This window comes from Chrysemys picta, chromosome 7, assembly GCF_011386835.1.
Source record: "Chrysemys picta bellii isolate R12L10 chromosome 7, ASM1138683v2, whole genome shotgun sequence".
NCBI lineage: Eukaryota > Metazoa > Chordata > Testudines > Emydidae > Chrysemys > Chrysemys picta.
Genome location: NC_088797.1, coordinates 5,822,801 through 6,794,878, shown reverse-complemented (window position 1 = coordinate 6,794,878; position 972,078 = coordinate 5,822,801). Strand labels below are relative to the sequence as shown.

The following is a 972,078-nucleotide window of genomic DNA, read 5'->3' as shown; positions in this document are numbered from 1 at the left end:
AACTATTGCACGCTTTGTTTCCCTCTTAGTCGCTAGTATCTACCAGCAAGGAGGTTACCATGTTTATTTGTCCACCAGCTGAAGCTGCTAGACTCACGCCAGCTGCAAACAATTGCTACCAGTCCTGCACCCAGAATCGACACTAGAACATCGGTCCTGGATGATTTTGTCTTCCTTGTTCTGTGAAGGGGGGGAAGTGTTCTCCACTCTATGGAAGACACTGCAGGGCCCACCCACACGTACCACAGCTACGTACCACAGAGACCAGGCACTCCTTGCAGAGGCTGGGTATGAGCTCTGAGGGTATGTCTAGCCTGCAGTCGCGGGGTATGCTTGCAGTTCAAGGAGACATACCCAAGCTAGCGTTCATCTAACTAGTTTGGGTCCTAGAGCGGTGAAGCCGCAGCAGTGAGTCCCCCGGTGTAGGCTGTACAAGCCTACCTGGAACCCTGGGTAATTACTCGTGGCTCCATTGGGAGTTAGGCGCCTTTGCAAATCTGGACCAGAGGCCCTAGGTTGTAAGATGTGCCTTTCAGAGGCTAAATCATCAAAATTTCCAAACCATACCTTGCTGAAAGTAATGATCTCCCAGTGGGAGTTAGGCACCTAGAGTACCTTTAAAAATTTGGCCCTGTGGGGATTAGGCACCCGAACACTTTTAAAAATCTGTTCCTATGTCCTTGCCAAATTTCAAGTTTGCACTGTCACCAGTTGAGACACTAGAGCTGTTCCAACTTAAAACATTGGCTGGTGAAGCCAACTTTTGAAGAAGAAAAAAAATGGCAATTTCCCCTATCCTGTAACTTCATAGTCCCCATCGGTCACTTTGCAATGCGTAGGCAGCAGAGTCACAAACTATTAAGTGCCATTTTGTGCTGCTACAAAACCGAATTCCCGCTCCACACTGGCGTCCATGCCGCGTTTTGGTCAAAGGGGCTCCCAACAGACGGGATCCCTGACTCTTTGGGTTCATTATATTTACACCAGGATTTTAAATTTCAAAACAGTGATAGCAACTGACAGGTTTCCATGGGGAAAAACCCTTGTCATCACATCTGTTTTCCATAAAAGTGAGATGAACTAGATTTCTCTGGAATAGAGAGTCACAGGGTGTTTCCAGCACTGAGGCTAAATGGTGATTCAGACCAGTGGTGGAAGGGACTGACTCAAGTGCTCATGAATTGCCCAGGACAGAGATAATAAACAGAATGAGGAAAGCAATTGCTTTAATAAATAAACTGGAACATGTGTGCAGCTGATACTGCCAGGGGCTGATATATGCCAAGTAGTCTGTTGTTAACATCTGCTCCACAGCAGCCTTAATACGCTCTGACCAGATCAATATATCTTCGCTGCCGGTGGCAGGCGCCCTTTAGCAAAGACCCTCAGGCTTGAAAAAAATTGTCTCACGCTGAAAGAATTAATCATTCCAATCAATAAGTAATGGGACTGCAACAGCCCTGATACACCAGGTCCATCGGTAGCAGTATTCACTCTATGTGATCTATCTATATTTAACATGGTGGAGGCCGAGGATCAATATGGTGCTGGCATGTAATATTCCATTCAGCACGTCTGGAGATACAGTATGTCGCGTGTCACGCTGGAGTTTAATGGCCTTTCGTGCTTTGCCAAAGCCTTTGTGTGCCGCCCAGCTGAGGGAGGCAGGTGCAGCTCTGTGGGTATAATGGCCAGTTTCAAAGGTGTCCTTAACATCCTGCAGCCACATACAATGAAAGAAAGACAGGCTAGGAGGAGGTTATTAACAAGGCAGGAGATGTGAAGAACGGGCTGAGTGGATGGACACTTCAGGGGCTGAGAGGAAAAGAGAGAATCCTGTGTAGGCCAAAGGGTTTGTGTAAATATATAAGTGCACAGGCTAAGTGCAAGGTCCTTTACATAGGAAGAAAAAATCAAAGGCACAACTACAAAATGGGGAATTAGTGGCTAGGTGGTGGTACTGCTGAAAAGGACCTGGAAGATGTAGTGTATATCACTCATCAATGCGATGCAGTGGTGAAAAGGCTAACAACGTTCCAGGATGTATCAACAGGAGCGTTGGGAGGTAATTGTCCTGCTCTATTCAGCACCGGTGAGGCCTCAGCTGGAGTCCTGAGTTCAGTTCTGGGCGTCACACTTTAGGAAAGATATGGACAAACTGGAGAGACTCCAGAGGAAAGCAATACAAAATGATCAAAGGTTTAGAAAACCTGACCTATGAGGAAAGGATAAAAAAAACAGGCATGTTTAGTCCTGAGAAAAGACTGACGGGGGACCTGATAACAGTCTTCAAATATGTTAAGGGCTGTTAACAAAATCAATTGTTCTCTCGTAGGTAGAATAAGAAGTAAACGGGCTTAGACTGCAGCAAGGGAGATTTAGGTTAGATATTAGAAAAAAGCTTTCTGACTCTAAGGGGAATAAAGTTCTGGAACAGGCTTCCAAGGGAGGCTGTGGAATCCCCATCATTGGAGGTTAGGGTGACCAGACCAGCAAGTGTGAAAAATTGGGACGGGGGTGGGGGGTAATAGGAGCCTATATAAGAAAAAGACCCAAAAATCGGGACTGTCCGTATAAAATCGGGACATCTGGTCATCCTGTTGGAGGTTTTTAAGAATAGGTTGGACAAACACCTGCCAGGGAGGGTCTAAGTTTACTTGGTCCTGCCGCAGCACATGGGGCTGGACTTGATGACTTCTTGAGGTCTGTGATGGGGTGGGTGTGTCCTCACAGACCCTGAGGCAGTTAAGGTGGGCTTGAGAAGTCAATTATGGTACCTGGTGGCACCTGGACGGAAAGCCAAGCTTCATTGACCATGAAGCCCAGCTGGGCAGGAGTGGGCTGGTTAGTATAAAGCCAGGAAGTTGAGTGCTCCTGTTATTTTTACAGAGAATTAGGCAAAGGTGCTCGAGGCCAGAGCCTCATTCACAATACAATCCTGCCTCCTTCTCTGTCCATCGGGGGCATTGAATGAGGCAGGGGTCTTGCGGATAAAATACCATGTGATCATGTATTTAAAGACGGTATCATAATGTATGCCCACAAGGGGACTGAATTAAGGTTGCACAGGCAACCTTATTTCTGGCATTTCCTGATTCTGAGTGCTTTACTTTGCAGCTTTAACCTTCTTTTAAGGGCCAGGGTGAGACCGGTAGAGAATCTGAATACGTTATGTCAGAGACCATGAGCTTCCCCAGGCTGTTTACAACAGCTTGCCCCATTCCAAAGAAATCTGGCATTTTTAGAGAAATTTAACTGAAACACTAATTGCAGTAAATATCATGCAAACAGATGGGGAAACCAGACAGCCAGAGATTTAATAACTCCTTCGAGTACTTAACAGGAGAAACACCTGTCCCAGAATTCATTAAGAAAACATGATTAATGAAGATGTCGTTTTTGCATAATTATAGAAAGACCAGAACTGCACAACTTTTATTATCCTCATTTATTTTGGAATCCAGCCCTTATTGGCAGCCTGGACAACCTAAGATGTGAATGACATGAAATGTTCATTTTTAGCCATTGGGCAGGGCTAGTGCAATGACTAATCTAATAGCGAGGCAAGCGGAGGTGCAGGAGCTGTATGAAATTGCTAGAAATTAACCTTAAACCACTACCTTTTATTCCTGGCTGAATCCGTTATTTCATTTGGCAGACAAGAGAAGAGGAGAAAAATCTTATTTCTGCCCACTCTTGTGCTTACTGTCCAAGGCCCGTGTGATGGGTTGGGTCACAGAAACCCCCTTGGGACTGCCACCTGATGTGCTGAGACTACCTCTAAGCCCGTTTTCCCTGGTAGCTTGGGACTTCAGTACTTTGCCTGGTTGTGCCAGACACGCTAGCCGGCTACAAACACAGACCAGGTCTGAACCACATTCCCCAGAAGCTGCAGGTTTAACTGAAAACAGCTTAAGAAGTGCTCCTGTCTCCAACACCGAGATACCCAGTTCCCAATGGGATCCAACCCCCAAATAAATCTGTTTTACTCTGTATAAAACGTATACAGGGTAAACTCATAAATTGTTCACCCTCTATAACACTGATAGAGAGATATGCACAGCTGTTTGCTCCCCCAGGAATTAAGTACTTCCTCTGGGTTAATTAATAAGTAAAAAGTGATTTTATTAAATAAAAAAAGTAGGATTTAAGTGGTTCCAAGTAATAACAGAGAGAACAAAGTAAATTACCAAGCAAAATAAAATAAAACGCGCAAGTCTAAGCCTAATACAGTAGGAAACTAAATGCAGGTAAATCTCACCCTCAGAGATGTTCCAATAGGCTTCTTGTACAGACTAGACTTCCTCCTAGTCTGGGTCCAGCAATCACTCACACCCCCATAGTTATTGTCCTTTGTTCTAGTTTCTTTCAGGCATCTCTTTGGGGTGAAGAGGCTCTCTCTTGAGCCAGCTGAGGACAAAATGGAGGGGTTTCCAGGGGCTTATATAGTCTTTCTCTTGTGGGTGGAAAGCCCACTCGTCTCCTGTGTAAAATCCCCTCCACAAGATGGAGTTTTGCAGTCACCTGGGCAAGTCACATGTCTATGAATGATTCAGCTTTTTGCAGGATGTTTACATGTTAGTTTGAATGTTCCCAGGAAAGCTTAGATGTGGATTGGAGTCTTCCAAGGTCCATTGTTAGCTAAGCCTTGAATAACCCCTTCACACTATGTTGACCAAATCAGCCTTATTGCTTCCTATAGCAAACATTTTAAACACACGCATAGAGCCAGTGCTCATAACTTCAGATATAAAAATGATACATGCATATGAATAGGACGAATACATTCAGTAGAACATAACCTTTGCAAAGATATGTTACATGGCATATCTAGCATAAAACATATTCCAGTTATGTCATACTTACACTCATAAGCATATTTCTATAAATTATTATGGGGTGCATTGTCTCAGCCCGATCCTGCAAACACCTACATATGTGCTTAACTTTACTCACTTTATGAGTGGCCCCAGTGACTTCTGTGGGACTCACCGACTAGAATGGAGGAAGCGTTTGCAGCATCAGGACACCAATTGCTCTATCAGTTGCATTTCTTGACATGATCAAACTATTCTGAAGGCTGACGACTGCCTAAAATGGTGTATGGACGATATTTTCAATAATCAAACTGCTCAGGAAGGCTGTCTTTGTAGCTATGGCACAGGTAGGGTGACCAGATCACCACACTAAAATATCAGGATACATTGGGGTGCCATCAGCCTCGCCCACAGTGCACACCCGATCCTCCCAGGCTCCGCCCTCACTCTGCCCCAGGTCCTGCCCCTCCCTGCTTGGCCCCCCACACACACCCTTCCTCATCCCCCGGCCTGCCACTGGCTTGCTGCGTCCCTCCTCAGTCCCCCACCCTCTGTTCACCTCCCCGCCCGCCACTCGTCTCTTCAGCCCCCCACACGCCACTCACCTCTACGGCACTGACTTCCCCTCTGCCGGGTGGGTGCTCGCCCACCCCCCGCCTCTTCCCGCCCCTGCACTGTCCTCGCACCGCCCCCATTCCACCCCCTTCTCCCAAGTCCCCGCCCCTGCCCTGCCTCTTCTCTGCCTCCTCCCCTGAGCATGCCACATCCCCGCTCCGCCCCACTCCCTCCTGGAAAGTGCTAAGCGCCACCAAACAGCTGTTAGGCGGCGGGAAGCGCTGGAGTGGGGGAGGAGCGGGGACGCAGTGGCTGGGGGAAGGGAGGAGAAGGAGGCAAGGACAGGGGAGCTTGGCTGCAACTTTTCCCTGTAGGTGCTCCAGCCCCAGAGCACCCACAGGGTCAGTGCCTCCCTCTCGCTCGCCTCCTTACCCGAATATCAGGACAAATGGCGTCCCAATCGTACATTGATCAGGACGCAGGACAAAGGGTTAAATATAGGGACATCTGGTCACCCTAGGCACAGGGCTAAGAGTCAGATGACTTGGGTTCCGTTAACAGCCTTCCTGAACCATGTCTGGTAAGTCAATTACTCTCTGTGTGACTCAGTTTCTTCATCTATAAAAAACCTGCCTTCCTCAAAAGGATGCTGGGAGAGTTAATTAACACCCATTTGTAAAGTGTGCCGAGGGCCCTGGGTAAAAGGTGCTGGGTATGTGCATGGGCAATATGCTCCCCGTGGTGGCCAGACGATGCAGAAAGTGCTAAGATACTAAAAAATGGATCTGCACAGCCCAAATTGCTGATTCCCCCAGGATCCACATGGATCAAGGCTCTCCCCAGGGAGGCTTGGTGCCACCACTTAGGCTGGGTCTCTGCAGGGCTTCTGTGAGGAGGGACCTAAGCACCAATGGCTCCCCGAAGTTCTGCATAGATCTCAAAGGTTCTATGGATTTGGAGAATCCAGCTCCATTGCTGTCCCACTGCAAATAAACGGTGGCTGTTCCTATGCAGAGAAAAGGCCATTTTTTTTATGTTAGTTCACTGCAAATTGTCTGCTCAGCTCCGAGTAATATAGCCGCTGAATTCCTTCCCTGGACTCTGCCAAGCATCATCTGATACTGCTAGCAATGATGTAGAAAGCAGCCACTCCAGCTGAAAATAGGGTGGCCAGGTGTCCGGTTTTCGACTGAGACCCTGACAGCTCCAGTCAGCACCTCCAACCAGGCTGTTAAAAGTCCGGTTGGCGGTGCTGCAGGGCTAAGGTAAGCTAGTCCCTACCTGTCCTGGCACCACGCTGCGCCCCAGAAACGGCCAGCAGGTCCGGCTCCTGGTAGGGGAGTACCTGCGGGCGAGAGCAGCGCCCAGAGCCTCCTGGCCCCCCCACTTAGGGTCCGCACCTGCTGGCCGCTTCCGGGGCGCAGCGCAGTGCCAGGACAGGCAGGGAGCCTGCCTTAGCCCTACTGCGCTGCTGACTGGGAGCCGCCTGAGGTAAGCCCACACCCCAACCCGGAGCCCCATCCCCCTGCCCCAGCCCTAAGCCCTCTCCAAACCCAGAGGCCCCTCTGGCACCCCAAACCCCTCATCCCTGGGCCCACCCCAGAGCCTGAAATCCCAGCCAAAGCCCTCACCCTCCCCTGCACTCCAACTCCCTGCCCCAGCTCAGAGTCCTCTACTTCACCCTGAACCCCTCATCCCCAGCCCCACCCCAGAGCCAGCACTCCCAGCCCAGAGCACGTATCCCCTTTTGCACGTCAACCCCCTGTCTCAAACCGCAGCCCCCCCCCCGCCACACTTCGAATCCCTCAGTCCAAACCCCCAGCCTGGAGCCCCCTCCTGCACCCCAAACCCCTCATCCCCAACCCCGCCCCAGATCCCGCACCCCCAGCCTGAGCCCTCACTCCCTCCTGCACTCCAACTCTCTGCCCCAGCCTGGAGCGCACTCCCACACCCCGAACCCCTCATTTCTGGCCCCACCCTGGAGCCCACACCCCCAGTTAGAGCCCTCACCTTTTCCTGCACCCCAACCCCTTACCCCAGCTCAGTGAAAGTGAATGAGGGTGGGGGAGAGTGAGCCAGAGAGAGAGGGGGAATGTAGTGAGTGGGGGCGGGGCCTCAGGGAAGGGGCGGGGTTATGGTATTCGGTTTTGTGCGATTAGAAAGTTGGCAACCCTAAGCTGAAACCATGCTCCTACTGGAAGACACCACTGGATACAAGGGCATGTGGGTTTATGGGAACAGCTGGATGTTGGTGTGTGGACCATAGCTTTTTTTGTGGTTAGATTTAAACGATTGTGCCTTTAACAAAAGAGCAACGTGTCCTTGCTGTAATTAATTCATAACTTCACAGATGCTACGGCTAGAAGGGACCATTGTGATCATCTAGTCTGGTCTCCTGTAGAACACAGGCCAGAGAACTGCTCCCAAAATAATTCCTAGAGCAGAGCTCTTAGAAAAACAGCCAATCTTGATTTAAAACTTGTCCGTGATAGAGAATCCACCACCACCCTTGGGAAATTGTTCCAGTGGTTATTTACTCTCACTGTTAAACATTTGATGCCTTATTTCCAGCCTGAATTTGTCTAGCTTCAACTTCCAGCCACTAGAATGCAAATAATAATAATACACCCTGACTCTGAGCCCTTCATCTAGCCAACTACACCCCTGGGTTTCTAATTATCTTAGTTTCCCATATGAAATACGCCAAGGGGAAAAGTCCTTTAACTCTTCAGTACATGCCAGGGTGATGTACGTTCACCATTCTTGGAATTCATACACTCACCATGGGGACAATGTTATTATGTGGAAAAATATATTATCTAAGGAACATAAGAATGGCCATACTGGGTCAGACCAAAGGTCCATCTAGCTCCGTATCCTGTCTTCTGACAATGGCCAATGCCAGATGCCCCAGAGGGAATGAACAGAACAGGTAATCATCAAGTGATCCAACCCTGATCACAAAAGATCCTGGGTACCTAGTCCATTGTGAGACGATGTGGGAAGGACATGCCTCACAACGACTGTGAAGTCAACAGATATTATTATTCTGTGTCTTATTAAAACACGCCCAGTGCTGAGTCTTATTAAAACATGTCATCAATTGCTGGTACTAACATGGAAGGAGCACCAAGTTAGGAAGGAACCTTACTGACAGTGTTATATAATGGCCCTCATTCTTGTAAAGAGTCAGTGATTTAATCTGGGTTACTTGCAGGACTAGGGCTATTTAGACAAATAAGGATTGCATTGTTGCTTTATCTGAACTGGTATCCTCTCTCTGGGTGCACCTGCTCCTTCATTGGATTGAGACCATTTCCCAGCAAAATAACACAGAGATCCAGGGTTTGCAGGTCTGTACAACGGTGGAGACCTGGCTTTGGCCCAACCTGGCTGATGTCCCAGGGCATATTTTAAAACTCTTCTAATATTGTTTTCAGTTTGTCTAGCTGAAAAGTATTATGGATGGTTCTAAAATTATGGACACCTCTTCAAATTCCAGCCTCTCTCTTTGCCTCCATGTGCTTTAGCTTTAGGTGAGGCTGGCTGTGTTTTATTTGTCCCACTCCCATTGGCACTGAACTCAAAGGGAGTTTTGCCAAACTCTCTTGCCTGGAAGGACTTCCTGACAAAAGCCCTGATTCTAAGCCCTTTTGGAGTCAACAGAAAGACTGCCATTGATCTCAATGGGCTTTGGATCAGGCCCTAACAGAGAATTTTACAACTTCTAGTTCTACTTACAAGTTACAAGCCTAATTCTTACTTTTACAGTCTTATTCTTGCAAGGGCCCAATCCTGGAAGACGAAGCCAACAATTCAGATATTGTAATTAGTATATTTTTATTATGGAGTAAATACAAGAGCTTTTATTTTAGCGCCAACTCAGTCTGGTACTGTCATAAATCAATTTGGAAGTTCATACTCCAAATGAGTCATAATTTTGTTAATACTCATAATTTTTGCCCATACCCCGCATTGATATAGGGTCATTTTAATGAGTTCTAACCACCCACCATAGCTAGAAGTTGATATGGGCATAATAATCAAACTGGAGTTTCTGTGCTTAAGATGATTTGTATCAATCTACACACACCCCCTCCCCTCAGTCTAATTAACTGCTCTAATAGAATTAATCAGCACCCTAAATATGGGACTCTCTAGCGATTAAAAAAAACCCTGAACTATCTGTTCCAAAATACAATTACACTGACAAACTCAATTACATGCCTCAGTCACTTCTCAAATTACTAGCTGATATTGAATTGTGCACAGTTTGTTTCATTGTAGACAGAAATCATAAACACTTTCTAAATCATACAGTGTTTACCAAAATACACAGAAATGCTGCTTTTATTACCCATGCTGCAAAATTAATTTGACACGTTGAAAGCAAATGAGTGGAGCTGGAGAACTCTATTCATGCTGCATCCTTTCCACGGATACCATTTGCAGTAGAGAAACATTTAACATATTAACCTCATTAGAATCTTAAGTTGGTAAATAGCTTTTCAAAGTAAGAGAGGTTATTTGAGTCAAAATTCTATCTGCATTTGAATGACAGCATTGATTACTGTATGCAGGGTTGTTGTAGATGTGTTGGTCCCAGGATATTAGAGAGACAAGGTGGGTGAGGTAACATCTTTTACTGGAGCAACTTCTGTTGGTGAAAGAGACAAGCTCTTGAGATACACGGAGCTCTTCTTCAGGTCACCTGTATAAGCCTGAAAGGTTGGGCCTGTCACCAGCAGATGTTGGTCCAATGAAAGATATCACCTCACCCACCTTGTCTCTCTAGCATCAATTACTGCATTCTAACTATTCATTTCTTCCAAAAAGACTTTTCACTAAGTAGATTTTTGGCCCGGAGTCAGTGAAATGTTTACCGCATGTGCAATTTATAATACTGTAACTATACTGTAACTAAAGTTGGGTTTAGTGTTAAGTCTGCAAGGAGTTTGGTGACAGGTTTCAGAGTGGTAGCCGTATTAGTCTGTATCAGCAAAAATAACGAGGAGTGCTTGTGGCACCTTAGAGACTAACAAATTTATTTGGGCATAAGCTTTCGTGAGCTAAAGCCCAATTCATCATTCATCATTCAGTGTGGTGAATCTTTCAGCTGACAATAAATGCCAGTCAAATTTGATAATGGGAGTTGGTTTAATTTGCACTTCAGAAGGAGCGGGGGGATACGTTTTAAAAAATACCAAACTTCATCTTCATCTGAATTTGTTGACAGAGGCTTCCGGAACCGAATAAAGCTTTGTCAGGTCCTATACAGATTCCCCTCTCCTGCCATACACTTTAATGTTTTTCAGACTTTTACACCAAGGGCACAGTAATATTTTCAAGTTATAGGGTGGATCTTTACTTGGTTGCAGCTGGTCATGTGGTGTTGTGTCTTGAGGGATTTATATTAGGGCTCCAGTCCATCAAAACATTTAAGTATGTGTTGAACTCTAAGCACACAAGTAGTTCTACTGAAGTCAATGAACTCATGTTCTAAGCATGTGCTTCAACACTGTGTAGAAAGAAGGCCAATGACAATATTTTCCCAGGCTGACCCATCCCACAGGTGTTAGGGGTTTGATAAAAGTGGGTGGCTCTCTCCTGACCACGTTATTATATTATACCAGCACCCCCAGAGCCCCAGTTTGAATCACGGCCCCCTGGTGCTACATGTTGTACAAAGACATAGCACCTGTCCAATCTAACAGCCTGATCCTACATCTCTGAAGTCAGTGGGTATTGTGCCATTGACTTAAATGAGATCAGGATCGAGCCCTATAACAGGACATGTGACTAGGGTGACCAGATGTCCGATTTTATAGGAGCAGTCCTGATATTTGGGGCTTTTTCTTATATAGGCTCCTATTACCCCACAACCCCTGTCCCGATTTTTCACACTTGCTATCTGGTCAGCCTACAAGTGACATGTACAGGGCAGAAGAAGGAGAGACAACTTTTATACATGTGGAATACTGCTGGTCAGAAATTCTTTGACTAAATGTTTTTTCAGTAGAAAATGCCAGTTTGTAACTCTAGATAGTGTTTTTTTTCAGATCTCAAAGAGGTGAGTGCCTGAGCCACAGGGCTATTGGCTTTTCTAGGGTGGTCTCTCTGGGTTGTTTATTCAAAGGGCTTGGTGTTGTTCCCCATCAGAATGGAAGCAAATGTCAAAACCAGGATTTTTTTTCACAAAACAGAATTCTTGTTTTCCAGCCAGTCCTAGTGTGTATGGGGGATTTTTGTTGTTTGTAGCATCAGCTACCCCCATCTGTTCCTCATTGTGGCCACTGTGATCTCTTATGGGTGGGGAAACAGAGTTCAGCTTGGAAGGGGAGAAGAGGCCAGTGGCCCTATAGATCAGTTTGGTGGGGAGGGGTTCATGCGTATAGGAAAGCATGGGGATGTTTGTTTAATGAGCTGGCAAACAGGTGGAAGAGTCTGGCAGAGTGAAGCAGGAGGAGTGGTGCAATCACAGACAGGAGCTGGAGATCCTGTCTTGCTACTAGCCAGGGGAAAGAGACTGTCTCTATTACCATCTCTACTAGAGCAGTGGTTCTCAACCAGGGGTATGCGTACCCATGGGGGTACCCAGAGGTCTTCCAGGGGGGACATCAACTCATCTAGATATTTCCCTAGTTTTACAACAGGCTACATAAAAAGGACTAGTGCAATCAGTACAAACTAAAATTTCATACAGACAATGACTTCTTTATACTGCTCTATATATTATACACTGAAATGGAAGTACAATGTTTATATTCCAATTGATTTATTTTATAATTACATGATAAAAATGAGAACATAAGCAATTTGTCAGTAACAGTGTGCTGTGACACTTTTGTATTTTTATGTCTGATTTTGTAAGCAAGTCGTTTTTAAGTGAGGTGAAACCTGGAGGACACAAGACAAATCAGACTCCTGAAAGGCATACAGTAGTCTGGAAAGGTTGAGAGCCACTGGCCTAGAACAGCATAGAGAAGGATTTGGCCCTGGACCTGTTGGAGAAGATGGACTCTGGCCAGATCCTAAAAGGTGTTTAGGCTCCTATTATCCACTGAAATCAGCATAATATAATAATGTGGTAGGAGAGAGCCACCAGCTTTTACTTTGAGGATCTGGGCCTAAGACACCCGGCAGAATTTTCCTCTTATGTATATAGGTCCGACTCCTGTGGTCTCAATGGAGATGGATTGGCATAATGGAGGAGGACATGGCCCACGCGGTCTGTGTTGGAGCCTGTCAAGCATTTCCCCAAACATAATTTCCCTTTCCCTTTGATCTCCCCCATCAAAACGGAAGATGGAGAATTGAGGTGAACAGCAGCTATTCATCCTGCCACTGATAGACTAAATAAACTTAGCCTTATCTTGTACTTCCAGTCTAACGCAGTATTAGGAAGTGTATGAAAAGGTACTAAAGCAGGGGTGGCCAACCTGAGCCCGAGAAGGAGCCAGAATTTACCAATGTACATTGCCAAAGAGCCACAGGAATACGTCAGCAGCCCCCTTAACAGCTCCAGCCCCCAGCGCCTCCCCCCACCAGCAGCCCCGCCAATCAGTGTCTCCCTCTCCCTCCCATGTCTCCCACCGCTGCAATCAGCTGTTTCACGTGTGCAGGAGGCTTGGGAGGAGGGAGGGGGAGAAGCGAGGGCATGGCAGGCTCAGGGTAAGGGGCAGGGGGCCTTGGGGAAGGGGTGGAGTGGGGGCAGGGCCTGGGGCAGAGCCGGGGGTTGAGCAGTGAGCACCCCCCGGCACATTGGAAAGTTAGTGTCTGTAGCTCCAGCCCCGGAGTCAGCGCCTGTGCAAGGAGCTACATATTAACCTCTGAAGAGCCGCATGCGGCTCGGGAGCCATAGGTTGGCCACCCCTGTACTAAAGTATTAAAATTAGATTCCATTCTATTCAGACTTCGCATTCAATTTAGCTATAAAATACTCCAAGGCTGAAGATATATTTTAGGATAAAGGCAAATTTGAAGATGCTAACGGAGGACTAGTGCAAAAGAGTTACTCTGCTGAAACTCTAGGATGAGACTCATTTCATGAAACAACTAATACTTTTGAAACTTTCCTCAGAGTTCAGCAGAATAAAATCATACATCAAACTGATAGCTTTCTTCAAAGCTGGAGTTGCTTGGGTGTTCCATGCAGAGGCACCATCCTTTATTAATTCTCCACATGTTTCTCCAGTCAGCAATGATGCATTAGATGACACTTGCAAAGGGTTACAGAGCTGATACAATATTAGATAAAAATTACAAGTGAGAAGCTATTTTACTGCTATTTATTTTCATCAACTAAGCATCGCTCTCCTAAATGTCATTCTAGGTTAGTCGATATTGGCTTTTCAGTCTTCTGAAAAGTTTTGTAATTCTTTGTTTCACAGCTTATGTATAGAAATCAATACTAGTTTGCAATTGGTTGAAACTGTGAAATGGCCAAGTTAGTGCTAATGTATTCCTGATTTCTCTTCGCATTATATTCCCATTCACTCTCAGAATTCAAATAAGATTTTTTTTTAAGTCAACCCATGTTATCTTACAACTGGAAAAAAAACCATTACTTCCGTGTTCATTAACATTTCCATTTTGTTCTAGTTCTAGAAATTATAATTAATAAAAGAAGTGATAACATGATGATTGGTCTTGCCCAACTCCCAGTGAAGTCAATCTGAGTCTCTCCACTGATGTCAGTAGAAGTTGGATGGAACTTTTTTCTAACCAGCACCGATGAAATTGCATGAATATTGGGGGATACAGTCAAATTAGACTTTCTTTGCTGCTTCAGAACTACTGTTAAATTTGCCTGTTATTACAAGTTTAATTGTGTGCCTGATTTTTATTGTTTTTTAAATACACCAGCAATAATTGTAATACATGGCTTAAAAATTCTGACACCCTTAACTTTGTTTCCCTCCTGGGACCAAGTGTTGTTGTCTTGGAAGAAGAAAGATTTGCTGTAGTCGTCCTCTCCAGCTGCACTAATGGTTCAAAGGTAGAAAAGTAGGGCTGGCCAGAAAACAAGAATTTCATTGCATGAAAAATGTCAAGATTTTGAAAGTTGTTTTCATTCCACATTGAAATAAATGAGATACCTTTCAAAAATTTTCACAAAAATCCCATACATGCAAGGACCCTTCCCAGGATAGTTCAGTGTTTAGGGCATTCATGTGAGAGGTGAGAGATCCAGGTTCAAATATCTGCTCTGGCTGAGTTCAGACCAGGAAGTTAAACCTGAGTCAATCCCATCCCAGGTGAGTGTCCAAACCCCCAAACTACAGAACCTGTTTCTTGGCCTAATGAATATTTACTTATTTATACAAAGTGGAACCACTCCAACAGAGAAAAAAGACACCCTCTATAGCAGGGGTTCTCAAACTGGGGGTTGTGACCCCTTGAGGGGTCACAAGATTATTACTTGGGTGGGGGGTCGCAAGCTGTCAGCCTCCACTCCAAACCCTGCTTCGCTTCCAGCATTTATAGTGTTAAATATAAAAAACGTGTTTTCAATGTATAAGGGGGGGTCGCACTCATAGGCTTGCTGTTTGAAAAGGGTCACCAATACAAAAGTTTGAGAACCACTGCTCTATGGCCTGGTAGTTAGGGCTGTAGGAAACCCAGGTTCCAAATCCTCCCTTGAGTCATGCAGAGTAGAGACTTCAACTTAGGTTTTCACATCCCCAAAGCCCCAGCCTATTGGCTATTCTGGAATGATGGTCTCACGCTCTGGTTTGGACCAGAAATTCCAGCCTGGCCCTGAGAGATCTTCCCGCCCAGCCCGTTCTAGTTGTAATAGCTTCCCTGATAAACAGTTCTTTAAAAACTTATTAAGACCTCAATTCAGCTCTCATAGAAATCTACTGGAGCTTTGTCATGGACGTCATATTTATGGCCTGATTCTGCTCTGACTGAAGAGTTCACTTGTTTGAAATAATGTTTCTACATGAAAGCTGACTTATCTCAAATCTAGCTGGTATGACCAGCTCACAGTGGGGGAAAAAAACATTTAAAAATAGATTTAATGTGACTGTGCAATGTCATATAGCCCATAGAAACTTCTCTGGACTGAGACTACCATCTAGTGTTCTAATGACAGACTGCTGCTTGGCGGGGGGGGCAATGCAGAGCACTGTAGCTTGATTACTATTGTCACTGGATTGTTGATGATGACTGACTGCCTGTGGAATGTGTTCAGGCTTGAGGAAGGATACAAAATAAAATCTCTTTTGTGTTGTAGTCCAAGTAAAAAAGTCTCCTAGCCCTCTGCTAATCTTAAACATGCAACTGCCATGCCATACCAGTTTAAGAATAGCTATTGTGGGCATGGACCCAGTGATCCAACTGGTTTCCATCTTTATCTTCTGTGAGCCAGTAAAGTAGACAATGCTATGGTGCCCTGCCTGCTTTTACATCACTGGCTGTTTGAAAAGCCAGTATGGAACTGGTCTGAAAGGCGTGGTGCTTCACAAACTATTCCTGTATGGAGTGAGACTTCAGTGGCTTCTAAAACATTCTGTGGGCCAGCTTCCGTCCTTTGAACACCACCCTTAGGTGGTTGCTGCACCACCCCGACACGGCACAAGGAGCCATAATTCCTACCCGTGATGCAGCCTCCTCGGTCCAGGGAGTTGTAATTAACTGCTAACCTATGCCACTTGTAAATTGCTACCCTTGATGCATGAGATCAATGGTGCTGGCCAGTACATCGTGGGGGCGGAGCCAAGGAATAACCCATTCCCTGCCTGCTATTTAGGAAGAGAGGCGTAAGCAGGTCTGTTGCACACATTGCTTCAGCTGGCCCAACTCCCATGGTCTTGCACCTGGCCAAGCAGGCTAGCCCCATCTGAAAACAGGATCTTAGAATGGATGAGAGACTCTAGTTTTAAAGTCACTCCAAGTTATTCAAAGAACAATCACTCAGGTTAATTGTCCTCTTGGAGAAGAATTCTGATGGAGATACTGGAGCAGAAGCAGGAAGCCAGGTGTGTATTACCACTGACTTTTCAGATCAGCTGCAACATGGATCTGATTCCAAGCCCATCAAAGTCAACGGAAAGACTCCCATTGGTTTTATTTGGTTTTGGATCCGGGCTTAGCTGTACCCTGTTTCTGATACTGCCCACCTGCCTCTTTGAAGTCCTGCACAAAACTCAGCTTGGTGCTGGAATGAAATGCCCCCAAAGAGAGGGTGTCAGTCAACACAGATGCCGCTGTCCAGGGTACAATTCCCTGGAGAGCCTGTGAATATTATCATGTTAGTGGATTCCACAAGCAGTTTCCCACCTGCCGAAGGGAATGACAGGTCAGCTCTAGCAAAGCTAGGTTGGGAAGGCTCCTCAATACTGGCTGCATAATGAATAAACATTTACACCTTTAACTCACTTTTCCTGCTACAGTATATATGGCACTCCTGGGGTGAAAGGTGTCCACGGTGCATTCGTTATGTGCTGAAATGGGGGTTATATTGGCACCAAAGCCATCAGGGCAAAGTACTTTGAGGTCTTGAACATCCATGCATTGGAGCCTTTGTTTCCTTTAAATGTTGGCACACCATGAACTGCACAGTCCTCAACTTCCCCAAGGCTGTCTTATCTCTGCTGTGATTTGAACCTGAGATCCTCAGAAAGCTAAAGTAGTCTAGGCTGATGCGTAGAGCACCAAACTACCCTCTTAGCCTAGGAGTAGGGATATAAACTGGCCATCAATAAGTTTAGGCTTGAAATTAGACAAGGTTTCTAACCATCCAAGGAGTGAAGTTTTCTTCCTTTGCCACCTACCAAACATCTCTTGCCCAGTCTGCAAAAACAAGACACATTGATATTCTGGAAGAACACAAGGCCTTTACGCTGGCAGAGGACTGTGGAACAAATGAAATGTTTGAGAAGAAGACTTTGTGTAGGCAAAATTGCTTGCACTCTATTAGGGTGACACTAGTGTGCAATTTCTCTGTTCCATTTTGAAAGACTTTTGTTTGGCCAGCTCTGATTCGCTGCTGTTTTTTAGACTACAAAAGACATTCAGCAAATGATGAAATATACTTCCATGCAGACAAGCAGCATGAGATTTATGCCCTAATTAATCCCTTGTGTTGAGGGTTTAAGCGATTCATAGATTCCAAGGCCAGAAGTGACCAGTAAAACACAGTAAAAAGTGACTAGTAAAACACAGGCCACACAATGTCACCAAAATAATTCCTAGGTCAGACCTTTGTGAAAAACATCCAATCCTGGTTTTAAAATAGTTAGTGATGAAGACTCCATCTCAACCCTTAGTAAATTGTTCCAATGGTTAATGACCCTCACTTTTAAAAATTTACACTTGATTTCCAGTCGGAATTTGTCTAGCTTCAACTTCCAGCCATTGGATTATGTTATACCTTTTGCTGCTAGATGGAAAATATTAAATATAAAATATTAACTATTTGTTCTCCTTGCAGATACTTATAGACTGTAATCAAGTTATTCTTTAATCTTCTCTTTATTAAGCTAAATAGATTGAGCTCTTTCAGTCTATCACTGTAAGGCAGGTTTTCTAATCCTTCAATCATTCTCGTGGTTCTTCTCTGAACCCTCTCCAATTTATCAACATCCCTTCTTGAATTGTGAGCACCATCACTGGACGCAGTATTCCACCAGCGGTCACATTAGTGCCAATAACTTCTCTACTCCTACTTGTGATTCCCCTGTTTATGCATCCCAGGATTGCATTAGCTCTTTTGGCCCCAGCATCATATTGGGAGCCCATGTTCAGCTGCCCCCCCAAATCTTTTTGTGAGTCACTTCCTTCCCAGGATAGAGGCCCCCATCCTGTAAGTATGGCCTATGTTCTTTGTTCCTAGGTATATGCACTGAGTTGTATTAAAACTTATTGTTTTCTTGCACCCAGCGATGCGTAGACCCTGTGGCAGCTCTCTACCCAGCAGAGAATTTCACTCTTAGGGATTTGCTGCGACCGGAAAAGAAGTCTGTGTCAAAGCGGGCATGACATCTCAAGAGCTACCGGCTCCCAGTGCTGTGGTCAGACCAGGTCTTACATGAAGAAACATTCTTGATTTGTTTTCATTTGTTCTTTGTTAATGATTGTCAATCACCTGATTTTAAAGGTGCTGTTTGTAATTCACATAGTTTGAATGGGTTTCCCCTTCCTCTCCACAAAACCCCTGGCTAGTAAGCCCTTTTGGTGAATTAAGCAGCACACTGGTCCATCAAGATACCTTCACCATGTGTGTTTGTTTGCCTCCTCCTTAAACTCCAGGTAGTGCAACCGTATCGCAGCAGTTGTGATGAGACCCTTTCTGTTCCGTGGGTTAGCCTTTTATACTGCCCACTTCCTGGGTTCTCCAGCTAGTGAGCTAATGACCTCGTTACCTTGTCAGGCTACTAACAGATGTAAGTGTTCCCTTACACCTTAACCACACCCACTGCCCTGCATGTTCTAAGTGACCAGGGTGCTGGCTTCCATACAGCCCAATTTCAAGCTGTTAACACCACCCTGTCACCAGGGCCAGCGCAACCCATTAGGTGACCTAAGCAGTCGCCTAGGGCACTGCGATTTGGGGGGCGGCGACCGCGGTGGTATTTTGGAGACGGGACCTTCCACCGCCTCTGGGGGGCGGGGCGGCATTTCGGGGTGGGACCTTCCGCCGCCTAGAGCGGCAGAAAAGCTGGCAGCGCTCCTGCCTGTCACACATACATTTGCATTTTGGAAGACTGTGTGCTTATGTTGGGCTTTGCATGTGCAAAGGTTAACTCATTGCCTACAAACAAAGGAACTGACATTTTTAAAATTTTGCTTTCTTTTTTTCATTTCAATTTCAATTTCATGCGCTATTTCAATCTCATTTTTATAGCTCTTTCTCTCTTCGGTTTCCAACGTCATCATCATCTACTTGTAAGGAAGGATGGATCCAAACTGGAACATTGCATTTGAACACACACACACACACACACACACATCCTGTTGTAACTTTGGGGAAGTTATATAGAACCGATACAGAATAGAATAGAAATTCAGATCCCATTCCAAATCCATAGTTCATGGCTCAGACATCTAAATCTGTAATGGGCTGATCCAGAACTTCAAATCAAAAACATCCCCAAACTCTGGAGAAGTTTGGATTCTTCCCTAGATCCAGATTTATGCCTCATCTTTGTAAAGGAAACAAACCAGAACTCTGAGTCTGAACACCATAAACTCTGGGAGGTCCAGATTTTGTTCTGATTCCAGCTTGTTTCTATTAATAGGACAGCTATTCCTTTTGGATTTGTAGCTACTTTTCTACCCACATTACTTTCATGTTGGTCCCATATCCAGAGTCAATGTTAATTCGCTAAGAGTTGTGCTATGTATGGATTGCCCCAAGAACTGGACTTTGGGAGCTTACTGTTACTTAGCATTTTTCTGAAAGGCTTTAGAGAAGTTATGCTGGGATTGAAGGGCCTGGCCATGCTCCCATTGAACTCCACAGGACTTTCCAATGACTGCACTGGGAGCAGAATAATTTCCTAGACATGTTAATGACAATATGTATCAAGCCCATTGAAGCCAATAGCAAAGCTCTCATTACCTTCAAATGAAGCAGGATGTGTCCCTTGATTTTTCCACTCAAAGACTTTTGTCTAGGTTAGTCCACATTCTAAGGTCAGAGTTTGGTAATTTGACACCTTGTTTCTCCTATCACCTTATTTAATAATCCATTGCCTTCTAGTTATTTGCTTTCTCCGTTATCAGCCTGTATAAATCAAACCTGCATGGTTTTATCCTCAACACACCATCTATTCTGAAGCTAGAATAATGAATTGTGCTCCTGTTTTGGAAAAATTCCTGTGTCAAGGACCACCTTGGTTTTAGAATTCAGATGTCAGGATTTAGAGAAGAAACACTGAGGAGCATAATAATGTGCAGGCAATGATAACTTAGCCCTGAGCAGAATGCGGAGAGATGAACAGGCAGTTACAAAATACCAAGGACAAGGAAACAGCACTGGCTGCTCTGCCTTCTCATTGGGTGAGAGCCTGACGTTGCTTCTACTGGATGCCTGGGAGTGGAATGGTTGATTAAAAACATTCTTCTTGTTCATGAGGTGCAGAATGAATTTCAGGTTCAACATCACCAAGTATCTTAACCTGCCAAGATGTTCTGGACAGGAAGTTGGTTTCATAATGTGAAAGTGATGCTTTTTTAAAAACACAGTCAGGGCTATTGTCCCCAAGAAGACCCCAGAGTTAGTGAGGGAGGGCGTCCAAGGTCCACAAAGGCCGTGAGGAGCAAAACTCACAGAGGAACTGCCATTTTCCCTCCTTTTATTTGCTTTTCCATCACTGACTCACTGTGGTGGCAAATCACTTCATCTTCCCTTTCCTCCATTTCCATCAGGCTGCTCTGATCTACACCCAGGGCACAGCCTGCCCAGGACCACAGGAGATGACTCAAAGGGCCTTTGCCCACCACACCACACCGTGTACTCCTCATCCAAAGACAAGGTCCTAGGCTGCAAAGCCTTGTTCAAGTGCTAGCTGTGTGGGGTCTGCTGGTTTCTGTACAGAGTCTGCCCTTTCTAGGAACTGGATGGAGCTATACTTGAAATGCCCCCCTCTTCTAATCTCCATAGCAAAATCTGAGCCATACAGTAACACTGTTGTCCTTGAATCTCCAAACTAGTTGTCCTCAACGGCTGCCTTGAGTTCTTCTCATCCAACTCCTCTTGACCCATTCCAATGGAGCTTCTGTCCTTTCCGCTCCAATGAAACTGCTCTCCCTACAGTCTCTAATGACGTCCTCCTGCCCAAGTCTCATTGTTGCTACTTCACCCTCCTCTTTCTCAACATCTTTTGAAACAGTCAGCCATTCCCTAATTGAAATGCTCCTCTGTCTTCCATGAGTCTGCCCTGTCAATGTTGTGTTTGATGGGTCCTTTTGGTGGGTGTCCCCCAGGGCTACATCACTGAGTTGTTCTGTGCATGTGGGGCTGACTCTGGGGCAGGGCCCTATAGCGGGCTGCCTCTCACTTGTGTTTTGCACAGCACCATGGGATTCTGATCCTCATTGACCCAGGGCTACTGAAAAATCAATCAATGACATGGCCACGTATTATGTAAAAACAACATGTTCAATGATGCACAATGTTAACCTAATGATTAACGAAAGGCCCAGAATGGTTCTGTTGTGATTTCCATGGGAGAGTCTTGTTTTCTCATTCTACAGGGGATCGCAAAGAGAACAGTTATATAGCTCGGGGTGAGAACTAGCTTCAAGAGGAAGAGATCTAATTTCAACTCTAAATGCTGTGGCCTTCCTGCTGCTGGAAAATACAAGTGGAGGGGAAATTTCCTCCAAACACTACTCTATTTTGCCACTAGATGAAGCTCATGCTGCATTCTAAATTACCCTGCGATGAATGCATCATTTCTTCCAGCTAGAGTTTGCTGTTATAACACGAATTCGCCTACCCAGGACATACGTGTGAGGAATGAGAGAATCTTTATCTTATACCCTCCTGTACTTCTGCATACTACACCTCTCCTGAATTTCCACCACGCTCTGTAAGTTGCACCCATTTGGAATATCAAATCAGTGCTATATGCATGTATTTAATTCTGAATTTTATTTTTTCAGTGACCCTCCTCAGTGCTGAGGGTGGAAGTGTTGGAAGGAAGCAAATCGGGTGGATGAGGCACAAATGGCTTTTCAGCATCAAGCTGAATGCAATAGTTTGCAATGAGGTTCCTCTTATTTTGTTTTTTTTGTATGGTAACACCCATAGTTTCATATTCTCTGTGTGTATACACATATATATATATATATATATATATATATATATATATATATATATATATATATATATATATATCTTCCTACTGTATTTTCCACTGCATGCATCCGATGAAGTGGGTTTTAGCCCACGAAAGCTTATGCTCTAATAAATTTGTTAGTCTCTAAGGTGCCGCAAGTACTCCCGTTCTTTTTGCGGATACAGACTAACACGGCTGCTACTCTGAAACCTAGGTTTAACACAGTTTGCAGTGCATTGTGTTGCGTTGTTTGGAAATATTGGCTGGTGGATCAGTCCAGGGAATAGAGCCTTCAAGGGGCCGTAGGCGCAGGAAGCAAATCTCAGTGTAAGCCCTCTGTTACGTAGCGATTTCAACAGGAAGCAGCACCAGCAGGTTTTCTGGATCTCTCTACCCTCGATTTTAGCATCCCAGGGCCGGCTCCAGGGTTTTGGCCGCCCCAAGCAGCCAAAAAAAAAAAAAAAAAAAAAAGCCGCGATCGCGATCTGCGGCGGCAATTCGGCGGAAGGTCCTTTGCTCCGAGCGGGAGTGAGGGACCGTCCGCCGAATTGCCGCCGAATAGTTGGACCTGCCGCCCCTCTCCGGAGTGGCTGCCCCAAGCACCTGCTTGAGAAGCCTGGAGCCGGCCCTGGTTTTTCAGGAGGTAAATTCTGTCTTACAAAGCAGGATTAGGAGCAACAGGAAAATAAGTCTCTGGAAAGAATGAGAAGCAGAATCTACATCTGCTACATGTAAAGACGGTGCCATGTTGTGTATCTCCTCTGAGTTTAATGTCTGAGAAGAAACAGAAGCTATCGAAGTCAGGCTCCTGTTGTATGGATTGAAGGATGCAGCGGGAGGTAGATGTTGCGGGGGGGGGGAGGGAGTAGCACCAAGATAGAGCCATGCCTCAGTGTGCAGTTAGAATTCCCTAGACAAGAGCTGCTGTGGACTTTGGCAGACGATTGGTAAAAAAATCTTGCCCTTATGTTTTGGAGGTTTTTTGCTGTGAATAAATAACATGAGTCATTCAGAGCTAGCTCTCAGTAGAGAGAAGCATTTGGGGGTTGAGAGCATTTCCCAGGCAAGTGCAAAAGGCAGGCTGCACATCTTGGGAAAATGCAAGAGAGTGCCCCAAATCCAGGAAACCATCTTGCCCCCGTCACAACTTGCCCCTTCCTGGACACACACCATGTTCAACACCGTGTCTATGGGTCACTAGCACAGCCTTTTTACCCCTCTCTTATTGGTCTGTGTCCCCTGGAAACTTAAGGGACCCCAATTTTCTATAGGCTGTGTAAGTTCCCTTTATTCTCATTAGCACTGATGCAGAACCTGTAATCTGTGGGTAAGATACATGTCGGAGATAGATCCACCTTTACAGTATTTTTTATGATCTAATATTAATCTTCTGGGTAAGTTTTGCAATCTTACCACTTGGTACCTCTTTTCCCATAAACTTAGGGCATTGGGTTATTTTCTGGTCACTTATGTCATCATTTCTTGTATCGAAGGCCTAAAATAGCTAAGCTAAGGTCTTGCAGGCCTCAACCTACAGGTTCTTGCATTTCAGATCATCTTACTCATGTCTAATACTTGGTTCCTCTAAATACCATAGGCACCAACTTTCCCCGGCGCCAGTGGGTGCTCGTACCCCCGGCCCCTTGCCCCGACCTGACTCCACCCTTTCCCACCCCTGCCCCGCCCCCATTCCAACCCCTTCCCCAAAGTCCCCGCCCCAACTCCGCCCCCTCCCTGCCCCTCCCTGCCCCTATTTGGCCCCTTTCCCAAATCCCCGCCCCGGCCCCGCCACGTTCCCCCTCCTCCCTCCCAGTGCTTGCCGCGCGAAACAGCTGTTTCACAGCACAAGCATTGGGAGCTAAGGGGAAAAAGCGGGCACGCGGCGCGCTCAGGGGAGGAGGCAAGCTGGGGCAGGGGGACGGGCAGGGGAGCTGCCGATGGGTGCAGAGCACCCACCAATTTTTCCCCCTGGGTGCTCCAGTCCCAGAGCACCCACAGAGTCGGCGCCTATGCTAAATACTGATCAATCTTATACTTTTATAATACTACAAATTAACTCTAATTAACATACAATAAATATATGTAATAGAACATTGATTAATCATAACATCCCACAATCAATGGATACTAAACTAAAATCATTGGCTACAGAAGGCATATAAACAGATGTGACACTAGACATTATCGGCAGCATCTGTATGCATTTCCGCTGAGAAACTCCCATAGCGGTAGGCCTGCCGTTTTAGTACCTTTATTTTTATTTGACGACAATGTGATGCTCGTATTAAACAACTACCTCTTGGGTGGAACAGCAGGGTACCTACTTGATTAGCTTTTTTTTAAAAAAGAAACCTGAAATAATCTCTTCATCATGCAGTAGATGATAAAAAATTGCTCAGCCTTGCTGTGAAGGAAACATTAAGTAATGCTTGCAATTTGTAATATTACTTTGAGCTTCTGCTTTTGTGCTGAAAAGGGGGCTTATCCCTATAAAAGGCTTTTAAATATCAGATATACACACTCACACATTCTCATGCTCTACAGCTCCTTTCAATGACATAAGCTCACATTGGTCACCATGGCAACCTTTGGCTGTCCGGCCTGTCCACTTCTTTATTAATGGCACCAGGAATCATGTGTGAAGTATGCTTATAAATAAAGAAATCAGATATAATTCAGTCTTCTTCCCCACAACAGTCATTTATTTTATCAGCATGATTTTAGTGTTTCCATTAATATAGCCTTAGTTTAAACTACAATTGGATCTGACCCAAACCATATATTCAAACACTGAACTTTGCGGAATGTTCAGATCTGCATCCCAAAGGTGTGGCTTGGACCCATGTTTCTGTAGAAATGTGTTCAGAGCTAAGAGTTAGCATGCAAAGTGCCAGTCACTTTTAAAATGACTTGTGTAGTCCAGAGGGATAGCTTGCCTTTATTATGCTCACCACCTTGCATTATATTCAGCAGTAATGCAATGAACCTAGAGGCCTGTTATTAGCCATTGAGGGAAGAGAGAGGAAGCACCTCCCCCTCTCCCATCACTCTGCTTTTTCTTGGGACTTGTTTAAGTAATTGTTGAAACTGGCTAAGGGGTTAATTATTTGCAGAGGGACACCTGTACATATGTATAGTGTTACGTGCTTATTATATAGTGTTAGAAGTAAGGTATTAGGCTAATTAGTAGAATTTAATTAAGCTCATTCAGAGTAGAAGTTGAAGATGAGTAAAGTAAAATTAGTCAAGTTTGAGATTTCTGCAAACCCAGTTGTGGTCGACCAAAACTCAGCATAAGTATACTTACACACACACACACACACACACACACTGGTCATTGGGGTTTAGAATCTTTATACAAGTATCAAAGGAGTGATTATTGCAACTGTGCACATCAGAGTCCCAACTACACAATAATTTGAATAATACTGGGTCTGATCTTGGGACAAGAACCTGTCTACCCTCAAAGTGATAACTGGGGATTCTTAAATAATCAATATAATTGATACATAATCTATAGATCAGGCTACAGATGTTTAGTAATTATACAGGCCCCATAACCACAACATTGGAAGGCCTCTCAGGTATTTATGGATTGCTCCTTGCAATACTCCTGCAAAATAGGGAAGTATTATTGTCCACATTTTATAAATGTGGTACCCAGAGATTTCAACATTTTTCAAGGTATTTAGTAAAGTTGGTTGCCTTGTTTTTTGAGAACCCAGCTTGGCATTCATTGGGCTTGGTTTTCAGAAGCAACAAGCCCTCCATGCCACACCTGACGTCAGAGGGAGCTATAGGTGCTAGGCACTTCTGAAAATCCGGCCCAAGCGTCTGCAGGTCAGCGCCCAAACGCAAACCACCCAAAATCAGAGGAGACTCTTGAAAATGTGACCTTTACTGACCTGCCCAAGGCGCTGGGGGACGTCCATGGCAGAGCTGAGCATTCATCCCAGTTCTCCTGAATGGCAGTCCAGTGCTTTCATCACAAGATCATCCTTCCTCCCCTCTTTAACGAGAATTTGGTTGGTTTTGTTCAGCGCAGTGAAAAACATCGGAGAAAAATAGAAGCAGATGTTTTTAGACAATTTCTCGGGCTCCTGCAGCTTCAAAGAGCTTTTGATTACATTGGTTTTAAAAAACATAAAAGTTGACCTAGGGCTTAGTGCTGTGCTCCTCACTTGGGCAAAACGCCCATTGAAATTGCCTTTGCAAGGATTGTAGGACTGAGCCAACCCAGAAAAAGTGCTACTACTCATAAGCCAGATTTAAAACCTTTGTAACTGGTTGGGTTTGGTTTTTTTTAACATGCTTCATTAGGAGCATATTTCTCCCTTTGATTTATGCCTGCATTAACTATTAAGGTTAATGGAAGGTGGGTATACTCATGAGAAAGGAATCGTACCCCCTAGAAGAAATGCATAGACACCAGCGCATTGCAGTCTGCTGTGGCAATAGTTCTCGCCCTGCTATGCCTTTAACTAGGTTTAGACCAGACACGTGCACAGTTCAGGAAAGTAATGAATAAGATGATGTGAAAGCCTATAACTGGCAGCTCTAATTGATGTTTGTCTTGCTATTTTTATCTGTTCCTGTTTAATCAGTTCCAGCAGCCCACCAAGAAACTACACAGGCTGGGTGGGAGTCCAGAGTCTTTGGAATCTGGTGGTATCTCCCATCTGAGTTACTTAGATGCTATTTCTAGTATTGCTCCTTTGAGCAGCTTTTCTGACTTTTCATGTTTGGGTTTCATTGGCAGAACGCCAATGCAGCAACACCCCTATTGCCTGAATAAAGGCTGCAGGATTTGCCCTCTTGCTATTAGTGCAAAGGTTAGGGTCATGCAGAACGCGGAGGCATGCAGGTCTCTAAAGAGTGTAGAGTTCTGGGTAAGCTCAGAAACCATAAAGCTATCACATCCTTGAACATTTTTCTCATAAAGGAATTCTTTAAACCTGCTGTTACAAAGTGCCTTCCCATAACAATTCTGAGTACTTTCCCCCCGGTACCCAAAGAGATGACTGTGGATTTCTACATGCCTGTGAAATTCCCCTGATTGAAGGGAACAGGCAAACTATAGCAAACTAAAGGCTCTATCATGCCACCCCTATTGACAGACACAGCCTGAATCCAAGTCCATTGAAGTCCACGGTAATCCTTCCATTGACTTCAATGGGCTCCAGGTCAGGCCCATAGTTCTGCATACAGTCCCATTGAAAAGCCAAATGCATGAATAAGGGTTGCAGAATTTGTTTTGTAAATTCCTGCTTTTTTGTTCTGGTAAAACAGGGACATTTCTACTTTCACTCCCGTAAGCCTGGGCTTCTTCCAAAAGTTCAAGGAAAAGGTATCTCCGCAAAGTTACCTTCAAAGAGTGAATTTTCTTTTCTTTGTGATGAGCTTGGAAGGTTAGATTTGTAGCAGTAAATGTCAGTAAACATTGATTTCAGTGTACACACACAAACAGACAACATATTTCCATCACTAATCAGCCAAATTTACAGCTAGGCAAAGGAAGAAAAATGCTGCTTGCATAGGCATCGATTCCGTGAGTGCTCCAGCCCTGGAACACCCACGGAGAAAAATTAGCGGGTGCTAAGCACCCACCAGCAGCCAAGCCCCCTCTCCTCCTCCCCATTCCCATCCATTGGTGGTTCCTGCTGATCAACTCTTCTCCCTTCCTCCCACGCCTCCTGCACGCCGTGGAACAGTGTTCTGCAGCGTGCAGGAGGTGACGGGAGGATGGGGGAGGAGCAGGGATGGGGTGCACTCAGGGAAGGGGAGGGAAGAGGCGGGGTGGGGCCTTGGGGGAAGGGATGGAGTGGGGGTAGGACCGGGGGTTGAGCAGAGGTTGAGCACCCCCGGGAAAATTGGAAGCCGGTGCCTGTGGCTGCTTGAGAACTTATTAGAGTGTGATTTTACTGTGTATATTTTGCTGTTGACAATAAAGCTATACTTTATAAAGCTTTAACTTTCTGAATCGCACCATCTACAGTCATTAAATGATAATTGTCTGACCCCCTCATTGTCTGACTCCTCCATAATTTTCAGCAACTGTGAAAACTGAAATTGATAAAAATGGAAAATATACTTGAAAATAAACGGATTTGATTTGTCAACAGTATAAAAAACATAAAAGTCAAATTTTGCCAAGCCTATTTGTGATGCAAGTTCTATCGAAAGGAAGCGTGTTTCTTTCTTTCACTCTTCTTTTCAGAGGCTTTGGAATTCTCTTCTGCTCCTTTTTGAACAAACTCTTGTGAAGCGTTGTGAGCACAGGAAAAATATTGCTAGCTTTGAGATAGCAGTAGTAAGCCTCTACTCCTGTTAAAGACCTGATTGTTTTTCTTTGTTTTGTTAGGGGAAAGTATACCTCGACAGTACGGTTCTTACCTAAAGTCTGGGAGGAAGCAAGTTAGTCTAGCAGTTCTCTCTGGCATATCATATTTCTCCAGTGATAGATCCACTGGTGATAGTTTAAGTGTTAATATTGTCATAATCAAACCCGTTATTCTAATGAATATAGTCACACCCTATAGTCAACTCTTGCCTCTGTGCACTGGGAGGAAAAGGGCAGTAAATGGATGTATGCAGTGTTGTAGCTGTGTTGATCCCAGGAGATTAGAGAGACCAGGTGGATGAGGTGATATCTTTTATTGGATCAACTTCTGTTGGTGAGAGAGACAAGCTTTCAAGCATACACAGCTCTTCTTCAGGAATGGGAAACGTAGGCCAGGGACCGGAAAGACACAGGAGGAGCAGAATGTGGGGCTGCTGGGCGACCCCATGCCAGCAGCTCCTCCTGCGTGGCTGTACTGCCCCCAGCCCCTCCCCCAGCCCTGTCCTTCACCGAGGAGACCCTGCATGGAAGGGCTGGGATGGTAGAGCTGCACGGGGGGAGCTGTGGGTGTGAGGCAGCCCCGTGGCTCCACGTTCTGCTCCTTTTGCCGAAGTCTCCAGCGCAGCGGGAGAAGGACAGAGGCCCCCCTCCCCAGGTGGGGGGGGGGGGTGGTGGATCACAGAACTGGAAGGGACCTTGAGAGATCATCTAGTCCAGTCCTGCACTCGTGGCAGGACTAAGTATTATCTAGACCATATGGGGAGAGGACGGGGAGAGTGTGGGGGCCCTGGGCCAGGGGCGGGGAGGAGTCATGTGGAGGGTCACGTGAGGAGGTCACGTGCCCCCCCATTAGCTGCTATTGTCCCGTCCCCACCTTGTACCGGTAAGAAATGGATTCCACTTGCACCACTGCCTGCAGTGTGTAAATCAACCCAAAACCAAATCAGATTATTTGTTTGGAGGATTAGATGTAATTTCCCTCTCTCTGTTGGGAAGACCCTGGGGACAGAGATAAGCATTGTGATGAAATGAGAAAGAAGCGCTTTGTTCAATCAGCGTATTGATGCGCTAATGAATAATTCATGGAGACCCCCAGTTGAAGGTACTCTGGTCTTAATAAACAAACTTGATATTCAAAGTTGAAAAGGTCAGTTCCAGGTGACTTATCCTTTCCTCAGCCATCTGACCAGTATGTTCCTGTAGGTGGCAGTGTCCCAAGATGTGCTTTAAGGGGCTGATTCTCCACTCACTCGCATTGGTTTTACACCCGTGTAATTTAAATTCAGTGGCATTATTCCAGATTTACATTTGTGTGAGTGTCGCATCAAGCCCCACTCCTGCAAACACTGAGGCTATGTCTACACTGCACTTTGGTCGGTCAGGGGTGTGTTTTACTGACAAAAAGCGCCGGTGTGGACAGCTCTTTGTCAGTGGGAGATGATCTTCTGCCGACATAGCTACTGCCCCTCAGTAGGGTGGTTTTATTTTGCCATCAGGAGAGCTCTCTCCTGCCAGCGAAGAGTGGCTACGCGGGAGACCTTACAGCAGCACGGGCCACATCCGGCCTGTCAGACCATTTAATCCAGCCCTCAGCTCCCTCCGGGGAGAGGGGTCGGGGGCTTGCCCGGCTCTGCGTGGCTTCCAGGAAGCAGCCGGCATGACTCCCCCTTCCAGCTTGACCCACCTCCGGCTCCTACGTAGTACGTGGAGGCGTGGCCAGGAGGTTCTGCGCCCCACCCCGTCCGCAGGTGCCGCCCCCGCAGCTCCCATTGGCTGCAGTTCCCGGCTATTGGGAGCTGCAGGGGTGGGGCCTGCGGACAGGGAGGCGCACAGAGCCGCCTGGCTGCGCTTTGGAGCCGGACAGGGGGACATGCTTCCAGGAGCTGCTTGCAGTAAGTGCAGGCTGGAGCCTGCACCGCTGAGCCCCCCGCCCACCCCCACTGCGATCCAATCCCCTGATCTCTCTCCCACCCTCTGAACCCCTCTGTCCCAGCTCAGAGCCCCCTCTTGTACCCCAAGCCCCTCCTCCCCAGCCCCACCCCAGAGCCCTCACCCCCCCCGGTGCCCCAACAGCCTGTCCCCACCTGTGATCCCCCAACCCCACCCCAGAGCCCGCACCCTCAGCTGGAGCCCTCACACCTCACCCCCAGCCCCACCCCAGAGCCCTCACCCCCCCGTACCCCAACTTGGAGCCCCCTCCCACACCCTGAACTCCTCATTTCTGCCCCCCCCCAGAGACCGCACCCCTAGCCGGAGTCCTCACCCCCTCCTGCACCTTTTCCCCCAATTTCGTGAGCATTCATGGCCCGCCATACAATTTCCATACCCTGGTGTGGCCCTCAGGCCAAAACGTTTGCCCACCCCTGCCCTGTAAGGTGCGCAGTGTAGACATAGCCTTAGCCATGTGGGTAACTTGATAAATGGGAGTAGTCCTGTTGAGTTCAGTGGAGGTCCTCAAGCGCCTAAGTGTTTTCAGGATCTGGGCCTTAATCTCTAAGGGCCGAAACCTGTTCCTAATACAGTCTATGGGAGTTTTGCCCTTCAGCCGGACTGAGCCCCAGCTGAGCAACAAAGTGATGCAGTTCCACAAAGCCTGTGGATAAGATAACTAAAGGCAGGTATTCTATAAACGCTCCCAGGAGTCTTGTTCCTCTTCCTCCTCACAGTTCAGGTTCTATCTCTAGCCCTCTCGGGCGGCCTGACAGTTTCAGACTCTCCCACTGTTTGATTGATCAAAATAAGACCACCAGGATACAGTTTTAACATTCGTAGAGAAAATTATAGCTGGGCCATTTTTTCACTCTGAGAGCAATTTCTCACAAGTGTAGTTTAATTTGCCTGCCTGCTGGGCTTCCTTCTGTGCAGTACAGAACAGGTGCAAACAATGAGCCCCCTGGACTTCGTTTCTGATTTCCCCCAGTCTTCCACGCCCACGCCTTGGCTTGGAGTGTGTGTGTATATGTGTGTGTGAATCGAACAGCCCATTATGAACCAGCTGTGAAGCCGAGCCGTCAAGCTCAAATCTGGGGGAAGTTTGAATCCTGGTCACACAGTGGCCAGCTGTGCTGATGGTAGCCCCTGCTAGAGTCAGACTCATGATGATGCTACAAATTCCATCCCCCATGTAATTTTCAGCCCTGCCTGGGAAAAATCCCCTTGGATTGGCTGCCTTCCCTGGTTTTCCGACTTCCTGAGGAAGATCAGCCAATTATAACTGCAACAGGAGGCAGAACTTTCCTGTGCCTCTCACTCTGAGAGGAATTTTTGTGGTAGGGACAAGGGGGTAGCCCGTTGTGACATTATCTGATTAAAATATGACCATGTCGATCATTGTTGCTATCACTGTTATATAATTGCAACAAATCTTATACAAAGTGTGTCAAGAAAGGTGACAATAGACAAGTTATGATTTGCTGAATATGATTGTGCTATTTGTATGCATGTATCATTCTTGTATTTGAAGTTATGAGTATTGGCTCTATACCTGCATTTCAAATGTTTGCTCCTGTGAAAACACCAACAAAGCATTTAGCCAGCACATTGTGAAGGAACTATTCAAGTTAAATGGCCCATCAAAGAACACAACTCACAGTGGACCATGGGAGATGCCTATCTACACTTAATGGACTTTCCTGTGATGGTTTCTGCTATGACTAAGTGAAATCATGCATGGACATGTGACTTGCCCATGTGACTCCAAACACCATCTTGTTACCTGTAATTTTCCACAGTGAGAACAATGGGATTCCCTTCAGAAGCTATAAAAGGCCGTGGAGACATCTCCATTTTGCCTCTTTCCTGCTCAAACCTCTGGACTATGAACTTAGACTATTGGAAGCATTCTAACCAAGGGACTGAGGACCTTCCAATGATTTGGAAGCAACCAGAGACTTAACAAGCCAGCAGTATATTCCATCACAGTGACAAGTCTGAACCAAGAACTTTGCAATTATTATATGTATTGGGTTCCTTTAACTGATTTTAACTCTTTTCTTTCTTTCTCTCTTAAATAAACCTTTAGATTTTAGATACTAAAGGATTGGCAACAGCATAATTATTGGGTAAGATCTGAATTATATACTACCCTGGGTATGTGGCTGGTCCTTTAGCAGCTGAAGAACTCTTTTGTTTGATGAAATTGGTTTTAAATAACCACTCATCTTTAAGTCTAGTGCCTGGGTATTGAATCCAGGACTGGAATGCCTACGGAGACTGTTTTTCTGATGTCTTGTTAGCCAGTGTGGTGAAACAGAAGTTTACTTTGGTTGCTGGTTTGGTATATCTGATAGGCAGAATAACCACCAGTTTTGGGGTGTGTCTGCCCTATTTCTCAGCAGTTTGTCCTGAATTTGGTATTCTCAGTTGTGACCCACAGAAGCACGGTGACACCCGTACCATTTTCATAAGAGGGGACGAGGGAGCAGAAAGAACCCAGCAGGAACAGCTCAGGCCAGCTCTGCTCCCTGCGAACAATGGGTCAGTCTCTGCTCCCTCCTACTTTCATCATCACTGCAGCACCAGGCCTGGGAAGGGGGAAGAGGTAATGAAGAACCCCTGGAGCTCCCCTCCCCCACACAGATGGGGCAAGGGAGATGAGGACCCAGTTGCAACTGCCCTTCCTATCCTGCGAAGGTGGTGAAGAGGCCCCCACAGCAGCAAGAGCAACCAGAGGTGCCAGGGCAGATGTGAGGTTGGTGGGGGACGGAGAGTTGATGGGAGGGCTGGGGAGGTACAGAATGAATTGCTGGGATGGGCAGAGGTGGGGCTGGAAGGGATACATAATTAATTAGGCTGTTTGGGGGTTGGGGAGAAGGTGGAAGCCCTGCACCATCAGGCAGCTTTTTATACAAACCAGTGTAATTTGATCTGAGTTGGGCTCTCCCACCAGGGGTCCTGCATGGAGGACCAAAACCACCTCACTCTATACAAGCGAGAGCGTTGGCACAACTGTGTAATTGTCGCAGGCAGCAGGAGTTCCAAAATGAAAGGGCAGACCAAAAAACCCACTTGGTAATCGTAATTTAAAAAGCTCCTGATCTGAGGGGCCCCTGTTGCACGTTTTGGGGTCTGTCTCATGATTTTTGACAGTTTGGGGTTGTCAATAGAAGGATTGGAACTTGCATGACTTGCCCATAATGGCCCTGCTCTGATTTTTCCATACACACACAGAGTTAGTTAACCAAACACTTGTCAGAGAAGAAAAATAAACAAGAAAGAACAAAAGAAAAGTCTCCACGACAGAGTAAAAGCCCAGCATGCATGTGCATCCTCTGCAGCAGGCAACACAATGGCATCTGCCACTGCTCTGCACTTAAAGGAGCAGTATGAACAGACCAAAGCACCTCTGAGCTGTGTGAGAACCCCCAGCTCTGAGTAGTCCTGAATTCTGGGGCTAGTTAGATCAAATCTGATCTCTGCTGCGGGATCAATCTGGAGTCCTCACTGGGCCTACACACCTAGCAGTCGCTCCCTTTCAATGCATTCAATTACTTTTAGACCAGTCCGTTTGCAGTCATGGGATTTTTACCTGCTGCTTCCTTCTGTAGCTCCATTTTTTCCCTTTTCCTATTTCCTTCATAGCAGTTGCATGCACAGTACTTATTGTGCTGCTGGCAGAAGGTGGAGGTAGGAATCCTTTTGCAGATCTGTAAAGCCACGGCTGGCTGCAGAGGAGTTATTCTGCTGGGGCAAAGTAGGAACCTGAGGTGAAGCGTTATCGGAAGAAGACAGATGTGATCTCTGCAGTGGCAGTTTAGCCGGAATGAGTTGACATTTCTGAGCAGGGCAATTAGCCCCGTGGCTGTGTGAAATAGTCACAACAGAACCTGAAATCCATTTTGATGTGAAGCCAAAACACAGCCCAAACCAGTGCCCAGCCTCTAGTATTTGTCCCACATCCACCCCTTCTCTCCAACGGGCCCGAAGTATCCCTTATTTACAGCAGTCTCCCTAGAGTTGGGGGTTGGCCAGTGACTTCCAGTGCCAGGGTTTTGCTGTGATCGCTCTGGGTAACCCGCTCCGAATTCTGGGATGGTCAAGTAGAGTAGGTAGCTGATCTACCCATCACTGGTAGGATGGTGCAAATAGTCCTACCGTTCTACTTCCACTACCAACACACACATACACCCCACTGATGGAGGGCAGGAAGCTGCTCACTCCCAGATGGGCACTAATGAGGAATTAGGGACACCTTAGAATGGCAAAGAATATATGGATCCACCAGCTAGTAGCTCCCACAGAGAAGGAAGGCAGGGAGGGCAGCCCCTGCCACATCCCCAGAATACCGAACATTCTGGTACTTCTGCGAATAGGGTGGGGTGGGCCCGGCCCACCCGTCCTCACCCCCACTGGTGTGAACTCACATGGACAACCATGTCTGGTTTTGTCTCTGTACCGGACCGGGGACAAACCATAGGAAAAGAGGACTATCTGGTTTAAAACTGGACGCATGGCCTGCCTAGATGCAGGGATCCTAGCCTGGAGTATCCACTGACTACGGCCCCACAGCCTGGGCGGCAGGACATAGGAATCACCCTATGGCATCAGCCCGGTGTTCCTTCTAGCCTACTGTAGGGTGTATGACGGGGGCTAGTACCAGATGCTTCCAGGAACATGCACAAAACCCTGCAGAAGCCTTGTAGGGGATACTTAACTCATATTAGCTAGAGATTGGCCAGTGTCCTGAGGTAATTCCTGGAGGGGTGGGGATTCTCTCCTATACCCTGTGGTCAGAGAATGCCTGTGCAAGGCCTTTATCCACAGGCTTTGTTCAGGGGTCCGGATTTGGCCCTAACACCACGATTTTTGTGCATCATTTCATTTTGTTTCACAAAGCAGCCCCATGTGCCCAGTAGGCTGCCAATTCTCCTGCACATACTCACCCTGAGGGACTGGAGTTCCCTTTGGCCTGCAGTCAGACACATGCCAGGCCCAGAGAAACACGCTCTTCCTCAAGGGCACTTGGCAGAGCTCTCCAAAAGACTGGGTGAGTACAAGGAGATATATTTACAGTGACTGACAGCCAGTACAGGATGTACACAAGGTGGTTAAAAAAACAAAAACAACCCTCCCTCCTTTCTATCTTTACTTAACAATCTGGAAAAACCTGGCACATTCTCATTGACTGCGCACTTTAATATCAGGCTGACGATGCTAATTTAATTATGTGCCAGCAGGTGGTGCACAAGGAGGAAAAGGAAATGATTTAACATTGTCCACTTGCCTAATGTGCAGTTACATCTTCAGATCAGAGTTGAGTCACGCTTCAGCCATTCTGCCTCAGCGATACCATTTATAATCCACAATGACTCAGATGCTGGCCTTTTACCTCGTTCCCTAAACCAATCCCAATGCCATTAATGCGGTTCGAAAAGTGGGAAAGGCCACAAATCGTGAAGCAAAGAAGATATATAATCTTATCTCCATGTTACCCAGCCCTCTGGCTTGCCTCACTGCCGGAGCCAGTGCTAGCCCATTGGGGGCACTGAGCAGGAATATTTTTGCCCTCCCTAAAACTAAAACAGGCACGTTCTTATAATACAAAGCGAATCGGGGGCCCCCTTGAGCTCCTCGGGGCCCTAAGCAGTTGTTTAGTCTGCTTATGCTTAGCACCGGCTCTGCACACTGCCCTAGAAAACTTATCTAATGGTTTTCCTAAGAAAGTTTACCTGGCCGAGAGAAATACCCGTAGGAAACGACAATGTGTGTGATGTGAAGGAGGGAATGATGGGGGAGCTGCGGCAGCTGTACGAGCCGTGGGAGTGAAGTGGTGAAGCAGCACTAGCTGAGTAACAAACAGAGCCAAAACACTCCAGGGCCAATTGTCATCCGGTGTCCGTTGTCACCACTCCATGAGTGGACCTGTGACAGTTTACATCGGATCGAGCTATGACAGTTTATACCAGCTGAGCATCGTGCCCTGTTCCAAAGTACAAGGCCAGCTTCATGTCTGTGTAAGGGGCTGCTGGTCCCTTACAGAAACTTTCTCCCGACACTCAGAGAAAGGGGAAGAGCCAAAGAGGAGCGAGGAGCCAGGGACTGATAGTTGCCAGGACCAGTGGGGAGAGGCCAGCACTCCAAATCAGTGGGTTGACAGGGTGGGCAGGCCAGTGAAAGAATCGAGAACCCAGGGCCTGTCCTCCCTGGGAGCTGGGGCTGCCAGGGCAGAGGAGAGGAGAGCCGGGAAGAGAGCAGCAGCCCAGAGCAGACCCGGAGAAGCAGCCCAGAGCTGGGAGCTGAAGCAGCACAGACCAGCCACAACGATGGTGAGCCAGGACCAAGCTACGGTGGGGAGCCGCAGGACCAGAACTGGGATAGCAGCCGGCCGGCCATGGTGCAAGTCAACTGGAGTGAGAATGGTGAGCGGTTAGGGAGAACCTGGGCAGAGGCGGGCCCAGTGCAGGGAGACGTCGCCAGACAAGGGGGCCTTGAAGGCCAGATTCAGGGGGGATGCAAACCCGACGGGAGGGCTGATAAGGAAAAGGGTCATGCCATATAGAGCCTGAGGGCGTGTAGCCACCACCAGTGATATCAGCACAGTGCATCCTGCTCCTGGGAAGGAGGCCTGGGGTGTGTAAGGAACAGGCTGTGAATTTTATTGCATTCCAGAGATTATTGTTTATGGTGTCCCTGTGCCCATAGTGCGGGACTCCCAGATCTTTTAAATCTTTTCAGTTTTTCCTTTATTTGATTACAATTTTAATAAATGGTGTGTGGTTTAAGCTAAATGTAGTGATCAGTGGGCCAGGGAAGTGGCCGGTGTGGAGAGAGTACCCCAGAGTGAGGACACCCTATCCCCTGAGCAACCCACAAGGAGACTGGGGGTTAAGCTCCCCAAAGATCCTGGGCCCAGCCTTATCGGGGTTACAAGGACTCCACTGCATGGGAGATCCGGCTAACGGGAGTTGGGGTGAGGACTTACATCCTTTTGCCACCTGATTCCACTTGGGTAGTACAGAAGCCAGGAAAATTCCCCGTTATAGCGGGACCATTCCCTGCTGACACCTGCTATAACTTTATTGAAGTCGATGAAGTTACATCAGCTGTTAATTTGGCCCTTAGGGATACAACTAAGAGAAGAGCTCTAAGGACCAGGCTAACAGTGTCTGCATCCCTCTAGTAGAATACTCCAGCATTCCCAAATGAGAGTCCTAAATTTTAGTAGGAACGTTACAGAAGCTAGACTGGTGCAGACCAGTGTTATATGAATGAACAATGAATTACGGATGGGAAAATAGACATAGAGAAGTTAAAGGACTTGTTTGAGGTCACAAGTCAGTAGCAGAAGTGGGTAATAGAACCCAGGAGTCCTGACTGCAGTCCCTTCTCGCTTTCCACTTGATCATGTTGCCCCACATGATCTGTATAAAGTGAAGAAGAGTTCCATTTGGTAAAAGAACAGACACGGACATTTCCCCCTCTGCAGTCTATCGCAGCAGCTATTACTGTAATAGGTGGCTTAGAAATGCTGATAGATAGGAGTCAATATCCTTCCAGCCAGCAGAACATAAAGAAGATCAAAGGGGCTAGGAAAAGTCTGAAGTCTGTTAGGCGGACAAAATAGTGAGTACTATGGGAGGAATACAGGATTTGGTACACTGTGCGGGACCACTGGTCAGTTAAGTCTAGTGTTGTGCTTTGGGAGGTGACCAATACCAGATTCCTCAGCCTGATCATTCAGTACTGCACTGTCCTGGGAGAAAATCTTCTCCCAGACCCCTGGAGTTAGCTTGCATTTCCAAATGTGATGCTGGCCTTTATCTGAGTCTGCATGTGTAGCTACCAAAGAGTGTACGGAAAGTGATCTAAATATACAATGAATCATTTGGACTAACAGGTGACTGACTGTCTGGGAATTAGCAGAGGCAGGGCAAGTTATCTGAGGTGGGGAAACATAAAGAATCTCTAAAATGCAGGGGCAGTATATTGCAGGGTGGGAGAGAACAGGGAAGATTTGAAAGGACTGTTACCAAAATAGATTGAGCTGATTTTGGGGTGAAATATCAGTAATTTAGAACAAATAAATCAGTACTTTGCACCTTTCACCTGAGGTTCTCAAAGCACATCACACATCTTAAATAGTTTGCTTCGTAGTTCCCCTGTGAGATGGGAATAAAAATGCCACCCTATTTTATCTGTCTGCCACCATAGAAACCAATAAATAATTTGGGTAAGCTGAGACACAGAAAGGCTAAGCGACTTTACCCAAGGCCAGGGACAGAACCAGGAATAGGCAGGACATGTCCTGAACCCCAGTCCCACACACTAACTACTTCACAGTGCTCCGGCGCTGCAAACACAACTAAACACTTAACAGATAAAAGCAGAACTCCTCCATGCCCATGGTGGCACTTCCTGTGGAATAGGCTAACCCCTCCTCTTCCTTCTCACATCATAGCTGTCTCTGTGAGGTCACCAGCTTTCTCACTTCTGGCAAGCTAAGGCCTTGGCTACACTTGCAGCTGTACAGCACTGTGAGGTAAACCTGTCTTCATACAGCTGAGTAGGGAAAAGCGCTGCAGTCTGTCCACACTGACAGCTGCCAGCGCAGTGGTGTAGCTACACTTGCAACATTTGTAGCTGTGTTGGGAGTGGTGCATTATGGGCAGCTATCCCAGCATTCATGTGGCTGCAACGTGCTTTTCAAAAGGGGGGTGTGGGGAGTGGTGGATTGTGACAGGGAGTGTGGGGGGAGAGAGTGCTTTTTGGAGCATGTCAGCTCTCTATTTTGCAAGTTCCGAACTCCCGGCCCCCTGCTCATTCATTTACTCACTCAAAGCAAGCTGCAAACGGTTTGCTTTTCTCTGTGGTAGGAGCTTTGAAACCGGCACTTCCGCATTCCTGCAGCCGGTCACAACAATGGAGAGGATTGGCCACTTGACAAGGTGATTAGTACAGCGGTGCAAGCGTTTACACTCACACCCGTGAGTCGTAGCCACTCCGCTGCAGCTGTTTTTCCTCTCGGAGATGTGGAGTGCCTGCAGCGGTGTACCCAGGGAGATACAGCGCTGTAAGTGCCCTGCCAGTGTGGACGGGGAGGGAGTTACAGCGCTGGGGGAGGCTTTAAAGGGCTGTAACTTGCAAGTGTAGCCAAGGCCAAAGTCAGTCGAATGTGAATAGAGGAAGGAGGGAGAATCAGAGGGGAAATAAACAATGAGCTGGATACTAGTCTGGTGATAAATGGCTTCATACTGATCGCAGCAGTACAGGTGGGCTGGATGCATTACTACTCAGCTGGGCTCACTGAGCGACCAGGCTACAACGGAGTCCATTCCTTGTTACCTAGGGGGTTTTCTTTCAGAAGGTTCTGCTGCTTTATGCATTAGACTTGGGCCTGGAACTTAGAAAATGTATACATCTGTGAGGGGGTGTACTCCCCACACTGGCCCAGAGAGGGTAAATTAGGCCCACTTAACTGCCCCCACCCCCCCAGTACATACTTGAGCGGCTAGCCCTAGCCGCTATCCATGCTGCCCTAGACCCGCTACTGTTTTAAGGTGGTAGCTCAAGCAGAACTTGGGTAAGTATGTCTACACGCACCAGGAATCACACCTCCCAGCTCCAATGTAGACATACCTATAGAGGACTGGATGAGTGAGGAGTATGTGGAATAGGAACCTGCGAGCAGAACTTTTTATTGTCATCTTGTCATGGATTTAAATGATGAAAATGAACCTCAGCAGCTTAGCTCTATACTGTTGCAGTCTATAAATATGTGATTTACAATTAAGCTATGTAGATGATGCCTAGAAGCAAGTTTTTCCTCTGATCTATGAGGGTAAACGATTTGTACTGTCAACGAAGGATCTGTGCAAGAATGAGATTTTCCTGAATGGGAGACGGCAGAGTCTCTCCTCTCTGGTCTGGTTGAAATTCCCAACACGAAGAGACCAGCCTTATTAGAATCTATATATACTGTTCCTTTAGGAGTAGAGAAGACAGGAAAGACTGTCAGGGAAGAAATTGCTTCCACTGGTAATTCAGGCAGTTACTCTCCATTTTTTCCCCCCTTGGTGAACATAAAATACTCTTGCTAGGGAAGAGATGAACCATTCCACTCAGCTTCAGAGACCACTGAATACTGATTGCTCAGATGCCTTAAAGTAGGTGGAGAACTTTGGTAGCTATGCCATTACCTGCATATTAGTGATGAGCAAATCATTTCGCTAGTGATATCAGCCATTCCACCCCCTAGAGCTGATCCCAGGCAGGAGACTTGAATAAAATATAAACCCAATTTTATTGTTTCCAAATTCTCATCCGGGGTGGGGGTGGGGGGGAGAGAATACAGGTGTTAGATGACATGCTTTCACCACCACCCTCTTAGTAAGCTGGTTTCCTGACTCTAATTGAAAATGTCCAGTGGTCTCAGAGGCCAGAAATGGTTCACTTTAGTGTTTCCAGTTGTTACGCTCCTTCTCCACGTGTGCTCATGCTGACTGTCACAGAGCATTAAAGGACATAGGGAGAAGATCCCAGCTCTAATCTCAGATGGTGTTCTGTGTCCTCTTATGTATCCGGGAGCCAGTCTAGCAGGGCGGGCTCCAGGGTTTTGGCCGCCCCAAGCAGCCAAACAAATAAAAAAAAAAAGCCGCAATCGCGATCTGTGGTGGCAATTCGGGGGAGGTCCTTTGCTCAGAGCAGGAGTGATTGACCGTCCCCCGAATTGCCGCTGAACAGCTGGACGTGCCGCCCCTCTCCAAAGTGGCCGCCCCAAGCACCTGCTTGGTAAGCTGGTGCCTGGAGCCGGCCCTGCAGTCTAGGAGCAACAGAGAAAGATGGCGAGAGAAGAGTCGATGGGCCATGCTTTGTGATGTTTGTAGATATGCAGAGTTAGCATCCTTGCAAATTAGTCTCTAAGTATGCTAGTTCTGTGACCACGTGTTACTCTTTTATTTTGTAAGTTGTTAGGAAGCCAATACTCGTTATAGAAACAATACACAGATATTAACAGAAAGAAATAACCTAGGGAAATTGATTACCTCTCTCCAAACAGTTTATGCGTAATCCAGGCTCTCTTACATCAGAGGTTCCAGCAGGTGGAGCTAGAGAGCCAGAATAACCAGTTCATTGTCTCTTCTGTAGTAAGACAAGCCTATTCCCACAGTTCCTAGTGTCATTCTCCCACCAAAAGCCACATAAAGGGCACCTTTCTAAGTTACAGACACAATAGATCCACACTGAAGTGTTTAAGAGGATGGGGAAAAGAGGATTTTAAGGAGGGCCCATGTCTTTAGACTGGGCAGGGAAGTTTGGTTTGGTATTTTTTTTTTTTATAAATTGTCTTGGTAAACAGCAATATAACAATACTATGTACAAAACCCATCACTTAGACTTGCCAGCGATGAGCATCTCTTACCAGAGATCAGTGTATTGAGGGCCTGAGTCAACTGCCATTGAAGTAAATAAGAGTCTTTCTCATAACAATGGAAATTATAACCCTTATAGCCCACTCTTCAGAGGGGGCTTGCTGGTGTTTCCACTGAAGTCATGATGGTACTCCAGTTAACATCAGTGAGAGCAAGACTAGGCCTTAACTGATCTCTATTATTTTAGGGGCTGATCTACCCCTCCTGCCAGTGTTTAAATAGATAGTAACAAGATCAGGAGAAGGGAAGGTTTGGGAAGCATTGCTTACCCAAGCCAGGGAAGGGGGGGACCTGCTAAAGACAAGCACACTTCTGTGAGCTGTTTTCAGGTAAACTTGCAGCTTTGGGACAAATGATTCAGACCCTGGGTCTGTGTTGGAGCAGACGGGAGTGTCTCGCTCAGCAAGACAGGGTGCTGGAGTCCTGAGCTGGCAGGGAAAACAGCAGCAGAGGTAGTCTTTGCACATCAGGTTGCAGCTCCCAAGAGGGTTTCTGTGATCCAACCCGTCACAGTGTATCTCAAAGCAATCAGCTTTGCACAGATCTTGCTCGACTACGCCACTGTGACTACACAGGCTAGGGTTCTAGTCTTTCTTAACAGACCCCTACAAGTAGCCACTAGGTATTTAACAGTAGCTCGCATGCAGTCTCAATCATTAGAACCTCTGTCAATGAAAGAGGGAATTTTGGCCAAGACATTGGAGTTACCTTGCTTTGTTTCCAACAAGTGTCCAGAATCTTTAACTTTCACCTGGACGGTCAGAGACTGGATCTACGTTTGCTGTCTCCTCTGACCCAGAGGAGACCCATCAGCTGTCCCAAGAAGAATTCCTACCTGTAGCCTTTTCTTAAGAGCCCAGATGGTCTGAGCTAAAGAATGCTGACAGCTGACTAGACTTCTTGCTTAGGAAAGTATTAAAGAGGGACAAATGCTAAGCCCATTCTCGTGAAGTCAAATCACTTGCTGACCCAACTGGTGCAAGTGAAATAAGAAGTCGTCTTAGAATGAGGGCAGTTTCAGAGCAGGGACCCTAAACAAACACTGACTACTTGAAATATTCCAATAAGATTTGGCCATCCACCCTTGCTTTCCCCTCCTTCCCACGGGGTGGGGTTTGAAAAGGTGACAGTGACTTCCCCAGGTTGTTTTAGCCAGCAGGGAACTAGGTGACACGTCTAAGGGTTTGTAGCCATTCCTGTTCCTGCCTACAGAGAGAAATGACTCGGTATCTGAGAGCAGAGCTAGACAAAGAGGGGCACATGCCTAGGCTCTGACATACATCCCCTGTCTGACAAAAGGGCAGATCTGTTCCTGCCAGCGCCTGCACCCTGCCGAGGAGCAGCACAAATTGGGGTGTAGCAGGATGACGTCTGCTCCCACCTTGTTCCACCACAGAAACCTGCTCCAATTCCACTGCTGGGGTAAGCACACCCTGCACTTTGTTTCTTCCCTCCACCACCACCTTTAAAGCAATGCTAGTTACAGTGTCCCATGTGCTTTCGGCCCTTTCCCCAGGGCGTGAGAGGAGACAGGGGTCTCCCTTCCTGGAGCACTCTCTGCCCCTAGACTCAACTAGCCGTACTCCTCCTCCTTGTACTTCCTTTTTATCAGACTTGGGCTAATTGGCTCTTTGGCTCATCCTGCTTAGCTAATTACGTTTCATTCCCCAGTCATACCTCTCTAATTAGTGTCAGTGCTGGCTCGCCTGTTACCTCCTGTGAGGGAGAGCCTGGAGTTCACAATATGCAGTCCTGGAATTAGACTCTTCTGTAATGATACACACCAGGGGGCAGAGTTAAGGTCATTCAAGGCATCCTTAACTTTCACACTCCCAGACCTCTGAGTGCATAAATGTGTAACCTTGATATCAACTTTTTACAAATAAGGCTAGTGGGTATAAGAGCCCCTGTGATGAGCTCCTTTTCTATTTTTTGTTAAGAAGGAAATTATTTTCATTTATTACCACTGACTAAACTTAAGACCGTGCTTCATTACGGCTTCCTGTTCCTCACAAAGAAATAATGCTGAACATTAGCCATAATTTAACAATCTATTGCTGTAAATTGGAGCCCTGAAGGCAATTATTCCACAAAAACTAGTCAATTTCTCCACCACGCCTTCCTGCAGCAATGTTAGTCATTGTGTAGATGGCAAATGGCTTCAGAACCTTTTAAAGTTGAACTGCCCCAGGAGTCTCTGGATTTCATGTTCCCAATATACGTGCTCGGTAGATGTTTCACTTCAACTTTAAAGCAATGCAACCGCCTTTGTGAAAGGAGAGTTGTATATCTTTTCAAACCACTTTTTACCTGCCAGTGACTATAACGTTAACATCGGCTGCTTTCCAAGCCTTTTCAACTTTCCAACAGTGACGCTGGAATGAGAGGTTGCTGCTATAATTCTTTCTGGATCACCCCATTCGATCACAGGTTAGGTGGAGTGACTGCTCAACTCACTGCTCCCTCACCTCGGAAGAGTTGAGGTCAAATTTTCTAAAGATACTTCTGTACAATAATTTGCTTCTGGGCTGAGAACTTTGTGAAGAAAAATACTTTGTCAGGATTCAAAAGAAAAAAAATTGGACCCTTCAATAGATAACAAGAATATCAAGAGTTAAATAATACCTACCTGTCATGTAGGTAGCTCTCAAAGCTGGTCAGTATCATTATCCCCATTTTACAGATGGGTAAGTTGAGGCACAGACAAGGGAAGTGAAGTAGGCCAGTTACAGAACTGGGAAAAGAACCCAGGTCTCTGCTCTAATGCACTTGCCACTAGATCAAACTGCCTCTCCAGTGAATTTTGGAGAAAATTCCAAGAATTTTGGAAAGGACAAACTCTTATGCGTCAGTTGTTATTACTTAAACAGCTAGTTAGTTTCAGTATTAACTAGGGCGGTGCTACCGTCCCGCTATAAATACTAACAGGGCTTAAGAATGTTTCTGTGGTCGCACCACTATCTGTGGCCATTATTGTATTCCTTTTTAAAAAGAAGACCTTTTCTGTTGGAAGTTGTGCTACTGCATTCAAAGTTTTCAGGTGAACTCCTGGCCCCGTTGAAGTCAATGGGAGTTTTGCCTTTGATTTCAGAGGAGGCAGAATTTCACTCCTCTTTTTTGACAGTTAAAGCAGGATTGCTATGTACTGCCACTGTCCCCAGCACTCATTTTTCAGTAAGATGGAAGCTGCCAGCAGGAGGTTCAGAATTACCAATCCCGGGGGAAAAGTTTTTAATTCAAGTGTCGTTTAAAGTGTCTCTCAGCGTGCGTGATTTCAAGACGCTGCACTAGGCTAGAATGGAGCACTGACTCCTCTTACCTGATTGTCAGTTTTCTAGTATTAGAGAGACAAGGTGGGCGAGGTAATATCTTTTATTGGACCAACTTCTGTGGGTGAAAGAGACAAGCTTTCGAGCTACAACAGCTCTGCTTCAGCATTGCCACATCACCCTCAGACCGCAGTGCTCTGAAATATGTCAGGGAACACTGCCTGAAACCCGCCCAGGGTGAAGTGGTTTGTCACAAAGCAAAACATCTGAAAAACAAAAAGCTAGTTTTTAAAATGGAGCTTGAGAGGGAAAGATGAATAGCCAAAGACAAGCTGTAGATTTCCAGAATGGACTGCTGCTTTCTTCGTTTGCATGCGTTGATTGCGGCTAGTGACTGAAAAAGTCAGGTTAAGGATCTGAGTGCTAGAGAGGAGAGTTCTAATGTCAGGCGTTGTCCTTCGGTTAAGATCCCTGCAGCAATAAGGAGACATGGTGGTGAATCAATGCAGAAAAAAGCGCTTTTGACCTGTTGGGACACCAACAGTTGCTGTGTTGAGATCTATAGAGCCCAAGAAACCTCATAGTGGGGGAGGTTTAGGTTGGATATTAGGAAAAGCTTTTTCACTAGGAGGGTGGTGAAGCACTGGAATGGGTTACCTAGGGAGGTAGTGGAATCTCCTTCCTTAGAGGTTTTTAAGGTCCGGCTTGACAAAACCCTGGCTGGGATGATTTAGTTGGGGATTGGTCCTGCTTTGAGCAGGGGGTTGGACTAGGTGACCTCCTGAGGTCCCTTCCAACCCTGATATTCTATGATTCTATAATTAAGCTTTGGAGGAACTTTGTCATACGTTTCACTCAGCCCAGTCGCTCCTAGTTGTGTAGGGAGCATGTGCTTCATTTGCTTCCGGAGTAGCCAGCACAGCGTATGATTCCCTAGTAGATGGTAGATGGTACCACACTAACCTGATGTCATGTCTGAAACTCACAAGGAAAAAGGACAGGTTTCAGAGTAGCAGCCGTGTTAGTCTGTATCCGCAAAAAGAAGAACAGGAGTACTTGTGGCACCTTAGAGACTAACAAATTTGTTAGTCTCTAAGGTGCCACAAGTACTCCTGTTCTTCTTTTTAAGGAAAAAGGATGGATCGAGGGCACTTGTCTTTTTGCTCCATGGGGTGTGTGGGGGCGGAAATCTGGCAATTGAGGTTTTGTTTTGCTTTGTTTTGTTTACACACCCCTGCCAGTGAAGCAAAAAATCAGTTATTTGCACAGATCTCATCTCCGTGCCCCTTGGAGCAGCAGTGACGAAAGGACCAGATTATGACTCTAGGAATGGCTGGAGCCTGAGAGTTATAATTTCCAGCTCAGGTAGACATACCCACACTAGCTCTGATTGACACAGGGCGCTAAAAATAGCAGCATGGCTGTGGCTGCACAACAACGCTTAATTCGTAATGAAAGGGGCTCAAGCAATTAGGTGCCGGGGCTCAAGCAATTCTTTTACATTCATAAGGGACGCAGCAAGCCCAGAGGGGCCGGGGCTCTGAACAGCCAGGCCCAGAGGGGCCGGGGCTATGAACTGCCAGGCCCAGAGGGGCCGGGGCTCAGCTCTGGCAAGCTCTGGCACAAATTAAGCACTGCTGCACAGATTAGCCACCCTGAGTACAATCCCATCCAAGACCCTCAGTACATACTTGGGGCAGTCCATCCTGCTCTTTTTAGCATGCGAGCGCAATAAGAGCTAGCATGGGTATGTCTACCCAAGCTGGAAATTACACCTCTAGAGTGCTGGCAGAGAAATAACATGAGGCTCTGCAGGACTAGAACATGGGTTTGCTGCTCCCCAGGTGACTGCTACATCCATGCCACAACCACAGTTCTGGCAGAGTAGTGATTGATGGGCTGTGAGCCTTGTGGCGCCCAGCAGCCCCGGATGTGACACTGTGGGGAGCCCTGATTTGTCAAGTCATGCTACTTAAGCCTGGAGAAGACTCCAGCAAGTTGTCTGTGCAACTAGGCGGATCCCTGCTTGCTGCTACAAACAGGCCCTGCTGTGCCCCCCCAATACCTTACTTTGCTCCTGGTTCTGGCCCCCGCCCTGTTCCTGATACCTGGCCTCACTTCTGGTTCCTGATCCCCTGCTCCACTCCTGACACCTCACACTGCCTCTTTTCCACTAATCCTACTTTGGCTGGCACAGCTGGTTCTGACCCACTGTGGTTCATCAACCTGGTCTCTGACCTGATTCCATTGTGTGACACTAGCACGGACTGCTGCTTCTGGCCTTGACCCCCTTGACTCAGGCCAAGTCACCTCCGGCACTGGCCCCAGCCTCAACCCATAGTCCTGTGGTGGCGTCCTGACATTGCCTTCTGAGTCACGGGTCTGATTCCTGTTGCAGCCCAGCCCTGTCCTCTCCTCCGATTACAATCCAGGCCAGTGAGTGTTTTCATTTTCAGCAATGAAAGGATTAAACCTATCTTGTAACCTTCCTATAGGTCATTAACCCAAGATGAATGCCATGTAATTATGAACACATTTGATATTTATTATAATAGTGCTGATGGTAAGGAATGAAGTCAGGATTCAGGTGAGTTATTTCCATAGATAATTTAGGGCAAGTTAAATTTTCCTTTACAAAATCTGTTTTAAACTTGATCTTTACTATAACTTTATCTTTAATGCCTGATGTATCACTTAATGACACGTTTTGGCTGTGCATTAGTGAACTCTAGTTAGCACAATATTTCTTCCAGCTAATTTTCCTGGAAAAGGAAATATAACATTTCTACTGTGTTTCATGCCAGCTCTGAGGGGCTGAGAAGTTAGAAATATATATAATGGGGATAACATAACTCTCCACAGGTGAAGGATTAAGAGAGGCGTGGGAGCTCTTCCTTCTCCTTAGGCAGTCCTTTCAGTTCCCTTTCCTCAATGCCCTTGCCCATCAGTCTCCGTCTAGGCTATTAGCAAGTACATTAGTACATAAGCTAGCACGGCTCCAGTGAAGTCTGCTGGTGCCTGGCTTTAGGCCTACTGCAAAGTCTCAGGAGTGTACCTGTGTTGCAGCAGTGAAAACCTTGACCAGCAAGCAGAAAAATGAGCTAAGGCCCAAGTTCTGAACGCTGTGGGTCAGACCTTCAACTGGTGTAAATCTGCATTGACCTGGCCCATTCATATTTTTTTATCCTTATTAAAGAGGGTCTTGTGCCACCCCTGGGTCTCTTACCCTGCCCTTCTCAAGCTCCCAAATCCATGGGGTGATCTGCCCAGAGTGGATTCACTGTAGCTTACATGTCTCCTTCCCAGTTCCAACCAATGTTGCACTTCAAGAGGCAATGATCCATGTATCTCCCATGGTCATGATGACACTGTCCCATCTACTTTTGAGTGCTAAGCTTCCAGCACTGACAATCTGTTTCTTACATCCATTTCTACCTCTATATTATAGGCAGCTGTCTATTTTATGGTGCCTATTATATCTGTTGTAACTTTTTACTCTGGTCTACAAATATACCCTTTCCTCCTTCCCAAAGTCAAATCCAACTTCCATCTGCTACTTCCATCTGACAGGTTCACCCACCCCCATGTGGGGTGCCATCTGATGTACTGGGGAACCACTGAGCCCAGCGGTTCCACTAGCCTAGGCTCCCTTACCCTGTCCTGCTACGCCAGGCCCTCAAGCATCCTCCAGTGCACACATACAGGTAGGGACACACCCAGCTGCAGAAAGACACAGACACTGAGATCCGCTCTGTGTGGGAAGACTCGGCTCGGGGATTGCCCCATACTCAACTGCACACCCCCTTTGTAGAGTAAACTCAAAATTGTATTGTCTTGCGCTGCACAGAAAACTGTACAGAGTAACCTCATGAAATCCACTCCCTCCCTCATTGTGGAGGAAGATATGTACAGCTTTTTGCCCCCCTCCTACATTTACGAATTACACACATTCGTTATGGAATAAACAAAAAACAAGTTTATAAACTACAAAAGGTAGATTTCAAGTGATTATAAGGGCTAGCAAACAGATTAAAGCAAATTACTGAGCAAATAAAACAAACATGCAAACTAGACTTAATACACTAAAGAAATTGGCTACAAATAGTAATTTCTCACCCCAAATGTTGTTTTGGGCAGGTTGCAGGATTTCTTAAGGACAAACTGCTCTTGCTTGCAGCTTAAACTTCCAGGTATATCCTTCACGGGCCAGACACCATTCCTAGCCCGGGTTCAGTACCCCCCTTTCCTTTTGTCTTTATTTCTTAGATGTTTCCAGCTGTCATCCTGGGTGGGGATTCAGGGAAGAATGAACCAAGATTAACTCACTCCCCAGCCTCAAATAGGATTTGTATATGGCAGGAATCCTTTGTTTCCCAGTTTGAACCCCACCCCCGCTTAGTGGAAAAACACTAGAAGTCCAAGATGGTGTCCAGTACCAGGTAACATGATCACCAGACCCTGCAGTGTTAAAGCAGCATCCCAGGAAACTTCTCTGGAATGAGGGAGATTAGCATCTTCAAAGTCCTATTGTTCTCCCTAATGGTTTATTGACTAGCCAGCCAGACTGATTGCATTTTGTCTGGTGGGAGTTCCCCAGGTGCAAAGAGTTTTGCAATTGATACATAGTTAATATTCCTAACTTCAGATATTGAAATGATACATGCATACACATAGGATAATCACATTCAGTAGATCATAACCTTTCCAATGATATCTCACATGATCCATCTTGCATAAAACATATCTTAGTTATGCCATATTCATATTATAACAATATCTCTATGAAGAATATGAGGCGTAGTGTCACACACTGATCAACCTCTTCAACATGGTCCCCTCTCTCAAGGCCTTATCTCCAAATCTTTCATTTTTCAGAATTTTGTGTTGTCCATCAGACCACAATGGCTCTTAAGCTCTGCAGTTTTGATTTTAAGATGCCTGGTGAGCTGATGTCCCATGCACATTACATCTTGAATGGCTTTGTCTAGGGACCGCCTTCTTGTTCTCTACAGTGTCTGTAAATACATACATGACCTACTGTTGTAGTGTACAGAGCCTTGCATCCAACGTGCAAGGCATTTTAGATGCCATTGTAAAGTAAACCAATGCAAGGGCTGTCATCTGCACATCAGGCCGAGACAGCCCTGATAGGTGAAATTTGCCCTTGTGCACTCCTTAGGCACCATTTAAGTCTTCAAAATAGGTCTTAATTGGTCCATAAATGGTGTATGGGTCTTGTGCTGAGGTCTGCTCAGAGGTGAATTTCACCACAATGTGAGTCTCTGCAGACAGCTTTGTCTCTGCTGGCATGTAATCAGGGACCCTCCAGATTCAAAAGTGGTAGCTGCACTCATGGTATGAAAGATGAATCCCTTCAGTGCCACTTGTAATAGGGCTTATATTCTCTTTGCTGTCTTGTACCTTCTGGAGGATGACCACCTTACCAAGGTTTTGGTCGAGAAATGTTTATGAGAGAGCGAGAGAAAAAGCAGGTTAGAGGAATAACGTGACCTTCCAGTGACAGAACTGGTTCAAGGTGAATCACCATACCCACAGCCATCTCAAGAGTAACGGGACTCCGTCAAAAGCAACACCCAGAAGTGACATGTCACTTAAAATATATGGTTAAAATAATCTGAGCTCCATTACTGAACTTGATAAGACAGACACAAGCACCATGTCAGCCCTAGCTACTGTACAGACATAGAAATGAAAAGGTAAAGCTGAGTATCGTCATAGCACTAATAAAGAAGGGCAAAGTGATTACAGTAAAAGCAACAGCATCATATAAAAAGTACAAAGCAAGTGTCCCAGAATAGAGTCCCGGAAGGCCCCACACCATGGGATAACCTCTCTAACTTGTACAATAACATGGCACAATGATTGATTTTTTGCAAAATAGAGCAGGAAAAAGACATCTTTGTTGCCTTCTGCAGTCCATTTGTAAAGAATGCTGATTTAGCAGTACCTTTTGTCCACTATTCACCAGTTTCTTCGTATAAAAAAGGAATGTGGTTAAAATAAGCTGTTAAACTGCAATTGTCTCTATTAAAAGTTTTAAAATCCAGTCTTTCTGGGAGAAAATCATCAAACTTTGGAGCCCTCGAAGCTCAAAAGGTACCTTTTCTAAATCAGATTGCTGGACACGGGAATGAAGCTAGCGGAGTTTAGACTGGCACTTGCCATTGAAGAGAAATCAATAAACACCATAATGGTAACATATTTTAGGACTGATGTTAAGGATAATTTCTGTGAAAACCTGGGAAGTTCAGACGTGACATCATGAAACTCCCTGTCCTCTGTATGCAGGCAAATGGCTCTTTTCTGCCTCTGTCCTGAGGATCAGATACACTTTCACATTGTCCTGGGGGGAATAGCATTCTTGTACTATATTCTGGGATGTTATCGGCCCATCTAGATTCTATAGGGAACCGCTGTGTATTCAATCAGTCTCCTTTTCAATTGTATCTAATGAGTCATAAATACTATGAAAGATGTGTTTCAGAAATAGCTCATAATTCTAATACTTTGCACTTTTGTGTTGCTTCCCATTTGCGGGCTTCAAATCAGTTCTTGTCCTTGTTCAATGCAGGAGGTAGTTTCAATGCGGAATACTAGCAGTAGGGGGTCTCTCTCTCCCCCCTCACTGAGCTGGTAGGAGGCTGCAGCTGAGTTTCACGTCTATAGGCAGCTCTTCTTCCTCCCTACCTGGGCTTCTCTACCCACTCTAGGTGTCTCTAGGTATGTCTACACCTCAATAAAGGACCCACGGCACAGTTGTGGCTGGCACAAGTCAGCTGACTTGGGCTCACGGGACTTGGGCTGCGGGGCTAAAAGTCGCAATGTAGTTGTTTGGGCTCAGGCTGGAGCCTGGGGTCTGAAACCCATCGGGGGGAGCGGATGGGGGATTGGTCTCAGAGCCCTGGATCCAGTCCAAGCTTGAACATCTACACTGCTGTTTTTAGCCTCACAGCCCAAGCCCCACTGACTGATCCAGGCTCTGAGACAGGATTTTTATTGCAATGCAGACATACCCTCCAAGAATCTGCAGTGGAGGAGCTAAAAATATCTTGCCAATGAAAGATTTCGTAGTTCATAGAAAGCTCTGCCCTGTTTGTAATATGTGGAATCACAGGCCCTCGGAGGCATTTAAAAACAAAAACAGCTATGGACACAAACAGGCTTCCACAGAGCTCGAGTTCCTGCTTTGTTTCCTGGTTTGTTTGCTTTTTTTTTTTTTTTTTTAACCAGGGATCACGCCAGGTATGTAACAGCACACAGCAATATCTAATGCCTGAGCAATATACTACAAGCAAATATACCATTGCACACCCCTCCCTTTTATTTTGGGGCCTAAACTAGCCCTCGAAAGCAAAAGCAAACAGCAGTGCAATGGTGCACACCTGCATTGCCATTGTTTATTTGACATTAATGTTTCTAAGCACAGTATTGGTCATGTTTAAATGTATATGGATCTCAGGTCTTTCTGCCAGTCAACGCAGTCTGAAGTGTTTTTGAGCAAATCAGTGCATGAGTGAATTCTGTTTCCCTAAAGGAAACAATCAGTAATTTCTGACCTAGAACATTAGTTTATTAGCAAACTAACAGATTTAAAATAATCTTGTCAGTTGTTTTCCTGCCGTGGGTAAAAATGAAAAGGGCCGGCTAGGGAAACAAATGAACAATTTTTAAGAGTGTAAAACATTTTGATTTTGCTACCAGAAAGAGCTCAGTGTGTTTAATGAAGGGGTGTGAGCTGGAAGAAGGCTAATCTTTGCTGTTCTATTAGATAACATGGCAAAAGATAGATGAAGGTTTTTTTGTTTGTTTTGCTTGCTTGATTGTCACCAGTGGTAGGTGGGAAGCAAGTCCCTTCTTAGGAAATCAACTTATAAAGGACCAGAACTAGACGCAATTAACTGAAGACACAGTTGCATGCACTGCTGCGTATGTTGATATTCCAATCTACATTTCCCCAGCGAGAATATTTACAGAATGACTGCTTGTGCTAAAGTTCATAATTAAAGCTGTAAATCTTGGCTTCCCACTAAATTTTCCTGCAGGAGAAGAGGGGGTAGGAGGGGAAGGGAGAGGACAGAAATTCTCTCTCCCCCTTCTCCCCCTCCTCCCCCCAGGGAAACCTTGTTTACTAGTATTTTGTAGGTTTTATTATGCTGGTGGCATTTCTCAGGCTTGCAAAATTATGGGGATTGAGATCAGCCCATAGCTTCTTTTTTATAAGATTGTTCTGGACCTGATAGCATCACAAACACGGATCAGCTTTCCTATTGAAGCTGAGGCTTGTAGTTTATAGCTAATGATGGAAGCAACTGTCTCTTAATGTATGTTTGCATTTCGGTTTCCATTGTAGCATATTTTGGGGCACACAATTAGGACCTCAATGAATAGGACCACTTACTTTCATGAAAAACAGCTGAAAGGTTGACAAATGAAAATCTTCACTGTGAAATTAACTAATTACTATTAATGGTGGTAGTAGTAGTCTTACAGTAGTGCCATGGAAACCACTGGTTAACAACCTGTCTCCTGTAAAGATTGTTAGGATATCTATGAATTCATCCATTTTCATGAACTACTGGAGTTTAGTTCTGAACTGTAACTTGCCTCCCATAGTGAGATTCACAGGTTTATACATTTTCAATTCAAATCAGGGTTGTAAGGCCGTACTCTCTTTTTCCATCCAGTGGTATCTTATTGCATGAGTAGTCTGTCTCCTTGATTTCTGCAGGACTATTTGCAGAGTGAGATAAAATTGTGAGCCCTTAACTCCCAGTGGCTAACAATTACTCTCACAAGTAGAAAGAACTATGTCAAGGCTGTATCCCCACTTTGAACTTTAGGGTACAAATGTAGGGGCCTGCATGAAAACTTCTAAGCTTAACTACCAGCTTAGCTTTGGTCCCGCTGCCACCATCCAATGGATTCCCTCCCTGGGAAGCCTTGAAAAACCTTCACCAATTCCCTGGTGAATACAGATCCAAACCCCTTGGATCTTAAAGCAAGGAGAAATTAACCATTCCCCTTTTTCCTCCCACCAACTCCTGGTGAATACAGTTCCAACCCCCCTGGGATCTAAAGCAAGGAGAAATTAACCATCCCCACTCCTTCCTCCCACCAACTCCTGGTGAATACAGATCCAACCCCCTTGGATCTAAAACAAGGAGAAATTAACCATTCCCCTCCTTCCTCCCACCAACTCCTGGTGAATACAGATCCAACCCCCTTGGATCTAAAACAAGGAGAAATTAACCATTCCCCTCCTTCCTCTCACCAACTCCTGGTGAATCAAGATCCAAACCCCTTGGATCTTAAAACAAGGAGAAATTAACCATTCCCCTCCTTCCTCTCACCAACTCCTGGTGAATCAAGATCCAAACCCCTTGGATCTTAAAACAAGGAAAAATCAATCAGGTTCTTAAAAAGAAGGCTTTTAATTAAAGAAAAAGGTAAAAATCATCTCTGTAAAATCAGTATGGAAATTAACCTTACAGGGTAATCAAACTTAAAGAGCTCAGAGGACTACCCCTCTAGTCTTAGGTTCAAAGTACAGCAAACAAAGATAAACACTTTAGTAAAAGGTACATTTACAAGTTGAGAAAACAAAGGAAAACTAACACGCCTTGCCTGGCTATTTACTTACAAGTTTGAAATAGGAGAGACTTGTTTAGAAAGATGTGGAGAACCTGGATTGATGTCTGGTCCCTCTCAGTCCCGAGAGCATCCGAAGAAGTGGGCTGTAGTCCACGAAAGCTTATGCTCTAATAAATTTGTTAGTCTCTAAGGTGCCACAAGTACTCCTGTTCTTTTTGCGGATACAGACTAACACGGCTGCTACTCTGAAACCTCTCACAAGTAGGTAGCCCTGTTGATACCAATGGGACTACTCGTATGCAAACAACTTCCCACCAGTGGGTACAGAGGTTTCACAATCCTGCCCAATATGACTAAAGGTAGCAGAACTGGGCCCTAATTTATTGTGCCCACATTGTGGAGTTAGTTGAGTCACTGCTTGTAATAGTCAATGCAACAGGAAACTATATTACGGACATGAAAATAGATGACAAAAATCAATGTTTTATGATTAAGGATTCCACTGTTGCTTGGTGAGGAGATGAGTCTTTTCTGCAATGTTGACCATTTATTACTATTAAACTAAGATAATTAGTGAACTTTAGGAAAGTAGTCCCAGTCATTCGAAAGCCTGCCTACCAGGTTTCACCAAGCATACAAATTCAGTAATATCTTATGAAAACAAAGCTCCCATGGGACAACATCAAATTCCAAGGTCATGTCCTGATGGACGCTGCTGCATATGCCCAGTGGCAAAATTGATGCATGTAGTCTAATGGTGTTTAAATGTGAAATACAATAGGGTTTACCAAAAAATATTTAAATAACCAAGAAGGATGGTATCATCTGCAATCAAATAGAATCATATGGCTTCAATTAGCCATCTGTTGTGCACTGTGGTTTATAATGACCAAGATGAAAACTTTGGCATGCTATAAAAAAAGGGAATTACAATGTCATTTCTAGCTGACCATAAGTATTCAAACATGGGCAACATCAGCTAACATAAGTAAGAAAAAATGGCATATTTCATATTCTGAACAGGTCTCCGTGTTTGGCATTAGTGCTAGAGCTTTCTATCAGGTGACGTTATTATGGAAGTGTTGGTCACGGTTCCATAGTTAAGAGTCAGTTGAGTTTTGCTCTTGAAGCAAGAATTCCCCTATTTTGTTACATATGAAGAACATACCATATCCTCTTCACCACTACAGTGCTTACTCTTGAAACACTGAACGAATTTTCTGCAAATTTATAAGTAAATGGATTAAGGAGTTTAGGAGTTATTTGAAAAAGCATCCTTTAAGAAAACTGGCACCCTGTGGCAGACCATTTTTAGTGCCGAATGATCTTAATAAGAGAATAATGCAGACTCATCTAACTCCTTGTGTAGTTGAAAACTCACTAAAATCTCATGCATTAGCTACCTTCAAAGACATTTTTTGTAGGAGTGAGTCTTTTGCCATTTTTCTTCATAACGGAAAATTTCTTCATCAGCCGGGGCAACCTTAGTGGCTGATAAACAATGTTCTTCTAGAATATTTGACCATTCAAAATGGCTGCCATCTCCTGTTGTTCTCACTGAGACTGAGACCACAGGCCCCTGTCATTAAGATGCCCACTTTCAAAATGGCCACTGCCTCCAATGGTTCCTAAAGGGAATGAAGCCACATGGACTTCAACAAAAATGGTTGCCCCTTACTGTGACATCATGCAGTAGCTGTGCACTGTTGATTAGTGGATAATAGGGTTTATAGTCCCAGATTAGATTAGCCTGATTTTTAAAGCCATACAGATTCCCCCCCCCCACACACACACACACACACACACACCCCTGACTATGTCACTATAGGTTGGAGTAAAAGCTATTTGAGTGCCTTAACTATGCAGTTTCTTACCATAATGTGTTCTGGATTTCCATTAGGTTTATTTACTGACAATTTCCTAGGTTTGTAATGCTTGTTTGGGGGATACATGCAACATCCCTGTAATGTTTTTGCCCTTAAATAACTGATATATACTCTCTTCCTTAACTCCAGTTTAACATAGCTGTTGTCTCTGAATAAATCATGGTCAATTTATTGAATTCCAAAGGGAATTTTTTCTTCATTTTAATGAATTATATCCATGGACACAAAGGATCATGAATTTGTGTGAAGGCTCAGGCTACTTCTGAAGAACAGTCTTTTGCTTTTTCATATTCACTTTTAAAGGCACATTGACAACTAGTCTGGTAACAGGTCACACAACCTAATATGAGCAAAAGGGTTTTCATTATTGTAAACCAGTGGAATGACTCAGGGGAGGGGATGAATTCATGGCAGTTAGCAATGGGATTTCCTTAGGGTAGCTTGTGCCCATAGACACAGCCCTGACCAAGGGGTGGCGCACCATCCAAGCTGCACCACCAGTGGTGGCACCCGGGGCAGAGACACCCCTCTGAGTACCATTTTAACCCAGCTCCCTTTCAGAGGAGGATGTACAATGTTCCAGTCCAGTGCAGCTTCTGTCCCATTTCCCTCACAGCCAGTGAGTGTGTGTGGGGGAGGTGGAGAGCAAGAGGATGGGGGAAGGCCTGCTTAGCCACTAAAGAAGGGCACAATCCAGCATTTCTTACAAGAAGTCAACGTCACTGGAGAATTACAAGCATAGGGGCTGGCCATGCCTGCAGAGCCCTGCCTTCGTGTGTGTGTGTGTGTGTGTGTGTGTGTGTGTGTGTGTGTGTGTGTGTGTGTGTGTGTGTGTGTGTAAATTTAAGGTTACCATACGTCCGGCTTTTCCCGGACATGTCCGGCTTTTTGGTCCTCAAATCCAGGGGGAATTGCCAAAAAGCCAAACATGTCCGGGAAAATACTCCCAGCTTTGCCGGCATCTCTGCCCCAGTCCCCTGCTTACCTTAGAGCGGCTCCGGCAGGCTGCGAGCTGCAGGCGGATTCCCCTGCGGTGGTGGCGGCGGCGGCGGCGGCTGCTGCTCCCCCCAGACACCTCAGCTCTGTGTAGCTGAAGAGCCGAGCTGCCCGAGCGCTACCGGCTTCATGGTTTGCCGGGCAGACCCCAGACCTCCAGACCCTGCGCAGTGAGGGAGGCTGGGCAGTGAGGGAGCCCCTGGGGGCTGGGGCTGATGGGGTCAGTCAGAGAGAAGCCCCCTTGGACTGTGAGGGGTAATAGTGCTTGTAACATGGCCAGTCCCCTCCCCCACCATCACACCCCAGCCCCCCGCAATGCTCCCAGTCTGACCCCCTGACAAGCTGCCAGCCTCCCCTGTGCTGCCCCCAGCTCCCATTTGCCTTTTGCTTTCAGGGTTTTTCTCTTTCAGGGTTAGGGATTTTGTTAAGGAAAAATCCAAACCCAGTCAGAAAGAATCCACCTCCCACACGCGGGCACTGCCCCCGCACCCCGCCCCCAGCAGGCTGGTGCCCGTACACAGCTCGGCAGCTGCCCGGGTGCTGTGGCGTCTGAGCCGGGCGATGGTGACAGACCGGTCTGGAGCGGCTCTGCCAGACGCCGGGTGGGCGGCGGAGTTGCCAGCATGTTCCTGGCAGGAGCAGAGAACATGGCGTCTGCTTGGGAGCTCAGAAACTCACCGTCCTTGTTGGGGTGAACTGAGTCCTGGATTGACAGCCCCCCTCATCCCCCAGCCATGCTCGGAGCTGGGCTGGGGATAACCACGCCCCATGCCCCCAGGAGCCTTGGCCCGTGGCTGCCCAGGATCCCTGCTTCTCCTCGGGATATGAGAGCCCCTAATAAACGGACACAAGGGGCCCTGTTGTGCCAGGCGCTGTACACAGACCTTGGGAGAGCCGGTCCATGCCCGGGAGAGCTCGCAGTCTAAATAAATCTACCTTGGCTCCATTCTCTCACCCCAATGTTCCCTCTCTTCTTTGCCCCCCTGTAGTTTTCAGCCTGATCCTTCCTTAGTGGTCAGAGACCAAGTGTGACAAATCAGGGCAGGGCAGGGGGCGGTGTGTGTGTGTGTAATAGGCACCTATCTAAGAAAAAGCCCCGAAAAGCTGCTCCCCCCAGACACCTCAACTCTGTGCAGCTGAAGAGCCGAGCTGTCCGAGCGCTACCGGCTTCATGGTTTGCTGGGCAGCCTCCAGACCCTGCGACCCCGGCCGGGCGCTCCCCCAGCGCGGCCGGAGCCCTGGAGGGGAAGCGCCTGGCTGGGGGCGCAGGGTCTGGGGGCTGCCCGGCAAACCGTGAAGCCGGTAGTGCTCGGGCAGCTCCGCTCTTCAGCTGCACAGAGCTGAGGTGTCTGGGGGGAGCTGCAGGCGGATTGCCCTGCTGCGGCCATTTGTGATGAGACACAGCAGTGTGGTGGATTGCTATGAAATACCTGCCCAATCAGAGCTGTGGGGTTGGAATGGGGGCAGGGAAGGGGCGGAGTTGGAGCGGGGAAGGAGCAGAGTTGGGGCAGGCCCGGGGCGGGACCCCATGGAGTGTCCTCTTTTTTCAATGTTCAAATATGGTAACCCTAATATATATATATATATAAAAGTTAAGAATATTGGCTGCATACTTGTTTGATTCTAAGTAGGCTGTAATGAAGCAGTTGTCAGCTTCCTGAGAAAAGACTATTTTCAGTAAGTGCCCCATCAAGAAACTCTTAAGCCAACAATGAACTGGGAGACACTAATCCACATCTGGACTTTCCCAGGAATGTGGCTTGGCTGGTAAGGAACTCAGTCATGCATGGACATGTGACTTGCCCAGGTGACTCCAAAACTCCATTTTGTAGCTGGTCTTTCCATAGGAGAGAGGAGGGGATCTCCTCCCACAAGAGAGAGTCTATTTAAGCCCGTGAGAGACCCCTCCATTTTGTCTTCAGCTGGCGAAAGAGAGCCTCTCCACCCCCAAAGATACCTGAAAGAAGCTGGTACAAAGGACAGTGACTGCAAGGGGTGTGAGTGATTGCTGGACCCAGACAAAAAGGACATTAGTCTGTAAAAGGGAGCATTCTGGAACTGGTGAGATTATCTGTATTCAGTTTGATTAGACATAGATTTGCGTGTTTTATTTTATTTTGCTTGGTGACTTACTTTGTTCTGTCTGTGACTACTTGGAATCACTTAAATCCTACTTTCTGTATTTAATAAAATCACTTTTTACTTATTAATTAACTCAGAGCAAGTGTTAATACCTAGGTGGGCAAACAGCTGTGCATATCTCTCTATCAGTGTTATAGAGGGCGAACAATTTATGATTTTACCCTGTATAAGCTTTATACAGGGTAAAATGGATTTATTTGGGTTGAGATCCCATTGGGAGTTGGGCATCTGAGTGTTAAAGGCAGGAACACCTCTGTTAGCTCCTTTCAGGTAAGCCTACAGCAGGCTAGCGAGTCTGGCTCAAACCATGCAGGGCACTGAAGTCCTAAGCTGACGGGGCAGGAAAGCAGGGATGGAAGTAGACTTGGCAGCTCCCAAGAGGGGTTCTGTGATCCAACCAGTCACAGGCTGATTGCGTACTGTCTGGTGGGCCTTCCCCCAGACACACACACACACACACTTGTAATTGTTACATCAATATTTCTAACCTCAGATACAGAAATGATACATGCATACAAAATGGATAAACACATTCAGTAGATCATAACCTTCCCAATGATACCTCACATGACTCATCTTGAATAAAACATATCTTAGCTAGGCATATTCATATCATAACACTATTTCTATGATGAATATGGGGTGCAGTGTCATACATATGCAAATAAAGTGAAACTCCTGGGCTATTGGCAAGATGGTAATACAGCCGACAATTCTGCAAAGGTTATGCACTTTGGGGCTAAACCATTTCTGTAAGGAGGAAGTCTTATCCATGGCTCATGAAGATACTTTAGAAAACGAAATATTTTGCTTTTGGATTGCACCAAAGTGTGGATATTCAAAGCACATACCACAGGCCCTCCTTAATAGGGCTTTGTCCCCTTTCTTCTGCAAATCACTCATCCTGGATGCTGTGTAATGTACACTGTTTGCGGGAAGGGAGATGCCTGACCCCTTTTAAATGGGGAATAACGCAGTACTGGACAACGGGGAGACACACTGGTATTTTGAATAAGGGTTATGACAGATAAGCTCTGGAGGCCTGATTCTGATCTCATTGGTGATTTCAGTGGTGCATCTCCTGATTTACACCAATGCACATGAAATCAGAATGAGGCCATATATCAGGAACTCACACAGGCCAGGGTTTAACTGTCACTCAGGTGAGACATACAAATTTAGCACTTTTAACCCTTCCTCAGCCATCCCTCCAATGCCCCTCATCATTTTTATTGTGATCCTCTGAGCCCCCTTCTATTTCTCAATACTTTTCCAGTAATATGGTGCTAGAAACAGAGGGCCAGTGCCTCAGAGGCATTTATTTAGGTTCCTAATTCCCACTTTAATGGTATTTAGGCACCTGGTTCCCATTAATTTAAGATCTAGGCCTGGTCCAATGCCCATTCAAATCAACAAAAGACTTTCCCTTTACAGCAGCAGGTGCTGGAACAAGTGCTGAATACAGTACCCCAGGAACTTGGCTACTATGATGACAGACACTTTTTAAAATGCCTGATACAGAGTAAATTAAAGGCAGATGCCCCAAAAACAGAGAGAGGGACTGTTACCTCCATTAAAGGTGTTAGGCTTCCCAGCTGCGACTAATTAGCTGACTCCCAGATGATGGGTCTGATTTCTTTTATTGGTACACACACAACTGTTCCATTACAAGGCACTGACAGCATGCCCCACGGTCTGTGCAACTGGAGACGAGAAGGAGCCCCCAAACCCAATATTTACAGCCTAACCGCAAAATGCAAAGCTCACGAAACAAAGCACCTGCAGTGCAAAGATGAGTGTGGCAGAGAACACTGATTCTACACAGCTGCAGCCAACCGGATGCCTGAATCCTAATGGGCGCTCTAATCAGGCAGGCTGAGCCTCACCTGTGTGTCATTAGCTACCTCCCAGGTCTGAGTCTGGGCATCAGGTATTAAATAAAAAGACTGGTTAGGAATACTGTGCTCATCTCCTCTGATTGCCTGTATAATACAGGCCAGTGAATTTGTTCCTGCTATTAATGATTGTTGGAATTAGAGTATCTTGATTTAAACCTTTTTCGTGATAGAACATCCCCAGCAACCCTTGGTAAGTTGGCCCAATGACTATTAACACTCCCTCTTAAAAATGTATGCCTCATTTCCCATTTGAATTTGTCTAGCTTCAACCTCCAGCCACGGGTGTTATACCCTTATGTGCTAGAGCAGTGGGCCCAAACTTGTTCCGCCGCTTGTTAAGGGAAAGCCCTTGGCGGGCCGGGCCGGTTTGTTTACCTGCCGCGTCCACAGGTTTGGCCGATCGCGGCTCCCAGTGGCCACGGTTCGCTGCTCCAGGCCAATGGGAGCAGCGGCCAGTACATCCCTCAGCCCGCGCCACTTCCAGCAGCTCCCGTTGGCCTGGAGCAGCGAACTGCGGCCACTGGGAGCCGCGATCGGCCAAACCTGCGGACCTGGCAGGTAAACAAACTGGCCCGGCCCGCCAGGGGCATTCCCTGAATGAGCGGCGGAACAAATTTGGGAACCAATTTGCTAGAGCCATGGGTCAGAGCCTGCAGACCCCTTGGTGCTCCGATAAAAGGCCAATGAGCGACTTGGGGGGGCGGGGAAGGTTGTAAGATGTGCAGGAAGTTGATAGGCTGCTGCAGGACACAGGCGCTGGTTCATCTCTTGGCTTTATTTGGAATTGTTGGGGTGGAGAAATAGAACTCAGCCCTGAAGCAAAGGGATTGAAACCCTGGCTGGTGTTGGTGGGAGTGCCGTTTGATGTGAGTTGGCCTATGAAGCCAGCCATTCTTATTTCTGGGACACAATGCCTTTGCATAGGAAATCCCAGTAAACTCCCGTAGCAAGTTGTCCATACAACCCCCTCAGCTGTGTGGCTTTGCAGCACAATCCTCTGTGCAGCCTCATGTGAAAATAATCATATGAGCAATCTCCCAACTCCAAGCTTTAATGACAGAGCTGGGGGGGTTTTAATGATCCCCAGTGCAGCAGTTACTCCTTAAAGTGGATTTACATTACAGCCAGTTGCTATGAGGCTTTTTTATTAGTATAGTAAATACAGAGAGGAAAGGGCCACTTCTATACTTTTGGTTGTGTGTGCTTTGCTCCACTCTAATTCATAACCTGATTTGTGTCAAAGCCAGGGGGACTCAGCTCTTTCCCAGCTAGCGTCCCTGGCTGTCAGTCTTGGTGCCCTTTATTGCTCATCTTTCCCCACTGCCTAGGGGAAAACCGGTGTGTGAAGAACCAGTCTGTGATGTGGGGCAGGGGTGTGGGAGTGTGTGTATTTGAGCAGTGTGAGAGAACTCGTGCAGGCCTTGGGGTGGGATGGGAATATTCACAGCCATACTAGTGTAACAGTTACTGCGGAGACTGAGGCAGCATCTGCCTCACTCACACACACATCCTACGTTGTCCCCCGTGTGCTTGCACTCAACAAGGGCTGTCCTAAACTGTGATCCTTGCTGCCCTAATCTCTATGGATCTGTCTACACCACAATTAGACACCCATGGCTGGCCCGTGCCACCTGACTCAGGCTCATGGTGTTAGCCCGAGACAGTTGAAACTTGTTTTACTTTACAGAAGATGGGCTATCTGCCGTGTGCTACCCCTTCCGCATCTATCACTGGTAATTGTGTGGTCAAGACAAAGGCAGACTGAGGTTGCAAACAGGTGATATTTATTTAAGAACAGGCTAGGACTCCCTGCAAACTAAGATAACACAATCACAGCTCAGTTGTTATCATAAATGATGTAAATGGAGGTGAACCCCAGAGCCCCAAACCCTATACACAATGTGGGACTAAACAAGAAGGACTATACCATTCTTGCAGACACTGGACAGGAGAACAGGAACACAGACGGGAACCAGGGTCTCAGGGACAGGTGCCAGGAACAGGAGTAAAACAGAAACCATACCTCAGGAACTTCAGTGACAGGTAAGTAGATCTTCAGTATGGTGTCTTCTGTCTTCTGTTCTTGATCTCGTCGTCCTGTGTGCTGAATGTGAACGCTAGCTCACATGATGATGGTACAGGTGAATGGAGGTAAGTCAAGGGAACCTTGGTAGATGTTACTGGTTCACCTCAAGTCCTATTACCTCAGGGCTCTAGTTATTAGCAAGGCTGTTATTCTGTGGGAGAGCTTCTATGTCTCACCGGGATGGCCTGCTTTCACAGCACCCCTGAGAGGGTCACACTCCCTTATATGTGCTCTCTGGGGCTAGGCAGATGCTGCTGCCAGGAGACGCTGCCTTTCCTGCCTTTTCCTTGTTTTGGCGCCGAATGTTGAAGGAGAAGGGATGCCAAGATGGAGGACAGGACGTCCTTTTACCAGTCCCAAATGGTGACTATGTAACCTTTCCTACCCAACAACGGGGCTCAGGCTAAGGGGCTGTTTAACTGCAATGTAGATGCTCACCCAAGCCCTGGGACCATCACACGGCCCTCAAGTCCGGGCTGCAGCCTGAGCCTAAATGTCTACACTGCAGTTGAGCAGCCCCTTAGCCCAAGCCCCGTGAGCCTGAGTCAGCTGGCATGGGTCAGCCATGGGTGTCTCACTGCAGTATAGACACACCCTATGGGGCTTGCAGCAGTGGTGAATTGGTGAGGCACAGTGCCCCAACCATGCCGCCTCATCTGGCCTCCATTCTACTGAATACGACCAGCTCCTGTGGAGATTGTGCAGACCTATATCTATGTCTGGCGTATAACGTCCGTTAAGTGGGTTAGTGGGAGTTTATGGCCCTGGCACAACGGGGCTGTAGGGCAACTGTAAATTTGATCCAGGGCTTCAAGGAGCAGGGGGTAGACTGGCCCATTAAGGTGTGCACTGAGCACCGGTGTGAAGGGCAAGGCTGGTCCATGGCTTCCTTGGGGAAACTTGTCTTGCTCTCAGCGCCAGGGCCGGCTCTGACTTATATATATATATAGGGCATATATATAGGGCAGCCGTGCTGCCCTAAGATTGGACAGAATGCCACCCCTTAGAATCTGCCGCCCCAAGCACTAGCTTGCTTGGCTGGTGCCTGGAGCCGGCCCTGCTCAGCGCTAGCCTTGCACAGTCCTCTTGCTGGAACTGGAACCGTCACTAGGCCCAGGGCAGGGGCGGAAGAGGTTTCTCGGCTCTCCCCTTCAGCTGAGTGCCTCCTTGCCTCAATCTAGTTCGAGTCTGGCCCTCTGGTTCTGGAGCATTTCCTGCTTTTTAGCTCTTGTCTCTGAGGCCAATCACTCCAACCCCCAGTATACAGCACAGGACGCTGCAGGGCTAGTTCTTGGGCAGCGCTGCCCGGCTTAGCCCTCTGCGGAGCCAGGGGCTCCTTCAACTCTGCAGCTGCCAAAGGTCTCAGGGAAGCAGATTCCAGGTGAGGAGAGGCGAGCTAATATGGCCTGTCGGGGTCTAGCTGAGCAAGAGGCAGGAAGTTGTTTCTTTCCCAACTGCTGCTGAGCTCTCTGGGTCTGGGAGGTCTCTTGGCTTCCCTCCCAACTAGGCCTTCTCCATGCCAGTTGATCTAAGTACATGGAAGGGCATGGGGGGTTGGGCCACAAAGGGGCAGTTCTGGCCCCCACTGAAATCAATGGAACTAGGGCTGCCAATTTTGGTTGGGTTTATTCCTGGAGGTTTCATCACATGATCTAATCTCTAATGCTGGAGGGTGATAGCCCTATGAAAGACTCCCATTGACTTTAACAGGCACTGGATTGGACTCTAAGGGAGCAAGGAAGATATTCCAGTGCCTAGAGCATCCTGCATTAATCCCCTAGTGGGGTACAAATCCTTCTGTGCTTGTCTAGGGAGGACATGTTAAAATGGCGGAAGTGAGGGAGTGACAGTCAAGCTGTCTGGCCCCAGGGAATTCCTTCCGAGAGTGCTCCTTCTTTTCTGCAGTACCAAGCAGCTTCTCTGAGCAGCGTGTACACAACATGCTATAAAACCCCACTCGAGAGAAAAATAAAGTTTAATGAAATGGGGGGAAAGGAAGAGATCTCAGTGGACTGGGATGTATTAAGGGCAAAATACCACGCCTAGTCCCACCAACCCAACTAGTAACTCCAATGGTAACAGTATTGACATGAAGGAATATCACATAGGCCCAATTCTCTACTAGCGTAACACTATTGATATCCGCAGTCACAAGCAGATAACTTGGGCTGGCATATTTTGTGGAGAATGGTAGGGGAATCAGAACCAGGGTATGTAATCAAGTAGTGTCACGGAGCGTCTATGTTTGACGTAGTCAGTGCCAAGCGCACAGTTCCCTGTGGTACCAGAGGATTTTGCAAATGAGGCACACCAATAACAGGATGCTGGCAGAGCTGCAGAAAAGGATCTGTCATGCCCACTCACTGAGGTTTGAGCCAGTAGAATTGCATAGAATATGGCTGCCCCATGCAAGTCAGTGCCTGAAATCAAATCCTGCAGATGAGCTTGTTTTTTATTAAAAGGAACTTGCCTTTCCTGCGTTCTAGATATGAATGTGAATGCTATCTCTGACCAAACGATTGCAGAAACTCAAACACTGCAATCTAGATAGCAAGACCAGAAACACAAACACCACACCTTCATTAATCCTAAACACCATACAATGCCTATCATTTTGCCATTGTTTCTCTCCTTCCCCCTTCTCTTCTCCATCCCCACCCCAAGTGGTAGGTCCTTCACAAACAGGTAGCCAAAGTACTTGCCCTGAAGAGCTGATGGCTTAAATCAATACCCTACAGACAAAGAAGAGGGCTACCCATGAGTCTTGTAATTCTATGGGTGGTTTGTTTTGTTTTTTAAATCCCAATGTGAGTTATGGGGCGGGGGTGAGTTAGGGTTTAAAGTCCTCTTTGACAAAGTGTGTTTTGAGGAGGAATGGGAAGAGGCATCCCTCAAATAGCTTAGTAAGCTTGAAATGTGTATAACAGAGTAATGCCATTAAAGTGGCACAACTAAAGCTAGTTGGACGCCATTTTTTAACTGAATGTAGAAGCAGATAGATCTTGGCAGAAACGCTGATGATGTCAGTTGCTTTGTTGTTCTTTTTACAAGTTGTTGCTTATATACAAGCGAAGTGTCTTCATCCACTTGAATCCCTCTGATTAGAATAACTTCTTTGGTACAGAGGTGCTCCAGTAGGAGGGACTCATCCAAGCAAATGAAAACATTACACAGTGTCAAGAACAAGGCAATCCTGGAGACTAATATCCTCCATTTATTCCCAGAATGGGTATATAGCAAAATTCCCCGCATTGCCCCCAAGTAGGCCTCAAACTTGACCCGAGGGACTGCTCTATGCGGACAAAAGCCATAACGTAGATGCAGTTATTCTGGCAAAAAAGGTGTTTTTGTTGGTAAGGCTTATTTTTGTTTAGGGAACTGGTATAAATTAGACCGGCACACTCACATTTTTGCTGGTATAAACTTTGCCCCCACTAGGAGGGTTGGCTATGTGTATGGTTAGACTGACAAACCTTTGAAGCGTAGACAAGTTCTAAGGGCGTGTCTATACTGGCCCGCAGCTCCTACTGCTATTCAGAACCTCTTAGTCTACACTTAGGTACTGCGCTGTAACCCCTTTGTGTGGGTGCTGCAGGCATGAACTAATTGGTTCCTAGTTTGCGTTAACATAGTCCTCTTCAAACAGGACTACGTTAGTGTGAGGTAACACCTTTTAGTTTGCATGCACAGCATCCGCACGAGGGAGCTACAGCTCTCACTGCTATTCACAGCCCTGTAGTCTGAACTGCCGGCCAGCATAGACATCACCTGTGGGTATGTCTACATGGTGATAAAGCCCCTGCAGCATGGCCAGGGCTGGCCCAGGTCAATTGATTCAGGCTTGCAGGGCTCAGACTTTTGTGCTGAAAAATTGCTGTGTAGACATTCAGGCCCCAGAGCTCAGACATCCAGGCGTGGGTTGGAGCCTGGGGTTCAGTTCTGGGGTTTATCCCCACATAGACATACGCTAAGTAAGAGTGCAGCTAAGCGTGACTGCCAGCTGGTTTGGGTCATGCAGGTGGTTTTGGTAATGTAGAACGGTCTCAGACCAAATGGACTGAGACCACAACTCATTTCACACAGCCCATAGAATAGCTATCAGATGGCAAATTATGAGGAATGCCTGCTCTCAAGCAGATAAGAGTCACTGGATTCTACAGAGCAACGAAAATCGGATTGTGCCCACTCAGTTAAGAACACATTTCTCTGCCGCCTTCCTTACTGAATGTGGTATGTAGTTCCACCAATGTGCTGCCTGGGGAGGGGGAAGACTTATCTTGAAATAATGATGAAGGTTTGTAGCTGTGCCTCTCTGCCAGTGCTGGCTTCAGATGTCTTGCAGAACCATCCTACAGAAACATTTGATTTTTGGATGAGCAGCTTGGATAAAAGAACTGACCTGCACCTTCAGCCAAAACTCTGATTGATCCAGAAACTTCAGAGGGAGGGGAAGAGGGAAGTAACAGTGATAGAATTCTAAAAATATTAGAGAATTTTTAATACAGTATATAGTCTTTGCTTTTTAGTCCATGTCTGCAATGATTAATAATGGAAAAAATTGGAATCATGCAAGAAAGGTAGCTCTTACAGTATTGCCAGCTGAATGAAGGAAATATTAAAAACTTCCTGAGCACGTGTGCTCTCACAAGATTTGTTACTTCCTGCCAGCCTAGAAATACTGCAAGAATACTGCCTCTCCTCTACTTCCTACCAACATACCACAAAGCTGTAAAAAATCGAAACATGAAAATCCCACAGACTTCAAAAGTGCTGAGCTAACACTTCCACTGATTTAAGTGGCAACAGAGTTAGGCCAATGATTCAACCTTTAGCAAAATCATACTCTTTAAAAGTATTAACTGAGCTTTCCCCAAAGCTCACAACATCGTGGTTTCGGCGATACCCATCTCAAGCAGCCAAAAATTCAGAAGAATGCACCATGTAGTTGTGCATCTAATTTGTATTTGCCATGGCCATGCTTGTATTGGAGGTGCAAATGTAGTAATTTGCCCATGCAAGTCACACAAACAAGTGGGGCTGCATCTACACTACAAGCTAGGGGTGTGATTTCCCTTGCTCACGCCAGTTCTCATCAAGCTCGCCCAAGCGGTGTAGCCACACTAGCATGTGTCATGACCCTGGAGGCGAAGCTTAGCCAGGCCAAGTACATATTCCCCGGTTTCTGGCTGATTTGTTCTCAGCGTGGCTAAGGCATGCCTCCTCTGCTGCTATTCCTGCTACTCGGTGATGCTGCCATTTATACTTGTGCTACCTCAATCAGAGCTAGTGGAAGGATGTCTACACAAGCAGGGGAATTCCATGGTGTGGGTGTAGCCTGAGGGTCACGGGCACCCATTGGAGAATCTGGTCCTAGATATTTTAACAGTTCGGATGCTTATCCAAACTGATTGTTTATCTAAGCCAAACTTTTAGAGGGTCACCTATTGCTAATTTCAGGTGAGGTTCGAGTCTGACAAGTGACTGTATTAAAATGGCAACTTCTTGTTCCTCTTGTTATGCTATTTTATGTATTCAGAGTGAGGTCTGCTGACTATAGTGACAAAAATCTGAATTTTACTCTTGCTAGCCCTGGAGAATCTCATGCAGCTAAAGGAGGGTGAACTAGATTCTCTTCTGTCTGGTGGATCATCAGCAAAATTGTTTACTAAATTCCAATCCATTACACTGGTGCAAACCCATTGAAAACAACTCTTGCTAACAGCATCATTTGACAATGTGGAGATGCAGAGGGATAACTGAGAACATAGAGTGGCCTGCATGTCCTGGATGATGGAGGTTTCTTCCAACCTTATACAAATCTCAGGCTGAATTAGCAGGGCTGGCAATTTCAATTTGTAAACTGAACACATTTGCTATGGAATCAGTGAGATACAACAAACATGGAAGCCTATGCTACCCAGGGCCGGCTCCAGGCACCAGCTGAGCAAGCTAGTGCTTGGGACGGCAGATTGTTCGAGGCGGCATTCGGACATTTTTTTGTTGTTGTTGTTGTTCCGCTCCGGCCGCCCTTTAGGGGGCGGCAGCGCGGAGAACCAGAGTGCCCTGCAGGGCAGTCCTCTTCCTTCCCTCCCCGCCAACCGGAGCGGAGCCCTTGCGGCAGGAGGCGGCGCAGCGGGAGGGGCCGTGTGGCAGCTCCCCCACTGTAGCCCTGGCTGCCCCCTTCTCTCTCTCTCCCACCTGCTCCCTCTCTTCCCCCCCCCCCCCGCCCCCAGCTGGTCCCCCTGCACCCGCGCTCCGGCCACACCGCAGGTTTTTTTTTGTTTTGTTTTGTTTTGTTTTTGCTTGGGGCGGCCAAAAAGCCAGAGCCGGCCCTGATGCTACCACTCTTTATAGAATTGCTTTTCAGGGGATAACTGCACTTTCAACCAAATTAAGCTTTGACGAATCCTCTCAAGCAAGCTGGATTTTCCTTTGTGGTGCTTGCAAGGCTAAGGAAACCATGAGTTACTTGCTGTTACTTTAAATATTCCTGTTCATAGCCCCATCCCATCCCTCTTACCCTCAGCATGCTGATTTTTTCGGACACAAAATGTCTGTACCTGGTCACAATTAAGTCAATAGAAAGAAACCCTTGCACTCCACAGGGAGCAGGATCAAAGTCATAGTCGCAATTGGCCCTGCACCATCTTGCAATATACTTGGGAGACCTGACTGAATTATCTTTGGGCTCAAGCGTATTAAATTAAAAGTTTATGTATTACTGTGGGCTGGGACTGTATGTAGCATCTCAAGGGAGGCCACGTGGTCTGAGGCCTGGGAGTTCAACGGACAATATTGAAAATATGCAAGACAAGAATGGCCTTTTGGAACAATAAGTGTGAATTGGATTTCCTGGGGCTAGGGAGAGGTGAATGTAAATTCCCCAGCCCTGGTTATGAAAAACCCAGCCTTTTGAAGCTACTGCCTGAGGAGAGGGTCATTCTCTGCTGATTACAGAACGCTAAAATCAAAGACCCACGCTGTCTAAAGAAAGGGGCTGATCTACCCAGTCTTTGTTCTGCTTCTGAGAAAGTTATGAACCTGTAACCACAGGGAAAACCCAGCTGTGGTTTTGAAGGACTGCCACCAACCAGCGCCTGAGGTTGGAGTTGGGGTGATCTGTTAAGCTTTTTAGCATGTGTGTAGGTTCTTTTATTATTTTTAATGGGTTTTCTCTGTAATGCTTTCACCTCACCCATAAATGTGCTTGCCTAGAAGGAGCTGTATGGTAACGCTGAACAGTGTAATTGTCCACAGCTAGCCTCTGAAGAGAAAGCAAAGCACAGATGCTAGCCTTTTAGACAGTCTGGCTTGCTGGGAATATCAGTGTAGGCAGGGAAGTGTGTATGTGTGTGAGCCTAGAGTGGGTTCCTTCAAACGGCCATGGGGGAGGAAATACAGGCACAGTTCGTTTGCTATTGACTTCAATAAGAGTAGGATCAGGGCCTATGTGTTGTCATATACACCTCTACCCTGATATAACGTGACCCAATATAACACGAATTCGGATATAACGCGGTAAAGCAGCGCTCCGGGTGGGCGGGGCTGCACACTCCAGTGGATCAAAGCATGTTCGATATAACGCGGTTTCACCTATAACGCGGTAAGATTTTTTGGCTCCCAAGGACAGCATTATATCGGGGTAGAGGTGTACTATAAACAGAAGTTGCTCTTTTCCTGCAGTGTTGCACTTCCTGATGAGGATCACTTGCAAATTGTCTTACACTCAGTCTTCAGGAAGTATATGTGCATTTGATGTATCGTGTGCTTGACTGGTGTTCATGCAAACTCTGATGCAACCCCTCATTTGCACTGGAGTTAGCAGGGACAGTATGGTCACATGCAAAAGCATGGACATCTGCCCCTCCAGTGTCTCAAGGAATTCAGCAATCAGTTGGTAAGAAACTATGGCAAATCACTGCAGGTTAAAACATTGCCTTAAGTAACCCACTAAAAAAAAAAACACATCCATCTAGAAAAGTGTCATGCGAGGAGGGATAGCTCAGTGGTTTGATCATTGGCCTGCTAAACCCAGGCTTGTGAGTTCAATCCTTGAGAGGGTCACTTAGGGATCTGGGGCAAAATCAGTACTTGGTCCTGCTAGTGAAGGCAGGGGGCTGGACTTGATGACCTTTCAAGGTCCCTTCCAGTTCTAGAAGATAGGATATCTTCATTAATTTATTTATTTTATCCCAACTGAACTGCAGGCATATATGTGGCCTGCTCTAATTGTTTGATTCTATTTGTTTGTTTATTTTGGATTTGTAAAATAATGGGCGTTGGGCTTTCCTCAGTCTGACACATTCTATACGTGTTTGGGGGCAGACTGTGCCACCCTTATACATGTTGGTGAGCATTTAATCACAGGAGTAGTTCAGTCCTCATCAGTTTCCTCACACCCCCCTCTGGTCCCCAGGTAGCCTAGACTCACGCTCTGATCCATAAAGGTGGGTGTCAGGCAAAGCCAGTTCGTGGAATCCTCAGCGGACCTTTCAAGACACTTCGTGTGGCTTTGGCAGCACAAAGTGTCCTCTTCAAAGCCCGGGATCTGGCCCAACATTCCCACCTCGTGCCTCAACCTAGTCCTGGGGGAGTGAGCCCTCTGTCTCAGAGATTGCTGACCCATCAAGTTCTGCCCCCTTGTTGCTGCACTTTTTGAGCCCCCCGAGAAATCTAGGAGATATGATTTAGGCTCCATTTTGGGCCCACCTGTAACTTATCCTTTCCAGCCGGGAGATGAACTGGATCCATACACTGCACTCCCAGTGGCTAGAGACCCGGCTGGCCAACGCTGGTTGGATCTGGACTCCTCTTCCTGGCTAATCTTCACTAACTTCTGATCCGAGGCCTCAAAAACTAATTATTGTGGTGCTGGCCTTAGCGCTATAGTTACGTGCAAAATGCTACTTATCCTTGGGGGGAAAAAAAAAAATCACACTATCAAATTCTTGCTTTAAAGAGCTCCCGTGAAAGTTTCTCTCTTCTTATGAGTGGCATGGAAGCTTTATCCACATAGTTCAGGAGAGATGTGGTGCATGAGCCAGAGTCCGCACCTTCTAGTACTATTTGGTTAGCGGTTAGTGAAGTGACAAAGCACTATTATTTGTACTGAAGTAGCATCTGGAGGCTCTAACTGAGATTTGGGCCGCATTGTGCTAGGTCAGTCCCTGCCCTGACAAGCTTACAATCTAAATAGACTAGACAGAGGAGGGTTGGGGAGGGAAACAAAGATGAAGCGATGCATCCATGGTGCCACAGCCAGTCAGTGGCAGAGGCGGGAATAGAATCCGGGACGGCTGACTCCCAATCTCCTATTCGTTAAGTTACAACACCAATACATTGAAACTAAGCACCGGGGGGGGTGATGATTCTCTAAATTCAGCATTCTGTCCCCACCCCCTGTGGGCATAGAAAGAATGAATGAGAGAAGTGAGACTCATAACTATCATGTAAATTATCTGACGCAAGCAACAGTCAAGTGGGGATTAAGAAGCCCTGCTCAGCTGAAAGGTTAGGCCCTATCCCTAACACAGGTAGCTGAACTTATGCCAAATCCTTCTTCATACTGGAGAGAGAGTGAGTAATAGACACGTTGAACAGCTTGTTAGTGCCGCCGGATTCTTGGCGGGGTCATATCACTTTTGATAAAGCTGGAGGAGAAGGCCTATCGGGCCAGATTCCTCCCTGCTATAGCCCCACAGACTTCTGGAGAGCTATCGCAGGAATGGATTTTCCTTTTCCTGACATGAGCCTCTTAAAAATGGAGTAAGATCTCTGACCAGAATCTCTAGATTTGTATTATCCCCCTCCACCTTCCTCAGAACCCTATCTTGGGCTTGACATGGTCACCATCATATCAGGCCCCCTGCAAACAGTAATACGTGTCCTCGTATCATAGAATCTCAGGGTTGGAAGGGACCTCAGGAGGTCATCTAGTCCTACCCCCTGCTCAAAGCAGGACCAGTCCCCAACTCAATAGTGACTCCTTGTATCATTCATTTTACTAATAGGGAACGGATGGTCGGAGACACCAAAGACTTGATCCAGAGTCTATCAACTCCCATTGACTTAATGGCTTTAGATCAGGACCAAAGTGACTTACTCAAAAAGTCTCTGCACCAGTCAAGGCTTGAACCCAAATCTCCTGAAATAATGAATACGCCAGTAATTCTCAAACATTTGTGCTGGTGACCCCTTTCACACAGCAAGTCTCTGAGTGCAACACCCCACCCCTTATAAATTAAAAACACTTTTGTGTATATTTAACACCACTATAAATGCTGGAAGCAAAGCGGGGTTTGGGGTGGAGGTTGACAGCTCGCGACCCCCTATGTAATAACCTCGCGACCCCCTGAGGGGTCCTGACCCCTAGTTTGAGAAGCCCTGGAATACGCCCTCGTTATTAGCCCATAACTAATGACTTAGTTATTAGTCAAAGTTCAAAAAAGCTTTCGATGTGACTAAAATACGAAGCAGAACAGAGGCTGGGGAGCCTGGAAATGTACTGAATGATGACAATAAGCATGTCTATATTAATTTAATTTTGCTACACCATTGTAGCAAGTGCCTAGCGGGTATCAGTTTTAAAAATGTACATATCAAATGCAGTCAGCTACAGTAGTAACCACATCGAATAGCCATACCACATTAGCTGTTAGATAACAGACTGCATTGCACCTTATCTGGTGTTACAGGCTTGAAATTTCATCATAGTGATCTCAAGATGCAATAAATTGCGCGAGTGAAGATCATGCATTTTAAACACACATACCCGCAGTCAGACTGCCAACTACCTATAGTGCCTATGGCAGGCGATGAAATTACAGCCCTATCACTGAAATAAGATGCTATTCTAGTAGGTTGCTGTTCTCATTATAATCTTTGTTAGGAGAATGGATAAATGTGCTTTGTTCTGTTCTTGGTATTAAAATAAAAAGGAGGGTTTTTTTTTTTTTGTTTCATCTTCTGTTCTCATCCCCGGTGTTAGCTATCAGAATGAATTATCACTCTGCTGGCAGGGCCTTGATAGATCTTCATTTTCACTGTATGCTCTCGTTCACTTTGGTGACTAAGATTACTAGAGTAGAAAATAGCGTGCCATTCATCCATTTCTCAGGCGCTAGCAATACTAAGATGGAATTAGGCTAATGGGGGGGAAATGGCACAAAATGTCCCTGTCCCACGATCAAAGATAGTAACGCAAGGGAAGGAGGAGGCACCAAATTAATCAAGGTTGGGGCCGAAAGGTAGAACGCAAAGGTCAGGTTCCATCTCTGCTTAGTTGTACACCAGGAGTTTTCTGTGCTCCAGGTCCTTTGTGGGGAGCTCAAAGGCCAATTACAACAAAACATGTAACAAAATTGTACCCGGTACCACCATGTTTGTTTGTTTGATTGTATGTTCTATCCCCATCCCTAGTGGAGAGCAGGCCCCCATTGCGCCTCTGTCTCTGATTTTGCTTTGCTCAGGACAGTGGGGCCCCAGTCATGATTTGGCCTTTGGGTGCTACCATAACAAAAATGTTAATGATAAACATGGGACTAATATTTCTATGCAGATATGTCTTGCCCCCTACTAAAGGGGTCTTCCAACAGGCTCTATCGCCATTGGGAGATTGTGTCCTCCCACAAGCAACCCCACTCTATTAGTGCCACCAAATCAAGTGCTCCGGTGCTCCCCAGTTCTTGTCTTGTTATAAATGAGTCCGGTGACCTGTTACCATAGTATTTCCCGCTGCCCTTACCACTTCCTCAGTTAGACTCTTAGGGCAAGGTGGGAGGGTCCCAGAACTCAGGTTGCAGCCCCAGCCTGAACATTTATACCACAATTAAACAGCCCCTTAGCCTGAATCCTGAGAGCCTTCGTCAGCTGGGACGGGCCCGCTGCAACTTTTTAACTGACGTGTAGTAGACAGACCCTTAGAGGGCAGGAGGGGGGCACCCCAAAACTTGTGACCTCTGACCTCTTATGCTATGTGGCTGGCTGGTCTGTTCCTCCACCAGTGTCCGTTGGAAGCTACAGAGGACACTGAAGCAGCATAGCACATGTGGCTTCAGAGAAGTCACGTCACCTCAATACTAGAGCTGGTTTCAACATTTTCTATGGAAACACTTTTTGACAAATGGGGCTTTTGGCCAAACGGAAAATGTCTGACAAATTTTGAGTTTTCATTCAATTTTTATCAGCACGAAACTGATTATTTTTTTTAAACTGAAAATGTTTGATTTAAAAAAAAAACAGAAACATTTCACTTTCACTGAATTTTTTTCATGGGAAGAAAATATAATTTCCCACCCAGCTGTGCTCCCAATGCCTCAGTTTACTTGTCTGTAAAATGGGGGGGAAAGACCTACTTCAGAGGTGGACCTTGCTTGTCTTGGAGAAAATATGAGAGGAGCGTCTGCAATTTCTTTCTTCCCTCGATTTCACTGGGGGGCACCCACATCACTCTCAGCCCTTCCATCTTCCTGTTTAGAATAGGAACCTCATTATTAGGGTCATGGATGCCCCTGCACTTTGACCTCTGTCAGGGCCCCAAAAGGTTCAGGGGCATCACATGGAGGTGTGATGTTTCGGACCAGCTCTGAGTGGTGTGTTGCTAGTGGAGCTGGTTGAAATATTTCTAATTTTCTAACAATATAAAATAAGTTTGGTTTTTTTCATGAAAATGTTCCCTAAAAACATCCTTCATTCCCAACCAGCTTTAATTGTGAGAATTGTTGCAAAGAGCCTTGCAACTATAAAATGTCATCAGTGGTAAGTACTGTATTAAGTTATCATCAGGCTGGTCGCTAACTCTGCCGTAGTCTTCCAGATCTTCCGGTCTTCCTCTCCTAAGGCATTCCAGGCTCACTCAATCTATTGAAAAAAGTGACAAAGAGTCCTATGGCACCTTATAAACTAACAGACGTAGTGGAGCATAATACGTATTGGAGCTCCAATACGTCTGTTAGTCTATAAGGTGCCACAGGACTCTTTGTCGCTTTTTACATATCCAGACTAACACGGCTACCCCTCTGATACTCAATCTATTGAGTGTTACAACACATTTAGGGTACATCTATACTTACCCATTGGTTCGGCGGCAAGCAATCGATCTTCTGGGATCGATTTATCGCGTCTTGTCTAGATGCGATAAATCGATCCCAGAAGTGCTCGCCATCGACGCCGGTAATCCTGCTCTGCGAGAGGAGTAGGCGGAGTCGACGGGGGAGCCTGCCTGCCGCGTGTGGACCCGCAGTAAGTACCTTTAAGTTCGAACTAAGATACTTCGACTTCAGCTGAAGTTGCGTATCTTAGTTCGAACTGGGGACTTAGGCCTGGTCCCCACTAACCCCCCACTTCGGACTAAGGTACGCAAATTCAGCTACGTTAATAACGTAGCTGAATTCGAAGTACCTTAGTCCGAACATACCGCGGGTCCAGACGTGGCAGGGAGGCTCCCCCGTCGATGCCACGTACTCCTCTCGCCGAGCTGGAGTACTGGCGTCGACGGCGAGCACTTCCAGGATCGATTTATCGTGTCTAAACCAGACGCGATAAATCGATCCCAGGACATCGATTGCCTGCCGCCGGACCCGGAGGTAAGTGTAGACGTACCCTTAGGCCAGGTCTACACTACCCCCCTAATTCGAACTAAGGTACGCAACTTCAGCTACGTGACTAACGTAGCTGAAGTTCGAAGTACCTTAGTTCGAACTTACCTTGGTCCACACTCGGCAGGCAGGCTCCCCCGTCGACTCCGCGGTACTCCTCTCGCCGAGCTGGAGTACCGCAGTCGACGGCGAGCACTTCCGGGTTCGACTTATCGCGTCCAGACTAGACGCGATAAGTCGAACCCAGAAGTTCGATTGCCAGCCGCCGAACTAGCGGGTAAGTGTAGCCAAGGCCTTAGTGTGGACCAGCCCTTAGAAAACTGGGAACTTTGTTTATAGAGAAGAGATTTGCCTGAGCCATTAAGGTCACAACGAATTCCAAACTTCACTAAGCTCAGAGGAGTGTTTGGGGCTAGGGATGTGGTTTGAGCCCCATCTCTGATACAGAGTGAATAACTGCATAGCTCTGCAGTTTCACTTCAGTTTTGAAAGCATCCCTGAGCTCTGCCCATTAACAGTCATTAGGCAATAACAGATTTAAATGGCCAGGTCTCCCTCCTGCTGGCATTATAAATGGTAATGAGGGGATAACGGGGCTGCCAGCTAATAGATCACTACTCTCTTAGTCTATACATTAATAGAAAACTGACCTTTAACAGTTTAACAAGTCACTTAGTTGCATGAAAAATGTAGTGTCTGGATCAGATCTCCAGACCTGAGCAGCTCTAAATTATGGGGAATCTCAGAGGTGGATCCAAATTTCAGAGTAGACTCCTTTCTCTGAATGGGCCAGATCTAACCCTCAGCACCAAATGATCTCAAACACTGGGAACATGGTGTGTGAGTCCAGATCCACCTTCAAACTTTAGAAGTCTGATCTTCAGCTGCTTTTAACAGGTCTTGGGCTGGAGTTTGAGTTGGTGTTGCTCCAACAAGGTCAGTAGATTCACCCTGACTTACACCGTCTTGGGAATCTGCTCCCTGCTGCTTACATCGGCCATTCCTGTAAGATAACCCCATTGCAGAACGAAAGACGGTGAGGCAGAGTCCACAGAGAAAATGTATTAATTGGACAAATCTCTTCATTGAATACGTGAGCTCTACCTTCTCTTTTGCCTTTTGCTTGAGCTGGATCATGAGGGATGTATGACTTATGCCCTGGGAGGGGACAGGCCATAACGTAATGAAGTCATTCCATTGGCGGGGGCGGGGAGAGTGTCTTCCCAGTAACCTCATGCATCTCCTAGCATTCAAAAGGGGGCCAGGGCCACCTGTGCCTCTAAGATCACTCTCGGCCCCAGCACCACCCCCTTGCCACCCCACTTCCTGGTAGCGAGCCCCCAAGTGAGCCACAATACCAAGGACTCCCTGGCCTTGGCACCACCCCAGTCATGGAAGGGGCTTCGTGGGAACAGTAATACAGCTGGAGTCTCTAATCCCACATAATTTCTAAGGAAATTATTTTATTGTTGGGGGAGGAGATGTATTGTTTCCTGGCCACACCCCTTACACAACCAGTCTCCACCCCCTCCCCCCATGCTCATTCCAACCTCACAGCTAGCCCTCTGTGCCCCTCTGCCACAGATCTTTTTGGGATAACACCTCCCTCTCCATGTTTGGTTTGAACCCCATAGGGTATTCCTCCACTCTGGGTCTGATCCAAAGCGGATTGACGTCAATGGGAATATTTCTCTAGACTTCAAGGGGCTTTGGCACAAGCACCACGATGGTACAGTCTCTTCATAGAGAAGCAACATTGAGTTGAACCCTTTGTTCTAACAGCAAAGCTCTAAAATTTGAATAATTCACACACTAAGATGATCAGAAATGTTTATATTGGACCAGTACCTGCAGTTCTTGCTCAGAAAAAAACTCCCATGAAAGTCAATGAGAACTTTACCAAAGTGAGAATTAGAGAATTTGACCTTGTGTCATTTTTTTTCTGTTTTGCAAGATTTCTTGTGGCCTTCAGCATAGACAACCTTAAAATATATGTAAACATATACAACAGATTGTTAAGAATGTGCATCACTGAATCCTCAACTCTGCCCACATATCTACACCAGCAACACCATCACAGGACCTAACCAGATCAGCTACAACATCACTGGTTCATTCACCTGCACGTCCACCAATGTTATATATGCCATCATGTGCCAGCAATGCCCCTCTGCTATGTACATTGGCCAAACTGGACAGTCACTACGTAAAAGGATAAATGGACACAAGTCAGATATCAGGAATGGCAATATACAAAAACCTGTAGGAGAACACTTCAACCTCCCTGGCCACACAATAGCAGATGTAAAGGTAGCCATCTTACAGCAAAAAAACTTCAGGACCAGACTCCAAAGAGAAACTGCTGAGCTTCAGTTCATTTGCAAATTTGACACCATCAGATCAGGATTAAACAAAGACTAGCCAATTACAAAAGCAGTTTCTCCTCCCTTGGTGTTCACACCTCAACTGCTAGCAGAGGACCTCACCCTCCCTGATTGAACTAACCTCGTTATCTCCAGACTGATTCTTGCCCGCATATTTATACCTGCCTCTGGAAATTTCCATTACATGCGTCTGACGAAGTGGGTATTCACCCATGAAAGCTTATGCTCCAATACATCTGTTAGTCTTAAAGGTGCCACAGGACTCTCTGTTGCTTTTCACAGATCCAGACTAACACGGCTACCCCTCTGATACTTGAATCCTCACAAGAAAGCCAAACCAAAAATGGGGCAATTCTGGCTGGTTATGCTACCCCTAACAGGCTTTATCTGTGCCTGAGGTAAAATGTAATAGTCTGAATGCCGAAGCAGATCTGTCATAGAGAAATGGATTTAAAAGTTTGAAGGCACCTCTTCTGTATGGGAAACTCTCTCAGACACCATCCACGTTACAGAGCAATTGTTTTAATCATTTATTTTATTTGATCACCTTGTTTATTTCTGTCACTCTGTTCATTAGAACTGTTGGTACTGGATTCCAAATAGAGCCAGCTTGGCTCTGTTAAGTCCTGCCTCCTGCCTTTGTTATAGGCCCACATATTGAACTTCATTTTCATAATCTATTAACAGGACATTGCTCACTGTAGTCTCACCAATTAATGTGCCAGAAAACGAATGGCTTTCACAGGCTGTATGAATAAAAGAAGGGTAAGTGAATCAAAAAAGCAGCGGATAGTAGAGCCACTTACTAGGATTCAAATCCTTAAAGGAAACCAGAGTTCATTACATTAAACTGCCCTCAAAATAGTGCCGATGGGCTATGCATCTGTTCTTAACCAAAGGTGGATAGTGAACAGTCCTGACACCTAATTGAGATGCAGAAGGGAACAGCAATGCAGACTTTTCTCAACCCAAGCTGAGAATCACCAGAGACTGCAGGAAAAAGTCTTTCCACTGTGGGCAACCCTGTTGAAATAAATAGTGATCGCGTAGAGGCTTTTTCTGTGAAATCACAAGTCGGGGTTGTTGGTTCACCCCACACCCATCCCAGCAAGTGGAGCAGCCGTCTGTCTTTCAGGTCACTGGTGAGATGTGAAGAGTAAATCACAAATCCAAGATCTCTCATGCAGAGACCCTGCAGCCCCTTCAGTTGCGAACACGCAGATGTGGTTTGGGGTGAGCACAGCACTAGGATAATAAAGCTGAGAGCTTCCAGTGCCAACCACAAAGATACTCTTCTTTAATTAGCTGCATCAGACTCATTCTGGTTCTTTTCATCCTGGTGTACAAGTACATAGTGAAAAGGGCAGTATGTGTTTGTGAGTGGCGGCGGTCCTAGCCATAGGCAGCAAGGCCGTGAGACTGCGGTTTGTTGTCCCCTCTCCTCCCTGCACTGCTACCATCACCTCTTGTCCTGTAAGAGGAGGAGAGAAGTCAATGAGAAAAAGTGAGATTTGGGAAATGGAGGGAAAGGAACCGGTGGTGGGTGGGGAAGGGAATGGGTGTTGGGAAGTATCAGAAGATGGAAATGCCGGTAGAGAAGGTTAGAGGAGCAGTGAGAGGGCAGGGGAATGGGGCAGAAGAAATATGTCAAGTCTGACATCTTGGTATCTTTCAGGAGCTGTATGCCACTAGAAAGCTTTCAAATGAGAGACACAGCACCTGCTTCCAGCCTTGGATTTTCCCAAAACATCAGACCTTTGGCCTGGTCCCCACTAAGTCCCCACTTCGGACTAAGATACGCAAATTCAGCTACGTTAGTCCGAACTTACCGCGGGTCCAGACGCGGCACGGAGGCTCCCCCGTCGATGCCGCGTACTCCTCTCGCCGAGCTGGAGTACCGGCGTCGACGGCGAGCACTTCCGGGATCGATCCGGGATCGATTTATCGCGTCTTAACCAGACGCGATAAATCGATCCCAGAACATCGATTGCCTGCCGCTGGACCCTCCGGTAAGTGAAGACATACCCTTTAAATCAGCACATTATTCTAATAATCTATTTAATATCATTTGTAGAGGTACTTAGTTACACATTTTTCTCTCTGAGCCCTGTCCAGCTGGACCCAATGCTAAGGGAGCCTGGCCCTTCAGCAGGACTGACAGAAAAAAGTTCCAATAATCACTTTTAAAACTCTCTAAAAGGGGGAGGAGTGTTGTTCTGCCGTATCCATAGCCCCTCCAGGAGAGGGGAGTGTGGAGGTGAGAGATGAATACTGTATTGGCTCTTATTTGGGATGATCATGCATAGCCAGCAGTACCGAGGAAGGGGCTTCTGTTCAAGTCACTTCTTTCCGAAAGAAAGACGGGTCTTCATCTCACACCCAGGTGAAGGGTTGGAACAGTTACATCGTCATTATTTTTTGTATTACGGTAGAACGTAGGGCCGCCAATATACAGTCACACAGTGAGAGATCGACCCTGCTCGGGAGGGCTTACCGTTTAATAGACAAGATAGATGAAGAAAGGGAAAAGGAGCAGAGAGAACAGAAGTGACTAGCCCAAGTTCGCACAGCATGTTAAAGGAATAGTTGGGAATACGACCCAGGGGTGAGATTCTTGGTTGTACCTCTAAGAGGTAAAGCCCAAAATTCATAGCCTAGCTGGGAGTGGGGGCTAAGGTGGGTTTCAGCCACCTTTGCACCCTCTCGATCCAGGGCTGCCCCAGGGGTGGTGACAGCCCCACAGTAACTTAGAGGCCCCTGGGGCTGTTACCCGCACAAAATTCTCTGTTACTCACACACTCTAGGGCACGCACCATGACCTGTTCCTAGGGCTCAGGTGTGTAACCCTGCAGGTTTGCAAGACCTTTTACCAGGTACATTAACACATACCTTACATGGTAATACCCTTATCCTCTATTTATTAACAATCACCAAAACCAGACTGCACACGTTACACAGACAGTGCTCACCACTCCCAATAAGACACATGAACTTTTCTTGATGGCCAGTCAGGATCAGGCCCATCTGGGGGACTCCAGTTTCTGCACAGTGTGTTGAGGTCTGGCAGCTCTGATCTTGGGGCTGTGCCCTGGAGTTGGTTCCCGAAGAACTTCCTTTTGGACCCCAGTTTATATAGTGAAATTGGAGTCCTTTTTAGCTATACCTTAACCAATCATTATACTAAAATTTTATTAACCAATCCTAACTGAAGGCTTGGCTACACTCGCATTTTATACTGCAATAAAGCCTCCTAGAGCGCTCTACCTTACTCCCTGTCCACACTGGCAAGGCATGTAGAGCGCTCCTGGTACCCCACCTCCATAAGAGGGATAACGGCTGTTGCGTATTGGCTGAGACACCCCAGGGCCAGTGTGAACGAGGACTTACGTTACAGCGCTCTGATTGACCTCCGGAAACGTCCCATAATCCCCTTAAGTCAAGTGGCCTCTCTTCTCTTTGTTGTGAAATCAGCTGAGGAATGCGGAAGTGCCATTTCAAAGCTCCGTTTCAAACAGCCAGCTGCTTATCTGCAACAGTAAATGTTTGCTGTGAGTGAGTGAGAGCGAGGCAGGGGAGGGGGGTCTGAACTTACAAGACAGCGTGCTGACAACTCTCAGCACCCCAAAAACCCACTCTCTCTCTCCCCCCACATACACACAACACACTCCACCCCACCCCCCTCATTTGAAAAGCATGTTGTAGCCACTTGAATGCTGGGATAGCTGCCCATAATGCACCGCTCCCAATGCTGCTGCAAGTGCCGCAAATGTGGCCACCCCACTGCGCTGTCAGCTGTCAGTGTGGACAGACTGCAGCACTTTCCCTACAGCGCTCTACGAAGGCAGGTTTAACTCTCAGCGCTCTACAACTGCAAGTGTAGTCACTCAACAAAATTCTCTAAGCAATCCTACCCCACCACCTTAATGAATTTACACCTAGCAAAATTAATTATGTAACAGACAGAAACAATTAAAGAACCAGACAGAGACCAGACAGATAAACAATAGGGAAGTGGGAACCATAATGACAAAACAATAGAGAAATGAGGATTTCACAACCACAACTATTGAGAAGTGATTTCTTGACAGACAGAATGCCATCAAACTACGTTTTCTTTAACCATCTTAGGATCTGATTCTTTATCTGGTGATAGTTGGTGCCATTAGGACGGGGTCTCCTTCTTAACAGCCTGATATTACAGTGTTTGAATGTCGTTTAGCTGGAATGTGAAGATGTGACACCCTGCTTCTCAGCTAATGGCAGCTGCTTGACTAATCTTTTTAATCTGGCTGCAGAGGAAGGCCTTATCCTTACAGGGCTGTGTGAGTTACAACAGTCTCCATGAAGCACGAAGATATGAGGGGAACAATGACTGCAGAAGTCGGGTCCATTGTTCCCTGCATCTGGCTCTGGAAAGAAAGGAAGGGAGATGGCTGGAGTGACGGGGCACTGCTTTCCAGAAGGCCCCTGATGTTCAGTGGCAGTAGAAGGGTGGGGGAAGAGAGATGATTCCGCCCACAAATGCCGATATACAGAGGCCACCTTGAAGAAGCCGGCTCCAGATCCGAGCTTTTCAAGTCGTACACTCTAGCTTTAAAAGCTACGATTATCTCGTAATCTTTGAACCTGGCACTCAGCGGAATGTTTCGCTTCATGTTTTTCTGCAGCTCAGCGAGAGCTCTGGCTCAGGCAACTTTCCCTGCACTGCTCTCCTCTTTGCCTTTTTGTTACTGCAGGAGATGTTTTCCTTCGGAGTGGCAACATAACTCTCAGGTGGTCCACAGATACCCAGCCTCCCTCCCTCAACTGACGGTTCAGATAACACAGCATGTATTTTTGGCACTAGAGTTAAAAAACCCTTGACTATTAATAGGGTTTTCCTTGTTATTTTCTGTAACCTTAATAGATGCTTTAGGGGGCTGCGATGCTACCCGAATATTTCACAGCAACATTTTGTACCGCTTTGACAGGTTCACATTTAGCAATAGCTTTCCTAGCGGGAGCTTCAGCTCTCTGCCTCCTTTGTTCTCATTTTTGTTTCGTTTGATAAATTGCACTTTCCCACACTGTCGGCCTGTACTCCGGACTCCTTGGAAGGTTTATTGGAATGGCTATTCATTATTCCCTTCTGCTCTTTCCCAATCACTCCCCAACTCTTTCAGGGATGGGATTTTAAGATTGCAACAAGTGAGCCCTAGCCTGTTCCCAATGCAGTGAACGGGAACGTTGCTTATGACTTCAGTGAGAGCAGTTCTGGACCATGGGTCACTTTTCTGCTTCTTGTTGCGTCAATCACAAGTTAGCCCATACAAGGTAGGCCACTGTCCTTAATGACCAGGGCCTGAATCCCGCAGGGGTGTCTGCCCCAGTAAACGCTACAGGATATTGCATAATATTAGACACATTTTGTTGTTAATCCTCAGAGATAGTTGCAAATCTTGCGTTTCCTTCAGCATCCGAGCCAGGCTGTCAGCTGCTCTAGAGAATCTCTGGAGCTCCCTTTTTTTTTTTTCTGTACACTGGGTAATGCAAAAAAATGCTTTAAGGGCAAAAAATGCTTTCAGACGCCAAGGAGATTTGGATCAGGCACTAAAGGCCTAAATCCCAAAACCATTGTAATTCATGGGAGTCTTTCCACTGGCTTCAAGGGACTTTGGATCAAGCTACCTGTCCACACGAGCTCTCAACACACTGCCTACTTATATTTATCCACACACACAAAACACTTCAGCCATCAGTTTAATATTTGAGATGTGGCCAGAATATCTCAAAAATACGATGACTAGTCAAAAAAAGAAAAGCCAGCCAGCAGGCCACATGCCATGCAAGACTGGCTGAGGAAACCGGGCAGTACTGCGTCCGAATTTCTTGGGAAATGCATTGAATTATTACAGGATTTAATGTTTGGAAGACGAAATTACCCTTGTAAGTGACCTCGAATGTAATAAAGAACCGAGACTAGTCAGTGCTATGGTTTTATTGCTGAAAATCACAAAGTGATGTACTATAGTAGCACAAACATGTTGTAAATTACGGAGAGTAATAGACCATGCAAAATACTGGAGGAACATAGACTGTATATCTATGTGTGGGTATATATAATAGATATGTGAGCTGTATAGGGAAACCATCTCTGGACATAATTAGGACTGATGAATTAATGGCTGCTGTGATTTAAAATATATTGGGTGAAATCCTAGCCTCATCGAAGTCCATGGCAAAATGCCCATAGACTTCAATGGGACCAAGATTTCATTCATTATGCATAGGTATATATGACCTGTCTATTTCAATGAAAAAGGAAGAGCACAGACAAGAATTCAACAACTTTCAGTCCAAGCTATTTGGACCATGACTTTGCATGTTTGTACAGCACCTAGTATAATGGGGCCCTGATCCGTATTGGGTCCTTTCTCCAGAAGACAGAACTATGCTCACAAAAACAATGTGTCCTGTAGACAGCTGTGGAAAATATATAAGGCCATCTCCTGAGATGATGTAAATATGCATAGTTCCAGTAAGTTCAATGGAGCTGTGTTGACTGACAATAGCTAGGGACCCAGCTGACATAGCTTACCAGATCTTAGAAGGTAATGTCATCTGTTCCAATTCTCCGCTGTTGTGCATCATGTATAAACAATGCTGCCATTCTGATATTCTCTCCACCCTGGACTTGCTTTGCCCAGGGGTAAATGTCAATGTAGGTGCAAGTATGCAGTGTTGTTGTAGCTGTGTTGGTCCGAGGATATGAGAGAGAGATGAGAATCAGACCCATGAGGTTTGGGCCTATCCACTCACTGGCCACTGACCCCATCGTTCCTCTTCATATATACTGCACAAGCAGCAGTACAAGCTGTGTTTGCAGCTCTCACTGCTTCGTCACAAATCTCATGATGTATGAGGATTTTCGTAAAGCTTCAGCTCCTGGAGTCAGCTGATTTCATCACACTCTCAGCTTTCATTTAAAAAAAAAAAGTTTCTATCCTTCATGGCTCTGAAGAAACGCTTGAAAATGCGACTGCCTAAAAGCTAGAAAACTAAAGGGCAACTAAAAATAACCCCACCTTTTTTCCCAAAATTGTGATTTTTCAACCAATCTCATCAGCCCAAATCTTGTTTTTTGAATGCCAGGGGTTGGCAGTACTATATAAGCTTATACCTTGACTGCGACTAGCCCTGCATCCGGTCCATTCAAACATTCTGTTCAGACCAAAAGCAGAAATAAAGGGTGAAACCCTCACCCCAGTGAAGTCAATGGGAGTTTTGCCAGTGACATTGGTGGGCCCAGGATTTCACGCAAAGTCTGTGGCAGGGCTGGGAAGCGAAGTCAGATATTAAGGCTCAATAAGATCAGGGAACTGAGCAAAGCTCAGGCAAGATTCGCATTTTTCACATGAAGGCAATTGGCCATTGGAAGAGTTGTGGTAAATTCGCTGTCACTTGCTGTCTTTAGACGCAGATCGGATGCCTTTCTAAAAGAAACGATCTAGTTCATCCACAAACTATTGGGTTACATGTGGGAATCACTGGGTAAAGTTTTGCGGCGCATGTTATACAGGAGGCCAGATTAGATAATCATAAAGATCCCTTTTGACTTTAAAAATCTCTGAATCTTCTAAGTCCCAGTGCAGTACCTTAACCCAAGGAGCATCCTTCACAGTTGAAGGGTGTTTCGATCTTGGGTTTCGGTTCAGGGCTGCCCCTAACAATAACCTGAGATAAACAAGTGAGTCCCATTTCCCCTGTTCCCAACAACAAAAGGGGAAAGAGCCTGTTAACGTTTGAACGAAGCCTCATCTCTAGCATGACCATGTGTCCTGTTTTGGTTGGGACAGTTCCCTTTTTAAGCCCTGTTCCGGACCTACCCAGTTTTGCCAAAAAAGTCGGGATTTGTCCCATTGCCAACTGATAGGGAATGTTGGGCAGGTGTGAGCAACCACACCAGACCCCTAGCCAGCCCCATGCCGGGAGGAGGGGCTCAGGTGAGCCCCACGCAGGGGCAGGAGAGAACTCGAGCTGCCAGCCCTGGGCAGCAGGGCTCAGGCGAGCTCTGGGCGGTGTCCCATTTTCCCTTTGGGAAATATGGTCACCCTACTCATCTCTTTTGGGAAAGAAGTGCAAGGAAAAAAGTCTCAGCTCCACCAATGCAGTGTTTATGCTTCATTTGCTTCCACCCGTGCCCAGTGATTACTACACACTGCCGCAAATGCAGAGTAAAGTTATGGATTTATCTTATCTTTGAACTTTACTCCATAAAGTTGAGCATGAACTATGGGGCCGGGGGGAAGGGCACCAGGCACAGCAATGCTGATTGCATGCCAGAAAGCCATATAAGTATTCTTATTCATCTATCTAATCCCCGCAGCACATGACAAATTGCCAGCATTCATCTATCTAGCCTTAGCAGGCTTCAGAACTCATGAGTCATATGTTCACGCCACCGCCTTTTGTAAACAAGTATTCTAAATATGCATTGATCTGGCAAACGTCATTATTATTTATCAAAATGTTCTCTTGTCTCCTAACACTTAATAACAATAATGAAGAATAATGCTAAGTTCCAACGCTGCAAAAAAATCCAGATCTGTATATTTATTTTGCAAGTTTCATTGAGGCTGTTTGTTGCCATAAAAATGAGTGGATTTGTTTTCCTTTGTATTACACGGCTAACAAAATTATCAGGATTCATCTGTAGCTTTTTTTAAGTGACATTGGGCTAAATATTAGTCATTGTAAGATGCATTTGTGTTTACAATTTTGAGTCCCTTATGAATTATTCAGCAACAAGCAACCATAGCCTTTACAGATTTATGCTGTATGGGGACTGCAAATCGGGTCTCCTGGGTTCTAGTCCTCACTCTGCCATTGACTCTCTGAGGCCTTGGCTACACTTACCCGGTAGTTCGGCGGCGAGCGATCGAACTTCTGGGTTCGACTTATCGCGTCTAGTCTGGACGCGATAAGTCGAACCCGGAAGTGCTCGCCGTCGACTGCGGTACTCCAGCTCGGCGAGAGGAGTACCGCGGAGTCGACGGGGGAGCCTGCCTGCCGAGTGTGGACCAAGGTAAGTTCGAACTAAGGTACTTCGAACTTCAGCTACGTTATTCACGTAGCTGAAGTTCCGTACCTTAGTTCGAATTAGGGGGTTAGTGTAGACCTGGCCTAAGTGACCTTAGAAAAATTATTTACCCTCTCCATGCCTTAGTTTACCTGTTTGTAACACAGCTATAATAATAACACAACGTTGAGTCAAGGATTAATTAATATTGTAAAGGGCTTTTAGATTGTGAGATGAGAGACCATTTGCATGTAAATTAATTTCCTGTCTTTACACAAAAGAGAAATCTTGTCTCAAGAGTGGCTGCAAACAGCCATGTGATGACTCAGTATCTTTATACAATATTACCTCAACAATGCTGTGGTCAAGAGCAAAGTTAACCAATCTGATTATTTATGCAAATGAGTGCACCTTGAGTAGCTACTGTTGAGTCAATCCAGTACTGTATGCAAATCCTTGCTTCTTGATTGATACATCAGAGGGGCTAGCGTCCCCCCACCAGACATCTAACTTCATCTCCCCTTTAAAATGTTAGTTTATAAGGCAAAATGATGCTGATATAGAGTTGCCAATTTGGGTTGGACGTATTCTGGAGTTTTCATCACATGATTTAATCTTTAATTCCTGGGGGACTCGTGGGCAATCCTGGAGGGTTGGCACCCCTATGCTGATAAGAGCTCAGTATTGTAATGACCACTAAAATCAGGGTATTCATGAATTAAGATTGACATTGTGTGTGATTATCTACTTGGGTGTCAGAAGAGTGGCTGATTTTACACAGAGTCTGATCCTTCTCCCATTTATCCTGACTGGAGCAAGACTTAGCTGACACACTGCAGTTACCCCTTGAGCTGCAATATATAGGCACAACTCTATGCTGTGGATTAGGGCATCCATGATTCTTTGCTATCAGTAACACCCTTGCGTTTATTGCCTGGTGTTTGAGCCTTAACGTTACTTTTAGGTAATGCTCTATATCTAATTTTGCAGACTATAGATCAGAATAAGTATGAAAGCCAGTATATTTGTCAGCATGTCATTGGAACTGAATTCTTGTTTGGGTTTTATTCTGCAAGAAGCATATGGGCATATCCTGTTACTGCAAATGGGTTTCCAAGTAAGATAGCACTTACATGTATTTTTGATTTACTATCACAGTACACTCACTTCAAATTGATATTAGTGAATCAGGTTGTAAAGAAGCAAGGGCAGTCACATTTAAAGGACACCAGACACTGCCTGCTTCAATTTTTTAAAGCAGAAAAACTTTCATCTCTCTGTCCTTGAGTTTTCTATACTTTTTTACTAAATTTTATTCCAGTGCTACAACTTAATCTTTTTCTCCTCAAATCTGTATTTATTTACATTGCAGAATATTTTGGAGATGTCTTATGGAGAATCCTGTAGGTTGTTTTTTTTTATAGTATTGGTATTAAATAGGTTTAGCTTTTTACAAAGATTCCTAGGACCTGCCACTAAAGACTGGCTTAATCAGAAACATTTAAGCAGGTCTCATTTCAGCCAGCAGAGGGCAAAGGTACACACCAGCACTATATAGCTAGCAAAGAGAGACTAGTTCATTGCATGACATGATTGCCTTCCCCTTTTCTCCCTCCCCCCTCCAAAAAAATACCCAAAGCTTTGGAATGTTGAGCCAATTAAGTTACTTGTTTGGTTTAACAATTCTTTATAATTGTTTATGTAATTCTTATTTTTAAAAAATCAATGAAGAGAATGTATTAAAATGCATTAATGAAGTTTAGAATGTCTCCTGTGGTATAGCGATAGATCAGTTCCTCTGAACATATGGGATGAGACAGCATTGTTCCTAGCTCTGAAATTTTTTTTTTCATACATCATTATTAGTGTGGGGGGGGGGGGTTGTCTTTGGTTTTTCTTTATTACAGTAACCAAACCAAGATTGGGCCCCCCCTGTGCTTGGCGCCCTACAAACACAATGGGAGATTGGCTCTGCCCCCAAAGCAGGGCCGGCTCCGGCTTTTCTGCCGCCCCAAGCGGCAAAAAAAAAAAAAAAAGAAGAAGAAGACGAGCGGCAGCACTTCGGCGGCGGGTCCTCCCTCTCTTCCTCATCAGCGGCAATTCGGTGGCAGCTCAAAGAGGAAGAGAGGGAATGAGGGACTTGCCGCCGAAGACCCTGGACGTGCTGCCCCGATACCGGACAGAGTGCTGCCCCTTTGAATTGGCCGCACCAAGCACCTGCTTCCTACGCTGGTGCCTGGAGCCAGCCCTGCCCCAAAGAGCTTGCAATCTATATAAAACAGACAAAGGGTAAGAGGAGAAAGAGAGCTTGAAGTGACTTGCCCAAGTTCATACAGCAGCTCAGTGCCTGAGTCAGATTCTTGACTCCCAATCCAGTGCCCTACCTCAGGCTGCGCCGGCTCCACCTCAGTATAAGAAAAGACCTCTCCCCTTACCCGCTTTGTCTCCCATGCTACAGGCAGATCCTACAAGGTACTATTCACATTCATTTCCTACCAGCCCCTTCCTGTCCCTTCACACTGCTTCTCATCGCAGGACCCTTATGAGCAGGGTGTCATCACACGCTGGCCACCGTCCAGGTCATGGGTATAACTTAGGGTACGTCTATACTTACCTCCGGGTTCGGCGGTAAGCAATCGATCTTCTGGGATCGATTTCTCGCGTCTTGTCTAGACGCGATAAATCGATCCCGGAAGTGCTCGCCGTCGACACCGGTATGCCTGCTCCGCGAGAGGAGTATGCGGAGTCGACGGGGGAGCCTGCCTGCCGCGGGTGGACCCGCGGTAAGTACCTTGTAGTTCGAACTAAGGTACTTCGACTTTAGCTACGTTATTCATGTAGCTGAAGTTGCGTATCTTTGTTCGAACTGGGAGGTTAGTGTGGACCAGCCCTTAGTCTCCCTTCCATGCCAGAGGGCACTGGTGGAATGCAGCTCTTTAAGGGCTAGAGTGTACCATTTAGTTATTGCCCTAGTTGGCACAACAGAGATGCTTAGAGCGATGCACTGCTTGCCATAAGAAATTGCCAGACTGGGTCAAACCATTGGGCCATCTGCTCCAGGACCCTGTCACTTACAGTGCCCGACGCCAGATGCTTTGTAGGAAAGTGTGAGAAACCTGCAATAGGTGGATAAATGGTGGGATAATTAGCCCCCAGGAAAGTCTGATCCTTATCGTTAGAGATTGTCTTCAGGTTTTGATCCTTTCAAAAAGTCTTTGTTTGCATTAACTGTTCTAACTGGATACTCTTGCCATCCGTACCCATGTCTCTGAGTCTTACTGAATCTTTGAATCATCCTGTAGCAGTGAGTTCCACAGTATTATTATGCACTGAGTGAACTAGTACTTCCTTTAATCAGGCCTGAATTTGCTACTTCTTTGAATGTCTCATTCTTGTGTAGTGAGGCAGGGAGAATAGAAGCTCCTAATCTATTTCTCTGTCCCATTTGATATTTTATATACTACTTATTTGTCACCTTTCTAAGGTAAATAATCAAAATCTTGTCAATCTCTCTTCATAAGTCTTTTTTCCAGGCCACTAATTATTCTCATCCACCTTCTCTGAACTCCTTCTAATTCTACAGTATCCATTCTGAAATGGGGTGACCAGAACTGCACACAGAATCCAGACAAGGTCACTCCAATGATTTATATAATGGCATTATGAGATTCCCCATAATATTCTCCATCCCATTCCTTATACATCCTAACATCTTGCTCACTATTAGACCATAGCTGCAGGTGAGCAGAGAACTCCACTGACCTGTATACAGTGATGCCCAGCTCCCTTTGCTCGGTTGTATTAGTCGTGTATGGTGTATTAGTAGTATGGTGTATTAGTAATTCAGATTTTTCTCTCCAATATAAATTTACTTTGCATATACCAATATTTAACTTCATCTGTCATCATCATGTTGTCCATTCACTTAGCTTAGTTAAGTTCCTTGGAGGCTTCTCTAGACTTGAGTAATCTACATCAGGGATAGCTCAGTGGTTTGAGCATTGGCCTGCTAAACCCAGGGTTGTGAGTTCAATCCTTGAGGGGCCATTTAGGGATCTGGGGCAAAAATCTGTCTGGGGATTGGTCCTGCTTTGAGCAGGGGGTTGGACTAGACCCCTCTCCCATCGATTTGTGTACTCCAACTCCCCGAGAAGCGTAAGGGACGCTCTCCTGTCGACACAGCGCAATGTAGCCACTACGGTAAGTGGATCTAACTACATCGACTTCAGTTACGTTATTCACGTAACTGACATTGCGTAAGTTAGATCAATTTACTGTGATAGTGTACACCAGCCCTTACATCGGCGGGACAAAGTTATAGTGTGAACACTGACATAATTAGGTCAATGGAAGGCAGCTTACGTCGACCTAACTGGGTAGTGTAGACCAGGCTTTAGAGAGTGGAGATTTCTGAAAAGGAGAAGGAGAAAACAATTAAACCAAGGAAACATCTGCAAAAGGTTTTCTCCTATTTCAGAATTTCAGGAATGCCTGTACAATGGAGGGGCTCTCAAACTTTTTTCATAGTGCAGACCACATCTTAGGAAAGAGATTGTCCCATAGAGGCCTTGTGTCCCATTCATGATCAGATAACCTGCCTGTGGCAACTCCAGCGATGGCTGACATGGAAAAGTAGTAGTGGGAATGTATTCATGTATCAGAGCTGCCTTTTAATTGGCTTGAACAACTGGAAATGAGAAGGAAGTACAGCACAATGTGACTAGCCCATCCTCCATGTACCACCAGCAGCTGCTTTGCTGATCACCGTTTGAGAGCCCCAATATAACCAACTCTCTCCGTTCATTTGAATTCAAGGGCACTGAATTATGTAGTGCTCTGTAACCTAAAACTAAAACCCTTTAGGTACCTTTTAGGAAAAACACCCATGGAACTGTGGTAACCTTATGTTTCTTGTTATAAAGTAATGCAAAAGGCTGGTCTCATTAAACTTTTAGCAGCCGTGCATTTTAGCTCTGTACATAAAGAATGCTGAGTACTGATCGGATTCATGAATTTGTTCAAATCTTGCTGAAAATGTAATAGGTGAAGTGCATTACATTTTAGGATAAAAGGCAGAAATTCAGTGGGATTGTTCTGGTGCCATCATAAATGAATCATAGCTTTGCTATTAAAATCCATACCACATCACGCCACTTACAACATATTGAAAAGCCTTATTTATTGGTTCATGTTAAAAATATCAAAGCCAAAAAAAAATACATGTCGCTAGTTTTCAATGTAATATCCTTGATGGTGCACAGCCCTGGGTGCATTTTGGGGGTGGGATTGGAAAAGCCTGTCTGTTGGGCATACAGGGCATGAATGTAAAGGTGAAAGTATTGTACGATGCATGGAGGAAAAGAATGCGGGGAGTGTTAGTAAGAAGCATCTCTTCTTTTAGGCCCCAATTTGGGGAAGCATGCAAGCACCTGCTTAGCCCTACCTTATACAGGCAAATACTTCATGCACATACTTAAATCCCATTGAGATCAATGGGACTTAAGCCTGTTAAGTACTGATCTTGCACCACCAAAGTCAATGAGACTTTAATCACTGATTTCAGTGGGAGCACCGGAGCAGGAGTAGGGTCATGGCTTGTTGAACAGGGAGGAGCGTCAGCCCAGAGTTAAGGCTAAGCACATGTTTAAATGCTGTCCCGAATTGGCACCATATGTTATTTAAAAAAGCAATTCTGAACCGTCAAGAGAGTCCAGGTGTCCCAGATGAAAAACAGAAAGGTCGCATTAGTCACAGTACTCAAAATGCATACAGCAACCACAGCTCTGCTGAGGAAAAGCCCTGATGCAGGAAAAGAGAGCTGAGGGATAACACTGTTAGTATTCGTGGATTGTGGTAGTGTCCAGGGACCCCAGGCATAGTCCAGGACCCCATTGTGCTAGGTGCTGTACAAACACAGAACAAAAAGACGGTCCCTGCTCCAGGGGCACTGGAACAGAGGGGGGCAGAGGGCCAGGGCCCCATCACTTTTTACCCACCGAATAGGGTGGCCAACTTTCTCATTTGTGAAAACCGGACACTGAGCGCCGGAACCTCCCCCGCCTCCTGCTCCACCTCTTCTCCTGAGGCCCCGCCCCTTGCTCCACCTTTTTCCCTCGAGGCCCCGCCACCCGTTCCTCTCTCTCCCCCACCACCGTCACTCGCTGCTCTCTCCACCACCCTCCCCCTGCCAGCTGAGCAAGGCTCTAGGGGTGGAGGAGTGACTGGGGCAAGACAGGGGAGGAAGAGCTGCACTCCAGGGGTGGGTTGGGGGACTGGGGCAGGGAGACCCGCGCTTGGGGCAGGACGGAGGAGCCACTGGTACCTCTCTCTGCTGAAGCCGTTCCTGAGTGCTCCTCCAGGCTCCAGCAGCAGCTGCTGCTCTTCCCACCCCCTAGTGGGAGAGGCCGGTTACTGCAGGCAGCTGGACTTTTAGTGTCCAGTCAGCCGTACTCATCAGACATTGCCTGGTTCCCTTTTCGACCGAACTTTCCAGTCAAAAACTGGACACCTGGCAATGCTACTGCCGTAAAGGCAAGTGACTGGGAGAGGGGAGGAGAGGAGCGAGCAGGAGGGCGGGGTCCTGGGGGGAAGAGGTGGCGTGGGAGCTGGGCCTCGGGGGAAGGGGCAGCACTGGAAGGCAGGGCCACGTTTGGGGCGCAAGTGCCCCCCCACACACACTTTTAGGGAGCATCTGTCACCCGTGCCCCAGCCTGCTTCACTAATGTGTATGGAAAATAATGTCTGCAACAGCAATAATACCCTAAGACCTTATAATACCCTTAATAATTTATACATAAACATATAACCGCTTGTAGCTAGGGTCGTTTTCAACAGGAGGTAAGGTGTATGTATGATTCTTTGTGGTGATTATGAAAGGCGGCAGACAGAGCTCTGTAGCTTGAGAACTGCTCCGTTTGGCGGATAAACAGGAAGGACACTGGCAATGCAAGCTTCTCCACATCATTAATGAGCCTCAGCCATCAAGGGGCGAGACTGCCCTTGCAGTGATTCAGTATGTCAGCTCAGTCGACCTCTCTGCTAATGCTGACCTTGCTGTCACTCACGGTGTGGACTCGGACAGAGAATACCAAGTCATTTCAGACACTTCACTGAACAGCTTTCAGTCACTGCTGCCCCAGGCTGGATTTGAACCAGCGACCCACAGAGGACAGGGTCCGGGTCCTGTTACCCATCCCCTTAGAGTCATGGAGTTTAAGGCCAGAAGCAACAAGTAGAGCATTCTAGTCTGATCACAAGCCACCAGAACCACCCACACACTAACCCCAACAACTAACATTAGACTACTAGAGTATTACAGCCCACAGCAGACTAGTCTATTATGGATCACAGGAAGAGAACAGGAGGGACTGAGGTGCACCAGTGCCCAAGGCCTTCACAATGGCAGGGAAGTGAGTGATTCAGTGAAATATACCCAGAGAGATTCCTGCCCACACACTGCAGAGGGAGGCGAAAACCCCTCCAGGGCGCTGCCATTCTGACCTGGGGGGAAATTCCTTTCTGACTCCACATATGGCCATCAGTTAGATCCTGCTAGATCCCCATCATCCTCAAGCCTGTAATATATGTAATAAAATCCATCTTTTAACTAACGAATTTTTTCTGGTTCAATCAAAAACATACGGTACTAACCTTCGGGGGGAAATACATCAAGATTTACATTTTGTCTTCAAGAGACGTAAGGAATTGATTTTAGGGAAGAATATACCATACACTACAGTAAGGGTAGATATCAAGTTACTCATATGGCAATCATTGCTTAGATACCATACTAGCAGGCTTGGTAGGAAAACCTTAAACAGACAGTGACGTGTAAGCGAGAGCATATACATTTAGCATGGGAGTGGCTAAACTAGCCAACACCTGGATTAAGCCTAGGAGCATGCCCAGTGTGAACTAAATGTTTCCCGAAGTCTGATTTTAATAAAGAGCATTGTACCATCTCATTAGAAAGCCTGCCTCCTTGCTACACATTACAGCTGCAGAGAAAGTCACGCAGTTCCTTCTTCTGAATGGCTAAGGGCTGAACAGGAGAGTTTACTGTACAAACAGTACTCACAAAAGGCAGCATTCTGGCCTGCTTGTCTTCCAAACAAGCGCAAAGTAACACAGTGGGTTCCTGGGCAAGGGCATGCCCTACAGCTCAACTCTGCAGTCAGAGCTAAGAGGCAGGCTACTTAGTCCTGGGCTTTCTGAGGGAGTGGGTTTTTCTATATCTTCTCTCTGAAGCAGGCCAGCCATCATATGTCTCCTTCCTTCTCCTCCTGGGAGGCAGGTCGCTCCTTCCACAGAATGCTAGGCCAAGATATTTAAAAGTGACTAGCAATTTTGGGTGCTTCCATTTCTGAATGCCAAGCTGGAGACACCTGATACGGGGCCTCCTCTTCACATTTAGGGTTGCCAACTGTCCAATCACACAAACACAAACACCCTTGCCCTGCCCCTGCCGCTTCCCTGAGGCCCCGCCCCTGCCTCACCCCTTCTCCAAGGTCCCTCCCTGCTCACTCCTGGGGCAGGGGGTTGGGTTGTGGGAGCGGGTGCGGGCTCTGGGCTGGGACCGAGGGGTTTGGAGTGTAAGGAGGGGGCTCCGGGCTGAGCCTGGAGCAGGGGGTTGGGGTGCAGGAGGGGCTGTGGGGTGCAGGATCTGGGAGGGAGTCTGGATGTGGGAAGGGCTCGGGGCTGGGGCGTGGGGTGTGTGCTCTGGGAGAGAGTTTGGGTGAGATAATATCTTTTATTGGACCAACTTCTGCTGGAGAGGGAGACACGCTTTAAAGCACACAGAGCTCTTCTTCCTGAAGAATAAATGTCTTAATAAAGACACTGAGTGTATGGCTTATTACAACATATCTGTAACCCACTCACCTTTTTGTCCTATGACTGCAGGTGTGTTAATGGGCTACCTCACCTTGTATAGCCACCTATGTGCTAACTACTTATGCTATCAAGTATCAGGGGGTACTTATGCTAAACTATCTGTTCAATCTTGTATTTCGCTGGGACATTCTAAGTACTTTTCCCAGCCCTGAAGAAGAGCTCTGTGTGGCTTGGAAGCTTGTCTCTCTCCCAACAGAAGTTGATCCAATAAAAGATATTACCTCACCCACATTGTGTGTGTCTCTCTCTCTGAACCCCTCTTCCCACACAGCTCAGATTCCTGACCCGCCTTGCACATGGCCTGTGTTTTCGGCCATGGCTCCCATTGTTTCAGCTATCTAGTCCATAAAGGAACTTAATTGCTTTTTACATTTATCCTGAATATAGGGCAGTTGTCACACCCACCAGCTCCAATAAGGTTTCACCCAGGCTAACACTCTATTATCTATAGGTTCTTATACCACATTCATCACTATTATGTCTGAGGGCCTTCATGTAGCCCATTAAGCAATGTGACTAACATCTGTCTCTTATTGCTTCCCTGGGGGAAATGTGTTTTGCTTTTGTAATTTTTCTATAATATCTAGGTTAGAATAGCTGATTTTTCAGCTCCTTGACCGAACCAAAAGGCTCAGGGATGGGGGAGGAGAAGGGAATTGTTTTGGGTCAGCCCAAAATGATTTTTTTTAAAAATCTTTGGTGAATGGAAAAAATCATCAAAAAATTAAGGTCAAATGAAATGTTTGCCCCATAATGAAACATTTTGTTTAGTTTTTTAGGTTAAGCTTTAAAAAAATTTTTTTTAACAAAATGTATCAATCCACTCAAATGTGCATTTCTCAGCAAAGAAAAGTTTTGTCTGAGAAATGCTGCCAGCTCTTGTGTACACACACACACGTTGTTGCATGTTTATGTAAGAGAAGTATGCAGTGTAATTGTAGTTGTGTTGGTCCTAGTCTATGTAAAAGAAAGTGAGGTCAAAGAAATGTGAATAGAATAGAATATAGTAACAAAGTGGTTAATTAGGGCTATTGGATGAAATCCTGGACCTATTGAATTTAGTGGGAGGTTTGCCATTAACTTCTAGAGGGCCAGGATTTCACCCTTTTTATTAATCTTGACAATGCTCCTTTTAAAATCAAAGCATATGCTAGGCTCGAGGAACAACTAGAAAGCATAAAAGAATACAAGTCTGACCTCTATGAAACATTACCCTGTATTTACTGGTCCCACACCCTAGCAATCTTTACAAACGTGTTCTGCTTTACATCAGTAGCAAATGCATAACCCACATTTCTGCTTTCCTCTTTAAAAAGGTTTGCGTGTGAGAAACGGGATCAGAGAGCATGCAGAGTCCTCTGATCAGTTCACCACTGAGGTTTGCTTGCGCTGGTTCTGAGCTCAAGTATCTCATTACTGATTTTGCCCCAGATCCCTAAGTGGACCCCTCAAGGATTGAACTCACAACCCTGGGTTTAGCAGGCCACTGCTCAAACCACTGAGCTATCTCATTGGCATTTTTCAGATATCAGAGAAGAAATATCTGTCGGAACTTGCAGGGCACTTGGAGGTTTATGGGCAAATTTCTGCAGCACCTGAGTCCTTTTCAACAGAGGGAAATTCTTAAGCAAATAGCTGGGTGCTGCTCTATTTAATACCCACCAAAATGTCATCTTTAGGTCCTTGATTCTACAGCCTGCATACATATTGATTTCAATGAGGGAGTCATATGCAACATTAGTCAGAATGTAGTTCCGGCCTTTATTTAAATACACTTGGGTTATTTATTATTTTCCTTTGAGAATCTATTTGAGTTCCAATCTAAGGGTGGGGCGGGGCTGGGAAACAGGCCACAGAATGGCACTGCAGAGAGTGCATTTAACGGGGCAAGTAAAAAAATCTCTTGCAAAACAAATTGGAAGGAGGGTAATGTAAAGCATTGGGATTGCAAGAGTAGCCTCCAAATGTGCGCCAGGGAGGCAGCCAGGCAGCCAAGCAATATGATAACTGTTTGTTATCTGCATATACCCTATATAGACTATGGGTTTTATCACTAACCTGTATAGTCACGTTCAGTAACAGCACAGTGAGAGGCAGGGCTGTACATTTAGACTTGAGTGAGCTATTAGACCAAACAAGAGAAGTAGGAGATCAAGAATGAATTTAATGTTATACCAACTTCTTTCAACTTGGAGCTCCCTTAATTATTATTGATTTTCAGAATGATATTTTACTAGACCAGGATGGAAATTCAAGTTTGGTCATAAACAGGTGTTTTCAAACGAACATAATCATTAATTTTACCCTGGAAACTTTACAAACACTTTTTGAATGGGAATTATCAAGACTGAATGCAATATTATTGAACTAGCTAATCGAGCGTATTCTGCTAAGGATATAAATCGTTAATCGTGTGAACACGAGTTTCCAAGTTCAAGTAATGGCAGGGTTTTTTCCCCCAGATGACTATTTAAACATTTTGTGTTGTTCGTCAATAATTCAGCAAATAGAAAGCAATTAAAGGAAGAAAGAAATAGATGGCCTGATTTGCAAGAATGGTGAGTTACCCAAATTGCAATTAAAGATATTAGAATGATGCAGATGCTCTGGATTGCTGAATAATTTGACCACAATCCCTGGGGGGGTGGGGGGGGAGAATCTAGCTAATTATAAATTAAGATATTCTTCTGTACATTAAAATATAAGTGGGCTCATTTGATGGATTCATTAATAAATCAATCCATTAATCCACAGGTTAATGAACCAGTAAAATACACACTCAAAAGCGTCTCACAGTTATCATTGCTATGGCATTTAAAACAGAATTTAATTTGCCTTTTAAATCGTTGAAATAATTTGGTTTGTTTTGGCCATAAACATTGAGTCCTGTCCATTGCGCATGGGATGACCCAGAAGCTGGGAAACACAAGACGATTCTTTGAGATTTTTCCCCCATCCCAAAAAAGTTCCCGCATTCCATTTGTAATCACACTGTGCTGGCCCTTTTCCTAATGAGACGAGTGAAGTTCAGAGACGGGGTCTTTGTCTTAAACTTTGAATTTTCTGTCTTTTGCTGCTTTGTGTTCTTTAGTATTATCGAATCTCTTCACTCCCACCCGCCATCACATCTCCCTAGGCAGTGGCAACTCTATTTCTAGCATTTGAGAGAGGATGTACCGCCTGTGTGGTTCAGCACTGAAGGATTAAAGTCTCTCTCTCTTTACATTGTGGACATGAGGTAGCTGCTTCCTCATTGTATACAAAATTGCAAGGTTAAATACACCAAAGTTAGATTGTCTAGTCCAGGGGGTCTCAAACTGGGGGACGGGACCCCTCAGGGGGTCATGAGGTTATTACGTGGGGGATCGCGAGCTGTCAGCCTCCACTCTGATCCCCGCTTCACCTCCAGCATTTATAATAGTGTTAAATCTAAAAAAGTGTTTTTAATTTATAAGGGAGGGGGAATGTACTCAGAGACTTGCTGTGTGAAAGGGGTCACCAGTACAAAAGTCTGAGAACCACTGAGCTTGCCACAAGACTGCAGGGAGGGGGGCGAAGATGGCTTCAGGCCACCGTTGTGTCACACCTAATTCTGGCTGGCTCATCACTAGGCTGGTCTCTCAACAGATTAGAGCACCCTGAAGACTGCTCTACACTACACAGGCTGGTAACGGGCCCAGTGAGCCTTTTGACAGCGAGGAGCCTCCAGGGTGTTTGGACCATGCCCCCTTTTCCCAAGATATGACAGCGACTTTGGCAGGTCTGACCTACCCATGGATTTTCTTACCTGGGAGGATCTTCTGCTGGATGGATCCACACCAGAGAATCTGACCCAGCAATTATACAACCAAATAAATTGACATTTGGTAAATTAGTGTCCTACTCTTCATTAGAGCATGTGAAAAATCTCTGTAATTCGGCATTGTGAGGACAGTTCTCAGTGGCCCATCAATAGTAAGATTTTACTAAGCATAATAATAATGCCTAGCTCTTGTATAGCACTTTTCAACAGTAAATTTCAAAGTGCTTTACAAAGGAAGGAAGTATTAGTATCCCAGTTTTACAGATGGGGAAACTGAGGCACAGGGAGATGAAGTGACTTGCCCAACATCACCCAGTAGGCAAGTAGCAGAACTGGGACTAGAATGCAGTCTTTTGAGTCCCACTCTAGTGTTTTTGTGCCATAAAACCACACACGAATTGCCATATAAGAGCAGACCCATGGTCTATCTGACAGTGGCCAACACCAGATGCTTTGGAGGAAGATGCAAGAAACCTCCTAAGCCCTTGTGGTGAGAGACTGGTTTACATCCTGAAGCATTAGGTTTAATATCTCTTCCAATAGTTGTTATCCTTACTTAGTAATGCAGGATATACTTGTTATCCATATTAAGTGTCTAGTTGCTCTTTGAATCTTGCTGAGTTTTTGGCCTAAATAACATGCAGTGGCAATGAGTTCCACAGTCTAATTACACATTTTATGAAGAAGTAGTTCCTTTTATCAGTTTTCAATTTGCTACATTTTAAATTGAGTTCATTGACTGTCTCCTTGCTCTTAAGTTGGAGAAGAGAAGCTCCCTATCCATCTTCAGATTTTATATGTGACTTTGGGTATGTAGGACTGAGTAAAACTTGACAAAGGTACTCAAGCCTCTATGGAAGTTTTGTTTGAATAAGGAGTGAAAAATTAGGCTATTATCAACATATAGGGGCACAAAATACTGGGTACAATTGTGTTTTTCTTCTTTTTGGTGCTATCAACTAATAAGATTTAATTTTGCAATCTGCCATTAGTCCATGATGTGCATTAGGTTGCCTTAATAGTTGTATTATGATCACTTGAAAATCAGTTTTTCTTTTTGTGTGGGAAGCAACCTTGTCAGAAACTGGAGGGTTTTTTAACTTTTACGCAATACAGATGGGATTTTTAAAACCCTTCCAGGCTGGCTTAACTCCCCTTTGAAAACCATAGGAGTTTCCCCATTGACTTTAATGGGAACAGAGTCCGGCCACTGCTGATCATTTCTGAAACCACATGAGAAACGTTCAAATAGCTGTGTGGCATAAGATAATTGATGCTTATTGCTTCGTACAAGGTATGTCAAAAATACACTTCAAAACCATTTCGTACAGCCATAAGCCTTTTTTAAAGTGAAGCTCGAGATGCAAAATTCCCCTATCAGGGCAGCTTTCCATCCCTTAAATTCCAGGCGTGTACAGATCTGGGATTTTGGGGCTAGCCCATGATATAAGCAGGGGGCGATTTCAGAATTTGAATCTTGGTTTGGATTTGGGACATCCCCAGAGTGGAAGATGCTCAGATCTGGGGTTCTGGTTTGAACCAATCTTTAAATGAAACGTTAGGCTTCCCTAACAGAGCCAGTACAATCCATCCAGAAAATTATTGCCTTCACTTTGAGCTTCTTTGGTTTGGTGGGTCTAAGCCAGACCATTGATGTCACATGAATTTTGTCTTGTGACTTAATATTCATCTCTGAGTTTGCGAGTTGGCAATCATAAGGCTTTCCAGTTTTAAAAGCCGCTCTTGGGTACTAAAATGCTGCCTGCTTGTATCAGGAGCAGCGTTACTTCTAGAGTGTCTATATCATTCATTCGTAATAGACCACCGGAGACAGGAGTATTTGGTTAAATACTATTGGGAAGAGAATCATTGCCTAGGCTTCACAGCCAGGCTCCCTTCCTCCAATGCTAATGCCCTAAGAAACAGCTAAATGCACCACTGCACTAGCTCAAGACCAGATTTCCTACAGTTAATACAGAAATTCTCATACTGATGAATGATGCCACTACTGGTCTCTCTGAAAGAATGAGATGGAACAAGGCTAAAAATAATAATTTGATGGGACCAACCACGCACTCCTTATTTGGGCAAAATTGCTATTGTGTTGAGACCCCACTTCAACAAACGGGGAGGGAATGTGAGGCTGAACAAGGGACCAGATACTCAGCTGGTATGAATTGGTTTAACTCCACTAAAGACAATAGCAATACTCAGATTTGCATCACCTGAGGATCTGGCCCATAGTGTGCAGTAGCAAATCTATCTGAAAGAAACGTCCAGCCATGGTTGGCTACGTGGGGGTGAAACAGGCTAACATTTGCTACTTTCAAGTTCTTCCAAACGTGAAGTTCAGGCTGAATTTGGCAAAAAGTTCGCTCACCGTGGGCTGCTTAATTAAGCTCAAAATCCAGCTTCTGGGAGTCTGACCCCTCCTCCCGCAGCGTTTGCATGATTCCCTGTGAACCAAGACAATTAGCTTCCATAAGACTCCATTCACAAGTGAAAATTAGTTCGATAACATCTGGATCCCCTAAAGCTATTTGTCTTGGCATTGGAGAGGAAGGATAAAAATCAAAGTGACTGTTGTAACTAGCATCATTTTAAAGGTAATTTTGATATTTTAATTTTTTCCCCTGTTATCACATGTCTTAAGAAAACCAGGTGGCCTCATGGCAGGGTCGGATGATAATTTACATGTCTTATTTCTGAACTAAGAGGTATGGCTCCCTTTTGTTCAGCTGCTGCAGACTTCTGACTAATGTGATATTTTCTTCTTGATGCTTCCATAGATTAGGATCAAAAGTACTGTCCACAGAAGGGTGGTTCTCCTTTTGTCTGCAAACAGAAATAACAGTTTGAGGCTTTAGTACAAACAGCTTATTTAGAGATCACAGGTGAAAGTTGGATTGTGAATGTCCGTTGAATGTCAAGCAAAAAGTCATAGGTCTCTGTATCAGGCAGAGGGACTGGCTTGGAATTAGGCTCCTCCCTACAGAAGACGGCTTTTGGCCTTGCTTGTTTACCCAGCAATGTCTTATTCTGAAGTGGAGCGGATTTATTCTTGTGTTGTATTAGGAAGAACAAAATAGCCCTTTTCAGATGTTAGTACAATGGGATAATTTACAGACAAAAATCATCCGTCACTTTCAGATGATGCAGTGTAACTGATTTGCTCTTATGAGCAGAGGAAATAAATGCAGCTCAGTAAATAACAATTTCATAACTAGTTTTCTGAGGACTTGAGTCAAAGCCCAAGTTATTTCTCCTGAATCCTAAACCCAATTAGTTGCATGTGTACACTAGCACTTTGTCTTTAGCAGCCTAGGTCAGTGCCCAGGTAGGCCTGTATTTGCTTATGTACAACCGCATGTGCAAAACTGTATATTTGTGTATGCATGTACCTAGATACACCTCTACCCCGATATAACGCTGTCCTCGGGAGCCAAAAAATCTTACCGCGTTATAGGTGAAACCGCGTTATATTGAACTGGCTTTGATCTGCTGGAGTGTGCAGCCCCGCGCCCCCGGAGCGCTGCTTTACCGCGTTATATCCGAATTCGTGTTATATCGGGTCGCGTTATATCGGGGTAGAGGTGTACATGTATATCACGTATGGGCCTGGTCCTACAGCCCTTTCTTACCTGGAGGATTAGAACACAAATTAGAGGTGGGGGTGGGGATTTCTGCATGCACCTGATTGTGTGGGGCTGCAAAGTATGTATACATTGCTGAGCAGTTGTGGATCTAGCTGAACTGCCAGGCTGTCTATTAGAGGCTTAGGGGGTTGTTTCCCTAGTTTGCATATGACTTCTTCCCTGCAAGAAACCCCTTTAGGTACCTATGAAAAATCTCACCCAAGATCTCAAGATTTCCTGTCTGAGCTGTCCTTTTCAGGCAAATGATATGAATGAAATGTCCTACCACTTTCCTTATTGGCCAATAGCCATGGTCAGTTACTAGGCATCTCCTGGGCCTGAGTGGCAATTTGAATGCAAGGGAATGTTAATAGCCCTCCTTAAAGAAGGATTATCACATATCTCTTTACTGGGCCTTCCCTTCTTACTATGAATTACACTCATTGTCCATCTCAAAACCCTGGGGAGATGCTCTGTTCCGGGAGATATATAGAGACATTTTCAGGGCAGGCCTGGAGAGAGAGAGAGAGAGAGAGAGTCAAGTATCAGGGGGTAGCCGTGTTAGTCTGTATCTACAAAAACAACAAGGAGTCTGGTGGCACCTTAAAGACTAACAGATTTATTTGGGCATAAGCTTTCGTGGGTAAAAACCTCACTTCTTCGTGTATGTGAGAGAGAGAGAGAGAGAGAGAGAATTTCTGTTGTTTTGACCTGCAGTTAGGGTGACCAGATCACAGGGATGAAATATCGGGACGCAGGGAGGGGCGGAGGGGGGGGGCGGAGCAAAAAAAAAATGGCGGCGGAGAAAAAAAAAAAAAAAAGGGATTTCGCAGGGGCGGGGGGCATTAGCAGGCCCCAGCCGTGCCGGGCGCACGTGCTGCCCACCCCAGGGCAAAAGCTGGCCCCGATGCAGAAGGGGCTAGGGATAAAGAGGGCAGGGGGGGGGACAAGAAGCAAAGTCCGGGGCTGGCCGCGGCGCGGGCGTGCAAGGGGCCAGGGCTGGCACAGCCGAGCCACAGCAGCGGCCGGTCACCTGAGGGGCTCCAGGCTGGGCAACGGGCAGGAGCCAGGGCTTTTCCCAGCCCTGCAGAGCCTCCTGCCCCCCAGCCCGCCGTGGGCACATGCGGCGCGTCCCGCCGCCGGCAGGGAGCCCCGCGCCTCTCCCGCTCGGCTGCGCTCCAGCGGCTCCTTCCAGGCGGGGCGAGCCGCTGGAGCGCAGCCAAGCAAGAGAGGCGCGGGGCTCCCTGGCAGCGGCGGGGAAGTTTATGGGGACCCCGGCTGGCCCCTCGCCCCTGTCCGCCGGCCTCCCTGCCTGGGACAAGTCTCGCCCCCGCAGCCTCTCTTCGCCGCGTGTCTCCGGCGGCCCACGCTGCCCACCCGGGCCAGAGCCAGCCCCGGCTGCTGCCTCCACAGCAGCGGCCGGTCTCCTGAGGGGCTCCCCGGGGCTCCAGGCTGGGCAACGGGCAGGAGCCAGGGCTTTTCCCAGCCCTGCAGAGCCTCCCGCTCCCCAGCCCGCCGTGGGCACATGCGGCGCGTCCCGCCGCCGGCAGGGAGCCCCGCGCCTCTCCCGCTCGGCTGCGCTCCAGCGGCTCCTTCCCGGCGGGGCCGCGGCAACTTTCCCTTCCCCTCCCAGGCTCCTAGTAGTTGCCCGACCCTCCTCCTAACCTCCTCCCTCCATTGAGAGATCCAATGGGGGAAGGAGGGGGCGGAGTCGGGGTTGGGGGGGCGTGAGCGCCGGAGCGGAGGGCAAATTTGCTTTTTTGTCCAGTGTCCCGACCTCGGGACGCGGGACAAAGAAGGAAATATCGGGACTGTCCCGATAAAATCGGGACGTCTGGTCACCCTACCTGCAGTACAGCACAATGTTGCAGTTGCAACATCATAGCCATCCCCATTGCAAATAGCCCTGTTGCATTAAAGTGGCCTGCATGGAAGAAGACACTCATTAAAATCTTGGTCCAGTCCAGGAAATGCACCATTATTATTGTTATTACTTCTGCTATTTGTTTCCAATTATACAGCTACATGTGCCACATTATTATCCCCATTTTACAGATGAGGCAACTAAGGTCAAAAGATTAAGGGCCATATTTTTCAAGGAATTTGATTTCAATGGGAGTTAGGCACCTACCTCCCTTAAAAAAACTGTCCCTAAGTGACTTGACCAAGGCAAGTAGGATGTCAGTGTCAGAACCAGGATTAAAATGCAGGAATCCCATGTTATTAATCCTGTGCATTGTCCATGCTGCTGGAATTAGCTGCAGCAGCCCAATGGCTCCTACGTAGGAGCTTGCAGAAATCCTAGCAACATCAGTAGCATCCACAGGCTTCACACCCCCGACAGCAATTGTATGGGGGACTCTGAACTAACTCATGGGATTTAGGAGGAACCATGGAGAGAAACTTCTCATCCCAGTGACTGATTTACATTTCCAACATCATCTCTGCAAAATTTGCTAAGGATTCACTGATAGTTAATGAATGCAAGTCTAGATTAGCCATGACAGTCTCAAAATTCAGGTCACCCTGAAGGTGCAGCCTCTGTGGACCCCCCAAAATCAACTATAACCAAGCGAAAGCCATTCCCTGTATTCGTGTGATGGGCTACTGATCCCCCGTCTCATTCAGGAGCCTCACTTTCTTCATCAATGGGTTGTTACCCTGAGTATCACTAGTTCAAACAACCAGCATGAGATTCTCACTGCAACCCAAGTTTTCAGTGCAGGAGTGCCTTTGCGTGTCAGTGTCTGCCATTCTCGCAGTTCCTAATTGCTATTAGGATATACACCTGACATAACAGGAGACACCCCAATTTACCGCCCCTGGCCTTTAGTTTGCCATGCATAAGTATAATATATGTGTGTACTTTACACAAGCAAATGTTTTCAGTATCTCTTTTTGTGTCCTGTTCTGCACCCAGTCATTTGCTTCGACCTCGTGCTCCCATGTCTAGCGCAAAACATAAATCAGCGGGGCAAATTAATGATGCTGAGAGTGCACTAATGCTTCCAAGCCTTTAAATGTCTTCTTGAAATAGGTATTATATGAGTAACATCATGGCCAGCCATGTGAAATGCTTATTTAAGTCCTCTAATGAAATGGTCACGGGGCTCATTGTTTATTTATGTGATGGCAGCCGTCTGCCTTTACATTCTAACTTTGTCTCCAGCCAGCCATTCATTGTAGGCCAGCAGCTGTAATGACTAGCAAAGAAATTTGCTCTGTTTCAGACAGAGCTATTAAAAGAAAATGATTCTAAAGTAATTCTTATCTTCTGACGGGGCAGCTGAATTACTCTATATTATGGGAAAGGAAAGTACAAACGTGCCCGGCTTTTCTTTTGATTGGAACTATTGTTTTATCGCAAGTCTCAGGTAAAATATACATTTTTAAAGCTTTTTTTTTCACTGCTCTGCATTAAGTGCAATGGGAGGATAAAAGACAGAAAAACTAAAGAGTAAACTGCCTTGACCCCTCTGCAGAGGAAAGGCAAGCTCCTGATTTCCTCCTCTGTCCATGCACACAGGTCTTCCGAGAAACAAGTAACGGAAGGACAGAGAGAGGGGTGAAAACCACCCCAAAATTCTGCAACTAGTGAGCTCTAGGGTGTGTCAGAGAGGATAATTTTGACCTTAAGGAAAATGATTCATACTTCAGGATACAATCCCAAACCGGTGAAGACTCCCCATAGAGCCGAGGCCATCATCGGGGTTTCAATCCATGATCAAAGCACAGATCTCTAGATCATAGGTGGGAGCAGTAATCAGCTATCTTCCATGAAGATGAGTCACTAGAAGGGATGTCACACGCCCAGTACATGGTTTTACTCTGTCACAGTGGCAAAAGTTCTTCTTGTTCTAAGGAAAGCCAGAATCTTTACAAAGAGAAAAACAGCTGATCTCTCTCCAAAGGAGATTCTTACATGCAAAAATTCTCCCCTGGGACTCAACCTTAAAGCTCAGAAGAGGTCAGATCTTTCATTCTGGTTTGGGCTCATCTTTGGTTCTTTCTGACTCACCACCAGCCTGCTGCCGCTGGGACTGAATTAACAACAGTTCTGTTGTTAATGACGTGTGTGACTCAGGTAACAATCAGCTGGCTCTCCCTCACCTGGGTTGGCTCTGTGGTGCTAACAGGAGTGAGAACTTGCAGACATGACTGAATACACAACGGGAGCAGCTCTGCTGAATAACACGCCATTTTCACCTCACCCGGCTTCTCCTCAAAACACATTTACATTTCAAAGCACCAAGAAGCTGGTGAGACATTTTTTTTATTAGGAAAAATACCGTCTAGTGACTCTTAGCTCTGATGGAATATTATTCCAGTAATACCTGCCTGCAGAAAGTCATTGTATTGGGGTTCCAGTATCCTTCTCTATTTTTATTTCAGCCATCTAAAATTTCATTGGTACACTAATGCCTAAGAAGTAAAGCTGTTGTTAGTTCAGTCAGCGAGGGCCCAGTTTAAGCCAATTTCTGTGTTGTCATCCCTTGTGGCATGGGCACCCGGGCCTGAGATAAAGGATGTGGCAGTCTGAGAGCTGGAGTAAGCCATGCTACAAACTGATGCTGCAAAACCCTTCGTGTTGGCTGACTGCAGTGTATAGTCTCTTCTTCCACCATAAATTCCCTCTGCTGAATGCTTCCTGATGACAGCGGTTTTGAAGCTGGGCAGGACACGTGTGTGAGATCCGGAAACTGACCAATATGCCCCAACTGACCAATTAATCAGTGGTCCCCATGTCTGTGGTGATTCACCATGGTGCCACTAACCGTTTCTCTTCCTCTTGTCTATCTCTTCCAAAATCCTCTCGCTTGTGGGCTCAGTGTTTGGGCCGTCACTCTCAGTTCCTCCTCTGGCCACCACCCTGCAACCCCTGACGGTGAGTCAGAATGAGGAAGCAATTCTCCACTGATACCTGCAAATGGGTGTGCCGCGGAAAATTGCGCTGCCTGGAAACAAACAGGAAAAGAAAAGCTAAGGGCTGTGTTCTCAGCTGGCACAACGCCCATGACTTCAGTGGAGAATTTAGCTCCAAGTGTCATTCAAATAGATCCCCTGCTGTAAGCAGTCCTAAATAAAGGTAGAACCAGTTACTGGACCATACAAAATCCATAGTAGCAGAGGAAAATCCCCTTGAGTTGTGGGTCAGTCTTGAATACAATGTGAGCCTCCGGGTCTGTTGTTGTCTGAGCACATTGATGAGGGAGCAGGAAAGGAGAGTTTATGGGATTAGTATGGGAAGAGTTAGGGGAGACTGAATCATTTGTGAGAGGAAGAGGTGGCTGCGGGAATGGAAGCCTGCAACAATAACCTCTCCGGTGGCCAAAAAAATCTTGAATTGGGCCTTGGCCCCTGCTATGTGGCATGTATGACAAACGTAGGCTGTGCTCATGTGTCCGCTGAATAAAGCGCCGGGGGCCCAATCCTGCAAGGTGCTGACTGCCCTCAGCTCCCACGGAGGTCAGTATTGTCAACCCTGTCCATTCAGAAGTCATGAGCCAGGCCCCCAGAACCATTCTCTCTATATATATAAGATGGGTTCTTTCTCTTTGCCTTCTGATTTCTCAGCTTTTGGGGGCCCTCAGGTCACATTTTCAAGCTTTTTTTCCACAATCACAAGGGCTAGAAAAATTTTTCCTTTTTAAAAGTGAAAGCTGAGATTGTGCCACATTTATATGACTCCAGGAGCTGGGGCTTTAAGAAAAACCCCAAAGGTTGCCAGACTTGGCAAAAAGATCACCCTGTCATAATTACCAGAGTTCCTGCAATAATCACGCCCCTGGAAAGCACATTCCCATAATTAAGGTAGAGATTCTGTCACAGGTATTTTTAGTAAAAGTCAGGGACAGATCATGAGGAATAAACAAAAATTCATGGAAGCCTGCAACCTGTCCCTGGGCGGGGGACAGACAGAGCGCTGCCGTGGCTTGCAGCCAGGGCCGGCTCCAGCGTTTTTGCCGCCCCAAGTGGCGGGGGGGCTGAGGGGAGACCCACGATCAACGGCACTTCGGCGGCAGCTTTACCGCCGCTGCTTCATTCTTCGGCGGCAATTGTGCAGCCGGTCCTTCCCTCCAAGAGGGACTGAGGGACCCGCCACCGAAAAGCCAGACGTGCGGCCCCTTTCCGTTGGCCGCCCCAAGCACCTGCTTGCTGCGCTGGTTCCTGGAGCCGGCCCTGCTTGCAGCTGCTCCAGCCCCACCACGGCTCCAGCGGCAGGGTCTGACTGCTGCTGCTCCAGCCCCAGGTGAGCTGACCCAACCCCAGTTGCTGCTCCGGCAGGCCAGGGAGAGGTGCTTTGGCAGAAGACCACAGGTCCAGCTGTTCGGCAGCCACAGACTGACCGCTGGCCTGGTGTTCCGACAGCCCCGGATTGGCCGCTGGTCAGCTGTTCTGGTGGTGGCGGACGGCCAGCGGTTCCAGAGGCCCCAGGGCTGACCACCAGTCAGCGGTTCCCATGCCTCCTGCTCTGGCAGCCCAGGGGCTGACAGCTGCTCCAGCCGTGCCCCAGAAGAAGTCAGGGAGGTCACAGAATCCGTGAGCTCCGTGACAGAATCGTATCCGTGCCCATAATGAAGAGCACATTAGCACTCTGCTTCTGTAACTGTCCGTCTTGTGACTGAGCACTATCCTACACAATAGTCTGCATCCCTAGCCACTTCCTATTGCCTGGGAAGAACTGGATGCTAAGTGCCTGATTCTCAGGTACTCTTTTCCTGTCCTGGGATAAGGATGGGGCATGGGGTGGCTTCAAGACAACTTCATGCTCCCTGTATTCTGGGGCCACACAGGGACCCACCCAGCACCAGGGGTAAGCTAGAGCAGCATAGGGGCTGCTCTGATTTACCCTCTGCTTTCCTACAGGCCATGGAAAGCAGAAGGTAGCTGTAGCGCAATGCACGCTGTAGCCAAACAATACGCCTCCTGATCTGCCCAGGGCCAGTGTGGAATCCTTTGACCAGCTTGGCGGCTGCCATGGTGATGAGAACAGATAGGGAGCCATTTGCACCACTTTAGGAGCTTATTGCAACTGAGAATCATGTTCTATGGAGTTCAGAGCACTTTGGTAGTGTCTGGTAAGTAAGTACTGCATGTGTTGTTCTTAATAATATTTATTAGTGCTGACAATATAACACTTTAGAATGAGTGAAATATATACCACAACGCCCTGAGGGACTAAGCTAGTCTTTTGAATTCACTCATTTATTCTTCAGTTTTATAGCCACCTCCCATTGTCATATTTTTAATCCTGCTTTGGTTTCTTCATGGTTTAAATGACATAAGACAGCTAATGATTTTAATTGAAAGTATGCTGTGGAAGAATACAAATAATAGTTCTGCCTAGTCAAGGGCAAATGTGAACTTTTTATTGTAAAGTAATTAATCATTGTGTTCTGCAGGAAGAGAAATGACTTAGAGAATGCGGGGGTTTTCTATTATTTACCGTGGTCATGTAGGAACAGCATGCCAAAGGTTACACTGCTCTACAGCCAAAATGCTTCTGAAATAAATGTAGTCAAACTTTACTAATTCTGGGTCACTGAGAACGAAAATGATGCTTAAAATTGTTGATTGGCTCTAGTTTTCAAGATATGCTATTGGGTCAGTATATACGACCCTTGACTTGGGAATGGCGGAGGATAAGTGAGTTATAAAGGGAAGGGATCTCAATTTAAACCAGAAATGACTAAAATACATCTTTGACTGGATCTATGAATAAATCTATGACTGGGTTTGGACAGTACTTGCTGTTTAGGCAAAACAATGAATGATGCAATCTGAAGCTGGTATTGCGTCATACATGATATGAAGTCATGGATGATGCAATCATAACGAAGCTTACATCACTCTGCTGAACAAATTGCCCTATATCAGCTCTAGAAATCATACAGTGTCGTGCTCTCTTATTTGTCAGTGTTTGATTTTGCAAAGGGACACATTTCTGTTTAGCCAAAGTGAGCAGAGATGCCTCGTACTTGTGTGAACAGTGCAGATAACTTCTGCTATGTTTGTGGTGAAGTGACTTTTGCATCACAAAAGCGCAGTATAACCACTATGGTTAAGAAAGACTATCACCTTTATTTTGGCTGCAAAATTGGAGATCAGGACAAGAGGTGGGCCCCACACATATGCTGCAACACTTGTGCAACAAATCTTCGCCAGTGGTTGAACAGGAAAAGGAAATCTATGCCTTTTGCAGTGCCAATGATTTGGAGAGAGCCAATAGATCATACCAGCAATTGTTACTTCTACATCTAGATTTTTTTCCACCGAACTGCGGAGCAGTGAGCGACAAGCACAGCGAGCGATTTCACCAGGACATTGCAACAATGGAGAAACGCTATCAGGGCAAATGGAGCCCATCAATGCTTGCAGACTATTGCTGGACAGTGACAAGAGATGCTCCATTTAATGAATACAAGAGACAAGCCAAGAAGCGCCGAGTAGACACTGAATAGGACTAAACTATGTACATAATAGTTTTTTGCCTTTTGTCTCATAATCAATTTTATTTATATAACCCTTTTGCTGATTTTTAAAGTGTTACATAAACAGGACAGGTGAAATATTATCATGTAAAGCAACCATAAACACATGAAAAGACCTAGGTTTACAATTTATGATTAAAACTCTACTATCTACACAATATACATAGACATAAAATGTAAAAACTTAAATATCTTAGAAACAGTAGCCAATCAGTTGTTTTAATTGTCATATTTGAATTCAGCACATCAAAATACATAATAAATAGCACATTTTATCTCTGAAGCAGACGACGTCTCAAAAATTGTAGACCAGTGTTATCAAGCCAGGATCTCTGTGTTTAAATGGGAACTGATGAGACTAAATTACCTTAGACATCTGGGTTTGTTCCCCTACATTGAGGGAAGTCAGCTAAAGTCACTTTCAAAAGTGAGCTGCAACCACAGCAAAACATGTCAGTGTAACGTGCTATTCCTTGCTCCCCTTACGTTGTGTCGGATTAGCCTGGAGGGTTAGAATATCTAACCCAAACCAGACTTTCTACTAAATTTTTCCTCAAAGTAATCAAGTCAGATTTAGATTGCTCACCTAGATTTCAAGCTCTCTCGAACAGGAACTGTCTTTTGTGGCTTGTTTGTATAGGGCCTAGCCCAGGGGATTTTTCTAGGCTAGTGTTTGCTGTCCTGTTGTAGCTCAGATTGGCTGCCAATTAACTAAAAGAAGAGTAGATGTGAATCTAGAGTCAGACACTCCCCCCAAATGTTTCTTCCAGGACACAGATAAACCACAAACATGTGTATCCTGGACCAAACAGGGAGTGTCTAGACTTGCATTTACAATTGCATTTGTTAATGTCAGTTAACTGGCAATCAATAAATTGGAGTTAAAACAGGGCCTCAAACTCTAGTCCCCACAAAACTACTTTGGCTGAGACACCATAATATTAACACATGTACAATGAGACCGCTTTGGTGTTTGAAAATGCTGGGAACCTCCCAGTCCACAGAAAATCAATAATTAACAAGTAAAACTCTCCTGACTTCCATGTTTCTCACCTAGGGTGACCAGACAGCAAGTGTGAAAAATCGGGACAGGGGGTGGGGGGTAATAGGAGTCTATATAAGAAAAAGACCCAAAAATTGGTACTGTCCCTGTAAAATCAGGACATCTGGTCACCCTATTCTCACCACAGTGACCTCAGTGGAAACCTTGCCGGCATGCAGCTGCCGGATTGAGCCGCCTGGTATTAGCTAGCCCTATTTCGGCTTTTCATCTTCATTTCTAGATTATTAATTGGCAATAGAGATGAAATGTCTTAATGGAATGCAATGGGATGAGTGCATTTGGGTCTGAGCAGCTGTTGTATCTATTACCAGCCAATCTTTTTATCCGTATCGAACCACACTCGAAGCTCGGCTGCAAGAGGGTTGCCTGCATAGTTGTGCTATTACAGTCAATACAAATATAATAAAAGGCAGCAGTGGTTAGGACAAGTTTCTTAAGTCAAAACAAAAAAACCCAACACCTTCTGAAGAGATGGGATTTGGTAGAGGTATGGCACAGTACACTGGGAGCAAATAAACCAATCTTAGTTCCACGAAAAGACAATGTCGGACCCAGTTTATAACAGTGCAACGTTTGAAACTAATTTCTTTGCCAAGATCTATGGGTCAGACCAGGCTCAGGGTCCCTTTCTGAAGTTATGTGCTACCACAATTTTTGCCTGTAACATCCAGACTGATCAAGCTCTGATTAAGGGTTGGCAAGACGTTCTTTGAAATCACTGTTTCTTCCCAGCCTTCACTCTTCCTGTCCCGCAAGACTCTCTTGGCCAGATAGTCTGCCTCTTCGTTCTCTGGCCGAAAAGATTCTAGCCTTGTAAGCCACAGAAGGATTACCCCAGTGCAGGGGATCTCCAGACATTTGGACCTGACTGATCTACATTCCTCCATGCTACCATCATAGGGGGGTATGGTCAAGGTTTCCCTACTGATCCGTGGCTACCATACCATCTCCTTTGGGTCATTGGCAGCCAGCGGAACTTAAAGTGGCTTTTTGGTTACACCAGGCGTCTGTCACAAAACACTGCGCATCCCCCCGTCCCCATCCTGGGTGGCCTAAGGACACGCCCATGACGGAGCCACGCTATGTGCTCGACTCAGCCAAGCATCTGTGAGTGAATGGCTTTCCACAGCCATGTGCATTTGGGAAGCATTGATTCATTTATATAGCTGAATAACGTAGCTGAAGTTGACGTACTTAGATCGACTTACCATGGTGTCTGCACTGCGGTGAGTCAACTGCTGCTGCGCCCCTGTCGACTCTGCCTGCACTTCTCGCAGCGCTGGAGTACAGGAGTCAACGGGAGAGCGCTCAGGGGTTGATTTATCCTGTCTAGACTAGACACGATAAATCAATCCCCGCTGGATCAATCGCTGCCGGCCGATCCGGCGGGTAGTGTAGACATACCCTTAGAGACAGGGAACTAAGGCACAGGGTAGATTAAGTATCTTGCTCAAGCTCAAACAAGAAATTTGTGGCTTTGCTGGGAATTGTACCCAGGTTGCCTGTATCCCAGTCGCCCCACGACTATCCTTCCTCACATGCTGCTAGTAACATTCTGGTATTTGCATGTAAACATTTCAAAGACACAAAAATGCATGTGTGACATTGCGCCCCATATTCTTCATAGAAATATTGTTATTTGATATGAATGATATGAATATGGCATAACTATGATATGTTTTATGCAAGATGGGTCATGTGAGGTATCATTGAAATCATTATGATTTACTGAATGTGATTATCCAATCTGTATGCATCTATCATTCATGTGTCTGAAGTTAGTAACAACTACAACTGTAAAAAGAACAGGAGTACTTGTGGCACTTTGGAGACTAACAAATGTATTTGAGTATAAGCTTTCGTGGGCCATAGCCCACTTCATCAGATGCATATAATGGAACATATAGTAAGAAATATATATACATACAGAGAACATAAAAAGGTGGAAGTAGCCATAGCAACTGTAAGAGGCTAATTCATTAAGATGAATTATTGTCAGCAGGAGAAAAAAACTTTTGTAGTGATAATCAAGATGGCCCATTTTAGATAGTTGACAAGAATGTGTGAGGATACTTAACGTGGGGAAATAGATTCAATATGTGTAATGACCCAGCCACCCCCAGTCTCTATTCACACCCAAGTTAATGATATCTAGTTTGCATATTAATTCAAGCTCAGCAGTTTCTCGTTGTGACATTGTGCAGTCTATATGGTTTTATAAAAATATGATAAGTGAATATACTGTAACTGGGATATGCTTCATGCAAAAGGTCTCTTGTAAGGTATCATTACAAAGCTTATAATCTACTGAGTGAGATCATCCTATTGATATAAATGTACCACTCTTGTATCTGAAACTAGAAACATGAAATATAACTCTGAGGGCCTATTGTAATTATGCAAAGTGTGGGCCATTAATGGTGGTTTGGAATCTTGATGACTCCCATTAACCAGGACCATTGTCTGCAGATGGCTGTGTTTACCTGTTAGTCTTCCTGTATATGTGTGTGCTGGCAAGTGGGCAATGAAGTCTTGCAGTGACATGTGATCATGTCACCTGAACTGGAATCCATCTTTAACCTGGTGCTTTTCCAGTGGAGGGGGAGGGGACAAAGGGTTCCCGCCTTATGCAAAAGATATATAAAGGGGTGGAAGAGAACAAAGGGAGACGAGAAGAGCCATCATGAAGAATCCCCTAGCTACCACCTAAGCTGGAACAAGAGCTGTACCAGGGGAAAGAATTGTGCCCAGGCCTGGAAGGTGTCCAGTCTGAGGAAAAAACTTATTGAAGCATCTCTAAGGGTGAGATTATCTGTATTTAGTGATTAGACATAGATTTGCGCATTTTATTTTATTTGGCTTGGTGACTTACTTTGTTCTGTCTGTTACTACTTGGAACCACTTAAATCCTATTTTCTGTATTTAATAAAATCACTTTTTACTTATTAATTAACTCAGAGTATGTATTAATACCTGGGGGAGCAAACAACTGTGCATATCTCTCTATCAGTGTTATAGAGGGCGAACAATTTATGAGTTTACCCTGTATAAGCTTTATACAGAGTAAAACAGATTTATTTGGGTTTAGACCCCATTGGGAGTTGGGCATCTGAGTGCTAAAGACAAGCATACTTCTGTGAGCTGTTTTCAAGTAAACCTGCAGCTTTGGGGCAAATCATTCAGACCCTGGGTCTGTGTTGGAGCAGACTGGAGTGTCTGGCTCAGCAAGACAGGGTGCTGGAGTCCTGAGCTGGCCGGGAAAACAGGAGCAGAGGTAGTCTTGGCACATCAGTTGGCAGCTCCCAAGGAGGTTTCTGTGATCCAACCCGTCACACACATTACTACAACTGCGTGTGTACTTGGGGAAGGACCCCCAGTCAGTATGCAATCTGCCTGGATGGGCCATTAGGAAGAACCATGGGACTTTGAAAATACTAATCTTCCTCCTTCCTGAGAAGCTTCCTAGGACACTGCTTTAACACTACAAGGTCATGTGATCACGTCACCTGGTACAGGACACTATCTTGAGCTGGGATTTTTCCACTGGAAGGGGGTGGAGGTCAAACTAGGAAACAAAAGATTCCCGCTATATGTAAATCTTATTTCAGGCTGGGGAGTGAGTTAATCTAGGCTCTTCTCCGCTGCCTCCCCACCCAAGAAGGAAGACTGCTGAAAACACCTGAAGAAACAAGGTGGGCTGGGGTGGGAAAAGGCAGGGTGGGGTGGGGACTTTAGGGAAGGGGTGGAATGGGGGTGGGGCGAGGGCAGTGGAGGGGCAGGAAGAGGTGGGGCAGGGGCGGGGCCAAGGGCTAAGTAATCTGCTTTGATCGGTTTTCTATCCCTTATAATCACTTAAAATTTACCTTTTGTGGTTAATAAACTTGTATCAGAGGGGTAGCCGTGTTAGTCTGGATCTGTGGCACCTTCATTGCATCCGACGAAGTGGGCATTCACCCACGAAAGCTTATGCTCCAATACATCTGTTAGTCTTAAAGGTGCCACAGGACTCTCTGTTGCTTAATAAACTTGCTTCTTGTTTATTCCAAAACCCCGTTTGCGCAATTCATAACTGTGGGGAGGGGGCAAAAAGCTGTGCATATTTTCCTCCACATTGAGGGAGGAGGTGAATTTCATGACCTTACGCTGTATAAATATCTATACAGCACAAGACAATATAATTTTGGGTTTACACTCCAGAGGGGGTGTGCACAAAAGTGCTGGGCAATTCCCTGAGCAGAGTCCTCCCACACAGACCTGATTGCAGACGCTGTGTGATTCTGCAGTTGTGTGTGACCCTATCTGTGTGTGTGCTGGAAGGGGGTTTGAGAGCCACAGAGTGGGAGGAACCCAGGCTGGTAGGACAGGTGGGATCAGTGGGACCCGAATGCACCAGGTGGCACCCTGGAAAGGGGAGTCTAACCTGTCACAGCATGGATAGCTTAGAAAATTGTGACCGGGTCCTGCAGACCTGATCTTTGGATGTAGCCCTATTATACTTGGTAACTGTGACAGGATGGACTAGGCCCGGAGGCGCCCTACTGGAGGCCACGTGGCCCTGCCATACCCCGCCCCAGAAAAGGGCAGTAGAGAGGTCCTCCAAGCTGCCTACAGCGGCTGTGTGGGACACAGCCAATCGGGGCCCAGCAAGCTAGTATAAGAAGACCTGCAAGGGCCAGAGTGAGAGCAGTTCCTTGATGGAGCTGGAAGAGAGTGGAGGGTGTGCCTGAGGGAGCTACAGGACCTCGAACAGAACGGTGCTGGCAAAGGCTTAAGGAACGCAAAAGAGCACCGGGCTGGTCACTGGGACTCCACCAGGACAAGGCCCTGAGGTAAGGGTAAAGAATGTGCTGGAGCCATGGGGAAGTGGCCCAGGGAATTAGAGCAGCAGTCTAAAGGGACATGACATAGCTGCAATCTATAGGGTCCCTGGGCTGGGACCCGGAGTAAAGGGTGGGCCTGGGTTCTACTCCCACCAGCCACTGGGCAAGTGACCTGGACTTTACTTTGATATACCCCAGAAGGGGAACTGAACTCTTTTAGTGGCCCAGCTGGAGAGCTGGGGTCAGAAAGGCCCTGAGAGGGCGGAAACATTGCCTCCAGGGAGGGAGCCCTGGGGCACCTCTCTATACCGGAGCAGGGACAACTTGAGAGAAAAGTTACAGAGGGCACTGAGAGAGGGCCCTGTTGGACTTGTACCCCAAAAGAGGTTTGCCTTGTTTTTATTTCACATACAGACTCTGTGAGACTCAGACGGAGGGCTGAGTAGGGTGACCAGATAGCAAGTGTGAAAAATCGGGACAGGGGGTGGGGGGTAATAAGAGCCTATATAAGAAAAAGCCCCATATATCAGGACTGTCCCTATAAAATTGGGACATCTGGTCACCCTAGGGCTGAGTCACCAAGGACCGATCACAAACAGAGAGAGAGAGGGAGAGTATGCAAGCACGCACACTGAGAAAGTATGCTCGTGAGAAGCGAGTGCACCCCATTACAGTAACATACTTTGAAATTGCGATTGTTACATTCATGAAGTGCGAAGGGGAGGGGCCAAGAACTTAAGTAGCTAGCCGGAGGACTGAGCAAACTGCCTACAGGTTGGTATTTTGGGGTGACCAAAGCTTTGGATTTTGGCCCGTTACAAATTATATCCTTTCCCGCAGTGGTGAGGCGAGCTATCTCCTTTGGTGTCTTGAGGTTTATCACACTCTTTACTGTAGTTTCCTGTCACCGTATCCCACTATCTTCAGTGCTTTTTCACCGCAACTGTCCTTAGATGGAGGAGATTAGATGGTGTCATAGAGTGGCTGGGCCCAGCAGCAAATGAAGTATGTCTAGCTCCCATCTGGCCAAATAGGACAGTGGAGCAGCACCCGGGGGCTATAAAGGATCAGGGAGAGCCCTGGTGAGATTGTCAGGAAAAGTTTGGAGACTGGAGGAGGTCTCTGGAGAAAGCTGCAGAGAGCAGAAAGCATGAAGAATTATGAGGAAGCCAGTGGAGGAGCCTGGAGAACCAAGGCCTTGAGAAGAACCAAGGCCTCTCCTTGAGCTGGAGAACCAAGGCCAGAGAAGGCTCGAAAGGGTGGAGGCAGAGAGCAGCAGAGGAGAGATACCTACTGGCTCTCTGAATCAAAGAGGGCCAGCGGGGATGGAACTGTCGAGCCGGGCCGTGGTGAGGGACACCAGCGCAGTATGTTGCATGTACTGTTTGGACTATGCTGGAGGAATTCTGGCCTATGGTTGTGGGATTTCTGTTATAACATGAGCACAGGACTTTCGTAATCAGGGCCAGCTCCAGGCATCAGCCGAGCAAACTCGTGCTTGGGGCGGCACATTCTAAGGGGCGGCATTCCGTCCAATCTTAGGGTGGCATGGCCGCCCTATATTTTTTTTTTTTTTTTGCTTTGCCTCTGGGTCTGGCCGCCCTGCGCCCTGGGGTTTTTGGTTTTTTTCCGCTTTGCCTCTGGGTCCAGCCACCCTGCGCCCAGGGTTTTTGGGGTTTTTTTGCTTTGCCTCCGTGTCCGGCCCTGCGCCCTGGTTTTTGCTTGGGGTGGCAAAAAAGTCAGAGCCGGTCCTCTTTGTAATAAAGGAACCCCCTATGAGCTATTTTTATATTTGGAAACATGCTTTTGACTATATCTGGGAAGTCGGAAGGAGGAAAACTGAGGCAGGTGTTCCTGTCATGCCGCAGCCTGCCACAGGAGATTGCTCTGCGTGGGGGGATCCCCTGTGGCAGTGGATTTTGTACCATAACTCCTAAGTCTATTCCCTCTCCAGAATGTTCCATCGCTTTGTATTCTGCTCACATGCGCCCACACACCTTATTTTGTATCTATCATTCTGTGTCTGGCAGCATGTCTCTCTCCGTACCGTTTCCTCCCATTTAGGGCCCAGTCCTCCTCAGAAGTGGCGAGTGCCCACGGCTCCTGTTGCCTACAGTGGGAACTGAGGCTGCCCAAAAGCCCCCCAGATCAGGGAGAGCCCCTAAGTATCTCTGAAAACTTTTAAAAACCATCCCACCAATCATTCATATAAGACATGACTTGGCGCTGATTTCTCCGGTTCTCTGTTGCAGTGTTCTGAGGGACTTGGCCGAGGCGTAAAAGATCAGGAGAACTTAGTAAAAGCTCATCAGTTCCTCATTCTTACACAATCCTGTAAGGTGAGAGGGGTCGCTTGATTCAATGTAGAGGAATAAAATGTCACCATCCCTTCATATAAGCCCTGATCCTGATTTGATGTCAGTGCAAAGATGGTCATTCATTTGGGCTTTGTAGGTGACTCATTGCCTCTAATGGAACAGTGCAACTTAAAGGAGATCTCTCATTTATGTCCACTATAGTAGCTGAGTTTTAAAAACTATGACAAACAGCTAGCTCTCTTCGTACTGTTATTTTATTTTGTGGTGTATATTTTACTATAGATTACTTGACAGATTACATTAAAAAGGGTCCGATGAAATTTCATGAACAATTTCTAGATCTGCAATTAGCTGGGATATTCAAATCATGTGCTTTAGGGTAGAAGAGGATGTCAGCAGGGTTCGTGAAGGAATTGCCTTCTATACCATCACGTGCAGCGCAGAACAATTGGCTACATGCATTATAGGGATTTCCCCTTTCTATACTACCAGATTTTGGCCACTGCTGAAGGCAGAGTAGATAAGACAGGATAATGATCTAATGTGGGATCGCAAATCCTGTGTTCTTACTAATGACTGTTTCTTTTGTACCATTTTCAACAAACCTCCCTCCAAAACCACATCAAGAAAACATAATATTCAACATGTGACAATCCATTCCTACCGCAGCCCCTGGTTTGTATTAAGATTGCACGTTCCTGTAATGTACAGCATACAAAGGAAAAGAGAAACGTCCTTATATTTTTGAGTTCTATGGTTGTTACTTTCATTTGATAAATAAACAGTAGCTGTTGTAAACCAGTGAACAGAGTTAATGATAGTACTAACACCCTGAGCTGCTAGCAAACAAATTGCTTAATGAAAATGGCTGGTAATGAGGGATTTTTTTTCAGGGATTATTACTTAATTAACTCTCTGTTAAAATATGGCAGCTGAGTTTTTAGAGTCCAAGACAGAGCAGTAGAGAAGAACATGCATCCTTGATGCAGACTGCAGTATGTTAATGGGAACGCTACATCATGTATCACTACTAATTCCAAGCCAGGAAACAGGGTTGCCACTGATGTGCTTTGAGAGTCCCGAGGCACCATTTACAGCAGGATGCAATGTGACAGATGGAAATAAGGTAAAACAAGCCATCCGTGTGGAAGGGAAGTAAAGTTTTAATCATGGAGCGAAACGGAATTGTGCCGTTTAACAAACACAAAGACTCGAGGCTGGTTTTGGCTCGGACAGTCCACGGCAAGAGTTTTGGCTCTTTTGTGTTTGTCAGTATTGAGTTTCCTGGGGTGTTTATTGTCACCCTTACTTTAAACATGCAGCACACTGAAGCACTCCCCGTTCAAAGAGGAGCTGAAGAGTGGTACGTGCCTGAACAGCCTGTTGTGCCCTGCTGTCTTATAGTATCCCACACAATGGGATTTCCCTGGTATCCATCATTCCCTGTGGTGCATCTGAGTGTCCTAAGATGTCCATGTAGCAAGGCCTGCCGGAAGTAAAGGAAAGTCTGTTTGGGGTTTCGCTTCTGTGTCCCTCGCTTCTGTGTCCTTCTTTTTCTCGGGCAATGCCATCATTTTTGTTAGCTACTTCAGGCACATCCGTTCCCATGTCTCCTTTCTGCTGCTGGATGATGGAAGCAGTGCACCAGAACTCGATCCACCCACGACGCTGAAACATTTATCAGCTTATTAGGTGAGTACAGGAGATAGACAACTTGCTGGGTGGTTGTGGTGGTGGTTCTTTCCCATATGTGTCTGCTGCCTGGATCCTCGCACTGAATAGAGATCAATAGCATACAGATAAAACCCACAGGGGGAAAACATGGAATAAAAGTGCTACACTGTAACTGCTTAAGTTTCAGCTCAGGCTTCCAATCTATGTCTTGATATGTGGATTTTAATATCTCACCCATTTCGACTATTGTAGGGGTTCTCAGCCTGGCGGTATGGATCCCCCTTGTTCTCCCATACTGCTAAATGAGATGGAAGTCCCGGCTAGATCCTGGCTAGATGGGAGCGGAAGAGCTGTTGGGAGGCCCAGTCTGGAAAAAGTTGAGAACCACTGCCTTATTTAATAATTCTTCAACTTCACTTTGCTAGTTGTTCACTCGAATTGAAGTGGGCCAAAGTCTGCGGTGTTATACCAGTGTAAAGGAGCAGAATGGGACCCCAAGCTGCTGAAGCAATCTATTACAAATGTAATCGCAAGTCTGAGGAGACCATTCTTTGATCTCAGGATCTCAAAACACGGTACAGACCTAAATTTAGTAACCGTGTGAGGCAGGCGAATGTGACTATCCTTCTGTTACAGAAGAGTAAACCAAGGACTGCAAGTCTTGTGCTTTAACTATACAACCATCCTTCCCTTGCCCTGGTGATGTCAGTGTCACCCCAAGGTTAAACTGCAATGAGAAAATAACCCAGAAAACAAGTGCCTTGAGACTAAACATGTACCAGAGGTTCTCACTATGGTCCTCAATGGAAATACACAGATTGACACCAGCTGAATTCAATGTACACCAGTTGAGGATTTGGACATTGGTATGATGCCTGTTATGAGAGAATTGGTAAAGGGATATTAATAAGTTGAAATAGGTTATCGTTAACAACCCAGATCTCAAATATAGTTGGTCAAATTGAAAGCCCAAGTCTGGTGTTCAGGCTGGTCTGCTAGTTGAGGCTGAGAGTTGACCTGGAAGATCAAGGAGAGCGTCAGTTCATTCTGCAGTCTACTTCTAAGGCTTGGCATTGATGTTTCTCCAATGTATGGATGAGTGGGATAGTTAATAGAGATGGGCATGGCCAAAGGCGGTTAGGATCTATCTGTGTGTTTATTCTGGGCTCAGAGGCACTGACTGGAGCACCCGCTGGCAGCCAACTTCCCCATTTCCCCCAGTACTTCCCGTCCGCCATGATCCGCTGTTCCACGGCGTGCAGGAGGCGCTGGGGGAGAGGGGTGGAGCGGGAACAGAGCGCGCGCGGGGGTGGGGGTGTAACTGGGCGAGAAGAGGCAGGGCGGAGATGGGGCCTTTGGGGAAGGGATGGAGTGGGGGCAGGGCCCGGGGCTGAGCTGGGGTGAGCACCCCCAGGGAAAGGAGGAAGCCGGTGCCTGTGGTTGGGCTTATTACTTTTTTACTGAAACTCCTAAAATTAAGTATCCGAGGGGTAGCCATGTTAGTCTGGGTCTGTAAAAAGCAACAGAGAGTCCTGTGGCCCCTTTAAGACTAACAGAAGTATTGGAGCATAAGCTTTCGTGGGTGAATACCCACTTCATCAGACATCTGTGGGCATTCACCCACGAAAGCTTATGTTCCAATACATCTGTTAGTCTTAAAGGGGCCACAGGACTCTCTGTTGCTTCCTAAAATTAAATGTTGGTATGAGGGTTGAATGAATGGATTTCTTCTCTGTTTCAAACCCAGATGGCTGGCAAAAGCTAGGGTTTTGCAGCTGTGTTGGTCCCACGATATTAGAGAGAGAGGCCGGGTGAGGTGATCTCTTTAACTGGACCAACTTCTGCTGGTGAAAGAGACAAGCTTCCGAGCGACACAGAGTTCTTCTTCAGGACCTAAAGCTCAAAAGCGTGTCTCTCTCTCTCAACAACAGAAGTTGGGTCCAACTAAAGATATTACCTCGCCCCCTATCTTGTCTCTCTAATATCCTGGGCAGGAGTGACAGAAGCTCTCTAAAAGTGGAGGGGGGGGCCCACAGGCACCCGAACTATGGCCCTACCCCTGCACTGCCCTTCTCCCTGAGGCCCTGCCCTCACACTTCCTCTTCCCCTGAAAACCCCACCCTCACGCACTCCTCTCTGCCCCCTCCCCCCGGTCGCTCTCCCTTATAGCTGGTAAAAAGTGATGCTGGCCCCTCCATTCCAGGGCCCCTCAACTTGGGACCAACATGGCTACAATGCTACAATCAGATTTCAGATTGGTCACTTTCAGTTTATTCATCTAACGTCAACATACGCACACACCCCTTCTGGGACTGGTCTTTGCAATCTGGGACTGAAGTTGGTCCAACTGAAGATATTACCTCACCTACCTTGCCAATCTGATCATTGAGACTCTGTCCCGGTCTCACGTTACACAGCTCTTCCCAGATAATGGAAAATGCTGTTGAGATCTATTACATTATAAAGGCATCAATAAATGAGATCCTGTTTAAAACTTACTTCACAATGGAATACCCGGACAGAGAAAAGCCAGTAACGTAATGAAAAACGTAATTAAAGTTTGAGTCACATTGAATCCATTATAACTCGACCATGTACCCAGCATTGATTTCACTCCTGACTCAAAGAATGTGTAGTTTGATACCTCCTGAATCCCATTAACAGAGGCCTCTGCGTGCATGCCATTTGTGAGGTTTAAAAACAAGAGTACCCTTTTAATCAACTTTAAATCCACAGGATTCATATTTTATTGAGTCTGAGTAAATGATAGTGAGTGAAAACTGTATCTGCCACAAGGCAGATGACTTTTTAAATACAATCTCTAAATAGAGTGGGAAAGGAATTTTGGCTTTACTTCTGAACTGGCAGGAAACTTCAGTAGATTACTTTATTCAGTGGGTAATGTAATGGTAATACCGCCTGATAGCCAGAGGAAGAGAACCTCCAGTTTAATCATTTAGTAATACACTTACATTTCCCATTATAGATTTGTCAACGGTCATAAATGAACTGCAGTTTTATCCATGAACTACATTTAGAATAACTATACTTACATTTTTTGATCTACACCTTAAGCAATTTTTAGATGGGATACAAATGAAGATCTGTTCCATTCAGAGAAGTCCTAGACGCCTTTATGTAGTAGGATGCAACTTCTACTTCGTGGGATTTAGGTAGTGAATGTATTCAATACTACACTGGCAGTTTTCAGAAAGCCACTTAAAGCAGCATCGGTAGAGGCAAGGAAAAGTTAGATTTAAAAACATATATATAGTCTTATGCAGCCACCTATAAATTGCAGTTGGTGGAATTCTGTTTTGTATTTTATATCTTGGTCAGTCATGAGCAACAAACTCTTCCAGGGAAATTCTATCACGTGACATTTTTCTTCGCTACTTTTATTAAAAAAAACTTCTTTGTCCTATTGCATTTCTAAATTCCTTTTAGAAGACACACACTTTGTCTCTTTATATACAAATTCTAGCACTTCTCAAACAGAATATTCTTCCTTACTGCCAAGTCACACTGCTTTGTGTCTCCTAGCAATGTCACTCTAAATGATGCCCCGCACTAGAAGCCGGATCACTGATTAATGTTGTTTTTTTTGTCAACTGATTTGCTGCTACTATGATCTTGAAGAAAGATTTTCATTTGTTTTCCTTTTTGAGGCTTGCTCTTGAAAGAATTTGACTTAAGAGGAACCTGAAGAAACACAAGTGGTGATGGTGGTTATAAGTTGCAAGAATTCTTATTGTCCCATCTTGTAACTAAACTCTTAGTTTGTTTGGGGAACCTCCAGGGGGCTTTTTGACCCTCTCCCTATTGTTGCACCTCCAAAATGTTGATCAATGATTTTGAGAAGACCGGCCATGTTTTCATCTGCAGCCTTTACCTCCGGAGTGAACGCTAATTTATACAGAAAATGCAGTCTATCCTTACTGCGGGATATGCTGATTTATAGACTGTGCATCTGTTTCACATAAAGTGCCCTGAGTGCAAGAAAAACCTACCTTCTAGCAAAAGCCAGGGCATTCTTTAGTTTTTAATAAATCACATTCCACTCGTGGGATAGTTGCTAATGAATGTATAATGAATCTGGAGAGATTTTTCTACCCATCACTGCATATTCGGAGTTTCTGAGCCCAGTTCAGCACCCTCATTACTCGGGCAAAAGTCCCACTCATTTCAAAACCTTCGTAAGGACTGCAGCATCAGAAAGCTCATTGTTAAAAGATACATGTGTACCTACACACAACAGCTATTCAGGACCCAGAGACTAACAACCGAGCCCTGCAAGACCCTAAATGAAAATCCTCAATTTTGCTTTGTAGTTAGCAGCTTTACCTTCACCTGCTAAATCTATTCCTTTCAGGATCTCATTTTCTAGATTGGCTGAGCCAAACTGATTCCTGGTACGAATCCACGGATTTGTTTCATTTGTTGTGTGTTCTAAAGAAACAACAGATCTTGTAGACATGTTACATTAGGCCAAGATTCCAGTACTCTTACTCAGTTATTGCTTTGGGAGAAATCCCACTGAAATCCGAGGAAGGTGCTACTCAGAGTAAGGATTTCAGAAACCATCCCTATTTACCTGTGGATATGATGGGGAGGTTAACTTCTAAGTAGTCTATTTCTCAGACTGTTAATTGAAGAGGGACTTGTGTTGAAGCAAGAATGTTCTTTTTCCCAGCAAGAGAACACTGCAGCTTTCTTCACGGAGAACGTGTCTGTTTAAACAGGAAAGGGTTTCTCAGAGGAGCCACCTGACATGACTGAGTGACTGGGGGCGCTGGGCAATCACTATATAGTCATCATACACTAAAATAAATTACATTGTTTTAAATATCTTGAGCATATGTCACCAGGCACCTGGATCTTCCAATAGTGAGGTCTAGTCCTGGAGCCATGTTTTGTCTTTGCTCAGGTAAACATTGGTGTGATGCTACACCCCATATTCTTCATAGAAATATGGTTATGATATGAATATGGCATAACTAAGATGTTTTATGCAAGACGGGTTGTGAGATATCATTGGAAAGGATATGATTTGCTGAATGGAATTATCCAATTTGTATTGTGATGGGGTCAGGCCAGACAGGTACAGGAGAGTGATAAAAGGCAGGTATATTAGCCCAGGGGTAAGCAGGTTCCTTTTCCCCTGGTAATTGAACAGGGGTTACTCCAGGTTAATTAGGACACCAAACCTAATAATGTTATGGAAAGTTCACAACTAGAATAAATTAACCCCTTGACATTAGGTACCCGTAATTAATGCAAAAAGCCACATGTAGGTGCTCCTTGCTGCCATGAATTTCACCTGCACCAATCGGGAGAGTTATATGCACAGCTCCCCATCAGTAGGACATGAGCTCTTGGTCTCTGTTGCCATCCTATAATGGCATTGTCATACTTAACTGTTTGCTAAATCAACTGCTTTCCTTTGATCAGAAATGTTGTTTCTTAGTGATAACCCCTTTTCCCCTGCAGGATCCTTTTTTGAGTTTAGGCCTTTAATTAGTACAGTGCTCTGCTTCTCTATAAAACAGCACCCCTTGTGTTAGCGATCAGGCTGGGTGTGCCCTGGGATGTGACAGAAGGCCATGCCACAGGTAGAGAGGAAGGGCTTGCCTGGCATGCTGGTACCTGTTTTAAATTGTTAGCTGTACCCAGAGGCTATCAGAGTGCAGGGGTCATGGGATCAGGTCTCAAGATCAGCCAGGCAACCTGCTCATGAGATTTCCCCCCCAAAAGCAGCTTTCTTCCTCAGAAGACTTGGCTGAGATGAAAATAAATGCAGCTTGTATTTCCCTGTTACATTTTACATAGCCAGGGGGCCAAATCCTGCACTGATTTACGCCTTGTGCCATCCCAATTAAGTTACTGGAGCTAAGGACAAGTCACTCAACTTTTCTTTGACCCAGAGTCATCTCCGGTTCAGCCCGAACTTGCTCCCCTGTTACAAGAGCCCCTATGGGGCTTTGGAGCGGTATAGAATTGCCAGGGTACAAGGCCACCCTGGCCATGCCCCTTGCCATCTGCCAACAGCCCCCTCTTTCTTCGTGTCCACACATGGCCTGCCCCAGCCTTTCACAGAATGCCCCTTGTGGCTGGCGCTACTGCAGAGGTAGCATACAGCTGGCAGCGCTTCCTTGATACGTGCCACAGGCCCCCTCCACGGGGCCATTCCCCAGGGGAGGTTAAATCTGCCTTATGCCCCAGCTAGCTGGCACAAAGAGGCTGCAGGGTAACAATGAATTTGGCCCCTTTGTCACATCTTACACATCTTCTCCAGTCCAGTGACGGAATACTTGTCTTGATTGCAGGGTTAGTCAGAGGCCTAATTAAATGAATAGCTTCTAATTAAAGTGCTTTGAGATCTTGGAATGAAAAGTGCTTTGAAAGAAGGAAATATTATCCTTTCTTCAAAATGTTATGTTTTTTTCTGCCAACAACCTTTTGTGGTAGGCTAATTTTAGCAAGTTGAAAGCAATAAAGTATGATTCGCCCTTTCAAAGGCTTTCTTGACATTAGTTAAAGCATTTCCTAATTTACCTTAATCAAAGAAGCAATCAAAAATTGCTAATCACCTTTATCAAGCCACTTATGCTGGAGAAAGCTACGTGGTAATCAGGCATACAATAAAAAAAAGTATATATTAGAAGGAAATAAAGGTGATGGGCCCAGGGGTCGTGGGAGACCTAGATTTGAACCCCAGCTTCCTATGGTAAAACTTTGGGTGAGGATGGCACACTGCCAGGGCCGGCTTTAGGACGTGCAGGGCCCGATTCAAAAGAGCTGCCGCTGAGGACAGCGGCAGTGATTGAGCTGCCGCCGAAGATAGCAGCGGCAATTCGGCGGCAGCTCAATCGGTTGCCGCTGTTTCCGGCGGCACTTTGGCAGAGAGTGCGGGCCCCTCTTCCAGGCGTTGCGGGGCCCGATTCCCGGGAATCGGGGGAATCGCCCTAAAGCCGGCCCTGCACACTGCCATGTATATTGGCCAAACCGGACAGTCTGTATGCAAAAGAATAAATGGACACAAATCAGATGTCAAGAATTTATAAACCAGTCGGAGAACAGTTTAACCTCCCTGGTCACTCAATTACAGACAAAGTCAAAATTCTCCAACAAAAAAACTTCAAAACCAGACTCCAACGAGAAACTGCAGAATTGGAATTAATTTGCAAACTGGACACCATTAAATTAGGCTTGAATAAAGACTGAGAGTGGCTGGGTCACTACACAAAGTAAAAACTATTTCCCCATGCTAATTTTTCCCCCTACTGTTACTCACACCTTCTTGTCAACTGTTGGAAATGGGCCATCCTGATTATCACTACAAAAGGTTTTTTTTCTCCTGCTGATAATATCCCACCTTAATTGATTACTCTTGTTACTGTTGGTATGGCAACACCCATTTTTTCATGTTCTCTGGGTATATATATCTTCCTAGTGTATTTTCCACTGCATGCATCCGATGAAGTGGGTTTTAGCCCATGAAAGCTTATGCCCAAATAAATTTGTTAGTCTCTAAGGTGCCACAAGTACTCCTCGTTCTTTTTGCTAACAACAGTGACCCTCTGGATAATTAGCAAGTGGAGCTGATGGGCTCCCAAAGGGACTTTATTGAGACCTCTTCACCTGGGATGTTTGTAGGCTTTCTGGGGGAGGAGGGTATTAAAGTAGACAACATGGAGGCGGGGCAAATTATGCACAAAAATCAGGTTGAGGTAAGTACCCTGCTCCATGAGTACTCTTACTGAAGTCAATGAGGTTGCTTCTCGGTATAAGGTATTCCCTTCTGACCCTAAGACAGCTACATTCAAAGAAATGGCCATTAAGAACTGAATGACCATGCATCTTCGCCCAGATGAAGTCTGCAATTTTCCATTTTGAGATGCTAAAAAACAATTCAGACATAATCAACAAAATCAGAACTCTTCCCAGAGCAGATTCGATGAGATGTCTTTGGTGTTTCTCTGCTATTCCTACACCCTTCACATGATCCAAAATGAGCAGTATTTTCTCTTTGCACCACAAAGTCAACGTAAACATTAATAAATTCCAACCATTGTTTATTTTATGATTATATGCACAAGCGGACATTTATGGCTCTTCCATTGGATATGTCCTGATGTCTGGTCAAATTAGTTCCTGATTCTCCTTCATTGTGTCATGTGGTCCTCACCTGCAGGGGTTAACTGTTCACTCAGTTCACGAGAAATTCTTTGGACTTAGGAAATCTTCTCGTTTTATGAATCCTGCTTTTGATACTCACTGCCTTTTGTCATCAGAAACTGAATCACTCAATACCAGTTTTTAGAGTTGACTGAAATCCTATCGTCTGTCTGCCATTGCATGAGTGCTTTTTCAATCTTTTCTATTAATGTTATTTCACTTAACGTAACTGAAAGAGCTGTGACATCTCCCGAAGGAGAACAGTCTTAGAACTGGGCAATTTGTAATGCATAAGTTATTCTTAGAGCTGGTCAGGAATTTTTGACAAAACTATTTTTTCATCAAGAAGTGCTGAATCATTGAAACCAAAACATTTCATGGGAAAGGATCAGTTCTGACAAATTTCTTGACTAAAAAAACTGTTTTTGAAAAAAAGTTTAGGATTGTGGAAATGTCCCGTTTTTGTCAAAACAAAATATTTTGGTTTTCTGGTTCAAAACAACTCTAGTTGTGAGTAAATTTGCCCCTTTCCCCAGTTACAAACAGACTGTGATGATCTCAAATGTAATAATTCTTCCCATAATTCTTGGCCTGTAGTTCATTCACAAACAGTTTGGCTTTGCTATTCAAATTTCTACGCTTGAGCTTTTTACTAGACACGTAAGTCACAACATGGTATGTGCCTGTCCACTAATTGGACAAACTCTTACAATCAGGTTTCCAGCACAAATATTCATATTTGCAAGTTCAAAATTTGCCAGTATTCTCAGACTCTCACTTAACATTGACCTTTTCCATGAACATTTCTGCCACAGAACTCCTGTGCCCGTGTACCTATGGACAGCAAACACAAGAGGGGTCTGAACCAGCTGGAGTGAATTTGTTTAAAACTCTGAAAGAAAATTCACCAAAACCTGTTGGCCACATTAATCCAGTTCAAAATGCTTTACAATTCGAACAGGCCGATTCTGGCCCTGGTGTGCTGCTCTGGTAGTGTATAAGGTCATTCAGGAATTGGGTTGCTAACTTTCTAATGGCAGGTTTCAGAGTAGCAGCCGTGTTAGTCTGTATCCACAAAAAGAATAACAGGAGTACTTGTGGCACCTTAGAGACTAACAAATTTATTAGCGCATAAACTTTCGTGGACTACAGCCCACTTCTTCAGATGCATATAGAATGGAACATATATTGAGGAGATATAGATACACACATACAGAGAGCATAAACAGGTGGGAGTTGTCTTACCAACTCTGAGAGGCCAATTAATTAAGAGAAAAAAAAAACCTTTTGAAGTGATAATCAAGATAGCCCAATACAGACAGTTTGATAAGAAGTGTGAGAATACTTACAAGGGGAGATAGATTCAATGTTTGTAATGGCTCAGCCATTCCCAGTCCTTATTCAAACCGGAGTTGATTGTGTCTAGTAACTTTCTAATTGCACAAAACCGAACACCCCATCCCCTTCCCTGCCCCTTCCATGAGGTCCTGCCCCCACCCCGTTGCTTCTCTGAGGCCCCACCCCTGCTTGCTCCATCCCCCCTCCTGCCGTCGCTTGCTCTCCCCCACCCTCACTCACTTTCACCAGGCTGGGGCAGGGGATTGGGGTGTGAGGTGGGTGTGTGGCAGTGAGGGCCCCAGCTGGGGTTGTGGGCTCTGGGGTGAGGCCAGGGATGAGGGATTTGGGGTGCAGGATGGGGCTCTGGGCTGGGGCTGATGGGTTCGGAGGATGGGAGAGGGTGTGGGCTCCAGCTGGGGGGGTGGGCTCTGGGGTGGGGCTGGAGATGAGAGGCTTGTGGTACATGAGAGGGCTCAGGGCTGAGGCAGGGGGCTGGGTGGTGTGGGGTGCAGGAGGGAGTTTGGGTGCAGGAGGGGACTCTGGGCTGGGGCAGGGGGTTTGGGTGCAGGGTCCCAGTGGTGCTTACTGCGGCTCCCTAGGGAACTGCAAGGGGCCAGGGAGTATTCCACCAGCACAGAAACAGTGTAGGGCTGATGTAAGTGACCCTATGCAGTTACCGAGGCTGGGGAATACCAAGGCTGGGTATATCGGGAGCGGGAAGGCGATTAGCATGCCACTGAGTGGTATGGGGAGTCTGAGCTGCAGCCCATAGGCATGGGCGGCGGGTATAATAGGCCAGGGGAGGCTAAGTCTCTCCAAACAGGATGCACCGTACCTCTCTTTGGAGGCACGCCACTGGCCTGCCACCTTTGGAACCCTGCCAAAAGGGTGCCCGGGCTGTGGCCCCTTCCACACTCCACCCTGAGGCCCCACTCCCACGTCCTGCTCTTCCCCCTTGGCCCTGCCCACACTGCTCCTCTTCCCCGCTCTGCCTCTTCCCCCGAAGCCCCCCCACCCGCAGCTCCCACTTCTCCACCCCTTTCCCCCACCTTTCATGCTTCTCCACCACTTCCACTGTGGCCCCCTCTGCCTGCCTCTCTGCCTCTTCCCCCGAAGCCCCCCCACCCGCAGGTCCCACTTCTCCGCCCCTTTCCCCCACCTTTCATGCTTCTCCACCACTTCCGCTGCGGCCCCCTCTGCCTGCCTCTCGCACCTCTTCACAGCAGAGAGGTGCGGGTGGGGGAGCCCCTCAGGGGAGGGGGCCCAGCGGGCGGCATGGAGGTGGAGTGGGTGCGGGGCCTCAGAGGGAGGAGTCCGAGTGGGGCCGGGCCTCAGGTGGAGCCAGGGTAGGGGCCCAGTCCGGGTGACAGTGGCCCCTCACACTTCTAGGGAGCTTCCAGCTCTCAGGCCCAGCCTCCCCAAATGTGGGAGTCATGCCCCACTCCTGTCCCTAGGCAGCCCTTGTGAGCTGTTTCTGGTGCTTCTCTAATCTATGCTGGGGGTTGCACTGTCCTCATCCAGCAGCCAAGAATGCATATGACACAAAAGTGGTAGAAAGCCACTTTTGCTCACTCCCTCTTTCCCGTGTGCTGCCTTCTCTGCTGCATCTCCCCACTGGGAGACAGCACAGAATTTGTCCCTTCCTATTTATCATCATTTGAACATTGTGAATTTACAATTGATTGATAGCTTCCCAGGCAGGAAGGGGCCACTGTGATCAATTCTAGTCTGACCTCCTGTGTAACACAGGCAACAGAAGCTCCCTGAAAAAATTCCTACAGCATATCTTTTGGAAGAACATCCAATCCTGATTTAAAAACTTAAAAATGAATGGAGACCAAAGTTAGCACCCTCTGTCTGACACATAAAACCTTATGAAAAACAATTTCAAAATGTCCTTTCTTAAATTGAAAATGTTACCATGTAAATCAACCATTCTAGTGTTACCTCACTCCCCTAGCACTGATGGCAAGCACACATTAGATAAACTTCTGATACATAATAAGAAAGTCTTTCAGAGTTATGCCATGCCATTCAAAAGTACAGAGTGACAGACTGACTTCTTGTAGATCCTCCTCATGTAGCTCTAGGTTAAGATTTTTAAAAATTAGTCCTGATTTGGGGTGGTTCAGTTGACAAACCTGAAATGCGCCTCATTAATAGAGGATGAGCAATCAACACACACTGAAAATCAGGCACCAAAAAAATGGCTATCCCCATAATCACAAGCACTTTTGAAATTCTTAGCCCTAGCTACTTGGTTGATTTTGGTTCTGGATCAGGGTAATTTCCTCCCCATGATAGTCAATGAATGGTACCTAGATAGATTTAGTTGAAGTCCATTGCTTGCCCATGCCTTTTCCATTGGAAGAATTTCCTGAATGTCTTGATTCCTTTGTTTTACCACTGGTAGCTGTGGGGATTCCTACATCAAGGTACATCTGTGTTTTGCAAGCAGAAGTACCGTCTGGAGAAATGTTTCTAATCTGTATCAAGGGTTATTGTTATGTCTGACAATGTTCTCTTTGCTTGAAGGTGAGGATGAAAGAACTTAAAGACTGCTTTTTGTGTTCATTTTATTCTGTCAAATCCAGATCTAAGAGAAGAAAGTATTAACCCTTACCATTTCATACATTCTAATACCCACTCAGCCAAATTCCCATTGCAGCTACTTCATTGCAACTGCGAAATTGGCAAGTACACTCATGTGCACAAACAAAAATCTGCCTTTGTGCATTCGGAATGAGTGATGCTGTATGCAGAGGTGGTGGGGGGAAAGGATAAGATAGCATGGGCAAAGAGAGGTTTTTGTGTGCAATAAATGAGACCTGCTGGAGATTTAACCCCAACATACATCAATAAATAGATATGGAAAAGGTATTTTAAGTAAATAAATAGTTGAAACACAAAGGGTTCAACTATTTGCTGATTTACATCGCACTGAAATCAATAAGGTCACAGGGCATGTAAGCCAGCCTGCAGTTTGACTCATTTTCTGTAGCTCACTTTCACTACTGAGCCACTATTCCAGACAGAGAGGGCCAACTCCTTAGCTGGTTAAAATCAGCATCGCTCTATTGAACTCTCTGGAGCTATATGGCTGAAGGCCAAATGCAAACTCCACCTTTCTAGATTCTTTTGTGCTCAATTCTCATTTACTGTAAATAAAGCCAGACTAGCCAAATTCAGTTCAGGGAATCTAAGCTTTATTTAAAACTACAAACCAATAGGGTGGTCTTATAAGAAACTGTGTTGATATGAATCTACTTGAAGAGCAGAGTATATTACAATACAACAGCAGGATGTCCAGTCAATGACCAAATTAGAGCAGTCTGAAAAGTAAACAGCTCCAACTATAATTCCGTATGTCACTGAAACAGCAATAAAACCTTATCAAGAAGGAATCACAAGTGCCTAATGAGAATCAGATGCAATGTAATATAGGCAACAGGCCATATTCTTACCCAGATGCACAGGGAATTATGTACATCAACAGAATATAATTTGGTTTCTGATTGTATTTTTCATACTTGGTGTCTCCCAAAGAGCTTTAGAAAGAAATGAGTTAATTACTGGCTGCAGTAGGTAGGAAAACATAGCCATTATGTGCTCAGTGCTCGTTCACACACAGCTTTGGACGGTAGAGAGTTCTCTTGGGAGCCGGCCACTTATTCCCGAATCCCAGCTCCTTGCAAAAAGTACGGTGGGTCCTGTAATTTTTACCTGGACAGTCATTAGATGGGCGAAAGGAACTTAATCTTAACGATAATCTGCAAAGGGGGAAAAGATGGGATCGTGCCGTCTTTTGCATCTTTCTGATCTAGGGCATGTCTACACTGCAGCTGGGCGGGGTAATGCCCCGCTTGGGTAGCTGCACGTGTGCTAGCTGAGCTAGCAAGCTAAAAATAGCAGCACGGGCAGGGGCATAGGCTAGCAGCCCGAGTAAGTGCCTAGGATCTCAGGCAGGGTTGTACTTGGGCAAGCAGCCTAAGCTACCGCCTGTGCTCTCATTCTATTTTTAGTGAGCTAACTCCAGCAAAGCTAGTGGGGGCACGTCTACCTAAGCAGGTAGTTACACCTCCCAGTTGCAGCATAAACAGAGCCGTATTCAGAAGGCCTGGAAGAGGGTACTAGGTGGGTGGGTAGTTGCTTAAAGCGGTTCTTTTATGAGGGGAGTCTCATTTTTCTACTATGAGCTTTTCCACACTTAGTTTGAAAGGGAGATGGCAGCACCCATTTCCATCTATTGGAGTTAACCTGGGGTGTGGCTGAAGGTCTGCGGCCTATAATAGCTCACTATTTCCTGGCAAGGGAAAATTGAGAGGAAAGATTTTTAAACAGAGGCCGAGACAAACTGGGCCCAGCCAGACCAAATGATCTGTGAAGGGCTGCAGTTGAGTCTGGCATTTGAAAGAGAGTCATTCCGCATTCTTAAAGAACTTTTATCCCCTCGCTAGACCATCTCCGGGGGAAGGCTCCAGCCCCTGTGGTGTATTTTAGCTTCTGAGAATTCTTTGGGGAAAATGAGGGATCCTGCAGTGCCCTGGATTGAAGGAGGTTCTTAGGCCTTGGCTACACTGGCGCTGTGCAGCGCTGTGACTTGCTGCGCTCAGGAGTGTGAAAACGCCCCCCCCGAGCGCAGCGACTACAGCGCTGTAAAGTGCCAGTGTAATCAGAGCGTGCAGTGCTGCACGCTCGCTCGCAGCGCTGCAAGCTATTCCCCTTGGAGAGGTGGAGTACATACAGCGCTGCGAGAGAGCTGGACACTGACAGGTGCCCTTTTCGACCAGACTTTCCAGTCGAAAACTGGGCACAAGGCAACCCTAATTGGCACCTGGACACAGAAGCCAAAAACCGGACTGTCGGGGTCAAATCCAGATGGGTGGCATCCCTATCAAAGCCCTTAACCAAAATCAATTCAATCTCACAACCCCCTGGTGAGTTAAGAATCATGCTCCCCATTTTACAGGTGGCCAAACGATAAGGGATACTAAGTGACTTGCTCAAGGCCAGTGTGAGAGTGAGGGTACATCTCCACAGGAGCTGGGCGGTATGATTCTCAGCCCGGGTAGACAAACACTCTGCTCAAGCTAGTGCCTAAAAGTAGCCGCGGTGGCACAGGGAGAGGCTTGGGCTAGCCACCTGAGTACAATCCCATGCAGCCCTCTGGGTATATAGTTGGGTGTCTAGACTGAACTGCCGCCGATGCCACCCTAGCCACACCGCTCTTTTTAGGCGCTAGCTGGAGCAGATCTGTCTACCCACACCAGGAATTACACCTCCCAGCTGCCGGGGAGACGTAGCCCATGGGTGAGGACCTTGCACCTGAAAATGAAAGCGTACTTCCTTTCTCGCACTATTTATGGGTAATCCAAAGCCAGCCTGGCTCAAATGTATGCACATTTAAACCACACCATTGTTCTATGGATAACACACAGAACTGGGAGTCAGGAGAGCTGGGTTCTGTTCTCTGTTCAGTCACAGACTTTCCGTGCAGACCTGGGCACCTCACCTCTCACCTCTATGTCTCCAATTCTTGACCTGTACATTGGGGAGGGGATGAGACTTCATGGGAGAGTTGTTAAGTGTCTGTTCAGCAAATGAAAAGGGCCTTGAGATGCTCAAGGGCAAATATCCACATTTCCCACAAATGAGAACCATTCTCCTTTCTCATTTACCACAAACTGGAGTTCAACGCCCTCTTTTGTTTTTTGTTTTTTAAAAAGTAATGCACGTATCTGTCATGGTTTAGGTTAATACTTATTGCTCAGCATCTTACCTGGAAGTGCCAATCCCTATTTTATAGCTGTGCCAATTAGGGTGACCACACAGCAAATGTGAAAAATCGGGACGGGGTGGGGGGTAATTGGAGCCTATATAAGAAAAAGACCCCAAAATCGGGACTGTTCTTATAAAATCGGGACATCTGGTAACCCTAGTTACATCAGCGGGCAGTCCAGCCCTTTGAGTTCCCTGCATTTTTCATAAGATGAGGGGGCTGCCCTGGTGTGCTTGGTCAGAATCTCCCCTCCCTTCGCTGTTGTGCCAGCCTTCACCTCCTTATTTTGCTCCCCCTTTAGCTCGGCAGTGAAGCAATTCATGTGGCCCCTCCCCTCTTTGCTCGCTTGAATGGGAAGTGAGGGCACATTAGCAACTTGTAGCTGCAGGCCTCCATACAGCCAGCCCTTCAAAACAGGAGGGGCTATAAAAATGTCAGAGATTAGGATTAATTAACCACTCACCTGTGAAGATCCTGAGGCCTAGAATTGAGAGGTTTGAAACTACCCTGGGGGGACCTTTTCATGAGCAGAAAACCTGATGGTTTGTCTCCCAAGTCACTCTTTGCATTTAGAATTCCCAGGTTTTGTCACTGGAAGTGTAACGTTTTGTGAACTCCAGTTCAGCAAATGTAGGAAAGATGGTCATTGCTTTATTTATTTTTGTAATCAATACTTGAGCTTTTCTTCAGTGGTAAATAATATAGCACCGACGCCCACCCTGCTTCCCAAGGGAAGGCTAGACCTATGGGGCACCTTCTGATAATCCGCAGACGTTCAGCTGGCTGGAGCCCCAGAGCTAACAGGAATATTTGTTTTGCCATTCACAAAGGGCAGAACCGGGCATGCCAGGGGAAGATTGTCTTAGCTTCACTACGTTGCATCTGCAGTCAAAGGGGCAGATGCTCTGGCTTGTTTGGTTCCCGTTGTGCTGCACGGAGAGGGGCATGTTGTGGGCACAAAGGGGTACTGGCCAGAGTATGCAACATCACAGCAAGCCCCAGGTGGCGGATGCTCTCTTAGGGACTGTTGCTAGCTGGCCCAAGTAAAAGCAGTCCCTACACTGCTCTAGCCTGTGCTGGGGCAGAGAATCAGGAGGCTATTAGCAGTGAGCTTTGGGCCCAGCAGCGACTGTCTCAAATAGGAAGAATGTACCGTACACTGGAGCTGTTCAGGGCAGAGACTGTGTCTTCATGTGTAGATAGAGGTAGGATTGTCCTATGGTTAGAGCGCTTAGCCTGCACTGTGGGAGACCTGGATTCAATTCCTGCTCTGCTACAAACATCCTGTGTGACCCTGGGCAAGTCACTTAGTCTCTGTGCCCTGGTTTCCCATCTGTAACATGGGAATAAAAGGGCTTCCCTAACTCAGAAGGGTGTTGTGAGTATAAATACACTCAAGGTTGTGGGGCTTTAGGGTGATAAGGGCCTAGAAGTTCCTAAGATAGAGAGAGATACAGACAGCTACTACCAGAATTCACATATGAATGAGCAGAGGGACATGATTTAGATTCAGTTACTTTCCACTTACTTCTGGTGTTGCCTTCAATTCAGACATGGTTTCTAAGCTCTCAGACTGAGGCAGGTAATGCTAATTTGTTGAAAGAGAGAAAGGTGAGTTGGCTTTGTACTCTGCTATTGCTACATGCCGTTTCCGCCTCTCGGCTTCTCATGAGTATGCCGTTACCGTTAGAGGCCCTGAGGGCAATGGGATTTCGGTTATTGCAGAACTTCATAGAGGCTCTTCTTAAGGGTGCCTATTAACCATGCACATCGCTTCTCGGCTCTTTGAGCTGTGGTCCAAGTGTTAGTAGTCTCTTGGTCTATCCAAGGCCGTGATCAAGTGTCTTGATGTTTTTGGTCTTTTGGCCTCGGGATGAAAACCTTGCCTTTGCTTCTGGGACCTTGAAGTGAAAAAATTCTCTAAGTTATATCTACGGCAATAACCTGAGACACACAAATGATGCTATTTGAATGTGTGACGTGCCTCGCTTCTAAGTAGATGCTTGTTTTATGGTGAGGTTTGTCATACATGAAAATAGCATCATTTGTTGCAAAATAACATCATTGACAGGTGTCTTTCTTCCACAGAGAAGAGCATTAAGGAAGTTGCATAAGAAATGAAGAGCATTTGGAGGGGTGAATGGGTACAACCAGATCAACCAATAAGCCATCTATGGGCAGTGAATGTACCTGTTGGTCACACTCAGCAGAGCTGAATTACTCAAGCATAGACCCGCCCCTCGCTTCTGATCAGTTTTGGTTTTTTTTTAAATGGAGATATCCCATCTCCTAGAACTGGAAGGGACCTTGAAAGGTCATTGAGTCCAGCCCCCTGCCTTCACTAGCAGGACCAAGTACTGATTTTGCCCCAGATCCCTAAACAGCCCCTCAAGGATTGAACTCACAACGCTGGGTTTAGCAGGTCAATGCTCAAACCACTGAGCTATCCCTCCCCCCTAAATCTGTTGTTTAATCCTGTTACCTTGGGTAAAATGTATTTTTTCAGGGGAGCCGAACTCAAGGGAACAAATATGGAGTCAGCGGAAACTTGGCAATTTGGGGGTGAGAGGAGCATTCCCAATTTGGAAAGAATGTGCGCTCATCTAGCGTTGTAACTTGTATCAGCGCTCGCGAACGACACAGCACAAGCTCCCCGGGTTGGGGCAAGCTGTACTCAGTGCAGGACCAGAGGAGATAGGGGTAGGGTGACCAGATGTCCTGATAAAATCGGGACTGTCCCAATACTTAACCCTTTGTCCCAATCAATGTACGATCGGGACGCCATTTGTCCCGATATTCAGATAAGGGGGCGAGCAGGCCCAGAGCACCCATGGGGAAAAATTGCAGCCAAGCTCCCCCCTCCTTGCCTCCTTCTCCCTCCGTCCCCCAGCACGCTGCATCCCCGCTCCTCCCCCCTCCAGCGCTTCCCGCCGCCTATCAGCTGTTTGGCGGGGCTTAGCACTTTCCAGGAGGGAGGGGGAGGAGCGGGGATGCGGCGTGCTCAGGGGAGGAGGTGTAGAAGCAGCAGGGCAGGGGCAGGGATTTGGGGGAAAGGGGTGGAATGGGGGCGGGGTGAGGGCGGTGCAGGGGCGGGAAAAGGCAGGGGTGGGCGAGCACCCACCCGGCAGAGGGGAAGTCGGTGCCGTAAGGGTGAGTGGCTGGTGGAGGGGTGAAAAGGCGAGCGGCGGGGGGTGTGTGTGTGAGGAGGCGAGCAGAGGGTGGGGGACTGAGGAGGGACACAACAAGCCAGCGGCAGGCTGGGGGATGAGGAAGGGCACAGTGGGGGGGCCAAGCGGGGAGGGGGCGGGACCTGGGGCACACTGGGGGCGGAACCTGGGAGGAGCGGGGGTGGACTGTGGGCAGGGCTGATGACACCGCAATGTGTCCCAATATTTTAGTGTGGTGATCTGGTCACCCTAGATAGGGGTGAGGGTGGGAAAGAAGTTCTGAGCCTTCTTTAATCTGCCCTTATCTTGGGGTCTGCTTTGAGCTGCTCTAATTTATGCTGGGAACAATAGCCCCTAGAAGTGTCCTGCTAGCACAGGATTGCTAGCACCCCTTGCCACCTCACCACGCCCTGTATGCCAAGGGACTAGGAAGGGGCGGTGCTCATAGGCGCCAACTTTCTCCGGTGCTGGTGGGTGCCCGCGCCTCCACCCCTTTCCCCGCCTATGGCCACGCCACAACTCCACCCCATCCCCTCCCCTGACCCCACCCCCATGCCAACCCCATCCCCAAAGTCCCCACCCTAACTCCTCCCCTCCCTGCCCCTATTGGATTCCTTCCCCAAATCCCCGCCGTGGCCCCGCCTCTTCCCCCAGCACGCCGCGTTCCCGCTCCTCCCCCTTCCCTCCCTGCCCTGCAAATCAGCTGTTTCGCAGCGCAAGCACTGGGAGGGAGCAGGGAGAAGCAGGACGTGGCGGCGCACTCGTGGAGGAGGCAGAGGCGGAGGCGAGCTGGAGCAGGGGGGCGGGGCAGGGCCACAGGGAGCTGCTGGGTTTTTTCCGTGGGTGCTCCAGTCCCGGAGCACCCCCGGAGTCAGCGCCTATGGTGGTGCTAAGAAACGAGGCTGGCTTTATGCCACCCTATGCAAAAGGAATTCCTAGGCGCCACTTAGGACACTTTTCTGGCTGTGCGGGAGAGTGGTCTCTAGTATCTGGCCCATGTAATCCACATATTACCGAAATTTGGATGCATCCAGAATGCAAGCAGGGGCAAGGAGGGTCAGAGAGAAATAGCCAAAATGAAGATGTCTGTTTTAAATGTCACAAAGCTGGATCTGAACCCAAATTCTGTCCTTGCTCCCCTCCTGTGTTTTTTCATATTACCACCCAGGAGAGACTATGAAGCCCACTTCCCGCAAACTAGAGATAAATCAGATCGGTAAAATGTCAGCCTAATGCGTTCATCCTGTAATAACATCATGGGAAAACATACGTATGATGGGAAAGATTCCCCCCCCTCATCATCCACATTCTGAGGATTCATTCTATGAGGCAGATGAATTTGCAGCATTTTAGATTTGGGGGAACTAAATAATGATTTGAAAGTTGGTCTTTATTGCATCCATCTGCTTGGTTAGGATAAGGAGCAGTTCCTTATGACATATGTATGATGGCACATCTGCCGCCGGGAATCCCGAGAGTTCCGGCCCTCTCTAGTTCCTTTCTATTAGGCAATAGAACAAAACAACAATAACTATGGTTGCCTTTGCCAGCTCAAGTTCTCAACGCTGCAGGCTAGATGAAAAATCCACACAGTCATGGCACCGTCCCATATGTGTTTAAAAATATTACAATATTTATAATGGAGAGGTCATCGCTCGCTACCCAGAGGTTCCAGGGAAGAGACAGCAGTGAGCTACAGTACAAGTTTCAGAGTAGCAGCCGTGTTAGTCTGTACTAACTAGCTTGTTCACCTGCACATCTACCAATGTGATATATGCTATCATGTGCCAGCAATGCCCCTCTGCCATGTACATTGGCCAAACCGGACAGTCTCTCCGCAAAAGAATTAATGGACACAAATCTGACATCAGGAATCATAATACTCAAAAACCAGTGGGAGAACACTTTAACCTGTCTGGTCATTCAATGACAGACCTGCGGGTGGCTATATTACAACAGAAAAACTTCAAAAACAGACTCCAAGGAGAGACTGCTGAGCTGGAATTGATATGCAAACTAGACACAATCAACTCAGGATTGAATAAGGACTGGGAATGGCTGAGCCATTACAAACATTGAATCTATCTCCCCTTGTAAGTATTCTCACACTTCTTATCAAACTGTCTGTACTGGGCTAGCTTGATTATCACTTCAAAAGTTTTTTTTCTCTTACTTAATTGGCCTCTCAGAGTTGGTAAGACAACTCCCACCTGTTTATGCTCTCTGTATGTGTGTATATATATCTCCTCAATATTTATTCCACTCTGTATGCATCCGAAGAAGTGGGCTGTAGTCCACGAAAGCTTATGCTCTAATAAATTTGTTAGTCTCTAAGGTGCCACAAGTACTCCTGTTCTTTCTACAGTACAAGCACACCAGACTCAAAAGAAAAAGGAAGCAGAGAAACATCATTTGAAAGGCTGAGCAGCAATTAAAACCATGAAGACTTTGATGCAGGGAATTTCAGTAGATTGAGTCTGAGGGCCTGTGCTGACTGCCACAATTCCCTAGCCTTCTTGAATACACAAATTGGGCCCATGCTGTGCTGTGATAGACACCTGGTTTTCTATCCGAAGGGGATTTAATGACTGTTTCTGGAGCAGCATGTAGGAGAGGGATAGCTCAGTGCTTTGAGCATTGGCCTGCTAAACCCAGGGTTGTGAGTTCAATCCTTGAGGGGGCCATTTAGGGATCTGGGGCAAAAAATCTATCTGGGGACTGGTCCTGCTTTGAGATTAATTGAGATGTAGTAGCATGAATACTGCATTGTAGGATAGGTAAAGGATGCAGGGATCTGATCCTGTTGGGGCCAAGCAGCCTCTTCAAATGGTGCTGTGAAAATTAGCTCCTTTGCCAGACACCACCTGGAAAACTAAAGAGATGGTGAGGAGGCAGGAAATGGGACTTACCCTAATCCATGATGGCCCCTTCTGGCCTTAAAGGCTGTGCATCTAAATCTATGAAATGGTCAGTTCAAAATCATGAGGCTCACTCAGATCTGAGAGCAGAAGTGGGCATTGTGAGACTCAAATGACAAACAATTGGGAGTAGGGAACATGCTGTCCCATGGAAACTACTTCCAGAAGAACTGAATCTTGTCCAATAAGAATACTCCCTGCAGGTTAATGCTGGTGCATGGCTTTTCTGATCATTCAGGCATTTTCCTTTTAGTCCCTCTTCATAACCACCCTCCCTTTGAAATCCATTCAGAAAAACATTTATTACCCTGCAAGAATGTTGATGTGTCTCTGCTGAACTTGCACAGAGGAAACAGCTCGATGTGGCACCGAAACCAACATTTAGAGTAATGACCTGAGGTCAGGATGAATGAACAGATGAATATCCCATCTTTGGCCTGCTGAGAAACTAACTCATGTCGGACACAGGCGGGGAATTGATACGTCTCTTCCTTTTACGCAGTTTGGCCCCCATCCAATGTGTGAGTGAGGCCGTACTGACTTGGGTTGGGGTTGGGGCCTTAGCGTTTTTCACTCTCATCCAGGGACCAGCAGGTTGAACTCACTGCTGTCTCTCTCATCACCCGTCCTCTATTTTGGGCCCCTTTTAAATGTCAAAACTAAGCTTCCCATCCTTCTAAAATAATTATGGGCCTGACCCAGAACCAGTGAAGAATTTCCATTCACTACAGTGGACTTTGTATCAGGCCCTCGGCTACTAGCACTTCTCATTGCACAGGTCACCTTCGCAACAGATATTTAAGAGTTTCTTACTATTATTTTTCTGAAAACCAAACGGTTTTCGTGTTCCCCACCTTAAAACCCCCAAGCCGAGCAGTCCACAACCACTAGTCCCCTGATTTTTGTGTCTCCCCATGGACCAATTCTTGCCTGTAGAGGCTGTATTGGTTTTCCCACTACTGGAACTAGATCTGCTGTAAACTCCACCCTGACAGCCACTGCAAGAGGAACAACAGTGTTGGGCTGCCAGGATTTTAAGAAGGGGTTTCCTCAGAGGTATTCCTACCCCGGTCACTGACATCAGCCTCCTTCATCCCCTGCAAAAGGAATCCAGCAGTTGGACACTTCCCCACCCTCCTGTAAAAAAAGAAAAGAAAAGAAGACAGGCCTCCCCCAAAATGCACAAATTCCATATTTTCCCCTGCTTCCCAAATCCACCCTTCCATTCCTCACCCCGGACCCCCTCCTCTAACCTCTCATGCTTTCCCCTCCCGCCAGTATGCTCAAACTCCTCTAGGAACTCCCCCAGTTCCACATGGTCCCTGGTAGCAGCCACAGAGCAGGGCCGTCCCTAGCCATTTGGGTGCGCTACGCAGTCCCCCCGCGGGGGGGCTGTGTGGGGCCCCAGGCCTCCCCCCCCCACGGTCTGGGAGGCAGGAGCAGTGGGGGGGAACTTTTGGGGGCCCCACAGGCCCAGAGTTACCCGGAGGATTAACGGGGGGGGGCCAGGAGAAGCCCGCTCCACTTCTTTCAGCCCAGCCTCAGCCGTGTCGCTCGGGGGAGGGGGGGTTGGGGTTCCCCTCACCGGCAGCAGCGGGAAGCGGAGCAGCCCGGCCCCAGCCCACTCTACTCCGCCAGCTCCCAGCCGCGGCGCTCCGCTTCCCACCGCCGGTGAGAGCCAGGGGCAGTCCTTTCCCCAACCCGAGTGACATGGCCGGGGCCGGGGCAAGGGAAGCGGAGTGGGCTGGGGCCACGTCTCTCTGCTTCCCGCCACCGGTGAGTACGGGGGGCGATCCTTTCCCCGCAATCACCGGCGACAGGAAGCAGAGCGCCGCGGCTGGGAGCTGGCGGAGTAGAGCGAGCTGGGGCCGGGTTGCTCTGCTTCCCGCCACTGCCAGTGAGTGCGGGGTCACTGGGGGAAGAGGTGGAATGGGGCAGGCTGGGGGCGGAGCAAGGGGGAAGGGTAAGAGGCAGGGTGGAGGGAGTTGTCAGAGGCCCCACCCCGCCCTAGGGACGGCCCTGCCCCTTGCAGGGCCTGGCCGAGGGATAGGGCTGGTCGTTGGGGCTGGGGCTGGTGGGTACGCAGGTGGGTACGCTGGTGCTGGTGGGGCTACGCGGATATGCAGCACACAGCTGCCTAGGGCACCATGAAATTTCATGGTGCCCTAGGCAGCTGCGTATGTCTAAGGATGGCCCTGCTGCAGAGTTCCCCTTATGCTCCCGCACAGGCGTGCAGTCGGAGGCACAGCCTAGCCCATAAAAATGACATAATGTCCGTGGCTTCAGTCTATGAAGGCTCAGGGGCGAGGATCCAAACTCCAAGCACAAGAGCCCGCAGCTGGGTAACATTAAAGATGATGTCCTGTGGTGACGAGATATTAAAGGCTTGATCCTTAACTCTGAATTTCCATCCCTCCTTGGGCTCAGGCTTTTCTTTTAATGTAGAATTTTACTGGAATTTCCAGGGGGATTTTTCTGTTTATGTTTTATTTTAGTGCCAATGCTGAATCATCTAGGAACTGAGGCTTGGTTTGGGTATCGATGTGCTTTTATAAATTATCCACATGCTGAGACTGGATTGAGTTCAAAGTGAACCTTCTACCTATTTTTTTTCTTATTATTATTTTTGGTTAACGTTCCTTCAATGCAATCCCAGTCATATTCAATGGAACTAAAAGTATCTGGCACGTCACAATTCTGAGCCATTCAGAGTTCCTTAGTCTCTGGACCTCCTGATCTCCCTGCCACAGAAAGGTCCTTGTGGTTGCTGTTCTTCATTTTACAGAGAGTCATAGACCAGTTTGCCTTAATTTACCATTACGTGCTATGGTGTCTGGAACTAATAAAAGTTGCCATGCAAGGCAGATGGCTCCTGGTGGGCAGTTCGCCTCTGTATCCTTTCCCGTGTCTCTCCATCCTTTCTTTACTTTGGTGACCAGCTGAAGGCTAACCAGCACCGAATAGAGTGGTACTAGCATCTCCTACAATTTGCAAGCTATGCCTCGGGTAATCCAACACAAAATTGCATTTGTTTTTTGGGGGTTTGCAACAGCATGACATGGCTGATGTTGAGGTTGTGATCCACCACAACTCCCCGGTCCTTCTCAGCTGTGCTGCTGCCAAGCCAGTTCTCCCCTATTCCATATTTGTGCATTTGGGTTTTCTACCCTAAGTGTAACACCTTACCTTTGTCTTTGATTAATTTCATTTTGTTGTCTGTAGCCCAGTTCTCCAATATATAAAGATCCTTTTGAAGTTTACCTCTATCCTCCCCTCTAGCTTTGTGTCATCTGCAAATCTGATCTGTGTGCTCTCTATTCTTACATCTGTTGTAGGAGCAGCAGTGATCTGTATGCTCTGTATAACCTGTATGTTCAAAAGATCTGTTACACCTTCCCCCACTTTTGTCTCTTCTCCCTCTCTGAATACCTGGGAAGTGGCTTTCCCCCCTCTCCCTCCCTCCTGGAATGCTTGTGGGATGAATGGGCTGCTTGAACAGCTGGAAGATCAGAAGAGCTCCCAGGTAGACAAGGTGTCTGGGACAATAATTAGGCAGCAATCACATACCCAATGCATGGACACTGCCTAAGGTGGAGTGTGACCAACCAGACACGGCCAAGTCGGAGCAGATCCTTAAAAGGGGAAGGGGCCATGTGCTCAACAATGCACTCACAAGCTTGTACCCAGGGCCGGCTCCAGGGTTTTTGCCGCCCCAAGCAGCCAAAAAAAAAAAAAAAGCCGTGATCACGATCTGCGGCACTTCGGTGGGAGGTCCTTCGCTCCGAGCGGGAGTGAATGACCCGCCGCCGAATAGCTGGATGAGCTGTACCTCCCGTGAAGGCCCTTCTCCCAGACCGCCTGGCCAGTGGTTCGCCACGTTGCATTCCATCGTACCTTCATCGCACCATCCATTACTGCGCTGTGGGACACTTACCTTGAAGAATCCTGACATCTCCAGTGCTATCAGTATAATAAACGTGCTGCTTTCTGCCAAACTCTGGTGGGTCATTAGTCCTCCCTAAGCTTACTAGCTGGCCCAATTTCGGGTAACAACATCCAGGTCCTTAACTAGAGCTGTTAAATAACACCGGACTCAGAATAGATCCCTGTGGAACCCCACTTGAGACCTCCCTCCAATCTGACATTCCATTAATAGTTACTGTTTGCTTACAATATAACCATAAGCCATGAGACAACAGGCCAGGGGGCACAAGGAAACCATGGAACAAAACTGGACAGCATGAAAGGCAGTGGTCACGGTACACCAGGTGCCTAATGACAAGGCACCAAACTTGAGGAGAGCTTGTAAATATTTCTTCATAGCAAGTAGACCAGTGGTCCCTTGTAGGGGAATGTTTGTAGGGGCCCAGTAGGGCTTGGGCCAGCCCCAACGGGGGGGGAGGGCGGGGAGGGAGTGCCACCGAGCCCCACTCTGCCCCCAGCTCTGCTCCAGCTCCAGCTCCAGTCCTGGCCCTGCCTGCGGCTCAGACCCCAGCCCCGGGCATCAGCCCCCGGCTCCTGACCACAGCCTGGCTACCGGCCCCGGCTCCAACCCTGGCTGCGGCTCCGCTCCTGGCCCTAACCACAGCCCCGCTCCCCAGCTCCCAACTGCAGCTCCCAGGAGGACACAGGCAAACTACATCATAGGCAAGGGGGGCCCGACTTAAAAAGTTTGGGGACCACTGAAATAGATCATGCTTTGCTTGTGCTGTAATCCTTGCATGCTCTCCCGCTCCCACTTGTGTTTAAAGCTCTTGTACCACCTCACTCTAGTCCATGCATTTATGTCTCTTCTTGACAATCAAACTTTAGCTTCCCGTAAATGCCGTGGTAGGGGCCAGAATACGTCATGTTCACTTTGATACCTGCGTAACCTTGAATTGAAATGTGGAGTTAGATCCTCAGGTGCTGTAAATCAGTGTAATTCTAGGATCTGGCCAATAATATTGTTCATGATGCCAGGAAACTGTGAAACAAGCAATGCTGCAGCAATAAATTAGCTCACATACAATTTACAAGCCCTATAACTGTTCCCATGATGTTTCCTTAAGTCCTCATTTAATTTAGAACACAGGATAGTCTGGCAGATTATGCAGCGAGAGACTTCATTTTGGGGTTATTTCTCATGGGAAAGAATTAAAAAACAATTATGGAGACCACATGATCTACTGGATAGGGCACGGAGCCGGAAACAAGAGTTCTGGAGTACATACTTTGGGTTTCAGACAGAACTGTACTCGGCATGGGTAACTCATTCCGTTTCCTGGGCAGCTGCAATTCCACTGCTATTTTTAGCACATTAGCTCTACCAAAGCCGGCTCAGATATGTCTCCCTGAGCTGGATATGACACCTCCAGCTTTAGTGTAGACATACTCGTACACTGTTAGCTGTTTGGGGCAAGGACTGGCTCCGTGTGTGTTTGGTAAGCCACTGATCTCAGCCGGGGCCTCTAGGCATTAACATGTACTACCAGCCTATGTCAGTGATGCGGCTTTTGTTCGATCAAGATTGTATTTCCTGAAGAATTCTGTGCGAACTGGGAAGATAATTTTCTTTTCCACTGGATTCAGCTTGAGTGTGAAGGGTCTCCTAGCCTGGGCCTGCAGTGGAAACAAGGCCAAATCAGAAATGTGTTGATCAAGTAAATTTTCCATGAGGCTTTCCCCATTTCAGTGAATTAAAAAACAAACCCACATTAGTATAATGTCCAGATGGCAGAATGGTTTCTGAAGCTTTCCAAGTGTCTAAATAGGCCCCGATCCTGCAAACGCTTTTGTATGTGCTTAACTTAACGCACATGAGTAAGCTCACTGAAATCAATGGCTCTACTCATGTGTGTCAAGTTAAGCAGGTGAATGAAGGTTTTCAAGAACAGGGCCCTGAAGCATATTGCTGTTGTAGTTGGAGAGACTCCTCCCAAGAGCTTATCAGTGTTGTACAAAGAATGATAATGCTTTGGGGAATTCCTTTCTTATCTTTGTGCTTTGTCACTTTGTTCTCTCATCATTGCTTTTTTCTTTAAAATGTTACTTCTTTGTAATCAGGCCAGTGATGCTTGGGCAAATGTTTACTTAATGGGCATGCATTCACTCTTTAAGGGAACACAAAACATCTTCCTGGGTGGGGGAGGAAGGGAAGGGATTCCCATTCTTTATTCTCCACATTGTTTTGCCATTAATGTTCAGAACAGCCATGGTACTAATTGGTGTCAAGTATCAGGGGGTAGCCGTGTTAGTCTGTATCTACAAAAACAACAAGGAGTCTGGTGGCAAGTTAGTCTTTAAGGTGCCACCAGACTCCTTGTTGTTTTCATGGTACTAATGTATATAGTAATACACCACTAACTGCCCCAAAAATGCATAAGGGAGCTAGTGCTGTGCATTGTCCCAAAGGAGACGCAGTGAATCCAAGCTATGATTTTGATTTTAACCTTGGGAAGGCTAGTGTCTCTATGGTCAGTTTTATTTTCAATCAGAAACCAAGAGGCCAAAGAGCCTCAGCTGGCAGAAATCAGAGTAGCTCCTCAGAAGTCAATAGAACTACAACTGAGTTACACCAGCTGACGATTCACACAATCATAGCAATGTAGGGCTGGATGGGACCTCGAGAAGCCATCAAGTCCAGCCCCCTGAGCTGAGGCAGGACCAAGTCAACTTAGATCATCCCTGACAGGTGTTTGTCCAACCTGTTCTTAAAAACCTCCAGTGATGGTAATTCCAAAACTTCCCTTGGATGCCTGTTCCAGTGCTTAACTCCCCTTGGAGTTAGATTTTCCTTAATCCTCTGCTGCAGATTAAGACCATTACTTCTTGTTGTACCTTCATTGGACATGGAGAACAATTGATCCTCCTCTTCTTTATACCAGCCCTGAACAGATTTGAAGACTGTATCAGGTCCCCCCTCAGTCTTCTTTTTTCAAGACTAAATATGCCCAGTTTTTTAACATTTTGTCACAGGTCACGTTTTCTAAACCTTTGATCATTTTTGTTGCTCTCCTCTGGACTCTCCCCAATTTGTCCACATCTTTCCTAAAGCCCAGAACCGGACACAGGACTCCAGCTGTGGCCTCACCAGTGCCAAGCAGAGCAGGACAGTTACCTCCTGTATCTTACATAGAATCATAGAATTGGAAGGGACCTCGAGAGGTCATCTAGTCCAGTCCCCCGCACTCATGGCAGGACTAAGTATTATCTAGATCAGGGATTCTCAAACTGGGTGTTGGGACCCCGCAGCGGTCCCAAGGTTATTACATGGGGGCTCACAAGTTGTCCGGCTCCATCCCAAACCCCGCTTTGCATCAACCATTTATAATGGTGTTAAATATATAAAAACATGTATTTAATTTATACGGGAGGGGGTCGCACTCAGAGGCTTGCTATTTGAAAGGGGTCACTAGTACAAAAGTTTGAGAACCACTGATTTAGACCATCCCTGACAGGTGTTTGTCTAACCTGCTCTTAAAAATCTCCAATGATGCAGACTCCACAACCTCCCTGGGCTATTTATTCCAGTGCTTAACCACCCTGACAGTTACAAAGTTTTTCCTAATGTCCAACCTAAACCTCCATTACTGCAATTTAAGCCAATTGCTTCTTGTCCTATCCTCAGAGGTTAAGAAGAACAATTTTTCTCCCTCCTCCTTGTAACATCCTGTTATGTACTTGCAAAACTGTTATCATCCCCCTTCCCCTCAGTCTTCTCTTCTCAGACTAAACAAATCCATTTTTTTCAATCTTCCCTCACAGATCAGGTTTTTTAAACCTTTGATCATTTTTGTTGCTCTTCGCTGGACTTTCTCCAATTTGTCCACATCTTTCCTGAAATATGGTGCCCCGGAACTGGACACAATAGTCCAGTTGCGGCCTAATCAGTGTGGAGTAGAGCGGGAGAATTACTTCTTGGGTCTTGCTTACAACACTTGTAGCAATACATCCCACAATGATGTTCGCTTTTCTTTCAATGATTTTATGCTGTTGACTCATATTTAGCTTGTGATCCACTGTGACCCCCAGATCCCTTTCCGCAGTACTTCTTCCTAGGCAGTCCTTTCCCATTTTGTATGTGTGCAACTGATTGTTCCTACCTAAGTGGAGTACTGTGCATTTGTCCATATTGAATTTCATCCTATTTACTTCAGACCATTTCTCCAGTTTGCCCAGATCATTTTGAATTTTAATACTATCCTCCAATGCACTTGCAACCCTTCCCAGCTTGGTATTATCCACAAACTTTATAAGTGTACCCTATGCCATTATCTAAATCACTGATGAAGATATTGAACAGAATCGGACCCAGAACTGATCCATGCAGGACACCACTCGTTATGCCCTTCCAGCATGACTGAGAACCACTAATAGCTACTCTTTGGGAACAGTTTTCCAACCATTATGCACCCACTTTATAGTAGCTCCATCTAGGTTGTATTTCCCTAGTTTGTTTATGAGAAGGTAATGCGAGACAGTATCAAAAGCTTTACTAAAGTCAAGATATACCACATCTACTGCTTCCCCACTATCCACAAAGCTTGTTACCCTGTCAAAGAAAGCTATTAGGTTAGTCTGACCCAATTTGTTCTTGACAAATCAATACTGTTATTTACCAACTTATTATCTTCTAGGTGCTTGCAAATCGATTGCTTAATTATTTGCTCCATTATCTTTCCGGGCACTGAAGTTAAGCTGACTGGTCTGTAATTCCCTGGGTTGTCCTTATTTCCCAATCCCTTTTCATAGATGGGCACTATATTTGCCCTTTTCCAGTCCTCTGGAATCTCTCCCGTCTTCCATGACTTTTCAAAGATAATCGCTAATGGCCTCAGTCAGCAATTTGAGTATCCTAGGATGGTGTCCTGAAGACATCTAACTTGTCTAGGTAATTTTTAACTTGTTCTTTCCCTATTTTAGCTTCTGATCCTGCCTCATTTTCACTGGTGTTCACTATGTTAGACATCTAATCGCTACTAACCGTTTTGGTGACTTCTGAAAACAAAAAAGTTGTTTAGTACGTCTGCCGTTTCTGTTATTGCCCCCTCCCCATTGAGTAACAGGTGTACCATAGCTTTGGTCTTCCTCTTGCTTCTAATGTATTTACTGTTCATACACCCCAGAATTATATTAACCTTTCTGCATCACATTGTTGAGTTGTATTTGATTTGTGATCCACTATGACCCACAGATCCTTTTCAGTGGTACCATCTCCTAACTAGTTACTCCCCATTTTGTAGTTGTGCATCTGATTTTTCCTTCCGAAGTGAAATATTTTGGATTGGCCTTTATTTTGCAGAGGTTCCCTGGAATACTTCCATTACAAAACAGTAGTTCCTCTAACCCTATCTGTCGAAGAGGCCAGGGCTTCAGTGCTCTAAATCCACAAATGTCCGCAGTCAGTCAGGGTGGATCTTTAGTAATCCACCGGAAGACAGGGCCTTGCCTTTATGCTGCTGCCTGGCTTCCCTCTACTAGCTCCCTGCATCCCTTGACAGCACATCTGGACTGTCATGTTCTTCTTCAGCTGCCTGTAGAGCCGCAACAATGGGAGCCTCCCGCTTCACAGACCCAGGATGAGATCCAGATACTCAGCTGGAGTAAATGGACATAGGTCCCGTGACGTCAGTAGAGTTATGCTCATTTCCGCCTTCAGTCTGCAGTATCTTGCACTGCCGAGATCTATGGTTGAAGGGGGCAAGGGGCACACAGTGAAGCACAGCTTGCTTCCCACATTATCCCAACTTCTGCAACCTGTGCAGCTCCCATGCCCTGCTGCCTCTGCCATCATGGGTGAGTGCAAGCTCCTCCCTGCGCATGGAAGTGGAGGGCGGCAGTGTTTGGCTCTATAGTTAGCCCCTTATCAGCATTCAGGGACAGAGTTGTTTTACCCCAGCAAAAAATATAAAAGGGGTCTCTTGCTAATATTTGCTGCTTCCAATCCAGGCAGCGCATTAGAAGCGCACCTAGTGCAGCCAGTGTTTCTGCTCCCTTCAACACATTGTGGCTCAGCGCAGTCGTTTTTATTTGCATTTCCTCCCTCCACCGCCCCCTTTCCCCCAAGAACTCCCCGAAGCTATTCCTTGTTTGCTGGCTGGGGTGTCATTTTTATGCAGAGGTTAGCGAAGCCCAGACCCAGCTAGGGCTTGGGCCCCTAGATTCTCTCTTAGCATTGCCCAGACAGCTTTCTACATGTAAGGGTACGTCCAGACTACCCTCCGGATCGGCGGGTAGCGATCGATCTATCAGGGATCGATATATCGCGTCTTGTCTAGACGCAATATATCGATCCCCGAACGTGCTCCCGTCGACTCCGGAACTCCACCAGGGCGAGCGGCGGTAGCAGAGTTGACAGGGGAGCCGCAGCCATCGATCCCGCGCCGGGAGGACGGGAGGTAAGTCAAAATAAGATACGTCGACTTCAGCTACGCTATTCCCGTAGGGGAAGTTGCGTATCTTACATCGACCCCCCGCCCCCAGTGTAGACCAGCCCTAAGACAGGCATCTGTCACATTCCAGACAAGGCTTTTGACAGGCTCGAACTTTGCATCTTCTTTATGGTGCGATTCTGGCTACTTAACAGCAAAAATAACCTAGGTGGACGATCATCCATCTCCCACAGCAGATCTTGTGCCGTGAAAATTATCTAGTTCAGCAGGCTTGCATTGTTTGTGGGATTTTATTAGGGAGCGAGTGGCGGGTTAAAAAAGAGAAAAACGGGCAGCAGGGCCAGAGAAAGAGGAAACAGCATTGATGTTCTCTTACCGAGATGCAGCAGAAGACAGAGGAGGCAAGGGTGAGACGTGAGCCTGATCCTACATATGTTTGCCCATGTAACTCCACTGAGTTCAGTGGAGTTGCGTCAGGATAGACCTAGTGAAACAGAGTGGCGAGTCAGGCCCAGAGACTTGGGTGGCAAAGCTGTATGGTCTAATGGTTACTGATAAATGAGTCGTCCAAAGGAACCTTTATTACGGTGGCAGCACAGCCAATGTCCATCTCATAGGTTTGGAGGAAACAGCCTTCCTCTTCCTACCACTTGCAACTTGATGTGTCTCTCACTGTAGTGGCAGGTGCTGCAACAGCATGGGAGACCTCTAGCCTCCTGTCTGGCCATATCAGTTCTGTTCCCTAAATCCACTGAGAGCGCTTGCTGCCAAGGCAGAATGTCTCACCCAAGCGCTAATAGCTCCCCTCTGGGGAAGGGAAGACCCACATGCAACCCCATTGTCCTCACTGCAGGATGATGTGCCTTTAAAAAAAACAAACAAAACAGGGATGGTATTAGTGGAGGCTCTTTGCCCAGTCCCCAGGAGGTGAGATGGAGAAGCAGTACCCAGCATTGCTCTCTGATCACGGTGTGCCACCTGTGTGCGTGTGTGAGAGAGAAAAACACACACATACACACTGACTGACTACATGGGGTGAGGCCCATGGACAGTTGGGCTGGAGTTATCCAGGTAAAGTCAGAGCCCAGACCTCCCTTTTCCCTGTCAGGTCTGCAGGGAACCAGACAGGCAGGGGTCAAGTAGCTCTGGTGGAGATACAGCTGGGGCATCTTACCCGAGCAGGCCCAGCTTATTATGTATACAAGAAGGAAGGTCCAAGGAGCTAGCGGTGCTCAGATTGAAGGGAGGCGATAAGCATGTCAGCTAGTGTGGGCCCAGGAAAATATGGTGAGGAGAGTTACATGCTCACCTGGAAAGGATATTTGTTTATATCACAAGAAAGGGAGGAATCTGAACTTTGGACTTTTCTCCTCTTTTGCGTGACTCCTCCTGACCCCGCTGATGATGGGGAGAGAGAGCCCATCCTGGAACAGACCCTTCCGAAGTAGAAATGTCAAGATTTTTTTTTTAATTTAAAAATGTATTTTAAAAAATAAGGGGGAAATGCTCCTAAGTGCCCCAGAGCCTCACTGTCGTTAATAGTGGAATCCAGTAAACTTGAGTAGAAACCTACTGAGTGCCTTGGCTTTGAATCAAGAGCTCAGAGCCAGGCTGTCGTGAGAGAGCGGTAATGCGAGGCACGCTTGCAAACTAATCTGATCTTTACTGTAACTAATAAGCAGTGCCCTATCCCCTCAATAGCTTTAAAATGTTAGAAACAGACCGAATTTTGTGGTTGCCAATAAGGCCACACCCATGGCAATAATATGGCCTTCAAAGTCACACACTTATAAGGGGGAGACTAGTGAAAGTCAATGGACTTATGCTTCTAAATTCCTTAGGAATATTTAAAAATCTGTTCCTTAATAATAATAATAATAATAATAATAATTTCTATTTCACAATGGCTGTAAGACTTTTGAGGCACAGAATTCCTAGCAGATTATATCTGTTGCCAGCTGGCTACAACTCTTTGTTCTGTTGCCTTATATTTGCATGAGGCATGCAAGAATGACCCCAAAATACAGTGCATATTGTGTGTTATTTAAGCCATAAGACATGGCAGGGTATGTTTTATGGGGCCATTAATTCATGCTGCCGATGACTTTAACCACCAAAGAAGTGTATTAATGGCCCCATAAAACACATCCTGGAGTGTCTTCCTATGATTATGAGATTGATCTTCAACTTTAAATGCTGTTGTATACGTAAGCAGGGTCTGAAGGAGCTCTCCCCTGACATCTAGTGACATGCCGGGAGAGAAGACTTCAGGAGCAGACTGTATTTGCATAGACACACCTCCTCTGCCTAGTTATTCAGCAAACAGAGCTGCATTGCCCACGTGATCCGTTTTTGACTGGTTTGGGGTTACAATTCACGTTGGTGTTGAATGCCGGGGTACTAGTGAAATGTTGTTATCCTTATTGTATGGATAAAGGGCAGCAGAACTGTACTTAGCCTGCACTGACTGAGGGTGGCACCTCAACCTCACTTGCTAAGCAGTGGGGAGGGATGCCAAATCCCACTGCTCATGCTGGGGGGGTGTAGATGCTTTGTAAAGTCATGGGATCCTCCCCTTTCTAGTGTATAAAGACAGAGCTGGTAAGACTCAGTTAAGCATCTGTGTTTCTGTCAGCGATTACTAGAACTGAAATCCCTGAGGGGCGGGGCTAAGCCTTAGATCTCCTATGGGGCCATGTTGGAACGAAAGCCAGTGTAGAAGCAGAGGTTCCCTGCTACACAGGGAAATCACTGGCAGAAGGGTTATACATAAAATATTGTTGAAATAAATTGAAGGGGAAGGTGACCCAGTGGGTCCTTTCACTAAGTAGATGGTTTCTTATTACAGTCCCTTGGTCACCTAATGACTCTGTTCGTCTCTATGCCACATGACACAAAATGTTGCAATTTTGCTTGAGAAAGACCTTTGATTAGAATAACGGGTGTTGCAAGTTGGGATGGAGGTTCACTGGCAGATCTCTGTGTCAGCTTTGGCAGTGCCTGCTTGCAGCAGCCTGTCCTTGGCTTAAGTCTTGAGATTTTACATGATAAACAAACGTCCGTGTTTGTCAGAATAAAGGTTTAGGCCACAATCCAGCAATTCACCCATGAAGCCAATGGGGCTCTGCACAGGGGGTCAGCACAACTGGAACAAATTATGTAGCAAATTTGTTATTATTACTATAAAGCTATATTGCTTCTGTACATGTTTGGATGTAGGTAACTGTACGACATTCTGACACCACTAAGGATCTGCTCTCTGATACAAGTTAGACGGGTTTCTATGGGTAGTGACTTTTGACTAGGAAGCATAAAGGTAAAAAGCTGTTCTAGTGGCTACTAGTAGCACCAATGGAACAGAAATAATTGTATGAATGGCTCTGATGTGATGGGTGGACCTTACTAGTGATCTCGGAAATCTCCCTTCACCCACTTTCCATAAGGACCAGTTTCTGAAGACCCCAAAGTTGATAGTAACAAAAGAACGTGCATTTTAGAGGGGAAATTAAAAATGAATTGTGCTGTTACTAAAAATCCTATATTTTGTTCATATAAATGATCACAGCTAAGCTTCTCCTTGATCTCCATTAACCTCTGGCCTGGGAGCTTAGAACATGAAGCAAACCCTTTGGGATTAATAGTTATAGGTAGAAACCATGAAAACTTCAGCAGCTGAACACAGTTTTCACCCCAACACAAGCAAAACGCGGTGGTTTTCTATCATTTTACTCTCAAACTAGGGGGGGAAATGATGTGGTTTTGGCTGAGTTTTGACTCTTTGGGTTCATTTAGACCCAAGACACACAGTGGAAATTCACGGCATGCTGATGTGGACTGGACAACATTTGCTAAAACGCCTGACCATAGCCTGTTCAAGATAACTGCTGTTTATTTCCAGTAGTGCCTACACTGCACTTGAGAAACGGAGAAGAAAGCAGAATCCCTGTCCCGCACAGATCACGGACTAAGGCCAGGCAGACAGACAAGCCATGGGGAAAGGTACATGGGGCAGTAAGTAAATATAAAGTTGGGTTAAACATATCAAAATGAGACATGAAAATCATAACCTAGTTTGACAATGTTTGGGGGAATACCTCACTGGGAGGTCCAAGACTAACTATGTGACCTTCTCCCTATCATCTGCCTGAAAGCCCTGTGCAACACCACCACTGCACGGAGGGAACTGGGAAGAGCAGCTGTAGATTTCCTTACAGCTGGCAGTTCACTCAAGCAAGGAGGAGCGGGCAGGAACCTCCATAGCTTTTTGGCTGGGGTGCTGAGAGACCCAGTTCAGATCTGTAACGCTCTGTGAGAGCCTGTGCGGGAAGGAGCTACTCCATCCTAATTCCCCAAGCTAATCAGGCTCTAATGATCACCAGAGAGCCCTGAGCCAGCACGCAGCAGCTTGCACACCACACCATGGGGCTCGTGAGCTTGTCAACAGAGTGCGTGCTTGTCAACTTGTCCCTGGTGAGATGAGGCCTCAGTAGCTGCATGTTGGAACCAACCCTGAGACAAGAAACTGCTGAGCCCCTCACTGCCCCAGTGACATCATTCAACTATCCTATGGGGACTGTGAAGCTTCATTAATTAATGTTTATCAAGGGCTTAATGTCCCTTGCAAGAAATAAAGTAGGATTAGAAATTGCAGTAGTTAGAGATGGAAAAGGCCTATTAGATCATCAGGTCCTGTCTCCTGCACCGGCAGGTTATGGTCTCTGTCATCAGGCAGATCCTGCTGGAGCATCCCCCTGCAGCAGGTCCCGGCCTGGCAGGCATACCTGCCTCAGTTTCCCTGATCAGCATCCTCAGTCATTTCACTTCAGGGTCTCTTAACACAATAATACCTTCCTTGGGGCTGGATTATTTTAAAACATTAGGCAAATGGTCCAGAACTCAAGTCCCAAACATGTAGTCCTTTTCTCACCCCAGTGCCAGCAGTCATTAAAACTCAAGACATCTCCTTCCTTTGATGCCCCATATATCATATGCTGGCGCCTTCAACCACACCCAGACTCTGTCAGTCCTCCCATGTGCTTGTACCAGGACAGCCACCCCAGCCCTTCCAGCAGGACCCCTCACCGCCTCTCTCTGCTGAGGCGCATCCCTCACTCCCTCTGGTCCTCTCCTGGTTCCTCTGGGTCCAGCTCTCCAGTCCTGCATATGCCAGTGGGTAAAGTTCTTCTGCTGCCCCCTTGCCTTCAACCCTCTCCTTGGCTCTGGGTCTCCATCTTACAGCCAGCAGGTAACTCCCTCTGCTCCTGCTGCCGCTCCTCCTCCTCCTCCCGCTTTCAGCCCTCTCCGGCTGTCTGGCCCTGGTCATCCAGCTTGGGATGCCAGTCAGCAGACCCCTCTTACTGCTCCCGTGGCCTTCAACCTCCCCCCAGGAAACACCTTTTGCTTCCTTCTGGGAGCCTCTCCATTCCCCCTGATCTCTGCTCCTCACCTGCCCCTGACAGCCAGTCTCTGCTCTGACTCACTGGGACTCTCTCCACTGGGTCTCTCCCTGATCCTCTACAATGGTAAGAGGCCAATCAATTGAGATGAGCTATCATCAGCAGGAGAAAAAAAAACCCCAAAAACCACTTTGAAGTGATAATCGAGATTATCACTTCAAAGTTCTTTTGTTTTGTTTTTTCTCCTGCTGATGATAGCTCATCTCAATTGATTGGCCTCTTACAGTTGGTCTGGCTACTCCCACCTTTTCATGTTCTCTGTATGTATAAATATCTTCTTTCTGTGTGTTCCTTTCTATGCATCCAAAGAAGTGGGCTGTAGCCCATGAAAGCTTATGCTCAAATACATTTGTTAGTCTCTAAGGTGCCATAAAAAGAACAGGAGTACTTGTGGCACCTTAGAGACTAACAAATGTATTAGAGTATACACACATACAGAGAGCATGAACAGGTGGGAGTTGTCTTACCAACTCTGAGAGGCCAATTAAGAAAGAGAACTCCCACCTGTTCATGCTCTCTGTATGTGTGTATATATATCTCCTCAATATTTATTCCACTCTATATGCATCCGAAGAAGTGGGCTGTAGTCCACGAAAGCTTATGCTCTAATACATTTGTTAGTCTCTAAGGTGCCACAAGTACTCCTGTTCTTTTTGCGGATACAGACTAACACGGCTGCTACTCTGATACCTGTCATTAAGGTGCCATAAGTACTCCTGTTCTTTTTACTGCTAAAAAGGGTTCTCATGCAACAGAGCTAACTGGATATTGTGATTCTGATGGATAACTTCAAAACTGCTCTACTGTGTGTCATGGGCTCCACACTGTTAATAGCTGACTGAGATTTTCCTTCTGCTTAAATAGTAGGGGCTGAGTATGTGGAGTGCCCCTTCTTGCTGCAACATTGGATTTCTGAGAGTCCAGAATGAGAACATTAAAATCCTATTGGCTACAATGGATTAGTTATACCGGACGTCAGTATTTAGGACTCGGCGGAGAGATCCATAACCAGTCTCCTGACTCACGCCGAGAGCCAGACCAAGTGAGCCTTATTGGTTCCAGCTAAGGAGGATAAAAGGCTTGGAAGTCGCTCTGCAGCAGAGTGAACAGAGAAGGCTGAAACTTATATCTACTCTATTGTTATTTAAGTTAATAGTAAGTGCAGCCCTGGGAAGAGAGGGAATCCAGCGCACACGCGTACTGTATGAGGAGCAGAATGGGAACACCACCCATTTACTTCACAGTATTATAGCATTAGTAGGAAAACAATTCCTCCCTCCCCCCCCCCATCTGTCCTATACTATATAATATAGTAGCAGAATTGTTTCTACATAGTTTTTCAAAATTTTTCCATGAGGCATCAGCGGTTCTCTCAGATGGGCAGCCACAACTCATGTGATATTCACATGGAGCCCAGATGAGTTTTGCCGGGGCAGGGCCGTCACAAAGCAAACCCTGTGAACCAATAATGCTGGCAATAACCTACTGCCTGTTCTCAGCAGAAGCACCGTCTCTTCCCACTGGCAGACTCAGACGTAGGGTGACCAGACAGCAAGCGTGAAAAATTGGGACAGGAGGTGGGGGGTAATAGGATCCTATATAAGAAAAAGACCCAAAAATCGGGACTGTCCCTATAAAATCGGAACATCTGGTCACCCTACTCAGACTTGTTGCATCAATTCTATCAGTTGGGTCTTATTTCTGATTAACAGCCATGCAGAAAATCCCACAAATAAACTATAAACCCTTCTCTCCTAGCTGTGCTGCTGTGTCTCGGGTTTAGCAGACGGACTTAGCGTTTGATCCCTGGGGAATTTAGTCAGCTTGGTCACTGATTCAGCTCTACTGTACAACCCACAAGACAGAGAGGCTCTCTGACTGGCAGTTGGACAGCCAATTGGAGGGACACATACAGCAGATTAGCAGATGCTAGGCAGTTGTTCTTGGAAGGCTAAGACACTGGAGTGTCACCAGCTTTCAGGTCAAACACGGAGCAGCAGCGGATCTTTGTAATAAAAATTCCGAGTTAGAAGAGGCAGGGAGAAAGCTTAAAGAGATGGAAATGCACAAACAAAAAAGTGGTGGACTGAAAAGCCTATGTGGTGATTTGAGGTTCTTTTTGGAAATTTGGTCACAACATTGACTGCCCCGCTGAACATTTCCACTCACCTATTCCCATCTTCAGTCCATAGCAGGCACGTTCCGAGGTGTTGTACATCCCATATTTTGGTCTGGATCCCCAGTCCTCGGGAGAGGGTGAATATGGGCATTGAAAGGCCACTGGACTGGGACGCAGGAGACCTGAGTTTTATTCCTGGCCTTTCCAATGTCCTGTCTCAGGCAAGTTGTTTGGCCTCTTTCTTCTCCTACCCTTTGTCTCTCTGGTCTGTTTAGATTATTATGCTATTGCAATACAGATTGTTTTTTATTTATATGTCTTTACATCACCTAGCACAATGGGGCCCCCACCTCAACAAGGGATTTCAACACTACTGTAATACAAATAACAATAATCATGCTCCAACGTGCATTTTACCCCTTTTACGAAATGGCCATACTCTAGATCTTTATTTGGGGGAAGGGAGCAGAGGTGGGAAGATTAGAGGCAATACCTTTTACCCAGACCAACTACTGCCTCCTGCACTTTGATACCAGAACACAAACTTCATACTGAAGCAGAGCACTTAGTTCCTTGGGCTGTTGTTGGAGGTTAGTGAAACAAGTTTTGGTTCTGATATCTCTAAGCAGTAGCAGTCAGCAACAGACGACTGCCATAGGCACGGTAGTGATCTTCTGTCCACACCTGTCAGAACACTGGTTCCCACATACCTTCTTGTAACTAACTTCACAGGTCACCTTGGTATAGAAATAGCCAGAGAGAGATGAATTGTGAGGGACGATAGCTAGAGGGCTGGTGGCAAACCTCCGTCACACTGTAACGTAACATATTACAGGTGGCTGAGCACGAAGCAAAGAAGGGCTTATTTGTTTCAACCCCAGGATCCCGATCAGCAGCAATGCTGTGGGTGGTGCGTGCTTGGATTGCCGAGGAAGAGCTTGGTGTAGCTCGAAAGCTTGTCTCTCTCTCACCCAACAGAAGTTGGTCCAATAAAATATATTGTCTCACCCACTACATCTGTCTGAATTCAAATAGGGCTTTCAGCTTCAGGGAGAGCAGAGGTTGTCTGGGAAGGGACAACTGCCATTTTTTTTTCTGCTCAAGTTTCAGCCTGGGTCAGTTAATGACAATCTGGAGATGCTTGCAGAACTTTGGCCCATGGAAAGCGTGTTAGGCCCATATCCTTCTTAGTGGGAAAAATCTAGTAGGGAGATGTTGGTGTGGGATTGTCAACGCCTTTCTGTGGAAGGGCAGGATGCAAGCTTCTCTTAAGGAATTGGTTCAAGAAGCCATTTTTCATAATCTCTCAAACAATAAAGTACATTGAAAAACCTATGTCAAAAGAACGTTATTAAGGTTATAAAGTCAGAAATGCCAGAATTAAGGATGCCTGCGCAACCTTAATTTGCCCCCCCGTGTGTGTGCCTTATGAAACAGTCTTTAATTACATGATTACATTGCATCTGAAGAAGTGGGTATTCACCCATGAAAGCTCATGCTCCTATACGTCTGTTAGTCTATAAGGTGCCACAGGACTCTGCATGATTACACTGTATTTTTTCCATAGGACCCCAGCCTCACTTAGTGCCAGCCTCCAACAAACCTCTACCTCACAGGTGTGAACTGTGATTTTCAGAGGTCACCAACTTAGCCAAATTTTGGTGGGTTTTCTCTAGGGCAGTAAAAGGCACAATGATGACACCAGGGCAGGAACCCTACCAAATTTCAGCTCTATAGCATGGACATGTTATAGCTTCGGTCAAAACATTTTAAATTTTTCCCGAAACTCATTCTGTGAAACAGTTGAGCTGTTTCTGCTGGAACTAAAATAAATCAAATCAGCCAGAGGCACACACCCAGCCTGGAAAACTTCAGCTAGAACAGTTAAAGTTTGGAAAAGTTATAAGCAACCGAAAAAAGGGTCTTATCATGGAAAGAGTTAGGCAACCTTGCTACCAGCTCCCCCTATCGTAACTAATAAAGAAACTATGAACTAGTTGCAGTTTGAGCAATTCAAAAAGGGAAAGGCTTGGACCAGCTGTGGAAAAGATGGACATTGCCAAAAATATTGTCATGCACCCCGAAGGGATTTGCTCACAGTTTCTCCCCCTGACCGCCAGGTACTCTTGGGACAGCAGATAGCGAAGCTGGCTCTTCTTCCACTCTGGCTGGATCCGAGTTTGCATGGAGCAGTCAGGAGGGGAAGGTAGAGGTGGCCAGCTGCCTCAATGCCCACGAAAGGGAGGACAGGCAGGGGCAGAGTGGGTATGAGTTGATTGGCGAATAGCATGGGGAAAATATAGGAGACAGGCCCAGAAGAAGGGAGGCTAATGAAGATGAAGAATAGAGGAGGCTGCTCTTGTCTTAACCACTCATGGACCAGCTGAACAACCTCATCTCAGGAGTCTGGTGGCACCTTAAAGACTAACAGATTTATTTGGGCATAAGCTTTCGTGAGTTAAAACCTCACTTCTTCGGATGCATAGAGTGAAAGTGTGGTTTTAACTCACGAAAGCTTATGCCCAAATAAATCTGTTAGTCTTTAAGGTGCCACCAGACTCCTTGTTGTTTTTGTAGATACAGACTAACACGGCTACCCCCTGATACTTAACCTCATCTCAAGTTCTCTCCACCAGCTCCTCTCCCCATAGCAACGCCCCAGGCTCCCTCCCGCTTCTCAGTTCCCACCCAACCCCCTAGACTCTTGTTGCACTGGGAAGTAACATCAACATGAACGCTATAATCCAGGGGTTCTCAAACTGTGGGTCAGGGCCCCAAGGTGGGTCATGACCTCATTTTAATGGGGGTCGCCAGGGCTGGTGTTAGACTTGCTGGGGCCCAAGACCAAAGCTGAAGCCCTAGCCCCACCACCCAGGGCTGATCCCGCACCCCACACAGGGTGGTGGAGCTCACGCTTTGGTCCCCCCTTCTGGGGTCACGTAGTAATTTTTGTTGTCTGAAGCGGGTCGCGATGCAATGATGTTTGAGAATTGCTGCAAATCACCACACTATGTGTGTGTGGGGGGGGGGGGGGAAGAGCTACTTGGGGGGAAACGCTGGCTTGTTTGCACCTGATAAGGAATATCACCCATGGAGCCGCACTTGGCAGCCAGCTTCACACCTGCCTTTCTCGGCAGGGCTGGCTCCAGGCACCAGCCCACCAAGCTTGTGCTTGGGACGGCACCTGGAGGGGGCGGCGCGGTGCTCCGGCCCCCGGGGAGAGCGGAGCCGCAGTGGGCTTGCCGCCCTCCCCCGGCGCTCTGGCCGCCGTGGAGAGCGGAGCCCCGGCCGGGCTCTCCGCCCTCCTCCCGGCGCTCCGGCCAGTCGGGGACAGTGGCCTGCGGCCCGGCTCGGCACCCTCCCCTGCCGCGCTGGGGGGGGATAGGGGGTGGCGGGAGGGTTTTCTGCCTTGGGCAGCAAAAAAGCCAGAGCCGGCCCTGTTTCTCGGACATCTTTCCCCTGCCCCTTTCCACACAACACACAAGCAGCATCTCTCTCTAGCTCCCTCCCCCCATCCCCTCGCAACAGTAATTTGTTCCCCAGCGTCTCTGCCCAGACACCAGCAACATGGACAGGATGTTTTCCCTCCCTGCACGCAGGGCCAGCTCCAGGGTTTTGGCTGCCCCAAGCAGCCAAAAAAAAAAAAAAAAAAGCTGTGATTGCGATCTGCGGCGGGAATTTGGTGGGAGGTCCTTCAGTCCGAGCCGGCGTGAGGGACCATCCGCCGAATTGCTGCCGAATAGCTGGATGTGCTGCCCCTCTCCGAAATGGCCGCCCCAAGTACCTGTTTGCCAAGCTGGTGCCTGGAACCGGCCCTGCCTCCACCTCACCCCTGAACATGTACCAGGCAGCCTTTTCTCCCCATCCTCCTTTCCCCGTGTTTCTTCCTCACCCTCTGCACCCCTATCCCAGCTCATCCCCATCCTCCACCCCCCACATCGCTGTTCCTTGCCCCTGCTCCCTCAACCCCCAACCCAGCTCCTTCCACCTCCCAACTCACCCCCTCTCCTCCTTGTACCCCATCCTGGTTCCCTCCCCTCCATCTCAGCTCCTCACCTTCCCCATCCTCCATGGCAGCTCCTTGCCCCCTGCTCCCCCTCTTCCCCTGCACCCCAGCTCCCAACCCAGCTCCTTCCCCTTTGCTCCCCCCTGCTCCCCCAACCCAGCTCCCTCCCCTCTTCCACCCTCCACCCCGCAACTCTGCTCCCCTCCACCCATTCCCCAACCCAGCTCCCTCCCCTTTGCTCCCCCATCCCCCCCGCACCCCCAACCCAGCTCCCTCCCCTCTCCCACCCTCCACCCCACATCTCTGCTCCCCTGCACCCCATTTCCCAACCCAGCTCCCTCCCCTTTTCTCCGCCATCCTCCCTGCACCCCAACCCAGCTCCCTCCCCCTCCCACCCTCCACCCCGCAACTCTGCTCCCCTGCACCCCATTCCCCAACCCAGCTCCATCCCCTCTCCCACCCTCCACCCTGCAACTCTGCTCCCCTGCACCCCATTCCCCAACCCAGCTCCATCCCCTCTCCCACCCTCCACCCTGCAACTCTGCTCCCCTGCACCCCATTCCCCAACCCAGCTCCATCCCCTCTCCCACCCTCCACCCTGCAACTCTGCTCCCCTGCACCCCATTCCCCAACCTAGCTCCCTCCCCTTTGCTCCCCATCCCCCCTGCACCCCCAACCCAGCTCCCTCCCCTCTCCCACCCTCCACTCCGCAACTCTGCTCCCCTCCACCCATTCCCCAACCCAGCTCCCTCCCCTCTCCCACCCTCCACCCTGCAACTCTGCTCCCCTGCACCCCATTCCCCAACCCAGCTCCATCCCCTCTCCCACCCTCCACCCTGCAACTCTGCTCCCCTGCACCCCATTCCCCAACCTAGCTCCCTCCCCTTTGCTCCCCCATCTCTCCTGCACCCCCAACCCAGCTCCCTCCCCTCTCCCACCCACCACTCCGCAACTCTGCTCCCCTCCACCCATTCCCCAACCCAGCTCCCTCCCCTCTCCCACCCTCCACCCTGCAACTCTGCTCCCCTCCACCCATTCCCCAACCCAGCTCCATCCCCTCTCCCACCCTCCACCCTGCAACTCTGCTCCCCTGCACCCCATTCCCCAAACCAGCTCCCTCCCCTTTGCTCCCCCATCCCCCCTGCACTCCCAACCCAGCTCCCTCCCGTCTCCCACCCTCCACCCCGCAACTCTGCTCCCCGGCACCCGATTCCCCAACCCAGCTCCCTCCCCTTTGCTCCCCCATCCCCCCTGCATCCCCAACCCAGCTCCCGCCCCTCTCCCACCCTGCAACTCTGCTCCCCTGTACCCCATTTCCCAAACCAGCTCCCTCCCCCTTTCTCCCCCATCCCCCCTGCACCCCAACCCAGCTCCCTCCCCCTTTCTCCCCCATCCCCCCTGCACCCCAACCCAGCTCCCTCCCCTCTCCCACCCTCCACCCCGCAACTCTGCTCCCTGGCACCCCATTCCCCAACCCAACTCCTCCTTCCCTTCCCACCCCCATTCGGCTCCTCCCCCCTTTGCACCCCAACCAGTCCCCCCGCCCGCGCTCCCGCACCAGCCTAGCGGTCAGGCGCGCGCGCTCAGCGAGCCGGGGCGCTCCCGGGCCGAGGGGGAGGGGGGAGAGCGTGCGCAGGGCGCCTGCGCGGGCGGCTCCCCGGGCTCCCGGCTGGAACGGGACGGGCTGAAATGTAACCAAACAAGCGGCGTCTTTGTAGCGGCTTAAAGGGGCCGCGGCCGCTTCCTGCCGAGCGGGCTCCGCGCAGCCCGGGGACGGGGGCAGCTGCCGGGCGCTGTCCGGCCGGGCGGAGCGGAGCGGACCGGACCCGGAGCCAGGGGGAGGCGGGCAGCGGCGGCAGCCCCGCGGGCGGAGCCGGGGCGAAGTTGGGCGGAGGATGGCTTGAGCGGCTGGGGAAGTTGTGCGCCAAGCCAGGCTCGCCCCGCCGGGCCACCTGTTTTGCATCCGCTGGGCTGGGCTAGGGGGGGACCGGACCGGACCGGGGAGGGGGCGGCGGCGCCATGTCCAAAGTGATCCAGAAGAAGAACCACTGGAGCAGCCGGGTGCACCAGTGCTCGGCCAGGCGGGCGGCCGGCGGCCAGCCGGGGCTGCCCCTGCTCGGGGGCGCGGAGCACGGGCAGTTCCCCTACGTGGGGACGGCGGAGGAGGGCGGCCCGCCGGTGCTGGCCGGGGGCGAAGAAGCGGGGCTCAGCCCCGGGGAGCTGCTGCTGGAGGTGCAGGGGGTCCGCGTGTCCGGCTTGCCCCGCTACGACGTGCTGGAAGTGATCCGGAGCTGCACGGAGCCCATCTCGGTCAAAGCCGTGAGACAAGGTAAGGGGGGCGGCACTCGGGGTGCAGGGCTGTGCCTTGCTCGGGCTGTGCCCCTGAGCTCTCCCCGCCTCTCCTCCTCCTTCCCCCGGGCAGGCTGGGCTCTGGGCTTGCTGGGGTCGGGGTGGGTGTGTGAAGTTTTTCCAGGCGGGAGCTAACTTCTGGGGCCGGCGAAGCGTCCCACCTGCCGGCTGAGCGGTCTCTCTCCCGGCCGGCTCCTGGCGCGCCGTGCCCGCGGGGCGGATCGGAGCGGAGGGGAGGCTGGCTGGGAGGGCGGCCCGGGGCATGGCTTCACGCAGCCGGGGAAGCGTCGGTTCTCTCCGCCTTTGCGAGCGCTCCGAAAGGGCAGATCCCCTCTCCCCCGCACCGGATTAACGCGGTCCAGGTGGGGCCAGTGGCAAACGCTGGGACTCGTCTTCTGCCAGTCTTGCAAAACATTGACTTCGGGAGTGATGAAATGTTTGCACCAGAGTTGTGCCCCCCACCCTTCCCTCCCTATCACCAGAACATGCAACGAAGGTGAACAGTTCCCCTCTTCTCCTTCTTTGGACAGCGTTTGATCACAGAGATCAAATAGAAAACGCCAGGCGGGGGCAGCTTATTGGTGTGGTTAAAGGCATACAAATAGTCCATTTTTTATCTGTCAGCAAGGGTCACGACATGACCTTTGGAACACCTTGCTCTCTTCGATGCAAAGACTAATTGGGCATCATTTAGGTTCCCCCTGTGCAATCAGAGCCCTGTTTTCATGGGGAAATAAATCTTTAAGTTTTACTACCTTCAAGTCTGGCCTGCCTGAAGCACAATGAGCAATTCCCTTAAGACATTCTTTTAAGTGTACCGAAACCCCTAGCTACAGGCAGTGCTGGAGGCTTAGCAGTTGTGGAGTGAAATGCTTGGATCTGTTAGCTTAATTCTATTAGTGAACAAACAAAAAAATTCATTTCACTGGACCTGGAGGAATTTCCTGAAAGATGTACTCCTTCAGCAGGGATGCATCCCATAGACCTGTAGCATTTGGTTGCACTGCTGGATTATGACTAGAGTTTTTTGTTAAAAAGTATAGGCATGTGATTGCTAGCTGCCTGCCTTAGCTTGTCAAAGGGTTGGCATGGAGTGTGCCTGGGGAAGGGAAAAGCTGTAACTATCCCCACTTGGAATGGTTATTTTAGCCTTGCTTGCACTCTTAGCAGTAGGTCATTTCTGCATCACTTTGAGCCAGGCGGACAGGAGCTGAAGGGATTTGGATGAGAGAGAGCTCTCAAATGAGGCTATGGAAGACAGAAGCAAGAGTCCTCCTCCTCATGTGAAAAGTACACTTCCTTTAACAGAAGCAACAGAGGGTCCTGTAGCATCTTTAAGACTAACAGAAGCCACAGGACCCTCTGTTGCTTTTTACAGATTCAGACGAACACGGCTACCCCGCTGATACTTTCCTTTAACAGGTTAGCACAGCAGGTCTAGATAATAGGTTTGTAGTTTCCAGTGTGGGACTTGAATTTAGTGCCAGGAAACTGTTCCTGTTCCAGGAAGCTGTTAAGGTTATTTGAATACCCAGGATTTTGAAATAAACAGGATTATATTGGAACACCTGTAGGTTTGCATGGTGGCCTAGCACACCAGGGTCATCTATAAGTGGAGGCAGGAAGGGAAATTCTGGTAGGATAATTCAGTAGATTCTTTAGGGGAAAGTTTATTACTGCACAAACACGTACACATCCCAAAGTGGAGGGATTTGCTGTGTTTGGCAAATGCAGCGATGTTTTGTGTAGTTGATGTGCAGGCAACAACCTATTTGCTTGACCCAAAAGAATTACTCTCGTCTTTTGTTGTTTGCCTGATGCCCTTCTTCTAAATCAGCAGAGCTCTCCTCTGAACTTCTGTCTGCTAGCCCTATTAAAAGCTAGTTTGTAGTTCCATGCACTTGTTCTATGGACACTATTCAAACTTCCATTGTCAAAGGAAATTATAGGAAGAGTAGTGTTCTGTTCCATGTGGTATGTTATGTAATATGTAATCTTGAGTTGTCACTGTAATAAACATCTGCTTCCTTTTTAAAATGGAATGTTAGTTCAAAATATCCCCACATGTTACATAAAGAAGTATCAGAGTAAGATAACTTATAAAACCTAAAATCAATAGAAATGTCCCCCTACCCCCCCTTTTTTTAACTGTAGTGGGAGCAATTGTCTTCTTTCTCCTGCTGTATTTGCAACACAAAGATTGCAGCACTGAAAACCTGGAAGTGAAATTGACTATGAACAAAGTAAAATTTGATTTTCATTTTCCTAGCTGAGTGAAATGCATAGAGTAAATAAACAAAGAAATGTAGATGGGGTTTTAAGGATTGGTTACATAAGAACTACTTGTTTTGACAATCACAATAATAATTTGAGATTTTCACAGTTGTGCAGAATTACGGGTTTTAAGCATTTATTTTTTTTACCAAAATGTATTTATTTTAAATTTTCACAGTTGCAGGAAAATATGGGGGAGTGTCACGCAATGGAGGAGAGGGGAATCAGACGGTAGTTAATGACTGTAGACACTGAGATGCAAAAAGTTAAAGCTTTATAATGATTAAAACACAAATTATCGACATCACATGTCAAAATATACCAAGTAAATATCCCTACATCAAACTCCAGTAAGTTCTCAAGCAGCATTTTTCTTTCCTTGCCTTTCTGTACATTTCTGTTTATTGATGGAAATAAAATTTCATTGGTTTGTGTGTATATATGGTGAAATGGATGTTTACCAACCTTTACTGATAAAATTCTAATTCTTCCAAGTCTATTAAAATGCATGATTTCTATGTCAGTTTCCAGTAGCAGTTTCTCTCTTAATGTTGTTTTAAGTGATCATATTCAGCAAGAGTTGCATGTTACTAAAACATGCTGCAAAGTACAGTGTTAAGTGAATGAGTGTAAACACATTTTAACTGTCTGATTCCATTTCCCCTCCTTCTCCCCAGACCCCAGTGCCTGCCTAACTGATGCTGAAGTTTTGTGGCAAACTTCACCTGGAAACTTACATACTTTATTGGCTTGTCTGCTTTGTATGACATTTACAAGGCTGGAAAAACAGGAAGTTTACTATAAATAAGTCAGTCATCTGCAGGCTTGAGCAGAGAAAATAACTGATTTGATCTTGCAGTTAAAACAAACACACAAACAAAAAACAACTGTGAAATGAAGGTTTTATAGGTTAAACACACTCTTCATCGTTAAAGCCAAGCTTTATAGGATAACAATTCAAAATGCAAACTCTTTCTTTTCCGTAGTGATTATTCAGTCTGAATGGGCACTTGGATACTATGGTGACTGGGGGGCACGTAAGAATACAGCTAATTGGAGTAACTGTTTATAAGAGTTCAGAGAATCATAGATTATTAGGGTTGGAAGGGACCTCAGGAGATCATCTAGTCCAACCCCCTGCTCAAAGCAGGATCAATCCCCAACTAAATCCCCAAATGGCCCCCTCAAGGATTGAACTCACAACCCTGGGTTTAGCAGGCCAACGCTCAAACCACTGAGCTATCCCTCCCCCCAAAGTAACTGTTCATATGGGATTTAGGTGTGCTTTAATTTTCCTTGACCTTTTAATATAAAATAAGTGAACAGCTTTACCCCATAGATGCTTTTTTTTGTATTACTTTTTAAAAGCATAATTTTTATAATCTTTTGCTTTGGGAGGAAAAAGGCCCCTGAAACTTGACTGAGTACCTTTCAGTACTGTCAGAGTTAGGCCAGTAAAGATAATAGTGAAAAATCAAAACAATGGAAAATATTTTAAGTCTGAGGTGCAGTGTTTTTAAAACTGACCACGTCCCCTTCCTGTTGTTGTTGTTGTTGTTGTTTCAGTTTCAAACAAAGTGATGATCAACTCTATTTGAATTAATAAATATAGTTGTATGGACCACTTAATTTGATCTACGTAAAGAATGCAAAACTGATGCTACTTCTCCTGAAGAAGAGCTCTGTGTAAGCTCAAAAGTGTGTGTCTGTCAGCAACAGAAGTTGATCCGATAAAAGATATTCCCTCCCACACCTTGTCTCTTCATCTCCCATTCATTTTAATATCACATATTTGGTAGTGTAAGACTTGCATTAGCATAATATCTCGATTTCCACTGTCCACGCTTAATATTGTAGCTTCCTGCAATAAACTTACAATTTTTATCCATTGGATAAATAGACAATACTTGACTGACTGACTTTTTTTTTTCTTTTTTTTAATTTCTCTCTCTCTTGTTGCTGTTTACATATCCTGATTGAGAGAGCACAACAAAAAACAGGCGTTTAACTTTTGTTCTTGACAATGGACAAGTTAACAACTTCTCCATAACAGATTAGTTATGTGCCTTTCATTTAAAACAGGATGTTTTTTTCTTCTTTGTTTTCTCATGAAATACAGAAATTGGGGGATATTTCAAGATTAGTCAGATTTTTTTTTTTTGATTAGATGGCATGTGTCAGTTGTTCAAGTCCTCCTTGTCACTATAAATGAAAAGGTTGTCGGAGAAAACTAAGTCCTCTGTGCACTTAAACTTTTTTTTTTTTTTTAATTTTTTTCTTTACTACTACCGGCTGAAGTTATGGTACATGAGGATCAGTTTACATGAGTGATGTTTTTGGGTTACTCTGAAGTCAGTATGGAGGGGGAGGGGAATTTTTTATTTTTTTTTTAAGCCACGTATAAGGTAAACAAGGGCAGACATTCATTCCCCAATGGTAGTGTCTTATCTGCTGTCACGTATGTTTGTTTCTTTTAAAACCTTACCTTGACCCTGAGAGAAATTCTAAAACCTGGTGAGTTGACAGTACATTTCTATGAAGTGTTGGAATCTATTCATGTGAATAGAACAGCTCCTTTAAAAGTTGTTTGCATGAGCGTATATTCTGACATCATTTCCCCAAAATGGGCCTGTGAGGGATGTGGTATCTTCCAATTATTTTTTGTGTGAAACATGAACAAATATAAAAAATATTGATGCCTCTATGAATTTGTGTGTACAGTAGTTTTACATATGCTGGGAAAGCAGGGTGGCAGGTTGGTTAATAGGTAACATTAAACATTGGATAGGTAGGTTACAGAACTCATGGCTGGCACTGATGCATAATTCTGTGAAATGTAAAAATATTTCCATCCAGTGTTTATTTTGGACTCCCATCTGCCTGTTTTAGGTAAATGCAAATGAGTTTATAAAACTCTTGCTGCTATTAAGAATTTACTTCCTTGATCTATCACATGATCTTTCTTTTTGGTTCGGATAAAGGTTTGGGGTTTGTTTTTCTTTCTTTCTTTTTTTTTTTTTTTCTCCTTTTCCCCCCCAACACTTAACAAAATGTCAAACAAAAACACGTTGACAATACCCTGTGCATTTCCACATCCTTAAAGTTTAGGTAATAGAATCCGAAGTACAGATAACATCATAAATTTTTACTGATCAAAAATTTCATACTGGTATTTTCGAGGTCGGCATCTATTTTGGACTTAGAGATTATGTTCACCATTTATACTGCAATAGCACCCACAATGTGCTAGCTGCTATCCAAGCATAAAATCAGTGAAGATGCAGATCCTGTCCGTGAGTTGATCAGAAATTCTGTGCATCTGAAATATTATTGCACTTACCACACGTGAAATGTAGACTGTTGTGTCTTAAAGTATCACTATAGTGAAGATCAGGTTTTTACCACAATCAAGCTTACACGCCGTAAGCATTTGTTAGGATTTGGAATGTGAAAATGGACCCTGCTTGTGGCAAAATGATTAGCTATGCATCCATGCACCTACTTTTATGTCCTCCTCTACAAAGAGTGGGTTCGCATCCCAGAGTTATTCAATCACAGTCTTAATTTAACAGCCCTGCCATTATTACATTTTTAAAGAGTTAATATGAGCCTTTAATGTCATAAAATTGGATTATGTTTTTCACAATAAGTTGAATCTTTCAGCCCATTATGTGATGAGACTCTAGGCTCTCTCTTTATGGGCCGTCGTATTGCAGTACATTTAAACCACAATTATAGCGTAATTACAAGCAATGTTTCAAAATTATTGCGATTATAAGATATTAACGCAGTTCTAGTGGGGTTTTTTAGACTGAATTTTTACTTTATGGCAAAAGTGCTTCAGGTCTGAGTTTCTAATCGGCTAAATGTGAAACATGAAATTCACCTGCTGTATAACTCTTCAATAACTTTAAGGACTACATTCAGCAAGTTTGATGGCCAAATCGTGAGTGTCTTATTGCTAAAGGAATAAAATGTAGGGATATGTGTGATTGGGTTGCTAATCTTGCCATACTTGAAGTTGCAACCGGTTTTCCATTCTCAGACCTGTTTTGATTCCATCCATACATCCTTCTCCACCCAGTTCCTCAAAAAAAGGTCCTTGGGGCACACGTACCAAATCTGAAGCACTTCTGCTGAAGGGTAACTTTTTGGCCAAATTTAAGGTGTGTTTGCCAAGCCATTCCCAAGATGTGGCACTCATAACAAACTTTGAAAAACACTTCCTTTTTTGAAAGGTTTCAGAGTAGCAGCCGTGTTAGTCTGTATCCGCAAAAAGAAGAACAGGAGGACTTGTGGCACCTTAGAGACTAACAAATTTATTAGAGCATAAGCTTTCGTGGACTACAGCCCACTTCTGCATCCGAAGAAGTGGGCTGTAGTCCACGAAAGCTTATGCTCTAATAAATTTGTTAGTCTCTAAGGTGCCACAAGTCCTCCTGTTCTTCTTTTTTCCTTTTTTGAGTGGCAGATTATATATCTCTGAAATCGTGGTTTCCAAAGTCCAAACTCTCTTTTTGATAGAGGCGGTGAATAGATCTCATGCGTAGGATTAGGTTGGTGGTTACTTGGAGTTTTGGTAACATTTGGGGCCTGCTTTAATTTCCAGCATATTTCACAAACTATTTGTTAGACTTCAGCCCAGCAAACTTGGAAGGTCGTTTGCTGGCCAAGAACATGCTCTGTCAAGAGTTCCTATGGAATTTACCAGCCGAGTGCACAGGCCTGAAAACCTATGCTGGGGAGGGGAGGGCTCTTTGGGCAGTGTAGTTTACTGGGCAGCGTAGAACACTAGAATCAGGACCTCCTTAGGTCTTCTTCCAACTCTGTAACACTGAGGATAGATCTGTGCTGCAATTAGACACCTGCGACTGGCTTGTGCCGGCTGGCTTGAGCTAAAGGGCTGCTTAATCACAGTGTATGTGCTTGGGCTGGAGCTGCCCAAGCCTGAACATCTACACTGCCATTAAACAGCCCCTTAGCCTGTGAGACCAAGTCAGCTGGCCTGGGCCAGCCATGGGTGTCTTATTGCAGGTGTAGACATATCCTGTGTAGCCTTATTAATGCTGCGGTGCCCTTGGGGTTCTCCCCTCCCCCCCGCCCCCCAAGGATCACATAGTGTTTTACATGAATTAGGCTTCACAAACTCCTTGAGAGTTAGGCTTGTATTAACGCCATTCCACAGGTGGGAAAATTGAGGATTAGAGTTTATCAGGTGTCCGAGGTGAATCAGAGGCAGAGCAAGGGTTACAGCCTCGTTTTTCACAGCCCTATGCTAGACTCCCATTCAAGTCCCTTTAAACTCTGTGACTGCTTTTCCAGGAGTGAAACGGGGTTAATATTTACCTGTGTCACAGGGAGACAGTGCCGTCTTGTGTAAATATTATGGTTCGGTACAATCATCTGCCCCTGCGGCTTGGCCGGGCTGCCTTCCACAGAGATAGTAGCAGTTAAAGAACGCAGTTTAAGCTGGGATCAAAGACCACTACTGTTGTCCTCCTTTCTGTTGTTCTGATTTCTCGCCCTTGTGCAGATTGGCTGTATGCGCCAGTCCCTCCCACCCCTTTCCTCCTGTCTCCAACTCTCATTGTCCCTTTGTTTGTCTCTTCATCTAACTAATCCCCGTTTAACATAACCCTGGTGAAACGATTTAAATTACTAATGTGACACTTGCCACCACTGCACTGATTATTCTGCTTGTTTGTTGCCCCTCCCGCGTCTGTCTGCTTGTCTCTTTAGAATAATTGTCGGCTCTTTGGGGCAGGGATTGTCTCATGCTGTGTTTGCTCGGTGCCTATAGCATGGTGGGGTCGGATTCTTGCCCCCTATGCATTACGGTAAGAGACATGATTGATGATAGCGGGACTAGTTGCGTGAAGTAATGTCTCTTATTGGACCAAATTCTGTTGGGGGAAAAAGAAGAACAGGAGTACTTGTGGCACCTTAGAGACTAACAAATTTATTAGAGCATAAGCTTTCGTGGACTACAGCCCACTTCTTCGGATGCATGTTGGGGAAAGAAGTTTTTGAGCTCACACCGCTCTTCTTTAGGGCTGGGAAAGGTACTCTAGTGTCACAGCTAAATGCAAGGTGGGACACATTGTTTAGCATAAGTAGTTAGCAAGGTGTTGTAGGAGATCATTCAAGGTGAAGTGGCCAGTTAACGCTGCTGCAGGCCTAAGGCAAAAAAGGGGGAGTTAGTGGGTTACAGATTGTTGTAATAAGCCATAAATACAGTGTCTTCATTAAGACTGTAGCCCTGGCTACACTTGAAACTTCAAAGCGCTGCCACGGGAGCGCTCCCGCGGCAGCACTTTGAAGTGCGAGTGGTCGTGCGCCAGCGCTGCGAGAGCTCTCCCAGCGCTGCAGGTACTCCACCTCCCCGAGGGGATTAGCTTACAGCGCTGGGAACGTGGCTCCCAGCGCTGGGGCACTGTTTACCCTGGTGCTTTACAGCGCTGTAACTTGCTGCGCTCAGGGGGGTGTTTTTTTCACTCCCCTGAGTGAGAAAGTTGCAGCGCTGTAAAGCACCAGTGTAGCCATGGCCTATGATTTAATAATAGAAGACACCAGCTCGGACAGAATGGATGTGGTTTGGCAGTTGCGATACATGTGGTGATGGGGGCTCAGACAGGGCCCTGGGCAGAGCTTACTCCATTTTTTCCTGGCTAGAGGTGGGGGAACCCTAAGAATGGCCAGGTTAGACCTTCCACGCCAGAATGTCACCTGGAGCTGTTGCAGCGCTAAGGTGTCCATGGTTAACATGTCCACTACTAGCTGGAATGTGGTAATTCATCTTCCCAATCTTGACATGTTGACCTTACACAGAAGGTGGTGGGGATTGAAAGGTGGCGTTCAGCTTGCTTAGGGTATGTGACCTGTGCACTGGCTTGCTGCATTTCAATGTTTTTTTTCCTGACACGACACAATTTAACATTGAATTTTCTGTCTTTTCGTTTTCTTATTTTTTAAAACTTACAGTGTTGTAATGTATTAACTTAAGTTCTGGATACGTATCTGCAGCCTTCATTCAGTTTAAAATATTGAACTCAGATGTAAAGGAAATAAAATTGTCGCTCAGAGGGTCTCATTCAGGCTAAATGTGCACCTGGCCTAAATAAAGGCAACATTTGCATCAATGGGATAGAACAGTGGTCTCCAAACTTTTTTGATCGCGCACCCCATCAGTAAAAAAATTTTGAGCACGCTCTACCATTTTTGCCAAAGCGCCAAAAATAAAAGCGCTCCTCTTGCCGCGCACCCCCAAGGATCCTCTTGCGCACCCCACTTTGGAGACCACTGGGATAGAATAGTGATAAACAGAACTGTATTCTAACTTGCGCGTGAAATCCGCATTCAACCACTTGTATTCTGAGACTCAGACATATGTCGGAGTCGGGGAGGGAGGGGAATGAACATGTCCCACAGCCTAGTCTAAGTCTGTAAATCAGTTAAGAAGTCAAGATTTTAAAATGTTTCTTGTCAAATAAGTTGGTTCTCTTCTTTCTTCCAGATGGAGGGTGTTTGCTTATATCTTAAGGAATGAGCTAAGAGGTGGTTTTATGCTTCCTCTGGTTTGCTGGAAGCTCCTACATTTGAGACGCATACGTTAAAGGAAATTCTCAGTTCTCATATTCACAGCTAAATGGTTCGGGTCTCTTGGTTGAAAACGTGGAGAAATCTGGCCTGCATGAGCAAGCGCCATGAATTTGCAGAAGCAAAATTAAGAAATAGAAGAAAAGTTCGCTTTACCTAGGGTGCTGTAACTTGAATGGCCAATGCTTAGAGAGTTGATACTCCAATACATGCGTGGAGAAGCAGGTTCCTTTTAGCCTTGCACATGCTGTCTCTGGGTAGGGATATACTGCGTCTTGCTCCGAGTTCATGCCTATCGTTTCCTTATTTGTGTCTTCTGTTCCCGCCCAGAAGTTGTGTTCAGTGACCACCTGCACCATGGACACCATGGACTAGATTGCCACCAGTGTCCTGTGAAGATGTTGCATGTGCCCCTTGGCCTGCCACTAGTAGCATCAGTTGTACAGCAATAGCTTTTAGGGCATCACTGAACATGTGAGACCAGAAAAAATAATTGTAAGCAATCATCATCTCTTTTCCTCTCCCCCTCAAACGCTCCCCAAACTTGATGGCTTGGCTTTCACTTTGTTTCAGGCCTGATCTACAACTAAAACTTATTGACCTACCTACGTCACTCAGGGCTGTGAAAAATGTCATGTCCTGTGCCACGTAGTTAGGTTGACCTACCCTGTCCTGTAGAGGTGGCTGTTCTTCCATCGACTTAGCTACCTCCTCTTGGAGAAGTGTAATAATTACACCCAGGATGTGAGGAGTTTCTGCAGCTGTTGCAGCATGGAAATACTGCTCAGCTCTTCAGTCTTGGTGACTAGAAGGAAATCCTGTGCCAGCTCTTTCAGGTGTTGCGTGCTGGGTTGGACTGTCCCTTCCCAAGAACGGAGAACCTGGACCAGCTGTTAGTTTTTTTCTTTTGGGAAGGTCATTAGGTGCTTCTCTAGGCTTAGGGAGTTTCTTGCTATCCAAACATGACATCTTTGCAGCATTTGGTGTCTGGAGTATTGTGGCTCCCTTGCAGTGAGGAGGCAAGCAGTGCTGTTTCTAAATAAGCCTGGCCTAAATAACAATGCGCAGAGTTTGTCTGCACCTCATTAACCCATGGCCACAAATGAATGAAGACAATCCGAGCTCTGCAGTGGCGCCTACTTGATTGGCAGCCTCTGACAAGGAGGGGAAGATACAACCTGACCTGAGAATGGTGGAAGGTTGGAGGGAATGGGCATGAGTTCTCCACTTCCAATGACCTTAGTAGCTATCTGCCACTGAGCTGGTGTGGTTTTCTCGTTATGGGCAGACTAGGTGGGTAACATCCTTCTCAGACTTTTGCATGGCTCAGGGCAGCTGGAATATTTTTCAGCCAGATCAGCCTTCAGTCTCTAAAGGTCAGACACATCATCTATCCTCAATGCATTGACGCTTTAAATGATTTCCTGAATTTTTCGGCCACTGGAAGCTGGAATATCAGCAACATTCTCTGTGCTAGTTCCTGACTTTACCTTTGTCAGCTTTTACTCTGAAACGACTTCTTTCTTCTGTTTTGTGTTAGCAATAATATAAATATTCTTAACCACCAGTCTTTGAAAGTTGCATTTAGTGATTTTTTGAAGCAGAAACTAAATCAGTTTTTCCTGCAGATCCTGGCGTTTTTGGTTACATTTTCACAGACTTGGCATTTGACTCAAAACAGTTCCTAGTTTTTTATATTTGAGGTGGCTTGTGTCACACTTTAAAAAAAAAAAAAAAAAAAAAAAAAAGATCCAGAGTTAAAAAATTTTGTTAGACATGATGGAGGCTAGTCCATTAAACCAAGTAAAACAGCTCCCTGTAGGATGTGAAGATCATGCTAAATGTACGGTCTTCGTACACTTTGACACACACATTCATGCCAGCCCTTTTATTTGAAACCCGGGTTTAGTCAGAACAAAGGCACATACAGTTGCAATGTATAGGAAGAAATGATCAGTTTTCCATGGTTCGCACTTGACAAAAGCTTACAGTGTTTTGGATTATTCTCCCATGATTTTGGAATCTTCATCTTAGCATTGTACTATCCCTTTTGAAATTTCTTTATTTCCTGAATGCAAGTGACTTAAATATCCAGAGCTGATTTTTTTTAACTTAGACATTTATGAAAAGAAAACATTTTTTTTAAATGAATCCCTTTTTCCCCTCCCCCAAACCCCCCACCTCCCAAACAAATATTGATGTGTACTTTAAATGACACGAGGGGAGGGATAGCTCAGTGGTTTGAACATTGGCCTGCTAAACCCAGGGTTGTGAGTTCAATCCTTGAGCGGGCCACTTGGGGATCTGGGGCAAAAATTAATACTTGGTCCTGCTTGTGAGGGCAGGGGGCTGGACTTGATTACCTTTCAAGGTCCCTTCCAGTTCTAGGAGATAGGATATCTCCATTAATTTATTTATTGCTTTTCAACTTCTGTTTCTACGTTAGTAGAGTTGCTTGCATTAAACGGTCACTGGTGCAAATTTACGAGTATGTAAAATAACTAACATCTAAACCTTTGTGTGTAAGTGTACCCCCAATTAAGTGAGAGAGAGCTGAGTGCCCAGATTTCAGAACGCCCTCCCCACTGAGACCCTTCTTGAGATGATCATGAGTAGCAGGGCTTGAGGGGAGAAGAGTGAGCGGACACAAAAGAAGATGTGTAACTTTCCTTGCGGGGGGGGGGGGGGAATTGTTCTTGATGATAAGGAACTTGGGATGGTTTTGGAGGATGGTGAAGGACATTGTAGCAGTTCATAACTGGAGAGGAACAATTAACTGGGGGCTTAGTGGTAGGAAAGGGGATGGCTAGCGGAAGGACATATGACTGGGTGGCAGATAGTGGAGTAAGTTTCCTAGAAGCATTGGAGTGGAGGCGAGGGATAGATCATCTTCCAGACTTCTGAAATCCCCGACTCACTTACTAGCCTTCCCGCTGCTAATGTTGGGACCAGCAACTGTGTCTGATATGGAGATGGAATCAGAGGAGACAGCCACAGTGGAAGGGCAAGACGTCCTGTGAAGGTGGACAGAGGTTGCTGGAGGTTCTCATTTCTGGCTCTACAGGAAACAAGGACACAATTCTAATTAATAATGACTAAGAGCCCCTCTGAACCCTAACGATCCAGGTGAACTGGGCTCATTGCTCAAAGCAGGCATGCTAAAGGAGTGCATGTGTGTATTTCTATAGATCAGCTATAAATCTGATTTTTTTGCTTTGAATATTATGCTTTATACTGTGCATAAAATGATACGTATCCACACACGCAGTTAGGATTTGGCTAGAAGAGTTATTGTACGGTGGAACAGGATTGGTGTGTGCATGCTGAAATCAGTGGGAGTTTTGCCATTGATTGTTAGAGGGAGCGGCATTGGGGCTGTGAAAGCTGAGGTGCTATTTTGCAGAGGGCACGCTTTATAGCAGAATGGGCCAAATGTAATTAAAAAGCATGGCTTTGCAGTAGAAGAGACGCATAGGAAGATACCCTACATGTTACGTCGGGCAGGGAATGTCCGCAGCTCTCCCTTCTGCAGACAGTATGTGCGGCCAGGGGGACTTTCAGCACTATGCCACTGTAAATAGCATGTCAGTAGCTGTGTTAGATAAATAGATGGCTTGTCCATATTTGGAGCTGTTGTCAGTCCTAGCAGAAACTCCTTTTGGTAATGTGTGGCTGTTGAGAATTCCTCTTTGCTGGGTTGGGAGAATGCTACTTGTGTGACAGCTCTGTTACATGTTTATCAGTCTGCTACATAATCCAAAACGTGTGAGTTCATCATTTTGTTTTCCTCCACCCTTTTCCTTTCCCAAAGAACGTTTTTTTGAGATCTGGGGATATGGGTCAAATATAAAATCTCTAGTCGAGAAAAAGAAGCAGATATATTTTTGTGTTCAAACTGAACAAGGAAGTGACTAATATGAAATACCTTGTTAATTTGCACTGATTCTCTGCAGCAGGACAGCAGTGTAATTCTTAGGGTTCAACAGATTAAAAGCTACACATTCGGCTTGGGAATGGCTAATTGTTTTACTTTTAAAATTGAGATTAGTTCTTTTATTTTTCCATGTCAGGTTGGCTCTTACCCACTCTAACAACTTGCTAGGACTACAAATTTGATTTTTGTGCAGAGATGTCACACTTGTATAATAACAGTGCATACAAATCTATTGATTAGTGATTTTCCCCCCCCCCTTCTCCCCAACACCTCCCAAGTGCTATATTAACTAAACTCTCTAAAAGCCTAAACTTTTATTTCTTCTCCTGTGGATAATGATCATTTACAATTTTAAAAAGTATTGTCTTCTCACCTAATTTAGGGATTATTGGAGCAGTTATAAAAAAGGAGCTTTGAACTTCCTGTGACACTGTATAATCTTGCCATAATAGATACAGAGCTGGAGTGTTAAGTCCTAGTAATTTTCTCCCTCTTTCTTTGGTTTCTGTAAGTATGTGTGTGAGAGGCACAGAACTGCTCTGAGCAGCGTCACAAGATATGCTTTTAAGAATCCCGGTGCTCACGGGTGTCTTGTCTATGCTAGAGCTCCCTTGGTGATGCTGCAAAGGTGTTGGTAGTGCAGGGAATCTACAGCCCCGTCAAAGTATGGACCATACGTAGAATCCAGGAGTAGAAGAAAATGTCGCAGCAGTGTCTATCCCAAGTATTCAGAAATCATGAGTCTGACCCCTCCCCCTAACCTTCCACAGGAGATTATAAAAAATTGAGTTCTTTTTATTCAGTGTTTGAAAACCTGAATCCTAAAGGCTCAAACTTTTCTCTGCAGCAATGAGTGCTAGAAACTTTTGGAAGGAAGGGTGAGTTGATATGACTCCAAGAGTTGGGGGTTTTGAGAGAGACGAAATATCACAAGATCCACAATCAATGGCAGAAGTTGGCCACCCTGAAGCTGAAGCATTATTTAAAAAATGCGAGGAAATCAAAAACACTTATGAACAAGCAAGCGTTTGGGCCGTGGGTTGAGAACCACTGGTATAATCCGCACACAGCTGTGGCCCATGTGACATCCTCAGGGCCATACAGGTAGTATATATATCGTGTGGATGCAGCCGCGGTCCACGATGGAAAATAGGTTGCGAACCACTGGTTTACACCCATATTACTTCGTATTGAGACTTGGGTGGTCCCTGGTCCTTTAAAGACAGTTCAATACTGTACTTGCACGTGGGATTGTCTTGGCAAAACAGCTTTAATAACACTTGGCCTGTAAGTAATCTAAAGGAGCACATGACTTTTAAAAGGCTGCACACGCATTAGACTTCAGTCGCTTTAAACGAAGCTGACATTGTAAGCAGAGTTACGTGGCATAGTGCAGCTTGGTGTTAAAACCAGTTTCACATTCTTTCTCACTGGTGCTATCCGGCAACTGCTAGTGAGACCTTTTTATGATTCTTGTGAGTCATTACTGAGCGCACACCTATAAACATTATCTTTTGACAGGTAACGTGTGTGCATAGGGAAGTTAGTCTCTGGAATTTTAGAGGCCATAAAGTTAAATGTAATTATGTAATGGCAAACTTAGATGAAAGGTGAATTGTAACAGCTGATTTGATTTGAGGGTTGTGGTGTGGGAATGAAGAGGGGGTGAAGTCATACTGAATGTTCTCTGGCGGGGGAGGGGTTAAATTTGTATTACAGTAGCAGCGAGAGGTCCCAACCACAATCGGGACCCCCTGGTGTTAGGTACTGTGCACACATATAGTAAGAGTCAATCCTTGACCTGAGAGTTCACTACAGTAGAACCTCAGAGTTACGGACACCTTGAGAATGGAGGTTGTTCGTAACTCTGAAATGTTCGTACGTCTGAACAAAACATTGTTCTTTCAAAAGTTTACAACTGAACATTGACTTCATACAGCTTTGAAACTTTACTATGCAGAAGAGAAATGCTGCTTGCCAGGGTGGATAAAAATCAATGGTGACTTTTTTGTTTTTTTTAAATAAAAAAATTGGATTTTTTTGTTTTAAAATGCTTTTTGAGGAAAAAATCTATTTAAAGATAGATACATTATAGCTCAAAGATATCTCATCATGGAATAGGGATTATTAATTCTGTAGTATAAGACAATATATTCATGGTTTTGTAAATGAGTTCCAATAGTTCATGGATTAGGGACCCAATTTTATGGGGTTCCAGATGCTTCTGTATAGATTATTTAGGTTAATCTTTCTATCTACCCAATGGGACTCAGTGCTCAGTCTAGAAAATACTATCAGAGATGCTTAGTTTTGCAGTTCTCAAACTGTGGATTTGTCTCTTCAGAGGTAACATGCTTGTTAACAGCAAAAATATTGTTAAATAAATAATATATAGAGGTGAGAAATAACAGACCTCAACTCTATTGTCCCTCGGCAAATTTGTGTACGCAGGGTCAATCCCTTACTTTCCTCTAAAAGTGCAAAGTTTCAAAAAGTTCAACGAATAGAAGATTGTTGGGGGCGGAATAGATCTAGACAAGGAGAAGAAGTCTGGAGATAAATGTGAGACGCGAGGGACATGGCTTTTTGTTAAAATATTACAGGTTTTGCTGTTGAAGAAAAAAATTCAGAATACTTAACGTTGTTGTTGTTGTTTTAGTTAAATAAAACCATATAAATGTCTGTCTGGTGGTGATCTCCTCCTAATACAGCATGGCAAGAAAATCCTACAAATATTAATGATTAACCTGTTGAACTGGAGATAGTTCACCTCCCAGTGACGTCATAAATATCTGCTTCAATTACCTTTGGTAAATGAAATAACCAAACAATCATTCATTGTCTGAGATAGCTGTAATACTAATCTGAAAAGTTTTTTTCAAAATAAATCACTGTTTAAAAATGTATAGTGTGTACTTTCTAAAAATGAAACCTACATCTATCTCTGGGTTGTGAAGAATATGTATTAAGGTTATAACAACCACCAAGAATGCACTTTTATGTAGAAAACCATAATTAAATCGAGTCTTCCTGACTAGTGATTTGACTTGAATCAAATCCACCCTGCTGCTTACCCTCTTATTTTTTTAGTAGTTTACATTTAACACCGTGCTGTACTGTATTTACTCTGTGTGTATGTGTGTGTCTGCTACTGCCTGATTGTATACTTCTGGTTGCAAATGAGGTGTGTGGTTGACTGGTCAGTTCATAACTCTTGTGTTCGTAATTCTGAGGTTCTATGGTATCTAAATAGACAATGAAGACAATCGCTGAAAGAAGGGAGGTGATGTTATCCCAGTCTTTTAGATGGGGAAAAATGAGACCGAGGTTAAGTGACTCGACCAAGAAGCCTGTGGCAGAGCCAGGAATCCACATGTCCTGACTCCCAGTCCAGTGCCTTAACCATGGGACATGTTGTCCAGTATACTTGAATATGCTTAAAATATATAAAGCAGTGACCTAAATGGACTCTGCTTCTCCCCATCCTTATGCTCCCCTATTCAGTTAGAGGTTTCCTACTTGATCTTTGTCCTTTTAAACAACATTTTTCACTGCATGTTTGTAGTATTTACTGGGAAAATGTTCCATTTCTAGGATCTTGTTTGTAGAAGAGTCTTTCAAGGATGCTGCAGTTTTTTATTTTATTATTTTTTCTCTTGAATTTAATAGATCTTGTTGTATACGCTGATCGATTAGTAGATATATGTATATATATCTTAAAGGTCCTAAACTCTGTCCTTGTTTACCTAGTTCTAATCCTAGCTATATTACGTTGACATCTTGATCATGTCATAAATTAGTAGTAAGCAGTGAATACATGAAGTCTGATCCTGCAAAGACGTTAAGTATGAGCATAGTCCCATTGAACTCAATGGGATTACTCGTGTTTAAAATTAAGCATATAGAGTCTCTTTGGGTGGAAGAGGTGCTTTAAGCACTGTGCAGGAATGTATAGTTTTTATGAGAATGTTGCTGTTTGCAGAATAGAAAAGATGTCACAACCACTAAGACTTTGTTTACATGGAAAAAGTGGCACTGCTTTGACTTAAACTAAGTTGGTTTTAAAGAGATTTAACTGGTGCAAAACCCTGCATAGAGACGTGTAATGTGGCTTAAGCTAAAGTGAAACAAGCCACTCTTATGTCTGCTGAACAAAAAGTGGATATAGTTCACAGCAAAGAAGCTGAGAGAAATACAGATCTCCAGGGTTAGTCTAAGGACTGCGGAACAGGTGCTAGTACATCAGGAAATATGACACACCATAACCATTGTTTGCTCCATAACAATACAATAACTATGACAATAGCGACTCTTGTACGTTAGTCCCTTTTTTTTGTTCCCGGAGGAAGCAGTCGAAACATAACAAAATGTTGGCTACTTGACTAGCTTGTCACGGTGAGTGATTCTTCGTTTTCTTTCTGTATCTTTGTGCTTGGTGTTTTTTCTCTCATTTGTTATAACCTCATCTGTATTGGTGGCAGCCATCATGGTGTCTTACCTCGGGCTGGGAATACAGTATTTATTTTCCCAGCGTTAACTGCAGCGCTGCTTCTGAATTGGCACAAAATGTTGTATTAACTGTATGGTTAGAATCTTGTTCTTGGAAGATGTTTAGTTCAATTTTATAAAGCAATCTTTCAGCTATCTGCAGATTCTTCCCTCTGCCCCACGCACCCCAGCCTCCTCCCCTCCCTTATGGAAAGTTCCTATGAAATGTACCAGCAAATGAAAACTTTCCATAGGGTTTTTGAACAGACCTACCGAACTTAATAGAAAATTCTGTTCCTGCAGTAGAATTCTGCAGGGTTTTGGAAATATCCCATAGAGTACTGCCACCTGACTACTGCTTGGTATGCAAAAACACACTCCTTTTATTGTTAATTTTATGGTGCCCTTTCCCCTTCTGTTTTAGCCACCTGCTATGACTTGTCATAAGCCTGCATTGTAAGTTCTCTTGCACATGGGTCCCTGGTCCTTGACTGGGATCTCTAAGTACTGCTATTGTGGGTCCCAGGTAATAAAATAATAAAGATGGAAGTGTGATGGCATCCCCACATGTTAATCTGGGGATCCCCGCTTTGGAGTTTCTAAGATACTTTGGTTTTCCAAGTGTTCAAAACATGTATCTGCTAAATCCTTAGGGTGAAATTCTGCCCCATTGTAGCTGATGTGAGTTTGACGATTGCTATCACTGGAGCCAGGATTCTACCATAACCTCTAACCTGTGTGTGCAAAATCGTTGTCTATTCTTGGGACCCTGGTGTCGGCTTTTATTTGTTCAGTTTTGAATCTCGCCTCTCTAGATCTTGGGGGGGAGGGATAGCTCAGTGGTTTGAGCATTGGCCTGCTAAACCCAGGGTTCTGAGTTCAATCCTTGAGGGGGCACGTGGGGATCTGGGACAAAATCAGTACTTGGTCCTGCTAGTGAAGGTAGGGGGCTGGACTCAATGATCTTTCAAGGTCCCTTCCAGTTCTAGGAGATGGGATATCTCCATTAATTTCTAAACACCTCACTTGTCGGAGTAGCATTTCCTTTCTTCAGCTTCGCAAGGAGATAGTCAAGCCAAAGCCTCTAGACCCTGACTTGCTCACCAGTCCTGCTACCTGTGATGGCTGTAACCCATCGTTATGGGATCACAGAACAACCTTATTTAACAGGGAGAGATGAGACTGGCCTTTCCCCTCCCCACCTCTTTAGTTTCATAAGAATTCATGAAAGAAAACATTATGGCTGCCAATGTAGTTGATCTTACTGCGTCAAGGGAACCAGTTACAATACAGCGATCTTCTTAGAACATAGTTTAGGCTGCAGTGAAGCTGGGAATGAACCACGTTTTAACCGTACCCGAAAGCATGTGGCAGACTTAATGACACCCCCCCCCTTCCCCAAGGATATAGAATAGCTTATGTGAAACTCACAGCCATATTTTTCTGGTGTAGAATGCTGCTTTATGCATTTAGCTGAGATTTAGGGTCTGCTTAAGTTCATTAAGCTAAACCTCAGGAGAGGTTTGAAAATGCCAAGTCTGGGAGCATATCTGTGTACTGCCTTATCTTGAGTTTAAAAACGTCTCTTAAAATGCTAATTTATATACTCTACACACAGTCTGTATTACCAAGCCCAAGCAGTCAGAAATCATGAGACTGGTTTAAAAGCCAGGAAATTTTAAATAAATAAATAAATAAATATTGGTTCTTTTTAATTGCCTTTTGGTTTTTTAAGCTTTTAGAGTACCCTTAAATTGTGTGTCTCAAGCTTTTCTCCACTACCAAGAGGGTAAGAAACTTTTTTTTAATTTTTAAATGAAGGATGAGATTATCATATAATTTACCTCCCGGAGCTGGGGGTTTAAGGAAGATGCCAGATGTCATGAGATTTACAATAAAGTTGCAATAGTTGACAATAATGGTCTTGCAAGCCATATGCATGCAGAGCACATATAAACCTTACCAGCGGAGAAGCTACCACAGGGGACTATTCAATAAGTGCACATGAAGGAATATCTGAAGGTGGGTTTCTGTGAATTTTTTCTTAAAGGATCATTCAGAACCCCTCAAGAAGACACATTTGGTGATAAAAAGCTAGAAGTGCCTCCATATTATTGGGATTCCTGGACATTTTGTGCAGGGATCAAGTTAGATGATTAAAAATTGAGAGATTTAAGCTTCACCTACTGTAGTGGGGTAGGTAGTGGTTCTGTTAAAATGACCAGCAGTTGAATAGCTACCACTGTTGATCTGTTTAAATTGTCATCCATCATTTGGTTGAGCAGCACTCGGAGACGAAGGAGTCCAGTTCACTCCGCTTTCAGGCCTGTCTATGCTAGGGAATTTGAGCAATTGGCAGGAGGCCTAACATAGAGAAGGGTCCTGCGGCTTCTGGCTTAAATCTGCTCTGACAATGCTGACGTTGCCAGAAACTAGTCTACACTAGGGCTTCCAATGTGCAATTGAACCAGTAGTAGCAGCAATGAGGAATATTTTTGCTCTATTTCACTAGTGTAAATAAGGCCTTAGAATGATTGTGAATGCAGCTAGCTAGCCTGAGACAAACACTGCCCCAATTTACATTCAGACGACTTTCTTTGCAATCATAAGAACTGGAAACATTTGTTTTAAAAGTGAAAGCTCAAATTCTGCAGAAGAGAAGTGCTCAGTCATTAACCTGTTGCTGGATGATCTTTCATATGCTATGTCTGGTAATCTCTTCTAGGCACAGTGGGTTGTATTAAATTCTAACTTTTGGGCCTTTGGAGAAAACGACAACATTTCTAAAGGATTTTTCTGTCACTAAGTAAATGATAAATATCTGCATCTTTTAATTTGAGTTTGTCCAACTCTTCTGCCTGGAATTTAGATTAAAAATGGAGTAGGGTGTTGTGGTGGTGTGGATGTCCTTTTCCATCTTCAAATTTGGCACTTCCCCCTAATAGGTTAAGTCAAACTTTGAACAACATTTCAAAGTCTTGCCTTATGGCTTAAATATAAATATCCTTTATATAAAGGGCCATGAGTGGTATTTGAGTATTGCATGCAGCAACTCTAGCAGGAAGTTGTTTAACTTGTCTAAATCTCTCTCTCGCTCCAGAGCTGCTATCGAAAATGACAAATTGCTCAAAGCAGTTTCCATGTTCGTCTTTAAAAAATTCAGCTTCTTGCCATCCAGAACACGTGGAAGGCATTTGTGCACTTGACTTAGTGTTTCTCTGTCCTCAGGCTCACACTTAGTGGTTTCTGACTTCATGTAATTTTCACACACAGCTGCTCCTGTTTGTTCCCCTGAATTTTCTATTACACTTTTTAAAAAAAATAAAAAGTGTAGTGTAGACATTAAAAGTCAAATTTCTATATGGTTCATTCTTTGGGAACCATAGGGAAAAGACCGCACAGAATTTCAAGGTCCGCAGTGTTCAGATGTGATGCTCCGTGTTAGGAAATCTTTAATTTTAAGCTGAAAAGTCTGTGTATACGCCCGAATAGTCATAATGTCCTTTTAAAACATTTAAGTGATAAATGGCGTTAATGCTTCTGAAAATGGCAACGATTCTTTGGCCTAAATGTTTTCAGTTATTAGCTGAAAGTTACCACTTACCAGAACTATATTTATTTGGACAGATACAATATGCAAAGCAATATAGGTTGACATGATTATTGTAATGATAAAATCTACTGTTTAAAAGGTTTAAAAATATATGTATTTCCAGACATGCACTTACCCTGCTGTCTGATCTTCAACAACCTGCTTCCCTTTCTTGTGCCGGTTTCCTCTCTCGCTCTTGTCTTGTCTCTACATTTCAAGCTTTTTGGGACTCTATCACTATATGTATGTACAGTACCTAGCACCCTGGTGCTTGAAAGGCAGTGGTGGTGGGTGGAGAGGATTTAGTGTGGCCTAGTGTATAAAGCAGTGAACTGGGACTCGAGACCCCAGCGTTCCATTCTTGGCTCTGCCACTGGTCTACGGGGCAAGTCATTGTCTCTTTCTGCCTCAGTTTCCCCTTTTGTACAACAGGGATAATGATGCCGACCTCTTTGTACAGGGCTTTGAGATCTAGGGATGAAAAGGGTTATATAAGCGTTAAGCATTAATTAAAGATGCATATTATGTGATCTGCATCCATTTAGGGATGGATTATAAAGCCCACCTTTCTAGGGTCACTGAAAGAACCAAGGCCATAGTGTGAGTGAGACGACAGTGATAAATCAGGTATAAATTACACTTATGGTGAAAGGAGTCTGATTGTAATGGGGGAACCAGGCTGCTTGTCATTCATTTCAGGCGGTATGAATTTTGCTTGTATATTCCTTTTGCATAAATGCCATGTGGGTTATTTTTAAGGGAATTCCTTCACTGTAGACAGGCAGAGGTTGATGTTACTTGTGTGCAGTGTCTTACATTTTCACAGTTCTGTACAAATAGTACTTAATTCACACAGCACACCTGTGAGGGTGCAAAGTAGCCATGTCTTCCTTGTACCTTGGGGAGAGCGCCCCAATTCATCATTGCTTGTATCTTTGTGTTCAGGGGGGTGTAAATGTTCCCTTTGTGATTTGGCTGCATATTTTAGATCCACTGTGCACTCACTGGCACAAGTGCTTGCACAAGGTACAGGACAGGGATGAATTGGGCACCGGGTATCTCGGCCCAAAAAATGCCCAGTAAACTGGGAATGGAAGGCTGGGTTATAACTTGAGAGCTGCAGCTTCCAGTCCTACTGTAGACAACAGGGAAACGATCCTAATGCTAGCAAGTTCCTGTCCATCTCCCAGTGTACCCGATGCCTGTGGCTAAGCGTAAATCGTCACATCCCCGGTCATGCAGGCAAGGCTATGCTTCCTTGCAGGGTCAAGACCTGAGTTCTAGCCATGTTAATTGCAAGCATGAGGCCACATGCTGTTCTGAGCTTGCTGGCTACAAACTTGGTTGAAAGTTGTACTTTTGGGCAGGGAGGGCCCATGTGTGAGAAGACGAGGATTTAGATTTGTTCTTTTTTCTCACCTCCCAAATGGCGTGAGATTAAAATGAGTAGGCCGGACCTGCTTGTTCCACTCGAAAATGCTTTTGCTCGAGAAGAATGAATACTGAGAGAGGCAGCAGTGAAGAGGGAATTTGAGGATGTTCCAGATGCCTCTTTTCTAACTCGAAGGCTTGTTGTGGCCTGGCACGTCTATTTTTACCCATTTCTCTCTTAACATAGTTCTGTTCCTTTAATGTGCTATGAGTCCTTTATTTTTGGCAGGATTGTTCTGATGTGCTAATTTGTATCATGTTCAAACTCTCCTTAATGTTAATGAGTAATCCTGGAATCTAAATCACACCAGAATAATACTGCTTTCCATGATGTAGGAGTTGTCTTATCAGATCCGCAGTCTATCTAGTTCAGTAACCTGTTACAGACCCGGCTAATACAAGATCCTTCAGAGGAAAGTGTAAAGGAATCCTGAATAAGGTTGGTATGAGAGAATCTATTCTAGGGAAAGTTTTCCTCCTGATCCCTCCACTTGTTGAAGGCTGGCTTATGCCCAGAAGCATGAGGGTTTTTTAATATGCGATTATGCCTCTGGATATTCTTGTTATCCATATAAACGCCGAATCCTCTTTCGAATGCTGTGAAGCTCAATGATACCAGACATAAAATATTTTTAATGGATATTAAACCTGTTTTGCTGTCTGTGTGTCCGGCTAATAAAATTAGTGCATGCTGAATACCCCGCAGTTACCTATTATGAAACCAACTTCCCCTTTTATATAACAAACCGATAATTGTTTTTTCTTTCTCCGTGGACCATGTTTGTGCCTCTCTCTGCTAATACGATGTCCAGCAGCATATGAGCAGGAATGGATTGTTTTTGTTGCCCTTCATTTTCACTCTTGTGATTGAAGATGGAGACCGTCTCGCTGTAATGCAGTATTTACTCGGAAAGCACTTCTCATCCCCCCCCCGCTTAATTGCATTCCAGACGAAAGTACAGTCCTCTGCTCCGGAGCAAAGCACTGAAGTTAATGTTCTACTCGAGGTACAAATTCCTCTTTCCGGATGCGAAGGGAGCCCAGCACAGTACATTTGTTCTATTTTTTTTTTAGGCCAGGCGAAAGCACTGAATTGTAGGAGAAGTGCCTGTAAAATGTGCAAGCAGCAAGCCGTATCTGAGGCTGGAATAGCTTCTGAAGCAGCACAGTTTATAATAATGGGAAGAGGCCATTAGAGCTCTGTGTGTGTGTGTGTGTGTGACAGCACAAAGATTTTTGTCTTGCCGAGTCCTCCACGAGGTGGGATCTACTTTTTATATCTGCAGCCACTGTTCCCAGTGCTCCCTGAAAGAGTGGGCATACTGGCCCCTGTATTAAAGCCAGTATTTTCAAAGGAGCTCTGTGCCTATCGTGGAGGGCAGACTTTCAGAAGAGTTCAGCTCCCATTTAAGCACCAAAACAAGTGGCTGGATGCTTCTGAAGATCTCAGAATACTGGGAGCTGGTCTCTCTTGAAAAGCTGGTCACTAGTGTCACAAAGTGCGCTTTGGAAACTCCAGCTCCAGTTGTGGCTCAAGGCCAGGCTCTCCTCTTGAAAATCTGTCCCCACAGGCCTGCCCTGAAACCAATGAAATGAATGGACCTCCTCCCATTCATTTCAGCGGGCTTGGGTCAGTCTTAGGCCTTGGCTACACTGGCGCTGTACAGCGCTGCAACTTGCTGCGCTCAGGGGTGTGAAAAAAACACCCCCTCACCCCCCAAGCGCAGCGAGTACAGCGCTGTAAAGCGCCGGTGTAATCAGCGCCTCCAGTGCTGCACGCTCGCTCGCAGCGCTGCAAGCTACTCCCCTCGGAGAGGTGGAGTACATACAGCGCTGCGAGAGCTCCCAGTGCTGCCGCGGGGAGCTCTCGCAGCACTGTATGAAGTCCCGAGTGTAGCCAAGGCCTTAGGGATACCTTTAGATTCTTTGCTACTGTCACTTCAAGTCCCAGCAGGGCCGTCACGGTAGACAGAGTATGAACTCTGCAGGCCTGTCTGGAGCCTACTGGTAGGCAGATTGCAATCAGTGACTGGAATAGCCTCCATTGACGCGTAGGGGATGTGTGTTTGTTTATAAGGCAGGGTTCAGTGTGGTGGTCCCAGGCATGTATGAGCCAAAGCGGGTAGCATTTTAAGGAAAACTCTCATAAAATTTTAAGTAGAATGAAAATTGTAGCAAAACAAAAATCTTGGCTAACACCAAACACTAATTTCCTTTGGGGAAATATTCATGGAGCCATTAGGATCCCAGCCCCCACATTGTGCCTCCTTCAAAGATCCCGTGTTTTGATTGACCTTTGCCCCATTTTCCACCCTTTATCAGAACTTTTCTGAGCCTCTCTCAGGGGATCAGAGTAGCAGCCGTGTTAGTCTGTATCTTGCTATGCATTCTATATGCATCCGAAGAAGTGGGCTGTAGTCCACGAAAGCTTATGCTCTAATAAATTTGTTAGTCTCTAAGGTGCCACAAGTACTCCTGTTCTTCTTTTCTCAGGGGATCGTTGCATTGTTGAGTTGCTACCTCCTCTCCGTTGGTCTATTACCTTTGCAGCTGCTAAAACGCAATGAGATGGGGGTAGGTTCTCAGCTGGTGTAAAAGCATAGCTTCATCCAAGTCTGTGGTGCTACACTAGCCGAGGATCTGGCCGCAAGCGTGCAAAGCCTCTAACTCTGGTTAATTGTATTGGCAGTTGTCACAGAGTGACTCTGGCCTTCTAAGATTGAAGAGGCCGTGACTGACTTGTGACTGACCGGTTAAACCCCAGTTGGGCGTGCGTGGGCACCTGGGCCCTAGAGGGAAGGAGACTGGGAAAGTCAGAGCCTGAGAGGAGTCAGACGCAGGGTGCAGGAGAGCTTCTCGAGATTGAGTCAGGGAGCAGCAGGGACAGGCGGCAGGCGTTGCATGCGAGAGTGTCAGGAGACCCAGCAGAGAGAGCTGCGTTCGGATGGAAGCTGAGCGGGATTGTTGGTGAGATTGACCAGAGTTGGGGCTCGGTGATGAACAGGAGGCTCGGGCTTTGGCCTCTAGGAAAAAGAGGAAGATCCAGCTTGGTTGGGAAGCTGAGCCCAGAAGCAAGAGGGTTGTTGCAGGGGACTGGATCCCCGGAGGAAGGGTGGGACTCTTAGGCAGAGAGGCCTTGAGGACCGGAACGCTGCTGGAGGGGAGAACCTACTGGGCAAAGAGCTGAATGAAGGGCAGTGGGTAGGCTGGTCACACAGGATGGGGAGTGGGGCCCTGAATCGTGGCAAAAAGAACCGGGAACCAAGTGCTGCTATTGACGCTGGGGTGGGTGATTTGTAGATGATGGCCCGGCAGAGGGGAATGGAAACCTGTTTGGTATCTGTTTTCCTGTGGAAATTGGAGACTGATTCTACTACAAGGTTTTTGGGGAAGTACTGCACGGATGTATGCAAACGCATAACATGCGGAGGCCGGTGCTGTATCAGACACTGAGAGACTACATTCCTTTCACAGGCAGACTGAAAGGGAAACTGAGGCTGAGTGTACCTGTTGTGCTGTGACCTCGTGCTGGAGGGCGCGCGCTGGAGGCAGAGTCACCCTACAACAGCAGTGCTTTTAGGTAGACCACTGGACTGGTCCCACACTTCACTGGGTTAAGCTGATTGATATGTTTGATAACTGCACCTTGTTCTTTAGCTCGAAAGCATGAGTGTCTATAACTTGGCTCTGGAGGTTCCCATTTCAGTCCCTGGTGTTGACCAAGATGGCGGCCTGTGAGTTCAATATGGCTTCCAAAATTTGAAAATGTGAACTATTGGATAACCAAGATCTTTCATCTGACTCCACAAAGAAGTGTTTTAAGTGGATGGAAGTAGTGAGTGCCTAAGTATTGCCTTCAGAATTAACAAACAACCTTTAATTAGGTCAGCCTGAGCTACTCTCCTGAATTAAAAGATGCATATCAAATGTATAATGGGTTTTTACTCTGTACTATATGTATTATTTTCTTTTAAGTCAGGAACAAGGTAGTTCTAAGTACAGTATGTAAGTGAACTGTAAAACTTCCATTAACTATATCAAGTAATGGCAACGGTAACCTTATGAAATACAATGTCTTTAAAGTTTACTGCCTCTGCTTTATGAGCCTCAAAACCTTTTGCACTAACAGTCCTGTGTTTTACTAGTCTAAGGCTGTCCCCTAAATGCTTAGGACAGTTAGAAGTAAGCCATCAAATGCCCAGGTCTTAAATCTGGGAGAAGTTTGGTGTGTGTCTGGGTGGGTGTGAGAGAGATCTGAATTCTATACAACTCACATAAATAAAAACAACAAAATGACTAATAGAGACTGTTCAAGTAATTTAAGCTGCAATTTTCAAAAGGCCTCAAGACCTGCAGTTGGAAGTCAGATTTTTTTCAAGCCTGGGTGCTGCGCTTTTTCTCTAAATCAGCCGTTGGGTCGCCAGTGTCAGTCGACCTGTAATTTACAATGGCAATTTATGTATTATTTATGTGCATTACCATAGCACCTAGAAGCCCTAGGCATGGTGCAGGACCCCACTGTGCAAGGTGCTGTACAAACATAGAACACTTATTCAGGATGTTGCATGCTCCTAAGCAATGAAGTCATTGATGCAAAAGAAGTCAGAAGCTAGAGTGGCTTGTCGTACCCTGTTTAGTTATTTTTCATATTGAAAGTGACCATGATAGAATTCTGAAACAGGATAAAAGCAAACAAAAGATGACTTTAAATCAACCCAGTTGTAATATTGCCTTGCATGACCAGGCAAACCCAAGTTAATTCAGAAAGATTCAAACTTGTTAACGAAAAGTTTTTGCGAGTAATGGTACTAATAATACAGCAGGGTTTTCCCCCCCCCCTGCATGTAATGTTGAAGGATAAATGAAATATTTTAACTAATTTATAATGAGGTGAATTTTTTTTTCTCTAAATTTCAAAATGAATTTTATTGGGACCTGTAGAACTAAATGATGAATAAAATGAATAGAACTTTTTCAGTAAATAGGGTTGGGAATGGTCTTACGAAGTCTAAGACCTTGGGGCCTGATCCTATACTCCACGCTGTACAACTGGAAATTTGTTGCAAAGGCTTAATATCTACCTATATGCAGTGCCAATAACTTGATCTATTGGTTTACAGTGTCAAATATATATTTCTTTAGTGCTTCTGTAACTTGTTGTGCATGTATTGGACTGGTTTTGTGGTTTGACTGCACAACATAAAAGTTCAAAATTTTTAAGTATAGATGGAGATGCGCCAATCTCACTGTCAATTTTATGACTTTTAACTGAATATTTTTTTGGACCAGCTAATTCAAATCCATGCTTACTGCGGCCTTTGTGGTTTGGAAGTGAAGTGTTCCTGTGTTTAAATCGTATAATTTTACAGGATGTTGGTTTAGGCTAGGGCTTTGCAAAACTGAAACCTCATAGTTTCCGTGTGTGTTTGAGGAGGTAAGTAGGTGTGCAAAGAGAAATGTGCATAATAAAATGGTAAATACATACACCTCTTCTCAATCATACTGTAGCATCCTGCAGTCACCTTCTTTAAGATTGCATGAAATACAGCGAAACTAACATGCCCAACTGATGGCAAATGGGAATAGTTCATTCCAGCTGAAGTGTAAACTCTCCCATGAAATAAAGGAGTACAACTGTGTGAAGCGATCACTCTTCGTGGATGGCGAGCATAGTCTTTTAATTCTTCAAACCCTTGCTCTGCAAATAGATTTCACTTTGCCTGTTAGACCATCTGGGAAGCTTCTGAGAAAAGAGAGAATTCCAAAGGGAGGAAAGACACAGAAGAATGTGATCCTTTGGTTGCCGGGTGTTGACTGCTATTTTAAAACTAACCTGAATTTTTAGTTCTTTGTAAACAAATAGTTCTTGCCAACTTTTCAAGTAGCTCCAAAGACTACTGTCCTGGCAGGTGCACTTCAGCTGTGGACTGCCATAGAAGTAATGTGACAGTCCAGCAAGAGAGAGAGACAAGAGGTAATATGTTTTATTGGACCAATATTGCCTCCCCCATCTTGTCTCTCTGATATCCCGGGACCAACACAGCTACAACTACACAGTCTACCAGTAGATGCATCCCAGGAAGCAGTAACCGGATCTATCCTTTGATTAGCGCTTTCCAAATGATAACTGGTAGATCAGGACTGAAAAGTCAAATAACCATGTGATCTTGGCTACTGGTCCATTAATGACTGCTGAAAATGACACAGCCATTGTAATAGCTAGTGTTGAGACAGAGCGTGTAGGCTTCGCGGATGCTGGGCTTTCTGCAGTTGCTAGTGGGATCTGCTTTCCCCCATGTTCCTGCCAGTCAAATCTTCATATTTGACCTGGAATTGCAGAGGTCAGATTTTGACAAGCAAGCAGCTGAAGCACTTAACTGTATTTTTCAAGAGAGGCTTGGGGATTTACCCAGACTAAGTCCCATTTTGGCAATTTAGTCCTGTTTAGCTTTAATGGGAGTCACAGAGCTTCAAACCCTACGCAGTGCTGTGAAAATGTACAGCTTGTTTGAAAAAGCGTAGAGGATAGGTCTGGAGGGAGGCTGCTGGGTCATTTAGACAACTCTGTAGAAGTGGAGGGGCTCTGCATTGTTCAGGCCCGCAGGGTTATCTCTAATCTTGCCTTGAACATCTCTAATAGTGCTATCATTGTCTCACAGGTGAAAACCCCAGCTTCGGGAGGGTGAGGGAAGGGCACGATGAGATGAAGCCAAAGCACCAGGACTTTGTAATTATTCCACACTACAAGTAATGAATTTAATCCATTATTTGTATGCCTCAGTAAAGCTCAGTGCCACAGGTCGGCAGAAATCCTTGTATTATACTGTGCGTCTCTTTTTATCTCCGTCAGTGTCCTAATAAATGTCTCTCTCCTTATGACTTAGCTTGTGGTGTCTGATGTTAGAATTTTGGCTCGCATTTAGGCCCTGCCTTCACTGATTTAATTGTCGCCCTGCTCTGAGCAAAGCTAGGGTATGTGGTCTTTTAAAATGGTGGCTGTAGCTGGGCTCCCTGTGCATGCTAGAGCTCCCATCCTTGCTAGCGAGCATCCAGTCGAGCTGCACCAGAGAGAAATGTTGGGAAAGTTTTTTTTTTTTTTTTAAATATTTCCCTGCTGTTGACTGGTTCCCACAATTCATGTAACACACAAACCTTGTCAGATTGAATTGAATGCTAATCAGCTAACCAGCTTAAAAAGGCTGGTTTACTCCAAAGTAGCTGAGTCAGTCCTGGTCCATACTGACGTGTCCTGCCTTAAAGACAAAGGGGATTCCAGAAACGAAAAGACAATACAGACTCACCAGGAGATAGGCGAGGAGAGGGAGATGCTGTGATTTGGGGATATCTGATGCTCAAAGGTGCTCTTAGAAATGGTCCTCTTTTAACAGATAGTATCTGTTTAACCTGGGGCGATGTTTTGTGTGTTTCCAAGGCAATGACTTTACTGGGAATGGACGCAACTAAGGAAATCTTTCTCTTCTGCACTTCTGTAGCAAGATCTCAAGCCTCTAAATATTAAAGAATTGAATCTCAGAAGCCCTCAAACATACTGCTCCATTTTACAGATGGGGGATAATGAGTAAGGCTGCGATTTAGTCACGGATGTTACGGAAGTCACGGGATCCGTGACTTCCAAAGACCTCCGTCACTTCAGCCGGTGCCGGCTGGGAGCCACCCAGGTGGGTATGGCAGCAGGGGGAACTCCTGCAGCTCCTTGCGGGCGGCAGGGGGAACGCCTGGAGCTGCAGAGGAGACCCCCGCAGCTCTCCGCCTCCTCAGAACCCTGGAGTTCCCAGGCTCCCCATTTGGTCATGAATATTTTTAGTAAGTCAGGGACCGGTCACGGGTTTCTGTGAATTTTTCACTCTTGCCCATGACCTGTCTGTTACTCTTATGAAAAATAGCCATGACAAAATCTTTAACCTTAATAATGAGGAATAAGTGACTCTCTCAATGTCACGCAGAAAGCCTGTGGCAAAGTGGGGAATAGGAAGAACTCGGTTCTTCCAGTCCTGTGCCATAACCCCAAGGCCGTCCTTCCTCCCCTTTGCCTCTTCATGCATTCTCAACAACTTCAGGGAAGTTGTCCAGGGAATGCTCTTTCTGGGAGTCATCACATGCACAGTGTCTGAGGGGAGGTGGTATCTTGCATCCCATCTCCTACAGCTAGCATGCTTTGTATTGCAATGATGTTTAATACATCAGCTCCTGGACCCTTTGTGTATTGTGCATTCTTCGTTCTACTCCACTTTTCGCTGTTTCTTTCCTTGCTGCTGATCTTGCTCTTAAAAACCCTTAATTTTCAGCGTGAGCTAAATAAAACACCGAAAGTGACGACTATTGACATGAACCCATTTGTCTATTGAGGGGCAGGTGAAAGTGCTGTGGGTGACAGCCAAATGTGGGGTTGTGGTCTGGACTCAAATGAGGTGTTAGAGGGCAAAACGACTTGGAGGTAACTGGCAACGTTTTACTGACTAATGTACCTCCCATTAAAACGTTAACGACCCTCATGTAGAATTTATAAGTGGTTCCAAAGTGTGAAATAATTTAAGATGCCATGCTCTGCTGGCTTAATGAGTAGTGGAAGTAGACGAGCTCAGATTCTGTTTTTGTACTAAGGGTCTAAAATTTGATATATACCGACGTGGAAACTAGGGAGCATTTTTAGAGTGGGCTCTGCAAACAGCTGTAATATCGATGCCTGTAAATGTAAGCTGGCCACAGTCTTGTTGACTTCAAACTATGCATCAAGCAGTGGATCTCCAGGTTTTAGGAGTAGGTGTATATGTATGAAGAAGTGGACAAGATTCTTCCTCAGATGGAAAGATGCCGAGGAAAGAGTTGCCATGCCTCTGGCACCCAGGAACTTTTGAAGAAGTTCCCTATCATCAGGTGCCATTTGGGACCCTTTATAGTGGGAGCAGCAAGGTGGAGGAGATAAGGATGGGAAGCAATTCTGTGCTCAGGTGCAACTTTGCTACAAGAATTCATTATGAGCTCAAACTGTGATACTGTGTCTCAGATCTCCTCTCTTATTGGGGCACGGTTGGGTTTAAGGAAGGAAACGGCTCTCACATTTGAAACTTGTAGAATGTATTTGAAGACCAGATTGACTGCCTTGTTCTTTGGGTTTTTATAGATTTCTGCCAAATATGGATATTACAGAGTAGCTTTCTGGCAAGCCACCACGTTCCAGGACTGATCGGCCTATTTATAATTGAAAATCTTTCGACAGCACCAGCTTTCACCAGTTGAGCTAGCCGATGGTTTTGGTTTACTTTTTTTATTTTTAAACAAAACAGTCTCTGATGGGGCTGGCGTCCCTTCCTGTCTCTCTGATCGTGTGGAAAGGTTCTCACTTAAAATGCAACTGAAGAATCATTTCAACACAACAGTCTGAACAGAGGTGGTTGCAAAAACCACAAAGATCTGTTTCTGTACTTGGGAATCTTGGATTCAAGTGTGTTGTTATACAAAAATCTAGATGACAAATTTTATTTAGACTCGATGATTTATGCAGCGAATTACCTTTTAAGTCTCTGCCGAAATACGCCCCTTTTGTAGACTTACAATGAGTAAACAAACATTACATGTTTATACCAAACACTGGAGGATTTACAGATGACTTTCATGTGGTTTGAAGGAATAATATATACAAGATACTTTTTGTATGTTGTATATATCATTTACAGTATGTTGCCATTAAGTGTGAGGTTTAATACAAGAGTTTATGGGCTAAAATTCTTTCTCTGTGCATTCCAGCACTTGAATAACCTATAATAAGGCTTTTATAGTGTGTAGTATTTTTAAAGCAAATTTTTATTTCCCTGATATACTTCCAATCTAGAAGCGCTTGTCCTGTGTTTTATTCGGCGTGCTGTTAGCTGCATTAACTCGCAAACAGCTGGGGGGTTCTAATGTTTGAACCATGCAGCAGCTGCTAATTAAAAATATATAATACTGCTCTGATTAGTTTATAATGATTATAATCCCCTTAAATTTGATTATTACAGCAGTGTGCTAACCTCAGCCACCCTCTTTCACTGTGGGGGCCTCTAAGTCACAAAACTAGTCATTAAGTGCTGATAACTGGTTCCTAAAGGATTATTTCCCAAACAGAGTGGTGTGGCTGAATAAAGATGTCCGTTTCCCATCTGCCATTGGACTGTATGGTTTTGTTTTTCCTTCTGCTCCGCTGCTGTTGGTTTCAGAAAAAATTGTGCCTTTTTTATAGTCGTGTGGTCGGTGGATGGGCTCCCCTCCCCCCTCTTAAAACAAGGCAGCTTCCACTGTCATGCTGGCTTAAAGGGAAACAGAAAGCCAGGAGTTCCCTTGTGTACAATTTTAAGATTCTTTATCTAACATTCAGGAACTGTGTGTGTGTGTGGGGTGGGTGGGGGATTGTTTGTTCAAACCTGTCCCCCTCTGCGCCCTGCTTGCAAACAATATTTTTAAAACGTGTGAGGAGATTTTCAAAAGCACCTGACTTTCAATGGGCCTTTTGCTCCTGAAAGCCTTAGCTACTTTTTGAAAATCTCCCCTCATAGTGCCCATAGTTTAAATTCATGTTGAGCCAACTAGAGAAAATGGTTAGTCTATCTCTTCTCCCACTCCCAACCCAAATTCCTGAGCACTCATTGGCTCCTATTGATTTCAGTGGGGGGAGGCAGTTCTTTTACCTTTTGTCCCATCAGGTGAACTCTCAGCAAGGGCCCCGGGAAGGGAAGGCTTTTGGGTGGGTGGTTGAGCAAGAAGCAGGTGGGGTTTTGGTGGGAGAGTTCAGCTGGCAGCCCTGTGTCTGAAGCAGGCATGTGGCTGGAGGTAAAACAATCCGAACAAAGCAAAATGTTTGCTTTGGCCACTGTTTTTAAATGTAAGGGGGAAATAATAGTAAAATAAATACGCCCCCCTCCCAACCCTTGAATAACAAGCCACGCCTATCACTCTGATCACGCTGCTTGCGTCTCGTAACCTTTACCCCTCTCTTCGGAGGGTTAGCTTTTCAAGTCGGGCTGGCTCTTCTTTAGTGATTATGCTGCGCCTAGCACACTGGGGCCAAAGCTGAGGGGGGCCTCTGAGTGCTATTGCCATGTAAATCATGCTGCTTCCTGCCACGGAGCAGTTGGGAAGCCCTGAGTCCAGCACTGCAGGAGAAAGATTGCCGGGAGACTTGGAAGGGGGCTGTTTCAGACGCCTTGTCAAATAGTGCCCTGATCTGGCAGCATCATTCCTGACTAGCACGCAGAGTTCATCTAAGACCTGGGGACCTCGTGTTAATGGAAGCTCTGCAGTAGGGATTTTAATAAATGCATGAGATACCAAAACCAGTAATTTAAAAAATCTACCAGAGATTAAAATAAGCACCTGCACCTCCAGGCTGTGGTTATTACTCATTTATTAAACAGCTGTTCAAAGGAAAGCTGACATTGTCCCAGAACAATAAGTTTATGCAAACCCTGGCCAGCTTGGCAAGAAAGAGCAGGCGCTGATTACAAACTGTCAGGTGGTGATTACATTACAAATCCCTGCTTCTGTATCTCCATTAACCTCCTGCTTACCGGCCGGCTGAAGTGTCCAGAAGTCCAGGAGCTCTTAAAAATTCTGATTGATGTCTTAAAGCAAACTCTACTTCCCAAACCTGGGGATAGTTCTTCATGAGCTTAGAATCATAGAATCATAGAATATCAGAGTTGGAAGGGACCTCAAGAGGTCATCTAGTCCAACCCCCTGCTCAAAGCAGGACCAATTCCCAGCTAAATCATCCCAGCCAGGGCTTTGTCAAGCCGGGCCTTAAAAACCTCCAAGGAAGGAGACTCCACCACCTCCCTAGGTAACGCATTCCAGTGTTTCACCACCCTCCTAGTGAAATAGTTTTTCCTGATATCCAACCTGGACTTCCCCCACCGCAACTTGAGACCATTGCTCCTTGTTCTGTCATCTGCCACCACTGAGAACAGCCGAGCTCCATCCTCTTTGGAACCCCCCTTCAGGTAGTTGAAGGCTGCTATCAAATCCCCCCTCATTCTTCTCTTCTGGAGACTAAACAATCCCAGTTCTCTCAGCCTCTCCTCATAAGTCATATGCTCCAGACCCCTAATCATTTTTGTTGCCCTTCGCTGGACTCTTTCCAATTTTTCCACATCCTTCTTGTAGTGTGGGGCCCAAAACTGGACACAGTATTCCAGATGAGGCCTCACCAATGTCGAATAAAGGGTGGTCTATAGCAGACTCCAACCACGACATCACCCTTGTTGCTCCCACTTCTCAACTTTATCCAGAGACACTCAGGTTTTTCTGCAGTATCATACCGGAGCTCTGAGCAGTCATGCTCCTCTCTTACATACAATGCAACTCCCCCACCTTTTCTGCCCTGCCTGTCCTTCCTGAACAGTTTATATCCATCCATGACAGTACTCCAGTCATGTGAGTTATCCCACCAAGTCTCTGTTATTCCAATCACATCATAGTTCCCTGACTGTGCCAGGACTTCCAGTTCTCCCTGCTTGTTTCCCAGGCTTCTTGCATTTGTGTATAGGCACTTAAGATAACTCAATGATCGTCCCTCTTTCTCAGCATGAGACAGGAGTCCTCCCCTCTTGCGCTCTCCTGCTTGTGCTTCCTCCCAGGATCCCATTTCCCACTTACCTCAGGGCTTTGGTCTCCTTCCCCCGGTGAACCTAGTTTAAAGCCCTCCTCACTAGGTTAGCCAGCCTGCTGGCGAAGATGCTCTTCCCTCTCTTCGTTAGGTGGAGCCCGTCTCTGCCTAGCACTCCTTCTTCTTGGAACACCATCCCATGGTCGAAGAATCCAAAGCCTTCTCTCCGACACCACCTGCGTAGCCATTCGTTGACTTCCACGATTCGACGGTCTCTACCCCGGCCTTTTCCTTGCACAGGGAGGATGGACGAGAACACCACTTGCGCCTCAAACTCCTTTATCCTTCTTCCCAGAGCCACGTAGTCTGCAGTGATCCGCTCAAGGTCATTCTTGGCAGTATCATTGGTGCCCACGTGGAGAAGCAGGAAGGGGTAGCGATCCGAGGGCTTGATGAGTCTCGGCAGTCTCTCCGTCACATCGTGTATCCTAGCTCCTGGCAAGCAGCAGACCTCTCGGTTTTCCCGGTCAGGGCGGCAGATAGATGACTCAGTCCCCCTGAGGAGGGAGTCCCCGACCACCACCACCCTCCTCCTCCTCTTGGGAGTGGTGGTCGTGGAACCCGCATCCCTAGGACAGTGCATCTTTTGCCTTCCAATCGGTGGAGTCTCCTTCTGCTCCCTTCCCTCAGATGGGCCATCTAGTCCACTCTCCGCATTAGCACCTGTAGAGAGAACATGGAAACGATTGCTCACCTGTATCTCCATTGCTGGTGCATGGACGCTCCTCTTTCTCCTTCTGGAGGTCACATGCTGCCAAACCTCCTCACAATCCTTCTGTCCCTGCTGCGCCTGCTCTGAATCTTCAGAACATTGTGGCCGTAGAAGCATCTCCTGACGTCTGTCCAGGAAATCTTCATTTTCCCTTATGCAACGCAGAGTCGATACTTGTTTCTCCAGCCCTCGAACCTTCTCCTCCAATATGGAGACCAGCTTGCACTTTGTACAGACAAAGTCACTTCTGTCCTGCGGAAGAAAGACAAACATGGCACAACCTGTGCAGGTTACAACAGCTGATCGCTCACCTTCCATATCACCGTCCTCTTAGGAGCTTCCTCAACTGTTGCAGGAACTACTCGGAGAAACCTGCAGATGAAAGCCTCAGTGCGCTCTCCCCACGCGAACTCCCAGGCAAACTCCTGCTGTTAGCCTCTGCTGTTAGCCTCTGCTGTTAGCCGCTCAGCTGGTTCGCTGCTGACTGCCCTTATATACCAGTCAGGCCCACTCAAGGCCCACCTGGAACAAAGCACTCCCAATTCACACTTTTCAAACAAACAAGCAAGCAATCGAGCACACGGTCAAACTGACCAACTGTCCCAGCAGCAGGCACTCAGATACTCACCAACACAGCCCCCCTAATGCAGCACTTAGCGTACCTCCTCTTGGACAGCTCCCAGGCAAACTCCTGCTGTTAGCCTCTGCTGTTCGCCCAAAGGTGCTTGGTTACAGCCCAGCCACATCTGGTACCGGGTTCTCAACTGGTATGCACTGGAGTCACATTGGTTTACACCAATTTAGGATCTGGTCCATTGTCTCATATTGGTACAGTAATTGGTTATAATTTTTTCAAGGTACGCAGGCATGAATTGCCATGCATCTCTGAACTGAACAGAGCCCAGTTTCTTATAATGTGTAACTGTTATGCTAAAGGGATCCTGTCACGGCTGGGAGGTGTAAAATTAGATCTACCAGCTTTGCTTTGGGTCACAGGTGCCAGCAAGCGTGTCTTGCCATTCTTCTGGGAGGGAGGCTTCTTGTAAATTTCAATACCCTGCTGACTGCCAAGAACTTATTGTGCAGAAGGGATGGTGTGCTGTACTTATGTCACATCCACATGTCCTCAAGTGCCTTGCGTTTGTTTCTGATAGGTTGCATGGCTGATAAGGTGGATGTTCACCTCTGTTTACAGCCCTTTGGTTTTTTTAGAGTGCTGATGAGATATTTTAAAAATAGTTATTTTTAGAAGAGTTTCTGTCTTGGATCTGTCAGTATTGTCACTGACTTTATTGCATGGATTTTATTTTTAAGTGAACATATCACTTTATTTAAAATCTAGATGTGTACAGATATTTCTTCCCTTCTCAAGCAATAAGCTTTCATATTTTCCGACAATTAACACTTGTAGGTGCTGTATCAGTTCATTAGGAAAAGCCAGCTAATAAGGTGTTTATTCAATTAAGCTACTTCTGTGAGTGTCAAGGAAAAGGGATAATTGACTAGGCTCTGAGAAATGGCACATTTCTCGTAGCTTCTAACTCTGATCTCCAGTCTGAGTGTTACAAGCCTACAACCAAACTGTTCTTTAGGGGGTAGGGAAGGAAAGAGAATTTCAGTGTATGTGACTTTCACTTGGACCCCTTCTGGTGCTGTGAGATGGCTGTGTAATAAAGACGGAGCAATTGAGATTTATGATTCTCTTCAGGGAAGAGCCGGCTTGCATTGCTATGACATCCTGTATCTCCAAAGAAGTTAATCACAGCTTCTTCTGGGTTGCTGGGTTACGCTGCTTGGAGGAAAAACAGAAACTGCAATGAGCAATAAGAATAGCTAAAACCACAAGTCCCAAAGAGATTACAGCCAGCTCCTCCTAAAGGAAACTGATTTCAACCACCAGCACCGTTTTTCATTAGATGATGGTTTGATTAAACAAAATGCTCCTTTTATAGCATAATCTTTCCCTCTGAGATGAAGGGCTGAGTTGCAACTGAACTGGCAGAAAACACAATTGTTGAGTCAAAACATTGAGGTCATGAGGCATAAGCAAAATGTGGCCAAGGGCTGTTTCTTGAGTCTGCTACATTATGGCAGGATAATCGGGCGGGTTTTAACTTTCAAAGTTTCCATGAGGCGGGTGCTGTGTATGTGTAGCCTGTTTTGCATTTCAGAACAAATGGAAATCAAGTGGGCAAAAGTTTGGGCTTGTTGGTCAAGCTTTGTAGTGGAGATTGAATTTCAGGACTCCTGTATTCACCACGGAAAGGAATTGGTTGGTTTGTGCTCTGACTTGATGTTCTTCTATCATTTAAAATAAATCTACTTATGGTGAATGTAAAATTGTCTGTTTCTTTTTAAAAATAGCATTTGCATAATAATCTAGCAAACGTAAAAATCCATTTGCAGGTAGCCAACATAGTGAAATTGATTTTACTATTGATTTCACTTCTTTAAAACAGTTCTTTTAAATAGCACTGACCATTATGCTTGACCAGCTAGGTTAAACCTGCATATCAGTTACTCAAGGCAGGCAAACCGGTGGCATAGTGAAGAGTTTTATTAGCAAGAAAAAACTAGCAAATTGCCGATTAAACTGCAGTGTTAGGATACTAATGCTTGTCGGTAGGAGTTACAGCACCCTGCCTTAGTGAATATTGCTAGGGTGCTTCCAGAATGACTTCCGTAGTTTTGTTATTGACAGAATGTAGCAGTTACCAAAAAAAAGTAATGCTGGTGACTCTCCAAGATGAACTGTCGAGAGGCCACCTGAAGAGTTGATAGAAAGCGTATACAGCCAAAATGTTCAAAAGTGATTAGTGATTTCTGGGGTCTTAGTTTTTGACTGACTGATGTGAGAAACTTTTAAAAGGGCCTGATTTTCAGAGAGTGCTGAACATCCACCCTCTGAAAATCAAACCTTTTTAAGGTGTCAAGTTGGGCCCCCAGAACTGCCAGTCACTCTCCTCAAAATCTTGGCCAGATGTGTCTCCCAACCCCCCCTCCTCCCCCCCCCCCCCCGCACTCCCTGCAGTAGTGAAGAGCTCTGAAGAAGAGCTCTGTGTAAGCTCACCAACAGAAGCTGGTCCAATAAAAGAGATCGCCTCACCTGCCTCGTCTCTCTAATAGTGATATTTAGGAATTTCTGAGGCCTTGGCTACACTGGCGCTGTACAGCGCTGCAACTTGCTGCGCTCAGGGATGTGAAAAAACACCCCCCCCCGAGCGCAGCGAGTACAGCGCTGTAAAGCACCAGTGTAATCAGCGCCTGCAGCACTGCACGCTCCCTCGCAGTGCTGCAAGCTACTCCCCTCGGAGAGATGGAGTACATACAGCGCTGTACGTGATGATAAACCCCTTGCTGATAAACCCCAATCCATTCTGAAAGCCATCTAGTGAAGACTTATGCTCTGCATACATTACATAGCTGTTTTCCAAACCATCTTGGAAGCGAGTTTGAACTGTGAGTTACAGTAAAATCATTATAAGGCCAGGACTTTCAAAAATGCATGATTAAAATTAAGTTCCTAAGCCCATATTTAGGTATCCAGGGATGTGGCTTGGCTTTTGAAATGTTAGAGCTCCCAGGAGCTCCCATTGACAAACTTCAGTTGGAATGCACTCATATTCAACAGCTCCTGTTTAGTTTCAGTGGATACCGAGTGCCCTGCATTCTTCAAAATCAGGCCTCTGACTAGCCACCGATCACTGAGAACCTTGGCCCCGCATTCGACAGGAAAGTGGTTCCAAAATGAAAATGGAATGGGCAATTGCACCGGTGGCTTCAAGTATTAAACTAGTTGCTCAAAAGGCCAGATGCAACATCCTCCTCTCTGGCCCCACACGCACAGCACTCCTCTTGAGTCTATACACCGTGCTGATGCTAAATTCCTCTTCCATGCCCATTGGTTAGATCATGCACCTCCCCTTTTTGTATCCCTCCGTTTGGCTTCTCATCCAGTAATAGAACACATTTTAATGCTCCTGTCACCACCTTCAAAGATCTTACAGAATTCTGCGCCTTCCTACTTATCCTCCCATCTCATGCTGTTTGTTTGTCTTCCCGTGCTGTTTACTCAGCCAGCCCTCCCAAACTCATCTGCCCATTCGCCAGTTTTTCACACAGTTGTCTGTGCCTCTCTCACTGTAGCCCCAGTGCATGGTATGATCACCCTGAACTCCTATGCAAGGCCCCTAAACTGTCCACATTTAAGTCCCTCTTAAAGACCCGTTTCTGCCATACTGCTTAAAGTGAACCTTACTGATTTTGTTTGGAAATTGCCTATTATCTCCCTTCCCAACCTCTATCCTTTAGACTATACTCTCCAGGGAGCAGGGCTGTCCTCTTTAAGAGTTTGGAAAGCACCTGGCATGCAGTGGATGCTGCGGCAAAAAATAATGCTGCATTAATGCAACCAGAGCCAAAATGTTTTAAGTCGCTTGGTTTTATCCCCAGTGTCTTTAGTAAAAACTCAGATTGCTGAATCCTGGATACACTGAAAACCAATGAAACAAGTTTAGCCTTTTGCATTGCTGAATGCGTGGTGGTAGGAAAGCACCCAAACCACTCCTGCACATGCGTTCCTTTGCCGAGGGCTTGATCCGTGGGAGCTTTGCCTGCCATCGGAGCAACATTACTCCCTTGAAAGGTAGTGCAGAAGGTAAAATTCCAAAAGAGGTGCAAACCATCCAGATACAACATGCACTTCAAAGGGAATACAATCTAATTAACATCATCCATCATGAGGAAATGAATATGTTTTGAACCTTACTCAGCAGAGGGAATACAGCCCGAGATACTGATTTTAAATAAACATAGTCTAAATTGCCCAGGAAATGAATACAGAAATGTAATTAAAAATATGAGAGTGCGAGTTTTAAATACAAGGCTTAATAAAATTATATATAAAACTCCTCACACACACAAGTAAAGAAATAGCTGTGAAAAACCAAACCACACTGTAAACCAAGTACAGTATCAAAAGAGTTTCTCTCTTCTCAAAGTCCCCTGCCAGATTTTCAAAAGTGTGCAGTGCCCACATATGGGGCTAAATTTGAAAAGTAGTCTGCTCCCATCCCTCTCCATGGGAGGGAGCTGCTGGATGCTGACCATTTTAGAAAATCTGACTCCTGGATTGCTTAGAGATATATGGCCCAAAGAAGGTGATTGGAGAAAAGCCTGCATCATTTGGGTTGGTTCTTTCCTTTCACACAACTTCCTTGAGCTTCATGGAGCTTAAATGGAGAATATGCCCCCTCCAAGTACCGTTAACAGTGCCCAAATGAGTGAGTTTGATATTTTGCCTTTTTCCTCCACTGTAGTCCTATTGGGATGCAGGCATTGGGAATCCAGGCTTAGTAAAATTTAAAAATTCTAGTTTTAGGGGCATCTTTTGAAGTTAAAAATGAAAGAAATTAATGGAGATATCCCATCTCCTAGAACAGACCTTGAAAGGTCATTGAGTCCAGCCCCCTGCCTTCACTAGCAGGACCAAGAACTGATTTTGCCCCAGATCCCCAAGTGGCCCCCTCAAGGATTGAACTCAGAACCCTGGGTTTAGCAGGCCAATGCTCAAACCACCGAGCTATCCCTCCCCCCAAGTTCAGCCTTGTCCACTCTTGCCTCAAGTAGGGAAACCATGTCACAATTTGAAGTAGAACAAGCTGGCAAGCTGTGTCTCAAGGACAGAAAGAGAGATAAAGGAGATAATTCCCATGCTTGCAACAGAAACAATGTGTGCGTTTTATATAAATAGAGCTCGCTGCAACTGCAAAAACAATAACGCTCCCTCCAACACTGCTCCCAGTTTGAAGCCTTCTGGGCTTTGTTACGGCAAGGAGAAACATACTTGATTTATTTACGTTTTTAACTACTGTAATAACATGTGGTGGGTGTATTAACCATGGCAAAGCAACCACGTAGGTCTAATCCGCTATCTAGTCGGCTTACCAATAGAGGTGGGTTTTTTTGTGTTTTCTTTTTTTTAAAAAAAGAGACTATTTAAACCCTCCAACTTTTGATAGTGTTGTCCAGAAGGAGTTCCCTAGCAAGATATCTCCAACCCGGCAGTGGATAATTTCACTTCCACCTGGGTATCACTTAGTGGCAGGATGCCTTCAGAGAAGGAAAGCAGACCTGGCATGCAAATAAACACCCTGTGAGAGTAAAGGAATTGGTGTGACTGGGCTAAACCAAAACAGTGGCTATCAGATGATTGAGCATTTGGGAATGGCATCAGTATACAAAAACATGTCAAACCGGGCAGACAAAGGGACGAGTTACAGACCTAGTGATTTCAGGTGACCTAAGGAACACAAAACATGAGTGTATCTGTATATTTTTATCTATAAATATTTATTTTTGTATTCCTGGTATCACCAAGATGTTTGTTACATCATATGGCTCCAGGAAATGAGAGAGCTGACTGATTTGCATCAATAAGGAAATGTTAGAGCTCAGCGTATATATTTTGGACTATGTTCATACACTCCTTGGAGGCCCAAATGCTTCTCTGCTTTCCTTTACAGGGAGGCTGTTGTCCAAGTGAAGGTAACTAAGATGTAGGCCCTGAAAGCTGTAAAAGTTGGGTCAGTGTGCTGGACTGCTCAGAATGTAATAAGCCGTATATGAGGATTGCAGGTGTTGGGTTCATTTTGGTTTTGTTTTCAGTTCTTCCTTGGCTGCATGTGACATGGTCTAGTATAGATGGTAGTCAAGACGTAATGGTCTTGTAACTGTGCACTCTAGAAACGGGATGGTTGGTACCTTGTAAAATCTGTATATGGCCTTTCAAGACACGAAGGAGGTTAAAGGAGTCCATGTGGCTAGTCCCAAATCAGAGCCCATCAGATAGGCATGTGAGGAACCAAGTGCAAGTTGGATACCTCCTATTCCCCAGGAGTAGAGAGATCTATGGGCGAATGCAGACTGCCCTGTTTTCAGATAGCTCAGTGGCCCTGACCGCATTCTCTGAAAAGGTGAATGACTGGAAAAAGCTTGTAGCTACAACGTATTATATTAAAATCACTGTGTTCCTCCTGGGATGAATTTACTCAGTGCCACTTCTAGTACTCGGTAGCCCGGTCCGGACACTCCTAGGAATTCCGCTACAGCCTCAGAGCCATGGTCTATCTAGTCCAGTATCCTATCCCTGTGTGTGGCTAGCTCTGGAAGCCTCAGGGGATTCTCTGATTCAAGAGCCCTGCAGTAGGGAGATGTGGGGTAACCTGCCCCAATGAAGTGCTCATCTTAGTCTCTAACAGTTAGAGGTTGACTTAAGCACTGAAGCAGGGCCTTTCGACCCTTTCTAAAGTTATGATGCTGTGCTATTGGAGAGCTCTATTTTGCTCCAGCCAAGTTGGATACTTACTGTTCTTTGCCATGTATCCTGGCTTTTTTCCTATTGGTGGATTGGATTTTTACAAGGTGATATTCATCTGCCTTGCCTCTGAGAGAGAAGTACATTAATTTTGGGTACCTGCCAGTATTTAAGATAGCTGGGTTAGTTCAAAGCCGTCCTTTGTAATTTGCATACTGATGAAGTTATGGTACCATCTCATTTAACATTGGGAAGTGAAATAATTGTTTTCTAGCCCAGTGACCTGACATGACATTTTCATTAGTTTCGTAATTGGTGAAACACACACTTCCCAATAACTGGTATAGTCTCTTGGCTAGGACAAAGTAATGTATTTACAGCCTGAAGGCTGCCTTTGACTGGAATAGACCGTTCCACCACTTGAACACTGGCTGACCAATGGCACCCTGTAGCCTGCATGGTGGAATAATATTTAATGGGTTTGCCCAGTTTACCGTAAAGTTGTTGGCTATCTTCTTAACTATCTTATACCTGAATAATCATTTGCTATAGCTACAATTTAGGTGATGATTATAAGCAAATGTTTTTCTTCGAGTGAATTTTTATTCTTTTTCAGTTTGCAAACATTTCCTCCCCTTCCAGCTTTCTAATGGAGTTCTCTGTAGAATGGATGGCATTTTTATCTTTCTGTGTCAAAGGGTACACTCACTGCTAGAGTGCCTCCTTCTGGCTGCTCTGGGAAGTAGCTCCTTCCACATCGAAAGCCCCCTTCTGTTGCTCGTTCACACGCGCTGCAGCCTTTCTCTCGCTGTGACTTGGGGTGCTCTCTTCTCATGGCTTGACCCTCTGGCTGGGTAACTGTGTTCTCTCTGGGGTATCAGTCCCGCAGGAAGAACCATCCCAGATGGTCTTCAAATCTACGGCCCTGACTGTGCCATTTCCCCAGTGGATGGTTGGGGAACATAGGCCAGCCCTCTACTCCAGCTGAGGGACCCTCTTCTAATCAGTGTCCAAGGTCTGCAACATCCCACCTTGCTGCTGTTTTTCTGATCCTTTTCTTACAACACTTCTCTCGGGCTTCCGCTCCACCACCCTTCTGAGTAAACTCTTCCTTCCTTCATAGCTTAGAAAATGTTCCTCTATTATGCCCCTGAAAAATTGAAGAAACTGTTCCTCCTCTTCGGGGAGGCAGCAGAGCCGTTGTTGGCTGGAGCGTAACATAATTCAGTGATGGATGGACGCTACAACAGATGAACAGAATGTTGTTCTATTAAGAGTTTCCGGATTAAGATAGAATGGGCAAAACAGCGAAGCATTTAACAGTTTATTGAAAAGCACGTACTCTATTTGCTAGATTAAACAATCTGGTGGAAACAGTGGCACAGCTGATATCTCAGGTGGTTTCCAAACTTTCTGCTTCACTGACCGCTTCTGCTTGAAACTGCTCTTCTCTGCAGTGTTCTTTCTGTTTCCCAACAGGGAAAGCACAGTCTATATTTAGAAGGAGGCTAAGGTGAAAGCACTGATTACTAAAAATGTTGATTATGAACCATTTTGTTGCTAAGCCGAGCAAGTTGCGGCAGTGCTGAAATCCAGCATTGCTTCGTGCTATCAACTGCATTGTTTACCATGCAACACTGTTTCCTTCTAGTACATCTCCAAAAGGGTGTGGAAGAGCTGTCTGTCATGTGACTGTAGCAGTGTTTAGGGAAGGCGTTATTAACCCAGACAATAGACTTACTGTGTGCTGTGTAAGCAAAGATCATAAACCGCTGTAGAACCAGTCTGCACAGCCAAAATATCAGAGTTCAAAAGCTGTCTTCCTTTTGTGACTGGTCCAGCCCAAACCAGTGTTATCATCAGCTGCGCTTCAGCGCGGGTCTGTACCTGGGCTAAAACCTGGTTCCTTACCAGGGAGGTCCAGGCAATGTGTCAGTAAAAGCACCTGTGCCCTGGCCAGGCTCGTTCTCCCGCTGCTGGTGCGAGAGCTGCTGAAAAAGGCTTGGGCAGACGAGACTATGTGCATGGGAGTGACCTGGCTAAAAGGCATCAGGTGTCATGAGCCGCATCGGGTTGCTTTGTGAACCTGCTTGGCCCTGATCTAGGAAAGCATGTGGTAAAGGGTGCCGTTAGATTTAGGGCTCAAGGGCTTTCTTCGCTTTCAAGCTTTAGTCTCAAGAACTGCTTCCAAGTGTCTTAAATATGGAGCCGTTTGGCCCGTCAGGATGTGTTATCACTGCAGAGTTAGCCTGGGTGATTAGCTTAGCCTATCCCCGCTATGAGCACCCATACTGAATAGCCCTTCCCGAGTCACAGGTGTCACGCTCCCCTGTGTGTCTCGCTAAGACTCCTTGGTTCACCCCATGATTCTTAGTGCTGAGGTAAGCTGAGCCTCTCTGCTTCTTTCCCAGTGAATTGTGGGAGAATTTGTCTGTGCTTCTGGGCACGTGAGAACTGTGGGAAGGCATTGGAGAATTATCCAGCCCTCAAGTCTGCATCCTCACTGCAAAGTGGCTGTAAGGGACCGGGGCGTAGGCAGTCCGGCCTAGCGGTCGCGGCTGGGCTGGTGTCCACAAGTGAAGGGTGGCCGTGAGTTGGTCAGCGAGCAGGGATTGGAGTAACTGCTAGAGCCGGGATCGATAAGCAAGAATTAGGCTGAGGTCAGAGGTAGTATTGGGCTGGAATCAGGAAGCAAGAGTCAAGCTGGGGTAAGAGACCGGAGGTGAGAAAGCGAGGTGTAGATCAGAGTCACAGCAGGACAAAACTCAGGTGTAGTTGCCTAGGCAACTTGCCGGGGCACTCTCCAGGGTTAAATTGTATGCATGGGCCAGAATGCTGTTGCTTTGGTCCCTTTGGTTTGTACTTTCTGCGGCACCTAATCTCCACAGCACTCTTTAGAAGTGGCTCTGCATGGCCTCCCTGGGGTCAATGTGGGAACATCAGCTGTCCCAGGCTCCACAGACGCAGGTTCTAGTCCCATGGAGCCATACAGTGGGTAGGTTACCAGCCCCAGTGAAAGCAGAGCCTTATACCTAGGGTGACCAGACAGCAAGTGCGAAAAATCGGGACGGGGGGTGGGAGGGTAATAAGAGCCTATATAAGGAAAAAAAACCCAAAATCAGGACCGTCCCTATAAAATCGGGACATCTGGTCACCCTACTTATACCCCCATGATGGGCCAGCTAGCCTGGGTTGAAAACACCACTAAACTAGCAAGAGAGGGTTTGGAGTGTGGCTGGAAAGAACCAGTCTAACTCTGCAATTAATACAGACTCTAACTTTAAGCATGGATACTTCATGGAGGTCTGACTTAAATTATTTAATGACCAAGTGTATGCAACCAGCACTGTGATACACCAGATTTGTGTGGGTTTGGGGGAGAGCGAGAGAATATTAAAAGCCCCTGGCAGGAATATCTTGTATTTCTGGCCAAAGTGTGGGGAAATCCTTATGTGATCAGATGCTAATTTTTCAGTTGTGACCAGATGAATGTGAACCTGTCGTGTGTGAAGAATGTAGCATGCAGCTCTCTCAATGCATGTATTTATACTAACACAATTTCAACCCCCTAACCTGCCGGCAGGTTATTGTTAACATCCTTCGGTGCTGAGACTTTGAGAGGTCTTCTAACATGGGGTCCCATGTGTGTTTCAAAATCTAGGCGCAGTGGGGAAGAGCAATAGGTGATTCATTGATGATACTGAATTTTCTTCTCTTTCAAGAGGGAGGTTAGATGTTTTGTTCCTTTGACTAGTGTTTGTGGCTTGATTTATAAAACTAAAAGGCCCCCAGTGTTGTTCTTTAAGCCTTTTGCAGTCTTTGAGGTCTTAAAAAGAAATCAGTAAAACGCTAGGGCTCATTTCAATTTCCACTTGTACTTAAAGTTTCATTTTGCAGAATGGATTGAAGAAAAGTTGCACTGCTAAATTATTGGGAGGAAAAGGGGGTTAATGGGAATACTGGTTGCAGGTTTGATTAGCTCTTTTTTTTCTTCTCCCAAGCAAAACACCTTCTTTCAGTGTAAATAGCAAGAAACTGAAGAGTGACCTGGCACTTTTATTGATGAATAAACATAGAATACAAGCAGCTTTTGTGTACTGAGATTCCACTAAGCCCAGTCATTCCAGACTTCACTTCTGAAAAGTCTGTAAGAGCCACTCAAGAAATATGTTGAGAAACATAACAAATCTGCTGTCTCCTGCTGAGGCATGGCTCTGCGCTGTGGCGTTTTGGGGAACAATCCATGAAATTGTATATGTATGTAGCATGAGGTTTTTTTCCCGGAAAGTTAACATTAAAGGAGTGGGTTGCAAGCTGCCTTTAACAAGCTGATGCAGAGGATGTCTTCCCATTGCTAGGGAAACGGGTAGACAGGCTTGTGAAAACTGAGCCTAGCTGGTGTATCTGGTTCAGAATTTGGCCAAGCTTATTTGTTAGGTGCACAAATGACAAAACTCTCATACCTGACTGAAAAAGGCAGATAGTCTCCGAAATATTGGAATATTACAGGCAAGTCTAATGAACGTACTGTCCAGCTTTATTATTGTTGTGTGCATCGTTGTAGCCATGCTAGTCCCAGGATATTAGAGAGACAAAGCGGGTGAGGTAATATCTTTTCTTGGACCAACTTCCGTGGGTGGGCGAGACAAGCTTTTGAGCTACACAGAGCTCTTTTTCAGGTCACCTGAAGAAGTTGGAAATGTGAAAGTTAGTTTCTGCTGCTTCGTTAGCCCAGCTGTTAAACATCGTATGTGAAATGTATTGGGTGAGCGTTCTCTCTCGTGTGTGTGTGTGTGTGTGTGTGTGTGTAATCTATTAAGGTACCAATTTAACCAGATTAAAAAACATTAGTGGAAAATGCTGTGTGCTCCCAATGCAGCTTCATTAATGTTGCTGCTGAACCATAATTCTTGCCTTCTTTTATTTTTTTTTAATTTATTTATTTATTTGGGTGCAACTGTTCAACCTTAATGTTTTTCAATGAGAGGGAAAGGTAGTAAGTTTGAAAATAACAAGGAATGCTTTTTCACACATTCGTCTGTGGAACTCATTGCCATATGGGGACATTGAGCAGGATTCAAGATGGGATTTGGATGTTTACATGGCTAACAAGGACATCCAGAATTACAATAGTAAAGATTAAAAAAAAACAAAACTACCCACTGAAGATTATGTCAAAACCAGAGGTCTACTGCCGGTGCTGGACTGAGCCTTCTCTAGAGTGGCTGCTGTCAGGCAAACCTTAGTGCAGAGGACACTCAAACTGTGTCACCTTGAAGACCCTGCTGGTAACTTGCCAAGAGCCCAAGGGTTGCATCTACATTGTATAGGTTTCCACATTTAAAAAAAAAAAAGCCATGAAAAGGTTTTTACCATCATGTTTGCTTGTATTTAATCTCCCATCTAGACTAATAGCAGAACAGTAAACAAGCAATTCCTAGTAATAAAAACCTGATTTCTCTTAGCACTGGGTGAAACCTTTGTCATGGAACCTGCATCTTACTCGATCAGGGGGCTATGCTGGTGAATTTTCAGTGTGCCACGGGTGGCTAGGGGGGCACTGATGTTTAAACTTTTGGTTTTGGGTTGAGTTTTGCTTGGTGTTTTGGGTTCCTTGGGATGTAAAAGGTAGAGAAGGGGGGAGGAGAGGTGCAAATCTGAGTAAAGGAAAAATAAGGTTTGACCCCACCAGTGAACAGCATGGTTGTGGTTTTCGTGTATCTTCCCTTCTACTTTGTCCTGACCTTGCTGCTTTAGGGATGGTTGTGGCCTGCTGGATTCTCGGAGTACATCTACACCCCGAATGAAGGTGTGATTGAAGGTTGGCATACCCATGATCGCTTTAACCTCGCTAACAAGGGTAACATCCCAGTGAACAGGTGGTGGCACAGACTTCAGCTCAGGCTGGATGCCAGGGCACAGTGAAGGCTGTGCTGCCATGTCTTCACTACTAAGCGTTACCTGTGTTAGCTAGATTAAAGCTAGTGTTTGGTATACTTACCTGCACCACAGTCACCCTTTTATTTGCTGTGTAGACATAGCCTAGTCTTCCTGGGCTCCTTTTGACCCTGGTGCCTTTCTTACTCTGTAGTAGCCCTTTTTGTCAGTTCTGATTTCCAAGAACACAATGGACTCTTCTCTGGCAAGAAAAACTGAAGATGTCAATAAAAATGGTATGTTACTTCGCTGAAATCTTCACAGCAGAGCTGCTACCTAAGATGGCATTTTAACGGGCTAGGTGCTCCCTTTATAATATTTGAGGTAGAAATTTATCCTCTGCAGAATCAGGGAAGGTAGGGAAGAAAACCAACTAACATAAAAAATGATTTGTATTGGGGGAGAAAATAAATGTGAATATTAAATGGATAGCTGATTAAATGGGTTTCTTCTCCGCTTCTTCTGGAAGCTCTAGGATTTATAGCAAAATAGCTACAAAATCTTGGGATAAACCTTCTACGTGTGAAAATGACGTTCAGCTAAATCAGGATCTTTTATACGTTTGCTTTGAATGTACAAAACGCAAACTGTGGATTTGGACCAAGGCATGAGTAATTCCAGCAAGTTGAGTGATGTAAACCTCCAGTGTAGGGGCAATAATAGCCTGTCTAAAGTAGGTATTTAACTACACCTCTGTGTATAATAACTGGTCAGCATGCAAGATCTGAGCCCTCACCCTAATCAACCATTTAGTTATGTTGGCTTCTTTTATGTGAAATCTCCCCGTTCCCACCATACCGTCTCTGAAAACAGCTCTGGGAAACAGATGACTTCAGAGGTTTAAAAAACAAAAATGAAACTTTAACAAATTTGGTCTTTGCCAAGAGCATTTAATACCAAGAATATTGCAAATGTTTTCAGTTGGAATTATTCCCTGAAGGCTGAAATCCAGGCGTTTTCTCCTGACCTTATCCCTCTCCTGGCGACTTGAGTGTTGTGCTCATGAGAGTGAGAAATAGCAGTTGTTTCCCAGAGGAAATGAACGAATGTCAGTTTTTATAGGACTAAAACGCTGCTTCAGAAAAGGTGATGGTGCTCAGAAAGCAATAGCGGCTGACAGAATGAGAGACCTTAGAGGAGCATGGGGCGTTTACGTTCATTATCGTGACTCAGCAGTTCAGGCATTTTGTTCTTGCTTGTCTCTGGTTTTCTATTTTAGTTAGAAGTAGGATTACCATACGTCCTCTTTTTCCCGGATATGTCCGGCTTTTCGGCACTCAAACCCCCGTCCGGGGGGAATTGCCAAAAAGCCGAACATGTCTGGGAAAATGGCGGCTCTGCTCCTCCCCTGACTCTTCGGCTCTGTTTAAGAGCCGAGTGCTATGGGCTTTGGGCAGCCCCCATGCCTCCGGACCCTGCGCCACCAGAGCCCGGGAGGGGAAGTTCCCGGCTGGGGGTGCAGGGTCCGGAGGCAAGGGGGCTGCCCGAAGCCCAAGCGCTACCGGCTTCACGATTTGCCGGGCAGCCTCCAGACCCTGCGCCCCCGGCTGGGCGCTTCCCCTCCCGGGCTCCAGCTGCGCTGGGCAAGCGCCGGCCAGGGGCGCAGGGTCTGGGGGCTGCCCGGCAAACCATGAAACCGGTAGCGCTCGGGCAGCCCTTTCCGCGTGGCTGGGAGTGGGAGGGAAGAGGGGGCGGAGTTAGGGCGGGGAAGGGGCGGAGTTGGGGCGGGGCTGGGGGTGGGGAAATGGGCGGGGCCAGGGCCTGTGGAGGGTCCTCTTCTTTTTTTTTTTATTTTTTATTTAATAGATATGGTAACCCTAGTTAGAAGGAGTTTTGATGGAGGTTACTTAATTAGTTAGTTCTTGTGGCTCTGAAGTTCTGATTCTGCAAGTGTTCCCCCCCCCCCCCCCCCCCCCCCCCCCCCCCCCCCCCATGAATTCACCGAGCTGTGATTGTGGGATCGGGACTGCCCTTCTGTTTATCTGTACAGTGTGAAAAACAATGGCGCTCCTATTTGGATTAGGGCCTTTTGCGCTATTGTAATATAAATACCAAATACTGATGTGTTTTATTTTATTTTTAGCATTACAGTTGCATTGGGTCCCAGCTGCAATCAGGGCCCCATTGTTCTAAGCTCTGTGTAAACTCACTTGTCTCCCTTTCTCCTACACAATGTTTTTCCATCCCAGGCCCAAGCTCTGTACTTGCTTTTGAAATGGAACAAAGCAGTAAACCGTCCATTTAAAAGCGGCGCCAAGGCCCGATCCATAGCTCCTAACCTGAGTGATGATGGAGGGGCTGTTCAGCTGAAAGCAAGAAGCACCAGACACCTCACAAGATCAAACCCCCAGGATGCTCTTGTTTTAGCAGGTCTTATCTGACACCTGTGCAAAATTAGCCACTCACTCATAACACTAAAGCGAGCCATGAACATCTGATCTGGATCGCTCTCTCTCTCTGTCGCCTGATAGGCCTGTTTGACTGGTTTTCACCTGTGGAGCCCTATTGCTTCAGAGCTGTTTAAATAGGCAGAGTATTTTAAAAAGCTTCCAGCCTTGGCAACCACATGTAAACAGTGCGTAAGCCAAAGAATGGCCGCCTAGAAGGACAGCTTGGGGAGTTGTCAGCCTTTGATATGTACAGCAAGTCTGCTTCATCTGCTGAGGGAACTTATTATTTAAGACTGGAATTTGAAACTTGCTTGGGAGCACTTTGTTCTACTCTAGATGGCTTAGATAAGCGGGGAGAATGCCAGCAGGGCTGTCAGTTGCCTTTTCATGCATGTAAAGCTGCGATACCCAATCTGTTTGTTAAACTAGCCAGTGGGTGGTGTCCCTGTTACCCGCGCCCAGTGCAAATTTAACACATCCACAGGCAGAAATGCAGCTATGTAGCCAAAATGGTCACTGGGCCACATAATGGCAGTGGTTAGAAGTGAGTGCAAATCAAGATGTGTTCATGGCACACAAGGTCTGTTGTTGTTCTCTTTTAAAACCTTTGTTCGGAATCGATAAAAATTCAGTAATGGTTTAGCTGAACACTTGAATTCTCTACCGTTTTAGAGTGGTGTGTGTCCTGTAACCTATGAAACATGGATATCCTGAAATGTATCATTCTGAAATAATCAGACAAAGGTTAACAGAATTGTTAGTTTCAGTTTTGTTTAATTTTTTTTACCTCTTCCTGCCCTTCCTGTTCTCATCCTACAGCTACGCTATAGGGAAAAAAAAAAAAACCCCCAGAGTTTCCTTGCAATATTGGTTTGAATGTGGTGGAAAACAGGAATCGTGAGTCATAGGTTCCAAATTAACACTAATGTGTAAGGTTAAAATGACATGTAAAAGATGGGTCGTCTATAGAGACAGGAAGGTGTGCTATTGTGCTCATAAATCTCAAGGCTACAGATCAACGTGCGCTGGCACTTCTCTTATAAACTTCTCACTCGTGGGGCTTGTGAACATATCTGTGTGTGTTAGCCCCGTGCTGTAACTAATGGCTTTAGCTTGGGAATAGTGGAGCCCATTCTTGTTGCTCTGATGTTTAATTTTAAGAGCGTGTAAAAGTTTTTTTTTCTTTAACTATATTTAGAGCTTTCCGAGATCAGCACTTTCTGAAAGAATTAATTTTGATGGATTCTTTTGAGAAATGGATCCAAGTCACAACTTTCAGATCAGGATCTAGGTTTCAGTTTGTGACTGGATCCAGGGGGCATGGTTCTGGCCCACTTTTTTATTTTATTTTATTTTTGCATTAAGAGCTGGTGGCTTTTTGTGTTTGCAAGTTCAATCAGATTTGTTCTTTTTATTAATAAAGGATCTTCCTAGTCCACTTGCTCAACTCCAGTAGAGAAGAAGAAGAACTCCAGGTTACATAACATGCTATTATTAACAAGGATTGTCAGTTTCAATTTTGTTTTTTAGTGATGTAGGAATGTGACATGATATACAGACCATTTCTGGTTTTCGTCTGTTGGTATCCATGACAAGATCATAGTTTTCTATAGCCTCATCAGAGGTGAACTTCTGCGTTGTGACTTCCTTTGCTTTCATTTTTGGCAGCCTTAAATAACGGAGAGGGTTTGCTTTTAGATTATCTTGAAGTTCTAAGTGTGTGGTTTTTAAAAATTATTTAAAAGGGATGAGGGGGAAGGGCGGGGGGAAGGACGACCACCTAGTTTTAAATAAAAAGCACCCAAAGTGAAGTGAAATTCCTTTTTTGCCTAAAAGGGTGTGGATAAATGTTCTAGGGCAGGGGTTCTCAACCTCTTTCTTTCTGAGGCCCTCCACAACATGCTGTAAAATCTCCAGGGTCCAGTGGGGGTGCCAGGGCTCTGGGGCAGGAGAGGGCTCGGCCTTCGGTGTAATTTGACTTCTATTTTGGGTGGGCAAGGGCCAGCAGGGCTCCAGCCAGCTCTGCATGGCGGCGTCTGGGGAGGGAGCGCCACCTCCACCTCCTCACTCCCCTCAGCAGGCCACCCAGCCTGTCTGGGTGCGGGGGGGGGGGGGGATGGGGCACAAAACCAAACCTTATAACTCAAAGGTAGGGGGCTCAGCTCACCCACAGGGGTAGCTCAGGGGCTTTGTGCAGGCAGGGGGGTAGTTTGGGGCTGTGCTGGGAGGGTTCCCCTGTAGTCCCTTTTCCCCCAGGGCTCTGCCAGCCACGGAGCCGGGTCCCCCTGCCCAGGCGGCTCTTACCAACTGTCTCTGTGGGACAAAGGGGGCTGGGAGCGGAGGAGAGCTTCAACCCCCTGCACCAGGTGGCTGCCTGCTCCATGACACCAGCCAGAGAGCAGCAGCTGTCCTGCACTCCCTGGCGGGCTTCCCGCCTCCAACCTGGCCAGTGGGTGGGGAGAGAAGGAGGTGGAAGGGTGTGTGTGTGTGTGTGTAGCTGCCCTGGGTCTGCCCTGTTCTTGCTCTGCAGCTTCAGGGGGGAATGGGGGGGAAGGGCAGCACCCCTGTGCCCTCCCTCCCCCTAACTCTGCCCCTGGGCTCAGGGCTTGTGCCCCATGGAGATCACCAGGGCTCGGGGCTCCGGAATTCAGCCCAGCTGCTCCCAGCTTCAGCCCCGCAGGGGGTGCTGGGGCTTGGGCTCTGTGTTTTAGCCGCAGGGCCAAGTGGCCCCCATGAAAGGGTTCGCGGAACCGCTGTTCTAGGGAACACCCCCTTTCCAAATGTGCTCTCACGTGTTAGGAAGTGGGTGGAGGCCGCCAAGCTACTACTTAATGAACTTTAAAAGTTCTAAAGCTTTTTTGAGTTCTAGTCTTTAATTCCTTTGCAACCAGCACTCTCTCTGAAATCAGACCCACATGAGAAAGTGGCACCGATTTTAGTTTGTTTTTTAAACTAGTGCAAACCCTGCGTGGATGTCCTTGTTTCAGTCTGAGTGGCTTATTTGAATGCGACTTAAACCTGTTCCCAATAGCGAATGAAGCACTGGCCTGCAACTTGGGAGACCTGGGTTCATTTCCCAGCTCTGCCACTGGCCTGCCATGGATAAGCCACTTCCCCTTTCTGTGCCTCAGTTTCCCCATCTGAAAAAGGGGATGATTATACTGACCTCCTTTGTAAAGTGCTTCGAGATCTTCTGATGAAAAGTGCTGTCTAAGAGCTAGGTATTATTATGAAATAAGATCATCCACACTGGACTTTGCACCAGCTTAACTAAAAAAATCAGTGTAAACTCACACCTTAAGTTCACTGGTACATCTTTATCATGTAGGCAAGGGCTAAGAGTGCCTGCGCTACATGCCTCAAATGCTCAACGTAAAGTAAAAATCTCTGAGTTTGCTACAGTCTCTTCTTGGGTTAATTGCACTGATTGGTCCTTCGCTTTTCTACCCTTCCCAGTCGTATTCATCATTTTGAAATCTGGTGGCATCGTCCTGTCTAATATTTCTGGTGATTGCTGTTTGCTCTCCCTTCCTCTCCACTTTGAAACAGCACCTCCTGTCAGTCACTCTGGAGTTGCTGCTTGTCCAATGGCGATGGTAGGATGCTACCAGAAGAGGATATTGGGGAAATTTTGTGACCATGAAAGGACCAGCAAAAATATTTTGGCTGCTAGCGACTGTCTTTAAAGGTCAAACAGGATTCTAGTTGAAGCTGCATGTGTGGACTTTAAGTGGTCACTTGGGGCGTGCCCACAACAAGCTGTTTCCAGAGCAAATTTGGGTCTAAACAGCTGTGAATGATTTCAACTTGCAAAGAAAAACAATGGCTAAACTGGCTGCAATCCAGCCAGTAGTTGGTGAGCCCTGCCCTGCCTGTTTCTTGGCAGGTCCACCACTGGCCCATTGTCCTTTGCTCTTGCAGTACAAACCCAATGTCATCTCTCTCTCATTGGTCCAGTTGGTTTCAGCGATCTGTTTTTCCCAAGCACAATTATCTATAATTGTTTGCCCCCCTTGCCTTCGGAAAGCAGGCTATGCCCAGAGGGAATAGTTAGGGAAATCGTACAGCCAGGTGGACTGTGCTCCTAAATAAAGATGCCATGGCAAACAGGACATGGAGATATTTGAATACATTAAACACAGGAAGCAAACAGAGAAATGGAGACGAGAGAAGAAATAAACAAGTTGGAAGGTGGCTGGCAGATAAACAGAGACTTTTTTTTTTTTTTTCAGCATGAGGCTTAAATGAAACAAACAGCTTGCCTTCTCTGGGATTGTTGCACATCCAGGAGGATAAAGATGTATAATTTCCATCCCTCCTAGTGGGACAGCCGTGGTTTTTGCTGCTCTCTGCCAAATGCAGGGTTGAAAGTAGATGAAGTGCCAGCAAGATACTTTATATGCAGAAGTGCTGCAATCCAGTCACTGGGGATGGATGGCCACTTGTCTGCAGCTTGTTCACGGTCCAATTCCTAGCCTGACCGCTAGGGGTTAAATTGAGAGTGTGATCTTTTGTTTGCTCTCCTAGGTAGAGGAACCATGCTAGCTGAAAGCAGACACAACTCGGATTTGCTATGAAATTGTAGTCTCCTTACATTAAAACTGACCTAAAAGGGGTCTGGTGCAAAGAGATATCTTTAATATTAGTAAAGAATTGTTGCATGCAAATGGCTGCATTTTATTGCCATAAACAAGTTAGTGTGGAAAAGTAAGAGATGGTGCAGGAATTCTGATCTTCTCGAGGGAGGAGTGGGTGGCAGGCAATGAATTGAGGCAATGGTATCTCTTTCCTTAGGTCTGAACGAGATGGGGAGATTTCTGTGGCTGGACCTATGATTGTTTCTTCCAATATAAATATCTGAGTCGGTGTCTGACTGATTTAGCTCCTCCTGCTCTTGGGTAATGGGGGGTTCAGGCCCATGACAATGAAGGAGGAAGAGGAGTGTGCGCGAACTGGTGCCAAAGAGAAGGAAGATGGCCGCCTTCTATGTGTTTTGCATTTCTAGCTGCACAGGCATGGTGGAAAACCCTCAAGTGCTGGTGAAACTAGTGGCCTAAATTTCAGATTCAAAGTGGTTAGTGATATTGATTGGCTCTTTTTGTGTCCAGACATGAGATGCTTTTTTAGAAGGGTCTGTTTTTTCAGAGGGTGGGTGATCAGCTCTTTATGAAAACTAGGCCCCTTTAAAGGTGTCTTTATGCAGGAACCCAAGTCGCTCATCACGTCTGAAAACTTAGGTCAATAGGCTTTCCTGACTGAAAGTAGTTGATCTGCAGCTGAATTTTAGACTTTGAGGTGCATTTTAGGTACAGCTGAGCTACATTTACTGTGGAGGATGTACACTTCAGACGAGTCCGGAGACTCATGAAATATGGTGTTTGCAATCTACTGTCAATGCAAACATGTTCTATGACCTATACATTACCTCGTTGGGAAAATATTCCTCTCTTCCCCGACAAACTCTGTCAAAGTGTAACAGAGAGAAAACAACCTGAACTTTAAAAAGGCTTGTTGAGAAGGAGGAATGTTGTATTTATCTCAGAAACTCACTCCTTAGCTGCCTTTGTTGAGGGGAAAAATACAAATTTATATTGACAACATTGGGTCCCTTGGATTATACTTTGTTTAAAATGCAACAAAATAAGTAATCTTTGAATTCACAAGAAGAAATATAAAGCTTTATGTGCCCTAGTTTTCTATCTCTGATGCTGTTTCTGATATATCCTTACTTTTCATTATGTTTGATTTCATTTTGAGTGGGGAATGAAAATAGAGTAAAGATGTACCCATTTATGTCTATATTACCAAAGCTCTGTATTGCCAAACATGATGTATGTGACAACTGCTCTCCAGTTATTTATCTTCTCAGAACTGTGACAGTCAAGAGGAAATACTCGATGCTCTAAGATGCATAAAACGAACAAATATATTCAATTTAACATAAAGATATCGAGGCTATGAAATTTCAAGTCAATAAGAAAGAAGAGGCAGTGCTATATCCTACATATATGATAAATAAACTATCTCAGGAAAGGTGAGACACATTTATTTTGTTTAATATGAATATATCCAGAATTCTAGCCATCGTGATACCTTCTATGCACCAGAATATAAATGACAAAGGCTGCTATCTTGCTTCCAGTATGTTTCAGGACATGAATAGATGGCTAGTTGGGGAGCGGAGAAGAAACACACATGCCTGCCCATTACTTCTGGGGGAATTTGGCGCGACTGCGCAATGCAGAATTTTGCAGAACTTAATGTTTTTGGCGCAGAATTTCCGTTCTCCCACAGAAATGGGCTGCGGTGCTGCTGGCCGCCCCTAGGGGCTTCTGGATTCAGCAGGGCCCAGCTTGGACATAGAAGACACTGCACGGGGAGCGGGGGAGGAGCTAGAGGGTTCCCGGAAGCTGCAGTTCCCTGCACATCCTGAGGGGAGGAGACAGTGAGGTGCAGGAAACTCTGTGCAAGCCTGGAACCCAGCATCAGGCTGTTCCTCCCTCTGGAGCCATGTGCTCTGCGGGGTAGAAGGGTGGATGTCTGGGCTCTGGTGTGGAGGGGGTGTGGGTATCTGGGCAAGGGAGTCCCTGTGGCTGGGCTCCTGTGGGGGAGGGGGATGCAGGTATCTGGCCTCCTGGCTGGGCCCGGAGGGTGGGGAGGGCTAGAGAAACAGGAACTAGGGTTGGCATAGGGGTTTCCTTAACTCCTGGGGGAATTTTTGTGTGTATCTGTATTGTTACAGACATACTTGCTGACAGGTATTTTGAAATAAATTACCAAAATAATTGAAACTGGTGTGATTATGTAGTGTTATTGTGACAAATAAAATTTGCAGAATTTTTCAGCATTTTAAAATGTTGTGCACAGAATTTTTAATTTTTTGGTGTAGAATTCCCCCAGGAGTAGCACATGCAGTAGTACTTTTCCCTATTGCCATAGTTGATCAGGTATGTTAGTATCTGCCCCATTTTACAGTTGAAGAAACTGGGTCATGGAGAGGTTTAGGCTGAGATTTTGGCTTAGGCGCCTAATTCCCTTAGATCCCTAGGACTTTTCTGGGGTCAGTGTGAGAACCAGGAATGGAAATGGGCCATTTTCATTACCACTACAAACAGTTTTTTTTTTCTCCTCTCCTGCTGATAAAAGCTCAACTTAACTGATCACTCTCCTTATAGCGTGTATGGTAACACCCATTGTTTCATGGTGTGTGTGTGTGTGTGTGTGTGTGTGTGTGTGTGTGTGTGTGTGTGTGTATCTTCCTACTGTATTTTCCACTACATGCATCCGATGAAGTGGGCTGTAGCCCACGAAAGCTTATGCTCAAATAAATTTTAGTCTCTAAGGTGCCACAAATACTCTTGTTCTTTTTTCCAGGAATAAAACATGATTCTCCCGTGTCCTGGTCTAATGCATTCATCACTAATTTATGCACTGATTCCTTTCTTTGCAGGCCGGGGGTGAATGGATTTTTCTAGAGTCTTAAAGTAACTTTTTCTTGATTGTTGAGTGACAAGCTGCTGAATGAGTCACAGACTAAGTTGTGCTGATTCTAATTCAGCTGTAAAGCTACCCAGAGCTTTCTTTCATTATCATTGCCACTAGTGCTTAGACTCCAGTGGTGTTGGCCACAGGTTCCCCTGTGACTAAAACATTTTCAGTCTTCCTCATGATGAGACAGCATACAGGTGATTCCAGACAGGCAGATGTTTCAGACACTCAATATATTTCAAAACGTGCTCTTTGGTGGGCAGCGTGTCATTCAGACAAGCACCGTATTTTGCTTCAGTTATTCAACTTCTTTGTAAGAAGAGAGCTTGCACAGAGTCTTTCTCGCTGCTTTGCAGGTTTTTATGTACTGGGGGAGAGTGCCAGGAAAGGACTAAAACACTAAGCCTTTGCTGGGCTGGTGTTACTAATCTGCTAGCTTCTCTGACAGACTCTGCTGTGCTTGTTATAAGGAGATCTGCTCGGAGATCTCCTGTTAAACAAAGCCTGCATTTTCTCCTGTCTTGTCACTTAGGGCGGTGTGCTCATGGCAGACATGTGTACCTGCAAAGCCATGTGTAGCATACCTGTGTACCAGGCTTGTGAGGAAGGTGGAAGAAACTGTTGAGTTTGACTAAAGTTTTTGCACCTCAACCGCCATCAGCCTTGATGATTTAGCTCAGGACAAAATGGATTAGGAGTTGAAGGTGTACTGCATGATTGGTCTGTGAGGCCACTAGTAAGGTTATACTCGCATGGCTATGATTTTTGATGCCTATTAGAGCTATTCTGAGTAAGCTGTAGTGTCAATGCAGTTATACTGGTATATTTTAGCCATATACTGGTATGGAGATTATGCCATTCCCAAGCTTACATAAACTATAGTGGTATAAGTACTTCCATACAGATACAAATATGCCCGCCCTAGGAATCAGTATTACAGAAGTACTAATGAGCACATGAGGGCTTATAATTATGGGGAAACAAATTTAAAAAAAAGGCAACTTCATTTCCATAATAAACAGGAAAAAACTAAAAACAATGCATGTTAAAACTGGAAAAGGTTGTGCATATTATGTGTTAAGAGAACGGGTACAAACTAGGAAAGCGTCCTCCAAGCACGATAAACTAACCCATTGTTTGCAGGTTTTTTCTCTTCTCTCTTTTTTTTGTCTGTCTTGTTTCTCTGCAGTCCCAAGACCTGCAAATAGGTTTGTGCAGTTTGGTCTCTGAGTGCACATGGGGCCCCATTACAGTTAGGGTTCTCTTGTGTAGGCATAGAGGTCTGATTTTAATGGAGTCACCTTGCAAGATCAGACTCTTGCATGCCAAGATGACCACTGGACCATAGAAATTAAAATCCATCTAAAGAACCTAGCATATCTTGGATGCTACTTATATTTTTATATATAAAATTGCTTGCCTCCCTCATGTTAATTTGCGTTTTTAAAGTGGATTGAGGTCTTTGGAAGATAGGGTTTTATAAACCTGCAAATTCAGTCATTTATTAGATGTGTATAGAAAATATGTAATTCTGCATGTCCTCTGTCTTGTAAGCAAAGAGCAAAACACGACTGGCCGTTACAACACAGCATGAGTGCAAGTTGCAATTAGCTACTGTTTCCTTATTAGTAGTATTCCTTGGAACACTTCCACAGATGTCTTCTGCTTATGAACAGTCTGTGGGAGACAGAGGACTCTGGCTTTGTCCTCATGTTTGGCTTGCCTATTATAGGTTTCAGAGTAGCAGCCGTGTTAGTCTGTATCCGCAAAAAGAAGAACAGGAGTACTTGTGGCACCTTAGAGACTAAGTACTCCTGTTCTTCTTTTTGCCTATTATATGCATCTTTAGGTCATGAGAAAATTGTGCAGTGTTTTGGTCATTCATTTATGACCGCATGTAATGAGTTTATGCGAAGAGAACTATAAAATAAATCCTCTCTTTCTCACTCTCTCGCACAAAGAGATGCTTCCTCAGGCCTCTGATAATTAGGATGTCCCACCTAAGCTAATTACAAGCTGTCTCTCCATTCAAAACACCCTGTAGGGTAACTGTTATATTTTTCAGAGACTCGAGCAGACTCTTACCAGGTTAATGGATTTTCTGTCCTGTCTGTCCCAGGCTGATCTTTATGATCCTGATGAAAAATGTACTCCATGGCACACTGCAGTGATTCTCAGCCACACCAGTTTGCCACAAGTCTGCCAGTCTGTCCCCTTCAGAGTGATTCTTTGCACTGTAGTCTCTGCTCTGATCCACGTCAACATAGGAGAGAGTGAGCCAGTATTGTCTGTCGTTCCAGGCTGGAACAGCAGGGACCCATTTTCAGCACCGGGTTTGCTCTGTGTGCTGTTGCTTGTGTTTGAACCAAGCGCGTGGCCTGCCAGTTGGAGGCAGGGTGTCTCCACTTTTACGCTTATTTTTTTTCCCCCTCTTTCCTCTCTCTGGGAAGTGCCTGTGAGTTGTGCTGAAGCAGATCAGCGTAGCGCTCTTGCGCCAAGTGCACTGACAGTGGCGCTGCCTCTTACTCACCGAGGAAGGGCCCGGTGAAACACAAAGGAGTTGGAGGGAGAATGGCCAGAGGAGAGCAGTGACCTCTAGTAACTGAAGGGAAGGTGGAAGCGATAGGAGCTCCTCTCTCTGGTGTGTGGGACAGCTTGGGCGATAGGATAGGAATGTGGTGGTGCAGTGGGTGGAAGAAAATGCAAGAGGTATGTGAGGGGAAGCTAGAAGAAAGAGGAGAAAATGGGGGTTTTGTGTGTGTGTGGGGGGGGAACAAGACGACCATATTCTGGAAGCTGCCTATTGTCGGGGCTTGTCTACACTACAGAGCCTTGAGGCCGGTATAGCTATGCCAGCCAAAGCCCCCTAGTGGAGAGAGAGCATATGCTGACAGGTGACAAAGAGTCCTGTGGCACCTTATAGACTAACAGACGTATTGGAGCATAAACTTCCGTGGGTGAATACCCACTTCGTCAGATGAATGTAGTGGAAATTTCCAGAGGCAGGTATAAATATGCAGGCAAGAATCAGGCTAGAGATAACGAGGAAAGTTACTCCACCTCCTGGGACGACATTAGCTACGCTGACAAAAGCACTCTTCTGTTGGCATAGTTGCATCTACACCAGGGATTTTGCCAGCTCTGTGTGTGTGTGTGTGTGTGTGCCTTTTCACACTCCTAGCCAGCATGGCCATGCCAGCAATACTTTATAGAGTAGATCAGGCCTTAGTTTTGTGGGAATATCTGCAGACCCGCTCTCCCCAAGGGACTTAACAACATTAAGCCCCCATTTAAGCCTATTCTATAAACAGATGTTGTACCAGGTTAATTATGTCAGTTAAGGGTGTGATTCATTACCACGCCGCTCAGTCAACATAGTTACACGGGTACAACCCCCTAGTGTGGACATAGTTACAGTCATGTGAAGGTGCCTTATACCAGTTTAACTTATTCCCCTCTTAGGGAATAGCTATAATGGTTTAAAGGGGCATATACTAATATGACTGCATCCACACAGTGAGGTTTTGTGCTGCTTTTGTGTACGTGTTAGCCCTGAGGGAGCCTTGTAATGGGCCAGCCAGTCCATATCCCTGTCAGGGAGGGACTGTTCCTTACCGTATATTTTTGTAGTGGTCAGGGCCGGCTCCAGGCACCAGCCTGACAAGCAGGTGCTTGGGGCGGCCGCTCCAGCAAGGGGCGGCACGTCCAGGTATTCGGCGGCAATTCGGCGGACGGTCCCTCACTCCCACTGGGAGCAAAGGACCTCCCGCCGAATTTTCACCGCAGATCGCGATCACGGCTTTTTTTTTTTTTGGCTGTTTGGGGTGGCCAAAACCCTGGAGCCGGCCCTGGTAGTGGCGGTCTTAAATGGAGACTTCTGATCTCTGACTCTGCTGAGAAGACCATATTCTCCTTCCCGCCTTGCTGGTGTTCAGTTCATATTTCTGCTTTATAGCTTAATTTTAGCTTTGCCGAATACTTACGCTGTAGATTTATCAATCCTCATGCTCTGGCAGTACCGTATTACAGTGGACGTGTACGGTCAGAGATGGTAGCTACAAAAAAATCACAATACTAGGGAGAATTACATTCCAGCTTAAACCATCGAGTGCCGCCATTCAGCGATGCCACAGCTCCCAGAGTTCCGTATGCTGCATAGCTAACATAGTAAATTTTATTTGGTTGATGAGAAGTCCGTGTCATTCCCCAGAGATCAACGTGCATTCTCACTCTAAGAAGCTCGCGTGAAGCCTTGCCAATTTCGAGGGAAAAACTGCCTTCCAAATAATGCCCAGCTGAGACAGAAAGGGATTTCCTTACCTCCGCATTCTGCACGTTATGTGGGACGGGCATATGATGCAGGGTCAGGTAATCTAGATCGAATTCTTCTTAAATGGACTTAGCCTAGAGGGAAGGGATGAAACCTGCAAGAGAACTTGTGGGGTGCAAATACTTTGGAGCCTGTTGGCAAGCAAAATAGAAGCGGTGTAAACTTTTTGACAACGCCTTTCAATGCGAGGTGGAAATGAGCCACTGTCTGTGTTTAGGTTCTTTGCTAAATTAGATACTTCCCTGATACCTTTTTAAAGTATATCCAGTGTGCCGTCTGGCAACTGTACCTACCTGGTTAGCCTCCAGAAAAAGTGTACCAGTTGTTGCTTAATAGAAACTTTCACTCGAGCTGTTGTTTTTTTTCCAGAGGATTTCTTGTGTTTTTTCTTTTGACAGATTGCGTTGTTTCACTTGCTTTCGTTTTTCACCCTGTCAGATGAATTTTACAGCTTTTTCCCTTGCTGTCTCTGTGGATCAGTGCACATGAGTAGTGATCCTTATAGTCTCTGGATTGCGTATTTGTGTAGCCTATCGTTGCTGCAGAAGTTTTGAAGCCTGTGGTTTACTTTCAAGATGGAAAGCTCAGGTCAAGCCTTGATAATCTTAGTGGCGAAAACTCGCTGCTGTGGAATGGCATTGTAACTGGATGGCTAAGAATGCTGAGATGAATTGTAAAAAGCAACAGAGGGTCCTGTGGCACCTTTGAGACTAACAGAAGTATTGTTAGTCTCAAAGGTGCCACAGGACCCTCTGTTGCTTTTTACAGATTCAGACTAACACGGCTACCCCTCTGATACGAGCTTTATAGGGGCAGGGATGTCTCCAGGGGGGAAACTTCATAAAGAATATGAAAATGCAGGTTTAAAATGATCTTATTCAAACTTCACCCCAACCCTGTTTTTCCAAACTCTCACTGGGAAATCTGTTGGCAGGGATGCATGCTGATCTGTCCCATCCGAAATGTTCACTCTCCTCTGTGTGCCCCATCTGTAGAGGATCCGAGTTTGTTCTAGCCCTGCTATGTTGTAGCCTGGCTCTTTGACTCAAGCTGTAGAGGTTAATGTGTTTAGCTCTAAAGGTACCCACTTCAATCCCTGTGTTGGCCAAAGATGGCAGCTGTAACATAAACCAGATGTGGATTTACTTTGTCTGAGTAGCCTTTAATACAATGGCACTTGGACATTGTCTGCACTAGTAAAGTGCAGCAGTTTAAATCAATTTAAAAATTGCTCTAGTTAAGCTGGTACGAACCCTCACATAGACACACTTAAACTGGTTTAATTCTTGCTTAGGTTGGTTTAACTTGCATTGGTAAGTTACTATCTTGAGATAAATTAAGTGCATCTACATTCTGGGTTTGCACCAGATTATTTAAATCAATTTTTAAATCAATTTTAGTTTTTTAGTATAGACAAAGTCTTAGTAGAATCTACAGTGTGCTAGGCATTGTTAATTAAATAAATAATTAAAAAAAAAAAAAAAAGAGAGACAGACACACGATTCCTGCCTCGGAGTTTATACTCTAAAAAGAACAAAGACAGAGAGAGGATGATGTACTCATTTGATAATGATGCGTAGAATCCTATATGTGAACATCCATTACAAAGACAATAAGCTGGAACTGCTAGAACACTGAGGAGAAACTGCCAGCCCCATATGTAACTGATGGGCGGGTTAAAATATACATCTGTGTTCATTTATCAAATGTCCGCTTATAAGAGGATTTTACTAAAGCTGGTTGAAACTTGGCTTTTCTGTTCCATGGGAAATTCTGAAATTTGGTGGGAGTTCAAATCCGAAGCAATTTTTAAATTTTGTGTGAAAAGACATTTCTAGGGGGGGAAAAATCATTTCTGATTAATTGAAACATTCCATTTCGATAAACTGAAAACGTTTCATTCCAATTTTGACTTTATTATAATTTGCAACATAACATTTCAAAATAACAAATAGAAACATTACATTTTGATAAGGCAAAATGGGACGTTTCAACCTTCTAGAAATGCTTTGTTTCAATTCCCTCCTCCCCCACCCCCCAAATTAAATTTTGTCAAAATGGATATGATCCTGCAGGAACAGTTTTACTGGAAAATGTCTGACCAGCTGTAGATTTTACGTGCAAACCACCCTTTATGAGGAGCCTGCTGCAGGTTGCCGTGCTTAACTGCAAGGGTTATTGTTCTAGTGGGGTACCCTCTTCAGTGGGGCGCACTCCAGCTGCTTTATTAGGTTCCTGTTTTGAAAATGGAGACCTGCTGCTGCTTGGTCTGTGCGCTTTTCCTGCAGTGCTCACATGAGAGCTGTCTGAAGCTCCTCTGGTTCTAAGTGTTAAGTCAGTGAAGTGATCACAACATCATATTAAAACACTACGTAGACTTTTCAAATGGCATAAATTTACTTCTGATGATGCCATTTGCTTTTGGGAGGAACTACATGCGTCATTCCTGAATGGTGAGGAGCGGAGGAGGAGACTGGCTGAGTATGGGTCCTTTTGAAACATGAAGCAGTTTGAGTTCAGTAAAGTGCTTTAAGTATGTTCTAGTTAATCTGTAATTTTTTAAAAGCTATTGCAATCAATGAACCGTAAGTAGGGCAACCATTTACATAACTGGTCAACTCCAGATTAGAGTGTGACTTAAATTTAAACACAGTACACGATACCCCCCCGGGGTCACTTATCTTGCTCTTTTCATTGCAAGATTCCATCTTCAGCCCAGACTCTAGTCCAGTTAGTGTCAGTCACAATCCATCTTCTTAAAGCTTGGGGATTTTTGGAGAATTTACTGAGCGAGACCATGGATCGGCTCCTGAAAAATCACGGTGTCCTGTAGAATGCTGCTGGCCTGTAGTTCTGACACTCAAAAATATGCCCTTTCATTGAGGCTTGAATCATTGAAGCAGGAGCAGGTGTATTTTCACAGTGACAAGTCTAATTGCTAGAGTAAGCTTGTAGTGCCCCCAGATGAAATCGAGGGAGAATGGTAGAATGGGGGGGAGGGCGGAGGGAGCATCAGGAGGGGAGCACAAAACAGATGCTTGAAGTGGAGAAGAGGAAGGGAAAAAGTGGTGGGGCTATTTCTGACCCAGTAATCACTCCTCAAATTGTGAATTTTCCCTGGGTACCACTTAAAGGGATTGTTTTTGCCTTTTATAACTAGGTAAGAGCCCAACTCTCCACAAGAGTGCATGCTAAAGTTCACACACCGTGTCCTGTTCGCCCAGGACGCTTGCCAGTGGGGATTTGGCCACGCATATGTCAGGCAGTATTTGAGTGCATCCATGATTTGTGCACGACTTTTGAAAATGTGGGATACGGTGGTTGCTTTCATCTGGACATTTCCCTTCGACAAATAAACTAGGAAATCCACCAACATAACTCCAGTGTGGGACCCACTCAGCAGTATTCAGAGTAGCTGAAAAGTACCTTTTTTCTTTGTTGAATTAAAACATGACAATGTGCCCAGCCTTTAATTACTCTGTGTGTAAAAACGACTGTGGAGGCCTAAAGGGATTTGTATTGCCACTATAAAGGCAGTGACTTGAGACAGCAAGATGATAGAGAAAGAGCTAATGGGGTTTGCAACTGACATATTTATTACACCCTTGAGAGAAAGAAATACACCAGTGGACAAAATTCCTATAATGTTTATATAAGCCTGTCAGGAATTGATTAAAGTTCAAATATGTTTTGTTGCACAGGGCTGGTAAAAATAATAAATTTAACACAGCAAAGTTTTGAACATCATGTTTTTGACAGTCTGGTTTTGAAGGCCTCATTTGCCACAGTGGAAGGCTTAGATTTGTTGTTCTTACCAGTGCATCAGGGTTTTCTTTAGCATTGCATGTTGCTTTTCCTTCCTGGCTTCCACTTGTTCTGGGAGCAGTTGTTTGGGGGATCCTCATCATCCTTTTTTTCTTTCTTAGACTTTATGAATGGAATAGAAGATGCACACATTTTAAAAAAAAATATTTCCCAATATCTGAGGGTAAAGACTAGAGGCTCCAACTGAGATGGAGGGCTCCATAGTGGGTGGTGTTATAAATTCCCATGGCAAGAGACTGAGAGGAAGGATGACCTTGTGATCGGGGCACTAGCCTTGGATCTGAGAGATCCTGGTTCGGGGGTATGCAGGGATTTGGGTCTGTTTTCTCTCAACCCTCCTCTGTCCCCAGGCAGCCCTAGTTTGATATCAGTATTACGGGAATGTGGGGGAGTTCCAGTGACAGCCTTAGCAACATCAGCCCCTTAAAATGCCCCCTTCTCGCAGACGCAGCACAATTGGAGGTAATGGATCTCTTAAAGACTCATTTGGGTTTCAGAATTTCAGGCAAGATGTTTTAGAGCCAAAAATTCCTCTCCTCGTCCCCTGATGGCCTCCCATGCCTCCAAGACAATGTGTAATAAATCTGTCTCTCTCTGGCCTGGTCTACACCCAAAATTTAGGTTGACCTAGCTACGTGGCAAAGGGGTGTGAAAAAGTAAGCCACCCTAAGCCCTGGCATAGGCACTACGGAAGAAGTAGTCGGTTGTCCTAGCTACCGCGTGGATTTGCTACAGTGATGGGAAAAGCCTCTAGCATCGCTGTACCAAGTGTCTACAAAGTTGCTGCAGCCCTTGTAATGGAGACCTGGCCTTAGTAGCCACAATCTACTGCTGGACTTTGCAGTTATAGCCTGGTCTATGCTAGGAAATTAGATTGGCATAACTACATCGCTCGGGGATGTGAAAAATCCATCCCTCCTGAGCAGAGTAATTAAGCCAACCTAAGTCCCCTTGTAGACCGCACTAGGTTGACGGAAGAATTCTTCCATCTAGCTACAGCCTGTCGGAGAGGTGGATTTCCCACCTTGACTGGAGAATCTCTCCTGCAGGCACAGGTACTGTCTACACTGAAGCACTACAGCGGTGCTGCTGCAGCATGTTAAGTATAGACAAGCCCATATTTATTCATGCATTTCCTGATACTTCCTTTTTTCTTTTTTTTTTTGGTAATTGCACAAAACTGCATTTCTCTGACATCTCCCCTAAAGTGCCTGCATCCTGCATGATTGATAGAACCACGCAGTACAAATCTTGTAACCGAACAAAAGCTATAGAATATATATGTGGTGGCCTTAAAGATAACCTCTTTTACCGGGGGGCAAAGTTGCTACGTCTCTGTTGATTGCAAGCAAGTCTGTATTTTCGGTGTAGCTCATCTGATATTTCACCCGTGTGCCAGAGAAAACATGTTATAATCCATTTGGAACTAGCAATAGCTACTTCTTTTGGAGGTTGATTTAAACCCCCCCCCCCCCCCCATTCCCCAAACACCTCTGTTATTGGAGAGACAAATTCTTGCCCCAGTAGGCCGAGTCTTCGGAGCACTTTTTGGAATATTTACAAGAGAGGATAGTTTAATAGCTATTCAGGATCACTCCAGCTCCTTGCCAAGATGCTGATGAATTCACGGCATGTGCTGGAATTGAAAGCTAGCATGCTGAGATTGGGAGCTGTTTGGGGCAGGGACTCTATTTCACATGCATCCAGTGTCTACTGCTGATCCCTGACTGGGGCCTCTTTGAGCTGCTATAACACACATCAGTTCTGGTAGTAAGTCTCTAAATTGATGCCAGTCAGCCAATTAAGAGCCAGAAAGTAGATGAGTGTCTTCATTCCAATGGAAACCTTAGACTGGGTTGGGCAAACTACGGCCCGTGGAACGGATCTGGCCCGCCAGCCTTCGAGCTCCTGCTGGGGAGCGGGGTCTGGGGTTTGTCCTATTCTGGTGCTCCAGCGGCAAGCAGGGTCAGGGGCTGCTCCACGTGGCTTGTGGAAGCAGCTGCGTGACCCCGCTCCGGCTGCTACATGCTCCAATGGCCCCCTCTGGCGCTCCAATGGGAGCTGCAGGGGCAGTGCCTGTGGACAGAGCAGCGTGCAGAGCCACCTGGCCGCGCCTCTGCGTAGGAGCTGGAGAAGGAACATACCGCTGCTTCCGGGAACCGCTTGAGGTAGGCGCCGCCCAGAGCCTGCACCCCTGAGCCTCTCCCCATGCCCCAACCCGCTGCCCCAGCCCAGAGCACCCTACTGCACCCCAAACACTTCATCCCTAGAGCCCGCACCCCCAGCCGGCGCCAAAAAGTTTGCCCACCCCTCCCTTAGACTGAGACTAGTAGTGAGCTTCATTTACTGGCATGCTGCTAGTCTGCAGCATCTTCTCATGCCCTAGAAACTAGACTAGAAACTTTTGCTGGCATAGTAATGTTGGTTCGGATGGTGATTTTTTCTATACCGGGAAGACCCCTAGCATGGACCCAGGTATGTCAGCATACGCGTGCTTCGGGTGCTCTAGCTTCTCTTGTCTGGGGAACCAGTATAAGCTACTGCACCAGGAGGCTTTGCTGGCAAATCTTGCTGTGTAGACAAGGCCTTAGTAGCACAGTGCTGTCGTGAGGGATCCATGTCCCTAAGACTTCAATAGGTATAGTATTACTCCCAGGAAGGGAAGCCTCTGAAACTGACAGAGCACCAAGAAACAGCTAACACCCTTGAACCAGTGTTTGGCAGCATATTATCCAGCTTTACGCCCTCCTCCTTGTACCTGGTAAACACAGCTGCTCTTGGAGGGAGTTAATATTTCGGAAGAGAACTATTCTAGGTCAGTTCCTGTTAGTGGCTTTCATCAGTATTGGTTGTTTAGCTATACAGAGGGAGTCCTATAATTATTAACGTGCTGATTTGGGCATGTTGCCGTCCCTTGTTCTTTGTCTCAGTGTAAGTGCGCTTTAGATTTTACCGTGTATTTGTGATTGGGCAACACCACAGAGAAGGATTTGGATGTCATTCTTAACTTCCATCCCTCTCCCCAGTCAACGAAACTATTTGGAATCGACATTCCTTAAATCTAATCATCAGAAGATACCAGGGAGAGAGAGCAAAGTGCTGGATTCCACTTGTTTTGTTCCCAATGAAGAATGAAAGAAATCAATGGAAGCAAATTAAAATACAGAAGGGTATAGGAAGCTCCCTAAAGAACAGCGTGTGTGGGCGAAAAGGCTCCATCATATTTATTTTGAAACAGGTGAAGCAGAGCTGAATGGGAGCATGCGTGACCTGCCTTTCAAAGTGGAGACAACTCCAACATTTTTTTTTCTTCATGTTTTGTAGGCATTAAGAATTAATGAACTTCTGACTTTATTTTCCACGTGACGTTCTGGGATATGGCACATGAGGACACTTCAAACGAAACTCGGGTTGCTAGAAGACGTAAGCTGTGATAGGACCAAGATTTTCACGAATGAGTGCCTACAAATTTGGCTCTTAAATCCCTAGTTAGAAACTGAACTGGGGGCTGGATTTTCAATGGTTCTCAACACCATGAATTCCCATTAGTTTTAGTGAGAGCTTCTGGGCACTCAGCGCTTTTGAAAACCAGGCCACTTACGTGGGTGCCTAAATATGGACATAGGAGCCTAGGCGCCTGTTCTGAGCACCTGGACTTCTATAATGTAGACTCTGTATAGAAGCTAGGGATGATAAACACACATTTGCTCAGCTGCTCCCTCTACAAGGGGGGCGGGATCATGGACGATGATGATTGCATCACTTTTCCCCTCTTACCCCACCTGTCCAAATAGATCTTGTCCCTCTCTGGTGTTCTCATCCTTCAGGTGACTTAATCGCGTCTTAGCCAAACCACACACATTTGGCTGTAACGTGTCCTCCGAACCATGTTGATCTTGTCTGTGCTGGCTCCGTTATGTCAATATCTCTCTGGTAATGAGGTCCCTGCGACGATCCATGTGCAATCGAAGAGCTTGTCTACGTTGCCCTGCAGTTTGCACTACAGGGGGTGTGAATAGCAGTGCGCACCAAAGTGCTGCACTGTAATTCCCTCGTGCAGATGTTGTGGGTGTGAATTAAAAGGCCCCCAGTTCGCATTAATGTAGTCCCTGTGTAGATATAACCTTGGTGGTGGTATATAGAGAGGCACCATCTTCTACAGGTCCTGCGCTGTACACGCCATAGGTAGCGTCCAATGTACTCTCTGCTTGTCGTTTTCTGCTGTATCGTGATTGTTTCCTGAGACTTGAGCTTCTTGTACTTTAGGGTTGGAAAAACCCTCTTAACCAGTGCTGATTGAGGGGAGGGGAGAAAAACTGCAGCCCCAAAACAACAACCCTTTTGTTAAAATGCATTCCGTGCTGGAGACTAGGTACCAAACAACATTCCTAGGTGTCTCTTGTTACATTCTACCTTTGAACTCCATCTAATAGCCTGAAGATCTGATTCATAACAATATAGCTATGTTAATCTACAGAAGTAAACACTTGCTAATGGGAGGAAACACCTGCACAGAACTATTTCATTGTCTGTCTTCTCCCACTAGCAAAAATCTTGGCTCTGTTTAAGCCAGGTCTGCCAGTAAGCGTACAAATGTTGTTGTGTAAGAGACCGCCAACTCGGCGAAGGGGGGCCCAAACAAAACTCCAAGAGGTTGTAGACTGGGTCTGAATGTTGCAGGTTTCAGGACAGCACTGAGTGGGTTTGTTTGTGTTTAAGTGAATGTGCACTTTGCCTATATTGGAGACCATTGACCCCAAAAGAAGTGATTTATAAAATTATGGAAATTGGCAAGGGAAATTTGGGCAAAACTGTAATATTTAAAACTTACACTTTTTTTAAGGCTAGACTACAAGCTGATGGTGACTCCTTGAACAGTGCATCATGCAGTTGCATGCGTTGTAAAAGTATTGCCTTTAGTGATACAAAGCACTTGGCTAAGATGGGTTTGTGTAACTGTATGTTTACTGCTGTAGACTCACCATGAAGGTAGTAATACCTTTTTATGATCAAAAACTGTCTCTCAGTAAGTAATTTGCTAAGGAGTCACCTGACTAGTCTTAGTCAAACTTATATTGATACAAAAGATTTGATAAAGAACTTCAAGAGTGATTTGAGGTCTGGAAAAGCTGCCTTAGAACAAGAGACTTCAGAAGCTCAATCTATTTAATTTACCAAACCCGAAGGTCAAGAGGTAACTTGATTACAGTCTAAAAGTATCTCCTGGGGAGAAGCTTTCTGATAGTGGAGGGCTCCTTCAGGCTAGCAGACAAAGGCATGAGGAGATCAGTGACTTGAAACTGAAGCTAGATCAATTCACAGTGGAAATAAGGTGCACTTTTCGCACTGGGAGCGATTCGCAATTGGAACATCTAACTGAGGGATAGGATGGATTCTCTGTTGCTTTGGGTGTCTTTCTAAAAGCTGTGTTTTCACCCTTTCTGGTTATGGGCTTGAGGCAAGAATTACTATGTGAAATTCTCTGGCCTGTGATTATAGAATAGCTCAGCCTAGATGACCACAGTGGTCCCTTCTGCCCTTAAAATCTGTGACTCTGTGCATGTCAAAGGCATCTGACAGCATCACAGCACCTGAGGAGTTTGAACCCCTGTCTAATGTAGGTTTATGTTGCTTTTGTTCCTCTAAGCTTATTTAATGGGGTTTGGTTTGGTAAAATTATAATGTTACTATTAGTGGTCCTTGCACTTGGATTTTCACTTATGAGAAATTGTCTCTGTGCCCCCTAGTGGAGAAATAATTTATTTGAAGACTTCAGAGTTGCAGAACTAGTTTCAGGAACCCCTGTGAGTGGGATCCTGACTGTGTCGGGCTCATAAAGGAGCCACGTTCTGAACTGGGCAGTTGGCGGTGAAGTCTGCTGTACTTCTCAGGTGGCATTATTGGTTAGGTTTTATCCAGGCTCCTGAGAAGTACAAGGCTGTAAGACCACAGCTGTGAAGAACAAGGGGATTGATTTTTGTTTCTGCTCTTGTTAAATGGTGCTAAACTTTTAAAAGTGCACGGGCGCAGAGAGGCAGCATTGCATGTAAATAAACTGCTGAGCAGTGATTATCAATCAGGGGGTCGGTAGGAAATAACAGATCCCGTCTGGAGGGGCTTGTGATTCCACAGCACCCCTAAGCCGCGTAGCCATGTTTTGATGGGGGGGTAGTTTCCATCAGCTGGGGACACGCGTGCTGATGTCCCCTGGAGTTCCCTGCGTGGCGGTGCAAGAGCTGAAATCCTTTGACTCCGTTATTCAAATAAAGATGTAAAGGGGGCACTCTGTGCTTCTGCTTTTGCATCTAATCTTCGTTAGCTGCTGGCTGACTTTTCTCACTGCTGCTTTTTGCCCATCCGCCTGACACTCCCAGCATGTTGGTTTGGTGTGTAGTGTGTGTTCGGGTTTGCAAGCTCGACTGGTTGTCTCCACTCCCACTGGGCTGGGGGGGCTCTCTTGTCTCCATTACAGTCACGGCTCTTGGGGAGAGAGGTCAAAGCCAATGGCCTTATTTCAGGCTGCCTTGTGGCTTTTAGACAAGAATTCCACTCCTAGGTTGGGCACCAAAACATCAGGGATGGATACAGATGGCAAGAAATTGCTGCTGTCTCAAACTTCTTAAAATCTTGTTTGCACATGTTGGAATGAATGCAAGCGACAGCTGTGAATGCATCTGAGCCTGTTTTACCCCCTTGATGTTTTCCTCCCTTCGGTTGCTCTGGACTCGTGGTGGTGGTTGGTTTTTATATATAATGATGAAAAATGTCTGATCTCAGTTTTGTTGTAATCATGAATCACCCTTAAACTCCCAGCCAGATTCTCTGATGCATGCACACGATGGACACTGAGTAAACGTTTTTAACTACCCATGATTGCATGGCACAGCCTGTGGTGCAGATACTGGGGTGGGTTGTTTTGGTCTCTCCTTACTTTTGTTGCGTTTCTTCATCCTAATGAAAATTTTCTCCGGAGATTCCCTTCCCAAGATATCTGCTCTTAATTAGTCTCTCTCTTAGCTCCATGAAGCAGCATAATCAATATTTTATTATCCAACTGGCAAACTTCAGGGGAGAATAAACTAGATTGCTTAGAGCTTTTTTTTGTCAGGAGAGCGCCACACGGTGCCGCTGTCTACGTTGGCTGGGTAACCTTTGCAGGTGTACCCGTTATGTTTGGAGGTGGTGAGCCAACCACCTTGCTTCAGGCCAAGGGACAGGACCGTAAATAATCCTGACCTTCGTACGGTGCTTGACACCTCCAGAGAGCTTCACTGAGACTATCCGCTCCCCTGCTGCTCTTATGAGGTGCAGCCTTATGCTCATTGTATAGATGGGGAAAGAGCGGACAGTGCCCAGGCCAACTGCAGGGGCCCCTCCTTTGTTGTCTCCATCTACTCTCCTTGCACAGGAGTGGCCATAACGTGGCTCACAGCTCTGAGTGTTCATCAGGGCGGAGGGGTGACTGGACTGCTGTGCACTGGGGACTTCTGTGCTGGGATGAGCACAACATTCTTCTGACAGGTGTAGGAAGTCCGCTCCAGAGAACGCTCCCCTGAACCCAGGCAGGTGTCACGCCTCCAGGCACTGCTGCTTGGGCAACGCCCCTCCTGCAACCCGCCAGCACGGCTGCCTCTAGAGGCCTTCAGTGACTTGGTATCAGCCCCTGCCGAATTGTGCTTTGTTTGATCTGGTGGCCAGGGGCCTGGTTTGTTCTTGGACTGGTCTACCAGGAAGGCTCATGATGCACTGAGCATTGTTGTTCTAGTAATGTTATAGGTTGTAATTTCATGTATAAAGTTGTGAGGCTGAAAATGTATCCTCATGGCTTAAAACAAGCCCAAGCAAAACTCTCTGAGAGCAGAGGGGCAGTTCACACCTCATCAGGGGATATATAGGGCAAACCCAGCCCAGCCTCACAGGAACAAAGGACACTGGCCTAGGCAGCAACAAAGGATTTGTTGGACTCTTGAGTTTTGTCACCCCCCTTCCTTTGGTCAGTTTGGGACTGCGATGAGATAATGCTCACTTGACCGGGGGGGGGGAGGGGGGCAAAGCCATGAGGGAGGAAAGGACATGATAAAAGGGAGAGACGTTTGCCATGCTCTTCCTCTCTTCCATACATCTACAGCCACCACCACCACCAAGCGACTTAAGTGCTGATCAAAAGTGAGAAGCAGTTAAGTTTGTAAGGGCACTGAAAGTGTTCAGATCAGCTCGGAATGCGTTTTGCTTTTATTTCATTTGACCAAATCTGACTTGTTGTGCTTTGACTTATAATCACTTAAAATCTCTCTTGCAGTTAATAAATCTGTTTGTTTGTTCTACCTGAAGCAGTGCATTTGGTTTGAAGTGTGTCAGAGACTTCCCTTGGGATAACAAGCCTGGTGCATGTCAATTTCTTTGTTAAATTGATGAACTCGTATAAGCTTGCAGCGTCCAGTGGGCATAACTGGACTCTGCAAGACAGAGGTTCCTAGGGTTGTGTCTGGGACCGGAGATATTGGCTAGTGTCATTCGTTTGCACAATTCAAGCAGCGGCTGGCCAAGAGTGCTCACTCACTGGGAGCAGCTCACATTCTAGAGGCTATGTGTGAACGGCCCAGGAGTGGGGGTTCTCACAGCAGAGTAGGGTAAGGCTGGCTCCCAGAGTCAAGGATTGGAGTGACCTAGCAGATCACCGGTCCAGACAACACCAGGGGAACGTCACAGTGGGCCTGGGTTCCCCTACTTACCCCAGCCAGGGCCTTTGTAGAAGAAGTTCCTAAACCTGGGAGACATAGGACTGAGTAGCCCCTTTTCATGCCAGTCAGCCACCAGGCATGCTCAGGAGGTGATGGTTCTCCTTTTACAGCCCCCACGAGCATTTCAGTCTATGGCGAGGAATACAAACAGATTGACAGGGGGGGTCAAGGAAACTATATTGGTCAGCATTTTAGGCAGTAGCTCAGCGTTCCAGCAGCCTAACGATTGTCCTAGGGTGCTCCCATTTGAATGGGAGCTAGCCATGTTAATGGCTGTCCATTTTCCCTGGTCTGGGATAGCAAATGGCTAACTAGTCATCCAACAACACAGCAGTTTCATAAAATCAACCTGAATGTATAAGTGGTACAGACATCCCCTCTCGTCCCCAATCAGCACAAATGATGCTTACCTCCTTTGCAAAGTGCTTTGAGATTGATGGATGAAGAGTGCCAGGTAAGAGCTAAGGAGATTTGTATCATGCTGTCGGAGGGATGGGGTGGGATGGAGCAAGGATCTCTGCACAGGGACAGCCACATCCTGGTGCGGGACAAAGCACTGTGCTCCATTTGCATTTGCTAGCACAGCCAGCACCATTTCTGCCCTCTACCCACACCAGTACCTTGATATCCTGGGTTGGGATAACCTGTGGTTGCAGCTGTCTTGCCGTAGCCACAGATTGGAGATGTTGATGATCGGCCCCATATCACGTCTGTGAAAATGGGATAAGCAAAATTTGCACGTGGGACCAAGCATGCTGTAAGGCCAGTGGGTGGCCTACGATTGGGAGTGGCACTTTCTGTGCCTGTGACCTTGGGCATCTCTCCGTGCCTCGCTCTCCTCATCTGCAAAATGGGTGTGACAAAGCTCACCCGTCTGGTAAAGTGCCAAGACACCTCTCCAGGAGATGTGCTCTGTCCAGCTACCCGTCTTTGAAATCTGAAAAGTAGCCGCATAGAAGTCACTGCCTGTATTTATCAAGGCAAGACAGATTAGATATTCATATGTCGGCTAATGCAGCCGTTGGATGCAGAGCCCTGTGCACCATAATTAACGAAGTCTCTAGATTGTCTCAAGCCATCTTAACAACTCAGCAAATGCCTGACTCAGGATCCATTGAAAAACCAGTCGAAACTGGCTATGCTTCCCACTTAGTGGATAGATTGGTGGGTCTAAAACAAAGCAAACACATTTCCAGGTAAGAGACCATCCCCTTTGGCTCCTTTTTAAATATTTTCAGAAATAACTGGTCAATATAAGTGGTTTTTGTTTTTGTTTTTTTTACTGTATTTATAACTTAAACCTTCTGATTATCTCTGATTTACCCACCTTTAGTTTTGTATTTGAGTACCTTCAAGAAAATGCTCTGCTAATCGTTTAGTGGCAAGTAATCAGTGTCAAAGAGAAAATGGATAATGGACAGCATATTTTAAATAGTTTAGCTTTCAGCAAGTGGAATGTGTAATTTAAGTCAGTTGTATTTAATCATCCTCTAGACCTTGAATTTCAGTCTCTGCTGCTTGACTCTCTGGAAAGTTGATGGCTTTTTTAATGCTGCCTCTTTAAAGGTAACACTGAAATTTCCTTTAAATTGCCATGACCTTGTGATGTGATTATTTATCAGTCGGATTGTTCCATTCTTCTGCTTTGGTGTTGCGCAAGCAAGCAGTTGCATTAGCTTGTGAACAAGGGAGGCTATAACTGAATTAACTGTTCAGGCGCCACTCGGCATATTCCCCCTGTATTTTCTGAAGTCTTGAGTGTTTTACATAGAGTTAAGGAGCCATAGATAGGTCACCTCTCTAATTTGCACAAAAACGGGAACAGCTACAGAGGGTGAGATGGTAGATCTCAGTTTTGTGTATAACAGCTAGGTGTATTTTAGCAATTTGACAAGTAAAAACCTAAAGAGTAAATAATTCTCCTCTAATATTATGCATGTTGTGTCCTGGCTATAGGACTGTGCATAGTACATAGCAACAAACTTAGTTTTCGTATGTTCTGGTTGAGAAAACTGTAAAGCTTAAGGTTCCTGGCAATAGTCGGTAGCACATTCTCTCCTGTGGAGTGTCTAAGGCACCAGTCCTGCATGGGGGATCAGACAGCATGGATTCTTGCACCTGTGAGGCGTCCCACTAGCTTCGAGAGCGTCACTAATGCTTCTTCTGGTCTTCTGAAATTCTTACAAATCCCAGGGGACTCTTGAGAGTCAATCTCCATACCTTGGGTGCAAAAAGTAAACATAGGGCCTAGAAATGTAGGGCTGGAAGGGACCTGACCAGGTCATCTAGTCCTGCCTCAGCACAGGGGGAGAATGGACCAAGTCCACCTAAACCATCCCTGACAGGTGTTTGTCCAACCTGTTCTCACAAAACCTTCCATGATGAGGGTTCTGCAACCTTCCTTTAAAGCCTGTCCCATTCTCTAACCATCCAAGAGAAATGACCGAGGGCTCTTTTTGGTATAGAGCTTTGCTGTTTTAAACCGAGAAATACATTAAACAGAGGAAAACTCGCATACGTGTTTAGGATCAGCTGTGATGTTGTTTCCCCTCCCTCCCGAGGAGTAGCCTGGCTGTATGAAATAATCTGTTTGGAGACTTCCTCTGGCCAACTGGTTGATGGTGTCAGCACAGGGAGTGGAATTTCATACATGTAAATACAACTTGATGGAATTCTCATGGGGCGTGAGTCCAAGCAGAAAGGGTTAGCAATGAAGAGAACCCATGTACCACACTGGGAAACAAAGGAATCCTGTGACCTTTTTTATTCCAAATTGTACATTGAGTTGGCATTGTAATGGACTGTATTCCTACATAGGCACTAGGTAATTTTTATTGTGCCTAGAAGTCAAATTATATACTCTTGCCTCAGAAGCTGCCATTGCTATTTAAAGCAAAATCTGCTTCAGTGTGTGAGCATTAATGCAGGTCTGTCCCTACGTAGATATGCGCTGGATTTGCAAGGAGACCATTAGTGTTTGCTGTGGTTAACAACAAAAAGGGAACATCTTAATGAGACGGGGTGAGGAGTTGACATGAGGACACTGACTGCTTGAAGCTGTGTTTATGTTGCAGAAAGAGTAGAATCCTGTATTCACTGGAGGAGTCGTCGCAGCAAACCCATGTAATGGGGAAGATAGCTTAGACAGAATCCACAGTTCATCCCTAGAGCCAAGATGTCCATCCTGTGGCCCTTGAGTCTCTAATTTTGGGGCCCTCAAGGAAAAAGAAGTGTGTGATTTAAGAATTGGAAATGTGCTCTCTGAGCTGTGATTTTTAAACTGAAGGGGTTTTAGTATCAGTCCTGTCACTATGGGGAGGAAGTAGGGGGCGCTGTTTTCCCGACTGCGTCCTGTCGCTTCTCTTGCAGCCCCAGGGGCAGCTCTAATATGGGTTGGGAAGCATTCTGAAAGCTGCTAAGCAGCTCCCCCACTGGCTGTGTGCTGTATGGCAGGGACGGGAGGCGCGAATAGTTCTGCTTTGGTACCATTTCCTGCTTGCCTGCCAAGCTGAGGGAGACTTGGGGGAAGCGGGATAGGAGATGGAGTGGCTCTGCCTTGGCTAAGGGGAGCTCTGATCAACAGTAGCCCAGGAAAGGGAAGGACAAAAGAGGAGAAGATGAGAGCCAACAACCAGTTACAGCTCACAAATTCTTTGCCCCAACCAGCTTAGAGCAGCCTGGGAGCTGCTCTAATTTGCACTACTTGGCAACAGTCCCATTGGACAACATGTTCCAGCAACTCTGCCTTTCTGCTCCTGACATGCCCCTCGAGCCTGGATTTATGAGAAGAGGGAGATGTAGGGGATTGCTATGGTGGCTCTTTGCCTTCCATGGATTCCTCATGCCAGGAGAATCCCCAGTAGGGGATTTGTAGGAGGTTGCTAGTCCCTCTGTGGTCCAGGAGCAGAACAGAGCAGAGATTGTGGCTCCTTGGCCTTTTGGAAATAACATGTCTGGTCTTCTGGCTGAAGAAGCTGCCCTGATGCTAAGCAGGATTGCAAGGGTTGGCAGCAGATCTGAGAACTGGTAGGGAGGGAAAGTAGACAAATCTGTTACTTTATTTGAGCGTAATTATGTTGCTGAGTATTTTTAATAGTTCCTGAGTGGGGCCCTGCGATGGCAGCCATGAGCAGGCGTAACTCCTGGGGTCTTCACTCAGGCAAAACTGTTACTGAATTGGGCATTTGGGACTTGCTTTTGGGGGTTTTTGTGTTGGTAAATCCTATAGGCAGGAGCCAGCAAAGATGTCTTAAGGTGAAACATGGATTCTTTCCCCTCTGAACTTGTAGCTGTCCGGCTTGTGTTCTGGGATGAACACTCCGTAGTGACAGGAGAAGCTTGGGGAATAATTTGTAACAAACGATTCATTCTGTGAATTTCTCCTCCTCTCACGTTAGCAAATTTGGAAGTGGAGTGATTAGTTTGCTTGAATTTATTCACTGCAAAAAAGTTCTTAGCTTCGGGTATTCAGAAATCATGATTTGGATCTGCCAAAATCTTGAGATTGTCTTTAAAATCATGAGATTTTTAAAAAAAATTCTTTTGGTTTCTGAGCCTTTAGTGACCAGGACAACTAACTTTTTTTTTTTTTTACTGAAAGCATGACTCCGAGAGCTGCTGCCTTAAGAAAACCACTAAATGTGGTGCAGCGTGTGGTTTGTATCTGATTTGTTGCTCTGAATTGTAAGTGTTTGGAATGGTCACTGTCACACAGCTCTTGTCCCTTGGCGATATGTCGGTTAAAGTCTTCTGCACCAATCAGCATGATTATACATTTGAAAGTTGCTGTCTGCAACACTTGCTAAAACTTTATTTAATGTTATCGTTAAGATTTTAAGGGCAAAATCCTGGAGAGTACAAAGTTGTTTCTTCCTATAACTGTGCAAACTCTGTTCCTTTGCATATTGCTAATATTTTTGTCTTCGTGGGTGGTTTTTCTATGTCCAGTTTCTCGGTCTGATCTAGTGAGGCACTGAGTATGTTTGCCTCGTGTGCTCTGAGCCTCCCAGGAGGCTCATCGTTTCTCTCCATCGGACTTTCCAACAAAGATGTGCAGTTATAATCACGCCACTATATTTCCTGTCTTGTAAGAGCTAAACATCAACACTATAAACGTGTTATCATAGCACAAGCAGTTCAGACCCTTCATGTCTTGTGAGCTGGTGCTCCAGAGTTCATCAGTCCCTAGAAAGTTGCAAATAACGTGGAACTGTCGATTCTAGGAGACTTGCTGAGTTCTGGTTTGGGGCCATCTTTAAGGCAGGTAGAGGAACTGCACTTAAGGACAGTGTAATGGGGGAATGGCCGGGAGCAGAAAATGGTGAATAAGTTTATACTTATTCAGGCCTCCATTCAGCAAGGCACTTAAGCAGCAGAGTAATGTGGGACTATTAATTTACTTAAAATTCGGCACATGCCTAATTTTGGCCATCAAGGTCTGGGGTACACTTTGTTTTACCAGTATAACTATTTTTGAAGTGAGACATTTGTATCAAAATAGTTATCCTGGTAAAAGCCCTAATATGGACATAATTATATGTGTATAAAGGTGCATTATACCAGCATTGCTGATTTCCCTTCCTATATGGGAATAGCTATACTGGGATAAAGCACCTTTACCCTGATATAACTGTGTCAGTAATAGAGAAGTTGTCCTGTGTAGTTAAAGCAGTGCAGCTTTCTAGTGTAGCCCCTAAGCCTGTGGTGTCTCCACAAAAGCAGTGGGTACCATATGCCTAGTCAGAGCCTTAATCAGTAAGGGAATTGGTGCCCTGTGCCTGGTCAGTGTGGTGTTTTCATTTGTTTACAACAGAACTTCTTTCTTGTACTATTTTTAAAATCAAACTCTGCACAGCATGCAGTCCTCTTTGGAATTGTGTGTATGAAGTCTGAAATTTTAAACTCCCTGACATTTTTGGTTAGCTGAGTGTAAAAGGTAAGTAAGTGTCTGAGTAACATTCTCAAACTGGAGAAATTTATAGTTTTCCATGCCTTCGCCCATAATCCAAGTGGCTGAATGGATTTTCTTCAGACTTTCTCTAAGAATTTCCCTCGGGGCTGAAACTATCTGATAGAAATTTCAAGCAAAAAAGAGTTTTTGCTGAAAAAGTTATAGGCCATTGAAAATAGGAGATTAGGATGAAATGGCCTTTTCGACCATATCCCAGTGTGAGCTTATAATAAAGAACATTTAGCTCCTAATCCGTTTTAGTCTAGCAGTCTGAAACCCCAGCCCTGGCAAGCTGCCTGTTTTATCGAGTAAAGAGCAGTGGCAGGAACATATCGCCCCATGTTCTGTATTTAGAATTTATATCCAAACGTTTTCAGGCTACTGACTCTGAAAAGATATTGGTCAATAATTCCCCCCCCCCCGCCAAAGGCTTATGTGAGTCCTGTTTCAATCTAGCAAGCAGGCCTGATGTTTCTGCTACAGTTATTACGGGTCAGATGTTTTCAGGATTAACCCCATGATGATGGGAGGCAGGCCTCCGTAATGCACTTGGCTCTCCTGGTTCTGCTGGTTCAGTGCTCTGTAAGTGCTGAGGGTTTATCAGATGGATGTTATCCACAGTAGCACAAATTTCAGTGTGCAGCTACCTGGGGTAAGGTTTGGATAGTGTTAGGGTTGCCAACTTTCTAATTGCACAAAACTGAACACCCTAGTTCCGCCCCTTTCCCGAGACCCCGCCCCCCACTCACTACATTCTCCCTCCCCCAGTGGTTCACTCTCCCCCACCCTCACTCACTTTCACGGGGCTGGGGTTGGGGTGCAGGAGGTGGTGAGGGCTCTGGCTGGGGATGAGGGCCGGGGATGAGGGCTTTGGGGTGCAGGAGGGGGCTCCCCGCCAGGAGCTGGACCTGCTGGCCGCTCCCGGGGCACAGTGCAGTACCAGGACAGGTAGGGACTAGCCTGCCTTAGACCCACAGCACTGCCAACCGGACTTTTAACGGCCCGGTCGGCGGTGCTGACCAGAGCCGCCAAGGTCCCTTTTCGACCCAGTGTTCTGGCTGGAAACCGGGCACCTGGCAACCTTAGATAGTGTTGATAGCAGCTTACATTAAAAACTGACGCAGTGTGATCCAGTGGGGAGGGCAGTAGACTGGGACTCGGGTTCTAGTCCTGGCTCCACCAATGGCCCGCAGCGTGAGCAGCTCATCTCTCTCTCCCTGTTTCCCCTCTCGCTCTGTCTGTCTTGTTTCTCGATTGCAAGCTTTTCAGGGCAAGGACTCTCTCGCTGTGTGTTTGTACAGTGCTTGGCACAGTGAGGCCTGGAAGGCAGTATGGCCTAGTGGACAGAGCACTGGACAAGAGCTAAAGGAAACCCGTGTTTTATTCCCAGTTCCATCACTGGCCTGCTGGGTGACCCTGAACAAGTCACTTCACCCCTCTGTGCCTCAGTTTCCCCCTCTATAAAGTGGGGGTGATGCCACCTGACTTTTGTAAAGCACTTTGAGATCTACTGATGGAAAGGGCTAGGTGTGAATCATTATTTTATTATTTCTGTTGCAGACTCCAGCTGCTACTGTAGATACAACCGCTAATATGGCTTTCATCAAGCAATGTGTCATCCTCCTGTTTAACAACCACTAAAATCCTAACAAACTAGCCCGGCTCACAGAGCCTGGGGCTGCAACGCTGCTGAGCACGCGGGGAATCCTGAAGCTAATGGGTGGTTCATGAGTACAGGGTCACATGCTGGCTAAAGTAATAACAATGGGCCCTGGCTATAAATTTGCAGTGCCCTTCCCAGTGTAAATACGGTGCTCATTTCGGTCTGGAGAGCCACATGGTTTTATGTGATTCCTGCTGGAGCATAACTGGGATCCAGACTGACTATGCCGTTACTCCGTTTTGCATCACTTCTTTCCTGCACATCGTATCTCAATATGTCTTTTGCAGTTAAGTGGTGCCGTTACAGATTGAAATGATAGGAGAAGAGAGCATTATGGTTATGATATGGACTATGTGGAGAAGAGAGATTTCTTTAGCTGGGATATGAACTGGGATTGAGTGTCAATGAGCCATAAACTTGGGTAAGATGCCAGCTCCGAGAGAGGAGGGTGTGCTTGAACCTACAAAAACCTTGGTCTAGTTCCTAAATGTCTGGCCCAGTTGGCACCAGGGCTGTAAATGTGTAAACAGAATGATTTTGAGAAACTGATTTATTTATTCCATCCAGCATATGACTTAGAAATGTCCCAGTGCCTCTGATGTCCTGGCAAAGCATGCCGATCGCTGCGCTGTTGCTTTGGGCAGAAGTACAAAGAACAGAATACGGTGCTGACTTGGGAAGGCATATGGAACACAATCCGTTTCAGCTGCGAGAGTTCTTACGCCGTCATGGGACTGGCTCTGAGAACCAAGGGCTGCTGACTAAATGTATGCTTACAGCTGGGTGAAAGCACCAGATGGCTACGTGTGAAATGTCACGGGAAAATCTTCATCATTCTGGCCTGCCATTTCCCTACCAGGAAATTTTACTTCCTGTACCCAACTTCTTTGGTTCTGTTCCTTGGTATTTGATAGGGATGGCAGAGTCTCTTGACAACCTCTTGGGCACTCCTCTTTATTCTTTATTTAGTTTTTCTAGGTTCTGTTTACTATAATGTAAATAATAGGACGTTGAGGTGATACTGCGTTAACTGGGGTCAGGTCCTCCTTGTATTCAATGCTGTACATACACCTAGCAAGAGACAGAACCTGCTACAAAAATTTTAGATGAGACAGGCTCAGGGCGGGATAAAGCAAGTATCATTCTCCCCATTTCGCAGATAGGGACTGAGGCACAGAGCAGTTCAATGACTCCTAGGAGGTCAGGCAAGGAATCTGTGGCACGCTGGAAATTGAACCCGGATCTCCCGAGTCTGTCTTGCGTCACAGGACCATCATTCTCTACATCAGCTTATTTCCCACCAGTCATTTAAATCAGATGTTGCTATCTGCAGTTTACATGCTTTTTGGTTTGGAGTGTAACTCGGAGATTCCCAAACTTTTCTTATTGTGTACCCCCTAGCTGCCTGTGCACCCCTAGCCTTCTCATCACTGATACTTTGTGTGTTCTTCTTAACCCTACCTGTCTTTAGCCATCTACCCATATTTCACTATTATGATTTAGTGATAGTGTGATGAATACAATCGGGAAAAAAACCCACCCTGCTTAAGTTCTGAGCTCAGTTAGACCGGATAGTTACTTGGCAACTGAGCCCACGCTGTACAGTGATTGGAGGGATCCGTACATCAGCGTCCCTGTGTATCTGTGTTGTCATTGGCACATCTTGAAGTAAATTAACGACCGTAAATACCCACAGAGTTTTAAAGCATCGTCTGAGTAGCCTATTATGAAAATGCAATAAATAAAATCCACCATGATGCAATTTCTCCCGTGTGCCCACCAGAGATGTCTCACGTACCACTGTTTGGGAAGCCCTGGTGTAAACACTTTGAAATGGATACTGGGCACAGGATATCCAGCAGAATGTTATCTCTAATCTGCTCACAAGGAAGGGATTCTCTTCCCCCCCCCCCCCCTTTACTTTAAGTAAGTAACTTTTTGAGCATGCTCAGTGTCCCTCACACAGGTATGAAACAGATACGGTTTTGTGATCACGCCCTCTTTCAGTAGTTTGAGTGCGCTCTGGCTGCGGATCTCAAAATGGAATAGGGGATGAGAAAACGAAACAGGTAAGGAACGCTCAGGCTTGTCTTGCAAGTTGTAACTAAGTAAAGGCGTGAGAACTTCGTTCCTCTATGTAAGAAGAAAATAAAAACATGGGCTAGGGATGAACGAAACTAACATAATTAAAGGTGTATTTCACTCTTTTTTTGTGTGAAGTGACTGTCACTCTCAGCTGAAAACAATTTTCTTGAGGCTGCTCTTTGTTCACTCTCTGTTTGGGTCCAATTGTTAGGGAGCCATCTTGGGCAGTCAGTTTATATATTTTTGTAGTATTTGAAATTAAGTTCTTAATCCAGCCAGCTGTCAGGCGATGGACTTCGAATCAATCAGCCAGGCTTCAGAGCATGCCAGCCACGCTCTGGTCTAGCGTCAGCCTTAGTTTGAACTTGTTCTCTGTAAATGAAATTTCCAGGCAGCAGATCTTGCCAGGAGATGCTGTTTTCTTTTCTAGTCTCTTCAGTTGTTTGTGCCTTTCTGGAAGCAGTAAAATTGTAACCTCTGTTCTTGCTGTGTAATTATTTGAAAGGAAGGCACACTGGGCTTTTGCTATATGGCTAATAAGGTGTGTGTGTGTGTGTGTGTGTGTGTGTGTGTGTGCATCAAGTACATTGATATTTAGTTTACAGTTTTGTTTCCTCACCATGACTTTCATGCTTACTATAGATAATTGTTTGTGGCTCCTGAACATTAATTTAGATACTGCCAGATAAAATGGAGTATATGACTCCATAACAATAAAAAAAAAAACAACAACAACTTTTTGGAGTATAAAACCATTTTATTACTTAAGCTCATGTTTGCTTTTACCATTAGAGTTGTTTACTTACAAGGTATTCTTGGCTTAATAGGTATATATCATGCATTTGTGTATCTTGAAGGAATAGCAATAAAACATTAGTTTTGTATGTATCCAGTTTTCCTTTAAAATGCAAATTAACCCACTGTGGCCATATATACTATAAATATTTTAGTTAGTTTCTTCTCTCTTTTCTTTAGGAGCGGATCATTTTGTTTTCTTGATGTAGTATTAAAGAATATGAGCAACTGCTACTTTAAGTAGTATGTCATGATGATCTTTTAGCATTTTTGTGAAGAGGACGATAACTAGATTCTTTAAGGTTTCTTTTTTAATCATCTGTCACTTAATGAATATTCAAATTAGTGGATACTTTTTTTTTTAAGCTTGATCATGCCATGATATTTAAAAGCACTTGTGATACCTATATAATTTTAAAATAGATTTCTCAATGCAGTATGGAGTAACTTAAGATCAGGTCTTTGTATCAAGGATTTTGATGGCATAGAAGTTAAAGGGAAGATTGGAAGGCCACACGTGTTAAGAATTCCTGAATTCTATGCCTGGTTCTGATGTTACACCCCTCCATCTTCAAAGGTCATTTAAGTATTTTGCTGAATGAAGCCATTAATACCTGCCTAATTTTAAGCAGGTGAGTAAATTCCATTGAAGTTAATAGAATTACTTGTGCTTAAATACCTTGCTGAACTGAGAGAGGAGGCAGGTGAGGTAATATCTTTTATTGGACCAACGTCTGTTGGTGAAAGACAAGTTTTCAAGCTACATAGCTCCTCTTGCGAACTGTGACCTTAATCTCTCTCTTCTCCACATTTCTTTGTGTTCTGTTTTCTTCCTGTAAGAGGCAGGGATGAAAGATGATGTACTGGGAGGTGTTGATTGATTATATTTTTCATAGCCTTGGAAGAGTGGTTTATAAATGCTAGACGGAGGAGGAAAAATAAAGCTATCATCTTGTAAAGCGTTGCAAATGGTTCCCAAGTGACCAGTGATGAGAAGCTGTGCATTTATAGTTTTAAATATAACTGAAATTGTGTCTTCTAAAAAAAAAAAAAAAAAAATCAAGAAAACGACTGTAGCACCAGTGCATTTCGGTCACTTCCTTCATGATTGCCCCAGGTCTGGAGGCTATCTGAGAACAGGAGCATCTGGCACATGGGAGCAGAGCGGGCATTTTGCTGTAGCAATGCCTGACTGGGATAGAAATGTAACCAGGTGAGAGCAAAATAATGAGAGCTGTAGATCTTCCAGGATAAATGCTGATGCTGCAAGCCTTCCCTAAGACAACAGGGTAGAATACGGCACCCTGGTGTGGGAAGGGAATGCAAAGGAAGATAATTCTTGTGCACCAGTTACTTTCTGCTAGGTGGTCTCTTTGTGGATTCTCCCACCACAGGGAGGAATGCAGGATGGAAAGTTACTCCTTAAGTAAGATTGAAGTGGTTGATCTGCATGTGTGTTCAGACAATGCTGCCAAACCTGTCCCTAGGTCATGGAGGCTTTCCCCCACCCTGGAAAGGTAGTCTGTTAACTGATCATGCTCCGGAGTCCTCTTCAAGCGCTCTTGGGAAACAGTAACTTAAGCTGAAGGGGAATATTGCAACTTGTTTTCCGGTATTCTCCAATTCTTCCAGCATTGCTGTGCCTGTCCTGCATCTCTGCCAGGCCTACTTGCATGGAAAGCAACACTGGTGCAGGAGAATTCAAGAAAATCCTGAGTGTAGCACAGCTTTACAAACATAAGAAAGGCCGTACCGGGTCAGACCAAAGTTCCATCTAGTCCAGTATCCTGTCTACCGACAGTGGCCAATGCCAGGTGCCCCAGAGGAAGTGAACCTAACAGGCAATGATCAGGTGATCTCTCTCCTGCCATCCATCTCCACCCTCTGACAGACAGAGGCTAGGGACACCCTTCCTTACCCGTCCTGGTTAATAGCCATTTATGGACTTAACCACCATGAATTTATCCAGTTCTCTTTTAAACTCTGTTATAGTCCTAGCCTTCACAACCTCCTCAGGTAAGGAGTTCCACAAGTTGACTGTGCGCTGCGTGAAGAACTTCCTTTTATTTGTTTTAAACCTGCTGCCTATTAATTTCATTTGACGATCCCTAGTTCTTGTATTATGGGAATAAGTAAATAACTTTTCCTTATCCACTTTCTCCACATCACTCATGATTTTATATACCTCTATCATATCCCCCCTTAGTCGCCTCTTTTCCAAGCTGAAGGGTCCTAGCCTCTTTAATCTCTCTAAAAACACCTCTTTGGAGCCACGTCTTTGTACAAGTTCATGCAGCCCCCAGCATGAGTCCAGCACTTGTGTCCGTTTATTATTATTATTATTATTATTATTATATTTTGTCTTGTGGTCGTGCCTAGTGGCTGCAGTCCCATTGTGCCAGGCGCTGTACAAATGCACAACACAGACAGTCCCTGCCCAGGAGAGCTTACAGTCAAGCAGTACAAATAACCGTGATGAATGAATCCTCTCGACACCTTAGTGAGAGAATTCTTCTTACCCATCTCAGTTTATCCCTGACTTGGCTTGTACAATGCAGATTTGTTCCCACTTCTCCTGATTAAAAGGAAACCTCTCTTACTTTCTTCTTCAAATTCCCTCTGCAAACACACAGTCTGGTTCTGGACATGTTTTCTGTGGGACATACGGCCCCCCACCATCTCAGTTACCTGGGCTAGGAATCTGGTGCAGGTGGGTGGGGAGACAGTTACACACTGATGGCAAGGCCTCACTGCTAGATAGTTTTAATTACATTACTTTGCAAAGTTCTGTATTTTGGTGAACCCCAGATTTTCTTTTATGTGATCTTCAGACGACAAAGCAACACAACCGTAGGGATGGGCCCCTATGAACAGGAAAGTTTTTCAAGACCCGTGTTGCATGCTGGCCATCTATGATTTAGAATCTGGGCGTTGTTACTATCCAGAGAGAGCAGTAGAGGGTACAAAGCTTCTTTCCCTTGATAGAGTAAATTGCTTATCTTGTGCTATTCTATAAATGAGTTTAACTGTAAAAAAAAAAAAAAAAAAACCCTCTATCCTCAAATTGTCTCCAAAAGTGTGTGTGACGGGTTTCTACTTTTCTGCTGTTGCTGCCTATGTCTCTGTGCTGTTCTGACCTATTCATGTCTGGAAGGCAGAGAATATATTAAGAATATGATGCATTTGTACATTCCTCTCAGATAGTATACTTAAGGGTCTAATTTGATGTGACGCTTACTAATCTGCCAAGATTTCCAGTGATTTTTTTCATATCAAGCCAAGTCTTATTTGCAATAGATCAATGGGTGAACACACTTCAAATATATAATTTACAAAAGCCTGGACTATTGTGTTTTTAACTTGAGATGATTCCCTTTTGCCAGCTGGAAAGTTGCTAGTCTCACTCAGGTTGCAAAATGGGGAACAGTTGCAAACTAGCTTTTTACTAATTACATTAGCTAAATAGCTTTTTATTTAAAAATTGGCATTGAACTTATATTTGCTTGATACAGCATTGCCTTAGCACACCAGTTAGAGCGACAGTTTGATTCTATGAATCATCCTTCTCTATATTAGGGAACTGGGATTGTTTAGTCTGCAGAAGAGAAGAAGGAGGGGGGATTTGATAGCAGCCTTCAACTACCTGAAAGGGGGGTTCCAAAGAGGATGGAGCTCGGCTGTCCTCAGTGGTGGCAGAGGACAGAACAAGGAGTAATGGTCTCAAGTTGCAGTGGGAGAGGTTTAGATTGGATATTAGGAAAAACTTTTTCACTAGGAGTGGGGTGAAGCACTGGAATGGGTTACCTAGGGAGGTGGTGGTTTTTAAGGTCAGGCTTGACAAAGCCCTGGCTGGGATGATTTAGTTGGGGATTGGTCCTGCTTTGAGCAGGGGATTGGACTAGATGACCTCTTGAAGTCTCTTCCAACCCTAATATACTATGATTCTGTGATCCAACCATTCATACTCATTTACTCCTGGGACCGTTTTTAAAGCGATTTCTGTAGTGCACCGATTCTCTTAAATTTGTTCATAATGCCCCATGTATTGTGCTGAAAATAGCCATCGATTGTCGGAGAGAGTTTCAGGGGTGTGTGTATGTGTGTGGGGGGGGAGATAATGATGCTATTGTCTCCTTGTTACTAAAGAAATGGGTCCAAAAGACACCCCACTTCAAGTAACACTAAATATTAGAGTTTAGAATCTAAACCTGGATCCAGAACCAAATTCTGCAGCTGCCTTTGTATTATGGACTAAACTTTTTTTTTTTAAATACATTTAAATCTCCTTGTATTTAGTATATGTGCACTAGATGCTGTAAAAGTTGCAGAATAGGGCTTGACTGCTGTCCTGAGGAGGTGGGAATACAATTAGACACAAATGCACAGGGATCCCAAGTGACAGTGCTTCCTTGCAGCACCCTGTTTGTTTGTTTTTTGTTGTAATAACAGGTTGAGGGGAAGGATGATCTTGTGGTTGAGGCATTGAACTGGGATTTATGGGTTCCCACATCTTCCAAAGACCTTGTGCAAGTTACTCTGTGCCTCATTTCACATCTGTAAAATGGGGCTGATAATTCCTCTATTTGGCACTAAGCTGTTCAGGGCAGGAGGGCTGTCTCTTGCTATGTATATGGACAGCAGCCAACACAGCAGGGTCCCTTGGGGTTTCTGTAATAATAATGGGTCTGTGACAGCATGTTTAGTTTTCATTGGCTCGTGGAAGAAATAACCACAGCAAGGTAGACATGTTATGTTATCCGAGTTACGTCTGTGAGAAGGTAAAGGTGCAGAGGCAGCTTAGCTGGCCTCCTGGCAGAGTCGTCTGTGCCTCAGGTTTGTGTCTCTAGCTTGTATTGTAGGATTACCATATTTTAGTTTTAAAAAAGGACACTCCACGGGGCCCTGGCCCCACCCCAACTCCGCCCCTTCCCCAAAGTCCCCGCCCCAATTCCGCCCCTCCCCATAACGGTCCGCCCCCTGCTCCTCCCCCTCCCCTGCTTCCCGCGAATCAAATGTTCGCAGGAAACCCGAAACAGGGAGGCAGCAGGTAAGCTGGGGCGGGGTGGTGTGCAGCGCGGCCCAGTCCGGCCCCCCTGGTCGAGCGGCTCCCTCCGGCAGCTGGCCGGCTGGCCCAGGCCAAGAGGCTGTGGCCCCGGCCCCGGCGTCTCCTGCCTGGCCCGGCTCGGGCCCTGGGGCGCCGGCCCCCGGCCCAGCACCGCCAGCCCAGCACTGCCATCCCCATCCCTGGTCCCCGGCCGAGCACCACCGGCCCTGACCCCGGCCGAGTACTGCTGGGCCCTCCCTCCCTATTTTCCCGGACATGTCCAGTGTTTTGGGATTTCCTCCCGGACGGGGATTTGAGGCCCAAAAAGCCGGACATGTCCGGGAAAATCCGGACGTATGGTAACCCTATTGTATTGTATTAACCTTTTACCCCCATTTGCATCCAGCAGACTTATTTCTGAATGAGCCGCACTTGCAAGAGCGAGCTCTAGGTTTTTAGCCTTCTGATGCACAACCGATACAGATTTGACCTTTGAAATGAATGCCCGTGTGCTGTCTAGCAAAAGCCCGTGTAAGGTCATGCTTTCCCCCACCTGCTGCTTGTGCAAGCCCATTGCAGACTAACTCTGTACCTTCAGCATTCCTATCTGGGGCCTAGGAAGCGCTTTTTAAAGCGATACAGCACATTTTACGGCCTTGTAAACGGACAAGGATCAGTAAGGAATTTCTCTGGAGTTAGTGAAACATTAGTTGGCTGCTGGTGGTTTGTTTTGGCTTAAAGTCAAGTACAAATGCAGCATGTGCTCTCCGGTTTGACTAGCAAAAAGTATTTAGAAGAAAATGTATCTGACTCAAAGCTAAGTAGCAAATTTTTGTTTTTAATGTTGAAGGTGGAGGGTAATTTGGCAGAAGTCTTGATGAGATGTTCACTAGCTAAATGACTCAATTTTGGTTTCAGCTATTAACTGCCTGCATTTGACAATCACAACAAATTTGGATTAAGCAGTTCCTCTGATAATAGCAAGAGGGACGCTGGGGGTGGAGAGAGCATTTGTATCCAGATTCTTTGTTGGGATTTTTAAAAACTGCTGTTATGGAGACAAAAAGCTTTCTTCAGGCTCAGTCTCCCTGGAGGAAATTTTAATAACTAACGTAGTACTAGCCTCCTAAAACTGTGCGGAAGCTCTGAGCCTCCTCTCTGATCCGTAACTCCTTCTATGCCCTTACAACTTGTGATGAGTGCTCTACAACACCCATAATAAGGACACTCCTGTTAAACTGAATATGAAAAATGTGGTTTTGGTTTGTGTGGGTTTTGGATAGAACACCCTGCTTTTAAGATGGTTTCTTCCCCTGGATCAGCCAGGCAGATGTTTGTTTATATGTACATATTCTGATGAGACGACCTTATCTTTGCCTAGCTACTGCATAATTCATTGCTCTGCCTCTGCTGGGTGTCATGTGGTAAGTTAGCAGATGCTGAACAGTGAGGGGAAGCCGGCTATCTGAGGGATGATATGCTAAGGGTACTTCCACAGCGTCGTCTCAACAAACCTAGTTAGATACACCAATTGAAAATAGTTCAGTGATTTATATTTATTGGGGTGCTCAGACATTTTATTGGGGTTTTTAATTTCAGCCACTTCTGCTAGGTAGGTGGACAGACAGACAGACCAAAAAAAAAAAGGGGGGGGGGGAATGCAGTTAATGCTTCAGAGATTAAGCCAATCTAAGGGTTAGAAATTGGGGTGAGACTTACTATGTGGGACAATCTGCTCCCTGGGGGTATTACACCTTCCTCTGAAGCAGACTGGACTGTGGACCATGAGTCTGAGCCAGTCTGGAAATTCCTATGTTTAAAAAATCGACATGTTTGCTGTCTGTCCTGTCTATCCTGGGTTCTGCTAAGGAGTTTATTTCCTTATGGGGAAAGCATGTTAGAGCAGGAATTTGAAATGATGCAAGTTGCGGAAGCATGCCGTAGAGATGCCTTGTGAAACTGCAAAGGCTGATCACATATAGAGTCCTCCCCTTGATCCTGAAATCTTCAACACAGTTGCCTCAGGCCCCGTCATTTTTATTTGCCAAGATTAAGGCGAATGAGTTTTTCCATAAGTCTCAACAGAAGCTCGTAAACCCTTGTCTTGCTTTATACTTCCAAACATCTGAGATGCAAATAAAAATGAGCAAACTCTTCCTGCACTCAGATGGTTTGCATAAAGGCCAGAACTGAGCTTGTTTCAGCTTCCTTTAGGACAGTCCCTGAAGACCTACGTCTGCAATTGGCAAAGTGAGACTGGGTTATAGGGCCCAATTCAAACCCTTCTTTTAGTGAATGGGAGCTTTTCCATGAACTTAGGATAAGGCCTCCTGTGAAGAACTTAAAACAAACAAGAAGTGAAAGTGTTTAGTGTCTGTACAGTTTGCCAGACAGTTGTATTTGTGCTAACTGGTAACTCATTTCCCAAGAGGTAACGTGGCCAATAGAATTATACGACTGTCTGACCATAAGATCACTTTGCTCAATGCTGGACTTGATTGCCTTCTAACACCATATTCCGTGCCTGAGTTTAGCTTGGATGTCTTGTGTGCCTAGCTGGTTATTGGCCACTTGGCCCCCATTTGACAAAGTTTTGTGCCTTCTGGTGGAGTTTAGGTTACTTTTCCTGCGGTTAAATTTTTCAAAAGTGCTGAAGTGACTTACAAGCCCAAGACCCGCTGATTTTCAGTGGGACATAGTGCTTCGGAAAATGTTACCCTCGGTCTTTTTTTTCTAGTTACATAGCTGTGGGAGCTGCAGTATTAAAGAGTCACGCCATCTCTGGTTGAAATGTATAGAGAGAGTCTGCCAGGGGAATGCAATAAAAGAGGAATGCAGATAACATCCACAAGCCTTCAAAGTTGTGTGAACCTCTCTCTGCCTTTACACCCATCCCTGGTTCATTCTTGCTGCCTCCCACCACAGCTCCTTTCTCACCTTGCTCCTCTGGCTTCCTAGTCTGACGAGCAGGATTTCCTTTCGTGTCTGTCCACATCCCCGAAGGCTCACTCACCCCGTTCTTAGTTGCCTGTGTTTTTGGCTTTCTGATGTTACGTTGCCTCTTTCCCTATAACGTATTCTCTCCTTCCTCCTCTTAGGCTGTGTCTACACTGCCACTTTCAGCGCTAAAACTTCTGTCGTTCCAGGGTGTGAAAAACACACCCCGAACGGCAAAAGTTTTAGTGCTGAAAAGCACCAGTACAGACAGCGCTTTATCGCCGGGAGCGCTGGGTGGGTTTTTTTAAATCACCGGGAGAGCTCTTCCCCCCGGTGATAAAACGTGTCTGCAGTGCCCACGTCACAGGGCTGCCGCGGCCGCGCTGTAACGCGGGTAGTGTAGACATACCCTAAGAAGTGCACTGCTCCACCCGTTGGTGCAGCCTTCTCTTCTAGGCTTGAAAGAGGGGAGAAACTGGGGTGTTGCTTTTCGTCCGCTTTCCATGTGGCTTCCATTCGCTCTCTCCTAACTGTGCTGCTGATGGTGAGAGGAGGCAAATAGCGCGCTCGTGCACGCTCTCTCTCTCTGCACTGTAATGGATGAGCCAGTTTCTTTTGTTTCTCTGCTCTTCTTGTGACCAGCGGCCAAACTGGCAGCTCAGTAGTGGAGCCGGTTCAACTACCAGCAGGCAGGAGGCAGCTTTGTCAGTGCTCCACAGCTGACGATTGATTGAGGGTGAGGGCAGAGATTCCTCACAACGCTCCAGGGTTCACTGGCCTCACTGGGGTCCCAGATTTGTCACCATAACAGGCATTTAGCCATAGCGACCTGTTCACATTTTGAAGGTGAACATGGCAACAGAAAAGGCTAAAATGGTCATTAAAGGGAGAGGGAAACAATGGGATGGGCATAGGGTTACTGCCTTCCCCCTTTATTAAATATTGGGAGGTGGGGGGACGCGAGCGATCAGATGTCCTCCCTCTTCTCTCTGCACTTTTCCAGAAACATTCAAGTATTGTTCCAGCTTCCTGCTGATCCAAGACTTTGCCAGATCTGATAGTTTTCTGGTTTTGTACATTTGAAGATTCCAACCGGATACAAATCCCTTTGTACCCTTAAACACCTGTCCATGCTAAGGTGGATTAAATGAGACTGGATACACAACATACGGCAACCACGGCTTTTGTTGTTTGGGTTGTTTTTGTTGTTTGGTTTGCATCCTTTTCTCAGACTCTGTGGATAGAAAATACAGATATTCCAGAGGGTTTTGCCATTCAAGGGCTAATTTGGAATGAAAACACTTCAGCTTTGCCTGGTTATGGTGCAATATGAAAAACTGAGTCGAGATGGCTTTAGTTGTTCCTGGAGTATGTAGCTGACCAATTCAAGGAGATGTGCTTGTCTTTCTTCATAGTAGTCTTTGTGATAGCATAGTTCAAATTATAAATCAATCCATACAATATTTAGGGAAAGGCTGGATTCATAACACAAAGAATCACAATCCAACTTGAAAATTAGCTGCCTCGGTCAAATTATGCGATTAGAGGCATAGGAAAAAACTTCCATACAGGACAGATTTGTTTAGAGAGGAGAAAAAGGGGCAAGGTAGAAGTTTACAATAGAATTTAATGGTAGGGAAGTTGTATGCTCGTATTTGCCCTTTCTCCTAATACAAAGGGGACATTTGACAAAAGTGAAGGGCAACAATTGTAAACCTAAAGAAAGGAAGTACTTCTTTACCCAATGCCTAATCAGCCAGGGGAACTCATTGCCACAAGATACACCTCTACCCCTATATAACGCTGTCCTCGGGAGCCAAAAAATCTTACCGCGTTATAGGTGAAATTGTGTTATATCAAACTTGCTTTGATCCACCGGAGTGCACAGCCCTGCCCCTCTGGAGTGCTGCTTTACCGCGTTATATCCGAATTTGTGTTATATCGGGTTGCGTTATATCGGGGTAGAGGTGTATATCAGAGGCTAAAAACATAGTAGTATCCTATATTAAATAATAAATTAATGGAGATATCCTGTCTTCTAGAACTGGAAGGGACCTTGAAAGGTCATTGAATCCAGCCCCCTGCCTTCACTAGCAGGACCAAGTACTGATTTTGCCCCAAATCCCTAAGTGGCCTCCTCAAGGATTGAACTCACAACCCTGGGTTTAGCAGGCCAATGCTTAAACCACTGAGCTATCCCTCCCCTTCTGCATTGGTCACTTGTATTAAAGATTTATTTATTTATTTATTTATTTTTTTAAAAAGCTTTGCCTGGAGTAAGGTGAAACTGATGCAATATCTTAAAATAGCCATCTTTTATAATGGGCACATACGGAAGAAGCTGGTGCATGGAACCATATAGATGACCATTCCTCAATGGGTATTAATCTTTTAAACATTTTTTCCCCATCACTTCAGGAAGCTAGCATTTCATCTTTATGGTCCCCTTGATCAAATATATAAATAGCTTTCTTATTACGGAGTTCTTCTATAACTAATTATTAAAAATGACTTTAAAAGAAAAGTACTGTTTGTTAATTTTATGAGTAATAGTGTGTCTGGAAATAGAGCGCAATTTCTTAGGAGTGAAGGTAATTAATTAACCGTCAAAACAATTTTCAAAGAAGTGTGTTGCACTCTGCCACTTGAAGTCTTTAAATCAAGAATGGATGTGTCTCTGCAAAATGATGCTCTAGCCCCACCAGACATTATGGACTTCATGCAGGAATTATTGAGTGAAATTCTATGGCCTGTGTGACGTGGGGGAGGCCAGACGAGATTACCACCTTGGTTCCTTATGCCCTTCAATCTATATGAATCTGTGAGCTATAAATATTGGGAGGAAACTTAAACTGGAACATCCAACAGGTCTTCAATGTCTTGGAAATGTTTTGGAGTGGTTAAGGACCTAAGGTTTACGTTTCCTCCTCCTGCTGCTCAGAGCCATGCTAGAACATTGCTAGTACTGACTCTGAATGTCACCTTACAGTTCAGTGGACACCTGTGTATCTGTCCCCACCACCATATATATGTACTGACCAGCCCTGATTTGGCTTAGCTTGCCAAAACTGACAAGTAGAGCCCTGCAACTCTGTGAATATCCACTTCATATCAGTGGGCCATTTTTGCGGATAGTGGATCGGATGCAGATACAACTGCCCAGGGCTCTATTCACCGGCAGTGCTTGGCCCTCTGCATTGGGCTCAGGCAGGCCAGGGGGTATAGTGTGCTCGGGCCAGCAGCTAGCAGCCAGTCCAGCCGCTTCCTGTCCAGTAGCTCTGGCCCCTCTGACCGTGCCAGCATCCCCACCATGGCCTGGCCCAGCAGCACTGGCCGCGCTCCCATTCCTGGCCTTGACCACCAGCTCCTGGGCAGCAGGGTCCGCCCCCAACCACAGGGATTGGAGCGGGCGGTGCCCGGTGCCCCGCCCTGCCGTGATGCATCACGCACTGCTGCTGCCGTATGTCATCACTCGCGAGCCCCCAGGAGCAGCACGTGATGCGCCACCCCTTCCCCCAGCCCCCGGCCTCTGCGCCGCCCCTTCTCCTCAGGGCCCCGCCTACGCGCTGCCCCTTCTCCTCGAGACCCTGCCCATGTGCTGCCCCTTACTCCCAGTCCCCACTCTTGCACTGCCTCTTCCCTACAAGACCCCGGCCCCCCACGTGCTCCCCCCTGAGTCGCTAGCCCTTGTGAGATGGTTTGCTGCTGCTCGTGAGGATACAGGTAAAAGATGGCTAGCAGATCGGGGGTCGGATCATGGGTTGAGCCTGGCGGATGCGGATCCACATTTTTGTATCTGTGCAGGGCTCTGCTGACAAGATCACAACCCTAGAGGTTGGAATATGTTGGTATGTCTACCAAGCCGCTGGGAAAGAGCCTCTCAGCCCAGGTAGACAGACATTGGCTAGCTCTGCTTCAGCTAGCACTCAAAAATAGTAGCATGGACATTGTGAGCATGCGCATGTTGGTCTTCTTGGGATAGAAGGCTGGTTCCCAGCTGCAGTGTAGACATGCCCTCTGAGGAAAGACCAGAGTAAGAAAATCCATATTAGCTAAAGGGAGAAGACTGAAGTAGTTGGGAAACCTTTTGTTTTCCAGCTTCTTAAGAACAACTGTCAAAGGAGGAGAGGATTATTAATAATCTATATATTAAAAAAAAAAAGCTGTGGCATTATACTTTAAACATATTGTAAAAGAAACTTTACCCATTTCCCTTGAGAAGGAGGAAAATTTAGGGTCTTTTAGTCTTTAATAACCCATTATATTTGAATTCTGCTCAGTTTTGATTATAAAACTAACCCCTGGGCATTGTATAATTGGATAACACTGGGAGGTGTCTATAAACTGCAGTTCTCAGGACTCTCACTTTTAGTTTTGGGATATTACACAGGCTATATCGGAAAACCTTATTCTTTGTAGCACTACTGAATATCTATTTAAGAAAATATTTTTCTGGTTGTGTTTCTCTATTAATAATGCATTAGATTCATTCTAGAGGTTGTTTTCTTCTTTAGTAGTAGTTTATTAGCTTACAAGTTTATTTGCGCTAAAGCCCACTTAGAAAGTAATTACCCACAGAAAGTGACTGATTGTTCACACTATAAGCACCGAACACTGAACATTTCAGATACTTTCCTCTGCTTATAATGCAAGGTACTTATAGCTCCATAGTCATCACTATCTATCTATGTAGTTATACCTGCTGCCCATCAGAATAGTTTTGGAGCGCCTCATAAACTTGAATGCCTTTTTATTTGCAGGATCCCTGTGAGGTAGGGAAGTATTAGTCCTGTTTTACAGATGAGAAAACTTAGTCATAGGGATGCAGGATTTCCAGAAATGAGGTCCTAAAGTTAAGTGCCTAAATATGAACTTGTAAGCCTGTTATTTATTTGTATTATTGTAGTGCCTAGGAGCTCTAGTGACAGACCAGGGTGTGCTAGGCGTGCTACAAACAGAGGAGGAAAAATATGGTCCCTGCCCGGAGGAACTTAGAATTTAGTAAATGACTTGATTTTTTTCAAAAGTTGTGAGCACACAACAGCTACCTCTGTAGCAGTTGAAATGCTTGGGTGCTCCGTATTCTTGAAAATCTGGCTGCTTAGTTAGGTGCCTAAATATGGACTTAAGAGCCTAACTTGAGGTACACACGTTTAAAAAAAAAAAAAAGAAAAGAAAAGAAAAAAAAATTCTTAGCCAGATTGAGACTGTGACTTATTCTAGATCATACAGCACGTCAGTGACTGAGTGTGGAAATAGAACCCAGGGCTTCAGAGTCCCAGTTCATGGCCCTGTCTGCTAGGTCATGCTGCCTCTCTAAATTATGTAGATATTGAAATACCACTTGTGGTGGTGGTTTTTGTTTGTTTGTTTGTTTGTTTTTGTTTTTGTAATACGTATTTATGGAGTGCAGAAGGTTCTGAGCTTACATAGCCCTTAAATAGGAGATGAAGTAGATGGTATAATGGACCACCTTGCCAAAACCATGTGGAAGTCTGACACCAATTCTACATTTAAATAAGGCCAAAAGAAGAGTAGGTTTAACGTGACACTGTTGGTGATGATTGAACGTCTCCTTTTTTTGTGGCTTGATCAGCTGTGTCACCATATAGTGAATCACAGTCTCTCTTTGTGTGTTTGTCACTCTGTTCTGCTCATTTACGATTAGGATGAGGAGGTCTGGCAAAGGAAATTGAGGAAAGGGAGAAAGAGGAGTAGAATAAAGTATTATCTTCGCTTTAATATCTGTTACAGTTGCTGGATCAGGTAAATAACTGGACCCGAACACTGTCTGCTAGACTGCAAATTTCTTGACCAACGAAATCAGAAGTCTCTCTGCTTTACTTTGAAAATGTATTGCCTTAGTATTGTTTGACAGTGAGATTTTGTTTTTTAATACCAGCTCAGCAGTCTACAGACAGGAAATTTAGAACCCGAGAGAGAGACTTCAAAGGCATCTGACTTCAATGATTCTAGCAGAATTCTTGTTTTTCCTGGTGCGGAGTTACAATGTCACAAGCTTTTTTTATTTGTTCTTATTATGTCATGGACATTTGCAAATAGCTGCAGAGCACTGGACTCCACATTTGATGTGTAAATACATCTCTGTTATCAAGAAAAGAGATAGATAGATAGTGGAAATTGTGACGTTGTGCAGTCTATATGGTTTTATAAAAACTTGATAATAAGTCAATATAATGTAACTGAGATAGTTTTAGAGAAAATACGGTAATAAGTGAATGTAAGTAACTGGGATATGCCTCATGCAAAAGGTCTCTTGTAAGGTATCATTACAAAGCTTATAATCTACTGAGTATGATCATCTGATTTGTATAAATGTACCACTCTTGTATCTAAAACTAGAAATATAAAATGTAACTCTGAGGGCCTATTGTAATTGTGTAAAGTGTGGACCATTAATGATAGTTTGGAATCTTGATGACTCCCATTGTCTGCAGATGGCTGTATTTACCTGTGAGTCTTCCTGTATATGTGTGTGCTGGCAAGTGAGTAATGAAGTCTTGCAGTGACATGTGATCATGTCACCTGAACTGGAATCCATCTTTAACCTGGTGCTTTTCCAGTGAGGGGGGTGGAAACCCAGAGAGACAAAGAGTTCCCGCCTTATGCAAAAGATATATAAAGGGGGGGAAGAGAACAGAGAGAGGAAGAAGCCATCATGAAGAATCCCCTAGCTACCACCTGAGCTGCAACAAGAGCTGTACCAGGGGAAAGAATTGTGCCCAGGCCTGGAAGGTGTCCAGTCTGAGAAAAACTTACTGAAACATCTCTGAGGGTGAGATTATCTGTATTTAGTTTGATTAGGCATAGATTTGCGCATTTTATTTTATTTTGCTTGGTGACTTACTTTGTTCTGTCTGTTACTACTTTGAACCACTTATATCCTACTGTCTGTATTTAATAAAATCACTTTCTATTTAGTAATTCACTCAGAGTATGTATTAATACCTGGGGGAGCAAACAACTGTGCATATCTCTCTATCAGTGTTATAGAGGGCGAACAATTTATGAGTTTGCCCTGTATAAGCTTTATACAGGGTAAAACGGATTTATCTGGGTTTAGACCCCATTGGGAGTTGGGCATCTGAGTGCTAAAGACAAGCACGCTACTGCGGGCTGTTTTCAGGTAAACTTGCAGCTTTGGGACAGGAGATTCAGACCCTGGATCTGTGTCTGGAGCCAAACAGGAGTGTCTGGCTCAGCAAGACAGGGTGCTGGAGTTCTGAGCTGGCAGGGAAAACAGAAGCAGGGGTAGTCTTTGCACATCTGGTGGCAGCTCCCAAGGGGGTTTCTGTGATCCAACCCGTCACAGAAATACTGAACAATCTACAATTAGAAGAAAAATCCCAGAAAAGGAGCCCTGGAAAAAACCTGAAGTCAATCCTGCCAAAAGTGGTGGCTGCAAAATGCAGAATATTTGGATGCCAATATGAAAATGCCTGTCTAAAATATTCGACCAAATCTAGAATATTCATAATTCAGTAACTGATCAGGCTTATTCTGTTAGTGTGGATAGCCGTTTTGCATTTCCACTGACAGCACAGTACAATGGCATATTGCCAGAGCTGCAGTGGAAATCCAGAAAGACTTAATTTCATTATAATAGTTGCACAGAATTAAACAGTTATTACACTCTCTTACTCTCCTGATACATTTACATGCCTTCTTGCCTTGAGATTACTTCGTAAAGTGTGATTTTTTTCAGGTTGACTTTAAAGGTCATAATATGCAAGAATTAAAGTCTGGTTCTTTGCCTGTAAATGACTTGTGAATTCTCTGAGGCAGAGCATATTGTTTCAGCCTAGTTGCGACTGGTTTTTAAGAAAACATGTTTATTACTGCATATGCTGTTGTGAATTCTAACAACTACCAAATGTAACAAAATAACTAGATTCATTTTTCAGAATGTTTCATTAGGGATCGGCCTTCTTTTTTCCTTCATATCCAGAAAGGGAAGCAAAAACTGCCTTTAAACATGGTACAATATATGAGCCAGCAGGGGGTCTAAAATACTCTTTCCAAACACTGGTGATGTCTCTAATAGCCTCGTCACTGATGAACGTGGCTGAAAAGGGAAAAGAAATTCTAGGATTTGGGCCTGTAATAGTCCAAAACTTTGTGGGTGTGTTTGAGGTATAACTAACAGGTCAGCTGGTGAATTGCCTAGTTACGCACACTCAAGACTACAAGGCAGTCATAACTTTACCAGATCATTTTATTGACTGTTAAAGGCTTACATAGTTGCCATTTTAAGAATACGGTGGTATCCAAATATAATCCATTTGGTTGCCATTAATAATGAAAGATCTGGTACCGAGTTCAGACAACTGAATGCTAGAAAACCAATTTTATTTTTCTTGCAAAACTCGAAAGGTGTTTCAAACCTGCATTCTTAGAAAGCTATTAAATCCTTATTGATGCGTCTCAGTTGATTGTGGTCTGTATAAACGGTACTAAGAGCTTGCGTGGAAGAAAGGACTCTCTTACAAGGAAATATGATTGTTTTGAATTGAGTACATTGTCTGACTAATATCACCACAATAAAGGTGTATACAATTGACAACTCAGAGTTGCAGCTTATGCAGCACTGGCAATGTATTGTCAGTCTGTCTGTCTGTCTCCCCACCCATCATTTTACAAGTATGAGTAATTTTATTTTATAGTTGTCATTTACAATTCGACTCTCAATAGCAAATGTCTGAAGAGAGTTACATCGTTTGATGGCTTTTCTGAATCAGCGTTACCTTTTTGGAAGGAGAAATTTGAGACATTCATACAGGATCAGGGTTTCATAGCACTAGGCACTGTAGAAGCATGTTAAACAAACAGGCTTGGAAGGATTCTATTTTTGTCTGTAAATGTCAGGAAGCATCAGTTTCACTGGGCACACACGAACAGATTGGAAAAAATTATTTCCGATCACAAAAATTGAAATGTACACGTTTGTCATTAAATAATTGTCTGAACCCCTCCACCCCAAATTTCTTGCAACTCTGAAAATGTGAATCCATAAAAGTAGAAAAAACTTGTTATAAATACATTGATTTCCATTTTCAGTCAAAAGGATGAAAAAATCAAATTCTTCCAAGCCTACAAACAGTCTTTGGCCCAGAAAGTTGACAAACTATTGTGTGTGTGTGACACGTATATATGTATATAAATAATAGTGTGCATTCATACTTGTTAGAGGGCTTTTCCTTCACCCTGTCCCCTGATTCTTGTCATGTAGACAGAAAGCAGAAGTCCGAAGTGCAAACAATGCGATGTTTATTGGGGTTAGTTTCCAAGCAAGCATATTCCAAAGCCCTTCACACCAGTCTGGCTTATCTCTGTACCCCAATAGTCTGTTCCCCAGTGTTTTGTTCCCATCTCTGACGCCGCAGAGCGTTTACCACGTGTCCGCCTTCCCAGCTCTGATGCCGCAGAGCCTTGCCTGTGCCCCTTTTCCCCGTTCCCTAGTCCGTTCCCGTTTCTTCCCCCTTAGCAAACATGATTCCGATTTCCCTTCCCCCCACTTCCTGTTTGACCCCAGTTTATACAGTAATATTCTTTGCTATACCTTAACCAATCATTTTACTGAAATTTAACTAACCAGTCCTAACATAATTCTCTAACCAATTGTATCCCACTTCCCTACACCTAGCAAAATTAATGATACAGCACACAGAGACAATGAGAGAACCCGACAGATTAACAATAGAAAAATGGGCGCCATAAAGATAAAACAATACAGGAATGAGGGTTTCACAACCATTGATGAGTGATTTCTTGCCAGACAGGATGCTATCAGACTAAGTTTTCTTTACCCATCTTAAGACCTGTTTCTTTATCTGGTGGGGATGGGCACTATCAGAACAGGATTTTCTTCCTAACAGCGTAATACCACCTTATTTCAATGCGACTGGTTTGGGATGTGAGGATGTGACCATAGGCTTCCCGGCTTATGGCTGCCCCTGCTGCTTAACCAAAGGCCTTAGCCTAAGAACAAGGCCTCAGACTATCCTGGTGAGATACGGCCCAGACACAAGCGGACTGTGATTTTGATTTTGTTTTTTATACCCCTGTAACTAGCTAAGGGATAAAAATACATCTAAGTTCTTAAACTATAGGCCTTTACAGGCAGGCCTGAACATCTATATTCTAACAATACTGCTTTATGTTGCGATCCCCTCGGCTCTCAAGCCAACCAGGGTGGCTTGGGAAATACCCAAGGAACTCCTACAGTAGATACTGACAGGAATTGTGTTGGTGACTCGTTAAGGAGTCTGAGTCCGTTCCAAACTGTTGCACCCGCGCTGGAGAGGTCTGTTTTGAATATCCTTTGTTGGATGCACTGTTGTCATTGCCAAGTGTTTGAAAATTATGAATCAGGGCCATGAGAACAATGAGATTTAAATACAAAAATGTTGAGGGGTTTTGAGCTTTTAGGATTCCTATTTGGAAAAAGCTTTTAACAACCAGGAGAGCTAGGCAGGTACTGTATCTATGATATAATGAAAGGACGTAATGATCATGGAATTACCTGATTCCCTGATCTGAGTTTAAAAAAAAAAAAAGGAATATTTGTGATTGAAAACGGCATGAGTTTGCAGCACTGTGGATAGGACATAAAAACAATGTCCAGGCCATTGGTGGAATAGGGTGGTTAATACAAATGTCCTATTAATTTTCCAACTGGATTGTTATTACATTCCCCCTGCAGTTTCAGTAGGATATTCTTTTTCACCTCCTGCCTAGAATGGCTGCCTAATATTGCTGCATGCTGCTGAACCATTTGCACATTTCAACTTGGAGGAAGTGGCTGCTTGTCAGTGATGGTGAAGTGATTCTGACAGCCTGTATTTCAGTTTAAGAAGCTGATTCTATAGAAAACATTTCCAGGAGAAGTTTCATTGAAGTCCATGGGCCTGCTGAGGAGAGTTTACCATGTATTTAATTATTTGCAGGGACTGGACTATAACTTTGTGAAGTGTTTGTGGAGTCTTCAGGGTGGAAGGGAAGTAGTGTTGCCTAGTAGATAGCACACTAGCTGGGACTTGGAAGACCTCAATTTTCTTCCTGGATTTGGCACTGACCTGCCGGGTGACCTTGGGAATGTCATTGCCCCTTTCTGCCTCAGTTTCCCCATCTGTGAAATGGTGGTGGTGATAATACTGTTACCACCTTTGTAAAGTGCTTAGAGATCTGTGGAAAAGTGCTACGTGAGAGCTAAGTATTGTAATATTATATAATTGCACAATGTTGTTTGTTTTATTCCAGCAGATCCCTTTTTCTGTTTTATTTTAGGCAATGTCTCCTAACATGCTCACCTTACCTGAAAACTCTCCCTCCTATCCACAGAAATATATTGTACCTCCCAGTCTTCCCAAATAAACTGGGTCCTGCATCGCAAAGGACTGTGCTCAAAATCAAGGCCTAACCAAAAAAAAAAAAAAAAAAAAAGTGCAGTTGTATTATTTGTGCTTTACTCTGAAAGTCTTCTGCTCTTATTACTCCTTTTGGAATTAAAACTAGTACAAAATGACCAGAACCGAGGAGGGGAAAATAATAATCCCCAGTCCATAGCTTGATTTTTCATGTCCCGAGTGTTGCCCACTGGTTGGGGTACAATAGCCATGATGCATTCCTTGGCAGTTGTCATCGAGGAAAAGCTGTCTTGGAAGTCCAAGGTTAACTGTATCCCATCAAATCCTTCCTCCCCCCACCAATAAAATCTGGACCTTAATAGTTATGAAGGTTTAGTAAAAACAAAAATAAATATGGACTATTTTACTGCAATTGAGACCCTATAGAGCCATTCGTTATCCTTTCATTTCCTTTTCAGACTGACTAATAGTGGCTTAGTGATTACATTTAATGGTGGGAAAGCTTTTTAATTTTGATACCCTGCTTCTCCTGCCCTGTTTCCTTGATGCTGTCTATAAAGATGTTTACATTTTGGACAGAGCTACAATTGGTCTCCTATGTAATTGTGCAGAAAGCTAATAGTTCCAATTCCCAGATGGTGATGTTTAATTCCCTTTGGTACTGCTGCCATTTGATACATTCCCTCACACTCAGTCCACACTATTAAACTATTGATTGGTTTAAGAAATTGTGGACCCTTAGATTTATTTCTTGGGAGTTAGTTTTATATCTTGCTAACTTAACCAGTGCAGTCATTCTCTCTGCTTGGTGCTTCTGAGCATTTTATATCTTCTTTGAGGACTGATTGGATGGGGTGGGGTGATGGAGAGAACCTGAATAGGGAAAATAATTCACCTCGACCTAGTCTACGTTAGAAAAAGTTTGCCAGTATAGCTTATGCTGGCAAGAGAGAATTTTTTGCATAACTTAAATCCGTTCCCCGAGCCAAATAAGCTATACTGGCGAAAGCCTGAGAACGGATGCAGTTATATTGGCATAAAAATGCTTCTGCATCCACTCTAGAGCATTTGCCGATTATAAAAATGCCATAAAAAGCCACATCCTTAGCTGGCATTACTACTTCTAAGGGTGCCACTTCTCAGTGTAGACCTAGCCCCAGTTGGAAGAGTGATCCTTGCATACGCTTACAAAGGAGGGAGTGCCGATTAGTGGGTGTAGGCCTGGTCACTTCAGTGAGCTAGTTCCCAGTAGTGTTTACTGGATAGACCTGAAGTGGTGTAATAATAGCTTGGTGTTTGTTGTCTTTAAAGGTATACAGAGCATTTTATCTTGAAGAGTTAAAGGTTCATGAACCTCTCAGTTTTGTTTTTGTTTTGAGATTGCAGAACTGGTTCTCCTTTTTGTTTTAAAGGTGATTCAAGTAGAAAGACTGTCTGTCCAAAAGGGTTTCCAGCCTTTTGCGTATCTAGGCTAGCAGAGCTCCCCGTAAGCTAGGCAGGCCCAAGAGGGAATTACCACAGGACTGAAGAGGCATCGCAAACTATCCCATGCTCAGTTTAGAGTGCAAGCCATGTTTCTTTCCCCCCCCTCCCCCTTGCAAAGCAAAGCATATGTAAATAATGCCTTTGTGGGTTTTTAATAAAATTGGCAAGGAGGAAGAGAGCCAGAAGGAAAGAACCATGTGGGAGAGGTGTCAGTCAAAGTCATGTCCAGTGCTACTGGAAGGTGCTTGGATACCATGGTGATGGGTGTAGTGTAAATACCTGAATAGAGCAGAATAAGTGTGTGCCCTAGGTAGAGTTTACATGTTGTTTTAATTGTACCTATTCTCCCCTTGCTTCTCCTTCCCCCTCTGCATATGGTTCCCTTCATTTTACATAGAGAAAAATGGAGCCAGAAGAGGAATATCCCTGCTCTGAAGTAGGATGGGAACCCAATGATGCTAGATATTTGTCAACCTTCTCTTCTCATGATGGCTGATGTTTGGGCCCTGGCCCTTTGAGTGGAGGCCAATGGTCTGTTCTTTGGTTTACAGCATCTGGGCTAATTTAGAGCTTACGTCATTTCAATGCAAAAAGTTTACACCGCCCTAACAGAGCCACTTCTACAAAATAGCTATTCTGCACATAGATAGCATAGTAGTATAGCCCTGCAAAGCAATCATGAAAACTGAGCAGTGTAGGTACAAAATATACTTGCCTGCCCTTTGCCCGGTTGATGAGAGTGGGGAAAGCTAATTCACTTATCTAGTGAAAATATAAAATGATTTGTTCTGAGCAAATGAGCAATTCTAGTACAACGGTCTGATGCGGGCATTTAAAAATGAGCAGCAACTTTCTGTGCCAAGTAAGGTGCATGTAGTCACTGTAAAGTTAACAAGGGTGATCAGTATCTGGCTTAGCCTAATCCAGGTGGGATCAGTGACACTGCAAAACCACACTCCAGTTACTGTGCGCACGCTGGTGCGGCACTCACCCGTGTGTGTCGCTGGGGCTTCTGGCGCATATTCATGGTTGTTTTGCAGTAAGCTGAGCTGTTCGGTTTGCTTTCAAGTGAAGTATGGAATAAATTGTCTGCTCTTCTGGGCACACACAGGGGGAATTGTGGGAAGGCATTGGAGAACTATTAGTACTGGAGTGATTTAGTCTGTATCCTCACCACAAAGTGAGTGGGTTACCAGCCTGAGTGAAAGCCTCACTCAGGGTTTAGCCTTTGCCTTAGGCTGGGCCAGCTAGCCCAGGTTGGAAGCATCCCCAAACTTGGGTCAGAGGGTTTTGTGTGCAGATGAGAGAGAGAGAGGGTTAGGGGCAACTCCTGATAAGAGCCCAGGTTAAGTGTGAAGTGAAGCCAGACCCTAATGTACAAGGGGCCTCTTATTTAAAGGCGCACTGTATTGAAAATCCATTGCAGAAAGTATGAGTGAACAATACTACTTAAAAATATTCTAAAAACACATTTATTTGAAAGCTTTTCTCTGCCTGTGCACATTTTCAGTTCTTGTACCAACAAGTTTGGAAACTTTAAAGAGGAGTTCCGGTCTTGCTATCTCTGGCAAATAGATATCGCTGACTTATCACCAGTTAAACATTATTCTGGTGGGGATAAAGCCTTGTTTCTAGATAGCTTTTTAAAAGAAGACAAAGCAATGTCTGCTTTCATCATCACGTTTGCAATCCCGGCGATGGGAACCAAAGAAAATAAAAAATATGAAAGGTACTGATGGGAGTGAATAATGATCTGATACGAGGCCTCTGCGGGGTGAAAAATGTACAACTAGCATCTATGCCAGTGTTGGGTTTGGTAGATAAATTCACTAGCAAGGAGAAGTATTTTAATTGCTGCTGCTGATAGGAACAGGCTATGAAATTGCTAAAGCCAACAACATTCCTTTGGGCTCTGGTCACAAGAGGAGCTGGCTTCTCTTTTTGTAAACTTTCTGACAGCCAGTAAGCAGAATATAATAATGAAACTGTCAGAAAACGAATATGCACTTGTTTTAGGAAAACACATTATTTTCTGCTTCTCTTGGCTTCTAGGCTTTTTTGGTTTCTGCTTGCTCACAGTTATTATTTTCTACTTTAAATACTATTGGTGTAGCACATGTGATAATGAAGGACAAATGTGGCTGGTTGCAGTGTGTCAGTGTGCTCCCAAGTTTCTCCACACTGCTCTGCTACTGACCCGTAATCAGTAGGCCCACTATACAGGTTCTTGAAGTGTATTGGAGACAATTTTTTATTTCAGAAGGTGGAGAAAGCTACTAAGGGAGAGGCTCTTCTAGATGTGATTTTGACAAATAGGGAGGAGCTGGTTGAGAATTTGAAAGTGGAAGGCAGCTTGGGTGAAAGTGATCACGAGATGATAGACTTCATGATTTTAAGGAATGGTAGGAGGGAGAACAGCAAAATAAAGACAATGGATTGCAAGAAGGGAGACTTCAGCAAACTCAGGGAGTTGGAAGGTAAGATCCCATGGGAAGCAAGTCTATGGGGAAAACAATTGAAGACAGTTGGCAGTTTTTCAAAGAGACATTATTAAGGAAACGAGCAAACTATCCCACTGTGTAGGAGAGATGGGAAGTATGGCAAGAGACAATCCTAGCTTAACCAGGAGATTTTCAATGATCTAAAAATCAAGAGTCCTACAAAAACACAGACCATAGAATTTCCCCCAAATAATTCGCAGAGTACATCTTTTTAAAACAGTCCAGTCTTGATTTAAAAATGGTCAGTGATGGAGACTCCACCACACAGTGGTTATTTACTCTGATCGTTAAAAACTTATGCCTTATTTCCAGTCTGAGTTTTTCTAGCTTCAACTTCCAGCCATTGGCTCATGTTATACCTTTCTCTGCTGATTGACGAGCCCTTTTATTAAATATTTGTTCCCCAGAAAATACTAATCCAGTATTTGTTTTTTCTTCAAATGCGAAGGCAATTGATGGCAAGGAGGAAAGAGGGTTATACAGTGGGAGTAGTCGAACTTTGCTTGGAACCGCTCTGAATTCATTTTATGGAGAAAAGGGAACTAGGCAGTGAGTTTGTTTGTGAGGACCAGTGGCTTTTTCTTACGGCATAGACGCCTTCCCAAGCTCCCCCAGCGCTGAGAGAGCAGAGGCTTCTGCCCGTGCCGCTGGCACCGCACGTGTCACAGGAAACGGCAAAGGCTCCAATGAAGGCAAGCCACTAAGACCCCTCAGGGGGCAGTGGAGCGCTGCTGGTCCCTTGAAACAAGGCAGTGCTCTCCACCTCCATGCCACAGATCTCCGGAGTCACAGCCCAGATCCTCTGGGGCTCACCCTCGGTCACTGGCACTGTGACCGTGGTTCCCTCCATCCTGACGGGGGTCGCCTAAGGGAAGGAGCCTGTCTCTATACTACCGGCACAGTTTTCCCTCCCGCCGGTCATCCTCTCTGCACAGATCTCGGTCGCCTGCCCTGTGGGAGCACTCCCCGTCATGACTCTGGTCCTTCCCCCCCCCCCCCCCCCCCGGCACCCTCGATACTGGCACAGATCCTCTCACTCCAGGCACAGGTCTCGGTCAGCGACGATCAGCCGGCAGACCGCAGGCATCAATAGCCCCACCGTGGTCACCGGAAGGGGATTCCTCCAGCACGGAAGGGCAGTTCAGCCCCTCATGTAGACTTCACTGGCACGATTGGGCACTCGAGGCCGCGTCGATATCTATGGCAGCATGGCCAGTGGCCAGCGTAGTGACCTTATTGGAATGCATGGGGCGTGCTGGTCATGACGATGCCCCCTTTGCACTGCTCATCTGCCGCCACCTCGGAGCAACAGTTGGCGGTGCATGAGTCGTGCTTGGAGGCCCGGGTAGAGGAGACTGCACCCACCCCTAAACCTCCCTCCCCCATGGGGGACGACGCCCCGGGGCCTCCCCCGGTGGTACAGTCATCGTCTTCATCCCTGGACGAGGCGATTGCGGGACTATCGAGGGCCACCTTGAGAACTTCGGCCTAGAGGTGGAGGAGATGGCCGACCAGGCGGATGCCTTGTTCAACATCCTCTGTCTCTACCCCTGCCCATGTTGCACTGCCAGTCTGCACAGAAGCAGTTCTGGCCACCCCCACTGTCAAGGCCTTGGCAGCCTCATGAGGGGTCTCCAAGGAGATGGGATAGAGACACGAGTTGTCGCCGCCGTTCCTCCACTCGCTGGATGCTGGACATAGTATCTCAGGGCTATACACTGCAATTTTCGGCTGCCCTTCCCTCCCATTCCTCATCTCTGGCTTCTTGCTCTCTCCTGCAAGGTTTCATTCCTAGTCGCATTAATGTCGGCACACATGCTGTCAGAGATCAGGGCGTTTACTTTGGAGCTGCCTTATACGGTCTTCTACAAGGTCCAGCTATGAGCGCACCTGTCGTTTCTGCTCAAGGTCGTTTCCCAGTTTCATACTGGCCAGGGCATATACTTACCTATCTTATTTCCAAAGCCTCATGTGTCAGATGAGTAACTAACGCTACACACCTTGGACATCAGGATGGTGCTGGCCTTCTACATTGATAGAACAAAGCCGTTCCGTGAGTCAACACAGTTTTTGTTGTGGTGGCAGACAGAATGAAAGATCGCCCAGTGTCTGCTCAGAGGACGTTGTCCTGGATCATGGCCTGAATCTGCTACTGCTATGAGCTGGTGAAGGTGCCTCCACAGGCGATCATGACGGCACACTCAACTAGGGCACAAGCGTCATCAGCGGCCTTCCCTGGCACAGGTACCAATCCAATAGATCTGGATGGTCGCTACCTGGTCATCTGTCCACACGTTCACGTCTCATTATGCGCTTACCCAGCAAGCTCAAGACAATGCTGGCTTTGGCACAGCAGCGCTGCAAGATGCAAGACCATGAACTCCGAGCCAGCCTCCGTTGACACTGTTTGTGAGTCACCTAGGATGGAATCGACACGAGCAAGCACTTGAAGAACTAAAAACGGTTATCTTCCTTTCATAACTGTTGTTTTGAGATGTGTTGCTCATGTCCGTTCCATTACCTGCCCTCCTGCCCCTCTGTCGGAGTTGCTGGCAGGAAGGAACTGATAGGGCGTAGGGCCGGTGGTGCCGGATATACCAACGCATGAGCGCGGTACTCAAGGGGGCCCCCAGCTGGCCCTACGGATACCACGAAGACAAGTCTTCAATCACACATGTGGGTGCACTCACACCTAGAATGGAATGGACATGAGCAACACATCTCGAAGAACAACTGTTACGAAAGGTAGGTAACCATTTTTTTTTCTATCTAGAGCTACAACTTGTGTTAGCTGGAGGCCACTGAATAACATGCATAATTGCTGCTCAAGTGCAGAGGAATATTTTATCACAGTGCCCTGTCAGTATCTTAGAAATTAAGCCCAAAGCCTGAAATACCAATAAGTGTTTTACCGATTGTTCTAGACATTCGTCAACGTTATAGTCTGCTGTCTGTTGCCAGTAATAAATGCCTGGCATGCCTGCTAGAATAAATGGCTTTTTCCAAGAAGAGGTGTATTTAATGAAGAATGAATCGCACAAGCTGTAAAAGTGGCATGATCAGTTATTTTTATAAAATGGTAGTAAATGACGTGGAGCGAAGTGGCATGGACCATAGAAAGATGCATCATAGCCCAACTTGACAGGATGTTCTGTTCGGAATGAAAATGAACCTGGCTGGACAGTTCTGGTTTCTGGCAGTTGTGTTAGAGGATGCATTTTTTTAAAATAATTGTTCACTATATAAACCAGGCTTAGAAGGTTCTACTCGGATACCTGGTGTGCAGAATAAGTTGTTAGTCAGGCTACAGAGTGGGAAAGGGAGCGTGAGTTAGGAGTTTAGTCAGCATGGTTAGAATTAATGGCACCCAGGAGACTAGGTTTGATCATAAGACAAAACACTTATGCCTCCACTCATACTTATGTCCCCATTTTATTTGAATGTATGGGAGTGAGAGAGACAGAGCATCTGCGAGTGATGATCAGCTGCTATTATGTAAATTGTTAAGATGTAATTGAAAAAGCAAACACACTAAATGATGTCCATTAGATCAAAGCTTTGCTAGAAATAAAGACGGGTCTGACTGATGTTCTGTTGTATTTCTGCCTGCAAATTACTGATTATTTTCTTTTTTTAAAGGACAATTTTGGTGTTTATCAGCAGGTTGTCAGATGTTGTTACCATTGCACACTGTATTCCATGTGACACCCTATACCCAATAAAAAGAACAGGAGTACTTGTGGCACCTTAGAGACTAATAAATTTGTTAGTCTCTAAAGTGCCACAAGTACTCCGGTTCTTTTTGCGGATACAGACTAACACGGCTGCTACTCTGAAACCTATACCCAATGTTACCTTGCTGTGTGATTGATATATTGTGTACGAACTATGGTTTGTGAGAGATCATTTGAAAACTCATAATTTGCTGAACATTATTATCCTGGTAAAATGTGTATGGCAACTTTGTAAAGTTATGAGGTTCTACTATATAATAATGATTTTACTGTGGCATGTTACAAGGTTAGAAAAGCAGGTCCAATTCTATAAATTGCCTGCAGCATCTGGTGTGGTGAGAATGATTGCTTCAAATCTTATTTAGTTTGATCAAGTTTAGGAATTATTTTGCAGTTTTCTCTTTACTTCTTTTGTAACCAATTCCAATGTTTATGCCTTAACATTTATAATCACTAAAATCTATCTTTTTTTTTATTTTTATTTTTTTTAGTTAATAAACTTTATTGTTTTATCTAAACCAGCGTATTTAGTTGAAGTGTGTGGGAAGCCTCCACTTGAGACAACAAGGCAAGTGCATATTCAGTACCCTTTGTTGGAATGACAAACTAAATATGAGCTTGTATGACCCTGTGGGCTATTGAACAGTACAAAATGCACATTTCTGCGGGGCAAGGCTGGGACTGAGGGATATGCAGGTGTCATCCTGTGTCTATTCATGGATGGCCGGGCATAGCATTCATGTAACCATCTGGGAGTGACTTTGCACGCTGGTGGCTGTGAGTGAACAGAGCCTGGACAGGTTGCTGTTCTGACAGTAAAGCACTGTAAAAGGCACCCCAGACTGGAGAGCTAAGGGGACACAGCAGTCCAGCAGTTCATATTGCATCCTGTGGATTGTCACAGTCACATAAGGAAAAGTCTGAAAGTGGGGAAGAAAACAGAAGTAGATGGACCACACCGTGTAAATACTGTAGTGTAGGCCCAAACTCTGATCTGTCTTTATAAATTACTGTCATCTGCTGGAGAATGTCTTCTGGATTATAAAATTGTGGGGTTTTGGTGGTCATTTTCTCTTTTTCTTTTTTTTTCTTTTCCAGCAGAGTTGATCATATTGAACATTAGATATTCGGTGAATGATAGATGGTATTCCATTTGAAAAATGGCACTAGTCAAAGGGCATGAGGTCTAGTCTGTCTACGCCTGCTAGCCAACTTGAAAGTGATGCAGTGCATCTATTTTTATTTAAACTATCCCCAAATGGTATTCTCCTTCCTGACATTTGGCATGCATCTTGGAAAGCTTGGCAGGTATGCAGGAGATGCATTGAGAATCGAAGGAAATTAGCAAGAGACACAAAGCTGAGACTCGACATAACCATACAACTGTGTGAAGTGCTATTTATTATTTCTATTATAGCACCTAACAGCCCCAGTCGTTGACCAGGAACCCATTGTATTAGGTGCTGTACAAAGACAGGACAAAAAGATAGTCTCTGCCTCAAGGAATTTACAATCTGCGTATACAGTAAGTCAAGAGACGATAGATGGACACAGACCAACGGGGGAGTACAAGATACAATGAGATAATACTGGTCAGCATGATAGGTACTGGTCTCGGTACACCAGCAGTCTTTCCGTTGTCAAGTTTCTTTGCAAAGTGGACTGTCAGAAAAATACTAGTTATTATGAGAGTTGGTAACACTGAGGCACCTAGCACCCACCTGAGCCTTTGGAAATCTCTTCTATATTGACCAGAAAAATAAATACTGATTGAGGCACAACCAAAGTCCATATTTTCCTTGAGGGATGAACAAATGTGGATTTCTGAAACAAGAAAACAACTGACTGTATTATTATTATTATTATTATTTTATTTATTATTTACTATTCTGTTTCTCTCTATCATAACCATGAATTTTAAAAAATGTGTTAATAGTTTGTTTTTTTTTTGTTTGAAAATATCACAAAATGGACGATTAACTTGAGGTCTCTAAAATAGTATTGTTTACCTCAGTATCTACATGTTCTATCTATGGAATCTTGACTGGTTAACGTGTTTCATAGATTTTTAAGGCCAGATTGCACCATTAGATCATCTTGTGACTTCTTGCATAACACAAGCTGGATAGTTTCATCTAGTTTTTCCTGGTTTTCAGACTTTTTTTGTATTGACCTCTGAGTTTAAAAAACAAACATACTGGTGTAATTGTCCACACCCCGCCATGAGTCAGGATTTTTCTTGTGTGTAACAAAAGAACAACTTGTGAGGAGTTCAATGTTTGTAAATGCCTTGAGATCTCTGAAAGTGCTCCAGAAGTGCAAATTATTACTTTATTCAGTGGTATTGAGTTGCGTCATTACTTGCAGATAAAATAGGGCTAGATTGATGGAGGTGATGCCCAGCCCAAGATACTCTGTTACATTTATTTGTCTTTATGCTCCATTTTGCAGGTGACCTTGCCAAACTCTGCAGCCGGGTGGTTATGTACTGGGATAGCTATGTCAGACAGCCCAGTTTTGTTTTAAATTAGATTACACATCTAAGTTCACCAGCTCAGTGCACTGATGCATTCTACATAATAGGGCCTAGAGTGGTAATCAAGATACCACCATCTGCCATAAATTAAAATTTCCAGAACTTTGCAGTGAATTTCACAAAGCAGCAGGCACAAGATATGTTCATGGTCAGCTTAAGGACTAAAAAGGAAAGGTCTAAAGCAGGGGTTCTCAAACTGGGGGTCGGGACCCCTCAGGGGGTCGTGAGGTTATTACAAGGGGGGGAGTCACGATCTGACAGCCTCCACCCCAAGCCCCGCTTTGCCTCCAGCATTTATAATGGTGTTAAATAAAGAAAAAAGTGTTTTTAACGTATAAGGATTGGTCACACTCAGAGGCTTACTCCGTGAAAGGGGTCACCAATACAAAAGTCTGAGAACCCCTGATCTAAAGAACCCAAAAGATTTGTGTGTTTTTTGTAACTATGATAATTGTCAGTTTTTAGAGCTCACGATGTTAAGCTTGTTCAGTTTGGTTAGCTGAATTGAAAAAATGGAGGTAATTGTGAAATTTTATCTTATTTTGAAAACTGAACAGGCTAAAGGCAGATCTTCAGCAATTTGAAAATGTGCCTTCATTTATCAGGTTTGGATTTCAAAGGATAGTAGGGGAGTTCTAGCCTGTATTTGGCCCAACTCACAATGCCCTTCAATAAGAGTTGAGTGTCTACCTGCCCATTACACTTTGAAAATCTCCCCCTTTTTCACTAGTGAGAAAAATTCAGCACTGCTCAGGAGGTTAACTAATTCAAGCTAGTCTGTGGTGGGGTGTGTTCAAATAGGGACCGAACAAGAGTGTGCAGAGTCCGTTCATGTCTCTGTCATTTGGAAAGCCAGGGGTGTGCCATAAATCAGCCTCTTTAGGAAATTTTTCAAGATGAAGCCGTAACCAAATTTCATTCAAAAATCTCATTAGAGTGTTAGAGTCTGGCAAAGCTGAACTCAAAAGAACTGACGCACTGTACCGTCCGATTGGATTAGGATTTCTGAGCAATACCACTTTCACCTGGCAAAGGACAAATGAAATTCCTTAGTCTTTGGGTGCTAATTTAAACTCTGAGCTTTAAAACAGACAACCCATATCAGTTAATAGAAAAGTTGGCTAGATTTATTAAGCAAAAACACCAATTTTCTTGTGTGGCCAACTGTGCCACTTTAAGTATATTTTCAATTCATTTTAATTAGAGGGTGGCTATCAGACTTTTTGAAGTGCTTCATTATCATAAGCTGCACAGTAATGGGTCCCTGGGGAGAGAGTAAATGTGTTTCCCTGCTAAAGTAGATTTGCAGTCCATAGGAGATCAACTGGAGTGTCCTAAGACTGCCTAGACCATTGCAGTAGTGACAGTAAAAACCAGGTAGGCTACGGACTTAAAACAGTTTGTTTTTCCCATTTAGTCCTTTCTTTCCTTTTTTAGAAAAGAAAAGCGTTGACATTAGTGTTTAGTCATCACAAACTTCAGGCTTTTAGTATATTCTGCCCACATGGCACTGCACTGAAAAAAGAGGTGAGGAAATCAGTCTTCGTAATGGATAACATGCAATTGATTGCCACATATTTCACTGAGTAAATACTAAAAGTTTGGTTTGCTTTTTACTTTCAGCTGTATATCGAGCACTTTGAATTGAATACTCATTGCTGCCAGGGTTCTAGGGCAGTGGTCTCCAAACTTTTTTGATCGTGCTCCCCTATCAGTAAAACATTTTTTGAGCATGCACCCCTGGCTAATTTTTTTAATTACTTGAGATATCCCATCTCCTAGAACTGGAAAGGACCTTGACATTGAGTCAAGCCAGGTTTTTACTCACGAAAGCTTATGCCCAAATAAATCTGTTAGTCTTTAAGGTGCCACCAGACTCCTTGTTGTTTTTGTAGATACAGACTAACACGGCTACCCCCTGATACTTGCCTTCACTAGCAGGACCAAGTGCTGATTTTGCCCCAGATCCCCAAGTGGCCCCCTCAAGGGTTGAACTCACAACCCTGGGTTTAGCAGGCCAATGCTCAAACCACTGAGCTATCCCTCCCCCCCCTACTGTGCCAGCTCTACCAATTTTGCCAAAGTTCTAGAGTTTTGCTGTCACGGTCTGAAATTCTGATTTCCCTTGCCCCAAAGCCCGTGTTGGATGATGGGAGTTAAGAAGACAGAGTATTTTTTAAATTTTAAATGACTCACCTTGAGTATTGATTCTTTTTTTAAAAAGGTTAATCATTTTCATGGAGTTCAGTTAAACCTCCTGAGCACAGTCATGGAAACTTTTCTTTTAATAACATTGATTTATATCGGCAGTTTAATAGCTGGGTCACAGCAACACGCACATACAAATGCATTATTTTTTAAAGGTCAGGTTAATGTGTTGGCAGGTGTCTTGTTTATTGTTCATTGCCCAGTCTATCCCAAATCTCTTAAATCTGGGCATGGAAAATCCACTTGCTGCTGTTCTCTTGGAAGCATCCACTGGAGAACGTGGGGGAGGGGAGACTAAGCCATTCGTTTCTGGAGAATTGAAGCTTTTGTTTAAAAATTGTTAAGAAAAGCTTCTGTCCCTTATGGTGACGAAGATCGTTCAGTTCACACTTGGAACGGTTAGGTGGCTAGTGCACCTTCTGAGGCAGACAGGACGCTCCACTATTGTGCCTGCTGCTCATAGCTTTACCAGCAGAGTAAACAGTGGACAACACAGAAACTGTCCAGATTCCAAGTCAGTTTAACGTTACAGCTCCTTGGGAAATCTCTGAGCAGCACCCCAAAGCATTGGAGTGACTTGTAGAGAAGAAAGAACAGGAGTACTTGTGGCACCTTAGAGACTAACAAATTTATTAGAGCATAAGCTTTCGTGGACTACAGCCCACTTCTTCGGATGCATATGCATCCTGTTCTTTTGGCGGATACAGACTAACACGGCTGCTACTCTGAAACTTGTAGAGAAGAAGGACCTACCGGATGGAGGCTGTTGGAGAGGCAAAGAAGAGGGTAGATCTCTTCTGTCCTCAGCACAGCAACCCCCACTCCTCATGGCTGGAGCGATGGTTAGCATCCTAGATACCTCCCAACCTCATCCAGGATATCAACTGGGGAGTCTCTGAAGCTGCGGAAATGCTGCCTCAGCTAGGGGAAATATGTAACCCATGCCTGCTTGGTGTGGTGCTCTGTCCCCCCCCTAGTGGCATCATGCCTGCTAAAGATTGATGAGTTTGCTATAGTCTTGGCTAAGAGCCACATGGCTTTTAGCTTATGTAGTAGAGGCTCACACACTAAGCTTCAGAGGTCCCAGGTTCGATCCCACCCATTGACGACCAGGGTCTGTGAGCATTACAGTTTCACACTTGAGAATCAGAAGAGTGAAAACAGAGAATGCTTTTGGCTGAAAATAAGGAGGAACGGTTAGTCGCTGTGTCTTGGCCTGTTGGGAAGAAGAGAAAGTAAAGGGAGCACTTTCCACTGTGACCTGAATGTTTCTCACCGTGAGCATCCTTGCAGCTCGAAGCTAAATGTTCAGGTCCCATCTACAGTGAGTTTTTGAAATGTGTTCGCATCTTTCTCTGGGGCATAGAATATGCTCATACTGCTTCAAAAAACTACTGTAGGCCATGGAGCCTCGTACAATAAGGTAAGAGATACAAGAGTGAGTGTGAATTGTCCTTCTGATTAAGCATGTATTACCTGCCTCTCTTGTAGCACAGTTAAGGCTTCTATAAAATGCAGAAACTATTAAATGTCACCTTTGCAGAGGCATTTGCTATTTTCCTGATCATACTGTGTGCCCTGTATTGAGCACCTCCTCCATAAATCAGTACGTAATGAGTTGTTTTCCTGTCAGGCTGTATATTCGCAGTTTGGCTGAGATATAAGAAACGGAGCTGCCGTGGTAAAACCACTGAGTGAAAGTGGCAGCCCTTCTCTGGAAATATACCAGTACCATCCATTGACCGTTGTATGCCCCCTCTGCCCCTCCTCCTGCCCTGTTAGTTTGTTTCTGAATATTCCCAAATCAAATAATCAACTTTGATCTTTGAAAAGAGATGAAATTTGAGCTGAAAATTTCTAATTAGTACCTCAGTGAAGACAATATCGCTCAGTGTGTTAATAAACATCTTGCCCCGTCTTTAATTGCCCTTTATTTATGTCTTTGTCAGCATCCTCCTCGGCTCAGTATCGCTCGAGGTTACCTGTGATACTGTGTCTTTAAGCTATTCCAATTCTTCACCAGATTCAATTGCCTGTGTGCAGGGAGGCATTTTGTCTCAGATTTGCCTCTCCTGGGGTGGTATAGCTTACATCTCAGCCCTTACCCAGGTCTGTGCTTAAGTTCAAAATAGAACCGTTAGACTTGATGCAGACAATTTACTCAAATGCACGTCTAGTTCCACCGAAAAGCCTAGTGGGGAAGGATTACAATTGAAACCTGGTCCTGTGTTTGTGTGACTGCCAACTCTGTCTCTTCATTGCAGCAACAACAGCTAAGATTGCTTTATATTAGGAGGCAAATGGAGCAAGTTTTTGAATTTCAGAATCATTTGAAAAAGATCTAGATGTAACTAGGGGCACATGTAAGCAACCACCACATTGTTAGTTTGGGAATAAGTATGCATTAATATTGATAACTTTACCTTTCTATGAAATTAAGCAAAACAAACCAACATAAAACTTACTACACTGACCATTCTTCTGTTTCAGTGCTCCTGACACAGAATTACTGCTGAATGGCTTGTCTGCAAAAGCACGACTGCAGATTAAACGCTTTCTGCAAAAATTGAAATCAATTGTAACTGTAAATCTTAATGCACAGATCCCTGCTTCAGTGGGATTTCTTTGTACATCCGGAATATAAAATGAAAAAACTTTTCACTGTCTGTCTTGTGTGCAATTTAACATGCTGACTTTTGTGATGCAGAGGTAAAACTTCCTGCAGGAGTGGACGAATCTGAGTACACGCTGTTCAGTGATCACTGGTAGATTTCTCCCATTAACCACAGATGCTGTTTTTAGTGACAGAGGGCTTTTGCTGAGGGCTGATTTAACTCTCTTCCTGTATCATAATATGATGGTGTGTGCTGCCCAGTGCTCCAAAAATTAAGATTTCGGTCCTGCTGCGCCATATATTATTGTCAACCACAGCGTGAAACCCAACATGAATTTTAAACAGATATAAACTGCATGCTGAAAATCAGAACACTAACAACCGGCGTCTTGAGTTTCAGGTGTCTGGCTTATATCTGTGTTTATGGGTGGGAAATATAGCGTATGTTCTGTATGTATGTTGCTCTATTAACAAGTGCTACAAAAATAGCTGCATCTGAGTGATATTAATATGACATTGTGTGATATGCAGTTTATTTAGGGTAACAATTAGCCTGTGAATTTAGCCAGTCCTTAGTAATCACGGTCAATGGATGCAGTTTTGTTATCAGATTTGTTTCCTTGAGGATTAAGCGCATTTGGAGCACATCAACTTATTAAACTGACACTTAGTGGGCTTTATTACTAATGTGCACTAGATGAAGCGGTGTGGTCTGGATGAGGAACAGATGTGATAGCTAATTATGTGTACAAAACACAGAGGTTTGATTATTTTAAATATGGGAAGGAAAACAACAATAATATACATTGTTCCATCCAAGTAACATCTGTGCATTTAAGGCGGCTGCAAAAAGCAATAGATTAAAGAAATATGGGTATGGAAGGGATTTATTTTGTGCTTGCGACTGGCTTGTGCCTTGACTTCCTATGCTAGGGAGTGGTTTGTGGAGCCAGCTGGAGGAGACAAAGCACAAGTTGGGCTTTCAGAGGGTGCTTTGAAATTCTAGACCAGAGGATGGGAATGTTCTTTCAACAAGAGGGTGTGGCGAGAGGGGAAGATTGACGCAAAGGAACACTCTGCAAGTGAGAGAGAATACAGAACCCTAAACGCTTTTTTACAAAGGGGAAAGTTAAAGCATAGCTACAAAAGCTTCTCTTTGACCTCCTTTTAGATGAGTGATGCCTTTGGTGAGCAACCTGTTGCAGATTCTGCTCCAATGGTGGGGAATCTTGTGAAACTTACCGACTTCCAAATAAGTGACCAGCTGCTGAAATCAACAAGGCTTGCATTCATATTCCAGTAGCTGAGCATGTTTAAACGTATATGGTCGCTATATATTTGAATTGCTAGCATATGGACCCTTTGTCTGGTTATCAATGTTTTAATTCATCAGCTTTACATTTTTAAAGAGATTCCCTCAACTTAGAAATCAATCACATGATATGAAACTTTTTTTTACATACCTACTCTTACCTATAAGAACACGTAGCATAATGGTTACAGTAGCACCTACGATGCATATAGGTGAATTTTTTTTCCGGTTTCTTTTTTTTTGATTGAAGAGTTGCCAATGTGTTTCATCAGGGCCGGTGCTACTATTAAAGCAAACTAGGCGGTTGCCTAGGGCGCCAAGATTTGGGGGTGCCAAAAAGCGGTGCCCCCAATTTTTTTTTCCAGCGTTCCTGGGCTGGGCTGCCAGCGGCGCGCCGACACGTGCGGCTCAGACTCTCTCTCCCAGCGCAGCGGCCGCTCCACTTCTCCTGCCTCCCAGGCTTGCGGCGCCAATCAGCTGTTTGGCGCCACAAGCCTGGGAGGGGAGGAGAATTAGAGCAGGGGCGGTGTGCTTGGGGAGAAGGCAGAGCAGAGGTGAGCTGGGGTGGGGAGCTGCCGCACGGCTCCCGAGGGGGGTGGGAAAGCTGCCGCGGAGGAGGAGCGCCTCAGGGCGGAGGTGGGGGGCGGGGAGCTGCCGCAGGGCTTGTGGGGGGAGGGGGAGGGCGCAAGGTGGAAGTTTCGCCTAGGGCGCGAAACTTCCTTGCACCGGCCCTGTGTTTCATTGTTTCTCTACAATATTATTATTTATTATTTATTTGTTTTACTATAGCACCTCAGAGCCCTAGTCCTGGCCCAGGACCCGATTGTGATAGGGGCCATAGGAACACAGAATGAAAAGACAGTCATCTTCCCTGATTGTTTGTGTGGGGCTTTCAAACAGCAGCAGGAGCGAGAAACCGTTTTTAAAAAAACAGGGAAATGTGATTGTAAAACCACAACAACTGGCTGGGAGATGTTGTCTCAGGTGCTACGCCTGCTACTACTTTTGCAAATGGTTGAATTCAGGTGTCTAATCTCCTTTTTGTAAAAGGCCATAATTTTAAGGAGCTTAAACAAAATTGCATTTGCAAATCTTATATTTAAGAGGCATACAGGATTTAATATAAAGCCAACCTGCTTGCTTCCATAAGGTGCTGTGCTAGGCATGATGGAAAAAATGCTAAGTTGTCTAGAAAGAATGCGGGCCTAATTTTGAAAATCCTATCCTTAAACATTGTCACGTGCTGTGCCTTTTCCTTGTGTCTAAGATAAATTTTCAGCATATGTTTATTTACTTCTCACTTGTTTGGTTTGTTTGTTTGTTTTGCCTACCAAATTGAATTTATGTGATTCTTCAAATGTTTTGCCTGTTATCAGAACAATAACTTCAGGACAGATTGATGGCCACACTATTTTTTGCAAATAAATGCTAATCGATCAATTGGTTTCTTAAACTGAAAAGACCTTATGATTGCCTTGGGACATTGACTAACACCTGGTGGTTGAACTGTTGCAGTGACTGGTTTCTCAAGGATTTTTGTGTAATTAATCATGTCTTAGAAGAAGGACAAAAAACAGAAATTACGGAGAGTTCTTTATTCTAGTTTCCTGGATAATACATCAAAATCCACCAAGGCCTTTTTAAGGACCTATCAACACCTCCCAAGGTTATGGTGTGATTCTCCTCTCAGGCTAACGTAAAGTCCACTGACTTCAAAAGAATTGCCTCTGATTTACACTGGTACACAAAAAAAGTGAAATCAGGCCCTTATATGGAAGATTTTATATTGGGAGTTTAATATAATTAGGAAATGAGAAGGTGGTGCAGACCTAGTGTGCGCTATATGATTGTATAGTATCCCCTCCCCACCCCTAAAATGGTGTTTATAAGGGGCCCCAAAGTACACCTCTACCCCGATATAACGCGACCCGATATAACACGAATTCGGATATAACGCAGTAAAGCAGCGCTCCGGGAGGGCGGGGCTGCGCGCTCCGGCAGATCAAAGCAAGTTCGATACAATGCGGTTTCACCCATAACGCGGTAAGATTTTTTTGGCTCCCGAGGACAGCGGTATATCAGGGTAGACGTGTATTTCTACATTTACAATGGAAACCTCTTAATTAGAGCTCCTGGAAAAAATTTGCCATCGCATCCATCAGACTTCTGAATGAGAGAACCTTATTGAAAAGTCCTATAAAATTTAGTATAAATGAAGCATGGTGTTTCCATAGAAAATACTCTAAAACCTATAGAACTGAATAGAAAATGATGAGCCTGAGTTTATTTTTTCAACCATTCTCTAGAGTTCTAGAGAAGGGAGTGTATTCTATATTGAATGGTTCAAGGGAACTTACAGAAAAGTTGGTTTCTTTTTCTGTTTAATTCCAAAGGACTTTTCCATGAGGGTCGTAATCAATTATTGGTCAGTGGGTTTATGTTAGTGGTCAGAATAAAAGCTTTGATACATAAACACAAAATACAGTATTTCAGTGTTGTACACTGGCTTCATTTTTACTACCCCTAGATTTTTGTCAGCTTTTTGTGTTCAACTGATGAACTCGGAGGAGGTGAGATCGTGGGAGAGAATGAAAAACCGATAGCAAACTGGACCTTTAATTTGTAGTCTCTAAAGGCATAGCTTTCCACTAGACTGTCTGCCATAATGAGCACTGTTCTAGTACAACAAACTTAAGAGAAATTGACTCATAAAAATTAGTGACCATGACCTTCCTTGGACATCCCTTCATATAGCATTAAATGGTGCTATATCACCTCTACTTGTTGGTCCTCCTTTCTCAGCAGGAGGTTTGGGGGTGTGTGTGGGTGTGTGTTTTCTATATTACAATAATTCCAGCAGGCACTAACCAAGATCAGGGATCTGTGGTGCTGATGCTGAACAAAACACCAGAGTAAGAGAGTCTCTGCCCTGAAGAGCTTAAAATCGATAGACAAGGCAGGCACAAGGGGAGAAGTGGCAGATGTTTCCCTCTTTGGAATAGCATCTGACAACGTTCTTGGGTCCGTGATCTGCCAACTCTGATATATTTGACTAGTTTACCTTGCCCATATGTGCAGTATGTTTGAATATACAACGTGTGCTTACTTTGGATCCCCAAGTCCTTGGGGAGGCTTCTTCCTTTTCGTGGTAAAGTCGAGGGAAGATGAGGTTGAAGACCTGGGTCTTGCATCCTGCTCCGAGCTGCAGTACATGGTCATTCTGATCTTTTCCTGAAGTGAATTTGCATGGTCTTGGGCCAGCTTCTGAGAAACCACGGTCTTTTGTTCTCACAAGTCTCATGTGAATGGTCGTGATTGCGGAGCAAGGTGATCCTTTGGGAAATTTGGGACAGGCCCATGGAAGGCCTAGAAGAGGCGTGACATCTGTATTCAAGTGGGAGCCACCTCTGAGAGAAGTGCACTGAGATGATATGCTCTTGAAAGCTTGTATTTGGCGGATGGGCTGCAGAACCATTTGGAACTCCACTAAAGTTGTAGGTGTCACTCCCAGGAACAGTAAGTTATAGTAATGAAACCTGCAAGTTAAGAGCAATGGGTGTAATCTCTTCACCAGCCAGAAGTAAAAAAAGTAGGTTATTTTTTATAGCCATGGCTCTTTAGCTATTGAGAATCTGTGAGGCGTTCAGAAGGACACAGGGGCTTTGGGTCATCTTAACTAGCTGTGCTTAGAAGATGATGACTTTCCACATGAACTACAGAGTAGATCACTTCTTTATCACTTCCAACGTTGAGTGGCTCCCCCTCCTCTATCCACCCAAGGACACATCAATTGTCACACTCATCCTGTCCCATATCCTATCTCAGTGAGTTGTCATGATCAGCTGCTTTAGAGGAAGGTGCAAGAAAACCTGCCCCCAAAGACCTTTTACTCCTAACACCCATTAGTTAAGAGCTTGGCTTAAACCCTGAATCTTAGAACTGGGGGAATTTTCCACCACTGCAGCGCAGCAGAAAAATGCCCCCTGCAGATTCTCTTTGCTTCCTTGCAGAAAATGGTTTCTGTGGGGAAGCAAAGAGAAGCTGCACCAGTACCCACTCACCCCTCCCTGGCAGCTCAGACATGTCTGTTCGGGCACCAGGGGGGAGTGGAGTCTGTGGATGCCCCAGCTTCCCAGGGACGTTAGTCCCAGCTGGGTTGGATGGGTGGGGGGGAAGGAGGAGAAGAGGACTGAGATGGAGTTCCCCCTCCCCCTTCCCTTCCCTGCACCAAGCCCCCTGAATCCGCACCCTGCCAAGCCTCACCCCCCCTGCATCAGGAGCCCCCTACACCTGGAACCCCACCCCACTGAGCCCCAACCAGCTGCAACCTGACTCCCCACTCCCTCAGCCTCTTCCCCCCCCCCCCACCACTGAGCTGTAACCACCTTCAGGTGAACTCCCCTGCAGAGTCCCATTCGCCCTGAACCCCACACTGAGCCCCCATACACCCAGATCCTCTCCACACCCAGACCCCCCCCCCCCCCACCGAGCTGTCTGCACCCAGATTGCACCACACAGAATCCTGGTACTCTTGTGGGAATTCTGCACCTAAAAATTTTAAAATTCTGCAAAGTTCTGCATATTTTATTGGTCAAAATAACAAAGTAACACAATAACAATATAATCCCACCATTTTCAAATACTTGTCAGCAAATAATTGAAAATGGTGTGATAATATATTGTATTATTTTGACAAAATATGCAAAATTTTAAAATGTTGTGAGCCGAATTTTTTATTTCTTGGTGCAGAAATCCCTCAGGAATATCTGATCCATGAGTGTGAAAACAGTCTATACAGAATTAATGAAAGACAATCTATAACACTAATAAGTACATGCAGTGCAACATATGTAATTGGTGAGGCTATTAATGAAACTAAATTGTGCAGTTGTTGAAGATGGAAGAAGTGTGAATACATGGATACACTTCATCAACAAGATGGGGATGACCAAATTGCTGCTTGTTGTTTTTTAATGTATGGGTTACCTTCTGATATGAACCAGTTTCGTTTATTGGTGGGCTTCCCTGCTCTCTAATTAAACTTTTGGGTCTGCTTTTCAGTTTTAAAAATTTAGGTTGGCTGAAAAATTCCAAGCCATAGATTTATCTTTGTGATGCTCGTTAAATAATTTGGGGTTGGGCTTTGGTATTATTTGAATGCTAATTATTATGGTACAGAGTATTCTTCTGAGTGGGTTTTCCTTAAATTAGTTTTATCTGCTGATATCTGTGCACTAGAGTGACTGAAAGATGGTATCATTTAATTAAAGCAGGAACAAACAAGAGGATTACTGTAATCTGGCGGAGGGGGAAAGGCAGTCGGATGCTAGAGCAGAGCGTATGCATTCTGCGTGAATGCATGGTGAAAATATATATGGTTCGGTGGGTGCAAAAATGGTAAATAGAAATCTTTTAAATCATCTGCCAGACACTGGACTATAAATACTTAATATCAAATATGAATGTTCTCATTTACATTTAAATGGTTGAGGTTTCCTTGATAATCTGTCTCGTGTAACATAAAAGTGTCCTGTTGTTGCAGATATTTCTTTTAATGAAAGTAAATACCATAGTCAAAGATATTAATGTGCTTCACCCAGCGATCTGTTTCCAGGTACTGAGTTCCTATAAATGACCTTTATCATAGTTACAAGCTTTTATTTGTGAAGTGTTTTTGCATTGGAGAGTAGAGACTTTCACTGTTGGTCTGGGTTGAATTTATTATTAATAACCAGGCCTTTAACGCGGTCAGTTTACTCAGGGATTGACTAAATGTCACATTCCTCTCCCTCAATTTTACATTGTGATGAGTCAAAGGTGTAAGATGAGACAGGGGGTAAGAGTTCAGGGGAAGGAGGGTTTGGTGAGTGGGAACTCAAAGCCAGAATGAAAAGCTGCAAGACAAGAAGATCCGGTGCACTTCTTGGAACACAGATATGATCACTAACTTATCTCTTTATAAAAACACTTGAATCTCTGCAGGCAGTTGATAAAACTCAAATGATCCTCCACGGCAGAACAGAATGAAATCCCTGCACTGTGCTTGTACCAGTTTGAAGGGTTTAACAGCTCTCTGTTCAGCACTTGCTGCATATGTGTTTTTGCCTAGAACAAGTTGCTTAAAACTGGTAGAAATTATTTGGAATCCAGTGTGGCCTTGTGCTGCTATGTGCCTCATGCCTTTTCTCCTTTCAGCTTAATATAGCAGTGCATGTCTTCACTGAGAGGTTGCAAATTGTTTCCTTCTCCCTCCATGTGGCTTTCTTTGCTCTAGGTATCCCTGTAACACTTTGCTTCATGCAGACAGCATTACATAAGAATGGCCATACTGGGTCAGACCAAAGGTTCATTCAGCCCAGTATCCTGTCTACCGACAGTGGCCAATGCCAGGTGCCCCAGAGGGAGTGAACCTAACAGGTAATGATCAAGTGATCTCTCTCCTGCCATCCATCTCCACCCTCTGACAGACAGAGGCTAGGGACACCATTCATTCATGCAGTCCAGTGAGACTGCCACAAGTCAGCCAGTAGGGGATGCTATAGGGACATGGTGTCCTCCACTCTTCTTGCTAGGTAGTTGAATTTCATAAACACAGACCTTCCTGCTTGCCAGCGAAGTATGGCAATGAGAATATTAATTGTTCATTCATCTCAGCGAGTAGCATGACCTTAGGTATCCAGAAAGGCTCATCAGATTAATATGCTCCCAGCAAGATGTAGAGGTCATGTAAGCCATTTTATATTGAGCTGGTTACTTCATTACATCTGACTTAAAGTGGTTAAGCCAAAATATACACCCTCTTGCAATGAAGATTTCAATAGTTTGATCACAAACCATTTGCTTAGTGGTGGTGGTTTTCACTGCCATGTGTGAGACCTGGTCTTGGTTCCTTGTCCTGGGAACTTGTCTTGAGTGTAGACTCAGCCTCGGGGGTGGAGGAGGAATGCCTCTCTCTCGGCGGCAAAATTCTTCTCTGATTAATTTAAGAGCAGTCTCCCCCATCCTCTGAGAAGCACAGAGGCCTTTTAGCATTGCTCCAGAGTCATGTGAACGTATTTTGTCTGATATACGCCCTGCTCTAACAGTGTGTTCAAAATTGGGAAGAGAGCTTCAACCTGTCAGGATTCTGTGTTTGTAAAACAATTGAGACTTGTCTGTTTCTTCTATGAAGATCCAAAGAGCCTATCAGTTATAACACAGCAGAGGAAGCTGCCACTTAGCTGTCAGGTCATGCCTTGTCCAGAGCTAGCATCGTCAAAGTCGGGAGTTATTTTTCCAGTTCATTTAGTAATCTCTCTCTCTCTCTCTAAGACCTTGGATATCAGGTTTCAGTTATAAACAACTTTCTTCATTTTAGTTATAAATCTCAGATGATGTGTGTTGAAACACTGCCACAATTTAAAACTGTATGAGAGTAATATTAAAACATTCCCTAAAAGTTCCTTGCTTTCTCCTCCACTTAATCCAGATTTTTTTCTGCAACCTTGAAAAGTCATGACGGACAGAAATGACTTTCCATGTGCACATGTACCTTCTTGAACAAATTAAATGTATATGTCTAAATCAGCATTTGAGTTTAGAGGGAGATGCTCAAGGCATGAAGTTAAAACCTTAGCCCAAGTGATTTATTTGTGAGTTGAAGTAAAAGAAACACAAAATTTGCTTCAGTCAGTCAAGAACTTTTAATAGACTTCAGTTCCTGGCATTTTTTGTTCAGTAAAATGAAAGCAAATACTATGTACTGCAGTGTTTTTTAAAAAAGTGAAACCTAAGGCCCAGATCAATTTAATTATGTGTGCGCGCTTGCTCTGTCTTATGTTGAGGTCTTTGGCACATTTGTATCTTGGTTGAGTGCCAATTTTGCAGCATTTGTGGTGTGCCAAAGTCTGCAGTGTTTTTATGGGTGAAGTGTCTCATTTTGCTGTGTGTTGGAAGAGGTCTTCAAAGACAATGTCTTAGATTGGTGAGATACCCACATCTTTCTTTTAAATCAAAGCTTTTTTTCTTTTTCCACCTTCCAAAAGAACTTGTGTGAGGTTTTTCACCTACTTTAGTAGTGAGAATCTTGCAATGAGAGAAGCTGTTCACACATGTCTAGCTCTAGGGGTTCTGTCCCTTAGGCAAACAAGCAAACGTGTCACTGCTAGCCCACAATAATCCAGACCGTTTCATGGCTTGCAGTGATATTGCCTCTTCAGCCTATGTGGCAATATAGGCTGGCCCCATATTCCAATAATGTAATGGGGAATTCTAAGATTCATCTCTAACTGGTTTTGTCCGTATTGTTAGATAATAATCAGAGTGCATGAGACCTTCGTACGTCATATTGACAGAATTCAATGTGCATGTTTGTGAACTTGCATCTTAAGGCTTGAAATTTTTTTTCCTATGTCTTCTCAGTGGAATTTTATGAGCATATGATAGTTAGGATGTGCTATTCTGGAGCCAGTGTGCTGTCCAGCGTTCCATGGTTTGACTTGTATTGGCAAGGAATTATTACCAAGAGGTGGGTTGCATGCATTCTGGGTTCCAGTTTTTTTCAATAAATGCTTTGGCTGGGCATTGGAGATGCAATGTATTAGCCCGTGTACACTCTTTTTAAAAGCCATCTAGTTATTCACACATTGCCCTTTCATTGAAATTTCCAGCTGGACTGTGGGTTAGTTCAGCACCTTTTTGAATTTCAGAAGACAAAACCCCACTAGATGGGTTCACTGTCAAGGCAGGTTCAAATGTGTGGTCTGGGTTGGCAACCTTAATGTTATCGCTTTTAAATTAATGAGTGGATGTTTATTAAAGTTTAGTGTGTAATAATCAACCCTCATTGTCTTGCAGAGAAGCTGGCGTGGGGGGTTGTGTGTGGGGGAAGCGGGAAAAGGCCTTTGTTTAAGGGGTATAGGCCTGTGTTTATGGCTTGCAGCTGGACCAGTGCGCACATGGTACTTTAGAGATTTAGGCCTGTACATTTCCAACTGCTCTTGCTTTAAAAGAACAGACCAGTCTGGCGCACCAAGGAGTCAAAGCAAAACCAGAGCTCAGGGTTTGTTTGCTTCTTAGATCATTGAGAAGCAGAGATTTTTAATGCTGTTGCCACCTTTATAAACGAGGTGCTTGATGCAACCAAAACCACATCAGGTGGTTGATAGGGAGTACGGCGTCAACAATTAAAAGTTTGTTAGCTGTGTGCCAGGAAGTGCTTATCAAAAATGATGAGGAACTCTCCAGCTTGATTTTCAGATGCAAACCAACCATGCAGAACAAGAATTGGCTTAAATTGACTTGAAACTCCTAGACTCTCTTGATGCCAGAGTAGCAGATGGCCTGTTGTCACTGCAGACAAAAATTATGTTAATTAATATATTACAAAACTGACTCTAGTTGAACATTTATTTTTTTTATGAGCATGTGATTATCAGCTTTTTTAGAAGATGAAATTTGGGAATAGTTGGACTGATTTATTTCTGACAGTAGAGAGAGACTCTAAAATAGCTTTCTGGAGATTTAATATGCTGGGGTTTTTTGTGCTGTAGTAATTAAAAATGGTTATAATTCATCCAGTTGGCAGGGTCACAGTTAAAGAACCTTGCATAAATTAATTTGAAGAGTTTGTAAATATATTGCCTAACTCTGTAGTGTTGTATATAAGAGTGTGCCTATAATAAAGGACCAGAGACCCTGTAGGATTGATGGACCCCAAGCATTAAGCCACTTTTCCTAGAAGTATGAATATATTTAATGATTAGTTTAATTACCCCCAATAATAGCTGGTGATCCCGGGTTCTACTCATTCAGCCGTATGTTGAATTCACGTAGACTACGTTCTCTCCTTTGTGTCAATTGGAGTTGCCCGTCCACATCTGAGATGCTTTTAGTTCAAGTTGTCTAAAGTCAGTCGGGTGTATCTAAAAAAATGTAACCCTTCTAACTGATGTTAAGTGGCAGATTTTCAACCTGGGGATTTAGTTGCACAACTCCCTAGTACAGGCTCCAGCAAATGGCTAAATTCTGGTGCTGCTTGTTCAAAAATTAATTTCTGAAAGGGATAGGGAGAGCCATGTTTCAGTTTACTCATTTTGAACGATTAAAAGGCATAGAAAGATTTTTCCCTTCCTACATGCAGGGGTCCTTCGTATCCAGTGCCAGAGACCTGTTTTCCCACTCCTGGGAACAAAGTGGATCAGACCCAAGGTCTGTCTGGTCCAGTTTGACAGCAGCCAGTATCAGATGTTTCACAGGAAGATGCAAGATCCCTACCGTAGGGAGATGTGGGATAATCTCCCCCCCGTTCCGGTTAGCTTTCATCCTGATCTCTAATAGTTAGAATCATAGACTATCAGGGTTGGAAGGGACCTCAGGAGGTCATCTAGTCCAACCCCCTGCTCAAAGCAGGACCAATTCCCAACTAAATCATCCCAGCCAGGGCTTTGTCAAGCCTGACCTTAAAAACCTCTAAGGAAGGAGATTTCACCACCTCCCTAGGGAACCCATTCCAGTGCTTCACCACCCTCCTAGTGAAAAAGTTTTTCCTAATATCCAACCTAAACCACCTCAACTGCAACTTGAGACCATTATTCCTTGTTCTGTCACCAGGTACCACTGAGAACAGTCTAGATCCATCCTCTTTGGAACCCCCTTTCAGGTCGTTGAAAGCAGCTATCAAATCCCCCCTCACTCTTCTCTTCTGCAGACTAAATAATCCCAAGTATCATGCATCCGTAGAAGTGAGGTTTTTACTCACGAAAGCTTATGCCCAAATAAATCTGTTAGTCTTTAAGGTGCCACCGGACTCCTTGTTGTTTAAATAATCCCAGTTCCCTCAGCCTCTCCTCATAAGTCATGTGCTCCAGCCCCCTAATCATTTTCGTTGCCCTCTGCTGGACTCTTTCCAATTTTTTAACATCCTTCTTGTAGTGTGGGGCCCAAAACTGGACACAGTACTCCAGATGAGGCCTCACCAATGTCGAATAGAGGGGAATGATCACGTCCCTCGATCTGCTGGCAATGCCCCGACTTATACAGCCCAAAATGCCGTTTGCCTTCTTGGCAACAAGGGCACACTGTTGACTCATATCCAGCTTCTCGTCCACTGTAACCCCTAGGTCCTTTTCTGCAGAACTGCTTCCTAGCCATTCGGTCCCTAGTCTGTAACAGTGCATGGGATTCTTCCGTCCTAAGGATTGGTTTAAACCTTGAAGCATGAGGTTTAATATCCCTTCCAAAATTCCACCCAGGTTACCTTCAGTAATATGTAGAACCACACTATCCACCGCTTTTTCTCACTTACTAACTTCACAAGACTTTAATTTTCTTGTAGCATGTTTACTGGGTAGAGCAATACACAGAGCTTTCCTTTCTTTTATAACCAAACCAACTTTAGTTGGCTGGAATCACTTTTCCTTCTCGGAGAGACAAATTTTGCTGTACTGTAAACCAGCCTAGCACATGTTAACAATGGACCTTGAAAGAATCTTATCTGGGCGATAAAGATTGGCTGCTTTCCCTGGGTTGATGCACTTTGCACCTAAGTGAGATTTGCATACTCGGCAACTTCTCTTGGAGAGATGACTTTGGTATAAGGTCTACGATGACGTGTTCTGGGGAAAGGAGCCAGCCATTGTCTGGAGCAGTGTTCCCTCTAATTTTCCCCATGCATGTGTGGAATGAATTTTGTTATATACACCAGTATGGAGGTGGTGTGTGACATGTTGGTGCAAAATTCATGTAGTGGGGGTGGAGCCGAGGGGTTTGGAGTGTGGGAGGGGGCTTAGGTCTGGGGCAGAGTGTTGGGATGTGGGTGGGGTGGGGGCTGGGGGTGTGTGCTTCTCTTGGGGCTGGGGGAGGGGCGCCCCACCCCCAGCCACAGCAGGGCCAGGGCTGGGTTGGGGCGGGAGGGGCACCTCTCCCCCGGCCACGGCAGGTCCGGGCCGGGCTTGGGGTGGGGGGGAATGCCTCTCCCCGCTGCGGCAGGTCTGGGACTGGGGGAGGGGCATCTCTCCCCGCCGCAGCCCTGAGCCCCTGCGCGGTGCTTAATAGGCTTCTGCGTGGCTGTGCAGCTTAGAGGGAACTTAGCTCTGGAGTATGGATGGGATTTGGTGGTGCTCTAATTCACTGTTGTATATATTTTGGTACGACTACGATATCCCCAAAAGTATTACAAAATCAGGGGTTGTTTGTTCTTCTTTGTTCTTCTTCTCTAAGTTGTATCATTGTAATAGGAAGAAAGTTCTAGATAATTGTAATGTCCTAGTCAATGGCTCTATGGCCCAAGATAAGTTTCTGTAGTTCAGAAAATTATCTTGATTGTAAACATTTATGGTGGCACCCAAGTTCCCACAGGGGCTTGGGGCCTTGTCGTGCTGGATGCAGTAATTGTGAAAGTTTTTTAAACCTTGCTGATATGCCGAGGTCACTGAATCAACATCTGAATGGGGGAGTGAAACTGTTCTCCATCTGATCGGGAAGGTTATGAGTACGTTTCATACTGTAAAAAGGGTGTGAAGTCTGGTGATCAGCTCCCAGAGTGGGAGGTGTCATCTCAAAATCCACTGCCATATTTGGGAACTTTTGGTTTGTCCAGTCTCAGCAAAGAGGCCAGCGATGGATTGGGCATGAAGACTGCACTGCCATTTCAAGAGGTTTTCCCACATGTTGTCATTATGACTTTGGGCAAATTACTTCATCCACTGTGTCTTGGTTCCCCCATCTGTAAAATGGGATTGATGCTTCTCTACCTCACAGGGGTATTGTGTGGATAAAAGCCATTAATTATTGATTTGTGTGGTGCTCAGGTACTACAGCAATGAGGGCCATATAACTAGGTACCTTTACAGACAGAAGGATAATAGCTTCCAGGTGTACTGAGACGTAATTCATGAGTGTTTGCGAAGTGTTTTGAGATCCTGGGTGGAACGTGCTATTCAAGCCATCTTTAGTTGCTTTCTTCTTTATCCTGTGGATTGAAAGCGAACTAAGAATTATATGAAACGTGGTGCTTATTTTAGAAAATCCTGAAGGGAGCAGTGAATTTGTGCTGAAGGTCCTGGAGTTTTCAAGGAAATGGATTTGTTTTGAGTAAACTGTGAGGGACTGTGAATGCCCGTGAGAGTTCTTTTTAATTGGTCTACAGCTGTTGCTATTTTTCTTCATGCTCTTGCTATTAACTTACTCTCCACTGTTTCCCAATTTAGTTGCTGCTATTGGTGCAAATTGGATCATGCATCTGCCTTGTGCATTGAAAAATAAAATAAATCAAAGTGCTTTCTGCCTAATACATGTCTGTTCTTGAGGAAAAACTGTTGACTTAGGCAATAGCGGGTGGTGGGTACAGTGGGATTATTTTAAGGACACAGCAGGTTTACATTGTGTCCTACTTTCCCCCCCATCCTGACAAACACACTGAATTGGAAACTGAATTGTCACTTATGCTGGTAACAACTACTTTAGTGTTAAGTTCATGGTGATGCTTTGATTGTAAATCTTTGATCTCACTTGCTCATGACTTTCTGGGGGGGAAAATGCTCTCCCATCTTTGTCTGAAAATGCCCCTGCTTGGGATCAGTCCACAAATGAATTATTTTGGAGAGAAGTTTGGACACAATCCATTCACCCTGTTTTGAATTTTCTTGAAATATGCCGTCAGGCTTAGTCCTAAAGCTGTGGCGGTTAGGTTTGGTGTTGACCTATGCATCACTAGCTGGCAGTGCAGAACAGTTTGGGTTAGTAATGTTTTGTAATGGTTTAAGTTACTGTGCGACACAATAGTTTTAGCTCAGGGATCGGCAACTTTTGGCACGCGGCCCGCCAGGGAAAGCCGCTGGCGGGCTGGGCTGGTTTGTTTACCTGCAGCGTCCGCAGGTTCGGCCGATCGCAGCTCCCACTGGCCGTGCCACTTCCCGCAGCCCCCATTGTCCTTGAGCGGTGAACCGCGGCCAGTGGGAGCTGCGATCGGCCAAACCTGCGGACGCTGCAGGTAAACAAACCGTACTGGCCGGCCAGTGGCTTTCCCTGACGGGCTGCGTGCCAAAGTTTGCCGATCCCTGTTTTAGATGGTGATGTAGTTTACCTAACTCATTTTTGGCTTCTAGTCCTCTTCCCATAGTATAGCAGTTAGGTATAATACCAGTATGATTGGACTAGAGAGTATTTTCTTGGACTGAGCAAGAAGACGGTTGGTCAGCAGGCCCGAATCACCATCTGAGCATCGCTCTGTTTGTGTACAAGATTGCTTTGCAGTCAGGGCGCTGGAACAACTTTTGCAGTGTGGGTGCTGAGAGCCATTGAACCAAACTGTAAACCTTGTATATGCTGGAAACCACTTCAAGCCAGGGAGCAGCTCTAGTTCAAGCACCTCTAGTTCTAGCACCTATGTTTGCAGCTGAGAAAAGTTGAAGGATTCTTGGACATTGAGATCTCAGACTCAGATTGAGACTAAAGGGAATTAAGGACACATTAATGAAACTGCTAAATGAACCTAGAGCTGGTCAAAAAATTGTAGACTTTATGGGAAAACTCACTGAAATTTCTGTACTTTTGAAAGGGATGAATTTATATTTATTTGCAATGTTTGGTTTTGGAAATTTGGGGTTTGTATTTCCTTTCCTTCCCACCCTCCCACCTTTCTCATTTGGCCTTTGAAAAAGGAGGCAAAGCAGAACTGGAGGGGAAGAAAGAAGAGGGGCCGGGAGAATATAAATGTTTCATCTGGGGTCTTGTAATCATAGAATATCAGGATTGGAAGGGACCTCAGGAGGTCATCTAGTCCAACGAGGTCCAATCCCCAGATATATTTTTGCCCCAGATCCCTAAATGGCCCCCTCAAGGATTGAACTCCCAACCCTGGGTTTAGCAGGCCAGTGCTCAAACCACTGAGCTGTAGCAAAAGGGAGTTTTTTTTAAATGGTGTTTTTTAGTAATTAAACAGTTTTTTGACCAGCTGTAATTAGAACAACATGGGAGTTAGGAGCTGATACCTTCTTGAGACTCACATGGGATCAACTGAAAGTAGGGTTTAAATTTTCATAGAGTATTTCCCAGAGCTCACCATGCTCCTCTACCCCCATTCCCCGCCCCATTCTCTGCAGGGGGGCTTTAGCTGCAGGTCCGGGGGTCTCCCACCTAGAGGTCCTCTCCCATGCTCTACTGTGGCCATGTGACTGCTATGACATGTGCGTCCTCTCACTAAGAGGTTGAAGCCCCAGGTATCAATGGAGGGTAAGGTGATCGTGTCACTGAGTATTTAAAAATATTTGTAGCCCCATTAATATATTAAAGTAGAGGTAAATTTTGGAAGAAGGTGGCAGTGTTTTGAATTAATTGGTGTGAAGTAACTGAGAAAAAGGGCAAAAATGGGGACTAGGAAATGTGCAGAGATAAATTAACCTATACTCCAAGGCTGGAGCCACCTAACAAAGAATACCATTGTATTAGTTAATTTTGATAAACATGGGCTTATAATTGAGAATTTCCAGGCATTGTGCAAGAGCGCTATAATGCACATGGTATAGTTGGGGAATGTATAGTTGGGGAAGCCCAGCATTAATACATTCTTTACCTTGGGTGGAGAAGAGAAGTCGTTTCTGGAAGAAATGGGGAGTGAGCCTCAAGACACATCCAGAAATTCAGATATTTTATCTGAAGTTTACCCAGTGTAAACATAAAGGTTTGATCCAGCCTGTTGGAGCCTATGGAAAGACACCCAGTGAGTTCAGTTGCTATTGGTACTGGCCTGTAGTTCTGCTATCAATAATCTGTTGATGCTGTGAGCACTTGGTTAACTGAAAATCACTCCAAACCTCTGCCCATGGTTTGTCTTTCTAGTTATCTCAAGTCCTGTCTTGGCTTCACTAGCTTTTCTCAGTGCGGTGGGGCCAGTCTCAAGAATGTCTGCTGTCTGTTTCTCTAAAACCTATCTGCTATGGCCCTTTCTTCTTCTTCCCCAGAGTGTTTGCTCTGTGCTTCGAGGCCATATGTCTGTAGGCCATACGTCTGTTTTCATCTCAAATGATGCTTACTCTTTTCCAGTGTGTCCGAAACCCTCCGATGTGTGTGTGCCCCTGAGTATGTTGGCAGGCTGGGTGTGGGTGGAGGCATTTTTCCTGCTGCTTGGTTACTTTTGTGACTTAGCCCAGCCTGGTAAGCAAGCTAACTGACCCGCAAGCTACGTTTTACATCTCAGCTGTTTGAGATGCATAGGTGAGATGCGTACAGCGGATGCTGTTCAAAGGCAGCACTTGTTCAGCTCACTGTCAGTGGTGTCTGATGTTACCATATCTTTTCCCCTCTGTCCTTAGAATAGCAAAGAACTGTGGTAAATGTATGGGATCAATTAAAAACATAAGAACGGCCATACTGGGTCAGACGAAAGGTCCATCCAGCCCAGTGTCCTGTCTGCCGACAATGGCCAATGCCAGGTGCCCCAGAGGGAGTGAACCTAACAAGTAATGATCAAGTGATCTCTCTCCTGCCATCCAGCTCTACCCTCTGACAAACAGAGGCTAGGGACACCATTCCTTACCTATCCTGGCTAATAGCCATTAATAGACTTAACCTCCATGAATGTATCCAGTTGTCTTTTAAACGCTGTTATCGTCCTAGCCTTCACAACCTCCTCAAGCAAGGAGTTCCACAGGTTGACTGTGCGCTGTGTGAAGAAGAGCTTCCTTTTATTTGTTTTAAACCTGCTGCCCATTCATTTCATTTGGTGGCCCCTAGTTCTTATATTATGGGAACAAGTAAATAACTTTTCCTTATTCACTTTCTCCACATCACTCATGATTTTATATACCTCTATCATATCCCCCCCCCCCCCCCCCCTTAGTCTCCTTTTTGGTAAATATTGACTTGCGTTGTGTGATGTAGCACTTTCCTCTGACACCATTAATTACGTGAGCTGGTGGTGTGATGAAGCAGACAAGAATCCTGAGGGGTGCACTCCAGCATTTTGCTACAGTCCCAGTGAAACTTGTTGCTGAGTTAACATTTCCTAGATTTTGTTATTTAAGACCGGGGTTCAACAAAGTGCTTAAGCAAATGCTTAAGTTCTATTAAAATCCTTGTGACTACTCCCATCCTTAAAGTTAGGCACTTGTTTATGTGCTTTTCTGAATCAAGGACTGAACATGCATGCACAAGCACAATAAAAACTACTTGTGGCCTCATGATTATGGGATGAAATGTCTACTTGTAGTGTTTGGTCCTGACATGAAAGGATGTCACAGCAACAGAGAGGTGTTTTGGAAATCAAGAGTGAGGAGCGGTTATTTGTGTATCTTTGTTTTTGTTTTCACTAACTGGTGGTTTAAACTAAATGTCTCATTTTTAATATCGCTTACCCAGCTGATGAATCCTTGTATTTCTCTTTGCTGTACTTTGTAAATGAGACACTACCCTTTTAGAGATAGAGGCGTGACCTGGTGCTCTAAGTATGGGAACACAGAATTATTGGATTGGAACTTGAGTTGTGACAGTGATTCATCCCTTGGTAGCTTCCAAGGAGTCCCAGGGAACTTCTCTGGCTCAGTTTCCCACCTGAAATGGGGATGGTACTGTGTACTCTTCAGTCTCCAGGACTCTATTTTCTCCAATAACCATTTTTCTCAGTTCCTGTATCTGTGCCACTTCCCAAAGGTCTTAAAAAGTGGGAAAGAGAACACGGTACGAGAGTCGAGGAGAGTGTGTAAGGATGTAAAAACAAACACGTAGGTTGACAGAGTGGTGCATTTGCTCAGAATGGCAGATAGATGTGCCCTTGCTAACAGGCATATTCATATGCAAGTCTGTTGTCAACTCTTCTATTTTTTTCTATGGCCATTTCTGTGAGTTTCTGTTACTTTTAGTGCTAGTCCTGAATGTGTGCTGGCTTTACTGTTGTAGGATCATAACCAAGAGTAACTTTCCTGCGTTAAGCTGACAGAAATGGCAGCTTGCCCTAATTAATATTTTTATTGAATTTTTAGTGGTGTACGTTCTGTAGTGCACTCCATTCATTTTATCGAGGAAGGCAGTAGTAAGATACTAAAATTATTTGCTTTGGACTTTGATAAGACCACACCAGCCCCAAATGAAATCTAAACTACATCAGCCACAAAGTAAGAGTGGACTTGGCTCATGCTGGAAGTTCTCAGATGCAGTGAAACGAAACTGCTTCCGTTCTGCCATGGATTGTGCTCTGTCAGAGCCCTCATGCCATCTCAAAGTGCCCCAGTCATAAGCTGCAAAAAGATACTACTATTAATTTACAGCCACTTCTTTTGCTTTCAGGGTATTGTGTTACCAGACTCATGGCACTCCCTGAATTCTGGACAGTGGCCCAAAATGGCGAAGGGATTAACTATCTTCTATTTTTTTCCTCTTAGAAACAAAAGTAGGTTACTGTGGTATGTCCCCCACCCCCCACCCCACGTACTTTCCTGACTGAAAAGTTTTGAGGTGGTTTAGTTGGGTGGGTGTGGTGTGTTTTTTTGTTTGTTTGTTTTTTTAAGCAGGGGGGTAGACATACGTGAGAAGTCTCAATGGTTTTCATTTACATCTTGTGTCCATATCTATGCATATCAGGTACCCAGCTGTCAGTGCGGTAGAAGGACCAAGGGCAAGATATTACAGCAGTGACAGGGAGGGGAATGAAGAGATGTCGCTGATGACAGCAGGAGGGTGAAATGTGCAGTTGGGAGATTATCCTGTGGTCTCGGTGTTGTTCTGCAATGACCTTGAGCCGGCTGCTTTCAGTCTTGGAGAAGAATAGCAATTAATGAGAAGGTTCGTCTCTGCTGCTATACTGTCCCCTCCAATAACTTGGATGAGGGGAGTTAAGTAGCTTTGAGCATCAAAAAGGGTCATAAATATAAACAGATCGTATGACTTACAGCAGTGGCTCTCAACCTTTCCAGACTACTGTACCCCTTTCAGGAGTCTGATTTGTCAGGTGTACCCCCAAGTTTCACCTCACTTAAAAACGACTTGCTTACAAAATCAGACATATAAATTAATGGAGATATCCTATCTCCTAGAACTGGAAAGGACCTTGAAAGGTCATTGAGTCCAGCCCCCTGCCTTCACTAGCAGGACCAAGTACTGATTTTGCCCCAGATCCCTATGTGGCCCTCTCAAGGATTGAACTCACAACCCTGGGTTTAGCAGGCTAATGCTCAAACCACTGAGCTATCCCTCCCCCCTAAAAATAAAAAAGTGTCACCGCACCCTATTACTGAAACATTGCTTCCTTTCTCATCTTTACTATATAATTATAAAATAAATCATTTGGAATATAAACATTGTACTTCCATTTCAGTATATACACCCCCTGGAGTTGGAAGGTTGTGTATTTTGCAGTCAGTCACCTTCCAGAAACTTTTCACGTCTGAGACTTAGAATTAATTTTATCAGAAAGAAAATGAAGTTATATTATCTGTATTTCATCAAATTTATATTCATCACCATTCTGAATGCTAAAACCAGCCATAAGCTGCACTGTCACGGCCAATCCATTATGTTTTCAGGGCAGTTAGCAATCTATTGTCCAATCCAATGGCCCTTTCACTTTTGTTGTCTTAGAGTCAAATCAAATGACTAGCAGCAAAATATACTTATCACCACCGCTGCTGCTGCTTGCAGATCTGTAAATGTGTATGTTTGGCTTTTTTCTCTTTAAAGGGCACTAGAGGAATTTCGGGATTGCTTGAACTAGTTATGTGCTGATGTATAGAAGATGCATTGCTGTTACTATCCACTCCTAGCAGACTGTCTGTGATGTCCGCTGACAATAAGGGGCATGCTTACAATGTAGGTTCAGAAAGTATAGGGGGAGAGAGCGGTGGGATTGGGGTTGGCTTTAAAGCATTAGAAGCTCTGGGGTGAATCCATGGCTCTGTTACAGACTTCCTGCATAACCTTGGGCAAGTCACTTCATCTCTGTCTGCCTCATCTATAAAATGGGGAAAACGATATTTCCTTCCTCCCACCTTTGTCTGGCTTGACTGCTTTGTAAGCTGTTTGATGCAGAGTGTGTGTGTGTGTGTGTGTGTGTGTGTGTAATGCCTAGCACTGTGGTGCCCCAGTGTCAGGTGGGGATTCTGGGTATTACCAGACAAAAAATGACCCAGAAGTTCTTGGTATCGTTGGCCGGAGGTTCCATTAAATAATTGATAGTGGGAAGTTTTTCAAAGATGACTTCAAAAGTCACTGGAAATTGAGCACCTCGCTGGCCTTTTGTATCTTTGAAAAATCTTCACTGGACGGCACTTACTGTTCACAGCAATCAGTGGTGTTAAGATTTCCTTGCTTTAAAAAAAAAAAAATGAAATCTGAAAATATGAGGCAGTCTGGTTTGCATTTCCTTTTACTGATTTGAAAGCAAAAGCCTCCGTATCAATAGCATCTGCATTCCACCTTTCTGCCAACTTTACATAGACATTTACCACGAGGGAGAAATATGCTCGTGTTCTTGTTGTGTAACTTGCCACTTTTAGTAAAGTGAGCTTCATTCAGGTTGATTTTATTATGCAATTTTTTTGAGCAGGGCGGACGAGATGTTATTGGAACAAATAAGTAGTGCAATCGTAGAGCGGTGACGATGCACCATTAGGAAGTATTTCAAAGTAAGTAGACACCTTAATGAGTTCAGAATATTGGCTTTCCCTTACAAGTGGCCAGATACATGAAGGGAGATAAATCCAAAGATCAGCTGCCCTATAAATCTCTAGTTTTCAAGTTTCTGTCTGTACCTTAGCAGCATCTCCAATCAATAGTGTAAAGGCATCAGAAATGCCAGTTTGTCAATATCCGGGGCCTGATTCTAATCACACAACAGTTTATACTAACATAGCTCCATTCAGCCCCATTGTGTTCCATTCCATCTTCAGAGGGCATTATTGCAGGTTTCTAGGAGCATTTATAGCAGACTCCTTCAAATCCATTTTTTTCCCCACCATTGGACTTTATGAAGGTATTTTGAATGCGTCTGAACATCTTTAGCATTGCATTTTGATAATCCCCAGAACCTTGCAGTAGAATAAAATGAAGTACCCTTTTCTCTCCTGGAACTAGCCATCCATTGTTTTCTACAAATGTGTTTTTGATTAATCGTCCTTAATGGAGGCTGGGGAACCTGGGGCTACTGACACATCCTCTCTCAGAAGGAAGAGGCTTAGTGTCACAGGGGATCTCCATCGCTACCCAGTGAACTTTTCCTGGGTGCTGGCTGGTGAGTCTTGCCCAAATGCTCAGGGTTTAGCTGATCGCCGTATTTGGGGTCAGGAAGGAATTTTCCTCCAGGGCAGATTGGCAGAGGCCCTGGGGGGTTTTCGCCTTCCTCTGCAGCGTGGGGCACGGGTCACTTGCTGGAGGATTCTCTGCACCTTGAAGTCTTTACACCACGATTTGAGGACTTCAATGGCTCAGACACAGGTTTGATACAGGAGTGGGTGGATGTGATTCTGTGGCCTGCATTGTGCAGGAGGTCAGACTAGATGATCATAATGGTCCCTTCTGACCTTAAAGTCTATGATTCTAACCTCACTACCTGGCTGGTTCAGATGGTTTCCGTCATGAACACACTGGTCTGTTTATCTTTCACCAAGGTGTGCCTTTTATTCCCTTCTTACGTAGCAATACTGTGCAACACAGGCTTACAGGAAGGATAGGCTTCCCTGTAGCCCAAGCTCACCTTCTGAGCTGCCCCTTGCTTCCTGTTTCCTGCTCTTATGTTCTCCCCAGTTACCTTGTTAGCTCAGTGATTGTCACCCAGGTACTCATCATCCAGAAAGTATATAATTGCCCTTAGCTGGGCCTGCAGCTATGTCAACAATCATGGTGCTGCTGATCATGTCACATTTAGAAGAGGCATGCTCACACAATGTGAAACAGAAGCAGGAATATAATGTAAAAGTCTGGCGTTCTTCACTAGTAACTTCCGACACATTTATGTTTAGGATCCTTTCTTCAGCTGGAGCCATGAGTTGAATTATTTTCTGACGTTCCCTTAAAGAATCCAGATGGATGTTGTGGGGGCTGCAGCAATAGACGCATAGATTGTGAATTTAGTGTTGTGGTATGGTTCCTGGGCTTTTAAAAAGAACGTAATAATAATAATTTTGTCCATGACACTTCATTGTAAGGGAAGAATTAAGTCATTAGGCATATGGCATTGTTGAGGCTTTCCCTCTCAGCTGTATGAGTCTGGGTCAGACAGACTAAAATGTGAGCCACATTTATTATACTGTTTATTTTTTTGTGTGGTGTGCTGGCTCACATATCACTTCACTATATATCTGTTTATATGTAAATACAATATAGACCTTTTATTTTGGGTGCTCTCTGGGGTTTTAGTGGAAGACTATTATGGAAAGGGTCTTCCCCCTCCCCCCATCTTTTTACCAGTCGTTTCTCAGCCTGGGCAAAATGATGACCTCTGCACAATGCCCTAAAATGCTTGAGCTTGCACTTGTCAGTTATTGCACCTTTCCTACTAGAAGTTTTGTTTTATTTTTATTATCCTGCGAGAGAAGAGGATGGGGTTACCCTCCATGAAGGCTGAAAACAGATACAAACTCTGCATGTTCTACCACGTGACTTTTAACCCGTAGCTGTAGCAAACAAAACTCCCACAAAGATCAAGCTGGTTGAATCAAACGTCAAATGCCCGAGTTATTTAGGACCACTGATGGCTCTAGGTCAAACTTTTAAGTGGCGCAATGGAACGTTCCTTAGTGCTACATTGGATTAGTTAATTAGACTCTCTTGAACTGAGCTCTTTGTTCTCCAGAGTTGAGTGACAGGCTTAGCTGCCTGTTTTGGAGCCCTGGACTGGAGTGTATAGAGCCACTGACCCATGTGGATCCTTTGTCTGAAAGTGCTGTGAAATGCCACATAGCAACGGGCATGTAGGTGGATGTACTTCTCTGCTTTCACCAGGTTGTGTTTCTGGGTGGGATAGTGCCCCAAGAACTGAACGGCCTCTGCTATGCTTCTGGAGGAGGTCTGAACCTGAAAAGGTTGGGTGCTCTTTCCACTGCAAGGAGCAAACCAGCTAACGCGTGTCGAATATATTTAGCTTCATGCCATAAAACTGTGTCTGAATCAGTTACTTTAAGGTACTTATAGCGCAGGGAGAGTGGAGCCCACTGTGCTGGTCTCTGTACAGAACATATAATAAGAGAAACTCCCTGCCCCAAAGACCTTACAGTCTAAAGAGACAAGAAAAGGGATGGGAGGGAACCAGAAGCACAGAGCTGGGAAGTGGGTTACCCCAGGTCATATAGCATGGCAGAGGTGGGAATAGAGAGAGAGAGAGTGTGTGTGTGTGTGTGTGTGTGAGTGTGTGAGAGAGATACTGTTACTTAGAATTAAGATTCCTCCCTCCAACCTAAACTGGGCACTTCTCTCCCAGAGGCTGAGCTGGTCTGCTAGCTCTCCATAACAGAATTGGTGCCATTGCCTTCCATCTCCCCGATACCGTATCCGCGAATTGGAAGAGGCAGTTAATAAGAAAACGAGTTCCAGTTGTTTTGAGAATAGTTGGCTTGTCTGAGAGGGTTTTACTGCATGGGCAGAGAATACGGCCTGCTGTGCAGAACTGTATCTGCAGCCTTTTATAAAGGGAAACTGGAATAAAGAGATAGTGTATCCAGTCAGAATGGGAGTTAGCTTAGCTCAGGGGTAGGCAACCTATGGCACATGTGCCGAAGGCGGCACGCAAGCTGATTTTCAGTGGCACTCACACTGCCCTGGTCCTGGCCACCGGTCTGGGGGGCTCTGCAGTTTAATTTAATTTTAAATGAAGCTTCTTAAACATTTTAAAAACCTTATTTACTTTACATACAACCGTAGTTTAGTTATATATTATAGACTTATAGAAAGAGACCTTCTAAAAACGTTCAAATGTATGACTGGCACGTGAACCCTTAAATTAGAATGAATAAATGAAGACTCGGCACACCACTTCTGAAAGGTTGCTGACCTTAGTTTGTCCTAAGGAAGTCTTATTGTTTTCTTCATCTGGTGAATTTCTCCTGCTTTATAAATCAGGAACTGAAATGGTGATGAATCTGCCTTCAAGTGCAAATAACCATGTTCTAAGTGGGCTAGGGTTACCATATTGAAACATTTAAAAAAGAGGACACTCCATGGGGCCCCGGTCCCGCCTCCGGCCCTGCCCCAACTCCGCCCCTTCCCCGGCCCCGCCCCAACCCCACCCCTTCTCCGCTCCCATTCCAACCCCTTCCCCAAAGTCCCTGCCCCAGCTCTGCCCCCTCCTCTGAGCACTCCGCATTCCCCCATCCCGCTCTGATCTTGGTTGGGGGTTGCTAAGTGCTTCCCTGCTCCCCACTCGCCCCGCAGCCTCTATGCCCCTGCCTGCCCTGCTCCTCCTCACCCTGCAGCCTCTGCACCCCCCCACCTCTGCAGCCTCTGTACCCCCTGCTCCCCACTCGCCCTGCAGCCTCTGCGCCCCCTGCCTGCCCTGCCCCTGCAGCCTCTGCACCCCGCCGCCCCTGCAGCCTCTGTGCCCCCTGCTCCCCACTCGCCCTGCCCCCTCTGCACCCCCTGCCTGCCCTGCCCCTGCAGCCTCTACACAACCCCCCCGCCGCCTGCCCTGCTCCCCCCGCTCACCCGGCAGAGGGAGAACTGCAGGCTCCGCGTGGAATCAAACACTGCTGCTGCTCTGTGGAGGAGGAGGGAGCGGGGGAGGGGGAGGGACTCTGGCTGCTAGAGGCCCTAGTGGCTGTGAGCGGCCTTCAATCAGGCCAGGCGTCCAATGAGCCGCGCCGCACTCCGCAGGAGGGGAAGGGGGAAATCCCGGACATTACTACTTGATTAGAAATCTCCCCCCGGACGGCCATTTAACACTGAAAAAGCCGGACATGTCCAGGGAAACCCGGACGGATGGTAACCCTAAAGTGGGTAGAATCTGTTCAGCCTTCAAAAACACAGGGCATTCATTCTGAAGTATGTTACAAATGAGAGAAATCAAACGGCCCCATGATCCTCTTTCAAACTACCCCTGTAGCCTTCCTCTCTCTCTCTTTCCCCCCCTCCCCCCCCATCTGCAAAAGATCTCATTTGGCTCCTTTTTTTCTGTAGACCTTACTGCAGAATCATTGCCCAAATGGTGTGATTGAATGTTCTGGCCTTGATGAGCCTGAAGATGGAGTATACAGCATGTGAGGGATTTTAGCAGCCTGTATTCCAATGGTCCTGGAAGTCAAAGTTGAATTGGGTTGTCAGAGCACAATCAGGACTGCATTACAGCAGATTTAAGCTTGCCTGACCTCTGTGTGACCTGCAAAGCCATAGCTGAGATGCTTGTAGGGCAAAACGTTCTCACTTGGATGCCTAAGGTTAGGGCCCCAGAACCTAGTTTCACACCACTAGACCCGAAGGCTTATCAACATTTTAATCAAAGGCATGAGGAAGTGTTCCTCATATTTATTCCTCCTGTATATGCCTCGAATTGCAGTTTGCAAACAGCCTAGTGTGCAGCATAAACAAAGAAGAAAGTTTCTGTTCTTCAGTTCTCTGGTACAATATGATGCAAGAGCGATCCTCTATCCAAATTAGGAGACAAATGTTAATATTTAAAACAAAGAACGCTTTAGTTTTTTTTTCTTAAGTCTTCTTCTGCCTCCCTGTGTCAACTAATTAACGATAAAGCTTTAAACAAGCAGACTACAGAGGTAGCAGTTGTCTTTACATATATTATTGTAATTTGAAAAGCTTTTCTGTAACAGTCTTAATCCCAAATCCTTATAAAATAACATCCCGTTACCCCACTACAGGCTTTTTTCATAGCTTCATTAGTGCTAACTGTATCAGTGTTTATCTCTTTCAACTCTCGGTTCTGAAAACTTAGCAGAGGCAGTTAACGTTAGGATTGTGTTGCAGGGCTGTCCGTGTTCGTTAGATTTTTCTTGGCTTATTTTATCCCTCCGAGACGTGCTGCAGAGGAACAGATAAACAAAGAAAATTATTACCACCACTAGTGGTTCCGTGCAGCATTGGTTGTGAGTAATGCGTGTCTGAGAGTCCAGAGATCTGGGTTCTGATACTGGCTGTGCCAAGACTCCTGGCATGACCTTTCACTTCTCTGTGCCTCAGTTTCTTTTATGTGTAAAGTGAGGATAACAACCCTGTGCTATATCACAAGGATGTTGTGAGGTTTAATCCATTAATGTTTGTAAAATAAAATGGTTTGAGATCTTCAACGCTGTAGAAGGACAACGTTATTAGTACGGATCGTTGGCTCTCACCCTTGAAAATGCAGTTACAGTTAGAAAAGTGGTTCTGTAGAAAAGACCTTGACTGAATCCATATTTGTTCATCAGACTTACTGTGCTTAAAACTCAAAGGACAACTATCCAGGCTCTCAGTGCTGCAAATTTAGATCCCAAGCCTGCTTTCCCAGCATATTCAAAACTCCCGTTAAGGTCCTTGAGAATTTTGACTAAGCAAGGAATGCAGGATTGGACCCCAACACGAGTTTGATTAAGCGTTGTCTTTTTTTGCTCCTTAGATTAATGCCAAACCAGAAGGATTCCTCCATTAGAATTCAGCTGACAGTCTGGCTGATAATGCATGAGGCAGAATGCAATCCATCTTGCTCCTACACAGCCGCATTGAATCGAGCAGGAGTGAAACCCTGTTTTGGGCGCAAGGCCCTCCCGAGCTCCCTGCAGGCAGTGCAGTTCTGGCCGGGTGATGGGTTGTGCATATCAGGTCCAGCAGCAAAGCCCATAATCAGTTTGATATACATGGCTGAGAGCTGCCCCTTTAGAACCATGCCCCTTCATTTAAGGAGGAATGGTTGTGCCTAGCCTACATAGCTGATTTGTCTTTCTTTGCACATTAAAACATTTTACCCCTAGGGTTAGTGTGACTCTTAGTGCATTTAGACACAGGCAAGTTTTTATCTGTCTGTCTATAACTAGCATTAATTATTTAAATGTACGAAAGGGGAAAATGAGTGCAAAGTTAAATATAATCCCAAAAGTGTGAACTGTCAATCAGAAGTCTGCTTTAATAAAAAGGCCGTTTTAAATGAAGGGTTGACTCAAACAGTACAGTGAGGAATCTCTCTCTCTCTCTCTCTCCCCCCCCCCCCCCGTCACATTCACCCACCTCCCCCCAAATGCTGTTCGTCAGCCAATAAAATAACATTGTGGAAATTCACTGGCAGCCTGAGACTCAGGCTTAGAATCTTTCAGACGGCATTAGCCTGTCTCAGGAGTCTGGCTGGTGAACTTCAGATGGGAGATGTGTTCCCTGTAGCAGCCTGTCATCTTGCAGCATCAGAGGTGGGATCTGAAACTGGATCTCTGCAGTAGAGGATTTCTCTTCCCTGTTTTGGTTCATGGGCAGCTAAGCTTGGATGTCAGACATCCATTAGACCGAGGACGGGTGATTCATAGTTCTTACGCAGCTTTTTGTGTTACCAACAAGTTAACACAGATAAGATACCATCTTATCTCACTATTGTATGTGTTATTGGCATAATATACTGTAGTTTTGTCATACCTTGAAGTTCATGCCTAATAGCTCAGAGCAGGTTGCTGTCATAATAAGGCTTTCAAGAGCGTTAACCCTTGGAATGGATAACTAATCTGGCTCTTAATCAAGGGAGAAACATACACAGATCTATTAGAGAGAGGAGGAGAAGCTTAATCAGACACTGTTTTCATAAAAACGCTGTGCATTTGGCAGAAGTCATGCTGGGCACCATACTCTTCAACCAGGACACACACAGCTAAGTTGTATTCTTTTTGTTTTTTTTTCTCCAAATGACGTTAAACACCATAATTAAGAAAGCAGCCAAGGTTAAAATGTCCAGTAAAGCTTTTTATATTTTTAGTCTCTGGACCACTCGATTGCCCTTAATTTTGCATATTTTATCTTTTATGGAGTGCAGGTTCTGCAGCACTTGGGTGGCAGAAGGAAAACTTGCTCTTAATCTGTGTTTTGTTTCTAGAAACACTTTGTTGTACTTTAATGAGGGGAAATTATCTTCTCAAGCAGCCTTTCTTCTGCCAGTAATCTTGACATAACAGGCAGTACGAGGCATTAATAAAAGTTTTTTTTCCAAATGACCCTCCAGCCTAGCCATAAGGATTTGAATTTGTATAGTCACAGTCCTTCATTTGCGTATTTTTTGCTGTCTCTAGCTAGATGGTTTGTGTAAAAAAAAAAAAAAAAAAAAAAAAAAAAAGGTATTCATTGAAACACACGCACATTTTCTTGGTTTTCTCTGATATCACGTCAAATACATTCAGCTAGTTTTCTTTTGGTTTGTCGTCTAAGAAAATTCTGCTGTAAATATATATCATTATGTAATAAATTTTGGTGCCCTCCCAGCCATCTCCAACCAGCTGACATTTTTATCACAGCAGTGTTTTGAAATCAAGTATAATGGCGCTGTTGACAGGTTTAAAAAAAAAAATAGGGAATTGGGATTGTACTTTTCCATGAACTTTATGCAGGCAGAAGGGACCTAAGGATGCGGGACTGGGCACGGACACATGATGTGTGTGTGCGGGGGAATGGTAGCTCCTGCAAAGACTGGAGGTCTGTGTGTGTATCTCTATTTGTGAAAAGGTAGCAGGCTGCGAGCGACTCACCCTAAACCAACACTCATGCGAAACACAAAGTGGTGGATGGAGCCCAGGGAGCAGTCGCTTTACATGACAGAGAGGTTACGGAGAGACAAGTTGGGTGGAGAACGGAAGCCGGACCAGGGAAAGGCGTTCAAGGTGAAGGGAGAGTGGGACGCCAGCAACCACTTCTTCTCTGGGGGCAGCTTCGCCCGATTTGCTGACTGGAGGTTCATCCACAGGGCCTGTCTCAACTGCTGAACAGAGCCGTCCACCACAGGAATTGGGACAAGCGATGCAGGAAGTGCGGCTATGCTAACGAGACGCTACCCCACATCCTGTGTAGCTGCAACCCCCATTCCAGAGCCTGGCAGCTGCAACACAACACCATCCAGAATCGCCTACGCAGAGCCATCCCACCACCCATAGGGAAGGTTGCCGTGAACTCCGCCATCCCCAGAACCGACAGCGAGCTGCAACTGAACATCGTCATTACCAACGAGGACCAGAAGAAGATAATCATGGTGGATGTCACAGTTCCCTTTGAAAACCGGACCCTGGCCTTCCGCAATGCCCGATCTCGGAAGCTGTAGAAATATGCCCCTCTGACCGACACCTTGAGAGCTAGGGGCTACGAGGTCCAGGCTCACACGATGATCATCGGAGCCCTGGGCGCATGAGATCCCAGTAACGAGTGAGTGTTGAGAGAATGCGGAATCGGTCAACGCTATGCTTGGCTGATGCGGCAACTTGTGGTGTCGGATGCCACCAGGTGGTTGAAGGACATCTACATAGAACACCTCACCGGACATCGGCAATACCAGGAGGGATGAGCTGGAGTGCAGATGAGAAGAGCAGCAAGGAAAGTAACTGAAATACTTCCCTGATGGATTGGATTGTCTAAATGGACAATCAACCTAATTCTCAATTACTGAAGGACAATCTCCATTCTTTGATATATTTTGCTACCCACAACCGACTCTCTGCACAACTTTTCATGAGTGACGTACCCGAGTATTCAGATTGTAATATCTAAACTGTATTTTGTTAAATTTATTCACCTAAATTTGGGTTATTGCTGATTATGCACTATCTGTATCTTATGACTTTTAAAAGAAACTTTGTATTTGTGGATGATTTAAGCACTATGTCCAGATGTACAGACACTCTTTTCTTAACCTGTGTACTATATCATTTTTTAACATTAGCTTTAATAAAATGTTTAAAACTGTTACTGGACCAATATCTGTTGGTGAGAGACAAGCTTTCATTGCTGTTTCCTTCCTCCTAAGAGAAGGGAATAGGATGTTGGCATAGGTTTTTTGGGGAAAGCCAATGAGGTTGATGGGGTAAAGGGAGAACTAAATAGGGACTGGCAGCCTTATTTTCCTTCCCAGGCCCCAACTGCCCACTCAAGGGGGAAGAGAAAGACAGTAAGGGGGAATTTCTGGAGTTTCCAGATGATTGTTACCTCATGGGGGTTTCCATGAGAAGAGACTGCTGGCTCCATGGTTACCAAGTTTTCATGTGTTCTCTCTCCTCCCCCTTTTTTGTGTGTATATTAATATTAATAAACCTTGGATAGAAACCAAAGTCCTGAATTTACCCAGAGGACCAGTGCTTAATTTGTAATGAAATGGGTGCCCAGGGTTCAAGCCATTAGATGCTGGGACCCAAGAATTTTTTTTAACTTTCATAACTGATGTGGCAAGCCCAGAGAGGCCGGGGGTCAGCCCTGGCACAAATTAACCAGTACAGCGAACACTTGCAGTGAAATATATATTTTTAAAAAAGTTCTAAATAGCAAAGGCTCATTCTGTCCTCACGTACATGGGTGCAAGGGATGACTGCAAGCCTAGTGCATAGTGGATGTTCTGCCATGAAACCGTCTTCAAGGGGTGATGCAGAGAACAGCATTTGCAATGCACAAAACGTTTTATTGGTCCTACAAAACCCAGGAACTATGCAACATATTCTTGAGAGCCCCTTGCTGCCACCTTGTCAGGTAACAATTTACATATATTCAGACCTGGAGGCGTATTGGAACAATCTTGTTTATAAAATCTGATACACTTGTTAGCAATTTCACACTCCTAATTTGCCTGTAACCAGTCTCTGTGAGCGTCTCATCAGAATCAACTGCAACTTAATCATGTGCGTTTAATTTTTATTTTACACACCAGCTAGATTTAAAGCAAAAACTCTTGCTAGTTTGCATCGTATTGCTTTATTATCCACAAAATGCACTCTCTTGCTGCACTGAAACCTATAGCCTTTGCCCTCTTGGAAGGCCTGGCTTTGGGATTTGAATTCTACTCGAAGAGGCTGTCTGCTGCTATTCAGACAGAAAACCACAACTCTGATTTTATTTGGCAGCCCTTCTTGGTCCACTGCAATAGAGAAAAAATATTTGTCCTGTGTCTGCTTGTAACCAACCCAGCCTTCTGCATTTGACTAGGGAGACGGGATGAGGAGAAATGCTCCATCTGCTTCAGATGTTACGTTTACAAGGAGCCACACCGTACCTTTTACATGCACCCAGACCGAGGGACAATGAATTCTCTGCACCTCCTTACTAGGTAGTGCCGGCTCTGGCTTTTTGGCTGCCCCAAGCAAAACAAACAAACAAAAACGGGGCGGCCAGAACAGCAAAGCAAAAAAAAAAAAAAAAAAAACCCCAAAAACCTGCGGCGTGGCCGGAGCATGGGTGCAGGGGGACTGGTTCGGGGGAGGGGGAGAGGGAGCGGGTGGGAGAGAGAGAGAGAAGGGGGTGGCCAGGGCTACAGCAGGGGCGCTGCCACGCGGCCCCTCCTGCTGCGCCGCCTCCTGCCGCGAGGGCTCTGCTCCGGTCGGCGGGGAGGGAAGGAAGAGGACTGCCCTGCAGGGCGCTCTGGTCCTCCGCGCCGCCGCCCCCTACAGGGCAGCCGGAGCGGAACAAGAACAAAATAAAGAAATAAATAAAGCGGCCGTGCCGCCCTAGGATTGGGCAGAATGCCGCCTCGAACAATCTGCCGCCCCAAGCACCAGCTTGCTCAGCTGGTGCCTGGAGCTGGCCCTGCTACTAGGGCTTCTGGAAGCGAATGTGACTTGCTCACGACTCTGGGGTGCAGTTCCTCCAAAGGGAGACCAGGAGGGGAAGTAACTTACTTCCCTCCTTGTGCCTGGCCACCTATTCTGTCTGGCAACTAAGTGAGCAGATCCAGGTCTCTGATCACTCTCTCTCCTGTCTGCTCATTCCCTGACCCCTGTGAGCATCTAGAGATCAAGAGCTGTTCGCAGAGGGCCCAAGATTTGGGTAGGTCGAGCAGATGGATGACGCGGACCGTACTCCCTTACTCGGCTGAATAAAATCATCCGGCCTGTTACATAGAATCAAGTAGTGGTTGCCCTTGTCTTTTAGCCCCAGCTGTTTGCAAGTCTCCATTTTTTCCACTCAGTTGTCTTTTGCGGGAGACATTTCCTTTTGCATTTGCTAGCCTGCTGCATCAAGAGTATGTTCACACTGCACCATACCCTGGCGGATTTTTTTACAGTAGGAAACCCCAGTAATTTACAGCAAGAGTTGACTCTGTGTATCCCTTTCTAATACAGGCTGTTTCATTTAAATCCCAGCAGAACAATACGCGCACTCGCTGCTATTTGCTGTCAGGGAAGTAGTTGTTGTTATTATTCTAAGCGAAATTAAAAACCAACCAACCAACCCCATCATACCCCTGTGCCTTTTAATCTGCAGCTTTTTAGCGGTACAGCTGCTGCCGTTGACCGCAAATATGAGGCAGTGGCTCCCTCTGGAGCCAGTATCAACCTGGCTCCTGGGAATGAGGCTCTGTTGCTAAATCTGGCATCGATTTCAGCTAAGTTCTTCACCCCAAACATTTGCTTTTTAGATGTAAGGATCCCTGAATGACTGAGCTATCTATCTCCTTCTATGCTTCTCTTTCCCCTCCTGAGAGAGAGGAGCTGTCAGTCCTTGCGTTGTAACGAATAAGGTTACAAACAGGAAACTTGCTTGGAGTTCTATAAACACTTTTAATATACACCTCTACCCCGATATAACACAAATTCGGATAGAATGCGGTAAAGCAGCGCACTGAGGGGGCGGGGCTCCATGTTCCGGTGGATCAAAGCAAGTTCGATATAATGCAGTTTCACCTATAACGCAGTAAGATTTTTTTTGGCTCCAAGGACAGCGTTGTATCGGGGTAGAGGGGTACGTATGTTTTAAAATCATCTAGCTTCCCAAAACACTTTGCATAGAGTCTGATCTTTGTAAAAATTTACTACCGGGTGTAGTGCTTACTACCAGGATCCCATTGAAATTATGTCTGCTCAGGGGCAGCTCCAGGCACCAGCGCACCAAGCGTGTGCCTGGGGCGGCAAGCCACAGGGGGCGGCCTGCCGGTCGCCGTGAGGGCGGCAGTCAGGTTGCCTTAGGCGGCATGCCTGCAGGGGGTCCACCGGTCCCGTAGTTTCGGCGGCAATCCGGCGGCGGGTACCCACCACTACCATTCGCTACCCCCCTAACCACTACTACCATCCTAACATACCCTCCGTGTCTGGGGTAGAACATGGCAGCTGATAAACAGAGCACGGTATCACTACAGAGCAATACACAAACTGTTCAAAAAAAAAAGTGTTTGTTTATGCAATGCATACACCAAAATAATTGACACTGTTATTGGCTCTGAAATGGCCAATACATTTAGCATCCCTTTTCTAAGTAAAATAGTGGTAGCAATTGCTTGCAAAGAAATTCATTGTAAAGTTAACAAAATGCTGTTAGGGAGTTTTTAAAAAAAAAGAAAGATTTATAATGCATGTGAAGTTTTTTTTTTTTTTTTTTTCAAATGGCGTTTTATAGATGAAATAAGTGATTGCGAGACGGAATACATCAGAATTGTGAGCTGTTGGGCAGCATACAGGGAAAGCATTATTTTTGCTAGCTGTAGAGTTGGCTGCAGCCTTGGGGGCAGGGATTTTCAAACGGTAGTGGCATTATAGTCAATGACAGAATCTGGTCCACACGCGTAAGTGTTCTACATGCTCACACTTGCGGTCAAACTGTAACTTTGAGCGTCAGCAGGTGAATATCCATGTTGTGTAATGTTAGAGAAACAGAACACGGCCTCCAAGAAACTGTCAGCATTTAAAAGGGGACACAATAACTTAGAATAATTATATATTACGGTAGTGCCTAGAGGCCCTACCTGAGATTGGGCCCCATTGTGCTAGGGACTCAAACCCTCATACCTGCCTGGAAGAGGTTACGTTTAAATAGACAGGGTGGACGAAGGGTGTTAGAGCAAAAGGTTCAGAGAGATGAAATGACTTGCCCAAGGTCACATGACAGGTCAGTGGCTGAGCAGGAATTTGATTGTCCGTACACTACTGTCGCCACTAGCCCATACTGCCTTTCAGTTTAAAGCCAAGAGACAGTCATGTAAGCTTCCTGTTCCCTTTGCAGAAGCTGATTTGGTCAAGGTGCTGGTTAGATACCACCCCAAAGGGATGGTGTTAGTTCATGGCCCAAACACCTGCATCAGCAAGGGCTGGAGTCTGGAGGACTTCCAACCCTGACATTCTATGATTCCCTGCCCACTGGTTCTGCTGCGCAGTGGCAGCTTTACCTTAAATCCAGGGCAAAACAGGAGCCCAATAAGCCGAGTCTGCGGTGAGGCTGTGCATCTGTGCTCTGATCCAAAGTCCGCTGAAATCAGTAGAAAAACTCCCAGGACTTTGGCTTCAGTGGCCTTTGGATCAGACCACTACCTCCTCCCAGCGCCGTGCACCCCGGTCAGCTAGTGCCACTCACTTCTAGGGCATTTACTGGTTGAGACCATGAACTTCCACCAGGGTCTTCTGTGGCTTCAGCCATTGTTGACTCGGGATTGAGATTGGCCCAGTTTGAAAACGTGGAAAACCAAAACACTACCAGTGCTAATGTTCTACGTGCAGCAAAACGGGTGCGTGCCCATTTGGCTGTCAACCTGACATCTACTGACCTGACGCTGAACTAGGTAGTGGTATCCAGGCACAGTTAGATTAATTATCTTTTTTTAAAGTACATCAACAGCCTTTCAGGAGACAGAACTAATGGACTTTTCCATTTGGCAGTTGTTTATGAGCTATTGGATCTAGTTAACGTCCTCTGTGAGGATATCGTCAGAGCGTAGTTATTCTGGGAATGACTGTTAAAAGAAGGGAGTCTTCCAGCATGTGCTCTGCCTGCTGCGAGAATTGGGTTGATCTGGATCTCACATTCCAGAACCAAAGGACTTCTACAAAGAAGACACGAGTCTGCCAGCCACGTTACAATAAATGTAAAGGTATGGGTATTATATCTGTACTTTCCTTCTGTTTGAAGGAAACTAGTTTGATTGAAGAACAGGAGTACTTGTGGCACCTTAGAGACTAACAAATTTATTAGAGCATAAGCTTTCGTGGACTACAGCCCACTTCTTCGGATGCATTGCGGCTATATGATTTTAGCATGAGTGGATCAGTTATACGTATCGATTAAGGGCATGGTCCTGCAAACATGAGCGACTGCACTTACGTGGATAGTCCGAGTGAATTCAGTACAGTTCGTCACATGCAGAAATGTTTGCAGGATGGGCTCTAATAATGGTTGGTTTCCTTAGTGTTTTATATGCAGTACTAGTATTTTGATACAGAGGGAATCTGAGAGAGAGCATAAGATTTTATATTCACCAGTCTTTGTGGGGGCAGGGGAGAATAAAAAGTCCTTGTTAATGGTTTTATTATCAGAGTTCTAATGCCAGGCAGGTTGAAATATGAGAGCAACTGAGGAGGGGCCAAGTTATCTTTGATGAAACAGTCTCACATGGTTTGTTAACAACAGGCAAATTGACTGGTGAAAAACAATAGGAAGAGTCAGGAATAGGATGTTTCAGTCAATATGACGGTTCTTTTCCTGAAGGATGTGTTTGCAAGGGCAAAATTTCATTGTTTCCCCCTAATTAAAGTAGTACAAGAGAAGCATAAGGACTGGAGCTATGTTTTAGTCATGTATGTTGTTTAAATGGCTGAAACAAAAAAGTTTGGAGACCACTGCCTTAGAAGACCTTTGCATACCCGAAGGGGTACCTGTACCCCTTGTTGAGAACGACTGATACAACTGTTAATCTAAAGAGTTTAATTTAAAATATCTTGTGTCCACAATTTTTAAACCAGCCTGCAGAATTTTAGACTGTATTCAATGTAGTTGGATTTCTAGAAGGGTTAATCTTGACTTTTTGACTCTTAACCGGTTCTGTATTTGGTCACAAGCCAAGCAATCAAAGGTCTGATATATAGCTTGCCATCCACTATACTTGTCCATGCTTTTAAAAGAAAAAAAATCCATTCTTCTATTGGGTGGAATAGGCTAGCTTTCTTAGTTTTGAGTGCAATTTGACCACTCATAATGCACTCAGTAAAGGAGAGAGAAAAATGTAGGTTTTTAAAACTGTAGCTGGCCAGTCTTTTAATTAAGAGTTGCTAGAAACTGATAGCACAGTTCTCGAAGATAACTAAATGCTTTGATGATACTGCATGAAGTTTTGCATGTAGCCAGATATTGATTAAACAGAATGCTCAGATGAGGAAACCATAAACCCGTCAGGTTTTCTGTGTTGTCCTTCTGACCTGAGTGCATATGTTTTTGTGTTTTCTCAGCTAGGTCAGCATAAATTCTTCCACTATATGTATGTCTTCACTCCCCTCCTTTGTCCTCATGAATAGAGGCTGTTCTGGTACATGTTTGCAGCATTAGGCTTTTATAAAGTGCCCTCTTGTGGTGAACTGTAGCTTCTGCAAATTAAAGCTGTATTCGTATTACCAGTCCAGCTTATGCTCAAATAAATTTGTTAGTCTCTAAGGTGCCACAAGGACTCCTCGTTCTTTTTGCTGATACAGACTAACATGGTTACCACTCTGAAACTTATGTAATGTAGTTACTAGGGGTTTCCTATGATTGCTTAAATGAGACCGATATTTTGTGTTTGTAATTTGAAAAAAATTACATTTCCCCTTTTCTGATTTTTGTCCCATAGCTCATGAAAAATACTTTTTCTACTCTGGCTGAAACGGTACCCCTCTGTCCTGATGTTATACTCTAAACTACAGTGTTTAAGGAGTAGCATTTTTGTGGGGCTGAAAGAAATACTAACAGCTTTAAAGTCGTGGTGTTTTGCTTTGTGTGGCCAATTGTATTGTGGCAATACCAACAATGAGTGTACAGTATATATATTCTGAGTGGTAGCTGACTTAATTGGACTGCAGAGAGACGTTCATTTTAAGCCGTGAAAGGGGAAAGAAAACAATTGTGTAAACACTGAAAATGTACAGTACCCAGCAGAGATGTGTGAGAGCAGTCATGATTGAGAAGCAGCTCATATCTAAATGCAGCATGCCACATTTTGGTGACATGTTTTGAGACTGGATTAGACTAGCATGGCACTGTGGAATCCCTCAGAAATATGTGAACATCATTCACAGCTTCTGTGAAAATATAACTTAACAGCAAACTGACTAAGCCGTTTGAGACAACGGGTGTGAGACAAGGATGGTCCCATGTTATCCATGATCTTTTTACTGGTGGTGAATTGGATAATGAGAGATCACTCCATCACTTAGAGATTTTAAATCAAGATTGGATGTTTGAAGAAGAGCTCTGAGTGGCTCGAGCTTTGTCTCTCTCACCAACAGAAGTTGCTTCAATGAAAGATATTACCTCACCCACCTCGTCTTTCTAAAAGGTATTTTTCTAGTTAACCAAGTTGTTGAGCTAGATGCAGGAATCAGTGAATGAAATTCTAGGGCCTTTTACGTATAGGATGGTCTTTCTTTCATATACTAACTAGATGATCACAATAGAGACTCTTCTGACCTTCAAACCTATGATTCTCTGACTTCCTTGCTGCAGATATGGCCAGAGTGTTTCTTGCTTCAAATTTTCAGGAAATAATTTTCCTTTATGAAACTAAAGGTATTAAGCTGTGTCTCCAAAAGTCCATATTGCTTGATCCCAGAAGGGAAAGCATTCATCCTACCAGGAACATTAATACTGAAGAAGATTCTCAAAGGTAGGAAGACAGTATAGAGGGACTCTGATCTATGCTTAGAGCTTCTGGATATTACTGGAATGCAGAAAAAATAATTCCACTGAGCTATTGTGAAATTGTTGGGCTTGAAGGCCCCAATTCAGTACAGCACATAAGCATGTGCTTGAGTGTGGAGCATAAGCATCTGCCTAATTGCAAATCCCTATTGATTAGGGATGGGATTACAAAAATCTTAAAATTAAACCTGTGCTGAAGTGCTTTTACTGAATTGATTCCAACAACCAAATTTAAGTTTATAGCTTCGGAAATCAGTGTGATTGCTTTCTTGTTCACCAGACTGAGCGTGTATCTATCCAGCAGCGACTGAGGTATGGAACTCTCATGCAAATGTAAGTTGGGGGAAAAAACATGGATCATTTCATCTTAGGTCAACTTAAAAAACAAAACAAACCTTCCTCTGACCTTTATGCCTGGGTCTAAACCTTTCCAGAGGCTAACTGGGACCTTCTTAAGCCCACTTGAAATGGTGAAATGAATCAATTTGTTCATATACAGTTGGAGAACAAGACTGATTGCATTAATAATGGCAACGTCACTGGCTCGTGATAGAAGAGGTCATATCTGCAGTAATGTGTGCTGAAGCATAAATTTAATAGTTGAGATGCAAGAGAGGCTCAGAAACTTAGTACTTTTGTAGATTTTAAGAACTTTTACACTGCTTAGTGCAATCCATTTAAAAGTCAGCGGCTAGAAACCAAACGACCACATACATTCTCTGGCTTTAAAAGTACCTTTGTACTAATAAAAAAAGTAATTTTTTATTAAGTGATTAGTTGCGGCGGGGGGAGGTAAAAAGATTTTTGCTGCTTTGTCTTATGAACTGCACTGGAAAGGCATATTTCAACCCCCAAATTCCCTTTTCAGTAGATGTAGTTTTAAATGTATATAATGCAAATTATATAACTCTGGAATGTAAAAACACCTCACAAACTGAAGCTAGAATAGGGAGTTGGGTTTTCTTTTAAATTGATGGTAACAAGATCTATTTTTAGACTCTGGTTAGTTAGCATTTGAGTAAGGGTTTTGCCAAGATTATAGTAATGAGAACTAGCTCTTCACATTCTAGATTTGGGATTAACGCCACCTACATGCTCTGAATAAAGCAAAGTTTACCACAGAGTGAATTATCACAGTTTCCCTCTACTTATCACACGAAATAGAGCTTCTAAGCATGTGCTAAAGTGCATCCCTATTCATCAAGTCCTATTTTGAAGCGTTTGCCTGAGTAGGAATGGATTTAAGCACATGGTAAAAGCTTTGATTTGGGATAGCATGATCTTAAATCCCAGGGATTTATGAATGTGCTCAGATTTAGGTACGTTTATGTACTTTGCTGAGTTGGGGAGCCTAAATATGGTAGCTTTTGTGATATTTTGGCAAATGCTAATTTTTTTATGGTGACTATTGTGCATCCTGGTAATGTTTTGATTTGTATTTGCTGGGTCTTCTAGCAGAAATCAAGAGAAATGCATGTGTCTATAAATGTAGCCAGGCTGAACTTTTTCTGGGAAGGCCGACTTGCCTGATCCATACGGAATGTTATCCACATACGAACAAGACAACCGAAGATTGTGTAAGCAAAAGAACTTGAAATGGAAAAGGAGGGTTTGTCAGATGAGATTAAATGACCACTTGTTAACTAATCGCGCAAGTGTCTTTCGTTTGCTTCTGGCCATAGGCAGCATCGAAACATGTTTTATATTAAATCTGTGGTTACACTGAGGGGCACCAGCTTTCATTGTTATCATAATTTTTGTTCCCATTCTGATGGGCGAAAGCTGGCTTCAATTATTTTAGTGGTATGTGTGCCCAAAGCTCTTGCATCCCTGCCAATAAAATTAAAGATTCTTGCAAAGTAATAAAATTGCCATGGATGTGCAGGTTTATATATTTATTTTTGAAATCAGCCCTTTATAAAAATGCTTTTAAAATAAACCATTGCACTGGACAGAAATGATTTTATTTTCAGACCCTGGTGTGAAATATTTATTAGTGTTGAACAAAAATGATGTTCACTGATAAATAAGATAATGTCGGTTGCGTTTTAGGTTATTCTGCTAATCTCTCAGATGCGTGTTTTCTATTACTAGGAGGCTGGTATGACATTAATTTATGTATATATTGTGTGGTACTGAGATTTTATTTCCTGTTCATTTTGAGCTCCAAGAACAAAATGGCACACAAGTAATATTTTGATTTCCTCTCTACCCTGTCTCTTCAGCTTTCACAGCTCTCGTTTCATCTGTAATGCCTTCCTTGGGGTTTTGCTCTTGGATTTATGGTTCTAGCAAAAACCATCTCCAGCTGCACCAGCTGAGCAGTTTAATGGAGAATTCAGTTCCTCCAAAAAGCTGAGCTTAGTCAGCAATATTATTGTACCGCTAACATTTTCAGAGAGTGGGTGAATTCCAAGGACACATTGCTAAAGTAAAATGATGACCTCAAACATTCCGCCGGCCGTGCGAATGTGTCCTGCTGAATCCCTGTAGAATAAATAAGGAAAGATTCAGGGACAATCCAGTCCTAGCCTCACTTTCTCAGGAATGTTCTATGTTTGTCACCTGAAGTATTCTTATTTATTTGTATTAGCATAGTGCCTAGGAGCTCTGATCATGGACCCATAGGATGGGACTTCATTGTTCAATCCCGCCCTAGTTTTCAAAAGACATGGTGAAGAAGCAAAGTTGTTGGTGTGTCTTTAACTGTAAATTAGAAATCGGCTTATAGCTGTGAGGGAAAGAGGCGCTCGGCTTTGAAAGTAGAAACCATTCTCTAAAACCTTTTTCTGTATACAGTGAATCGTCCAAAGATTAGCTGTGCTCAATAGGGTCTGATTACCTTGTGCTCTGGGTCAACACACCATTTGAGCAAAGCATTTAAACATGTGATTAAGTCCCACTGAAGTGTTAGCCTTAAAGGTGCCACAGGACTCTCTGTTGCTTTTTACAGATTCAGACTAACAGGGCTACCCCTCTGATACTGAAGTCAATGGTATTTAAGCACGAGCTTAAAGTTAAAGATATGCTGATGTGCATTGCTGAACGGGGATGGATTGTTGAATGGAGGACGTGTTGTACACTTATATCGCCTACTAAGTGAATACAGCTGTGTGGTGTAGAAGTTACAATACAATGTAAGCATCTTGGGCCTTGTCTAAACACACAAGTTGTGCTGCTTTCACAGAATCACAGACTTTAAGGTCAGAAGGGACCATTATGATCATCTAGTCTGACCTCCTGCACAACGCAGGCCACAGAATCTCGCCCACCCACTCCTGTATCAAACCCCAAACCTATGTCTGGTACAGTTCCCCCTAGTGATATAACAATACCGGCAAAAACCCCCACCCCGTAACCGACATCGTTATATGCTATTAGTAACATTGATGTATAGGTTAGACCTTCAAATAAACTGAATACTGCAGTCGCAGTGTCTTGATGTCACCAGTACCGCCATCTCCAAATGTTAAGAAAAACACGAGACAGGCCCCTCCTCCCAAAATTAGCTTGAAAATCTTGAGTTTTAAAAATGAATACATTTTGGGTTCTTTTTATTTGCCTTCTGGTTCTTAACCCCTTCAGCCACACTCCGGGCACATTTTCAAGCTTTTCTCCACAATCACTAAAGGCTAAAATCTTTCATTTAAAGAAAATAAAAAAGCAAGTGAGATTCACACAACTCCAGCAAATTGGGGCTTTAAGATAAGCATTAGTTATAAAATTGTGAGAGTTGGCAACACTGCTGAAGCCAGCCTGGAGTTTCAGCATTTGAATGAGTTCTCTCTTTAAAGCCTATCGGTTATTTTGAGGGTTGCGATTACAGCTGGTCAAAACATTTCCATTCCGTGGGAAGTTTCAACATTTCAAAATTCGTTTTAATTCCAAATTGAAACGAAAAAAGTCAAAATTGCCCACAAAATTAAATTTTCTTAACAAGAAAAATTTGAGGGTTAATCCAAATGGTTCATTCAGATTTTGCCTTTTTAAATTTTCTATTTAAAATGTAATCGTTTTGAAACCAAAAACATTCCGATAAGGTCAAAACTGAATGTTTCAACCTTATCAAAACACTGTTGAAATCAACAAGTTTACATGCAGAGTTTCAGTTTCTATTAAATGACATTTTCCAGTGGAAAAACTTTATTGTAATTTTTTTTAAAACTAGCTCTAATTGTGACCGTCTTTGAAGTCTGAGTATCATTGAAACAAAGATTACAGGTTACTCACCGTAAGGTTCACTTATCCAATTTCCTTCCCAAATTTCTACCTTCTAGTTTTGCAGGCAGTTGAGTTTGCACCCACTTTACGGTGGGTGGGTAGGTGAATCAAAACGTACTTACTTGCTGTTGAGGTTTTTCGGGACGAGAGCTTACTGTCTTGGGGGCACAGTTGTAGCATTATTTTCTCAGCATAGTTTAATGAAATACATTGACATTTTTCCTCAGCCTTCCTTTCTTAAGGGGGTCTTACATCTGCGGGAGCAAGGCAGACCAACCAAAAAAGGAACAACCAAACTCTAGCGAGTGTCCTCTGTGTAGTATTCTCTTGCAGGTCTCGACTAGTGAGGAACTCTGTTCCTTCTACTTATAAGAAATCAGCACCAGAAAGGAGCTGTCTGGCTTCAATTCTGAGCGAAGACAACCTTTCAGAAGGTCCCAGAGGTGTGCTGGTGAGGCCACCACCTCCTCATCAAATGTGCAGAGTCTATTGAGGAGCTTTGTGCCAGCCAGAGTGACTGTGGTTGATCGCATCCTACAAGGCATTGTGGAATAAAGTTCCCAGATCTGGCTCAATCCTGCAAATCCATGCGTGGCGCCGGGTAGCGTCAAGATGTGCATCCCTTCACATGTTGGTGGAGAGTTTGAGAGCGCGGTGTGCTGGGGTGTTTTTGTCCATCCTGTTGATGTGGCCAGAGAGGATGCAGTGTTGCTTTTGAATGTAGTGAGTGCCTGCGGGAAGGCCAGATCTCTGTGTATAGCATTTTGCACAAAGTGGAACCACTTTATGGTTTATGAGGCCTCACTCAGGCTGATCAGGGACAAAACAAGTAGTCTTAAGTGTGTGGAAAATCAAGGCCAGGAAAAGGGGCCATCTGGGGGTCATTCTGTGGATGAGGCTTCCTATGAGAGCACCACAGTAGCTTATGTTGATATGGCTTTGTGGACAGGATCTGGGCACAGTTAAATCATCGCAGTGGTCAGACGTTCAGTCTCCGGAATGGGGGTAGGATGACAGAAATGCAATGGAGCTATATCTCTAGTTCAAGTTCAGATGAGGGAAACCCTAATGACGGGGAGGTGGGGGAACCTGATGCGTTAGGAAGCTACCTTTCTACGAGGAAATGAGTGCATGTGAATGGGTCTACAGAGAGCAGCTTGTACGGCTCAGACCTACTAGCGGTCGGTATTTCGACACAGCAAACCTGCCGCTGCTGGCAATCCAGGAAAAATACAGAGCTGTGACCTACTGGGCATAGCGTTCATAGCTGGGCAAACAAGGGAGCTTGAGGAGCTGTGACCAAAGCCTGTGCCCCTCTTTTGTGGGGAGTAATGTGAAGGCCGACTGGCTGCACACTTCCATAATATCTACCAGGGAGGAGGGAAGCTAAGTCCTTCTTCAATATTCCATCCCCTAGTATGAAAATAGACCGTCAAGAGGAAATGTGAAAGTACAGAAAGAGGGGAAGAATGATTTCCCCTCCCCCCCATCCCCAGATAGAATAGTCCAGAGAAAAGCTGAATCTCTTGCACTCTGAACCTAGAACTCATTATCCCCATAATTTAAAATGACAAAAGTAGCCTGCTGTGTTTCAGTAATTCCGACAAGAGAGATTTCAGAGTGGCAGGCCTTATTGATTGAACATCAAGCCTGTCTCTCATGAAGAGGAAGCAATGCAGAGAAACTTGCCAGGGTTTGTCTAAAGGTGAACTCTCTCATTTCCACAGGCATGAGAGAACTGATATTTACCTTCACTCTGTCCTGATCCTTCCCCCCCCCAAAAAGAAGTAGCTTGGCGCCATCTAGGTGTCTTGAAAATTGGAAAAATTTTCATGATTAGAACAAAATCTTTTAGAAACTCCTTGACGCTGCTTGCCATTTTTCTTCAAAAGCAGGGTCTTGAAAGGAGCTGAATTTGTGAATAATAAAGGAGCCAAAGAGGATTAGGGCTGCAAAAATCGTGGCTGCCTTGTGGGGAGCGGGGGAAAAAAAGGTGACACTGTGGATTGCTGTTGTGTATAACATAATTATCTTCATACACTTCCATAAGTTACTCTTAGATGGGCTTAAACATCTCTCTATCACTCTCCGTAGAAGGGTCCCTAAGTAATAGTAGAATGCTGAAATAATGCATACAGTATTATTTGTTTAGAGAGAGTATCCCATCTTTAAGACTCAAATTTGCTTCTTTCCCATTCCAATCTGGAGGAATACCTTTCTTTAATGCATGCATTTTTGCAGTCAGATGTTGGACAATGAAGCAAATTATAGGTAATGATTTCTGTCTTCCACCCCGGATTTTGTGGTGGTAATGCTGGTAGGTCAAATTAAAAGCAACTAGATAGGATAGTCAATAAATAAGAACGTAAGAATGGCCGTATTGCGTCAGACTAATGGTCCATCCAGCCCAGTATCCTGTCTTCCGACAGTGGCCAATGCCAGGTGCCTCAGAGGGGATGAACAGAACAGGTAATCATCAAGTGATCCATCCCCTGTCGCCCATTCCCAGCTTCTGGCAAACAGAAGCTAGGGATGCCCAGAGCATGGGGTTGAATTCCTGACCACCTTGACTAATAGCCATTGATGGACCTATCCTCCATCAACTTCCCTAGTTCTTTTTTGAACTCCATTATAATCTTGGCCTTCACAACATCCCCAGTAATGATTGTCCTAATAATTAATTGGAGTTAAAGTTGCAAATGATTAGTGATCATTAGCAGTGACCAGCTTCAAAATAAGCCAGGCTGGATGGAAACTCATGGATGGCCCTTGTGGTAAGTCTCTGAGAGCTTTTGTTTCCCTTTCCCTTGGAGACTGAGAGGGAGGTCTTATTCCTGAGTCAGTAAGAACGCTCTTTCCTTTTTGGTTGCTTAAAGATAATTGGAGAGTTTCTTTTAAATTACTTTAAAGAATTAAACCATCATGCACTTGTCTGTGGAGTGGGGAAAGTTACTACAGGGTGCAGAATGATACTTCATTTAATTTCAGATGACTGTTGCTCAGGATTTGAAATCTTAAATGCGAAGCTCTTAGGCTCCGATTCAGCAAGGTTTGTAAGCATGTACCAAACTGTTGACTTGAATGAGATTACTCAGGTACTTAAAATTAGACATGTGCTTAAGTGCCTTGCTAAATTGGGACCTTCCCTCATGCATGTCCAACATTCTTTAGTGGAGATGAATAAAACAATATCGCTCATTATGTGTAACTCCAGGAGTGAGTCATTTTTCCAGAAACTGCTTTCACTCACTGCAGTATGATTAGGATGGGTGATTTTATTTACAAATAGAGCAAATGCTACAACTTTATTAAAGCAAATAGGCTCATTACTGATGCTTTTAATGTGACATGGCAGGCCTACTGGAGTTAGTGACTGCATTGCATCTTCTTTTAAAAGGGTCTCTTTATGTGAAGGTGGTCACCTCGTCCCTCATTTCCACTTCACGTGACAGAAGGTTATTGGGTAATTGCGTCTTCCCTTGAAGCAGTAACAGTTACAGTAGAAATTTGACAGTTAACGGCTTTCTAAACACCACAGTCTTTGCAAGATGAACGTTGAGCTGGCAGTAAGCTAATGCTGCAGATTTGGGGGGAACAGAGATTTTGTTACTCTTATTCACTGCTTTTTACAATTTTTGATTTATTTGGAGGGGAGATATTGACTAGCATGGTATCGTAATGAACTGGACTGTATGGACTCAGAACTGCCACGGGTCCTGAACAGCTAACAGTTTATAGAGATTTCCTATTAGGTCAGGTGACAGCAGCTCATAATTTGGATGAGGAAGTGCAGTACAGTACTGAAAAAGATGTTGCAGTCTGTTAAATTTAATGCAGATTAGAGGCTACTGTTGGATCGATGCAACGCCATTAAACAGAGTTTTAGGCACTCCAGCACTGGTACTGTAGTTAGAGTGAATTGAAGGCATTGTAACACTTCAGGGCTTTGTGGCATTTGTATTAGTGAAGTTTTTACCGTTCATGTAGCTATGAAAATGTTCCTTTTTCTAAAGTGATGTCTTCCTCCTGTGAATTCAACACTTTCCTCTCCTAGTATCTACAGCGCTCTCATTTTCACCTGCCTTTTGTGCTGTTCTTGCACTGTAATGAGATTTGTGAGTGAAGCTAGTTAGTAGAGAATGGATGAGCCGCCGCAGAGGTCACTTGCTGGTAGATGGGATGTCTTGACTTGAGTGTTCCTTAGCAGCTATTTTGAATTTCAGATTCCAAGGGTATGGGCAGGGGAGGAAGAACTGAAGAGAGAGAAGAAATTCAGAGAGACTGCCAGTGCAAACCACCCACAGAGAGAGCTGCATGATTTCTGTCTTAAAAGTAAAGTGAAATACTTCAGCACTGAGCTGCGATTGAACCATGTATTGCTAGCCTAACCCAGAGCACTCTGAGTCCTGCTTACCCAACAATGCTAGCAGACTGCATTGATAAATAATGACATTTGGTACTTAGATACACTGTGTATAATTATGATTAAAAATTCCTACATGGCTTTCATATTGACCTGTTGGGGATAAATCCCCCTGGAAATCCAGTCGCTTGAGGAATACGGTGAGGGGAGACCATCAAGAAGATGGTGATTCCGTGACCAATTTTTTGGTGATGGTTTTGGTCACCTTGCAAATGTTAAAGGAGAAAGAGCTGTTTCCATTCATGTTCAGTCCGTTGTTTATATGTTGCTTCTCCCTTTGTGTACACCTGAGTTGTATTCAGAAGTGGTTTGAAGACTAATAATCCATGAAGGGTGATGAAATAGAGCAAACAGATTTCAAACCCTACCTACTGCTGTTTTGAGAAGGCAATGTCCTCTTCAGTTATCGCTAGCCTCTTGGTATTTCCATGTTGTTGTGCATTCTGGACTCATTAACTAGCTAGAAATGAGGGGACTGGCCAGTTGGTGAGAGAGAAGGGAAGATTGTCTTGACACTATTTCTTGGGCTGTTTTTAAAAACAGCCTGATCCTACGTGGTGTTGAGTGCTTTCCGTGAGGTGCTAAGAATGCTCACCAAGCCTGCAACTTCTTTTAGTTAACTAAAACTCACTGGGCTTGGTTAAAAATTAGTCCATTTAATTGGAAGTATATATATATATCCCCATAGCCGTCCCCGGAGAGTGACCAGGTAAGAAGTGTCCTCTCTTAATAAGACGAGTTTGCCTGCCTCTAAGGAACGTGCCGTATGCTTAATGTAGTGAAACTTAAGCTAAGTTAGCACCTGAGGGACTATTGGAAATTAGATGCTTAGCAGAGATGATCTTTTGTGAACATTTGGAGAGGCTCCTTTATGGTTAGGCAAGGTAAGCTTTGCCTGCCTGTCTGGAATTGGAGTCCGTAAAGCCTGCAGCTTTTTTTGTTCTATTCTTACTGCCCTCATCACTGTGGATTCTGAGCAGTACCTATCCACTAAATAGTTCTGCATATGCCCAAGTGTCAGTTTTCTGTATCCTCTCTCTCAGATGTGACCACCCAGCCCGAACAATTGATCCCAACTGCAGCATGCGTTGGGCGACAGACCTAGTTTCCCAGGGAGGAAACCCGACCGCTCGCGACTGTGGATCCATACTAAGGGGGAGGGATAGCTCAGTGGTTTGAGCATTGGCCTGCTAAACCCAGGGTTGTGAGTTCAATCCTTGAGGGGGCCATTTAGGGAACTGGGGTAAAAATCTGTCTGGGGATTGGTCCTGCTTTGAGCAGCAGGTTGGACTAGATGACCTCCTGAGGTCCCTTCCAACCCTGATCTTCTATGACTTTGAAATAAGTTAAACTCTCAAAAATGATTTTCCATCCGACAAGTGAGAGGAGACGAGTGATTCCTGTCAAACTGTAAGAGGCTGTGAGTGAAGCTTTCTGGCATCTCCAAAAGCCCAGAACTATATAAACTGTATTGACTACAATTTACCACCTTTACAAGAGGGCAGCTGGAGTTTCCCAGTGACTGAGATGACCGTATACCCTCTCTTATTGTGGTTCTTAATATGTTCAGATGAAGCTGAACTTTGTCTGAACTTTTGTTGCATTTTACCCATGGGCTATTTCTTTAGTATGTAATTGTCAGGCTGAAGATTTTATGTGGGCTGGGCTTCCTTTGAACTGTTTCCTATTGTATAGATGGGTTGTGTGTATTAGATGACGCTCAGGCTTTTTATATAGGCTGAGATAAGTAGGTAAAAACAAATGTTGCCTTCCCATATGCATCACACAGTCCATTGTGTCATGGACAGCTAGCTTCTGGAAGTGGACCCATTGATCCTTGATATACAGTAGGATGCAGTAACCCCCAACGAGTGTGTGTTTCAGTTCCCCTACAGCGGATATAAGTTGTTACAACCACAGTTGCAGAGCCTCGTTTCTTTTTAGCTCATGCTGTAGCAGCATGTGCTTTTAGCTTTGGAGTTCCCCAGTTCAATCCCCTGTGTGGCCCCAGAGATGGCAGTCATCACATAGACCGTAGATTTGTTTGCACTCTTTCATCAAAGTGCCAGAGGTTTCCCACCTTCTTTTGCTTTATTCTACTTACACCCCTTGGAATAGGAGTCTGAAGTGTTCTGCAAGCACTTTTCATTAAAGGCATAAGGTGCTGAAGTTTTTAGTTACTTGAATTTTTAAGGATGTCACATTTAATGTTGCTCCTGTACAAATTGTTCTGCTGATAACTGCTTCATAAATACCATATTGTGCAGTGGTTTTCAAACTTTTTGTATTGGTGACCTCTTTCATACAGCAAGCCTCTGAGTGTGACCCCTTCCCCCCATAAATTAAAAACGGGGTGTGTGTGTATGTGTGTGTGTGGGTGGGGGGTAATTTAATTTAATGGGGGATCGGGGTAGTCAGCCCCAGAGAGCTGACAACTCACGGCCCCCATGTAACCAACTTACGACCTACTGAGGGGTCACGACTCCCAGTTTGAGAACCCCTGGTATTGTCATTATCTACATAACATTCTCTATTGCAACGATTAACCATTGGGTAATAGTCAAAAGTAGACAATTAGTGTAGTGTCATTATTTTGTCAGAATTAAAAACAAACTAAAAAAAACCCCTATTTTAAATCAGACTCCCAAAATGCAGTGGCTGGGAGAACATCTAAGTCAGGAAAAGAATCAACCAGAACAGAACTTCTTGTCGTTTGCATTATTGTTGTGCCTGTGAGCTCCAATCACGCACCAAAACCCTATTGTACTTGATGCTGTGTAAACACAGAACAAAAAGATGGTCCCTGCCCCCCAAAACTTGCAATCTAACTATAAAATGAGACTAGCCAAGCCTGGGGCAGCAGCCTTCATTGCTGAGAGTTCAGAGTTTAGTTTACATTTTGTGCTGTACTTGAAAAATACAGTCCACGAGGTTAAGGGTTAGACCAAAAGGCCTGACTAGGTGTCAAACATTCTGAGAGCTTTATGTTTGATGTAATCAATGAGTGAATAAAGCATGTATAAGTAGGATTAGTTGTTCTTTGGTCCCTTTCCAGGAGAAGCAGAGAGAAATTCCAACAGGGTTGTGTTTAACATCTGTTCTCTTTTGAGGCTCTTCTTTGGTTTTGTTCTGTGGGCAGAAATTGCTGTGGAGTTTTTGTCCCTTAGCAGTTTTTCCCAGTGCTTTTTCAAAAGAGATGCAAACAGGGCTGAAAAATTTATCCTCTCCATAAAAAGATGTAATAAACTCAGTGAGTCCCCAGAAAGAGTGAGCATATGTTTTCATTCAGAAAGTATAAGCCATTTAATTAGGTGCTAGGGTAACAGAGTCTTCAAAACTTTCTTTACTTGTCTGAGGATCAGGGTGGTAAAATGCCAGAAGGACTGGTCGTTTAACTTAGTGCCTCAGTCCTCTGAGAAGATGGTTGCACAGACGTGACAAGGTAAATTTTAGGATCAGAGGTCTTCAATCGAATTATGAATTCACACTGGTATGAGATCAAAATCTGTGTCAGCACCTGCACTATAGATTTGGCTTTTGAGAAACTTTTTGTTTTCTGAAGGAGCTGCATTGGAGTATCTGTCCCTTGCTGTGAAGTTTCATAAACAGAAGAATCCAAATATCTCTGGAATTCGAGTGGAACAGCAGTGGAGAAAAAAATTCTGCTATGGGACATGCTTGTGTTTGGCCTATCCACCAACTGGCACACCTTTGTCTTCTGAGCCTTCTTCTTTCCAACAGACCTTTATCCCCCTTTTCTCTTTCCCCCTCCTTACATAACATTATCTTCTAGTGGAGGTAGTGCTTTGGATAACCTCATGCTGCCTGACTTCTTCAGGGGATTTCCAGATAGCTAGCTTCCATTCCGGGACAGTTTGAGGTGGTGGGAGAAATGATGAGTGAAAAGTTGCCTTTTCCAACGCGGTGGGCACCCTGTCTTACGTTCAGTAACTGCGGGTTTGAAAACTTGCTGACTCTAGTCTACTGCTTGGGCTTGGGTATACTTGAAAATTTACTGAAATAGCTATTCCGGACTAGTGATGTGGACACTTACTCTAGAGTACCTTTTTTCCAGTTTAGCTTAATCCACTTTGGATGTGGATTGTCCACATCCAGGCTTTATACCAAAATATTTATTCCAGTAAATTCCCAAGAGTAGACGAACCTTTAGTTTCTTAATCCCAAGGGATGACAGATACCCTAGAAAGAACTAGGCCCAAACTCTGTAAATATCACTTTAGTAATGGAACGATAACAAATAATGTTATCATTTTATACCTACAATTTAGATCCCTTATATTTTTGGACTCTGGACAAAAAAGTGTGATAACTGGTGTCCATTTAAATAAGGACAGGTGGTAATCACAAACTCTGAAATAATTGATTGTGTCCTTCTTGTACACTGCAGTTATATTCTCTGAAAGGTTATGCTGGTGCTTTAACTAGACAAGGATATTTTAGTATCTTCCCCTCCATAATTTCTCCGGTGCTACTTTCTCTATATTAAGGTAATTATTACAGGTTAACACTGCCATCATTTTCTCTTTTTCATGGCTCTGTAACATGCCATTATTTTGAGATGGCAAAAAGTGGATGTCTTTAATAGTACCACTACTGTTTTTCAGCCTTTAAATTTCCTATAAAAAACGGTTAAAGGGCATGATCATACAACTACTCTGTGCAGAATACAATACAAAAATTTATAATGTAAATATAAACCCTTAATGGGTATCCAGAATGGCAACCCTCAGAGATTTACTAGCACCAGTACTTTGTTCTTGCTCACTTTGACAGCGTATTCCTAGATTTTTATGCAGTGAGGGGGATTTTTATTCCCCTAGCAGTGGATCTGTAGGCCTTGATTTGCTCATTCATCTGTTGCTTCCTTAGTTATGCATGCTAACTAGTTTGTTGATAGAATGGAGATTTCCAGTTCTTTTTGTCTGTGGGTACTGGGTGGTTGGGTGAGGCTGGTAGATCTAGAATATAGAGCCTTTTTTTGTGTTGCCAGTGAGAATCCAGACCAGGGCAGGTGGAGGGACCCAGCTCCTCACAGCTACCAGCGTGGCTCTGGCCGGAGTGGGGTGGGTGGGCTTGGAGTGTCAGCCCGGCCATAGTAAATAGAGCCCTGCAAATCCGCAGACAGTTTTTGCGGATTGCGGATCAGATGCGGACGCATTTTTGTATCCGTCCAGGGCTCTACGCATCACAAAGTCCATCACCACAAGTGGCACAAATGGGCAGCTTAGCAAAGAGGCCTTGAGTAGAAAGGTCCTGGAGCCTGAATTCCCCTCTCAGCCCCAGAGATGGAGGCCCCTGCTGACTCCTTTTGGTTGATCAGCAGTTGGCATGAATCTTCAGAGCTGTCACTTGGGCGTTTTTCACTCTCCTTGAAGTTCACATATAGTTTTTATCACTTTGTCAAAACTTGGCTTAGTGCTGAGAAATTCCATTCCTGACATCTTAACATTCCACGCAGGAAGGCTCCGTGAATTGTGCCAATAGAAATGATTCATCTGTCTCAATATCTCTTTTTCTTTGCTATTCGTGTCCGTAGAAAGATGGAGACTGCTGGCCGAATGATGCTTAGGAAGGGTTACGTAATTATCCGTTAGACTGGCCCCATCGTTGCAGCGACAGACATTGCTGTAATGCAGGCTTTGCACCTCCACTGCTGTAACCCAGCAGCCGCTCTGCTTCCCGTCTTCCTGATTTCCCATCCTCCTCTCTTCTTCTGTTAAAGGAGCAGTGCTTGAACTATTCTGTTCCTTTCATTCTCCCGGCAGCTGCCTTCCCTTCAGGAAAGGAGGCAATGGCCTCATAGGCTTGACTTGAACGCTCACCTGGTCAACATTCCTCCTCTCTCTGGCAAAGAATTTCTCCCCAAGTCCTGCGGAGGATGGTAAATCAACTGTTGTGCACAGACCCAACACACGGGAGCACTTCCCAACAGAGAGAGAAGCATTTTTCAAGTCTTAACTTCCTGTGGTGGGAACAGGAGCAAGGATTACACCAAGGCACGTGGTTGAAACAGGGATAAGTATTTCATTAGTAGCCACCTGAAAGTGACCACTGTCTGGGCTGCTTTCTGCTGCGGTGAGATATCCAGTAATTACTGGTAACTCTTGAAGTGCCTTCCAGCATGGCCCCCTTGACTTTGACCTGAGCTGTCGGTGCTCAGCAGATCTGAACATTGCCCATCTTGGACCGTCCTCAATTACTTCGTTAAACATCCAAGAGTTATTTGGAGCTGCAGCATTGCTATCTGCTCTGCACAGTCTGGGCCTGAATGCTGAGGTCCGGATGGAAGGACAGGATGCATGGCACAGCATAGCAATCTGGTGGCAATGAAACAAAGCATGATTTCGCCAAACATTTGGAACCTCTTAGTGTGGAAATTATCAAAGCAAAATGTTTTCAGAGTTAATAGGAAACCCAGGTAATTGAAATCATTTGCTGGTCAATGTTGCACTGAAACAGCTGAACAAACACTTGCTATCCAAAATGCCTGGTTGATAATTTGAATTGCATGTATGTGAAATTTGCTGCTCTCCTTGGACCGTTCTACATTTGTTTCCAGCCTTGTGAGTACGTTATTGGTCTAAGATTTTTGGCATCCTCTTCTGCGGCTTAGCATTTTATCAGCAATAGTCTACAGCTAAGGTTGCGGTCAAGATTTATTTGGTCATGATATTTTTTGGCCTTGGGAAGAAGTGGATGTTAGGAAACCCATTTCCTTCCTGTGCAACTTTGTTCAAAAAGCTGGTAGTATAAGCTACTGCTGCTAAGATAACATGGATTTTTAAATAAGTCTGGATACTGGTACACACTGTAGCTTTGGGGTGGGGAAGGTAAGATTTTGAAAAGATTGAAAGGTTTTTTTCATTTTTTATTACATTCTATACCATTAATTCATAGAGATTTATAATTTTTGGCTGCGGTAATAGTACTGTAATTATTAGAGTGACAGTTACATATAGAAACTATGGTGGCTATAGTCATGTGAACCTTTGAATACAAATGTACCGCTGCTAAATAATTTAGTTTTGGATCCTATTGCTATGACTAATGCTCATTTTTATCCGCTGTCACGCGTGTATCACAGTATTTTGTGTTCTTTTTAAAGCATTGTTTGTATTACTGACTTTGTGGTATAAACACTCAATTCATCAGCAGGCTGTTTTTTGTACCTTGTCACTCACCAAGGAACTAAAAAGGGTCTGGGAAAAAACAGCTTACGCATTCAAATACCCCTTCTGAATTATTTTTGAATTTAATTGTTTGCAGTTTAAGCCAATGTGTGTGGTGGTTTAAAAAAAAAAAAATCTAGCATGCGAGTGTTATCTTGATTATTCAACTCAAAACTACTGGGAAACATTTTTTTAAGAGAATCACCATTTTTAACAGTTAAAAAGAGCCATATTAATTATTTGTATTATAGTAGCATTCAGTGGTCCCAAGGGAGATTAGGACTCTGTTAGACAATGAAAGACAGTCCCTATCTCAGAGACCTTATAATAGGTCTATCTCCATATATTATCTCCTAGAACTGGAAGGGATCCTGAAAGGTCATCAAGTCCAGCCCCCTGCCTTCACTAGCAGGACCAGATCCCCAAGTGGCCCCCTCAAGGGTTGAACTCATAACTCTGGGTTTAGCAGGCTAATGCTCAAACCACTGAGCTATCCCTCCTAATGTAATCAGACAACACAAAGGCAAAGATTTGGAGGGAAAACGGAGGAATGCAGTGACTTGCCCAGGTTCACACAGCAGGTCAGTGGCAAAACTGGGACACCCAAGCCAATGCCTTGCCTACTAGACCATGTTACTTCCCTGCTTTGTCATCATCACCACCACTGCCGCTCCTAGGACCAGTCTAGTCATGAACCAGGATCCATTGTGTTAGGCGCTGTACAAACCCAGAACAAGAAAAGGTCTCTGCCCCAAGGAGTTTGCAGTCTGAATAGAAATGTTTTCCTCTTTTTCAGCAAACATGGAATTTCCCTTCACATCAAAATTAGTGGCTGGAGGTGCATTATGGGTAATGTTCAGTCCCAGAATACTACCCTGGGTAGCTAGTAATGGGTGTTCTGTGTCATTTGTAGAAACAGATTTCTATATTTCTATTTGCTTCTTCCCTGAAAAGATCAGACCTTAAATTCCTACGTACTATAGGAGCATGAAAGTGTAAGTGTGTGTGTGTGTGTGTGTGTGTGTGTTAGGGTTACCAACTTTCTTTTTGCAGAAAACCGAACACCAGCCCAAGGTCCCCCCTGCCACAACCTTATCTGAGGCCCTGTCCCCACTCACTCCTCCATCCATCGCTCGCTCTCCCCCACCGTCGCGCACTCATGCAGTTTCACCATGTGGGGCAGGGAGGTTGGGGTGCAGGAGGAGGTTCGGGGTGTGAGCTCCAGGCAGCAGAGTTGGGGCAGGTGGTTGGGGAGTACAGATTCTGGGCTGGGGGTGTGGGCTCCAGAGTGGGGGCCATAAATGAGGGGTTCAGGATGTGGGAGGGGGTTGGGTGCAGGAGGGGTGAGGGCTCCGGTTGGGGATGCAGGCGCCGGGGTGGAGCAAGAAATGAGGACTTCAGGGTGCAGGAGGCGGCTATGGGCTAAGGCGCCTCCCGGGAAGCGGTCCCTGAGGCTCCTAGGCGGAGGCATGGCCAGGGGGTCCACATGCTGCGCTTGAGTGACAGTTCCACCCCTGCAGCTCCCATTGGCCGCAGTACCCGGCCAATGGGCTCTGTAGAGATGGCATTCGGGGGCGGCATTTGGGGGCAGCACTTGGAGCCCCCCTGGCTGCGTTTCTGCCTAGGAGCTGCAGGGAGATGTTGCTGCTTTCTGGGAGGCACCTGAGGTGAGCGCCACCCAGAGCCTGCACCCTGAGCCCAATCCCCTGCCCCAGCTCGGCTGCCCAGCGCCCGCACCCCCTTCCAAGCCCCAGTGTGGGCCAACCGGACTTTTAATGGCTTGGTCAGCGGTGCTGACCAGAGCTGCAAGGGTCCCCTTTCAACCTGGTGTTCTGGTTGAAAACTGGACATCTGGCAATCCTGGTGTGCTTGTGTGCCCACGCACAAATGCAAATATAATTTTTGTGGTTCTACACTTTTACAATTAATTTTTCTCTTCTCAGTTCCGTGCACTTTGGATTTGCAGTCAGAGGAATATGGAAAAAACAGTATTCAGAAAAAGTTTTAAAAGCTCTCTAAAATACTCTTCCTGCAAAATATGTGGCATACACAGAATACATGCTGGTCTGTTGCGGTATTAAGATTTTATTAGTAGTACTCCTTGGAAAGGACCCCCATAATTCTCTTGTGGCTTCACTGCTATGAGTAATGCTGCTGTCCAAATCTCATGTAGATCAATCCCACATAGAATGTGTTCCCTATCCTATAACTGTACGGTAGCAATCGCACAGACTTCCAGTGAATTTGTAGTGGAGTTGACACATTGTGGTTCATGCACTATTGTGCATCTCCAAACTGCATTAGATGAACTGCCTGTGATATTCTAATGGTGCGGTATGAAGTCCTGCATTTCATCATGTGTTGGCAACACTTTTAATGGTGTCTGTGAAAACAGACAAATATGCTGCATTACATACTGGTTACCAGATGTTCTTTGAGAAAGAATTTGCTTTTTTTAAATTGGGGGGGGGGGGCGGCGGGGAGAGATGAAAGGCCCCAATCTACACTAATGGCTAAAACTATGATCTTGAGAGGTTCTGAACATATTTAGTTCCCTCAAGAGCTCAGCATCTCCTGGTCCACCTCCGTTGCTGTATGCCTGCCAAACCTTAGATTTTAAGTCCCTTCAGAAATCACCTGCACACTGGAGGCAGGGATGGATGGTTGTTTCGCTCTTCACCTAACCCAGGGTCAAGTTAAACTTTGGGCTGACAGTGCGTCTGCCAAGATCCAGACATACTGTGGTTCAAGCCCACCAATTTACACCCCCCCTGCGTAACCCATCAGTAGAAACCAGCATTTAAACCTTAATGAGAGCAGCCAAGCAGCAGTGATCTCGGTCATAATACTTTAATGAACTGGATAAAGAATGGACTTTCTGCCATGACAGTGCTTGATAGTTTATCGGATAATCGGTTTCTCTAGTCGTTTTGCTAACTGTGTGCTATTCTGATGATCAGTATACCAGAGCTGCTTCTGGGCCAGCCCACCCCAAACGGGAGGCTTGGTTGTCTGCTTCGTAAGATTAAGAACTGCAGCAGCTCTTGAGGGAATTTTGCAAGGTGGTATTAAAAAAAAGAATATCTTGCTATGTGGAGCAGGATGAGTATTTCACAATGGCATCTGAGGGAATCAAAGTGAAGTGCTGAGGTGCCTGCAGCATTTATGTGTATATAAAATGCAGGAATTGTAGGTTGTAAGATTAGCAGGTGGGGAGAGGCAGCAGTAGCCCAGTAAACCAGTACAACCCAGTATAAGTATTTCCAGAATGCAGCACCGCTGTGAATGCAGAGGCTCCTATTCCGTGTGACCATGGTAGCAATCTTTTGTCATCTGTCCAGGTTCATAGATGCCGCCCCCTGGACTTGAAGTGGTTTCCATTCTATACAGGGTTTACAGTTTGGTTCAGTGGCTCTCAGCACCCGCACTGTAAAAATAGTTCCAGCGCCCTGTCTCAGACTGAACTGTAAAAATTGTGTGCTCATCTCTCCTGCTGAACGCAGTTTTGATAGCCTTGCTCTTGGGATGCATTTTAGAAACATATTGTCCATTCCCTTTCTCCTTGAATGATTCTTACAGCAGGCATTAAGAACTGTGCCAATTTTTCTGTTAAGGTCAGTGCAGAATCTTAAGCTGTGTCTTTGTTTGGAGTCTTGCACTGAAAACAGCACATCAAAGCAGGGCTGAGAGACGTGATGTTTTTTCTGAAGCCAACCCCTTCCTCCAGTGATGGATTTTAGCCCTGCCCAAAGTCTGAAAATGTTCTTTCCTCCATCTGCTTATGCTGCCGTTGCCCAGCAGGGAGCACAACTGGTTTGTCTCAGCCATGAGCAACTGCTTGTTTGGCAAATACAACCGCTTTTTATCGCCCTACTTCAGGCAACCACCGAAGGCAGTATGTGTGACGTAATGTAAGGCAGCACCGAAGATTGTGGTGTCATTTTTATACAGTTTGTTATATTCCACCATTGTATTCTGCTGCAAACCTGCTGAAAATGAAAAGACCAGACCTCAGGATGCGCAATTGGCTTGTGCTTGATAGAAACATTCAAGATCCAGGCACGTGCGATATAAGATTTGGTTGAAATGCCTCATTTAATAAAGGGTCTTCCCCTCCTCCCCAAGTATAGCATGGAAAATTTGTCTTAAAAATGATCCCCAAGGAGAAGACATCTAGTTAATTCTTGCAGAGATGCATGCGTCACCAGTTACAAAGCTATCTAAAAACTGTCTCCAGTTTCATTTGCAATGAGGCCGAGTATTGTTAGCTTAATTAATAAATATGGGAAAGCTGCTGCACAAAGAGAAGGCAGATTAGATACTACAGTGATAGGAGCCTTAGACATACTTTGGATAGACTGATAAGATCCATCTTTGTTTCAGTTTAAAGCAAAGCTCCTATCCAGGAAGCCTGGCCACCTTTGCATAATTAATAGACAAAATCCATATTTAAAAAAAATTAGACAAGAGGCTGCACAGAGTTGAGGAGAGAGGACACATTGTATGAAATACTTTCCAAGGAGAGAGTCCTACATACATTCATGTTCTTCTTGTTTCATGATTTCCCATCTTTGGCATCTCCATTTCTGGTGCAAACCATGAGATTCGTTCCATGTCCATGGCTACACTATAGCTTTAAGCACCACCACAAGAGTGTCTGAGACGGGCACAACTCCTCCGGAGGTGCAAGGTGTTGTCAGATGCTACCGGTGTGGTGCTCTGCTTTCTCCTTTGTTGATATCACTCAGCTGCGTGCGTGTGTTCCCTCTGTGTGCTGCCCCAGCTCTGCACAGATAGCTGACCCAGCAGACCCGAAGAGAACTCCCAATAACCACAGAGTCTAGTAAGGTACGAAGGCACCTCGGCCAGGTTTATTGCGACCTCAGACACAGTTGCAGTTCCCCGTAGATTACTTAGTCTACCTGGCATAGTACGAGAAAGTGCCTCTTGGCAATGGACTCAGCTCAGTCAGTGGCGGGACTTTCCACTGCCCCCTCGGCTGGACAAAGACACCACCCCAGGGATACATTCTTATACACAGGTGCAAACAAGTTACACATCACTCCTGACGTATTGAGGTACAACCCCTCTACGTAGTAAGGTGCCGCCTCTCACCTTGTACATGTTGGTTCGATCAAAACAACTCTATCCATCATTTTACCCTTTTGGCCCTGTCATTGGGATGAGTCGGCCTGTTCCATGTTATCTGTGGAATGTTCCGGTATAGTGTGTGTTCTGATATCTGGTGGCCAGTACCTTTTAGGTCTGTCTCTTTTTGCAGCATCAGCCCTTTCCTTGCCAGCTTCTGTGAGCAGGCCCTGCCTCTGGCTCCCAGCTTAACTTTGCTTTATGTTAGCAAAGTCATGACCATTACTTTAGTTCAGGCCTCATATTGGGCCTCTGATACCAAGCTTTATATCTCAGGGCCTCCTCTTACTACACAAGGTAGTGTCTCCCATGCTGTGTCCTTTGCAGGGTGTGCATCAGCTCCCATGCGCCTAGTGTACTCTATTGGCTTGTTCATAGAGTGGTGGTCCTTGTCCCTTTCAGGTGCCTAGTGCCTCCAATGCATCTAAAGACTCCTGATTCTTGCACCGAGAACCTGATTCACAGCTCATTGAAGTTAGTAGGAGTTTTGCCTACGGGCTTCCATAGGCTGTGCTTCAGGCCCTAATTGTCAGGTGGCAACGGCTCCTGTGGACTTGTGTAGGGGCAGACACCCCCTGAACTGTGCGTATTTAATATTTCACCAGTTGCTCCCATTTAATTATTTGGTTTTGCGTTGTTACTTCTTGAAGGTCTTTCAGTGAAATGCCTTTGTGTTGTATTGATTCTTCCTTTCTTTATGGCATTTATGGGTTAAGTCCTTGTTGACGTTGTACAAGATTAGTAAAAAAATTATTAATGTAACCACTCAATCTGCTGCTTTAGTTGTGGACTTTGTGGCAAGTTTATAGACTCCCGCTCCCCTCCTGGCCCCGCCCGGTGTCTCAGATCATTCCAGGCTCGTCAGCTTGCCCAGATTTATACTGAAAACTTTTTCACGGGTAGCGCAAACCCCCTGGGTCTTAAGGACACTGAAAAACAATCAGATTCTTAAAAAGTTTATTTAAAAGATAGAATCACCACTGTAAAATCAGGATGGAAGATAACTTTACAGGGTAACAAAAAGATTCAAAACACAGAGGATTTTCCCTCTAGGGAAAACTTTAAAGATGCAAAAACAGGGATAAACCTCCCTCTTAGCACAGGGAAAATTCACAAGCCAAAACAGAAGATACTCTAACGTATTTCCTTATGTATCATTTCAGTGGAATTCATATACAGCAGTTGATTGATCAGCCAAAGTTGCATTCGTTCAGGCAGTTCTACTGAGGAACTGCCAGAAGTGGGGGAAAAGCGTATTTCATGTTAATGATAGCCTGTGATTTGGACCAGCTAGGTTGGCATGATTGGGTGAGGCTGGGCATGGGCTATACAAGTATATCCTGTTTTCTGATGGGGTCTGATGGAAATGCATAATTGTAGCCTCATTCATTGCAGGGAATTATTGGGAAAATGTTTTGCTACGAGTTTGTATCTTCAGTGAAAATGTTAATCACGTCTCCCCATTTGATATAAATATTTACATCTGAAACTATTTTAATTAGAAATTACAAGTGGATTTTAAAAAAACATTCTAAACAAGTGACACAGCCATCCCTGCATGCTTAGTAGAAAGAACTGATTTCACATATGGATTAAGCTGCTAAATAAGATATTAATATATGCAGAATAAAATGTAAATGTATGTTGCTTATTTATGTTTTTCAGGTAAGAAATTGCATTTCGTTAAGCAAGACTGCCTAAGGGACTTGATGGGATGCTGTCTCCTTGCATTCATTTGTAAGCTGCCAAATCATGCAAAGTATTCTAGCCTCCAAAATTAGGGGCTCTGATTGTAAGTAAGGTATTTTATTCCTTCTTAATGTGGTGAAGAATGTTTAGAAGACAGTAGGGCTGTGTTAGATGATTTGGGGAATATATCTCAACCTAGTTTGTGAATTTCAAATGGATTCAAACCCTTTTTCAGAAGCACTCAGAGCTGGGATTAATTTTGCCAAATTCTTTGCCTAGCCCTTGAAGATCCTCCATATGAGAACAGCAGTGTCACTGAGTGTGTGTGTGTGTGTGTGTGTGTGTGTGTGTGTAACACCTCCTTGTTTCAAGCAGTAATACATTACGTTGCATCCAAGATGTATCTTTGTTAATTACCATTGATGACATCACCTCATTCTAAATGCCAAGATATGAGCCATCTTGTGTTTGCTCAGGCATTGCTAACAAAGTCAAGAAAAGCCTATAGTATTAAGGTGTGACCATTGGAAGGACAGAAAACCATCTGGGTTACTGTATTTGATCCCTAATTGTGCACTGGACACAATGCCCATGGAAGTAAAACAATAGGCGAATAATCTTTTTGGTAAAATATAAAATTGAGAGAAGTCAAATAAATCGGAGTTGATCAGAGCAGTGGTTTGTTTTGTTTTATTAGGCAGAATTCATGATCAGTTATAGACTGGGAAAATCTAAATCTTTAAAAATAAATATATCCATAATCTTCAGTTATTAATAATATAGTTCCTGTGTAGGTTTGTTAAAAAGGAGAGTACATGTTCCAGAAAACAGAGAATATTACCCCCCCCCCAAATTTAGTCTGAAATCCTGGCCCTTTTGAAATCAGTGGCTGTACTCCCATTGACTTCAGCAAGGCCAGGAAGAAGTTACATGGGGCAATTGTACCTTTTAATTTTCTTTTGGTTTTGATAATTTAGTAGCATTGTTTAAAATAAGAAAGGAGAACCAGGAGAAAAAGATGAATAGGAGCATTGTAGTAAAGCAAAGCATGCGTTAGCCGGGACAGGTTGATTGTGTTTGTTCCCTTTATCCCGAGAGGGGATATTACTCTGCTTCAGCATTAAGAATTTGGCTTCCTTGTCAGTATTACACTGAGAGGATGTGCATAGGTTACAGAAGCGAAAGAAGCAGTGAGCCTTCAGTTCTTCTTGTAGTGCAAATCGACCACTAGATTATAAATTTACTCTTAAGAGGCAATTAGATACATTTTTTAAAATGTATTTTAGCTGCTAGCAAAAAACTTAGCTGACAGCAGGAATATTTACAATGGTATGTGCTTTTGATTAAACTCCTGTTCTGGCAGGTGACATGATCCAGGAAGAAATGAGAAAACAATACATTTTTCCTGTAGCATTTTTCAAATGAACAAACACACATGCCCTGAAAATATTCTCCTGTCTTCCACTGAGCAATAACCACCTAGGAACCTCAAATTTCTACATGTTCTGTGTTGCATGATGATGATCTGAATTCACTTGTGAGCCATAGGCTCTCTCCATTCATGTGCTTCTATTTCTCTATCTTTATACTTGCATGATGTAAACATAATCTACCAGAGGGAGTCTACTTTGAAACGGACATTTTCTTAATCTAAAATTAAACCTGCCTTTGTGGGTTTTTTTTGCAAATTACACAAAAGCCAAGCATTTTCAGTGTTCCCAACTCTTGCGTTATTTGGTGTTTTTTCTTAACTCTTGGAGTCATGTGATTATGTAAGACTCGTACCTTGCATTTAATAAAAGGTTGTTTCTAGCCCTCATATGTGCAGAAAAAATCTTGAAAACGTGAGCCTTATAGGTTTCCAAAACTATAAGGCAGATTAAAAGGACCCTAAATATATTTTAAATCTCATCATTTTTAGGCCAAGCTCATGACATTTTTTGGACACACCATTTTTGAATGCTTGTGGTTGGCAATAGGATAGTTGGTTAAAAAGGAATACAAAATGTGTGTCACTTTCTTGAGTTAGCCATTGTTCTCTAAAACCAAGTTCAGAAATGCTTCTGAGTGTATGAAAAATACTGCAACATTCTAGTCATCCAAGAACACAGTCATTGGTGCTTTGTACAAACCACCTAATGATTTCTCTCTTCTTGTGATTCCTCTTGAAACTCAAAGCCAGCACATATTGACACAGTCTGGGATCAGAAAAATGTCTTTCAATTCTGAAAACTACATGTCGATAGCAGAGAAGAAAGGATGAACTTTTTAAGTCACCTTCACTCTATATTTAAATGGAGGACAAGCTTTAGTGCGATAGCTAGAATGGATATTTCTTTTGAACATAGCATAGCCCTGACTACATACATGTGTTGGAATAGAATTGCTGGGGCAAAAGTGTTCCTAATCTGTGTAGTGATTTGAGCCTGGAGTGCAAGGTTGAAGTAGCTTAGCACAGAGAGATGAAATCATGGCACCATTGAAATCAATGGGAGTTTTGCCCAGAAGTGAGCATATGGGGTCCCTCGAAGATTAGTACAAGAACAAAAAGATGTGGCTTGGGAACATAACTTTTTCCAAATAAAGAGAGGAACAGCAGGCATCCCCATCAACTGAGAAGCTTATGGAAGTCATGGAAGGTCCCAAAAAGAGGTGGGCATGGACTGTGAGAACTGTTGGCTACATTTTAGTTGTGTACAAGCAGTATTGAGGGAGGAGTCTGGTGTACTATTCTGACTGCTCCTGTTTAAAAAGGGACCAGAAAGGGGCTGCGGTACTGAGGGATCTGAAGTGGAAAAACCTGGTGGCAGGGGTGTATTAATAGAAACAGTTCCTCAAAACTTTCAAGGACAGGACAGACTGTGACCTCCGATGTGCCAGGTCCTGGAATTCACCCAGGAGTTAGAGCAGTGGTTCTCAAACTGGGGCCGCTGCTTGTGTAGGGAAAGCCCCTGGCGGGCCGGGCCGGTTTGTTTACCTGCCGGGTCCGCAGGTTCGGCCGATCGTGGCTCCCACTGGCCCTGGTTCGCCGCTGCAGGCCAATGGGGGCTGCAGGAAACGGTGGCCAGTATGTCCCTCGGCCCGCGCTGCTTCCAGCAGCTCCCATTGGCCTGGAGTGGCGAACTGCGGCCAGTGGGAGCTGCGATCGGCCGAACCTGCAGACGCGGCAGGTAAACAAACTGGCCTGGCCCGCCAGGGGCTTTCCCTACACAAGCGGCGGCCCCAGTTTGAGGACCACTGGGTTTGAGGGCCAGAAGCAGGTGGCATAGAGCCAGCTTTGTATCTCCGCAGGATTCTCCTGTTGTGCAAACAGGACAGTGTGTGGGGCTGAGGATCTACACTTGTATGTTCTGGAGTTTTTTAAAGTTAATATTGATTTTGTCTTGTAGCATTAGGTGTTTGAATTTGAAATATTGTCCCACAACTTAGCAGTTGGGTGTAGCCCGTTCTCGTGTGTGTGGGGTTAAAGGTGGAAAGAAGAGAACATAATTTTATGAAAAACTCTGATTCTGTCACAGCTGTTTAAATGATACTTCTGATACTGTGATTCACATTTTATAAATGTCTGTTACTTACCATACAAATGATGACGTGAATGTTTCTCCAACGTCAATACAACCTACCTCAGCAGTCTCATTGTGCAACATCTAGGAAAAACCACCAACCTTGATCCTGCATAGCATTCAACTCTCTTTTTTTCACTTTATAGCTTCTCCCGTCCCTATCCATCTGTGTGGTAAGTGACTCCAAAAAGAGAGAGTGCTGCTTCCAGTTTCCTATTATTAGGAAGTCTACAGACTGCAATCGATAAGGCTGAATTTCTAGGCTAAATTAAATGAAGGCAATCTACATGATTCCCATTCATTACGCAGGAGAGAATTGAATGCTTGAAACGTGATCTGGTTCTTGTAACTATGCGATAGAAAAGTAATAATCCTTTGTAGCAAGGCAGCTACTAGGCGTCTAAAACCGAGTCTTTTCATTACGGCTCCTTGGGGAAGGGCTTGTGTAATGGGAGATTGACATTTCCCACCCAAAATAGTTAAATTTTGGTAAAATAAGAAAATATATTTGCCAGCAACAAATAATCCCAAAATCTTACTTCAGTAAATTCTAGGTTACCTCTTTTCTCCCTCCTTCTGCCTGTTGCTATAGTTACAGTGGGGCACCGATGCAGCAGACCTGATATCCGTATACAGTAGTAATAGTAATACCTAGCACTTTTTATCAGTAGCTCTCATAGCACTTCACAAAGGAGGTTTGTATCAATATCCCCATTTTATGGATGGGGAAACTGAGGCACAAAAAGGTGACGTGACCTGCCCAATGTCCCCAGCAGGCCAGTGGCAGAGCAGGGATTAGAACGCAGTCCAGTGCTCTATCTACTGTGGGAGTATCCCTGTAAACTTGGTTTTTTCCATAAATATCTTTTATCTATGGAATTACTTATTTTCCTTTACTTGCTGACATGTGCACAGACAAGATAAATGGCATAGCAATTTAGGACCTGATTCAATAAAACACTTAAAAATCATGTGGTTAACTTGAAACATGACTAGTCCCATTGAAGTCAGAGGTTATTTAAGCCTATGTGATTTGAGTCCCAGACTTGTGGTTGCACTGAAAAGAAAGGTGAGGGTGCGTACTTACAAAATTAAGGCCCAGACCAGTTCTCATTTCAAGGCTCCGGTTGGCTTCAATAGCCCGTAGACTTCAGTTCATCTAAAAATATTCCAGGGTTTTGAATAGCCAATAACTAGAATAGAAATAGGTTGCTGTAGTTCTGTTATCCAAGGCAGTGTTAGGTTTAATACGAAAGTTCATTTCTGAACAGACGTATAGTCACTGTGAAATATTAACATTATTCGTTCATATTTGCATACTGACAGACCCAAGTTCATTCGGACCTTCACTCTTCAAATTCAGAATACAATTTCCATGTGTAAGGAATGAAAGCATATTGGGGAATTAATTTCTTTACCAAGTGGAAAGCATGGTTAGTATCCCAAGTACCCCCAATAGAATATATTCTTACATACCCATTTCAACTCTAATTTAATTCAACTGCAAGATTTCTTGTCAAAGAATATTGAGTGAGTTTTGTTTATTGTGAAATGCACTGGGAAGCGTCTTATTCTTGAGGTGATAAAGCCTAGATCAGATGAAAGTGGAGATGTAAATCAGTTGGAAGGCCAATGTATATTCTAACTAGTGCATTGTCTAACTTTTTTTAAAAGGGTAACAATTCACAAGAAATAACTTAATAAAGATCAGCTGTTCTTGGATTTGTTTTAAAAAGGCTTTTTTTGCATTGTCACAAATTCTTCTGCAGAAAAAAACATTGGATCTTAATTGTGTGTCTTTTACAAATATCATTTTGGGCACCGTGGGCCTGATTTTGACCTACAACCAGTTTTTACAGTGATGTAATTCTAGTAGGTCAGATCCTCAGCTGGTGTAGATTTGGTGTAGCTCCATTGAACTGGACAGAGCAATACCAGTTTACACATTTTAAGGATTTTGTCTGTTGCTTTTGCTAGAGTTATTCCTGATGTACACAAGTATGATTTAGAGAAGAATGAGAGCAGGGTATTATGACCCACAGGTGATGCTTCAGTCACTCAACAAGAGCAATTTACCAGTTTCTCAGAGGATTGACATATTAGATGAGTATTTTCATTTCATCAGAGAAAATGCTTACTTTATATTACAATCTGTCTAGGTGTAGGTATATATATATATATTGCAAATAAGGAGATAGATATACATACAAAACCACACATTTTATACATTGTATATGTTTTGGATTAGAGAGGAATGAGAGCAGGGTGTAGACGCTATAATGAAATGGGTCAGATTCGTCTCGATTACAACCAGGCAACTCCGCTGACTTCGGTTTGGTCCATGTTTTTAGGCTTCATTATATGTTGAATAAGGAATACAAACACTGATCATGATGCAGTGATATATAATGAATATCTTCAATTAAATTTAATCTCAAGGGAATACAAATATTGGCTTTATTTTGTTGAATCTAGTATTATAATGAACATTAATTCAGGTCTTTGAGTCATTTCCACCCTTCCCCTCATTAAATGTGGAATTCCTAGTCTGTACTTTTGAATCATTTTGCACTAAAGAAAATTTCCTATATACCATTATGTTGTATCTTCACTGGGTTTTTAAAATGTAATTGTATTGTGATTCAGGGGCTAGAATTACAATGCATATATAAACACATACAATGTATAAAATGTGTGGTTTTGTATGTATATCTATCTCCTTATTTGCAATGTATGTATATACCTCCACCTAGACAGATTGTAATATAAAGTAAGCATTTTCTCTGATGAAATGAAAATACTCATCTAATATGTCAGTCCTCTGAGAGACTGGTAAATCGCTCTTGTTGAGTGAGTGAAGCACCACCCGTGGGTCATAACACCCTGCTCAAACCAATGGGAACATTTGAGCACAGGATGAGTATCTTTATTCTATTTTAAGGTTGGAGATTGCTCTTGGAAATGCATTCAAAGCCCATTAAAGACCTTCCATGGACTTCAGAGGGCTTTGAATTGGGGCCCAAAAGTTTCCTTTCAATCAGGGGTTGTTCAGTTAACACTGCCTAGACTGACAGTGCACGCACACATATGCACAGTAAAGCATGTTCAGAACAAGTCTCAAAAACCAAGCCGGAAGAAAATGACACTTCTAATCCAGGAAACCAGTTGCTGTAAAGCAGTGGCTCTCAACCTTTCCAGACTACTGTACCCCTTTCAGGAGTCTGACTGGTCTTGTGTTTCACCTCATTTAAAAACGACTTGCTTACATAATCAGACATAAAAATACAAAACACTGTTACTGAAAAATTGCTGACTTTCTCATTTTTACTAGATAATTATAAAATAAATCAATTGGAATATTCATCTTGTACTTGCGTTTCAGTGTATAGTATACATCTCTACCCCTATATAACGCTGTCCTCGGGAGCCAAAAAATCTTACCGCGTTATAAGTGAAACCGCGTTATATCGAACTTGTTTTGATCCGCAGGCGTGCGCAGCTCACCCCCCCCCCCCCCGCCCCCGGAGCGCTGCTTTACCGCGTTGTATCCGAATTCGTGTTATATCAGATCGCGTTATATCGGGGTAGAGGTGTATAAAGAAGTCATTGTCTGTGTGAAATTTTAGTTTGTTCTGACTTCGCTAGTGCTTTTTATGTAGCCTGTTGGAAAATTAGGCAAATATCTAGCCATTGGAAGATCTGTTTATCCCCAGGGGTACACGTATCCCTGGTTGAGAACCACTGCTGTAAGAGTTGCAGAGATTAACTAATGCTGGTGATTTAAGAAGAGAGAAACCTACCTTCTCTCCTAAACTTAAAGCTTACGTGCAGGTTGTTTCTCTCATCTTCTAGCCTAGGGCGTGGGAGAGCTGGGTTCAGTTCTTTGTTCACTAAGGACTTCCTACATGACCTTGAGCAAGTCACTTAGTCTCACTGGGCCTCAGTTCCTCATCTGTAAAATAGGGAAATAGCTCTGCCCTAACTCACAGGTTAAGGAGGATAAATATCATTAAAAGATTGTGAAGTGCTTCAGGATCTACTGATGAAAAGTGCAGAAACAGGCATCATCGTTATTATGAATATTAATCATATTATTAATGCCCCCGTCACATTAATCATATTATTAATGCCTCCTTACCCAGCCCCCTGTTTCCACCCCCCAGGCACTTCATCTCTGTTCCAGTCTCCTTACCCAGCCAGTCCAGTCTTTCCACTGGCCTCCTCAATAAATCCCAGTCTTCCCCTCATGCCAGCTGCCAGTCCTGTTCTACCTTTATATGCCAGTCTCCTTGTTGACTGGCCCCAAATCACCATCTCCCCGGCCCTCAGCCCCTTCCCCATTCCAGTTTCCTCCACTGGCTCCCAATCCGAATCAGCCCCACTTCCGCCCCCCACCACCACTGCTGAAGCCTGGCTCCTCACCCCTCTGCATTTCTGGCATGCTGTTTCCTCCTTCTCTTCCACATGGCCTGGGCACCAGCTGGAGGAGAATTGAGAGTTTCTGGGGGGTCTTAGTTCCAGTGCCAGGTGATACAGCAGCCTATAGAAGCCGGGAGCAGCAATTGCAGGGAAAGACCTCTGCAGCCTCGGAGTGGAGTAGGCTCAGTTGTGTTGTGGGGATGCCTCAGTGCCGTCCAGCTGGCTTGTGGCAGCTATTGGAGGATGGAGCATGCTCAGTGGAGACAAAGTTCTGAGAATTTAGCAGCAAAACTCTAGCAACTCTTAACAGGTCTCTCTAGAGGGCATGTGCAAACTGAGATTTTTGCAATGTCTTAAAAACTGCCCCCTGCCCCGCCATCAAATTTAAAGCCCTGGCTCCAAAACATCGAGATAGTATAGCTTCTCAATCAGACGGTTGTAAGAATTGTATTTAACATGGGCAAAGTGTATTTTTCCCAAATTTCATTCTCTGTTTTTTTCCCCTCCCCTAAATTGACGTTTTGAGAAGTTTTCTTCCTGGTGATGTTCCTGGACTGTTCTAGTGCACTGCCTGTCTAATCTACCTACTTCATGTCAACTAATCTAAAAAAATAGAAAATATAATGTGATGGTGTCCTGTTATCAAGGACATAACTTCCAATCTAGAATTTTTCTGTCCCAACGGTAGTTCCTTAACCATTTTTTTTTTTTTGAGACCACACAAGTTATCTCTAAGTAATGATTCATGTTTAATGCATTATTTGCACTGCATTTCTCCACTAGGGCTGGAATAAATGTAGCCGGTTAAAAGGTCATTTTATCCAAATGAAAGAAAAAGCTTTTCTCTTGGTGCCTTTGCTTTCTTAATTACTACCTGCCGAAGAGGTGAAGCTCAGCTGTTTGCTAACACCTACCTTTTCTGAAAGCAATTAGGAGTTGAGCAATAAACCAGCTTTTTTTTAAAAAGTCCCAGATTAGCAGATATACTGAGGGTTGAAGGCAGCCAAGTTTTTCATTAATCTTTGGCAACTCTACCTTGAGAACAGAACGTTTTTAATATCACCTTTCTGTAGTCAAGGTACGCTAAAGCACTTTCCAGAAAGCCATGAGTTAGCCAGCGTTTGGTGGCATGGTTGTGGGCAAAATTTAACAGCTGTCTCATCAGAGCAATTGTTCACACTCAACCTTGGATGTTAGAACTTTGTGTGTAGTGAAGAGAGACTATTGGCTAGGACAACAGGGTTCTCTCTTCCTCTTTTCAAAGCATACAGTGGGACCTTGAATTTTTTCACTTGAGCAGCAAGATGGAACCACTGTCTAGGCCAGGGATAGGCAAACCTTTTGGCCGAGGGCCACATCTGGGTATGGAAATTGTATGTCGGACCATGAATGCTCATGAAATTGGGAGTTGCGGTGCGAGGGTGGGGGAAGAGAGCTCCGTCTGGGGGTGCAGGCTCTGGGGTGGGGCTGGGGATGAGGGGTTGGAGGTGCAGGCGGGTGCTCTGGGCTGGGACTGAGGGGTTTGGAGGGCAGGAGGGGGCTCAGAGCTGGGGCTGGGGCTCAAAAGGGGCTCGGGGGTGCAGGCTCCGGGTGGCCCTCTACCTCAAGGAGCGCCCGGAAGCAGCAGCATGTCCCCCCTCCGGCTCCTACACGGAGGCGTGGCCAGGCGGCTCTGCACCATGCCCTGTCTGCAGGCGCCGCCTCTGCAGCTCCCATTGGCTGCAGTAACCGGCCAATAGGAGCTGCGGGAATGCTGCTTGGAGGGGGGCAGTGTGTGGAGCCCCTTGGCAGCCCCTGCACATAGGAGCCTGAGTGGGCACATGCTGCTGCTTCAGGGAGCCACGTAGAGCCATGGCACGCGCGTAGCGGCGCAAACCCCCGACCCCGCTCCCCGGTGGGAGCTCGAGGGCTGGATTAAAATGTCTGAAGGGCCGGATGTGGCGCCCGGGCCGTAGTTTGCCCACCCCTGGTATAGGCAATATATCTGAATAAAAGGGGAGAGCTTTGTTATCCTAAGTGTTCTGCACCTCTGTAGCACCTTCCACCTAATGATTTCTGAGCACGTCACAGAAGTTTGAGCTAATCCCATCAGCACTCTTGCAAGCAGGAGAGTATTACCTGCATTTCACAGAAGGGGAACCTGAAACTGCATATGCCCCTGGGTAAATCCCTTCATCTCTGTTCAGGTCTCGGTATATAATGCAAGACAGTAGTAGAATCTAGATGTGACTCCCACCCGGAGCTTGAGTCAGAAGGCCATCTCGTGGTTACAGTGATCGTTTTATACCCGTACGCAGGTCCCCACTTAATTTACTGCCCCCTCGCTTCCCTCCCCCAATAAACAGTCACATTGCAACAGCCTCTCTGAGGCCGCAGAGCGCTAAATTTATTCTGTGATGCAAGGTGCCTTCTTCCTTCTGAGAGGCTGAGTTGAGTGCACCTGGATTTTGAAGGGCTGAATCCTAAGCTGATATCTTGGATGGTGGTATATACCACGGCATCTCAATTTCATGTTTCAGCAGTTCACTGGTGTGTGATCAGTGGGACCTCTTGCTTCAGTTCATCCAGGAAGTCAGTACTGAGCTTTTGGCACTTTGTTTTCCAAGTTGTGCAGGAGGGCTTTGCTGTAGTGATCTCAAACCTTGCCGCCTTCTAGGTCTCCTATTGCTGGTATTTTTAAGAGCCTGAGTTCCATTAGGTTCAAAGTGAATTGTCCTTTACTTCCATAGCAAATAGGTGGGGCCCTTAAACAGTACTTACCAGGTACATTCGGCCTGACTGGAAGTGTTTTTGTCTACTGTATCTTTAACATCATAGAATCATAGGACTGGAAGGGACCTTGAGAGGTCTTCTAGTCCAGTCCCATGCACTCAAGGCAGAAGTAAGTATTGTCTTGGTGGGGGAAGCCCAAGGGTTTCAACTCCAGGTGGGGGGCCTGTAACCTGAGCCCTGCCACCCAAAGCCTGTATCCTGCCCCCCAGATCCGAAGGGGCTTGGGTTTCGGCGCCGGGCAGTGGTGCTTGTGTGTCAGTCCCGGGCCCCAGGAGGTCGAATGCCAGCTCTGGTGACCACATTAAAATGGGGTCCTGACGCACAGTTAGAGAACTGCTGCTCTAGGCCATCCCTGTAGCCATCAGATAGCACAGTAAAGGTTATTGCAAGTGGGAGTTGTGATATGTGGCTCATGCCCTGTGTAATACTTGGAAAATGTGTCCTAGATGTTTGATTCTGCATACAAGCCAAAGTGAGAGCCACATTAATGAGAGGGACTCAGGATTTAGGGAGAAATAACTACTCTGGAAGCTTCAATGCAGCGGTGGTGGTTGTTGCTAAGGAAACCATCTCTCCTGGCTATCTGTTCAGGACACACATTGATTTGCAGTGTATAAGGGTGTAATTAACACCTCGTCTATAGCTTTTTCGTTTTAAAATGAGTTTGGTGTTGTGAGTAGAGGGGAGGTGTTTGGCCTGGCCGGTGTATTGTATATAGGCAGCTACCTAAAACAATAATTTGTGTGTCAATGTCAGCCCAAATCTCTCTCCTGGAGATTTCCCAGCCTCAGAGCGAGAGAATTCTCTCAAGGCTGGGAGCTGGCAAGACTGGTAGCAGGAATTCCAGAATTCGAACCCCAGCTGTATCCCTGGCTTGTTGTGTGGCTTTGGGCAAGGTGTTCAGACTCTGTGTGTCACATCTTCAGCTCTGGATCTGATCCTATGTGTCCATTTTACCCATCTGTATATTGGGTATAAGTTTTCCTTCCACGTGGGATATTGAGGATTGATTGATTAATGTTTGTGAAAGGCACTGAGCATGTAAAATGCTATTTAGGTGCTAAGTACTATCATAATTCTATATAGATTTAGTGTGTGTAAAATTATATATATATATATATATATATATATATATATATATATATATATATATATATATATATATATATATATATATGAGAGAGAGAGAGAGATTTGCATTTGTCCCCTCTCTAAACTTATAAATCATTAAATTTTGTTCCTGAGTTTTAGATTCCCATACTACCTTTGTTAACTTAGTCCTGTTATGGAGATTGCATTAACCTCTTTACTTTTAATTGGTTTATAGATTGCAGACAGGGGGCACACTTAAAGTTCATTCTGCCTTTAGAGATAGGATCAGTTCCAGAAATATCCCTGGGGAATACTACTAGAACCATTAAGATCTATAGAACTGGAAGGAACTCTAATTCACATGTGTAATTTTTTCAGAGACTATATCATTTGTGGAAGTTTGTTTTGATATCTCTAAAGACAGTGGCTCAAAAATATAGTGTAGTAATGATATTGTACTGAATTTGTTAGCTAGGAGATGATAATGAAATTGTAACTAAAAGGTATTCAGGTTTTTATGCAACTTTTTTCAGATGTACAAAAATACTACAGTGTTAGAGGGATCTTTAAAACGCTAAGTTCGCTGACTTCAAAGTACTCTAATATAATCAGAATTGATTTTTAAAATCTCTTGTTTGGAGGACCAGTCATTACGGTGTGATGAAAAGGCTGCATTTTCTTGCGATTACAAAAAGACCGGCTGTTTAATATAGACCACTTGCAGGTGTGCTTATGTTTATGGTGTTTTTTATGGGTTAATTTTGCCATTTTTGCTTTTATTTTTAACCCTAGTTTTCTCAGTCGCATAGTGCTGTGACTATCAGCTGCATTCTGTGGAATGTCAGGGAATTTGTGACCTAATCATATCGGCTTCTGCCCCAGTGCTAAGTTTTCTAAGTCTTACTGATCTTTCAAAGGCAATTCATCTAAATCAAAGTGCCAAAAATGACTCAGCCGAGCCCACAGCAATGAGGACCTGAGCTGTGATCACAGCTATCCCACTGCTTATTTATTACATCCCTTCGAAAAACAGCAACAAGTTCTTCATCAGATCCACCCCAATGACTTGGTATTGGCCTTTGCTCTTAGACGCAGCAATTGAGCAGATGCCGAATATGTGGTCCTTTTTATGGCCATGAGGGAAGCCAGAGGTGATGGAGGAGTCCTTTGTGTACTAGTTAAAAGGACGGTCAGATAACCAGAGCAGATGGGACAAGTAAATGTGTGCACTGTGGGTGGAGAGACAGTGGGTTCTTTCTTCTCTTGTGTGTGCGTGTGATCGCCACGATCTTCTTTTCCCAGCGCTATGGTTGGATAAGGCCTGGATCTTTTATATACTGTTTTGTACCACCGTCTCTTTGGATGTCCACGACCTCTCTCACCATGCACTCTTCCTTTGAGAACGATTTTAAGCAGTTGGTGTGGGGTCTTTCTAACAACATGGCCAAACCGTTGTCGTTGAGGCCTTTTGATTACTGTAGTGATGCGCTGCAATTTCAGTCTTCTACAGAGGTCATCATTTCTTGGTCTGCCTCGCCTTGCCATGCCCAGGATATGGCGAAGGAACCTCATTTCAAATGTTTGCCACTTTTGCCCAAGTGCTTTTTCAGTACCCATGATTTGCAACTCTACAATGAATATGCTATATAATCTGGTTTTCATAGATTCTAAGGCAGTGTTTCCCAAACTTTTTCCGTTGCCGCTCCCCCCGCGCGCCCCTTTCCCCCCCCCCCCCCCCGTAATGGGAACCTGTCTGCTCTTCCTCCCCCTCCCCCCCTGAGCTGTCAGGCATTGTAGGTGGGGCCGGGCTGAGTGCAGAGTGGGGCTGGGTGGTGCTCCCTCCCCGCTGGCCCAGGGGACTGGCCTGGGCCATGTCATGTCCCCCGGAACGTTACTCCATGCCCTCCCAATTGTGGTGCTCCCCCACAGTTTGGGGACCACGTTTCTGAGGCTAGAAGGGACCATTGTGATCATCTTAGTCTGGCCTCCTGGATAACATAGGCCATAGGACTTCCCTATGCTTTCCTAGAGCATATTTTATAGATAAACATCCAATTTTGATTTAAAAATTGTCAGTGATGGAGAATCCACCACAACCCTTGGTAAAGTGTTCCAGTGGTTAATTACTCTCACTCTTAAAAATGTACGCTTTATTTCCTATCTGAATTTGTCTAGCTTCAACTTCCAGCTGTTGGATCGTGTTGGATCTTTCGCTGCTAGATTGAAGAGCCCATTATTAAATATTTGATTCCCCCGTAGATATTTACAGACTTACTAAGCTTCTCTTTGTTACGCTGAATAGATCGAGCTCCTTGAGTCTATCATGATTAGGCACGTTTTCGAACCCTTTTATCATTCCTGTGGCTCTTCTATGAACCCTCTCCAGTTCCTTAACATCCTTCTTGAATGTCATGCTGCTGTCATGGTCTCTGATTTAAGGATCCAAATGTTTTTATTCAGGCATGTGAATGTTCTTCTGACTACAGCTGTCTGCTTGTTGTCATCTTCATAGTGGTCTTCATGTTATGATGGAACCCAAGTAATAGAAGCTGACTTCAGTGTCTACTCTGTTAATGACTAGTTCAGCTTGTTTGATATATTTACAGATATATGGGAGGGAGGATTTCATTTTAATGCAAGGGGGGCGGGAAATAAAGCACTGCTGTTTAGCGAAGGATGAAATTAATCTGTGGTACAGAACGCAAGGGCAAGGTCCTCCATGGCATTTAAGCTGCTTGGGATGTTGTTGTTGTATGGGATGGTGGTGGGGGGAACATAGTGGTACAGCTATGCAGGTTCCTCATCCACTGCGTACCATTAGAGGACCTCCTCATGTTGGTTAGTGCGAAGAGCGCTCTGGGGAGGCGCTGCATTTACTTTTGAAAATTTTGGCCCCAAACCCCCACAGGTGCTGCAGCATAGCTGAGGTTGTTTTTCCACTCTGTAGCCGCCTTGCTCAGGTCATATAGAAGTGTGTGGAGAGACTAGATTTCAGTTCCCCAAACCCTCTGCATTCCACTCACGGGAGATGATTACTTGGCCTCTCTAGGCATGGTTGGCATTTCATCCTAAGCTTCTAAAGTACTGTATGTAAATGTTCATGGAGGATAGGTCCATCAATGACTATTCGCCAAGATGGTCAGGGATGCAACCCCACACTCTGGGTGTCCCTAAGCCTCTGACTTGCCAGAAGATGTGACTGGACACATCTTGATAAGTGCCCTATTCTGTTCTTTCCCTTTGAAGCATCTGGCATTAGCTACTGTTGGAAGATGGGACCGGACTAGATGGACCATTGGGCTGACCCTGTATGGCCCTGCTTGTGCATAGTTCTAGCCGGTGGGAGCCTTATAGTTCTCCTCTACCAGTTCTGTAGTGGTGTAACTTCTGATTTACAGTACAGAGAAGAGAATGAGGCACTGAAAATTCTCAATTTACAAAAGGAACCAATAGCTTGATTGATGATTCAATTAATGAATACTCTAGTTCAATCAGAAATTAATGTAGGGAAGTCCTATGGCCAGTGTTATGCAGGAGGGCATGACTGATGATCCCAGTGGTCTCTTCTGGCCTTATAATTCATATATCTTTATGTAGACTCACTGTTCTGTATATATACAAACTAGGGCTGTCAATCGTAGTTATCTCAAGCGATTAACACAAAACAAGTTAACTAGATTAAAAAAGATAGTGGCGATTAATTGCAGTTTTAATGGCACCATCAAAACAATAACAGCAGGGCCGGCTCCAGGCACCAGCTTACCAAGCAGGTGCTTGGGGCGGCCACTTCGGAGAGGGGCGGCATGTCCAGCTGTTCGGTGGCAATTCGGCGGACGGTCCCTCACTCCTGCTCGGAGCGAAGGATCTCCCGCCGAATTGCCGCCACAGATCGTGATCGCGGCTTTTTTTTGTTTTGTTTGGCTGCTTGGGGCGGCCGAAACCCTGGAGCTGGCCCTGAATAACAGAATACCAATTTAAATTTATTATGAATAGTCTGGGATGTTTTTCTACATTTAAAATATATTTATTTTAGGGCTGTCGATTAATCACCGTTAACTCACATGGTTAACTCAAAAAATTGTGATTTAAAAAAATTAGTCGGTATTAATCGCTGTTTTAATCGCACCGTTAAGCAATAGAATACCAGTTGAAATTTATTAAATAGTTTGGATGTTTTTCTACATTTTCAAATATATTAATTTCAATTACAACACAGAATAGAAAGTGTAACGTGTTCATTTTATGTTACTTTTGATTACAAATATTTTCACTGTAAAAATGACAAACAAAAGAAATAGTATTTTTCAGTTCACCTCATACTAGTACTGTAGTGCAAGCTCTTTATCATGAAAGTGCAACTTAGAAATGTAGATTTGTCTTGTTACATAGCTGCACTCAAAAACAAAACAATGTAAAACTTTAGAGCCTATAAGTCCACTTAGTCCTACTTCTTGTTCAGCCAATCGCTAAGACAAACAAGTTTGTTTACATTTGTGGGAGATAACGCTGCCCGCTTTTTCTTTACAAAGTCACCAGAAAGTGAGAAGAGGCGTTCACATGGCACTTTTGTGGCCAGCATTACAAGGTATTATGTGCCAGATATGCTAAACATTCGTATGCCCCTTCGTGCTTCGGCCACCATTCCAGAGAACATGCTTCCATGCTGATGATGCTTGTTAAAAAAATGCGTTTATTAAATTTGTGACTGAACTCCTTGAAGGAGAATTGTATGACTCCTGCTCCATGGTTTTACCCGCATTCTGCCATATATTTTGTATTATGGTAGTCTCGGATGACGACCCAGCATATGTTTGATTTACGAACACTGTCAGTGCAGATTTGACCGAACACAAAGAAGGGTCTAATATCAGATTTCTAAAGAAAGCTACAGAACTCAACCCAAGATTTAAGAATCTGAAGTACCTTCCAAAGTCTGAGAGGAATGAGGTGTGAAGCATGCTTTCAGAAGTCTTAAAGGAGCAACATTCTGATGCAGAAACTACAGAACTGCACCACCAAAAAAGAAAATCAACCTTTGGCTGGTGGCATTTGACTCAGAAATGGTTGTTGAAGTATGAAGCGACATAGGAATCTTTAGCACATCTGGCACATAAACATCTTGCGATGCTGGCTACAACAATACCATGCAAACGCCTGTGCTCACTTTCAGTGATGTAAATAAGAAGCGGGCAGCATTATCTCCTGCAAATGTAAACAAAATTGTTTGTCTAAGCAATTGGCTGAACAAGAAGTAGGACTGAGTGGACTTGTAGGCTCTAAAGTTGTACAGTGTTTTATTTTTGAACGCAGTTTTTTCGTACATAATTCTATATTTGTAAGTTCAACTTTCACGATAAAGAGATTGCACTACAGTACTTGTATTAGGTGAATTGAAAAATACTTTGTTTTTTACAGTGCAAAAATAAATATAAAGTGAGCACTGTATATTTTGTATTCTGTGTTGTAATTGAAATCAATATATTTGAAAATGTAGAAAACATCCAAAATATTTAAATAAATTGTATTCTGTTTAACAGCGCAATTAATCGTGCAATTAATGATTACTTTTTTTAATCATGCAGTTAATCGGAATTAATTTTTTTAATCGCTTGACAGCCCTAATTTATTTCAATTACAAGACAGAATACAAAGTGTACAGTGCTCACTTTATATTATTTTTATTACAAATATTTGCACCGTAAATATAACAAAATAGTATTTACAGTATACAGATTAGCATATTGTGTGAAGGTTATGATTCTGAGGTGTATTTCCACTGAGAGTGGCAGAAATATTTATAGCAACAACAAAATAATTCTTTTAGTTTCCGGTACTAACAACGAGCCAAACTGATATTAGGATAGAAAGATCTACTTACAATGTATTTTTATTGTATGGATTCTTGATAGAAATGATACAACACAGATGAACACTTCATTCATATACTAGATTGTGGCTTAGACTACACAGCTGTGCAAGAGAATAAGAGCCCTCACCCCATGTACACACTTATGTGGGCTACCTGAATCTTGGGTTCAGGTCCATAGGAGTAAATTTGGGCTGCTCACCTCTGCTTACTACTTCTCTGGAGCAAATGTCTGGAGTCTTGAGCCAAAGCAGCGGAGTCAGTGCGCAGGGCTAGTATTGGCAAGCAGCAAATCATCATCTCCCAGGAGCAAAGGAGGAGTAAGGGGGGGGAGGGAAGGGAGATTGTCCCTTGGGAAGTGGAGAATGTAGGGCTGTTTCTGAGTCAAAACACTTCTTGGTGCTACACTTAGGGTAGTGAGGCTAACGTACTGCCCCTTACAGCCTAGTCTTATGTAATTAATTATTGCTGCCTGACACTTCTATTTTGTTGTTGTAGTTTTGCATGCTTAAGCAAGTGTTCATTATCTCAATTGTGTACAAAGGAATTCAGAAGAGTAGGTCTCGATTTCCCTTTCCAAGCTACTTTCATGTAAATGAAAGCGTTATTTGTAATAGGCGGATGGAGGTTGGGAGTGGGGGAAGAAGTTTCACTCACCATCTCTTTCTAGACCCTAATTTAATAATGCCACCTTCCACCTCACCACTCTAATAGCAGTGCCAAGTCGTGCTCTGAATCTTGCTGTAAAGACACTGCTGTCGTTCCAGGGGTCAGTCAGAGCAGGCATCGTCCTAGATGCCAAGCAACCTCCCCAACATAAGGAGGAAGACTCCAAAAGTTGTCATGAACTGAGCTGTGGGTTTCAACAAGAATGGCTGCATTATGGTGGTTTAATTTCCTAAACGAGTAAAGCTAAACTGGAATTACATATAAAGCCTAAACTTGATTTCTTGCTTTGTTTCATAAAATGCCCAAAATCCTGGGATAAAACCCAGTCTTTTGCCATAATGAATTTCCATAAATATTTCATTGATGTAATTATCTACTGCTTGAAAGTATTCTCCTGCATGGCTTGTGCCTGATAAAAATGCTAAATCGGATTCATTTCTGAAGTGTCAATTTAAAGTGCAAGAGTGTGTGTGTGATGTTTGTAAAACCCAATACAGAGGAAAAGAAATAAAAATATGAGTCATGCAGGAAACAAACATCTGATTTGTTTTCAGCACTCTAAGATGAAGTAGAAAAATGCCAGACCAAAATTGCAGAAATCTCAGCTGTTTGCTTGATTAAAATTGTATTTCAAATTGTGAGCTGCTGGAACATGTAATAATAAGGAACAAATCTAGTCTGCATACTTTTTTTTTTTTTTAGAGATTTGTGCTAGAGAGCTGCTACGTAATACTGCAGTGGGTCTGAAAAATCTTTCTTAAACCAGTACAAAAATTACCATTCTCTCTCAGGATTTAGGGATTTTTGTGTGTCTGCGTGTGCGTATATGTTAAGTACTTTAAATTTCCTCAACTGTTTGTAAGTGATATGCCCATGTTGAAAAGTTAACATTAGTCTAATGATCTTGCCAGTGTGTCTCAGAGAACACATCTTCAGTGTGTGCCTATTTCAAGAGGTGTGTACAAAACAACATTGTCTTGGCCACTTGCCCTCTCTCCCATAAGTCTTTTCCCCTTTTATACTCTATCCTTTTTGGTTCTTGCATCCACAGTGTAAAGGGGAGGGGGGAGATGATTTCATAGAATATCAGGATTGGAAGGGACCTCAGGAGGACATCTAGTCCAACCCCCTGCTCAAAGCAGGATCAATCCCCAAACAGATTTTTGCCCCAGATCCCTAAATGACCCCCTCCAGGATTGAACTCAGAACCCTTGGTTTAGGAGGCCAATGCTCAAACCACTGAGCTATCCCTCTCCCCCCACCCCATGGAGATGGGCATAAAGTGGAATCTGGTATTTGTGATCGCTTGCCGGTAACTGGGCATCCTGTATCAACAAAGCAAGCTCTATGAAATCCTAAAATCCTCTTGTATACTTCATACCTCACAGAGGAAAGCAGTAAGTTATTGGCATGACCAGGGATGAAAATCCATCAGCAAATTCCCTCTATTATTCTATCAGGATGTTTTTCCCCAGATACCCATCTCTGTTCTCTGGCAATGACTAAAGTCTTTTCAGACTGTGAAACAATGTATACCACATGAGTATATTGCTTATTACACTTCCATGCAAACATGAGATGTCTTCTGTGTTGTAACGGTAGCAAAGACAGGCTGCATGTATTAACCTTGAATTCCACAAATGTGATCTCAGTGGTAAAGTGAGAATGCTGCCAAATGAAGACAGAATAATTTGGACATGATAAAAATATATATATTTGAAACTAAATGCAGCCAGCTGTAATGATTATTTGATTTGCTTGCATTAAGCATTGTCACTTTGTTCTTTGAGACTCTTTAACCAAAGTACCCAGTGGGTGGCAGTGTACTAGCTTTGGACTGGGAATGTGGATTTTTTTTTAATTCTCAGGCTAGTTTCCATGGTGATCACTGCAGCTTTCTTTCCTGCTTGTGCAGGGGGAGGGAGGAGGGAAGGAGGTTGGAGTGGGAAAAGGAGAGAGGGTGATATTGCATTAAAACAGTAGAACAACCCATGGAAGCCACTCTAGTAAAAACAAGCAGCAGGCCCTGGAAATAAGAATGTAATAGAACCAGAAATCATAGATGTCTGAAGAGCAGTCTCCAGGAAACCTTTTCTCTAAAGCAGTTGAAACAGATCTGTGAACCTGAAGAATCGTGTGAAGGAAAGCAGCAAATGTATCTGTTTAAACTGGGCTTCATGCATTGTATCTCTCCTGACTTTTTTGCCTTAGATTAATAAGGTTAAGAACAGCCATATTGGGTCAGACCAGTGGTCCATCTCGCCCAGTATGCCGTCTCTAGCAGCAGCCAGTACCAGGGCTCCAGCGGAAGTGTCCAGACCAGGGCAGTTGCCGTGATGCACCCCTATCTTTCCCTGCTGGCTTCTGGCAGTCAGAGGTTTAGGATTGCATCCCTGACAATCTTGGCTAATAGCCATTGATGGAGCTTTCCTCTATGAATTTATCCAGTTCTTTTTTGAACCCAGCTATACTTTTGACCATCACAACATCCAATGGCAATGACACAGGTTATTCACGTTGTGTGAAAAAGTACTTCCTCTAATTTGTATTAAACCTGCTGCCTATTAATTTCATCAGGTGACCCCGGTTCTTGTATTGAGAGAAAGGGTAAATAACACTTCGCTATTCGCTTTCCCCCCACCAGTCATGATTTTATAACTTCTACCCCCTTAGTCGTCTCTTTTCTAAGCTGAATGGCTCTAATCGTTTTAGTTCCTCCTCATATGGAAGCCGTTCCATAGCCTTGATCATCGTTGTTGTCCTTCTCTGAACCTTTTCTAGTTCTTCTATGTGCTTTTAGATGGGATTGAACAAAACTGCACTCAGTATTCAAGGTGTGGGCATACTATGGATGCATATAGTGGCATTATGATATTTTCTGTCTTATCTATCCTGTTCCTAATAGTTCCTATCATTCTGTTGGCTGTTGAAACATGCTGAGCTGAAATTTCAGATAACTATCCATGGTGACGCCAAGAGCTTTCTTGAGTGGTAACAGCTAATTTAGAGCCCATTATTATATATGTATAGTTGAGATTTTTTTCCCCCCAACGTGCATTACTTTCCATTTATCAACACTGAATTTAATCTGCCATTTTGTTGACCAGTCATCCAGTTGCAATCAATAGGGTATCAGTACATAGCAAGACTATAAATTCTCCAGTATCAATATTTAGAATAATAACCTCTTTGATGAATAGGTATATAATATTGCAGTCTAAAATGGCAGGTAAATCATAAGAATCATCCCCCGCACTCATGGCAGGACTAAGTATTCTCTAGACCATCCTTGCCAGGTGTTTGTCCCACCTGCTCTTAAAGATCTCCAATGATGGAGATTCCACAACCTCCCTAGGCAATTTATTTCAGTGCTTAACCAATCTGACAGTTAGAAAGTTTTTCCTAATGTCCAACCTAAACCTCCCTTGCTGCTATTTAAGCCCATTGCTGCTTGTCCTATTCTCAGAGATTAAGGAGAACAATTTTTCTCCCTCCTCCTTGTAACAACCTTTTATGTACTTGAAAACTGTTATCATGTCCCCCCTCAGTCTTCTCTTTTCAGACTAAACAAACCCAGATTTTTCAATCTTCCCTCATAGGTCATGTTTTCTAGACTTTTAGTAATTTTTGGTGCTCTCCTCTGGACTTTCTCCTATTTGTCTCCTGAATGTGGTGCCCAGAATTGGACATAATACTCCAGTTGAGGCCTAATCAATATGGAATAGAGCAGAAGAATTATTTCTTGTATTTTGCTTACAACACTCCTGCTAATATATCCCAGAATGATGTTTGCTTTTTCTTTGCAACAGTGCTACACCGTTGATTCATATTTAGCTTGTGATCCACTATGACCCCCAGATCCCTCTCTGCAATACTCCTTCCTAGGCAGTCATTTCCCATTTTGTATGTGTGCAACTGATTGTTCCTTCCTAAGTGGAGTACTTTGCATATGTCCTTACTGAATTTCATCCTGTTTACTTCAGACCATTTCTCCAGTTTGTCCAGATCATTTTGAATTTTAATCCTATCCTCCAAAGCACTTGCAACCCCTCCTAGCTTAGTATCTCTATGCCATTACCTAATTATTGATTAAGATATTGAACAAAACTGGACCCAGAACCAATCCCTGCGGGACCCCACTTTAATATGCCCTTGCAGCTTGACTGTGAACCACTGATAAATACTCTCTGGGAATGGTTTTCCAACCAGTTATGCACCCACCTTATAGTAGCTCCATCTAGGTTGTATTCCCCCCAGTCTAACCCAACCCCCACATTCAGACCCCTCAGCCATACCACAAACTCACTCCCTTGAACATATGGCCACCCACAAAGAGCCTCTCCAGCTGCTCCAAATCATACTCAAATACCCAATGAAAACACCATCTCAGATTTGCAAAGTAGTAACAACAGACTTCGAGTAAAAGCAACACATATGCCTCGATATTGCCGTGGCTGGAGTGTAGACTGTATGTCTGAGTTTTGGAGAACTGAATGTGTGCAGCGTGGGTGTAGTGAAAGGCTTGTGCGTTGAGATCAGTCGGGAAGTTAATGTTGCCTTTGGTGGAGATTTCCTAGATTTTTAGTGTTTTTCTATTGTAAGGAAAAAATATGTGCAGTGTTAACTCTAATACGGTGGTGTGTGTATGTGTATAATATATGCTAATATTTCAAACAGATGACAATTCAACAAGTCTCAAAAGACAATGGCCTACTTAGTCACTTCCTATTTTTCTTTCCCTTTTTAGCCTCTCTCTGTGTGTGCTGTGTGGGCATGGGAGTGTTTGACCCTACTGGTTCCCCTGCACACACTCTTTTTAAAGAGCAGGCAATGACTCATCTTGCCACCTGAGAGCTGACAGCTCAAGTCAGAGTAACAGGCTTCTGTACAGGAGAAGTTTCTTGAAGTGACTTGTCTGTGTAGAGGAATGGTTACCTGTTGCTGGCCACGGCTCCCTGAACTACAAAGAAATTTGTTATACCAAACAAAGGTTCACCATCCCAGAATAAATAGCTTCCCTTTTACTATATTTAATGTAGAGCATGTGAGGAGTCTGGTTTGCTTCATTAAATAAAGTTACAGTTCAGGCATGCTGAGGAGCTCAGGTTAACCTGATAGGCATATGAAACCTTCCTGTCATAGGCAAAAATATCTCATTCACATAACTTATTTTTTAGACCTGTTCAAGTTGTTACAAGCTGTTTGGGGATAGTAAAATATATTGCAGCCATGCGAAACTGTCAAGCGCCGTAGTCATCAATCCTCTAATAGTAGTTGCTTGAGTTTATTACCTTTCAGAAATGAAGAGGAGAAAAATATTGTTTGACTTGGCGCAACCTGCTTTTCTACGTCTCTCTCTCAGGCTGTGGCAACAATTCTTACCACCATAAATGAATAAAATTTGACAAAAATATAACCTGCTTTCAGCCAAGATTTAATGTTATGGTAACCTTCCTTAATCCTAGAATTGGTATGCTTCTTTCCTTGTTGAAAACAACTCCTGTTTCCAAATAAATTAGATTGAGACTCTGTTCTTGAGGATTAGCAGAGGACTTAATTAAAAATCATGCATACCATCCCTAGGGAATCAGAAATCCTAACACTTCTGCTGCTGAGCTCTATTCAAGCCTTATCTTTAAAAAAGAGTTATCTTATTCACAGTGATCATCGTCATAATTTTTCTCCTTTTACATGCATCAATTAACATGCTGTTGCTTATCAAAATATTATTTTTCATCATCATTATTATTATTATTGGTGTTTTGGCCTTAAGTATAGATTGTGACAATGCATTAAGAATGTTTTTTATATATCAGAGTTGAAGACTAAGAGAACTAAACAGTAATAAATCATTCAAGCAAATTCCCTGGGTTTTGTAATATTTCATCTTTGTAGAGATTCACATTTCCCTGAAGGTTGAAGGCATCTGGCATCAGGATTTCAGTTTGGATAGTCTGTGAAATAAGGTATAAGAAATGAATGCCATTCTTAAATACCAAACTTCATCAGGAAATGTCCTTTTTTTCATCCGTTAGCATCAGGCTTTCAGTGCTGCATCTTAGGACGCTAAATGTTAAAAATACTGAGGATCCAACTGGTTCGGGCCACTGATATGGGATGAAGAGGGTTCAGATATCAAGATTATGGGTACAATTCCAGTCCAGGTTGGATGGCCCGTGTGAGATGAGATTGGTGTCAGTGTAGTTCCCAGTGAACATATGTCCATATAACACAAACCATCAGTGCATCTGGCGTGGACCCGGAGATAGAAAATTATCTCATAGGTGGTCCTTTTAGTTTGGAGGCATGTTGGAAGGAGAGCATGTTTGGCTGCTGCCTGCACTGCGGTTGTTTCGTGGAGAGAAAACTAGACTCTGCTCTCCTTTGGGCATCTTTCAGTACGTAGTCAACACGTACAGAATACAAATTGCACTTCATTCACACGCAAAGCTGTGTCAGTGCACCTGCACGTGTTTTTAAACTGGTGTTCAGTGCATTTCCAAAGCTGGTCCTATTCTGTGTACAGCATTGCTCAACTGTTGCAAATTGGAAGAGTGTGGATAGATACATGAATGTAGATGCAGAAGTGAAATGTCTGAAACACATATGTGCTCATCTTCCATTCTACTTTGGCAGAAAACCCTGACCAGGGGGGGAAAAAACCCAACTGAATGCATATAATTTTTGTAAAATATAGCAGAGATGTCTGTCATTACTGGTATTTTAGCTGCTAAGATGCTTCTGGAATCTAGAAGTCTGGATTCGTGGAATGACCCATAAGGCTTAGAAAGCATATCACACGAGGCAAATTGATTTATATGAAAACTGTAGCATTATATATTTAATCTGCAGAGGGAAAAGATTTAAGATAAAGGTAACATTTTGATCTCTGTAAGATGATTTGATAAATGAAATATACAGGAATTAAAACTTGCGTTTAGTGACAAAAACCCATTTAACTTATAATGTCTTATGCAATAGGGTTATTGAATTAAATACCAATCGATATAATCTAAAGGTAATAATCTAAAATTTTAAGGAAAACTTGTTCTAGTTTCTGTTTCCTTTCAAGAATGATTTATGTCTATTTTCCATAGCAGCCAATGAGGATCTTCCTTTTCTAGGAATTAGAATCAATCAAAATATTTAACAAAGCCTCAACAAGATAACTGTCAAGATTTCTCCTTTACCAATAGCATCTTCATTTTGTAATCTCATGCTTTGTGTGTTTGAGGAATGGTCGCAAATTTAAACAATCCTGTTAAATTCTAAACTGTACCTTTATAGGTGTGTGTTATTTATGCAAGCTGAAAGCTTATCTTTAAAACGTGTCAAATGCATTTATAGTATTTTTATTTTTTGTTGATTGTTCAATGTTCCTTTATAAAGTACCTCAATATACTGAGCGTACAGTAAAGTAAGTGAGTATGTGTGAGTGAGGTGTGTGTGTGTGTGTGTGTGTGAGAGAGAGAGAGAGAGAGAGAGACACTTCTGCTGTATGCAAGGAGCATGTGACTAAAAGATGAGACATGACACTGATTCCTTCAAATTTGTGTGGGAGAGTCTTACAAAACTATGGGCTGGATTCTCCTTTCATTCAAACTTGTGTAAATTAGGATTAGCTCTATTGAAGTCAGTAGCTTTGCAGTAATGCAAATGATCTTATGAGACCCATTAGGTTCAGAGGATCCCAAGTTGGTAGGACGGTAGATAACCTCAGAGTTATGAACACCAGCGTTACAAACTGACCAGTCAATCACACACCTCATTTGGAACTGGAAGTACGCAGTCAAGCTGCAGCAGAGAGAGACTCACAAAAAGACAGTACAGTGTTAAAGTAAATACTTAAAAAAAAAAAAAAGTGGGGGGGAGTTTAAAATTTTTTGACAAGGTAAGGAAATTCTTTCTGTACTTGTTTCATTTAAATTAAGATGGGTAAAGAACAGCATTTTTCTTCTGCATAGTAAAGTTTCAAAGCTGTATTAAGTCAATGTTCAATTGTAAACTTTTGAATGAACAGCCATAACGTTTTGTTCAGAGTTATGAACATTTCAGAAACAAGAATAAATGGACACAAATCGGACATCAGGAATGGTAACATACATAAGCCAGTAAGTGAACACTTCAATCTCCCTGGTCATTCTATGTTAGATTTAAAAGTCACTATCATTGAACAAAAAAACTTCAGAAACAGACTTCAAAGAGAAACAGCAGAACTAAAATTCATTTGCAAATTTAACACCATTAATCTGGGCTTGAATAGGGACTGGGACTGGCTGGCTCATTACAGAAGCAGCTTTTCCTCTCCTGGAACTGACACCTCCTCATCTGTTATTGGGAGTGGACTACATCCACCCTGATTGAATTGGCACTGTCAACACTGGTTCTCCACTTGTGAAGTAACTCCCTGCTCTCCATGTGTCAATATATAATGCCTGCATCTGTAACTTTCACTCTATGCATCTGAAGAAGTGAGGTTTTTACCCCGAAAGCTTATGCCCAAATAAATCTGTTAGTCTTTAAGGTGCCACCAGACTCCTTGTTGTTTTTGTAGATACAGACTAACACAGCTACCCCCTGATACTGAACATTTCAGAGTTACGAACAACCTCCATTCCCGAGCTGTTTGTAACTCTGAGGTTCTACTGTACTGCAGCTGGCAATGCAAATTCACATGGACTGATGCACAAATGTCCAAATGTCATTTCATGACTCTTCGATACCAATGTAGCACGGTTCTTTTTGGCCATATGATTACCCTGAAATCCCAGACACCTCTCAGGTAGTCAAAATGACTTGCCCATGACTCTTAAGAAATTCATAAGGGTAGATATTCCAAGTGTCAGGTTTCAATGTCATTATTGAAAATGTTGAATCATCTTGATTTCCTGTAATAAAAGCCTGTGCCGGAAATGTATGTCGGAGTAGGTTTGCAAATCTGTTGACCAGATGAAAGAGTGGAAGAAATTTCAACTCTTGGTCACTGAAATAGTTCTCTCCTTGAAGTTAAATAAGAATCTTCTTTCAGGGAGCCATGCTGCCATTTTGACTGCACAATTGAATTATTTGCCAAGCATTCCCCTCGTTTTTATTGAGCAGTACCAATCCTCAAGCCATCAGAACCAGGGTAATAATGTTAAGGAACAATTCAAGCCTAGATATGCAAATCAGCAATTTAGTTTGCTGATTAGGCTTCTTAATCATGCTAATTGTAACTAAAAACCATAAATTCTGCCCAAATTCTGAGTCCTGGCTATGTGTGCAAGTGAAAGAGTTCCTTGTAGCATCTACATTCATGTACTCAAAACTGCTTAGTTGGATTTCTAATCTCCCCGCCCCTCCCGAGCTGGCAGCAGAGGCCAGTTCACTTTAATCTGCACATTAAATACACATTTTAAAGCATGTTTGTTTTGGAAAGATGCTTTGCAATTTTTCATTTAAATCCAGACATACAGGTCTTGCTCCAAAATTAATAGCATATACTAAATTAACTGTTCCCTCTGAACTTCAAGACTGACAAAGATTGTGGAGTTCAAGGATTTCCTATCTAAATGGGTCTTATTAAAGGCAAGGTAAAAGGAAGGGCAACTTAAAAAAAAAAACATTAAGAATTCAGCTTGGCTGGTTTAGCTTGGGCTAAATCCCTTCAAAATCTTTACTGTATTTCTCCCTTAATTTTTTATGCCATTAAGTTGTTCCATCTTACACTTATTATTTAGTGCCAGCATGCTCCTGCTTTAGTACCCAGTTTCCTGTATAGTAAATAAAGATCATTTTATCACTATCCATTTTTCTGCTTGATAAAAACACATCTTACACTTACCCTCATTTCCACTGACATGGGGATATCTTTGGTCCTAATGTGTAATTATTTTTAGTACTTTTTGTTTATTACAAGAATTCGTACATCTAGGTGTTACGTTTTTAACATGGGTTAGAAATGCACCACCTATGTTAAAAACGTAACCCCTAGCTATACGAATACTCCTTGTCTTGTGGACGTCAGACCTGGACACAGTGTTCCAGTAGCAGTTATACCACTGAGGCCTATAGATAGTCAGCTCCTTCTCCCTTCTGAAATCAGTAAAGCTATTGCTGTTGATTTCAGTGAGAGTGGGAACCCGTGGACACTGTGTGCGATCCAATATTGTGCAGCCAAGAGGACCAGAACAAATAACTGGCAGGCACCGAAGTGTCAGACAGCAAGCCCTGAAGTCAGTAGAAAACCTTTAGCTTACTCTAAATAGGGCCAGGTTTGGGCTAAGATGTAGGTCTAGTGAACTGGATTTCTGGATGTGGGGACTTATCTCTGAGCATTCCCTGTCTAGAGTCTAGACTTGAAGGAGATGCGGAAGCTCCAGATCGTTGCTGTGGTAACAAAGGCTTGGATGCTCATGGGGCTGTCAGCATCTGAGGAAAAGGGGCCTAGCCAGTCCAAACTGGAAGAAGAGGTTTCTTCTGTCCACTCCTATCTGGAAGTCATAGGAGTCTAATGGGCCCTTGAAATCACAAATGGCTTTAATAATAGGTGGGCAAATGATATTCAACTGGTAGAGCTCTGGTAATGATTGCTAATTTGTCCAAATGCTTACCTGTGCCTGTCTTATGTGAGCTGAACCTAAGGCATCTGGTTTTCATCCAGATCCCTCTCTGAGCCAGGCATGCGGGAAGTACAGACACGGTTCTGCTCAGATGCGCAGAGCTGTGTATTGTTAACATATCACTATTATTGGTATTAGTGTTATTCATAGTAGCGTTTGTATTATGGTAGTGTCTAGGGACTCTGTTTATGACCCAAACCCCATTGTGTTTGGTGATCTATAAATCCAGAACAGAGAGACACTCCCTGACCCAAGAAGCTTACAAGCTAAGAGTAATGACATTGCAAGTGTCCACATTGTATACTCCTGTCACTGGTGTTTTGGCCTCTGTGTTTGAAGAGGAACCAATTCTTGTCACCTATAGGTTGCTGCAGCTGGGAAGAGCATTTGCTCCCCAGTAGACTCTGATCTATCCATGAGAAATAAGAGGAACTCGGCTTCGCAAAATCCTGTAGTCAAGTTAGTAGCAACTATAAGAGCTAGGCATTATTAATGATTAGTTGGAGGGGATCTCTGATAAGTCTAGCACCATTATCTGGACTACAGGCTTTCAGGGGTCCAACTAAGGAGTGGGGATGGAAGCAGCATTTTTCTGTGTAATCAGCTATCTCATGGCAGTCATGGGCTTCTGATCTCTGTGTGGTGTCATGGGATATTCCAAATTTTGTTTCAATACCACATCTTGGTCAGAACACCAAATAATTGTGGTCTAAGTGTTCTGCAGGTGTCAGATGCTTCTAGAGTGATGCTGAAGAGATGGTATGTTGGTAGCCATTGTTTAAAACGCTTCCAAGCCAAATATCTGACCTCATTAATATTGACCTATTCCATTGGTCCTTTTTTCTTGCTCTTATGACTCATGTAATTGTGATGGGTAGAACTGGCTGCAGTAGCGCATTAATTAATTAATTAATTAATCATATACAAACGCCTCTCTGTGAGACAATCTGTCAGCGTTTTCCCATTCTGGAAATTGACTATGGTGTCTATATTTCTTTAGGTATTCTGGTGGCCAACCAAGAGCTGTTCGTGTAGACCTTGCTTATTGGTGTCAGTAATTGCTGGAGACTGTAGTTTGGTGAAAGTAAACATTTTGGGCATTTCATATAGAACTTTCTATTTGTTATTGTTTTTAATCTCTTTGTATGGGCAAGGTGAATGCTGAGACATCTTGTTTTGCAGTCCGCTGATAGCTTTTGGAAACATTGCAGGTATTATTGTTTCCGCTTGATTGATCAAGTGAGTTGCAGAGAAGTTTAATTTCTCTAAGTTATTTTTCATGTTTAAAGCATTTTAACAAGAGCTGGAACATGCATTACCATAAACACAGCCCCCTTCTGTAAAAATTATCATACTTGGAACATCTGCACAATCTCAAAGGCATCTTATTTTTGTGTCAAGACGGCAGAGTTTATTTTGTGTATGGATTTGGGGAGAGTACAACTACCGGGTTTGAGCTAACCTCTGGCTTGCAACATTTATTTCCTCTCCAACTGGCAATTCTTAAAGGACTGCGTACGTTCACTCTATCTGATGCAGGCCTATGAAATTAGAAAGATTCATTTTTAAAAATTTTTCTTAATTTATCTCCAGCTGTTTGAGAATACTCTGAGTCATAAAAAGTATGTAAGAGAAGATTTTTTGTGTGTGTGATATACAATGTAATTTATACTCCAGGGAAATGTAGTTTAGGATGATTTTGTTGATGAGAGGGACATATCTGTGTAAAAACCAAATTTTCTTCTTCCAATTTCAAACATTTGAAGCTTGATGCTATGCCAGACAGCGTTGAATTTCCGATTCAGCCATCTTTGCACTGGTCTAAAGTTATGTCAGACTTGCTGTTTTAGGTAACTGGAAGAGCCAAAGATCAAAATGAACGTATTATGTACCAGCTGTAACTGCATCGTGGTTAGAGGATTTAACAGGGCCCATCTTTTGTACCATTTTGTCTCAAGATCAGATAAGTTCTCTATCATTGAAATAAAATGGTCCATACTAGACTAAACAGCGGGGGAGCTTTGAAAATTCTTGCAAGCTTATTGTAGTAATTTCCAAACCACGTTTTGTTTTGTAGATGCTTTCAAAGTCCGAAACGTTAAACATAGATTTTATGTAGTCATCTCAGTAATTTTTAATTTTTTTTTAAGGATTGTATATCCTGGCCTCTGGGTGCATTTGCATCTCTTTAAACACAATATCAAATGTTCACACTAACAGTTTAAGTTGTCTAAAGTGAGTAGTGATTTGGGTGCCCAATATGAGACAACTTACAGGGAAATGATGAGCATCTACTCTCTGAAAATCAGTCCCCATCAAGATGCCTGAAGTTCATGAGAGTGAAGCCCACAAAATGACTAGTCTTTTTGGAAAATGTACTGACTACAATGGGCATCCGACACAGTTATCCCCTGACTGTAAATTACCAGCAGCCACCTAAAGAGGGAAAACTTCAGAACAAGTTTTGAGCCTTTAACCATCCAGTCATGAGGGCACGTCCCACCCAACCCCACGCCATAGGCAAAAGGTATGACTAGCAGATGTACCATGCCAATAAGGTCAAGAAACCTGGGGAAAAAAGGGAACTAGTTTCCACACTGACAGCATGTCCACACTGTAGTCGGGACAAGAGGTGTGATTTGTAGCATGTGTAGAAAACCTGAGCTAGCTGTGATAGAGGCAAATCAAAGAAGCTTGAATAACAACAACAGTGGATCTGCAAGCAGGAGAGCGGCAGCATGGGCTTGTTTCCCACGTACAAGCCTGCCCACTGCCCTGGGCTACGTAGTCGGGAGGCTAGCTCATGTACACGCCCTCACGCCCTGACCCCATTTCCCTGGCAGTGGGGGTGGACAGGGAGGGGACTGCAGGCGGAAGGGGAGGGGATGGCCCCCCCACTTGATCTGGTCCAGGGCCCCACAAAAGCTTAATCTGCCTCTGGGCTAGCCTGTGCTGCCATCCCTGCATTGCTGTTGTTACTTGAGCTAGCTGTGATCTAGCTAAGTGAAAGTTACCTTGGCTATGTCTACATGTGTTGCAGTCACACCTCCTGATTGTCGTGTACCCTGCATGCCCTGTATCAGCAAGGCCTGTCCTCTGCTCCATCTCCTAAAGATTAAGAGCAAAGCTAAGCCCTGACTCTAGCTTGAAGGAGGGGATGATGTGACAATGGCAATGAAGACTATAATCTCTCTTCCCACTACCTATTTTCCATCCCCAAATAAGACTGAAAGAAGGTCTGCCAAAGTGTGCAGACTTCCAGTCTCATGTTGTGAAGTAGGTGATGAGACCCCAAGCTGATTTACAAGAATAATAGTCAGAGTCTATGCTGACGTTGCCTAGGTTAAATAAGCTTAGGTGACTCCAACTTTACATAATCCGCTCCTGTGAGAAACCAGAAGGGTAGAGAACTCACGTGTGCAGTAGACCAATTCTCCATTCTCAAAACCAGGTGGACACTCCTGAATTAAATTTTGGGGCTGACCTTTTGCCTGAGTTCAGGTGCCAAAAGCTCTATTTGCTGTGCAAATCTCTATGAGGCTGTAGTACTTTTCCAAAGGAAGCTGTGAGAATATTGGGCCAGCTGAATCAGCCATACAGGTTCTGGCAGTTAAAGCAAAGTTCGGACCTTATCTGTGCTTACATCATGGGTGAGGATACCCTTATTCACCACTAAGCAGCATGACCCAGCCAAAATTTGACTCACTAAAAGGATGTACTTCACTCCTGGGAGGAGACTACAAGGGAGGACCAGAAAAAGTCAACCAAATGGTTGATGTCTGCTCATTGGTTACCTCCTGCCTAGTCTCTATATCTGGTACTGACAGTCCTGAGCTTCCCAGGTTGTTGATCTTCCCAAATCTTCAGCTCCTGGTAGCAGTGTTTCAATTTTGGGCTTCCATACAGTCAGGGCCGGCTCCAGGGTTTTGGCCGCCCCAAGCAGCCAAACAAAATAAAACAAAACAAAAAAGCCGCGATCGCGATCTGCGGCGGCAATTCGGCGGGAGTCCTTCGCTCTGAGCGGGAGTGAGGGACCAACCGCCAAATTGCCGCCGAACAGCTGGACGTGCCGCCCCTCTCCGAAGTGGCCGCCCCAAGCACTTGCTTGGTAAGCTGGTGCCTGGAGCCGGCCCTGCATACAGTGGCCATCAAAAGGCTGTCACTGCCAAATTTGGCAGCATAATTTGGGACCTTCAAAATAGGGAGCAAAGGACACTGGAGATGATGCAATCAAATTGAAATAATTACATGAATTTCCTAAGTGGGTCACGCTTGAGCACCCGTGATCGTTCAATATTTTTCCTGCATTAAAGCAGATCTGCTGCCAGTGATTAAGCTTCCTTTAGGGAGCCATAATATTGCCTTCATTGATTTTTGTCAACAGTTGCTCCTTTTTAGTGCCCTTGAAGGGGCTCAGTCTTTTTAATTAAAAATACAATAAATATCAATGAGGGGTGTGGTGGGGAGTAAACCAACTATGTTACCCTTCTATCCTGAGGATGAATTAATGGAAACAGTTGTATGAGAAACTCCAGGACAGGAAAACATTGTACAATCAGTGGTTAGTGGAATAATAATACCTATTTCTGCTATCATGTTTTCCATTAGTAGGTCTCAAAGTGCCTACCTGTCTTTAATGTATTAACCTTCACAACTTCCTCCTGAGATAGGGAAGTGTTATCCCCATTTTACAGATGGGGAACTAAAACACAGTGAGGTTAAGGGAACTGAATCAAAGAGCATCTTCTCTAGTGTTGGTCAGTTCGTGTGAAACAAATACAATGTAGTTTGGAAAATGGCTAATTTATTTTGAAACAATGGAAAACTTTAAGCTTAAAAAACAGAATCTTTCTGCTCTATGGTGGCATTAAAGATTCCAGAGCACTCTTCTGTAGCGGTTATCCATCTCTCCTAGCTTTCTCCATCTCGGTTGTTGTGCATTTGAGTGGGTGCTTATTGGCTGCCATCTTCCATTTCAGTAGTGGGGGGTGTGCGTGCTGTACATTTGTGTTTTTAATATGCCGTGATGGTGAGTGCAGTATGAGACCCCGAATGAAATGCATCGTTTGGAAATGTGTTTTGGGAACCTTCAGGATGACAGCTGCTGTATAGTTAAAATTACATTTTTATTATTGCATTTTTCGTCACATCAAATGGATTTTTAAGTTGAAAGTATTTTGCTTTAAAGCCACAACATACCAATGTACTGAAGTAAGGTGTAGCAAATTAAAATAATAGCACATGAATTCGCTGTGTTATTGTGTAGTTACATAAATTTCAATTGCAATCAAATCCACCTTTGATTTGTTTTGCACTGAATTTTAAATAAATGAATTATGAATAGTCCCAAGCATTGTGTGATGTGTCTCATGTTTTGACCATGTTGAACTGTAGGGTCTCCAGTTCTGGGGGGGCCACACTTTTTCCTTAAAGTGGACAAATGAAGAGAGTCCAGAGGAGAGCAACAAAAGTGATAAAAGGTTTAGACCTATCAGGAAAGGTTAAAACACACTGAGCATGTTTAGTCTTGAGAAAAGAAGACTCAGGGAGGACCTGATAACAATCTGCAAATATGTTAAGGGCTGTTATAAAGAGGAGAGGGATAAATTGTTCTCCATGTCCATTGAAGGACAAGACAAGAAATATGAAGCTTAATCTACAGCAACAAGAGGGAGATCTAAGTTAGATATTAGAGGGGAAAAAACTTCTAACAATGAGGATAGTTAAGCACAAGAACAGGCTTCCAAGGGAGGTCTGTGGAATCCCCATCATTGGAAGTTTTTAGGAGCAGATTAGACAAACACCTGTCAGGGACAGTCTAGGTATACTTGGTCCTGCCTCAGTGCAGGGGGCTGAACTAGATGGCCTCTTGAGGTCCCTTCCAGCTCGACATTTCTATGGTTTCTGAGAAAATGTTAATTTACAAAAATACTGTTCCCTATCATGGCGAAGATTCAGGGCTAGATGTTTAATTCTCTACTTCCACCCTCTCAGGATTCAGGGCAGAGACCTTTGGGCTGGGATGAGACAGCAAGGAGAGAAGTTTAAAAAAAAAAAAATTCTTTGTGGAATAGGATTTTATATTTTACTGGAGGCATATCAATATTGGATGAACTCCTTTAGATCTACTGTGCCCGCAGCCACTGCATACCAAGTGCTACCACAGCTAGTCTTCAAAGAGAATATTCTGTCATCATCTGAGTCGTAGCAAGGAGCAAGGCCAGTTTCAGCTGAAAACAGATTGATGTGCCCAGGCTCTTGCCAAAGATCCTTGAATACCGTGCTTCATTATTTATATGGTGGTTGTTGCTGTTCTGTAATCCACATCATCACAACCTTCATTAGGTAAGAGGACCTTTAGACAATAAATACCACAATACTCCACGGAGGCATTAAACACAACACCGAGGAGGCATACTGTCGTTCAATAACAGGGCTGCAGTTGCTGATATTAGAATGAAATAGGCTTCATGCACAGAGTCTGCATTCCTCACAAGCGGTTCTACATTATACGGTGTATGGCTGGGTAACATCATTTGTAGAAAAATATATTTACTTCAACTCTGTATCGGTGTCCACTGAACCATAGATTTACAGAGAAGTAGAAGATTGCATACAACATAGAAACCAACAACAGTACTGAATAACACTAAGATCAGGAACTAGAATTAAGAAGGCAATTCTCATTACTAGGGCCAGTATAAAACTTCCTTCTCTAAAAAAGCTTTAAGACTTGATCCCCCCCCCCCTCCCCAAGATTTCTCAGCTATATGTAATCCGAGATTTCAAGTTTCCACCCCTGCAATGATAGAATCATAGAAGATTAGGGTTGGAGGAGACATCAGGAAGTCATCTAGTCCAACCCCCTGCTCTAAGTAGGACGAACCCCAACTAAATCATCCCAGCCAGGGCTTTGTCAAGCTGGGCCTTAAAAACCACTAAGGAAGGAGATTCCACCACCTCCCTGGGTAACCCATTCCAGTGCTTCACCGCCCTCCTAGTGAAAACGTTTTTCCTAATATCCAACCTAAACCTCCCATGTTCCAGCTTCAGACCATTCCTCCTTGTTCTGTCATCTGCCACCACTGAGAACAGACGAGCTCCATCCTCTTTGGAACCCCCCTTCAGGTAGTTGAAAGCAGCTATCAAATCCCCCCTCACTCTTCTGCAGACTAAACAAGCCCAGTTCCCTCAACCTCTCCTCATAAGTCATGTGCTCCAGCCCCCTGATCATTTTCCTTGCCTTCCACTGGACTGTCTCCAATTTGCCCATAGCCTTTCTGGGGGGGGGCAACAAAACTGGACGCAATACTCCCGATGTAGCCTCACCAGTGCTGAATAGAGGGGAATAATCACTTCCCTTGACGTACACAAACATGTCATTTGCGACAAGCTGGGGTGTGCATGTACCCGTGGCTAGCCTGTGTGCACTTACTGTCCATGCGGCCCCTGCTAATGGGCACAGACCGTTTGATAGTGTGCTTTAATCTACTTTCCTTTCAAAGCAAGGTAGATTAAAGAGCACTGTCCAACTGTTAGTGTGCATCAGCAGGGTCCCACATGAACAGCTTGTCCGCAGCAGGCTACAGTCACACCCCAGCTTGCACAAACTTAATGTTCATATAGGCACACCCAAAGAGTTCCCTTGCCCTTTATTACTTAGGTCAGGTCTACACAAGGGACTTCTGCCGGCACAGCTATGTTGGCCAGTGCTGTGAAGGTGTGATCCCTGACCATCACAGCTGACCTCAGAGAAGTCCCCGGCGTAGACCCAGTTATGTCAGCAGAATTGTGCTTTTACAGCTTGCTTCACTCCTGGCAGGGATCAACAGAAAGCGCAGCTTTGCTGATCTAAGTTGCATCTTCACGAGGGGGGCTTTGTCGGTATAGTACACCAGATAGGATCGGAGAGAATGGAAACCTATTGTAGCAAATGCAATGTGGGACTCACCCCCTGGCTGAAAGATGGGACAATCGGTCCATTTACTGTTCGCTATCACACAAACTGCCTGATACAGGATGTAGTGAAATGGCATGCCTTGCAGCTAATCCCTGGAAAGCCTCTGGTTACTTCTGCAGTGAAAACCAATCAGCAAAACTCTTCCATATGAAAATCTGACATTCTTTTCCATGAAAATGTGTTTGTCCAACCTGGGAACTCTGTAGGAAGGCAGCTGTAGTCTGTGCCGTTGTAGCTAGATTTCTAAATGTTTCCTCCCTGGTCAAGTGTGAAACAATTCTTTCAAGAACTTCTCAGAGTCTTGAAACTAATCCAGTAAATTCTCTATAAATTAGATGAAGGACTCATTCATAGCCCATCTTCCCCCGTTTAACACAACACAACTGTCACAGCTCTAGACACATTGCAATACAATTATAAGACACATTCTACCCAATGTCATAGAAATGTTAGCGTAAATCGTTGATTGTGTAATGTCACTTTCTTCTCTGTGCCTCGTTTTCCCATCAGTAAAACAGGGAAGATAGCAGGGTGACCAGATGTCCCGATTTTATAGGGAAAGTCCCGTTATTTGGAGCTTTGTCTTACATAGGCGCCTATTACCCCCCATCCCCTGTCCCGATATTTCACACGTACTATCTGGTCACTCTAGATCAGGGGTGAGGAACCTACGGCCCATAGGCCGGATCCAGCCAGCTGCTTCATTTCATCCGGCCTGTGGCAAGTCTCCATGCCGCAGGCCGGAAGCTTCCTTGCCCCCTCCCCCGGTGGGCTGGAGATGCAAGCACCGGTTTGCCCCGCTGCGGCGGGAAGCTAGGGTTGCCAGGCCATTAGAAATCCGGTCAGCTCCGCGCAGCTCCTGGGAACGATTGGTATGTCCCTGCGGCCCCTAGGAGCAAAGGCGATCAGGGAAGCTCCGTGCTCTGCTCCCACCCCCAGTGCCAGCTCCGTAGCTCCCAATGGCTGGAAACCGCTCTCTTCTTTGGAGCTGGAGTTGTAATTTAGGCCAGCTATCAAACCACTGCCAGTTTCTCCTCCAACCGGCCCTTTTCCCCCCAAACCGGTCCTCTCACCCTCAGGCTAGGAGGGTTCAGCGGGCAGACCTTCTCCTGCTGGTGTCTGCCTTGTTTGGAGGGAAGGGACAGAATATATACAGTCGTCTTCCCAGAGCTTGTCCCGATTGGCTACAAGGGTGGGGGCTCCCTGCCTGCTGTAGGAAGCTCCTGGTCCCATGCCCTTAAAGAGTAGTCTGTGTTTTCCACTCACCTGAATGATATTCCCAGGGCTACCCTCCTCTCTCCCAATGGCTAGCTTCTCATTCCCTAAGTCTTAAAGGGGGACACCACAGAACAGGTGTTGACTGACCATTCATCCCTTATTACCCTTAAATGGACAGTCACCTTGTTGCAGTTGGTTAGGGGTGTGATTATTTTTTTACACTCTTAACAGACATAGTTATGCTGGCAAAACTTTTAAGAGTAGATGAGGCCTGAACAAAATAAGCTATACTGATAAAAGTGCTTCTGTGCCAGCATAACTGTGTCTACCCTAGTGCTCTGTATACAGTGCCAGCTGGCGTGGTCCCCTAATGTGGTGGTTCTCAACCAAGGGCCCACATACCCATGGGGGTATGCAGAGGTCTTCCAGGGGGCACATCAACTCAGCTAGATAGTTGCCTAGTTTTATAACAGGCTACATAAAAAGCACCAGAGAAGTCAGTACGTACAGAAATTTCATACAGACAAAATGAGCAAGTCAGCAATTTTTCAGTAATAGGTGCGGTCACACTCTTGTATTTTTATGTCTGTTTTTAAGTGAGGTGCAACTTGGAGGTGCGCAAGACAGATCTGATTCCTGAAAGGGGTACGGTGGTCTGGAAAGGTTGAGAACCGCCGCACTAGTGCAGATGCTCGCTAGGGTTGACAACTTTCTACTTGCACAAAAACTGAACACCTTTGCCCCGCCCCCTGCCCCGCTTCTCCTCCAAGACCCTGCCCATGCCCTGCCCCTTCTCTGAGGCCCCACCCCCGCTCAGTCCATTCCCCCTCCTTCTGTCACTCACTCGCCCCACTCTTGCTCATTTTCACCAGGCTGGCTCAGAGGGCTGGGGAGTGGGAGGGGATGGGAGTGCAGGCTGTGGGATGGGGATGAAGGCTTTGGGGTGCAGGAGGGTGCTCCGGGCTGGGATCGAGGGGTTTGACGGGCAGGAGGGGGATCAGGTCTGGGGTTGGGGCCTGGGAGGAGGTCAAGGATACAAGCTCCAGGTGGCGCGGCATGTCCCCCCTCCGGCTCCTACGCAGAGGTGTGCCCAGGCGACTCGGTGCACGATGCTGCCATGTCCACAGGTGCCTCTCCCACAGCTCCCATTGGCAGCGGTTCCCAGCTGCGGGGGCGGCGCTTGGGGGAGGGGAAGTGTGCAGAGCCCCCTGACTGCCCCTCCATGTGGGAGCCGGAGGGGAGACATGCCGGCTGCTTCCTGGGAGCCACGTGGCGCGAAGGCTAACGGGGAGCCTGCCAGCCCCGCTGTGGTGCACTGCCAACCGAACAGTCAATGTGGTGCTGGTTGGAGCCACCAGAATCCCTTTTTGACCGTGTGTTCTGGTCAAAAACCGGACACCTGGTCACCCTAACGCTGACAGAAGGAGTTTTTTTTTTTTTTTTTTGCAGTGTCGGAACACCCATCTCCCCAAACATTAGCTATGCTGACAGAAGCTATGGTTATATTGGGGCACTTGTTGGGGTGAGGTTGCAGATGTTTGCCTTTTTATTTCATACTTAGTTAACAAAAACATTAACTTCATTAAAATATACCAAAAAGGTAAGAATCCTTGAGGCAAATCTGTCTCCCGCCCTTCTCCCTCATATTTTACCTAATGACCGGAAGCTTTAGGGCCAAATACTCTGCTAACGTAACTTCACTGAATTCAACCAAAAATTCTTAATTGTGACATCTTACATCCTTCAACAAATGTGCCACACACATAATCCATGGATGTGTGTTACTGAATATTTTTTAATGTTGCTCATGTGGTAATTAAGGTTATATATTGACCTGTGAGGGACATTTAATGTTTTTATGTAGTGTTTCTTTATCTGTTGAAGGCAGAAGGAATTTCTTCATGAATATGCGGAGTCTCATTAGGTGGGGGTTGGGATTTGATAAAGAGGTGTCCGATAACTTGGTGTTTGCTTGTTAAGTTTGCACTCAGGGATGTCACACATAAACCAAACAAAATTCCTTTTTAAATTCCTCCCTTTCAGTTTGAGCAACTGAAATCTGCCTGGTCCTGTAAAATCCTTCAACACTTTTCTTCATTGAAAACCACTTTTCCCCCTTTCATCGCACACTTCCCTTTATGTCGCCCAGGCAGAGGTCTACCAGTTGAGGTCAGCTTTGCTTTTACATTCCTGAGTCCAAACTCACCCATTTCCTTTTTAAAGTAGGCAAGTCCAACCAGCCCTTGGAATACGAAACCTGAAGTTGTTCCTTAAGAAGCATCCCACTTCCACTGCATTGCCAGCCACAGACATTCGGATTAAAAGTAACTGTGCTTCACAGAATTTCCTAATGAGAATCTATCAGATTTGTTTAGACCACCCAGTAAAGAACATAGTCTTTCTTTGGTATGCAATAGAAGCTGCCTTGTTATTCAGTTTTTTTTTAAATCTTATGTATAGAACACAGCATGAAAATGTGAGATAACAAGGTTTATTCTGCTGAAGCACGTTGTTTGGTATTATAGTTTTATTTGTCATTCGTGGTTTAATGCTGATCCAGAAAAGGTCCAATAATGTTGCAGTGCAAACAAAGACAACATGGAAGTAGGAATAGAGGTTGCTCTAAAATTCTCAAGTTTGCACTACAGAAAGGATGAGCAACTATGGTTTTTATTTTCAGTCCTCGTTATTAGATGTTCATACACTGTGTACTGTAGGAATATTCTGTATTTCAATTTATTATACAGCAAAAAGCCTCCTTTCATAATTTTTCAGAGAGCTAATTCTGAATTGCAGCCTCTGATCCTGGAAGGTTATTAATTCTTAATTATAATGGTGGTAATTTACTCTTGCATGAATGTAGCAAACCATTTGGAGGTGATTTATTTTTGAGATAAATATGTAGTGAAAAGTGGTTACCCTCCTCCCCCTCGTAGTAGCTGATTGATAAGATTGCAGGATTTATCCAGACCTGTGTGTGTATGTGACAAATTAAATGTTGTATTTTTGATGGTAGCCTCTTTTTAGGCTAATGCCTGAGAAACTGAATGTTAAAATAACTAATGTGAGAGGGTGTCCAAACTGAGGGAGCTGTACATAGTAAATACATAATTCAAGTAATGGGAAATAAATCAGTTTTTCCAAATTAATTCAGTTTTAGCGGGAGAGGATTGGGTTTTCAAAAGGATTGGCCCAACTGTGCCTCCATTGAGAACACCCACTGACTTCAACCTATACATTTTTCAAAAACCACAGAGGCCTTTTTTGAACTAGGGCTTTGTCTACACTAGCACTTTGGTTGGCAAAACTTTAGTCACACTCCTGACCGACATAAGTTTCACCGACAAAAGTATCGGTATGGACAGCGCTATGTTGGTGGGAGAGCGTCTCCTGTCGACATAGCTATCACCACTTGTTGGGGGTAGTTTAATTATGCTGGCAGGAGAGCTCTCTCCCACCAGCACAGAGTGGCTAGACAGGAGACCTTACATCGGTACAGCTGTGCCGCTGTGGGGCCCATAGTGTAGACATAATCTAGGATTTGAAGACGTGATGTTAAATGTTATTTATCTCACTTGATCTAATCAACACCTTGGCTAAAACTCTAGCCATGACACACTATTGTAGTGTAGCATGCCCTAAAAGTGATAGGGTTAAAGCTGAAGGCTCCTCCTCCAGGTTTAACTTGATCTGAAAGTCGGGGGTTAAGGGGCTTGTCTTCACTAGGTTTTTGTATGTGAGTTAATTGGTTGCCAGTTAACTTGAGGTAGTTAACACATTTGTAAAAGCTAATCCCTAGGGTCAAGAACCAGCATTTGTAGTCTGCCAATCAGTTAACTAGAGTCACAAAAATCTAGTGACCCATACTGTAAGGCAGTCTTGTACCTGCTCAGGGGGTTAAGGGCATAAGCGTCACAAATTAACGTTTGCTATATTTAAATGGCACATTACAGACAGTCACCATATCCGGATTCTGCATTAAACAGGACGGCCTCACAGTTCGATGTTTTAAACTTGCAAGTGGCTTAATTTGCCTTTTGCGTAAAATGATGTTTTCTTTGTGCTCACATTTACTAGCCCTGATTGGCTGGCTGCAGCTCTTCCCAAGAAACCGGTAGATGCCCCAGTAGGAAAGGTTATGTTTTTGCAGCACCTGGCACTGAATATCCTGCACTCAGCCACCGAACCTCAGTGTTCCCTACTCTTAGCTTTGCTTCAGAGAGTGGCGGAATCTGTGGGCGCATTTCTGTCACCTCAGAGGAATTGTTTGAAACTGGCCATAAGTCTCTGGCAAGAGGCATTATTGGGGAGAGGAGAGGAAAATGCCTTAAGTACAAGGCTTTTGGCTGGGCCCAGCGTGCCTTCTGTGTCGGGTGCAATGGTGTCTAAATAATGCAGAGAGCTGGGTTCTTCTTCCCTGATGGTGAAATTGACCCAGGCCCACTGTAGCACCTAAGTCTCACGCTGGGGATGTGCAAGGGTTCCAGAACACAACAGGGAGGTCACCGTGCTGTCCCTGCATAGGTTGGTGTGAAGGCTGCATTGGGGGTTGTCAAGGATGACTGGTCCCTTGCGACCAGAGAAGAATCTCAAGAATGAAGTGAACCGGGGAGCTCTCAGATGGATGGTATGGAGAGCAGAGCCCTGGACAAGGGCAGAAAGAGTCTGGGAACAGATTGGAGGTGGACTTTCAGGTGGGTGAGCTGGAGATGATGTCCCAGGAGCGGGCATGGAAAGCTACCTGAACCTGTTGTGATTTGGGGAAAATGGTTTTATCACAAGGACTCTGGAGACTGTTGAACATGTATATGACTAAATTATGCCTAGAGGCGGGCTTTCGACGTGGACGTTGAGAGAGAGACTGTGTTCCTTTACTGGCTGGACCAACGGGAAACTGAGGCAGGTGCACTTGTAGTGCCACAGGAGGGCACTTCAGGAGGGATTGAGCAGAAGATCTGCCTTTACGTGATCCAGCGGTCCCAGTCCTCTGTGCAACAGACATTGATGGTGTGTGACCACCGTTCCCTCAAAGGGATAAGAGAGAGGCCCAGAGGTGTGGATTTAGTCTCCCCAGCTGCCCCATACCCCGCTTTCATAGAGTCCTATCATCCAGCCTTTCTGCAGACGCAGTGAATTTTCCCCTGCATGCCTCCATTATGAGGAGAGAGGAAGAATTGCCTACAAACAGTTGAGGAGTCTCTAGCTGTCTTTCTTAGGTTAGTGTACAGTACAACTTAGCTGTATGTTCTTCTTCGAGTGTTTGCGCATGTACATTCCATTGTAGTGGTGTGTGTGTTCGCCACATACACCGGTGCCAGATGTTTTTCCCTTAGTGGTATCCATAGGGGACCAGCTCTGGCGCCCTCTGAAGTGGTGCATGTATTCACCGGCATATGGGGCGCTGCCGGCTCCCCCCTCCATCAATTCCTTCTTACCGCCAGTGACTGTGCTGTTGAAAGTTGTATAGTTAATAGTTCCCTTAGTGTTAAGTTAGAATTAGTTAGTTAGCCCTGTACGGGACTTAGCCTAGGGACGGGACATGCCCCGATCCCTGAGCTTCAAGCCTTGTGACTGCTGCAAAAGACCTATCCAGTCAATGATCCCCATAGAAATGTTTAGGGGAAACCCACATGAGCGCCATGTGTCGCGTTTGCAAAAGCTTCAGACCGCGGAACAAAAAGGAGTGGGATGTTTGTCTCCGAGCGCTTCTGTTGAGCCCTCTTCCTCACTTTCTTCCTGATTTGATTTATTTGATGGCCTTTGTGGAGCCTGTTGGCTGCTTCTCTGCTCCCCCAGCCACTTCCCCCAACACTGAAACATCCTGCCCCACCGCATGAGATGAAGACAAGGAGCCATATAGATAATTCAGGTCCAGAAGAAAAGGCCCCCACCAAGACAAAGTGTAATTTCAGTGACACGTAGATTGAGAGAGAGAAACTGAGTCCCAGGAAGCAGAAGAAGACAGAACCTCCTTGGCAATTTGTTAAATGGGATCTCTGCTATTGTTTACAACTTTGTCAGACTTGTAACTCCTCCAGGTCCAAAAATTGCGATTGGAGTACTTCCTTTGAGAGTAAATGGAGAGAAACCTAACAATGCATTGTGTCTCTGTCGAGCGGCCTTTCCCAACGCTGTTTGGAGACACACAGACGTTACGTGTGCTTTGCCATGGCTTTCAGCACCTGCCGAAAGAGGAAAAACTGTACAGATGCTACCAAGTGAGGCTGGAGTTGGCAGTCGCTTCTTATGCAAAAGCTTCTAGCTAGTCCTCCGTCATGGCAGAGATGCCAGAAATGTTGGCCAGCCCTTGTGCCGCTTAGGTAAGCGCTTCAAGCTGTCAGACCAGAGGCTTTCAGGTAAGCTGCCCGGTCTTCGAATTTGATTTTGTGATTTATGAGTTTTCTAGTTTGATGCTCCTCAGCAGCAACATCTTGCGTGTCCTAATTATGTGTCGACACGCCGCAAATGAGCTGATCTAATTTGAGCAAAATATCCCCTCCCATCCGCCACCTAATTATAGTGTGATCCACAACTGTGATCTGCATCATCTGGTGAGTTGATTCTGGCCTGTTGCCTGTTGGATTGCTTTATTTTAGTGAATGTGGAAGTCCAGTGATAAGCAATGTAATAACTAAGAGCGCTGTCTAAAGACTAAACATGGCTGAAATTTGTTTGTTAGAAGCCTATGTTGTTGGGTTTCTCAGTCTCTGAGAAGTTATTTATAAAGATAAATAATGGCAGGCTAGTTGAGTAGAAAACACTTCATCAGCTATTTCCCTTTCGTTACAGATGTTTTTTCTTCAAAGCCATGTACTCAGCAAGCGCACAGCTAACGTAGCTGAAATACCAACAGAACAGCCAGTTAAACCTATCACAAGGTTCTGAACAAAGAGTCATGTGTTTCTGGAAACTGAAGAGGGTTTTTAGCTAAAACCTGATGGCCATAAATTAAAAATTGCAAAATAACTTTAAAACATGACTGGGGTCACAGAACGTTATCCCTACATCTGATCTCTGGGTGTAGAACAGTAGAAAGTCTGTCTCTGCTGTAATTTCCCCCAAATTGGTAACGGCTAAGAAGAGAAGGCATTATTTTGATAATGAAGGGAATCTGTGTCAATTTGGAGAACTCAATTAAAATTGTTCAAATGATTTTCTACTTAAAACATAATTTTTATTTATTTATTTATTTATTTATTTATTTTTGGCTCACCGAAGACCTCTATCAGGGTGGCTTGCCATTTAATTTGCCTACCAGCGTTTGTCAGATAGATTTATTGGTATGAAAGAACTGGGTGGTTTTTAAAACGGTACAATAGTTGTCTGATAACATACAAAGTATTTCTGCAAGAATCTAAACAAAAAATGTGGTGCTTTAATATTTTTTTAGCATTTGTCCAAAACTCTTCAGGAGCCATATCTGTGTTTGTCTTTAGTCCCATGAGGATTTGTCTTCTCCTTTTCAAATATTTGCCTTGTGCACTGTTGAGAGAACTAAGCAAGGTTTTTTCATAGTTGTTGTTGGGAAGGTAGTGGGTGAACAATCTTTTGTGGACTCTTTGTGTCGCAGCATTATGTTACCCCCGTTGATGGATGAAGTGGGCACTGAGGACAGATTTCCTCAGCTAGAAGTATGTGCATATGATGCTGGATTTCCTCCAGTTGTTATCTTTTGTGCGGTTAACATATTGTATTGATTGAATCAGGGAATACTTTTGATGTGAAGGGAAGAACTGCTTGTCTGCTATTGGCCCGAGGTTAGAGGTTACAAACTTTCCAGCCAATGAAAACCATTTGTGCGGACGTTGCACAAATTGCATTGTGTGAGCATCGTATATTTTATAAGATTGGTAACAAAACAGAATACATTTCATGTGAGGCAGGGGGGGAAAAAGTCTTTTATCTAAAGCAAAACACACACCTGCAAGCGAGAGGTACAGACTACCAGAGAAGAGGGTTGGGGGCGACTGATTTTAGCAGTCAAGGATTTGGATTTTATAAAGTTTTTCATAGGTATAATTTTGTACCATTGTTCCAAAAACCCCACAACCTCATAATAGTAATGGTAGTCAGAATAGAAAGAAGGGATTTAATTGTGAATGGCAGGTGAGATCACAGAAAACCTAAGGCTTGTGACTAGCTTGAAATGCTACAGGGGAACACATGCAGCACTGCGGCTGTGCCTCTTTTCACTGACTGGAGGGGTTTCCCCATTGCTGTAGTTAATCCACCTCCCCGAGAGGTGGTATCTCGGTCAATGGAAAAATTTCTCTTCAGCCGACCTAGCCCTGTCTGCACTGTGGGTTAGATCAGCATAGCTACATCTCTCAGGGATGTGCATTTTTCACACCCCTGAGAGAGGTAGCTGTTCCAATGTAAGTTTTCCAAATAGGCCAGCCTGTAATGACATAGAAGCACAAATCCAATTGAAGGTCAATGCGAGTAGTGTGTCCAAATCACTTAGGTTTTTTTAAAAACCTGACTCTGTGAATCCAAATCTCTTAGGCCTTGTCCTCACTAGTTTAAAAAAAAAGAATGTTCTGAACTCGAGTTGGCCAAGTCAAGGTCAAATTCTAGTGAAGACAAGGCAGGTGGTAGTTTTCACATGAGTTAACAGGTCAAGTTAAAGACTAGGGAGCCTAGGGTTTCACTTGACTTGCTAACTGATGTGAAAACTACAAACTGCCCTTGTCTTTACTAGGAGCTGAGCTTGAGTTAAGGGCACACCTCTTTTCTAGTGAAGAGATAGGGCTGGTCTACACTGGGGGTGGGGGGGATCGATCTAAGATACACAACTTCAGCTACGTGAATAGCGTAGCTGAAGTCGAAGTATCTTAGATCGATTTACCTCGGGTCCTCACGGCACGGGATCGATGGCCGCGGCTCCCCCCATCGACTCCACTACCGCCACTTGCTCCGGTGGAGTTCCAGAGTCGACGAGAAGCGCGTTCGGGGATCGGTATATTGCGTCTTACCGAGATGCGATATATCGATCCCCGATAAATAGATTGCTACCTGCCGATATAGCGGGTAGTCTGGACGTACCCATAGACTCAGTTGGGTTTGAAAAATCTCTGCCTAAAATACTAACACACAAAGTAGAGCCTAAAATGAGTGGACAGGCAATATCCCTTGTGCACAATGAGATTTCTTCCTATTCCAATTTAAAGCCATTGGTAAGTAAAGGAAGGATTTTCAAAAGCACTTTTCGCATTGGCCCTGCTGAAGTCAAAAGGCCAACACTCAGTGCTTTTTGAGAACTGCTCCCTTAAAGCAATAGGAGAGAGGAACTCTAACCTGGATCTTAGTTAGGAAACAGAAATAAGGAAAAAACGGGAATATTTCAGTTGATTCATATTTCAATTTGAAATGGATTAGAAGAGAAACTGTAAATTATGTCAAGTATCAGAGGGGTAGCCGTATTAGTCTGTCTCCACAACAACAACGAGTTGTCCAATGGCACCTTAAAGACTAACAGATTTATTTGGGCATAAGCTTTCATGGGTTAAAAACCCACTTCTTCAGATGCAACTGATGAAGTGGGTATTTTACCGAAGAAAGCTTATACCAAAATAAATCTGTTAATCTTTAAGGTGCTACCGGATTCCTCATTGTTTTTGTAAATTATGTATTTCTATTCAAGCCATTGTTGCTTAAAAATACAATTTTGGTGTCGTTTTCATTTACCACTGTGCATTTAAAATGTTGGTTTTTTTACTGTTCTAGAGAAACTACATTTAATTGTGTTCTATGTAGATCTAAATATATGCCATTGTTACATGTATTTGAATACATTCATAAATGTTTAACCATCTTAGAAGCTTATTCACACATTTGCTTACACTTAACTTTCCCTTAAGCGCCTCTAAACTTTTAGCGAGGTGCCACTTTTCCCTCCAACCACACAGTTATGAATTCTTAATGATTACAGATATACATTCAGTGAAAGCAAAACAAACTAGCTTTGTAATCCCTACCTTCAAATTAGTTCAGACACCATCCAAAATTTCTGATTTGCTTAAAGCATTTGGAGGGGTGAAGGAGAAAGAGTTGATGGTTTTCACCGGTATACTTTTATTTATTTATTTATTTATTTCTCATCCTTCTTAAGATGGGCTGCAGATCTAGAAATGTTCTGAATGAATTAACCTAGAAATGAACTTCCTGACACGTTACGATTGGTTTTACAGCCGTGCCTAAGGAGCTTGAGTGAGAGCGATGCATCATCGTGCTAGATGATCAGTGGATGCATAATAAGAGTACCTGCCCCAACGAGCTTACGATCTAAGATGGTCCAAATCTGGAAGAGATAGTGTTGTTCCCATTTTACAGATGGGCAACTGAACCACAAAGAGATTACCTGTCCTGGCCAAGGTCATGCAAGAAGTTTGACAGAGCTGGAGATTGAATCTAGATTGACCGAGTCCCAGCCCAGTCCCTTAACCACGAGGCTACCTGTGATGGTTCTCAGGATACCTGCGACCATGAGTTGCCTTGTGACCCTCTGCCTCTAATATGAGGGCATCTTGCTTGTGTTGAGTGTTAGCTCCCTAACATCACTAGCCTGTCAGCCGCTCAAGCCCTCTCCTCTGTGCTATGCCAGCCCTGTCTTCACCTTGCAGGCTAACAATAGGTGACCCTAGTCTCCAAGTTGCTTTGAATCATTGCCCTGTGGTATCTTGCCCTTGACTCTGGTTACTCACAGAAATCCCAGCTCCTCTGCCCCCAGAAGAGCAGGGTACCCCAATTTACCAGTTTTACCTTAATCCTCCACTCCTGTTACACACACAGCATTTCTAATGAACCACAATAAGGTTTTATATAAAGAGAATAGAGATTCTACTAGAAACAAGAAAGAGTGGTGGAAAACAAATGGTCTATGCTGATTAGTAGTTTCCTTTCCTTTTCTAACAAAGTAGGATTTCCCCCCAAAGTTCAGTCTGTTGCACAGCTGGCTGGCTTCCCAGGAACCAGTTTGTCATGACAACATCCACACACTCAAAGATGTCTCCTCGGTGAAAGGATGCTGAGGTGGGCCCCCCATAGACATAATCAGTCTTTTGTCTTTATTCGTAGACATAGGACTTGCTGGGCTCAGCATCTCAATGCCTAGCTGATTTAGGAGCCTAAATCTCATTTCAAAATCATTTGAGGCAGTTGGGAGTTTACATTCCATCAGCTGTTGTTGGAATTTAGACTTCTGGGTGCCTAAATCACACTTGAAAATGAAATTTTGGATCCTACATCAGCTAGGCCTTGTGACACCGAGGGCAGCAGTGTCTAAATATTTTTTTAAAAATCTGGGCCTATGAAGGCAGAATATGGGTATAAATAGTAATGTCAATTTCCTTGAAGACATGTGGTGCAAGTTTGTTTAATATCGCTGCTCTGCAGCCAAAATGCTTCTGAAATAAATGTAGTCAAACTTTACTAATTCTGGGTCACTGAGAACGAAAATGATGCTTAAAATTGTTGATTGGCTCTAGTTTTCAAGATATGCTATTGGGTCAGTATATACGACCCTTGACTTGGGAATGGCGGAGGATAAGTGAGTTATAAAGGGAAGGGATCTCAATTTAAACCAGAAATGACTAAAATACATCTTTGACTGGATCTATGAATAAATCTATGACTGGGTTTGGACAGTACTTGCTTTTTAGGCAAAACAATGAATGATGCAATCTGAAGCTGGTATTGCGTCATACATGATATGAATTGCATCATGTTATTCCTAGAAGTCATGGAGGATGCAGTCATAACGAAGCTTACATCACTCTGCTGAACAAATTGCCCTATATCAGCTCTAGAAATCATACAGTGTCGTGCTCTCTTATTTGACAGTGTTTGATTTTGCAAAGGGACACATTTCTGTTTAGACAAAGTGAGCAGAGATGCCTCGTACTTGTGTGAACAGTGCAGATAACTTCTGCTATGTTTGTGGTGAAGTGACTTTTGCATCACAAAAGTGCAGTATAACCACTATGGTTAAGAAAGCCTATCACCTTTATTTTGGCTGCAAAATTGGAGATCAGAACAAAAGGTGGGCCCCACACATATGCTGCAACACTTGTGCAACAAATCTTCGCCAGTGGTTGAACAGGAAAAGGAAATCTATGCCTTTTGCAGTGCCAATGATTTGGGGAGAGCTAACAGATCATACCAGCAATTGTTACTTCTGCATGGTGCCTCCAGATGGGAAAGGTGTGTCAAAGAAGAAAAAGTGGACTGTGCATTATCCAAACATTCCATCAGCTATACGCCTAGTACCCCACGGAGAAGGACTGCCGATTCCTGATGCACCAGAATCATTCTCACTTGAGTCAGACGAGGAAGAGGATGAAACTTCTGGTCCTGAACCATCAATGTCACAGGACCCACATTTTCTCCCATCCTCCTCCTCTGAACCACACCTCATAACACAAGGTGAACTGAATGACCTTGTCAGGGATTTGGAACTACCCAAGAGTAAGGCAGAGCTGTTGGGCTCCAGACTACAGCAGTGGAATCTCCTGGCAGGTGATGTTAGCCTTGGTTGCAACATGTCACTAAAGATACATTTTTTGCACTCTCATCTAGATTTTTTTCCACCGAACTGCGGAGCAGTGAGCGACGAGCACAGCGAGCGATTTCACCAGGACATTGCAACAATGGAGAAACGCTATCAGGGCAAATGGAGCCCATCAATGCTTGCAGACTATTGCTGGACAGTGACAAGAGATGTCCATTTAATGAATACAAGAGACAAGCCAGGAAGCGCCGAGTAGACACTGAATAGGACTAAACTATGTACATAATAGTTTTTTGCCTTTTGTTTCATAATAAATTTTATTTACATAACCCTTTTGCTGATTTTTAAAGTGTTACATAAACAGGGCAGGTGAAATATTATCATGTAAAGCAACCATAAACACATGAAAAGACCTAGGTTTACAATTTATGATAAAAACTCTACTATCTACACAATATACATAGACTTAAAATGTAAAAACTTAAATATCTTAGAAACAGTAGCCAATCAGTTGTTTTAATTGTCATATTTGAATTCAGCACATCAAAATACATAATAAATAGCACATTTTATCTCTGAAGCAGACGACTTCTCAAAAATTGTAGACGAGTGTATCATGTGTATTCAAAAATTGCTAGATATGCAGGTGCAAAAACCACTATAGCTTTTTCTATCCCCTTCAATGTTCTAATGGTCTCTATTAACATGAAAATCATTTAACAATATATAAAGTTTAAATTACAGTAGGTAAATTACTGTTTTTCCTATGTGCAATTCTCATTACACAGTATAAGTGCTGTAGATAAGATATACAGCACATTAAAATTCATATTTCCAGTTTTAAAAACCTATTCATGGAGATGAATGTGTTCTTAGTTGATTACATCTCCTAAAATTCATGCTCAATGCACACACTCATTAGAGGAAAATTCCTATGTTAGTCCACAAGAACGTACGTAGCCAAGGAGAAATTAAACAACAAGATTAAGGTGGAAGGACTGCACGACCAGCACATAAAAATAAAGATGAGCAGTTTCATTATGACTTGAATTGGTTATTTAGAGTGAAGTTCTGCTGATGTTCAGAAATGTGTTAGTGCGGCTATAAAATGGTTTTGATGTAATTAAAAGCTACTAAATTGAAAAGAGCTGGGGATACCTAATGTGGGGTGTAGGGGTGTGTGTGAGTTGTAGCTTCAAAAACTTTATTTAGTCACTTTTTAAAGGTAGAGATGAAATGATAAATGAACTTTTTCTTTAATAAGGAAAATGAGTATAATGAAATAGAAGCACTGAAATCTAAAAGGAATATGCATTAAAATGGTTTATTTAAACAGCCAGTTGGATTCAGGAGGAGCATCAGAACATTTGACTTTTACTTTGAAAATGTTGGCCTGAAAACTTACTTGCAAACATGTCGCCAAAATCCTTATTTAGGCTCTCTGATTTTCAAAAGCATCGAAGATGCAGTAGCTGGGACCTGCTGGGTGCACAGCTCTTCTGAAAACGTAGGCCACTTACTTAGAAGATCTCAAGCAGTGGTCCTCAACCTGTTTACTGTGGTGGGCCACATATGCAGCTCTCTGTGTTACATGGGCCGCATCCATACAATATATATACTACATGTACGGCCCTGAGGATGTCACATGGGCCGCGGCTGTGTGCTGAGAACCACTGTTCAAAAGGATCTGAAGGGGGAAAGTGTAGGGGCTTTAGTAATGAATGAATCCAGGAAGGTCATTCCAGGCACAGAGGGCTGCTTGCAAGAAATGAAGATCCGTTTGGGAGGAGAGGGAACTGGGCACGTGTAAGCAACTGTGATTTTTGTTGCCAAAAGCAGAAGAAGAAGAGGGAGAACTGGTAGCACACATGAAAATCTCAAAACGTTATTTGGCTTGGAAAGTGCTAAGGGATTCTTTGTTGGAAGGAGGGGTTAGGGTTAGAAATACATGAGCTGAAGAAGATTCAGGTAGAAAAGCAGAGGCATTTTGCACTTCAGACCTTTTTTGGACCAGAATATCCTCCTTGATGGCATTAACGACGCAGAGATGTTTTTCTGTCAAATATATTCTGACAGTTCAGTTGCCAGAAACATTCAAGTGGCAGAACGCGCCTGTAATTACTAACAATATGCTTGCCATGGAGTCTGTAAACTCCCTCACGAAAGCCCGAAACGGCCCTTCACGTTGTCTAGAAATAGCAGCAATAACCATGGTAATCAACTCTTCTCTGTGCTGCTGAGGTTTGATCCCTTTTGCGGATAGGCTGCAATATAGTCTGTTGATTTTTCTGTAGCTGCAGCACCGCTACTGCAGCCTGCCTCCCCCCTTTCCACCCTATCTAGCCTCCTTCCCCACCAAACCCCTGCACGCCGTCAAGCTGTTGCCCTCCCAGCCCCACTCACCTCCCATCATCCAAGACAAGGCCAAGGCTGATTTTGTGTGGACTGGGGAGGGGTCCCACCCCAGCAGTGCTCCCCGGGAACTGAAATGGGCATGGAGGTTGCCTCAGTAGGAGACAGTTTTGCCTAGCTCAACCTTTCCAGACTACTGTACCCCTTTCAGGAGTCTGATTTGTCTTGTGTCCTCCAAGTTTCACCTCACTTAAAAACTACTTGCTTACAAACTCCGACATAACAATACACAAGTGTCACAGCCACACCAGTATTGAAAAATGGCTGACTTTCTCCTTTTTACCATATTATTATAAAATAAATCAATTTGGAATATAAATATTGTACGTATATTTAAGTGTATAGTATATAGCAGGGGTCGCCAAACTTACTGGTCCTCCGAGCGGCGTACGATAATCTTCAGAAGTTCGAGAGCCAGGCGCTGCTCGGGGCTTCTGCTCTGCGGCAGGTAGTGGGGCTTTGAACTTTGGCAGGCACCTCCCACGGGGCTGGTGCTCGGGGCTTCAGCAAGACCGGGGCTCAAGTCCTGGCAGCCACTGACTTCAGGGCTAAAGCCTGTAGTTCCCTACCCCACTAGGCAGAAGCCTGAGCTTCCCCCTGCCCCAGTCTGGTAAGTGGGCTTGCAAGCTGCAGTTTGGCTACCCCGATATTTAGAGCAGTATAAAGAACTCATTGACTATATGACATTTTAGTTTGTCCTGACTTCGCTAGTGCTTTTTCTGTAGCCTGTTGTAAAACTAGGAAAATATCTAGATGAGTTGATATCTTCCCTTGGAAGACCTCTGCGTACCCCCAGGGGTATGTCTACCCTTGGTTGAGAACCACGGGCTTAGTGGATAGCGCACTGTAGAGTGGGTCAGGAGACTTGGATTCTATTCCTGGCTCTGTCACTGGCCTGCTGGATGATCTTGGACAATTCACTGCTTCTGTGTGCCTCAGTTTCCCCATCTTTAAAATCAGGCTAATGGACTGACTTCCTTTGCACAGCACTTCGAGATCTACTGATGAAAAGACCTGGGCATTATTATTTACTCTCTGACCAGCCTGGCTGAGGTCTACAACTTAAAAATTATATCGACCTAGCTACATCGCTCAGGGCGGTGGAAAAATTTCACTCCCCATGTGACGTAGTTAGGTCGACCTAACCCCCGCTGAAGACATGACTAGGTCAACGGAAGAATTTTTCCTACCTAGCTATCGCCTCTCGGAGAGGCGGATTACCGACATTGATGGAAAAGCCCCTTCTGTCGACGTCAGAAGCGTCTACCACTGCAGTAGCGCAGCGCCATAGCGGTGCCACTGTCGCTGCTGTTGTATAGGCATACATCTAGTGAGCCCAGAGCACAGACAGTGTCACCCATCTAGAGTGGTAGCAACAACTCCACAGGTATCCTAGAGACAGAGCTCTAGTGCCCCAGAGCAGTGCCTGCATAGATTCCTAGCTGCCTGCGATCCACGTATATTGGTGTCGATGACACCCATGACTTTGTTTCAGATTGTGAGGCTGCTGGCAGCGATGGGTTTTCCTACCTTCCATGTTGCATCTATAAGGTAGACTTTTAACGACAGATTTTAGCAGTCTGTATTAAATGGGAAGGGCTTTATTGATTATCCATGGGTAATATACCATATCTACTCCACAGACATAAAAACAACTCATCCCTTGAAGACTTTAATGCAGAGAGAAGGGATTCCCCTGGGTTTGCTCTTTGCCGGCCTTGCCATCTTTGTCTCTTAGTAAAGGAGAATTATGCTGTTCCTATGGTGTTGGCTTTTATTAAAGCCATCGCTTCAGCACCTTTGGCTTTTGGGGGCAGTTCAAAAGGTAGGGGAAGGCTTAAGAGCTGCGAGAGAGCAGAAGTTAAGTGCTGCAAGCTTTTCAAATACATTTCCCCCAAGATGGCTGCCAAAGGGTAATCCACTCGCTTCCCTGAAGACTGTAAGGGGCCAAGTCTTTATGTGTTTGAACCTTTTGGATGTTGCTGCAATGCAAACAATAAGAATAACAGTAATGTATTGTTCTAAGTTTAGAAGACAGACAGAAGAGGAGCCAACAGAGCACTTTTCCAAATGAGAGTTTATTTGTATTAAAATTGCGCTTAGAGACTCCAACCAAATGACCTACTAAGGTCTGGTCTACACTACACAGTTAAGTTGACGTAAACTGCCTTGCGTCGACCTAGCTGTGGAAGTGTCTTCACTTAAATTTGGCTCCTGCTGACGTAAGTGCCTCTCTCTTCTGATTTAGTAACACCACTTCCCCGAGAGGCGTAGGGTCAGTCCGTGTAGTTAGGTTGATACAGTGTCAGTGTAGGCATTATGTTGCTTATGTTGACTGTCACTAGCTTTCAGGAGCCGTCCCACAGTGCCCCAAACTGACAATACAATCGATAGAATTGCACCTGGTGAGGACGTGCACCCCCTAAGAGACCACCCTTTCCCAAAAGTGTTCACAGTCTCAAGGGACAAGATGAAGGATGGGAGATGAAACAGAGGCACAGAGAAATTACGTGACTAGCCCCAGGTTGTGCCGTGGGACAGTGTTCAAAGCAGATATAGAATCCCAGCTTCAGGACTCCCAGTGCAGTGTTCTGTCCGCTAGGTCACTCGGAAGTAATTGGGACTACAGACAGGCTTAGAGTTAGATGTGTTTAACATAATTTCCACCTTGCATTTAGCAGTGACACTCTTGAGTTAATTTCCCAGACCCGAAGAAGAGCTCAGTGTAAGCTCGAAAGCTTCTCTCTCACCAACAGAAGTTGGTCCAATAAAAGATGTTACCTTACCCACCTTGTTTCTATAATATCCTGGGAACAATATGGCTACAATAACACTGTATGCAACATTGGGTCACATTCAGAGTTGATGCTTATTAGGAGCAAGAAATGTAAATATAGACTTACTCCCCCCAGTTAATAAAGATTCCTTTATCTTATGAAATTTTGTTTCATGGTATGATTCTTGAGCACTTTACAGATATTGCTTTAGAATATAAATGTCTTTGTTACGGTAAAAGCAGCCAAGAGTCCTGTGGCACCTTGTAGACTAACAGACGTATTGGAGCATGAGCTTTCGTGGATGAATACCCACTTCTTCAGATGCACCCACGAAAGCTCATGCTCCTATACGTCTGTTAGTCTATAAGGTGCCACAGGACTCTTTGCTGCTTTTACAGATCCAGACTAACACGGCTACCCCTTTGATATTTGTTCCTGTAAGCCTTGTGATTCAGAAGTGTTGAAGTTTTAACAACTGTTTATACAAGATAGAATGTTCCAAGTTTTAGTTTATATAACTTGAATTTCTGGGACACTCTAGGAGACAAATATTCAAAATGCAGATAATCTGCACAAACTCACAACTGATTTACAAACTAAAAAGTATTATTTTTGATAAGTGGCTGGAGAAATTTTGTGGAAAGGCTTTACTTTGCTGTGACTGTTGTATTTGGAGAGCACAAATGCAAACCGTGGGAGAACAGTTTTATGATTATTAAATGTCTGAAATGGTGATTCTTTGCTACAGAACACTACTTATAACCATTTGTCTATTTTCATTGAAATGAAAATTTTCTTTGATTTGAAGAATATTGATGATTTTTCTCTTTGTAACCTAGAAAAATAACAACAAATGATTCATTTTCTTATAATAAAACTCACTTGCACAGCCCACCAAAAAAATAAAAATCATTACATTGACCAAGTCCCACAGATATATTCTTGTAAGCCTTACATTTATGTAGTTAACAAATAAAAAAAAAAAGGGGGGGGGGGGCGGGGGGGATTTATCATTTAAGCTACTGATGCACTGCCAGTTTTTAAAATTTCCTATTTAAGTATTTACACTATCAAATACAGATACTTAAAGTCCAAACTTGTGCAAGCTGTTTTGTTAATTTCCATTAGCTTTCTTGCACATCATAGCAGATATTTGGCAATAAGTATGGACAGATCTTAGAATTTTTAAGACAAGGCTTTAGCTACATTCTTAGAAGTGCTTCTGCATTTGTTATGTAAATGCTATAAGAACACTTCATGAATGCCAAGTAAATCAATTATTTTTTGTTGATTGGATTTAATAATTTAAGATTCTGAGTTAGCATATTTCATAAACAAAGTCTGCAGGTTTTTTATACTGTATGTCAAAGATACAACAATCATTTTTTAATGTAAAATGAATTATTAGTGTATAGTTTGGGTTTAGGCTTAAGCTCTCATGAGTGTGAGAAACAGTGAAGGCTGCCCTGCGTTGCATAATAAAGGCAGGTCCTATATTGCACTTTCTGACGCAATGCTATTAATTTGTTTCAGGCCTGACAGGTGATAGCTCAGCTCTTTCAATCTTGGGCAAGAGGATATTTATTTATTTTGAAATATGCCGTATAGTAGTTTTCGTTTAAGTAGAAAGATGTCCCGTCTAGACAGACCCCACCAAAGGTATTTCTTTCGTTACCTAATTTGTTTTGAACCAATGTCTTCAACAGCAAATGGACTGAGAGCATTGTCTCATAGCTTCAGCCTCACATTTTGCTATGAAAATGGTAACACTTTAAAATTGGTTGTGTCATGACTTGCCCAGTGGGTTGGATGATGGGAATCCAATTTTCACTCCCCACCTATTTCCCCCTCCCCCAGGCTTCTAGACAATTGATCACTCCATTCTCAGACCAGCAAAGTCTGTGGGAGCATCCTTAGAGGATAGGGTGTCCATCTTGTCATTTCTCAGGTTTTCCTCTGCGCCAGATGAAAAGTACTGGTGGTTTGGAACTGGAGATGTCCATGTCTTGACTGGAAAGTGAAAGAGTGTAAAATGAAGTGGGTTTTTTAGGGGTATTGTTTTTCCTTTCACTTTTGTGTCACTTTGAAGTATTTACATGAATGAAACCTGTTTGAAAGGTGGTTTTTGATGGGCTGTAATTTTAGTCGTGAAGGAAAACTTTTTAAGTATTCTAATTTTTTTAATAAAAGGAAATGATGAGACTATCAAGTGTATTTTTTCAGGCTAGGGAAGTTAACTGTAATCCTGGTTTTAATTAATAGAAATACAAATGGAAGGCTGTAAATGAGAGATTGAGGTAAAGAATTGGTCAAATCACTCCTATGTCTACTATAGCTATAAATAAAGCAGTTTGGTATTTCAGTATGAACAAATATTTCCATTGTGCTCGAGAGAGGTTTTTTCTCATTGCAGTCCAAAATAATAAAAGAGGGGCATGGCTTGAAAATTGAAACAGTCTTCAGGTGGAAGGAACATTTTGGGACTTTCTAAATCAGATATAAGTATGGAGAGGGATATTAAAAAAATACATGCTTTGAAACTTCAAGTTTCAGAGTAGCAGCCGTGTTAGTCGTATCCGCAAAAAGAAGAACAGGAGTACTTGTGGCACCTTAGAGACTAACAAATTTATTAGAGCATAAGCTTTCGTGGACTACAGCCCACTTCTTCGGATGCATATAGAATGGAACATATATTGAGGAGATATATATACACACATACAGAGAGCATAAACAGGTGGGAGTTGTCTTACCAACTCTGAGAGGCCAATTAATTAAGTAAGACAACTCCCACCTGTTTATGCTCTCTGTATGTGTGTATATATATCTCCTCAATATATGTTCCATTCTATATGCATCCGAAGAAGTGGGCTGTAGTCCACGAAAGCTTATGCTCTAATAAATTTGTTAGTCTCTAAGGTGCCACAAGTACTCCTGTTCTTCTTTTTGTGAAACTTCAAGGGAGATTTGAATATATATATATATTGTGTCGTAACAAAGATATGATCATATTACATTCCCAGACCAGGCGGTGTTTTAAAACTGGAGTTTTATTAAACTTAGTGTCAAACTACACACACACACACACACACACACACACACACACACACACACACACAGCGTGCCCATGGCAAGTGCTTTTGAGTCTCTCATGAGCATACACCTGGGACCACATCCTCTTCACCTTGGCTGAGTCCTCTTTGACCTCTTTAACAGAGCACCAATCCTTCAAGGGACAGGGCACAGTAAAATAACCCGGGCATTCCAGCTGGCTTTTAACCAAAAATATTGACACTGACGTTAAAAAAATGGACGTTGACATACATACACACTAACTTATGCGTGCCACAATCAGGTGTGCCTTCTTGTGATACACACATTCACAATACAACTATGTTCCTGAAGGTCCAGAGACTCTCTGAAAGGGATTCATCGTCAGAGTTCATTCACCCAAAAAGAATTGTGGGCGGGTTTTCAGGGATCACAAACCTTGTTTAAAGACCTGGTCTCCACATACTGACCATTTGATCTGTTTCTCTATAGCTGTTGTTGCAGTGATGTTTAGGAGAAGGGATTCCTTGTACTGATACGAAATGTCTCTTATAGTGCACCCATCACCATGGTATCCGAATGCTTAAAGCTTTCTTATATACCTTATTTGCTACAGACCATATAACATTAGTTTTAGAGACACTATTTCCATTTATTAAAAAAATCTAAGATCCTTTAAATGTTACACTTGAGTCATTTCTTTCTAATTAAGCTCTTTGGGGAGAGGACTGTGCTTTCCTTTGTGTTAGTGAAGTACCTGGTACTACCAGCAGCAAACTCCAGTAATATATGTTGCATGTGTTACAGTACATCACTTCTAGAGCATTTCCGACGAAAGGACCTCAACAGCACCTTGTCAGAAGTAATGAATTTTCTCTACAGCCTGTCAGGTAGAGCGGTCATTCTTTCCCCCCCATTTCCCATGGGGAAAGTGAGTCACGTGACGCATAAATGAGTTAACCTAAGTCAGTCACTCGGCAGAACTGGGATTGCAACCCATATCTTTGTCACAGTGCTGTGCTTTCTGTAGCAACTGAACCATTCATCTCTGCTACAGAACCATACATCTGTGTCTCACAGAAGCTGATGGGTCTGATTCCATGGGCTTTGTGAGGTGCCAAGAGGCAAAGATGAACTTCTGCATGTTTTAGGTGCAGGAGAGAGTTGTGCTCTGTTGTGCCTTTACAGCTAGCGTAGGAAGGATCCCTCAGGGCATCTGGGAGGATCACCGTGAAGCAGGAGGGATCTGATCCGAGTGGAATTGCAGGCTACTGCTTCTTCTGTGGTGCTTGTGGACCTGAGGAAAATGCCTTTTCCCTCCGGGCTGCGCTGGCAGTTGGTGTCACTAGCTCTAATAGGAAAGGATCTTTGAGCTATCATGGTGCCACATTTTGTGGCGTCCGCAGTCTATGGATGGCTTACAGAGGGCGACCTCTAAAGGAAGATGTGATGGGGTGTCAACCCCACCCAAGACCGGAAGGGGGTTAAGATGGCCAGGTGGGCCAATTAACTGCCCAGGCTGCTCCAGGAGGAGGAGCCAAGGAGCAGGGATTAATCAGCCACAAGGCTCAGCTGGGCAGGAACAGGAGGGGCCTGTATGAAGCCCAGAAGCAGAAGGGGGCTGCAGGGGGGTAGTCTGCAGTCACTCCCTGGATGAAGGGAGGTGTGTTGGGCCCATAAAGGGTAGTCCAGAGTTACTGCCTGGGAGGAGGGAGACTGGCAAACACAGAGAGTGGGGAAGCCAGGAAGGTGGGAGAAGGCTCAGAGGAAAAGCAGCAAGGAATAGGAGTGCAGACCTTGGCTGCTGATTAGAGGCCCCCAGAGGGAACCCGGAGTAGAGGGTGGGTGTGGGTTCCCCTAAGCCACTAGGATATGGCACAGACTGGGCAGAGGACAATGGACTGCCTGGGATGATCTGCCCTAGAAAGACTTTGCTACCACCCCTTGAAGGGGGGACCCATGTATTGACCTGTCCAGAGGGCTGAGTCACAAAAAGGAGGTTGTGGTTCCTGGTGTGAGAGGGGTCCTCAGGGCAAGAGGACGACAGGATAGACCCCACCAGAAGAGGCCGCAATGCCTGGCAGAGCGAGTCCCCAGGACAGGCAGGAGGAGTTGCCACTATCTATGAGTGGATCCCACGACAGAAGAGCATTGCGGTAATTATTTCGGAAGCTCCAAAGGGCTCACTATGGCAAATGCAGAGTCTGGAAAAGACTGACATTTGCTTTTGAGTATTTCAGAGATTCAGAAAGGATCCTACGGAACAAAACATGGCCGCTAAATTCAGGGTGGAACATTAGTCTGTCCATTTCGATACACTGTGATTCTATTGTGAAATGAAATCTTAAAAAGTAATTAAAACTTGTAAATTGCAAATCCTATCAAAGTGCGTGGGGCAAAACATTTGCTAGAGAAGACAAAAGAAAAGGTAAAAAATTGCCAGATATTTCCCCTTTCTTACCAGTAATATCTCAGTATTCTTATGATGTTGTCTCATCCACTGGGCAATTCAAGAGGATTTTGCTTAGAACACATAATCTGTAGAGATTAGTTCACTTTGAGGTGCCTGTTCTAAGTGGCTTATTAATATTTAAGTTGGCTTTGCAGTAAGGTATGTGTATTAAAACAAAAATTGAGAACTTTTTTAGATAATGGCTCTGATGAAATAGCGCTGTCAAGGAGCTATCAAAGAGATCAAAAGTACTTATAAGTGCCATGAAAAGAATACTAAAGACAGCATAGGATGTACATGTGATGGTGGGTCAGGAAAAGAGTAAAATGTGAAGTGTTTTTGCTCGCATGAATAGGTGGCAGTGGAACAGACCTATGCCAATCTAACATTGTAACCTGGCTTCTTTGGAACCAGAAATTACGGAGCTGTTCAAGCCCTTAGTTTGGGAGCGCACCAATTCTCGTCTTGCAACAGAAAGTAAATTTGAACGTTAACCAAAGCACACGTTGCCACACTTCTGTAGCGCTAACCATCTTGCTTACGGTGAAGTGCACGTGATGTGGGAAACTGAGCGCTTGAACGGTTCGGAATCCAGGAGTCGGATGGTTTGCTTTACAAATAAAAGGACGCTGCAAGCCGTATTGGTGCAAGAGAGAGAGAGTTGTAGGTGGGAATCATTTTGTCTCAGTAAGTGCAGATCCTTCTTGACCTATTTCATAATTGCAAATTGACAAAGCCATTTATTTTTAAACACAACCATCCCATCTGAAAATGTTGATCTGAAGTGGAAGCAAATATTTTGTGCGTTTATTATAATAATGCCACATTGACTATACCGAGTTCTTTATATTGGGATAATGATTTAAGGCCTGTCAGGATTGAATTATCAGTGCTCTCCCACTCTCATCCCCTGTTCAAGGGGGATCAAAGGGAGACTGGTCTCTGAACTTCTGGGCCTGCAGTTGTGATGGGCTCTTGCATGGAGTCCATCTGTTTTAAAGGCGTGTAACACTAAAGAAATACCAGCAGAAGTCCCAATATTGTTATGACAGTGAATGTCTGTGACCATATTTCATGGGTGGTGCCTTCCTCTCTCATTAAGTTGCAGAATCAGATGGAGAGAGATTCTTTCCCATTCACTTCAAAGGGAGAAAAACGCTGCTTTAAACATTTGATTTTTAAGTATTAAGATCTAAGTTTTGGAGGACGAATGTAGGTTTTGATTTAAATTTAGTTTGTTTTATTAGCTTATAGGAAGGCAGAGCTGGAGTTGTTGTTGTTTTGTTTTATTTCTGCAAAAAAGATAATCTATACCCCAATTCATCCCATCCCCCACTACACACTCACTGTACCTCTGCTCTTCTGAAACCTTTCCCATTTAGCTACATATTGACCTTGGTAACAATGTGCTTCAGTCCAATTTCTGTGGCTGGCTGACAGCGCTGTTTTGGCCCTGAGACCTCTGGGTTTGTGTGCGTTTCAATCATGAGAAATACTAAATTGACAGTTACTTTCAAGTTCATGCCATACCATCAATTCCCTGCTGCTCCACACTGTGTGGTTTCATAGCTGTTCTTTTGTATCCAATTTATTGCAAATGAGCTTCATTTGTTGACAGATTTTGAGATTTTCATGGTCAACCTGTGCATTGTAATACACTTTCCTGTTCTTTGGTCTTGAAATAATTTATTGCATAATGAATCATTATCCTGTTGTCTGACAAAACCTCACCGAGCGGATGGTGTCTAAATGGAATAACATGTTCACAGAATGTTACAGTAATGGTCTCTGCCCTTAACAGTTCCTAATTTATTGCGAGACAGACTGTATAGCTAGTTGTGCCATTCACTGAGTTCTCTTTTGGCACGAAGAGTGGAAGGATGCTCTTGCGGTTAAGACGTTGGACAAGACTCGAGAGATCTGAATTCTGTTTCCAGTTCTGCCTGCGTGACGTTGGGCAAGTCTCTTAGTATGGCTTAGGTTCCCCATCTATAAACTGATGAGAATATTTCCCTCCTTAAAATGTATGTCAAGTACTCAGATACCGTGATGTTGAATATCATAAACCAGCCTATAAATAAAAGATTACTGGGACCATAACTCAGTGCTGTAGCAGTGTTTTGCCAGTGCGTAGATGTGATTTACATCCTATGGCGTGAACCAACTCTCTTAAACTTGTATTAATAATTTTCTGCAACCTTTGGTATAGTGGTGTGGTTTTTTTTTTTTTTTTACTTTTGATCTATGACCTTGAATATGGTTTATGGGATAGGACATAATCATATAAAGCTATTATAGCTTATTCTTCGTTCTTATAATGGATTGTGTTCTGTTTCTTGGGAGCAATTTTGTTGGGGATCATAGTTTTTTTGTGGTATGAGCTCCCAGGCGTATGGTTATGCTTTATGCCCTGATCTGTTACTTTGTTTTTTGCTTCTACTTCATCATTTTACCAGATTGCTTTAATTGTGACGGTGCAATGTGTACTGAAAACTGTATCCCTAGAAATGTGCATTTTCATAACTTTGCTGACGGAATAATTTTGTTCTATACTTTACACAAGGTAATAGAGGTATCACTTGTTCTTGATGGTTAGTCTAGATTCCAGACAGCAAAGTGAATAGGTTATCAATCTGGTACAAATGTGTACATGCACAATTAAATTGTTTCTGGCTAATCATGTGAGAACACATGCAGTAGGATGTGTTTAAACTTCTCAATTTACTTGTTTGGTTATGGATCATCTGGTTACCTTTTCAAGGGGTTATTATGATAAAGACAAATCTGTGATTTTATTTGGGATCTAATTGCTAAAGTGGGGGTGGCACTTTGTGTATGCCTTAAACATTTACGTATTAATATTCCGTGCACTGCATTAGCTCCTTAAAGCCCAAACAGAGACCAAGGTCCTACATTGCTAGGCACTTTACAAATGCTGGTGAAAGACAGATCCTGCCCCAAAGTGCTTACAACTGAAACAGACAGTACAGCATGGGAGGGGAATCAAAGGCACGTTGAGATGCACTAATATGGCCAAGGTCACAGCAGGTCAGTTGTCAAACCAGGATTAGAACCCATGCCTTCTGAGGCCGTCTAGTGCTGTATCCATTAGGCAGCACTGCCTTGAGTCTTACTTTTGTTGCACGGTGGACTTCAAGAGCTGGCTAGTGTGGGGAGAGCTTTGAAAACGTATTGCACTTGGTAGGTGTTTTCCCTTCCTTTTAGTGTTTAAAAACTCGAATAAATGTCCAATTGAAGCTACTCATGTAAAGTCTTGTTCCTTAAAGTACACTGTCTTTTTAAATTCTACTTCGGGTTTACCAATCCCTTAACAAATCACTTTACAAATCTCTGCTCCAAGACTACTAGACAGGATCTCAGTTCCATGTCCTGTATATGTGTAAATTATAGTCTTTCATATTTCTCGAAGTGTTTTATGGCAACTATCTTATAAACACATCCCTGGCCGTCTCCCTTAGGGAGATTTGTTAGCTTCATTTTAGGGCTGTTGAGAAAAATCTCACACGTTGCTTTGCTTCTTAAGAGTGATAGCAGAGTATTTCCTATCTTTAAAGGTCATGCTTTGTCATTATCGTCCTCATACACCTCTGTTTCACAGTCACTCTTTCCATCTCACTTTCCTTCTGATACTCGCCTTGCTCCAAAAATGTGTGCTCAATGAATGCCTAAATAAACAGACTGGTTTTTCTACGCTGCAGACTATTTTATCACATGTTAACAAGGGCACACAGTGATGGCTGCATGGCAGTACATTATGACCATAACTGTAGATCTCAGAGAGATTGTAGTGGGAACTGTAATAATTCACTTCGTAGCTCTCTTGATCCTCTAATAACACAGCATGCTACAGGGCATCATGACATGAATGAGATGCTGCTCGTTTCATTTTCCTGGTGATTTTGCCACTATCTTCTGTCATTAACAATATACACTGAAGTCTGTTTCTAAAAACCCATTGGTTCATCCTTACGTTGCACTTAAATATTCTTCCTTATGAAATGATGTAATTGATGACCTGGAATGATTCCTGTATTCCTCCTTTCTCTGTTCAGTACACCACAACAATATGATGCCCACTACCTTTGAACTATAACTTCAACCACGTTTCTCCAGCATCTCATTGGGAGTCTGATCTGGAATCAAGGATTTGCTAAATGGCAAGACTGCTGCTTTGGTCTGATTCTGTGAAAGAGCTGGAGTAAAACTTTTTGTTTTAAAATGCTTTATTGTGTTTCTTGCGGAATTGAAAGGATTCATGTGTGGAGGGGAAGGATCGGTTTTCAATTCGCTCTGAACAATTTCAACCATCTCTCTACGTTTACCAAGACAGAAAAGAAGGGGGGTGGAGTTAGAAGACTTTTCATAGTTTTAAGTTATAAAATTCAAAAAGGAGGGGGAAAACCCATTTTGAAGAATTATCAGCAGAAGTTCAGGAAAATTTTTCTTACTTTATAGCTATACCATCTCCCCAACTCTCCACTAGTTTAGACAGAGATCGTGACATTAAGGAGTTACACTCGTATAAATGAGCAGATAATCAAACCCTAAATCTTTTAGGAATCTTTTACTGTTCTCCCTTTTGAAGACTGGCATTCCCCTCGCTCTCAGATCACCTCCTGAAATGTTAAAGCAAATCCTGATTGCAAATGAACAGTGGACAACTATGTGTGTGTAATGTTCCAAGTTTAATCTTTGTGATCATTAGGCAGCAGTAAAGATCTTGACTCGTTCTAAGTGACTTCTTTACCCGGTGTATACTGGATTGTTCAGAGTACCAAAAGATTTTGCTCAAAGCAATTGAGCTGAAATGAAAGGGAGAGTGCAGATCTTTGAATATAAGTTGTCCAACGTTTGTGTCAGTGTTAAAAGATCCTTCCAGCATTTAAATTGAGTCTTTTGTAATAAATATACCATAATCTGCCATGTCATTTGTGGAAACTGAAGTATTTCAAAAGCCAAGGTAGGGAGGAAAGATGCATTTGGAGCTGCTGAAGTACTTTGCCCCTGCGATCCCGAGATGAAAGAAATTCTGGTAGGGTGGACTAAGACAAATGCACTGTTTTGTGTATCTTGCATAACTTGCATGCAGAATAAAGTAAGAGGAGAATAATAGCATATAATTTATTTAAGAATGGAGTTATTCACGTATGCAGGACAGTAAAGCTGCTGAAATCCTTTCAAAATTAAATCTGATGGTTGAAATACCGGTGTTTTAACCAGACCAGTGACATTTATAACTAAACTTCAAGCACCGGCAGCACAGTAGTTATTTAAAGGTTTTATAGAGGAAGCTGTATGGGTCTCTTTAGAAACTATTTAACATATATGGTAGACAAGTAGTAGTGTTTGGCAACATTATTTGATGTTTAAAATGAATTCTTTTTTGTCAAGAAGATTTACTTCTACTGGCTACCGTATGCTGAAAGATGGATACAAACCACAGTTTTTGTGTGCTATATTTCTCAAAGACTCCTGCTATGTTGGTTAAGGTTCATATTCCTCACATCTTTTCAGGAATGTCTGGTTCATTTTTCAGCATGTTAATGAGCTCTTTAGATCTGTATTTTGATTAGCAATCATAGACGTGTAGGGCTAGAAGGGACCTCAGTTGGTCATCTTGTTCAGTCTCCTGTATTGAGGCAGGAAACGAAGATAGCAATGTAGCCCTTGTGTTTAGTATTCTGTTCTCTTCTACCCATTGGTGGTCTACTGTCAAGTAGGTCACTGTATCTACCTTTGGATAATTTCTGAACTCCTCTTTTATTTAGTACCGAAGTATTCTCATGGACAAGAATGGTTTGCATAACTAGTCCATCGTTTTATTAAGCACTGATTTAGAGCTGTTGCATTGGAGGTTGTGTTCCTGAGCCTTATTTGATGTCTGACTGGCAGAATTACTGATCAGCTAACCAGTATGATCAATTTATCAGATACATTCCCAGCAGTATCACCATAAACATCTAAGTCGTCATTTCTCCTAGCTTGGTTCCATGAGACCAATTCTTTTTTTGAGGGTGGGGGGTTTGATTGTTTTTTTGTTGGTTTGTTTTTTGCGCGTGTTCTTTTAGGTGGAATATATTTATTTTATGTAGCTGCTGTTATGTGGTGGGGGCAAGCTTTATCATATACACTCTCTATTCTTCTCTGTGTGTATGTGTCTCTATACTACACACCACTTATGGCGTCGTATAGAATACATACGCTGCACATCCCCAGGCATGGGTATAAATAGCAGCGTAGGTGAATAAAGACACACCAGAGCCTTAGGGCGTATACCCTACATAGCTCTCTACACACCCAAGCAATGCCCCTCCGCCCCACCATTTTTAGCAGTGTTGTATCCTGCTGCTGGAGCCGTTCCCCACCATAGGGAAAGACTTCAGCAGCAGGGAAAGTTTGTGACCGCTCTGAGAGCTCTCCCCCTTTCCCTGCTTTCTCCCCCCCACCAGAGCCTTTCGCTGCTGCGTGTAGCTACACACCGTAGTGTGAATGCAGCCTGCTTTTTACTGCAGCATGCAGCTACACGTACCCTACACACCGCCTTCAGTGTGGACAAGGCGCCTGTGTGTGTTTGTATGTCTGGCCTACATAACCCAATACATGTTAGGTATTTCTAGTAGGACCAACAGTGGATGTTGTTAGTGCCTATCTCAAACTCGTCTGGCATCTCACAAGGTCTGATGCCTCTAAAATGCTCCCCACCCCATTTACAATTTGCAATCTTGAAAAATGCCCATGATATGCCTTATGGTGATTGTGCCTTAGTTTCCTTTATTATCATTACGTAATATTTATGTTGTTATAGCATTTGGAGGCCAACCAGGTTGGGGGCCCCATTACGCTAGGTGTCCTACAAACATATGAGCAAATGATAATCTCTGCCTGAAAGTTTGTCACTTGTGTGTTAATGTAGGCATATTTTTAAAAAATCATGTTAATCTTCACCACTCATCAATAAACTCTCTGCAGATTTGCCTTGCCTGTTAGAGACCCTAGGCTTATAAGAGATACAGACATTCGTTACACATGATGAATGTTTTAAGATCTTAAGCATTTCTTATGTGTGCAGAAAATTAATCCTTCCTGATCAGATTTTGAGTTGCAAATCCAAAATTATACATTCTGTTTTATTTGGAATGCAGGTATGAAAATTATTGCTAGTCTTCTGTGGGATGGTTGTTAGAAGCATATGAATTTGGCTGTAGAATAAATGTGACGGAAAACCTGGTTGCTGCCTTTGATCTTCATGGGAAACCATAAGGGTAACCTAAACAGAACAAAACCCAACCTGGAACATTGGCATCAGTTGTTAAAGCAGAATTAAAATGTCTCAGAGGCAATGAAGTCTCAAAACCATAGCGGTCTGTTTCAACCTTCCTATTAAAAACAAAACATTAAATCTCTTAATACACCACTCAGGCTACGTCCTCACTACGGGGGTGTGTGTGTCGATTTAAGATACGCAAATTCAGCTACGCGAAAAGCGTAGCTGAATTTGACGTATCGGAGCCGACTTACCCCGCTGTGAGGACGGTGGCAAATCGACCTCCACGGCTCCCCGTCAATGGCGCTTACTCCTACCTCCCCTGGTGGAGTACAAGCGTCGATTCGGGGATCGAATGTTGCGTCCCAACGAGAGGTGATAATTCGATCCCCGAGAGATCGATTTCTACCCGCCAATTCAGGCGGGTATTGTAGACGTAGCCTCAGTGTCCCTTTTTTGATGTCTCTAGGTAATTGAATTTTATGCACATTTACAGAACTGCATTTATTTTCTCTATCGTATACTTGTCATTATAGGATAGATTGTCTTTTGAAACTGAAATTTGAAATCAAACTTCCAAAAGGTGATGCCTTTTTCTGTGAGATATGATTTCCCCATTTTATTAGTTATTTTTTAAATCTTTAACCCTGGCTTCTGAGCAGACAAGAAGAAAGAGAAAAGAACCTCGTTCTCTGTTTTAAAAGAAAAGTGGAAAAAATAAAGCTCAGTTTTGTTTTGTTTGCAGAAGCCTGTAAGATCAGTACCGATACTCCAGGATGGAATAACTTGTGAGTTAAAATACAGCATTGCTGCTGAACATTAACATTTTACAATTCCTACCGATACTTTTGAAAAAACTTCTGAGTGATTCGACCTGTTTTTTTATATTTGTTTTCATTAAAAATAAGTAGCGTGAACACACTTTTATTTTCCCCAATGCTCGTTGAACTGCAGTGAAGTCATAGTTCTGTGGGCCACCATCTGGGAAACTTTTTTTTTTTTCTTTTTTTTCTTCCTAGAGACTTGCACCTTTTTCTTCCAGATAGTGAGCTCTCTTGCTGCTAGAACGCAGATGAGTTGAATCACAGTAGAGAGACCCCCACTGGTTGTGCCTTCACACTGGTATGAGTCTATGCTGTAGGCAATAAAGGAGGCTTATAAAGAGCTTTAACAACAGCCTTGCATGCTGTTCTAGGCAGGAGACGTTTTTCACTTTTTAGCAAATGACATAAAAGGAAAAGAGAGAAAGAAGTTTCCTATTCGAACACAGGAAATGTAGGCAAACTATGAAAGATTACTTTCTGGCGCCTTTATGGTACTTAAACGAAAATAACTACCGTATATACTCGTTCATAAGCCGAATTTTTTTAGTAAAAAAGGGAAGCACCAGAGACGGGGGTCGGCTTATGAACAGGTATAGCGAGGGAGAGGTGGGACACAGCCTCTCCCCCCAACAGAGGGAGCAAAGAGAGACAGCACAGCCAGAAGGGAAGAGGCGGGGCCAGAGTCTCTCCACTTCTGGCCACGCTGCTCTCCCCCCCCAGCCTCCAAAGCAGCTGCAGCCGTGCCGCTTGGCCCCGCCCCCCAGAGCAGGCTGTGCCCGCGCCACCCAGGCGCCGGAGCACGCTGCGGCCATGCCGCCCGGCCCAGACTGCTGGAACATGCTGCGGCCCCGCCGCCCGGTCTGGCCGCCGGAGCAGGCTGTGGCCGCGCTGCCCAGCCTGCCAGAGCAGCTCCAGCCAGGTCAGAGACATTCTCCCCTAGCCCTACCCAGATAAGGTGGGAAGGGATGGGATGGGGAGAGTGTGGGGGTCCTGGGCTAGGGATGGGGTCATGTGGGGGGTGGTCACAGGGTTACTCCCCTGACTCCCAGCTTCTCCTCCCAAAAAAATTTCCCCACCAGTTGCTGTCCTGGCCCGTCAGGGTAAGCAGCTGGCGTGCTGGGACACTTTGGTCTCAAAACTCAATATGTTAGGGCTTGTTGATAAGGGGAAATTGATCGGCATAAGTATTCCAGACTATCTGTTCTGCAGTAGTTATCCTGGAACTGTTCATCTTGTGGACATTCCTATAGAGATCTGTTCTGGAATAGCTATAGCACTTTAGATTCACGTGCTACTGTGTTAAATTGCAAGCTATCACTTCATATTCTCAGGGGGTTTCTAGTCCTGCTTGGAGTCTGGGAGGAAAAAATGCAGTTTGGATCTTCAGCAGATCGTCTGGTCTGCAAAGAGCAAGCCTAGAACATGGTGGGTTGAGTTGTGGCTCTCTGCCTTGGGGAGCAGCCTGTTATTTCTCTCTCTGGTTTTGGTTCTTGTGTGTTAGGCTTTTGGATTCTAAAAAATCAAGTAGTGTTACATTTCAGTCTTCCACAAAGAATATATTTTTTTTATCCAACTCCTGTGTTTTCATGCTGTGAATGTAACGCCTACCTTGCTCAAGAATAACATCCCCGTTTAGACAAGTTCATCTATCAAGCTTTCTGTTTTTCTGGAAAAGGAGTATTTGCTGCTTTAGCGTTCTCTACAAAGATTTTCAGAATGGAACCTTACCTGGTTGAGTGATGCCCCCTTTAAACGATAGTTGTGGCAGACTAGTAGGGGCATTGTAGGATCATTGTATTATTACCGCTTGTTTTTTGAATAAATAAGAATTCATTTTGTGCAGTGCAGTTAATCTGACACGTTTTTACCATGCACAAAGGGCCTGATCCAAACTCCATTGTGCTCAGTGGAAAAAAAAAAACTTTTGTTGACTTCAGTGGTTTTTGAATTTGGGGTCAAATTTCCAACAGTGCCTAAGTGATTTAGGAACTTGTCCAATTGACTTCCATTTTCCTTAGAACTTGAAATCTGAACAGGTCCACAACTTATTTAACACCCATTCCAGTTCTTCCGTCTATATCCCCTACTAGTTCATTTTAGATTCCCTAAAACATATAAAAGTATGGGGAGGGGGCTCCATGTGCATTTGTTACATTAAAAAAAACCCCACTTCCATGTGATATGTAGAGCTTAAAAATAACCTCTCTAAAAGTGAATCAGATGTTCGACGAATTTGAGCATGTGATAATGAGGGTTTTACATTTCAGAAATAATTGTATACGTGAACACCAAATGCATTTCACTGTGTGTGGAGGGGGGGGGGGGAAATCCTTGTGAGCAAAACAAAATAAGAAAATACACTGAGTTCCTCCCAGAATGATCTTATAACACAAGCACTTCAAATAATGGAAGGGGGGAAGTGTGTGTGTGTGTGTGTGTGTGTGTGTGTGTGTGTGTGTGTGTGTTGGGGAGTGTGTGTGTGTTGGGGAGTGTAGGGTCTTCGGGGGCTAGGCAGCCTAGTGGCTAGATTTCTAGTCTTTTAGTCTGTAAGGCCAGAACGGGTGATAGGGAGACCTGGGCCCTGCTTCTCTACCCGGTCCCAGCCCAGGGCCCTGGCTAGATCAACCCCTTAACCAGGGAGAGATGGGTCTCCCTCCCTGCGGGGAGTTAAGACCCACTTCCCAGAGCTACTTCTCTTTAGTTTGGGGCGTTGCCCCACCTAGTCAGTTGCCCTCGGTGCTAAGGCTTATTTGCCGCCTCCTCCTGGCAGGGTGGCCCTTACTTGCCTCCAGTGGGCTGCGCTTGCTGGCATGTCGTTGATCCATCCCTTCAGGCAGGCAGACAGAGGTCCTGCCTTCTTGACAGTCAACCCCTATCTGAGCCAGGCTCCCTTCTTTTCTCCCCACTCCAGGTCTGGCACGGGCCACAGGTATAGCGGGGTGCAGCTAGCTCACCCCAAAGGTGGTGTTTAACCCCCGCCATGCCAAATAGCAGATTCTCTGTTCCCTCACAGGCGGTATCCGTATTAAAGCATTTATACTATTTGTCATTGTTCCATATATTATCTGTCGATCCCTGTTGTTGTTGTCATAATCATTTTCAATTAAAAGTAAAATTGCAGTGTGTGTGTTTTCAAGAGTGGTGGTTTTAATGTTCGGAAAAGTAAAGCTGTTTTCTTGGGTATGGAGAAAATATTCTGGCAGGACTTTGGATGAAATCCCCTGAGTGGATGGAAAGCTACGTTTAATCAATAAAAGGAGATCCACAGATATGGCCGGATACGTTTACGGAATAATCTTTGCAGAGTATGAAGCAATAAGCAGAGCTTGATAAAATGCCTCATCTTTTGCCTCTGTTATTAATCGTTCTCAAAGCCATTCTTTATGGACACGCTAGAAAGCCATCAAGATTGCTGTTACAGACCGTAGCATTGGAAAGGCATCTTCCTCCTGTTGTGACGACTGGAAAAAGAATTTCCTGACTCGCCTTGATCTTCCACTTTCCAGCGAGGGCATCCTTGAGACCTGGCTTTGTTTAACGAACTGGAGGCATGGATAGCTGAGGGCATTTCAGACTTCACTGAGTGAATGAATGGCCCATGTGAGAAAAGTTTTGTGAGTGGAAACCTTGTGTGGTACTGAGTATTTCAACGTTTGCAAGTTCTACCATATCATCCCTCTGACAAGCCAAAGGCATTCTGGAAAAGAATTAGTAGCAGCGTTTTCCAAGTTAGGCTGAAAATCCCAAACTCAACAGTTTTAATAGAACTGGAAGTCTGCAAAATTATGCTCCGTGAGCTCTGGCTTCACAGCAGTCTACTGGATGAGCTGCCAGGGTATTTGGGACCCTGGAAGCCCCAGCCCATAGAATCATAGAATATCAGGGTTGGAAGAGACCTCAGGAGGTCATCTAGTCCAACCCCCTGCTCAAAGCAGGACCAATCCCCAACTAAATCATCCCAGCCAGGGCTTTGTCAAGCCTGACCGTAAAAACCTCTAAGGAAGGAGATTCCACCACCTCCCTAGGTAACCCATTCCAGTGCTTCACCATCCTCCTAGTGAAAAAGTGTTTCCTAATATCCAACCTGGACCGCCCCCACTGCAACTTGAGACCATTACTCCTTGTTCTGTCATCTGGTACCACTGAGAACAGTCCAGATCCATCCTCTTTGGAACCCATCAACCAGACTGCTGCGGATCTGGGGAGGTGGACAAGCTGCCAGGAACATATGTAGGTTTCCATAGACGCTTGCCTGGTCTCGGAAAAAGTTTAATTGCAATTAACACATTCCCACAAAACATTCGATTTTGACAAATCAGCGGTTTTAATTTCTGACCAACCCTACTCTTGTGTCATAGCCCAGTGCCTTAACCATAAGACCAAGCTTCCTCTCCATTAATCCACGGGTATGTTTTTATCACAAGAGGCTATATCCTTATTCAGTTACGGACTGCTCAGCTTTACATCTGAAAGAACTACTTCTACTGTGGTCAGCAACCCTGTTTCTTTGTGATTGGAGTCTTTAGCCACCACAAAATATTTTACGTTTAACAATTTCTTACCCTGCACTCGTAAATTGAAATGCGTCCATTGTCTTTAGAAATACATTTTTGCTCTATATTGCATAAAAGCCTTTATTTCCTTTTTGAAAGTGATGTGGTGTTACCATTTGTAATGTGAACATCTGTTGTGGAGGAAAGAGGGAGGATGACAGAAGCATGATACTGGGAGATCCAAACCCATGAAGAAAACAAGACCGCAACACCAAGGGAAAAAGTAATTTGTTAGGAAGTTTAGGAAACTTTATGTGCAATTTTTTTTTTCACTGCCTTAGATGGATTGTTGGATTTATGTGTCATAGTAATAGCTTAATCGATTAACTTGATTTTTTTTACGAGTGGATCAATGTTTCAGCACTGAAAAGAGAATGTTATTACATGGCTTTTAATATGGCAAAGACGTAGCTCTGGGACCCAATAGAGTGGAGGAATGAGAAATGGTCATAATCCAAGAAAATCTAAAATAATCAACAGTGAACTACTTCACAGTGACGTTTACATTGTCGTCATAAACCTTTTTTTGACAATTTGTTATTCTAGTGCAGGGGTTGGCAACCTTTCAGAAGTGGGGTGCCGAGTCTTCATTTATTCACTCTGTTTTAAGGTTTCGCGTGCCAGTCATACATTTTAATGTTTTTAGCAGGCCTCTTTTCATAAGTCTATAATATATAACTAAACTATTGTTGTATGTAAAGTAAATACGGTTTTTAAAATGTTTAAGAAGCTTCATTTAAAATTAAATTAAAATGCAGAGCCCCCCGGATCGGTGGCCAGGACCCAGGCAGTGTGAGTGCCACTGAAAATCAGCTCGCGTGCTGCCTTTGGCACGTGTGCCATAGGTTGCCTCCCCCTGTTCTAGTGCAATACATTAATACTGTATTAAAGTTCCTACAAGCTCATCCCTCCTGGACACTTGGCAGGGATAGCAGGCTGTTAATGTTTGGAGACAAATTTAGAATTCCATTCCTATCGCCTGCGAACAGGGAGAGCTATTGTGTCCTGTGTTTAATTTCACACTTCCTAGCAGCAATACCTTCACACGGAGGCTCCTCTTCATGTAATTACATTTTCTAAAACGCTTGATCCATTGAACAATGGAAAAGATTTGCCAGGTTGATTTGTCTAGCTCAAGACTGTTCAACTTAGCATTCGGATCTCTGATTGACCATTCTTCTAGATACTGTACTTGTGTTGCCCAGGAATGTAATTTTAAATTATGGAGGTTGAAGTGTCCCATTACCGTGTGTTTAAATTTGCACCTTTTGAAGCTAATGGGACAGGATCAGGACTTTAAATTGTTTCCAGATTTTCACAGCAAGCCTTGTTGCTGGTTTTATTTTTTAATCACTAGCACAGACCAGAATATTGTTTTCCTCTTCTCCCACTTCCACCTCTCTTTCTCCACCCTCCCACCCCTGAAAATTCTGGTTTTTTTTTTTTGGCAAAAAATCAAAAACTGAAAAGTTTTCTTCTTTCTTGCTCTGGGGATCACATGATCACAGTGTGTCATGGGAGATCTAGTCCAGCCAGAGAGCCCAGCCCTTGGTGGAGAAGGGAGTCATGAAGCTCCTGCGCTGTAACTCTTCTGAGGCTCCATGGGGACATTTGCTAATTGAAATTTTGGGGGGGGTTGGATATTGGTTAGGCAGGCCAAGGTTTGAGATGGAGCTGAAAAAACGAAAAACAGCTCAGACTCAGATAATACTGGCACGTATCTCTTCCCTCCCTCCTTCCCCTCCCCCCGCATTTTCTGGAAGAATTGTGTGCTATATTTGAGCGAAGAATAACAGATTTTGAAAATATTTTTCCATCTCTGTTTTGGAAAATGAGTTCTTTGGCATATTGTTACGTTGGGGCTCGTTCTGCTCAGGCTTAGTAATGCCTTCTGTCTCCCCAAGCTGATTTGGCTTTTGCAGCTCTCGCATTATATCCTAGTTTTAGAACATACGGTAACTTCTGTCAGGAGACGCACAGACGTGTGGAGCTAATTCTCGCAAACAGGTCGTTCATGTTAACTCAAAGACTAAAGCTATTTTTTTTTTTCAGCCTAATTTTTTTTCCTTTTGCATCTATTGCCTTCCAGACCCTGTCTGGATAACGGTCTCTTTTCCAGACAAGCAAGGAAAGTAAACGCTACTGGCCGCTTTGAATCAAAACAAAGAAAATGGAACAATCCCTCCACCAGGTTTGCTTCATGCTGAAGACTTGCTTGAGCTCTGTGGAAAACATTACAAATTAGATATCTGCGAAAAATGCTATGCATGCATGGCTGGCTCTGATAGTCTGTTTTTTCTGGAAAGGTATTATCAGAAGCTACGGGCTAGTAGTGAAATGTTCATGTATCTTAGGATGTGTTCATTGATGGCCTGGTTAATGATGGGGTCAGAGTGAAATGCTCAGCTGGAATTCTGTACAGTCTCACATGGAATGAGACTACGTACTGGACTACGATATTGCAAAGATTTCATTCTGCACTCACTTTTGATGTGTAGGAGTTTTTATTAAACTCGCATAGCAACATCAGCAACTCTTGGCACTACTGACTATTTCATACTAATTGATTTTTCTTGTTAGACTGTACGGTAACAAATATCCCCTCTACAGCTGTGCCTTTGTGTGTCAGACAAAATGTATTCAAATGAGAAGTGGTCCTGAATTTCAAAGTTCAGATCTGGATATTAATTTCCTCAAAGTTTGGGAGGAGCATGGGTTTCTGATTCCGGCTTTTGACTTGAGGATATCTCCAGTAGGAAGTTCCTACTTGGCATCAAGTTGATTTAGGCCTATGGCCTGATTGCAGTAGGATCTTCTACAGTAATTGTCAGGGGCATAGCCCAATTCAAGTTGTAAACAATTCCGGAGGATCTTATAGTACGTCAGTCTCTCACAGCTGTCTACTGAACTTTGTAATGTGCATGTAGCTCTTTCTGATTCCATATTATGACTTGTCCTAGATATTTTCATTTCAATCCCAGCAGGCCCCTTTTTCTCACCTCTGCTCACCTCGTTCTTTGGTGTCAATTACAGCCAGAGTTTGAAAGCCTAGCGCGTACACACACACACACACACACACACACACACACACACACACATCTCTCTCTCTCTCTCAACTCACTCTCTCTCACACACACACACACACACACACACACACACACACACCACCCCTCCTGAGTGTTTGATGTGGATTCTTCAAAGAGAGAAAGGAAAAAAGAAACCGAGCCAAATGCAGGTAACCTGCAACATTTTTCAAGAATTGGTCTGAGGGAGAAAAAGGTAGCTGAATGCCACTGAAAGCCATTAAAATAAACGACATAGTTAACCTCACAACCCTTGTGATGATTTTTATATCCAGATAATTTACGCTCTCCTCAGGGAAAACCTCCCCGGCTACTACTGAAAACTCGGCTCCACTCTACATAGGAGTGTCTCAAGGTGTAACAAATGTAGGTTACTTCTTCTGTGATACATGTGCCATGAGCCCATAGTGTGGGTATCTCTCCATTCATGCCATGCAGGTAGGGGACGGCCAGTCCAGAGGCACCATCCCCTCTGCTTCACAGGAGATCTTACTTCAATTCTCTGTCTCTTGCTGGGACAATTGCAGCTACCACCTTTTCTGCAGGAGCACCATCTTTATTGACCATCGCTGGAGCTCCAGAGCTATATGGAGCTACGGGAGGCCCCAAATGCCCTTTCTATTCTACCTCACTTATTCCCCCGATGTAGGATCAATTTGCGTGGAAATCTCCTGCCACCTGGTATGGTGACTTTGTAGCCAGGATGAGTGAAAAACGGACCAGAGGCAGCGCTGTACTGGATGTTTGTGCCATGCTTCAGGAGCCCATCCGCCAATACCGGGCACAGAGGAACCCAGCCAATTCCAACTAAGAAGGAGAATCCCAGGGCAAGATGTAGGAGACCATCAATCTATTCCAGACATCTCTACCTTTTCTTTGGGGAGGTCCTCCATCCAGAGTCCATGTCTTGGATCAGCTGTCTCCTTTCTCCCGAATGAGGGGGATCCTTTCTGTCGTCCACCTCTTCCCCCTCTCCAAGAAGTTACCAATTAAGAGTCCCATCCATTTCCCATTGTCTCCCCTTCCCCCACCCTGGTTCCCTGGCTACTTCCATTAGTTTTTTTACTGGGACGTCTTCTCGGCCTTCTGGGAGAAAAATACTCCTTCCTGTTTTCAGAGAATAACTCTGAGGAGGAGGGAGGACAGGACCCAGATTCTGATTAGTCTCCTTCCCCCTTGCTGCCCCTGCTTGCTCTTCCAATGATCCCAGAATTCTGGTGTGAATGTGTCTCCCATCCAACTTGGGGTTGTGTACAGGGGCAAGGGGGATTTAGTGCAATGAAGCACCTCCGTGTCTGAGACCACCTGGCACTCAACCTACACATTCTCTTAGGCTCTACCACCTGGACTTGGTTGATGTGGTCTTCGAGCGGCTGATGTCCTATCTTAGCAGTCCTAATGCCTAGTTAAATCTTATGGTCTTGATTAGTTCCACCCTTCCACCCATTTCTCTTCTGCAGTCCCTCTGCCACTGCTTCTGTTCAGATCCTTGCTCTTCTCCATTTTCTCTTTTCCTGCTGCAATGTGGTTGCTGTTAGTAGACCCATCACACGTACTGCTGGAATCCACGCTCCAGCGTGCCCTGGCAGATAATATATGGAGATATACCTATCTCCTAGAACTGGAAGGGACCCCGAAAGGTCATCGAGTCCAGCCCCCTGCCTTCACTAGCAGGTCCAAGTACTGATTTTGCCCCAAATCCCCAAGTGGCCCCCTCAAGGATTGAACTCACAACCCTGGGTTTAGCAGGCCAATGCTCAAACATGAGAAGGCATGGCCAAATACTGAGGTTAGGGAGTGCCGGGGAGGTTAGCTGCAGTTTTATCTAACTCTGAAAGCAATGCAGTGGGGATGGGCCACCCAGAGATCAGAACAGGGGCTGATTGTGAGAAGCCCGGGTTTTCGATTGGCTGACCTGTATCATACATACTGGAAATGCCTCTGAAAACAGCTGGGATGAGAAATGTGTGTATCCAGACCCCTCAGATTGTCAAGCCAGTCGTGACAACATTTATGCTTTTCTACTGCTTATCTTGAAAGAGTGTGTTGTCTGGTGCTTTGAACTTGACTTTTTAAACTTTGGCTAGATATTGAACAAATCCTTACTGTGCATAGTATAAGGTGGAACCCATTCTAAATGCAGTGCAGGGATGTAAAAGTGCATACGATAGATTTACTGTGGATTTATGAACTGTTAAAGAGTATTTCTGAAACAGCAAATGCTGAATTACTATTCTAGTGCTGGGTCATTCACCCGTACATGCCTTGCAGGTTAAGAGAGATACCAAAATATACTGTGCCAAGAAAACTATTGCCTGTTCTTGATTTTGAACAGCGTCGAAAAGTTTTGAGTGAATAGGTTTCCTTCAGATTCACAAACGACACCTAAAATAATATTTATAAAAAGTTCTGCTAGTAATAAAGTAACAAGTGTTATTCATTCTCCAGTCAAAAATTATGATCTACGCTGAAGTGCTCTCTGCTGATTCAGCAGCTGTTGTGCTGTTGAAGACTTAACTGTGCCTCATCAAAGTTGAGTTTTATTACTGCAGAGGTAGTTGATTCTGTTAACTTTGTGCTGTTCTATGGAGTGCAGCTCTGTGGCTTATTATGGTTTTCATCCATAGCAAATGCACCGTGGGAGATCATGAGCTAAAAGGATTTTGCAGTGGATCTTTTTTAAATAAAAAGAGTAAACATTGGGGGAGAAATTGTATGATTAGTTAACTTTTCCCCAGGGAAAGGGAAGTAGGTCATTTAAATTAAACGGATTGTAGCTATATATGTATTAAGATGTATAGTAAGGGAGGCATGTAGGCTCTGGTCCTACGGTTCACCTGTTCCAAGCATGCTTCCTGTGCTCACACACAGCCTGCCTGAATGTTTGAGCCTATGGGATCAAGACCTTAGTTGGCTCATGGCGTTTCCAACAGAGAACCAATATGAACTCACAGGTCAGGGCCTATTCCCAATTTACTCTAGCCCAGGGGTAGGCACCCTCTGGCACGCGAGCTGATTTTCAGTGGCACTCACACTGCCTGGGTCCTGGCCACCGGTCCGGTGGGCTCTGCATTTTAATTTAATTTTAAATGAAGCTTCTTAAACATTTTAAAAACGTTATTTACTTTACATACAATAGTTTAATTATATATTATAGACTTATAGAAAGAGACCTTCTAAAAACGTTAAAATGTATTCCTGGCACACGAAACCTTAAATTAGAGTGAATAAATGAAGACTCGGCACACCACATCTGAAAGGTTGCCAACCCCTGCTCTAGTCCATATGGCTACTGAAGCAAACACCTGCAATGATAGGTGATGATATGGGTTCACTGGTTTGTTTTCATCAGTCTGGGGTTTGGGCAGGATTTTGTTTGTGCATTGCAGCCAAGATCTTACTTTAGCACTTTAACAAACAAACATGGAGGCAATCAAATCAGATCCCTGTCAAGTTGTGTTAAATGTGAAGCCAACTCCCTCAGCAGGGTTCAGATAAATATTTCTGTGTTTATCCAAGGAATAAAAGACTGGTTTAAGTTTTCTTGCACTAATAAAATGTAGCAGCAAACAGTTTACCAAAATACAGTGGATTTATATGATGCCTTTACTTTGTGGGTGGCTGACAAAAAGAACACAAATTATATAGACTTTAGGAAGCTACATTCAGGTGGCAGGTCTTTCGCTCCATGATCTTACTTAGGCTTTTGCAAACGGATGATGAAAGCAAGTGAGCCAATGTATCAGACGCACCTCTTACTTTGACCTCAGAGGATACTCTAAATTAGAAAGTAGAAAGGCACTGTTAGATTTATTTGAGTCTTCTTTTGCTTAAAAATAACCAGTGGTGGTATATTTCATTTCTCTTGTCTCCATATCTCTCTTTCTCTCTGTCCCCCATGACAAATGGCTGTTAGAACAGTGTTAAGCTATGACCTTAAAGCCACATCAGTAACAAAACTCTGGGCTGGCAGATGTGACATACTTGACTTACGTAAATCACTCTCTTTTGTCATTGCTGGCATATGACCAGTGCGTGTTCTAATTATTGAATGGCTTTTATAGCCCCATTATTTATAATCACTTTTGGTTAGCAGCTGGAAGACCAGGATGGAGTAGAATGAAATGATAGAGCACAAAATATTATCATTTGTCTAACAGCTACTGGGATTAGGAACATTTGATGATGATATGGTTAGGAGCATTCAGCCCTCATTCTGGGCCCTGAGATGGGTTGCTGCTTAGTGGACCTTGCCATGAGAATGATTGCATTCATAGGTACAGAAGCAGAATAGAAATTCCTGCAAATATTAACAAAATATTTGTCCATCACAAACAACCTTAGCTCTAGAATACAGGCAAAATCCACTATTAGTAGGTCCCCACCATCAGTTGATGGTGATTTCCATTTATTATTTGCATTTTGATAATGGCCTGGGACCCTACTCATGGTTCAGGATCCTCTTATCTTGGTGAAGGTGCTGTACAAACCCATTAAAAAAAAATGTCCCTGCCCTTCCAATTTCTCTTCTCTTCCCCCTTCCCACCCTCCCCCTTTATAAACCAGACTAATACCTTCATCCTGCAAACCCAAAATGTAAACTTTGCCTCTTGTAAAAGCTTGTTTTCCCTCTCAATATAGCCATTAGGCTGCGAGAGAGAGTTTGAATCTGGATGACTTCATTGCACTGTTATCCTTGTAGTAAGGCCTTTTAACCTCAGCTTGCTTCATGGCACTGTTATTTTGAAACTGCCTTTGTGTGACCGCAGGAAATCCTCTTGCTCTAGAGCGTCTTAAAAAAGAAATCTCGCTAAAGAGTGGAATTGTGTTGTGATACACGGATGAAATATGGACTTGTCTAGTTCAGAGCCATTAACCCAGGGGTGGCTAACCTGAGCCTGAGAAGGAGCCTGAATTTACCAACGTACATTGCCAAAGAGCCACAGTAATACGTCAGCAGCCCCACATCAGCGGTCCCAGCGCCTCCCGCCCACTGGCAGCCCTGCCGATTAGCACCTCCCCCTCCCTCCCTCCCTGCACCTCCTGATCAGCTGTTTTCGTGGTGTGCAGGAGGCCTGTGGGGGGTGGAGGGCGGGGAGGAGTGAGGGCACGGCAGGCTCAAGGGAGGGAGCGGGAAGGGGTGAGTGAGGGCGCAGGACCTGTGGCAGAGCCAGGAGTTGAGCAGTGAGCACCCCCCGGCACATTGGAAAGTTGGTGCCTGTAGCTCCAGCCCCGGTGTCGGTGCCTATACAAGGAGCTGCATATTAACTTCTGAAGAGCCACACGTGGCTCCGGAGCCACAGGTTGGCCACCCCGGCATTAACCAGTGTGAAACAGCAATCAGTAGTCATTACGTTCCTGCTGAAGATAAATTGAGAATATGAACTAGCATGTAAACCTGTTTATGTGAGGTACATAATGTAGCTCAGAGACAGGAAATCAGGTTTGAAAGAAACGTGTTTAAAAACAAACACTATAGTGGATAGATAGCAGCACAGCCAGGACACAGACAGACAGGCACACGCACATGTTAATTTATTGTTGCTGGGAACAAACGAGACTGAGCAATATTATTCCACCCACTGAGTTATTTTCTGTTTCACTGTTTGGGTTTGTTTTTCTCACTGAACGACTATCATTTGGCTTCCAAAGTGTAACAGCATTGGAAAGAAAACCATTGAACTCTGGATTTGCAAGAACATGAGTAACCAAACAAAACCCAAGATGACATGTAACCCAAGTTTCCTTTGTTTAGTTCAAAGTTCAGGAAAACCTATTTAAAAAAAAAATATCCCAGACCCTTGAGTTGAGTAGAAACTCAAATTTCAAAATGTATATTAGGTGACAGCTTTCGGAAAGGTTTCAGAATGGTAGCCGTGTTAGTCTGTATCAGCAAAAACAACGAGGAGACCTTGTTGCACCTTAGAGACTAATAAATTTATTTGGGCATAAGCTTTCGTGAGATAGAACCCACTTCATCAGCTTCCTGAAAGGAAAAGCAACAATCTGAGAGATTCACAGCATGCTGGGGAGCTAGTCAAAAAATGAAGGAAATTGCAAACCCTCCCCTCCATTTTAAAATTAATTTTTTTTCTCATTTTTGCAATACATTCTTAAATTTTTTGGTCAGTTTAGTCATGTGGTGAAATTTTAAAATTCAAAATTCATTTTTGAAAATGGCTTATTTCTGATCCTGAATACAAGATATTACAAATGAAAATTTTAAATACATTTCAGTATAATTTTGGATAAAAAGAAATTACAAAGATGTCCACATTTGGAAAAAAAAGTATTTCTATGGAAAAAAAATCATTCCAAAACTTTGACAAATTCTAGAAGGAAGGGTATCCTGCATGAATTATAAGTTATATAGTTAGGAAGTCCTAGCCCAGCAGGGCCTTGACTACTGCAACACAAATAACTGAATACATAATGCATGTCAGAAGACAACTTATATTTTTTTAATGCATGCAGTTCGCAGCGTTAATTTCCTCAGTGGAATACTTTCTTACATTATATGCAAAATACGTTTGGGATGTTTGTTTCTTGCTTATTCATAACCTTGTTTAACATTGGCTTGTGAGGGGAAAATAAGAAGTAGCTGTTGAATTAAAAGATGAAAAATTCAGTGATTCATCCTTTCAGGGTATGCCATCCTTTGATTCCTGCAAAATCTGCCTTTAGAAGTAAGAGAAGGAAATATCCCTTACTATCCAATACCCAGAATTGAGAAGGTCACTTCTGAAGGTTGAATTTTCACAGTGAAAAGTTAGCCACCTCCAAGTAAGCCATCCTACAGGAAATCACTTTTAACTTCATAGTGACTGGAAACTATTTGTTAGAAAATTGGGTGGTGATCCACTGCTCGGCATAGTGAGGGATGTTCCCAGAACTAGGGTTACCATTCGTCCGGATTTACCCGGACATGTCCTCCTTTTTGTGCTAAAAATAGCGTCCGGGGGGAAATTTGTAAAGCACTCAAAATGTCCGGGATTTCCCCCCTCCCCCGGCAGAGCAGAGCGAGCAGCTGGGAGGGCTGCAGGAAAGTCCCGGGCTGGACTCCAGAGCAACTGTAGAGGAGCCGGATCCGCCCTGCATTCTGAGCCGGCAGCTCTCCCCTGCAGCCCGGTCCAGCAGCACTGTGCAGGGCCAGGGACCGGGTTTTGTTGTGCTGGGGAGCGCAGCCACGTGTCCGGCTCGGCTCGCACAGAGCCCAACACCCTGTTCTGAGCAGCAGGGTAAGGGGGCCAGGGGGCAGGAGAAGGGGCAGGGAGGTTCTGGAGGGGGCAGTCAAGAAACCGGGGGGGGGGCTTTTTGGGGGGAGTGGAGAAAGTTTTGGGCAGTCAGGGTACAGGTAGGGGGTAGGGTCCTGGGGGGCAGTTGGGGGGGGGTTCTTAGGAGGGGGCAGTTAGGGGACAAGGAACAGGGAGTCTTAGGTAGGGGGTGGGGTTCTGGAGGGCAGTTAGGAGCAGGGGTCCCAGGAGGGGGCAGTCAGGGGACAAGGAGCGGGGGGGTGGGGGGCTGGGAGTTCTGGGGGGGAGCTGTCAGGGGGCAGGAGTGGGGAGAGGGATCGGAGCAGTCAGGGGACAGGGAGCAGAGGGGTTTAGATGGGTTGGGAGTTCTGGGGGGGGCTGTCAGGGGGCAGGAGTGCAGAGAGGGATCGGAGCAGTCAGGGGACAGGGAGCAGAGGGGTTTAGATGGGTCGGGGTTCTGGGGGGGGCTGTCAGGGGGTGGGGAGTGGTTGGATGGGGCGTGGGAGTCCCAGGGGTCTGTCTGGGGGTGGGGGTGTGGATAAGGGTTGGGGCAGTCAGGGGACAAGAGGCAGGGAGGCTTAGGTAGGGGGTGGAGTCCTGGGGGGCAGTTAGGGGCAGGGGTCCCAGGAGGGGGCAGTCAGGGGACAAGGAACGGGGGGAGGGTTGGGGGTTCTGGGGGGGCGGGAAGTGGGAGGGGCAGGGGCGGGGCTAGGGCGGGGCTCCTCCCGTCCTCTTTTTTGCTTGCTGAAATATGGTAACCCTACCCAGAACCAGTAAGGAAAGTATAATGATACAATGTTCTCTTCGTTAGTTTGGGCTTATTTATTTTAGGTGCTTCTACAGTGAACATGTTTGATCTTCGCTGACCGTGAGATGGAAATAAATAAATATATGATAAAGCAGTGTATAAAAATGTTTAAAACCAAAATATGGTACTAATTCAGTAACCTGCTGGAAGCTCATTAGTGGGAACTCAACAGAATTAATAACAATGGCTGCTTTCCACCTCCGAGAGCAGTTGTTAATACCACAATTCTCTGATAGAGCTCCATACAACTGTAGAGGAGATGGTTGTTTCTAAACTGTGTTTCATAATCAGATTCAACTACAGTACATTAAGTTCCTGCCAGTCTGTGAATGACTATATTATTAGAAAGTTTATAGTTGTATTGATTTATAGCTGTGTGTAAGCAAAAAAGCCATATCTGATTCATATTCCTTATAAATGTGGTGTGCTGACTCTACAGAATTTTCTTTGCTGTAATATCTCAGTTGCTTCCACCTTTTTAAAAAACATCAGTGTTGTTTGGAGAAGATCATATGAAATTGTTTGTTTTATTGAAAGAATTCTATTTAGAGGTTTAAAAACTCTTCTGATAATAACAATTCTGTTCTAAAACTTTATGGAACGACATTATGCCTATAGGATATTCCCATCTCCCCTGCTCATTCAACTGCAAAGAGACATGGGGACATTTTCGAAAAGAAAATTTCTGGGTTTTGACTCAAAATGACTTTTCATTTAGAAATTTAAATGATAATCAAATAAAACACAGGTCTAAATTGAAATAAAATGTTTTGATTGACCCAGACGGAATGTTTTTGTTTTGAATATCAGTCAACCAACATTTTCAAGATTTTAATTCTTTATGCGGATTCGGGACGGGATACTTTTTCCCGGGACTGGAAAGTCATTTCCTGCCCAGCTCTAACAGCTACTGCCTGAATGAGCACCTCTTAGCTGTGCACAGCAAGAAATAGATTTTCTTTCTTTTCATTTCTCTGTGTAGCTGGGAATAGAGCGGGTTAGGAACTTCCCATCAACATTTTTTTTTTTTTTTGAGAGAGAGAGAGAATTTTTTTTCTGTTCTATGTAGGTTTTTATTCCTTATTCATCACCATAGTCTCTGCGCTCCTTCCAGTAACATATTAAATATCGCGACTTAACTGTCCCCTGGTGTTGGTTCTCTCATCCTCTTCCCACAGAGAGAAGCGTGTGCACTGGAGTGTCTTATTTTGGTAATGTATTGGGGGTTATTTGTAGCTTTTTTTTTTAAATAGCTGTTTTCTCTTTGCAGGAAGTAGACTGAACAAAGATCTGAGGCATTATCTCAACCAGAGGTTTCAGAAAGGATCTCCAGATCACGAGTTGCAGCAGACAATTCGAGATAACCTTTATCGCCATGCTGTGCCTTGTAAGTAATGAAACATTTCCCCAGTGGAGTTCATGTGATAAAATTCAATCCTTTTGGTGGTAAACTTTAAGTGGTGCTGTGCACTGCTATAGGGGAGACCTGATTTACGACTATGGGGCTCTTGTGTTGGTGACAGCGGAGAAGATGATATGCCTGGTTCTGTGGATTGGCTGAGATAAGGTGCAAAGTGGATGGTAGTTCCAGAATGGATTGTGATGGGAAAAGGTTTGAAAATAAATTTACAGTTGATGGGAAAGGAAGTGAGATGGTGGGGAATGAGTGAGGAAAAGAGCGGGTTTGGTAGTGAAACCACTTCATCCTGGGGTTCTGATTTGCTGGTTCCATCATGTAGCAGCTATTTATATAGCATTTACAGGTTGGTTAATGCCTTACATAAAGCTTGGACAAACACTCGGTGTAGAAACAGTTCTGTTAACATCAGATAGTCTGTGCTTACCCTGGTGAGCCGTGTGCCAGAGGTTGCCGACCCCTGGGATAGATAGTAGGACAGAAAATATCATATTGCCTCTATGTAAATACACGGTATGCCCACATCTTGAATACTGTGTGCAGATGTGGTCACCTCACCTCAAAAAAGATTGGAAAAGGTTCAGAAAAGGCGACAAAAATGATTAGGGGTATGGAATGGCTTCCGTATGAGGAGAGCTTAATAAGACTGGGACTTTTCAGCTTGGAAAAGAGATGGCTAAGGGGAGATATGATTAAATCATGACTGGTGTAGAGAAAGTAGATAAGGAAGTGTTGTTTACTACTACTCATAATACAAGAAGTAAGGGTCACCAAATGAAATTAATAGGCAGCAGATTTAAAACAAATAAAAGATGTATTTCTTCACACAACGCACAGTCAACCCTTTGGAACTCCTTGCCAGAGGACGTTGTGAAGGCCGAGACTATAACAGGGTTCAAAAAAGAACTAGATAAATTCATGGAGGATAGGTCCATCAATGGCTATTAGCCATGATGGGCAGGAATGGTGTCCCTACCCTCTGTTTGCCAGAAGCTAGGAATGAGTGACAGGGGGTGGATCACTTGATGGTCACCTGTTCTGTTCATTCCCTCTGGGGCACCTGGCACTGGCCACTGTTGGAAGACAGGATACTGGGCTAGATGGACCCTTGGCCTGACCCAGAAGGCCCATTCTTATGGCTGCATTAGTCTTATTTCATCAGTGGAAAGGAGGGACTGAAGTACTCTTTGAAATGCTATGCATAGGCATAATGAATAAACACTGATCCTATTGAACACTTCCCTTTTCCAGTTTGTCAATCCAAAATGTGTTTAGTCTTTATGCTTGTAACTTGCCTGGCTGCAGTTTTTAAAGGACGACTGAACAAGATGCCTTCTAGGAATGTGAATGAATGCGATTTTAGGCTCAGTGGCTAGAGAGTCCTGATGCTAATATCCTTCTGCCCATGTATTTCTTTTGACTTCTATTCCAGTTTCCAACACAGCACATACAGAAAATGTGCAGAAGTTCTGTTGAAGCATTTTCTGTGTTGCCAAGGTTACGTTCTGAAATGCTTTCTGTTTATTTATTTCTCAGATTTATTGAACTTGACTGTGAGTTAAACTGCTTGAATGTAAACTTGCTATGCTTTGTTTTAGAATTGGGGTAGCAGGGAGGGAAGGGATAGAGCGATTTCTGCCTTTTAAAAATAACAGGGAGAGAGATGTTTTGTTCTGGCGTTAATGAGAACATCTGTAATCATGTTCCAATTATGTAACAAATAGAAAAATCTGCAAAGGAGAGGTTATTTATTGTGTACCCCTGTCCTTGCAGAGCTATACATCGGGTAACATTTTATTTTTCCTCTGTGTGCTGCGGAAAGGAGATGAGTCTGTCTTTTGATATGACGTTTAACGTGTACCTGTGTGAATCTGAATGAACCCGCGCTATGCGTGGTGGTTTGGGATGCTTTTACAGGTCTACAAAAAGAACAGGAGTACTTGGGGCACCTTAGAGACTAACATATTTATTAGAGCATAAGCTTTCGTGGACTACAGCCCGCTGTAGTCCACAAAAGCTTATGCTCTAATAAATGTGTTAGTCTCTAAGGTGCCACAAGTACTCCTGTTCTTTTTGCGGATACAGACTAACACGGCTGCTACTCTGAAACCTTTTATAGGTCTAGAGATTAATCTAGCTGCATACTCGTATACTTGTATTCCTTGGTACATGTGACCAGTAAATCCAGAGCTCTGGACCCATCTCTAGTGCTAATGGATTATGAAGTCTTGTATTTTGAAAATGGAATTCCCTGCTGATTATCTGGTAAACATGCTACAAGCACACAAGGTCACTCAGCCTGAGCATGGTTGGACTGCTTGCTGCTTGTTGTTGCTAGTATCAGGAATACATGAAGTGATGATTGATTGATGTTCAATGGAGAAGGAGGTGTAAACTGGCTCTTTCCCCTGAGTCCTAGGAGGTTAATACCAAACCCTTGTGGTTCAGCTGTTCTTAGGCTGCACGTTATGCTGCAAAGGAAAAATGATGGGCTTTTATTTACCACATTGCTTGTCAAACAACAGCTCTTGAAACTACTGCAGACTTTTCGGGTTACAAACCACCCAACAAAACTAAATGAAAGGCTTTGTCTTCAGTAGGAGAAAAGGTGTGGTTTTGAATGAGCATTGCCTGTCCTGCGGATCGGTATTGTCTCACTGTTTCCTTGTACTTCCCCATCTGCCTGTATCCATTTGTTGTCTCTTGTTTTGTACTTAAATGGTCAGTTCTTTGGGACAGGAACTGTCTGTCTGTTCTGTGTGTCTACAGTGCCGAGCACACTGGGGTCCTGGGCCATGACTGCGGCTCCTTGGGTGAGACAGATAATCCTAGTAAGTCGAGTCAGTTAATTTGAGGTAAAACCCGAGTCAAGACCAGGCAGTTTGTAGTTTCCACATAAGTTAGCAGGTTGAGCTAAATCCTATGGGGAAGACTAGTCTTTAATTCAACCTGCTACTCTTGTGAAAACTACGTACTGTCTCATCTTCCCCAGGACTGTAGTTAGCTAACACCGGGTAAGACCACGCCTCTTTTCCGTATGAAGACACAGGGCCAGAGGAGCGGAGATGTGCAGCAAATGACCCACTGAGCATAGGGGCTACTTTGTGAAGAAACCGGACCTTGAAATAGTGAAAGAAACTCAAATTTAAAGTGCAATATATAAAGGGGCGCACACACACACACGCGCGCACACACACACACACACACACACACACCCCCCATATAGTTAATAAAATAGCCAGGGTGCCAACTGGACTTTTAAAAGGAAATCTGTAAATGCACGCCTAAATGTTACCTCTGTAGCTGATGGTAAGGGCCAGGTAGCCATGACCCTTCCAGAAGCTATGCCAGATTTGTGGTCAACCTCTATAACAAACACTCTGCTCTTTACTTCCTTCCCTGCCTCAGGCATTACCAACCTCTCTCTAACAAAACCCCTGCCTGCCATTTCCTTCTACCTACTCCAGCCTCTATTTTCTGCTAAGGTTATAGTGAACAGCAGATCTGATAAGCCTTGCCTCGGGCCTCTGATTTCAAATGTCATGTGATCTGAGGACTGATATTACTGGTACATCCAAGCCTGCAAGATTAGCTTTCTGAAGACCCTGGGCCCAACTTAATCATTGAAGGCTAGGGCCAGATAGGATGCAGGAGACATGACACTTCATTTCCTCTACACAAACCTTATTTAAAAAAAAAGAGAAAGGTAGAGTTTAGAGACCGAGCCAGTTCTTGTATCAGCTGAACCAATTAGTTCATTCATAATGCCAATCGTTGATATTTATACACTTCATTGCTCTATAGTATGACAGCTCTGAGGTGTTGTGGGGGGGGGGGGGGGGTTTCTTCACTGCTGAGAAGGCAGCACCTTAAGATACTCGAGCTAGGATGCTCTCTTCACTCACTCAGATAAATGACCACACTAGGGTGACCAGACAGCAAGTGTGAAAAATCGGGACAGGGAGTGGGGGGTAATAGGAGCCTATATAAGAAAAAGACCCCAAAATCGGGACTGTCCCTATAAAATTGGGACATCTGGTCACCCTAGACCGCACTCATCATTCCCTAGGCCAATGGGTCTCAAACTTTTTTTTTTACTGGCGACCCCTTTCACATCGCAAGCCTCTGAGTGCGACTCCTTATAAATTAAAAACACTTTTTAATATATTTAATACTATTATAAATGCTGGAGACAAGCGGGGTTTGGGGTGGAGGTTGACCGTTCGCGACCCCCCATATAATCACCTCGCAACCCCCTGAGGGATCCTGACCCCAGTTTGAGAACCCCTGCCCTAGGCATAGTAACCCTTGCCAAAGCTAGACTATAGACCTGTCAAGGTTCCCTCCCCACTCTGAACTTTAGGGTACAGATGTGGGGACCTGCATGAAAGACCCCCTAAGCTTATTTTTACCAGCTTAGGTTAACAGTATGCTGCCACCACCAAGTGTTAACCAAATATTTAGGGAGAGCCACTTGGAACTCTGCCTTCCCCCAAGTATCTCCCAAGTCCCTAACCCCTTTTCCTGGGCAGATTTGAGAATAATTCCTCCCCCAAGTCCCTACACCCTTTTTCCTCAGTAGATTTGAGAATCCCCCTCACCAGTTAGTCCTGGTGAACACAGATCCAAACCCTTGGATCTTAAAACAATGAAAAATCAATCAGGTTCTTAAAAGAAGAATTGTAATGAAAGAAAAAAGGTAGTAGGAGTACCTCTGTGAGATTAGAATGAAAGATAATCTCACAGACAATCAGATTCAAAACACAGAGGGTTTGCCTCTGGGCAAAGCTTTAAAGTTACACAAAGAACCCAAATTTACCTTCCCTCTTATTCGCAAAAGAACCCACAAACAAGAAAATAAAAGTAATCTAACACATTCCTTCTTTAAATACTCACTACCCTATAGGAGTGGGATGGCTCCTTATTTCTCTGTTTCCGGCAAAAGCCCACACAGCACAGACAAAAGACTTCTTCCCCCTTCCAGATTTTAAAGCATCTTGTCCCCTTATTGGTCCTTCTGGTTAGGCATCAGCTAGGTTATGTGAGCTTCTTAACCCTTTACAAGTAAAAGAGGAATTAACACTTAACTGTATGTTTATGACAAGACCCATGTTACATTGGGTGATTCAGGTGTCTAGAACGCTGACAGTCTCTGGTGGTTCCTGTATCCCTGCCTGACTCCAAGGCGTTGCATCCTCTCTGGTTTCTGACCCGGTATGGGTTCATTAAGGCCATCAGAAGAAATGCAATATTTCTAGGCTAGTAAATGGCTTTATTGCTCCTAGCAGTGAGTGTGAATACTGTACTGGAGACAGTTCAGCAATTCTGGGCCAGGTCTGTGTCTAGGAAGGCTTTGCTACTACACCAGCGGAGTCGTCTAGTGTGGGTGCAACTTATTCCTGCAGTATTGTGCTTTTTGTTGACCTAAGCTTATTCCAGGTTCACCCACCCCCAAGCAAAACAATCTCTACCAGTATATAACTGCGTCTACACTAGGGAATAGCTAGCACAGCTATGTACATCAGAGATTTACATCTCTTCCCCCGCTCCCCTCCCCAATGGACATAACTGCGTCAGCAAAAGTCCATAATGTAGACTTGGCTTTGGGATATCTCTAGGTTTGGAGGAGGCTATAGGTCCTCAGGTTGGTTGGCCTCCTGTGGTATTTTTGACAGACTATTGTTGTTCCTGGAAATATCCCTCTCCCCCTCAAAGTAGCATTGGGCTATGCTAATTGGTTGACATTATCATATCATTTGTGAAAGGACAGCCATAAAGAGTTACTCTATGGAAAACATGGCTGGTTGGGAGTAAACCTGAGAACCTGCCCAGAACATTGCATTCTGAATTAGTGTTTCCAAGTAGGTCCATCTGGAATGTATTTGCACTATATCAATTGACAATAATACCCAGTAGTGACCTACTTTAATGTTTCAATAGGTGTGTGTAGTCCGTTGGTTCGACGATGACATGACAATAGGACAACATGTCTAAATACAGGAGGCTGGGCAGACAAGGTCATCTCCATCTTAAAATGATGCTAAAGTGGACTGGTTTAAAATAAACAAGCTGGACTGGCCATTTGTCCTAGTTGCTTATTCTCAGAGACGTGGACCAAGAAGAATAAGAAAGGTGTTATTACCTCCAGACAGGCTCTGTTTGGTATTTGTGTCCTGGTCCCATTCATTTGATTCCTTTGCTACTTCCTGGGGGTCTTCTGTATCTTCAGAGTCATTCAGGCAGTGAGATCTACATTTAGGGGGTCTGGCAGCCTGAATCTGTCTTGTTATTGTTTTTGTTATTAGCTAGTACAACATGCCAAAGCAATGTACCTGATGCAAAATTGAATAACACAGGTCAGCAATCACTTACCTCCCAGTTCACGTAAATTCTGCATTAGTTCCCATTCTGTTACCCTTGGATTTAATAATGCTTGTCTTGTCCTTTTGGCCACTGACTTTAAAAAGAAGTCAGGCTGTAGAAGTTTTTGTTGTAGATACGGAGACACCCAAGGTCAGTATGATGGCTTTCTTAGGGCAGAGATTTAGACCTAGGCTTTTTCTCTGCATAGCAAATTTTTCCTGGAGGGTTCTTTTAAGCCCTTCTGGGTTCTTTAACTTTGTTCTGTAGTTGTCCGTTTCCCAAAATAAACATGTACTGGGGGGGGGGGGGGGAGGATAAATTGGCTGGCTCACTTAAGGTTAGATAGGTCTGTTACATCTCTTCTAGTCATGCTCCCTGCAGCAGCCAAGCCTCCCAGAGTTCAGTTTTTACCTGTGTTTTGAATCCCAGAGTACCAGCTCCATTTGCTACAGTTGACCTTGAAGGTGCCACATTGAGATGGAAAGCAATAGTTAAACAGACCTTGGAATAAGAGTTGGATGGAATTCTAAGGAGACTTGGAAAACCAGCGGTATGTGACATCCAGTCGTCTGGTTTGTTCAAGCTCTCTTAATTTTTTGTGGGAAACTTGAGAAAGAGGGCCCCCATTCTAAGAGCTCCTCACATCTGTGAAAGGACATTTTGAAGTTTTAAAAGCAGGCCAATAACACAAAGCAAGAAATTGTGATGTCACATCATAGGAGCTAAATTATGAAATGGATATAGAGGGCCACATTCAGTTCTCGGGTAAATGGGCTCAGTTGAATGTACTTATTTAATCATTACAACTCTGTGCATTTTCTTCCTTGTATATGGTACATATTCCATTGGTAGAAACTCTGGGTTCAAGTCTGGATTTAAAATAATTTTACAAGCGAAAATGAGCTTGGCACAGTCTAATCCCCCATGGATATTTATTCCCATCACAGAACAAATCCAAACATTAGGCACCATTGGCTTTTTCTGATCAGTGGCGGGTAGGGTAGATGAGCCAGGCTCTTGGCAGTCTGTTGGCAATGCTTGCAGAGCAGCTGCCTGGCGATGTCTAGGGGTAACTGATGAAGTCCTTTGCATTCATTAGCACCAGAGAAACCCACAGTATTTTAGAAAAGACACAGAAAAATGAACTGGTAGAAATACAAGCAAACCCTCTTGTAGGCTCTAATTAGTCTGGATTTAACGACAATTCAGCTGATTTTTCTTAAAATGAATATTCATTATGATTTATATGATGCCAGTTGTGTGCATCAGCTAATTCCTGGAATCAAATGAAAAGACCTGTATAATATGAGTAGACATATTTGTTATATACTAGGGTTCATAGAGTAGCACTTTCTGATTCATTTTAGTTGCTAATTTTTTTTTAAGATAAACAGAATTGCTGACAGTCCAAGTTATTTTCTTTCATAAGCAGTAAATCAGAGGTTTATATAAGCAAATGTTCTTTGAATTATCAAAAGCCTTCAAGAAGTTCGGCATGGCTTATTATCTAAATGCCTTTTGATGCCTTAGCTATTGTATGTACACACATAATTCTACACTGTTTATAATAAAAAAAGTTGCAGTGTCCATGATTATAAAAGCATTCTTTTGAGCAAGGTGTGAACAAGGTGCCCTAGCACAGAAAATGTAACTAATTATTTCACAGGATTTGTCCTAGCTATAAAGCAGTTTACAAAAAAGTTGAAATTTTTCACTGTATCCTTATCACCTATCAATGTCTGTAAAGTTCAGTTTCATCCTATTGCATTCTCTGTTTAGTCTGTTTTCAGAGCACTTTTTCAGTGTCCTTGAATATGTTCACTCAGCATGTATAAATTACAATGGGTTTTTCTAAACTATTGCACAATAGATATACTGAAAAAAAAAAAAAACCTAGTCCATTCAGAATACTTTTGTCACTATATTTCTGAACAGTGCATTGCTGGCACCCAAAATATTCTGCTGTAGACTAAAATTTTCTGGGAGAGAATTATTGCAAATATTAACTTATAGGAAGCGCTAACGTCCAATTTTGAGCCGCATAAGCAACATTAATGTAGGTTAGTTTATTTGTATATGCCATTGTCTCTGTTTAATTGGAGGGCCCTCCGACATTTTTCCGTCTGGCCTCTACTTTTAAATCCATATACATTTTAAACCAATGGAACTGTTGGAGGTTCTTTAGGTTTGGTAATAAAAGCTTGTAGGATGGCTAATATTTCTCCATCTATGTGCCTTTTTGTTTAGACGTAGCTTTTTTTATTTCAAAGAGACACAGTACTGAAACTGCAAGAGGCATCAGAAACCAGTCCAGTCCAAAGCAGAAATGCAGACTCTTTGTGGTTCGGCCTCATAAGACTCTCCCATGCCACTTGCCAAGCAAGATCTGGGTAAGACGTGCAGGAAGAGATCTCCTGTCTGGTTTCCTTTGTTTTCTTTATTAATACTGGTGCACTTTGTGGCTGTTCAGGTAACACAGACAGAGACTATACAGGCGCTCTAAATTCTAAAAGATGTTAAGGCTGCAAATCTGCAGAAAGGCACAGAGAGTCTATACATTCTGGCTCAGCTGTTACTGTTCCTTCAAACATGGGATATAGAGAGATCTGTGGGTTACTTTAGAAGGCATCTTGGTTGTCAGCTAAGGTAGTCCCATATTTTTACCCACCTTCACAGTTTAAACTGTGGAAGAAAAGAACCACAACATACCCAGAAAGGTACGAAGCCCAACAATGGTAAATCTGAGGACAGTGTTGATTGGAGACATTGGGTCAGAGGTAATATAGCCAACCATTTGGGTAAAGTGAACAGACATCCAGGTTTTTCATGTTGTGTCTTGATGCCCCAAGTGTGTCTTTCATGATAGCTGACATGTCCTGGTTTTTCATTTCGTTAAACAAAATGTTTGGTTTCTCTATTCTAACTACAAAACCTGTGTTGCAGGTTTATAGCTGTATTGAGTAGAATTTGCTCTGTGTTTCACCATGATGAAACAATCCAATGGAATGAGTGGTCCGTATTTAGAATAAAGGGAAAAGTCAAAAGAGGGTAGATATTCTTTAATGCTCGTCTTTAGCCTCAGCTTGAATGTTAGTGACAATTGAGTGGGTCATGATAAACTTGTTCAGACACAGAATTACTGGAAAAGTCCCCCAGTCCAAGAAATACGAATATACTGCTGTTTAGTCAGAAGGTGGCAGAAAACCCCAGCACGCAAGTTCTCTTTTGTACAACTACTTAGTGACCCTAAAGATGTCACGCAAAACTGTCCCATTTCTTTATTTTGAAAGTATTGTTGTAGAATACAGGAGTCACACAAACAGCTCTCTCATTTTACTTCTGAAGTCCAGTTTTGTAAATGAAATGCAAAATATATAAGAATGTTTTCCTTCAGTGGAAGTGCCCGAGTTGTTTTTATCAGCCACAGATTTGGCTACACTTGTGTTTTGACAGAATAGAAAGGGTACGCTAGATGCAGACTCATGCTGAGTTTGAGGGTGCCCCTTTAAATTGACTTAAGCAAAAAATTGAAAAAACGTGGTGAGTCTTTGGAAATGAACTGTGGCAAATCTATCAACAAAATATATCCCTTTCATAGAATCATAGAATATTAGGGTTGGAAGAGACCTCAAGAGGTCATCTAGTCCAGTTTCCTGCTCAAAGCAGGACCAGTCCCCAACTAAATCATCCCAGCCAGGGCTTTGTCAAACCGGGCCTTAAAAACCTCTAAGGAAGGAGATTCCACCACCTCCCTGGGTAACCCATTCCAGTGCTTCACCACCCTCCTAGTGAAATAGTCCTCTCCTAATATCCAACCTAGACCTCCCCCACTGCAACTTGAGACCATTGCTGCTTGTTCTGTCATTACTTTCTTGCTTCCTTGTGAATAGCACACTGTATTATTCTTGTAAAGTAGTGGCTTTTTATTTCAGTGCAAAGGAAGCTAGCTACATATTCATGTGAATTAACTTTCAGGTTCCAAGGTACTTTCTTTTTGGAGCCATAATGAATACTAGAAATAATCTCTTCGTAAATTCATTCATTGATTTTTTTTTTTCTTTTAATCCCAAATCAGTAAGTCAGTGAATATAGCCAGCTCCCCTTTCCCCCCACCTCCACCTTACAGGAAATATTTCTAGTTCTATCCCCATGGAAAGGGAAATAAATCTCTTATTAATCATAATGTTCTGGATATATCATGTCCTCCTGAATAATTAGGTCCTTGAGTTATGAAGTCGAGATTCCTGGGTGGTTGCCAGAGTAGATTTGTTTAAGGGGAACAGTAGAGTTCCCTGATATCTTTTTAAAGGGCTTTGTAATGTCCCAGACCACACCTAATTAGCAATTTAAGAGTGAACACATCTATTTCACTGATGGTTGTGAAAATTACTATTTAAGTGGGAATATATAATAAATGGCTCTTAGAAGGGATAATATGTCTTGAAAATGAGATGTGTATTATTAAATAATTGGCTGGATACTGATGTCTTGCAGGTATCTGTCCATGGACCTGCTGTGTCTGTGCAGGGCAAAGGGGGAAAGACAGCAGGGGATCCCTAGAGTGCCACTGGCCATAGGATTTTGATCTGCTTTTCGTTCTTTATGATCTGCACCTCCGGAGGTTTTCAAAGAAAGTTTAACTGCATTTTTTAACTCTATGTGTCAGAAATAAATTCACTCCCAATTTATGACTTGCAGACAAATGCCGGAGCTTTTTCCTTCACAACCTAATAAAGAATGTAGAATTTAGCTGCCTCACATACCATTATGTCTAAACCGGTTGAAAAAAACTACATAATCATGCTTTGGGGTGACACGAGCTCTGATCCTGTGAAAACTTACACGTCTGCTTAACTTTACACAACTTAGTGGAATAGTCACACGCTCAAAATTATGCAGACGTTCTCTGCAGCATTTGGAACCTGTTCTCGGTAATACTTAAGAATCAGGGGGCAAATACTTCAAAACAAACAAAGCCCTGCCCCTCTAGACATCTTTTCAAATTCTGGAGATTGACAGAAGAGATGGATATAAATGCAGTAGTGTCAGCCCTTAGCATCCAAAGGTCAGCCCCCCAAATCATGACATTGATGTAAAAACCATTATTATTTTGGGTTCTTTTTATCTGGCTGCTAGTTTGAGCCTTTAGGTGTACTAACTGTGTTTCTGCATGGAGACTGGAAACTTAAAAAATAAGCCACTGGGGCTTTAAGAAAAACAGCTACTATTGTGAGACTTGTGGTGGAATCCTGTTAATGGGAGCACTAAAATATGAAGACAAGATAATAGAATGGGATCTTTGCGGAATATACTGTTCCAATAATGTTCATTAATATTTTGCCCATTTTTTTCACTTCTATATTTTTCAAATCGTTTCACTGTAGTGTTTTCTAATATTAGCCTCCTCTTGTCCTGCTCCCAAAATGCTTACTGTTTTGTAGAAAAAGTTGCAGATAAGATATTGTGTAACTAACTGCACAAGAGAATTACTTGGATAGACATTTTGTAATTTACCAGCATTAAAGAGCCTTGATAGTGCCATTAAAATGGTAAATTCAGTATTATAACACTATTAGATTTCTCTACCTCTTTTAACTCTGATCTGATAAACAACTTTCAACATGTTTTGAAGGTGATAGCCATCTTTCAGTTACTACATGCCATTCAGTGTCTCTTCACCTAGCATTTCAAGTTTCTATAGATTTGTTGTTCAAATCTTCATTTTTCTCATCTATGCTTATATTTTGTTTCTTCTGTAAATGAACTTCTCCTTACAAGAATTATTTCCTTCCTGAGAGAGACCTTGGCTTTCAGGTAGCACTTCCCAGTGAGTGGGTAAAACATTATGAATTCCTTTGCTATTAGTTGTGACTGCATTAATCAAACATTCATCTGATGTTCATGCAAATACAGTCTGCAATTCCATAGGTATTCCAGTGGCTAGCGCTATATGATGCTTAGTGTGGGATGCAGCTCTTCGAGGTAGTGATGTTCTTGGTTTCTGCTAGCAGACGGAAGAGGCAGAAGGCTGTGAGCGCTGTCTTCAGGAGCATGTTGGGGATTACAGGAACATAGATGAGACCCAAAGTTGACTTTATGGAATGAAATGTATATGACAGCTGCCCATTGGACAGAGCCTGATGGAATATAACAGCAGAAGGTAACACTTTAACAGTGACCCTACACATGTCAAATTTTGAATGTGAAGAAACTTTTTCAGCTCTATCTCCCCATATAGAAACTACTTCCGCTCCCAAATGTTAATTGTAAAGGGGCACAAACCACAAGCAGCAACTTAGCAAAGTAACTGTAGATTCTTGATTAGCCTGGAGACTTACTTGGAGATATTGCTTGCCTGTGTGTTTTTCTTAGTGATTCATGGTTTAATTTGAGTCCTGTCTCAAGAAGGAGGTGATTGTTCTACATCACCTGTCAGAATGGAAAAGTGGAAAGTGATGTTAAAACACTGACCCTTAATCTAAAGTGCACCCATCTGTGTTTTATTTCCGCATCTTGCTGAGTTTACATTTATGTGAATTCACAGTTTGTTCCCCATTTGCTGTTCCCACCTGGTAAGTGAATTGGTTCCAAAACGTACTGATGAAAAGACTAAGGGGGTCTGTCAAAGAAGTTTGTTCCTACCTAAAAGAATGCTCTATCTCACACTTCCAGTGCTATGTGAGTTAAAACCCAGCTGTAAAATCTCATCTCAAGATGCTCTTGTTTCATGGTGAGAAGTTGGGGTTACCATAAGGACAAGATCCCTTTTCACATATTGAAATGATTTATAACTTGCCTTTGACTTTCTGCAGAAGAAAAGGTATCGAATTCTTTCGCATATGACAAAACAGCTACTATACTATCGGTGTAAATTTGGTGCTCATTAGTTATTTTGTTGGACTTTAGAGCACCACATTCATTCAATATTCCTGTCCCTGTTAGTAGGCAGAAAAAAGATTTTTTTTTTTTTAAGTTTGGTGCTGAAAATAACACTTAGAAATAACAGAGTGTACAAATATAAAGGGGTTGATGTGATGAATGTGGAATCCATACACCTCAGTAGGAGTGACTGCTCAGAACCTTGTTGAATTGAGCCCTAACTACTTGTTTTTGTTGTTTTTTTCTTTCAGCGATAAACTATATATTTTGTGTAAGAAATAATCACACAGTGCAAATGCAAAAGGAAGGATATCATGTAGAAAGCTCATGAAACGTTCTGTTTAAAGGCTAACAATCAAAACACTAAGGGCCAAATACATTTAGAAAACATGAAAACATTCTCCAGCTTTTGTTGGAGACCACAGGAGCTCTGAGAAATTGATTACTTTGGATCTTGGTTTCATGGCACAGAAACAGAAGTTTTCGTGTGTGTGTGTGTGTGTGTGTGTGTGTGTGTGTGTGTGTGTGTTTCATTCGATTTTTTTTGTGGGTGGTTTTGTTTTGGGGGTTTTTGTAGGAGAAAAAATTCTTCAAACCTCAGATGAAAAATAAGCGATTATATTGTTATGGACTCTGTTTTTTCCGAATCATATGGAAGAGTTTTCATAGATGATTGGGAAGCTGCCTTTATGGAAAAAAAGTAAAATGCTTCATTTGTTTCTTTTTAGGAAAAGACTTTGTGTTTCCACTTTGGTGCTGCCTGATTGAAGCATGATCTACTGAGAGCATTTTAATTTGGCTTATGCAATAGTTTTCATTTTGTATGTGTTGCAGGAGAAGAAATAAAATGCTAGATTTCTTTTTTCACTCTTAAATGTACCATAGCTAGTATTCTAAATCCAGTCTAGTTCCAGATTTTGGATTTTTTTTGCTCCCAGAAGAGCTACTGCTACTCGCAAGAGATTTAACTGGGGGCAGTTGTAATTTAGTGAGGCTGTGGTTGAAAGATATGAGAAATGAATCTCGAAGAAAGATTTTTTTTTTTTAATGAGGAACCCATAAAAGGTCAGGAAACTGGCCCAGGTGGTCTGTTCAGGACTCTGATTTTTTTTATGTTCCTGTAAACCTAAAAAGACTTGAAAAATATATTTATAATCAAACTTTTCTCTCAGTCTCTCTTTTCTTTGAATGTGTTTGTCTCTTAAAGTTGAGATAGGGCTCATTCTTGCAGTAGGTGATATTTTGCACTCAACCACCCTGCCTCGTGTAACCGTCCAAGTGCAGTTTCGGTCAGGATACACATCTTTCTGCAACTACCATTAGTTAGTGGTGGGGCCTTGGTGTTGTCTGTATGTCAGTAAAACAGTGAGGTGAAGGGACGCTCTGTTCTTCTGACTTGCACTTGTGCTCACACACGTGTAATAGACGTGCAGGTCTCAGACTGCAAAGGTCAATAACCGTGGCAAGTTATGTTGTGAATAGCGGATGCCAGACGTCCATATGGTTTAAAACGTTTGCTTGCTAAAGCAGCTGGTTTTCCGATAGTATGCACCAGACTTTATGGGTACATATAATTTGTGTAGCATGGGCTCTGCTGTAGGCTAGGGGTGTAATTGTCAGCAAAATGGGGTTTTCTTTGGAAGGAAGGAAGTATCCTCCTGCCTTGCTTATTTTCTCCTACACCCACAAAGCCCTCCTATTGCAGCAGTTCTCGTGGCCAGAAGTCTGCCTGTCTGTCCTTGATTGAGCACCTACGCTGTAGGATGAAGCAGGCCCATGGATGCAATGCTATGTTTGCCCAGTGGGATTGCTTCAGGACACCATTCTTTCTTCTTGGAGGGACTTCACACCCTGCTTCTGTAGTACTCCGAATTCGTGCCTGGCCCGGATGTGAGGGACAACCTCAGCAATCCAGATTCAATCCCAGCACAGGCCAGGGGCTAGCCCCGCAAAGCAGCCTGTGAACTGTTAACAGGTAGACTTCCTTGTGAAGCTAAAATCCACTGGGATTTGTGTGTTTCACCCACGCAATACTATTTTATGGGAAGTGCTGAGAGTCCCAGACATACACCTACCTGCTGGCACTGAAGCAGTCAAAACAGTATCTCGTTCTCCCCAAAATATCTTCTGGTCTCTCCTCTTGATGTTTACTGTTTAAAATGTACAGACATATGCTTGGCTTAAAAGAGGAAAATCTTGGTGTTGCCATTGAAATTCCCTGTAGATTTAAGAGAGAGAGGAAAGTCAATGCAGTATCAGACACTTGAGACCACTGCAGAAAGAGAGAGAGAGAGAGACTCTGTATTTTGTCTTAGAATGCCTGTTAAAAACAAAGTGCTATAGAGAGGTAGATAGATTAGATATAATAAATTCCCCTCATTCTGGTGCCTTGCGAAGGAGGACAGTACCATTTCACCACTTCCCTGGGCATGGTCTAGTGAAAGTGATAGACAAATGAAAAGGGGGCGAGAGGAAATCTGTTTACTGGTATTTCAGATTTCCAACATACACAGGTGCTTTTTAATCCCCCTGGCCTCCATATTCCACAGCCCCTCCGATCGAGGAGTCGTGATGGAACGCTCTTTTCTCACACTCCCAGCTTAAATACAGATGGAAATTGTTGTCATGTGTTAGAAATGTCACCAGTAATATAAAAGGCAGACTTCTGCATTTCCCCTTTTGCACTGTCACCTGCTCCTGCCTGCTTATTCTTCCCTCTCAAACCTTTTGTCATGTGGCAGAAACCCTGATGTAAGTAAGCCCTGTCCTCCCCCTGCTTCTGATCCCTGCATTTTTTTATTCCCCTCTGCTGCAGTGCTGAGGATCATTACATAGCACGACTTTAAGACAAGACCTCACAAAGGAAGGATTAATCTTGTATTTGTGCTTGAATTTCGAAGGACTCAGGCAAGTGAGAACATTCTAATGTATTTTTTCCCCCCCTGGATGCTAGCGTAATAAATGTAAAGCGGCGAGTATGATGAGCTGTGTCAGTGTTTACTGCGCAAACCCAGAGGTTTATCAGCTTCGGGTTATGTGTATAACGGAGGGGGATAGCGAGGTTGGGGAGGCTGATAGAGGGGGGAGTAGCTGCACTGTCTGAGCCCAGCCCGAGAGGACAGATGGCGAGTGCTGCTTTTTAATTCATCAAGCAGGCTTTACGTGAGGCCCATTCGTGAACGGGTGTGCTATGAAAAGAGGGGTCAATGGGCACGAATAGGCTGAGATCAGGACCAGATGCTTGCCGAACAATGGGACTTTTGAAAGAAATGCAGGAGGAAGCGTGGCGCTTGCTTTGTATTGCCTCCGCATTGCAGGTTGGACTTGGGCAGCTACATTTTAATGAAGTGCATTCCAAAATGTGAGCGTCAGTCTGTGCTTTTGAAAAAAGGACATGTCGAAAAAGGGGTCTTGTTGGCGGGGGAGCAGGGGGGGAGGGAAGTGAGCCACTGATGGATTGTAAAGAACAATGCAGCCTTAGTGTTCAAGGGGGAAAACATCAATACATTCCTGTGCATATTAATGCGGTGCAGCAGGTGTTGCTAAATGTATGTTCCAGCATTGTTCTGCCTGCAGCTTAGCAAAAGGAGAAGGGGAAAAACCTTCTGATGTGTGTATGCATGCGGTAATTGGGTTTCTAAAAGCAGTTGTTCTACAGAGATCACTGCATGTCGAAAGTAAAAAAACAAAACACAAGAACGAAAAATTAGCACACATTTTTATTTCAACCTTGAATGTACAGACAGAATGAGAGCCTGTTTTAATTTGGGAGGGGGTGGAGGAGGTGCATGCCGACTGGTGCTTGCTGCTTAGAAAAAGGAGCTTGCATCTCCACTGTGGACAGCTGCACACAGCTAGGCTGAGCGCCTGTTCTGAGTGCCTGACTCTGAGCGTTACCACTTTGCTTGCCAAAGAGGCTGGGCACTCCTTAAAGGGGCAGCGAGGCCATGCTGCACCCTTTCTTTTCAAAATGTCCATGAATACCACTAAAACGGGCACATGCTGGAACCAGGAGGTGAACAGCATCAGGAGACACTGGGTCAGTAGCACATAGGGTGCCACAGACAGAGAGAGGATGCCAGGAGAGGAGGAGGCAGGGTCTGTTGTTTGTGGAAATTTGGTGATTAGAGCCTTAAAAGGGACATAGTTTAGCCTCCCTCAGGAATGCATCACTTATGAATGAACTGATAGAACTCTGTGCAGTCTGGACTAAAACAAGACCTATAAGGATCTTATTAAATGACAGATATTTCTGTGCCTGTTTGTTTCCTGTTACTATGCATTAGCTAAATATCCTGTTTTAAGGTATTTTTTCTTTACTCCACCAGAAACCAAATAGCAAAATAGCATCTCTAAGTAATTACAGACATGTTAGCTAGCATAATACCTGAGGACGCCAAGAGAAAAACAAAGTATGCCAAATAATTGTTGCATTATATTTTGCTTAAAGGGAGATCCATTAAAATACCCCCATTTTATTCTGTTTTCTGTCAGTTTCCAGTCCTGTTTGTGACAGGGGATACCATATTTATCAGCACAGTGAAAGGGTCTTTGTTCCTTATTCATAAAATGACACACTACTTCTTTCAGGGAAAATGGAATATTTGCTTTTAGAACTAATCTAGCTGGTGACAAACTTAATTGTTAGATGCTGAAGGTTTTGTATTTCTTCTTGGGATTTGAGGCCCAGTGGAATTTGCAGGTTAGGCTCCTGTTTTTGTGTGTTCATGTGTAAGTAGGGGTGGGGAGTGAAGTGCTCTGTTTGCCCAGAGGACTGGTAAAGGCATGGTCAGTGGCAGCTGCAGCTGCCCTTCCTTCTGTCCCTGCCCTGTGGATAAATGGATGACTCAGCTGTGACCTGTGTGTGTGTGTGTGTGAGAGAGAGAGAGAGAGAGAGAGAGAGAGAGAGAGAGAGGATTTAGGATTCATGGCTCTTCAGTCATGTGGACAAGTGTCCATGCCTAATAGGAGGCTGGCTGAGACCACAGATTCGTTTCACACAGGCTGCTGAGAAGCCAGCCATTGGTTAGTAGCTACTTTAGCTTATTCCTACCTGTCTAGGTTATGTTCAACCAACCGATGCAGAAGCAAAATGAAGTGGATTGGATTACAGAACATCATCCCACTCCCACCCATGTCATGTTATCAGTCACTATTTATTTATGGTTTTGCCAAGGGTTAGCTACTTCAATATCAGTTTCTGTGACTAAAACGGGAGTCATTTGCAAGTTCAGTTATATGTTTAACACCAAAAAGGATCCCAGTCCAAAGCAGCAGCTTCTCAAGAGATTAATAAATCCTTGTTACACACACATTCTGCATAAATTCAGCAAACACATGGAGCTCAGTTTAACATTGAGTTGATTTGCATCCGTTTTAAGGGCACATATTCAGAGAACAGCTTTATCTGCATGTTGTCATATACTCTATTTTATACCCTACAGTTGAAGAGTAGTAATGGGCAAAATCCAGAATCTAGACTAATCTCAGGACTAGTTTCCTCTATTGCTGTCTTCACTATTATAGTTACATTAATAAAGGCTCGGACTGCGAACCCCTTATTCATGCTGGTGCACTCATGTGACTTCGAGTGGACTACTCGTGTGAGTAACTATTCACTAACATGAATAAGTCAAAACCTAAGTCAAACAGTAGGGTACATATTTCTCTCCTACCAGCCACGTGCATATTTCCACTAAATAGTTGTACAGTACTCGTGCCCATGAAAAAAAGCAATGCTGACTCTGTAGATTCACATATATTCCTTTTTAATGCGTTCTGCTTATGTTGGTAATCAGATTCATAATTTGAGTCTTCGCATGTCACTTTCACCATTCCTGACAACCTCTGGCAATAGCAAAACTGTCATAGCATTCAAAGTGTCTTGGAAGGAAGAAGCAACAATGCAAACCATTAATTCAGCAACACAAGCTGATTAAATGGTGTAGGGCTCTTGACTCCACATCTGACGGTAATAAAGCTTACGTTGGATTTCAGTCATTTGAAACTTCAAATACTATAGGTAAGGTTCTTGCTTGCACTTTAAAGCTCACGCATTGATGTCTTTTTGACAGCCTTCCATCCACTCCAAGACATTGCATCTGGAAAATAATTATGCATACACGCTCCTGAAAATAATGCATCTTAAGTCTTTTTTTTGCTGAGGTCTCTATCAGATGCTGCTGTGTTCAATAAAACATGTTCAAAATATGATGCCATTTTCAGTCAAATTTCACTAAATCTCATCCTCGAATCCTCTGAATATTTTGCTCTTGAATATTCTAGTAAGCATGATGGCTGGTTCACTGTGTTAATCCTGCATGGTCTGTCGGCAGCTAATCCTGAGCTGTTGTTGCTCTTCTGCATATATAAGCAAGATTCCCCCCGATGTTAATATCTATTAGAATTTCATCAGACTGTCAGATTGGTGGGCCAAATAGAAAAGATCGCATGTCCTTTTTCCTCTCTTAAATATGTGTCTTTGATTTCTTCTTCCTGGAATACAGAACATGGAGGAGTAAAATGAAGATTTAAAAAAACAACAACCCAACAACCACATTTGACCTATTTTGCTTCATTTGAGTCTGGATCTGTCTGTGTCTGTGTGGCATATCTTCAGAACACATTTAAAATTTTTTTTGGGGGGGTCTTCTGCATTATTACATACAGGTAACATTTTATAAGGGAAACACTGACACCTACTCTCACCTTATTTGGAATTAAAAAAAGAAGGAAGAAATCGTAAGCATTCCAATAGAACCCAAAAAATGTCAGTTCCAATTCCCCATTAATTACAGGTGGAACTGATAGTGGTAACTATAGTTGCATAAGAATGGCTATCCTAGGCCCAACTAATGGTCCTTCTATCCTGTCTTCCAAAAGTAGACCGTGCCAGATGCTTCAGAGGGAGTGAACACAACGGGGCAACTATCTAGTGATGCTGTCATCCAGTCCCAGCATCTGGTAGTCAGAGTCATAGGGACATCCAGAACATGGGTTAAAGTTGCCTTAATTAAGATAATTCAGCGTAATTATTATACTGTGACTTTTAAATGGACTAAGGACATGATATTCTACATAATTAGATCAGAATTTCCAGCTTTGGCCCTGTGAGACTTCCTATGGAAAAGAACAACGGGAGCGATTTTTGAAAATCCAGGCCCAGTAGTGGATGCTGACTTCTTCCAAAAAACTGGCCCTAGATGATCTAAGAGAGGCAGGTTTTCATTTTTCCTTTGGGCCAATTAATCTCTCAGCCAGTTCCCTACTGGATCCTATTCCAGAACTGGTGGGAAAGGTGTGGTTTTGAATCATGCTAGAAGAGGAGAGATTATGGAATCTTGGGTTGATTTCTCCCATTCACCTCTTTTCCCAGGACAGTCCCTGAATCGCAGAATGAGAGAACACTAAACAAACCCATTTGTATATTACTTATAATATCTATGTATACTTTACTGAAAAGTTTTGAAGTTTATATTCGTGGGCCTGATCAAAGCCACAGGGTCAGCCCAGTGTATGTATATACATTCTCACAATTTCCAGTATTGAAATGAGAAAAGAATACTAGGTTGACAATGTATATGTCAATAATCAGAATGTTCCTTTATATATCCTACCTTCAATTGAGAAATTAGGTTGTTCCTTTCTCTGCTCAGACAGGAAATTACACCACTGTCAGAGCCCTGAATGCTGTAAGCACCATCGACTATTTTCTTATTTTCTTCTCCAAATGAAAACTTTTATATTCACATCCCAGTGATACCTTAAGTCCCTGAATTTTATTAAATCTTTGGTGGGGTTTTATTAGTGCAACAGCATTGTCTAGAACTGTTTAAAAGTAAGACGGGATTCAGGGGAAAAACCCCAAATCAAGATTTTAAAAGCTGATGTCACAGTTTATTGCCAATTACAATTTTTTTCTCTCTCTCTGTCTCCCATATATAATGAGTCTTATCAGTCTTATAATGAATCTTATTTGGTCCCTTTACAAACTGTTGGCGTTCAGGACATTTTCTGGTGCTAATCCGTTGTATTAATCTCAATGCATGGTGAGCTGTATATGGTACTAATGATAATGCAGTTTTTGTCAGCATTGCAGTACTACATATTGATTAAAAGTCTGTCACAAAGTTGATGGTGTGCTAATAATACAGCACCAGAATGTAAACTCTTGGTAAACCTGGCCAACAATGGCTGAAAAAGATCTTCTCCTTTTTCCTTTACATTTGGTCCAGTTGAATCCAGTGTTTGTGAAATGTGCAATATGGTGTCTTGGAGACTCAAGCCCTTTCTCTGTCCATGTCCATGTCTGTACTAAGGGAAAGAGTGTTCTAACATGTTAGCTAATGCATGTTAACACATGTTGAAATCCTCGTGTAGACAAGGTAAGTTGTAGTTTTAACGTGCGTGTTAGCTGTTCTAGGTAAACTCTACAGGGGGTAAATCATGATCAGTTACATGTGTAAAAACTACAATTTGTCTTTTCTTACACTAGGATTTTAACACGTGTTAAAACCACACCTTTTTTCCTAGTGAATACAAGGTCAGTGTGTTTTGACCTCTGATTAGGAGTATCTCACCTTTAGAGTCTGAACAGTCTGGTCAACTGTATGTTCGTTAAATCCTTTTCTTTTCTTCTCGGACTGCCAACAAAGGTACCCCAAAATGCCCACTGTAGAGGTGTTTTTTGTGATAGGGCCAAATGTCCCAGGGAACTAAACTGAGCTCACCAAAACAATTGACAAGCTGGATTGAGACCACCAAACCACAACCTGGTCTGAAATTGAACAATTGAGAAATGATCGAAGCTCTGTTACCTGTCCCTTAAGCCAATTAGTTACCCAATTAGAAAGAGTTCATGATTTAAATATATCTGGGTAATTGAACATGAAACTTGAGCGTACCCATTCTAATTACTTTGAAGTTTTATATTTTCTTTTTATTACTGTGGCATGGCACAAAACTTGTAATTCCATTTTATCTTCAGACTATCTGGTAATTATTTGATTGGTAGTGCCTTTATCAGATTTTCCTCCCCCCCATTTATCTCTCTAATAATGTCATATGTATTATAGTTTTATTAGTTCAGCAGTCTTTGATGTCTGCAAAGTCTAAGGGTATTCTGACTTTTTTAAAAGGTCTTGGGGAGTAAGCTTTAGTGATGTCTCTTTATTCATCTTTCTACTTGTTTATGGTTCTTTAATACAATCCAGGCCAAAGGACACCTCCTGGCTTTCGAATCGCTCTGCTCGCACTCACACACTTTGCAGCTGCTTGTTATCACTTAACCAATTAACCGCACACTCCCCTACTGATAGATGTTTCCAGGCAATGCCTCTCGTTAGTTGCTGCTTCAACATTTTGCGGGAAATGGGCCCATTGCAAATTGGTTTCTTCTCCCTTTTCTTTGAAGAGCTGTATCAGCATAACTGAAATGAAGGAATGTCACAGGACCCCATTTAAAAACAAAGGCTGACTGATTTGGAGTCCTAAGAAGGACCAACGGACTGTCAAGGTTGCTTTTTTGAAATAGCTCAGTGTAGGTTAAAGTCAATGGGAACTTTTAGCTTCGACTTCACTGAGAACAGATTTACAACAACATTTCCAGGGCTGTTGAAAATGCCGTCTTAAACCATTAGGGTACTGAACAATTGGTCCAGTTCCCCTTTGTTATGACTTCAGTTCTTTCATCTGGAATATTCCTTCACAAATCTAAATCAAACCTTTTATCATAGTATCATAGAATATCAGGGTTCGGAGGGACCTCAGGAGTCCAACTCCCTGCTCAAAGCAGGACCTAATCCCCAACTAAATCATCCCAGCCAGGGCTTTGTCAAGCTGGGCCTTAAAAACCTCTAAGGAAGGAGATTCCACCTCCCTGGGTAACCCATTCCAGTGCTTCACCACCCTCCTAGTGAAAAAGTTTTTTCTAATATCTAACCTAGACCTCCCCCACTGCAACTTGAGACCATTACTCCTTGTTCTGTCATCTGGTACCACTGAGAACAGTCTAGATCCATCCTCTTTGGAACCCCCTTTCAGGTAGTTGAAAGCAGCTATCAAATCCCCCTCATTCTTCTCTTCTGCAGACTAAATAATCCCAGTTCCCTCAGCCTCTCCTCATGAGTCATGTGCTCCAGCCCCCTAATCATTTTTGTTGCCCTCCGCTGGACTCTTCCCAATTTTTCCACATCCTTCTTGTAGTGTGGGGCCCAAGACTGGACACAGTACTCCAGGTGAAGCCTCATCATAGAATAGAGGGGAATAATTGCATCCCTTGATCAGCTGGCAATGCTCCTACTTATACAGCCCAAAATGCCATTAGCCTTCTTGGCAACAAGGACACACTGTTGACTTATATCCAGCTTCTTGTCCACCGTAACCCCTAGGTCCTTTTCTTCAGAACTGCTGCCTAGCCACTTGGTCCCTAATCTGTAGCAGTGCATGGGATTCTTCCTTCCTAAGTACAGGACTCTACACTTGTCTTTGTTGAATCTCATCAGATTTCTTTCGGCCCAATCCTCTAATTTGTCTAGGTCCCTCTGTATCCTATCCCTACCCTCCAGCATATTTACCACTCCTCCCAGTTTAGTGTCATCTGCAAACTTGCTGAGGGTGCAGTCCATGCCATCCTCCAGATTGTTAATAAAGATATTGAACAAAACCGGCCCCAGGACCGACCCGTGGGGCACTCTGCTTGATACTGACAACTAGACATGGAGCCATTGATCACTACCCGTTGAGCCCAATGATCTAGCCAGCTTTCTATCCACCTTACAGTCCATTCATCCAATCAATATTTCTTTAACTTGCTGGCAAGAATACTGTGGGAGACCGTATCAAAAACTTGGTTAAAGTCAAGAAATAACACGTCCACTGCTTTCCCCTCATTTACAGAGCCAGTTATCTCATCATAGAAGTTAAAGTTAATGGATAGTGTCTGTTTGCAACAGTATGTTTGCTAATATGAATACTGCCTCAAAGTTGAAGTAAACTTTCTTCTGTGGTAAGTAATTTTTGAATATTCCAATGAGAGAGAGAGTGTGTGTGTAAAACATTGCTTGGGACATATATACATAGGCTATATATATGTGTATGTATATATACATATGTAGGACTGCCGAGAGAACGTTAAGGATCCAGAGTGTAGTGCACCAAAGTTAGGAAATGCCATGCATAAGGTTGCCTCTTCAACCTCCCTTGCACGTATCCATTAGGATAGGCTTGCCCATCGTCACATAGGAAGGCTCTATCAGAGCAGGGTTAGAATCCAGCTCTCCTGGATACCCAGTCTAGTGCCTTAAACACAAGAGAACACCTTTCTCCTGTGCCTCTTTTGTTTTCTATCTTGCACATTATATAAGATGAGGCTTGTAAAGCAAACAGTATGTGGCCATGTAAGGATGGTATCGTAATGCGTATATGCACAGCGGGGACAAATTAAAGTAGCATGAGCCACTTTAATTCTGTCATTTTCTAACTTATGAGTGCTTGAATCTGCAACCACGGCTTCATTTTAATTTTTTGTATGTAATGGCCCTAAGATTTTTTGTTTATGTTTTTAAACAAAACAACTCCCCATATCCATCCTTTCTATGAGTAATCCGCTAAACATGTTTCTTTGGCACCTTTGTTCCAAAAGGCAGTGTGGGTAAGTACATGAGGCTGAGGTCTGTCATATCAAAGACAGGGTTCTATTTGCATTTCTGCAGGATCTCCGAGGTGACCCCAACCGGGGGAATGGTATTTGCCTGCCTTCTAAGAAAGGGATAGGACTGTGGGGCTTTGCAAAATATTCCTATATCTTTGCAAAATATCTAGTCTCTACCTCAAATAATAGAGGTGTTTAAGTTCTTTAATGAAATGCTTAGAATTTTTTTTTAACATTGGCAATACTATCAATGTTCCCTAACCAGGTTCTTGGAAATGGCTAGACTGTTTTCACTTAACTCAGAATAAATAAATAAATGAAGCTTGAGGCAGAGAAAAAGCATGGAGGATTTCAGCCACAGTGGTTAGTTTGGCCAAGTTTTAGAAGGGACTGGAAGCAGGGGCTTGTAATGGAAAGTGTTCAGGGTCCTTTACTTTAGGCATTGCCACTAGCTGCACCTAACATACATGGTTTAAGAAAGGGAAGATTCTGATGATGTCTTGGATGTTATGTGTAGAGAGATCCTTGCATCTTCAGCTGTAAATGTCACTTTGTCACTGTGGGGAGATCTTTAAATTGAAGGACTTTTATTAATGAAAGATCCTTTTTTCCCCTGAAAGAAGATACCCTTGCTTGGTGGCTCTCAACCTTTTCAGACTACTGTACCCCTTTCAAGAGTCTGATTTGTCTTGCGTATCCCAAGTTTCACCTCACTTAAAAACTACTTGCTTACAAAAGCATATATAAAATTACAAAAGTGTCACAGCACACTGTTACTGAAAAATTGCTTATTTTCTCATTTTTACCATATAATTATAAAATAAATCAATTAGAATATAAATATTGTACTTATATTTCAGTGTATAGTATATAGCACAGTATAAACAATTCATTGTCTGTATGAAATTTTAGTTTGTACTGACTTCGCTATTGCTTTTTATGTAGCCTGGTGTAAAACTAGTCAAATATCTAGATGAGTCGATGTAGCCCCTAGAAGACCTTTTAAGAACATAAGAACGGCCATACTGGGTCAGACCAAAGGTCCATCCAGCCCAGTGTCCTGTCTGCCGACAGTGGCCAATGCCAGGTGCCCCAGAGGGAATGAACAGAACAGGTAATCATCAAGTGATCTCTCTCTCCTGCCATCCATCTCCACCCTCTGACAAACAGAGGCTAGGGACACCATTCCTTACCCATCCTGGCTAATAGCCATTAATGGACTTACCCTCCATGAATTTATCTAGTTCTCTTTTAAACCCCGTTATACATGCCCCTGGTTGAGAACCACTGCTCTAGCTTATATCATCTTGAAGGGAAAACTGGTCATTATCTCAGTGGGGTTTTCTAAGTAAAGTATTTAGAAGTAACTAACTCCTGGTGAATTATCTGCTGCCTTGCTTCTTTAGCAGCCGTACGATTTGCCCTTCTTAAATAGCCGCCTGTTGTAACATTCTTTGGGAAGTTAAAAAGTGGCCCACTGCACTAAGCCCTATTCCAGACATCACCATTATAACAAAAACTCTTTATACACTAACACTCAAAACTGATGGCTCTCATGGGTGCTTTCATAATGAGGTTTTATGGTAACTGTTCCCTAATACTTTTTCCTTCTACCGCTGCATCAGATTTGCTCTATCCCTCTCCTTAAAAGAAACAAAAAGCTTCAGCAATTTGCGTTACCAACGTTTACAGTATTTCAAGTGGGAAGAATTTCCACAATAGCATGAGTTTACTGAAATAAGGAGAGGGTTTTTTTTTTAAAAAGACCTCCCACTTATCTTTTTGGGTCAGAACAACACTTTTACACCAGATGGTGTTGATGTTGGTATCTTCAGCTTTATCTGCACTGTGTAATACTGCGAGGTCAACCTTTTTGGCAGGAGGAGTGATGGGAGTAAAGCCACCCATCGAGATGATAGAGGAGCTCTGTGTATTGGCCTTTTAAAATTTAACCCCTGATGTTCTTGAATCGAGGTGGGGAGAGATTTTAAAATCAGAGTTTGATCAGTTCATGTGATTTCCCAGCCAGTGGTTGATCCTTCACATGCATTTAATATTCATGATCATTTCAGAGAGTATTGGTCTATAGTCTGTATATAATTTCCTAATCATCTCATTTTCATGCTGATGCTTACAACACAAATATTCATCTGTTTCTCATTGTTTTGCCCATATAATTCTCCTGGTTTTTTAAACAAGTTCTCGTACACGCATGGGCATAGTTTGGGGGCGCGGGGGCAGGAAGAGTGTTGCCCCAACTTCAAGCCTTAGGCAGGGGTGGAATTTACTCCTCCCCCACAAGTGGCCCTGTTGGCCTGAATGGCGCTACCTCCCAAAATACAGAAGTCAAACTATGCCTATGCTTACAAGTACACATTCAAATTAATCTTACGAGCACCATAGTATCTGAGCTCCTTCCCCACAAAATTGATAACAATAGCAAAGTCCCTAGTGGATTTCATGGTGTCTGTGGTATTTCTCCCTTTTTGGGTAAAATCTCTCTTTGGGGGAGGATGTGCGGTTTTGATTTTGATTTTATTTTTTACATTTTACATTCTATTCGTTTGCTTTCTTGTTTGTTTGTTTTGTTGCTTATCCAGTCACCTAAATAACTAGCAAAGCATACAGGAGCATTGTGGCTTGAGGGCTTTCCATCCCCAAATAGAGTTTTCACTTCCACTTCATGCTGTTTTGTGTCGTCGTGCTAACATACCACCAACTACAGAGCACCCATCTATGTATGATTGTGTGTGTATGTATGTATAAATGGAATTGCCCCCCACACCCATCAATTTCTTTTGGCTTTATTCTGAGGAGGGAGCTCAAATATATAATGTCAAAGTATTTGTGATAAGGACCTTTTGAAAACTGTCCGTTTAATTTATGATGGGTTTTCAGTGAACGGTATCAGTTTGGTTAGCTGAGTTTTGACAGCTCTGTCTTTATGCTTCGATATTTGCTTGTATGGACCCGAAAACACAAAGCAAAGCTGTGTGAACCTGATGAGTTTCTTTATTAAATCAACAACTTGACCAGATGCTGGTGTCCTGAAGCACCAGTGTCCTTCCTCCGTATAGGCAATGTTGCCTAGTGGATAGACCTTTAGACTCAGGATACCTGGGTACTGTTCCTAGCTCTTCCACTGGCATAGTGGGTGATATTGGGCAAGTCAGTGCACCTCTTTGTGCCTCAGTTTCCCCATTTATAAAATAATAGGGAGATAATGATACTGAGTTCCGGTGTGAAGTGCTTTGAGAGCTACTGACGAAAAGCGCTAGATAAGTTCTAGATTTTTAGCCAAGGTAGGCTTGCATCCCTCATCCCAGGCTCTGCTATTGTCTGTGGGGGACGTATGGACTGCCCAAACCTCTTTTTAATGCAACAGAAGAACTAGAAAAGTTCCCATCTTCCAAACCTCACCAGCGTGGGGTTACATTAAGAAAGGTTTGCTCTGCTCTGCTTGTGAATTTGTAGGTACTGTGACAGGCTGACTGTGAGTTCTGGATCTTGGTAATTGAGTGCCGACATACTGTATCATAGTAGGTTTAATGGGCTGTCGGCAGCCTAAATACTTCCTGATATTAAATAATGGGTATATCTTTCACAATGTGCTGCATCTGACCCCTGCTAACAATGGCCACTGCAATTTAGGAATAGAAAATAGCTACAGGACAGACACCTCCTGGATCTTTTAATTGCTGAGTGATATAGATCTGCAATCCCCCCCCAAAGATCCTAAGGTGGTAGGGTGGAGATGGGAGGCATATGGTTAAGGAAGGCGTTAATCATTACTCTCTGTCCTATCCTCTGGACCTGGCAGCAGTGGGAAGAGTTGTATTCGGTTCCCAGCTCTCCCACTGGCGTGGACAAGTCATTTTGAGAGGAAGGAATATCTGGTGTGTAGGGCACTGGCCTGAGTCTCAAGAGATCTGGATTCAGTTCATGGCTCTGCCGCTGACTTCCTTTGTGACTTTAAGCAAGTCATTTCATTGCTCTGTCCCTCAGTTGCCCGTGTAAAAAATTGAGAAATAACAACTTCCAGCCTTGCCTATTTAGGCCTCAACTAAGATCAGGTCTCCATTGTGCTAAGCACTGTACATACGCACAGTCAAAGACCATCCTTGCTCCATCCAAGGAGTCTATTCTAAGGCTCCCAATGCTTCATGCAGATCCTGCCTTCATGCTGAGCCCCGGCGAAGTCAGTGGCTCAGGGGCTCCATCCTCGTTGTCAGTTACAGGATGGGGCCTTAGACTCTTTGGGGCAGGACAGTTGAGGCAATGCGTTATGTAGTGCATCTAATTCAATGGGGCCTGGTCTCAGTTGGGATCTTCACGTATCACTGTAATACAAATAATACTGAGACTTCATCTTTCTCTGACTTATTGTCTCCTACTTGTCCTTTTTAAAGCTCATTGAGATATATGGATGAAAATCACTATGTAATTTGAGTGCAACCTTTATTGGAGATTTCCTGGGGGGGGGGAGGGAAAATAAATATGGGAAAATATGTCCTTTTCTGTTGACTATATATGAGGCTTTGGAAACCTGACTTTCATTGTTGTGCATAACATCAGAAGGCAGCTCTGTTGTGTATTCAGGTGTTGAAACTAAGCTCGTGTGGAGACTGCAAAGAAGTTTTTCAATGAATGCAGTATGAAATAAAAAAATGCTAGTCAGAAATAAAATGAAATAAAACCAGTGAAGCTTGTAAGTGCCATTTGTCTGTCTTAGGGACTTAGAGGTGCTTCGATAACATAATATCAAGGTCTTGGCAGCATGTATGCTTCTGGCCACATCATTTTCATGGCCATTATGTTCAAATGCTTATCTGTTTCTGAGAAGAAAGAAGTGTGAGCTTTCTCTAAAAAGAAACCCAGAAATTATGAATAGGCTGCATTTCTTGCCATTTGCCCTGGAACTTATCTCAAAAATGTAGTTTGTCTGCCTTTTAATAAATTGGAAGATGAGCCAAAATGTTTCATTGTTTCTTCCCAATATTTTTTCCGAGACACTATTTATCTGTGTGTGCATATAATTATATATATAGGTTCATTCATATCGTTGAGTACTGTATGGACATGCAAGATGACTGATTTAAGTATAAAATGTGGAACGCATTAAAATCATGTCCAAGCGTTTTCTACTGTTTTAGATCTGACGGTACTAACTCACTAAGAATCCTTACTGAGTTGGCATTTTCTAATGGAGGACACCAGTATCCTTTTCCACAGTGGGTGAAGTCTAGTGTTTATCTGGAAGCGAAAAAGCAAAACTGACAGACTAGAGAGTGTGCATAGTCAACTTACAACATCATGTAAAGACTGCAATATATTTGAGTAGGAAGAAGCATACCCTAACCTACCTACCTAACATCAGCGTTGCTAAGCAGCTGACCCCATACAGCCAGTCACATGCTGCCACATCACGCTGAGCCAGTGGCATGAATGAATGAGGAGTTTTTGATAAACCAGTGAATAATGAAGCAGTGTTCATTCATGGCCTGACCCAATTCTCAGTTAAGTAAATGGAAAGACTTCAAAGTCTTTTCATTAAATTTAGTGGATGTGGGAGTGGACTTTTACATTGTTTTGAAATCAGGGCACTTAATTTGCTCATCATGGTATTTTCCATTTAATGTTTCTTTTTGGGCAAAATGTGATGGAGAAGATGCTGCGAGATGTAGTGTAACTAACTGTAGACTGGTTTTTGGCTACTGCTCCTGTCTGTCTTCTCTACCTAGAGGGGAAGGTTGATCCAGTGATTAGGGTGCCAGTCTGGGATTTGAGAGATTCAGGCTAGATTCCCTGCTCTGCTATAAACTTGTGTGAGCTTGGACAAGTCACATAGTCTGTCTATGCCTCAGTTCCCCGTCTGTAAAGTAGGAGTAATAGCTCTTCTCTACCCCACAGAGGTGTTGTCAGGATAAACACATTGTCAGATGCTCATTTACTATGATGGTGAGGAGGCAAATAAATACCTATGATAGATGGGTAGGTACATATAAGATATAATGGAGCTATGGTTTTCCAGAAGTACAAGTTAGAACCAGGAGAAAGTAAGCGGCATGAAGATTGTTTTCCATGTGGTTTCTTACACAACATGTTTGTCATCAAAATGACGGAATCCTGACATTTTATAAATTTACCAGTTTTGAAAAACTTTCCAGCTATACCATATTTTTTTCTGCAAAGTCACAGCAAAGTGAAATTTCATCTTTGGAAAATAATCTAGAAATTACAAGGGAAGCGTGCCATTCTATCGTTTTTTGCTAGTGGTGGCCCCAAACTGTAAAGTATGGCTCTAGATCTAAATTTCCCTAACATGTACATGCATTCAGATCTTGGATTTGAGTTAAGGCCCAGTACAAGCAAGTGCTTGGTAAGGGGAAGAGAAAACTAACACATACATATGAATCTCTTCCCAGTCCATCAAGTCATCGCAATTTGATAAGGACGTAAGGGCCCCATGCCTTCTACTGCAGCTGGTGGCAGTTTATACATAGAGTAGTCCAGACTGCCATGAAAATTATTTATCCATGCTACAAAAACAGGACTTCTGGTGTGTCACAATTGTGGGATCCTTCAAACCCTGAAAAGGAAAGCTATGGAAGTCAATGATTTGTTTAAGATTTAAAATGAATAAAAGCATCCAGGAAAAGGACTTTGTCTCTTGCTCACTGCTTTTGTTTCTCCTTACTGTTTAATCTAGCAGCATTTGATACCGCCATTGAGTCTGGGCAACCTGTTGAAAAACCTAATGTTCTAGGGTCCGCAGCTCAGCTGGTATTCAAATAGGCCACATGATCACTTTTGAAATGACCATAAATTGGTACTCTTTATAAGCTGGAGAACATAAAAGCAATAGTTACTGAGTAGGGTCACTTGATGCTGAACTTTTCATCAAATTTTGCTCCGGAACAGTTTACAATTACTTCATGATGTTTGTATTATTCATTTGTATACCCAGATGCATATATTCCACCAAATAGGTCACAGATCATTAGAGCCATTTGTAAGTTGCAGAAGTGTGGCCATAAAAAGCCATATTCCTGCCAAAAAAAAATGACTAAGAGACACAAGGTGGGTGAGGTAATATGCTTTATTGGACCAACTTCTGTTGGTAAAAGAGACAAGCTTTCAAGCTCCGCAGATCTCTTCAGGTCTGGTGGGGGGGGGAAAAAGCCTGTAATTTAAAAAAATATAATTTTACAGGCAGTTAATTTTTAATGCAGACACACGTCCTTTTGGATTGTCGCACCTGTTTTTTATTGGGCAAGAGATATTAGTGTTGGAAAGATAGCTACAGAGAACATGCAGGAAACCGTTTCACAATGATTATAACTCTGCAGTTTTACCGTGGAATATTTTTATTAGGTAGTTAACAGCTTTGATTTTGGGGATGGGGGAAATGCTGCCAGCAGTGCTATTTTGAATTATATGGTACAGTCCCGGTACAAATCTGTGACCATAAATAATTTTAATGGTGAAGCTGTTTTTAATTTAGCCACGTTGGGGGACACACATTCAGAATTTCATAGAACCACAAATGCAAACTATGTATGTGATGGAGATGTCACTTACCTTTTTCTAGGTTGCTCCCATTGACTTCAAAGGGCATTGGATCAGTGCCGTATTGTCTAAAGTTCAGGTTTATAGTGGTGTAGAGAGGACATTCTTAGGGGAAGATCCTCTGCTCTGAAGCCCCTTTACTCACAAGAGGGTGCATGTTTGTCAGATATAGAGCTTATTGAACGACTCTCGTTTATTTACTTGGACATTTTCCTGACTGTGGGTTTTGCTTGTTGGGATGGGTTTTGTCAGTTAGCTGGGTGGAGTTGGAGCTAATTGGCAGGTTTATTCATAGTTTATTACCTGTTCCATTGATAGATACATGTTACAATATTAAAAGTTGCTTATTTTGTTTCTCTTTGTTTTGTTGTGCGTTTGGAGACATCTTACGTGGAGTTATTTGTATGAGCAACAATGACTTGTGGTGTGTGTAACAGCCCGCAAGCGATGACTAAACCACTCCAGTTAATAACAAAGCGATTGTCATCTTTAAAGCACATCACCCTTATAAATAAGGAATTCTCACAACACTACTCTTTCTGGATAAAATAAAATGAGGTAAAAATTCTTACCTGTCCATGAACCAAACCTAAATTTGAAAATAAAACTAAAACCAAAACTCCTACACCTTTCTAAGGGATGTGGTGGGTTCTACATCACTTGAAAAGTTTAAACTAAGTTTGGATAGCTTTCTGAAAGATACACCATAGCTCAAACAGAGGTTATGATCTTAAAGCAGGAATTACTGCGTGAAATCAATGGGCTGCATTAGGCAGCAGGTCGGACTAGATGGTTTTCAGGAAACACAAAGGCCCCTTTTTAGTTCAGTTCGGTTTGGATCTCATTCGTGAATCTAAAACGTTTTAAGGGGCTGAGATTGTTGGCCAGAAATGACATTGGTGAAAGTCATGCCATTTGAACTGTAAACTGAATTTATGAATGTCATTTATTTCTAGATAGGCTGCTTGGATTTCAGCAGTGCACATGAGCTTGAAGACATTTTATTTTTAAAATCGTATTACATCACAAGCATGAAGCTGTGCGAAGGACTCGGGGCCACATTCACAGCTGGCATAAATCAGCATAGTTCTATTGACTTCAGTGGAGTTCTGGCAATTTCCGCTAGCTAAGATTCTGGCCCTTAATCTATCATCCATCTAATTTAATCTAGCCCTCTCTCATTACCATGGTATCTGGGTGCCTAATGTCTGTTAGCAACATGTTAGTCTGAAATGATAAAGCTGCGTTCTATTCTGGAGGCCACACAAGTCAGCAAACATACTGTAGGATCTGCATTATACCACTTGTTTGCCCACTAAAAGTGAGGTTGTCCACAGGCGGGGTTTGTGTAGAAGGAGAGTGGGGCGGGGGTGAGAGGTGAGAGGAGCAACTAAATATATGGCTAATGTGAACTCGTTCTTTATTCCAGTATATCAGAATAAGACAAGTTGTTGGCTGAATGAGAAGATGTCCCTAAAAATACCATATTTAAAAAATTAAAACCAGAGTAAATTCAGTACTCACTTTGCAAGGAATAAAGCTATAATAAAATGTTAAATCAAAGCAAAAAAAACAGTGGCTGAAATGCTACACCAGTTTTGGGGGGGGGGGACGCACCAAAGTGTCTATAAACTGAAACCATATCAATAGTTCCAGATGCTCACTAACTTTATGAAACCATTAAGTTTAATAGTGCTGACATAATGGACTTTATTTGCATGGAGAACAGGGTCTTGCTTTTCAGAGTAAGGCTTGGGCAGTACAGAGGCAGGAAAGAAAGTCTGAATAAAATGAGTCTGAGAGGTTCTCTTGTTTTTATTGTAACCATTATATTTTTTTAATGCATTTTGCAGGAATGGGTGGAAGGGCTATTGATTTCTGTCTCTGACCTACCAGGCGGGCACAGAATTGAGGACTTTATCTTGATGGTAACTGCACATTCATTTTTGTTTCCACCAAAGTACATCAACTTAATACTGCGTTTGAAACTCGGGGTGGAATTGTCAAGTGCACCCAGTGTTGCTTTAACTCTACTCCCATTGAAGTCAAGGGGAGTTGTATGAGTGGTACCAATGGGAGCAGAGGTAGCCCAATTCTGCACACTTTTGATAATCCCACCCTTAAATTTGTGAGGATTCCAGAGAGAAGAGCCATTAAGTAGCTTTTAATGAACTGTTTCATCAGCAACAGTCTGACTACTAATGACGAGAAATACTTTCCGTATTGTAGTTTTCACCAGTTCACATACCATTCCTGTCTTACCTGAATGACTCTATTTCATAGTCCACTTAAATCATTAATTCAATGTAGATAATTTAACTTATAAGTGTGACCATTTAGCACGTCTCCAGGTGCATATGTATTGCTTAATAGCATCACACCACTTTTAATAAACAAAACATGGATCTACCCTCCCCAAGAAAACATGGATCTGCCCTCCCCAGACTGAGGTACCAGCTCACAGCCCCAGGAGTCAACACATACAGGGTTTATATCTCCTTTCCAGTTGCAGCTGGAAATTAGTAGGAAACCAGTGTGCCTGTGGAGAGCTGGCACAGTATTGCTTCCTGCGAGTAATGCTGCCAAGCAATACAAGCTACGCTCTGCGTTTGAATGGTCTTGAGGTTGGCCCACATGGAGTGAGTGCATTGCAGAATCTAAACGAATGGTGCCAAAGTCAAGAGTGGTCAAGATCTGACATAAATGGGCACAATTGCCTTTCTGGGGCAGAGGGCCACCAATACCACCTGTGGTTCTTGTGGCAGTATGAAATTACAAGAGTACTCCCTTCCCTAAATTGTGAATGTCTTGGAAGGAGAATGAAGAAACAGGCACTCTTTTCCCCCCCCTATACATACCTCCATTTTAATATAGCTCCATTGTATAGAAAGTGTTCTATTGTTGCTGGAGAATATGAAGAGGCACCATGATCTGAAATTAACTGCTATTGAACATATGAGATAAGACGTGAACTAAAAAACAAACAAACAACAACAAAACTACACAAATCTAATTAAATGTTTAGGAAAATGAGACGTTTACGACTATTTTGTTTGCCTACCCGTGTTGTCCATATGACAATGGTTTCTTCATTTCTTTTATATTCTGCTGGAGGGCCAGCTTTGGCTTTTTTCTGACCCATTGAACTTAAATATTCTGCAAAGTATTTTGGGAGTTGTAGTTCCCTGAGCACATTTTCACTTAAAGCCAAAAGCTGAGCTTAAATGTTTGGTTCATATGCTGGCTGACAGAGCTGTGCTGTTTCATTTGGCATTACTGGAGAGTATTCATTGCTTTTCAATGGGCTTTCAGTTTCAAATCGTGCATTTAAATACCTTTTACTCCATATTTGTTATGCTACATAGGCCAATCATGAACAGTTTTTCTAATGACAATGGTGTAGCAAATTCTGCAATAGGGAAACCTGTAGATTTTTGTGATTCTACACCAACAGAATCCTTAGTTCAGAATTATAGAATCCATGGCTGAAAGCAGTGACTGGTCATGGAAGACCAGTGAGGCTGGAATGAGGGGTGCTGGGGGAGCTGCCGTACCCCCTGGCTTGAAGTAGTAATAACAAACACCAAATACATGGTTTCCATCAGCCGCATCCCCCACTATACAAATTATTCCAGCATCCCTGTGGAAGACTTTTATTCAACTCTTTCAGTTCTTGGATGTGAAAGGTAGGTAGAATAAATTAAGTACTAGTAGTTATTATTGTACTACCACAGTCTAAACATGTTGTATATAGCCAGATATAATATGTTGCCTTGTAGATTTCACAATGGATTCTTGAAAACAACTGATTTTAGGTTTCAGAGGGGTAGCCGTGTTAGTCTGAATCTGTAAAAAGCAACAGAGGGTCCTGTGGCACCTTTAAGACTAACAGAAGTATTGGGAGCATAAGCTTTCGTGGGTAAGGACCTCACTTCTTCAGATGCAAGAAGTGAGGTTCTTACCCACGAAAGTTTATGCTCCCAATACTTCTGTTAGTCTTAAAGGTGCCACAGGACCCTCTGTTGATTTTAAGTTGTTACTCTTCAGAGGTCTTTCAGTTGAAATAGTTTGGCAGTGTACTGTACTTACTCTATTTAAGTACTTCTGAAAATGGTAGAACACCGCAATTGGGCAGTGGCTCCTGTGAATCTCAAAACTATCGCCTCCAAAGTCAGACATCTTCAAATAATTTTATAGCATCATGTCAGTTCTTTTAATCATATAGTTTTGTTATCATGGTATTTAGAATGGTATAACTATATGGCAGGTCCAGCCAGTTGAGAGGTCCATTATTTTGAGGGACACACAAGGATACTTTTAGGTTCAATGTAGTTCTGTGCTACTCTTTCCTTTTTCCTTTTATTTCCATTCAAAATCTTTGAATGTTTTCCATTATTATGTCACTTGGTCATTATAAGCAAGTGAGTTCATCTTCTAAAAGGTGCTTTGATTATGTTAAAATTATAGCATACTTGAAAAGCCTTTTGACAGTCTTCTGTTTTAAAGCACTAAATTTTGCAATCACAATGAAAACCAAATAAAGCTTTTTGATTGTCTGGCAATTTTTACAAAATATGAGGAATTGCCTTACATTCATGCAGTAGTGCCCACTTAATCTCAGAATGAAGTTCAGAGAGCTAATCTTCTTGGGTAAACAGATAGTACTCAGTTTTGAGATCCATCACTCTATTTCTCAGGTTTCTGTGGTGAGATATTTATAAGGTATTTTATGCTTTCCATTTCATTCACCATAATGTCACTTAAATTGTTTAGAATGCTCCCACAGTCTTCTTCTGAAATATCAAACTAAATGTGGAAATAAGCCAAAAATAATTGCACAAAATGGCAGTGGAAATAGAGACATCTATGAATCACGCTTTGTTTAGTGCAGACATGCAATATCACACATGCTGCATCTTCCTTGATTTTATCTTTCGTCTCAAAATTTTCTCTCTTCCCTTTTTATTTCGCGGTTGAACATATGGGGAAAGTGGGATAAAATCTTCAGCTGTGTGAATTGAAGTCAGTAGAGCTATGCCGATTTATGCCAGCCAAGGATCTGCCTCTGAGTGTTTTATTCGGTGCCCAAAAAGCCAAAAGCACTTTTAAACTTTCCTAAAGATGTGTGTGTTTCTGTATTCATAGCATCTTGAAATGTGTTGTCTGACCACAATGCGCCTTTGCCGCTGTATTTTAACTCTCTTCCTAATTGATGGGCTAGAAACAAGTTGGAAGACATGAGAGCTGTTTCCTCTTCTGTGCATGGTTGCACTGCTTACTGACATCTGCATAAAGCCTTTTAGGAGAGCAAATATGAACGGAGTGGAAACAGTGAGAAAAATGAACCACTTAATTTATAGCTTATTGGGTTGAACACTCATCTGTGAGTTCCAAAGCTCTATAATGAAAGCTGTGCAATAGGCTAGTTTTCACAGTTTAATAAGAGCTCTTCGTAACACATGCCCTAGGTTTCAGCAGCATTTTATTTTGTGATCCGAATACCCTCATTGTTTGATGCTCCAGTCAAAATTTCCCTCTGCCATTCTAGATAATTGTTCTGGTGCAGTAATTAATTCTCTAACGTGCTATGACAGAAAAATGAATGATTTTATTTCAATTTTCCGGTGATATCTGTGACAGAATTTCAATGTTACATGGGACTTTTCTGCGTGCGATGGATGCTACAAACAGGCTAACCCAATCATTTATAATAATACAGGAACAATTGCCAACTATAAGTTGCCTTCTTAATTATTGCTTCAATCATGGCTATTCAGTATTGTAATGGGCAATCAATACAAGAATCAAGGCATAAGTAAGAATCCTAGAGTGTAGCAAAATTCATCACTCTTATTTAGCTGTTGTAACAAAAGCTACCATTCCCAATTTCTTGTATTCATGGTACATACAAGACCTCCACAAACCTCTACAAGACGCATCCTATAATGAGGCTTTTTATGTCCTGTTGGGTCCTCCCTAGGTGTGATGCCCCTTGCTTCTCTCCTTAGCCACCCACAGTCATGGTGCTTTGAGTGTGTGTGGGGGTTACATCTAAACAGGGGTACCGGCCTGGGCTTTCTGACCGCCTCAGCTCAGGTTGGCACTTCCACCTGGGAAACCGGGGAAAGACTTTGGCTTCCTATTACCCCCTGAAATTACCAGGTAGAGCTGAGACTAGTTAGGCTCAAAGTCAGAATGTATACTGCTTGTTTAACTTAGCTTTCACGGTATGAACAGAAACAATACGTACAGAGATCCTCTTCTGTGGGAGGGATTTGTGCTATTTGTGCTATTTACCGGTGTTGTTTTTTTTATTCATATAATGCAACGGTAAAAAATACAAACCCGTTTACTTCATTAATTTTAAACAGTGCTAGGAAGCAGGCAGACTTATTTTGATTTCAATTGTCTATGCTAATTATGATCAAAGTATTGCAATTAATGAAAGTTCTCAGAGACTTACCACGTCACTCCACGTTTCAAAAGGATGCCATTAACTAAGGTCAGGATTTTCAAAGCAGCATAAGGGAGTGAGATAGTGTGACCTAGTGGATAGATCACTCGGCTGGGACTCAGGAGATCTGGTTTCTGTTCCAGGCTACTAGCCTGCTGGCTGACCTTCGGCAAGTTACCTCATCACTCTACGCCTCAGTTTCCCTATGTGTAAAATGAGGAATAATCCTGTGTGTAAAGTGCTTTGAGATGTACTGCGCCTTATAGAAGAGCTAGATGGTGGTATTTATGTATGTATTTATTTATTGAATACCTGGAAGCAAAACGCCACCAGACTCCTCTGGAAATGCCAACCTGAATGGTGAAGGGATTGCCGAAATGAAAACATGTTACATTTCACGGCCCATTGTGATTAGCAAGAGCGACCAGGAACAAAGCAGGACTTCCTTATTAAGGGTCTGTCCATACATACAGCACTGCAGCAGCGCAGCTGTACCAATACAGCTGTGCCACTGCAGCACATCTGGTGAAGACACTCTATACCAACAGGAGACGATGTTTGCCCCCCTGTACTTCCCTTTCAAGCTGCAGATAGTTACTATATTTATAGTCGGCTGAAAAATAAAATTTAACAAAGCAAAAATACATTTGCCTTATTTATGTAACCGTAGATTGTTAAAACAGCAATATTTTTTAAAACTCTAATTTACTTTTCACTATATATATTATTTGCTTTGTTAGTTTCGCTCTCCAAGTGGAGAGAAACAAAGCGAGTCAGTTTGACCTTTGGTTTTTACTCCATTTTAACTTCTAGCCATCAAACTCTGACAAAATGCTCCAAGGTTTGGGTTGCAAATACCACACAGACGTCTCATCTTGGTTAAATTCTATGATTTTAGTGCTTGGATTGCTAGTCCTAGCTCCTCCAAGTTTTGGTTTTAGTAAATTAAATCCTATGTCGCTCTGCAGGTCTGACACAACAACTTAAGAACTGTACATAGACTTTGGGTAGTTTAATCACATTGGAGGTTTATTTTGCACCTCTTCAGGAAGTGCACTTGTCAATAGGCTTTTAGCGCCGTACGGGTTCTGTTCTAGGCGTTCTCATGATCAGCAGTAGGTGAGGTAGAATTTCCTGTAATGTGTTGCAGGTGAGGTTTCTATCACCTGAATTAAGCAAGTGCCTTTCTGGTTTTAATGATGACTAAATGCAACAGGTGTAACTAGGTAGAGAGTGTGGATTACTACAGGTTACACCGTAAGCTCTTTGGAGCAGGGAACAGCCTTTTCTTTTGTGTTTGTACAGCACCTAACACAGTGGGCTCCTGGTCCATGACTAAGGCTCCAAGGTGCTGCTCCAGATCTCATAATAATAATATGAGCCTCGTTTTAGTTCCCTGCAACCACTTTTTCTACCATATGCAAATAATCGGTTTCTGTTCCCGTACTAGAAGTGTACAGACGTGCTCTAATTTTAAAAATGACAATATGAAAGTGGCTGTCTTTGTTTAAAAAAAAAATAAACCGTAGGGAAAACTTCCTCCGTTGCATGTCTTGGGATTCAGTATTCGAACCCAAGTCCCATTTGTTCTGCTATATGAATGGCGTACTGAACCATACCTCGGCCTGCGTTACTAAGGATGTCTGTTTGATATAATCATGTTGGACATGTCGCTGTCGAGCAGCCTTCTTGTTTTTGGCTGTAGGTAGCGATAGTGTTAGCAGGTGTAACTGATAGGAGGATGGGATACCATCCTTTTAAAATATATTAATGGAGAGGTTTTTTCCTTAAAGATAATGCTGCCCTTGGAGTTTTATTTATTTCAACAAACACAAGGTGGCTCAGTTTTTCTCTCCTATACAGTTAATTGGATCTGTGATTGCCTAGCTGAGGGGAGAATTGGATCATATGTTTTTTGCCTTAGTCCTAATCTTTGTATTTTTGTATATAGTTAAGCAGGGATTATTTCATGGGTTTGTATCAAAAAAGAGAATTTCTAGGTGCAGGGAGGAAGTTTCGAGGGTCTGATTCAGTTCTCATTATACTGCATGGAAAGATTGTTGTTGGCATTATGGAGTTGAAACAGTCCTTAAGTGAATCTTTACAATCCACATTTCACTTGTGCAGAACCTTCAACTCTTCAGTTCGATGCCCTCCTATTCCTGAAGAGAATGGCTGAGATTTCCTGCGGAGAGGCACTGTATTTTAGTGGATAGATCATTGAACAGAAACTCTAGAGACCTGGATTCAATTCCCAGTTCTGCCACTGGCCTGCTTGGACAAATCACTTAATTTTTTTTTGCACTTCTGTTTCCTTGTGAATAATATTACTGAGCTCCTTTGTCAAGTGCTTTGAGATCTGTGGATTTAAATACTCTCTATAAGGATTCAGCATTTATATTATTTCACCAAAGCTGGCTAAACCAGTGAGTAGAGCGCTGCGCAGATACAAAGTATGTATCTTCATCCGATCTGCAAACACGGATGCAGATATCCATGGATATAAAGCAGATATGTGCAGATTTGCAGACTCTACCACTGAGCTCTTTAGTACATGATGCTCAGCATTGCAAACTGAACTGAGGATATGAAAAATGAAAGAAAAAATGTGATGTATTGAGTGATTAAACTGATCGGAATTAGGAATAGGTATGAACTTCAGACTGCTCCATTTGGTTTCACTTAATGAAAATAGCTTTAACTCAAAAGAGCAATTTATTTTTTTCTAAAAAATTTCACCCAACTGTAGAGTACGTACTAATAATTAATAAAAATTGTATGACAGTAGTAGGGTCGCCAACCCTCCCAGTTTGGCCGGGAGTCTCCCAGAATCGGGCTCGATCTCCCGGAGGCTACTAAAGCCAATCTGGGAGATTTTTGGCTGCTAAAAGTCCGGTGGCGCAGTGGGTCTAAGGCAGGCTCTCTACCCGCCCTGGCTCTGCGCTGCTTCCGGAAGTGGCCGGTATGTCCGGCAGCAGCTCCTAGAAGGAGGTGTGGCCAGGGGGGGGTCTCTGCGTGCTACCCTTGCCCCAAGCGCCGACTCCGCAGCTCCCATTGGCCAGGAGCAGGGAGCCGCGGCCAATGGGAGCTGCAGGGGCAGCACGCAGAACTGCCTGTCCACCCATGAGCCCAGGGGCCGCTGATGGACATGCCGCCACTTCCAGGAGCCACTCACGGTAAGTGCCACCTGGCCAGAGCCTGCACCCTGACCCCCCTCCCGCAGACCAACCCTCTGCCCCAGCCCCCTCCTGCACCCAAACTCCCTCCCAGAGCCTGCACCCCAAATCCCCTCCCGCATCCCAACCTCTGCCCCAGCCCCCTCTCGCACCCAAACTCCCTCCCAGAGCCCGCACCCCGAGCCCCCTCCCGCGCTCCGCCCCCCTGCCCCAGCCCTGAGCCCCCCTCACACCCAAACTCCCTCCCAGAGACAGCACCCTGAGTTCCCTCCTGCACTCTGCCCCCCTGCCCCAGTCCTGAGCCCCTTCTTGCACCCAAACTCCCTCCTAGAGCCTGCACACTGAACCCCCCTCCCAACCCCCTGCCCCAGCCTGGTGAAAGTGAGACAGAGTGAGGGAGAACGAGCGACAGAGAGACGGGGCTGGAGGGAGTGGGGGGCAGGGCATCGTAAAAGGGGTGGGGCCGTGGGGAAGGGGCAGGGAAGGAGTGGGGCAAGGGTTTTGGGGTTTGTGCCATTAGACAGTTGGCAACCCTAGACGGTAGCACCTAGAGGCCGGGCCCTCATTATGTTAGGCACCATACACCTACAACAGAGATATAGTCCCTGGTGTGTAGATATACATCCTGGTCTCGCAATCTAAGGGTAGAATGATAGACAACAGCTGGATACACCAAACTGATGGGATAAAGAAACAAGGAGATCATACCGGTGAGCACAAAAAGCAGTGGTCACAGCAAACCAGCTACTCTAACATATTTTCAGTGAAGTATTGTGTTCTCTTCATAAATTAACTAAAAAATCCTCAGTAAACAGAATCCCATCCATAATTGGTGAAACCGGTCGGATTTTCCCTTCCATAAAGACCTGTTCCCCATAAAGCTTCTGAGTTTTCTGTACTTATGGAAAGACCGATGATAATTACCCTTCAGGGGTGAGATATTCTGCTTGTCTCTGGGAATCCCATATTTCTGAAAGGCAATGACTGAATTTATTGCAATTTGGTGACTAGGATCAGATGTTGTTTTATTGTTATTAATTGAGCCTGCTGTGCATATGTAGTTTACTGCCAGATGTCCTTCATTTTCAGCAGCACTACAGTGCAAAGTTAACGGGGTTATGGCTACAGGTTTACAACCGTTCTGCATGGAAGCTCACATTCCTCCTATGAGCTTTTAAGTGGCAAATTGAATTGCAAGACTGTAGGCTTAAGTTTGGTTCTTTAGTTTTAGGTACAACTTCATGGCTGTCCTTACTTTTCATAAGAGGGCTCTTTGATTGTGATGAGTTGTAGGTCAGAATGAGTTAACAGATTGAACCTGAAGGTTAAAAGTGGATGGGCTTAAAATATACTGAAATTTTTAATGTCGTCTTGTCATGATGGCGTTTGAGCCCAGAAAAAAATTAAACCCCATGGTTATGTCGAAAGAAACACTGCACACCATCACTCATTAGCTTTTTCAAATATGACAGTGTTTGCACTTTTGTATTTTTAAAAATAATTTAACGAAGAGCTGAAGATGGAGGGGAAAAGCCAGTGTTGTGTTCCTTTTGTGTTTGTCAGTTCATGTCTTTCTGGGGGGGAAAAAAAAAAAGTCAAACCACTTGGGCTTCCGTTTACTTATTTCTAAAGTTGCACTTTACAGCAAGAACTATGGCACTCATTCTATTTTCTGAACCTGTGCCTTTCCCCGTACAGTTTGCCTGATTTTGGTCTAAAGTAATACCTTTTGGTAGGGCAGCAAATAAAACCATTAAGACCAGATCCTCAGTTGTTGTAAATCAGTGTAGCCCCGTTGATTTACACCAGCTGAAGATGTTGCCCTTAACACGCTTGGAGTATACAGGCAGAGGTCTAGGGTGAGGGCCACATCTTTAGAGACTAGTATCAGGGGGTAGCCGTGTTAGTCTGTATCTACAAAAACAACAAGGAGTCTGGTGGCACCTTAAAGACTAACAGATTTATTTGGGCATAAGCTTTCGTGAGTAAAAACCTCACTTCTTCGGAAGACTAACAGATTTATTTGGGCATAAGCTTTCGTGAGTAAAAACCTCACTTCTTCGGATGTATCCGAAGAAGTGAGGTTTTTACTCACGAAAGCTTATGCCCAAATAAATCTGTTAGTCTTTAAGGTGCCACCAGACTCCTTGTTATCTTTAGAGACTATTCATTATTGATTTAAAAAAACTTAAAGTATAAGGCCTAAATTCTGCCCTAAGACATGTGCATGGGACTCACAGTGGAAGTCTCCCATGACATCACCGTGCAGAGTTTGGCCCCAAGCTGGAATAAAAGTGCACATGGTATCATAGGATCCTCAGTTGGTGTGAGCCAGCGTATCTCCACTGATCTCAATGGAGCCATGCCAGTTCTACCCCTTAGATTTGAGTAATATTGGTTTGTGCATCAGCAGGGCCGGATTAACTCTCCTGTGGGCACGGGGCTATTAGATTTTGTGGGGCTCCTGGGGGGTTTGGAGTGTGGGAGTGGGCTCAGGGCTGGGGCAGGGGATTGGGGTGCGGGAGGGGGTGCAGCTCCAGCCGGGGGGGGCAGGGATGGGACAGGGGGTTGGGGTGCAGTAGGAGGATCGGGGTGTGGGCTCTGGATGGGAGTTTGGGTGTGGGAGGGGGCTCAGGGCTGAGACAGGGGTTGGGGTGCAGGAGGTGGTGTGGGGTCTGGTAGGGAGTTTGGGGGCAGAAGGGGGCTCTGGGCTGGGGTTGGAGTGCAGGCTCCGGCCCAGAGGCGCTTATCCTGGTAGGTGGCGCAGCGGCGCTAAGGCAGGATCCCTGCCTGCCCTGGCTCCGTGCTGCTCTGGTCCCCGAGGTATCCGGCATGTCCAGCCCCTAGGCGGAAGGGCGAGGCCGCTTTGCGTGGTGCACACTGCCCTGCCCGCATTGGCTGCAGTTCCCGGCCAATGGGAGCTGCAGAGCCGGCGCTGGGGGCGGAGGCAGCGCGCAGAGATTTCTTCAATGCCCCTTGCCTAGGGGCCGCAGGGGCATGCCCCGTGGGAGTGGGGGCCGAGGCTTGGGGACCAGTGTCCAGCCCAAAGCACAGAGACTTGCCGCAGGCTGGATGAAAAGAAGCAGCGGACCGCATCCGGCCTCTGAGGCCCTGGGCTGCAGCCCCGAAAGCCCCTGCGTTAATCTGGCCCTGTGCATCAGTATGCCGATCATATTGTATTATATCAGTTTGTATTCCTTAGTGTCATGTTTCACCAATACATTAAAGTATGAACCACTATTAACATAACCACGCATGTCACTGACGACTAATATACCTTCAAAGACATGTGATTGCTTGTCAGTGCCCCAGTTTAGTGCGATGTGAGTATTGCCCTCCAGCTAGTCAAAAACAAAAACATACATTAATAATATTAATGTCTGTGCATCACTGATACAGATGAAATCGGGCTTACTTTTAATCACTTTTTAGGGGTTTTCATGTTCTATGGCTGATTGTTTATAGGGAAGGCACGACTGTGCCAAAAACTACTTAACACAGGAAAACTGATCGGCCCTTTCCTGCTTTTCACCCTCTCTAATCATGTGAGAACAAGGAGACAGTCTGCAATATAAGACCAGCGCATTGAGAACAAACCAGGTAATATACTTGATGCAACATAGTCTCAGAGGCTGGACCACAGTAGTAAATAATGAGATGAAGGGCCAGGATAATTTTAGGACTATTGGTTACATTTATAGCAACAATGTGAGATCTAAAATCTGTCCATTTTAATTACTGTACCATGCCAGTCACCATGATATATGAACACCTAGATACTTACGCTTCAGGGTTTAAGATGACCTATGGGAGTCAGGAAGGAATTTTTGCCTGTGTACAATATTTCACAATCAGCCAGGTGCATACAGACACAGTTAGCATGTGGGTGGGTGAGAGGTAGATTGGGCTTGCTTTCTGATGATATATTAGCCATTGGCCACCAGACCAAGGTAGGTAGGCCAGTGCTGTGATCCAATATGGCAAATTCTGTGCAGATATTGGAAAAATACAAAAGTGTTAAAATAAACTCCCACCCCCCATAAAATCTTCAGGTTCATTTGAGTAATTTTCACCCTGAAATATACAAAAAACATCCAGCTTTGGGAACGTTTCTGAGAAAATTCATCTCCACATGCACAAAATTTTAATTTTCTAAATTCACCATTTAAAAATGTGTAACTCAAAAGCACTCCTGTTTTAGGCCTGCCTTCACGCAAAACCATCTTTATTTTAATTTTTTTTTAAAGTGTGTACTTTCAGCTCACTTTAGTGATCTGAAGCTTTACATTTCCCAGTTTTCATATTTGGTTATAATGCCCTATTTGCATGCATATATTGAAGACAAATGTCTTGTCTAGTAGACATGTTTTTAAAGCTAATATTGGTTTGAGCTCAATACAGGAATATCTCACCTGTGGTATACAAAAGGTCAGACTTGATGATCTAATTGCCTGTGTTGGCCTTAAAATCTATGAATATGCAAACCAAAGCAATATAGAACAGTGAAGATACTTGCAGTTTCTAGACCACTGTGAATATTGCTATTCAGAATTTTGCTTAGTTCAGATAGCTCAGGTAATTGTCATTTGAGAAAAACAAACGTTGCCCTCCAAAAATACATTTTTGTGCTAGAGAGAATATAGATGCAAAAGAACAGTTAGCCAGTGATCTCATAAGATACAGTGTTTTAGAATCGTGGATACACACTAACTTCCCCCCAAAACAAACTGAACAAAATGTCAAGTATCAGAGGGGTAGCCGTGTTAGTCTGGATCTGTAAAAAGCAACAGAGAGTCCTGTGGCACTTTTAAGACTAACAGATGCATGCATGCATCCAATGAAGTGGGCATTCACCCACAAAAGCTTATGCTCCAATATATCTGTTAGTCTTAAAGGTGCCACAGGACTCTCTGTTGCTTTGAACAAAATGTCCAATTTAAAGTCGAGTAGTTTGGAGTCCTACCTGCTGCTAGCCAGCTTCAAAGGATGCCGGGGGGGTTTCCTGCTTCATCAACACAGCTCCTTGGGGATGTGGGTTCCAACTGCTCTTTCCTGAATTCACATTTCCAGAGAGTTTTAATGGGAGCGTTTACATTTTTCTCCTCCTTTGTGCCTTTTCACACAAATCTTGGCCAAGTCCAGGAATATGTGGTGAATGTTAGTACCTGGGCAGAAAGATACTATGAATGCAGAAAGAAGAACAGGAGGACTTGTGGCACCTTAGAGACTAACAAATTTATTAGAGCATAAGCTTTCGTGGACTACAGCCGAAAGCTTATGCTCTAATAAATTTGTTAGTCTCTAAGGTGCCACAAGTCCTCCTGTTCTTCTTTTTGCGGATACAGACTAACACGGCTGCTACTCTGAAACCTTTCATTATGAATGCAGAGGCACATTTGGCGTTTTGTACCAGTGTATCTCTCCCCTAGTCATCCTTGATCTAAGAGTGCACTTCAGGGGTTTCACACTCTAGGACTTCTAACAATCCCTGTTGAGGAATGTCTCAGCGGGGATTTCTGAAGTGTTGTAATGTGTTCCCAGCAGCAAGTGACCAGATAGGAAAAAAAATGAAAATCAGTTTGTCCTTCCTCAAGGTGTTTTTAATACATGTATTTTAACTGAGATGCAAAGGAGGCCTGCTGTTCGTTATCTTCCAGTAGCATTGCAGTGAAAGGAGTTAAAATTTAGCAAATTGAATGGGTGGAAATTAATTTTTTTTTTCATAGTGCACATAGTCCTGCCCTGATTGTTGTCAGTGGAGCCAGGATTTGGGCCTATATCAAGACTAAATCCTGATTACGCTTGAAAAACGGGTACTTGTGTGGAAATTGGTAGACTGCATTATATATCTTGAGGCTGGGAATCTCTGAGGAAATGAGAGCTTTTTGAATTCACCAGGAAAGGTACTCATATTGGCAAAGTGCAAAGATTACACAGAGATGATGGAAGGTATGCACAGATTACTTATTCCAGGCTTAATCCAATGAATTTGTAAAGATAGTCGCCAGTAAAGGCCATTGTATATTTCTTGTATGACCCTTATATCTATGCGTCATGCATACTTGATCCCTGCTCTTTTATTTCTGCTGGCTTTCGAACAGGGCTTCACAAACACTGTGCGAATCCCAATCAGGCCCTGTGGGCTGCTGGAGTCCTAGGGCCAGATCCTGAGAGGTGCCGAGCAGAATTTCTCTGAAGTTGATGAAAATGGCAGGTACTTAGGAGGGACCCAGTCTTGAGAGGTCTCAAGTAAAAGTCACTGGCAGTTGAGGGCATTAGCACCTCATTGGGTGCTCAGCTTCTGGTTGGGCTGGGCACCTGTGATTGGGATTTCAGGGTTTGGCTTCTGCTGAGGAGAAACCTCAATTCTGTCTCTGGTCAGCTTTTTAACAAATGTGCGGGTATGATGGTCTGTGGAGGGAAGGAAGGTGTTTCAAGCCCCATCTCCTCTAGCCTCAGTGTCCAAGCCTCTGCTCAAAATGGTTGCCTGAGGAGTTAGGGGTGGTATTGTAGTATTGTAAAAATCATCAATTTCATTTTAGCTATTTAAATCTGAAATTTCACGGAATTGTCACTGTAGGGGTCCTGACCCAAAACGGTGGCATGGTATGGTATTGCCACACTTATTTCTGCACTGCTGCTGGTGGGCCACTGCCTTAGAGGTGGGCATCTGACCAACAGCTGCCACTCTCCGGTTGCCCACCTCTGTAAGGCATTTGACTTGGTACTGCACAACGTTTTGAATAAAAAAAATTACAGCAGTATAAAATTAACAGCACACATTAAATGGATTAAAAGCTGGCTAACTGGTAGGTCTCAAAATAATTATAAACGGATAATCATTATTGAGTGGTTGTGTTTCTAGTGGGGTCCCTCAGAGATCAGTTCTGGGACCTATATTATTTAACATGTTCATCAATGACCTGGTAGAAAACATAAAATCATCCCTGATAAAGCTTGCAGATGACACAAAAATTGAAAGAGTGGTAAATAATGAGGTTCACTCAGTAATACAGAGCGATATGGATTGCTTGATAAATTGGGTGCAAGCGAATAATATTTATTTTAATATGATTAAATGTAAATATATGCATCTATGAACAAAGAATAATGTCATACTTACCATATGAGTGAATCTATCCTGAGAAGCGGTGACTCTCAAAAAGGATTCGGGGGTCGTGGTAGATAATCATATGAACAGTGCAATGCTGTGGCCAAAAGGGAAAATGCAATCCTTGGATGTGTGAACAGGGGAATCTCAAGTAGATGAAAGGAGGTTATTTTACCTCTGGTGCGACCACTGCTGAAATACTATGTCCAGCTCTAGTGTCTGAAATTCAAGGACGATGTTGATAAATTGGAGAGGGTTCAGAGAAGAGCCAAGAGAATGATTAAGGGATTAGAAAACATGAATTTTAGTGATAGACTCAAAGAGCTCAAGCTAGGTAGCTTAACAAAAAGAAGGTGAAAGCGTGACTTGATTATAGTCTATAAGTACCTACGGGGGAACAAATTAATAATGCACTCTTCAGTCTAGTAGAGAAAGGTATAACACTATCTGAAGGCTGGAAGTTGAAGCTAGACAAATTCAGACCGGAGGTAAGGCATCATTATTTTTAACAGTAAGAGTAATTAACATTGTAAGAACACTAAGATGCGTTGTGGATTCTCCGGCACTGACTATTTTTAAAATCAAGGTTGGATGTTTTTTTCTGAAGGATCTGCTCCAGAAATTACTCAGGGGGAGTTCTCTGGCCTGAGTTGCACAGGAGTCAGATTAGAAAGATGATCACAGCGGTGGTCCCTTCTGGCCTTGGAATCTATGGCAGAACAACCTTAGTGTCTGATAGGTAGCACGCCATGACATTCTTCTGATTTTTATTATTTTTTTTGTTTTATTTTTCACAAATTTTGTGTTGTTTCATTTTTATTCATGCATGGGGGATAGCCTAGGGGAGGGGGGTGGTTGCCGAGCGAGACCACACCACAGTGGCATTGTGCTTCAGGGCTGGGCCTGGCTCCCAGCTATGGGTGATGCAGCCTGGGGCACAGGATCACAGCGCTGCTCAAGTTTGGCCTGGCTGCCCCTCTGTTAAGGTGATCACCCGTCCCGAATTGGGTAGGACAATCCCAAAATGCAGAGTTCAAGTCCCGGTCCTGGGCGGAACGACTGTCCCGGAGTCCAAGCGGAACTGCATTGTGCCTACCCAAGGGCTCAGGGACGGCACCACCCTCTTCCCAGTAGGAGGGTGGTGAGATGAGCTTACCACTGTTGCCATGGGGCCCTGCCCCCTGCTCCTCCTTTCCCCCCGTGAGGCCCTGGCCAGGCCAGAAACCAACGCTTGGCGATAGGAAGAGCCGCCCAGGGAGCTCGGGCTGCTGTGCGGAGTCCTGGAACATCCACCTGCCCTGTGCGGCGTGCCCTGGGGGCGGGGACACAGGCCGGAGGCTGCTGCTGGGCACCCCGCCCCGGACAAGTGGAGGGTCCAGGTCTCCCCACAGCGGCCCTGGCTCCCTGAGCAGCTCCAGCCTGACCAGGAGGCAGGGTCTCGGAGGGAGGGGGAAGAGGAGGAGCCAGGGTGGGGCCACATAAGGAGACGGGGCTCCTGCATGTGTCCTGCCTTTTTTTGCTTTCTGAAAAGATGGTCATTCTCTGTCAAGGCCAGGCCAAACCTGAGCAGCGTTGCAACCACATGCCTCAGGTTGCAACACTGGAAAGGGGAGCCAGGCCCAGCAGCATGGGACAAGAGCTGCAGGAACCGCTTCTGTGGATTGAGCTTTTCATTTAATTTTGTGGGGTTTTTTGCATTCACGAAAAACACAAGCTCCGCTCATAAGCTTCCCCATAGCTGGTTGTCACAGAGCCGTTAGTGCAGTTATTTGTAGTGTTCGCTTTTCCCTCCCCCCTCCCCTATATATTTTGTTTATTTAACCCACTGGAAAAAAATCAGGGCCTTTATTTTTTACCCCAAGTAAAATCATTTCATATTTTCTTGAGAACGAGGAAGGAAAAACCCAGGATTCAGTGCGAAGCTGCAGATACACTAAGGATGTGCTGGCTGCTGGTAAATATTTGTTACTATGTCAGATTACTCTGGCCTGCATCAGATTAATTGTTCACTAGCATTCTAACTTTCTGCTCTTTTAGGAGAAGATTCCCCACAAAGTGAAAGGTGCAGAGAGTTTGGAAGAGGTTACCCTTTTCCAGACCTTTGCGTTTCTTTGGTGACCCAGAGGAATTTTCTTTAAAGCAAACCTGTTTCTTTCCTTATGCTTTTCCTTCCTACCCTCATTTCTGTCTCTCGCTCTGGGTAACGCCTTCAGGGTCCTAGTGAGTATGTATAATATATGTGTATGTGTGTATATATATATATATATATTTCCCACAGACTGTTGATTGTCAGGACCATGTGATTTTCTCTGTGGGTGATGTGAAAGCCTTGTTTATCCAAAGGCCATGTGGAGGTGGGCGGGTGCTCACCAGGGGGACATAGGGACAGGAGAAGCTTGCCTCACACAAGAGCCAGAGTGTGAATAGCTCACATTGACTGAACTGTCTCACTGGGCAGGACAACTAATTTGCTGTGCTTGTGGGCTTGATAAAAGAAGCAGCTGCTGGTAAGTGCTTGCTCAGATGCATGTAGATGAGACTGTGGACTGCAAAAGGGATCCAAGCAGATGTTTTTTTTTTTCTTTCTACATTTCCTCCGGATTTTCTACCTCTTGCTCCCATGAACTTGCACTGAATCAGGTAAACTATTTTAGTTCTTTTCCTGTGTTTCGTCCTTCCTGGTCAGAATGACGGACGGATGGATGAATGGATGCATGGACTATTCTGTGAGGATGTCAGGAACAGCTACCGTCAGAGCAGGCAAATATTTTTGCTGTTCTCTTCAAGCTGGCAGGCGTAATGGTTTTAAACCTGCAGCCATGTTACACGCCCCCCCCCCCCCCCTCTTTTTTTTTTTTTTTTTAATTTAGCTGTGATCTAAATAAAGCTCAGTCCGGTATTTCTCGTTTGTATCTGTCGATGCACCAGCCAGCCATGTTTTTCATGTGATTATCTACACGGTACTAGCTCTTGCTGAGAATGGTAGGGGGCTCCTTTCGGTGTCAGGCCCTTTGCAGCTTTTTCTGAAGGAAGGGAAAAATAGATCAGCCATCCGCAGCTTGCATTTTGGTGGTGGGGGGAAAGCAGGAGCTGTTTTAAAGGGTTTACTTGGGAGGGGGAGATGGGGGTTGATTGCCCCCATCCCCAAATTTGGCTGGTTGTGGTTAATGAAATGTTATAATTCTCTCTCTCCCCCCCCCCCCCCCCCATTTGCCTATATTTTTTTTTAAAGTGTTGTTTGACTAAAGCCCTGGCTCAGCTGGAGAAAATGGAGAAGCAGAAAGGATGAAAAGGATGGCCTTTTGTGTCATGCTCTATTGTGCAGCTTCCCCCCGCCCTCCCCCCCCCCAGGCTTCACTGGAGAGCACCAGCAGTTGTTAGTTAACTGCCCAGAGCCTGCAGAAACAGCCTCCAGAATGGAGGGGCTAAAATGCGGCTGCTTACAATGTGAGAAAGATGTTAAATGGGATTCAGAATCTGCAGACTGGAAAATGTTGCACAATTTAACTGAATGTGTATTACCTACAGGGATTAACCCTATTTACCTACAAGTCTCTCTTTCTCTGCCTCTCCAGTTCACTCTTGCTTGAAATAGCTCAGAGTTTCTGTAACAAACTACAAGTTTTGTAGAATGGCAGTGATCTGATCCAGTGTCTTTTTAAGAAATACTCCGTGTGCTTTACTTCTGTTTGAAGACCGTATTAGAAGATGTTACATTAACCACTCACTGCAAGATTTGTTAATTACCACGCTACCAATATTTTAGGAATATCTGCCTGTCACTTCTGAATACAGTCACTCTGAATATTTTTGCTACTTTCCAGGCCATGCTTCAAACCAAATGCATCTTTGTTCCGCGTTTAAATTATTTGTGGAAGGATTGTCGTCGCTAGGTGCCAAGGGTAGACTACAGTTCTGGCACAGTAGAGGAATGACTGTTAATTTGGGGTCTGTTGCTGCTGGCGGTGTATCTATGGAACAACTCTTTTAACCACAAAGAAGGACAAAGGTCTCATTTGGAATGAAGCTTTTTTATGAGTAGCTGTTGATTTATCAAACAAAATTCTGTGGTGTGGCTAAATTTGGGGGATTTTAAGTCAGGTCTTTGCCGGTAAGAAATTGTAGGTCCTCACTTTATGAAGTCTAAGATTTCTTGTGTATCTAATGTCATACTTTGCTTAATAGATACTTGTTTACTTTGGGGGGGGGGGGTCTGTACCAGTGTAGCTACACCAGTATGAACCCCCTTCTGTAGTTCTCTGCATGGCTATAAAACAGGTCTTGTGCTGCTGCTCCTTGCCCTCAGTTTTCAAGCCACTCATCTTTGGTAGGAAGCTCGCTCCTGAAAATATAAAATTATGCTTTCAAGCATTTTACAGGTTGATTGGCGGAGAGGGGTGGCTTATGTGAGAACTTCAGCTTCTTTGGCTTTGTGGATGTCTCTAAGTGGATGTTTTTGGTGTGTGATTAGCTGTAAAGCCCTAAATAAATGGCTGGAGAAGTGGCTGCCTGAGATAGATACCACCTCTCCTGTGTGCTACCTGTTTCAGTTGTGGACAATGATGATGGTCCAAGTCAAAGCCCTCTGTTCCAAAGAGAATAGACTGGTGCCAAATATTTTCTGGGGAAGTGGGGGATCCTTGACTGTGACAACATCCTTTCTCCCCCTTCTTCCATCAATGCCCAGATTTTTGACCTTCAGGATGCTGCAGGACTACTCTGTTTTCCTGTGTTCTGCTGAGGGAGTTGCCGGGGATATGGTTTAATGAGAGAATGGAGGTTGTAAATTTGCTGGCTGACATTATTTTGTGGATTGGGGCTGATGGAGATGGGCATGTGACTTTTTTTTTTTAAATCCTTAGTTTTATACATTTTAAACTATTTGTACAAGCAACCGAAATAGACTTTTTTTAAAAAGAAATTTGAATAAATTAAAGAATGGAACTTAAAACGGGGTGTGGATTGTCCAGCATAGAACATTGGATTCCTAGGTATGTGTAAGCAATTTGTATTTATCTAATGCAATCTGCAGCTGAAAACACATTGTTGTCTTGGTGGTTTAATATAATTTTTAATTGACGATTAACAAAAAAATCCTGTGTCTGATAGATCTTGTGTTAAATAGCAACTCTTGAGTTTTATTTCCCTTTTAAATTCCTTTATTTTTTGCATGCATTTTCTGCCTCCTTGTTTACCAAGGAGGAAACCAACTGGCAAGGCATGGGAAACAATTAAATTGACTATCCACAAAGGCAAGCGGAAAATGCCCAACAGAAAATAAAAAGTTGAGAAAAATAAATAAAATGAATGAAATATTCCTCGTCACAAACTCTGGGCGTAATTAAAGTAGGCAGCAGACGTTCAGACAGAGGAGTGATTTCCCATTTGACCACGTTGCTTTTAAAGTATTTCTCTTTTGTTTGCCTTACACATGTTTGTGTATGGATAACATGAGATACAACCAGGCTGTAAACTGGTGTTCTGCTGATTAGGTCGACTCGGACCCACATGCAAGAAACTGGCTGTCAGAGGGCATCTCTTCTGGGGTCCTGTAGGGCAACATAGTCATGGCACCATCCATCCACAACTGCATTGTAACAAAAGCTTGCTTTCCAAAGTGCTCTATTCAAAATTACCTGTTGGTGCCTGAAAAAAAAAAACCTCCGTAGATTTGCAGTTATAATTGTATATAAAGAAGGTCTGTCAGGTAGCTTGCTGCTCTGCTTAAATTCCACAACTTAACCAGATAACTCGTGATACCATCTGTTACATTTCACTGTCTACAAAAATGGTTCCTTTCATAGAGTAAAACTCCATTAAGAGACTGAGGTTATCGGTATCCCCCTCCCTCCGAATGCACACAGTCCTCCTCCTCCTCCTCCTCTATTTCCTTATGGCTGACTTCATGTAAGGATATCCCTTTTATCTGTTAAAGAGTGGGAGTTTTGAATCCTATGTTATCAAAGACATTAGAACAGAAACATGAGTGAGTCTAACCTTGCCTTGGAACAGAACAACAGCATTATCGGAGTTTCTTTATAACTCTGGTTTTAGAGAACGGTATTCTTGCCTATTGGATTTCTTTAAAGTAGCAGTGGTTGGTACTATGCTAGTATTTATACGCTATCTGGAGTGTTCTTTGTATTCGATGAACACTGATCGCCCCTATACAGTATGTGGGAAAGATAACACGCCTGCTGTTCTCTGTGGTTGCCATAACTCTTCAAGTTAGTGCCGGTCCCTTCTTTTCAGTAAAGTGTTTGTTCAGAGACCTGAGTGAAAAGGCATACTGTAGAGAAAACCATTAATTGCACATTCTGGATCAAGAAAACTGTGTTTTGCTCTCATCATGGATTTCCATTGATCACACTGTGTTTTAATGTCTTGAACCAGTGCTGATGACCTGGAGATACAGATTGAGCAGGGATCCTGCTCTCTTGCTTGTATTTTAGCTGCTATAATAAAAAGACTTGATAGATAAACGTCACGCAAGGGAAATCAGTTTCATTCTTCTTTAAAATGTTATTTATATGTAAATATCTGGTATTGTTTTTTTCTCAAAAGGCCAAGTAGAAAAGCATTTCCAGTCCCTGTCTAATGGATGCTGCATTTGCATTAGGTGAAGCAATGAGAGCTCAGTCAGTCAGTGTTGTCCTGCTGGAACTAAACCATTTTTTTTTTTTCATGAAGCAATTGCGAACAATATTGAGGATTCAGGGAGCGTAGGGCAGTGCAAGCCGTCAGAATTGCACTGCATACCCTGCAGATCGCTATCATAAAATATTAAACCAGGCCCTGCAGATCAGAGCTGCCTTCTCACATGGAACAAGCACATTTTCCCCCTCTCAAACCTCTCCAAGTTTCTTGAATTAAAATATTTGTAAGCTGTGATTAATGAAGACAACTGGCTTGGGCCTTTGTTGGAGGGTATATTATCTCAGAATTTTGGAACAGGTTTCATGGTGAAAATTTTGTATTCGCAGGAGCATGCCGGACACTGGTTTTCGCATGGTTTACAACATAATCAGTTTGCCTTTATGTTTATGCTAACTGATGAGTACAGCCCTCTTCTATCTGACCAATGTAGTGATTTAGCTAGCACAGCAGTTTTGTCCCATGATATTTTAACAATTTCTCTACACTGATAAATCCTTTAGCACTCAGTAGTTCTCTTTATCCAGAGTGTGAACTCAAAAGAATTATCTTGGTGCAGTGTAAGGTAAAGATCATCATAAGGTAATTCAGATCTGTTGACACGGTCTGTTTCAAATTGTCGTCAAGTTGGCAGGCTATGATAAATAACTCATCAGTATACAGAAACATATATTGTGATGCAGTCACACAGAAAGATTTATTTCGTAATATACGCTATATCCCTTGGGCTTTGTATTGTTATTCGGTCTTTTTATTTATGGTTTGCCTATCTAATGTAGGTCTGCTAATTCCCGTTTATTAGACCAATATGTCCTGCAAATGCAGTGTGATAAAAGCACGTAATTTATTATATACAAATAGCTACTTGGTGCTGCATGATGATGCTGTGTGTGCTGTGATGCTTGATGATCATGGCTAGACAGTTAACTGTAACTATTCCTCCTCTCTTTCTGTTCTTTTCCTGTTCCCATGTTCCCCACCTCTACCCCTAAATTAATTTAAAAACATTACAATCCATGTAAGTAACAGAGCTGGGCCAATTCTTTACCAGGTTCATTTCCTTGTGCTTTGTTGCCCTATCCTTTGTGCCTTTTTAAAGGATAATCATTCAAGGATGGGAGTTGTCTTTTCTATGTTTGTACAGTATCTAGTGTGGTGCAGCCCTGCTCCCAGTTGGGGCTTTAAGGTGCTCCATCATGTACGTGTTAGTTCATTTATTTATTTAAGTACAACAGTTTGAGTTAAGGATGGAAGACCATGTGCAATTGGAATTTCCCAGTTTCTGAGTCTACTGTTACTTTAACAGTAGTTTTATGTTTGATTTCCCCTCTCCTTTGTTAAGGAGAAGGCAGAAAGGCGTAATGAAATTGAATATAAAGTTAAACTGCTTTTTAGAGGGAGGGGTACAAATGTATCTCAAACTGTTTAAAATTTGTAGGGGTTTTTTTTGTTTGTTTTGTTTTGTTTTTAAAAGAAGTGTTGCCTAAAATCTTGTCTGGTAAGTTTCATCCTGATGCAAAATAAAATGGCTAAATTTACATTCTCAAACTCCTTTGAGAGACCTTGACGAGAGAAGTACCATTATAATAATAATGGGTGAAAGAGAGATGAAAATTCCATCAGTCACTGACTTTGCACCATAAATGTCCTCTCTGCGGACCCCAGGAGCAATGAGACGCACCAGCAGTATCTTTCCGAGTCTGGGAATTGTCCCATGTAATCCTAGCTTAGGTTGAAATACAACACAAAAAGAAGCAGCACACCTTCAAAGTGCGTGCTGTAGAAGACTCAGTCCTCTCCAATTGTTCGTGTAAAGCAAGCATGGACTTGTTCTATCTTGAAAATCTGTGTTGAACTCCATGAGCACCTCTGCAGTACATGTGGAGAGAAACTAAATTAGGTTCTACTCTAGCTCGGTTCTCCTCTTATAGGCCTAGCCACACACTTATGATTGGAAACTGTGCTGGTAGCAACCACATTTAAACACTCATTCTGTTAGCACAGTCCCACCCCATTTCCCTGGTCCTAGACAGGGATTTCTTTAAGAACCATGCCAGCCAAACTATGCTTGTCGGCTTCCCCTCTACACAGTCTGTAGCTCTTTTAAAATTTGATTCTCAGCCAAAATAATCTCTGTCCACGACACTAAAATCCTGCAGCCCTGGCTATTGTTATCCTGGTTCCAGTGGTGCAGCTAAGACTGAGACCTCATGGCATTGGCAATTTAACCTCCTGTTTATGAATAAGCCAATGGTAACCTGAGAAACTTAGAGTTGAAACAGAGTTGAAATCATTGTGTCTGCCAGACCCAAATTTTTAATTTTCAAAGCGATCAATAGGCTTTTGCCTTCCCTTACAAGGAAAGAGGAACCTTTCCCTACAGGAAAAGCGATAACTAGAGTCAAGGACTGGAGCCCCCACTGGCATTGGAGGTAGGAGTTCAATATTTCAGTAAGCAGAGGAGAATGAGAAGGAAGGGAAGGCAGCCAAGCGGTATGTCCAGGAAAATAGGAACATAGGAGTCGAGGTGGCTGGACAAGAATGCCCAGGGGAGAAAGGAACCAGATAGCATGTGCCTGGAGAGCAGAGGACCAAACAGGAACATGGTAGGAGAGAGATGGGAGGAGGAGATGAAATGAAAAAGCAATGGTGCATAGTGTGATTAGGATTTGTGCAATGGGAGATGGGCATTGGGACTTTGCACCTTCTACCAGAGACCATGGGTATGGAGAAGAGAAGAGGATGTGTACAGAGTGGTGGGATAAATGTCTGGCAGCTGCTGACTGCCTCCCCCAGGAATCCAGGGGAGGACGATCCGGCAGCAGTGGTGGAAAGGCAGAACAAGCTAGTTGACTGCCTGGAAGACCCTGGAGAGGGAGTTCGAGAAGCAAGGCTGCTGGAGAGGCTGAGCTTGCGGTACAGAGGGTTCCAGCCTTAAGATTACAAAGGTTCATTTAACCTCAGTGAGCTTCAGATTCTAATGTTGCACAAGTATATTCCTATGGGGTAGCTCAGTGGTTTGAGCATTGGCCTGCTAAACCCAGGGTTGTGAGTTCAATCCTTGAGGGGGCCACTTAGGGATCTGGGGCAAAATCAGTACTTGGTCCTGCTAGTGAAGGCAGGGGGCTGGATTCAATGACCTTTCAAGGTCCCTTTCAGTTCTAGGAGATAGGATATCTGATGGTTTCTGCCTTTGGTAATAATTTTGATAATCTCTTAGGTGTCGTGTGCACATTTAGGTCCCAGTTCGAAGTATTTAAGCACGTGCTTAAGTATTTTGCTGAATGGGGGCCTTTGTGCTGTATACAAACGTTAATAATTGTGTAGGCCGATACCTAAAATTGAGTGGATGAAGATTGTAAAGAGAGTGTGTGGATAGTGAAGTGATGTTTAACTACCCACATTCAGATGAGCTTTGCATAAAATGTGTACAAAGTAATGTTCTGCTTACGCTTGTGATTTTATTTTGCCAAGTAAGAGGTTCAGTTAAAATGCCATTGTGTTTCCAAAAGTTTGCTCAAATTAATTCTCAATTTTAATTTAATATTTTCTTTTTCTGGCATTGCTTTGAAAAGGCAATATTTAATTAGAAGAAAAAACTCTAAAATGCAGCCAAGTAATTATGAAACTCAGAGAGTTGGACGCAATAAGGATTAATACACAACACCATTGTGGTACAATAAATCAAACACAGAGAGAGAGAACCAGAGAGTTCATTACTGAGTACAGATTTCAAGCAGACCATGTTCTATCAAAGGTATCTAGTATATCAGTCAATTCAAATGAGTTTCTAGAGCAGTGGTTTTCAACCTGTGGTCTGCAGACCCTCGGGGGTCCGCAGACTATGTCTAAGAGGTCCACAAATGGTGACTATGAAAATAAAGTTTCAGATCCCAGAAAAGGCATTTCCGTTTTTCTGATCAATCAAAAGCATGTGAATACCCCCACCATCAGCTCAAACCCGGAAGTGTTGTCATTACCATAGAAGCCCACAGTTTAGCGCCCTTTCTCACGCATCAAATGCCAGGAAGAGCACATGTAACATTTATAGCTGAATTCCGTTCAGTCAATTTTCGGTCTAAGGCTATGTCTACACTACAGCTTATGCTGCCATAATAGATGTCACTCCGTGTGAGTAAGATTTTCCCCCTCCCCCCCAAGCGACATAGTTATGCTGGCATAAGCGCTCGTGTGCACAGCACTATGTCATGGGAGAGCGTTTCCTGCTGACGTAGATTCTGCCGCTCACCCGAGGGGTTTTTTTCATAACAGGAGAGTTCTCATAGAGCATCTTCACCACACACACTGCAGCAGTGCAGCTGTATCGGTACAACTGCACCACTGTATGTATAGATGTGGCCTAAGACTTCTATGGTAGGGCTCCGTGGACCACAGGTTGAATTTCCAAAAGGATCCACACCTCTATTTTAGGGATCTGCAAATGTAAAAAGGTTGAAAACCACTTTTCTAGAGCAAGATTATCCAGGCCCAGTGCTCCAGTCACTGGTTGGTGGAGAGAGAAATTTCCACATCAGCAGGATTATTAGTATTTATTTGTATTGGTGTAATGCCTAGGAAGCCCAGTAATGGGTCAGCCCCTATTGTGCTCGATGCTCTACATCATTGATTTTGGATCCAAGGAAGCACCACTCCTCTTTGTTTGTTAATCCCTTGAAAAATGGATCGGTCTTCCAGTATAAATAAGTGACACTCCCTAGTATGGAGGCAGAAATGAGGTGTCACCTCTTGTTAATGCAACCACACACACACCCTTCCCAAAGTTGCTGTCCTGAACGCTCCCAGAACAACGAGCTACAGCTCTAGTTTTTATTCATAACTGGGTCTACTAATGTGTAAGGTATGAAAGTGCCAAAATGGGAATTTTTTTCTATTATTTTGGTTCTAGACTCCAGTAAATTAAGAATTTGTTATTTTGAAAATGGATTTAGCGGGTTCTTCGTCCCAGTGGGGAAAAATCCACCACTGTGCACACAAGAAGATCACTTTTTATATATATATATAGAGAGAGATATACACTCTACGAATCTCTGTAGCAGCATAGGAATGAATTATCCATGCTGTGAATCAGCATGCTTTTTAAACAGCAATTTAAACAGTAAACTCTAACAGTTTCAAAGAAGTCCTTGATGATTAAATGAGTCAGTAATGGGTGTGTGTGTGTGTGTATATATATATATATGGATGGAGTCTTGGTAGTGTTTTCATAGTCACTTTTATAAATTATAAATTAGTTTTCCATTATAAGCAGGTCCCCCACTTCCCATCAGAACTTTTCAAAAACTGCTTTTTCACCTAATATTTCTCCCATGCATTGATGTTACAGTATTTTTCTTTCAAAGTTCAGGTTTAATTGGACAAGGTTTTTCCCCCCTCTTGGAGATAGGGGTTGGGGAGGGAAATGGACTTTACTTTTGAGAAAGTATTGCAACTTTATTTTTAAAAGTTTCTTAAAAGTGTCAAAAACAGGTTGGTAATAAGACACCATATTTGTTTATTCACTATGAAGCTTTGAACATTTTGAGAGAGAATTCTGTCAGGTCTGGGTGAAAAGTGTACATTTGGGTTAATTCTTTGGACATTAGAGCATAAGTATATTTCTAGTTCCATTACTTCCGAAAATACAAACCAATCGCTAGGGATGAAAGTTTGTCCCATCACGACTCCTCTATCGCTAGTCTAGTGCAGTGGTCTCCAAAGTGCGCAAGAGGGTGCGCAAGAGGTTCCTTGGGGGTGCGCGGCAGTTCGAGCGGGAGTCTGAGCGGTTTTTGTTTTGTTTTTGTTTTTTTTGCTTCGGCGTGGCAGGGGGTGCGTGCTCAAAATTTTTTTTACTGATAGGGATGCGCGATCAAAAAAGTTTGGAGACCTCTGATCTAGTGGACCTACTCTACCCTACATCTCAAGCATACGGCAGTCCTTTCGCATTGTGGTTCCTGAGAGATTTGCCAGCTTTCCTTGGCTTTCTGCTGAGTGTTCCAAAAGTGGCTTGTGCTTAATGATTGTGAGAAAGTGTGTGTGTGTGTGTGTGTGTGTGTGTGTGTGTGGTTTTGAGTTTGTGATGACTGGTTATTTAGCTATCAGAGTGCCAAAACAAATGAGTCTGAGCAAAATTTCAAAAGTGACTGATTATTAGCTGTTTTCTCTGTAAACGTGAGTGACTGTTTTATCCATTTCAAAATAAAAGTAGTACAAAATTCAGTTTTCCTCTGAACAGTAATTGTGTTACATTTGGAGACTAAACTCAGTTACTGAACTGTGAAATAGAGGGATTTAAACCCTGCTGTAAGTGAAAAGCTCAGCACAGCTGGGATTATGGAGTCTGACAAAAGTCTCCATAATGAACCTGGAATACGTGAGTTCTGATTCTGTCTATTGCTTTGAGCAAGTTGTTGGTCCTACCTGACTTAGTTTGCCCCATCTGTAAAATGAGGATAAAAATGCTCACGGGATGTTGTGAGGGTTAATTATGTTCAAGCTAATTAACTGCTTTAAAGCTGAAAAGTGCTACATAAGTATTGCTGCTGCTATCATCTAGTTCTGCTGAACAGTAATAAAGCATTTCTACAGAATCAGAATTCCAGGGGTGTCGAATACTTATCCAACTCTCTGAAATCAGTGGAAGCTGGGGGTCCCATAGCAAGTAGCATGTTCAGAGCACTTTATGGTGAAGAGCCAATTCATCCTTGTAACAGTGCTGTGAGATACATGGGTGAGTAGTATTCTCCCCATTTCGCAGACAGGAAAACCGAAGTAGAGCAATGAAGTGAGTAGCCCAAGGCCACAGCAAGATGTCTAGCCCTCTGGCTGTCAGAAGTCCTGAAAAAAAAAAAAACAGAACGAAAAGAACCTTTAAACTAGAGTGTTTGTTTCTTCATGTCCAAACAATTCAGAAACTTTCTTTTGCCTCAAAGGTTCTCCCTGTCTGAGGTTATTTAAATATACCTTTTCTGTTTAATGCCAAAGCCTGAAATATCTCTCTACCTACCGGCTTAAATGGGCCCCATTGGCATAGTATTTGAGCTCCCAAAGTTGAAATAAACAATAACATGACCATTCTCAGCTTTGCCAGACTGTAAGAGAGATAATGGTGTCTGAGACGTTAATGATGTAGTCTTTGAAATAATGGGATGCAATTCCCCCCCTCACCCACCTTGCAAAAGACAAAATGCTCTGAACATTCAAAGAGGTAATGAGGGAGTGAGATTCAATGTCTATATATAGAAACTCAATTTGTATATATGTTACACAGCCTTTGTTAAAGAAAATAAGGTGCTTATTTACCTGCACAGTCTTTCTTTCATGTGCTAAACAGCTGTAGGTTGACTGCTAGAGATACAAGCGTAATCTGTTCCTCCATATTAAGTAACTGTCTGGGAACACTTCCCTGTTCTTCATATACAGTATGTGGTTGTACATGTTTCCTTACAAGCTTTGTTATTAGCCACATAAGCCTTTGATAGTATCCCAGGGCTCATAACATTTAAACGCTGGTTACAAAAGCAGGAGGAAAGAAAACCTTTTGGTCCTGTATGTTATCAGAGATTCACTTGAGGTGACCCTGTGGAAATGTTACTGATGGTTTTACGTCTGAAGGCAGACCGTAAGTAGACATGATTTGCTCCAGAAAGGAAATCCTATGAACTGCACAGAGCACAATGAAAGGCAAATGGCTGATTTATTGTGAAAATTTATAGCTTTCTGGCATTACCTCGTTTTTATGTTAATCTTGTTAAGTGAAGTGTTTGTTACGGGGTACCGGAGAATGATGCCAGGTTATAGTAGCTCTTTGAGGCCGAGTGTTGTTATCTTCATTATCTCAAGAATGTAAGTTACAATTCAGACCAACAGCATATTTGGGTTTTTTTATGATTACCATATATACTCGTTCATTAGCCCATTGGTTTATAAGCTGACCCCGCAAGATGGATAGGTAAAAATAGCAAAAACTGTATGACCCTTTCATAAGCCGACCCTATATTTCAGGGGTTGGCAAACTTTGGCTCCTGACCCATTAGGGTAAGCCGCTAGCAAGCCTGGACGTTTTGTTTCCCTGGAGCGTCTGAAGGCGCACGGAGCCCCTCAGCGCCTAGTGGCCGTGGTTCGCCGTTCCCAGCCAATGGGAGCAGCGAACCGCGGTCACAGGGAGCTGAGGGGCTCCGTGCCTGCAGACGCTTCAGGTAAACAAAACGACATTGTATTAGATTTTCAATTCAATGATTCCATAGAGTTTAAAATCATCAAATTTTGGTGTAGACCCGTTTATAAGCCGACCCCCGCTCTCTGATGCGTCACTTTTTTACCAAAAATATTCGGCTTATGAACGAGTATATACGGTACCTCATTTTCCAAAAGTCCAGTTGCTCCAAGCTGTCTAATGAATAGACGAGGCAGAGTTCAGGACAAACCTGTCTGATATGCTAGGACGCTTTTTGGCTTTTCTTGGCCCTTTAAACTCCAAGGCTAATTTTCTATGCAGAAGAAGGAAAGGGGAGAGATGAGATTTAAAAAAAAAAAGTTGCAGCAGAACCCGCTTATAGTAAGTCCCACTGTAGCTAATGCCACTTATAATGAAGTTAGAAGAAAATACAGCTGCCTCAGAGCTTTGTGCTGCAGAAACTGCAGTGGGAGAGCCATACACTTTAAAAAACAGTTTTTTCGCAAAAAAAAAAAAAAAAAAAAAACAGCATGGGGAAGCGGATAGAGCACAGAATTGGGTGCTACCCACCAACTTGTATGAATTTGAGCAAGTCATTTTAATGTGTCTTGAAATATACAGACATGTCTGCAAAATGGGCACAATGAGACTTACCTCACAGGAGTGTAATAAAGATTAATTACTATACTTTGAGATCCTCGACTAAATGCCCCTAGAGGAGTGCAAAGTGTTGTTATTAGAGGTTTACTTGCTCTTTTTAAATTATTTATCTTTGTATTATGCTACTGCCTATGTGTCAACCAGGAATAGAGTCCATTGTACTATGGGAAAACACGTAGTGACAGAGAGTTCTTGCTGTGAAGAGCTCACCACCTTAATAGAAAAGAGAAAGGGCGGACAACTTTAATAGTTCTTTCCATTTCTAGCCTCTCCCAGAGAGGCTGGGATTGTCAAAGGCGTCTAAGTCAATTATGTGCTCAACTGCCATGGAATTTCAGTGGCGGCAGGGTATCTCCCTAATGTTACTTTGATGTGACTTAATATGTTGGCATATTCTGAAGGTTTGCAGGTACACACGTGGGGATGGGCATGTAGTCACCACTTGGAAGATGTTGCCTGAAATTTGAGAGGTCCAGGTGGCACTACCTGTACAATCTCTGCAAGTCCTTGCGTTTTTATGAATTTTGCAGCATCCCTTGATTGATTTTATTTTCCTTCCTCACTTTATCTGTTTAGTGACAAATGAACAGTATATCATTTGTGCTAAACAGAGCCATTGGCTTCCCTCCTGATTCACTTATGGCTTGAAACCCCCAGAACACTGAAGTGGCTACAGTGCTTTTGAAGAGTGCATTTTTTTTTTTAAGTGCTGTGGTGTGACCCAATCTATGTTCCATGCAAAAATTAACACTAAACATGGGTAGAATATCGGTGACTCGGGTGTCAAAAGATGTGGCCTATATATACTGGCTTTTGGATTCAGTGGAGGAACAGTATAGTATACATTATGGTATGTGTTGTATGCCACATAAGTGGCGGGGAAAGCCAATCTGATAAATACAGGTGAGGGCCCAAAGACTAGCGAGGGGAGAGTTTTGGTGGCTTCCGTGACAGCAGAGGGCAGAAAGGACATGAAGTCCAGCCCCCGCAGACCTTCCTGGGTTGGCTGGATGACTCATGGAATTTGGCATGAGATTAGGAACTATGATAAGAGCCATATGCTCAGGGCCATTTCCTGTTTGCTGGTCAGCCCACTCCACCGCTCTTATCTAGGTCGCTGCAGGCTAGTCACTGCTTCGGGGCTGGGAAGGACTTTTTCCCCACACCACCAGATTGGTTTGTTTGGTTTTTTCACCTTCCTCTCAGCAAAACCTAAGGATTGGGTTTTGCGCAACTAGAGGGTTGGAATTCTCCCCCTCCCGGCAGTCACCGTGTGGACCTATGTGAGAGTCGTTTAGTTATCACAACTTTTGGCAGGTTCCCAGTGTGGAAACTTGCTGATTTAGGCTCCAGATCCAAAAAAAAGGTAATTTAGGGGGCATTCTAGGGACTCTCCTTTTGAGATGAGGGCAAAGTGTCTTCTCTGAAGACAAATGGGAACCAGGGGCTGGGACACGACCCCACAGGTCTTTGCCACCAATGCACTTGATGGTGGTATTGGATGGAGGTCAAGGTTCCTTCTTGTCTCAGCCCCCAAAATGGATGCTATGGGTATCCAGAGAACCTCTTTGTGTGATTATTGGCTCCCTCTGGTGCCCCCAAGAATTGGCAAAGGATCAATGGATTGCTAGTGACAGCACTGAGCTGTCCCCCCGACAGGAACCTTGGAAGTAAAATTTGACTTATAAAGTTGCATCCTCGTTAAAACCCATACAACATATCCTTGCCTTCTTCCATGTGGTGAGCACACCAAATGCACTTTTGAACTGCTCACCTGCCCTCTGCCCAGTGACCCATTTCCTCCAGTACTTGTTGTAATACTCCAGCCCTCAGAGAGCTTTTAAGCAACCTCCCGGTGAAATGGTTCCTCTTCCTCCCTGCAGAATTACCCAGGCCTGAGCTAGGTAAGATTAACCCTGCACCAGGGACAACTTTTCTAGACCTAAATATGACAGAGGTTTAAAGTTCAATTTCTCACAGGTCTGGAGAAACAGGAGCCTTTTTCCACTGGAATGGTGAGATACCCAGCTTCCCAATGGGAGGGCCACGTCTCTTGCCTTGAAAGGGGCCAAACTGTCAGATTTTCAAGTTGGTTGCTCTCTTTGAGCCTTTAACTCAGATGAAGGGATACATCTTTTCTGTAACACGTTGGAGTATACAGAATCCATGGTGGTGGTTCACATAAGTGTTTCTCAGCACTTGCTGGGAATGACGTGTGTAATTCTGAGGCTGCTCAAGTGAATAAGGATTGCCTGTGTGTGTGATGGTTGCAGGGTCAGGCGTGTGTTTTGTATTGTTTCCATTAAAGGTGGTTTTAGCCTGGTATAAATCTTAAGTTAGAGCAGGATATCTGCATATTGGAGAGCAGTTTTTAAAGCCCTCTCTAACCTGCATTATTATTATGTATTACTGTCCACCTAGGCGTCACAATCATGGACCAGAACCCCATTGTGTTAGGCCCTGTACAAACACAGAAATGAAAGATACTCCATACTCCAAAGAATTTACAATTTAAGTATAAGACAGATGGATACAGACAAGTGGGAGCGTCCAAGGTAACAGTGGGATAATACTGGCCAGCATGATCAGGCAGTGGTCTTAGCATGCTAACGGCCTACCTGTTGTGATTTTTTTTGTAGAAAAAAAGAGTCCTGAGTAAAGTTGGGAAAAGGGATAATCATAGAATCTCATAAAGGTATAGCTGGAAGGAAGCTTAAAAGGTCATCTGGCCCGTCCCTGCCACCCACAATCTTAAGTAGGATTAAGTATACCTTATATTCTTAATGAGGTAGTTGTTGTCTTCGCAGCATAAATGCTTGATGACAAAATCATGTTTCATCAATATGCTAGAATTCTTTGAGGATGTCGTCAAGCATGTCGACAAGGGTGATCCAGTCCATATATTCTACTTGGACTTTCAGAAAGTCTTTGACAAGGTCCCTCACCAAAGACTCGTAAGCAAACTAAATGGTTATGGGATAAGAGGGAAAATCTTCCAATACATCAGTAGCTGCTTAAAAGATAGGAAACAAAGGGGTGTAGGCATTAATGGTCAGTTTCCACAAAGAGAGAGTTAAATAGTAGGGTCCCTGAAGGATCTGTACTGGGACCTATTGTGCTGTTCAACATAATCATAGATGATCTGGAAAAGGGGGTAAACCAGTGAGGTGGCAAAATTTGTAGACAATACAAAATTAGTCAAGATCGTGAAGTCCAAAGCAGACTGTGAAAAGTTTACAAAGGGATGTCATTAAACTGGATGTTTAGGCAACAAAATGGCAGATGAAATTCAATGTTGATAAGTGCAAAGTAATGAACATTAGAAAAAATACTCACAACTATGCATAAAAAATGGTGTGATCTAAATTAGTTGTTACTACTCAAGAAAGAAATCTTGGAGTCATCGTGGATAGACTGCTCAATGTGCAATAGCAGTGAAAAAAGCAAACAGAATGTTAGGAACCATTAGGAAAGGGATAAACAATTTAACAAAAAATATCATAATGCCACTCTATAAATCCATGGTATGCCCACATATTGAATACTGCGTGCAGTTCTGGTCACCCCATCTCAAAAAAGACATATTAGAATTGGAAAAGTTACGGAGAAAGGCAACAAAATTGATTAGGGGTATGGAAAAGCTTCCGTCTGAGGAGAGATTAAAAAGACCGGGGCTGTTCAGTTACAGAAGAGATGACTGGGGGGAGGGGAGGGGAGGAAGAGATATGATAGAGGTCTATAAAATCATGACTGGTGTGGAGAAAGCGAATAGGGAAGTGTTATTTACGCCGTCACATAACACAAGAACTAGGGGCCACCCAATGAAATTAATAGGCTGCAAGTTTAAAACAAACATAAAGAAGTACTTCTTCACACAACACACAGTCAACCTGTAGAACTCATTGCCAGGAGATGTTGTGCAGGTCAAAATTATAACCAGGTTCCAAAAAGGGTTAATTGGATAAATTCATGGAGGAGAGGTCCATCAATGGCTATTAGCCAAGATGGTGAGGGACGCACCCCATGCTCTGTGTATCCCCTCTGACTGTCAGATGCTGGGACTAGATGACGGAATGGATTGCTCAATAAATTACCCTGTTCTGTTAATTCCCTCTGAAGCATTTGGACTGGCTGCTGTCAGAAGACAGGATATTGGTCTAGATATACCTATCTCATAGAGCTGGAAGGACCTCGAAAGGTCATCAAGTCCAGCCCCCTTCATTAGCAGGACCAAGTACTGATTTTGCCCCAGATCCCTAAGTGGCCCCCTTAAGAATTGAACTCACAACCCTGGGTTTAGTAGGCTAATGCTCAAACCACTGAGCTATCCCTCCCACCTATCAGTGGCTCTTTATCTTTCTAGACCACTGTACCCCTTTCAGGAGTCTGATTTGCCTTGCGTACCCTCCTCCTCCAAATTTCACCTCACTTAAAAACTACTTGCTTACAAAATCATAGAAATACAAAAGCGTAACAGGAAACTATTACTGAAAAATTGCTTCCTGTCTCATTTTTACCATATAATTATATAATAAATCAATTGGAATATAAATATTGCACTTACATTTCAGTGCATAGCATATAGAGCAGTATAAATAAGTCATTGTCTGTATGAAATTTTAGTTTGTGCTGACTTTGCTAGGCAAATATCTAGATGAGTTGCTATATCCCCTAGAAGACCTCTAAGTACCCCCATGGGTACATGTACCCCTAGTTGAGAACCACTGGTCTGGATGGACCATTGATCTGAACCAGCATAGCTGTTCTTAGGATATCAGCACTACTAGCGGAGAGGGAAAGAATAATGTATATGTTAGAAGGGTGAAGAATCACCAGTAGTAGATGAATGTATTAAAGTGTGAGCTGCTATTACCTGATATGGAATAGCAATCTATGTAATACGGGGTATCTGAGATAGTTAAGAGAGTGTATTGACTCTGTTGGGTCCCATACTAATTAGTGTTTAAACTGCCTTACAGTTTGGTGGTAGGAATTCACAGGTTCCCCTCTGGCTTCCTTGTCATCTGGAGAGTAAGAGGCACATTCAGGCTTATGGTGAATTGAACTTATCATTGTCGGTCTGTCATCTCACAAGCAGCAAAATAAAAGGTACAAAGAAATGCTGTCCCACAGCAGGGCTTAGCTTTCTCATTTCTTGTGCTGTAGGGAGATTAGGGTTTTCCCTACCTCTTTACTCTTGGTATTTTTCCTTGTTGTTTTTTAATTGCAATGCAATATGTTGCCTCCTCTCCTGTCTAGAGAATTGGCACACGGCACACCGGTGCTTTAAAAGCTGCTGCATTAATCACCTCACACAGGGTATGGTGGGAGAGCAAAGCCTTTGCTCTATCCCTCAGTAGATAGCTTTGCACTGGGCCAACCCCTGGTAGCTTGAGGAGTGGATTCCCAAAACCAGATTTCAGGTTGGTTTTCTCTCTTGCTTTTCCGCTTGAACTTGCATTGTTTGAAATGTTGACTATATTAATCTCAGCTACAATATAGTTGCTAATGTGGCATTGTTGGTAGGTACAACTGTAGAGTAGGTACAGTTGTTGGTAGGTGCAGCCTGTTTTGCAAACCTGTAAATAACTCCTCATTTACAGAGGTACCTGAAAAACAGGTAAACTATTGACTGCCACTGATTGTTCTAGGATGATGTCACTTTCAAAGGAATGCTGCTAGTTTCTGGTAACATAGCAAGTATGGGGGGTGACTAGCACCTGAAGGTGGAAAAGAAAACAAAATAAGTGTCCCGTTCTGGAAAGGCTGGGATATGAAGAGTTAATGAGCTGCCAATCTTAGTTGAAGAGGTCAGATTTTTCTACAAATTCCTGTTCGCCCTGCAGTTGAGTGGGAAGTTTAAGCATGTGGTACAAATACACTACAAATACGAAACAAAATTCTCACTTTACACCGGCCCACTTATACTCCAGCCCAGTTTTAGATGCAGACGAACACCATGATTTAACTTGTTGAGGTCAATTTGAGGAGGGAGCTGGATCAGGGTAAAAGGCAATAATCTTCATCTAGAGTAGTAGAAAGGTCACGGTTAGCTACAACATGTCAGCTAACCTCGACCTCATCCTAATCATTTATCCTGGTCTAGACATACTCATAGGTCTCAGTCTGGGAGAGCACTTCAACACATGCTTAATTTTAAGCAGCTGTGTAATCTCACTGATTTCTGTGGCAATTCCCAGGTGTTGAAAATTGAGCTTGTGCTGACGTGCTCTGCTGGATTGGGGCCTGACTGCTGCAGTGATAAAATCTGTATTTGATTTGAGCAATTTCTAAGCCTTTGAAAATCACACTCATTCTCGCACAACTTTTTTCTCTTGTGAAGTGTGCAGCTAGGAGAGGCCAGGCTTCTGTGTATAGCTAAGTTTAGTTGCACAGACCATAACATCAAATGATGCTTAGATGCCCAGTTCCCACTGAAAGCCAATAGGCGTTGGGTGCCGAACTGCCATTTGTACCTCTGAAAAATCTTCCCCTTAGCGAAGGTGGATAATAAATGATGAGGAATGGCCCCTGAAGAGCCATTCCTTCATTCACTCTGCTACTGTATCTGGAGTCTTTCATGCATCCATCTTATAAAGTTTTCAACATTTGAAAACCATGGTATGCGCTGTCTGTGTGACGTTTTTCCGTGTGAAGTACTGGGAGGTTGATACCGCTTCAGCTTTTTGCACTAGATACATCAACCATTCTTTGTTCTGGAGAGCTTTGTGCCGAGGGTGCATAAAGTTTTCCACGCATTCATCTGGATGTGTGGTGAGTTACTGCTTAGCACCAACAGTTCCCAGGAAAAGAGTTCCCTATCGCAGACTTTTAAAGATGCGCAGGAACAGGGATTACTCAGGCAAAGGACTGTGTGTTCCAGCAGTGTCTAATGAACTGTTTCCTTATCAAAAGCTTTCTTTCTTTAGGGGATAAGGCTAATTCCATAAAAAATTATGTCAAGCGAATGTTATGATTAAGCACTGAAAATTCAGGAGATGATCACGTTTGGGCCCTAATTCTGCAAAACTTAAGCATGTGCTCAACTTTCCCACTGTGAGTACTCTGAATGCCTTCATTGGGACTGTTCATAGTGCTTAAATTTAAATGCATGTTAGTCTTTGCAAGATCGAGACCTTAGCTTGCATGCACAACTTTAACTCTGTGTGTATGTATATATTACCATGTAGTTTTAATTATAGTCATATTGTAACTCCATTAAAATGCAATACTTATACAGCCTTATAAATATACATGTGCACCGTCATCTGGTATTGTGTGCACTATTCTGTATATACCAGAAAGCCATGAAATTCATTTTTATAAAAAGTACCCAGTAAACTATTTTTACACAGCATACCATAGGTCAAGTCTAAATAGTGAAAACTTGCTGGCTTATATAGGCTGACTGTTTTGAATCGGGTGAATTAGGTCTATCGTCAACTGCCTCAATCCTTGTGTTGTAGCTAAGAAAGTCCACGCTGCTGATCATAAAGAAGTTGCCTGGTGTGCAGCTGTGAGAGAGAAGCAAAGTAATGTTGGGGCATTAGTACAATAAAAGTGTGAATATACAAGGATGAAATGACCATTGCAGGATACTGCACATGTATCTAAGGTTGTAGAAAAAAATCACGATGATGATGATGATAATACCCAGCTTTTGTATATCACACTTTTCATCAGTCGATCTCATTTTACAACAGAGGTAAGTATCGTTATCCCCACTTTACAGATGGTGAGACTGAGGCACAGAGAGGAGAAGTGACTTGCCCCAGATCATCCAGCATGTCAGTAGAAGTTCTGGGAATAGAGCCTAAGTCTCTATCCACTAGGCCACACTGCTTCCTATTTCTAATATACATTATTAGCATTGCATGTACCTTTCATCTGAGGATCTCAAAGCACTTTCAAAGTATTAAAGGAAGCCTCACAAAAGGCCTTTGAGGGAGCTGATGATTATTCTACCTAAGCTAGAGGTAGGTAGACTGATACACTAAGTAACCTTAGTCCCCTTGGCTGCGTTGGAATTGCGGGTTTTCCACAGTTCAGAAAATCAGACCCTGTATGACTAGCCCACAGCCAAATGAGTCAGTCGTGGAGCTGGTAGCAGAACTCAGGTGTCCTGATGTCCAGACAGCACTGCTAGTACATATTAGTTTGTTTCTGAAAATCTTTCGGAACATCTCATAATTGTTTTTAATTTCTGAAAGCAGGCGAGGTTGGCATGCAATGTAAATTTCCCTGGTCTTTTTGAGCAGAAGTACCTTGAATATGAAACAAGGACATAGCAGAGCAATTCTTCAGCCTAACAACCTTTCCTGTGTCCGTGTGGTTGTTTCCTCTATAGGACTCTTGCAAACAGTGCACAAATTAAGAATGCTTGAAAAGCAGAAAAAGGAATCATTTTATAGTAGAGGAGGCTGCTTCTTTCCCCGGTGGGACAGGAAGCCCATCAACTAAACAGCTGCTCTGCTCTAAAAAAGACACACTCAAGGTTCTCCGGCCCTAGAAAAATGATGATGGTTTCTTATGGATGGTGCTGCTTTGAGGATACTTGGATATTTAATTTTCCAATCAGCTGGTGAAACTAGAGGGAGAATAAAACCGTGAGTCACTTACTGTGGCTCTTGTCAAGTCTCACAGAGCTGAAGTGGAGCCATTGCACTCTTCGTTTGGGATTGGCTTCCACATCTTACAGTGGCTTTATTATTATGATACAGTAACTCCTCACTTAAAGTCGTCCCGGTTAACGGTGTTTCGTTGTTACGTTGTTGATCAATTAGGGAACATGCTCGTTTAAAGTTGTGCAATGCTCCCTTCTAACGTTGTTTGGCAGCCGCCTGCTTTGTCTACTGCTTGCAGGAAGAGCAGCCCGTTGCAGCTGGCTGGTGGGGGCTTGGAACCAGGGTGGACCGGCAGCCCCCCATCAGCTCCCCCTATAAGCTCCCCACTCCCCTAAGTTCCCTGTGCAGCAGCTGTCTGCAGTTCAGCTGTGTCCCTCCCACCACTGCCATGTGCTGCTGCTGCCCTCTGCCTTGGAGCTGCTCCCCCCCCCCCCCCCAATATTTCCCGTCAGTGATCTGGTCACCCTACCCATAACCAGTGTGTCTTACAGCAGTGGTTCTCAAACTAGGGCCGCCGCTTGTTCAGGGAAAGCTGCTGGCGGGCTGGGCCGGTTTGTTTACCTGCCGCATCCACAGGTTCGGCCGATCGCGGCTCCCACTGGCCGCGGTTCGCCGCTCCAGGCCAACGGGGGCTGTGGGAAGGGCGGCCAGCACATCCCTCGGCCCACACCACTTCCCACAGCCTCCGTTGGCCTGGAGCGGCGGTGGTTTGAGAACCACTGTATAGGGTTTTTAAAACTTGGTAGCAGGGGTATTTAAGTAGTTGCATATTCCTAGCTAGTTTACTGGGCAGGGGAACTGTATTAGAACTGGACTGGAAGCTGTTTAAATATGGTTGACGTCTGCATGATTTGGAGTCCAGTGTAAAGAGGGATTTAGACAGATTTGCTCTGAGAGGAGCCTGCATAGCTCCTACCCAGCCAGTTGGGCGCCCAAATGGTGACTGGATCAAAGAATGATCCTGGTTTAAACCTTCTGGGTCTGTTTAATCATGATATTTGACCTAGTTTTTTAATTCTGAATAATTAATGTATAGATGCATGAATAAGTGTTCAGGATGTGTCTGCTACAGGTGTTTGCTTCACTTTCTGAAATTAGAGCAGAAGAAAATTACGTACCTGTGTATTTTTATTTTTAAAAAACAATTGTCCATGTGCACAAAATGCAGAAGAGAATTCTTAGCACACAGCTCCATTAATATTCCCATTTAAGAAGTCACACCTTGCAGGTGCTTTCCGTGTTTTGTTTTGTTTTCCAACTTACTATTGCAGTGATAGGGGAATTTTGTAAAATATAACAGACAATCGCATAATAACATGGCTGCTGACTTATAGCAAGAGCTGTAGAGGGATTTTTACTGGTCTGGAAGTAGAAATGGAGTGGACCATCTGTGCAAACCATTATATATGGGGATCCTTTTGGTTGGGTGGCTTCTCTGTATATTCTAGGGAGCTTGTCTGACTCTTCTGTGTATTTCCACTGCAGACATCTATCTCCAGGGATTGTTTTCTGGAAGAACATGCCAACCTGGGGTCTGACCTGCCTGAGTATCTGCAGTTGTGTACTGCTGCCCATCACTATGGTATCTGAGTGCCTCCCATACAAAGCAGATTGGCAATAGTGGACTTTTCATGGAGTATCTGGCGCGTCTGTCTCTTCAGGTTATTGGGATGGAGCTATTTCTTTTAGTCAGGAGGAGAGTGGTTGGTACTGTAACTGTCATTCTGTCAATAAGGTTGGGCAGCGTTTCTTAAAGGTGATCCTTTACTCCCCTCTGGAAGTTCATTCCACAGCCAGATCCCCTACAGTGACAATGCTTTGGCTCCAGTTCTCATGTGTTCCCCCCACCCCCCTCAGCTTTGTGATCTGTGTATTTTTGAGCAGCATTATTGTCTTAGTGGTTCAGAGAAGGAGACACTGTCTCCAGCGATGCAGGGGCCTGATACATCAGTTGTTTTAAAGATTGTTACAGCCTTAAGCAGGGGTGAAAGTAAGCCAGTACGGCGTACCGGTAAAAAGTGGCCGCTAGTACCGGCCTGTACCCCGCTGACTTTAAAGCGCTGCCGCGGCAAAGGACCCTGCTTAGGACGGAAGAATCCCATACACTGCTACAGGGACCAACTAGCTAAGCAGCAGTTCTGCAGAAAAGGACCTGGGGATTACAGTGGATGCGAAGCTGGATATGAGTCGGCAGTGTGCCCTTGTTGCCAAGAAGGTTAACAGCATATTGGGCAGCATTAGTAGCAGCGTTGCCAGCAGATCGAGGGACGTGATTATTCCCCTCTATTCGGCACTGGTGAGGCCACACCTGGAGTACTGCATCCAGTTTTGGGGCCCCCACTACAGAAAGGATGTGGACAAATTGGAGAGAGTCCAGCGGAGGGCAACGAAAATGATTAGGGGGTTGGGGCACATGACTTATGAGGAGAGGCTGAGGGAACTGGGGTTATTTAGTCTGCAGAAGAGAAGAGTGAAGGGGGATTTGATAGCAGCCTTCAACTACCTGAAGTGGGGTTCCAAAGAGGATGGAGCTCGGCTGTTCTTAGTGGTGGCAGATGACAGAACAAGAAGTAATGGTCTCAAGTTGCAATGGGGCTTGGAGCTTTCCTCAGCCTTAACGTCGCTGTCCCTTTTGCCCTCCTCCCGGGGGTTGGGGGGGGGTGAGGGGAAGGAGCAGCTGCCCCGGGCCGGCAATCTAAAAGGGCCCAGGGCAGCCTGTGGATGGGCAGCTGGGGGGACGTTGACACACACCCCCTTTCCACCCGAGGCCTCGCCCCTTTCAGGGGCTGGAGCCGGCCTCCGTACTGGTAAGTCTTTGCCGTTACTTTCACTCCTGGCCTTAAGTTGATAGCAGTTTCTTATAAGAGTCCAACGCTTCCTGGTTTGGGCCATGTTGGCATTACCTTCCTGTGTTGACCTAAATCATTATTGGGGTAGAGAGAAATTTTTTAAATGAATGCCAACTTTACATTCACCTGGGAAATATGTTAGGATTTGCTGTGCAAAATGACATGGAACATGAATAGGAGGGAAAGGCATTCACTTGGGAGTTTGTTTTGAACAACTAAAATAGTCCAAAGTCTAAGTCAAAATTAACTAATAGTTTTTATTTTAATGGAAGGCTTAAAATACCATGCATTATGTGACCGATCTATTGGTGGCCATTCCAAACTTACCATTTGTTTCCTTACATAAATCAATAGTTTCCTTGGTAATTGTAGTATCCCTTGTAGGGGCAAGTATGGGAGATACTGCAGAAAGCGTATCTATTTATCTAAGGAAAACTCAGCAAATTTTTAAACAGCTATAAGAAAATGGCTGCGCTCAGAACTGTACTGCCTATTAAGAGGAATGGTTTCTCTGTGTGTGGTTTATACGGTATTGTAAAGGTACCAACCATAGTCTTAGGTTGTCAGCTTTATGGGGTGAATATGATCAATTACTGGAAAAAGCCCTGAGGATTAGGAAGGTTTGATCTGAGGGCACTATGTGGCTATTATATAAAGTATTGATTTGTAATTTATCGTGAAAATATTAGCAGGGAGAATCTGACATACAGCGAACATTGTTTGCCTATAGCAGCAGTTCTCAATTGGGGATCCAGGGAGCCTAGCTAATCCCTCCCTGCACTCCCCTCTGCCTGCACACAGCCCCTAGCTACCCCCTCCTTGCACCTGAACTCCCCTCTGCCTTCACACAGCCCCTAGCTACACCCTCCTTGCACCCTGAGCTCCCCTCTACCTGCACACAGCCCCTAGCTACCCCCTCCTTGCACCCTGAGCTCCCCTCTGCCTGCACACAGCCCCTAGCTACCCCCTCCTTGCACCCTGAGCTCCCCTCTACCTGCACACAGCCCCTAGCTACCCCCTCCTTGCACCTGAACTCCTCTCTGCCTTCACACAGCCCCTAGCTACACCCTTCCTGCACCCTGAGCTCCCCTCTGCCTGCACACAGCCCCTAGCTACACCCTTCCTGCACCCTGAGCTCCCCTCTACCTGCACACAGCCCCTAGCTACACCCTCTTTGCACCCTGAGCTCCCCTCTACCTGCACACAGCCCCTAGCTAGACCCTCCTTGCACCCTGAGCTCCCCTCTGCCTGCACACAGCCCCTAGCTTCCCCCTCCCTGCACCCTGAACAGTTTTCAAACTTTTTGAGTTGAAGGCCCCTCCACCCTTGAGTTATAATTTTTGGTCTCTCGCCCCCCAACCAGACAGGCTGGGTGGCCTGCTGGGCAAGTCAGGGGGTGGAGGTAGTGATTGCTCCCTGAACTTCACCATGCGGAGCCAGCCCAAGCCCCCCCAGACCCTGCCCCCTCAATAGAAGTCAAACTACACCTATGGAGGGCCCCCCACCCAGTGCTCAAGCCCCGAGGGCCCCCCCCTGGCCCTGGAGTTTGTTTTGAGTTTGAAAAAAGTTGAGAACCCCTGGCCTATGGCATTCTAAATGTGATTGGTAGGGTAAGGTGATCAGCAGGATGGATTTTAGAGGCCAGATAGCGTTGAGGGTGAATTTGGAGAGCACCAAATAGACAGGGAACACCAGTAGTAAATTGAAGATGCCCAGACTATGTAACGAGAAAGAAAAAAGATGTAGAGAATGGAAGGGCAGTGGGGATGGGGTGGAGCAGTGGAATTGATGCCAAAGACCCAGAGTCACTGAGGAAAAGATGATGGCTAGGTACCTAGAACCTGATCCTCACTATAGTGAAGCCAGAGGGAATTCTTCCATTGACTTCAATGAGTGGTGGTCACAAGGAAATCTATAAAGAAGAAATATCTATAGGACCATGTTTTCATGTTGACAATAGGAGCTGCTCAAGGAGCTGATGGTTCTGAGCACTTTTGAAATGTGGCCATTTCAGTGGGATTTTTAAAAGCGCCCGCGTGAGATAGGTGCACAATTCCCATTGCTTTCAATAGAACTTTTGTGCCTAAATTGCTTGAATGCTTTTGAAAATCCCACCCAGAAACTAAATGTGAGCTGAGCTCTTGTGAAAATCTGGTCTGTATTGTATTATCTTCACCGGATGGTGTCAGGGAATGCTGAGGGTTTTGTGGGTATAGTTGTGAGTATATTCTGATATTTCTTCTTTTCCCGCAAAAGCCAAGGTTGATTCCACCTTCTTTTCCATTGTTCTGCCAAAACCCCATCAGATTATAGGCTGTATTGGCAGAAACAAAAGAAACTTTGTAAAGGGAGGAATTTAATTCCATTGCTTGCCTGATTCAAGGACTTGTTGATTCATGTGCTATGGTGTCAGGTTTTGCTTAACAATTAGTTGGTGCATCAGTACTTAGTGCTTCGCTGAAAGATCGCAAAACATGAAAATGAGACGACACGCTCCTAAATCTTATTGGTTTGTTATTTGGACAGCTCATGTCTGTTTCTCGCCTTCTGATTCTTCTTCGCCTGGCACGTGGCTATCCTCAAACCTGGTTGCTTTACTGTATGATTCTGCCATTGATAATATACTTGAGGCTTACTATAAATCCTGAAACTGGGGTCATCACAATAGGTTAAGAAAAGTTTCCAAAATTATTTTCTAAGGATCTCTGAATGGAGCTGCTATTCGAACTCTACACTTTTGGGTTTATAACCTTGTGAGCTCTGAGAATAGAAAAAAAAATTCTAATTCTGGTTAAGAAGGCAGAGTAGTGGGTAGTGATAGATTAACCAGTTTAGATAAGAACAAAACTTTCATCCAAAAAGGAGTGTTTAGAGTAGGAGACTGTGGTACTTAGAACTCCTGGGATCTGTTGATGCCTCTGCCACTGATCTGTTTCTGTGGCAAGTCATTTTTAGCCTTTCTTGTTCTCAGTTTATCCATCTCTAAAATGGGAATAAGAATAGTTCTCACCTACCTACCAATGGCTTTGTGAGGCTATGTTGTTTGTAAATGGCCTGGAGATAATTGGATGAAAGATGATATATGCATTAAGTGTAAAGCATTATTAAAACTGTAACCAAGCCCAAACTGAACCTTTTTTTGTAGTTAGAAAAACTTTCACTTTAAAAACAAAAATTGAAACTATGTTTAACTTCCACATTTCCTGGTTCCCTCTGGCATCAGAAACTAAATATACTAGACGTTTCACTGGAAAGTATGATCTTGCAAGATTCCCAACCCAATTTTTGTAGACCAGCTTGGAGAAGGTTCAGTTTGGGCAGAATGTCCTGCGTTCAAGTCATTGGACTGGTCCTGGGAAAGAAGAAATACCTTGCAGCTTTTAAAATGTGGCTGTGTGAGCTGGAGTTATTAAAAACGCTTCTAAAAGTGAAGCCCTCCTTTGAGAGATGGATGTAAATATTTATTTGAATGGTTAGGTCTGTCACTAGTTTTTCTTGTTTGTTTGTCAAAAAAAAAAAAAGAAAAAGTAAAATTACAGAGCTATTACTGGATATGTAATGAAGAAAGACTCCATAAAACAGGCACAGGGAAATTAGTCAAGTCCTGTATTGATTTTATTTTTAGCAGCTAATTACTGTAAATCAGGTTGGCAGCGAATTGCATAATTCACTAGGAAACCAAATTGGAAAGGGTCTGTAACCCCAAAACAACTGTTTCCTTACACGAACATTTCAAACGGCACTGAGAACTGAAGGCAGATCTGCCATTCGTGATGCTGATGCATTATGAAATGTTGCTGCATGTGTTAGAAATGAGAGGATGCTGCTCCCTGAATATCACAGCCCTGGAACACCACAGAAACAGAGAGAAGATTTATGATATTGCATTCACATTCTGTCCTAGCTCATTGGGAGAGCTCACAATCTAACGATGGCGGAGGCGGAGAATGCTAGCCTTTTCAAGGAAGAAATCATAACGTTGACGTGATTTAAGTGCCCATTCACTGATTCTCCTCCCCCCCCCCTTTTTAAAAAAATATGTTGTTACTTTTATTTGTTTTAAATGTGAGATTGCAGATCTGGTGCATTTCCCCTCCTTCTCCTTTCTCTGTCATTTTGTCTGTGGTGCTCACAGTAGCTAGTCAACAGCAGTTGATGATTGATGTCAAGGCTGGGAGCAAACAGCTGCTGATTTGATTATTACTGTTTTATCTCCTAACCTTTGGAGCATTATGGGAATATTTATTCACCTAGTCACGCTTAATGGCATTCGGTGCGGTGTTTCCACAGGAACAATGAAGGAATGGTATTATACAGAGGTAGTTCAGAAATTCACATTCTTGTTCATGTATTTATTTAAAGATATGAGAAGAAGTGAAGTACAGGGTTTGGCAATATGGAAGGATGTGAATTTTGGCTATGCCTTTTTCTCTTTGGGAGCAACTACAGGCATTGATGAGTAGATAGAGAGAGATGCATTATGTTAATCCAGTAATTGTACTATGTTGCCGTAAAGAGGATCGCTTCATTATAAAATTCTTGTTTTAATACTGTCATTATAGCAGACGTATAGCATATGAACTAATTTGCATGCAGATAAGGAAGCCCTGACAGCTTGGTAGCATAATTACTCCATAGCATACAGTACATTACTAGTAGGGGCTGAACCTTTTACTGGAGGTGTGCTCATGGGACTAATTACATTGGCTTTGTTAAATTTAAAAATGATATGCAAGCCGGCAATAGTCGTTTCTATGATGCTCTGTTATTTTATGTTCAGTAACTTATGGAAGATCTGAGCTTCTGCAGCCATTTTAAGCCATGCAAATACAAAGATGTCAGCACCTCCTGACACAGCCAGAGTAGCAGATTTTTATTTAACCAAGTAATCTGCATTAGGAATTTGTGTGAACAAGATGTGATCACCTTTAATGGTAAACCAAGTCATCCAATCACAGGTTAATAAAAAGGAAATAGGAGAAAAAAGCGGGGGGGGGGTTGAAATAAGGTTTTAAAAATTGTGATATTGTGATTCTAGTAGTGGGTGAGAGAGGGGTTTCAGTCAGTGAACAAGACGGTAGTTACATTATCTTTTTCTCTTAGTATCTGATAAGAGTAGATGCCAAACTTTAAAACAGTTTCTTTCTTAGAATGGATTCCTCCCACCCTCCCATCTGCATTGCTTTTTCTTACCATGTCTGTGTTCTGCTGATTGATTGGTGTCCACTTAGTTCCAGATATATTTTTGCTATAGGAGTTTCTTCTTGCTTTGCATGAGTCTGCACTTAAAAAAATAAACAAAAGTACAGAGAATCCTTTATGTATTGGGAGGTGTTTGTTTATTTCATCAACAGACCATTATAAACGGTAAACAACTTGCTTATTTATGTATTTATTTTCCTACAGAAATCAAATCAGTAGCATGGCATATGTTCAGGAGATGGAGTTAGAATTTGTGAATGATTGCGATTATCATGTAAGCTTGAAGCTGACATACATTATAGATTTATTTTAATTTCAGTAACTTTAAATATATATTGCTAATCCCCTGAGGAGTTAGACAAATGGGGAGCCAAGCAGCAACTGTATGTATTTTTCTGAACTGTCACATGGTAGGGGAAGCGGTATGCAGTTATGAACTGAAAAGAGCTGGGAGGGTTCTATGGTATTCCAGGGTCACAGCCCTTCAAAACTGCTGCTTGTTAAAGGTAGTCTGAAAGGAACATTGTTTGGTTTGTGCCTGTTGGGCTGACAGGTGGTTAAGGTTTCTCCAAGGGCTCTTTGTGATTGATTGCAGATGGCTGGGAAAGACAGAAAGGAACACATGCCTTTCTCACACTGAGTAGCCCTATTGAAGGAAATGGGATTCTACTCACTGTAAGCGAGGGTGGTAGAATCCACCCCGTAGCTAACAGTTTGAACTTGTAGGTGAAATCCTGGTTTCCCTGAAGTCAATGGGAGTTTTGCCCTTGACATCAGCAGGGCCAAGATTTCATTCCTAAACTTTACTCTGCTGTACTGGTTAATGTATTTTCATCTATTTTCAATTCCATTAAAAGTTTATTTACTAACGCTGAAGAAGATGGGGTTTGTATTAACATCTGTGACGTCTCAGGTCCCAGCATGTAACTGTGCTCCTAGAAAGCATTCTGTTTGGTATTGCTAGGGGACAGCTGTCTGGAACTGAATCTGATCCATTTATCTTGTCATCTCTCCCAGTTAGTCAGTTTCATCCCTATGTGAAAGGCTGTGTGGTGTTCCCTGTCTTTGTACATTAATTGTTTGCAGGGTATATGCTACAGAGTCTTTGTATTTATTTCATAATGCCCAGGAGTGTACAAATATTCGCTTACACTTCTTTCTGTTGCATTAAATGTTGACTCGTGTAGTTTGTTTTGACAGATTCCAAGCTCATCTGAGTCAGTTGCTTGCATTTCCCTAATCTGGGGAAAGGTATGCAAGATTAATAATCTGTTGGCTGTCAATTTAGTTTACTTATTTTATGGGATGAATATGATCGTGAAGTTTGAGAATGGTTTGTTAAGCTTATCAAAATCTGCTATGTATTTTTAATGGTAACTAGAGCTGGTCGAAGTTTTGCAGTTGAAACTTTTTTCTGACCCCACCAAAAAAGGCCATTTTACACCCTTTCTTTTCCTTTTCCCCCTTTTTACCACTGAAGAAAGGAAATTAAAAAAAAAAAAATAGAGGGAGAACAAGGAAGAAAATAAAGGGAGGAAAAAGAGGCGGAACAAGTTCCAAAACTGGGGGAAAAAAAAAAACTTTTATTTTTAGATTTTTGTTTTTCTCCTCAAAGGTCAGAAAGCTTCAAGGAAAAGTACATTTTTTTCACAAAACATACTCACTGGTTTTCAACCAGCTCTAATGGTAGCTAACAGCTCAGGTTTGGTTTAGTTTTGGACAGCTCAGGTTTGGTGCTGAACTTGAGTAGGGTGACCAGATAGCAAGTGTGAAAAATTAGGACAGTTTTTTCCCTGAGTGTGAGTGAGGGGTATAGTTACGTATATAAGACAAAGCCCCTAATACTGGGACATCTAGTCACCCTAAACTTGAGGCACCTTAAAGGGGCCTGATTTTCAGAGGGCAGGAAGGAGCACAGCTCTTTTGAAAATCAGATGCCTTTATGGCATCTCAAATTGGGCACCCAAACCAATTAGTCACTTCTAAAAATCTTGGCCGTCATTTTTGTTGTATTAACTTTATGGGCAAGAATGAACTTCTGGGTATCCTGTTGAGGGCACGAATCCTAATTGGATTCTCTAGATGTACTGCAATAAAAATAGATGCAGGTTTCAGAATGTAGTAAATGTGCCAAAATATACTTTAGATTTACCAATTGTAAATACAGTATGAACTCCTATAGAGCTGCTATAGTGCATCAAGCATTTTAAAATATATAATTAACAGGCTAGTAATATTTTGTAAGAAGTCTTGCATGCATATTTATTCAGTTATGAACATGGTGCCTAATTTCATGTGGTTTTTTTCCCCACAGTTGTTTTCCTTTAATTTTGCCCTTTCCCATCTCTTCCACTCTGCCTCTCCACCCCCTCCAGGACCATGAATTGAGGGTGGGATTTAGCAGGTGTTCTTCGAAGCATTCCTTTAATGTTTGATCATCTTGTCTCTGGATAGCACCTACCCAGTCCCCCTAAAGTCTCAGACGGTGCCAGGCTTCCTTCTCCCCCACCTCCTTCCGGGCTCTTGGTTATCGAACTAATGCCAATGAAGTACCAAAGTGATGAATGTAATGTACTGTATGAGTTTTGACACATTGGCCTATGCTTCATTATCAACTCTGGTGCTTACAGTGGTTGCTATAATTTATAAGCAATAGATAACAGAGCCTTGAAGGGCTGATGTATTCATATTCCACCCAACTGCTCCTCATTTGTGTATTTATGGAAGCTAAACTACGGCAGCGATGTCTTGTTTATTTCCACTGAGCTGGAGAGAATAAACGTTCTGAGGGAAAAGCGCCAGGTATGCTTGTAATTTCACAAAGGTAATTATGTATTATCCAGCCTGCTTTCTCTCAGGGAGATGCTTGAGGAGAGGAGCCTAGGGCAGGAGAAGATTTGTACAAGACCTTAATAAAAGCTGCTGGTGCCTGGAAGATGATGACACAACTTTAGTGCTCTGCTGTCCTATGATGCACTCCCTATGCTTCTGGGCTTCAGCTGTAATTGAAACGAGTGAGCCATGTAAAAGAGCCCTCATTTATGTTACACAAAATCAGCATTGTGCCATCTGAAAAGCCCTGCAGCTCAGGGCAGGTAGAGGAGAGCTATATATGGGAAGCAAGAGGGGTACCTGCACTTACAACGAGGCTAAACTTCCTGAAGGAGAGTCTCTTTAAAGAGTACATTTTTTTTGTCTGTGTGTTTTTTGTCATGATGTGCATAATGTGTGAGCATTCTACAATGCAGTCAACACCCAAGTTTGTTAACCCACCACAGCTAGATACATGATGTGTTCTGCTGTTTAATCCTCGTAGATAGCAGAGACGTTTTCAGCATACAAATCAGGTTAGCTTTCAGAGATGTGGATAACTCAGATTACATATAGCAGCCTGGGCAGAGAAATCGAATCCTCTTGTGTTCTCTGGCAAACTTTGATTTGCAGAGGTCTACTTTTTCTCTCCCTTCATGTGTGTATAAGTAGAGGGAAATAAACCACTAACAAATTATATTCCTAATAATATCTAAGCATCTAGATGCCTCAGTGATGTGAGTTCTAGAAACCACCAAGATCGGTATGTTAGGAACCTTATCTATCTCAGGTGAGGCATCTGCTGAGAGTCCTGCAGGCCCTACCTAACCCTGTGTTGTGAGTGATGTAAGGTCCTTTTCTCCCAAAAGTATGTAAAACAAGTGGCACATTCAGTCTGCAGCAAAAAGCTGCGTAGGTTCTACACTGCTCTGAGCGTTTGGGGAAAAACTGGTTCTTTCATTTGGACAATTTACTGATTCCAAGGAGAGTTAAAAACAAAAAACCTGCATGGAAACCAAACAAAAACAAACCGAACACACCCCCACCCTCCCAACTGAGGCCATTGGCTTTCAGAATTTAGGTGGATCACAGGGTGAGGAATCTAAAATGTGGGTCTGAACTTCCCTTCAAATTTCTGGTCACTGTAGAGCCTTTTCACAACTATATGGGGGCCGTGCTCACTGCTCCATTGTGAAGGCTGAAGCTAGCTTCCGAGAGCCTGATTTTTCAAACATGACCCCCCCCTTAAATTCTTCAAAAAGAAGCCAGTCCCCTGGAATTTCAGGTGCAACATCTAATCCAGGGGTTCTCAAACTTCATTGCACCGTGACCCCCTTCTGACAACAAAAATTACTACGTGACCCCAGGAGGAGGGGGACTGAAGCCTGAGCCCACACACGCTCTGCTGCCCTGGGGGTGCCAAATCTGTAGACCAAGGGCTTCAGCCCCAGGCAGGGGGCCTATAATCTGAGCTCCTTTGCCCAGGGCTAAAGCCCTGAGGGCTAGGCTTCGGCTCCAAGTGGTGGGGCTCGGGCTTCAGCCCTGGAGCCCAGCAAGTCTAAAGCCAGCCCTGGCAACCCCATTAATGGGGTCGCGACTCACTTGGGGCTCCCGACCCACAGTTTGAGAACCGCTGATCTAATCCCAAGGTAGAAAGGGGAAAAAAAAGCAGAGTTTTAAATTCTGGCAGTGTGAGTGAGGGTGGGAGGTTGAGTTAGCTGTAAATGTCCATATGGTTGATTTTAACCATTTTCTAATGGTTTTGGTTCATCCTGTTTCCCACATGCCTTGGCTTATGAACTCCAAATTTGGGCCATTATCTACCAAATACATAACTGGCAGAAGAGGCTCTGTCTCCCAATACCTCGGGCCAGGGAGTAGCAAAGCGCTCCACAGAAATGTGTGTGCTTTAAAACTGTAGAATACAGTCATTTGAGTTTTTTTAATTCTCTCCTCCCCCTTCCCGCCTGCCCCCACCAGCTTTTGTCCACTGGCTGCGTTCAGACACAGCTGTTTCCAAGGGTATATGGAATGCCATTTAAAATTAGTTTGTTTAAATATAGACTTCTTTACTGCTGATGCTCGACTGTGTTGCTCTCGCTGCTGCTGCGAGAAGGAGCCAGATGTGAGGAGGATTAAAGTGTGTGTGTGGCGGGGGGAGGGGGGGACATAGGTAGAGTGAAAGGGATGTGTACTGGAGATAGGGAACTGAGTCCTATTGAAAAAAGAAGAACAGGAGGACTTGTGGCACCTTAGAGACTAACAAATTTATTAGAGCATAAGCTTTCGTGGACTACAGCCCACTTCTTCGGATGCATATAGAATGGAACATATATTGAGGAGATATATATACACACATACAGAGAGCATAAATAGGTGGGAGTTGTCTTACCACCTCTGAGAGGCCAATTAATTAAGAGAAAAAAAACTTTTGAAGTGATAATCAAGCTAGCCGAGTACAGACAGACAGTTAGATAACAAGTGTGAGAGATTCAATGTTTGTAATGGCTCAACCATTCCCAGTCCTTATTTAAACCGGAGTTGATTGTGTCTAGTTTGCATATCAATTCTAGCTCAGCAGTTTCTCGTTGGAGTCTGTTTTTGAAGTTTTTCTGTTGTAATATAGCCACCCGCAGGTCTGTCACTGAATGACCAGACAGGTTAAAGTGTTCTCCCACTGGTTTTTGAGTATTTTGATTCCTGATGTCAGATTTGTGTCCATTAATTCTTTTGCGTAGAGACTGTCCGGTTTGGCCAATGTACATGGCAGAGGGGCATTGCTGGCACATGATGGCATATATCACATTGGTAGATGTGCAGTCCTATTGAAGTGTGTCAGGCTCTGTGGAGTGGATAAAATCTACAAGACAACATACAGGGCCTCAAGTTCTGTCAGAGCAGAGTCCATTCTGGTGCACTCTTTACACCAGAATGATATTAACATCTGGTGCTCATTTTTATTTTAAGAAAAGGCATGGGAAGAATCCCTGAACTAGCTCTTTACTTAAACCAAAAAGCTGCAAGTGTGTTTCGTTGGAGACCAGCTGACAACCGGTCTCCATATTTTCATCTTTAGCAAAATTCTACACCTTACAAATATTTCAAACTTTAACCTGTGGTGTGTGACTCACTGTGAAACCCTGCATGTATAAATTACCACATGCCATAGTTAATGCAGCTTTTAAAAAAACAGCCTTGCAAGGTCTGCCTTCGCTTACGTAAACCCACCATGAACTGTAATCAACACATTTCATAACTCTAAACAGATGAATCATTACAATTTGATGTATTATTTTTTACTACTCTACCAGCACATCATTCTGTGGTAAAACTTGTAGACATCTGACATAACACACTTTATGCTCCTTTATCAATTCCTATTACACAGTTAGGGTGTTGTTAACTTTCATTACTTTATTGTGAGTTTCACAATATTTGGTGTTTTTCTGTATTTGGCGAGTTTCTATTCTTCATGGTTAGAGAGAAAAGGTTGAAAATGTGACCCAAGTATATTCTAGCACGGGGCGGGCAAACTTTTTGGCCTGAGGGCCACATCGGGTTTCCAAAATTGTGTGGAGGGCTGGTTAGGGGAGGTTATGCCTCCCCAAACAGCCAGGCATGTCCCGGCCCTCACCCCCTATCTGATGCCCCCTGCTTCTTGCCCCCTGACGGCCCCCCTGGGACACCTGCCCCATCCACCCCTCCCTGTCCCCTGACCGCCCCATCCAACCTCCCTCTCCTTCCTGACTGTTCCTCTTCCCCCTCCCGCCCGGACCTCTGCCCCCATTCAACCCCCATGTTCCCCACCCTCTAACCGCCCCGACCCCTATCCACACCCCTGCCCTCTATCCACCACCACCACCCCCCACTCCCTGCCCCCTTACCGCGCTGCCTGGAGCACCGGTGGCTGGCGGCACTACAGCCACGCACCGCGCAGCACAGAGACCGGGTCAGGCCGAGCTCTGCAGCTGCGCTGCCCCAGGAGCTCACAGCCCCACTGCCCAGAGCACTGCGCCAGTGGTGGGACGAGCTGAGGCTGTGGGGGAGGGGGAATATCAGGGGAAGGGCGGGGGCAGCCTCCCAGGCCAGGAGCTCAGGGGCCAGGCAGGAGGGTCCAGTGGGCCTGATGTGGCCCGCGGGCCGTAGTTTGCCCGCCTCTGCTCTAGAGGTTAAAACAGAAGTACCATTGAAATTGTGATTAGCTTAAAAACTTTTTTTTAAAAGAACATCTCATGATTTGGGGAGGCGGGGGAGGAGAGCTGTCTCAATGCTTAGGCTTGGCAACACTGCAACTGGGCCAGATTGACGCACCGAAATAAGAAGATCCCTCAGCATTTTGGTTCCCTTAACAATTTGTCCATAAGCAGATGCTGGGCACCGGTGGAAATCTGGCCCTTGGCTTACATTTAAACAGCTAAGTCAGTTCTTTGAAAAATGTGGCCCTTTAATAAACAATACATCAAATGAATATTTGACAAACAACGTATTTTCAGTTGTGCAGTAACTGGGTATAGTTTAAGGTTTGGTGAGCGGTCGGATCCAAGAAAAGAGAGAGTGCGTGCTGAAAGCTTGAGAAAACAGTTATTTAAAATCTCCCATGGTTAGCAAACAAACAAAAACAACTCTCACATTTGATCCCTTGTAGCCTGTTATGGATTTATATTGGCCCAATTTAATTACAAAAGAGAAAAGAAGAAAAAAAAGGTAAATTCAAATAATCTCAAAATTTGTAGCTGCAGCCTCAAGACAGAACAGACACACAAGGTAAAAAACATATGAAATAGTATCTTAAAACAGCCCTTAGATATTTTTCAGCACTTGAGTATTATTGGGCGTCTTCTCCCAACCACACCCCCAAATCCCATTGACAACAGTGGAAATTACACAAATCGGGGGTGGGGGGAAGGAAGGGAGACAAGGGGAATAGACCACTAAGTCATTTATTTGTCCTCGAGGGACAAGGTATATTTTGCCATGTGACAAGCAAGAGTCACAGCTGGCATCATTAACTGGGAACCCTCTCTGCTGAGTGACATTGATGCGGGCTGCAGAAAATGTTTGCTTGTGTTTGTGATAATAGATTTTCACTAACTAGAAAAGCATATCACAAAGTTAGATGCTTAAACGTCTGTTTTTGAAGTATAAATTCATATCTGAGCATTTTATGCTGTGTGTAGTAAAATCCTGAACCTAGATTAGATCTTTGCTGATTGTATTAATTATATACTAAGAGCCCAATTCTTCCAGCCTTACTCCCGTTGAGTACTACTATACTCCAGGAGAGACTGAATCAATTATCCAGGTTGGACAAATTCACTTAAAGTCTGAATTTACACAAGATCTCAAGGGAAGATCCAGTTTCAAGTCTTTTAAATAATAAATGAGAATCCCATTAAGCAACAAAGAGGAGGTATGATCCAGGAAATCAACTCCCATTCTCTGAATAATGGTTATGTAACTTCTGATAGAGGAGAGAGGAGAATTGAAGGATTTAAGGTAGTGATGGCTCTCTCTCGGAATTGCCCCTTCCACAATCCTGAATCGGTGGGGGTTGGATAAACCCAAATCACTCCTGGTTTTTTCCTTCTCTCTGTATAATTAAAATTCTAAACATGGCTCCCTTTAAAAAAAACAAAAAACTTAGAAAACAATTAAGTTAATTAGTGAATAAATTTCAAAGTACAGGATTAAATATATGTATCTGGAATGTGTCAACCTAGCTCAGGCCTGGTCCCCACTAAGTCCCCACTTCGGACTAAGGTACGCAAATTCAGCTACGTTAATAACGTAGCTGAATTCGAAGTACCTTAGTCCGAACTTACTGCGGGTCCAGACGCGGCACAGAGGCTCCCCCGTCGATGCCGCGTACTCCTCTCGGCGAGCTGGAGTACCGGTGTCGACGGCGAGCACTTCCGGGATCGATCCGGGATCGATTTATCGCGTCTTAACCAGACGCGATAAATCGATCCCAGAACATCGATTGCCTGCTGCCGGACCCTCCGGTAAGTGAAGACGTACCCTCAGAGAGAATCACTATATTAGTAGTAGTAGTATCTGTAATACCAGAGCACCTAGGGGCCCAGTCATGGAGCAGTACCCCATTGTTGTAGGCACTATAGAATCACAGAACCATAAGATGGTCTCTGCACCAAGGAGCTTACAATCTAGAGTGTTAAAAATCAATAAATAAGAGCTACAGTGTGTGAAAGGCACTGCTTAGTATCTGAATAACAAATGTCAGTTCAAAACATTTTCTGAGACTATCAGCAAAGTTTTTTCCCCCTCTATCTACATCTATTTTTTCCAGAGCACATGTTTAGAGGCATTAATAATTGTGTTTTCCTCTTCACCTCTAAAAGCTGCCTAATTTGGCTTAACAGTCAGAGTGAAAAATAATAATTAATGTGACTCATCCATCTAGAAAGTGTAACACAAACTGAACTGAAATAATGGCAAGAGAAATCCTGTAGATAATGTTTCATAGTATAATTTCCTGCGGAGGAACGAAGTGATCTGAATGAAGAGGATGCCAGTTAATCAGCTGGATTTAGAATTTCTTTCAATATTCTTCAGTTCTTTCTTTTTGTGTTTTACTAGTTTCAATGGTAATTGCTAAAAATATATGGAATAATGGATTATTCCTGCACCAGGCTGTACTTTATTTTACAGGCAAATTGCTGACGTCATCAATGGTGGAAGTGTGGCTTAGCTGGTTTGTGATCTGCAGTATTGTCCCAAGAGCATGTTTAGCCGATATATTTTGCTGCGTGGTCATCTGTTGTTTAGCGGTGGGTTTTTGCTCCTGTAGTAAAGGCTGAGTCAGCAGTTCTATTATAAATTCCTTTTCTTGTGAATCTGTCACTGTGGAGTGCCTTGAACCCACTTTTCACAACACTAACTGCAGAGTCATGGGACTTAGGAGACTCGCGTTTAATTCCCTGCTCCTTCACAAACTTCCTGTGTGACTTTGGGTTTAGACCAGGGATAGGCAACCTTTCAGAAGTGGTTTGCCGAGTCTTCATTTATTCACTCTAACTTAAGGTTTTGCATGCCAGTAATACATTTTAACGTTTTTAGAAGGTCTCTTTCTATAAGTCTATAATCTATAACTAAACTATTGTTGTATGTAAAGTAAATAAGGTTTTTAAAATGCTTAAGAAGTTTCATTTAAAATTAAATTAAAATGCAGAGCCCCCCGGACCGGTGGCCAGGACCTGGGCAGTGTGACTGCCACTGAAAATCAGCTTAGGTGCCGCCTTCGGCACACATGCCATAGGTTGCCTACCCCTGGTTTAGACCATGTGTCTCTGGGCCTCAATTCCCCATGTGTAAAATGGACATAACAGCACTTCCCTACCACATCGGGAGGTGCAGATTTTGAGGTATTTGGATACTATGATAATAGGTGCCAGATAGGTATCTAGGTAGGTAGGTAGATTTTTATATTTAATTACAAACACATAAGTGATACTGTATCCCTAGGACCTTGCACGTTCTGTGGTTCTGAAACTGTGGAAACCACCTCTTGGCATGGAATTTTGTTCCAGAATCGAAATTTTCACAATTATAAAACACTTGCTTATTGAGATGTGAGATGGTTTTCTCAAGTAACAGAAATTTCCAGTTATTTATCTCATGAAGTGACATTTGACCAGTCATGTTGCTGAATGTTTGAGCTTTATTGTCTTTTGTTGTTGAATTCACTAAACATACACCAGCCTCTTGCCCAGAATTTCAAATCCTAGCAAACAGCTTTTGTGAGTTGTTAGTCTGGGTACTAATTAGAGCAGAAACAAATTCTCTAACCTAGCCAAAATGTGCCTTATTGCATATAGGCACTAATCCTGAAAATATTTAAGCATCTGCTTAACTTTAAGCATGTTAGTAGGTCCTTGAAGTCAATGGAACTATTCATGTGCTTAAAGTTAAACAAGTGTGTTCAGGATTGTGCCCATAAAGGATACCTTTTAACTTTTCTTATCAGCATCCACCTCGTAAAATGACTTCACCTGCATCAGTCATTTGGAGGACCAGAAATAGCTGTTGAGGGATAAATGTCTCCCACTTTGAAAATAAATGTCTGAGCTTAGCTTTAAAATTTATTTTTTGATAAAGCCTTATGTGCCATAGGAGAGCCTAAAAACTTTATATTCCACTAATAATCTCATTTAAGTCAGATACTGTTTTGGTATTTTAAAGAAATCTCATCTTAATGGTTTCAAGAAGCACAGGTATGACTTCATGTTTTCAGGGGAGCTGGGCGGGGGGAGGAGGGAGGGAGCTGTGAATTTATTGAGTTTTGATAGCCTTGGAAGCTGGTTTCTGTTCATCCATCAGACACATTGTGCTCAGGCAAGCTTTTCTCAGAACACCTCTACCAAATGTGTTTTGATTCTAATTTGGAGGGGCTGTGTCTCAGCTGAGAAAATAATGGTGCTTATGAAAATTAAATCCCTGCCTCTGACAGCAGATAGGTCCTTAGATGTGATGTTGGTTTTTGTAATGTGTGCATCTGTTCACAAAGAATTGGGCTGGGACAAGCAGCAATTCATTTAAATTGGGCCCTGAAACCATCATTGCATAGTGATGATTTTTGTTGCTATCGACTTGGGCTGAATTAAAACCCGTGACTACAGATGATCCAAAGGAACCCCGTACCCCGCAAATGAGAGCCAACCTCATCATGGCAGCGGAGGGAGCTCGTGTGGACTATCATGTTCATTTCTGGGCACCCAAACAGAAAGAGATTGATATACTGGCAGGTATTTTGAGAATTGCATCTAATATTAAGGGATTTGAGAAGAATGTCTCATAAGACGATCCTAAAAAGACTGTATGTATGGCTTAGCCAAAGAATGATTTTGCAGAGAGGGGCTAATGCTCAATGTCTGCAAACATTAGAAAGGTTTAATCAGAGAGAAGGGGTGTAACTAGGAGTAAAAGGATTAAATGAAGCAAAACTCTAAACATCATGTTCAATTTCCTAACACAGAACTAAAGTGTTTTGTTGGATCAGGGCAATGCTACAGAAATGCAAGTAAACTATTTCATGGCTATCCTCAAGTGAAATTCATGAGTCTCGCTGATTGCTGTTAATGTGTAACAAACAAAACTATAATAATCAGAAAAAACTATTTCTGTTCCATACTATGATGATTTGCGTTGACTTGAAAAGAAACCTTGGAATTAAAGGCCATCTACCCAAAATTCTTCCTACATCAGAAAACTTTTCAGTAAATGGAGGAAGTAGTGTAATTCAGGCTTTCTTCAGTGTCCTATTTCACACATCAGTAATAGGAAGATGAGGATTTCATCATGCTGAGGAAAAGGGATATTTAATTTACAATTAAGGATATGTGTCTGGGTTCAGTAACTTTTATATCATCTGAACAGTAAATGGATGAAGGGTTCCTTTTTTTGTTTAATGATTTAAAAGCTGCATGTGATAACTAGAGCTGGACCCTAAATCCAAACACCACTAAACTTCAGTGAACGAGAAGAAAATATAAAACCAACTAAAATATTGGAACCCACGAAGAGTAAAACCATGCTATGCATAAAAATGTACTGATAAATTATAGAAAGGGGGTGGGTAATGTCAAATTAGATTAAAGGAGAGATTGATCCCGTTGGGAATAAAATCCCAAATAGGTATGTTACCGGCATGTTCTAACCCTCCCCTTGAATTTTAATGTAACTAACTCCAGATGGCTACATAACTGCATATGTCTGCACCCTTGTTATACTAAAAATGCATAACGTCCCCCATTTGTTGGTCAGTTCTTTTAACTATTTTGAGTATGAAGCTGCAGAGCATCTAAGCCAAGCCATGATTTGTTTGTGAACAAGACCCACCTGAACGAATGGACTGGTAGTGAGCAAACTTCTGTCTTGCTGAAAATTGGAGTGTCACAGGAGACACTTGGGTTTGTAAGAGTGTGATGACATTATCACAGTTGGAAGTCCATTAAGTCTATAGTTTTTCACAGCTATAGGCAATGGGAGAAAATGTACCGGGGAGAAGATACTGCCAGCATTCACTACTAGGTAAAAGGCCTGCTTTAAATAATAGCATTGAGGCCCTATAAAAACATATCAGGATGTTGTTGTGTAAAAAATCTCCTGGTCAGAGAACATGAGGTCACCATATTAGTCTTCAGGCACCGTCTCCATATTTAACCGCACATGTTTTACATTAATCCTTCCACTTGTGATGGAACCGGACAGGGAAGAGACTAATCGATGGCTCCTGTTAGAGGTTCATACTGTTAGGTGAGTTGTTTTATGGAGACATTGGACAGCGTGTTAAGGGCCTGATACAAGCACAGTTGAAGTCAATGGGAGTATTCTGTACCACACCTGATGAAAAGTGGCCCACGTTTTGCTGAATATCTGAATTTTTCTGAAAGTAGAAGAAAAACAGCAAGGGAGATGAGTAATGTTTGTTGAGGAGGCTGAAATCATTCAATTTCCTATTTATTACTACACCTCTACCCCGATATAACGCTGTCCTCGGGAGCCAAAAAAATCTTACCGCATTATAGGTGAAACCGCGTTATATTGAACTTGCTTTGATCTGCCGGAGTGCGCAGCCCTGCTCCCCCCCCCCGGAGCGCTGCTTTACCGCGTTATATCGGAATTCGTGTTATATCGGGTCGCATTATATCGGGGTAGAGGTGTAGATCTTTAATATCCAGAATACTTTTCTGTGTGTGTGTGTGTGTGTGTGCGCGCGCGCATGTAAGCATATGTATGTGTGCATATGTGACTCAGGGACCCATTTGGTGCCAGTTGGCAGAGGACACAGAGTGTGTACAGGGTGGGGGTGCCCCTGGATTAGATATATGCATGATAGTTCATCAAAGGATGGCATGTGACATCTCTTCCATGAGCCATTAGCCCACTGGTCGTCATAATCCCTGCAACATATTTGTATGGAAAATAGTTTGAGAGATGTAAAAATATTAGATTCCAAAACTGTTAAAGCTTAAAGGTTGTCACCTGAGTTGAGGGGAGCCTCAGGGCTGACTCAGTCAGCAGATAGAATGATGGGCGTCTCTGGAGACAGGTTGTGTTTCCTCGCTGGGCCAGGTGTGGGTCTGAGGACAAAGACAAAGGTGCTCCAAGATAAGTCTCTGAAGAGGGGACTCCTGGGGTAAGAGATAATAGACTGTAACTACCTAAAAAGAGGAAAGGGGGCATGGTTTTATCTTTCAGTGAGGAGGTATGCTGACAGACTGGTTGTCTCAGGAAAAGAGGGTCGCAGCCAGCCTGGCTGTAAAGCGCTGGTGAGCGATGCTTTATGAGACATGGGAGTATCATGTTCAGTAAGGCTAGGCTGTAGAATGCATGTTATGATTTTATTTTATATGTAACCATTGGTTTGCAATACTTGCTACTACTTTGAATCTCTATTTGTTAAATGAACCTCTTGATTTCACTATGAGCATATCTAAATTCTGCGTGTTAAGCAGAGTGGTGATCGAAGGTAAGCTGGGGAGTACTGTTTCTTTGGAAGTACACCTCTCCGCAATGTAACGCGACGTGATATAACATGAATTCGGATATAACGCGGTAAAGCAGCGCTCCGGCGGGGCGGGGCTGCACACTCCAGTGGATCAAAGCAAGTTCAGTATAACGCGGTTTCACCTATAATGCAGTAAGATTTTTTTGGCTCCCGAGGACAGCGTTATATCGAGGTAGAGGTGTAGTGAGCCTGTACATACTGCGAGGGTCCAGTGAAATAGTCGCTGGACACTATAGGAGATGCTCGTAGGGCTTGATGGTTGGAGAATGCCTGTCATAAAGAAACAGCAGAGGTGGCAAGGTCAAGAGGGGAGTGCTTGGGTTGCTCGGTGGAGCTGGCGAGCTGACCCCCAGTTGGCACAGAACAGGCTTCCCGAAGTGCCTCACAGCCCTAGGTACCCGTGGGAAGTGTCACCACATATAAACCTAAAATTGTTTTTGAATAAAGTTTTCTCAGAACGCCATCAAAACAAATACTACAAGCACTTAACACACTCTTGAAAGAGTTCCCAAAATAGGTTAAGTGTAGCGTCAATTCTCAGGACATCTCTAAAGCCTTTGATTGATGTTGATAATGAGATACCTTGCTTTTTGGGGAAACCAACATGTTTTCATACCCAAGCTTGAGGGCCCCATTTTTCTGCAGCCTATATACCTGAAGACGGGTCTTTTTTACTCTCAAAGATGACATTAGCTTGTGTACCTGCTCTATTTTTGAGGCCCCAGCTCTTGCTAAAATTAATGGAAAGACTCCCACTGATTTAACTGGTAGATGGAGAAGGCCTTATCTTGGCTACGCAGTCACGTGTTACCCAAAGGGTTTATTCATATTTATTTAGTAGTTAAAATAACCCTGAGTTGTCATTCATTGAGCTTCCACCTCCAGATTCCATCTTGCATCTTCCCACAAATTGTGAAGCACCGTCAGGACTTTATGTAGGATGAAAAGTGTTCTTGAATAGCACACAATCCTTTAAGTACTCCTGGAAAGCTAGTCACCTCGGCTTGCCTGACCGATACTTGCATTACTTTGCCTTCTGTCTCTGCCTTATGTCCTGTGATTTCTTTACAAGAGTTTCCGGCACACACATCCTTCTATTCTCGTATCAAATGGAGTCTTGACACCCCTTCTTTCCCATTTCTAGACAGAGCCTCCACACCTCTGAGGTTAAGCACATTTTTTTTGCTACAGCATTATCATGCTGCACTATTACCTGCTCGTACCTTAAACATGGTACCCAGCAGATAAAGATCTAATAGCTAATGGGAAATTGGCTGACTTCTGGAACTGGGCCTCCTCAAGAGACCACTTCTTTTCCTTGTTCTTTTGCTTCTGCTTACACTTAAGTTTAGTCGTTCAGCACAGTGGGAACGAGAGCCGATGGATGTTTTATTTCTCACTCTAGTATGTATAACTAGTTTGTGGATCTTTCTCAATGAAACTGAGCTCATGAAACTGCCAGGCTTGATTTTTACCCTCTTTCTCTTTGAAGAGCTCTATGCATTATACGGAGGGGCAAATATACATGTCCTTCACGTTTCTTTTGTGACTTACGTTCCTGAAAAAAGCGGATAACGACAAGAGATTCACTGCAGCTCTAGATAATTTATTTTCTTTAATAGGAGGAAATAAAACATACCTGTTGTGGTGGGGTGTGTGTAAAAGGCCAATCACCATACGATTTGTCTACACTGCAAAAAACACCGCCACGGCAGGGAGTCTCAGAGCCCAGGTGTACAGACTCAGGCTCACTAAAAGTAGCTGTGTAGACGTTCGGGCGTGGGCTGGTGCTCAGGCCATGAAGTCCGGGGAGATGGGCTGGTTTCAGAGCCCAAGCCGAAACATCTACGCTGCCGGTTTTAGCAGCGTAGCGCGAGCCCGAGTCTGTAGACCGGGGCACTGAGACTTGCTGCCTGCCGCAAGCCGTTGTTTTTTGTCTTTGCCGTGTAGACATACACAGAGGACTGGAAGGGACCTCCTGGGCCACTGAGTCCAGTCCCTTGGTATCACAGGCAACCCTGTGATATAATCCCATATAGTTATAAAACACCTAGAGTAAGGGTCAATACACTGCCCCAAGAGTAGCTGGGAAGGTGATTCAGTCGCAGTCTCCTGTCCAGTTCCCCCTTAGGAAGTAAATACCTCCAGGTCTATAAATGGCTCAGAGTTGGCTCTCCAATCCCCTGACACTGCTATGTGGCCAGTGTGCTTTGGGGTGGGGGAGGGAGATGCATCCATGACTCCTTTCACTCCTTGCCCCTTCCCACTGCCACTTTTGCAACTGGTGGCAGGGATGTAGTAGCTCTGCAGTTCTACACAGGATGCAAGTAGCGGTTGCAGGGGTGTAAAAGGGGACTGGCCACTTCTTGGTCTTTCATGTTTAGGTTTGTATGGATGGAGGTAGAAGCATATATAATAAAATAATCAGTTTTATATCTGTTTTAGGAGTCAGTCCAGCCTTTTGCATCCTACATCTGTGTGCTGAGACAAGGGCTGATATGACCAACACATGGCATCACATGTCAGAGGGGAGGATCTAAGAGTCAGCTGAGAATTTTCAGTTTTACAAATAACCAGATTATGAGAGTGCATCCAAAGCATGTAGAGTGAATAATATGGTGTATGCTTAGCATACTCATACCTATATCTGTCTTCTGGATTTCTCCAAAAGATATAGTTCTCACTTAAAAGAACATGAAAAAAAATACTGCACAGAAAAGATTTATTTCTGAAGAAAGCATTTCTTTGTTGTAACTGTTGCCTTATCAAGAATGTTTAAGTTGTATATATGAGAGAATAGATGAAATATTCCTGAAGAGATCTAAAGAATCACCTTGTTAATTCACATTTAGCTAATCCACGCTCCCCATAATTCGTGCCTGCAAAAAGTGCAGTCTCTCCTCGCTTCCTAGCAAAGCCTTAAGAACAGAGCACTGTAATGAGGTCCCATTACTAAGGCTTGATTGGTTATGAAAATATTCTCTAGTACATTAACTAGTGTATTATGGAGAATAACGTAAATAATGACAGCTAAACGCCACTCCACAAATCAATGAACAAAGTACATTTTGTATTGCATTGTCCTTGCTTTTTCATCAACAGTTTATGTACAGCCTGGTCCTGCACCATTTAAATTAGCAGGTGCTATATTCTTGAGTTCAGTGGGCACAGGATTGGGCCCTTCTTCACAAATTCATGAAATTCAGCCATTCCCCATGGGTGTCCTCATCATTAGTGTTAATTAACAAGATTCCCACAAAGCATTTGAGATGGCAAGTATTTTACTCTCCATATTATCCAGCAGCCAACTCAGCCACAAAATGAACTCGGTAACAAGGGTTGCTAATAATGATCATTGGATGAAGGCAACATCCTATTGGAGTGTTTCTATGTGAAGAGATATGAGAATTACTTGTCTCATGAATCATAATCTAATCTGTAGGATCTCTGCGTCCATGAGTCAGTGGCAGTGTGGAGCATCCAGAGGAAGGCCAAGCCTTTTCACAGTCCATTGTTCTTGTTGATGGGCCATCCGCCCTGTCTGGCTTTTCCATTGTTGTATCTGAAGTGTTAGCAGTGGGCATCACCCAAAGAAGCATAGTTGAAATACAGAGACATGGTCAATATTCACAAAAAGAACAGGAGTGCTTGTGTCACTTTAGGCCTTGGCTACACTTGCAGCTGTACAGCGCTGTGCGGTAAACCTGTCTTCGTACAGCTGAGTAGGGAAAAGCGCTGCAGTCTGTCCACACTGACAGCTGCCAGCGCAGTGGTGTGGCCACACTTGCAACATTTGCAGCTGTGTTGGGAGTGGTGCATTATGAGCAGCTATCCCAGCATTCATGTGGCTGCAACGTGCTTTTCAAACCGGGGGGGTTGGGGTGGAGTGTGACAGGGAGTGTCGGGGGAGAGAGTGCTTTTTGGAGCATGTCAGCTCTCTATTTTGCAAGTTCCAAACTCCCGGCCCCTGCTCATTCATTCACTCACTCAAAGCAAGCTGCAAACTGTTTGCTTTTCTCTGTGGTAGGAGCTTTGAAACCGGCACTTCCGCATTCCTGCAGCCGGTCACAACAATGGAGAGGATTGGCCACTTGACAAGGTGATTAGTACAGCGGTGCAAGCGTTTACACTCACACACGTAAGTCGTAGCCACTCCGCTGCAGCTGTTATTCCTCCTGGAGATGTGAAGTACCTGCAGTGGTGTACCCAGGGAGATACAGAGCTGTAAGTGCCCTGCCAGTGTGGATGGGGAGTTAGTTACAGCGCCGGGGAGGCTTTACAGCGCTGTAACTTGCAAGTGTAGCCAAGGCCTTAAAGACTAACAAATTTATTAGAGCATAAGTTTTCGTGGGGTACAGCCCACTTCTTCGGATGCATATAGAATGGAACATATGATATGTGTATGTATCTGTAACAAATATGATATGTTCCATTCTATATGCATCCGAAGAAGTGGGCTGTAGCCCACAAAACCTTACGCTCTAATAAATTTGTTAGTCTCTAAGGTGCCACAAATACTCCTGTTCTTTTTGCGGGTACAGACTAACACGGCTGCTACTCTGAAACACGGTCAATATTCCTAACTTCAGATACAGAAATGATACAGGCATACAAATTGGACAATCACGTTCAGTAAATTATAACTTTTTCCAGTGATATCTTCTTACAAGACCCATCTTGCATAAAGTACATCTCAGTTATATCATAAGCCTATTTCCATAAAGAATAATGAGTGAAATATCACAGTGGTAGTATTATTACTTCTTTGAGAGGAAAGAAAAGGAGTGATGTGATTGGATACGGGGTCAAAAAGAAATTCACTGTCATTTATGAGAGGCTGATGATTGGCATCATTCCTTTTCTTGTAAATAGCTAACAGTTGCTAAAAAAAAGTGGGATTTGCAAAAGCGCTCAGCATTGACTTAACTCTACTCGCATTAAAGCCAGAGAGTTTTGCTGTTGACTCCAATGAGAACAAAGTTAGGCCAATGCTGAATGCTTCTGAAAATGCCAAGAGTAAGCTGGATTCTGTTCCTGTTCACGCGTCATTTACAGAGCTCTGAAAGCATTTCTAAAATAAGACCATATTCTTCCCTAACTTGCACCTCTGCTACTCCATTGAACACCTGACTTGTACCTTAACTGCATATTTAACGCACTTCCGATTGGTTATCATAATGGCTGATGATGCACAAGATGAGCTCATCTTACTTAACTTTCAAATCTCAGAATGAGTTTACTAAGCGCAGAGTTAGAAAAGAAATATCTGTTTATAAACTGTAAATTTGGTCTGTAACAAACATGAACCCTACAATGCCATTTTTACAGAGTCAATTGTCAGGGTACAACCATACATTGGTGGACAAAAGAAATATGTGAATGCAATAAGACTATCCGAGACTTAACTCCTTGCAGACCTTCTTGAAGAAAATGCCAGCAGTGTCTATTTGGATAATACCTAAATTGACCATATTGAAGAATACTGTGCCACAAAGTTGCTAATGGAAGTGGTGCACTTAATTTTGTATTAATACAGGCAAGTCTCATCTTACGCAGGGGTTCCGTTCCGCGGTTAGCACGTAAAGCGAAAACTGTGTACAGTCAAAATTACATTGAGTTGAATGGCGGGCGGAATCGCCCGCACTACAGGTACAGTATTAAAATTGTTATTTTTCTCTCTTTTTTGGTTTTTGTTTTTGCCGACCGCGTAAAGCTGAAATCGCGCATGTTAAATGCGCGTAAGATGCGACAGACCTGTATACTATTCATAGATTAGGCTATTTTTAATTATATGCTATATATGAGCAATTCTTGTTCAAGCCTGGCAATGAATCGGGTGTCTTTTCTGGAGACAGAACAGGTTGTTCCTGTCTGTTTGCTTTTCTTGTTGCCATCAGCAGGCCTGCAGAGCTTGCCCTGCCTTTCGTTTATCTGGTGATTTAAATGACAGATGCAAAAGAGACGAAATAGACTTCCCAAATTATCTAATGACATGAGAGAAGAGGGTGACCTTTAAACAACATTTGTTTCCCCGTGGTTATTGAAAATTTTCCCAGGGGCAACCTCCTTCTACAAATGCTAAAAAACCTTCTGGGATGCCTCCAGAACACATACTAGAATGATGGTGCTGCTTCTAAGCAGTCTCCGAAAGATATTTCATAAAACTCCAGCCATAAAACTTAGCTTTTTTATCTTTTCAATCAGCTGCTATTGTTCATGCATCTTGCATCATACTTTTTGCTACAGACTGTTTGACAAGGTGCAAACACCCTTTGTATAAATATGGAGAAAAAATGTATAGCAACCGTGTTGTGAAACTTAATATACAGTGTGAGTACGCAAGTCTCTAATTAGGTGTCAGCTCTGGGGTTTTAAATGAAACCTGAGTGCAGCCTCTTCTTATCAGGCAGTAAGTATAAAGATATTTTCCTGCAAATTATATAGTTTTAAGAAACACTGGTGTATGCCCCTGTGCTCCCTTGGATTCTAAACAGCAACCAACAGGAGTGGGTGAGGAGATTACGAAAATTACAGCTGTCAATGGGAGGTGAGGGTGTTCAGCACCTTTGAAAATCAACCTCTAAATGATTTGCTGGCAACTGATTAGGTGCAATAATTGCATTACAATGCTAGAGAATTGTTTTCTTCTAACAAGAAGGTAATTGAGGTGACTGACTATGGGCTCTTTGAAGTCTTATGCTTAGATTACAATAAGTAAGATTCTGATTAATTTAGCAGCAGGGCGTCAAAGGCTTTTAACAACTTAACATGAGGCCCTGGTAGAATGATAAGGAGATAAACAGCCTCTGAATCTCATATTAACAATTTGGCCATGCTATCCTTTAGGCTTATGTTGGATCATTGTCAGCACGGTTGTTCGATAGGCCATATAATGGCGTTTTCAATTTGTCTTTAAAATGGACACTGTTAAATTACTGAATTCAGAACCATGGTAGGCAGATTAGCGTTCTAGTATCTGGTCTACCCCCCCCTATGAGAAGCTGATGGTGCAAACTTGAGTGCTGATGTAGTCTCTTTTATGGCTACAGGAGAAAAGGTACAAGTGGTTAGATTGTGAATGTAAGGTCACTAGCTACCTTCATACAACAGGGAGGACTTTTGCCAAATATCGTAAAAATTTATGAACCATAAAATGCACGCAAGGAGTCCATAATCACCAGCCTTTTCTTCCGTGCCTTCTCGTTGCAGCATTAGCAATTCTGAGCGAGTCTCACAGCAGGGCATAGCACAAATTAATTAGCTAAATTACTATCTAATGGCAGTAACATTTGATACTGCTAAATATTTCAGTGCAAATATGGCAGCCAGGTTAACATATTTAAATATGATTGGCTCCTGTTTTCAAGCTGAACATCTCACTCCGGCCAGGGTAGCCGACAAAGCTCAGTGTGTTTAATTAGTTCTGCCATTAGCCATGTTCTAATCTGCCATTAGTGCTGCTCTGCTCTGATGAAGTGGACCATGATCCTCCGAGTCTTCTCTCAGCAAAGACCATCACACTCTAAAGATGATGAAATGGAATGTAAAGAAAAGTCTATGCTGTGCACATAATTAAATCCCATTAATAACAAGGGACCTAATTACTATTTCAGATTCATCAGCAGAACATTATGGTGACAGGTTCCTGGCTGGGAAGGTGTTGGGGGTAATCTCTAACATACATGCTGCAAATTAGTCATGCATTTGTGTCTAGGCCATATACAATCTGAGAATGGAAGACACTGGTTATTTTTAGCATGCCCTTCCTGAGACAGGGAATAGAATTTGCTTGGCTTTTTTTTTTTTTTTTTGAGAAGAAACCCTTCTGGCTTTGTTGTAAGTGTGGTTTGTAATCATTGTACACATCCCAGATGGTTTATGAAAACTCTTTGAAATGCCATCTGCCAGGCGTGTGTCCAGCCGGCAAGCCTGTCATTCTGCTACAAGAAAGGAGGAGGCGGGGTTTCCCTTCCTTCTTTCTTTCTGAATCGCAGTCAGTAACACTTGCTCAGATTCAAGGCAGGATGGATAGCAGCACAAACATCTGAGAACAATCTTTGTGCTAGACAATAACATGGATAGTTGTTGTTGTTTTTTTTTAAACCTTCCCCCAAATAGGGCACCCTAACGTGTGTTGTTTTATTTCCTTACATTCGTTATTGGAGACTGATGCGAGGTGACAAATGTTATCTAGCTGATGTAATGTTTTTCTTTTTACGCTACGGCTCAGCATTTCTAATGCATTCAATGTGTGTCACAGACAGCCCTGCTGATAACAAGCCCATCTGCGATTTTTTTTTTTTTTTTTACTTGAACATTTTCAGGAAATTAAGAACGCTGAAATGAAACACATAAATCCATCCAAATGGCTCAGAGGAATTATGGCAAAGATATAATTGGCATGTAAAAAAGCCAGCCAGTACAGTAAACCACTAGCTGCAGTTTTGCCATCATAAAAAACAGAAGAAGAAAAAAAAATGGTTAATAAATAATCTCAGGAGGAAGGTAGGAATAAAGAAATTATGGGGAGGTTTGAAATGAATCCCGAAGTTCCCTGATCTTTATTTTATTAAATAATTTATTCCCCTTCTTATCTGTGTGTTTGTGTTTAATATGTAAGTTACATGATAAATCATTTACTATACATTGTATTCATGAGTGTCCGATGGTCCCGGGTGACATTTGACCGTTACACTGGATGAGGAAAGACAGAGGGTCTAACTCTCCGTTACATTTTAGCCCCTTTACACTGCTCCAGCAAAGTAAAGTAAAAGGTGACGGGAACAGGTCATTAGAAATACCCAGTGTGTAAGTTGGTTTCCAGGGCAGTGTAGTTCTGTGCCTTCCCTCTCCCCTACTGTCCATCATAGCCCCTACTTTAGGTGTGCCGGGGGGAAAACAGGGTATGGCTGGCGCATGGTGTGCTCTGGCTATTCTAAGTTGGCAGATGGTTCGTGAGGAGGGGGTCATTGCAGCTAGAGCATCAGCAAGGGTGGCCTGGACAGCCCAAGAATACAAGGAGTGCAAAGGTGCTGTAAAGTCACCATTGCTTCGCATCCTCTCTCTCCCCCCCACCCCCCGCCGCCGATTTCTCAGGAGTGACCTCGTGGACCATATTTCAAATGGAAGGCGTAGAAACCTACTTTTCCCTTCCCTGGCACTTGAAAACTCTGCCAAGCTGTCAGTGGGACAGGAACGTTATGCCCGAACAGCTTCTGTGAGCTTCAGTCTCCCCTGTAAATTCCCAAGAGCTCCCACTTCTTTCTACGTGCAGTCATGGAATTCAGCCTTTTTGTGGAGGGCTGAGACAGATGCCTGGGCTGAGGAGATTCTGCCGGCGGGAAGGAAGAGTGCTCCGATAATGAGCAGTCAGGCTTAGGCCTGGTCTACACTGGGGGAGGAATCAATCTAAGATACGCAACTTCAGCTACGAGAATAGCGTAGCTGAAGTCGACGTATCTTAGACCGATTTAGAATGACTTACTTCACGTCCTCGCAGTGCGGGATCGACGGCCACAGCTCCCCCATCGACTTTGCTTCCACCTCTTGCCGAGCTGGAGTTCAGCAGTCGACGGGAGAGCGAACAGGGATCGATTTATTGCGTCTAGACTACATGCGATAAATCGATCCCCAATAGATCGATTGCTACCCGCCGATCCGGCAGGTAGTGTAGACGTACTTTTAGTGCTACAGCCTTCTGCTGCTTTCAGGTTATTTCTGAACCAGCAGATTGATTGTGGACAAAAGTGCCCACACCCCTCCAAGCATCTTACGCTACACTTTCTTCTGAGGTTGAATGTGTGTTAATGTCTGTGAATGTGTCATCATACTTATCGTTAGACTGACAGAATTCGCACATCCTGTGGCCTCAGGAGTCACTTAAAGAAAATAAATACTATTGAACATAAAACCGATCAGTATCAATTAAATGAACTGTACCCTATGATCTAAAGCACAGTGGAATATGCCACCGCACGAAAAGTTGTGAAAAGACTCCTCTTCCATCACACTCACTGAACTTAAGCTGATGGGGAGAACGGAATTTCAGGATAGATGATGTACCAGTGAGGGAAGCCTGTTCCCAGACTTCTCATATTCATACTAAAGGGCTATGTCCCAGTTGCTCTCAGTCTCTGGGATGCTGCATTGGGAAATAGCCTCAGAAATAGTAGCCAGACCCCAAACCATACAGATTTTTATTGTAGATTGAAGACAATAGGTTGAATTGCATCCAGCAGCAAACTGAGAGCTGGGGTAGTCTTTGGGGGACCAGGAGGTGACAGTTGTGAAGTCATGGGCCACCCTGTTCTACGCTAGCTGAAGCTTCTAAGATGCCGGTCACAGATAACTCCTTGAAGACCTTACTACAGTAATCTAATCTGGAGGTCACATCAACATGAATGTGGGGAGGTCGAATTCCGTGAGGAAGGGTTATATTATTCCATATCTAATATAAGTGATAAGGGCTGCTCCAGTCAGCAGCATTATGTGAGACTCCAGGAGCAGCCAGGAATCCAAGAGAATCATGAGGTTACGAGGAGGGCAGGTAGAAAAACAGGAAAAATTTGTCTCCATTTTCCATTGAAATATTTCCAGGTTCAGGGTGGATTTTGTGTGTGTGTGTGTGTGTGTGTGTGTGTGTGTGTGTGTTTGTTTGTTTGTTTGTTTTTTGCCAACTCCTACTATGAGCCTCAGTGGCAAATTCAGAACATGCCCCTTGACAGAGAAAGCAATACCACCCCGTCAACTACCATCACTGCCATTTTGTGTGGATTGAACTTTAGCCAACTCATTCAGTCATGGACAGGCACACAAATGGTTGGGTGTCGTAATCCTGTTTCTGTTTCAATATATTCATGCTCATGTTATACATAGCCTTTGCGAAACAGAGATGGTACAGCAGAGGCAAGGAGCTGTTTACCCGGAGAACCTTAACACACTCATGTATTTTCAAACATTTTTTGAATGTTTAAACTTGTAATATTACCGTTACCGGAACAAATTGTGGATACAATATTAAAAAAATCATTCTAGTTTTTAGAGATGATATAAGTTTAAGATAATTCTCTGTACTTAAAATGAGGGATACTCAGTAATATTTCTTGAACTGGAATGAAGGTTTTAGGTGAACCTACTGTACCAGCATGTACATGGGTTACCTAGGGAGATGGTGGAATCTCCTTCCTTATAGGTTTTTAAGATCAGGCTTGACAAAGCCCTGGCTGGGATGATTTAGTTGGGGTTGGCCCTGCTTTGAGAAGGGGGTTGGACTAGATGACCTCCTGAGGTCCCTTCCAACCCTGATATTCTATGATTCTACCATGTGTGTGTGTGTGTGTGTCTGTGTCTGTGTCTGTGAGAGAAAGTGAGTTTTAACATTTTTGTATAACAACTGTGCCCCACAACACTTTCTAGTGATAAGTAAAAAGTAATAGCAAAAGTAGGGAGAAATTAACAGGTACATGCAAGGGAGAAAAGATATCTTGAGCTGAGATGTGAGAGGAGAGAGTTGCTGCATTGGAGACATACAAATAGAAGCTGCAAAGAAGCCTCCTTATCTAGAAACATACTTTGTGTAGCGTGAGGAATTTTATTGCTGGCAACTCACAGGAGAGTCAGTAAAATAAAATCCCAAACTAGTCGCAGGCATAATTGTTGGTGTGTTCCCAACACCAAATTCTGGCAGATGTCTTTTCTGCATACGCCACAAGAGATCGTTTGGCACAGCCCAGCGAATACAGGAGGGTAAAACGATTGGTAATACATGTCTGCGAAGGACAGAATTACTGCACCTATTCGGTATTTGGGTTGGGCTGTAAATTCTAGAATTTGTGCTAACTGACGCTCAAGGTTTCTTTCCACATAGCTGACATGGGAGAATTTATTTCCTGATACTGTTATTTCTATGGAAGATGTTTCAATGTCCCATTTAATTCCTGATAATATTGATGTTGCACTAACTTGTAGTTTTCTCCATTTAGGCACAACTCGTCCTCCGCGAGAAGGAGAAGTGCCTGGTGTGGACTATAACTTTCTGACTGTGCAGGAGTTTCTGGACCTTGAGCAGAGTGGAACTCTTCTTGAAGTGGGAACATATGAAGGTATGGCATAGCGGGAAACTGATTCAGTAACAGAAGCTGAAGGAAACACTTATATAGTCACTATAAAGGTGTGTAGGCCAGTGTCTTTATCTACTTCTTAGGTTTTGTCTTCACTAAGGAAAAGATGGTCTGTTCTTAACTCTAGTTAGCTAACTCAAGATAAAATCCCAGTGAAGGCAAGACAGTACACAGTTTTCACACAAATTAGCAGGTCAAGTTAGGCTATGGGGGAAGCCTAGTTTTTAACTTGACCTGATAAATTGTGTGAAAACTACAAACTATGCTAGGATTTTGTCTCCAGTTGGTTAACTTGCGTTTACACACCTTTTATCCTAGCGAAGACACGGTCCATTTTCTTTGCATTAGTGACCAACCCTAATACACTTACTTTGAAATGTAGAGAATTCCCATATCACTGTGGTATAAAGTTTTTCTTCCTGCTGGTAGTCCAGTTACCTATCATACAAAATTACATCGGTAGCCATCCTCTTGTAGCATTTGAAGTGCTTGCCGAGCCACCCAATAGCATTTTCATCAGCACAATGAAGGGCCCTAAGGCCACCATGAAATCTAGTCACTTGACACTAGTCAACAACATGCACCATTGACTGGCGAAGGTCAGAGTGACAAAGTGGGTCGTTGTGTAGACCCCCATATGTAGAGGTTGGCTGCACATCTTCCTTGGCCAGTTTGGAATCTGTTCAGCAGAGTCCAACAGAGACGTGACAGGTCAAATCCCGGCAGTCGAACTGTTAGATCAGCAACAAGGAAACCATTCCAGATGTTTTTAGCTGACCACTCATCGCGCCATAGGGTTGCTGCTGACAGATTTCAATCTGGCAGTTGAGACCACACTGGACGCTTGGACGTAAGTTGTGCTTTGGGGTGACTGAAAATGTCTGTGAACAGTGGGAGACCTGAACTGGCACATAGCTTTTCCATCAGTCTGGCTGTAGACTCTTCGCAATGAATGTGTGTGTGGGTGGGAGATATGGCACCATGTTGCTCAGAACTGGTAGCCATGGGATAGGAGTGGGGCGCTGGGTGCCTGTGATGATACTCATGGTTGAGTTCAGTTTGAGGTCAACCAATTTAGCATGAGGCGATTGACACCACACACGGGCACAGTATTTCTCTGAGGATTAGCACAGTGCCAGAGTTAGGGTACGATGCATCTGTGCCTATGCCCCATGTTGAGCTGGCTAATTTGCCGATTAGATTATTCCTGGTCCTGACTTTGGCAGCAGTCTTTTCTAGATGGTTGTGGAAAGTCAAAAAGAGGTCCAGTGTGACCCCAAGATAGACTGGTTTTGTCTCGTGTTTATCATTTTCCTTTTGAGGAAGACACTTGCACTTTGGAGTTGGAAGACGCTTGAAACTGTCTTAGTCACACTTGTTTCGAGGCACAAACTGCTACAGTAGGCTGCCATCTTGGCCAGGTCGGTGTTCAAGATGTTCTCCAATTCAGTGAAAGAGCACGATGGGGCACTGCAGCAGATGTCATCTGCATAGGTAGACTTGCGTGACTGAGTCAGTGGCAGGTCATTTGTCTACAGATTGAACAGGGGGAGCGCAAGCATGGAGCTTTGGGGTAAGCCGTTGGGTTGAACAAATGCATGGAGAAGACAATCTCCGATATATACCCGAAAATGCCTATCACAAAGTAGAAGTTCACAAGTAGACATTCAACCCATGCTAAGAGAGCTCTTGATAATTTTACCAGAAGACCAGTGTGCCATACTGTATCGTAGGCCACTGTCAGGTCTAAGAAAACAGCTCCTGTCTTCAGGTTTTGTTGAAACCTGTTTTTTATATATGTAACAAGGGCTAGGACTTGATCTCATGTGCTTTGACCCTTCCAGAAGCCAGCTTGGTCGACACTGAGAGCTGTCTCCACCTCTGAGATATACACTGAAGGATAAGCTGCTCCAGACTTTGAAGACAATAGATAGTAGAGAGATTGGTCGGTAGCTTGCCACATTGTGTGGGTCCTTTCCAGATTTTAAAAGGGGGGATCACTTTTGACATCCTCCAGATCCTTGGCTGGTTACTCTCATTAACAACCCATATCAGGAATTTGGATAGCCATTGACAGGTGTTGGTTCCAAGATATTTCAGGAACTCTGGTGAAATATTGTTGTATCCTGTCGCCATTCCGGATTTGATGTTGCTAAGTACAGTGTCTAATTCAGTGCTTGTGAATGTTCCTATACACTGATTAAGTGGATTACATCATGTGAATTGCTGCCATTTCATTGTGACTCTGCTGTTTTAAGAGCTTATTCAGGGGAACTTTTGCAGTCTGAAGCAAGTGGCTAGCCACTTGGTTTGGGCTGACAGGAGGACAGGGCAGCACTGGTGGGGGTTGTGCTGAGCCAAGTTGACGCAGAAGTTTCCATGATTTCTGACGGGAATGGGTGAAATTCATATTCCCTGTTGTTTCCTCCCATCTTGCTTGTCTCGTAGCATCTAAGGACTGTATTAAGTGGTCAGCAATAACTGGCTCTCCAGACTGTTCGTACCACTTCAATAGTTTTGAACATCTAGCATTTAACCAAGGAATTTAGACCGGGCGATAGCCTCATGGAATGGAAACACACACAGCTTTGAAGGTGGCTCCACAGAAAAGGCTGTAGGCTTTGTTGATTGGGATGGAAAGCCAGGGGATGGTAACAATACTTCATTCTAGGGTTTCACTGAACTTCTCCCAGTTAGGTTTCCTGAAAGTTCATCTTTTCTTGAAGCTTCTAACAATGGGCAGGTGAAGGCCGACATGGACGAGTGATGGTCTGTGTTGACTATGTGGAAAGTTTTCCAGGAGCACGCCTGATGCTGGGTGGGGTGACTGTCTAGTGATGTCACCCAGCAGAGGTCAGGTGAGTAAGCACGTGACTATCTAGCCAAGTGAAATGTACCCTGTTGTTTTGGGTCATGGATGAAAATAAGGTCATCGTTTGATGCGCACTCCACCAGTCATTTGCTGTCTGGTTCTGAGTAACCCCAGTCAGTATCGTGGCTGTTGAAATCGCTCACAGTGGTAGCCATGAGAACATGCTGTCCCTGAAAATAAAACCATATGAGAAAATGAAATACTAATGGAAGATGACCAGAAAAGTTTACACACCACTGGTTCATTTTTCTAGGGTCCTCTAGCCTCGTTCCTCCTTTCCGTTCATTTCTCTTCCTCCTGCTGTCTCACGTTTTCTCTTATCCTCCCACTTGTGCATCCTTCATCATCCAGCTCTTTGTTTCAGTCTCTGCTCCTGTCCATTTAAAGACTTGTTCCTTTTCAGGGTGGTTTTCTGGAATTGATTTTATTTCCCCTCCCCAAGGAGACCTCACCCTCTCTCCAGGTCCTTTGACCAGACAAAAATGCTGCTAAAGAGTGATTTGAGGAGCTCCCAGTCCTCTGGAGTTTGAGAGTATTATTTCCATAGAATTGGTCCACCCTGAGTTCTGTCCCAATCTGATATGTGCTGTCATAAAGCCACTGATGCACCTTACCAAACCCTTGTTTCTCAGTTTCCTTCCCCTCTCATCTCCATTTATGTCTCTCTCTCCCATCAAGTTCTCCATCAGGAACATATCTGACCATGCTCCTGAGGCTGGTTTTCTACAATGAGAAATGGTAGGGGAAGTTGTGTGGTTCCCATGATCTTGTGCTGACTTTCACTCCCAGAGTCCTGGGAGTTAACTTTTAGGAGACGATAGCAGTTAGGGGGAAAGCCTTCCAGAGTCTACTTGTGCATTTGCTGTCTACAATATAAGCACGAGTCAGTCAGAGAGAAATTCACAAAGAAAAAACGATAGCCATTGTTTTGGCATTATGACCTACGAATTGTGTGTAAATAACTGCCGTTTTCCAGCCATAAGTTAGTGTGGGCCTGATTCTCATTTCCACTGCGGTGCCTTTACACCACTCTGGCCGCATAACAGGGCCTTGACGGGGGCACGAGTTATATTTATAGTGCCCCTTTAGACTTATAGAGCTGTGTAAAGAGGCCTTGGTATAAACTAGATGCATGCCATTCTTTGTAGAGCAGTGCTTCATCACCGTACAACGTTGATGAAGGTGATGCACCATCAAAGAAACAACAAGAGCAACAAGGAGATAAAACCACGCTCAAGCTACATTGCCATGTGCTGGGCAGATCAATACTGCCAAATGGATCCTGACATAAGTAGGGAAGTGGGTGAAGACATGCTTATTTTGCAGCCCTTAAGGAACTAATGCAAAATATGTGCAAAAGAAATGCAAAGTACAGCTAATTATCTGCTTAAAGTTGGCCCACAATGTTTTTTTGCATCTTTTTTGCTTCTTTATGCTGTATAATGAAGTCCTGAATTTTTTTTAAACCCAATTTTTTTATACTCCTTTGTAGCGTCAACTTTAAACATTGCACTTGAATCCTCCCCTACAGCTGCACCGGGCGAAATGATTGCAATGTCAAATCTTTATGGGTTTAGCATTGCATGACGTTACTAATTTTATAGTTTGGCTTCGCTCTTCCGCTGCTATGAGTTGATTAGCATCGCTGCTAATGTTCCAATAGCAAAACTACCCCGAAGTGAGCTTTTTTTCTTTTCCTGTGTCTAACTATAAAACTCAATTAGTTTTCCTTGTCATGATGCTCAAAATAGATCAGCTGAACTGCTTCCCTATCACATCCCAGTCCTCTTTTGACCTTTCCACTTTGAAAGGGAAAATGAGTACCTGTCTCTAAGCTGGCTCTTGGGACAGTCTGGAAATTAGTTTTCAGTTAATGGTGTGTTCAGTTGGGGCAGTTTAAATATGGCCATTTCACAGTACACATGTTTATATGTGAAACTGATTAAACATATATTATTTATATTTCAGATATTTTTTCCAGTTCAAAAGAATATTGCTGTTGATTTAATCATTTGCTAATGATACAGGGAAATTTAATATTGGTTGGTATAGTAGAGGCATGTCAAATGTTGGCATCTCATTTTCAGGAGTTTGAACAGCCTCGTCTCCCATTGATGTCAACTGGATTTTCTGATGCTTGGCACATGTGAAAATCCATTGTACTCTCCAAAGGAAAATCCATGCGAATAAAGAAATAATTATGATAATAGAGATGTGTGAATCTCGATACATACAATTCCATTGTAATATGCAATAAATAACAGTCCAGGGAATGATTTTTCCGGCTTTGTGAGATTTGTTTACGGGTTTGTTGTTGTTATTGTTTGTTGTTAAACATACTTTACATTTGGTTTGACCAGTGTTGATCTTGATTATGATCCAGTCAGTGATGTAATTAAAAGTCAATGTTGTGATCATAACAGATTCTGTTAAAAGAAATAGAGAAGACAAAGTTAAACCCTTCAGATACCTGGGTTATTCGTCCAGCTTTTCATTCCAAGTCAACTTTATTCTTCCTTTACCTTTCCTCCTCTTTACCTACCCTAGTCCCGATTTGTATATATTATCAGTGTGGAGGTTAGAATTCTTCTGAAGCTGCCACTAATGTTGTACTGTAAACTGGATTCATAGAACTCAATAATTTCTGCTACTCCTGATGTAGCCCTTTGGCTCATGAACTTCAGGTGAAATTGTAGTTTCTGCTCTACACCAGCCATACGAAAGAAGAAGGTAAGGTAAAACTCAACAAAAGTGAAAGTCTCACATACGTCTACTGGAGACCAACATAACTATCACCTTCATAGAATCATGGAATATCAGGGTTGAAAGGGACCTCAGGAGGCCATCTAGTCCAACCCCCTGCTCAAAGCAGGACCAATCCCCAACTAAATCAACCTTGATGCTCTTCGTCTTCTTAGAATAATACGAATATATTGCTCTAGATGGTTTTCAGACAGGAAAAAGAGACTTGAGTTCCTGCCCTGGAGATCTTATAATGTAATTAGACAACCTAAAAATGATTGAAGGGGGAATGGTATGCAATGAAGAACCATGTGATTGAATTTCAATTGGCATGTTAGTGCCATGATTTTGTTGGGTTTGATTAGCAAGCACTCCACGCTGGGCAGGGTTTACAGGACTTTTGGAAGAAGCACGCAAAGGTAGAAACATTCTAAATTAGTAAAAATGCTGTGCCTACTTGTGTTATGCATTTCCAGTTTACGTTTTGGTAGTTTCTCTGGTAGTCTAATGGAAGTACAGTCTAGGAAGTATAGAGAGTGTTTTGACATTAGAAGGCGAGTTTGCCTTTTGAGGGTTTATCAAGGCATCTAGTGATGCGTTTATTGCTGGATACCACTGCAAATCCCAATTTTACTTCTACATGCACATTACGCCTCTGCCCTGCTACATCTCAGAGGTCTTTATTTCAGAAATTGATGAGAAGCCATCGCCACCCTCCCTCCCCTTTGCTAAGGTAGCACTTGGAAAGTTGACAGTGAGGGCAAGGCCAAAAGACGCAGCGAAGCCTTGTGAAAATTGACATCATTTTAAAAGCTCTCTTGCACTTAGCTTATTGAGGGAAAGGAGAATTATAAAACAGGCCACGGGAGTGATAAGAGGAAGGGTAACACACAGGATATTGACTGCATCGTGGAGACTGTGGATTCTGCTTTAGAAAGAGAAAAGAACTGAAGTTGGAGCCACAAAAGGCTGGGAGATTGGATTGGATGCAGCCTGTTACGAGAGTGCTCTGTCGGTCTATATGTAAATAGTCAATAGATAATTGTCAGTAGATAGCACTCAAGAATATGTAGCCTAGCTCCTGAGTTAGGACCCACATAGCTTGTGGTTGTGTATTGCAAATAGCTTCCTTTTCGAAGCAGAGTGGTATGGCAGTTACTTCCAAATGGCTCAGGGGGGTGCTACCTTTTCCCCTGTGGGCAAGTGCTGCACCAGCCCATTTACCTTCTGAATCTCCTCCAAAAGTGTTGCCAAACCAAAACATTCCAAAATCACGAGATTTTCAGTAAGTGTTGGGTTCTTTTAATTTGCCTTCTTGTTTCGGAGGTTAACGCAGACCAGGCTTTACTTTTAAAGCTTTTTCTCCTCGACATTATTTTTAGTGAAAGCTGAGATTCTCCAGTAATCGTCTGGCTTCAGGTGCTAGGCCTGTAAGTAAAACATCCAGTACCATCAGATGCACGTTAAAATGGCGAGAGTTGGTAGCACTGCTCTGACACTGGGAGATTCTATGGTGTGTGCATGCTGCGTGGAATGGTGATCCAATGTGATCGACTGTAATGCCCTCACCCTATGGTGATACATTTAGCACGGTCCACCCCTCAGGAAGAAAAAGTCCATTTATAGCGACGTGGGCAAAAGTCCCCGGCCCCTCCCCCGTTCCCCCTCCTCCCCTGCAGCCACGCCGCTGCGTGGGCCACACTCTGGCCCGCCGCTCCCGCTGGCTGCATGGGGAGCGCAGCTGGCTCTGGCCGGGTGTCGCGGCTGCGAGCTCCTGCTGATGGTAAGGGGGCGGGGAGCAGGGGGGTTGGGTAAGGGAGCGGGGAGTCCTGGGGGGCAGTCAGGGAGAAAGGGGCGGTTGGATGGGGCTGGGAGCGGGGGGGGGGGGTCAGGGGATGGGGAACAGGGAGGGTTGGGAGTGGGAGTCCTGGGGGGCCTGTCAGAGGGTGGGGATGTGGATAGGAGTCGGGAGGGCAGTCAGGGAACAGGGAGTGGGGGGGGGGGGGGAGCTGGGGGTTGGTTAGGGGACAAGGAGCGGGGGGGTGTATGGGTTGGGAGTTCTGAGGTGGGCAGTCAGGGGGCGGGAAGTGGGAGGGGGGGCGGATAGGGGGCGGTACCAGGCTGTTTGGAGAGGCACAGCTTTCCCTACCCGGCCCTCCATACAGTTGTGCAACCCTGATGTGGCCCTCGGATCAAAAAGTTTGCCCACCCCTGATTTAGAGTATGCCTCACCTAGAACACGGTGGTGATTGCAGTCGCAGGTTTTTGACTGATCCTGCCCTGCATTCAGTGCATAGAGCGCCTACCGATGCCGTGGAAGTAATGCTATAGGTTACTCATTGCTTTTGCATATGCGTTGCCTAGGAAGAGATCATGGCTCCCTCAGGTGCCAGGAGTTTCATGCGGGAATCCTGTTAAGTGGTTAGAGCAGGATATTGAGTCCTTGCTTCTTCCCCTGGCTCGCTATGTGGCTTTGAGTAAGTCCGATAACTGCTCTGTGCCTCAGTTTACTGATCTGGAGAAGAGAATCGTAACACCTATCATAATCCCCGTTAAAAACTCAACAGATACCGCAGTGTGTCTGCAGTTATTTTCTGTGACAAATGCAGAGGTAAATCTGTGGTATCTCAGATTATAATTATTAATATCATTACTTTGACCAAAGGCAGATTTAGGATTGGCACCCATTTGCAGTAGGTGCTGTACAAACACACAGGGCGATGAAACACGGTTGTGAGTACTGTTTGCAAATGTTGACTCTTGAATGGTGACTGCTGAGTGTCACTGTGGTGTTACGCGGCTTCATTAATGAATGCTTATAAAGCACTTAGTGATCCTCAGCTGAAAAAGTGCTGTAATGTGTAATGTGTGAAGGGTTGTTAAATTATAGAGCATTATTGTCAAGGCATCATCTTTCATTCTCGGGACGGGCGTTGTGAGAGTGCCAAGAAAAGTAATAAGTAATCCGCATTCGTTTCATCACTTAAAAGGTAATGGGTGACTTATTAGCATATATAATATTAAACTGGCTACTTTAGACAGGGACCCTGATTACAAGTACTTAATGACTGTAATCAGCTACCTTAACGGTCCATCTAGAATAGCAGCAAAAGTCCCAGGATGCATTCAGAAACCAGCACTTGAATTCCAAGAAACTTCCTTTTTGCCTACTATTTCTGATGTGTTTGTTCTGCTCATATTTCTGTCCACTGGCCCTCCTCCCCCATCCGTTTCTATAGAACGGCTGCTTTTCGTTGTTCTAGTTTCTTTGTTGAGTTGCATTCTGTGGGTCTCGCCAACTTCGTACAGCCGCGAAATGAGTGTTGTGGCCATGGTATGCAAAACATGAAGAGAAAGATCAGAAGACTGGGGTGGCAGATGCTGTGGATGCACATGTAGCGGAACAAACATGTTCCGCTTAATAAGATAAGATCCGCTTATTAACGTCTCCGTACTACAGATTGACTCAATAAATCATAATGGCTCCTTTAGATCATGTCAAAGATCCACTTATTAACATCTACATATTGTGGAAAGATTTCCCCCCCCCCCCCCCCCCCCCCCCTCTTGACTTCATGCTTTTCTTTTCCTTTTCTCTTGTAAAAAGGAAGAGAGTAGTTAGTTAGTTGCATTCTAAAATGGGACATAAATTCCTATTTTTCTCAAAATATAGGTAGACAATTGGTGTGAAATTTCATAGAAGGTTAATTTTTAGGCCCTTTGAATTTTCTATGGATTTTTTGACTGGCTCATACATTTTTACTAGGACACCTTTGGCTCTGGCTAAAAGTTTTCCTCGGTAGCACTACTCTTCATTGTGGACAGCTAGCTCTTAAAATCATTGCCTGTCGACCCAAACCTTGGTAGAGAAGTTGATCCTGAGGATTTCTAGCACAAAGGACCGAGGGGTTTTGTTCTTTTTTTTGAGGGGGGCGCTTGAATGTTAGATTTAGGGTTATTTTTAGCTGTTACGGACACCGTATGTGCTATGCACACAAGTCTGATCTGTGGAGGTTGGGAATACAGGAGCGATTGATGATAGGAGCCTCGTTGACGGGCACTGAACACACATGAAATATTATCAGTTGTGAGCTAGGCTTTCTGGTACATTTTATCTTGCAGCAAGGAAGGACTCATGGCTACTAACAGACAAAATATTTTCTGCTGCAGCTGTACTTCTGTGTTTCAGAGGTCTGGCCCCTACCTCCACCTCCTCCAACTCCCACCTTACACTGAAGCATTCAAAGAACCTGTATGAAATAATACACAAAAATCTTTGTTATGAAGCCATTAGGGTTGCTATGCACACAACATACCTGACACCTACCCCTAAGAGCAAGGCGGTGAAAGGGTAAGCCACCTAATAGTGCATACCTTCTACGCTTCCGTCTACGAGCATGCTTCTTACCCCTTTCCACTACAACAACCACATACTAAAGCCCATGCACTCTGCAACCTGCACTCTGGCCTCATAGGACACCAGCCTTCCATCCCCCTCAGAACCGCCTTGTGCACACAATCCTTCTCCAAACTACCCTCGTCCAACATAACCACCTAGCGCATCAAACACGCATGACCATGTTGGGGTATGGGGTTATGTGTGAAAAGGCTCAGCAGTAAGGCTGAGATGAATAGTCTGTGGTGTATGGTCGTTGTCATGCTAAGGGAAGTGTTTGTGGCGGGAGTAGTAGAACATATGTACTGTTCCTTGCTTTTTATGGGTTCATGTTAGATAGAGCATATGGTGTGCATAGCAATCTGATCTACTTCACAGCACTTTTGGGTTTGTATTTATATATACCTATATGTATGCACCTGTGTTTGTATATACATACCAGATTGTGTGTGTGCAACAGATACTCCAATGTGATGTTAACATTAATGGTCCCTGCCTGACTTCAGGAAAGAGTCTTGAGAGTTCATAGAGTCCACCACAGCCTGTGGTGCCAAGATATCCCTGCTTGCCTGTTACGGTCAGACACCCCCACCGCCCCACCCCCAACACACACACACACACACACAAACTGTGCTGCAATGCTAAAGCATAACTGGGGAAGTGGAGGATATCGTAGTTTTAGCTCTGTGAAAATCGTTGTTTAATTTATTATAAGATAGACTGTTGTGTGCATTAAATCTGTTTGCATGCAGCTATATACAGATTGAACAATAGCTGTGTGGTTGGGGTGATAGCTAATGATTTTCTGTTAGCTGTCGTTCACCGTAATGGTGATGATTTTGAGACATCCACATGGTAGAAAACGATTTTGAAGTTATTTATTATGTCTCGGTTTTTCATGAACCCTAAGGGAGTTCGGTGTCCATATCCCCGTATTCATTAAGCCCAAATGAAAATCCCAGCCTATTTGGCCAATGAGATCATAATGCAAGATTCTTGGTTGTTACCCAAGAATTTAAGCCATAAATTAAAATATGCCTATTGTAACATTTTGGCTAATTCCCAACAAAACATCCAGACTGATCTCTCAGCTAGCCCATTTTGAACCGCCTCAAGAGAATCAGAAATATAAAGGAGATTTGATTTACATACATTGTAATTTAATTTCTCAGTGCTCTCTTTCATTGCTGACTGCAAAACCATGCTGTGCTTTGCTTCCTGTTCCAGATGCTACATCCCTGTCCGCCTCTTGGTTGCCTGGATACTCTGAGTTTCCTCAAGGCAATTGCTAATCAATGTGGGTTGCAGTTAGGTGATTCCTGCAGACAGCAGCCAGATCTGACATCTAAACGTAGAAATCCGTAGCCAAATACAGTCTGGGAAGTGAACAGCTAAAACACTGTAGTCCTATCTCCACTTCCAGGAATCAATTCGTCTTGTGCTAACCAGACGCAAGCACTCTCACTGGATTAGATGAACAGAGGCACTTTTAGTAAAATTAAGGGTCAATCATTTTGGCTCTTCTGGAGAGCGGACAAAAGAGGCATGGCTCAAAAAACAAATTACATTAATAATTACATTTTGATTCTGCATGTCAAGACCTTGCTTAATTTTCGTATTTATCTACATTTCTTCCCGAGAGGGACATTTTGAATTAATATAGAATGCAACAGAGACTGCTTTTTAAGATGTAAGCCATTAGTAGAAACATTGTCAAAGCACAATATTGGAGCTTTGAAGATAGTATGTGTCCTCGGAATTGTTAGCTCCTCGGTGCAAAGAGAGGGCTTTTCTTTTATCATTGCAAAATTATGCGTTGCTATAGGAGTCAGTGAATTCAGAACTGCAGACATAATTTTCAGAGGTGCCGGGGGCACTCCAGATCTCCTATTGACTTCTGTAGGAGCACAGCATCTCTGAAAGTCAGGCCATAACTACTGTATGTCGTTTGTAAAATGCTTTAGGATCCTCTGGGATGATGGGTGTTGTGTGCTGTAAGGGTAAGATGTTGTTAATAATTAGAGTTGAGTGGATGATTCAGTACAAATTATATTTGTTATGAATTTAGCTCCTTTTGGTTCATAAATTTTTCACAAACCAATGCTAAGTTGCCTTTTCATGTATACATTCTTTATGTTTATTAGCAGGATACTTGAAACAAATAATTTCCAGCTTATGGGTGGTTCATAAACTCTTTGCTTTGACTGTTCACTGTTTGTTATTCATGGTGTGTGGCTGGGTTGCTAAGACAGAGGGTGGTGTTGCCTCTTCCTGATTGGTTGACTGAAATAATTGATATAGAAGTTGAAAAAACAACAAATAGCAAATACTCAAAATTCCAATAGAAATTTTCTGAATGGATGATCATTTGTACTAAGCTTTTTGAGGCTTTCAAGACTGACTTCCTTATGGTAGTCCAAATACTCATTAATAGGCAGTGATGTGACTTTCCACCCAAAGAACAGCAAACCAAACAGAAGTATTTTAAATTTTGATCATGAAATGAGGGATATTTTAAAAACTATTCAACCAGCTCTGTAAAAAATAAACAGTTAGAAGAATTTTAAAAAGAGGAATCTCAGAGGATCAGAGAAACTACTTGATACAGATTCAAATATTTTTTTAAAAAATGTGAGACCTGTGAGCAGATATGAGAGAGCTACATTCAGTATTGACATGTTGGTTTTTTGCATTGGTCAAAATCAAGGCCAAATTGCTGCTAATTACAGTCAGTGACAAAAGGCGATGTTTGTTTTGGGTTGTTGCTTGATTGTGTTGGAAGTTAAATGGAGGCAGCCCAGGTTCAACGTTTACACACTTTCAGGAGATGACAATTATACCAAATGTTGCTGGTTTTGTTTGAAAAGGGAAAACCTGGCAGATGCCACAAAATAGCTTCCCGCCCCCACAAATCTGTTGTCTCCCTCTCAGCCCTTCTGCCTAATGGTGCAGAGAGAACCCTTTCATTGACCGCACATCTCCCCTGTCTGCTTCTGTACCCACGAGTCTGGAAGCTCTAGATGCCATTTCTTGTAGAGTACATGCGTGGGAGCAAATGTGAGCTTTAGTTACAGCATCCATTATTAAAGAGCCAAAGGTTGTAATAGGAGCCCTGGGGCCCATTCATGCTCCAAAGGCCCGTGCTGTGTTGCAGCACCTTCCAAATGAACTGAGCAGTGAAGAGAAATATACTCATTTGAATGCAGCGAACACGAATTTTAGACACACAAGAAAATTTCCATTGGTTCTTGTCGTCTCCGGTTGATGTCCTGAGAGCCAGGCTGTGGGTATGGCATTTCCGCAGGTTGAGATTTTTATTCGTGGTGAGTTTTTATCTTCAAGATACCCTGGCAAAACACAGAAAAAGAATCAGTTCCTACCCCAAGGACCATCCATTTTAAGTTACACAGACAGTCTAAATGTATTGCCGCTCTGAAATACATACGAATCTCAGAGTTACAAACACCCCCGTAATGGAGGTTGTTCGTGACTCTGAAATGAGATGTTGTGGTGGTTCTTTCAAGTTTACAACTGAACATGGACTTAATACAGCTTTGAAACTTTACTATGAAGAAGAAAAATGCTGCTTCACCTTTATTTTTTTAGTAGTTTACATTTAACACAGTGCTGTACTGTATTTGCGTATTTATTTATTTAGGGGGGGGGCCCACACCGTTGCTGACTGATTGTGTACTTCTGGTTCCAAATGAGGTGTGTGGTTGACTGGTCAATTAATAAATCTGGTGTTTGGAACTCTGAGGTTCTACTGTGCAGACATTGAAACGTATAGCTTGAAAAAATATGAGTAGATGAGTAATTTGGGTAATTGGAAGTAAGAGGGGAATTAAAGGAGTTTTTAGGGAAGTTTGGTGATATTCTCCCTTGGGGGAAAAACAAATGTGTGGATTCAATCTGATATATTCCAAAAGCAAAAAAAAAAAAAAAAATTAAAAAAATACTGACCAAGTGACTAGTGACTTTGGTTGTCAAACATTTTTGCCTGATTTTTTCAGAAAGTGATTGCCACTACTCATGTTTTTATGAACACTCTCTCTAAATCCAGTGGTTCTCAATCTATTTACCATTGTGAGCCACACAAGCAGATCTCTGTGTTATGTGGCCGCATCCAAACCATATATATACATACTACCTGTCTGGCCCTGAGGATGTCACATGGGCTGCAGCTGTGTGCTGGTTGGGCACAGGTTGAGACCCATTGGTCTAAATAATTACTGGAAGAGATGAGAGGGGGGTGAACTCATCAGAGGCAGGGAGAAATCATCCTAGCCTTTCCTTGAATTTGGTGGTGGAATTTTAACAAAGGGGTCCCCAAGAGACCTCTTCAGCACATCGGTCTTACATACTTACCAAGATTATCAAAATTCTGGCCCCATTACACACCTAAATACCCTTTGTCTAAAAGTTTATACGTGTTACATATTTGTAGGTCTAACAGCTTACAAAATCACTGAAATAAATGCTGGACGAAGTATCTGTGTTCAGTGCCACACATACAAGCTGAATTGCTACCCAGGTATTTTATACATTCGTAAAATACACAAAGCTTAAAAAAGAAATAACCAAGTAATATTGACTCTCTGGAGAAGTACAAAATAGAGTCGGATAGATTATCTTCTCTTCCTACCTCTTTTATGTTCCCCCTCCTTTCTCTCTCACATTCCTCCTCCTCCTCCATAAAATATTCTTGCAGCAAATAGAACGTAAGAATCATTTCTCTAGCAGAGATTGCACCTGCTGTAAGATTCGACATCCCCATTAGGGGCTCTTTCCAGAGGAAGTCATTTCCTTCTCCCTATAAATTATGCATCTGTGTACATTTAAGATTCCGAAATGAAGACTAAAACAAAAAGGTAATGCTGAACATTGCCCTGCTCTACGGAGTTGACTCCTTGATCCTTTATAGATACTTGAATGGAGCTTACCAAGAACGAAGCTCTGTGCGTTGCTGTCATAGCGTTTCTACATCGCTAAATGCTCTGAGAAGGGAGTCCCTCTGATTTCCAGAAACCGTGAATTTTGAATCCTAGTCCTTGTACTCTAAGACGGCAGTGCGATGGGTAAGAGCTTTGTGCAGGGTAAGCCGGGAAGGCATACTGGGATTTGCTTAGCAGCAGAAGCTGGCTTTCCTTTCGCAGGGCCTCCCCGATGAACTCGGCTGATCCTTTCTCCTGGTTGGACTCTTTCTCACTCCCTGTTGCCCCAATCTAGCTGCATGCCCTTCACAGGGGCCACAGGTGTTTGCTTGGTTTTTCACTCTCCTTCCTGCACACAACCCTCAGACTGCTCGGGCATGATTCCTGTCTTAATTCACCCCAAAGGCCAATGGAAATAGAGCTTCAGGGATGGACTAGAGTAGAAGCTTGAAAGGAGAAGATTGATTCAACCACTCAAATGGCCGTTCAGATAAACGTTATATTTTATGAATTAAAATTCATAATGTATGTGATTTCCACATCAAGCTCTAGTGAGCTGTAACTGGGCATTGTAAAATAACTGCCTGTTCTACTGCAAACCTAGGGATTACTGCATTTTAGCTGTGTGTACAGCGGGTTTGTCTACATCTGTGTGTAAATCGCTTATTAATTTTAAACACATACAACACATTCTCCTATAGGCAGGGGTTTTTGTTTGTAATATATATGGCATATATATACAGTACATGATGGTTTGGTGCGGTGTATAGGTTTCATGTGTATTTATTTGGGATAATCTGCATTTTGTGTGTATATGTGTATATACACACACACATTGTGTATTCTGAATGTCTCTATGTATAAGAGGGAGAGAATATACAGTATATAGGATGGTACTGTGCACTAAAAAGGTTTTATCAGCAAGAGTTGGATTCTGATAAAACTTTTATGCCAAATTATTCTCTCGTTATTTCCTTATAGGTAATCTAGTTAGCTGTAGATATAATGCATAATGTAATCAAATTTACCTGTGTGTTTTCAGAGTAGAATTTGGAAAATAATTATGGCTGATATAAATAATGTTTATAGAGAATGTATGTGCATATATAAACATGCACATTTATATTGGGGGTAGAGAGGTAAAAATGTATTTTTGAAACTGCTTTGGGATCCCTGAGAATAAAAGGCTATATTTAAATGGACAATATTTTAAGTCCATTTCTGTGACCCAAGGGAAGAAATTAAAATATGTAATAATTGTTGAAACTGGTATGGATAACTGATATCTTAAATATAGACTTGTTTGCTTATAATCGCAAATAATATAAACTGTATTCTGAATATCATAAATTCACTTGTCATAAATTCTTTGGAACAGGGACTTGCTTTTTGCTCTGTGTTCATACAGCGCCTAGCGCAATGGGCTCTAAATGACGGGAGTTCATAAGTGCTTCTGCAAAGTGAAGTAGAATGGAAATGCTGAAATATTTCACTATGAAGATTCCTATCTGGGCTAGAACGAACCTGCACTTATAGTGAATTTGCCATAAGATGGGATTTCACTGAAAGGATCAAAATTGCCCCTGGGAGTTGCATGTGGGTATAAGGGGCAAATATCACCCTTGCCTTGGTAAGAGTCTTGCTTTAAAGATTTGGCTCGTTCACTTCTACCCTAACTGACCCCAACAGATGGAATTCCTCTTTGAAGAAAGCAGGTGGCACTTGGTGTTTTCCTTTGACAAAGTGTTACTTTAGAGAGAGATTACTTTTTCAAAAATGCAACAGCCACCCAAAAGAGCTCTTCTATTAAAGCAGGTCATCCCAGCTTTTCATCACTTATCTGGTGATAGCAGTAATGAATTTTTTATTTTCTGCAGGGCTCACTCTAAATCTGACACAGGATTGTGTGGTGCATACATATAAAAAGGCCACTAATTGAAATTCAAATGTAATGAGATGAAGTTTTGCTATTCACCACAGCTGCCTTTGTTTTAGTCCTTGTACGCTCAGTGCACCTAAACAATGCAACCCTCGCTTCTACTTTTAAATTCAACATGAATAAATTAAAAGGAAAGAAATCTTTCTAGTCTATTCCAGAAGTGAAATATAGTTTGAAAAACAAGAACCATTTTTTTTTGTCTTTTGCGGGGAGAAAGGTTTTGATGAAATAAGAAGAAGAATAAAAAATCTTGCTGCTTAAAATCTACTTTTTTGAACATGCAAATGTGTTTCTATTGCCTAGGTAACTATTATGGAACACCCAAGCCTCCCAGCCAACCCGTCAGTGGGAAAGTGATTACCACTGATGCTTTGCAAAACCTTCAGTCCAACTCCAAGCAGTCGACTCCAAAACGAACCAAGTCTTATAATGATATGCAAAATGCTGGCATAGTGCATACAGAGAATGAGGATGAGGATGACGTCCCTGAAATGAACAGTAGCTTTACAGGTAAAGCAAAAAATATTCTTGTCCATATTATAGGATGCATTGCATTCCCCCCCCCCCCCCCCCCCCAATAGGAGCCCTGCAATGCTGCCAGTTCTGGATTGAACCACATTGTAATCTGGGTTAGAAGTATTTCTACTGTCTTCTATTAACAACACATTTTCCCTAGCTCACAGAATAGTTTAAAAATGACAGGGATTAACCTAGATGTGTATCTGTTTCCCATGCAAAATTATATAGCCCTTGATTCCATTTCCCCCCCTTAACCTATCACTATACTCAACATCGCTAATTTGGTAAATGAAGAAGATTCGAGAATTCTAAGAAAATTCATTGCATCTTTACCTTTTTGATATCTTATGTTAATGATGGTCAGAGTCTGATTAAACAGCACAGGGAGAAGTTGTGTATTTTCTTCAGAACCTCATGTAGTCACTTAATTTTACAGTCTTACATAATCATAGATGCCTCTAAAATGGGAAGTAGCGCTGAGTAGATATCTCTTGCTGTATAGAATAATTGAGAATTTCTCAGCTAGTGTACAGGATGGGGCACATTTGTCATTTGAGGTACATTCATGTTACTTTAATAGTGTCCACTGAATTCAGTGGGCCAGATTTTGCTCTCAATTGCATTAGGATAGATCTAGATGACTCCATCAATTCCAAACGAGATGGAGCCCATCTGACAGGAGTGTATGTTCAGAATGATTGGACAGCACCTAGTGGAAAGTAAAAGAAATTATTTTAAATCCTTATAAGCATCACACGAATCATTTTGCTCTTGGAGAGGTTGAAGCTGTTTCGTAAAAAGACGTGATGTAGTATTGGAGAGCATGTAAACATTCTGAACCTTTTCCTGTGGACTATTAAAAACAGCTGCTATTGCAAAAGTTTTAATGAAAATCTGAAACTCTTTGTCGTCTTGAAATATTTTGAACAATGTGTAGGAAGCTATTTTGTTGGAAACCAAATATGCGTAGATCCTCACTTCCACCTGTGACTTTTCCCTCTGCCGTTTTCGCTTGATTTTCAGCCAGGCTGCAAAAAGTCAAAGCAGTGTTCATTACCACTGACACTTCTACCCATTGTAACATGGGCTCTGTGGGGTCCCTCTTTCCCCCCACTTTTTTTCCTTTTAATTGCTGGCCACATATTTCTTACCTACACCAAGGGCTCCTCAAGCACGTACAGTTTACTCCTTCTTCTTTTCCCTGTGGTACATCCTCAAGCAGGCTGGGGCTGGCCCACAGAGGGGCTATGAGACGTGAAAGCAAACTCGGTCTGCTTAAGAAGTCCTGAAGTTTCACTTTCTAAAATGTCCTGTGCCTATCGACAGGTCTCACACTGATCTCTCTGATGTTAATCTGACTCATGCTTCAGCCTGCAGGGGTCTTGAAGGAACTTTTTTTTCTCTGATGCACAATCTGGGTTGGTTTTTTTTCACCTTCCTCTGAACCATCAAAGATCAGCCACAACTGGAGATGGGATACCAGTTGGAGTGGACCAGTGCTCTGAGATGGTACAGATAATCCTCTGTTTGAGATGTCTGGCAGATGTGTCTTGTCCACATGCTCAGGGTCTATCTGATACCAGATTTAGGGTTAGGAAGGAATTTTGCCCCAAATGAGATTGGCAGGGACTTTGGTTTTGTTCTGCCTTTCTCTGCAGCCGGGGCATGGATCACCTAGGCATATCTCACCTTCTCAATTCCCTCCAATCTCCGGCACCTCAGGGTCTCCAGTTCTCTGCCTGTGGCACCCAAGAGTTTAGTCTCCCAAGGACTAAAATCCATTAATTATACTGAAGTCACTGGGCTCAACATGAGGGTATTTGGGTGAAATTTGGTGGCTTGTGAAATGCAGGAGGTCAGACTACATGATCTAACCGTCCCTTGTGGCCTTAAACTGCATGAAACTATGGTGCTGCCCCTCTGGCCAACAGACCAGGAGCATTGTGCGAAAGCTGTCCCCTGCCAGAGGCTGACCACCCCGCTGCTCACTGCTGGCAGGCTCAGAGCAAGAGACTAAATGGCTCTGTCCAGATTCCATTGAGGTCAATGGGAACTGGCTCAAGCCCTTAGGATTTAAACCCTGGTCCTGGATCTTGGTAGCCCAGAACTTCCAAGTAGCGTCCTTATGATTTATATAGGGCTTCCCATCTCTTCAGCCGCCGTGCAAGTGTTAATTATTCCTCACAATGATCCCGTGAGGCGTGGAAGCAGTGAACGGCGTTATTCCCGTGTTCACAACCAGGAAACTTGAAGCAGAGAGAAGTAAATTGCCTCATTTCCGAGCTGGTTGAACTCCATGTGCATTGCAAGCGCTCAGTGTCTCTGAAAATCAGGCCTGAAGTGATTGGCACAGGATTATGTAGCAGGTTGGTGGAAGAGCCAGGACTAGAACTCAGAAGCCCTTGGCTCACATTCCTCTGCTTAATCAACACCACCACCTAGTTTCTTTCCAAACTACAGGCAAGATTCTCAGTTGGTGTCAATTAGCTTAGATCCTGTTATTTCAGAGGAGCTGTGCTGTTGATTTCCACCAGGTGAAGATCTGGCTCTAGCGGCCAGATTTTCAAAGTTACTTAGGTGATGAAACATGTTCCTGGTGGGATTTTCAGAAGCGGTGTATCTCACTCTCATTGGTGTTAGCACTTAGGGACCAGATTTTCAAAAGTATGTAAGTCCTTCTGCCAGTGCAGCACATTCTATTGACCTCTGCAAGTTCCTTCCATGTGTAGAAGCCTGGTTGTCAGGTCTGCTGAAACATTTGCACTTGCAGATAGATATCCATGGGAGGACATGCCGCGTTCTGTATGAGATAGCAAGTGGTAGTCACTGGAGAGATGCCTGTGACCGTTCTTTCCTTGATCTTTATTCAGCCTCATGTTGCACTTTAAAGCTGAGTCAGCACCCACAGCATTAGTGTAACACATCAGAACCAGAGAAGCCAACTAAGATCTTTACAGTTGCTCTTGTTTCAGAAACACAGAAGTTAACTGAGGTTTTAGAAATGCTCCTGCACTTCCTTTTCGTTGTTTTCTCTTTGTTTTTAAGAGCATCCAAAGAACGCAGCTGTCAGAAAGCATAGCATTGACACACAGAACAGGAGGCTTTGCTGCTCTCATCACTCTATCCGTGTTATTGGGTCGGGTCCTGATCCCACTCTCACCGGTGCACATCATGAGTCACTCGGTTGAAGTCACTGGAGTTATACCCGTGTGAAATGCGTTTCAGACCCATCCTCCGCTCTAGCCCATAGGCATTTCCTGTGCATTTGTACATACGTTGTATTGAAATTGCCAGCTGTTATTCCCTTGTCCTCTGTCTACTTGTGAGCTTCTTGGAGCAGGGACCATCCTTCTTAAGTGTTTGGAAAGCACATGTAGTGGGCACTAGAGCAAATGAACAGGAACAATAGTACTGGGGCAGACTACGGCCCTGGAAACAGCAAGCCTTATGGATAAGGATTCTTTGATCCATGCCCTTCTTGACCAAGAACCCCAAGACGTGGGAGAAATCTCCAGACATTCTTTTCCCTTAATTCTCTCTCCATTCTCTCTTGGGGTGGTTTGCATGAAATATTCCCCAAATCAACTGTCTACGACCATTAAACCCAAGATTCATTAAAAACAGGGAAGAAAGTTCAGATTAACAAAACAAGTGATATTCACAATTAATTACTATTATTATTTATATTTCAGTGACATCTGGGAGCCCCAGTGATGCAGGGGCGCTGGAAAAATTTGTATAATGGGGGTGCTGAGACTCACTGAACCAAACTGTAAATGCTGTATATACACCTGCAGCACCTCCTACAGCCCTAATTCCAGCACCTATGCAGTGATGGACCATAACCCCCTTGTGCTGGGCGCTGCACAAACACAGAACAAAAACACCCCAAGGAGCTTACAATACGTCAGGCTTGGCATATGACAGAGGCTCGTCTGGCTAGGTACACAGGTTTCCTTGTAATGGACAGGAGTTCTGTGGCCTGTCAGGGGAGTTCTATAGCCCATGTTATGTAGGGGATTAGATTAGAGGCTCACAATGGTCCCTTCTGGTCATAGGGCAGATCTACACTTAAAACACTACATCGGCTCTGCTGCACCACTATAGTGCGACAGTGAAGATGCTCTATGCCGACGGGAGAGAGCTCTCCTGTCAGCATAGTTAATCTGGCAGTAACTATGTTGACGGGAAAATTTCTCCCGCTACACTGAGGGTTGGGTCGGTGTAACTACATCACTCAGGGGCATGGATTTTTCACACCCCTGAGTGACATAGTTATACCAATGTAAGTCTGTAGTATAGACCAGATCTTAGAATCTACTACTCTATAATGGCTTTCTTAGGAAAAGCATCTGTTCTCTTCTATCTCCTTGGTCAACTTCTCAGCCTATTAGCCAGACAGTATCTCAGAGGCACATCCTCTTGTGTCTGTTTTTTTTTTCCTCAGTCCTGTTGATTCTCTGAGTCTCTTTGCCAGCCCATTAAGTCCCTTTGATATGCCTGGATCCTCCTTTTAGCAGTCACCCCCTTTTCCCTATTCCCCCCAGGTGAAATTCCCAGATTTTTTTCAGGATTGTGTTCAGTTTGTTTGTTCCATCTTTGCTTCTTACCAGCCCCAAAAGTTCATAGAACATAGAATATCAGGGGGACCTCAGGAGGTCATCTAGTCCAACCCCCTGCTCAAAGCAGGACCAATCCCCAAAGGTCCCCTCAAGGATTGAACTCACAAATGCTCAAATCACTGAACTGTCCTTTTGAAGGTAAATCTCTCTGTGGTTTGGAGCCCTTATCCCAGCTCCGCATCCCTTTTGCAAAACTCCCTACTGCTGAATATAAATATAAATATAAAGTGACTTTGCAACTCCCACCCCATCCCACCCTCACAGGACCTGTTGTTGGGAAAAGGCCATTCTGAGATCTAATTAATCTCCTTTCTAATGGGAACTGGCCCTGACTAGAACAGTTTAACGGTGAAACTAACACACTGCTTTGCCTTTTACAGAGACAGGAGGTATATATTTACTATAATTCCCTCTGACTAGTGTTTTCTACTCTGTGAGTTAATGAAAGATACAAATAATCTGTCATCATGAGATCAGACTTTGGCCCCTTGTCTCCACCAAATGAGCACGAAATCTGGATAGAAGAGCATTGGTTTGAGCATTGGCCTGCTAAACCCAGGGTTGTGAGTTCAATCCTTGAGGGGGCCACTTAGGGATCTGGGGCAAAATCAGTACTTGGTCCTGCTAGTGAAGGCAGGGGGCTGGACTCGATGACCTTTCAAGGTCCCTTCCAGTTCTAGGAGACGGGATATCTCCATTATTTGATGCCAGGGATAATCCTGCTAACCAACTTAAAATTCTCCCTGTTCTGCAGAGGGTCTTTCTTAGACTTGCGTTTTCAAGCTTTGGCAAGTTTACACTAATGATCTGATGGGTGGGAAGGGATGAATCATATTTTAGTTTCTTAATCTTGCCAATCTCTACTTTAAAATATTGAAAGGAGCTAATGCAGGAAGCAGACTGTAAGGGTGTTGAACTAATCCTGGTCACAGTTTTATTTTTCTGGTTTAGAAAATATTATATCAGTGCCTTTCTTGTTCACAGAAACAGCAGGCAGGGGTTCACCGTGGCAAGGAGTTTTTAAGTGTCCAGTAGCTCTGGTTTTGGAAGACAGTTGTGGATTTCCACCTCCCTTCAAGAAGCAAAGCTGTCCCCAGGGGACGGCGAATTGGGGCAACTGCTCCAGGCCCTGCACTTTGGGGGCCCCGTGGGTTGGCGCGATTGGCCAGTGCTGCATGGGTGGCAGGTGAACCGCTGGCTGGGGGAGGCTACCCCCAGCCCCACCCCTTCCACCCGTGGGAGAGTGCGCCCAGCCCCAGGAAGGCGGGTGGCATGGCCCCAGTCCCCTGGAGCCCAGCGGCCCGGCCAAAGCGGGGCCCTGGAGGGGGGGCAGTGTCATCGGGGCCGCGCCTGGCTTTTTGAGGAGGCACCGCCTCCACCAGCCTCCTCTACCCGCCCCTGGCGTGGTCGGTCCTGGAAGTGATGTGACTTCCGTCCCAGGCCCCGCACCCCCCTAGGGACAGCCCTGCTCCCTTTACTAAGCTATGTCTATAGCGGCACAGCTTCAGGGTTGCTGCTGCGCCACTGTAGCGCTTCGGTATAGACCAGTGGTTCTCACACCGTAGGCTGCTTGTGGGCCAATCAGCACACAGCTGCAGCCCATGTGACATCCTCAGGGTCATACAGGTAGTATATATATTGTCTCCATACGGCCCACATAACACATAGAGAGATGCATATGCAGCCTACTGTGGTAAATTGATTGAGAACTACTGGTATAGACACTCACTACAGCAACAGGAGGGATTCTCCTGTCACCGTAGTATGTGCAGCTTCCCGAGAGGCAGTAACTAAGTCGATGGTTGACCTAGCCCTGTCTCCAGGGGGACGTAGGTCAGCTTAACTTTGTCACTCAGGGGTGTGGATTTTTCACACCCCCAAGCATGACATAGCTGGGTCGATCTAATTTTCTAGTGTAGGCCAGCCCCAAGACACAGCAGTGTTTATAACATCTGTAAACCAAGGCCTGGTCTACACTGGAAAGTTATCTCAATGTAGCTATGTCAGTCAGAGTGTGAATAAACTTATGCTGACCTAAACTCCCAGTGTAGATGCCAACAGAAGAGTTCTCTTGACATAGCTAACTTAGGCCTGGTCACACCCAAAATTTAAGCTGTCCTAGATGTATCACTCAGGGCTGTTAAAATGTTTGCACCACTGTAGACTCAGCTAAGATGACAGAGCAATTCTTCCACTGGCCTAGCTACTGCCTCTTGTGAGGGTAAATTTGTGAAAGTGTCTCCACTACAGCGGCGTAGCTGCAGCTGTGCCATTCTGTTGCTTATGTGTAGACGTAGCCTTGCTCAGGGAGTTAGTGTTCGTACACTCACAGGAAAACCCCTTCTGTGGGTGCAGGCCAAGCCTACGCTACTGGGCTATGCCAACATAGCTATGTAACTAGAGGTTCCGTCGTGTAATTAGGAGCAGAGATCCAGTTTGTGTGGAGCAGCTCCTAAGGGTTAAGGATGTGAGGAGTTGCTGCAGAGACCATACACCGTTGCCATTTTGGAGGGCGGGTTAGGGTCTGCAGGGATCCAATAACCCCCTATTCCCTCCCTCCCCTCCGACCCCTGCCCCCAAATACTGCAAACAGAGATTTTTCCTCAAGAGAGAGGAGAACCATGCAGCCGTCACTAGGGACTGTACTACTGCTATAGATTTTACCTGGAGGGCACTTAGAGGCTCTGGAGATGAACAGCGTTGTAAAACCCTATGGATGGGGGCAGAACAGAGTGTTGCAAGCTGCCCCTTACAGCAGGATCTCACGGCTCGATTATAAAACATTGAAATAAATTATTGCAATTGCTCAGTATGAAATTGTTTAATATGAAAGAACACCACTGCATCATTGACTTGTGCTCCAAGGTACCTTAGGCAATTCTGAAACTCTCCCAATCAATCTTTCTGCTGAAAGGAAATCTTATTCTCTTGGGCCACAATCCCATAAGCAATTCTTTGTGGGTGGGCCCCTGCACCCTTTCAGAGTCCCACTGAACTCAGTTACTTCAGAATAGCTACAGGAAAACTCACTATCCGTCTCCCAAGTCCTGTGCTTTGAAAGGTAAGGGTGAGTCTTTGGAACGAATACCAACACAGGTATGGACACAAACAAATGAACAAGGAAGAAAAGGTGGTACAAATATTTGAGTGTGATTACCGATAATTCTTTTTGTGATTCTACAGCAGATTCTGGTGACCAAGACGAGCACAATATACATAGTATAAGAGAAACAGCGCCACCTCCTGTGAATAATAGCATCACCGCCGTTCCCACCACGGAACCATCTCAGAAGCTCCCTCAATACCTACCTCCTTCTGCAGAGGAAAACCTAGGTCCTCTACCTGAAAACTGGGAGATGGCCTATACCGAGAATGGAGAAGTCTATTTTATAGAGTAAAGCTCATACTTTGTTGTCTTTTGTGTGTGTGTGTGTGTGTGTGTGTGTGTAATCTCTGTCTGCAAATGTACATACATACAAACCATGTGTATTTAATGTCTACAGTTGCTTTTAAGAACTAAAAGATCTTGACCAGTTGTAAGACATTGTTGCTCCTACTTGTGCATTTCCTGAGTGGATCAAGCAGCCAAACTCTTGCAGAATTCAGAGGTGTTGGCGATCCAATATATTTGCAGAGCAACTGTAGTTTTTTTACAAAGATAGTTACAAGAGCCACAGGCAGTTAAAAATATTGGTTAGTTTTCTAGTTTGGGATGAAAGCTCCTAACTGAAAGATGTTAAGAACTCTCTTTCAGAGCCTGCCTGTGTACATCAGACTGGTCAGGGGAAAATTCCTCCAACCCAATGCTCAGTCGATAGCAGAGCCAGGGAGCTAACTTGGTGCACTGCTGTTCTCATTAAAGAGAAGGGTCCAAATTCGATGCTGACATGCTCCAATGGGCTTGCACAGGACATAACTCAGAGCAGAATTTGGCACACAGTATTTGGAAGAGCCAGGAAGACATAGTGCCGTGGATACTTTTTGCTTGACAGCTTTGTAGTGTCAGCCGCTTTAAGGTGGTCTTAATATTGATTTTTTTCGTACCATAAATAATGGTCTCTAATTGTACTTAGAGACTTATTAAGACTGTAGAAGCTGCTAAAACAGGACTGGCGAATACGAGAGATTCCGCCGACAGAGTTAGCTAGTCATCAGAAGAGTGCAAATAGTGTTTGCAACCTGAAAACAAGAAGCTAAACAAATCCCTTATCTGGCTTTATGGATACGAGGCAAGGAATTCGAATTTGGTTTTGAAGCTTAGTATACGGTAGTAATGGAAACTGAGCCCCTCTATCTACGGACCAAATACAGTGCATCCAGATACAAAGCTGGCTTTTCCCTTATATTGTATTTAGACCAGAACCTCAGCTTTGACATGTTTAAAAACCCCAACTGTTTTCCTGTGGGTAAGATAACGGCCAAACTGACTTTGATCTAAAGGAGTTATGCTACATTATTTGCTGGTGGAGTGGCTCTGATCCTCTAATGTCTAGAATTGAAGCGATCATGTCCTTTGGGAGAGATTCTAGGGAGGTCACTCCACCAGCAGGGGTGAGACTGGCAGGCACTTCAAAATGGCACCCTCTGTGCAGCATGGCCTCGCATACACTGTGTGTGCAAGATTATGCTAGTGGAGGTGAGGTCATGCCTCTGAGATAGGCACAAAAGTACCAGAATGCCCATTATTCTGAGGATAGAGCAGTAGTCATCCTATTTGTGCTTCAATTTGAATCGAGGCATGTTCATTATACTAAACATGGTGCTCTGCCCTCAGTTGTATCTGAATGGTGATTTTGTGCTACTACCTTCATTCTTTGAAACACTTTTTGGAGGCAGAGTGATTTATTACATGTTTATGCCGTCTTTTAATGAGCGAAAGCCCTGAATTTCCAAATGGTCTTTAAAGACTTGTTAGCCCTTTTGTGACAAAAATTAGGTAGGAGAAGGATGTTTCTGTTATTAAAATCATGTACGCGTCCATGATTACTTCTGGATCTGTCCTTACTTCTATGTGCGTACTTGATTCTTTAATGCTGTTGCAAGTTATGCCACAAAGCAGGGAGAAGAGAGAGGATGGGTGTGATTCAGTTCATAACAAATAATAATGATCTCAACTATTGCCTGCAGTTCAACTGCGTTTCAGTGTAACTTTAGAAAAAGAAAACAAATCCCACCCAATGATTTTGTACACCTCGCTGGTTACAGGGTCAGGAGCAGAAATTCCATGTGAAAGGCTGCTTTTATAATATGCCCTATCCAAACAAAACCCGGGAATATTGCAAAGAGCACAAAAGTTTGTTCTCATGAGTTTATCCGATGGAGGAGGCTCAGATAAATGTTGTATGCTTAAGCTAACAAGAGCTTATGGGGTTCTCCTGTCATTGGGAATGACCTACCGGACTGACACTTGCTAAAAATATGCAAATACTGTACCCATCCATATCACCACCATTTTCCCTAGCGAACCGCAAACTTTTTATACATTGGAGGAACCCCTCTGCTTTATTATTGATGATTTGCCTTGCTTTGCTAGAGTTCAATTTACTAGTCTGAGAAACCCAAACCACGACCAATGAATTCATCAGAAACTCTCTGAAGTGCACAAAAGAATTGAATGTCTTCCTTCTGCATTGGGAAGGCTGACTAATGAAATGGGTGAAACCAAGGACCTTTTACTACAGTACTCAGACACAAGAATAAGTCAGACATCGAGTCATGCTGGTTGGCTGTTGGTCCCGAAAGGAACATAGTCCTCATTACATCATGCCTTAGTTCACAATGGGTGTTGTGAGGCGTAGTTAAAGTTTGTTAAACCTCTTTGAGAACCTTGAATGTGGAGTGAACAGTATTGATATGACATTAGAACTAAGAACTATTAAGCAGAGCCAAAGGTGAAGCTAGATAAATGATATTTCAGTTTTAGAAGAGGTTCGTCTCTCCAGGTTAGCTAATATGCAGAAGAATGCACCAAGCACCAGGACTAGCTTATAGATTTAAGAGGTTATCTTACCCCTCGTTCTAAGACACAAATCAAAATTAGGAGAAAAGCATCCCTACAAAGTATAGTTAAAGAGGACGTACACACAGTCTTCATCCTTGGGACCGAAGTCAGGAGCTGGTCCATGGACTCGTGAATAGAAATAGAAAGAGTTGGAAGTTGCGCTCATCACGATTTCCATCACAGTCCTGTTAATAGGAACATTTTCACTGGAAATATCTGTTCTGATTGATGTTTTCTGTCAAAACCCAACAAATTTCAAAGAAAATTTTAGATGAAAATAAAAAAAAAGTTGAAAATTTTCCGGAAATAACCCATTTCTCAACCAGCTCTCATTGGTCGATGAGTTCACCAGTTAGCCTCCACATTCAAATGTGATCAGAGTGTCCCTGCTATAGTTACTCCTGTGGCCTTACACGTGAATTTCTGACTTCTAGTGGTGACTATTCTTAAAATCTCAGATATTTTTTTCTGTCAATGCTGAAAGTCTCCTGACTTGCTAGCCTGTTTTATAAACCATAAAATTGTTGTTATATTTCTTCTGAAATAAAAAACGCTTTCAGCTCAGTTGAATAATAGAGGGGCCCATGTTTTTCTGTCACTGGTACTTTAGCTCGGTTTATTAACAAAGGTCATATTTCCATTTCTGGTTTGCAGCCATAATACTAAAACAACATCTTGGCTAGACCCACGGTGCCTGAACAAACAGCAGAAGCCACTAGAAGAATGTGAAGATGACGGTAAGGGACTGAAAATAGTGAACTAAACTTAGTGTGTTTGCTCTAATTTAGAATTTTTTCCCCCCCAAACAATACTATGATTGCAAAATGTAAAACAAAGAACAGGGAGTACACAGAGATAACCAGTATGAACGCTCACGTAAGGTGAATCATCATGATTTTCAAATGATCTCGAGTCAAACAATCGCAGAAGTACTAGAACTAGGAGGCATCCACTTTTGCACAAAAGGATTTCAATGTTCATTGTTGCTGAATGAGATCAAGATCCTTTGAATGCATGTGCTAACTAGCACTCCTGTGCAGGCACAGAGTAAATGTACTCTGCATGGCCCATTGCTTTATACTGTGGTTAGTATGTTTTAAGTGGCTCCAAAGGAAATTATTATTTCCTCATTTGGGTAGAATTAAAAGGTTAATGTATTGCTTCACTTTGGAATGTTACATTCTGATTGTCTAGTTAGCATTATGTTTGCTAAAGAGAAATTATATTTGAAATCATGGATTTTTATCACTTTATTTGCACCAATATCATTTTGCATTCCTTGAGATGTTGAAAATGCAAGCCAATGTCCAGTTTGAAGGCACATAAATAAATCAAGCATCCCAATATGTGACTGGAAGAGGAGGTATTTCACTTAAGTTTACCTTTAAAACTTGCAAAAATAATAAAGGCCAGTAAAACGTTGGTGAAAATATGCACACAAATTTTGGTCCGTTGACCTTTAACACATACACAAAAAACCAAAACAGGAAAACAGTGGCATTTTAACTGGCACAGTGCTAGCCATTTTAGAGTGTCTGCATTATTATCCTAAAGCTAATTTGGAGATTATGATCAATCACCTTCTCGCTCAACCTATTTGTGAGTCAGGCTCCTATGTTTTAGGGATATTATCTTACTTAGAAAAGAAACGGACCTGATTGTTTCAGAAGTCACCTCTAAAGTTGCTGTTACAATCTTGTAAATTGTTGACCTCCATTTTTTTCACATCTGAGTTTTTTTCACATGTAATGCCTGGATTTGACTGACCAAACCACTTTTACATGAGAAAACCAGGTAGTTGTACACATGGCGAATGGACTTGAATGCTCGCAAAATACAAGATGTCTAAAATTTGTGCAATCACAAGGCAAGACACTATGCATTCAGTTTTTAGAGGCCTGCTTGAGAGCCCTTTGAAATTTTGGCCCTTCTGTCCGAGACTAGATCCTGCAAAGTCTGTAGGACTCCAGGTACGGAGATCCTTCATCCCAGGTTGATCCCTTCGCAGGACTAGGGTCTAAAAATAGATGCATCACTGGGACCTCGGAGAAACGTTTTAAAATAGAACATAAACGACAGCCTAAGCTTTCTCCTGGCTGAGGCTAGAGTTTTCCCTGAAGCACATCCTCTGTCCTAACTCCCTCTTCAGAGTGCGGCTCCAACTCCTGTTTATAACCCGGTTGAAGTTAACAAGATGCACCTGCCACCGTGACTCAGCAGCAAACATCCTGCACTTTCATACAGGGTCAGGATACAAGAATCAGGATGACTTACCAGAGGATGCCCTCCATTCTGGTACCACGTGTCAGAGTCTGCCATTCTGTTATACCCTCAGACTTTTCAATTAAAAAATATCTTGTGTAATTGGGACAGTTAATTTAGAACAGGGTAATCTTTTTTTAAAAAGTAGCTGTGTCTTGGTTCGGCAGCTCCTTACTTTCAGCTCATTTTATCGTTCCTGCCTCTATTTGCTAATTCATTAGTATTTTTCTAACGGCCAGTAGTAAAACTCATTACGTATTTAGTGCACTGCACACTTCTGCCTCGCTGTTCTAGTCTTTCTTTATAGTTCAATAAAAGCTCCTAGGTGTGAAGAAAAGGTAAAATAACATTGCAAATCCCAAATGACAGTCTGATCCAGCTAGTGTGGACAAAAGATTATTCATGTGAGTAGCTCCACTGAAGGCTCTGGGGCCACTCCCAGGAGTAAAGTTGCGTGTCTGTTTTCAGGCTTGGTCACATCATGTGTACAGTGGAAAAAGTAAATACTTTGAGTGTTGTACATCTTTTCAAACTTGCTTTGAATTTTAGCTGTGTTGTATTCTTTCCATGGCAGGGTACAAATCTCTGAAAGTTTTCTATTGTTTATCATATGAAGAAAATGCCTATTAACATTTCACACACAAATGTCTAACCAATTATTCTGGCCTACTATAATACAAACCGTTCATGGGTAAGTTAGAGCACATAAAGTATTTCTTCAGCGTCATAGTTATCAACAGCAATTTAATGGTCTTGTATCTCTTATGTGTGTCATTTAGTAACATAGCTAAAACTTTTCTGTTACGTCCCAGCTTGTTTTACCATCTGCATTCTAGTTGGGTCATCACCTTTCATGTTCTGACTGCAGTATTATTCATAAGCTAAGCGATACCTTAATCATCTGTCATTGTTAACTGATGAAAATGAAGCCTCTTTGAAGCTAATGCAGCTCCATCTGAGGCCTTGGCTACACTTACCCGCTAGTTCGGCGGCTGGCAATCGAACTTCTGGGTTCGACTTATCGCGTCTAGTCTGGACGCGATAAGTCGAACCCGGAAGTGCTCGCCGTCGACTGCGGTACTCCAGCTCGGCGAGAGGAGTACCGCGGAGTCGACGGGGGAGCCTGCCTGCCGCGTGTGGACCAAGGTAAGTTCGAACTAAGGTACTTCGAACTTCAGCTACGTTATTCACGTAGCTGAAGTTGCGTACCTTAGTTCGAATTAGGGGGGTTAGTGTAGACCTGGCCTGAGTGTCAGGATCGTTACTGTGCATCTGTTTTGCAGGATTGGAGGCTTAGGCCCCAACTGAGCAAGGCACTTAAGCACATGCGTAACTTAAGTGCATAAGGTAGTCCCAGTTAAGTCAGAAGAGCTACCTACGTATTCCATTTAGATGTTTGTTTAAATACCACACTGAACTGGGTTCTAAATGACATCCTACTTAAGGGCAAAGAGTTCCTCTCAGATCTGCACTCCGCTTTGATCTCCTGATAAATATATAGCCAGCTGCATCTGAGAGGAGTGTTTTGCCAGAAAAATGATGACCATGCAAATTTGTTTATCAATCTAATCAAACGATGGCATGAAAGTAGCTGATCCACAATTATTTTAACAGTGCAAGAACCTGTTCTTTTATGACCCACATCAAGATCCATAAATACTCTGATCACTAAGATGTGATAAACTGAGAGTTTGGTCTGTGCAAAATTGGTGTTGGTTCTTCTGTTTACTATAGCAATATCTTGCTTGGTGCTGGTATCTGAAATTTTCTTTTAATTTTTTCTGTCTCATTTACTGCTCTTCCCTTGGAGAAGAAGGGGTACACACGGAGGAACTGGACAGTGAACTAGGTAAATCATCCATCTCTCATTTTGCTGTATGACTGACTGTACCATTTTTAGCCTCTCATTGCTTGACCTCTCCTTTGTGTCATTTTGCATCTTTCAAGTTTTTAATTTCAACAAGGCCTAATTCAGTAACAAAATGTATCAGGATTTTTGGCACTGAAAATAGATGTTTTTCCCATGATGTGGAATCTTAAGGCACAGTTCCTATAGTATTGGATCCCAAAGAAGAGAAACAAAGTAAAGCCTCAATCTTGCAAAGGCTTGAGAAAATGTTCACCCTTATGCACAGTGGGTTTTAATTTTCACCCTGATGAAGTCAATGGAGTTTTGCCATTGACTTCAGTGAGGTCGGGATTTCACCCAATGAGTAGCTCCATTGACTTCCAAATTATGTGAAGGGTAAGCACATACATACTTTTTTGGGGATTAGTACCCAGCTTTCCAGATTAGAGAAGCTAAGTGAAATTTGGAAAACTGACTAAAAATATCCCACAGAATGTTTTTGCTGAATTTGTCAATGAAACAGCAGAAATTTTGCCCCAGTAGTTGATGTTATAAATCAAGAATAAATTGATTTTAGATGGCGTGGCCTAGTGATAGTTTCTAAGTGTTTTTGAAGAATGCAATCATAATATCTAATCTCATGTAGCATTAGTTAGTTCAGTCTGTAATTCTAGTGCAGAGAACTATTAGATCATTATTTCTGCTCCACATTCTAGTCCATTTCGAGAGCTGAAAGGGATGAATATGTTATATGTGACTGTATTTTCCTTAGGTCGTTCATTGCTTTAAAGAAATTTATAGCTTTGTATGGTAGCCAATTATATTACAGTGGAATTAATCTCTGGTTTCCGTAATTACTTGAAAGCGCAGACTGCGTCCCACTTCTGTGTGATTGATATGCCAGAAGCCGTCAATAAATATTGACTGCCTTTTAAAATGCTATGCAAGAAGCTGCTCTTGTGGTTAGTGTGGCTGGAATAATGTTAAGAACCTAACTCCTTTTAGTGCAACACTTGGAAAGAGATTACATAAAGGAATAATTTATCAATTCCTGTAGCAGGTGTTGGCACAACCCACAGCGCTAAGGTTTCCATTGCAATGGCTGGTAATCTTTCACAGACTAAAATAACATCAAGAATAAGTGCATGAAGACAGCTGAACCGAAATGTATTTTTAATTAAAATGTCTCAAAAACAGTAAAGATGAAGTAATAGTAGTATAAAATAACAAGATTATGGGTAACAACTAAACTTAAATGTTTACTCCTTCTATTACCCTTCAGCACACAGTGTAACTTTAAGGGAAGGATGGCTAGAGGCAGTAGATTCAGGGAAGACCATTGGTTGATAACCATGGCCCTGATCCTGCACCAACTCACACATGTGCTTAACTTTACTAACATGAGTAGTTTAATTGATATCCGTGGGACTCCTCACAGTAGTATAGACAAGTGTTTGTAAAATCGGGGTCCATATAAATACTACAGGGGTTTACAAGCATTTGTATGTCAAGAAAGAAGTTTAACATTTGCAGTTGTTCAGTCAGTGCCAGCAAGGTCAGAGAAGTATTGTCAAAACATATCAACAAAATCTCCAGTACAATAGGAACACCAGTGGTTAGTATAAATTGGTTTGTGCCAGAGATTAACGCACCTAGTTTAACTAAAGTTTAACATTTGTTTTCTGATTGTGAGAAAATTAAATAGAAATCAACTTGAAACTTTCACAATATTTTGTATTTATCTTATATTTTCTAAAGAAACTGATTTAATAGGTAGTAATATAGATGACCTCTGTTTTAACAGAACAGTGCCATTTTAGGATAGAAATTAAACACTTAGGGAAAGATTTAACACTGTTACACGTGGGCAACTCCTACTAGTCTTGTCTACACTAGGACCACTGAGACCTGTAATTCACTTCTGTGCAGCTCAACCAGTAGTAGCAATATCGGAGACTGCAGAATAAATTGCAGGCTGGTAAAAATCTCTGAGCCCGACTTCCAAAATGGCTATGATCAGTCAAGCTCTAGTGAATTTCAGGGCTTAGTTTTCTAGTGTAGGTCCATTGGCATTTATGAGCTGTGACTCATAAAGGATGGAATGCTCCAGCAAAAGGTCTTAGGGCTAGATTCTTACATGGGTGCAGAGGGGCAAGGAAACTCTCAATCTGGGCTGGTGGTTTTCCTGATTTTCAGGGATTTCTCACTCTTGGAGGTTGGAACACTGACCAACAGGCTCTCAGCTAGGAACGTGTTTTGACACCATGCTTAAAAATATAAGTTGGGCACTTAAGGCCAAATGAATAGGTTATTGCTCTTGCTCTGAATTAATATTAGATTATAATCCACCATGGGGGTCCACACGAGTGTGCCCTCCTAGAACCACATGGGACTGCGGGAATGGCGATTCCTTTCCTGGGTCGGAGCTATACTCTATGATCTAATTGCTCTGGCTCATCTTGAAGATTGGGGGGAAGCATTTAAAACAACCCAGCTATTGGACTTTGCAAAGTGGGTACTGCTAATGCAGAGTAATTTCTTGTTTTAGAGCATTTCAAAAGACTTTTTATTAGAGTCGTCGATGTGGATCTACATAATAGACTACTTATGGCTCCAAAGAATCCGTTCTTATCTTGTTGGTTTTCAACACATGTAGAAATGTGTTTTGTTAAATTTAAAACAGCTTAAAGAAGTATTTATCCAATAGCCTGGAATGTCAGTGGAGTAATTCCAAGGTCCTTGTTTTGTGACCTTCCATAAATGTTCTTTTCTTTTACAGAAAACAAAAATGAAATGTTAATCCTAAAAACATTTTAAATAAAGATAAGGCAATGACACTGGCCAAAAACAATAGCATGAGATTTGAAAATAAAATAAACATTATTTAAGGTTGTGACACAAAAAGCGTAGCCAACAAACTGAAGCATCACTCTCCAACTTTAACTCTTGTTTTGGTGCTCTACTTCCGTCTCTCATTCCAACCTGGCCTCCACAGCCGTCTGCTTCCACAGTGGAATAAATTAAGAATGAAATGTCAGCCAATACTTTTGACTCTTTTGATTCTTGTCTGTGTTAGATCTTTAATGGTTTGAAACTTTTTGACTAAACCCCAGTCTTTCCATCATTCAAATCAGTGCGAGTTTCAACTGAGTAAAGACTTCCAGGATGTGGCCTTTAGTTTTGCGCTTCCATTTTAATATTGACATTACTTTTGTGCTTTGTAGAGGAATGTCAATTTCAAACCCATTCATTTGGTAAGCATGCAAAAGAGATCTGCTCAGAAGATTGCAAAGTGGTTTCATACCCAAAGGTTAGCACTGGCTTGCATTTGGTTGCTTATGTCTCAAGGAATCCAAAGATACTTAAACTTGATAAGTGTAAAAATAAAGAACAGGGGGGAAACATGGCTTTTATTTGCAAACAAGGGACTTGTGGAGCAAAACCCACAAAATTAATTTCTTCTGATGTTCAGCCAATTCTGAATGCAAACATAAACTCTGAGTAATTACCCCATATGTATTTGTGTGGCTTCTCTTCATTTTCAGTCTGGAATTATTTGTGCCTTTATGGCAGTGTAGCTGATGTCGGTAAATACTGAACAGTACAGTTACATTATTCTGATTAATGGGCCACTGCTTGATTGTATTGGCTACGCAACTGATACCATTAATAAAAATAAATCTTTGCATTCCATAATGAATAAACACAGATTATTTCCCATTGGTCTTGTCAACTTGGCAATAAGTGCTGCTTTTACGAGGAATTCTTTCTCACTGGGGTATTTTAATAGTCTTCATATGCATGATTATTATATGGCGATGGTTCTTTCTTTAAAGTAACTTGTGTAGTACCTAGGGCTGGCTTTACCATGAGGCGAACTGAGGCGGCCACCTCAGGTGCCAGACTGTGGGTGGGGCGCCACTAGGACCCAGAGTGTAGAAAATTGTGTCTGTTGCTGGTGCATATGTATTCTGTCTGCTCTAGATGCACGGAGATGGTGGAGTGCTTTGCTGGAGGAAGGCAGAATTGAGACCTTTCAAAGTTTTGGCCCAAGCGAGGGCGCATGGGGGCGTCATTTGAGCGCCCCGCCTCAGGTGCCAAAATGGTGTGGGCTGGCCCTAGTAGTACCTCAGGCCCTAAAGCCATTGGGAGCTTTGTTTGATTCAGTGGGAGTAGGATCAGGCCCTTGAGTAATACATACAGTTCAAATAACCCTCACTACTATGCTGAAGGATCATAGAGTGAAAGGGACCTCGAGAGGTCATCTAGTCCAGTCCCTTGCATTTGTGGTAGGACTAAGTATTATCTAGACCATCCCTGACAGGTCTTTGGAGATTTTTAAGAGCAGGTCAGACAATGATGGAGATTCCACAACCCTCCTAGGCAATTTATTCCAGTGCTTAACCACGCTGACAGGAAGTTTTTCCTAATGTCCAACCTAAACCTCCCTTGCTGCAGTTTAAGCCCATTGCTTCTTGTCCTATCATCAGAGGTTAAGATGTTCACTGATTGTGGTTAAAGAAGTATCATATGCCTCCAGTCTAGAAAATCTGCAGGCACAAAGTGGGGATAGATTTCCAAATGCAAATTTCATCTTCGGACCTGTTTTTAGTAATTGTTCTAATTAAAAAAAAATGAAAATGACTGTTACATGTGCTTATGGCATTAAATGCTTTTATATCAAGTATTCTACAGTGAAGTACATTTGTGTTTGCATAGCATCTAGCATAATGGGCTCCTGGTCCTGAGGGGGACATTTGGGTGCTAATGTAGAAATCATGGTAAATGCTGAAATGTATTTAAGGACGGTTACTGCAAATACTTAGCAGAGGAGTAAAAAAAATTTACTTTTCCCTAACCAAAACATCTACAGAGAGGCACCTCCTAGAGACTCTTAAACAAGGAATGCATGACTGTTCATTTAACCCAGGAATCTAAATAATAAAATGAAACAAAAAATTGACCTGCTAAAACTATAGGCAATGGGCAGAGGTGACTGCTTTCCACAGGTTTGTTAACCCCCCTCCCGGTAAGGTTACAGTAATATTTGTGCTCATTAGACTATGTACTGATACTGAAACGATGGCTGTGATGATCCTCTTTCCTGATAGTTATTCTCTAAGTGAGAGTATGAGCTGATGTGGAATTCTGTAAGCTAAGTGAAACCGGGACACCTGTCTGAAAACTATATCTTTAAGGCATTCATGTACCTTTTCTCCTGCCCCCAGAATTGCCTGCTGGTTGGGAAAAGATTGAAGATCCTGTATATGGAGTCTACTATGTAGAGTAAGTGTTGCTTGACGTTTCTGTTTTCAGTGTCAAGTAGATAAGAACTTTTTCCAGCTGAATTTGCTGTATCTTTATCATTCATTGCAACTGAATGGCTCACAGCTGGGGGTAGTGGTGTTTGCCTCCACCACCACCAAAAAAGAGTCACCCACACTGATTGCTTTGTTTGTAGCTCGCAGTACTATCACAATGCACAGGCAACCTAAAGACTCGTACTTCTCCAGATACTGGAAGTGAAGAGTTAACATTCTTGGTCTCAAGAAGGAAGGCACATCATATGTTGCTCTTCTGCCCCCCCTGGTGGCTGGCTGTGGCTCAGCATTACAGGATGTGACCTAAACAGGAGTGCTGTACACGTAGGGCTTGCCGACACGAGCGTTTAGTTTGTGGCAAGCTATCCACCGCACGCTACCCTGCTGCGGATTAACAGTCCATTGGCCCTGCTGATGCATATTAACAGTTGGTTATTGCACTTTGATTTAGTCCATTTTGAAACGGTACCAGATCAAAGTTCATTAATGAACTGTTCTGCACATGGAGCCGGGGATGTGATTCCCGGCTTGAGGAGATATACTTCTTCTAGCTCTCATCAAGCTAGTGCACTCACAATAGCAACGTGGCTGCAGTAGCACGGGCAGCAGTCAGTGGCAGCATGGGCTAGCCATTCTGAGTACAAATGCCTCCAGATCTCAAGGGTATGTACTCAGGCTCCGAGCCCAATCCACTGCCTGTGCCCCTGTAGCTTACGCTATTATTGGTTTTGCACGAGTATGTCTCCTCGAGCTGGAAATCACACACCCCAGCTCCAAGTGTAGGGCTTGTTCAGCAGTATTACTGCAAGTGGTCTTATATAGTGAAGAGGCCTAGTGGGATTGGAGCATTGGGAAACCTCAGAGGCCTGAATTCCTTAATGAATGCATAGCTAGAAGTAAAGGCAAGGAGGAGTACTGTTCTCTAGATGCCTGAGACCCATTCTTGGCAAAGACACAGAATTCTTTTTAGCCGAGATACCCATTCTAGCTTTGAATAAATGTATGTGATTAATTTAGCAATTTCCTTAGTAAAGCAGTGTGATCAAAATGTGTTCTCATAAAACAGATTACCGATTCAATTAAAAAAAAAAAAACAAGAAATGAAAAATGACAGTGCTTGTGTAATCAAATAGTAACCATAAAGGTTCCTGTATTGTATTGTAAAGAATTATGGGTTTAATGTAACTCTCTCCAGAATTTGAACAGCTTCCTCTTTATCTAGATGACAGATCGCTCCCTTGGGAAATCGGAGAACCAAGTTTTGTTTCATCACTGACCCCATAAAATGAATTTTTAATTATGTGTACGCTCCTGTCTGTTAGGATGGCTTAGGATAGCCTTCAGAATAGACATGGAATACAGATTCTATCTGCTTTGGCTCATTTTTGACCCCACCATCTGTGCCTTGGGAAACAAGGTTTAGCAAACTGTATAATTAAGGCCTGACATTTATTTGCCAGAGATATCGGGGGTATTTTTCATCTATTAAATGTCATGCCAAGAGGTCTCTTTCCAGCATTTCCAATGCCACTTTGCATATGCATGCCCATTAATTTCGGGCCACTCCCTAGTGTGAGATTAGCTAGGACTGTAACAACAATGTGATATAAAAGACCATTTTACTTAATATCTATCATCTACTAATACAGGTATAAAATAGATTTCTCTCTCTTACACAAACACATTTATATTCTGTTACACTGGATGATTTTCATTTCATGAAAAACTTAAGTGATGTCATTTTTTGGAAACCATTAAATTCTTCTCAGCCTTCCACTGATACATGAAATTGACAGTCTCTTATAGGATTCATGAATTTGTTTTCATATGCTTATTAGATTCATTAAATCAACAGTCTAGCATCAGGCTTATTTTTAAAAAAATTATCCTTTTTGTGAACCCAAGGAAGACAATTCTGAGTGGAACTCCGTAGTGAATGTTCTGCAGTTATTTGCAAACAGTTGTTTTGAAGATAACTATGGAACGGACTTCCAGACAGCAAAACACACTTTCTTAATGGTAAACTTTTGTACTGGACTATAGTTGAATTTTAACCAAACACCGTTAACACTGGCTAGGTGCTTAACGCAACTGATGCTTGAAATTCACAGATAAGCATTAGAGAAATTGTGTGTCGCGCATTAGGATTTTTAAGATATTCATCTCAGTAAGTTTTATGCAAAGAGATGCCATTGTGTAAAGAGTAACTGAAATCGTCCCTATGACTTGTGGGAAAATTGCACCCGAATCAATATATCGATGTACCGTAGTTTCTGATACAGATTTTCACTATTTTGTATTGACTCTTCAAATAGGTGTATTTTGCTAGTGCTTTACTTGTCGTTTTCTCAGTAGAACCAATCCAGAGAAGACTATCCTGATGATATGTCTCCACAATTGGCTAATGTTTTCATGCTGGTCAGACATGTTAAAAATCCAGTGCTGGATTGGTCTTTTTCACAGTTCTGTTATCATTTTCATAAAATTGCTAATAACTGTTTGCAGTCAACACATCTTGCTAGGCTCACCTTGTGCCATCAAAGCAGAGGGCAGTTGAGAATTGCCCTAGTATAGGGAAATTATAATCTACCATAAAACGGGGATAGCTGGTTTTAAACCAGCCTCTCCTGGTCCCCTTCACCCTCAGCATAGATTTTAAGGCCAGAAGGGACCATTGTGATCACCTGGTCTGATCTCCTGTAAAACAGGCCAGAAAATTACGCGGATTAATTTTTGTATCGAGCCCTTCTGTTTTAGCTAGAACAGATCTCTTAAAAAGATATCCATCCAGTCTTGATTGAAAGACTTCAAGTGATAGAGAATCTATCACATCCCCATTTTAGTTGTTCCAATGGTTGAGTACCCTCCCTGTTAAACATCTGCCCCTTGTTTCGAGTCTGAATGTGTAGATGTTACGTCTGATATGGGTGTGTTCCTGGCCTGTGGTGGAACACAATGCACTCTGACCTGTAGACTGTCCCTCGCATATTGTAGAGGAAGTTAACGCAGTTCTGTGGCTCTGCTAAATTGCATAGTCGGGGAATCTCAAGATAAGGAGTGCGATAAAGATGTCTCAGATACATCTGCGTGTGAGAGAGAGAGAGGGAGGGAGTTCAACATGCCTGAATATTGTGTTTAACACACTGGTTAATACTTTTTCTACTGAATCTATGACTCCATTAAGAAGCTGTCTAATTCACAAGTCATGTAAATTCCAGCAGAACTTTAACCGCTTCAACAGATTAGTAGTTCTTTAGCAATTTTGTCATTTTTTTCATGGGTTTCACAAAAGGGTTAACTCTATCCATCTGATGCAATGTATGATGCATAGACATTAGGAGTTTCTACACACATTTACAGGTAAGTAATCTTATTTTGTAGCAGACTTGGATTGATTTATGTTGGTTTCAAACCAGATTATTTAATGGTTGCTAATTCAAAATACTTCTTGTGCCAAGGTCACACATTCCCCTTCATTCCATCTGTCTTGCTGCCCATATCTGCAGTGCAAAGCTTTGCAAGTATTTTTCACCCACCATATTAATATTGTGCATTGATTAGATAGCTGACAGATGCTACCAGATTTTTTTTTTAACTTCCCTGAGCCAGGGAATGACTGCACCTCTGGGAATCTGATTAAAGCAGGGATGATGTAGGTCTGTCTTTTAACATGTAGTCAGACAGGGCATCCTTTCTGCCTTAATCTCATTTTCACAGTTAAACTGCTTCTTATTGTAGTTGAAAGAATTAGCCATTCCTGCTCAAGATGTCCCAGCAGATAAGTTGTGCTTGTTTTCCTAAATGAGCATTTGGCACAAGTTGGTGAGTGTTTCGCCATATGCCTGGCTGTTCGCTTTTTTTGCCCCCTTTGTCTCGGGAATTTCGAGTCTGGCTGTCATTTTTGTTTGCCACACAAAATGTTTCCTAATTTATTGCTCTCTTTCTTCTCCAGCCACATTAACAGGAAGACACAATATGAGAATCCAGTTCTGGAAGCGAAACGGAAAAAACAGCTTGAGCAGCAGCAACAACCACCAGAAGGTTGGCACCCGTGGAGAGCATTATGCTTGAGAGATTTGTTAACAGAATATGCGCTCCCTTGAGTTTACAACCCCACGTGGACATATTGGTCCTTCAGTAAAATACTTACATTGTGATCCCTGTGATTTTAAGGGGTGGATTATACCCACAATGAGATATAAAGGGGCATGTAGTTTGCGCTCTTACTAGAAGACTGAATAGCATGAAGCAAAGGAGAAATGATCAAATATATTAGCACTTAATGGCTTTGAATCTCTGAAATTGGGAGAATTTTTTAACTACTTTTCACTTATTTCTGAAAGATTGATCGGTTACAAAGCAAGCTTGCTTGCTCCCCGGGAATTATAAAAATCGACTGGTGAGCCTGAACTATGATTTTTTTTTTCAAGAGGTCATTTTTATATTTGTCCTGGTACTAATAAAACTTAAAGAAGGATGAGAGAGTAGTATCAAATATGAATTAAACTCCTTTTTACATTTATGCTAAGAGTAAATTCTTGGGTATTGCAAACATGTTCCGCATCAGTCAGTTATTTCATTATTTTGACACATTTTTGGATGATTATAAATCATGTAATGCAGCAATAGCACTGAAATGAAACCGTCTCAGCCATTTAGAATGCAGGTATGCTATGGAATTTCTGCATGACACTTTGATTGGCTGCATCCCTTGGGACTCACAATGCAAATCCACGCAAACAACATGGCCTGCTCCACTTTTCAGTCCTCTCCTCCTCCTCCAGTCCTCCTTGCTTTTCTAGAAGGTGTAGTCCTACTCAGGTGGGTGATTTTGTTCTACTATAGTTATGTTTTATATATTTTCTATCTCTAGAATGGACAGAAGAGCATCCATCTCTTGGTCCACCGGCTGTTCCAAACCATGCTCCAAACACCCAAGAGCCAGTTCGAGAAGCACCGGTACAAGGTAACATCCAATAAGTTTTTTCCATTATAATGAAACTAATTTTGCCACCACATTTCTTCAGAAACAGGACCTTCAATAGTAGTGTAGTGAGGACACAAAACACCAATTTCTGGAATTTCTCTGGACTTTGAGAACTGTGGGTCTTACACAGAAGAGGACAAAAATGAAAGTGGGAATAGGCGTGCCTCTTAGAGAACGGATTTCTGCAAATCTCTCTCTCTCTCGCATTTCAGGTCTTTCAAAAGATACTGAAAATATGAATTAGAATCTTATTAACAGATTAAAAGCAATTTGTTTAAAGTACGATATAATGTGTGTGTGCAAACGCATATAGAACTCACCCCCTTCTTGCAATACTGTGTGGTCAAACTATGTTAGAACACATTTGGCTGTTGTTATTTTCTTGCCTGTATGGACAGGAAACAAATCTACCAAGGATAAAGTGTGGTTTTTATAATATGTAATAATGCAGGCTAACAATATTTTATGTTATAATATGATCAGGGCAGAAGTGGGGTAGAGGGTGTGTGGTTGGATATTATTGCGGCCAAAGCTAGTGTATAATTGTTACCCCTGTCACTTGCTAAACATGAGCAAGTAGGCTGAGAGAGTCATGCAAATTAAAATTGTTTGACACCATTGTCCTCCTAGAGCTGGTCAATACTTTCTGGTGCCAAAACAATGCATACTGTGTTTGCCACAGTTTCACAGCACACTGTTTGTGAAGTGCTCATTAGCTCTGTGACGCTTGCTCGCGTTCCTTCACAAATAGCCACTTCTGTGTCTCACGTTTAGACTTGCCAGGAGTGGGTCCTGGCAGAGAGGTGACTTGGTCAGTGTTTCCTTTTACTTCTGTGTTGTGAAGCTTTCCATGCTAGAAATGTTTTGGGAAGACCATTGTAACGTGGCTGATGAGGGAGCTGTGCTAGTCAGAGTGCAGGGCAGGGGTACTGACCTCCACATGAAAGCCCTGACACTCTAGATGTCTCAGTAACTGAGGGCTTGGAAGGAAAAATCATATCCCACCACTGGGACGATTAAGTGGAAACTCCATGAGATGAAATTCAGTGAGTTCCTAGAGCCTCTACAAATTTTTCCTGTGTAGGCATTATGATAGTTGCCTATCGCAACTGAAGCAAAGTGCGCTCCATAAAACACACAAGCATCAACTCCACTTCTGCAAATACTCATGCACGTGCTTCCGTTTAAAATGAAGAGAACTGCTGCTGTGCTTAAAGGGAAGCAAGCGCAAAAGTGTTTGCAGGGTCAGGACCTTATTTACTGATGCCATTTCAATGCTCGTGCAACATTCTGCGTATGTCCCGCCACTCCTGGAAAAGCAGCTTGTCATAACCATCCCACCAGCCAGGAAGATAAATGCTCGGAGCAACATAAAGGACTGCATAGAAGGGCTGCAGCGTGATCTGAAACTTGCTAGAGCCTTCCCCTTACACAGCCGGCCATGGATTAACTAAGTCCAAGTATCAACAGCCAGAGTCCCCTCGCAGCCGTAACTATGTGTAAAGAGAGGGAGCTGGTCTCTCCAATAACTAGAGCTCAGGCCTTGCAGGTTTGTCGCTAGCACCGTAAATCATTCTCTGACTCGAATAAATAGATAGTGCAGTGGGCTGCAGGTGTTAGGCACTCGTCCCTGCAGAACAGGGTGAGCCATGCTGCAAAGCGGATGCAACCCAAGGGCAATTAGAATAGAATGCAGTCATCCAGACGGGCAGAGGGAAAGCCATTGGAGGGCGGAGGTGAGGTCTGGTGCATCTTCCTGGTCAGTGGGAGTTGGGAATCATCATTACCTGAAGCTCCCTGCCCATCCAGGAGGAGAACCACAGGACAGCAAATCATGTTGGACAAGGGCGACCATACCACCCAATAGAACCATCAATGTCACATCTCTCCCTTATGCCTTAAGAACAAAGCAAAGGCTGTCCAAGCGGCTGCATATTGTAATGCCGGGGGACTGATCATGTGGAATGTAGTTGAGCCAACCAGGCTCCTTCATAAGAATGGCCATACTGGGTCAGACCAAGATCCATCTAGCCCAGTATCCTGTCTTCCGACAGTGGCCAATGCCAGGTGCCCCAAAGGGAATGAGCAGAACAGGTGATCATCAAGTGATCCATCCCCTGTCGCCCATTCCCAGCTTCTGGCAAAAAGAGGCTAGGGACGCCATCCCTGCCCATTTCTGAAGTCGATAGAAATCTTTGCAATGAGTGCGACAGTCGGTCAATATAATTGTTTCAGTAATTAACGCTCCCTGGCAGATTTTTAATTAAAATGTTAGCTTCAAACTTATTTAAATGTGGGGAGAAAATAAACAGGCAATTTGGAGCCATTGTTTCTGTGCTCTGCAGCTTACATTATAAGCAATGAGCAATAAGAGAATCTTGAATTTATCATGAGAACGGTATTTTTGTCATGATACTTTTTTTAAGACTAGTTATTAAGGGTGTATTTGTCAAAGCAAAAATATGCAGTCATGGAACAGGTAGAATGGATTCAAGTGAAAAGAGGAAACAGCTGTCCATCCTTTGGGATGGATTCTGTACTGCTTCTCACGGGCCGTGCCATGTGGCGGGGAATGCACCAGCTGAAGGCAGCCTTACTCTGGATCCTTATGCACCGTGCTGCAGTCTGGGTTAGCCCAGAATCTCCCATTCCTTTCTGTTCCGGGGGCTGTGGTGGAGAGCAACATAGGGCCATATCCAATAGCCCTGCCATTCTCCTGCTCCAGTGGAAGTTCTCCCCTGGCCCGCGGCAGTGCCTTTACACGCCCTCTACACAGCTGGAGTGGCATAAAGTGGCCAAAATCAGACCCATTGTTTTTAAAAAAAAAATATATATATATATATATATATAATACAGACTTTACCTCTCATGCCCCATGTGGGAGGTGAATGCTGCGCTTTGACTCTGTACATAGTCGGTTTTTAGCTCTTATCCTCTTAAATTTACTTTAAACGTTAGGGTTTATGGTTACTTTGGGGACCTTTTCTCAGCTGATCAGCCCCTCCTGCTCTGACGCCTTCCCTCATGGTGACATTACATGAAAGCTCTAGTCTCCCGGTCGCTCGGACAGATGTTCACCGGCACACTTCCTCACAGCGTGTGCCCTCGCTTGTACTTGCCTCCTCTCTCTCGCTCACTCACACCCATGGCTCCTCTCTCACTCGTGGCAATTATTTCACTCTCACACTTGCTCACTTTCTTTGGGAGAGCTCAGCTGAGGTGCCCCCTCTTTCGTTTCAGGCTCTGCTGTCTGGGAGTGTTGCACAAAGCCCGGAAGAGCAGCAGCTACCACTCGGCAACTTGGTGTGTAGCTTTGTCTTTCGGCATCCAGTTATAACGTTCATTTAGGGTTAAAAAAATGGACCCCCTTCACCTCCCATTGCAGCCAAGAGGCAGCATAAAAATGCTGCTCTTAGCACGATGGATTCGTATACACAAAGATCGTGTTATTGTGTTTCAAAGAGGCCGTGAGGCGAGTCATTACCTCACATCTTGTTAACATTTTCTGGGGGAAGAACACTTTTTGCACACCTGAAACACTGGGGGGGGGGTCACATCCCGCAAAGCAAGCAGCACCCTAGAGATCTGCCTTTCGGAGCAGAAACTTGGTGATGAGTTCTTAAATGCACATTGGGCGTTCTGATTATAATGCACCTCGAGCCCTGTCAATCCTAGAGTTGTCACCAGGGGTCTCAGTGGTACAGCTTTTTCCCTCCAGGGACCTGGGTAAAAAACAGTCACAAGTGCAGAGATGTTTGATCTCCTGGCAGCAGAGCAGGCAATGTGACTACTTTTCAGAACCCATGCAGTGTCTTTTACATGGACCCTACCTCCATAGGATGTTTTATTTATTTATTAAGCATTTAAAGCTCTCTGCACTCCATAGCAAGCTCCCAGGGAGCACGGATAACGCCCCTCCGGCACAGCCAGTCTGGCTCTGTGATTTCTTTTGTGGTTCCCATGCACCACTGTTGATACTGTTTCATGCACTTCAGGCAGAGTGTGGAGAGGAGCACGAGTCAAAGGCAGTGCTTTGGTTGAGCAGGGCAGCATCTGAAGAACATTGCAGTTAATATATACAGGGTGGGGGATTATACTCAAGGAAGCGAGATCCCCTCACAAAGCTTGCTTTATTTTGGTGCAGTTGGGGATGAAAGCCTGGGATGGGGATGAAGGGGTCAGGGGCTTTATGGACAGAGTAATATGGTCAAAAACTTTTCTAGCTTTCCGTTCGCCCAGAAATTCCCGCAGCAGCCTGCCCTAGACTGCTCAAGAAATTACCAACGCTGAAACAGCGGAGGTGTCGCAAGTCAGGTTTGAAAAGCACTGGCAGAGCCATGAAAGGCCACTTAGCACAGAACCTGCTCCCTGAGGCGAGTGTTACAAGTGCCTCGCTTTCATGAGCTCTCATTTCGTCCATTGTTTTTTAAAGATATGACATTTGCCATTACATGTGTTTTTGTGCTTCCTAAACTGTCTCGGGAGAAAGAGCTAGTAAATCTATCCAGATTGTCTGTGTATTCCATCTCCCACCATCGGTAGCCTATGCACGTTACTGCATCTGTTTTTAAAATTAAAATATATACTCTGCCTTGAGATGGACACCCACAATCAATAAGCAGAGGGCCAGATTCTGATACCATTACTCACATAAAAAGCAACAGAGGGTCCTGTGGCACCTTTGAGACTAACAGAAGTATTGGGAGCATAAGCTTTCGTGGGTAAGAACCTCACTTCTTCAGATGCATCCGAAGAAGTGAGGTTCTTACCCACGAAAGCTTATGCTCCCAATACTTCTGTTAGACTCAAAGGTGCCACAGGACCCTCTGTTGCTTTTTACAGATTCAGACTAACACGGCTACCCCTCTGATACATTGCTCACATGTAGCACTTGACTCCATGAGTGGTCCCAGTGAAGTCAATGGAGTGGAGTAAGAAGCTAGTAAACCGGAGTAAAATTGCGAATCTGTCCCATTCTCTTCTGCGCATACACACAAGTGTCTGTCCATTGAATTGCTAGCATGGGCCGGGGAAGGAAAAAGGGATAGAATATTTTTCTAGCCTATTTATGGACTTTCAAAACTTCCTAAACAGGAAAACCATTTTTCACGCGAAACCCTTCGGAGTTGAAAGGGAAGTTCATCCACACCAAGCTGAGGAAGAGCAGCAGGGGGTTCGGCTTCACTGTGGTCGGAGGGGACGAACCGGATGAATTTCTCCAAATCAAGAGCTTGGTGCTTGATGGCCCTGCTGCCCTGGATGGCAAAATGGAGACAGGTAACGCTCTGGGGACAACAATTAAATAACACCCCACTTTGCGCTTAACAGCGTCTGTTATCTGAGGCTCTCCAACAGTTTTAAGACTCATCGTAACACTCTGAAATCAATAAGTAGTATTGTCCCCATTTTGTAAGTGGAGAAACTGAAACACAGACCAGCTGAGGGACTTTCTGAAGGTCTTGTAGCAAGTTACCGGCAATGCCGATACCAGATCTCGAGAGCAGTCGTAGCCAGTGGTCTGCTCTGACTGCTAAGCCATTGATGCTAAACCCTGGGAAAACGAGCAACCGCTTCGTTTCTAATGCACTCCCAGAGAGCCAGCTGACACTGCACGGCAATAGGCACTTTGGGATCCATTGATAGCTCCTAAGGAGGAAAACCCCTCAAGGGTATTGTGTGGCGTATTTTGCACCTCTCTGTGATTCCTTTTCATCTCGCCCCTTCTTCCTAGCTACTGCCAAGAAGTGGGGAAGGGGCAGTTCTGCCCAGTCCCTCCTGCTGCTCTTCATGTCTGGAGGCATCCTGAGCCGTGTCTGTTTTTTCAGTAGTGACATTAGTGCATTGCCTATGCCAAGCGCTACAGGAAGCAATGGGGGTGGGTTTTTCGCTCTGACTGGGCAGAGCAGGAAGAGACAATTGTGACGTGGCCCATAGCTCTGGAGCCACGGGTTGAGGATCACTGTTTTAAACAGCCCTGCCTGGCAGCTACAGTGTAAAACAAATCACAACTTAATCAGTGCTTAGGCTTGAGACATTTAGTCTGAGACGCTATTGCACCGTATTTATGCAGTCGCTAGCTGCAATCATTCCGTTTTTATTCTTCATGTGATCTCCATTGTGTTTCTGTCATATGTCAGCTGTATTAATAGCAAGAGCTGAGCTTTGCAAAAACTGTTAAATGGGCCATATAGTGTCATTTTGCTTGATTTTTTTTTTTTTTTTTTTTTTAATAAGCCAAGTTCTGTTTTCCTTTCCAAAACACGTTTGTATGTAAAACATTATTCAGTGACACTTTTGGATACAGATTGCTTTCGCTCACCTCAGCACAGCTACTCTTGTCGTTTGAGAGGCAGGAGTATTTAGATAAAGTATCTGTGCAGACGTTTATGCCGGTACATGTCTATCAGCATGGAAGCAGAGTGGTACCCATTGTTCAGTGCTGATAAGAGTCCGTTGTTAATGTTCTGAAAAGAGATTGGGGCATTAAAGCGATGAATTGACAGTGTATGTTTTTTTGTTTTGTTTTGTTTCATCCATAGGAGATGTTATAGTCAGCGTGAATGATACCTGTGTGCTGGGACATACACATGCTCAAGTTGTCAAAATCTTCCAGTCCATTCCCATCGGTGCCAGTGTGGACCTTGAACTGTGTCGAGGTTACCCTCTGCCCTTTGACCCCGATGACCCCAACACAAGCCTGGTGACGTCTGTGGCAATTCTAGATAAAGAACCGATCATTGTGAACGGGCAGGAAAATTATGATTCTCCAGCAAGCCACAGTAGTAAAACGGGGAAAGTAAATGGCTTGAAGGAGCAAAGGCCAAGTAGTCCAGCTGAAGTCTCTTCAAATGGATCCCATGGTTACCCCAACGATACTGTCTCTTTGGCTTCTTCTATAGCAACACAGCCTGAACTCATAACTGTACATATAGTGAAAGGGCCCATGGGCTTTGGTTTTACTATAGCAGACAGCCCTGGTGGTGGGGGCCAAAGAGTGAAACAAATTGTAGACAGCCCCAGGTGCCGAGGCCTAAAAGAAGGGGATCTTATCGTTGAAGTGAATAAGAAGAATGTGCAAAACCTCACTCACAACCAAGTCGTGGATATGCTGATTGAATGTCCTAAAGGAAGCGAAGTCACATTACTTGTGCAACGAGGAGGTACGTCTTGGGGGGCGGGGGGGTTAAAGTAGTTTTGTCTGGAAGGCTTGCAATCCTTAATTCAAGTTATAAGATGTAGAAATTGACCACCTCTCACAGTTTTCTCATATTACATATCGTATATTAAAAAAACATTATTTTAACCCATTTTTATTGCAGTGGGAAATGTATGTCTATAGATACATTATACATAACATTTATATGTAATATTAATATCTATCTGTGTCTTTTGATAGCAAGTGTTCTGATTAAATCAGGATTTAGATCATAACCCCTGTTTTCATATACTGATAAAAGTTTGCCTCTGGGACAGAAACTTTCTTTGGATTTCCAAAGAAATTGTGGGCACTCCTTTGACTGTTTTTGGAAAGTGAAGAGAGCAGAAATAATCCACATTCTTCTCTTTTTTTTTTTTTTTTAAGCTCAACAGTAACTCAAAAGTATCCAGGGAAAATCACCCGCCGAACTTTGAACGTGCGTAGTCCTCGTTGCAGGACCAGCCCTTCTCCGGATGTGGGATGGGCCAAAAAAAAAAAAGTTAAACTCAGAAAGTTTTAAGCAATTGAAAAATTACTTCTGAGCATGCTCAGTTGGCATCTGTTAGGAGTTTAGCCATCCTGATGAAGTTTCACCTCTTTTTTTTGTGGCTTTGCAAAGCACAGTGTCCCAGAAAGGCGCTGGGACAACCTCCACTGAGCAGTAGTAAGTCACAAGCTCCTACTGTACTTATTTAAAAATAAAAAAGGGCAGAGGGGAGCAACGTGCAAGAGGAGAGGGAACATGTGGGGCTTACATGGGTTTATGGATATATAAGCACAAGGCAAAGAGGGATGAGCCAGAGGAGAAGATGTTGATGAGATGCTGTTTGACCACCAACTTACCCCTGCGTAGTGGAAAGAATAAAGCATGGTAAAAATAATTCTGGGTGTAGTGAGCGTGTCTGGGCGAGCGTAGACTTGGGCTTCTAGTTCAGTGCAAGGCAAAGTGTAATGAGGAGAAGTACGCTAATGAGGCATTCCCCTTGTAAGCCTCACTCCTGCTAGGAGGCCAAAGTCACTTGGTGTCTGCACAGCAGCTGTTGCTGCCTTCTTAGGGGGGTTGTCTACACTGCGATTGCAGCTTGTGGACACCTACCCGAGTTCGCTTTCATCTTACTAGCTCAGGTCCTGGAGCAGTGAAGCTGCTGCAGCCTGGGCTTCAGTGGGGACTAGTCCTGTGTGGAATTACCCAGGGTTCCAGACAGACTTGTACAGCCCCATGCTGCTGCAGGGTCACTGCTACCGGGACTTGAGCTAGGTGCTCATAGAAAGCCAGGGTCCTCTGTGCTCCCTGCCCCGCAAACCACTTTTTACCGTCTGCATGTCTGCGCCACCATTGACGCCTATACCGGGCAGGGTCAAGCTGTCAGAGATGAGCTGCAGAGCTAAAATAAGCGCAGAGTTAAGACCGTAAATATGTGCTGAATGCCACCTCCTAGCCAAGCTGTGGGGAACATCTGGCACAGGAATACTTCTCTACTGGCTTTCCAAATGGTTTTTAGTGGAGTCAGCATGAAGCCAGCAAGGGCTAGGGAATGTCAGTAGGGAACAAGTGGTTTCCAAAAAGGTGTACTGGATGGATGGCCCTGCCACTCACGTGGCGAGTGAGAGCGGGGTGGCCAATGTGTGTTGCTGTACTTGATTTCATTTGCATTTCAGCTCTCCAGTTGTTTCCCTTTAATCAGCCCCCTGATAAAGAGCGGGCGCAACATAAGGGTGTAAATTAAGGCCCCTGCTAACCCCCCAAGTCCTTTCATTCCCTTGCAAAGTCCCCTTGGCTTGCAAGATTGGGATCTTAATTTGCATGTTTTGAGTTTTCCAGAGCAAGGGGTGGGACGGTTATTAGCTGGACCTACATTTTCCAAGCTGATCGGTGATTTTGGGGTTACTTGTCTTGACACCTTGTGAGATGGTGGTGAGTGCTCATCCATTTCTGAAAATCCCGGCACCTTTCTGGTGTCTCAGACTCATCTCTTGCGAACGCAAGCCAAGAATTCTAGTGCACAGATTGAGCAATGAATGAGGGCTGTAGTAAAATGAAACCTTTCCTTCCCTTCCGCCTCAAAAATTTTATTGAATTTTATATTTTTATAATAAATTAAAAAGTAAGGAATGGAATATATTAAGACGAGTTCTCTAGTTTTATTACTGGTATCTGCAGAACCTGAGTAATTTAAAATCACTCTAATATTGAGAGCTTTTAAAATACACCATAAGTCTCATGTTTGATTTATGTATTTGGTAGAAAGTTTCTCCAACTACAGTTGGAAAGGAAACAGCAGATATTATTAATCTTCCTGGAAAGAACATAAATATCTCTGTTACCACTGTACATTAGTTAGTCGAACTGTGGCCGACATTCAATCATCCTTCTTTTGCCGCTGGGGTATAATGAGACGGTTTGATCGGGAAATCAAGGTATTGAGTTTTAATGGGAAAGTAAATGGTCAGTCTACTGCTAATATTAATGAATCTCTTATCTACCTCATCTTTTCCAGCATGTGGATTGATCGATGAACACAGATAGCTGTGGAGCTGCTAGAAGTGTCTCAAATTTTGTACCAATCTCCTGACTTATCCCTGTATCTAGAGGCCTAGTTGTCTTGGCATTTGTATCTAATTGCATTGTATTTGCAATTCTGAGTTTCATGTTGTCATGGTACAGAAGCTTGAATTTGTTGTGACCCTGGTGCCCAATAAATAATTAAAATGAGCTTCTCTCCACACAAAATGAAGTTACGCTGAGAGGTTGCTAATCATGGTTCATAAATTTAGCAAAATATCGGGGGAGGAGGGAATAGGCCTGCTAAACCCAGGGTTGAGAGTTCAATCCTTGAGGGGGCCATTTAGGAATCTGGGGCAAAAATCTGTCTGGGGATTGGTTCTGCTTTGAGCAGGGGGTTGGACTAGATGACCTCCTGAGGCCCCTTCCAACCCTGATATTCTATGATTCTATGGTCTAAGCATGAGACTAGCTACAATGTGGAAAACAGGGTGTCTGGTTTAAAAATTAGAGAATGTACTTAGGTAGGATGCACTGTGACTATGGTGTTTAGATCAGATGGGCTTAGATCCTCTCTGCAGTAACTTTACCTTGCATTGCCTCTGCCAATTCCTTTATCAGCAGTGCCTGCCCTAGACAAAGTGCTGCTATTTATTTTGATCTGATTCCAGAAGTGTACTTGGCTCCATTCTGTGATAAGATCCTTCATGCCTCTTGAAGTGGTTCTTCTTTAGGTCTCTCTGCTGGCTGTCCTTTCCTCCTCCTCCCTCTGGTGTCCAGTGAAGAGAGTGCTAGGAGAGCTTGCCGTCAGGCATTCTTTTATTAACATAACATTTGCATTCAATCAGACTTTGCCGGAATCATCCCCATCACACTGACGCTCGTGTTCAGAACTGTCCAAAGGATTTGTCAGTAGTGATTACTAATCAGGCAGAAAAATATCAGAAAGAGATGCGTAATCTATGTGAAAAGCTCTGCCGGCTCCAAGCCACTGGTGCACTCCCGACAATTACGCCCAGTTGTTGAAATGCAAAGCGTGTAGCCACTGAGAGCGGCCTGTAAAATATTTACTGTAATGTAGCTTCAGCTGAAGCTTTGACTTCCAGAAATTAGATGGGTTGTGCCAACCAAGTCTTGCAGTTGTTTTGAGAGAGGAAATACAGGACACTTTGTAAAAAGTATAAAGTTGAAACACCTATTCCCTTAGGATTTTAGCATGGTCTTGCAGTATTTGCACATTGCAGTATTCTGCCTATGCACAGGAACCTGAAAGTGAATCTACGTAGAAACAAAAGTGAAATTCACTAGTCTCTTTTCACTTTTCGTGCTTCAAGGAATTCAAAAAACTATACAAACACTACTACTTACCAAGTCCAAAGTCAAGTGTGAGTCTTTGCAGGATCGTGGCCTACAATTGTACAAATTATTTCAGTTTCAGTAATCTTGAAGTATTGTTAATAATCAAAACAGTAAGTATAGGACATTTTTATTTTAAATATTATTTATAACCTGATGTTGTCCTATTAATATTGAAGCTTTCAAACAAATGAAATCCTTTCCTCATATTTGGTGCTTCAAAGTTGATTCAGTACTAAAATGTTCATTCCATATAGAGTGACCAAATGTCCCGATTTTATAGGGACAGTCCCGATTTTGGGATCTTTTTCTTATATAAGCTCCTATTACCCTCCACCCTCATCCCAATTTTTCATACTTGCTGTCTGGTCACCCTAATTCCATGGAATCCCCTTTCATTAAGGCCTTGTCTACACGCAGAAATTGACTGGAATAAGCTATTCCGGAATAGCTCTCTGTGTGGACTCTCTGTTCTGTTAATTGTTAGAATAGCTGTTCTGGTTAATTTCCTGGTGTGAATAAGACCTAATATCCGACTATGAGAGAATATTTGTCTTATTTATTATTCCTAGTTTTAGAATGACCTCAGGTTTGGGGGTTCAAAGCAGTATACAAATCTTTCACTTTCAGATCACTGGTTCTAATACAGCCAGGTGTGTAGTTACCAAAAGTTGTTGCCATCTGCCTGGTATGCCGTGACTTACTGTTGGGTGGTTTTTTTGTAGTTCTGACTGAACAGGTGTCCACTTTCATACAGCTGTCCCAACTGGTGCTTATCTGTACCTTGGTTGGTGTAAAAGCCAATGATAAAATGGGTCTGGAGTCTGATCTACGTACTCATCTCAAAGACGCATCCTTCTACCCTACTCCAAGACAAGAGTTAATGCTCAGCTTAACTTCATGGGTAGATAAACGGAGATCTTCAGTTTCTAAATACTTTCCACTAGCACCAAATTCACTTCTAATTGGAGACGGAGAGCTGCCTGAGAAAAGAAAACCAATCTTTTGAGGCGGTTTGGCTGGGGTTTCAGAGCCAACTGAGGGTAGGCAGAAGATTTAGAATGTTACAGCGGGGAACTGTATAAACAACATTTATCTGTCTATCTTAGAGTTTTATACTGCCACCTATCACCATAATAACGGAGTGCCTTCCATATAAAATCAATGGCAACAACAAAGTCTTTGGCTGAATCCTCAACCAATAGTGCTACTCCTTTGGCCTCAGTTCCTGCTGACTTCTACAGGAGTTCAGGGTGTTCCACACCTTTTAGTTTCAGGCCTTTAAACCAAAGGACGGGCTGGGTATATGTTGCTTAGCAAAAGTCCCCTCACAGAAGAAGAAATCTCTTCACCTTACCCAACTTATCACCAGCACTGCAGAAAGATCATTTAATGGAGCCAAACGAAAAGCAATATCTAATCTCACATCATTAGTATTATATCTGCTTTTTAGCTGCTTTCCCTAATGATGCGAAACCATCATAATTATAGCTGCCTGCAATTAGCTATTGCCGGAGACTTGAACTCTGTTGAACAAGCCGCTCACTTCTGTTTGCCCTTTAGGCTTGCAATGAAGAGTGATTCGAAAGTCATGCTGCTTAAGTGTCTAGCTGCCAGAAAATTTCAAACGGTTATAGCAGCTGCTGAATCGAGAGAGACTCCAGCATTCAGGACAAGCTCACAACCCGGGAACTATATGACTGTTACCATAGCATGTCTGTGCATGTGCCAGGGCTTCAGAAAGGGGAAGACAGGGTTCCTCTTTCAAATAGCATTTTCATTTATTTTGTCTTTGTTGCAGGGCAAGGGTATTTCACACAGACTGAGGACTTGGTCCTGCAGTTGCATCCATTCAGGGGGACCTTTAGAGATAAATGGCGCCCCATTGAAGTCAAGGTCAGCATAGCTTGTGTATGAATGCAAAGATCTGCCTGTGCTGGTCTGATTGCAGGATCAGGGCCTACATTATGAATGTCTCTTAATCTGCATTCCCAGTGATGTATTTTTATTTTCTGGGTGGGGAGCAGGCAGTGTCTCTGACTTGCTGAACTCCTTGCTTTTATTAAATGTGTGGCCCCGAATACTTTTTGAAGCGACAGTTTGTATCTTAGCGTACCTGAGTATTTTGCTAATGGAAATAATTTTCTCCCGTGTTTGTTTGTTTTTTAAATCATGTGTGTTCATTGCAATCCAGTAGTAAATATCACATCCTTCAAAATGCCCTACCTCATGTCTTCCCCCAGTCTCATCTTGAGTGTTGTAATTCCCTCAATTATAATTGGTCTCCCTTACTTCCCCACTCGCCAAACTACCATTAGCCCAAACTGCGGCAGCTTCTTCTTTCATCAGAAATCTCTAATTCCTCGTCCTTGGAAATCAGCCTGATGTTCTTGCCATACAGCGTGCCCGACTGACCCTAGCTCTTTTCAAATCCCATCTCAGGAGTCCTCTCTTCTCCTTGGCTTCTCTCTCCTAACCCTCTGTCATGGATAAAACAACCAGAGCTTCCCACTCACTTGTATTCAGTCATCTCCCTTGAAACCTGTTCATTGGATCCTTCGCCAACACGTTATCATCTCTGTATAAGCTATTTGCAAATATACAAGGTAATGCTCCATGGTGCCTTAGCATGAATAATGCTATCGATGAATAGATTGTGATGGCTTATGTTTGATAGCTTATAAGTGCCAAAGATAAGGTGGAAAATGATGTAAATATGTGTCAGAATTGTAGCATGATTAAAAATAGAAGTAAACTAAACTGACTTTGATGGTTAAGATTCTGTATTACAAGGTGTTTTCCTCATTTAATTAGGACTCTTATTAGAAATCTTTAAAATATGTAATAAATCAGTTAACTTCATGTGCTATTTCAAGTTACTGTTTCCTTTAGAGAAATTTGTATGGGAAGGAGGAAATCAGATGAGTGAAAATTAGAGCTGGTCTGAAAATTGCATTGAAAAATACACATTACATTTCATGAACATTTTCTCACACTGGACTTTTTTCTCTAGTAAAAATAAATTAGGGGGCAAGTTAATATAATTTTAACATATGCTTCCTGTTTTTCAGGGATTACTTAATTAGTGGAGAAGTAGCAGTTCTGAAGGAACATTTAAATCTGGGAATGGTGACTTCTCTTTCCCAAAGTATCTGGTCATCTTTTGCCCATTCTCTTCCCTCCATTGAATGGATTTAAATTCTAAAAGGCTCACCAAACTTGGTGAGACTTTAAAGCAAGTTTAAATATCATATTTTCTCAGTCTCTTAATGTGATCATTCCGCTTAGTAACTAGTTTACAGAGTAACAGAAACAGGAATTGGCTAAAATCAGAGGAATAGATTAAATGAAAGGTTGATATCTGTAAGAGAAAAGTTGAGAGTTAGATAGGCTTAGAAGGATTAGATTTTTATCAGTAAATGTTGGTAAACGTCAATTTCATGGTACACACACAAACCAATGACAAAATGTTTCCATCAATGATGATAGCAATTTACAGATAGACAAAGTAAGAAAAATCTGCTTGAGAACTTATTAACGTTTGACTTAAGAATATTTACTTGGTACATTTTGAAATGTGATGTTGACAGTTTGTGTTGTAGTGGTTAGAAAGCTTTAACTTTTTGAATTTCAACACCTAGTGTCATTAAATAATTGTTGTCTGACCTCTCCCATCATTTCTCGTAACCATGCAACTTTCAATAGATTAAAAAAAAAAAGTTTAAACCCCATAATTTTGGCCAACTGTGACAATTGATAAAAATAAAAAGCTTAAAAATAAACATCAGAGTATTATCCTTTGAAATTATTTAAAAAAATAAAAATTGAATTCTGCCAGGCCTGTTCATATTTCATATGAACATTTTGGACTGGGTGTGTTTTTCACATTCACAATGAAAGTTACCTCTTCTCTCTAAGCAGCAAGGGAGCGTCAGATGTGCCTTTTTGGGTCAGTGCTCTGTATTGCTATGCAGCATGGTGCACTGATTTCCAGTAATTGGTTTGTAAACAGCCCGACAGAAACTTGTTTTCTCTTTTCCTCAACTAATGTTTAAAATCAGTTCTTCGCATTAATAATATTTATCCATTTTGTGGCCAGAACTTGCATCCACAAAAAACACAGAGGGGGAAATCCTATCCCCACTGAATGGCAAAACTTCAGTTTCCTTCAGGCCAGAATTTCACCTGGTCTTTGAATGCCTACAGTGAAGTGTGTGTTCAAGTTTTAATAGTTGCGTATCAAGTTGTCTTGATGTATAGTTACTAATATTTGCACTAAAAGGGCATTTGCAGGTGCAAATTAGACCTAGAAACAAAGAGACTGGGCCTCAGTTTAGATTAAAATTGCTGCTAATTCGTTAATGTGAGAGAGAGAAAGCTGAATCATGTCACTTGACTTAGAAACTCTGGTGTGAATGACTAAATGACAGTAATCCAAGTCAAATGGGAATCTAGTACTAGAAACAAAAGTCAGTATTACCAACACTAGGCATTCTAGAATCATGAGCCAGGCCCCTACAAATCAAGAAATATACTTAATTTCATGAGATTTTTAAAATATTAAATGTGGGGATTCTTTTTGCTATGTTGTGGAGCTTTCTGGGTTCTTATTTTCAAGCCTTTTTTGCTGTAGGCATGTCGGCTAGAAACTTTTTTTAGTAAAAGTTGAGAGTCTCACATAATCACCTGACTCCAGGAGCTCAAGCTTTAAGGGAATCACCAAATACCATAACACTCATGACGATATTGTGAGAATTGGAAACACTGATCTGTATGCATTTTCATTGCCAATAGGACTCTCCAGTTTCTGATGGTATGATGTATAAAACTACCCAAGATTAATCCATTAGTCATTTAAAACATAGCATTGTTTTTATCTCCACTACCTATAATCAACTTGTCTAGTGTTGCTACTATTTGAGCATGAAGTAAAGTGGAGCAAACTGATAAATGTCCATGTAATCTGTATTTAGGTCAAATATTAGTGGTGTTACATCAGTTACCGTTCATTCTTACGATAGTGTGACACATCTGTGTTAGACTGTTTGTTCCTCATAGATGTGTATGTCATCTGATCTCCACAGTCACTTTGAATATTAGGATAGGGGAAAAGTCAGTAACTGATACAATTCCTGGTGTTTCATCACACAACTCCTTTTTAAGGGCTAAAAATGATTTCCTAAACTTGTACGGTGTATGGAAGAGTTCAGATCAGTTATAAATCATCAAGAAAAATCAAAGGATTTTCTAGCAGCAAATTGCCTGAAATCCTCTCATTGTGTGAACTATTTTAACTTTCAGAAGGGACTAGGCCCTTGTCAGACGAAAAGATGGGGCTGGCTTAAGAAAAGAATTACTAAAGCTATGGCACTTTTAAGGGTTTTTTTTTAAGTTTGTGGGTTTTGAAAGTTTTTTTCTTCATTGTTGAACTTGTAGCGTAGGAGCAAGTCAAGCCGCGCACCGTTGTTTTATATCAGATGTGATGCGATGTAACACAAGGTGGCACAGCAGAACCTTAGACGATGCATTAAATGATGCCGATTTAACTAGAGACATGCCTCACGGTTCCCTCGACATTCCTCGCATACCAGCGAATCGGGCAGACTTGGAACAATGAGCTAGGGGAATGCAGCGCATTTTATTCTAGCTTCTAAAACCAAACCCTTTCCTCCCACCTTTGTATGCTGAGCTTGTGGGGCAGCTTGAGTGTCTACACGTTTGTGGTTAATGTAGTTCTTGGCCACATCCGGGCTGGGTGAAAAGGCTGCAGTCAGACTGATTAAACATCATAATATCAACAATAACAGAATTAATGAGGTGCCTGGCTTCAAGGAAAAGGGCTCCGGTTATTGGTATAATTGATTAATGGAGAGTAACAGTCCCTTAACAGCAGTCGTGGGTCAGTAAAAGTTGACAGAGACGGTAAGTCTCTCCTAATGGTTTGAGTTTTATTTGATTGTGGTTTTATTTTGAGACCAACTATGCAGTATAATAAATGCCCCAGCACTTGGCAGTTCTGTACCTCTCCATGCTGAGTTTAACTACAGATATACCTTTATGTTCTTAGTGTGATTCTTTTTCCCCCCATCCAGACCATGGTGCACCCTCTGTGTGTGCGTGTGTGTGTGTGTGTGGGGGGGGGGTACTAAATGCTCTGAGACTGCTCTTAGTACCATTATTTTTATTTCTTATTCTTATTATTTATATGACAGTAACGCGTAGAGGCCCCAGTTGGGATCAGGGCCCCTTTGTGCTAGGCGCTGAATTCCCACGGCATTACTAGAGCTACAGAGGCATTTGAGCTCCAACCCACCCCCCTGACAGACCAGCTACCTCAAGCTCAAGATCCCACTTAACTTGAGCTGGAGTTTTGGGATGTGGATGGGAGTCGGGTTAGGTGCAAATTATCCCTCAAGCTAAGAATGCAGGGCAGACATACCCACAGTGAGAGACAGTCCCTGCCTTGCAGAGCTCACCCTCTCGATAAACAAGGCAGATGAAGCGTGGGAGGGGAAGCAGAGTTCCAGGGCTGGGAAGTGGCAGGCCCAAGGTGTCACAAGAGGTCAGTCATACTGTGGTACATGGAGGAACCAGCAAGGATCTATTTTTAGTGGCAGAATCATAGAACTGTAGGAGTGGAAGGGACAAACAAACTGCATTCTAGGACTAGTTAACTCCCCTCTGTGTCTAAAGGGTTAGGATTTTAGGGAATGCTTTGAATCAAATGATTGAAAGAGGTCTGTTTAGCCCCTCATTTCTTTTAGAATAACTGTATATTTGAATTTTAATACATTCAGCCCTCCTGAAAGTGGGTATAACTCCATTGTGTTCAGTCACAATCTGCCTGCTTACCTTCCAATGGCTGGAACAGGCCTCTTACTTAATATATCAGCTCATTATTGAAAACATTGTTTATTGGTACTAATACCACAGTTGTGCCCAGCGGCCCATTGTGCCGGCTGTCGTACACACCCAAAAGAAGAACGCTTGTCCCAAACGGAACATTACTGGGGTTTGAATTTATACCTTGTTAATAGTGCTATAAAAGCCCCGGAGATAAAAATTGCCTGTGATCAGAACGAATGCAACACTGGCAACAGCAGAATATGTTTTTTGTGCACTCCTTCTTCGATGTGCCTCAATGCTTAACCCGGAGGGCATCCCTTCGAATGGTCGGAGGTAGTTCAGCCTCCATGCTCACTGAGTTCTTGGCCTTTCTGCTTGACCTGCCAGCAGGCGTGCCTGTTGTTATGGTGGTGGGACTTATAGTCAGACAACTGTGCACTGGAAATTGGGTTGAGACGCTGAATTCATTGCAGTTCGTTCAGTGAAGAGCTTCAGACGGAGGCAACCTCTGGCAGCATTGTCTGCCCCAAGTGATCAAAACATATGAGTCATGTGCCAAAAATCACGAGAACGGCCTACAAATCATCATTTTTATTTTTAAAAAGGGCTCATTTTAGTTTACTTCTTGTATTGGAGGCTTTAAGGTTCATGTTCTCAGGCTTTTCTTTACAACCAGGACTAGAAATACTGGGTTTTTTAATGAATGCTGAGAATCTCACAGAAACACATGAATCCAGGGGCTTGGGCTTTAAGAAAAAGACTTAATTTAATGAGATTTGCAATAAAATCATAAGAATTGGTGAAACTACTTTGGTCATGAAATGGTGACTCTTTATGTAATTACCAATCCCTCAAGCTATCTGATTACCGTAATGTCATCTTTATTAGTGGTTAACGACTACCTAAGTGATACATATCTTGTTACACAGTTGCATTGATATACTTGGAGTAATCAATTAGCATTTTATTAACATTTCACATCTTTCTTATTACTTCTAAGTTCTTATTTGAGACCTTGAAAGTATGACCACAGAATCAAAATTCAAATTATTGATAATTTGTTTAGCATCCAGAACAGTAGCAAATAATAATTGAGGATATGATTTAACTTCTTAAGGTCCACTGGGACTGAAACTCTTGTCGATGGCAATAATATAGTATGCATTGTGGTGTGTTTTTTGGGAACTCTATTTGCTCGTGCCAGTGGGTTAATAATACCTACGTTTGGGCTCCTAAAAAGCATGTTTCTCAAGCATTAGCATTTTAGAACTGGAGCATTGTTCATTTTGTTTGCTAGTCAGCAACCTTTGATTTATAGCAGGCCTACATTCCTTCGGTGCAAATTATTCTTTGGCTTAAAGCTAGTATTGCATAGCTTATCTTTATGCTAGTACAGTAACGCTATTATAATGCAGAGCACTATGACAAGCAGAAAAGTTATACTGTTGCAGGATTGGGTCTTTTTCTTGATGGTGCTGTTTATGGCTGTATGCAAACTTGTGCTCTCTTTTTTTTTCAATTACTGCGTGGGTGGTGGTTTTTTTTTTTTTTTTTTTTTTTTTTTTTTTTTTTTTCCAATCTGGAAAAGAGCAACTCCCATCAATTTTTAAAAATAGTATGCATCCTATATTAAAAATCTTTTGGCAATGGATTATAAAGAATTATTTTTCCCAACAACATGAATGGCCATTACTGTTAATTATTTAGAGCTCCTTGTTTTTCACTCAGAAAACATAGAGATTGATGTGTGCTGCTGGGTAAGTAGGCCTTTACCTCTGGCTCCAGTATTTCCCTGCACCTCTTGCCAAATATGTGTCTTGGTGGATGATATCCTTTGGTCTTTGTAAAAAAGCAGTATTCGGTGGGCTTATTATTTTTTCATGCAGCGGTTTTTCCCCAGTAAATGTTAGCCCACTGCCACAATCCTTAATGTTTTTCTTGTGTTTTTATTGTGGGGGAGCTGGATGCACAGAGGCTCATTGAGGGGGTTCCAGGTGCAGGGGCAATGGGATTTTTCAGGGGCTTCCAAGAGAAAGTGGTTGGGGTTCAGTGGAGGGGTTTGGGTGTGGAGGTCTCAGCAGGGGGATCTGGGTGCTGGAGGAGTGGGGCTTGGTGGGGGGTCTGGGTGCAGCTAGTTGGGGGTCAGTGGTTTGGGGATCTGGAGGTGGGAGCACAAGGGGGTGGGGCTAGTCAGGGTGAGGGTTTGAGTGCAGGGAGCTCAGTGGTGGTGGTCTGGGTGCCAGGAGGCTCCAGACGTTGGGGGGGCGGGGAAGCTGCTTCCTGTACAGTGACCCCTCCGCCCACAGCTGAGGAGCGATAGGGGCAGGAAGCAGGGGAGGATGTGAGCTTTCTGCAGCTGGGGGAGATTTCTGGGGGTGGGTCGGACACAGCCCCAGCCACTCCTTGCAGGGGAAGAGGAAATCTCGTCCTCTCCTGCCTCCAGCCCAGCCAAGATTAGCAATTGATGCCAGCTCAGGGTAGGAGCCATTAGCTGGGGTGTCCCCAGCCCTGCGGTGATTTACCTCTCCACCAGCTGCTCCGGGTGCCTGAAACAATGTATCCGTGCAGCTAGGGAGTGGTGCGGGACTGCACTTGCAGCTTCCCTTTGCTTCCCTGTCAGAAAGCCATTTTTCTGCAAGGGAACAAAGAAATCTGTGGGGAACATGAATTCTGCGCATGCACAGTGGCACAAAATTCCCCCAGGAGTAGTATTATACAAGAATTGGGTAGTGTCCCTTTAAATAGTTTGTGAGCCCTCTAGTGGCCCTCATTATCTCTTATGTTTCAGGGGACACCAGAACCCTGCCAGTCTGCGGTGTGTGAATCCTTGCATTTTGCATATGTTCAGTAAACAACGGATGTTTGGAATTTGGATACTTTATATACTAGAAACAGCAGAATTTGGGGTTGATTTCACATGGTGTATCCAGCTTTTGTATGGCTCGCATAACTGTTTTTTTATCAGTGCTTTCTAGATTTGAAATAGACCAAAAAGACATTTAAAATGATGCAGTTTTAAAACAGAATAAACATACCAGCTAATATTAAATTAAAACTCTGTGTCTAATCCATGAGTTACAATGCCTCCTTCACAGCGTTTCATAGGAAGGTTGCTCTCGATAGAATGTCATTGAAATAGTGAAATTGTGGTACAAAACTTACTGAGCAATTTACATTTTTCTCCCTATGTTCCAAAATATAGTCTAGCAGATGGATGTGGCCAGCTGTTCATAGAGCTTTAGGGAGTTCTGGGGAAGAAAATGAGAGTTTTTTGTTAAGATAACTGTGATAATCTCACTGATAACTGGCTTAATTTAGATCCCTGCATTTGGTTAGTTTTTTACTAACCGTGTATGTACCCGTTCTTGGCGACTCTGTGAATTTAGATTACAATCCCTTTTTGTATTTAAAGATTGCGCAGCGACCACTGGTATTTTGCCATTAAGCAGTTGCTTGATTACACTGGCTTTTTACAGCGGAGTAATTTGTGTTTTCTGAGTGATTTAATTGGAGTCACATTTGTAAGTATTCTCTGTGAGGATTCTTGCCCATTGGAGGGGCTCTTGGTCAGTGTTTCTCAACGACCAGGCTGTGGACCGGCACTGGTCCCTGAGATCTCCCTGACGCAATTTAGGAAGGCAGCAAGCCAGTCCCTGGTATCAAAAAGGTTGAGAAACACGTATCTAGGTCATATAGAGAGTGCGTCCCAGGTGTGCTGTTTTGTTTTAACCACAGCTAACTGATGGCAACAGCCCCTCTTTTGCTATTTGAATGCACTTTCCAAAAAAGATTTTGATAGTGTATTGAGCCTTTTTTAATTAAATCATTTTAGATGAATTTAGTGCGTGGGAAAGATGTCAGCCTTGTTGCCCCAGGGACATATTTTAAACGGTATTTGGTTGTCTAGTGGGCTTTGAAACCAATGGCAGTAGACACCTAGATACACCTCTACCCCGATATAACGCTGTCCTCGAGAGCCAAAAAAATCTTACCACATTATAGGTGAAACCACGTTATATTGAACTTGCTTTGATCCACCGGAGTGCGCAGCCCCGCCCCCCCGAGCACTGCTTTACCGCGTTATATCCGAATTCGTATTATATCGGGTCCCGTTATATCAGGGTAGAGGTGTACTTTAGAAAATCTCCGTAGGGGCCTAAGTACCTTTAAAAGTCTGGCCCTAAATTGCTATATTTAACCACAGAGCAGGTACAACCTAGACAGTGGCAATACAGACTTTCCCATGCCTCCCCAGTGCATGGTTTCCACCATGACCTGCTATGACCTCTGTAGAGAGAAACCGGTCATTCGTTCTTTGTGCCTTTTAAGTCCTCTCTGATTTCCAACCAAGATGCCAGTAGCGATGTGTGTTTCAGATGCAGATGTATATCTGCTAGGGGTTGGAGACTATCACCAGCGTTACAGAAACCACTCACCAGCCAATAGCACCTTTGGTCCTTACCATCCTGAATTTGATGAGCAGTGGCAACTGGCTAAAAGTTACATTGCCCATTACTTTGTGCCATTAGTTCCCGCCCCCCCAATGAGTGTGTTCTCACTAGTAACAGCCCCCATAGGAGTTGTCTCTGTGTGCAGATGATGTGTCTTATTGCTCTATTCTGTATCCTTTCCTTCAGCTGGGAATGCATATTAGAAACTGGGGTCTATTATCTCCAAGTTTGGCCCACAACTGCAGGAACTCGGATTTTAAATTAGGCCTTGATTTAAAATAAACAAATTTTCACAGCAAAGTATTAACGCAAGTTATCACCTGATTTTGTCCCAACAAAAGTTACTGATGTGTTTTGAACATGTACAGTTGCTTGTTTTGGTAAAAAGCCAATTATTGTTTGCTCTGTAGCAAAGATTGGCATAAAGCAGTGACACAATAAGATTCATGAGCCTTTAGAGGGCCTGTCAAACAATGGCCTTGTGTGTATTTTCCATCATTTTTCAGCCATTTTCGATCTTTTTGGATTGCAGCAGCTGAAATTAATGACAAATTTTGAAGGAGAGGTTTGTTCAGAAGTTCATATTTATTAAAATGTAATGACCCTGGTGCAATAAACTAAATCCCTAGTTCACTTTAAACCTACAGTTCAGTTGCATCTACAGTTTTAACTTTTGGAGAACAACTGGATTGCTATAGAGCCAACTCTGCAGTGTGTGTGTGTGTGTGTGTGTGTGTGTGTGGGTGTGTGTGATGTATCCATTTAATCAGAAAGAGTGTCTCTTGCAAAGAATGCAAATATATAATATGTGATAAACTGCCTATTACAAATGTGACTTGCCATGAAAACTGTTGGTGCTTTATTCTTTGAGTGTGTTACATGAATACAGGCAACGTCTGCAGAAAAACAAAGCTGCACTCGTATTTGTTTAGTGTAAACAGTTTTGATGTTCCACTACCCAACAATCAATCACTGCCCTAGAGGGTCTTAGTTATTTGCTGATAATGCACCAAACAGGATAATGTCTAGAGCACTAATACTCCCCAGTCGTTGAAAACAATTAATTTAAAATCCGACTACAGCATTTGGTATTATGCAGTCTTATTTACATACAAGTCTGACAGCAGGCGGTAAGCGGGTACTGTTTATCATTTGTAATTGTGGACATTCCATATTCAGAGATGATATCTTGCAAATTACCGTAAGATCAGCTTCTTGCTATAACAATTCATATTTCAGTTGCATAACTTGTTTTACTTCCTGTATAAAAGTTAGACAGGAGCATGGTTTTTAGCACAAATGAAATGTATAAAGTAGGAACCATAATGCTGCATAAATGCAAAATAAGTCGCATCCTAAAGATGAAAGCAGATTTTGAGTGTCCGAATTACTGAGCACTTAAATGTGCAGTGTAATCTGTGTTTTGTTTTTATATTTATTTTTTCTGGAATGCCACATAAGGAAACAGGTTTGAGGCGAGAGGCTTTTTTTTTTTTATTGAAAATAATTTATTTTTCTCTTTGATCTATCTGCTCAGAATAGCCTTTCCTATATCGTAGGTCATCTCCAATAAGTTTACAGCTCGCTGCCATTGTCCATTGTGCCACTGATAGAGGAAGTCAACAGAAATCGGTCTTGAGATCTCCCACGTCTGTGAGCTCATCATACCAACTAAGGGGCTGGCTTCAAATGGCAAAATCACCCTTCTCTCTTCTACTGAGTGCTTTAAATTGTTTTTCTTTACATTTTGATCATGATCCTTGATCATCCCCCAAAATTCCCGTCATCCAGAACTACCTAAACCTTTCACTTCAGCCCACTACCTGCACATCAGGGTCAAGACATTCTTAGCATTTTATTTTCAAGCTACAGCAATCTGAAATTTATAGCTACGTATCTAGGGTGGACTTGAAGAAAACTTGTGTGTTTTGTCAGTAACATCCATATTTTAAATGATCCCTTTTAGGGATAAAGATTATCCCTCTTTGTGCTTTTGTTTTGCTTTGCCAGCCTGAGCCTCTCATCTAAAGCCAATACAAATTTGCTTTTAAAAATCTATTTCTAGAGAGACGCTTTTTTAAAAATCAACCTGTTTCTCTTCGGCGGTTCTGATTGGTCCGATAAAATTGACAAGCCAATCGCGTCAAAAGGAAATATCCTTGGCTTAATTGTAAGCTAAGTCTCTCTTAATCCAGGGGAGCATTTGAGATTCTGTCCAAGTGTTCAATTTCCCAGGCCGCTGAGGTCTGTGAATTTCTTTCCCCAGCCTCCAGGCTGCTGCAGCACAAGTCAGCATAGCTAATGCAGATCTCTCTCTCTCTCTCCTCTTTGATTCGATATGAACAGACTGGTAACTCCAATGCTAGAGCGAAATCTGACATAACTCTGCAGATGGCTACATTCAGATGATACACCTAGGGATTTTTTCTTAAAGGAAAGTAACATTTATATGCTAATGTTTATTTTTTCCTTGTTGCCTTTTTCAGGATTGCCAGTCCCAAAGAAGAGCCCAAAGTCGGTAAGTACCTTCTCACCTACTGTTTTGTGTGAAGGGGCTGGTGGTTTTGATTTTTTTTTTTTTTTTTTTTTAATGTGGGGTGTTGATTGTTTTAAGTTGTCTTTCTGTTCCAACACGGATTGACTTGCACAGCTTGTGCTGCGTGGTGAATTGAGAGAAGAATTCAGAACAGAAAGGGAGCTTGTTGGCAAATAAGGCTGGAGGTTTACTGATCCTCTTCCCCGCTGAGTGAGCTTCTCCTCCGTTACCCCCCCCCCCTTAAATCCCCCCAAAAGCCATTGTTTGCTTTTTGAAAGATGGGACGCTCCACCTTCTTTCCAGCAAGCAATTCCTATCAGCGGTGTCCATAGACTCTGACCTTTTGAATTTACTCCCTGATCTTTCTCATTCACCAGCTGCTGAATGATTTTATGAAATATTAAAGCATGTGTATTTACAGAAAGACAAATCATGCATATTTACAGTTTCCGGCGGATACTGCTAGCTGCCCCAGCACTGGAAATATTTTGATTGTTGTGTAGGGCATCTTTTGTTGTTTAGCTTGGCTTTAGCAGCATTGTACTGCAGGTGTGGGATCCTTTATTTAAAAAAAAAAAAAGGCAAGAGAAGAAAAAAATCAATATTTTCCTCTCCTTTCTAATCTTGTTTCCCTGTAGAACCGTTAGCTGGTTGACATGTTAGCTAATAGCTTAGAAGCTACGGTCTAAAGTGTCATTAGAGCTCAGCTCCTAGTATAGTGGAACAAAAATAGCGTGATGTTTATGAGCCTGGAAAAGGGATGAATATTTTACGGGAAATGAGATATTTACAAGGGGAAAGTTTCCATTTATCTGAAGGGGTAGTGAAGAAGGTAGGCTTATTTCCCAATAGCTTTGGGAAAGTCACATGAGTGAGGTCTTTGCAATACTATAAGACACTGTGAAAGTTCGCTGACGGTCTGTTGTGGGTGCCGATAGCTGCAGCTGCTAACAGTCCACCTTTCGGTAAAGCTCAGTAAGAGGTTTGTTAAGAAGATGAGCAGAATCTCCTGCTTTTAATGCAAGTTCTCTGTTCATCCAAAAAGATAGCCCTGAAATAATTAATGTGATTCTGATGGCATAGAGCAGTGCTGATTAAAGTCACATGACTTCAGGCCTATACCATTGTCAGTTTGCATTAATGTTGAGAGGGAGAAGTGCAGTTTGTGCTCTCACTCAAATCACAGAAATGTCAGACCGCATGCATTTACTTCTGTGTCATAGTCAAAGATTAATTCAGCCTTTGGAAAAATAGAAACAAGTGTGTAAAAATGTACACGCCAAGCAGATTATTTTTTGCTGCTGCATTTTTTCCCCTGTCAGAGAAGGAATAGTTGAATTGATGTTAGACATTTATAAACTTTATTCATTAAACCGCCATATGATGAATGAACTTTGATTTTTGAAAACAGATGTCCTCACAGAATCAGGTAATGTAGCATCATCTCCTTATTAATCTGATGCTGTGCTAAACACCTGCCAAGTGAACAATGATTCATTAGAAGCATTTTAAATCTGTGAGACACCTAAATCCATTTAGGGATAATCCTCTCTGTATGAACAAAGAGACTGTTTACAAACAGGTGTAGTTCTGGAGTCTTTAGTGAATTTACCAGCCCCCAGCTGTAGATTATTTCCCCCCCATGGAATTTGCTTGCAGAGAAACCATTTCGTTCACTGAAAGCAACCAGATTCCTTGCATGTTACACTCCCGAAAGCTCTCTTACCTTTCTGCATAGCCCTTCGATATTTTTCACCACAGCCCCAGGCAGTGCTGTTCCATCCGAAGAGGAAGAATCCAATAAAAACAGTCTTCCTCCTCTGTTTAGATATTAAACGGAATGTTTGCACCAGCAACTAGTGGATAATACTATCTTATGTCGATATATCATGGCAGCTGTTTTAGAGTACCTGGAAGTCTAACAAAAAGAAGAACAGGAGGACTTGTGGCACCTTAGAGACTAACAAATGCTACTCGGAAGTCTAACAGTCACACTACTTAAAGGAAAAGGAGGAGAATGACCAGCCTATATACAATCTCTTTTAGTCTAAGTGAAAAGGATAAAAACATTATCAATATTTTACTTGTATTGTTAATATAACTCCCTTTAACTTCCTTTTTATGGTTAATAAAATACAGGTTCTGTGTTTAATGGTGTGATGTGGGAGTGGAGGAGGAGGTTTCAGAATATAACTGCATTGGTGTTGAGTCCCAGCCATTCCAGTCGATACAGACCATTCCACGACCGGAGGGAGGGACTTCCCTGAGGTTCTGCCTTGAAAATGCCCTGCAAGATTTTTAGGGCTTGACTCTTTGGCACACCTAGAGGTTGCCAGGGCAGTGTGATGATGCAAACATCACAGCCTCCTGGCACAAATGCCAAAGCCCAAAGTCTTTCTCCCAGGTGCCCCATGTGATCTAGTGCAGCGGCACCTATGTAAAATGGGGCATTAATGTAGCCCCTGTTGTCGTCTTCACCTTCACTGTTCTCCAAGAGGCCTTTGAAACAAAGTTTACTTCTTGATTAATAAGTTAGCTGCTATTAAATAAGTCACCTGCAGTCAGTCCTTATGTTGGTAGACTGATCTTAAACCAAGCCCACTCCCCCCCGCCCCCAGTGTAGACCTAGCCTAAGACCACACCAGAGCAGGGAGATGACTTCCTTACGCTCCTTTAGATGAACTAATTTTATCAGCTGTAGCAAGGAGGGCGGGAGCAAAAGGGGAGGAGACATAGGCCTAGAGCAGTGGTTCTCAAACTTTTGTACCGGTGACCCCTTTCAAATAGCAAGCCTCTGAATGCGACCCCCCCTTATAAATTAAAAACACTTTTTATATATTTAACACCATTATAAATGCTGGCGACAAAGCAGGGTTTGAGGTGGCAGCTCGCGACCCCCCCATGTAACAACCTCACGACCCCCTGAGGGGTCCCTACCCCCAGTTTGAGAACCCTTGGCCTAGAGAGCCAGAACATAGGTCTTGGTAGGTAAATAAAGGAGGAAGTGACTTTGAATGATTTTGTTTTAGAATATATGCCTGTGTAATATTTAGCCATATATATGTGCATTCTGGAATATTTTGTGTTTATTTGCCTTTTCGAGCGAGAGTTTTTCAGCTGAGCTTGAAGGCCCAACAGGGCTGGCTCTGGCTTTTTGGCCACCACAAGCAAAAAAAAAACGGGGCGGCCAGAACGGCAAAGCAAAAAAAACCCGGCGGCGCGGCCAGAGCGTGGGTGCAGGGGGACCGGCTGGGGGGTGGGGGGAAAGGGGGCGGGCGGGAGAGAGAGAGAGAAGGGGGCTGCCAGGGCTACAACGGGGGTGCTGCCACGCGGCCCCTCCCGCTGCGCCGCCGCCTGCCGCAAGGGCTCCGCTCCGGTCGGCAGGGAGGGAAGGAAGAGGACTGCCCTGCAGGGTGCTCCGGTTCTCCGTGCCACCGCCTCCTACAGGGCGGCCGGAGCGGAACAAGAACAAAAAAAAAAACACGGCCGTGCCGCCCTAGGATTGGGCGGAATGCCGCCTCCAACAATCTGCCGCCCCAAGCACCAGCTTGCTCAGCTGGTGCCTGGAGCCGGCCCTGAGGCCCAAAGTTGTAAAAGTGCTGGGTGACAGATTTCAAGTGTTCTGCTCTAGGGCTGGTTGAAGTTTCCAGTAAAAACTATATTTCAGCAGAATATTGGGTGTTCGAGTAAACGAAAATGTTCACAGAAAATGTTTGCTTGCTTTGATAGTGTTTTGATTTTTTCACCCAAGTACCAAAAGTAAACATTTTCAGCCAAAAAATGAAAAATTTTCAGTTTTTGTCAGTTTGGGGCTGACATTTTTCTGTTTTGGGGTTCTTGATATTTTTGGCTGAAAAGTAAACATTTCCCCAGAAAACTTTGATGAAAGCTAACATTTTTTGGTTTGTATCAAAATATCCCACATGGGGAAAAGGACTTTTTCCAGGCAGCTCTTCTTAGCACCCAAATTGGGGCCAGATTTTCCAAAGAGACTTCAGTTCTAATCTAGGCACTGAAATATATGGTCAGTCCTCAGGGCAGCTAAGCATTCTGGGTGCTGAGCTCTTTTGAAAGTGTTACCATTGTTTAGATGCCTATATAGAAGCTGAGCTCTTCTGAATTTCCCAGCCTTAAAATTGTTCATGTTCACAACCTCTCCCCACAAACTACTGCTCCCTTTCGGCCCAAGCAGTTAGCCGGTATGTAGGGGCAGGCCGGCCTCTTTCTGTTAGGAGGAGAAATGGACGATATGAGTCAGGTGTTTCTTTGGCACAATCTCGTTCGTTTACAAAGTATGTCCACGAAGTCCTGTTTCCCTGAACACAGTAGGAAAAAACAATATCAGACCGTTTCCATGCTCACCATTTCCAAGTCTGCTTTTCCAGCAAGTCCTGTGCCCGAAGGGCTCTGCCTTTGCGCTATCTCTCTCTCTCTCAGGCATAGGCGCCGACTCTGTTGGTGCTCCGGGGCTGGCGGCCCCTCCAATCAGCTCTTTCCCCTTCCCCCAGCGCCTCCCACCCACCGGCGGCCCCGTCAATCAGTCCCTCTCCCCCCTCCCAGCACTTCCCGCCCGCCGCGATCAGCTGTTCCACAGCATGCAGGAGGTACTGGGGGGAGGAGCGAGGGGGAGGCGTGCTTGGGGGAGTGTGGAATGAGATGGAGCAGGGGTGGGAAGAGGCAGGGCGGGGGTGGGAAGGGGTGGAGTGGGGGCGGGGCCTGGAGAAGAGCCGGGGGTAGGGCACTTCCCTGCACATTAGAAAGTCGTCACCGCTGCTCTCAGGGCCACGTTCCCCACCACTTCCCTCGCTGTCTGCTGGTCCTGGCCTTGCCACATAGCTACTGCCTTAGGTGGTGGCTTCTGTTGTTTCAGCTTGAAGGAATGGTGCTTAGTACATCCAGGTCTGTGTTTGGTGGCAGTTAACGCCTTCCAGCATGACACTACTCTGTGAGATACTTACAATCCTATTTCCTCGCCCTAGTTTTGCAGTATAATTGCTCCGCACTCCCTTGAATGTATAGTTTTCCTTGTCTTCCTTTAATCATCGCAGCTTTTTGCAAGGGAAGGTGCAGTGTACTGCATCAACACATGAGCTTTCTCAGGTGACTAGCGCTGTATTAACATTGCAGCCTTGTTGAAGGCTGGCTCGACCCTGAGCTTCATGGCAAATAGAGTGATCGTGGCTGGAAATGGTATTGCATAAGGCTGAAAAATGAGCCCAGAATGCAGGCATGTGTATAACTACATGAAGCCATGTTCAGAATGGCTCAACCTACTGTGTAATCGCTAAACTAGGACAGTAACTAACTTCTTGTTATTCATTTTTACCAGTGGTCTAAGTAAAAACAGTACAGTCAGAGGAGTTTGCAGCACTTACATTGCAAACATAGGGAGGGGAAAATCTGATTGTAACTGGGATACATGTGGGTGAATAATCGGTCAAAGGGAGGTCACTTTTAGAATAATGGAATCATAGGGTTAGAAGGAACCGCAAGGGTCATCTAGTCTAATCCCCTGCCAAGATGCAGAATTTGTTGTGTCTAAACCATCCAAGGAAGATGACTATCCGGCCTCTTTTTGAAAAACCTCCAGTGAAGGAGCTTCCACGACTTCCCTAGGCAGTTTGTTCCATTGTCCTACTGTCCTGACATTTAGGAAGTTTTTCCTGAGATTTAATCTAAATCTGCTACGCTATAGTTTGAACCCATTGCCTCTTGTCCTCCCCTCTGTGGCAAGAGAGAACAACTTTTCTCCATATTTTTTATGGTAGCCTTTCAAGTATTAGAAGACAACTATCATGTCCCCTCCTTAATCACCTCTTTTCCAAACTAAACATACCCAGTTCCTTCGGACTTTGCTCATATGGTTTGCATTCCATCCCTTTGATCATCTTTGTCTCTTGCCTCTGGATCCTTTCCAGTTTCTCTACATCCTTTCTATACATTGGTGACCAAAACTGGACACAGTACTCCAGCCGAGGCCTAACCAGCTTGGAGTAGAGCAGTACTATCGCATCCTGTGAATTGCGTGCTATGCATCTCTTAATGCAACCCAAAATTTCATTTCCTTTATTTTTTTTTTGCAACAGCATCACACTGTTGACTCATGTTGAGGTTGTGATCCACCCCAACTCCCAGATCCTTCTCAGCAGTGCTGCTGCCACGCCAGTTATCCCCTATTCTGTATTTGTGCTCTTTATCCAGCAGCAGCAAACAGTGCTAACGATGGCAGAAATACTTTGCTGTAGTGATTGGTGCTTCTTGGTTAAGATACGCTCCACTATACAGTTATGTCGACTAAGCTGCCTTACATCGACCTAACCCTGTAAGCGTCTACACTAAAATGTCGCTCCCGCCGATATAACTCACCCACTATACCAACTTAATAAATCCACCTCCACAAGAGGCGTAGAATCAATGTAGATGTAGTTAGATCAGTGCAGTGTGAGTGACTCTGCGTTGCTTACATGGACTGTCGCTGCCTTTCAGAAGCTGTCCCACAGTGCCCCACACTGACAGTAAAATCAGTGCTAGCGATCCTGGTGAGTACATGCACCACCGATACAAGGAGCAAAGCATAGACACACACAAGCAAAGTAATTACTGCAGCGGCTGTATGCCGGTGTAAGTTGGGTCCTTTAATTTTGTAGTGGAGACATGCCCTCAGTCTATCAACACAAGTGAAATTGTTCAGTTAGATCCCTTCAGGATTTTCAGCATCGTGGTAAAGACCGGCATTGTTTGAAAATAGGGTTGTCTCCAAATGTTTGTTAATCTGTCACGGCATATTTGTGACTGATTGGGTGACCTTAATTGTCCATTTCCAGACTTTTTATTTCTGTTTTATTTTAAAGAGCGCCCTGAACTTAGAGATTCCTGGCTCTCTATAGTTGTTTTGTCGTTGCAGAAGGACTTTTCCTTCTTACACAATTGGTGTACATTTACAGGAGTAACTCCAGCTTAATGAAGGAGTTGGGAGGTGGGGGTTGTTTTTTTGCTTCCTTGCTTGCTCTTTTGTTTTGCTTAGGACATACAGAAAGTTTCAGTTTGATACAAAATACAGATTAGAACTCTAGAATTGAATGCTAGTTTTAAATTGTTTACATTTCTCACGTAATAAGTGAAATGAGATTTTTTTTAACTTCCTCATCTAAAGAAAAGATTATTATCCAGGTAGAGATAGTATTAGTGCCTTGTTCTTGTGTTTACAAGTGTTACCTAAGACTTGAATACAATTTTCTGTTGTAGTTCCTATTATCAGGGTTCTTTAAATCAGCTATATTCAATCACACTGGCTTGAAACCTGGTATACTGTGCTCACAAGGTGCTTTTGTTGTTTAATTATTTGCCACAAAATAAAACAACAGCAACAACAACAACAAAACATGCTGCAAAAATGACATTTTTACTTATAAAACTGTTGTTTAAGGAGTGGGCATCCGCAGCTCAGAGGCTGTTTGCAGAGCTCTGTCTTAAAATGGCTTACTTTAAAACCTGGGATTTTGTAGGCAAGTAAGGCTGTATGTGAATTAGCTTCTTTCGCCACTTAGAAAAGGGGGAAAAAAGTGTTTGAAATTGGTTAGGGTATTTGTGTTTGAAAACTGGTTGCTGGGCAATCACAGCAGGCATGCGCCGTTGAAAATGACTTCCAAGTATAAGTTAATTTAATAGTCACGTCAATGGAGACATCAGTTAAAGCAGGGGGTCTCAAACTTCACTGCACCGCAACCCACCTTCTGAAAACAATAATGACTACTACATGACCCCAGGATGGGGGACCGAAGTCTGAGACTGCCCGAGCCCCATCACCCAGGGCTGGAACCCTTGGACTTCGGCCCCAGGCAGCGGGGCTCCAGCTTTGGCTTCGGCCCGGGGCCCCAGCCAGTCTAGTGTCAGCCCTGGTGACCCCCGGGCCTCTGTTTCCCCTCCCATCCCTGGTCTCTGTCTTGCTTGTTTATATTGCAAGCTCCTGGAGGCCGCAGTTTCTTTTACAATGTATCTGTACACCACCGAAAGCCAGGAGGCCTTGATCTTGCTTCGGGACTCTGTGTGCTGCTGTCTTGCAAATAATGACAATGGGACGGTCCCACACTATGGACAGTATCAGTGTAATTTGGGTGGTTCTTTACAGACATGGGCTACAGTGCTATGCATATTGAGGGTGCGCCGAAGGCACGTCTTTGTTTTGCTTTGTTTGTGAAGTGAATTTATAGGGTCTGATCCAGTGCTTGCTTTGTGCAGGGCTGAGCCCCGGCCCCTCTGGGCCTGGCGGTTCAGAGCCCCGGCCCCTCTGGGCTTGGCCGTTCAGAGCCCCAGCCCCTCTGGGCTTGGCCGTTCAGAGCCCCGACCCCTCTGGGCTTGGCCGTTCAGAGCCCCGGCCCCTCTGGGCTTGCTGCATCAGTTATAAATGTAAAAAAATTGCTTGAGCCCCGGCACCTCTTTTATTACACTGCGCTGGTCTGATCCAAAGGCCCTTTAAAGCCAATGTGGGTCTTTCTATTAACTTCAATGGACTTTGGATCGAGCCCTTGGTGCCTAGAAGAGAAACCAGATAAATATCATTAGAAATTGAAGGAATCTGGTTAGCCATAAAAGAAGCATACAAGACAGACAATGGCATTGCATGTTTCCCACATTGGTACACCAATGTGCTTTAAAGTTGCACTTCTAGATGAGAATATAGTTCAGTTCCCATGACCTTTTAGTCTTTGATCTCTCTGGTGAAACCTTTCATAGGAATTAAACATAAATAGGAATTAATCTTTCACAGAATTAAAAGTGAAAATTGGCTTTACTTTTTAATGTGAGATTTGACATTTGCTAATCAATTAATAGCAACAAGGCCCTTTTGTAATGTGGAAACAAGAGAATACACTGAGCATTGTTTTAAACATATTTACTGTAGGGTGACCAGATGTCCTGATTTTATAGGGACAGTCCTGGTTTTGGGGTCTTTTTCTTATATAGGCTCCTATTACCCCCCACTCCCTGTCCCAATTTTTCACATTTGCTGTTTGGTCACCCTAATTTACTGTCCATTCTTGGTAACTTTTCAGAAACATTTTTACTGCATATTTAGTAGCATGAATTCTTGCAATGCAAATGGGACTCTTGTTAATTTGTATACATTATGGTAGCCAATTATGTGAATGTGAGTTAAGGACAACATACTCAATATAGCTAAATATTGACAAGACAGGTCTTTTTGACATGCTGGGTAGAATGAGCCTTGAATTTAAGTAGAAATATTTTTCTTTGTTTTAATATACTTGCTTAAAACAAGGACATTAAATTGCAAGTAAATATTTTTAGGTAATGTTAAGGCTCTAATGTAAGACTTGAACCTCATAGCATTACATCTTAATTTCCTTGAACTCTGTTCCCAACCAACTCATTATAACTTGAGGATTGCAAAGATCTGTGAATGAGGTGTGATTTCGCATATCATGGTCTGTAATGCCTACATCCAGTAGCAGTTAAGAATGGCTTTTCACTCTGAATTCTGATATTTTTTTGTCCTTGTTTTTGTGGGTTTATGTTAAACCCTTAAAGTTATCTGAATACAGATATTTGTAGTTTAACACAGAGAGGAAAAAAAGATATTGAAACTGGTATCCCATAATGAAATTTTGATCTCTTTTGTGGTGAGACATAGAAGGCTGGATGTTTTTTGTGATTAATCGCTTTACATTTTACATACTACTTCTGCCAGTCTGTCTGTCAAAGTGTGTCTCAGGGAAATTTTCTGCACTCAGCATTAAATGGAAATGATGTCCGCCACAATGTGATGTATATATTTATTTGTATGCATGCAGAAACAATGAACAAAGAAGGGGGAGGAAAGAATGACGGAAAACACCCACTCAGAGACCAATAACCTTCTGTTTTTTTCTCTTTCCACTTGCTTTCTTACGTCCAGCAACCACTTGAAAGGAAAGACAGCCAAAACAGTTCCCAGCATAGCGTCTCTAGCCACCACAGCACGCACACTGCTTCACCCATCCATCCCACTCAGGTGCTTCCCGACTACCCTGCCACTGAAGCACCAGCTGTGGAGCAGCCGGACAACTCTGGACAGAAAAAGCCAGATCCATTCAAAATCTGGGCCCAGTCCAGGAGCATGTATGAAAGCCGACGTGAGTATTGAACAGGTGTGGTTGCTAAGGCTACAGCTCTGGCAGCCACTCTTTATGATTTTCATCTATAGGAATTGAATCTCTTAAATTGTTATTGGAAAATATAGGGCTTTCAATTAAATTGATAGGTGTAAATGAAGTTCTGGGAAAAAGCTGCGAAGATCAGCAAATTATGTCTAGTTTATGTTAACAGAGAATCAATTTTGTCTTGGATGAAGAATGAGCTTTTATTGCCTCCGATAAGTGGGTTTAGACCATAACGCTGTTCAAAACCCAGTAAAAGATTTTAAGTATTGAGGTCCTTCTTTTCATCCCTTTTTTATTTATTTTCAAATCAGGCATTAAAGAGACTTTCAAAGACGTGACGCAGAGTTAGTTGCCCAGCTGCCCCTGAAAATAACTCAAAGTTCGCATAGCAAGTTAATGCTGCTTGGTTATGTAGCTTAGACAAATTCAAATTACTGTTTTACAAATAACAGGTTTCTCATTCTAACAGCTACTTAAGAACATTTTATTCAGGTTGAGTTTGAGATTGTTGGGTACACACAGAGACATAAAAATCTTAATCAAGAACCAAAACCATCCACAAATGAAAAATACAGAGCATTAAATAGAAGTAAAGTGAAAGCAATCCACAGAGTTGACATATGCACATCATGGACATGAAAACAGAGACAGGGTAGGTCATCATCAGGGTAGGTCATTCCAATGAAGCTACCAGAAAACATACATGCATCAATTTTGATACACATTTTTTACACATTAACATATCTGTTACTATATGTAATTAAGCCTTTGTCTTTTGCCTGTATGGGGCCTTCCAAGGGATCATAACTGGTGGTCTGATTATTGACATAGCTATTTGCATCAGTGCATTTGTGAATAATTCCAATGCCTCAACCTGGTTAGCCACACAGGTACATGTTGCTCAACTCTCTCTCTCTCCCCCCCCCCCCCCCCCCCAATTCCATTAAGATTTCATTGCTTTGTTCCCTCCGATTAACTTGTTTTTGACAAAAACAACGAGGAGTCCTTGTGGCACCTTAGAGACTAACAAATGTATTTGGGCATAAGCTTTCGTGGGCTAAAACCCACTTCATCAGATGCATGGAGTGGAACATACAGTAGGGAGGTATAAATACACAGCATATGAAGAGATGGGAGTTGCCTTACCAAGTGGGGGATCAGTGCAAACGAGCCAATTCAATGAAGGTGGACGTGGGCTATTCTCAACAGTTGACAAGAAGGGGTGGAAATCACTTTTGTAGTGCTAAACAAGGTGGCCCATTTCAAAATAAATGTGTTAGTCTCTAAGGTGCCACAAGGACTCCTCATTGTTTTTGCTGATACAGACTAACACGGCTGCCACTCTGAAACTTGTTTATGGCAAAAACTCTTATTGCTTTTACCGTAGGTCACTTAATTATGCTTAAGACTTATGCCTCCTATGCTAACAAACCTATACCTGCTAGGCCTCCGCCTGATGCCAAGCCTATCTTAATATTAATTTTTTTTGTATGTTTTCCTACTTGCATTTCAACTATATTAGCATCAGTCACAGCAAATTACACACACACACATACATATGAGTAAGCTTATATTATAACCTTGGTAGGATCAGGTCAGGGGTCACAGGTCAACTCACAGGTCACAGTTACTACAAAAGGGAGCTACAATCAGTGAAAGAAAAATTTGTTTGACAAAACTCAGGTGAAATGCATTCCCATCTCACTCCTGGTGGGCGGGAATACTGCTGAGCTGTTCTGTCTTTACCAGCATATACTACCCTAACAATACACAAAACCAAATGCATGCAGTAAGTGCATTTATTTTAATTATTAATACATGCACTCGGCTAATAGTTGAGCAGGGTTTGACTCCGCTCCAAGAGTATAAAATTGGTTCCTTCTCTGCAATGAAAATAAACATGTTTGCCTCATTTTAATCACAATGCCTAAGAGAAAAGAACCTCTAAAAACTTCTCAGAGCAATATTTAAAGCATAGTAGGCATACTTTCAGACAATATTATTCTTTTAATTAGGCACAAGAGAGCTTGAAACAGTTTGTGCCAAAGGAGCACATTCTAGTTTTTGTTTTTATTTATGTAAAGGATGATCTTCTTGCACAAAATCTTCATAACATGCAAAATGTAAGTTTTTACGGACAATATAAAAATATACATTACCCCAGAACGTACAGCAGTTGGGTTGGTTTTTCCACCAATTGAATCATTTTTAAATCTTATGGCATGGAAAAAAAAACACAAAAAAACAAATCATGAGTGACAGACTTGGCTGCAGAAGTATCTCTCCGGATTGGATGCCACAGCAATGTGTCTTCGTGCTTTTGTGCTTCTCTGTCTTTCTCTCTTTCCCTTCTAAGGATCTGACATAGTTTTTTCTGGTTCTGCAGGCCTGGTTCTTTCCATGGGCCAGATATCCCTCTTCTTGGCCCACTTGAACAGTGGGACCCTAGGTGATTGAAATTACCTCAATGAGTATTCAAGAGGTCATTAGGAAGGAGGGGTAAGGTGGTTTTCCAATCCTGCAGGGCCACCCTGCCAGAATTGCAGGGATAGAAGCCACCCTGTAGAGACACTAGCCAGCCTAGCCTGGCTGCATTGGCCCCCCTCTTCTCCCTGCAGCATGGCTGCACTGGGAACTGTGCTGTCATTGTCTTTGACCCCCGGCAGCTTTTTAGATCATTTGTCATTAACTGCGGAGCTCATACTAATTAGTCATTAGTATTAGCTCAGCAGCATTAACACCTGCCTCCAGGCTGAGGCCCAGGGTAAGTCCCCTGCCCCTCCCTGTCCACCTGCAAATGGATGCCAGGAATGCTACCCTCATTCATGCACTCATTCCAGCATGGCCGTGGGTATTTCCCAGTTTTGTTCTTCCATCTGTGTAACAGGAGGGGGCAACACAAGCCTTTCAGAGGCCAGTCCTCATCTCTCTCCATCGGCTTGTTTCTGAGGTTCCCTCCTTGTTTGTTCTAGAATTCCCTTTTCCCCCTTTCTTCCTTCGGAGAGTCCTTTCTGTACATGCTCCTGTCCCCCCATCATACCCTTCCAGCTTCCGTCCTTAAGTTCTCTGTTGGTCACAAACACTCATCCTTCTTGAGGCACTCAGATACTATGGTAAGGAGAGCCATAGAAATACTCTGTTATGTACGTAAAATAATCCAGTCAGCCCAAGGTGATAGCATTCACCTAAGAATCTTAATTAGTTCCTTGGCATGTAATTAGTTCCGGGGAACTGCGACTCTATTTAATACATATATGAACTAATGTTCTTATGTGAAGCCTGCTTTACTCTCACTGACACTGGATATGGGTGATGAGTGCTCTGCTCCCAATTCAACAAAGCTTAACTTCAGATACTAAAGCCAATGGGGCTATTCATATGCTTGAAGTTAAAGCTGAGCTAAAGTGCTTCGTTGCATCATGGCCCAAAGACAGGCACTTTGGATAGGGTGACCAGATGTCCCGATTTTATAGGGACAGTCCTGATATTCAGGGCTTTTTCTTATATAAGCACCTATTACCCCACCCCCGTCCCGATTTTTCACTATGCTATCTGGTCACCCTAACTTTGGAGGATCAAGCCCTTAAAGAATGGAGAGTGAAGGAGTGAGTCCTGAAACCAGATCATTTAGTGGTGGTAATACTTTACCACTTACTTTTGCTAAGTTTTAGCAGCGTGATCACCTTTATGATTAAAACTCATTACTGCTAATGGGAGTTGTGTGTGTATATGAGGGGAGAATGTACCTTGAGTTTGAAAAATGGATCCTTTCCAAGATCCAGAAATTATATAGGTGGAGAGCATTCAGTGGAAGGAGGAGTAATTGAAGGGTTATCAGTGTCACAATTCTAACATCTTACGCCCTTTTATTGAAAATATATTTTTATAATATGCTTTTTATATTGCAATTTATTATTAAACTTCCTTAAAGATTAGCACAATCTGTTGTCACATTTTTCTCATGTGGCCTGATTGCTTTGCAAAATACCATATCCTATATATGGCCATCTGTCAAAACAGCAGTGACAAAATGAATTAATCTGAATTGCAGATGTGTTAATGAATCTCTTTGAAGGACTTTTAATTAAAAGTAAAGCAGAAGACTATAGAATAATCTTAAAGCTTTTAAAATATTCTACTTATCTTTAGTATTTGAATTTGGTTTTCAGGCACATAATGTATAATTTTTGTTCGAAATCTGATTAAAAAGAAAAAACAAAGTTGACACAGTAGGTAGCATTCACTCGGCAGCAATTGAATAAAAAAATATTAGCACAATATCAAATGGTACACCTCCCCCGCTATAAAACAATACACTCAGGAAATTGCCTACTGTCTTCTGATCAGACTGGCTTTAAAGACAATAGTCTAGTAAAAAGGGCCTTCTGTAGGGCTATGTTCTCTGTCATTATATTAATATGAAACAAACAGTTACATTCATACACTTGGACGCACAGATGTGCCCATACCCTTAGAGAATGTCTTGTTTAAAAGGATCTTAATATTTACAGCATGCTGTATGAACAGAAATGGCTGCAGAGAAGGTCTGTTTACAAAGCTGATTCGTGGGTGCACTTTGCTAATGGACATCTGTCACAAACGTAGTCCCTTGATAAGCAAGGTACTGAAGCACTTGACTGACTTTAAGCACATGAGTAGCAGTATTCTTGCCAACCCCAAGCGTTCTAAAGTCACAAGTGTTTGGGGTTTTGTTTTTTAAAATAAACAGTATCTTTTGGGTTCTTTTTGTCTGTCTTCTGGTTTGAGGAAGCGCCCAGGTCATGTTTTCAAGCTATTTTCCTTCACCAGGAGCACTAGAAAATTAATGGGAAAAAAACTCTGAGATTATAATGTAATCACTGTAAAACTGTGGCTTTAAGACGAATATAAAGTATCATGAGATTGGCATCAAATCACAGTAGTTGTCAACACTGCAATAGTCCTATTGGCTTCAATGGGATTACTTATGTATTGAAAGTTAGGTATATACTTACGTCACCTTGCTGAATCAGGGCCTTAAAACTTTTGTGCCTAGCCCAGTACATCATCATTACTAAGGGTGTCGACTCCTAGATGATCCAATTGATTCTGCCAGGTATATTTGCACGTCCCTCATTTTGTTTAAGTTGTTGCAATGGACAATAGATTTTTACCCAACGTGAAAGGATAGAGGTTAGAACTTACAGAGTAACACTTAGTTAAAATGAACTCTAATAAAGCACCAGTGTATGAAAATGTTTTCAGTGTTCATTTTCATATGTTTATAGACACTTCTAATGCTGGAGATTAGAGTGATATCCTGTAGAAATTGAATACAGGAGCTGTCTCATGACAGTGGACATTGTGTTATGTGAGCTGTAAAGGTGTTTTGTAAAAATCTGTTTTTCAAGTATTTCCAGACAGATATGTACATTGTGACAAAAACTAGTATTCAGATCTATCAGATTCAATAGACCAGCAGGTTCTGCTTTAATCCATAGCAGCTATGACCTTTGCAATAATACATGTGAAAGCCTAACTGAATCCATATCAGTCAAAAGTAAATTAAAATGAATTTAACAAGAAAGGGGATCCATTAAGCTTTGCAAAATTGTAAAATTAATATTGCAGCTATGTCACCTTCGCCTGCAACTGGACTGAGCAAGGGTGAGAGAGAGAGAGAAATCAATTCCACGAATTTTGGAGAATGTAAGGATGAGCTGAGAACTTTATTTCTGTCTTGTTTTTCTTCTTGTTTGGTGTTCTTGCTACTCTGTGCTTGGGAACAACACATCACCAAGGGAGGCGATCGTTTAGCTCTCCATTGGCAAGCAGCAGATATTCAATATTTGTGTTAAAACCACACACTCTCTGGTCGTGCTCCATGCACCTACCCTGCCATATCTCGTTGCTCTGAATGGAGTCACTCTAAGCTGCTGGTTCAATTCCTTCTCATAATCCCTACACAACTCTTTTTACAACTTTTTCAGTGTTACTCAAAATGGTTGCCCTTAAAAGGAGACTTTAGCCATCTGAGCTAATGCTAAGGTCACTACTTTAGAAACACACTGGGGAACGAAGGCAGGACTGTGAGACCGAAGCCTCACAAATGCATCCCGCAGGTCCTCCCTGTTAAAATTTAAGAGTTAAAGACCCAAAGAAACATTTGATTTTGTTTTAATTTGTAAGGAAAATGGTTTCTCCTAAACCATAAGGAGAGGACTGGGGTCAATTCTCCAAAACATAATTGCACTGTGTGTTAAAGTCGTACATTAAGTACGGTATATTAAGCCAGCGAGATGGACAGTTTTTTGTTAGCAGTCTGGACTATGCCAGTAAAAAAATCTAATTGGCAAGCTGATGGCAGAAGCTGTAAAAGGAGTTCTGTTTCTTTTGTATCTATCGTGTGTGTGTGTGTGTGTGTGTGTGTGTGCGTGTGTGTGTGTGTGGTGGTGTTGTTTCATCTTCCTTTGGTCCTTTAAGATCTGTCACCGTGAATGCATTATGGAAATGTGCTAGATACACTTCAGTTTTAGACTCAATGTTTCACTGCTCTGATGGGAAGCTCTAATTAAAGCCCAGCCTTGCATTACCCGTGCTGGCCATTAATAGAGTAGACTCTATCTGAACGAGGAACATAAGGCAACAGTTGGTGACACTGTAGGTTGATAAATGTGAACATATTAAGAGATACTGAGAAAATGGGCCCATGCTGAAGATCTCTGTGGAAGCCATTTTGTTTCTGACAGGCAGGGCATGCACTCTAATTGGCTTGGCCAGTCTCTGCCAAAAAGCTTGAGAAAAATTGGAGAGAATCTTTCGTATGTGTCTGTGTTTTTCATGCCTGGATTAACAAAGACAGTGACAAACACCAATTAATTTATTGTCTAAATTCTGTTGTTATACAGAATGTCCTTCATAGAGCAAATAGCCTTCAGCCAGCTATTCTTAACTAATCAAAATTACTGACTTCCAGCATGTTTGTAGTCTTATTATTCTGTAATTATATTTACAGGAAAATTAGGTTATAGCTTAGAGTGAGATGATCTAAAGCTTAATTTATTACCACAAAGCAGCTAAAATGAGACAATATTGTGTAAAAAGAAGGTCTAGAAATGATTGGCTGTAAAATGGTGTGAATGGAAATGTCAATTCACACTTCTATGACTTACGTTCACCCGTTCATTTCATTTCCCCTCTTCCAGTCTGTGTATTCATATTACATTTTCAATATATTGTTGAGTCTTTGAAAGAGATAATATTCTAGGTAATCTGAAGCCTAAGCAAAAAAACACCATTTGATTAGAACCAACCCGTTTTGTACAACAGACACAGACAGCATAAAATGCAGTAAGAGCCCAACCCAAACTCTACTGAAGCCAAGGAAAAAATTCTCATTGACTTCAAGAGGCTTTGGCCACCACCCTAAATGAAGACAACAAACGGTTCCCCTCCTCTTAGATATTGAATCCATCTTTAGTTTGATTATAAAAGTGCATCCTGCATACATGTATGTATTTATACAATTAATTTTATATTAGATATAATTCTAGACTGTTAACAAAATGAATCATTTTTGAGGCAGTAAAGTAGAATAGCTCAAAAGAGGAAAATTGAAAGTGATTTCTTTACTAAAGATATAGACAGTTGGTCTATAAAGGAATAATCCTATTATAAATTAGCGGGAGTATATTACAAAATTAATCTATGTTATAGTTACTAACCAATAAATATTAAATGAACCTGAAGTTGTCTTCTGATCTCATTTAATGATATCAATTAATTTCACATTTAAATCAAAAAGAAGGAAGAAAGCATGAATAACTTAATATAAAGCATCCTTGTTCAACTGCACTTCAAGGTTACTACTTCAGTGTATGTAATATTCATTGTAGAAGTGTCGGTGGTTTTCCATACTAATGAGTAGTCGTAGTTGGCTTCTTCTGCATTTCCAGCTGTCTTTGTCTGGTTTACAGTTTTATATCATTTTAAATATAGAGGGTCACATCTGTAGCTGCTGTAAATCAGCTACCTTCTTTTTCTGATGTACACCAACTGAGGATCTGACCCAAGGTTATTTAAAGCATTGTCAGCAGATCAGATCAGGTAAGAAACTGTGCTGTAGAAAAGCTAAGTATGACTGCAGAAGTCATAATACAGACCTCTTGTTTCTTTTTTTCTCTTACAAAAACAAAAGCAATGGTATCATGGAGTTCTTCTCTATTGTAGATAATCGCTTAGCAGTGACAGAAGTGTATTTACCAATGATTTGTAAAAGAGTCTGGGATTTATTACTGATTGTCATGTTAGTGAATTCTAATATCACAATGCTAAGAAAACAGTGATTCACAATTGGCTGCCTGCTATTAAAATAGAAACCCTCAGATTCCTAGCAGTAATTTACAAATGAAACCTATGAACATTTTTAGTTATACCTTGAAGTCTGGAAACATCTGATTGGATGTTCCCAAACACGGAGCCTCGTTAAAAAGCACGAGTGCCAGAGCAGCACAGCTAATAAATAAAACAGACCTAATCACCACCTCCTGCAGTCAAACCAAGAGAAGGAGGCTGAGGGAGAAAGCCCCACAAGTTGGATCAAGTTCCATAGGTATGTAATTTGACCATTGATTGGGGAACTCTTTTGGAATGAGTTTGCTTTCATCCGAAGGCTCACAGTGATGCAGGTACTGTACATCATTGTTCAGTTCATTGTTGCAAAGTGGCTTCAATCTGTTTTGCCCTGCAAAGCCCACTTGTGCCATCCTTACTCACGGTGAGCTATATCTGACCACTTGAGCTGTCAATGGGACAGCATATGTAATAGGGTGCTATTCACTGTGAGTGAGGAAGGCGCAACTAGACTGTTAGTTCATCTCCTATCTCAAAGTTTTATCACTTCTAGTAGTACAAAATTGAGCGGTCTCGGGGGGATTTGGGTATAAATCTGTGCTTTTCTTATTAGAAGTAACAATAATTTCCTTTCCTCCTTTTCCTTCAGTTCCAGATTATCAAGAACAGGATATCTTTCTATGGCGAAAGGAAACGGGCTTTGGGTTTAGGATTCTAGGTGGAAATGAGCCTGGAGAACCCGTAAGTGCTTTTTAAAACGTGGATTTATGTTAACCAGTGTTACCTTCCAGAATCACTGCAAACACGCATGCAGTGCTGTGCAAACAGCATCTCTGTTAAAATGAGAGATGGGCCTAAGCTAACACCACACATCCAAACACCCCTAAAATTTGAGGGGAGCTCTGAACTTCACTGTTGGTCCTTATCTGTATTCCAGGCCAAACCAAACCCCTAGATTTATCCACCCACCCCCATGCGGCTTGATCAAGAAAAATCTTCCAATATGGTTTCTGTTATTGTTGTATTTGACCTTTGAGCAGTCTTCCCGCACCCACAAACACCCACATTCTCTGGGCCTCTTAAACATGAATCTAGTACCCGTGAAAGGGGCCAGACTAAGAGCACCTAATGCTCTTGTCTATTCACTGAGCAGGTCACACGTAGAAGGTGGCAATATAAATTTCTGTATTCTGTCCTGTCACATTTATGCCCATTTATGGAGCATGATTTTTCTCTCATGCCAGAGTAAACGTGGAATAACTCCCCATGAGCTCAGTAAGGCTAAACTGAAATTGGTGTGCATGAGAGAGGACTCAGGCTCAAGGACTCCAGGGACAGGTCAGAGGATAATTCAGTCTCAGTTCACCTCTTGGCTTTCCTGACAGGACGGACCATACTATTAATCATCTTTCTATTGTATTATAGAGCATTTTTATAAAGTATGTGTCCTGGAAAAAGTCACCCACGCATTGATTTTAGTTCACAGACTCAAGCCTGAGGCCCGTTTATTTGCAATACATACCAATGCGCTGGGGTAGCAGTCTGAAACCTACTTCCTCGATTCAAAGTACAATTTGCCTTTTTAAAGCCGAAAACCGCAATCATATTACACGTTACACGTCATTTATCAGAACTGGGGAGTTAGGGTCTTTCCGCTCTTCCCGGCACCCCTATTGCAATCTTCCCAGAACAGGGTGCAAATTGAGTAGAGGGGTTCTTGGTGGTTTCCGATACAGTCAACAACTTTCATCACATGGGGTGCCTATTACTTAAATGTTCCAAGCAGGGTACAATTGCTTAATGGGGTTTACACAATTAGGGGATACATAAAGCATGACTTCTTGGGATGATATATTACTGGATGCTTATTGCTTCACACAAGCGGTTATTATATTTCACCAGCCATAAACACACACGCTGTTATTACTGCTGCTGGGGTTTTTCCATTCCCCTTTCCCCAGCCCCCTCCCACCTCTGGTCATGACCCTTGACCGAGACTGGCAAAAGCATAACACTCAGTTTGGTTTAGGCCTGCTTTTTGTAGGGCAGATCCGCAGGCCGGTTAATTTCCTCACACATGTCTCTCAAAGTGCGTTATCAGTAGAGGTTGAGGGATCTGATACAAAGTTATGGTATAGTAATAGTAGAAACAGAATATGCCAGTAGTTTTTATGATGATTTCATGACGTGGACTGGTGTCTACTATCACCTGGACTGTTACTTACTAGAGGCCACTGTACAGAACAGCTGACACATGTTACTGTCTTTTTGGATGCTGTTGATTTGGGTCACACTCAGACCAAGGCTCCAGATCTCATTACCGCTCTCCTGTGATTTCCAGCTGTCTGTCTGATTGGTGGGTACATGCTCATTCAACATCTCTCTCTCTCGTTTTTTTTAATTCATCAGATTTACATTGGTCACATTGTACCAGTGGGCGCTGCTGATGCTGACGGTCGTCTGAGATCTGGAGATGAACTGATCTGTGTGGACGGAACACCTGTTGTCGGAAAATCTCACCAGCTTGTAGTCCAGCTTATGCAACAGGCCGCCAAGCAAGGTCATGTCAATCTAACTGTAAGGCGCAAAGTGGTATACACAGGTATGTTGCCATGTGACCGGGTGGGCACAGCTCTTATTATTTTCCATCTGTGTCCAGTGATCTGCTTGCTAACGATCAACAGCTCCATCTCATAATATTCTTGCAAAAATGGGAATACTGAAATGGACACAGATATTATTTCACCCTTTGTGTTATTTTTATTTTATTTTATATTTTGATTGTTCAAATATTGTTTAAATATCGGTTTCTTTCTGGTTAAACATGTATCAGGATTCTCTGATTGTAAGTAGCCTGGACCTCTTCAGTCCTTGTTCAGGTTTCTGTTAAAGCCGTTCACGAACACGAATCCTTGTTGTTGTCATTACTTATATGTGGTATGGTAGCTTCCTGATGCTCAGACCCCCAGTAAGAGACTGTCCCTGCCCTGAGGAACTTACAATCTAAATAGACAAGACAGAAAGGGACAGAGGGGAGGGACAGAGGCCCAGAGCGGGAAAATCACTTGCTCAGGGTCACACGCAGGACTGCCATATAGGTCTCCAGAGGTCCAGTTCCCTAGCCCTTGGACCATGTTTCCTCTCAGGACATCCCTTCAGTTCTGTCTGTGAGAGACCGTTGAAGACTGTTGCAAAGTAGAGTTGTTTGAAACTCTTCTTTGCTTTTTCATTTTGTAAGCACCATATTCAAAAGCCAGGGTGTTCCCACATTGATCCAAGATGAAAATATAACCATTCCCGCTGCTGAACATGGCTTGGGTGAGGGGAAAAACAGAGGCAAGAACAAAACATGGTTTTGTTGTTCTCGCAAATCTGTAAAAATGTGGCGTTGTCAAAGAAAATGACAATGCAGCTCGCGAGCTCATGATGAATGATAGTTGATTTATGTATCACTCCTGTTGACTGGTAGCACTGAGATTTTGCTCCATCTGCACCCAAATTTCAGGGAGTTTAGGTTTGGTGTTTTGGTCTAGGGCCGTTTCTAGACGGAGAAGATGTGAAATAGACCTTCAAGGTGAGGTGTCAGCAGAAGAATAGGGAGTGAGGTATTTTAAGCTTAAAGGAGCATCAAAGTAACCTTCAGATTGAGAAATAAACACACTCAAGTAGTTAAGACTGTCACAGCCTCTCTAAAACTGCCCCTTGTTCTTATACATTGAACCACAGATGGGCTTCTTGCAGGCAATGTGAAACATGTGCTTATTTCTTAACTAATACTTTCAACAATGTAGTGCAAGTGGAGCATAAATTATTTGCTATAACAGCCTACAGCATTGTAGATCCTGTAAGAGAGGATTGGTTTTATAGAGGTGGGGATTTTTTGTTAATTTTTTAAATCCAGGCTAGAAACTGGCATAAAAAGATTTAGATTATATCGTGTCGGAGCTTTTGGTTCCCTACTGCTCCCCTTATCCTTGGGTCGGGAGGGTTTGAGATTGTTAGAGTCTAGGATTTGCACAGGGTGATGTTTGCATTTTTGCCTTTATATCCAATACTTGTGCAGTGCCTTTGTCTTGGTCTCTTGATAGGTAACGACGTTCAAAAGCACATTTTTCCGTCTGGGTTTATTTGTTAAGATGTTATTTAATGACCATTAGCTTTTGTTGTAACACCGTCTACGACTCCTGTTGTTCATGATCTGTACGGTTGTAGTGCCTAAACTACATCCTTGTTGTACAAGGCACTGTATAAACATGCAACAGTGAGATGATCCCATCACAAAGCGCTTACTTTGTGCTCTTTCAATATTATTATTCAGTATTATGCACTGGAAATAAGTGTGTATTAGCAAGACTCTAAAGCCTGGTCTAGACTGCCGGGAGGGGAGGAGGGGGGGGGGGGAATCGATCTAGGTTACACAACTTCAGCTACGTGAATAATGTAGCTGAAGTCAACATACTTAGATCTACTCACCGCGGTGTCTTCACTGCAGTAAGTCGACTGCTGGCGCTCCCCCGTCAACTCCGCCTGCGCCTCTCGCTCCAGTGGAGTACCTGAGTCGATGGGAGAGCGCTCGGCGGTCGATTTATCGCGTCTTCACTAGATGCCATAAATCAATCCCTGCTGGATCTATCGCTCCGGAGGTAAGTGTAGACATGCCCTAATTTAACCCTACCTATGGGGGTTGCTTTATAATATACAAGTGGTGCAATCTACGTAGTTAGTGGTACTTAACCCTGCATCTTCTCTTAGGCCTGGAATGTGTACAAAGGTGCTCCAGTTTAACTAAATGTGTAGCAGGTGGTATTTAACAGGGACAAGCTGAACCAATGTAAACAAGATTTAAAACGGTGTAGAGCATCCACACACACACAAAGTTGCACTGGTTTAACTCAGTGCAACATCACTCCTTTAGTCAAATTGGTGCAACTTCTCTGTGAACACAAGACCTTACTTGTGCTACTGCACCCACATGCAAGCATTTGCACGCCTGCCACGCGTGTGTGTTTTCCATCTTGTTTCAAACTGGTGGTGGCAGCTGATAATGACTGACTACAAGATGCAAAGTAAATATTTCCAGTCATCCGCTCACAGTAAAATAGACCTGTTCTGCCATTTATCATGGGCATGTGTTTCTGTCGCCAAACATTTGTAATACTAAAAACAGTGTTCTCTGTAGACAGTTCAGTGAGACTCCTGCATTTCTTCTGCAGTTCCAAAAGCAGAGAACGAAGTCCCTTCTCCAGCCTCTTCACACCACAGCAGCAACCAGCCAGCTTCCCTGACGGAGGAAAAGCGGACCCCGCAGGGAAGCCAGAACTCCTTAAACACTGTGAGCTCGGGCAGCGGCAGCACCAGCGGCATTGGCAGTGGCGGGGGCGGGGGAAGCGGCGTGGTCAGCACAGTGGTGCAGCCGTACGACGTCGAAATCCGCCGGGGAGAAAATGAAGGCTTTGGCTTTGTGATAGTGTCCTCGGTTAGCAGGCCCGAGGCAGGGACAACTTTTGGTAAGTCCTGGGAATTGTCCAAGCACCTCTAATGAGACAAGAGTTTGAATGCCGGGGTGCGGTCAAGAGTAGCTAGGATCTAAATCATTTAAAATTCATGAACAAGCCTTGATTTGTGTAATTAATAACTTCATTGAATGCTGAGCATTAGTAGGTGTTTGCCTCCTGAGTTTTGCTCGACAGTGAATTAAAAAACACAGATGGGTATAGTAAACACCCCACCACCAGTGCCAAAGACTGGCACTCCTTGAGTGCACTCCAGGGCTAGTTTGCAGTGGTGCGTTAACCACGTGCCCTGGGTTGGATTGTGCTGTCCATCAAATAGCAGGGGGAACCTGTGAAGAAGGGGCACATGATGTTGCAGGATGGAAATAACTGAATGATTGAAATTTTGCCCCCTGTTGTCAGTGGAGATTCAGTTCATTTAAAAATAGCAACTGTTACACTGATTAGCTTTTCTTTCGGGTTCGTAGGGATGCTCTTGGCTCACCATAGGGGGATGAGCAAGCCGATATCTGGAAACTGCTAAAATGTTAGTGGTCGCCATAAAATCAAAAAGCTAGCTCATCTCCTTAGGCTCCCGCTGCCTCCTTCTCCCCACTTCATTTGAATAGTGGAAAATGAGCAGCTGACCTGACTCTGTCTGTATGCTGCTTTACTGAATTTGGTCACCTGTGCTTTCTTAAGAGAGCCTGGTGTGGTACGTGGGTCAGTGTAAGTGCACCTGCATGCATCTCTGAAGAACCCCTTCCGAGCCGTTTGATTCTTGCTAGGAAGATGTAATTCTTTCTGCATAGCTAAAGAGGGGTATTTTTGAAACCACAGTTAACTAAAGCGATGACAGAGAGTGGGGGATGGCATTTGGGTGGAGATGTAGGAATGGAAGGAAGGTTGTGATGGAAATGAATACCCTGCATGAGGCCGGGGCAATATTGGCTTCTGTGCTCAGGGGAGTATAGAAACTACCTGCCTCTGCGTGTGCACTCCCAGGACACATCCCCCAAAAAAGACTAGGAGGGGAAAAGAGGAGGCAGAGCGGTCACTCTGCTCCTTCCACACTACCCTGTGTAGCAGGTTGGGCACACCAGGCCAAGTAGACTGCACCATCCTATGCAACCTGCAATGTTCCCCAGATGCACTGGCGAGCTTGGAGAAGAAGTGCCTCTCGCTGGCTTTATCTGTACTAGCCTTTTCTCCCTAAAATTTCCCACCATTGCTATCACTGGTGAGAGCACTAGCATAGTGATGGTGCTCTAACTACCACGCCTTCGAGAGCAGACATTCTTAGCACTGGTAGAGCTGCTACAGTGGAAATTTTAGGGGAAAAAAAGAGTCGTGAAGACAGTGTCTCAGGTACAGTCCGCCCCCAAGCTTCTGCTGGAGGAGGGCAGCCCCCATGCGTCCCTCAGTATCTCAATACTGCAATTTGGGCCTAAGCATTTTTATACCAAAGCACAATGATCTATTAAAGTGTAAACTGAATATAGAGAGAGATTTTATGTACTTGAAAGTATTTAAAATATATATGGTAAAATAGATATTACTAGATGTGAGAGATACTGTGCTTTTTTCTCCGTAAAGAAACTTTGTCATGATGTAAAAAGTTGTTTACTTGAACCAGAAATGTTAGCTAAATGAAAGCTGCTGTTATGTCATTTCTGTAGGGTTTCCACAGTGATATGTTTTGACCTTTGACTGTTTTTCCTTGAATTTTTGAGTACATTGAACTTTTTCCTAATATTCTGCATGAGATGCTTGTCCTGAGCTATGCAGTGCTTGCCTCATACCTGTAGTTTCTCACATGGGTGGTCTTTAGAGATGGGCCAAACTGATTCAAAAACTTCCCTGGTCACCTGAGCATGGGTCTGTCATCTATGATCTGTAAATAGGGTAGATTGAAAATGAATTTCTGATTTTGATGCCCACAAAACATCCACTGAAATGAGCAGTCCAATGATTGTATGAGAGAGGAATTTGCTCACTATTGAGAAATACCATCCCATTTATAATAATCCTTACTGCTGTGAGGAGCGTGCATTTCCCACCTTGTCATATCCCTGGTTTTTAGCCCTTTCTTCTTTATGGTCTTTTTGGTACTGTAACCCATGTAGCAGCATATATCTCTAAAACTACTAATAAAATAAATGATTACAGCATATACACAGAACTGCCTTTTGGGGATGAATGTATTCCGGATACAGAGTTCTCACTGCGTGCCTCACAATCTCATGCTCCACTTATGATGTGTTGCATGTCTGGGCTTGTCTGCAGTTTCAGGAAGCTAGATGGTTGGTTTGACCTGAGTTCTGTCTCCTCTAGCCCCAGTTCTGCAAGATGTTGAGCATCCTCCAGTCACATTGATTTCAGTGGTGCTCAGCCCCGTACAAAGTGATTGTGTGTGGTGGGAAGACATTTCTGAGTCTGTAATGCATTCCTCACAAAATGCTCTTGCTGTGTATCTCTCTTAGATATTTGGATTGTTGTGCCTGTGGTTTTAGAGCTATTTAAATCAGGAGTGCCTCATTTCCCCCTCTCCTCCCCCTCCCCCACCCACAACCCTATGCCCTTTAAGATCATAAAATGGGAAGAGTTAACAAATGGTTATGAGGAGGTTGGTGGTACCGAGCAGGTCTGGTATATCAGTCTTGGCCCATCTCTAGTGGTCCTGCGCCTTGCCTAGTGCTTCCTTTGTTCACTATGGAAGAAACAACGTCTTATTGCTTACCCGTGCAGCATTGATAGACTAGATCGCTGTGGTTAAAAGGAGAGTCACACTCCTTACTAGGCATAGAGTGATTATCTTTCTAAATTGAGAAAGAACAAAACATTGGCAGAAGCTTGAACAGCAGCTGGCTGAGATAAAGACGAGAGATGCTGACTGATGTAATCTACAAGCAGCAAGGTTGAGTTTTCTACCAGCAGTTTGAAGGTTGCAATACAAAAATAAAACCTCAGTCGGGTTATTTTTGGACTGTTGAGTGCAGTTATAGACTCTAAAAATCCCACCATTTGCAACCAAATGGGTCAGAGTTTTGGTGGATTAGCTATCTAACTACAGGGGCTGGTCTACACGTCGGGGGGGGGGGGGGGGGGGGAGAAATCGATCTAAGATACGCAACCTCAGCTACGCTATTCACATAGCTGAAGTCGAAGTATCTTAGTTCGACTTACCTGGCCTTCCTCACAGCAGCAAGTCGACCGCTGTGGTTCCCCTTTCGACTCCGCGTATTCCTCCTGCCGAGGTGGAGTAACGGGCGTCGATTCGGGGATCGATTTATCGTGTCTAGACGAGACGCGATAAATCGATCCCCGATAGATCAATTACTACCCGCCGATGCGGCGGGTAGTGTAGACGTGGCCTAGGAAACACCTACCTGTAACGGTAGTAAGTTCAGGTGAAGCACTTTGCACTCGTATAGTTGATTTGCCAATGTTTTGAACAGTGGCAGCAATGCTATCCTTTAATAACTTTTGCTTGATGCATTAATTAATTAACCCTTAACCTTCTCTTTCCCTTTTCAACCCTTTTTCTCCTTTTCCCCTTCACCGCTGTCCCATGTATATAAACAATTAAAAACAAAAACAAAACCAATACAAAAGCAGGAAATGCATGTGTGGCCATGCCTCACAAAATAGGTCGGATCATTGAGGGGAGCCCCGCAGACCGCTGTGGCAAGCTGAAAGTAGGAGACCGGATCTTGGCTGTTAATGGATGTTCCATCACCAACAAATCGCATTCAGATATTGTCAACTTAATTAAAGAAGCAGGAAACACTGTTACTCTGCGCATCATTCCAGGGGATGGTAAAGTATATGCTCATTTCTGTCTCATCCAAATGTTTTATTTCTCTTTGGCTTTTCATGTCACTTTGAGTTGCACAGACTTGCAGGTTTCCATTTTCTACCCACCAGGCTGGAGTTAGCATTGAGAAGTTTGCCACTGTCATACAACCATGTCTCTTCCCGCCCTCCCCCCGCCCCTCCTTCCTATAACTGGAAATCAGCTTTTAAAAAACAAAAACAAAAAAAACCAAGAGGCGCTAAGTCTGGTCAGAAATTAAGATCCCCTCCTTCCTGCATTCCTCCAACTGTCTCTTTAAAACTACCTTCTGTAAATGAGACCCACATCTCTGTGGATTTTGAAACTTTATTTGATTTTTGCAGTGATAATGCTGCGCTAGAATATTTGGGAGAGGATGCATGCCCTGTAAGGCATGAAGTCCACGAGGTTTTACATATACACAAGCAGTCTATATAGCAAAAGGGATCACAGAAAGGGATAAACACATTGTCATGATTTAAGCCGTTTGAAAAGAAGCTTTGTTTTTATTCAGGGCAAGTTGCTTTAGGAATGATCTCAGTGCCGTTTAAAATGCTTTTGCTCAGTGATTTTGGTTCTCGAGGTGCTCACAACTGATTGGTTCAGGAATTACGCCGAGATGGGGTTTCACTGCCCCAAAATGTTATTGTCCCAGGAATTACTTAATGTGGCTGATAGCTGGGGCCAGACCTGGTCATAGCGTGCTTAAAAACAATTAATGGATCTGCACCGTGCCTAGGGGCTTAACAACACAAACACTTAGTTTGTGGCAAGCTTGTGGTGTAAATCTACCCTGCTATGTGCTAAGGAACTGTTAGTGAGAGGCAGCGGGGTCTACACAGACACTGGCAGGATAGAACGGGGTAGATTTACACCCCGCTTGCTGCAAACTAAGGGTTCATGCAGACAAACCCTAGGATTGAATTGGGAAGAACTCTTTTCCCAAACCTATCCCTGACCATACCATTAAGAACAAGGCATAAATGTTAGGGATATTTCTATAGTAGGATTAAATCGTTATGGTTCTGAATCCCATATTTTTTTATTGATTCACTGTAAATGGTATGCTCTGGATTGGTCTGTAGTCTAAATTTGCTTCGTAGAAATTCTCTCCTGCAGTCCTGTTCGTGTCAAGCTGAATCAATGTTTATAACATTTGACGGCCCTGATTCAATCCTAATGAGTGTTTTGAGAATCGTGCAATATATTATTTGCAGTCCAGAAAACTCAATTAAATGTAGAAAGAGTGCAATTAAGGAAAAATTGACTCAAATAAGATAGCCCATTGCAATGAAAACTATTAACGTGAGGTTTTTTCACCCCACCGTCTGACTGGAAACATTGTGCTGTCACTTATGCTTCGGTGTCTATCACACAAGCCATATTGTACTCTATCTATGAAACAGAGAGTTTATGGCAGTGAATATTTTTAGAGAGCTGGAGAGAAATTATGAATTGAGCCAGGGATTTCCAAAGGAGCATAAAGGAGTCACATGTCCCGTTTCCAGTGGAAAAATTCAGTGGTGCCTAATTCTCCAAGAGTATGTCTACAATGCAAAGAAAAACCCATAGCACCAAATGTCACAGCCCAGGTCAGAGTGCTTGGGCTGCAGGGCTAAAAATAGTTGAGCAGGTGTTCCCTATTGGGCTGGAGCTCCACGCCTCAGATTTCAGAACCGAGGCTCCCAACTCCAGTGGGAATGTATACGCTGCTATTTTTAGCCAGACAGCCCAAGTCCTGCGAGCCTGAGTCAGTTGCCCCAGCCCCTCAGACTCAGCGCCACAGGTTTTTCTTTGCAGTGTAGACATACTCTAAGACTCCTTTGAAAATCACAACCTGAACCATATATTTATGCCTTACCCAAGAAGCCTGATTACAGTGCTTTTAGTTATAAAAATTTAAACTGATGAAGACCAGAACGTATCTGTCTTTATAAACCACTTCTATTTAGGATGAGATATTCTGTACATTTCAGGGCTTTTTCCTTATATTGCTAAGCAGCAGGTCAAACTCTGTGTGATCCTCTGCAGCTTCCAGTGAATTGAGTATTCACGAATAATGAAATGACTATAAATCAGATAGGCTGGAATCTGAACTGGCCTGTATGTGCCAATGTTGAATAGAGACCTAGAGAAAAGTGGTTCATTATCTGGTTCCTACAACTGAATAAAATTGAGCGACGTCGACGTCTGCGTTATAAAAATCTTGAATGGTTTAAGCATCTTCACATAAGAGAGGATTTCCTCTCCCACACACATACTCAGCCAGTCAGTGTGTGTGTGTCGGAAACATGCCAGCTGTGTGCACCCAAACACACATAACAGGATTATGGGAGACACAACATGCCACGTTAACTCTTGTTTAAGCTGAGAGAAAGACATGCAGGCAATGCTCCGCTAAGGCTGTTCTGAAGGCATTCCATGCTGAAAGGAAAGAAAGGCAAAGGAGTGCCAAATAAGAAGGGAATGATCTTTACACTGGTGTCACTGCAGAATTCAGGCCTTCGTTTTAACTTTCACTTTGCAGTTCAAGGTGATTTTGTCAATTTTACTCAGCAAGCATTCAAAAGTCAGGGTGCAGCCCCCCCTTTCTCTCCTCCCCCTCCCCCCCAAAAAGCCAGGAAAGATTTGCTCTAAAATCATGAGGTTTTTTAAAAATCCATGTTGGGTTCTTTTCATCTGCCTTCTGCATTTGAAGCCTTTAGGGGTCATATTTTCAAGCTTTTCTCCACAGCCAAATATCATGAGAAGATCACAAGTGTTGGCATCGCTTACTAATGAAATTAAAAAGTTTTTAAAAAGTTATTTTTACTGTGTGATAATCCTAGGGCCTCTGAGAGAGTCCTACAGTTTAAAGCCAGAAGGGCCAACAAGCCCATCTAGTGTGACCACCTGGAAATCACAGGCCACCAAAAACATCCAGCACCCGCGCACACAGCCCAGCAACAGAAATGAGACCGAAGTATCACAGGGGGACTATACTATGCTGCACTACAGGCAGAGAATAGGAGGGACCGAGGTGCATTAGCCAAGAAATGATTAAAAAGCATCTGTATGTATGTGTATATGTAGATAAGTTCTGTCCCATAAATACTTGTATAGAGCCCATTGAGGTCCATGGGAGTTGCACATATCTATCCAAGGGCAGAATTTGGCCCAGAGTGCCTTCAAATATTTTAGATAGTTATTTTGATCTTTACTAATTTAGGCCCTGATCCTGCATGCACTTAACTTTACACCTTCCTGAGTACTCCCACTGAAACTGGCCAAGAAAGCAGTGGGACTGCTACAGTACATCCAGTCAGTCGCATGCGTAAATCTTTACAGGATAGGGGGAAATGTGTAGTACACTGGGAATGAGTGTTTCGCATGAGAACAAAACTGGAAGCAATGTCTGTCTGTTTCATGCCTGAGCCTTGAACTTGAAGGGGTAGGGACGGTTTTATGGCCTGCAGCATGCAGGGGGTCAGACCAGATGATCATAATGGTCCCTTCTGACCTTAAAGTCTATGAGTCTATAAGTGTTGGTTGGTACCTATTGAGTTAACTTGACTTAGCAAAGCTTTCTGATGGTGGCAGTGGAGAGAGCAATCTCTGTTGTTAAAGGTGATTTGAGGAGATCTAATTTAAAGTAAAAATTTGCAAACAGCCTTTCAGCAAATGATATAGTGGTTCTTACAGAAGTTAGTAAAACTAGACAACCTTTAAGTCAATTAGATAGATGGCTCTTCTCATTTCAAAGCAGGGAGGACAGTAGAAATTATTCAGAGAGGATGCTCGCCTTGTATCTTGAGGCTTTTTATAAAAAGTTAGTAAAAATACTGCACATCTGTTGACAATTAATAACTCTTATGCTAGTGTGGTCTAAAGATAGACCCAGAACCGTGTCGTGGAATTTCAACAGTACCTAAGATGTATTGTTGATGTACTTGGTATTTTTCACATGACCCCCTAAGTAACAAGGTTATTGTATTCTGTTTGTACCCAGTCTCCATGTCATACCAAAATGGCAATGGAAGGTTTATGTGGCTTGTGTGCTGTTTGAATTCAGTGCAATTTAGAAACAGTTTATTTTGGGAGCAGATTGTAGCCTCGGATGCCCAAGTGAATTAGACAAGACCATGTTGTCTTAAAATCCAACAGTTCTTTAATGCAGCCAGTGCCCACAAGCAGGAGTGTGTGTCTCTGCAGAGGCTGGCTGGCTCCAGACAGCATCACCCCCAACAAGCCCAGTTTGTTTTACTTTACTTTCCTCAGTCTCTCTCAAACCACACCCACCCAGCTAGTGGGGGAAGGGACATCTGTTACAAGGTGTCCTATAGTTTAAAATAAAATAAACAAACCAATGCAATAAAATACAATCCCAGCATTAGATACATTTCCAGAAAAGCTTCCAGCCATCATCTTCAAATCACTCTTCTTCTAATTGAGGCACATACCTTCCATTAATGCAAACTGGCATTATAGGGAACTTCCCTCAGAGTCACCAGGGAGAAATACCAGATGACAGAAGTGTAATGCAAACAAGGTTAGGCAGGAAAGAAGACCTTAGAGTGATTGGAGAGCCAGGTGTTTTATTTGTTTGTGTGTTAACTTGGGCTGGAAGCAGAAACTAGTCAAATTCAGACTAGAATTTTTTACATTACCTACAAATTTTTTTAAAAGTGAAGATAATTAATCATCGGAACAACTTTCCTAATGACGTGGTGGATTCTGTGTCACTCAGATTCTTTACATCAAGTTTGAATGTCTATCTAACGCTCTAGCTCAACCAAAAATGATGTTGGCTTGGGGGAGGAATTGCTGGATGAAATTCTCTGGCCTGTGTTTATACAGGAAGTCAGATTAGATGTTCATAATGGTCCCTTCTGGCCTTAACAATGATGAATCTATGAATGAAAGTTCATTAGCAAACTGAGAGTCAGTGCAGACAAGGCTAACGTAATCAATAAGCTCAGCCATGTTAGATCGCGGTTACTTCAGATTGTAGCGCTTCAGAGGAATGAAAATAGCCCTCAGGCCTCCCATCCAGCAGGGGGAGCTATGCCATTTTTACAAGGACGCGGGATATGTCTACACAGCAACAGCTGCTCATGGGCTAGCTGACCTGAGCTAGTGTGAATCCAACGAGTGCAAGTAAGAATAGAAGTGATGACAATGCAGCATAGGCTTCAGAGCGGGATAGTGAGCTCAGTGCATCCCCAGGGTCCGTGCTAGACCCACACTGTTCTTCTTCACTGGTATTGTTACCCACGCCAGCTGGATTCATGCCAATGATTTCTAAAGAATACCTCCATGGTACTCAGTGGACTTCACCCTGCCAGCAAGGGGGGAGGATGTGCCTTGGATAAAAAATCATGCTATAAGCAGTGTTCCCTCTAATTTTCCCCACACATGTTTGAAATGAATTTTGTTATGTGCACCAATACGGAGGTGATGTGTGACACATCACCTCCGTATTGGTGCACATAACAAAATTCATGTGGTGTGGGGGTGGGGCTGAGGGGTTTGGAGTGTTGGAGGTGATTCAGGGCTGGGGAAGAGAGTTGAAGTGTGGGGGGTGAGGGCTCCGGAGTGGGGCCGGGGATGAGGGGCTCAGGGCTGGGGCAGAGGGTTGGGGTGCAGGGGATCCAGGCTCTGGGGTGTGGTCAGGGATGAGGGGTTTGGGGTGCAGGAGGGTGCTCCGGGGCTATGGTGGGGAGAGAGGACTCCCCCAGCTCTGTCTCCCCGCAGCAGCACCTGGGCTGGGGGGGAAAGGCTCCATCGGCCGCAGCAGGTCCAGGCCAGGACTGAGTACGGGCCGGGGGAGGGGCAGCCTGGCCGCGGCAGGTCCGGGCTGCCCCTCCCCGGCCGCAGCTGGTCCCAGCTGAGCAGGTTCTCTGAGCACCTGCGTGGTGCTAAATAGGCTGCTGGATGGCCGCGCAGCTTACAGGGAACTTAGTATATAAGTCTGGAGGGGAGGGATAGCTCAGTGGTTTGAGCATTGGCCTGCTAAACCCAGGGTTGTGAGTTCAATCCTTGAGGGGGCCATTTAGGGATCTAGGGCAAAAATCTGTCTGGGGATTAGTCCTGCTTTGAGCAAGGGGTTGGACTAGATGACCTCCTGAGGTCCCTTCCAACCCTGATATTCTATGTCTACTGCGTATTTATTTGATTATTTATTACTGGTGAGACACTGTAACTACCTACAGTAGGGGGGAAGTCTTTTCTAAAGACCAAGCTTTTCTGAAAAGGTAATCCTAGATATTACTGCTATATTCATTGAGTCAACAGCTATCACTGCTCTTGGCTACAGGGAACAGGCTTCCATTTGTACCTTGAATATCATGTGTTCCCAGTGCTTTTGGTGATTTCTGTTCTCAACATGTTTGTTTAGATTAGCTTCAGAAATCATAATTATCATAAACGGTGGATATATTTGTTTGTTGTGATTTCCCAAGCAAATGTCAGTGAAACTCTCAGCACTTGCTCTCATATAAACATAAATATCGAATGTCATCTTTCCAAGCGTACAATTGGTTCCATCTCTTATAACCATTTTAAAGATGTCTTTTCCTCGAAAATACTCACTTCTGCAGACTTTAAAGTGAGCACTTTCCAAAATGGCCAAGCAAGGAGGAGTTCAAAGATTGTCAAGTCCTTTATTCACTTATTGATGACTGTAATCCTGTAGATACGTGGGAATTTCTCTCTGTGTACGAATGCTTTCTTGAGCTTATCCCTTAACTTTCATCCATAGTGTATGCACAGAGTGCATTCTGTAGTTTCTAAAGCTGTCCAGCAGCACTTTCAATAAGGATCAGTATGACATACCCTTACGGAGAATGCATAGGATCCGTGATCATGGACACTTAACGTTGCAAAGGGCCTCATTTAGATCCAGATTTCAAACACTTACAATGCTTCAAGGATATTTGTATCTGGGTGTATGGTTTGGTTTCGTATGGCTCCTTTTTTGCCCCCAGTCTCTCTCGTTTGTGCCTGGCCCAAAGCTATTAAGAAAATCTGTAGCAGAGCAAAAATAGAAACCAAGTCTCTCATTTTTATGATTTAGCCACAAATCTATCTTTTCTTCCATTTGCAAAATTCATATTCCAGGCCTCTTCCCCAAATGGGCTAAGATTCCAGCCCTTCCTCCCAGAAAATTGGTGGGTATTCAGATCAGGGTGTTGGGTTGGATCACAATTGGCCTAACTGCTCCTATTTAAGTCAGTGGTAAAACCCCCATAAAACCCCAAACATGGTCTAAATAGTACTTAGTCCTGCCGTGAGTGCAGGGGACTGGACTATATGATCTCTTGAGGTCCCTTCCAGTCCTATGCTTCCATGGTTCACTCGGAGCAGAGTTAGGCCAATGCTGAGGACTTTGAAAATCTCACCCTTCAGTTTTTGTGTGCGTCTGGTACAAGTTACGCCACTCCAAGGGAATGTGTATTACACTGAACCTAGAATGTGCAATAGACCGTATTTTAATGAACAATAAGAATTTGAACAGCACAATTGGTTAAATATTAGAGAGACATGTGGAAACCATGTGTTTTTGATCACGTCCAAAGTGTTAAGTCAATAGAAAACTACCATTGCCATCAATAAGTTTTAGATCAGGCCTTTATTCGATATATCCCATAACAAAAACTTTAAAGGTACAGATTCAGATGGAGACAGTATTGACTACATTGTGGTTTATGGACTATTTTAGTGTTCCTATAAAAAATAACCCAAAGGATCGTCTGACTTTTGAAGTAATTAAGATTTGGCGTATGTGTTGCTGATCAAGCAACAAAACGTTCCATGATCCTTAATTAGCCTATACTTTAAAAAAGATTAACCTTAACTCTCAATAGTGAGGTGGATAATGGAACCCATCTAGCCCAAAGTTCCTAAATATTTTTCTGATTTACTTGTGTGCCTTTTCAGAATTACTGCTCTCGGAATTTCCTTGAGATTAATGAAAATGCTGATGAAATTTAGTTACTGGAGAATAAATCCAATTTACATAAAATATAAAATTCATTACTTTAATGGGACATCTTGCTGCACACAATTTACATTTACCAGTTATTTTTGATTCAGGCATCCTACCCCCCCAACCCTTTATTAATTTTTCATCGGTAATGAAGTTAGAGATAATGTCTTGAACATTCAAGAATTGTCTTTGTTATTGAAGGCGCACAGAATACAGTAACAGCAGTGACAGGTTAGTGTTTAAAAGACTTTCTGCTATAAGGATCACAGGGGCAGAAGCAAGGCTGTAGCGGAATCTTCTGTATCTAAAGGCAACCACTAGAAAAAGTCAAGCACAGAGGACTATCAGCATCATGTAAAATTCCAATATGCAACTCTTGGTTAAAAAGCCCTTGCAGATGTATAGTTGCAGTGGTGTTGCATGTGGCTGCATTTACAGAAGGCTGAGAGAAATTCTATCATCTTTATTTTCCTATTATTATTTTCTTTATCAAAGGCTTTCTATCTATTTAAGGGGTTTGGGGCAATCATTACACAGAGTGTTGAGATAAATACTTAATCGTTACCTAGTAACAAAATTCTCCTTTCAATTGCCGATTTATTAAAGATGAGCCAGTGTGCTTCCCTCTCAGGCACATTCTTAAAAAATGTTTTTGATACTTCCCAGTGAAATCCCATTGCAAAGCATACATTTGTCTTTGAATGAATTATCTGATTTAAGATCTTTTCTCACAAGAAGCACCATTTTGTTTTACAGAATCCTCCAATGCTACTTTATTGACCAACGCTGAAAAAATTGCTACGATTACAACCACACATACTCCTCAGCAGATACCCCAGGAGCCCAGGTCAGCTAATGTTCTTTGAGGCGAGCATGTTGATGTGCTATTTCTTTAGTTATTTCTGAGTCATCTTCATTTCCCATGAGTTGTTTTTTTCCCCCTCTCTCTTCCTCTCTCTCATTCATTTCAACAGGAACAACACAAAACCAAAGCAGGAATCCCAGTTTGATTTCAAACCGCCCCAGGCAGCACAGGTAAGAGATACCTTTCTGATTAGCTTGGTTTACCATGCAAACGTGGTTCCAGTCTGTTCAAGGGTTGTACTTAAAGTGTTCTCCCTAGAAAATCTCCCTTGTGAGGCTAGATTCCCTCCTCCAGGTTGTCTGCGAAAGAGGGATCACTGATTAGAGTTTTAATATGCGTTGATGTTGTTTCATATGACAAACACTTCAAACACAGAGGTACATCAGGATTAAAAACAAAGACAACTAAATATCTTATGACAGTAATAATTTATGTGTTTGTTTACTGGAGTGTGTTCTCTGAGGGGGCTAGCCTGAAGGAGTTACAGTGCACCAAATGACAGATTCAGAGGACAAAAAAAGAAAATAAATCAAAGTTTGATAAGAGGGCTATAGCATGGATTGTTTGAGTTTATCATAGGCCACAGCTTAATAACAGAGAGATTATCTCATGGACTCTTCCCCTCCCACTGGCAACTACAGTGATAACCACTCTCATTACTGATTGCTAAGCATCTTTGTGGTAATACAGCAATTCCTCTGCTGTAGAGAGAAGAATTGCATGCCTTTTTAGTAGTCTTGAATAGAACGTCCCAGCCGCTAACAAGAAGGAGTAGCTAGCACCATGGGACCAACCAGGCCATTAACAAACACTTTTTGAATCACAGTCTGGGTCTTTAGGAGCAACGAGAAGCCTTTGTCTTTGTATGAAAACAAAACTTGTAGATATAGATTTGTATTAAGACGATTTAATGTCCATTGTTAAATATTTGCCAGGCCCAGCAACAGCACAGAATTCAACTTCTTGTTCAGTTCTGTACAAATTGTCTTCCCTCCAGCAGGACCAAGATTTTTACACCGTTGAACTGGAAAGGGGAGCCAAAGGATTTGGCTTTAGCCTGCGAGGTGGTCGCGAGTATAATATGGATCTCTATGTATTGCGGTTAGCTGAGGATGGTCCAGCTGAGAGGTGTGGAAAGATGAGGGTAAGTACAAAAAAAGAGTTGGGGGGGAAAAATCTATTTGCAACAAAACTGAAATGACCAGAAAAAAAGGCAGTAGCTCCTTTTCATCTGTTATCTTGCTTACCAACCTGTCAATAGCTGGCTTCTGTCAGAAGCTGCACTTGGGCCGTATGTTGGCTTCTAATTGACCCCCGTCTTTTGAAGCTCAATCAGTTGCTGACCAAATCCCAGCCCTTATTCCAGACATTATCCCCAAATGTTAATGTTTCAGTTTTCTTTAAAAAAACGTAGCAAGGTTCATGCATGAAAGAAAGTGTGATAAGCTGCCATCTTGGCCAACACACTGGGGATTGAACCAGGAACCTCTAGAGCTGAAAGCATGAGCTGCTACAGTTTGAGCTAAAATTTCCTAGCTGGGCCGGTAACAGACTTAAATGCTCTACAGGTAAGGTACCGAGAGGAGCCTGCATAACACACACTCACCAGTGAGTTACTAAAGTATTGCATAATTTGTCACTGTTGTAACCCGAGACGTCACGTGCTACCTCTGTATACGAGCCTGTGTATGCAATACCTTGCTGTGGTAGGTCTAATTTGACTTTAGGCTATGTCAGTAGTCCCATTCGTTCCAACAATTAAGCACATGCAAAAGTCTTCATGGGATTGACTGAGAGGTTCTCAAAAAAGAGGTCTATCTTTTTTTTTTTTATAGGTCTGCAGACAACATGCACACCTATGATGCTGTTTATTTAATACCTGTACAACTAGTGTATTCTCTTCTTCCAAAAAGTAATGCAAGAAATGTTAATATTTGGAAAGATTTTTTTAAGGGTAAACTTATAGCACCAGATAGCGGATGTAACTCAACATAGCTCCACTGTAGCCAGAGTGCTGATGATCTGTTCCACAACCTTTGTTTTCCTTTCCTGATCAATTCTTGAATTTCTAAACCAGGCTAACTTATTCAGGCCATGCATGTACATTCAAGTGAGAAAAGTTCCTAGACATAAACCAATATGTTAAATACTATGTTCCCTTAAGTGACATGCTCAAGTTGTGGCATTTTTCTGCTGAAGGCCTGATTTTAATCCTAGATTCTGCTCTTTCGTCATGTTGACAGATTGGCGATGAAATTCTAGAGATCAATGGGGAAACCACCAAGAACATGAAGCATGCTCGGGCCATAGAACTGATTAAAAATGGTGGCCGCAGAGTCCGCCTGTTTCTGAAACGTGGAGATGGCTCTGTACCGGAATATGGTGGGTCAAACTATGAAAACATTCCTTTCTTTCCTGGCATCACTCCATGAATGATTTGTCTCAAGATCTGAAGCGGGGATGCTTTTTATTTTCCTTTCTCACCAGTGTCTTGCCAACCTTTGCAACATATGGTTAATTGCCTCGCTTGTGCTGAATTTTCTACACATTTCATCCTTTGCTTGCTTCCACGGACTTGGGCACAGTGTAAGGCAAGATCATCAAAGCAGTATTTTTGGTGATCAAAGACAAAAAACAAAAATCGTATTGTCTTGTCCAACCAAACAAGGAGTTTTACTGAGCTGTGCCAAACTGTCTCTCAGCAGTTGAATTGTTATCTCAAAATAACTCTCTTCCTCTAATCAATACCAAAAAAAATGGGAATCCTGAATTATTTTGAATCAGTAGTTTATTGTTCGGCTTTTTCCTTAGTTTTTCTGTATCCTTGGGCATGAATGCCAAGAAAGCTAATGGGTTTTGCCTTCAGCTAATATGTAAATATTTATAAAGTTATTTCAAAATGTTTATGCAAAAATAGATGAATTTGGCCCTTCTGAGTCCTGTTTCCCCCCTTAAAATATTTGTTGGTATCAGGTCATTAAATTATGAAAAGTTTAGGAGGTTATGAAAAGGTTTCTAGAGTCTGTCTTGAGGGAAAGGTGCTACTTTTCCTTTTCTGCTGAGATTTTCAGTAGAAGTCCTTTTCTACACCTGTCTGTTGGAGCGGATTAGTGAGAGTAGTGAGTGGCTTAGCATAGTTTTCTATTTAATATTATTATTATGCCTTATTTATTTGAGATAATTATTGAAAACTATGCCCTCAATGTAGGGCTACTCCCAACCAAAGGTCTTTGAAGTTTCTATAGAAACTGATGTTTGAAGGGATGTCCTTTATACTTTTTTCCCCCTTATCTGGGATTTTGTTGTGTCAGTAAGTTCTAAGTCTTTCACTCCATTACCTAAAAACAAAACAAAAAACAACATTCCGCACAATTCATGAACTAGGTTTTTTTAATTTACTGTACCATGTTCAAGAGTTTCCACTGTCTGCTCATAAATCAGAATTGAACCTGCATGTGTGACCAAATCAGAATATAGATTTCAAACAATTAAAATATTCGATAATATAGAAAGGAAATTGTGGGTTTACACTTTTGCAATATAAACCACTCCCCAGAAGGTTGAACAATAGCACTGAAATTATGTAATGTTTTTTCTACTTCTGTCTTTTCCTACTCCTTTCAATGTACAGTACTGTATCATATGCTAGACAGCGTAAATGTCCTGTAAATTGCGTGCTTCACTTCGTAAAGCATATGTCTGCTGCACTGAGGATGAAAATCCAATACCAGTTTTCTTTTGGCTAATAATACATTAAACTGCTAAATATATAGTTTTCAAGCAAGTATTTAACATACAGGGGCTGCAATTGTTATAAATAAATAAATATATATATATATATATATTTACACGCATACACATTTGTAACATTTTTGGCTTAATTTCTTCAGTCGCAAGTGGTTACTCGGATAATGTTAAGTTCCAGTATTTTTCAGACTTGATTGGGAAAGTGCTCCTATCTGAGGCTGTATATTTTTGTAATGAGTTTTGTACTTATTTTTAATGTTGTGGTCTTTGGTGGACTTTATTTTTTGTTGTTGTTGTTTGATTGTTAATGGTTTTTCTATGACTTTCTGTGTCGCTGTTCCAGTTGTCTTTTAAAATGGATGCATCCATTGTCTGGGTTACCGAATCACCTTTTAGATGTCTAATTATGTCACTATAATAACAACTGTCATCTTTGCAGCCTTACCCTTGGGTGATGCCTAGACAATCATACTGGAAAAATAAACTTTCTTTATCCTAAGATAAAATATGTAGATATTTTTTCTTTCATCTTTGTTACGGGGAATCTAAATTTTCTACTTTTCTCTTTCTCTCTCTCTCTTACTTTTCTTGGTGCTGGGCTCTTCCTTCCTCAGCGATGATACCTCCTAATATCGCTGCATGTATGAGAAATGACAAGCTCGGGGAGCCTTGCTTCTACCTTACGGGCCATAATCAAACTACGGTTTGTAGCTAAAATCAATATTAGGTGTTTCTGTGCTGTGGCCTACTTCCCTCATATTGCTTTCCGCTTTGCTATATTTTTATATGTACAGCAAATTCATTCTGAGCCCCCCGCGTTTTTTGAATTGTAAGTACACCGAACGTGTTTTAAGCCTCGCTCTTACTTGTGCAATAGCCAGATTGCAAGAAAGCTGTGGGAAAATGGGGTGGTCCTCCCTCACCTTGATTTTAAAAATCAAACCAAATAAACTACCATGAGTTGCCACAGTGTTTTTCATCTGTAAATCATAAAAATAATGGCCCGCGCACACAAAAAATAGATGAGAGAAGTTTAAATAAAAGAGCCTGCACACAAGAAAAATGAAAATTTTGAGTATTTAGCATGTGTGTTGTGGGAGAGTGAAAAAAAGAGTCTGGATTGCAAAGTGGTTTTGTTAGCTCTTCAGTCATTCTCATCAAGACCATCTGCTTTACTTAAAATAGGTGACTCTCCACATTGGAATTCAGGACGTGTGCTAAGTACTTATTTAACGTCCGTAGAGTTCTCTTACGGAAGATACTTTACAAAAAAAAAAGTAAGAAATCTGCATCTCACGTTGAGTCAGTGCAACGACTTTAATGTTTTGCCATAAATGTAATAAATCATTCATACGCATCAATTACGAATGATGTGAGTAAATTTAGCTTAGTTGCAGCACAGCTTCTTTGCTTTGCAGTTTAGCTCATGAAGGTAGTTCAGATCTGCTTTATGTCAGTGAAATAATTAACAGGAGAATCAGTTGTTAAATCAAACTCACCCTACGTATTAGAATCTCTTTCCATTTCTTTAATAAGAAAAGATCATAACTTCTATTGTCATCTAAATTGTGGTGAAAGCAAATCTATCCCACTACTATTTCATAATGTAATAGGACTAAATGCGATTTAGTAATACGTTATGAAGTTCTTGAAAACTGGAAATGACATTATTTATAGTCTAATTAAAATATGGTGCTATAGGTTCAAAACATACAGATCAGTTATAGTATTTCATACTTCTAGTCATTTAAAATGAAACATCACACAGACTATTACTCTTTCTAAGAAGGCATTTCCTTAAAAAGAATTTTAAAAAGTGATAATCATTTCCTAAAATGCCCTTCTTTTCGGGAGCTACCTCCTTTTAAAAACCGCAAACCTTCTTTTTTTCCCACTAGAAACAACTTATTTTAATCTAATTATAAATTGGACCAGGGGGAAAATATAAAATCTCCCAGGATGCACAGAGCATAAAGATGAGAGCCACTTGGACTAAAATAGAGCTAATAAAGGGAAGCACCAATACTAATCTATAACTCGCTGTTTGCAGTTACACTTAAATTAACAAAAGCTTCAGTTAGTCTTCTACTGACTGCTTTAACAGTTGTTTGCTTTTGGCACTAATGAAGTCTGAAGAATCATAAATGGTGTCAGAACTTTAATAAGCCATTTGTACCAAACAATTTGCTGTTGTTGTTTTTCTTCCAGACCCCAGCAGTGACAGGAACAGTCCCGCCACAGGTTCACAAAATGTATCGGAAATGAAAAACGTGCCATCTGACCGACGACAACACCCATCATTGGAGTCCAGTTATCCACCAGATCTTCACAAATCATCACAACATGGGGACAAGCGGATATATGTTAAAGATCCAAAAGGCAGCAGAGAGTTTAGCAGACAATCCAATGAACACCACACGTGGAATGGAACTTCTCAAAACAATGATAGCGTAACAGGCAGAAAAAAGGACAGGTCACCAGGAAGGAGACGAGATAGACAACCAGAGAGAATGGTGGTAAATGGACAAAAAATGAAATCTCCTGAAAAAAGGAGGGAAGGGACAAGAAGTGCTGACAATACTTTGGAGCGGAGGGAGAGACATGAGAGGAGGCGAGACCTTTCTCCCGAAAGGCGAAGAGAAAGGTCACCAACTCACAGAAGGGATGGGTCGCCAAGCAGGCGAAGGAGGTCACTCGAAAGACTAATGGATCAAAGAAAATCACCAGAGAAGAGAAGAGAGAGCTCACCTGAACGGAGGGCAAAGTCAACTGACAGAAGAAGGGAGAGGTCACCAGACAAAAGGATCAAGGATGAGCGAGTCGGCCACAGAGAGAGGGAAGAACACAGTTTGAAATATGATACCAACAAAAGATACCCCCCTGAACAGAGAAGGAAACCCTACAAAGAGTGCAGCACTGATCTCAGCATCTGAGGTACTCGTCCAATGCACAGAGCCACATTCCAGCCTTTATAGTGCTGAAGGCTCTAAGAAGAGGGTAATAAAGCTGAAATTATCTTAGTTTCTTAAATGATGAAATATCAGACACCTGCTGATCCTATGAATAGCAACAAACGTTTTACGCAGATGAAATCTTATAACAAAAATATATACAAAGTGTTGTGCCTGATGTATAATATTAAAGAAAGTATTTTTAAGTGTATTCTTTTTTTTTTAAGTTACTTGCCAAATGGTCCTAAAGGATTATAAAAATTTTGTTTCTACATATTCTGTAGATTTCTTGAGAATAATTCCTCTATCAGGCAACTTCCCCCTTCCCCCACCATAATTAAATGGGGACAGCCAATAATATAAGATAGTTAGAGGATTTTTTTTTATAAAGGGTGAAGGAATTAAAATGTGCATATCAATAGGATTGGAGAACTCCTGCTGAAGGAAGAAAAAAAGAAAAAAAAAAAGTTCCTAAAATGACAAGAACTGTTTGAAGAGACTGTTGTTTCAATGAAGGATATTTATACAAAAAACCCACACAGCACAAGATGACTTATGATAAGGAATTTATAGTTTGTTCCATGAACAGTTTATACTTTTAGGCCCCCTCTCAAGGATGCGTGAAGGCAAAAGACTGGTAGCGGCCATATCTGTGTAACATACAAACGTTGACTCTCGATCTCTCTCACTAGTCTCAGCGACGCTTACAATATTCCTTTAAGAAAGTGCCCCCGGAGCCCTACTCAGCTACTAGAAGTATATGGACAGAAAGCTGAGCATGTCCAGTATTGTTTGGTCTGCTTTGAAGAAGAGTAGTGCATTGGGATACTGGGATAAAGGGGAATGAGCTCTCCCTTCACAGGGCAGGTATATTCCTTCTGCCCAGTCTAAACCAGTGGGCTTTTCTTATTTTGCCAAATTGGAAATCTTTGTGTCTATACATAGATAAATAGATATATTCAAGTTTTATTTTACTGGTTCATTCCTTCTGAGACAAAAAAATGAGAGACCTGTCAAGGGCACATAAGGACAGAGGCAATCAGTAGACGGGTCTGGTTGTGAAAGCCTAGATGCTGGTTATGCTGTAATTTAGAATCTACAAACAGCAGCAAAAGGAAAAAAAAAAATGCAAGTTTCAAAGTTGTATTTTTAAATTTGCAAGTTGTGTGGTAAGTCTGCTGTAGTATTGGTATAAGATTTTAATGGATTACTGCCTAGCTGAGCCAAAATGTTTGCCGTTCCTGTTGGACCACTAAAGGAAACCGCTGCTTTTTACAGTGCATTGGTGTATACATGTATACTGTTTCACATTTTCCATACGAACACACAAACATTGCAAGTCTATCACTGTTGTTGCCATGGTACTGTACAAAAAAAAAAAAAAAAAAGAAACAAAATGAAAAGATGGCCAATCATTGTGTGTACAGAGTTTAAATTGTAATTAATAGAGCCTGTTGAAAAAAAAAATAAAACTGTTGCCTTTTTCTTGTATAAAAGAGAATTTATGATGAAATTTAGCTGTGAGGAATGTGATAAGTGTTTATATTTCTGAAAATGGAGCAAATTGATTCATGGGAATATATTTTAATGTAAACTGAATCAGGTATGTAAAGCTGTTTTAAAATGGGAGACTATATAAGTAATTCTAAAGCTTTTGTTGGTTTGGATATCATTTCTTTCTTCATGGTGGGCCTGCTCGTGTATTATTAAGCACTTGTATGCAGTCTGTTCTTCAATCATCATTTCTTGCAATGTGCTAGAGACATAATGCTCTTTTCTGTGTTGATGAAAAAGCAGTATGTGGGCCAATCTTTTTTATAAAACACTATGCATATATAAATACTACATTGTTCATAGCTTTATTTGAATTATTGGGTTTATACATAACATTAGCATAAGTAGATGTGGACTTACCCAGTACAAGCTTCTTTCCTTGGAACAGACACAATGTATATGATGTAGCAACAAAGAAGGAGAAAGTCTGTGAATGCTATTTTTATTATCAAATAAAGTTTTCCATACAAAGTATGCATATGAGTATAGTGGTAAGATTAAGAGAGCCACACCTTTATAGTTAACCAAAATTGTCTAAATTATTTAACTGTAGATGTCTATTTCCAGGGTTAACCCATTTTGACTTGTTGGCAAAGTCAAAGTCAATTATTTGACATGCTTCCAGTTGAACAAGATAAAATCTATTCCCCCAAATAATCAAGAGCTAAGATTTTAGACAAATGTGGCTTTGGTGTTTTCCTGGGGTTTGACGTCATCCATCATCATAATACAGTGTCAAATGTAATACTGTAAAATCACAAAAATACAGACGCTACTCACACCTGTGTCTGAATACTTTTATAGTAGAGTCCTCTAAAATATTAGTCAATGAGGCCATAATTCTTTCAACTCTTATTTAGTTGTGGAAATATTGTATAAAGACTGTTAAGTAAGGATTGCAAAACCAGATTTATATTAAATATCATTAAGCCAGCCCCTTACTGTACACTTCACCATACTTCAGCTAACCTGCTGGTAGTGCAAATGTCTTGATTAGAGAATGACAAATGTTTTTTGCATTTTCAGTCTATCTTCAGGCAGGTTTTTCAGCTGCATAATTGATGTCTAAAAGAATGTTAGGGTAGAAACAAAATACCCAAATCTGTGCGTGTTTTTTTAAGTTCAGATCTTTTGTGACTTTTTATGACTTTTTACTGTATAGTTGTATTGTAAATGTATGCATTCCGTAATTATTGCTTCTCAATTTGTATCTTTTATTGTTTCTACTGTATGTCTACAACATTTTTATGTAATAAGATAGCTTAAATAACCTAAACGGAGCAGGTCAATATGATTGGTTCAAAGGCTACTTAGTATAGAAGTGTTAATAAATACCAGAATAATTAATTACCCATACATTTAGTCCTTGGCATTAGCATATGCTGAAATTCAATGGACAAAAGTTGGCTCGGTATGTCTTGCTGTGGGTAGCACAACATGTGCCACTTCCATGAACACTGGGAGGGTCAGATCCTCAGCTGCCATGTAGTGGTGTAGCTTTGTCAATACTAATTGCCACCAGTTGAGTATCTGACCTTAAAATTCCTCCTTTTTCAACAAAAACGAATAGAAATACTTTTTAGACTGTATGGTATCAAACTGGGAGCAAAGACACGCTCCGTTTATTACAACTCAGTTCTGAATCTGCTAGAAGGATTAATTGGCATGTGTTTCTTGCATGCTGAAAATCTGGGAAGTTTATGAAGCAGTGAGCAAACAAGCACTGGAAACTGGGATTGCTATTTCTTGTGCAGTTTACCTCATTTTTTGTGGTGGTGGCAGTATTTTGTTGGTCTCCAGTGTCAATAATAGGTCAATCAATAACCCAGCACTGGATTCAATTCTACCACCCTTGCTCATGTTGATTAGTATCTAATTCCACGAGTAGAACTATTGATTTCAGTGGGACTGTTCACCAAGTTAGGTAGTACTAAGTTATTTCTGAACTTTATTTTGCCATTGCTAGCAACTTTTAGATTAGCTAAGCTTTTTTGTTGTTGCTTTTGTAAGGCTTGCCTTCTGAATTCATTCTCCGCTTGAACTTCCATTCCTACAAATGTCTGTTTTATTTAATCGTGGCCTTGTGTTCAGTCCATCTGCTGTGCTTTGCTTATTTTGTTACTAAAGCGGTAATTATGGATGTTATTCCCCTCCTAACGGGTATGTGTTTCGTTAAAAGCAAGCTTTCAGTGCTGGCTCCTGGCCCCTTGGTCTATTGGAGAGCATTTATAAATGGCTTATAATGTGTACAATTTAATTGGCTTTCATAAATCTCACCAAGGAGAAGACGCTATTTATATCTTGCTGATACCATCTGTAAATGTATGGCTGTTAGGTATTCTGGGGTTCCATATTCCTAAGATTTGTAGGAAATGATCTTAGGAACTAAAAACAAAACAAAAAAAAAACCCACCCACAATTTATTTGTTGGACATTTGATCTGAAAACTCGGAATTTTGATTTTATGCCAATGACTTTTTAACATGGTGTTAATTCCTTCACATTATTTCCTATGTGCCCACTTAAGAGGCTGTGAAGTGCCATATTAAGCTATTTCAGACACAAAAAACAGTACTTCTGGGAACACAGTGTAAGGTGAATTTTAATGTGATGGCTGCTCTTTAATAGCACATGAATATTCAGTGGTTTATGCTACAGAAAGCAACACTGGCACCAGAGACACAGGTTTTAACTGTTGTGTTTTTAGTAGCTCAGGAGCTGAAATTGGAGGATCAAGTTGCAGTGCAATTTTTTGCCTGTATTTAAACTAATTCTTTTTCTCCGAGTTTTGTTTGCCTGATTTACACAAGATTTGTGTGCTTTCTGCTCTGAGGTTTATATACCAGGAACAATAACCAAAATGCATATTGTACTTTTGCTGCCTGCAGCTCTACAAGTGATTTTAAGGAATGTTATTGCTTATGGAATGTATCTGTTTTGACAGCGCTGGAAAATGAAGTTCTTTTTGGGAAGTATTGGCTATACCGCGAGAGAGACACTCCTCTCTGGAGATGGCAGAATGGTTGATCCCTAGTTCCCACGCAGTCATAATCTCCCCAACTGAAATTGCAAATGAAGTTTATATAAAATCATAAAATCATGACTGGTGTGGAGAAAGTAAATAAGGAAGTGTTATTTAATCCTTCTCATAACACAAGAACTAGAGGGCACCAAATTAAAAAGGAGCAGGTTTAAAGCAAACAAAAGGAAGGTTTTGTTTTGTTTTTTTTCCACATAATGTACAGAGGCTGTTGTGAATGCCAAGATTACAATAGGGTTCAAAAAAGAACTAGATACATTCATGGAGGATAGGTCCATCAATGGCTATTAGCCAGGTTGGGCAGGAATGGTGTCCCTAGCCTCTGTTTGCCAGAAGCTTGGAATGGGCAACAGGGGATGGATCACCTGATTATCTGTTCTGTTCATTCCCTCTGGGGCACCTGGCATTGGCCAATGTTGGAAGACAAGATACTGAGCTAGATGGACCTTTGGTCTGACCCAGTATGGCCGTTCTTATGTTTTAAGTTATATGTTTTGATGGTGGAGTTTGGGTGAGGTTCTGTGCTGCTCATCTAAGAGGTGCAGCACAGAACCGGCAGCTCAGGAGCGAGTTTATGTCCTCCCAGTCCTGGACTGTTCTGCAGTCCCTAGTATATTTTAGACAGACCTGGATTCCAGCACACACACCCCTCCCCCAATGCCAGGCCTTAGAGCGTCTTCCTCAGTTCCTGCCCCAGAAGAATCTTACACCAGCCAGAGACAGGGCTTTTGAAACCCTTTATGCTGCACCAGCCCATTTTATCCAGAGTAAAGGGGCCGGAACTGGGCTGAGTATTTCACCCTTTGAGTTGGATACCTGTTCATGAGAAATTAGAGACTCTTCCCTGTAGCAGTGACACGAGGGGAGAAGAATTGAAGAAAAAATACTCTTTTTACAAATAAATAGAATCTAATCTGAGTCCATAAAACACTCAAATGCCTTAATCATCACTGCACAATGTCAGTAAAAGGCAGAATTAAGGTGGTTGGAGTGCCTTAACTGTGCGATTCTTAATTTGTTTGGATTTCTTTTAAGATGACCGTAACTCAGAATTTCCTGGGTTTATACTTGGTTGTTTGGGGGGCGGGGGAGGGGTTGGATAATTACAATAACCCTGCAATTTTTTCTACCGTTAAATCACTAATATATCTATTCTCCACCTTCACTATATCTTAATTTATTTTTGTCTGTGAATTGGAACATAAGAATTGCCAGGCTGGTTCATACTGTGGCCCACTCTTCCAGTACCCTGTCTCTGACAGAGGCCAGCACCAGACGTGGCTGCCACAGCATGAATACCAGCTCAGACAAGTTACCCAAGTGCAAACCTGCCCACGCCCCTGGATACATCCTCGTGTTGCTAGCCCAAACCATCACCCAAGTGGAGCGGCCTCACTGCTATTTTTAACACGCTAGCTCGAACAGAGCTAGCGCATATCTACCAGTGCAGATACAGTGGGCAGATGTGGGGTAATCTGCTTCTCGTTAAGGTTTCATTCTAATAATGATTACCTTGAACCCTGAGACATGGCGTTTTATCTCCCTTCCAATACCCTTTTTTATGACCATTGACGTTTATAACTAGATATTATCCACCAGCAGTTAAGGTCCCAATTCATCAAATCGCTTAAGCAAGTGCTTCAATCCCATTAAAGTCAATGATGCTTAAGTATGAGCTTAGAGTTTTGCTGATTTGGGATGATTTGCTGAATTGGAGACTAAAAGAGTAGGCTACTATGGCAAAGGATACACCAGCCTAATGTTCAGTCCATTTGTTATATATGATGAGAAATTACTTCGATCAGAATAGTTCCATGAGCCATAAGACATAGCTGACATCTAAAGGGATAGCTGTCTCATCTCTTGCATAGTGACAAAGATTTTGATGGACTTAGATCATACAGCCGATGATAGCTTCTTAAGAACTTTTTAGGACATGTGATTCAGTGGGAACTAGGCCCAGGGACAGAGAGAGCTCTGGGGAGAAAACCCCAAACTGAAGTTCGCTGGTATCTTGAACAACAACAGTGAAGTCAAAGCTAAACCACAGGTGGGGTAAGTTTGAACTTGCATCCTTGAGCCACATCCTTGGCTGATGTAAATCAGATTCACTCCATTGACTTCCGTTTATACCAGCTAAGCATCTGGCCTAATGTGTATAGAGTCTAGTCAATGCAGGATGGGACTCCACCTACTTATATGGCTGTTATGAACATGTTTATGTATTCCTGGGTCGAAGAGTCTTTTCCTCCTGAAATCATCTCTGCCCTAGATGCTAAATTTCCCTCACTTGCTAGTCCTTTAATTTCATTCCATCTGTGTTTTCATAGCGTCCTTCTCTTTGCCCTACCCCTCCCTCTAGCCCTTCAGAATTAACCATGATGTAACTGGTAGCTTGTGCCATTACCAGAGGATGTGTTGGTCCCTGCAAACCTTCTGGTGTTGACTAGGTGTGAATAGGATTGCTTGAGTTGGCACTGGTCTTTCAGAGGCTAAGTGAGAACATTGATAGATGTGGGAGCAAAGCTGGCTATGGTTCATTCCAGATGAGATGGAGGAAATACTGGTTGGTTGTGGGAGCAACTAGAGAGTTGTTTGGTGGTGCTTGTCCCCATTATTGTTAATTAAGTTCTTCCAGATCTCTGTGCTTCTGGAGTCTCCGGTTTGCTTTGGGGAGCAAAAAGCACCTTTCTTCTTCTCCACTTCATCCAGCAATAGTGATCATTTCTCTCTGATGTGGTCCACAATTACCCATCTTTGTGATCTCCAAACTGCACCATGCTCTCTGTATGTGTGTATATATATATCCTCAATATATGTTTCACTGTATATGCATCCGAAGAAGTGGGTTGTAGCCCTCGAAAGCTTATGCTCTAATACATTTGTTAGTCTCTAAGGTGCCACAAGTACTCCTGTTCTTCAAACTGCACTAGTGTAACATGCTCTGTGTGAAGTTACACTCTAAGGCTTGGTCTACACTAACCCCCCAAATCGAACTAAGGTACGCAACTTCAGCTACATGAATAACGTAGCTGAAGTTCGAAATACCTTAGTTCGATCTTACCTCGGTCCACACGCGGCAGGCAGGCTCCAACGTCGACTCCGCGGTACTCCTCTCGTCTAGCTGGAGTACCGCAGTCGACGGCGAGCACTTCCGGGTTCGACTTACCGCGTCCAGACAAGACACGATAAGTCGAACCCAGAAGTTCGATTGCCAGCCGCCGAACTAGCGGCTGGGTATAGACGTACCCTAAGAAAACTGGGAAGTTTCTGCTATTTTGGAAGACAGTGGACTTAGCCATAGGACATTATCACGCTGCCCTTCTCATGTTGCTCAGGGGGTGGGGGACTCCCAGCTAGATTAGAGGGGAATCTTGATGGGTCCTGGTAAGAAAAAGGTTAAGAACTACTGCCAGAGGATAAGCTGCAGATTATACTGGCATCCTATTAGCTTCTGGGTTTGAATCATGGTAGTGATATTGATCTGTCAGTCTCTGTATGGTTTGAATCCTGTCTACATAAGAGACCAGCTCTTTCCTTGTGCAGCCCAAGTCTGATTTTAACCATCTGAAGACTGTTGTGTGTGTGTGTGTAATGAGAGCGTCCCCAATTACAAGAGCAGTCGATAAGCAGCACAGCCACCCCTTCCCAGGGAGAGGAGTTGATAGGGATTGCTCCCTCCGAGGTGTAACAACAAACAGCACAGGAAGGTGTAATCATGGAAAACTAAATTGTATTATACTGTTCGGCCACTAGGTGATGCTGTGTGTAAAATGCCTCATTTAAACAAACCCCATACCAGGCAGGGCATTAAAGGATCTTCTGATGAACACATCTGGTGTATATCTTGCTCTGAAGGAAGCGCCGGGAGCAGTCCGTATCTGGTGGTAGAGAAGAACATGGTATTGTGTCAGGAGTAAACTAAGAACAGAAACAGAAGGAAAACATTAACAAAGGTGGCAGACAGAAGTAACAAAGCAACAAAAGTTGTAGGATCTCATCAACGTGCCACTCTTCAATGCCCCAGAGAGCTTCATCTTTGACAAACCTTCCTAATGGAGAGGCTGGAAACAGTATTTTGCAAGATTTTGCATGGCAAACAAACTCCACAAAGGAGCTCGAGAGATACAGGAATCTTCTTTAATTTATGCTATGGAGAAGCAAGCAGAACATGTCCTTAAATCCTTTGACTTTATTGAAGGCTATTACAAAGATGACTATGAAGGGGTTCTGGCTATGTTTGATGCATACTTTATGCCCCTGAGAAATGTGGTTTATGAAAAAGCATATTTTCACCAGAGAGCTCAAGAACTAGGGGGAAATGTTGACTGTTTGATAAGACCTCTTAATACATTGTCTGAAAATTGTGATTTTTGAAAATGCAAAACATAAACATATCAGAGACAGTCTGGTTTTTGAATTAGCAAATAGAAACATTTCACAGCAGCTAGAACTGAAGATAGATTTAACCCTAATGGTAACTATACAGAGAGCAAAGCATTCTGAGGTGGTGAGACAGCAAAACCTAGAGCAACTTGACGAACGTGAAAAATCAGAATCTAGCTTAGAAACTGTAAACAGACACTTGAGTATTAAGTCATTATCATAAAACACCTGAGGCAAAGAGAGAACTTCCAGACTAAGAGGGCCAAATTCCAGCCTACATGTGCAAGGTGTGGAAAAAAGTCATATTCCAAAAGATGATACATGTCCAGCCAGAGGTGCATGGTGTAACATATGCATGAAATATGGACATTTTGTGGCCATTCACTGCACCAAAGCTGTCAGGGAGTTGACTCATTACAGACATGCAAGAGACATTGTTTCTTGTGAAGACACAGAGTCTGCTCAGAGAATGAAACTGATTATTTATAGGTTTCAGAGTAGCAGCCGTGTTAGTCTCTATCCGCAAAAAGAACAGGAGTACTTGTGGCACCTTAGAGACTAACAAATTTATTAGAGCATAAGCTTTCGTGCATCCAAAGAAGTGGGCTGTAGTCCACGAAAGCTTATGCTCTAATAAATTTGTTAGTCTCTAAGGTGCCACAAGTACTCCTGTTCTTTTTGATTATTTATAGTAAGAGAGAGAGACGTTGAGCTCCTGAAGAAGAGCTCTGTGTCTCTCAAAAGTTTGTCTCTCTCACCAACAGGAGTTGGTCCAATAAAAGATATTACTTCACCCACCTTCTCTCCCTAGTATCCTGGGATTGACACGGCTACAAGTATATTGCATATTCATGGCAACGCAATGGCTTTAAAATTGACTCGGGTCCTCTCAGAAGGGACTTACAGTCACTTTCAACCCCTCCCAGAGTTTACCTGACAGCTCTAACTAGCCCTGGGGGTACTCTGAGCTGCCTCGGTCACTTGACTACAAAAAGAACTTACAAGGACAAAAGCTATGCATTCAGAGTGCATGTGATCAAAGGGTCAAAGACCAACAACTTTCTCAGCTGCAGCCTAGTGGCAACCATGATGGGCCTAGTGAGAAAGGTGGAAGACCTCGAAAGAGGATTTGATGTTATTGGACTTTTGAGATGAGATCCAGTACAAATCAACTTCAGACAATGCTGAGTGTACAAACATCTCTCTCAGAGAGACCTTAGAAGAGAGTATCTGCAGATTTACGCAGATTCAGAGGACATTATTACCTGGTCATCCAGCTATCTAGAAATAATGTACTTGAAAGACATAACATGTTGCAGTGTTACTGAGAAATTGAAGTGCACTTTGCTCACTTTGGTATTTCAGAACAACTAACGATGGACAATGGACCACAATTCACGGAATCAAAATTTAAGTCATTCTGAATGAAATGTGATTTTGATCATATTACTGGCATTATCCACAAGCAAATGGAAAGGGTGCGAGAGCTGTACGGACAGCCAAGAAAATCCTACAGCAGGAAGATCCATTCCTCGCTCTTCTGAGTTACAGATCACCACCAGTAGCAGTTACTGGATATAGTCCAGTGCAACTCCTGATGGGAAGGCAACTCAGAACTACTGTTACAAATTTGGAAAAGAGCCTATTTCCAGACTGGCCAGACATAAAGAGCGTGGCCAAATCAGATAAAAAGGCTAACAGAGTTTATGAATACATTTACAACAGACATCGCTCAGTTAAGAGAACTGGCAGGTCTAGAACCCAGTGACCATGTTCATGTCAAATTGGATGAAGAAAAAGGATGGACAACTCCAGCTGTGGTGAATTCAGTGCCCAGATCATATGTGATTGAAACTGACAGTGGAGAGTTCAACGGAAACCATTGACATCTACAGTTTTTCTCAGCAAGAACAATCAACGGAGCAAAGTCTACAGATGGAGGATGCAGAACAAGAAGATGATTCAAGGATTCCAGACAGACCGCAGCCAGTCGTTGTAATTAATGGATAGCCAGATGACCAACTTGTTATGTGTTCGGGTCGTTTTAATTAGAAAACAAATATGATTCAGAGACACTTAACAGACTGATACTACTGAACTTCACAGACAGTGTGATAGTGTTAAATATTGTAAAGGGTCGGACTGTAGAACTTGGAGAGGTAATGGAATGCTAACCTGTATGATACTCTTCAGCCACGAGGTGGCACTGTGTAAAATACCTTATTTAAACGAATCACAGCCATACCTGGCAGAGAGTTAAAAATATCTGACGATGAACACGTGGTCTGTATAAGCAAGTTCTGTGACCAGTTCGTATCTGGTGCAGAAGTGCATGATAGAAATATTTTTTGCCCCATACCCATGCATATTTTATAGATGAATATTTATGTGTGATCCGTTTTAACCTTGATTTTATGCTTTTAGCTGTTTTGCACTACTTGTGCTTTCTCGCAAAAGTTCGTGGTGCTGATGTAGGACACCCATTTGCTGAACTGATTCTCCTTAGCCAAGTCACCAAGTTATCAAGTATAACTTACCAATAGTAGATCCTTTTTCTGATGCTGCTCAGTGACATACATACATACATATATATATATATATAAAAAGATTATTGGTGCATAATTCTTATAAATTTTGCCTTAATATGCCTTCTTAAAAAGGGGGAAGGGGGGTTCTCTATTTTAGAAAGCCAAAAAATAGACATACACAGACATTGAACTTAGACCTCGTGCTTTACTTATCTTTCCCTTCATTTCATTTTCAAAAGAGATCTATCATAATAAAAGTTTGGGGGAAAGCATGATTTTTTTTAAATGAATTTCACAGCAAACTGATGTGGCCCCTATCACTGAGTGCACGTGAGGGTCACAGAAAACAACCGCCTGTTTTGTTCTTATTTCTAGCCTGGAGAAGGGTTGGCTTTCTACATACGGTTTATATTATTTTTTTCTGCTTTGTATATTTTAGTTTGTCTGAGTACTTAATCTCCCATTGCTACTAACCTTGTGTGTGGTTTTTTTTGTCTTCTCTTCATATCCCTTTTGATACAGTGGCCTTCAGCCAATTCCTTCATTTCAGCACGTTCTTTGTCTTTATCATTTTTTATTGCAAACCATGATGATTCATTCTCTCAGAACCTTTCGTTTCTCCAAGGTCTCGTACTATGGCAGCATACTGAGAGATTTGGGGCTGCATTCATCAAAGCAGCATTATGTCAACAATTCTGCAGCAAAATAAAGCCCGTAAGCCCTAGAAAATTGTAGAAAACCTGAACTAGGCAGTTCCTATATTTCAAGTGATCAGAAACTAAAGCTAATTTCCAATTTTGTGAAAATTATGAAAAGTTTTTCATTAGCATGGAATTATGCCAAGTCTCATTAACTCTTTTATTTCATGTGCCTGTTTGAAGACTGAAGGAAAATACATTGGGATAACTAGAAATCAAAGTCCTTTCTGCAGAGAAGCCCTGCTTCAGAAATTACTCCTATTTCAGAAAGCATTTAAGCATGTTCCTACGTCCCATTGAAGCCAGTGGGAGTTAAGCATGTGCTATAGTGCATTCCTGAATTTGAGCCGGAAGGTGAGCAGGAGCAGAGAATACTCTGCCATTATGTCTCAATTCTATTCTAGTAGTACCACAACCAGGGGGTTATGGTTAACGATTTCTGTCGTTTTCCTGTCCTTGGCCCTGATCTTGGGTAGCTATATGCACGCTTGCCCACTAAAAACTGAACTGAGACTCACTACGTATGAGCTGTCAGATGTCAATGACTTCTGTGCACTGCTAACCTGAGCCAGATTTGAACCCTTGTTATAACTCTTAATCCCATTACTAAATTCTTCAGGCCCCAGAGGTGCCATTCTTGTAGTCTTTCCTGGGCTTCTTTGGCTGCACTTAATAGAGTACATGTTCTGTTGGATGGGAATTGGACTAACCCAAGGGAACTTATTTCCTTGTGTAGCCTAATGTGTTGTTGAACTGACCTTCTCTTGCAGGTGGTTTCTACATTTTGATTTTCAGTCCGAATTCTACATGTAAATTTGAATGTCCTGGCCATCTCCCATAACTGCTGTGTGTATATATGATGTTTTAATAGCCACTCACTGGTCTGCCTTTGTTATTGTGGCAGATTCAGTAAAGGGTCTTATGGGCCATGTTTCAAAAGCCTTAATCCTATTTTGCACCACTTCAGGGAAGAAAAATCACACCCACCTTGAGAAATGTTTTCAAAAAGGAAGAACGCTGTTCCTTTTGTTGTTCATTCTCCTGTGCAACTGGTCTTCCCTCATGGCCACTTGACCTCTCCAGGATGAATAATGAACTGAGAAGGAAGAACGGGATCCTGGGTGTCTCACAGCACTACATAGAGATTACACGAGCCCTTGTTTCCCTTTAAAATGTTTCTCTTCAGAAACCTCTCGGCTGCATTAAAACGACTCTTACTGTATGTTTTCTGAACCATATGATGGATCTCCACCTTAGACTTTCCAGCTTGATGTAAACAGTTGATTAATCCCTTACCCCCTCGCACGACCACTGCTACGACTTTCTTTTCCCTGCCTCTGGGGCTCATTTAAGTCTGAATTTTGTGGTTGGTGAAAGGTGCAGGGTGATATTTATCCTCACAGCATTGGCAGCAGTGGTGTAAATTCCCCAATGCCGCCTCCCCAATGCATCTCAACCCAGACCTGGAGACACCACGTTCTTGGGATGAGAAGGTAACTTAGTTTTCATGTCTATTCAATCTCTGGCCCTTCTGGCTGAGCCTGCCAAGTGGTATCTCTTTTGATAGGGTTGGCTTTGTGGTATGGTTGCCTTTTTACTAAGAGCCAGATTGACACTATCAAGTCCTTTCCCTTACCCATCTGCTTGTTCCTTGATGGACTAACAACTGTTGGGTCATTACTGACCTTAGCCTGGTTCATACTGGCAACTTCTAAATCACAGGATCTGCACTTTTCCCAGTCCCTTAATTCATTGGTTTCCCATTCACACCTCTATTGGTTTCACCAGAACCAAGAGTCTAAAGAGAGGACAGTATTGTCCATAGTCCCCTTTTGGGCATCAGTCACGTCTCTTAGCCTGTCATTACATTCCACAACTCAACACCTCAAACATCTTTAGATCCACAAGCTGTCATTGCCATGTCAGGTACCGTGATATACTATGTTAGAGAAGACTCAAGCCTAAAGCAGTCAGCAAACGTTGGTGATTAGCCCATTTCCAGTTGGTGGAAAGCAAAATTTCCCCGTAGAACATTGAAATTAAGGTCTCAGCAAAATATAACGAGCATGTTCAGTGGCCCTGGAATTCTCTTTTCACAGAGAAGCAGATAATGTGTGTTTTGGCACAAAAGAAAGAAATAGATATCTGAAAGAATATAAAATGGTAAAGGAAAAAACCAAATACTGTAATAAAATTATGTGCAGTTCTAGTATGGAGAAAGCACTGAAATAACTCCCAAATGCTAATGGCATTGAAGATGTTGAAATGAGGGTAAAACTAATTATGCAAGAAACATTTTTTTTTCAATATCGGGGTAGCATTTGGCCCCCTAAGACTAAGGTGAGAACAAAAAGACAGGTAACATTTTGAAAAACATTGACCACTCTCTAGGCTGGTTGGAAAACAGCAAATATGCAAATATTTTTTGTCAAATTTTTGAAAATTTGAAATATGTTGGCAAGCTCTAACCATGATTTTGACTTTCTCTACACGGGATGAGGGGCTAATAATCTCCTGCCCCATTCCTCCCCCATACTCAGGACTGACTGTCCTTACCTAGGTTACTCTTATGGTTACAACCCTTGATGGAGCAAGAGGGTTAGCGATAGGTGGAGCCAGGGCTCAACTTCCCCTATCACTGGCTTGGGGACGTGAGCAATGTATTGATGGCATAAGTCAGCCCGCAGCAAATCACTGTCTTCGCCAAGGCAAGTGGGGAGCAGTGATTCCTCGAGCACAATTCCTTCCTTGATCCCAGCGCCAGCTCCAGGCACCAGACGAGAAAGCATGTGCCTGGGGTGGCACATCGTAAGGGGTGGCATTCTGGCCAATCTTGGGGCGGCCAGCCCAGCCCTGAAGGGGCACGAACCCCGACCCGGGGGGGCAGGAACTAGTGATCCCCGCTGCTCATCGTGCCGCCGGGCTCCCCGGGACGCGCCACTCCCCGCCGCCTGCACCGGCCTCTGCCTCCCGCGCCACTCTGAGCCCGGCCCAGCCGAGCCGCCTTTAAAGGAGCGGCTGAGCCAGCACCTCCTGCAGCCCCTGGGCACTGGAAGGAGGGAGAGTTCTTTGGCGGCCCGGCGGGCAGTGGAGGGAGGGAGGGTTCTGCGGCGGCCCGGCGGGCAGCGGAGGCAGGGAGGGAACGTTCTGCGGTGGCCCGGTGGGCAGCGGAGGGAGGGAGGGAACGTTCTGCGGTGGCCCGGTGGGCAGCGGAGGGGCGGGCCCCACTGATCCCGGCGCCGTTTGCACTGTGCCAAGCCCCGCTGCAATGCCGGCCCCACGCGGAGGTCGCAGACCCCAGCCAGCGCTGCCTGTGTCGGCCCCTTTGGAGCCTGCCCGGCTGGGAGAGGCACTCTCGCCCGGCTGCAAGTGGACTGCAGCACCTGGCTGCCCACGGGTGGAGGGAGCGGGCGGGTGCCGCCCTTCACCCCCCTGCAAGCCGCCTTGACCGCCCTCCACGCGCTCCCTGCGGCTGCCGTTTGTTTTTAGTTTTTTTTTTTTGCTTTGGCAGTCCGGCCGCCTTTTTTTTTTTTTTTTTTTTTTTTTTTTTGCCTGGGGCGGCAAAAAAGCCAGAGCCGGCCCTGCTTGAGCCGCCCCTTTTCTGCAGGTTGGGCTCTCGTGATGGCCCTTTAAATGCAATCGGAAAGAAATAGTGCTCAATATTAAGCAGCGACCCCACTGATGAGAAGCACCATGTATGATGGAGAAAAAAACCCTGAACTGTTTCTGCAATTTCTTTCTCCCCCTAATTTTGTTGGTTTGCTTATTCAGCAGGGTTAAAACTAGGTCAGATTCCACCAGTTGTGTGATAACTGTGACATTACCCTGGAGCTGGCTTGAGGTCTGCTCTCAATCAGGGAAGATAGAAGAGATCTTTGGTGGCGTTGAAGGGCTTGAGCCGCCTTTTCCTTACAGTGGTGTAAATCAGGAGTGAGTCCATTGAAGTCAGTGGGGTTATATTGATGGAAGGAGGAGAATAATCCAGTTTATTTTGAAGCACATGAGCAGGTCCATTGCAGCTTGCTCAGCACCTTTCAGGACAGGGCCCTTAATCAGCAGCTGTTTTGGGAAGTTCACACATTTTCATGGTCAAAGACTAAATGAATCAGAGTGTGCTGACCCCACCAAATAGTTATACCGATAAATGACCCTTAAACAAGTCATGGGAAACACTGGCCAGGAGGAGAATTTCAAAAACATGAAGTCAGTTGGAGCTGGGGGTTGAACTCATGTTTGTGCCTTTGAGAGTCTCCATCAAAATCAAAATGTGTGCCCTAATTTCAACATTTCCAAAGATAAACCGGAGAATGCACTGACGCTGGGTACCAGGCGAGCAAAAACGCCAGCTCAACTTGTTTTTTCAAAGCGTAACGTTTTCTCGTGTCCCTTTCCCTTGCGGTTAGCGGATTCTGAGTTTGTTTCAGTTTGTGCCACAGGATCCTCTGTTGCTTGTTTCAGTACTGTCATGCTGGACAAATTGTTAGTCTGAAGATAGTTAGGGCAATTTACCAACTGTGTGATCTGGGGGCGGGGCGGGGAGGAAAAGAATTAAGCAAGTGACAGAATTTTTGGGGGGCTGAGTGGAGCAGTAGAAGGAAGATAGTATATCAGTGAGTGCTGTAGTGTAAAAGAAGTAAGAATGCATCTGTTATGCCTCGTAGGCTGCAATGAAAGGCAAAGCATTTCACTTAGAGGAAACACTTGAAACATCCATAATCCGTTGTATACTGTTGAAATGAGCTCTTTCTGACCACCCAATCAGTCTCTTTGCCCTGAACTGAATCACTTGCTAGCATGCAGATAGAGTGGGGAAGTTCACACTGCAGAGTCACTCTGTGTGATCTATATTTGATGTAGCCAGGCGTTCACCAGCCACCGTGTTGTGGTGTGTGTGTTGGGTAGGGAAATTAGGATGACATGGGAGAGCTCTGAAAGTGGCATTGACTGAGAGCTGTAGCTGGTGGCAAAACAGCCCAGGGTCTCCAGCCAGGAAAGGAGACGAAACAACAGCAGGAAAGATGGATAGAAACACTCTATAAATGGAGAGTCAGAGTGTGACTGCATAAAATCCAGCGAAGCTTTACCACCCGCATACTCAAAGCATTAGCACTGAAATACTCTATGTGGTTAGTGCATGGCTAGTGTGACTCTTGTGGTTATAGATTTTTGGACGATTTGTGCTTAGTATTACATTTTTAACAAACAGCAACCTTTCAAGTTTTTCCACCCCAGTCAGTGATCTGTGATGTTTATTAGATAAAATATTCTGTGTTCCCATTCACCAGCTTCTCCTCACAAATAACCCCATTTATTTCATATTCTCTCTCACACGCACTCTTTTGCTCACATTCTTTCTCCCCAGTCAATTCCCTAGTCTGTCACACTCCCCCACCTTAATCAATTAATTCCACGCTTTCAGCCCCCCCTCCGTCAAAAGTGAATCCGTGCCGTTCATTCAAATAAAGAGCTGAATTAATCAGCTCTTCCCTATCCCCAGTTTGTCTCTCACCCTGCACATGAACCCTATTCCAGTTCCACACACCCCCTCACCAAATCCCTGGCAGCCCCTGCAGGTTTCACTTGGTATCTCTGCTCCCTGGCATCTGCTCCAGCAATGGGATCTAGCAGGCATTCTGCTGGCAGTGGTGGTCTCTGGTGTTCATGAGCTGGGTGATCAGAGGGAGAAATGCATTGCCGTTGGGTTTTGAGGTGGGCGGCTTTCCTAGATAGCTGCTGGTGGTCTCCTTTAAGTGGCGGTGGGGAGCACGTCGTCTCTGGCTGGGTAGGAGTGGAGCAGGTGTCTCTGATGGAGGTTGGGGTCAGAAGAAATGGCTCCCTCGGCATAGCTACTGAAACGCCAGGCTGAGAGTGAGGAAGGGGAAGATAGATGAGCTGCAGCAGGTGCAGGTCTTATGGCAGCAGCATTTTGGCCATTTTACCTCCTGCACCACTGAAGCAACCAACCGGAGAGTGTGTGTGTGTGTGTGTGTGTGTGTGTTCGGTGCATCCCTATGCTGGAATCCCAGGGGAACAGGGGGGTTCACAGGATACATGTGTGAATGGCAGATTTGCATGCCGGAGTGTGGAGCAGCTAAGAAGACTGGAGACTTCAACAAGCAGAGCTGACCTTAGCACTAGGGGGCAGACCTGTGAACCCAAGGAGCTGTTCGCCATTGTAGCACCACCACTGCACCCACTGGAGCAGCCTGAGGTTTGGGGGAAGCATTAGCAAGGTGAATCTTTGGGATACACCCCAAACTTAATGGACCTGGGTGTAGAGGGCTCCTTAGGTCCCCCGCACAACTTCCAGCTGCTTGTTCCTTCTGGCCGTTGTCGCATTCATTTACATCCATTCGCGTTTTCAAGGCTCTTTGCACGTAATAAGTCTAGAACCGTATTTTTCCCAAATGAAAGTCGAGATTCTCCTTCATGGGGCTTCATGGCTCCGTCTGCCAACAAGGGACTCCCATGGGCCAGCTCCAGCTCATCGGGACTTACCGCTCTGTCATGTAAGGGTTCAAAATGATTACTTGGCGCTAGGAGCAGTGCAGGCAGCTTCTGTGCAAACTCCACCATGCAGCTCAGCCCGTGTATGGCTCTGTACTGACCTGCAGCACGCTGGCTACTCCCCCCCGACTGGCCTGCTGCGGTTTTGGGAAATAGCCAAGCAGCCAGCATAATCTATGGAGATATGCCCATCTCATAGAACTGGAAGGGACCCTGAAAGGTCATTAAGTCCAGCCCCCTGCCTTCACTAGCAGGACCAAATACTGATTTTGCCCCAGATCCTTCTAAGTGGCACCCTCAAGGATTGAACTCACAACCCTGAGTTTAGCAGGCCAATGCTCAAACCACTGAGCCATCCCTCCCCCCATATTTGGTGAGCTTAGAAGGACCCATTTGCTCTCCCTAGACCCCATGCCAGGCCTGTGCTCTCCACTTCCCACACTGCTGGGATCCTTCCCTGATCTCCCCCAAGGCCTCTGGGATCTCCCCGCACAACACTGTCCATCTCCCCTGCTGACAGGATCCCTCTCAGTTCCTTTCATGGCCTGCCTCCCCTCTGAGCGAAAGCTCGGCACTGTTCCCACACTGGGAGTTGAACCCAGACTACTTGAGTGAAAACCAGGAATCCTGACCATTAGACCATATGGGACAGGTAATAAATAGTCCCCTCAAGGATTGAACTCACAACCCTATGTTTAGCAGGCCAATGTTCAAACCACTGAGCTATCCCTTGCAGGAAAACGTAGAAACCGTAACTTGTGATGTCAGAGACCAAAAGGCAATAGGGTGAGTGTGCTAATAGGGGCACCTCATGCCTTTAACGTGGGCAATTTACAAAGGAAAGAGTTAAATGTGAACTGTGCAATCACTGTGTAGCAAATGTAGTAGCCGCCATTCTAAGTTCCCCTTGAACCTTTGTATGTAACATCCTGTTCTAATGAGAGAGGTACAGTGGCAATGATAGTGGGGTCATCCCCTAGAAGTGTCTTTAAAAAAAAAAAAGCACTTATATTTTTAACACTAGAGAGTAATGGGGGGCCATGGTCTCTGTGGTGGAGTTTGAATCTACGGTGTCACTGAATCTGACACTTCCCAGAATCTTATAACCGAAATCCTTAATCAAGCATCAGACTGTTTATCTTGGGGAGGTCTGACTCTGCAAGTAGGATGAGGTGCAGACTACAAGTACAATCGTCACAGTTATGGCAGGTAATATATTATGGCTGTCTTGCCAGCTTGAAAAGCAAGTGAGATTTCTCACGGTGTTTACCTTCGCGAGGGATAAGACCGTGTTTTGCTTGCTCAGGTGTTTTGCGTCTTTTAACTCTCTTTGTCTTGCTGTGCTTGGGAATTAGTTTTTAAAGGATTTGTGTATTCTTCTAACCCAAGCCGGAGGGTATTTGTGTGCGTGTTCAAAGTAAAACTGGCATGTTTGCTCTCAGAGATATTACTTGGCTCTGTTGTTTGTTCTGGTGCTGTTGCAGTGGGAGAGAGAAACAGACACAAAGGCAACAGGAGGAGTATTTCTGTTTGAGGGGTACAGAGCGAAGAAGCGTGCTGTTTATTTAAGCAGCCTTTGCCGTGTTTATTAACCAGCCTGCTGATTTGTAGAAAACTCCTCTCTTACCGGAAGGGAAGAGGATGTAAAGAAGCCATTTCCAATTCTGTTAAGTGGCCCCAAGGAGAGAGGCCTCTGAGAGGAAGGTAGGATCTAGCATGTGGCAGCATTAGAAAGGTTGTATGGTGACAAAGTCTGGCCTTGCTTCTTGCAATAAAGTTCTGTGACTAGGAGGTAGAGGTCTGGCCCAATGTCGTGGCTGGAGTAGGACCAATACAATGTAGGTGGTCTACCTAGGTTAGAGTATAATTCTTTACATGAGTGGTCTCTCACAACCCCTCTTTCTATGCTGGAACTCCGTCCCATTTAGTTGGGACCCCCGTCCCATTTACAATCTAGGGCAGGGTGGTCACGACATCAGGACACCTGCTCCCATTGCCCAGCTAGAGAACCCCTGCTGTGCATCTTTTAAGGCATTGGCTAGGGTGAATTGTAAGAACGGTCGTTGACTTGGCGAGCACGGCATGGAGCAACTAAGAAAACACCTCTATGGAACTAGAACTGATTCTTAGTGGGATGTTAACGCCAAAAATGCAGCCGGTAAGTCCTTGGGGAGCGTCTTGGGGTTTTGCACTGAGTCAGGAAGGGCTTTGGAGGATGGCACCGGAATCTTCTCCTGGAGAGAGAGAAGGAATTGTTCCATAATAATTACCTCTAGATGTCATAAAGTATTAACTCCGACGGGCCTGCACAAGTGCTGGTAGTTTTATCTGTTAATTCACTGGGAATAATTTAGCAGCCGGCAGCTGTATCTGTCAAGTGACTAGGTGAAGCCCTTTGAAGCCCATCCCGATGATCCGCTCAGCGCCCAATTTGATTTCATTGTGTCTGGGTGTGTGCTCTATCTGCCATGGAACCGCTGGGCTGCTGCCGGCGATCTGTTGATGTTCATTTGATTCCAGCTTCAGATGTAACAGCCCACTGCCATCATTCCCACATTACAAAAGGATGCTGGACATGTGGACACCAAGGCTTACAATCAAAATAAATCGAAAGACACAGGGTTGGGGGGGGGGTGAGGTTTAACAGGCAGAGTGAACAATGTCATGGCAGCAAACAGCATGTTCGTTCCATGATTTTATTTTTCTTTTTTGTTGTGGGGCTGGGTTTAGTGAGGTGGGGCTCTGCTGTAGGGAAGGGGTTGAAGGGGACAGGGCAGAGGAGGAGCAGGGTAGGACTGGCGGGTCTGGAGTGAAGCTAAGATGAAGAGGGTGTGCAGGAGGGGCAGAGGAAGGGCTGGCACAAACCGCCAAGCAAGGCAGGGGAGGAGAGAATCAAAGGACGTCCCATAATTTGGACTGGAATGGCCACTGGTCCCTGGTTTGCCTGCCCTTGTTCCTACCACATGGAGGCTCTGGCTGGATGTTCTCTTTAGTTGTACCTGAAGCCCACATGGTTGGGGAGAAGGAAGGTGCACGGCCTGGGTCTTAGTGCCCCCAGAGTGTGTGTGTATTCGGGGGGGGGGCTCTTCCCCACACAGTTCTGGAGCAGAGGGGAGGGGTGAACCCCATTTTGAAAAAGTCTCTGCTTTGGCTGCTTCTGGTCCTACAGGATCCCCCAATCTATCCTGTGCCTTGGCATAGGAAATGTATCCAAGGAGCATTCCCCCTCAATTCCTTGTCTCTTTGCTGTTTCCTTTGTTGTTGCTGAGGATCTCCGCTTCAAAGCACAGGGAGCTGAACGGAAGACAAGGGGAGCAAAAGATTTTGCACGTCAAAGTCCGAATCAGAAAGTAATAGTGACCTTCGACCCTTGGTGTGCTGTCCCTTTAAGGGCAGGCCAGGGCCAGTACATCGCTGCTCCAAATGCTGGCCCTTTAAGGGTAAGCACTCTGGGACTCGTAGTTCCCCGGAAGGATCATGTGACGGTGCAGGACTATATAAGGCGAGCTCTGTGCTCAGTCCAGGAAAGACTCAGGAAGAGCCTGGGAACTGCTACACAGTGACTCGGAAGGTGTCTAAGATGAGCCGTTGGAAAGAAGCCGGTGGGAGAGTTGGGGATAGAAAACCTAGGCGCCTGGCATTGTTGAAAGTTGCCCCAAGAAACAGAGTTGCCTGGGGCTGCAGGTATAGGGTCCCATGGACAAAGCCTGGAGTAAAGGCAGGGATTGGACTCACCTATGCTGCCACCTAGAGATGATGAGGGGGAAAACTGCATCCAAGGAAGAGGACAAGGGCAACAAGGTGTGTCCCAATGAGAGGAAAGGATTGTTTTGCCCTAGAGAGGAGAGAAGATGGACAGGCCCTCAGTGAAGGGCTGAGACCAGCAACAGGCTAGACGGGGAAGACTGTGGTTTTTCATTTGATGTGGATGTTTATGCACCACGGAAAGGGAGGACTCATTCTGGCTTGGTTGGAAGGCTAAACCCCAAATCACCAGTGCACCCCCATTGAGCCGAGGGATAAACAAAGCCCCATCTTCACACCAGACCCCATAAGATGATGATGGGCTGGACATTGTGGCATGTTTCAACTTCTCCTGGCTGAGTAACTTGGATCTTCTAGAAAACACAAAGGACCAAGTTCCTCCCAGGTGTAACTGCACTGATGAATTTTGGCCTGTAGTGGCCAACTTTCTCAAAGGAACTTCTTTCTCTCCACAAATGAGAAAAAAAAAAGTGTTACTCAGATATTTTTATCTATAGTAATTAGGCTTTAAAAATGTGATGACTAATTCTGCATCCCTTGCCTGCTGCTGAAGTTGGATAACTGCAGATCGAGATAATGTGTTTTTAATTTCCTATCTTTATCAGGCTGCTAGTATGCAAATATGTAGAAGACTGTTTAATAGCACAGACTCACTCAGCATTAAAGAAGAATTGAAGAGGAGATTAGATAGAAAAGTACAATGAGATAGCATCTGTCTAGCTGGTGTGTTGTTTGAATGCTCAAGGCAAGTGTTTGGTGGGTAAAGAATGGTTTTATGGTGAAGGCCCTGAATTGGGACTCAGCAGGCCAGGGTTCAATTCCTAGCTCTGCTACAGATTTCTTGTGTGACTGTGGGCAAATCACTTAATCTCCCTGTCTCAATTCTGCAGCAGTTATATGAGAAAACATAGAACATAGAATATCAGGGTTGGAAGGGACCTCAGGAGGTCATCTAGTCCAACCCCCTGCTCAAAGCAGGATCAATCCCCAATTTTTGCCCCAGATCCCTAAATGGCCCCCTCAAGGATTGAACTCTCAACCCTGGGTTTAGCAGGCCGATGCTCAAAACACTAAGCTATCCCTTCCCCCCCATGCTTCCTTTGTGTGTCTTGTCCACTGATATGGTAAACTTTTCCAGGGCCTAGATGGTCTCTTACTATGTATATGTTGAGGTCTACAAGAGTGGAGCGGATGTCTCGCTTGGGACTGAAGAAGATAATGTGCTCCAGAGGAGCAGACCAGGAACAAATTATGACTAACAATTATGAGTAACAGTTTATTCCCTGCTCCCCCTTTGCCCCAGGGGGGAAATAAGCTGTATTGGACCTTTGCTTGGTGCAGTTTACTTCTCTCAGCATGCAGGATTCCCCCTCTGCCTACCATCTTCCTGCCCAGGAGGAGGAGAAGGTGGAGTGGTGGTCTGGGAGCCGTTGCTTCCGTGATGTGAGTAGCCTACTTAAGGGAGCGAGGGGTCACATTACACTTGAGTGGGTCTCCTTTGAAACACGAGAGAAACGCAGCTTTAACTTAGCAGTCTTCCAACTCCCTGGTACCTCTTTGATTTCCCATATTGTCCAAAAAGTCAATATCCCCTGTGGATAACACTCCCAGCCCCTCTACTGTGCAGATATCACTGGATGGCTTGTTAGTCTTCAGCTACTTAATTCCTTATATTTCTCTTTCATTTTATCCTGGTTTAGCGCCGTTTCCCGCACCTTTGGAAATGTTATTCAGGATGCTGAGGTCTTTGTGGAAATGTATGCAGTTCGCTAAAACAGCCTCTTTTGCGGGTAATTTTTTTTTAAGTTAATCACTTCTTAGCATGCAGCTCCTGGGTCTAAGAGCAACAAGGGACTCTACTTCAGCATGCTGCCTGATTAAATTTTAAAATAGCCTATTTCCACTTACCTACATTACACTATGTGCAGTAAATGGGAAGAGTGTATATTTTGCCTTCCTGGTGTATATACTCAAATAGAGCCGCATCTTTCATCCTATTTCCTAGAGTCCTGACACGTACTAATAGGAATACTGGTTTGGGCTATTATTAGAACCTGGAGAAAGAAAGGTCCTTTATTTTTATCTATGCCTTAAATACATAATAAAGTCCATGCTGTCCATTTAATTAATGCTCAGCGAGAAGCAGAGAAAGCCGGCTAGCAGTGGAGAATATGACATTTGACTCCAACAAATTGAAAAGTAATGATAAAAGGTGATTAATGATATAAAAATGCAATTACTGGTTGACATTCAGACTCCTAAGGAGGGGTTGGGGCTTTCCCTGCTGCGGGGAAATGGGTACGGTATATAAATGCGGCTTGACATTGCTGCCATTGGTTGAACTGTAAATGTTTTGTGTGTCTCACCTCAGAAAAGCTCACCGGCAAACCAGTCACAGGAGCAAACTCAGTTGCTCTTCTGCTACATGTTCATTGTCATCAGAATACACACCGAACCCCCAGAGCCCTTGACATTAAAAGCTGGTGATGGGTGACCTTGTTGTGACTAATTTTGTTTCCGCTTGAACATTATGGGTTTGAAAGTTCAAACTCCAAAGTAACGGGTTCATGGACTGACGAAATGGAGCATACTGGGAGCAGGCGGGGGGGAAATCCAATGGAAAAAATCCGAGTGCAAGCTGAAAGTGACAGTGAGTAGGACTAAAAAGAGAGAGGGGGACTCAAGTAGGGGTTGAGAGAAGGGGAGAGAAATGAAAAATTGTGTCAGCTTGGCTTTGGGGCATCTGATCTGTTCTAATGTAGTACATAGCTAAGGTTTCCCTTCTGGCTTGAAAACAGGGTTTTGTTTTTAAAATTGCAGGAGAGAATATGGCTCTACATTGCGGAGGGGAATTAATGAATTTGGACTATCCTTCAGACTTCAAGACCTCACTCAAGTCATTTTGATTTTTGCAAGATCTCAACTCCACAAGGTTCTCTCTGCCCTGCTAACCTGCTGTGCACCCAGCAAAAATGGCAACAGGACAGAGATACCGCGTAGCAGTGCTTGGTAAATGGGTAGCGTTCAACCTCCAGGGTCTTGGAAAATACAACCAGCCGCACACCGAATTACACTGGGTCAGGAGCTGTGCAAGATTCAGCTGATTGCAAATAAACAGTCCTATCCTGCAAGGTGCTCTGTGCACCCTGCTCAGCACCTTGCAGGATCAGGCAAGAAAGTTTTAATATTTTGTTCCACGGGTGGAGTTAAGATTACATAAAGCAAGGCTGCATTGCTTCCAGCGACTCTTCCAGCATATAATGCCCCTTTCATCACTGTTTAAAAGTATTAATACCTGCTTAATTCATGGGATCACATTTGGATGGCTGACAGCATATAATAGAGGTCAAGAAGAATTGTATAGCTTGGTCTTCACTTCAGTGGCCAGGAGCTGGCTGGTCTAGATGAAGCATACTTATAAAAAGATTATAATGGTAATTTGTAAGCTTTCACTTGAAGCATCACAGTTGAATCTGTTGTACGGGTGAAGCCAGTGGCTGCTATCCAAACCTTTGATAAATCACTTCATTGCTAACCTAATGAGTTCTTCAGAAGATTTCTGCAGTGGGCCATTCAACAGGCTATTTTCCATTCCAGTGGTCAGGATGGAAAAGGTGGTCTCAGGCACAATAATTGGACAGCAAGCTTGAGATTTAAGCATAATTTGAGACTTGAGTCTAGCTGTCGAACACCAGATGTTCTACCTTTTATAAAAGGCTCGCCAGGACATGGCTTTATTTATCTTCACCTCATTCGCTGCGAAGGTCACTCCAGCACCACCTGATTTTGAAATAAGTAATCAGATTAATTCATTGCCTTTCTGGGTGAAACTTGTCAGGTTTTCAATTAATCACAAACTTGGTCATCTTCTGTGAAATCTTTCACCGGCTTTGCTAGAATCTCTAGAATTATTTCACTGCGCCTATTTGTTTCTTTTCAAGGGGAAAAATGACACAAAAATGGAACCATTGGGGAGTTTCTTAACAATAAGGTGGATTGCTAGCAGGCTGTAGTCTACATATAGGAAAAAATATGTCTGGCTTTCTTTAAAAATCTTCTCAGGGTGAAATTCAGCCCTGTACCCTACCCTACCCCTCAAAATGGGATTTAACTAGATCATAAGTAGTGCATATGTAACCTACTGATCAGTGTGCATCACAGGATTTCCCTCTGTGCCGGATCCACAGAGGATAAAAGCGCCACTGAGAGAGCCTTGGTTTTTCAGCTGTTGTGGTTCCCATCCATTTATTTTTCTCAGCTATCCAGCAATGAGACTCTAGCCATAGGATTCATCACTTTTTAAAAACACATTGTATCAAGATGGTGTTTTAGGGAAGATATGCAAAACAATCACAACATATTGCCACAACATGGCATGAGGGTCAGTCATTGTCCAAAACAAGGCCAACACTAATAAAACAGAATTGTTTCAATGTAGGAAATCATGTAGAACCAAAAATTAGAAATAATACCTAGCTCTTCTCAGCGTTTTAAATCCATAGATTTCAAAGCACTTTGCAAAGGTGGTATCACTAACTCCATTTTACAGAAGGGAAGGCTGAGGCAGCACACTCCTCGTGATGCTGAACTGCCATTATTCTCATAAATACATCCTCTCCAGCTGTCTTATATATTGGAGGATTGGGCCAAAAGAAACCTGATGAGGTTCAACAAGGACAAGTGCAGAGTCCTGCACTTAGGACGGAAGAATCCCCTGCACTGCTACAGACTAGGGACCGAATGGATAGGCAGCGGTTCTGCAGAAAAGAACCTAGGGGTTACAGTGGACAAGAAGCTGGATACGAGTCAACAGTGTGCCCTTGTTGCCAAGAAGGCTAGCAGCATTTTGGGCTGTATAAATAGGGACATTGACAGCAGATCGAGGGACGTGATCATTCCCCTCTATTCGACATTGGTGAGCCCTCATCTGGAGTATTGTGTCCAGTTTTGGGCCCCACACTACAAGAAGGATGTGGAAAAATTGGAAAGAGTTCAGCGGAGGGCAACAAAAATGATTAGGGGGCTGGAACACATGACTTATAAGGAGAGGCTGAGGGAACTGGGATTGTTTAGTCTGCAGAAGAGAAGCATGAGGAGGGATTTGATAATTGCTTTCAACTACCTGAAAGGGGGTTCCAAAGAAGATGGATCTAGACTGTTTTCAGTGGTACCAGATGACAGAACAAGGAGTAATGGTCTCAAGTTGCAGTGGGGGAGGTCTAGGTTGGATATTAGGAAAAACTTTTTCACTAGGAGGGTGGTGAAGCACTGGAATGGGTTATCTAGGGAGGTGGTGGAGTCTCCTTCCTTAGAGGTTTTTAAGGTCAGGCTTGACAAAGCCCTGGCTGGGATGATTTAGTTGGGGATTGGTCCTGCTTTGAGCAGGGGGTTGGACTAGGTGACCTCCTGAGGTCCCTTCCAACCCTGATATTCTATGATTCTATGATTGGAGGCTATTTTATTTCATTGAGCTGTTGAGGGCTTCTTTAGATAGTTGAGGATTTATTGACTATATTTCTATAGCTAGGGACCTTTCCTAATGTCATGCACTGCTAACCCAGACTGGGCACACTGTGATGTTTCGCTTAGGGACAGAGTTGTGAACACAGTTGCTGTTGGCAGTTGTTGGCTAGGATGTTTTCTCTGTGTGCTGCACCAGCTCGGTGCAGAAAGCTGATGCAGAAGACTTTGATTGACCTGCCTAAGACCACCACAGATTCAGTTCCGTGTCAAAGGCGCCCAGCCAGGTTTATTGCCAACAAAGCAGGGTCCTAGCTTCCCGGATCGATGTCTACAGTTACACGAGCACATGTATGCCCGTGACAATGGACCATCTCAGGGAATAGCGGGACTTTCCACTCCCCCCTAGATTGGACAAAGACACCTGTATGTGACCCCTCTTTTATACACTGATACAAACAAGTTATGTATTGTCCCTCTGACATGGTTAGTTACCATTCTTTGCCTGGCACCTGTAGGTTTGATCAAAACATCTCTATCCATCATCCTGACCGTCTCTTTAGGAGGGGTGAGTGCACCTTTATCCTCTTCGGGGTGTGTGTTTGCACCATAAGCTTGCATTGGGGTACTCCTGGTACTACCCTTTTGGAATGTGTTTATGTGAATACTTAGTGCCGAGGAGTGCTTGTGTTTTTGTAATGCCAGCTCTGTTCTTGCCAAGTTCACATATGGGACAGTGAACCTGCAAGTAGGCAGGTTTTGTAATAGGGCCTAATTTTTTGCTCATAACTAGGGTTGCCGGCTTTCTACTCGCACAAAAGCGAACACCATTGCCCTGCCCCTTGCCCGGCCCTCCTCCAAGGTAAGGCTCTGCCCCTGCCCGCCCCTTCTCTGAGCCCCTCCGCCACTCACACCATCCCCCTCCCTCTGTCACTTGCTCTCCACACCCTCACTCACGCATTCATTTTCACTAGGCTGGCTTAGGGGGTTGGGGTGCGGGAGGGGGTGAGGGCTCTGGTTGGGGAAAGGTTCTGGGGTGGGGCCAGAAATGAGGGGTTCAGGGTGCGGGAGGGGGCTCTGGGCTCCAGTTGGGGGGGTGGGTTCTGGGGTGGGGCCATAAATGAGGGGTTCAGGGTGGGACAGGGGGTTGGGGTTCGGAGGCGGTGAAGGCTCCGGCTGGGGGTGCGGGCGCTGGTGTTCATTGGGGAATATTATATAAAGCCAGGGCCTAGGAAACCTTTTGTCTAAGGGCTTCATATCAACCCTGGGAACACTGTGCTGCCCAAATTTTCAAATCCTACCTTTGTATCTGACTCCCTGGCAGACTATGCGATGTATCCGGAATCATCCATCCTATTATTGATTTGCCTGGGGTGAGTAGATAGAGCACTGCTCTGAAATGCCTGTGAGTAGACCCGACAGACTTTTCACAGGTCTTTCAAACCATTGATTTAAACCAACTACACGGTTGCGTATTAGAATCTTGACACCACAACCTACGCTCCATGACACGTTTTAGACAGTTGCCCTTTAAGATGACTGACTGGCCACTGTATGTGAAGAAGCAAACGTTTATTGCCCATAATTCTCTGGAATGGCCAAATTTTGTCCTTGGATGCGTGCTTGCGGCGCTAGTTGGGGTCTGTGGCAGCCACACAGTCACCTCCATTTGGTCATAGATCAGAATTGCTGGTGCCAGCAATTGTCTGACTGCCGTACTCCCTCCAGTGGCAGTTTCATTACCTTCCTTGCTTTTTTGCTCATGCCAAACTCTCCTTCAAAGTGGATGGGAGTTTTGCAAAAAGTGACCAAGATTCAGCCTGCTAATGAGAGGGGTTTTTCCCTTCTGTTGGTGACAGTCCCTCCCGAAGTGTTTCGTTTTGCCGTGAAAAGTTGGGCTCTCTATTTCTTTGTGTGAACCTTAGACAGGTTTGTTCTTTGCTCAAATAAAGAGTCGTCGTCAGTAAAGTGTTTCTTGGTGCAGAATTATTTCTTTTAAGGAATCTGTATCCATTGACTGCAGTGGTTACTGCTATGTTAGCTCTGTACCGGTCTTTTTTTCTTTGTTTACAAGCATACAGAGAACTGATTAGGCAGGTCTTGAGTTAAGACCATTGCTCCTGACTGGCTAAGAATTGAGCATCTGCTCTTATTTTTCTCACTTTGTCTCCCCCTGCTCCAAACCACTGGATTGTCTCCTCTACCTTTCTCCTTTAGACTATAAGTTCTTCTGGGACTGGCAGGGACTGTGTGCTTCTGTATATACCAGTGATTCTCAACCTGTTTACCATCGTAGGCTGCATACGCGGCACGCTGTGTGTTATATGTGCCACATCCACACAACAGATAAGAACATAAGAACGGCCATACTGGGTCAGACCAAAGGTCCATCTAGCCCAGTGTCCTGTCTTCCGACAGTGGCCAATGCCAGGTGCCCCAGAGGGAATGAACAGAACAGGTAATCATCAAGTGATCTATCCCCTGTCGCTCATTCCCAGCTTCTGGCAAACAGAGGCTAGGGACACCATCCCTGCCCATCCTGGCTAATAGCCATTGATGGACCTATCCTGCATGAATGTATCTAGTTCTTTTTTGAACCCTGTTACAGTCTTGGCCTTCACAACATCCTCTGGCAAAGAGTTCCACAGGTTGGAACTACTTGTATGACCCTGAGGATGTCACATGGGCCGCAGCTGTGTGCGGATTGGGCCACAAGTGGCCCAGCAACCGTGGGTTGAGAACCACTGGTGTATACAGTGTCTAGCTCAGCGGGGCCACCACAACATGGGCACTACCACAATATAAATACTGAATAACAACCAGGGTTCTGAGTCACATCCTCAGTGGCTGTAATTCATCGGAGTACTATTGACTGGTGGCCAACAAATCCTGTGGGTCAAAGGCAATTAATGCTGTGAAAATGATAAATTCACTGGTTGGAATTTAGAGTCACTCGGGATTTAAAATATTCCCGTCTCTCCTTTCAGTAAGTGTACACAGATTCTTTTTACTTCACATCCCGTAATAGGCATCCAATTGGTTATAAATGTTTTATAATAGCTGCCACTTTAGAAAGTTTCTTCCACAAACCAGTCACAGCAACACATTCATTTTTGCCTTCCCTACATTGTCATTGTTATGCAAACAATGTGTTTGAAATCTGTGTCTAAACAAAGGTTTATTGATGCTGCAGGCAGTACTGGTGGCTGCTGGGATTTTTTTTTTTTTAGCAGCAGAAGCAAAGTGTAAAGCTAAATTGGTAGATTTCACACCACTCTCTCTTGCAGGTGCAAAATAAAGGGGGATTTAATTCATCTACTTCTTCTGTGTGGGTCTTTTCTGGGTTTTGGTGTTGTTTGGCTTGGTCTTCTGAGTTTTAACTCTCTGGTAGCTGTAGCAACGGAAGCCAACACTGTAGACTTGTCTTGGCTGACGGATAGGAGCATTGTAAAGTTTAATCTGATAGGAGAGGAAGGGTGGTTCATATTCATGGCAGTGGCAGTTAGGCATCTAACTTGGTCCCTTTTTGAAAATCCCCAACGCCCAGGTGTTTAGAAAAATGTATTGTGGGTTCTATCTCCCATATCAACATGCTCGTGGAAAGCATCACTCAACTGTCAGCTCATTGCAATCTTTGCGATTTATTAGCATCAAAATCTCCATACGTTTTGTGTGTTTTTGTTTTGTTTAAAACGGCTTTATTAGGTACCAGGTAGAAAGGATCATCAGAACCCACTCCAAGCGTTCACAAAATTCAATACAGAATTTCCCCAGGAGTGAATGTCAGGTTAACAAATGGTTAGCTACTGGAAAAAGATCCATGTTGCATTCCAGTCGCAAAAGACATTAGCCATCAAACTCCTGATTTCACGGTCACCTAACCTGTATGGACTAGATCTTCATCAAATGTGAACTGGTACAACACCAGGGACTTTGATAGAGCTATGCACATTAACACTGTTTGAAGACCTGGCCCTATTTGTATTAAGTGTTCCCTCTTCTATGCAGTATTCAGTCCCCCTAAATGGGAACTGCAGGTGGCTACAACCTTTCTACGTTCTCCTACCACAAAACATAGGATGCTGGATACCTTCTGGTTGGTAATGTGCTTGTAGTTCGATCCATACTTTCTTCCTGCTGACTCCATTTTTCTAAACAGCAGGATATTTAAATGCATTGTTTTGGGGGCTGACAGCCATTACAGTATTCCTTTAACAGTGCGACATGTCCAAGTCCAGACAATGGGTCAGAGCATCCTAAATTCCATAGTTAGGTATTGTGGAAATCACATTTCTGCGCCTGCCTATAAGTGACCATGCCAATATTGCTGCCAAAACCTCTTTGCATTCTAACTTCCCAAGGGATATATTTTTCTTCTGCAGTATTGTGTATTGTTGCAACATTTCTCAATCAAAACCCATCCTTTTATTCAGCCCTGTGTAGAGCATGGAATTTCATAGGAAAATTCAAATGAAAGATGGAATTATGGTTAAATCTCTTGAATTGTAGTCCAGTGAATTCCCACCTCTGCCACAGACTTCTGGGTGACCTTGGGCATGACATGTAATCTCTCCTTATCATTGTTCCCCAGAGATAAAATTGGAATAATAATATTTCCTTTCTTCCACCCTCTGTCTTGTCTGTCTAGATTGGAAGCTCTTTGGGACGGGGTTGTCTCTTGCCTGCACTAGCACAATGGGGCCTTAATCTTAGTTGAGGCCTATAGATCCTCCTTTAGTACAAATGGTTTTAAAAAAAAAACCAAAACAGTAATAGTCATAGCTAGTTGAAAAACAGAGAGAAAAAAGTTTGAAACAATTTTGCTGTCTTTTGTTGTGAAATTTTCATGGAAATTTCCCCCTCCCAACATTTTTTTAAGTGCTTTTTTCCTCTAGAATTGATATTTTTGTTGCAATTCAGAAATCTTTGTCCAGTTCTACTAATAAATCACCACTTTCAAATCCACTGAGAGAACCTATAAAATTGCTTTTTGTCTTTTTTTTTGGGGGGGGGGTATCTTTTGGCGTACCATTGAGAGGCGAAAAGCAGAATCTGTCAGTGACTGGTTGCGGTAATTAGGGGGCTGGAAGGGAGTGTTCATGCAGTTTTTTAGGTAGTTCAGATGAAGATCAGTTATTTCCTCCTATACCCCTTCATTTGTCTGACAAAGTTGCTGTGGTAACATAGAAGCTTAAGCTCTCCCCAGGGAGTGACTTTAGTTGATCTATTAAACAGATGCGCACAACTCAGTTTCTAAAAGCGACTGTTAGTAGGAACAAATTCTTTATTATGACAGGAGCTACAGTACTTGGTATAAATACTCTGGAGCCGAGCACTTGTCCAATAAAATCCTTTAAACGAATTTTTAAGCACTTGTGACTGAGTGCCTGGGATGGACCACACTGAGAATGCCACACTCAGACTGCAAGAAACAGGGCAGATAATCCCCCAAAACTGTGGTAAATTGTATAATTAGATTCACCAAACCAGTAGCAAAAGAGCTTCTGTAATACCAAACTGGGTTGACAAGAAGTCAAACACAGTCCCCTTTTGCCATTCCAGCCCTAAGTTCCCATCCAGAAAAATTACTCTAATATAGTGAGAGGTTTCTGAAAACCCAATTCATCGTATATGATGTTCCACCAATCCCAAGGGATCAGACACTTACCCCCAGGTCACGGTCTTTCTCAGATCTTACCCAAATATCATGCTGTCAGCCAATCCTGAGTAAATTAATTAAAGATTTATTAATAAAAGGAAAGAATAGAGTTATAAATGGTGAAAAGACATATGCATGCAAATGATTGCAAAATCCTTAGGTCAGGTTTGTAGCAGTAATGGAATAGATTGCTGGCTTGCAAAAGTCTCCCTGGTAACTTCCAAAAGATTGGTTCAAGATGCTCATTTTAGTTGTAAATCCACCGTTCAAAGACTTGGAGCAGGAATAAGGTGAAATGGAGATGTCTCAGGTGTCTTTTATATCCTCTGCAATGTGCATGGAAAGTTACTGTCCCAAACAAAGCCCACAGCCCCTGTGTATGGAAAGCTACTGATAAAGATGGTGTCCAACGTCACATGTCCGTCTCACATGCCCTTATGTGTTTTGCTGAATCACAGGGATGGCCATTGGTTCCTTGTTGTCTGAGGCATTCTCAGGAAGAGCTAACTGGAGAGTTGATTCTTCTTAATAGCAAATCAAGCTTGAATAGTCCATTCTCAATGGGCTGGCGAGACTGGATGTAAACTACCTTGTGGGTGTCACCCCAAGAACAAACACATTTGAGATACAGATGTCTTGCCAATATTCATAACTTCAGATTCAGCAATGATATATGGATTTAACTAGGATACTCATACTTGATAGATTGTAACTTTTCCATCGACTCCTCACATAAGATTTGGTGCAACGATATAATAATGGCATCAGTAATATTATAAATGGTCACCCCTCTTTTATACAGTGTCACAACATTGTTGAAATCAATGAGAGTGTTGCCATCATCTTCTATGGGACTGCTTCAGAGTTTGGTGTCTTTCCTGGCAACCAGTGAGTGATGGCTTGAGTTCCATTCCATTTCCTGTGGACTGCAGGAAGATGTTTCACAATGGACAGTTAGCAGGTATTAAATCTCTTTAGAGATCTTCAGCAGATGTAAATCAGCATAGCTCTATTGACTCCATTGATGCTATGTGCCCGCTGAGGATCTGACCCATTTGACATTTAGGTTCCTATCCTGGGCTAACTTGGTTTCCCAATTCAAAGCTCTCCTGGTTTATTGGCTTTCTTGGAGATAGAAGTAGGGACAGAAACTAATCCTAAATCTGTGTTCCTCAACTAATCTTCTGCTTTTTCCTATCTTTATAGAATAGAGCTGTACAATTTCCCCACTAAGTCGGCTCCTCTTTGCATGCCAAATATTTTGAATCAGATAGCTACATAGGAGATGTTTATGTTAAAAACCTGAATGAGTCTTTCCTGTAAATTTCTTGTCCGTTTCCCTCGGCTCAGTAAATACTCATCTTCATATGTTTGTTTACACATAAGATGAAGAAGTGTATTTTCTAACAGGTCATCCTTTATGAAAGCTACAATAAAAACGAGGCATATAAGCTATCCGAGACATAGCTACAGGCAACAAGCAAAGTGGGCTTAGTGACCTTGATGTGCATGCCGTAGTTGTTATGGCAACAGGAGCCTGAAATCACTGTTGCTAAGGCACAGAGAAAAAAAGAAAGAAAGAAAGAAAGCTCCATCACTTAATGATCATTGTTCTTCAATAACTTAATTTCAAGGCTGGTGCAAGCAAAAATGCAAAATGTGTCAGCAAACAAATCTGTGTTCCCTCTGCCCCCACCACCTCCTATAATGTTGTTGAAGGGAAACTCTGAGGGTTTACAAAAACTGGGCAGAGCTCCATGATAATTCACAGCAAAATGTATTAAGAGCTAGAGAGCATGTTTAAGCACAGCTCTGAGTAAGGAGTAATGTGTACTTTGCAGTGCCCCAGGAGTCAGGGTGACAAGGAGACACAGCTCTGAGGCAAAATTCCTCTTCTGCTTCCTCCTTGTGCCAGGGAGGTAATTTGCTTCTGGCCTAAACAAGCCACAAATTATGTTACCAACCCATGGTGACTCAGCTGCATTGGTCAATAAGTAGAGGAACTGAGTCATTTCCCCCTACTCCTACCCACTCAGGTACTCCATAAGGGAGTGAAGAGGTGCTACAACACCCTCCTGTTCCTATATGGTCTGGGTGACCCAGGAAGAAGTAGAAAGATGGTTGTTTATTATTCTATACACTATACACATTCTGTATATTATACACTACAAGAAGGATGTGGAAAAATTGGAAAGAGTCCAGCGGAGGGCAACAAAAATGATTAGGGGGCTGGAGCGCATGACTTATGAGGAGAGGCTGAGGGAACTGGGATTGTTTAGTCTGCAGAAGAGAAGAGTGAGGGGGGATTTGATAGCTGCTTTGAACTACCTGAAAGGGGGCTCCAAAGAGGATGGATCTAGACTGTTCTCAGTGGTGGCAAATGACAGAACAAGGAGTAATGGTTTCAAGTTGCAGTGGGGGAGGTCTAGGTTGGATATTAGGAAACACTATTTCACTAGGAGGGTGGTGAAGCACTGGAATGGGTTACCTAGGGAGGTGGTGGAATCTCCTTCCTTAGAGGTTTATAAGGCCCAGCTTGACAAAGCCCTGGCTGGGGTGATTTAGTTGGGAATTGGTCCTGCTTTGAGCAGGGGGTTGGACTAGATGATTTCCTGAGGTCCCTTCCAACCCTGAGATTCTATGATTCCTGTGCACAGGCTCAAATCACAACCTAGCCCTAAGTGGACATAACCTTTCTTCCAGTTCACGAATGTCTGTGATGTTCAGATTGAGATTTTTCTCAGCTTTATTTATTATTTGCAATTATTCACATTCTGTGAATGATCTGCAGCCTGTTTATGAGTATTTCAGCTGTGTTGGTTTGTTCGTGCACTGTGTGCTGGGCAATAACATAAGAGGACTCCATCCTTGTAAAACGAAACTGGTTCTTTATTAAGAGAACTATTTATATCTATGCTGCATTTTACATTCAGCATTCTAAACATGTGCACACAGACTGACTTCTTGATGCCTCCTTCAAACGCTTCCCTCCTGCAACCTGTGAGCCTCCCTCCAAGTTCCATGCAGGTTGCTACATTGTTAGTTCCTGGGGTATATTTCTCTTCCTTGGTTGAGTGAGGATAACTCTTAGAATCCATGTTTCCAGGGTGAATACTCCCATTCTTGAGTTCTGATTTAGCTTTCTGTGGATTTTTTTTTCTATTTTTGCTTAAAATCTGATTCAGATTTGTAATTTTAGCCTAAAATTTCTAATCTCAAGAATATTCACAGAGAGCAAATGCACAAAGGGTGTTAATGCAGCTGAAGACAATTCCATTATTTAAGCGATTATTTGCATCTCAGTCTCCGGGTTATTCACCCAACCACAATGTTCAGGTTTCCATCTTCAGGACACGTTCATAAATCTGTGTCTGAAGTGCAACGCAACATAAAAGGAAAGCCTGGCTTCCCAAACCAAATAACCTGTTACTCTGAGACATTGCAGTCTCATTGTTGCTAACATAGTCTTCTGTTCTGTCACTGTAGAGTAACACTGGAATTTTGCAGAAGGCTAATCAGAGATCCCCTTAAATTCTAATGTAATTTCCAAAAAGGCCAGTTGTCAACATACACTGAATTCACTGCTCAAACCTTGAAAGAGCAGCAACACTGGCAGACAAAAGCAGTCTTCCTGAATTTTCGGAAGGCTCATCAAACTGAACAGCATTCTGTACAGAGGTGAGAGGTTTTCCAGTGGTTAAAAACATGTATCTCCACTTGAAAAGCAATTATGTTTGGAGGGGCCGCAATAGGCACAGATAAAACTTTTAATGTCCAGACAGACTGTTGGCTACAGATGATTAGGGCAGCTGGGTGGTGGTGGTGGTGGTGATAAGATTCTGGTCTAGGACTGGTGCAAATCAGGATGCCCTTCAATGGTGTCAAAGGAGTGATATCAAGATACAACTGGTTGGCTTCAATGGCTCCTAGTATGTCAATGTGGCACTAATGGTGGGTGTAGCTGAAGATGGGATAGGTCAGTGACGGTTGGTGCATGGCTGGACTGCAAACGTGGTTCTCTTCTCTATAGTTCTTTATATTGCATTCATCACCATAGTACTTGAGTGCCTTCCAGAAGCACATTAAGCCATGTGATGACACAGAAAACAAACGTGGTTTGTTATCTCATCCTCCCCCCAGAGGGAGAAACATGTGCATTCAGTGCCTTGTTTTGGTAGAGTATTTTTTAAAAAACTGTAAATATACCTGTTGCTATGTATGAAGGTACGATCACAGAAATGTTCCTTGCGTGCTACGCGGAAGGTGGTGAGGTCTGTGAAAGTCCTTAGTTGTTTGGGGAGTTCATTCTGCAGCCCCCGGAGAAAGTTTTGTTTCCTGCACAGATGGGCTTTAGTTTTATTGTTGAGCGCTCCGTTGTGCCAGAGAAGCAAAGTTGTTGATCACGGTCTTTGTCCCAGAGCTTTGGACAATGTTCTAGATATCCTGGACCCAGGCCTGGCAGGACTTTGAAGATGGTGCCTAATTTAAATTGTTTCTGGGTGCTTGGGTGAAGTCACTGGGGCTAGCTGTGCGTAGAATCTGCTTAATAGCAACCCGCAGATTGACAACTTCCAGTTAATAGCAACATTTTGCCGGGAGCCAATCCCGCCCCATTCACTTTCATGTTAGTGGCATTTGGATATTGGCCGTGGCGTGTTGCTCATTAACAACATTGTGTGGGAGAAAGGTCCCAGCTATGGAGGGGTTTGTGAGGCTGCAGCCATGGAAGGAAACACTGGGACCAACCTGCCTGTGGCTGGTGTTCTGCCCATCCGAGCGCTTCCTTCTGGGGCTGTAGCCCCACAACCCTGTCTGTGCCCAGGGACAGCACAGGAGGTAAGGGGCTGTGGGAAGGGCAGGAGCAGGGTGTGGGGCTGCAGCCCAGATGTTGGAGCTGCACGGCACCTCTTCCTGCGCTCTCTAGGCTGTGCCCGGTCATGGGGCTGCACCCAGGGACGGAAGTGCTGGACCAGGCTGAGCCCCTGACCCTGGGCAGCATAGGGAGAGGTATGGTGCAGACCCACAGGGCCCCAGCGCTCTCACTCCTTGTAAAAAGACCTGGCATTTGGGCTGCAGACCCCTCCCTGCTCCTGCCATCCCCACAGGCAGGTTTGCAGTGCTGCAGGCAGGAAAGGCACTTCCCAGTGTTTCCTCCCGACTGCAGCCTCACAAACCTGTCTTCTCCTTAGTAACAGCTGTCAGATAGTGGCAACATTTTGCTGGCAACCGAGGGGTTGATAATAAGCGAAATCTCCTGTATATGTGAATAGCTAAGCGCAGTCCTTGGGGTTTGTAGGACCAGTGAAACCTGCTGTGCCCTGCGGATGCAGGCTAAAACACTCGAGTGCTGCTAGTCCTCCAATGCCTTCCCACAGTTCCCACCGACTATCCGGAAGGACAGCCAAACTCTCCCACAATTCCCTGGGAAAATATCAGAGAATGGCTCAGTTTATCACTAAGAACTATGTGATGTGCCCCCAGAAGTCCTAGTGAGACACACAGGTGAGTGCAGCACCAATCAGGACACAGTAACTTGAGTGTGGTTTTCCATTGTGGCTGCTCAGAGCCAGGGTAGGCCAACCTGGGTGCCAATCGCCCAAGGTAATGCTGAAGTGAAGACGTACCCTTAATCTCCTTTGAAAAGCTCGACCTAAAGGCCTGTTCCTGAGAGCTGCTGAGCCCCAATGATCAATGGGAGTTGTGGGGGCTCAGTACCGCTCAGGAACAGTGCACCGTATCCATAACTCTTGGGCTTTCTACAGGCTACCAATGTGGTTTTTGCTTTGGGGATGTTTGAATGCCAGTCTGGGTTGCCTGATCAGCCATGTTTCTGGTCCACTTTTTAAAAATAATTTTGTTATGCTATTAGTCTCTTGTCCTCAGCAGTCATTGTTCCTAACCATGGACTCTCTTGCATGGGCCGATCCTCAATATGAACGCATTGCTGCTGGCACAGTCCCTTGGTAGCTGGGATTCAAAATCCTTTTTGTGGCACCACTTCAATGAAAAATGGTGGCTTAAGGCATCCATCAGAATGAGTAAGCACAGCCAGAGGTTACCTGATTTCATTTGCATGTCTCACGAGGAAGGAATTCTCCACTGGAAATCCAAACCCGGTGGCACTTTGACCACAGCCTTATTGGTTGTGAATGGCAAGTTAACTTACCAAAGAGCTCCCTCACTTCCCAGATATTTGGACCACTTATGGTTGGTTTTGTTGTTGTTGACATTTCAGTATTGAAATGAGTGTACAAGGCGCATCCTAGCTCGGCAGCTAGCAGAACTTCAATGGTATTGGCTTAGGGACAGATTCTGCCCTCATTACTTGGGCTGGGTAGTATCTTATCCCAACAAGTAGCACTATTGATTTCAATGGGACTATTAAGACTGAGTAAAGGAGGCAAAATCAGACCCTCAGGGCTTGTCTATCCAGCGAAGCAAAGTGCTCTGTAGAGGTGTGATTTGAGAATGGGCCAATGTGTTGCACTCTAACTGCCCTGTGTAGACCCTGTTGGTGGGTTCTGAAAGGTACCTAGTTCACTTTAACAGTCCTTTTTAGAGCACTCCACCAGGGTCTACATGGGGCAGTTAGAGCCCAACATGTTAGAACGCTCTGCATATCACGCCCCCAGTAGAGTGCTTTGCCACACTGTGTAGACAAACCCTTAGGGGTATAACAAAAAAGATTAGTCTCTCCTATATCTTGAAGCTAACCAAGGACTCCAAAGAGGTAGGAAGCCATTTTGCTATGTTGAGGATACTTTATTGCTTGGTTCTCCTAGATGTAGTTGGCTACTGTATGTTAATACTGGAGATGTAATGTAAACCAACCTCACAGTAGCCAGTAAAAATACAAGAGCATGAAGTGAGGAGGGTCACTGGAGACAAGTACTTACAAAAGCACAGACTAACCAGTGAAATGTTAGAAATCGAGCACTGGCTCTAGCAGTTTGTAGGGGACTGCCGGCCTTCCATTCCAGTGTTGTTTGCACAGGTATTTACATTTGTGTCTTTGTTGTTAGGGTTTTTTTACTTTCTTGGGCTTGGCTCCAGTACTGTAATCGGTCTGGATACTGCAGCTGCCCCTGTGGAACACAACGCAGGAGAAGGCCCTCCGAGGTGTTAGGGGTTTTTTAGTTTTGTTTTGCCTGTAAATGAATGGATAGGAGTGGTATCAGCAAGTGAGTTAGCAGTATCAGTAAGAGTGTATGGGTGTGGGGGGGTATGTATAAACACTTGTCAAACTCTTGCATAAGCCTTTATCTTCACTACAAAAAAAGGGTGTTTTTATACCATGGGTTAACTAGTGTGTGTTCCCTATCCTGCTGGAAAATCCCAGTGAAGATATAGCACCTGTAGTTTTACCACAGGGTAAACTAGACCAGCTCAAACCTGGCATGATTATGGAGCTCACCGAGTCTAGCTACCTTGGGGTTAAAAACTACAGGTGCCTTGTCTCCACTGGGATTTCACAGCAAGGTAACTAACACATGATCGTTATCTCATTGTAAAAATGTTGAATTGTTTGGCAGTGAAGACAGAGCCTGAGAGAGAGATTCCAGGCTACAATATTTACAAGTGCCTGGCAGATCTGTAATTTAACGTCTTTAAATCGTGATTTGAGGACTTTAGTAATTCAGCCAGAAGTTACGGGTTTATTACAGGAGTGCAAGGGGGTGAGGTTCTGTGGCCTGCCATGTGCAGGAGGTCAGACTAGATGATCATGATGGTCCCTTCTGGCCTTAAAGTTTATGAGATCAGTAATACACTGCCATAAAAATATATTGTGAGTTGAATTATTGGTACCTTCCTCCCCGTCTCCCCCCACCCCCAGGAGTGTTTTCCTGAAGAAAGGTGAGAGTAACCCCAGTTCCATTAGGGGATCTTCTGTGTGTGGGAAAGGGAGGTTACAGGGATCTTGAAAATCATCCAGGTGCTGCCTAAACCATCATCTTGCCTTTCTTCTCATATGGAGTCTTAAAAGGCAAAGCATCTCTCACCAGTCAGTCTCTTGCTTCAAGACTGGCTGTATTGTTGCTGAAGTCTGGAAGTTTAACAATTAAAGACATTTTTAAATGGCAAATTGAGTTGTCTACTTGAAAGGTCAGTCTAGTGTTTTATGGCTGGCTAGTGTATCTTTTAATTAGCTGCCCATCAAATATCTTTGATCTGAAGAACAAGGGCTTATGAGAGGCAGAGTTGCTGCTCTGTCTGGGTAATTCAGTGTAATCCAGATTGTCTTGTTCTGCAGGCTAGAATTAATGTGAACTGAGTCTGCAGACTGCTGTTGGGCTCCTGTCTCTGCTGAACTTGTTGATTTATATTCCAGCAGGATATCAAAGGAGATAATGGGATTTGTGAGGTTGATTTTACTTTGTTATCTGGTGGGGCATAACGTCATCCTCTGAGCTAGAGACAATGGGAGTTGGTCATTACTCAGCACTATGGCAGATGGGAAAAAAGGAGGATTCAAAGCTATTCAGTCTGACCAGGCTCTGGATTGTCTCCTCTCTAGCAGTACCATCCTAGAGTTTCCCTAAGTCATTCCCTCGGGGCAGAGAACGATAGCAAATCTTGTATAGCCAACCCCAAGAGCTCAAAAATCATGAGTGAGGCCTTAAAAATGATAAAAAGCTTTACATTCATGAAATTGTTTAAATAAAAACGTTGGGATTCTTTTAAATCTGTCTTCTGGACCTTTAGCGATATACTCGCAACTGTGAAGGCTAGACAGTTTTTATTAGTAAAAGCTGCGAGTCTTATGAATCACCCGACTCTGGAAGCTGGGATTCTGAATCAGGCAGAACCGGGACTTGAATGAGGGTCTCCTACATCCCAGGTGAGTGCCCTAACAATTGGGTTATTGGCTATTCTGTGGGGGGCTCTGTCTTTCGCTTCTCCCCACTCCTCTACATCGTGGACCTGAGAAAGTCTCATGGAAATCTGTTTTGTCAAAACCTTCCTGACCAGCTGTGGGTGTAAAAGTCCAACCCATTGCGATACTGCTTCTAACCATCACTGACACATCCTATGCATGTCTGCAACATGCTTATAACCTCTGTTAATCACTGATTAACCCTTTATATACTATTGGGAAGTGTACCCTTAATAGAAAGTGTGGTCCATTCCCTTTAAGGATCAACCCAGTGGCCACAATGTAGTTTAACAAACAGCTGTATGCATCCAGAAATAACCAAAGTCCCTGCAGGTGTTTGTGTGTGTGTGTGTGTGTTTGTGTGTGTGTGTGTGCGGTTTTTAAAAAAGTAGCTTCCAGAATTTCCTCAACCTCTTGCATCATACAAAGGGAGCAGCATGGAGCTGAAGCTGAAGCTAAAGATCTGCTTGTCCTTCTATCTTCCTTCATTCTATGCTGCAATCGATAGGGGATCATGATGTCGGTCATTTACAATGAGAGCTGGTTGAAAAAACACCAATAAACATCTGTTACTGTTTTGGGGTAACTGCACCTCTGACCCCTCCATGGTCTACTGAAGGAATGCCCCCTGTAGGGGTCCCACCTCCAGCCATCACCTTTCCCCATGATTCTCTCCCTCCAGATGGGGGATTTAGGGTCACAGACCCTCCCCACCCCTGCAATTCACTATTGATTATTTCAGTAGATCTGACTTTAACTCATCACTTGCAGTTTTGCTCTTCTCCTCCAGGAACAAGTACAGTGGTTCATCAGTGACCAGACAGCCTTCATAAAGCAAAGACATTTAGTTAAAGACAGAAGCACTATAGAGAAAATATATAAAACAATAAAAGGTCTAAATACAAATTCAGCTTTTCGGAGGTCACCCATCTTCCACAGGGGGGATTAGTAACTGTTACAATCCTTTCAGAAGAGCTTGCCTTCTTGGTTAAAGGTTCATGTCAGTTTTTAGATCGAAAACCCGCCTTAGTCAGCCGAATCACAGCCTTTATATCAAAAGTCTTTCTTTGTCCTCTGGGCTTCTATAAGTCAGTCTGACTCAGTACATGCAAAAATCCCCAGAGACAGTACCACTTTGGAGTTGTTTACCTGTCCTAGGAGGTGTCCTAGCTATAGTTCCCGGGGAAACTCAGTAAACCTCCCTCCTGGATTTAGAATAAAATCTCTGGCTTTCACGGATGCAGATAACTAGGTTTGGCAGAATTCAGTTTTGGTTTTATTTGTAATTTTGATGAATAATACTGGTTTATTTTTAAGCATTTTAAATTTTTTTTTATCCATTTACATTTTCAGTGTGGCGGGAAATTATGAAAGGGTAGACAGACAATTTCTGAATGGCAATAGACTTTGAGATTCCAAAAAGTGAAAGCTTTATAGCTGTTAAAACACAAACTGTCAATGTTGTGTGTCAAAATATACAAAGTAAATATCCTTAAATCAAGCTCTAGGTTTTCAATCAGCATTTTTCTTATTTTGCCTCTCAATTATTATTGATGGAAATATTTTTTTCATCGGTTTGTGTGTATGTGGTGAAATAGACGATATTTTTTACTGATGATAATATAATCCTTCCAAGCCTCAGATAACATTGATTTTGTTGATGTAATGGTCTCAAAGATCTGCCTGCGTTCATCTGATTTGTTACATTGTTCATGGAAAACTTTGTTTTTCATTAAAATTTTGAAGAGAGTCACCAACCCCACTTCTGTTATGTATAGGTTCTTATAACAACCTCATCACCATCACATGAGAGTGCCTTCCAATATGCTGCTTCACAGTGGAGTATGAATATCTAAAATATGATCTTTCCGTAACTAAACTTCCCACCATCGCCTGGTTTTAGTCAAAATTAGCCCCCAACAAAACCACGATGGGAGGGGGGGGAAAAAAACAAAAAATGATCCTTTAGGAATTTTTCAAAGAATTTATCTAGTTTATAAAATAATTTAATGGAGGTTGTGCTTGGCCTTTTCAATCATTTCACTTTAGAGTAAGGGAAATAGCGGCTTTTATGAGTTTTCATGGTGCCCAGGGATTAGTGCTCTCTGTCATGTAGCCTTTCATCATGAGCTAATATTAAATGCTATTTATGATCATTATTGGTGTCAGAAGCTATATCAACATCTGTAATCAGTTCAGCTTCATCCTGTGAATAAAAAGCTTTTAAGGTCTTGGCGTACAGTTTCAAGAAACTCTGTGTTCAAACTTTCACCAATTGATTATCATCAGTGCTGCAAAGTGTTCACCATAAACAAACCCTATTGAATTCAATATGATTACTCTATTTGAGTGACTGCATACAGAAGGGGAGGGGAGGTAAGGGGTTCACGAGCTCACTTCTGAAAACATGACTTCAGTACTAAAAATTGTTTAGAGTCAAGTCAGGCTAATTCATCCTTGCAACACCCCATATAGTATCATTTTGCTGTTTAAGTATCTGCCCATCATTTGATCATCAAATTACTATCCCATCCTGTAAGCCCAGGAGGACAGCAAATTTAATTGTAGACTGCTCTATGAAAATTATATAATAGCAAGGCTCGATCACCTGTTTGCATGAGCAAATACCCTGCACTTGTAAATGCACCTGCAAGTGGATGCACTTGCAAAATATTGGCAGGCACAGTTAAGAAAACCCACAGCATATTCTAGTGCAGTAGTGAGCTCCAGGATAAGTACCACCATCACTCGGTTTTTCTCTATGAATATCTTGCCTCCCATTCCATGTGTGTACCTTTCAGACACTTTAATAAATGCATGCACCAGGAGCCACCTGTACAGATTGTTACTAGACTAGGTGAATTTGTATCGAAGCCTAATGCTTTTTCTCAGCTGTGGGCCTTAGGAATGGTTGAGCATCGGAACTTAGCTCCTCTCTTGGTTGAATTGATTTGAGGACCTGGACTTTCAATTCTTTCACAGGGGACCAACATAGCTAATTTCTACAGATGATGTGTGAGTGGGTATATGATGACTAATTTTGGCTCTAGAGTCACCTTCCTAGGCTCTGTGGCTAGTTTTGTCACATGCAATACAACCTTGCCTTTTGCTAAATGCTAAACTTGGCCACCAGCATGCTTCGTTCCTCGTCATAAATTTTTTTTTATCTTAGAACAGCTGTCACTCTTCCTATGGTGTAGCTCTTACACAGGTATGTAGGAATTGCCAGACTGGGTCCATCTCATACAGACACTGGTTCCCAACAATGGCCAGTAATAGGTGCTTCTGTGGAAGTTGCAGGAATCCCTGCACTTGGTGGTTATGGGATAACTTACCCTTAGGGGACGTTTCTTCATAAATCCCCTTAGTTAAAGGGGCTTGTGCTCTGAAAGGGTTTCTATCTTTAGTACAAAGTTCCTTTAGCAAGGAAAAAATGTTGGTTGTGAATGCTATACATTTTCACTGTATAATCCTTGGAGGAGGGAAAGAGGGGTTTCTGTTAGGAGAGAGCTTGGCAAATTCAATGCAAACTCTAAAAAATAAAGGTTTCTAACCCTCTGAACTCTGATCCCTTGTGAAGGACCCTTGAGAAGGTGAGAGACACGTTTGTTCTCCAGGCATTGATCGCCTGCTGGATTCTATTCGAGCTATGCCAAAAGGAGATAATCTAGTGTGGTTTGTGATTGAAAGACACTGCTAGTGCCAGGGACAGTCGCTGTATTTGGAATGAAGCCCAGTAAGCTACAAGACTCCTGTAGTCAAATGTTTGTCCACTTCTTCACAAATCCCATGTTATGTAAAGATGTTTACGTTTAGTCTACCTCAAGGCTTCCTTCCATAATTGGGTCAGCACTGTGGTGATTTCAAATGGTCACGTTGCGGATTGCATTTGCGTTGGTATGTTACACTTCAAAGCCAGTGGCTCTAGCAGGCTGCGGGTAGTCCTGAGAAAGAACATACGCTTTTTAGGTTCTGGTTTGATTAGCAGCAAGGTTTGATGGCAATTAGCTGACATGATACTGAACAGGATTTGGCCTGTTCTAAACTAGGGTGACCAGACAGCAAGTGTGAAAAATCGGGACAGGGGGTGGGGTGGGGGTAATAGGAGCCTAAATATGAAAAAGCCCCAAATATTGGGACTGTCTCTATAAAATCGGGACATCTGATCACTCTAGTTCTAAACAGATTGGCCAACGTCATTGTAGCAAACTCGATTCTTCACCCATGATCACATTCTAGTGCAGACAAGACCTTGGTAGCCATCTCCTCCATCATCTCTCCTTGAAAGCCTATAATGCAGTAGATCCGATGATTATAAATGGGGCATAAATGATTCTAAATGGCTCTAGCTTTTCTAAGGTTCAAGGTACTTACAAATGTGCTATGTTTAGTCCAGCTCTTCTTTCTTCTCTTTCCCTATAATGCTAGAACACTGCAGCGGCTGGGCCAGATTTTCAACAGTCTTCAGCCTCAAGCAGCTCCTGTTGAAAAGATAATGGGTTAGCTTGTCTTCAGATTCTATCTGACCCATTATTCTCCATGGGCATTGTTGGTGTTGAGCATTTTTTAACCTCTGGGCCTCAAGTTTTTTATATACAATCATATACGCTGACCTAAAACTTCCAGGATTTCTGTTTGAAAACCCAGTCTTCTGGTGATGCCAGTGGCAGGGTGTATAACTTGCTTTTCATTGGCAGGCTTTTCAGTGAAAAGGCAAACGTACACGATTGGATAGTCTTGGTAGTTAGAGCATTTTTGGTGATCACCTGGAACTCACGCTATCATAACTTAAGTTACTGTAATCTAACATGACCCTCAGCTATTCAATCCATGGCAAGAGTATCATTGAACCCACGGTGCTGCTAGGATAATAGTCATGGCTCTATCTGAATTTAGAAAACAATTACATTGGCTTTCTTTTGACCAGTAAGCATGAGCCATACATTGTTACTGCATTTTGTCTTACAGTTCTGTACATAATCTTTCTACTCCCGATCTCAGTAGTAGATTCATCCGTAGGCAGTTAGGACTAGCTTTTTAAAGGTATTTAGGTGCCTAAAGATGCAGACGGAAGCCTATTAGGATTTTCCAATGGGAATTAGGTGGCTAAAATATCTTTAATGTCTTAAATATCTTTTAAAATCTGGCCCTTAGTTCATACTTATGAAATTGAATTGAGCTCAGATGTAGATTTATTATCTACGGTACATGCTCTCCATTTGGCAAATCAATCATTGCCTTTCCTGCTATGAAGTTCTAGAGCAGGCTGTCAACTGATATTAATCAATCTTTGTCATTGCCCGTTTCCAAAAAGCCATATGCATGCTTAGCCTCACATCATACTCTGCAGCAAAAATAACCCAAACCAAACCAAAAACCACATCGTATATTGTTATGAGTTACTGCAGATCTCTGACCTTATTGATTGCACATATGTAATGTAGGGTTTGTATTTCCGGAGTATGTCCAATTTATTGTGTTTTTTTCCCTTTCCCCACTTTTCAGAATAGCTTTGTTTTTCTTAACAGATAAACCAGCTGTTTCCAAGTTAATTCAGATAGCTGAGAAGCTGATATAAATGTTATAAGTAAACGTAGACACCAAAGAACATTTGACTGTTGGAACACTTGCTATACATCAGGAAATGATTAATGATCCTTTGAAAACATAAAAGTCTGCAAGGGTATATGCTTATTGCTATTGTCACGTAGTAAGACTTTAAACTGCTGTAAATGTGGTAATGGGGAGTTTGGAACATATGTGGTGTGAGTACGTCTATTTCTTTCAAGTAATCAAAGCTTTATAGATGATAATTTCTCTTGCTGTAGTAAATCAAGCGGAGTGCCCCAAGGGGCGGTTTTTGTTCAATATCTTCATTAATGATCTGGAGGATGGTGTGGACTGCACCCTCAGAAAGTTTGCAGATGACACTAAACTGGGAGGAAGCAACAGAGGGTCCTGTGGCACCTTTAAGACTAACAGAAGTATTGGGAGCATAAGCTTTCGTGGGTAAGAACCTCACTTGCCCTCTGTTGCTTTTTACAGATTCAGACTAACACGGCTACCCCTCTGATACTAAACTGGGAGGAGTGGTAGATACGCTGGAGGGTAGGGATAGGAGACAGAGGGACCTAGACAAATTAGAGGATTGAGCCAAAAGAAATCTGATGAGGTTCAACAAGGACAAGTGCAGAGTCCTGCACTTAGGACGGAAGAATCTCATGCACTGCTACAGACTAGGGACCAAGTGGCTAGGCAGCAGTTCTGCAGAAAAGGACCTAGGGGTTACAGTGGACGAGAAGCTAGATATGAGTCGACAGTGTGCCCTTGTTGCCAAGAAGGCCAACAACATTTTGGGCTGTATAAGTAGGGGCATTGACAGCAGATCGAGGGACGTGATCATTCCCCTCTATTCGACATTGGTGAGGCCTCATCTGGAGTACTGTGTCCAGTTTTGGGCCCCACACTACAAGAAGGATGTGGAAAAATTGGAAAGAGTCCAGTGGAGGGCAACAAAAATGATTAGGGGGCTGGAGCACGTGACTTATGAGGAGAGGCTGAGGGAACTGGGATTGTTTAGTCTGCAGAAGAGAAGAATGAGGGGGGATTTGATAGTTGCTTTCAACTACCTGAAAAGGGGGTTCCAAAGAAGATGGATCTAGACTGTTTTCAGTGGTACCAGATGACAGAACAAGGAGTAATGGTCTCAAGTTGCAGTGGGGGAGGTCTAGGTTGGATATTAGGGAAAAACTTTTTCACTAGGAGGGTGGTGAAGCACTGGAATAGGTTATCTAGGGAGGTGGTGGAATCTCCTTCCTTAGAGGTTTTTAAGGTCAGGCTTGACAAAGCCCTGGCTGGGATGATTTAGTTGGGGATTGGTCCTGCTTTGAGCAGGGGATTGGACTAGATGACCTCCTGAGGTCCCTTCCAACCCTGATATTCTATGGTTCTATGAAATGATTCCTCACCAGTTTGGCAGGCACTTGCTACAGCAAAGTGATCTCTCTTATTTCAGATAAACCAACCAGTATAAGGAGACTTTTGCTGTAGGTGGAGCAACCTCTGGATGCATATGTTCTAGCTGAACATTGGTGTGTGTGTGTGATTTTTTTTCATTGCATAGTTTGTGATAATCTTGAGGCTTGTTTGTTTTGTTTTTAAATGCCAAATCAGGGAATCAGCCTGTCGACTGGCCTGGAATGTTGGATGCTCAGTGATCCAGAATAACATCTCAGATCCAATCCTTGTGTCCAGTTAATAGCCAAATGTCCCCCCAGGACGTGTTGAGTAACTTCAGCCCCTGCCTTCCCCCTGAAACTGAGGTTGATCAGCCTCTCCCAGGAACAGCTCAGCAGTTTGCATGATCAGGCATTTACTCCTCGCAGAGCTCTCATACACGTCAAACTTTCTAATATGTTTAATACAGACATCATAAAAAGAAGCCAAAGTTGTGAGGACAGACACGAGGACCTCCAACCATGGGGCTGGCTTAGGAATCGTTGGCGAGGCTGGAGATTAACACCCATTCCTCTGCTATCCAAACGAACACGGGGAGTTCAGCAGAGAATTTTTATTATTGAATTATTTGCCTTGGCATCCCATCTGCAGGCCAAGGCCCCACTGAGTCCCTGTACAAGGATATAGTTGAGAGACATCCTCTGCCCTAAAAGTGTACTGTAAGGCCCCATGAGTCTAGAACCCAGGCCTGTAGAGCTACCAGGCAACTTGGCCTGGGCCTAGTATATATACAAGCACCTAAACCTCCATGGTTGACAACTTCACTCCACAGCTTGTCTGTGCAGAAGACAGAGTGTTATGGGGAGTTAGTTGATGACTCTCGAATGAACTGCCCCGGGAACAAAGGCCCATCACAAACCTAGCCACCTTCTGCTCTGGGTGCCAGGCTCATTTCTTTGACCTTGCCTTCTCTAACATAATTATTGATGTTGGCTCTAGATGAAGTCAGAGGAAGACTGCTGCTCTCTTCACACCAATTGCAAAAAACCTGGAGCTGTCCTACTCCCTGGCGAGCAGAGCAGTGAGAAAACTGGCTCAGTCAGAGGTGCAGAACGTGTCCGAGTCCTCCTCATTGCTCATTTTGGTCAACTTCGGACTATTTTTTTTTATTCCTTTTGCATTATTTTATTACAACAAATGTATTTGGGACCAGTTCCTCGGCTGCTGTAATTTAGCATCGTTCCATTGACTTCTGGTACACGAATACATTGTACAATATCTGTAAAAATACTTACCTGGTCCTTTCCCATTCTGAATGAAAGTTTGTGTCTTGGATGCTTCTACAAAGAATCCTAGCGTTGGACCAATTTCAGCAACGCATTTGAGCATGTCCCTAAATCCGCCCCGGTTCATCAAAGCAGTTAAGCACATGGAGTCAAAGGGATTGAAGCACTTAGAGTTGAGCATATGCTTAAGTGCTCTGCTGGATAGCGATGCACTGCTGAACTGAGCCCTTGCATGTAAATCTCAGACACGTAGCTACAGCACCAATTGATCTTTTTCTGCTTATCCTCTTTTCTAATCTCCATCTTTCTTTCTCTATTTCTCTGCTCCCTCTCTTCCTCTCGTTCCTGTTTACTACCCACTTAAGTAACCCTGCTTAACAGCAATCACCAAGACAGAATCAGCGTGTGTGCTAGCAAAACCATCTTTTTATTGTATTCATATCAGTTCCCTTTCTCTATGCAGGTGGCATTCGATATTCTTCCAGCGTGTGCTGTGTGCATTTCGGCTTCCATGTCATTGTTCCTTCACTCATATCCATTGATTATTTAAAATAAGGTTTAAAACCCCACCCGCCGTCCCTGATGTATAGTAAACACTGTCCAACGCAATACTGGAATGAAAACAAAACTGATGGATGACATCTCTGGGGAAAAGACACAATCGTTGTCATTTCTACTGTGCCATACATATGCAGGGTGCGTCTACAAATCAAATGCCCCGGCAGAGTTTACAGTCTAAGTGCTGGATTGTGCAAATGGGGCTGCATTCACCGGCCCTTAGTCTTGCGTGTTCTCATTGAATTTAGTGGCACTCAGTGAGAGTAAGGATTTGGGTCTAAAGCGCTGCGCCATCTGGGTCAATCTCTAGTGGGGGGAAAGGAGCAGCACGCGTGTGCCAGGTGGCAGCCATAGCTTGGCTGCATGTGCTGGTGGTTGCAAAGGGGCAGTGTTGCCTAGTGCTACCTCAGCCAGCAGAATTGATGAGTTTGGTCTGGGGCGGGGGGCATTGTTATGCCCCTCCTGCACGTTAGAGACGAATGCAGCTGGAAGCTACTGGCTATTGTTTTTCAACGGCATAGCAGGTAGCCCTGGAGGCATTATCTCTATTGCAGTCACTCCCTACCACGGCTTCTCTCTTCAGGAGTATAATTAAACCCTAAATATACATCTCCTCAACAGCAAGCACATATTTATGCCCTATATTTTATTGAAAACTATTTACTGCATAGGGGGAAAACTCCAAACAGCCTACTTCATGTGATTCCTGCCCTCGCCACAGTTATCGCTAGAATGAACTTTAATCACGATGAAATAATTTCTTCTGTGTGGCTAGGACATGCAGTTCCAAAGGAACTAAGTTTTTAACGGAGCATTAATTAGTGTCAGTTCCTGATTATAATTCACATTAACCCGGGGTTCAAAAAAGCCCAGGGAGGAGAGCATACTTTAGTAGATCTGTTTCCCTTTCATTGTCTCTTCCATTGTTTCCCTGCCTTGACTACATTTCTATTTTTGTTACATTTTTTCCCTCCTGATGTTCCTATTTTTGATCATATTCTTGTCTACCTTTTTAAGTTTTCCCCATTAAGGCTGAACTGGCTTCCTCTGTTGTAAGCCTCTCACTGACTGCAAGCGACAAGCTCAGTGTTAGAATTGGAGACTCCTCACTCTATCGGTATAAAAGATCAGGGAAACTGTCCTCTGAAAGATTTCGACTGTTGGTTTTGTAGCTTCTGCCCCCCTCCCTATTAATTAAAAACAAAAATTCTACCTGCAAAGACCCCTTATGTGATGAGCCACAAGAGGGCAGTGTTATGTTGAATTAAGCCTCATAAAATTCTCATTAGCATGACAGCACTCTATGGCTGATTAGATTTATCGTAATATTTGTGGTCGGACAGCTATGCCAGTGCTGGGGGAAAAAGCTAGTGTCTCTCATCAGTGTGAGTAATGGAAGAGGCAGGATATCCCTTCTCATGACCTTCCTTTTCCATTGAGATTCTGTCTCTGCATTTTTGTGATATTAGCCATTGGGCAACTCTGTGCGTTTGGGCCCTGATCCGGCATGCTGCCCCATGTGGGTGGGTTCCTTGTAGAAAATATGCACTTCCTAAATATTAGCTTATGCTGCTCTTCCTGTTGAGTTCTCTGTAAATGTCTAGCTATGCATTAGAGAATTTATAATACAATTGTATTCTGGCCATTGTCTCCTACAGTGAATTAGAACATTCACTGCAGGGCAGCACCTCCCAGCTGTGGACCCAGGCTGTAAAATCATCTGTAAAGTCCATAACTAGACCTAGCCAGAGACCTCCAAACCTTGCGGAAATGTCTCTCAAAGAGCCTTTCATTGGTGTTAGAAGCCCTTTGTTGAGCAATAAAAGATAAGAACTATAAAATACATGCTTGGAACTAATTTGGTGAGAGTTGTGTACAATGGCCTAGAGCGAGAAATGTATTCTACCAGGAGGAGGTCCATGTCCATAAAGAAAGAGAACTAATTAAACTGGTAACTAGCATATTTCGCACAGCACATCACTGTACTGCACTTGTACCATAACGCACATGGAAGCAGGTGAATTTGCATTGGCGAGGTTTCTTCTCACCCACCCCCTGATGCATCTTTGACTTGAAATCTCTTCCATACATGCAGTGCTCCTAACCTGAAATGGGGCCAGCTGACAGAGACCTGTGCAGTGTGCTACGGAAGTCAGCACTGGCAGAACAGTAGAGATCCCACTGCAGGATCAAGGCCTCAGGCACCATTTTCTGACGCATGTAAATATTTTGTTTTGATAGGAATGAATTAATTAGTAGCTTAAATACTTGCAGGGTAGGAAAGGCCCTCCAGGGTAAGCCCATTAAGGTTTCTTTACACATTACCTCCCAGAAGGATACAGGTTGTCCCCTGCTTTGCAAGTCTTATGGTGCTTCCACAGTGACTGCAGTAATAGTATTGCAACCGCAAAGCACTGCCACTTAAAACATAAAACCTTCCCACAGCTCATCCGTTCCCCAGTGCTAAATAGAATGGTCATTGGCAATAATCTACCCAAGAGCACGCAGTTATGGTGTCTCATACTCATGCCTGGGTGCCTCAAAGCACCTGGGAGGTGATTGTCACTATAAGCACAGACCTTGTTTATCTCAGTTATTCCACTTATAAAAGACAAATTCATGTTTTAAAATGGCGAAGACGTTCATTTCTCCTCCCAACTGAATTACCAGCGTTGTGTAACGTTATGTACAGGACAGACAGACAAGACATTTCCCTGTATCGTTGGCATGCTATAAGAGAATATGTAATTAAAAAAAAAAGTAACTACTTCTAGGAACATTGAATCTCGAATAATCAGACATCTCATGCAGCTTTGAAATATATCAGCTGTGACTGTAAAAGATGCCCAATCAAACTGGTAGCAAGTGGCCAGGCATAACATCCAGAGAAGGTGCGCTCATTTGTGAACATTCATAGAATCATAGACTATCAGGGTTGGAAGGGACCTCGCAAGGTGACCTAGTCCAACCCCCGTTCAAAGCAGGACCAATTCCCAACTAAATCATCCCAGCCAGGGCTTTGTCAAGCCTGACCTTAAAAACCTCTAAGGAAGGAAATTCCACCACCTCCCTAGGTAACCCATGCCAGTGCTTCACCACCCTCCTAGTGAAAAAGTTTTTCCTAATATCCAACCTAGACCTCCCCCACTGCAACTTGAGACCATTGCTCCTTATTCTGTCATCTGGTACCACTGAGAACAGTCTAGATCCATCCTCTGTGGAACCCCCTTTCAGGTAGTTGAAAGCAACTATCAAATCCCCCCTCATTCTTCTCTTCTGGAGACTAAACAATCCCAGTTCCCTCAGCCTCTCCTCATAAGTCATGTGCTCCAGCCCCCTAATAATTTTTGTTGCCCTCTGCTGGCCTCTCTCCAATTTTTCAACATCCTTCTCAGGGCCACCCAGAGGATTCAGGGAGCCTGGGGTCTTCAGCGGCAGGGGGCTCCCACCGCCGAATTGCCGCCGAAGACCCGGCACTTCGGCGGTGGATCCCGGGGCAGAAGGACCCCCCGCTGCCGAACTTCCGCCGAAGACCCAGAGCGGAAGACACTCCAGGCGCCAGGCCCCGCGAGAATTTTCTAGGGACCCCGGAGCGAGTGAAGAACCCCGGGCTTGCTGCAAGGCGCTCCCGTCCTCCACGCCGCTGCCTCTTATAGGGCGGCCGGAGCGGAACCAAAAAAAAAAAAAAAAAAAAGCGGCCGTGCCGCCCTAGGATTGGGCCGAATGCTGCCTCCTACACGCTGACACCTCAAGCACCAGCTTGCTCGGCTGGTGCCAGGAGCCAGCCCTGGTGGCTAGGTGGTCATCACATTGGGCTACCATGTGAAAAATCTGAGGTTGGATTTCTGGCACCTGTATCTCTCACCAGCACAATCAGCTCTTTGAGTTTTGTGTGGACACCACCTTGCATTCATGAGGGGTCCCAATCAGTCATTATGTAATGATGGTCACCAAGATGCACAGTCTAGAGAGGGCCAGGAGGTCACCTGATCTCTTTGTTCTCCAACACCTTTAGTTGGCACCTTTGCAGAGGAGGGGCCCACACCATCAGTTTCTAGGAGACAGGGTGTCGGCCATTCTCTGTGTAGACAGCATCACACTGGCCCTCTAGGGCTCTGCAACAGTCACACACCTTATCCCACCACCTACATACTTAAGAACTGCATAGGGGAAACTGATGCATCCACACAGTATTCAGGGAAAACATTAAGAACATTCCCACTTCGTCACACAAACCCACACAGAATTGTGGTTAGAATTCAGAGAGAGACCCTAAATTTAACTGGTCCCTTAATTCAGTCTTTAGTTTTGGCCCCAGATAACTTGTCTCAGGACAGTGCCTGGGACTTGAGAAGCTTATTAGATGAATTATACTTTGTATTTATATAGCAGCTTTCAGCCAACGCCCTCCCAACACATTACAAACTTCAGGAACTGAGGTGCAGAGGGAATGTGTTCATGACCAAGACCACCCAGGAAATCTGTGGCAGAGCAGAAAACTGATCAGACCTCTCCCGAATCCCAGTCCAGTGCCCGAACCACAAGACCATCCTTGCTTTCAATATGTGACTCAATCCCCTGCCTTGTTTTGATCCTCTCAACCACAGGGTCTTGGCTGCTGCAGAAGCACAGGGCTATCCTCCCAATTTAAATCCACTGGGCCTGATTTTCCACCAGCCCATCGCTTGTGTAATCACTGACACCTGTGCACAGTGACCGTGGAGGCATTTAAAATGCTCGTCACTCTCATGTTACACCTGCCTTTGCGATCCCCTGGTGGGCACTTTGACCGGAACACACTTTTCGTAACATGTCAGCTTGAGAATGGGGTCTATTGCTAGATATACAACTTCATAACATCTCTGGAGACCGTTTCAGGGCTATTTTACCCCTTTGTAGTTCATACTGCACACGCTTACAAAACATTCCACTTAAACCAGCCGCTTTGCATTTACAAATTACCCTGTGAAATGGTCCCCGTGGTAGCTATCATATGTACTGTGTTTCAGACATCAAATGCTACCCTTTGCCCCCCGTGGTGCAGCATCCATTGCCTGTTTGCTTCCACTTTCTTAGAGGCATGTAATCACTGCAGCTTTAATAGTAGGGGAATCTGAACATGATTGCTATGCCCCGACCACTTCCGGAGAATCACGTTCCCTGGCCATGTTTTTCTGGTGGTCTGTTAGCGGGAATTCAGCTCAGAGGTCAGCAGCTGGCATGCCAGGGAAAAAAATATAATGGGGATTCACTTCCTTTATGGAACTCTCCTTCTGCGGGAAGTCCAGGACACATTGGTGGCGGTGGTTTTTACAAGTCATGATATCATCATCCAAAGACAAAAGCTCCCTTTGTTTACAAACCGGGCTTGTGTTGCCACTGCAGCTTCTGGTTCTACGTGAGACGTGCATCTTGTGGAAGAGAAGGTATTATTTTTCCCAGTGATTTCATGCTTAAATTGTTGGTAATGAAACAGTGAACGAGCATCATTAACATTTATATTTGAGCGAGGCCACCTACCACCCCCCGCCCCCAAACGTTGACAGCATCTAGACTCATTCGCCTTTTTGCTTTGCTCCGAACACTGTTACATTGATCGCTCATTTCGCTGGACTGTTTGCTCCCGGTAAACACAGCGCAAGTTCCACTTGGAAGAATAATGGATCAGGAACTGACATTTAGTAGTTATATAAAAACCCAAATATTCTGATGAATGAAATGATCTCCCCCCCCTCCCCCACAGAAAACACATTTCAAATGTCAAAAGACATTCCTGAGATATCCTCTGTGAAACCAGGAGGTATGGTTAACGTTAACCTGCGCAATATCTCCGAAAGGTCAGCACCGTTTATACTTTCCCTTTTACAAAAAGGGAAACTGAGCCAGAAATGTTCAGTGATTTGCCTGGGGTGCACAGTAAATCAGTAGACTCTGAGGGCTGCTAGCTAGTCAATAAAACAAGTCTGCTAAGGAGGTCCTAAAGTTCCTTCATTCTAGATCAGGGGTTCTCAAACTGGGGGTCATGACTCCTCAGGGGGTCGTGAGGTTATTACATGGGGGGGGGGTCGCGAGCTGTCAGCCTCCACCCCAAACCCCACTTTGCCTCCAGCATTTATAATGGTGTTAAATAAATAAAACAGTGTTTTTAATTTATAAGAGGGGTCGCACTCAGAGGTTTGCGATGTGAAAGGGGTCAGGAGGACAGAAGTTTGAGAACCACTGTTCTAGATAATCTTTTCTCCTGGCAGCAGCTGGGGGTGTGGGAGACAAGGAGCTTTGTGTGAGGCATAAGTCTATTAACTAGCTATTATGAGTTGGCAAAGACACGTTGTGCATTGCAGACTCTATACCAGTAGAATGACAGTCCCATATGGTAATATGTCTCACTATCGATTACTGCACCGGGTAAATTGAGACACATTTTACTGTAGGTATAAACTACTGATAGATGAACATCTAACTTCAGAGAGAGGGGCCTGGATAACTCAAGGGACTGATGATAGGAAACAAAGCCTTTTATCTCTAGGTCTCTGGTCGAAATCCAGTCCAGGTTGGTTATGACTGAAAGTTACCATCCTGTGAGAGCTGGCTGCTAGCCTGTGAAAGGAGTTTAGAGATCTCGGTACAGTTCCTAATGGCCCAGTCTTTACTTCACAAAAGCCACCACCTCTTCTGAGTAGTCACAGCAGAAAGGCGAAGGATTGAATGGGCATGCAAATGGACTTATCCTTCCACCTCCAGAAGAGGCTGCCCAGTGCTGAGACAGTGAATTCTCGAGAAATTTACTCTGCTGTTGCCCACACGTTACCTTTTGAATGAACAAAGGCTTCATTTTCCAGAATTTGTCTTACTACAGCATCTCTCAACAGCAATAAAAACACTGCACGTTAAAGAACAGAGCAAACAAAGTAGCCAAATTTGTGACGACCATAGAAGACCTGCTTCTTCTGCTTGTTTCTTACTCTGTGCAAAGCCTGTGTGCCATTTGTTAGACTGGGGTCTACTAAGACCACATCTACAACTAATTTATTCATACACCCAGGTCTCTGCTATGCCCTTTTTATACCATTTTCTCGCCTCAATCTCTCGCACCCTGATGGCTTGTTTGTCTAGTGTTACCAAGGGTCTGGATTTTACTTTGTGAACTCTTTGGGGCAAGTGTTTCTTTGTGGGTAGGAATAAATTTTTGGGGTGGGGTGGGGTTTCAGTCCCTAGTACAATGGGACCCTATCCCCGATTGGGTCTCATTAGTTGCTAACATAAGAATAGACAGACAAAAACTGGTCAAACCAACGGTCCATCCAGCCCAGCATCCTGTCTTCTGACAGTGGCCAATGCCAGGTGCTTTAGAGGGAATGAATAGAACAGGGAAATCATCGAATGATCCATCCCCTGTTGTGTTATGTGAACGGGTAAATAACACTTTTTCTCCACACCACTCAAGATTTTATAGACCTCTTTCGTATCCCTCCACTCAGTCATCTCTTTTCCAAGCTGAAAAGTCCCAGGCTTTTTAATGGCTCTTCATATGGAAGCTGTTCCATATCATTTTTGTTGCCCTTCTCTGTATCTTTTCCAATTCTAATAAATCTTTTTTGAGATGAGGTGATGCATGCAATATTCAAGGTGTGGGTGTCCCAGGGATTTATATAGTGGCATTGTGATATTTTCTGTCTTATTATCTAACCCTTTCCTAATGGTTCCTAACATTCTGTTGACATTTTTGACTCTCATTGCACATTGAATGGATATTTTCAGAGAACTATCCACAGTGACTCCAAGATCTCTTTCTTGAGTGGTAACAGTTAATTCTGTATGTATAGTTAGGATTGTTTTCCAATGTGCATTACTTTGCATTTATCAACACTGAATTTCATCTGTTATGTTGTTGCCCAGTCACCCAGTTTTGTGAGATCCTGTTGTAACTCTCCTCAATCTGCTTTGAACTTAACTGTCTTGAGTAATTTTGTATCATCTGCCAATTTTGCCATCTCACTGTTTACCCCTTTTTCCAGATCATTTATGAATATCTTGAACCAATACACAGGACCAGCTTTAAGTCGATTCGGCCGATTCCCCAGAATGGGGCCCCGCAAGGTCCGGGACTGCCGGCGGAGTGGGGGGGGGGAAGCGCCATGTCCTGCTTCTCCCGCCTCCCTCCAGTGCTTGCGCCGCCATACAGCTGATCAGCGCAAGCCTGGGAGGGAGGGGTGAGGAGGAGGAATGCGGTGTGCTTGGGGACGAGGTGGGGCCAGGGCGGGGATTTGGGGAGGGATCCAATGGGGCAGTGAGGGGGAGGGATCCAATGGGGGCAGGGAGGGGGCAGGGCCAGGGTGGGGATTTGGGGAAGGATCCAATGGGGCGGGGCGGAGTTGGGGCGGAGCCGGGGTGGAGTTGGGGCGGGTGGAGCGCGAGACAATTCGCGTCCCGGCATGGGGCCCCGCACCTGCTAAAGCCGGCCCTGCCAGTACAGATTCCTGGGGGACACCACTATTTACCTCTCTCCGTTCTGAAAACTGACCATTTATTCCTACCCTTTGTTTCCTTGTCTTTTAATGAGTTGCTGATCCATGAGAGAACCTTCCCTCTTATCCCATAACTGCTTATTTTGCATAAGAGCCTTTGGTGAGGGACCTGGTCAAAGGCTTTCTGAAAGTCCAAGTATGCTATATCCACTGGATCACCCTTGTCCACATGTCTGTTGACCCTCTCAAAGAATTCTAATAGATTAGTGAGGCATGATTTCCCTTTACATGTTGATTCTTCCCCAACAAATCATGTTCATCTATGTGTCTGATAATTCTGTTCTTTGCTATCATTTCAACCAGTTTGGCTGGTACTGAAGTTGGGCTTACTGGCTTGTAATTGCCACTTCTGGAACTTTTTTAAAAATTGGCATCACGTTAGCTATCCTCCAATCATCTGGTACAGAAGTTGATTTAAATGATAGGTCACATACCACAGTTAGTAGTTCTGCAATTTCATATTTGAGTTCCTTCATAACTCTTGGGTGAATACCAGCTGCTCCTGGTGACTTATTACTGTTTAATTTATCAATTTATTCCAAAACCGCCTCTATTGACATCTCCATCTGGGGCAGTTCCTCAGATTTGTCACATAAAAAGAATAGCTAAGTTATGGGAATTTCCTTCACATCCTTTGCAGTGAAGACTGATGCAAAGAATTCATTTAGCTTCTCTACAATGGCCTTTTCTTCTTTGAGTGCTCCTTTAGCACCTTGATCATCCAGTGGTCCCACTGATTGTTTGGAAGGCTTCCTGCTTCTGATTTAAGTAATAATACTACTAATCAGCTGTCCCTAATGGAAACACGTCAATCCTAAATAGAGCTGGGTGGGAACTGGAATTTCTGGTCCATAGGCAATCTTGCATTTCTAAAAAAAAATACTTGATTCTGATTCAGAATGAAAAATTGGAAATGCAAAATTTCCCACAGAACAGGTAAATATGAAGGGATTTATTTTCTGAAAAATTTCTGAGCCAGTTCCCTGGTTGTCCAGCCAGGCAGTCAGTCAGGCAGCCAGTGAACTGGGTAGCCCATTTGCCAGCTGAGCAGCAGCGTAGGGAGCCAGACAGTGGGGGGGGAGCCAGGGAGTCTGCTAGCCAATCAGCACAGCAGCCCAGGGAGACTGGGTAACTAAGCAAGAGCTGTGGGAGCCAGGCAGCCTGGAAATCCAGGGACCCTGTCAGTGCGGGAGGGAGGCAGGCATGCTGGTAGGAGACCTGATAGAAACCTGCCTAGTTTCCATTGCAAGTTTCGACAGAATTGCCATGTTCCCATAAAACATTTTGATTCTGTCGAATCAGCATTTTCTGATGGGGAAAACCTCCTAACAATAGATTTGCGGCTCATTTCCCCTCCAATGTTTAGCTTGCCCCCTTCCATGTTAAATCTCACTTTATCATTTGCCCTGAGTGCTGAGACAGTGAAAGCTATCTTTCTACCCAAAGCAATTCTTTAGTGTCTAAGGGAGAGAACTGGAACTGAGCCCAACCTCAGATGAGGAAGTGAAATATACATTCCACTGAAAGATTTGCTTTCTCCAATTAAGTATTTAAACACCCGGCTTCCTGCTGTTCAGATACTCTACCCCCGCTGAGAGGCATTGACACCTTTGAAAAATGTGTCTCCTGGACCAGCCACTGAGCATGGTGGGGGAAAGGCAGCTGGAGCTAATTAAGCATTGTAACAGTAATGAGCAATCGTGGCACAGCAGGAGCTCAGGGGAGCCCAAACCATTAGTGGTTTTGACATGGTATTTTGGGTACAAATTCGATACCCACCAGTGCAACAGCTGACAAAGAGAGTTGTGGGGCGGTTCCCCGCACGGAATACAAAACGTACTTTGTCACGCGCACACAGAACACATTAAACATACGACTAAGGCCCTCGTTACAACATTTAACCTTTACTTACAGTAAAATATTTTCATGACCCATCCCTTCATTTTGTTGGGAAAGGCTGACTTTTCTGTCCCTGCGCTAGGAACCATGCTACTGCCCTAGAGAGCCAGGCTTGTCCAAGTTTACTCTGAAACTGCTCTTCAGGACAGCAAGGCCGGCGTGTTCACTTTCTTTTGGCAATGACCCAACAATGAGCTGCTGCAACGACGTGGACTTGTAAATAGAGCTCTTGAAACTGGCAGAGGGAATGAAAATGTTAATTGGTCTACTTTCCATGAAAACCCATCGCGTTCTGGTACATCAGCCTCGGTACATTTTACCTTGCAACGGAACAGCTGTGCCAGCTGTATCCAGGGCCGGCGCAAGGAAGTTTCGCGCCCTAGGCGAAACTTCCACCTAGCACCCCCCCCAAGCCCTGCGGCAGCTCCCCCCCCACCCTGAGGCACCCCCCCACGGCAGCTCCCCCCCCGGGAAGCCGTGCGGCAGCTCTCCACCCCAGCTCACCTCTGCTCTGCCTCCTCCCCGAGCAAGCCGCCCCCGCTCTAATTCTCCTCCCCTCCCAGGCTTGCAGCACCAAACAGCTGATTGGGCCAGGCCGGGGGGGGGGTTGGGAAGCTGCCACGGGGGGGCGCCTCAGGCTGGGGGGGGGAGCTGCCGCAGGGCTCCCCACCCCAGCTCACCTCTGCTACGCCCCCTCCCCGAGCATGCCGCCCCCGTCGGCAATGACAATAATTGCATGGAGTGGCCGCTGCGCTGGGAAAGGGAGTCTGAGCCGCACGTGTCGGCGCGCCGCTGGCAGCCCAGCCCAGGAACGCTGTAAAAAAAAAAATGGGGGCACCGCTTTTTGGTGCCCCCAAATCTTGGCGCCCTAGGCAACCGCCTACTTTGCCTTAATGGTAGCACCGGCCCTGGCAGTATCTCTGCAGCGCTCTAAGTGTGGACGTGCCCTAAGAGAGAGAGATCCTGAAGACGGGCGTACGCCAGTGACATCACATTAATTTGCAGCTGCACCCGGTTATACCCATGGTGAATGCAGCCCATTGTTAATCCTCATCACAAGTCCTGCATAACCAATGGACATTTATTGAACGCTTCTTGTGTGCTGGCAATGGGGCAATCAGAATGCAGAGCTACTTGTAAGGACTAATTTAAAGTGAGCCTGTAAACTCCCCAGCCCAGTGACCTGGTGTTTGTGCCACATGTTCAAGAGGGGAGAGGGCTGACCTGAGACCAGCCTCTCACTGAATCCCACTGGTTCTCCAGTACACTTAGGCTTGTCTACATGGTGCGTTAGTCCATGGCAGAGGGGTGTAAATTCTAGTGCCTACTAGTGTGTTGTGTGCTGACTGGCCTAAACTGGCCCTGCTGGGGTGCACTAAAAATTCCCTCGTGTGTGTGAATGTGGTTCCGTTTGGAAGAGGACTACATTAACATGTGCTAGGGAACTTTTTGTGCATGCTAGCAGGGTTCACGCAGGCCAGTTAGTGTATTGTGGAATTTACACCCGTCTGTGCAGGCTAATGCACCGTGTAGACAAGCTCTAAGGCGTAAAGATGCCTGAGGAGCCTAGATTTTAAATGGGTCCTGGAGTTCACTGTTGTTGCACACTTACCATTTAACCCTCTGCTGCAACCCATAGATGTCTCAGCTGTCCCTTTCCACAGTCGTCTTCCCTCGTGTTAATTCCCAAACACATTTAAATGAATTATAAACCCCCACCAAACAAAAAACAAACAAGCCCTGTTCTGACTTCTCATTCTTCTCCTCCGGTTCTTATACTATACCCATCACTGTGGGATATTGCCAGTCTTGGGTGCTCAAAGCTCATGAGTCAGGGCACAAAAAACCAAAAGACTGACTTCAAAATCATGAGACTTTTAAGATGAATACACTGTTGGTCTCTTCATTTGCCTTCTGGGTTTTGAGCCTTTATTGTTATTTTGACTCTTTCTCCTTCAGATCTTCTGTCACCCTGTAGCTCCGGGGTTCTCTTTTTCTTTTTGAGCCCCCTCTAGCATGCTGTAAAAACTCCACGGCCCACCTGTGCCACAACTGGTTTTCTGCATATAAAAGCCAGGGCCGGCGTTAGGGGGTAGCAAGCAGGGTAGTTACCTGGGGCCCCGTGCCGCAGGGGGCTCCGTGAAGCCAAGTTGCTCAGGCTTCGGCTTCAATCCTGGGTGGCAGGGCTCAGGGCCCCAGGCAGTGAGACTTCAGCTTTCTGCTGGTGGCCCCATTAAGTCTATGCCAGCTCTGCTTGGTGGCCCCCTGGAAATCTGATCACGCCCCCGCACCCCAGGGGGCCCCAGAGCCCTGGTTGAGAACCACTGCTCTAGTATTGAGCTGTGTTGTCAGTTTCAGGCCTCTGTACTTTCACTCAGGGAGCAAGGCCAGCTTCTGCAATTCCTTCTTTAGCTATTTGCAAGCCGGATGGTTGCCCTACGAACAGAGCGCCCCGTCAGTCATCACTACAATGGCAGCCTTAGTAAGTTGATTATTTTTATGTTGTCTGAATACAAATTAATCATTAGAAACATTAATAGAGGCTGCTTGACTTTATAATTAGCCATGTGTTTATATTACAGACATGAGTTGTTAATCTTCGGCAAACACATTTGAAATAATCAATCTGCATTTAAATAAATTGACATGCAATTGTATCTTAATCTACATTAAATTCTTGTTTAGGAACCGCTAATTGCCAGCCATTATAAATGTTTCTGAGGCGAACAACAACTGGGTTTGATGGAGCACAATATTTGCCTGGGAGTCGAAGCTCAACATGTACTGAGTTGCAAGTACCCAGCTGTCTGCTCCTCCTGCAGCTTTTGCTTCAGCTGAATGTTCTTGAGAAACTCAATATCAAATTGCTACAGTGTGATGGTAGGTCCTATGGCACAGGGGTGGGTGAACTAGTTCTAGATCCTAATGAATGAATAAGGCTCAGCTGGTGCTAGATAAAATCATCATATCTGAGAAGTTTTAAGAATGAGCTAGTTTTCATTCCTTCATCCAAGAAACTGAAAATAAACGGCTTAATGTCTAAACCATATTTTTCCCAGCCGTAGCATTTTTCCCCTAGGTTCGTTAAATATTCATTTTTTAATTTGTTTGTTAAGACAAAAGCCATCTTCTCTTATTGCCACATCTGATCACCCAAATCCCAGGTGATAGAAGTGTGGATGTTAAGCTGAAAATCATGTCAGCTAACAAACTTTGTAGTGGCCAGCAAACATATGATATTATGCATATTGCTATATCTTCTTTAGCTTAAGAGAAAGTGTGTTGTCGTTAGACAGCTTGAGAGTCAGGAACTCAAGGATCTGTTCTCTGAGATTATCTTCTTCTGGGCCTCTGGGAAGTCAGTTAATCATTCTGTGCATCAGTTTTCCCATCTGTAAAATGGAGGTAATAGTAATTGCCCACCTCCCAGGGCTGCTCTGAAAATTATTTTTGGTACCTTGAAATTTCCAGACTCCGCAATCCACCTTCTTGCTTATTAATCAAATATTGTAAAATGTTTTCTTCGCATTGGTCAATCATATGACATTCGTTAAGGGCCTTTGGAGTTCTAGGAATTTAGAATGTGCAGAATTTATATATTGAGTTGGATGGACTAGAACATACCTTCCATGAAATCTGCCGTTCTGCGTAACACAGTTGTTTCACACTCTAGTGGGAGAACAAAACCCCATTTCCTGAACAAAAGTAGAAACTTACAAAAGTCATTTGCTATCTGAGTGGATATTGAATTCTCTTTGAATTAACATTGTTTCCTTTCTCCTCCTTGGTAACCTCAGTGCTAGCACATTGTTTCTGTCAAGTATGGCAAACAAAGGTTTTCTTCAAATCACTGACATACACTTTGTCCACTGGCCAGGTTGTTGTGTTATACCTCCCCTATTGATAGGGGACGTCTGAATGCTTTGACTTGCTGAGAAACAGATGTCTTGTGTTCTGATTTAAATGCTCTTTTCTTAGGAGCTGTATATCCTGTGAATGAAAAGAACCTAAATGTAAATTCAGCCTTTAGCTTCTGTGTATAGTGGAAAATGTAGTGTTGGCATGACTGAATCACTTTCCTATCATAAGGTCCTGTGTACACAAACTTATCTGCATGATTTGGCATTCTCTGTAAGTGGATTCGAACTTGGATCTGGTACTCCGATAATATTCTTTCTGTATGGTGTGAACAGAAGAGTCTCCCTGGTTTGTCACAGAATCTCTTTCTCCTTTCAGCCTTATTAACACTGCTGTCTCGTAGTGCAAGCTCTTTTAAGAAATTGATGAGAAACTATGTTAAGGATTTTTTTAAAGGATGTCTTAAGGAAAGCTAAATAGTAAACATTTACTAGTCTGTGGACAATTCATACATCCGAAGTAATAATTGAGCTACAATTCTATTGACCTCCTCTGAGTAAATGTTTGGTTGTAAGTGAGTTAGGAATAGACCATTTTTGGTAAAGTCCAGGGCTGTCCGGGTGGGGGGGGGGAGTGGGGCAATTTGCCCCAGGCCCCACAGGGGCCCCCACGAGAATATAGTATTCTATAGTATTGCAACTTTTTTTATGGAAGGGGCCCCCGAAATTGCTTTGCCCCAGACCCCCTGAATCCTCTGGGCAGCCCTGGCAATGTCACTTCCAACAGCACTTCATCAGGAAAAGGCACTGCCTTGTTTTTCTTTGTCCCTTTAACTTTGTTCTGCATTTATCTGTGTGCTGTTGGAGTAGCAGAGCAATTTGTATTTCCCAGCGATTAAGGGCCAGATCATCAGCTGGTGTAAATTTGGTGTGAGTCCTGTGGAGTCTATTTACTCTAGTTGAGAATCTGGCTACTTGAGTTCTTTGATTTCACAGATTTTTTTTTTCCATTGGAAAAAGAAAGCTGGCCCTTTTCTTGCTGCTGACGAAGTACAACAAAAACACGGGGGAAATAGTTCTAACTTTTTTAGAGCGGAGGAGGTTGTGGTATTGTCTCCTGTGCTATGGTGAACAGTAATTTCCCCAAGCAGCACGAGTCCAAAGACTGTTCCTCAAAGTAATCTTCTAAACGGCAAATGCTGTTTTAAGCAGTTTTGCTATGCATCCCCCCCCACCCCTCCAAACATAAAATGCTCTTATGGATGCAATTAACAGCACATCTTGGTTTATGCTGATCTTAGTTCCCTGTATCTTTTTTTAAAATAAAAAATGGCCCAGGATGTAAATGGAGAGTCCTTAGCCATATTAGTATGATTGCAGTGGCTGGAGGCCCCAACAGAGATTTGGGGCACCGTTGTGGTGAGTACTGTACGTACACATAGTAGGAGACAGCCTCTGTCCCAGTGAAAGCAGACAAGACAAAGGGGGAAGGCAACAAGAATGGAATTCAGGTCACAGAGTCTAGAACTCAGGTCTTCTGAATCCCAGTCCAGTGCGCTAGGCACTGGAACATGCTGCCTCTCTAACGCTTTTATATGTTAGACTCAGAGCTCCCTGGCACAAACCCTGTGTGTTTCACCTTTTCCTTTCCATCTCCTACATTGGATGCGATATGGGTTATCCAAGTTCCTTGCTTTCAACCCCATGGACCGAATTCAGCCCTGACTTGCACCGTGCCCAACCCCACTGAAACCAACCTCCTGACTTGTCCAGGTATAATCCATCTTTCATATCCTCTCTGGCCACTAGCTGCTGATTCTTTAAACCTTTCTCTTGTGTGGATTCTTTTCTTTTCTTTCTATGGGTAAAGCGTCTCTTTTTTTCCTTTCATTTGTCTTTGCTACTCGGAGGATTTTCCTTTTCAGTGACTTGTTGGTATCCGCTCTCATTGCTTGAAATCTCCTGTGTGCTGTGTGCCTTTACTGCAGTGAAAATCCCATTACATTCTCTAAATGCCCAATTCACCTCCCATTAAAGTCAGTGGAAAGACTCCCGTCGGGAGCCAATGGGAGTTGAATTAGACCCTAAATTGTTGCTTACATTCATATTTCTCAACGTGGTATTTGTCTCTTAGTAACCATCATTTGCAGGCAGTGCTATAAAAATATTAATAATATGTTGCTTGTAGATCGCATCTTCCATCCTAAAGGACCCAACAGCACTTGACAAACATTGTACAGAATCAATTCACTCACCACTAAAATATAGCCACTTCTGCCATGCCGTGCACGCACTAACATTACACAGCTTAGGCGAAGAAGCACAGGAGGATACTGAAACTAAAAGGGGGCGTTTAGATAATGCTAAGAAACCAAGGTTCATACTTGCCAAAAGTACCGGGAAGATATCTTAGCACCACAAGTGGTCAATGGGCAGCCTTAGAATTTGTCCATGTATGCAGCATCTGAGACTCATAAAGTAACTCCTCACCTTAAGTCGTCCCGGTTAACGTTGTTTCGTTGTTACATTGCTGATCAATTAGGGAACATGCTCATTCAAAGTTGTGCAATGCTCCACTCTTACGTTGTTTGGCTGCCTGCTTTCTCCACAGCTGGCAGCCTCCCTACGCCCCCCCCTCCTCCCCACAGCGCCTCCTGCCCGCCGGCAGACCCCGCGGATCAGCGCTTCCCCCTCCTCCCCCGCTTCCTGCCCGGAGCAATCAGCTGGCTTGCGGCGTTTAGAAGGGAAAGGAGGGAAGAGGAGGGGGGAGGAGCCAGGATGCAGCCTGGGAAGTAAAGGGGGAGGAGGTGGGGGGGAGAAAAGGCAGGTCAAGGGTGGGGGCTTGGGGGAAGGGGTGTCGTGGGCGGGCTGAGGGTTGAGCCCCCCGGCCCTGGTGCTTGCAGAGTAGGGGAAGCTGCCGCTGCTGCACAACATACTTCTCCGAGCTTACAGCACCTTCAGCCTCCTTGCCTACCTCATCTCCAGTGCCAGTGGGCTGTGCTGTGTAGGGTAAGGCGGGCACGTCCCAACTATAGTACAGTACCTGTATTAAATTGCTTGTTTAAAATGTATATAATGCCTTTTTCTGGCCAAAAAAAAATTTCCCTGGAACCTAATCCCCCCTATTTACATGAATTCTTATGGGGAAATTGGATTTGCTTAACATCGTTTCACTTAAAGTCGCATTTTTCAGGAACAGAACTACAAGGTTACGTGAGGAGTTCCTGTACATTCTTTATCATACCTCCTCCCACAGCTCATTTGGTACTTTTTCCTTCTTACATTGCAACAATGCATCAAACTATTTAACCGGTTCTACCTCGTATCTGATAATGGCCAGGATATAACCGAATGGCTGATATAAAAACGAGGTATTATATTATTATTATTTATTGATGTGATTATTTTAGACAGACAAGGTGGGTGAGGGAATATCTTTTATTGGACTGGCTTCTGTTGGTGAGGGAGACAAGCTTTCAAGTTTACACAGAATAAGACCTAAAAAAGAGCTCTGTGTAAGCTTGAAAACTTGTCTCTCTCACCAACAGAAGTTGGTCCAATAAAAGATATCACCTCACCTACCTTGTCTCTCTGTTATCCTGGAATCAACACGACTACAACACCGTATACAACAGTGTGATTATTGTAGGCGTTTTCAGGAGGTTTCCAGACTGAGGGCAGCGCTTAGTACTCTGATTTGATTTTAGCATCTCGCTCAGTTTCTCAATTGAGAGCTGTGGTTTTTGGCTTTCCCCCCATGGACTTACCAACGCTGAGAGGCCAATTAAGTAAGAGGGAAAAAACACTGAATCTATCTCCCCATGTAAGTACTCTCATACTTCTTATCAAACTGTCTGTACTGGGTATCTTGATTATCACTTCAAAAGTTTTTTTGTCCTCTTACTTAATTGGCCTCTCAGCATTGGTAAGACAACTCCCACCTGTTCATGCTCTCTGCATGTGTATATATATCTCCTCAATATATGCTCCATTCTATGCATCCGAAGAAGTGGGCTGTTGCCCATGAAAGCTTATGCTCAAATACATTTGTTAGTCTCTAAGGTGCCACAAGTACTCCTGTTCTTTTTGCAGATACAGACTGACACGGCTGTTACTCTGAAACCTCCCAATACAAAGTCGTAGAAGCTATTTAGGCTTTTTAGGAATTTGCACAGGTATTTCTTATGAATCATCAGCTGGAGGAATGGGTCAGCAACAGACATCTTTTACCAAGCTAAGTTTTTCTTTGAGGCTTTATTCCTGACTCGGTTTGCAAGTTTTAATAATAATAATAATAATTAATTAATAGCAACTAATAAACAATCTAACTGGTTTCCTTCATATGCATGGAATTAAACAGAATGTACCCTGGTTGGTCTACAGCCCCAGCCCTCTAGTACCTCCATATCTTTGGAGGCCTGCCTTCCACTGTGCTTACCACAGATGGAGACATTGTTGGAGTTTCCTGGGTCCCTTTGGAGCGCCTGAATGAGTTGCAGCTCCACATAGCGCCACCTTGCTCACGTCTGTAAGGGCTCCCAATTTGCTCATAATTAGGCAGGTCCTCTGAAACTTTGCCAATAGGCTGCAGCAGCACTCATAGAGACAGTCTGTATAGCATCTGAAACTATTTAAAGCAATATGCTGTATTTTTTATTCCCGGTTTTACTTGATTTCCACAGCCCTATAACATATGCCTATAATAAGAGTTGTTGCAGGGACACGGTTTCTATGGCAATACCAATTATTAGTGATGAGCCCACTTCACTGCAGGTGCCAGCTTCAGTTGTTGATCCAGCTGTGTATGTGTTGACTGACGGAACGCTGCCAGATGTTCTGCACTATGCAATATATTTATGTACGTACGTAAGTATCACGTTAAGCCAGTTTAGCTAGTGTGTACCATATTCATTATCTAACTGCAAAGAAAATGATACGATGATACACTGAAGTTTAATGGTTTTTTGAAGTGCATTCAGTGAAACCCTGTTGTGCTGGCTTGGAAGTTGAAAATGGATTCTCGTTGCTTGTGAGGACACACAATACTGTTGCAATACTATGCAATACTGCATAGTAACTTCTTATATTTGTATGACTGGGCAATCAGCTTTGCCTTTAAGATTTAGCCTAAGCTTGGCTTGAACTAAAAGTTCAAAATTTCTTCTCATGCATGGGGAAGTGCTCCAGGAAGCCTGCAAAAATGTGGGACTTTCTGGTCATCTGAGGTTGGTCTTCTGCCGTGGTCTTGATCAAAGGAAAGGGTGATTGAATGGGTCTAGTTCTGAGGTGCAGAGTTAGTCTTCATCTCAGTTGTCTCTCTGAGGCCTTTCACAGATGAGAGGTTGATGCACTAGCAGGCAGAAACTGGACTGGGGTTGGTGGAAAGAAGTCCCCTAATGTAGATACTGCTTTCCCCTTGTCCAGAAAGTCAAGTAGAGCCAGAGGGAGAGCTCAAAGAGGCTTCATTTGAAGGCAGAAACAATCTCCTCTGAGAAACAGTCTCCTCTGAGACACCACCATGTGAACAATTGCTCTGACCAGAAGGTAAACTCCTTTATATGTGGAGGGAGAATTTGCCACCAGGGACTCTTGCCCTTCATCTGACATCTTAAAGGCACAGGGGATTACGCTGTAATAGAAAATACCATGGCATTATTCTCTCAGCTTTGTTACGAATTTTTGTGAAAAAAGGGGAAACATCAGACACTATATTTCTTTCTATATATCATGTTTTAAACTATGACACATTAATTTGACATTTGGTTTAGAGCAGGAACACTCACGGCATTAGGGATTTTGGTTCTGCTGAGGAAATATGCTTGTGCAGCACCTGAGAGCCACATCTGCGTGGACTTATTTTCCATTGCCATTGACAGGGGTCTTCACGCTGCAGTGCTGTGGCAAAAAAGGACCAGTGCAATCCTCTGAGGTACAAATCCGGCAGTAGGGAGGAGAAGTTTGGAAGTGATTTCACCTCTGAATATGTCATTAGTGAGACCAATACAGGAATATTGTGTGCAGTTCTGATGTCCGCATTTCTAAAAGGGCATTAAAAAATTGGAGAGAGTGCAGAAAAGATCCACCAAAATGAAGTGAGGGCTGGAAAATAGGCCTTACAGTGACAGTCTTAAACTAAACAGATGAGCTTTATCAAAAGGTCATTTGAATTTGATGAGTAAGTGCTTTTATGGGGAGTGATCATTGGGTATTAATGGGCTTTTTAATCTGGTGGAGAAAGGCATAACAACAACCAATGGCTGGCAGTTAAAGCCAGACACATACATATTAGAAATTAGGCCCACATTGTTACCAGTGAAAGCGATTAACCTTTGAAACAAACTACCCTGGGAAAGGAGGAGTCTCTGTCTCATAAAGTCTTCTGGAAGATATGCTTTAGCCAAGCACAAATTACTGGTCTCACTACAGGAGTAACTTGGATGAAGTTCCATGGCCTGTGAGTTCCAGGGTGTGAGATCAGCCTAGTGGATGTAATGGTCCTTTCTGGCCTTAAAATCCGTGACAAAACATGCACAAGTGCATGTGAACAATCACATCCTCCTGGTGCACTGTCGTGGGATCCAGCAGGGGGTGCTGCAAGCCAACAGTTTTGCCCTGCTGGGCTGACATTCCTTTTAGCTTTTATCTCACTGTAAACAAAAGATAAGTCCTCCGAATGCCAGATTCCCAGTTCAAACTGCCTCTGACCAAGGGGAATTTGACTACGCGAACGTGCACACATTTTATGATCAAGCTTAGAGGCTGTTATGCCTGAAAATTAAATTGCTGCACGGAGCAGCTGCCTGTGCGTTGTTGTTGTTTTTTGGTTGCAAAGCTGTAATAGTTCAGTGTATACCCTTCCCACAGAGGAAGTTACAATAACATGTACTGTAGTTAACTTACTTCCCAAAGTAACTTGGTTGAAAGTTTTCCTGTTTTTCAATGGCCTTTCCATTTCACAGCATTAGAAAAGGACCATTTCCCCACTTGTTTAAATCTTTTCATGATAATTTTGACTGAAAAATTTCAATCTTTTTAATTCGTTTTGCTTCTCGCCTCTTTCCCCTCGTTCGTCACAGGAAAAGGGTTGAGGGCACTGAGGCAACTGGGCCAAAATGACACTTTTTCATGTGGTTAAATTGGAAAATTTCCAAATTAATGAAAATTTCTGCTTTCAAAATAAGACCAAAATAAGACCAATCTCTGGAATGGGGTGGGGTGGCGTGGTGGTGGATCATTCAATGAATTTCCACCAGCTCTACTGGCCTTTTAAATGCCTTCTATTACAATCCAATCTCTGGTTGGATGCCACCCTCCTTTTCTGGCAGTAGAGGGAAGAAAGCTAGGGAGAAAATGGGACCGGAGGATGTGAAGAGAATTGTGCTGGATTTTTTATCAGAGCCCACAGAAGCCACAGTGCGAGAAGGGGGTGGGGCACACAGGTGGGTTTATAGTGTTGCGCAGTGAGTCACCCACCCTTGTAGCCAAGCGTGCACATGAATGCGCTGCATGTAAAAAGATGCATAATAGAAAATGTCTATATAAAAACATAATGGATAAAACTGCAAAATGAAAGGCTGTCTTTCTATAGCTGCAGTCCAAGGTCTCCTCTTTAGTCAATCTGGGCGGTTGCATGGGTCTCCTTCTGGATTCTGCTGTATTGTTTTGCATTGTAAAATGATCAGTGACATAAATAAATTGCATAGCATTTCATGGTTCAAGGCATTCGAAATTGTAATTCAGTAATAGTTCCCCTCCCTCCCCCAACTCCAAACCTGCTAGAGAGGACTTCGCAGTTAATGTCTGCCAGGACTCTCCTTCAAATACTGCAGTTTATGTTAAAAAAAAAAAAAAATGTTGATGCTCTGTTTGGTTCGGCATGACCTGTGGCCGGTTCTCAGATCTTTAGCTTCTTTATTTGGTCAGTCTCCTAATCTAAGAAATGTTACTGTTTTACAAAAACGCTCTCTGTTCTCAGTCTACAGTACACACTGCTAATTTGTAGCTAATACTCCCTTTGTGGCTTCTTTAATAAGAGTGGAGAGTTTTGTTTTTCTTTTTTTCAGAATGAGATGCACATGTGGTTGTTAAACCAGCATTTCTCTGTTTTGGATTACAAATGACACAAGATGCCAACAGCCTGCATACTTTTTTATATAATCTTTTCTATTGATTTTTTTTTCAGCCTATACCAAATCACTGCAAATCAAGGGCCAGGTCAGGGCCTATCTTGCACACCCACCTAGGAGATAAAAGATGGTGTGAGGTTCTTGCTTGGTCTCCTGAGTTGGAGGTAGCAGTATGGAGCGGGAGGGAGGAAGGTAGTCCCTACCCAGGCATCTATTTCCCACCCTGTGCAGATGGAGTCTTGGTTCTGCCCTCCACCTTAGCCCCCACAGCCATGGTTGTGCACTGCACCGTGGGACAGATGCCATGCCAGGTACGGGACTGGTGCAGGGCACGTTCCCCTACCAGAGCAGGGTGGAAACCAGGAGGCAGATTGTCACAACAGTGCAAAAACATGCTGCCTCCTATGCTGGGTTTATGGCAAAGCCATGAAGGAGCCATTTTAAAAAAAGACAAACCCAAACCCTAAAGAGAAATTGGGTTACAGCTAGCACTGGGTGGACCTAAAAAGTGTTCAGTGGATCATCCCAGATAACGATTGAAGTTCTGGGTGTTCATTGACTATATAGGGACGTCTTTAGGCGAGTCTGTCAGTTGATCTTAAGTCTTGCTAGAACGGGGGTCGGCAACCTTTCAGAAGTGGAGTGTGGAATCTTCATTTATTCACTCTAATCTAAGGTTTCGCGTGCCAGTAATACATTTTAACGTTTTTAGAAGGTCTCTTTCTATAAGTCTATAATATATAACTAAACTATTGTTGTATGTAAAGTAAATAAGGTTTTTAAAATGTTGAAGAAGCTTCATTTAAAATTAAATTAAAATGCAGAGCCCCCCGGACCAGTGGCAAGGACCTGGGCAGTGTGAGTGCCACTGAAAATCAGCTCGCGTGCCGCCTTTGGCACATATGCCGCGGGTTCCCTACCCCTGTGCTAGAACAAGCTTGCTGGGACAAGATCATGCTAGAACAAGTTTACTAGGCCATGCTCAAGTATCTTCTGCCTTTGGCTGGGTCACAAGTACTTTGTGATGTTTGCACATTAGTACAAAAGCAGTTATGAATCAATTCGTTTATAAGGGTCATGATCTTGTACTTAATTAAGAATAATGTAAAAGTGCTCCACTGACTGATATACAAATTGTACACTAGGAACCATTTCGTACATCAGTGAAATGCCATCATTTCTCAGGTGAAACAACGCAACTGTTCAACAACACAAAGCAATGCTGCACAGCAATTTAGAAAAGGAAACAAAGAATAATGGATTCAATTGAAATTGCAGGGAGAATTTACTTAGGCAGCATGTAATTACCAGAACTGGAGTTTATTCAGAACACTGGAGTTAAGACCCTGTCTATTACAAAAGATTGGCCATAAGGATTGTTATAAATTTAAGGAAGTTTTTAGGAAACTGGGGAGCATGACGCTGAAGGGGCAATGTTTGATGAAAGGATCTGCAAGGATCTGCCGCATGGCTTTTGTTTAGATCTGGGCAGTTGAACAACAATAAATGGGCATTTGGCTATTGAATCCGTAATAGGACCTGTCCAATGTACAGTGGTGATTGACCCAGGCTCAAACAACAGTTTTTAAACCAGACATGCTAAAAAGGCAAGGGAATTGGGGACCCCAAACGGAACCACTTAATGGGTTTCAAATGGAGACAAAGACTTGGGGCAAAGGCACCTGTCCAAAAATTGGGTTTGAAGACTGGACCTCTGAAACTCAAGGAAGAAGTTTTGGTGGCTGAAACCATGGACCAGCTAACAATTAGTTTGGATTTCATTATGTTTAAGGCTAAGATTTTGTCACAGGTATTTTTAGTAAATTCATGGACAGGACGTGGGCAATAAACAATAAATCATATAAGCCGGAGCCTCACGACCCAGGGCTGAAGTCATGGAGGTCACGTAAAATCAGGGAATCTGGGACCTCCGTGACTGATAGCCTTAATTATGGTCAACAATTGAGTGGTCAGTGCCTTAAAAATTCAGTCTGTGGAAATTCCCTTGAAAGAGGTGGCCCAGGTGAAACAAATGATTTGTAGGCAAGTGGTTTGCAGTGAACAAGTTGTCCTGCCCCCAGGGCGTTATAACAGCTGTATGCTGTGGTACCTTTCCAGCAACGTAAATATGCGGAGTGGCTGAAACCAGTTTGGGGACCAGGATATTGGGGGAATCGTAGCAGCTAATGCTCTTGTGGATCTGAAGCAGGAGCTGATCCCTGTTCATTTGCTGAATATTTCTGATAAGCTGCAAATAGTAAAAGAAGGTAAATCATTTCGGCAAGGTGTGCTTTAGCATTTTCAGAATTAAAAAAGGCTCTTGGGACTGCTCCTAGCTTGGTGTATCCACGTTTCAAAACCCCTGCCCATAACTGTCAGGATGAGTTAATCAGCAGACCTCCACCTGAGACAAAAGAGGGTTGTGAAATCCCCCAGGAGTTTGGTGTGTGTGTGTGTGTGTGTGTGTGTGTGTGTGCGCAGAGGCAAAAATCAAGCAAGCAAAGCAGTAGCCAGTGAGCAGTGTTCCCCTGCAAAAAGTTAGAGAGCCATCACCAGATCCCCAAAACTCTAATGAGGCTTTGGGCTATAAGCAAAGAAACTCCTTCTGTTCTTCTTGGTCCCCCCCTCTGTTCAGAAAAAACAGGATGTTGTACCTTCCTTATAAATAAGATTGCATCAAAGAAAATACCAGTTGCCATCAGTTTCCACTTCTAATATCCCCAGGGTCCTGAACTTCGATTAGCCACTTGCGTCAAAAAGGGGCAACAGTATCTAATGTAACTCCATCAACTTCGGTGGAGGTGAACCAGGAATGAGTTTGGGGTTGTGAGTACTTCAGTTGCTGGGCTATTGTGTTAGGCGCCAACCTCAGGGTCCTGAAAAACTGACAGTATGCTTCTCTGGTGGGCACATTTGGATACTGCTACCTCAAACCAGGAATGGATAGATTCCTTGAGCAAGTTTGCACATGCTAAGCATTTGAATGACATTTAGGGTGACCAGACAGCAACTGTGAAAAAACGGGACAGGGGGTGGGGGGTAATAGGCACCTATATAAGAAAAAGTCCCTAAAACCAGGACTGTCCCTATAAAAACAGGACATCTGGTCACCCTAATGACATTATAAATGAAAACACCTGTTACTTCTGATTGCATTTTAGGTGGGCAATGGACTTAAGGCACTTGATCTAACTTTCTTATTGAATAAGTGAAAATAGGTTAGTTGCAAGATAAAATAAGTTGCATCATAAAGGACTCTATTCTCCATTGTTTGACATCTGTTTGGAGCTGGCTTGGATTGAGTGAGCTCCAGAAATGTCTTTGACCTGCGGGCTTAGGCTTTCACCAGCCATTCCACTGGCTTTTACTGGTACACACACTCCTTACAGTTGTTTAATAACAGCTTGAAAAATAAAAAGAGCCATTTTCATTGGGATGTGTAAACTCTTCCAGCAGCAGAGAGAAAAAGCAGAGATGCGGTTGTGTTGTGTTTTTTGAAAGAGAGAAAAGAAAATGAAAGTAAAGCCATCAAGGGGATCAAGCAATCAAAGGATCAAGGAGCACTGGGGAAGAAGCAGCACTCCCCTGAGAGTGGAGCAGGGACCAAATTGACCCTCTGAGACCCAGTTAATCTCCACTTCCTCTCTTGCCATAGGTTTAATAAGCAGTGCCAGCTGTGGAGTTGTTTTGGGTAGAAATTTAAATTTTTTTGACCAATCCTGAAACTTTTAACCTCTTAAAAAGAGTGTGTGTCAAAATTTGAAATTGGTGCAAAATTCCTCAAAACTGTGAATTTAGAAATATTTAAACTGGCTCTAATGTACAAAGCCTTATTATTTTCTCAAGGCTGCTGAGAAGGGATGACTTAGTAAACCGGGTCAGCATTAAGGCCAACGCCACTGTAGTATGTATTTAACTATCTTTAGAACAGAATCTGCCTTCTCATTCACACATCGGACACTGAGAGTTACTAGCGAAATCCTAGTACACAGTGCTTCAGCGCTGTAATTGTAAATCTTCCTAATAGAACCCAGCCATTTCATACCATCCACCATCAATCAGTGCCCCGATGAGTGGGCTTTGAATGCCTGGACAAAAAATAATTAATCACGATTAAATCAAAACCAGTATGCTGCATCTGAATCAGGTGTTAGTCGGGATGTATTCCTTTGAGGGTGGGGAAAAATGGCATGGTTGAGGTTGTGAGGAAATGTGAGTGATGTGGATTTACAGGCTTTCTAGTGTGGAGATGCTTCATATGGTTGGAGCTTGCTGCTCCTTGGGACATCATCTGGTTTCAGAATACAGGTGTCCTGCAGCTTGCCATAAACAACACGGGGCTGACCCTGATCTCACATCGGTTTTACAACCGATTTCAGTGGAATTCTGCCTGGTTTGTGCCAGTACATGGGAAAAGAATTGTGTGTAGCTGAGGAAACCTAGAGAGATGGAAGGGGTCAGATCAATCAGCATTTGTTACTTCAGTAAAACAGTGAGGGACAATGGGGAAAAAACCATCCAGGGGATATAATTCTAGTCTGTATTGACTGACTTTCTTCCTTTGTTGTTTGCAGTGGTTTTGTAGCCGTGTTGGTCCCAGGATGTTCTAGAGAGAAGGTGGGTGAAGCAGTATCTTTTATTGGACCAACTTCTATTGGTGAAAGAGACAAGTGTTTGAACTTACACAGAACTCTTCTTCAGGTTTGGGAATGTACTCCAAGTGTCACAGCTAAATACAAGGTGGAACAGGTTGTTAAGCAGTAGGAGTTAATATACTGCAGGGGACCATTCAAGGTGAAGTGGACTGTTAACTTCTGCAGTTATGGACAAAAGAGGGTTAGTAGGTTACAGATTCTTGTCATGAGCCATAAATCAAATGTCTTTATTGAATCCATGATTTTTAGTGTCATACAAAATTATGAATTTAAGCTCCCAGGCTCATCCTGTGAAGGTTTCCTTTGCGGGGGGGATTGAGAGTTCGTATATGGAGTGACCATTTTGTGAACTATGTTTGCCCATGGGTGATATTGTATTTTTGTTTTTTATCATGTTTCCATGTGAGTTCATTTGAGAGTTGTTGCATAGAAACATAACATGATCTTTCATTCTTTAGCCATTTTCCCCTGTAGTTTCAGCCATTAATGAATCAAATCTTATTTATAACAGACATTGCTTGAACCAAAGCACTGTCTGCAATACCGCCAGGAGAACACGTGAACAGATAAGAATACATGCTTGCCAGTATCAACAGATAAATTAAATATGTACCATGCATGCTCTGTTTACTTAATATGAATTAATACTCTGGTGCAAATTCATTACTAATATTCTCTTAAACAATATTTTAATTTATCTTTTACATGTAACATTCCTCCCTGTCTGGAATAGTTTGAGCATATTTTCCCCATTTCTCCAGCAATTTGCATAACATTAGGTCAAAAGCCCCTTGAGAATTTATTACATGATATTTTTGTAAAACAGAGTTATCCTTTTGCTGTGAATGGAAGTTAGACTTGTAGGATAACTTTACAAAGGCACAAAAAACCAAACCCCCTGGCTATTGGTTATTACCAACTACTTTGCAGAAAGTTTGAAAATGTAGATGAAGGCACCAAGCAGTCAATATGTCTGTCATTGTGGCACATAAAAAAGACATTGCTGAGGCAACATAAACCATAATTCTCCTCAGAAGATTGATAAAGGTGGTTTTGTGAAAAGTAATTATGATTAGAAGCTCATAGAAGTGGCAGGGCTGGCACTCAATTTTTCAGCATGGCATAGTCCCCTTTTATACGGCATCTATACACCCACTACTCAGCAAAGAAACCTCATCTTTATCCTGGATTCTTATCTCTCAGCATGGGTAAAAATATTTTGTTGGTAAAGTGTTTGACTTTGAATAGAAAGTAATATACGTATTCTTGGAATTCTGCCTCTGAGCTAAGGAACAATAACCTTAACTTTTTAAATAGGCTCTATTACTCAGTGATCATTCTGAGAAGATTAATAGTAATGGCTCTATTTTATTATTTTTTATAGCAGGTTGTAAGGAAAATGAATGTTAGTTTCTATGTCACATGAAGGTCACCCTGACCCCCACTGGCACTGGGGAGAACTTCACTAAACTGTTTTTTGTTGTAGTTCAACTTTGGTTACCAGAATTAATAAAAGAGAAAAATAAATGCCCCAAAAACCTCACAATGCAGAATAACTCTGCAGTCTCCAAATAAAACCACCAGCAGAGCATGAAAGTTGGATGGGAAGCAAAATAACTGATCTACTGGATTTTGGAAATTACTCACTCTGAGCCTACATTTTAGGTAAAAGAAAGATGAGATTTTTTTTGCAGCTAAGGTGGTGCAAACTGATCTTTTTGGAATGGATCCTATCACCCAAAACATCCTAAACTCCTGAAAATAGCCCAACCTGCCTCATCCCTTCTGCTTCTGTTCTTTTTACCTATCTCTGTGCTTCTGCTGGCCAACCTCCCACTGCTGTTTGTAGCTGATTCCCTCGCTGACCCCACCTAGGTACTCCTGGCTGAACCAACAATTCCTTTGCTGGTTTCCAACCCACTGCTCAAGCTGAGAACAAGTAAATGGCATTAAGGCCGACTGTGGAGGGGATAGGCCTGAAATCAGTACAGCAATGAGTCGTGATTTGTTGTAGGCAGTAATCCCATTGTTTCAGACTCACCTTCCCATTGCAGGGAATTCTTCCCGACCCCCTGCAATATAGTGAGCCTACCTTTGAATCAATCACCTCATGTATCTAAGCAAGAAATTTAAGCAGCAATTGGAGAATTCCTGTGGTTTCTATTCAGGGCCCCATTTTCAGCAACGCTGAACATTCACGGCTGCAAGTGAAGTCAAAGGGAACCACTGGTGCTTATCATCTCTTCCAATTAAATACCATCCTGACAGACCTTAGGGTCTGATTTTCCCAGAGTTCAACACCCATATCTGGGGCTAGATTTTTCAAAAGAACTCCGCTCCCAGGTAGGCCCCAAAATAGGCTGGCATGTCAGAAGTGCTCAGCCCTCGATAGTCCTGGGTGTTGACTTCCTTTGAAAATCTGGCTCCAGTTGTAGGGACTTGAACTTCCTAGATATGTGGTGTTTATTTAACTATAACTCAGACAATTTGGGGATCTTTAATATTCCTTACTAGATTCTGATGACAACAGCAAAATGTGACATGGACTAATCCCATTTGGGGGATCACAGAGAAATGTCTTCTCAAGATTTCCACCCCCCCCCACACACACACAGTAGAAATGAGCTCAAATCCCACAGCTGGAATTTGAATCTCCCATTCACATGCACAGCAGCAGTCTTGTCCATTTAGCACACATGAGTCATCACTGGTCTTCCTGGTCAAGTATATGTAATATACTGGTAACCAGCAGGTCCATTTCTTATTAAATTCTCTGGTCTATTGGCAGCTTGGTCCAGCTGTTTAATTGCTTTGGACACGACCGAGAACTGGAGAGGGCTGTTCAACCGGCAATCAGGGTTGTGCTACAAAGAAGTTTGCTAGGATGTTTAAATTAGTCTCTCATCCCCTGGGATATGGTGCTGTACTGCAGTTCCCGTTGAGACATACGCACGCTCTCTCACAAGCATGAGTTACCAGTTGCAAGGCTGGTCTACGCGTAAGTTTTACTGGTATAACTATGTTGGTTAACGGTTTGGCATCATTATCCTGATAAAAGCCAGCGTGTGTCGATGCAGTTATGCCGGTATAAATATGTTGGATACCAGCATGGCTTATTTTGGTTCCCAAACCAGTATAAGCACCTTTATACCAATATATCCGCGTCCACACTACTGCTTGAACTATAAAGTGGCAAATCCTTTCTAGATTAGACAAGCCCTAAGAAGGAGCATGCCACTTATTTAGGTTACAGCAGTGTATGCAGGGTCAGAATGAGCTCTCCCCTGACACCTAGTAATGAGTTGAGGGGAAAAGATTTCAGGAACAGACTGTATTTGCATAAACACACCTACTCATGTGACTGCTCCTCTGAACGCTGGGTCTTTGCTGGCCAAGGACAGCAACTGTGAGTGGGCGGTTAAAGGAACATTTGTTTGTCGGACTTTTGTGCTGCAAGGTGAGAAACTAAGGCAAAAGACACTGCCCAGTGTACTCGGAGGTGGGTGTTTACTCGTGGTCATATGCTTGCCAATCGTGGGTGTGGTGTTTTCACAAATAAATGCTGGGTTCGTTTCCCCTTGTTATTAAAAGTTTTCTTTGCTATACACAGACTCTGTGCTTGCAAGAGGGCAAGTATTGCCTCCTGGAGGTGGATGGGTGATGTTTAATTTTCCCAGATTACTGGGTGGGGGCTTGAGCCAGTTCTGTTTTGTATTGTTAAGAGGAACCCCTAGATCAGGGGTGGGCAAACTATGGCCCGCGGGCCACATCCAGCCCACGGGACTGTCCTACCCAGACCCCGAGCTCCTGGCCAGGGAGGCTACCCCCGGCTCCTCCCCTGCTATCCCCCTTCCCCCGCGGCCTCAGCTCGCTCCACCGCCGGTGCAGTGTTCTTGGCGGCTGGGCTGTGAGCTCCTGGCGCAGCGCCGCTGCAGAGCCCGGCCTGACCCGGTATCTGAGCTGCGTGGTGGTGGTGGCGGCGGCGGCGGCGTGGCCTGGCTCCAGCTGGGCGGCGCAGCTGTAGCACCGCCAGCCACCAGTGCTCCAGGCAGTGCAGTAAGGGGGCAGGGAGCAGGAGGGGTTGGATAGAGGGCAGGGGAGTTTGGGGTGGTGGTCAGGGGGCGGGGGAGTGGATGGGGTCAGGGCGGTCGGGGGAGAAACAGGGGGTTGAATGGGGGCTGGGGTCCTGGGGGCAGTCAGGAAAGAGGGGGTGGTTGGATGGGGCGGCAGGGGACAGTCAGGGGCAAGGGTTCCGGGGCAGTCAGGGGACAGGGAGAAGGGGTGGTTGGATGGGGCAGGGGTCCCGGGGGGGGGCATCAGGGAACAGGGGGGGTTGGATGGGGCAGGAGTCCCAGGGGAGGGGCAGATAGGCTGGGCCATAACCCCTTCCCCTAACCGGCCATCCATACAATTTACAAAACCCAATGCGGCCCTCAGGCCAAAAAGTTTGCCTGCCCCTACCCTAGATATTGAACCCAACCCTTGTTGCAACCGACTCCACCTGGCAGAAGGGTTACACCAGCATCAGAAGTCATTAGCTGAGTTCTTTATTTGCATTCAAAGGTTCTAAAGCATCCAGGATTTGGGGCTGAAGGACTGTAGAAATGGACGTTTCTAGATACAGATTGAAGTTGAGACCAGTAAAGGGACTAAGGAAACACAAATTTAGGAACTCTGGAAGTATTGCATCCTGATTTTGGCTTCAGGGAATCAAGAACTGATTCTTTTCCTCAGCCAGAGAGAATGGAATTCTTGAGATCAGACTGTATATTTGTCAACCAGAGGAGTTTATAGGACTATTATGAGACATGATGTATTCTACACTCATTGAAGTTCAAGCTTAAAGTTCTGGATTTGTAGTTTGTTAATTAAAAACATCTGTGCAAAGGATATATGTGCACTGTCAGAAGTGTGATACCTAAACCAGCAGAAATAGGTCACTGAACCATTTTCCAGAAAATTTCCTCTTACGTATTTAATTGCCCATAGAAAACCTTAATATAGAAGCCATCCATTAGATTAATGTCCAAATCAGGTAGCCAGTTTTCTGTAGTGCTCTTATCTGTGTGATTTAAAAGAAAGAAGAGCTGAACAAGTTAATTTAGCTTTCTGGCAAATAGGGAGGAAATTCTGGTTAATACGGGAAAAGTGGCTTACCATCCCATGCATGTTACAAAAGCAAGCTTTGTGTTGTTTTTATTCTTTGTCTTACCATAGCATGTAGCGATCAGAACCCCATTGTGCTAGGCACTGTTCAAACATTAGAAAAGAGTCTCTGTCCTGAAGAACTCGCACTGCAAGTATGAGTAAAAGGCAAGAGACAACAAGTGAATGGAGACAACAAGTGAATGGAGACAACAGACAGACAGGAGGAGCATTAGAAAACAATAACGCAGTATGAATTAGCATGAGCTGTGGTCATAGACCACTGGCTGCCTAATGAATGTGAATGCTTATCCTAACTTAAACACAACTCCATCATTCATTCTACTTCCAAAAGCAGGAATCATATAGCTGGAGAGACCCATCCTTTGGTACAAGGAGCAACATGTGTGCTGATCATGTCTCCGCTAGCCATCCTGTTATGCTCCACTTTGGCTCCTCTCATTGTGACAGATTTTCCTTGTGACTTTTTTGAACAGCTTTTTTTCCAGCATGTGCGAAGCTGGAAAGGGCAGAGTTTTGCGTGGTGGTTTTGGAGTGTGCATGCTTGCAGGCCTAGTCAGAATTTGGCCCCACATTTAAAGTCCTCAGCTACAAAAGCAACATTTTGAATGCAGCACTTAGCTTATGGTGGCGATGGGACAGGCCACGGAAAATTTAACTACGGGCATAAAAATGTGTCTGGGCTTTTCTGATCTTCCCTGGAAATATCAGAAGATGGAGCTTTCCCCGGAAATTTGTAGCACCTTTCCCTTTTATCTTTATGCTAGAAAAACAATACCTTTTCTAGTGGTATTTCCCGGCTTCATTTCCATCCTGAACCAGGAAGTTCAGATGGAGAGAAAAAAACTCGATACAAAATTTGGGGTCACCTTGAGTTGATTCTATTTCATCACAATCGTTCTACTCAGCATTTACGTGTTCGATGTGCTGAGCAAGCTGTTTAGTCCTTGCAGTGCCACAGATGGAGAAGCTCAGATTCAGAGAGGTAATGAGCCAAATTCTTCCGTCTGCTAATCCACTTCGCAAAGCTCTTGTGGCTCAAAGTGGACTTAGGTTGGCCTGAAATGTCTAGCAGATAATTCCCCCCGTGAAGGGAAGCCTGCAACCAGCAGAGATCACTCTTGTATTAGCCAATACCTAACCTCTCCACCCTCATTCAGCATAAGGGCATGCTGGTAGCAGGGCTCTCCAGTGGGTGAAGAATCCTGCCTAACTGGGTTTGCCCAAAGCCAGGCCATGTGTAAATGCCCAAACTGGGTTTGAAACTCAGAAGTACCTGACTGCCAGCCTCAGACTCTTACTTTTTTATTTTCAAAAGACCGTGCTGCATTTTGCTTTTATCGAGACCTGCTTAGCCCATCCTGCTACTAACTATTAGTGTTACCAACAGTGGTCAACCAGAGAAAGAACAGTAAAAACATTGTAAGTGGGGTATAAGAATAGAACAGAGAAAGTGCTTAAAATACATTGGCGTGTAGCAGAAATAGATAGTAAATATCTTATCTATAGTTCTTCCCCACCCAAAATCAATCTTGAGAATCTTACGTTCCCCCGCCCCCCAAATGAAGATCCTCTTTCATATCCAAACCACTTGGGAGTAATTTAATCTCCTGTTCAACTCCTGCCCAATCATTTTATCTTTCATTTCCTTCCATTGTATTCCATCTGGCACGTGGCCCATCTGTTATAAGTCCCAGATATCATACAGTAATTTTGGAGATTTATGGAAAGGGAAAATAAGAATCAGGTGGGTTGAAGCAAAAGTTGCTTATGGTTTGTGGATGTCTCGGGGGAATTGCACAGAGCCTGCAACAGCACAGAAGTGTCTCCGTGGAACAAAGCCGGAGAGATAAGGCAAAGCAACCCTAGTTTTCTGTAATAACTGTATTTGTGCCAAGTCACAGGTAATTACTCCTATTTAGGGGAATGGTGCTCCGCAGACTCTAAGGGAATATTTTCAAAGGCACAAATTGCAGCTAGATGACTAGTCCTCATAGGAGTTGGGCACCTTTGAAAATCACCCTGTAATTGCAGTGCTGATAAAACTGACCCAAAAGTCACTTTAAAAACTTTCATTTTTACCAGTTTAAACATTTGCTGGTTTTTGCCTTATGTTTGCACTTTCCATGACAACAAAAGCAGGATCTTGTTAGCAGAAAGTCTCCCTTCCAAATTCTCTACTAGTCGTTAATAGCTGAACTGGAATGGGTACGTTTGTAGTAAGCCTACTGTCGGTTGCCACATCTCTCAAGAGAAAGCTGCTTCTGTTCTTGCCTAGTGTAAAAAGCCTGCATAAAATTGCGTCTGGAGACCATGGGCATGAGGCAATCTGCAAAATCTCACTGAAAAATTGCAAAATAGGTCCGAACTTCATTACATGAAAGCAAGTGGTGTTAAATTTTGCAACCGTGGGGGAATAATTGCTAAATTTTTCACTGCTACAAATTGTTGTGACTATGGATTAATGTTTAAAGTAGATGTGAATCTAGGCAGCCATGTAAAGTGTTGTCTCAAAACGCCAATCATTATATTACCCAGTTCAATGACAAAACAACCCTCCCCTTCCTCCGAACCGGGACTTTGGATTCCCCAGTTGACATTAGGAAGCCAAAATAATGATCGCCTTCCCCCCCCCTTTAAATACTTTTTGTCCTGCATCCAGATGTGCAAGAGGGATGAAATCAAAAGCATGCAAATCCCACTCCACATTACTAATTGATATAATGTAGGGACAGGCAGTAAACCAGCCAATGACATTGTCAAAATATACATAGAGGAATGCTAGGAAGCCTCTCAGAATGGCCAAAACACAGATCAAGCACATAGGAAATCAGCTTTGAGCATTAAATCCTGGTGTGACATTGAAATGAAAAAGCTCCAAGCATTGTTGGAATATACATAGGAGGATCAAGCAGATTAGTATACATACAGGAGCGCATGCAAGCATACATATAGGAGCACACGGCAACTATCCAGGTGCCTGGCATTGCCCCGAGCATGCACAGACGCACGTGATAGCTCAGCCAAGATATGTGCAGGAGCAGGTAGAAAACAAGTCTCCTGCCTTGGCAAATATTCATTTGTGCTCATTTGCTTCTGGTTCAATGCAGAAATGCACTGGAGCATGTACAGGAAATGAGGTTCAACATTGCCACAAGACCTCCTCATGGTAATCAACAGGAAGCCTCCAAAGGCTTGGAGCTGGTTCCGGAGAAGGATCCAGTGGTTCACCTGTTTTCCTCAAGCTCTCTCAGCCTGCAGAGGGTCCCACTATTCACCACAAGAATCATTCGCCCTTTTCCAAAACAGTGGCAGGGCAATGGTAGGGTCTGGTTTACCATGTGCTCCTCTATGTATGTTGGTACAGCTGAAAGCTGGCTTACTGCTCACTCCTACATGAGTTTTTTTTGTTTGTTTGTTTGCAGTTCCTAGGTCTATTTTGCTATGAGTTCTCCACAGCCCTTGCCTAAAGAATGGCTTTCATCACTGCTACCTCATGTTGCCTTCTGGCTGGAGGCCCAGTGATTCCTTACCCCCCTCCAACATTGTCGGCCATTGCAGTTTGGACTTATGCTAGAGCGGCCCTGAGGGGTGTGATAACTTAACCTGGGGTCCATAAAGATAGTTTAAAGCTCTCTTTACCTTTTACCTGTCTCTGCTACCTTACCTTTTACCTTACCTCTTGGGCTCAACGCAGCTTGGCTGGGATGCGAGGGGTAGAGAGCTAAGTTTCACTAATTCTGCTGAATTTCGTATTAAAAGATGATGTGGGAATGATTATTGTGAATAGAGCATAGTTATCAGACAGACAACCCAGGAAAGAGAATTCCATATAAGAGAAAATAGCGGTGGTGACATGTATTATTGGAATCTGCTTTAATTATTTATGTTCATTGCTAGTATAGCGAGAGAGCGCATTTGCCATACCAGATCAAACTAGTGGTCCAGTTGATTTGGTATCCTGTCTTCAACTGTGGCCAATTCCAGATGCTTCAAAGGAAGGTGCAAGGAACATGGATAATTATGGAATTACCAATTCACTGGGGAAATTCCTTCTCAACCCCCATCAGTGAGTGGCTGTCTTATACCTTGTAACACAAGTGTTTATACCTCCCCCTTTTTTTGTTATCCTATTTAATGTAACAGTGGATGTTAGATGCAAGGCCCTGTTCCAGCAATGCAATTAGGCATGTGCATAGTCCCAATGACTTTAGAATCCTAGTGAGAGCTTGGAATCAATATTTGTGGCAATGAGTTCCACTATTAAAGCAATAATTTAACACACAAAACAAAAATCCCTCCACTGCATTAAAAGTTCCGTTCTATTGTACTTCAGCCTAGACACTAACATATTTTCACTGCTAAAATCGGGAGGAAAATAAGTTTTGTGTTTCTCATGGACGAATTGTCAGTAGTGGTAGAAGAGTTTACTTTTTAATCATTGTCGAAGCCTCTTCTAACATCCTTCCTAACGCATACAGATTTTCCTTGTAATACATTGTAATCAGTTGCACAACAATAGCCATTGCTGTGTTCTGTTAATGGACATGGACACGGACACATGTATTTCCAGTGAATCCTGAGGAGACTTTTGGCTGTTCTTAGTCCACGTTCTTGAGGGAAAAATCACATTGCACATTCTAAAACTCCCAGTGACTTCAACAGCAGTCTTGGGTGAGCGAGAGATGTAGGACTTGCCCCTTAAGTGTTAGGTTTCCAAAATGTTAGTTTTAAGGATTGTTGTACAGTCTGTAACTGTTTGAATTTTAATGAATAGCTGTGATGATAACCAGATTCTCATGTTTTATAGAAAACTGGCACTTCATAAATACTAAATTGTGCTATTTTCTACATCTGTGCTGGTTTCCTACAACTCTGGAAATGAAATTATTGGCCGATGTCTTATAACTACCTAGTGAATAACTATCACTAGGCTATTCATTGTATGTCCAAAATATATAAATAACAAAGAAGAATTCCATATGTTCAGGAAAATTGGAAAACCCAACAAAAATATTACTCCAATCTGGCATAGTGTTTCTTAAAGAGCAGTCAAGGAAAAAGTGTTTTTCCCCCTGCGCTAGTATTATTGCAATAGTAAAATAAAAAGTCTGCTGTCATCAGCTTTTTATCAGCTATTTGATATCCAAGGGCACTGTCCGCCAGAAGTGTTGGCTTTCTAGTGCGTTCATAGGCATCCATGAGATGGGTAGCTACATGGGCTTATTGTTCCATAGCAGCGTATGCATAACATTTTGCAGTAGAAAATGGACACCATCCCTGCTTCTAGGTAATACTCATAACCTCAGAGTTCTATGTCACTGCACTGCAATCATCTATGTTCTGTGAGAATAGGGATAACCATGAGGTTACCTTAACTTCAGTCTCCCCACTCATATAAGGATAATGCAGGAGTGGGAAGCTAGACAACTGCACTTGGAATTTATAAATCTAGAAATACCTGTTGTCATTCCTATGTGTGGGTTTGCAGAGACTCAGAGGGTGTAGTGAGATACAGGGTCCATCTGGGTATTGGTCCTTTCTAGGAGATCTTCTAGGGAATTTCTTATTAGCCAGATCTGAATGAAAGAGTAGTTGCCTTGCTCTCGGAGAGTGATTGCAACATGCAAAGCACACTTTTCTATCTCTTAGGTTTGATGGAGATGTTTTGGACCAAATTTTGCACATGAGCACTAGTGTGAATTTGGAGTAACTCTCTTTACTCCAGTGGGATTACATCAAATTGACAGCAGTGTAATTAACAGCTAAATCCGGTGGCCCTTAATTGAGTAGAACTGTTCAAGCTATGTGGGAATGAGGACCAGAGAATGGTCCTGATGGCAGTGCAGACCCAGCACCGCCCTGTTCTCAGCTTCGGTTCAAAACAAGGGAATTCTGGGAGGAGTAGTTCCCACGGTTGATGGGAGTGTTAGGCCTCACAGCAAAGAATGTTGGGAAGGAGTGCCGGAGGATATAAAACAGCCCTTCCCTCAAAAGAAGGAAGGCTCAAGATCTGCAGCAAGTCTTCTCTCCTGAGAGAGACATTAAGAAAGGGGCAGTAGCTTTGGTCTGGGAAGGTCTTGGAGAAAGTTTAGAAGAAACCAATGAAAGGGCCTATGAAGAGGCCTAAAGAGGTAACTAGATGTCTGGGTAAGGGACTCCCAAGTGTGGGTGTGGGGGAGGAGATGATGGTTTGGTGAGACATCCTGGACCTAGGAGAGGACCAGACCTGGGAGAGGAATTCATAGGCCATAACAGAGCAAAGCAAGAAGCCTCAAGGGGAGAGAAGTGGGGAGAGTTGGTGGTTGGCGCTGACACCTGTTTCTTTCTCTAGGGCACCAAGGCTCCGAACCCCTAGCAAAGAGGGTAAGGAAAGAGCACACTGATCTCCAGATATTCTCTGTTGTGGAAGAGCCCCGAGACTCCTTTAACTTGTGTCAGGAGCAGGGCAGGCCCTGGGCTAGGCTCAGAATACTGGTGGGGCCAAGGTAGCTGAGAGCCACCTTTCTCTCCCTCTGGTGCCGCCCCAATGTCGGCTCCCAGGGATGTGCTGCTAGAATGACGAACCCAGCCTCACGTATCTCTGGAATATCAAAGAGTTAAAAAAAAACCAACCACCCCAACCTCAGCAGCTGATATTTAACATCATGAATGAATGTTCCCACGGGCACCAGAGTGGGCACCTGAATTCTCTAGTTCAGAACGAACACAGTGATGCAGTCCAGGCTATTTTTAATAACAATGCTCTGCACTCAGTGTGCTCATCCGTGTGTGTATAATCGCTTTGTGCATCATTTGAAGCTCTTATAAACAAGCCACTCACTGAGGAGTCGTACATTAGGCAAGTCTCCGGGCAGCGTCCTTGAGCAGTGACGTGACTAAGTCGTAAATGTTCGCTGAGGTCCAAGTAGGGGCCGAATGTTCAGGGAAAACAAATTGTGTCAAGGAAGAATTACGGGACTTGGACGGCCGTGCACATTAGTCTTGCCAGAGATGCAAAAGGAGGAGGAGACACAAGGGAATTTAACTGCTGGAACATATCCGAAGGGCTGTGCCAATCAAAACCTGAGCAAATCCCTGAGAAATACCAGCTGATGGTAATATATTTCTTCTGTTAATTGCGTCTGAGTAAGGAAACTAGAGGAACCTCTTCTGCAAATGTGAGAAGGATGCCGTAAAATGCAGAGAGGCACTTGTTAAGCCTATTTGCTGGTGGCACAAGGATCATTCAGATTGACAAGGAGGAAATGCAAAGAGCATCCGCTCTTCCTCTGCATCTGCAGGGTCGCTGCTTTTAATTTGTGAATTCACATGATGTAAGGCCTGAGAATCTCGTTAGAGCTGCAGAGGGAGCTCTTTTGTTTTTAAAGGGTGTTCTGACGTGAATTGCCCAGGCTTTTAAAGGCTACTATCTTTCTCAGTGTTAGAAGCAATTCAAAACCTGAGCCCAGGGGTGCTGGAACAATTTGTATAGTGGGGGTGCTGGGAGCCATTGAACCTAACTATAAACCCTGGATATGATGGAAACCGCTTCAAGCCAGGGAGTGCGGCAGCACCCCCAGTTCCAGCATCCGTGCCTGATCCTCCAGGGAGCAGTATATGAGCTCTGCTCTATGGCATTATGGGTAAAGGAAGTGGGGGATTTGGGGGTGAAGAGGGCTTGTATTTACTTGCATTCTTATGGATTATTTAAAAAGGGAAACACAAAATGCAAAATAAAGCATAAAAGGCTTGTACAGTTGGTGTGAGCGCCCGAGTGATAGCCACAGCGGTACATTCTGAGGATATCATCACTAAAAACACCTGTCAAAAACTGAACAGTCGTAGTTCTTCCAATCCGGCTCTATCGTCATCATTTCTGAGCTATGGTACAGAACACTTTCTCCGTTTCCAGAACAGGCCAATCCATCGGTTTGGAGCTGCTCTGTTGCTAAGTTCAGGGCAGCAGGAATATGGGAAGGGGGCAGATAAAGCTGGCTTTAAGTCCCCTTTGTGCTCCCAGGATTCCGAGTGTCTCTAGTGCAAGTTATCGCAATCTAAAGACTGCTCTCAGTTATGTCCGACTCGCTATTGCCCCCTATAGGGCATTAGAAGTAGAGATAAGCTGGAGCACAGTGAAGAATCTGCCCCTCCACTCTAATCAAGCCCTGACATAATTGCCAGGTTGGGCTTCTCTGCCCCAGGGCTGTTTCTCTCCTTGCTATCCTTATGCAGCCCCTTCCCTCATTTCAACTTGCAGCAGAGTGAGGGTCTTGTGCAAATCTAAAACGGCTCCGCATGTTACAAAAGTCACTTTCTTTGAGCAGAGACTGAGCTGCGTCGATGAGAGGAAGTTCAGGCACTTCCGAACACATGGGGACTTGCAGAGAAATGTTTGCAGGGAGAACCTGCAACTCTGGTGCGGGCAAATATAGTCAGGGAGGTTTCTTTCCGTATCCTCTTACTATTATCATAATTGTTTGTTTAGCAACACCGATAGCCCCACTTGAGATGGGGCTGTACAGACACATGAAAGAAGGCCCCTGCCCTGCAGTGCATACAATCTAAAGAGGCAAGACAGACAGAGGGCAGGAGGGGATACTGAGCAGAAGGAGGAGAAGTAAGTTGCTGAGGTCACACAGCAGTTCGGTGGCTGAGCTGGGAACAGAAGCTGGGTTTTCTGACTCCCAGGCCGGTGCTCTATCTGCTGGAGACCACGGCCTCCCTAAACTCAGTCCATGTTCTCCAGAACTCATGACAAAATGTTGTTCCCTCTGTCTCACCGGCATGGTGGTAGTGGAGCAGTTCCCTGTGTTGCTTCAGCCAGCAGGTTCTGGACTCCATTGAAGGCTGGATTCACTCCCCGCTGCTTCCGCCATTTCTTTCTCCTCTCACAGGTTAAGCAATAGGAGAGCAGCTACGGCCGCTCAGGAGAGCCCAGCGGTGCTTCAACTAGCACAGGCCCCAACGCCCTGGAGGACAAGAATCATCCTTTCATTACCCTTCAGCCTTCCCATCTCCAGGCACCAGCTTGGCAAGCAGGTGCTTGGGGCGGCCACTCCGGAGAGGGGCGGCACGTCCAGCTATTCAGCGGCAATTCAGCGGATGGTCCCTCACTCTAGCTCGGAGCGAAGGACCTCCCGCCAAATTGCCGCCGCAGATCGCGATCGCGGCTTTTTTTTTTTTTGTGCCGCTTGGCAAAAATCCTGGAGCCGGCCCTGCCCATCTCCCTCCATGCTACACCATGAGAACGAACCTCTGCCAGCCTCATTCTTTCCCACAGCTCAGCCAACACCTTGACCAGGAAATCCAAACCGCCCTGCCTCTGCCTCAGAAGCCTGTAAACTTGACACATCCACTTCACACGTGGATGGAATCAAGAAATCCAGAGTTCATAAATAGCTTTTTCCGGGTATGTTGTCCAAGTTCAGACCAGCCAACCTCCTCTGAAACGGCTGGGATCCATCAAGGAACCCTCCTGTGTGTGTGTATGCGTGTGTGTCTGTCTGTCTCCTTGAAATATCACTGTGATGGCAGGTGTCACCAGGTGATGCACGGTCTTTCAAATTCTTTTTCTGAGCTTGCGAGCAAGTCTTGACTCTTGGGGAAGACATGCTGTCTTGTTGGGAGTCCTGGCCTCTGCAGGGCTCTTTGGGTAGACAGCCCAGGAGAGAGGAGCTCAGTGAGCAGCAGGAGAGTTTGCTGTCTGCTATGGGCTTGAACAGACCTGATTCTTGAAGTAGAATTTCTCCCTGAGAGCTGGGCATTGGTGTTGGGCTGAGATTCCAGGAAAAGGGATTGCCCTGCATGCTGTCTGACCATCTTGTTTCAGGACTTGTGTGTGTGTGTGTGTGTGTGTATATTTATATATATATATATATATATCAATTATACTGCAAGAATACCCAGACTCCACATAGCTGATTTTCCTCCATTGCAAACCCGACCTGCAAGGCCCCAGACATCTGATCCCACTCAACCAATGGGCAACGATGGTGGCAGAAGAAGGCGGGTGTCCTTTCTTGGGGCAGAGTCCCACGACTCTCTCCCACTAGACCAGGGACTGAAGCTGCAATTCACTGTGATTATCTTACCTGGTCCGAGTTTAGTTCCACGCCTGCAGAGCTCCTGTCTTTCAAGGGCAGTGACAGGGTTAACCGGTGACCAGCCAGCCTTCAGAAAGCAAAGTATTAGATATTCAGAACAAAAGCATTACAGGAAAAACAAACAAACGGATCTTAAGACCAGTAACCAGCTTATAGGTAGGGCTTAGCTTACCGAGCAGTCACCCATCACTCACCCAGAAATCCTGACAGGAACAAAATACTTCAATCTCCTTCCATAGGTTCTGTCCCTCTCGGTCACGGTGTCATGTCAGTTCCTGGATTCCCTCCCTCTGTCAGGCTGGTCACTTTATATAGTTTTCTGTTCTCTGTTAGCCTTCATAAACCAGTCTATGCCATTTCCCCCGGAGGGAGAGGCTTTCTTAGACTTGATTATCTGCCTAGAGATTTGCATTCATTGCTGCCCCCTGCTTCAGTGATTTTATTCCTTCAGGAAACCCCTCTAATTGCCCCAGGGAGCTAGAATACAATCCCCAGCTCATAGCATTTAAAAGTTGATAACATAGTCTCTGAATATCCGTTGTGCCCATAAAATCGATCAAAGACTCTGAGACCTAAGTGGGGTGCCCTCACTGAGGTCAGAGTTGCAGTTACCTTGGGATGTGTGACAGGGGCAAACACTTATTCATCCATATCTTTCCTGATCTTCTGCCTGGTTATAATCCCAGTGACTGAGTTAATCTGTTCTCTCTTCCCCATGATCCGATCTGAAATTTCCCATTAGCTGAAACACTAAATTTGACACATTAATCGTTGGTCATTTCACAAATCGTTTTTTTTTTCTTTGCTGAGAAGGAAAGGGCATTCCCCACTCTAATCTAACCTCCTGGGAAAGCACATGTGCTGCCAGGGCTTAGGAGCAAAGACGTAATCATTTTGATTGTTTAGTATTGTATATTCTGTTGCATTTTAGGCTCCAGCGTAAGCAGACAACTGATCGGTGCCAGCTGGCGTAATCTAGAGAAATCCCCTGGGAAAGAGTCGCGTGTGAAGGCATTTTGTGGATCTTTTCAAATTCAAAGTGCACTGTGACTTTAAACCGAGTCGCTTTAGCACTTTTAAAATGACAAGTAAAAAGGAGCCAACTGAGTGAAAATAAACTATAAAAATGTTAATATCAGGCAAGTTGTTTTGCGATGACTGGTGGGCTGCTTCTCTGCTGAGTATGGCATTGGGATGCTTTAATGTTTCTTTGGTTTCTCATTTACATCTGCATGAGGCATTATGTGCCTGGGAAGTAATCATCTCCATAATGTTCTGTGCTCCCCCCTTGTGCCCATTGTAACACCTGTTGTCTCTTGTCATATGCTTAGACTGCAGGCTCTTTGGGGTAGGGAGAATCTATTTGTTATTGCGAGTACAGAGCCTCGTACGCTGGGGCCGTGATCTCTGGCTGGGCCCTTGAGGCACTATCGCAGTACAAATAATAAAAAGCAGAATATCTAGCTAATTGCCGAAGTAGCATCATCCAGCATGTCTTAAATAAAGCACTGGCGAAACACCGAATATACTACAGACTTAGGCTGGGAGGGCAGGAGAACTGTGTGAGCTGTACTAAAAGGCCATTTAGATATGAGAGAGACTTATTAGCTCATCTAATCCACCATGCCAGTGCAGGATTGGTCTCTACGGTACATTCCCCAGTGCTTTTGTCATCATCTAGTGCATCAGTAGGGTGAGTACTTCGTGGTTGTAAATCCCATGAACAGTGTGGCCGTACTGGAATTACATTGAGCCTTAAGGGACCTGACCCTTGGTTCAGCTTTTTCTCAGGCTTCAGCAATGCTGTTCCCGTTTGGCAGCATGGCTTACTTGGTTGGTTCATGCAGATGCTTGCTTGGTTCATATATTCGTTGAACTCTTATGTTGACATACCCTGTTCCTACTCCATCAAAGCTGGCAAATCACGTTGGAAAGAATCCATGACTTGGCATTAAGCAGTATGTAGCATATGGCCGAATCACAGTTTTGTTTTGTTTTTTTAAAGCAATGACTCAAACGGTGGGAGAAAATGCCACATTTAACTGAAAAAGCGATGATGAGCCCTTAAAAAGCTCACATTATAAAGCTAACAAATGAACGAAGACTAGTGGACTCAGGAAAAAAAAACGACGACTCAGGAAAGTCCAAGGGGAACAGAATAGAGAAATAAAGGAAGAGGCCCATATTCGTCTTTGATTTATACCCATCGAACCCTGTCGACATATTTTGACATTAATGGGGCTGTAGCTGAAAGCAAGGGTTGTAACTGTAACTATTGGCCTAGAAAATTAAAGATCAAAAGCACACACCGAGACCAAAACTAACATTGAAAAGGAGGCAATCAAGAAAAGAAGAAAATAGAAAATGGTAAATCAGTTGCAAACAGGAGGGAGAAATCAAAGCATAAAGAAAAAAGGGGAAAAGAAAACGATAAAGAACTTGATCAAAGAAAGAGCGATGAAAAGAGAAAACACAGAATAGCAAGCAAAGGGACCTCACAGAAGGGCAACGCAAAACTGTCAAAGAAGAAGGAAAAGGAGGATGCAGAGACGAGAAAGGGTAACCCAAAGGAGAGGGAAGGAAGGATGCCGTCAACAAGGAAAGGAAAGCTCTGAAACCTGAGTGTCCTGCTGGAGCCGAAGAAAGGTGGAAAGTTTCCTGCCTTTGTTCCCTCTACATCTCTGATTCCTGTGTTGTTGCCAGGACTATGCTGACCTGCTCTGCACAGATGGGTCATAGCAATAGGGAATGGTAGAGAAATGAGCTGAAAGGCAGCCCAGTCAATACATAGCAGCCCGAAAGGCTTCAGAGATCGGGATTTGCATAGCTAGCGGGAAATGTTTTACTGACAGAGCTTTTCGGTGGCAAATGCCATTTGCGTCAAAATGGAAACATTTTGGAAAATATTGATTTTGATGAAATTTGAGTTAGGAAAAAAAAATGAAAAAAGGGGTTTCAATAATTCCAAATGTCCCATTTCAATTTTTTGGACTGGAATGTTTCGTGCTTTGAAGCAATTTTTCAAAAGGAAATTAATTGGTGTTTTATATAAACAAATACACGCGGGTCAAAATTGGAACAATATGGTTTGATTTCATCAAAACAAAATATCTTGATGGACCCCTGAGTGATTTTTTTTTCAGAATTCCATTTTTTGGGAAATTTCAAAATGTGTTGTGTTTGTTTCGGAACAGTTTTTTTTTTGGAAATCATGGAATTTCCTGGCAAACAGAAAATCTGTTTCCTGCCCAGCTCTCCATTTGAGACAGTTTCAATGAACCTTGGCTACTGCTGGGGCATAACAAGGAAATAATAAGGATCCAGAACGCCTCCAATTACATTGGCCTTCAACCAGCATAGCTCCATCAACTTCAATGCAGTTACTCTGTGCCAGTATAAGAGGGAGGGAGGATCAGACTCAAGAAGTAGCCCTGGTACAGGGGAAGGAGCACACCGGAGAGAAGGAATAGCATGAAATCGAGGAGGAGGAGTGAAAGAAAGAGACAAAATTGAATGGGAAGGAAGCCCAATATAATGCAAGTGAAGTTCCTTGCCAGGATCTGCACCATGGTTTTCATTCACCTACAACACTCTCCCATCCTTTGCCTTCTCCACAGTAGGAAAATACATGGTGTTAACCAGCAGAATGTTCAACCCCATATGCCCTTGTCTACAAAAACAAGAAAAAAGCCATGGCAGCGTTCCTCAGAGCCTGGGTCAACCCAGCCCAAACACCTGGGTCCAGCCCAAACATCTACACTGCTATTTTTAGCCCCACAGCGTAATCTCTGTGAGCCTGAGTCAGTTGACCCTGGCTCGGAGACTTGCTGCTGTGGTGTTTTCTTTGCTTGGAAGAGATGCCCTGAGTGACAAGTCACATTTTAACATTGCGTCGGTCAACACGACTTTATAAGATTGTGTTTTAGCATGACCCAGATTCCCCAGTGTATAAAAGGCCCCAGTGGGCTTGTTCATCCTTTTCCATGTAGCTCCATGAGATGAAAATGATGAAAGGACGGTTCCCGTTCTGCTGTGGAATGGTGATTGTAGATGTATAATGTTGGGAACCATAGTAATTCTGTAATATCTTTGTTACTCTCTTCAAGTGATAGGGGAGAGTTTTTTTCTGACTATAAACCTGAATGAAACATTGACACATACCAGCCTGGATCATTCACTGGTTTTCATATTAGTGAAATTAGGTTTCACACAGCTAATCCTTAACGCTCTCTGTCTTTCACACATGTGCATCCCCTGCCCCCAAATATTGAGTTTCACCAACTTTTTTGGTGGTTTGGCCATTGCTTCTAAAAGGAAATTTTATAAATGCAAACACAGCTGTGAATTTTTAACCCAATGGAAAGCTATGCATGCAAACTGTAAAGATTTGTGTTTGCCCTGCATCTGGGATTATTACTGAAATAACATTTTAAATATAAGGAGTAGCCAGGAACTTGCATGCAAAACCAGTGCCAAGTGGAATCTCAAAAGTGACAAGTTCTGTTCAAAATCTAGAAAGCACAATTTTTCAATTGGTGCTAAATTTGCCCCAAAACAAAATAAAACCCAATTCCCCCCTGCTTAGCTGAAATACCCTTCAGTAAATATGTCTTACAGGCCACTAGAAAGCGTGCAGTTATTTTATCCAAAGTAAAAAGGTTAGCATTACAGACTTTATTCGATCCTAAATACTGACATACTAGAGTGGTTATGGTAGAAGGTTTGATGATAACATTTTGCATCACTAAGCTTGACTTTCCTTTCTTTCATACCTTAAATTAGGCTGCCGTTCCTAGGTGGATATCCTATCCTGAGCACTTCCATCCTGGATCGCCACATGGTTTTTGTAGCAACTCAAACAATCCTAGTGGCAAACATAACTTGCACATATATCCTACATACTATTAAGGGAACCATCTATCCCATGGGGGAATCTTGGAGTGGTTTCAGAGATGTTACCTTGTGCTCTGTAGATGCAAAATGTGAGCTTCACTAATTTTGTGCTCCCTAGAATAATAGGCAAAAGTATTTCTGCAGACCTTGCAATGTCACTGCAGTGAAAGAACAGAGCTGCCTGAATGTTCCTGATTCAGCTGAAATGGATCTTGCAGCGAGAGCATCAAAGCCAGGCCTGTTTTATCAGTTTACATATTTTTAAAGCGACAGTTTATTTCTTGCATAATCCCCTTTCAGGCACATTCGTAACTGAGCAGAACCATTCCCAGAGGCATCTGCTTCCTGGCCTGTGAATATGATTCCTTGCATCCATTTTTAGAACCTGCTTCCGCAAGCCCTTCACGTACTGAACCCTAACTGAAGTTGGTGGAATTTGAACAACAAGTAAGGCTTGCAAGGACAGGGGCCACAATGATGGCTTTGTTAAAACAAAGTCCTGAGGACCTGCTAAATAGCCCAGATCAAAATCTTTGAGTCCTGTGTCATTTTGGAATTCATACAAGCTAAATGCCTAGCCCCTAAACATTTCAGGTCATAATTCATCACACCATTTCTCCATTCTGCCTACACCCCTTCTCCCCGCACAGATGTGTCCTGCTCTCTCTCCTAGACATCAGGAGTCTTCTGTGTCATGTCCCAAGTTACTGGGGGGCCTCTTGACTCAAGGCACTGAGACATAAACAGCATTGTTGATTATAGCCATGCTTGAAATTCACTCCAGTGCAAAGCCAAAGGCTCTGTGACCATTTCAAGCCTGTCTGCGATCTATGGGAAGGCTGGAATAAAGTGTTTTAAGACGTGCAATTTGTCTCTTTGTAGAGGGGGTGAAATCCTGGCCCCACTGAAGTCCATGGGAGTTTTGCCATTGACTTCAGTAGGGCTAGAATTCAACTAGTGGGGTATTTCATCCTACGCAAGTATTCACACAGCACTGAGTAGAGTCCCAGGAACCATTCTTCGCTCCACTGGAAGTGGGTGGGGAGAGTGTCTCTTCTTTGGTTGTTATGAAGTTTTAGCTGGGAATCCAGAGGGGATACTGCATTATACGTTGTCTTATCACGCTAGCTCCCAAGAAAACAGGGTTAGTACGCTGAGGAGTGGCATGACAGCTAGGCTTGTGTCTGTGGAGAATATTAGGTAATGGGGTCAGTGAATGTTATTTTATGGATGGGCTGTCAGGGGTGTAAAGCCTATGTTTGGACATGATGTAGTGATGTAACATCTCCGGACACTGTAAACCTTTTGGTTGCCAGGAGCCGCCCCGGAATATTCATTCAAATTTCAGCCGTTGGGTGAGGACCATCGTGAAGGACAGTTGAGGCTGGCTGGTGGAGGGGGGTGGCTGTTCGGGGACCTGGCTGAAGGTGCCGGGAGAGGACTCTAAATTAGTTCATTCATTTTAAGTAGTCACGTAAGAGTTCATTAACCAAATCGGGAGAGAAGCTGTGGTGACTGGGCTTTCCTGCAGTGGCCTTTGAAGATCACTTATATTGATCATTGCTCCTGGGGCAGAGCCCTTGGAATAAGGGAGCAGAGCAAAGGGTGACAGGAGGTAAAATTTCCAAGTGCAATGCTTGGTGGTGGCAGCAGTTATCTGAGTCCAGGGCATAGGAAACCCAAGGTCGGGACAGTGCCCATCACTATAAAGAAATGCTGGTCCTGATTCTCTGCTCCATCATTCCAGTTTAAGCATAAAACTGGAAAATAATAGAAATTGTAGAAATGTGCAAATGGAAGGGACCTTGATAGGTCATCTAGTCAAAGCCCCTGCACTGGGGCAGGACTAAGTATTATATAGACCATCCCTGACAGTGTTTGTCCCACCTGTTCTTAAAAACCTGCAGTGAAAGTGTGGGACCCTTACTGAATGGGGGAGGCAACCTAGTAACAGATTATGTGGAAAAAGCTGAAGTAGTCCATGCTTTTTTTTGCCTTGGTCTTTACAGACAAGGGCAGCTCCCAGACTGCTGAACTGGGCAGCACAGTATGGGGAGGAGGTGAGCAGCCCTCAGTGGTGAAAAAACAGGTTAAGGACTATTTAGAAAAGCTGGACATGCACAAGTGCATGGGTCCAGATCTAATGCATCCAAGGGTGCTGAGGAAGTTGGCTGATGTGATTGCAGAGCCATTGGCCATTATCTTTGAAAACTCATGGCGATGGGGGGAGGTCTAGACAATTGGAAAAAGGCAAATATAGTGCCCATCTTTAAAAAAGGGAAGAAGGAGAACCTGGGGAACTACAGACCGGTCAGCCTCACTTCAGTTCCTGGAAAAATCATGGAGCAGGTCCTCAAGGAATCCATTTTGAAGCACTAGGAGGAGAGGAAGGTGATCAGGAACAATCAACATGGATTCACCAAGGGCAAGTCATGCCTGACCAACCTGATTGCCTTCTATGATGAGATAACTGGTTCTGTGGATATGGGGAAAGCGGTGGATGTGATATAGCTTGACTTTAGCAAAGCTTTTGATATGGTCTCCCACAGTATTCTTCCCAGCAGTTAAAGAAGTATGGATTGGATGAATGGACTATAAGGTGGATAGAAAGCTGGCTAAATGGTCGGGCTCAATGGGTAGTGATCAATGGCTCAATGTCTAGTTGGCAGCCGGTATCAAGTGGAGTACCCCAGAGGTTGGTCCTGGAGCCAGTTTTGTTCAACATCTTCATTAGTGATCTGGATGATGGGATGGATTACACTCTCAGCAAGTTCGTGGATGACACTAAACTGGGGGGAGAAGTAGATACGCTGGAGGGTAGGGATAGGGTCCAGAGTGACCTTGACAAATTGGAGGATTGGGCCAAAAGAAATCTGATGAGATTCAACAAGGACAAGTGCAGAGTCCTGGACTTAGAAAGGAAGAACCCAATGCACCGCTATAGGCTGGGGATTGACTGGTTAAGCCGTGGTTCTGCAGAAAAGGACCTGGGGTTTACAGTGGACGAGAAGCTGGATATGAGTCAATAGTGTGCCCTTGTTGCCAAGAAGGCTAATGCCATATTGGGCTGCATTAGTAGAAGCATTGCCAGCAGATCGAGGGAAGTGATTATTCCCCTCTATTCAGCACTGGCGAGGCCACATCTGGAGTATTGCTTCCAGTTTTGGGCCCCCCACTACAGAAAGGATGTGGACAAATTGGAGTCCGACGGAGGGCAATGAAAATGATTAGGGCGCTGGGGCACGTAACTTCCGAGAAGAGGTTGAAGGAACTGGGCTTATTTAGTCTACAGAAGAGAAGATTGAGGGGGGATTTGATAGCAGCCTTCAACTACCTGAAGCAGGGTTCCAAAGAGGATTGAGCTCAGCTATTCTCAGTGGTGGCAGATGACAGAACAAGAAGCAATAGTCTCAAGTTGCAGTGGTGGGGAGGTCTAGGTTGGATATTAGGAAAAACTATTTCACTAGGAGGCTGGTGAAGCACTGGAATGGTTACCTAGGGAGGTGGTTGAATTTCCATCCTTAGAGGTTTTTAAGGCCCAGCTTGACAAAGCCCTGGCTGGGATGATTTAGTTGGTGTTGGCCCTGCTTTGAGCAGGGGGTTAGATTAGATGATGTCCTGAGGTCTCTTCCAACCCTACTTTTTTATGATTCAGTAATGGAGATTCCACAACCTCCCTAGGTATTTTTTTCCAGTGCTTAACTATCTTACAGTTAGGCTGCTTTTCCTAATGACTAAGCTAAATTTCCTTTGTTACAATTTAAGCCCATTACTACTTGTCCTGTCCTCAGTAGTTAAGGAGAACAATTTATCACCCTCCTCTTTGTAACAACATTTACATACTTGAAGACTGTTATCGTGTCCCCTCTCAGTTTTCTCTTCTCCAGACTAAACAAACCCATTTTTTTCAATCTTTCCTCTTTGGTCAGACCTTTAATCATTTTTGTTGCTCTCCTCTGGACTTTCTCCAATTTGTCCACATTTTTCTCGAAGTGTGGTGCCCAGAACTGGACACAATACTCTAGTTGAGGCCTTATCCATGCTGAGTAAAGTAGAAGAATTACTACTCATGTCTTGCTTATTACACTCCTGCTAATACATCCCAGAATGATGTGCGCTTTTTTTGCAACAGTGCTACACTGTTGACTCATACTTTGTTTGAGATTCACTATGACCCCCCCAGATTCTTTTCTGCAGTACTCCTTCACAGGCAGTTATTTCTCATTTTGTATTTGTGCAATTGATTGTTCCTTCCTAAGTGTAGTACTTTGCATTTGTTCCTATTGAATTTCATTCTATATATTTCAGACCATTTCTCCAGTTTGCCAAGATCATTTTGAATTCTAATCCTGTTTCCCAAAGTGTTTGCGACCCCTTCCAGCTTGGTATCATCCACAGACATTATAAGTGTACTCTTTATGCTCTTTATCTAAATCATTGATGAAGATATTGAACAGAACTGAACCTAGGACAGATTCCTGCAGGTCCTCAATCGATATGGCCTTCCAGCTTGATTGTGAACCATCGAGAACTATACTCTGATTACACTTTTCCAACCAGTTCTGCATCCACCTTATAGTAGGCTATATTTCTCTAGTTTTTTTTTTATGTGAGACAGTATCAAAAGCCTTCCTAAAGTTGAGATCTACCACATCTACAGCTTCCCCCCTTTTCTTAAGGCTTGTTACCCTGTCAAAGAAGGCTATTTGGTTGGTTTAACATGATTTGTTCTTGACAAATCCATGTTGATTGTTACTTACCCTATTTTCTTCTAGATGCTTCCAAATTGATTGTTTGATTATTTGCTCCATTATCTTTCCATTATCTTACTGAAGTTAAACTGACTTGCCTATAATTCCTTGAGTTGTCCTTATTCACCTTTTTATAAATAGCTACTATATTTGCCCTTTTCCAGTCCTCTGAGATCGCTCCCATCCTCCTTGAGTTCTCAAAGATAACCTCTAATGACTCAGTTCCTTAACTATTCTAGGATGTATTTAATCGGGCCCTGCTGACTTGTCTAAGTATTTCTAAACTTTTTCTTTTCCTGTATTAGTGCCAGATCCTACCCATTTATGCTGATGTTCACTTTATTAGTTGTCCAATCACTAACTTTTTTTGGTGAAAACTAAAACAAAATGGGCAATAACACTTTGGCCAGTGCTATGTTTTCTATTGTTGTCTTTCTTTTTCATTGAATAATGGGCTTACCCTGTCCTTGATCTTTGTCTTGCTTTTCAGGTATTTGTAAAATACTTTCTTGTTACCTTTTATGTCCCTAGCTAGTTTAATCTTGTTTTTTTGCCTTGGCCTTTCTAATTTTGTCCCTACATACTTGTGTTTTTTATATTCAACCTTTGTAACTTGATCTAGTTTCCACTTTTTTTATGACTCTCTTTTTTGAGTTTCAGGATGTTAAGATCTCCTGGTTAAGCCAGGGTGGTCTCTTACCATACTTCCTATCTTTTCTATGCATTGGTGTAGTTTGCTTTTGTGCCTGTAACAATCTCTCTTTAAAAAACTGCCAACTTTCTTGAACTCTTTCTTCCCTCAGACTTGCTTCCCACAGGATCTTGCCTAACAGTTCTCTGAGTTTGCTAAAGTCTGCCTTCTTGAAGTCCATTGTCTTTATTCTGCTGTTTTCCCTCCTACATTTCCTTAGAATCATGAACTCTATCATTTCATCAGCTCTTTCACCCAAGCAGTCTTCCACCATCGAACTCTCAACTGGTTCCTCCCTGTTTTTCAGCGTCAAATCTAGACTAGCCATTCCCCTACTCACTTTCTCCATCTTATGTAATAAAAAGTTGTTGTCTCCAAAGCATTCCAAGAACTTGTTGGATAATCTGTGCCCTGCTGTGTTATTTCCCTGACAGATGTCTCAACAGTTGAATTCCCACCTTATCACCAAGTCCTGTGTTTTGGATGATTTTGTTAGTTGTTTAAAGAAATCCTTATCCACCTCTTCTTCTCATTAGATAGTAGACACCTACCATGACATCACCCTTGGTTTTTTTTCCACCATTGTATTTATTGTTGGCAAGGCACCCAGCAAGTAAGATGGGATTTCATATTCCCTCATATTGGAGGACCTGGTAGATTTATTTTCCCTAGCCTTACTGTTAAGACAGGTTCAGTTTTGGGTTTAACAGCCTTGATTGTTCTTCCTTGAAGAAGAATGGAAACACTATCTACTGCACTGCTAACATTATTTTTGTTGTTCTGCAGTAAACATTACTGGATTGAATTATTTTAGTTTTGCTGACTAAGTGCAATAAGCGGCAGCACAGTTAAGAGAAATATGAACAACTAATGAAGAATTTATTTTTCAGGGCACTTTGTTCCTAAACACAGGAAGTTGTAAAATCGCTGATAACAAATTTTATTAGTTCATAGGCAATACGAGAAATGACTGTCTTCTGTTGAGTCAGGTTCTTAATGAAAAAGGGCTGAGGGATTAAGTAGAGCAGTAAACTGTCAATTAAATGATGGTGACTGTTATTTGGCTTTGATGTTAGATAACTTCTCTCTATTGTGTCATTCACAGGGGATACTTTGCTTCTCAACTGAGCTTTGCACACTTTTTTTAATTAACATCTTTTCCCCGCAGTCATCACTTTGTTATTGTTCTCATTGATCAAATGGTAAAGGTTATTTTCTTAAGATTCTGCTATATTTGACATTTTTGCTGTACTGTTGATGTTAATTAAACTGCAACTGCTGAAAAACCCTTTTCATTTTTCTACGTTTCCAACTTGTACTGTAAATTACATAATCTAATTGCTTTTTGAATTGCAATACAGTACTTATTTGCCCACTCGGGAAAATGTCCCAGGACATTCCTTATTCCAGGAAACAATGAATTTTTTAGGATTTACGGTAATTTAAACCAAACCAGGCTCCAAGAGAGTGACTATATTTGTATTTATATTTCGACAACATCTTATTACAGTAAATGCACAAATAAAGAGAAAAATAATGGGTAATATTTATTTTCCTAAAGGGCTTCTTATTTTACGTATTTACGACATTTGTTAAAATAATTGAAGAGTGAGTTTTGGCATTTTAATGTAATTTATATTTTACTCCTGCTATTCCCCAAGATTATTGGAACATTAGATGTTTCACTCATGACTTCAAAGAATAATGGTCAGACTACATCTGGTGATAATAATGCGAACAATACAATATCATACGACAAACTAGAACATGAACAACTCGCAACTGGGACACATTGACCCAAAGTTGGTTAGATTTTGTAATAATTTTTTGTCTTGGAGCGGTTTTTCAGAAATGTCCTCTGCTGTAAATCTTTTCATTAATTCACTCTCCAAGCCCATTCACTGCTTGGTTCCTCTACTGAGACTTTTAATAAAAGTGCTGATTAGAGTGGCTGAGAGGGTAAAAAAAAAAATGCTGCTGTATCTTGGAAAGGTGGAGGCATAGGACAGGGGACCACTTGGAAGGTCTTGTGTCCTGCCATCCCCATTGTATTGGATAAGTGGTTATAGGATGAGAAGAAATACGATGTAAGGCATGAACTTGCGTCAAGATGTAAAGTCCAAATTTCATTGGTTTGGCCTATAACTGTGTCTTGGATCATGCTAACAAATGCAAGCTTCGTGGTCATTCAAGTTCCCAGCGTTCATGATTTGATGAAGTCTGATGCTCCTGGCTGCATGACACTGCAGGATGAATTCTGGCACAGTTAGTGCTGGCTGGGAATTTTGTTGAAGCATGAATCAAAGGGGTAATGTGATTGTGCTGTTGACTAGCTGTCTGTGGGCCCATCCAGATGAGACCCATGTGATCCTGCTTGGAGGAAGTGACAAGAAGATATAGTGAGGAAAATATCTGCCCTTCTGATTAAGCATTTGTCCCCACCTATTGTTTGAGTTCACAATCCAGGGATCTAGTTAGATTCTCAGCTGCTACTCTACCATTAGGTAACAACAAATGACCAGAACAGCTTTTCTTCCTTGATCTGTGGCCAAGAGGTTGCAATTTCCTTTGGGGACATGCAGACCTGGCTACGTCAACCGATGCCTTTGTCACCTTGAGATTAGTTCACTGATTTGCACTCTATATGTGGCTACTCCTTTAATCTATCCAGAAAGCTGGTGCAGAATTCGATAGCTGGCTTGTTAAGCAATATCTCTTGCCAGGAGCATATTTCACCATTACTCTATGATCTGCGTGGGATGTCTATTGTTTTCTGGGTAGAATTCAAGGTGCTGGTTTTGCTCTGTTAAAAAGCCCTACACGGCCTCGAACCTACTGGCCTCAGAAACCACCTCTCTTCCCTGGCTATACTGACACAATAACAGTGAGGTGGAAGATATCGTCCTAGTGCCATCTGTAATAGTGGAGGAGGGTGCCGACTTCCCTTGAAAGTCAGTGTGAAAGCCTACTCCCATTTGTGCCTTTGAAAATCTCCCCTTTATAGTGCAACCAAAACAACACACACTGAGTCCTCTATGTTGGGTCTTGTACAAAGTACTTTTGGAGCTGGCCTTCGGCACAGATCGCATGGGAAACAGCCTTGGGTGGTGATTTTCATGGGGTACCAGTGCACCTCCAACCTGCACAGCTTCAGCAAGTTCTACAAGAGAAACTCCGAAGATGGTTTAACCTCTCCACTTCCTCGGAATGCCACGGGTACTAAGTCTAAGTCATTCTGCAGTGGTCATATGGGTAGTACTGACCCATTGGGATGTGAGGTTAGGATCTGATCTGGTTTCTTCATTCGCAGCATGTCAGAGCACTGAAGGCAGCTCAGTCAACTATCGGAAGGGAGCACATGCCGTCACTCTAGCCAACTCAAGGCACAAGACTGAAAAAAGGCTTCCGGTCCCCCTACAGCTCTCTTTATCCAGGTCCCCCAAGCTGGCTCACACTTATAAACAGGAACACAACTTCACCTTCCCTGTGAAAAATTCATCATAAGAGAGCGTGATGCATAACTGTCAACACTTCAGATCCCTCCAGCAACTGAATGACAGTGAGTCTGAGCCTCTACTGGTGAGTGAGGATGGTAGGTGTTTTTTTGTAGTTGGCACCAGTAGCTTTTGTGGTGGAGGAGTTGTTGGAGATGTGGTGGGTAACTGTTAAATGGTAAGCTGATAGTACAGATCATGTGCAGTGTTTTACACTGGTTGAGGAAGTGGGAGGAGGATTATTTTATTTAGTCCTTTGTAGAAGCAGCTGAAACCCTCCAGAATGTGTCTTGCATCATTACTAAAAAGCAAACAAACAGGCATTTTAGAATTGCTAGGTTAACTTATCTCCAAAATCACAAAGTTAGTGCATGCTCACAAAGAAAATGCTAATCCATCTGCTTAAAAAAAATCCAACTCATAATGCTTAGATCTACTATATATTATAAGTAATTATTGAGTCTAGGGCAGTAATAAGCTTGTATAAATCCATCCACCCATCCCACTCCTGAGCTTAGTGACAGCCATACACCCCTATTGTAGACATTCTGGTTGAATGGATATAAATGAGAGTAGAGTTTGACTATATATGAAATGAGGAGAAGTTATTACATTCATATAATAAAAGTTATTAAGTTCGGAAAATTGTTTTTGAAAGTAAACGGTTGACATTTTCAAAGCAATGCAGGTGCCTGAGCCAGACATCTTCCATGAATGGAATGTGAAAGTGAAGTTGATGAGTAGTAGCTATCCACAGGTACTATAAGATTTAGGAAATATTCAAAAGCAACTGATAAATCAGAAGCTGCATGATCCATATATTAAAATATTTACTCTGCTAATTTACTAAATTTGACAGTATTTAGAGTAGGTCTAGTCAGATTTTTCTTTTTAAAGTGTATGGATTAGTATTGTCTTTGCGATTTTGGAGATTAACTGCAAATGCATTTTTTTTATGACGCAAGACACGTAGTGCGAAGATTTCAGAGACTTAAATGAATTAAGAATTAAAAAAAAAAAACCTACCACTTCCTCATTCTGTGGAAAATACTGCACAATGATCACTTTTAAAGGAAGTTGTGGCTAAATCTCTTGCACTGCTTTGAAAAGTGTTCAGTGCTACGTATTTTAATGTTTGCAATGCGTACGTAGAGTGAAATTAAATACTGAGTGGCAAAATGTAGTGCTGAAGTTGCACTGTAGTTTGAGGTCTCGCATGGAGAAGATTAACCCGTAGATATTTTGGTCCATATGGAGTGTCAAGCTTTTCAAGTGCGAGGTTGAAACATCCACTTTTTATTTATTTATTATTTTGGATCAACTGCATTGGTGTCCGGTTCATCTCGGATTTATGATTTAGAGCTAAACCACAAAGGCTTTGTATGAGAGGTTACTGGGGACATAATTCATACCATCTATTTATAGTGAAACTGAAATGCATTTATCATATAGTGAAACACATACGCTGCGTAATGAAATGCATACATCGTAAACATCATAGTATAGGATGTTCCTATCACACATACTGAAATGTACCATATAAATCATATCCAGAAACACCAACTCTCCATCAGATATTGAAAAGAGATATGGTCTGGTCATCCTGAACACATGAATAGAAGTCATGGGCTCTGGAGTTTGAATCCCAACTCTGACACTGACACCCTCTGTACCTTGGACAAGTCACATAATCTTCCTGCTGAATTTTCTCACTTGTAAAATGACACTTTCTTACCTAACCGTGGTGATGTAAGGATAGATCAGTTACACTTTGTAGAGTGCTTTGAAGAACAAAGGCCCTGCAAAAGACAAGCAGTATGGATTGAAATATATTACACTGGATATTTGAAACATATGCATCATTTGTGACTGTGCAGCATATTCACTGTATTGAAGTGTCGTCAATCATATGACTTTGGTTGTGCCCCCAGTACAACCTATTTAATTCCATTTGTACTCAATCTGGCAAAATGCTAGCCTGCCTTTTGGTTGTAAACACAGTCTGCTTAAAATAAAACATATGGCTGACAGCATGGCTGTGGTTAGAAATGTGACAGCATAAAAATGGCAATTTTTGACTCATCCGATCTGCTGCTCTCCAATATGTTTTCAAGATTCTCTCTGGCTCTCTCTGACAGAGCTGTGTTTTTGCTCCCATTACCAATGCAGACGCAATCCAAATGTGAGAGAGTGAGTGAGAACATGCATCGCAGTGACAGGGTGTAAACACTGCTAGGCACCTAGAAGGTTAAAGGAGCCTGGGAGTGCTAGTAATCTCCCTCTTTGCACCTGAGGATGGTGTTGTCAGGTGGAGAGGATAGTCTTAAAAGAGGCTACCAACGGCCAGTTGGGACAGGAGACCCAGAGGAGGGGATGTAGTGAGTTCCCTCTCTTTTAGCAGGGGCCTGGTAGAAGGCCAAGAATGCTAAAGGGGCAGAGAAGCAGACAGTGATCCTGACGCCTGAGGAAAGATCAGGAACTGTTGAGGGATGACAGCCAGCCTGAACTCCTGGGAAGGTAGAGAACTGTGCCAGGCCAAGACTGCAGGGTGGAGGAAGGCAGAGGAACCTGTGAACAGATGTAAAGACATTGCATTATAGCTGAGGCTTGTCTGCAAGGGAGAGGGGTAGCCAGCTGGGTCTGATTGGGGTTGAAGATGTAGTTGTCTCTATATTTCTCTTGGACTTGTTAAAGGACTTTGCAGCTCAGAGAGTGTGTGTGTGTAGGTGTGGGGGAGGGAGCAGGGTCTTGGAGAGATCTTGGCTGGAGGATCAGGCCATTCCTACAGCTAGAATAGGCTGAAGAACACAGGAGGGAAACCGAGGCACAGCTGCTGCAATGCCACAATTAGTCACTAAGGGGCATGATGGGGTGGCCATTTTGCTGCAATCACTAATAGTTGTTACCTGAGATCTCGCCTAGGTAATGTGGTGATTGTTGCCTTCTAAAACCCATAGAGGGTTGGACACAGAATCGTCATCCCTGGCAATGAGCTGTGCATTGAGCTCTCAGAGCTTCCCGTGAGGGAAAACAAATCTCTTTATTTATTAACTGAGTAAACTTGACACGGAAGTTGCTGAGTGACAAGAAGAACAGAACCAGCAATGCATTTTTACGGTCAATTTTCAGTTTTTATACATGATTAAATTATATCCCTTGTTTAAAGGTATGTTGTTCCCTGAAATATTTGCTCCCTCTTTGCCTCACTCTTTCCTGAATAAACGGGGGAGAAATGGTGACTGGTAGGAAAATACAAGATGACTGTCTTGTTCTTGAGCATCAGTTTATCCAGGGGCTTATGTGGTCACTGTCATTGTAGTATCTCTCTATGGTACTTATCGGACTCATTACCACAGTATCTGAGCACCTCACAATCTTTTACTATTAATGTGGGTATCCTCACAACACCCCTGTAAGGTAGGGAGGTGCTATTAGCCCCATTTTACAGATTGGGAACTGATACCCACAGAATATGTGGCTTGCATGTGTTCACACAGGTAGTGTGTGGTGAACCTGGGACTTCTCCCAAGTCCAAAGTTAGCACCCTAACCACTAGCCCATTCTTCGCTTTCTAGTAGCTGATTGCCTAAACTTCAGCATGGTGGTAGCATAAAATTCTTTCTCCAAAGTACCCAGAACCACTAACGTGATAAAGACACCGGGGGTCTGATTCTTATTAGAGTGGACTTTAGGGGCAGTGAGAATGGGGCCCAGAGAATTTATATTAAGTATTCAGGACCTGATCCAGAGCCAACTGCACCGATAAGTGAAATTCAACTAATGTAAATCCATCTCCACTTGCCAGTTTAAAAATGAAAGCTGAGCTCCCAGGGCGAATGGGTAGTGACTGTATAAACAGACCTGAGTGATATTGCAGACACATCATCTATTTTATAAAAGAAAACCAGCTGGAGCTATGGACTGACATTCTTGATAACCAAGAAGGAAGAAATATTACCAGAACTGGAGGTCTCTCTCAGGTGGCTAAGACAGGAAAGTTGATATGGTCATGACAGAAAGTATGGCAAGAAATAATTGGAAACAATACTGATTGTCTGTGCCCAGTGGTGAAATTCACCTGGCATATTAGGAGTTAAAGAGCTCCCAAGACAGCAGCAGCATGTCTGGGAGGGGAGAGAGCAGAAACACCCTCCTGCATGTGAAGGAGCTGATCTCAGTGGAGCAAGGAGAAGCATCAGGGACAGGGATTTTGCCAGACATTCTGCATCCACAGGGATCAGTGGCCACAAATCCCTGTGCAGGGGGTTCTCAATGAGTCATGGCCATTATTCTAGCTGTGGAGATGGAGCTCTCTCTCAGAGAGAGAGAGTGACTGTGGGCTGGCCAGTGCTTTGTCTGGGATTAGGGTGGATTCTGTCCACTCCCCTCAATCCCCACACAAGGCCCATTTGCTCAGTGCTGAGAGGGGAGAAAGAGAATTTAACTCAGAATGTTTTATTTTCTAGGCATTACTACAGGAAGATGTAGAGACGCCACCACCGCGCAGCTCTGTTGATCGTGTGTGTAATGTGGAAACTGGGCGATCTCTAAACTCATCCAGCAACAAAAAATCTCTGTCCTCCCAATAAAGAAAAGGAGAGAGAGCTCCAGTTGATTACTGAAGAGCCAAGGCTGATGAAAATTAGGTAGCATTGGTGATTCATCTTCAAAATTTATTCCACCTGCAAAAATCAAGATTACGATGTAAGATCCCTAAGGAGGGGGGAAATGAATTATAGCGGAACAAGGTGTTCATTTTACAGAGGGGCAATAGTTAAAAATGAAACAACCAGACTCGGCTTGCCAGCTGAACCAAGAAAAGAGAGGTGACGAATAAGAGGAGGACATTGAGGAATATCTGCAAAAAAGATTCATTTGAAATATATGTCCCTAGATTTAATTTATTTAATTCATGTTTCTTTTCTGCATCAGGTTTATGACACAGATCTGGGCCTAAACCAAAATCCAACGTGCAGGCAGTGAGAGGCTCATTGCCTTAGAGCACCTCTAACCCGATAACATGGTGTCGCTGATCTACTGGGCTTTCCCCTCAACAATGAGTCTAATGATCGGTGTTCCACTGCTATTTTCCACATTAGGGGGTGAACCCCAGTTGTTTCTGGCTCTGCCTGGATATGCAGCGGGGAAAGGAGAGAGAAAGCATGGTGAGAAGATTGGTTAGAGTTCCTCTCCACATGTGTCCCAGTTCTCACACTAGGGCTCTAACAGACTAGCACATACAATAAAGCTGACAGGCCAGCCACTAGCCTGTGCGTCTCCATGCAGGTCAACAGAACCAGCCTCGTGCAAGGGAGATATAGTGTATGTAGGAAGAACAGGAGTACTTGTGGCACTTTAGAGACTAACAAATTTATTTGAGCATAAGCTTTCGTGGGCTACAGTCCACTTCATCAGATGCATGTAGTGGAAAATACAGTAGGAAGATATATATACATACACAGAGAACATGAAATGTGTATATATGTATCTTCCTACTGTATTTTCCACTACATGCATCCAGTGAAGTAGGCTGTAGCCCACGAAAGCTTATGCTCAAATAAATTTGTTAGTCTCTAATGTGCCACAAGTACTCCCGTTCTTTTTGCGGATACAGACTAATACGCTGCTACTCTGAAACCTGAGTGTATGTAGAGTTAAGCCATGTTGCTTATGAAATTTTCCTTCATTAGCGGAGATGCCTTTTTCAAACTCTTTTTAAAAAAAGTTCCTAATGATGAGGCCTAAGAGATCAGTCTGTAGGGAAAGCTACTGAAAGAAGGCTTAATTTCTCTATTCAGACTGAGCCAAAATTTAAAGAGCAGGTTGGGCTTGTTCTGATTGATGAATTGGAGCCATGATTGGAGTCCGTTCAGATAATAGTTTTCCCCCAACCAGTTCGCCCATCCCATGATATGGATGCCTCCCAGAGACAATTGTGTTAGCTCATTTTCATCTCTGATATTACAGACTAGACATTTCCATTTGATTGGAAGGAGTTAAATGGTGTGGTCACACTCATGGGCATTATATTAAAGTGCTGACAGATATCCAAGTTCACTTTCTTCATAATTAAAGCACTCTTTGAACAGCACCTGAAGGGTTGTTGCCAGATCTTTTCTTTCAGCCTTTTTTCATTACATTTGAGATTCAGGTTTGGAATAAACCTAGACAGAAACTTGAGAACCATGGGTAAATCCAGGCTATATTCTACAACGAGAGAAAGCAGTGTGGCTGGTATTGTGGATGAATATATGGCTGAATTTTGTGACTTATTCTAAGTGACATCTTACTAATACAATCAGATTTGCAGTTTTCTTTGGAGATTAGCAAATTAGTCATATTCACATATTTTCCACATTACATTTAGGCTTTTTTTTTTCTGTCGGTGAATACACTTTTTGGAAAACTTTCATTCTTTGTAATTTTTCACCCAAACTTTCATTGAAAACGTTGTCGGTTGCTTCATTTTCAGTTAGTTTCTGTTTCCCTGTTTATCACCTCTTGTTTCTAAATGGTTGTTTTGAATTCTATTAATCATTTTGATTGTGGACTCTCACACTAACAAAATCATAAAGAGTCTCAAGACACTTTGTAACATGACCAAATGTGGCAAGGACTCCCAGAATCAAAGATGAAACTCATTATGGTGACAGGAAACATGCTATGGATTCTGCTAACTGTGATGCAATAGATATCATGGTCTCTCCTACCCCAGTAAACAATTATGAGACATTCTTTTTATGTGGCTGCTATTATTAATGTATTCACAGCCTGCACTTTACTGCTATTGTCTTTTGTGCCCTACTCTGTGAAGAATATTGAACTTGCCACACTTTCTAGTGCTACCTTGTTAACAATCTGGAGTTTCCATCTGTAAGTGAATGCACAAGCTTGGAATGTCATTAATGGAAAGTGTGAGTGAAGAGAAGGGATTAATTCTAGGCAGCCTTGTGATACTTCTGGGTAAAGTGGGCACATCCACTGGCAGAAAACAGATTGATTCTTCTTCAAGCTTGAAAAACACAGCAGCCCTGCTATTGACCACACCAGAGAGGACTAATGTCACCTCAGAAAGATGAAGAGAGAGAAACTTGGGCCAGCACTCTGTGTTCAGTGGCCATCAACTCTTCATAATCTTCTTCCCCAAGGAGATTATCAGAGATTGCATCACAGTCTGAGCCAAAGTGGATGGGCCTGATATCAATTGGAAGCATTTCTACATTGTTCTTAAAGGCAGCAGCTGGTCTATTTGCTGTAGACTGGAGAAGCTAATTTAGGGGACTGTCTTGCACCTGTGTTTCTACAAATGCCTTAAATCTGAGGAAGGTTAAATTAGGTAGAATAGACAGAAAAGGATAGTTTTAATAATGTTAAATATAGTGGGAACTAGAGAGAGCTAACACAACAAAGAACAACAGACATCTCAAAGTAGGGCTGATGAGAAATTTTCCTTCAAATTTTTTTTGGGGTAGAAAATGGAGGATTTGACAAAATGAAAATTTTCATGGTTTCCTTGATTATTTCCCCCCCCCCCCCCAGAAAACTGTAAACAGAAAGTATCTTGTTCTGTGAGGGGGTTTTAATGACAATTTTTCCTGAAAATTTTGACAGACCAACCGAAAAAGCAAACACAAATGTCAACCGGCCCTGAAATTAAGTCACTTCCCCCTTTTTCCAATTATGGATGAGCAGGACAATATTTCTGTTGCTCACTGAGGGTAGAGCAAGAACTGAGAAAATCAGGAGAAATAGTGTTTTGGGGGTAAAAGTTGGGAAACGGAGTCACAAGTCCACCCAATTTAGGTTTAATCAATTTTTGCCTTTATTTATACAATTTCAGACAGAATTATTATCACTTATCATGTCGGGACATACATTTATACCTGACAAATAATAATGACAAGGCTTGGTAAATGGGCCTAAGTTACCACATTCTGGGGCACCAGAAAGTTCTTTCATCTTCCGTGACCCCTAGGTCTGGTCCTTCAGTCCCATTCTTCAGTTTCTGGTCCGGTGTTTCTCCAGTTAGGGCCCATGCTCATTTAGGTCATTTCTATATTTCTACATTGCAGATTACTTAATCTTTATCCAAATGGCTTTTAGCACATCGACCCTTTCGATTTTTGGTAACCCAGACATTACGCATGCATGAGATTCAGTTACCCAACTTCTGTATTTTTCCTGCTGGGTTTGCAGTTTCTGGATCATGTTGGTTTTGTGTCACCCTGCCCTGGGTCTTCCCAGAAAAAGGTAGGGCTTATTCATCATTTCATGCTTGTCTCTTTTTTACTTACATGTTCCAACACAATAGATTGCCTTTATTCTATGGGCAATAACAGTTTAAGCAGATTAGCAATGCTATTTAAAAGAAGAATTTGCAAAACCACACAGTAGCAAGACGGAGTTGCTTCCCTCCGACACAGACAGGGAGGAACCACTCCCCGCCCCCTAGTGGGCAGAACCAGGCTGGGCCTGCCCCTTGTGCCAGAAATGGAGGGGCCAAACAGGAAGTATAAAAGGTGGGACCTCCAGCTCAGTTGATGGAGAGCCAGGGAAGGAGTCATACGCGGTTGCCTTGCTGCTGGTTCCTGAACCAGGAGTTGAGCTGTATCAACCTCTGCCTCTGGAGGAGCTTCTGGAACTGTCACCTGGCAAACACCCCAAGGACCTGCTGGAACTGCTGGCTGCCAAGTACCCTGCGGAGCCTGAGGGCACATGAGCGACAAAGCCCTACAACCAGGTAGGAGTAGGAAGTAGCCCAGGGAAACCAGACATTAGTCTGGTTGTGTTTTGCTGAAGCTACGGTCAGCGTGTTTTGGTAGGACCGCCACTGACTCTGTGGTGGGATTCCGTGCCACTGTTAGGGCCCTGGGCTGGGACCTGGTAGAGTAGGGTGGGCCCAGGGTCCCCTACCCCCTGCTGCCAGCCCCACCCCTGTGGCAGCCTATCCACCTTAGGCTTTATGGCCTGTGTTTGTTTGCCTTCTGCCCCAGCCAGGGAGATATTGCTCAGATATTGCTTGATATTGCTCGGATCCGCCCACAGGGCTGAGCCTGATTGTATTGCTGCCTGCCCCAGCTAGACTGGCTACAGACTGTTATTGGTGCTAATCCCTTGTTGATTGGCTCTCAGCCGCTAGGTGGCATAGCGAGGCGGAGTGGCCTTCCTCTGCCACAGAGAAGGAGGAACCCCTCCAAGCCGCTACACACACTTATTCCAGCAAGGACTTGTCCTAAGTTTTACCTCATCTGTACTCCTTCATTAAATATAATTAAAAATGTAGCTATCAAAGCTCTTAACCTTACCATTAGCAATTCTTCATTTTCTATTTCAATGTTGTAAGTCAGTATATGTTACTCTGTGCTACCCTTAATCTGTTAGAAAAGGGAGTGGGAGTTACGTAAAACATGATGATTCTTTAACATCAACATTTCTAAACTTCTCTAAACATGGGTTTCTCATTCCAAGTCCAGTTTTGTTTGTGAATCATACAAAGAAACTTCATTAGAAATTTTCCTGTGAATGCATTTTGAGGGGTGTCTTAGTTTTAGGGCCTTGATATTTTAGTTGCGTTTAATGGTGCCCCAATAAGGGCATTTCCAAGAGTCTATGGTACCAAAACTTGGGAACTAACTTGATTAGTGCTTCCTCTGACACTCATGCATAATGAGATCTACTGACCCATGCTCTTTGGAGTGATGTATCAAAGGCTGTGAAATTTATATCCTCCTAAAGCTGTTGTATAATAGGTAATCTCTCTGCACTTTGGTTAATGACTCCAAAATTCTTGGATGTTGTCCCTTTTAGGACAGAGACACAGGGGTTGTATAAGGCTGCGTGGGATTTTTGATGACCTGTGGATTAGCTGTAGGTCTCTTCTGGAGTGAGCTATTGGAGAAATTAATTCAGTTTACTCACTTGGAAGTTAAGTGACTCTAGTTCAAGTGTGGGTACTGTACTCCCTCTGAATTATTCTGTGTGTATTAAGTCTCTGTACTTTAGGAAGGCGTTTGGAATGTTTCTGTGGTGGATTTTGGTACCTGATGTATTTCTCATGGTTCCTCATGGGACCAGATGACATGACACCCCCAAAAGGAGGGGTAACTGAAATTAGGGAGCAAAGTTCTATCTTTTGAACAGAAGAACATTAGAATAATGTTAATAATGTTAAGTATCAGAGGGGTAGCCGTGTTAGTCTGAATCTGTAAAAAGCAACAGAGGGTCCTGTGGCACCTTTGAGACTAACAGAAGTACTGGGAGCATAAGCTTTCGTGGGTAAGAACCTCACTTCTTCAGATGCAAGTAATGGAAATCTCCAGAGGCAGGTATATATCAGTGTGGAGATAACGAGGTTAGTTCAATCAGGGAGGGTGAGGTGCTCTGCTAGTAGTTGAGGTGTGAACACCAAGGGAGGAGAAACTGTTTCTGTAGTTGGATAGCCATTCACAGTCTTTGTTTAATCCTGATCTGATGGTGTCAAATTTGCAAATGAACTGGAGCTCAGCAGTTTCTCTTTGGAGTCTGGTCCTGAAGTTTTTTTGCTGTAAGATGGCAACCTTTACATCTGCTATTGTGTGGCCAGGGAGGTTGAAGTGTTCTCCTACAGGTTTTTGTATATTGCCATTCCTGATATCTGACTTGTGTCCATTTATCCTCTTGCGTAGTGACTGTCCAGTTTGGCCAATGTACATAGCAGAGGGGCATTGCTGGCATATGATGGCATATATAACATTGGTGGACATGCAGGTGAATGAGCCGGAGATGTTGTAGCTGATCTGGTTAGGTCCAGTGATGGTGTTGCTGGTGTAGATATGTGGGCAGAGTTGGCATCGAGGTTTGTTGCATGGGTTGGTTCCTGAGTTAGAGTTGTTATGGTGCGGTCCGTGGTTGCTGGTGAGAATATGTTTAAGGTTGGCAGGTTGTCTGTGGGCGAGGACTGGCCTGCCTCCCAAGGTCTGTGAAAGTGAGGGATCATTGTCCAGGATGGGTTGTAGATCTAACCATAACAACTCTAACTCAGGAACCAACCCATGCAACAAACCTCGATGCCAACTCTGCCCACATATCTACACCAGCAACACCATCACTGGACCTAACCAGATCAGCTACAACATCTCCGGCTCATTCACCTGCATGTCCACCAATGTTATATATGCCATCATATGCCAGCAATGCCCCTCTGCTATGTACATTGGCCAAACTGGACAGTCACTACGCAAGAGGATAAATGGACACAAGTCAGATATCAGGAATGGCAATATACAAAAACCTGTAGGAGAACACTTCAACCTCCCTGGCCACACAATAGCAGATGTAAAGGTTGCCATCTTACAGCAAAAAAACTTCAGGACCAGACTCCAAAGAGAAACTGCTGAGCTCCAGTTCATTTGCAAATTTGACACCATCAGATCAGGATTAAACAAAGACTGTGAATGGCTATCCAACTACAGAAACAGTTTCTCCTCCCTTGGTGTTCACACCTCAACTACTAGCAGAGCACCTCACCCTCCCTGATTGAACTAACCTCGTTATCTCCACACTGATATATACCTGCCTCTGGAGATTTCCATTACTTGCATCTGAAGAAGTGAGGTTCTTACCCACGAAAGCTTATGCTCCCAGTACTTCTGTTAGTCTCAAAGGTGCCACAGGACCCTCTGTTGTTAATAATGTTAAATACACTGAGACCTAGAAGTTGTAGCCTGATCTAGAGATTATGTATTAATTATTTTGATTACTTAAGAATCCCCAGATATCACTTTGAGGGTAGACAGGTTCTTGTCCCAAGATCAGGCCCAGTATTATTCAAATCATTGTATAGTTGGGAACCCCGATGTGCACAGCTGCAACACTCACACTATAGGAACCCTTCTATATTTATGAATAGTTTATTAATACATTTACCACAGTCACCAACACTCCAGCTCAGTAAGGTATTTAGAGATACTACAGAATGTACAGATGCACATCCATATACTCACATCATCCTGTACAGGACCACCTGAAATGCCAGCCATCATCTTCCTCATCACCATCACCTTCCCCTTCATTACCAGTGGCCATCATTCTGGCACCTCCCATGGGCTACGTCTCCTTCTCCTACTGCACCTAGGCTGGGATGCAACTTTTATAATATGTTACGCTTACGCCACTATATCTAATGCATATTCAGTTGGGGTTTTACCCCTTTTCCTTATTTGTATTTCCTCCTCTTACTAATGTTGGAGTGTCCTTCTCCTACAGGTTAGTATATCAATGATCTCAACTTGTTATCATAGACGTCAATTCATTGCCATGGCCCTCTTGCGGTTAGGTATCTGTGGATGTAACTGAGGTACCTGTCATTATCATGTACGTTGATTCATTGCCATGGCACTCTTGTGGTTGGACTCATGTTCCTGTGGTTGGAAATTCCCCTTAAACATTCTGTTTTCAGCTCCCCAGTATTTGGGGTTTTCTGTTGGGCCATTTATCAGTGCCAAAGTTCATAGGCCTCAAGCCTTCTGCTAAAACTGCTGATGCAAATGTCTTATAGGGTACAGGCCTGTAGGTTCCTTGCATTATAGCTGAATATAATGAAGGCAAGCTAGCCCTATGGGCTACAAAATATAGTTAACAATAGACTAAGTACTGTGGTAGGGTAAGAAAAGCAAACCTGGATATGTCTGGCGTTTTCCTACTGTTCTAAAAAAATCAAGTCAGGGTATAGCATTGGATATTTAAGAGCTCCTACCGAATAGGCAGAGTTGCCCTGACCCTTCTCTTGTCATATTTTTGCAGTGCATGAAGAGAGACTGCCTGTACAGGTCTGTCGCATCTTACATGCATTTAACATGCGCAATTTCAACTTTACGCGGTCGGCAAAAAACAAAAAACAAAAACAAAAAAAAGAGAAAAACAACAGTTTTAATACTATACCTGTAGTGCAGGCAATTTCGCCCACCATTGAACTCAATGGGGTTTTAGCTATACGCGGTTTTCGCTTTACGCGCTAACCGCGGAACGGAACCCCCGCGTAAGAGGAGACAGACCTGTACATGTTTATCTAAATGTAGCCTGATGTTAAATCAGACAAGCTGTCTCCTCTTCTAGGATGAACTTCACCCCTCAGCAGAAAAACTGCACCTCTATTTTGAGGTCTTAAGTAGCAGGTGGAACTTTTGCTGGCCCTTGGCACAGGGGTGCATTTTGCTGCTGGAGAGCACCTTACTGGAGATGCCGTAAGGACAATCAAACCACTTTGTTTATCACAGCGGATGCTATTTTATGTGTGTAACATATTCCTGCATTTTAGTGTCATGCCAATTAGCATTTAACTCACATGCCACCTGAGTTGTCCAGCTCATTTTCCCCATAGAGTTGCCAGTAGGTGGGTGGTTCCATGTGTACACACGTTTATTTTCAGGGCCATTGGAGCAAAGCACAAGCCTTTTTAGAGGGGCTGAGGACATGAAGTGTCCCTTCCCCGGTGGTGATGGGGTGTACAAACCCTCCATTGGCCAGGAAAGGGTTCATGAGCTGCTGTAGGCTCAGTCAGCCCCATCCTGCTTCACCTGCAAATACTGCCAGGCTTGGAGGCGGGGCAGAGGGGGGGGGGTTAAAAGGAGAGGGTCAGCACCGTTGAGAAGAGGCTGGGAGGGAGGGCAGGTCTCTCATACTAGCTCCTGGAAGAAAGGCCTAGCGGGGGCCAGGACTCGGCTGGAGACTGCTTGGTGCCAGAGCCTCTCTGAAGGAAGATAGGTCTGGTGCAGGATGATTGTGTTTGCTTTGTTACCCAGGGCTAGGGTGTTCTTTTCAATCCAGGGTATTGTGTGTTCAGTTCTACTTGGAACCTTTATGGTCTGCATGGGACTTGTACAGACGTATGTATGTATTCAGCTTTCATCAATAAAATATTGTGTCCTCCCAGGGGTCCTAAAAATGAGATCACCTCTTCTAAGCCCAGGGCGAAACTAACTGCAGAGCATTCAATGTAATGTAATAAGATATTAGATTACAAACTGTACCATATACAAACATAACAGGCATGCGACATTTGCCAGCAAGACCCCTCTTCTTAACAGGTATTGATCCTGCAGGGAGAAGAGTAAGTGGGTTCTGCTGACTCAGTGAGAGATGTGGCTGATAACCCCACCTGGGGAGAAGAGAAGGGGGGGTGGCTCTCTGGAGAGAGGAACTAGGTTGTGGCTAAGCAGATGTATGAATCCTAGGAGCAGTCAGGCCAGGGAAGGAGGTCTGAGCTGAATTTTGTTATCTTATTACTTCAGGAACAAGGTGAGTTGTATTTTATTTTTTATGCTACAGTGTTTGACCTGTCATGGAGCAGCTTGGGAAAGGTACACGCTCAAAATACGGCATCATGTTTCAGCTGTTTTTTCTCTCTTGTGTGGACCTCCATAGTGTAATATCCTTGCAGTGCAGAATGGATTGATCACTTCCACTTCTGCACTAACAAATCATAGGGACGGGAGTTGACATACTAGAACAGACCAGTGACCTACCCAGTCCACTAACCTGTCTTTGTCAGTAGGCAGTACCACTGCTTCACAGTTACAAGAAACTCCACTGGGGCTGTCGTACAACAACCCAAGATTGTTTCTAACCCATATCACTGAAAGGTGGGCTCGTGCCCTTAACAATTACAGTTTATACCCATTGTAACGTTTTATCCTGTTTTTATTATGTAAATGTTTAGTTATTTTTTGAATTCGGCAAAGCTCTTTTTGCACCATAATAACTTGTGGCAGTGAGTTCCATACGCTTAATTATCTGTCAAGTAAAAAAGGATTTCTCTTTATCTGGTTTAAATTTGCTGCTTTACAATTTTATTGGATGTCCCTTTTTATTAGTATTACGAAAGAACATTAAGAGAAGAACGTGACTGGCCTTTTCTACAACATTAATTTATCTCTCTCTCTCTGTTCTTTCCCTATTGTTTGTTGAAGTGACTACTGCATAACGCAGGCAATAAAGAGGGGTATATTTAAAGTACTGGGACTACAGGTTTATGACAAACCCATATAATTGTGATATATAAAGCAGTAAAGTTTAGATTTTAAAAATAGCTTTTAATCTGAGTAAGTTTCTAAAACACATCTTAGCAAGCATATATGTTAAGGGCAATGAATGTTTCTGCTGATTGCTGTGGGTCTGGTGGTTAGATCAGAGATGCAGTGTCTTAGCTGTGGACAATTCATCCTAGAAAGGAAAAATACACACCAGCCATGTTTAACCTCTCACGGCCTGGAACTTTAGATAAGCAACTTTAACTCTCTCACGAACTCAAGTACCGTTTCACCAATGCAATCATATCGCTATGACTTAGTTATAAAATTCAATCTTAGAATAAATGAAACATCCTAGGATAAAATTCCCACCATTGCAGAAAATCAGTGGTAGGCTTAAGAGCCATAGAGACCCTATTTTCACAGTTTAATTGTGAATTAAGGGCTTAGACCTTGTGCTGGGCCTCTTCACAAGGGTGAATTTCACTCTCTAGTGAGTTACCAGAGGAAATGCTCAAATTTCTAAATGGCTGATTTGCCCTTTAAAATGACATCTTCCTTTGGACGGTTCTGGGGAGAACAAGTCACAACTTGAATTTTAATATCAACATTTTGAAGAATAGTTTCTATGTTTTATTTTTCTAATGCATTGTTAAATTAAAAAAATTCAAAGTTGAATTAAATGGGTTTTGTGGGCTAAGAAACTAGCTAATTCTAAAACAAGGGAAATGTCTATTGATTATGGGATATACTACTACTTTCTATCTCCAACAGGTCTAGAATGCTTGAGAGAGGGAGACTTTTGCAAGTCATTTTCCTGTTGATCACCATTTACATCCTTTTCATGCTGACAGTCGAATTTGCAGTTTCAGCTCATAAGGTCCCATGAGAATATTTTGTTTATTTTTCGCTCATTTGCACCTTCACCTTGCATTTCAGTCTGAGTTATGTCTGGTTGCTTCTGAGCCCTTCTGAAATCTTCTCAACACAAATATCCCATGATTTTCATGCAAAACCGTAAATTGGCCCATGTTTCCCTTGAAGTAGGGCCTAGGTTTGTTTTGATGCTCCTGATGTGAGTTTCAATTTTATAACAAAGCCAATTTGTATAATTTCCAATTTTACTGACAGCACTTCCCACAATTCTAGTTATTTGTAGTGATATCAGAGTAATTTTGCCTTTTTTGGGGATGAGGAGAGGGAATGATCACCTACTGAAGGCCTCAGTTCAGCAAAGCATGTATACATGTGCTTAAAGTTAAGCACATGCTTAAGTCCAATTGAAGTTAATGGGGTGTGTGTTGAAGTGCTTTGATGAATCAGGGTCTAAATGTCTTTAAATTGCTAGTAAGATATATGGAACAGAGACGCATTGTGGATTGGTAACTCAGTGCAATGGTCATCCATTATCTTGCCAACAAATAATCAGTATAGGAAATACTTCATGTCAGGCCTATTTTGTATTTTACTATACACGGGTCCAACATTGCCACTCTAACTTATATTCAGTGGGATGTGCTATGATTCAACATGAGTAAGAGTGGCAGAAGTAGACCCACAGGGTCTGATCCAATGGGAGCTTTTCCATTGACTTCAATGAGTTTTGCATTCGGCCCATAGAGAGAGAGGGAGATGCTTAAGGGCTAATTCAAGAGGAGTCTCTTAGGCGACCTTCTGACTTGAATGTTTCTCAACTCCATGGTTTACCTAAGTAAAAGTGTAGGTTTTTGAAAATTGTTGATCTAGTGCGATTCCTCCAAATTTACATTGGCATAGCTGAGAGCAGAATTTGGCCCAGACTCCTCAAATGTATCTCTTTTTCTTAGCAGAAGTACAATGTGATTAACAGAGTTGTTTTCCTGCAATTATTGATGACGGCTAAATGCCCGTGTCTCCGGACTTGCTTCAGCAATAGCAATAGAGATGTATAGCCTCCTCGTGCTCTGTTGTTTCCATAACACGAGGATTGCAATCTGCTTTTTTGCTGCTGTCATCCTTGGCATTTCCCAGACCCTTTTCCAGGAACTGACTCACATTCTGAGTCTGAACAGTCCTATTTCTTAGGAGTGCTTTAAAGTGTCTGCTTTGGGTGGGAGATGATATACAGTAGTCTGCTTTATTTACAATAAGCTCTTTTCCAGCGAGGAAATATATTTTACAATTTCCCTTTAAGAATGGATCTGTCGTTATGCCAACACAGATTCCATTCCCCAGGACTTCCATGGCAATGACATATGGACATCTCACTTTTCCTGGTAAAATATGTTCTAGATAAATATAAATGCTCTTAAGTCCATAGGCACGTTGGAATCTCTGTCCTTTTGGAGGATTAGAGCTCTGGTCTCCCCTTTGCCTCTGAAATGGGATTTGATTTATTATAGTTCTCTGTGTAAATAGTAATATGTGATTTATGCCAGTGTTCAGCATGCAACAATGATTTCCCAAGTGATCATCTCAAAAGGGTGCAGAGAGAGGATTGAACTGCCTATTAGATTCAAGGTGATCCTAGCCATGCACAAAATTATAAGCTTTATGTATTTGTGCAAAGATATGAAAAGCAGAGATGAGTCTGATCTGCAAAGTTCAGATTTAAATCAGAACTTTTACTAAGTTTATGTGTATGCTGAGGTTCTTGTTTGGTCCTTTACATGTCTAGGGTCCAGCCAGGAAATTTGGATATGGTTAAAAACTTCTACTCAGTTGAGGGTTTTTTTGGGGGGGTTTGGACCTAACATCAACATGAAAACCACACAATACAGACAATAAAGACAATACAAAGGTCCAGCAAGGGCAACCCTCCTAATTTAAGGTAATTATTAATAAAAGCAGTGGTACATTAAATCTTAATATATTTAGAAATTCAGCCTATTGTATCATCCAGCCCCTACAAAAATAATTATTTATGATTTAAAAAATGAAGCTCATGCATGAACTTTCAATGGATTTCTAACCTCCAGTTTTGTATTAGAGCACCCCCCGTTGCACTTCCACCAGCCTGGAATAGTGGGGAGGAGGTTGTGATCACCAAAACCCCCGGTGTTCTTTAAAATCTGCAGGATGGTGGAATTAGGCCCCTGGTTTTCCTTTCCTTGCATTTTTATGTGAGAGGACAGTATATGCTAGATACAGATTTAAACAAGATAGTAGTTGTTAAATGTGGGCAGATATCTTCGTCCCATACCTCATGCCATACTGAAACCTAAAAGTGATTTTAAAAAATCTGGAAACATGGAAGGGATATTTTTGGTTCAATCAGACTTGGTCCCATGCTATGGTGGTGAGCTTTGAGGCATCTCTCGTAAGTCTGCCAGGTATCATCAAATTCATAGACTCTTAGAATTTAAGGTCAGAAGGGATCATCATGATCATCTGGTTCAACCTCCTGCACATCGCAGGCCACAGAACCTCACCCACCTACTCCTGTAACAGACCCCTAACCTCTGGCTGAGCTACTGAAGTCCTCGGATCATGGTTTAAAGACTTCAAGTTACAGAGAATCTGCCATTTACCCTTGTTTAAACCCGCAAGGGACCCATTCCCCATGCTGCAGAGGAAGGTGAAAAGCCCCCATGGTCTCTGCCAATCTGACCTGGGGGAAAATTCCTTCCTGACCCCAAATATGGTGATCAGTTTAGACCCTGAGCACGTGGGCAAGACCCAGCATCCAGACACCTGGAAAAGAATCCTTTGTAGTAACTCAGAGCCCTTCTCATCTAGTGTCCCATGACTGGCCGTTGGAGATATTTGCTACCAGCAGTCGCAGATCGGACATGCCATTGTAGGCAGTTCATACCCTGCATAAACTTATCAAACATGTGGTCTTAATGTAATGTAGGAACATATAAAATAGTGTTTGGGCGCAAGCAACACTTCAAAGGGCAGTAAAGCTATAGAAACCAGAGATGAAATTCTGACCCCACTAAAGTCCATGTCACTTTTGCCATTGACTTCAGTAGGGCCAGGATTTCACCCCAAATTATGTATACCCTAGCATATCTCCCCTGATTGCAGTGGTGCTATGCTGAATTACATCAGTTGGAGAGCTGGTCCATAATGTACTGAAGATGTTAAATACAAGACATCCTCTGATGGGCAAAGGGCTACATTTTGGATAAAACAAAACCATTTCTTACTTTCACTGCTGCCAGGGAGACACTTGAGTTCTAATTATTAGTTCAGACAGTTAGAATTACCAGCACTATGCAAATTGATTTGAGGCTGGTCAAATTACTGGGCTTGACTCTCATGTCACTGACCCTAGTGTAAATCAGTAGTAACTCCATCGATGCCTAGTCTATGAAGTCACACCATTGTAACACAGCTATGAGCAAGGGGAGAATCAGACCCCTTGCATCTTTTTTAAAAAGACTTTCCCGTCCAGTTGTTACTCTCCTACTTGTTTACTTTCCTGCTTAGATCTTTTCCTTTTCTTTTTTCTGTTTCCCTTGACTGAATTTTGTCCCTGTGAAGGGTGTTGTCAGAATGAAATTTACAGGTCTCTGTAATTCGGTCTCTTTCCTGCCCTCTCAGTTGACACTGGTATGTCAGTGAATGAAAATGACCCTTTGGGGTCAATAAAACCGGATCTAATAATGTGAAAAGATACTTTACAGTTCGTAAAGAAGCATGTTGGCTAGAGAGACTTGCTGTCACTGAGTGTTGACTCTTTCCGCCAGAGCCTCTTTGCTTGCCTTTTCCTGAAGGGGACCTCTGTGAAAGCTTGTCTCTATCGCCAGCAGAAGTTGGTCTAATAAAAGATATGACCTCACCCACCTTGTTTTCCATAGGGGGTAATTTTGGCTTTGATGGTGTACGACTTCCAGAGAGAAAGAATTGTCAGAAATGACACGCGGCCTCACAAGTGGGTCCCATTGAAGGTTTAGCCCTGAGTTCTTTAATCCACTCTCTTGTCGTACCAATGTTCAGATGTGTCTTAAACTCATCTTTATCTATTGGCTTACTTGGCAATTTACCCTGTGTGCCTAATACCATATTCCTGATCTGAAGGAATTCTACTTGAATGCCCTGGTCTCTTGTAATGTTCTAGCTTGTAGTCTGTCTCTCCTATTTTCACTGAATCCCTCTCTAGGGTGATCAGGTCATTTGCTTCATTTCATCAAATGTTTCCTACTTTATAGTGCTTTGGTTCAGTGGCAACCACATTACAGTTAAGCCCAACCAGCATTACCCCATAAGCACATGTAGTAGCTGCAAACCATCCTAGTGTTTTGTTTTGTTTTATCTCTAGCCAGAGAAGTAGTTCTCAATCTTCCACTTACTAAGACTCCCTTTTCCATAATAGGAAACCCTCAGCAGCCCTCTCCCATGTAGGGAGTTAGCTGAGACCCCCGCCCCAATTAGCAATATGGGAAAGGCAGGACAGTCACAACTCTGACATCTGCTTGTGATCCCCAAGTTAAGAGCCCTACTTCTAAGACAGTAACAGCCTTCCTAGGGCAATCAGAACGGAGCCACTTGTGGGTTGTAAAGCAGTTGTATTACTTTGATTTGTATAACATCCCACATTAATACACCCTGCGCCCTGGTTGCCTTTGTAGATTGGTCTGAAGGTTTCAAAGATTTTTTTTTTTTACCCTTAAAACAATACAGCTACTGGTGGTGATGGCTTTGTGATTCTTCCATTTTATACTGTAGTCTTTTCTGATGCATTTCCCACAAACACGGTTTTGCATGTGCCTACAGTACATTAAGCCCACGTGTTTCCATTTATTAATCACTTTTTGGTCTTATTGCAATTCCAGGAGGTCTTTTCTTCCTTAATCATCTGTTTTATCTTCAGTTTTGAAATGATCAGCAAACTTTGGTGTCTGGTGTTTTATTTTCTTATCCTAACAAAGTACAAAGGATCTTATAACAAAGTCTTATCTCTCCCTAGTCACAACCTTTAGCTACGGTTGCTCCTACTTGTAACCACTCACTGTATCCTGTTTCGGAGACTGTTTTCTGTCTATCAGGTTATGTGACCTCTCTGCCATGATGACTTCTTACTTTGCTGGTGATGGGTCCTTCAGACTTCACTCAAATGAGCAATTGTGCACTTGATTAAGTCCAGGGGTCTCATGAAATCAGTGGGCTACTCAGGCAAGTAAGATTTAATCGCGCCAGAGAGCATTTGTGCCTGGCAGCAGTTTTGAATCAAGCAGCAACTCAGCGAATGATAAGCATGTGCCTGCTACATCCTTCCACAGGGGAGACGTGCATTTCCTGAATCCTGGTGAGTCCTGCAGTGTTAACGGATTTAGCCTTCCTTCTCATAAATCCACGTTTGCTGCATCTAACCCAAGTTCTATGTCTCTCCAAGTGTTTCCAAATACATTCTGAATATTTTCCCCTTGTTAATTTCAATCTTATTGAGTACTTAGTATATTTATAAATGGAAAAAGCAACAGATCCAGAGAGTACAATAAGTGATGCAAACATTCCGACGATGACTGCAAGCATAAATCACAGGATCAAGCCCTACCTCATCCTCCCAAACAGGAAAGGAAGACATTAAAGAAAAATGATAGGAAGGAGAATTAAGGAGCTTACAGCTCCTGATTGCTTAATGTATGAGAGATAAGGACCTCAGATAGTCTCGGATTTCATTATTTTCCAATCCGTCATTGACCATTTTGATATGAATCTGCATCCTGTTAATCATACACTCCATTTCTGCATTGCCAGTCTTCCAACTCTGGATAATTTGTTACTGTCTGAATGCTGATACTGTCCACGTAACTATGCTGTTCTTACAGAACTCATGGTTACTGATTCATTGTATCTGTACTACGGGATTGCACCATTGCTGACCTCCTAGTCAGAGCAGGGAATAACCATGCTTAGCTGAACATTTGCTAAATATGGTTTGTCCTCGTGTGTACTACTTTGACAGCTGGACCATGTTTGACACAAATTAAGCTGCAACCATTGTTAAAAGCTGTTAACACCAATTCTGTTCTGGAGTGTAGACAAAGCTGTAGAGATCAGGGGTGAAATTCTGATCCTACTGAAGTCAATGTAATTTTTGACATTGACCTCAGTAGGGCCAGGATTTCACCCCAGATTCTTTCCAGTAGTTATTATGCTAATCAGACTGTAATTGCTCACAAAGTACCATGTGCTCCTTTGCTTATGTCACTTCTCTCTCGTGTAGTTTTGATAATAAGGGTTTGGTAGCCAGGTGCCTTTTTAGAATGATGGTGTTCTGTTTGTCACCTTCCAATCCTCAGGGTTTTACCCTCACTTAGAATGCTTCCAGAACTAAGGCCTGGTCTACACTTAAACATTAGATCAACCTAGCTATGTCGCTCAGGGCTGTGAAAAACTTTGTGCCATAAGCCCCTTCCTTAGGTTGACCAACCCCCCCCCCCCAATGCAGACACGGCTAAGTTGATAGAAGAATTCTTCCGTTGATCTAGCTATATACTCTCGGAGAGGTAGAGTAACTACAGCGACAGAATAGCCCCTTTTGTCAACCTAGGAAGCGTCTACCCTACGGTGCTACAGCAGCACAGCTGTAGCTATGTGGCTATAGTGTAGGGACACCATAAGTTAAGCTCTCCACTAATTTCATCTCTATGTCTCAAGTCATTCCTACATGCCTGGTAGTTAAATCCAGGTCACTTGAGAGGTCATATGGTCTAATGGAATGAGCACACGATTGGGAGGCAAGAGGATCCTGAATTCTGAACCTGCTTCTGCCATCTGTGGCCTTGTTGAAGTCTTTTCACCTATCTGCCTTGATTTTCCTATTGGTAAAATGGGTTTAATAATACCTACTTCAGAGGAGTGTTGTGAAAATGATTTGATTACTGTTTTAAAAGTATTTCTATCATATAGAACCTACTTATTCTGTTACATAAACATATGGTATACCACCATATTCTGTTACATAAACATATGTTATGCTACCATAAATAATGTGCCACCCATGAAACAAATATGGATCATAACCCTACTTAGCTCTTATGTAGTGTTTTTCATCTTTATATCTCCAAGTGCTGTGCAAATGAAAGTATCGTTAGCCCCATTTTACAGATGGGGAAACTGAGGCACAGAGATGAAGACCATGGGCTGGAGGTAGAGCTAGGATAGAACCTATGTCTCCTGAGACCCAGTCCAATGCCTTCTCTATTGCGCCCTACCGCTTCCCATAATAAACTGCTAAGTACACTATTATTTTGTCTGAATGCAATAAGAGAGAGCTCAATTGTTTTCTGACCCATTCCCATTATTATCTACAACTTGTACCATGCTAAGAGATTTGGGCCTCAATTCAGTAAAGTATTTAAGCCCCTGCTTAAAACTAAGCACCTGCTTACATGCTTTGTTGAATCAAGGCTTTGGGGCCTGATGCAAAGCCTGGACTTTGGGTCGGGCCATTAATCCCCCTTTTAGATAGTGCTTCCTCCTTTTTCAATGGCAGAATCAAACTATCTCCATTTCTTACCTGGAGATCAAGGCATTTCCCTCCTAAACACTCTTATCTGTACTTAAGCAAAATATACAAACAAAAAAGACAGAAGCTTTTCTTTTCTTTTTTTTAATTGGCAACAAAGCAGTTTGCTTGCATGTGCAACCATAGCCTCTCTGATACCACTGAGCAACACACCTCTCCCTGTACCCCTTCCTGATGCCCCCCCTAAAGTACCCAATTATCTAAGAATCCCAGACTGACTGAGTCCAGTTGGCTAGGCTAATGGTTATTTCAGCTCCAGACAGTCTCTGTCAACTCTGCTCTGCTACATACAAGCTGGTAACATACCATATATTGCAATTCATCTTTCCTTTCTTTCGGTTTCCAGGTAAGGTACCTGGATCCTTTCTAAATACCTCTTTGATTTTCTCTGATGCCCTTTGTTTTCATCCCGATTCTCTTGCGAAACCTCTCAGTGCTCTCTAGCCTGAATGTTTGCTCCCAACCAGCCTCTTGTAATGGCACCAGTAAAATGTCACGTTGTGTCTCCATCTAGCAAAACTTCCCCATCTTTTTTTCGCTCTGCAGTGTCTTCACTAGCTTGAATAGTTCCACCTCACTGCAAAAAAACAACCACCTAAAACCAGGATCTGAAATTATTTTGGATTCTTAAAGGGAGAGTGTCAATTTGATATATATTTTTTTAAATCTGCTATAAACAAATCCATTTCTGTTAGTGCATGTCCTGAATTTGTTTTTAAAAAACATTTGTGTAAAGTTTTGCCTCCTTTCTCTTTGTTTAAGGGATTTTCAGCAAGAGCAAAACTAATGTGACTTAGCAAGAGAAACAGTGAAATTGACTATACACAGAGTGCACTGTCAGCAAACTGAAAAAGAAGAGCTTTTCACTAACGTTTCACTTACATCAATCTGAGGCATTACTTGTATCTATAGCAGATACAAAACATACAGACAGAAATGTAATTTTCAAGTTCACAGTGTCCCTTTAAATTTCATCTTCTATTAATTTTTAAAGCGGTGCAGTCCACCTTTTATCTTCAATTTTGCTCTTACTAGTGCTGTCCACAAATATTTCTTTTTATTTATAGCAAAGCACCTATCCCTAGCTCTAGGTGCTTTAGTAGGAAATAAAATTTACAATATCAGAAATGTCAAAGAAACCTTGTTTTGCCTCTTGCACAGCTCTGGCATCAGGATTCAGAATTTCTTTGTCACAATAGAGGCAGCTTGGAATAGAACATCTGCCACTGATGTTTCTAGCTATTGCTTCATCTGTCATGGGTCATTCGTAAACTATGCTGGCCTATGAGAGCAGTCAAAGACAGCAGACATCTCTGACCTAGATTCTGGGCTTACACAAGTGAATGACATCACACATCTGAGCAGTCCTAGTAAATTCATTGGGACTTTACTTATATGTGCACACTTTGCAGGATTGAGGCCTAAAACTGTATCGGTACTTCACATCATCCTTACAGAGAGGTAATGGTTAATCCAAGAAATAGAAGCAGGAGCTTCTCAACTAAATACATGGAGATATACCTATCTCCTAGAACTGGAAGGGGCCCTGAAAGGTCATTGAGTCTAGCCCCCTGCCTTCACTAGCAGGACCAAATACTGATTTTGCCCCAGATCCCTAAGTGCCCCCTTGAGGATTGAACTCTCAACCCTGGGTTTAGCAGGCCAATGCTCAAACCACTGAGCTATCCCTCCCTACTGTATGTGCTTTACTAAAATGGTTCCTGAAAAGAAAATCAGATGATTTCTTCAAGCTTAGAATGGCATTACTCATTCTCTGGTTAATTCACATCTTTCTTTTAAGATTTCTTTAAAAAAAGAAAAAGAAAAAGAAGACTTTGTTTAAATAGGTCTGAGAGAGTGAGTTACAGTTTAAGATATCCCTACAAGCTATTAGCAAGTAACACAAATATGAAAGTGCTAAATGAAAAACATGTTTTTCCCTGTGGATTTTATATATCGAGCAGTGACAAGACAGAATAGTGCTCCAGTATACTGTTTCAAAGTAACTTTCAATATTAACGAATTGAAGCCATGTATTTAGCATGCCTTTATTAAAGGGCTGTAGCAATGAATGTTTCCCCCCATTGTCCTGATCTGCTGAAACCTGATTCTGGTCACCTTTAGGGAGAAGAATATAGGTGAGTTTCTGTGTCCATTCATCCTTTCCTACTGGGCTGAGATTGCAAATATAAGGATGCCACTTAGGTCCAGTTGTGATGAACTTTGATGAAATCTGCTAATTTCTGACCAAGTGAATGGAGACTGGCAACCTGTTTCACACATGGCTAGGGTGGTGATAACTATCATCCACTAAAAGCCTACTCTGCATTTGAACCAATAAGATACAGGTGAAATGTTTTACATTCTATTACCATCTGCTTGGTTCATATAGTCCCCTGAATGCTGCCTTCTCCATTCCTTTCTGGGGCACCTGGCATTGGCCATTGTCGGAAGACAGGATACTGATCTAGATGGACCTTTGGTCTGACCCAGTATGGCCCAAGGATAGAGCCATTGTCTTCCCAATGGGCTAAAAATAAGGCTTTATTTACTGTTCAAATTGATGTGGAGAGTCAGACCCTTTTCTCTTTGTTCTCCTTCTCTTTCTCTCCTCAGCATACGATCATTTCCCCTGTCTTAGGGCTAGGGCCAGACTAGAATGGAAATTCTGAATATATGGTTAGAGAAGGAGGTTTTCATAACCAACCTCAGCATGATGAGAGCAACCAATTACTCTGCCCCTCCTTTAAACATGCGTTGGTCATTTTGAGGAGAAAAGGAGAGAATATGGGTTGGGTGCCTGGTATTTTCAAGTGGGTATATACAGTGTGGGTATTTATTTCTCCACTCTGCCCCTGAGGTTGTAGGGAGCCATTCAATGCTATGTGGTGCGTGGTGTTTCTTTACAAATAGCCTTGCCTTGAGCTGGAGTCATGTGGTGCCCTGTTCCCCACCATCTTTAAACATAAGCAATGACATGCCTAGCTCCCACCACATCTGTCCTGCAGTATCCTTTGAAGTGCACATGACAGGCTGGGCAATTGTGATTATAGTTAAAGCTGGGACATCGTCATTTTAAGTAAAGCAACTAAGGTAGCAAAACCAGGCTGTGCAAACAGGGCTGTTGACAGCGAGGATTGGCCTGAACCCCAACTCCCATTTCTTCTTTTCCAGATCTTCCCTTGGCTTCATTTCCCTCCATCCCAACACCCTTCCAAGGTCCACTGGGGCCTAACTCCTTCCCTTCCTACCTACATCGCTCCAAAAGATCCCCTCCTTTACAACTCACCCAAAGGAAAAACCAGTCTGTGCTATGAAACAGCTGGTTATACCATGCACACCATACCAGGGGTCCAGCCCTGTTCCCATTGCAGCCGCAGGGTTTCGCTACTGACTCAAATGGAGACAAGGTCTAATGGGTGTGATCTGGGGAAAATATTTAAATGTTAACAAAACCCACACAAATCTGAAGACTTTATATTCCACAGACAGCAATACCAAAGCTCTCAGCTGTGTCCTAGCTGTGCTCCCATTGGAGTCAGTGGGAGTTTTACCATTGACTTTCACATGAGCAGAGCTAGGCCAATGGTGAGCACTTTTGAAAGTCCGACCTGTAACACAGATGGCACGGAAAAAAGCAATACTATGCTAATACCAATGCATTGAATAATAAGCTAGAGATCTGTGTGCATCACCTCGATTCTATGGGATACAGTATTAAGGGTTTACAACCTATTGCCCCTGATGACCACACTTTATAGAGGATGCACTGTTTCTCTCCTTCAATGGGCACGTCTACATGAGTGCACTGCGTGGCAAGCTGGGGTGTGAATCTATGGCGGCCCAGCATGCTGTGCACTAACTCTCCTTGTGGACCCTCATAGGATGCACACTAAAAGTTCCCTCTGTGGGTGCTCCTGTAGACGTTCCCAATGTCTCCCCTCTCCCATCCTTAATTTCTTTCTTTTAGCTAAATTTCTCCTAACAGACCCTCACCCATTTAAAACAAAACAAAATACAAATTGTGGGACTAACATGACGCTTGCAAACTATCACATTGTTCAATCTGCTCCTGTGCTATCTATATCCTTTCCCGCCCCCCATCCTTGTGTCTGCCTTGTCTCTTTAGATTGTAATCTCTTCAGGGCAGGGGTTGTCCCTTTCTTTGTAGAGAGGAGGTCATGATCTCAGCTGGGGCCTCTGGGTGCTATCCTAACACAAATAATAAACCAGAGCAACATCATAAATGATAAGCATAATAAATGAACCAGCCCACTATTCCAATGAACTGTCAGCATGTGTCCTTCATCTATTGACTCCTTGTTATTTATGTTTCAGAGTAGCAGCCGTGTTAGTCTGTATCCGCAAAAAAAACAGGAGTACTTGTGGCACCTTAGAGACTAACAAATTTATTAGAGCATAAGCTTTTGTGGACTACAGCCCACTTCTTCGGAAGCATCCGAAGAAGTGGGCTGTAGTCCACGAAAGCTTATGCTCTAATAAATTTGTTAGTCTCTAAGGTGCCACAAGTACTCCTGTTTTTTTTGTTATTCATGCACATTTTGCATGAATCAAGCTGTTCACCTTCATAGAAAAGCCCAATAGATTTTAATAGCAATGTCTAAACTTTCAATAGAAAGACCTCCCCATAGAATTTAATAGAGAGACGTATCCCTTCTATAGCCTATAAGATCATGTTCTCGGTTAGTTTCTAAAGTGATTTCCATAGAAGTCTGTTACATTTCTATAGAATTCTGTTTGTCTCATCCCTGTAAAATTCTGCAGGTCTTCACCATGGCAGAAGATCGGGTTTCCATTGTGTTAGTTCGTAACAGTGAATATTACATGAATCACTGCTAGTGGTAAAATAAAGCTACTGCCAGCTACTGTGCTCCATAAAGTTTCCCTGTGGCAGTGGAAATATGCTAAAGCCAGATTTTTAAAATTGTATTTGGCCCATTCTATAATCTGTAAGAATGACTGCTGCAGATCTGAGCAAGGCTAGACGCGGAGGAATGGCGACATCCACATTTAAACAAAGAATTAGGGGAGAGCTGCATGGATGCACATGAATGCAAACAAAGTCTCTCTGCTCTAATAAATGATCTGCAAAGAGTTTCATTGCACCTCGGTCCAAATGGTGGTCTAGGGGCAGATTAACCAGACTGACTTTGCTAAAGGTACTCTGAAGCAATCATTGTGGATGAAACGAGTAACCCAAATGTCAGCAGACTATTATGTAGTAGGTGAAATCAGATCTGTAGTTTGGGATGAAGGGGACATCTCAAAAATTCAAAGCTGCCAGACAGGAAGGATGGCGTTATAATTAAGACACTGGACTGGAATTCTGGAATTCGGCGTTCAGTTTCCACCACTGCCCTGGTGTCACCTTGGGCTAGTTTGTCACCATTGGCCCTGATTCAGTTTCCACTGAAGTAGAGTAAAAAGCCCATTAAATTCAATGGTGCAGGATCAAACCATTAGTCTCTGTGCATCAGTTTTTCAAATGGATATTCTAATCTGCCCTCTCTATCTGTCTTGTCTGTTTAGGCTGTAAGACCATGCGTCTGTGCTGTGTCTAGCACAACAGGGCCCTGAAGTCGCTTGGGACCTCTAGGTGTTACTGTAATATAAATAATTATACGATTAGGCAAACAGTAGAAAGACTGTGTTCCTTGTTGAGACTCTCTCCTGGGCTTGGTCACAAGTCTCCATCTACACGTGTTCTGTTACTGCAATCTTGGGAGATCATTTTAATAAGTGACCATGGTTTACTTCTGGGATTCACGTAATGAATTGTTAAATTACGTTGGCAGGTTAATTGAAGAATTTACATAAGTTTATGCATTAGAATGATCTGAGTGCTAATGCCATCTGCACGTTTTGAACGCTCGGATCAAAGTCAATAAGCATGCAATTGTATCTACTTCCCCCCCTTGGATAAGTCTTGCAAAGGCCCTAGCTCTTTTTAGGGTAGACAGCAACTCTTGGACTGCATAGCAACGGTCTCCCTCGGAGAAGGATATGAAAGGGCTTAAATGTACCCAGTGGAAAATACTTTTACAGTGAATTGAATTAAAACTGATTAGGTTGTAGAGAAAGCAAGCCTGTTTTTATATAATTAATTCATGTGTTTTATGGTTGACATTAGTGCATGTAAGTGCATACTTTTAACATGTGAGAGTTGATCCTGCCTGCCAGTGTATCCTTGTAAAAAAGAGACATTTATGCCTGAAATTGTTTTTCTCTTTGTTAGCATATCACCAGTAAACTAAATTACATTTGCTAGAGTGGTGTGATGTGGGACTTCACTTAATCAGCAACGTCCACGTTAATAAAAATAATGACCTGGAACTTTGCTGTGTACTCACAGGATGCTGAGTCATTAACATCGTTAGCCAAATGCTAACTTCTTTGGGAACGTTTAAGTCAGGGCTTCCTTGAGCTGAAGGTCAAGGTCTGTGGTTGAAGGAGGGGAAAAAAAGGTAGGGATAAATTCAGATAATGCTGAAGCCTAGGCCGACAAGATAGCAAGTGTGAAAAATCCGGAACGGGGGGTGGAAGGGGATTAATAGTGCCTGTATAAGGAGAACTGCAGGACTGGATTAACTTTTCAATTAAAACACACGCACACTTGGAGCGCAATGAATGTAATCATTCTGTGGTAACTGTGTGTATAAATAAGGTATTTGTGATGGTCTGGATGCAAGTAGGAAAAAATACACATTTAGACAAAACATCTTAAATTTAAACCTATTCTTTGATCCCTAAAATAATGCTATGACATAAGAATTTTGTTTCAGAAAAAGAAGGGGTTTTGCACTTAGATGGTAAGTTTTTCTATTCCAGATGTGATGGCAGAAATACTGTACGAATTATATAATTGCAATTTGCATGCAATTAGAGTCTGTAGAATTATGATTAGAAACAAACCCACTAGAAAATGTCCTGTGAAGACCGACCCTGCATAGGTAGGGAGTTGGTCTGAATGATCTAATGGACTCCTCCACCTCTAACGTTGATCATACTAAGAGCTATGCTGAAAATGATCAAGATCCAGCAATATGTATTCAAATTGATTCGGGGGGGTTAGGTACTGAGTTAGGAAGGAAGATTAATTGGACCTGTTCCATGTAGCCGAGGGGAGAAAAGCAACTAAAATGGCATTTTCAGGGATGCATAAGATCAGATGTTGGACCTCTGTGTTTGTCATCTGCTGAAAGCAGCCAATAGTTTTGACTGATTTAATTTATGTGGACACACAGAAAGTGGCTAATAGTTAGAGTTCTGGCCATATTAAATTGGAACTTATTTTCTTAAGTTTTTATTATATATTAGCAGCTATAGGCCCCAACTGAGGTGTGGGATAGAGACAGTCTTTTCTGTTCTGTTTCTACAGGACCTGGTACATGACAGGGGCCCCTCGGTGCTATTCCAATTACTAATCATACATCATAATAATGATTTGGGGGCTCCATTGTGCTAGGTCCTGATGAAGAGGCTCTCCCTGTTCTGAATGTTTGCAGCCCAGTGGCCTGCTAGAGGATTTCCACACGTAAGTACTCTGCCCATCACTGCCCCCATGAGTAGAAAAGGCAGCATCTTTCTATGGTGGGTCACGGGGAAAGCAGAGAAAACATTGAAATAGCACTTTTCTGACACTTAACAGACAATCTTTCTCGGGGCCCTTCTGTTTGCTGTGACAAATCTCACTTAAATTCCTATCATAATGGAAGACTCCTTGTACTCCAAGTGCTGCTTTCAGAAATACTGTACAGTGCCTGCTCTTCAGGCGTGTGCTGTAATCCGGTCTCTGAAAGTAAGATGCATCAAAGGATCAGACTGTGCTTGAAGCCTGCTTGCAAAGCTGGGAATAGAAAAAAAAACATGGACCTGCCTTCCCCTTGGCAGATTAATGGGGCTGCAGCTGGTGAATCTTTAGATTAAAACCCCCTCTAATTCCTATTGTTTTATAAACGGGAAAGGAATGAGATTGATGTCAACAACCATGAAGACCAGCCTGTCTGGTCTGAGTGCAGAGACTGTGTTGAGCTGAGCAATGGAAAAAGGAAGTCTTTCCTATTTTTGACAGGGGCTAAAAGGTTTTGCAAACCATGGGGAGTCGTTTCATGTCTAAAGTGATAAAAGGTAGGCTGACAAAAAATTCACTTAGCTTATTTACTCACGATGGTGCTTAATATACAGCCCATGAAAGCGAGAGAAGCAAAGCGAATAGGCAAAGACTAACCCTCAAGAAGCATGACAAATTAAACCCAGTGATAACCACATGCCTAATAAATCAGTTGCCCAAAACATCACTACTTTCAGTGTATTAACATGTCGGGAGTTCTTGTAAAAATGTAACTTCATTCCCTGCTTATTTAACGTTGAAACCTTGTTTAAGACCATAAACGGGGCCATGGGAGGACTGCTCAAACGAGTCAGTTCTTGCAGGTGCCACCTGCGTACAACATTCCAATTAAAACCTACAGTGCATGGTAAGCTGAAAGAAGGTGGTGGCCTTTGACATGATATTTTGAGCACTCCAAAGGTCGCCCATGTATTATGCATACGTATCTCAAGCGAAAGACCATGTCAAGCTCTATCCCCGGTGACCAGCTTCAATTTCGAGCCTTCGAGCAATAAAATGTAACAATCGGTCATGTTCCCTTTGTGTAATCTTGATTGTCGACATTTTGTGTTAGATGATACAATAGTGGCTGAACTGCAAGGTGCTTTATTTAGTTACTAAATAGTAAAGGCAGCCAGTGGTAGAAGGGTAGTTCGATTTATATATAATGGAATCCCACCGTAAGGATCAGTTTGGGCAACCTTTCTTTTGAGCCGTGTACTCTGTACAACTTGCTGCTGTTCAGTGTAGGGGAGGGCTAACTCATATTGAGCCTATGTGTTTGGACGCATTGCCCTTTTGTTTGAGGTAGGAAGGAACAGAATGGAAAGAATTTCTGTGTGTTTTCAGACAAATTACAGCATTTTGTGCCTTTGTCAATGGCATTTTGTTAGTAGGTAAAAAAATAAAAATAGACCCCTCCCATGAGTCCGAGGGTATGTCTAAACAGTGGCTAAGAGGTGTTTCCCAGAGCAGGCAGACAGACACGTGTTCGCTCCGCTCAAGCTAGTGCACACAAAATAGCAGCGTGCAATTAGATTCTGGTTGACTTGCCTCGGGATGCAATGCCTAGTAGAACTCATTCTTTCTAAAATGGATGTTGTGCTGTCATGCATCCATCTGATTGTCTCAGACTTGGAGGGATAAGTAGGGATGCCAGTTCAATGACTGGACTCTCTGATGGGTCCTTGTTGGGTACCAAATACACTATTGATTTTTGAACTGGACTGAGAGCATCAACTCACTTCACACAGACCACTGACCAGCCTTCAGGTGACTTTGTCAATGGGTTGGATATTAACCTGATTTTTGTAAAGCGATATTAGTGCCCTGCTTTGGATCTTGCTCTGAGACAATACAGCAAATATATGAGCCCATTCTGACTATTGCCTGTCATCTTGTTGGTTCTACATTCTTGTACAGCATTATTACTCGTTATGTGTACTGTAATGCTTTCTGGAGGCCAAGGCCTCTTGTGTTAGGCACTGTTAATGAGACAATCTTTCCCTAAAATAGCTTGTAATCTAAATAGACAGGACAGACAAAGGAAAGGTTATCAGCCCCATTTTACAGATGGTGAACCGAGAGACAGTGAGATTAAGTGATTAACCCGAGTCCACACTGGAAACTTGTGCTAAACCCTGGCAAAAAATATAACAAAAAAATGGTCAGAGAACAGGTGGAGATGAGAGGCAGAGAGAGAGAGCACACAGGAAGAGTGAGATAGCCACGAGCAATGTAACAAGCAGGGGTTACAGCACACCTGCTGTTCCCAAGTGATTTTGTGTAGGCATCATGGCACAGGTGGTTTTTAAGGAGAGACGTAAAAGACAAGGTGGTGGCTTTGCAACTGGGAGCTCCCTCCATGCGTAGTGGGTGGCCATGGAAAAACCACAATGATGCTTGTTGAGAAAATTAGGCAAATGGGCAATCAGCGGTGGCATCACTGGTCCGGAGCAGAGGCAAGAGTCTGTCTCTATCGTGTGGAAGATATGATAGAGTGAGGTGAGGACAGGCCAGGAATGGCCTTAAATTAAAGACAAGTAGTTTGTGCTTGATGAAGTGGAAAGGGGAGGCAGTGAATGGGTGCAAAGAGGAGGGTGATATGATTGAATGATGAGGCAGAAAGATGATTTTTACAGTAGTGGTTGAAGAGATTTAAGGAGGGCATTTGTGGTGGCTAAAAAGGAGAAGGCTGCAACAGTCAAGATGGTCTGGGGGAAGCTTTAGCTCTGTGGGTGGAGAAGGAAAGGCAGCTCTACTGGTCTGGATCTGCGTGGGATGATGACTATTCAGTATAATGACCAAGGAGACAGCAGCACCTTTCATTGTCAAAACATGCCGGAGCTCCACCTATGCCTGTGGTGAACTACGTTGAACTCTTGCCATGTTGAATACCTATGTGAAAAGCACAAACTTCTTGCCCTTCCTCAACCAAGCTGCAAAGATATACTCTAAGGCTAGGTCTACACTACCCGCCTGAATCGGCGGGTAGAAATCGACCTCTCGGGGATCGATTTATCGCGTCCCGTCGGAACGCGACAATCGATCCCCGAATCGATGCTCTTACTCCACCAGCGGAGGTGGGAGTAAGCGCCATCAACAGAAAGCCGCAGAAGTCGATTTTGCCGCCGTCCTCACAGCGGGGTAAGTCGGCTGCGATACGTCGAATTCAGCTACGCTATTCACGTAGCTGAATTTGCGTATCTTAAATCGACTCCCCCCTGTAGTGTAGATGTACCCTAAGAAGCACTGCTCCCCAGGAATAAGCTTTGAAATTAATTTGAAAGAGCAAGTGAACCTCCTACTGGCAGCAGTTAACTTGCGCCGGTGTTACATCCTTTGTGACAGTGGTTGCACAAAAGCTGAATATCCAAGGCAGGAAACTAGTGTCTAGCTAGATTTAGTATTACTGTTTACTATTTGTATTACTGTTTGGTGCATCTACGCAGTGTTGCATAGAAATACCATTTTGCTGGACACTGTATAACCATATAAGAAAATCCCAACGACTTTCTAATCCAAACCATGTTCTTAAACATTCATAACTTTAAAAAGTTGCTTAAACAGTTGCAAATTTTGCATATATCTTCTCCCTTTATAATGAGCTGAACCAGTATTCCAGATCCAAACATCCTGACAATTGGAATGCTCATGGCAGATGTTGAGGCTTGAGCCAATCTCTAGTAAACAGTAAACTTGATTGTTTCGTTCCATGAATCAGCAGAAAAGAGTGCAGCTCTTTCTAGCATAAGTATGTTCTTATTTTAAGCCTTACTGAACAAATGAGATATTGTTTTGCTCACAGGGTCCTTTTAGTGTGATTTGTTACTCATAAGCTCTCTGCTTTTTATGGAGCAGGGAAAAGTTTATTGAAATCCACGACGACCAGATTACCAAATTGGTGTTTAAACAAAATCTAATAAATGTTTAACATTTTGACAAAGTTTAGCACACGTTCCAACAATACCGCATCTATGTTTTTTTAAAAAAAGCATACAAAGTACTAATATAAATGCCACCTCCATGGAGAAAAGGGCAAGCATTCACTTTAATGCCTGTGAAATTATTCTGGAATTCAATCCCTAGCAATGTATCTAAGTCAAGCAGTGTGGCATGTAGCCACATGCAGCTAATGCCCTATCAAAGGCAATGCTTTAAATACATACACATATAGACACAAATCCTTTAATTTTGCTGCAGTAATACAAATCACCAATCTTGATTCAAAATCAAACATATGAGAGAGGGAGGAACTTTGTGGCTTGTGGAAAAGAATCTTTAGAAAACAACTTGGAATTCTTTCAAAATGTACATCACCACTTCTAGAACATTCTCTACAACTAAGATCTTCACTATGTTTTCTCATCCCTCTTTATATTTCTCCTTTACATATTCAGTACATTACATGCTGTACTATCCTATCTGGAAACCTTTTATTGCCGTGCTGCAGAAGGCTATCTTGTGCTCCTGTGCTTGAGGCATTGGGCTTTGATCTGGGAGAGCTGGGTTCGATTCCTGATTCTGCCACAAGTTTCCAGTGTGGCCTTGGATTAATCACTTAATCTCACTGTCTCTCGGTTCACCATCTGTAAAATGGGGCTGATAACCTTTCCTTTGTCTGTCCTGTCTGCAGGGAGTAGGAAGGACCATGGCAGAGAGGACCAGGCATATGTGGGAGGCGGGGATATTAATGCTGCACCAGAATTCCTATCAGAGGTCTGGCTCACTGCTAAGGCTTTGCACTGCCCCCAGTGCAAGGTGTGTGAGAACGACACAATGATATGTGTCCTATGTGATTCAAGAGTGTGTATGTGTAACCATACACATGTGCACACGCTCAGGAATCATAACAACCTTGAAGCAAAGCAATATATGCCTGCATTGTTATTTAAACATTATGGTAAACTGACATTCTTGTCCCTAGAAAAGCTACTTAAGATAATATTTAGAGAGTTCTAAAATGTATTAGTTATGTTTTCTCTCTCTCTGATGCCTGTGCAATCTAACTCAGGGAGCTGGGGTTTAAAAAAAGGGAATATGAAAAAATAGTACTAATACATTTTTTTAATAAAAACATCTTTAAAATAGTGTTATCTACTTAGAAAACTTTTCCCCTTGTGAGAATGTGTTGGTGTAATATAAATACACATTTTCAATTCATTTTTATAAATTGAAAATTCTATTAGTGTGTTAGAAAATATTTGCATTCATAGTTGCAGTGGTCATTCTTGTCTCTGAGAAATTCACTGTGCATTAATGTGCTTAATAACACAGTGCAACAATGTACTTGGAACATTTCTTTTAGCTATTTCTAAACTCTACATCATGGCAATTTATGTCAAAATATATTGTCTCTAGCAGGGTTACCTCTGTTTGTCATGCTACCTATCCTACTGGGAGACGGTGAAAAACTGGAATGTGTTAATCAAACTGTAGCTGTAAGGATACAAGACGTTCTCTTTCTGCTCCTTTGCAGGAATACTGTGTGTATTTATAGATTTGGAAAGCGTTCAGATTTTTTTTTTTATATGCTAGAGCCAAGATGTTCTCTCTGCACTGACGCCACTTCTTGTTTTGACCTGAACACCTGGGAGCTGGAGTTGCAGCACACAGGAGACTGAGTTTAATCCATCATATAACTTTGGGCCAAATTCTGTTGTTCATTATAACAGTGATAAATCCAGAGTAACTACACAGAAACCAGGTTTTTATCTCCATTGCATCCATCAGGCTGGATGCTCAGTTCTTCCATTCCTGCACTTGGGGCAGGAATGGAGCGTGCAGGGAGGGAAGTGGTGCTTTAAGCCACCTTTGTGCTCGCCATATTCTGGGCCATTCAGGCGCCTTCCTGGCCTTGAGTGTAAGAGCAGCTTTGTGACCGCTCTAACTTATGCTCTGCCTCCCTTGGCTCCCTATTGTCATGTGAAGCAGGATACAGCCATAGTGCAGAGCTCTCCAGCCATGCCCCAACGCACTTCTGATTCATTCCCTGGGACTGGGAGCAGAGCCAATGAAGAACCCTTACACCAGTTCTACACGGGGCAAGGAGGACTCCTAACCAGTGGCAGCATTTGTCCTGTAGGGGCCCTGCAAACAGGGCCAGCTCCAGGGTTTTGGCTCCCCCGAGCAGCCAAAAAAAAAAAAAAAAAAAAGCCGTGGTTGCGATCTGCGGTGGCAATTTGGCGGAAGGTCCTTTGCTCCGAGCGGGAGTGAGGGACCGTCCGCCGAATTGCCGCCGAATAGCTGGACCTGCTGCCCCTCTCCGGAGTGGCCGCCCCAAGCACCTGCTTGCCAAGCTGGTGCCTGGAGCTGGCCCTGCCTGCAAAGCTCAGTTCTGGGGCCCCTGCCTGCAGGGACACCATTTTGCTATACAAAATGGCGTCCTCCACGCAGCGTGACCTCACATGCACTGTCATGCTGCAAGGAGGGTGCCATTTTGTAGAGCAAAACGGTGCCCTCCACGCAGGTCGGGCATATTCCAGCTCCACTACAATTGACTTTGTCACCAGGGACAAGTAACGCTGTCTCGGGGCCCCCTGTGAATGCATGGGTTGCAGGTGCCTAATGCCACTACTTCTGCTGACCAGGGGGTATTCTCCATGGACCATTTCCACACACCTTAAGCCCCTTTACACTGCCAAAGCAGCATAAAATAGCCTTGGAATTACCAAGAGTTGGGCCCATTGACATCCGTGGCATTACTGTGGATTCGCACTGGTGTAACAGAACAGAATGTGTCCCCCTCTCTTTAACTGAAGAGGAGGAGAGAGAATTTTATTAAAGGTAAAAGAATAATGATGAGAGAGAGGAGGTGGTTCCTGTGAGGTTTTCTCCTATATTTACACAGAACTGATGGTGTTGGTAGAATCCCGTTGAAAAGCATAGAGGAAAAAAGCATATAAAAGCCTATTGGGGTCAAAAAGCAGTGTCAGGTGCAAAGAGAAACAGAGTTGGTAGAAAATTGGACCCGTTCCACCTTCTCTTACAAGAAGAACAGTGTTGGATGATATAGGGAAGAATGGAGGTCAGACAAATTGGACAATCAACAGGGAGACAGAGGTTAATGAAATTTGTAGGAAGGGGAAATTTCTGTGAAGAGAGGAAAAATCCATCATGACAAAAAGAGGACAGTGTAAGTCATGAAATACAATCAATCATAGCGGATCAGTATTGTCTGTTTGAGTTCCAGAGCTAAGACACGAGCAGAACTTCCAGAACTGGGGGTGGGAGGTGCGGGGAGTAGTCTATGCCGTTTAAGGAGAGAGGCAAAGTTTTAAGATATGACAGTAAAAATATAGCCTAGCCCATTCTTCAAGTTGTTCATACAAACACAGTTTATATTTGAATTTTAATTAAGTTTTAATGCCCAGTTCTAACTCAGGCAAAAGTCCCACTGGCTTCACTGGGAATTTTGCTTGAATCAAGACTGCAGGATTGAGCCCCAAAGTTTTGTTTGTGTTCAGGAAAAAACAAATCAATAAAACATACCCAAGTGGGATGACAGTTCATATAAAAGCCTTCCAGAGTATTAAGTTTTACCTCTGTACTTTGCCTGAGGATGTTGTGTGGGTACAAAGAACTAAGTTTGGCTATATCCTACTATAAATAGTCATATAAGAGTTGGAAAGTTATTTATTATATAATGTCCCTAATAAATTATATATGTCCTCTTGGGAAGGAATTAATTACAAGCTGAATATTGTTCGTTATAATGCCGGGAGAGTAGATTACAATTATTCCAATCTGCATTGAAACCAACATCTGAAAAAAAATGAATACAATGTAAGAGAGAAAAATGAAATACATGGCTGTCATTGATCAAGTGGGGATAGCTGTGGAGCTAATCAGTGTGCATATGGGACCAGATTTTCAAATGTATTTAGGAACCTAAAGATATGCACCTAGTGGGACATTGAAAACCCCCTAAGCAAGTTATACCCCTAACTCCTGGGAGTTTGAAAATCTGTCCCATGGAGTTTAGCAATGCCCTAAATACGACTGCTAGTATTTATTTTTGCAATCTAGTTTATGTGGAAGGTCCTCTGGTACTAAAGTGCATAAAACCCTAAGAGAGACTGGTTACAGATTGTGGTTTTCAGCCTTCCACTCAATGGGTTTTCCAGGGACAAATAAGCACCATTATCCTCAGATTGGAGAAGTCAGGAACAGTCTCACTCGCCCGGGATCATGCAGTGAGCCAGCACAGAGCTTCCTCTCCTGAACCCCAGACTAGGGATTGATCCTGCAAGTTGCTGAGCACTGATCCAGCAACACCTTCATGCACATGCTTGTCGTTAGCAAGTCGTGAGTAGTGCTACTGAAACCACTGCAGCTACTCACATCCTTAAAGCTAAGCACGTACTTAAGTGCTTTGTTGGCTTGGGGTCAGAGTATTCAGCACCCCATCTTGCTGTACCAGACTGTAGGGGTTAGCTAAAATAAGTGATGGGGCTAGATTGTGGCTTCCCCTCCCGCCCCCACCATGTGCGTGATTCGGAAATACGTGACCCCAAAAGGAGAATCTTACACGTGACCAATGTGAAACTTGAGTCATGTTTACTGCTATGGTACGGCACAGTGACTCTGTGGATAGAGCAAAAGATCTCCGAAAAATGGCAATACAGATACTCCTTTTGGGAGAGCACAAAGCAAAACTACCCTTTGTTCTCCCACAGGTACAAGCCAGGCTGCCCCAAAATACACAGGCACGCACACACTTTTATGTAAATAATAAATAAATAAAATAACCCTCACATGGTAACTGTCTCATTAGGCCATTCTTCACAGCCCTCTCTCCCTGATGTCTGGGTATGCACTGCTCCTTGCCAGAGCTTTTTGTCTAGCAAAATAATCTGGTCTCATCTTCTCCTCTAATGCTCTCTAGTGCTCAACAAAATTCCTCTGCCCTGGCTGATCTACTAAAATCCTTGTTCCTATGGTAATCTCTGGTCCTTAGTGACATCTTTTTGTGTCTCATGTTGGCTGGCCCTGATACTGTGCCTTAAAACGGTTTCTTCGTCCATTATGGAAGTTGTGTCTCACGTCTCACTACAATTCCCAACTCCCCCACCCGTAAGGCCCCTTTAGATGCCCGTTTCTTTTGATAGTTCAGTTCTACCCTTCCTAATCATGGTTCAGGGCGGAGTCATAATGGGGTCAAACCAGCTTAATCCACTGTATGAAAAAATGAATGTTCCTCTCTGTGTGTTGCATACCATAAAATAGTCCTAAATGCTAACATCTAGGACTCTGAAGTGGTTTCCTTCATAATTCAGGCCTTGAGACCTGGTATGCACTGACCTCAGCCCTATTTACTGGTGCAGTCTCCATGGCAAAAGACAAGGGTTGCTTAAACCCAGTCCTCCCAGTACCCCTTTGTTCTCTCTTGAAGCTCTTTTTTTCCCTGCTTTTCAGGTTTGCTTCTGCACCATTGGACTGTACAACTGCCCCTTTGATGTCCCAGTTCAACCTGTTTAATGGTAAGAATTTAACGTTCAGCCTGAAACCCTTTCATAGTTTAGCAACTGACTTCATTTGACTTTAAGAAAGTGTCAGTATAAGTAACAAATTAATCCAGATTATTTAAACATATGCAAGCATCAGTTACATTAATAATTAGCTAAAGTAGATTCAGGATCAGAGACTGAAAGTTTGCCATTCCATCCTGCAGGTTTTGGAGGATAAAAATTTGATTACTAAATCATACCCTCCCCCAATAGACGTGCCGTTCTACTTAGTGGCAGTTAGGTACAATACATGGAAGCCTAAGGCAAATGACTTTGCAATAGTAGTGCTTAGCTGACTGATTAATAATTATTTATGGTGTAACCTTAATGGATTCATTAAAGAAAGGAAAAGCATCAATGTGTTTTGTTTTGGCAATGCTTACTGTGGATATTTAATTATTGCCAAAAATGGGCAAGTACAAATGCACAAATGCAGACCACTGCATGGGGATTTGCTTACAACACAAGACTAGAGTGTCCCTTGAGCCTGCCTTGTGTGGTCATATAAACGAGTGTCAACTGGACATAAATTAGGCTAGTAGTGTTTCACACCCACTTTGCACTGGTGTCAATGATTGCCCAAGGTATAGGGCACTGGAGACTCAGTGTCTGAATGCTTGTATTCTTTTTCTTTATATCTCTGCAACCTCGGGTGCACAGGGCGTCCAATAGTTTCTGCTATTTATTTTGGTCTTGTGCTAGTCTTTTCAGGCTTCTGAGTGTCATGTTGATGGATTTGACTTCTTTCTCTATTATTCTGCATAATGTTTCTTGAGGTTATCCATTTTTTTCTCTTTCCATGTGGTGTCCACATTATCACTTGCTGTGGAAGTTGCGTTGGTGGCATCCTTAAAGCATATCCAAAATATTATCATCTTCTCGTTACCGCATTTGATGCTTTAGATTGGTTTGCTCTACTTAGACTTTCTGATGCTGCCAGAAACTCTTTCCAATGGTCTCTGAAGATCTTCCGCTGGCATTTACTTTGAAACGAGTTATCAATTTCTATTGTAGATGTCCATAACTCTTCTCCATAAAGGAGGGCAGACATGATGCTGGTGTTAAAAATGTGTGTTTTTCTGTTGCTGCCAGTCATGCTACTTTTCCAAATCTTTTCAAGTTCATGAAAGTAGTTTGCTGCTTTAGATATTCATTGCTCGAGATCTAACATGGTGGCACCATCACTGCACATCTCACTCCCTGGATAGGTAAAATGACTGACTCCTACTAGAGTTTGTTTGTCCATGCTAATGGTTACTTAGGGGACATTGGTAGCCATATATTTTATCTTCCCCTTGTTGATAAACAAACCAGCTTGTTTTGCTGTATCTGCCAAAAGCTGGGTCTTTTCTTCCCTTGAATGATGTTTTGAACCAAGCTGGACAATGTCATCAGCAAAAATGAAGCAATCAGTTGTGCTTTATCATTTGTCCATGAAATTCCTCAGTTGCCTTCTGTGGTTATTTTCCTCATGACCTAGTAAATGATCAGTGGAAACAATAGTGGGGGCGTAATACATCCTTGCTTTAGTCCAGTTATCACTACAAATCATTGGCTGATGTGATCACCATCTCTGAAGGTGCATTTGGCATCATCATCTAGATATTTTGTTTTGCTGGTATTCCATAACTCTCCAAAGACTGTCTCCGTGTATGCTGCCAGTAGCCTTCAGGAAATCTATAACATTTATCATGGGGCAGTGGGGTTTGCCACTCCACACTTTGGTCTATAATATGTCTGAGAACAACAATATGGTCTACACAGGATCTCGACGGCCTAACACCTGCTAGTTCTTCCCTTAAGAGGTTTGTTTCTTTCTTGATAGGTCCCAGGATTATGTTGCACATGATTCTCCCAGGCATTGAGAGTAATGTGATTCCTCTTCAATTATTGCAGTAGGTAGAGTCACCCTTCTTTGGCAATTTTAACAAGGAGGCTTCTCTTCCACTGGGTTGGGTTCTTTTCTTCATTCCATAGTCTATTCCAAAACACAAGGAAAGTATGGAAGGCTGTTTCGTCATGTGCTTTAATAATCTCTTCAGTAATATTATCCTTTCCAGCTGCTTTCACATTTTTTCAGAGTAGAGGTAGGTTTTTCTAACATGTTCCTAAGTCAATATAAAGCTCTCGTGGTAGATCTTTGTCACATATTTCTAGTAGTTCCTTTGGGTTTGATCGATTTAAAACAGCCTGAAAATGTTCCACTCATGTTTTCCTTTGTTCTTCTGCACTATAAGAGTCTTTTCACTTGCATCTTGAATGGGGCCTCCAATACTTCTAAAGTTTCCTTTTAGCTGTTTGTCTTTATACAAGGTTGTAAAATCACCTCTTTGGGTAGCATCTTCAGCCTCTGGACGCTTTCCGTCAATATATGCCCTTTTATCTCTTTTAGCACTCCTTGTTACCTTTTACCTAGAGCTCTTTATTCCTCTTGCACTTGTTTGTCTCTTCACATCTCAGCATTCATGAGTTTTGGTTTACGCTTCTCTTTTTCACTGCTGCCCAAGCAGCATCACTAATCATTCTTCCCTTTTAGATTTCCTTGTTATTGGAACTGTCTTTGCACTTTCTAGGTAGCACGCTCTTACGTTTTCCCATAAAGTATCAATATCTTGCTTTTCTTCAGTTAACCCTATTAGAACACGGAACGTGTTCTTCAGTTCAAGCTGAGAGGCACCTTTTGTGTTTGGGTCTTTTAACTGTGTGCTGTTGATGCGTGGTCTTCTTTTAACCTCCTTCGTCCTCTTTAACTTAATCTTCGATTTAACAATGCAAAAATTATGGTCACTGCCCACATTTGCTCCTCTTTGCACAGGTAGATCTGCCAATGAGCTGTGAAATGTTCTTGACAGATTTGTTATCTATCTTGTTCTTTGTAGTACAATCTGGAGGGGGGTCCATGTCACTTTATGGATTTCTTTATAAGGAAATATTGCTCCACTTGTTCACACTGCAAATTTCTACTCATCGTTCACCATTTTGGTTCATGTCCAAACCCCTGCCACACTTGCTGATAGTTTTATCCAACCCATCATTGTTACTTCCAATCTTTGTGTTGAAATCATGCATAGTCACTTATGATATCTTGTTCTGGGACCTTGGTTAACACATCCTGAAAGAAATCATAAAAAGCATCCTCATTTGGCTTTTTGTTGGTTAGGGCATAGCATGGTATAGCTATTTGCTAGTTTGCAGAATGTAGACTGAAAGTGAGCACCAATAATTTGTTCATTGACCGATTCCCCCTCAAACAGTGCTCTGTTTCATTTGAAATTAGGATTGCTACACCAGCTTTATGTCTACCATCCACATTCCCGGAATAGACGATGGTTTTATTTATTTCTTTAAAGTGTAGTTTATGTGAACCTGTCCATCTACACTCCCTGATTCCAAGGACATCAGGATGGCATCTATCCATTTTTTTAAATACTTGAGCAGTTTTAGTAGCTTCATACTTTGTTCTCACATTCCACTATCCAATTTTCCTGACTAATCTGGCCTTGAGCAAAGGACTTCTCAGGACATAGGCTTCTTTACAGGTTTGACCAAGAGTATCTCCTGTTCAACCCTGCTGCATACCAATATGTCTCCTGGTGTTTTTCTGCAGTAAGTTTATTTTTATGTGGTAGGGTTACCAGCCACATGCATAACCTTAAGTCCACAGCTCCTTATTCATTATTCAGAGATGCCCACATGTGGACAATCTCCCATCCACCATCCAGGAGATGCACCTGGGAGCTTCGGATGCAAGCAGGTATGCATGGCTGAAATGGTTCTGGTACCAGGGTTCATACTTTTGGGCCAGTGGTAGGATTTGTGTGTGTGTGTGTGTGTTTGTGAAATAGAAAATTTCCTTATTGTACATATTATTTTCCCCTATTCCTTTCCTTGAGATCAGGCTTTGATCTATTCTAGCACTGCTTCCTCAGTCAAAAGACCAGATTTGCAAGCAACAAAGGTGATCCTTGGCTGGTTTAAGAGAAAAAAAATCATGCTGGTTTCCATTCCCAAGTAGAACCCAAATGCCATGGCCATTGTGTATTATGATACATGCTGTCCTGTTGAAATCAGAACTCATTATCTGCTTTTGAATGGTGATGAACTCTAAAAAGGTCCAGATGTACCCAAGCTGTAGGATTTGCCAGAGCAATACAACATTTTGAGTCTCTCCTCAAATGAGACACATTAATCTTGGAACCTCTTGAGTGACTTGAGCCCAAGGAAGCAATGAGAAGTAGTAAGGATTGCGTTTCATCATGGAGGGGAACTATGGGTTTGTGCGGCGGACGGCAGCAGTGAAAAGCTGCAAGAATCCAGACAGGAAGGTCTAGGCAAGACAGTATTCTTCTTCCAGTGGTTGAGGGATAGCAATAATGCACTCAGCAGGCTAGATCTTCAGCTGTGACTGAGATATGCTCAGTGCAACTGAGGGTCTGGGAGGCAAAGTTGGCTCATCCTGGGGTTGCCAGGTGCTGCTAGTCTAGTGCCCAGCGTAACTCAAAGCAGTCTGGGTCTGCTATAAATTATACTTAGCAGCCATGGATCCCAGGGGTGGATTCTGCAGCTAGGGATTGCTGCGGAGTGGGGGCAAAGTAGCTATGGACTGGTGTACCAGGGATTTCTCACACCAGGGGAATCCTCAGGGAGCCAGTTCCTTGGAAACAAACATTTGAATCAGGCCTAAATTAGGTTGGTGTAACTACATCACACAGGAGAGTGAAAAATCCATATACCTGAGCAATGCAGTTAAATCTACCTAATTCCCGGTGTAGACACAACTAGGTTGAGGGGAGAATTCTCCCATTGACCTAGTTACCGCCTCTTGGGGAGGTGGAGTGCCGATGCCAATGGGAGAACCACTCCCGTTGGCATAGGTAGCGTCTTCGCTGAAGCGCTACAGTGGTGCAGCTGCCGCATTTTACATGTAGACAAGCCCTCAGGCCTGAGAGTCAGGCCCAGATAAGCTGAGCTAAGGAGAAGAGCTGAAGGATGATTAGGAAGAGGGGGGAAGGCAATATGGAGTTCATAACTTTCCTGAAAGCTCCAAGTGTATACAGAATGCATAATGTGGCCAAAGCTGAATGTCCCTCAACATGTACTTAGGAAATATAAGCAAGGAACTTTCTCCATTTCATTCACTTTGTAACTGGAAGATTTGGAACTGTGTTTAATAGACCTGCCTACTGTGTCATAAATGCCTCCTCTCCCCCAATTTACACACGCTCGGTATTTTCAATCAAGCCACCAAATTATAATTCTAAAAAACCATACAAAACACCTCAGTGGAACACTGCATACCAAAATACCCCAAACAATAACTTGGCCCTCACTTCCCTCTCTATGTGGGGCAAAAGACAGCTGTGGGACTTTCTATGATGGGACCTGTGCTGCAGTAACACTGAGGAATGGAGTCCAAAAGGTGGAAAGGATTCTGTAGCAACAATGGGGCGATGCTGCTGACTGAAACTAGCCCTTTATATATCTTTCTATGTTGTTAGTGGTATTTCATTTAAAGGTTTACAAGCTGTAATTAATCACACTTGATTTAAACAGCATGTTGTACATTCCCCACTCTCGAACCTCGATTGATTTCTTTTACCCCTCAAAACGTCACTTCACCATGAGATCAAGCACCACACAGTCCTTGTGAACAGGCATAGACAAGCCGCGTGCTGCATTTGATGCCATTCCTTAGCACTAGATCTTTGGCCTCCAAGGTGCTAATGGATCCAATCACTTAAGTTTCCAGCTGCCAAATTTAGTCTGTCATGTACACAACTCCTCCTGATGTCAATGGATGGGAATTTCACAAGAATGTAGGCAAAATTTGGCCGTAATTGTAGTTGTTTTTGTGCATTGCTGAGATCCTGAAAATATCTGCAAGTAACCATATTTTTGTCATTACTCACTTTTTTCAATTTTGCAGAACACTCAAACGTACTCATGCAATTAGTTTGTATATGGGTGGCTATGACAGGGCTACTCGCATGAGTAAATGCTACTCACTGCGAGTCAGGGTTACAGGTAGATGTGCTATTACAGGCTTCAAGAGTATTTAGAAACTGAACTTTTAAAGATCTGTTGTGTGCTTATAAACATGTCATATTGTCTGAGAACTATAATTAAGTCCTGTCTATACTGTTTTTCTTTTGCACAGGTGTGATAAGCCCTGTTTTATTTACATTGGAGGTTTGCACAAAGACATGGTTATTATGGTGCAAATATATTGAGTCCGGCCGAGAGCTGGGTGAATAACAGATTTTTGGGGTTGCTGGCAATTTCAGGCCAAAAAACCCCGAAATTGTTAAAGTTTTTCTGCCAATTGAAAAGTTGGAAAACATTTCATTTGGCCTGAAGCAAAACATTTGCGGGTGAGTCTGATCATTTTTTAATTTTTAAAAATAAAATTAAAGGACATTTCTAAATTAAAAGTCATTTTGAATTGAATCAAATCAAAACATTTCATTGAAAAAATGTCAAAAGAAAATGTTTTCATGTTTTTGGAAGTTTTTAAAGGTGGTCTTGAGGTTTTTTTGGACCAAAATGATTTGGTGAAATTGACACACAATTGTGAAATGTTTGTGTTGCCAAATCGGCATTTCTTTGCCAAAAACAGTTTTGGTCAAAAAATGTTGCCCAGCTCTAGACTCGAGCCCTTTACATCATCTTTCTAAAGCTAGCCTAAGAGGTTAGTTCAGTAGTGCTGGCTCTTCTCAATGATTGCACCTTAAACTCATGTTAGGATGATTACCTGCCATGTTGTTTCATGGCCAATTTGCACTCCAAATTGGGCATAGGGAAAAAACACAGATGTTTTTTACCTAATTGTACTAGCACTGCATGGTTGTGCCCCAGCTGTCATTACATTGCTAATGGTAAACCTTGAATCACCGTTATCACTGGGTAAATGTTCGTAATGCTGTAGGGGGATTTGAATGTATGTTGCTATAATTACTGGGGGGGGGGGGGCAATTGCATAGCTAACTCCCCATGCAACATGCTGAAATCTTGCTCCTGGTTTCGTCCCTGATCTTTTGCTTCTGAGCTTCAAACAGCAAGTTATAACGTATATCCTTGTGTTATATAAATCAGACCTTGGCCTTTGTCCTTCATGAAATTGGTTTAATTCAGTTTGCGAAAGGAGGAACCTGACTTAAAATCGTGTAACTCTTTTAGCACATCTCTAATGTGGTTGGGACTGTATCTGCCATGGAGAAAGCATTAGGGATAAAACATTAACTTCCATTTTTTGTCATTGATATATGAGTACGTCCTTCTTTGTATTGAAAGTACATAGGCCTCTCCACAGCAGGGAATGTGGCTGCTCCTGTGTTTTGCAAAGCACTCTGGTTCCATAGCAATCCTTAATAGGAATTTATTTAATTTACTTTGTCAAATAGTTATGAAACCATAACAAGAGTCAACTGGACTTTTGCCTTGGACATCAATAGGAAAAGGATCAGCCATCATAACAAACATGTCCCAAGTATAAACCAGCAGGAAAATTTGAAGCCAGGTTCAGTTCCATCCTCTGCCACTTTGTGACCTTGGGCAAGTCACTTAGTCTCGCTGTGCCTCAAGCTGTCATTTGGATAATATCACACTTTGCAGGGGTGTCATAAGGAAAAATACAATAATACATCAAAGATTGTGTGGTAAGGCTGATGGGAGCAATAGAAATACCTAGCTAGATACAAACTGGCCATTATTAATTAGAAGTGTTTGTTCCTTCTTCAGTATTCATGTGCAAATCCTGCCCAAAATAATTGGTTTATAATGGTGGGAGAACAGACCCCTTAATTATCAAGGATCACTCAAATTAACTTTGTAGTTGGCTAAAAAGTTCAGACTGCATGAGTGAAAAAAACATTTCTGCTGTTAATATATGTATAGTATATGAGTAGTTCTGTCCTATATGTGGATGTTCAATTGTTCTTTGCAGACATATTGATATGTTGTATAGCATTCCTTGGTAAATTTTGATGGAGATTTTTTCAGGGGGCAGAAGTGTGATTGAGAGAAGCTAGGAAAGTAGGAAGTCTGAGGGTTTGTTTGATTATTTTTGTTTCCACGTAGGCCTTGTTTGTTGTGTCCTGTCTTGATATTTTAATAAAAATGGTTTTATGTCGATTTTATGATGGGTCCAGAGTTTAAGACGGGTGCAGTTATTTAAATCATAATAAATGAATATTTGTCATTGTTCATTTCAGATCTATCTCCGGTAGCATAAAAATGATTTGTAGCGATGCTATTATATACCGTAGGTTTCCTCAAGGAGAGATGGAATAAGTCTTGCTCAGTGATAAACTGACTTGCTGCGTTTAGATTTTTCATTCCTTTTTAAATAAGTACATGTAAGCATACAATGAACTTACTGCCTGGGTTTCATGTAAGTGATACATCTTTGGCAAACAGTAGTTTTTGTAAATAGTTTAAAGCAAGACATTCTTCAGTGTCTGACACAGAGGACTTTTGTGCTTCAGTTGCATCAACTTGAATCTATCTTTAAACACCGATTAGAAGAATATACATGATTGCATTCTAGAAGTCCCTTGATTTTTGTTCTTATATAAATAATTTAGGACACCATCACTTATTGAGTAGTATCTTACTTCATAAGCAATCCTATTAAAGCCTGCCACTGAATAAGGTCCTACTCATCTGGGGTGAGAGTGGCAGAAGTGTGCGCTACATAAAGAATGATGCTAGAAACTAAAGAGGATTAATATCTACCAGGTAACCAACCCCCTGCTAGTGGCATTACTAAAACATGAAAATCTTCTCTCTCCAAAAAGATATGGGAAAGAAGTAAATTAGACTTGGCTTCGTTTGATTTAATTTTCCACCAAAGAATTGTGCAGTGTGTGTGTTACAGCTTATGCAGTGCTTTTATTGAACCTGCAAGAACTCCCTGGTTTAAAAAAACTAAATCATAAAGTTGAAAGAACTAACATTCAATGCAAAATTAAAACCTATCCTTCTCCAATAATATTGCGTTAACAACACACAACTCCTGCGCAAAAGGATTATTTATCCTCCAAAAACCAAAAGATAATTTGATGTAAACTGAGGTCTGTTTTTTTTATTTTATTTTATTTTTTTAACAGTCGCTTGCACTATGATGTGTTTGGATTAGAAAAATATTAAATAAAGCTGAATGCTTTCCTTTTTTACTGCATGAAATGGTAGCTTGCAGGCCACAGTGAACAAACAAAGGCTAAAGGGCTAGCATCAGCTTAGAATTTTTCTGGTAAAAGGGTGTAGAAGACATAAATGGTGTGGCGTTATTGCTCTTCTTTACGTGTTTGGCTCTCATCTGGATGGCCCAAATTTAAAGTAGTCACAGAAACTATGGGAGGGTTAATCCTACTCCATCTGAAATGAATGAGAGCGTTGGTGCTGACAGCAGTGGTAGCAGGATTGGTCCCTTTGTGCTGTAAATTGATGTAGCCAGAGAGAAATACCAGGAATCTGGTAGCTTTATCAGAGCTATCATAACAATCAAAAAGCAAAGGGTCCAAATGTCTTTTCCTCCAATGCAAACAAATTACAGATGAAAAAATCCAATACACTCAGGGCAAATATGCTTGGATTTGGCATTGCAAAAACTGAGCATAATGGGCCAAAATCTGTCCTCGATGACATGTGTAACCTAATGTAAAGATGTACTAGAAAGACTCCTTACCCCAATCCTTTGTCAAGTGGGGTTTGAATTTTTTGCACAATTTCTTGCTAGTGTCTGAGCTAAAGGAAGTAACTCCATTAACTGGCAGCAGTAAAAAGGGTCTTATCCTCTTTTTGGATCAGCTAGTAGAAGGAGACTCATGACATACTGAACTAATGGATTAAACATGTGTATTGCTTATTGAGTTGCACAGGTGTTTAGGGAGACGGCGTTTGCCCATTGTATTTTTCACTGAATCTATTCATTAGGGAAAGATTTTAGTTTGTGTGCCCTTGGGAAACATCTCGGTTATATTAAATGTGAACACAAATCTAATTATTTGTCACAGGTTTGTCATAACTTTCCCTGCCATCAAAAAGGCTTCTCACAGCCTACCTTCTCCTACTTGATCTTGCTATGAAATGCTGGATTTGTGACAATCCGTTCCAGGGCCTCTGTGATGCCAAAATCAGAACTGTAACTTCACTGCAGGATCAAGCAACAGAACAAGCTGGGCTGGGGAGAGAACTGGTCTAATTAAAACACAGATATATTTCCTAATAGTCAGCAGTCAGGGAGGAGAATACAGAACATCACAAAAGTAACGGGAATGCTCTCTAAGTTTGACAGAAGAAGTCTCTGTAAAATGCCCTTTATCTTTTGGTTACTGTTGAATCGGGCTTGTGCTGCCAACATTTTAACAAAGGACTCTTAGCTATCTATCTTCTAGGGGAGCAGGCACTTAAGCAGAGGAAGGAAGTGGAAATGGGGAACAGATTTGTTTTCCCACTTAGTGACTTGCTCTTCTAACCATAACCAAGGAGAGAGGCAGCATCACTTTGCAATCGGATATCTACTAAGTGCGTTTGCTGGAAATACTTATACTTTGCTCTTCAAATGTACTGAGTCTATTAATATCATATCACAGGTTTGGCCGGAGTAATTTGGAAGTGGAGGACAAGGGTCAGGAGCAGGGAGAGGGAGGCATATCCTCCTCCAAGAGTATTTTTTATTAAATACCAGCCATTAGATGCATGCTGCTCCAATCCAAAGGTATAGTTATGAGCTGCAGGGATAAGCCATCTCTGTAGGGATAAGTATAGAGAAAGGAGGGGAATTCCACCCAAGGCAAGGAAATCACCCCAGCCTTCCTTTACTTTTTATAGCAGAATGTTAACAATGGGTTCCCATCAACGTGCTGAATCACTTTGGACAATCCAGTGCTACTATTAGAGCATAGCAGTCCTCCAGGAAGCAGGCTACCTGGATTATTTCCTCTCAATCAAGCAGCTTTATTTTTGAGTGGGAAGGACTATGAGTTTTGTTCCTCTTTCTCAGGGACTCAATGTCCTTGTGGATTCCTGAAATCTATAAGATGGCAACCAGCCAACTCCTGAACTCCTCTCCCATGGCCAGGTTCTGACACCCCTTTTGCCTTAAAGGGGGGAAAAGGTAACACTTAGAATAAATCAGGTGTGGTAGAGGGAAAGAAAATGGATACCAGTTTTTCTCAGAAATGCAGCTACGACCCACTCTGGTATCTAATCACCCCGTGGACCAATACCTCAGGTATGGTGTGGTGTATGATGAAGAGGAGACAGGTAAATAAGGTGAAAGCAACAAGATGTGTATTAGGGATAAGAATACAATTAATAGGGAGGGGGGGAAATCACAAACACAACCCAGTATTACAACCAATAACAATAGTGAGGGTGACTTCCAATGGGGCATAAAGACCAGACCCAGATAAATTCCTCCCTTGGCCAATGCCCTATAACAGAGATTGATTTCTTCCTACTTAATCTAGGTGCTGAATTGTGTGCGGTGGTGGTGCTCAGGACCTCAACTATCGGGCTAGTGGAAAGCCGTCAAGGAGGAACTCTGGGGAGTCCAACGGAGGGATGGTGATCTCCGTGGAAGAGACGCTCTCCGGAGATGGAACAGCAGGATAAGGTAAGCGTTGAACGTCTTCTCCGGTGTCTTCGGGATAGGTGTCACTCTCGTCGATATGGTCGGAACCACGATGAGACCCGCACCGCACCGCGCACAGGCTGCCGCTCAGGTGGACAGCCCCGCACCCGCGCAGGGGTCAGGCTTTTATAGAGGTTAAGGTGGGAAAAATTAAACTGTTCCAAATAGCAACACTAAACAAGTCTGAGGTGATAGAACCTTCAGAGATTTGGGCGGGACAACAGATGGAATGTCCCAAGCCCAAAGGCGGGAAAATCCAGTCCTGACCAGTTGGGGCTAGCTTAGAGTCAGTGCCCCTGAGGTAAACAAGGATGGAGTTCTGAAGTCACATGTCACAGACTCCATTTTGTATTTCTTATTTCAATTATCCCAACTCATTCTGAGTAATACCTTACTCCAGGCATAGTCCCCTTGGAACCAACTGGATTACTGATGGAATTATCGAACATAAGTAAGGAGATTGAAAACTGTCTCTTGGATTTTACTCAGTCCTCATTCTGACAGATTTGCAAGGAAGTTAATGGGAAATGGCTCATTGAGCAAAAACAGAAGACCTGATTCTCCAGTCCCTATTAGTCACTTTAAGTGTTAGTTACTCACTTGAACAGTCCCATTGAATTCAAGGACCTCAGGATATGGCTTGTAATAATATTACCTTCAGTTAGATATGGATTACCATTAACATAGACTCATAGGACTGGACAGTCATAGGACTTGAGAGGTCATCTAGTTCAGTCTCCTGCACTCATGGCAGGACTAAGTATTATCTAGACCATCCCTGACAGGTGTTTGTCTAACCTGCTCTTAAAAATCTCCAATGATGGAGATTCCACAACCTCCTTAGTAAATTTATTCCAGTGATTAACCACCCTGACAGGACGTTTTTCCTAATATCCTAAAGAGCCTTTGCTGCAATTTAAGCCCATTGCTTCTTGTCCTATGCTCAGAGGTTAAGAAAAATAATTTTTCTCCTTCCACCTTGTAACAACCTTTATGTATTTAAAAACTGTTATCATGTCCCCCCGCCTTCAGTCGTCTCCTCTCCAGACTAAACAAACCCAATTTTTTCAATCTTCCCTCATAGGTCTTGTTTTTAATCATTTTTTTTTGCCCTTCTCTGGGCTCTCTCCAATTCATTCACATCTTTCCCGAAATGTGGTGCCCAGAACTAGACACAATACTCCAGTTCAGGCGTAATCAGCATGGAGTAGAGTGGAAGAATTACTTTTCGTGTCTTGCTTATGGGGAAGAATTATTTCTCATGTATTGCACCATCGGACCCGTTCTCTTCTATTCTAGGTACCGAAAGATACCATGGTTGTGCCAGATGGTATGGCATTGGGACAATGAGTGTTTGAGGGTCTACTTCTCCTCTTGCTCTCACCAGTGTAACTCCACAGTGACGCTCTTGGCCGGTGAACCTGAACAGAGTAGATTGTCGTATAGTGTATAGTATCATCCAGCTCTAATATTGCAAATGGTTCCCAGAGTTGACATGAAAAGAACACACTGTACGGGCCTAATGAGAGAGGATACATTTGTTTTATACAGCTTTATTCTCTTCAAGAAAAATAATATACTCACGGCCTTTCATTCAGTCATTACTTCTCATTGTTGCCAGACAGATATATACAGTATAATTCATGACCCTTTATAAAAACAAGGAAGTACATTAACACATCTTTTATTTTAGAGAAACTCAAGGCCTGTACCCGTATATAAATCCTTCCCTTTGTTCTTTTCTGTAGATTTATAAATATAACTGCATTCGCTTCAGTGCCTATTAGACATATGTTTCAACCTGTTCTTCCAAACTTTAACTGTTTTCAGATTAAAATAGTTTCTGAGGGGTGTTTCTCAGCCTGTAGCTGAGCTCCTGCCAAACCTATGTTCTCCCACAAAAAGGAAAATGCTGAGCATTAATAAAAAAAAATTAGCATTAGTCAGGAGATGATGATAAATAATACATTGCTGCATGTGGCAGAACAAAATTTTACTTTGTTTGTATTTTAATGGATTTTAACCATGGCAACTACTGTAGTTTTAATAGAGGAAAATAGAAATTATACCTCTTATTGGAGGGGCGGGGGGGAGGGGAGGGGGAGGGCAGAAAGACTCCCAGAGCTGAATTTTCAGTTGGTTTCCACAATTGCTCCTGCAAAATTTGCGTGCATCTCCATTTTGCACATTCAGAACCTGCAATTGTACATGTAGAATAGGTCACAATGCAGGTGAATCCATATTATCCATGTTGCTGTTGGCCTTTGCTTACATATTTACCAGTGGTTGCACAGGTAAATACAGGTGCTGCATACGCAGAACTAAAGAGAGCCCAAACTGACTGACGTATCTGAATATTCTGAATTTTGAAAAGAAATTTGGATTCAAATACCTGGATCTGAATCCACACCTGTGATAGTCACTCCAGATTAAATCCCAAACTGGAAAGGACCTACTTCTTGGATCTAGCTCAGTTTCATAGATTGGAGGAAATCCCATGAGAATCTTGGTTCTCGTCCCATCAAATCTCATAAATTGTGCTCTGCCACGTGGGGCCAAAATCTCACAGGAACAACATGTGATACTTTGGTAGTCAAATCCGACCCATAGACTAAAATACATCTAAAGCCTCTTTGCCCAGCTGCAAACAAGATGAGTCTTTATAGACCCATCCATCTGTAACTAAACTTGATAAGGTGAAAACTGGACACTTAATCTTTCTCTCAAATACTCCTCATTCAGATTTTAAATACTGTCCCCAAATCCAAACCCATCGCCATTCAACGATTAATGTACAATATTCATACAATCCATGAAAATAGAGTTTTATAGTAGTATCATGCAAGGGATGCTCTTCAGCAATACTTACAGTTTAGTTTGGTTTCACTCACCATTTTTAATACCTCATTAGAAATAACCTCTCTTTACCTTCCAACTTTCTCTTTTTCTATTTGACAAAGGCTGTTTTTATTCGGTTCTGTACAGAACCATCCTAGCTTTTCCCTTTGACGTCCTTATTAACATAAGCACCATCACTAGTGATATCAGTCATGTTAGCAGCACAGTTCTGGGAGCAGCATTTATTAGAGGACATTTCCTTTTGGAGCCGGATGGTAGCACAGGGAAAATAAGGCAAGGTCAGGCCTCAAGAGTAGATATTTTTCCTACGCCATTTCTCGGGTGGGGGGGGGACAGCGACTTAAATTATATAGCGTTCAGAGGAGATTTTCTGCTTCATTTAAATAAGTAAGGTAGATGAAAACCCTAAAAGGGCCAAATCCTGCTAGGTGCCCTGAGCACACTGAACTCCCATTCACATGCCGTAAAGGAATTGAGGCCATTCAGAATTGGAGAATTGGGCCTATACTTTTCCTTAGTTTTGTTTTAAGACTGCAGAAGGAGACTAGCTTGAGCATAAATCATGATGACCATGATACAAAACTCACTGAAGCCAATGAGAATCTTTCATTACCTTTTAATGGGAATTGGATCAGGCTCTATAATATTCATCAGTGAAGGAATATAAAAGACTAGAAGATAAAGAAAAGGGGAGGGGAGAAGCTAATGGTGAAATTCACTCCGTCTATAGGGCTAGTTAAAAAACATTGGCCTCAAATAGGTCTTAAGTGGACTTTAATCTTGTGTTAACCTGTACCAATCAAACCCTGCAGCAGCAAGTCTCAGAGCTAGGGTTGCCAACTTGGTAATATTTAAAAATCGGCCCCACCTCTTCCTCCTGAGGCCTGCCCCTGCCTCGCCTCTTCCCCCTGATCCACTCCTTCTCCCCTCCTCCCCATCACTCACTGCTTTTCTCCTCTCATCCCCCCTGCCCAGGTCAGGAGGGACTCACCTGTGGAGTTGTGGTTGGGAGGTGCAGCTGCCCGACACAGGTAGGAGGTTGCCCAGCTAAGTAGGGGTTGGTGGGGGGATGACCCAGCACCTCCCCACCTGCAATAACCGGACTTTGGGTTTCCGGTCAGAAGATCTGATCAGACACTGTCAGGTCCCCTTTTCAACCAGACTTTCCAGTCGAAAACCAGGCATTGGCCATCCAATGGGCCCTCAGAGCCCAGGTCAACTGACTCAGGCTTGCACTGTGGCGTTAAAAATAGCAGTGTAGACATTCAAGCTCAGGCTGGAGCCTAAGGTCCAGGACCTTCCCCAAATCTGCTAATAACTGGTGCCCTTGACTGATGTCCTGTCAGAGAGGCCCAGGAATGGACGTCTCTGATACCTGGACTTTCCCCTTACCTCTGGGAACATAGGATTTGCTGTACCAGCTCAGACCAATGGGTCATCAAGTCTAGGGCTTAATTTCTTGGCAGAAGCTTCTCTCTGAGGCTTCAGGAGGAGGATAATGAATTGGCCCTAAATGCGTCCATCCCTCTTTTAATCCAATGAATGTTTGTTTTTAATTAGACGGTTAGCAGGGGTGCTGGAACTCGGGGTTCTGGGGGTGCAGCAGCATCCCCTGGCTTGAAGTGGTTTCCATCATATACAAGGTTTACAGTTTTGTTCAATGGCTTTCAGCACTCTCACAATAAAAAGTGTTCCAATGCCACTGCTCCCTAGTGGTGGTCATGCAAAACAGATCAGGGCAATGTGGGGAAATGGACACTGTCTGAGCTGTGCTGTATTATATTCGACCAAAGGACCTAATTCAGAATACTACTTAAGAACATGCTTGACTTCTGTGGGGCTTAAGCACGTGCTTAAAGTTGAGCACTTGCTTAAGTGCTGTTCTGAAGAGGGATACTGGCCTGAATTGGAGCCTAACATCTTTCACAAGCACTAAATCCACTTCTAAAGCAATGGCTGACTTTTATTTTTAACAAAGGATGAAGAGGCAGAGAACTACTTAAGGCAGTCACCATAATTCCAGGGATGGTAGTGGAGGAGTTAGAGACTCTGCAGATAACAGTGAGAATGGTTATAAAAAGCATATTGGGCAGACAAATTCCCAGGTCTATAGAGCATACACCCAGAAAATGAATAGGAAACAATACCACGGTGACAACTGGCAAACATAATACCACTATTCATGAAAAGGACATGCTATAGCAAGTTGAGTCATTATCATAGAATCTCAGGGTTAGAAGGGACCTCAGAGGTCATCTAGTCCAAACCCCTGCTTAAGGCAGGACCAATCCCCAGACAGATTTTTGTCTCAGATCCCTAAATGACCCCCCCTCAAGGATTGAACTCACAACCCTTGGTTTAGTAAGCCAATGCTCAAACCACTGAGCTATCCCATCCCCCCAGATGAAAAGGTTAGACTATACATCCACATGGGATAAATTATTAAAAGCCATTTTACAGGATTTTGAGTGGGTTGAGAGAAAAATACACCACTGTTTTAAAATGTGGGATCTGAACAATTTAATATCTGTTCTTAAAGGGCCATTTTAAACTATGGACTCTCCTGCTTCTCTCACAAAGATGCTACGGGACATCTCATCACTCCAGTTGGTAGGATAAAGGCAAAGGCACCAGAACCAGCAAAGAAGAATAGCGGTGATTTGTCTTCAGAAATATTAAATATTTCCCAAGAGGTAATGATGAGGTTATAGAATCATAGACTTTAAGGTCAGAAGGGACCATTATGATCATCTAGTCTGACCTCCTGCACAATGCAGGCCACAGAATCTCACCCACCCACTCCTGTATCAAATCCCTAATCTATGTCTGAGCTATTGAAGTCCTCAAATGGTGGTTTAAAGACTTCAAGGTACAGAGAATCCTCCAGCAAGTGACTTGTGCCCCACGCTGCAGAGGAAGGCGAAAAACTCCCAGGGCCTCTGCTAATCTGCCCTGTTTGTACATCTGCACTCCAGCTTACTTTATAGAATGAGTTTGGCTTCTTTCTTACTGTTTGCTTCTTGGAAAATGTTTTAAACGTAAGTTTAAATAGATGATGTTATTTATATTGCATGTCTAAAGGTGCCATCTGATACTGGGGTTCCATTGTGCTAGACACTGTATATACATCAATCAATAGAAAATGCCCCAAATGCTTACACTAAATAAACAAAGCAAAGGGGGGGAGGGGAAACAACTAACCCAAGGCCACACAGCAGATGAGTGGTACAGCGGGGAACAAAACCCACATCAGTCCCTTTCCCACTAGACCACCGTCTGTCAGCATCACTGCAATCTAACATTAGGCATGAAAACATTGAAGTCTATATGCCAAATAAGATGTTTATGAAGATTGTTCTTCTATAGTCTTGTATATGAAAGACCTGAGACTAAAACAGCAAAATATATATGCATACTATAATTGTCAACTTTATGGTATGATACATATTAACCACATGATTATTGTTAAGGAAATCTTCCCCATGCTGCTCACCACTACAATCTGGAAAAATGATTGAGATCAGCTCTGGGATTTATTTCTTGCTCACAATCAGGTGTAGTAATTAAACAGATGTACAGTATTGTTTGCACCAGATGTGTATAGTGGAGCCTTCTAGACTGATTAACATTTGCTTTTAATATTTCCCATGGGTTCATATAGCTTTCTGTTTTTATTTACGTGTTTATAATATTTTTATTAACTCCTGTGCAATGCTATCAATGGAAATAATAAAGCCTTCCTGACCCCTGAAGGCAATCAGCTTATTCCCTGAAACATGAGTATTGATTACTCTTATCTTAGAATGAATAGCTATAAATGTTGAGTAGTCTTGTCCAGTGTGGCAGGTACTATGTTTCCACGGAGTACAAAATGCCAAAATACCATCTCTACCCCAAGTTTTCAAGCATTTATTAATTTATTATACTATCATGATAGCTAATAGTAATATAGCCATTATACTACAGAATTCTAACTCCAGAACTGCTTCTGGTAAAATATATTCAAATCATGGATCGTGTACAAGAATGATTTCATTTGCTGAGGATCAACTGGAGATTAAAGCTCTTTCGAGATAAAAAGAAATGCTGTACTATTTCAACTAGTCCAGTTTGCAAAAGAGAATAAAAAAATGTATAATTCACACAATGACAGTCAGCATAAATATTGAATAAGTAGTGCAATGGATTTTATAAATAAACAGGAGGAAAATAGATATTTGATTTAGTCATCTGCTCCTGGTACCAGCAAGTTACAAGAATTAGTCTGTCTAATATAGTGTAGCCTCTCAAATCATTGTAATTCAAATCTTCCTCTTACTTTTTCCCAGCAAAACAAAGTAATAGTGATAAAAAACGGTGATTAAATTGTTCTCCTCTACTCTACATAAAGGGCCCAATCTGACCTGTGAGTAATTTTATGCATATAAGTATTCTTAGTGATTAAGGTGTGATACGGATACTCACATGCATAAATCATTACAGGATCAGGATTATAATGGTTAATATTATAAAGTTAATTAATTTGGTTAAAAAAATGATAAAACTAATCCCTGCTGTCTCTCCACTCACTTCAGCAAAGACAAACCGGGAATGAATTTGGCCTCATGTTACCTGTATTAAGTTAGGTATCATTTAAGGAGGAGATTTCTAAAGGCACAAATGAGAGTTAGATGCCCAGTTCAATAGGAGTTGGGCACGTCCACCTAATGTTTTTATTATTATTTTTGGTGGGGTGAGGGTGGTTAGCAGGAGTTCCTACCCATGTGACACCCTGCCCTTTAACACTGAGATAATTGAGCCTTACTAATGGGCAAGATTCAACAAAATGACCAAATCACCTTGTGCAGTAAAACCAAAATCCTTATGTTTTCAGATCAGGTTTTTAGGGGCTAAGGTGTCTTCGTAAATCCAGGACACGCAAGCACTGGGGTGATCCATCACCTCATTACATTAATATGCGATGCTGTGCATTTTACTGAGGAGAAGGTTGTCTGGTCAGCATGGGAATCAGGCCAGGAACAAATAAAGAAGTTAGGAATCTGATTATTTTGGGGCCAGTTCTATATGTGCTACAGCTTCTCCATTTCCCTGCTGTCAGCTAGTTTTTCGTCTCTTCATTCCTCCATCCCACACATGAGGTGAAGTATCCAGCTAGCTGAGGCATCTTGATTAGTTCCAGCACCTTGCTGATTTCTTAACAATGCCCTTGTCAGGAGAGCTGAGCTGAATTGCAGATCAGGTTAGGATGAAATTTGACGTTTTCAGCTCCAGATAAGCATAGACTGTTTTAATATGGGCCTGGCTCCCTATAGCCCCTGAGGCTCATTACGGCAGCCAGGAATAGCTAGAGTGCAGTGGGACTCTGTGCGTACCTCCTTTTTCCTGGCCATGCCCCATACAGTTAGGCTCTGAAGAGCCTGGCATAGGGAGCTATTTTTTCAGCTTTGCACCCTGTAAGAATTCCCTCTACCAGGAGGGAATTCCCCAGTAGCCAGATACACTGCCTTTAGAGCCCCTTTGCACCATTGGAGCCAGCACAAAGGCTGTAAGGTTGTAAGCATAAAGGCTGTCCTAGTAAGATGCTGATGAATACAGCTCACGGTTTCTATGTTAAATGAGTGGGGAGAAGAAATTAATGGGTGGACAATAGAACTATCTTTTTATCTTGGCTCCTAGTTTTTAAATCATTCCAAAATGATAACCTTATAGTGCAGGTTGGCTCCTAGTTTTTAAATCATTCCAAAATGATAACCTTATAGTGCAGGGGTAGGCAACCTATGGCACGCGTGCCAAAGGCGACATGCGAGCTGATTTTCAGTGGCACTCACACTGCCCGGGTCCTGGCCACCAGTCCGGGGGGCTCTGCATTTTAATTTAATTTTAAATGAAGCTTCTTAAACATTTTTAAAGCCTTATTTACTTAACATACAACAATACTTTAGTTATATATTATAGACTTATAGAAAGAGACCTTCTAAAAATGTTAAAATGTATTACTGGCACGCAAAACCTTAAATTAGAGTGCATAAATGAAGACTCGGCACATCACTTCTGAAAGGTTGCCGGGGTGGTTATAGTGTAAGGCCAGAAGGGACAATGACATCATCTAGTCTGACCTCCTGCGTAACACAGACCATTAAATTTCACCCAGTTATGCCTGTATTGAGCCACAATAATCTTTGACTAAAGCATAACTTGTGTTTGGCAAAAGCATATCTTCCAGAAAGGCATCCGGTTTGGATTTGAAGACTGCGAGAGATGGAGAAATCTACCATTTGCCTGGCTAATTTCTTCCAGTGGTTAATCCTTCTCACTGTTTTTATAAGCAATTGTGCCTAATTCCTAATTTGAATTTGTCTGGCTTCAATGTCCAACCATGGGCTTTTGATATGCCTTTCTCAGCTAGATAAAAGAGCCCCTTAGTACCCTGTATTTTCTCCCATGAAGCTACTTCCACACTGAAATCAAGTCACCTCAATCTTCTTTTTGACAAGCTAAACCATGGGGTTCTCAAACTGGGGGCTGGGACCCCTCAGGGGTTGCGAGGTTATTACATGGGGGTCGCGAGCTGTCAGCCTCCACCCTAAACCCCGCTTTGCCTCCAGTATTTATAATGGTGTTAAATATATAAACAAGTGTTTTTAATTTATGAGGGGGGGGGCACACTCAGAGACTTGCTATGTGAAAGGGGTCACCAGTCCAATAGTTTGAGAAACACTGAGCTAAACAGACTAAGCTCTTTAAGTTTCTCATTGTGAGGCATTTCCCCCAGCCCTCGAATCATGTTTGTGGCTCTTTTCTGTGCTCTCTCCAGTTTTTTTAGCGTCTTTTTAAAATGTGGCACACAGAACTGTACACAGTATCCCAGTATCGGGCTCACCAATGCCATCAACAGCGGTAAAAATCTTCTTCCTACTTGCTAGTCCCCTGTTTATCCATCCAAGGGTTGCATGAGCTCTTTTACCACAGATCACACTGGGAGCTCATGTTCCGTTGTTTTGGAAAGGATTTAGGGTCATAGTGGACAGTCACTGCTTTCCAGGCTACGGTCTCTCATCCTGTCTGTATGGGCTGCATTCCTTATATAACTTTTTGCATTTGACTGTATTCAAATTCATTTGTTTGAATGGGCCCAGGTTACCAAGCAATTCAGATGGCTCTGTATGACTGCCCTGTAATCATCATCATTTACCATTCTGCCAATCTTTGTGTCACCTGCTAGCGCAGTCCCAGTCCCTGTGGAACCACATCCTCCCATTCAATGACGATGCCACAATGACAACTACTTGTTGAAATCTGTCTGTTGGCCAGTTCTTAATCCATGTAATGTGTGTTCTATCGATATTGTATTGAGCTAATGTCTTGTGGTATGCAGTGAAATGCCTTACAAAAGTCTTAGTATATTACATCTATGCAGTTACCATTATCAGCCCAACTTGTAATTTTGTCGAAGAATGAAACCAGATATGTCAGACGAGCTATTTTCCATAAAACTATGTTGACTGGCAGTAATTATATACCTGTCCTTTAATTCTTTATCAATTGAATCCCCTTTTAGCTTTCCTATTATTTTATCTGTGATTGATATACGTTTACCTGGGTCATCCTGAATGCCCTTTTTGAATATTGGCACAATGTTAGCACCCTTCTAGTCTTTTGGAATTTCCTCAGTGCTCCAAGATTTTTTTAAATAAAATAACATCAGCAACTGGTTTGGACTCTGGGGTGCAAATTATCCAGGCCTGATCATTTAAAAATGCTTATTCCTAATAGATAACCCCTAGCATCCTCCTCAGTTGCTAACGGACTGGAAAGCACTTCACCATCCTCATATGAAATGCTTTCCAAATACAGAACATGAATATTTATCAAACACCTCTTCCTTTTCTGCATCATTATTAGCAATTTTACCATCTCCATCTAGTAATAGGCCTATACTATATACAGACGTTAAGTGTAAAAGTTAGGGAGAAAAGGAAGAGTGAATGAAAAAAAAAATCATAGCAGCAGATCATCAGCTGATGCAAAGTGGTGTAACCTTTTTGACTACAGCTGGAGTGAAGCAACCTGGCCCCATTGATCACAGTTGGTGTAAAGTGTTGTAGCTACTAATTTGAAGTTAGAGCTGTTCAGCAAAAATTTGAAAAATTTCAGCTGAAAACAAAAAGTTTTGATTCAGAAATACCACTGCCTAATGCCTTATGGGAGTAGTAGTTTGGGTGCCTTGTGTCCTCATTCTCCTCTTTGGGCAAGGCTCTCTAGTGGGACTACATCTCCCATGATGCACCAGGGTCTGCCTTCTTGTTGAACCACTGTGATGCATCATGGGACATATAGTCTGGCGGGGCAATCCAGCCACTGAGGAGACTAGGGGCTTTTGTTTAAAAAAAGGTCAATTTTTTTGTGTGGAAAGTAGATGATTTTCAGAAAAAAAATGTGTTTAGTCAAAAACCCATTTTGCCATTGAAAAACAGTTTCAACTGAAAATTTTCACCCAGTCCTACTTGAAGTCAAGGAAGCCTGTTTTTGTCTAAGGATCTGGCCTATAGTTTTGCTTCTACTTCCTCTAAGTGCCAACATATGACTTCAACGGTAGTTTGTGGTCCTTTCAGCACTTTAACCCATTTTCCAATGTAAAAAGTTAAAATGGAAACTCTTAAATAATCCCAGTTTTGTTTTCATAAACGAAAATGACTTGAAAATGGCTGCCAGGCTACAAACTGCAGGAGATGACTAAAGCAGGAACAGCCACTAGCAAGAACCCTCCATGAAGATGGTAACACCAGATTTTGTTTGGCCTTCCTCTCTCAAGGGGCTCCTTTGTTTCTTTAGCTTTAGTTACCTTGCTCACTTCTGGATTTGTATTTATTTAGACTGTCCCTTATTATTCTCAGTTAAATTACAAATTACAGGATATCCTAGTGCCAAACCTAGTGAGTAAAACAGATCTAACTAGTCTATGGCTCCAGAATTCCTGCTGATGTCTTTCAGAGGCCTTTCTCCATAGCAGAAAAACACACGCAACATCCTGAGCTCCTGTCAGGATTTACCCTGGAGATTAACATTGTTGTGCAGTTAGTACTGGTTGTCCATCCCTTTTGCTTGGGGGGGGGGGGGGGTGAATTAAGAGGAATTTTAGATGTTCCAGTAAGAAACTAGAAAGCATTTCTCATATATATAATCAGAAAGGACCAGCCTTTTTTTCCCCCCCTATAACATTTGGATTTTGTTCTAGTCACCAGTATGTCATCCTACTACTGTAAACTGTGCCTTACAGTTAGCAATTTGTCTGAGAATGGACAGTGCATTTGTGAATGGAAATGGGTTGGTATACACTGACATGAGGAAAAGATCTCTGCTGCTATATGCAATTGATACAAATCACATTCTGCTTTGCAGTGGACATCAGGAATGTAAGATTTTCCATTGAACCATTCTTTGGATTAGAATATATTGGGTTTTCAAATAATTTATTAACAACTAACCTGATGATTCAACAAGAGAATCAGAATCAATGTTTAAAGAATAGAGAAACAAAGAGGTTTATGCATGATGACTTATGGTGCAAGATATGCATCTATCAGATGCAAGTATTGTCCAGTGGCTGCAGATGGAGACTGAGAGACAGGACTCTTGAATTCTATTCATAGGTTTGCCACTGGCTTTGCAATGTGACCTTGTGTCAGTCATGTAGGCACCTAATTCCTCTATTGTCTGATTTTCAAGTCTTTGTCAGAGAGTGAATGGAAAATCTTCCAAATTTAGAATGAAAGATCCTCACTGGAACCCTTTGTGCTTCAGTTGTGTTTCCTCCCAAAATAGATTTAAAGGAATTCATTCAGATTCTTTTCCTTTTGCTCTCTGTTCCTTAACATTTCACCTTGTATGTATGTATGTTCCTCATACAGAAGAATTGGTTTTTTTACAGGTCAGTTGGTCTCTTGTTTCTTTCTTCTGTTAACACATTTTTAGTAGGGCTGTCAAGTGATTAAAAAAATTCATCGCAATTAATCGCACTGTTAAACAATAATAGAATACCATTTATTTAAATACTCTTGGGTGTTTTCTATATTTTCAAATATATTGATTTCAATTACAGCACAGAATACAAAGTGTACAGTGCTACTTTATATTTATTTTTTATTACAAGTATTTACACTGTAAAAAACGAAAAATAATATTTTTCAGTTCACCTCATACAAGTACTGGTAGTGCAATCTCTATCATGAAAGTTAAACTTATAAATGTAGAGTTATGTACAAAAATACTGCATTCAAAAATAAAACCATGTAAAATTTTAGAGCCTGCAAGTCCACTCAGTCCTACTTCTTGTTCAGCCAATCACTCAGAAAAATAAGTTTGTTTACATTTGCAGGAGATAATGTTGCCCGCTTCTTGTTTAGAATATCACCTGAACGTGAGAACCGGCGTTCTCATGGCACTGTTGTAGCCAGCGTCACAACATATTTACGTGCCAGATACGCTAACGATTCATATGTCCCTTCATGCTTCCACCACCATTCCAGGGGACATGCGTCCTTGCTGATGATAGGTTCTGCTTGATAACAATCCAAAGCAGTGCAGACCAATGCATATTCATTTTCATTATCTGAGTCAGATGCCACCAGCAGAAGGTTGATTTTCTTTTCTGGTGGTTCGGGTTCTGTAGTTTCCACATCAGAGTGTTGCTCTTTTAAGACTTCTGAAACCTTGCTCCACACCTCATCCCTCTCAGATTTTGGAAGGCACTTCAGATTCTTAAACCTTGGATTGAGTGCTGTAGCTATCTTCAGAAATCTTACATTGGTACCTTCTTTGCGTTTTGTCAAATCTGCAGTGAAAGTGTTCTTAAAATGAACATGTGCTGGGTCATCATCCGAGACTGCTATAACATGAAATATATGGCAGAATGCAGGTAAAACAGAGCAGGAGACAAACAATTCTCCCCAAGGAGTTCAGTCCCAAATTGAATTAACACATTATTTTTAATGAACTTAGCTGGCTAAAGCACCTGTCTGGTAAACAGGCGATCCTGGGTTCAACTCCCAGTGGTGCCTTGTTGTATGGCTTTGATTTAGTTGGGGATTAGGTCCTGCTTTGAGCAGGGGGTTGGACTAGATGACCTCCTGAGGTCCCTTCCAACCCTGAGATTCTATGACTCTATGAACATCATCAGCATGGAAGCATGTCCTCAGGAATGGAGGCCAAAGCATGAAGGGGCATACGAATATTTAGCAAATCTGGCATGTAAATACCTTGCAATGTCGGACACAAAAGTGCCATACAAACGCTTGTGCTCACTTGCTGGTGCCATTGTAAATAAGAAACGGGCAGCATTATCTCCTGTAAATGTAAACAAACTTGTTTGTCTTAGCGATTGGCTGAACAAGAAGTAGAACTGAGTAGATGTGTAGGGTCTGAAGTTTTACCTTGTTTTGTCTGAGTGCAGTTAAGTAGCAAAAAAAATTTCTACATTTGTAAATTGCACTTTCGCGACAAAGAGATTGCACTACGGTACTTGTATGAGGTGAATTGAAAAATACGATTTCTTTTGTTTATCATTTTTACAGTGCAAGTATTTGTAATAAAAAATAATATACATTTTTATTTCAATTACAACACAGAATACAATATATATGAAAATGTAGGAAAAACCTGCAAAAGATTTAATAAATTTCAATGGGTATTCTATTGTTTAACATGCAATTAAAACTGCGATTAGTTGCGATTAATTTTTTTAATTAATTTTTTTGAGTTAATCGCGTGATTTAACTGCGATGAAACAACAGCCCTAATTTTTAGATATTCATAGATTTTTAAATTCAGAAGGGAACTTTATGATCATCATTTTGATGTCCTGCATAACACTGGCCATAGTATTTCATCCTACATAACTTACGGTGGAACAAGAGTACAGTGTTTAGAGAGACATCCAATCCTGATTTAAAGACTCAAGCGATGGGGAAGCCACCACATTCTTGGTAAATACTTCCAAAGCTTTAATCAGTCTCACAGTTAAATATTTGCACTTTATTTCTAGTTTGAATTTGCCTTATTACAGCTTAAAACCAGTGGACTTTGTTATGCTTTTGTCTGGAAGATTAAAGAGCTCATTAGTATTTACTACAACAATTTTTTGTTTCTTTAACTTTGTTAATGGAACCTCTAGTAAGGTTACATTAGAATTCTTACTTCACTTGATTAATTTTATGAATGAGTTACTACAATTTATTTTGTGTGTGTCAGTGACTATGATTAAGGACTCATTCCTGTGAGGTGCTGGATGTCCTCCATACCCAGAGGAGTGCTCAGGGCCTGGCAGGATTGGTCCCTAAATGAGCCTGAGATAGCTAGAGGGCCACATGAACTGCATCTGTGAGTAAAGCTATACTAAATTAATCAGAAAAAAGTCACAACTCTAAACATGGAGATACAATGTTCACTTAGGGCCAGATCCAAAGTCCATTGAAGTCAATGGAAAGACTCTCAGTGGCTTCGGATCCGGCTCATAGAGAGAAAGGACAGTCTTTATGTTAAAACACTGGACTGGGATTAAGGAGATCTCAGTTCAACTCCCAGTGCTACTGTGTGACCTCGGACAAATCACTTCCTCTCTGTGTCTTAGCTCCCCATCTGTAAAATGGAGATTATAATACTCCTTTTCTTCCACCTTTGTCTATTTAGACTGTACGCATTCCCGGATAGGTCCGGAGTGTCTCTTACTGTATGTTTGGCAGTGTCTAGCCTATGGGGCCAAATCCTGTATTGGGGCCTCTATGGCTATGTCTACACTGCAGTTGGGAGCAGCTGTTTCTGTTGCTAGCTCAAACCTCACTAGCACGAGTCTGCCTTCCTAGGCTGGGAGGCTTGCTCCAGACAGACGCTATGTTCTAGTGTTGTACAAGTTATTACGCATGACGGGTGTGGCACTAGTGTCATCTTACATAAAAGCCAATGTGATGTATCTGAACATTAGCCAATGTACAGTGGCAGTTTTGATCGTAGGACACCTAGAAGAACACTGCCCCACTCAAGAAAATGAAATGAAAGCAAAATAAATTAGCCTCATGCTAATTCTATGTGATCGTTGCAGCTTTTTGTTTAAAGGGACACTGTAAAGGTTCATAGACACCGAATTAAAGACATGTTGGCTGACAGACCCATTTCATAAGTAAAATATATCCCTTTGCCTTATTTCTCATATAGCTTTAGGGCACTGGACACCTCCAATTTGTTTTCTTGGTGCTTATATGAGAAGGTGTTATTGTGGGGGAAACGCAAGTTTCTTATGTGTTTAGAGTAGTTGAAGCTGTCTGATTATGCAGCTGAATGCATTTTCATCTGAAATACAAGACTGGAATATCCACTGGCCCTTTAAAATTCTTGATTCCTGTCAATGTTGTTGTCCATTACAAAAATAGAGAGGGAAATGACACCTATTCTTTATAGGGAATAATGACTTGAGAATGAGAATTCTCTCTCAAGTTCAGTAAGTAACAAGTTCATGCTAGTTTTAACTTTCGGATATGGTGGTTGTGGATATCACTCAAGACTTAATAAACCAAGGAAGGGAATGGAACTTTTATTTAGCACAACAGCCTGGATCTGTGAATTTTAAAGCCAGCGAAGGATGGATTAACATTTATAAATGCTAGGTTGATCAGTAACACAAATAAGTAAGGGCAAATTAACCTTTGCAGCACATCAAACGGAGATAAACAGACAGTGGAAAGCTCTGAAAAAAGTTCCCATGTCCTTGAAGTAATTTGCAGCAAATCAGTATATAATTCATTGTATTGCACAGTACTGTGGCAGGCAGCTTCTAGAATGTAAATTTCCAAGAAGTTAACGAAGATAAGTGAAAGTACAAGGGCACGTTTTGACTGGCAGGCCAATGTTCTTGCTATAGTGGATTCTTGTCCTTTCATGCAGTTTTATGTACTTTGGGACTAGGATTATAATGTTTAGCCAAGGGCCAAATCTGCTTTATCAATATCTTCATTAGACATACCATAGAGTAGCCCGTTAATGAAGGCCTATATTTCCCACTTTTTTCCAAAATTTCAAGAGATTTTCCCTATTTTATTTCTATTTCTTCAGTCCAAAAACGAGGGTCAAAACCATTACATTTGAGACATTTGTCCCCCCAAAATGTCTATTTTTCTTCTCAGGGACTGCATGTCCAGTAATCCTTCATTGTGATTGGGTTCAGTCAGCAGAACCAATTCACTGCTGAATCCAATAGGTTGTTCCATCTTCTCACAGGGGCCCACCCACTGGGAAGGCCTCCAAAATGAACTGTGAAAGAACACACGCATCTATTCTATAATAAGTACATATGGACCATGCTATCACAGAGCTATAACCATACTAGAGAAAACTGTATCATGAAAGCAATTTTATATCCCAAACTTTTCCATATGGAGGAAAGGAATCCAACTTCACAACCTGAGATGACACCACCAAAAAGAATTGCCTAAAAAACAAAGGTGGATCAGGACTGCTGGATACGCTGTCTTCAGGAAAAGAGACATTGTAGATGAGGAAGACAAATTTCCCATTCTTGAGTGAAAGCATGTGTGGCAGTCCCTTGTGGCAGGATGTACATGGCAGTGAGTTCAGAAGAATAAGAAGGTCTACTCACAGAAGAAAAAAGAGAGAGAGAGAGAGAGCAACTTCTTTCCTGGTAGAGATGTTTGGGGATTTTTTTTTAGCATTAATTTCTAACACTTGAAATACATCAGGAAGATGAAACATCGTCAATCTGAGGAGGAGTCCAGACCCAACTTGCAGGCCTTTCTGAAGGTCAGAATAATAGATGAGGTAGCCGCCTTACATACTTCTTCAGCAAATATAAGTGCTCTTCGCATGTTGGAAGTAACTGCTGAGCGACTGGAATGGGCCATAATATCTTCTGATGGCTCCATATTCTTGTATTTATAGAACTCTGCAATGCAACTGGTGTTCCCTTTGACAACATGCACTACCTTCTTGCATGTACCTCTAGAGCGACATAATACAAACAGCTGCTGTGATTTTCTACACAGCTTAATTCTTTTTCATATATTTAAATATGGCATTGCATTATGTCTGTCCTATGTTAGGCTTTTTTCATTGGGTGGTTTGCTGTGAAGCAGAAAGATGGTACTGCCAGCTCCTGAGCTTAGGGATTCAAGAGAATATAAAAAGGGAATCTACTGCAGTGTTTAGAAGTGTCTCTGTATAGATTAATTCTTCCATTTTCTTCCTAGTCAAGAGCTAAACAAACTAAAATAAATATACAACTATGGCAACATCAATGATCACAAATAACAAGGGAATTGAGTTCCAATTCACTGACTTTGAAACTTATGGATGTCCCTTAAAGTGTCCACATTTGAGCAATTTAGACACACAATGCCATTGTCCACGGGAGGGTATGAACAAACTCTTAGGCCACTCTTAGGCCCGGATCGGCGGGTAGTAATCGATCTATCGGGGATTGATTTATCGCATCTCGTCTAGACGCAATAAATCGATCCCCGAATCAACGCCCGTACTCCACCTCGGCAGGAGGAGTAAGTGGAGTCAATGGGAGAGCTGCAGCGGTCGACTTGCTGCCATGAGGATGGCCAGGTAAGTTGAACTAAGATACTTCGACTTCAGCTACGCTTCCCCCCCAGTGTAGACCAGCCCTTAGTCACACTAATGAAAACCAGTTGAAAGCCACAGCAGATACGGCTCTTGGTGGTATTCCTAAATCACAAAGAGCCCTCTTTGTTGAGAGCATACTCTTCCCTGTGTAAGCTATGCAGAAAACTCAGACATTTCCAGTGCGTACAATTTGCATTTGCTTTCCACTAACATGTTTTTGTCATGATGGAAATTGTAGAGGAGGGAAAGGGTTGGGACTGGTGTGAATAAGGAATGCTGAATAGTCCGCCAAATACTCTGAATATTCTCTGAAAGCTTGGGTAGATGTTGCTTATTAAGATCCAGGCAAAGGTAACAGATGTAACTACAACTTGTGCAGCAGATCACTCCAGCTGGTGGTAATGGCTGCATTATTAAAAAAATATTTTGTACACAGATAAATGGTTCCCTTAATATTTCTTCATTACATGATATGCAAAAGATACATAACTTACATTGGCATTCAGCTCTGCATGTTCCCCTTTGCCTACCTAACTTTTCTTTTGCAAGTAAATTTCAGTCTGTGCAAGAAATGCCCCCTACTAATGGTACACTTTTTGCTGAGGACTTGAATTTATCTCTTAAATAGAATCAAATAGTGCACATGGGCTTATTCCAAAGTCAAACCTGCAATCTGGACCTGCAATGTGATCTTGACCAAGTCATGTCACTTCTCTGTGCCTTTATTTCTCCTCTCCCTTATTGTCTGTCTTGTCTACTTAGATTGGAAGCTCTATGGGGCAGGGACTCTCTTACTATATATATGTTAAGCGCCTAACACAATGGGTTCTTTAGGTGCCACCAAACTACAAATACTGATTTATTCTTGTTGGTTTCTTCAGCAGGAAGAGTTTTGCCAGAGCTGAAAGGTTTGTCTATTGGGACAGAGGCTTGAGTGAGACCATTGGTGTCTAGATCACACACAGAGACATAACAGATAGAAAGGTGTTTTAATCAAGTGCCCAGCCTCCAATTAGATCCAAGTTAACACCTGTGGGAAATTACAGCAAGTAATTCAAGGAGACCATACGACTTCTTGAATTCATTAGGAGCCCGCTGAGAATTAGAGAACATTACTAAAAATAATTACATGGAAATTATAGAGTTCAAACAGAATGCTGTGCCCTGTTCATACCAAGCTCTCAATGTATGCAGAGGGGGAAAATCAGACTTGATTAATAACATGTTTCACTTTTTCTTTTTTATTAAGGTTTATATTAATATTAACTTTTAAATGCAACCATCACAATGCAAGAAAGCAAAACAAAAATGAAATGAATAAATTTAATATGACCATCTATAACATGTAGCATAGTATTGACATACATATGCAAAAGCAATTTCTACTTAAACTATACAATCAAAATAACGAGTGCTTTACAGTTAATGGGGGAAACCCCACAGACAAAGCAGAGTGGGGAGTGTGAAAGAAGGTGGGGAAAAGGGGGAAAAGTCTAGAGGAAGGGGAAGGAGGTCTTGAGTGGCCACTGGGTCTTTGGATGTTCCTTAACCAAATATTTCTAAAAATAGTTCTTCAGACTCATGTAGTTGATCCCTGTTGGAGAAGGTGATCCTCTCTCTAGCAAGAGAGATCAGAATACCACTGTTCTAATATGTGCATTGCTTTACTTTTCCACCTCTGTAAAATCATTTGCTTTGTGATCACAGGCTGTTCTCAGAAACCATGAATGCTGGGCAGATGAAAGGACCAAATTCATGGGTAAGTATCCTAACGTGTAGTTCTCAGCTTATGTTTGATTGCTAAAGCCCCAAATCATTTTAATTCTAGTATCAACTTCTTTCAGCAGATGTTCAACCCACATGTGCAGGAGTGTGCCTTTATAGCCAGCATGTGTCTGAAGGAAGAGCTTTAATCTTAGTCTTTGCAGAGTCCAACACATTCTAAGTGCAATTTTTACTTGAATTAAACCTAAAACTATAGAGCCATTACGTAATACAGTTGACCCTAGTGCAGCCTTTAAAGAATGCTCCCAGGTTTTAGTAATATCTTCAAGACTCAGAGTCCTATTTCATTGAAAAGGCAGAAAGAAATGGGTCTGGAGAGTTTGTGGATCATCTCTATGATGTCCTGTTTATCAGATGGGTCTGACAGTCCGGTGGTGCCTGGGTCCAAGTGATAGGTCAAGAAAGGTTTTAGCTGTATATATTGTCATATAGCTGTGGCCAGGAGGTTGTACAGGATGTGGCATGGGAACTATCTCCGCATGATCAACAAGCTGAGGTATGCATCTAATGCCTCCACACTCCCATTCCCTCTATATGATTGGCTGGTTGCCAATCTGCAAGTCACCGTTTTCCCACATCGTGGTTTTTATATGGTGTGGGGGGTGAAAATGAAATCTGGGGGTGTGGGCTCAGGGCTGGGGTTGGGGGCTGGGGCAGAGGGTAAGGGTGCAGGAGGTGAGGGCTCTGGCTGGGGATGAGGGTTCGGGGCCGGGCTGGGTCGAGGTCAGGGTCGCGGGAGGGGCACCTGTCCTCCAGCTGCAGCTGGGTCAGGGCTGGGGGAGGGGTGCCATGGCGGAGCTGGGGAAGGGATACCACGGCAGGGCTGGAGCTGGGGGAGACGCATCTCTCCCAGCCCAGGGCCGGCGCTTCCATTTAGGTGACCTAGGCGGTCGCCTAGGGCACCAGGATTTGGGGGGGGCGGCAATTCGGTGGCGGAGGGTCCTTCCACGCGCCGGGTCTTTGGCGGCAATTCTGCGGTGGGTCCTTCCCTCGCTCCAGGACCCGCCGCCAAAGTGCCCCAAAGACCGGGAGCGCGGAAGGACCCCCTGCCGCAGAATTGCTGATGACGACCGGGAGTGCAGAAGGACCCCCCCCACCTAGGGCGCCAAAAACCCTGACGCCGTTCCTGTCCCCGCCATAACCCTGAGAGCCTGCGCGGCACTTAATAGGCAGCTGCTCAGCTTAGAGGGACCTTATCCCAGGCTCCCATCAAGTTTGCTCTTACATAGATATTACTTTTTTTTTAACTTGGCCAGAATCACAGCTATGACGTGCTATGATAATATATAGCTTTTACATATGGTAATATGTGAATAATAATAGGTCTGGCTCCCATTGAAGTAGCAGGCTTGGGACTAATATAATTTTTAAGAAACGTCGCTATTGGTAGAAGAATCTGCTTATATTGTATATAAGTGTTCAGGGGAGGTTTCATTTTTAAATGCAATACTTAAAGCCAACTTGAAAGATTATTGTACTCAGAAATGATCACCATTCTTTTAAGTATACTAACGTTAATTAAGAGCCCAACTCTGCTCTCACTGAAGTTACTGGTAAAGGGTCTGATCCAAAATACATAAAGCCAGATGCAGAATGCTCTTCTGGGTCAGGCACTGGACTGGGAATCTGGAGATCTGGGTTTTATTCTCAGCTCTGACACAGACCTGCTATTGACATCAGGCAAGTCACTTCACTGCTCCATACATCCATTTCCCCTTAGGCCCTTTGTCTTGTCTATTTAGACTGTAAGCTCATTGGAGCAGGGACTGCCTCTTACTATTATGTTGTACAGCACCTAGCACAATGCGGATCTCAGTGGAGGCCTTTCAGCACTACCTTAATAATTATGATAATAATGTTAAAGTCAAAGTGAGTCCATCCATTGATTTCAATGGACTTTGAGTCAGGTCCAGAATTCACATTGTCTTCCATGGCAAAAGGAACAGGTACTCAGTGAATCTCCAGAATCTATGTTTAATATTTCCCTCCATTTAAGCAGCACCTCTTGGATCCTTCGTTGATCATCTTCTGCATATCAGAGGCCTGCACATGTCATAAGACATTTACAGATCTACAAACACCAAGCAAAAGTCAGAGTGCTTTGTGCTACCAAAAAAAGGTTCAAGTCCAGAAACAAAGGAGTTAAACTAAAGTCATTCCCCTGCCTGCTCTGTCTCCAAAGAGCCCAACATTCCCATGTAAATTCCCTTTTCATTAATCTAATAACGCTCTACTTTGTTCCTAATTTACTACCCCCTTCAACAAGTTTTGTAATATTTGTGCAAAGCATGTATATAAATCATTGCTGCTCTTCTGTACTTTCTGTTACCTAGTTCTTTGAAGGTCACTAATCTACCTTAAAGCTTTCATCTGGTTTAAATAGTCTGCTATTACCTTTTACACCTCCCTTCCTAGGCCATTCCTATTTAGATTGCTGCAGCTGCATCTTCTCAAGCAGCTATTGATCCCATGTCTCCTTGCTAAAGGTTACTAACTTCATCAGCAGTAATGATAGAGATTACATCTGTATAAGGGATTGTCTACACTTACTGGAAGATTGACTCACGGCGATTGATGCATCGGCAGTCAATTTAGCAGGTCTAGTGAAGACCCACTAAATCGACTGCAGATCGCTCTCCCGTCGACTCCTGTACTCCACTGGATCGAGACGAGTAAGGGGAGTCGATGGGAAAGCATAGTGTGGACCCCGCGGTAAGCTGATCTAAGCTACGTCGACTTGAGTTACGCTATTCACGTAACTCAAATTGCGTAGCTTAGATCGACTTTTCCCTGTAGCATAGACAAGGCCTAAGGTTCACTTTTAGGCCTCTTGCTGATTGGAAAGAGGCTTATGATCTCCAGTTTTAATACTAGTCATCATCCTTTTGACCAACATTTCTAAAACAGAAGTGGAGAACGTATCTTCTGTACAGTATCCCTGTTCTGATGCCCCTAAACTCTCAGCTCCCAGATCATAAAGAAGAGGCTAATCAATCTCTAGTGAACACACAAAGACCTAAATACTACTGGATTGTGTCAAGAGCCAAATAAGGGCCTTCTTAACTACATGCTTAACTTTCTGCACGTCCCATTTTGAGTGTGATTTTTGTCACGAGAGGGTTTCAGATTACGGTATCTCAAAGGCTGCTGACCTCATATTTTTTACAAGTGCTTGCTCACATGTATGTTGTCAGTATAAACATGGAGCTTCAGTCTAAAGCACTATCTCTGTAAAGCCCCAGATTTTGTATTGGGGCCATGTAACTGTCTTCAAGTTGATTGCTCAAAAGGAAAATCCCTCTCTTTTGCAGAAAGGTTCTGAAGCACGGTGTATTTGCAGGCCCAATTAGTGTTTCAGGACATGAGCTACGATCCTTTAACACCCACACAGTTGCAGTGCACTTTTTGAGTTCCCTTCATTGGCCATAGACGGGATGGTGAAATGATTTAGCAGTCAGCAAAATGGTTGCCTGGGTCACGTACATGAGCTGGATGTGTAATTTGCACACGGCGACACTCCATTGCTAGCGTAACGGTGGGCTGAGTCCACTTAAGCAGGGTGAAGTGGGAGAGAAACACAGGCACTGCAGAGGGTGTTTTACTTGTGCAGTGGTGATGAGAGACAGAGCTGGAGGAGGGATTCGGGGGGAGGGAGGGTAGATGTAAACTGGCCATGAACAAATTCAGACTGAACATTAGAAGGTTTCTAACCATCACAGGGGTGAAGTTCTGGAACAGACTCCCAGTAGGAGTTGTGGGAGCAAACAATGTATCTCCTTTTAAGAGAGAACTAGACAAACTTATGAGTGTAGTTGTATGATGGGGTTGCTTGCTTGTATTGCCCTGGGGCTTACTTCTGGTTTGTCTTATGTTCCTAAAGCTCATGCTTTCAGCCAGCCACTGGAATGTTAGGAAGGAATCCCCCCTCCCCCCACAATGTATTTTTGGGGGTGTGTGTGTTAATCTCCTTCCTCTCAAGTGTCAGAGGTGGCCATGGCTGGAGATGGCACATTGGGCAGGGAAGGCTAGTGCTCTGAGCTGGCACTAAGTGTTGTCTCTCACAGGTGCTTGGCTGGCTGGTTCTTGCTCACATACTTAGGGTCTAACTGGTCACCAAATGTGGTTTTGGGAACCCCCCAAGTCAGATTAGCAGTGATCTTGAGGGGTTTTTTCTTGCCTTCTTCTGCAGTGTGTGGGTACAGGTCACTTGCCAGCATTATCAGGGTGTATCTCACTGAATCGTTTCTCTGCCATTATCGGGGCCTTGATCACTGGTGCACCTCAGCCCCTCCAGTTCTCTGCCTGGGACACATAATAGTCTAGTTTCCTGTGGGCTGTAATTTGGTCTCATTTCAGTTGTTGAGTTTAGTGTGTGGGTGCTGGATGGGTTGGTGGCCTGTGATATATAGGAGGTCAGACCAGCTGATCTGGTGGTTCCTTCTGGCCTCAAACTACGTTGTGAAAAATTTCAGAATTTTGAAGTTGTTTTTGCCGGATTCAAAACAGACTTGTTAAAAATCTCCATAAAAATGTCAATCAAACGCGTTAATAAAATGGTAATCGAAATATTTTGTTAACCACAAACCCAGTTTTCAGTAAAACAAAAAAACCCTCTGGGAGCGTTTTAGATCATGGTTTCAATTAAAAATATTGTTTAAGCACAATGCAAAGGATAAAAAAGGTTGGGAAAAGTTGGCAATTTAGGGTGTTGTTTTGTTTTGATAAAAGACTGTTTTGTTGTTTTGTTTTGATAAAAGACTGTTTTTCAACAATTGTCTCATTTGGAAGTTTTTGACCAGCTCTTTGTGAACATAAATGACCTTAGTGTCTGAATCATCGTACCCTGCCACCTCTAATTTAAATATGATGTCTGGTGCGTCCAGTCAGTGTCCAGGCAGATACCTCGATCAGACATGATAGAATGCTCATCTCTGACCTGCTAGTGCAGCATGGCATAGTGGAAAGAAAATCTTCTCAACACATCCCCTATGCACCCCCACTAGGTATAGCTGTGTGGTGAGCAGAAATCTGATCAAGAACAAATGGATGTAAACTGGCCATCAACAAATTTAGACTTTAGATGAAGGTTTCTAACTGTCAGAGGAATGAAGTTCTGCGCCAGCCTTCCAAGGGGAGCAGTGGGGGCAAAAAAACCCTAACTTGTTTCAAGACTGAGCTTGATATGTTTATGGAGGGGATGGTATGACACGACTGCCTACAATGGCGTGTAACCAATCTGTGACTGCTAGCAGGAAATATCTCCAATGGCCAGAGGCGGGACACTAGATGGGGAGGGATCTGAGTTATTACGGTGAATTCTTTCCCAGGTGTGTGGCAGGTGGGTCTCAATGACATGTCTAGGGTCTAACTGATTGCCACATTTGGGGCTGAGAAGGAATTTCCTCCTCGGTCAGATTCGTAGAGACCCTGGTCGTTTTTGCCTTCCTGTGTAGCATGTGGTTACTTTCTGGTTTAAACTAATGTAAATGGGGGATTCTCTGTAACTTGAAGTCTTTAAATCATGATTTCAGAACGTCAGTAACTCAGCCAGAGGTTACGAGTCGATCACAGGAGTTGGGTGGGTGAGGTTCTGTGGCCTGCAATGTGCAGGAGGCCAGACTTGATGATTATCATGGTCCCTTCTGGGGACCTGTCTGTCCTCTGCCTTTGTGAACTCCCTCCACCCAGTAAGTGACACTTGTCTTTCCCAGCAGCAGTAATTGCTGGCTCTCCCTGAGCGGGCACATGATGGAGATTAGGCCCAACCCACACATGGATACACCAGAATTGCACTTAGCTTCTAGGACACTATTGACACGTATGGACATCACTCACACTTTTTGCCTTCACATATGACTAAATGGGGCAAAGTAGAGAGAGGAGGAGGAAAGCCAGAGTGGAGTGGCAGAGAGAAGAGGATTGAATTGGGAGGCACGGAGCAGTGCATTCTGCTTTCTCCCTGTGTCCGAATGGGGTTTTTTGTTCCAAGAGAAGAGTGGTGAGAAAAGAGACAGGTGGCTGGCGTTGCTCACCTTTACTAGAGTTTCACTAATGCAACCTCTTAGACTACATCAGATTGATTTTTTTCATACTCTAGACAGGAATAGTTTGGGGCTGTTCCTTAGCAAAGCTCTGTCACACAGACGCTGGACTGTACGTTATGAAAGTAAATACAGCTTTAATTTCTTTTGGTGATAGACGGCAGGCATGACTCAAAGGTAAATACTCCTGAAATGCAATCAGTTATCCTTTTGCTTATCATTTGTGCACCAGTGTTGTCATTTACAGGAGCGGTCCTGCGTGGTTCATTTGATAAAACCTCTGGGAGCTCCGGTGCGGTGATTCCACAGAAGCAGTGCCAGCAGGAGCCCAACGTGGAACCTGCTGGCGACACCTTGCCATGAGTTTGTCCTTTCTGTCGCAAAGGGAAAGGTTTTTGTCTGGGAATTCTAATGTCATCGCAGGGGTGAGTGGCATAGCCGACCCTGTCAATCAGAAACAAAGCTCAACACCCCTGATTGCTACTATGTGTGTCTCGCGCGTTGATTGCTGTTCATGAAGCCTACAGATGGAATGGAAAAACTTTATACTCAATGTGATCCAAACTGCCCTAGAGCGTATTATGTCAATCTCATATATATTAGAAAATTATAGTGAGTACTCAGTGACTGTCTGTAACCATAACCTTATTCTATCTTTTTTTTTAGCATCAGAGTTACAGCACATATGCTAGCATATTTGTCCATATGCCTCTTGCAACCGGGGGAAGAAAAAAATGAGTAACATTTTCCAAAGAGCTTATGTGATTTAGGAGCCTAAATCCCATTTACTTTGACTTATGCACTTAGGAGCAATTGACTTTTGAGAATGGGGTTTAGGCACCTTTTAAAATGTTATCCTTTATCTACTGGGAAGCCCAGCCCAGCTTTAAATAGTGCCCATCCAACTCTAATTGAAGGTGGATTTGTTTTGCTTTCTTGGAATCTTGACTAGGTTGTCAGAGAATCCTATTATATCAAGTACTGTACTTTCCAAGAATAAAAAACACTAAATTAAAGGCCAGGAGAATGCTGGGGTTGGTTCTTGTTGCTTTGACAACTCAAAGCTGTCTGTCAGAGCACCACAAACCTGTCCCAGTGAATCTACCCCCAAAGTCTTGCTCATCTGTTAGATGTTGCCAAGATTTCTCAGCTTTATTTGAAGTCAGTACCTTGGTAAATTAGGGTTTAGGGGACTTATTTTCTTCCTCTTCTTTTTATTCCTTTCTTATCCCACAGTCTGATGTTGGAGAGGACCTTTGTGTTTCTAAATTGAAACCACGTTTGTCAAATGCACAAGGGTAGGGGTTGGGGAGGAAGTCCTTTGTTCTTCTCTTGTTTGTTTCCCCTCACCTGCCATAGCCAAATTATGAAGTAATTCCAAACAGCTGAGGTTAGTTTAGGACATCTAATCCCTGAAAGCTGGATCTAAATTCCAGGACCAGAACACAGCATTTGAATTTCTTCACCAGCCATTTAAATCTAATTCCCAAAAATCTCTGAGAAAGTGTGAGAAATGGTTTGTTTTTTAGTTGTTGTTTAATGTTATTGTTTGCCAATGGTACAGAACTGGGCCCTTGGGGTGAAATTCACCTCTAGCAACAGCGACAGCAATAAGCAAAAATGGGATGTAAGTGGTACTTCAGTGATGCATAGGCCTTCTTGAGTGCAATGATGGGTGTTTGTAACTAGTGTGTGTTTGCACGAGTGAGGCTATAGTGAAGATTCTTGTGACACTAACAGTGCAGAAACATCACTAGGCCTTGGATGTATCAGATGTGTTGAGATGGAAAAACATCACTGAGCCAGATGCTTTCTTTTGGGGGGCAGGCAATGATCTTTCCGAAGAGGAAACTGAGGCACGTGGATCTGTAGGTATTGGGTAATATCAGTTCTTTCTTTCTCAGTGTGGCAATCTGCAGTTTTAATAAGCTGTTCTTTTGAAGAGGAGGGTTTATTTCTTCTGGACAGTTCCCCTGTTAGCCCTAAGTATTTCCCTCCTCGCCCCTGAAAAAAACCAAGATTGCCTTGCCTTTTACCCAGTGAAAAAGTTTTCATTTGCTCCAATTTCTGTATCATCCAGGAGAAAGGGGGGAAGAAAGCCTGGTTCTTGCTACTTAGTAACTTGAATATGACCATGAAAATATTACTTATATGTGATGTGGGAAATATGTTCTTTAAAGCTGTATCATGTTACTAATTGATTACAATGGGGCTACTTATGTGTGAGAGGCAAGCAGGATTTGGCCCTTATTGTTAATTATTACAACGTAAAGTATAATAAGGTCTGATTCTGCACCCTCTGCTCAGACCAAATTCTCATTGACTTCCGCTGATCAGACCGAAATCCTTACAAAGCAGGAAGCAAGTAGCAAATACAAGTGCATTCAATCTTTATGGATAACTGTCCAATTGACTCAAATGGGAACTTGGCAGGGTAAGGCTGCATGACCACAGGCTGTAATAATTAACAATGTGTATTCTCCATAATCAAACTTGGTTTCAAAAAATCATTATTGTCCTGTCCCTGCTCAAGGAAAGCATTGCTAGCAGCTCTGTCATGCCACATGTCAAATAGAACAAGCAAAATCACCTCACTGTTGGTATAGGGATTTATTTAATTCAGTCACAATTCAGCCTTGGCTTCCTCCTGGCTCCATTGATGGAATAAGCTACACTCACCCTATTCCTGCCATAGCTTGCCTCTTACACTGTGCTGGCTCACCTAAGCTGGACAATGCGATGGGGGAGCAGGATCAAGTGTCCTCCTATGCTCTACCCTCAAATGCCTATTTCCTGCTCACCTATTCAGTGTGAGGGCCAGGCAGTAGGCAGTCTGGCCTAGCAGTCACAATTGGACTGGTGTCCACATAGTCAGTGAGCAGTTATTTGAGTAATTACTAGAGCCAGGATCGATAAGCAAGAGTCAGGCTGGGATCAGAGACCGGAGATCAGAGGTAGTACCGGGCTGGAATCAGGGGGCAAGGGTCAGGGTCAGACGGGGGTTGGAAACCAGAGATCAGAAAGCAAGGTACCATCTGGAGCCACAGCAGGCCAGACATCCATGTGGTTGCCCAGCAACTTCCTGGGGCACTTAAGTAGTGCTCATGGGCCAATCAGAAGGCTGCAGGGTGCTGTCACTCTGGACCTTTTGGGCGGTATTTTCTGTGGTGCTTTGTCTCCACAGGGCTCATTGGAAAGGGCTATATAATACCTGTCCCAGGCACTGCCGACCTGCATTCTAATCCCACAGATCAGGATGCCTGTGTAAAGGAATAGAGAGGATATTTTATGCCCTAATACTTCCCCTAATACACCTCACAATTGACCCCTGATCCTGCAAAGCACTTAAGCACGTGCTTAATTTGGTTGCATCGGGGCCTTTAAAACAATGTGAAATAGGTATGTCACGGTATCCCAGCAAAATGGATATAAATCAAAACCCAAGTTAAGAGATCACAGCATACACCTGAGCACCTTTCCCTTGGCATTTTAATGTACAGGGAAAAATCAGGTGTAATAAAAATTATGAGATGTTCCCATGAAAAGTGAAACGTTAAAGAATATTGATTGCCTTAAAAATAGCCTAGAAGTCAGAAATATTTATCTAGAAGAGACTCGGAATCTTTCAAGCCCTGACATAAAATGTATACGTATATTCTCATTCGGCACAGACATCACTGATAGCCTGCTAACGGGGAAAGTGCTTTGGCTTTCCACTAATGAAAAATAATAATTTAAAGCCAAAATGTATTTGAAATTAAATCAGAAGGGGAAATGATTAATTTAAAAGATGACAGTATTCTAGAACGATCTCTCCAAGATGGGAAAACATTTCACGTTTGAAAGTGACTTGAATGATAATAATCTTCAAAATATTCAGGGCTGAAAAAGTTTCCTAAATGCAGTTTTTAAAATAGATGTCAGGAGACAGTTTCTATTTTCTGAGAGCGTTCTGGAACCACAGCAACTGATGTTGCTCCACTTAAAGGCGAACAAGAATGAGAACTTGATAGAAAGGAAAGGAGATGCTCTGAACATTTGCATGCTGGCCTTGCAAATAAGAAAGAGAAGGTTAAATAGCAAAACCGGGAAAGTAATTTTAAGGGCTTGACTTTAATCTAAGGAAACCATTCAATTCAAAATGCACCCACCCCTGCTTGCAACTCACATAGGGCTAAATTTTGCAGTCATTATCTAGTCCTTCCTCCTTGGTTGTTTGGGAGTTTTAGCTGATGAAGAGCTACAGCATTTAGCTCAGGGTAGAGCAAGGACAAAGTGGCTTCTGCCTATCTTGTAGAATTATATGGCTCCTGAACCATATCATTTGAACACCTTATAGGCCATTTATCCTCACAACACCAGGTGAGGTAAGGCAGTACTATTATCTCTATTGTACGCATGGGGATTTGAGGTACAGGGGATGTGTCTATATTGCATTGTAAACCTGGGTCCTTGAGACCCAGGGCTTGTGGACTCAGTGTTTCCAAGCCTGAGTGTTCATGCTGCATTGTAAACCTGGTCTTACAGCTACTGTACCTGGGTGTCTCGGCCATGCTAATACAGTACGTCCATACTGCACTACCCAGATCTTCTGACTCTTGTCCCGTGGCTTGAGCTGCATCCACACTGCAAAATGTCAGGGTTTGGACATGAGTCACAGCAGGACTTGGGCTCTGATCCACTCTCCCAGCAGGGTCCTAGCACCTGGGACCTGAGGGCTTGCTGATGTGTGTGTGGATGGAAGGGTGGCTTGGACACAAACCTGAGTCAGAGCCCAGGCTTAGTGTGCAGTGTAGACATACCCAGAGTGAGTAAGTCAGTATCACAAAACTGGGTGACTGGGCAATAAAATGGCAGATGAAATTCAATGTTGATAAATGCAAAGTAATGCACACTGGGAAACATAATCCCAACTATACATATAAAATGATGGGGTCTAAATTAGCTCTGACCACTCAAGAAAGAGATCTTGGATAGTTCCTGTAGATGTGGTTGCCTCATCTCAAAAAATATATATTGGAGAAGGTACGGAAAAGGGCAACAAAAATGATTAGGGGTAAGGAGCAGTTTCCATATGAGGAGACGTTAATAAGACTGGGACTTTTCAGCTTGGAAAAGAAATGACTAAGGGGGGATTGAATAGAGGTCTATAAAATCATGATGGGTGTGGAGAAAGTAAATAAGAAAGTGTTATTTACTCCTTTTCATAACACAAGAACTAGGGATCACCCAGTGAAATTAATAGGCAGCAGGTTTAAAACAAACAAAAGGAAGTAATTCTTCTCACAATGGACAGTCAACCTGTGGAACACTGTCCCAGAGGATGTTGGAAAGCAAAGGCTATAAAAGAGTTCAAAAAAGAACTAGATAAGTTCACGGAGGATAGGTCCATCAATGGCTATTAGCCAAGATGGGCAGGGATGCAAAACCATGCTCTGAAGTGTCCCTAGCTTTTGTTGCCAGAAGCTGGAAATGGGCATCGGGGATGAATCCCTTGATGATCACCTGTTCTGTTCGTTCCCTCTGAAGCAGCTGGCATTGGCTGCTATTGGAAGACAGGATAGTGGGCTATATGGACCATTGGTCTGACTCAGTATGGCTGTTCTTATGTTCACTGCAGCTGGGAGAGTGCTTCCTGGCTCGGGTAGACACATACTAGCTCTGCTTGCGCTAGTGCACTAAAAATAGGTGTCTAGCCAGGCTAGCCTGGGTCTGCAGGTAGGTGTCAAACCTGGATCTGCAGGTCTAGCCTGGGTCTGCAGGTAGGTGTCTAACCTGAGTTACCCCCAGCTACACTGCTATTTTTGCTATGGTAGCTCAACTCTGTCTGCCCAAGCTGGGAAGCACACTCACAACTGCAGTGTAGATATACTGAATGTGATTTGCCCAAGGTCATATAGGAGGTTTATGGCAGAATAGGCAATCGGGTTTCCTAAGTCACAGGCTAGCTCCTTAACCACTGGAGCCTCCTTCCTCTGAAGCCTGGGGTAGAATTAGATCCTCTAAAAGGTCACCCTTTGTTTGTTTGTTTTTTTGGAAGAATAAAACTCAGTCCAAACCCTTTCTTAGAATCTGAATATTCTGTCTAAGTGCTTTCCCCCTTTGGGTCCTTTTGGGGCTGGAACAGAAATTCTAGAATACCACAAGAAAGGCTGCGCCTGTGGGATTTCGGGTGTGGCTAGAATGGGAATTAGAAATACCAGAAGTCTCATGCGAGAGCCTACCCAGTTTTGCAGATGCGAGGGGCGTCACTGGAATCTTGCTCTGGTTTTACATTGATGCAATGGCACCAAGCTCAGTGGGTAGCTCCCAATTGACATTGGTGAAAGGAAAGTCAGAATCAAGTCTATGCATAGGTGCCTGCACTGACTGAACAACAAACCTTTGGAAGTTCACCAGTCTCTAGTTAAAACAATAGCAAGGCAGAGGGGCGCCAGGGAAGGGGGAAGTGGCAGACTTAAAGCCAAGTTTCCTGGCTTTTGCAGAGGTTGTCAAATTCTTAGGGTCGGATCCTCAGCTGGTTTGAATGCACACAGGTCCTCTGGCTTCTGGCCCTTCGGAATCTTCAAGAATGGTTTTTGGTATTTAATGCCATGGGCCAATCTGTCTCCTAATAATGGAAAACAAAAGATGATGGTGGCATCTGCTTTGGGATTCTAGAACCCAATAACCCACTAAAACACCTACACATCTCTTTGCAGTAGATTTTACATTTTTCCAGTGGCCACTGAAATGCAGTCCTCCAGCATGTGTGAATATTCTTATCTAACCGCTGCCATAAAATGCCTCACCTACACAGCTCCGCAACTGGCAGGAGAATCAGTTAGTTGAACTGTGTATAAGCTGAAAACTCTCCTTTAGCTTCTATGCCGATGTACTCTTCCTTCTGAGATAACTAGAGGCTTAAAAAGTAACTCAAGTGCCCACCATGCTTTGTCATTTAAACTGATGAAAGTCAGCTAAGATCACATGGAAGGTGCAACAGCGTACACAATGGGTTGGAGAAAAGTCAGTAGGTTTTTAGATGCCGTGTGGCTTGTTGTGAAATCTCTGCAAATACCAGAGGTTATCATGAAGAACTTTGCTTAAATTGCCTAGGGAGGTTGTGGAATCTCCATCATTGGAGATTTTTAAGAGCAGGTTAGACAAACACCTGTCAGGAATGGTCTAGATAATACTTAGTCCTGCCATGAGAGCAGGGGACTGGACTAGATGACCTCTCAAGGTCACTTCCAGTACTATGATTTTCAGCAAGCTACAAGGTGTGCACATAAACAACAAATGACAATATCAGTTATAATTGTTTTACATTAAAATATCTGTAGGGTACACTAAAATGGGGCACTACGTCAGCCTGGGAATTGTGAAAATTGTGGCATAATTAATTGCATCATTGTCTCGTTTCAGGAATGCCAAGTCCAGCTTTTTTAGCTCTGTTTTCACCTTTTCCCAATGCACACAGGAAGATTCCTATTTTGATGTGTTAATATTTAAAGAAGAACCCAGGGCCGGCTCTGGCTTTTTTGCCTCCCAAGGCAAAAAAGCCCCCCGCCGCCCCCAGCGCGGCACGGGAGGGTGCTGAGCCCGGCCGCGGGCCGCTCTCCCGAACCGGCCGGAGCACCGGGGGGAGGGCGGCGAGCCCGCCGTGGCTCCGCTCTCCCCGGCGGCCAGAGCGCTGGGGGGAGGGTGGAGAGCCCGGCCGGGGCTCCGCTCTCCCGGCGGCCAGAGCACCGGGGGAAGGGCGGCGAGCCCGGCCGGGGCTCTGCTCTCCCTGGCGGCCAGAGCGCCGCGCTGCCCCCCTCAGGTGCCGCCCCAAGCACAAGCTTGGTGGGCTGGTGCCTGGCGCCGGCCCTGGAAGAACCAGGCAAAACTGGACTCAATAAAATGAAACCTGACCCAAACTTTTGGCCAAAGCTCTAAATAAACTTAAATAAAACCTTTGGAAGTTTGAAAATATTCAGTAACTTCCCCCACCCCCCTACCAATTATCTTCTAGTTCTTGGTACTTCTGCACATCCTAGTTCCAACTTAAGGCATAATGCAAAGGCCACTGAATTCAGTGGAAAGATTCCCATTGATTTTTGGTAGCCTTTGCATCAGATCCCAGAGTGAGAAAATTATTTCCCCTCATTGAACATGCTTTTTACTTGGGGAAAACAAAATGTGAAAGGAGAAGTGAAATATTGGAGGATAAATTCAATTTTGTAGCTAGTAGCCCGTGGTTTAAATCATGCCTGTATAATTGGCATGGACGTTGCTACCCCTGCCAAAAAAAACCCAAAACCTCCCACTGGGAACAAATAGAGAACTAGTGGGGTAAAAATTACAGTCACTACACTAGCTGTTTGCAACAACTTGAAGGCTTAATATTGTTCCCCATCAGTTTGTACTGTAGAAGAAAACTATGGTCGTTAACTAACATTAATACCAAGATGGCTGAAATTCTTCTTTTGTTTTCTTTTGGTTACAACTAAAATGACAGCTGACTAGCTCCCATCATTAATCTACCACGGATACCATGCACATGAGTTTACATCCAGGGCCATGACTTTAGCTGACTTTTTTCTGCTGAGGGTGGAAAATATGGTAGCACCAGGGCCGTCAACAGAACTGAGGCCCTATTGACCAAGGTGCTGTACAAACAGAATAGGAGACAATTCCTGCCTCGGAGAGCTTACAGCCTTGAAGACATAAGGATAGGTAAAGGGTGAGGAAGGAGGCCTAACATACAAGCTAAGATACATGGGAGTGACCGATATTTGTTATGTTAGTTGCATGTTGTTTTGTAGTTTTTGTTTGCATGTAATTGTGTGCATACGTCAGCTTAGTCACACAATGGCCCTATTTGTGTTGGAAATCCAGCAGTGTGAGTTCATATCAAGTAATTGCATGCCTAACTCTCTAATTTGCACAAACAAATGTGGCTTTTGTGCACACAAACAGGTATGTCTGCAAATTTTGATGCACATGCATAGATGTAAGACCTTTTTAGAAATTTGGCTTGGTAGTGTGTGTGCTTGTGTTTTATAGTGTGTATATATATATATTTGCTGATTTGCATATTCTATATATAGCACCATTCGTGTTTATGTATAGATTTCACATATCACATTTTGGCAAGATGTGCTATATTCTCTTTTTTTAAAGAAGTAATTTATTGCGCTCCCTCTTTCAGTTCATTTTTGCCTTTCCCTTTCTTTCCCCATGTGGTGTTCCTGAACTCTTCTGACGCCTACTCCAGTATCATGTCTGGACAGTTTAGTCTCTGCCAAACAGTCTGTGTGATATCTCTAACAGACTGCCTGATGGCTGTCACTGCACAATCTCTGTGAGTGATCTCCACCAGGCCACTCTGAAAGGAATTATGGTCCCTGGACCTTTCACTGGGTGCTTTTGTTATTTGTATTGTATTGAGGGCCAACAGTGTACTTGATACTGTTCAATGACTAAAGAGAGAGAAAGTCCCTGCCCTGAGGTGCTTGCCAATTGAAACAGACAGTACAGTTCAAATGACCAGGTGAGGCTCCGAGCTTCCAAGAACTCTGTATTCTAGTTAAGGTCCTAACATTAGTTAAGTTTTTTATAATTCCTGAGGTCATTGAGCTGTGTACCGTGCACCCCGATTTAGCTCTGCAAATCACTGTAGGAGTCAAATATCTGCCTCTTACTCCAACAAGGGGAATGGATCTGTTTCCCCAGAACATTTAAGGTATGTCTACCTTGCAAGTGAAGCCGTGAGTACAGCGTGGGTAGGCGTACCATGCTGGCTTTAATCCACCTAGCCTAGGTAACAGGAGTAGTGATGACAGGGCAGCATGGGGTTCAGAGCATGCTAACCACTTGAGTATGTACCCAGGGTCCTTGGTGGGCTTGTACTGTGGGGACTAGCCTCTGCTGAAGCCCATGCCTCCACGTCTTCATATTGTTACCTTGCTTGCTTGATGAAAGCTAGCAGGGGTGTGCCTACCTGAGCTACAATCACACCTCCGTTTGCAGTATAGACACACCCTTATGGATGAATGGCCTGATCTTGCATGGGCCTGCACGTTTGGGGAAGGGGTGCACTTGGGCCTGGTCTAGGAAAAGAAATTAATTATGCTCTAGGCCACGGCACAGAAGTGTATGCACTACTGTGTACCTGAATTCAGGCACAATTGCCTGTGCCTATGGGTTAGGCGCTGCCTTTGTACAGATGATAATCTCCAAGTGCCAAGTGATCGAACAAGTCTAGTAGTGGGCTCCTGTCGTTGGTGATCTTCCACCGGGATGACTGTGAAACCAGGTCAGAGACAGAAATCAGGAGGAAGAGGAGGAGTGTAAATCTATCTGTCATGCTACGAGCACGGGAGTGACTCTTTTAGAAAGATGATGTAATGTTCGTATTGGCGGAGCTATGCTGTTACATCTGTTAAGACTTTGAACATGCCTACTGTGTATCTGGGGTCCAATCCCCCCCTTACGCACACCGGGCTTACAGCATTGTAAGTCTGCTCACGTCATTCGAGTTGGTCCTGATTGACACCTGGGTAAATAAGAAGAGAATTAAATCCTCTATGCTGCCAGAAACTATAAAACCCGCTCTGCGTGATACGGTTATGTATTTTGGATGCCAAACCCTTAGAGAAATTCTATGGCATTCAACAGCAGTCACCCCAAAGACCACAGTAGCACTCTTACAAGACGTAGTTGCTTGGATAATTACTGTAGGATACTGTACTACAGTCAAGTATCAGAGGGGTAGCTATGTTAGTCTGGATCTGTAAAAAACAACAAAGAGTCCTGTGGCACCTTATAGACTAACAGACGTATTGGAGCATGAGCTTTCTTGGGTGAATACCCACTTCATCAGACACATGACGAATGTACTACAGTACATTTTATTCCTAAGGAAAGTCTATTGATCTATCCATTCTGAGTGTTCATGCAACTTAGCATCGCTAGAAACAGAGCAAAACGTGAAACAGAAACAAAGAAGTCAATATATTCTTTTGTCAGCATGCTCTCCCAAGAGCCAGTTGTCCCTGTCTTCTTGTTTTATATTCCCCCCGCCCCTTCATCTGTTGTCCCATGTCTCTTCTTGCTAGTTAAACGTTTGCTATCTCAGTGTTGGCCAAATATCAGGGAAGACTTCCTGATGGTGAAATGGGGAATACTTTCCCAAGGGAAGAAGCAGTGATGACTCACTCATTTCGGAGATTAGAAAACTAGACTGGCAAAATACTAGAATATGTGGTGGCTGGAGCAAGCCTGCAATTGACAAAGCGCCTGTGAGGGCTTTTTCATATGTAGCTTAGATGATTCAAAAATGTTACCACGTGGATCCCTAGTGACTTCAGTATTCAATATTCTTTTCATATAGACCCAAGGAGCTACCCACATGGCTCTGATTGCAGGCTTGGGGCCTTAGATTAAATGCTCTTCAGGGCAGGGACCCTGTCTGACTTGTCTATGAAATACCACACAAACTAATGATGCCGCAGTCTTAAAACAAACCAAATAAACCTTAATCTCTTCTCATTCTATGGAGTTTCCTAAACCACAATGAAGACTGAATTGGACCTAGCTTCAGCCTCCATACACTTTTCTCACAGGGAGCCTACAGTTCCACTCCGGGTTTAACGTTGTTTTGGAATTTTCGGGATGTTGAGTTGCTTTCTGGCTAGCTTGGCTACTTTTATTCTCCTGTTGTATACAGATGTTTACTGCTAAGCTGCTGCAAGCATGTTGTAACTTCAGAGCAACCCAAGAAAAGGCAGCTCCAGCTGCAGTTCAGAGGTTGCTCTTATTGGCAGGTTTCCGTCAATCTTGTTACTACAAGTTCTAGCCCGAGCAGCAATTTTGGCAAACTTCAGAATTTGCATGAAGTTCATATTAGTTCACTGCAGTTCGAGTTGCCAGCAATTCAGTAGTTCCTTCAAACCACTTGAATCTCGGTCAAAAGATTTAAACTAATCTCTCTGTTTAACCTTTTAAGGAGGCATTTTAATGTGCATAAACTTTTATTTTTCCCAAATATCATCACTGAAGCTGTTTTTATAATATCCTTCCACTGTGTAGAACAGTGGTTCTCAAACTTTTGTACTGGTGACCCCTTTCACATAGCAAACCTCTGAGTGTGACCCCCCCTTAGATATATAAAAAACGGTTTTTAATTTATAACACCATTATAAATGCTGGCTGCAAAGCAGGGTTTGGGGTGGAGGCTGACAGCTCGCGAAACCCCCTTCCCCCCATGTAATAACCTCGCAACCCCCTGAGGGGTCCCGACCCCCAGTTTGAGAACCCCTGGTGTAAAAGATTTAAAATCCAGTTGCATGTTTGTTTTCAGTATCATATGTAATAGTTTCCAAATTAACTGTGACAACACATAGGGTATACACTAAGTAGTTTTATAGGGATATCCACTGATTTGCCGGTCACATATTCAGTGAGGTCTTAGATGACAGCATTAAAAGAAATATTTACAAAACTCCAGCCTTTCAAACAATTTCACAAGCCATGACTTCATATTAGTCAGGATTGTTACCAACAGCACAACAGCATCGTTCTGAACCGATCAAAGGCACGATTCAACCCAAACATTTCTCGAAAATCAGCCCAAGAAGCCTGTGGGCTCACCCTTAACTGGCTTCCACAAGTTTCTTCAGCTTGAAAGCCAGAAGCATTTCCTATTCAACTGGTCTGACAAAATCCTTTGTGGTCCCAAGCTATGGCTTTTCTTTATGTTCATCCCGAGCGTACTCTACAAATCACTTCTGCTAAAATTCCCTTTGAAGAGAGGAAGTAAAATGCCACATCATTTTTGCTGCATAGGACAGAACATTGCTCTGTAATGAATTCCGGGGGAAGAGGCAGGCCACTGGGAATGAGAAACCAAACAAAGCGACGCCTTTCTGCTCTCAAATCTACAGCCCTATATGTGACACTTAAAGTATGTCAATAGTGGGAGGCAGGACTCCGTTTCCCTGCTGCCCTCCGTGAACGTTATTTGGAATAAATATAGACACTGCATTTAAATTTAAAGATGAACTTGTAATGGTTTTTCACACCCCCAGAATTTCTTGCAGTTGACATTTATTGTATTATGTTAGACTTGATATCACCTAGTTAGTCTTCACTTTACACCCAACAGTGCTAGGGTGATTCCTTGTTTTTCATAAATGGTTTACAGATTGACTAGAGTTGGATCAGCAATTACAGTCACACACCCAGTAATGTGTATGTTGTTGTCATTTGTTCCTGCTAATGTCCAAAATGTGCTGGGCATTTTCCAGACAGGAAGACGAAACCAAGGAATCATTGAATGATAGAAGTTTAGGGTTGGAAGAGACCTCAGGAGGTATCTAGTCCAATCCCCTGCTCAAAGCAGGACCAACAAAATCATTCCAGCCAGGGCTTTGTCAAGCTGGGCCTTAAAAACCTCTAAGGATGGAGATTCCACCACCTCCCTAACCCTAGGAGCTTACAAAGTACAGATAGTCAGGAGTTAGAAGGGAAACATCCAACATTACAAGTAGAGTAGCCAAGGGAGAGAAGGTACAGTGTCAGTCACACTCAAACTTTGACACAAATAATGTCATTTGTGAATATTTCATGGTATCTGCTACAAATACCAACCTAAAATTTCCTAATTCTATTTATCTGCTACTTCGCTCTAGGTTGCAACTTCTTTGACCCTTTCTTCCAATTATAGGTCAGATGGTGAATAATAGCACAGGAACGACTTGCTGAATAAGGTATGATGCTACACGAATAAAGGAGTAGGTCACTACTGCCCTGTAGAGGTTATGCTCATCCAGTCAGAATAGAAACATACCATGTGATTTACATGACCAATCACAACTGAATAACAGCTTGAATTTCGAATACTGAGGATAGAATATTTGCCGTGAACTGTTCACAATCTGTCCATTGAGTACATTAAAAACAAACAAACCCCAAATTGATAATTTAATTTAAAAATAAGCTACATGCACTGGGTACATTAATTGTTCACTCTATCTGTAACAGATATGTGGGGGGAGGAGAGAGAGAGAATTATCTTATTTGCTGTGTCTTTCTTCCACTTACAATACAACAGGAGCACTGCTATTGGAAGCAATCCATGCAAAATAATGTTAACTGCTAGCAAACTTTATCTGAACAAAAATGCACTGGGTCTGAGATTTTGCTTGGCTCAAATTTTCAAAAGTAAGTAGTAAGTTACAGAATAAAACAATTGAATAATTAAACATTGGTTTAAATGTTTATTGTGCTATGAGAAACTAAATTTTTATTGGAACTGAACTAACCATGGGTTTATGTTTGCTTGTAGTCTCTATGGACTTTTGTATTACTTAATAATATAGTAATATTCATAAATCATACCAGAGTTTTCAAATTTCCTCAGGAGTGACCTAGGCCAGGGACCCATAACAACTTGCTGAGAGACTTAAAATTAAACTCAGCTGTAATAGCATTGTGACTAATTTATGGTTAGTTTGGTTGCTATGAAGATACATTTAAAGGAACTAGAATGTATGGTAAGGTAAGACAGAACATTAATTTAGTAACATGTAATTGTCACACTACCAAAATGTATCTAATGTTTTGCTGGTTTATTGCACATGGCAAAATAGTCTGTTTCCAAAGAAATAGGAAAATCAAATTGTATAATAAAATATGTAAATACACCCAAACAAAATCAGGAAAATACCAGAGACAAAATGAAACTTATCAATTGTTGTTACCATACTCTGTTTCTTTTGTACACAGACTATATGTATATTAAAAGTATAGTATGTCATCAGCTTTAAAATGAAAAGATGTGCAACATTATCTATAGTGCACTAAACTGATACATTGTTTTATGAGCTATGAACTGTGATTCTTAAAATATACGCTACCTCACTGAAAAACATTTTCATGTAAATGAAGCTTTAGAACTTCAGGAAAGATTGTTTATACTGAATAGAGAATAATGACAAAGCCCAACACTTTGAAGTTGTTATAGGTATTTGTTTTTCCTTTAGTTTCTCTTACCACAGAATGAAAGGATAAAAATGATTTTTTGGTAATTATAGGCCTGACCTTTTGGTCCGTATGCAGGCAAAATTGCCACTGAACTCAATCAGTATCTGGGCCCAGATCATACATATCCTTCCTTAATTCCACCCCTTCCTTCAACTCTGATGGCTAGAGTTTAATCTTACGGACACCCAGTGGGGTTACATCATTTCCACTGAGATCAGGCATTGGACCTGAAATTCTGCAGTATTTGGTTATCTCCAGCCAGTGCTACTGATGGCACAAATCAACATGTATTTCCTTGAATTACTTTTCAAATTTAAGCTTATTTTTCATTTGCATGATCTGCAAAGAAAATACAAGTTCTAGTTCATTCCTGCTTTGTACTAAAATCACTCCTGTTTCCAATTATCATATGCTTTTGTGCTCCACTTTTTCAAATGATCATACCAAACACAAAAAGTTAAATTGCCACCACAGCCCATAACTCATCCCTACTCTCAACAAAGAAAGAAAAAAAAAAGAGGGCTGGTCATTTGTGGTTACAAGAATCACAAGGAAATGTGGTACTTGATGATGATATTCCTCTTTAACCATCGTCTATATGTTATTCTAACCGCTAGAACTTCCATTTTCTCTCTGAACTAGTAATCAGCCTTTTAATTTTATACTTATCACTCTTCTTGAAAATGACAGAATTTACTGAGCTCACCAACATGTGTTCTACAAATTGGTATGTGCTTCAGACCCTCATTTAATTTATATAGGAAAAGAAATTAGTTCTGAGGTGACCTCTGGATATTTCCACTTGTTGGATGTGTTCCCCAGGGCTCTTGAGCGTCAGGAATCTTCTAGTTATGCAGTAATGATCAGGACCTCAGAAGTGGTCTCATTAATCCCTCCTCTTATCAAACATTAGGAGACGCGGTTATAAGAAGACACCCTGTCCCCAACCTCTTCAGTTCCTCCTATTCCAAAACTGGCTATGAGCACAGGGACCCTTGCTCCATGTCCACAGAATCTTTCTTGGTTTTCACCCAGAAATCTCCTGTTAGCTTTGTTCTTGTGGTTGAGACATTTTCAATAGATTCTTGGTAGCTGGGTAATTTTGGGTAGTGTCTTTGCCCTTGTGTAGTCTGGATTTGTGGATCATCATTGGATTGCTTCTGGGGTCATCGCACCAAATACAAAAGGCCTGGAGAAAAAGAACGTGTCTAAGCGGTGCGATTTGTGCCCTTCCATCCTCCCAAAGTTGGATGCACTTACCTGCCACCTCAGAGAAGGCCATTCTCCAGATGGTTGTTTGGTACACTGGGCCTTTACTCTGTTGGCCTGAAAGGTTCCAGGTGTTCCTTTTGGACTGAGATCCTTTAAACCAGCCCTGTATAATTAGTGCTGCCTGCCACACCTGGGATGGGAACCCTGCATTTTCAGGGGAAAGGGTTTCAGACAGGGAAAGTCTGGGAGACCCCCAGTGGGAAAGAGACACAGAGTATGGATGTCGTAGGGATTTTTGAGAGTTTGATTTCAGGAATGATTTTGATATGTTAATAAATCCAGCCCCAAGGAGGAGTGCTCTGCACCAGAGAAGAGTTTGTTGTGGTAGTTTGATTGAGAGCCCTGAGAAGTGGGGAAACTGAGGCGGGGTAAATGCATAGTCACACCTAGCCACAAAGGGGTGTTTGGGAGGGGGCCTGCCCTGTGACAAGGACTCTGTCTAAATTCCTTGGTTCTGAAGACGTCTCTGACTCCTCCATTGATACTGATCCCGAGGACTCCATCTTGCCTTTACCCTCTTTGCAAATATTGTGAGGCCCTCAGTGCTGATGCACTTCCATCTTCTGCACAGGACCCATTGCAGGGATCTGAGGGAGTCCATTTGGAGTCTGGGAGATGAATGAGTCATCTTCTGACTCAAGGTCTCTGTGTTGGGGCCTGCCTGCATTCTCCTCCATGCAATCCAGACTGGGCTTTGAGGTTCACCTAGACAGCCCTCATGACATTTCCCCTCAGGTTTCTCTAAGAGCTTCTTCTATGCAGCCTCTCAAACTGCCTGGGCTGAATCTATGCAGGTTTCTTTTCCTTATTTCTCTTCCTTTACCCATGGATGATGTGGCCATATTGCCAGGAATCTCCTGTAGCAATTTAGTAGTCAGGAGACCATAAGATGCCAACTGAGAAGCCTACTCCTTTAACTCAGTCTTCCGTCTTTCCCAAAGGAGTTAAGGGGCAATTGCTACCTTTAGCAGTGTAACTTCTCCCTCTTGAGCTACTTCTGGCCAGCATTCACAATGACTATCTCAGAACCATATGAAGAGGAAGCAAGGGAGGGTGGCAACTAGTCCTCAGCAGCTGACCACATAGCTCCAGGATCTTCTGCTTCCCCTGAAGGATACCATTATGTCTGTATCTATGCCATCACCTGCTCTCCGCTGGCAGTTTCAGGAATTACAGATTCAGATGGTACATTACAAATATCTTTTGAGCAACAAATACCGAGCGGCAGTAAAAGCACATAACACTTACAGTATATAGTCCAGCAAGCAGATGCTGCGGTATAAATAAATTTATTCGCCATTAATATGGCAACTGAAATGAATCACAGCTAAACTCATGGCCTACATGCATTACCTCAGAGAAGTATCAGTATTCCTGTAGATTCGCCCAGGTCTTTATTCATTTGGGCTTTCAGTAATGATGAAATATTCACGTGGCTGGTGCAAATGAGCGCAATATAAAGTTATGAGAATATAACATAGTTCTTCTTAAAGTTATATAGTAATTACTAATGGTCAGTAATTGCTGCCTTTGAAGTATTAACCCATGCACAGTTACAATACACACATGTAACAAAAGTATTGCAGCTTGTAACTACTTAGCAACACTGACTAACCTTGAGTCGCTATCAAAGAACTAGAGTAAAAGAAATATACAGTACATTAAAGTAATAAAATAAACTCTGGTGTGATTTGAGAAAGCTGTTCTGAAAGATGCAGATGTATGTTTCTTTTCAGCATAAAGCATTTAGTGAAAAAACTGGGGAACTGTTTTGCAGCAATATTTTCTAAATAGTTAAAGTAGCAGAAACAAACTGGTATTTGTTTTTGTTTGTTTGCTTGCTTTTCTCCTTGCCGCTGTCTGAGAAAAGCATCAGCATTCCTAGACGTTTTGAAGATTCCCTGTTATTTCAAACCAGTGCTCCAGAATTAGATGGTTAATTAAAATAATCTTTCCTATGGAAATCTGGCATTTGTCAGGCTTCAGTGTGAGGGCGGCTCACTAGTGGATCTATTTGCTTCTTTGTTCATTTACACAAGTCCCTTCCCTTTAATCAGACATGTGGATGGATATCTAGAGGAGAGAAAAGGCCCATAAAAATAAAGAAAGTCATTCCTATTGATAGATGAACCTTGCAAGTTTTGGAAATCTGATGCAGATGCTTATCTGAGTTTATCTCCACCTGTTTAGATTGGAAATCTCACCCCCCCCCCCAAATAAAAAAAATAAAAACTTTTCTTCTCATTGAGATTTCCAAGGCTTCTTGGTTTCAGATGGGTCACAAATACCATGAGATACCATGAGCTTCTCGGCTCTCCGAGCTCTGGTCAAGTGTAGATAGTCTCTTGGTCTATCTAAGGCCGTGATCAAGTGTCTTGATGTTTTTGGTCTTTTGGCCTCGAGATGAAAACCTTGTTTTTGCTTCTGGGACCTTGAAGTGAAAAAATTTTCTCATAGGGTTTCTGTCCTACCAGGAACAAAAAGTGCTGTGTTCTGCCATAAAAAATGTTTTATTTGAAAATTAACCACATTTTATAAGCTGAAAAAATAATTCTGGTTTCATTCAGTCCCAATTCTGATTGAAGGGTTGGGTCAAATTATCAAAACTGGTTCACCCATCCCAACTTATTTCAGAGGAAATAAGTTTTGGTAGAATGATGATGTGGAAATTGACAAGGAATCAACTCCTCTCAGTAAATTCTGCGACTCACTTCAATTCAAGGTATGCTGGATTGCTTATAATACCTTAAAATAATATAATGACATTGCTGCTACTGGAGAAGAGAGGCTCAATTGTTACTGCTGTGACTGGACCTTCCATCCCATCCCATCCCCCAGTGTCCTGGCCAGGGTTGGCTCCAGGCACCAGGCAACCAAGCACATGCTTGGGGAGGCACCTGGTAAGGGGCGGCGGGGGGAACGCGGTGCGGCATTCTGCGGAGGGGGCGCTCCGGTGGCGCGGCGCTCGGGACGGGGTTCCGGCGGTGCGGCGCTCGGCGGGGGGGGGCGGCGCTGGGGGGTGGCGCGGCGCTTGGGGGGGGCTGCACTTTTTTTTGCTGCTTGGGGCAGCAAAAAAGTTAGAGCCGGCCCTGGTTCTGGCATCTGAAGTCCTAATAAAACCAATCTGGATGAAGTCTTGACATCTATTGGTGACAGAACTATGAGGATTGCTGCTGCTGAGAGTTTTCTGTGGACTTTTATTCAGTGGTCTTTGGAGCCTTTGAAGCCTAGAAAGAGCATGAAGTAATTGAAAGATGCCTATTCCTCCCCTCCCTACTGTCACATTAGGAGCATGAATAATGCAACTTTACTGCAGATTATCTGATAATTTGGGGAGATTTGGGGGGAAGAGAGAAGTTTATTGCAAAGGAGAGTTTAATATATGGCACTGTTCTTTATTTGGCCGCAGTAGCCTCCTGATATTGTTTTAAATCTTGCTTTAAAAAAAGGTGGGGGTAGGGACGAGGGAGAGAGAGATAATTACATTTTATTTGGTCCTAGGTCACTCTGTTGGATTTTCCTTTGATACCTGGCTGGATTACTAGAGATGACTCAGAACAAGAGATGGAAAAATAAATGTGAGTGACTCAAGCAACCAACATCAGGTGTTAATGAATCAATATCCTTTAGCTAGCCACCCACCTACAAGGAAAAATCCTCCCCCAGATGGAATTTAATACAGGGGACCATTGTGTGAAGAGAAACTTCAGAGAGTGATGATATATTTCCTAAAACAATTGAGGGACAATACTGATAATGTGCAACTGATTTTCAAATGTCTAAATCTGTTGTCACCATTAGAGACACCATTGAGGCTACAGCTGTGACTCAAAATGGGACAGATTTGAAAGTTAACAAATATAAATTTATCTTAATGAGCTTGGGCTAAGTGTGTCAGGTGTGGAGAATTCCGCATTGGCTCTTCAAGGAAAAAAAGATAAACCAACAAATTCTATTGGAATCAGTGTATCACCGTTGAAGTCAATGGAACTGTGCCTATTTATTCCAGGTGAGGGTCTATCACTACATCCCTACAGATTCCAGTTCTGTAATTCATGTCTGTTACGCAAATGGTGAAAATTTGAGTTCTCATTTTGCTAACTTCAAAACATTTATTTTGGGACATTGGACAATTCCATTCTATCTCAAAATGTTTACTAGCTATTTGAAAGCCACTTTATGGCTAGGTGAGAGCATACTCCCACATGTGGCATTTGTATTTTTATATTCATTCATAGTTAACCTTTGTCTAAGAGGAATGCATTAATTTCTTCTGTTGGCAGTGATTCTATTCCTGTTTCTTTTCCTATATCAGATGTTCCTGTTCAAAAACGTACTCTGCTGATTAAATTGGGGTTCTTGTTTTTTTGTAGACCTTGACTGGGTGCTCAGGTTATGTTATTAGCATCCAATGATCTGTTTAAGGAACACACCCTACTTGTTTTTCCAGATATCACGTTTAATCATAGACCTTTTTATCTGGTTATTTCCAGAACATAGAGGAGCTTTTAATGTGCAGTAATCTATCTGTGCCAGTATTTAATTATGTAAAATATTTAAGTCATGGATTTTCCTGGTCAATTGGCACAATGTAATGAAGGACTAAAAGGAAAAAATAGTGATATGGAAATGATTACAGATTTGAAAATCAAACTGCAAATGAAAATAATTCACTTCACTTTATATTTTTATTTAACAAGAATGACTTTATTTTTCTGGTAGCTGTTACTATGTATATTACAGTAGCACCTAGAGGTCCCAGCTAAAACCAGGGTTCTAGGCACAGTACACATGCATAGCAAAAGACAGGCCATGCCCCAAATTATTTACAATCTAAATAAACTAGAGAAAAGGTGGGAGGGGAAACAGAGGCACTGGGTGGAGAAGTAACCTGCCCAAGTTCACCTAGCAGGTTAGTGGCAAAGCCGGGAGGAGAACACCCATCTCCTAGCTCTCAGTCCAGTGCCATCCCCACTAGATCAGTGTTTCTCTACCTTTTTGATACAGGGGACCAGCCTTCCTAAACTGTGTTAGGGAAGTCTCTAGGATCGGCGCCGGTCCACAGACTGGTTGTTGAGAAACATGGCACTAAAGTATGCTGCCTCTCAGCTGATTTGGATTACCGTTGGCTGTAACCCAGTCTGGAGATGTTAGGCAAATAGTATAGCAAAAAGATACTGCGCTTTCTGTTTGGCTCTTCCTATTTCTACATTTTGGAGGACTTTATTTTAATGGAGGCACAGCAGGGGCAGAATTGTTTTAAGTTCCCTTGTTTTGTAAATCCGTTTTTGTTTTCAAAAGTACTGTAAGGAAAAGCCTGTCCTTCCCCCTCTCTCTTTTTTTATGGTAATGCTTATCAAGGGTCTCTGATTGGCATGCCTGAAACCTGCTAATCATCCTTAAAGGAGGCAGAGCACCGGCAACCTCCATTCTGGCATTTCTTAACTTTTGAGTGTGCAACTTCGTAACTTTAATAATGTTCTTTTAATGTAGGAGAGCTTTTTGTGTGTATTGAGTCCTTGTTGCCCGCTACACTCAGGAATATATGAAAATTATATTTTGCAGTGATCAGGGAAAAGTAGCCGCCGCTTTCTCTCAACCAAAGGAGAAAAGGGCTCCCCATTAACCTAGGGCAGTTTTTAAAAGGCAGTTAGGGACACAAGTTCCAGTCAATATCAATGGGATATGGGTGCCTATCTGTGCCTATTCTGTGGACTCTGCTGCTCTTGCTGAGACAAATTACTGAAGCTACAGGTACTTGTGTAGATGTGCCATGCTTTGGCATAATTAAGGTCCCACCTTTGTCACTTTTACCTAGCTTGCTCCGCAAATAGTCCCCCTGGTTTACTCCCAGAGTAACTACTACTCAGCATGAGGGAGGGTGACGTGAGCTTGGAATGTCGGGCCCGATAAAAGATGTTGGAGCCGTTTGCTGTGTTTCCCACCCCCTGGAGCAGCTTGAACTGTTGACCTGGACTTTTAATTTCCATGTTTTTCACTGATGTTGTTTAAAATGCTCCCCATTATTGTAAATTCTCACCTATTTGTCACGGAGGGAAAAATTGGAATTAACAAGAGTATTTTGCTTTGTGGCTTCAGTTCCTCATTAGGGGAATTTATGGTCAGGGCTGGGTAAAGCCTTCCTTGAATTATACTGAAGTTCTAATGTTAAAAACCTCAGGGAGGTCATGAACATAGGAGCTTTAATACCCTTTCAGAACCATCTGGCATTAGATTACATGCAGGGAAAGAACAAAATCTGGCAGTAATATTCATCTCCATTAACCTAGAATACAGGCTGATATGATTATAGTGGAGAAAATACTCCCACTCTTTTGACAGAAAAGCTCTTAATATATGTGGGCTAAATTGGTTTATAAAATGGTAGACCTCTTGAAACATGACTTTGCCCTTTGACTGTGTATTTTTACTTTTGGTTGCAATGGTTTTGTTTATAGGTTTTAAAAATCTTGATAACGAATCTATGTTAAAAAACAAATCTAAAACATTGTGAGAGTGAAAGACTGGATTGTAGCTACACACTGCTACACTGCAAAACCCTACATGAAGAGTGTAAAGTGAGAGGGTAGGACATAGTTATGGTTCCCTATGAGATTCATGCTAAGTTGCCCTTCTGCATCTGGTAAAGAATGTGGGTGAAATCCAGGGTCCTCTGAACTCAATGGCAAAAATCCTCTGAAGTCCCAATCCAGCAAAGCACTTAAGCCGGTGCTTAACTTTAAGCACATTGACTCACACTTTATGACTCCCAGGGGTTATAGTTAAGCGTGTGCCTGGGTCCTTTTGCCAAGTTAGTGTTTTAGAGGAAAACACTCCAGTAAATGTGCAGACCACTCCTAAAAGCATAGAGGAGGCAAGGGAATAGGGGAGCTGTTGGGGGGCATAAAAAAGGTGAGGACTGAGGAGGTGCCCGGGGAGAAATGCATTGAAAAACCCACTTCTAACAGGCTGCTGAGCCCAGCACTCTATCGCCCCCTGGGCATACCTAGTAGCACTGAAGGTCGCAGGGAGTAAGTTAGGGGCCACCAGGCCAAGAAAGCCCTCCTTGGGCCCTAGGCCCAGAAGCAGTCACTTCCCAGCCTGTTGACGTAACTCAAATCCTTCAGCTCTCAAACTGGAATCTTGGCTATTCTCAGCACCCTCTGTGCTGCCCCTGACTGTTTGTTCCACCTGCATCCCATCCCTCCCTAGCCTGGCAATGGCTGCCCAAAAGCTTTGCCCCCATCGGCCCTCTCCTCCCTCCTTGGCTTCCCTTTCCTTTTGCCTCCTCTCCACTTCTACTCTTATTGCCACACTGTCTCCCCCTTCTTGCCAACCCCTTGCTCACAGCAAACCCAGTGGGGCTGATCCTTTGCTCCATTATACCCATTTGTCGCTGATATTACTACATGGAAATCAGTGGAGTTACACCAGCAAGAAACTGGTAGAGTGGAGTGGAGAATCCGGCCCAATCTGTCCCCACTTAAAAAAACCATTCACTGGTAAGCTTGTATAGTGTATCTACTAATGGTTATAACAAAGGCATACCAAGCAGTCCACTTGTGCATCGCTTACTAAGGCCCTGATTCAGCAAAGCACTTAAGCACGTGTTTAAATCTGTCCCTTTTCATCGGAGTGGGGATGAACGGTTGAATCGGAACCTAAACACCACAGAATCTTGTGGTAACTCACATGCCACGAGATTTGAATTTGGATTGACCCCCACCACCACCACTGCTCTAGTATGGATTTCCATAGTCCTTCTGAAAAGCAACTTACGCCATTCCCCTCCCTCGCTTTTCCCTACTGTGCCCCACCCCAGGATGCTGTGGCATGTGCCTAAGATCTCATTATTAAAATATTTCCCAGAGAAAGGACTAAAGTTCAGTATAATTAACTGGTATACAGATCAGCCTCATTCTGTTGAAAGACGTCTGTCAAAACATTTTCTTTTCCACCCTCATATCAGAGCCAAATAGACACTGCAGGCCAAAGTGAGTGGTTTGGTTTTTTTTATAAAATGTGCGTGCCCACAAGTTGTCATGTGCAAAACTCCAAAACATGCTTTTGCATGTACAAATGTTCGTGTGCAGTGTGCGGTTTGTTTGTTTTTCCAATTTAGGTGTGCAGTGACATGGATCTGTTCACTCACATCCTTCTTTGCAAGTGACAATGTCAGTTTCTGTGCACACCCAAACGTGTGTGTAAAATCGAAAGGTGATTTTTTTTCCCCCCAAAGCCTCTTTGGATATTGGGCCCTGAATGAATGCGATAGCATGACCCTAGCCAATTGATGATCCTTCTATTGGGTGGAAGATCCCGGCCAGATTCCCATCTACTCCATTCCTGCAGTTGGTTCAGAGCCAGGCACTGTCTGTATTCTGGGCCCTAGAATCAGGCAGAGTGCAGTGCATTCCAGCCATGCACCCTAGCACTGGGTATTGAGAGTAGGGTTGGTATGTTGAGCCCTCATGCCAGCACGACACTGCCCATGGAGGCCCTTGAGTAGTGGGGATTCTCGGGGGCTATTTCCCCATCCTATAAGGCCCTCATCAGAGTGATGTTAAGGGATCTTAGCCTAACTTGCCACTTCACTTTTGCAGTCTCAATCTACTGCGTGCTTAAACGATCTAAAAAGCAATGACGGCTATTTCACTCCAGAGGGAAAACCTTCGCTGCAGAGTGAAGGAGATCGCTGCATCCTGGAAGATGTGGTTCTGGTGCTTGTACTGCCGCATCTGCTGTTATATTTCTGCTTTCTTCTCTGGAATGGTAACATTTTTTCGGAATGATTTATGCTCTAGTTCGAAACCAGAACCCAGGACAGCCTGTTCCCTTGGTCTGGTGTGCTATTAGCGTAAATATGCACATGCAGCCATTTGTATCTGGTGCTTTCTATCTACAGAAGGGTTTTTATTATCTTTCTCTAAAGAAGCCCTGAAAGAGAGAGACTGGCAACAAAAGGAAGTGCTCTAACAGGAACAAGAATGAAAAGGGGCAAAGGGCAGGAAGTTGCTAAGAGACCATGTGAACCGAGAGCAGGGAATTAATGGCCAATATCAAAGTGACGACTGGAAACGGCATGTTTTCCTGCATGCGTTTAGTTACTAAAGAACAACTGCTAACGGAATGCTTCAGCTCGGTTTTAAACTGCATTTCTAATGAGTAGAAAACTCACTTCCGTTTCTTACCTCTCTAACTTTCCTACTTCGTAGAATCAAGTTCTGAGCTAATGACAAGCCTTAAACGCAGTGGTCATGTCGTAGAAACATAGCTAGCAATGTGAATAAAAGGCAAATAAGTACAGTTAAAAAAAATACTGTACTGTAGCAAAATGAACATTTCCCAGGATCTTCACATACAATCTATTAGATGTTGCTACACCCTCTGTTTCTTGAATGCAATGCAAACCAGACATATGCAGTGGCTTGACAGTACAATCACCCCACGCTTGTGATGAACAGCACCCTTAGGTAATTTGCTTTTAAAGTTAAAGCAATCTAAAGCGAAGAAGAAAAAAAAAACCCAAACAAAATCCTCTTCCAGATACCAAGCCCAGCCGTAAGCGCGGCTGTATAGTGCATCTGGGAGCAGCTGTGTCAGTGTGCTGCACGTACCGTGTGCTTCTGCAGGACCACACAAGTTTACTGTACTTCTTAAATCCTAGCCTCGCAGCAGTGAAGTTCTGCCAAGTTGTTGGAGATAGTGGCACCTGGAAGGTGTTATGTGAGACACCATGAGAATCCTATTTGCATTTACTGACATGTATTTGTTTCCCCCCATATGACAAGCAAATTGGATCCCCTGTCTCTAGAGTGAGAACGAAGCAAAAGGTTTGCAAGGAGAGTCTGGCAGACTGTGTGACTGAGCACAGAGTTCAGAGATAGGCAAGGGATCCCCTTGCTGAGTTATATAATGGAACAGCCCTCCTCTAATTTAACTACATTTCAAGGTTTTCAGTCTTTTCCATACAAACGCCCCCTCACCCCGAACTCCCTTCTCATCTAGCTGGGGTCTAACCTAGCAATATGGGAAGGAGGGGGGCACAATCCCCTGACATCTCTTTGCACCCTCGCCCCCAAGGGGACATGACCCCCAGCTTGAGAACCCATACTTGAGCTATAACAAAACTTCTGCTGAGGTGTATTACCATAGTGTTGGTTATGACACAGAACACGATAATGAGTTCAGCGCGCCCAATGCGTGTTAAAGTTGCCACCCTGCAAAGCCTTGCAAGCATCAACCCACGAATCAGATTGGTGCAGATGTACAATAGGGGTGATACGATGATGGGGCTAGCTTGGAAGACAAATATAATCTTGAGGCCCACAGTAATGTAACTCCTGAGACTGAGGATCCCTAGTAAGACAAGGGAACTCAAATATAAGTGGATATTGGCAGTGTCACTGCACAATTACTTTGGACAGCTTGTCTAAAGGGACACAACTCCATCAAAGCGAGTGGAGCAACACCTATGTACCCCAACTGAGGTTCTGCCCAATATGTTGACTGTGCAGAAAATGACTGGCCCATGAAGACGTGTCTGTTTGATGCTGAAACCACAATGTGGGATAAAGCATTCAATAGAACCTCCCCCTTACCTAGAGACTGTTCTTGTAATGCTCCTCCCGGTAAGTTCTGCTTCTGAAAGTTAAACCTTCCCGGGGGCAGCTCTAACGTGGACAGCCAACTTTTTCAAAAATGTTTCTACGTTTTTCATGTAGAATTGATGTAGTTTTGTTCTTTTAAGACAAATTCTGCCTTTGATGCTCCCCATCATATCCTGGTCAAATCCCGTATCCTCCTCCATGAAATCCAGGGTAGAAAGTAGCCTTTCTGTATAGCTTAGACAAATGGGTCATGTTTGGACACATTCCAGTCAAATTAAAAGAGAATCAGATGTCCCTGCGTGAAGCATGAGTCTAGTCCAATGGTCATGCATGTATGGGAGCCTCCTCACTGCATGCATTCTCCATCCACACAACGCTAGATTTTGAAAGAATGCAAAGGCAGTTTTGCAATTCATCAGGAGATAAAATTAGTTCAGGCACATTCCATTATTTGTTCGTCCCCTTCCTTCAGTTCTGCAGCTTCTATAACAGAGAGTGATTTGTGGGGGAAACGTTACTTTTGCCTGAAGTAGTATATCCAATGAACTAGAAGTATTGTAACCAAATGAAATGTACAAGGTACTATCCGAAGAAGTGGGCTGTAGTCCACGAAAGCTTATGCTCTAATAAATTTGTTAGTCTCTAAGGTGCCACAAGTACTCCTGTTCTTCTTTTTATCCATAGCTGTTTTCCTGGCTCGATTACTAGGCAAATAGTGAATATTGTCTTGGCTAAAGATGTACGGCAGGTCCAGCTTCTGTATTGACTTAATCCCTATTCAGTTTTACTGAAATCAATGGAGTTGCATGAGGCGTCATCAGTGCAGAAATTGCATCATAGGTTTTTTACTGTAAAATGCATATGCATAGATGCCTTTCATGCAACATCCGAAATGTTTCCATTTCACAAGTTGTGTGCCTAGATCAATCACTTATTTAGGCATATTTTTGATTTAGAAATAGGAGGATGAATATTACCAAAAGCAAATATATACTATCCGACTGTTTTTGTGACTTATGATCACTTGTTTTTAGATATTAGATGAATTAACTCTTTGTAATAATCATTAAAATTAATTGTGGTACTGTGTAACAGGGCCCAAGAACAAATATCAGGAGATTTTAAAGAAGGGCACTTTTTAGAAGCTTTCATGCTTAATTAGATCTGCAAATGAAACATTTCCCCGCCTCTAACTAGGAACCTAAGCCAGCTGGTTTCTTGCCTATTTGGCACAAACAGGAAATATACATGTCTAGCGTTGCAAATAAGATGGTGAGTCATTGTTGCAACTTAAATTTAAGTTTTTAGACAGAGGAACACTGTGTCTTTATATAATAAAAAATGCTGGTTATACTGCAATATATATTTTATAGTGTTAAACGTTAAAATATTTCTTTAATTAAATTCTTTAAAACTTCCTCTCTGTAATATGAGTTATTCCATTTTCACTTTTAAAAATGTACTGTAGAATCTAATGACTGTGTGTTTTCCATCAGTGTTATTTAACCCTATGTACTTTAAAATGTTAAAGTGGATTGATTCTGCTCCAGATCTTCTCTGTCACATGACCCATGATCAGGTTTCTTGGCAAAACAGTGGCTCGGTATATATCATGCACTGGGAAAAAGTAGACTATGAAGATGATCTAGGATCATCATATATAGTATTGTTTTTCAACCCTCTCTATAATATAGTAAATTAGACAATAAGGAGATGTTTCCACTACTAAATTCATTTCAAAATTAGAAATCTAGTATTTTTTTTTTTCAGATTTCAAGACTTTAATCTGCTCATGTATCCTCCACACAACACCTAACTTTTAGGAGCCTAGAAAATCACTGGAACAACACTGGGATCCACAAAGCCTGAGTTAGGTGCATAGGCTTCCCCGGACAATGAATGGAGAGAGAGAGAGGAGCCTTGGCATGTGAGCCACAAAAGCCAGCATGGTAGGTGAGGAACTGCCTGAGCTGGCCAATGGGAGAGGCCGATGAGAGGGGTGTGTCATGAGCCCCACCCCTCTCTTGAAGGTAGGCACCTCAATCCAGGCTGGATGAAGTCCTCCAGCTCTGCTAGCACTCCTCAGCTGAGAGCCCCTCTCTGGAGCCAGGCACAGACCCCGAGGGAGTTGATGCATCTGCTGGGCTCGCTTTATTGTTCAGGCAGCAAAGCTGAAGCTAAGGCTTTGCACTGGGGAGGGGAGAGTGCTCAAACATTTGAAGGGGCAGGACATTGCGCTGACCATGTAAGCACTGGGTCTCTGTTATCCCAGAGGGCAGGGTACTCACCAGGGGCTTGCTGGGTTCAGCTCCCCCTGTGCCCCATGAGGAGAAGGGATTTGAACAGGGACGAAGCAATTCTTAGGTGAGTGCTATATGGAGCGATTTTCCCTCTTTCTCTGGCCCAATCATTTAACTGAAGAGGAACAACTGGTTTGGGCTCCACAGTGAGACAGTCGCATTTCCACCTATCTTCCCCTGGCTTGTGGACCACGCTGGGGCATAGATGTCTGGACACCAGGAATGAAGCAACAGTGCACACCCCCAGAGGGAGAAATGTAGGCACCTAGGGAGCTTCTGCAGTGGAAATTTAGGTATCAGGTGAGTTTAGGCACCTATAGGGTTAGGTGACACCTGAGCAGGGATTTTGTGGATGATAATGAGGCCTAAAAATGGGACTTAAGCTTCTAAATCTGGGGTTAGGTGTCTAAGTACCTTGGTGGATCCAGGACTATGGGGCTTTATTTCCCTGTAAAGGCAGGGACAACCTAACCCCTAGTGAAGAAAAACAAGAATTCCCATTTATTCCCATACTATGTTCACTGAAGTCATCGAAGTACAACACATGCCCTGAGCCTAGCTTACAAAGGATATCTGCTTCCTCCACATTCATTCAATTGTTGTTTTTTTCACATCAGAAAAATGTCTCTCTTAACCTTTTCACACACTGTGTTGGGTCTCGCAGCAGAGCCATGGCCGGGCTTTCTATTGCCTAAGGCCCCTATTCTGTAACTGGATCTATGCAGTGGACTCGTATGCCTGCTTGGCGCTCCATTGATTTTGCACTAATTGCCTAGGCCCGAAGGCATTCAAATCCTCCATGGCTAGGTGGATCAAATGCTGTGTCACTGAAGCAGAATCAGCTGTGATTAAAACATTTCCAGATGGGATCAGAATCCATGTTTCATGGTGGGTTACTAGATAGAAAGAGCATTAGCCACCCCAGAGGACAACATTTGTAAGAACAACAAAGAGTCTGGTGGCACCTTAAAGACTAACAGATTTATTTGAGCATAAGCTTTCGTGGGTAAAAAACCCACTTCTTCAGATGCATGGAGGCTGACTCCTGACATTTGTAAGCTAACTCCTGACTAAGTGGTCAGATCTGGGGCCTAAAGTTGTACAACAGTTTCCATAGTAAACTAATAAAGTCCACAACCTCATCACTTTCTGAAGGTTTGACCTTTCAGGACTAAAATTGACTATGCCTGGTGTCTACGTTAAAGTGAATTTTTCAGAAAAATTGAAGGGGAAAACTCTAATTTTGACTTAGGGGAGAGTTTAAAACCATTACTTTTACCCAGTTTAAGTACAAGACAAATGTTTTGAAGAGCAAAAATAAGCTAAATTTTTAAACTTGCAACATGGCATGGGCACAGTCCTCATTAAGAACTAATGCCTTTGAAGACACCATGTGGTCACACTTACCTTGTTTGGCTTGCGCCTGTGCATTTACCAATGCAAACTAAACTGCTGTAATCCAGTTTTAAATCCAATGAGAAGTGTCCACACAGGGCTTTGCATTGGTTTAACTAAATCAGTTTTTTTTATGTAGACCAGGTAAATTCTTTTTCTTTTTTTCCTTGTCTAAAGTTTCAAAAAGAGTTAAGAAATGCAAGAATCAAGCTTTCAAGTCAGCCACATTGTTGAATGTTTATAGCAATATCTGCACTGGTTTTTTTTCTGGTTAAATGTATAGCACAACGTGCTGTATTGTTTCTCATAAAATATATAATTAAAATACACAGAATGAGCAATGTGGCTGAGTTCAATTGCTGTTGGAACCTTAATTTTTGCTTTACCCTGTTTTTAAACCATTCATTAATGTCAATGCTTATTTGCATTTAATATTATATACAACTGTATTTCCAGCGTAGCTTCATTTGGATATTCTTCTTTAATTCTCACCGTAATCTGTTGTGTTGCTGAGCACTGCTAAACAATTGCTACTAATCAGGTAGTTTAAGTATAGCTAGACCATTTTTATCCGGATAGCTCAGAGGCTTTCTAATAATTCTACAAAAAATATAGATAAATAGAATCAGGACAACTTGTCCATTGAGGGTTTCTGGAGACATTTTCAAAGTGCATGTTGATGTTTCTAAATGACCTATGACTGTTTCGTCAGTTTAAGTCCAGTGGGGTTTTCAGTATGATCTGCTTTCTTTATTAAAATATTCTTGGTAGTGGGGTGTTCACCTCCAATGGGCAAGATTTATACTAATTGCACTAGGAAAATTCTCCTTTCATGACCTTTCCTCCATTGTGTGTCTTGATCTGTAAGCAAAACAAACAATACCAAAATATTTGACAAGATTAGCAAAACAAACTATAGTTTGGTGTTTTTAGGATAACAAATGCAAAATCCTTAATCGGTAACAAAAGTTAGTCAGATCCACTTTAATAGCCACGTCAGACTCCAGCATAGCCCGCAGCAAGGTCTCCAGCGGAGATGAAACAACATGACTCATTCCATTGGGTAGACTGATTTGGGATTCAATCAGCAATGAGCCCAAGCCAGTAAGTCCAGATATGGACTTGCTCAATGTTTCGGGGATGTTAAGGTCAGGGTTTTGGTTTGGTTCATTACTGATGGCTTCAAAGTTGATGAATCCGAAGTTTTTCCAAGTTTGGGGGCTTAGGTCAGAGGACTTTGTTTTGGGCCCAGCTTCAATTTTATTTTGGTGACAGCTGATCCTCCATATCACGTCTTAAATTTCCAAGTCCAGAGTATGGAAGGAAGGTCTCTTCAGGCTCTGATCACCAATCGAATGTCACAGTCTTTCAAAATTAACATTGTAGGGCCAGATCCTCAGCTGCTGTACCAGCCTAACACCATTTACGTCCATTGCAGCTGCAAGCCCCAAGAACATGATGAATTGATAAACTGCACTTGAAACTTTCAGAGCTTTTAAAAAAAGCCAAAACCCTGGACCCAAGAAAGTGCTGTCAACAACCTGATCCTCTCTGGATGGGCACAGCTCTGGTGTGACTCCAGGGATGGATCCCACGTGTGTCTATGCCCCCTGTGGTGAGGTAATAATTAGTCACTATTTTTGAAGCTCTGTGTAAGGCCTACTACAGGTTTAGAACCCAGGGCTGTAGAGTGTTGAGGGAACTGACCCCTCTAGGCTGCCAGCCAGCAGCAGTTGCAACTAATTTGTGCTCCCCTTCCCATGACTCTCTGTGGACACAGACCATGGGAAGTTCCGCCTCAAGGCTTTGACAGACAGCAGGCCCATGGTTCCTGATTGGCTCCCTGCCCTATATAAACCCAAGGGGCATTCCAGGAAGAGTCTAGGCAACCATATGGATCTTCTGTAGTTGCTATGACCGGTCCTGCTCCTTGCTCTTGAATTCCTGGTTTGGACCCTGACCTTTGGTATCAACCCTGGCCAGGACCTGACTCTGAACTGCTCTGCTACTCCTAGCCTCAGGTTTTCCCCTGCTCTGACCCTTGGCCCTGCAGGCTCTTGTTGGGATCCTGACACTCGGGGGGGCGGGGTGTGTGTGTCTCAGACACACTCCCAGGTGAATGGACAGGAAAAGTCTGTGTAGAGTTTGTTTAAGGAACCCCTGGAGGGTGACACTGATGCAAATTGCCTATGTGTTGCTCACTTTACATGATGGAGTGATCATTGGCAAAGTGTGCTGGGCATGGACCGTTCACAAGCAGTGGGAACATAGCACTACCTCCTTCTTTCAGTTTGCCAGGAGATTGGGAGCTGGATAAGCTCTGTCCAGACTGGGAGTGGATATTGCAGGGATCTGTTTATCTTCTGTGTGTACAAAATGGCAGTTCCCAAAGGCTGCTGCAATCTGAGACTAGCTCAAGTGGTTTGGCCCATAATTTGATGTAACCTTTGTGTCAACAGCGTCACCTGTGAGATGCAAAACAAAGGCAATGCTATCCTAGGAAACCTTTCCCCCCAGCCCTCTGGGCAGAAATGGATACTGCTCCCGCTCGCTTGCCAGCTACCCAAATTGTTTTGTAATTGTTTAACTTCATGCTGATGAATGAGTGGTAAAACTGAAACAGAGCTGCAGAACACAGTTCAAACAGCAAGATAAAAGGGCATGTATAATGCATAGATGTTTTCATCCAGGAATGAAATCCAGGGGTACTGACAAATGGAGCAAAGTTTCCATTTGGAGGGGAAAAAAAAAGACAGCACATGGGATAGATAAAGGGAAAAAATAGAGACAATCTGGATAACCACATGACCCCAATGGCCACATGTTGTGTTACCATGTGGGAAGACACAGGTAAAGACTCTGGCTTCCTGCACAATGGAGTGATACAGCTCACTCAGGGGTGCTGGAACAATTTGTATAGTGGGGGTGCTGAAAGCCATCGAACCAAACTGTAAAGCCTGGATACCAGGGATCAGCAACCTTTGGCATGCGGCTCGCCAGGGTAAGCACCCTGGCGGGCCGCGCCAGTTTGTTTACCTGCCGCGTCCGCAGGTTTGGCCGATCGTGGCTCCCACTGGCTGTGGTTAGCCGCTCCAGGCCAATGGGGGCGGCGGGAAGTGGTGGCCAGCACATCCCTCAGCCTGCGCTGCTTCCCGTAGCGCCTATTGGCCTGGAGCGGCGAACCGCAGCCAGTGGGAGCCACGATCGGCCGAACCTGCGGATGTGGCAGATAAACAAACTGGCCCAGCTCGCCCGGGTGCTTACCCTGGTGAGCCGCGTGCCAAAGGTTGCCGATCCCTGCTGTATATGATGGAAACCAAGCCAGGGGGTGCAGCGGCACCCCTAGTTCCAGCACCTATGAACTCACTGGAGGAGAGCAGAGACTGCTGGTTTTGCCATTATACACCATTGCTAGAACCTCGTCTTGTGATGAGGCCTCAGCTGGGGAACCAGCTTCTGCCCTGGGTCTGAAATAGTCCAGGACTGGTGACTTTCAGAGCATGCAGCAAGACCCATCTGCTTGCCTGAAGTTTTGAAAAGGGTGCGGCCTAGAGGGAGGTGGATTTCTGGAGACAGAGTTTGTGGGGGGGCTGGAATTGAAGTTTTGCTGGCTCTTCCTATCCATTTGGCTTTGGGTGAATTATTCTTTTTGAAATGGTGCCAAGGGCACCCGTGGCAGATGGATGCTTCTTTAATGTTGTTATAAATAAATTCTCGCTGAGTAAGGGTGTTAGAATTTGCCGCTTGGAACACGCTGAAGAGCTGAAACACACTATTTTCAAACTTAATCCAATTAAAATAACGTCTTTGAAGAATGAAGACGGGTGCTGAGTACACAACGGCAGTGTCTCGTTGCAGCGCTGCTCCGGAGATATCGCAGACGCAGTGCAGCTCTTGGTTCGCCGGTTGATTATGAATGATCATTTACAGCAACTTTTTTTTTTTTGACAAGAAGAGGCAAATCCTGCCAACTTCTGGTTGCGTAGGTCCCGATTTAGCCATCCTCACTCATGCAGCATAGTAGTTTTCCTTGCCGATACTTTGATTTCAATGCGGCCACTCGCGGCCTATGGGATAATTCACTGGGAGTAAGGCTGGTAGACTCTGACCCATAACCAGTCCTAGGGGAAAGATCGGAGCATCTTTGTGTCATATGATGTTTCACAGTTTACAAAGCTGAAGGCCAGAAAGGACTGTTGGAATATCTACTCTGACGTCCTGTATGAGAGAGGACATTAAATTACACCCAATTACCACGGTAGTGAGCCTAGTAACTTGTGCTTGGCTAAAACATGTCTTCTAGAAAGGCAGCCAGTCTGGATTTGATTTCAAGGGATGAAGGATCCGCCATGTGCATTGATTAATCACCCTCACCATTAAAAACGGGTGCCCGATTTCTAATGTGAAGCTGTCTGGCTTCACCTTCCAGCCATTGGTTCTTGTTACATTTTTCTTGGCTAGAGTAAAGACCCTTTAGTACCTGGGGATTTTCTTCCAGCCCTTGTATAATTTGTTTCAGAGTAGCAGCCGTGTTAGTCTGTATCCGCAAAAAGAAGAACAGGAGGACTTGTGGCACCTTAGAGACTAACAAATTTATTAGAGCATAAGCTTTCGTGGACTACAGCCCACTTCTTCGGATGCATATAGAATGGAACATATATTGAGGAGATATATATACACACATACAGAGAGCATAAATAGGTGGGAGTTGTCTTACCACCTCTGAGAGGCCAATTAATTAAGAGAAAAAAAACTTTTGAAGTGATAATCAAGCTAGCCGAGTACAGACAGACAGTTAGATAACAAGTGTGAGAGATTCAATGTTTGTAATGGCTCAACCATTCCCAGTCCTTATTTAAATAAGGTTTAAATAAGGACTGGGAATGGTTGAGCCATTACAAACATTGAATCTCTCACACTTGTTATCTAACTGTCTGTCTGTACTCGGCTAGCTTGATTATCACTTCAAAAGTTTTTTTTCTCTTAATTAATTGGCCTCTCAGAGGTGGTAAGACAACTCCCACCTATTTATGCTCTCTGTATGTGTGTATATATATCTCCTCAATATATGTTCCATTCTATATGCATCCGAAGAAGTGGGCTGTAGTCCACGAAAGCTTATGCTCTAATAAATTTGTTAGTCTCTAAGGTGCCACAAGTCCTCCTGTTCTTCTTTTTGTGTATAATTTGTGAGGCTCTCTTCTGCACTCTCTCCAATTTGGCAACATTCTTTTTAGAGCGTGGCCAGCAGAACTGGCTGCGGGACTCAAGTATCCGTCTCGCCAAAGTAAATCACTTCCCTCCTCCCATTCGCTACTCCATGTATATACCTCCAAGGATTGCTTTAGCCCTTTGTGCCACAGCTTTGCACTAGGAGCTCATACTCAATTGCTTGTCCGCTAAATCCTTTTCAGAGTCACTGCTTTCCGGGATACAGGCCCCCATTCATAGGTATGGCCACCTTCCTTATTCCAAGAGGTGTAACTTTGATTTGGCTGTATTCAAATATGGTTTGAATGGGCCAAGCTTACCAAGCAATCCAGAGAGGTCTATGTAACTGTCCTGGCCTCCTCATTATTTACCACTCTGCCAATCTTTGTGTCACATGCAGATTTTACCAGCAGTGATTTTATTTTTACTTCTAACCAGAGGTTTCTAATAAGCTTCCTGGTTACTAGTCTTTGGTCAGAGGTTATAGCTAAGCCATAAACTCTGTATTCTTACAGACTATGTTTCAGAAACAGGAAAGTTCTTGCAGATCTGATGGCTGAGTTTTTACATTTCTCTTTTTAGTTTTTCTCTGTTTGTCAGTTGTGTCTTTATCTGTTCCACAGCTTATTGCAAAGAGGTTAGCTCTATCTAGATCTGGGGCTGGCCATAAGGTTATGGAGATTATTCATTGATTTGGTTTATGCACTGTAGCTCTCTTGAAATGGGCTTGTTTAGGAGTTTAATTACAGGAGATTAAATATATGCCAGCTAGGCTACAGTTGAATGTGATACCGATGCTCAGTTAAGCATGGCCCTGCATATTTCAACTTGCCCAGCAGAACCAGGTCATATTCAGAGTCATCAGTTTTAACAAGTGAACTTTTAGCATGGTGTATTGTGGGAGTAGGGGATTACCCTCCCTGATGTACATGAACAACTTGTGCTGTTAAGTTAATGGTATTTCAGCACTCGGCTCCTCCACTCTGCCCTTGAATATAAGGTGACATTAAATACGGGGGCGTCTCTATGTTTTTTTGCCACCCCAAGCACAGCAGTCAGGCGGCCTCCAGCGGCATGCCTGCAGGCAGTCCGTGGTCACGCAGATTCGGCGGCACTTCTGCGAGTGATCTGCCAGTCCCGCAGCTTTGGCGTACTCGCCGCCGAATTGCCGCCGAAACCGCGAGACCGGTGGACCTCCCGCAGACACGCTGCCGAAGGCCGCCTGACTGCTGCTCTCACAGCGACCGGCAGGCCGCCCCCCCGCGGCTTGCCGCCCCAGGCACGCGCTTGCTGTGCTGGTGCCTGGAGCCGCCCCTGATTAAATACAACACACACTGGAGCCCCTACACACCAAATGCTGCTCCATTCTTTTCTCACTAACAATGACCCTGATGCACCCACTCCCGTCCCTTAGTGAAGTGCAAGAAATTACTGGAGCTGGTGGAGAAATGCATAAAAAAACTGAGTTTTCAAAAGAATTCAACCATCCTGATAAAAAATCAGCACTCAAAAAATTGCAAATCATTTTCATCAAGCATATGAAAAAAACTCAACCTGCTCTAGAAATGACTGATTTCCCCCCCCCCCCCCCCACACACAGGTGGCCTGAATTATTAATTGACTCACAATAATCCAGGTACTTTTCACTTTACCTGAAATCCTGGAGACTTTGGTAATTTGAGCGTGTTGAGAGAAGTAAAGAAAGAGACCAGAGGCAGGGAAGGTGCTAGGACAGGAGGGCCAAGTACCTGAAGAGGCTGTCTGGGTTGTTGTTGGGGTGCTGACTTCTCCCTCTTCCTTCAGAGTGATTGTAGTCCAAGGAGAGACACCCAGGAACCAGATTTTGTCATCAAGGGCCACCAATGACTGCAGTAGGGTAGCCAATTACGGCAGCAGGAAACTGTATAAGGGTACATCTACACTACAGGGGGGAGTCGATTTAAGATACGCAAATTCAGCTACGTGAATAGCGTAGCTGAATTCGGCGTATCGCAGCCGACTTACCCTGTTGTGAGGACGGCGGCAAAATCGACTTCTGCGGCTTCCCGCCGGCGGCTCTTACTACCACCTCCCCTGGTGGAGTAAGAGCGCCGATTCGGGGATCGATTGTCGCGTCCCGACGGGACGCGATAAATCGATCCCCGAGAGGTCGATTTCTACCCGCCGATTCAGGCGGGTAGTATAGACCAGGCCTAAGTGACATAAAGAGGAGATGAGAGTAAGAAGATGAGTTGGCTAGCCCTAGCCGGTAGGTACTCTCTGGGACTTGGCTAGTCACACTGTTAATGCTGAGAACTCCTGGGATGTAGTCTGGTTGGTTATTGTTGTTCTGGCCTTTCCCCCGTAACTTGGATCAAGTGTAGACTCAAGAAAAAAAATTTCATCTTTACTTACCCTTGGAACACTGGTGCTTCGGTCAGTCATGTCTACACTGTGCACTAAGCCTGGGCTCTGACTCAGGTTTGAGCCGAAGACCCTCTTCCATACACACACACACACACACACACACACACACACACACACACACACACACACACACACACACACAGTCTGATTCAGACTGGGACCTGGGTTCTACGACCCTGAGCCGTGAGTGGGGCAGAATCCGAGTCCTGCTGTGACTGAGGTCCAAGCCCTGTCCTTTTTGCAGTGTGGACCCAGCTCAAGCCACAGACCTGAGTCACAAGGTCTGCATCCAGTTATGGATGCATTAGCATGGCTCAGAGACCCAAGTCCAGCAATTGTAAAGCCAAGTTTACAATGCAGTGTGGATGCTCAAGCGCAGGATTGGAAACACCAAGTCCACAATTGCGGGTCCCACACACCCGGTTTTACAATGTAGTGTAGACATACCCTAAGTCAACCGTCTCATTTAGGCCCTTTGACAGGGATTAGGCACTGTGACTTCTGACCAAATATACCCATTTTGCAGAACAGACAGCATAGAGGTATTATGTTGCCAGATATTTACCCTTCTTGTTCCATTTCTGCCTCTTTATTTTATTTCAGTGCTTGAATTACGGCTACAAGTGGTTGACTTTGCCTACAAACCCGCTTCCCTTGTAGAAAACTCCTGTAGGATTTAATAGAAAATGCTAGTCTTTGTATGAGGTATGTTTTTAACCATCCTGGAGCGTTTCACATCCTTTCTGTTGAATTAAAAAAAACCCCAAACAACCACCAACTAGAAAGTGTATCGTGGCCTGTTAAATGATAGGGGCTAGACTGGCATAGCCCAGAGACGACCCAGGCCTGTCGATAGTGGCGGGGGGAGGGAGAGCAGAGTGAGGGCAGCTAGCTTCAGTAGTGTTACTGAGCATGCTCAGTCCAATGTGCATGATCAGTACAGCCACCCCGGCGCATTGCCTCTGTCATAGTCCTCACTCAGCCGTCCAGAGGAATAAGGGGAAGTTATATCCCTTCCTTACATTGTGGCTCCCACACGAAAAGCTAGGATGTAATTTCCAGCTGGGTGGTCAGACCCGCGCCAGCTTTGATTGAGGCAGCACGCTAAAAATAGACGTGGCGGCAGGAGGGGTTAACCACCCCCACTGTGAGCTCGTCCGAGGGACATACTCAGGTGTTTAGCCCCTCCCACCTCTCACCCCACCATGGCCACGCTTCTATATTTAGTCCACTAACTCAGTCAGAGCTAGCGTAGGTATGTCTGCCCAAGCCGGGAATGATACCTTCCTCTCCAACTGGAGATGTCCTTCCTGAGAGCAAGAGGAGGAATTGTGACTTCAAGTCACAAGATTCATTCTCTGATCTGCAGAGCAGCTACACACCACCCCTGCGATGACAGGGACTGTGCCTTTGAGACCTGAGCATCCCAGACAGGCAGTCTGGGCAAAGTACTGAGAAGTTCTCGTTAGGCACAGCCAGTTGATACCAGACAGAATAAAGCCGAGTTCTTGCAAGCAACTTCCACCGATTTCAGAGGCAGTTAGGAGCCTAAATACCCTTGAGGATCCTGGTGTCAGTTATCACCGAACGCCACAGAGCAGACTGTCAAGTTATGACCCAGCCCGTAGGTTTTGATAGTGCCTTCTCTGAAGACTATTGATAGTTCAATTAGTGGGATCCCTCCCATGTTCTGTTGGACCTTTCTACCTCTGAAGCTTGGAGAAAAGAGTAAAAAAAAACAGGTGGGAGCTTTGTAGCATACTTTCTACTATCCCTATTTTCCCTAATTGAGCACTGCTTTATTTAGAAGTTTGACATCCCAGTGCCGTTCCTGTTTCCCTACGTTCCCTAAAACCCACTCTGAATTAGTGCCAGGTCCTCAGCAGGCATAAATTGGTAGACTTCAGTAGAGCTTTGCTGATTTACACCTGCTGAGGGTATGGTTTTTCATCTTAAAAAAAAATAAATTGGATTCAGCATGCCCTGGGAGCTGACATAGTCTGACACAAATCCATCCTGGCATTGCACTGAATGAGAAACTGAGGGAACTGACGGCTAATCACTGCTGTTGTCCTTTCTTTTTGTTTTAAACTGGTGCCTCCACTACCCGTCCTGGTGAAATCTCCATGGAGTGTACATGTTGATTTGGAATGCGTGTGCGCGCGCGCACGGCCTCTGAACGCATAGTGTGTGGTTCTCTGGGTTTGTAACTATGAAATCCTGAGCACTTCTAACAGCTTCCAGCCGCTGAACAAACAAATCATTCTAAGAAGCATTGAATCAAACGGTGCCCTTCCAGAGGCCCAGTTTGGAACATCTCCCTTTGTGAACGAGAGAGCTGTTTCTGGAGACAGTGGTATTCTTCGGTCACTAGCTAAAATAAAAGCCATTGGAGGTATCCTCCCTGCAGCAACAAGAGAATTCTTAATGTGGGGAGGTTGTGACTAAAACCACAATGAGATAGGAGATCACACATCAGATGCAAAGTGGTAAGTTAGTAAAGAATGGCTGAGTTTTCCCACATGTTCATTAATCTTCATGTGTCTGTTCGCTCATCTGGTCTTGCGGCGTGGCACCATTCATTCTCTGCACACCTTCACCCAGACTCCTGCTGTCCTCTCTCTGCCTTGCTTACCTTTCTCCACCCTGTGCTCTAACCTGTGCTTAGAACTGCCCCTGGAATTGGGGAGCTGCAGCGCTACACCCTACCTGCCCCCAGCACTTTCTAGGCTCAGCTGAGAATTGAGCTCAGGGGCATTTGATTTTCTAGTAGTTTGGGGCTCAAGCTCCATTGAGGTGATGGGCAACTTCAACTCAGCAGTGACTTTTGTGAGCACAATCCCTACTCCCACGAGTAAGTCACAGGGGCTGTTGGTGTGAGTAAGGATTACACAGGTGAGTAAGGGTCGCAGAATTGGACCCAAGTGCTTTTACACAGTAGAGGATTTGAGCCAGTGAGGTGCTGAGGTTCACGTAAGTAAAGGATGCAGGAGCTGATCCAGGATTTATACATTTAAGGAGAAGATAATGTCATGACATAATTTTGGGACAGCTGGAAAACAATAGAGGTGATAAATGAGCTGGTAAAACTTAATGCCTCCTTTGGAACAATTAGTTTATTGCGCAAATATGTATTGTAGGAGTTACGCTCAAACATTGACCCAATGATCCCTGAGAGTTTCCTTTAGAGCTTTCACGGTCTGTTACAGAGCCGTGTAGTGTGCCAGTTTTTACACACTCTATTGATATGCCAAGTATAACTTCCCAAACATAGTTACCACATCTGTGTAGTAGTTGGGTTTAAAAATTAAACGTCCCCGCTGTGTTTTTTTTAGATGCCAGCAATGATTAGACATTACCATGGGCTAATAGCTTGTATAATTCCAACTTTTCCCTGCAGCTGCTTGAAATTGACACAAACAGGCTCAGCCTTGCCCCCCCCCACCACAAAAAATACAAATCAGTTTTAAAAAAATCCATTTTTTGTTTGCCGTTGTTTAGCCCAACACTGGAGAACTACTTACTTCACATTTTTCTCAAATGAATAATGAGCAGAAATAACCCCTGGGCAAGGCCCTTGTTTAGCCAGAGTCAGTCCAGAACACGTTTCGGGCCAATTCCGACAAAGCATATAGAGCATCTTCCAGGACTGAGTCTTCATGCAAGGACCTTACAAAGCCCCGGCAATGCAGCCTGATCATGGATGCCCGGGGCAGATCCCAGCCCTGTAATAGTTTATATACGGCAAGTGGCATCGCTGTCCTATAAAGATTCACTTATAACTGAGGCCCTGATCCTGCAATGCACCTGCAGATGTGTTGGCAGCCAGAATTGTAAATGTTTCCAGACAGGGACTGACTCTTGCTGTATATCTGCATAGCACCAAGCTGCCACGTTTAGGCACTACTGTAATATACTCGTTTAATGTACTATATGCAAATACTATTTAAAATCCCCATGTTGGATGAAACCTCTTTGGGGCAGTATTGCCCAAGGGATGTGCCTAGAAGGTCTCATTTTTCAGAAGGCTGATTTCACTATCAAATGAGATGGAAAGAATCTCTCTTGCTCTTTCTTTTCAAACTGTAGTGAGTCCCTCTTGGGCTCAGCTTCAGAAAAAAACGGGCTAATACTGAAGACTCTAAATCATTCCTAAAAACAGAGCTCTTTGCTAATCCCAAATTTTAGGGCCTTTCTGGTCTTACCTGAACATCAAAGCTCAAAGATCATTTCGGCGCAGATAGGGAAATTACAAAGAGACGTTACATGGCTGATAATGGACTGGGGTCTTTCACAGGAATGAATGTTGGGTGGTGAAAATGAAAGTTGATATTATGAACAGTTTGGGACTTGAGAAGGTTCCAGCATTCATTTATACCTAGCTGCCTGGTTTTCTACGTACATTTCTCTGCCCTTCCCCCTCTGGAGAGAAAGAGTGTCCATTCAATTTCCCTGGGGAAGACTTGTTTTTTTGTTCCCTTCCCCAATTAACATGTTTCCAGTGCTGGTGAACTTGGATCCTTTGACACTAGAGAGCGTCTGCTCTGTTAGCCACTCTTCATCTCGCATGATATTCGTATATAGGGTAAAGCAGTTCTCCTATATGCAATCTCCCTTTTTATGGATTCAAATCTCCAAATGCAGAGCAGTGCGCACATGCAAACGTGTGCACACTTCACAATTTCTGTGGTGAAACAGAAAACGATCCCTGGCTTTATCACAGTCTCTGAACTAGTCCAAAGCCACTCTAGGAAAAATTGCTTTCCAAAGCTTTCATTTGATTAAACAAATATATTTTGTAATGTCCCGGGTCTGTTTCAATAGCTGATTCTATGAATAGCTTTACTACAAAATAGGAAATGTATTAGACAAAATGTAAGTTACAACCTGAATAAGCACTGAATAGGACTGTTGGGCAGTGTGGGTCTGATGTATAGAGATTGGGCATTTTCTCTTTGTGTGATCCTGCTCTCACCGATGAGAATTTTACCATTGCTGTCAATAGGAGAAGGCCATTGGCGGAGCCTGTTGTGATTATTGGACCTCACAAGTTACCTAACCTCAATTGTAAAAAGCGTGTGAAAGTTCATACGATGTTACGGTAACAGTAAAAAATGGGTCAAGTTGTTTACGACGATGATGTTATATGTGCAAGAAAACCAGACAAACTGGATTAGTCCAAAGAACCATTGTTCAAGGACTATGTGAGATGAAGATAATGTGGGAATGAAGTTACGGCCCTACGGAAATGGATTGGTGGATGAAATAGTGAGGGGATGGGCTGTTCCACCCATCACTCCCTTTTTGGGTCCTTATAGGAAGAGACATGGGAGTGTGGGGGGGGGGGAAGGGGTACAGAAAGAACAGATGGAGAGGAAGAACTGACAGGCTACTGAAGCAAGCTTCAGCATCATGGCTGCCACCCCCCTCCCCCCCACCCACCCCCACCACACACACTGGTTCCTGGGACTCTGGGCCTTTGCCGTCCTGATCTTGAGAGATGTCCTGACCAAGCCAGAGAGAAGATCCAGATGACATCGCCACCCCTACCAGCTCCAGGTGAATCCCAAATACCTCCTGAGATGAAGCAGTAACAGCTCCAGCTTCAGCCCACCTCTCTTCCCTGAAGGAAAGTTATTACCATTGTTGATACCATTTAAGAGACTGTCAAACAAGGGGGTTAAAAGGATTTTTAATGATGTGTTTGCCTTGGGACTAAGCAGGCTGAGATCTCTGTACCAAACCTTGCACCTTATTTAACACTGTTTAATGTTGGACAGTGACTGGGTTATGTTAACACTTTGGACCATTTATTTCAACTAAATTAATACCTGGCCACAAAATTTGCACACATCTTGGGTGTGCAGCTTTGCACACCCTTTTTTGGGTGCAGCTGAAAGCCCAGTTTTGGGCATCCAGTTGGCATTTGCATGAGCAAATTGGATAATAAGGTTGCACTGATGTGCATCTGAACTTACTTTATGACCCGTTAATAGTATATAGGCATCTAATCTATCCTTGGGCCTGCATGTGTAGCCTGTGTCTTTTGAATACAAAAGTAAAACGACACTTCCTTCGGGCCCTCAGCCCCCTCCCTCTAAATAAATAAAGGCCAGGCTGTTGGAATATAACTCCCCTTCCCCTTTCCTAAAAAGCCAGAGCAAGGAGTCGGGCCTAAAGATCAACAAACTCTGGCTGTGTCAGACCTCAAAGATAACCGATTCCAGAGCCAAGGACCCTCCATTGAGCAGGTCACATCCCTAGTTTCATACGTTCACATATGGGGACTCTTAGCTGGAGGGCTGATCTCTGCTGCGATAGCAGTACAGGCTGAGAGGCAGTCTACCAGCCAAGCCTTAAGCCAGGGGTCGGCAACCTATCGGAAGTGGGGCGCCGAGTCTTCATTTATTCACTCTGATTTAAGGTTTCGCGTGCCAGTCATACATTTGAACCTTTTTAGAAGGTCTCTTTCTATAAGTCTATAATATATAACTAAACTATTGTTGCATGTAAAGTAAATAAGGTTTTTAAAATGTTTAAGAAGTTTCATTTAAAATTAAATTAAAATACAGAGCTCCCCCCTCCCTGCCCGGACCTGTGGCCAGGACACGGGCAATGTGAGTGTCACTGAAAATCAGCTCGCGTGCCATAGGTTGCCTACCCCTGCCTTAAGTCGTAAGGTTCAAGGCTTGATCCATGCTCCCTTTGAAACCAGATAAGGCTCAGACAGGGGAAGATGTAGCAGTATCAAGTAGCGTCATTAGATACTGACCTTTGTCGTGTGATGGGAGTAACATTTATTTTACTGTGAACGGTATCACTTGACTGCGGCCAGGATCTGCCCCTCACCTGCAATCTTGGGATCTACCCTCTTGTTACACCTGTCCCACTGGTCCAGTCTCTGCCAAACAGTGGGAGAGTTGGTGGCTGGCTCCAATGAGAGAGAGAGAGAGAGAGCTAAACGTTGTCATAAGACGCTAGCACAGTGTGTGTTGTGTGCCCTCTGGTGGCTGCTCCACTGCAGGATAATAGCCTACTACTGCTACCCCCTAATGAAATTATCCCCTTTATCAAATGATAGAGTCCTGTGTTGTGGTACAGATGGGCCTGGTTTCCACCCATGCAAGGGAGTTGTTTCATGAGCATTTTGAGAACACATGCTATTCTATATTAATAGTGCCTTTTTCATGAATAAGTGTCCTTTCCCCCACTTACCTCATTAAGGCTCTAATAACTGCTAGCACATTTTTGGCATATAAAGTTGGCAAGAGTCAAGAATTAAAAAAAAAAAAAACGTGTCTGAACCATTTCAGCCTGGACAATAAAGGCTTTTTCTTTCTTTCTTTCTTTCGAAAGCTAAGGGGGGGGGGGGACTCTAAACGCTGTTGTGTAACTTCCCCAAGTGGGATAATTGACTTTCTTTACAATACAGAGAAATTAAAAAGCCTATATTTTTTTCCAGCAGTGTTCTCTGCGATGCAACACAACAGCAAGCCCAATCCTCCATCTTAATGGGGAATGAGCTAGCGCGTACTGCATGCAGGCCACATAACTAGGTTCCATTGCTGCAGCAGGGCACTAGGATTCTCCATTCGGTTGCTGATGGTTCATTGTTGTCTTCTCAAATTTCTGAGTCAGCAAAAAGCAACGAGGGGAAAACATGAGAATATCTTCGCGTCAACCATTTCCCTTCTTTCCCAGTGCCAGCGGCCATGCAAGAAGCCTGGGTAGGCAGCCGAAGAGTAACTGAAATACCTTGTTCTGGTCACAGGAGAAGGCGGACGGGGTTGAATGCTGATGGCCTTGCTTCGTGCAATACTCCCGTTGGTTTCTATGACACTGCTGCTGGAGCAAAGACTTGTGGGATTCAGAATGGGGCAGCAGAGGCCTTGAAATAACATGGCCAGACTGATGCTCCCAGTGCTAGAGAGGGCTTCAGTCCTGCTCTAATCACTTGTGGCAATCCTGATTTTAACGCGTTGGAATAGGGAAGTTTATAGTGTTAGTCATTGGCAGGGTTGATCCAACCAGGAAGCCTGCAGCACAGAAGTAATAGGAACAGGCCATGGAGCGGGCATGTTCAAAATGAACTGACTTGCTGGAGCGGATTGGGACTCACCCTTGTGGCGCCTCCTGCTGGTGTCCTGGGAATTAGCTCTTGTTCCAGCCTTGGAGCGCCCTCTGCAGGCCGGTGTCCCACTGCCGCTGGGCCCCCGTGTCCCTCCCTGGACTCCGGTGCCCCGTTATCTGGGGTGTTGCCCCCGGGCAGTAACCCCTCACTCTCGGGGTCTCCCCTCCCCAGGAAACCCCCACCTCCTATCCCCACCTCGCCGCAGTCGTAGGCTACTGCCAATCACCAACTAGCCCCTGCTCCCTGGGGCAGACTGCAATATTAGCCACTCATCACAGGCAAGGTTGGGTTTGGACCTGCTGCCTCTGCCTAGCCTTGGGCTGTCCCCTGCTACCCCAGTACCTGTTTGGCCTTATACTAGGCCGCAGCCTGGGGGGGTTTCCAGGCCGGAGCTCCCCAGCTCCCGTAGCCTTTGCCCAGCCCTGCTCCACTCCAGGTACCTTCTCTGGCTCCCCAGCAGCCAGGCCTGTCTCCTTCTACAGCTAGAGGAGACTGTGTATCTGCTCCTGGCTTCCCTGGCCTTTATAGGGCCCGCTGAGTCTGTTTGGGGTGTGGTCACAGCTGAGGCTGCCTCCCAAACAGCCCAGTCTAAGGCTCCCAGCCCCAGCCCTCTCCAAGGGCTGGCTTTTAACCCTTTCTGGCCGGGAGCGGGTGACCACCCCGCTACACTTGCTTTCTCCAAGCAAGTCCCTGGGCAGGGGCAGAACCTATTCAGTTGGACAGTTCTTCAAGGCAGGGACCTCGGTCCCCATTCACTGTTGCTCTGTGACTTGTCTGCACCAGCACAGATGACACAAAAAAGTTGCAAAGCAGTCACTCTGGCCCCCACTGGGAACTACAAGAGACCCTCGACAGGAGTCTCAAAGCTGGCAATGCCCTTCCCTTCCTTCCCTCACCTTCAAGAGGCATTCAGGGGTGGGTAGATAGCAAGAATGGGGTCAGGGTGGCTGGGGTGTTGTCAGACTCTGGTGATTATGTGCCACTGCAATGTTCCATCAGGGCGGTGCAAGTTGCCTTCCCCATCTCTGGATTGGTGGGGCCGGCACAGGCTGCGTTCACGTGGTTATCTGCACAATGCCATATGCCATTAAGAACTGTGTAAACAACCATAGCAATTCCTCACAGGAGGCCCAGGTCAGCCCATGTAATGGCATGGAAGCCAGTGGAGATCCACTGGGCATGAATTTAGGCTTGTGAGTTTTAGTATTTCTTCCATTCATGGTTGGTGGTCTCAAAAACTGTGGGTTAAGAGCTCCCCAAACCCCTCACAGAACAGTGGAGCTTTTGCTGCCCTCTGCCCCTTCTGAACAATGTAGGTATTGCACAGTCAGGAGGCCTCTCTTGATCTACTCTACCTACAGGAGAGCCTCAGAGTTACAGACACCTCGGGAATGGGGGTTGTTCGTAACACTCAAATGCTCGTAACTCTGAACAAAACCTTATGGTGGTTCTTTCAAAAGTTTACAACTGAACACTGACTTAGTACAGCTTTGAAACGTTACTATGCAGAAGAAAAATGCTGCTTTCCCTTTAATTTTAGTAGTTTCCGTTTAACACAGTACTGACCTGTATTTGTGCTTTTTTTTTTGTCTCTGCTGCTGCCTGATTGCGCACTTCCAGTTCCAAACGAGGTGTGTGGTTGACCGGTCAGCTCGTAACTCTGAGGTGCTACCGTATAACCAGAATGGGGTTGCAACAACAAACGTGTCCAAGATTGGGCTGTGATGTGTTCACTTTTTCCAGGCATGACATCATAGCTTGGCTGTGGTCAACATGGCTGTGGGCATTTTGAAGATACTTGCAGGGAGAGGGCCAAATTCTGCAGTTACTGTGGGGTAAATCTAGGATTAGTCCATTGACTTTAGTGGCATTACTCCAGATATATTCTCTTCAGGGCTAGCCTCAGACCAAATGGCACCCCAGGAGAGCGTCTTTGGTGCACTCCCCTTTCCATTTGTAAAACTTTTAAATACCTTACCACACCCCCAGCCTGGTGCCCCCCGCCCCCAAGCCCGGTACCCCAGGCGGTTGCCTGGGTTGCCTGCCCCTAAATCCAGCCTTTATCCTCATGTTACTGAAAGCATAATCTGGCCTGGCATACTTCCAACTCAGACCCATCTCTGAATCCATTAATTCTTTGAAATGGCAACATCTTTCTATACCAGAGTACATCTCTTGTGTCGGCTGGTGTCAATTTTGCCCTGATTTAACAATGCGTTCTGGGAAAGAGTTAAAAGTATGTGGAATCTGGCATGGGGGACTCAGGAGGGGGAGACAGGGCAGGAAGAACGTTGCTGATGTACTCCCTAGCAGGCTAGTGTTCAGAACCCACTTCCTAAGACACTTGTATCTCATCAGGAAATGACAGAGGTATGAACAGCCAGCTCAGATCTGTGCTGTCCTATCCAGGGTCTAGTTTCCTAAAGCAACTACAGCTTTTTACAGCTATAATAGCTAGAATCAAAGGAGACCACTTCCAGCCTTCATACTTGTCACTTTATTATTCAACTTAAATTAAAAATGTCAAACCAAGCAAACACATCAACAGCTAACAGAAGCTGGAAAGTAACTACCCACCTTAGCTGTTCCCTCCAATTCACCGACCGTGTATAAAATCCCAAGAATTACAGGGGTGGGGGAGAGAGAGAAATGCTGTGGTAAAATTTACAGGCACTCTCCTAGTGCTGGTTTGTGCAAAGGAAAAACATTTTAAGCCTGCAGCAGCAGTGAGAATCCAGCCCCAGTGAGCTGCAAATATTTCTCCTCCGTTTATGTTCAACGAGACCTCTCCTTGCTCCCCCACGCCCCTCTTTTTTGTGTGCAGTTGCTGCAAAGTCTGGTCATGCCCCTGTTCCATGAAGGAGGGGAGAGACACGTCTGAAATGTTTACAGACTGTTGCCTGGAGACAGAAGGAGGCTCCTCAGGGCAGCGAGCCAAGCCTTTAGCGGCTTTACATATAGGGAGTCAGACTCCGCAGCATAAGAACAGATGTGCAGAGTGACATGGCTGGAGCAGGACTGACACCATCCCGCTAAGAAGAGGCTAGAATGCCATAGGCCAAGCTCTTGTGCATCAGAAGTCTAGGCCGATTATTGCTGATGGTGGGCAGCTTTACAGCTGGGGAGTTTTTTACAGCGTTGCCAACTCCCGTGATTTTAGTGCAAGTCTCACCAGACATGGTGGGTTTCTCAAAATCCCAACTCCTGATTTCAAGTAGTTCTCATGAGAATCTCGACTTTCATTTAAAAAAAAAAAGTGAGTTTCTGATCTTAGTGGTTGTGGCGAAACACTTGAAAACATCAACCCTAAAGGCTCAAAACCTGGAAAGACTATATATAAAGAATCCAAAGTATATATTGTGGCAGAGCTCTGACCTTGCCCCCGTGGGTCCTGCGCTTCTAGGCGGTATATGCTAGCCTCAGTGGCTCTCTGTGACTCTCCACACAGCCCTTCTCTCTAGATCAGGGTTATAGTCTACTGAGCCCTTTTCATCATAAGCCAGCATAGAGATTGGTGAGAGAACTGCCACAGTCTCTGTTGTCCCTAGGGGCTTGTTTTAGAACAGTTTAGCCTCCTATCCTGACAGGGCCTGACTTCCCCTCCCAGGAGGTGTTCCTGTAGTGGTGGGTTGGGGGGAACCCGGGCCCACCCTCTACTCCGGGTTCCGGCCCAGGGACCCTAATGGTAACAGCTGTTGGCAGCCAACCTTTCACTGCCAGAGTTGCTACATTTCCCTGGGCCACTTCCCCACAGCTCTCCTGCTTCTCCCTTCTTCACCCTTACCTTTGGGCTCCCTTATCAATAACTTGAGGGTGTCTTCATTGACGAGCCCTTCAGCCACACTTCCTTTCCTCTCCTCTGCCTCCCTGGCTCTCCTCTGCCTGACTGGAGTGAGCCCTTTTTATAGTATCAGCGGGGCCTTAATTAGAGTCAGGTGGTCACATTAGCTTAATGGCCTCACCTGACTCTTTGCAGGTTAATTGGAGTCAGGTGTTCTCATTAGCCTGGAGCAGCCCCTGCTCTGGTCAGTCAGGGAACAGAAAACTGTTAACCCAGTGGCCAGTATATCTGCCTTCTGCTATTCTGCTGTACCCAGCTGGCCTGGGTCTATCACAATATTTATTCAAAGATATCATGATTTTGGGGGGCCCAGCTCCTGTCATTTGAAGGCTAGGGGTTGCCAAGACTGCATTATTTGTACAGCCCTGGAATCAAGGAGGAGCAGAAAAGGCATCAAAACTCCTAGCTTTCCAAAGGGAAACATTTTTAAGATCACCCTTAACAATAGGAAGAGCAATACTGGTGTAAATGCAGTTCAACAGAAAGGAGCCCAGGCTCGGATCCTCAAAGGTGTTGAAGTGGCTGACTTCTGGGTGTTAGGCACCTATATATCTTTGAGGATCTGGGCCCAACTCCTTGAAAGTTTTGCAGCTAATTACGGCCAGCAGAAAGACACCAAACTTAGCCAAGAGACCAATGAAGAGTGTAGAGTTGGCGCAGGGACATGTATGTGATTAGATGGCGCAAATATGTAGGAACTGCAATCTTAGGGTTAAAGGAATCTCCATTTTCATCTTACTCTTCGGTGCAGAGGTAGCCAGGAATCATCTTTGAGAGATTAGCTATGGGGGAAAAAATGGTGCAGTTGTGTTTTGAATAGGCACACGCAGGGGGAAATAGCAATTTTGAAGTGTCAGAAGATTGTTAGGAATCATTTGAAATGACTGCAATCACTAGGGTGATATACTATTAGGGATTATCCACAAGATCTGTCCCCTTTGAAAAACGAAGGCAAAACTCTCATTGACTACAATGGGAAGAGGTGCATACTTGGCAGCAGCAAATTTTGCTAGGAAATTGTTCTTTTCTTTCTAAATTCTTGTTAGTTAATATCAACTTCCTGCAAACTCCCATGGAGAAGGGATTTTAGCTTTAAAAAAAAGTCAGGGCTTTTTTTAGTAGACTCCATTGTCTTGCGTCTTCCTTGTTTTATCACAGAGATCATTGTTTTGTTATTTTGAGCATTTTTTGTTTTCTGTCTCTTTCGTGAGAAATCCTGCACAGCCTGTGTTGTGGACCCTCTCCTGCTCGCCAGGAGTCTGAATTCAACTTACGGCAAGGTGACTCAGTGCTCAGCTACTATCCGTCAGCTCTGGCAGACTCTGCAATTTCCTTAGTCTTCCAATAAGTTTCCTCCCCCAACGACTCTGGATTCTTTACTGGAAGGTCAAGCAAACCAGAACCTAGAGAAGAACCTAGAGAAGAAAGTCAACAGATTCTTCTGGTTTCTTAGGATATGACCAAAATATCCTTCTTTTCCAGTCTATAGCCATCCTCGCTGGCTGTCACAGTTATGTTCTCAAATTACATACAAGTAAAGGAAGTGGCCTTCAAATTAATAGCTTCCTTCATACTGTACTTCCACTACAACTATAGTGGGTGTAGGATATTCTGTAACTATTCATGTTGAGCGGTAAATAGATAATTAACTATTTGGACAACTGTAAAAATTTGCCTTTGAAGTATTCACACAATCTTTGCTGACCCTTTGTAGGTCATCCAGGATTTAACCAGCAATAATTGAGGTCCAAGAAAGAACAGCCAACTTTTCAATGCATAGTGCCAAATGATGTATGCATGTGCTAGGAGGAAGAAAATGGTACAGGAAAGTCCACTAGCGTGAGTAGTTACAGTATACACTACGCCAGCTATAGGTGAAGTACAGTATTAAAGGAGCTATTAATTTGAAGGCCATGGTCTTGTAACATGGATGTATTGAACTATAATATGCAATGAAGGGAATTTCAGTTTATTTCCCAATATACTTATTAAAAATTATGTCCAAGTATTTGTTCAGAGCATAAGGACAGTGGGCCCAATTCACTCTACTGGGGCCAGCAGTGGAACCCAGAATTTGCACCCAGGGCAGCAGAAAGTCTGGTGGGAGAGAGGAACGTTGGTATAAGCTAACCACAACCCCTGCTTCTCTGGGGAGCAGGAAGCCAGGTGGCACAGTCTGTACACTGGCAGGCCCAGTGTCGGAAGGAGGACAGGGCTGCCAGAGGTATGCTGATTTAGAGCTTCTCCAGGAAGCCCTTCTCTGCTGAACTTTTTCAGATCCCTGGCCAAAACTTCTCCAAGGAGAAGCCCCCAAGGAAGGGCTGGGGCAGTACTGCCACTGATCTTCCTGATGGCTGAATTCCTCTCTCATATGCAGCTGCCTCTGGTGGCATTGGAAGCATGGAGTTGGCAGCACCTTATGCTGCTGGGAGTGAATTGGGTCCTTTGTCATAATAAAGCCAGATCAGAGCTGGGAGCGTTCGCAACTGTCTATTTTGGCTGCAGGTGGTGGTGATATTGTGCAATCCGCCGGCTGTTCATATAAACCCAGCACCTGACTTTGTGTTATTACATATTTTTTCTGGGCTGAATAAATTACCAGTGGACATCTGTAAAACACATTTGTGTGACTAAAAGGTTTATAAAGACATGATGGGTTAGCTCCAGCTCCCCTCCCACTTTAGCCCAAGGGTAAATTTCTGTGATGGATCCTCTCCAGTGACGAATGGCATTCCAGAATTAACAAAAGAGGAAAGAAGCATTTCTCTCTGTGTTACCCATTAGTTTCTTGAAGTTTATGCCAAACAAATTCTCTTACTGTTAAAGTTGTTTTGTAAGTGGATATCAATGGATATACCTCTGAGAACAAGGTAATTATGAGTGGGGGAAACTGTCTCCAATGGTTTCCATTTTTATGGCCTTGTATATATCAGTGTAGTACACATTTATTAATAAATGTGCTTTCTGATTGCTAATCCCCATAGGGACGAATTTTTGTTTTCCCTCATTCCCTGTAGCTGCAAAAACTTACATGTTTAATTTATGCATTGCAAATAACCCCATTGATGTCCATTGCACTACTCACATTGTATAACGTTACGCTCAGAAATCTTTACAAAATTGGGACCTTATTTTTCAATTTTTAAAAATTTGTGTGTAAGTAAAGAAAAGAGCAAATTTTATCCAAAGAATATATAACACATTCTGCTCTCCCTTTCACCAGAGTTAAATCTAGACTCACTCTATGGACCTCAGTGGAGTCACTCCAGATTCACTCTGGTGTAACAGAATGACATCTGATTATGATGTATCTGCCAAGCCTCTGAACAGAAAAATAATACTTTGCCTATATATATCTCAATACCAACGTAAGCTAAATCAATATACACTGAACCGTGTCCACCCAGGGAGATTTGACTGATTTAGTTAAAATTGGCAAATCTGTTAATTTCTTTTCCCATTTCAAAAAACCCCCAACCCTTCCACATATGACCATAATCAAGAAGGGAAGCAGGTGTTACTCAACAAACCAACATCTACCAACTAGATTTGCTGGCCATGATTAGACTTTGTCAGTATCCTGAATATATTTCTAGCATGACACTGTGCTCATGATACTGGGGTCACTTAAAGTCAGGGATGAAGACCCGGTGGGGAGGGAAGATGGAGGGGGTAAGATCCAGTCATATTAGCCTCTAGGCCAGACCTCTTTTTTTTTTCTTTTTTTTTTTTAATCTGAGATTTGGTACAATCTGGTCCATTCCAAAAGAGGAAAACAAACAAAACTCTCAAGAAGTATTTTTATGAGCCCGCGTGTTAAACCCTAGGGATGGGGCAGCAGTAGCCGGAGAAGAGTTGACTCCACCATAGGCAGGAAATTCAGCTCAGCTTTCTCATCTGTGTTTTAACTTGGCCCTTCCAGAGTATTTGCAACCTCCGATTTCTCCGACACTTAGGGAACGACAATAACCCTGTTAAAACAAAGCACTAATGACGTTTTTAGTTACTAACTTTTTATTCCCGACATGCAGGATTTCAGGCAGTACAAGTTCCTTTCTTGGTTAGAGACGCAAGGGTGGCGGATGCAAAAGAAAAAGAAAGGCAGCGAGTGGAGTTGCTCTAACTGAGGCAGGAAGGACACTCCTATTGTTGTTATAATAAGTGATAGCCAATGGGGAATCAGCAAGTTCATCCGTCCTTGAATAGCTCACTTGTTTGGACTCTTCCAGCCACGTTTTTGACCCTCTGCAGATTGCCCTTAAAGGGGTCTGTGGCTAGCGGTGAGCTGAGATCGCTAATTGCCGGTCGGGTTATATTGAAATACTTGAGGCCAGTATGGCTCTGTGCTGGTTTGGAGACAGAGGGGAGCCTGTTAAGGGGGTTGGGGAGCTGGTACATCTCTGTCAGAGGTTAGGGCAGCCCTCAGAGATTCGCTAAATTACATCTATGCTGCACTTATTATGATCTGTATTTCGGTAATGTTGAGGCGTCCTCGTCATGGGCTGTACTGAGTTTATGAGGCTCTGCGGGGTGCCAAATTGCTGGTGGACAAGTTTGACTTGGCCACACCTCTCCCATTCCTTCCTACTCTGGCCTGTCCTGAACACCCGGTGCAGTGGCCCTGATGGAACACCCTCTGCCTCTGGGCGAAGGGGCCCGCTGCAGGGAGGATACTGCTTGGAGTGAGGGTGCTATTCTCTCTACCCTACAGTCCCTTTGTGCTAGCTAAGCTAGGGCAAAGGGGGCACAGGGCAATATTGATTTGACCCTTGGCGGCCTGATTCTGTTCTTATGCTGGTACAACTGTTGGCTTCAGTCAGCAGTAACTCCACAAACCACAGGGTGTAACAGGGAGCAGAATCAGGCCTTGGGTGACAGTCTCTGGTGCACAGCTGTGAAACACATCTAAAACGACGAGAGCAAAAATAGAGGCCAGAAATGTGTAACATATCCAAGGAACCAAGCAGTGACACACTATATAAAATGTTATTGTTCAACAAACACTGTGTCTAATAAACTCCAGTGACTAGTGTTAGCAGCTCGGCAGCTTGGAAACCCCAATGCCAGTTAAGTAAAGAAACAAAAAGCAGAGGCACAGGATGATACCCAAGCAGCACGGCTGGTTTTATTTTATAAGATATTCAACTTTCCATATTAAACAAAGCAGCTTAGAGTGGATGAAACACATGGGTTTGGGGGAAAGGAGACCAACGTTCCCAACTCAAATCTTCCTGGATATGTACAGCCATTAAAAATAAGGGGTGTCCCTATGCCGCTAACTAGCTACTGGCACATCAGAGAAGACCCCACCTTGCTGGCTAGGGCAGCAGGGAAAGCTGTCATTATACCAGTTGCACAGCAAGGCCAAGATCCTGAGAAGTGCCAGGGCCGGCTCTAGGTTTTTTGCTGCCCCAAGCAAAAAATTTTTTGCCTGCCCCCCGTCCCAGCCCTGGGCTCCTCGCCGCACCCCCCTGCCACCCCAGCCCTGGGCTCTCCCCCCATACCCGCACCCCCCCTGCCGCCCCAGCCCTGGGCCCTCACCCCCCCCCACCTGCACGCCCCTGCCTCCCCAGCCCTGGGCTCTCCCCCACACACACACATACACCCTGCCTCCCCAGCCCTGGGCTCTCCCCCCCCCACACACACATACACCCTGCCTCCCCAGCCCTGGGCTCTCACCCGCCCCCCACCTGCACCTCCCTGCCGCCCCAGCTCTGGGCTCTCCCCCAACCCCCACCCGCACCCCTCTGCCGCCCCAGCTCTGGCCTCTCCCCCAACCCCCACCCGCACCTCCCTGCTGCCACCAGCACCTCCCTGCTGCCCCAGCCCTGGGCTCTCCCCACCACACACACATACACCCTGCCGCCCCAGCTCTGGGCTCTCCCCCACCCCCCCACCATTGCCCCCCACAGACACCTCCTGCCGCCCCAGCCCTGGGCTCCCCCCCCCCCACCCTGCACCCTCCTTCTGCCACAGCCCTGGGTCACTGGTAACTCGCTCCCAGGGCGGGTCATTCAGCAGGAATTTTGGGTGTGCATAGAACACAGACAGGATTGGTTCCCATATGGTTACAGAACTGCAGTAAAGTGGAACAATTTTCAGCTTGTGTGATTGGAGGATGTCTGGATGCATATTATAAGACTGTCCTACATAAATGAGGAAAAGTTGAGGTGCCTTTATTATTCTTTTGTTCCACTCTTTCTTTCTATGGGGAATTTGCCAATGCAATATCACTGTCTTCCTTTTAAACAAACAAACAAAAGGCAATAGCTGTTGAAAATAGCAATTCCAGTCCTAATAACCACTGGGAAGCATTTCTTGCTCAATTTTATCTTACTTTTTCTACAGCAAGTTACAGTGGATCAGTATATTTGATTTGGGAGAAATGAAGTAACAGCCGCCCAAACTGAGCTTGGGCACTCCTGAATTTTGAGGTGTTCAAATCTGGAAGGCAGGTGCTGGGGTGGGGGGGAGAGGGGCTGTGGCTCCGCAGGGGAGCACGGCAGCATGTATGCAGCAGCGTGTCTGGCGCTGTGTGAAGCCAGACATGCTGGTCTGAGTGGCACGGTAAGGGGGCTGGGGGGTTGGAGAAGGGGTAGGGGGCTCCGGGGGGCAGTCAGGGGCAGGGAGCAGGGGGGTTGGATGGGGCGGAGGTTCGGGAGGGCAGTCAGGGGCAGGGAGAAGGGGGGGGTTAGATGGGTCAGAAGTTCGGGGGGGGGCAGTCAGGGGACAGGCAGCAGTTGGATAGGCATGGGAGTCCCAGGGGTTTGTCAGGGGACAGGTAGGGGGTGGGGTCCTAGGGGGGAAGTTGGGGGGGTCTCAGGAGGGGCCAGTTGGGGACAAGGAGAAGGGAGGCTTAGATGGGGGTGGGGTCCTGGGGGGCAGTTGGGGCAGGGATCCCGGGAGGGGGTGATCAGGGGACAGGGAGCAGGGGGGTTGGATGGGTTGGGGTTTCTGTGGGGGGCAGTCGAAGGGAGTGGATGGGGGCAGGGTGGGGCCCTTCCCAGGGCAGCTCTCCATTCACAGCAGGCTGCAGCATGAGGTCTCAGCTTCCTCACTCCCTCCCCCTCTTTCCTGTTGGTAGTGGCCAAGGGAATGCTGGGAAATGTAGTTCTTTCCCTGCTCCAGGGCTGGCTCTATAGGCAGGGAGCTAACCAAGGAACTACAGCTCCCAGGGCCCCCTGTTGTTTCTCAGCTCCCAGGCTGGATCTCTGCCTCCCCTGCAAATGGGCGGCCCCAAGCACGTGCTTGCTTTGCTGGTGCCTAGAGCCGCCCCTGTTAAAAGCCACACTATGCCATGGACTTCAACTGGAGTGGAGCAGGTCTGGAGGTGTGTCCAGAAGGATTCCTTTGGGGAAGGACATTTTGGGCCTGTGAAATTCAGAACACTTTTATGGACTTCAGTGGGAGCGGAAGGTGCTTAGCACCTTGCCGGATTAAGCCCTTAATCTTGTGTAGCAAGCAGAACCGCTTTCCAATCTTTACCAATGCACGTTGGCCAACGCAACGTGTTCCTGACCATATTCAAAGATCTCTGACCCAATCTCCTCTAGCAACCCCCTAGGACATCTCAATAAACGTATACAATGGCTCAAATGAATGCTTGTTGTAGGGCAGATGTTTGAAACTGTCCTCTCGTTAGAGCTCTGATTCGGTTGCTAATAGCTGCAGAAGTCCCTGCTACTGGCTTTACCCTTTAGGCCACATTTTCTTTTTTTGCATTTTTGGTATATTTGAGTGTCAGAAAACTCCCAAGATTTCTGGACTGCCTCCAGGACTGGATTTGGTCCATTGGCTTCTCGGTGGAAGCAGCTGAGCGTCTGAGATCACAGCATTGGCCTACCCATGTTGTCAAAAGCTGGGATGTCATGTTTGGACAGACTGAGTTCAGAGGTGCAACTTCTAGGACTAGTGACATGCACGAAGGTGGCACCCTTAGTTATGTCGACAAGTTTGTTAGGAAAAAAATCTGAATTTACAGGTGCCTCCTTGTTAAACCTGTACACACCCAATATATCCTTGTGTATTCTGGAAATAGGTCCATGCTGCAAAATTTGGATTCTGTTGCAGCTTTTGGACACTCAAAAGTTTGACTGTTTGCATGCAGGAGTTTGAGGTTGCCCATTATCCATATAGAGGCTACTTGAAAAATTCCAGTCCTGCTCGAGTTTAGATTTTGAAGAACCCCAAAGTTTGGGGAATGTTTGAATCCAAGACTTTAGTTTCAAATCTAGCTCTCCTAAGAATATCAGAATTCACAAAGGATGGATCGAGAATCATACCATTTTAGTTTCCAACCTATTGTTTCCTTCTGGTGACTTTTTCCTCTATGTGCAGCTGTGCTGGTGGCATCTGTCAACAGTTTTTAAAATATCAAAATGATGTTTTATTGTAGATTTTTTTTTTGTCCTGAAAGTAGACCATGATTTTCTCTGGCAAATCTTGCTGTAAGTAGCCTTTGATGATTAACAAAACAATTTAAACAGCAGCAGTTGGCTTAAATTTTTGGAGAATTTTTGGCACACTGAATAGTTATAAGAAGAAAATCTTTTCTGTGTCTTGGATGTAAGTAATAACACATTCTTACAGATGTGGATTAATATGGCAGAGACAAAAATTAATTCCATGGGGAAAGTCTCACATACACAATGCCAATCAGAGTGTTAATTAGGCATCATTTCTTTGGTGCTAGTTCGAATGCTATACCAAAATGATCACAAGCTACTGTAGCAATCAGATTATCATTGTGTTTAGAAACTGCTACTCTCCAGATAGCTGTCAACAGATTAAACCCACAAACAGAACAGCTTGTTCAATTGGGTGAAGACATAAGTGAATGACGATTGCTATTAAAACAAGGAATAATGAGTTAATGTTTTCGGAAGATTAAATGTATTTTGGCTGTTTAGGAGCCAGTGAGAGAGAGACAAGGTGGGTGACGTAATACTGTGTATTGGACCAACTTCGGTTGGTGAAGAGACAAGCTTTTGAGCTTACCCAGAGCTCTTCTTCACTGCATTTAGGAATACTGAGATCAGTCAGACAATGAGGGATAGTAAGGTAATTATGGCTTGAACATTTGATGCCTTTGAGCCAAAACTAGATCTCTGCCAATAGGGTGATGTAAGTTCAAACAGTATAAAGCATGAGTAACTTCATCAAAGTCAGCAGTTACAGCTCTTAAGTCAAAACTGACTTCCAATATGAGTTGCCCCTCCTCCCCCCATTAGGCACTCTTGAAACCCCCACCCTAAAAGTCATGTGGGATCAGAATCAGGCCCAGAAAGTACAAAGTTGAGCCCATCTTGCTAAGCAAAACAGTAGGACTTGAGGACCCAGGAGTTCCTTTCCAGTTCTATCACATATGCTTGTCTATACTGGAAGGCCTTCAATTTGTCCAGGGTACTCAGTATACTGTAATGGGATTTTTTTAAAGCAAAATGTGACTATTAATTCTTTTAAAATTACCTTTATCGTAATACCTTCGTCAGGAAAGCCAAAGAGAGACGCTCTTAATCACTGAAAGTACGTGGCCCAGCTCCTCAGCTGGTGCTCATCTGTGGGAATGCAGAGCGGGTGGAGAGAACTGCCATCCCGTTTTTAGGTGGCAGCTTTTCAACGCACTTCTGCACTCACTCTGCACGGAGAGAGGTCACTGCAGGTAGGGCAGGCCCGGAGCTTCTGAAAACGAATACATTGGCCAACAAAATAAAATCCACATGGAGTTGTTAGCCTGAGGCATCGTTCAGGTAATGACAGTAGATTCTACTTATTAGCAACATGGGGGTGCCAGCAAAGACTTGCCATTATCTGGTAGTTGCTAATAAGCGGGAGGCAGGTTTGTGAGGCAAGAGCCAGGAAAGGAAGCACTGGGTTTTGCCTTCCCTGGCAGCAGCCCTGCAAACCTACCTGAGGAGGGGGGCTGCAGTGGGATGGGGGGGGGCTTTCTGTGGGGTTCAGGGGGCCCATGGGGCTGCACCATACCACTCCCTGGACTCCTGGGGCATCAGGCTTCAGCATGTACCAGTGCTTCTTTTCCTGGTTGCAGCCCCCTGGCAGGGTGGAGAGCACAGGGCGAGGTACCAGGCCACAACCTCCCTTCGCATCTGACAGCCCCTTACCTCCTGGGCAGTCCCTGTGTTCAGGCTGGCACATCCCAGTGCTTCCTTTCCAGGCAGCTGCCTCGGGAACCTCCGTGTAGGTGAGGGCTCTCTCCCCCTCCCCCCACCCCCCAAAGTTGTTAATAAGTGGCCTGCCGCTGTCAAGAGCTGAATCCCGTTAATGTTGGAATTAATGGGAGGGGAGTGGTTCCCAACCACATGTTGCCGTTAACCAGAAGTTGCTAATATCAGGACTGCTATTAAACGGAATCTCCTGTATGTTGCAAAGGAAGTTAGGGAAATATTCATCTCAATTCTGAACCCCGCCGTATCTCCCTAACACCTCATCCGATTTGCCTCCCTTTTGCAGAAGCACTGCATAACGTATTGTACTCCCCTTCGATCCTGCATTCGAAAACAAGAAATCTCATGTCTGCCCCTCAGCTAATCCCTCATCTGCCAGCTTTGTCTGTTCCTGGGTTTTGCAGCAGGAGAACCAAGAACACTTTGAGGGATGCCTTTGGTTGATGCCTTTGACCATGATGTCACTGTGGGCTCTTAGGATCAGAACTCCCCCTTCGACTGCTTGGCAGCAAAGGCTGCAGGATGGCTGGTAGGAATCATTCCCCAAACAGACAGAGACCATAGAAGATCCTAAATGCGGAAAAGCTTCTTAGAAAACTAAGACAAAACACCCATTAAATCAAAATGAGTGTTATAAAAGCAAGTGTAGTTTAACCCTGGCTAGTGGTTTAGCTCGATAAATTCCAGGCTAGTAAATAATTCAGAGAATAAGACTCTCTTGTTCTGCATTCAGTCATGTCTGTCCTTCACCCTCTGCTATGAAAATCCCAGCATTACTGCCTTGTGCTTTACTCTTCAGCATGACTCCCTTGTGCGTCCCAGACTCTGAGCCTCGCATTTTCTCTTTGTCTCCCCATGCTATCTCCCATTACCTACGCACCATGGCAACAGTTCCCACATCAGTTACCTTGCTTAACCGATTGCCTACCACTTCCAAGAGACATGAAACTCACCTCCGTGGTTGTATATCCCTTCCTGCACATGTAGATGGTAGCAATGTTTAATCTAATCATGTCATTCTCTTGTTTGCTTAGGCTGCCCTCCATATACAGTACTCGGGGTGTCATTGTCCAGAGCTGTAAGGGCTCTGTCTCACTTCCTCACCTAGTAATCGTGAGCTGAACTCCAATACGATGGTATCACATACCACAACATTGTTTAGTCTCTCCCCTTCCAATAGATTTTCTTCAAATGCTCTCCCATGGGACATCTCTTGCAGGCTATCTGCTCCAAAATTCCCTACACCGTTACTACAGAGACCTGCAAAACACTTTCTTTTTGCTTTAGAAAATCTACAGGCTAAACCTCTTACAAGTAGCTTATTGAACAAACTGACTACTTGCTTCACTAGGTTAATAGAAGAACTGGTTCAGGAAAAAAATAGGAAATGGTCCAAAATCCAGCCCATAATTCAAAAAGAACTGAACACAAGTTCTTTGTAGGTCTGAAAAGGTCTATATAAACCTTTCCCCAACCCTCCAGAAAGCTCACTTCTGCTCTGAAATCCATCTGAGGGTTCCAGACAGCCTTAGTTCCTGCTCTGGTAGACTGGCTAGTGCCTTCAGATCTCACAAGTTCTGGGACTTCCCTGAGGTCAGAAGAGAAGCAATATATTTTAAAGCAGAGATCATTTAAGGAAGCCCTAGAGACTTTGAGGTTTGAATACAGCAACTGGCCCAAAGCCAGCAGAGAGAGTACCAGACCTGCAGAGACTCCCCAGCGTGACATCACCAAATGTAGCAGAACTGCTGGGCGCCAGAGAGTCTGCTAAGGATCAAAGAAAGAGGTGGGGGGGGGAGGAGGCAAGTAATATTGGGAAGAGGGAAAAGGAGCTGGTTAAACTGGGAGAGAAGTAGGAGGGTGGAGGGCAAAAGGGGGACTTCGGGGGAGGGGAAGTTGGAGTGTGCTTTCAAATGTTTAGAACTTGTCTAATCCAAAGCTCTGCCAAATGACCCAATGTCTGGTTACCAGATTAAAGAGGAGCAAATGTCAAGTTGACCTCATTTAGCAGTTAATATTTATGTCCAGGTTTTCAGAAGGGTGGGCGTGCAAAAGCAGGTGTGCAATTGTGTGCTTAATTTTCACCTGCAGTTCAGCACAGTTGCACGTATAATCATGGTAACCGCATAAACCAGTTAAGCAGCCAACTTTGGATGCCAGTTTTGCTCATGCAGTTGCACACACAAACCCTCCTGAATCTCTGCCCCGCTCTGCTCTAGATCACGTTGTGTGTAACGGTAAAACGGCTTTCATCAATGCCACAAAAATACACTTTCAATAATTTAATCACTCAATTGACATCCAACCTAATGCGTGTTGTGGGCAAGTGGGGTTTGGACCTTTGAGCAATGATCCTAATGATCTTTTTCTCTTACCAATCACTTGAACATCCCTTCTCAGCTCTGGAATTACGAGGGAAAGGATATGCTAGGGTACCTTATCTGTGCAATGCTCTAACTATGTATTAACATTAATAGGAGTAGGTTTAATTCTCTGCCCCAGGCACACCATGATTAAAATACCACCCTAGTGCCTGTGTGGCACTGAGAAAAATGGTGAATACCAGGTTTTTGGCGAATAGATTTGAGTGTCTGAAACGTCTTTGATTCTTCATCGTCTGCGCTTTCTGTGCCTACTGCCTCGCTTTTCCCAGTGTGTATTCTCTGCAGCATTCGTTCCGTGACGCTGGCAACAGTGCATTGTCATTTGTATATTGAAATAAAGGATCAGCTGGGTATTAAAATTTGGAAAAGCTGATGTTTACACATATTGGTCTTTAAAACGCCAAAGACTCGTTTAGTTCAAAGCTCACAAAGCAACCGGTGCCTGTTGCTAGTTAAGCCCTGGTTTTAAAATAAATATTAAGGCCCCGATTTAGAAAAGTGATGAACACCTACTGCCTTCAATGCAGATAGACACGCATGCAACCCACACTGCCAAATGTAGCCTGCAGTGAAAGTCTCGGTTGTTTTTCATAACTCAGCAACACTTCGGCCGCCTTGACTGAAGCATCACATTTCTGCAGCCGCCCCCCAAAAACAAAAAATCATAGAACACCTGCATGACTTTTTTTTTTTTTGGTTATTGAATAGAGCTTTGTGCTAGTTTCTCTGTCTCCCTTCTCCATGATACTATCACGGATTAATTGGCACCAACACAGATGTTCACAGCTGCATTCAAGATGTTGGTGAGTGCAGCATGTCAGTCATGCATGCTATCACTGAACAGATGAATTTATTTCATTCTTTAGGAAGACAGTTTTGTAATATGACCTAATAAAATCTTTCAGCTAGATTTCAGCAAGAGAGAATACTCATTAGTCTACCACAATGGCTTAGACTGAGAAAGCCATACTCAGGCTGGCATTGTTGTTATTATTTTAACTCTCCTGTGCTGAATTTTTAATCAAACAACCATGAGACAAGCCCAGTTACCTAATGGAAGCAAGATGTCTATTAAAAATTACACTAAGTGAGAGTCTCTCATCCAAACGTCTCAAAGACTGTTACAAAAATGTGTGTGTGTGTTGTAACAAAATTATATATAGGGATCATTAGTGCCATTTTGCATACAGTTGCCCCTGTTCAAGCACTTAAGCCAATGGGACTTAATCTTAAAAGGATGCCTGTGTTTAAATGCCCTACTGAATATGTATGCGCTGAGGGGGACACGCCACTGTGCTTTAGGATGTTTGAAATCTGGATCCAGAACCAAAGTGCGTGCCGGGCTCCGCCCCAACTATATCACTGGGGCTGTTCAGTGCAACATTAATTAACCCAAGAACATGTGACTTGGCACTTTGGACCAAATTCTGCCCCCCGCCCCCAATGTACACCCTGGTGCAAGTGTTTGAAGTCAATGGGGTGCCCAGGCAGTGACTCATGTTAGATTTGGCCCATTGTTTCAGCATAGCAGATTTTTAAGAGTCCTGGATTTTAGCTAGACATAACCTGTCAAACACTTTGAATTCTCACAGGCCCATCCAAATCGCCAACTATTGTGCATGCAGATTAAGCTATACGGGGAGCATGTGTAGTTGTGCTAGAACACAGGTGTGATGGGGTGGACATGCTCCAGCCCCCCGTGATCCTCTAGCAAGAGGAAGAAAGGGTTCCCAGCCCCGGCAAGGGGAGAGAGAGGCCCTCCTGCACCCACAGCAAGGTGGCAATCAGGGTGGGAGGAGCAGACAGCTTGTTAGAGGAGGCTATAAAAGGAGAAATGGGAGGGGAAGGGCCCTTGCACCCTGGGAGGATCTCACTGGCAGCTGGGGCTTGGCTGGCGAGGAGCAGCTTCCTGGGCTCAGTGGACTGTAGAAATGACAGTACTTAGCCTTATGGAAGTAAGTAACCTGATGGGGTTGTGCCCCCTTCTTAGTGAGAGCTATTAACCTGAAACAACTTGCCTGCTATTGGGAGTCAGGACATGCCAAACTCTGGTGCCAGGGTGACGTTTCAGCAGCGAAGGCTGAGCAAAAGTGAATGGAGAGCATAAAGGACTAAAAATGGATATCAATCATGGCAGGCAGACTAGACCTGCAGCACGTGCCAAGGCATGTTTTCTGCAGCGTTCTCGAGGCCTATTTATGCTATTTGGTCTCGACTCTGATGGCAGCAGGATGTGGGTATTGCATGGATTGTCTTGGAAACAAAGATTTCTTGCTCTGTAAAAACGTTTGCTGTAAACTGCCCCACGCTTTCCTAGATCTCCGCATTAAGACCCTAATCCTGCAAACGTGTTCCGAGGTGCTGAACTTCCAAGCACGTGGGTAGCTCTTTGGAAGTTAGGGAGTCTTACTGTTGACTTCAGCGGGAGCAGAGTTTGGCCGACCTTGAGTGCTTTGGAAAATTCCACCCCAACCCCGTAAGAATTAATCCTTCTCTTCAGCCAGTCAAGTCATAGATCCTACCCAGACATTTGGAGTTTTCAGCTGGTATATTAGATATGATGGTGCTTCTTTGCAGAGGTTGTTCAGGGAGCCTGTATGACACAAGCATAGGTCTGTGTTCTTGCTATATGCTCTTCTTAATAAAAACAACACAATATATCCTGTTTAATGTTCTATTGCCTTACTCTAACACGCCATCTGCTTAGTGTAGCTGCTTTAGAGTCATTATAGTCCTTTACAGTTATAAGTTACAGAAACAAGTAACCTTCAAATGATGCCCACTCAGACTCCTTTTAAAAAATGACAGGGTAATTTATCTGAGAAATGACAGGGCAATTTGGCTAAGAACACTACCCAGGTTCACTTTTGGTTGAGTTAGACAGTCAAGCAGAAAGCCGGCCTTCGTGATGTATGAAATTTGCACGTTTTGGTGTGCAAATGGAATGACTTAAACAGCTCGTTTAACGAGATGCCACTTAAAAGCATATTACTAGCTTATTATTGTAGCCTTTCTCTTAAGTGCTAAGGCATTACTTCTGACATCGGTACCGTCCGTGTGAACATCTCCTATGCTCTCTCTCAGCAGTTTGAACTTCTTGCAAATAAACTACTAGAAAGCATATGGAAGCGCGTGCCCCATCAAGGCAGATTTGCTTAAGTTTAAGTTTACTGCAGAGTAGTGGTTTCTCAAACGCCTCACATGCTTCAGCTTCATATTCTTTGTTGGAGCCTGTTAGAGGAGTGTGGGCCGTCCTGTCGGCACTCCTTTTTACAATCAGGACTGGTACAGCTCTTAGCAATGGCCATAAGCCCGGAGTTCCAAGACTGTTTCCAAGTCTCATTCATGTCTAATTGTATCATGTTCCCCCTTAGTAGCCTGTGATGAAAGTCAACGCTTACTGGAAGTAGGTGAATACACTGCTCCAATCCGTTCCTTGTCAACCATTGGCAAAGAGGTACAGCCAGAGTAAATGGAAACACGTTTTAACGATCAAAGTCACAGATGCTGCAGAAGGGGCAGAATTGCCATTATTTGCACATTGCACAAAACATTCGAGGAAAATACTGTACAGAACAATTTTAAAAATCACCCTAAAAAAGCCGGGGGTGAAATAGAATGCAGAAGGGCAATGGAGATGGGCTTCCCCCATAGGAGGAGAGATTAACTTGGTTTCATTGAAGTCAATGGGAGTTAGGGTGAGACCACCACAGAGTGCTCTTGAATATTTCTCCCTTACACTGTATTGTACTGAGAGGAATTGAATGAGAGGGCCCAAATGAGTGGTTTAGAGAAGATCAGTCAGATGCTCCTTTTTTACCCTTTCTCATATTGCAAAAACAAGGAGTTTTCCAGTGAAAACAAAACATGTTTGAAAGCTGATGAAGAGTAAATATCTATTATGTGAAGGATAATTAATCTGTGGAACTCACTGACACATGATATGGAGACAACGATCTTAATATCGGTCACAAAATGTTAATAGGAATAAATAAAAAATAAAGGGAAAAATATATCAAGACTATTGAGCTTCAGGCTATAAACCAGCCACTAACTGCATGAGAAATGTCCTTCAGTAGGGTCTGTTATAGGGATTTTACTCCTTGCATTGCATCAGGGACAGAATGCTGGAGTAGACTGAATGTTGGCCCGATCTAGAATGGCAATGCTGTTGTTCCTTTGTATTCTGTATTAGCAGGGGGAATAGACAAGATGACTTAATACAGTACATTTCTAGCAAGTTTTCAAGTTCTAAATTCTGTTCTTATTCAAATCCAGTTTCAGTCTGTTTGCTCCCGTGATTGGTTTTGAAAGCATTTTCTGTCACTGTCACCATTCCCCCTGCCTCAGAGTTTTACCAAGTTAGAGCCGGCTCCTCATCGGGGGTGAATAGCCATAATTCCAGCTGTGGCTCCGGTTTCATACTTACAATCACAATCCTTATCCTGCTCTGAAGCTTAATGGGGGCTTTGCCATTAACTCCAATGGAAACAGGAGCAAGGTCCATTATTCTCAGTGACATGTATGTTTGCAGTTTCAACTCCTTGTTCTCTTTCCCTCAGCCCCTCTCCAGCCACCAGAATACTTGGCTCCATTACTGGTGGCCTCTCGATTAGGGTTATAGGCAAAAAAGTTTGATTCCCGCCTCCTGTGGGACTGAACTAATACTTCTCCTAGATGAACTTAGCCCCTCACAAAAGGGCTCTTTGTATTTAGTCTTTAACCAGCTCTTTGTCTAGGCAGGTATTCAGCCCCGCATGAATAAAATGCCAATGCTCTCTGCTGAATCAGTGATTTATTCCTGCCCTGGGTTTCAAGGGGAAGAACAAAATGGCAATTCCTGAGCTATTACAACTATAATTGGAGGTAATAATATAGATAATTGGGGGAGAGGGAGCAACATTTACTTTGGAAAATGTAGACTGGCCTTAACGGAGACCAAACGAAAGGCTCCTGGCCTTGCTTTGCAGCTATCCCCAGCGGAACCTCTCTTTAAAAAGCGTGTTAAACAATATTTTAAAATTTAAAAAGTTGAGTGCCTGTGATTGGTCAAAGCAGAGGTTCATAACAGAGCCCACGGAGCCGAACAGAGGCTGAAGTTACCGCTAGAAACTTTAGCTGACGCTGGCTAGCTGTGATGGGGTTAAAGGAGAAATGGAGGCTCCTGAACTTGTGTGTGTATTGCTAATCCTCTGGATGGACTCAGAGCTTCTTACCTGTGTCTTGTGGACTGTACGGTGCTAACAAAACTCTCCTTTCGCTCCAGAGTAGGTGACCAGAGAGTAAGTGTGAAAAATTGGGATGGGGAGAGGGGGGGCAATTGGCACCTATATAAGAAAAAGCCCCAAATATCGGGACTGTCCCTATAAAATCAGGACATCTGGTCTCCCTACTCCAGAGGGAAGGGGCCTGCCTTCTGCAGCAGGGGCAATCTGTGTCCTAGCCCAGCTGTTGCTGCCGTTTGGAGAGGCCATGCTGCATAGCACAGTTATGCGTGTGAAGCCCTAGATGACCGCAGTTTTGTTTTGCTACTGTCTTTCCGCCTCTCCTCCCCCCACCCTGCATTTGTTGTCCTCAATCAGCCAGGGATGGACTCAGGCAGGAGTATTTTTTTTTCATCCCGGGTATGCTCCCAGTTGGGAGAAGAGGGGAATAAAATGAAACACTTTTACATAGTGTTCTTGTTTCTCTTTGTAGCGGGGTGGTCACCCTCTCCTGCCGTAGGAGAGGGCCGAGGTTGCGAGAGGGCTGCTGCTGGGGAAAGCAGCAAGCCTCGGCTGTTTGGGGAAACAGCCACACCTCAATCAGACCGTAGCTGGCCTTATAAAGGCCAGGGAAGCCAGGAGCTGAAGGACTCTCCCTCTAGCTCTTGAGGGAGAAGGGCCTGGCTGCTGGGAGTGGACTAAGGTACCTAGAGTGGAGCAGGGCTGGGGAAAGGCTAGAGGAGCTGGGGAGCTCCAGCCTGGCGAACCCCCAGGCTGCAGGCCTTGATAAAGGCCAGAACAGGTAATGGGGCTACAGAGGGGCAGCCTGGGGTAGGCAAAGGCAGCAGGTCCAACCCCCCCCCCCCCCTTTGCCAGTGATGAATGATGTGTACACTGCAGTCCGCCCCAGTGAACGGGGGCTAGATGGTGACTGGCAGTACCCATATACTGAGGGAAGGCGGGGATAGGGGGTTGGAGGTTCCCTTGGGAGGGGAGACCTAGGGACTGGGGGGGTACTGCCAGGGGGCAGCCCCCAAGCAAAAGGGGCGCCGGGGTCCAGGATGGACACGGGGGCCAGCGACAAGCGGGACATCGGCCTGCAGAGGGCACTCCAAAGGCTGGAGAGCTAATTCCCTGGACAACCAGCAGGAGGCGCCGCAGTGAGTCGCCGCATCATTACACTCTTGCAGCGAGAGCCCTTCAAGACTACCCAGGTGGGGATAGAATATTGTTTCCATAAGAGCCTCGCTCAGCAGAATTCCCTGTTTCAAAACGTAAGGCTTGACAGGAGATGGTGGTAAACCACTAAATGGAGTATACCCTATCATTGCATCATGGATTGATAGCCTTATCACCCAGCTTGCATGCTACAGCTGTGTCAATAGCACATAAGAATATCTTTAAAAATACTAAAATGCCTAATATTGAGGGGAGGGGGAGGGCATGGGAAACTCAGGTGACTACTGGCCTTTCAAGCTTTTCCTCTGCATCCCTGAGGGCGATGTGTATTGTCTCCCATCGCTATGTATTCTAACCAGTTCAGTGTTTTAATCCTCACCCCACTCCTGTGGAATAGAGCGGTGCTATTGTCCCCACTGGGGAGATGGAGAACTGAAGCTGAGAGAGGTTAAGTGATGTGCCTAAGGTCTCACAAGAAGCCTGCGGCTGAATTTGGAATTGACCTCAGGGTCTTCTAAATCCCAGGCTAGTGTCCTAACCGCTAGACAATACTTCCCTTCTTGAAGATAATTTTTATCAATGAAGACTGAGACTGTGATCTCATTGTCTGACTACAGGAGCTGGGGCTATATATAAACAGGCCATGAAGCCTACCAAGAGTTTGCTAACAGTGTGCTGAGACCACAGCCCAGCATGCTGACCAATACAGTCTCATTGTTTCCTTGTACTCCCCCGTCGGTTTCTGTATCTATCCATTTTTCATCTTAATACTTCGATAGTCCCTGCCCAAAACAGCTGACAATCTTTTTGTTCTGTTTGTACAGCACCTAGCACAGTGAAGTCCTGGTTTGGTCCAGGACTGGATTTCCTAGGTGTTATGATAATATAAATGATGAATAGTATCAGAGAGAAGCATTATTATTTATTAGTGCCTTTGCCTAAATATGGCCTTATCCATAATTATTTTTATCCAGGAAAATGTTTGTGCTATTTATAAAGATGAAGGGGGAGGAAAAGGCAACCTTCTGTTGGTAGGCCAAACATCACTTCTAAATGAACATATAATCTTCCTTGCACAAAGACAGACACATCTCAGCTGTTCTTCAGCACGCAACTTCCCATCCCAGGAAAGGGACGATGCCTGTCCCAAAAAAAATAATTTTTTTTTCCTGTGCTGATCTGACACTGAGCTGTAAACCTACCATTGACATTTCTTTTCCCAAAAGCAAAATTAATATTTAAGAAACACCCATGAACACGCATGCACACACACACAACTTGCATTTACTTCATCTCGCCAGAATGTAAACTGAAGTCAATCTTTGATGTTACATGCACAGATGTTGTGGCCAAGATCTCCTGTGGCAAACGCTAAACAAAAAGTGACTGAACTACAGGAAGCTGAGCAGACCACAAACATCCAGCGCTACAGGGATGGCTCAAAGCTGCAATCTACAAAAATGCAATGATCTAACCCAATTCTCCTTAATTAAAGCAGGACTTCCCAAGATATCACACACAGTTGGGGCTGGTCTCAAATTCTCATTTTAGCTGCAGTTCCTGATCACTGTAAAGGAATTAATGTACTAACTAAGGCCCCAAGCCTGCCATTGGTAGGCACTGTAGTTTGCCTGTGCACTGCATGGAGACACAGAGAAGTCAACAGGGCTCCATGAAGGTGCCGCAGACTGCTTGCCGGCAATGAATTGTGGCATTGGGGCCTTTGATAGAGAGAGACTTAATTGAAAGGCTAAAATGTCATTCGCTTGTTTGTGATTGGCATATTTTAGCCCTTATTTCATTACTTCTGTATGTGAGAGCTGAGTGATTAACTCCTAGCCAATAATTTACTCAGTTAAATTAGTTCCTGTTACTATTCTCAGATCGTACAATGAGCAGAGTGCAATGTCCTCAAATTTATTAGCAAAATAGAGTAACTTCAAATTATATAGACAAAGAGAGACAGACAGGCCGTCTCTCTCTCTCTCTTACACACACACACACACACACACACACACACACACACACTTAATCTCAAGCCTTTCACTCTATGCATTTGACGTTCCATATCCAAAGTGAGATCTGAATTGGCTAGTTGTGATTGGTCACACATGAATGATCATCACTTTTATAACTGGGAGATGGAATTGAAGCCATAGATGGAGATTTAAGGAGATGAAGCACAGCAGGTAAGGGAAATAATGAAAACGGGAACATTCTTCCTCTCTGGGTGAAATAGACCTTGCTTTTCCTCATCTCATTCACACAAAGTGAAGATGAACGCGTGCATAGTGTGAAAATGTACCCTGCTGTATGGTGCTTTTATATGCCCTTCTTTCAGAGTCCTGTCGGGTTTGGCGATCAGCATCTCCCATTGTGTTAAAGGCAGTGACCCATGCTCCAAACCACTTCTGGAGGTGGGAATTCTTGAACTTCCAAGTTCAAAATCCTTATCACAAGCATGTACGTCAGTAAACTCCATTACTCAGATGTTCACAGAAAGAGCATCTGAGATGTCCAAGTATGGCTAAAATAAACTCCCCTTTAAATTTGAATTTATGCTCTTGGACACCTTTTTTCTTTTTGCCTTCCAAGCGCCTCTTCCTAATCACCTACAATTTCTCATGTATAGTGCAGCTTTGATGTGAAATGCCAGTATAGTGTACATCCCATGCTTAGAATATGGTCCATATAAGAATAATTACAAAATGCTTTCACATAACAGAGGGTAACAGGATTGTACCTTGAAAATTAGGTGGTCTTCCCTGTAACTGTCCCAGATGTCAATGTAACAAACTTCTAAAACCCACAAAGAATCTGGTGCCTACAAATGCACATCCTACTTAACCCATCAACTTCAGGAGATGTTAGAAAGTTGAAGACACTAAGAGGAGGATGTCTACAGTTCTGTTAGAACTTAATACAAAAATGATGCACAGTTTGTCAAAAGCCCTGATACTGTAATCAGTGTGTTAACACCAACTTTGGTGTTCTTTGACTGATAATATGTATTTAGTCATGTAATTGTGCATGTATTTTACACAGAATTATACTGCTTGGGAGTTAACAAATACAGTCAGCTAATCAGGAGTCAATAGAACAAGGAGACATACTATGTATTTTATATATTCTAATATATGTAACTGACATGCTGTTTTATGCAACTGATAGGAAGCAGTGCATTTTCACAAAGTACATGTGCATAAAGGGCAGTAGATTTATCACTTGAAATTAATCCTTCCAAGTGGTTTTTATTGTAATAGCAGGAAACCAGCATTTTTTTTAACTTGCCTTATTGAAATCATCTGGACATATGCTACCTAATAAAATGGCAGTAGATGGCTGATGGACTTCCTGCGAGAAAAAGGGCTGATCAGATATGTACAGACCCTGTCAATAGAAATGAAACACGTAACAATAGTCATAATACAATGGGGAATGTGTTGGGTCAGATCTTCAGCTAGTGTAAGATGACTGAGCACCAATCATATCATTGGGGCTACCCTCATTTATATCAGCAGAGGATCCGGCCCATGATTTCTAAGGTGGACGCTCGCATATTTAGAACTAGTTAACCACATATGAACAGTGTTCGGCAAGCTTCAAAAGAATAGCAGCAAGGTCACCATTTGCCTTTCTCTCCTTGTCCAAGAAATAAGCATCTGAGCATTATTATGAATGGGACGTAGGGTAGGTCTACGCTGCAGTTGTGGGGTGTGATTGCAGCTCATGTAGACATACCTGAACTAAGCAACAGAGGGTCCTGTGGCACCTTTAAGACTAACAGTTAGTCTTAAAGGTGCCACAGGACCCTCTGTTGCTTTTTACAGATTCAGACTAACATGGCTACCCCTCTGATACTTGATACCTGAACTAGTTTGAAGCTACCTGCGTGAAGTTTTTTCATAAGCTTGGGGGCACATGGTCAAACTGAAGTGGCCCCAGACTTCCCTGAAAACAGCATCCCCAAAATAAACCAACCTGTTATGCTGATCATCTCAAGGCATTTTTCCTCTTTGGTTATTTTTTTGTCCTTGTACAAGGTCTCCTTAAGCCAATTCACAAATTTGGTGGTGATAGTTGGTGGTGGTGGTTGTTTTTCCCCCCACAGCTTTCAGAGGTTTGAGCTGGAGCTAGTGTTGCCAAAAATGAGTTTGGAACAACAGCTTTCTATCCCCTGTCAAACAACTAGTAACTTTTTAAAAGAATCACTTCAGCATTGTTACTTTCTGATCACTCGCCCCTCCTCCCTTTCCTCCCCACTACCTGGAGGATAACAGTGAATAGAGTTTCAAACAGAGAAAGAAATCCATAGAAGGCCAAAATGAAGACAGTGAGATTGTGAGGAGTCCTGGCTGGAGGACAGACGGAAGATACTGGGGAAATGTGGTGTCTGGCAATGAGATAACATGGTCTTGTGGTGTCTGTGATCAGATTGGTTTTGATGAATGACCGGCGTGTTTAGTGGTGTCGTTTGTATGACTCATTCCTGAACTATCCAAATAGGTCCCGGCTAAATAGTGACTGCTGCTCTGCCCTGAGCGTCTATAACCCACTCTGAATTTTCAGGCCGAAAGCACAGCAATTAGCACAGTCCATGAAAGCTTTTTAGGGAGAGGGGTTTTGCATCACATACATTTTTTTCTTCTGTTGCAAACAAACGAACAAGAAGCCTGTTGCTCTTATTGATTCTCAAGTGAACAAAAGAAAATATGATGCCGTCTTGCTGAACAACTTTTGAAAGAGGGTAAACTTTCATATATAATAATCTCCTCTGACAATTAGGTAGTGGGCCAGATTCTCCACATAGCTATGCCAATTTACACCAGCTGAGGATCTGGCCCCATGAATCCGAATTTATTCACTGGAGGTCAGTCTTGACCTGTCAAACATTCACATTCCTACATTAACTTATTTTGCTTTCACTTCCCTGTCCAGATTGGCAGGTTGCCTAGGAACCTGGTTATTTAATCAGCACTCCCAATCTAACGAAGCCCACGGAGCTAAAAATATTTTGTACCAGTTTCCCAGTTCTCTTCTACACATTTTTCCACAAAGGGGAGAAATGAAATTCTGCATTTTGTGCCAGACCTGAAGCATGCGTAGGGTGGCAACATGCTACCCTTCCTGCTGGCTCACTTCTACTTAAAACCAAACAATATTCTCCCCTCAGATATGCCATGAAACACACACAAGTTAATGGGTGAATACAGCGCCAAGTACAGCATAGCTTCACTGATTTGTACCAGATGAGGATCTGCCCCAAAGATCTGAGAGTGGATAAGACAGACAAATAGTAATAGATGAGGAAAAGGCTGAAGACATTTATCTCATCAGTTGTAGTATTTTTAAAGGCTTCCCCAAGTCAGTCCCCACTCATCCTCTCGCTCTGTCTTGTTGGTCTTCATTCTGTTTCCCCAGACTGCCCCCCTTATCTTTCCTGCTCTCTATATGCTGTAATTGTGGAATTACATGGACATTTTTTATGGTTACAGCAGGAGTTCCTCATGCCCTCATGTGAATTCCACACATAATTTTTCATATTCTTGAATTCTGGCCACTGGCCTCCGGGTGCCAATATAAATGTCTGATTTTTGCTTTCTAATTGTATCAAGAGTCCATTTCTGATTTGTAAGTGTTGCAGGGGGGAGGGGAACAAACTGTAATCCAGATGCAAACTGTAAGCATTGCACATTTTTATATAACTTTGTAAGTGTTGCCCTGGGGTCCTATTGTAGTCAGGATAGTGACTGTTAACTAGAACTGGGTGAAAGAATGCAAAGATTCGGGTTGACCGGCATAGTTCACAAATTTGTGTCCATTTCACCTAACTGTGTTGGTAAAAAAAACACACACACCTGTTTTGTTCTGACATTTTTGAAACAAAACGCTTGACTTTTTGATTTAAAATGACTGTTTTGAAAGTACCTTTTTAAAAAAAAATGAGGGGACAAAAGCTTGGAAATGCAACACTGTTTTGTGTTTGCTCATAGTCCCAAGGTGCTAGGCATTGTATTTCATAAGTGTCTGTACAATCTTTAAGAAGGCAGCCTGCCTGGAGCACCTTCCTGCAGCAAGCTGTGGTGTGACAGGTATATCTGCCTCAGTTTCCCCTCACAGGCAAACAATTCTGCTTCAGGCTTTCTTGTCTCAACAATACCCCTTATTGGGATTGACGTATTACAAGATAGTCCAAACAACTGTTCCAAACATATAGTTTATTTCTCATCCCCGTGCAAACAATCAGTCAGATCAGACAACATCTTGTCCCAAAACACCCCAGGCAACACACTAGTGCCGTTGACTACACCTGGACTCTCTGGCAGTCCTCCCCTGTCCTTGCACCAGGACAGCCAGCCCAGCTTTTCCTTCTCTTCAGCAGGAACTCCTCACAGTCTCCCGGCTGGGGAGCCTCCTTGCAGTACCCCCATGTCTTCCACCACACCTGGAAATCTTAACCATCCTCTTCCATCCCCCTGCATGACTGCCACCCGAGCTCTTCCAGCTGGAGAGTAAAGATGATCTCCCAGCAGAGAGGCCATGGAGGTTCCCACTGGGAAGAGCAGCTCACTCCCCCTGGCCCTCTCCTTGTTTCTTTGGGGTCCAGCTCTCCAGCCCTGGAGATGTCAGTGAGTAAATTCCTCTGCCGCTCCCTTGTCTTCAGCCCTTTCGAACCCTTGGCTCCAGCTTACAGAGAGAAGGCAACTCCCTGTGCTGCTGCTCCTCCTGCCTTCAGCCCTCTCCAGTCATCCAGCCCTGGCTTGGATACCAGCCAGCAACCCCTCTTGCAGCTCTCCTGTCTTCTCCCAGGAGTCACCTTCTGCTTCTTCATGGGACCTGCTCCACTGCCCCTGGTGTCTGGCAGCTCTCACCTGCCCTTCCTGACTGAACCAGTCTGCTCAGACTCTCTGGGTCTCCCCCGCACTAGGCCTCTCTCTTCTCAAGGTCTCTCCCAGCAGGTTCCCCCTGCCTCCCCTCCCAGAGAACGTCCTGCTTCTGACCTGTCTCCCTATTCCCACGGAGCCGGCAGGGAGAGACCCACGTCTACTCTCTCTGCCACTCTCTTCAGTGATTCCCAAGCTTGCTATCCCCTCACCAGGTCTCTGTCTCACTGGGTCTCTTTCCTTCCCTGCTCCAGGCCCAGGTGCCCTCTTTAAAGCCCTCTTAATTGGCCAAATTGGAGTGCACTGGTAAGGCGCAGGAGCATGTGACACAAGGAGTTCACAAGCTAGATTATATATATATATCGAGCAACCATCCATGAATCCAAACAGTAACCAGGTAAAGGTCTAATGAGAGGAAACCTGTTGATGACAACAAAACCGCCCCCGGGCTTATAAACAGAAGTCTCCACTAATCCAGGTCCCAATCCTTCACTGACTGAAGTCAATGGCAGCAGGAAAAGGGCCTGATTCAGCATTAATGACATGAGAAGTGACACAGGGTAAAAACGATCCAATCGTGTGGTCCTTGGCAAAGCTGTTATCTGAAACGTGGGGGGCTTGCATCTGTTTGTAGCTTTACTCTTTTGAGCCTTCCTGGCTGACTTGTTTGGGTGTTGCCTGACCTTCTATTTAATTACAATTGGAAAAAGGGGTGTTTTGGCTGAAGTCATAGAGGCAATGGCTATGTATAGTCTACAGGCATGCTATTTAGTGTGTCAAGAGACACCGTGTTCAGATGAAAAAAATTTCAAATGCAATGAGGGGCAATCGGCACCACTCGCTGCATTAGCTGAGCCTTCCAGCCAGGCTTCCAGAAGTAACCAAATCTCAGTCATTGCTGTTACATTTGGGATGTTCAGCATTCTGCTGCAGGGAACGGGGCAGGAACAGCGCCTGCTCAGAACCAGAGGGCTTGTTCTGGACGATACCATGACCATACACTTAGCTCTGAAGCAGAATGAACATTTAATCGCGGTTTTTGGTGTGGGATTGGCTCCTTGAATCCAGTTCTCACTTGCAAGGGTCTTTCTGTGTGTGTCAAATGCATTTTCTGTTTCCAAATTGTTCTTTGCATTCTGTCTCCCTTACTTTATAGTGTTGACGATTTTTTTTTCTAGAGATGGGAATTTCAAAGTTCTGAATCCAAAACTTCTGCATTTCATAGAAGCATAGGACTGGAAGGGACCTCAAGAGGTCATGTAGTCCAGTGCCCTGCACTCATGGCAGGACTAAGGACAGGTCTATGCTACAACTTCAGTCAACGTAACTTATGTTGCTCAGGAGTGTGAAAAGGCCACCCCCCCTTAGCGACGCAAGTTACAGAGACCTAAGCGCTGTCTACACTGACACTATGTTGGTGGGAGATGGCAACATGCAGAGGGGACCCTACAGTACCATGTGACCAAGTGGGGCCAGCAAACCCTGGCAAAAATCTGGCTTCACCTCTGCGGGGAGGGGGGGAGGGGTCTCAGGGCTTCAGCCCCACAGAATGAGCTTGCTGCAGCTCAGGGCTTCAGCCCCGCTCCTGCAGAAGCCCGAAGCCCCAGAAGGCACCTTCTGTGGGGCTGCAGCCACGAGACCCCCCTTCTCTGCAGGGCTGAAGCCTCTAGCCCCACCACCCTACTGTGGGACTAGTTAAGTCCCCTTAAGTCCCCTTAAGCTCGCCCCAGCTCTTGAACTTCTGAAGATTGTCATGTGTGGTTTGGAGGGTCAGAAAGGTTGGCCGCCCCGGCTATATAGGCTAATGCTCTTGGTGGTGGAGGTCTTCAGTTCGGTCCCTATTGGCCAAGGTGGTGACCATCACACGTGCATCTCACCTTGTTTTTGAAAGTTAGGCTCAATTTGCAAATAAAAATATTGCTGTTCCCTGGCAGCCCTGTTGGGAGTCCGTTGCATCAGCGCTCCCCTCCACCTACAAAATCAAAATGAAATGTTCTAAATGTACCTTCTCATTCCTCTCTGCTACACTGTTCTCTCTAAGTGTGTCGGAAAGAATGTCATTATGTTCCATGGATCTGTCTACTGTAAGTCACATTAGACCACAATAGATTTCTGCCTCTCTTTCTCCTGTCTGCCTTATCCATGTCCATCCCCCGTGTCTTGCTTGATCTGTCACGTCGCCTGCCCTCTGATCTCCATTTCTTGGAAAGAAGGTATTTCCCCACCAGGCTTTGCCCAGAATATAAGTCCGTTAGGCTCTGATCCTGCAAGGAGTTCTTTGTGTGTGGGGGGGTACCAATGAAATCAGGGGGAGCATTACACAAGTGCAAGGTTTCACTCGCATGAATCTGATTGTGAAGTGAGGTCTGGCTTCCTGGGACAAGGTATAAAGGTACATGGGCATATAAGGGGTTCCCGGGTTCCCACTGGTCCCATGCGTGATCTGGGAGGAGTTATAAGGAAAGGGGTAACAAGGAATACTATGCTACTGTAGCAGAACAGGTGGCATCTTCTCTCCTCCCAGCTGGCTGAAGTTGGAAAGGCTCATGTGGTGGTTAGGTGGGACTCTGAGTAGATCCGTTCGTGTTTGGAAATAAAGCAAGCCCCGAAGACCAGGATGGGATGTGACCTGCGGTTGGGACTTCATTTGGTGCATCTGCTCCTCGGCCATTTCTCTGACCGAAGCAAAGGCTCTCATTAGAATTGGGAGATGCACAATGAGGGTGGCTTGTAGAAAACCAGCTCTGAAATCAAAAAGGAGCACAGATTTTTTTGTTTTTGTCTCTTGTATATATTTTTAAAGGTAGATTTGAGGAGTATACTTGTTTGCTATTCCTTTAAGCTGATAACAATCATTCAAAAAGAGTGAAAATTCATCACGCTCGCACATGGTCTGTCCGACTTTTAAGTCTGGATTTCGACATGATGATGACATCGGAGAACAGTTTTCTATTTCTACTGGATTGTTCCTGTTTGACCATGGTAATTCTATAGGAATACCACAATAAAATGTCCTTGGTTGTTGTTATTCCAGGTAAAATGCTGGGCAAATCTGCTCATTGAAAACATCTGATATCCTCTCCCCGCTTCCGCCAGCGAGCCACCATCAGCATTGCAAGGCTGCTCCAACACCACAGCTGGGAACACCAGGCTGGCATTAAATCAACACAGCTGGCTCCTCTCCATTCTTCTCCTCCCGCTCCCAGGATAGGGGCCGTGTCAGGGGTAGGTGGGCACATGGCAGACTCGCCTTTGCACTGATTTCCCAGTTACTCTACTGCCTCTGTGACAGCTGCCCTGGGGATCTGGGGCATGTAAAGGTGGACAAGAGCCACTTTGCACCCCCTCACCTGGATCTTTCCAAATGCAGCTCTGCTTTGCCTGCTGAACTGGGCCTCAATCCCCACTTACCCCATCATTTTATTTCCTCTCCATTCTCTTGTAATGTCTGCAGTGCACTTTTCCACATTCCTCCTGCCTCCCACTCTGCCAGTCTCCTCTGATGCCTCCTGCCTGTTCTCGGGTTATTCTTAGACAACACACTTCCAGAAATCATTGGACACTCGTACCAATCCAGCCCAGAGCTCGGCCAGTGCCCTGATCTTCAAATCCTTCAGCTCCCCTGAGAGAGGGCTGCTGACTGTGGTTTTGGCATATGAACAGATGTCCATGCCTACTGGACAGGAACACCTGATCCTGACCTGGATCCAAATATGCAGAGATAAAAGGCAGGTATGTTGCCTGTTGTGCCACCTAGCCAGTTGGAGCTTATTTAGCAAGCATTTGATGGAAGAAACCGAAGTTTCTTCTCCCCTGTGGCAGGTCTTTGGCACAAGAACAAAGCAATCCTTTTTAGCTGGCTTTCCTTTCCCCAAAGGAAAGGATGGAAATGATGTTTAGGTAACGCTTGGGTATTGTACGTACATTTGATGAGAGGACAATTAATATCCGGCCTCTTGCAAAGAGGCAATTGCTGCTTTAGCTTATAAATCACTGGATAGGTAGAGAACGGTCATCTATTAATGTGGCGTTTGCAAATGACTGCTTATTGTTTGCGTCCTGGTGGTGTAATTCTATCTGGCCTGAACTTTCCATACAGATTGCATACCTCTGTGATTATGTATTTGTCTCTACGAGGCTGCCAAATACATACAGTGCAGCATATGCAATCTGACCTCTACCACAGGCTATACAATTGTCTTTTCTAATCCACTCCGAGTTCCCATGCCCAACAATAGTGCTTCCAAGAAAGATCGTGCCACGCTAGATATGCCGATTGGCTACAGTGTTGATATTGTCCTAGGATGCACTAGTAATACCATCCTTATTGCAAATGTGCAAAACTGACCATTGTATGCAAGGGCCACATGTGCAACTGGGATTGGAGTTCCAGATAAGAAATCTAGAGGGCAGATCTACCTAATCTAACCAGGCACTTGCACCATGGTCATCTTTTTCGTGTCTGAGCACTTCAGATTTACAGAGGCAGAACCTGACCAATCCTGCAATCAAATCTGTGCGGTGGGATTCCTGGGTCCGTGTGGAGGCCAGCTCACTTCCACGGCAGCCTGCCTGGCTGGAGGAGTTCATCCACATGGATCTGGACACAGGATTCGGGGTCACACATGGGATTTGAGCCCTATATGTTGGTTAACATTTACATCCATTAGTGACTATTCTTTTTCTACATATGTGTGCCTCCCGTTAACGTTCTCCCCCTTAGGTGCCTACTTGGTCCCCGTAGCATTTGAGTTTCACAGCCTTTACTATATTTATCCTCACAAGACCCCCGTGAGGTAAGGGAGTGCTATTATCCCCATTGTACAGATGGGAGAACAGAGTCTAAGGGTAACATTTTCAAAAATGGCGCAAGTGCCTGAGGACCTTACGTCCTACTTGCTTTCAGGCTCTTACGGCCAGCTCTTAAAGGTATTTTGGCACCTAAATATAACCATAGGTGCCTAGTGGGATTTTCACTAAAGGAAGTTAGGTGCCTAGGGGCTTTTGAAATTACCTCTAGATGCTTGTCTGTCTCTGTATGCTACTGACTACCTTTTAAAATGCAGCTCTAAGTCACTTTTGAAAATGAGACTTGGGCTCCCAAGTCACTTACGCACTTTTGAAAATGGTGCTCTACGTAACTTGCAGAAGGTTGCACAGTCTAGAGCAGGGACCATCCTCCTCTCGCGGGAGTTAAGCATGTCGATATAAGAAGGAGAATATAAGAACATAAGAACGGCCATACTGGGTCAGACCAAAGGTCCATCTAGCCCAGTATCCTGTCTACCGACAGTGGCCAATGCCAGGTGCCCCAGAGGGAGTGAACCTAACAGGTAATGAGGAGGAAAAGCATTTTAAGTTTTATGACCCACTTTTATTATAAACGATCTTGCTAGCATACTGTTCCAGTTCTAGACACTACTTAACTCCCAGAAAGGCCACTGGTAAAATACTGATCTGAAGAATAAATAAATAACTGGGGAGTGATTCCAGACTTTCAACTTCACCAAACTCATCTTGAGCATGTTACATCACATAATTAAGCATCTGTAAATGTGGCAATGTGGCCATATTATTACAAAACTTCTGTAAATATTCATTAACTATTCCAACAACATTGTTTTCTCACGTCAAATATGAAGAACTGCTTTTACTAACTCTCTGCTTTGGACTATGATTACTTATGAGCGTTTAAGGGAAAAAATGTGGTGTGTTTTTAGGGCCAAATTTAATTTTTATGGTGTCTCATTCCTATGATATTTCCCTTCTTTGTTCTCCATAATGTTTTAAAGAGGAGCTTCTATTTAAATCAAAGATCCCGACTTTGGGGAAGTCCAGAATCAAATGCGGACATAAACATCGAAACCGGTCGCTCCTTCTCAAAGAGCCAGAAGCCAGATACTCCTAAACTCTGGGGATGTTCAGCTCGGGATCCTGCATCTACTGTTTGGACCAATGTGTAAAGTTCCAGAACTGCTGCTGTCATCAGCATCATGAGTTGTAACTTGATACGGGATGTCGTCATCACTTAGGCACTATGGTCCAGTACCTTAGCTATGACCAACCTGCTCTGGTGGGGCAGCAAAGGAACCATGCCCCATCCAGGCTGGTCACCCCAGTGCCCATTAGCACAACCTGAAGGCTGCTCCAAGACTGAGCTGCTGCCCCTGGCCCCCGGGATTGCTAGAGTTTCAGGCTGCCGTGGCGAAACCCACTATTCCCTGGCTACATCAGGAGCTCTGATGAGGGTGGCAGCAGAGCTGCTATGGTGATTCTGTGCCCCTATTTCACTTGCGTCTGATGAAGTGGGCATTCACCCACGAAAGCTTATGCTCCAATACTTCTGTTAGTCTTAAAGGTGCCACAGGACCCTGTGTTGCTTTTTACAGATTCAGACAAACACGGCTACCCCTCTGATACTATTTTACAAGGCAGTGTCAGGAGAGGAACGCAGGCAAGTAGAAAGCCTTCGCCTTTTGCTGTGTTATGAAACAGAGAATAATTTCACATGCTTACATTTCTGCTTCTGTTTTTGATATGATCATTAAAAGGAGCTGTCTCTTGGCCACCATATTTGAAATTCTTCATCTCTTGCAAACCACCAGAATTCTTTCCTTGTTCCTTTCATGTCTGCATTTTTCTTGTGCCCAAAGTACGCATCTACATCTAAGCCATGCAGTAGATTCACAAGGAAAGGAGGCTCAGGCACTCACAAATTTCAAAGAAAAAGACAAAGCAGTTTTAATGTTACTAACAGGGTAGGGGAAATGTACAAACCTCAACATTTGTTAGGTAAATTTTATAGCATGAATTTAACATTTGAATTATTCTGATTGTTTTATGACACATTCAATTATCCTGCCTCCTGCGAAATTTTTTCAAATTAAAGTGAGCTAGTAATTATCCTTTAAGTAATACTAAAGCAAGGTTTAATGGCTCGCGTGCACTATATGCTTCTCAGCATGCCTGCGGTTAGTTTTGCTTTGCTGTTGATTATGGTGTAGCTGAGTGTGTCAGTAAGTATCGGAAACCAGTGATAAATCTTTCTTAACATAGCTAAGTGGGTGAGACAGAGCTGGGCCAAGTGCTATGCAAACTGCACATGTGAGTTTGTTATTCACAGTGTGAAAGAACGTCGATGGATCCTTTAGGATCTCAAGTATCCTGTGATTCATCGTACAATTATGACCGAATAATTTCTCTGCCATAAACAGAAATTTTAATATCTTAAGAACAGAGTTAAATTTTGCCGTAATGTACAATCCTGAAATTCATCCTCTCTCCCACCCCCAGAGACAAGGGGAGTTTTGGTTGAGTAATGGCTGCAAGCCGCTCAATCTTTATTCATGGGAGTGGCCCCATTGCCTACAGAATCTGTTCCTAGGAACTTCAGTGTTCTCCCACATACTGTTGTGTACTCACGGGTAGTCCCAAGCTCTGCCCTGTGGTATGTCTACACAGCTCCCATTAATATCAGCCACGGACTTGAAGTCAATGAGAGTAACATGCATGCATGTTTCCAATGCAGTCAGGCCCTATGCGAACCCATTAGCATTAAGATGGTGCTTTGTGTAATCTGACTCGAAGACCTCATTTCCATTGCTAAATTTTATGACAATGAAATACGCAGCTTACTGAAGTACTTTAAAACTGCCATCTTCAGGCTGGATCTTCCAAACAGCTCAGCAAAGCAGAAAATTTGCCCATTGGTGTCACAAGGAGAGTTTTTGGGTGAGGAGAGTCTTTCAAAAATCAACCTGAGCTCTTTGGAAAAATCTCCCCTCAACCCCAGGCTGTATTTGCCCTGTGAGTGAGTGCAGAATTTGGCCCTTCTTTTATTTAACTGTATAAATATACGCCTTATAAATGACAGTTGCATCATAAATTTTTGGTTAAATGAGTTAAAACTTTAAATTTTTTCACTGAACTCAGGATCATTGCTGAATAATAGGCATGTATTATCACGGCTCACACTCAAAGGGTCTTTAATTATTTTTTTGGCATCTGAGGAAAGGAAAAGAAGTGCCCAGCTAACAGACAACATGTAATCCATCTGTGTTTGTTTTAGTGCATCCTGGATTTGTGGAAGATACTGACAAGAGATGTTGCCTGGGGTACATTGACCTTTGTGCACAGAAAGAAGTTACAGCTCACCAGACTAATAGTGTAAAACAAGAGAGCTGCTTGTCTTTAGATTATGACCCGGTCACTTAAAGCATGTGGGAAAAATGTGTTCAGATAAAGGCTACAAAATTGTTAACACTTTTAATTATGTTTAGATTACAGACCATTATACTGCTAGCAGAGCCCACGTTATTGAAAATCTTATCAGCTGCCATTCCGTGAATGGCCTAGCTAATAATGCACTTGGTGAAGTCTCTTCATGTATTCATTCATGGTGTTTGTCCATCCATGCAGCCCTAGGAGTATTCTTTTGAAGCATCAGTCTGATCTTAATCCTGACCAACAATAGCTGTTTTATTCAAGTTATTCTTTATCACACAGCACTTAAAGAAATGATTTCCTTGCAATAATTTTCAGAGCCGGTGTATGTTGATGAAAAGTGAGTGCTTTTTTTAAATAATCATTCTGGGTTCCATCCATTCATCAGTTACATTTTTTTTTAAAGCAGTTAAAATTGCAGCGATGTGGAATTTTCTTACAATATCTTTGTATGATTATTTTTTTTTAACTTTTAAAAAAATCTTTGGTGTGAAGCAACAAACGGAAATTGGGAGAAGTATACGTAATTGAAAATGAAAGATGTTCACTTCTTGTGTCTAGGCGATTGCTATTTTATTCAAGTGAACAATGGCTAATATTGCCAAACATCAAGGCTAACCAGAGAGGGCTGTGTAATGAAACACTTAACACATCCAGGTCTAACCATAATACCCTATGGAATTCAATTAACTTGGTATCTACAAAGTTTGAATCAGAGGTTTGGTTTGGTACCCAAAGAAACCATCTGGGGGAAAAATTCACTGCCTGGGGCAGCAACAAGTTTTTGTTTTGCCGGCATTAGCATTCAGCATCCCTGCCCACTGTATGGAGAGGACTAAAGCCCAGCGATCTGAGAAGGGGAGACCAAGCTGGAATGAAAAGGAACTAGGAGAAAAGAGAGGGAATCTTGCAACTGTGCTGTGGACTCTTGTGGAAAACTTTCCATATCTACAAGGCAAGGACCAGCTGTGCCCAGATAGAGCTGTATAGACCTGGCAAATGCTTGTTTGCTATCTTTTTGTTACCTAGCTGCACCCAGATTCTTTGGGGGAAGGTCAAGGGGGAGGGGGTGTCCACCCCGGATAGTGTGCAGAACAAGAAGCAATGACCGAACAGTCATCTGGTAATGAAGTTACTTCTAGAACTAGTTAGAAAATGTTTCTCCCTCCCCCAGAAATTATTTTTTTACTTTTTATAGCCCCCCACCTGCACAACTAAAATCTGAAATTTTCAGTTGCCAAAACTCCAAGTTTTCAGTCAATTTTTTTCAGTTTTGGTTTTCTAATGAAAACTGGAAACGTTCAAGGAAAGCAGACACTTTCCACCAAAAAAATAAAATAAAATGTTTTTAGTCAAAAATCTAGCTTTTCATTGGAGGGAAAAGTTTCACTGCAAAATTTTGGACCAGCCTTGGCTATTTCCCAGTAGGCCTGGTGCCTCTTTTTAACATTGTCCAACGCGTCATTTCTGGCAATTCAAGGAAATGGCATCCTCAACTGATTTTTTTTTTTCTTCTTGCAGTGGCTGTATGCAGAAATTGGGAGGCAGAATGGATGAACTGAAGTAACAGTGGAGTACCAGGGCAGCATAGCACCGTGTGAAAATAAATGCAAGCACGCACACGCGCGCACACACACACACGATCCTTGCTCTTGATGATCACAGCTTCAGCAGTCTACTCCATATTTAACTTGCATCATAAGCATACAACCAAAGTCTATGAATTTGCAGGTGCCTGGCAAGTGACTTACTCTGGCACAAAAGTTGGCCAGTGTATGTCTCCTAAGAACATCAGAATGGCCATACTGGATCAGACCCAATGGTCCATAGACCCAATATCTTATCTTCTGACAGTGGCTGATGCCAGATGCTTCCAAGGGAATGAACAGAACAGGGAAATGATCAAGTGATCCATCCTCTGTCGTCCAGTCCCAGCTTCTGACAGTCAGAAGCTTAGGGACCTATAAAGCATGGGGTTGCGTCCCTGACCATCTTGGCCAATAGCCTCTGATGGACCTATCCTCTGGGAATTTATCTAATTCTTTTTTGAACCCAGTTATGCCTTTGGCCTTCAGAACATCCCCCTGTAATGGGTTCCACAGGTTAACTGTGGATTGTGTGAAGAAGGACTTCCTTATGTTTGTTTTAAACCTGCTGTCCATTAATTTCATTGGGTGCCCCTCTTGCTGTATTATGTGAATGGGTAAACAACACTTCCTTATTCACTTTCTCCACCCCATTCATGATTTCATAGATCTCTGTCATATTCCCAGACCCCCCTCACCCCCGTCTCTTTTCTAAGTTGAAAAGTCCCAGTCTCTTTAATTTCTTCTCATATGGCAGTTGTTCCATACCCCTAATCATATTTGTTGCCCTTCTCTGTACTTTTTCAAATTCTAATATATCCTTTTTGAAATGAGACGACCAGAACTGCACGCTGGATTCAAGGTGTGGGCGTACCAGGGATTGATAGAGTGGCATTAGGATATTTTCTGTCTTATTATCTAACCCTTTTCTAATGGTGCCTAACATTCTGTTGGCTTTTTTGACTCCTGCTGCATGTTGAGCAGATGTTTTCAGAGAACTCTTCACAATGACTCCAAGAACTTTTTTTGAGCGGTCACAGCTAATTTAGACCCCATCATTTTGTATGAAGAGTTGGGATTATGTTTTCCAATGGGCATTACTTTGCACTTATCAACACTGAATTTCATCTGCCATTTTATTGCCCAGTCACCCAGTTTAGTGAGATCCCTTTATAACTCTTTGTAGTCCTATTTGGACTTAACTCTCTTGAGTAGTTTTGTGTCGCCTGGGTTTTGTGTGTCTTGCCTGAATACAAATGCTTCATATACCACAATCTCTTGAGGTGGACACAGCCATGCATCTGATATGGCTCAGTCATGGGCCACAGCCTAATTTAACTGTTTAAATATTAATGTCTGTAAGTGATAGAGCACAATCACCCTTCAAAAAAATACCTAACAGTATCCCAGTCCAGCCCCCAATCACTGGCCATATAGACTCCTGTTTAAAGGTGGCCCAACTCCTCCAATCTAAGTCACTAGGTGCAGGCAATTTCTGCAGCATCGGGCCTCTACAACGTTCTTTTGTTTGCTACAGAGCTATAGCTTATAGATGGGTCTAAGGTTGGCTTGCTTGTTCATGGGTGCAGCACCACTATCTTCAGTGGAGTTACGCCTTCTTATAGCAGCTCTGAATGTTTCGTGATGGGCCTAGTCATGATTGGGGCCAGAATCCTCATTACCATGCAGAATTGAGCCCAATGTCCTTTTCAACTCCTGACTCAACCATAATTCTGATTGACATCATTGGAGTCAATGGGAGTTTTGCCTTTGTAAGGAGGTCAGGACAAAGTCCCCAGTGTTATGGGTGGGGAAAATTTCCAAATTATTTTTCATAGTCCATGCTTGTAAAGTCTTTATCAGAGAATATTCTGTCTTTCCTTTGTGAGCATAAAAGATTAATACAAATGTGTGGCTGAGGAGTACAAATTGCTTTTCCAATGACAATTAATCCACTGGGGCACTTAATCTTGTAGATTACACATGCACAGTTAATCATGTGGATTACACAGATACAGATATTTAATGAATAACGTAATTGGAAAAGTTTTATCGGAGTGTGGCTATTTAAATGACCTTCTACTGCAAATACTGGGCCAAGTTTGTCTCCTGAGGTAAGATCTCTTCTAGGATTAACGCATCCCATGGTCTTATTGAACGGATTGTCTGCAGCTATTATGCAGTTAACTAGAACATAAAATAGTGACAAATAGATTTTTCTCTCTCAAATACAATTAATTCTGATTCATTTTCTCTTATCTTTTTATAGATTTATTTCTCTGAAAGGGAAGAACCACTGAAGAGAGAAAGCACGTGGAATGTGGGGGGACAAAACTATTCTCAACATGAGACGATTTGGTGGAAAATATTTTTCTACTGGTAAGGGAGTAAATCAACATTGCCTTAATAATCTCTCCCTCCCTCAACCAAATCTGTAGTTTATACATTTTTTAAAAGATTTTTTTCTTTACTTTTCTGGTCTCATTTCTCCCATGGTGAGAGGACTATCATTTTCATGTCACCAGAGCTGGGTTGAATTCCACTCTTTTTTCATCTGAGGAATATGAACAATTTACCACATCTTCAAACACATTCTTTTTTTGCAGAATGATTTTAATAAGAACATTTGTGCTTGATCAGGTTGTTGTATTTTTCAAAATGTGAGCAGACTGTTTTCAGTTGGTCACATGTTATGTTTCAGTTCTGACTGGAGCCCCACCATCCTTCTTCAGGAAAACAGTCAAGCTTAACTTTGACTTCAATGGGACTTAAAAACATGCTTAATTGTAAGTACCTGATTAAGTGTTTCCCAGAATAGGACTGGATTTAAGCACATGCCATAATGCTTTTCTGAACTGGGGCCTGGATAAACATAAGTCTTAAAATTAGAGTCCTGAGCCTGAAAATATGTAACTTTACTCGTGCCACTTAGTACAATGGGACTTCTGACATGAGCAGAATTAAATATATGAATAAGTGTTTGTGGGAACACGGCTTAGAATTTCAAGTGCTCTACTCAAATTTTATAAATGTAAACCTTGCCTTTCATTAATATTCTCCCATGTTCACTTAAAAGACGGTGCTTCTGTGAAATTAATAGCAGGAACATTTGTATGTAATATATTCAGAAAACTACACAGTTGAAAAATGGACTCATTTAAAAGCTAGAATAAGTATTCACAGGACAACACTATAAAGCTGGGTGAATACTGGCAGACTATTTCTGTTTCAACACATTTGTAATAAAAAACTATTTTGAAGGGGTAGGAGGAATAGTGTTAACTCACTCTTTTTAGATAAGATATTAGATACGTAGACTGTTTCTTTATTGCTTTTGGCATGCTGATTTCTACTTAATACCCACAATGCTTAATGAAATTAGTTATGCTGCTAGCAGGTAGAGTAAAAACTGATTAAGATATTTCTGAAATATTTCTCTTCAGTTGTATAACTAAGGCATAAATATTTACATTTTAGTTATCAGTAAAATACATTTTTTTGAAAGTACCAATAACAACTCAATCCCTTAATTAAGATATAAAACAGCTGTTTGATGGCACTTACAGAAACATTTCCCTTTGACTGATAACTTGAAGAGCAGAGAATTTCCTTTAGGCACTTTTAAATAATTCTCAAATATTTTGGAAAGAAGTTTTAAATATGAAGCTTATATAAATGCAGACCAGCACTTGTGGCAGTTTTTTCCCAAGGTTATAAATGTTGTTGTTTGTTCGCATGACCTCGGACTTGTGAATGGTTTTAATAATGAATGACTTATTATTAGGACTCATTCAGGTTGGGCCTCATTGTGTTAGGTGCTGTACAAACACATTGTAACATTTATGGTAGGTCATTTTATAGAACTTTTCACTAAATACTGTATCCTTTTTTATATCTGATCGGTACCCGCCAAGAGTTGGAATGGTCAATTAATTGACCATTGTTTGTGCCTATCACATTTCTAATTGCTGCTGGTATAAACCCTGGAAACCACTTAGTAATTCTTTAACAGTAGTTAATGACCAGTTTCTTAGCTGAGAGCTCAGAGCAAAGCAGGTTAAACTCTTCTGAACTGATTGTTAATCCCAAACCTTGAGATTGATGCTACCATGAACTTCATGCAGCAATTAAAAAATGCAGTGAGATTGGGAATGGTGGGAAAATATGGTCCTTCCATAATTGCCCATGTTCAGTAGTTGTCCTGTAGTTTGAAAACAAGCAGACTCCAAGTCAAAGCACCTGCTGCCATTCTAAGTGAATTCTGGTTGAAATTTCTTCTCTCAGACGTTGCCCACTGGGCACATTTCTATAGTAACACTAATAATTTTTTTCTACTGCAAGGCAAAATTACATATGCTACTTATGTTTTTACATTTGTAAATTTAAAAGCCAGGCCCTCAGCTGGTGTAAACTGGCTTAGATTCTTAGGACTTCTCCCGGGAAGCTCTGCTTGGGCTAGTTTTTTTTTTTAAAAGGTGGATGTGAGGGTGGGGGAGACTTGTTCTTGTGACTGTCAGTCTGAATCCGGCCCTAAAAGGGTGGAAGCCATGAATGAGTCTTTATTGTGGTTGGTTGGAAATTTTCCATCCAAATTGTGGATGGAAAATTGAGTTTTTGATTAAACGTTTTTTTGTGAAAACTACCTCCTTTCTGTGGAAAACCTTGATTTTTTTTTAAAACAGCCTAAAAACTGAAATATTTTCATTCCAAATGGAGTTTCCATATATCATGGGAGTTGTAGTTCAGGTGCCTAATACAATAGAATCTCAGAGTTACGAACACCAGAGTTACGAACTGACCAGTCAACCACAACCACACCTCACTGGGAACCAGAAATATGCAATCAGGCAGCAGCAGGGACAAAAGAAAGAAAGAAAGAAAAGACCACACACACACACACACACACACACACACACACACACACACACACACAAGTAAATACAGTACAGTACTATGTTAAATGTAAACTTTAAAAAAACAATAAAGGGTAAGTTTAAAAAAAATATTTGACAAGGTAAGGAAACTGTTTCTGTGGTTGTTTCATTTAAATTAAGATGGTTAAAGGCATTATTTTTCTTCTGCATAGTAAAGCTTCAACACTGTATTAAGTCAATGTTCAGCTGTAAATTTTTGAAAGAACCACGATAACGTTTTTGTTCAGAGTTACGAACAACCTCCAGTCCTGATGTGTTCATAACTCTGAGGTTCTACTGTAGTTTCATTTTCCTCCACGATCCAGGCTCTCTGGCCAGACAGTTTCCAGGACTCCTCATGGCATGGTTCTCCTATGACACAACCTCCTCTCACTAATTTTGGACCAAAATATTTGTTTTCCAAAATTTGCTGAAAAGTTGATTTTTTTTTAACCCATCTACTTTTTGAGGAGTCCTTGTGGCACCGTAGAGACTAACAAATGTATTTGGGCATAAGCTTTCATGGGCTAGAACCCACTTCATCGGATGCATGGAGTGGAAAATGATTATATATATATATAGTACATGAAAAGATGGGAGTTGCCTTACCAATTCTAACGAGACAGTTCAATTAAAGTGGGCTATTATCAGCAGGAGGAAAAATCCAGATTACCACTACAAAAGTGATTTTTTTCCTCCTGCTGATAATAGCCCACTTTAATTGAACTGTCTCGTTAGAATTGGTAAGGCAACTCCCATCTTTTCATGTACTATGTATATATATCTTCCTACTGTATTTTCCACTCCATGCATCCGATGAAGTGGGTTCTAGCCCATGAAAGCTTATGCCCAAATAAATTTGTTAGTCTCTAAGATGCCACAAGGACTCCTCATTGTTTTTGCTGATACAGACTAACACGGCTACAACTCTGAAATCTATTTTCTGATTATCTCTAGATTTAATGCTGCAAGGATTTCTGCTCAGAAGTTCTTTGGCTGTTGAAGAGAGCATGCTGCTTAGAGCAGCTTCTCCCAGGCTCACCCTAATATACCCCTTCAAAACCAAGGAGCCTCATTTACATGTTGGTAATCTGGAAAGTCTTTCCTGGGCACACAGGTTCAATGGGGAGCAGGGCATGTTGGCTCCAGACACCCTTTCTACCTTTTGTTCCTCTCATATACTCCCCCATGCTATGTGTGAGTTAAACACAAAAGAATCTAGGCTGAGGCAATATCTCTTGCAGTTATATGAAACGTTATTTGCTTTTTTGGATTTATGTTAGCCTAAATTTAATTTTCTGTTACCCATCTGACAAATGAATTTACGTGGTCTGGATATCAATTAAGGAAAAGATTTTAATTTCAACTCTTATGCAAAGTGCTTAGTTTGATTAGGAGCAATCTTTCCCCATTAACTGCTTTACTTTGGGCTATTAGACATAGTTGTACCATAGCCAAGCGCTTCCATGCAGCATCAGGAATTTACTTGGTACATGTGCTCACTCCTCCCTGTGGGATTACCTTTCTCCTACAATCTAGCCTGGAGAGAAACTTATTACTAAAATGACCTTGGCTTTCTGCATAATATTTCCTTAATTTATGCTTCTTGGGTTCTTTTGGAATTCAGCTCCAATGGAGTTGTGTCCAAAACTGTGAGCAAAACCCAACTTTATAGCCACAGAGCTTTTGCATAAAAATGACAATTTACGGAGTTAGCAGTTTAAGCAATTATTGGATGTGTGCCATGATACAGAATAGAAATTGGTTATCACCTCACTTTATGTATACAGATCTTTATTACTCTGTTGGTGAGTGTTGATACTATGGGAAGATCAGAGTTTTTTTAAGCTTGGAAATTAATTTGTAATCATGGTTTGTCAAAATGTCAGAAAAATGCTGGATACATATATATAATAATATTGACCAGTGCAGTCATCAGGCTTTATTATGCGATAAACTATTTTTCTCCAGAGTATACAGTGGTTGTTATGGAATTATAGTCAACTAGCAAAGCAGAGCTTTTTAATGCTAGGGGTGACATCCTGGACGCACTGCGGTCAATTGCAAAACATCTATTGTCTTCACTATAGGTGTCAGAGAAGCAGCCGTGTTAGTCTGTATCTGCAAAAAGAACAGGAGTCCTTGTGTCTCCTTAGAGACTAACAAATTTATTTGAGCATAAGCTTTCGTGGGCTAAAACCCACTTCATCGGATGCATGCAGTTGAAAATACAGCAGGAAGATATATATACACACAGAGAACATGAGACAATGGGTGTTACCATACACACTGTAACGAGAGTGATCAGTTAAGATAAGCTATTACCAGCAGGAGAGAAAAAAAACTTTTTGTAGTGGTAATCAAAATGGCCCATTTCCAGCAGTTGACATTTCCGAGAAGAGATTGAGGGAACTGGGTTTATTTAGTCTGCAGAGGAGAAGATTGAGGGGGATTTGATAGCAGCCTTCAACTACCTGAAGGAGGGTTCCAAAGAGGATGGAGCTCGGCTGTTCTTAGTGGTGGCAGAGGACAGAACAAGGAGCAATGGTTTCACGTGAGGGGAGGTCTAGGTTGGATATTAGGAAAAAACTATTTCACTAGGAGGGTGGTGAAGCACTGGAATGGGTTACCTAGGGAGGTGGTGAAATCTCCTTCCTTAGAGGTTTTTAAGGCCCGGCTTGACAAAGCCCTGGCTGGGATGATTTAGTTGGGGTTGCTCCTGCTTTGAGCAGGGGGTTGGACTAGATACCTGCTGAGGTCTCGTCCAACTCTAATCTTCTATGATTCTATGACAAATCCATGTTGACTATTATTGATTATCCTATTATCCGTTAGGTGCTTACAAATTGATTGTTGAATAATTTGTTCCAGTATCTTCCCAGATATTGAAGTTAGGCTGACTGGTTTATAATTCTCCAGGTCCTTTCCCTCCCCCCACCCCACACCTTTTAAAAGATAAGTACTACGTCAGCCCTTCTCCATTCCTGGGACCTCGCCCATCCTCCCTGAGTTCTCGAAGATAATCACTCCCAGTTTTGAGATTGCTTTCACTAGTTCCTTAAGTATCATAGGGTGAATTTCTTCAGGCCCTGCTGACTTGAATACATCTAACTTATTTAACCTATTCTGGCTTGTGTTCCTTTCCCTTGTTGTTAATATTAGTTGTGTTAAATATGTGGTCACAATTAACTCTTTTAGAGAAGACCAAAGCAAGGAAGGCATTAAACACCTCAGCCTTCATGATGTCATCCATTACTAGTTCTCCCCCCCAGCTAAGTAGTGGACCTATATTTTCTTTATCTTTTTCCATTCTTGGTCCTAATGTATCTACAGAACCTCTTCTTATCCACTTTTATGTCCCTTCCTAAGTGCAACTCATTTTGTGCCTTAGTCTTTCTGATTTTGTGCCTATAGGCTTGTGCTATTCTTTTGTACTCATCCTTATAATTTGTCCTTATTTCCACTTTTTGAAGGATTCCTTTTTGATTTTCAGGTCATTACAGAGCTCCTGATGGAGCCATATTGGCCTCTGTCTATTCTTCATGTCTTCTCTTTGCATCAGGATACTTTGCCATTCTGCCTTTAATATTGTCTTTAGGAAACTCCCAGATTTCCTGAACTCCATTTTCCCTTAGATTTTCTTCCCATGAGAGCTCACCTGTCAGTTCTGAGTCTGTTAAAGTTTGCTTTTTTGAGGTCCATTGTCTGTATTCTGCTGCTCTCCCTCCTTCCTTTCCTGAAAATCATGAAGCAACATTTCATGATCACTTTCACCCAAATTGCCTTCAACCTCCAGATTCGCAACCAATTACTCCCTGTTAGTCGGAATCCAGTCTAAAATGGCTGGCTCCCTGGTTGCTTTCTCCACCGTGTCAAACAAGAAGTTGTCTGCAATACATTTCAGGAACATATTGTACATTTTGTGTTTTGCTGTATTGCTTTTCCAACAGAAGTCTGGGCAGCTCAAGATCTCCATTACTACCAGGTTTCGTGTTTTTTGGATACTTCTGTTATTTGTTCTAGAAATGCCTCATCCACCTCCTCTTCCTGACAGAGTGTGTTTTCTGCCACAAAATGGAAGTGCTCACGCATATGGAAGGTTGCAGTCATCAACAGTGTTCGTAAAATCAAATATCAGAGGGGTAGCCGTGTTAGTCTGAATCTGTAAAAAGCAACAGAGGGTCCTGTGGCACCTTTGAGACTAACAGAAGTATTGGGAGCATAAGCTTTCGTGGGTAAGATCCTCACTTCTTCAGATGCAAGTAATGGAAATCTCCAGAGGCAGGTATAAATCAGTGTGGAGATAACGAGGTTAGTTCAATCAGGGAGGGTGAGGTGCTCTGCTAGCAGTTGAGGTGTGAACACCAAGGGAGGAGAAACTGCTTCTGTAGTTGGACACTGACATATTCCCCAAACTGTTACACCTTGAAAATGACTCTTCTATCTATGGGAAATCACTACAGTGATTGGTTGACAGATTGGATGTGCTCACAGTAGCCCATGTTGCTGAGGAGGGATTGGCTACTACATTTGACGTAACAATCTATGGCATTGTGGATCTTCTGTCGTCTCAACATTTGGCCAAATATTTAGACTGCTGAGCTTTGTTTGCCTGTGTGTGTTGAGGGGGAAATAGATGCCTATACAAAGAGAAAATATGTGTTTCCAGTTTGATATTACACACATTTTGCATGAACAAAACGTGAGTACATACATGTGTACATGCCTTTACTAGTCCCCCGCCTTTGGAAAACATGGCCATGAGTCTCTGTGGCATGCAGTGCACATCACTCATTTTATTTTACTTTTTGCACAGGGAAGGAATTTTATATTCATGTCAGACATTCTCATTCACTGCACTGATTACATAAGCTTCCCCTGTAACTTAGAGAACTGATTCTGCTCTCCCCAACTCCGTCACTGCAATTCATGTAGTTTAAGTATCAGCTATCAGCAAGAGGTAGCAGCTTGGGGTTTTCGGTGTATCGCTGAGGACTGAATGACAAGACAACAAGAAGACAAAGTGTGCACTTAGGAAAAAATGGAGATAATTTAACCTCCAGATTTATCTTCCTGCACTTGCCGTCTCTAAGAACAGCTATGGATGACAAGCCTAATAACAAAAATCTGTGATCCGATTGCCTTTCAACAGAGAGCCTGTTCTATTGCATCATCCACAGCCCGCGCGTCAGTTGAAGGAAGAGAAACACCTGGAGTCAAGCGCTGAAAAACCCATTTAAAGGGGAAATACATGCTCAGATGGTAAAAGGTCATGGAAAAAGAGCGAGGCTTGTGAAGCAGCTGCAGCTAGTAGTGGGGAGGAGCAGACATAACTGGAAATAATACTATCCTAGAGTCATGGGCCATGCGAGAAATCATCCCATTTGTTGTCACCCCGTAGTGTAGTAATATCGGGCTAGATCAGGGGGTCTCAAACTTCATTCCCCTTCTGACAACAAAAATTACTACATGACCCCAAGAGGGGGGACCGAAGTCTGAGCCTGCCTGAGCTCCGCCGCCTTGGGTAGAGGGGCAAAAGCCTGAGCCCTACCACCCCGGGTGCGGGGGGACCCAAGCTAAATCCCAAGGAGCGTCAGCCCTGAGCGCGGGGCCTGTAACCTGAACCCGACTGAACAGGGCTGAAGTCCTTGGGCTTCGGCCCCGGGCCCAGCAAGTTTAAACCATCCCTGGTGACCCCATTAAAATGGAGTTGTGACCCACTTTGGGGTCCCGACCCACAGTTTGAGAACCGCTGGTCTAGACAGCCTCCGAATGCCTCTCACCTAGATACAGAGCAGGCAATGTCAAAGTGATGGGAACTGAAAAGAGCAACAGTCAATTCTTCTAGCAGCCTCGATGTGTTGTGCAAGGTGAAATGAAATGGTGGCCCTGAGAGAGCCACCACTGATCAGCCAGCTCCACAGAGCAGGACCCAGGCAGAGCTGATCTACAGATCTGAGCAAACCAATCAGGAATTTGATGAAAGCAGCTGATTCACATTAACATGTTCCATGTCCGGTTTCCCCACCCATAAAAAAGGCCATTCCATGGCTTCATAAAAGTCACGCGCTGAGGTTAGCACAGAGCGCTGGGCAAAATTTTTCAGACAAAGCCTTTTTCGGTGAAAAATGAGGATTTGGTGACACCAAAATGTTTTGCAAGTTCACGTTGGTTTTTCTGAATCGCTTGTTGTGGGGGAGGGAGTGAAAAGGCAAAACCTTTAGATTTTTTTGTTTGTTTGAAATGACTTTTCATTTTGAAAATTCCTTTAATTTTTAAAAACAAAAACCTTTAAAAAGTGGTCAACATTTATTAAATGTTTCACTGGACCTGAAGCAATGTTTTTCCGGAATTACCAGTGAACTTAAAAATCTGATATTCACACAGCACTACTAATGCATTTTCTCTTGATAGCTGAGCTGTCATATTAACATCACCATGGATATCTGTTCAAATGATCCGTTAAAAGTCCATCTCACCAACCTGAGCGTATCATCTAGTCTGCCAGCTCTGCCCTACCCAGTCCAGCTTCTAGAAAATGTGCAACTTTCTGTATCGAAAGGCTTTGAACAACCACCACCACAACAAGCATTGTTCTTCATCAGCTGCAACTGATAAAACAACAATTTGTAGTGACGTTTAACCGCAAGTATCTAAACCCTGGATTCATGCTGTACTGCAGTACTCATATGGAATCAGCCCCCTCAGAGCCCTGTCTACTTGGAAACACACTAAGCCTAAATTTGGCAAGAAGACCACCACATTTCTGTGCTGAAATCTGTAGCAAACTAGAGCGCTGCATCTGTATGAGGTTCGGACAGAAAACAAGGGGGTTTCCCCCCACAATTGAATTATATATTACAGTTTGTGATACTTACTTAAGCCCGTATTTCCAAAAGGCCTCCGCAAATGGCTAGAATTTCAAGGAGTTGCATCTGAAGAAGTGAGGTTCTTACCCACGAAAGCTTATGCTCCCAATACTTCTGTGAGTCTTAAAGGTGCCACAGGACCCTCTGTTGCTTTTTACAGACTCAGACTAACACGACTACCCCTCTGATACTTTCCCCCAGGTGTGTGCTTTGTCTGCTTTCTGGGAAAGCCCTGTCAATATTTCCCGACCATCTGGTGAAACAAAGCTACTAATTAATAGCGTAGCAAGGCAGTCAGTTCCCTCCACAGTCCATCTACCAGGCAGTACCCCTTTCTGATTTTTTTCCACCTATGGGACTCGCCTGTCCCAGCCAGGACTGTGTTGAGATCCAGGTTCCCCATTACGTCCCTCAACTTAACTCTTTCAGCCTTCAGTGCAATAGACAGTGGAAGTCAAATGAGAACGCATTCTTATACTTTAGAATATGTGAAAACTCATGGTCCCTGATCTTAAACTGTATTAGACTAGTTCTGCTGGACCACTGCTTGAGTCTATGCTTCGGAAAGGCTGCATGGACTCGGGGTCAAACGCCCATCTGAGGATACTTGATGTTTAATGTTATCAGGATCAAAGTGATACGTGGAGTTGTTGTTGAAAGTCCATCTTCCAGGAAAGTCTGGGATGCAGCTACTTTATTAGCTGTGATGACTTCTGATATCTCAAGAGGCTAACCCTTCACACCTGACAGGGAAGACTGTCTCCTGAAAAAGTAGAGACAGTTGATCTTGATAAATAACTTGGATACAACACAAAGGCCATTTGCTGGCTACGTACCTGCAATTGTCTGCAGTCAAAAAGGGTTAAGACTAAATTCTGAGTGGGTCTGTCTGTAACTTGATTATGTGCTGCTGATAAAGCCGTAATCAAAGAACTAAAACTCTTTTGAAGTTCAAAGGAATTTTGTGTTCATACAGATATGTGTAATGGATCTGATTATGGCAAATGATCGGAAGGTGTCTCATAATGGCAAATATAACTTGGGTAACACACAATGGGTCAAAGTCTAGGAATGACAGGACTTAATGCTACTTCAGAATGCCGTGGGTTGGAAAAATAGATAATTGGTTCACTCAAGACAATTTCCCCTCCATTGATCAGAGACTTTCTAAAACTGAGCTTAAGAGTTGACGGGTGAGACGGACACTGTCCTAGGAATAAGACACATGCTTTCGTCATGACACCATGCTGATTTCTAGCAAGGCAGGAAAGCTTCTCTTTATATTTTATTGGTAACAATTTTTCTTTACAAATTTGGCTCAGGCTAGAAAGAGCCCTACTCTGTATTTTCACTAGGCTTCATGTTGTTCTAGTAGACCTAAATATGAGTATTTGTAAGATCTCCATGACTGACTGGCTTTCTTTAGAAGGCACACTCTGACCAAGATCATAACCCCGTCTGTCTCTTGAGAGGAGCAGACAGAGGGAGTTGTTATCATAGACCACAAAGTTCAAGGAGTCCTTGCCTTAAGACAAAGGCAAGACTGGTGATTGCATGCCGAGGTCAGTACTGACAGGGCATGGGGGAGTGGATGACAGTGTTTGAGATAAATATACAAGAACTTAAACAGGCTGGTACCGAAATGCCATACAGCTTCAAGACAACAAATTGTGGTTTTGAGAACGATTCTTGAAGCCCAAATGGCTAGGGTGCACTAGAATCGCGAGATCTCATTTGGAAACCATCCGTTGAGGATACCTGCTCAGGGGACAGCTATGATGTGGATATAAGGGTTGAGGAGCACACAGAGAGGAGCAGACTAAGAAGTCTGTAGGGGAGGAGATTGTCTCCTACTTCATGTTTTGCAGAGTGGGGTCCTGACCCTGCTCGGAGCTACTGTAATAATGACAGCAGCCCAAGCGAGAGGGTCCCTTGTTGGCATGGGCCTATGGCCAAGAGACAACAGTAGAGGTGTACTAGGGAAGGGAGGGGCACAAGCTTCACCATTCCAAAGCAGCTTTCCATCACCCCCAGTGCCTAGTGAAATCGTTATGCCTTTCAAAGGCATAACACCTCCAGGAACTGCCGCAGCCCCTCCCCAGCCCAGCATAACGTAATCTTGCCCCGAATGTAGAGTTCTCTCTCTCTCTCTCTCTCTCTCTCTCTCTTCCTTTTCCCTCCCTTCCATGCCAGGGAGTGAGGATTCCAAATCACATCTAGAAAAGTCGCTTTCCAGAACACTTTGTGCTGCGTCAGAACGTTCTGGTGGTGGTGTTGTTCTCTGTCAGATTTGCTTGATGGCATTTGAAAAACTGGCAGGAGAGGGAGGAACTAATAATCTCCGAAGTTATGAAATTCTGGTTTTGGAATGATTCAACCTAAGATCAATGTCTGGGGCGGGGTTTCATTCAAAAGGTGGGCAAGCTAGAACGTACTGCTCGTTGTGATTCCCTGTGCAGTGACTGCAGAATGGTCTGCGTATCTTTGTAAAACGATAGTAGCTGACTGAATCCCAAACCCCAGCTATACGCTGTCTTCAGACACGTGCTGAGGAAAAGGCAATATTATGACTGTACATCATCCTAGTCTTCACGTGCCTCTGGGTAAGAGGACATATGGGGTCCAGTCTTGTCCTCAGTCTAACTAGGGGAGTTATCTGGCCCCCCATCCAGGGCCGGCTCTAGGATTTTTGCCGCCCCAAGCAAAGTCAATTTTGGCTGCCCTCCCCCCCCCTGTTTTTTTCTTACCCCACCCCCCGGCCCCGCCTCAACTCCGCCCCTTCCCCAAATCCCCAGCCCTGCCTCCTCCCCCCAGGCTCTCAAGCCTGGGAGGGAGGGGGAGCAGTGGCGCACGAATCAGCTGTTTCGCGCGCCGCAGCCGCTCGGGATCTCCCCCTCCCTTCCAGGTTTGAGAGCCTGGGAGGGAGGGGGAGCAGCAGTGCGCGATTCAGCTGTTTCGCGCACCATGGCGCGCGAGCGGCAGCAGCAGCGGAGGTGAGCTAGGGCAGCCATGGCACATTTTTAGGGGTGGCAGGGGCAGCATTCTGGCGCCAGCCATGCCGCCCCTAAAAATGTGCAGCCCCAAGCACCAGCTTGTTTTGCTGGTGCCTAGAGCCGGCCCTGCCCCCATCACTACAGTATTTGAGTGCCTCACAATCTGTAATGTATTTAGCCTCACAACATCCCTATGAGGCAGGACAGTGTTCTTATCCCCGTTTTACAGATGGGAAAACTGAAGCACGCAGAGGCTAGGTGACTTGCCAAAGGTCACACAAGAAGTCTGTGGCTAGCTCCCTAGCCATTGTACCATCCTTCCTCTCCATGTCAAGTTGCAGAAGAAGTAGAATCTTGATAGCTGACTGTCCCTTCGCTCCAATTTTAATATACTCTTATGTAACTGAAGACTGTATCATAATGCATATGAAGAAGGGGGCCAAATTAAGGTTACACAGGCAACCTCGATTCAGGCATATCCTAGCATTTGAGTACTTGACTTTGCAACCTTGATGCACTTTCACAGAAGAATCACAGTACTTTTAACATTTTATCTTTTTATGTAATAGCTGTGCTGATTTCATCAGTTAATTTTGATAAGACCAAAATTGCAAAGAACAGGAATGATATTGCAAAATGTAAGTCACGCAGTCTGCCAAAGCGAACACACTACCTCAGCTAGGCAGGCTTCCAGTGCTGAATGGGTTAAAGTTTAACTGACCCATGCAAATCTGTTTTCAATATTCATTTTAGAATGGTTTTCTAGTCACCTGGCTGCTTTTTTTCCCCTTTCTGCATGTAAGCCTGTCATGATTCAAAAAAGAGAAGAAAATTGTCAGATTTGTGTGTGTCTACGTGTGTATGTGTGTGTGCTCAGATACTAGGGGTGTGTACTTGGTTTTAAGAACATAGACACAGAAAGCAATCGAAAAAGTACAGGTGTATGAATGTTTGAAATATCAAAACATGGTTGAGATTCGTAGAGATGTGAGACTAGCTATTGGTTGAATCCGAACCACATGCATAATACAATTGGGTCTGCAAGGCACTCCCACAGCCAGCTAAGCACATTGCAAACACACATTGAGGTAAGAGAGGAATTTGGTAGAAAAGAAGCAGCCCTGAAAATGTTTAAAACTTGGGGCAAAGCTGGACTTGTGGCCCTCTCTATGAGCCAAGTTCCACACACAACTCCACTGGAGTCTCTGGGACCTGTCAGCACACACCTTGGTATACAACTGGCCCTATAACTGTAGGATTTCACATCTAGGGCCATTGAAGCCATAAGGGTAGATTTTTCAAAGACATGACAAGGAGTTAGGCATCCAACTTGTATAGATTTTTTTTCCCCAATGAGAATTGGGTAACTAATAACCCTTTGCCTTGGAAAAATCTCCTCCCGTAGCAAACTCCAATGGGATCAGGATTTGGCACTTAGATTTCTTGTTCCTACCATCCAGCTGGAGAACAAATTACACAAGGCTTCCTGAGGCAACTGTCAATGGTGCTCTGTATTCCAGCCAGCAGGAGGTACTGTAAGAAGCTGTGTGCATTGGGTTAAAAAAGAATTGAGGCTAAAATATTTGATCTGCTTGCTGGACCTAAAGGTCAGAGTTGCAGAAAACCACTCTTAAGGATGGTTTGTTTGCCAAATACTGACGGATGACTGTCCCTTTCCTCAACAACTAAACTCTTGTTTAGCTTTATTTCAAATGTTTACATTTCTGCTGTGATTGCAATAAAAGACCTTTTCTTGTAGCAGCAGCAGCCAACCATCCGAGCACAAGAAAGGCGTCTGTAAAACTGGTCTCTAATCTGTGCTTGTAAAATTCTTTCTTTGAGAGAGGCCACACTAGCCATCCTGTGTTTTGCTTTTGGAAGGAAGTTAAACACACAGCATTTTAAGTTAGTTACCATACAGTTAGATCATCAGAATGAACAAGCTGACCAGTAGCAAAACCAAAATGGTTCAAATGAATGCCCTGGACTTTCTTACCAAAATTTAGATTTATCTTTAACATCTTGAGGTTGATTGTAATGCAACTGTATCGGCAACAGCTTCCAATCACTGCAAGCCAGGACCAGTTGTCTTTGGTTCCCTGTTCTATACAGGGCTATTTGCTGTAATAGGAAATTGTTACTAATTCATTGAGTCCGCTGTGTGGGCTTGAACCGCATCGTATGTTACCAGGCACAGTGCTTCCTCTCTCTCTTTCTTAGTACCTTTTCATCCCCCCCTTATTGAGTTATACTCTGTGGTCAGGCGGCCCGACCACTTCCCCAACCCAGAATTAGCACTGAGGAATGTAGCATCCGTTTTACTCTGTAGCCTCCATTTGGCTCCTTCCATTTTTTTTAAAAACCTCTTGGGAATCTGTGTGCCTGGCCCAGGATTTCCAGCAAATCTCTCTAGTCTACAAGAGTATGACAGGCTCCACGCTTGTCCCTTCTGTAGGAAAGCCAAGGTTTGGAAACACCGCTGACTTCTGCATGTTCATTTTCCTTTTCCAGCTGTCCTTCTGAGGAATGAGATGATCCAGCACTGTGGGGAGAGAGATCTGAAATACAGCCTGGAGAGGGGAGTGGCTGAGGAAAGCTTGTTCTCTTATTTAGCACATGTAACTATGGCCTTTAGGGCTGGTGGCCCCCCGCCCCTTGTCTCATTTATTATCCACAGCACTGAGAGGTCCTTGCTGAGATCCAGACACCATTTGCTGCTACTCACTGCACAATCATGTAGTCAATTCCTGGTGCAGCTGAGGAAGAGAGGACAAAGGTGGCGTTAAGCCGTCATTACACCCACTCAATCCTGGGGCTACAAGATGCTACAGTGGCCCCAAGGTCCAGCTTAGAGCTATATCATGTGGAGATTCCCCCAGGAAGGGGAAACTCTCCACAGTACGAGCAGTGCGGCATTGCTACATAGGCGAGGATGGTTCAGGCTAATGTCTCTTGGGATATGGCTATGTTACAAGCACCACAGCTGCAAGGCTGCAGAAACGCGCTAGAGTGACAGAAGGGGTTTTTCTGTTGCTGTCGTAAATCCCTCCCCCTTGAGAAGTGGTAGCGAGGTTGACTGAAGAATTCTTCCATCAACCTAGTGGTGTCTATACCAGGGCTTAGACCAGCTTAACTACGTCTTTCCAAGGTGTGAATTTTTCATGCCTCCGAGCAACATAGCTGGGTCAACCTCAGTTTCAGGTGTACACGGGGCCTTGATGATGGCACACTTGGACCTCATTTAGGAACAGCCCATCTGGAGATGGTACCTCCCATATCTCGCTTCCAAGCCCCTGAGTCTCCCACTTGCTCACTCTTGTTTAGGCCTAGATTCCAATACCCGTACTCAGCCTGAGAAGCTCCTCCACCCAGTGAAGTCAGTGGAGTGAGGTGTTACTCAACATGAGAAGATTCTGGACCTGCAATTATTCAGAGTGATTTCTGAAAACACATACATTCTAGGTATACTTGGTCCTGCCTCCATGTGGGGGGATGGTCTAGTTGACCACCTGAGGTCCCTTCCAGCCCTAAAATTCTATGACTGATAGAGAGTTAACGGGTCAGTCTTGTTCCCCCCAGAATATATTTGCTTAGATTCATTTTAAAGGAATTAAAATCTTCCCTACCCACTTATAAAATAGACATCTCCAGTATTGCCTAACACAGAATATCGCCTGAGTTTCATGGAGAGGGAGCTTTCTAATGATGCCTTCTCCAGTGGTGGTGGCGTTAAGATATTTTTTAATGCTATGGCAACAGCAGGATGATACATGAAATCTTCCAGTTGGCTTCTTTTAAAACCTAACGGTGCTGACTTTCAAAAAGAAAAAGATTCGGGGTTAGGGCTTGAGTAGCGTGAGAGCACGACCATGGCGTGCCATTCACAACCTCCCACCCCGATTTTTGCACTCTGCATTTGAACCTCCAAGCACTTTGCAGGAGCTCCCATTGTATTCCAGCACAGCGGCGTTATTGAATTTCACCTCTTTTCTCTGACCTAAGGGGGGGAGAAAAACCTCTATGCTCCTTCTCCCCCACTGGTGTTGACTAAATCATGTGTGAGGGATTAAGGAAGAGCTCGGCACAGCATTTGAGCTCTGCTCTTGCTACGGGAGCCGTTAAGGACTGGTGCTGGCACAGAAAGAAGAGAGTCTGTTGAACAGTTGGGCTTTTTTATCAAGGAAGTTACGATAGGACACCAAGAGAGGGATGAGGAATAAAGAAAATGATCCTTAATCCAGGTAGCCCTTGACACCAATGATAGGCCATGGCTCCTTGCTGGGGTCCCAGTTTCCAAGATTCATCGTAAGGTTTTACGCTGTTCTTATAAGAAATGTGCCAGTTTTCAGATAGAAAATGTTAAAGGAGCTTGTCTACTATGGGGCAATATTAATCCTTCTTACATGCAGATTATTTGCAAGAAAACCTTCTCTCTGATCTGGGTTCCCTGCTCTACACATTTGGTGGGCAGGTCTCATCTCCCTCTCTCGGTCTTTTTTCCCCCTTAAAATCCTTGCTCCTATTGGTATGGTCACCAGTCCCTCTGACTCAGCGCCTCGGAAAACTGTGCCTCGTTGTGGGTGCCGTGCGAAGTTCATGCTCTGAGGGGAGGTGATACTTCCTAAATTGCTCATTTAGCATAGCTGGGAGGGCAGACTAGCTGCCCTGAGAGTGTTTATTAAACTGCACTGGCAAGGAAGAGAACCACAGAATAGTATTGGTTCATGTATTATTATCCACAGCTGTAAGGGACCCATTGCTGTAGTAACTGAAGAGACTGTATAGAGCCTAGATTTAGGCAGATGAAAATACATGATCCTGATTCTACTCCCTCTGGTTTTAACAGCCCCAATGAGGATAAGGGCAGTAGCTTAGATGGTAGGAGAAAGCTAATGCAATATCAGAATCTTATCGTTTTATTGCTTCTGTAAGCGCTGTGTTCCTGGTTAGAAGCTAAGTATAGGCAGGGAGCACAGCAGTGGGTTTCTTAAAATGATCTCTCATCCACATAGGGAACAGAAAGGAGGCCACGTGACTGGAGCGAATGAGTGAGCAGGATGTCTTTGTAAAGGCTGAACTGATACCTTGATTTCCGCAGCTCTTCAGGAGGAAAGGTGGTCCTGGCTCTGGAGTGGGAGTCAGGTGACAGGAGTTCAGCTCCTGGCCTTGCTGTCAGGACCGGCTTAGAGAATTTTGGGGCCCCGTTCACTATGGAAATTGGGGACCCCCATCTCCCCTGGGGTGGGAGTCCCATGGGATCTTGCCCCCAGAAGGGGGATTTCAGTTGGGGGGGAGTTACAGAGGAAGCCCCCTCCCCCCCCAGTGCTTAATTGATCGTGAAAGAGGTGCTGCGGCTTAAGCCCAGGTGCCGGGGCTCAGCTCTGGCAAGGCCTGGCACAAATTAAGCCCTGTCCTTCCCCACTCACCTCACGGCTGCGGCTCCTGTCCTGCAACGCTGGCTAGGCTTGGCTCCCCACGCTGGGCACTGCCACCCCACCCTTCATGCACAGGGGTGGCAGCACCTCTCAGGTCTGGCTCTGCCCCCACCCTCCCATGATGGGAAGATGCCAGAGCCAAAATGGAGGGAGTGGCACTGCGCGTCGCCCCCCACCCTGGTGCTCCAGGTCGCAACACCATTCATTCAATTTTGGCCCCAGCACCCTGTCATAATGGGGGTGCCCTGCGGGGTGGTGTGACCCCTTGCACCATGGCCCAGATTACAATGCCCAGTGCAGGGAGTCCAGCCCTGCACGACAGGAGCCACTTCAACTGGGCCAGGACTTTTTTGTGGGGAACATGGAACAGTGCCACAAAACCTAAGACAATTGGGATTTATGGAAATCAGATCCTGCCCCTGAGTGGAATTCAGGGCCTTGAGGAGGGGTGGGGTTGGAAAGTGAATCTGCCCCACACTCACGGCCCAGTGGCTCCTGGCCCAGCTCCGGCCATTAGCTCTCACCACAGTATGTAGATGGGGTAAAACCTCAGTGTGCCACCTCCACGCCACTCAAATTTGGCCCAGCCACCCTTCCATGATGATGGGTCAAACCTGGTTGGGCCCCAAACTTGGTAGGAGGCCCTGTGCCAGTGCACACTAGTTAATCCGGTCCTGTCTGCCGTAGATTTCTTGGGGGAATATGGGAATAAGGAGTTTCAATACCTCACACTGAGTGGTAAGATCTTAATAATGATATAAAGTTCTCACCAATCTACAAACGTTTCCCATCATTTGTCAGAGTAAAGAGCAGCCTTCATATATGCTTCTTTGGAATTTCAGATGCTTGACACATGATATTTCCCGTATGGAAAAATAGCCTGCTCTGTATAAATAGCATAACAAGATAAACATTGCACTCAGTGTGACAACCAAGGAAAATACTGAGAGGTCAATTTAAACGTTGAGATGGATTCAGAAGACAATGCTGGCTTTGTGACACAATCCGATGAAACTCGTCACACAAGACCCTAGCAATGGCAGGAGATGAAACAATAGTCTCTATCACACACACATCAGCGAGCATGGCCATGTTCTTTTTATTTATTCTATATGACAATACGTCTTTTGTTCTTACACCTGTTGGAGAAAGGAAATGAGCTGATGATGGAGTTTTACCGGCTTTCCATGGGGCAAATGGGTCAGATTTCTTTTTCCCAGTTTATTGCCATACATCCGGTTTCATAAATGTGCTTTTCAGCCCAAGATATACAAGCTATTCAGAGCCTTGTTTGATCGCATTTTAAAGGACAATAAAGCAAGTCATGAAAATCCTCACCAGGGTGAAATAAGAGGGAAGACATTGCCCGTTGTAAAACAAGCAGCCGTTTAAAGCACATCAGATTATTTGTGGCATTGCAGGTTTGTGCTGCAGAAATGCATCACGTGTGATTGCAGCAGCACTGACGCTCCTTTGCTTTGGCCTGACGGTTGTGTTTATAATGGCGATGCAAACAATAAAAATGCATGGCCAGGTACCATCCCCTGCTCCGATCACCGCCATCCCTCTGCTCCGTTCTCCGTGTTTTAGCCCTTCTCTCTCTGATGGTTGCTGCATTGATTGGTCATCGCTGCCATTCATCTGCAGTAATCTTCATGCTGACACCAAAAGAACGAATGGTGAGATGAAGCTCCTGTAGCACCGCTAACAAGTCTTCCTTTGGGAGAATTTAGCAGAATCTGATATTGGGGCAATTCACAAAACTGGCCTGGAGGCACTGAGCCGGGGAAAACCCAGAGACAGTCAGCAACGGCCTTTCCTCTGGGAAACGCCCCATCTTGGGAATCAACCCACTCCTCTGATCCCTGCGTGTGAGTCCTACCACCTCCAAGGCAGTCTCTTCTCTGGCTCCTAAGCTGCAAGAGAAAGGTAAGCTCCTTGTTCGTGAAATTTACAATGAAGGCAATGAAGATAAGCAGTCTGTTGCGTAGCAGATCCCTTCACGTTTCAGTCTGTGCTGACGGTGAAAATTCTATCGCTCGCTCCACTTCAAACCAGAGCGGACAAAACACTGTTAAAGCAGTACAGCCCTGCTTTGGTGGGACAATGGCTAGATAATCTCAAGGGCCTTGCCTATCTCTAACAACCCTGCTACAATGTGCCGTGGCATGAACATGCTGAGGTTTGTATGGCTGCAGGTTCAACACGCAGCTTTTGGCTTTAAAAACTAAAACAAAAGTAAGAGCATTACAGTCCGGTTTGCAATATGCCACAGGGGTTGTGCTCCCTGGTGAAAATGCCATAGAGACCATCGGTTTCTTCTTACCCATCCCATTTCCTTCCGTACCAGTGACTGACAGTTCACGTCCTTCTACATACAAAATCCCAACTACAGAGGACACTTGCAAAGATGAATTAGCGCTGCCATATTAAAAAAGCCTGGCTCCTGATTAGAAAAGCCGACGAGCATGTTGGAACGGTGCTGACTACGTAATATAAACGATATGTTGTGACAATTTTTCTTAAGTGACCTAACTCTTTGCTCCCTCTCCCCATTTATTTTTGGCTGTGTGGCAAGTGTTACAGCCAGCGGCCACACTTTGTATGAAGGATATATTTAGAACGAGTGGACAGAGGGTTACTATATGATATAAGCACATTACAGACATGAGGAATGCTATAGATGATTCTAAGCAAATCAGTAGAAAGTGTTATAGGTGGTTATAAACCATAGTAACAAGTAACCTGTTGGACTTTCTAACAATTGATTAACCACCTAATAAACACTCACCCTTCATAAACAGTATTAAAGGTACATTTATAAAGTGTGACTGAGCCAGCTACTGAAAGGCTAACACATTGTTGGTGGATTTTCTGGATTTTTATTTCTTCTTGTGGGTACTCCAAGAAGGTTAGGAATTGCGGTCCCAAATCCTCTCTCTTTAGAAAAATGTCAGAACTCTGACTTGACCTCCAAAGCAAATCAATGGAAAGTCCTGAATTTGCCCTGTTATGAACAACTATTTCAGGGATTTGAATCCAGTATCTGTCTTATCTACAGGGATGATCCATTTTGCTCAGTCCACTGCACTGTACTAATACATTGCATTTCTATTCTTGTCAACCAAAGATCTCAAAGACTTTTACCAAAATTAATGAACTTTTCTATGTTACAGATGGGGAAACAAAAGGCTGGAGACTCGCCCAAAGTCTGACAGGAAGTACAGGGCAAAGACCTGAATAGAACCCAGCCATCTTAATTACCAGGCCTGTGCTTTAACCACTAGACTACCCTTCCTTGATCTTTCTGATCTGAGCGCTGCTCTACTTTAGTTACTCACAGTCAGCTAAATAACCAAAGCCATAATTCTTGTTCGCTGATTATAGGAAGAATACTCTTAGGAGTGACATTTGGACCTCAATGAATCAACACATCCGGCACAGTAACATCGTTTCCAGACGTGTCTTGCTTTACATACAGCATTCATCAGAACCTTATGACCAAAAGTGGCACCATACTGCTCTATATAGAGCCCACCCTAATTTAGTTACCAACTAAATCAGATTCCATTCAGTTCTAGCTGGTTGGAAAATACTAAATATTTTCTGTGGAAAAACGTGAAAAAGAAAAGAAAAATCTTCACTTTCCAAACAGTGTTTCATGGAAATCTTCTGCAGAAATGTTTGGGTTTGATGTTTTTAAAAAGTTTCTTTGGGGGCTGAAAAAAAATCTCAATGAAATATTTCAAATCAACTCTAGTTACCACAGGTACCAGGATAAGTGGGTACAATAAGTTGAAAGAATTGAGTGCAATCCGTAATGTAAGAATGTCCTGGGGTTTTGTGGATGGTTGTTTCTGTGTGTGGTTTTAGAGCTGACCCTTACCAACATTTTAACCTTCGACTTGTATTTTCACTTTTTATTTAAAGGGAAAGATCTCCATGGAACCATGTGAGAGACAACCCTGTAATACATGGATCACTGACACAACGGAGAACAGCAGTCCTGTCTATTGTGTCAATGCAGTGGCCATTGCTTCATGGATTATTATCACAGAACATCGAAGGGGCTGTTACAAGCTTGGAATCTATTGGGCCATTGTGGATTTGCGGAACTTTAATTTGAAGATAGTTGACACTACAGAGGGCAACAGATCTCTCAATCATGTCAATTGCAGGATTCTTGTAAAGGGAACACTTCCTCCTGACTAAATTCCTCATCCTAGAGGACACAAACCAGTGTGTATCCCTGTGAAAGGTAACAGTGGTCAAAGTTTAGAGACTCAGTAATCTGAGACATATCCCCCAAATTCTCTGATCTGGAAACCTTGTGGGAACTGACTGTCTGGTAAGCTTTCCAGCTAAAGAAGAACTGTGGGAGAAACTGATGCAAAATTAGCCGCACCGTGGACCTAGTTGTTGCGATACTTCTGCAGCTGATTGGTTCCACTGGATTGCTTGCATGTAACATTTTGTGTGTAGGTATTGGCAGGATCATGGGCCAATGCGCCTGTTTTTGATGGCTGGAGTGTCCGCTTTTTGTATCTTTTTTTTAAATCAGTGAAAGATTTCAAAACTGGGAATAGAATCTGGATCTCTCCGCCTCTCTCAGCATGGCGATAGGCCCAGGGCCGATGCTCTCTCCCTGCAAAGATTCTGCAAAGTAGTTGTTCAAGGCCCTATGCCGTGCGCTCAAGAAAGTCAGCTGCCATATCCAGAGGGTTGGGTATATTATGTATTTCTCGCTGAGCAACTGGAAAAAAGTACTGTGTCTTTCCCGGGAACTGAGCCTGGGTTTCTACTTGCAACTGCTCAGAATGTTGTATGGGGCTTGTCGCTGCCCACAGAGCCTGATCACTCAGCAGCAGCAAGGAGGACCTTTGTGGGAGGCACGTTTACCAGCTGTCCCGTCCCACCTCCATACCCCACCCCCTCAAAAAGCTCACCCTGGAATAACGTGAGGAGGCATTAGACCTACTTGCTGGGAGCACTCCCAAAGATGCTGTGGGAGGGGGCCACATTATCCGCCTTAGATGATACCATCATGTAAAGGTAATAGTGGAGTGTCGGAGGCTGGTCTGTCTTGAAGCCCATTGTCAGGGAGGGGGATTTTGAAGGTCTAGAGAGGCATGGTGAGGCTTGGACACGTATGCGGTTCAGATAAGCAGCCAAGGTTTGTGATGTTCATCCACTCTGAACTCTGACCTTACTGAGATTTTCTTCCTTCTCTAGACTTATTGGGGTTTCCACGTTCTTCTTTGACTCTCCTCATAGTGCTGGAAGCAAGACAAGACACATTTGAAAACAAAATGGAGATTGTTATTTCTCTGTTCGCAACAGAGTAGGTAGAAATTGTGGGCATCGTTAAGGTAAGTGGCTGTTTGGAGTATGAACTGTCAACTACCTGAGCTCTGGTCTGCTCTCTGAGCTTGTGTTCAGTACAGGGTAGGCACTGTCTGTATCCATAGTGGTGTGATTCGGTTTTGCTTTTGGATGTACGTTTGCAGTGGTTGACAAGGGATTTTAGTAATGGAAAAGGTCAAGACACTGTCTAAGCCCCAAATGAGAGAAGAAGAAGAAGAAGAAAACATTTAATGATGTGGGATGTCAATAAAAAAAAAAGTCAATGGTCAGAGCACCGATCCACATGTCTGCGCCGAGAATTCTCACCCCAGGCCCCCCAAGTCAAGAGATGAGCGCAGTAGAAAATTGAGCGCTAGCATTTCTGTCTTCTTTGTGCTAAGCAAAGGGCTATGGAGTGTCTGTGACGGAATTCCTACAAGACAGGTAGGCTAAGAAGATCAGCATCACCCAGCATTTTGTAAGAAGAAGCAGAGTTTAGAGGAAAAAGTATATGCACAGTTGCACCACCACCAAATAGCATCTTCAGGAACAGCAGATAAGCTGGTCTGTTTCCCACTGGGATCCAAAGCATTAATTCTTATGGCAGATCTCTATGCCCATACAAAGCCCCATTTAGGTCATTGCAGGATCAGAACCACATTATAAGACGAAGGCCTGACCGATTTTGTTTTAATTTAAAAAAAAAATGTACTTGAACTCAATTGCCCAGAGCAACTAGATAAAACTGTGCTTACATAAAACAGATATTTTTACAGTCAAACGGGAGATGTTTACTATTCAGTATAAGTACTTATTTACCTCATAAATAATCATTTTCCAATCTTAATCAAGTACTTACATTTGTTTGCTTTAGTCTGATTTACTTATATTTTCCAGGGAATGTACATATTTTAGAGTAACACAGAACAAATGATGTATTGAGTGTATTTGCCATGGCTTTTGAAAATCATCCCAGTGTCCAAAGACTGCTTAAAAAGTTGTATTCCTCTTAAACGCTCTCTGCTTGCTGCTGCTAAATGTCATCTGCAAAGCCAGGAAGTCCTACCCTGCCAAATATGCAGTATCCAAGCCAGCAGGATTAAATCCAAATGATATTTTAGCCAGCTTTTGAAAACAAATAGAATTTGGGACCCAGAACTCAGGGAAGTATATAATGGAGTGGCAAATGCAGATGGTCCATATGAAGCTTTCTGGGTAACTTCTAGTGTGACACATGAAATGTTTTGTGTCACTTAAAATATAGAAGTATTTTTGGCACTGATTATTTAGTGAAGTATATATTGATGCAATAGAGAAAAGAGCTGTGAGACTAAGGACTTGTTAGTTAGGCTTTGTACAGCTTTCCGGACTTGTGAGTATAAATGTCAGTATTGCTCCCAGTAAGTTATTCCATTCTATATGTGAACATGAGGCTTCCTCAATGCAACCCCAAATCACAGGAAACTCGTGTGGTTTGGAGTCCTCTGGCAGACTCAAAGCTGCTAATGTCCCAATTTGGGAAAATCAGTCATGGAGGCGGCAAGTCTGTTTGCAGGCTCAGGGCCATAAAGGCAAAACTGGACCTAGGCTGTGGTCATAGGCGCCAACTTCCCCTCTGCCCAGTGGGTGCTCGACACCCTCCCTCCCCCGGCCCTGCCCCTGTGTGACGAACTGGGACTGTTCTTAATGGGTTCTTTGAATGCTGAGTGGGGAGAGTTGGCTGGGGAAGGTTGCAGGGGAGTTTGGCTGGGGCTGTCTGCATTGGGGATGGGAGACTTTCCTTGAGGGAGGAGACCTGAGCACGTAACATGAGAACCCAGGAAGGAGGTTGGAGGCCAGGTGACACGTCTGCCCGGGAAACTGGACAAAGGGTGGGGGAGGAGCCGGGGGGAGGCGGAGTGAAACGGCTGGAGGGAGTTTCAGTTTGGAACTGGCTGGAAGAATGGAGGGGAGCTCAGATGGGGCTCTGGTTTCCCAATGCGGCTCTGGCCTCCCTGCCCCCCAAGATGGACCTAACTGAGGGGGTCCTGTTGTCTGTACCTGCAAGGCCTGTCTTGGACTGTGTTCTTGTCGTCTAAATAAACCTTTTGTTTTACTGGCTGGCTGAGAGTCATGGTGAATCGCAGAAAGCTGGGGGTGCAGGGTCTTGACCCCCCACACACACTCCGTGACACCCTGGCCCGCCTCTTCCCACCCCTGCACTGCCCTCGCCCCACCCCCATTCCACCCCTTCCCCAAAGTCCCTGCCCCACCCTGCCTTTTCCCACCTCAACCCCGCCCTCTTCCCCGCTCCATTCTACCCCCTTCCCCTAAGTCCCTGCCTCACCCCTGCCTCTTCTCCGCCTTCTCCCCTGAGCGTGTCCCCGCTCCTCCCCCGCCCTCCCGGAAAGTCCTAAGCGCCGCCAAACAGCTGTTAGGCAGCGGGGGGGGGGCGGGAAGACCTGGGAAGGAGGGGGAAGAGTGGGGACGCGGCGCACTAGGGTTGGGGGAGTGGGCGAGGAGGGGAGAGCTTGGCTGCCCGTGGGTACGGAGCACCCGCTAATTTTTCCCCAGGGGTGCTCCAGCCCTGGAGCACCACGAAGTCAGTGCTTATGCCTGAGGTAAATCCAAAGTTAAACCTAGCTGCTTGGGGAATGGGTTGGTGACTGCTGTGGGTCAAAACCAGAATCAAAGGTTGCATGATTAGTCCTGTGCCGACTAAAAGAACCAAGGGTTGCAGGGAACTGCTGTGAGATCGAATCAATGGCTGACGAAAATCGGCTGCTGATAAATTAACACTAATCACTTGTATTGCTAAAGCTCTTCATCTGGAGGCCTGAGACTGCTGCAGAAAAATAAAGTGGAACCAGACTATTACAAAGGGTGACAAAAAGTAAACCAATACATTGCACCCACCCTGGGGCAGAATGGGGAGGGAGGAGGAGTTAGGAAAAAGGAGTGTCTGCCCATGCCTAGAAGGAGGCGGATATTAACAAACACCAGCATTAAGCACCTTGTCCAGAACTGGCTGTGATCTGTGTTCCTCCCATAAACAAAGCTTCCATTGAAGTTGATGGATGTTGGTCTATCTAGATTGGACCTTCAGAAGTGTTCATTACTTAGCAGCTCCCATTATTACATAAATATTGCCATATCGGATCAGCTCCCGGGTCCATTAGTCTAGTATCTAATCTCTCATTGGTCTGTACCAGATGTTTCAGAAGGAAGTGTAAGAACCCCGCAGTAAATTCATTTTCATCCTGATCTCTAATAGCGATTGGCTTAAGCTCTTAACATCCCTCCTCTTTTCAGTGGGAACTGCTGGGAAGTAAGCTGTCTTGAGAATCTGGCCCTATACACCCACAGTTGGCCTGTCCTATGGGCTACATTTTCAAAAGTGACTTGTGTTTTTGGGTGCCCAATTTGAAACACCTGGCAGGGCCCTGATTTTCAGAAAGTGCTGAGTATCCGCCCTCTGAAAATCAGGAATTTTTTTTAGTGTGTCCAGTTGGGCATCCAAAATCACCAGTCACATCTGAAAATTTAGGCCATAGGGGTCAATCTAAAGCCCAGTGAAATCAATCAGTTTTTCCTTTAACTTCAGCCGATGAGGTGAACCACAGAATGCAGTGACTTCCTGGTACCATTCTCACCTCATTTCTAACTAATCGTTTTTAACCCTAGAAACTGTCCAAAAGTAGGAGGTCAAAATACCAACTTCTCTTTAACCAAAAGCTTCTTCTTCAATGCTTAGCTGGACAGTCAGCCATAGTGATCGTTGGCCATTTGGTCCGTTCCTTTGCCGCCACAATACATCAGAAAAGACTTGATGAACCCATGTAATAGGGGGGCTGCCTCTGGGCCACCTCTACCCATGGATGGTGTTATTTTATCACAGATGTTACCAGCCACCCGGAGAATGGCGTTTGCCGGAATGTCTTGTGGCACCCTCACGACATGTCCCAAAAGCGTAAGACGCCGTCTGTGGACAATGGTCCCAGTAGTCTATAGACCGGAGCGACCGTAAACATCTGCATTACAAATGAAGTCATTCCACTTTGTGCCCAATATACATCATTGGCACATTGCGTGGCAACCCTCCAGCTTTGCCCAGACTGAGTGGCGCAGTGCCCAAGTTTCGCAACCGTACGACAGTATGGAGCGGTGACAGCTGGCAGAAACCGAAAGCTGGCTGAATAATATTTGTATTTGACAAACTTCACAATTCTGTAGTCTAGTCTAAAAATATAAATATTTTATGTAGGTGGGCAAGTTGAGTGCAGGGGACTCCTGAGGCATGTCAGTGCTAACTGGCACGAGTAAGGGGTTCACAGTCTGGATGGATGGAATATATGGATTTCCTGGAGCTGGGTGGCACCCTCTGTGTCAGATGTACACAAAGGACTCTGAAACAATACGTGCCCCTATTTGGTTATTCAGCCAGTGGCAGTGAGAGAGAGAGACTATGTCCTGAATGCTGGAAGGACAGGCAGCCTCTCTGTGGACTGGAAAGCAGAGCGGTCCTATTTGGTAGCTCTCTGAAGAGAGGCCATAAGCTATTCCCTGGGAGGCATGGAGAGAAACTCTCCTTCTAGCTATCTAATGGTGAATATGATGTGGCTGCAGGCCCAGGAGTGGAGGAATGGGTTGGGGGAGGGCTTTGGGGGGGGTTCATGTTCTGAACGAATACGTGGGGCTGGTCCCTTGCTAGCAGGGCGGGAAACCAACTGCTGCTGGGTTAGTTTGCATAAACCATGGAAACCAACTGCTGCCGGCCCTGTACACCAGAGCAGCCTGGGCAGAGCCAGTCTGGAAGTAGGGCTTGCAGCAGAGTCCGTCTCTGGGCAACCTAATGAGCACACCAGCCTAATTGTTGGCTACACCGCCTAATGGGTTGGCAGAGTCAGCAGGCCAGCTCTTAAGCCCAACAGCAGCAGGTCGCCCATGGCTTGTTCCCAGCCATGCCTCACTCCAGGTAACCGGGTGCTGACCCTCGGCTCTGATTCCTGACTTTGGCTCTGGCATCTGGTCTCTGACTCCGGGCTTTTGATTCCTGCTCCAACCAGTAGGCATGTCTGCCTGCGTCCCAGCCACCGACAGAGACACAGATTTCTCTCCGTATCCTTGTGCTGCTCTCCGCTGTCTCAAGGCCTGGCGATATGATAGCACAAGACTTGACAGCCGGCAGGAGGTCGCTGAAGCTGATCAGCCTGGAAGAAGCCAAACCACTTTTCTCAGCTTTGCCAAGTCAGCCCCTCTTCTTCGGAAAGGCAGCCAAGGTGGACGGTTTCGCTTTCCTCACTTGACGAAGGCAGTCAAATTACAATCCTTTGGAACGCTGTATAGTAGTGTAATGCGACATCTCCTTTCATGTAACTACTGCATTCATTCATTCATTCATTATCCACCCAAACAGAAACCTGGCAGTGACTTCCTCACTGCAATATTTTTGGATCAGTTATTATATCTGTTGTCAGACCAGGAAATGTCAGCTTTCATCTGGCCTCACTTTTACGTGTAACTTAAAAAAAAAAAAACAGCAGCAAATTTGTTTTGGTGTATTTAACAAATTGATATATCCTCTACTGATGTCCGCTATCACCAAGCCACCAGCTTCATCACCAGGCACTCTGCTAGCTTTGACCACTGCTTTCGGCGCAGCAGCTGCCATGTTATTGCCAGTAAAGACATCAAGCAAGACATAGCTTGAAAAGGAAAGGGCCGGTGTCTGGATTTCTTGCTGTGTTCTTCGTTGGGAAGCACAACTTTATGATTCTGTGGCTCTAGTTCTCCTACAATCTCTTTTCGACGCTAACGTTGATGTCTGGAAAAAAAGAGTTAAGTGGGGTTGCTACTTAATTAAATTTTACCTTTGTATTTAAGAGTAGCAGCCGTGTTAGTCTGTATCCGCAAAAAGAACAGGAGTACTTGTGGCTATCTTGATTATCACTTCAAAAGATTTTTTTTTTCTCTTCCTTAATTGGCCTCTCAGAATTGGTAAGACAACTCCCACCTGTTCATGCTCTCTGTATGTGTGTATATATATATCTCCTCAATATATGTTTCACTCTATATGCATCCGAAGAAGTGGGCTGTAGCCCACGAAAGCTTATGCGCTAATAAATTTGTTAGTCTCTAAGGTGCCACAAGTACTCCTGTTCTTTCTTTGTATTTAATGTTCTCTCTTAACCCATGCTATAAACAGGAACATAACCATGGCCATACCAGATCATAACCTAGCCTGGTATTTCATTTCTGACAGTCATTGGTTGGGGGGAGGGATAGCTCAGTGGTTTGAGCATTGGCTTGCTAAACCCATAGTTATGAGTTCAATCCTTAAGGGGGCTGCTTAGGGCTCTGGGGCAAAATCAGTAGTTGGTCCTGCTAGTGAAGGCAGAGGGCCAGACTCAATGACCTTCCAGTTCTATGAGAGAGAGATTTACATTTAAAAAAATGTTTTAAGCTTCAGAGGAAAGTGCAAGAAGTCCTGTAATGGACAATTAGGAAATCTCTCCAGAGGGGAAGAGGCTTTCTAACCCCCTATCAATTAGTGGGTTGGTTTATTAAACTTGAGGATTTGTATCTCTGACACACTTTTTTTTTAAATCTTAACTCAAATGTCTCTGGAGGATGCTCTCATTCTCCTAATTTTTCCCCCTGAAACCTACTTATCTCTTAGCCTCAACGGCATCTTGTAACAGGGAATCCCACAGCGTAAAAACAATGGCTCATTTCAAACCAGTATTTCTTGACTGGATAGGAAAGGACGCATTGGTAGCAGCATCTTCCTGCAAAGTCTGATGTATTAGGTGGCCAATAAAAAAATAAAGACGGCATCAAGCAATGCCTGAATTAGATTCAAAATATTAGCTGCATTGTTTTTAAAAGTGAAGAGGCATTTTCTTTGCAGTCACCAATACTGAATTGGTGACAAACCCCTGAGTTATGCTGGTGGCTTTGCCATTCACTTGAAGTATGAACTTGGTCAAACCACTTGGTAAAAGTCTCAAAAGTACTTTAGTGATTTAGGGGCTTACGTACTATTTGACTTTCAGTAATTACTCCCACTAGTTTAAAATACAAACTAAAAGAGGCATGTCTGGGCAGAGAGAAACACAGCTTCAGTCCAGGGAACAGATAACTTCTTCAGCCACAATGAATGTTAGGGCCCTTCCACAAACACGAAACTTGCGTAGGAGAGAACGTTCAATTGCCGGTAAAACTCAACCTACTGGGCCTAAAAGTAACTCTGTTTGGGTTTCCTCTCCTTTCAGGGCATAGGTTCTCCCTCTGCCTCCCCCACCCCGACTCTGAGAGCAGTTTTAGGTTCTGGCCATGACTAGATAGAACCCCACCCATGGAGGCCACTAAGGGAACATGTTGAATCTCCTGAACCACAAGCCCCTGTTGGCCTTGCCCACTTTATAGGCTGCACCCACCAGCTCTTAGGCTCATCAGCACAACAGGGCTTCCGCCACTGTCCCCTGCCAATTGCACCACCAGGGACCCAAGTCCACAGTCTGAGGCAGGCCCCCTCTGTAGACTTAACTTTAAGACACCACAATATTTTGCAGACTTTTATGTTAACAGGAACAGAGATTTCAATGTGTGTCTTTCTTCTCCTGGTGATTATTTATGCACTTCTGGTTTATTTTCAGCCTGTGTTTATATATTTCCAATTTTGTACTATTTTCATTATTGATGTGCTAAAAATAGGTATTTCCCAAAAGACCATTGTGGAAACATGCTTCTGTAGTTCAAATATCTTCCTCTACGTCTTCATTTGGCTGCTGATGACAAGACTAAAATGTTGAACAACTTGATGAGGCTTCCAAAGATGATTACACTGTCTTTTCCTTCATCTCATTGTAAATCTGGAGAATGGTGGGTGGCCTCTTACAAAATGTATGAAAATCTTCTTTCATTACCCAATAGACAACCTTCAGAACGTTCTGCTAATAATAATCACTTTAAATACAAAAGAAAATTGGTGCAAGAGAAGAAATTCTAGCAAGTATTCTCTTGCCAAATACGATGCTATGCAAGTGTATTTCAGATGTAGGGTACAGGTTTGTATACAAACAAAACATGCTTGCAAGATATTTCGGGCATAGTGCAATGTTGTCGTCATCCTAGAACACAAAAACAGAGTGTGTTTTCTATATCAGATTTGTCTTCCGATGACTATTGCTGAGACCAGGTGTCTCTGCCACATGCCAGGCTGGTTAGACGGTGGGACCAGAGACGTGTGTCTGTTTTCTAGCTCTAAGACAGCACTATACTTTTGTTAGTGAACACATGCCTAAAAGTGTTAACATTTAGCCACGCTTTCAGCTTTTTGAAACTCTCTTGTCTAATTTTGCACATGAATTTATTTGGAGTGTTGGTTTAATAGCCTTTAGGATATGGATTACAAGAACCTGATCCTACTCATGCACATGCTTAATCGCATCTGTGCAAGCAGTCCCGTCCTCCCAATGACACTACTCACTTGTGCAAAGTTAATCATTTGCAAGACGGGGGCCCAAGTTCAGAAAAAGCTTCCCAATGGAAACAGTAATCCATTGGGCTGCAGGGATCTACCATTTGTGGTGATGCCTAATAATGTAAGGACAATGGTTATGATGATGCTCTGTTAGTACGGACCTGTTGGAAAATATTTCATATGACCTCAGGTCATACAAAAGATCAAATCAATAAGTACCATTGTGTTTTTGATATTTATTTGACCCATATTACTGTGGTATCTGAGCACTTCACAATCTTGAATGTATTTACCTTGCCCTCACCCCTGTGAGGAATGGAGTTACTACTATCCCTATCTTACAGATGGAGAAATAGAGGCACAGAGTCTGAAGCCCAGATTTTCAAAGTTATTTAGGTTTTTAAAGACATAACTAGGTGCCTAGTGGGATTTTCACAACCACCTAAGTGCCTAATGAACTCCGATTGACTCGAATGGGAGTGAAGTACCCAGGCATTTTTAAAATCCCACTAGGTGCCTATCTGTCTCTTCAGGCAACAAAATCCCTTTGAAAATCTTTGCCTAGCTGATTTCCCTGATGTTACACAGGGAGTCTACAACAGAGCAGGAATATAATTTTGTTTCCTAAGTACCAGGCTCATGCCCTAACCATCCTTCTTCTGAATGTCCAATTGTGGATATAGTTATCTGGTAACATCTTAGCCATGGGCAGACTGCTCTGTACCAGGAATCAAAAAGTAAGAAAAGAAAGGCCTGTTAAAATACCTAGTCCACCTCCCCTGCCAACGCAGGATTATTCCTGAAAGCACCAACCAGTATGAAAACATTTAAACTGCAAGTGATAGATTCTCCAAGAACCTTCTCATTTGCAAATTAATATTTTTAAGCATCAAATGTGAATGTTTTACATGTTTATCTTTCCAGGAAACCCTCCTCTATTCCTTCCAGGAACTCAGCTGTGACTATCTACTTTGCGAGATATATATATATATATATTTTTTGCTAAAAACAGGAACTGATCTTTAAAGCCTTTATTAATAAACAATTTATATTTTTTGCAGTGAAGTATTTGGCCTAACCGACAAATTACCATTCACTTCACTGAAGAAACCATTTACCTCTGCAGCTGCTCTCTCTGGTGGGACTGATTCGAAGCCAAGTGAAGTCAATAGGAGCCTTTCCATTGACTTTAATGGGCTTTGGATTGATCCCAATATCTCTTTTTAGTGGTAATCCATTGGTCAGTGTATGTTACAGATCCACACATACACACTGTGCCCAGTCCTCACAGGATATGACTCTGTTGTAGCCCATCTTAGCAAGTCTGGCTATTTAGCAAGCTGTAGCCGCTCATTGTAGAACCAATGCTCAATGTGTCAACCAAGATGGCGGCTCTGATGTTTGCTCATATGTGAAGTGAGTTCAGATTCCAGCCAAACAGGAGCCTTATTCATCACTGTCCTGAAGCCCCTTTGAGATTACAAGGGGGTCACGGGGCAGATATATGGGCCCTGTGATGGGGTGTTTACCCCACATCAGCCCCTGAAGGCGTTAAGGTGGTTAGGTGGGCCAATTAACCTAAGACGCACCTGGAAAAGGAGCCAGGAAGCAGTGAGGACTAATTAAAGGATGACACTCACCTCGACAGAAACAGGCAGAGCTTCTATAAAACCAGGTAGTTGGGGGCAGAAGGGGCTGCAGGAGCAAGTTCTGTAGTCACTCTCTCTGAGGCTAGGGATAGAAGGGAGGTTGGCCTGGAGGGAAGGGAATACCCAGAGGAGAATGGAGAAGGAGCCTGACAGAGGAAATGTAGTAAGCAGTCCAGGGAAACAGCAGCAAGAGGTGGGACAGTGCCGACATTGGCTGCTGGTTGTAGGGTCCCTGGTCAGGATACCGGAGAAGAGGACAGGCCCAGATTCCCTTACCAGCCACTGGGGAAGTGGCAGCATTGAGGAGAAGTGAATTGAAAGGCTTTCCAGAACGGTTGGTCTAGAGAGACTTTGGTACACGCTGCCCTGGAAGGGGAAAACTACAGTGACCTGGCCAGAGGGTCAAGCCACGAAGAGGGAACAGTCAAGTCCTGAAAGAGAGAGATGGAGTCAGCACCTGCAGGAAGGGGTGTCAGACTGGCAGAGCTAAACTCCAGCTGTGGCCACAAGGAGGCGCTCCAGCACCCTGTGTTGGACCCCCACAGGAATACCTCTGCTTCAGGGAGCTTCTGCACTGCCTCGGCAGCAGCCCCAGGTGCAAAGGGGGGTTTGGAGTGGAGAGGGTTTTGGAAGGGACACATGTCTAGACGCTGTCCAGCCCTGCAGCAGTATGACCAGGAAAAATCAAACGAATCTGAGCAAAGTTAAAATGGAGGCTGAACATCGGCAAATATTTCCTAGCAGTGAGATTACGAGGCTGGGGTGTATCCTGTCCAGGGGAGTGCTGGCAGGTCCATCACCTGAGTCATTTGCAATTAGACTGGACAAAACACTCCAGGATACACTCAAGGCAATAATCCTGCACTGGTAGGGCATGGGCTGGATGACTTCACAGGTCCTTCCTATCTCAGGGTTCTATGCTAGCTGTACCATAAAACACAGAAATGCTTGATTTCCCTTTCCTTGCTTGTCTGTTCTGTCCTCGTCCTGCCTCCTTTTTGCTTCTGTTCTCTCTTCTGTTTCTGTGCCCTGCCCACTGTTTGAATGCTCCCTTGCTTCTCTTCTCTCACTGAGAAGGGAAGTTTCCCTTTAGGAAAGGGCACAGAAGTTCCTGTCTTCCGGACGAGGCTGCTTCTGTTACTATTAATGTTGCACTATATTATCTAATCACTGCTGCTCAGATTTCTGCCTCATGGCTGAGGGAGCAGAGCGAGCTGGCCTGAAAATATCTTCCTAATCCTCGAGCAGCAGCTTTCCCTACATCGCATGTGAGGTTTTATGGAGAACTTCAAGGGACAGCTCGTGGGTTATTTCCATATCAGCCGTGACCTACCATTCTTTATGCTAATCCCTGTACTCTGATTGGTTTGCCAATTTCACTGCATTTGGATATTATTTTCAATAGGCTGCTGTGCAGAAAACAGTCTCCAGAGCATTTCGGCGCATCCGAGACATTGCTCCCCGCAGGCCTGATCCTCCAAGGAGCTGAGCCCGGGCCTTCAGAAGCCCCAGACATGCCTGGTGGTTGAGCATGTTTTGCAGGAAATGCAGAGCACTCGGCAGGATCAGGCCCCAGCTGTGAAAAGCAAACAAGCGATGCGTTGCCAGAATAAATCACTGTTGTCTTTTTAGGGCTGTTGTGAGGGGTAAAGGCCCTTCCCCATAACGGTGCTGAACTTCCCCTCTAGAGCCACCTAGAACTGGTCTACCGACTCGCTGGCTGGTGAGAACGATACAAGGCAGTCTCTGTGCCCCTGCCGGGACTCAGTTTACCTCTGTAGCGTAGCAGCCACCCACTCCACGATGCTTTAATCCATGCCAGGATTGAGGGAGACCCTGTCTTTTGACAATGGACAGCACAGGCCATTTTAGAGAGCTAGAGCGAGGAGGAGAAAGTCTCTCGCTCTCTCTCTAGGTAGTAGCCTTGATGAAGAATCTGATTTAGATTCATGACAACCAAGTCCTGAATTCTCCAGCCCCGGAGTGAATGACCCAGCTTGTATTCCCTGGCGTTTGCAGGATTGGCCCCAGACATTTTTTATTCTTTTTTACAACTATGGAGTGAACGTGGGACATCCTGGTAATGAGTATTCAAGATACCACTGCGCTGAAGTACTCTGACGGTAGTTCTGTCCATTTCCATAGGGATAACCCACACTTCATTCCCAGGTTCTCATTCAGTGGCCAGCGAAGAGGGCCAGAAGTACTATCTCCAGCAGGAAGGACAGTGAGGCCTCTTGATTTGGGGATGGAGTTAACCTCCTCCTGTCGTGATTCACACGCTTGAGAGACAGCATGGACTGGAGTCAGGAGTTTTGGGTTCCAATCCTGACTCCCGCACTGAGATGCTATGCGACCGTGGCACAATCACTTCCCTTCTCTGGGTCTGTTTCCCCTCTCACCCTTTATCTATCTTCTCAATCTCTTAAGGAGAAGGACTGTCTCTTACTAGCCATTTGTGCCTAGCAATGGGGATCTGAGTTCTGCTATAGCCCCGGCTGGAGTATAATTTGTAACTCTAGTACTAGAGTATAAATAGTATTATAGTAACTGGACTATAAATACAACCTCCACAGTACCAAACAGATTAGACAGCAGCGGCACAGTATCTTTAGCCTGAGAAAAAAGATAAAGGCAATTCAGAATGATAGACTAGGTAAAACTCAACCCTTCTTATTCTCTGTCTTGATGTGCCCAAAAACACATGCACCTTTTTTTTCTTTGCGGGTTACCTTTGTTGCCAGACTCTCTCTCAAATAAATCTATGGTACATGTGAAGCAATGAGGGTGAGGATGAGAAGAGCCTGTGAGGTTTGTTGATATGAGGGAAACTCAGGCAGATATTCAGCTAATATAGAATGGGACTGGTAATATGAAACCAAGCCAGAACTCAGGTGTGCTCTGCTCTTAGGCCACACAGAATGGATGGAAAAATCCCATGCACTGCTACTGGCTGGGGACCGACTGGCTAAGCGGGAGTTCTGCAGAAAAGGACCTGGGGATTACAGTGGATGAGAAGCTGGATATGAGTTGGCAGTGTGCCCTTGTTGCCAAGAAGCCTAACGACATATTGGGCTGCATTAGTAGGAGCATTGGCAGCGGATCGAGGGAAGTGATTATTCCCCTCTATTTGGCACTGGTGAGGCCACATCTGGAATATTGCGTCCAGTTTTGGGCCCCCCACTACAGAAAGGATGTGGACAAATTGAATATAGTCCAGTGGAGGGCAACAAAAATGATCGGGGGGTGGGGGCACATGACTTACGAGGAAAGGCTGAGGGAACTGGGCTTGTTTAGTCTGCAGAAGAGAAGAGTGAGGGGGGATTTGATAGCAGCTTTCAACTACCTAAAGAGGATGGAGCTCGGCTGTTCTCAGTGGTGGCAGATGACAGAACAAGGAGCAATGGTCTCAAGTTGAAATGGGGGAGGTCTAGGTTGGCTATTAGGAAACACTATTTCACTAGAAGGGCGGTGTAGCACTGGAATGGGTTACCTAGGGAGGTGGTGGAATCTCCATCCTTAGAGGTTTTTAAGGCCCAGCTTGACAAAGCCCTGGCTGGGATGATTTAGTTGGTGTTGGTCCTGCTTTGAGCCAGGGGTTGAACTAGATACCTCCTGAGGTCTCTTCCAACCCTAATCTTCTATGATTCTATGATCTGAAATGCAACAGGAATCCAAATGAAATCTGGTGTGTATGTGGAATGGGGCGGGGGGCTGATTAGCAGTACAATAGGGATGAATTTAAGGCATAAATAACAGAACTGTTTGAAAAACCAGTAAAAAATGAAAATTTTTAAAAATGTTCCCTGACACTTTTTAATTTTGAAAATTTTCAAAACTTTGAAAGATTTAAACTAGCTCTACAATATTTGATTAAAACATCCAATTTCAATGCTGAAATTCAAATTTTTGAAGAAAAAGCTAATAGACAAATCAAAATCTGAAAAATTTCTACCAGCTCTGGCAATATTCTAGAGCTGACCACTGATTTCCTCATACGAGAAATGTGATTCAAATGCCACATGATGGCGAAAAAATCTAGTGTTGCCAGATTTTATTTGGGGGCAGGGGAGGAGGTACAAGTTGAAGAAAGGCCACGGCTAGTTTTCCTTGTGCTGCCTCTCTTAAACTGAAACAAAAGTGCAACACAAATCCTCAATCCGATATCGATGCAATGTTAAGGTTATCAATTTAAAGACACAAAAGTCAGGAAATGAGAAAGGCTAAGAAAATGAATTTACTCAGTTGGGTATATTTTTTGATTGCACATTAGAGTGTTTAAAGTAGGTTTGAAGGATGTGCAATGTGAAAGTTAACATTACTGTGAGAATCTAAACCCTTTTCATTTGATGAGTCTCTACCTTTTATTATTTTTAACGTTAGTGTTGCACTTTAACCTAGATTTTTAAAAAGAAGTTAATTAATTCTTTAAAAGGCATCTAAAAACAAAACAATAGTGTTAACTTGGGATTGGAGGAAAGGCACAGGGACAACCATAGCCCTATGTAGCTATATAGCTCCCTATATCATATAAAACCTGCTAGCTAGAACACCAGCCCCAGTTCCCCATTGTCATGATTTTATGCAAGTTCCATTATATTTCCAGTTTTTCTTAAAGCCCAAGCTCTTGGAGTCATGTGACTGTATGGTTCATAGATTCTAAGGCGAGATGGGACCTTAGATCATCTACTCTGCCCTCCTGTATAACACAGACCATAGAAATTCCCCAAAATAATTCCTAGAGCAGATCTTTTAGAAAAACATTCAATTTTGATTAAAAGTAGTCAAAGATAGACAATCCACCACGACCCTTGGTAAATTGTTCCAACGGTAAATTATTCTCACTGTTAAAAATATATCCCTTATTTCCAGTCCCTTGCAGCCATTGGATCATGCGTTAGGCAAAGATTTATTCATGGGTATTTTTAGTAAAAGTCATGGACAGGTCATGGGCAATAAACAAAAATTCATGGCCTGTGACCTGTCCATGACTTTTACTATATAAATACCCATGACTAAAACTTAGCAGCTCCTGGGGCCCTGGGCACTGCTGCTCTGGGGGGCCCCAGGACATCATTGCTGTGGGGGCCTGGGGGCTGATGGCTAGCCCCTGCACTGACCATGAGGGCTGACTGCCCCCCAGCCACCCCTGCTCTGAGGCCCCTGGGACCACTGCTCAGGCAGTCCCTGGGGCCAGCCGCCCCAGAACCACCTGACCAGTGGCTGGTGTGGCTGGCCCCGGGGCCAGCTGCTCTGGCAGCCCTGGGATCAGCCGCACCGGCCACTGCAGCTGCGAAAGTCACGGAGGTCACGGAAAGTCACGGAGTCTGTGACTTCCGTGACCTCAATGACAGAATCGCAGCCTTAATCAGGCGCTACCCTTCTCTGCTAGATTGAAGAGCCCATTATTAAATATTTGTTCCCCAGATAGGTACTTATCGACTGTAATCAAGTCACTCCTTAACTAGCTCTTGGAGCTAAATAGATTAATCTCCTTAAGTCTATCGCTATAAGGAACACGTTTTTAATCATGGTCATGGCTCCTCTCTGAACCCTCTCCAATTTATCAAAAATCCTTCTTGAATTGTGGACAACAGCACTGGTTGCAACAGTGCCATATACAGAGGTAAAATAACCTCTCTACTCCTACTCAAGATTCCCCTATTTATGCTTCCCAGGATTGCATTAACTTTTTTGGCCACAGAGTCACATTGAGAGCTCATGTTCAGCTGATTATCCACTACAACCCCCAAATCTTTTTCAGAGTCACTGCTCCTCAGGCTAGAGTCCCCCATCCAGTAAGTATGGCCTACTTTCTTTATGCCTAGATGTATACATTTACATTGCGCCGTGTTAAAAAGCCTATTGTTTGCTTGCGCCCAGTTGACGAAGCAATCCAGATTGCTCTGAATCGATGACCTGTTGTCTTCATTCTTTACCACTCTCCCAATTTGTGTCATCCGCAAACTTTATCGTGATTTTTATGGTTTCTTCCAGCCAGGTCATATGAGAATCTCAGCTTTCATTTTGTTAGAGAAGTTTCTGGTCCTCACAATTGTGGTCAGGGCCGGCTCCAGGCACCAGCTTCTCAAGCAGGTGCTTGGGGCGGCCGCTCCGGAGAGGGGCGGCAGGTCCAGGTATTCGGCGGCAGTTCAGCGGACGGTCCCTCACTCCACCTGGGAGTGAAGGACCTCCCGCCGAATTGCCGCCGCAGATCGCGATCGCGGCTTTTTTATTTGTTTGTTTGTTTGTTTTGGCTGCTTGGGGCGGCCAAAACCCTGGAGCCAGCCCTGATTGTGGTGAAAAGCTTGAAACCATGAACCCTAATGACTCAAAATCCCAAAGGCAAATGAAAAGAACCCAACATTATTTTGTAAGTGTCATGACTGTCTTGTTTCAGGGTAGCAGCCGTGTTAGTCTGTATCCTCAAAAAGAACAGGAGTACTTGTGGCACCTTAGAGACTAACAAATTTATTAGAGCATAAGCTTTCGTGGGCTACACGAAGAAGTGGGCTGTAGCCCACGAAAGCTTATGCTCTAATAAATTTGTTAGTCTCTAAGGTGCCACAAGTACTCCTGTTCTTTTTGATGACTGTCTTGGTTTCTGGGGGCCTAACTCATGAACACTTGGAGTTGGCTATGCTGCATTCTTGATTCCCTTTCCACGGTCCTGTCCGGCTCTGGTGGCATCATGGGACTACTAGTGTGAGGGAGGATTAGTCGTGAATCTTTGTAGGATTGGGTGATAAAATGGCAATTGCAGCTGGTGAGTTCAGCTGAAGAATGGCCCCAATTCAGCAAAGCGCTTAAGCAGTGATTGCAACGGAACCTCAGCAGATGCAAGTTCTTTGCTGAATCTTGTATTTGGACTTTACTCTTTTATAACCCAAGGCCTGCTGGTGTGTAGCAAAGCAAATCTAAACACTGAGGCAGCACAACTTAGAAAGAAAAAAACAAAAAAGAAAATTCCCTGCTTCTACAGTTCATGCTGTTCTTCTAAACTATTTATAAATAGGTCTACTGTAGCCAGGGT

General features: G+C 43.7%; 1 protein-coding gene and 1 long non-coding RNA gene across 53 annotated transcripts; one reads left to right on the top strand and one right to left on the bottom strand.

Annotated features, from left to right (window-relative positions):
- Positions 1-168,718: 168,718 nt before the first annotated feature.
- Positions 168,719-659,080, top strand: MAGI1 (membrane associated guanylate kinase, WW and PDZ domain containing 1). Of its 50 annotated transcripts, none has more exons than XM_065550691.1 (26): positions 168,719-169,157; positions 438,936-439,052; positions 546,766-546,885; positions 564,090-564,296; positions 572,111-572,321; positions 575,583-575,665; positions 579,004-579,039; positions 584,268-584,325; positions 588,313-588,401; positions 589,234-589,326; positions 592,588-592,650; positions 594,442-594,624; positions 595,887-596,507; positions 614,188-614,219; positions 624,154-624,370; positions 630,008-630,085; positions 633,378-633,469; positions 635,138-635,330; positions 637,942-638,235; positions 641,872-642,039; positions 650,778-650,868; positions 650,996-651,056; positions 651,887-652,030; positions 653,130-653,268; positions 655,248-655,336; positions 656,842-659,080. In XM_065550691.1, the coding sequence occupies exons 1-26, from the start codon at positions 168,848-168,850 to the stop codon at positions 656,896-656,898; spliced, it is 3,846 nt and encodes a 1,281-aa protein (XP_065406763.1). In that variant the 5' UTR covers positions 168,719-168,847; the 3' UTR covers positions 656,899-659,080. The 50 variants fall into 50 exon arrangements, with proteins under 50 accessions (XP_065406763.1, XP_005297899.1, XP_065406761.1 ...); XM_005297842.5 differs by having other exon boundaries at positions 641,839-642,039; XM_065550689.1 differs by having other exon boundaries at positions 641,839-642,039; positions 651,884-652,030.
- A 103,889-nt stretch (positions 659,081-762,969) lies between these two features.
- On the bottom strand, positions 762,970-893,782 carry LOC112058764 (uncharacterized). Of its 3 annotated transcripts, XR_010588990.1 has the most exons (4): positions 893,679-893,782; positions 891,461-891,722; positions 766,735-766,798; positions 762,970-765,300 (listed from the first exon to the last, which is right to left on the bottom strand). It is a non-coding gene; the product is annotated as an uncharacterized LOC112058764 (long non-coding RNA). The 3 variants fall into 3 exon arrangements; XR_010588991.1 differs by lacking the exons at positions 762,970-765,300; positions 766,735-766,798 and adding an exon at positions 816,880-818,888; XR_010588992.1 differs by lacking the exons at positions 762,970-765,300; positions 766,735-766,798 and adding an exon at positions 846,153-850,167.
- Positions 893,783-972,078: the final 78,296 nt, after the last annotated feature.

Coding starts and splice junctions, on each gene's coding strand:
- MAGI1 (XM_024100120.3), top strand. CDS start 168,848: ATGTCCAAAGTGATCCAGAAGAAGAACCACTGGAGCAGCCGGGTGCAC. Junction 579,040..584,267: donor GGAACTGGACAGTGAACTAG/GTAAATCATCCA, acceptor TCCTGCCCCCAG/AATTGCCTGCTGGTTGGGAA. Junction 584,326..588,312: donor TATGGAGTCTACTATGTAGA/GTAAGTGTTGCT, acceptor TTTCTTCTCCAG/CCACATTAACAGGAAGACAC.